The sequence below is a fragment of the Meriones unguiculatus genome, chromosome 19, assembly GCF_030254825.1.
Source record: "Meriones unguiculatus strain TT.TT164.6M chromosome 19, Bangor_MerUng_6.1, whole genome shotgun sequence".
In the NCBI taxonomy this organism is placed as follows: Eukaryota; Metazoa; Chordata; class Mammalia; order Rodentia; family Muridae; genus Meriones; species Meriones unguiculatus.
Genome location: NC_083366.1, coordinates 48057776 through 49186457, shown reverse-complemented (window position 1 = coordinate 49186457; position 1128682 = coordinate 48057776). Strand labels below are relative to the sequence as shown.

At 41.9% G+C, this 1128682-nt stretch overlaps 4 protein-coding genes, 2 long non-coding RNA genes and 1 pseudogene across 18 annotated transcripts; 3 read left to right on the top strand and 4 right to left on the bottom strand.

The window, feature by feature from the left end:
* Positions 1–171144: 171144 nt before the first annotated feature.
* Positions 171145–209440, top strand: LOC110558633 (high mobility group protein B1-like; annotated as a pseudogene).
* Positions 209441–223854: 14414 nt separating this feature from the next.
* On the bottom strand, positions 223855–325907 carry LOC110558634 (uncharacterized). 12 transcript variants are annotated; one of them, XR_009587590.1, is made up of 8 exons: positions 325712–325907; positions 318091–318191; positions 316068–316139; positions 315301–315382; positions 311650–311762; positions 311424–311499; positions 293641–293909; positions 240298–241555 (listed from the first exon to the last, which is right to left on the bottom strand). It is a non-coding gene; the product is annotated as an uncharacterized LOC110558634 (long non-coding RNA). The 12 variants fall into 12 exon arrangements; XR_009587589.1 differs by lacking the exons at positions 293641–293909; positions 311424–311499; positions 311650–311762 and adding an exon at positions 223855–224569 and having other exon boundaries at positions 240975–241555; positions 325712–325885; XR_009587587.1 differs by lacking the exons at positions 311424–311499; positions 311650–311762 and having other exon boundaries at positions 240301–241555; positions 325712–325885.
* A 95-nt stretch (positions 325908–326002) lies between these two features.
* Gmds (GDP-mannose 4,6-dehydratase) lies at positions 326003–831967 on the top strand. Its single transcript, XM_060372300.1, has 11 exons — positions 326003–326251; positions 417289–417333; positions 424904–424991; positions 428573–428682; positions 532760–532952; positions 533688–533792; positions 557605–557732; positions 723327–723445; positions 738490–738586; positions 831354–831422; positions 831581–831967. Exons 1-11 carry the CDS (start codon positions 326150–326152, stop codon positions 831641–831643), a joined length of 1119 nt encoding a protein of 372 aa, XP_060228283.1. The 5' UTR covers positions 326003–326149; the 3' UTR covers positions 831644–831967.
* A 10172-nt stretch (positions 831968–842139) lies between these two features.
* Positions 842140–845267, bottom strand: Foxc1 (forkhead box C1). The gene is given in 2 exon segments (XM_021644700.2): positions 842140–843702; positions 843704–845267. Coding segments are annotated over 2 exon segments (1707 nt in total). The 5' UTR covers positions 844612–845267; the 3' UTR covers positions 842140–842903.
* A 157208-nt stretch (positions 845268–1002475) lies between these two features.
* On the bottom strand, positions 1002476–1009068 carry Foxf2 (forkhead box F2). Of its 2 annotated transcripts, none has more exons than XM_060372416.1 (2): positions 1007411–1009068; positions 1002476–1004312 (listed from the first exon to the last, which is right to left on the bottom strand). In XM_060372416.1, the coding sequence occupies exons 1-2, from the start codon at positions 1008591–1008593 to the stop codon at positions 1004152–1004154; spliced, it is 1344 nt and encodes a 447-aa protein (XP_060228399.1). In that variant the 5' UTR covers positions 1008594–1009068; the 3' UTR covers positions 1002476–1004151. The 2 variants fall into 2 exon arrangements, with proteins under 2 accessions (XP_060228399.1, XP_021500377.1); XM_021644702.2 differs by having other exon boundaries at positions 1002478–1004315; positions 1007411–1009066.
* Positions 1009069–1009127: 59 nt separating this feature from the next.
* LOC132649181 (uncharacterized) lies at positions 1009128–1012424 on the top strand. The gene is made up of 3 exons (XR_009587622.1): positions 1009128–1009640; positions 1011818–1011858; positions 1012020–1012424. It is a non-coding gene; the product is annotated as an uncharacterized LOC132649181 (long non-coding RNA).
* A 57265-nt stretch (positions 1012425–1069689) lies between these two features.
* Positions 1069690–1071992, bottom strand: Foxq1 (forkhead box Q1). Its single transcript, XM_021644699.2, has one exon. The coding sequence runs from the start codon at positions 1071770–1071772 to the stop codon at positions 1070552–1070554; it is 1221 nt and encodes a 406-aa protein (XP_021500374.1). The 5' UTR covers positions 1071773–1071992; the 3' UTR covers positions 1069690–1070551.
* Between the last annotated feature and the right edge of the window lie 56690 nt (positions 1071993–1128682).

Genomic DNA, 1128682 nt, shown 5'->3' with positions numbered 1-1128682 from the left:
TTCCTCACTAGGAGGAACCCACATTCACCCACCAGCCACATCTGCGTTCATGGACCCACTCTTCCTCAGAAGCAAGTTCTCAGTGTGCAATCTCAAGGACCTGCCACTTGGGGTTGAGGGTCAGTCAAGTCCTTTCTTCTCCTCTTGTGTTTCTCTCCCATGGTAAACTGGAGTGGACAGGTTTGTCTCCCTCAACATGCTATGAAAGGAGGCCACCAGACCCTTCCTGCTTCCCTTTCTATTCCTTACCATTTTGGCCTCATGACCCTAGTCCTGAGAAGATGGTTCCTTGGGATCCTTTTGCCAGTAACATCTTTCCACACCTCCTGAAGAAGGTTTCCTCAAGAACTTAACTTTCAATTTTCTCTGAACATCACCGGATATAAATGCAGTCTGATACAATAGTTTTCTTTGTATTTAACTGGCTCATGGGTCCCTCAACACTCACTGTTATTTCTGGAAAGTTCCAGAATATTCTTACACAAGTTTCGGTACCAACATGTCAGGAAGAGTGGCCTCCCGTGGCAGGACAGCACGGTCCATCACCTCCCTGCTGCTCTTCTGGGTCTTCCGGACACCCAGCCACAGCAGCTAGTGGTGCTGTCTTACCACCAGGAGGCAGTGCTGAGATCTTTTCTGCAGTCCCCAGCCCACCAGTGCAATGGGCACAGTTGGTCAGAGGAGCTGAGAAGAGTCACCATGCACTGCTAGCCTCATTTCCTGTGCTCAGGTAAGCAAAATGGGGACATTACAACCATTGCGATCTTCCCTGGAGCAACTAAAAGCCTCTAGTAGTTATAAGCCAGTGCAAACAATAAATAGATCTCCCCCTGATCCCTATAACCAACCCCTCTTATAGGTGGAATTTGCTGCAAGGAGAACAAAATTTAGGCTGAATGATGAGACACCGGCAAATGGTGAGTAGCAAGTACACTTACAGAGAGACAAACTTCTGTGTTAGTCTGGGAAAGCCCTTAGTTTGTAGTCTCTTAGGGCCCTTGTAAGCAACTTGAATGGAGGGTTCATCCAACATGGATATAAGATTATCTGCCTCAAGTGAATCTACAATGATGATTGAACCTTGGTTCAACTGTCTAGCTGGATCAGGTGGCAGCATCCTCAGTGACTGGCTGGGCAAATGGGCAATGGAATTAGAGGGCCTGAGAGGCATTCTTAAGAGCAGAGGCTCCTAGGACTTCGAGCTCTTCATTACATAGCACTAGATTGTTGTGAAGAAACGTGGCACACGCCTGTAGTCCCAGCTGCTTAAGAAGCTGAGGCAAGACAATCACGTACGTGAACCTAGGAGTTGACGTGTAGGAGCATGAATTATATTCTTATTATATTATATTTCCATTCTTTATGTAATGGTGCAAATATAGGTGCTGCTTTTTTTAGCCAGGCCACATACTTTAGGCACCACTCATTTTACTAATTAAAAATAATTGTAATATCCATTATGCTAATTAAAAAGCCTCTGGTATTGAACAAATAAATATAGGAAAAGAAGACAGGAATTCTAATTTTAAATTCCCCCTCCAACCTCTGGGGTATAATCTTGATTAAGTCAGTATTTTCTGGATCTTACTTCACTTCTCTAGGAGTCTTTTATAAGAAATCACAGACCCAAAATCACTCTGCTTGGCCACAAAATCTCACATAATCCTTCCTGGAAAAAAAAAATTCTATTTTAGCTTCTTCCCTTAGTTTCTCATTAAGTTGGCTGAGGAACACACAAGTCCACAGGAGTGGACTCATCTTATCCCCATGTTCCCCTGAAGGCATTCTGTGCTCCAAAATGTGCTCGTCCACTAGGCCTGCATATCATCCCAGAATCCCCTCTGGGGGCCGGACTGTTAAACAAGAACATTTGTCCTCTTACGTCTAATGAGGAATGCCCCAGTGGCAAAGAAGACTGCTCCTAAGAACACTGCGCCAATTCAAGCTCCCAACAAAATCTGCAGGAAACTGTAAATCTACAGCTTCTGGGACCAGTTGAGACAGCAATGGCAAAGTTACCTCTGCAAGTCACCATCTGCTTCTTCTGCCACACCACAGCTCTCACCTTCTCACCCCAATTTTATCACTGGGGAGCACCAGCTGGAGCACCCTGTAGAAATCTCATGCTTCATTGCTGGTCTTCTGGATGCCTCTCTTTTTCTCCTTGAATCTTCCACATTGAGGATCATTTTGTTTTACTTTTTGCAGTGTTGAGGATATGCTTCAATGCCTTGTACACGCTAAGCACATGTTTCACACTGATCCATACCTCCAGCCCTGATGGGTTTTTTTTTTTTGTTTGTTTGTTTGTTTGGTTGGTTTTTTTTTTTTTTTTAACTATAGTCAAGTCATAGTATAGTGGTGCTGTCTTACCACCAGGAGGCAGCACCTGTTAAAGGTTAAAGGTTAGAAACTATACATGTATAAGTTTCATTTCCCTCATTCCTTCCATGCTAAAGCCACCGCTTTCTAGGCCTCTGATGGGCCACAACTACAGCAACCTTTTCATGATTGGCCATCAGGGGTGAAATTTTTTAGAGACTGTAATGTAGATTCTTCTGCCTCTGGAACACATGAGCACTGAAGGGTCAAGTTATTGGTGGTGGTGGTGCTTTTCTTTATTATAACTATGACTAGGAAAGCCATGGTGGGGGCTGGAGGATCCGCATTTCATTGCAGAACTATCAAACTGATGTGAACCATGGCAGAAGCCTCAGTTCTTTGTCAGGCAAACTTTCCCACAGGCTGCTTCTGTGACAGCTGACCTCTCAGTACAATAAAGAAGGGGAAGAGGGGAAGATGAGGATCCCAGCAACAACACCCCAGATTCCTACAGTGCCCTCTCTGGTATAGAAGAGGGCTGCACAAGGAAAAAAAAAAAAAAAAGGAAATGAACCATGGGGAAAGGGGAACATTCTGAGGCTGGCCATCACTGTACATTCTCTGGGTCCCCAGTGAGAACAGGATCCCACCACTCAAAACATCCTCCCACTTCAGGGCCTCTCAAAGTCAGGCTCCTTGTGGCATCAGCTCAAAGTCAAGAATATCATCTTCCAAGTCTAGTCTCACTGATGATGCCTTTGTTTGAGGGAAGATCTTTAGATTTAGTTTTCAGAGTACAGATTCTTTGAGTTCAGAGACAAGAAAACTACAGAGGAAAGTTATTCCTCCCCATCACGGACACCTGTGATAAACAGTGGACAGGTTAAGACAACCAGAGGAGAAAAGGAATCAGGGACTCACTGGTCCAGAGCAGCTGTGCAGTTGTTTTGGATTTACGGTTACTCAGTCCTGGGCCTGAGTTTTAGAGATCTTGGTTCCACCTTCAAGGCTTCGGTTTCATTCTCTGAGAAATTCTCATCTACTCCCAGGGAAGCCAGTTTTCACTTGCAACCATGTGTATCTTTCAGCCTAGCTCTGTTCTGCAGAAGTGTGAGCATACAAAGGCCTTTTGGCTCTTGAGTACTATCTGGTTGCTTCAGTCTAAGCTGATGATGCTTCTGACAGTATTGATTTCCTAAAAAACATTATAGATTTCCCATGAATGTTGAGACTAGCTCCATTAGACAAAGAGTGTACCAGCAAGTCCTTCCAGATAAGGCCCTTTCTATCTTGATTTTTGGTAAACCTCTTGACAGAATTGTTCCCTAAATCATTGTCCTTGGCATTTCTGAGGTCTTAGGAAAGAGTTTTAAGTTTCTAGTTTTCTGCTTAGTTCACCAGCAGAGTGTCTGGATTTGCTCTTTGTTCAATATCCTTTTCCTTCCCTACCCTCCCTTCTTTCCACCCTCCCTTCTTTCTCTTCTTATCTTGCTTAGTATTATTCTAGCATCGTTTATTCTTTACTGTGGATGAATTTATTTTTCTCTTCTGTCAGAAAAGCTCCTACAAGTATTTTCTGCAGATCTGGCTTAGTGCTCATACATTTCTTTAATTTATTTTTGGCATTGTAAGTTTTTAAATTTTTTTCCTTCAATTATGATAGATAGCACTGCTGGGTATAATATTCTAGGTTAACAGTTGTTATCTTTCAGAACTTGATATATGTCAATCCATTTGGGCTTTTAATGTTTCAGTTGAATAATCTGATCATTGTTGTGATGGGCCTGCCTTTATTATGACATGGTGTTTCTCTTTTGCTGTTTTCAATAAATTTAGTGTTTTAATTGTAATATGACGAGGAAGTCTCTTTTTCTTTTTCTTCTTCTTGTTTTGATTACCTGGTGCCCCAAATGTTTCATACTGGATTGGCATCTTGTTTCCTAACTCTGCAAAAAAAATTTCAGTTATGATTCGTTTGAAAACGTTTTCTATGCTTTCTGGTTCTATTCACAAAATGTGTCAATCTTTAGAGTATTGTGTATGGAATTCCCACTGGTACCTTCTTGTTAATTTATCTTTGATCTTGTTGGATTGTCTAGGTTTCTCCACCTTTTCTTCAAGCTTAGATAGACCACCTTTAACTTGATCCATTTTATTGCCTAGAGTCTCTACAGAGTTTATTTGACTTACTGTGTTTTTCATTTCCCACATTTGGAATTGGTTTGTCTTTAGCATTTCTATCTCTTTTGTTGAATGCCTAGTTCATATTATCCATTGTCTTTCTTATTTCATTCAGCTGTTTGTGTCTTTGAACATACTTATAATATGATTCTGAATTATCTGGGGTTTCATCTAACTCACACTCACTAGGTTGTCATTGTTGTAGAGTTAATGATTTTTTTTTGGAGGAATTGTGGCTTTTCCTTGCTGTGTGTTCCTTATAGCGCTGCATAAGGATGTACACAGCTGGTGTTACTTCTTTTAAAATTATCCATATCCTTTTAATTGAAGTATTTGCAATGTTCAAGTGGGACTTAGGTGTGATAGCATTGATTGTAGTTTAGAAAATAATTACCCAGATTAGGTGCTATTGTAAGCTAGGTAGGATCTTAATTGGTGGTGCAATCACAGCTGCTCCATGTTACTTACCAGCCTGCAATCTGTACTAGCCACCTGACAACAATGGACCCTTCAGTAACTGTTGCAGCATAAATGACCATGAGTTGTTTGGAGGATAGCCTGATTTTAGTTACTAAAATTAGGACAGAGAGTGTACATAAAGATAAGGATTAATTATATTGGCTTTGAAAAAGGAAAACACCCAACGTGGGTGAAGTAGCTAGGAAGGGAAAGGTAAAATACTGCTAGGGTCCACACAGTTTAGAAGTCACTAACTCTATGGAAGGTTATAGTTAAGAAGTAAAAGGGGGAGGGGATAAAAATGAAAGAACGAAGAAATGAACCAAAAGGTGAGTAGACAGGGTGTAGTTGAAGCTTGGAGTAAAGGATGCATTATCATTAAGTGAGTAGAGATGCAAACAACCGTTCTAAGATCTCAATGATCAGTGTTCAAACGAAAGCAAAGCCACCATGAGACATACGCAAGAGAGGAAATCAAGAGGCAGAAAACATGAGAGATAATACTTATGGCAGGAATTGCTGGCCTAGTTACATTGTGTTGGAAGGTGAAGTTCTTAGATCCCTCTGCTTCTCGTAGGCTCCTCATGGTGCTGTTTGGAAAGAGTGGGAACCACTGGTCTTTGTAACCTTGGTGTTCTTGGGGTTCTGTCTTGTGGGGAAGGGAGATTACAAGTCCTTTTCTGAGAGTTGCCTGAACTCCTACTCTGCAGTGTTCCCAGTCCTGCAGATCTGGTGGAGATGAACAGCAACACTCTCCTTGTTTCTATCACTGTTGCCTGGGCAGCTTGACTCTGCAAGCCATAGGACACCATGGAGAAGATGCCCACCTGTGTTCCAATTTCAGCTTCAGTACCTGCTTCCTGCAGAGATCTCCCTCTAGCTTAGTAAATTGACACCATGGAGAAGATGCCCACCTGTGTTCCAATTTCAGCTTCAGTACCTGCTTCCTGCAGAGATCTCCCTCTAGCTTAGTAAATTGACACCATGGAGAAGATGCCCACCTGTGTTCCAATTTCAGCTTCAGTACCTGCTTCCTACAGAGATCTCCCTCTAGCTTAGTAAATTGGCTTATAGATCTTGTCTCTTGCATAAGCCCATAAGACCTTCTTACCTTTGATGTTCTCCATCACTGAGTTTCAGTGGTGAGGTTTCTAGTCTACCATCTTACCCAGAAGCCCTCTGTGTCAGTATTTTAAATCATAAGGAGGTGCCTTTTCCTAAGTGTTAGCATCATTTAATATCTGCAGAAGTTGGATCTTTTAATTTTTTTCTCTTTTTGGTTGTTTATTATGAGAGACAAGAAATCAGGAAATGTTCTCTGTGCTTCCAAAAATCTCAGCTAGATCATATAATCCAAGAGACAGCTTGTTCCTGATGGACTTTTCATAGCAGAGCCCTGTCTCCAGTCTCAAATGGAATTTTTTTCACTGTACTGAACATACTTACTCTCAAACTTTTTTTAGGATTTCATGAGACACTCTTTTAGGTTCTTCTAGCTCTAAATACTCTCCTCCAAGTCTTTTCAGCTTCTTCACATGGCTTGGTACCACACCTCTTTTGCCCCTTCGGGGTTTGTCACACAGTACTTAACCTGCACAGTACTCAGCTGAGCTTTGTACTCACTGTACTAAGCACAGTGTTCTTCTGAGCACAGCACCTTGAGGGCAGGACTCTGCTTCACATTGTCAACACTAGCGCTGAAGGTGTCTTTGTAATTCTACAGTTTTATGCATCTCCTCTTTCTTCAAATAATTTTTATGAACTGAGAAAAGAAAACAAAACTAGTCTTGTCTACCCAGTGAACATCTAAACCCACCATCCTTTCCCAGTCCTGGCACAGTCCTGGGGTCACGTGGCATCCTCTCTGTGTAGTTGTTATTCTGTTTTCTAACTATATTGACTTTTCCCCCTTCTAGTTCTCCTCAATGCTTAAAACCTTTGCACACAGGAATCAGGGTCTTTCTTTTGGCGTTTTGATCCTTTTCTGCAGTTCTAAGCAGAGTAAATCTCTAAATGTATGTGTCCTTATTTGGCTGGATTTTGATGAAGGACAATTCAACACTGCTATAAGATTTACTAGATAAAGTTCCAAATTTATTTAAAATTGTATTTTCTTTTTCTTTAGACCCCATTTTGTTTCTTTTCTATATTTTATCCAGTGACTGGTGGCAACAGTATAAGCCATTATAGAGCTTACTTTCCTTGAGTAAGAATTAGGGTCTGTGTTCATAATTTTACATATTTTCTTTACTCATATGCTTAAATATGTCAATTTGAGAGAAAAACAATCTAACAAAGATATTCATAATTCTTGCTAATTAATGTCTGAACTTTTCCCCTTCAATTATTTGACACACCTGTTCACTGTAAATTTCCTCAGCAATTTTTATATCATATTAGAGTTGCTCAGAACTTGGATACACACCTGAAGTTTTTCTGAATTTTAATTATTTTCAAATTAATTTTACTATTCTGGATAATTTTGAAATTACCCACATGTTTAATAAAATTGAGCTTTATATTTTTTAAAAAAAGTGTTTCTCTAAGGTTTCAAAAGATAGCATATGGTCTGCTTTTATGAATGCATTTCAAAACCTTGTTTGAAAATCAGTTCACTCCAAACCTTCTTATTTGTCCAAAATCTTATCATCCAGTCATTAACTCAGCAGCCGGTCTCATGTGCAATAGCTCACAGATTTCCAGAGTGAAACACAGACTCATGCCAAGCCTGTCTCTGCCAAGTTTAAACCAGTCGGGTTCTAGCGTGGGTCACTGTTTTCTTGGGGCAGTTTTCAATCTCCTTCCGCATCACACAATGGTGTCTTGCTGCCAACTGTGCAGTTTTGCAAACTTGACTAAGACTGTTCCTGTTGCTTGCTTGAAGCACTCAACACCATTGAGGCCTTGGTCATGCCACAAGGAGGAAGATATTAGATAAGGGTCAGGTTCCTCCCCGGCCCCCAGGTTTTGCTCTTGTTGGACCAGTCTGTGTGGACTTGCCATTCTCCAAACAATGCTCCTTGCACAAGAGGATCAGAGGGCGCTGTGTTCATGCTGGCCGACTTAGGTTTCCACCTGATCACGGTAAACAGTGTTGATCCCATCTGTAGGAATTTGTAAAGCATAATAACCAGGTTTTTTTTTTCTTTCACTTGTTATTCTGTAGGATAGTACGGAGCCAAGTAGGAGGATAAAAGTTAAACAGATGTACAAGGCCTGCAAACTTTTTCACTTTAAAGGTAACCGCTTCATTTGACATATTCGCCTGCACACAAGCACACAACCTCCCCAGAGCTGTAAGCAAATGGTCCATCCTAACACACCAGGCTAGAAAAATAAAATTAGCACAAGCTAGAACTCCGCTTGATCAATGTAAACATGACCTGAAGAAGAAAACCCTTGAGCTGGTTCTCATTTACTCATCATTCTTCTTCATTTTACTGTGGAGGAGAAAGAAACCCACATAAAGAAACCGGGGAGTTATGGAAGACACGCTCCCTTTGAAGCATACCTAAGGCTTACACGTTTGAGTGTGTGTGATCCTCAGACGTCATACTCTATGTATCCACGGTACTTTCTCAACTCTTTTATTTGCTTGAACAATGTCTGAAATGACTCTTTGGAAACAGCCCTCAGTCTCACGTTGTCAAGGTGCTATGAGATCAGATGAGCCCTGCATGTGTTAAGGCCAGCTTGATGCCTTCCATCAGATGTGAAAGCTTTTATCCACTCCTTAGATACTACTTTTGCTCCTCCTCTCTCTTGACCGTCTAAATTATCCTGTTGAGCAGGTTGACACCGTTCCACAGATAACTGAGGCCCTGCTTATTTCTGTTTTTATTCACTTCCTTCTCTGTCTTGCAGACTGTATAATCTCATTTGATCTGTTTTCTGGGCCGTTGATACTTTATTGCACTAATCCAAATCTATTTTTGGAATCCCTCCGGTAAAATTTTCACTTCAGTTATCTTATTGGTTCAGCTATAGAATCACTAACTAAAATTAAATTCTGCTGGCATTTTCTATTAGGTGACATATCACTTTCATACTTACCTTCACTGAGCACAGTGTTTTGAAAATATTTGAATTACCTTTAAAAGGCTTTCCTGGCATGACGGGGCAGGGCTGTAATGGCATCACTTAGAAGGTGGAGGCTGATGGATTGCTGCAAGTTTAACACTGGGCCACCCGGTGACTTTTAGGTAAGCTGGGGTCATACGGCAAACTCCTGTTTCCATAAAAGGTTCTTGAGGTAAGCCTCAAAATCAGACTTCCTCTGGACAGTGTCCAATGAACGTGTTTCCATTGGACAGTGTCTATCCTTCGAATGAGCCCATACTTGTCGTTTTCACTCAATGTCTCATGGATTTTGTTTTCATGAATATTGGATATCTTAAGTAATTTAGTGTGGATACTCTAAGAATGAGGCACTTCACTCTCAGGTTCTGCTATCATTACTGTGTCAATGGACAATGTCTGTGTAATCATTATTTTGTACCAATTCTGTAATGTTTACATTCCCCATCACATGATTTCCTGTCATGTCTCAAGTCTCTGCTCAGCCACTTTAATTGACTGTCAATGAAAAGATTTGAGGAGAACGTTTTTAAAAGAATAATTGGATATATATTTAAAAATATTTAGTGATCATATAGAGAATGAATTCCTTTTTCAGGCTGGTCTACTCCTTGCTGCAGAGTTTCCACTGGATTGGGCCACATTTTAAAAGCAATAGTAATTTAGAACCCTACCTTAGTCTTCATTTCCTGTTTCTATAAGGCTCAAAGCCAGAGGTGAGAGATTGTCTTTCTTAAGCAATTCTTAAGGATGGAGATAGCCTGTGCATGGGCATGGTACATGTCAGTACTTTTCAAAATCTCATAAACATCTAGTCCTCCTGATTTTTCTTTATTGTTTTTACGGTAGCCTCTTATTTTGCTCCAACTGGCAACAGCACCTCAGGCAAACAATTGCCACTGCTGTTGTAGGTAGAGGACTGGGGCACACGATTCTGTACACACATCCTTCCTCCAGTGAGCCATCAGGCTGGCTTACACCACCACAATCTCTGCACATGGGAATTCCCCCAAGACACTACCTGTTAGATAGGATGGTGACAGAGCCCTCAGATGGAAGGCTGAAGGACCGTCATCACACCCTGTCTGGAGCCCGCTCGGCTGCTAGATTTCAAGTTGCTTCTTTCAATGCTTTTATAGGATCCTGGACAAGAAGAAAACTTAAAGAAGGAGGGGTCATTTCCAGCTCACAGTAGAGGTACAGTCTGCCACAGCAGCAGGAGCTTGAGACAGTTGGTCACACTGTACCTGAAGTCAGTCAGGAAGCAGAGAGCGATTTTGCCTTTTCTTGTTAACTTAGTTCAGGACCTCAGTCCGTAGAATAGTGCTCCTTACAGTTAAGGTGTGTCTCCCCACCTCAACCTAATCTATATAATCCCAGGGATCCCTGGAGGCCTGTCTCTTTGGTGGTTCTTGATCCTGTCAAATAGAATGAATATTAACCATGGTAGCCCTCAAGGACTAGAGAGAGAGAGGAATGCAGGAGGGTAAGTTAAAGTGTCACAAAGCTGACCATTCTTACGCCATTCAACTTTATTCCAGAATGGCTATTCCTTGGATTGTCATAAGCCTCTATTAATTTCTAGAGTTTTGAAAAATATTTTTTCTTTTTATCCCCTCTTGTTCTTGAGGATCAAACACAGGGTTTTTCATGCACAATTTAATGGTTGTCTTAAAGAGCTAGCTTACATTTTATTGCTTTATCTGTTAATTTCTGGGGTGGTTTTTTTTTTCTGTTTCTTTTTTCTGTTAATTTCTATCTAGGTGACTTCTGGTCCTGTCATCATCTATATTTATTTCTTCTCGAAGGCTAAGTTTGTGCACTTTTTTCTGCTTTCTTCAGAAAACTTGGGCCACTCGTTTGAAATAGTTCTTTTCTTACATTGTCATTCAGTGCTAGCAAATTCCCTAAGTAGTGCTTTAGCAGTGAGTGCCATACAAATGGGAACCAACCAAGCTTGCCAGAAAAGCAAGGCTTTCACACTTCCCCCAGCAGCACATGCATGAACACATCACCACGGAGCATCTTTGCAGGCAAACCTGTGGCTCTTTGACTCCTTCGTGTCTATGATCCTTTGGATATAGTAGGTGGCAGGGGAGCAATATTAGGTTTCATAGTCTCCTGTTCCAAGTGAAAGTGAAGTCTCAATGTCCCTGCTCAGAGAAGCAGGTTGGTCCAGTGAAAAACAAGCCAAGGAAGCATTGAAGCACATTTAGTCCCGTGAAAAGCCTGCCGATATCCAACATTCATGGTTTTCAGAACTAACTAAACATATGCTTTGTGCTGCACCCATTATCTCATTTAGTGTTCTCATTTATCCACACAGTGTCAGGTAATACTATAAACCATTTTTTCTTTTTCAACTAGGGAAACTAAGTCTTCTATAGCGAGGTAACATGAGGGTCATTTGGTTAGGAAGTGGTCAAATTCAAGTTCACCCTCTGGGCTTTCCAAACTAAATTCTACCACACAACCACCAGCGACTATCCACAGGCCTGTGGGTGCTGACCTGGCAAGCAATGGCAGCAAAGCACTGTGGGAGAGGAGAGACTCAGAAAAGAATCCAGTTCATCAAGTCTGAACAACTTCCCATCTTGAAAACTCTCCCCAAGTGCTCCTTAGAAGATGCTTGTCTGACATGGCAGTGGGGGTGGGGGCGGCGGCGGCAGCAGCGGCAGCAGCGGTCATAAAAGGCACCCAGCACCCGTGTGGTACTTCCTGACGTGTTAACTGTTCTCTGTGAACTCACACACACCTGCCTCCCTAGTCTGTGCGTCACGCTTGGAAGGTAAGGTGCACATGAGTTCACGTATGCAGAATCAGATTCTAGTAATGCTGGCTTAAAAATGGGGGGGTGGAAAGAGAGAGAGAGAGAGAGCTTCCTGCCTACTATAATCTCACCCTTGTTGTAGAATGCCATGATTCAAGGCAGAAAGACAAGGACACGCATTCAGGCCCTTTCCCAGGTGTTTTTGCGGGTGGCTGCTGGTTGCGAACACATTAGCGAGCTTGCTGTGGAGGATGCTTCATGTCTGCTGTCTGGTTTAAACTCAATTTGTCCCACTGCTTCTATACTTTGACTCCTCGTCAAAAGCCTCGTTCCCATTTGTCGGCCATTCTGGAGCTATTTAACTTAGTGTGGGCCTTTTTTTAAATTGAGTATCGTGTTCCCTCTAAGCATAGGCTGGCCAGGCACTTACCCAAGGTGTTCAGTCAGCTCCTAGACACTTTGAGACAGGCAAACACCACCATTGAGAAAACGGTTTGGTTATTAAGAGCCCACTTACTATCTCCACCTCTACCACCTGTCCCTCTGGAATTGCCTGGGTTTTGAGTCTCCTCTGCTGGGAGGAGTTGGCAAGAGTATGTTCCCAGATGCGAGCTTCTCAAAGAATGAGACCTTGACTCCCTACTCCAGACAGAGCGGCCTCTCCTGGGCAGCAGGGCACATTCCAGTAACATTTTGAAACGTGACAGAAATTGGCTGAGCCCTCTCTGTGCAAAATTTAGAGTATAGATATAGTCCCCTTGTTTTGGGCAAGTGTCTGGTCACCCTTGGACCCCTGGTTATATGCCAGTGTATTGATAACACCTCCAGGGTAAGGCTAGGGTATCAGATTGACCCTCACACAGCTCATCTCCCATTTACATCTGCAGCCTTTACTGCAGGACCAAGGCATGGAGCAGGAAGCGTGCTTCAGAGGACCTAGGCAAGGTCAAAGTTAAGCCACTGAACTGTCTGCACATGCTCATTTGGAACACGGCTTGGCCTGAGAGGCATATTGTAATAATACAGTAGCTCCTTCTATCCTAGAGTTGGGGAGACTCATGCTGGATCAATGTCACAAAGCCCAAGGGCAATGAAAGTCTGTATGCATCTTACTGCAACCTTCTAGCAGTACTCACGGAGCTTGAAAAAAATGGCTCAGAGTGAACCGCCTTGCCCTGTAGCTTCTCTAGGGCTGAGGTGTCTGTGTATCTTTTGTCAGAAGGATTGCCACTGATGGCTGCCTTCCCCTGGGCCCTGATGCTGAGAAAAAGTGGCCCACTCTTCCACCCACCTGGTTTCTATGTGGTTGAAGTAAGACTCTGAACATGCAGGTGGGTGCCCTAGCTGTCTTCCTTCAGCCCCGTGACGTTTCCTAAGTCCAGGTGCACATGGCCCTGTAGTAGGGACCATTCAAAAATGGAAGTCAAGAGCCAGCAGTAAAAACCTTGTAAAGTAAAAAGTTCCTTGTCCTTTGTTGGCGGGTGTGTTTGTGTGTGTGTGTGTGTGTGCTGCAGTTTGGACCTGGAATGGCTCTCAAAGGCCTGTGGTAGAGGCTGGCCTCCCAGCTCAGTGTCATTGTGAAGAGCCAGAAATTTAAAGGCTGTGCCCCAGTGGGGGTGGGGGTGACTTCTGATCTTTGAAAATGTGCCCTTGACCAGACTACTGAGACCCCAATTTCTGTCTTTCATTTCTCTTACATTCTGCCATGAGCGGAGAACTGTTGCTTCTGCTGTGTGCTCCCTCTGAGATATGTTGATTCCCCTCAGCCCAAGAGCAACCAGGTCAATCAGCCACAGACTGGCACTCCACAACTGAGAGCCCCACCACACCTGTTTGCTTGTTTCACAAGGTGGTTATTTCAAGCAGCCACTCCACGAATGGACACGGATTCTGAGGCGTGTTCTTCACCATTCCTCAGCGGGTGCTTGAGTTGCCCTCTGTGGCCGAGCCACAGTCTCTGCTGACTTTTCTTATAATTCAGTCACCGGCCTCAGGTCTTCACCTTGCTTTCTGGAATTGCCTTCCCGATAAACCACCTGCATCGGACACACACTCCAGGCTCTGCTTTCAGAACAGCTCAGATTCAAACGGACACCAACTTGATGCCCTTTTAGCTGGCACCATGGTACAAAATGACCAGCTGGTTAGAGTTGCTTCAGCTCACGCTCTGCCATGCACAGAGGAACAGGAAAAAAATACATGATTCTTTGGGTACCAACCCACCAGGTACTCAGTTTTAATGCGATCATAGGATGAGTGTTGCTCCGAGTTTTCCCTGCCACGGGAGTCCCAGAATCCAAGATCTTCTTGGGAATCTCGGCATTCAGGATTCACTCTCTTATGTAAGGCTGCAGGCAACCAAGTTGGTGGCCGGGCTCCTTGAGAACAGCGTTTATAAAAGCCCTTGTCATCAAATTCTGCTCTCTGAGCTATGTCCCAAGGAGTGGCCTCACTACTGCACAGTTTGGTTCTTCTGGAGAGAGAGGCTGACTCGCTGTTACCCCTCTGCCCTGGGAGACAGATAACCACCTTCTCCGAAAGCCCGGTGCAGCCCCTCCTAACCCTAGCCAAGTGCCTTGGAAGTGAGTGACACTGGCCATGAGCAGCTGAGGAGCAAAAAGTGTCGGCTGCCCTGGGGAAAACGCTACAGTGATGGTATTAAGAAGAGGTTGGAGAGGGAAAAATGATTTGTTCTCAACTCATTATTTTCATGTGTTGAAGTTCAGCTCTCTGAAACACAAGCTCTACACTTGTCACAGACCATAGGTACTATGTGATGAGGGTTGGTAATTTCACAAAAACATCTATATCTTCAAGATATGGGATGTTCCTGTGACCCTTACATTTCCTAGAATCCCCTCGAAGGAAATCCTTTCTCCTGATCACCAGTCACCAGTCTCTGGAAACCACTGACAACCTGAAGCCACTACAATTTTGCATTCCCTAAACTTTTCCATAAAGGCATCAAGCGATGTGTGTTATTTTACCCGATTTCCTTCCCTTTATCAGAAGGTGCTGGGCTCTACACAGCCTGCGCCTTCAGCAGTGTTCAGTGCTTACCCTGCTCAGGCTGCCTATTGGTTTTTCAGTCAATGGCTCGCTTGACTCGTTTCTAGTTACCTGTCTGATAGGGCCAGGAAAGTGGCATTTGAACCTGTAACAGACACGTGGTGCTTTTCTCCTGGGATGTCACTTAGATGTGTGCAGACCTCTGGGGCTTATTTCAGTGCTTTTGCCGTATTGCTGTGAGGTTTCCCGAAGCGTCTGCACCGATTTGCTGTCCTGTCAACAGTCTATAGGAGTTCCAATTGCGCCTCAAAGTCACAGCCATATGGTGAGAGTGCTGCCTCCATATGATTTACAGTTGTCCTTCTCTGCTGCATGGGGCGCTGAACGGCTTTTCATACACTTAATTGTTCATCTAAATGTGCTGCTAAGCAATATCATAAAATACCCCTCAGGGATACATCCACCCTTAGAGTGGATCTAATTACCCCCAGCTTGCAGAGAGAGAGAGAGAGATCTGGAGCTCTTTAGTATGGTTAAATGACAGAACCACATTGCTTTTTGCAGAACTGGGGTTAAGACAGTACATTACTCCCACATCCCTAAGGGACCTCGTAGAGAGACACTGGCAGTGGCCTCAGATTGAGACAGGCTGGTGGCAGATTCTGGCTTGTCTACTTTGTGATCATTTGACGTTAATCATCAGCTGTCTGCCATTGTCCCTCTAATCCGATAAGCCCACTGCTGTTTCTACCAGACTCAACAGATGTTGCTGTCACATGCTTAATTAGCAAGCCTGACAGTTACTTTGCTGTGAAGAATTCCTCTCCACTGATGTGGTCCACTCGGGGCTTGTAGGAAGGAAGCCTCTCATTTGTAGTCCTGAGCCTGGGAGCACATGGAAAGGACCCCATGTTGCTCGGCTCTCCCTCACCAATCCGTTGATTTCTCATATTCTTTTTGCCCAGTTGTCCTTTTAACTAAACACTTAAGACTCCTATAAGTGTGAATGTCTATCTAGACCTGTAAGCAGAGATGTACAAGGCAGCCATAGGGGAACCAGAATCCTGCAGGAGGTATGGATAAGGTAGGGATGCATGTGAGAGGCAAATTATGTAGACTGAAATCAAATACAGCAGCTATTGGCTTCCCAGGAAACCAACAGGAGGCAGAGGCCAGTGTGTTTGCTGGTCGAGAACTAGGTTTAAGACGAAAAGAATCCCATCTTTCTGAATTGTTATCTCTTATGTTTGCCAATTCTGAAACCTTGTCTATTTCCATGTATTTTTTTTTTTTAAAGAAACGCTTGACAGTTAGGGAGAAAAAAGACTTGCAAACTTATTTCTAGAAGTATAGGAGAAAGGACTAGGGACTGACTAGTCTTAGGGTAAAAGGTTTTCAAATGGCAAAGCGAAACCTCACCTTCTGCAACTTTAAAGGAGATGGAGACTCAAACAACGGTCTGCTTGAAGAGACTGGCTGCTGCCCTAGTTGTGTGTGGATGCACATGGATGAATGAGCACACCCATGTGTGCACACACAGAGGGCATATGTGCATATGTTCATGCATGTGTATGTACTCACATGCATGAGCATGGAGAGCATGCATGGAGTGCAAATTTGCCGTGTGTGTATGTGTGTGTGTGTGTGTGTGTGTGTGTGTGAGAGAGAGAGAGAGAGAGAGAGAGAGAGAGAGAGAGAAGAGAGCAAAGTGGGGTGAGATGTGTGTGGATTTATTAATGATGTTTGGGGTTTATATGTTGAGCGTGAGGAGGGAGTGTCGGGGGGAAGATTCCAGAAGAGTTTGGCTCTTATTGGTTCTTTACTCTTTGGGGCAAGTTAACTGTCTTTGAGCCCCGAGTGTCCTCATTTTTTGAGTGAGGACAGCAGAGGAGAATTCTAAGACACTGACTAGGTCTTGGCAATAAGCCTTTGAGTGAGGAGGGGAACACAGGGCTCCGCTCTGTTTGGGCCTTTTCACCTGTGTTAAAATTTTTTTTTTTTCTCTTTAGAACTACCTAAAAAGTCCTATTTCACCCAGAGACCAGCACTTACTGCCAAAGCCACAGGACTTTGGCTCTTCCTCCTTCTTTCTTTTTTAAGGTTTCCATTTTTTAAATTATTTACTGATATTTTATTTTTACGCTTATGTGGTTGTGGGAGATTATGTGCCTCATACGCTTGCAGTATCCTGTGGAGCAGAGGAAGGCAACAGATCCCCTGGAACTGGAGCCAGGGGAGAGCCTAGAACGGCTGTGTCCCTAGTTGTGTATGCGCATGGATGTGAGCCTCCACGTGGGTGCTGGGAATTGAACCCCCGTCTTCTGGAAGTGTAGCCAGTGCTCTTCAGCCCAGAGCTATCTCTCCAATCCCTCTATCATCTTTTAAATACCTATTGTTACAAGAAACGGTCAGAGTCTGAGTTGCCAGGGTTGCCATTTGATCTGATCATGACACCTGGCATGCTATACTCGAATGCATTGAGACCCCATAGGGGCTGGACACAGGGCACAGACTTGTAATCACATCTACATGGGAGGCTAAGGAGGCGGGATGACGGCAAGGTCTTCCTGAGCTTTAGATGAATTCAAGGCCAGCCTAAGCAACTTAATGAGACCACGTAGAACAATTGAAAAAATACAAAATGGGACTGAGGATATAGCTCAGTGGTGGGGCAAAAGAAGTTTGCCTGGCATGCGAGGTGCCCTGGGTCGTGGAAAAAAGGGAAAGAACTAGAAATAACACATCGTACCAGACCCTGTGTTTGTGTAGTTAAGTGTCAGTTGAAAATAAAAATAACTAAAACTAACAGGAGCTTTTGCTGCTTAGCATCCACAGTTAGAGCAGCCCCAGAGGTCTGTGTACCACTGCCTGAGAAGCAGCCCTCTCCACCCACAGTGCAACCTGAGGCTGTGCCAGTCAGTTTTAGCACACCACCTCAGCAGCTTGGAACCGAGCCATGTAAGGTGCAGCTTCAAGAATCTTTTGGGGCCGCTTTCCCATGTAGCCAAGGTTGAAGACAGCTCATGGAGGCAGGAGTCTTCCGGTCCACAGAATCTGGGGGAACGCCACCAGTGATGGGTAAGACGACAAGTTGAGTTTCTGCTGTGAATTCAGGCATTTGGAGAGCTCCGTTGTCCCGAGTAAACTGGTAAGCAGTCCCTCAGCAGTGCTGACACACGTGTTTTGATACTTAGCACTCTCTGGATAAGCGAAGAGCGGATGTGAAGCTGTTCAGTCAGTAACGTGAAGTAAGATGAACATTAGGATGTAAAAAACAATTATGTCCCCCTGGCGGAGCAGCCTTACTAGGCCACAGAGAAAGAAGATACTGACAGTCCTGCTAAGACCTGATAGGCTAGGGTCAGATAGTAGGGTAGGAGGACATCCCCTATCAGTGGACCAGGAGAGAGGTATGGGGAAGGGGAAAGAGGGAGGGAAGGTGGGACAGGGAGAAGATGAGGGAAGGGGGCTACATCCGTGATACAAAGTGAATAAGGTGTAATAAATAATAATAATAAATTTAAAAAAGAAGGAAAAACAAGTAGTTACTCCAGACCTGCTTCGTTTTAAATATTCAAACACCCAACAGGCAGAGATGGCAAGCTCCCATGGGAAAGTCTGTCTATCTTCCAGCCACAGCAATAGGCTGGGGTTTTCATTCTCTGGTACATACAATAAAAGCACTTTAGACGCAAGTAAAATCCGGTGATAAAATGCTGGTTTAGTCACTTAGTGGTGTTTCAGTCACCCACTCGCACACAAACAGTGTCTGTGAGAGAGCCCATCACTGGCCGTAAACAGGCTATATTTAGATGACTTCCCATCCCGTCTACTTCCCAGACCTGGCCATGGCCATGGTGGCTTCCCACTCAGTCATTTTTGTCCTTTGGGTCTTGTTCCCTCATAATCCAGGGTTTCTCACTTTTCCCAGGCTCCACGGAAACTACTGTGTGGTTGGCCATGGGCACAGCGCCCCACCCAGTCAGGACGGCTACCAGACCATTGGCAGCTCTGGCCACAAGGAGGGTGACTTTCCAGTGTCGGGGCTGTGTGGTCCAGCCTGGCTGCTGCTCACCCTCCAGATGCCACCCAGACACTAGGTCATAAGGACTCTGAGGTTCCCCAAAGTCTGAGTATCCTGCCCCCAGCTTCCAGCCGACTTTTAGGTGGTGAGGCCCAGGATGCAGCAGTTTAAGGAAGGAGAAAGAATAGGGAGTTTTGGGGGAGGCTGAGTCTCATCATGAGCTGGCATTCCGCAGATCATGACTAACCGTACCTACGACTACACTGACTTCTGCTCTGAGACACCACAATGAGAAACTGCCTTTTTGTAAAGCTCCCAGGAGGCGTGTGATTGTCTCATCAATCAAAAGCAGGCAGCCAAGCCACCTCAAGAGGGCTATGATTAAAAAAAATCAAAACAAACAAACAAGCTAATAAACCCTTAGAAAATCCCCAAGTTTGGCCAAGGGCAGGAGAACACAGAACTCTGTGCTTGGCCATAGCTTTCTGTGAGAAACAGCACCGTAACACAATTCAGAAAAGGAAAAACCTAAATTCTACTTTGGGGACTTAGATACCAAATTGAAGAATGTAGCGTCTTGAACAGATATCTACATTTATTCCATAGCAGTGTAGCTCAAAGGGGGGAAGCGATGAGCCTCCACTGACAGGTAGGTAGATGAGCAAATATGACGCATCTGTGCAGTGGGTTATGACTCAAGTCTCAAATAGAAAAGAAACTGTGACATACGCTATTTGATGACTTAAGGCTACATGAAATACACCTGTCATGAAAGAGTAAGTATTTTGATTCCCCTTTAGTGGAGGAACCTGGAGCAGTCAAATTCCCAGGGACGGAATGTAGAGTGCTGGATGCAAAGGCGGGAGTCAGGGTTTCACAGGTGTAGCTTTGGTCTGAGATGATGAAAGGGACCCAGGTCTAGATGACAGTGATGTTTTCACACCAGTGTGAATGTTCTTCTGGACAGTGGCTGCCTCCAAAAATGGACGGCCAACTCTATATTAGGTATATTTTATTACCACTGCAAGAAAAAAGATGCCTTTAAAACCAGTGGACACTTTTTTTTTCCATAGTAGAGAAATTACACACACCTCCATTTGAGCAGAGGGAGCCCTATCCTGGGGTTATCACTTGCCAGGTCTGTAGCAGTGAGGGGCTGAGATTGCAGAGCGTGGTGTAATGTCCATAGACATTGTTCATGGCATTCATTTAGGTATTCCTTTTCTGAATTGTGTTATTTATTGCTTCATTCCAAAACATCACTTGTCTGGGTCTAGAGAGATGGCTAAGCAGCTAAGAGCCCTTGCTGCTCTTGCAGAGGGCCCATGTTCAGTTCCCAGAATTCCAATGGTGCCTCACAGCTGTTGGTAACTCCAGCTCCAGGAGACCTGACACCTTCTTCTGGCCTCTCTGGTTAACAGGCACACATGTGGTATGTAGCCACACGTGTAGATAAAACCCTTATGCACATAAAATAAAAATAAACAAATCTTAAGAAAATTAAGCAACAACGAAACATCACTTGTTTTCGAGACTAAAACTTCTATTGATCAGGCAGCCATATCCCACACAAGAAAGCGCACAACAATGAAGCTTTGCTGGATTTTGTTTTGTTTTGTTTCAGGCCTCCTGTAGCCCAGACTGGCTTTGAACTCTCTATGTAGCTGTGACCTTGAGCTCTGGATCCTCAGGCTTCTGCCACCATATTGCTGGTGTGACGGGCCTTCGCCACTCCCCCCCAACTTTGGAGTTCAGTCACTGATATAAAATATTTTTCTGCATTGCAGAAGTTGACCTTCACAAAGCTGTTTCTTTGGAAGAAACTCCGGGGGAGGGTCTTAAAAAAAGCCCTTACCCATCTTTCCCACACATACATGTGGCAGAATGAGAATCAGGAATCTTTTAGTTGACGAGGAAATATGCTGTTCTGGACTTCAGTCCTCCATCCAACTCCCAAACATGCTACAGGTTTCTTCCCACCCAAGGCTGGAGGACTAAGCCGTGGAAACTTTAAAGAGGCAGCTTGGGAAAGAGGCTTCATCACACACATCCGCCTACCGATGACCGGCCTAGAGAAAAGTACAGGAGCCAGGTGTTTGGCTCATAGAGACTCTAAATTATGAGTTTGTAGATGGAGTACCCAAGGTGGAACTAATATAAACATGCACAATAATGGAATGTGGCTTTTTCTTTTCTTGCCTAATGCAAAAAAAAAAAAAAAAAAAAAAAAAAGCAAACTGTCACATTCTATGGAATTTTTACACGAGTTTTTCTCCTTTGAGTCCTCATGGCCTTATAGCTTCATGGGGGGAATTCTTTACATTATTCAATCATGGTTTCTTCGGGATTGGTGGGAAAACTTAGCCCTGGATGCCGCCTGCACTCTATGGGTGTCTTCCTCCAGTTGATCACCAGAGGGCAATGTTGTCATTCACTAGCATGCTGTGTTCCGCCCATGGGGCTCTCCAGCTCTTTCCAGCCTCTGATGCTTATAGTATTTCATGTTATTATTATTAATTTTTTTTAATTTATAAAGCACCAATTCTCAGCAGATCTCTCCTCTCATCCTTGTGTCCAGTTGCTTCAGAGAACCTTGAAGAAGCAAACACAAGCAAAAGGTTCAAAACCCTCAAAATAAATCGTGGTGGACTGATCAGTGTGCTCAAATGGGGATAGGCAAAACCCAACCAACTAACCAACCAACCAACTAACCAACCAACCAAACAAACAAACAAAAATGCAGGCACAGGGCCTGGCCAGAGTGGAAAGGCTACCTCAGCAAGCAGGGAAAATAACTGTGTTCAGTGGGGGAACTTTGACGAATGTGTTTTCATAAGAAAGGCAAGTCCGACTTTGAACTTCAACAGTTCATGCATTCCCTGGTAGCCAACACCTTCTGGGCCAGAATCAGCCCTGGAATTTGGTCTAACCCTGGCTTCAAACTATTGTCCTCATGGTTTAGGGAAGGATATAAATGAACCCAGGGAGCCCCACAAGACTGAGGAGGGCTGGAAATGCTGCATCCTGAGTGCCTAGGGGTTGGTTGCCTTACCAGTGGTTCTTTTTAAGGATAGCTGAGAGTGATTATAGACTGTGGCCTGGGGCACTGGAAAAGAGCAAGTGATTAGTGAAGCAATTCAGAGATGCCTAAATTGATGGGAAAAAAAAAAAAAAGGAACAGCCTGATCAAAATGGCACAGCAATTAGAGTCAACGGATAACAAGAGACTGCAAAGTTGGCAGGTTGCTGTGCCCAGCCAGGAAGATCAGGGCTCCTCCAGGGCTATTTGACCCAATCCCCATAGCTCTATATAACCAGGCTGCCACATTTAATTCTCACAACCTCCCACCCAAGTGGGGATTCGCTATGTTGTTTTCCAGATGAAAAAACTAGGTCGGACATTCAAGACTGCACAGCCGATGAGATAAATACAGGAGCTGGACGGCACACTCCCAGTGGCTCCAAAACACTGTTCTCTGGCCAGTGCTTTCCCAGCTTCCGGAGCAAGGCTGGGTGGGTGAGCACCCAGGGGTGAGACACATGAAGGATGTTCACCTTTATCCCGAGACATTCTTGCCAGCTGAGAGGATGAGAGCTGCCTAGTGCTGGTGTCCATGTGAACTTTTCACGGTCCCTTGCTCAAGGGTGACAGGTAACCTGGCTGAAACCCGTCGAAGAGGGTCTGAGATCCACGCTGCTCTTGTTCTTCCACCTCTGTCCCAGGAAGCAGAGGGAGGTGGGAAAAGTCAGAGCCCATAGGGACAAGAAGGAGACCTTGTCTGGGTACACAAAGGAGACCAGTTGGAACAAGTCTCAGAGGATGCCATAGGTCACTGTCACCCAAGACCAGAAGCTGGCATGCAAATTAGATTAGAGAAAAGGGCAAATCATGACTAGGAGAAAAAGACCTTGTTGTGAGCCACATAAAATATCTTACTATTATTATTATTACTATATAAACAAGACCAGTATTTTACAGTGTATTGAGCAATCTCGCTTTACAGCAGAATTGTCAGGTGTAGTGGGAAAAGTCACCAGGAATAGCGGATGGCATAAGAAGATATGCCTGGGTTCCTGTGGGATTTGGGTATGGATGACAATCCACGGAGGCTCCCCAGTCCTCTCAGGGATTTCATCTAAAGACAGAAAAGCTAGCCAAGAAGAGTTGTCACTAACTAACCTGTCAACCTTCTAAAAACTGGATTCCAAAGAATGGAAGGTCAGGGAGTGGCAGCAAAGATAAAGAACAAAGGATGGTGCCGTAGGTAGAGAGCCAGGCCTTGTATATGGCTGAGCTGGTGTTTCCCTGGTGGGCCCAGGTTTCGGTTGTGTAACCACCAGCAAGTGTCATCCTTCAACAATGAAGCCCTGGTGAGGGCTCGCCAGCCTATTTTTGTCTCATGCCTTGTGGGCTGCAATCAAAAGCTCTGTGGTGCCAAGATCAAATGAAGACAGGTTTGAGTCACAACCACCTGGCTCGGGCCTTGGTGGGTGGTATTATCAGGGCAAGATGGCCTGGAGTAGGGTGTGGGGTATGTGCTTGTGACTCAGGCTGGTTTCCATACCCAGACCTAGATGTGTGGACAGAACATTCTCTGCCTGTGCCCATAGCCTCCCTGACGCCCTCGCGACCCATGTCAGAGCATTAGAAAGTGGCACCAAGCTTCCCAGCCCTAACATTCCCGGGGTGTCTACCCTGAGAAGAGCACTTCTGTGAAAAGTGAGCCTTTCTAATGACTCAGTTTGGAGTGTTTAAAAGCAATTTGTTTAAAACATTCACCACTTTCTGAGCCTGCTTCTAGATGTCTGCAATATAAATCATTGACTTTATGTTTCAGATAATCCAAGGAGATAAGTACTCTTGCATCTGTTCTGCAGATGTAGAAACTGAGGTCCTCAGTAGTTCATGTAGGGCACAGCTGATGGGGGTAGGTTTGTAATCTGAAGCCAGGCTTCTGATTCAGAAGCTTGGGTTCCTCCTCCTTATCTTCATGTTTATATATATATATATATATATATATATATATATATATATATATATTTCATAGATTTGGTAAAATAAGGTGACAAGTCAACTCAAACACTATCGCCTGTGGCCAATCAGGGATTAATAATGAGTATGCACATGCCAATAATCCCAGAACCTGGGAAACTGAGGCAAAAGACTGTGAGTTCAAGGACAGCCCTGGCGCCATAACAAACAAACAAATAATAAGCAAACAAATAAATAGAAAGGAAGGAAGGGAGGGAAAGAGGGAGGAAGGAAGGAAGGGCTAGAGAGATGGCTCAGCAGATAAGAGCATTGTCTGTTCCTCCAGAAGCCCTGAATTCACTTCCAGTAACCACACAGTGGCTTACAACAATCTATATTGGACCCTGATGCCCTCTTCAGATAAAACACTCATACATAAAATAAATAAATAAAACCAGGAAGGAAGGAAGGAAGGAAGGAAGGAAGGAAGGAAGGAAGGAAGGAAGGAAGGAAAACACTAAGGAGAAGAAGGAAGGGAGGGAGACAGAGATGAGGAAGAGAGACAGAGAGAGGGAGAAGGGAAAAAAACGGAAGACTAGGAAAAGCGTATCAGTTACAAGTAACAAACAGCTCCACACCTGAGCCATGCTGAAGTGTTCTTTCCCCTTTCTGAAGCGTCAGTAAACAAACCCGCAGGGATCTGAGGGCAGAGCTGAGTGGCTTTACAAGACTTGCCATCCAGAGGCTCAGTGAAAGTGGCTTTGTTTTCACTAATTGAGCAAAATGTGGTGTGCTTCGATTTCCTTTTCTGAGTCAGAGGAGAGATGCAAACTATTATTTGGTTATGGAATGTTTGTGAGGTCCCAGTGGAAGAGGCTGTGATTTGATTTTAATGCACACTGACTAATAGCTTAATAATCCTGAGCAGAACTGACAGGGCCCCGATGATGAAGAATTTGGTTGCAAGATCTGAAAATGCTGGTGCCGGGGGAGGTAGGTAGATTAGAGATGAGATAGTTACTTCTAGGCATTGTATGTGTCAGGAAGGAGCTTGCCACAGAGCAGACACAGCCCACGGTCTCAGTTGCACAATGAAAGGTCCCTTGCTGTGGGTGGTGGTGCACACCTACACTTCCTGCATGTGAACATGATGGAGGCAGAAGGATCAGGAGTTCAGCTTCAACTACACAGCAAGTTCAAGGCCAGTCTCAGCTTCATGAGGCCCTGTGTCCAAAACTGGAAAATATTCTTCTTGCTCATTAAAGGCAGGGGCAGACAATTCTCTTCTACCTGTAGCCTTGACATCTGGAACACATGGCCCTCAAGGTCCCCAAGAGAGGCTCAGGGAACAGGAGGCAGCTTTTGTGATGACACCCTGGTGCCAAGCAAGACTGGGTCTGTAAACCGCCTAAGGAAGACAGAGTCAGCGGGGCTGCTGGGCCAGCCAGACTTCAGTGTGTGCCTTAAGTGGGAGCTTCATGTTCTCTAGGCTGTATCGGCATTATTTGAGGGTGATAAATAGTTCTGGAATTTGAGAATCAGAACTGAATTCTGCTATGGGAAAGCTCATCAGTGGACTTAGGATGCACCCTGAGCCAGATCAATGTCATCAGCTGCAGATCCTTAATTCCACCTGCAAAGATTTGTTTTTCCAAACAAGGCCACATTCACAGGTTAAAGTGGATGTACGTTTTGGGTGGAGAGAGGCATTATTCAGCCCAGTACAAACAATATTTAGGAAGGACAAATGTTACCATCATGTCATCTATAGTCCAGACATTTTTTTTCCAATAAAACTAAGTTTTTCTGATAAAACTGGAGCCTTCTTTGAGTCCCTTCTTAGTCCTATTTATTTCCTTGTTTCCTAGAAGATCCCCTGCTGAGTTAGATATGCACCCTTCCAGTCCATGCTTTTGTAGTTTCTTCTCGAGTTATAGTATTCATAGTTGAAGCTTAGGAATGTTTTGTCTTTTTAAAAATTTGCATAATCGGCATCTTGTTGAATGCATTTTTTGAGACGATTTTGCATAGTCAACACTTCCTTGGCAAGAACTGTTCAAGTGAAAAGTCACAAGCTTAATTTTGATTATTTAGCCACATCCCCTTTCCCCCCACAAATCCAAATTTGTAGAACTCACCATAGTTAGTGCATCATCTTAGTTGCTCGTCAGGGTGGAAAAAAGCTGATTACACATTGAGAGGAGACACAAAAACATACCCCCAAGTGCTCTAGTCAGCTTACCGCGGCAGCCACAACCTCTTACCGGCTAATTCACATTTTGTAGGGTCAAACTCAAATAAACACTAGCTCTCTGGCTTCCTGAGTCCATTTTCAAGAACTCTTGCTACCCACAGACGTTTCATGAACCTTTTCGCGTCTATACCAAAACTGATAGAGACTGGTCCTTGCTCTCTCCACAGTACCTGTCTTGGCTTCCATTTCTCCTTCCTAATGCTCTCTGCAACCATAACACTGGGTTTTCTTAGACTTGGTAGTCTTCGCAGCTGGGGACATAGGAGCTTTGTGGAAGGGTTGGCCTATGGACTGCAGGCTGTTTACTGCATTAGTGACACTTTTTGTGACAATCACAAATGTCTACAGACATTGTCAAATATATCCTGGCTGGCCAAATTACCCACAGTGAGAACCAGTGACCTAATGGTAACTCCAAAATACAGCACTAGTGGTAGATGTTCCCAGGAAATCTTCCTCTGTCTAGGACATGCTGATAGAGAGAATGGAGAAGGCATGTGGAAAGCATGTCCACACACCTGCCGTCTCCTCCAACCGAGCCTGTTTCTGGTTGATCTAAAAGGTTTAGGTTCTGGCCAGGGTTCACTGCCTGAAATGTGGAGGGAAATAATAACTTTACGAGCAAGGCAAACCAAGAGTAAATACAGAAAGAATCTGTCTTTTATTTTGATGGCAGGAAATGATAGCAACCTAACAGGGAGTTTTGCTTAAATTTTCTGTCTCCTTAATTGAATTTTCTCCTTCGCTTTCACAGTGGGGACTAAGCTATCAGATGTTACTATTGCGCTCTGCCTTTTGATGTTAAGGGAAGTTTAAGGCAACCAAGATAAATAAGAAAAAAGAGTCATCCTTTATTTATAGGTCAGAGAGCTGTCACTCACTGCAGTGTAAGGCAAAGATCCCAGAAGGAGCAAGGATGTTTTTCAGTTTTACCACACTGCACACCATGGAATGCATTCACAGAGAATCTGTGTCTGTACTCGCAGAGTTTCATACAGCTGGACTTGGACTTTAGCTATTGGCTGTCCAGGTAGCAGTTCAGGAACTAGTGAGTGTCACCGCAAGTGGAGAAAAGTTATTGTTTACATCCTGGTGAGAGAAGATGAGTAACAACAACGAACAAGAGTAGTAAGACAATATTATCTTGAGTGAGGTTACTTAGTACACTGGATAAACATCCATAGACATTTCACTCCTCCACTGAAAAACATTATAGCAGAACAATGTACTGGACAGTATAACGATGGTATGGAGTTATCAATACAAAGTTATTTAATGTTAAGATTAATCAGCTCTTATATCAAGGCAGGGTTAATGCATGTTAAATATAATTGACTCACGAACAGCGTAATGATTGGACAACAATATAAATGTATTTTAGGGGGCCAGGCAATGGCTCTACTGGAAATGTGGTTGCTACTCCAGCAGGAAGCAGGAAGACTTGAATTTGGATTTCCAGAACCCATGTAAAAAGGTAGGTTTGGCAGTGTGCACCTGTAATACAGTGCTGGGCAGGTAGAGACAGGATCACTGGAACTTGCTGGGCAGTCAGCCTGGCCAAATCATTGAACTCCAGGTTTAGTGAAAGACTGTTTCTCAAAAAGCAAGGTGAAGGAAGGGTAGGAAAAGAACAGACAACATTGACCTCTGGTCTCCATACACATATGTGTACAGACAACCACATATATATATAAGACACACACATGTTTTACATGGCCTGTAGAATTAAAAATGAACAGGATTTTTTTTTCTTTCATTGTTGGGGATTGAATCCAGAGCTTTGTGGGTGCTAGGTAAGAGCTCTACCATTGAGCTCCATCTCCCAGCTTGTTTTTATGTTTAATTTGGGTCTAAGTTACCTAAGTTGGCCTTAAACTTGCTGTGTACCCCAGCCTGACCTGAGATTCTTTAATTTGTATTTTTTTCGTAATTTATAATTTTATAATTCTTTAAAAATATTTTAATTAACTGTTTGAAATTTTCATAAATATATTTTACTCACATTCATTCCCTTCCCACCTCCTCCCAGATCTAACCCCCAATCCTCACCAACTCAATTTTATGTCCTCTTTTTTTTTTTTTTTTCTTTTAAACACATGGAGTCCAATTTGTGCTGCCCAGATACTCTTGGGTGTGATAGCCGCTCTGGAGCTTGGCTGACCTACCAGGAGTCACACCCTTAAGGAGAACTGACTCACCTTCTCTCGACAGATATCAATTGCTGGTAGCTCTTCAGCCAAGGGTGTGACTCTGGGTCTACCTCTCCTCCATTATGGGATTTTTCCTGGCTTGAACTTGTGTAGGCCTTGAACATGCTGCTGAAACTGCTAAGAGTTCATGTGGACAACTCATAGCAACTCAGTTGCGTCCAGAAAGCGTTTTGTCGTTGTTGTTGTTGTTGTGGTCATCCACTGCCTATGGTTCTGCCGACTTTTCCACTTCCTCTTCTGTGATGATTGCTGGGCCTCGGGGAGAAGAGTGTGCTATGGACGGTCCATTTAGTGTTGAGCACTCTGCGGTCTCTTCTTCTCTGTATGTTGATTGTTTGTCTCCGTATTAACTGCCATTTGCTGCAAGAAGCTTCTCTGACAAGGTTGAGATATATACTGTCTTCTGGTTATAACAAGAAGTCATTAGAAGTCAGTTTAGTATCAGAGCCAATTAGCAGAAACATTTGCGCCACCGTCGCGCCAGTGAGCGGATCTTGCCAAGCCAGTCATTATTGTAGTTCACTTTGTTTCTTCCTGCGTCAGACTAATGATCACTTTTCTCCTCTCATAGTGTTCTTAGCACTTTCCAAAACTACTACTCTAGCCAGTAGGAATGAAGCCTCTATGGCCTAGAATTGTTTTATCTTCCTGCTTTAGCCTCCCACTATAGGCATTTATCATTCTGTCCAGCTGTTTTAGATTTCTATCACTGTTTAAAAACTTTACTTTCTAAGACAACTAAGGGTTCCTTCAGGGGGAAGATATAACCCAAATGGTTAAAATTAAAAAAAAAAGTGCTGAACTGGGGGGTGCAGGTCAGTGTTAGAACATGTACTTAGCATGAGACTGAGTTTAAGCCTCAGCACCAAGAAATAAGTAGACAAGCTGTGGTCAGAGCCTTTATCAGTGAGCCGTCAGGTAAATAGATGGTAGTAGAAAAAAAAATCATCCTGACTGAGGTATCCCAGACTCAGAAAGACAAGTGCAGTATGTTTTAACTTATATGAGGATATTAGCTGTTAAATCAAAAGTCAATGATGACCAAAGTACAATCAAAGAACCACAGGGGTTGGGTACAGAGTAAGATACTAGAGAATAGAGAGATATTTTATTAATGGACAGAAGGGCCTGGTATGGGAGGATCAAGGGCAGGAAGATGAGAGAAAGAATATGTGGTGAGACAACTAAAATTAAGGGTTATTTGAAGGGTAATATGGAAACATACTACAGTCAGAGTTTCCTAAAATATACACAGACGTGAAGGCAGTCTAAAGAAAATAGCCAAGTAATAAGGAAGACAGAGTTCCAACTAGCCATTTTTCTTTTCTTTTCTTTTCTTTTCTTTTCTTTTCTTTTCTTTTTTAACCACCAAATAAAGCTGCCACTTACCAGGATTAGATTACATCTAATCGAGTTGTTGGCCAAAGAGGTCCCATGAGAATCCCCAGGTTGATGTCAAGACTTATAGGTTGCTCTCCACGAACTGGCAGCAAGGACCTGTTTCTGAAGACAACATTAATACAACTCATTAAACACAGAGGAGTCAAGCTGGAGCCTTCTCCCCTACATTCTAGCACCTTTGGGACAGCAAGGACCTCTGCAAGCTACCCAAATAAAAATGTAAACACCAACTCAGCCTCAAACTCTTTGATCTACAGTGGTATCCTGCCTGCAAGATACGCTAGGGCAATAGTTGCACAGAGCTTGTGGAGTAACCAACCAATATTTGATGTGACATCAGTCCCACTCCACGATGTAACCCATGCCCAACACTGCCAGGGTGACTGAAAACCAGAAACTAGATAGTCCAGGGACTTAGGTAAAACCAAATACTACTGTTCTTTTTTTAAAAAATAACAATAAAATTATTTTTTTAAATAAAATGATTCTTAATGACTATCTGCTATGCTCATAGATCAGTGCCTTGCTCAGCTATAATCAGAGAAGCTTCATGTAAGAGATAGAGGGGATAGAGGACACCAAGAAAACAAGGCTGTCTAAATCAACATGGACAAAGCTTATCTGAACTCCTAGAGACAGGCAGCCCGCACAGAGCCTGCATGGGTCTGCCCCAGGTCCTCTGTGTATGTATTATGGCTTCCAGTTTAGTGTCTTCATGGGATTCCTGAGTGTGTGAATGAGTGAGTCTCTGCTTCTTATGCCTTCCCTTGTGTTCTTTTCCTTCTCTTTTCTTGTCTTGTCCAACCCTGATATGATGGTTTTTGTTTTTCTTATTATATTATATATATTGTTAAATATAATATATACATTATATTTTATATAGTGTTATATTGTATTATTATCTCTTAGAAGACTTTTTTTTTAAATAAGAGACAGAAAGAGGGTGGATCTGGATGGGAGATGTGGGAAGGAACTGGGAGAAGTAGAAGGAGGAAAAACTGTAATCAGGATATATTATGTGAGAAAAAAATCTATTTTTAATAAAAAAACACCACCACAAATAAGGCAAAAATAGGTAAATAAATAAACAAGCTGCTTAAAGGGTTAAAAACAATTGCCTTGATGGCTCTTTCATTAAGTCTTTATCAAAGCATCCTAGTAAGTAAAATGCCACTGGAATTTATTCAAAAATAGAAAATAATCATTTTCTACTAAAAAGAATGAGATGTCATGATTTGGGGTGGCTGGGTTTTATTTTTAACTCTGACAATGAAATATGACTACAAATCCAGTGGTTTGATAGCGGAACTTTCCCATACTCCAAGGCTGGCTCCTCTGATGAGTGTTGGCTAAGGGTTTCCATACGAGCAGTGAGGGCTGATGGATGAATACATCCTCATCCACAGCCTCAGCTGATAACCAGGAACAGATTCCTGGTGGCACCAACTGGGCAGAGCAGTCCTGGCAGGCCTCTGGAGATCATAGCAGTCCTAATGGCCAGATCAAATAAACGCACACCACTGTCACGTTCCCAAGACTATGCTAGGTACACTGTCAAGTCTGATGGAACATCTCAGTGTTATGTCAAGCGAGAAAGTTGCTCATGCCCACTTCCTGAACCTTGGCCCTGACGCTGTCTCCATTGACAGTTCCATGCTGCCCGTGAAAGCTGGAAGAACGTTGTAGAAGGGGCATAGATCATTGGCTGAGGCACCCACAGTGTTTGGAGATGTACTTGATTTGTACAGACGACTTATCTGCCTGGTAACCGCTTTTCCTTTTCAAAGACAGGTTTGCGTTAGAATTCTTCCTTTTTTTTCTTTCGCATCCAAGAAGCCCAATGTTCTTTCAGTGATTTTTAAAATGCAGTTGATCTGATTGAGGAAAAGTAGATTTCTTCAAAAATCTTTCATTTCTATCACACACCAATCTCAAAGCGCATTTCTCAGCTAGGACAAGGGCAGCTGTGAGAAGAAGCAGACACCCCCCACACACCTCAGTAGGTACACAGACTTTGGGGCAGGGTTTAAATATATCCGCCCTCAGTCCACTGGGGACTGACGGCAGCCAATTGGGGTGCTAGTCTATGAAGAAAGAAAGCTTTTTTTTTTTTCTTTTCTAAATCATTTCCATAGAGGAGAACTAACCACACTAATTTTTGCATTAGACTTTCTAAGTTATTTGTCAAACTATGTGGAGGCTTTTCAAAGCAAGTTCCAAACATTTTTTTTTTTTTTTTTGTCAAGTAGAAATGGCTCCAAGGGCAGAGACATATTTGAATGGATAGGGTGTGAGGTAGTTTTCTGAAAGTTGTTTGGATTTCAGGAAATGAGCAAGATAAGCTGAATGGCCCTTTCCTGCTCTGACTGTAAGGAGAAAAATAAAATAAAATAAAAAGTCGTGTCCCTGCCCAAAGATACTTGAGACAAACCACTGACATTTCCTAAGTTCAAAAGAACAGAAAACCAAAGGAAAAGGGAAAACTGCAACTAGAGGCTTAGGATGTGGCAGAGACATAGCAAAAGGGCCACATAGACCATGACATATGGGGACAAACACGCAGCTCCAGAGGGTCCCCGTTTAGTGCTGATTGTTTTGTGTGAAGCCTGTGCAGTGTGAGGAAGGAAAGGACACCTGCAGGTCTGCCCTGCTTCCCTTCCTTTCCCTTACAGTTCAGCCAGGAGCAGAACTCCTCTTGGTGTTCAGCCAGGAACAGTTCAACCAGGAACAGAACTCATCTCATTCCATGGAAGGTTTCAGAAAAGCTCTGCATAGCAGATTGTGTAGAGCCAGGGGTATATCTGCATCTATGTATGTATGTATGTATGTATGTATGTATGTATGTATCTATCTATCTATCTATCTATCTATCTATCTATCTATCTATCTATCTATCTAAATCAAGCCTGGTGTCGCCCTCACTGTGGAACACACCAACATGTATAGAATTTCTTGAAACTGGCTGTGATGCATTGTGTTTCTCTTATTCATAGGGTTTCTATACGGACCTCTTTGAATCCCCTACTCTCAGTCCAAGCTGTTGAGCCAGTAGAGGGAGCTGTATTCTGATCTCTCAGGAACTAGGCCTTGCATGCTGAAACTCAGGAATTCCAGGTTCCCATTCCTTACCCTCAAGATGAACACTGTGACCTGCAGCACGCCTTGGGATGGAGTCATGCAGTTGGTTTGAAGTTTGGGGACAGGAGAGGGAAGGGGGGGGTTCTGATGGCTCCCATGAATATCATTTCCATATGCTTCAAAGAAGATTCTCAGGCCTCCTGACCCCGCACACATGCAGGACAGAATCACAGAATATCATGGGGTGTGAAACTACACTTTTTCACTGTCTTTGAAGGAGGGGTTAGCTGGAGTTGGCCCCCAAAATATTCTAATAACCATTTGTGGGAGAAAAAAAATAACCCAAAGCCCAGCTCTTCCTTTTTGTTGTATCCCACACAAGCTGCAAACTCCATAATAGAAAACATTCCAGGGCTGAGCATGCTGCTCCATCGTAGAGCCCTTGCTTAATGTTTGTGGGGTCCTGGGTAAAGACCAGTAACCGACCAGTCAACTAACCCAAAACATTCCATTTCTCAAAAGGAAGCCTTCAAACACCACTGCACGCACTGTTTGACTGGACTTTGGTCATCAAGCACGTAGGTCCTGGAATCCTCACTCTGTGTACTCATGTCTGTTCTAGGACATCCACCTTCTCTGGGTCAGCCAGTGAAGGGCATTGTCCAGGTCAAGTGCTCCATAGCTCTATCTATCTCCAGCTGCAACTATTGACTCTGCAAGGGACTCAGATCTCTGAGGCTAGTTTTCTCATTAGTGAGCTCGAAAGGGTTATCCGTTCTCCACAGCAGACATAAAGCCAGTGCTGGGAACCAGCCCAAGCACTGAGGTTTGTGTCAAAGCAGATATTCCAAATAGTCGTTTGTCTCATTTCTGCAGAAAGGTTGTTCTGAAGAATGGCTGAGAAATCCAGCATAGGAAGGAACTGCTCCCTTTCAGTATAGGCTCATAGACAGTTGCTATGACCCTTATCGATCAGTCCCCATTCTATCAGCTGGGTAGTTTTCAGGAGATCAATGATGAAGATGATGAAGGTCTCTTTTAAAGTGGCCCATCCAGGATAGACATGGGAGGGCCAGCATAGGAAATTAGGAGCATTTATCTCTCATTATTGTTCATGGATCTATGCTTGATCTATTTCGGGACATTCCATCCTCTCCCCCAGAGAATGGGACCATGCTTTCTTACTTCTTAAGAGCCAAAGGACTTTGTGGCACCTAAACAAAGGTCTGGCCTCATCCAAGTGTCTGACTTTCAAGTTCCTACATCCTTTCTCTGGCCCTGCCTCCCCTTTCCCCCTTTGCTTTCTTTCTATCTCTCTACAGCAACTGCTGTGAAATCTGAAACATTTCTTTCTTCACTCATGAATCCAAAGGGAGCCACCAGATTACTTCCTGATGTTAGGGAAGTCTTTAAAGACCATCTTCCTCTTAAGGGAAAGTAGAGAGATATTTTGCTAATGTTCCTCCCTGCATCGGTTTCAGGTGTACCTTTCTTCCCAAGTACCCGGGATGACTGTACAAGGGAAGATGGGAGACCGCAGCTGCCCACCCAGAGGAGAGGCTGTCTTCTGGCTGTCTTCCCAGAGGTGTCCTTCCGAACCCTTCCTTGTTATGGGATGGAATAAGCACCTGCCAGTGCCTGCAGCCACTTGATCCCAGCCTCACAGCACCCTGTGGGTGGGGAAAAGGCCAGAAAGAAGAAGCCAGCTGGTGAAGGCGCCAGGCTCTGCCTTTTTCCCTAGTCACTAAGCAATTCTCTCATCCCTGCAGGCACTTTACTGCTGAGATTCAGGGCGAAGGTATTTGAAGTCATGCCAGTAAAAGCTCTGGAAACAGGGATGGGAGCTTGTGCTGGAAGCCAGGACAGAGCCCCATGCTGATTCCCTATTCCTCTTATTTATTTGCATGATCTGAACTAATTTCTCAGCTGTAATCTACACCACCCACCACCTAGGAACTTCCCAGAAGTGTCCAGCAGGGGAGGGGTGGGAATGAGAAGGAATGTACCCCTCTCTTATGTAGTGTTCATGTAGCCCTAAACTACATGACAGTTCACAGACTGTCACAGATGATTTGAAGTAAGAAAAATATGTCGGCAACAAATAATCAGTAGAGGATGCCCCAATTTCATAAGAGGACAGAGATATGACTTTATCAGAGAAGACAGTGAATTAAGTGAATTGAGTGGCCATACAGGGATCCAGGACTTACATTCTGGTCATTTTTCTCGGATATGTTTGCACTCGATCAGACCCTTAATGGTTATTGGGGCTTGAGTTGTCACTCACTGGTAAGGCCCTTACCTAGCTTGGGTCAGGCCCTATGTTCCATTTCCAGTACTCAAAATAAAACAAAGTTACATTAGAAAACCTAAATACATGTGGCTAAGTGAAGGAAGTCAGTCCGAATATAGCCATACTACATAATTCCAACAAAATGTCATCCTGGAAAGGAAGAAATGGTGAAAAGTGAAGAGAAAAAAAAGAGAGAGAGAATAGCTAAAACAATCCTTTACAATAAAAGAACTCCTGGAGGTATTGTCATCCCTGACTTCAAACTGCTACAGAGCAATAGTAATAAAAAGCACATGGTACTGCTACAGAAACAGACTGGTCAATCAATGGAAGAAAATCAAAGACTGAGAAATAAATCCACACACCCATGGACTCCTGATTTTTTTTTTTTTTTTTTACAAAGAAGCCTAAACCAAGTAATGGGGGAAAAGATAGCATCTTCAACAAATGATGCTGGTCTAAGTGGATGTTTACATGTAAAAAAATGTAAATATAGATCCATATTTATCACTGCACAAAATTCAAGTCCAAGTGGATCAAAGATCTCAACATAAAACCAGAAACACTAAATATATTAGATGAGAAAATAGGAATCAGCCTTTAACTCATTGGCACAGGAGACAAATTTCTGAACAGAATACTAACAGCTCAGGTTCTAAGATCTACAATTAATAAATGGGGCCTCATGAAACTGAAAAGCTTCCGTAAGGCAAAGGGCACTGTCAACAGAACAAAACAGCCACCTACAGATTGGGAAAAGATCTTCACCAACCCTACATCTGAAAAAGGTCTACTATCCAAAATATATAAAGAGCTTCAGAAATTAAACACCAACAAACCAAATTATCCAATTAAAAAATGGGGTAAAGAACTAAACAAAGAGTTCTCAATAGAGGAATCTCCAATGGCTGAGAAGCACTTAAAGGAATACTCAGTGTCATTAGTCATTAGGAAAGTTCAAATCAAAATGACCCTGAGATTTCACCTTACACCCATCAGAATGGCTAAGATCAAAAAACTCAAGTGACAACACATGCTGGAGAGGTTGTGGAGAAAGGGGAACTCTTCTCCATTGCTGGTGGAGGGAAAAGTTGCACAACCACTTTGGAAATCAATCTGGCTCCTTCTCAGAAAATTTGGAATAGTTCTACCTAAAGACCCAGCCATAACACTCCTACACATATACTCTAAAGATACTCCACCATACAACAAGGACATTTGCTCAACTATGTTCATAGGAGCTTTATTCATAATAGCCAGAAACTGGAAATGACACAGATGTCCCTCAAGCAAAGAATGGATACACAATGGAATGCTACTCAGCTATTAAAAACAAAGAAATCATGAAACTTGTAGGCAAATGGATGGAACTGGAATAGACAACCATGAGTGAGGTAACCCAGACCCAAAATGACACACATGATATGTACTCACTTATAAGCGGATAGGACAACCATACATACCACAATCCACAGACCCAAAGAAGCTAAGTAACAAAGAGGGCCCACGGGAGGATGTTTGAATTTTACTCAGAATGGGAAATGGGATACATAGCAGAAGTGCTAAAGAAACAAATAGCACAGGAGAGAGAGTTCGGAGGGAAACAAGGGTGAGGAGCAGATGTGGGGAGAGTGGGCACAGGAGAACAGAGGGCTTGCAGAGAGAAAAGAAACCGTGGGAGGGGACATTTCTGAGACAAGCTGGAGACCTACAACAGGGTAGGTTCCAGGAAGAATGTGGGGACGATTCTACCCGAAAGCCCTAGTAACGGGGGTCATGATGACTGAAGAGGCCACCCTCTAATTAGACAGGACTTCTAGTGGACAGAGGTGGTACACTGACCCACCCACAAAAACTTCCACCCCAAATTTACTCTGTCTACAAGATGTGCAGGGACAGGTACAGAGCAGAGATGGAGGGAATGTTCCAACCAAACCCTGGCCCAACCTGAGACCCACCCCATGGGAGAGAGCCAACTCCTGACACTAACGTTGACATTCTGCTGTGCTTGCAGACAGTAGCCTAGCATAGCTGTCTTCTGAGAGGCTCCAACAGAGCCAACTGACCTGTGCCCAGGGAGGGCTACGTAGAGTGAATCACCAACCAAGAACCATGCACGGGCTGGCTCTAGGTCCCCTACACATATATACCCGATGGACAATTTGGTCTTTGTGTGGGTTCCCCAGTAAGGGGAACGTGGGCTGTTTCTGACATGGACTCTGTTGCATGCACTAGGTAGGGCTGCCTTGCTCACTCCTGAGGCTACTTGAAGTGCTGCGGTGGGTTAGTGGGAGGGGGGCTTTCCTGAGGGCTAGTAGATGGGGACTGGATAAGGAGGGAGGGTGGGACCAGGAGGAGAGGAGGACAGGGACTACGATTGAGATGTAAAGTGAATAACTACATAAATAAAGTTAAAAGTTAAAAAAAGGGGAGGGGGACAAAGAGAAAGAAAGCCTTAAGGAATTCCTCAGAGTGAAATTATTCAGTGTGATTCTATTGTGGTAGACAAACGCCATTATGCATTATGTCCAAATCTGAGCACGCACAGCACCCAGAGTGAATGCTTATGTAAACTTTCGTTACTTTGGTGATGATACGTCTATGTAGGCTCATCTCTTTTAACAAATATTCTATAGGGTAGGCTCTGATAAGAGGGATGCTGTACCTATGGAGGATGGGAATGTATGGGAAATCTTCCTGCCTTCTGTTCAATATTGATCCTAAGATTGCTCCTTGTAGACACAGAGCTTGTGGAGATGAGGGTAAGAGGCGTCTGTGTCACGCTGGGATGTACTTTCTACTGCTGAACTGCACGCTTAGTACATTTTATAGTGTGGGTTTCGCTGTAATTAAATATTGTCGCTTATTTTGGCAACTGACCTTTGGCTGTTCCCTTCAACTGTATGAATGCCTCACCTGCCTCCCTCTGGCCCTGGCCTTGCTCTCTCACCTCAGAAGCAGAAGCTGCTGGGTGCTGTGAGGGAGAGCTCCCCATATCTCTGAGAGTCGCCATCTGTTGCAAACAGGCTCCAAGCTGTTTGGCTCTTAAAAACACAAAGCCTTAATTACCAAAAGCCAAAAGTTTGCTAAATAAATATTATTTTACCTTAAAACATGTAAAAGATTCTCCTTTTAAAAAAAAAAATTAAAGAAATAGGATTCGTGTCATAGGTCTTGCTGCTCTTTATCTTATGTACATCAAAGGGAAAGAAAATTAGAATAAGTGAGTTAGAAGGAGAAGAGCAAACACAATAGGTCCTGGTCTCCATGGGACTCTGGTTCCATGATTCCCAAAAGGACACTAAAGTTCCGCATGTCCAAGTCCATATGTGAAATAAATAACTGTTTGCATAGAACCCATCAGGGGCTTGCTTTGCACTTTAAATCATATCCAGCTGATTTACAATATTTAATACCAGGAACATCAATCTTGTTATACTGGATTATTTAAGGAATGATGAAGATAAGGCTTCACACATTCAGTAAGAGCTAAATATTTTTTTTTCAAATATTTTGCATCACTGTTTGGTCTGAGCGGACGATTTAGAACCCGAAGGTTAGGAGGGCTAGCGGTACAGGAAGCCGAAGCAGCTAATGAGCATGGAGTGACGGATGGCTCAGCCTCCCTAGGTCAAAGCAACATGTGCGCAGGACTGAATTTCTAGGGCCCACAGAGTTTACAGCGTGGCAGGGCCAGGCTTTTGCTCTGAGCAAAAGTTGACCTCAAGCTGAGCTGCGTTCTACTCTGGAGGTTCTGGGGAAATGTCTCTCTCTATCTTGCTTCCACTATGGGCAAAACCCAGCACCTGTCTCCGAAGACCTGAAGGCCATTAGTCACTGGCCCTGTTGATTCTCTTTGACCTCTATTAGTTCCTTTGTGACTCTGTGGCGAGTTTCTGACAGCTCCTGGGAGGGAAAGCTTACCTAGGCTCAGGTTCAATCCATCATGGTGGGAAGGCATGTTCATGGCTGAGGGAGGCCGCTCACATCAAGCTGAGCTGGGAAGCAGGGAGTAGCTGTGACTAGGGCCTGGGTACCACCTTTAAAAGATTACTCCTAGCGAGCTACTTGGACCCTCCAGACCTCACCTCCTATAGATTCCACAGTCTGCTCAAATAGCATGACCAACTGGGAACAAGCATTCAAAAGTCCAACCTTGGAGACGATTTCAGGTTCAAACCATGTCTGCTCTTCTCTCTCTCTTCTCAGCTTTTTATTGATTCTTTGTGAATTTTAAGTCATGTACCCTAATCCCACTCATCTTCTTGTTCCTTTGGGTATCTGCCCTCTGCAAGGGATGAGGAAGGTGATGGGGGCATCTCTCCCTCATCCACATTATCTCACAGCAGATGATGGGGCCTCACCTTTTTAACCCCCTTCCCCTTGTGTGTGTGTGTGTGTGTGTGTGTGTGTTTGCATTGTGTACTTTCGTAAGTACATGCGAACACAGAGACCTGAGGCTGATGCCACATCTTTCTGCATCACTCTCTACCTTGAACAATGAAGCAGGGTCTCTCCCTGAACCCGGAGCTCCCCCAATTTGGCTAGCCAGCAGGCTTGCTCTGAGGATTCCCAGCCTCTGCTTCCCGCATGCTGAGATTAAAGCCTGGCCCCCAACCCATCCAGCTTTTTACAGGTTCCTGGGGATTTGATCTCCAGTCTTCATGATATTCTGGCAACTGCTTAACTCTCTAAGACATCTCCCCAGCCTTTCCTCCATCTAAGGATGAGTTGGGTTTTTTTCCTTCATCTTTGAGGTCCTCCAGCCAGGATCTCCTACCCAGATTCACAGAATGCAGATAATTCAGTCAGGTCCGCAGAAAATTTTTCTGTCTTAAGGTGAATTGATCCTGAACCTTATGACACCTGTAAAAATCCTTCACAGTAGTGTTTAGGGTCAAACTGAGTGATAGGGAGAGGTATGTAGAGCAGGGGACAGAAATCTTAGGGCCGGACTTCTGCCTGTCTTGGCAGCTTTTGAAAAGTGTGAGGCTATCGGGTAGGTAGCTTTGGGGTCTTCCTGTCCTAGGCTTGCTCTCCCTACATGGGTGGCATGCCTGACCCCCCGACTCCCCCCCCCCCGTGCTTTGCTACCGCTGACAACCCTGAAGCCACAATCGCTACACCTCCAAGGGCCAGAAGGAAAGCTGTAGAGTAGTGTCTGTCTCTCTTCCCGGGCAGTGTGAATGTGGGCCAAGACCACCGGCACAGGTGGTAATTGTGACAATTTTCTTTGAGATCAGATTACTGGCTGACCCCCTCCCCTCCTGTCATACTCAACCCCCACCCTTCCTCAGATGGAAATGATTTGTGGACCTTAAGTAAGTGCGCTCCAGAGGCAGAGCCCTTTCTAGGCACTTTCAAACACCATTTGGCTCAACCCCCCACCATGCACACCTTCTCCAGACATTTTGGTGGTGCTGGTGATGATTGCTCTGAGATACAGCTTAGAGCTGCTTATCTTTCTAATGGATGGTACAAAGGGAAAGGGAAGTGTGTCCATTACCAAAATTGTGATTTGGGTTAAGGCGCATTAACTAAAGTTTGCTTTTGTTCTCTGAGGAGAAAGGCTATGCTGATTGTAAAAACACAGCAGGATATTCTGTTTAAATACGCTGTAAAGGATTAAAAACCATTTCTAGGTAATTCATGCACTAAGTATCAACCTTTTACTTAGTGGATAAAGTTCTTTCTCCTTGCTCCCAATCACTCCTATGCCAAAAGGGGTTTTTCTTCCACTTGACTGTAAACTAGCTTTTTCTGGATAAAATCATCCCCTGCTTTCCAGTGAACTCTCCAGAAATCGGGTCCATGGTGGTTTCTGTGACCTTCCTCTTCTCTCCACTTCAGCAGCTTCTGCATAGAGTCTCTTGTCTGGAGTGGGGGTAGGGCTCTGTGAGTACAAATCTTACCACTTGAGATCTGCAAAATCCTTGTAAAACTGTCATTTAATGGACTGGCATACCACACAGATGACAAAGCATGTGCCCTGCAGCCCTGAGGAATGCAGGACCTTCGGAGTTGAATCCTGTGTCAAAGTTACTATATCATGTCACAGTACTTGCTAGCACCCCTCTAAATGCTACCCACGCAGCCTGTTCATCTTTTCTGAACTTTGTATACTTTGTATCACCAAACTTTGTATACTTTGTAGTGTGAGGCTGCGGTTAGAGTCTTTGAACTGTTCCTTTAGACTTTCTATAAAGCATCTTGGGAAATCTTCCTCGTCCTAGAATAGTGCCTTTATTCTGTCTCTGTCTCTCTGTCTCTCTGTCTCTCTGTCTCTCTGTCTCTCTGTCTCTCTGTCTCTGTGTGTGTGTGTGTGTGTGTGTGTGTGTGTGTTGCTAAGGACTCAACTCATGGCTTTGCATGTGCTAGGCAAATGTTTTATTACCAACCGTCATGCGCTGTGACTTTTACTCTTTTTAGATAGTCATTGTAGTCAGGTCATTGTCAGATAAAGGAGGCTAGGGACCCTACTATCCTTTACATTGCAAGGGAAATCTGTTTGTTCTTTTCTAGAATCTTAATTCCCACCAGATTTGGAGCAGTTAAAAAGTATACACACACACACTCACACACACACACACACACACATTACCTTTAGCACAATTTTAAGATTGACAGAAGAGTTGACCGGAAAGTACTGTGAGTCCTCACACACCCTGTTCCCCTGCACCCCCGCCGTCACCAGTTTCCTCCAGTACCGCATTTTTGTTAGCGTATTCCATTTGTCACAGTGGAGAAGTCCTATGGTTTGGATTTGAAGTGTTCCCCAAAGACCTAGGTGTTGGCCGTACTATGGTATTATGGGACCTTTAAGGGGTGGAGTCTATTGGGAGCTTTAAAGTAACTGAAGCTGGTGGCCTTAAAATGGATACTGGTACCCTGCTCTATTCCTTCTCTCCTTTCTTCCAGATGCTTTGAGTAAAGCAGGCTGCTCTGCTGCATATTCCAAACCATGGTATCCTACCCTGCCAAGGACTCCAGAGTTACAGAGGCAATGAAACATAGCCTAGAACCTCTAAAAGTATGAGCAACCCTCCTCCCCCCCCCCCCCCGCAAAAAAATCCCTTTTCTTCGGTTAGGTGGCACAACAATGCAAATCCAGCTAACACAGGGATCTGGCATGGGTGTGTCATTGTTAATTGAGCTCTGAGTTTGGCCCATTGTCCATCATGTAACTCTATAGAGTTTGATGAATGTGTATTTTCTTGTACTCACAAGGTTTTTGACAGCATAGATTTACTGCCCTGGGAAACTGCTGTGTTCATAGATTCATCCCTCCCTCTCTCCCAACGCTTGGCATCACTGACATTTTTTTTTCATCACTAACATTTTTACTACTTTTATACTTTTGCATTTTCCAGAATGTTTCACATTTGGGATAATATTGTGTGCTATGACTGTATTAGTTTCCTTTCTGCCGCTGATATAAAATACCCTGGCAAAAGCAACTTAAGGAAGAAAAGACTTATTCTGGCTCACAGTTCCCCAGGGGGTACAGTCCATCATGATGGGTTAGATTCGGCAGCAGGAATGTTAGGCAGCTTGGGCAGTCAGGAAGCTGGCTGGTCACATTTCACTGCTACGCAGGAAGCAGAGAGCGAGAACAGGAAGTAGAGCTAGGCTATCTAATCTCAAAACCTGCCTCCTGTGATGTGGTTTCTCCACCAAAGCTCCACTTCCTAAAGGTTCCATAACTTTCTCAGTCTCACCAGTTAGGGACCAAGTGTTCAAACATACGAGCCTATAGGGGACGTTTTATATTCCACCACAACAGCGGCCAAATGGGTTCTACACATATACTTTAGTTATCTGAGACCATTCGTAAGAAATGGGTAATATTTTTTGTATTTTGGTAATCTGTTTATATATGTGCCACATGTGGGCTACGTTTTGCTGCAACTGGTCAAGCCAGCAACTTTCTCAGAAATAGAAAAATTCAGCTTTATGATCGTTAGCAGAGCACTCCCACCAGCTTTCAACGTTTTGGTCTTTTCTGTTCATCGGGCAGAGCATTTAACATCTTCCATGTTTGTTCTGCATACTCAGTTACGACCTTCCTTCTAACTTACGGTGAGGAAGAAGTGGAGGCTCACCAGTGTCACCTATCAGTAGGTGGCAGTGTTGGCCTTGGGACCCAAATTAGTCTTTGGTCAGAGTTTATGGACTTAGCCACTTAGCCTCTCATGAACGGAATCTAAGAAATACCATTTCAAGTGCAGCCAAAGAATTCCCTAAGCATGGGTGAGTCTTCAGCGCACTGTGGGACTGTAGTAAACTCCACCATGTGTGTCGTGCCTTGCATTGTCCCCCTTACACCGTGATGGACCGTCTTGCTCCCAGCTTCTGGATCTGGCACTTTTTTTTTTTCCTGTCGGAAACACACAGTGATATGAAATAGCTGGAAAGAACAAAGCATGAAAAAAGTCCCCAGACTCACTTCCTCAGATTTCAGTTCCAGCTTAAAATGCCTGAGGGCAACAGTGGCCTTAGTTACCTTTAGACACCTCAAATGCCCATATTCTCAAAGACTGAACAAAGCACAATACTCTTTAAATGTCAAGTGTCCTCAGCTTGAACTTTGTCCTTTGCAAGTGCTGCTTGTTTAACAGGGATTTCTGCCTGCCGTGGCTCCTACCAAGCTAATGCCAGAGACCTTTGTGTGTTCATTTCTTTGTCAGAAATGCCACAGACCCGTCCTTGTATCAAACAGAGAATGACGAACATTAGTGATCAATGGCAATCAAAGGCTCTCACTGCTATAGTGGAAGTCACCATGGGAACAACAAGGCAACACAGTAGGGATTAATATATTCTGCTTCAGGGTCATGGAAGGATGCACCCAGAAGATAATGCTTGGACTGATATGTAACAGGTATGAAAGGGGTGCATCAGTGAAAAGTGGTGAAGAGCTGGTACTTCCTATCTCTGGGTTTGCACCAATGTAGGACAGAAAATATTTCCCAGCTAGACACTGCATCTACACTGAACACGTACAGAGTTTTCCTTGCTGTTATTTCCTGTGCAGTGTGGTAGAATCGATCGCACATGGGTTAGTTATCACAAGTCATTCAGAGGTCATTTAAAAGATACAGGAATATACGGTGGGTTACGTATGAAAACATGATTGCATTTTATGTGTGGGATGTGCACATCTGATAGTTTGAATCCTGAAGCAATTACCTGATCCCCTGAGCACACAGAGAGACAGCTGTGTGTGTAATGTATGTTTGGGGAGGGGGTGGGTGAAGTATGGCACATTTAGTGAGTATGTTGGCCTACCTGCAGCCTGTGATTTGAAAGGAGTTTGAGGGTGTGGAGTTGGAGAGAAATGGCTAGGGAACAGGACAAGGAAGGAGAAGGTGCAGCTGTCAGACAGGTAAGATGTGAACCTGAGGAAGCACGCAGTATTTGTACATGTGAACATTAACTTCCTTCTGGAATGTTTTCTACGCTTTAAAAATACTCCTTCTCGATTCCTATGACCATCCTGATGCCATCACTGAATTCTTCAGTGGTGTGCTGTTTACATCACCATATTTTGTTGTTGTTGTTTTGACCACATTCCTTAAAAAGTGTTTTGTTTTTTTTTCCTCCTGTAAATGCTGGAAGCGAAGTTTTGAAAGAAAAGAACTTAGTTTTGAAAACAAAGCATTTCCTCCTCCTCTGAATTCGGAGCCCAGAACAGTCTGATGTGAGTCATTGGTCCCAGGCACATCCTGGCTCTGCCACTAACCACAGCAAGGTCCCAGCCAGTCACCTGAGCTTTCTGGGCCCCAGCTACTCAAGTCAGAAAATAGTAAGCTGGGGCAGATTACCACTCGGATCTCTTCCAGATATTCCACCAAAGGGCATCTTTACCACACCTACTGACCAGTACACCAACTACCCTTGAGGACAGACTGCCATTTTGTCCCTGGATAGGGTTTTTGTTGTGGGACAGTCTTCCACCTAATTCAGCTGGAGTCTATTAGTGTAAAGCCAACTCCCAGGTCCCAGGCATCTTAGCTACCGAAGGGAAGCCACACTGGTGTGGTTACATCCCAGTGCCTTCCAACGGCAAGTCTGGTTCGTGAAAAATCTGTCTCCTTTCATTGAGGACATACAGCACAAAGCTGATGTGTTTCTATTTATTTAAGTAAAAAAAAAAAAAAGTTCTTTTTATGTGTGCCTGTCAAAATAGTGTCGCAGTTGATAAACAGGGAGTTACATGAGGTGTTTGTAAGTAGCACTAATAACTCTAGATTTGCCAGGAGGGTTTTAAAGAGCAGTAGAGGGGTTGTCACAGAATTTATAAGCTGATGAGTGCTTTCTCTGTCTCTCTCTCTTTCTTGCTCGCTCACTCTTGCTCTCACACATTTATTTTTTCAGTCTCTTTAGCTTCTAAGCGCCAGTAATCAGCCTTCTGTGAAATAGTTTCTTCTAGATACCTCAAAACCACAAGAGCATGATGTCCAAGTTCATTTGTCACACAGACTGAAGGGCAACACGTTTCAGCCACAGTGAAGAGCTTTCTATAGCCCTATGGAACACAGACACTCAGTGGTGGCAAGGGTGAGAATGGGGAGGCTTTAAACTTTTAAAAACATGTAGTATGTGCATCAGAGCGTGAGAGAGAGAATGAGAGAGAGCGCTTGTACATTAGCACACATGTAGGAGTCAGAGGACCACTTGGAATCAGTTCTCTCCTTCCATCATGTGGACTCCAGGGTTTGAACTCGGGTAACCAGGCTTGGTAGGAAGTGCTCTTCACCCGCCCAGCCATCCCTAGGCCTATTCTCTCTTCCTTTACACAAAGGTAAAACCAAGGTATTGACACAGACTTTGTCTGTTCTCAAATAGATCTTGTAAGGAAAAAAAATACCGATAATATTTCTGTGGTGGTTGAATGATAATGACCCCCATGGCCTCCTATATGTCAATACTGTTTACCAGTTGATGGACTATTTAGGAAGAATGAGGAAGCATGGTCTTTTTGGAGGAGGCGTGTCAGTGGGGTGGGCTTGGAGGTTTTAAAGGTCCACACCAGACCCAGCCTCCATCTTTCTCTGCCATGATGGGTATGCGCTCACCCTCTGAAACTATAAGCAAGCCCCAATTAAATAATTTCTTTTATAAATTCTTCTGGTCACGATGTCTCTTGACAGCAGTAGAAAAGTAACTAGGATAGTTTCTGTAATTAAAAATAAAATGCACTATAAAATAATCCCAAAGTGTCTTTTTAGATGAAGAAGTTTAATTGTATTTTAATAATATTTTTGAAACATTATCTCTGGAGATAATTACATGGACTACATTAAGTATCGGGTGGACATGCAGCTCAGAGGTAGATCACTTCTTAGCACACACGTGGTCCTGGGCTCCAGCCTCAGAACTGAAAAACAGAGCAAAGTGAAACGAAAAGACCAGCCAGAACACACTCCAGCCTTTTTGCCCGAGAAAAAAATTTACATTTACAAAATGTATATATTTACAAGTAAATAAACACATATATTTGTATACTTACAAACATAAAATACGTACATAAAATAGGTCTACAAACCAAACTTACGACTTAATGCCTGAAAGTATTTGTCACACAAGCCTGGTGACCTAAAGTCAACTCCTAGCACTTACTCTACAAAGTTTACCTCTGACCTCCAGGTGCATGCCATGGCACGTGGGCCCCTAATGCCATGACTATAACCGATACTACTAATAGTAATACATTTTAAATGGTTTGGGGTGTACACATTATTTTAATTTTTTTAAAGACGAAGGTCAATTTGTACACTAGTGAGACGGATTATTTATGGCCACATAAAGAATTAAATCTTGGCTAATGTGTACTACTACAGGACACAGATCCTCTTTGGCCTTTTCCAAAGTTCGTTTGCTATTTTGATTTTATAATTGTCAATACCGAGAAAGCTCTTTGCGTAAAATACATAGTATGAAATAGCAGAAGTAAATTTAGGGCCGCACATCTAGCCAATCTTAAAATGTGATTTTCATCCAGTGTCTGTGAGGAGTGGAGTCCAGGACTCTTCACAGCTACCAAAATCCACAATCCTTAATTTCCTTCTAAAACTGTATTTGCACATGACCTACACACATCTCCCTGTATATTATTTCTGTGTCATTTTGTTTACAGGATAAGGATTATCACTTCTTTACATGGGATCCAACAGTGTATATTCCCTTTTAAGCCAAATGTGATGTATGGTTCTCCGCATGAATAAGCTCTACCATCTAGCCCTCCACTCTGTCTGTGCTGGATGCCATTTGTTGTACGAGTAATCCCCCATCTGTAGGTAGCATTTATGGCTCGAGTATGTGTGAGTGCGCATGTGTGTGTGCACATGTGTCCGTGTGTGTGGGGAGTCACACATATCACAACACTCATGTAGAGGTTAGAGGACACCTTTGCAAAGTCAGTTCCCTCCTTCTATCTTTATTTGGGTTCCAGGGATTAAACTCAACCATAAGGCTTTGCGTAGCAAGTGCCTTTACCTGCCGAGCCATCTTGCTGGCCTCCTCCTCAGTTTTATGTATAAATTGTCATTCCGTCTTTTAAAAATAGTACAAAAAATAAATATATATTTGACCCTACTCTGTCTCTCCAATTTTTCTCATATCATAGAAGTTCAAACAAAACTTTTCTAAGATAATTTATTCCTGTGCCATCTAAAAAAATATTAACCTTAACGTTGTTGTTCAGAGCCAGATGGGTTTCAGTATGGTGGTCTATGATTAGAGTAGCTTTATTCTGTTTCATTTTCCCAACAATATATATATATATATATATATATATATATATATATATATATATGATTTTTGTATGACCTTTTATTCACATAGTAGCCAGCTCAGTTTCATATCATCTGCCATGGTGTTGCAGAGCTATGTTAACATAACCATTCTTTCATTTACGGGCGTCCTTACTGTGTAAGGGTGATGAGCCTAGCAGCTTGCATACAACAAAGAGAAGGTATGACGTGTTCCCTTCGAGTAAAAAGTGGATAATTGAAAGTAGGTTTGTATGAACAGGAGAAGACATTGCACATAGTTTGATATAGTCTGCAACTTAAGCAGCACTGGGGGATCTTGAACCAAGGCCCCAAGGATAAGGGGGATGACTACACTTACTTTTCTCTTTATTCTCTCATGAGTCTGGTTTCTACTTAGCCCCCACCACACACACACACTTTAACCATTAGAGAAGCTTGAGGATGGGAATGGTAGTGCCTCATGTTGCTCCAGATTTCTCAAGCTATGCCCACCACAAATACATCAGGCTGTAGATTGACAGCTCCCAAGGGGAGGTACATGGTGTGTTCACTCACCACTGTACCATGCACCCAGCGCCTGCAGCAGTGAAGGCTGATGACACAGCTCCAAAGCCAAGGGATGACTGCAAACAATGGGTGTCATGCAAGCACATGAAAAGAGACAACCAGGGCACATAACTGTGCAATGAGAGTCAGATTCTCAGTTGATACGCACAGGATGCCGAAGCAATCCTAGTCCATCAAAAACTCAGCTAAATAAATAGATTGTCACTGGATTATAACCCAAAGGATTAAGTAACTGTCTGTGAACCCATACAGATACAAACAAATGATTAAATAAATAAACTGTAAAAAGACAAAACTCTTGCGCATAAAATTCCAAATAATTTGTGCAGATACTCTGTCTTCAAGAAGGAGGAGCATCTAACTCTCCACAAACAATTTGGACTCAGATAGCATGCACACCTCCTTCTCAAAGTACAGAAGCGGAGACCGAGATGGGCAGAGTAATAACGTTTCCTTGAAGTAGATATAGTTGAAGAATAAATTATTAGAAAAACAATTTGGAATAAAAGGGTGTATATATACCCATAATCTCAATAGGTATTTATAAATTTCCCATAGAAGTTGAATTCAACAAATTTTCCATCAGATTTTAGAAATAAGTGTCTGCCTTACTCCCTTGCCACGGTAATGTGTTATCTTTTAAAAAATAAGTTGGAACTGGAAAATAGAATGTAAGAAAAATTTTATTTGCATTTTAATTATGGTAACCGAAGTTGATCTAATCACGTACTTAATGTTCTTGTCTGTACAATGCTGCTATAGTTTGGATCCATTGTGTCCCCAAGCCCCATCTGTTAAATGTTTGACCCCCAGGTACTGGTGTGATGATGGAACTTTAGGAGGTGGTGCTCAATTGAAAGAAGCTAGAAACTAGGGCACTGGGGTCATTAATAAAAAGATATTGGCCTGCCATCCCTTCCTACTTCTTTTTTCCTTTCCTGGACACTCTTACTAAACTCAGCTAGAAGACTGGTCCATTACTGCTGAAATCATGAGCTACAATAAGCATTTCCTCTTTTCAAGTTGATTGATCTCAGTTTGTCAGTGATGAAAAACTGCTTAACACATGTCATTCTCCAGGCAATCTGCTGAGAATTTGTCTTTTTCTTACTGACTTGTGCAACCTATTGGGAATTAGACAAATGATTCCTTCAACTCTGTGTGAATTGCCAGTACTTTTCCCACTTGGCTTTTGGAGATTGCTCTAGCCTGGATTTGGATTTATCCTTAACTGCTCATCTTTTAACCCACTTGAGGGTTCTGGTTCTGCAGATTAGAAGTTGGTGGCCTATACTCTTTCATCCTCTGGAATGATTTGTACATTGATAGATAAAAATAAGGTGAAACTCATGATGGCATGCTTGCCCAGTACCTGCAAGGCTCTGGGACTGTGGGAAAGAACCATGGATCTAATTTATGCTGCTGGGTATGAGCCTGTGTGATGTTGATTATATCTGTGTGTGTGTGTGTGTGTGTGTGTGTGTGTGTGTGTGTGTGTCTGTGTGTGTGTGTGTGCCTGCAAATGGGGGTTGTTTGATTCTTTCTTTCGGCAACAAATGAGTAGGGTTTCCATAAATTTGAAACACCTTTGATATTTTCACCAGTCATTCAAATAAAACAGCAATGATAAATTTCAACATTTTCTCTGCATAAACCAATCTTTATCATCCTGGCAAAATATAAAATTTTCTTTCTAAAGAATACTGACACAAGAAAGTTGATTCATAGCTCATGAATATAATTTCAATACAATATTTTGCTTCAAAGAAGTAAACAAAGGCATTAGAATTCATTAAAGCTTTACTGAAAACACACCGGGATGATCTTTGACTTGGAATTGTTCAATTTAACGTTTTCTAATCTTATGGTGGTGCCAAGCACAGTAACCTGTGCTGTGAATTGTGAATCTGAGTCTTTATAAACAGGGTTAATGACGGGTAATCCAATCCTCCTTTCCAGTGAATCACATCTCCCAGTCAGTCCCATAATCCCTAGCAGAAGCCAATACCATACTCATTGCTGTGTCACTAGGGCCAGGATGCTCGGCGGATGTCTTTAGCTTGATATGTCAATGCGAGATGAGCTCCTTGTTGTCCACACCACAAGTCGAGGAGCATCTGCATTGCCTTGCTGGCTGACAGGCCCGTCGTGTGGCCAGCAACTCTGCACCCAGTCGTGTTGGTTGAGCAATGTGAGGCAGAGTCCCCATCCCAGAACTCTGCAAACACATCACTCAACAGCAAGGGTCCCAGTCACTCGAAGCCAGAAAGTTAGGGAGGGACTCCATGTCTCACTCTACCACACCTGCAGTCTCCATGCTCTCCACTCGCATCTGAGAGCCTCAGAGAAGCCCAAGTGAGCTTAACCATGGAGGCTTAGTGGACCAGAATTCTGCTCCCTGAGGAAAGAGGTTACAAGGTTAACATTTTGAATGATTTTCTGTTGTTAAAAATATGTGGTTTATCACAACCCTAAAAAATGCCAATGACCGGGATTATCCCATTTTTCCTTTCCTGTGTGCCTTCAATTAGCTGAATGAAAGCAAACCCACGGCTTTGGAACGTGAACTAGCTGGAGCGAAGTGACGCACACTTCAGAGAGATGAAAGGGTGGAACCCAGAAGCCTAATTAAAAGCAACTGAGAGACTAGTATTCGATCCAGAGTTTACTCACCTGAAAAAATAAACCGAGAGCCCTGGCGAGGCTGTGCTAGAGGATTGTTGGAGAGGGGCTGAGAGGTTCATGAGGTCAGGGGAAGGCCTGGCTTGGAGGACACAGAGCCTTACTATGCCTTCACTCTCAGAGTCAGACGAAGGTCAGCCAGGGCTTCAGCTAGGACTGCACTGAGACTTCGTGACAATCGCCACGAACGAGAGAAGAGGCCTTTGCCCCGGCCTGACAAGGGTGATATCTGTCCATCTTCTAATGCTTTGCCTTCCATAATACGTTGAAAGGTATACAGTTGGTTAAACAGCATGCCCTCCCTGCTTTCTAAGCTTCCTTTTCATTTCATGCTCCCCTTTCCTCTTTGCTCCCCACAACACATCACCTGTCTTAGCTTCAGGGTCTTTTCATATATTCAGCATATGGACTGTTTTTGATGGCAGGAGCTATCAAGGACTAACTGAAAGAATTAGCCTCCTTCACCAAAAGGAAAATTCTCTTGGTTTTGAGATAAATCAAGGCCCAAGGTCAGTCAAGAGAGGAAAGAAATAAATGAGCCCCTCTTTCATACGCTGCGTATTTTCAACCTACAAATCAGCCCTCCAAGTGGAATCCTGGCAAATAAAAACAGTTCCGTGATCCTTCTAAATGTAACTGCCATCTTGTCCAATATTTTATTTGGAGTCAAGAGAAACAATTTAACCTAATTTTTTTGGCCTTTAACTGCGGGGGAACGGGGACTTCCTTCTTTTCCTTTCCAAGTTAGGGTGGGAGGTAGGGAATGTGAAAAGATGTATATGGTGTCTCTGAACAAATGCACCGGTTTCATTACTACAAATAACTGAAATGACATTCCCTTTCTTGGAACAGCCTGCCCAGGAAGCAGACATCAGATGCTTCCACCTCTGCAGGGTCACGGCTCACTCCTTTTGACTTCAGACCTGGTCAAACGGACCTCTCTCTTACAGAGAGTATTGACGCTAGAATGGAGTTTCCGTTGCATGCTACAGAGTGGACAGAAGTGCCAGTCCACTAAAAAGAGCTCATACTGGCACAACTGCCGTCTAGGGAGAAATTCAAGAACACCGGGAACTTCACACTTGGCTGATTTCTTCGGAGAGGCTTTTTTGGGAGGTAATGAGGCTGTGACCCTCGCCTGAAAGCAGTTCACCTTACAGGGACATGTTTTTGGAAACCTAAGCATAGTCGTTCTTGTTCCTAGAGTTCTGTTCCCTCAGCTTTCCTTATGATAAATAAGATGTAGCAGGGCATCGATTTGGAAGGCACTCTTGTGCTGGGCCCCACAGACTAAACCAATGTGGAGATGTTTTTACTAAATGAAACTAATTCCTGTAGGAGTGTTTCTGGCAGTTTCAGCAACTGAGATTTAGTCAATTATCAGGACCGGCTGATTCAAATAAAATCGTGGCATTGCAGACAATTAAACTGCCTTTTGGTCCCAGTTCCATTTTTCTGTCTAAAAATAATGCTTGACCACAAAGTGAGCCAGAATGTTCTGGTTCTGACAGCAGCTCAATTCAAGCATCTGTTGCAGGTGGAGTGGGGGAAGGGAGAATCTTGTTTTTATTTTTATTTTTTGGGGTTTTTTTCCCCCCAAACTCAGTTAAATCTAAATCTCTCCAAGGTCTTTACCTTTGACTCTCCTCTGCCATCCTTTCCCAGCTCCCTTCCTTTCTTCTGTCTCGTCTTTCCTGACCCCTTGCTAGGGTTTGGCTGGTGTCCAGCTAAGCTAAAGGCTTGGCTTCTAGGGTGGAGCTATTAAGAAACTGTGAAACCTTTTGGAGATGGCCCAAAGCTAGGTCCTGGGTCACTGGGGTTGTACCTTTGAAGGGTTTAGGGGGCCCCTCTTCTTTCTTCTTTGCTTTTGGGTCATGAGGTGAGCAGTTTTGCTCTGACATGCACTCCTTCCACAGTGTGCTAGCACAGGTCCATAGCAATGAGGCAGCTCAATTGTGGACTCTGGTCCAACTCAACCTTTTCTTTTTGCAAATTGATCATCTCAGGCACTTCATCACAGCAATGAAAACTGACTAACACATGTTATTTCCCACTGAGAAACTCATCTCATGTGAAGATCACCTCCCTCTGCCCAGGGTCCTGCTTTCTAAGATGATTGTTCTTGTTCATTTTGTACTCCTTACAGGCTGAGACTTAATCCATCATATTTCTCAATCCAGCCAGCACTAGCCTCTTTACTTGACTCATTTTTTTATTTTTATTTTATTGTTTTGTCTTTTATACCCTAATCCCCAGCTATTTTCTCATTCATACCTTCGGACACATGCTAAAACTTTTATAGAGTCTTTAAGATTAAAATTCCTTTTCTCAACAAGGTCCTCTAAGAAAAAGAGCTAGAAACATTTATTAAGGCACCCAAGGAAAAAAGTGCAAAGAATTTTATGAGAGAAGATGCAGCTCTGAAACTTTCCCCCCTTTTAGGAAACAGTACCAGTAATCTATCTCAGCCCTATTTTCCCAAACTTTTCCCAAACTGTAGATATGACATAGAACCATAAAGCTATTTCATCTTCAGATGTGTGTGTGTGTTTAATTTGGAGTATCTGTAGAACCAAGAAATCTAGAAACGGACCATTGGTGTATGTGTGAAGTGTGGAGGAAAGACCTTAATGGAGGGGAGATGGACAGTAGAGCACAGACAATATGAAAGGGAAATGGAGGATAATGGGGAGGGAGGTTTAGAATTGGAAAAGGATGAAAGGATGGGCACAGGAACTGGGTGGGGGAGGAAGAAATAACACTATGGAGGTCTGAGAAAGCTGTACGAAAACCTATGTGTGTGTGTGTGTGTGTGTGTGAGAGAGAGAGAGAGAGAGAGAGAGAGAGAGAGAAAGAGAGATCCACCTGTCTGGAAATGTGCCTGTTTTATAACATTCTATATACATCCATCCATACATCACACATATATATGTGTATATACCTTAAGCAAAACAAAGCATATGTTTATATATGTGTACACGCTCAGCTTCTAACTTCAGTGAATCCACTGTCTCTTGCTGTGCTCTGACTTTTATTCTACACGTGAAGAGGGGTGGGATATGACAGCCAATATGATAACACTAGCGGTATCAAGGATGGGATAGTAATAACAGCACCAGGCCATCCTCAGAGGGGGGTCCTGAGAAGAAGCCACACACAGCCACCAAGACGCCTATGGACACACCATAAACCCAGCCATTGGTGCTGCTTGCCGGCGTGACTGAGCACCCTTGAAAAGTTGCTTTACTTTTTTTTTTTTTTTGGTAAGAGATGTACATAATTGTATGACAATATTTGTATACAATTAAAGAGAAAAGTAGACATCAGGATCAACCTATCTATAGAGGACACACTTACACACACACACACACACACACACACTCATACACACACACACACCAGCCATTTCCCAACCCTGCCAAGATAAGGTCCTAGGCACTGATGAAGATTTGGTGAACGAACCTTTGACTATCATGGTGAGGCCTCGCTGAGAGCCTGTATCCACCTCTGTGTGTGGGCTGGGTGGTGTCTTCTGACTTTAGGACATCTCCCATTGGGTAACAGAAGTGTTTGTGTTTCCAAAAGAGCTAGCTCAAAAGATCCTGAAAGAATCTCTGTCCACAGTGACAGACCCACAGCTTTTTTTTTTTTTCCTTCTTATTCTGACAGAAACCAGAAGGCCCGTGTAAGTTTCTCTGAGTCAGTGCATGCTGGGAATAGCAGTGAGGCTCTCGCTGGTGTAGAATGAAATCGGTTTCCGAGCCTGACTGGCCCCTTTGTGGACTTTTTGATCCACTCTAATTCTCTAATGTGTGTCTTAGAATATTTTGGATTTTGCTTTATTTTCTTAAGCCTGTAAAGGACCTCCTTATGTTTCCATTCACTTTATTTTAACAACATTTTTTTTCTCTTAATGATTTTTTTTTTCTGGTGCTATTTCTATGTGAAGGAAGTGTGGTTTTGTATTTGGAGGAAACCATGGGTCTGTGGCCTGTTTTCTTTGACTGGTAGCAGAGTTTCAAAGTTTCAAATAGAAAACGTCTTCACACACTGGGGAGGCTGGGTGGGGGCTACGGTTTTAGTGGTTCCTTAGTCCCTCTCTCCCACCCCCAAGCCTTTACCAGAAAAGGCCTGGCTCTAGCTGCATAGGAGACTGTATTTGTCCAACAGAATGCTGCTCACAATTGTAATAAGCTAATTTGTTGTGTAATTCAGGTACAACAACATATCCACAGCTATACAGTCATCTATTAAAGCAGAGCAGAAGGGTGTCCCAGTCTGTTTCCCATTGCTATAACAGAATACCCAAGACATGGTAATTTATTTATGATGACCCCCCCGACACACACCCATGCTTCTATAGGTTGAGAAATCTAAGACCTAGTCATTACCATCTGCTAAGGACCTTTTTGCTGTGTCCTCTTTCAGAATAGGGCAGAAAGACAAAGAGGCAAAAGGGACCAATCCACGATTTTACAGCAGCAGAATCCCACTGCTGAGGGTGGAGTCTTTAAAATCTAATCACCCTGCAAGCCTTACCTCTTAATGTTGTTACCGTGGCGACTGAATTTCGACAGGAGTTTGGAGCAGACAAACATACCAGCCATGGCAGGCAGTCTCACAGGTAAATGATCTTGGCAGCTACCCAGCTAAGATACCCACTCAGACGGTAATTTATGATGGTTATCCTTGATTGTCAGATTGACAGGATTGGAAATCTTCAAGGAAAGGGAAGCCCTTTGGGCACACCTGTAAAAATAGTCAAATTGAGTTCATTGAAATGCAAATACACCCACAGAGGGGTGGGTGGCACCCCTCTGTGAGCTAGGAACCTATACTGCAAGAAGGGAGAGTGAACTGAGCACCCCAACATTTGTCTTTTTTTTCCACTATTTTTTTTTAAATATTAGTTACAGTTTATTAACTTGGTGTCCCAGCTGTATCCCCCTCCCTCAGCATTTGTCTTCTTGACTTCACCTCTAAGAACTTTATTTTAACAATAAGAAGGTAAACTTGCTAGGTGTGGTGATGCATGCCTGTAATCCCAGCACTCAGGAAGCAGAGGCAAGAGGAGCTCTGTGAGTTCAAGGCCAGTCTGGTCTACAAAGGGAGTCTAGAAAAACCAGGGCTACACAGAAAAACCCCGTATCGAAAAACAAACAGACAAAAGAAAAGAAAAGCTTCTCCTCTTCAGTTTTCTTTGCCTTAGGTGTTTTGTTACAGCAACAAGAACAAGATAATAAAAAAGAGTCAACTATTCTGGGTTAAATTCTGTTGTCATTGCCTTGAAATTATTAACAATTTCTTTCTTTCTTTCTTTCTTTCTTTCTTTCTTTCTTTCTTTCTTTCTTTCTTTCTTTCTTCCTTCCTTCCTTCCTTCCTTCCTTCCTTCCTTCCTTTCTTTCTTTCTTTCTTTCTTTCTTTCTTTCTTTCTTTCTTTCTTATTTTTAAACAAGGGACCCTATAAATTATGTATCCAGCCCTGGCCTGAGTCTCAGCTAAGTTTTTTGCTATGTTGCAAGCTCTGCCTCTTGGAGACAGTTGCCGCTGACTGTGGCTGATGATGTTGCCATCTAAATATGGTTTGGCAAAGCCATAGCGCTGAGTGTTATTTCAACAAAGTGAATTCTGGGTAAGGAGATGAGTACCTTTTCAGGCTGAGTTCTCAGGAAGATGGCTCTGAGGCAGAACCCTTGATTTGTGCCTGTCACCAAGAAAGTGGTTAAGCTAACCCACAATGCATTTCAAGCTGATACAGTCCTCACTGAGCAGAGCTCAGCTATCTAATGGAGGTTACTCCTGAAAGGGATCATGGTCCTAGGCAAGATGGCCTCTTCAGCATGGGGTAGTGGTACCTAGTCAAGATGATTTTTGACCCCAGAGTATATTTGGAAATGACTGTGGTTGTCACAGGAGGGCATCTGATAATTAGAGCTTATGGATGTTATAAACACTATAATGTACAGAATAGCCTCCCAAAATACAGAAGGAACAGCAGTGTTCCCAAATGCCAGTAGTGTATGATGAGGAATCCAACGTAAGGCAAATCCCAGGGAAGTCAAAAGCTTGTCTATCGGCAGACAGGTTCCCAGAAGTCAGGAAAACGTATCATTGGGAGTTGAATCTAGAATGTTCCCCAAACAGCCATGTGCTAAAGCATTGGTCCCGAGGATTGTGGGGGTACCTTTAACACATAGGCCTCAGTGGAAGGAAGTTAGGTCTTTGTAGAGTGTTGGAAGTGCAGCCTCTTTCTTTCTCATTGTTGGCTTCCTGAAGGTAAATGAAGGCAAATATTACACATTCCTGCCATGATGTTCTGTCTTCCCATAGACCCAAAGAAAAAAAGGGCTAACCGATCAGGGACTGAAGCCTTCAAAACTGAGATTTCTCATGTTTTAAAAATAAGTTAATTGCATCAGGTATTTGGTTATAGTGACATGAAGCTAAATATGTACCCTGCAGACTCTGTGTGGCCTTGGGAGGTAACTCAGTCCAACAGGGTAGCACCTGCCTTGCCAGGCCTCACTTCCCCCAACCTAGAGGATGAAAGAGCAGCTTTCGCTTGGACATGGTAGGCTTCCTTGCCTAAAACTTATGAGAGGAAACCAGCAGAGAAAAAAATGACAGTCTAGACAACCACAGAAGGACAGAAGGCAGCAATGTCTATCAGTTCTAGGTTCCCATCGTGGTCTTGATGCTATGTATTTGCACTGTCTCTCAATGCCAGTCTTGGTGATTGGCTATAGTGTCTCTGTGGTCCATTTTTGACTTCCATCCACGTACTGTCCTCACCCTCTTGAACAAATCTCAATAGAATCCGGACTTCAGCAGAAACTGAGAGGAGGGAATGCTGGGAACCAAGGTGTTGGGGAGGAATCTGTGCACCCTGGGGAAGAATGCTGTGCACCATGGGGGTGGCGGTTTCCATGCACCATGGCGGGGGGGGGGGGAGTGCTGTATACCATGGGGCCTCAGTGGTGACTGAGGGAGAAGCCCTTCTGTAACACTGAGGTTAGCGTCAAACCGACACCTACTTGTGAGACTTGCTGCGCCTCTGGCCCTGCTCATGCCTTACCCCAAAGCCATCTTTCTTGTTTTACAGTGGATAAGTTGGCTGGGCTCATCCAACTTCAGACCAGGGAGGATCTGATAGAACTCAGATAGGAGGGGCAGATTAGGCATTGAGGTCACTTAGTGACACAACTCTGGTGCTTTTTCTCTACCAGGGACTAGTAGCTTACAAGGGGATAGTTTTTTTCATGATGTGTGTAAATCTCTCTTCTTATGTTTCCAATCCAAAGGCTTGGATTTTCCTACAGGGGCCATTTTATGGGGGCTTTCCACATCAACAGACTCCTTCTTGACCATGGATTTGTCAGTTAATTTTATAGTTAGTGTTCTCAGCAGCAAGGCTTTGTGCAACACTCCAGGTTGGTAGCCTTTTTCTTCACTTGATGTAGTGGATTAAACAGTTCTCCACCTTCCTAATGCTGTGACCCTTTAATACGGTTGTGTTATGATGACCCCCAGCCATAAACTTGTTTCCTAGCTACTTTGTAATTGTAACGTTATGAATTGTGATGTGAATATTTGATATGCAGGATATATGACATTTGAACCCCCAGAGGGGTTGTGACCCACAGTTTGAGAACCACTGCTCTAAAAGACGTGTGTAAGTCCTAATGCTGGCACCGATGAATGTGACTTTACTTTGATATAACTGATGATCTTGAAATGCACTTGTTTTGCACTTGAACTGCTGTATTCTGTATAATTATTTGCTATGACTGAGACACCATGATCAGGAAACTTACAGAAGAAAGGGTTTACTTTGGGCTTACAGTTTTAAAGGGTCGGGGTCCATGATGGTAGAGCAGAGGCAGCATATGGCGGGCAGCTGAAGAAGTAGCTGAGGGCTCATAACTTGAACAACAAAGCAGGGGGAAACTCCAAAGCCCTGCCCCCAGCGACACACCTCCTCCAACAAGGCCACACCTCCTAATTCTTCCCAAATAATTCTATCAACTGAAGATTGGGTATTCAAACATATGAGCCCCTGGGGGCCATTCTCATTCAAATCATCACATCTGGGAACTGAATCTAGTGGCAAATGCCCCCAGACAAGGAAGATCTGAAACTTGTAGAAGTACGTGGGGAAAGTGGTGACATGAAAACAGAGGCAGAGATTGGAGTGAGCTGCCACCAGCCCAGGGGACACAGACAGGGAGGGAAGAATGTTTTCCTCGACCCCCGGATGGAGGGTGGCCTAGCAGCTAACATCTGGATTTAGACCTCTGCCCTCCATAACTCAGAGAGAACAGTTTCTGTCTTTAAGCTACCTTATAACTGGCAGTATCAACAAACTGTATATAAATGGTCCCCAAACTTATGATGGCATTTTCAACCGTAGGATGGAGCAATGAGTAGTCAGTAGAAATGGGGCTTCTGCTTTGGAATCTGCCTCTTTTCCAGGCACCTGATCCTTTCCGATCCCTGCCAAGCGTTATCTCCATTGGCCCCACAGCGGTGAGAAGAAACCATCCTCTCAGCACACACATGGTGTGCTGTTTTGAGCTGTGGTGGTGAGCAGGTTAGAGGGGATTAAATCCATGTTTGCCTTGTAACATTTCTACTTAGGATAGGTTAGTCAACCCGGCAGCATCTGTATCTAGAATAAAGTCCAGGCATGACACCTGCTATCACCAGTACCTTTTAGACATTATCTGTCCTTCTTCATGGTAGGAGATCTAAGAAGCACCATGTCCTTAACTCCAGAAGGGTGTCAAGATGCCAGACACCTGCATCTCTGAGCCCTTTTTGATGATACGGTAGAATCTAAATCACCATGGGTCTTTTCTCCCAACTTTGCCTTGTATGTGTTTGACCAGAGCCGCCTAGTAGACGCTTAGATGCTCTAATTAGCAGGAAATCCTCAGCACAGTGGGCCCTGTGATATCCCAGAGACATCCAAGTAGTCCAAATTGTATCTTATGAGGTAGAGCTGAGGAGTGGTTAGAGCTCTGGGCAGGGCTATTCATGCAGAATGCTGTCTGTTCAAGGTAGCTGAGGTTGTCTTCCTTTATATAGAGAGATACTTATCAGTGGATACATTGTTTACCTACTTTTAAAAAATGTCACAGCTGACACAGCAACTATAATCTGGACAATGGTTTGAAGATCCTTGTGCAGACTTGAACAGGGTCCTTCAAGTTTTAGAAGCCTTAGGCCCTTGTCTCCGCTGTTTCTATAGGATGCAGTAGCACTTTTCACCGACCTTTCTCTGGGAGAGGAGCAGTTTCTTGGGGCTTCTACATGGCTTTCACCATGGCAGATCTGACTCCGGTGACCAGTGGGACATTTTAGAGATAGGAAGACGAATGACCAAAGGTGTCGGTTTTCATATTACCACCAGGAGCGGAGACAGTGACTCCTAGTGGGTCTGTGACCATGTGCATATGTTCCTGTGTCTTCACATCCATGGGGCAGCCAGCAGGCAAACTCTCGTGGCATTCTTCAGGCACCATTCACTTTTTTTTTTATTATTTTTTATTTATTTTTTTCCTCAGGCACGTTTTCTCACTGGCCTAAAAAAAAAAAAAATCACCATGAAGTTTAGGCTGTCCAGTCAGCAAGCCCCAAGTGGACACCAGAATGCCTTCCTTTTAGAATCAGGCCCTGATGCTTGCAAGGCACATGCTTCGCTGACTGAACTAACATCCCAGACTTCTTTAGGTTTTTTTTTTTTTTTTTTTTTTTTTTGGTTTTTGTTTTTTTGACCCACTTTGGGCCTAATCCAATGACCTACATCTAGTAGCTGGAGAAGGAGACGGCCGCCTGAGTCTCGGGTTTGTTCGTTGTCATTACATTGGAGACTGGAAGGAGACAGAAGAGGGATTTGGTGGAGATAATTGTTGAGTTGTGGGGTAATCTTTGTAGCTGTGCCCAGATTCTGTACAATGGCACATTTTAGAGATAGGAAAATAAAGAAGAAATGAATAAGTCAGGAGAGATAGCATCAGTGCCTGGGGGCTCGACTAAAACAACACTAGGGCAAGCAGGAACTCTCTGGTAAGTCCCAGACTGGGAAAGCAGTGAGGGATTTGAGGGCTGTGTTTGCATGTCTTTCAATTTTGTTTTAAGGCACAACACGATAAAAGAGCCTTTCAGTGTTTTGGTTCACTTTTCCTGTCCTTAATTCCCTTTTATTGGTTTCTCCTTCAACTTTATACCTTCAGTTTAGTTTTGTTTGATGAAAAGTGGTTTTGGAATTATAGATCAGAAATAGAGAGATTCTTTATGATGTTTTCTTCCTGGGCCCAATAAAATCGTGAGACAGCCGTTGCCAAGTGCTGTGGTTTCGGGTCTCTTCTGCCATCTGTAAGCCTTCCTCATGTGCAGTCTGAAACCTTGAGTCTAGGAGCTGTGGTTGTTACTCTGTCTTCATGTCACCTATTTTTATAAATTCCATGAAATAAAATCACATTTGCCTATCCTTCATTGACACATATGATTAAATAACTGTGTCTCCTCACTACCATTCCAGGTAGGTTGCGTCATCCTCTATTTCTTAGGGCTTATGTTGCTTACTATAGGTAATGAAGCATTCCTTCCTCCCCACTTCATGGGTGATCAGAAGTCTCTAATTTGTAACTACTTACGTGTGTGTGTGTGTGTGTGTGTGTGTGTGTGTGTGTTGGGAGGTGCCAGCCAAAGCAAGACACAATAGAAAGATGTCATTATCTTTTCTCTTCAAGAACATACAATTTTGTGGGCCACAAGATGGCCACATTAAATAAATCAAACAAAGGAGAAACTGAAATGAGAGAATAAGAAAAACTACAATAGCGGTGGTGAGTATTTGTTGAACAATTAACACTTAGTTGCCAGTCATTGTCTTGAGTGCATTGTGGGTAATAGCCTATGAAATATTTCTTTTTCTTTTTGATTTTTAAGCTAGAAACTGTGATCGGCCCCACTTCACGAAGGCTCTGAAATTTTAAATCGCACAGCCCCTGCAAATTGGTGGCAGCTTTCTCTGAGGCCTGAGCTTGTAAACACAGCCTGATAGTGGCTGTAGGTGTGATAGAATACGAGAGAGGTACAGAGGAAGGGAGCTCATAACGGTCAATCCAGGCCTTGAAAAATAATCAGAAATCAGAGGTACAAAGTCAGGGCATTTCAGGAGACGGTAGGAAGATGGGATGTACAAGTTATGAAGAGGAACACATGTCAGGAACAGCTTCATAGGACCTAGGCAAGGAACTTGGCAAGGCAGATCACAGGTCCCAAGGTCTTTGGCTTATCAAAGTCTAGGACCCACAGACCTGGGCAGGTACATCCCTGGGTGAGACTGGTGCCTACCGCAGTAAAATCTCCCAGTTTATTACAATTTTACTTTTTGAAACTTTTTTTTTTTACACTAACTTTAACTTTAGTCATGTTTCTGAACAATGGTTTTGAGATCATGAAGTCAGAAAGTCTTCTGATCATGAAGATCAGAAGTCAGAAAGAGACATCAGGGGACTGATACTCACTAAGTAGGCTAGACACAGATTCAACGGGAAGAAAGGGGAAAGTCAAAGGCTCTGCCCTGTGAGTCTGGAAGTGTGGTCCTGCTGGCAGAATTAGGAAAAAGAGACAATTTGAGGAAAGATAGATGATCTTATTCTTGGATAATTTAAGTCTATGAGACACCAAAAAAAAAAAAAAAAAAAAAAAAAAAAAAAAAAAAAAAAAAAAAAAGCCAAGAGGAGCCATTCAGACAACAGCTGGTGGGACAGTGAAAGGTTAATTCTGATGACACAAATGTGTAATTTTCATCTGATTTCCAATAAGCTCTATACTACCATTCCTTACATTTTCTCACTTAAAAAAAAAATCTTTCTCTTATGTATGGCTACCAGATTTTTCTAGAAACTTCCAGATACTTGTAGTCCTGCCTTTATATCTTTGTCTCTATCAAAACTGCCCCTCCTGGGAAAGCGGTTCTGATTCCTGGCCAACCATCTATTCAGCAGTCACAGACTACTCCCTTGGTGCCCTGGGAGTATGGCTCATTATCAGTGGTCTGTTGAACCCTTGCTATCTTCACAGAGCGGACTCTAGTTCCATTCAGTCTGTGATGATACACTATCCCAGCAGGGTTGGCTGCCAAAATCAGAGCAGAAACACACAGCGACAGTTTTCTTTCACAGATAATATCATGTGTGTGGCTGCTGATTGGAAATATGGATCCTGTCAGGGCCAGTGAACTCATTCTGAAAACACAGCCACAGTGTGTGACTGTACAGGCCTGTGCAAGCCATAGGTCAGGACCCATGCCCTGTGGCAGTGGGAGCTGTGAAAGTACTGACTGAAATATGGACCCTGTCAGCAACACCTCATCCCCTCAGCTTACATCCCCATCAGGCCTGGAAGGCTCTATGAACATCTTTTAGTCCTGAGAATATACTTCCTGTGTTTCAGAGTCTCCAGTCCTGGGAAGGCTTGTATTACAGCTCTGAAAGTGGCTTAGCACAATACAGTACTCAGTAAAAATTTTGACAGCCAATTGTTTTCAACTAGGTTCCTGAACTGGGCCCAGCAGACCAAACCTAACCAACATGGAGTCTCTCTTGTTAAATGCCACGCAAGTGAACTGAAACGTAAAGGAAGCTGATGGATCTGCTTTAACTCAGTGAAAAACGTAACCCCAAGCAACCCGGCGTTACACACTAGCAGGCTGTTTTTCTAATGCTCTGCTTTCATAATCTCCAGTCACAGAATGCCTTTATACATGAAAATTTGCATTCCAATTTTTAGAGGCTTCCATGATTCATAAATATCAAATTAAACAACAAGTAGATTTACAAAATAAGTTTGTTAGGAGGTGTTTGTTTGTTTGTTTTGTTTTTGACTTTTGACAATGCGCAGGGTGTGTGGGGCAACTTGGGGTTGGAGGTGAAGGGAAACTAACCTATATGGGTAGACCCTGCAAGGTGGAGGCAACATGGTTCTCAAAGTAACATGGCTCTGAGCACAACAGGATCCATTGTGCTCTGGAAGCACCCCCAGACGTCATCTGCTGCAGCCCTCTTTCCCCTCCTACGGGACACATTTTCAAGCACAGAAAAGCTTTGAGTCCTGTCTTAGTAAGAGCACAAGAGAGAGAGAACTTTGGCCCATCTCTGCAGTCCCTTCTCTATCTCTTTTATTTATAAAACCCTTTAAAAGAATCTGGGGTTGGGATTGACAATTTCCTACAGGCTCTAGTTTGTTGATGCAGTGGCCATGTCTGTCCTCTCTTAACAGTCCTGTGTCTCTTCTCTGCCGGGTTATTTACAAATGGCACATGCTCTTCATCATAAATTCCTAGGAAGCATGGCTTTAGAAAGTGATCCAAGAATATCTGACGTCTTCTCTTGGAGAGGCAGCTTTGGCTTTAAGGGTGAAGAAATTAGTTGTTCACGAGGACCTCTGTGGTCACACTTCTTCTCACCTATCACAGTATTAGACAAAGCGACCTCCAAAGTTCTCTCAAAATCTCAAATTACATCATTTCTGTAAGATGTGATGAAGTTGTATTAATAGCTGGTCTAGAGATAGAAATGAACAGATAATCAATCACTGATCTTGCCCAGACTACAGTCCTCATGTCTAACACAGACGTGAATCAGGAAATCATACAGACATCTGTGTTTTCTACTGACATTGAGACAGTCATCGCCAGCTTTCTGGCTTCCAAGAAGCCAGAGAGACCAAGGCCTAGTTACAATAAATTCCAGACAGAAAGCTTTATGATTTTTGACCAAACTGACACCTCCATCGAAATAGGTGAGCTTACCTTAGTGTAACTTTAAAACAAGACAAAGTGTTTACTAGCTATGACCATCACTGTACTCCCCTCCACTTTCTGAGAAAGCTCCAACTTCTGAACAAGCTTATTACTACCCTTCAGGATGTTGTATAGTTGTAGAAAATTATGTAAGTCTGAGATGCTCCCAGCAAGGGAGAAAGAGTGAAGAAGTTATCCTGGATAAGGATTGTTGTGTATTGTCTGTGAATGGGAGAAGCATTTCTGAGCTCTGCTTTGACTTTATATGGGCTTAAGAAATAAATATTCATTAGGGGTAAAAAAAAAAAAAGAATCTATTCTAGAGAAATAATCTGAAGTGCAAATAAGATATACATATATTTATTATACATTTATTATACATGTCTCTTTAGAGCATTAGAAGATGGGGCCATTTAACAAAACCTTTGACCTCTCCAGACAAAGGAGCTGGGAAAGGGCAGATTGACCAGGTGGAACCTAAGGAAGAGGGCTTTACTCCAGTCAAACACCACAGAAGAGAGCCCTGGCTCCACCCACACAACACCAGCCAAACCCTGGCTTCCTCCACTCTCGTGAAGTTAGAAGCCCAACTCCCCATGGAGTGTATCGGGAAAGAAGGAGTGGGTAGCCATTTCTCCGTCCATGATAAAGGGTAGCACTTCCCACACTCCATTCTCCAGGTGTTAGTGGATGTCCTACAGGGAAGTAGACTTTTGGCCCTCTTTGCCCCAAGTGAAGCAGTGCAGAAGCCAGCTACAGCAGAAGGTTCGGGGAAAGATCCCATAGCTCAACACTCAGAGTCCAGTCTTAAAACAACAACAATAATAACAACACTCATTTTGCTAAGAACCAGGAAACCCACAATTTGAATTTAAAAAAGAACCAATAGGTGCCCACACAGATTATGAAGATGCCAGGATTGTGGGATAAAAATTTTAAAAGTAGTCAGTATCAAATGCTGCAATAGCAATTCTAAGCACTCTTAAAAAAACTTTAAGTCTTGGAAGAGAAATAGAAAGATTTATTTGTCTTATTTTTAGGTTTGTTTTTTATCTATCTATCTATCTATCTATCTATCTATCTATCTATCTATCTATCTATCTATCTATCTATTTATGTATATGAGTGCTTTATCTGCATGTACACCTGCATGCAGAAGAGGGCAACGGATCCCAGCACAGGTGGTTGTGGGCAACCATGTGGTTGCCAGGAGTTGAACCCAGGGCCTCTGGAAGAACAGGCAGTACTCTTAATTGCTGAGCCATCTCTCCAGCCTCTTGTTTTGTAATTTTGGCATAAAGAACTAAGTAGAAAACTTTAGAACAAAAAACTTAGCAATAACCTAAAATTTAAAACTCAGTGTACAGGCTCAATCATAGAATGGAGGGGACAGAGAAAAAAAAATGAGTGACGTTGAGGACTGAATAGAAGTTCACCAAATTGAACATTAGGAAGAAAGTAAACTGTAAGAGAAAATTGCTCCCATAGTTGTCTTGGTTGTTACTGTGACTGGATTTGGGGTTATTTTGGATTGGAGAAAGGCATCTGTTTGTTCCTGAGAGGATTAGTGTGTGCTTCACAGGAGGAAGAAAGTAACCTTGGTGCAGATACCTTCTGATAAGAAGCTCAAGGAAAAGGCAAGATGCCTGCTCCTGCCTTCTCTTCCTTCCTGGGTGAGTGTGGTTTTGCCACTGATGCAGTCCTCTGCCATGATAGACTCCAACTTCTGTTTCCCTCAGTACACAGACTCATCACTGGTCCATGTGCAGAGAATAAGAGACTGTAAAGTGCTCAGCTCTAACTTGGATATCTATATCACACTGGTCCCTTCCAAGGATGCTGAAAGATCACATGCTGTGCAAAGTGATAGATACAGCTCTAATTTACCCTTTCTTTATGTGGACAGACAGTTTTCCTAGAACCATTTGCTAAGGATGATTTCTTTTCTCCAGCATATGTTTCCGGCATCTTTGTCTAATATTAAATGGCTGAGATTGCATGTACTTGTATTTGGGTCTATGATTTTGTTCCATTGGTCTACATGTCTCTTTTTGTGCCAATACTCTATTGGCTATATTAGTGTGGATCTGTGATATATCACGGGATTTGAAATAGTAAGCCCTCCACATTGTACTTTTTGTCCAGGATTGTTTTGGATTTCCAGAGTCTTTTGTATTTCCATGTGGATTTTAGGATATTTTTTTTCTATCTCTTGAAGAATGCAGTGGGGATTTTGATGGGAGTTGCTTTGAATCTATAAATAGCTTTTGGTAAAATGGCCATGGGATATGTTCTGTTTTCTGGTGTCTTTATCTCTTTCTTCAGAGGTTTCAGGTTTTAATTGTAGAGGTCCTTCATTTCTTTGGTTAGGTTTATTCTCCGATGTTTTATTTTCTTTGAGGTGATAGTAAAAAGGAGAATGCCCTTCTCTCTCTGTTACTTATTGGTGTATAAAAAGGTGTCAGTTTGGGCAAGTAGATTCTGTATCCTGCCACATTGCTGCTAGCATGAAAAGCCCTCTTTTGAGTTCTTGGTCAAAGTGGCTTGAGATACCTCCAAAACATTACGGGCTATTTCTCCTGCCCTTGGTTGCCCCCCAGAGATGGAAGGTAAGTCCCTATTGGTGAAGACACACCATGAACTTCAGACACAGGGCCCAGAGGTGTCCGAGCTGGAACTGTACTAAAAGTCTCCGCCCTCAGAACTAGTTTTCATGGGACCAGAAGGGCCATGCAAGATTCCAAAGGAGGGAAGCAACAGACAGTCCTGCCCAGCTATACTGCATATGAACCACAATGGCCAGCATGACACAGTTACTCTAAAGGGGCAATAGAAGCACACATACCTTCACAGTAACCAACAGCTCTATAGTTGGGCTTAAGAACTGCTCAATAAGAGAAAAACCATTCCTGGTGTTAGATATCCAGCCAACTAGCCAAGGCTGGTAAAGTCATGGATCTTGGAGGAAAACCTACAACTTCTACTTTATTAAACCATCATAGTTCCCAACTACATTCTAAATATTTGTGTGTGTGTATATATATATATATAAAGGAAGCTTCCTTGATAAAGAACACACACATATCAAGGAAGCTTCCTTTTTTCAATGGACAGAGACTATTACAGAAAACTACAACCAGTCAAAATGCAAAGTAGTGGAGCCCAGTTCCAGTAGAATCTAATACACACTGCCACACCCAAGGCTCAGGAATCATTGTGGGGGAGGGAGCAGCAGGACTGTAAGAGCCAGAAGACCAAGGAATTTGCTGTGGTATTGGGTCTTCTAGGAATGTCAGAAGCTATACTCATGAGGGTTCACCAACATGGCGGCCCAAACAAGAGCTAAACAATGGTAACAACAATTAACATGCTAAAGTAGATAGGAGAAAGACAATGAGGCCCCAACTCTACAGAGCCAGAAGCAACTAAGGAATGCCTAGAGCGGGAGAAATATTCTCCCTCAGGGAAGAGGACACCAATTGGTTGTTCAATGCTTAGCTCTGAAATCACGCACACAAGTAACATTATACAGCCTGAGCAGGTTGTGCTTACATATTTAGAAATGTGTGTGTGAAACAATAATTTATAAAAAAAAAAAAAAGAGGCCATGAAATTGAAAGAGAGCAATGAGGGGTATATGGGAGGGTTCAGAATGAGAAAATAGTAAAATTATGTAATTATACTATAATCTATTTTCTTTTTTATTTTTATTTTTTTGTTTTGTTTTGTTTTGTTTTGTTTCAAGACAGGGTTTCTCTGTGTAGCCTTGGCTGTCCTTGACTTACTTTGTAGACTAGGCTGGCCTTGAATTCACAGAGATCCAGCTGCCTCTGCCTCCCTGAGTGCTGGGATTACAGGCATGCACCACCATGCCCAGCCTATAATCTCAAAAAAATAAAAAATAAAATAAAATAAATCATTCTAAAAAGTCAGCTGAAACTTTTAAAAATAAATGACACCAACAGAAACCATTATCAGAGACACTGCATAAGAATATAAAGGCCAGCTTACCATGAGGATATAGCATCCTAATGTATGCACCAAACAAAAGTGCTGTAAAATATGTAAAGAAAAAGTAGGTAGAAAAAAATAAGCAAAAAAAAAAAACCTCCAAAATTATGTTTAGAAACTTCAATAATGCTTCTTTCAACAATTGTTGAAACAACTAGATAAAAATTTAGCAAGGATGCAGATCAAGAAGGTCTAAATGACACGAACAGAACAATAGCAGAATGCAGGGAATTATCCACGGAAGTACAAGACATCACTGGCTGAAACAAAAAAAAAATAACTTCAGGAATTGTTAAAGTTCTTAAGTCGTACAGAGTACACGAGTCCATTTCTGATTGCAGTGGAATCAAACTATGAATTTATGCCAGAAGAATTAAGTGAAAAATACCTAAGCAGTTAGAAACTAAGCACCATATACTTAAACAATCTGTTAGTTAAAGAGGCAATATCAAAGAAATTGAAAATATATCGAACTACATGAAAATTATCACATCAAAATCCATAGGGAGTGCTAAAATTGTGATTCCAGGAAAATTTCTATCCTGGCTGAATTCATATCAATAGTATAAGCTCCCACATTAGGAATCTAGAAAGATTAAAAAAAAAAAACAGAAAAATAAGGAAAAAGAAATTTAAAAGGCAAGAGTATCAAGCAATAAATTCAAAAAAAATTAAAAAACAGTCAGTAAAACTAATTCTTTTTGTGTGTGTATGTGAAAAAAATCAACAAAATTGACAAGCCTGCCTGAAATGAAAAAAAGAAAGAAGTAAGATATAATTCTGAATACCAGAAATGGCATGCGTTATCACGAGAGATTCTGGAGATACCAGTAGGCCAAGAAAGCAACACCACACAACACAGGGATTTGCCAACTTAAATAAATCTACCAAATGAAAACCACAGCTTTCCACAGCTCGTCCAAGACAAAACACATCATTTGAATAGGCAAATCACTAGCAAAAAAATGAATTGAAGTTTTAAAGACCCAGAAGTTGAATCTCAAGTTCTACCTGTTTTACTACTGAATTCGATTACATGGACACAGAACTGACACTAATTCTCTGAAGTCTCTTTCAGAAAATATAAGCAAAAGAAACATTACTAACTTGGTCTTATATTTAATCTATCTAGTATGTGGCTGGCATGTACTAGGCAGCCCTTGTATGTAATAGGCATGGACTCTACTGTTCAGCTATACCCTATACCATCACAAGGAGTTTTATAAAGGTAATATTACTCTGGTTACAAAACCGAAAAAAGATAGCACACACACACACACACACACACACACACACACACACAAAACCAGAAAATACAAGACCAGTATAGACACAACATTCATTACTAAAATATTAGCAAACAAACTTTGGTAACACATTAAATATATATACATGAACAGATAAGGTTTATTTCATGAAGTTTATTCTATTAACTATTCAAAAATAGATCACTATGACATCATATAAACATACTTTAGAAATTCATAACCGAATTAATTAGTGAATAGGTGTTTTCCCTGCCTTTATATCTATGCATCACATGTGTGCCCGGTGTCCTTGGAGGCCAGAGGAGGGTTTTGGATCCCCTAGAACTTGTGGGTATGGCTGGGTGTGAACCACCATGAGTGCTCTGGAAGAACAGCTGGTGCTTTTATTGCTAAGCTGCCTCTCCAGCCCAGAGAACGTCACGTTGATAAGGAAAATCTATACGAATCCTTTAGTTCACAGTACACTGAAGAGTGCATGCCTCCATCCCAATGTCAGAAACAAGGCCATGCGCCCTCAACAGAGCACCAGAAGTCTTACCCAGCGAAATAAAGCAAGAAAGTAAAATAAAAGGAATAAAGATCACGGAGAAAGAAGTAAGACTGTTGTTGTTTGTAGACGACACAATGATCTGTGTGAAAGCTTCCAAGCTATCTATAAAAACTACTAAGTTAATAATATTGACAGTAAGCTGACAAATCCAGTAATGCCATAGGACTTAGATCAACTGAATTCCTATCTACTGGCTGACACCATATACGAGCAAATGCAAAATACAACACAATTACAATCACTAAAAATTAAAATTAAAATCACTAAAAATTCTTCAAATATAACAAGCGGTGTAGAACTTGCATACTGGAAACTACAAGCTGGTAAAGAAAGAATTCAAGAGCAATCTGAATAACCATGAAGCCAAGCCCTATGTTACCAGAGTCGTGGAAGCAACATAATTACATGTCACTCCTCTTTAGACTGACATGCAGGTTATAGTCTAAGCAATGGTCTCATAAGAATCAAGCTCATGATTCTGGGAGCTGGTAAAAACTCCTTCTTACAGTAAAATAAACTTGTCATGTGTGATTGAACTAGGGGTTTTAGATAGAGAGATCCTGCATTAACTTTTCCTGAAGAGATGTGAACAAATCTGTCCACCACAGAGGGACACCCAATGACAGAATAAAGTAAGTATAATTTTCCCAAAGTCCAACCTGATGGGACAATGAGTTTATTGAGCTTTACTGAGAGTGAACAAACAGTTACAGGGGTAGGAGCAACTCCCCCCAAAACAACTCTATCACTGCATCTATTTCTTATATATTTCAGCATCTCCCAGGATTCCTTGCATCTAGAGGAAGGAGTAAGAGCAGGAATCCAAGGTGGGTCTTATGGCTCTCCTTAATGAGTGTCTATAGCTCCTTCCCATTACCATAGACCTGGCGAGTATTGTATTTTCCTGCTTTAGCTGCCATAGCTACCAGGGAAAAGTCCAAGATGAGAAAACAAAACAAAACAAACAGACAAACAAAGACAGCTGCATACAACAGAAGATCATTCAGGAGTGTGTGTGTGTGTGCGTGCTTGCTAGCCCAAAATATATTGATGCGTGTCCTCATAAAATGCCACAGAGATATTTGACACAGATCCTCAGCACAGCGCTATCACCTTAGTTTAAAATGGATTGTAGGCCTAAATGAAAACAATTCAAAATTCTAAGACAACTAGAAGAAAATTTGATCTTGGCTTAATGATGAGCTTTCAGCTATAGCATCAAAAACGTGATTTATGAAACAAAAACTTGTTGACAAATTTTTGTTTAAATTAAACATTTCTCTTCAAAAGACGTTCCTGAGAGAATGAGGATACAAGCTGGCATAAAATGTTTGTGAGATGAATATCTAATAAAGGACATCTACCCAGAATGCAAAAAAGGCTAAAACTTAGCAACATAAAGCAAAGAACCAGTTTCTGTTTTGGTTGTTTTTCTTTTGCGCTGATAAAACGGCTCTGTCTAAAGGGAACTTGGGTTGGGAAGGGTTCGTTTTGGTCTCTGGTTCCAAGGGATAAAGTGCACAGTGATGGAGAAAACATGGCATCCAGAGTGTGAGGCTGGCTTGGGCAGTCAGGGATGGACCACATTTTATTTGCACAGAAGAAGCAGAGGGGGTGGTGGACAGGAAGAGAGGCCAAACTTTAAAATCTCAGCTCCTGCACCCTGTGATGGACTTCTTCCAGCAAGGCTCTCTCATCAAAAGGCTCCACAAACCTCCCAAACAGCACCACAACCTAGGGACCAGGTGTTGAAGTACAGGAGCCTGTAGGGGACATTTCTCATTCAAACCACCATGGGAAGTGTAGGGGGATAGAAGCCAGCAGGAAACTCTTTGGTTTGGGATGTTCATATAAAAGGGGAGGAAAAACAAAGAATGCTCTGCAAGGCAATAATAAAACTTCGGTAGTTCTAGGTAAGGTTGGGTAGCTCACAGGACTCATCCAATGAGGGATCAGGAGAGAGACCTACATGGTGGTGGACGTGGGTTCGCTGTAACCGACACACGAGTGCCTGCACACCTGAAACCCCTTCCTACAAGAGCATCATTAAAAGTCTGACACCTGCTACACTCTTCTGTCTCTGACTACCACAGGTCACAAGATGTTCCCGCCAAGTGTGTTTGAAAAGTGTGTTGATTTATGACCCTCTTTGTTCTATTTCTGCAGAAGCTTCTTAAATCCCACCTCGTGGGAACCTGGAATTTTGAGTCATCTTGAACCTGTGCTCTTTTGGTTATAGGGCATTCATCTTTGGCTTCAGAGTAACCTATCTCTTATACCCTCTGAGGCGAGGGTTGTGTTTGGCTTTGAAGGTGTTAATAAGATAACAACTCATTTGTTGTGCTGTCTTTGGCTGATATCTCCTGGAGGCCCACTCTTTTCTGAAAGTAAGTGGAGGAGGAGTGGATTTGGGAGAAAAGGGAACTGGGAGGAGTCGAGAGAGAGGAACTGGTAGGGATGTATTGTATGAAAGAAGAATTAAAAAAAAAAAGATGACAACTCAAACCAGGTGCAGAGCAAAAGCTGTTTAGGGATTAGCCTGCAGGACAGTCAGTGTTGAGAGTGAAGATGTAGTAGTCAGCTATAGAGACAAGAGGGCAGAACCAGATGAGCACAGGAAGCTCCAAATAGGCAGGCAGGTGCTGGGACAGGCAGATGGTGGTTGATCAGGAAGAGTAAATGGGGAGACCAGGTTAAGCTGAAGCTCCAGGAATGGTTAGAAATTCCCTGCCTGTTGGTCCTTGACACACATCAGATGGAGGTTTGGAGGGGCCTGGCCATCACAGTGCTAAGTTTTTATCACTTGATGGAGTTAGCAAGGGAGTGACTTCCTTTACTTGGTTCCCCCAGCTATCTCTAGGGATATCACTACCCACAGTGGCCCAGAGTGATGCTAGTCTCTCCTGAATCAATCATCAGTCAAGAAAATGTCCCGCAGACATGTCCAGTCCAGTGGAGGCAATTCCTCAGTTGTGATTTGCTCTTCCCAGATGTCTCTTGTCTGTTTGTGTCACACTGACAAAAGCTAACCAGCGCTTATGTCCATACCGTGGGACACTATTCAGTGAATTAGAAAGGGTGGGGTGAAGAGATGCAGCAGCAGCCAGAAAGACTTTGCTGTCCTTTCAGAGAACCCAGATTCAGTTCCCAGCACCCATGTTGTGTGCCTCATGACTCCAGATCTAATGGGATCAGACTCCTTCTTCTGGCCTCCACAGGCACCCTCCCTTAGGTGAGAGGCAGCCACACTGACATAGACAGATACAGGTGAAAATAATGGAAGTGAATCTTAAGAGAAGTACCTAAAATGCTGATTTCTGAGTAAAAGAAGCCAATCTTAAAAGGCTGCCTATTAAACTTTCTTATGGGACATTTTGGAAAAGATAAAACCATAAAGAAGATGACCAGATCAATGGTATGTGGTGTAGAGAGAGTTGAATAGATTAAACAGAAATGTTTAGAGTTATGTGGTTATTATGGTAGACAATGATTCTGTGCCTTTGTCAAAACTTACCAGACCAGACAGAGATTTTTCTTTGGTCAATGAAATAATCCTACGTGGTATATTTACCGCAAAGAATGAACCTCAGATCATAAGAATTGTTAAAAATAGGTTTAAAGAGCCCTTGATGGAATATAGACCAAAACCAAACACTCTGAGAAAATGTATGACACTTCCCTGAGAACTCTGAAAGGAAGGGGGGCTGGTCTAAGCAATTGAAAACAAGAGGACAACTAAAGGTAAATCAGCTCTGCATGTGCCCTGTATTCTAGCTGATGAGCTGTTTCTGTGCAGATGTGTTAGCCAGCCTAAAACCACATGCCTTCTGGGGACTGAACAATTAAAATAGGTGAAGCAGGCATACTGTTGGAAGTTGTAGAAAATAATGAGAAAGGTTAGAATGATGTATACAGCAATAAACCGGAGCTACAGACACTGATACAAAGCCACGGTTTGCTTGATAAATGTGCAGATGACACATTGAGAAATGTCTTTGGCTGTAGACATGCAGGCTTTCTTGTTCTGCTAGCAAAATGCCCAGAAGCTATGATGCAAGGAGCAATTCTAGCACCCAGATCTATAATCTCTAATTAAAGTGATGTGTCCTTATGATAGAGAATAGGAGTCGGGGAGTCGGGTAGCTTCCTTTTTTAGGAGTTAGATAAGGACAAGGGGCCCGTAGAGAAGAAAAGCCGTTACAAACTGGCTGAGCTGGTTCTCAGTGAGCTCTACACAAGCAGGAGCCTTAAGCGAGTCTCAGAAGACCTCCACAATCAAGCTGCACTGGCTTCTTATTGAACTCCCCACAGACAGGGAATGCAGAAGCAGAACTCAGAATCTCAATTAGCTGAATGTAGCTCAGACATTGTTAGTTTAGCTCAGAAACCTTCCTTCTGCATGTGAGTACTGGACTGGGCCTTGAGAGCACACTTCTACTTAATAAAAACACTCTCTGTAAATTTACCTCAAAGGCTGTAGATTTTTCAAGCCACTGGCTTACTATAATTGCTGAATAATAGCTTTAGCTCTGCTGATGTCTGACCATGATCACAAGTCCTTGCCCTCCTTGGCTTCCTGGGTTTTCTTGCCCCTTGAAATTTTTGAAAAAAAAAAAAAAAGAAAGAAATTTTTGGTGGGTTTTTCTCCCATCACGTGGGCTCTTCCATGCACCAACCAAAGGTTCTTATACCCATTCAGTTCAGACAAAATGAAGTGGGAACAAGTTAACCCCTGAGTGAACAATAGGACAAGAGTGTGGCCATGCCAAGGACCCCAATGCATCAGACACATGAGAACAGCAAGGACTTTTCCTGGTTTGGGCACAGACATTGGTATTGTACAGGAATTATCAGTCACACTGTCGCAGTCACTGTTCTATTGCTGTGAGAAGACACCAGGACCAGGGCAAATCTCATAAAAGAAATCATTTAACTGGGGGCTTGCTTACAGTTTCAGAGGGTCAGTCCATTATCATCATGGCTCAGACTGATAGGTGGTATCTGAGTTTCAAGCACCCAAGGCAATCTGAACCAAGAAATGGGCTATTTCATTCTCAGAGGATCCCACAACACTTGGAGGAGTAGCTGGTCCTAGTTCCTGGTTTGGGCAGGAACTATTTAAGATGACCTTTAATGCCTCTGTAATGACTCAGAGTCTATTCTATAATAAAAAGTTCATTTATTTTTTTAAAGTAATAAGCTATCCTTTTCTTAAAAGCTAGTACTTATATTAAAGATCTGCAAATGAGATTATTGTTATAAAGTTAGTCATAGACATACACTTTATATAAGGTAACACATTGTCTATGTTTTTAACTTCCTGTTGAGCCTGTCTCCAGGTTCAGGCATTATGGTAAGAAATGAACCCTATCCTCAATAAATTCATATCCTTGATTTTGTGACCAGAAGTCCGCATCTCTGGGTGCTCAGAATTCAAGAGTACCTAAACTGCCCAGTTTTTAGGACATATGCAGCATGATAGGCCTGGTGCTTATGGGAGTTTATTTGTTTATTTGGTTTTGCCTTTGAAATATTGGTTGGCATTTCACATTTTTTTAATCTATTGAGAAACGAGATAGCCAAAATGTTTATAATGCAAGGCTGTCCGCTGCTCCTAATATAGAGCGCAGTAACCCAGAAAGCTCTAGGAAAGTTTCTATAGAGCCCCACTGAGATACTGTTGTGTCTGTATTTCTGTCAGGTGCCCTTTCTTCTATGTTCTTGGCCTTCTCAAGACTGAGACCAGCAACCCCGTTAGTGCCTCCTGTGTGACTGTCTCTCTCCAGTTTCAGATCAGGGACCATGTCTGCATCACTTAGCATTGCATTGCAAATGCCCAGTGCAGGGCCCCAAGGGTCAACAGGTTCTCAAATGTTTATTGAATAAATCAACTCATTCTCTGCCCAGTGACATTCCCATTGTCTGATTACACCCCTGTGGATCAGAGAGCGCAAAGCTTGGAGGTGAGAAAGAAGAGCAGAAAAAACAAACAAACAAACAAAAAAACCAAAACACACACACACACACACACACACACACACACACACACACACCAGAGTTTAAGAACAAAACAAACATGCAAAACATTTGGGAATTGTGGTGTGAATGAGAAATGTCCCGCTCAAGCTCTTCATGTAAACACCTGGTGTTTTTTTTTTGGGGGGGTAGTGCTGTTGGGGAACCCTGTGGAACCGGGAGGAGGAGGTGCAGCCTTGCTGGAGGAAGCACCTCACTAGGGCAGGCTGTGAGCATTCATAGCCTGTCTCCCCACATGTCCTTTCTCTTTCTCATGTGTGTGTTTGTGTGTGGATGAAATGTTATCAGTCTGCCTCATGCCTGGCAGGCCAGCCTCAGGCTCCGGCTACCATGTTCTTTCTAACTTTCTACTGTCAGACATTTTTAATCACAGAAGCAGAAAAGTAACTAATATAGGAATATGTCGGCAAATTTCTGCCTTCTTTAGAGCTTGTAGCCGTTTTAGGACTCAAATATGGAACATCCTCTGTGATATTTTAAGGAATCAACACATGACCATCTCAAGCACCTGTTTTTTCTTTTCTTTTCTTTTCTTTTCTTTTTCTGATGCAACTGCTTGTCTATTGGGAGCTTGTCTTTGTAATATTTGATCCTCCACCGTGTAACCAGAGTAGAAAAGTATGTCACAGAACAACCACAAACCAGCACAGACATACATCATCCTTATACAAAAGGAGTATGCATGGAGGTCCCTACAGGAGGCTACTTCTGGCCTCCCACCACCTTTCAGAGGCTGGAGCCACTTCCCACATCCCCTTTAAGCCCAGGTAAAAGCTCTAGGCAATGTAATCCCTTCTGCTCCTTCAGCTTGCTGACAACAATATTAATATTAAGTAGTGCTAAAATGGAAGCAGCAAACAGTTTGTGGCTTCTCTCGTCACTCATTTTCTCTGTCTCTTGTTTAGGCCACACATGTGGGAGGGAAGGTCTTTTGCTTCGGGAATTAGTTAAAAATAAAAAGGATCATTTTGCATCCCACAAGGAAAAGCAGTTGCCTGTCTGCCCCAACCATCACCTCATACATTCCCATTGCCGTCTGCTGGAATCACAGGCGATTTTCATTCTGCCAACTGGCAACTATGGGGTTGCATTTTTAACTCACTGGGGAGTGAAACAAGGAAAACATTTTTGTAAGGCTGTTTAAAAATTATTTGCAAGGGAAACAATTTGAAAAAATGTGTGGCCATTTTCTTGATGTTGAAGAAATGCTATATATCCAAAGCCCAATTCCAGTGGGCCAATTTTCTTCTGTGAGATTTATGAAGCAAGGGCTGCCAAGCAGACAGAAATCTAAATAGTAACATGTTTCCCTCTAACAGGACTCTAACTTAATAAGAATAATAGGCAAAATACCCAGACAGTTTTATAGCGCTCCAGTCATAGTATCCCCCTTTTCCCTTCGGAGCCGTGGGGATGACAAATATGCTCTTGTATGTCACCACTAGCAGCCGCCTGGTAACTGGCTGTCAGGATGGCCCTGGCTGGCCTCTCAATCTTCCAAAATTAATTGGGAATCTCATTTCTCAATGAGCACGATTATGCCACATCGCTGGGCAATGCAATGCTTCTCCTCAACAGTCCCCACTTCGTCTTGGCAGACCTCAAGTTTGAGAGTAAGACCCTGATTTTACCCTACACACAGCAGATGTTGGCAGTAAAACCCTGCAAGGCTTTCTTTTAACTGTTCTTTGGGACATGATATCTAAACCCAGCAGAAACCCTTTATAAAATAACAGTCTAGATACACATCAATATTCTAATCTGTTACCGTCTTTGACTTTGCCTCTAAGATTTGTTTACATTTTGAGAACCAGTATTTGATCTTTGGTTCACACAAACCAATGTGAGAAGGGTCCCCGTGACAAGGGATTCTGATGACATTCACACCCGTGGCTGAGTTAATCTGTTTTGAGCGTTGATTCAACCCTGCACTGACTCATTCTTGGGCTACGGCTCCTACAGGATTGGCATGCATGCACCTCTCCTCTCCACACGAGCCATCAACCAACCTAAGGCAGCATTATTTCCTGGTGAGACCAAACAAGGCTTTAGCACCCATCTCAGCACAGTGTTCCTGAGATGCTCGTCCTGCATCTCAGGGACACTTGCACGAGCAATGGGTTAAGTACACTCAGATTGACAGCTAGCCACTGCTTTCCAGTCTGTTTACTTAGATCATTCAAGCAAATAAAATAAAGTAGTTTGGGGAAAGCAACTTTGTAATCCATTAGGTAAAACAAAACACTCAGTTCTGAGTGCCTGTCTGTCCTCTGTCTCAGCTCCTTCCCACTGGGCTTAATTTGAGTTGTTAATATTAATTACAACCTGTGGAGGAGCCATTTGCCTTTTCTGCCAAGTTGATTCCCAGCGATTTAGGAATATCAGGCTCTATCCAGAGCTCCAAAGCACAGGCTGGGAATATTGCTCATGCCCTGTGGACTCGCAGATTCTAAACTGAAAGCATCTGTTGCCAGTGCTGAGGCTACAGCGCAGAGTTTCTGCAAGGGGAGCTACAGGCTTTCAGGAGACCAAGACACTCTTATATCATGGGACAAAACCAGGCATGGCCAAAGGCAAGAGTGGGAGCCCTGACTTCTAGCATTTTAATTGCAATTAGAACCACAAGGCAGCTATCAAAGTGCACTTGCTAAGCCAAAGTTTATCCAAACCCTGGGAATGCTTCAGTCAGCAAAACTGGACAGGAAACCCTCCCGAGAACAAGCTGTCTCAGAAGATTTCCGTTACCTGCTGCTTCTAGTCCGACTGAAAATACCTCCAGGGCAGCCTTTCGAATGGCGGTTTTGGCACTTCTCCCCCCCAGATGGAGCCCAGAAGTGCAAAAGTGCACAGAAATCAAATGTCCTGGGAGGGGAGTTGATTAAATGTTTTCAAACCTCAAAAAAAAAAAAAAAAAAAAGAGAAATGAAAAAGGATCAGTTCAGGTAGAGTTCAAGTTTGGGGGTCAAGCTTGGGGGACCCCTGGGGCTCTTTTGTAGTGAGGCCATTAACTGACTCCTTGAAATTGTACCCTGGAGAGCAGACCACTGAAGGCACTGTTAGTTCGAAGCCCTGCCATCTTTGTTTCGTGTGGTCTGTTTGTCGCGCACAGAAGCCCAGAATCCGGCTGTATTCTGCCTTCTGAAGGGAAACGTGAGCCAAGGCACAGAAGAATTGAGTGAGCATCCATTCTGAGTCAGAAAGCTGTTTCTATTTTTTATATTTCCTTTAAAAAAAACAAACTTCAAATGGCCAACTCCTACAAGGATTGGCCTTTCGTGCCCACATAGCATTGCTTTGAGCTGCCTTTTCACACTGGAAACCTTTAGCAGTACAGTGATACCCTCCCAAGATGTGGATGATGGTGCTGGCAGAACAAACAAACAAGACAAAATAAAAACAAACAAACAAAAACTCAATGTATTTGGCACTAAAAGCTTCTAAGACTTTGGCCAGTGCCGAGCCCTTTCCAGATGTCTGTTGTGGCTGCCTCCAAGATGCTTGCTGTTTTTTTCTGAAGCAGAAACACAGCTTCATTCTCATTGGGTACAAGAACAATTCATGAGGAGACTGCCATAGACACGTGAACTGCCCCCTTACCCAGAGCTCTCCATGAGCCTCCTACCCTCACCCTGTGGAACTGGCTAGCTTTGCTAAACTTTGTCTTTAATGACCTTTATCTTCTGTGCTGTTGGGCATCAAAAACACAGCCAACAGAATAAAACAACAACAACAGTAAAACCATCCTAGGCTTGTGTTTTATCACCAATCTGTAGCCCCAGACTACACTGCTTACTATTTACAAAAGAAAGCTAACATCCCCTTCAATTGAAAGAAAATGGAATCACAGTATGTCAGAACCTGGGTGGGAAACTTTGTCTACAAAGAATCAAGTAGCTAGATAGCTGTCTGATATAACCACTAAATGCTGAGAAAACAGCTGTAGATAATGCTTAAACAAATGGTGAGGTCATGTTACAACAAAACTTTATTCATAAAGACAGCCTGCAGTTCAGAGTTGGTCCATCGGTTATTTGCTTACCCCATTTTAAATTCAGCTATTTTCCTTTTCCTTTTCTTTTCATTTTTAGTGCTGGGGGTTTAACTTGGAGAAGTAGGTTTTCTACCACTGGGTTACACCTTCAGCCCTGGGTTCAACTTCTGTTTGCCAATTTAACATTATTATTTTGATAAAGGAATACTATGATGACAAACCATAGGTTGCTCATCTATCATTTGTACATACATTTTTATATTTATGTTTTACATTTAAGGGGATATTCTTTATAGCCTACAGGTGCTTCAGCCTAGCCCACCCTACAGAATAGACACCGCTTGTCATCGCTCAGCACAGTGACGAGAGCTTGCTCAAGCCTTGGCCTCGAAAGTAAACATCAGAAGTGGGTGGGCACTTTTCATCTGAAGTCAGGAGACATTTCCATTTGTGTGGTTCACAATCAGGCTTAATTCTCACTGAGACCGGAACCTTTCCTCTCCCTCGTGTATTCAGTTGTGCCATAAGGCTTTTGTACTATGTCCAGTACTGTCAAATATGAGCCTGGTCCAAGGGCCCCTACCAGATCTATCTGTGCCCAGAACCACAGCCCCGACCCCAGGAGATGGGAGAGAAGAGGTCAGCTGGAGGTCACCTCTCCTCATCACGTCAGAACATGTGCAGAAGCTATCTGATTGCACAGTCGGTTCCGTTAGGTTAACATGTGCAGGTTCAGCCACACAGGTGAAATTGATTTATGCCAGGCTGCAGAGGCCAGGGGCTGCCCACCATGTGGAGAGACTAGGATTCTTCTCCCTTGGAAATTGTGAGAAATTCAATTTGAATGTGCACCCTTTTCACCCCTGAGGCAAGCCCGAGGCCACCTGAATCAAAACCAGATGGCTTCTCAGGCCTAAAGATAACAAATAGCAGTTCAGAGTCCTGTCGGCAGAGGACCACCAGAGCAAGCGCCGGCCAGACATGCAGCTGGCTGGCTTCTAGAACTCCGCTGTGATGCATATTAATGTTCAGCAGATCTGGAGTGGAGCCTCAGCCCTCCCGCTACCCCCAGTGCCTAAGACCGTCCCATCATTGTAAACTGGTTATTTGAGACTGTTCAAGTGAAATCACGGAACCCCTGTGCGCAGAGCCCCGCTTCCTTTGCCATCTGCCCCGTGCGGGACGGGTTTGCTTTGGCAGAGTGAGCAGGTGCCCTCCCAGCACTGAGATCTGAGCTCCATCAGTCAGGAGTCAGCGGTGACACAAAGTCTTGGGTGGCCGCCTTCACACGCACACTTCCTGTCAGCTGATCCATCTGCCACCCACACACTGAGCGTCCCGAGCTCAGAGATTCTTGAAGGAGGGGGCAGAAACTCACAGAACCCAGCTTGGCCCACTGGAATTACCTACCGGGGGGCCTAAAAAATAAGGTTCCCCCCACTTTTTTTTCCACAAACATGAAGCCTTTGAAATGTGAGGTTTGAGCTGATCATTGAAATGGGGCCTTGCAAACAAAGGATGCTAATGTCTGTAAGTTTCTCCCCAAATCCCCTTGGATGGAGAAAGAAGGAATCATCTAGGACGTTTTCTCCGAAGCCAGATGATTTGGGGACCCCAGACACATGGGCATCATCAAAACAGATCTTTCTTCCTCCCACCAGCCAATCATTACATTTCTGTGTGTCCTACTGGGGACCCAGGAAATGCCCAGTCAGCCCCCCTAAGTCACCAACCCATCTCCACTGTGGAACAACAAAGCCGAGAAAGCTCCAAGGAGCGTGGAGGGTTTCGCTTCTTTATCTACTCAAAGTATAAGACATTGGGTCCTCCTGGCACAAATCATGCATTCAGATCACATTCCCTGGAGGACTGCTTTCCTCATGTTGCCCAAGCCCTGACCTTGGTCTCAACAATGAAAGTAACCATGGAATTCCTGCTGACTTCAGGACCAGTGGCTGCTGGGTTGTGGACCTGGTACAGGCATAGGTGCCAACCCCTTGAAGCCAGCACACCCGGCCTAACCCAGGCACCTGCCGTTTACTCCCCAAGAGAGGAAAGTGCAGACTGAGCGGGGGTGGGGGTGGGGGCTTTTCTCTCTGTCTCTCCTCTTGCCTCATAGCAAGAAGTATGTTGCTTGCCTGATGTGCCGGAGCGAAGGTGTGTGGCATTGGGATGGAGACAGGAAGGCCTGCATGCAAAGGACCACCGAGAGGGCTGGTGAGTGTGAGGGGCACACAAGGGAGGCCCTGTGTTCTGGGAAACAGGAGCTGCAGATTCTTAGGAAGGACATTCTGGCTCTCTATGGCACCCGGCACTTGTTCGAACAGGTACCATGTGCCCAGTGCCTTGTCAGTGCCTCACGTACGTTGCTTTCATTCTCATGGTATCTTTTATTATACGTCCTCATGTGAGGATAGCAGGCTTACAGAACATGTTTGGACTGTGATGGGAGAGCTCACCTATACAGATGGTGGAGTTGGGGAGGGGCCCTCACTCTTGTCCACAACCTTGTCCCTCAGGCATCACCGTAGCAGACAGATACCTCGGTGGCAGCGTTATTTGCTGGACTAGGTTTCTTTATGATGCATGTAGGGTGAAAATGGTCACCGGCAAAATAACAGCAGCAGAGACAAGCATGTGTACACATACCACATGCACAGGCACACACACATTCCAGGTGCTTATAAGCGTGGATCAGTTCAAACTATCACCTTACCATCCCAGGGCATCAGTGAGGAACAGGGGGAGGTAATTGCTGAAACAATGGCTCCTCCAACCCTACTCTGTGATTTTTTTTTTCTGCTGTGGTAAGGAAACGTGGAAAGGGTTTATTTGGGCTTACAGTTCCAGAGGGTTAGAGTTCATGGTGGCTGGAACAGCCAACTGAGAGCTCACACCATGAACCGCAAGCAGGAATCAACAAGCTGGGGATAGCAAGAGGCTCTTAAACCTCCACACTCGCCTTCAGTGAGGTGGCCCTTCAGCAAGGCCGTGCCACCCACACCTGCCGAAACAGCAGCCCCCACTCGGAACCAAATAGTCACATCTAAGCACACCATGGGGAACCTTCTCGTTCCCCCTCCACCTTCCCACACACATTCTCACAGCACAACCACTACTTCAAGGTGGGGTCAGGGGAAAGTCACAGAGTGTTGACGATGGAAGGGAGGCTCGGAAATGCCATGTTCCTGGACAGTGGTGATCGGAAGTCACAGGAGAGTGGCCAAGTGCTAGAAGGGAGGAGGCAGGACTGGGTCCTGTCAAGGAGGGAGTATGCACGTAACTGTGGTGGTAGGTAGCTCTAAAATATGGCTTCCCAAAAGCCTCTGTGGGATTGCTACTGAGAAACAGCTGAGGGGGGGGCAAACAGTGTTAGCAGTGCCAGAGGTCTGGGGGTGAGCCTTGAGTTAAGATACCCCAAGGACATCTGCATCCCACAAAGGTGAGATAGTGTACGTTGAGCCCAAACTCGGAGAGTCTGCAGTTCGGATGTTCAAAACCCACCGTTGGAGTAGATTACATTTGAGTTCTTTCTCTAAAATCTTCCGGTGGTGTGTATAAACGCCTTGGTGTCCATAAAGAGCTGACATGTGAGGTGGGGGACAAACAGGAAGCTAGAAAAAGCCCACAGCCGTTGACCATGACTATTTCGATACCACAGCGGAACAAAACTTTAGAATGGGGGAATCCACTCGATCAAGTCAGAGCCTCTTGTTATGGTGCTGACCCTTGAGCAAACTTTAACGTTTCCTCGGAACCTGATCCCACCGTGCTGCCTGTAAAGACCCATTTCACATCCTTGGATCCTAGGAATGGCACATCACATAAGTGTACTGAACCCAGCGTTAGGAAAAGATGATAGATCTCAAAACTTCCCTGGAGAACCTGATCCCAGTGAACGAAATCCCATTTGAGCAAATACGTGTTGGCAGTATTTGCTCTGTGTGTGTGTGTGTGTGTGTGTGTGTGTGTGTGTGTGTGTTATTGGAAAAGTTAGCTATCATTGTGTGCACTGATTAAAATATGCTCTGAACAACTGTGACTAGCAGGCATGGCAGTGTTGGTAAACATCCTACTCCAGCTGCAGAGGGCGCCAGTGGCCCAATGGCAAACAGTATGGCCGAAGATGACTCCTGCAGCTTATTTTTGTATTTTGAAAGAAAGAGAGAAAGGGTGAGTTGGGAGGGAGGAGAGATCATCTATCAAAATCGCGACATACATGGGACAGCCCACACATAAACAATACAACATGTTTTGTTTTGTTTTGTTTTTTAAAGTAAACCAAAGAGGGCCTCTTCTGTCCCTGCTGTCAGTGGAGCGGTCCTGGTGTGAACTGCTCAAAATGGAGGCCCTTGGCCTTCGCTGCTTCAGGGGGATGGGAGAGGCGCTGCTTCAAGCTGGAAGTCAAGGAGCCAATCTGTTTTCACACCAGTTGACACTTTCACACCAGTTGTTGTTGGGAGGGATGTCTGTCCATCCGAGTTCTGTGTTTGTTCCTTTGGATCTGATGCGTTGGAATGGTCCAGGTCACTCAGTGGAAGCCGGGTCTCAGGTAGGACTAGTGGTGTCATCATCCACCAGGAAGCATTTTTACTGCCCTTTCCAGCTAAGTGTAGTCCACACTGCATGTTTTTGCTCCCAAACTATTTTAAAGATTTTGGTGGGGAAAATTACAGTAGTAATTTCTCAAATATCCTCACAGGAGCTGTCTCTATGTGAAATATGTTTGCCTTATTGATACCCAGAAAATTAGGCTTCAGTATAATCAAAGCTTTTACTGGCGATTCACATATATTTCCTAAGCTTCTAAGTTGGGGGTTATCTTTACCCCACAAAACTATCCTTCTTCATCTCTCCATGCACAATAGCCCAGTGTACGGGCGGGGGCTTGTTTGTTTTTTTGTCTTTGTCCCTATTTCCTTGGCAGTTTTTGTACACATCCCTTTATATTTTTTTAAAGAAGTGTTGATGAGAAAAAAGTGCACATTTTAATATTAGCCCAGAGTTTGAACATTTAAAATGTAATAGATAGCAGGAAGACTGTGGTTTTAATTTTTACATTACTTGTTTATCATTGTGCGTGTGCTGGCGGTGGGGACCACCATGCATAGTGATCAAGAGATGCGTCTATAGAACCAGAGCTTCATGCCACCTTTAAGTGGGTTTCAGGGATCAAACTCAGGTCACCATGTCTCCTTAGCCTCTGAGCCACTTTGTTGACACTGTAATTTTATTTTTAAATCCAAATTCATTGTTGCCCATTGCAGAAAAAATAGTCGTATCCCTAATGTGATTGTCCACCACCTTAATCCCTTCTGTAAACAGGACATGTCTGCGCACGCGTGACGCGTGTGGGCATGCACACGTTCAGTTCACTTGCTGTTGTGACATCTCTGTGAGGGGCCGGGGGGGGTGTCATCGTGCATTTTAAGGTACAACAGAAAGCAAGGCTTATTAATCAATGGCCTAGTTCACAGGGGATCTTGTTACGAACACAGCCTGTTCGTAACCGATAAACTAATGTCATGACTTTGAACACCTTTCTTAACCCAAGCCTTGTGATTTTCAGCAACAAGTTGAAATAATATAGCCATGGTTAATGTGCTTCCTATCAAAAGAAATAAGGGCTGGAAAATGTTTTGTGAAATCCAAGCTACTACCCACTTCTGTATAATTCCACCCTATTACAAAGGTTTTCTATGTGTTTTTATTACATATATATATACATATTATATATTTAATAAATATATATAAACATATTATATATTTAATACATTTTTTCTTACTAAAATTGAGGTTAAGTCATCTCATTTCATAAAGGTGAGAGGCATTTTCTAACTTGTGCCAAAAGGAAGATTTTTGCCCTTGACCAAGTGGAACTGAATTCATTTTTAAAAAGCAATTTCTTATTGTGATTCTCATTTAACTCCTAACTCTCTCTAAGAACAAGCTCCAGATACAAAAGTTGATTCTGAACAGGCTTCATGTTTAAGGGTGTGTAGGATGAGAGACGGAGCTGATGGCTGGAAAATAAATTACTTTCTCTTTCAAAGAATAATATGGTCCCTTGTCCTTTTTAATTTTGGCTTGGGGTATAAACATTTAAGATATCTCTCTCCTTAAAATTTAAGATACACAAAGGAAGACAGCTGGTGATTCCACAGGCCAAAAGCCAAGATCCTTGGGCTCCCCGAAGCCGGGGCTGTTCGAGAGCCAAGTCAAAGGTAGGCTGGAGTGAGAGCTTGCCAACACTTTCAGGTTCCCCAGAAGCCACAGGTGCCTTGCTGAGGTTTGGAAAGCCTCTTCTACCTTCTAGAAAGCCATCACAGGAATATAATCAGAATACAGGTGGACTCACACACAAGGATCTGAATCAGACTATGTTCAGAATAGCAACAGAAGAATGTTCTAATATATTTCCACACGCATATGTACAATCATTGTCACAATATTTCCAAGTATGTTATAAAGGTTGGAGAAGACTTTATGCTACAATTTCTGACAAAAGCTACAAAATGAAAAGCAAGTCTGGTTTTATAAGGGTATATGTGCACAGGGAAATAAGAAGACTGAAATGGGTAGTTCAAAGGTGTGTGTCGGTAGTGTAGATCTGGAGATAGCGCCACTGGTTAAATGCTTGCCTTGTAAGCCTGAAGGCATGAGGTTAGTCCCCAGAACCAATGTTTAGAAATTAAAAAGCAAGTTGTGATACACACTCATAATTCCAACACTCAGGAAGCAGAGATGGTGAATCCCTGAGGCCCACTGGCTCCCCAATCCTGGCTTACTTTTGTGGGTCCCAGGCCAGTGAAAGACTCAGTCTCACTGAGGATGGTAGGTGAGGACCCCCACAGAAACACACACACACACATGCTCCTCCCCAAACAAAACAGAAGTGTGGAATAAGGGATTACACTGCTGAAAAATATATTTTAAATTTTAACTATGGTGACTCATGCTTATAAAGAAAAAAAAAAGAATTGAAGTTCAAGGCTAGCCTGATCTACATAGCAAGGTCATATTCAAGAAAGAAAGAAAGAAAGAAAGAAAGAAAGAAAGAAAGAAGAAGAAGAAGAAGAAGAAGAAGAAGAAGAAGAAGAAGAAGAAGAAGAAGAAGAAAAGAAAATCAGGAAAGAAATGGAAGAAAGAAGAAAAATATATCTGGTAATAATAACAGCCACCTTCCAGTGATAGATATAAGGAAAGTCAGTGCTTTTCTGTATTGTATAGGTTTCCTATGATAATCATATGTTCTCATTAGGAGGAGAAGTTTGTTATTTTTATCAAGAATGACTTTTTCAAAACTGTAGGTTTTGTCTGACTCAGTAAATTCGCACAACATAAGAATTTATTTTCTCAACACTGGCTTACTTTTATATAGCTTTGTTCTTTTTCAGTGCTGAGGAGTGAACCAGTAGCCTGAACTGGCTAGACAGACACTTAATCTCAGAGCTATTTTCCTAGTTCAGCCACCCTTTGGGGACCAGGTTACTGATTGCCTACTGAACTACACATTGGGCAACTAGGCTGTGGCTATATCAAAAGGGCTCAACTTCACAAGCAAAGTAAAGAGACTTGAAAAGATAAACCCATTTGTTTGTTGCTCTAGAAAAATACTTTTATTTTGTGCTTAAGAATTCAGTTTGGAGGCATGTACTAGAGAGACAGAGAGAGGAAGAGAGAAAGAATGTTTGTGTGTGAGTGTGTGTGTGTTAGTTTGTGGCTTCCTCTTGTACCACAAATAGTCCTGATGCTCTTGCTTAAACCCCATTCCCCTTTGGTTTGAATAAGGGCCTCCTTATGTAGTCCAAGCTAGCCTCAGACTTTGCTGCCTTTCCTTGCAGAGTGAGGGAATAACAGCACACATCACCAGGCTGGGCCCTCTCTCTTCTAGAGACTGTGTCTCTAACTTAACAGTTCTCAGAAATGACAGTTCACATTTCTGCCCAGACTAGCACAATTCTTAATAGATGACCTTGAGATCTTAAACTCAGAATGTCTTTATTGAGCATGGTTTGTGTGTCAAACAGCATGGTGGAAATCTTAACTGTGGGGTAGCGGTATTACTTAAGACATTGTCTTACTCATGAGCAAGACGGTGCCATTCCAGAGATGACCACAGAAAGAAAGAAATAGGATTTCACCCCTCTGCTGGCCTTGCCACTGTGAGTTTCTGTATCTCAGTCACTCAGCTTTCCTAATATTTTAGATAAACTTTACATGTACCCTACTAACATTTCTCTTTTGTTTGTAAATCACGTGAAATGTACATGGGTCAAGAGAACAGACAAGGGATATGACATCATTGTTTCCTTTAGTCTCCTTGCTGACATATAAAGAAAGCTGCATCCATGTGGTGGTTTGAATAAGAATGGCCACCATCTCATTTATTTGAATGCTTGTCCATTAGGGAATGGCACTACTTGGGAGGGATTAGGAGGTGTGGCCTTGTTGAAAGACATATGTCACCGGGGGTGGGCTTTGAGGTTTCAAAAGCCCAGGGTAAACCCAGTGGCTCTCTCTTCTTGCTGCCTGTAGATCCAGAAATAAAATTTTCAGCTACTTCTCCAGTACCAAGGTCACCTGACTGACCTTTCACTATGATGAAAACGAACCAAACCTCTGAAACTGTAAAGCTAGCCCCAACTAAATTGCCTTTTTAATAAGAGTTGCTGTGGTCATGGTTCCTCTTTATAGCAACAGAATACTGACTTAGACAATCCAGTCAGCACATATTATTCTATTAATAAAATATTAGCACTAGGATTGCATTAGTCAGGATCACTCAGGAACTAAAATATTATGTTTATTCCAAACAGCAGGCAACTATTAGCTCATCATTTTTCCTGATATTTTCATAATATTTTGAGGTCCAGTCTCTGATTCTTGGGATTCAGAAGCATATCAGTAACAAAGTCCCCTCCTCAACTTAGTACTTCAATTAGTCTTCATTAACCTGACAAAGCTAACAAAACCTATGGAGTGAACTCCTAGAGTACATACTAAATTTATCACGAAAATGTTCTCTAAATTCCCTGTGTATGCTAAACATTTCTTACGTAGGCACATTGTGAATATTTTACTATAGGCATTGTACATAAAATGTATCTGTAATGTGTGTTCAGTATAGGTAATAATGCACAAAGCATTATCGTATGTCCGAATGCATAGCTACATAATGCACGTATGTGGATACGCTATGTGGCAATATACAAGACACATGTACAATGCATGTCTGTATGTGCAATGATTGTAAAGTGCTTGTAATATAGCTGCTCAAGCTTTTATATGTGCATAAACTTTGGGTGCCTCCTAGGTCTGGGAAGAGGGGCCTGAATATTTCCATGCAACGAGACCCCAGGTGTTGCTCTTACTACTGCCTCATGAGCTGCAATTTTAGCAGGAAGAATCTTTAGACTAACTTCATAGAGAGAAGCAAGAGCGTTGGAGAATAGTTCCCAGCTGTCAAAAATAAAGATGTTCTCGTGTGGAGCGTGAAAATGTGCCCCGGGGAATAGTGTGAGGTAGGTGCACATGCAGGGGAATTTTGTCTTTGGAAAGAAGGCTACGTACGGTTGAGTCACTGTTCCGAGGTGTGTGAGTCTAGTACATTACAAAGGCCCTTGGGACTGGGAGTTGCCGTGAGTAAAGGAAGGTTTGGCAGCTCAAGGCCTTGCAGGTAGGGTGTGGAAGTAACATGCCTACAGCCACACAGGCCAACTGAGATATGAAATGTGCAAAATAAATGTCAGATGATATTATCATCACCACTATTCTGCACTGGGTTCTGAGTTAGTGGGTGTGAATATAAAACAAAACAAAACAAAACAGAAAACCAACCAAACTATTTCTACTTTTGAAAACACTGGGTGGCACTGGAGATCTTTACCAAGGGCTCAGTGTGGCAAAGGCTCTGGCTACAATGTAAGTTTTCACTTCCTTCTTATCATCAAGTAGAGCGTGAATGAATTTGCTTGTTTTCTCATCAGTCTTAAATAGACAGGCTGGCGGCTCCCAACCCCCGCTTAGATTTCGTAACCATACACCCGTCTGTTTACCGAGTTATTATCTGTTTACTTATGTACTTGGGAATACGTACGTATGTATGTATGTATGTATCTATGTATGTATGCATGCATGCATTTTGTTCTACACTTACAGTTTTCATGAGGTTGGGATTTCTTGGTCCCTACAGCTTCATGTGGCTCGTGGTCTTTTTTAAATTTATTCTGTTGTTTCCATCTGTGTTGTGGGTTGATCTTGGACAGCGAATAGGGACGCGACTTTCCACTTGTGGTATATACTGATCTCTCTTCATGCTTGCTGACGGCTATCAATAGCAACAGTGTTTGCGCAGAGTGGGAGGTTTGTTTTCATTTGAGCCTCTGATGGAAACTCTTTGGGGGGATGGAATTACCTTGTTCTTGACAGAAACCTCATGCCTTATCTGATTGGATATGTCTGGAGAACTGTAGGGAAGAAATGGGACTTCAAAGTCCACATTGTTATCAGTAGACTTGGCTGAAATAAAAAATGAACAGAGAAGCCCTGATCAAATGTTTGTCACAGCTGACTCAAAGACAAGGGCATGTTCCAGTATGCTGTTCCTCGTCTACTACCTATCCAACGGCTGGTTAGTGACCACCTACTATGAGCAAGAATCTTGGCTACAGTGGTGAAATACGTAATGCCTCCATCCACACAGTGCGCACACCACCACGTGTGCATATCCGTGATGGCGTGTGAACATGCACTGAAACTGGAATGTCTGTCCCAATGTACATGTGCCTAGTGTGTATTTGTGGTTGCGGGTGTGTGTATATGAGACTGCCCACGAATGCTGACAGGTTAAACAGACTTCCATAAAACACCACAATAGAGGTCAGGGGAGGTAAGGCCAGAGCACAACAAGGTTTGGAAGGTAAAGGCTTCTCTTTGGAGTGACACCCACGCTGGTACCTGAAGGACAGGATGAACAGGAATATACAGCCAGGCAAAGCACAGAAGGAACAAAGGTATATTTTTTTAATCAGAGGAAAAATTGTATTTGAGGCCCAAGAACGGACTATTTTGGAATGAATACAGCCATGCGTGTGGGTCAGGAAGACCCACAGGTTCAACTTTGGGCAGACAAGCAGAGACAGATCCAGGCTGAACGACTCACCAGAAGCTCGCAGAATGCTTCAGGACTCGCCTGCAACAGAACAATAACTCCTGCTGGAATCTTCGGTGCTTTGTTTCCTGGTAGAACCTGAAAATCTTCAAACTTTGTCTCCACCCCACTTCTTCCTCGTTGGTATAATCATTGTGCAAGACAGAGAAAGACCCAATTGTGGCAGGTGTGGGACAGAGGAGGAGAACTGACCTTTCCCTACACTCATGCCACACGCTCTTTGCCAACAATGATCGTTTTCTACTTTCAGCTTATAAAACATCCAAACGGAGCTGGGTTTGCGACTCGTTTGATGGGATGGCATTGCTCTTGCTGGCATGCACAAGGCCCCCAGCTCAATCCCCAGCACCAGAAAAAAATAAATACATAAGACATAAAACATCCAAGCCGGATGGGACAACGGAACAAATGCTTAATAGATACCACACTCCTCTCCCCGGTACTGTTGCAAGCATACAAGGCTAGTTTTGTGTAGACACCAGTTTGGACTATAGAGTAACCGACAGAAAGGCCTGATGAGGCTGTTTGGGTGGGTCTTCAAATAGTCTATCTCCTATGAACCCAGAGCATTAGTGATGCGGGAATGCAAACATGATGAAAGAGCCCCCAGGACAGCCTCAGAAGTGACCCCATCGAGCGGACCTAGGGCAGAAGTGCTCAGCATCCCAGCCTCTGCTAAATTTAACACCACTTGCCAAGTAAAAGTCATTATTGAGAAAATGTAGACGTCCAGCCAAGAGCTTGGGTGATGGAAAATTAAATATAGTTGAGACATAAAATTTTACAATACAGGGATTGTAGGGCGATTGGATGTCTTTCATAGTTTAAGAATGCAGTTCAATGGACCATCTCTCAGCGTTATCCTGAAAGCTTATACTTTTGATTAAAACCATAAAATCTATCTTAGAGGTCCAGGAAAGAGTGAGCATACCTTAAACCCAAACATTCTACCACCTGGACGGCTAGTAGTCTCGTTTTCCTTCTACCTTTAATTTAATTAAGGCAACCATGGCCAAGCTGGAATTCTTGTATGTGAACTTTGTGTAGGAAATTCAAAGAAATCTGAAACTTTTAAAGATTATTTAAGAGTTTACACATAGGATCATTTTCAGGGGTTACAAGCCAGACCCAAATTTAGCCCGAGGCGTGGAACAATGACCCACAATCTGCCCTGCTGCTGAAGGTTGCGTGGGGACACCGGCTCGGCCGTGTGAGTGGCCCCGTAACTATCAGGCACTGGCATGGAGGAGCTGGCAGTGAAGTGGGAGGTCAGCTAGAGCCAGGCTGGATTTGAGTCCTGGCCATGGTCCTGCCCAGCTGTTGTTCAGTTCATTTCTACCTTGTCTGCTTCATTTACATCCACTCTCCTGGCTCAGCCAGAATCACACGTTCTCGTGTAATTGTACTGGCCTAGATGATGAGAGCGTGGTGAGGCTTGGAATTACTAATGCCAAGATCTGTCACACTGGCAAGCATTGTGTACTGTGAACAAGCAGCCCAAAGGAATAGAAAAGTAATAAAATAATAATCATGGTTATGAGGTGTTTAGCGAATCCAAATTTCCATGAGATGAAAAAATAATAAAAATCTCTTCTCAAGATACGTCTATGCTAATAGGAAGGAATCTCATGCTATTAAATAAGTTGATCCCGTTTCAAGCGCATTTATCACCATCTTCTCATATCTGGGGCACTTCAAAAAACAATAGGAGGGAAAAAGATGAGTCGCACATGGACACGCTGATGAAAGTTCGATCCTTTTCCATTTCTCATGTGAACTCAATGGAAACATCAGCAGGGGGATGGCAAATTTCAGTTGGTCATCAGTTTGAGCCAGGGACTATCTAGACCTTGAGGCTGTGAGGTTTATTGGAAGAGGCTCATTCGCGGGACCTTACAACTACATGACTATTGCCTTTGTTTCTGCCGCCTCAAAAGGACACGAACTCTCACGACTGAAGAAGACATTCCGTAGAACAAGTGTAAAGGTCTGAAAGTTGTCAAAAAAACAAAACAAAACAAAACAAAACAAAAAACAAAACCTTAGTCTAGCTGACTGAGAAGAATAAACCAAATAGAAGTCAGATAAAGGGAGAGAGAAAAATCTTCAGCCGTTTCCTCAGTGTTGAAGTCTGAGTTCTAAAGCGTAAACCCAGGGTAATTAATCACTTTCATCATCTTCCAAGGTTAACAGCTTCCATGCAAAATGGCCTGCAAGATTTAGCAAACAACAACAGCAAAACCGAAGAGGGAAAGCAAGAAATGCGGCTAAATTTCAATTCCAGACCACGTTCCTCATCCAAAATTCAGACTCAGCTCAGTGTCCTGCATCGAATCCGCTAACCCTAATTACCATTGGGCCTCCACAGGAAGAAAGCACTGAGTTCTGGAGGGATTATGTTGCATTTGTTGGAGCAGGCTCTCTGCTGCAAGCATCTCAGTGTCACTCCATTAACTTGGTCTTGCTCTCTGATATTTTAATTTTATTCACTTTTGATAGAAGCCAAAAGCATGTGCCGGTTTCTGTGAGAATGTCTGTAGTTTGTGGCCCACCCCATATTCCTCCTTCACTTTCCTTTTGTTAATTTTCAACTTGTTAACTTCATCGTTGTTTGCAAAAACTGTTGCTATGTGTGAAAATAGTGAATTAGTGGTACATGGGGGAATTATACAGTACATAGAACACTCTGGGGAAAAAAAAAATTGTTGCTGGCCTAAATTTGTCCGCTAACAAAAGACCAAGTAAGAAAAGGGTAGCATCACAGAACGCGTTGCTGAAAGTGGGGGTCTATAGCGTTCTCTGTTCAGCACATTTGGTTTCAAATACAACCTCTGCTCAGATTCAGATTAGTCAAGTCCGTTTACTTGCTCACTCGTATTTGAAGGTGTGTGTGAGAGGCACCACGCCAGACACAGCAACGATCCAGAGAGACTGTCTTTGCGGAGCCATGGGTCAGAGTCGCGAGGAAGCCTCGTGGCTGTTGACCTTGTGTGGTCACTCTCAACCTAGTGAATAAAAGTCACACGTGGGGTCGGGAGTGTCGGTCAGTGGTAACATACTTGCCTATCACGTGCCAGGCCCCTGGCTTCATTCTCAGCATAAAAAATAATAATAATAAATAAATAAACAAAGAAATCACAAGCGGCTCTAGTCACATTTCAAGAACTCAATACCTGGCCATATGAGGCTAGTAGTGGCGTACATTTTAGAGAATATCCCAGAGTGCCGCACGTCACAGACCCGTCTGTGGGGCAAACAAAAATGGAATGACTGGGTTTTCAGTTCCTTATTTGTAATAATTAACATTATGTTGCAGGGCATAAATGGCCATTCAGGAAGCTGTGCGATAGACCAGTAAGGGAAGCCTCTTTGGAGAAGGGATCTAGGATGAGAAAGGGGAACGGCGTGTAGCGACTCAGTCCACGCAGGAGCAAAGGAGCAGAGAGAGCTGTCCAAGGAGAGAGCCCAGCGTGTCCTACTGTCCTGGGGGCTGGCAGAAGAGGAACATTTAAAGAATATACAGAGAAGAGAGGGAGAAGTAGAGACACAAGAGAAGGCTAGAAAATGAGCCCAGAGAGGGAGGTAAGGACCTGGTCATTAGCTGAAGAGTCTTGAAAGAATCAAAAGCTGAAGAGTGACTTGCGCAGACACCACTCACATCACTGTTCTGTCTGCGTGAAGGCAGAAGGGGGCAGGTGCCATGGCCCAGTGAGACGGGTGGCATAGTGCGTTGAAGAGTCCTGCAGGGCTGACAGAGGAAATGCCACCAACCTGGCATTAAACTCAGGGATGCGTTTCCTTCTGCACAGCTCTGGAAATGTAAATTTAATGTCAAGGTACAGGCGGGGCTGGTTTGCACTGACGTCTTCCATGCTGGCTTGCAGATGCTGTCTTCTCCCTGGATCTTCACATGGTGTGTGTGTTTGCGTGTGTGTGTGTGTGTGTGTGTGTGTTTACAAGGACATCAATCAGATCAGAACTAGGGCCTGCTCTAAAATTACCTTAATTGTCAAAGGTATCTTCTATTTTTAAATAGGGAGGTCTTTGGGTCCTTGAGACAAAGACTTTGGCACTTTTTAACTTCCAGCCAGTGTTAGTGACAACCATAGCGTGAAGATCACGGAAGATGCTAAGACACGAAAAAACACACAGGACAGAAAAACTCTGCTTGGCAGACCCTGGTCAGAATATATGTAAAGAGTTCCATGAAGAGAAAGAGGGCTCACACAGAAGTCATTGCTTTCCAGGAGCAAAAGATGACGTGAAGCCCACCTGCCTGCTATGGTGAGCCTGGGGATAGGTGAATCTCAGTGTGATTGGCCCAAAGAAACTTGCTCACCTCTCCCATGCCACCTCCCACTGATCTTCTTCTCTTCCCCCTCCCTGTGGAAATGACTCACACAAAGTTTAGGAGTAGCACGGTACCCTGGGACTCTACGTGGCTTTGATCTGTGCATGCACTTCCCTTCTAGCAATGCCCTTGGTAACCTGGGAGCCTTGCCTGCATGTAGTACAAGCAGATTCCTTTCTTAAGACCAGATATAAGAACTTGATGGTAAGCGTGGTCCCCTCCCACCACATCACGCCGCATGTATGCCTGCCTGACACGGTGGGAATAAGTTACCACCCTTAGCTGCCCTATCCTAACCGAGGGAGTCAAGCTGACCCAGCCTAGACTGGTTTGGGGTACAATAAAGCAAACTGTGTCCTCTGTGTGAACTTCTAGGGACAAATCCCTATTTGCCATCTTATGCTTATGCATAATTGGGCACGTACATGATTAAAAGCAATTGTCTCATGAGAAGGGACACACGCAAGGAGCAAAGGCTTATGTAATCCAAGCCTGTCAATCAAAACAGAACCACCAGGCTACACCCCTTAACAGCCAAATTCATCCGTCTCTTGAACCCCATAAAAGGAAGCCCTGAACAGTAATTGTGACCTTTCACTTGTGTGGCTTCCTATTGCTTTTGGGACCTGTGCTATCACTATGCTTTGGGTAAATTTTGAATAAAGTTTCCAGGTGACTTGTAACCAGTCCTTACTCCAGTTCTTTGGTGAGAGGTCAATGGCCTGGAAACTCCCAGCCTAGACCCCGACCACCAATAATAAAATAGTCTTTTTTTTTTTTTTAATTCTGTGCTATATTGCATCCTGACCACCAGCCTGGTTTACGGAACAGTCTTTTTAGTCCTGAGTCTCATGTCACTTGCTCCTCGGCTTAGCCATCACCTCCTCTGTGAGGTGTCAGAGCTTTGCAGGAAGGCTGATGTGTCTCTTACCTCAACTAAAACTGTCTGCCTCACCCAGAACAGTGGCCAGTACCACCCAGTCCACAACCTCTGGGTAAAGCCTACTGGAGGGGCAGCATAGGGCTTAAGAACTGGGGAAATGCCAATATAGCAACTACCCCAGAAGCCTGATTATCAGGAAGAGCCAACTAGAAAATCCCGAAGAGTAGCTGCAAAAGGAAAGAAAAAAAAAATCTGAAACTGACAAAAATTATTTTTTGAACTGAAAATTTCAAGAGGTGAGAAGAGTTAACCAGAAGCGTGACTCTGAAAGCGTGTATGTTGGTATCAAATGACACACAGAGAAAATTACATCGCAGACAGCTGAGTTCCTAAGTGCCGCGCTGATCACTGTACCTGCAGTGAATACAGCACACCGGAAGCGATGTGACTCATGGTTAATTAACACACCGGAAGCGATGTGACTCACGTTTAACTAACGAGGACCCTGGGGAAGCAATGTGCCATGTTGATACTATGCTGTGTGGTTCTAAAATTGTGTCCTTAAATACTGAACTACAAAAACCCACCAATAACAAACAAACCTAAACCCCAAATCCAAAAGCGCTGGGCTACGAATAAATGAAGAGGTACAGGAATTAGCCCACAACGTCAGCAGGACTTCTAAAGTGACTCGCTTTTCACTCATCTCTCCCAGGGTCAGCCAGTGGCTCTCAGCCCAGGGAGTATGAAGAGAAGCAACCAAAACGCTACAAGTGTATTTTCCTACCAAAATGAGGCATTCAGTGGGTTTACTACGCAGGAGTAAAAGAAATTTTTATTTCTGTCTCTATGAGGAGTATTAGCAATTATTCTTACAGCTGGTGGGAATGTTAGGTTTATTTAATGCATTTGCCCTCTACCGTGTGCATGTGTGTGTGTGTGTGTGAGAGAGAGAGAGAGAGAGAACTCGCATGCACGCATGCTTCATGCACTTATACGCGTTTGTTTGAATATAGAAGCACGTGTAGGGGAGGCCAGAAGTTGATGTCAGGACTTCCTCTACCATTCTTCATTTTGTTATTGTTTTATTTTTAGACAGGGTCTCTTGCAGAACCTGAAGTTTGCCAGTTTGATTAAACCGGCCGCCTAGCAAACCCCAGGGATAATCCTGCGCCTTCAGTCCCAGCCTGCCCAGTGCTGGGACTGAAGGCGCAGGCTGCTTCACTTAGCTTCTACAGGGCTCCTGAGGTTTTGAACCACAGTCCTCCTACTGCTGCTGCAAGCACTAGGCTGGCTAAGTCAGTACCCCAGCCCCTACTTAACGCTGAAAATCATCATTTTCAACTGATGATGTTCTCAATCTATGATGAGTTCCTTGAACTATAAATCTGTGAATACAACCCTATGCACAGTAAGTCAAGGAGCATCTTCATGTAAAACCTGCTCATGAAATGTCACAAAAGAAGATGATTCATAAACCTGAGGATGCCCACAAATTTGGACAGCACTGTTATTATCCACTCACTCCTTATCAAACATTTTTGGAATGTTTACTGTGCTTCAGCACATGTGGAACAGCAATGCAGAAAACAGACAAAAATGCCTGTACCTCGGAGCTTGCATTCCAGCTGGAGAAAGTTAGGCAGTGACTACCTCGTCTGTGCTATAGGAAGGCGTGTTAAGAATCGTAAATAGGGCAGGGAGTGAAATGTGACATACGGCTTTTAGAAAAGGTGAGGTCCGATCAAATCCTGGATGAGAGTGGCAGCCCATGGCAGAGAGGGAAGGTTTTTAAAGTCAGGAGTTTAACATCTCAGTAGAGCATCACCCCACATGAGGAACACGTGAGCGCATTCAAATGGGGTGAGGCAAGCAGAAGTTATTAGAGGCAAAAATAAGGAGAGCTTTACATGGCATTTTGAGTCAATTACTCTTGGCTATCAGGCCCTACAAGGTTTACGCCAGCGCAGAACTCCCCTCGGAGGTGCTTTTTTGCAAGGTTGATGCAGTTCTAGAAGAGCCTTTTGTGACAGTTCTTATTACCAGTTTTGTGTAGCAACATTTTTTTTTAAGCTTCATTGCTTTTTCATTAGTACTTGAAGCAAATTACTCCAATTTCAATTCCAACGATTTTCACAGGTGGTGAAATGATGTTATAGATGTGAATCTTGGACAACGAACATTCCAGGCAGCAACCCTGAGGTAGAGAATGCCTAGAGTGTTGAGGAGAGCAGGGACGCCACATACAGGATCTGCAGTAGAGGCAGGATGTGTCAGACTTGAGGCACTCCTTTAGGCCTGGGAGCACAGAGTGAGCAGAGTCGCACGGGCTGCTTCTCAGTGGAACAGCAAGATCTGCGAGATGACAGCGAGATGGTGAGGAAACAGGAGCAAGCACAGCAGCCATTTGGGAAGCCCATGGGAGTGACCCGGTAAAGAAAGCCAGCAGGGTTTCACATCGCGTGGACTCACATGTTCTGGAGAGAGGTTAGAGCCAACAGGACTTCTTACGAGAGTATGAGGTTGGAGAGTGAATGGTAACACCTAAATGTTTGAGCCGAGAAACTGAGGATGGTGTTGGCAACTAACTAGATGAGACAATCTCTTTGTGAGATTCAGCTTCCACTGTCTTAAGCTGCACTAATCTGTTAGCACAGAGGGAGCTGTTAGGTCCTGGAGCTTCAGACAAGGACGTTTTATTAGTCACTTTTCTCATCACTCTGACCTTACAGAAACAACTTAAGAGAAGAAGGGCTTCTTTCGGCTCAGGGCTTCAATTATGATGGGACAGTCACGGCTCAGTCTGTGGTGAAAGGAGTCCTGGGGTGGGGGCTATTTTGTTCACATAACAGGAGTCCAGAAGGTGCAGGCAGAAATCAGAGGTGTAACCTTCAAAGACTGCCTAGTGACCCTTTGGCACCAACAAGGCCCTGCAGCCTTCAAAATAACACCATAAGCCAGAGTTCAAGCTTCAGAACATGAGCCTATGGAGTCCAGTGCAGTTTCAAACCATGACAAAGAGCATCATGGCTGGAGAACATGCTGGAGGAGCTGTAGATCGAAGTCATGGTTCCATTCAAGGTGAGTGTAAATGCAGAAAAGGGGGCCAAGAGACAAGTTAGATGTCACTGGAATGTTAGATGTCCTGAAGGAAAGAGTGTGCAATAGAGACGGAGAAACTGAAGCTATAGGGGCAGGAACTTGGGGTTGTAGTTGACCAAGAGGGAAGGGAGGGGGGAAGAGAAGAAGGGAGGGAGGACTGTCACTCCCATATGGCAGGAACAATCTGAATGAACAAGTCTTCCTTGATGGCATAAGTGGGGGCAGCTTTGGTACAGTGGTGGAAACCCATTTCGGAGGTCTGCAGAGAGGTAAGAGTGTAAGAACTGAAGCCAGTAGGTACGCACTACATATCTGAGGGTTCTCTTCAAAACAGAGCAAGAAAATAGGGCCCTGGCTAGCATGAGAATTGGGGGGGGGCATGAAATAAGGGCTGTTTGTGTGCTGATCTGAATGATCCAGTAAGGTAAGGAGATTTGGTGCCCTAATACTAGGTGACAATGCAGAGGGAACAAGAGCAGGTAGGAGCTTTACTTCAGACAATGATGAGGTTCAGGATGTGCTAACCCAAATACGGTACCTTGGTGTTGGAGAAGAAAGTAGAAGCCGGAATGTCCCCTCTCCACTCTCCCCGGAAGCAGGCCATAGAGTCCAAGGATGCCTGGGTTGTTAACTCAGGCATCCTGTGAAGTCCTCCTGGGACTATTGTCATGTCCTCACAAGAAAGGAGGACTGTCACCTGGTTAGTGGTGCACGCTTTTAGTCCCAGCACTCTGGAGGGAGAAGCAAGAGGATTTCTGAGTTCGAGGCCAGCCTGGCCTACAGAGTGAGTTCCAGGACAGCCGTGGATATACAGAGAAACCCTGCCTTGAGGAAAAAAAAGAAAGAAAGAAAGAAAGAAAGAAAGAAAGAAAGAAAGAAGGAAGGAAGGAAGGAAGGAAGGAAGGAAGGAAGGAAGGAAGGAAGGAAGGAGGGAAGGAAGGGAAGGAAGGAAGGAAGGAAGGAAGGAAGGAAGGAAGGAAGGAAGGAAGGAAAGAAGGAAGGAAGGAAGAAAGGAAAGAAAGAAGAAAAGAAGATAGGAAAGGAAGAAGGGAGGGAGGGAAGGAGGAAGGAAGGAAGGGAGGGAGGGAGAGAGGGAGGAAGGAAAGGAAAGAAGGAAGGAAGGAAGGAGGGAAGGAGAAAGAGAGAAGTAGGAGGGAGGGAAGGAAGGAGGAGGAAAGGAGGGAGGGAGAAAGAAAGAGAGAGAGAAAGAAAGAGAGAGGTAGGGAGGAGGAAAGGGAGGAGGGAAGGACAGAGGGAGGACTGTCACTGCCACGCAGCAAGAACAATCTGGTTGAACAAGTCTGGCTGTTACCTGCCAGTCCGTATCCTGCTGTCCAGCTGTTTATAACAATGAGTGCCCTGATTCTTTGGGCTTTCATTTCTGAAAGTTCTTGAGTCATATAAAACTTACATTAAGTACAGGATATTACACTTTTCTCTAGTCAGTATCTCCCCCGCCCCCCAGGGTGTCAGCCTTGAATATTGCAAACGTGAGGAAGAGACACTATTTTTCCTCATCTACAATGGCCGGTTAGCTCACTTTAGTAACACCACGTTTATATACATGGTGGAGACCGATTTGTTTATTTTTAAATTTTGTTTAGAGTTGTCCCTCTGTATCCTTAGGGGATTAGTTCTAAGATCTCTGAGTACCCAAATTCTCATGTGCTCAAATGTCTTATACAAGATGTGTCATTTACATAGAACCTACATGGTTTTTTTTTATATATTTCAAGGTTTAATTTCTCTATTTTTTTATAAAACCTAATACAATATAAGTGCTGTAGAAATGTCATGCATTTGTTTCAAGACCCTGTTTCAAAGAAAACATAGTTTTTATGTTGCTGTGTTTTTGAGAAGACAGAGTTTTGCTATATATATAAAACACAGGCTGGCTTCAAATTCACAGTCCTGTATCTGTTCTCTAAGTGCTAGGATTCTGAGCTACCACACCTTACTATGCTCTGGTTTTTGGTTTGTTGTTAGTTTGTTTTGTTTTAGAAAAACAATGAAAAAAGATCCTGCCCATGTTTAATACACGGGAATATTTACAAGTAAATTTGACCCATTCTTGGTTTAATTAAAAACCATATGATGTGTAACTATGGAGAGTCAATTCTGTGTATATCTCATTTATTGACTGTAACAGCTATATTAAGGAAAAACTATTATCTCATTCATACATTCAAAAACGGGCCTTCAGGGTACAAACAATTAGTAATGGAATGCTTTTCATGCTCACATCTCATTCAGCACCTTTATTTAAACTTATTTTTTTGTCCTTAAAAGTAGACTATAACCTAGAATTTACCATCTTAACCACTTTCAAGCACACAGCTCAGGACTGTAAGTCCTGTTCACATGGCAGCGCAACCACCCCCGCCTTCCATCTTCAAAACCTTTCACTTACCCAAGCATAAACTCTGTGTCCATTAAACAGCAGCTCATCAATTTAATTGTTTGAAATACATTGATATATTATTTTACATTTACAGAAACAAAGTCCATTATCTGCCTCAGTTACGGTTACATTTAACACAACAACTTGAAGTGCTCATATATATATATCTATATTTTTTTTCTACTATGAATTGAGATGAACAGCTTGCCTGTTGACCTTACCCTGAAGCTGTTAGAACAGAACATAATGAAATGTGGGATTTACGCAACGAGAAACCCCGGGGGAAATTTCAATTCCCATCAAGTCTCCTAGTAAATACCACTTTCTTGCTAGGCAAATGCACATATTTTTTCGGAAAGTCTGCTCGCCTTTCAGTTTGGCCAGAACATAGATACTTAGTCTTGTTTACTTCTGTAAATACCTCTGTACTGAGCCAAACAGCTGGCCATTTATTAAACAGTAACCATCAAGCACTGTTATAGTTTTTAGAACGTGTTAACTCATTTAGTCTCCACAGTGACTGTAGGAAGTGAGTGTTATTATCCACTGTGGCAGTTCCTAAACCATTATGAAATCAACTCTGAGAAACATCAAGAACCTTGGACACGTTAATGTAAGTATGTGAAGCTAGTCAGAAAATACCACATATTGCATGACTGCATTCGTACTGAGTATGAAATGTCAGAAAGAGGCAAATCTATAGAGACAGAAATAGATTAGTGGTTGCCAGGAATTGGAAGAGGGTGAAATGAATAGTGACTACCACTGGGTTCAGGGTTTCTTTTGGGAATGATTAAAATAGTTGTGGTGATAGTTGTGTGACTGTGAATACGCTAAGAACTATTGAACTGTACACTTTAAATGTAGCAATTATGGTTTTGTGATCAGCTACAGATACCAAGCTAGTAGCAGCTTGCTCCATTCCCCCAAAGTCCATACATTAAAGGCTGGGTCCTCCATTTGGTTCTACTGGGAGGTGGTAGAATATTTAAAGGGAAGGGCCTAACGGAGGAAGTTAAGTCATTATGGGATGTGCTCTCACTGGGCATCCTGGGATGCTGGTCTTCCCCCCACCCCTCTTTTGATCCCAGATGAGGTAAACAGGCTGCTGTGTGATGCCATCTGCCCAAGGCAATAGAGTCATTCGGTCACAGCCTGATACCTTCCAAACTGTGAACTAAAATAAATGTTCTCTTTTTAAGTTGTTTTCACTCGTTCTTGTTGGCTACCACACTGCTACATGTATCTTTATATATTTATGCAAATATTTCATGCAAGCTCTTATTAACTACAGTAGAAGCAAACTACATTCAGGATCATGAAAACAGTTATAAGGACCATGACAACAGGGTCTTCCTGCAAAGGATCCTCACTGACTCAAATTGCCTGTCTAGAGACTCCACTGGCTGGAGCCTCAGTGTAGAACCCTTCACCATTTACCACCTCCCTTTGCCTAGAACCAGGTCTAGGCAAATACTCTATGTATCTTCCTAGGATACATAGAGTTCAAAGGCTGTCTGGGTGGCCACTAGCTGGATACTTTGTGAATCTTGACACTGTCTCATTTTCATTGGAGACAATTAGTTTTGAAGTCTGCAAAATTTCTTCAGAGAAGGCAGGCAACACCAGCATCTCAACAGACAGTGCCCGACCTCCGAATGCCACTTCTCTTAGCATGGCCAGAGTCTCAACCAGCAGTACCCAATCTCCCTGTGTAACTTATTCCAGCCACTGTCTGGCCCAGGTAAAGGCTGCAGCCAGACTGTGGTATAGCTCACTAAAGAAAGGCTTCTCCAAACAGGAGGTGACCTCAACATGCTTCCCGCCGCTCCCTGTTGAAAGGATTCAGGGATCAGTCATAATATGTTGCAGAAATGTGCCAAGCATAGATGTGCTCTTTGGGCAAGAGATGAATAATAGGCAGAGAGGCCTTTCTACTGGCCCTTGTGCTGCCTGCTAGACATCCTCCTGCACCTGATCTTTTGAGGATAAAAGTGATAAGGTCTGAAGAATAGGCTCACTTCCCCTCCTCCTTACATTCAGAGAGAAGATGGCGGGATCTTTGGTGAAGGGGAATGTATCACTTTCAGATGAAGAGGCCTATTCGCTTGAGTCATGCTATCCCATTTTTGTGCCTGGCATTCGAACAAACAGTAGGATGCCATAGTTTTATTGCATTTCTTATTCAGAAAAGAGTCTGGGATATGATATTCATCAAAGCCATGATTGCCATGGCTGGGCAGATGATTGCAGGGTCTGGGCAAATGGGGACTGTCTCATTCCAGTGAATGGATGAACCCTAATTGCCTTGCAGAAACCACAAGTGCTCCATGATTTAATATACCCTTGGCCTAAGCCTGGGGCTTGGGGTTAGTAAACAGTTAGGGATGTGTTAGGGGTCTCCTGAAAAGTGCTCAGCCACACCGCTCTCCACTTAAACATTCAGGATCTCCTGCCTGTGGAATGGTGCCACCAATGGCAGCCTAGGTCTCGCACATCAATGAACACAATTAAGACACACACACATGCAGACATGCACGCTCCCTGGCTAACCTAATATAGACGATCTTTCACTGAAACTCTCTTCCCAGGTGATCCAATGTTGGATTGAGTTGGCAATTAAAAACTAATCATTGCGGCTCTCAATTGAGAATTTTTGCATCTGTGTTCATCTGAGCTTGGTCTATAATTTTCTTCTTTATAATTTAGTTATCAGTGTTATGTAGGCTTTTTCAAAACGTGTTTGGAAGCATCACTACATTTTCTGTTTTGTGGAATAATCTGAGAAGCATCAGCTTTAGTTCTTTAAAATCCTGGTAAAATTCTGTAGTGAACCCATGTGGACCTAGACTTTTTTTTTTTCGGAAGGGTTTTATTGTTGTTTCAGTCTCATTGCTTGTGATGGCTCTGCTTAAATTTTAAAAATCTCATCTTGGCTTAACTTTGGTAGATCAAGTGCTTTTAGAAATTCACCCATTTCTTTCAGGTTTTCCAATATGGTAGAATGTAGGTTGTTAAAGTATGCCCTTGTGATCATTGGGCTTCATTGATTTCTGTTGTGAATTATTCTCTTTCTTATTTAGTCTTATTAATTTGAGTCTTCCTCTTTTTCTTTTGGTTAATTTGGTTATGAGTTTATCAATCTTGTTTGGTTTTTCAGCTCAAAGAAACAATTTTTTTCATTTTATTGATTTTTATTATTGTTACTTATTTCTGTTTCATTGATGTATTCCCTGTTGTTAATTATTTCCTTTTGTCTACTTAGGGCTTAATTTTTCCCAAGGATTTGAGATTCATCATTAAATTATTTATTTGATATCACTCTGATTTTGAAGCATAGGCACTTGAAACTAAAAAGCTCATCCTTAGTACTGCCTTCACTGTATTACACAGGTTTGGAAACAATTTAATTTTCTTTATTCTTTCTATTAACACTTTAATTTCTTTCTTGACTTCTTCAGTGACCCAGCCATTATTCAATAGTGTGTCATTGAGTCTTCATGAGTTTATGCATTTTCTGTGGTTTCTTTCAACTGTTGGTTTCTGGCTTTGTACCATTATGGTCAGATAGAACACAAATAGTTACTTCAATTTTCTGGTATTTGTTGAGAGTAAATTTGTATACTAATATCTGATCAAATTTAGAGTGTATCCATAAACTGCTAAAAAGAATGTGTGTTCTGTAGTATCTGGGTTGAACATTCTGTAGATAAGTCAGATCTATTTGATCTATGGTGCCATTTAGCTCCACTGTTCCTTTTTCACCTAGATGACTTGTTCATTAGAGAGTGAGGTATTGAAGTCACCTAATTGTAATCATGTGTGAGCTTGTATCTAGTAGCAATTGTATTGTGAAATTGAGTACGCCTGTGTTTGGTGTGCATATAATTAGAATGGTGATGTCATTTTGTCTAGTTATTATCCTAATCAGTATGAAGTGAGCTTTTTGTAAAAAAATATTACAATTTAGTCACTTTGTATCCCACCTGTAGCACCCTTGCTTGTCCCCTACCAATTCTGCCCTCCCTCTTCTCCTCCCATTCCCCTCCTCTAGTTCACTGATAGGGGAGGTCCTCCTCCCCTTCCATCTGACGCTAGCCTATGAGGTCTCATCAGGACTGTCTGCATTGTCTTCCTCTGTAGCCTGGTAAGGCTGCACACCCTCAGAGGGAGGTGATCAAAGAGACAGCCACTGAGTTCATGTCAGAGACAGCCCCTGTTTTCTTTACAAGGGAGCCCATTTGGAGCCTGAGCTGCTGTGGGCTACATCTGTGCAGGGGTTCTAGGTTATCTCCATGAATGGTCCTTCAGTCTCAGAAGAGACCCCTGTGCCCAGATTTTTTTTTTGTTCTGTTGCTCTCCTTGTGGAGCTCCTGTTCCCTCCAGGTCTTTCTCACTCCCCCTTCTTTTATAAGATTCCCTGCACTCTGCCCAAAGTTTGGCTATGGGTCTCAGCATCTGCTTTAATACCCTGCTGGGTAGAGTCTTTCAGAGGCCTTCTATGGTAGTCTTCTGTCCCGTTCCCTGTTTTCTCCCTCTTCCAATGTCTATCCCATTTGCCTTTCTGAATGAAGACTGAGCATCTTACCCAGAGTCCTCCTTCTTGCTTAGCTTCTTTAGGTGTACAGATTTTAGTGTGATTATCCTATATTTTATGTCTAATATCCACTTATAAGTGAGTTTATACCATGTGTGTCTTGCTGCTTCTGGGATACCTCAAGATATAGCTATACCTCTCCTAGGCATATATCCAAAATATGCTCAAGTATACAACAAGGACATTTGCTCAACCATGTTTGTGGCAGATTTATATTTGTTAGCCAGAATCTGGAAACAACCCAGAAGTTCCTCAATTGAGGAATGGATAAAGAAATTGTGGTACATTTATGATGGAATACTACTTAGCAATTAAAAACAAGGAAATCATGAAATTTGCAAATGATGGGAGCTTTTTTTTTTTTTGGTATATGTTGGTTTGAAGCCTATTTTGTTGATTATCAGAATGGGGATTCCTGCTTGTCTATGTTGTGTTCAAGATGAAAGACCACTAGGAAAATTCAAATTAATATCTCTGTGCTCCTTTCTGACTGAACTTTGGCCTATATATTTTCCTTTCAGATACAGAAACTAAATATGACAGGATTAATCAGCTTGTCCCAAGTCATAGGGCCAGTGAATAGGAAAACTAGAGTGGTATGACTGTATGACAGTGGTTCTCAACCTGTGGGTCATGACCACTCAAAAACCATAGGAAAAGACAGATATTTACACTGTGATTCATATCAATAGCAAAATTACAGTTATGAGGTTGCAACAAAAATAATTTTCTTGTTGGGGGTTACTAACCACAACATGAGGAACTGTCTTACAGGGACACCACATGAGGAATTTTGAGAACCACTGCTCTAGAAGCTTTCAATGACAATATACAGACAAAGACTACATTTTTTTCTTTTAAATATATTTTTTTTATTAATTACAGTTTATTCACTTTGTATCTCAACTGTATCTCCTCCCTCATCTCCTCCCTTTCTCACCCTCACTCCCTCTTCTCCTCCCATGCCACTGATAAGGGAGGTCCTCCTCCCCTTCCATGTGACCCTAATCTATCAGGTCTTATCAGGAGTGGGCTTCATCGTCTTCCTCTGTGGCCTGGTAAGGCTGCACCCCCCTGAGGGGTAGGTGATCAAAGAACAGGCCACTTAGTTCATGTCAGAGACAGTCCCTGTTCCCATTACTAGGGAACCCACTTGGACACTGAGCTGCCATGGGCTACATCTGTTCAGTGTTTCTAGGTTATCTCCATGCATGGTTCTTGGTTGGAGTATCAGTCTCAGAAAAGATCCCTGACACTAAGACTCTAAATTGACTAATGACTGAATATGAAAAAATGTCAGAGAAACTAGGAAATCAGCACCTTTACCTCTGAAGATGAAGACCGACCTCTCCTAACTACCATTGTAACCTCACCCATCCGACTCCTCTGAGAAAAATCAGAGCATCTGAGGCAAGCCGATGAGGTATCTTTCACTAACTCTTCTCACTGGAAACATTCCATTTCTTAACCAGCTTGAGAACTCCAGCCATATTTAGTCAATCTTCAAGCCACAGATTTGGGAACATACAGGCTTGGCAGTGCCGTGATGGTGAGTCTAAAGGACTTTTGGCTCGAGGTTAGGCTTGCCATGGTCGATTTCCTAGAAGGCGATGTCTAAGGACCACTTCACCATGGCTGCCACAATAATCGACATTTCTACATCCTCCTCTGGAGAAGGTACTCATGGTTCCTGTGAGCTTTTCCTCAGAGAATGGAGGCTACTGGAGTATGAGGCCTAGCCTTTTGTGTTGACTTAATGGGGCCACAGGCACCTGGATAAACATTTCTGTGTGTGTGTGGTATTAGCATTTGAGTCAGTAGAGCAGTAGATTGACCTCATAGTTCCTGGGGGTCTGAACAGACCAAGAGGAAAGAGGAAGAATTTACTCTTTTTTTATGGTTCCTGCCTCACTTCTTGGGTTGGGACATCTCAGTCTCCAGTTTATAACAGATTATTGACTTTCTCAGCCTCCACACTTAGAGGCCAATCCCCTTGTTATTTGCTTGCTGGCCTGCCTATCTGCCTGCCTGCTTGGCTGTTTGTCTATCTATCCACCTGTGGTGGTTTAACAAGATTTGCCTCTCAAGGCTCCAACACTTGGTCTCCATTTAGTGGTGCTGTTTTGGGGGAGATGATGCAGTCTTTCTAGATGAAGATGTCACTGGGGGGCCAGGCTTTGAGGGTTCATAGCCTGACCCCACTTGTATTGGCTTCCCGCTTTGTGTTTGTGATTGAATATGTGATCTCTCTGCATCCTACTCTGGTTGTCATGGCTTCTGCTGGTTGCTGAGCTTCTCCATCACAGTGGACTCTTATGCTCTGGAATCAAGCTAAAAGAGTCTCTTCCTTCTACAAGTTGCTCTTGGTCATAGTGTCTTATCACATCAACAGAAAAGTTACTGCTATATCATCTATCCAAACATTGATCCTACTTCTGTGGAGAACTCTGACTGATAGAGTGAACTACAATCAGAAATATTGCAGTTGGCTGCTGGTTGTCACAACTGATACCCATCACCTCTTCTCTATCTATACTCAATACTCCTCCATCTTGAATTCATGTTGTCATTGTAGTCTGTGTGGGCTGATGTTGTGACTCAAAGCTTGGCTTCTAAGTGAGTGGCATCCAATTTCCATCCCCAGTGATATTTGTGTGCTTGAATGAATCACATTGAGTTCTGTGCATAGTCCTGCTGACTTCACTGTGTTACAGCAGCGTCTACTCAACTTGTTGTAGAAACATCATTATAACCTTATCTAATTAGCTACACCTGTGTTGCTGTGGCCATGCTATCTGGCAGAAATGACTTGAGAGAAGGACTTATTTTAGCTGGTAGTTTTAGAAGTGTCAGCCCATCACAGCAAGAAGGCAGGGACAGAGCATCTCAAACTGCCACGGCAGAAGCATGTAGCACAGACAGTTCACCTGAAGCAGAGCAGAAAGCGAAGAACATGTTGGAGCAAGGGACAGGTACAACCCTGCACGCCCTATCTCCAGGTCCTCCCTTTTAAATGTCCCACAGTCTTTCATAAATACTGCTGCTTGTTAGGAAACAAGCCTTCAAAAGGAGAACCTGCAGGAGGCACTTCAGATTCAACCCATAGGGAGGAGTTAACTGATGTAGCTCTGTTCTTAACGCTGTGTTCTGAAGGAAGGCCCTCCCAGGACTCTGAAGGTAGGGAAGGCAACTGGAGCCTGGAAGGGGCAGCCACCCATACAGAAACAAAAGGCAAGCTTTTCCCTGAGAAAGAGAACCTAGTTTTTCTCATTGCTCTGATGAAACTACCTGACAAAAACAACTTAAAGAAGAAAAGATTTATTTTGGCTCACATTTCAAGGGTACTTACCATGCTGTGGAAGGCATGGGAGCTAGAACATGAAACAACAGGGCATATGGCCACAGTCATGAAACAAAGAGAAATAAAATTTTGCTTCTTCCTTTTTATTCAGACCAGGACTCAAATTTATAGTATGGTACCACTCACATGCAGAACGGGTCTTCCCCCATCAGGCAAAGCTGTCTGGAAATGCCCTCATAATCATCAACAGACATACATTTCTTAAGCAATTCTATGTTCATTCATATGTACGCATGTATGTATGCATGTATGTATGTATGTATATCTGTATTCACATACATACGGCACAGCTTGTCTGTGGAAGTCAAGGACAACTTACAAATATCAGTTTTCTCTTTCTACCATGTGGGTCTGGGGAACTGAACAAACTGAACTTCAGCTCTCGGGAATTGAACTCATGCTATCAGGCTTGGCAGCAAGCATTTAAACGTGCTGAGTCATCTTACTGGTTCCTTTTAAGCGACTCGAAATCTAGTCAAGTTGGCTATGAAGTTTACCCATCACAGGATCCGACATGGATAAACACAGGGGCCACTCACAATTCAGCCTGTTGGGAACTGCACTGACTTCAGTCCCACCCCTGAAATACCTGCAGTTCAGCTCTTGTTTTCTTGTTTATCACATATGAGATTGAACTTAAATCTTCGCCTAGCTGCTCACAGAGGAGAGGCATCACTTACAGACAGCTGAAAGATGACTCATATGGATTAGATTCACAGTCAGCTATGGTTGGTGACCCAAAGATATGGATACCTATTCATGCAACTCCTTCAGTCCTGCTCAGCATTAGATCCCAGGTGAATCATTGCTATCCAGTGCCGGAGAGCTGCTCTAAACCTAGCCGACACCCTGACCGGGTGGCTCTGATAATGGTAGGCGGTGTCCAACCGCTCAGAGCAAAGTATCTTAACTTTACTAGATCCTGGTTACCTGCTAAAATCTTTCACCAGGTGTTCGATGCCATGCTACAAATTCAGTTGATACAGCATCAGTTGGGACCTTTGAGACGCATTCTGATATTTCTACTGGGGCTCAACGTATGTTCCCACCACATGCATGTAGTCTCACTGACATCTCACACACCATAAATCCTGGCTGGTTTCTCCATGGTGTGGCCTTGTTCAAGGCACTTCTTAAAGTTAGCGGCATCCCATGGCAGCCAGGGCTGGGCCAAAGCATAGCCTCAGTGTACACTGTTACCAGAAGACCTCAGAGGCCCCCTGTACAATGTGCTCCCTACTTCTTTGTGGTTGGAACGCATGGCGCAATCACTTATCTGATCCTTTGGAGAAGGTATCTTGGCATCCTACTGACTCCTGTCAATCTTGAATTTTCATATGATCTAGCCTCTAACCTTTAAAGCATGCATATCAAGTCTTCCACCACATCTGCCTCTAAGCTGCTTGTCCTGAGAAAGAGCATGCAGTCACTAACTGAATGATTCAGTATAACATGTTTTCAGGGTATCCAGTCTCTTTAATTCCTTGGCTTGACAGAGGGAAGTAACTAAAACAATAAATGTATGCTGGTGTGTATTTCTCATAAAGACACACGTTTCTGGTCTACAGTTTGGAATGGAAATAGAAAATAGATCCATCAACTAACTCAACATGAACCACCCGAGGCCTTATACCTTTCCCCTAGCAACAGCAAAACATATGTCTCCAGGCGAGCATCTGCAGATGAAGCTGCTATCTCACTGATTTTGAGGAGTCCCCATAATACAGAAGAAGCAGGAAAATGTGTGAAAGGTTACATGGGAAGCTACAGGGCCAGAACAACACGCTCTTTCAGTGCTATGTGCAGGACCGTGCAGAGCTGCCTGTGGATGGTAACACCATAAATTACATCGTCTTTGTTGGCTAGAGGCTGGTATCAGTTCCCTGTTCATTGGTTGGAGGCTGGCATCGGTCCCTGTGGAGGGGATTCCTCCATTAGGTCTTGCTAGTCAGATGGCACCAAATAGTTTTCTCTGCCTTTTTAGCGGAACAGTTGGCCTGTGTAGACCCAGCTGCAAAGTTGCCCTGATAAAAACCATATGAAAAAAACCACAAAGCCAAAGGGGGTCCTGCTGCATAAAGGGTATTTTGTCATAAACCTCAGTTCTAACATTTTAAAACTATCTTTTCCCAAGACTCAGTCATTCAGCCCAGGCCACACAACCCCGTTCCATTCACTATGATAGCTCTAATCCAAGAGTTGCGATGCTCAGGTGACATTTCATATTAGTTACAACGTTAAAAAGGAGAAAGGAGACAAACTCACAGCAGATTACCTCCGAGGTCAGGTTAGCGCCAACCCTGAGGCGGTTCAGAGTCAGGGCCTCATCATTTGCAGAAAGGACCCATCACTTTTATCTTCCAGATGCCTCAGTTATATAAAGGCCCCTCACACTCTCACCCTTCCTTTATCACATTTCACAAACCCATCTCATCAACCAAAATGCCCACTCGTTCCCTGCCAAGGAGAGAATTATTAGGTGCCAGCACACTCGGTAGATTTGATTGCACTTGAAAATGTTCATTTACTGTAGCAGGCTCATTATTCTAAGAATGTAATTGGAACCCACTCTGTTATGACCTCAGGAAATAGGATGTAGCAAAGCTATGCAGAAATATTAACTTTGCTGCAAAGCAGGGCAGCCCTTTCCTCAGGGAAAGTAGGAGACACCCCCTCCCATTACCCAGCCTTTATGTCCTCTTAGAAACCCACAGATTGTTGGATCTCAAGAACTTCAGACCACTTCTAAGAAAAACCTGCAGTCTACCCCTTAGCAACATAGAATTTCTACTGTCCCAGAGAATGTGTTCTAGAGACCACTAACTTTTGGAGGAGACAACCATCAGACATAGAAATCTTACTGTATCTGACATGGAAGCTGGATGGACTATATGTTGTGATGGCAAATGCCAAAAACATTTCAAAGGTCAGAGAAAAACTGAAGAAGGTGTGAAAGCCAAAGCCATACAGAAGCTTATAAAAAGTAAGATGATGGGATCTGTCCAGCTTTGACATCCTACCTCATGATGCTTATTATGTTTTTGAAAATTGTTAATTAAATGGAGTCTAATTTATATTTATAACATACTGTGCACCAAATAGCCAACGGAGAAATCTGGCTGTAGATTAATGATTTAGACTGTAAACTCTTCAGCAAATGGATTTAAAATAATTAGATGTTATCCCAAGTAAGTGAGCAAGGCCTAGACTAAGCTGGGCCTTTACATTTAAGCCTCAAAATAGCTGTGTCGTGGAGACCTCATTTGAGTTTGGTTTCCCTTTTTGGCATCACGTTTTATGGCCACATGTGACTTTACAAGAAGGACATCATTATATGCTCTCACACGTACCTATGAGCCATATTTGAATTTTCTAATTCCAGCCTGAACAAAGACTAGTTTGTAGTATAACAAGACATATTTACTAGAATTAAAATGGCAGACTTATTGTAAGTTTTATAACATTAAAAATGCTCTGGGAGTATTTTAGACTCCAAATAATTTATAGTGCTTAACATTTCTCAGTCGGGTTAAAAATACAAAACCAAGACAAACTTCCAATAGAAAACTGAGCTAAGGACATGAGCAGATAATTCATTGGAAAAGGCGAATAGTACATTTGAAATGTAAAAAAGCAAATAAAATAAAAAAGAAGTTTAATTGCATCTATTATAAAAGAAATGCAAATTAAACACAGGGTGTCACTTTTCATAAATCAGGTTGGCAAAATCCTATAAGCTGTTGAGCTGTTCATACTTTGTACTGGGGAAATGCAAGCTCATGTACAGCAGTGGAGGACATGCAAGGGATATACAGCCCTGGTGAAGGTTTATGTGACAGCAGCTATCCAAATTACAAATGCATTCAACCTTATACCTCCCTTCTCTAACTTTAACTACAGATAAACTTGTACATGTGCACAGTAATACAGGCATAAATAACTTGGTTTAATAACAAAGACTGAAAGCAACCCAAATTTCCACCCGTAGAGAATGCAGGTTTGTTGTGGATGTTTTTTGTTTGTTTGCTTGCTTGCTTATTTTTATGTGCCAGTCAGCTTCCCACTGCTATGACAAAGTCCCAGAAGTAACCAACTTAACTTCAGTCTGTGGTTACTTAGTTCCTTTGTACTGGGGCCAGTTGCCAAGCAAAGCTTCATGGTGAGTCATGTGTGAAGCAAAGCTGCTCCTTGCATGGCAGGTGGGTAGCAGACAGGTACAGGAGAGACTGGAGTCCCAGGGCGATGGCCCCGGTGACCTATCTGCTAGGCCCTATCTGGCGAAGGTTTCAATGCCTCCTACTAATGCCATCATCAGCTGTATTTCTTTACATGGGAGCCTTTGAGGAACATTTACGATCCAACCGCAGCAGACTCTTCATTCACAGATATGACACTATATGTGTCAGACACACAATTTTGTAAAAAACTCAAAGTAGAAGAAAAAAATGGCAATGTTGTTCCTTTTGTGTGAAAACAACAAGAGAGGTCAAAATGTGAATTTATGTTTAAGTACTGTAAACATATGTACCTGTAAATATATGTAAATACTTGTATTTACACTTTGTGCTGGCTGTTTTTTGTTAACTTGACATAAGCCAGGTTCATCTGGGAGAAGGAAACTCAATTCGGAAACTGCATCTGTTAGACTGGCAAGTCTATAGGGCATTTTCTTGATCAGTTATTGATGTGGAAGGGTCCAACCCACTGTGGGTGGTGCAGTCCCTGAGTCCTGAGGTATGTAAGGAAGCAAACTGAGCAAGTAAAGAGGAGCAAGCAAGTGAGTAGCATTCCTCTGTGGCTTCTGCTTCAGCTCCTGCCTTCAGGAACTCCTGTGATGACTCCTACCTGACTTCCTGCAGTGACCAGGGTGTGGAAATGTATGTAAAACAAACCCTTCCCTCCCTAAGTTGCCTCCAGTTTCCTGTCTTGAGTTCCTGTCCTGACTTCCCTCAGCAATGGAAAATGACCTGAGACTTTTAAGGTGAAACAAATCCTTTTCTCCACATGCTCTTGACCATGGTCTTTTATCACAGTAACAGAAACCCTATGACATACCCCCAGTACCCATGTAAATATCTGAGCACAAAGGTTCATATCTGTAACACGGGCACTGGGAAGAAAGACATAGGCAGATCCCTGAAGCTTGCTGGGCAGCCAGCCTTGTCAAATAAGTGGCATCTGGTGGCCCTTTCTTAATCAAAAACATCATGTCCTGATGCTTGACCATGCTTAAACAAGTGACTCAATATGCCTTCTTTCATTGCTGCCTGGTACTGTTGCTATGATGGTCCATGAGTTAACAACAGCAAAGTGACTGGAATTATATCACCAGGTGTTTGCAATAATTCGGATGTTCATCTTTCCCTAATTGAATATCTGGCTAAAAATCCCAAAATATGGGGGGGGGCGGCTAGAGAGGTGACTTAGCAGTTCAGAGCACCTGCTGCTCTTGCAGAGGGCCCAGGCTTGGTTCTTAACACTCACATGGTAACACACAACTGTCCAGTTCTAGGGGTTTAGACACCATCTTCTGACCCCTGGAGGCTCTAGAAACATGTGACACATAGACATACATGCAGCCAAGACACTTACACACATAACATAAAATAAATCCGTTTTAAATTTCAAAATAAAATTTCCAACAGTTACCATCCCGCTTTAAAATATCAAAACCTATATAATTTTAGTGGCTTCTGCATTAAAGAAAAATAGGCTGTTTTGCTTAGCAGGTTTTTGTAACCACCATCATAAAGGACATTGTACTAATGTTGGTCAAAATCTACAACGATCTGGTCTTGCATAAAAATCCCTAGAACCCATGTTCTTACACCAATACTGCTCTTTCTTAGGATGAAACACTGCAAAGTTCTCCCCTGTTCATTCAGAGGTTGCACTTGTGCCTCTGTGTAACATGGCAGGACCAGGAGGCCATTCTAGGCACATCTGATCTGGAAGGATTGGCCACACTTGGGTTTTGCTGCATTCACAAGAATGAATGGCATGAAGTGGAATGACTGAAAGAATCAAAAGATAGTGGCAGACTCTAGGAAGCTCATGTTGCGGGGTCTACAGGCCAAAAGGGCCTCTTTCCTTCACCAGCCAACTCAAATCTAATGACAAAGGACTCAAGAGTCCTCAGGTTCAAAGACCCAATGGCTTCTAGAGGGCAGGAAGAAAGAGGTCTCTCCCTTGAATAGAAAGTTTCTTTATGGGGTGGGCATCAGGACACCACAGAAGGCAGGGGGGAAGAGGGTCGAGAGGAGTAGAGGAAGTGCTGGAGGAAGGAAATAAGGAAGCAAGGGAGAGAAAGAAAAGGTGAGAGAGGGACAGGGTAGGAGGGAAGAAAATTTCATATGCATTTGGATGATCAGGTGTGTGTGATCAGTACGTGTGTGTGTGTGTGTGTGTGTGTGTGTGTGTGTGTGTGTAGTTTTGATTTAGTTTGTTTTGACATATATGTCAAATACATGCATAAGATAATTTTTTCCCAAAATGTTGCTGATACACAGAATCCATTTTTCTGAGGCCTGGGAAAGCATACTGTCTAGCAGGGATTTTAGTTCCATCGTCATAAATATGACAGAACCAGAGTCTTGTCTCTCCTCGGGCTTGCATGGTTTATGTTTTTAGAACAGGCATGGAGTAAAATGAAAATATGCTCTCAAACATATGTGCCTACAAAGGGATGGGTCGTAGAATCCACAAAGGAATCCACTTTCAAAAGATGGAGCTTGCAATTCCTAACACTAATATATTGGTTGTGAGCAGACGCCACAAAGCACAGCACCCATACAAACCACAAGAAATGTATGAAGCTGTATGGGGAAGTTAGCGTAAGTAAGTAGTAAGTGAACCTGAGGAGCATGGATAGGACCTGATAGGCCACATTGTTAAAAAGGGGCAAACCCTTACTTGGGTAGTAGGAGACTTTTACCATGTTAAATCACACCCCGCAAGTACATGCATGCACTCTAAGACAGAATACCTAAGTGACCAATAATGAAGCAGTTGTGACCACTGTATATCAGGCTCTTTTTTTTTATAATTCCAAAGGGAAAGTAATTTTGGGTCATCATGCAATAAAATTAGATGCCAATAATAAAAATAGAAACTAAAAACTGCTACTTAAAAATGAAACTGTTACTTTATTATTTTAAAGAGAAGTATGAAATTATGAGATAAAACTTCATGTAAGTTTGTTTTAACTTATAATACACATAAATACATATAAATGTACATTCACTATCAAAATTGTCCGCCAAACGAAAAAATTTACTCAGGCCAATTGCTACAGGAGAATTAAAATGATTACAGATTGAGTCCTCTTAAAGTGCCCTAAATTTGGACAGTTTTCCCCCCTTACCCTAATATGTTGTTTTTTGTTTTTTTGTTTTTCATAGTCTTGAAATATAGCTCAGACTGGCATCCTAGACAAAGTCCTCTTATCTCAACCTTCCAGTGCTGGCCTTGTGTGTGGACACTATGCCAGTGTCATTTACAGTGCTTTAGAATGTTCATATTCTTTATACGGAAATAGCATATCATTGACAACAGCATTTCGGCAAAATTATCACATTAAAGATGTCACCGGTGAATTTGATTTATGAATTATCATGGAGAAAACACATACAGGAGTATAAATAAAAGTACAGGTTCATCTGAAGCAGAAGGCTCTGGGCACACTCGGAGTTGAGAACACTGGGACTCTTATCATCAACCACACAGAAGTGCTGCAGGAAGTCTGGTGGAGCCAGATATGAGACCTGAGGAGCTTGGATAGGGACCTGATGAGCCACATTATTAAAGAGAGACAAACCCACACTTGGTGTGTTCATGGGCCAAAATACAATACTAGCAAGGTACACTAAAACCTGGGTTTCAGCCCTATTCTGCTAGTCCAGGGCTCATAGGAAAGCACTGACAAAAGGATTGCTCCTTTGGAAACTTGGATTCAACTTGCAGCTGTGCATAATGAAGGCTCCAACTTCAGTGTACATCAAGGACCTGTTCCTTTTGGGCCTGTGACAGCACAGTGCATCATGGTAGAGCTTATGATAGAAAAGGGCTCAGCTCATGGCAGCCAGGAAGCCAACGAGGAGAGGAAGAGCTAGGGTTCAGTTATGAACACAAAATGTTCCCCTCACCCTAGCGTTTTGAATACTGTTCCCCAGTTGGGATGCTATTTGGAGGTTTATCCAAACCTTTACAAGGTGGACCACATGGCTAAAATAGGTCACTAGAAGCAGGCCTTTGGAAGTTAGAGTCAGCCCCTGGTTCCTGCCTTGCTTTCTGTGCCTGTTCTGCTGTGATGTGAACTGTTTCTAACACAGTCTACCAGAAATCCTGTCATGCTTTTCCCACCATGACAGACTAGAGCCCTCTCCAACTGGGAATCAGAATAAGTATTCCTACGTTAGTTGGCCACATTAGGTATTTAACACCATTATAAATAGCTCATCAACTGATTGGCCTGCTCTTTAATTACCTCCCCCTGAGGGGGAAGCAGCCTTACCAGGCCACAGAAGAAGACACTGCAGCCACTCCTGATGAGACCTAATTGACTAGGATCAGAAGGAAGGAAAAGAAGACCTCCCCTATCAGTGGACTTGGGGAGGGGCATGCATGCAGAGGGTGGAGGAAGGGAGGGATTGGGATGGGAGGAGGGAGGGAACCACAGGGGGATACAAAGTGAATAAAGTGTAATTAATAAAGAATTAATATATATATTAATTTATATATATATAAATAACTCCTTCAAGGGCACAGCCCAATGACCCTGGTTAAATTCCCAACACCTACATGGTAGCTCATGCCTGCCTGAAAGTCCAGTTCCGGGGATCCATCACCTCACATAGACACACATGCAGGCAAAGCACCAATACACATAAAATAAAAATAAACTAAAGAAAAAAATCCACCAAAAGGCATATGTATAAATGGTTCTTAAATATGTGAAAGAGATGTACAAGATCACATAAAGTAAGAAAATAAAAGTGAAAATTATACTAAATCAGGAAACACAGGGTTTTTTAATGTAAATTATATTTCATGCACATCAGAATATATATATATGTAAGTATGTATGTATGTATGTATATTCCAAGATAACGATTGTTGGCTGACTAAACCACAAAGTAATGTAACAAGCCTCACAGAAGACTTGCGTTAATCGTGATTCATGGTTATACCTTTGGGGAAAAAAGAAAGCATCTTTCTGCGAACTGATTCTAACAGTTTTAGGGACAAATTCTTCGGTTTAAAAAAAACTAAAAAGATGCAGAGCAGTACGCTAATGTGCTAGTGACTCAGAAAAAAACAAACAGGAAGTGCGTGAGCCCACGGCTTGGACATTGTCATGACATCCAGCTTGACTCCAGGATGTGCCCGTGAGCAGTGGCAGAGGTTCTAGTCGCAGAAGTCGGAGAACAGTGATCTAGACTGTGTCGTCTGGCACATTTTGCACTGTAAATGCTTGTGTAGTTTTTGAATATTTGACAAACCTATGCACAATATCTCTTTAGGAATAAAAACCCAGGCACCTGCCTCTTTTGTTCTTTCTTCTCTGAGAAGCCAAAGGACACAGGCTTTAGAAACAGCATGAAAAAAAAGATGCTAGGTCACAAGAAGTCCTGGAGATGGGGAACCCAGGCATTAATTTTTACACATAACATAACAGTGTTTTACTCTTCATCACCTTGTCTTGCTGTTTCACTTCACTTTGAGTTTCATATTTGGATCTTTCATTTCACAAACAGTTGGGCCTCCGAGGTCTAGGCAGTGAGTTTTCCTGTCTACAGTGAGCCTGGACACCTCTCCTCTGTCAGCACAAACTGTCATTCTCAGGCAGAGGTCTAGGACTGGGGCTGAGGAGGATGCTTTCTCCAGCTGTCAGTCAACACGTGTAGATCCAGAAACATGCTTGAGACCTGGGTGACAAGCCAAACCAGAGAAAGTGTGGACAGATCCAGAGCCCCGTCCAGCCTTGGTTCTCCAAAGGCTAGGTTTACAGAAGGAAAGTGCTCGGGAGGCATGGGCTTCCCATGAAGGGCACCTTGGGCTTTGGCACCTAAAAACACCTCTAGGACTCTCTTCCTCAATGAAGAGCTCTCCATGGAGAACAAAGCCACAGCACAGCCAGATCAGGCAGGGGAGTGCTAGCTATAAATGAAATAACCATCCCATACTCTGCTCAGGTGGGAGAGTAACCATCATGGAGGATAAGGACCCTGCATCCTCAGGACAGGCAAGAGAATAGTCCCTATGAAGGAGCCATAGCGCATCCATCACAGATAGAAGAATGCCTCCCCACCATGGGAGACTCAGCCACAGCACACCCAGAAAAGGTAGATGTCAAAAGTCTTGACATTTAGTATAAAGATGGGTCTCAGTTCCCATGACCCTTTGTTCCCCACTGTCACTTCCCATTCCTCACTCTCACCTGGACTCCAACCTCAAGGACACCGAGCAGACAAGAAGGAAGAGTAATAAATCTGGGAAGGTCATTAACAAAGCTTTCCTCAGCCCCACAAGGGTGTCTCAATCACTCAACACTCAGGTCATGGGCGGAACTTCCAGGCTTCTCTCTCATTGCAAGAGACTGATGGGACTCACTGTCTTGTGGGTAAGAGCAGTCTAAGCAGTTGAGGTAGGCTATAAAAAAAAAAACCCAATGTGTAATAATGAGAGCAAAATCGCTCTAAACCTTGCCCACGTAGGTAGAACTTGAAAAGAAAACAGCCCAGGCATTTTCTATGGTGGCTTTGCTTAGATTCCCAGGCCAGTCAGCACTGAAAGCACAAAGCTCTGCCATTGCAGAGCAGGATCCCCACTGTCCTTGCAGGACCACAGAAGGATGAAATCAAATCACATTTGTGAAAGCGTTTGTTCAACTAAAAAGACCTAGGTAAACGTAAGGTCATGTTATTTGCTTACCTATTCCAAAGCAATCATTCAATGTATATTCTTCCTGGACAAGCTCTTAGTAAGTCCCTATCATGGCCAAGACTCTCGTTACGCAGGCGTGAGAAGCTCAGAGAATTTAGACTCCAGTAAGGCTGGAGCTCTGAAAACTCACCAGTGAGCCAAATCGTCCTTACCATTTTAAATAGATTTTTTTTTTAATCCAAAGAAAAATGATGATTCATGACATACAAAAAGTATGAAAATTCTGCTATCCATAAACAAAGGTTCCTTTGAAACACAGTCTAAGTGTTTACTGTTGACTGTTGCAATTTGGAGCTGTAACCACAGGGTTGAGCCATCAATACCAAGACTGTGTGGCTTAAAGGCGAAAATAGTTATTATCCGCCCCTTTACAGAAAAAAAAAGAAATGTTGCTGAGTAGAAGCCTGACCCTGAAACAATGCCGTCAGCAAGTGTGAGTCAAGTTTATTTATGAGCGACGGGGGAAGGAGTGGATCTGCACGTGGGAGGCAGAGCAGCTAAGGGAGGGAAGCCAGGAATGGGCTTGGTCTTCTCAGAATACGCTGGAGCTGTGCGTGCCTGCAACCTGACCCACTCAGGAAACTGAGGCGGGAGGATGGCCAGCCTGGGCAACGTAGTGAGACTCTGGCTCAAAACAAGCCAGTGAACAAACAAACAAGTAAAACAGAAGGAAAAAAAATAAAAGGAACTGAGGAACACGCGCAGCTGCTGGATTCCCTGAGTAAGTTCTCAAGGCTACTGCTGCGTTTATACAGATCTTAACGTTAGTCAGTCTTTTCTCTGGCTGTGCCCTTGCTGTGCTGCTGGGTTAATAGATGTCTAGACATTTTTGAGACATGGTATCTGACTGAATCATTTTGAAATAGAAGCCACTTCAACCTATGCACTTATCAATGGAATGTCATCAAGCACACTGACAAGTCACAGATGGAGAAAGGGAATTCGTCTTTGGAGGCTACTCAAAGATGAAGAGTAACCAAAAAAATTGGGTGGAAGATGGCCCATCACTGCATGAAAACTCAAAGACTGTAACAAAAAGAAAAAATAGACAAAAAATTTAAAATATTAAATCCAGAAGCGATCCCCACTTGAGGAAGGACAGTGATTCAAAGCTAAAAGCTAGGATTAAGGGTAGGAAAAAACAGCGGGCCCAGAAAACACTGTGCCCAAGAGAGTAGGCTGCCAGGGAACACCTCAGAACACATACCTCCTGAGGCAGGCAGGCAGGATATAGGAAGCTCATTTTCTTTTCCATCCCAATCACATGAGGAAAACCACATATTTGTAATGGACCAATAGTTCCGACAATGTATTCTATGGGACAACTTGATGCTGGTGACAGTGTTTGTATTCTACTTGTGTTCAGCACACTCCATGGAGACAGATGCTGGCTAGAAGGGAGGTTTCCAGTGAACAGGGATGTGTTCTCACAGAACATGAGAAGGGAAGACTTGACAGGCACACAGGATTTGCAGTAAGCCCTGCCTCAGGGAATGGAACTGTGAGGGCAGTTTGGGTCCCAGTGAAAGGCTCTGTAGAAGCCTCCTCATACCTAGGCTCCAAAAGGCTAGCCTTATGGACTTCCCTGCTTTGGGCTGAATCCTAGCATTACACACAAGCATCAAAGAAGCGATGCCGCAGCCCTGCCCCCCCACGCTTCCTATCAAAACAGTTCTCCCTCATCTTCCCAACTCTATGATAGCAAAGAGCTAAGGAATCATTGCCCTGTGCCCTGGTTCTTTTCCTTTTCCGGAGGTTGTGCTTCATTCCCACCTTTTTTCCTGTGACTCTTAGCTAGGAGGCTCATGCAAACCTCGACAAGGCTTGGTTCTTAAATAATAGGAAATGTCGTCCTTATTAACAGACCTAGTCCTAGCATCTCACAAATGTGAAAGGCTTACATACACAGGTGTGTTATAGTGCTACAGAGAACACTTATTCCCACTTTACGGATGAGACCACTGAGGCCCAGGAAGGCAAAATGGCTTGTCCCAGAAGCTATAGTTGGTAAGTGGTGGAGCCAAGGCATAGATGACTCTTCAGAAGCAAAGTCCTCAGCATTCTACAATCCCAGGCTGCCCGGACACACACCAGATAGAAAATCACTGCCTGAACCCAGTGCATTCCATAAGAGTGAGTCTTAGAATTTATGTTAGTCCTGCTGGTTTGTGGTTTGGCTTCCATTTCAGTTACCTGAGGTCAAACACAGATTAAAAATATCACATAGAAAAAAATCCCCCCAGTGCATAATTTATAACTTTTAAATAGATTTTGTTAACACTACAGTATAGTATAATATAATATAATATAATATAATATAATATAATATAATATAATATAATGAAAGGATATAACCATTTTATCATTAGTTACTGATGTTAATATCTTACCATGACCAATTTCCAAATTTAGTTTTAGGCATGTATATACGGAGGTGAGGAAGACAAATGGACCCAATAGCTGTCTACAGGGCCCTCTACAACCCATGGTCCCAGGAGTTTTATGGCAAGGGGGGGGGGACTGCATTTCCTATGTCTGAATGGTCATTGTCACTGGATGGACAGACCTGCCACGGCTTTCAGTTTCCTCTGACACCTGAGAAGGACAGAACCACAGTGTTCTGAGTGGGTAGACAGTGTGAATTTGAATGATCAGCTGGCTAGGGACCTACCTAAAGTGAACTTGGGAGCCATTCCTAACTTTCTTGGAAATATCTACCCTGAATGATTCATTGATTTCATTTTTCACTTAAAAAAAATTCCATTGGGAGTGCTAGACTCTGAAGTAATGTAACTATTTTAAAGTTGCCTTCTTCCTAAGCGCCAAATGCTGTCTGAGGGTCAGAGATGGCTTAGATATCTCAGGTGAGTGGAGCTGGGGACAGTGTATTGAATACACCCTGCAGAGAGGCACTGGCGAGCGTTTTGAACAGCCAAACACAAGGCCACACTATGATCCACATTTGCAAATGGAACACTGCCAGTCTGCAGACTAAGGTTAAGAGTTTGTCCAAGAGCACCAAACTGAAAAGTGGTAGAGCTGGCCCCAAAGTGCCCTGACATGGGCCCTTGTAGAGGAAAGCGCAACCCTGCTCCACCTGTTCCAAATCTCCCTTGTTCTTTCTTGTTGTCTCTATAGAAGAGAGGCACCCGCTACTCTCTTGCCTTGTTTTCTTTTGAGTCCATGCAATGAAAACTGTTCTCAGGAAAGACCCAATAAACTCAGTGAAGGATCAAAAGAGCCCAAAGCAACTTAATGTGCTCTGTCTCTCAGGAGGACGAAGTCTTAAGCCGGCAGACATCAAAGGCATGGGTCAGTATGATTGCGATTTCAGGCTTCAGTGAGCCAAGGAGAAAATCTTTTGAAAGGCAAGAAGGGCCAAAGTCACATCATTAGCTGTTTCTCACAGAGATACACTCATTCTTACAATATCATTCCTGTACATCATCCCCAAACAGCTGAAGTGTGAGGAATGTACATGGTTCCTTCCTGTGGGTTGAAGCTCTGGGTTGTCTTTATTTAAACAAACAACCCACACACGTGCACATCCTTAGGTGATATTCATCACCCACTGAATACTGGCCAAAGCACCTTACAAATTGTGATCCATACTGCTATTCTTAGTGCTGTACCCATTTCACAGACGAGGAAACAAGCATAGAGAGGACAAGTAACTTGCCAATGGGATGGAGGTAGTGAAACAGAAACTCAAGCCCAGTATATTATGATATACAAAGACAAAGCTAACCCCTGGGGCTTCTAGCCTGAGGTTGTTTTCACATGAGTAATGAATGAATGAATGAACAAATGAGTGAGTGAGTGAATGAATCAAAACTACCAGCAGGGGAGAAGAATCAATACTGATATTGTCTCACTAAAATCAGTGAGTTCTGAGGGCCATAATTACATGCTGATATTTCTTATATTAAAAGAACAGAGTGAATTCAATGAGCTGATTGTCCAACTCAGCCCCCAAACTCTGAGGTTCATAGAACACTGCAAACACAGTGCAAATACATGATAATGGATACGAACATTCCATGATATGTGTATATTGAAAAATGGCACATGGCCCCTCTGTTTAAGGACAGCAGAAGGCTGGAGAGTCAAAGTAACCCACTCTGAACATCAAAAACACACAAGTCACTTCGATGGTCTGAAATGCCATAGACCGGGCAACAGTTCTGTCCTTGAGAGCTGTTCAAGGAGAAGGAACCTGAGCCTGAAGGACTGAAAAGTTTTGGTTGTTGGCTATAGCTGCCTGTCCATCCACGGCAGAAAGACCATTCTGTCCCTGCATCACCAGTTTCCGGTGCGTGTTTGCTGCAGTTGTGAAGAGCTCCTGAGGAGCAGCTAAAGTGGAGCGTGCCTGTAAAGGTAAGTCTGTAGACTGTGGCATAGATTTTATTTACAATTTCCCATGACAGTTTTAATCCTATTGGCCGTCCTTACCTTACTCTTCAGAGACTTTTTATCCACGAAACAGAGTAAATTGGTCATCCTTGAAACATGAGATAGTTTAGTGACTCTGAGAGCATTATGGAAATTATAAATGATAAGGACACTCTGGGCCAAATTTAAGTTTTATGTGACTCTCTGTGATGGGAGCCTGAGCCTCTGAGAGTTACAAATGTTCCTGAGACAGAGAAGACTTGATGCGCAGAAGCCAGAGCGCATTAAATCACATTGTGGTACAATTATCTCCCAGCAAAAACCCATGAATTGAAGGTCGAGCTGTGGGTTGAGGAGATGGTTAGGGAAACAGGGTCCCTCTTGTTAAAACAAAGCAATTAGTTTAATATATACTGTAGGGAAAGGAGAGAAGGGAAGGGAAATTGCCCTTGTCAAATGTCAAACATTTAGAATACTGCTTAGAGCAAAAGTAATAAGGCTCTCTTCATGAAAAAAAAAATTGGCCATATACCATGTCTAAATGCAAACATGTGTGTTCTTTATGTCCTTAATTCATTTCAACTTCTGTTAACTGGGAATATTTTTATGTGCGTTCTCAGCCATCCCCCTTCTCACTAGAACAAAAATGTGTCAGAGGGCAGGAACGATGCCCGTGGTCTCAAGTACATTGAGTTATCATAAAACATTTAACAACTCTGGTGTGGCTAAGCACTACCAAACAGCTAAACAAACTTGAACTTACGGTTCACAGGCTCGCTGAAGCACTTGAGGGGTGGGGGAGGTTGGTACCCTGCTGCTGTTAATATATCTCTCTTAGAGATGCGTTACACTTACAATGGTGCACTTGCTAGTTCTGACTCCCTTTCTGTGGATCCAGAACCAAATCTTTCTTTCTTTTTTGTGTACTTTGTCATTGAGAGGAGCAGCATTTCTGTAAGTGTTAGGTCTCTGTCACCTATGGAGATCTTTGTTTGCTTGGCTGGTTTGGTTTTTGTTTTGATTTGCTTTGAGACAGGGTCTTATTATGTAGCCCTGGCTGGCCAGGAACTTGTCCAGACTGGCCTCAGACTCTCAGGGATCCACCAACATGTACCAGAATGCCTGCTGGCCTGGAGAGGTTCTTGAAAAACATCAGCCACAAAAACAGATTACTTGGATTCAATTAGGTTTAGAGTTTATGAATTCTTACAGAAAAAAAAAAAGATAAAAGTGTCTGCATGTTACACGAAACAATAAAAATTATTTTCAAAAATAACTATACTGAAATAAAGAGGCTGGCCCAAGTGCGTATCAACTCGGTTTATGTAAAGTTTTAGAACAAATGAAATAATCCATATTTGAAAAAAATCCAAACACAAAAGTTTATAACAGTACGGTGATGGGGAGAGTATTCTGGGTGACATATGGTAATGTTTTACATCTTCTTAAGGATTTGGGTTACATTTTTTTTCATTATTCCACAAATACACACTTATGATGTACATTGCACTTTATGATAATTTTCTTCAATAGAGAAAAACTAAAAACTCCAGGTAAAGATGTGCCTAAGGAGAAAGGTATTGGTACCTGAATTTACTATGAAATTCATCCAGAAATAAGATGGCTTGAGGGGCAGAGAGACATGAGATAATACAAGCACAGTAAAATGTTAATAGCTGGGGATATGCTTTTTTTTATTAAACCCTTTCAACAGTTTCATGATAAATGAAACTTCCGGTAATAAGAAGCTACAATGAAAGGCAAAGCAGCGCTAGTAGCTGCCGGGCCAGGACCACAGACTATTCCATAGGTGGGAAATACTGCTACTTTTTAAAAGCCGTCCCTCCAAGACACTCTCAGGAGGGTAAGACACACCTTTCTTCTAGATGATCAAAATAGCTATCAAAGTCCACACAATGCAGGCTGATTCAAAAGTGGTATAAAAAAACAAAACAACAACAACAACAACAAAAAAAAAAAAACCACTGGCTGCTGTTTTTCCGGAGGACCTGGATTCAATTCTCAGCACCATCAGGATAACTTACAAACATCTATCACTCTAGTTCTAGGGGATCTGATTCCCGCTTATGGCCTTGCAGATACAGACATGAATGCAGACAAAATGACAACATACGTGAAAAAATATAATAATATTTTAAAAGTTCTCATGATGCCTGACGCTTCCTCCTCCAGTATAGAAGCCAGAGAATTTGTACAGGGAAGAATGGGATATCCTCCTGCCTCTGCTTCCTGAGTGCTGGGACTAAAGGTGTGCACCACCATGCCCAGATCCCATGGGAGAATTCTTATATACCAACTTCTAAACCCACCGTCTGTACCCAGGGAATGGCTGCTTTTGGTAGCTGAAATAGCTGTATAGGATCTGGAGGGAAACACATGCTGCACCCATTGATATCCTGGTGACAGTGATGTCAAGCCCCATCGGCATCCAGAGCCTGACTCACCAGGATGAGGCAAGTGAGGGCAGGCAAGTGATTCTGCAGGAATGGCTGCCCCTTTCCAATCCCAAGCTCTTCAGCTAGGTTTAAGAGCAATAATTTGAGCAAAATGAGTCCTCACTCTATGAAAACAGAGATAGAGATCTTTACCTTTCATGTTTCCCAGAAACTGCTGGCTCCCTGCCCGTGGCATATGTAGAACTCTGATCTGCCTATGTTTTTAACAGGGATGACTTCACTGAGTGCTGGTATACAGGACACTTTAGTGAAGTCTTTCAGCATCCTGAGATTAAGCATGGCGTCTGTCATTCTGAGATTGCTTAAAGCTGTCATTAAGGAAGGTGACAACACTTGGCAGGGTGTGGGTAATGAATGATGGGGCACAGGCAGAGCCTGCCAGGCAGTGGTGGCATCCTGGGATCCATGTGGAGAATGTCACTGGGAACTTGCTTATTATAGAGACTGAAAATAGACCCTCCGTAGTCAAACACAACCACTTTAACAAGAGAAGAGAGTGGCCTGTGAGGTCATGAACCTGAAAGTCACATTCAGTCACGAGCAAAAAAGGTGATACACTTCCATGACCAAACCTGTTTTATGCCTAGATGGGATTTTTTTTTTTAAGTATTAATGAAAATTGCTTTGTACAGATGGGAAATTGTCAGACAAACACCAACGGTGTCATTTTGTGGTAACTATTTTGCCCTCTTTTGGTTTTGAAAACAGCAGCTGTTTTTAACAACAGTAAACGTCCATGTTTTGGGTTTAAAATTCTCACCCTCCCTTAGATACATACAACGTTTATAAGAAACCACTGTGTTTCAACAACTGTACATACTTGACAGAACCTGGGGGTCGGTCATGTAGCACATGATGACATTCCCGTCCATAGTGTGTGCATGCGTGATGGGTGGTCGCAGACAACTGTAATTAAACCGGGAATTCCTATTACCCAGTGACATCAGAGCTCTCAGAGCACTGGGATCCATGTGCCCCTCTTGTGTGTGGTAATGTAGGCGTGAGCACACTGTGCTTCTAACCTTATACGAGTACAGCATCGGGATTGATACTTGATGATAGCAACGAGCAACCGTGGTCAGCTTGTGGGGTTACTGCAGTGTGCCTTTCACAATATTTTACAGCGTGCTCCCTCTACTTAGAAAGGCAGATGGCTGCGAAGCCATCTCTTATTCTCTCTGTCCCTTCTTTGCATTGTTTCCTCATGTACCTCAATTAAACACATGCCGTTTTGTTCATTATATCCCTAGAATGGACTGCAGATGTGTGTGTGTGTGTGTGTGTGTGTGTGTCTAGGTTTGTGTAAGTATGGTCCCCACTGCAGCAAAATCTCCTAGCAACAGATTTCTCAGGGTTCATCTCATCATTAAGTGATGTGTGACTGTAATTATTTTCAACTTAGTTATTTCGGGATATTATACTAGGGCTTTGACTGTAACAACATAGTGAGCGCAGAGCTTCGATTCTTGGGTATCTACATAGCCATCACCCCAAATTCAAATGTGGGAAGCTGAACTCAGCACAATGCAGTCAACTGGGCATGTATATCTTAGACACAGTTGCTTGCATTCCGCTGATGTTCAGCATCATTTAGACATGGCGTGTTACCAAACCATCCACAGCAACTCTGTTGTTTTGATGCCTATGTTAGTGATGTATTAATATATTCACAAAAACAATTTAAATTAGAAAGACCATTGAAAGTGTTTTGGTAGAATAAAACGAGTTCTGGTAATTTAAACAGTGGAACTAATACACAACAGACTCAGGAAAGTTCTTCCCCACAATTTCCTTCCTTTTAATGCCCCTATCAGACACCAGTCTCCCATCAGCTTCTCTCCTAGTTCGCTCTAAAATATGCCATGCCAGAATTAACCAAACCATTGATCAATTCCTCTGGTCCATCTATCCCTTTCTCTTTCCCTATAGTTTGTGGAAATCAACCAATCCCTTCCAGATTGTCCATAGCTCTCATGATTTTATCTCTCTCTGATAAACACTTAGAAGATGAGTAGGCCAAGATAGACACCTCCTCAGTGAGTGGGAGTCACAAAGAAAGTGCAAATACCTATTTTCCCATCACATCTATGTTGAAGGAGATAAAGACGCATCTGCGTCATTGAGCAACAAAGGGTCATTGTGATAAATGTGCTGTGGGAGCCATTGCATCAAGTGCAAATATCACACAGGGTGCTTACACAAGCCCTTATCCTACACACCTGGGTTATCTGATATAGCTGCGCATGTAGACATTCATTGACTAAAGTGGCTATATAAGTGTAAATATAAACACTCAGTTTCCTCAGCCAAATTCCAATCTCATTTCTAGGCTAAGAATAGAGCAAGACTGATAGACTGGCTGCAATTTCTTCTGCTGACTTTCTTTTCTGCTTTCTTCCCACAAAATGACTACGAGGAGGTAGGCGGGAAACGTTCCTCCCTCTATCTTCCTAACTCAAAGCTACGAATGACCACCCTTAGCATCAAGAACAAGATGGAACTACAGACACTCTAGCATCAGCAGTGACGATCAGGTCCACCCTTAGCCTCAGCTCCACCTTGTTAAAATTTCCATCTGCTAGATGGAAAAGACTCTCTCTATATTTAACGTCTCACATATAGTTCAGAGATACAAGGATTTTTCTTGAAGACAATTCACAGCTGGGATATAATCCACGTGCTACTGAAGTAAAGGTTCCACGGGATCTTTTTAAATCAGTAACGTGAAGTCACCTGTTTATTCTCCTTCCTCGCTGTCCTCAGTGTCTGAACAGTGTGGGTAAGCAACAAAGAATCCTCTGGAGTGGCGCATTTTTATTTTCATAAGAGACAGACAAATTGTTACTCTGTGCTAAAAATGCCAGTGTGAGGTGGTAGGCATTTGATACTGTTGTCCCCTCCTGTTACACACTGGCCAGGGGTCAACTGCCCTGAGTTGACTAGCCGCATTTTGTCTCATTATGTACTGTGGAACAGCCAACTGATCCACACCCTCCTAATCTTTCTGTCATTAGTGATTGGCCCTCAGTCTGGCAGGTTTTTGGCTTGAAACTGAACACTTGTGACAAGTTCTACAAAGATGAGAATTTAGCCAAGGGGCTCTTTCATCAATTAAGACATTTCATCCCACAATTGCCACCAGGGGCTTTTTAGGGCTCATGAGGTTCCCACTGCTGTCTGGATTTCAAGAAGGAAGAGAAAAATGTGAGCCTTTCTGAGGCCTTCATTCCATCACGGGGAAGGGGGTTCCTCACCCTCTCACTTAAACACTTGCTAGGAAGGAGACATCCGCACGAGAAGCGTACTTCCCCATGAGTGACTGACTGTCCATTGGTGATTGTCTAGTAACTCAAATTATCTCGACAGCCAAAGAAAAGAAATCAGACCTGAGATACCACTTTGGGTCTGAATTCTCCAAACGGGCTGTCTAACCAGGCTGCTAATTCAGATGGGTCCTAATTCACAGTGAAATTTCTGACATTTATGCTACAGATGTTGACAGTCGGCCTCGAGTTTCTCGATACTACATTACACAGAGAATGTACAGACACATTCTTAAGCACAATATACGTATTATATGGTGGTAAGTATGTGACTTAAAGTCAATGTAAGCTTGGGGTGATCCTCTGCCTTATTATTTATTTATTTGTGTGTGTTTGTTTGTTTATTTATTTAGTTAGTTGTTGTTACAGCCCAACTCACCACGAGTTGTCTGGCATAAAGCACTGGGCTTTGCTCTGATTGGCATTTTAAAAACCGTGCTTGTTTTTCTCAGGTCATATTCCCCTTTTTGAGATGATTTAGGAATTTTAATAAACTGTAATCCAAAAGCTCTCAAGATGTTCTTCACGGTCTTCTGGGAAGAGGATGCATCAGATGGACTCAGGGCTGATGCTGAATTATGTCTGAAAATATAAAGGCCGAGCTGTCAGGTCAGTCCTTGGAGCCAGAGTGGCTGATTTACAGTATCACCAAAATCCCCATGGATAGAAAATCACTTCTTGTTCCCACTGCCTTTGGAAATTTTGTGTAACTTAAGAATTTTAATGCAGATGTAGACTACGAAGCAAACACCAGCAAACACAAATCAAGCTTTGCCCCAAGGTCCAGCTTCCACTCCGTGAGTAGCCCCATCTCTAGCATGCTGGGGAAACCAGACACTTAATGATAAATTTGGCTTCATTTACTCAATTTGTTCCCCAGAGATTCAGGTAGGTTATCTGAATGACACTGGTGAAAAACAACAGAAATGTTAAAGAGTCAGCTGGCTGCGAAGTGAATTACCTTAATTTTCAAAACATTTCAGAGCTGGGGTCTTGTGTAAAACTTTCCTTAAACCTTGCATTCTTCAAGCTCATGAGACAGCATTTTCTCAGTGCATTCTCAGGTAAGGTCCAACTGTACCAAGAAATCCGAAAGAAAACAAATAGAAACAGGGTTACAGAAGAGTATCAGAGGGAAAGTCAGTTGGAGATTCTTACATGCAGAGAGCATGCCTGACTGCCTTTGTCATTTGATTAAAATGGTGGAAAAGGGCTGGGTAAATGTTCAAAGTTAATATTTTCAGAATCAGATGTGAGCAATGATTTACAGGTTCACTTGCCAGTGATTATATATATATATATATATATATATATATATATATATATATATATATATAGCTTCCAAGGATGTTCATAGCACAACTGTTTCCCCATTTCTTTTTTTCTAAATTTGGCAAACCACAATGGGTAAGTGTGGTCAGAGACCGAATGGCCAGTCTTTTCATAGGCATAGTGGTCACAAAATGCCATTAGCAATTTCCTACTAGGAGGTGATCTCACTCATTATTTGCTCTTTCAACCTGAAAATACAGAGTGCAAAACCAGGAACTGTCTATGCCTGTGTGGGACTCACAGTCTCAGGGTGGAGACAGTCATTCCATATGACAGGAAAGGAGTTAAATTACAGCTGTGAAAGGGGCTTCAAAAAGAACAGGGAGCACCGAGGTCTTCCAGCATGGAATTCGGCCCATTGGCAAAATCGAGAATGGACTCCCCCGCTGAGTCTGCAGAGCGAGCAGCGAGGGGATTCAATTAGGTAAAGCTAGGAGGAAATAGCTGTCCAGGCACAGAGGAATATTTGAGAAGGGCTTTGTCAGAGGGTGAGGCTGGGGTGCGTCTGGCTAGGACAGTTAAAACATGCATGAGGTGAATTTGCAAGAATGCCAGGGCCTTAAGCCACAGGAACACCGTGTCCTCCTAAGGACAAAGAAGAGAGTGGCACGGAGGGTTCTGAGTGTGTGTGTGGTGTGTGCACATGAGTCTTCCTGAGACATTAGTCACAAATAGAGATGGTAAAAGCCTGTTTTTACAGTTTGAGTACGAAGAGTTTTCCCCAAATGTCTTATGTACTGGAGGGCTGATTCCCAAGCAAAATAATGGCGTGTGATGCTCTTTTGTGAGATTCTGGAATCTTTCTGAAGTAGGTTCTAGCTAGAGGTAGTAGGTCACTTCAGGCATGTTTTTGGGCACTGCATCTTTTTCAGGATCTCTCTTTCCTTCTGTTTCATGTCCCACAGTAATGTTAAAAATATCCTCCACCACGTGGTCCAGTATGTCACTGGGGTCTTCTTGCCAAGCGCATGAATGAAGCAACCAGGTACGGAATTCTCTGAAACCATGAGCCAAAATAACTCCTTCTTCCTTTAAGTTACTCATGCCAGGCATTTTGTCATAGCTCCCAGAAAAGTGATTAGTATGCATACGGTATACAGCATGATCTTTCAATGTGTAGGGACAATATGAGCATCTAGCACTCTGTCAATTGGTGGGAGCTTATTTGGAATTATCCAAATCCTTTGGCTTAAATGGAAAGAGTGCAGTCGATGACCATGAGCAGAAGAACCAACAGTCTAGACTGGAGAGGTGGGAGTGCGGACACAGGGAGGAAGGGTAATAAGGAAGGGATGTAGAAGGCAGGGTAGGGGTGGTGAGGGTGTAAAGTCAGGTTGCAAAGAGATGAGGGGAGCTGAAAGAGAATGTAGGAGAGTGGAGAGGGGTGAGGAGAAGGAAAGATGTCCAGAGGAACAGAGGGGTGAGGGAGGAAGATACAAAGGAGTTAGAAAGATGAAGAAGGATAAAGAGGAAGAGTAAAGGATGGATGAAAGGGGAGGGGCGAGAAGGGAAGAAGTTGGAGAAATGGTGGGAGGGGAGAAGGGGTAAGGAGAGTAGAGGAGTGATGGAGACATGTAGAAGAAAGGTGAGAACAAGAGGCAGGGAGGATGGAGGGGTCAGACTGTCTGCTTGCTTTCACCTTGTGTAGGATCAGAGTTGTATCCTTCTTTAAGGCAATGAACGCAGCCATCTCTGGGTACCTAAGGAGAGTTGTCTAGAGTGGGTACAGGTGGAAATATGTCTCTTGACAATATTTAAAAGATGTGTCAAGTGGCCTGAGTCTCAGTGGATAGATCCAGGCCAAGAGATACAGGGGTGAGTCCTAAACTTGCAGAGATGAAACACAAATATAACCCAGATTACTAATCTCTCTGCCTGCTGTAAGGAGGCGGAAGCAAAGCCTGATATGTCAGTGCCACTTGGCAGCTCTGTCGCTAGTCACTGACACGGTGCGTGGGGCTTGGAGGAGTGACATACTCCCCTAAGGCCAGGGGTGCATCCTTCCAACCCATCATTTCATTAGAACTCCCGAGGGCCATGGGCTGGGAAAATACGACTCTGCTTTCACACTAAAAAGTTCTCATTTCAAAAAAAAGTATTATTTTTATTTTATGTGTATTAATGTTTGCTTGCATGTACGCCTGTGTACTATAGGGTATGTGTGTTTTGCCCAAGGACATCAGAAGAGGGCATTGCTCTGCCTGGATGGCGGTGAGCTAACACATGGACGATAAAAATAAAACCTGGATTCTCCCGGGGAGCACCTAACCACTGAGCTTTTTTTATTTTTTTCTTTTTGTTTGTTTGTTTGTGGTTAGAAATAGGGATGAATATCATTCAGTCAACAAAGTCACACCTTTTACGAAACATCGCTAAATTCTGACCTTTCTGTGGCTACAATGATAGGCATGTAGCACCCAGCTTATTTCATTTCTTCGACCCCCAGTCTCTGCTTCTGGAGAAGACAGATGTTAGTATATGCATCCACCAGGCAGGATTGTAAAAATTCCATGTTTAGGTGCATCTGTCAGGGTTGCACATATATTTGTATTATTTTATTGCCATGTTAAGGCAAACTGTTATTACTGATACAGTTTTCAAAAAAAAAAAAAAAAAAACAGACTTCTTCTGTAGCTTTCTTAATATCCTCTTCTTCTCGAAATGATCCAATATTGCCTTCATTAGCATCGTTTCTGCAGCTACATGTAAGACGATCAGAGAGCTTGGGCTGGTTTGTAATACCATGGGATTAAAAGATTGAAGCTTGGGGTCAGTGAGATGGGTCACCATCAAAATCTAAGCCAAAATCTATCTAAACTCAAAATCTATCTGAACTCAAAATCTATGAGTTCAAAATCTATCTGAACTCATGACCCAAAACCCACAGGTTGGAAGAAGAGAAAGAACTCCTACAAACTTCCCTCTGTCGTACTGTGACACATACCTCTACCACTGCCCAATAAAAAACATAAATAAATGAAAGTTTTTTACAGGTCGGATTGGGGAGTTGGTTCAGTGGGTAAAGTGCTTGCTGTATAAGCGTGAAGACCTAAATTTGGATCCCCAATGAGCACACGCAGATGCGCACACATACACACACACACACATGCACACACACACACACACACACACACAAACACACGCATACAATTGTGGCTTTTGAATCAAAGGAACAGTGGCTAGACATGCCCTTGAACAAAATTTAAATTCCTTCACAGTCCTTAATACAACCCAACCTCGTAAGACCTTACAGCTCAGGAAAGCACCCCTTATACCATTAATTTTCCATTAGTTCTTTCTCCTTCTTCTGTCCTTCACCGGTTTCCTTTCATGGTGAGCGTGGAGTGTGTGTGTTTGTGTGTGTGGCCCCCACACGGAAGGATGTTTCCCAATGTTGGGGACGTGTCTGCCTCCACGGGTTCCTGACTACTGACCACAGCTTCTACACATGGTGTGCTCAACACCCTGAGAGAGTTCATGAACCCCACAAGGCTCCCTGGGCAATTTCAGACCATAAAAAACATGAAACATTAGACTTAGCTTTCAGAAATAATTTCTAAATGTCTTTAACTCCCCAGAAATACTGCACTCCGGCCCCACACCCTTCTTCTTTGTGATGCCAGTAGACTCACAGCTGGCCCTGCTCAGCCCCTTGGTGCCAGGCCTACAGCAGAGTGTAGTATCTGAGACAAAGCCCTTGGCACCTGGGACTTCCTTTGACCCTGCTCCAAGGTATGTCTCCTGCAGCCTTCCTCTTCTCTGGGAGTCTCTGCTCTTATCTGAAAGCCTGTCCAGACAGTAGAATGAGCGCCCTGCCCCAAAGATGCTCTAGCCTTAGTGTTCCTGGCTCATCTCCAAGCTCTTTATGACTCTGACCCAGCGTAAATAGGCATAAACCCATGGGCAGGGTGGTTATTTTTGGAAAGGCAATGATGTTTGCTTTGGAAAAGAAGTCACCAGGCGAGGAGTGAGAAATACTTTTCCTTTTGCTCAGAGATCACTTCTTTGGGGGCAATATGGCAAGAACCAAATATTTAGGCGATTTTCTTTTCAAGGGGTCAATGGGTAAAACTTGTGTAGAAGCTGTGTTGCATATTCCTTAGTCCTCGGGGAATGGATAAGAGGGTCAGTGATGGTTTACAGTTGTTTTCCAAAGTTTACACATTGGTACCTAACCCCAAATTCACCGTGATCTAATAGCTAACTTAGAGGAACAAAAGTAAGTTGTTAAGACCACCAGGGACTTGGAGTTGTCCTTTGTTATGATTTGGATTCAAAGTGTCCCTCAGAAGGCTCATGTAGTGAAAGTTTATTATTTGAAGAAGGTTCTAGGAACGTCACAACTTGGAGCCTCGTGGAAAGAAGCTGATCACCAGGGACATGACGCTAAAGGTTATACATGACCTGTCCTTCTGTCTCCCTGTTTCCAGTCCACTGTGAGATGAGTAGCCTCTGCCATGATACATAGGGCCAAGTGACAATGGAACAAACACCCTGAAAAGAGGGACAAAATAATCTTTCTTCCTATAAGTTGTCCTCTCCAGCATTTTGGTCATAGCTACATAAATGTAACTTGTGAACACTTCTTCACATTGTTCTTCAGAGTCTAAGAAAATTTAGGCAACATAGCCTGCTTTTTTTTTGGCAGATGGGAGACTCACCAACTCCCCATCCTTCTGCCTGGGCCTCCAGGTGGCCTGCTCTGTGACTGACCCTCTAGTGTAGATGAATCGCACATTATTGTCCCTCAAAGAAGATGGTCTGTATATTTCTGTGGCATGGCTGTCTGTCTTCCTTAACAATCTGTCTACTCCCTAATACAAATGAAAGGTGCTTGATGGGTGCAGAATGCCTGGTAGAGAAGATAGATGGCTGTGTCGGTGTTTATACTACATTACAAATATTCTTAGTGTTTTTCAGAACCTAATAGGATTCACTGAAAAATGGTTAAGATGATAACTTCTTGCATGTTAATATATATGATTACAGTTGTTGGTCTTCCTTGTTGGTATAAAATGCAAATGAAAAACATTTAAGAATCAAGAAAAAAAACCGTTTTAGATTCCCACCAAATATTCCTGATACATTTCAGGGCATAGTATGCTGACTTGATGTCAATGATTCTGTTACACACATGTATCCATTAAAACCAATGTTCCCATGGGTTTAATCTCCATCTCCTTCCTTGTAGGAATATATATGCAGTGCTTTCCCTGTGGTGGACATTGTGAAGTGAGAATGAACGAATCACCCACAGAAATGGAGGAAACAAAAGAGAAGGCATTTGTGCAAGGTGTAGAGCTAGTACTTCCAAAGGATGGTAATTAATTAAGTCCAGTCACCAAGACTTTCTGGAAATTGCAGACACATTGTTATCAGGGGCTTCAGAGCTTGTAACATTGTTCAGACTTCTCAGGAGGCTGTTTAAACCTGTTATGTGCAGCTCAGAAATCCTCCAGAAGCCATTAGCTTGTATTAGTTTAAGGCCACTAAATTCTTTCCTAATGACAAAGCCACTCAGAGTGACTGGTTCAAGAGACGTACAGCTAACTTTACGCTGGGGATATTTTATGAGCAAACTAGCACTGGGTCCTGCCTTCCTTAAGCACCCCTCTCAATCACCCAGAAAGACTTATCCTGGAGACGACTGGGAAAGAATGTTAGTTGCACTGCCCAGTGGGAGTGATTTTCAGTTACCCTACGCTTCGGGACTCCTGATGGCACGCATAGGACAAACGGTCTGCTGTTGAATTGTGCAGCTTGAAACTGTCAATCACTAAAGACAACAGGGTATATTACATCTGAAAACCACCTTTCATCTGTCAAACACTTGGCAACCATGGAGAAATTATTATAACTACTTCTCTTTCATGTGGCCCAAAATCCAGAATAAACTATTGCTTCTGAACAGAACAATACCAACTGAGAATAAGCCATGCACTTTTTTTTTTTACATTCCCATTTTTATTGTACAAATCACAGAAGCAGAACAAATTATACCTATTTAAGATATGGAAAACTGAATCTTGCCCAGGGGGCAAGGATTCCACCCAGACTCAGACCTCTTAACTCTTAACTCAGACACATATATCTGAACATTTCTTGAGGTCGGTACTCCTCTGTGATTTCTCAGGGATGGTCTGTGCTTTCCTGAGCAACATTTGATTGTGCCTCAAGAGACCAGCTGGCATTTAAGTACTGTGCAGAGTGATGAGGAAATAATTGAAGAGGGGACTTTGCTCTTGGACCCAGAGGCAGATGAATAATACCACTCTATGAGTCAGAAATTAAAGACGTACCTTTATTTATTTATTTATTTATTTATTTATTTATCTATCTATTTGTTTATTATTAAGATTTATTCACTTAGTATCCCGGCAGTAGGCTCCTTCCTTGTCTCCTCCTGGTCCCACCCTCTTTCCCTCTTCTCCCCCTATGCCCCTCCCCTAGTCCACTGATAGGGGAGGTCCTCCTCCCCTTCTATTTGACCCTAGCCTATCAGGTCTCATCAGGATTGCCTGCTTCCTTTTCCTCTGTGGCCTGGGCAAGGCTGCTCCCTCCCTAGGGGGAGGTGATCAAAGAGCCAGCCACACACTACAACAGTGTGAGTCCATGTCAGAGACAGCTCCTGCACCCCTTACTAGGGAACCCACATGGAGACTACTTAAAGTCATTTGCACATTCAGTTTCCCTAAGTGAAAATACTTCCAAGAACCATTGTTCAGAGAGTACTTCCCATGTAACAAACACTGTTCCCAATATGTCACCTGCATCATCCCATTCTCATGATCACTTACCAGATGGACATTATCAGGTGCACTATTGGTGGTGGGAAACAAGGCACAGAGAGGCTAGGCAGCCCATGGAGGTTGAACTCAGTGATATTTTAATCACAGATGTATGGGTTTGGAAGAAGCAAACCCATACATCTATATAGGGATGTATATAGTGTTACATCTATATACATCTAAGTGTTACATCTATATAGGTTGATACCACTGGTAAGTCAGAAAGCATATCATGCATTCACCCTACAAGCATTCTGGCTTAGCTGAGTCTGCTATAAACATATTTTCAATGCTTATGTTGCTATATTGAGCAAAAATCATTTAATGCAATGCCTACTCAAAGCAAGGTATCAGATATCACACAGGACTCATAGAATGCTGTGCGGAGTTGAAAGGCAATGATTGTATGAGCTTGCTTGTGTACCACTGTAAGATTGGAAATCCTTAAATGTGGTGCTGGAGTGATGGCTCTGCAGCTTAGAGCCCAAAAAAGGATGCACTTCAGAAGACCCAGGTTCAAATCCCAGCACCCAAATGACAGATAACAACCATCCAGAGGACTGGATGCCCACTTGTGACCTCTTCAGACAATGAACACACATGGTGGGTAAACACACATGTAGGAAAAAACACCTACACATATAATATATATTAATATACATATATATGTGTTAATATAATACATATGTAATATATATGTATTATGTATATAATATATATGTATTAATATACATATATATTAATCTTAAGTATTCTTGGTGTTCTTAACCACTGTTGTAGTATGTCACTATCAAGACTTCTGTTTTATAAAAAAAAATCAAAATCTCCTACAAGTGTCATCATAAAAGCATCTTCTATTCACTCTCTTTACCATATCCTCATTGATTATACAACAGAGAAGCAATTATACAACAGAGAATCAAGGTTTCTCTTTTAATTTTTAATTTATTTTTATTTTATGTACGTTGGTGTTTTGCCTGCATGTATGTCTGTGTGAGGGTGTTGTGTTCCCCTGGAACTGGAGTTACAGACAGTTGTGGGCTGCCATGTAAGCGCTGGGATTTGAACTCCAGACCTCTGGAAGAGCAGTCAGTGCTCTTACCTCTGAGCCATCTCTCCAGTCCCTGCAAGGTTTCTTGGGAAACATACATCCACCCTTCGGAATGTATAACTGTCCTTTTCCTACAAGCATTTTTTTCCCTACCTATTATTGCCAGAGCTTAAATCATAGTAAAGCCTTTTTCTTAGGTAAACCCCAGCTTTTCCCTACTAAATAAGTAAACTAACTAAATAAATAAGCATGTTAGACTAGGCACAACATACACACACACATTTTCTACCTAAGAGAATGAAGAAAGAATGGATGTGATGGGCAGATATGTGACAGTAAGGACACATCAGACCAGCATTCACACCAGTTTTCAGGTCACTCAATTTTATGAGATGCCTCAAGTCTGAGTTAAGTTACTGCGGATGTGAAGACAGGTAGATCAGGGTTAGGGGCCTCTTTTTAGGCTTGTTACTCTTTAAACCACTGTTAATTCTCTCCTTTCTCTGCCTGGCTACCATCAACCCTGCTGTTCCTTCCCAACTCTTAACGTCAGGTCAGGCCCATCACAGGCAATGAAAAACAGATTGTCCATGAGCAAAGATCATAAGAGAAATGCCTGGGAAGGCTGGAGGTGTGGAGGGTAACTAGTCCTCTATGAAATCCCTCTAAGGAGATGACTAATCCATCTGCCTTTGTATTCCTGGCACCATGGCACAGTCACCAGCATTGGAATACTAAGGAAGGCAAGAGCACAGGGGTGAAGAGTGTACAGAGATGACAGTTGTTCTTCATGTTCTAGTTTGCGTCTACAGCGCCATGGAGAGCCCGAGGTTCTCTGTCTCCTGTGTCTACTTTTGGACAGAACAATGTGGAGTGAGGGTCGTATGAGATGGGAATCATCTGGGCTGCCAGGTCCTCCAGGACTCCCACAGAACTGGCAAAGCCTCAACCCCACATCCTGTGGGAAGCCCATGGCTCCGCCCAAAAATGCTGCTGACTCTGTAGAGTGACATTCCCATGGTCCTGTCTTGTCCAAGTTTCTTGTCCTGCTGATCTCCCCATCTCATCCTAAAACCTCCTCCTGCTGGAGTTTTCTTCTCTATGAGCTGACTTACCCCTGAACTGTTCAAATCTTTGCTCAACTCCACCGAACTCCACTCATGCTAGTCAATGGGTGTGGGAAAGACTGTGGTCGAGGGGACAAGAAGCAGCTATCTGCTTGTGACATTTTGTTACGGCAGATCTACTGAGCAGGTGAGTTAGGAAAAGTCACAGATCCTCTTCCATGGTCACCCCAATAAACACCTCCTTGGATGGCTTTTCTCTCTGTCACCTCTGGCTTCCCTGTCGGAAATATTTTCAGCATCTCACATTTTCTTTTTTGTACATTTCTGGTGTTTAACCACAGCATTCCTTCACTTCTCATGTAAGACACTCTCTCCATCTCTGGGTCATGCCAGCTCTCTGGGCCATACACTCATCTTTATAAACCAGCATTTCTACCTAGACAGATTCCTAAAATGCCTGCAGTTAATTCTTAAGGGACAATGTCCCCAGCCATCTCCAGCAGGAGTTGCTCGGCTCTGGGATGTATCAAGGAGGTTTGGTAAGGGGGTGAATGAATACACCATGAAAATGCTGTCAGTTACCTAGCATGTGATGGTCATAAGAAAGTGCTGAGCCCAACATGCTTCCGTCACCTTCTTGGAAAACATGATGCTGAACAGAGATCGGAGGACAGAAAATCTACTCTGGCCCCATCAGCAGTCTGAGAATATTAGCAGGCTTTCACTAAACTGCATAAGTTAATCACCAAAGGCCTTGTTTCTTCTTTGAAGAATCCTCATTTTGTGCAGTGACTCATTCTGTCCATGGTGGACACCCTCTCTTATCCCAACACTGTGATCAAAATGTGTGTGTCTGCCTGTGTGTGTGTGTGTGTGTGTGTGTGTGTGTGTACCTAAAACTCACGTGTTGAAACCAGTCCTCAATGTGATGGTCTTAAGAGTCGGGGCTTTGAAAGTGAGCATGGCATGATCATAGAGCCTTGGGTGGAGTATCTGTGACTTTGATAAAAGCTACAAAAGGTCCCTCACCCCATCAAGCCCTCATAAAGACAGTGAGAAGACGTCTGTGAAGGAAGGGAGCTCTCCACCTCAGCCCAGGCAGCAAATCTGCTGGTACCTGGTTCACAGGCATCTAGCTTCCCAAAATGTGAAAGATAAGCCTGATTTTTATAATCTGCTTTGTGATATTTTGCTACAGCTGATTGAATGGACTAAGATACTGTACTAGGCACTTCTCTGATGAAACGCCGTGACCAAGGCAACTTACGAAAGGAAGGGCTTATGGTTCCAGAGGGATGTGTCCATCACAGTGTGTGTGTGTGGGGGGGAGATGGGACGCAAGCAAGCAGCAGGCTCAGCAGCTAGAGCAGAATGCTGAGCACTTTCTTCTTGAACCACAAGCAGGGAGCAGACAGAGCAGTGGGAATGACACAATACTTCAAAGTACACCCCCAGTGACATACTTCCTCCAGCAAAGCCACACCTCCTATAGGGTTGCATCTATAAAATATGGACGAGATCATATCTATGCCTCTCAAGGAGCAGTGGGTTTGATTTTGGCTCTCACAATAACGGGAGGGGATAGATCCTATGAAGTATAAGACTGCTATCCAAAAAATTATCATTGCATATTCTACAAGAATATTCTGCAAAACATATCTAATGGTAAAAATCCTGATTACAACATTGTATAGGTCTAGGATTTAATTCCCTATACAGTGCATATACAATAGTAACCCCTTATCTGAGATTTGACTTTCCCTGGCTCTGGTTATACCTAAATTAATTACAGTGGTAAGATATTAAATGGAAAAATTCTTGAAATAAACAATTCTTAAAGTTTGAACAATTTTATTACAATATATTATTATGATTATCCTACAGTTAATGTTCCTGTATGCTAACCCTGTATGTGTTAGGAAAATATAGTATATATTTCTTGGAACATGTCCCCTACAGATAAGGGGGAACTAGAGAAAGCCCTGACTGTTTTAGCATTGGTTTACGCTGCAGGCTTCTCAGCATCTGGGGATGTTTTGTTTGTTTTCGTTTCGTTTTGTTTTTCTCTTTTATTGCTGGATCGGTCCCAACATGCGCGCACGCGTGGGAAGCCGCTCAGCAGACTGGAAGGTTGTTCCCTTCAGCACTGCTGCAACCCGGATGCCTCTGTTCAAGACACACACCTGACTTCAGTGTCTCACGTTTAGTAACTAACAATTACGTCAACTTTTAAAACCTGTTCTCTGGAGGGATCAACTTATTCATTCCTCAGTGTGTTTGCAAAAGGCAGTGGTGGCGGCGAAGGTACTGAGGGTGTGTATGTGTACAAACGGGTGAAATCCTACCCGAGTCGCCTGCTCCCATCACATTGCCATAGTGTATAAGGAAGAACCTTGGGTCTGACGAAGTACACAGACACTTGATGAGGTCTTTTCCAAATCCAAAAATAATTTCACCCAACTACACCACTGTTATATGAAGAATAATCTTGAGGCAGAAACTCTAAACAGGTAAGCAAGTAGCCAAGGTTTATGCACATAGAAAGCACAGGCTGGCATCTTTCGGTTTAAGTTTCTACTCAGCTTTGCTAAGTGAGACGCTCCATGATGGCCACAGCTGATGTGAGTGACTGACCATTCCCGAGTGAGTAAACAGGGCATCCTCTCAATTTGCCAAAGATAGTTTAAAGGAAACGAGGTATGGAAATCACTTTCCCATTCCCTTTATGCCGGTCCCAGCTCTGAATCCCTCCATGCCGTTCCCAGGTCTGACTCCACTTCCTTCGTAAGCTCTGCTATCCCTGCGTGCGGTTTGCACTTGGAGACCGGTTCCTAGTAGACTCACTGACCTGGGAGAGAGTCGCCTGCTTCTTTTACACCTCCCTGCTGGGTAGCTTCATATCGATGGCTGGAAACTAACTGAGGAAGGGGTTTAGCACCACAGAAATGGGCACACGTTGTACACTGGAGCTCTTTACTGCTGAAGAACCGGTTACTAAACAAAACACAAGTACACACAAGTGGCCAGAGTACAACTGACACCCTTCTACCCTCTTTCCTTGAATGTGCCCTAAGTTTACATACAAAACTATCTAAGCTGGCAGACGCCTGTTCTGAAAATGGCACACTAATGACAGTTTTCCTTGAAGAATAGAGTCTGCCTCTCTGTTACCAGACTATATCCTACAATACCCTTTTCAGGAGGAGGTAAAAGATTTCCAGAAGATGATGGGAAGGCGGGTTGGTGAATGAGTGAGTAGCGGGGAAATGTGGGCAACCTGTCTTGTGGGAGTCTGCATGAGCGTGGTGTGTGTGAGCATGCATGCGTGCATGTGATTGTACATTTGTGTAGCGATGGTGGGGATGCGTGGTCCATGTATTGGGTGCACGTGTGTGCATGTGTGAAAGCTGGCTAGAAATCAAAGCTAACAAAGTTTGGCTCCAACTAACAGGTCTAACACAAATGGGCCGATTGCTGGAAGTTCATTAGCGTTTTCTTGCTGAATGGGGCTTGGCAGTGGGCTTGTTTTCCATTGGCATGAGGAGTTAAGAAGGAAACTGCCAACACGTGTTTTAGCCAAACAGATTGTGATCAGCATGTGCCCCACCTGAATCTCATGCCAACCCAGCCTCTGCAATTAACACCTGGAAGTCTCCAGCGCCGGGTGGAAAGCAGATAAAAAGACTCCAGGTTGGGGGAAACGCGTGACGGGGCTGGGCCAAGCCTTCCGCTCACAAACAGACATAGATGGCAGCCCCGTAAGGTAAAGAAAGCACCATAATGTAAGCCAGGGAAGGGATGCTCCCAAGCAAGAATCACTCTGACAAACACAGATGCTCTAGCACCATAGGACGCTCCCAGCCAAGTAGACACTCCAAGAAATCTCCAGGCATCTGGGACTTTGACATAAGGTGGACCCTAAGGGGTATGTGAGTGTGTTTCCTACAGCCATGCTGAGGAATTCTCTGCACTTTTCTCTTTAGTTATCTGCTATCTCCAGCCTCTCCCAAGGATACAGTCGGCTCAGCATCAACACTGTCCTCTGACTCTCCGCTCCACATTCAAACCCATTCTTAGAGTAAAGTCGCAGGCCACTGTTTCTTCCTGTTAACTGCAGGCCCATGCACGTCCAATCAAAAGGGATGCTGGTTGGAGGCAACTTCATTGGTTGAGGTACACCAAAAACAAAACAAAACAAACAAACAAAAAACACCCAAACTAATTATGTCAGGCAAAAAGATCTCAAATATTCCGAAATAGAAATTGTGCAAGTTGTGTTTGTTTTCTATCACAATAATACCTAACTATATACTAACATATATTACAATTTTAAAGATCTATTTTATGTGTGTGACTATGCCTGCACACACACACACACACACACACACACACACACACACACACAGTGCATGCAAGTCTTGAGCCTAAAGAGGCCAGATTTTCTCAAACTGGAGTTATAGGTGGCTGTGAGCTGCCTGAGCTGGATGTTATTAACTGAGCCCAGGTCCTCTGCAAAAGCATCAAGTACTCTTAACCACTGAGTCGTCATCTCTTCAGTCCTCATCACAGTATTTTTAAAAGACAGAATCGCCACAACTTGCACAAAGTAAACACACCAGAGATTTTATTAACATCTTTAACCAATGAAGTAACCAATAATATTCTAATTACAACTATTCAAGATGCAGTTTAACGAGGAGGAAAGAGAAAAGGAAGAGAGCTGTGGAAGGAGGGAGGAGGCAGGGAGGAAAGAGAGATTAGGGCATGACAATGTCTTTCAATTGTGACAATGCCCAGTAGCCCCCTTGTCCCTTGCTGTAACCCCTAGTCATTCAAACAGTTAAAAACAATGAATTCAATTAGTTTACAAATAGATACAAAATCTACCAGTTCTGCAGAGACGGTACCCTCCAAAAACTAGTTCAAATATGGTGAAACTCAGGGCTAATCTGAAAAGGCACCCTACAAAGGGCATCTAGTAACTTGTTTGCCTGTTTCAAACTTGTGAAAATTTTTCCATTTTGTGTACACATGTCATTTTTTAAATTGAGTTTATTATATGTCCCTGAACAAAAGCTACTTGTCATTGGAGCAAGAAAGAACTCAATAATAGTTTTTAAACTAATTTTGATTTATACAAAAAAAAACTTTAAAGGAAGCTGTTTACAAAGAAGAATGGAATTATGTTGTTTATAGGAAAGTGTGTATAGAGCCAGAGGTCATCATGTCAAGCAAAATAAGCCTGGCTCAGAAAGACCAGCCTCCCTTGCCTACTCTCATATGGCAAAACTTTGGTTTAACATGCATACAGAGACCAGGCGTGACAGTACAGACCTGGCATCCTAGCACTTGGGAGACAGAGACAGGAGACTTCCCACAAGTTTGAGACTGGTCTACATGACTCTCAGACCAGGAAGACTTAAATATTAAGACCCTGTCCCAAAAACTAACAGACAAATCCTCAAACATGTGTGTGTGTGTGTGTGTGTGTGTGTGTGTGTGTGTGTGTGTGTGGTGTGTGTGTGTGTGGTGTGTGTGTGTGTGTGTAATGAAACCATAAGAGGAAACATATTAGGAAAGAAAAAGTCTGAAGAAAGGGGGAGAGCATGGGGTTGTGATAAGAGGAAGAAAGACAAATATTACATCTTTTTATCCTATAATGCAAAACATGTTTAAATTCATATTTAAATCTACCAGTTAATATAGTATAAAAGCTATGGGGGGGGGACCAGAAGACCAGACAAAGAAGGCTAGTGAGGGAGTGAATCTGAGAAAAATATAATACCATGTATGTGTAAAAGTGTCATAATGAATCCCATTAACTTTAGATAAAACAAATTAATAATGAAAAATAAAGAAACCGTGTTGCCATAAACAAGTCACAGTAAGAGAGGGGTTTGCTGAAGCAATTCTACTCGATTCTTTGAAATTCTGATTGCATGCCAAAAGCTACATCATGATCTGTAATTGAAATTATTTAGTGATTCATCACCTGTCAAACTAGATTTTCACTAAGCTAATTAGATTTTATAAAAAGCAAAGAATTATAAATAATCTGCTTGTAACCCTTATCTGAGTCATTACTTTCTCAACAATATTTTTGGTGCCCCAGGGACATGTTATCCCTGCACGGTGCTCCATATCCAAAACGAAGCCTGACTTCTGTGAACTGGTTTTGTCCACTCTTAAATGTCTATCTTTATTGATATCTCCCTGAAACTAGCCCATATAGGATTAAAGGAAAGATCTAATAGCAGTCAAAATCAAATAAGGAGTAGGTTTCAAGGATAGACTTACTATAAAGCAAACATGGCTCAAGTTTCAGGTCCTTATCTTGTAGGGTTTCTCCTGTGCCCACAGAGCTTTGTTACTTGAGAGATCCTTAACACCAGGCCAATATGTTCATATGTTATAAAAAATATAAGTTATAAAAATTATGAGTAAGATATTATAATACCAATGAATTGAGGTCTTTGAGGAGGGGGCTGGTGCCTCTTGGAATCCATTTAAAGAAGACAGATGCACTGTCCTTCGTAGACAGCTACATTTACGTGATTATTACTACTTATCCTACTATACGGGTGGTGTCTAGGAATGTCCTCATGGCACACTGTGTCTGGCCATCCAGCAAGAAAGCCTGAAGATGCAGGAGCAGAGAGGAGAGCGCTTCAGAACTCAGCTGTGCCTGGTGGAGAAGCAATCTGCTCCAGTAGGAGTAAATCCAGGCTCTCGTTGAAGGACTCGCCAATCATCACATCAAATTGTACAGGTGGGTTTGCAAGCATCTTGTCACAACAAAAGTTCATTGTGCTTTCCTTTTTCTTTTTCCATGGGAATGACAATTTGATAAATTGTGAATACAATCTTACTTAACATGTAGGAAGAGAAAACATTTAAGATTTTTTAAGTTTTAAGTATTTTTTTTCAATACTGTTTATTCAGGAACATTGAACAATCCTCGGACCCCGGGGAAAGCCAGCCCACAGCTTAAATAGCCTCTGGGTAGCCAACACAGGCGTGCCACGGGGGCAATGCAGATAGGTCCACATACATGGAAGCAAGCCAGATCCTCGGCCTTAGCCAAATGTGGAGTTGTTTGTGACAGAGAGCACTCACCATCGGGAAGGTGGAAGGCGGAAACCAGCTCCATCTTTAAGGCATAGCATTCCGCAGCTCTCTACAGTTCCCCCTTTTTGTTTTAGACGCATCAGGCAAGAGTAGAGGTCTGATCTCTGATATTAGAAATAAATTGGGACTTTGTACAGATGTTACCATCTCATGACGGCTGTTGGAGCTACCACCAGGGCATTAGCCATGAGTCATACTGGGCAGACTGCTCAGACCCTGAATAATCATTTAGCCAATGTAGCTCATGCCTTAGTTGTACATAAAGGAATTAATGCTCAACTAAAAGGAAGCTTGATGGTGTTCAATCAGAGGATTGACCTCTTGCAGGAGCAAATAGATACCCTATGGCAAATCGCTCAACCTGGCTGTCAATGAAAATATGCTGGACTTTGTGTCACTAGCATACAACATGAGAATTTTTCCCGTGCTACAAATCTGTCTAAACAATTGTCGAGCTATATTTTAGGTAATTGGACTGGAGAATTCGATACTACGATGGAGCAGCTGAGAGTGGCCATTGTCACAGTAAATTCTACCAGAGTGGACGCAGGACTAGCCACAGGATTATCAACATGGATTGCTGCAGCCATGAATCATCTGAAGGAATGGGCCGGCATGGAAGTGTTAGCAGGCCTTCTGGTGTTGGTCTCCTTGGTTTGCCTGTGGTATATATGCAAGATTAGAGTCTCACAACAGTGTGATGCAGCCATGATTATTCAGGCCTTTACAGCCATTGAAGCAGGACATTCTCCCCAAGCATGGTTGGATACCATAAAAAGGTTTAAGTATTTTAATCGTCTATGTTTGTAGAAGTGTGAGCAGAGAGGTGCACATGAGTGCAGGTACCTGAAGAGGCCAAAAGAGGGCATCAGATCCACTGAAGCTGGAGTTGAGGGTAGTTCAGAGTCTTATCACACGGATTCTGGGAACCAAACGTGGGTCTTCTGAAAGCACAGTATGTGCTCTTAACTGTTGGGCCATTTTTCCAGTCTCAAGAGAAACCGTTTAAATAAAATAAGTGAAGCATGGATTGGGATAAATATGAAGTGTCTTTTTTAATCAAGCCTAGGTGCAATGGAATTAAGAGCAAGTATGAATATGGACAAGAAACAATAGTTAATGGAGACTATTCTAAGCCATATTAACAAAAAAAAATTCAGATGAACAGATTCTGAGTCAAAATTGTGAACAGGCCAGTGGGAATTTAATCAACAAAGATGAAAGAATTGTACAGACATTCTGTCTTGTTGATTTGAGACAAATACACTAACTAAAATAGCACCAAAGTATTAAGAGTTATAGGAGGTCATTGTTTTTGACTTAAACTTCTTTGCTGTGTATTAGCAGATCAAGCTGAAATAAAGAAATAAAAAGACAAAACCAGATTCTCATTAAGTTTTCTGACACCTAGTTGAAAGTAAGCCGTGTATCTGAAATTCTGAGAATTATAGGTAGCAACTAAATTTCCCAAGTATGCCAGTTTTAATCAGTATGCTTATGAAATCTCCCTATTCTAATCCTTACGTAAGAGAAGAAGGCTAACATTATCAGACATTAATTGATCAGTATTTTCTGTTAGTGAGTCTCCAGATGCTCGCCTATCAAGGAAGGCCTTGAGGTGGTCTACACATCTTTGTTTTTATCTGTGCTTTCTTCAAAGCATTTCTCTGCTTATAAAACCAAACTCTCAGGCCACATCAAAACACATTCTGTTTTGATTCAAGAATTGGAAATAAATCCAGTTAAGCTCTTCAAATGTCTTTAATGCTTGTCTTTGGGCAAAGCTCATAAGCTTTTCAATAAGAAGCTATCAGTAGAAGAAAATGGTTAAATACATTTCACTAACCAGAAAGTTTTTGGTAGAAGTTTCCCCAAATTTTGGCAATGATCTTAAGCTATTCATTATAGCTGGGTGTAGTACACACACCTGCAATCCCAGCTCTCAGGGAGACAGAGGCAGATGGATCTCTGTCAGCTCAAGGCTAGCCTGGTCTATAAAGTGAGAGTCCAGGACAGTAAAGGCTACATAGAGAATCCCTGTCTCAAAAACAAACAAACAAACAAAAACCCTGTTCAATTATATAACCAGAATTGAGTTGAAACCTAAGATTTATTTTTTCTAAATATTCAATAACAAAAATTACCCTAAAAGAATATCTGAGTTATTTTTGTATTAACCCTGTGGAAGATGTACTAAATGAACTGTTGTATGCTAAGGATCTGAGATAACCAAAAAAGACACAGCTGAAGTAGGTAGAGAAGTGCCTTGAGGACATGCCAACATTTGGTGTCATTTCAAGCATTGCTTGTGATTTTGTAAATCTATACTTTGAAAAAGTCTTCATCATGTTGCTTCCTGTTACCCACAACCATCAGATGGAGAGAAGTGATTGTAAAGATGGACACTTGTGTCTTTTTCTTTGTCTATCAGACTATGGAGTCTTCCATGGAGTCTTCCATGGAGTCTTCCAAATTAAAATTACCCCAGGAATCCTATTCTGGATCAAAGGCAAGGCAGAAGCCCCAGTCCTAGCCAGAGGAGGAACTTGTCTTTGCAGAGGAGGGTTTTTTTCCAATATAATATTGTAGCGCTCTTTTTTAAAATTCTCCTTTATTTGGAGTGATTAAGCCTTTACCTCCCTTCCATCAACCCCCCAACTTTAAGTAGGAGAGAGAAAAGGTTAGTGGGGAGAAGAAGCCCAGACCCCTTTACTTCTCCCGGCTATTTAGGGTCAAGGGGTTCTTTTAGGGCTCTATACCAATCTCTGTCAACCTCAGACACAGCCAGCAGGCTCCTCCATGCCTCTGTGCCCTGAAGCATTTCTCTCCATCTGTCAGCTCCAAACAAGCACACCGTCTCTGGTCTCTGGTCCCTCCGAACTGCCACACGCCATTCGCCAACACTGACTGCACACCAAACACCACACCTAGTACCACATCTTCTCTCTCTCTCTCTCTCTCTCTCTCTCTCATATTTATACTCTCAGAGTCCTAGATCAAGCCCCTCTCCATGCCACACATGGAAGGCCATTACCAGCTGGCAAAAGCAACACTCCACATGCGACCGTTAACAGGTGTGGGCAAACTGAAGCCCAACTAAAATCCCACAACTGGGATTAAAACAAAAGCATATTTACATGACATACACAGAAATCCAAACTTTCATTACATAATATTGTTATTGATTATTTGGGAATTTCACACACATCACCCCTATCATACCTGCTTTCCATTCCTCCCAGGTCTACCCTTGTGCCCACCCACCCTCCCAAAACACACAAGTCCATTTTGAGTTTCCCATATACTCATTGGATCATGGTCAAACTCCCAGTGGCCAGCCCCTTAAAAATATCTGAGTCCTTCTCAACCCATCCACCCCCACCAGAAGCCATCAACTATAAAGAGCTGAACCTCAGCATCTTTATCACAATTTTAAAAACCTCTTCAATGACTTCCTGTCTAGATTGTTTCTTTTTGAGGGTATGGGGGGGTCATCACAGAAGCCTTCACTGTCTCTCATTCTTGATCATGAGTCTGCAGTCATCAATACCACTGCAATAGACAATCCTTTTCCCATAATGGCCGGTGGCAGCACAAACCACGGACATCAACGCAGCCCCAGCACAGCTCACAGACATAAACTTGACTTCTGATGGCAGCAGAGACCACAGACATGGTCTCCTGTGGTATCCCTGAACATGAACATGGTCTCCAGCGGCAGCATGAACCACAGACACCATGGTGGTCCTTGGTGTCAGGACAAACCATGGACATCCAGTGGTAGTACAGACTGCTGGAGGATGTCTGTGATCCGTGTTAGCACCAGAGACCATGTCAATGTCAGCGGCCCGTAGTATCGTAGGAAGCCATGTTGGTGTCTGTAATACCAGAGGAGATATTTGCACAGTTTTGAAAATTTACCAGACTGGTCACCTTGCAGAATAGATAGAGCTCAAAAAGGGGTTGATGATAAAGAACCACACCTTTACCAGTACTACTTAATTATGCATACCTCTTGCCATCTATTTAAGCCTAAACCTTATGCTAGTACCCCAAAGATGGATTTGGAGACAGCGAATACCTTTCTTTCTCTCCCCAGTGTGGCCACATTGAAGAACATCCTTTCTCTGCTTTTCACTATGACTTGTCTCTTTAATTGGCATCTTAGAGACAGATGATTGAATCTAGCTTACTGGGGCCTTTGGGGATGAGGTTTTTATACTAAAATCTCGAGGAACAACTTTGGTGAGTTAACCATTGTGGGGGGGGAGAGACACCTTTTCGGTGTCTTTGGGTGTCAAGCTGCTCACAGCCAGTTGATTCCAGATGAAAGGCTGAACAATCCCATGCAATTGATGGACTCCTTTATTTGAGGGCTTTTCTTATTATTCCTCTTTGACTAGCATAACTATTTACAGCCACTTTGGCATTCTGAGTCCAGTAGGCTGGCCCCTGGGAAATTTCCCCGTGACTCATATGCCCTGGGACTTGCCTTTTCTTTTCTAGGCTCATTTGAACTGTTTGGGTTCTTTATGAACTAAGCTGAATTTCCACCATTTGTCTGACAGGAAGTCTGTCATTTAGGGATCTTCTGAGACAATAAGGCACAGCTGAGACATTTGAGTGACTACTGCTTGTGTGACAGGACTTATCTCGGGAAACTACAGAGCAAATCTGAAATTCTGGTGAACTGTTTGAGGGCTGCCATCTGCAGATGACAGGAAAGGCATGGCTTCCGTTGAAATGAACAGAGAAGGGACAAAGGAACAAAGAGAATGGGGCCTTGAGACAATCTCATTTGTATAATTATGGAAAGTGTAAAGTCTGTGCTGCCCCAGTGTCCCCCAAGGAGGATTCTGGCTGAATAACCATTTGTAAACTATGTTCTCTCTGATTGTGCAAAATCAATTAAGAGAACTGTTTTGTGATATTCTGTGTCTAAAATAGTGTGGGGCAAAATTTAATTCACTTCCAGAATTTGTGAAAATAACTGACTAAAGTGTGTGTGGCTGATTCATTTTTGCATTTGTTTTTCAACTTCTTGCACACTAAAATTACTATTCATGGAAGAACTGATTTGGCCTCGTGGATGTATGTGTGCTTGAGGGATGAGTTTATAACGTGTTAATATGTAGAAGCCGTTGTCCCCTTCCCTCCCCAAACCCAATCCCCCCCCCCCCGCCACATCAGTCATCGGAAGTACATGCTTCGAAGAGTAAACTATAGAACCATGTGCGGCCTTTAATCTCAGCAGAGACAGAGGCAGGCTGGTCTCTGAGCGTTTGAGGCTAGCTTGCTTTATATAGGGAGCTCCAGGCCAGCCAGCACTACATAGAGATCCCATCTTTAAAAAAAAAAACAAAATGACAACAACAACAACAAAAAAAAAAAAATGAGTGAACTCTAGAGTGAAAAACTGATTATCCAAAGTCCTAAAAACACAGATACTAGCTGGGTGTGGTGATGCACACCTTTAATCCCAGCACTTGGGAGGCAGAGGCAGGTGGATCTTTGTGAGTTCAAGGCCAGCCTGGTCTACAAAGTGAGTCCAGGACAGCCAAGGCTACACAGAGAAACCCTGTCTCAAAATAATAATAATAATAAAATACATAAAATAAGTAGATATGCAGATAGATATAGCTATAGATAGATGATAGATAGATAGATAGATAGATAGATAGATAGATAGATAGATAGATAGATAGATAGATACTGAAGTATTGGTTTTGAATTTAGTGGTAGATCTTGTACTTCAAATGTAAATACTGGAAACTGAGGTTGACAAGAAAAAAATTGTTATGAGAGACTAGGGAACACAAAATTATTGGTAACATGGATCTAAAATAAAAGCAGAGGATCATAATTTGTCATCAATATAGCTAGAGTTTAACTATGTGTTCCAGGACCTTATAAACCCACCCTGCCATATAAACTTAAGTGCTCTTAACTTCTTGCAATGTATTAAAATAGTATTTGAGGAATCTATTAAAATATTTCATAAATCATTAAAATGCTTTTAATAGAGCATTGAAAAGTATCTGATCTAAAGATAGCCTTTTAAGAAGACAATGACATCTAAGATGCTGTGCTGAAAGAGAGATCTATATCTAGTAAAGCGGCATTCATTGATTTGTAAAATAACTTTTTGTTAAGTCACAAAATTTATTGCTGGCTATATAGCTTTTGATAAGGATTTTTCTCCAAAACAGGTTCTGGAAATACATTAAGTGTCTTCATTTTTAAAAATGAAGAGTAACAGAAATAAGAGAATTAGGGTGTTTTATGTTTCATATTTGTGTGGTTTGAGTTTGTTTGTTTTGGGTTTTGGTTTTGGTTTTTCAAGACAGGATTTATCTCTGTAGCCTTGGCTGTCCTGGACTCACTTTGTAGACCAGGCTGGTCTCAAACTCACAGAGATCCACTTGCCTTTGCCTCCCCGAGTACTGAGATCACAGGTGTGCCACCACATCCAGCTAAAGATGTTTATGTTAATCAAAAGACTACAACTGAAAGTATTTTATTAGATTACTGATACGGGTTCTTTTCCAGGAATACCTTTTTTAAGGTTTGTTTTTCTTTTCTAAAGTTTGTATAATGAATGTTAATCATATCTATCTCCTTTCCTCTATCTCCTTTCCTCCCCAACTCTTTCCAGATCAGTTCTCCTTACCTTCCCACCCAACTTTCTAGCCATTCCCCCCTCCCATCCTTCCCCCAACAACGGGCAATTTGTGATACCCAAATATTCTTGGATATGTGACCTTCCACTGAAGCATGGGTGACTGGACAGGTGCTACATTCTTAGAGAACACGGACCCTCCTTAGCGGAGAGCAATTGCCAATCTCTCCTACTCTAGGGGCTGGGGCGTCCTGCCAGTCACCCCATTCATGCTGGGATTTGGTCTGACTTGGGCTTTGCATGGGTGTTGAGCCATACTGTCCCAATTACTGTGAGCTTGTATGGGAAATTGCCTTGCTATGTCCAGAAGACTCTGCAGTCATCCACCACCTTGTCATAATGAGAATCACAGGAAATATGGCTCCTAAAGGCATTAACATTAGGATCTGGGTGAGTTATATATATCTCAATATATATAATATAGACAAAAGGATTATACTAATGAGCCTTACCCAAAAGAAAAATGATGATTAGTGTCTTGTATTTAGAAAGGTAACTAAATTGTTAAGATGAGCTTTTATTAAACCCTCAGGAAACTTTTACTTTTTTCCTCAGAAAAAAATTTTAAAACTGCTGTTTGCTAGGTAAATTTAAAATAAAGACATAAAGGATTGATATGGAGGGCTGGCCTGTATAGAGAGACATTTTATCAATGTTGAGCTGGGTTAATTTTGCTATAAGAACAAGGAAGTTTTCATTCAACATCAATCCATTGCTAATTACATAATGTATTTTGTTATCATTAATGTAATGAAATGACATATATTAATATTTAATCTGTGTGTATAGACATAATAAAATTATCAAGTTAAAACTCTTTTTCACAAAAAGGCAAGGTTATATTTAGAGTCTTTGTGTTCAGCAGATTGTTAGACTCAATATTTATGCTTGTTGTAGAACATTTTCTTATAGGCTACATAATATAATGTAATGTAAATGTTGACATATTCAGCATAGTGACATGGCATCCAAAATTTTGATCTTCTTTTCTTCCTGCTTTTAAGACATTATGTTTTGGTGAATAAATACACAATGATTACATCCTAAAGTAACATTCACAATTCATCTGAAGTGTAGATATAAATTTACATAATGCTTATAAAACTTATAAGAAAAAATTTATAGGCAATTAGGTTGAGCTTAACAAAATGTTGCTTGTAAGGGTATTTTTTATGCTTTATTTTGAAAGTAATTATACTTTGCTAGACTGTTGGCCAACTCTTAGTAAAATTTTCAAAGGACTGCCTTTTTTAAAAAAAAACAGAATTTAATGTTTGATACTTCCTGATTGGTTTGGTTTTGTTTTTTTGTTTTTTGTTTTGTTTTGTCAGGCTTTTAACAGCATCAGGGTTCACCGAAGCTGTTGTTTAGACTGAAATTGAAATCTTTCAATGACTCTGTGACAGATATGGCTAAATAGGACTGTCATGTGGGTGAGAAATACTTATACAAGAGGTAATGAGTCTATTTATGGTCATTGATGCTACTTTCAAAAGAATTTGTAACAAAAAGTGCTTCAAAATTGAGTTTAGGGGATTTTTCTAAGATCAAAATGCAATGCATCAAAGTAAAACAAAAGCTAATTCTCTGCATCTAAAGCAACAACGCTTTGTTTAAACGGTTTCAGGTTCACATATTCTTTTTTAATGAATTAATCATTTTATTTATATATATAAATATATATGAGTGTTTTGCCTGCAAGTATATATGTGTACCACATGCATGCATGGTTCCTGTGGAGGCCAGAAAAGGGCATCACATCCTCTGAATCTGGAGTTACATATGGTTGTGAGCCGCCATCTGGGTGCATCATATAATGTTCATCTGTTTTTATGAGCTCTGAGCTCTGAATTGATGAGAACTAATGTCCCTAGCCCCTGAGTGAGCACCAGGGGCCATGGCAAATGGACACATGGAAATTGCACCACCTCCCACAGAGACACCTTTCTTGTGAGGTAGGTTGTGTGCCAAGAGACTTCTCACAGAGATGGCCGAGAGGGAAAGGCTGTCCTAGGCGTCCTTTCCCTCCCGCTTGCTCACACGCAAGCACTGCCGACTCAGCTCTACCAACTTTCTCATGGATTTTGCATCAAAGTTTCTTCAGAAGGCTCTTGTAAAATCTTCAGCATTTTCTTTTGAAGCTCAGAGAAAGAGGAAGATGAAGGACATACGTCCTACGGCCCTGGCCCCAGGCCTCAGCAGGGTGCCCCACTGGCCGGAGAATGACAGATGTTACCTCTTCCCTTGTGTGCTTAGGGAGGCTGCTTTGGCCTGTTTCTGCCAAGTTAGCAAAACAGGGGTCGCTGCCAAGACAAACAACTGAGGTATGAAAGTTAACAGCTCAGGCGCACTGCAGTGTGAAGCAAACCCATGAAATGAGACATCAAGGGTGCTACTTGGAATAGCTTGCATGTCAAACATTCTTTCCCGGAGGAAGGACAGAGGGAGGGCTGCACACAGAAATGTGGGAGTTGGGTCCCAGGCTGGATAGGGAAAGGACCCCAACGTGTCCCCTGAGGCAGGGGGGGGCGGTCAGGAGACAGTGCTCATTTCTCAACCACCTTGTGCTCAATACTCCCTGCCATCCCCATCAAAAATAACATGGCTATTAAAAGGTCCTATCAAAAGAGCCCTTGTAGCTTATAATCACTTTCATCTGGCTTAGGGAAACACAAGCATAAAATGTGTGTCTGGCAACTGCTGGGGCCAGAGGCAGGTTTATGTTAGCCTGGGCTGAGGACATTGGAGCGACTGACAGGTTAGGCAGGCCATGGTTTATGGTCTTTAATGCCTATGCTGACATAGAGGATCGGGACAAGATTTATTTTATGCTTGGGCCATCACAGAACACTGACAAGCAGTCATTACAAGCCAGATGACAACTGGAATGCAGTAATCACTTGATGGAATATTTATTTGGTTTTGAAAGTTTTTGGATGAATCTAGTTTTCAGAGAGTGAGAGACCGCTAGCAAGTCAGACTGTGCCATTATTACATCCAAACCATTATACATTCTCTAGCCAATTATGTAATCCTATATGGAAAACATAACCAGAAGTAGGAAAAGCCCCACGACCCAAGGGCTCATTATTATGGGCCTCACCACCATAACTTCATTTGTGGTTACTACACACCCTAAATATTATTAATGGGCCAGGAGAACCCAATACTTGTAAAGTCTGGTCAGTATCATTAAATCTGCAGCCCACTGTGACAGTGAATTTGATGGAGTGGCAATATGTATTAGATTACTTTTCTTCTGACTCATTCTGCTACGTTTCAGGTGATAACGTAGGGAAAATCAAGCTGGACAGTTTTATTAAGTCCATTGTCAGGCTCAAGATTTCAATTCAGTTTCTGCAAGCCCATCCCCCCTCACATGAGCCACCCAACATGCTAAATGTTTCTGTCTAACATGTATGTATATGACACTTTTAAAGCTTCTTGCTTCGTTCAGATAAATAAAGGCGCTCAGACATGACTGGTAAGCCACTATTCTTATGAAATATGGCATAATGCTTCCTGGGTAATCTTCGGTTCAGTCCAAACCAGTTAACTATAGTGTTTTTCTTTCCTTTCCAGGACTCTATGGAAGCATACTTCAGTAATCATTTTTTTTCTCCCCAGGAAAAAACATCATTTTTCCAAGAGCACCAGACACAAGCCTTGTCTGATTTATGCCTCTCCACCCTCACAGTGGATGCCGTGAGCCTCTCTACCCCCACCTCACCCACGGTTCTGAGCCTAACTTGTCGGCTGAGCGCCCACAAGGCTCTAGACGACGTCAAAGCCGGGTTGTCTGTCTCTTCAGGCATGTCCACAGTGTGAAAAGCCACTGAGCTGTTTGCTTATGTGGGCACATTTCTGAGTGTAATTCACACCCCAGGAAAATAATTTGTGTTTTCCATGTACATGAACCGTAACCATGGAAGTGGCCTCGCCACCTCTTCCTTGTTTTTGAAGGCCGAGGCCAATATAAGGCAAGCAATTGTCAGGTCCCACAATGCTCACTGGGATGTTGGCACTGCAGGTGCAGCTTGTTGTGTTGAAAAGAAAGGGTGTAATGGAGCGCCAGGGGCTAGAATCCCATCCCCCGCCTTTCTTCCAGGTCCTATCCCTATCTCACACAGCAGCTCTTGAGGCTGGGGGTGTGTCTCAGTGGTATAGCCCCTGTCTTGGGTTCTTCAATCTCTGGCAACACGCGCGCGCACACACACACACACACACATACAGCAAATGCACTTACTGACTCCTCAGGTGACCTTTTTGCCCACTCCCTGTTCAGGAATTTCTACTTGTGCCTATTTTAAATTTTGGTGCATTTGTGCTTAACAAACTTCAAGAAAGGAAAAAAAAACACAAATTGTATGGATATGTATTTTTCCCTTGGGTTAGCTTTTCCAAGAAATTGGTTCTGGAGTTTTGTTTTGTTTTTGAGTTTGGGTTGTTTGGGTTTTTTTTTTTGTTGTTGTTGTTTTGTTTTTTGAGACAGGGCCTCTGAAATTTACTATATAGATCAGACTGGCCTCAAACTCATACTCTCTTGCCTCTGCCTCCAGATTGCTGGGATTAAAGCTTGTGCCACCACACCCGCCTTCATTCTGTTTCTTAATTTAGCTAAATATCATTTTGTGATGTCAGTAAACAAAAATTTTTTTCCTTTATGTTGTTTGTTTGTTTGTTTTTGGGGGGGTTGGTTTTTGTTTTGTTTTGTTTTGTTTTGTTTTGTTTTTTGCCTCTCAAATTATGCCACCATGCACAGGACAAAACATTTCAAAGATTACACCTAAAGCTGAAGAGTTGGGTAAACTCAGCTCCATTTTGTTCTCCAGTCAAAGTCATGGATGTCTTGAGCCAGGAAACAGAAGATGTTACCAGCATCCTCAGGCCCAGGGTTCTAGGCCAACAGGCTGAGTCTGCATACTCCTTCCATTCTGGTCCCTGTCGATCTCCTCTCCTGCTCCCTTGGTACTCCTCGGGCTTCAGCTGTGGCCTGTCTTCTCTGCCTCCCACCTGGATTTGGTATGAAGGATGAAGTTAGCCTGTCCATCCCCAGCTTCCTTTCTGAGAGCTGTTTGATGTGCTTGTATGGCTTGGATGTCATTTCTCTTCTGAGTGTTCATGACTGGAAGCTTGGTCCTTAGGCTGGTGGCATTGGGGGTGGTATAAAACCTTTAAGAGGTTCAGCCCATGAGCTTTGAAGCAGCCATCTTTGGATGGAATTAAGGTAGATCCTGTAAGACTCTTGACCTCTCTCTTAGGGTAAATTATTATAAGAGCAAGCAGAACCTCCAAGTCACTCTCTTACTCTGTGTTTGACAGTGTGGTCTTCCCTCTCACACCAGCTCCCAGCAAAATGCCACCCACCGTAGCTAGGAACTTGCCGGAGACAGATCAGTTAGCTTTCCAATATTGGGCTTTCAAAACTGTGACAAACCTCTTTCTTATCTTTAAAAAGTGAGCCTGCTTCAGCTATTTCATTATGGCAACAAAAATTGGTCTGGGACCCTCGAACTAAGATGACAGTTCTTCTCAAGGTGACCACCAACCATCTTCATCCCATCAGGTATAGGAGTAGAGTAGCCCCAGCTAAAATCATACCTTGTCGTCACTCCCCTCTACTCTACTGCTCCTTTATCAATAATCACCTCACCAACTTCCTGTCAAGTAATTAGCACACCAGCCAGGCATCGTGGTGAAACCCTGTGATCCCAGCACTCAGGGAGGCAGAGGCAGGAGGATCACTGTGAATTTGAGGCCAGCCTGGTCTACAAAGTGAGTTCAGGATAGCCAAGGATACACAGAGAAATCCTGTCTCGAAAAACAATAAAACAAACAAATAAACAAACAAAAAACATGGTGCACATCATAATTTCCTGTGGTGACCCTAACTTGATACGAAGTCCAAAAGGCAGCTCTGATGGAGCTCATCCCACAGACTGCATTTCCCCACGGCTCAGGAGGATGTTTACGGCAACAAGAAAGGATCTGCGCTGCCCCAAAGTGTCCATTAGACGTCTACGTATCTAAGGGATTTTCTAGAATGCTTCCGTCTAAGCTATTGACAGTGTACCTCACTGTTCCTGTGTGTCTACCCTGCACTGCTGGGTGCTCCTGGCCAGTCTGGGAGGTAGAAAAAGGAGGGCTGTCCCACAGAGCCCCAAAGAGATAATGCATACTCTTATACTCAGGTGAGAAGCTGTGTACATACATTTTCACTATGTCAACAGCACTAGATCGACAAACAGACATCATTTTCACCCTCTGAGCTGCTCATGGCCCTCGTCACACCACCACCACTATTACCCTAAAGTACAACTTCAGCCCCCGTTGTCTTCCTGGCCTAAGGTTTTATGTGCAGGCATCACGCCTTTTGTATTTTTGCCATTTGACCCCACTGCGGCGGCAGCCACTGGCAGTGCCGTGTTGCTCGCTGACACAGTTGCGCAGCTCTAGGTCTCATGAGCACAACACAGTATCTTCATGCATCGTACTCTGAAACGTTTGGGTTCTTTCCACTCTGGGAGTTATGCAAAACTCTGTCGCCATGCGCTCTTGAGTGTGCCTTTTGTTAAATGGCTCCAGCATTTCGGTTGCGGCCCTGGGGATGGGTTGGCCTGTTGAAACTCAGGCAGTGGGAGATCCCAACAATTTTCTGAATGACTGTAGCCCTTTTCACCTCAGTAGACTTTTTATTTTAGTAACTTCCTAAATATATGCATATGTTAAATCCCTTTTGTTGGGATTCTGGGCCAAAGAAAGGCCCTGGCTTAAGACCATGATGGAAAGATTTTTTCCAGGCCCCAGGCATGCTGGTGAAAACTCTCAAACAAACTTGGCAGGTCGATCACTGTGGTCTTGGAGTGGTGGCCTAGCTGCTCTCTCCTCATTGCCTTTCTAGCCCGTGTTCCTCGTGCTCTCTGTGCTCCCCATGTTCTCTGTGCTCCCCATGATCCCCACTGACAACAGTTTGGGTGTAAACTAGACTTTGAAAAAAGAAACTAGACCTTGAGAGGAAAAGGCAAGATGAAGCATAGAGAAAAGCTGGGTGTCGACTTTGAGGAATAAGTTGGAAAACAATTGAAGAAAAACAAAACCCGGTTAATCTAGCCCTTAAGACTGTCTGCTCTTTGCAGTGTCCAGCTGGGGTGAGGAGTGGGTGTATAGTGTTCTTTCAGAATGAGCTGCCTTTGCTTTCATCATCTGCCAGGAAGGAAAACAACGACACATTCGTTCTTATTGGAATGGGTGCATAGGGAAATGTTATTGGATGAGGAATGATAAATTAAAAACAACTGGAGAGGTCCCCCTGCCCACCCACCCACACAATTTTCAACAAAATGATTAAATGCTACTGGAATCTAACTAGTATGGAGTCTCTGTGTTTGTTTTTATAGCATAGATAACTTAATAAGGTCCCTTCACACTTATTCACAGCTCTAAACCCCTGTATTAATTTCCGTGGGCTACAGTATCAGGTTACCTCAAACTGGGTGGTTTCAAAGAATGGTCATTTTATTCTCTCACCATTCTTATAGCCATAAGTCTGAATCCAGGTGGGGACATGGACTGGTCTCTTAAGGAACTTCCAGGGAGATTAATTCTGTGCACTTTGCCCAGCTTCCCACAGTTCCTAGCAATCCCTGACATTCATTGGCTTATAGGAAGGTTTTGTTAATCCTACTCCTTTTTCCCATGATACTCTCTGCCTGTGTGTTTGCCTATGTCCAAATTCTCCTTTCGTAAGGACACCAGGTATGAGTTCACCTTGACTTAATGATGCTATAAAAGACCTTATTACCAAATAAAGTTATATCCACCAGTATTTGGCGAACATAAATTTATAGAAGATATTCAAATTAACATAACTCTCATATTATTTCCCACCCCCCCAAATAAATATTTCTCCCACATAAATGTTCAGGAGCATCAATCACTCTTGCTGTTAAAATGGGAACCCAGGTGAAAGTAATGACCCTTGAGTTGAAACCAGAAGGTGAGTTGGGAGTAGAAAAGAAGACTTTTGACCTTCCTGTGATACATCAAGCCCTATTGTTGTTACTTAGGAGACAGGGGATGAAGGGAGGGAGTAAACATAGAGGCCAGCTGCAGATAACACTGGTTAAGGTCTTAAAATGCAATAAACTTAGGAAAGGAACTGTCCATGAGAGAAAATATTCGCTCCCTACATGCAGAGAGAAACAGGAACTCCCCAGTTTCAGTGGCTAATCAACACTTGCTGATGACTCAATTCCATTGTGCCCAATCCAACAGAGCAGAACATCTGTGAAGACAGAGTCTGATCCACAGTGACTGTGTATGCTTTCATTTTCTCAGGGAGTTTCTTTCTCTTTTTATCAGTATAACCGGAAATCTCCTGCAGACCTGGAATGGTCCAGCTAACATAGGATCATCAGCTGCCTCCTCTCTGTTTCTATCAAGTATCACCATGATCCAGGACAGCAGAGCTGTAAGATGGTTCTCAGGTCACTCTTTTGGCTCACAGTAAATCCAATGAACCTTTAAAGTCAGGCGACTATTGAATCCAGTAAGGAGATTAGTCTCACTTAGTTATGTACATCTTTATCCTACTAAAAGGGTGTTGTTCATTAGCACAGCACAGGCTTACCATCATACATTTCTGTTCCTAGCACCAAGAAAAAAATAAAATAAAAACAACCAAAAAGAAAAGAAAGAAAAAAGAAAACAAAAAAAAAAACAGCTCTGATCACTGACTCAAAAAATAACTAAATAAATAAAATAAACAAAATGCTTATCATGTGTGTTCAGAAATGCTCAAATTTGCACTGTAATTTTTGAGTGCTATATTTTAATATTTAGTTATGAGTAGAAACTTTAAAATTTTGAAAGTAATTAACTCTGATGAATAACACCTATAAAAAAAACAATAAAAAAAATCTAGAGTCCCAAGTCAATGCAGAGTATGACATAATTTCCTTAAGGGATATTTTATAATACATGAGGTGAAGCCAGGATAGTCCCAGGGCTCAAGCAGGCCAAGACTACCTCCTCAGTAACCCAGAAAAGGGGCCCCTGAAACAAGACTGTTTCTGCAAATTTGCACATAGAACAGAAAAGAACTACTCTGTGTTTCAAATACAGCTCCTGCCACTGGAAGGTGTGGCCTGAAGCCGTGCCGAGACCCAGGCTTGCCGGGGCTCTCCTATCCCTAACACATTGCTTTCAGCCTTGGGCACTTTCAGGGTTCAAGGTCCATGCCACATCCACTGACGTCCAAGATAGGATCACAGAAACATTCAGAAAATAAAAAATTGAGAAAAATCCAGGACAGCAGATCGTTCTGAAAACACCATACACATACGCGTGTCACTAATTTTGTAGTGACATCACAGCTAACCAGCATAGAGCTCCTCATATCAGTCCACTGTGGGAAGGATGGCGTGCGTGTCAATGTAGAACCTTCTGAGAGCCCACATTAGACTCTTTCCCGTGGCTCACTACACCATTGGAAGCCTTGCTGTTTCTTTAAACACCAGTCCTGGACGTGAACGCAGGGACCTTTTCTCGCTAAGCCCTAGATTCCCCTCAGCTCAGAAATACCACACGACACATGTGGTCTCCACCGATGGAGAAACCACGCATCCAGGACCTCCACTGCAGTCCATTGAGATGTTCACCAGGAACAGTGGTTGGACCATGGTTTTTTTAACTGGCTTTTCCTTTCTACTAAACTCACAACTCACTTCATGAAAGTTATATTTGATTTCAATATGTTGTCACTGTTTCGAATAGATATCCCCAACTGCATGGTGGGTGATAAATAAGGGCGCAGTGCAAAGTCCTGAATTTATGCCTTTAGTGCACAATTAACAGTTACGTAGTTAATGCAGTCATGGAAAAAGAGTGAACAGACCCATCTATGTTAGGAACTTAATGAGCTTCTGAGTATTAGGAACACATCTAAAAGTCAAAACTAACGAGCTTAAGTAATCATTGGTTTTTCAAATGCTGTAAATCGACTCACTGTCGGGGATAAAGCTTCTGTTAAGATTTGTTTTACATCTACGGTTAGAGCTTAAGAGTGCGTAGCTGTCTAATCTGTTCATGGCCTTGGGCGTGACTCAGCATGAGAGCAGGGAGGACTTAAGGAAGGATGTGTTACCTCCTGTTGAAGAGAAACAAGAAGTAAATTTCAAGCACTACGGCTTGAAATAATGGGAGAATAAGGAGAGATTTCTGTACTTGTTATTGTTACCAGACAGTGAGCAATATAAAAATAAACACGGATATCATTTTTGTATGCTAAGTATTTTTATTTCTGAGTAGTGTGCAAAGCCCAACAAAGAACTGCAGCAAAGATAGATAGATACGGAGATAACATGGAGAGCTACTTAGTACAAAGCCATTTCTGTGTGTGTGAAGCACTGGGGATCAGACTCAAGGCACTTGAGAGCATAGGCAAATGCTTGACCACCGAGCCACATTCCCAGGCCTTTATTTTAAAATATAACTATCTGGAAGTAAAGTATTAAACTTGAAACAAATTCTGCCTGGAAACAAGACTTTGGCAAGCTTTGTGATCTTTAGAGAATTCTCTGCCTTCTCAGAAGCCATGAGAAAACAATTTCTGAATCAGCTTCAGTAAATCTTGTTTACTTTCTCCCAGACACACTTTCTCTCTGACTCTTCCTCTTGGGGAGGTAACAAGAGAGCATACGACTAAGGTCAAAACAACTTGCCCCCAAAGCCAGTCAGAGAAGCCCGTGAGGCACAACTCACCTGCTTTATGTAGAAAATCCAAGCAGACACAATTCTTCCTTGCATCTACAATGTGGAGTTTTGTTCTAAAGATGGGGGCGGGGGGGAGTGATGACCCACAAAAACTTTCCTCTCCTTGGTCTGAGGATCTGGGCCCTATGGAAGTAACTGGAGCAAGCCCTCCCTAGCCTCACCTTCGGACAGCCCAAATACAACCCTCGGTCAGCACAGCAAGAAGAGTCAGCACACCTGTGCCAGGGGCCAGCTGCACATAGAAAGATCTGTGGACACTATTGTCTGGGAGCACCAACACACACGCGTGCGCACACACACACACACACCAAAAACAAAAACGAAAACAAAAAAAAAAAACTTGTTTCTCCAGAAAGAGAATGTAGGGGAGAAAATCTTATTTGAGGCAAGCATTTTAAATGTGTCAGAAAGGTGTAGGAAGCTACAAAACTTCCTGAGATTACCTATCACCAAGGAGCACTTTAACCCCCACATACGCACATATGTACACACACAGACATGCACACGCATGGACATACACATGCACACATGCTCCCTTCTAGTGGATGAGAGTTGCATTACGCATGAAGCTTCCATATTTCACAACGTTTGTTCCTTTGAGGCCCGGTGTATTGTCACACAGGATGCAGAAAAGCTAAAGCTAAAGCAAGGATAATCAAATTCAAAGGGGTCCTGTCTAAATACATCCTGTCGCACACATAAGTTTGAACCCAGCCTGGGCTACCTGTTGAGCCTTCATCTCAAAACCAAAAATACAGAGACTTATTTTTGTGAAGGGAGGCTTGGATTCTACCGTCTCCCTCTCCATCCTGTCCCCAGCATTTCTGCCATCTCAGCTGGGACCTTCCTGAGATGCTCACATCTCAGCATACCAGGCCAACGGGTGTGTGTTTGTGTGTGCAAACACATGATGGGGTAGTGTGACAGCTGCCCTCGAGGACTGGGTTGAGACTACAAGACTTGTTTTTCCCTCTGAATCAGGCCAGAACTGAGTTCAGGAGCGTGTGCCAAGCCACCCTGTCCTCTGTAATAATAAGTGCCGCATCTACTCCAGGCTGAGGTTCTGGGAAAAAGGCAGCTGGGACCGGAGAACAGGCTCGACATTCCCCAAGCCAGGCCAGTGGGCCCTGCTCCACACAGCTCCCCGGAGGACACTTGTTTTCTTGTGGTTCACATCTCTCGGTTTGCTACTTTTACTCCAAGTCAGAGAAAAGGACAAAAGACACTGAACGTGATACACATTCTTGCCATATTTCTCATCCATTGAGAACTCGAGAGTGTCACTACTCTTGTGGGAAAGCCTCTCCTCCAGAGACCTTCCCCTCATTGTGCCCCCTGCCACCACCGATTTCCTAATTACTGCGGTCTGGAGGGCTTTAAGTCTAGATAAGGTCATCATTTCTGGTTGTTTGCTGGTCAAGTTCAAATTCTTCTCAGGTTCACATCAATCATTCCCACAGACAATCAAAACATTGCACATAAAAGAATATGTTGTGTTCGGTCTGACTGGGTAAGAAAGATTTCTGTCTTTAGAAATGCATGTATCTCCCCCCTTCTCTCCCTCTCACCTCCTACCTTCAGCCTGCTTTTCTTCCCTCTCTCCCAGCTCATTTTTTCCTCTCTCTTCTGGCCTCTCTCATTTTTCTCCTCTTCCACATTTCCTATATTTTCTCCTCTCCCTCTTCCCCTTTTCCTCTATCATGTCTCTCTCTCTCTCCGTCTTTTTCTCCTCTCTCCGCTTCCCTACTCCTTTCTTGCCATCTTTCTTTTCCACTGCTCTCTATCTTTTTCTCTTTTTCCCTCCTCTGTCTCTCTCTGTCTCTTTCTCATTATCTCTCTCTCCCCTCTGTTTTCTTTCCCAGTCCCCAAACCTGAAGCCTACCCTCACCACCACAGTGCAGCCCATCCCCCATCCCACCTCCCCCACTCTCCTGCAAATGAGTTTCCAACCCAAGTGCCCTATTCACCAAGCAGAAACCGCGGAATGAGGAACAATTAGAACAGATAAGATCCAGTGATCAAATATAGCTAATTTGTATCCATAATTCTTGGGAGTTACTTGCTCCGCTTCAATTTGAAAGATAGCTTCCAGACCGCACGGTTCTTTTCCGTAGGGACTGCCCTTTTTTGCTTTTAATTATTGAGTTTTAAGAATTCCTGCTGTAATTTGGGGTTAGCTTATAATTCTTGAAGAAGAAGAAGAAAAAAATCTAGTCCATAAATCTTGCCGAATTCAATCACTTCCAATAATAGGCTTCTGTGGTCCAATTCACCATCAATTAGCTGTGTTCACAGAGCGGGTGAGCCCAGGAGAAACGCTGCAGACGCTAAGCCCGTATCCTTAAATGGTGGTGTGTGGTGGGGGGCTGGAAAATGCTTGGCAAAAAGCCTCGGCTGCATGATATGTATAAGAAGAGCTTCAAAAATAGAATGTGTGGTGAGGGAAAATGAACTCTAAATACCAAGACTTCCCCCGCCCATCTCACGATATTCCAAGCACGCCTCTGCTAAATGGGAGTTGGGAGTTGGTTAACATTGTCAATGGTTTTTTTTGGGGGGGGAGTTGGGGGGAGGTTGTCATTGTTTTGTTTTTCATTAATGGAATTCTAAGGCTCCCCCTGCCTTACGGCTAATTGATCCTGGAGTTAGAAGACAAGGTGAACCCTCAGCCCCACCCAGGTACAAGCGGTAAGGGGGATCCTGGGCCACCAGTGTTGGTGACAGAGGTGAGGCCTGAGAAGCTCCCAAGACACTGGAAGATGGCGCACACTCAGTCATGCTTTCTCAACAGATGCCGTGTGGGAGCCAGCCACACGCTGCGTCTACCATGATTTTATTTCCCGTACTCTGATGCTTCCACACTTGGGGCTTCGCTGACCTTGGTGTGTGCCCTCGCCAGACCTGTTAACTAACTCTGACTTGTTAGTGAGTGAGAGCACAAGGCTCACATGCTCACACAACCAACTAACACGGGGCTCATACTCTAAACACAGCCTGTACTGGTGTCAAACCCTGAGTCACTATCTCCCTGTCCTACCTAATATCTGGCCCTGAGCCCCGAATCACCCAAACTGGCCCACAAGCCTTTTCTTCTGTCTCGTCTATTCCTTCCCACAGGAGCAGTCTCCTGCTGCAGTTCCCCCTTGTGCCCTATGCCCTCTGAGAATCAAAGTTCTTCCCTCACCCCTCACAACATGGCTTGTTGCCATTTCGGGAACCCAGAACAATAACCTTTCTCTGCAGTGCTGATCGCCTCCTGACCTTGTGGCTCGCTGCCCTTGAACGGCAACAAAATTCACATTTGAAAGCACAGGTGTTTCTGGCCACACACATCAATGACCCAGGAATTCATGTCTCAGAAAGAGCAAGACTGCTTTCCAGCAAACTGACCAGAAAAGAAAAAAAGGGGGGGGGGGGTTAAGAAAAAACAATAAGGATACTTCAAAGAACAAGCAGAGTTATTTTTTATATTTAAAAAATGGCATGCCCAATTCTGAATGTTGTCTGTTAAATTTGCAATAATGTATATATTGTAAGAACCTGTCTTTGGGGCTAGAGAGATGGCGCAGAGGCTAAGAACCCTGGCTGCTCTTCCATAGGTCTTGAGTTCAATTCCCAGCAACCACATGGTGGCTCACAACCATCTACAATGAGATCTGGTGCCCTCTTCTGGCATGCAGGTGTACATGCAGACAGAACTTTGTATAGATAATAAGTAAAATAAACCTTAAAAAAAAAAAGAAAAAAGAAACTGCCATTGATAAACGGCTACTCATAAATCTCTGTGAGAACACTAGAAAAGCTTTTCTTGAAAGCTGTTGGGCAAAAGTACGGTGCGTGCACGCGTGTGTGATGCTCATACACGTGGAAGTACAGTTTGCCACTGATAAAGTAAGAGCTGAGAACCCCCGAGTGAACAGTTAATAACAGAAAATGTGAAAGCTGGGTGGCCATCGTGGTCCACTCATGATCCCAGCACTTCCACGGGAGGCACAGAACGGGAAGTCCCTGAGCAAACTGATCAGCCAGACCAGCAATGCGAGCACGAGTCAGCGAGAGACTCTGCCTCAATGTGTAAAATGGAGAGCAATGACGGAAGACACTCAGCACGAACCTCTGCCTCCACAGACACATGCGTATACATGTACCCCCCACACTTGCACCCATCCATACAGACACACATACATACTTCCGTGCTCAGCACACATATACATATGCAAAAAAAGAGAAAGGAGTCATGGGTAACAGAAAGAATCCCAAATGAGGTTGTAAAGAACTGGTCTCTGTGCTTGTGACAAATAGAAAGGCAGGTTTCAGCCAATAATGCCCTGGACGCCTCAGGAGCACAAACCTCCATGGCTGTTTCCCCACCCAGGTCTCTGAAAAGCTATCAGGACAGTGGGGACAGGCATATCACGGATAGCAGCGTAACGGTGCTTATCTTTGGGTGACGAAATCATGCGTTTTGAATTTTTTTTCCCTCCATCTTGTTTACTCTCTAACACGCCTACAATGAGCATACCTCCTCTATACAAAGCGAAATGTTTCAGACAGACTTTTAAAGTTATAGAAGCGGTGATGAGCCCCGCTCAAGAGAAGAGAGCATTCCAGTTTCAGCGTGCCCAGGTTTCTAAAAGGCAGGTGAGCCTGCCTTGCCTCATGACACAGTCATTCCCACTTATCCAAGCGGGCTGTGTTTCAAGAGCCACAGGGGATTCCCGAAACCAGAGATGGGTTGTTGTTTTATGTACACTGTTGATGTAGACTTTCACAGTTTACACCTTGAAGAAACACTTTACAGCTTCTCTTCGGCGTACACAGAGAGCCGGCACCACCGCTCTCCCACTTCAGGTCCATCACATGCTCAAGCAGGGCAACGCTGGGGCAGCCAATCAGATATTCAAGATGCTATTCAGTGACTAACAGATGGGGAGCAGCTACAGCTTGGATGCAACGGACAAGAAGTACTCAGGTTCAAATGCAGAACATGTCAGGGAGAGGCTTTTATAACACTACTCAAAAGCAGCAAACCACTTAAAGCTTATGAATTGCTTGCTTCCAAAAGTTTTCTAGCTCATATTTTCGGACTGCTGTTGACCATGGGTGGCAGAAACCAAGGAAAACAACTCCACAGATAAGAGAGGGCCTGCTGTTTCCAGGCCAAAGAACCACGGAGTATGATGAGTGCACCTGCTCTTTGGAGGGTGGCCTTGTGCTTGCTAAACGGCCCTGAGAGCAGCAGAGGTGCTCAGCTGGAGCCAGAGAGGAATACCATGAACTGACAGAGAAAGAAGTTACTAAAAGCTGAATGGTTGGTTGTCTTTTATCTAACGGTGCCACTACAACTCAGCAACAGGTTGGGGCTCTCCCCTGCCACGCAGAGGCTGGATGCTAGGGCAGAAGAGTGAATGGCACACATATTCCATCCTCCCAGTGCTGGACGGGTGCTCAGCTGTAGCATTTCCTCATGGGGTGAGGCAGAAATGACGGGAGCTCGTGGAGAGATGGAAGTGGGAACAAGAAGTTAAATTCCGTCAGCTGCTGTGAAAGTTAACCAGCCTGAGCCCTCACGCGGAGGCCACCGCCTAGGCAATGCAAGACACTATGTGAGCAGTTTCAGACGAGTCTGCTCCTTGTGTCACAAACTGTAAAGACCCACGTTACAGAAGTGTCCTTACAAGTGTTAGGCTAATGTAATATGGCTGTTCAGAAAACTGAAGCAGAGCTTCGGGAAAGGAGGCTGGTGAGCTCAGGATTTTTAAAGAAACTTTGACCAGTGCCCCAGGGGGTGACTAAAATTAGGCCACGTAGGAACAAAAACGTTTCAAACTAAGAAGTGATTGTGAGCTAAGATCACAAAGAGCAGGAAAGAGTTGGGAGCGTTCATTAGTGTAGAGCTCAGGTCATGGCCAACACCTGAAATACCACACACTCAGAAACCGGGAACCACTTCCTCTTGAGATTTTAGGACAGAATTTAGAAATATCATTTTGATCTCACAAATTACAGAACCTGTGAGTTACATTCAACAACTGTTTCTTTGTGTCCACATGGCATCTCTCATGCAGCTTGGCCTTTTGTTTCATGGGGATGTAACTTTTTCTTTTTCACTTTTGATTATTTTGAGTCTCAAATGTTGCTTCTTCTGCAGCTTGTAGACTGACCTCCCACAATGAAATTGTTTCTTCTTCCTAAATATGCTATTTTTCTCAGTGAGTTCAGACATTATTATGTTTCTGGAATTACAATGTTTCTGGAAACTGGGGACAATTGCCTGGTTTGGAGATACGACAAGAGAAAAAGAAATTTCTAGAAGGCAACATCACTGCTAAATCCTGAAGAGAGAAATGCCTGTCAAATATGCCTTTGACACAGGAGAAAGGGCTGGGGTCTAGAGTGCAGAGATGGGTCCCCTGCCTCCCTTTTCTATTCCATAGCATTTGTCAGCTGTGATGCAAGTATTTCAAAAAACCCCAAAACGTTTCCTCTCCTTCATGTTGTTTGTCTTGAGGTGGACCAAATGTTAAAGATAAGCCAGGCTTTGAATGAGAGTTGAAGCCAAGTGTCACCCAGGCAAGTAGTCCTTTCTCTTAAGCAACCTCTTCATTCTCTGCTCAGTCATGCCCTGCCTCCTTCACCTCCAAAATATGTCTCCAGTGAACAGTAAATTCACTTAGGGCCATATGCTTCTGTCCATGTCTACACAGGTGCCAGGAGTTGACCACATGCATGCCCATGCTGACAGCTGCTTTCTCTGGTTGACTGGGCAAGTTCTTGTCTCAAGAAGCTGAGATTCTGCTCAACAAGCCTTGTGCAAACCAGTAGAGAGTTCGTAGTCTGGAAACTATGCGGCATGCTATCCCTCCCCATTTCCATGTCCATAGAAACATTGTTAATCTACCTTTTGTGAGATCCGATGTGAAGTCAGAATTCTTTTCAACCCAGTGGCTGCTTAGCCACTACCAGCCAACTGTATTGTCTTTTTTTTTTTTAATAAAAAAAATCATTTGTGGGCTGAGGGTGTAGCCCACAAATGGCAATGTTCTTGTCTAGAACACACTTGGCTTGGAATTTTGGTCCACAGCACTAATATATTAATATATATATATGCCTATCATATATATATATATATATATATGATAGGCATATATTCCTGGGACCAATCTTCTTCCCAGATCTAACCATCTATTACTGCATTAGAGGGCTGTAATACTGCTTTAAGAATGGTGTGACACAGCTGGGCATGGTGGCACACGCCTGTAACCCCAGCTCTTTCGGAGGCAAAAGCAGGCATATGACTCTGAGTTCAAGGCTATGACTGGTTGACAAAGCGAGTACAGAACAGGCAGGGCTACACAAAGAAACCCTGTCTCAAAAATAAAAAAAACAAACCAAAGAATGTCACTCACAAAGATGTTTTTATCTGGATAATGGTGGCACACACCTTTAATCTCTGCACTAGGGAGCAGAACCAGGGTAATCTTTGTGAGTTTGAGGACAGTCTGGTCTACAGAGAAGGTTCCAGGGCAGCCAAGGTTACACAGGAAAACCATACCTTGAAAAACCACAGAAAGAAAAAGAACAGTGTGTCAGACCGAATGATATGTCCATCTTTCTGTCATCAACATTATCCAATTCTTTTTTTAAGAATTCTATGTCTTTATGGGGTGTATATAAGGTTATTCGACGTATATACACCATTCATAATAACCAAACTGGATAATGAGTATTTCTGTCCTTCCAATCCTCAGTTGTATTGAGAATCACCTGGCCTTCTTTTATAAGTCATGCAAAAATATAGCACAGACATTTTCACTAATAATTGTCCTACAGCCCTAAAACATAACAAGAGTGACTCCTCTGCTCCGTTTTTGGTGCCCTTTTCTGAACTGCTTTCCTTCCCCCTCCCATCCTTCCATCCATCCTTCCCAGTCTAGTGGCTATAGGCATATGTAGTGATAGAGCATTTGCTCTGCATGTGCTAAGTCCAGGATTTGATCCTAAACATAGACGGGGCAGGAGGGGGGGGAGAGACCAAGAGAAGGGGGGAGAAGGAGGGAGGAAAAGAAGGAAGGAGAAGGGAGGAAGTATCAAATTCTCTTAACATGTTAGCAAGCTAACTCTAAACTCAGTGATAAACCCATGCTGTTTACTCAAGAGAGTAGCACTTCTTCAGTCACATACTCCGAATTGTCCCCAAATAAGATGTGTCCTACCAGGCACAGTGGGACCTGTAGCACCAGTTTCTACCCCAGTGGAGAAACATGGGTCCCTCCTGTAAAATGTCATTTTATTCCTCGAGTGACCTTATCTGATCATATTATGCGAGGTCTTTTTCTTCTTCCTTAATGTCTGCTTTTCAAAATCTAGAGCTATCAGTTAAGGACAGCAAGAAAAAGTGTTTTATCAGTCACACTTAAGTGGACCTAGCAGCCTGCTCATGTATCAGAAAGGAGAAGGTAATCCCAAGTGGCAAGAGCCATCTAATTTGATGATTGGAGCCTCTAAACCTAAGAAGCATAATATGTGCTTTTCGCCCCCTGGTATATCACTGCTACTGTCCGTGAATCTTACTCCATCGGTATGAAAGCTCTGAGGAGAGAGACGCTGCTGAATCCATCTCTGAGTCTTGGAGCCTGGGATGGCACTCAATCAATTGCTGGTACTTTCTGAGTGACTGGTCCTATTAATTGTTCCTCCAAGAAGCAGCCTTGAAAGTGTGGATGTGCTTCAGAAGGTAGCCGACATTCTATCTGAGATGCATATTCCCCACTGCTAAGCGGTGAAAAGATCCCAAGAATCCTTTATTTCTCAGGACACTTTTTTTTTTCCTGGAAATATGAGCCAGAATATTGCTTCCAGGCTTGACTACAGTTTCTATTAGGTTGGTCCAATTTACTCTCTCTCCAGTGGGTACTCAATGTCCAGAGGCATGGGGGAGGGTTGAAGAATCAACATCAGATGTGAGGACCATCCCAATCTTGGCCCTTGGGCAAAACACATCAACTTGAAATGGCAAAACCCCCAAGAAAGTTCATTAGAACATCTGGCACCTTATCAGGGATTTATCAAGCTTTCCCTGCGTTGATCCAAACTCTGGTTTAATGAAAATCGCCTGTTGATGGACAATGAATGCCAAAAATGTTTCCTTTTCTTTTCCTCCTTCTTCTGCTCCTCCTTCTCTCTCTCTCTCCCTCCCTGGCTTTCTTTACTAAAAATGTTAACTCTAAATAGTGAAGAAACCTCCTATTTTCAAGCCTGCTATAGACACTTTTTATCAAACATTTGTACTTAGGTTAATCACTCTGTGTCAACATAAAATGAGTGTCACTAACATCCATCATCCCAGCATGAGACGAGGAATTACGTGAGGTTGAATTACCCTCAACTTTTGCAACTGGGTTCTTGGCCAAGACAACATAACCTTTTGGTCTTAATTTGTATAAGTAAGAGAGATCTTCATATGTTTTACTGAATTTTAAACTGGTAACTTTAAACCACTCACGTATTTCAATGAACTAATTGTTATTCCTCTCTATCTGTGTGTGAGATGATTTACCTCTAGAAGTTGTGATTATAAAATTAAAATAAAGAACCATATTCTAACAGAGTACTGCCCATCCACACAAGTCAACAATCTTTGTTCACAGCCTGGTGAAGCATCAAAATGTCCTTCCCGTGTGATTAACATATGTCCTTTATTCCTATTTATTGAGCTCTGTTCTGCTCCATTTTATGTCTCAATTTTTGCGATGCCTTCATTTATGTGAATAAGTTAACTTACAGTGTCATCTACTGAGACAAAGAAAAGGGGTGCAGTCGGAGACTAAATAAGGCATAAAAAGACTTCAGGACCAGAGCTCTCGGAGGTCTAAAATGGTCTCAGAATGGAAACTCAAGAGCCCCAGTGGTCTGGAAAACGTGAAAGATGCCAGAGTCTGGAAAGGTCCTGGAAAACTGATGGGTGAGATTAGCAGATGGGAAAGATGAGCGGGCCAAAACCCACTCTGCTGGATCCTGCAATGGTGGCCACCTGCCATTATACATGATCCTAAACCCATACCCTGTAAAATATCAAAAGCAAACCCTAATGCAAACTGTGGATCCCAGAGGATAATGACATGTCAACGTGGGGTCATCAGTCGTAACAAATGTGCTGGCCTGGTTGGGGGGCTACCAGCAGGGAGGCTGTGCACATTGAGGCACAGAAACACACTGCACTTTCTGCTCAGGTTTGCTGTGAACCTGCAACTGCCCTAAACACTTCTACTAGATTTTAAATGTAGGTGATGTTAAATCATGTCGGAAGCTTATCTGGGAGGTATGGTATCACCTATACACTTTGAGATGCCCCTTCAGCAACGGAAAGCCGGGGCTCATCCATGACTTTATGTGTTTACTCAGGAAATAGTAAGTGTAACTAGTAAGTGTAACAAAAAGCCAGCTCGTCAAATAAGAATGTCCATTGAATTTAAAAGCAAAGATGAAGGTTAGAGATTGTTAGGCAAGCTCGCTGGATGTTATAAATATGAAAGACCTTTGGAGGTGATAAATGCCCTCAGCAGAAATAATGGGGCTCAGCCTACCCACTCTGAAGTCTTTAAATGAAGTTAACTGCAACCTAGATCTATTGAGTGCCAAGAGGCAGGGACAGAGGCAGAGGATCAAAATCCATGTGCAGAGAATGCTGTATACCCAAGTATGACAATAGCACAGGGACTTTATGCTCAGGGAGCAGAGAATGTTCGCAAGTTTCCCACTCAGCCTACTGTAGAGGGGCAAGATGCCAGTGTTTGTCACTGTCATATTTCCATCCTGTCCCTAGCCCTGTGTACATTCTAGGCTGTCTGGCTGACTATCCGATAGGGCATATTCACATCATACAAATTTCAAATGCTGTGAGGTGACATTCCCCCCCCCCCGCCCCAGGCTTCTCCCAACTCCCTGCCCTACACATTGCCTGAGAACCAGCACTGACACACCTTCCCTGAAGATCAACCTTGGGGCCTCTACTGGGATCACCCACTCCTTTGAATAAACGATGTGCTACTCTCCCTCCAAGGACCAGAAGTAGCTAGTTTAAAAGCCATAGAAGTTATAAATTAAAAGAAAGATATTGACCAAATGGGGTCCGTGTTCCTCCTCTGGATTCTTGGTGCAAACAAAACAACAGTAGCACAATAAAAGCACATGGCTGAGGCCATGACAAATGTGAGCCCAGATGGGACATGCAAAATGGCTAATAAGGAATGACATGTGACAACGAATTCATGTCCATGTATTTATCATTCTGTTTTAAAGAAATAATATGGACCCGAAATGAATGAAATTATATAAAACCTTGGATTTGTTTCAGCACTGGGCAGGGGAGAGTGGGTAGAAATGAGACTGGAACAGGACTGACCATGAATGCGTGGATAATGGTCCTTGAAGCTGCCCGGAGGATCGCTGGAGCTTTGCTTTTGCATGTACTTGGAATTTTCCATAACAAAATTAAAAAAGAAAAAAAAAAAAGCATGCAGCTCTGGCTGTTTCCCTGGCCCCACCTTGAATTCTTGCTGTCTTCGGGATCCATTAAGTTCAGGACAGTTGAAGAATCTGAGGGCTGTTGATAGGCTTGGCAAATGGAACTGAAAAGGGACATGGGGAGTCTAGGTGACACGAGCCTATAACCTGACAGTTCTGCCAATTCAGAGCTGAAGTCTGGTGGGAACTCTGAGTGACATCCTTGCAGTGACAGCTGGGAGGCTCCTGTCCTCTCTGGGTAGGATAAATTCCCACATCCTGGCTTAATTTGAACCATCCACACACATCTCTGCTCCGATGTGAAGAGGTGGCCGTGTGAAGGCTGCAGGGCGGCCAGACTCTGCAAACACACCCGGCAATGCTGCCTGGAATGCAGAGATCTGACACGCAACTCTGGGAGCAGATGTGGCCGAGCGGGGCCGGGGACTTTGCCCAGGAGTAAGCAGATGAGTGGAATATTTACTTTGAAAAGTAGCCTCTGTGGATGGGAAATGATTAATTCAACCATGAGGAATTTAGAATTCTACAGGGTGATGGCCTCAGGAAGAGAGAGCCCCCGTGAGGGGAGCTGATTGAGAAAGCCCTGTGGTGTCCAGGCACACTGAAGGCCTTTCCTTCCCACACTCATGGGACCTGGGCCTTGTTTCTGAATAGAGAAGAGCTGTGGCAAGAAGAGAGGAAGGATCCATTTACCTACTCTGAAGAAAGTATCAAGGGGCGTTTCCAAGAGAGTGAAAGTCTACAGGGTGGAAGAAAATATCAGGGACTCCTGTTAAGGAGTTCCAATTAAAGCTTAACATTGCTAATATTAATCTCCAATTAAGGTTTCATATCCAGAATATCTGAAGAAACTCCTACAGCACGTCACAAAGACAACCCAATTCTGAGATAGAAAAGGGTCTCCCATGTGTCTTCAAGGAAGAGATACAAATGCCCCATTCTGTGTGTGAAATGCAGATGCTGGCATCTTTAGTCAGCAGGGACATGCAAATGAAAGCCACAAGGACATATCACTTTATATCCTCCGAGATGACTGTAATAATATTGTTTTAAACATGGAAAATGAGCACTGGTGAGGATGTGGAGAAATCAGAGCCCTCATACACAACTGGAGGGAGCTTGGGAGGGCCCAGAGGCTGTGAGAATAGTGTAGCAGTCCCTCCCCCCCCCCCCAAAAAAAAAAAACTAAATACAGAATTACCACGTTGAACTCTGAGGGGACTGAAAGCTAGAACTTGAAAAGATAATTACACATCAGCCTTAACACCATGTGTCCATCGACAAATCCACGGATAAACAAAATGCAGAAGGTATGTGCAGTGGAATACCATTCAGCCATTAGAAACAGTGAGTCTTGACAGAGCCCATGTAGATGAGCATAATGCACGTGTCACGTGACTCCTCTTCCAAGAAATACCAAAACAGGAAAACAGGCAGACAGAGAGTAAAGATTAAAAGTGGGCTAGGAAAGGGTTAAGCAGAGCCTGTTTGTGATTACGAAAAGCTATTAAAATAGACATGGTGATGACAGTTGTATCACACTGTAAACATAACTAAACGCTACGGGACTATTCAGCCCAGCATTGCTAAAATGGCACATTTTGTTACATGTATTTTACTACATTTAAAAAATAGTATAGATTTTTTTTTTAAGCTGTACGTTTAAAAGCAGGTGAATTTTATAAGATGTGACTTATATCTCAATAAAGCTGACAACTTTAAAAGCCAACAGAAGCACACGCCTGCTAGCCTAATGCCTGTCAAGGCTGTGGCTGAAGGAAGGGATGAAGTGACCTGGCACCCGATGTTAAATGAGGGGGTCTCAGCCCCAGGGGCACTATTTCTGGTCATCAGAATTCTGTGCAGCCACTTTTCCATGCTCTTGCAGTGAAGTCCACCTGTGCCTTGTACAGAAATGCTGGTGTGCTTCTCCACGTCTCTACAGCTTGTGGGGAAGACCCTCCTTTGTGCCTTCTTAGCCCCTTTGCCAACACAGGGCAGCATGGATACACCTGGCTTGATGAATGTGAACAACAGAACCATTCACTCATCCTTAAACAAGATGAGCTGCTGGGGAACCGTGGACGCCTCCGGGGAGGGCTGACTTCCATCCTTCCTGCATAATGCAGACTGGGGGTGTGGGGAAAGCCAGAGTCCTATGGAGATCAACCTCGTCATTCCACTGTGGCCTACTGCTTCCTGCTCTTAGCCTCTTCTTCCTGAAGCTCTTCTTTCTCTGCTCTAACAACACCTGTGTGGATGCCCTTCCCGGTGGACACAGGCCCTACTCTGCCTCCAGGTTGCACCCCACAAACATTCTCTGCCCAGCTAATTCTGCTATGTTCAGGTCTCAGCCAGGGTTTCCTCATCCTGGAGCCCTTCGAGGCCTTCATCGCAGTGAGCTGACATTCCTCGGAGCTCACTCTTGTGGCTCTCTTTGGTCTATGGAGTCCTGGAGGGCAGAGACACATGGCCATCCTTTCATTCCTTGGCACAGCAGCTGGCACATAATAAGCTTCCATGTGTTTGATGAGTGAGTAAAAAACAGACAGATGGAAGGCAGAACCACAGCCTTGTCCTACCCGAGGACAATACTCACTCTGAATGATGACAGTCGTCACTGCTTCCCTTAGAGAATGATATAAGTGGGTTCTGAACCTGCACAACTAGGAAATAGTGAATGAGACTGCCTTACTCCCACCCTCTTCAGACCATCACAGAGCGTGTCTCCCTCAGCTTTCAGATCACTAAAGACACTCCTCCAAGATTTCCCAAATAATTCTTCATCCGTCACCACGGGCCAGACTTCACCCTGCCCGTGCAACAGGTTAGGTTCCGCTGTCTGGAGCCTCCCACATGGCTTCCCTGTCACGCTGTGAACGTGTGTTGAGTGCAGTGCAAAGGGAGGGAGCTAGCTCTTCATTCCTTTTCTTCCATTACCATGCTAACCTTTTCAAGATGCCTCATGTATGATTTCAGTCAAAACCACAGAAATAAAATGCCAGGCATAGTGGGTACCACCCCGCTGTCTACAATCTCAGCACTGGGGAAGATGAGGCAGAAAGATTATGAGTTTGGCTTACAGTGAGACCGTGTTTCAAATTTTAAAAAAATAATAATAATGGAGAAAGAAGAAAGCAAGGAATGAAGGGAGGGAGGGAGGGAGAAAAACCATAGTTTCTGATTTTCCATTTTCTATATATTACAGTTGAACACGGAAGGCAACAGTGGAGAATGTATTCTTTCCCGAGAGGTCCTTTTAATAGGATATGAACTATACTGCAGACATCTTCCCAAATCAAAGAAGCTTAACAAGACTAGCGTTAAGTCCTGCTCTAATCTGAAATCTACCCTAAGATTTCCCAGGGAGTTACAGGACCCTCTAAGTCCAGTGTGCAAAACAGTTGGCTAAACATTTATTGTTTTTCTCTTTAGTAAATGAGTATGTGTTGGTGATTTTTTATTGCATAATAAAACCAGCCTACAGTGGACTTTCTCCAGTGTGTCCCCACACTTTAAAACCACCGTGCTTTCTCTCCCTTGCCCTGTTCTTTATCTGGCATCCGGCCTTGACCTCAGCTCAGTGTTCAGTGGAGTGATGGCCACAGCCTCGGGCAGGGAGTTTCCGCTGGGCCAGGGTGTCCTGCTGTCTGCTCATTTGGGGATCCGAATGGTATGGACAGATTCTGGGATCGGTTTGCGCCCTAAGGGAAGTTGTCCTCTGTGGATATTGCTTTTATAGACTCTGCTTGTTTCTGGCTCTATGGTTTTTTTTTATTATTACATTCCTTTGCAATTCTAGCAGCTGTTTTTGTCAAGAGTCTTAATAAAGTTTGAACCGCTAAGTGAACTTTATGGAAATTGGTCACAGACGTATATTTGCGGCACCTTTAGAGAAGCAGAGGCTGAATTGCCCCTGGCCTGCAGTGACAAAATAGCCCCAAAGTGCAGGGGAACTCAGCAGAAGGCTTCCTACCTAATTTTCTCAAAGTCCGCTGTTCTCCAAACTATGGGTTTCTTTAAGCCTGTTTTACCACAGTTGTTCAGAAGCGTTGGGTTACTCGCTTAGGAGGATGCTCTGAGGGCTGTTGAAGCAACACATTTGCTTGGCGTGGCTTGGTCTGTCTTGTGCTGCTTCCCCTCGGAAGCCGAAGCTCAGAAGAATCAAACTCAGAGACACAGGAGAATTCTTGAATCTGTAAGAGATAAAAAAAAAAAAAAAAAAAAAATGCCCGGTTGAGATGCTAAAATCATCGCTCCGTGTCTGTCATTCAGTGCCCTGATCTGGCAGCGACCTTACCCTGATCCGACAGTGTCCTCTGAGTCCAAAACCCTGACCTTCCCAACACACCCGAGTTGTAGACGCTACCCTTCCACTTCACACACCATTGCGGCAGAAAAATAACTCAGCAACAGGCCAAAACGAACTGCTCATCTCTCTTGGATGTGATGTCACACATTTCCCTGAATAAAGCAGACTCGGAGAACAATAAACGTAGGCAGGCAGCCCACCCTCCCAAATCCTTCCTCATAACGAGGCAGTGAGGGGGCACTCTGACACCAACACTAACTAAAATCAGAAACTGGCCATCTAGCAACGCTGCACTAGTAGAAATATAAGACTCTAGAATAAAAGACTTTAGACAAGCACTTCGGACATAAGACCTGCAAAACCCAAGGGTGGGGCCCGGAGGCTTTTGAAACCCACACTTCTCTTAAGGCTTGGAGTTTCCTCAGCGCCGTGGTTAGAATACTGGGTGACCCAGGAGGCGGGCCTAAATGGTAGTCACCCTGCGAAGATGCTGCTCCCAGACCTCAGTGACTATAAAATAAACAGACATTTCTGCCCTGCCAGATGGACTGGGTGGATGGAGGATGCAGCAAACGCTTAGCTGCTGCAGGACCCGAGTCAGCAATCATTCAGCTCCTGGACAGGCTGCTGAGAATTCGTTGGATCTTCCTTTCCTTCTGACTGTCATAGTATGCTGCAAAATGAGGGAGGAGAGTAAAGAAGATAAAGAGCCTTACATCCTTCATGACGATGCCACGCCGGAAGTCACTAAAAATGATTTCCAATCCCTTCCTTAATCCCCATCCAGGGTCAGCAGACACTTCATCTTGTTTTTGCTTTTTAGAAAACTGACGATCTAGGTCCAACCCATCGCTTCTGTTGATACCCTCACACCTGGGCTTGCAACTGAAACTCCTGAGGAAAATTTCTCTCCACGCACACACAACAGCATGCATTCCCTCCAGCAGACAGTGGAGGGCGATGTTGTACCGACGTCAGCCGCTCCGGAAACTTCCTTTCCAAGGGAAAAGGGCTCTTTCCCACAGTAATACGAACACGATGTACGATAATGAAAACAATAACTACATCAACATATTTTCCCCAGAAGTTCTTTTTATTTGTCCAGAGTGTGAACGTAGGACCCTTTAACGATGAGATACCGAGATAAATGAATGGGTTTCTGAAAAGGGTGGAAAGCATAGAAAATACTTTCAAGATGGTATTCCCGGACCTTGTAACTTGATGATTTTGACTACTGTATATTAGGAATCTCATTACAAACCATTGTTCAGCCGTTTAAAGATAATATAACAGCAATAAAGTATAGACACACCAAGATTAACATCTGGCTGCAATCAGGACGGTGTTGTAAACGAGACTCAACTGACTGGATTTCTCCAGTCAGGGCACAAACCTGGCACGAACGGCACAAAGATACACTCCGAAACGAAGCGCTGTGACAGCTGAATGTTATTTTCAACTGCTACCCTTAAGATCTGTGCTCGCCACTTCTCCATTCCCTCCCTGAAGCCTAAACTCCCGAAGACCCAATTTAATTCCTGCCTTTTCCGTTCCCAGAGCAAACTTGCTTCTACTCGACAGAGGCTTCTTTGTAGCTCCCTGCTAGTCTGGTCGGATACCGCTCCGCACCACACAGGTAACTTAATAAATCAATTTAAGGAGCATAGGCAAGTTTACAGCGTGCTCAGAATGTTCTAGAAGTACAAGCAGAGAAAGCTGGCTTTAATCCAAGCACACTTTCATAATTCCTAGGAGGGTTGCCAGATAGAATACAGGACAAGCCCTTCAATTTGGTTTTCAGATAAATAAGATTATTTTCAGGGTAAGGATATCCCGTGCAATCTGTGGGCCACACTTAACACTTTCAAGGTATCTGTTGTTTATCTGGAACTCAAATTTACTCATGCTTCCTCTGGAAGGCGGGACACCGCTCTTCAGGGGTGCTCAAACCCAGCAGAACTGTTATATCCAGTCTCCACAGCCCTTCCAGGTCTCAGTCCGTGTTGTGTGAAGGTGGAAAGAGAAGCCTATGAATTTACATGCGTTTTTAAAATGTGCCTGCTGCTCGGGCTTGGGGAGAGATAGGGGACTGGGCTTTTTTTCCCCCTTCGTTACCCGGAGAGGATGGTGCTGCCAAGAGCCCGATGGAGACAATTTGGCTGATTTAATATTTGTAACAGTTTGAATGCAAAATGTTCCCCCCCCCTCCACGGGCTAGGTTTTGACTGTTCCCCTGCTAGCAGTACTGTTTAAAAAGGCTGTGGAATATTTAGGAGATGGGTCCTAGCCAGCAGAAGTAGGTTACTAAGAGTAGGCTTTTGCCTAGTTATGCCACTTTATGCCTATGCATCTAGTTTCTGCTTCATTATCTACTTCCTGGTCCACTATAGTGATGAGCAGCTTCTACCACAGCCTCCAGGACCGTGAACTGAGCTGCTCCTTCCTGTCCTGGACCTAAATCTACTGGAACCGTGAGCCAGAATAAATCATTCATCCCTTCAGTTTTTACTGTCCGGTGTTATGGTCATCACAAGACTGAACTAATAATTCTGCTTAATGAATAACTTACTTGGGAAACCATGTCTGAAGGAAACGTGGCTGGCAGCTAACAACAGGTTTCAGCCCGAGTCACAGAATGAGAGTTAAAGGCGTGTCTGCCCTTAGCCCCAAACAGAGGAGGCAGACCAAATCGCCCACCACGAATAACAGCTAACGTGGCATCATGACCTTCATTTCTACCATGAGGGGACAAAGAGCTGGCCTGTGGCTTGCAATCAAGTGAATGAACATTTAAACATGTTCCCCAAGGCTTTCCAATGGCAGGTAACCTCACAAGCATGGTACCCCCAAGTTATATTTCTCTTTGCTGTGGAAGCAGAGGGAAATGATCCCTAGCATACTGCTGGTGAGCTTGTACCTGGTGTGACCATTATGGAAAACCACTCAGCCTAAATCTTCCTAAGAACTAGAGGGTAGAATAACCCTATAGTCCAGCAATATTCTTCTGGGTATGCGTCCAAGAGGACCGCAGTCAATATGGCCACTGTCTTCGCCTTGTATTCGTTCACTGCAGCATTGTCCAAAGTAGCCAAGTGATGGAATTGAACCTAAGTGTCTCTTGATAGGTGGATGGATGAAGAAAGTGTGATACACACACACACACACACACACACACACACACACCACTATGCATTATCCTTAGACGTTTCTGTCACTTGTGGCAACGTGGATAAACTGGGAATGTTACGTTAACTGAAATAAACCAGATACAAAGAGATAAGCCATTTGATATCAACTATATACGGGATCCAAAATAGTCAAACTTGTGGCAGAGAGCATAATGGTAGATACTGGAGATGGGAGAGGCAAGAAGGGGTAGGATTAATAGTTGTAGGGGCCAATTTTCAGGTAGGCAAAAGGAACAAATTGGTAAGGTTTATGGCCCAGCGTGATGAGTATAATTATAACATGTTGCATACCTCTAATTTACTGAGTATGAAAGTAAAAGATGTTAATTGTCTTGACTTACTCACATACCTTACCCTGCACTATATATTATATATACCTACATATGCATATACATACATATATAGTCAATTAAAGATAAAATTTTTAAGTGAATAAAGTTAAAAACACTTGAAACTCTTAGAAAAATAAAATTCTTTTCTAGATTTTCAATATTAAATAGACAGACAAAATATTAGAATTTCCTTATCATTTTCCTTTTTTCTTCCCAGTTTTGGGAGTTGAACCCAGGACCTCACACAAGTCAGAAAAAAAAATGCTCTATCATTTAGCTATAATAACCTCAGCCTTCCTTTCAAAAACTGAAAAAGATTTCAACCTAATAGAAGCAGAGTCACCCAAGGCCTGTGCATTACAAAAGCTATTGTTTTTGTTGTTGTTGCTACTATACTGATATGACATACGTCAAGGAGTTCAAAACCCAAGAGACAAGGGTAACTAGTACCTCAAAACATCACGGCCCAATTAATGATACATTAAGCAGAATCTGGTGTGTTTGAACTCATGACAGTAGGAAAGACTAACACTGCCACAGAATCTCTGCAGTCTTGGGAGGGTGAGGTCAGGAGGCAGACATTTACAGAGCGTTGAGCTCTGAGCACCGGTTATTTAAGGCAGATCTTTCAGGGTGAGAAACCGGAATAGGAATTATCCCTTGGGGTTGGAGGACTCTGTGGAATGATTGAAGCACGTTTTGGTGAGTAGTAAATTGAGGTCCTAAAAAGTAAGCTTTTTACCTAGGCAAGCAGATTTTGTTTTTCCTAATATGAGATTGTAGGAATCTCTTAAAGCAAACAAGGAAAGTAAACTTCGATTTCAGTTTTATCTGCCTTGTACCATTACCTTGGAACCAACAATGCTGTCATCCCGACGCAGGTGGACACAGGTCTGTCTCCACATGGCAACCTTTGGTTTCAGAGCAACCCAACGTAGAGGTGTTATCTTGTGATCACCTACTGTATGTCAAGCTCTTCCCAAGTTTCATTTACGAAAGTGACTTTGATGTTCGTATTGCTTGATAAGGAACCAAGTCTGAAAGATAACGGGTCATCTGCAAAACCTCGTGGATCACTCATTGATGGCCTGCAACTTGCAGTTCTTGCCTTTTTCAAAGAGTTTATATCTATTTTATTAATCAGAGTAGAAACATACTTTCTTTTCATGGATAAATACTAGTGTAAACATGGGTACTATAGAAACATAGTTATTAGCAATACTAAAGCTGGTTGAAATTAGGTAGTTAGGTTTTGTCCACTAGGATTGACATAGACAGGAACTGAGATATGCTTCAAGCTTTTCACCTCAGTCTTCAGCAATGGTTAGGACTGAAGGGCCAATGCTGGCTTCCTTGAACCTCTATCTGGTCCTCCCTTTGAATAACCCTTGCAATGAGAATGTGACAATTTTTCCCAGAATTTCACCATCTGGCCCCCTCTCTTAACTCATTGTCCTACCTACCCTGAAGCAGGATGCTCCCAACACCCCCCAAACCCAGCTTCCAGCTCTAGTTTGCTGCTCAGAAGTTGCCACTAGACTTTGCCTGAAGCCTAGGCTTACTTTCTTAAGGAATTAGCTGCTTTGAGCACTGTAGCAACTCCACTTTCCCAGGATAATCCATCAAAAACATGGCCTAAGTCACGATAACACCAAGCCCCCAGTTTTCAAAGTCAGACATGAAACTATATCTCAGTGACTTCCTTTGACCCAAAGGAAAAATGCAAACCAGCCTTACTTACTTCTTCATGTTAATCACAAAGGAAGAATGTTTTAAACACGGAGCGGATGGTGCTGTTTTTCAACCTTTTTCTCCTAGTGCTGGATGCCTCTTGAACTGCACTATTTGTTTTAATCATCAGCTTCAGTGACCTCGCTCCTTATATTTATTATGCTTTGGATGAAATAATATTGTAGGTGTTCCCATTTTTTAAATTCCACACTACTATAAAATATACAGTGAATCTATCACTATCTCACAGATGTGCTTACTCTTTTGAAATCCTCCGTGATCTAGCTTCAAACCATCCCTTTCTGAGAAACAAAGGCCAACTGATGTTTCATTTGCTTTGGGAAGTGCTGGCTTCTTTGTTTTAGGTATACAGCTCGGATTTATGTTTTCTTTTAAATAGATTTTTGTTTATTTGTTTTATGATTTGCCTGGACAATCTTCCATGGAAAACAACTGTGTAGTGGCACAGGCTGGTATCGTAGATTTTAACCTTAGAAAATAGGGTTCTTTATTAATAAAAGGGAAGGTTTTCTTTTATCCTTAGCACTTCAGAACTCAGCAGTAACAGCAACAGCACAATCTCACCTGAAATTTTAGTAATATATTTCAGCCTATTTGTAAAATAATAATAATTCACTTTTAACTGTTCACAATTAAAATATCTATGAGCATGTTGGACCCAATATTGCCTAAAATAAGATGACCTAGACTTTGAAATTTCTTCTCTTTTAAAGAGACTGTATCTATTTTATTTGTCAGGGTAGAAATATACTTTATTTGCAGAGATAAATACCATTTAAACACAGGTGCTATAGAAACATGATAATTATTAGCAATACTAATCCTAGTTGTAATTAAGTGGTCATGTTTTGTCCACTAAGATTGCCAAACAAGAATATTTGATAAGCCACTTATTCCTTCCTCCATACTATATGATCTCTTTAAGACCAAATGAAGTCAGTGACTTTGGGATTATGATTAGTGTTAAAAGGAGCAAGTTATCAAAAATGTACCAACTTGAGATCTTTATTTATTGTTACTCATGAGGAAGGAGCCTTTCCTAGATAGTTTGTTCATAGAAAGTCCCTCCCTGGATTTCTGCAAACACACCATCATCATGCTCATACTATGTGTTCATCTGAGACTTACAGGAAAGAGGAAAGCTTTGCATTTCCACCCTCAAAAGTCAGCTTTTACTCCTCTTGGAGAAAGCATTGCTCTTGTTGATTCTGATGATTTTAAAATGTAGAGAAATATAGCAACTCCCAAAGTCCCATAATGAAAGAAGTATATCCTAGTCCTTTTACCAATGTCTAAGAATAAGGATAAATTAGAATAAATCCTCTTTTCTGTATTTGGGTGAAGAAAAATCACTTCAATTCTGAGCTGATTTCTCTCTCTCTCTCTCTCTCTCTCTCTCTCTCTCTCTTTCTCTCTCTCTCTCTCTCTCCCTCAGATACCAGTTTCAATCATAGGGCAGTGTTACTAAAACTGAAAGAAAATGTTGACCTTGAATCCACAGTCCTGCAGAGGACCTTAGCTACATGCCTCACCATTCACCTATTATTCCATGACTTACAGTCCCAGCAAACTCTGTCTTAGGAGGCAAAGATTTGAAAATGAATGAACCTCATCTTGAGGTTACTCAAGAGAGACCGCAAATGTCCCGAGTAGTTTGAAGAAGTAAGCAATTCTACATACCCTGGAAGAGTGTTTCCATGATCCAGGACAAGATCCAAATTCAAATTTTTAAGTATGGTTTCCACCGCATCTTATTGTTTTAACGTCATTGTTAATTAAAAAGTAACAATAAATTCAGCCATCAAAGGTCAAGAACCACCGTTACTGAAAAGAAACAAAGTATCAAGTGACAATGATTCTGAACCCCACACTGTGTGGTACAATCTCCCTGCCGATAAGCAAACCAAACTGCCTACCTCAGGCATCCACAAGTGGGTTAACAAATTTACCTTAGAACCAAAGTTTCAGAGGACAACTTTAAGCTGTATGTAAAGGAATGGCGAGCATGCCTTGGTTGAGGTCAGCTACTACCTTGAACTTAATTAAGAATTTCAACCATTCTAAGTTAAAATATGAATTCCCAAATGGCGACAGCCGCAGCTGTAGTTTTCCAAGCCAGTTGCTTCCTCTTGTTTTCCCCTCCAGCCAGCGTTAGCCTCAGGCACACTTGTAAAAGTTTGCCTCCACATCCCCGAGGCTGTGGGAGGACCCGCAGCTTTGGCAGGCCCGTGGCTCACTGAAAGCGGCTTTGCGCTAGCACTCCATTTATTTCTGAAATGCTGGCAAAGCTGAAAGAGGCTCCAATTCCACGGGGGGCAACATTTTTCTTCAGAAAAATTGTCAGCACAGGTAAAACAGCTGTGTGCAAATTAAGAGAAATTAGCTATTACGTCAGATTCCTATAGTTGAGGATGATTTTCATTGACATAAACGTACTGTATTCTAAAGTCATAAAAAGTAGTGTTTCCCAAATGAGACCCAGGGATTCCAAAGATAGCATGTATGTGATCTATGGCCCGTCTGAGAACGAAGTTGGGGAATCACATCATCTCTAACTATCTGGCTGTTCCCACTCTCCAAAACAGGGCTCTGGCCATTAAGTAGTGGGAGGAAGGTCACCCCAGATGGAGATAGGAGGGACCCCCAGAGGGAAGCTGATATCTAACATTGTCCTGGAGGTCAGCCTTGACAAGCACACAAGACAGTCCCCATCTCCTTTGTGATTGAGTAGGTGCTAAGAGCATGGATGTTATGAGCCAATTTTGAAACATGTATTGTAAGTATTGTAAAAAGTCTGGGACAAGCAGGGGGCCAAGGAAGAAAGGCAGTGCTGTAAAACTTTATTTGTTAGTCCGGATTTTAAACTTGGCTACCGTCTGTACAAAAACAACAACAAGGGCATGTTTGGTGCCATAAAGTGAGTTTTTAGAAGAGATTAGAACAAAGAGAAGAGATTAGAACAAAGATGGTAGGAAAGACAGGAGGGCTGGGAACTAGGTGACTGTGATGGAGGCATGTCTCTTTGTAGATCAAAGCATCTCAAGGTCAATTGTTTACGTCAGCAATACCCAGAAATGACTCCCTGGACTGTGAGCTAACTACATTCATCTCTCAAGCGATTCATCACAATACATTTTTGGTAGCCTGAGATGTTCTTTTTGATGGACTATTCGTGGTGTATGTCAAATGTGTGAGGGATGACTAGAGCCAGTTCATTACAGTTGATTGCTTAATATTCAGGAATTTACTACTAAGTTTGCAGAAGCAGCTATTATAAAAAAAAATACAGGCTTACAATTAAGTAAGATATATTACAAACAAGTAAATAAACCTATCCAGTGATGTTTTATTTTAGTTATATTTTCCAGTCTAATCTTTCATTTTTATTATGGGTTCATAATTGTTTTTTTATTATTTTGGTAATGGTTTCCCTAATATCTCTGTCACATGATCAAGAATCTGTATCATCTCATTAGCATCTTTGGATCACCTTTCACCACTTGAGACCTTTGTCCTATTCTTATGCCACTGAGTTGAATCCTAGTCATCCTTGGCTGTTATGGATGAGATATCACTTGACTCTTATGAAAAACAACGGTATTCTTGTTATGGAAAACAACAGTATCCTTGTTTTATGAAACGGTCAAAGCTACTACATGGGTGCAGGCCTAAGTTCTAAGCCACCATCTTCAGTCTGTGACTTGGAGGTCAGTTCAGTTTTCAAGGCCATGAAGTAGGAGGTAGACGCGCCCTGCTTGAATGGCTTTGCAGTGGCTAGCCTCTGTCCTAGACCCTGAGGTCTGCAATTTCAGTTCTCAAAACCCTATGTGCTGATTAGAATCATATTCTTTTCTGCAAAGCTCGGGCTGAACCTAGAGTGCATTCAGAAACAGCTTGACAGGTTTGCTTGCCCAGACTCTTCTCCCCATGTTCTCTTGAGTCTTCTCCAGTTCCCTGGGGATGTGCTTTTTGATCATCCATCTAGGATGCTAGAACTTTAGTTGCCTCACTCTGTTGAGCCCTTCCATAGCTATACTCACATACTGGACCAAGCGGGGAGAGAGCTGAAAGGAAAACAGTAAAGGTACTCATGCTTTGGGTCCATTCTTCTTCCCCCATCCCACTTAAGACTGCTTAAAGGGCCTCCTACCTCTGCCCTCGCTTCATAACCACATTCCATGGGGGGAAGAAGGAGCCCACTGCTCTATATCCTATATCTGGAGGGTTTTTCTTTCTTTTTTTTTACCATTTCCTGACCTCCTGAAGGAGGCTGCTAGCTACTCTGTTTTTGTAAACCCCCCATTTTTTCTAATGATTCCTTTGAGCTTTGTCCTTTCTAGACTCCCACTTGTCACATTCTCATCCCCCTGAATTTTATCCAAACTTTGAACGCTCACAATATGAGGCTATTGTCTCCCTCAGTCCACATACTATCAACATATTTAAGTAGGTGAGCATACGTTGGTTTTGTCAGAAACTACATTTCCTTATTCACTTGGACCAAATTTCGAGAAACCCCACATATTTGCATATGAATATCAGGTCATTATTAAACGATCGCATTTGGTCATCTTCTCTCAGTTGCAGGAATTTGGAACTGTTAATATTCAGTTTTGGCCGTAGTTGATCATTCTTGTGTATGGACGTCACTGGGAGTTCTGACACTATCATGTCAGAATTTTGTGGGCTCTCTGTGCATACTGACTTCCCTCGGCCCCTATAATACATCCGTGCCTTCCCTGCACATATCCAATTCCCAGGGCTCCTCTCCCTTGTTTAACATGGGTTACTTGTTTCGATGTGTGAAAAGCATAAGATCTTTCAAAGTATGACAAGTGGGTACCCGAGAGTTGTGCAGAGCTCTGGCCTACCCACCTGCAGTAGAAGAAACTGAATTTGAGAAACAGTTTGGGGACAACTTCCCCTGGAGGATATAAGATAGACAGCCAAACTGCTTCAAAAGAGGAAAACAAGAAAAAAAAAAAAAAGGAAATAGATTATGATCCAGCAGAAACCACTCCAGCCCTCTTCAGCCAAAGCCCTTGTGAGGCCAAACTACGCCACTGACTGACAAAACCAGAGTCCATCTAACACCCTGCACAACTTACCCAACATTATTGTACCCTCTGGGGATTTCTTTGTCAAAGATAATTAACTGGGGGGGGGGGAGGGGAAAGTGGTGACCATTTCAGAAAAAAAAATCACTGAAAATATAGAAGAAAAAATTATTATAGATCAATAAGACAGGGCCCGGTAAAGAAAAAAAAAAATTGTTTTTTCTAATCCCGGAGAGAACTGACGAAGACAACTTTTATGGTGAACTTCAATCATTCAAACAAAAACATGGCATAATAACCCCCAACAGGCTTCAATAACAATTAGCTGGTGACCAAGCTGGTCCTGCCTAGACCCTCCCTTCCTGGGGCCACCCACTATCTCACTCACTAAATAGTTTCGAAGCAAAGCTCAGATCTGGAAACATTTCTTGCAGTATACATGTGGTGGTGTGGGGGGGGGAATCTGCTCCCCAAAGCTACATCTTTATTCCAAGAAGAGTAAACCAAAACAAAGGAGAAGAAGCAAAGTAAAGCCATGGGGGGGGGTGAGAAAAGGGAGTGAAGACAGGTAAAGAGGAAGAAACGGATCCATTTTTAGGAGCTGCCCTCAGATTTTTGTTTTACGCTTTAAAGAAGACAGAAGACCCCATTGTTATTCCTTCATACTGAAGAAAAGCATACACCAGAAACCAAGAAACCAAGCAGCTCCCTGGGGGAATCAAACTGATATTGAAGGGAAGTGAGTACATCCCATATGGTTAAATATGAAAGAAACATATCTGAGCTGCATTGGTCCATGGTGGCAACACTTTTTAAAATATATGGGCCGTGACCATATTTTCAGAGTTTGTATTTATTTTGCTTCGTTCCACGAGATGTAAACTGGGATATTCAGTTATAACATAGCATTTTATTGCTTCTGGGTAATTCCCCAAGAGAGGAAAACAAAGTATTTTTCCCTCAAAAAAAAAAAAAAAGTGATAAATGTTTACTGAAACATCCAGACCTTCCCACTTAAAGGTTAGACGTGGCTTTTAAATATTTTTATAAGCATCTGATCTTTTCCACCTGAATTTAGCTGATGAATCGGAGTCCAGGTATGAAGACTGAGAGAAAGGCCTGCCTGTGGAGCCCATGTATGCTGGGTTTGCTCCTTAGTAAGAGGAATCCCATCCAGCGAGCATTCTGTCATTAGAAAGGTTTGTGAGCTAGCCACAAGCCACCACCACCCCCAAAAAAAAACCCCACCAGCTATAAAACTACGGATGAGGGTTTGCAACATCAAGGTTAGCTAAATTACTAGCTACTTGTATGTCAATTTTCTCTTGTCCGCGCAAACACATCCCTAAGTACACTCTCCATAAAGGGGCTCTTGACCCTACGTTGTTTTTAAAACTCAGCTACTTGCCGAGAAGTGTGAGGGGGGAACCGGAAGCAAATATAGCAATGGGTCTTTAGATAGGCAAAGATTTCCAAGCCAGAGAAGAAAACTGGCAAGGCCCTCAGGGTTTTCATCAAAAGCTTAGTCCCTTCCTCCAGTGGGTGCTAGAGCAGGAGAGGGGTGCAGATCACGGACTAGCCAATCCCATTCATCCACTCTCTCCTGGAGTGTGACTGGTAAAAGCTGCCCTCCTGAGGAGCACCTGTGAGCAAACCCGTGCTCTCCCCCTCCTCCCCTCGCCACCCCACCCCCGCCTTTTATTTCCTGTGTTTTCTGCTGCCTCATTTTTATACCTCTGGTTTTCATTAAATAAAAGTCAGGAGTAGAAGACTGTAAATCTCTTTATGTTGTACGCAGCTCTAGGGCATCAGGTCCTCATTCCCTGCCTAAGGACTTCACTGCCAAAGCCAGGGTTCCGCCCTGGGGGAGGGAGGGAGTGAGGAGAGAGGGAGGCATCGGGTGGGGTGGGAAGGAGGCCTCCTTGTCTAGGGACCATGAACCGGAGTAACTTTTCTCTTCTGGGTTTGTTTGCTCAGCTGGGGGGACACGCTCTGCTCCAGGACTACCAGAGCTTGTAGAAAACAGCTTCCTCCAACACCCGACAATCCTTTTGAAAGTAGCTTGGAGCTGAGAGGAAAGCTGGGTTGAGGCTCTGTGCTCAGCTTTCCTCCATACGTGGAAATGTGAGCCTTGTAAACAGCTACTATATACCCCACCTGCAGCACGGTCCGCCAAAGCAGGAAGGCTCTCGGGACCTTCCTCCGCCTCAGTTGTGGGGTCTTCCCACCCATCTTCCTTGTTACCCCCATCGTCTTGCCTCCCTCCTCTAATAAACACAACCACACTGCCCACCTTTCAAGGAAAATATAGGTCATCCTTACAATGTCCTGTTGTAGCCGCTGGCTCAATATAGCAGTTGAAATGTCTGGGGTCCATGGACACTCAAATGAGGATTGTACCCATCCTTCTTTGTAACTGAAAGTTAAGTTTCCAGAGCCTCCCTGTGGACTTCTAAGGAGAGACTCAAGGGCAACGAGAAGAACCCTGCCATTGTTGGGCCTCATTCCTTATCTCTCAGCTGGAAGTGGTCCTAGAGTTTATATGTGCAGATACTGGATTAGGTCCCTTTCATTGAACACAGAATAAAGGCAATGAGTGATCAAAGATGACACTCAGCAACTTCACACCAACATTAACTCTGGAGGGACAGAGGGATTAGTTCCAAATGCCTTTAGGGTCTCCAGAGGTGCTTTATCTTCCACAGAGGCAAGGCTTTATAGCCTCAGGTGTCTCCAATGAGGAGGCAAACCTTGCCCCTTTAGGCCATAGCTCCAGCCTGAAAGCAGAACCCAAAGAAACATACTCAGCCCATAACATGAGGCTCATTCCGGGAGACCCCTTCCTGAGCTAGAAACAGGGAGAGAGGGAAACCTCTGAGCCTTACATTCCCAAGGACCAGGAAAATGTCTCTATGAAAGAAAGGAAAGAAAGAAAGAAAGAAAGAAAGAAAGAAAGAAAGAAAGAAAGAAAGAAAGAAAGAAAGAAAGAAGGGAGGGAGGGAGGGAGGGAGGGAGGGAAGAAAGAAAGAAAGAAAGAAAGAAAGAAAGAAAGAAAGAAAGAAAGAAAGAAAGAAAGAAAGAAAGAAAGAAAGAAAAAAGAAGAAAGAGCAAGAGAGCAAAGGGAGAAAAGGAGATCTGACACATGCAAGGGCAGGGAGATGTTCCTTGACCCCACATCGCCATAACTCTAGCTTCTAATGTCTGGTTGTCAGGATTCATCTCCTACAATATAGAAGCTGAAATGAACATGCACTCATCTTGAGAAAGACCCCACAGCATCTCCAGATGTTTTGGGTTATCCTCTGGGAAGGAGAAAAGCCTAGGCTGAGAGAAGTAAATATGTTCATTCCCTGAAAGGAGGAAGGTCACCAAGTGGGAACAGCTTCTACGCCTTTGGAAGTATCACATTTCAGCTGAGGAGCCAGGAATAAGATATCACTTGTTAACTCTGCTAATCCAGTAAGTAGAAATCAGACAACTGAGCCATTATTTGACGCTCTCTGCTCAGCATCCCCCGACAAGGAAACAATGTCCTGCTGGGGTTAGGTGTGGTGTGTGCTAAGATGACATAAAGCTTTCAGCAGCTTTAGAAGAGGCTGATTTTTATTTTAGAGATCAGCGTACACTGACTCAGTAAGAGAAACTGTGGCCTCCCAGCCCCTTCTCAGGAAATACATTACTAGGAAATTAGTGGATGGTTTAGATGGTGGGTAGTGATTATTAACAAATTTACTCCCCAGAACAGAGTTTTCTCTCTCTCTCTCTCTCTCTGTGTATGTGTGTGTATTGTATCTCTGTGTCTGTCTGTCTGTACATGTGTATGTGCAAGTGTGTTTGTGTGTGTGTTGTGGTCTTCTCCCTAACAAAATGTCTCAAAATCATGGAAGCGATCTTTAAGCTAAAAGGTTGCTTCTGTCCCAGATTCTCACTGTACTGATTAGAAAACCCAAAACCTGGGCAGGGGCCAGGGACACATGAGCACGCAATTTCATGTAGCAGCATGGCCAGGACTGGAAATATGGTCGTATTTAGTAACACCAGAACACCAGTAACACTGACACAGGGGCGGAACCCTGGCCACCTCAGAATTCTGCCCATTGCCACGTCTCATCTAAGCTTTGGATTCAGGGAAGCCACTCTTTCTCTTTTTTCCAAGAATCCCTTCACCATAAAGTTTGAACAACACTGAGCGGTGAGGGACAGGAGGTGGGAGCCAGAGCCTGGGGTCAGATCCTTTGTGGAGTAAGAAGGATATGTGAGCTGAAGTTCCTGGAAACCCGAGCCCTCTGTAGCCTTGTTCTGCATGACTTACAGGTGATTCACACAGACTGGCCAGAGGCGGCTGGTTGTACTATCCCTCCTCATTCCCACAACACAGGACAGGGCATGGCAGGTAAAGACAGAGGGCAAATTGAAAGTACAGGTTCAATGGTTCCTTTCTTTGGTGGCTTCTCCTCTGACAATTGACTGGCTTACTAGGAAGTATGAGGCTGACAGGAGAGACAAGCTGACAGATGGAGTGAATCAAAGGCTAAACCACAATCGAGAAGGCAGAGGCAGGCCCAGAAGATCACGGAGTATTTGCCAGCTCTGTTGCATCCCTAACTTCTCTTTCCATGAGGCTCCTGAAAGACATGTGATACTTTGCCCTGCCAAAAGTCTTCCTTCTGCCAACAGTACCTCACTCTTCTCCTGGGGTGGGGGTGGGATTCTCCCTACACCAGGCTCAGGCATTTTAAGGGCTGGTTGGACACCCAGCTCTTGGGATTTGGAATGCATAGTGGACCACTGGAGCATTTCATCTGCCCAACTGATGGGCTTTGGGTGAGTTGATTGGCCAACTCAAGTCAAAGAGACTTTCTCTGTGGAAGTTTACTGAAAAGAAATTTCTAACATCCACGAAGCTAATGTAGGTCCACAGCACTCTACATGAGCAAAAAGCCAAGAAGTACAAAGGCCAAGAGGTGCAGAGGGCAGAGGAGCAGAGAGAGGCCATATCTAAATGACTTCATAAAAGCCTGTTATGGTTCAAGGGTGTCCCCCAAAAGTTTAATTCTAAATTTACGTGTCCATGGCATTTGGAGACTGGGGCCCTTGGGAGGTTATTAGAATAAAGCAAGGTCCTGAGAGGAGTGACGCATCCCATACTGACAATCTAAGATGAAGAGAGAATGCCTTAACACACCTGTTCTCTCATCATGGAATGCCCCCACATGCTATGATGCAACAAGAAATCTTTTGCAGATGCTGATGCCATGCTCTTGAGCTTCCCAGACCTCAGAACCATTCTATCCTATTTGTGTACATGTATATGCATGCATGCATGCATGCATGTGTGTGTGTGTGTGTGTGTGTTCATGTTGGTGTGTGCACATGCTTGTGGAGGCCAGAGCATGATGTTGAGTGTCTTCCTCAATCGTTCTCCACCTTGTTTTTTGAGACACAGTCTTTCATGGAAACTGTAGCTCAGCAATTGCTTAGAATGGCCAAACCCCAGGGATCTACCTATCTCCAGTTCCCTAGTTCTAGGTTTGCAAAAGGGACCTCCACACCCAGCACTGGGAATACAATCTCAAATCTTCATACTTTCCTGACTGAGCCATCTCTCTGCCCTAAAATTCTATTCTTTACTAGTCACCTAGTAAACAAGAATAAGAAAAGTCTCAGGATTCATTGGACCCAAAGGCAAATTTAATATATTCAATCTATCTTTCTTTCTTTTCTTTTCTTAATGCAATAGTAGCATTTCACTTGACCACACTAACAAAGGTTACAATGTTAACATATACGCATATCAGTAGAAAAGGACAGGATATTTCTCAAGCAAGTCTAGATCTTCTTAGAAGAGTAGAGACTGTTAGCCTAATTCCACCAAATGCCAGATGGGCTCCCTTCTTGATAAAGCAATCCACAGCCTTGCTTGGGAGGTTCCTACTTAGAGGCAAAGACACAAGGGCAGCCTCGAGAGTGTTCTTGCTCTTGGTGAAGCATGAACTGTGCTGTGGCAACACGAATACAGAGATGGCAGAAGGTCAAAAAAAGGCTACTTTACTGAGCCTGAAAGAAAAGGCCCAGAGACCAATTGCTAGATAAGAAGAAATTAAGAGGACTTTTAGGGAAGAGGGACAAGGGGGCTCAGGATGAACAATGCTAGATTTAAACTGTCTGCTGAATGGTAGCGTCCAGATGGCATGTACATGCTCTGCTCTGAGAGTAAGGATGGGAATATACATTGGGAATGTCCAATTTGGAATGAATGCTGTTTGGATAATAGGCCACTAAGACTACTGCAGAGGCAGGTGGTGTTAGCCAGAGGACATTTGGCTTCCCTCTCCCTCTTCCTGTCTCCTTCTACCACCTTGGCCCTCTTCTGCTCTTCTCCATGCCTCATGGATCTCTTGTTGACCCTTCTGAGGTACACTTTGTCTTTGACACAGCATCAACCACAGCGAAGGAAACAATTCCTTTGAACATTCTCCTTTCTTGCTGGATGGATGCTCCTCCAGCTCAAGATTTGGTATTGTTCTTCTTTCTCTTTTAAGCTGCTGGATCTAGATATAGTTTACAAGTATCAAGATGCACCACGCAAATCTATTTTTTCATCCATGCTCATCTTCATAGGCCCACCTAGATCCAGACAAACACAGTTCTAAGACCCCGCATTCCTACCCTGATCTTTCTGAGTCAGCATGATTAGAGATGTTAACTTTTTGAGTCATCTGAAAGACTTCCAGATGGTGGTGTACAAATAGCATGGTTGTATGCAGTTCTTGAAGTCAGGATAGAAATAAATAGGAGATACTCAATTTTAGGTTGATGCTACTTTTAAGTAGTCACTGTAGATTGCTTTTTCCCTGTTTTAAGCTCAAATACACGGAATCATAGAGTCTGTAGTCTTTTTAGATACCAACATTCACTCAACATTTGTCATAACACCATCTATTCCTTCACATTGCTGTGTACTGAGTATGTCATTATTCGTTTATGAAAAGGAATGCGGCTATGCACACTCTGACCATTCTTGGCAGCAGAGGTAAAAATCACTATGGAAATGCAAGGTCAGGAATGGAAGTCCTAACTCTATCTGGGATCCTTTAGTCTCAAGGAACCCTAGTCCTTATATGCAAGGCCAACTGACTACATAACCAATAAGTATAATTACCCTTGAAGTTGTAAACAATTTTCCAACATTACTCTCATAGGAAGTTATGATGACGTCCAATAGTAGCTTGTAGTATCACCATAAAAGGTTTTTTTTTTAATTACTTCTTGAATAGAGCACAAAACATTTTAAATAAATGGGTCAAATTCTAAATAAATCAGAACAGGAGGATATATATGGAATATAGTTGAGTAGAGGAGCACTTGCCTAGCATGCACAAGGCCCTGGGTCTGACCACCAGAACTGTCAAAGTGAAATAAAATAGGTAGATATAAACTCAAATCTGTTGACATATGTACATACACACACACAACAACAACAAATATCCTGCACAGCCTCTGTAATGAATAACACAAATATAAAGAATTCTTTTTTCAATGTCTCAGGATGACCTGCAGGGAAGATGAGGCCAGCCAGGGAAGGGAAGGGATTCACATTCTGCCCTGGAAGGACATCTGGGTTAATGCAACTACTTTTGCACACACAAAGATATATCTAAGCCAGGATCTTGGCATGTGCCTAAGAAGGAACATGAAAACCAAGACATCAGATTTCTGTTTTTCTTGTGAGTGGCTGCTCCAGTTTTCACTGGCTGGAAGTAAATACTGCTGGGATACAAGGAAAGCCTGAGATATCAGCCTCCCTCTCTGGGACAGCTGCGCACAAGACACCACAGTTTGAAGTTTCTGCCACTTCCTCCACTCCCTCCTCTCTCTTTCAAGAACAAACTCTGACCGCAAGTTTGGCCTGGGTTTGTGAGAAAAGATGTGAAATGTACCTGAAAGAAAGGATAAAAGGAACTGCACACAATGTGACTTCTGGTTTGGACCCAAGCCTTTTCCTTCATCCCATCTCACTGCTCCCGCACCTGCCCAGCACCCTGGGGCACGGCTCTGATCCAAAGGGATTTATGGGTGTTTTTCTAAGTCTGTTCAGCCTTTCTGGAAACCTTCCCAAGGGGGGAAGTAAGCCCCTGAATATTTAGCTTAAAATGTTGATACAAAGTAATTAGAGAAATAATTTACCCAACAGGGTGCTGATGAATTCAGGGTCATTCATCCTTGCTGGCTGGCAGATGTGGTAAGAAATAGAGAACAAGTTGAAAGAAAACAAAAGAGCACAAAGAGGGGTTAGGCCATGTGGGCCGGGGTCTGTCTCCAGAGGAAACATATGCAGGTGTCCCTCAACACCCTACTCTTCTCATTCATTGCTAGCTAAACACAACGGCACACTCGTTTACTCTGCTGCCTCACATTGATAACATACCAGGATTTCAGGGGGAAAATGACCTGAAAAAATGCATTCTGGGAAACAAAGACACTGTTTGTCCCTGTCTCAGAAGACTGAGGGAATAGCAGCATTGGGAAAGGCAGAGTGGATGAGAGCTATCTGGTGTTGGGGACCAGCTTTCTAAAGATATCCTCTCTCGCAGAAACTACATGAGGGCTCAGAGATACTGTTCGCAACTGCAGGGACATCGTTTACGCTGGGTTCTCCTGGGGACCAGATGGAACTGCATGTTATCAGGGTGGCTGCGTTTTCTTACTGGACACTGGTAGATTTTTCAGTTCCTTATTTTGTTGCCTTGGTAAATTTATTCAAATGTGTCAGAGTCACAGCGCCCGTGCCTCGAAGCTTTGAATATACATGCACAATGAAATAGAGGGCCTTGCAAAGAGAGGGCCTGGAAGCCTAAGGAATGTTTACCCACCGAATACACCCCGGCCACACGTCTCTGCTGCCAGAACCATCCTCCTTCTCTATGCACCTGGAATTCCAGACAGTCCATAGACCGCTGTTCACCGCTTGGCCAGAAATAGAAGGTGCAGGTCCAAGTAAATCAACATTCCCCCCGAGGCAAGCACACAGTCTGCTAACGGGTAGACGATGCGTAAATAATTTTGTACTTGAAGCTATTACGGCCCTCAGTCCTATGACCAAGGTCTACTTTCTGCAGAATTAACCTTATTCTAGTGACACTTGAACACATACTTCTGACTATCACTTTTCCTTTATTGCTCCCTCCCAACCCTGGTTCTCTTTGTCCACAGCATTCTGCTGAAACTGATCTACTCAAAGTCACTGTTGCCCTTCAAGTGGCTAAATTTTAGTGGTCAATTTTCAGTCCTCTTCCATCACTGTTAGCAGCTTCATCCATCACCCACCACTCTTTTATCCTTGCTTCACTTTCTTCCCTTGCATTTCAAGATGCTACACACCCTCTCTGTCCTGGGTCCCCTCCCTTCCCTCCCTCTCATTCCAGTCTCCTCTGTTTGCTCTCCTCTACTCTCTTACCTCATATGGAGCTCCCCAAGGCCACATCTCTCCATTCCTAATCCTCAGATCTCTATGTGTGCCCCAGATCTGTAAACTGCCCCTCAGCCAACTGTCTCACAGACCCCATAGATGTGTAATGAGCACCTCAACTCCCCTGTGTCTAAACCAGACACATGGGCTTCCATCTCCTGCCTCAGTTCATGGTGTCCATCTTTAGAGATGTGCATGCTTCTTTCTCTTATTTATTGCATCCTATCCAACAGGACAGTCTGTTGGCTCTGCCTGCCCAAGTCATAAGTCTATCACTCATGGCCTTGGTCTATTTCTCCTTCCGCTTTTCTTTTGGGTGCTTGTCCCAGTTAAGGAATGGGACCCTGAGGGTGAGAACAGAAGGCCACACTTTGAACAAGCCCTTCAGCTAATGCATCTCCTGGAGCACGGCTGGACTTAGACTTCGGGGCTTTAGTCCCCAGATTTGTTTTTTGTTGTTGTTGTTTGTTTTTTTATCCAGAACCCTGTCTTCAGTTCCTAACAGATAAATACAAACTGATTTGTAAAAGGTGGGGTGGGGGGCAGACCAGAAGGATTACTTTTTTAAACCCGGGCTCCTGTGTGGCCTCTAGAGGGACAGGGCTGGCCTCCCCAAGGCAGCTCCAGACCCGCTACCTTTAAGAAACTTTATTTGGCATTACAGCTTCCTAACTGATTGTATCCTTGTTAAATGAGATTCTGCTGTCTGACGTTAAAGAAACCTTCCCCTTGAAGTTAGCAAAATGCAAACTTCCCATGCATAAACAACTTTCTCCTCTCCTACTCTCACTCCTACCCAGCCCCAGCAACCCCTCCCATGTTCTGAGCATTCTGGCCTATTGTCAACAACCTCCTGCCATATGGTTCTTGCTGTCCTGCTCTGTGCTAACCCCAGTCCTGATCACTCTGTTTGTCTCTTCCTTTATTACATAGCCACAGTCTGCTGAACATTACTAAGGTAAATGATACCCGTGGCTGTTACAGACTCTTGGATTGTAGTCTTTATGGGAAATTGGACCCACACAATAACCATATCTGGCCAGTTCCCCTATCTTTCTCCACCCATGAAGCTCACTCTCTCTCTTTCAGGTGTATACATACTATTTTTAAATTGATGACTAAGAGCATAAGCAAGGGCCAAGAGAGTAAACATTCTCAATAGCAAATGAGAATCCTATTAATTCTGTACAATCAAATCAAAGGGCAAATTTATAGTCTGAAGTGGATGCTTATGTAACTGCCTATCCAGACTTGGATTTCTGATATGTGTCATCAAAACATCAAGTGGCTCTCAATATTGTTTTAATAAGTGTTGTAAATGTGAACTTATAAAATGGAAAGAATGCTAATAAAACAAGGGGGAGGGCGGTGTTCTGGTTTAACCTGATATAACCTTTGGCAGGGAACCACATGGGCTGGGGAAAGGGAAAGTTGGCCTAGAAGGAGGAAGCCTTTGGCTCCCAGACCCAATGATTGCTGAGTTATGGCTGCAGTCTTGTCCATGTCGTTGTGATGCCCTGGTCCTCTCAGCAAAGCTCACGCTTTTCCATGCATTCAGCCACAGTATGTTTCTCTGTTGTAGCAAGGATAGACAGAGAGATACAGAGCCCAAGGGCTCTCTGGTCAGACAGTTTAGCTTCGTGTTAAATAAAAATCCTAGCTCAAGGCAATAGGGACAAAACTGATAAAGGAAGATGTATGATGTCAAACTCTGGTCTCCACCTTTGTGCACATGGTCTCACATACACCCACTCACATGGATGTACCACACAAACAAACACACACATGACAATACTTTAAACACTGAACTTCGGTGTTTTTGTCATTTATTGACACTAGGGAGGCAGTGATAGGAAAAAATGTCATCAGAATTCTGCTGTGGTCCCCTCTGATTGAAAGCAGCTATGTGAACTGTACGGGTTTGGCTCTAGCTCTCACAGCCATTGCAGTACATTGAGCTCCATAAAGACTGGCGCCGGGGCCAGCGCAAGCTGGATTGGCACTGGGCGACTCTGTGCCTCGTGGACCAAAATCAACTAAACATGGAAAAAGAAGCCTAGAGGCAAAACGTCTTCATTTGCATTCATTGTGCAAACTTGCGGTGAGGATCACAAGCAGAAGCACCAGGATGCGTTTGTCCACTTCTCAGACTTCTCCAGGAAGCACTCAGAAAAGTGGAAGACTGTGTCTGCTGAAGGGAAAAATTGAAGACACAGCGAAGGCTGACAAGGCTCGTGATGAGAGAGAAATGAAAGACCTACATCCCCCACAAAGGGAGTTCAAGGACCGCAGTGCAACCAAGAGGCCTCCTTCAGCCTTCTTCTGGTTCTGTTCTGAGTACCACCCGCAAATCACAGAGCACCACTGGTGATGTTGCAAAGAAACGAGGAGAGCTGTGGAACGAGACTGCTGCAGAAGACGAGCAGCCCTACCGAAAAGAAGGCCGCCAAGCTAAAGAAGAAATACGAAAAGGATTGTGCTGCCCACAAAGCTAGAGGAAAACCTGATGCCAGGAAAACAGAGTGGTCAAGGCCAAAAAGAGCAAGAAAAAGAAGGAAGAGGAAGGTGACCAGGAGGATGAAGACGATAAGGAAAAGAAGAGGATGATGAATAAGTTGGTTCTAGTGAAGTTTTTTTCTTGTCTAAAGCATTTAACCCCCCTTTATACAACTCATTCCTTTTAAAGAAAAAACTGAAATGTAAGGTTGTGTAAATTTTGTTTTTAAACTTGTACAGTGTCTTTTTTTGGTATAGTTACCACACTACCGAATGTCTTTAGATAGCCCTGTCCTGTTAGTATTTTCAATGGCCACTAACATTCCCTGGTACAGTCTAGGGGTGTAGCATGGAAATTTGAAGCGGGTTGGTGCACAGCACAAATTAGTTATATATGGGGCTGGTAGGTTTTTTCTTTTTTCTTTTTTTCATCCTCAGTTGTCTGTGATGAAGCTTATAGGAAGATAATTGTTCTGTTAACCAAATACCACTCTGAAATTGCAAAAACAAACCAAAACAACAACTTGTGGCTGTTTTGTTGACATTCTGAATGCTTCTAAGTAAATATAATTTGTTTTATTTAAAAAAAAAAAAAGAAAAGAAAAGAAAGAAAGAGAATAACCATATGATTTCCAAGTGGAGCTGTTCGTCACAGTGTTAGAGCTTGTTAGCTGAGTGGAGACAGATCTGAGGGAAAGGGAGAGACTGGGAAAGAAAGATTGGGCCACAGGTCGCAACCACAGAGTCGGATGCAAGCCCCTAAGTCAACTGCAAATCGGAGACAGGGAGGACCCAGGGTTACAACCCGAGTGTGCCGCACCACAGGTGTATAAGCAGCCAACAAAGGTTAAAAACTGTGGTCGGTATGGGGGGAGGGGGAACCAGGAGAGTAAGAGAACCCTGTAAAAAACAACAAACCAGTTTCAAAGCGGAGAAACGGTTGATTGTTCCCAGTGTCTAGTGGTGGCGAGACTGGTGTACGTGGCCGGAGTTACCCTGAAAGGAGTGTACGGGTCCTGCCACTTCAGGGGAAAGAGAAAGCCATCGATTTTGTGATGGTGCTGGGTCCTTGGGAGCAAAACGGAGAATTTTAAAGAACGCTTTTATCCACTACTCTAAGCCCAAGAGGCCTGACAGCTTAATGGTTCTTTTGCTTTCGGATTTTTTTTTCATTTTAATTTCTTTCTTTCTTTCTTTCTTTCTTTCTTTCTTTCTTTCTTTCTTTCTTTCTTTTATTTTTTTATTTTATTTATTTATTTATTTATTTTTTGAGATTGTACCTCATGTTTAGCCCAAAATAGCCTGGAATTCACCATATAGCTCAGCTGGCTTCACACTCTCGACAGTCCTTCAGTCTCAGCATCCTGAGCACTGAGATCTACAGAGAGGAGCCACCACAGCCGACTGAAATCTGAGACTTTTTTTTTTATATATATATCAGGAGTTTGGTGATACTGAGGAATGTGACATTTTTAGTTTTGTAAGTGGAACGAACATTCAGCATTTTGGAAGTGTGAAAGCCACCGTGAAACATTTTCAGAGTGATCAGTACGTGACGTTACTGAATCCTGCATGGCCAGCACCGACAGACATGCAGGCCAAAGCAATATGGCAAAATACCAAATGCTGTGTCAGATTTCAGCTTTGCATGTAACCTTTAAAAATTATCATTTGTGTTAGGCATGGCGGCACATGCCGGTAAGCTTAGCATTTGAGAGACAGAGGCAGAAGGATTGCTGTGAGTTTGAGGCTGGCCTAAGAATAAATATAGTAATATCTTGTGTCAAAACAAACAGAAAGTATTTTTTAATTTATTGTTTGACAGTTTCATTTATGTTTATAATTTAGCAGAACAAGAGTATTAGGTTCAACCCTACTAACCATGATCTCCTTTGATGAAGTTCACAGTACCCGGTATGAACCCCTCCTATTAGATCAGCTGATTACCCTCCCATAATAGTTGTACCATTATTACAGCAGTAAGGCACATTTGCCTGGCAGTTTGGTATTGTTGCATGCAAGGTCTCCGGCTGGGAAAGACAGTTGCTGACATTTCTCTCCCTGCTGCCTGCAGAGCAACTTCTGGCCCCGTGAATGGTAGCCAGCACAGAGGAAGTTTCCAGTTTAGTTCCAGCAAGGTTTCTTGCTATTCTGCAACTAAAGTGTATAGTGTCTTCACCAATAGGATCTGATGAGCGATCGTTCTGATGAGCGATCAAGGACGATGCTCAGAATCTGTATGGTGTGAGAAGGCCTCTGGGGTCTTCCTGTAGAAAAATTCCTAGGGAAGCATCCCACCCTTGAAGCTTGGGTTTTCTTTTAACAACGCATGGCTTCTGGAATCTGCAATGTCTACCATTGCAATACCATATCTGCATGTCTATCGTATTTCTGTTCAAAGTTTTTCTAAAATTATGTTGGGTCAAAGACCCAATAATGATCACACAAAAGACTTTAGATACCTCTCTTTGCAACTATGTATCTGTGTAGGGCCAATTTTTCCTCATGTATACATCAAACAGAACATTTTACAACAGACTAAATACCAAGTAATATAAGAATCCAACTATCTTCTCTGAAACCAGAAATTGTAGAGATTTGGGGTGGGGAGGAGGGGGTTAACATTGCCAGTCAACTTGGAAGGCTTGTTTTAGAATGTAGAGCATGTCAACCTGAAATGGGCTCAGTTTATACGAACTGATAACTGTTATTTTCACACGAATAAAATAGTTTTAAAACTTGCATGGTTTGGGTTCATTGTGTGGTGAATATTCATAAGAGCAGCACACATAAAAATGGGTTTTGCGGAGATCATCAGTCAAGTCTTGGAGAGGAAGCGTGCACTGGAATCAAGAAGTTTGAGAACTGCCAGTTTAGACTACTGTGTTCATTTCCCTTTTCAGCATCTTGATTCCTGGTGCAAACTCAGTTTTAATTAAGTGATCAAACAGACAAGAGTTGATGGGGATTAAGCCCTTGAGATGTTCAGTAGAGCACGAGATCCCGGGGACCTGGTAGCTGCTGTGATCTGAAAATGGCCTGTCTTGGAAATCCTTGTTCAAGGTTGGTGGCCCCTGGGACAGGATTGAGAGGTGGGCCCTTAAGAGACACTCAGGTCTGAGAGGTTGGAGGGTGTGAGCTGGTCGCTCTGATATAGAGTTTCCGTGCTTCCCTTGCGTGTGTGAATGACCACAGCTGGACGTGCTCACCAGATGTGGCCACCCAGTCCTGGGCTTCACCATCTACAGAACCATGACCTACATCTTCCTTTATCGAGAACTGGTCTAGAGCATCTTGTGTATCCCCAGAGAATGGACTCGAGGGCTCCACAAGGCATCACTTTGTAGCTCTGACGTGTAAACCATATTATTTTTCCTCAGAAGTTTCCCTGGCCCTGCGGTCATGTCCCAAGTACCCTCCCTGAGGAGTTCTACTCACCCAGAGCAACTTTCCTGAGCACTCAGTCAGAGTATGTCTTTCCCTTTTTAGGCCCAGCCCTTTCTGGAATGAATAGTATATGCTTACAGGGGAAAAACAAAATGACAGTATGCTTTCTGTGAATAGCTACATCATTTTTATTCCACTTCCTGTTTCCATCATTTAGAGTTTTTATAAAGTTTTCCATTTGATCCCTTTTTTTTTGGACAGACCGTTCATTTGGAAAAAGTGAAAGGACAGCTGAATGAACTAGAGCAGCGGGGACCTGCAGCTGTCCAGATCCTCGTCAACGCTGCCATGCTGCCGAGGGTAGAATGGGCCAGTTCTAGAATGGGACTCCAGAACCAGACACCAGACGGTGAGGCAGCACAGAGTGTTGTAGTCAGTTCCCAGAATGAGATCAGACGAGCACAGAACACACAGCACGCAGTACGTAATATCAGCTCCGTCCTGGAGCTCATCGGCATCCATTAGTGTGTGTGTGTGTGTGTGTGTGTGTGTGTGTGTGTATACATATGTGCAAAGAGTAAAAGCAGTTGCCCAAAAAATGGAGTAGAGAACAGAGTTATCACAGGCAGATCAAATAGCTCTACGGTTTCTGTCCCAGAGGAATCCAGAAAGGGAAGGTTTTTAAAAATCTGCCTCCAGATAGTCTCCCAAGACACTTTATTAGTAGAAACCAAACCCAAATAACATGAGCAGTGAAGTGAAAACCGTGGAATGGGGGTGTTTGTCTCGGAGACTTTTCCGACGGTCCATTTCTCAGGGCGCGGTGACTTCTTGTGCCTGGAACAAGTGATTCAGCGCATTTCCCAGGATGATTTTTTTCAAGCTTGCTCCTTTGTTGCATGGGAGATGCAAGCCATCCATTTATAACATGTTAATTTCAGGGCAGAGAGAAAGCCACGGATCCGAAGCTCCAAAGCTAGCCCAGACCCAAAATAGAACACACTAATACAGGCTGTGAGCTTTCTTGCTTAACCCCCTTAACCCCCCGGCCCCCACCCTCTGCTATAAAGGCAATGGAACCCTTCCTGCAGTTTGTACTCCTTAGAGAAAAATGCCTGATTTCTTTGGAATCTCCCTGTGTTACACTGAGGACCACATCTTGGTTCCCTTCTCTTTTTTTGCTTATGCTTAATCTGTCTGACGAAGAAGAAGAAGAAGAAGAAGAAGAAGAAGAAGAGGAAGAGGAAGAGGAAGAGGAAGAGGAAGAGGAAGAGGAAGAGGAAGAAGAAGACCTCTGGACTTGGCTTCAAAAGCAGTCACCACAGAAGAACAAATGCCCAGAGTGCCCAAGTTAAGTCACACAAGGCTGAGGCACTCTCTCGTTGAAATTGTTTTTCCCTTCAAAACCCCTCTAAAGCCATGGCTTGCATCACGGTGATTAGAGGAGGCTGGTTTTCCCATACCGTTCAGAGAAGGCAGTGAGTCCCTGGTGCAAGTGCACATTGTCCCAAGGAATCGAAGCCGTGGGTGATCCTGTTAACCACCCTCCAAACCCATCAAGCGGAAGGACGTTGGCAGTGTGGTTGTGTTGGATTTTGTTCTCCAGGAGCTGATGTGCTAGAAGACTGGACTCCCCTGTGGTGCTGCTTTTGAGGGGTTCTGAAGGTGGCTTCCTGGTGGGAAGCCACCTTGGGAAGGGATCAAAGCTTTGGAGGGAATGTGTTAAGTCTCATGGGACTGGATTATTTCATTAGCATGGATTGGCAAAAGTCAGGCTCTGCTGTCTTGAATCTCTTGTTTTCTCACACGCCTGTGTCTTCTGCGTGCACCTGCTTAGCCTGCGTGTCGCAGCCCATTCAGGGCACCCTCACCTCACGCCTTTAGACTTCCCAGAACATCGAGTCAGTATGACCTCTTTCCTTCTTTAACTGCCCAGTCTCAGGTGTTTTGTAGCAAAATAAAACAGACTGAGACATGGAACATTCTCAGGGGGAGCTCTCAAAAGAGCCAGCAAATTCTGCATAAGACATCCTCAGGATGCAAAAGTAGCAAGGACAGCGTCGGGGAGGACTCCCACATCTACTAATAAACAGCTGTTCCTGTGAACTCAGGTAATCTAACAGAAAATACGTGGAAAGTAAGCTCTTCTTGAGATTTTATTTAAATGACTGTATAAAAATCACAGCAAAGTAGTTAGCCCCATTAAGTAACTGAACCATTTGTCATAGTAAAGGAATGGGAATTGGGAGTTAGCATACTTCTCTGCATTTCATTCAAGGGAGAAAGATGAGGAAAAACACATAATATATCTTAGGAACAGTAATGTCCTGTTATTGTTAAAAACTGCTGGGACCTCATTAGAGCCTATGAAAACATCCTCTGTGAGTGCTGAGGGGCATAAATCTTCAATAGCCAAAAATGAAAGTGGGCAAGAGAGGGGAGAAAAGGAAGGAGAAGAAAAGGGAGAAAATAAACCAGGCGCTAGAATCTCCATCTACCTGCTAGATTTCGGAACCAGCAGCTTCCAGGTTTGCCTGCCAAGAAGCTTCCCAAGATGGCTGTCAGTTCAGTGGCTTGATACAGTTGATCAGATTAGTAAACGCACAGGTCTTTTTCCTTCATTATTCACACCACAGCCTCTCGGGGATCCTGGTTTTTCCTTGAGATGGACATTGCTTTTCATAAACTTCATCCTGGGACTACAGTTGTGCCAATAAAAAAATATTTTTGTTTTATGTGTATGTGTACTTGTATGTCTGTATGTGCTGCCTGGTGCCTGTAGGGACCAGAAGAGGGGAGTCAGACCCTGTAACTGGAGCCGCCCTATATAAGTGCTGGGAACCCAACCAGCATCCCTTGCAAGAGCAGCAAGTGCTCTTAACCCTGAGTCATCTCTCCAGCTCAAGCCAATTCTTCAAAATTGAGCAAATTACCTAAACAAGGTCCCTAAAGCCAGTTACTGGCACACAGCCAGGAAGCCGCCTCTTGGCCAAATACATTTACAAGACTGCAGTGAGTGCACAGTTCATTTGTTCTCTTGTGGAACTGAAGAATGGTTACAGGTAATAAGTAACCGTGTCTATTTTTTAGAAGCAAACAAGAATTACAGCTTCAGTGAGGAGCTACAGGGAGCCAGCAGAACCTTCATGGAAATAACACAAGCAGAAAGCTATCAAGGAAAACAGGAATCTTTCAAGGAAAATATATCTGATGTTCAATAAACACTATCCTTGACTCTGTAGGAGAGATCAGCCAAGCTCCATCTGTACAAGACTGAATCTTCCATGTCATTATCACGTGCACAGAGGAAATACCCCACCACGGTCTCTACATTTTACTGACCATTAATTTCAAGGAACATAAGTTTCTCTGAATACATGCACAGATTTCCTAAACGTTAATGTTAAAGGAAAATTATTAAATAACCATTAAAATGCAACTCTGTAAGGAGTGGAGGGGAGCTCAGTGGTAGAGCAGCCCCTGAAATCACCATGTCCAAGGCCCTATGCCGGAAATAGTGACAACAGTTATGAATTCAACAAATTTGAATCTCTGTGTACGTAAACATTTATTTATATGTTAAAATTAAATGAATGTCCCAAGCATCTTATAGGTATAATAGTCTTATTATTCTTTAAGTATGTTTTAAAAATAGTTAAAATACTTTTACATTAACTAGTCCAATAAAAAACTGGTTTGGGGCTCAAGTTTATTGCCCAGTTTATACTTGTTAGTATTCTAATTTCTTCCTAAAGTACAAATTTTACTTATTTAGCCAAGAAAGCCAGGGTGTCTTAGATTAGATATGATTGCAGATATGAGTTTTGAGACCAAAGGTAAAATTAGGCATCTTTCGAGAAAAATCATTGCCAAGTCACTTCTTCAGATCTCTTGAGACCTCTTTACTTAATCCACTATATAGAAACTTTCCCTTTCATTGGTTTTGAAAAATGAAATTTATTTTAACCATTTATGATCATAATCATCTTTTTATCAATACCAAAATAATGATTATTTAGCATTTTTAATTGACTGTGCAATGCAAGCTCTGCTATGGTTCAAATACTGGAAGTGCTCCCCAGTTTGCATCCAGGTATTAAAGGCTTGGTTGCCAGTGTGGTGCCATTAGGAGGATGTAGGAAGTGGAATGAATGTGTGTTGTTGCATGAGCACAGCCGTGTCGAAGACCCAAATGCCTCTGACCCGTGGGAGAGGTGAAAAGGCTCAGAGGGAGAGCAAAGCTTTCCTCTGGTCCAAGCACAAATGCTGCCAGTGTTTGCAGAAACCATCAAGCACAACTTCCTCCTCTGGGATGACTGCAGCCAGAGACTGATCCGCTATAGAGAGCCCCCTAAGATTAGCTAACCCTGCCTCCTTTATCCAGCTGTACGCCATAAATCTGCCTCCTCCGTTCAGATGTGCGGGGTAAGTGCACCGAGGTTCCAAGTTGCCTTTGCAGTTGGTGTCCTCCATCAGAATGAGTACGGCTCATTGGATCCCAGCTTTTCTGTGCATGTGTCTGTCCTTTCTTCAGTACCTGTCCTTTCTTCATTCCCTCGCCACCCTACTCCGGTTTCGAGGACCAAGCCTTATAGGATGCAGCAAAAGAAACCGTGGGCTCTCCCCATGTAGGACCTGAAGGCAGGAGTTTAGGTCACTGGGAATATGCCTGTGAGGGGAATTACAAGTTCCTGGTCTCCTCCTCCTTCCTGGTTTAGGAATGGCTGACTTTTCGTTTGTCTCTACTGTTACCATGACGTGCTGCCTCAACAAAGGCCCCAAACATGGGAGCAACTCCATGGACTGGGAGCCCCAGAGAAGGAGCCAAAACAAACCTTCCCACTTCATGAGTCAACTGCCTTGAGTAGTTTTTATTATAGTGGTAGAAAGGTTACTGACTCAGGCTCATTTCTCAGCTCCTATTGTATACACACACCCTGGTTTAAAATGTCTATGCCTAAAGTTTTGTTTTATTGGGTTACTGAAATTTATAATATCTCTTTTTTTGGCAACTATTAAAATCTATAATGCTGACATAAAGACACCAAAACAGCAACAACAAAAACCCAGTGGCTATTTTTCATGTAGCTTAAGGCTGAGCTAGCACAACATATTTAAAACTCCAGGTGCACATTTTGCCTCCATCTTCCCCTTCACAGGAAAACGTGATTAAATAAGCCCAACATGGAAATGAGCAAGCAGGTGTTCTTCAAAGAAATGGTAAAGAACTACACTAGTTTTCCTGTTACCATGACAAGAACTCCCGGACAAAAGCAAGTCAGGAGGAAGGGGGGTTTCTTTCCACTCACAGTTTAATGGCACAGTTCATCATGGTGGGAAGCCATGGCGGTGGGAACCTGATGTGGCTGGTGATACCAAATGCACAATCAGGAGGTGAAGGTACCAAATGTTCAGGTTGAGCTCACTTTCTCTTTTTCAGTCTACAACCCTAAAGCAGACAATGGAGCCCTACCGTTGAGATGGGTCTTCCCACTTCAACTAATCTAATATCAGTAATCCCTCACCGGCATGCACAGAGCCTGGTCTTTTAGGGGACTATAAAGAACCCAGGAGGATGATCTATGTAGTGTATACTTTCATTTAAACCTAACTTTGCCGTGTTCGTGTAAGAATAAATACAGAGCTTGATCATAATTACGAAGCTTTTTTTATCATTTGTCTCATTATTTCAGCACAGGGGTTCTCTAGGCATGGTACCCAATAGGGCAGCATCACCTGGAAACTTGGAAAGAATTACAACTCCTAACAGCTAGAGAGATGGCTCTGTTGCTAATGTGCCTGCTGCTCATGGAAATCATCTGAGTTCAACCTCAACACCTATGCAAAAGCTAGCTACAGTCATATACACCTGTAGTGCCTCAGCTGGAGAGACAGAAACAGGAGAATCTCTGAAGCTTATTGGGCAGCTCTCCTAGCTAAATTGATTCTTGTTCAGTCAAAGAACCTGTCTTCGAAAAAGAAAAAAGTGGAAAGATGGCAAGGTAATTCAGTGGGTAAAGACACAGGGCACACAAGCCTGGCAACCTGAGTTCAATTCCCATAACTCACATAAATATGCAAAAAAAAAAAATATATATATATATACACATTCCATACACACAGCAGGTATATGTTGGGGGATGGCCTTTTGCAGTGTGTATTCAGATGCTGAGTTCTGTACCCTGATATCTGGTTACAGTCTGGATTTGGGCATTGTCATGATTATACGGGAAGAATCTCCTGTATCGATGTTGAGTGAACATTGCTCCCCAGTTATTTCTGATTGGTTAGTAAAGAAGCTGATTAGACAATAACTGGGCAGAAGAGACAGAAGGTGAGACATCCATTCTGTTCCAAGTCAGTCTCAGGGAGGGATCAGGGAGAGAAGAAGAAAGAGAGAAGGGACCATAAGGAGGTCGGACAGAGATATACAGCAGAAGCCAAGGACAGACTGTGATGGCAAGTAAAGGGGCAGATGGCTGGGAGGTGGCCAGACTAGCACAATTGGGTTAGAACAGATGAATATCTGCCCAGTTATAGTGCTTTAAAGCATATTAAATAAATCTAATAGGTCTCTGTGTTCATTATTTGGAAGCTAGGACAGGTAACAGAAAAGGCCCTTACTAACACCATTAATTCAACACATATAATTAATAGTAATACATCCAATTAAATTTTTAAACTTTGGAGAATACATGAGAAAGATATCTGATGTGAACCTCTGGCCTCTACACACACACATATACGTGTTCACCCACATGCATGTGTACACACACAGACGAAAATACATATGTATATGTATGTATGTATGTATGTATGTAGCCCCCACAAATAGGTAAATAGATGATAGATTAGATAGATAGATAGATAGATAGATAGATAGATAGATAGATAGATAATAGATAAACAGATGATAACTCACCTTACTTTGTCTCGAATTGAATGAATTGGGAGCTCTGAGAGCAGGATCTGTGTGTCCTGATAAGTACAACTGTGTGACACTGGCACAGGAGAGAGTACAATGACCCCTGTCCTTGGAAACTTTAATCTCTTTATAACCTCCTCAGTCATAAAGAAGTTTCCCAAATTTTAAAACCACTAATTTTTAAAGATAAAACCAGCAGGAATCAGTTTGTCATGCTCATAAATAATCTATTCTAAGAGATGAGAGTGTAATTCTCCAGTTATGTCACAGGAGAGGGATGTGTTACAGAAAAACAACACTCCAAGCAACCAAATTACAACTTGCATCAAGAAAAATGAGTCATGGGATTGAGGATTGCCTCGATGAGAGAGTGCTTGCATAGCATGTGCAAGACTCTAAGTTCAATCCCCAGGTCTGGAAGTAAAGGAAGAAAGAGAGATGGGGGAGAAAGGAAGACAGAAAAAGGAGGAGAGAGGGGATGAGGGAGGACAGAATGAAGGGAGTAAATGAGTCATTAGGGAAGATACACAAGGAGAGAAGGCAGAGGTTTTGTTCAAATGACTAAGAGTTCTGAACACTAGGAAGGCAGAGTACATCTGCAGGAGGCTTCCAGTTGCCCTCTCTCTCCCTGCCCCTTCTGGACGGTGGCTAAGCCTGCTGGGGGAAATCCTGTGAAGGTGCAGAGGAGCTCCACCATGGATTCTTCATGTTCAGCTTTGGTTGGGTCAAGAGTAAGTTCTCTCATGCCCTGTTTATCTTTCGTCCAGTGGAGGAGTCTCCAGAGAAGTTCTCTCATGTGCTTTTAACTTGCCAAAACCTCACCCCATCACACAGGTCTTCATTCTCAAAAACTGATGCCCTTCTACCTTTGAAGACAAAAGAAGCCACTCAGTTCAGATCACTTTTACCTGTTGAGCCTTCTCCCATCATCCATCGGGAATCCTCTTGTCTTTATCATCCCTCCTCTCCTTAGTCTTCATCGTCTCCTGTATAAACTCACTTCCCACCACTTATCAATGGACTGATAAATCACTCTTGTTTTAACTATTTAACTATTAAATGTATTTATTGTACCTTACATACATGTATGTGCACTTGGTTATACGCAAGTATACCGTGTGTATGCATGAGCATTGAGAAGTCAGAGGAGGGCTTTGGAACTGGAGTTACAGGCAGTTGTGAGCTCTTGGGTGGATGCTGGGAACTGAATGCAGGTCCTTTAAAAGTGTAGTAAGCTTAGCTTCTAAAACATCTCTCCATCCCCAGATCCTTCTTATTTGAAGTAAAAACCACTCCTCACCCCATATTTTCTCCCAATTACTTGTTATTCTAATAGAAAACCTGTGTGAGTAGCAAATATCTATAATCTTAGCACTCTAGAATCCAAGGAAGCAGGATAGAAAAATAGTGAATTTCAGAGGTCCATCTGGCCTGCATAAGATCCTACAAAAAACAAAGACAAACAGATGATGAGGATGCAACCATATTTATGTGTGTTTGTGTGTGTGTGTGTGTTTCTCCGTGTAGCCTTGGTTGTCCTGGACTAACTTTGTAGACCAGGCTGGCCTCAAACTCACAGAGATCACCTGCCTCTGCCTCCCCAAGTGCTGGATTAAAGGCCTATGCCACCACCACCTGGCTGCCATTCCACTGTTTTGTTCCTTCTTTTCCACAGCAAAAATTCTGAGCTTTGAAGCCTCCCCTCTCTCAGCTTTATCCTGAAGGCTTGGGGAGCATGGGGGTCTCTGTCCTTTGGTTCAAAACTTTGTGCTGTTTTCTCCTCACAAATCCCCCACCTAGGAATAAAACAAGATAGAGGAGAGGCAAGGCAAGGGAATGGCCACAGGCACATTTAAAACAGTGCTCCTCCCTCCACGGGAGACATACGCCAAGAACCCCCAATGGATGCCTGGAACCACTGATAGACCAGAGCCTCTGCAGCTATGATTTTTTTTTCTGTGTACATGACCAATGATAGAAACAGCAATATCATCAGATAGAACAATTAACATTATATTAAGGGTCAAGGTATATCTTAATTTGGGGGGGGGCACAGTTAGATGTGGGTAGCTAAAGCTGCAAAGAATAAAACCATGGATGAGGGGAAACCACTGTGCTAGTCTGTGTAAAAGTATAATGTTAGAATTCAGCTGCTACTCAGGCCACAGTACCTGCAGCTCCTCCCCTTTACAGAGAACGATGGGCACCTAAGGAGACATACTGCCAGTGCTCTAGCCAACAGACTTCCAGGTGCCAGGGTTTCTCAGAGGAAATGAATTTACATTAAAGAAAGCAAGCATCCTCCATGCTTTATTTTTTTCTACCTCCTACAGAGATTCCTCCCGGGAATCAGAATGCTCTATTATGAAACCACCCCCATCCTCAGAAATGTATAACAAGTGACTCCCACTTCAGCCATGTGGGCCCCTAATTTCCTGCCTTTGGAGTCTCCATCATGCTGCCTATCTCTGGTGGGAGGGAGGAAAAGGGGGTGCCTAAGCTCTTGTCATACCTCCTGTTGTGCTGTTTTGTTTTGTTTTGTTTTCTGCCCTGTGGCATTAATAACCCCAACAATTCATCACATGTTTCCTCTCGAATGCCCAACTGATACCTTTCAGTCTCTGGTCTTTGGACATGCAAAACTGACTGTCTTTTGTAGTGTTTTTGTGGGTGATAGTCCTACAGCTGTGTGCCTCTCACAAATGACTCGGCTTCCTCCAGCCATCTTTCGATTCTTGTGTTTCAATCGACAGTGATTGTCTTGTCTCTCTGGTGGGGTCTCCCACCCTGTAGGTAGTCCAAGAACCCACTTTGTTATGACTCTAGACATTTATCTCCATCCATATGGAGGTCTTAGAAACCCGAAATGACCCAGCCCCCATTCAGAAAATGAAAATAAATGAAGCCTGGATAAATATAAACCAAAAGAAAATAACATTTTAATGAATCAGTGTGCTGGCAATAAAGTGAGGAGTCTATCTCACTTTGAAACTTGGAACCATCCTGGCGTTTCCAGTTTCAAAGTAAGACACAGAGCCTGGGAACCACGGAAAGAAACCAAGATCTAACCCTTCATCTGAAGCTATGTACTGAACTCCGATGACCTTTCCTTTCCATCTGAGGGCTACATAGTGACATGAGAAACAGGAAATTAAGCCTTGAGCCCACCCAAGGTGAAGAGACTGCCACGTTGAGTGGGGTCTGTAAGACCACGGCTTTATATGCTGAGACCAGGAAGCAAGCCCAGTGAAGAAAGGGAAAGTTAAAAGCATGCCTATCTTAACTGCAATCCCTTCTCATACACAGATACATCAATATTTTGAACACAGACAGTTTTAACTCTATCTGCCCTTACATCCACAAGGCCCCCAGGCAACAGGTGCCCCCTCCCCGCCCCAACAACAACAGCAAAAATTCCCATGTACTCTCAAAAAGAACCCAACCTCAATACAAGTCTCAAAAAAAAATCCCAACAAAATTCCAAGGAACATGAACACAGAAGGGAACGAGGTACTGTTAAATTGAATTAAGTCTGGCTCAAAGCCACTTCCACCTTCATCTTAATTTTAGCCTAAAGGCTTCTCTGTGCATCCTGTACTGTAACTTAGCATGTAATGAATTTATATTCAAGAGTTTGAGGACTGTACCCTAACTGGAAGTGGAAGCAGTTGAGTCTCAGCCAATCAGAGCAACTGATCTCCTAGCCAATCACAGTCTGAAAGCTGCCATATACAACAAATGCTAACTGCAGCCAATCAGGCTGTTTCTGTATGGATTTCTTTTTCTCAGCCTGCACATAGAGTGAAGCAGAGCATTCTGAATTGTTTCCAGTCTGAACTGCTGTACTCATAAAGTATTTCCTTGAGTAAATAAATTCTAGTAAATATAATTTACCTGAGTTTTAAATTTTATGTGTATGTGGTATTTTTAGTATGCACATGTATGTGGAGGTCAGAGACTGACATTGGGTGTCTTCCTTGATTACTCTCCACTTTATACTTTGAGGCAGGATTTCTTACTTGAAGGCAGAGCTCCCCACTCAGCTGGTTTAACTAGCCATCTTTCTCTTAGGAATCCTGTCTCTGCCTCCCAAGTGCTGGGATTACAGTAGCTTTTATATGGGTGCTGGGGATCTGGGTCATGAATGGTCTTCATACTCAAGCACCCACAGGCTATTCCCACAGCCCCTTGAAAATTTAATTTTAATAGCATCATAAAAGATACTGGAGCACACATATACAACACATTGACACAGACACACACCACACAGGCTAAGTCCACTGGAAGGAGTCAAAAGACCAGACCTTTGGAAGCTAGACTAGGCAAGCAAAAGAAGTGAGCTGCAATGAAGCTTAAAAAAAAAAATCTACGCTGCCCAGCAGTGAAGAACACTGGTAAGAAAACTGTCTATGGAACGTCAAAACTGGACCAAAATGGTCTTGAGATTCTCACCCAGGCTCCGGCAGCAAACTACCTTGAAAATTGCTAAATAGGCAGTCTCTGCAAGGAAAGGGTGTTTGCTGACCTCCTTACTTTCCAGTGCAAGGCATCAAGTTTATCCTTAAAGAGGAATATAGGTAGTGTACCTCTGTGTCACATAAGAAAATGACAAGACAAATAGCAAGAGAGAAATTGCAACGACTTTAAGTATAAAATTAAAAAAAGGACACATTTTAGAAGTAGAGAAAGGATGTGGCCATGAAGATTGACCTGTACAGCAGAAGCAACACAGACAGGACCAACGTGGCAAGACATATGGGGCATGTCCCTGGGAAGCAGCCAGAGTAGGATAGAAGATTAGAATAAATATACCTGCCCAGTTATAGAGCCTAAAGTTTATGAATAAATCTATAGGTCTCTGTGTCATTTGGCAGTTAGGAAGGGTGACTAGAAAACAATCCCCCAAATTAAATTATACCCTATCATTTCGAGCTAGAATGATAGCCAGAAAGAAAAGGCAGAAACCTTCAAAGCAGCTGAGCTTGGTGGCACTGGCCCATCATCTCAGCACTCAAGAGGCCATGGAAGGGTTCCAAGTTCTCAGCCAGCTTGAGCTACATAATGAGTTATACCTCAGCCAGGCTTCCATAGGAAGACCCTTAATCGAAAGCCAAATCCCAACAAAGCAAATAAAAATCACAAAGGGAAGAAATTACACAGAAGCTTAGCTTATTGATGATAATCAAAGCCAAGAATGAGGGAGGATTCTTCTCAGTGGACTGAGAGGAAATTACTGTCATACTTATTCAAATCCATTTTCAGGAATGAAGAGAAGATGAACTTTCCAGACAAATCACTTTAGAGGAAGCTTTTACCCTGACATACCCTTACAAGCAGAAATATAATAGAAATGCACTATCGGCTAAAAGAAAACCATGTCTTTTACAATCCTAAAATTCAGAACTTACTTTTGATCAAAAGACTTCTTAAAGAGAGTGCAAAAACTGGGGATGCAGCTCACTAAGCTTATTAACCAAGTGCGCCGCTACTGATAAGAACAAAAGAACACAGACAAAAGTAGGCAAATGACTTGAGCAGGATAGAAAATTTAAACAGGCAATGAACATATTTTCAGTTGCTCAAACTTGAGTAATACAGGACACAGAAACTGAAAATACAATGAAATCCCACTCTGGTTTGTCAATGTTGCAGAAGTTTGATGTTATCAAATGCCTGCTGTAGGGAGAAGTTGTGGGGACTTCATACATCGTTGTAAGGAGTGTGTGCTAAGAATGGGAGGCTGTAGATGAGAACAAAGGAATCTCTTCAGGTTGGGAAGTTTGAGACAATTTCTCTCAAAAACTTTAGCTGAGGTTGAAACTGAGATGGAATTGGTGACACCAAGGAAGAGAACAACTATTTTCATTCATTAATTAATTTACTTCATGTCTCGATAACAACTTCTCCTCCTTCCTTTCCTCCAGGAGGAGAACAATATATAAAAACAAAAACAAACAAACAAACAAAACAAAACAAATGGTAAACCGCTTGGTATATTTGAAGAATTGAATGCCAGCCATTGTGGCTGGGACAAAAGGAGTAAGGGCACATGAACAGCACAGGTCTTTTAGGATAAAAAGACAGGCCCGAGGGGGCCCTGAAGAGACTGATACCCCAACCAAGGACCATGCATGGAGAGGACCTAAAACCCCTTCACAGGTGTAGGGGTTTTACAAGTGGGTTCCCTAGTAAGGGGAACAGGGACTGTTTCTGACATGAACTCAGTGGCTGGCTCTCTGATCACCTCCCTCTGGGGGGAAAAACCTTGCCAGGCCACAGAGTAGGATAATGAGACGTGGTAGGCTAAGGTCAAATAGAAGGGGAGGAAGACTTCCCCTATCAGTGGACTAGGGGAGGGGCATAGGGGGAGAAAAGGGAAGGAGGGTGAGATTGGGAAGGGACAAGGGAGGGAGCCACAGCCAGGATACTAATTGAATAAATTGTAATAAGATGATAATAATAAAAAAATTTTAAAAATAGGCAGAGTCAAGCATGACTTTTTCAGATTGTTCTACAAATTTTTATTATAATCCCCAAAGCAATGAGAAGCCATTGAAAGAAGTGACACTATCATACTTGCACTTTCTAAGTGCCACTCTGATCAACACTAAAAAAATGAAGTGTGTGCGCACACACACACACACATATGTGTGTTAATATACACATGTATTCAAGTGTGTGTAGTATGTGTGCACATTCAAGAGTAAACATAGGAAAACTACCTTCAGGCTTTTTGCAATATTCCAAGACATTAGTAATGGTGGCACAGTCTACAGGGCAGTGAGCAGATTATAAATATTCGGGACATTAAGTTATCTGACCTTGGGGATTTGTTCACAACGGCGAGGGAAGAAAACTTAAATACTCCACTAGTGTCTGGGGTCTGGCTTGCTAAGCCAGTTGTGCTGTTTCCATCCACTGAGATGAGGAGCAGTGGAAAAAAGACACTGGGTTCATTTAGGAGGGTGTCGATTCCGAGATGTTGGCTGGCTGTTTGGATACTTGTTTCGGATATGTTTGAGGAGTAAGTTGGAATTCAGTAGTGTCCTGGCACTGGCTTCACGAGAGGCCAGCTGTCTACTGTCTTTCTAATTCTGCATGTAGGGAATCACATTGAGTACACTCATATCATGGGGAGGTTATTTACTCCATGGAATTTGGCAAATATGGCAATTCATGGAGACGTGACCACCACACACATACCCTACCCCTCTCTGGAGCGTGTTTTGCTGCCTGCTGACCAGCACAGCACTCTGGAAGCAGAGATACAGGTTTGGGTGTCGCTGGGTGGCAGCTGCAAGTTTTCAGCTGTGCTCCATTAAGCCGCAACTCATTTTTCACACGGAGCTGAAAGTCTTAGCACAGTTTGCTCATGCCCGCCCCATAAAGCTGCCTCTTATTGACACATGAATGGCTGCCAGAGTCTTCGAACGGGTTGGGAATAATTTTATTAGAAAAGAAGTAAAAAAGAAATGTTTGTGAAAGAAACTCAGTTCTCCTCCTGTTTGGGGCCTTGGTGATGTGACAGGAATGTAAAAAAAAAGTGTTATAGGTTTATGTACAAGTTTTATTTACTGCCTTTGGAACCATTCGTGCTTGGGTCTCTTGAAGCCCTGTGGCCTGGTGCCAGTTCTGAATGCACAGCAGCGCCAGGTGGCATGCCTTGGGCACACCTAGCCCCGCCTGACCTTCCATCCAGGCATAAGCAAGTGGACACAAGCAAAAAGCTCCGCCAGCTGCCGGCAGCTTTCCACACTCCTCCAGAGCCACATGGAAGCAGGATTTTAAAAACTACAGTAGCCAAGGTGTTTGACAAGTAGAGCAAGACATATAGCTAATGCAGCTGGAGGGAGGGCCCCCCAGGGCTGTGAAGCAACAGCCCTATGTGGTCTCCTAGCAGAAGTACCATCCCCAGGTGCCCCTCCGGAGCCAGCAGCTAAAATAACGGACAAAAGTGCTTTCCTCTGGCTTAGGACTTTACACTTTCCCAAGCATTTTTCCCTTTTGTTTTTTCCATTAGCGCTCTAGAGTACGCACAAGTGGTCATATGGCCCCCCAATTTACAAATGTGGTAGCTAAGAACCAGAAAGTTTTGTGGGTGCTTCATTCCAGCCCCTTTCAGTTAACATGGACCACCCAGCAATGCTGCACCAGGACTGGATAAAATTCACCCCAAGTATTTTCCATTCATCTTCTCTCCAACATCTTACTATTGGCATCTCTGGTTTCCCAACCTCTCTAATTTCCCCTCCCCTCTGTTAGTTCCAGGAAACGGCTCATATATTTGCACACACAATGTAATGTATCATTCCATATGTAATTGTGTCTATTAGTAACAGTATACATTTCACCTGGTGAGACATCTGAACACATTGGCCGTTTTTTGTTTTTTGTTTTTTTTTCCCCCCGGTAAATTCCTAAGTAGAGTTCCAAGCAATAGCCACTAAGTATGTTCATGTGTGCCCTTTACAGCATTTTGAGGGCTGGGGTGCTGCTCAAGGAGTAAAACAGTTGCTGCACAAGAGTGAGAACTGGCCTTCAGATCCCCAGCAGCCACATAAATGTCCAGGCGATCATACCATCCAGCTTGTAATCCCAGGACTTGGGGTATGGAGACAGGATCATCGAACAAGCTATCTAAACGAGCCCAGTTGGGAAGCTCTGGTTTCATGTGGAGACTTTGCCTCAACACATAAGGAAGAAGACAGATGTTATTTTGCACACACAGATGCATATAACTGCATGGGGACCTGTGCGCGCCCACACACACAAACATGAATACATGCCTGCACTTATATCACACACAAAATATTTTTTTAAGTATGTTTATTCTGTGGTGCACACCTTCAATCCCAGCACTCTGGAGGCAGAGGCAGGTGGATCTCTGAGTTCAAGGTCAGCCTCATCTATAGAGTGAGTGCCAGGACTGCCAGATCTACACAAAGAAACCCTGTCTTGGAAAAAAAAATAAAAGGAGGAGTAAAAGGGAGTGTCTGGGTGAGTTTGGGTTAAAATATATACATATGAGTATATCTATACATAAACATTTGCCATGCATGAAAATGTTGCTGCTTATATGCTCAAATGACTCTTCTTTCAAGAAAAATACCATCTTGGAAGGCTATGTATGTAGGTGTATTTGTTTGTTTTATTTATTTTATTTGGTTTCTTATATCTACCACCCTTCTCACCCCAGTTCCTTCCAATGCCCAACACCAGGTAGGAGAAACAGGTTAGTGAGGAGAGGGGTCATTGACTTCCTGATGGTTAGGGGCATTGACTTACTTGGGGCAAACCCAATCTTGTCAGAATACCTCCAACTTTTCCTTATTTCCTCTTTTTCTCACAACCACTTGACAAACCAGCAACAGCAGCAGGAGCAGGAACCACCAGGAAGAACAGCATACCTCCTCTCTTGGGGGTCTGGTCTTTTTATAACCTCTTTAGAGTCCCAAGAATTAAGCTATCTTCAGTTGGCAGAATCATGCCCCTGCCAGAGCGCCCATGAGGCGAATAATCTTCTCCTTCGGACAATCTGAAGGAGCCACATATCCCACACCTGGGAATAAAACAAAAACAAGTTTACATAACATAACTGAGTTTTTAAAGACACCAAAATTCTCACTAAATATATGTTTATCCTAATGATGTCTCTATGACACCAAATATTTTTGTTAATATATTCATTAGGGATGATAATTTAGGCCTAATTTTTCTAATTTTACTGCAGGAACACACACATTATTTTTATAACTAAAATAGGCTAGGTGGTAGTGGCACTCCCCTCAGTTCTTAGGCAGAGCCCTGGGAGGTAGCTGTGGTGTTGTAAAATGCAGAGTGACTATTGTAGCCACTCTCTAAGAAGTTCCCATCCATTCCTGTCTCTAGTTACTCACCCTCTTAGGCTGTTCCCTGACACACTGAGTGGGGAATAACAGGATGTTCCAGAAATACATGATTCCTAAGGTCATATAATGAACCCATGGAGGTGTCTTCCTTGAACTCATTTATATAGCTTGCTGTGAGGGAAATCAGGACCATGCTGGGAAGACAGTCATGAAGCCCCATAGACAGTGTGATGTGGAGGAAAGCAAAGAGTGTCATCTTCAATGGAGACCTTCCAGCTCTTGTCCAGTCTGCCGATGGCCTCCTCACACTACCTCATGAGAGAACCTGGCTAGCGCAACCCAGCTGCATGGCTCGGCTCTTCTTTCCTGATTCACAGAAGCCAAGTTAATAAGTGTTGATTGTTGAGGCTAGAGATGACTTAGTGGTTAGCACTGGCTGCTCTTCCAGAGGATTCAGTTCCCAGCACCCACATGGTGGTCCACAGCTGTCTATAACACCAGTTCCAGGGTTGTCTGATACTCTCTTCTGGATTTCCAAGGGCATTATATGGTACAGACATACATGTATGCAACACACATACACATATAAAAATAAATAAATACATCTTAAGAAAAAAAATTAAATGTTGGCCATTGATTTAAGCCACCAAGATTTGAAATAATCAAAATAACAATGGATGACCAAGATATTGGCTTTAAATCACACAGCCAGACTTCAATCCAGACCTTTGGAAACATATCTCAACTCTCCATTTTTAATTCTTTTAAATAGAAATGATAATTTCTACTTCAAGATGTCACTTCAGGAAGTGTGATCATACAGCACAGAAATGCTTGGCATGCAGTCAGTGACTCTGCAGTGGCCGATTCACTCCTGTTTACGCAGACCTTTCTTGCTTGTAGCACTGAAAGTCCAACATCTAGGGAATGTCCTCAGCCCATGCAGACAATGGAAGATAGTCATCCTCAAGTTTGTTTAAAATCGGGTGAAAGAGGGAGATGTGAGTGGCATATAGGAAAATAAATTTGAGTTCCCAGTGGACTTGCCCCACACATTTGCCTGACATTCAGAGAGAGGCAGGCAGCAGGATCTCCTCACATCTCTAGAGCCCAATTCTAGGTGACTGTCTTGTTTCTTAGACACCCTCCAGGACCAAAAAACCTCCAGTATGCTGGGAAGCTCTCCTGGCTTTATCACAGGTTCACACAGTGGGCATACTAGGCCTGGTGTGGCCATATTTTCTGAAGGATGGAACAGAGCCTGATCTGAAAGCTTGATCCATCCAGAACAGTCTACCAAACTATAAAGAACCTAAAGATATGGCAATACAACTCCACAAATGAGAAAATGCCTACACAAGCCCCCATCTGACCTCAGAGGCCTTCCAGTCAGGGTCCTGACAATCCCTAGTGGACCTGAAGAGAAACCTAAGCATGTCTCAGATTCCTCAAAGCCTGCCCCCCATTAGGACCAGCCCCTTTCAGCTCTTCCTGGAGTTCATGTCACTACTCCCTTTCTCTCTGAGCATCTCCACAAATCCACACAGAAGCAACTTGAGGAAGAAAAGGTTCGTTTCGCCTCATGGTTTGAGGAAACATAGTCAACTGTGGTGGCCAGGCAGGTTCAGCAGCAAGAGCTTGTGATATAATTTGTTCATATATCAGTGGGTCAGGAAACAGATGGCACCAGAAACGGGGCCAAATTATAACCCTCAAGACGTACGCCTAGTAGCCTACGTCTGCCAGCTAGGTCCTACATCCAAAAAAATTCTACCACCTCCCAAAAATAGCGTCACCAGTTGGGAACCAAGTATTCAAATACATGAGCCTGTGGGGAGTAGTAAGTTCTGTAGACTCTAGCGAGCTGTTTTTTGTGCCTGATATTTACCCTGCTAGTACTACGGCCGTGGAGGCTTCCTCTCTGACTATCCCATCAGCAAGCAGCAGGGTTCATGCACTCGTGGCTGTTCTTACTCAGTCCTCTCTCCACAGTGCCCACCACCTAATATATGCTCACTAAGTACCCACGGGTTAAATGAACAAGCAAGCAGATAAATGTGTATCCTTATACTCCGTTTGGTTTTTCCAAAGTTGGACATTTAGAAAGTAAACAAAAATGTGTGCGTGGTATAGTATGCTCAGCTCATGAGCCAGTGAAGGGAAGGCAGGGCTAGGACCCCAAAGTTCTCCCTTGTTCAGGACACCCAGGGGTAGATCACAGTCAACAAGGCTGCTCTGTAGCATTGGAAACACCTGCCCTTTGCAAAGCCCAGGGCTGTCTGTAGCTTACTGAGAAAACCCTGCGCTCCTTCTACAATGATTATTTAAGAAGTCAAAGATAAAAGGAGAATGTCTTGAACTTACGTGCTTTCTTCGGAAACATTATGACAGACAAGGACTGGAGTGGAGTTTGACAAACTCCAGTACCAACAGATTCTCCCCACCAGAAAACGTCTGCTCTCAGCTACTGCATGACCCACCTGCAGACGTAGCCATGGGCAGTCAGACAGGCTGGGTGACGCACCGGAGAGTGATTAGCAGGCAGATACTGAAGCAGCTGGCCCTCTGGACAGTGATTGGAGGCATGAGTGAGTATGCATGCTGTAGTGGGGGGCCTGTGGCCAGAAACTCCTACTTCATGTATCATGTGTCTGGTTGAAGACAAGGGGAAGAATGTCTTCCAGAAAACTCAGTCACCCCACATCTGGTTTAGTGCTCTTTCCTGCAAGCCCAAATAAAGTGACTTGCTACTTTCAAATCAGGTCAAAGTAAGTAGAAGGGAAAGATGTTGTAATAAGAAGACTTCATCCCATCTGGTAAACCAGAAAAAAAAAAGGGCAAGGAAATGAGGAAGCCTTAGAAACAGGAGCTGGGCTTGAATGGGCAGCCCACAGTCCATTCAGGGGGAGTAAATAGCGAAACAGCCTCTGAGACAGCTTGTCTGCCGAGGTGCTAAGCAGAGTGGGAAGCTACTCCACACTCTCAAGTTTGTTGCCCTGGGAATTTGCTGTTATTTGGAAACGAAGCAAGGGGCAGTCTGTGGTTCTCCGGTACAGGCTTGTTACCAAAGCACAGAGCGTCATACCAATTGGCTGCCACCATCCCTGAATAAGCAAAAGGCTCTAACAGTAGTTCAATGTCCTTATGCATTTACATCTGTTTGCTAAGGCGATCTTTGTGACAAGGCTCTAAGGAGGTATTGTTTTGTCCCACTCCGTGCCTTAGGATGAAGTCCACACAGCCAGTCCATTTCAAAGCCAAGAATCAAACCCGTGGCCCCGCCCTCTGCTCTGTGCATCCCACACCGCCTTCCACCAACACATCGTCATCCCATGCCACTTTTCACACAGGGCTAAGTGACTTTGGTTTCCAGCTCCAACTGTGATCCCACCGGTCCAGCTGGATGCCAGTCACAGCAGGCTACAGATTGGATCCTTCCCAGCAAGAATAAGCCTCCAAGCTAACTGTGTTTCAATTCACCATCCTGCCTTCTGTGCTATTGGGATTTAGTACATTTTCCATAAGATGGAGCATCAAGGTAACTGCATAAAACTCACACTCACTTATCTTTTTTTTTCTCTTCAAATTAAAAAAAACCCAATTCCCCATCTACTCACAGAGCCTCGTCTGAACTTAACCAGACAGTGATCTCCTTACATTATAGAGTGGGTGCGGAGTTAAGGAAGTGAATTGAATTTACAGTGCTGGCCTTTTCTTGCCAGGAAACTCATCCAACCGAGCTTGGAAAACCAATCCTCAATCTTGGGTATTAATTGGACCCTTGGCCAAAGCAATCATTCTATCGGCCAATTAAGGTCCTTGGAGCGAGAGTATACTGTCATCCAGAGCCAGGCCCAAGCCCTTGACTTTGCCCCTTTGTCTCCAGTGACTTGAGTTTCCTCTCTTCAGTCCGCTGGCAAAAATTAAAGAGTTGTTAAAGCTGCCCAGGACCCAGCTACCCAAGATTTTTTTTTTTTTTAAAGAAGCCAGGGCTAGTTTGTTAAAAGTTGTGAAATGTTTGTGAGTATTCAGTGAGGCTTCTGAAAGAGTTTGTATTTTTCTGGAACATGACATAGAAGAGTGAGGAGACAAAGGGGTGGGGATTTTTGAAGCCAGTTGATGAGTTGAAACAACATAGACATGACAGCTTTTTAGCTGCCCCCTCACCCCCTATCCCGGCCAGTTGATGGAACTCAAGTCTTCCTGTACACTAAGGAAGCGCTCTACCACTGAGCCACACTTCTGCTCCCTCTTTCTTTCCAGTACAGAGAGTAAGTCTCAGGGCCTGTGGTCTTGCTGTTTCCATCCTCTTGTGGCTGGCATGCTCTAATGACATATTTCCAGTAATGTTGGTCATCTCTCACTGAAAAGACACAAAGGAATGTTCTAGCATCCTCTGGCTACAGATTAAAATCCAGACTCCATCATGTTCTGGTTATAAAACCCTGAGCAAGGAAATTAAATTCTCCAAACTCCCATGCTATGAACGTTAGGTTGCCAAAAGGTTTAAATGAAAACGACTTGACACATTTAACATATATAACTTAGATTTGCAATAAAGTTAGTAGCTATTATTCTCTGACAGCCATTTTTCTAAATCCTCCCAAACCCAGACTTCTCTCTATTAAAAAGAAGTCACAAAATAGGCACTTCTGTGAGCTTCACCTTAGGATGATTGTTTTCTAACTCAGAGAAGTACAGTTTCAAGTCAGCACGAAGGAGAGCCAGATAAACTGCTGTGGGATAGCCTCCGGAGGCTTCACGGTGTGGGTCTCAATTCAAGCTCTAGCCACTCTCCACTGTGTTACCCCGAGAATTTGAATGTGACCCCATGGCATACGGTTATATAAAATCAATCAATCAATTAATCAATCAAAAATTTACTGACAGTGAATCACTAAGACACTAAAATAATTTTTGGTATACGTGTGATTTTACCATTTATTAAAGATGAAAGCAAATTTCCATATGAAGGAGATAGGTGAAGCTGTTAATTTTTTTATATAAACATTTAAATGTTGGTTGAATATTTGACAGTGCAGGAGGCAGAGTATCTCTAACAGTTTTCATGACTGATCAAATTTGAATTTTATAATCATCATTGCTGAGAAAATGTTGTTTTCACTTAAATATATAATATTAAATAAATATGAAGTATGTTTAGGGCCATTTCAAAAATTGCCAGAATTCTGTCTTAATCCCAAGCCAAAATTTATTTAGCAGTTTTTTCTAATGAAACTTAAGTTAGCAAATCAAAGTATTTTTAAAATCAAATTTTCAACACAATATAATAATTTTATGCTTACATATTGAGAAATGATGTTAGGAATCATAAAACACTTTGTTTTCTGAAATGAAGCCATTGTGTTTCTATAAGAACAGAAAGCTTTGTATCCACAGTAAAACACTGCAACTTATAATATACTATTGAAAATCTGAGTCAAAGTGTTCCAAGCAATGTTCTTTGGTATTGTGTGATGTGGAAGCATGTGCAAAACAGAGTATGTATGCTGTCTGCTCTGAACCAGCACTACCAGTGAAGTCATACAATCCAACAAGGGCAAGCGCTGCCAAAACCACCTTAAAATCATTTCAGATCATTGCGTGATCAGAAGGCTTTCACTGTTGCCAAATTTCTTGCAAACCCCACATTTGGTTAGAAGCCCCTGTGGGGTCACAAGCTGCAATGTAAAAAGCTTCCGTGTGGATGGTCACCCCATGTACACGAATCAGGAAGTCGCTTTTGATATATGACCAGGGAAATAGAGAACTAATGTAGTCCTAATAGTTTTGGCCCAGAGAGACCCGGCGCACTTGGAGTACTCTGATCAGGGGGAAAATGAAAGCTTTTTGTGGATTTAATTATCTGAGAAACGGGTCCAGGCTCCCAGAACATCTGAAACACTGAAATGAATTCCCAATAGCACACAATCCATATGAGAGCCACAGGTGCATATGCACCGGCAGGTAGGAGGACTGGCCTGACAGGAAACTAGGGGAATGCTCCCCAAAGGATGGTTATCAACACAGAGCAAAGGGCTGGCTAAACGATGGCATCACTGGGCACTGCATCAGTGTGGTCTGGCTATCTGGAACAAAGTTGGGTACATGAAGGAGCACATAAGTATTTTGCTTAGACTTTTCTGACATTGCCCCTGATAGTTATCCAAGATTTTGGATGGTTGACTTTGTTCAAGAACAGCTGAGTAGTTACCACTGTGAAAGTTCGTGAAATAACCTTGGAGTTCTTCGCTTCTGAATCAAACATGAAGATTCCCGGGAAGAAACATCACCTCTGACCATTTCACCTATGTTCTCTTCCTACATCTGCCCTGGCCATCTAATTAATACTGAAAACACAATTTATCACGTCAAAGTCATATGCCAAAAGCTTCAAGGGTTTTATCAGAAAAGAGAAAATTTACTTCGAGGCAAAGAGCCCTAAGAAAGCAGACGGCAAATTATAAACTCAACTGATAGAGAGTTCATAGACTGCCAATTATGGCCCTGAGCTAGTACTCCGACTATCTCTGCCATGTGCAGCCTTTTGTAACTATTGGCCAGTTCTACAGCTAAACTGGAATCCTATCAGTACCTGATATACCACTGAGAACACTTCCAGGGGACCCTGAGGCCCTGTCACATCTACTTTACCTCAGTCCTAGGGACAGTCTATATGACATCTGTAACCTCAATATATACCTAGGTATCTAGGGCAGGATTTGATTCCAAGAGTCATTCGCTCAGTGTCAACAATTTAGAACCATAGCTGTGAAGTTTAAAACCTGTTGCATTTATAAGTTGATAATTCATTAGTTCCTTCAGTAGAAGAGAAATACAAACATTAATAAAATAAAAATAAATGAAAGTGGACCGTTTCTCACCTGTACCCACTGTGTCAAGGTCTGTGAGTGAGTGTCTGGGTTTGCTTTCTATTACTGCCATAAATCCGACAACCAAAAGTGACTTGGAGAGAAAAGGGTTTGCTTAGCTTACACTTCTATGTTACACAGTCCATCACTGAGGAAATTTAAAGAACTCAAGCAGAAGCAGGAGCCATGAAGAAAGGCTGCTTATTGGCTTGACTCCCATGGCTTGCTAAATTTGCTTTTCTCACATAACCCAGAACAACTTGCCCAGAAATGGCACTGCCTACAGTGGGCTGAGCCCTCCCACATCAATATCAGTCAAGGAAACACCCCCATAGACTTGCCCAATCTGAAAGAGACATCTTCTCAATTGAGATTCCCTTTCCCAAGATGACTCCAGCTTGTGTCAAGGTGACAAACACTAACCAGCACAGTGAGGCCGCCAAAACAAGACAAAGTCATGATGTCTGCGTGATGCTGTCTCCGCTCATCTCCATGTTGTCGCCTAGACTTCTCACATTCTTCCTATCAACAGCATGACCCGGGCTTAGGTGTGAAGGGATGTGATTATTATCTCTATGGCTACCGTCCAACAGTGGGTTCTAAGTGCTCCTACTATGCCGATATTCATCTTTTATCTTTTCTGAATTCCTTTGGGCCTCAGCAGATTGATCCAATTTTCCATTAAAAACAAAACAAAACAAACAAACAAACAAACAAACAAAAACAGTCCCTAAGAATAAGAACATGCCAACTTCCTTGCTCCTGTACAAAAGCATATGCATGTTCTGTCATATGCACTGTGGAAGACAGAAAGCCGCCTCTAAAGATATCCCAAGGTCACCCCAGGTCTTCTAAGGCTGCCTGAAATGGGCTTTTTGGCTCCAGACTCTCCTTTGGGAGTGTTGCTCATTTTCTCAGTCTGTGGCACTTCCTCCCTTCTGGAGCCTTTTGAGGACACTTCATAGAAGATAAGTTTACTTTTCAAGTGATTCTTGAGAGTAAGGTTAGAACACAGAAGGACTCTGCAGACATGCCCCTTGTACACAGAGCTCCAGCGCCCCCCCCCCCAAAACCACCTCCCACCACACAATCAGATGTAATTCAGGAACAAAAAAGTACGCCCGGGTCTGGCCAGATACAACCTACAACCGTAGTCCTTTCTGACATCTCTTCTTGGATTTAGCTCCCTTATGGGAATCTTCTCTCTTCCCCAGTCCAAAATAAAGGATGCTGCAGTGCCCTCACCATTGCCATGAGCTCATCCCTCCTGGAGAACATTTCCAGTGCAGTGACCACTCTTAAAGAGTGTGGTGAGGATTGGGCAAGAGACATGTTGTCATCCTGGCTTTCCTCAGTCTATAGCTGGAAATTCTGGAGAGTGATTATGCCATGAAACCATGCATTATTATAAGAGCTACAATCTTGCTCAAAAGCTAGAGGGAGCAAAAGAGAAAAGCGGCTACTTTTTTTGATCACCTACCATGTGCCCCATCCTTTACACGTTCCTTCACAGCCTTCCTGTCACCACTCATTTGCAAGACAAGAATGAATGGCCCTGTGATAAACTAAACCCAGGAAGACAGTTGAAGTATTAAACTGAGGAGGAAGTGGGAGAAAGAGCTCAGATAAGAGATGGCCAGTAGTACTCCAGGGTGCTGGTTTAAGAGACTTGAGGTAGCTTCTTGATCTTCATTGAAATAAGAAGTAAACCACTATGGTGGCACATGCCTGTAATCCCGGCACTCAGTGAGGGAGAGGCAAGCAGAGCTCTGTTGGAGGCTGATCTGGTGCTATATATTCAAACGCTGATTTCAGTGCCTTGAGATTTGCTTTGGGCATTGAACTATTTCCTGTACCCACTGCCATGGGCATTGTTATTAATTTTGAGCTATCTCTTCTACCCACTTGATGAAAGGAAAGTTACCCAATTATCCGTGACTGGCTGATTAAAAGGCAGGGCAGAAGGTGGTAGGTGTGGCTCCGGTTCGAGGGCTTTGAGGACAGAAGGATCTTGGGAAAGAGACAGGTACAGGATGAGGAAAAAGGAAGAACATCCTGAGATGATGCAAACACACAGCAAGGCTTATTTTTAATATATGTATAAATTTTAATATGTAGATATATACCAAAATGAAATATTATCTCAAGTTGAGGGTGCCTAGAATTTACTGGATTTTTCTTTTCTTTTTCTTCAGTTAGTAGATGAAGTTTTTCAGAGTAAGTGGGCTAAATGTGCTCTTTTACTTTTTTGAAACATGGTCTCACTATGTATCCTTAGCTGGCCTGGTACTCACTATTTAGAACAGACTGGCATTAAACTCACAGAGATTAGCCTGCTTCTGCCTCTTGAGTATTAGGATTATAAGTGTGAGCCAACGTGATTAGCAGATATGTATTATATACAAGTAAGAGTGGGTTTTAAAAAGCAGTGAAGATATTAAGATGGCATATAGAAAGGAGTGAATAGATCAAAGATAGATGATAGATGGAAGATAGATAGATAGATAGATAGATAGATAGATAGATAGATAGATAGATAGACAGATAGATGATAGATAGACAGGATAGGGTAGGTGAGCTTCCTCTACGCCGCTGTGATAGTGTGAATATTGAAGCATACTTTATAGGCTTACATTTTAAATACTTGTTCCCCAGGGGGCAGGACTGTTTTAGGAGGTGGAGTCTAGCTTGCAGAAAGTAGGTCACTGGAATGGAGTGACTCTAACCTTGGGGGTTATATTCCTTGGCTCCTTGTGTTGCACACTGCTTCCTGTCGCCACGAAATTAACAGCCGTCCTCTTCCACGTGCTCCACCACATCACATCCTTCCCAAGCACATGGAACCACAGAGACTGAACCCTTTAAAGCCATGGGCCAAAACAAATCCTTTCTCTCTTGAGTTGTCAGGCATGGTGGTCACAACACTGAGAAGTTCGCAGGACCACCGTAACGAAGTAAATAGCGGGTGGGTCACACAGCAGAAATCTGTTGTCTCAGAGCACAGGGGTCAGATATTAACTCATTAGCAGAGTCTTGCTGCCCCAGAGGCCCGAGGAAAAGTATGGTCTTTCCCAAGTTTGGTGTTTTTAGCGCCTGGTGTCTCTTGGCTTGGGGCTACATCCTTCCCATCTGCCTGTGGTGGTCACGTGGCCCCCTCTGTTTCTGTCTATCCCCTCTCTGCATAACTCCTCCAAGGACACTTTTCATTAGATTAAAGACTTATCCATCTCATCCAGACTGATCTCATCTCCAGACGTATCTCTTGATTCTATCTGCAATCTGGGTCTCCTTTGGTCACATTTACATGCTCCAGGGATCAAAGACTCATTTTTTTTTTCAACAGTGGGAGTGGTGGTGGGGGGAATCACAGTCCAGCTCATTTCAGGGAGACAAACAATAATAGATAGGCTTTCTGTATACATATATTATATTTTATTAAATTTCACCTCGTGTCCAATTTTACTTTTCTTTCCCCTTGGTTTTGTCACCATTGCAACTTAAGCACCTGCGAGTCACTAGTATTCATTTTACCATATCATGTTGGGTCATGAGCTCACGAAAAGACTACATTTGTAAAAAGATAATTGCCAAAGCAGCTGCCAGAACTTCAGCAAGACACCCTATAATTCAAATCATGAGCCCCCCGGGCCACGTTTTGAGAAGGCCAGCCCTATAATAACCATATTGTGTGCAGCTCCCCGCGGCCTTCCACATGCATAGGTACACAAAGGCCCCATCACCTGGAAGCAGCTGGCACCCCAGGACCTGCTCAAGTAGACGTGCAGAGAGTGCTTGCCTGAAATGCTTTTCTGCCAAGAAATAGTCGCTATGCCCGCATCCCCGAGTGCATGTGGTTTCTGTCGCATAAGGTATGTCTGTGGAAAAGAGGTATTTTTAAAAGAATATCCACCTTTCTTTAATCTTTCATTCCTCATTGCTGAGAGAGTTCCAAAAAAAAAAAAAAAAAAAAGGAAAAAGCTGCTTGCACCAGCGAGGAAGGGAAAGACTAAAGATTTCTTTCCTGCTTAATTTCCCAAATGCAAACATCTAAGCGTGCTTTTGGCTCTCTTTGCCTTCCAGATTGGTCAGGCTGGGTATTTGCATCTGGATTAAATAGTGACCCAGTTGGCACACACTGCATCTTGCCCTGAAGAGAGGGGAGAGTATAAAATGGCTGAAAAAGAAAAAGGAAAGCTTATAGCAGGAATACACTTAAATGCGCAGGAGTTAGGTATAACAAGCCTGGTTCTCATTTTAATCAATCAAACATCTCTCATTTGTAATGTCACATTTTTCTTCCATCACACTTTTCGCCAAAACTCTGGGATCCGGCTTATAAGATAGCAAATATTCCCTGTTTACACATTGCCACCAGCCAGCCACATTCCCACCAGTGTGCCAAAATTCAAGAGAGAAATTACCATTTTTATTTTTACAAGGAATTAATCCTGCCACTGCACAACATCTGTTTAGCCACGCCGCATGGAACATGCTTGGCCTTGCCGACAGAGGCCGACCTTCCACGGCCCCTAGCCTCAAGGACACTTTCTCACATCCGGCTTGTGTTGGTAGAAAAAGTTTCTTCCTTTCTTCCTTCCTTCCTTCCTTCCTTGCTTCCTTCCTTCCTTCCTTCCTTCCTTCCTTCCTTCCTTGCTTCCTTCCTTCCTTCCTTCCTTCTTTCTTCCTTCCTTTCTTCCTTCCTTCTTTCCTTCCTTCCTTTCTTTCCTTTCCTTCCTTCCTTCTTTCTTCCTTCTTTCTTTCTTTCTTTCTTTCTTTCTTTCTTTCTTTCTCATTTTATGCAAATACTTTGGGTTTTCCTCAAACATATTGCACATTTCTTATTCAATACACATGTGCACATCTCTGAATGTATGTGTGTATTTGTGTGTGCATGCTTGTGTATGCTTAAGCCTTCATGTAGTCCTACATTTACACCTACACTGACTGATATGACCACAAGAGTAAGGGAATGTTCCATGTCCTAAGTGAAGCATCTTTACCTGTCCAGGAAAGTCCTGACTACTTGATACAGAGAAAATATTTTTGCCACAAGAATCTATGCAGTGTCTCAACATTTCTCTTCATTCTTCTCCTTTGTGTTGAAAGATTCTTTACTTAAAAAAAAATCATGTCATAAAACATTTCTTTGACTAAAAATTCTACTAATAGGCCAGAATTATGTCAGAAATAAAATGAGCCAGGACTACTGTTGTTCACTTATACTTGTAGTTTAATACCATATTATTAAATTTTCGGTTCCTATTAGTAAAATGTCATTTATATCCCATTCAACTGCCTGAATAATAAAAAACTCCATTCTGTAAAATCACAATGCCCCAATGCAGAATAAACTATAATGCTAAATTGCTTCTATTACTGAACAAAATATAGAGCATAATATAAATAGTAAAAATTTCAGAAAACAGCTGGAAAATATTGTTCTCTCTACAGAAGTTACTTTAATTGTGAAATAATTCCCAAGCCAAGATATCAGCATTTAAACTGTTTGTCTGTCCCCTGGGCACCACTTTATGATTTTATATTTAGCGAATAAAGGTTACTTCAGTTGTTTATTTACAGTTATGACTGTCAATTGCCAAGCCAATAAAATAAATGAACTCTACTATTTATCACAAGAAAACTGTGTGGCTTTATGGATGTATGTGGTGCTTTTTCTGTGCACTTTATAGGTTTTTGTAACTGATACTAAGTCTCTAAACTTCTGAAAGCTGTGTCTGCCCTGAAGGCACCATTTCCCAGATGTCACATTAACCTTAGTTACTACTTATTTTGTAAGATGTTTTAATAAGCTTTATTACTGTGCGTTTAATTAGTAGCCTGCTCAGTCATCCAATTTGTGCATACTGGGTGCCAGGTGCTATGTGGGATCTAGGGGATAAATAAGATCTTCCCAGTTCAGGAAGCTTCAGGCTTCCTGGTCTTGCCTGATGTTGACTTTGTAATATCCCAGATGCTTTCCGATACTGAAATCTGAGTAGGGGTAATGACCATTGCTTAAGTGAATTAGGTATGGCCTAAAGTTGCCTACATGTATGATGAACTGAAACCTAATTTGTCATGTAAACAGATTGTAACTTGCTCTCGTAATAAGGAGCTGAGACTCAATCGCAAGCAAACAACTGCTTAAATTATGGGCAAATAAGGTCCACAAGAGCTTTCAGTAATCAGGCTCTCTGTGCCTAACTTCCATTTTCTCTGGCTATAACTAGGTGCCTGTAGGGTGAAAGAGGGCTTTCTGATCCATTTTTAGTTTCGATTTCTGTCTGCTTCTAGAACCCATACAAAGTCAACTTATACAGTCAACCAGAGTTTGCTGTAATTTTTTTTCAGAATATGTATGCCTTCCTGCTTTACTCTAACGATCATTTTAGACAAAATATCTTTACCATGGAGATCACAAATGTCAATCACCAGGAGACAAATAAAATAACAATAAGCCGGGCATGGTGGTGCACTCCTTTGATCCCAGTACTTGGGAGGCATCATCAGGCAGATCTCTGTGAGTTTGAGACTAGCCTGGTCCACAAAGCAAGTTCCAGGACAGCTAGGGATACACTGAGAAACTCTGTCTCAGAAAACAAAAACAACAAACAGACAACAACAACAACAAAACAAAAAAAACAAAAAGAAAAAGAAAAGAACAATAAGATTTGGACATCACGAATAGCAAACAGTATTTTTTTCCAAACGTTCTACAAATCTTACTGTTCTCTTCTTTTCTCTTTTTGTGCCTCAGTGGGAGAGGCTAAGCTTAGTCCAGCTGAGACTTGAGGTGTCAGATTGTATTCATACCCCTTGGGGGCCTCCCATTCTCTGAGAAGAAAAAGAGAGGAGAAGGAGGATGAGGCATGAGGGTGGGGCTGGAAGGAAAAGAGGAAGGGGGCTGGGATCAGGCTATAAATGACTAAATAAATAAATGGGGGAAAAAGAATTATATTTTACTGAACAGAAGCAGTATTCAAAGCTGAGCTTGCATGACGTGTGCAGGAATCTTCAAAGCTCTCTCAGTGCTGCTTATATACAAGTGAGATGTATTTACATGCAATTTATAAGGTTCTTCAAGAGGGAAAGTAACTAACAACCCTAGCTCATATAAAATTCTGAAGCTCAAGTCCTGTCTATAAAATGGCATGGCCCTTGATTACAACCTATACACACCCTCTTTTAGGTCTTTAGTAATCTCTAGAAGGCTTAAAATACCTAATACAATGGAGATGCTGTGTAAATAGTTGCAGTGTTACATTGTTTATGGAATAAGAATGAACGTAAAAAGAAATTGCCACATTTTCAGCACATACATTTTTTTTCCCAAATGGTTTCCACCCATGCTTGGTTAGATACACAAAAGTGCAATCTTCAGATACAAGGTTGGGTTTTACATTCCTCTGGCCACGTGTTTATAAACTGACAAACACATAGCCTTGTTTTCTGTGTGTTTGTGTTTAGAGATGCCTTCTTTCATATGTCCTGATTTGTTAACATTGAGTTCACAACCAAGAGCATCCCAACTCATGCCTGAGCAGAGATTCTCTAACACGCACCACTCCTCCATCTGGCGTACCACTGCCTCTCACACTGAGAAAGCATGTCAGCATGGTGCTCAGGGGCTATGTTACACACCAACACTGCCACAAAACATACATACATACATACATACATACATACATGCAAGAAAAAGCCACCTATGCACAATTCAGAGCAGGGTCTTGGCCAGGCTCCCTTAGTTCTAAGCATGGCCACATGCTGGTGGGTAAGCCCCAAAGTGGGATTGCAGGTATTAACTTGGTATTCCTTTATTTTTTATTTTATTTTTAATCAAATGGGCATCTTTGCCACATGGAGCATAAAAATGATCCACTGTGTGAGTGTATGAGACATGAACACATTTCAAGCTTTTTATGCAGAAAATACAAAAGGATTATTGATGCATATTTTCTCTCTGTCTTCCTGTCTCTATCTCTGTCTCTGTCTCTCTCTCTCTCTCCTGTTACTGGAACCCAGTACCTCACAAGCTAGGCATAGATCTACCTCTGAGCTTTATACTCTGTTCCTGGGTCTTTTTACATTGCTTCTATGACAAATATATTTCAGAAGCCACCCTTCAAGAGTATTTGCAGATGAAGATTAGCACACGGCCTATGTGCATACACCACATGTCACCTAGAACTTGTCCGGTCTATTTATTTGAACATCATAATGAACAAAACCATGATGAGAATTTATAATAAATAAGAAATATAATGAAATTTTAATTTATTGGATGATATACTCATAAAAGATCAGTCCTGCCTGGGGCTACAGGGATGAAGCAGTGATTAAGAGCACTTTCTGCTGTTCCAGAGGACCTAAGTCCAGACCTCAGCACCCACACTGGGAGACTTATAATCTTCTATAACTCCAGCTCCAGACGTGCTAATGCCCTCTTCAGATATCTACACACACACACACACACACACACACACACACACACACACACAAATAAAAAAAATAAAATTAAATCTTAAAAAGATAAAGCCTTTATGTTGGAAAGGTAATTAATTAATAAATGAATTTAGGCTGGGGAATTTAGCTCAATGGTAGATAATTTGCTTAGCCAGCAAAAGGGAAAAAGAGAGAGAGAGAGAAAGAGAGATTTATCAAGGATATGTAAATTTTATTTCATATCGTTAAAGTGTTTCATGAGCCCAGAGTAATACCAGCAGCCAAACGGCTTTGGAAGGTCTTTTGGAGACCCCAGACAAGGCAACACCTATAGACATTGACCAGAAAAGGCTAGCTGGGGAAGTATCTGGCTACAAACATCAGGAATGCATTCAAACAAAATATAGCTGGTAAAAAAGGGGGGAGGGGTTCACAAAAGTTTTATAATATTAAGCAAAATCCTCTTTAGCTTAGAATCCATAATGCCATATGTCCACACTACAAGCAAATTTAATAATAATAATAATAATAATAATAATAATAATAACAAACTTACTAAGAAAGACAAGGAAACCCTTCCTTCTGGACACAGAAATCAAGTTCTCTACGCAAATTTTCTATTTGTCTATTATCTTTTCTCGCACCCCACCCCCAAATCTCACAGCACGACAACTACTCCAACCACAAAATGCGAAAACTAATTTCTATGCAGTTTTGTTTTCAAGCCTGCGTTCCCGAAACCAGTACAGAATTTACAGCACCAGTCATGCGCGTGCGTGTGTGGATTCTGGTGAGCTCGTACCTGAGTAGACCCACAGAGCCAGGCCTTGGTGCCCCGCCCTCTTCTGTTCGTGAGCCCCGACAGCCAGCCGGAGAAGGCCTCTCCTGTTGCCGACCAATTTTCCCCAGTTCGTGGTCATCGCCTGCCTCATCCCTGGAACAGGACAGCCTTGCAAAGCTTGCCCACGCTCATTCAGACGTGGCAGCAAGTCACGCCCTTCTACTCAGCCTTGCCTGGACCTTCGATTTGCCAAAGACCGAAGCGGAACAGCATGCAGGGGAGACGGGCTCACGAGCAGTAATTGTCTGTCTTGGACGCGTGAGGAGTGACGGGAGTGATTAGGATATGACAGGAATGGGGGCCAGGGGAGATTAAGAAGCCAGGGTCGAAACCAGAGGTTGACCACAAGCTAAATACATGTCTCAAGGCGCCAAGGTCAGAAGCAGGGGCGGTGGGGGACACGGCAGAGAAAAGTAAACCCGCATCACATTCGAGCCGCTAGCTTTGTCTCCGCATCAGCTTGGCGTTGGCTCTCTCCCTGGACCACACATACCATCCATCTTCATTTTTGGCAGCTGACATTTGTCTGCAACAACGCATTCCTAAAAAAAAAAAGAGGTATGATCTCAGAATGCCTTTTGTTTACGGGGTGATATTCAATACAGCCAGCCCCTTGTCTCTTAGTTCATGTAAGTCAAGGCATCTTTTAAGCATCTCCTTTTAACCCAAAGCAACGTCGTGTGCTTTCGTAAACAGTCTTTTTTGCCTGGATAATTTCAGTGTTATGCATTCATGTGGTGGCTGTGTGGTTTCGTTTCTAAAAGCAGGGATTATACGGGAGAAGCCAGGCAATGAGCCGAGCACTCGAATGGCCTGTCAAGCTTAGGAGCGTGTCATTTAGAGATTAATGCTCCCTTAACCATCACCCCTTTATTCACCCTACTGGCTTGCTTTCCTTAGTGATGTTTGCATCCTGCTCTTAGAACTCATAATGTCCAAACCATGGTGTTTTTACTAAAAAAAAAAAAAAAAAAAAAAAAAAAAAAAAAAAAAAAAGTAAGCTATTTCAAATCAAGGAAACTTTCCCTACCAAATTAGACAGACATTATTCATGCAGAATGGCCGGACATTAACGGTGCTGCAAAAGGCAGTGACGCTTGGGTCTTTCCTAACTCACAGAGGATCGTTTGTGTTTTCCTCCGGTACTCATTTCTTTCCTATCCCATGCACATCACCTCCCAAATCAGAGCGAGGTCTACATCTGATCTCTCACCTTCCACTACCTTTCTGACCTTGTGTGTGTCCACCTGAAAAGTCTATGTATGTGTTAAGAACTGTCTGTGCCCCCAATTTAACAGGTGCCTCAAGGTGGCTTGAGCATGCCTCTCTGTGCACATATGTGCATGGCATGCGTGTCTATATGCACACGCGTGGTCTCACAACATATGCGTAATCTCAGTTCTATTGAATTTGCTTACCCTGAAGGCTCACCAGCCTGGAGCTGCATCGCATTCTTCATTCTTTCTGCTGGCTACGCTACTGGGAAAGTCATTCACACTAGCTCTGTGTTTGGAGAGGGGGAATAAGATACTGTGATTCCATTTCAACCGAGCATGGCCAGAACAGACACAAATTACCCAGAGTGCAAAATGGCACCTGGCCAGGGAGGTGCCTGCACAAATGGGGACAGTTCTCTAACTGCCTGGATCCTTTTCTGGACCTCTTCCTTCTACTTTTCACTGTAGTTAGCCTGCCTGCCTGCCTTGTGCCAGTGCTGAGGTATAGTTTACTGGAGTTCCCTCTCCTGGTGTGGGCAAAGCCCTGGTACAATCCTTGCTGCTACCAAGAAGAGAAGAAGGAGGAGTAAGAAGAGGAAACAGAGTAAACTGACTCATCACCCTACCATTTGTTCAAGTAGCACTGTGGAGTGCTTATGAAGTAGCAGACAGGTTCTAGTCATAGGAAGTGAACAAAATGAAGATGGCTCTTGCCTCCCTGATACCAACAGGAGACAGGCACTAAAAAGTATTACCATCACCTAATTGGTAAGCAAGCATTATGACCCACAGAGAACACTAGGAGAATTACATACTGTGTTTTCCCAAAGCTCTTTCCTGGAACAACGTCCTCAAACCCTCCTGGAAACCGAGTTGCAAAATATTTTAGATTGCTGCCGTACTTAAGAAGTTTGGCGCTTAAGAATCATTGCTTCTGGTTTTGAAGTCTCAAACTCCCATGGTATTTAGAGGCCAGGCCTTTGGCTGACATAATTAGGTGTAGTGCATTGCATATGCACAGAACCTTGCAGCTTTGAAGCAAGGGCTAATAAGGAGGAAATCACTTTATACACTTTATTTCATTTCTTTGGAACAGAACAGGATGCTAACTATTGGGATCTCCACAATATTTCATGAGATGGATATACTTGGGTTCTTTTCCTTTTTTTAATTTATTGTATCTCTCTCACTCTCCTGTGTGTGTGTCACACACACCACAGCGCACACATGGAGGTCAGAGGACAATTTGTGGAAGCTGTTGTCTCCATCCACCAGGTAAGACCTGAGACTTGAACTCAGCTTATCAGTCTTGGCAGCAAACGCCCTAATCCAGAGTCATCTCACGGCCTCATCTGCATGTGCATTTCCGGATGAGGAAATGATCATTTCAAAGTGGGGTGAGAAACTCAAGTCTACACAAGACAGTAGGTGGTAGCTGACAGCCTCAACTCTCCTCTAACACTATTTGCCATGCTTGTTTCATTTTATTACAGTGACTTCTGTTTTGTACCCCTGTCATAGTTGATACTTAAAAACCATAAACAACCCAGATGTTCCTCAGTTGAGGGATGGATACAGAAACTGGTACATTTACACAATGGGATACTACTCTGTTGAGAAACCAAGGAAATCATGAAATTTGCAGGCAAATGGTGGGAGATCTACAAAAAAACATCCTGAGTGAGGTAACCCAGAAGCAGAAAGACACACATGATATATACGCACTTATAAGTGGATACTAGACATATAATATAGGATAATCATGATAAAATATGTACACCTAAAAAAGCTAAGCAAGGAAGAGGACACTGGGTAAGATGTTCAGTCCTTATTCATAAAGGGAAACAGAATAGACATCAGAAGAGGGTGAAAACAAGGAAAAAAACAGGAGCCTACCACAGAGGGCCACTGAAAGACTCTACCCAGCAGGTATTAAAGCAGATGCTGAGACTCATAGCCAAACTTTGGGCAGAGTGCAGGGAATCTTATGAAAGAAAGGGGAGATAGAAAGACCTGGAGGGGACTGGAAGTCCACAAGAACAACAGAACCAAAAAATCTGGGCCCAGGTGTCTTTTCTGAGACTGATACTCCAGTCAAGGACCATTCATAGAGATAACCTAGAAACCTAGCCCATGGCAGCTCAGTGTCCAAATGAGTTTCCTAGTAAGGGGAATAGGGGCTGTCTCTGACATGAACTCAGTGGCTGGCTCTTTGATCACCTCCTTCAGAGGAAGACAATGCAGCCAGTCCTGATGAGACCTGATAGGCCTGGGTCAGATGGAAGGGGAGGAGGACCTCCCCTATCAGTGGACTAGGAGAGGGGCATGGGAAGAGAAGAGGGAGAAAGGGCAGGATTGGGAGGGCGGCTACAGCTATGAATAAATTGTAATAAATAAAAAAATGTAAAAAGGGTTGCCATGTGATATAATACTGTACACATTTTGAAATGCTTGAATCAAAGTGTCCATATCTGGCATTTCAAATGCACATCATTTGTTGTGCTGAAATTGAAATTATCTGTCTGCTCTGCTCTTTAGTAAAAAGTCAGGCCCATTTCTCCTCTATAACTGTAGCTCAATACCCTCGATCAACATCTCCCTCCCCCACACCCTTCTCTCTGCAGACTCTGGTAGCCACCATTGTACCCTTAGCTGTGAGATCCATTACTTTATGATCCGCAAAGGAATAAGATCATGTGATATTTGCCTTCCTGTGCATGGCTTATTGCTTTGAAATAAAAGATCTCTAATTGCAACCATGTTGCCACAAGCCACAGGATTTCATCTTTTTTGTGGCTGAATAGTATTCCAGTGTGCGTGTGTACATTTTCTATTTTCTATGCTAGTAAGGTGAACTTGAGCAAGCAAAAATTGAACACAGATGATAGTGGATATTTCAACACAACAAATGACTTCCTAGATGATGGACTGTTACCTGTAATCTGAAATAAACCGTTTCCTCCCCAAACGGCTTTTGGTCATAGTGCTTTCCACAGCAATAGTCACCAATCATCTTCAAGCTGGGCTTAGACCCATGCTTGTAATCCCAGTACGAAGATGGCTGAGAAGAAAAATGATTTGAGGTCATTCCAGGCTACACAATGAGGCCTGTAGAGGCGGCTCCCAGCAATGCTACTCCCTTGAATCTCTACGGTTAGCAGTCTCATCCTTCCACAACTCGCTCCATCTTTCCTCAGCTTAGCACTTAAGACCTGCATTGTTCTGTCCTCGTGGTCTTAATTTCTTGGTCAAAAGCTTGTGGCATGAAGATGCCTTTTGTTCTGTGCAGTGAGTCCTTAAGTCACCGTGACGCCTTGCTGCCTTGTGGGTTGTTCTGTTGTTTGTTTGTTTCTGCAAATCACTCCCAAATGTGTGGATGGTGCTGAGAGCTTTATTAAAATCTAGCACTGAAGTCAGACGTCCTCTTAAAGCAAAGCCAAGAGAGAGGAACAGCAAAGGCCTGACTGAGAAGTCCCAAAACCTTTCACCCACTTGGCCTATGCAGATGAGTACTGCACTACAAAAGGCAGCGTTAGCTGGGGAAAGCTGGGACTGTCACAGGCCAGCAGAGCGCACCAATGGATTCCCTATGCACCTCTTCCAGGCTGTTCCTGAGTATCTTTCATGTAAATTTGCAGTGGCTTACTTCAAGAGCTTTACCACTTGTTTTAGTGTATTAACTAGGGTTCTCTAAAGAAACAGAACTGATAGAATGAACACACACACACACATGGTTCTCACCCTTCTTAATGCTGTGACCCTTTGACACAGTTTCTCATGTTGTGATGACCCCCCCAAGCATAAAATCATTTCCTTATTACTTCATAGCTGTAATTTTGCTACTGCTCTGAACTGTGATATAAATATCTGCTATACAAAATGTCTGATATGAGACTTCCCCAATGGGTCTCGACCTACAGATTGAGAGAACCACTGTTTTAGAGTGTCCTGTAGGCTGTGGCCTGGGGAGTCCAATGATGGCCGTCTCCAGACAGGAAAGCCAAGAAACTAGCAAGTGACCAGTCCAAGAGACTATATGTCTCAGCAATCCCAATCTGGAGTTGGTGTCCCTAAGGAGTCCTAGAGAGCTGCTGGTCTTCAGTCTATGCTGGAATACTGAAAAAAAAAAATGTTCTAATTCCAGCAAAAGAATGCCTCAGTAATGGCATAGATGAACTTTCCAGTGATAGTGAGAGCAAACAGGCAAAAAGCAAAAGCTTCCTTCTTCCAAGTCCTTCTATATGAGCTGCCACAAGCAGGTAGCTTAGACTTAGAGTGGGTCTTCTTGCCTCAAAAAATCTGGTCAAGAAAATCCAATCATGGAGCATGCTCAGATGCATGGGTTTTAGTTGATTCTAGATGTACTCAGGTTGAAAAGCCAAGATTAAAAATTACTTGTCCTACCTCAGAGAGATATCAAGGAAGTTTAATAAAATTATATATTTATTATTCATTTGTTTTCATTTATCACAACCATTATCAACTTGCAATGAGTCAGATAATTTCTGCAGCAGCACATTCAACACAGATCACTTACATCTCCTGCACATCCCTGTGTCCCAGGGGCAGGGGCTGTTAGGGCTCACGAAGATCCACAGCTTAGAGAATTGTTGGCTGCTTTGCATGCGAAGCAAATCCAGCAAGGCCTTTTACTTCTTTGTCACAGCTCTGCTCATCTTTAATCACCTCCACACATTCACTAGCTCCTCTTAGGCATGGCTTCTCCAAGTCTCTTAACATAGAGTAGGTGCTTAATAGTCATTGCAAGAAGGGTGAACACTCTTACTTAACTACTTAAACACTTTATTTCCCTGCTGCCATGCAGAAAAATGCTAAAGAAATGAGTTGATGCAGAGCTGTTAAAAAAGTGGTCTCCATAAGGACGTTGTGTAAAACACAGGGACAACCGTAATATCAGACTGTGAAGACCAGCACTGGAAAGAATAGATCTGAGGTCAAGCTTGACAAGTGCTCCTTAAATTGACCTATTTCAACGCAGGGTAAAGGCTCTGAGTTGTCCAATAGTAACTGTGGTGTTTTGAATAGGTATGCCCTGTACCCCCATAGACTCAGGTGTTTGAATGCTTGGACCCTGGTGAGTGGCACTCATAGGAGGTGTGGCCTTGTTGGACTAGGTGTCGTTTTTTTTGTTGGAGAAAGTGTGTCACTGTGGGGGTGGGCTTTGAGGTCTCCTATGCTAAAGCTATGCCCAGTGTGACAGTCCCCTTTTGCTGAGGATCCAGATGCAAAACTCTCGGTTCCTTCCCCAGCACCATGTCTGCCTACACGCTGTCATGCTTCCTGGCACAATGATAATAGATTAAACCTCTGAAACTGTAAGCCAGCCCGAATTAAGCGTTTTCCTTTATAAGAGTTGCTGTGGTAGTGATGTCTCTTCACAGCAATGAAACACAAACTGAGACAGTAACTTACTTGTTTAATAGTTGTATTATGGGTTAGATGTGAACCGTTACACAGCAGGCTCCTGTGTTTGAATACTTAGGGCTTAGTTGGCGGTGCTGTTTTAGGAGACTGCAGACCGTTTTGCCCCTGGGCCTTGACGGCATAAATACAGCTGTTGGGTTAGACATGAGGGTTCTAAACCGGCTCTGCTTCTGGCCTAAATTCCTGTCTTCTGATCCGCTGAGGTGTGAGTAATTGAACTCCTGTTCCTACTGCCCCAGACAGGATGTGCCTGCCACCCTGCCTTCCCCGCCATACTAGACTGACTGTGTGTCTTTTTAAAGTTTGAACCAGAAGAAATGCTTGTCCCTTAATTGTTTCTTCTCAGGCATTTGGCATAGTGACAGTGAAGGGAACCAGCACAGGCCTTTGCTTGGCTTTGATGCTTTTGTCTTTTTGAGAATGGTGATTCCAGTTAACCATTACACCACAGTTGCGTATTGGAACACCATCTTGTGCTTTATAAACACGTGTGGTTATTATGTGTTTGTTAAAAAGTACAACAGCCAGGTTCCTGTAGAGTCCAGCTTCATAGCAAGCTGAGGGGGTTCACTTGAACCATGGAGTTTGATACCAACCTGGGATACATAGGGCAACATTGTCCCAAGAACAAAAATGGGAGGGGGAGCAAAGAGAGAGAGAGACAGAGAGACAGACGGGGGGGGGGGAAGACAGAGAGAGGTTCTGGGCTCACTTCCTAAGATTGAAAGTCAGGTAGCCATGTGTGAAATGCGAAGTGCAAACAGACCTCCTCTTGACCAGGGAAAGCCTTTCTCACATCTTGGAAGTCCCTGTGCGAGCATCTGCCTGCTCCATGTGACAGGATGCCCGTGAGGCAGGAAAGGATTCACCAACTCCAGTCAGTGCACCCAAAGTATTCAGATCAGTCCGAGGCCCAGAGTAAGTGCTCAATAAATATGCATATGGTCACTGGGTTGTTGTTATTATTGTTATTAATTGCTAAGGCTAACCACGTGAGGCTTCTCTGAAACACTGACTGGGCTATGTGTTCAGAACACCCTTCTTGGTGGCAAATATTTTTTGAATCAACAAATGAACTGGCTTGCCCCAGGGGCATGCTATTTTTACTGTTTTTAGAAATGGCCCTGCTCACTGTTCTGTGGGTGGGTGGGCAGCTGTTTGCAATTACAGCCATACATGTGGTCCTCAGGTACGCCAGGGTCGGGGAGTCTGGCTTCAAGCAGCTCACCACCGCATCCCACTCACAGGCCAAACCACACCAAATGGAAACGTACTAAAAGAGATGGGCAGGGTGAAAGGCTTTCTGAAAAACAGAAAAGTGAGTCATGCTCATAAAATACCGTTGCCGTGGAAATTCTTTACACACACTGGCCCTTGGGGTGGGGGAAGATTTCCGTGAACTGGTTTTTTGGCCTTTGTCAAGAACGTTGGTATTCTCGCAATGGCTTCTCACTTCTTTATTGGTTGGACCAGAAGCCTAGTTTGCTGGTGAAAGAAAGACCGTCTCTGTTTGGAGTTTGCACTCAGGAACTGTCCTTGTTTGATGGCTGCAAACCCGGAAGCATCAGCCTATGGCTAGCAGCCTGGTGGGTAGTGGCCATTGCCGAACGTGTGGGTGGTTTGAATTTTCATTTTCTTTGCTTTATAATCACGAGGCAAGTAGTTACACAAAAGATTGCAGGCACTCTCCTGGTCACTGCAAAAGTTGCCAGGCCCGGAGCGTGGCAGCAGTAGTTTGTTAAACTGCTCCGCCCTTGGTTGTATCTTTCCTAAGAGCTTCATTGTCCCCATCTCTGTATTCATTGAGTGTACATAGTGTATGTATGTGTTGGGTATACGTGGCATGGCATGTATGCATATGTATGTGTTCTGGGTGTATGTGCTTGGTTTGTAGTGAGAATAAAGAGAAGTATGAATGTATACGCACATTGCCGAGATTCTAGCACAGATAGGAAGAATTTCTATCCCCAACCAGTAAATCGTTCTATTACCTTCCTCAGTCACTGCATGGGTCAAAATTTTATAGTCATGAAAGGCCATCTACCCATAGAGTGGCCCATATCTCAAGGAGAGTAATGCACCCAAATCAACCAGACATTGCCAACTATGCTGCTACGCTGTGGCTGTAACATGCTAAGACAGACATGCTAAGACAGTACTACGCCTTTTTCTTTTGTCCATGTTCATCAACTCAGAACACCGAAGGAGACATCCAAAAAGGGAGGCAAATAAGGAAATGTTAGGGTTTGAAGCTGAAATGTCCTCTATGGGCTCTTGTTCATCTTTTCCTTAGAAGGAGGTGTTGTTTTGGGTGACTAGAGCCTTTTGGAGGTCGAGTTGGTGTGGGTTTTTTGAAGGTTTGTAACTTAGCCAGATTCCAGCCACTCCTTTTATCCCATGACGTGAATAGGCACTGTCACGTGCTCCCACCACTGCTGTTCCCAAACTACGGATGCCACTATGTTCTCCCTGCCATGATGGGCTATGTATGTACCCTGAAAGCCTGAGCTAATGTCACACTTTCCTACCTGACATTTTTTTTCTGTCAGTCACTTTTGTCACAATGATGCAAAGGGAACCCCTGGAGGAAGTGAGGGAGATCAGGTGGAAAGGGGACCAGAGATGATACATGCGACAGGGACAGGGAGAGGCATATGCAGGCGTTTCTTGGCTGGCATTGTAGATCTGGCACGTGCTTTCCAGGACCAACACCCTCCAGCCACCCGGAAACCGAGAACAATCGCCTGAGTGTACCTAAGGATAAGTGAATTAATGGTTCCAGAACTGTCATCGCGCCCTCACTCACACGTTCTCACCTGTGACATGTTGGCTGGCTCAGGTTTTCAAGTTCAAAGCCAGCTTTGTATACCTATTCCCTTGTGGAACGTGTTGAATGTTCCCCACATGCACACTTCTACATAATTATTGCATGATCTTAAGCTTAATGAGAATAACATAATATTCATGCAAGGAAAGCCCAGGTGTTCTGGAACAGTGGTCTCTCAGATAAGCATGAGGAGGAGGCAGGAACACAGTTGCCAGATGCTGTCCTCCAGACCTGCACCCAAACCTTCCTTTAGCCTATTTTAAGCCTTCCCTTAACCCATTTTCCTTGAGATGAGCCAAATCAAGTGGTTACTATTGCCAAACAGCCAGCTGGTGTACGTAGCAGGAGCACGCCACTGGAGGACTTTTGCAGTTCAGCGGTCTTCCCCATAAAAAGCTGCACCAAATAAACTTCTAACCCCTGCTCCATTCGCCTAAGGATTGTGAGCATGTTCAAAAGACTCATTCACAAATTGCTTCAACTACAGGCATCGTAATGATTGTCTGCTTGCAAACACCTCGGATCCCAGAGCGTGAAGTGACCTGTCTGGGCCTCGGCGCATTACAGAGAACTGATTAGAAACAGAATTATGTCGTCTGCACCCAGCTTCCCCAGAACCCATCCAGAATGTGAATACCAAGGGGATAAATGCCAGCTGGCTCAGGATTGTCTTTTGTGGAGAGGTGTTTAACAGAGACTTCATCTAATGAGCGAATTCTAAGCGGACCAGCTTGCAAACACCTACTCCCAACATTTCCTTGTGCCAACTCTGGGAAAGAGGCTGCTCAGTTTGTCTGGAGAAAAGATGCCCAAGGCTACTAACCAAAGTGTGCCCAAGAGGGTCTTAAACCCTTTGCAGAAGAACATGCTCTTTTCCACATTTATCAGAGGCCATCAGCGTCTGACTTGGGCTGATGGCAAAAAGGAGAGGAAGCATCATTAAGGAACATTCTGAAATTTGAAGTTAGGTATTTCGAAACTCCTGTGGAATCCATGTGCGTGAGTTGGTTTTGCCCAGAAATGAGGGCAAAGGCTTCTTTTTGGGGGTGAGGGGTGAAATAGGCCAATAGATCACATGCTCAGGACATAAGGAAGTCTGGCCAGTGCAGACTGGCCTGTCTACTCTGCTGCCTTTTAAGATTATGTGTGGGACCAAACTGGCTGGGGAAATGCACTTCTTCCTACTGAAAGGGCATCATAGAATTGAATGCCAGTGTGCCACAAGCGAGGACGCCCCCAGAGATGATATCCAGATAATTTAACCTGAACTCCAAGCAAAATAAAACAAGCAAACAAAAAAAAAAAAAAAAAAACAAAACAAAACCAGAGGTGAAATGCAGTTTGCAGGTCACTCATGTGTATATGGCCAAAATATCTGCAGACTTTTTTTTTTCTCATCAACAGTTTTGGTAATGTGCTTGAACACTGGGTCTTGCCTGGAAATCCCTCCCACCCTCTTGCTAACAGTCACAGCTCAAATTGGATGCAGCAACTTGAAACAGAAAGGAATTCTTCCAGCTGACCGTCTGAAGGGCACAGTCAGTGATGGTGGGGAAGGCACCGAGGCAGAACTGTGAGGCTGCTTCTGCTCATTCCTGTGGATCAAGAAGCAAAGAGAATGCTGGTTCTCTGCCAGATTTCTCCTCTCCCTCTTTTATCCTATCTGGGCCTCCAGCCCATTGGATCATGCCACCCACATACAGGCGTGCCTTCCCTCCTCTGTTAATCCTTTCTGGAAACACCCTAATAGACACAGTCAAGGGTGTGTCTAACTCTTTCCTAGGTGGTTTTCAGCCAAACTAACAATGAAAGTTAAACCATCAGGTGAAATGCTGTCCCTCTCTGGGAATGCCCGAGGTTCTCTGTAAGGATGCTCCCAAGGTATCCCTCTTACCCCAGCACACTGGGTAAAGCTAACCTGCCTGGCTTATAGGAGGGTGAGAAGCAGGTCTGTCCTGTTCACAGCTGTGCCCACACCACCCGTGCACATGGCACAATGCTCAACACATGGAAAATAGTCAGCTTGTATTTTTTTTTTTTATAGATAGGGAGGTACATGTCCTTTCTAGGGTCAGAGGCCACATCTAAAAATTCAGTTCAAATATCCCTTCTCCGAAATAGAAAACCAGAGCTTGCAAATTTTGGGAATTAGGGGCTTTGGGAATGTTTGCATGGAATTTGCTCTAAAGAATTCTTCATCTAAATTTTCAAATCCAAGATTTTTAGTACCTCATCTTAATTATCAAAACATTTAATTTTTAGAGAAGCATTTCTGCTTTTATTTTATCTATTTTACATTCAAAATTCTGAGATTACAATATATTTCTCCTTGCCTTTTACCCTACAAACTCTTCTACATACCCTTTTGCTTTCAAATTCACAACCTCCTTTTTCATTTTTATTACATGGGTATGTGTATATACACATATATTTCTAAATATAACATGCTCACTTACATAATGTTACTTGTATGTATGTTTTCAGGGCTGACCATTTGCATTTGGATGATCAGCTGGGATGCTCTTCCCTGGGAAGACTATTTCTCCTACTATCAGCATTCCCTCGTTGCCTATAGCTCTTTGAGCAGGGTTTGATTCCTCATGGGGTTTGTTATTTTGTTTGTTTGTTTTTGTTTTTGTCTTTTTGCCATACACTTTGGCTAGTGAAGTAATAGATATCAGAGGAGAACCTGCAACCCGTCCTTACTAAAACAGCATAATGCCTAACAACAATCTAAACATTTGTCCTTACACCCCCAGTAAGTGTAGTCCCCCATCAAGGGGACTCCTCTTCTCAACAGATAGAGCCCAGGACAGAAAAACATAACCAATCAAAATACAGAGTTGTGAGGCCCAGATCCAGTGGACACACCCATAAAACACTCCTGTTCAGGGAACATCGTAGAAGAGCCAGCAGAGAGATTATAAGAGCACTGACCAGAGCATTTGCTTTGTATCTCCTAGTACTGTCAGAAGCTATACCCACAAAGTCTCACCAACAAGAGTGCCTAAACATGAGCTGAATAGTTTCTTCTTTAGAAAGCTTATCTGGAAGTATTTCAATGAAACCTCCATACAGCCCATGAGTCCTTTTTTATTCAAAAGGCTCCGCTAAAGTTGAAAATTAGGTCTCAGCTGGAAAGCTCTTTCAAATGGGTTGAAATCCCATTCCTGTTACCCAGGACTTCAGGGTATGAGGCCAGAGGAGCATGAGTTTGAAGCCTTCCTGGCCTACATAGCAAGAGCCTGTATCGAAAATAAAAAGATAGAGGTGGAGAGATGGTTCAAACATCGCACATTGCTTAAGACCACTTGCTGATCTTACAGAGGACCAGGGTTCATTCCCCAGCACCTACAAGACAGCTCAAAACAGTCTGTAACTCCAGTTCCAGGAGCTATAACACCTTCTTCTGGCAACACACACACACACACACACACACACACACACACACACACACACGCAGACATGCAAACACTCATACACATAAACTATTTTGAAATAAAAAGGGATTTGTGAACACAGCACAGTGTTAGTGACTGTCTGGCATAAGCAAAGCCGTTATTCAACTCCTTTACACCCCACCATCAAAACCAACTTCACTTTATCAAACATTCAACTTCTTTTGTTTTTTTATTGTTTCACCAAAATTTTCTACAACTTCCATATTTTAGTTAACACACACTGTCCCCAGGGGTGTTTTAGAGCAAAAACTGTAACGGGTTTCTGAGCTGAGGTACACATTCACATGTCACAAGTAAACTAACCTCGGTTTGCTTAGAATCTAGTTGCTGAAAGCCGCAACTTCCCCTTAGAGTTATCAGTGTCTTGCAGATAGATTCTTGCTACTGCAGAGTCTTTAAAATATTCTTTGTCAAAGGAAGAGCTTTCTGCAGTGGTAGCAATGGAACATGGAGCCTTAAGCAGTTCAGCATGAGCTCCACCACTAAGCAATACTCCAAACACTGTTTTTGCTCCTATTTCAGTCTGTTCTCCAACTCTGGAGGCTGTCAGGACTTAAGGAAAACCATCAGTGTGCTTCATCCTCCAACGGACTAGTGAGACCTCCATCTGAAAGCAGCAAGGCGAGGCAGCTGTTTGCCGAGACTTGGAGGGCAAATACTCCCTCTTTTTGGAAAGAATCCCTCTCTCCCTCCATCAGACCAGAGGCCCACAGCTGCCGCTGTCATTTACATCAGGGTTTCTCAAAGTCAGCCCAGCCGAGACTCAGATCAACGTGCTCCCCGCACGTTACAGAATGTGGAGTGACACCCCAGCCTTGCTCACAGGCACCGGCAGCATCTGCTCATCGGCTGTGACAACCAAAAATGTCTCCAAACATTACCAAAAGGCCTCTGGAAAGCCACAGCTGAAAACTGCTTTATCGTAATAGGAACCAGTAAGAAACCACAAGCGCGATGCCCTTTATCTCCCAGAACACCTTTAATTAAATTTATTTTAACTGATACCTTAAAAATATCAAATTGTGCACGCATGTGAGTGGCCATGTGACGTTTTGATACAGTTTTGCCCTGTAGAGTGTTTAAACCAGGTTCAAAACAGCTTTCTCTGCAATTCACTTCTAAATATACCGTATCAACAAGTATCCCCATTTGTCACAGCTACAAAGTAGTAGCATATAAGATATGTCCAGTCATTGGCTATTACAAACTTCATGAATACGCTTGCACATGTCAAGACAGCCATGTCAAACATCCCTGAGATGGAATTTATGGGTCAAAGAGTTTATAATTTTTATTGCTAAGAAGCAATACTCTCTGGAGAGGAGTATAACATGATTTATATCCCCTCCAACAATAGAAGAGATTTCCTGAGTTTTCACTTCTTCTCCAGGAAACTGTGTCCATTTTGTGTGTGTCACAGCCAGAAGTTGTTATTAGATGTCTTCTGTTGCTCTTGCTTTCTTCTTTTTTAAAAAAATGTTTTATGTGTATGTGTGTGGGCCTGAGTGTGTGTATGTACATCGAGTGCATGCAGAAGCTCATGAAGGATCGCCTGGAACTGTAGTTACAGACGGCTATGAGCTACCATGCGGGTGCTAGGGATAGATCCCTCGTCCTCTGCAAGAGCAGTAAAAGATCTTAACTGCTGAGCCATCTCTCCAGGCTCTTTGTTTCTGCAGCATGGTCTTTCACTGAATGCAGCACACTCACAATTTCGGACAGGTTGTTTGAGCAGGGATCAGACAGGACCAGACATGCGGCATCTTCATCCTTGCCCTAGTGCCGCTGCGGATCTGAGCTCAGGTCATCCTGCTTGCACTTTACTCCCGAGCCATCTTACTCCGCCTCGATGTCTTAATTCTTTGTCAGTGTGAGAGATGGAATAGGTGTTTCTGGGAAAATATGGTGGGGAGCAAAATAGGTGAAACAAAATTAGTCATGAGTTGAAAATGTTGACGCTGCATAACAGATAACAGACGGGGATGCTTGTTGTGATAGTCTATCTTAGCACAGCTTTAAAGTTATCTAAAGTAAAATGCTTGGTAAATGAGTCTTTTATTTGTTTCTGCTTTGCTGGATCCTGTGTAGTTAGCCTTTCTCCGCTTTTACTTTGTTTTTGAAATGTTTCTATTGTTTCTGAAGGATGAGTTTAAATGCTAGAGATATTAGCCGTTTGCTTATGAAAGAATTTCTAAATATTTTCCTGCCCAGCCATTTACCTTTTGAGTTTTTGGAATTACTTTTATGTTTTACTTTGACAGCTTTTTATCATAACTACAAAAACCTTCCCTACTTCAATATTATTTTTTAAATTTTTTTAAAGGGATGTTTATTTTATTTTATGAAAATAAGATATGATTGTTTTGCTTAAATGTAGTCCATGCACCATGTGTGTAGAAGAGAGCATCAAATAACACCCTGGAACCAGAGTTATGGATGGTAGTGAGCAGCCGTGTGGGTGCTGAAGATTGAACCCGGGTTCTGTGCGACAACAAATGCTCTTAACAACTGAGCCATCTCTCTAGGCCCCAATATATATGTTTTTAATTCTTTTCTGTTCTCAAACAGTATTGATTTCTGTTTTTGTCATTTATAGTGAATGTTTTGATTGATTCACAAGCTCAGTGGAGCCAATATTTGAGACAAGGACCCAGTTTTATTCAACTTTCATGTGGGCTCTTCCTCATTTATTATTCGACCTGTAATTTTTTTTCATTGACTTCATGTACCTTTTATCAGATGCTGAGCCCCAATAGATGTGAGGTGTTACTCACGAGTCAGTGTCCCCTCTATTGCTGGGATGGTTGAAACTCATAATGTCTTCTTTTTGTCTAGTTACATTGGCTAGTGCCACACAAGAAGAGCAAACAGTCTGTAAAATAGGCATGTTAAAGTAAGCAGGCTGGGCCAGCAGGATGACTTGGTAGGTATAGGTGCTTGCTGCCTAACAATGAAGGTTAATGACACAAAACAAAGGAAAGATAGACGTGTCCCCAAAAGTTGTCCCCTGACTTCTACACAGGTCATGGCACATTGCAGCCTCCAGCACGATGCACAACATGCGTGCACACATTATTGAAGAACATGTGTGGGTGACATGCATACCTACATATGTACCTAACTGTAGTGAGAATACTTTGCATTCACCACCACAAAGCATGGCACTAGTTGAGGCTGAAGTTGATATGTTTTATCTTAAGGATATATTTGATTATTGCTAACTTCTGCAACAATCCCTAGACCTCAGAGGCTTCATAAATAAAAATTGCTGCTGTTTTGTCCTCACAGGACACTTTGAGCCATGTTGGGTACATCAGGACTTTTCCTCCATGGAGACCTGCAGGGCCTCATCCTCTGCCTGATGTCTCTAGCTCACAGAGGTCACCCTGATTCTTCACCTCTGAATGACAAGAAAGGGAGGGTACCTTACAGGCAACTGTACTGGAGATGCCCTGACACACACCTACACTTCAAAATAATGAGAGAAATATTTTCAAAAACTTAAAAAGGAAAACAGTGGCTGAAGAGCTGGAGAGATTGATCAGCAGTTAAGAGCACCTGCTCCACTTGCAGAAGGCTTGGGTTTGGGTCCCAGCACCCACATTTGGTGAGTCACAACTGCCTATAATTCCATTTCCTGGGATCCAACACCATCTTCTGTCCTCTTTATGTACCTGCATCCATGATGTAGAGACACATACACAGAGACAGACACAGATAAGCAGGCAAGCATACAAATATACACTGAATAAAAATAAAATTTAAAGCAGGAGTGGAGAGTGCTGGAGAAAGGCTAACTGTTCTTGCAGGGGACCAGAACTGGATTCCGGGCACTGATGTTGGGTCACCTGTAAATCCTGTCCAGGGAAATCACAAGCACATAACCCCAGACAGGTAAGACACATGATTGAAAATAATAAAATAAACTTTTTGTAAACAAGATATCATTAAAACCTTTACACCTTGGTTGGTTTTGGTCTGTTTTTCCATCCCATTGGCTACTAAACAGCTGAGCCTGTCTGGAGAGAACATGCCTACATTTGCTTATTGTAAGGCCAACAGACTGGTCCTTCGATACAACTAGATCATTTCACAAGTCTCTATTCCAGGAACTAGAACATACTGAAAGCAGTGGTTTCAATTTCATTTGGAATCTATCAAATACCACAGAGCTGACAAGGCTAAGCTCCCTGTTAGCAAAGGTCACATTCTGTGGAAATTAATTTTTGTTGTTTTTGTGTTTCTTTTTTCTTTTGTGACAGAGTCTCACTATGTAGCTCTGGCTGCTCTGGAACTCACTATGTAGACCATGATGGCTTCAAACTCAGAGATGCCTCTGCCTCCCAAGTGCTAGGACTAAAGGCATGCCATTATGCCTGGCTGGAAATTAAATTTTCAAACAACTTTTTAAATGGTTACATTTTCAATAGATCCCTCTCACATTTTAGAAATATGGTTTTTTTTTCTTTATGGACTTGCATCTATAAAGTTCTACAAGAAAAAAAAACATATATTCTAGGGAAAATCATTGAGTCAAAATGACTTACATGATGGTGAATTTTTTCTTTGCTGTGTGCAACTGCTTGAGAAGGTGATTAATTTGCTTCCTACCCAATCATTATTCAAGAGTGCATGGTGCATGGGCCATTCAGTCGGTCAGGGAGAAACCTGAGTTAGATGTGCAGTTTGGGACCCATGATTTTTTTTTTCCAAGGTTTGTGAGGTGTGCAAACTTGGGGTGTTGCAGAATAATTCTCTGCGCTCAATCAGCAGCCTCCCCCAGAATCTGTACCTTCAATAAGATTTTGGGGGCAGATGAGTACGCTTTTGGAGGATAGAGGAGGAATTCAATGCTCCCCTCTGCCTTCACAAACCTCCTGTGCCCTCCCCTATTGGCACTGTTCGTCCACGTTTACTAAGAACAGCCAGGATACCAGACGCATCGCCAGGTCACGGCAATACAAAGCAGCCACAAACCTTGGAAGGAGTCACACTGCGGTGAAGAAATGGATGAGAAAAACTAGCACAGCAGGCAAGAACTGCTTCAGTTTCCAGATGAAATCAGCCCCTGCTCAAGCCTCCACCTGCACACCGGTGGGAATTCCAGATCACAGGCGTGCACCTTCTTGTCTTCCTAAATTGTCTAGGGGTCCTGGAGCCTTTTTCCCAGGGAGGGACAGCCTTGTGGTCTCTTCCCAGGGAGGAAAAGATGGCCCTTTAGTCTCCTGGTCTAATCTGGTTTCTGCTAACCCATGCTGAAGCAGACAGGGTCCTTCCAAAGAGAGATGCTCTTCGCTCAGCAGGTTTCCACTGTAGGTTTCCAGGCTCCTCTGTCCTCCACAGTACAGGTCCCTATTCCTCAACAGCCTCCCTGAGCTCTGGCTTTAGAAACTTCCAGACTCCCTTCCTACAAGCTCTTTCAGTGTTTCACTTCCTCCAGGCACGGCTTTGGTACCTTCATGGAATCACAATGACCAGTCCTCCTTCCAGACCCCAGGGCTTCTCCAGTGGCAGAATTATTTTCCTTTTCCCCTGGCATACAAAGGCTTTATGTTTTCTGTTTTCCATGAACTGCTGCCGTGACAAACCCTGGTCTGTGAGCTACCTGGCAACAGGAGGTCTTCTTCACAGATGTTCCAGCAGCTCATTTTGTGGTCTTGAACCTGGGCCACCACTTGCTGTTGTGAAAGCTGTACGTTGCACAATTTCAAGACAAGGAATCCTGGGTCAGAGGACAGATGCACACAAATTGCACAAAGACACTGGTGATTTCCCAGAATGACTGCAAGTTTTTAGACCCATGAGCAGAGCCCTGTCTCCACATATCCTTGTCATCTCTTGTGTCATCTGTCCCTCTAAGTGTTGCTATTCAGATGAGCAGGAGTCCATCATTACGATCTCTGGACCACTGGTTGCTCTGGGATCATGTTATCTGCAATCTGTCTTGGTCATGAATTGCTGTGGGAGGAATGTTCATGTTCTAGCATAACTCCTATCTTGGAATCCCAGCCAAAACAATGGTCTTAAGAGGTGAGGTCCTCTGAGGGTAATTAGCCATGGTGGGGATCCCTCATGGTGAAAGTAGCAGCCTTATTTATTGAGGAAGATCCATTCTCAGTGTGAGGGCACAAGACAACCATCTGTAAACCAGGATGACAGCCCTCACCAGAATCCAACTAGGTTGGCACTCTGCTCTCTGACTTCTGGCCTCTCGCACATGGGGAACAGACTTGTGTCGCCTACAGTCTACCTGCTCTATAATAACTAGAGGGTTCTAAGCTTTGGTGAGTGCTCCAGCAACATTACCCATGTGGAGTATGTTAAGGATAATGAAAAATAGATTATTCACCCCCTCCTCAACTATTGTATTTCACCCCCCTCCTCAACTATCCTTTTTTTTTTCAAAACTCTTAAAATGCTTCGTCCATTTGGCCCTAACAGCTGCGCTGTGGAGCCCACAGCACTTGTGTTTCCTCCTGTGAGTTGGTGAGGTACCTATGGACATGGGTGCTACAGATGGCAGGACTGGGGACAAGAACATAAGCATGAGCTTGCCCTGAATTCAGCCACAACCTCACTTGAACTAACTGTTCATTTATCCACATTATACACTTTTCCTTACCCTGCACTTACATTCTCATTTAATAGGTATTTATAGAATTCCCAGCTTTATTCTACATGCAGAAGACAGCAGCGCAAAGGACAGGCTCTCTAGGAACTCCATTCCTCTAGGGGAGAAATGAACATAACTTTAAAATGTTATCACGTTATAGACATGCTCAAAGATCAGGGCATTGGTACCGTGTTCTTTTGCCAGTGCCCAAAGACAAAGATTCTATCCCAATGTGCAACTCTTTGCCATGTTGCAGAAGGGAAATGGATGGCAGGTTTATGGACTGGACTTAATAGAGCCATAGCAGCTGAGAAGAGCTGGTACCCACTGCTTGTTATCCTGAGCTTCTAGCCTCTTCCTGTCCTCCAAGCTCCAAGTTCATTAATGAAAAACATGGCAGAGACTTGTAACTCCCTGATAAGCAGAAGGGTGAATCTACCTTGCACTTTGTGACAGCTCCATTGCTTGGAAATGGTATTCTCTCTATATTCTCACATGGTTCTCCGCCTGCCTGTGTCTAGGTGCTGTCTCCTCTTCACACAAGAACGTAAATCCTATTGGATCACAGCCCATCCTCATGGCTCCATTATAGTTTGGTTTCCTCTATAAAGACCCTGTCTCCAAATATGACCACATATGAATTTGGCAGGCTAACACAATCCACCCTTTGATGAAGAAAAAGCACAGAAGCACATCATCCAACCAGCGAGCCTCCATCCTGTGCAAATGGGGAGCTGTGGCCAGCAGATAAAATCCAATCCAGCAGCATCCTGGAAAAGAAGCTGGCTTGGTTTTCATGAGCTTGACTTCCCTCTGCCATTCTCTGTTGGCAAAGGTGGGAGCTCAGAGCCATGGAGTAGCCATAGCAATGGAAGAGGGCACCCAGATCACCATGCCATGCCAATAAAGCAAGCCCAGAGATGACAGCAACCAAAGCAGGTTCTGAACTCCAAAGAAGGGCCAAGAATGTGCTGCCCCGTGACTCAATAACTCAGACATTACCCCTCCAATTTCATAAGAGAGAATTAAGTGGAACATTTTATTAAGTGTTTTCTCATATTTCATAAAAAAGACTGAATCAATTTCACGTACAAAAAAAAAGCATAGTAAAACTGAAGTGTGAGATTGTGAAAGGAAAGAAATTGGGCGATAGAATGTTGACATTATTAAAAACACAGCTAGTGAGCTTTCCTGAAAAATGCAAAGACTCTCTTTGGAGGCATCCTAAGATCTAGCCTGTTATATGGGAGAGAAACAGTCAGAAGCCCAGAGGCTTAGACATTCAGGCAAGTCCAGTGTTCCCAGGGAAGGGACAAACCTGGTATACAGAGAACATTTTACAGTACACCTAGTTCAAACAAAATTAAATCATTCATCATTTCCCTCAGTGTTTGTGAAATAAAATCAACTATATGAATATTATTCAGTATGGTATACATAGGCCAAATCTTGACACTTGTTTTGCAACAGAATAGTGCAATTTAGTAGCATGACTTGGAAGTCAAGAAAATAAATAGGTAAAAGTTGCATGTATTTATCTCCCAAAACTTACAAAAGTAGCATGGACTTGAAAGGACATTTCTCCAAAGGTATGGAACTAGCTATTAGGTGCATGGCACAAAGCTTACCATAATTACCATTAGAGAATTTCAAATCAAAGTCACAATGGCATACCTCTTCCTAGCCACTAGCATGGCATTATTCAAAAGAATGTGTGTGGCTATCTGATGGCTATTCTTGGTGTCAGCTTGACAACATCTGGAATTAACTAAAACCGAAGTGGCTGGGTATATCTATGCGGGATTTTTCCTAATTAAATCATATGAAGTTGGAAGACTCACCTTTAATCTGGATTTTATGAGGTGGGGAGATTCACTCTTAATCTCGGTCATGCCTTCTGGCAATAGCCTTTATAAAGAACGATGAAAAAGGTAAAAATCTTTGCTCTCTGTCTGCTTGCTCTTGCAAGTTCATTCCCTCACTGTCATTAGATTCTACTTCTTTGGAATCCAGTATATCTAGAAGATGAGCTGAGACATCTAGACCCATGGACTGAACAGCTGCTGTTGGGGAGTGGTTTTCTGCACTGCGTATTCAGATGTTGATTTCTGTGCCCAGAGATCTGTTTGCAGACCAGACATGGACATTATCATTTCCATGAAGAATCTCCTGTTTCAACATTGTATAAAAATTGTTCTCCATCATCTCTGATTGGTTAATAAAGAGCTGAACAGCCGATAGCCAGGCAGGAGAGGAAAGTTGAGGTGGGACTTCTGATCCCAGTTAGGAGGTCCCAGAGGAAGAGAGAAGAAATGGCTAAAAGGTCACTGTGAGGAAAAAGGAGGAGGAGATGAGGAGGAGAGAGTCTCCATGAGGCCAAAGATGAAGCAGAAGCAACCAGGGTAAGACTAACTAGTAATGGAGTAGTAGTAATGGCTCGAAAGTAGTCCAGATCAGCATAGACATATTAGAATAGATGAGTATCTGCCCAGGTTTAGTGCTTGAAGCTTATTAATAAATGTAATAGTCTCTGTCATTATTTGAGAGCTAGAACAGGTATGGAAAACCCATGCATTTATTTTTACAAACAACTAGATTCTTGGACCTTCCATTGGTAGATGGCCATTTTCACACTAGCTGGACTGCAACCTATGAATCTAATGAATCCCCTTTCTATAGACAAACAGACAGACAGATATTCATTCTATCAGTTCTGCTCCTCTCGAGAACCATGATTAATACAGGCTGGGAGTGTAAATTTATGGTAGAGCATGACCTTAGCATGGACAAAGCTCTGGGCTTTCTCCCCAGACAACACACACACACACACACACACGATTGGAGATACTAGCAAATGCTACAGAGATGTGGAGAAATGAATGGTTTGTGCATTGCCAGTAGCAGTGTGAGATGGGCATGGGTATCTTTTGGTGATTCCGCAAAAGACTACACACAGAATTACTACACAAGCCGGCAAGTAATTGCAAGCAGGCAGACAAGTGTACACCCATAGCCACAGCAGTGTTAGTTGTGACAGGCAAAAAGGTGTAAGCACTTCCCATCCATCCACAGATGAGTAAACAGAATGTGGCACCTGTGGAATACAACTCATCCACAAATAGGAACGATGCCCTGGCACAGGCAGCAAACCGAGCTTTGCGGTTATTGTGCTAAGGGAAAGAAGCTAACCACAGGGGACAAATACTGTCTGATTCTACTTCTGTGAGGGCTGCGGAGTAGAAAATTTTTACTCACCAAAAATAGTGCAGCACTCTCTGTAGATTGAGGAGGGGAACTGGGGAGTATGAGTTCAGGAGGTGCAAGGTTTGGGCATAGAAAAATGAAAAAGCCCTAAAACGGGGTTTGTGACTCACAGAGCCATGTGAATGTGCTTGATGCCACTGAACTGATACCCCAAAATGGTCAAAATGAGGAGTTTTCTATGGTTTACATGTTTAAAGTTTGTTTTAAAGTCACTTGGTTTTGATTTATGGAAGAGAAGCTGGCAGATGGAGATTCGAGGAGTGATCAGAACATGACCACAGTGACTGAGGCCAAAGACTGGCTAAGACTCGATGATAAGGGTATTTATGGCACCAAGCTTCAGGTTTGCCCCCAGTTTCCAACTTGACATCATCAGTTTCCAAAAAAATCTGATGTTCTGTGCAATAACACTAAGAACCTATTTTCTGTTGCCATAAACTATAAATGGGAAGGGGAAACACTTACCTGCGGACAATCTACCTAATCTAATCACTGCTTCGAAGAAGTCGATATTAACCTTTATCCTTAAAGCGCTTTTTTTTTTTCTGGAGAAAGAAAGAAGTCGTAATTATAGTGGAAAGGCTGAGAGAGAAGCACAGCCGGCCACTTACCAGTTTACCCACGTGAGCTTACTGTGAAAATGTTGCTGCCCTAATCCTCTGGATTCCCCTTAGAATAGCTCCAGGAATTCTTATAACAAAGCACGGCATTTCTCCACACCGAAAGAAGCCCTGGGAAGTGCCTCCCCCCCCAAAAAAAATGAAGGTGAGGAAACTTCAAAAGACTCACAAAAAGCGGAGTCAGTGGTACACAGCTGCATCCCAGACCTTGGGAAGAAGATGGCAAGTTCTAGAACAGTCTACGTGTATGACCCTATGTATATGTATATGACATATATATATGACCCTCTCTCAGATTTTTTTAAAAAAGGCAAAGACCAAATGAGAGAAAAAACAGCTTTTTTTCCCCTTTTTAACCACTGTACTTTTCTATTTCCACGTATTTAACATATTTTGCCATAACAAAGGTTCATGACAAGCACAGAAGATAGAGAATAGTGAGCCACTGAACAAGTCAGCGGTTGAATGACTGAATGAGTTAAAAATGAAATGTTTAGGGGGACTCACTGAGGAGTCATTCTGCAAAGGGTTGTAAAGAAAGGTATTGGTCACAGCGGGCTGTGCATCTTCGAGGTCTTAGCTCCCCTTGGCACCATCAAGAAGTAAATAGTAGAAAGCACTCATGCCCAATCACAATTTCAACCTTTGATGAAGGCCCTATGTTGAACTCACACAGACTTTTGATTTTTTTTGTATATTTTATACATCAGCATGCAATATAAACTTTTATGATGGTGGCAGTATAAACTTTTAATGTGTATAGACCTAAATGATTGTTTCAAAATTCCATGGGACACTTAGGAAGCTCACATCTGCAGTCCTAGCTACTCACAAGGCTGAAGCAGGAGGATTATGAGCTCAGACATGGGAGGCCAGCCTGGGCTATATAATGAAACTCCATCAAAAAAGCTTAGTTAAGGAAGGACTGAAAACAGGCAATGAACATGACCTATAAAAGCTCTAAAAGACAATTACGATGCTAATTGTCTTTCTGGTTCTAACTTTCTCATTTTTTTTGTTTGTTTTTGGTTTTGGTGATGAATAAGTTATAAATATACATATAATAGAGAAAGCATAAAATCCAGTATAAAGCTCCGTGGCTTCCATTTCAAATAGTTACTCTAGTTGTATATAAGTTTATACTGAGTTATGTAGTCTTTGGGTCCGGCTAACTTCAGTGTGTGGTTGTTTTGTTTGTTTGTTTTTATTTGTAAATTTCTTATAATAAAGTTTCTAATGGATTTTTAAAAATTAAGAATATGGTGGCAAGCACATCAGACCTGGAAGACCTGAGTTATATACAACTTGGAGGCCCCCCTTTGAAGACAACCTTTATAGTACCTGCAGGGATGAAAGCTCCACAGGCTATGCAAGCTGCAGGGGAAGAAGCAACAAACGGTCCTACCCATCCCCCACACAAGAAATACAACAATGATCTAAGGGTGCATCGGCGGCACTCATATCTTAGTGGGTAACCAGTGGGTCTCTAGTCACACTTAAGGATACTCAACAGGAGGGGGGATCATGCGTGGTCCTGGAAATCTAGCCAATTACCTCAGGCAGTGAGGTCACAGCTCTTGACAGGAAACCTACTGCCACTCCATTTTCCTCAACCAGCCTAATGCCTGACTGCATTCAAAACGCTTATCCTCACACCATACCAAGTGTGGTCCTTACCACTCATCAGAGAAACTTCTCTTTGCTACAGAAAACCACAACCAGGCAAACCGCGATCATGCAGTGCCCAGCTTAACTGATAGATCTACAGCACAACTCTTGCGCCAAAGGCTCAGGAAACATCAAGGAAGCGGGAGATGGAAGAAGGGTTGTAAGAGGGCCAGAAAATCTGCTGTGAGACTCTGCCTTCCTGAAAATGACAGGGAAGCTTGACCCATGAGACTTCAACATGGCTGCCCACACAAGATCTGAAGAAGAACACCAGTGGACATGCTAACATGGTAGGGGGAAATCTTAGGGGGGCCCCACCCTTAGTCAAAGAACAGTAGGCAACTACAGAATGCTGAGAATGGGAAAAAATCCTCCCTAAGGATGAGGCCCCTCATTGTTTACTGAATACCAAGTGGCAAGCCCTGAAATCATGTACATGCAGGTAACACTAAATAGATTAAAGGTACGTGTGTGTGTGTGTGTGTGTGTGTGTGTGTGTGTGAATGTGTGTATAATAATCAGTTAAAGAAAAAATGAGCCATAGTTTCTAGAGGAGGTAGGCATCAAAGGGATTAGAGGGAAGAAATAGAAGGGAGAAATGATGGACTTAGATTTTAAGAATTTCATTAAAAAGAATATGGTGGAAAGAAAGTAGAATGATATATTAACACTAAAGATTTAAAAATGACAATATTTTAATTCCACTAGTCCCAAAAAAGAACACTCATCCCATTAGGACAGCTCAAGTGTCCTTGCTGATTTAAACCGTCATCCTTGTCTTACCCCCTAGAAACATACTTTGAAGCTGTATTCCACGTCCTCCTGCAGGCAGGCCTCCTCTGTTTCCCTGACAAAATAAGGTGGGATGGGGTGTCATTATGGTGTCTCCTAGCCCAGAAACCAATCAAAGTGGGTTCTAGTGGGAGGTGATCTAGAAGCAATAAGCAAAGGAGCTTCCATCTTAACTACAAAGAAAGCCTGGCAGCTCTCCAAGAGCCTTAAAACTTGCAGTCAACAAAGATGACACTGCTGAGAATCACTTCTGAGGCCTTATGAACAGGAACAAAAACATGTTTAACCATAATATGACTGACATTTTTGTATGCCTGAAAGCACACTCACAGGGTGTTTGTGCTGCATTGCTTTTAGAGTTTTATAGCCATTTCCCACATGGAGATCATTTCGGGTTTTTTGTTTGTTTGTTTTTTGTTTGTTTGTTTGTTTTTTGTTTTTTGTTTTTGTTTTCTGTTTAACTTGAAATTCTGAACTTCTGTCCCTGAGTAAAGGCTCTGGTGTCTTTGGGGCATACACTCGAGCTATGTTCGCTGGGGAACTTTATCTATGTTGTCATTTGTCAGGAAACCTACAGGTGTCGTTCGTGCACACTTGGTGGAGTTCTCTGAATCAACTCTCCCACCACCACTGCTGAGGCTTGCTTTCTGGTGTGAGTTTCTGCGGTGTGTGTATATGGGTGCGCGGTGCGAAGGGCAGAATCAAGAGCCTCTTTGACGTCAGACAACCGCTCTACCTCTGAACTCTACCCCAAACCCACGGCTGCTTGTTAAAGGATTTAAAAGGCCCTTGCAGCTGTTGCGGCTGCAGAGATGTTGCTTGTGTGTATTTTGCAGTAGTCATTGTTCACGTTCACCCGGTTCAAAGACCAGAGCAAACGTCAAATGTGAAATGTAGCCACACTCCAGAAACAGCAGGAAAAACATTTGGTTCAACTGTCTCTTCAGAATCATGGTGCTAAAATATTTGTGAGAAGAAGTGTTTGTAGAGCATTTTCACAGATAAAAGCACAATGTCTTTATGATTAAATCATTGTTAACACCATTAAAAATAATGCTCTGTGTCAACAAAGAGCCTATTTAAAGACGTCAGCAACCACACAGCCCGCACTCACCTTAAAACCCTCTCCTGAACATTTAATGAATCCTGCCACCATGACAGAAATTTGGTTGGTCGGTATGAGCTTCACTTCTTTCCCTCCATTTATCCCTCAGCCCCAGCTCCACCGGATGATCACTTCACCCCAAGGACACAAACCCAACCTGGCCAGCCAAACTGGACCTTGCTTCTTTAAAGGAGATGGGGGAGGAGGGTAGGGAGTAAAAGGGGGAGAGGGAAGACAAATTACAACAGCAAGCACCACAAAGACTCACAACCAGTATGCTTAAATATCACACCGGAAACTTGTGTGTGTGTGTGTTGTAAATGCACATTCACGAGTTTGAAAACTACAGCCATAATTCCATGAACACTATTAGCAGAGAGAGAGAGAGAGAGAGAGTTTAAATTTTGGAATGACAATTTAGGCCTTCCTGCCAGATGACTCAATTTCATCATTTCTGTGACTTTGACAAAAATAACCTTCCTCAATCCAGCCAGCAGGTGGCGGTATTGACTGTGTGCCAGAGCACCCTCAATCTGGCTGGAACTTATTGTTTCAAAAGAGTAATTCCCAAGAAATACAAATGAGTTCATCTTATCTGTGTTTTGAAACTTTCAAAGATATTGTTCCATCATATCAGAGACTACTGTGAACTCCCTTTGTAAAGCCTGATGAGGCATCTATTTCTCTTGGCTCTGGGCACGACATTGAATTAATGGGACCTGTTTGGTTTCCAAGCGCTAGTTAAATGGATAGACGCTTTATCTGTTCCGCAGCTAGCAAAGCACCACTGTTTACCTTGCCCAGGACAGGGCCTCAGAACTGCATGGGAACTTTCCTAAAAGAAAAACACTGAGCAACATGGGCATGTGAACTGCACACACATTTGAACCTCAACTGCTTGAAACAGACCCTATGGCCCCGGAATTACGTACATGGCATATCCATTACCGCGGTTCAAATCGGGATCTTCCCCCGGCCTTCTCTATCATTGTATTTATTTTTTTTTTATTTGGTGAGTCTTTATCTGTGTTTTACTTTGTTTTGTTTTTCTTTGCTTACTAAATGGAACAATTTCAGACATCACGACTTTGAATCACACACCCACAAGATAACGCAAGATCCATTATATTGTCAAAGACACATATAAATGTAAACAGTATTGCATCCTAGAGATAAAGTTTACTCACTCTCTTTTACTCCCAGAGTTTTCGCTTTGCTTCACCAATCCCCTCAAAAGACATTGCTGGGTTATTCGCCTTCTCTTGAACAGCCAGTTGGCAGATTTTCTTAATGGGTTAAATATTAAACAGTTTAGACTTTGGGAACCAGGAGGCAGAGCGGATGCTTTCGCTCGGGGATGCTTGCGAACAATGTAACACTCAAAGACAGGCTTCAGGAAAAAGTTCCAACTAACACAGAGACTAAGCTGCCGTGAGCTGTTCAGATAGACAGCTTCTCACTTACCTCAGTTTAACTTAACCATTTTTTGTTCCCCAGGGCTCTAACAGCCTTCTTGTTTTTTTTTGCTCAGTGGGTTACATGAAATTTTGTTATTACAGACTTTGTGGTAGGCGACTTTGCCCAGCTATGGCAACACTTCAAGTGAGCAAAGCTGAGCTTTATGCCTGGTAAATTGAGAATATTCTGTGTGCTTTGTATTTAACACTACATATCAGGACCTAATCCCATCATGAGTTGAAGAGCATCTATATATTTTTTTCATCAACATCCAAAACTACTGAGAAAGATAAGGATATAGTTCTACACCAGACAGACAGACAGACAGACACACACACACACACACACACACACACACACACACTAAATTCCTGTTAAGTGATTCTACTCTCAATCAATTTAAGCAGAAGAGTAGCCCTACCACAGACAAATCACCAGCTCCCAACCCAGGAGCCCTGGACTGTATTAGACTAAAATTTTCCCATATAAAAAGGTTGCTTTTAAAGCTGAAGAGCATGGCTGGAGAGATGGCTCGGTGGGTAAAAGTGCTTCTTGCCCCGAGGCCTGGTGATCTAAATTTGATCTTCAGAAACTACATGGGAGAAGGAGAGAGCTGAGGCCTGTAAACTGTCCCCTGACCCCCACACGTGCACACATGCATGCATACATGCATGCAGAAATGTAAGAATACTTTAAAGGAAATAAAGCTACATAGCAGAATTTGATCCTGATCTTTGAGGCATATTTATTTATAAACATGTGTGTACATGTTCTGCATGTGTGTGTATGCTGGGGATTAAACTCAGGGCTCCATTCATGCTAAACACATAAAGAAGTGTAAACATACTTTAAAGAAAATAAAGCTATATGGAAGAATTTGATACTGATCTTTGAGGCATATATTGTTTACATATAAACATATATGCATACATGCTCTGGAGATTGAACTCAGGGCTGCATTCATGCTAAACATATGTTCCATCACTGGGTATGTGGTACTCAGGCTCCTCTGTTTTCATTAAGAAACACAAAGGCTGGGGAGATGGCTTAATTGATAAAGAGCTTCTGAGCAAGACCTGAGTTCAGATCCTGAGAGTAAAAGCTATGCACAGTGGTGTGTGTCTGTAACCCGAGCACCAGGAGGCAGGTCCTTGCATTTCTGTGGGAGACTTTGTCTCAAAAAACTAGGTGGAAAAATGGCTGAGTAAGACATTTATGCTTGTCAGCATATTTTTAAAATCTATTTTATTGGGGTTTTTACACCTCTGCTTCCCTTCTCCATTCCAGTGCCTTCCAACACCCCAATACCAGGTAAGAGAGAAAGAAGGTCAGTGGGGAGGGGGCGTGCAGTTTCTTGGGGCAAGTCCAACCTTCACAGTCAGGAAATCGCCAACTACTTCAGACTTCAGTAACAGTCAGCAGCTGCTGCTGCTGCTGCTGCTGCTTTTTTCTGAGTGCCCACTACCCCGGTTCTGGCATTTATTTCTTCTCCAGAGTCCACAGAGCTAAGCTATATGCAGTTGTCAAGATCACACCCCTCTCAGAGGCAAACAGTCCGCTGCTGTGGGCAATCTGAAGCAGCCGTCTGACCTCTGACACCTGAGATTAAAACAAACACATGTTTACCAAAAAACATAACTGAGATTTTTAAGGAAACCAAAACCCCAACTACGTATGTTGACCTCTGACCTCCACATGCACACACATGCTCTCATGGACAAACATAAATTCATGAATACACGAATAAGCAGCAATAGGGGGAAATGTCATATGATCTCACCTATGTGTGGAATTTCTGAAGAAGCCGATTTCACAGAAGTTGGCTGGATTGGTGGGGAAAGGACAAAAGGGTGGGGAGAGTAGGAAGTTGTAGTTAAAGAAGGGAAGGAAGTTCTGGGTGTCATGAGAGCTAGAACAAAGGAATTTAAATGTTTTTACTGTAAAGACATGATCAGATTTTGAAGAGATGGAGGCATTTATTCTGATATCATATTATATACAAATATATATATATATATATATATATATATATATATATCTCAAAACATCTTATGGTACTCTGTAAACACATACATTTTCTATGGCAACTTAAAAATAAATTTTAATTTAAAATTTAGTGAATTTTAAACAATTTAAAATGAAAATGTTAATTCAAAACAACAACAACAAAAAGAAAAACAAAACAAAAAAAGAAATACAATTCCTAGACCCTAAATCAGGCTGGTCCACAACACACCTGTTGGTGCTCCATAGTGGGTCGAGGGCAGGAGTGGCTGGAGAAGTGAGTTGGAAGCACTCACGTTTGGAAGGCCACAATGCTGGGCCCAGCAGACACCTTCATGCCTCACAACCTCCTTTATAACTCAGTGTTAATGACCCAAGACTTGCAGTTTTGCAGACAATGTTTCCCTTTAGTATCGGAATCACACTGGGCTCTCCAGAAGAGGCCTCACTATCCTACTGGGCCATATGAACTGGCAGCCTTCTGGACGCACAAATGCAGGCACACTAGGGCCTCTCTGCTGCCTCCCTTCTCCCTGGAAACTGGAGAGAATGAGGAGCTTTTGCTGGACAAGGCCACAGTGTAAGTTGAGGTCCACATGCCCATCCTTCCTGTCACCAACATCATAGGGTGGTTAGCAAAGCACTAAGTGGGAAAGGAATGATGTGAACGATGAGGATGGACAGGAGATGTGACTTGGGACATGAGGATAGTGAGTTTGAGGCCAGTCTAGGTTTCACAGAAAGTTCAAGGCTGTCCAGGTCTGTATGAGTTCAGTCCTTAAAATGCAAAAGAGATTTCTGCATGTGTGCCATGGCACACACACAAATGCACACACACAAAATAAATAGATAAATATAAAACCATCATCATCATCATCATCATCATCATCATCATCATCATCATCATCTAGGGCTGGGGATGTCACTCAGTGATGGAGCAATTGCCTAACATGTGGAAACCCGGAGTTCAATCAGAAGAGAGCAAAGGAAGCTGAGGAGACTTAAAACCAGACAATTGCACAAAGTTAAAATGAGGCATCAGGCTTGGGGCTACAGCCTCCTGGTGGGGTTAACTGATCAGTGAGCCCAAGGCCCAGGTTCAGTCATAACACCAAAACAAACAAATAACAGAACATGGAGAAAAATGATAGAAGTATCAGGAGAAAGCAGGTGTTTCTAGCCTAGATTCCGTCCAAATGCCAACACAAGTCCAGTCCCTTGAACTGGCAAAGCCTGAAAGCCTCTCACACTTAAAACATAGACAAAGCAAAGTGCTGTGTGGCTACTGACCCACAACAGCCAGTGTTGTTTTAAAATTTAGGTTTCTACTTTATGGAATGCCCTGTGGCCCATAAAACGAATTTTTACCCCAAAGTGGTACTTGCTCAGGGAGTTTGAGGCTGCTGAAATCCATTTCTGTTGGGTCCCATAACAACGGTCCGAGAGGGTCTGGATTACAGGTTTCTGGCAGAGTTAACTATATTCTGTTAAGCCATGGCATCTTATGACCCACGATTGTACCATCATTCAGCCTGTCTGTCCCTCAATACCTACTTCCTCCTGAAAGATGAACATTGATTTCTTTAATTCATACTATCTAATTGTGCCTAAAGCAATACGCGAGCTGACTCCTGAAAACAAGGAAATATTTTCTACCCAGCAGTTGGTCACATGCCGCCACGCAAATTGAATTGACTACTTTGTTATTAATTTTTTTCACACAATATATTTTGATTATGTTTCTCTTCCCCTAGCTCCACCCAGATCTTCTTTAGCCCCCTATCCACCCAACTTTTCATATTCTCCCCTCTCCTCCCCCTCTCAAAAAGGAAAACCACAAAACACAAACCAAACAAACAAAAAAACCAGTAAGACAAAAATGCCAAAATAAAATAAGAAGTACACATACATACATACACGCACACCCAAACACACGAGTTTGTTTTGTATTGGCCAGTTACTCTACGGCTTACAACCTGACCTAAAATGTGGTTGATAATATCCAGCGACACTCCATTGGAGAAAACTGATTTTTCCATTTACCAGTGGGCGTCAATTGCAAAAAGCTTCCCTGAGGGGAGGGGTTTGATGAAGACACCCCAGTTAGCACTGTGTGCTCTCATGTTTCTCATTCTTTGCACATTGTCTCTGTGTGTGTGTGTGTGTGTGTGTGTGTGTGTGTGTGCACTTGCGTCTGATGTTGGAGTAGTCTCTTTCCCAGTTTAAGATATCTACAAGTGTTTTCATCCATAGGTGTGGGCTCGGGACTAGGCCCTAGCAGTTTGATCTTGAATTGCACAGTTTACTTTGGATCTAGTCTTATTTTTGTTCTAAAGCTCTATCAACATGCTGCACCTCAGCCAGGGTTAGAGTTAAGCTAGCAGGGCTTGCTCCAGTTCTGCTTTCTGTTTTCAGACGAGGTTTCCAAGTCAAGTTCAACTCCATTGACAAAATGAAATGTAAGGGCTGCCACACTTTTTTAATTGGCTACCTTGTCCAGAAGAATCTCTAGTTCTCACCAAGTATCTCCTCTCATCTTGTTTTTGTTTATTTGTTTGTTTGTTTGTTTGTTTGTTTTTCAGATCAATGTTAGGAGACTTTTTACTTCCATTTGCAGGCTTTGATTTACACTTAGGTTTATTGTGGAAAGATGGATACTTTGGGCTTCTTTCCACATCTGTTCATTTGGTCTCTGTTCTGGTGAGTTTTATGTCAACTTGACACAAGCTAAAGTCGTCTGCAAAAAGGGAACCCTTCTTGAGAAAACACCACCATAAGATCAAGCTATAGTGAAGCCTGTAAGGCATTTTCTTAATTAGTGATTGATGGGGGAGGGCCCAGCCCATTGTGGGTGGTGCTATCCCTGAGCTGGTGGTCCTGGGTTCTATAAGAAAGCAGGTTGACCAAGCCATGGGGAGCAAGCCAGTCAGTAGCACCCCTCCATGGTCTCTGCCTCAGCTCCTGCCTCCAGGTTCCGGTGCCATTTGAGTTCCTATCCTGACTTCCTTCAGTGATGGACTGTGGATGTAAAAGAGTAAGTGAAATAACTCCTTCCCCACCCCCATTTACTTTTGGTCATGGTGTTTTATCATAGCAATAGTAACTCTGACTAGGACAGCCTCTGTCATCAGGACTTCATACCTGAGGCTCCAAACAACATGTGTTCAATGCATGCGTGAGTTAGATAACCCTGGATTCTGTGCCCCCAAAGAATTTAAAATCCATCTATACTATGTACTACTCATCTGCGGGGGGAGAGGGGGCGGTAAGGAAATTAGCAGCTTTTAACTCAGCTCAGATGCCAGGTTTTCGCTTTGGTGGGAACAGAGCCTGCAATATGCTAGGTAAACACTCTACCACTGAGCAACACCCCCAGCCAGACCCAACATTTAAATGTCACAGTTGCCTGCATCCTGGCTCATGAGGAGGATAGAGCTTTAGGCAAGTGGCTGGAAGAAGATGAGGGAGGATGTGCGTAAGGATATCTGGAGGAAAGAACTGAATATAGAAGGCAACTGGAGAAGGCACTGGAGGCTGATTTCCTAGGGGAGAGTCTCTAGTTTTTTTTCTTGCTAGCATTTGTCAAATTGCTCATGAGTTTCAGGCAAAGGGTCTTTTAGTGCAGTGATTTTTAGATTAGGATTCTGTTTTGAGACCTCAGCACACTAATCAAAAACTACTGCCCATTGGCCCCATATTATCCCCTTCTTCTCAGATGAGCAATTCTTTTCCAATAAAATATCCCTCAGGGTATCTACTGAACGTCCAAATTAGTGGTGAAGCCAAGCCACTTAAAATGATAGGCAGGGGCTGACAAGCTGGTTCAGCAAGTGAAGGTACTTGCTGCTCAGCCCAACCACCTGAGTTCAGTCTCCGGGACCCACAAGGTAGGAGAACTGGCTCTTGAAAGTTGTCCTCAGGCCTCCACATGCCTGTTGTGGCATGTGTAAGTGCATGCAAACATTTCATCCATGCACAATAGATAGGCAGGGACGGCGATGTAGCTCAGAGGCAGAATCCTTGTCTAGCATGTAACAGTCCCTGGGATCCATTCCTAGCCCTGAGAAGGAAATTGGGGAGGAAGTAGTCCCTGAATTAGGATTATATTCAGCATACATATTAGAATTATATTAGAATTAGGAGGTTATTGAGGTAGAGAAAAGAATTTGACACTCTTCGGGGGTTCCCATGAGAACTGGCAGTGTTTGGCAAGAAGGCAATGGTTGAACACCTGTATTCTGGACTCCAAACCTGGTTACTGGCTGCCTCTAAAAGCAAATGTGACAATCTGTAACCATGGGTGCTGGAAAGGGAACAGAGAGAAAGAGAGAGAGAGGGAGAGAGACAGAGAGAGAGAGAGAGAGGCCAGACACAGAATACTGTTTAAGAGATATCAAATCCAACCTTTTAATACATAAAATCAAGATAGACAGAAAACCTGGTGTCTTAGTGACTCCTCTATTGCTGTGAAGAGATGCCATGACCAAGGCACCTCTTATAAAGAAAAGCATTGATTGGGGACTTGACTGAAGACTCAGAGGGTTAGCCCAGTATCATCATAGCAGAGAACATAGCAGAGAGCATAGCAGAGAGCATGGCAACTCATAAACAGGCATGGTGCTGGAGAAGTAAATGAGAGCCATATTCTGATCCACAGACAACAGGCGGTGGGGGGTGGAGAGAGAGGGAAAGGGAGAGGCGAGGGGGAGGGAGAGGGAGAAGGAGAAAGAGAGGGAGAGATACCGGGTCTGGCATGCATTTATGAAATCTATTACTGTCCCAGTAACACTGCCTCTTCTCTCTCTCTGCATTGCCCCTTAAATAGCTTCCTTTTCCTCTCTCTCCTCATGAGGTTGGGCCTATCCTAGTCTGTCAAGTCTCTCTGATTCATCACTTTTTTCTGCCACTCAATTAGACATCACTTTCAAACATGGGTGCTTCCTTCCACAAACTAACTTTATCTTCATTGTTTGGGGTTAAAAGCATGTACCACCACGCCTAGACTTAAGCTTTTTTTTTTTTTTTAACCTGATAGTTGCTCTATACCAGGCTGGTCGTGAACTCAGGCCTGCTTGCCTCTCTCCTAGATTAAAGCCGTGTTTGGATTCTAGCCGGATTACACAGACCTAGAATGTCTTTGGATGTGATGTTTTGCCAGAGCAGGCATGCTCTGAAATAAAATTTCTCTACACACTACCCATATCTCCTGGATCCTTGTTTATTTTGCCTATTGAATCTATGAAAATTTAAGAATCAAAGTGTTTGCTGTATTTTTTAAAATACTATCAAGTAAAAATTAGGTAGAGATTCATAAGGGCCATGTATTGAAATATTATCTTTATAATTAGTTATTTTAACCCAATCCCCTACATGACCGTATTTACTCTTATCCTTATTTACTTTTGAATGTAACCCTTGGGAGGTAGGGGTGTGTGTGTGTGTGTGTGTGTGTGTGTTCAAATGTGACTGACACTTTCCATCATTTTCATTATAAACATTTGAAACACCTAAGGCCTGGACACACCTAGATATAAACTGGTTAAATAACAAGGTGTTTAACTGTGTTTTAAAGAAAGCATGAAACAGATTTTTCATGAACAGACATGTACAGAGCCATCCAGTCAATGACCTTTTGACCTGCCTTGCCAAGCTCTAAATCGCTCATGCATAACATGATAACTTCCTCCAAAGAAATAAGTAGCCTGGGGTAGTAAGATGACATGGTGCTGACAGCAAGCCAAGGTAACTTAGAGTCTCCAGGGAACAATTCTAGGAAAGCTGAAAAACAGCTATCAGAAAAGGAACAGACACTCCAAAGAGCTGGGGAAAGGCCATACCCAGGGCGGCAGCAGCAATAGCAGCAAAAGAAACCACAAAAACCCCACCTCTCTCTCCTTGGCACTAGGTGCTCAGCACCGGCAACTGACAGAGAAGATGCAATCATTTCAAAAAGACTTCCCTGCAGCTCAGGAGCCCAAGACCATCTGTGTACCTCATTCTTGGGAAACTCAGACCAAGTGGGAAGTGACCATATGCTGAAACCTGGTAAACAAAACACTGAGACTGTGGGAGAAAAACGAAACTACATCTAAATAGCATTCTACAAGCCAAAATCCGGCAGAAGTAACAGAGATGCTGTGTTTTTACACAGAGGACATTGGCAAGAGTTGCGCAGCGCCAGAAACAGCATGTGCAGCGAGAGCTCTGAAATGATTTGAAGAGGTCTGGCCAGGTCTAGACTCCACCTGAGAAGCATAGTCATTGGGCCGGACAAAAATCTGTAAGCCGTGTATCCAAAGGAAGACTTTGAGGGAGAAATAGAATTGCCCAGAATAGAAGACCTCTCGGGAGGCATGGAAGGAGCACAAGAAAATTCCATGTGAAAGCCAACAAGCAGGCCAGTTAGCTTTCACTGCCTGCCACCCCCCCTCTCCCCTCCCCCCCCCCCGCCCCAACCTGGTCTCTTTTCTTCTGTATCTATCCCATCAAGTTTAACGCCCCTGGTCACTTTAGCAGGCCATCTTGCCCTATTTTGCTAAACTTCTTTCCCAGGGGGAGATGCACTTAGTATCTACCTCTTCTCCTAAGGTTTCAATGAGGAGCCAGGGCACAATTCCACTCAGGTTCTGAAGAACCAGGGAGTTTATTGGAGTCCCTTGAGAACACAGATGAAGTGCTATGGGAGCGTAAATCACACACACACACCAGTGGCTCACCTGGAAAACCATTACAAAACAGGGATGAGAACATAGATGTTTCCCCCCTCTTTAGCCACCCCCAAACCTACCAATAGACTCTAGCCCCTCCTTAAGGCTTATTCAAATAAGAGCAAAGGCCTCCTTCTTCCATGTCCTTATATATGAAAACAGCAGAAGGTGTGGCCCAGGCTAGACCGGCATTAAAGATCTGGAATAAAAGCATGTCTTCTCTCTTCAAGATCCAGAATAAAGGTGCTCAAAAGATCAGAATTAAAAGCCTGTTTCCCTACCTCAAAGTTCTGGATTAGATGTAGTCAAGCTGACATCCAAGAAGAGCTATCATATACTCTATACACATGCTTTTGTTTATTTGTTTGCTTGTGACATTATTTCACTCTGCTCTCCAGCTTGGTCTCAAAACCCCCGAGCAACAATCATCCTGCCTCGTCCTTCCCAGCAGTTGGCAGACATCGCCATGTCTAACTTTTTAAAAGGATCTCCTGAGGATTATCCACGAAAATACTGTGTGAAGACACTTTCAGGCCAAAAACAGAGAAATCTCTACCCAGTATACCAGGTCTCTCGTGGCTCTAAAGTCTATGGCATTCATAAAAAAAAAAAATGTTATCAAATTTTAAACCGCATGCAATGAAATGTGTACCCTTCCACCTCAAATGCAGAGTTCAATGAATCTTCCTACTTCAGCCTCTCAAGTAGTAGGATCACACATATAACTGGACACCTAGCCTCAAGAAAATCTATGTAAATCAAGCCGAGGCTGCTGGTAAGCTTGATATGTGTGCTGCAGATCTGAGAAGGTGTTTCAGTTTATTGTTCACACTGCCCTCCCTACCACAGGACCTGTGTTCCCCTTCGGGACAGTTTTTCACAGATGCCTGGTAAGAGTTTGCTGCAGAACAATTTTTTCCCTTATGGGTCTCAGGTCTATTGCTATGACGAGACACCATGACCATGGCAACTCTTATAAGAGAAAGCGTTTAATTGGGGTTTGCTTGCAGTTTCAGAGGTTTGGTCCATCATCAGCATGGCTGGCAGACATGGCGCTAGAGAAGGAGTTGAGAGTTCTACATCCAGATCCATAGGCATCAGAAAGAGGCTGAGCTTGAGCTTTTGAAACCCCAAAACCCACCCCAAGTTGACACACTTCCTCCAACAAGGCTCACCTCCTAAAGTCACTCCCTAAGCATTCAACTCTCTGAGCATATGGGGACCTTTCCTATTCAAACCACCACAGGTCTCTTGTGCTCAATCCTCTCAGTGTGGGAAAGTCTCCCCTTCATGGGAAGACCATGAGATTTTCTTTCTGTTAGCTCTTGAGGCCATCAGAACCAAAAGATTTGGTTTGTCAGATCAGCAAGTGCTATTAGACAATGCTGTATTCTGCTTCCTAGCCTGGGTTCTATTTCCCCCTAGATTCTAAACAGTGTCTTACACCTTGGCAGATTGAGGATGTTTTATATTTTTTACATTTGGTCCTGAGTTTTTATTGTTTTCAGAAGAAAGTTAGTTCCAATAATCTGGATCAACAATTTAGTCTTTCCTTTCACTTCCTGTCCTATCTGCAGACAGATCTGCTTTATATTCTACACACGGTTCTAAATTGCTTGAATGTTTATAATAGTTAGACATTCCATTTGTAATCTACAAAAATAATAGATATTTCCAAATTGAAAAAATTTAGTGATTATCTTTAAATTTTTCTAAAAATAATCTGTGGCTTGTTTTCCTACGAAATCATTGTGGAAAACTATGAGAAGTATTTTCCCTGTTTCTGCTGCAAAAGGAAGCTATAATTTATGTCCTAAAATTAGTGGTTGGGGGAGAACAGGGATGGGACCCCTAAGTTAGTAGACATGAGAGAAGAGTAGTTGTTAGGAGTAAAGTAAGTTTTAAGCTCCCATATTCCCAATATGGCCTTATTTAGAAATATGTTCCTCTCAGACATAACTAAAATAAAGTGATGAGGAGGTAAGTTAGGTCATTAGTCTACATCACCTTAGTCTGTACCACAAGAGGAGACAATAAAAAGACAAAGGACACAGGTTGAGCATCCTGTGAAATGGAAATCAGAGCAAGACCTTCCTCATTTGATGATAAATCAATAGTCTCTTCAACAGATTTTGATGATGAAATTGGATATCCACCTGCAAAACAATATAAGTGATCCAAAAATCAAATCAAAGTTTATCAAAGACCTAATATGACTGTAGTTCTCAATGAAAACATAGTGGAAAAGCTTCATGACATTGACCTACACAACGACACCAAATACTTTATATGGCAAATGAAATACACAATACAATCTATGGACTTCAAGAAAACATTTGCAATCAGATGTTGACAAAGGATTGGTATTCAAAACATATAAGTAATTCCTACAACTCAGTGAAAAAAAATTAAAGAATAAGCAAGGGATTTGAAAAAAAGATTTGTCCAAAGAAGACACAAATAGCCAATGGGTACCGTAAAATACTGAGTATGAAGCTAGAACAATGAGTCAGTGAGTAAAGCATTTGCCATGCAAGCTAACAGTCCTTGAACCCACATAAAGTCAAACATGGTAGTGTGCTTCTATAATTCCAGCACTTACTTCTGTGATGAAATGGAAGACAGAGGCAGGGGAATATATGTTTTTGTAGGAAAGAGAGAAACTGGAACAATGTGCAATTGATAGGATAAAATATAAAATGATTGCTATAAATATTTGTGTGGAAGTTCCTCAAACAAAAACAGAATTACCATATAACCCAACAATATCATTTCTGGATAGCTATCCAAAGTAATTTAAAATAAGCCTTGACAACATATATAAGCAGTCTCATAATTGCTCAAGCATTAGTCACAAGACAGAGAAATGGCCTAAATGTCCATGGAGGGATGACTGGATGAAGAAGATGCAGTATACTGTGTCTACACAATAGACTGTTATTCAGACTTGAAAAAGAAGGAAGTCCTGTCATATGCTATAACAGAGATGAAATAGAAGACATTGTGGTAAATGAAATAAGCCAGTCACAGTAAGATAAATACTATATTACTTTTTTATGAGGTTTCTAGTAGTTAAACCCATAGATGTAGAAAGTAGAGTGATAGTTGTCAAGGGATGGAAGAAATGGAAACAGGGAGTCATCATTTCACAAATATAGAATTTCATTCATCTAAAAGGAAAATTGCCTACATATCTACTGTATAATAATGCATAAATAGTTAATAATAACCTAGAAGCAGAAACGTTTACTGAGCGTAGATTCTATATTATATGTCTTGTACAACAATAAAAAATTAACTGTTATTATTAACAACCATCCAAAAAGCCAAGAACTATATGAGGAAACAGGTAATGACAGACATTGCTAGTAAGGCAAAGCGGGTTTTTGGTAGATGTTTGGTAATATCTCATATTTCAAACTCCCACTTCAAAGCCTTTCGACCAGCAGTTCTACCTCTAGGATCTATCCTAGTGACAGTCAGCACAGAATAAAAAGACACTAAACAAAGTGATTTCATACTGGAATATTGTAACACTGAAAACAAAACATAATGAAGTACTAAGTAGGTGGTGCTCAAAGAAACTAAAATCATCAGAATGGCTAGGAACTTCCACCCAAATTTGTGTTAAAGCATTAACTCCTGAAATAATGGTATTTGGAGGTAGCACCTTTGGGAGTTAAATTAGGTACAGAGGTGTAACCTTTGTAACCACAGGTTTTCCTCCCACGCCCCAGTTCCGGAAATAACGGCTCTAAGACTCTATTATATATGAATAAATGCCTAGGCTGTAAGCTTTGGCTCATTCTCCAACTAGCTCATAATTTATTTTACCCGTTCTTCTATTCTGTGTGTGCCACGTGGCTGGTTACCTCTCCTCAATTTTATGCATCCATCTCCCTCAGCATCCAGGGAGAATCTCCCCTGTGACTCTATCGCAGAGTTCATCTTTCTCTGCTGCAACTCCCACCTCTTAGTTCCTGCTTCAGCTAATAGGACATCGGCTTTTTATAGACAGGTGATGAATCTATACAGTACACAAAAGACTTTCTCTACACAGAGGGGGGTCCCCAGACAGGAAAAATATCCTAATAAAAAGAGGATCAGAAATCAGTTTCTTTCTCCCCACTCTATGGAAATACAGATGATACCTCCCAATATCCTCTACAAGATAGGTGGACCTTCACAAAAACTGGATCTTCCAGCACCTTGATCTTGGACCTGCAGCTTCTGAACTGGGAGAAACAAATGTTTATTATGTAAGCCACTCAGTCCATAATACTTTGTTACAACAGCCTGTCTTAGCTACATTTCTGACCCTGACAAAAATCAACCTAAAGGGGACGGTATCCTGGGGAGTTACAGCAGCAGGAGCTTAAGGAAGATGGCCATATTATGTCCACAGTCAAGAAACAGAAGGAAGGAACACTCGCCACCAGTTTACCTTCTCTTTTTTATATACAGCTTAGAAAACCAGCCCACGGAATGGTGTTACCCGAAGTAGTCAGGTCTTCCCACTTCAATGAACATAATGCAGATGATAACCTAGCAGCATGCCCACAGGCTCCTCTCCCAGCTGATTCTAGAGCTCCTCACTTTGACAACTGAGATTTATCATCACACAGCCGTACCTGGCTAAGTCATATGCTGCTATGGACTGGTCCTCAGAGATATTGTTAGGTGAGAGGAAGGTAGATGTGATTGGTTAATATGGGTGTCAGCTGGACCAGATGGGAAGGCATTATTTACAGTTGTGTCTGTGGTAGTGGTCCAGAGACTATTGGCATTTGAGTGGGGAATACTGGCTCTCAATGTGAGCAAATAGCATCCAGCCTGCTGAGGAGCCAGGTGGAATAAGAAAATGGAAGAAAAGGGAAACTTTTTTTTTTCTTCCAGAATAGGGAAAGTATCACCTGCTGCTGACCTTAGATGTCAGACTCCATGCTCTTCAGGCTTTGGAATCTATGAGTGGCACTAGAGGTCCTCCTAGGACCCTTGAGCCTTGATATGAGATTAGGGTTCATCACCGGCCTGATTCTAACACATCCGTCTTGTTAGATTTAGCCTTTTATTGGCCTCTCTGGCTCTCTAATTTGCAGTCAGCATACTATGGTTTTCAGCCTCTGCAACTGCACGAGACAATCCTCTCACACACACCCGTTTACATACATACATTGTATTGGTTCTCTTTCTCCAGAGATCACTATTCCCGTAGGTATCATATGCTGTCACTTATGTACACATGAGGGAAATGCATATGTGCATTCACTGAAAAACATTAAAGATAAGCCATAAATTTTGAAATCATTATTTCTAAGAAGAAAAAAAAATACTACAGAAGAGATAAAAATAAGAAAAAATGTTCAGTCTTGCTTTCTGTTGATTTAGTATTGCTGTAACAAGTTACCACACAATAAGTGGTTTTAAAACACACATCTTGCAGTTCCTAGATCCAAAAGATCTTACTAGACTAAACATCAAGGTTTCAGCGAGATGTAGATTATCTTCTCTTGCCTTTCTCAGCTCTACAGACAGTCCACTCTGCCTGCTTCATGTGTATTCTCTTGCCTTTTGTGGCTTCTACAGACCTCCCAGTCTGCCTGGCTCATAGCTCGTCTCCCAGGCCAACACCAGCTGATGAAAGCTTTATCTACCATCTCTCTGGTACGTTCTCTTCCAGTGTTCCATGTCACTTTCTTAGAGAGCTGGTGATGACACTGGGACAACTTGGGTGACCTGAGACACTCTTCTATTGTAAGGTCAGCTGATTAGCAATCTTAATTCCACCTACTCTATACAGCTTTATCATGTAACCTCACACATTCATATTTTTTATTATAATCTGTATAATATATTTTACTTTGGAGCACAATTTTTAAAAAAAAGGTATTTCCAAAGAATATCTATAAATTATAAGTAAGATATAACAAATGAAGTTTAAAATGTAGCTATTACTGATGAGCTGTCTGGGATCTTTTGGCTCCAACCATATAGAAGTCATGAGGAGGCAGAGTGGTTCCTTAGCAGCATTTGCATCCATCAGTATTTGACAACAGGAGACAGAGACAGCAGGTAGGACCAGAAACAGGCTGTGTTCTCTAATGTTATAATCCTCATGCAGCCTTGGGCATTAGGGTCCTTAGCTCTGTAAGAACTACAGCTCTGCATAGGCCCTAGGAATTTGAAATCCAGGCCCTAGGAATTTGAAATTCCTTAGTCTGTAGCAGCTGCGAGCATTGTAGCTTCCAGAAGAGCCTAAATATCAGCCTTTCACAGCAGCCAGGTCCATATGTTATCTTTGCCCAAATGAAGGAACCAAAGTTCGTTGGGAAGTTGGGTGATATCCTGGCTTCCTCTTGCAAAGTGGGAGGTTTCTCACATTTCCACCCTATGGCTAATATTTTCTGGTAGCAATAAAATTGAATTTCACACTTTTATTTTTCCAATAGCCTTTGCCAGTATGCAAGCAGAAACACACCCTGGTATTCAAATAAAGTAACTTCTGGGGTGGAAAATGGCAAGCAAGCCTTATTCCATAAAACTTCAAAACTGATCTAAAACTGGTATACGAACTACAGAACTCCAGCATGAGAAAGAGAGGGGAAATAGTAAAACTAACATTTCAAGGGCCAAAGACACATGGCTTTTTTTTTTTTTTTTTCTCAAGTATCCATAGAATGGATGCTTTAGGGAATAACATGTCGCAAGTGGAATAGGTCCAGGCTGCTTGTGCACAAAGTCATGTGTGCTTTCTATGGAGTCTCGCCATTTTGCATTTTCTTTTTTGCTTTTGGAAAAGAAATACTCAACCCTGAGGCTCTTAGTAATAAGACTTTTCCAAAGCACTCTGCTCTGTAGCACTCAATAAATCTTTTCAAACAGTAAAGCTGAAGGTGATTTTTTTTAATGCCCCCAGAACAATACCCTGTCTCACAAGTATTAGGATTAATACTTAACAAAGATAAAATTTTTTTTTTAATGTGCACCGTACTTAGCTTAGAGTGGAGGTTTCTAACCCTTCAGACTCTCCTGAATGAAGTCAGTGTTTGGAACAGGCTAATAATTGCTATTGTGAACAGTCTTCTCCTTGAGCCAGGACTGATTCTCTGCCATCAACAACTTCAACAACGTGGTGATGGGTAGCATATGAGGAATAAGAAAGTGAGGGGGAGGAAGGAGGAAAGGGTGAGAGGGAGGGAGGAAGAAAGGAAGGAAAGATGAGAGGAAGGAAGGGAGGGAGGGAGAAGAAGGGAAGAGAAAGAAAAAAGAAGGGACATTCCAGTTCATTTTAGGATACACTCCTCATTATTCTGGGCAAAGAAGGGATATCTAGCTTTTCAAAGTTTACTTCGAATAAAAAGTTTTTGAGAGATAGACCATTGTGTCTTGTTTCTAGAGAATATGTCTTGTTTTTTTTAGGAACCAAGGGACTCATTGGGCTTCCCAGATTGGTCTGTGAATCTCAGGATCCAGAGATCTCTCACTTCAGCCTCCTTAGCTGGCAGTGGCTGTTTTGTTTTGTGTTTTTAGAGAGTCCTTAAATTATGTTGTTTCCTTAAAACCTTGAGTTTACAGATCACTGCGATCTAAGCCATACTTCTGTGGAGAACCATTCAAATATTCACACTTGCTATAAAATTATTTTAAGGTGAAAATACATAGAGCCACAAAAAAATGCAGAAAGAATCTTATCTGAAGCCCACTTTTCCAACTGTAGCGGACCTTCAGAAAAACACTGCCACCATCAGCACCATTGGGAGGGAATTCCCTGTGAAAATCAGCCACCATGAAAGATTGCCCATGCAATGAGGGTAAAAAAGCCAAAGAGCACTTTTCCATGCTTTCTGGTTGAAGCTCCCCTTCCACCCCTTTCCCCCCACACCCTCTTTATGTGTAAGCCAATTGTCTCTTTATCCTTTAAATATGTATATTAACAGTTAACTCGCTGACCCCTGTCCTTTCTAACCTAAAATGGTAGAGAAGATTTTCTCCAATGACCGGAGTCTCTGGGGCATGATCTAGAAGGCAAGAACAGCAATACATGCATAAGTAAAGATATAAAATCATCTTGGTCAGGCTAAAATACAGTAAGTGAGCAGCTTTGGCCTGGTAGAGATGGTGTTTCTGTTTTTGTTTGTTGGGGGGAGGGTGTTTATTTTTTTTTTGTGGGTTTGTTTGTTTTGTTTTGCATTTTCTCCTGTGCGTTGCCTCTCAAGAATTTTTGTTTAAGTCAGTTCTCAGGATTTCTGTGGAAAAATTATAAAATCTGATTAGTGAATCCACTTAAGTAGCATTTAATGAGCACCTGTTTATTTCCAGGTCTTGAGATAGTTGACCAGAAATCCAGACAGGAAAAGATGTTTTCTTTTGTGATTAACACGTCAGTCTTCCCTTGAAAATGCCCCTACAGGCACACAGCAGGTTTTGATAGTCCTAGAGAGCTCTTACTGCTACCAAGTTGATAATCAAGCTTAACAAGAAATGTAACAGGGTGGGGCGAGGAGCTCCAAAGGCATAGGGCACTTAGAATGGAATTGGGAGGCAACTGTCACATCCATAGTCCAATCTTTAGGCTACAGATTTTCCTGCTTCTAGCTTCAAGCTGACCCTTTAATATCAGTAACCCCTACTGACCTTGTGAACACAGAATCCTTTCCCCAAAGTACCCAGAGGCTAAACCTAATCTCTTTCTTGCAAAACAACCCAGCTTCTGACCACACCAAATGACACTTCGGTTCTTTCTCTATTAAATCCACACAGAACTCACCGGGACAGCTCAGCCAAGTCAGCTAAGGAGACAAAAACCACAAGATAGCTGGATTACAAGCACCTAATGGCAGAGATTTACATGAACTCAAAAAGAAAAGCGAAGACTAGTGATTTAAAACCCAGCCCTCAGCCTGCAGGGCAGCCAGTGCGTGCAACGGTGGCAGAATGAGGACAGCAGTTGTCTTATATTTTTCTGGTTTGCAGTCTTGGTGATGGTTACTGACTGTTTTAGTGAACTGCCTGAGGGGCTCATGGGCAGCGGACACAACAGCTATCCAGACCGGACTGCTCAGGGTAATTTCTCTGAGGGTTATATCACACTTTCCATTGTCAATTTGTAGGTCTTCCGAAAAGTATTAATTTGAGTTTTCAGTGATCAAAAGAAAAGAAGGGAAGAGAAAAACTGGAAATGTCAGCCTGGAGAGTCGTAACCAGGTACTGGAGCAAGATCCAGTCCTCCTTACAGCTAGAGAACGACCCCCACCGCCGACACTGAACGGGGCTGGAATCTAGTGAGAGGTTCTCTGCTCAAGTGTCATGCTACAGTCTGCAATCGTTGGTTACCCTCGGTTCTACCGAAGGTAGCCATGAAACAGGCCCTTCAAAACTGCCTTTGCCGAACATGCTCACCTCCCTGAGTGTGTGGCTACCTAACCTAGCTTTCCCTCCTTGCAGCAGGAGACAAAAGGACAACATGGTCCTAAACCTGCTGCGTTCACCTTGAATTCCAGGGAGAGCAGAACCTTGTAGGGCAGAACTCAACACCCCGGTGAGGACAATTATCCGTGAGGGTGAGGCTTGTACCCTGGACTCGCTGTGTTCTGGGAACCAGACTGGTCCCTCCCTTGGGAGCACTAAGGATTTTGCCAGACCTCCTAGCAGAATCAGGACTGAGACAAGGATCAGCGCACCTTGACCGGGACTGCTTGATTGTACACACCCCTTCCACCCTGCCCCATTTTTTTCCCTCTAAGCTTATAGCTCATGTCAGCTTCCTGATGATAAACGTGGAGTCACAAAGGCCTCTTTGTCTCTTCTCTGTGTGTTGTTTAAACCTTCTCTCTCAGCTCTTCACCATTACTCCTCTTGTCTCACTTAACAAATTGGTATGGGTGGCCAATTCTAGCCCTCTGAGGCTACCAGAACTTACCATAAAACTCCAGTTACAGTCAGTCCTTGTAAATGTGACCTGATTTGCCAAGCACGTGTGTAAATCTGCCTCAGTACTCGGGAAGCAAAGAGAAAGATTGCAAGTTAGAGGCCGGCCTGGGCTAAATAGGATTAAATGGCTCAAGAAAAGAAAAGATTTCTTTGAATTTGGAGAACAAAACACTAAAGAGACACCAATGTGACAAGGCAAAGTCATAGGAAATTATGACTTCTGTTAGTCAGCGCTCCATCCATGTAACAAAATATCTGAAACAATCAACTAATAATTGCATTAATATCCTATATTTATACTCTCTTACTATTTAAAAGATTAAGTGTCACTGTTACTGGACAATGCTACCCATGTCATTTAGTATGATTCAACATATGAAATAAACACAGTAAACTCAGTTCTGTGCTTTATAAGGTGACGCATATTCTTTGAGATTTTAATGGTGAAGACTTCATCCTAGGGAATGTGGTATAAATTCTCTGGGGAGATTTTAAGAAAAGAGAAAGATAAGAATTTGGCATAAGAACAAATAGAGGAACTTATATCTTAACATTAATCAGATCGGTTTGGAATTACAAAAATATTTTTCATGCTGGGGATTGCATATTAAACCTGTATGCACACAGGCTTAATTCACACAACACCAGTGACCCCCAGCCCCTGCAAGGTTATTTTTAGCAAGCATTATGGCACATACCTTGCAATGCCAGTACTCAGGAGGCAGAGGCAGGAAAGCAATGGTGATAGAAAGGTTTAAGTAGGGAAAGGCAAGGGGATAGGGGAAACAGAGGTGAAGAGGAAGAGAGTTAACCAAATTAAGGGAATATAAAAAAGCCACAGGACAACTAGCCACCATCTCAAACCGACCTGGGGATTCAGTAAACACCTTGAGAACAGTCCAAGAGCATCAGGCTCAGTCCCCAACTTTCTTTTCCTACAGACATCTACCCTGTGATGTTGGCTCTCCCAGCTTTTCTACTTTTGAGACAGGGTCTCCCTATGTAGCTCTTCCTGTCCTGGAACTCAGTACTACATAGAACAGCTAGCCTTGAACTCACAGAGATCCGCCTGCATCTGCCTCCCGAAGGCTGAATTTAAAGGCATGGGCCAGTAGCTCACTAGGCCCAGCTAGCTTTTCCAGTTCATAGTACTAATTTTCTTTTCAACCCTTGCTCCCTGAAGTCTCTCTTTCTCTTTTTTTTTCTTGATACACAAAATTTTTTAAGTGTACTTCGTTTTTAATTTTTATTTGTACTTTCTTTCACAATTTATTCATTATTCATTATTCATTATACATTCCGATTATAACCCCCTCCTTCATCTCCTTCCAGTCCCATCCTTCCTCCCTTTTCTCCCTTATCCCCTTGTCCTTGGAAATGAGGGAGTTCTCCTCCTCTGACATCTGCCCAGAGCTTATCAAGTCTCATCAGGACTGCCTGGATCATCTTCCTCTGTGGCCTGGTAACACCGCATTGCCAGGGGCCAGTGATCAAAGGACAGGCAATCAGGAGAGTTCGTGACAATGGCAGCCTCTGCTCAAGTTAAAAATCATGAGGCTGGTTAACCGATATTTATTAGGAAGGAGGGGAGGAGCAGGACATGGAGAGAGACAGAGAGTGAGAAAGAGAGAGAGAGAAGAGTAAGAGTGTAAGAGAGAGAAAGAGAGAGAGTGTAAGAGAGAGATCTGTGTTGGGGTTGGCCCTTTAAGAGGCAAAGGGTAACCATGCCTTCCAGGTGTGGCCACCTGGCTGGTGACACATGATGACATCATAGGTTGCTTGGTAACCCAGGGGCAGGTTGTGTTCCAAAATACTAACAGCTCCCCTTACTTGGAAATCCACGTGGAGACTGAGCTGCCAATTTGCTACATCTGAGTCGGAGATCTAAGTCTTCCCCATACATGGCCTCACATGTTATAGGCCATAGCACTTCTGTCTCAGCAGGACTCCTTGGGCTTGAGGAGTCAATTTCTGTCCAGCTTCTAAAATTATCTGCCATTCTTTGGCTTGTTCGCTCAAGCTCCAAACTAGTAAAGGAGAAAGGTGACAGGAACTCAAGAGATAAAGAGATTGAGAAGAGTTGAGGACAGTTAAGACATGATTCAATAACCCCAGGAGGCAGTGCCATACAGACTGGTACTAACATATATGCTGGCAGATACCTAGGCATACAAGGAGTACATGTATTGGTATAGGCACAAATACAGACTGGGATACAGGCAGTCCAGACATAAGCATGTAGTAATATAGAAAGCCACAGTCGCAGAGAAAAAGCTGAAGACACTTGCTTCAGACCTCAAGGTGATTTTTATATAGAATCACAAAAAAGTGGCATTATGCAGGAGATATTTATATAACAGATTAAACACATCATAGTTTACTTAGGTATCACATATCCGCTAATATGGTGCAGACACACACCCCCCTCCCCAATCTGGTGTTACCATTTTGGCCCAAAGCCTAATATCTATATCAGCACTATGTTTTTTAAATTAAACTGTCCGACATGATCCTCAGTGTTCTAGTCTTGTGTTTACTCTACCTCAAATCCAGTGGAAAGGCATCTGTCTGGTCATTCTTTTTTCCCCCATTTTATTTTATTTTATTTTATTTTATTTTTAATTCTTTATTAATTACACTTTATTCACTTTGTATCCCCCCTGTGGTTCCTTCCCTCCCCCTGTCCCAATCCCTCCCTTCCTCTACCCTCTGCATGCATGCTCCTCCCAAGTCCACTGATAGGAGAGGTCTTCTTTTCCTTCTTTCTGATCCTGGTCAATTAGGTCTCATCAGGAGTAGCTGCAGTGTCTTCTTCTGTGGCCTGGTAATGCTGCTTCCCCCTCAGGGGGAGGTAATTAAAGAGCAGGCCAATCAGTTCATGTCAGAGACAGTCCCTGTTCCTATTACAATGGAACCCACTTGGATACTGAACTGCCATGGGCTACATCTGTGCAGGGGTCTTAGGTTATCTCCATGCATAGTCCTTGGTTGGAGTATCAGTCTCAGGAAAGACCCCTGTGCTCAGATTTTTTGGTTCTGTTGCTCTCCTTGTGGAGTTAGTGTCCTCTCCAGATCTTACTGTTTCCCACTTCTTTCATAAGATTCCCTGCACTTTGCCAAAGGTTGCCCATAAGTCTCAGCATCTGCATTGATAGTCTGCAGGGCAGAGCCTTTCAGAGGTCCTCTGGATACACAAAAATTTTAAACATCCTGAAGGAAGAAAAACTGGCTACATAATATCAGCTCAGTTATCTGTATGATCTGTATTATTCTCTTTTCTCCAGGACTTTGTCCTTTTCATTCTGTTTAGCTCAGTGGTTCTTCCATGCCTTTAAAAAACATAGACACAAACATAAATGCACATACATGTTTTATATAAAACTTTTATTTAAAGGTTAAATACACATATATTAGTTTTTACTAGAAGAATTATTGTTCAGATCATGCTATTCTGGAAGCTAGTTACTTTTTTAAAAGAAACCTTTTTTTTTTAAACACAGCTTTAGTCTAATTGCTTAAAAATCAAGTTCAGTCAGTTTCCCTCTAGCTATCTGAAACTAGAATATCTTTTGTAGCTTCATATCCTGATATTGTCCCATTCGGCCTATAACTGTCCATCAGCCCTCAGATGAGATCTTGTACATTTACTTCCATTGATTCTCTTTTGTTTCTCTTGGTTACTTTCGTATTCCCATGCTTCTGTATGGAACCATGTTACTTCTCTCCGCAGAACCCCTTCCCTCTCCTTATGTTAGCAGGTGTGTATCTTCTTAGAAACTCTTCCTTCCTTTCTCCTCTTCCCAGCTGTTGTGGCGTATCTACCAGAGAAGACTGTCTGGACACAGGTTTAAGCCAATGGAAACCTGTTATTTATTACCTGGCCGGAGACGACAGTGGGTGTTCAGGATTCTAGTGTAGTCCTGAGCCTTTCTCACACTGAGCTTTTAATCACAAAAGCCATATTCTGGATTGAAATCCTTCAGGTAATAAGAACTGTTAACCAGAAGCAGAAATACAGAAGCCAAAAAAGCAAATGGTAGTTCATTTAGAGACTTTCCAAATACCATGGGCTTTGATGGATCAGGTCTTTGTTTTCATTCTGGCAGGTGGTGCTGTCTAGGTGCTGAGTTTTATGGCTTGAATGGTACTTCCATCACGGAGTCAGTTGTGCTAAGGTCTGGGGCTTACTAAGCCCCGTTACAAGATTATTGCTGCCATTAGGGCTCATCTTAACTGTTTTTTCCTCCATGAAGCTTTTGTCAAAGATCCAAGACAAACAATATATTTCTTCCTTTGGGAAAAAAAAAGTATGATTTCTATGTATGTGCCCCCAGAAGTGGGTGTTGGATTCTCCTAGAGGTGGTATAAGGGGCAGCTGTGAACGGCCTGACGTGAGTGCTGGATTCTGGTCCTCTGGAAGAAGAACATGAACCGTAGCTACTAAGCCACCTTGCCAGCCCTGTTTCTACTTTTATAGCACATATTGATGCTGTTATTTTAATATAGTATACAATTATATATACTGTATAAATGTAGCTATATAATATGTAGCTAATGCATATATGCTTCCAAATAGCATCCAAAATACTCAGAAGTGAAGAGTGTAATGTTATGATTGCTTACATCCTCAGTGTCCAGTGTGATGTTTGGCACGTGACAAGCTCTATCAATATTTCTCACTTTAAGGGTTTAAACCAAGATCTCTTAATGTTTTAATTTGGGGATTTGTTTGTTTTGAGATAGACTTTCTCATGTAGTCCAGGCTAGCCTCAATTTGCAATTTTCCTGCCTTCATATACTGAGTGCTACCGTGCTGTACATGATACATCTACCCTTCTATCACCTCTTTCCTTTCATACTCAAACTAAGGCAGCAGTGTACAGCCCTACATTAGCATGTCAAATTCCTTACCACCAGCATTTCTTTTCTATCTTTGGCAACTACCATTTTGACATTACCAATACAATGCTTCTAAAATACTCAACACTCCTTGAATAACTTGTTTAAAAAAAATATTTGTATGTGACTTATTCCCCTGTCAGACTGCTAAAGGGAAGCTGAGAGCTTCATGACTATTTATATCACAATGTTTACTGATTAGCCAGGCAATGTGAAGGAAGCCATCAATGCATGTGACTATTCTGCCTGCATGTATATCTGTATACCACTTGCAAGCCTGGTATCCATGGAGGCTAGAAAAGTTCTTAGGATCACCTGAAAATGTAGTTACTGATGGTTGTTAACTGTCCCATGTGGGTGCTGGGAACTGAACCTGGGTCTTCTAGAAGTGCAGCCAGTGCTCTTAACCTCTGAGCCATCTCTGCATCCCTTCTCTTTAAAGTTCTTATCACTGTTCAATCCCTCTGCCTTCCCCAGAGAAGCAGGGTTGGATTTTTTTTTCCAAATTACTTCCTTCAGCCTTTTCAACAGCTGAGCTAATTCTACCCACTACTTCTGCTATTTATCAAACCACATGTGAACGAAAATAATCATTATATGATCATTATATGGCATACCAGTAAATATGTGGCTATATGCAGCCAACCAGCTCGATGATTAGTTGAAATACTGCCACGCTCTTGAGCATGAGAGAAGCAGGGAGTGTTGCCACGGTCACGATGCTGTTCGGTTCTTCAAGCGAGAGAGTCACAGATAACTTCCATCTCTGTGGTCTACAGCCACAAAGTGGGTAATGCATAGATCTCCTCAAATTGCTGGTCAAGATCTGTGTTGTCTGCTGTGCTGGAACTCATCGCAGACAGGACTCAAGCTGTTGGAAGAAGGGCTAAAGGGGAAAAAAAGCATGAAAGGAGGAGGGCAGCTGCAGCAGGATGGAGTGATAGTGGCAGAGCAACACCAGGATCAGGACACTCAGGAGTGGGAACTGCTGACAGGCCCTGAGGTGCCCAGGCTTTGGACTACCTGTGGGAGGTGGTTTTATTTCCACCCCTGGGGAGCACTAGAGCAAGTTCTGGCTGCTGTAAACTCTCTGGTGCCTCTTTCCCCCCGTATTGCAGCTGTGGGTGTAATCCAATATTCTATTTGTGTGTTCTGCATGTTCAAGGTCCTCTCTTTAGAAATGCATTTATCTAACTCAGTCCAGTTATCGTTCTTGCAAATTCTCAGATCTGCTGACTCAGCCCCCAAGTCTACCCAGTCACTAAATCTGTGTCTTTAGACTTATCCTTGTATTTTCAAAAGGCCACACATTCCCGGTCTCCTGCTGAATAGCACAATCTCACAAAACTCTTCAACAGCACATCAAGAAGATTAGACGCTATGCCCAAGTGCGATCTGCGCTGGAGTGTGGTGTGAGTCTTCCTAAGCAAATCTATCAGTGTGAAGCACCAAGACAGAATGAAAGATAAAGGCCATGGGGTCACTCACCAGGAGCAGAAAGCACTAGACAAAGTTAAAAATTTGTAAAAAACAAATGCTTTTTTTTCTTTTTTTGCGGGGGGGCGGGGGGGGGGAGAAACCCAACAGCTTTTCCTCTCAAAGTCATTCTTTTTATTTCTATTTAATATAGCACTGGATATACGAGCCAAAGGAAGGTGGGTGAGTGGATTAAAGGTAACCAAAAGAAAGAAAAAAGTAAAACTGTCCCATTTGCAAATGACACCTTATCTGTTAAAAATAAAACCTAAAGACTCCATAAAAATGGGTGTTAGAACCAGCAGACAAATTCACTGAGGTTGAAGAATACAAAAATCATCATACAAAGCTCAACTGTGTTGTTTTTATACCAATAACAAACCACCTAAAATGAAATCAAGAAACAGTTTGTGGCAGCTGAAAAAGGCAGATGGCCAGGAATAAGTGTAGTTAAGGTAGTTAGAGGCTGAACACTAAAAATGATACAGCATTTTAAAAATGAGACAGGAATAAACAGAAAAATACTCCATTTTCATGAATTAGAATAATTAATGTTAAATTTCTGCCCAATGCAATCTATAGATTTTGATGGGATACCCCCCATCAAAAGGCAAATAGCATTATATATATATACACACATATATATCTATAATATATATATAGTCATATGACTATAAAAGTCCAAATAAAGCAATCTTGAGGAAGAAAAACACAGCTAGATGCCTCTCACTTCCTGATTACAGATTATATCAGAAAACTATTGTAATTAAAACAGTATGGCACTGGTATGAAAACAGACACAGAAAGTGAGAGGCAGAGGCAGGTAGAAATAGGTGGAAGCAGGTAGATCTGTGAGTTTGAGGTCAGTCTGGTCTACACAGTTCCAGGCCAGAGATACACAGTGAGACCCTTTATGAAAGAAAGAAAGAAAGAAAGAAAGAAAGAAAGAAAGAAAGAAAGAAAGAAAGAAAGAAAGAAAGAGAGAGAGAGAGAGAGAGAGAGAGAGAAAGAAGGGAGGGAGGGAGGGAAAGAGGGAGGGAGGGAGGGAGGGAGGGAGGGAGGGAGGGAGGGAGGGAGGGAAGGAGGGAGGAGAAAAAGTATGTCAGAAACACATAAAAAGGATGTTCAAGTTCACCAGTCATCAGGAGACACAAATCAAATTCAATATAAGGAAGCTCAGACCTGTTAGGATATCTTTGTAAAAGCCACAAGAAGGCAAGTATGGGAAGGATGCAGAGACTAAATCACACCACTGGGGAGGCCACAAACCAGGCCCCGAGACAGAGCTCCTAAAAGCTTAGAAGTGGAAGTGACACTGCCCTGCAAGCCAGCCATGGCATTTCTGAACATGCCCACAGGGGCCAGAAGAGGGTGAGCGGGTCGGATTCCTTAGAGCCAGAGTTACAGGCAGTTGTGAGCTGCCTGCCATGGGGTCTGGCAGCCAAATTCAAGTCTTTTGTAAGCTCAGAAACTATTTTAACCACTGAGCCATCTTTCCAGCTCTCACCTCATTATTTCAAAGAGATAACTGTACTCTAACGTTCATTGCAGCTTTATTCACAATAACCAAGACACAATCTCTAGCCTTCTGCGGATGGACAGAGCAAATGTGGTGTAAGTATGTATATAGCAGAATGTTATTGAGCCTCGGAGGAGGTCGTCTTGTCATTTGTGATAATATAGGAGAACCTGAGCACACAAAGTGCAACAAGCAAGGGACATAGAGAAAACTAGTACAGGGTCTCTTTGTCATGTGCTACCGAAAACCACTGGACAGGGATCGGGGGATATAGAGCAGTGGGTGAGAGTGAATGCTGGAGTTAAAATCCCCAGGATTCACATGGTCTAATCCCAAGAGCTGTGGGATTAACAAATCATAAATACAATACATATAAACAGAGGGTTGAGTGGTGCTCGCCAGGGGCAGAACTGGAGGAAATGGAAGTGGCGGCTGAACGGGTACAGAGCTGCAGCCAAGCGTGATAAATCCACCTGGAGCTCTGACGCACAGCTCGGTCAACATGGAGAATAATACCGCACTGTATTCTACACTGGAAATTGCTAAGAGAGCGGCTCTCAGGCACTTGCTCTACAACTTGAGGGTATGGGGAGGAAATGATGGGACTAGAAGGACCTGTTGGCAATGGTGAGATGGCTCAGGGGGTAAAGACACTTGCTCTGCAAGCCTAGTGACCGGAGTTCAATGCCTGGGACCCATATGAAAATGGAAGGAAAGAATGGACTCCACTGTTGTCCTCTGGCTTCCACGTGGAGGAATAATTATTAATTACTTGTAATTAATAACAGGTAATTTTTTAAAGGAAGAATTGGTTTGTTTGCATGTAGGAAGCATTCACAGAGTTCCTGGAAACACTGTACTTTGTACCTTAAATACAGAAAATTTAAAAAACAATTATCTCTATGTACCTTCGACTCAAAATAAGACACATAGCTTTTCTTCTATAATCTCACCTGACTTCCTTAATTCGTTTACTGTTTAACCAGGCTGAGTTTTTGTTTCCTCCTTTGTAAATGGATCTGATAGAGTTCCCCATGCACCATTATGGTAAGAAGAAGAAGCTCCATGAAACACCCATGACAGGATCTGGTGCATAGTGTGACCCAGTCAGTGACATCTGCATTTATTTTTCTGGTGGTCTGGTCACTGAAGTTCATTGTAGCTTCCACAGCTCCGTGGCCCTAAATTCGGTTATACTCATACTCCTTCTGTGATTCTGTTACCCACTCAAGCTAAAAGATGCTACTGACCTCATTCTCTGCTTGTGACTCTTAGTTCCACCCATTTTGTTATTTTTACAAAATAAAAGTCAATAGCAAAGTTAATCTCCTTTCTTTCTTCTTTGTTTCTTTTTTTGCATGTATATGTTTATGGTATATGTGCATGTGTGTGTATATATATATGCTCACATGTATGAGTACATCTGTATGTGTCAGTAGGTGTGCACATGTCTTTGTATAGAGGTCAGATGTCATGTGTCTTCCTCAGTCCCCTTCTACCTTATATACTGAGTCAGGGTTTCTCATGGAGAGTTCATCATTTTTCCTAGTCCAACTAACCAGCTTGCTCTGGGGATCTGCTGTCTCTGTCTCCAAAGTGCTAGGACTATAAATGTTGTCCATGTCCACCTGGCATTTGGGTGGGTGCTGTGGACCAAAACTCTGGCTCTAACACTCACACTGCAAATGTTCTACTCAGTGAGTGATGTTCCCAACTCCCCTTTCCCACTTCTTTATTGTCTTACTGTCTTCACTTTTAATACATTTCAAAGTATACTACAGGTACTGATGCATTTCCTTCCCAACACTTCAAAATGCAGATCTTTAACTGGATTTTGTGTTTGTTTGTAGCATTTCCATTATATTAAATTTACACATAATGCAATGCAAATCTTACACATACATTCATTGATGTTTACAGACAAGCTCTGTAGCTCCAAATCCTTAACATGAGGCTGGTAATGTGGCACAGAGGTAGGACACATGTTTAGCATGTGTGTGGCCCTGGAAGTGATCCCTAGCACCACTGAAATATAAATAAAAAATACCAAAGGCAATAATATATTACCACTGTCCTGAACTGTTCTTATCTCTGCTTTCTCCACCTTTTCTACCCAAAATAACCATTGTTCTGATTTTCTTCTGCCATCAATAGTTTTTGTCAGGTTCTTATTAATAACTATTAAGTAGTCTTCCCACAGGATTCCCTGCCTTAACTAGAATTATACTTCGCCTGCCATAATTTACCTGTCATCCAAACACTAAGATAATCTAACACATGGCTTTGCTATACCACCATGCCACCTGTTGTATTCCACAAACCCCGCTGCTTACGAAGTCCAAGGTGTCAGCATTTAACACTTTTCCATTTGTTTCCTGCTACAGAGGGAGGGAGAGCTCTGCACATACAAGGCAAGTGCTTTCCTACTGAACCACACCCTTGGCCCTAAGACCTTTCCTAATGTGGCCCCACCATTCTGAAGCATAAAACTCTTTAACTTCTCTCATGGCACTACACATTGTCCTGGGTTTTGTGAGTACATGAAAACTGGACTATAGACACCCTGGATGTCAAAGCAGCACCACAAACATCTTTTATGACCACTATAGGCAAGAATATGATCTTTCTTTGCACCTAGTTGGCAGCCCGTATGTATTCATGGAGTGAGGTGATGAAAAAGGCTAAAAAGGGAAAGAATGAGTCTCTGGCTCTGGCATGGCTGTGGCCTGAGTGTAGATTAGTCATACTAACCATGTCTGTCTCATAAGAATGTGATGAGGTAGATTTGTAGCCATTTCATCTCCCTGAAGACCACATTAAGATTTAGGGACCAGGAGGGGACAAAATTAAAGATGTAGTGGGCAAGAAAAAGAAGAAGTCCTTGAACATTTTTATTAGGATTATAAAGAATAATTTTATGCCCTTGACAGGAAGATTTAAATACTTTAAATCAAAAGTTAGTTGTTGTATTGCTAAATCAACAACTAATTTTCCAGTTGCAAAAACAGCTGAGTGTGACAGAACTCAACCTCAGCTGCCTACGAAACTGACTGGTGCCCAGATCAGCCCTGTGGTTCCAGATCCATTTATCTAGTCCAGCCTAGGCACTGGTGTACTTTTAAAGTTCCCCAGATGATTCAAATGTGTCAGCATCACTGCTAGAAAAATGATTCTTTTCTACAGACGGGAGAGCCAACCTCGTAGCTGTGATAAGTGCACAAGCAAGTTTATTACTCCTGCCTTCTCTCCAGAGACCCAGCAGGGAAGGAAAGAGAAGCTTTCTAGCCAAAGGGGGAGTTCATTTTTACCACTCCTGGCAATGAATGGCATGTGTGCACCACACAGGGAAGGATATTGGCAAGAGTCAGAGGTTCTTGCGAAGTGGAGCCCTTATCCTCAGAACCAGAGCCGGGGGGGGGGGGGGGGGGGGCGGGGATAAGCAGCTAACTGAAACACCTCAACAGGGGGTTCCTGCAAACCCTGTTGCATCACAGTGTCCCAGATCTCAGCAGCTAAGGGTAGGACATCTTCAGGCAAACATGATCATCAAATTTCTAAAGATATCTATGTTGAAGATAATCAATGTGTGCATTTTAGGTATAAAGGATTTGAGCCAAAATAACCAAAGCATACCAACGTTCCTCAAGCCTTTCAACTCGTGGAATAATCAGTCGTTGGTATCAGTGGGAGTGGGGAAGGGAGTTGGATCCAGGGTCCCTCAGATACCAAGAGTCCGTGGATACTCAAGTCCCCATTGTGAAATGGAAGAGTACTGAGAGAACCCACCCAAGCACATCTTCCTATGATGTTCTCTCTACATCACTTACAGTGCCTACAGTGCCTGATAAAATAAACAACAGCACCGGATATAAAATACACTTGTAATAGTTGTAAATGCATTGTATTGTGTACAGAAGAACAAGAAAGACATCTATGTTCATCTAAAATGCATTTTCCCCCTCAAATGCTCTGCAGTCTTTGTTAGTTGCATCAGTGGGCATGGAACTCAACCTAAGCTTAATGCAGCATTTCCCCCTACATTAGGCAAACCGGGAGGGATTGTGAGGAACACTTGTTCTTCAAGGCTTTAATGAGAAAATTGAATCTGGGCATGAACCTGTAATTCCTGTGCTTGGAGAGCTGAGACCCCAGGAGGGCACGTTTCATGCTAGCTGGAACACACGATGAGAGCAGAGGGGCATGGGTGGCTCTTTGTGCTTAGCAGTGTTCATTTTTTGTGTGAAGGGCTCTTGCCCTCCCCAGTCATTTCCCTGGTCTCATCAGTTTTGCATGTCCAAAGACCAGAGACTCCAAGGCCTCAGTTGGGCATGCAGGAAGAACACTGCGATGAATTGTTGGAGTGTGGGGTTTAGTAGACGGGTTACCATTGCTGTCACTGTGCTTCATCCTGACCCTTCCTGGAGTCAGCCGCTCTGTTTCATTCAATGTGTACTATTTCTTTGTTTGGACTTTTATGTGGTTGCCTTTAACAATGGGCTTTTAATTTACATAATTTAGCCCCTAAACTACCAAAAATTGGCTATAGCACCCTGAAATCAGGCAGACTAAATATTACAGAAGGATAAAGGGAGTCAGATTAAAAGCTGTGAGAGGGACAATGCAGATCAGGTTCCTGGAGACACAGAGATGTCATGATATACAGCTAGAGTGGAGCTTAGCGTGTGTGAGGCCCTGCGTTTGAGCCCAAGCACCACAAACAAATAACAAGCAGGCAAGCAAAACTTACAAGAGTTCTCATAGTTTGGAGGCTCACGACAAGGACAGGGTCATGAGATTTATGCTGTGACCTCAGATGACAGCTCTAGTGGGTATATCTGATCTGAAATATCTATACATTTCTGTATCAAAACAATTAGAAGCAAATCTATTCATAACCTAGAGACTCTTCTTGGACCTTACCCAGTACCTCATGTCTGGTGGGGGGGAGCTCTTTCTCAGTTTGAGATAATGTCGCCCACAGGGAAGGTCAATTGGAGTTTCAATGCCCCCTCCCACTACCAAAGTATTAACCACAAAATCCCACTCTGAAGAAGACTACAGGCAGCTTAGTGAGAGAAAAATTAATGACAATAATGCCAACCAAACCCAAATTATTCAGGGGAATATGGCCCACCGGTATTAGAGACAGATATACCTAGGAATCTGATAAAAAATATACCAGAAAAATGTAACAAGATAATCTACTAATATTATTTTTGATGTTTAGATAATGAATACAAACAAATTTCTGAAAAATTGCCACAAGCTATACAAACAAATGTTCCTTTTTAAAAATCATTGTTTGGCTTCGTGTTTCACCTCCAGGGCCCACCTCTGGTAACCACGTCCTAATAACCTGGCAGAGTTCCATCTTGAAATTTTATTTTATCTTACTTGGTTTCCTTTTACAGTGCTAGAGATCCTCAGAGCCTTGTGTCTATTGCAAAGTTACAATCCAGAACCCCCCTTGACAATCTTAGATTTCAAGAGACCCTGATTGCATCTTGCCCTTTTCATTTAGCTCCGGCACTTGCTGTCTGTGGTGGTGGCCTGGCTTCTCCCCTCCCCCCAGCCCTTAGCTCTAGGAACCACCAACTGGCCCTTCTCTCCTGCCTGAATACTGAGAAAAGTAGAATTGACCTCACAAAAAGGGTGATAGAGGAGCTGGGTTTGCCTAGCTGTTAAGGGCGGAGTCAAAAGGAGTGGGTGTGTCAGGTCTCCAGGAGTGCTCACAGTGCTCTCATGGACAGCTGGGCCACAGGCCTGCGCAGTTAAGTGTGCTCTCATTTTCCCTGTTATTTCTGATCACCTTTCCCCCAAGCCTCTTTAACCTGCTGCAGTCTTGGATGAAAAAAGAGTGTTCAGACTGGTGAGATGGCTCAGCAGGTAAAGCACTTGCTTCAGGGCCCAAAAACTGTTCAGTCTCTGGTAGAAGAAGAAAAATGACTACTGCAAGTTGTCCTCTGATATCCACTGACATACCACAGTGTACACACACACACACACACACACACACACACACACACACACATTAAAAGAAAACTGAATGTTCAAGAGAATGTTCAGTTAAGTGCAAGAAACACCTAACACTTGGTGTCAGGGGTGCTGTGACCCAGTTGGCAAACAGGAGGGACAGAACCTATGGCAAAGGCTGAAGGGAACAAGAAATGGAACAAGTTGTGGAAGCTGCAGGGCACTTTGAAGATTTCATTGGAGAGAATTTTTGATGTGGTATGAACACTATGCTATCTCCAAGCAGAAATGCAGGGCTGAGATGACCTCAACTCTCCTGAAGTCTGGCTAGAAGGTCTTCTGTGGAACTGAGCAGATGTGCATTCCTTTATGGTCTAGATGACACTGAAGGACAGGCCTTGGGAGTGGAGGTTGAGTGGATGGACCACAAGCCAAGTGCAAGACTTGTGAGAGAGCGAGCCACGGACCCTGACTTTGGTCCAACCCAAGGTTGTCTACAAGGAGAAGGAATTGTTTTGTGAATGAAAGTTTCTTCTTATGCAAACAATAGTCTTGGGGGAAGGGAGTAGTCCAAAGGTATGACTCCAGCTTAACACTCATGAGGTGTTGGATCTGAGTCCTAGCACTGGGGGGGGAACCATATCTCAGGTGAGAAGTTATGTGAGATCAGCTCTCTTTCCCAGAGAAATCTTCGCTAGTGAAATATTCTGTTGTAGATGAAAAAATTATTTGAACCAAAGTTAGCTTTCCACAGCTATGTCCAAATTTACTCAGATTAACCAGGTTTAAATAATTAGTGTGCCAAAAGGTCTGTTTTGGAGTGTCATGTCTAGATTTTCTGAGTTGTTTCCCAGTGTACTGAATTTAACAGTCGGCATTACCTAGGCACAACATTGCCGGATCTGCACAGAGATCTGCTGAGTGAAGGAAGGCTGAATTAATAAAACTTGTAATCAAAATTTAAATCTGGTTCTTTTGTCTTTCCTGAACTTCAGCAAAAAGGCTTATCATTTTCCATAAAACCTGACTGGACTTTAAAAGAACAGTAAAGAAATCTTATTCCTGACATCCAGCTTTTAAAAACCTTTAAGGGCAGCATTTGATCCAGTTTGGGTTTTTGTTGTTGTTGTTTATTTATTTGTTTTTATTTTGGTTTTTGAGTCAGGGGCTCATCATGTAGCCCAGGTTGGCCCAGCTTGGTATTCTCTCTCTCCTACGCCCACCCCCTCTCTTTCTGAGACAGTCTCCTCTATCCCAAGCTGGCCTCAACTTCAGAAATGATATTACATGTATTACCAATTCACCCAGTTTATTTCATGCCAGGGACTGATCTCAGGGCTTTCTGCATGCTAGACAAGCATTCTATCATCCTTAGCCCTGGAATCTCTTTTTTTAATTTTTGCAGTAGTTCTGATGAATACTCTCTGACTTATACCCAGAGAAGAATACTGAATATAGTAAGTGGGGAAGAGCTTCCAGGAATATGGAGTGAGAAAGAACATTCCTGACCTTGAATGTCATAGTCCAAATGGATTAATCGTTAAGCTACCCTCACAAAACATAACTAATAGGAGAACTGTGCTATCTGTTTCCCATCAAGTTTCAATTCAGCAAGCATTAGCTTGGCATCTATGGATGTGTTCTGGGCATGTTTGAAGATATAAGGTATACAGTGCTTCTCAGGAGCTGGAGGCTCTGGTTCTTTACTTTTTCCAGCAGTAGTACAAATGCATGCCTCTGTTTTGACGGAGCGAATCCTCCATGGCAAACACAGTTCCTGGTATGTACTTGCCTAAGATCTTGAAATCAAGAGAAAGAAAAAGGCAGTTAAGGAGGTGTGAATTTTTTTCTAAAATGACTGAGATTTCCCATTCACTTTGAATTCTTCCTAATTTTCTAGCTCCATCTTTATTTTTATTTTTTTCCTTTTTCTCCTAAACCACTATAAGGTCTACAGTGGATTCTAGAGATTTAACATAGAGATTCTAGAACTTTAACATTCTGAAAATGTTAAAGTTCATATAAACTTTGTACAGCTCTCCAGTGTAAGCAAGTGCAGTGCCTTTTGTTGCAAGGATATGCTTTGTAACTTTTTTTTTTTTTGCATATTTTCAACACATTTATTTATTTATTTATTTATTTATTTTTACATTTTACATTTACATTTTAAGTTTGGAATTTTTCTGAGCATTTAACAATGGCGTATCTTGTAAACATGTAGTTTTTTTTTTTTCTAATCCTTCTTTGGCAAAAAAATTTTTATAACATTTATTTATTCTTTTCTTACCTGGTGGTTTCTTTTCTGTGTTAGTTTTCTTTATAAAATTTAGAAAACATTTTCAATAAAGCAACTATAATCCAAATGAAAACTAGGAAGCTGCATCTGAAAACATAGAAATCATGCATAAAATATCTTAAATACCTATTTAATGTATTTAGTAAGGTAAAAATAGGTAACATTTGTCCTATGGTTTCTTTTTAAACAAATTATTTCTTGAAGAGTTAAGTCTTATTATAATAGGCATTTGAAACTTAGTTTAAGATGCACTGATCAGTTTTTGCTGTCAAGTACACAACCAAAAAAGCAGGGCAGAGTCAGATATATCTGTTTCCATCCGTTTTAAATTTACTTTTGACTTATTTGTTGGTCTTTGTAAGTTATTTTTCCAAATACATGTAAAAGAGAAGTTTAATTTTGGATGCAATGAGACACATTAGGATGGTTTAATGACTTCGTAAGTCTTTAAGCAGGACTTCAAAATAAACACTCTTTCCTTAGTTTCGAATGTTACGGTTACATTTACTTCAGCTTGACAAATATAAAGATCCTGTAACACCGGTTTTTCAAAAGAATAGTAGTAAAAAGAATGGTAGTAAATAGTAGTAAAAGTAAAAAGTAGTAAAAAAAAGTAGTAAAAGTACATGACACAACTGCATACATACACACATATCTTAATATTAGGTATAGTATTCAAGAACTTAAAACATGTAAATAAAGTGGCCACAGATTTAACTAATTCTGTCTATGGATACAAGATGACAAAAACAAGCATATGAAGACAATTGCCAACAAACTTACAATAGTATACTTAGTAAGATAAAGTCCAAAGTCACATCTTTGCATTTCTGAGATGTAAGAAAGAGCTTGCGAAAAGAAAAAAAGATTAGTGCTGAAACTCCTTAGATTAACTCCCTGTTTAAGTGTTAATCACCCAAGTCACCTTTACAAATGAGAATTTTAAAAAATAATTTTTCAATTATTTGTTGAAAATGTTATATATTTGTATTTTAAAAATCATTTTCTATCCACCATCACCCTCACAACTTCATAAAATTAATAACCCCCTAAGTCTAGATGGTGCTTCCCATATGCACAGGAGTGTGGGGCCATCCTCTGGGACACGGGTTCCTGCCTGTAGACATATCCCTAAAGGAGGTTGACTCTCCCTTTCTCAGCAACCATCAGCTGCCAAACTCTCTCCCTCCTTTGGGCTAGAATTTTGACTGGCTGGCTCCTGTGCTCCAAAATCAACACAAACAATTGAACTGATACCAGCATTACAAAGACAAGACAGCTTTAACCAGCTTATCAGATCAGACAGGACTTCCAGGAATAAATAAGGAAGAGACTTGTAAAAACTAATACTTTATGAGTTTGTTTTTTTTTCCCCAGCAGCAATACATAGGAAACATGAGGGAAAAGTTCTTGTAAATAAGAAATAATAATAAGAAAAATAAAAGCACTCTGTGTGGGACATCAGAAGAAGAAGAAAACAGGAAACAACCTAGGAACCTACCACAGAGGGCCTCTGAAAGCCTCTGCCCTGCAGACTATCAATGCAGATGCTGAGCCTGATGGGCAACTGTTGGGCAGAGTGAAGGAAATTTTATGTAAGAACTGGGAACTAGTAAGAGCTGGAGAGGACAGGGTCTCCACAAGGAGAGCAACAGAACCAGAAAATTTGAACATAGGGAACTTCCCAGAGACTCATACTCCAACCAAGGACTATTCATAGAGATAACCCAGAACCCCTGCACAGATGTAGCCCAGGGCAGTTCAGAGTCCAATTGGGTTACATAGTAAGGTGAAGAGGGACTGCCTCTGACATAATCTGATTGGCCTGCTCTTTGATCACCTCCTCCTGGGGGGGGAGCAGCCTTACCAGGCCATAGTAGAGGACAATGCAGCCACTTTTGATGTGAACTGATAGACTAAGATCAGAAAGGAGAGGAGAACCTCCCCTATCAGTGGACTTGGGGAGTGGCATGCATGCAGAGGGAGGAGGGAGGGTGGGATTGGGAGGGGAGGAGGGAGGGGCTTATGGGGGGATGCAGAATGAATAAAGTGTAATTGATGAAAAAAAATTTTAAAAAAAAAGCACTCTGTGTGAAAAACTTTAAACAGGTGGGAAACGATTTTATAAATATTAATATAAACATGTTATATTATCCCATCGGGTTAATGTTATTCTTGCTTTAATAAATTCCAATGTGGTGAGTTTAGCATGATTCAGGTTTTGCTTTCCTTTCTTTTCATTTCATTTTTCGTGTGTGTGTGGGGAGGGGAGGACAGGGGTAGGGCAGGGGATTGAACCTAGTCCCTTAAATATATTGGGCAAGTTCTACAGTTCAGCTTATATTCTGATATTTTTTTAGGAAGAGAAAAGTGCATAATAGAAAATAAATTTTGAAAACTAGTAAAGATATTATAAAAGGGGAGATACTATGGCAAATAAGAAATTCTTGATGCAGCTTTTATTTTAAACTTGATATTGAAAAGGGATAGTTAATTAAACAAATAAAAAGTATCATATAAAATCCATATCTAAATTGCAATTTAAGATACAATGAAGGTAAAATATTGACTAAATGTGGAAAGGACAAACTAACCAATACATAGCTTTGAGATCTTTATCCATTTGAAAACATTATTATGTTTTTTATAAAAACATAAACGTTAGAAAAGGTTGGAGGACAATTGTTTAGTTTTCTTTGGAGAGTACGGTTTTAAGCAAGTTACTAGAAAGGAAACAAACTGAAAAAAAACTTGATAAAAGGGAATATTTGTAACAGAGAAAATATACCTATCATACTTAAAAATGCTATAGAAAGATCAAGCCACCCAATAGAAAAACAGGCAAAAGATATAAGGCAAGTGAGAGAAAAGGTAATAAAATTGAAAAGACAGCCAGTAGAAGGCCGTGCTCAACTTCACTAGTTACCAGAAACATACAAATTTAAATGAAGTACCACTCTTAACTATCTGGTCCTGAAGGTTTCCGGCAGGATCTAGCACATCATGTACTTAGATATGTTTCATATTAGGTTGCTGGGAGATGTATCCGAAGGTTAAACTCAGTCCCACTTTCAACTAAAATGCTCTGACACCTGGTTTCCTGAGATACGAATTGATCAAACTGTTTGCTTTGGGTGGAAATGCACACCACAAGTACCTTAGTTGAAGGAAGTCGGCAGAATTTAGCTTGTCATACCTTTGGGTCAGAAACCCAGCAGATGGCAAACATATCATAATTATTTATTAACTTCATGCACGTTTTTTTTCCTGTAAATGACAAGGCATAGTTTTATTGTAAAATAGACATGGGTTGGGTTTTATTCTTGGCACTGCCCTTTATTTGCTAAGTAACCTTTAAACAGGTGACTTAACTTTCCTGTGTTCAACTTTCTTATCTAGAAAATGAAGGTACTTCCTATTTCTTAATGCTCGAGGAATACTGAAACAATATAGGCAGCATCCCATCCAGTGGCTGCCATGCACAATATATAGTCATTCTTATCCTCTCCTCTATGTTTCTCTTGGAAATCCAACAAAATTCTTTTCCTCAGAAAGCCAAACCCAATTCTTTTTAAACCTCTCTTTCTTTTTTATCTGAACCCTTTGGTATTTAAATCTAGCCTTCCTAGATTTGCCCTTTGGCTCTTCTCTCTTCATTAGAATCACCTAAATGAAGTTGGTGTTCATTACTATATAAATCCTTTGATAAATTTGCCTTTTGTGATTTAAACTAAGTGACCCAAAAGATACATTCAAATCTACAGGTACTGGTACCCATAATTGTGAGACTTTGTAGACATGATGAAGTTAAGATTACATCACACTAGATTCCCAGATACCCCCAAACCAGGATGAATAGTGTCCTTATTTATACAAAGAAGGAAATTTAAACATAACACCTTGTGATGTCAAAGGCCAAGAATGGCGTCATATGTTTAACAAGCCAAGTAAGCCAGAGTTGCCAGCAAGAACCAAATGCTAGGAAAAACTAAACTGCTCGAGCCTGCAGGAAGACTACTACCCTGTGGCAACTTAAGTTTAGACTTCTAGTCCATACTTTCCTGCTTTAATTCAGCAACTTTTGTTACGGCAGTTCTATGACATTAATTTTCTGTCCCACAAAAGGTCAGTTGACTTTAATTTTGGATTTGTCAATAATTTGTTCAATAGATAATATGGTTGTGACCTGAAATGTTCCCCACATGCTCATGTGTTTGAACACTTGCTCTCCAGCATCAGGAGAAAGGGCTTCCCTTGATGACATGGGTTGCTGGGAGATGTATCTAAAGGCTATACTCAGTCTTGTTTCTGTGCTAAACTTTCTGACACCTGGTCTCCTGAGACCTGAATTACACTGTGCCTTTGCTTTTAGGATAGACTGGATTCTTTCGAACTTTGAGCCCAAATGAAGCCTCACCCCTACCCCTTAGGTTGCTTCATTGGGTATTTGGTCACAGTGAAAAGAAACATACTGAAAGAGGCAACACCAAGTTTTGGATAATCATGGTTGAATCCATAATTAGATTAAATAGAATATTGATTTTATCCACTTGAAGCCACATCTAGAAAATGAAAGAATATAGAAACACCTGCCTTTGGAAAACCACCTACCATTTAGAGAGTCTAAAGGCCAAGAGAATTCTATATGTGAAGAATCTCAGGAAAGCTACATGGAGAGTCTACATGAAGAGAGGAACACCCATCCTTGGTGAAAACAGAGGAGAGGTTCTCAACTCTCTACTTTGGAAAGGGGCTAGGTGTATTACAGGCTTTCAAAGAACAGAATGCTACAATGAGACAAAAAATAGAAAACACCAAGGTAGGTAGTCTTGTCTGTGGAGTGGCTTTATTGGCCTTTTCTGTCTCAAAAGTCCCCTGGACCTGGAACCTCCTGGAATAGCATCTGAATTTTTCTTTTCAAACACAGTACTTTTCTACAAGTCAATTCAAGTGTGCTGAAGAGAGGAGCAGGTATTCTGGACATTTCTCTTTAGAATTCAAAATGCCATGTGAAAGGCTCAGAGAGACAGGGCAAAGATGACAGGTTCTTCACGCTCTGTGGCACTGAATGGCAAAGCGAACTTAAAGAGGAGTCAAGCCATCTTTCTGTGAAAACACTATTTGGCTAACTTTATGATTTTCTCATCTCTCACATGCCCTCTAAACATTATAGATGTTATAACTGGCAAGCAGAGAGTCCCTTTTGTAATTTTGTGGCCTTGTAGATAAATGTACTCAAGAATAAATCTGAAAGATAATTTTATTGAAGTTTGGGTAGAACAAGCCAACAGGACTGGAGATCTTTGCAGGTGCTCAGAGGAGAGGTTGAGAAAAGGAGAAAACATTATGTTTTCTTAGTTAGAGATCAGGAGGGCAGGTGGCCCCAGCAAAGGAAGTCTAAGAACAGCCACACTTTTTCAGTGGGTGGAATGGAGGAGGGCTGAGATAGACAAACAGAAAGGGAGGAGGAGAGGGAGGGAGAGAAGGTGAGAGAGTGAGAGAGAGCAAGTGAGAAAGAGAGGGAGGGAGAGGAGAAAGGAGAGAAAGGGAGGGAGAGAATGGCTAGCAGGTAATGACAAGCAGGCTTAAGATTTTTGATTGCATCTGAAGAGAGAAGACAGGAAGATGGAAAAGAAAAGGTTATGTTTTCTGAATTTGAACCCAGGAAGTAGGCAGGTTAAGCCTAGACTGACAATCTATAGACAATTATAAAGAATTATGGAATTTATAAGAACATACCTTAATAAGGAGATATTTATTCCTTCCATCTTTGTTAGGGTCAAAGCCCGGGTTCTGGTAGCCCTAATAAACTAGGCTTAGCTACCCAATACTTTACAGCTAATTAAAGAGATAAATAATAGTGAAAATCAGAGAATTGTGTTTTCAAAATGTCTATACCTTCTATAAACAAAACAGTAGCGTGTCCCCTATCCCCCATGTTGGAAAAGAATAATCTTGGTGTAGCACAAAACAAAACAAAAAATCCCCACAGAAACAAAGCTAAAGTATTTCAGCAAGATGATTTCTTTTTGTAAAAAATGGTATACCAGAACTGAAAACAGGCTAATGAGTAACACACTTGGCCAAATGGCCTCTATCTTTTATCCCTGATATAGACGGTGACTGAATCTCACCCACTGATAGAATCTCAGCTTCACAATCTGTCAAGGTTGGCGATCAGTGCAAAGAGGAAGGTTCAGGAAATATGGGCCTTATGATTTCTTTAAAAAGGATCTTATACCTCTCCATCCCCCAATTGTAAATTTTTAAATCATCACCTCCCTTCCAAAGAGGTAAGCTTAACTGCCATTATGAAACTGGGGTGACAACTGATCCAGATTTTTCCAGCTGAATAGGGTCATGAAGAGTGGTCGTCAGGTAACCCTCCAGTGGGTATATCTAAAAGACCCCTGATTGGGGTTGGTCTACTGCTCTGTATTCTGATGCTAACCATTGTCTCCAAGATCTGGTTGCTGCCCAGACAAGCACACACTCACTTACTTCAAAATGATATTTGTAGGGCTGGAGTGACAGCTCAGTGGTTAAGAGCACTGTTTGCTCTTCCAAAGGGCCCAGGTTCAAATCTAGCACCCACATGGCAGCTCACAACTGTCTATAACTCCAGTTCCAGGTGATTTGACACCCTCACACCAATGCACATAAAATAAAATTAAATAAATTAAAAAAACAAAATGATATTTGTAACCTTGCCTAAAAACTTATTCCTGTTTGACCAATAAAAAGCCGAAACACCTGGGTGGGGTGAATGGTGAAGGTATGGCTAAGGGTGGAGGGCTTTGGGGACAGAAGAGGATCATGGGAAAAAGAAACAGGAAGAGAAGAAAGAAAGCAGAGAGCTGCCATGGGTAAGCACGGAAAGAAGCACATGGTGGGCATAAATGGAGGAAGTGGTTCAGATGAAGAATAAGTGAGTATTTATGAAACTATGGGTGGGAGGTAGCCTGGGATGAGGCTGGGAGATAAAGGTAGTTTACAGGGTTAATATCTGCCCTGTCCCTGGTGATATAAGGCTAGTCTAAAATACAACAGGTTTCTGTGTCCTTATTGGTTATGATAGCAGGTTAGACAACACTGCCCTGATAATTCTAGGGCTAATAATAAACATTTAACCTTACCGTTAAATTAACAGCAACAGAACTCAAAAGTGTCTTATAGCCAAGGGTGGGAAGAAAGGAAGTCCTTAACTGGTGCCTAGGAGGAGAGGTGTGGAAGAAGTAAAGACAAGGGTTACTAACATTTTAAGCACTGGGCAGAGAATGAGGAGAAGTCAGGACACAGGGCATTTTCTCAAGACTCAAATCAAAGTCCATCAGGATCTCTTGAGCACACAAGAGTACTCACTGTGCTCCTCTTCATTTCACTTTGGCTGAAGGCTGAACTGCTGAGTGATAAGCAAAAGATCTGCTTTCAGGCCATTGGAGTGACTAGAATCACAGTGTGAGGTCCCTTTCACACTGTCAAATTGAGAGAAAGATAATATATTTAACCATTATTTTATTTTAATGCTAAAATAATGATGGGCCCATCTTTTTTGGCTGCAGGTAGTTGCTGCAATATTGAGTTTAGCTAAGGTCTGAGGTCTTCTATCTGGGTAGCATTTTTCTTAAGAAACTCATTAGTGATATATAGTTGTCTATATAATATCTCACATGGACTTAAGTGTAATGTCTGGAGAGTGCATTGTCTTAGATTGTGCATTGTCTCAGAAGATGTTTTTGTGCAGTGTGTATTCAAATGCTGATTTGTGTATCCAGAGATCTGGTTGCAGTCCAGACTCTGGCACTGTCAGTTTTTATGAAGCGTCTCCTTGGTATGTTATAAACGCTGTTCTCCATCACCTTCTGATTGGATAAATAAAGTGGTGAACAGCCAGTAGCTGGGCAGGAGAGGATAAGGAAGGGTTTCTGAACCTAGAGAGAGGGAATCTCAGGTGGAGATCAGAAAAAAAAAGTCAGGAGTTACCATGGGGACACAGATAAAGGAGGAGGTGCCAGGGTGAGACTAAGATGGTAGGTAATGGGAGACATGGCTGGGAAGTAGGCCAGGCCAATATTGTTGGGTTAGAATAGCTGAGTATCTACCCAGCTATAGTACCAGCTTTTAATAAATTTTAAGGTCTCCAGAGCAAGGGCAGGCATAGAAAAAAAAAAAAAAAAACTTGCATTTTACAAAGCCCAAAAATTTTAGTTCAGTTGTACTTTCCTTTTGGTTATACACACACACACACATACACACACATATGTTTTGTGGGTAGTCAAAATTAAGCACAGATTTTGTTGTTGCTGGTGTTGTTTTTTGTTTGTTTGCTTGTTTTGTTTTAACCATCAGGGCTGGTTGATGATCTGGTACCCAGGGGTCACTTGGGCCTGAAGACCCTCTGGTCTCTGTAGCCTTCCTTTTACTAGCTGTTCAACCTATTTGAGGATGTTGAAGGCTTTGCTTAACTGTGACTTTATTTGGAAACATTGAGGAAATTTTCCTCTGTGCTAATCTTTCCCTTTGTATAATAGAGACTGGTTAGAGTATACCAGGCAAGGTTCCATGGCTCCCCTGAACAATAGAAAAAGTTGTTTTGAGATGCCTCAAAGCACCTGAGGCCTACTTGACCTTGGAGGGAAAGAGGAAAAATAGTCTCCCTTTTAATCACTATGACTACATTAGCATATTCTGCAAGTATGGTTATTGAACAGCTAGAAGGCCACTTATCCAGTCTGGTACTTGTGATTATTATGTAATGTTTAGGTAAAACTTGAACAAAAGCCAATCCTTTTTTAGCTCCATTGATTTAGACAGAGGTTTGACATCAATAAATTGAACTATGACCTTAGAAATTTTAATATCACAAATATCATCTCCAAGTCTCATCTGTTATACACATACCTTAAATAATTTATTCAGACCTTCATAACTTGCATAAAATTTGCTTTTTAAACATCACAAGATATAAAAACAGCAATAAACAAATTTACCATGGGTATGAGAATTCCTCTCTCCCTAGAAGGGTGGCAGATGGCAATAAGCAATGTGTACCCCCTCCTCATTAAGTCCCAATGACAAACTAAGGTTTTATTTCACCAAAGTTCATCCTGGGGAACCAGTGAGTTCATTAGGCTTACTTGAAGAGCATGGGTGAGGGGTTACTGGCAGGTGACGTGAAAACAGCCACACTGGAAAAGTCTTCACCCATCATGGATGATGCCATCACTATAGCAACACAGCGGAAGCCCTCTTTTTCTAGCTCTTCCCAGCCCATGTGCTCTAGCTCCTCTCCAAGTCCACCAGGCCAATTAGGGCAGAATTGTGTACCACTGGTATCGGGGAGTGGTTACTTCATGAGGCTCCAATAACTCTGCTTGATCTCTCCTAGGAAGGAACACTAGTAATCAAGAATCAGTAGTGGCTGGCACCTTTAATCCCAGCACTCGGGAGGCAGAGGCAGGTGATCTCTGTGAGTTGCCTGGTCTACAGAGAAAGTTCTAGGACAGCCATGGCTACACAGAGAAACACTGTCTCGAAAAACAAAAACAAACAAACAAACAAACAAAGAATCTGTTGGCACTCGTTTTTTTTTTTTAAAAAAAACTTTTATTTATGTTTCTTATCTTTTTCTCCCTACTCCACCCCAATCCATTTCAATACTCCAACACCAGGTAGGAGAGAGAAAAGGTTAGTGGGAGAGGGGCTGCAGTTCTTTCTTAGCTGCTTCCTGCTGGTCAGGGTCATTGGGTTCCTTGGAGCCAAGTCTAATCCTCATTTTAGGAGATCTCCATCATCTTGTCTCACAACAGCAACCAGGAGAAGCAAGGGAGAAGCAAGAGCAGCATCGTTCTTTCTCCTCCCTCCACTCTCTAGAATCTGGCATTTATCCTCTCTCCAGAGTCCTCAGATTCAAACTATCTGCAGCTGGCAAAGAGCTCCTCTCAGAGCCCACAGGAGGCAAATAGTATGCTGCTTTGACCCTCTGAAAATCAGTCCCACATCCCACACCTGGGACCAAAACAAAAAACATGTTTATGTCCACAACAAGAATCCCAGCTGTGATGATCTTTTGCAAGCAAGCACAGCTGAAGCAATGAAGATGGCATTTTTTCAGCTCAGGGACAGTGCTGTGCAAAATCATCACCTTAATAAAAGAAAGCTGATGTCAATAAATGAAAATTATGTTTACACACTGTTAAGCTTCATAAATTCATAGATAACCCTTATAGAAAGCACAGGTAGATTTTGTACATAGAGTTATCTACCATAAGAGCACTTTTGGTTTTGAATAAGTGCAAGTAGCAGAGATAAGAATCAGATACACAATGAAACATCAACAAATTTGTGGTTCCAGCATCCAGAAAACGCAGTTCAGGAAGCCCTTAAAACTGTAATATTGGAGTTAAAGTAACTTAGAAAGAGATGGCACACAGCTTGTTCTTTTTCCTTGTCTGTCCATGAAGTAAAAAGAATAGCTAGGGTGCCAAAGGGCTTGGTGGGGCAGAAACAGAAGCAGTCATACCTAGGGCAAAAAGAATCCCCCAAAGGGTAAGAACACTTTATCTTTGTTAGAGTAAAACAGGCTTGGAGATGCTGAGCAGAAAGAATAGGCATTAGGACCCAGGGCAACCTGCCCCTCCAGCCTCCTGATCAAGCAGGCTGATTTCTTTTATGCCTCTCGCTGTTGTAGCAGCCCACTTGCAGCAGCTTGTCTAACCCCTGGAAATCTATTAATAGTTTGGACCCCAGGTGGGATCTGTATTTTTCCAAGCTTTCCTTGGGCCGCTGCAAATTCACATGAACTTTCCAAGTCTAGCCATCTCAGCATGTTTGTTGGGTAGTGCTGGAGGCATGTCTAGGAAAACTCTTTTAAGTCCTTTATGAAAATGAGGAAATATATAATGTAAAGCAATGTGTCAAATTAAAAAACAAAAACAAAAACAAAAAACGATCAGACAGACAAAATCCCCAAACCTACCATTGAGGTCTGATATAAAAATGTATTGAACTTACAGTTTGGCAATACCACTCATGCTAAAGTCTTCTCTGGGTCAACAATTTTCATATCCCATTAAGCATCCAGGAAGGCAAAAACCTAAAGAAAGGAGAAAAGAAAAAATCAAAATGAAGATAAGAGGACTGGGACATGTGACCAAACATCTGTGGTCCAGAAAATTCTAAGTGGTAATCCTCTGAAGGCTCAGTGGTGCCAGGAAGTTTAATGGGTGCTGCCATTTTAGTTCATGCCGTGTGGTACATTGGCAAAGATGGTAGTGAATTCACATGGTCAGCTGTTGGGGGCTGTGAGAGAGGAACAGCAAAATGGCTTTAGAACTCATGGAATGCAGCCTACTGGTTAGCACAACCACAATGGACGTGCCTCGGAGAGGTCAAGCCCCAGGACTATGTGACCTGAGGACCTCATGTTGTTGTGGAGTTTTCTCTGCTTCATAATCTCCCTCATAATCTATGAGTTTTACGAGAACTCTAAGGGGGTTTTCAGCCCCTCACAGGGCAGTGTCATTGGCACTTGCGATAATGGTGATTGATCTTTTCAATCATTGGTGCTGGATCAGATTAATGGTTCAACTACCACCTTCAGAAAGATGTACACTGTTAATAAAGTTTGGTTAATATGTTTTTGTTAGTAGCTTTAATGTACAAAATCTTGGAGGACCAATCTGAAGTTCAGAAAGGCACACTCTTGATAATTGAGTGAGGGATTATTTGAGGTCAGGAAACCAAAACAATGGCAGCCCAACAAGTACTAGCTGACATACCTTTCTTGCTAAAGCTGGGCTGGTGATCATGGTGATGATTAATTTCTTGTATCCATTTTTGCCTTCGGCTTCCTGATATGATTTAATAAAAAAAGTTAGTGAATAGGTGTGCAGCTTAAGGATTTAAAGTAGAAATGACTGATTTTTTATGTAAAAGTTTAGATTTGTTATTCTTTTAAGATTTTTAAAAGATTACTTTTTAAGATAAATAATAAAATGATTGATCCTTTCTTTGTAACTACAAATTGCAGACTGCCAGTAAAGAACAAAACAAAACAAAAAACAAAAACAAAAAAACAGCTGAGAAAAATATCTTGCTTATACTTTGTTAATTTATAACAAGTTGTTTAGACTTGAATGTATATGGGTTATTGGCAATAATTTGTTTTTCTGTAATACGTAAAATGTTTACTCATGTAAGAGTATTGGGGAACTCATTGTAATCATTCACTTAAAGAAAAATAGAATGTAGCCACATTGTAATTTTTATATTGTTTGAAAGATTCTGTTGGGATATATAACCGTGAGAAAAGAAATAAAGTGGATGGAGCTCTGCTTCATCCACCAAATGTGAATTTATATATGTAAAGTTGTTGGAGACTTACTTCACCCACCAAGTGTGTGTTTGTATATGTGTGTGTACATGTGTGTGTTTTCCCCCTCAAAATAAAAGAGAACCTGTTTGACCTAAACGGAAGGTCCGTGTGTCTGTGTGTTCTACTGATACCATGCCTCCACCTTCAGACTCTGAGGTGTCAGAGCTGGACTTTGACAGTCAACACTATCATGATGATGTCACTAATCAAGATGAAGGCCAAGTCATATGCTACACATGTTTGATCTCATCCTCATGTTGACATAACAGTGTCATCTTTTTCTGTTATTTCTTATTTCTTAGAAAGGTAGTAACTGTCCACATTTAATCTGTGAGCTGCATGGGCCCCACAGGGCCTTGTGCCTTGTGGAAGATGGGCTCATTTACCATGAAATGAAGCTTACCATAAGTTAAAAGTAACTCTGTTGTTCTATAGCCATCTTAGCTGATAATCTCAAGATGGAAATGTCCAAGTTACTGTTCTGCTTTTCTGACTCTAAAACTTTATCTAAAACTCATTAACTCAAATGACTATCCTCATTCAAGAACCTTCAGTAATACAGGAGCCTCATACCCTATAGACTCAACATTTTGACACTTGAACATGAAGGCATGTTGAACATACCTTTTCCATGTTCAACAACCAAGATCTGCAGGAAGGGAACAACCACTGACATGACCACTTTACTGGACTCAAAGTACCCCAAACACCTGATAGCAAACAAACAAACAAACCCAAAAGGTATCCTTAGAGAGGCCCCAAGATTTAATCTTTTTCTCTATGAAGATATTTAAAACATTTCACCTTGTTAATCTATTTTTGTCAGTTGGACAGTGAGGTAGCTACAGATGATCCAGCAGTTGACTGGAGACCTCCTAGAACAATAGTGGGACCTCCTTCCCAGTAGCCCAAAGTGAACCATCTCAACTTTAGGAAGTATAACTTGTTTCTTTGTTATATGTTGTTCTTCCCTGTACTACTGTTGTGTATTATGGGTCAAAGGAATATCCCTATGGGTCCTTTATAATAAAGTGCCTACTGTCTAAAAGGGGCGGAATAAAGGAAATAGAGGCTGTAAGGCTTGGATAAAGGTTTAAACAAAATGGTATAAGTGTGGATATTCAGAGTGACTTAGTTAAGAAGACAGCTACTAGATATCTGGGGAACCAGAGTTAACAATAAACACAATGTTATGCAGCTCAAGTGGCAAGATGCCACTTTTGTGTAACCTCTGTATAAATGTCCTTGAGACCTTTGCCCAGAATAAATAAATCATGTCACATCTGCTTGTGGCTCCACAAATATTCTTTAATTTCCCGGCACCTCTAGCCCTCTTTGCCTGGTTCCATAATTTGGGCATGTCTTATGGCTACTTGTCAGTAACTCCCTTTAGTAATGGCCTGGCCAGTGGTTCATAGCATCCTCACCTTAAGAGAACAGAAGGAGCAGAAAGTTCATTTACTCAAGTGAAACAAATGGCCTCTTGTGATTAGAAGACATGTCTGCTTTACCATCACAGGAGAGAACCCTGAAACCAAAAGGTGAAGAGAAACAGTGCACACCTGAAGATAATATACACCCTAGGGTCCATCACCTCAGACAATGTCTTGCAGGCTACTACTGCTAAGCCCACCTGCTTCTGCAGTTGCTTTTCCCTCTATGATCTCTTATTTTTGGGTGCTGGCAGAAATCCTCAACCTGCTTGCCCTGATGCTCAGAGCATTTTCACTCTTTGAAGGAACCTCCTTAGCAGGCAGCTGCTCTGACTCCCATTGCTGAGCCATCCTGCTTCCTTACCTTCCATCTTAGAAAGTATAACTTTGTCACTTCCTCTCCTCCATCTTCCTGCCAAAATCTTCAGCTTGTCTGCCTTGTGATTCATTTTCTGTCAAATTCCAATATTGTCCTCAAGTTTCCTTTTGACTCTGGATTTTCAATTCTTTTATCTAGAAGACCAAGGACTCACTGGAGGAACTCTGTATTCCCTGGTAATGACACTAAGGATGTTTACCATGAATAGGTGAGAGGGATTCATCAGGCAGAGAAATCTCATCCACTATGTCTCTGGGGCTAGAGATGTAACCACATCACTCATTGACAAGGAGAATGGAATTATCTTGATGACTTTAGTCTCATTACCATTCATATCCTCATTCCTTTTTCCCTGAATCTTAGCAAAATACTCTTCCTTTGGAGTCAAGATGTAGTGACTACCACAGTGATCATTTGCTATCAAGATCATATTGCCAGGACTACAGTTGGCATTGCCATCTCAGCTGATGCCAATAGCTGAAGGTTATATCCACACTAGTGTTTACTGCTGTTTAGTGAAGTTTCCAGAGAATAATTTGCTTTTTCCCCAGCTCAAATTTGTTCTGAGAATCTGAGGTAAGTTACCCTAAAACTGTCTGAGTATTATGCCATGGTTTTATCTACTGTTATCTCAAAGTGAGTCACTTCAGTAAGAACAAAGGCACAATTCATCACTTTTTTTTTCCTAAAGTGAATTCCCAAAAGCATGACTCCCAGAAGTTAAAAGAAACTCTCTAAGATGGAGGAATGATTCACTAAAAAACAAAACAGAACAAAAGCCAAAAACACACTAGAAGGCTTGGTGTCCTCTTCTGGCCTCTGAGGGTTTCTGCACACGTGTGGTACATATAAACTCAGAAAGGGAAGTACACAAGAACATTCAGTAAGCAAACAAATAAATATTCAAACAAAAGAATTATGTAAAACATTTAAAAATCAATAGGTTTGAAGCTTTCTTTACCGATAATCCTAAGAGATCTATCAGATTGTGTTGTGTATATGATTCAAAGAACTCCCCTTATAATCATAGCTTCAGATCAGGACCCCTTTCAATACATTACTGGGCATCAAACACAAGAAAGAAGAGTAGAAGCCATTGCCTGATGCAGTACACCACAACTGAAAGAGCCTGAGTTTTATGATAGCATCTTGAACATATTAAACATCTTAGTACAAAATGGTGAGGCATCCCTGATAGGAGGGGGACTCAGAATTGAAAACGAGACCAATATCTTATCCTTGAGGCAGTTTTGACATATTATAGGGATCAGACTAGTAGCCAGGTACTGGCAAGTTTCCACAGGCAGTCTAGGGTGTTTTATTACCTCATCTAATTTAAAGAACAATGTATTACTTCATCTCTAGTGTTTTATGTTATTGAATACCTTTTTTTTTTTTTTAAACTGGGCAGGGCTTTAATTAATGGCACAAAGGGAGGCGTGGACATGAATATATTCTCAAATTCTGCCAGAAGAATGTTGAAAATAGCAGCCAAAAAGAGACTTAACACATCATATGGTTTTCTCCTCTGGGTTTTCTACCACGGACGGAAAAATGAGCCAGCGCTTCGCCAGGGCAGATTCCAATTGAACAGTGCAGCAATGATTTCAAGGTGCTGCTCATGTGTTTCTATGCACTGAGAAGCTGAGAATATCAGAATGGAAATATTTCCCAGATTCTTTGACCTTGAAAATTATTGATTCATTTAAAAAATTCAATTAAAAGAAAATGAAGACGCAGGAGACAAAATGAATTGAGGGATACAACACAGAGAGGCATAGATTCTGGATCTTGTACTTTAATGTAGATAAATAAAGGTCTTCAAGCCGGGTGTTCACACCTTTAACCCCAGCATTCAGGGAGGCAGAGGCAAGTGGAGCTCTGTGATTTTGAGGTCAACATGGTCTATAAAGAGAGTCCAGGACAGACAAGGGTACACAGAGAAACCCTGCCTCAAAAAACAAACAAAACAAAATAAAACAACAACAAAAAGGTCTTCAATTGTTTTGAGTACCCCACTACTTTTTATTAGCACATAAAGGTGTGGTGGCATGTATCAGAGGTTCAAGCAGCTTGGGAGGCTGAGACAGGAGGAACACTTGTGTTCAGGAGTTTAAGACAAACTACGGCAACATAAATAGGGCCCATTTCAAGAAATGAAAATAAATTTAAAACAAAAATAGTATATAAAAAAAACTTGCTACAATTGTGAGTCCACTAGTAGACCGGCATATCTTAAATCAAAATGGTGAATGTTAGGAGCCCCTAGGACTTGCAGGGCTATCTCACTGCCTTCCAGTTCTGCTTGTAACCTGATGCTTCGCCTATGTTCTCTAGTGGAAGATTGATAGATCATTTTATTCGAGTAGAAGAGCAGGAATTTTATTGTCTAATGCCCAGAAGAGGTTGATCTTTATTTTAAATGATTTTTACCTCAGAATCTAGTGTACATCTTGCCTCTTGCCCAAACTAGAAAACTGGTATAAATTCTAAAGGGCAAGGTAAGTTAAAATGGTATCTGCTCCTCCCCTGTAGGCTTTCCCATGCTCTAATTCTTCTGTCTCAGTGAAACACATACACCACTTGACCATTTAATTGTTCTTTTAGACATAGTTAAGATAGTGAAGTGTAGAGTTTAAATCTTTTGTACCACCATGTTATTCAGGAGTCAGAACCTGACATATACATATATATATATATTTAAAGCAGTGATTATATTAGTAATGTGATCTCTATCTAAAGATTAATTAGCTCTTAATTTGTTGGATTAATTAATTAAATAGATGGTTTATATCTGACTGGAGCTGTGTAGTCCCAATAATGTCTGCCTGTACAATTTCGGAGGCTGAGAAGTCGGTAGCTGTTCAGTCCATGATGGTAAATGCCTCTGCAGTCCTAATCACGCTTTCCTGGAAGACTGCTGGAGAAGCTGTATCCTGGCCACAGGAGCAGAAGACAACAGTATCTCAACTGCAACCATGGAGTAGACACACTCACCAGCAAGAACCAAAGGCAGGCAGCACAGATTTTTCCATAGACTCCTTGTGCTTGGAAGACATCACCCACCACAGGGGAGTGTCTTCTCTGTTAATCCTTCTTGGAAATTACCTCACAAATCTGAGTATCTTATTTGATTCAAATCCTATCGAGTTGAAAAGATTAAGCCACTTCAGGGATTTAATACAGTAAATTCTGTAGTTACAAAGTCCTTGCAAGAAAACAGCCTGTCAACTTTTTGGAAAACAGATGTAATTACCATAGTGTCTAGTAATTTTACCCTATGTGAAATGAACTTACTTTCACACAATAACCAATACAGGAATGGTTGTAGCTGCTTCATTTGTAACAGCCCCAACGTGGACACAGTCCAGGAATTAATTCAGTTACATGAGCAGTGAAACAAAATATGGTATATCCATATGATAGAATACTACTCTACAAAAACAAAACAAACAAACAAACAAACAAATGAACTAACGAACTATTATTGCATCAACTTTTTTGGAGAAGATATGAATAAACATCTATTCATCCCAGAGAAGGTACAACAGCAGACCAAAATATTCTAGCTTGGTAAACTAATGAGTTTATTTAAGGTTACTTACAGGAGCACAGGTAGAGAGTTACCTACAGGAACATGGGCAACACTTAATGGCTTACGTAATTTGAGGTAGGTTGGAGACTGGGGTATCTAGTGTGCTGCTTCATTAGTCCTTCCTGCTCAGACACACAAGTTTTCCCTCCCCTTCACAAGGGAATATTAATGGACAATCTAGTCTCCTGTTGACAGAGGATGGAGTTCCACAAAACTATTAATAAACATAACAACAGGAAGTCCTGAGTGAAAAAGCAAGCCCAAAGCCTATACGATCCATTTATAATAAATACTAACCTAGTAGTACAATTTTAGAAACGGAGAACAGATGGGTAGTTTGGGAGTTAGAATTAGATGTGGGGGATGGGAATCCCTGTGGTCATGAAACATTAACAGGAGGCGTTGATTGAGGAAGAACTGTTTAGGATCTCACCTGTAGTGACGGCCACTATATACATGTAAAACTGTGTTGTTTCTCATTATCTGAATGAGATTGGTTCTAGAATATCCCTACATCTTTATTAGTCCCCTCCGAATATCAAAATCTACAGATGCTCAACTCTTTTGTATGAAGTAGCATAGTGTTTGCATATAACCTATGGCTATCCTCCTGTATCTTTTACATCATCTTTAGATGACTTATAAAACCTAATGCAACATAAACCCTGTGTAATTAATTGCTACGCTATGTTAATTAGGGGATAATGAAAGAAGAATTGTCTATATATAATTTTTACAGACATAAGTGTTGCGTTAGTCTGCAATCTCTAGAGGAATGGAGTGGTGGTTTCTGTGGTAGGGACTAGGTAGTCTAACAACAGTATCTGCATGCTGGATAGGATGAGAACCTGGTAGTTGTTCAGTTCATGAAGCTGGATGCCTCAGTAATTCCCCATTGAAGGTTTTGAGTATTCTGGGAGAATGTCCCATTTTCATCCACACCAGAGAGGGCTGAACCTGGATTCTGATATCTGTAAAAGATGGAAGCGGCAGGGACAGCAAAAACAAGGTAGATGTACTCCCCAGCAATAAGAAAAGGTGGTCAGGCAAAGTAGCAAGTATTTCTAATATGAAAAAGACTGAACATCACAAGCACTACAGTCTTAATTTCATGGTACATACTGCAAATTTGGTTGAGTGGATGGATGCAGAATAAATGGACACAGAGAACAGACTATATGGATACTTTGGGTCAGCTGGGCTATACAGAGTAGAATGTTGGGCAATAGACCTGCTCTCTAATTACTAAATACCAATAGTGTAACTCTAGTTATTACAGCAAAGAAAGCTAAATGTCCTGTGCGTTACAAAGTCTCTCATATTTGAGAATTACTGTGCTAGACTAGTACACTTTCTCTCTGGCTAACAGAATCTTATGCTGCCCACCCCCTATGCAGACTGTACACATTCCTCTAAGGCCATTAGGAAAGTTTCAACAACGATGCCTACCACCGGCTATTTTCTATACTTCCAAACCAAACCAACAAGAAAAAATCTCCTTTTTCCCTCTGCCTTTAATGAGGTATCATGTCCCTCTATTAATTCATACGTTGAAGTGTTAGACTTCATTGAGCCAAAAAGGCAACTGGGAGCAAGGCTATCGTTCAGTTGGTAGAGTATTTGCCTAGCATACACATGTCCTGGGCTTGATTCCCAGGACCACACAAACGGTGTGGTGGTCCATGCATGTAATCTGAGTACTCTAGAGGAGAGGCAGAGGGATAGAAACTTCAAGTCATTCTTGGCTATAATAATGAGTTGCAGGCCAGCCCTGGGCTACATGAGTCCCTGTCTTAAAACAAAACCCAAAACAAAAAACTTCAATGAAAAAGTAATATGGTATTTTTAATTTTTTAATTATTTTGTAAATATGTGGGCATGCATATACATTGGTACACATGTTGAGGTCGGAGCACAACTACAGGGCTTGCTTCTTTCCTCCCACTATGTGGGTCTGGGTGGTTGGATTCAGGAGGGCAGGCTTGCTGGTAAGTTCCTTTACCTATCAGACTATCATGCTGGCTGGGAAACGTCGTCTTTAATAAGGCAATTAAGGTAACATGGGGTCATTACCAATTGAAAGACAAGCACATGACAAATCGTCTTTCCAGTTGCAAACTAAGCTATCAGGACAGGGCCCAACAGAATGTGCAGGATATGGTGCAAGCCTGGAGTCCCAAGATCATGATGCCCAAATTCCTCAGAAACATTCCAGACCTTATAAAGAGACTTGTCTGGCTTAATATTTTGCCTTTTCTCTAGTGCATGGAAAATGAGACCCAGAAGGGCACCATGACAAGATGCAAGGTGATAGCTACAGGCAAGGGAGACAGGCCTCAGAAGAAATCACCCCTTGATCTTTAACTTCCAGATTCTAGATTGGTAAGGAAGGAAATGAAGTTTGGTTGTTTAAGCTACACAGCTTGTTTTTCATCTCTGATAGTTTGTAAATATTTTCTTTACCATTTTGTGCATTTTCAGGCCCTAAAAATATTGGTTTTATTTATTTACTTTGTATTAAATAAATAGTGGTGAATAACTGAACCCTTTAGGCAAGGGCTTTCCCACCAAGCCACATTCCAGCTCATGCAATAGATATTTGATTTCTATGATTTTTTTTCCTACTGTTACATTTCTTACTAGACAGATGAAGTCTTGTATTCATTAGAATAGAAGGAGGTGTCAGACCTACAGGACAAATGGGACCTATCTCTCCTAAGTATACATTTTTGTCTGCAAGTTTTAAAACACTGAATCATTTATCTTTGCATTACAACTTATTTATATAAAAACAAAACAATCTTTAAAGATCATCTGGATTTTAGACATTTCTTGCTTCAATGAATATATTTGCCTACCTTCTAGGTCTCATTTTCCATATAGAACGCACTAGAGAAAAGGCAAAATATTAAGCCAGACAAGCCTCTGTCTTTGGAAACGTTTGGAATGTTTCTGAGAAGTTTGGGGTCATCACGATCTTGGGACTCCAGGCTTGCACCGTATCCTGCACGTTCTACTGGGCCCTGTCCTGATAGCTTAGTTCTCAACTGGAAAGACGATTTGAGATATTTCCTGGAGAGACAAGCAGGTCAGTGGGGGTGTGCTTCTTCCCCTCACCCTCCTTCCAATGTCTGAGTCCTCTGTTAGCCTTTCTGTCAGTGTGCATCTGCCGAACAGAAGCAAATTCAACAGCCACTGCCACAACCCCACCTCATGAAATTTGTCACGTACAGGTTTGCTGACCTGTGCTTTTCTGTCAATTGTTTCCTTATGCAGGATGGGTGGGGTCAGAGTTATTTATTTATTTATTTTATTTTATTTATTTTTTTATTGTTAAAGAACTGCCTGCCCAGGAAGTACTGTTCCTGGAGTTAAGTACTGTTAAATGGAGTTACTGTAAACCTCCAAGCTAGTTCCAAATGAGGAAACTGCCAGAAGACTCATATATCCAGATTAGGGTAAGATTAGTCATTCCTCATACCTGTAACCCCATTTAGGAGCTTTGAAACTCTAATGCCCTCAAGAAATGTAAAACTGACTTCTCACAAGTACACTGCAGCAGGTTTCCAGAAATTATTTAATAAAGGCGATGATCCCTGCCTTGTGTTTTCTGGATTTGGAATTCAGAGCTTTTTTCCTACCGAAAAGGTCAGCCAGTCGTTCTCTCTGCATCATGGGGCGATTATCAAGATTCCCGGAGACCAAGGCCCAGGCAGGCCATACCCTCTACCCGGTCGCAGCCCGCATCCTTCCTCTTCCAGGAGCCGGGTGCCTTTAGGCCCCGCCCCCTCGAGGGGCGTGGCTCGGCGCGGAGACCCCGGCGGGGGCGGGGCTGCCGGGGGCGCTGCTGACGCGTCGCTGCTGGGGCGAGTGACGCGGCGCCCGCCAGGCCTCAGCCCGGCTCCCGCCGCCCGCCCCGGCCGGGCCGGCCCGCCCCTCGCTCCACGCCCGGCCTCCCGCGCACCCTGTCAGACTGTGGCGGCCGCTGCAGCTCCGGGAGGCGACTGGCGCGCTCACCCACGTTCCTGCCGGCCCGCGGCTCGTCGCACTCCGCCTTCCTCTCACCCGCCCGCGGCGACATGGCTCACGCTCCCGCTAGCTGCCCGAGCTCCCGGGGTTCCGGGGACGGCGAGATGGGCAAGCCCAGGAAGGTGGCTCTCATCACGGGCATCACCGGCCAGGTAAGTACAGGGCGGGGACGAGGGGCCTGTGGCCGGGGGGCACGTTGGCTGCCTCCCCGCGCAGGTCCGCCGGGCCACGGGGAACTGCGCCCCGCGCGTCCCGGAAGGTGTGCGCGGCCGCGGGATGGGACAGCTTCAGCCAGGGCGGCGTGGCTCTCTGCTGGATCTGGGGGTGTGAGCTTGGGCTATGCACAGGACCACTCACCTGTCCCCCGGGTGACTGTGGCGGATCTGTCCCGGAGCCCAAGAGAGCTCTTGGAAGGAATTTTGTACTTTGCAGATCCTGGTGCAGGGAAGAAAAGGGGCCAGTGACCTGTCAGTATGTGTGTGGAATCATTTCGCTCAACCTTGCTCAGGTACCTGCCTTGTTTGGGACACCAGCGGCTGCCGTGTTTTGGGTTACCCCTTTCCAGAGTTCCAGGTGGAAAGCAGATAATAGGACTTACAGATTATTTTTATTCTTAATGATCATGCACTTAAAAAAAAAACCTACACAAACTTGTGGGAGTCATGTTTTCACACATTGTGGAGCATAGCCTGACAGACTGGTCCCAAAGTGAGAATAGTGTTTCCAATTCCAAAGGTATGGATTCCTTGGGTGAAGTAAATAGGCTGTGCTGTCTTGCATGTTGGGACCCCATGCCATAAGCTGAGCATGGCTAGTTGATGACAGCCATCTCCTAAAGGTGTTGCAACAGGTAGGGCCAACCACTGCCTTGTCAAGTTGTGCAGTGTGAGATTCAGCGGTGTTGAGTAATGTCCTCATTGCTGTAGGAGATATGTTTTGGATGTATCCCAGAATACCCTCTGAGAGTGGTCAAAGTAATGCCAAAGCGAAGATGGTAAAGATGACAATATAGCCAACATGTTCCAGACCAGTATACTTATCACATTGCAGTCACTTGGTTAATACTGGCTCAATAGTTTCCACAACAGAGCCCTTATTTCCATTTTTTTTAGATGTGGAAGTTGAGGCCTAGGAGTTTGAAGTACCAGGGGCCCAAAGTGTCTTGTTGGGACTGCAAGTGGTCTCAAAGTTCTATCCTATTGTACAAGACAGATACACAGGCCCCAAACATTACACTATTTCAATTATTAGATACTGATTATTCTTTCAGTTATCACTGCATCTTGTTTAAGGTACTTAACATGGATAAATGCTTAGAAACTAGTAAGATACAAAGGTAGAAAAAGACCCAAGTTTGAGGAAGAAAACATCAAGTCAGGGACTCCCTCAGAGGTGCTCTACCAGTGGCCCTCCTCCCCCTTTTAATGCTTGAGATCTCTTGCAAATTATTCTCTTTTTCCTAAGTTCTCGGACTGGTTCTTAAGCTCAGATGTTAACTACATTCACATAATCTCTAAAGCAGACTTTTACTTAGTGTTATCAAGAAATGTGGTTAAGATGTTGTGTGCCCAAGGAGACCAACAAAACTAAAAGATCTGAGCCCAGGGGCTCCTGCAGAGACTGATGCACCAACAGAGGACCATGCATGGGGAGGACCTAGACCTCTTGCTCAGATGTGGCTGACTGGCAGCCAAGTCTCCATGTGGATCTCTGAGTGAGGTGAGCAGGGGCTGCCTTTATCATGAACTCAGTTGACTGCTCTCTAATCACTTGTCCCTGATGATGCAGGCTTGCCAGGCCACGGAGGAAGAGGATCCAAGCAGTCCTAAGGAGACTTAATAAGCTATGGTCAGATGGCAATAGTGCAGAACTCCCCCCTTCAGTGACTAGGGAAGGGGATGAGGGGAGGAGGGAGGGAGGGAGGGACTGGGAGAATTAAGGGAGGGGGCTTCAATCAGAATATATAATGAATACATTATGAAGAGAAAAATAAAAAAGATGTGTGCCATATTAATATTAATATGGCTTATATCGATTTAAGTGCTCAGCATTTTGAATAAGTGTGGCTTAGAAGTGGAATCTTACTCAATAGTTGAAAACTGCTGCCTGGTAGATACTTCATGGATAGGAAGGCTTGCCTGTCCCCCCACCCGCAGATCTAAGCAAGAGTTCTTCTCAAGCACTATGCTCAACACAACACTTCCTGACCAGAAGTTTTTAGTTTCTTACTTCATTTTAAAATCCAAACACCTGCTTTGCTCTCAGATTTGAAAACCATATTCTTCTGAGCTCTACCAACTGCCCATCACTTGCCTGACACACTTCTCTGTATTTTTTTCCTTGCTTGGTGTTGCCTAGGCTTTGTGGTGTGCCTAATACACAGTACCAGATTCTGTAGCTGCAACAGCTGTTTGCTCATAAGTTGAATGTTCTATTCCTTTGGCTTATTTTCTAGGATAGTGACTCCCAACCTGAGTTTCAAGGACCCTTGAAGGACTGTGACATTAATCCAAGGATCCATGCCTTATTCTACATTTTCTTAATAAAATCGGTTGGGAACTTATTAAGCTGCTCACTCTTGTAGTCCTTCTGTATATCCTCAACCAAAGGACAGGAGTAACTTGTATTTGCCTGGTTGTCTGGGTGCTGAGTGGCCAGGAAGGCTTGGAAATAGTTGTTTTTTTTTTTTGTTGTTGTTGTTGTTTGTTTTTTTTTTAATGCCCCCCCCACCTCTGTAGTTTCCCCTGGAGGCTTTTATACCTAATCAAGTATGATTGATTATGTTCTTATGGTCATATACCTAATGAATGTCAGAGCTGAAATCTTCAATAGAAACTCCATTGTTCTAAGCCACCTTGTTATATTATCTTTAGTAAGTCACATACATTTGCACTGGGGGAGGGGATAGTTGATTCAAGTGGCCCTGCCCTGGCACTTAGGATTTCATGTGAAGTTCTTAAATGGGTCTCAGATTTCTACTTGAGAGTAGGAATAGCAGGCAACGTGTCTTGTTGGTATGTATTTGTAGTCTTCCTTTCCAGCTTCTTATTCTGCCTGTTTCCTCAAACCTCTTCTTGACTCAGTCATAGTTGTGTCTCCTTTCCAAAGTGTGCACTTGATTGTTAGTGCCTTCGAAGCAGTCCAGGCTCCGGCTTTGCGCTGTCATTCATTCTCTCTCCCGGTCATTCCCAAAGCTTGCCCCCATTGTCTGATGATGTTTGCTGTCCTTTCATTGTGCCCATGGCAATTATCTTGCTGTTCTTTGAGTACTTTTGCCTTATACCTCTTTGGAGCCATTATTTGAAGGTGAATGGATAAACCCTATTCTTTTTTTCTTGACTAGAGGTCCCAGTGTTCTCACACTAATCCTGCCAAACAGAGGTAGGCAAGGAACTTCCTTGGTGCATACTTTTTACTCTTTGTTCTGTAGATAATTTATGTATTTGTGCTTGTAAGCAGTTTTAAGATGGAACTCTTATTTTTACCCTATTTTCTCTTGCATGGGTTTACCTAGTGGGCTTTGAAAAATGTTGACTTACATTCCCCATTAACAGAATGCATTTTTAAAAGATTTATGTATTTAATATTTATACAGCATTCTGCCTGCATCTGTGCCTGCACACTGAAAGAGTACACCAGATCTCACTATAGATGGTTGTGAGCCACCATATGGTTGCTGGGAATTGAACTCGGGACCTTTGGAAGAACAGTCATTATTCTTAACTACTGAGCAATCTCTCCAGCAACAGAATGCATTTTTAATGTACATCTGCACGTGTAGGCTTGTTTTGAGGCTGGTGGTGGTAACAAAGCTCTGTAAGATATATTTTGTACCTACTAAGACTTTACTGAGGAGTAGAAGACAATGCATATGAAAAGATAGTGCCCATAAAATAGTATTACACAAGATTGTAAGGGAAATTACAATATGAGTGAATATTCCCTTTTGTTTTTTTGTCAACTTGACACAAGCTAGAAGAGGAACCTCAACTGAGAAAAATGTCTCCATTCAGATTGCTTGTAGGCAAGTCTGTAAGGCATTTTTCTTGATTAATAATTGAGGAAGAAGGCAGGCTCAACCAACAGTAGGGGTGCTACCCCTGGGTCAGATGGTCGTGAGTTGTATATATAAAGCAGGCTAAACATTCCTCCATGGCTTCTGTTTCAGTTTCTGCCTCTAGGTTCCTGCCCTATCTTCCATCAGTGATTGAGTATAACCTGAGAATTGTAATGTATCATGGCAGGGGAATATGACAGCAGGAGGCATGGCAGTAGGCAGTTGTGCTGCTAAAGAAGTAACTAAGGCCTATATCTTGATCCACAGTCAGAGAGAGAAAGAGTGAGAGTTAGCTTCTGCTGTTAAAAACTTAAAGCCCTCTACCAGTGACATACTTCTTCCAAGAAGACTATACCTCCTAATTCTTCTCAAATAATACCTTGGCAACTAAGCATTCAAATATATTCAAATAATAGACCATGGGGTCTGTTGTTATTCAGACCATCATAGCCAGTATCTTACCTGTCCTTGTGATACTGAGTGGCTTTCTTTGTGTTATAGAGTCTACAATATGCCTATTTAATGTGCTCCTGTATTTGTGTGTATATTAGTATTGGGGGAGGGTGCTGGAAATAGAGCTTCCTCAGTAAGCTATGGTTCTGGCCCTTGCCTGTTCTTTGAAACAGGCTTTGCTAAATCTTTTCATTGTGGGGAGGGAAACACTGTTAGGCGTGTAAGCAAACCAAGACTATTTGGCTATGATTACTCAGTAGAAATCTTATATAAGGAGTGACACTGTTTTCCTGTCAGCATTCTGGTTGCTTGGCAGGTAATTATTTGGGTGAGGGCTCAGGACAATAGTCATGAACTTTAGTAACATGATTGTTGAGGATTAACACTTTGTATAGATTGTCTCACAAGACCCCAGATGGTACCTAGTTTTAGAAACTATGTTTACTCGTCTCAAGGAATTTTTTTAAAAGAGGGTTTCACTCTATAGTGCAGGCCTACCTATAATTCACTATTTAGCCTAGGCTAGCCTCAAATCATAGCTTTTTTCCTGCTTCGGCATCCTGAGTGCTGTGATTACATGTACTTGCTTAATATTTTTTGGTTTTAAAAATGGCTGTAAATCTGAAAAGTACTTTCTGTGCTCATTGGGTGATGTTACCATGATCAGCTCTAACAGAAAGCTGCAGTAAGGGTAGACGAGGGAAGCAGAATACTGTGACTTCTGAAAGGCATGCTGAAGTGCTGCCATTTTTCTCAATTCTCTGTTGGAGGACTCTAAAGGTAAAGAGATAAAAATGGTAACCGTGAGGAGCCTTTTCCTACCTGTAAACTTCTTTATTTAATAAAGTTCAATAAACCTGAACTTTATTGCTGAAGTTCAAGAGCACTAGCCAATAATGAAATCCATTATTATTATTTTTGGGGTGGGAGAGTCATATCCAGAAGTGGGGTTGGCAGTAGCCAAGTCATGTGATTCGCAAAGGTAGTTATCACCTGGGCTTTGCTTTGGAACTACATTGTTGGAGGAAATTTACACTTGGAGAGTGCTGTGAGTTCTGAGTTCATGTTTTCATGCTGGCATCCAGTGTCATGGCAGGAAAGTGAGTTCATTACAAATTGTTCCCAGCCACCTTGCATCTACTTGCATAGTGAAGTGAGTCTTGCAGTTCCTGTGCTAGGCACTTGTTTTTAAGTTTTGCATTTGGCCTATTCACAGTTTTGTATTTCGTCTTTCTCTTAAATATCTAAGCACCAATTTAGTGTCCCTTCCATGATTGATTTATCTTTTTTTTTCAATAGATGGGTTTACATTGTAGTGCATATATCCTATGCTTAACTGTAGAAGTGTTAGTAATAATGATCAATCCATCCAACATATATCTGAGTGCTAACATGGACAGGTACTGGGGTAATAGACAACAGCAGATTAAAGTTGCCATTTATGATATTGATGTACTAGTAGTGATGATAATAAATGATTATAATAATGAACATGTGTTGATCATTTATTTTATGCCAGGCACTATTTGAAGTGTTTTACATTTTGTTCAGAATGCATTACTTGTTGAAGTAATAGGACATGTAGAATACATTTTCCTTATTAACGCTAAGGGGCACAGAGGTTAAAATTATTGCCCAAATGCCACTGAGTCAGTTTGCAAAGCCATATTTCAAGTACAGATCACAGTAATTATATTTTCTACTAGGTTTGGGATTAGTATTAGTAAATAAATTCTAAGAGTAGATAACTAAACTGTAAAATTATGTATCAAATTTAAATAATTTTAAGTCTTTTCTTGAGATTGGGTTTTGTGTAGTCCTCAAACTCATTGTGTAGCCAGGATGACCTAGAATTCCTGATCCTCCTACCTCTACTTCCACTTCTCTTTCCTAGTGCTAGGATTTCAGGCATGTACTATATGCCTAGTTCAAGAACTTTTATGGACTAAGCTACATTCCCAGTCTCCAAGAGTTTATCACTTGTAGATTGGTGGATTATAGTAACTAAATTAACCTGATTGGATTATATGTCTTCATTTAATTTTATTTGTGGGCTCATTTATTGCACAGCCATTTGAGTTGCCAATTAATTCTTGAGAGTAAACATGTTGATAACAAACTACAAAGACTGACCAAGACAGTTGCTGAGTGGAGTAGAATGAGTTGAGTTTCTAGACCAGTTTGGGCTTGAATTGCTGTGTAACTGCTTCTAGGCTAGATGGCTTTTAGTAAGTTTCCTACATAGTAGGTAGGAGTCTTTGTTTTACTCTGAGAGTGGATCTTCCTTTCCAGAGATAACAATAATGGTTTTCTTGCATTTTAGCAAAGGAAGCTGAATGGAAAGGTATCGATAGTGAGTCTTTCTTTCTTTCCTTCCTTCCTTCCTTCCTTCCTTCCTTCCTTCCTTCCTTCCTTCCTTCCTTCCTTCCTTCCTTTCTTCCTCCTCCTCCTCCTCCTCTTCCTTCCTTCCTTCCTTCCTTCCTTCCTTCCTTCCTTCCTTCCTTCCTTCCTTCCTTTCTTTCTTTCTTTCTTTCTTTTTAATGAGGAATTCATTGCCAGGAGAAAAAGTTTTGAATCAAGTACAAGAGTATAGAGTTCTGCTAGGCCAGGTGTCTTGTGTCCAGTGTGTCTTGCAGACTGATTGTGAAAAGAAGATCTTGTCTTATCTTATAAGAGGATTGTGAGCAGTAACTTTCACTCTAAATCTTCCTTGCTGGGATTTGCAGTCCTTGGATGAAAGGTTTGTTATAACTGGAGATGAAAGAGATGCCTTAAGCATTGTCCTGCTTTTATCAAAGATTGTTCCGTGTCTTTACATTATATCTGATGAATTAAAGTGCTGTGTGTGGAAGGTCAGAGGCTGGGTTTTAGCTCCAGTTAATTGTGTGGTCTTACCATTTCCTGGGTTAGTTTCTTAGCTTGCAATGTGAAAGTTTACCATGTGATTCTTCTAGTCTGTTTCAAGTGTGAAGTGCTGTGAATTTACCATTGTATACTGATTACAGTTTTGTGTAAAATTAAGAAAAAAACCAAATATTATATTTAATAGTGCAATCCGTTAATATCAGTTTCACAGATAAGGCTAACAGGAGACTTTTAAAAATTGAATCAATGAACTATTTACTGTTTTTATACTTAAGTGGTAAACTAAGAAGAAATCACATATGACTTGTATTTAGTAAGAATTTGTTAGTGAGGCTAGAATGAAAAATCTGGGCTATTTGTCTTTGTAGAGTGTACCACATCAACAAAGTGTGTGTTTTTTGTTTGTTTGCTATTGTTTTCTTGGGGAAGGGTGAAGGAGGATTTTCAAAATTTCTGTTATCTCTTTTTCTATGACTATTAAAAATATATAAGCATTTGCTTGAACCTCAGGTTCATATAGTTGAGTGGATTTTTTTGTTTTTGTTTTTCAAGACAGGGTTTCTCTGTGTAGCCCTGGCTATCTAGTTGAGAGTTTTATTTTAATAAGTATTTATGGAGATTTACTGTGTGCAGAGCTAGGTGCTAGGGCTGTGGCAGCGGGCAAAATGAATGTGAGTTTATCTTCAGCGAGATGATATACTAATGAGGTAGCTCTGAGATGAAAGGCTGTGCTGATGATAAATTAATTACTATCACAAGAAGACCTGCCCTTAAAAATCATGTAAAATACCATTAATGCAACAGGTTAAGTGAGCATCTCCAATGAGGTGTTCCACTGCAAGTCCGTTTTTCTCTTCTCTTTCTATAAAGACAGGCCTTAGTAAGTTGCCTTGGGCCAGGCAGACCTTGAACTTGCTATCTTTTTGCTTCCTTTCCCTCCCTCCTGAGAGAGATCATAGTCTTTCATCAGCAGGCTTGGCTGAATTGAACCTCTTTTACCAAGGAAGTTTCTGATTATAAATGCCATGTTTGAGAAATAATTAATTATGTAGGTCGGGATGGGGCATCTCAAGGGGCACATACTGCTTTTGCAGAGGACCTTAGTTTGGTTCCCAGCACCCACGTCAGAAAGCTCACAAATTCCTGTGACTCCTGCTCTAGGATATTTGACATTCTTTTCTGGCCTCTGAGGGCCACTCATGGGCAAAGCCTCCATATAGACATACATATATATACATAATTAAACAAAAAAGTAAAGATGGCATATTACTAAATTTGCTCAGGTGGCCTGGGCACAGGTGGTTTTGTGGCCCAGGAGTTACAGGAGCATGGCTCTGTCCACTGTGAAGATGTGCCGCTGAGGGATTACCTATACGATGTTTTATTTTTCTTTTAGATTCAGGAATATTTCACATAGGTGGATAGTTAAAGATACTGTTGTTTTCGCTTGTATTTTCTTGTTTCCCATTCATAACATTGATCCCAGTTGGAGGGATTTCCTATTACCTGACCACCTGAATGGTATACATGGGTTTTAAGCCAAGTGAAGAGCATTTGGTGACTTGCCATCTTGGAATTAGTTTAAAGGCCACATTCACTGATGGGTCAAAACTAATTTTGTTGTTGTTGTGAGGCTTAGAAAGGCAGCTAGAAGAGCTTGACTTAATGACAGAAACAATATAGTTAGTGTCAGAGACATATACAGCAAACAAAACTTAGTTCTGGCTCAGGCTGAAATCCAACTTCAAATCCTGCTTCAAAAAAAAGTTCAATGAGGAGAGTGTATCTCCCTAGTGTTCCTAGGCCATCTAGTTGATCTCCTGCTTCGTTTCCTCATCTTTAAAGATGGAATTAAATATACATACATCATAAACTGGTTACAGACTAGAAATGTTGATTATGACTATAAATACAGTATGGAAACTTTAGAAAGTGGTAAATCTTACCATTTAAAACATTTCCAAGATAGGGAAGATTGAGAGGATGGAGAAGTATTTGGAAATACATTTTAGGATATAGTTTGCAGAATGAATATAATAAAAGAAAGGAGGCTATCAACTTTATAAGTGTTCTTGGAAAGATGATAGAAAACAAATGTGACCATTGCTCTTGCTTATGAGACATGCTTTCCTACTAACTGGGACCTCCTATGAAGGAATAAGAAAGATTTTTGAGGAGAGAATCTAAAAACTACCTGTCCACTGAGTTTAATGGAGGGAAGTCTGTAGAGGGAAGGAAGGGTTTTGTCCTACTTTTGTGTTTGTATCTAGTACAAATGACTTTCAGGTTCTCAGTGTCCATGAGAACAAGGACCATTTCACTACTGTGTTCTTAGTACAATGCTTAGAATATGGTAGGTTCCAAAGAAGTGTTTGTTGAAAACTGTCGAGTTACTATCACCTCTATAAGGCTATTGAAAGATGTACTTGGTGTGAGAGGACTGGAGTTGTAGAGCTGACAACTGGAACCTCAAGGCTAAATCTACTTGTCACACATTTTTGCTAATAGTTTTGTTGGAGTATAGCAAAACCTGCTTGTTTCAATAGTTTCTGCTTCAAAAGAGGTGAATAGCTACAGTAGAGACTATGGTATGCAAGCCTCAAGTATTTATAACATGGCTCATTACTGAAGACTTTTGCAAAATATACTGTAGAGCTATATTCTTCAAGAAGACAACTGGATTACTGGATTGCTATCAATGTAGGTGCTCTCTCTAGAAGGCTAGCGGAGTGGAAGGGATGGAAGGGGAGAAAAAAGTAGTAAATAAAAGGATCCAGGGAGGTCTGAGTGTTTTGGCTTTCTTTTTGGGGTGGTGGTGGAAAAATACATAATGATATAAACTTACTATTAGTGATGTATTTAGTATATTTATCATGATCATGTTGTAAACCACTATTACTGTATAGTTCCATAATATTTCCTATAACCTCAAAATGTAACTTCATTCTCATTGTCTCAGAATTTCTCCATGCTGTAAATATATAAATGGTTATATAATATATTACCTTTGTGTATAGCTTCTTTCACTGAGCAAAATTGTTTTGTGTTTTCTATTGCTATAGGGCAGCCTGAGAGCAGATGCATTTATAAAGGAAAGAGGCTCATAGTTTTAGACTGGGAAGTGTGGGATTTGTATTTTGTAAGGGCTGTGTTCTGCTGCTGCTGTAATTCATTGAGGGAAGTAGGTGTGTGTGGATAAGAGAGATCACATGGCAACAGAGGAAGCAAGAGAAAGCTCAACTCTATTTATAATAATGTGCTCTTGTAGTAACTAGTTTAGTCCCCCAAAGTCAAGATGGCACTCATTATCACGAAGGTGGTGCCACTTCAACCCAGACATTGCCTGCTCAGCTCTACTTCCCATGCTGCCACATATTGAGGAATTAGGCTCCAACATGATTTCGGGCAGCAACAAGTAATAGCAGTTAGTTTTCATGCACAGGTTGGAGCTTCATTTCTATTCATGACTAAATAATATTCCACTGTTTAGGTAGACATGCTACATCTTGTTTATTTAATTACCTGTTGATGGCGATGTGGAGTTTTCACCCTTTGGCCCTTAGGAATAATGCTTCATTGAACATTTCATTAAACACCTGTTTTCAGTTCTTGTCGCTGTATACCCATAGAGAAATTGCAAGACAGATTGATTGTAAGGGGGCTCAGTATTACAAGCGCTTTGCACAACATCAGATAGAACTAGGCCAGAGAAGTGCCTTTTGATTTGGCACCCAGGAAGTTATTTGGGGATTTCAGTGGAGTGAAGGGAACAGCAGCTAGAGTAGAGTTAATACAAGTAGGTCTTGGCTCTGTTTGTTTAAGAAGGGCAGGACAGTTTCTCTTCTGTTGAGAGCATTGACGTCTACCAAAGGGTAGTTTTGGTTTGGTTTTTTGTCTTTAGTTAGGGTCTTTGTGTGTAGCTCTGGGTAATCTTAAATTCTCAGTCTCCCTACATTTATTCTTCCTTAGAACTGGGGCTATAGGTGTGTGCTAGCATATCTGTCCCTTAGGAACACTTTGTATGTTTCATGATGGGGGAAAAAGATTTTTTGCAGTGAGAGAAACAGGAGGAAAGGATGCTAGAGGTCCAGAGACTTTGTCCTTGAGTAGTGTTGTTCTTTGATGGGTACTCTGCCATGAGATTGTGGGTGCTCTTTCTGGTTGTGAAGCCTCTCAGTCAGCTCTGCAGTCTGCCTGTTGGCTTTGGGGTCACTTTTCTAAATCATTTTGCAGCAGCGATTGTTTCATCATTTCCCAGTAAGTTCTTTGACTGAAATAGTGTTAAAAAAAATTGGTAGGTTAGATGGTGGCTGCTGTTGAGATCAGAAACTGGTTTCTGGGTCCTCCATGAGCACATGGAAGTGGACTAGATCACACTGGGAGGTTATGATATGATTAGTCTGGGACTAGTAAGTTTCACGGGTTTGAACTGCTGATAGTCTGGGGTTCTGATTTTTCACAAGTGATTTGTAGGACTAGGTAGAAAATATTTCTTGAAACATAGCTTTTTGCATCTGAGAGAATGGGAATGAATGAGTAAGAATACTGAATGTCAGTAGCTTCTAGTTTTTATATAGGCAGGTTAAAAAACAAAAACAAAAACAAAAAAACTTGAGATTAATGTATAGTGGCCAAATTTGAAAGAATTGAAAATAGAACCTTAGAAAGGACAGATTATTATCTGCTGTCAGTCATTTAGTTAAAAAGAATATTTTATTCACTAAAGTGTAATAAGACCATTTATTACCACAAGGTTATGCACTTAGCTATATAAATTATTTTAATATCCATATTTTCATATTGTCAAAGAATGGAGTATAAATATGTCATAGATTTGCCATTAATTTGAAAAGTGCAGTTGGGAACCATCTCAATGGTGGTTTCCTGAGGGAAAAAAGTAAGAAAAAAAAATCACTTGGCTGGTTCTCAGAACCCTAATAGAGATTTCCTAGTGGTAGAAATCTTGTCTTAAATCTCTGCTGACATTGTTTTAGATTACAATAAAACACAAAACACATAAGCTCATGCGTATTTGACCTAGAGTAGAGCTCAGTACTGGGCATTGGGCTGTCTGGAAGGACACTGTGTGTACTATACAAAGCTCCAACCTTCCTGGAGACCAAGGTCTTAGGAAGCATTAAGTAGCTGATTGTTTGGGTTTTATTTTATCCCCTCTGTCATGCTGGGCAGAGCCTACACAATGATCATGCCTTGTAAAGATGGTCATAAAGCTAGTAAAGTCAGGAGCCCCAATGAGTCCTTTTAATTCTGATTCTGTAGCCATGTTGAGCATATGAATACACATGGGAGGAAAATCAATTGTGTTGCTGTCAGTGTCTTGAAACTGAAATAAAGTTTTAGGGTGCTTCTAGGAAGTGACAGATCTTGTAATTTTTACTATGGGCATTTGCCCCCCTCCCCATTTTATGATGTTAATTTAGACATCTACTTGATTTTATTAAATGGTAACTATGCTATATGCTATATTAAATGGTAACTTGGCTATATGCTGTCTGTGACTGGCTTTAAATATGTTTTGAAATGGAGTAGAGCAAGTATTAGAATCCTTTTTCTTCTTTCATCTTTTTAATAGATTATAGTACACCACATAATAGTAGTTTTAAATTTCTTGTCTGTTTTGCTATTTTGACTAGTTTAGGGAATTTTGAGTTATTTTAACTTTATAGAGTTTTCTGAGTTGATTTTTTAATCTTCATTGATGCTGAATATGTAGGTTTTAACCTCTTTGAGCATAATCACAAGTTTGTACTTTTGCCAGACTTAAGAGAATTATGGCTTTAGTCACTACTAACTAGAGTATATTTAAAAAGAAATTCTTTAATCTAGATCAGGGAAATGATTGGAAGCCCAGCTGGAAACCTTAGGAGGCTTACTGTGTAGGCTGTAGTGGTTAGTGGAGTGCTTAAGGTTGACTCTAGGAAACCTGAAATAGGCATTTAGCTCTTTTAAAACGGCAGATGACTTAGTCTTTATAAGAGTTTTGTCTACCACCCCCATTATTTCTTTAAATATACATTTCAGGAAATAAATATAAATATATATATGGAATAAAGACATGTAATTTTCTTTTGGCTTTTTAAGGTTCAAATTTACAGTATGTATAATACCTAAAATTCAGTAGGACATTGGATGATATGGATCATAGTTAATACTTTGTCTTATGAGAGATTTCAGAGATGACTCTTCTGATGGGACTCTAAATAGGAGTCACTGGCTCTATGGAGGGGGCGGATGAGGGTTGTCGTGGGAGAGGCAGCAGCTTCATTGCTGAAACACCATGGACTGAGGTTGCCCTGAATGACCTATAGGAGGAATAAGCCTTGAAGTGGAGGGCTATGCAGAGCAACAGGGGCACTCCTCAGAAAGAACAACCAAGTATGCCTTGAAGGATTATCTTTGTAATGTGATAGATTATTTTTCTTTTTAAGATGTATTTTCATTTGTGTTTCTGTGTCAAATGAATATGTGCCAGTATTGTGGATGCCAGAAAAGGACATCAGGTCCCTGGGGCCTGGAGTTAGAGGTGGTTATGATATAGGTAATGGGGACAGAACCCAGGTCTTCTAGGAGAGTAGCAGCACTCTAACCACTAAGCCACCTCTTAAGTCTCAACAGTATTTTAAAACTCTCACTTTCTCTGTGTACGTATGTATGTATATATGTATGTATGTATGTATGTAGATGTACTAGTGCCAAGGCATGCATTTGGCGGTCAAAGTACAACTTTGTAGTGTCACTTTTCTTCTTCTACCTTTCTGTAGGTTCTGGGGATCAAACTCAGGTTGTCAGGCTATGTGACAATTGCTTATTTGCTGAGTTATCTCTCCAGGCTTATAATTTAACAATTTTTATGTTCTATTTAATTTTAGGAAGGTTGTGTTCAGACGGTAGGCAAAGGATCTGCTTCTGTTGTTTGAATCCCTATTCTAAGAGAAACCATAAGAGAAACAGATGAATGTATAATCCTTGACCTCAGTATTTTCTGAGTACCTTGAACAAATTCTGAATTTCTGCAATCTACAGATTCAATGCAATTCCCATCAAAATACCAACTCAATTCTTTACAGACCTTGAAAAAAAGATTCTCAGCTTCATATGGAGAAACAAAAAACTCTGTATACCATCCTTTACCTGTACCAGAAAGTAAATGAAACCTTAGCTATACCTGAAAGTGAAAGTGCCACATGTAATTGTAATTGGAAAATGGGAACATTATCATCTGTCTTTTTGGGTTTTCTAGTGTACTAGGCTTTATGCTAGCTATGTCCTATCCCTGATGTTACCTTTTGTTCCATAGTTACCTGAATACACAGCTGTAGAAGCCATAGCTAGGATGACTACTTGTATTTGATTTTATCTCAAACTGGACTTGGATACTAGGAACCAAGCCCAGGTCTTTTGCAAGAACAATAAATGGTCTTAACCATTGAGCCATTTCTCCTTTTTCTTTTGGGCCGTTTTGCCCATTAAATGAAGGGCTCACCTTGCTGAGCATACTGGTGAATGCCAGGTAATTTCAGCACTTGTGGGGCTGAGACAGGAAGATCTCCAGTGTACAGCTGAATGACATTTATTTTGACATAGTCTTGCTGATTATATCAAAGTAAAGCCAATAACTCTTAGGCAGGTATCTGCCATCCTTGTTTCTTTAGGAAAAGTTAGCGAAGGTAAATTGTACTTCTGTTGCTGAGATTGGTACAAACGTTTTTTCCACATTTGGCACTGAAAGGGAGGTCTGAGGAATTCCCTGCTTTCTTCTTACTTATTAGTTCATGATATAGACTCTGCACACCTGGGCAGGGTGCTGACAAAAGTTTTGTACAGCTGTGTATTGATTCTGATGATGGCCATGTGTCCATTTCCCACTTTGCCTATGAATGTAGCATAGAACTGAGACAATGAAAACGTGGGAAGCCTGCACCTGATAGTGGGCCTGGTATTCTCAGCAACAAGGGGTGTGTGTGTGTGTGTGTGTGTCATGATATGATCTGGCCCTGTCTTTTTACTTGCTTATGTGAACAGCAAAATTCAGTTGCCATTGTGACCCAAAGGGCCATGGAGTCCCAGGGCAATAGAGTCCTGCTCCACCCACTGTGGCCTTTCAGCTTCAGTATGGCTAATACTCAACCACTTGCCCTCTTCATCTAGTCCCATTATCGGTATTTTCTGCTGTGCTAATTTTTTTCTTTGGGGATTGCTGAAATTCTTAGCAGAATCAGCTGTTTCTCAAGATTTATAACTCAATCCTTAAGAAAACTTTGCTTTTCTTTTTGGCAATTTGACTATTGACTCCAGTCCTTTCCAGAGAAAAGAAAAGTCACTTGTTGCTGAAGAAGTGGGTACTAATACTGGTCTTGGGCTCCTTGGGGCCCAGGAGCCAGGGAAATCCCACCAGAAAGCTCACCTCAGGTATGTCCTTTGGCCCTAATACTACCTTGTATGGCTGAATTCAAATGTTACTTGTTTTTTAATGTCTTAATGTTAATGTAAAAGAGATGATGTAGGACAATAAATGGTTTATTGGTTTTGGGCATTTTGTGTATTCAAATGCTGTAAAAATAGATCCCTGAAGACCACATTTCAGATGTTCATATTCTGTTTCTCCATATTCTTGGGAAAGAAGTTATGGTAACTTTGTTGTTAGGAATGTTGTTCTGGTATATTTCTGTTTTGCTTATTACTTTGAAATTACTGTATTAACTTGTGGTTAAATTTAATTATATTACATAGTGATGCCAGAATTTAGCTGCATTTTTTTATTCTTATAGATAGTTTCAGGTTAAAATTTGACTCTTAGGTCTACCTACTATTCATGATTTCATAGTTCTCCAATAGTTCTTACAAGTTCTCTCTCCCTCTTTTCCTGAGACAGAGTCTTACATGTCCTACTTCATTATCCTCAAATTAGCTATAGAACTAACTCAGGCTGTCCTTGAACTTGGAGAATTTGTGAACTGCAGCCCTGGTCTCTATTGGAGAGGAGATCCTAGAGTTGCTTAGAAATCATAACTTTGTATCTAAGCCCAGTTTGGTATAAAATCAAATACAAGTAGCCCTCTCTAGCTGTGGCTTCTACATCTGTTTATTCAGTTAACCATGGAACAAAAGTACTTAGAAAAATTGCATCTGTAATGAACATGAAGTACATGTCCTCTACACAAGGCACGCAGCTATTGAGACAGCATTTGCTTTGCAGTAGATACTGTAAATAAGCTGAAGCAAGATTTAAAGTGTGTAGGAAGATGTGCTCCGCCTATGCAGATACCACATCATTTTATGTAAGGGGCTTTTAAAGGATGCTCTTTGTAATTGGCTAGTGCCTACAGTTTGAAAAACAGGGGCCCTTTATCCTAGGAGGGTTGAAGAGGGAGAGCATCACACGGCTGTAGAGCAAGCTTGTATCTGGATTTCTCTGTCCTTGAAAATTAGCCTTGTGCTACATAGCCACAGTGACACTTGGAAAAGCTGAGTGAAGGGTAACAGTGTGGTGTACCACTAGCCTTCCATTGCTAACAGAGCACTATGTTGGTCTCCCCTACCAATTGTTTTTCTCTCTTCTTCCTTTTTGTTGTCCCAGCTTTGCTGTTTCTCTCTTTTAGCCTCCTATACCTTTTCCCTTTCGGGTTAGGGTTTCGGGAGTTAGAGTGGGAACAGCATATATCATCTGGAGGTGAAGTTTACATGCCAAGAAGTAGCAGTGACCAGAGCTGTAGTGGCAGCCTTCCCTTTCTGTGGCCCAGGTGTGATTGCTTGTGGGTGGTCATCATGCTTCAGGAGAGTTTATGGAACAAGCATTGAATTTTCTTTTAATAGCGCTGGAAGGAGCATTTGTGGTGTTCGTAGGTCAGGGTCCAGATGGAAACTGGCACTTTCATATCACCCTTGAATCATTTCCTCAATCTGTTCTGTATTAGGGTTTTGCAACAGTTCCCTTCTGACCCCAGTTTTCTTTATATATAAAGTAGGCGCTTTTGTGCTGTGCTATTGATCATCAGTGTTGGTTTATGGCAAACACTGATATAGATACAAACTAGAAAAATCTAAAGGTTAGCAAATGAGTCATCATTTGTACAAGGATAGTAGAACGAATGTCAGAAGAGGGCTGTGGTGAAGGAGCAGGAGAAAGTACACGTAGTAATGAAAGTTTGGTCGTGCCGGTCTTTAAGAAAACCAGTAGGATGAAGGGTAGTCCTAAAACCCCATGTTTGGAGTTCCATACACACGCATGGAGACCTTTTCTATGTCAGTTCTTAGACCTGAGGACGTAAGGGAATTGTTAACTCTCCTGTCTTAGTTTTCTTTTTTGTATAATCTACTTCATAGAAGGAGTTAAAGGTCTCAGTCTGCCACATAATTAATACTTAATGGTAATTTACTTAAGTTATTCTGGATGTTAGTTTACCTGATTCAGAGTTCTCTTCCTGAAGACATGGCTATAATTTGAGAGGAAGATTCGACTATCTTTTCTTTGCGTATCCAGCTAAGCATGGTTTTTATGCAGGCTATTATGTTAGAGCAAATGCTAGACTACAGATTTATTCTTTATTACCATTTCTTCTGTGACACTGTATCTAACCTGTATACTGAATAGTTCTTACTGCTGATCCCTTTGCCCCATAATTATATATAAAATACTTTAAAACTAGTTAACAAATTCTTTTGAGAATATTTTTTTCTATAAAAATATTCACCGAATTCTTTAAGTTTGAAAATAATTAGGTAAAAAATTGAAATAGTTTCCAACTCCCTGACACAATGGTAGGATTTCTAATATTGTAGATTAACTGAAAGTGCCAAGTTGCCTGGGTCTGATGCCCATAGGTCATTGTTGCAATTTAGAGATCTCTATCCTAGAAGTATAGCTAAAATAGAGTTCAGTGGTCTAATGTCTGTGTCAATATGATGAGCTGTGCTAACATTTGCACAAGGCTATCCTCAGCTTTATTTCACAACCTGCTGTCTTTAATTATAGTGACCACTTCCTTATATCGTAGTGTACTTGATTACATTTCCCACCACATCCTACAATGTTATCATACAGGATTATAAGTTATATTTCATGCAGAAACAGTGTTAACTTGTATCTTACTTGCTTTGTTGGTACCTCTAGTAATGGCTGAATATCCCTCCGACCCCTTGACTGTGTGTTCCTGACTAGTTTTTCTCATTATCTCATTATCTGCTTTCTACTTGGGTTTGAAGGTGGGAACACTCCAGTGTCCTATTCCTAGCTCCAGCTTTGTTTCCATGTGGATAACTGCAGTCTGTCTGTTTTGTAACTACCACAGCACTGGCTATACCATAAGTCCCTTAATTGAAATGCCTCAGTTTATCTATTAAGGTATTTCCTGCTCCACAAATCCAGAGATGAACTAGTTCTTCCATCCCGTTCTCTTCCCCTGTCCTAATGTAGAGTGGCACCATTACCTAGCCAGAGTCCAAAATCCTGGAGTCATCTTATTTTCTTTCTCTACCTTTTGTGTCTTCATCAGCACAAAAGTCCTATTCAGTTTATCCCACTGACGTTGCTTTGGCAGTTGCTTCCTTGCTCGTCCTTTCAGCCCAGTCAACAGTCAACATTTACTTTAGACTTTGTCTTTATTCATTTGCCATCAGAATTCTATCTGAAATGACCATCTGATCATATCACTTCTTTGCCTAATTCATGGGTGGCTCCTCCTTGCCGCAGAGGGAAGCTCAGGTCCTTTGTTTATGCGCGCCCTTTGTAATCTATCCATTTTTGTACAACTGACAATTTCTTGAACTCAAGACTGTTGGTTCTCCAGAGAAACAGAACCATTCAACTATGTACATCCAGAAAGAGACAGGTTTATTTTGAGGAGTTGGCGTCTGTAGTAGAAGTGGGGGGAGTGTGGCTGGCATGCTGTAGACCCAGGGAGGAGTTGGTGCAGCTCCCTGTCTCTCTGGAACCCTCGTTTCTCAGGTTAAAGCCTTTCACTTTCGGCAGGCTGCTGATGTAAATGATAAACCTTCCCAACAGCATCTAGGCTGGTGTGTTGAACCAGTGGTTTGGGTATTATCACCTAGCTATTGACACACAAAGTTAACCATTCATTGCTGTCTTTTCACTTTGCCTTTGGTCTTATTTCTGTCCAAATTGCCCTGAGAACTGCCCTAGTAGCTCTGGCCACATGGAGACCTGCCACTTATCTTTGCCTGCTTTGACTTTTTCAAGCAGCAGAGCATTTCCTTTTTCTGTTGTACTTGGCTGGATGTTACCTCTGTTGCAGTTGCCTTGTTGTACTCACTGTTTTCATGCCTATAATCCCTCATGTTATATATGCCCCAAGGGTGACTCATCTGTTCTGTTTACTTACTATGAAATAAGCAGAGCGGTGTGCCTGATACTTGTATAATAAGTGAGTGAATGAATGAATGGGGGATGTGAGGCCCAAAAGGCCTGAAGCAGGTGCTGAGAATGGAATCTGTGAAGGAGGAAGCAATGGTTTTGGAGTCATTTTGGAGTTGAGGCACAGAGTGAGTGGCAGGCACCATGGGAGCCCATGTAGAAATAGCAGTGTTTGCATTAGAGAGGATCAGAATGAACCCTAAGAAGCTCTGAACTTGGTCCCAAAGAATGCTTCCTTCAAAAGCCCTGGTCTAGTGACATCCAGAGAATTAAGGCTCTTTGGTGCTGTGATTCCCTGACTGCAAAGCTCAATGTGATAGGTGTTTCCAGCTCACCAGCCCCTACAGAAACTTGCCCATCTGTTTTTTTTTTTTTTTTTTTTTTTTTTTTTTGTTTTTATCGTGGAGAATAACACAGGTGGAACAGTCCATAATTTTTTTTCATTTCCTGTTTATGAAAGCCTATATCATTATGGCTTTTCAACTTTCACTTTCTTGGTTTGTCCTTAATTATGGAGCTACTTTTTAAGGGGGCAGCAGCAGATTTCTGTTTGTTCTTTGGTAGTGGCTGCACTTTGAGGCTTCTTTTCATCTTTCATGGCACTATAAGAAAGTTGTTTGTTTGGCACTTCTATAATGTGAATAAGCTTCTATTTTTTCCTCTCATACTATACAGTTCACCAACTGTGTTGCTGAAAACACATTTTAGATGATGCAATTTATTTTTATTTCATTTAATTTAGAGAATTCCATATAGGGTGTTTATATCATTCTCATCCTTTCTCCTCCCTTTAGTTCCTTTTGTGTCCTTCCTACTCCTTAAATTCGTACACGCTTATTCTTTCGTTGTTACTTGTATACATTTAGAAGTTTATCAATACAATCTGCTGATCCCCTTTAGTGGATTGAACTCAGGGCTTCACACATGGTAAGCATGTGCTCTCTCACTGATGTTATGTCTCCTAGCCCCCAGAAATCATAATCGTTATGGTGTCTTCACAGCTTTTATTTCCTTATCAAACATAAATTTGGAGGCATGCAGTTTTCAGAGAATATGTAAATTCTTTGAGGTGGTCTTCTTGCAAATGCTCACTATTTGGACCCATAAGTGTGGTCGGTCGTTAAATTGTCAACATGCAAATATTTGTTTGCATACCTATTTAAATCCTGGAGGAAGGGTGTGGACTCCAATTTTCCCAAGTAGAAAATAACTAAAACTAGAGCCACATAAGAACTTAGTAGTTGAGGTATTGACGTTTTATAATTGAATCAGTGTGCTTTGAAAACCCATGCTTGGGCTAGTAGGCCTTTTCTCAATCCCTTAGAAAATGTCGCCTCTAGTTTGCATTTTTTTTTCTATTTTTTACAATTTATTCATTATATATCCTGGTTGAAACCCCTGCCCTCAACTCCTCCCAGTCCCATACTCTGTCCCTCCCCCACCCCCCCAATCCCCTTCCTCTAGTCCACTGAAAGGGGGAGTTCTCCTTCTCTGCCATCTGCCCATAGCTTATCAAGTCTCATCAGGACTTCCTGGATCCTCTTTCTTTGTGTGCTGCATCACCAGAGGCAAGTCATCAAAGAGCAGGCAATCGACTTCATGACAAAGGTAACCCCTGCTCCCCTTACTAGGGAACCCAACAAGGGTACTGAGCTGCCAATTGGCTACATCTGAGCAATGGGTCTAGATCCTCTCCATGCATAGTCCTTTGTTGGTGCATCAGTCTCTACAGGACCCCCTGGACTCTGGATTTTTAGCATTGTTGATCTCCTTGTTGGGCTCCTGTCCCCTCCATGTCTTTCTATCCCCCACTTCTTCCATAAGACTCTCTATGCTCTGCTCAACATTTGGCTGTGAGTCTCAGCATCTGCTTCAGTCCCTGCACAAAATTAAAGTCCAAGTGGATCAAAGATCTCAACATAAAACTAGACACACTAAATCTGTTGGAAGAAAAAGTGGGGAAGAGCCTCAAACTCATTGGCACAGGAGACAACTCTAGTTGGCATTTTAATCAATTGAATTACAGAAAAACAAGTAGGCACTATAACATTAACCTTCATAGCTTCACAATGTTTACTTAATAGAATGAGCTGTATTGTCATTCAAAAGGGATGGGTTAAATTATTGACCATTGTTGAAACTCAGCTAAATTTTAGGTGGTTTTACTGAGAAAAGTGACAGGAAAGTTATAGTTTTGGAATATATATGTATTATATAGGAGGACTTAATTGTGGTCAAGTCCACTTTGGTGTACCTAAAAGATGAGAAGTCATGAACTTGGCAGTCTTTTTTTTTTTTTTTTTTTTTTTCAATAGAATAATATTTTCTGGGACTTTAAAATTCTGTAGTGATTTTTCTAGACTATTTTTCTGTTTTTCTCTGACCCAGCAAAATGGATTATTGTGGGATGATATGAAAGCACTTTTCCCTTCCTGTCTATCATATCTCTTGGGAGCTTTTCCTATTATAGTTTTTATGATAGGTGTTCTCACTAGAGAGGATAGTGCTGTTTATTTGAGCACACACACACACACACACAGACATATTTAAAAATACATCAGACAGATACTACTATTGAATTGACCTTGTTTAAAGTTTAAAATGCAAATTAAAGAACCATAAGAGAAAGAGTAATTCTTTAAAAAAAGGTTTTAACACATTAAAAACAATCAAGTTATTTGAAAAGTAAGAACATTATTAAGATATATATATATATATATATATATATATATATATATGTATTTTTTTTTCCCCCAAGGGAGTGGACTACTTCCTCAGCTAGTATTTGTTGTATATCCACCATGTTTAGGCAGAAGACACATGATGGTAAAGGTCCCAGTAATTTATTAGTTTGGAAAGGATCATTGTATATGCATCCTAAAGAGACTCTTTCCTCTCATCTTCTGGTGCATGTGTGAGACAGACATAAACACATGAATCATATTGTGGGAACTACATGTGCTAAGGGAGAGCACAAAGAGGGGCAAGTACTTCTAGGTGCAGTATATTCAGGCGTTATATTCTAATTAGCTTTTTGTTACCTTGCACCACCTGCCTGGCAAAAACAAGTGAAAGGAGGACTTATATTTGCGGAGGGTGTTTGAAGTTCAGGCCATCATGATGGGGAAGGCATGGTGGAGCATCTGTTCATGTCATGATGGGTGAGGAAGCAGAAAGTGAGACAGGAAGTGTTCAAGAATAATGATGTCTTCTAAGGATTCACCCAGAAAATATAAAGCATGCTAAATTGATAGGTGGAAGACTCAATTATATGAAAATCCTGTTTCTTTATAGTACACAACAATGATTGCCCTTTTTATTAAAGGTATGACATACTAGGCCATAAGGCTCTGTTTTCATGTTTAATAAATGCATGTATTACTGGGTTCCTGGGCTCTTGTGTTATGCCTTCATGAGTGTGGCTCTTGGTGGTAACATTGACTGAAGTTCTGAGCTTAACGATCACCTGTTTCTCTGAAGTCCCTTGAGCTGCATTAAACACTGTGCTAAATCATGTCAATAATGTGATAGTATGTCCAAAGGAGGGTTTTCCCCAGGCTTTTAATTTTCTGTGTCCTTTTAAAAAAACACCTATCCTGTTTTTAAAAGTTTTAATAAATGCATGTTTCATTTTTCTAAATACAAGTTTTTCTTTTCTTTCTTTTATAACAAGTGTATTTAGTCTCTCTCTCCTCCCATCCCACTTTGTGTGTGTGTGTGTGTGTGTATTGTGTGATTTCACAGAGCTTGTGTACAGGACACAGGACAACTTTCTGGAGACAGTTCTTTTCTGACACAGGTTGTCAGGCTTGCATGGTAAGCTCGTTTACCCTCTGAGCCATTTTGCAGGCCTAATGAAGTTTTTCTTAAATTTAATTTTTAAACGTGTTAATACTGTGTGTGTGTCTGTGTGTGAAATATGTATTAGATACAGGATGTGAATCATGTCTTCTTTAAAAATTCTTTATTAATTACACTTTATTCACTTTGTATCCCCCCCTGTGGTCCCCCGGCCCCGTCCCAATCCCTCCCTTCCTCCCAACTATGCATACATGCCCCTCCCCAAGTCCACTGATAGGGGAGGTCTTCTTTTCCTTCCTTCTGATCCTAGTCAATTAGGTCTCATCAGGAGTGGCTGCAGTGTCTTCATCTGTGGCCTGGTAATGCTTCTCCCCCCTGGTAATTAAAGAGCAGGCCAATCAGTTCAATCAGGCCAATCAGAGACAGTCCCTGTTCCTATTACTATGTAACCCACCTGGATACTGAACTTCAATGGGCTACATCTGTGCAGGGGTCTTAGGTTATCTCCATGCATGGTCCTTGGTTGGAGTATCAGTCCCAGGAAAGACCCCTGTGCTCAGATTTTTTTGGTTCTGTTGCTCTCCAGGTCTTACTGTTTCCCACTTCTTTCCTAAGATTCCCTGCACTCTGCCCAAAGGTTGCCCATAAGTCTCAGCATCTGCATTGATAGTCTGCAGGGCAGAGCCTTTCATAGGTCCTCTGTGTCAGGCTCCTGATTTACCTGCAGCCTTTCAGATCACGTGTGAGTTCGCGCCTGCATTAGTGAAAGTTGTTTTTTACTAAAGGATAGCTCTCTGCTGTGTAGGACTGCTCCCCCTAGAGGGGGAAGATAAGTAAGCAGGACACTTTAGGGATTAGTCACATGTCTGAGCAAACATTACCAGGTTGTGTTCTATAGCCCAGACTGTTTCATTTCCTTTGCTTGTAGCCTCTTCTTTCATGAAGCCCTCTGGCTCATTGTGAGGCTACCAGTATTCTTTTATAGTTATAATAAGAACAAACCTGAAGCCCTCCTGTCATATAATAGCTCTAGATCTCTGCTATCATTTAAAATACGAAGTATTTATTTTAACACCAGAAATGTAGAAAATAGTATCAAGAATAGAACATTGTGTAAGATATATTGAGTTTTTTTTTTTTGCTTAATTATTAAGACTTTTTCTATAATGAACTATTAATAGTTGGAGAGATGAAAGTCTAAAATAGTGATCTTGGAGTTGCAGCAGTGACTTCTTCACTAAACTTGAGATAAAGTTGGGTAAGATTCCTACTCTTGTCTTGGGGACTGGCCCAGCCTAGCACTGGTGCTACAGCCAGTTGGTGGATCATTGACAACAGCAGACAGTCTCAGCACAGCAGTTATACCCTCATTTCTCCCTAATGAAGAGGGGGATAGTGTGTCCTCTGAGACATGTTTCATAATTATCTCGCTGTAGTTTAGGTTTAAGGATTCAGTGATATTTAACAACAGTGTGCAGGTTTTACTTAAAGAATCGTAAAACATGGTCTAAAATTATAGCTTTTACATTTCCACAACTTTGAATACTGTTTTCTAGTGTGTTTTTATTTCCCTTTGGGCAATTGAGTTGTACCAGTTTGGTTCCCACAAATTTATGGCAGAACGTTTTGATTAATATGTAGAGAGTTCCTTCTAATATCCATGGACCCAAATCCACCATTAACACCTCTACATTGTTCTTTAAAGTTCTAGGAAAGTTGAATGGATACCATGTATGACACTATATGGCTCCGTGTGACTGTTACATGTGTGCACTGGGTATCAAGAAGAGTAGCTTGACCATTGATTTGGTAATTATTTTATGTGAATTATTTAACCTTGCTGTGACAGTCTCGTCATCTCTGAAATCTGGGCTACTGAGTGCAAATAAACTAACCATGCTGTTCATTTGCGATGCCCTGGAGACAGAACTGGCTTCCTGAAAATAGTGGCTGAGTCTTTAACGATCTGGAAAAGGGAACGTCTGTCTGTCTTTCTTGCCTCACTTGTCCTGCCCAAGCATTTTGCATGCCTGGACTATTACTGCCTCATAACATTGGCAAGCACATAGGTCTTCGACTTCTGGTTCTTCAGATCCTATTTAATTAAGCATTTAAATAATAACTTATGCATAGGTATGTGTATCTGTGTCTCTGTGCTGGGTGTGAGTAGATGAATACGGAGGCCAGAAGAGGGGTGTTAGATCCCCCAGAGCTGGAGTTATACGCAGTTTGGGCTGCTCAAGGTAGGTGCCAGGTCATTTGGAAGTACAGCAGCACTCCTAACCACCAACCTATATTTTCAGCCCTTGAAGTCCTGTTTTTAAAAAATAGCACCCACTTTTATGTTTCCTGAACAATTTATTGGTGTAACAACTCCTTGTAGTCCTTAGAAAATTGCCTGTGTCACAGTTAATCTTGTAGTCTTTCCAGAATAGCCTTCCAGTGGATAGGAAAGAGAGCTTTATGTGAGACTTGCCTTTATTTTTATACTATGACAATACACTAAAGGCTCTTGGTGATATATACTAAGTGATAAATACTATGATGGTATACTTAAGGATCTTGGGGATGATATACTAAAAGTTCCTCAATCCTTTGGTAAATATTTATTGAGCATTTGTTTGCTAGGTACTAATAACAGTTCCAGATCAACAAGCCACTCTTCTTGATCTAAATCAAGGGATAATTTAGATCTAAAATAAATTTTGTAAGTTTTATTGTAATTCTAAGCCCTGAACTTACAGTGAGTAAACACAGTATTTTTTTCTTGTGACACGGACAAAACAGTTAGTGGCTTACTTGTTCTAGTTAGGGTTACTATTGTTGTGGTGAAATGCCATTTCCCAAAGCAACTTAGGGAGGAAAGGGTTTATTCCACTCGTAGTTTCATATCAAAAGCACCACCAGCAGCTTGTAATTTATTATCAAAAGCAGTGAGGGCAGGAACTCACACAGGGCAAGAACCTGGAGGCAGGAGCTGATGCAGAGGTCACAGAGGGGTGCTGTTTACTGGCTTGCCCAGCCTACTTTCATATAGAATCCAGGACCACCATCCCACAGATGGCCCACCTACCATGGGCTGGGCCCTCCTCCATCAATCACTAATTAAGAAAATCACTACAGGCTTTAATCACTAATTATAAAAATGCTCTACAGGTTTATATATAGCCCTATCTTATAGAGGCATTTTTGTAATTGAGGTTTTCTCCTTTCAGGTGACTGTAGTGTGTATCAAGTTGACATAAAACTATTCAGTACATTAGTTGTTTGTCTTTTCTTCCCCGTGAGCATAATTCCTATATCCTCCTCCTCCTCCTCCTCCTCATCAACAACAATAGTCATTATTATTTGGGGTCTAATAATATTGTATTGAATATTGTGTTCACCAATCTTTATTGGCGAATTGCAGATTTCTTTATATGGCTAAAATTGAGTTCTTATACATAATTGTACCTAATTTTACAAGAACAAACTTCCATTTTCTTTTCCTTTCTCCTTCCTTCCCTCCCTTTTTTCCTTCCATGTGTTATTCAAGACAGGGTTTCTGTAGGCCTTGATGGTCCTAGTTCTAGGCCTTGACAGTCCTAGAACTCACTCTGTAGACCAGGCTGTCCTGGAGTCACAGAGATCCACCTGCCTCTGCCTCACAAGTGCTGGATTAAAAGCATGTGCCACCATGCCTAGTGATGCAAGCCCATGCTTTCATGGTTCTCTCTAACCACAAAGCACGACTTGAGTATTTTTAGTCAGCTGATTCTGGGAGTGTGGTTTCTTAATGTTCTGTCCTTTTCTTATGATCTTAGTGGCTTGGTAGTGTCATCCCAGATTGCAGATAAAGAAGTGTCCAGGTTAATAATGGACTGGATTGCTCCTAAGCAAACATGCTGGGAAATACTATACAGTGGTGTCTAAGCTGTACTGTCCAGATCAGCAGCACTGGCCCAAACCTAGGAATTTCTTGGAAATTTCAAGGCTGTTCTCAAGACATGGTGAAACAGAATTCAGTGTGGTGAACATTATTTGTTTTGTAATGAGTGATTTGGATGTTGAGTAAAGTTTAATGACCGCTGTTGTGGGCCAGAGATGTAGATTATTGGTAGAGCATTTGCCTAGCATGTGGAATGCTCAATCCCTATCACTGCAAAAACAAGCAAACAAGCAAGCAAGCAAACAAAAAACCCATCATCATCATCAACACCATACCACCACCACCACAACAACAAAAAGAAAGCATTGCTATTTGATCGTCTACATTTTGTCATTCAGAAAATGTGATATGAACATGGCTAGAGAACAGTGAATGGGTAGGTTTGACGTTGCTGAGAGTAGACTACTCAATTCAACTTGTTTCTCCACATTTATTAGTAAACAGATGAATGAGCACTTCAGAAAAGAGAAAAAATCATGAAGAGGTAAGTATACTTGCTGGGTAGTAGGAACACATGTCAGTGTTTTCTGATATTTTTAGAGGTACCCTTGAAGTTTGTCAGTTAATGTAGCCATTGAGATGAAAACCCAGAACCATTTAGAATCAAAGGTAAGTACATTTTGCTTCAGGAGGAAACACTGACACCATTTTTTGTATATTTGAACTTTTAGTGTTCTTCTGCATAACTGTAAAACTGTTTCAAGAAATGGACAAATTATTTGAAAAAAACAGTTTACTCAAATTGATTCATGATGAATAGAATACATAATCTAGAGTGCATCTATTAAAGAAAATTGTGTTATCAAAAACCTGACTCACACATACGAAAGAGCCCAATGAACAAAGAAACAAACAGCCTAATACTTCAAGGTTTCTACTGAACAGTGACAAAGGAGTCAAATGCAGTAGTTGAGAATAGGAGGTATAAAGGCACCAGCCTAAAAATCTGCTTGGTAAGGTGTCACTGTTTAGGTACCATATTGTCAAGGACTCATGCAAATTTGATGAACTCTTTGTGTATTATTTTAATATAAGCAGAAACAAGCACTAGTTTATTAAAGGAGAAGGATTTATGGTCTGATTCATGACTCAGCAACCCTTAGTTGTGTGGGTGATGGGCTGTAGAGGGCAACAGTGGACAGATGCTTTGGTAACTTGGACGTGGGGGAATGGTGAGAATGGGTCTGATTTGGGATACACCTATGAGGCAGAAGCCTAAAGGTTGCCAGGAAACTGATTTTGGATGCATGATGGGAAACTAATGCATACTATATGCTAGAACTTGGAGGATGTTGTGTTATTAAAATACTTGAGGCCCTAGTGTTGTAGTTGCCTGACATATACTTTCTTAGGAATATGCCATTTCAACTAAGAAGATTTTATCTCAAAGCCAAATGTACCTCATTCTCTCCTTAGCTGTAAGGAAAAGGCAAAATACAGGTCTAGATGAGTCACGATAGTTTTTTCTTAATAATAATTTTCATTTTTCTGAAAACATGTACCTTACCAAAAAATGTGATCACTTAAAGATGTTTGGTTTCTTCTGTTGTGAAGATGTTTTCCCCATGGCCTCTGCCCGACAAACTTCTGTCTTAGCACATGGTTTTATGTTGAACATGGCAAAGCTACTGGGGTCACTCGACTTCAGGCATTTACAGTTCTGTGCTAAACAAATTAGGAGCTGTTTTAAGAGCACAGTTCTTTTCAAAGTTAACCGTTTTTCCATATCATTATAGAAACCATTGTTTTAAAAATCTTTAGAAGTCTTGACATAAAAAACAAAGACTATAGTCTAAATGTCACAGCAGTATTCATACTGAGTTTTCATAGTGGGCCTACTGTCTTATCCTAAAGAAAGTTGGCATTTTGTCTAAGAGTAAGTCAATAACAGGAACTCAATCATAAATGCCCTGGTTTCCTGCAAATGTATGTCACTCAGGTACTGCCTCTCACTAGGCACAAGTTTAAATAACAGCTGGCTGCAAGGCCTGAAAAGGAAGGCAGTATTATTCTCAAATTGGGAAATTGTTTTTCATAAATTTCTTTTCTTACATATTCTTTTCCAGTTTTACCATCATTTTTCATTTTAATATTGAACAAATGTCTTCATAGTGACAGGAAAAACTATATTGAATCAATAAATGTTCACTTTCTTCCAGCCCCGCAGTGGCCTAAAATAGCTCTACTACATAAGCATCAGCCTTTTATTAATTGGACAGGTCTTCAAAAATGAAAGAAAGTAATTTATGTTGGCAATTTGATTAACAGGCTTCCTACGAACACACATTCCTATAACGTTAACAAGTATGAACCATTCAAGACACACAAGAACAGTTCATAGAAATCTTTCAAATGAAAATAGAGTGTAATTCTCAAGGTAAATGGGGTACTCAGCCCTCATTCAAGCACCTTTTTACTTGACTCAGGGTGACTTTCTCCAGACCCTGTCGAGAGTTAGAGGCTAGGATTGCTTCACTTATCATCTCTCTGTGTTGTGCTTTGTTTCCATCTCTGTTAAAGCTATTTGGCTCAATCCTAGTCTGGACTGAAGGACACAGTTTATCTTTCTTAGATCAGCAGAAGAAGCAGCCTATTTTATTTAGATACACCTTCTCCTGGACTCCCTGCCCATGCCAAAATGTACCAGAACATAAGCCACAAGGCCAGTCTCAGAACTGGCAGCTACTGTGACTGTTCCTGGTTACTTGTTCCTGGATTCCCAGGCAAATGGATTCATAAGTTGTAGAAAAAAATGTATGAGTTGAAACTAAACATTCAAGTAAACATTCATTGACTGTTTAGTTGGGAGGGAGGAATGGAAAATAGGTGGCAGGGAGGGAGTGAAGGAGGAATTTGTCAATAGTATTACATGGCTGTTAAGGTCACTTTTTTTTTTATTACACTTTATTCACTTTGTATCCCAGCTGTAGCCCCTCCCTTGTCCCCTCCCAATCCCATTCTCCCTCCCTCTTCTCCACCCATGCCCCTCCCCCAGTTCACTGATAGGGGTGGTCCTCCTCCCCTTCCCTCTGACTCTAGCCTATCAGGTCTCATCAGAACTAGCTGCATTGCCTTCCTCTGTGGCCTGGTAAGGCTGCCCACCCCACCTCAGGGGAGGTGATCAAAGAGCTAGCCACTGAATTCATGTCAGAGACAATCCCTGTTCCCCTTACTAGGGAACCCACTCAGAGACTGAGCTGCCATGGGCTAAATTTGTGTAGGGATTCTAGGTTATCTCCATGAATGTTCCTTGGTTGGAGTATCAGTCTCAGAAAAGACCCCTGGGCCCAGATTTGTTGGTTCTGTTGCTCTCCTTGTGGAGCTTTGTCTCCTCCAGGTCTTTCATCGCCCAAAGACCACTTCTAAATTATCCAGAGATGTAATTTACCCAACTAGGTGCAGCTCTTACTTTGTGATAATATGATTATTTATATGGTTATTATTATATGGTTATATGTGTCAACAGCAATAATAATAGTTGAATGAGGTAGCATTGGAAAAATACTAAGTTGAACACAAATAGTTTTCCCATCTAAAACTTGTGTCTGTAAGCTTTCTAATAGTTTAAAATTTTTCATCTCTTTTGATTTAAAAAATATTTTAAATGTCATCTGTCTTGTCTCATTCCATCCTAGTCTCATTACAGCACTGCATGTCATTACATTGAGTTGAATAGTTGAGGATTCATGGGAAGAACTTGGTCCTAGCACGTTTATCACATAAAGGGAAAGACATTTTAGCCTTTAGCTTTGGAAGGCACTGGAGAATCCCTGAAGAGCTTTGCCTTCTACCTCACAGGCACACTTATCTCTTCTGTTAGTTCCTGTAACAAATGCTTGAAGGATTTGAGGAATAGTTACATAATAGCAGTATTGCTTACTTTGCGCCTCAAAAGTTAAGCAGAGCCTATTTATGCTAAAATAAAATTGTGAAACTGGAGGGGTGCTGTTCATGTGAGTATGTATGAGGGTGGACAAGTCTATAGGAAATATCTATCTGGAATAAACTCCCAAAATAAATTTATGAAGAAATACTACAGATTATAAGTATTTTACTCTTTGCAACATATGATAGATTAAAATCATATGAACTCCTGATATTCAACATTGTCGTTTAGACAGATAGTTGCTACTATGTTCATTTGTTTACTAATTAATTTACCCATTTTTAATTAAGTATGTTGTGGTGGACTGTGACCAAGTGGCTACTGACCTGGTAACAAGGTTGCAGCATCCCTCCTAGGATAATGGACTATATTGAGCCTCATGGAATTTATACACAACATTGGACTCTTGAGCTGCAGGTGTCACTTTCCATGCTCAAAATATACCATGATTTTGGAGTTCTTGCCCCAGGACTGCTTCATTGACATATTTTGTGGTTCCTATAGGAATCACTGGGAAACACCAAAGAGCTATATTGTCTTCCTCATGGATACCCATATTTGTTGTAAGAATCTATGCTCCTTCTTCCCTCTTTTTGGCTTGATGTATTTGAAGATCTGTCATTCATTATATGCAGTTCCTCTTTGGGAAAAGTCTTTTTGATGAAGTCAGTGTACCTATTTGAAATACTGTAATTTTAAAATCCTGGTAATATTCTTTGTTTGGAAATCTCACATATTAATTAGCTTTGCTATTCAGTGCTTGCATTGCATCTTTAAAGATATTTTTGTTGATGTGGTAGAACACAATGATAAATGGTAAATACATGAAAAGAATTTTGTGAATAGAAATTGAATTGGTTTGGAGACAGGGCATTGCATTAGGTTATTTGCAATAGGAAGATTTAATTTCTTAATTTAAATTTTATTTTGTGTATGTGAGTGTTTTGCTTGCAAGTATGTCTGTGTAGCATTTAAACATGGTGACTCAGAGGCCACAAAAAGGCAGCAGATCTTCTGGAACTGGAGTTATATTTGGGCATGAGCTACCATCTGGGTGTTGGGAATTGAACCCCAAGAAGTAGTAAGTATTTTTTAACTATCTAGCCACTCTCCAGCCCCCAAAGAAATATTTTTGAAGCATTATCATGGGACAAAAGACAGCAGTCTAAAGGAGGCATATCAGCCAGCAAATTGTGTTCTTGGAAGGCTCACATTGCTGCAATGTATATAGGGAGCAGAAAGTGAAGAGGTTAAAAACGAGAGAGAGAGAAAGAGAGAGAGAGAAGCTATTGAAGGGAGAAAGTAAGTAGGAGACTTTTTATGTTGGATTTTGTAGGCAGTAGTATCATTTACATTTTAACATTTGGTTTACATTTTAGAGAGATCTCTGGCTCCCTGGGATTGTTGTTTTAGAGAATAAATTTGCTTTGGGTTCCTGTTAAGATATAACAAATTTTAGTACAATACTTATTTTTTTTGTTGTCATTCATGAGTGGAAATCCTTTTTTACTGAATGACTTTTAGAAAAATATTGATTGTTGAATAAACAGTATGCATTGTAGATATAAAAGTTAAAACAAAAGGTAAATAGTCTGAATATTTTTTTATCATGCTCAATAAGAAATGAACAGTGCTATATTTATGATGTCTTTATGAAGAAGGAAATTATATTTTCAAATAGTATAGAGTGGAGAGAGGAATAGATGGCTTGAAATTAGAGATTCAGGGCTGGTAAGGTGACTCAGAGGGTAAAGGTGTTTGCTGCCAAGCATGATGACCTGAGTTTAATCCCTGGATTAAGTGGTGAAAGCAGAGAACCTGGCTTCTGCATGTTGTTGGCACACACACACACACACACACACACACACACACACACATACACACACACGATGTGTAGAAAACCAAACCAAGATATTCATCTTTGTGAAGAAGGATACTGTTTTCTCAGCAGTGTATGGATCTTTATAGGTAAAGCAAAAACCATTACCATGCCTGAGTTAATGACTTCCCTTTCTGCCTATCCCATTTTAAGGTAGTCCCAGAGATGGGTCTTTCTTTGGCTCAACCTTAGTCTTAGACTCTGCTCCTAGTGGCTACTCTCTTGAGTGTATTTCACAAACTTTAACATCTACTTACAGGGAGCATGGGAGGATGTGTGCACTGTGTCCAGGTTACAGATAGGGGCAAGGATTGTTAGAAAGGTTACTCTGTGCAGTATTTCTCTGATACTAACACTGTTGTCATTTGAACCCAGGCATTCTGAGTCTAGTGTGTATTATCTTGCACTAGCATTTGTGTTATTTCTGGATCACACTTTGATAAAATGAGACTTACAGTGAGATATTCTACTTTTGAGAAGGAAATTGCCTTCTATCTATGTAGGTTACTCTACTTGGCTATTCATACTGTTCTTCAGACTTTACGACAGCTCTGGCATTAATTTCTTAATGGTGGCTGTGTCAAGGAGCACCTGCAATTAGGAAGTATGTCAAAATACAGCCAGGCCATCCTGTTTAGAGTGCTTCCAGGAAGTAGGATACTTAGATTTTCACTGGGGTAAATGTCAAGTGGCCATCACACATTTGATATGCTCACAGCAAAGCCAGAGCTTCTCTAGTGACAGTGTTCCCTTGTGAAGGGGAACAGTGCAGAGTCAAACAGGCCTTTTACTGGAAATGTCTTCATTTTTATAGACCTGGCCCCTGAAGTGGTCAGGTTTAGCAACCTTGGAGACCACACAAGGAGCAGAGCTGCAGAAACAGCTGGCAACATGTCGCCTCCTACCAGCCAAATGGTCTTTCCCTGAAACTGTCTACTTTCCTCAGGAAACGAGTCTTTTAATAGCAATCTACCCTGCACTGAGGACCTGGGCTAGGGGATGAATAGAGAGGCATCCTTTGAAACCTTCTTTCCATTCAGCATTTCCACTCAATGAGCTATGTGGTCTTTGACTCTCTGGGATGAGTCAGGAATGTGGCATGCTTTGAGAGGAGCCTGGAGGGAAGCCTTTGGCATCTGAGCCTGGTACACATCCCAGTACATCCAGAGGTGGGAGTAGAGTTTATAATGGTTATGTGAGCTTCGTAATTGCATTTCTTTAATGTGGAGTTTATTGATTCTACAATGAAGAGGAGTGAAAAGTTGCAGGAGGCTATAGACTGCTGTTAGATTTTACCTATTTATAGTTCAAATGTTTTCCTTGGCTTTTTAATAGTTTGTTTTGAGCATATATTTCTTATACAGACTAATATGTTTAATTTATGGCATTTTCATACATGTACATAATGTATGTCAATCATATTGACCCTATTACTCTCTCATGTCTCCTTTCCTACTCCTGGTAATCCCATTCCTTTTCCTAGTTATCTCCTTTATTTCATGTTGTGTGTGTGTTTGTGTGTGCATGTGTAAATGACTTAAAATTAAGGTTGCATGCAGGAGCATGTGTACCTTACCAGTGTCTGCACTACTACATAAAATACCTATCTCTTACCTTTGGTTTTGTATAAATTTTCAGGGAGGAATGGAGACACGTAAGTTCACATCTTCTTCCATGACAAGGTGTTGGCAAGGCTCAATCTTGTGCAGATGCTAATAGCTACCAACTGCCATGTTATAACTGAAAGTCAGTTTCACACTTCTCCTTCCTCTGGCTCTTACATTCTTTCTGCTCCATCTTCCTTGTCCCATGAGGATATGACATAGATGCACCATTTATGGCTGGACATTCAACAGCCCCTTCTCAATACTTTGACCAGTTATGAGTCCCTGCAGCCATCATTGATGACTATGAAAAGAAGCTTCTCTGGCCAAAGCTGTATGTAACACTAGTCTATGGGCACAAACATAGTTATTTAGAAGGCTGTTTGATAAGCACATCATGTCCATATAACACAAAAAAATCAATAACTTTCTCACTGGGGACTGTGACATCCACAGAGTTTTAACTGGGTTTGCAGTAGCAGACTTGAATTCCCTCCTGTGCTTTGGGCATCAAATCTAGTTAAAAAGTGGTTATTTATGTAATAGACTTGCCACTGTTGGAACAGTGGGCTCATCTTCTCTGGATATCCCTGGATTGCTCTAGGGAATCAAATTTTATATTGTCAGTATGATTGGAATTGTTATAGATCTCATGTAAGGCAACCCCAGCTGTTGGGGTAGTTAAGTTTGAAGACAAAGGTGTAAAGGTATGCTTTGAGCCCATTTTAATTCTTATAAAGGTTTGACTGACCAAATAGACCCAGAACTCCCTTGTTTCTTTGGAAGTGTGTGTGTGTCTGTATGTGTGTGTGTGAGTGATAAATTGATTCTTGATATATTACCTAGGCTTGTCTTGAACTTTTGGGCTCAAGCAATCTTCTGCCTTTGTCTGTCTTAGTAGTTGTAGCTACAGGCAAATGTCCCTGTGCCCAGAAAGAAAGATCAGTGAGTGCAGTACCTACTTCTGTGTTGCTGACAGGACTATCATCCTTTAGAAGTTAAATTAGCTTTGTCCTGAACTTCCTAGAACTAGGTAAGAAGTAAACAACTCACAGGAAGTCATATGGTGCTATTTATTTATTTATTTGCCTCCCTGTTTATTCATTTAAAGTTGGTTTGGATTTATGTTGAGAAAGTATAATATGACCCGGCGATGCCTAGAGTGGATTTTTTGGAGAATGTCTTTCCTACTTAGCAGTGCACTCTCAGTGCTTCTGCGTGGTGTTGGGGCTTGTGATGCTCACTGTTACTGCCATTTGGTAACTGAATATTTTTTTTAGATTTTATTTTTTTAATTTTTATTAATTACAGTTTATTCACTTTGTATCCCACCTGTAACTCCCTCCTACCTCCCCTCCCAACCCCATTCTCCTTCCCTCTTCTCCACCCATGTCCCTCCTCCAGTCCACTGATAGGGGAGGTCTTCCTCCTTTTCCTTCTGATCCTAGTCTATCAGTTTTCATCAGGAGTGGCTGCATTGTCCTCTGTGGTCTGGTAAGGCTGCTCCCCCCCTGAGGGGGAGGTGATCAAAGAGCAGGCCAATCAGTTCATGTCAGAGACAGTCCCTGTTCCCATTGCTATGGAACCCACTTGGACTATATCTGTGCCATGGGCTACATCTGTGCAGGGGTTCTAGGTTATCTCCTTGAATGGTCCTTGGTTGGAGTATCAGTCTCAAAAAAGACCCCTTTGCTCAGATTTTTTGGTTCTTTTGCTCTCCTTGTGGAACTCCTGTCCTCTGTAGGTCTTACTATTTCCCAGTTCTTTTATAAGATTCCCTGCACTCTGCCTAAAGTTTGGCTATAAGTCTCAGCATCTGCTTCGATACCCTGCAGGATAGTCTTTCAGAGGCCTTCTTTTGATGTCCATCCTCTGCCTTTCTGAATGAGGATTGAGCATCTTAGCCAGAGTCCTTCTTGATTAGTTTCTTTAGGTGTACAGATTTTAGTATGCTTATCCTATATTATATGTCTAGTATTCACTTATGAGTGAGTATATGCCCTGTGTGTCTTTCTGCTTCTGGGATACCTCAGTCAGGATGATCTTTTCTAGTTACCATTATTTGCCTGTAAATTTTATGATTTCCTTGTTTTTAATTGCTGAGTAGTATTCCATTGTGCAAATGTACCACAATTTCTGTATCCATTCCTCGACTGAGGAGCATCTGGGTTGTTTCCAGCTTCTGGCTATAACAAATAAAGCTGCTATGAACATGGTTACACAAATGTCATTGTTGTATACTTGAGTATCTTTTGTATATATGCCTAGGAGTGGTCTAGCTAGCTCTTGAAGAAGCACTATTCCTAAATGTCTGAGAAAGTGCCAGATTAATTTCCAAAGTGGTTGTACAAGTTGACATTCCCACCAGCAGTAGAGGAGGGTTCCCCTTTCTCCACATCCTCTCCAGCATGTGTTGTCACTTGAGTGTTTGATCTTGGCCATTCTGATGGGTGTAAGGTGAAATCTCAGGGTCATTTTGACTTGCATTTTCCTGATGACTAAGGACTTTGAACATTTCTTTAAGTGTTTCTCTGCCATTCTATATTCCTCTTGAGAATTCTGTTTAGATCTGTACCCCAATTTTTAATTGGATTACTTGATTTGTTGCTGTTTAACTTCTTGAGTTCTTTTTATATTCTGCATAGTAGCCCTCTGTCAGATATAGAGTTGGTGAAGATCCTCCTAGTGTGGGAGGCACTGAAGGCATCATGCTGTGTGCACAGCACAGGGCGTTTACTAGTGCTGTAGGAAACAGACCACCAGGTGGCTCCAGTATATAGCGTCTGCAGTGTTTTGTCTTCAGTTCTACAGTTGCTGTGCTTCAAAGAGGGCATTTTCTATGAGCCATTGTAAGAATTTATTTACATTTCCACACAGTCTTAGAATGCTATGGCAGAAGGTTGATGGCTTTGAATCATCACTGACTGACATTTACAATTTTTTTGGACACACACACCTTTGTTAGAATAATAGAATGGATAGAACAGTTTTTGTTTTGTTTTGTTTTGTTTTCTGTTTTGTTTTTTTTTTTGGCTGATATAAATTTTAAATCATCATCTGGGAATGTCCTGACAGTTATATATTTATAACCTATTTTGAACTCTATTTTCCACATTTGCAGTTAAAACAAATAGATGTCTACTTCTCCTTTTTTCTCTTTCTTTTTGCAGTATTGGGGTTTGAACCTAGGGCCTCAGGCATATGATATGGGCAAGCAATGTCTCACTGAGCTGTGTCTCTATTCCTAAGTATGCTTTTTCATGTAAACTATGAATTAGTGTATACTACATTATTTCTATAAGTACATTCTTTAGAAAATAAAGAATATAGCTAGGAAGTTAACATGTCAGTTTTATGGATTTATTATTCTGTTTAAAGAACTAAGTAGTCAAATTTATCCCATGGAAAGTTTCTATATAGCTTTCCACTTAAGTCAGGGGAAAGTCTGAAAAAAGTTTTTACTTTGTATTAGCACATGTATTCATTAAAGTTCAAATATGTTACCCATTTTCCTTAGCAGACCAAGATGTGGACTTTGGTTTTTGTAATTTTTATCTCTCTCTTTTTTTAACTTTTATTAATTACACTTTATTCACTTTGTATCCCCCATAACGCCCTTCCCCCTCCCCTCCCAGTCCCACCTTCCCTCCCCCTTCTTCACCCATGCCCTCCCCCAAGTCCACTGATAGGGGAGGTCCCCCTCTTCTTCCTTCTAATCTTAGTCTATTAGATCTCATCAGGAGTGGCTGCATTGTCATCTTCTGTGGCCTGGTAAGGCTGCTCCCCGCTGAGGGGGAGGTGATCAAAGAGCAGGCCAATCAGTTCATGTCAGAGGCAGGCCCTCTTCCCATTACTATGGAACCCACTTGGACACTGAACTGCCATGGGCTACATCTGTGCAGGGGTTCTAGGTTATCTCCATGCATGGTACTTGGTTGGAGTATGAGACTCTGGAAAGACTCCTGTGTTCAAATTTTCTGGTTCTGTTGGTCTCCTAGTGGAGTTCCTGTCCTCTCCAGATCTTACTATTTCCCACTTCTTTCATAAGATTCCATGCACTCTGCCCAACAGTTGGCCATAAGTCTCAGCATCTGCTTTCAGAATTCTTGGAATTATTTTTTCAGATAGATTTAAAGCCTATTGAAAAATAACATACCTTAGAAATTTGATGTGAACTTTCCTGTTTATTTAGGTCACAATTTTTAGTTAGAGTCATTAAGTTTTATCATTTGTGTTACAGAATAGGAAAAGTCCTTTTTCTTTGTATGAATTATAGGATTTTTTTTTTAAGAAAAGTCTTTCCTATCAATTTCATGCAAGTATAATTATCTTAGAAAGGAAACTAAGGTCTTTACTGATATTATTAAAAATAATATTTTCTTTTGCTTTATGGTAAGGTTGATAATTCCAAAGATAGTTTAAGAAGTGACTGTGGCTAGCAACATGGTGTTTAGTAAAGATTGCTACTGTACTTGGCAGAAGCAGTTACTGTGTCTGAATGTCTTTATGTGTTCAATTGACTATGTTAATTTTTACCTTTTGTGCATGGCTAGTCAAGTACCAACTAAGAAACCAAAACAATGGATCTTTGTTAAGGTCTTTATTTTTGCCAGGGGAATTAATGTGGTTTTAAAGAACTGTTTGTGAATTGTATAAAGGAAGCTGTTTAAATTTTCCCCTTCTTTCATAATTAGGAAAACACAACAACCAAATAGTATATGAGTGATAGCATTTTCAATCATTGTGACCCTGGCTTGATATGAAAATGGAACCATTTTGTTATAATGATAAATAGATTAGGATGCAAAACATGTTGATTAATAAAGATAAGAATAAAATTAGTAGAAAATGCTTTAAGGTACAGTTTAGTGTTATGTTTGTATATCAGGTTTAAACTAAATGTTGTGTGTGTTTTATTAAACTGTGGTCAGGCTGGAGGTATAGCTCAGCAGCAGAGTATTTTCATAGCATGTGAGAGGTCCTGGGTCTCACCCCAGTGCTGTGCAGAGATCGACAGTAACTGATCTTTAAGAATGATGAGGTTGGTTTTTACAAGTTGAAAGTCTCACATTGTTAAAATTTTTTGCATTGTTAAAATTTTAATGTCACTTCTTTTTGGATTAAAATTCTTTTTTAGTTTTAGTTGTATATTGCTTCAGAGATTACTATGAATTTAAAATGTAATATTTTAAATAAAAAATATGCAAGTGTGTAAAATATAGAGGGACCTTGATTGGTAGATTCTTCTCTGCCTCTTGAGTCCAAACTGCTGACAAAACTGATTAGGTCAAGATTTCCTGGGACATGGGAACCAAGTAACTTGACTGGTATCATGACAAATTTAAAAAGACAGGTGATATTTATAATGTTCTTCTCTGACCCCCTAGAACTTTCACTAAGTTTCCATTTTAGTGTTCTTTCATGGGACCATTTTGTGGGAATTTACCACTTTTCTAGTTATGGAGTGAAATTTGTACAGTTTTAGGAACTGAGGACTGAACCTAGGGCCTTGTGCTTGCTAGGCAAGTGCTCTGCCGCTGAGCTAAATCCCCAACTCTTAATGTCCTTTAACTGAACGTTATTAAAGAAATTCTTGTTTAGTGTTTCTATTACAACAAAAAGAGAAACGAAGTCCTTGGCTTGGAGCACTTGTAATTCATATACTGATATGCATTGTGTTACCACCCTACAGCATTTGGTAGTATGCTTGAAGGCTGCTAGCTCCTCATGTAGCACTAATGGTATGTTGGTAGTGTCAGATTTTTTTTCTAAAAAAAATGTTTTTATGTGTATGAATGCTTTGCTTGCATGGATGTATGTGCACTGTGTGCCTTCCTGGTGCCTGCAGAGGCCAGAAGAGTGTGCAGGATTCCCTGGAATTGGAATTACTGACGGAACTACCATGTGGGTTCTGGGAATTAAATCAGGTTCTTTGGAAGAGCAGCATGTCTTCTTAACCACTGAGTTGTCTCTCCAGCCTGTGTCATCATTTTTGAGATGGGTCAAACTTGTAATAAAATACTGCTCACTTTTTTTTTTTTAAGTTGATAAACCTCGTTGAAGTGGTGATATGAACTAAAGCAAGGTAAGTTAAAGTATATAAATTCAGATTTATTGGGAACAGCTCTTGGCTGTCATGCAGAAGGAGAAAGGAAGGGAGGGGGAGAGAGAGAGAGAGAGATGGGGGAACCAAAATGTCTAGATTATATAGTGTAGAGGGAGGAGAAGCCCCATCCCTGCACTGGGGAGTTCAGGGTAGAGGGCAGAGTATACCAGTCACACCCTGCAGCAACTAGGGACCAAGGGTTGCTGGGAGAACCTGGGAGCCAGGTCTGCTTTGGTCCACAAGTTACCTTAGTTGCTTGTCCAGGTCTGAAGACCAACAAAAGTAACATACTTTGCAACTCATACTTCATGTCAATGAAAAAACCAAGCTAGAGTCTATTCTCCGACAATACATTCTTTTACCCATATGGATTTTCAGCAAGACCTTAGAAAGTCATAATGAATTCTGGGTAGCCTTAGGCTGTCTTGGATGTCATGAGACTTATAGCATTCCTAATATCCATCCACCAGTACTATTAGCGTCCCAGTGATGTGACAGCCAGAATGGCTCCACAAATCCCTAGACCCTTCTTTCAGTGCTGGGAATGAAGGCTGCCAGAGCCAGTATTTAAGCCAAGTGAATTCCTCAGCTGTGCTCCTTTCAGCAGCAAGTTAAGAGCTTTTCCTGAGGCTGTAAAGGGAGAGCCAGTTGCACATGTTTCCATCTCTGAGAACATCACCCTTGTGTGAGAAAGCAGCCGTATGTCCATCAGATGAGAGGTGATAAGGTCACCTGGGCCCAAGTGGGATTGAGGAGTTTAAACATGACCCACTTTTTACTTGTATTTATATTCTCCCCTGTGTTCTGGCAGCCCTTTGGAGTCTTGGTCAAGAGGACAATGCCCTCAGGAAGCACTGGGTAGGAATTCTACCTTGCCCTTCATAGCAAGGGAGACCTTGAGCAGAAATACAGCTTCCTAAAACTCATCTATGAAAATGAGGCTCATGAAACTACACACAACTGAGAACTGAGTTTTGTGTCATAGGTGGTGACTAATTAAAGGTTTTTCTTTTACCCTTTTTTTCTTCCTCCCTTTTTCCCACCTTCCCTCCCTCCCTTCCTTTTTGTAGGTTGGAGAATAATTCGAGTATTACCCACTCTTCTTAAACAAAAGAAGAGGCAAGCGGCAGATGTGGTTAAGGTTCCTCTGGTAACTGTGATTGGTAGCTTTGCTCTTTGATGAGAAACATTTAGAAAAAACAAAATTCTTGCAGTGCACAGTGTCAGATTTTTCATTCCATGTTTGTTCTTTTTTTCTTTTTCTGTTTCTTTTTCGGCAGAAATAAATTGTGAATTGAAGCATTTTACAGTTGTAATGAAAGTTACTGTATGAATTTTTACATTGGCCTTCCTGACTTTTATGCTCTCACCTTTACGAGGAGAAAAAGGAGAGAGGAATCGTGGGAAGCCTGGTAACAGGGAGCTGACTTGAGTGAAGTTATTGGTATTTGTAAAGCATTCCCATTTGATACCACAAACCATCCCATTGCTGGCTCATCATCATTATTTCCATTCAAAGAACTGCTTGCTGGCTACTTTAAACAGCCTAGTCATTTTGGAATTGTGAGTTGTCCTGGTTACAAAAAGGTTCAGCGGAACTTATCTCTGTTTTGTAGTAGTTAGAAACATTAGCCATCAATAATCTGGAAGGATAGCAAAGCCATGTCTCACAACCAGTGGAATATAGACTGAGAAGTAATTATTTTAAAATGTGAAGTATGTTTCTAGGCCTCCAGAGAGATGTAATTTCACATTCTGCAAATGCCATCAAAGTGAATATGCTTTGTATGTGTATTTTTCTGGCAAAGGCTGCATTTTACAAACTGCAGTATGAACAGACAGTAATAGCAGTGGCTCCCTTTCTTGGCTTCTTGGGCTCCATCCAGATCTACTTAGTATTTCTTAGGGTAGTGCCAGGGATCTTTGCTTTGAATAGATTCTTCCATTGGTTACGATAATCATATGGATTTGGAAATTGCCATTATGGATCAGAAAACAAATGCTTCAAGTATGAGGTCCCCTGCATTTCTAGTTGTTGACTTGGTATCTCTACCTGCAGCCCTTTCCCTAATCTCAAGGGGTAGTAAAATGTAACCCACATTCCTAAGCACCCACTCTCCTTCCACTCCCAGGTCTATTACTTGCTTTACTTAGGCCTGTTACCCAGGCCAAAAACACCTGTTCTTTTGAATAATTTTCTATTTCTTTTCCCCACTTAACAACCTGGGTTCCATCTCTTTCTTTTTTCTCATCCATTTCTTTTTGTCTGTATTTTCTTTATTCCGTGCTTGAGTCTTTCTGGCTTACTGATTACTGAATTTAGTCTTTCTTCACTAGTTCATTCAACTAAGAGCTACTGTCTGAGGGCAGTCGGCGGACTTTGTAATTTACACCCTGTAGCCTAGCAGACTGCAGCCACACTGTCATTCCAGTTCCTTCTTTTCCATTTATCTGTCTCAAGCTTTGGCTATAAAGAACAATTTACTGTCCTTTTGCCTACCTTACTTTTCCCAAATGTAACCCATTGTTGCTTATAATGCTGTCCTCCCTGGTAAGGTCTTGGCTTTTATTGTCTTACTGTTCAGTTCTTCATAACTCTTCTCAGTTTTTGTCTTCAAGGGAGACATCAGCGTTCCTCTCTTCTTTGCCATATATGCGATTGTCTACCTCAGTACTTTGTCAGGATTGCAGTTAATGGTTATTAATTTAGTCTTGTGACTTGATGCCAACTTCTAGAATGAGCTGGGGAGATGGTTCAGTGGGTGAAGTCTTTGCTGTGCAGATATGAAAGCCTGAGTTTGACTCTCCAGATCCTACATAAAAGAAAGGCACCTTAATGCACCTTAATCCTAGAACTGCTTTGTGGAGGTGGGAGTCAGAGAAAGGAGAATCCAGAAGCTCAAAGTCTAATGAACCAGGCTTGCATAGCAGTGAGCAACACAGAACTCCTCCCTCAAACAAGGTGGAAGGCAAGGAATAGCACCCAATATGTCCTGTCACTTTAACATGTTTTCCATGACATGTATGTGCAGATTCTCACACAAATACATACATGAACATATCATTCTCATTTCCTGTCTCTATCTCTCTGTCTTTATCTTTCTGTGTCCCTGTCTCTGTTTGTGTCTTTCTCTCTTTCTTACTCTCTAAAAGTGAAACAACTCCGGGATAACTGGGATTTGGTACCTCCACAGCACTGAGTTAAGAAGCCTGGCCATCGTGGATGGGAGTATAATTGTTGAGTTCTTCAGCATTGAAATTACCTCAAGAATACTCTGTTGCTGAAAAAAAAAAATTGGGTAAAAATGTACTTTTTTTTTTTCTGCCTTGAGAATGGACCCCTCCATGTCATGATGCCACTTTGATCTCAGGATGAAAGCTATATGATAAAGATAGAGTGCTTTCAGATTTCTTGGATAAGACAACTAAGAAATTAAAATATAAGAGTTGACGTTCAATTAGTTTTCTGTTGTTTTGTTTTCTGAGACTGGGTCTCTCTGTGTAGCCTTGACTGTCTTAGAACTTTCTCTGTAGACCAGGCTGGCTTTGAACTCACAAATTTGCCTGCCTCTGCCCAAGTGCTGGGATTAAAGGCATGTGCCACCACTGCTTGGATAATTTTATTGATGATTTTAAATTACATTTGGTTTCAGAAATAAGGTGTTAAATAGGAAAGATGAGACCCCTAACTTAGACTTTTAGTCTGAAGAGAACATTCTGCTTAGGTTGTCTCTAGTATCGGACGGAACCTTTGCAACTTATTGTCTCTCATTTTAAATTCTTCTTCTCTTTTGGACATAATTTTTTTTTCCTCTAAGAAAGTTGTAGGACTGAGAAGTGATACTGCTTGAGTAGCTGAGGATCTGATTGCCTAGATACCAGTGGACCTTGACTTAGGTGCTGGGTGCTCTGCAGGAAGCCCATTATCATGGACAAATTTCTTGTGGGTGTTGTTTTCAGAGACAAGAATGGAAGTGATTTCTAAACCAGAGTGCTGATTTTAATAAAAAAAATCTTCTGCCAGCTAGTAATTGTGGTGGTTTAAATGAAAATGGTCCCCAGAGACTCAACTATTTGAATATCTGGTTCCCAGTTGGTGGAACTATTTGGGAAGGACTAGGAGCTATGGCTATGTTTGGGGAGGTTGTCACAGGGATGAGGGTGGCTTTGAGGTTTCAGAAATCCACATTCCAAATTTCTCTGTCTCTTGCTTATGGATCAACATTTGAACTCTCAGCTACTGCTTCAGTGCCATGTCTGTCTGCTGGCTGCTATGCTCCCTGCCATGAAAGTTATAGACTCACCCTCTGTATTGGCTGGTTTTATGTGTCAATTTGACATAAGCTAGATATCTTGGAGAGGAAGGAGTCTCAGTTTAGGACATGCTTCCATGAGATCCAACTGTAAGGCATTTTCTCAGTTAGTGATCAGTGGGGAGGACCCAAGCAAGTCATAGGTCTTCCAGACCAATAGGGTACCGATGAAACAGAATTTGATGTCATGAAGAGACCTTTTCTTGGTCTGAGACAGGAATGCTTTATTAGCTAGCCAATTGGCTCGTCCTCCTGTTCCACTGCTGATAGACAGCCCCTGAAACCAATTTGTTAATCTGTTGCTTTTATGAAGGTGGTTTGTGAGGGAAGACTTGTTACTGATAACAAGTAATGACATTGTGAAGTCTGTAAATGAGAAATGTACAAAGTAAGTTATAAACACATGGTCGTCTAGAGAGCAGAAGTCAGTTAAGATGTTTTTTTTTTTTTTACATATGAATAAAATTTATTCAGAGTAAAATATTATAGGAAAAATCAATTTTCAATAAAACAAAAAATATTTCATAAAATATTATAAAAATGAAATCAGAAATGGAATTGATAATAATTATTCTGTATTCTTTTTTTAAATTTTATTAATTACACTTTATTCATTTTGTATCCCTCCATAAGCCCCTCCCTCCTCCCCTCCTGATCCCACCCTCCCTCCCCTTTCTGCATGCATGCCACTCTCCAAGTCCACTGATAGGGGAGGTTCTCCTCTCCTTTCTGATCTTAGTCTATCAGTTCACATTAAAAGTGACTGCATTGTCCTCTACTGTGGCCTGGTAAGGCTGCTCCCCCCTGAGGGGGGGGTGATCAAAGAGCAGGCCAATCAGATTATGTCAGAGGCAGTCCCTCTTCCCATTACTATGTAACCCACTTGGACACTGAACTGCCATGGGCTACATCTGTGCAGGGGTTCTAGGTTATCTCCATGAATAGTCCTTGGTTGGAGTATGAGTCTCTGGGAAGTTCCCTGTGTTCAAATTTTCTTGTTTTGTTGCTCTCCTTGTGGAGACCCTGTCCTCTCCAGCTCTTACTATTTCACACTTCTTACATAAAATTCCATTCACTCTGCCCAACAGTTGACCATCAGGCTCAGCATCTGCTTTGATAGTCTGTAGGGCAGAGGCTTTCAGAGGCCCTCTGTGGTAGGTTCCTAGTTTGTTTCCTGTTTTCTTCTTCTGGCTTTCAGAAGCTCTCTGTAGAAGGTTCCTAGGTTGTTTCCTGTTTTCTTCTTCTGATGTCCATCCTCTTTGCCTTTCAGGATGGGGATTGACCGTTTTAGTTAGGGTCCTTTCTCTTGCTTAGTTTCTTTAGATGCACAGATTTTAGTGGGTTTGTCCTATGTTGTATGTCTATATGAGTGAGTATATACCGTGTGTGTCTTTTTGCTTCTGGGACAACTCACTCAGGATGATCCTTTCCAGGTCTCACCATTTACGTGCAAATTTCATGATTTCCTTATTTTTCATTGCTGAGTAATACTCCATTGTATAGATGTACCACAGTTTCTGCATCTATTCTTCAGTTGAGGGGCATCTGGGCTGTTTCCAGCTTCTGGCTATTACAAATAAAGCTGCTACAAACATGGTTGAGCAAATGTCCTTTTTGTGTACTTGAGCCTCTTTTGGATATATGCCCAGGAGTGGTATAGCTGGATCTTGGGGAAGCGCTATTCCTAGTTGTCTGAGAAAGCGCCAGATTGATTTCCAGAGTGGTTGTACAAGTTTATATTCCCACCAGCAGTGGAGAAGGGTTCCCCTTTCTCCACAACCTCTCCAGCATGTGTTGTCACTTGAGTTTTTGATCTTGGCCATTCTGATGGGTGTAAGGTGAAATCTCAGGGTTGTTTTGATAGAAATTGGAAAGGAAGAAGTCAAATTATCACTATTTGCAGATGATATGATAGTATATGTGAGTGACCCCAAAAACTCTACCAGGGAACTCCTACAGCTGATAAACACCTTCAGAAAAGTGGCCGGATACAAAATTAACTCAAAAAAATCAGTAGCCCTCCTGTATACAAAAGACAAAAGGGCTAAGAAAGAAATTAGGGAAACAACACCCTTCACAATAGCCACAAATGACATAAGGTACCTCGGAGTAACCCTAACCAAGGAAGTCAAAGACTTGTGTGAAAAAAATTTCAAGTCTCTGAAGAAAGAATTAGAAGATATCAGAAGATGGAAAGATCTCCCATGCTCATGGCTTGGCAGGATTAACATAGTAAAAATGGCAATCTTACCAAAAGCAATCTACAGATTCAATGCAATTCCCATCAAATTACCAACACAATTCTTTACAGACTTGGAAAGAAAAATTCTCAACTTCATATGGAATAACAAGAAACCCAGAATTGCTAAAACAATCCTCTACAATAAAAGATCTTCTGGAGGTATCTCCATCCCTGATCTTAAGTTGTACTATAGAGCAACAGTTTTAAAAACTGCATGGTACTGGCATAGAAACAGAATGGTGGATCAATGGAACCGAACAGAGGACCCAGAAATAAACCCACACACTTATGGACACCTGATCTTTGACAAAGATGCCAAAACCATACAATGGAAAAAAGATAGCATCTTCAACAAATGGTGCTGGTCCAACTGGATGTCCACATGTAGAAAAATGAAAATAGATCCATACTTATCACCCTGCACAAAACTGAAGTCCAAGTGGATCAAAGACCTCAATGTAAAACCAGACATATTAAATCGGCTAGAAAAAAAAGTGGGGAATATCCTAGAACTCATTGGTACAGGGGAAAACTTCCTGAACAGAACACCAACAGCACAGGCTCTAAGAGCAACAGTCAATAAATGGGACCTAATGAAACTGAAAAGCTTCTGCAAAGCAAAGGACACTGTCATCAAAACAAAGCGACTGCCTACAGATTGGAAAGAATCTTCACCATCCCTTTATCTGATAGAGGACTCATATCCAGTATATATAAAGAACTAAAGAAGCTGAAAAGCAGCAAACCAAGTAATCCACTTAAAAAATGGGGAACAGAGCTAAACAGAGAATTCTCTGTAGAATGGCAGAAAAGCACTTAAAGAAATGCTCAACCTCATTAGCCATTAGGGAAATGCAAATCAAAACAACCCTGAGATTTCACCAGTTAAGATGTTTTAATAAACTGGAAAAAAATTAAAAGTTATTGTTCTTGACTATGAGATATCATTAATATTAAAGGTAGATTTCACTTAGTTAAAATTAAGTTTATTAGATAATCAGTTACATATGACATACAATTATTTATAATTATATATACATACTTGCATATATGGTGTATATGTACTTACCCATATATACATATATATTTATATATATATTTGTGTGAGTGTGTGGGTATGAAAGGTAGTGATTGCCAAAAATTTACTCATTTAGTTTAAAATCCCTATTAGAGAGTCTTAGTATATTACCCCTTAGTAATTTTAGGCCTTCAGTAGTTGAAACTTGGTAAGTGAACCTGGGAAGATGGTTGTATGGTTTTAAGTTCTTGCCTGACAAAACAAATCTTAAAAAAAGTAATAAAACAAATTAAAACAATGGTCTTTAGTATGTATTTAGAGCCTGTGTTTAAAGGTAGCTGGAAAAAACACCAAACCTAGAGCTGAAATTCTTCTAGCATGTTTAATTTATTATGAGAAGACTAGCTAGTACATTGTTTCTGTATAAGTAACTGTAGAGGCTTGTTACAGATTCCACCCTATCCAGGTTGTTTCAGATATTCAGGTGTTTTAATGGAAATATCTAAACAATGCCCTTGGCCTTATTTTGGCTAAATTGAATAGGGAGACTTCTGCCAGGTTCTGTTAATTGGTGCTATTGCCTTTTCTAAAAGCATGTGCCTGGTCTTTGGTTGCAATAGCATAAACATCTGTCTGTAGTAGTTCTTGAATTGTTACACAAACAATATTCTAAGAGCATACATTAAAACTTTGCAATAGTTTTCACAGTTTTTAAAAATCAGCAGCTGTTTTCTACATTTTTTTTTATTTTTGTCTATTCACACATTTATTATATATTCCTATGTGTGCTTTGAATGCAAATGTGTACGTGTTCACGTGTGTGTGGGGGTGTGCATGGAAGGCAGAAGTTGATGTAATGTGTCTTCTTTGCTTGCTCTCCACCTTATGTATTGAGGCAGAGTCTTTTAATTGAATCCAGAACTCAGTGTTTTGGCTAGTTTAACTAGCCTTCTTGCCCCACAGATCCCTTCTCTGTTTCTTGGTGCAAGGATGAAGGTGAGCCATCCTGCCCATATAATATTTATGTAGTGGCTGCGTATCTGAACCCCATTACTCATGGCTTTCATGGTAAGTTCTTTACCTACTTAACCATTCCCCAACTCCCTTGGGGCAAAGTTCATTACCCACATGTATCATTTATCTTCATATCATAAATAATCTAATCTAGATGTGTCACTCACATACCTGCCTAGAAATTTGTTTCTGCAATGATTCTTAGTCTCATCAAGATGACAATCAAGTTTAAATATCACAGTTCCATTTTTTTTCTTTCAACTTGCTACTTAAACACATGCTTTTTAAGCCATAACCTCCTATCCCTTGTCTCCATAGGCTCATTCAAAATATATACTTCAAAATTTCTCATAGTCTTTAACAATTCTAGCACTGTTTAAAAGTAGAAAGTCCAATATCATCTGAGACTCAGGCAATTAATGACTCAAGAAAGAGTGGAGCCATAGCAAGGAAAGATGAGACCAAAGTAAGACTGAAACCCAACAGGATAAACATCAAATATTGTAGCTCCATATCTGGAACCTGGTGTTCATGATAGAATCATTTTGGCTCCAAAGGGCTTCTGCAGCCCCACATCTCCAGCTCTTCTGTCTGAAGGACAAGCCTTCCATGCCTGCTGCTTTTTACAGCAGATAATCCATTGTTTTGGTGTCTCTAGCATTCTAGAGTCTCCACTGCTACATAGGCTTTGCCTTCACAGGTTAATAGCCTCTCACGGCCTTTGTAGGGACCACAGACCAGCTACACAATGCTTGGCCTCAGTGGCTCTTGGGGGTTTTGGTATAAGAATCTATGATCTCTTCAGTTCTTTGTAGGTAGCATTCATACCTGCAAAATCAGCACCATATATACAATACTGCTAAGTTTTGCTACCAGCTTGGCATGGAATCTTGTCTCCCTGGACCACAGTTGTGTACTGACCTTGAGGAAACCGTTTCCTAGGTGGCATTTTTTGAGAAGGAAACTCTTTCATCAATGTCCCAGTTTATGTTCTTTCCTTTCAAATGAATTTGCATTTTCACAATTTCATGCATGGGTTGTGGGACCTTTCTCTTTTTTTTTTCTTTTTTTTCCTAACAGTTTAATTTTTTTTTTATTAATTACACTTTATTCACTTTGTATCCCCCTATGAACCCCTCCCACCTCCCCTCCTGATTCCACCTTCCCTCCCCTTTTTTCATCCATGCCCCTCCCCAAGTCCACTGATAGGGGAGGTCCCCCTCTCCTTCCTTCTGATCTTAGTCTATCAGATCTCATCAGGAGTGGCTGCATTGTCATCTTCTGTGGCCTGGTAAAGCTGCTCCCCCCTCAGGGGAAGGTGATCAAAGAACAGGCCAATCAGATTATGTCAGAGGCAGTCCCTTTTCCCATTACTATGGAAGCCACATGGATACTGAACTGCCATGGGCTACATCTGTGCAGGGGTTCTAGGTTATCTCCACACATGGTACTTGGAGTATGAGTCTCTGGAAAGACCCCTGTGTTCAAATTTTCTGGTTCTGTTGGTCTCCTTGTGGAGTTTCTGTCCTGTCCAGATCTTACTATTTCCCTCTTCTTTCATAAGATTCCATGCACTCTGCCCAACAGTTGGCCATAAGTCTCAGCATCTTCTTTGATAGTCCGCAGGGCAGAGCCTTTCAGAGGCCCTCTATGGCAGGTTCCTAATTTGTTTCCTGTTTTCTTCTTCTTCTGATGTCCATCCTCTTTTCCTTTCAAGATGGGGATTGAGCATTTTAGTCAGGGCCCTCCCTCTTGATTAGTTTCTTTAGATGTACAGATTTTAGTAGGTTTATCCTGTATTATATGTTTATATGAGTGAGTATATACCATGTGTGTCTTTCTGCTTCTGGGACAGCTCACTCAGGATGATCTCTTCCGTTCCCACCATTTATCTGCAAATTTCATGATTTCCTTATAGTAATCTAATTAAAAAATGGGAACAGAGCTAAACAGAGAATTCTCGATAGAGGAATATCGAATGGCAGAGAAACACTTACAGAAATGCTCAACCTCATTAGCCATCAGGGAAATGCAAATCAAAATGACCCTGAGATTTCACCTTACATCCATCAGAATGGCCAAGATCAAAAACTCAAGTGACAGCACATGCTGGAGAGGTTGTGGAGAAAGAGGAAGCCTTCTCCACTGCTGGTGGGAATGTAAACTTGTACAACCACTCTGGAAATCATTCTGGTGCTTTTTCAGACAAATAGGAATAGCACTTCCTCAAGATCCAGCCATACCACTCCTAGGCATATATCCAAAAGAGGCTCAAGTACACAAAAAGGACATTTGCTCAACCATGTTTGTAGCAGCTTTATTTGTAATAGCCAGAAGCTGGAAACAACCCAGATACCCCTCAACTGAAGAATAGATGCAAAAATTGTGGTACATCTACACAATGGAATATTACTCAGCAATGAAAAATAGGGACCTTTCTCTTAGGGCACCCTTCTTGATATCTCACCTGGTTGCCTTTCAGTGGCTTTAAACTCTTTAACAATTATAGATGTTTGCTTGTCTGTCCTCTAAAATCTTAATGCTTGCTTACATACCTCACTAAACTTTATGTTTGTTTGTTTTTACCTTTCTACACCACTTTTTGTGCTCTCTCACTGTAGAACGACATGAGAGCAGTGAACAGTAACCATGACATAGCCCAAGTGCTATTCTGTTTTGTGGTTTCTTCCAAAGAACAAATTAGTCCACAACTTTCAAATTCAACCTCACTCAAAATCTTTTTAAATTATTTCTTTTATTTTTGAGATTATAATATAATTATATAATTTCCCCCTTCCCTTTTCTTTCATCAAATTCTTCCATATACCATTCATTGCTCTCTTTCAAATTCATGGCCTCTTTTTTTTTTGTCAAATTCTTCAAAAAATTTAAATAAACTTTATATATAAAAAGACATAGGGATAATGGGAACATCAAAATTAATCAGGCCTCAAATTTATATAACTCAGTGAATGTTGATATGTTTAGAATAAACTTTCAGAGTGGAAGCTTTGAAGCTTCACATTAAAGTGTACAGTTTTGGCATCAAATATATTTTATGCATTTTTCACTCAAGTTCTGTTTTTTTTTTTTTTTGTTGTTGTTTTTTTTTTTTTGTTTGTTTTGTTTTGTTTTTTGAGTCAGGGTTTCTCTGTAACCTTGCTTTGTAGACCAAGCTGGCCTTGAATTCACAGCAATCTGTCTGCCTCTGCCTCCCCTAATGCTGGGATGCACTACCAGGCCTGACCACTCAATTTCTTAAGTTCTTAAGGGAAGATTGCTGCCAGATTCTTTGCTAGAATACCACACAATGGCTCCTAGACCATTTTCTGACAGAGTTCTTGTTCTCTTCTGAAACCTCATGATTTTTCTCCTCCTCAGCATTCTTGTCTTCTAAAGTCTCACCAGAATGACTCATCAAACTTTCACTCAAAGCTCCAAACTCTTCCACATTCCTCCTACCAACTAGTTCTAATGGCCTAAAAACAAACAAACAAACAAAAATGGAAATAGTTAGGTTTATTACAGCAGTGGCCTCACTCCAGATACCAGTTTCCTATAGTACTTACTTGTTGATAATAAACACATTTTAAGAAAGATGGGTTTATTTTGTTTCATATTTCTAGGGAATAGTCCATCATGATGGAGAAGTTTTGCTGGCAGGAGTTTAAGGCAAAGGTTGATCTTGCATCTGCAGTGAGATGTTGAGAGATGAATGCTGGTACTCATCCATTCAGTCCTAGACTATAGCTCATGAAATGGTACCTCCCACATTTAGTGTAAGGATCCTCACCTCAGTTAACCTGATCTTCACAGACATTTTCAGAGATTGTTATCCATATTAATTCTAAATCCCATTATAGGGCTGGAGAGATGGTTCAGCAGCCATGGGTGTGCTTCCAGAAAACCTGGGTTTGATTCTCAGCATACTCATCGCAATTCACAGCAGCCTGTAACTCCAGTTCCTTGCACATAAGCCATTATATTGTTTAGAGTGCCATTGTTGATGGATGTATGATTTTATTTATAGCTTTGTAGTTTTGCTATGTAGAGATTTTTAGGAGATCAGGGTTGGATTAAAATTAAGATTTTTGTAGTAGTCTAGGAAAAATGATGGAGGCAGAGGAGATGGAGAAATCTATATTTATTTGTATTGCTTAGAAATTAAGCTGATAGGACTTGCTAATGGGTTGGATTTGCTAACAGGTTGGATTAAAGTAATTAAGGAATCAAGAATGAATCAATACTAAGTGTCTTTGTCATTTTCTGAGGAAAAGAGGTACTTCTGAGAAGAGAGATGAGTGGGCATTTTAAGAATTCGAAGTAACTTTTATGTACTTTATTTTTTTTAAAGGAATGTTTTTGATGTATAACAAAAGGTGATCTCAAACTTGTGAATCTTCTACCTCAGCTTCCAAATAACTAGATTACAGAATATGTATCACCAGCCCTAGCTTTTGTGTGCTTCTCTAGCCTCCTCCTTTACATATGGAATTTCATACATCTTTTATTTCTTTCTTTGAGGATTTTATACATGAGTACACTATATTTGCATCCTTCTATTTCTATCCTCTTCTCTTCTCCAGCTCCTACTGTGTCCCTCCAGGAATCCCCTGACCTCTTTTTTAATGATTATTTCACAAGGACGCGCGCGCGCGCACACGCACGCGCGGGCACACACACACACACACACACCTCCACTTTACTGAGGCCATTAGTGTTGCTTTTAATTGTATGTGTTCCAGGTTGGTCCCTTAGTATTGGGGTCTTTTCACTCAAAACCACCATCAACCAACCAACCAGAAAACCAAACTGTTTGTATTGGGGTCTTTTCACTCAAAACCACCACCAACCAACCAACCAGAAAACCAAACTGTTTATCACTCACTCAGCAGCCGTTGACTGCCTGAAGCCCCTTATCTAAGGCTAGAACCTTTGTAAACATTTCTTCCGTCTCTGTTGGCATGTTGAGAGGTGTGGTTTTTATAGGTTTTGTGCTGGCAGCCATATAGTAGGAGAGTTTATGGGTACAGCTCCCTGTACTGTCTAAAGACACTGTCAGGCAGCAGCTGTCCAGATCCTTAGGCTCTTATGATCTTCACACCCCTGTCTTCCACAATATGCTCACACTTTCCTGAGAGATTATGTTATGGATGTTTCTTTTGGGCTAAGCACTCATATTACTTATTCTCCATATTTTGACCAGTTGTGGATCCAACAGTGTATGTTCTGCATAAAGAAGCTTCTATGGTGAGGGATGAGAGTCACACTTTATCTCCTAGATCCTTTTTATATTCTATTTCTATAGGTGACTTGGAAAGGAAGTTTTAAGTGAAGTGTTCTTTCTGAGGGTCTCCAGCTAGTTATAGTAGTATATAATCCTTGGGAAAAGAAACATTGTTTATTTGTTATTTTAAATATTCTTATTAACATTTTTGGAATTAATACGATGGTTTTTTCATTTTAGATATTTGTTCCAAAGTGACTTATGTCCTAATTCATTCCACGGAAGAAAAAATTACTAAAGTAATGAGGTATCAATAGACATTGTGGTAATGATATAATACAGCTTTATTATGATTATGTTAATAAGAGAAAACTGAAAAGTTCAGTTTTGTATTTTACAAAGCTTCATTTTTCAAGTAATCTTTGTTTTCTAAAGTTTTTTTTTTTTAACTTAGTTAATACAAAAGAAGAAAAGATCGAAATCTATCCACAAACTGGAATTACCACAATGGACCTAGCTTCCAGCTAGGGCTACAGCTGAGAAAACATGCATTCCGGTGATTCCCTTTTGTGTAGTGTTAGCTTCTCAGGAAAAATTCCAGTGTTTGACTTAGTGTGGGCTGTGTAGAGTGACATCCCAGCATTTTTATTTTATTTTTATTTTTTATTGAGAGGATGCCTTTGGTATTTTCAAGTATGCTTTAATTTTGCACATTCTTTGGCATCTCTTGCCTGTGCTATTTTTGCTAGTTATTGGGTTCAGTCCTGAGTCCCTGAGCAGTCAACTTAGCTGCTGTCACCCAGACCACAGACCCAGATGAGCGGCATGATTAATACAATGGAAGCTAACTTGTGCTTCCTATTGTCCTTCTCAAGAAATATCCTCGTTAGTGCTATGGTGGACTCACTTTAAATCTTGTTTCTGTTTCTAAATGATGACTTAATTGATTGGTGTTTGGTAGTGTCTGTTTATGTTGCTGTAACAGCAAGGGCAGGTGTACTTGTTTTGTATAGATCATTGAAGCACATTGGTTCTGAACCTTTTTAATGCTGTGATCCTTTAATACAGTTCCACATGTTGTGGCCACCCCCCAGCCATAAAATCATATCCGTTGGTACTTTATAACTCTAATTTTCTACTGTTATGAATCATAATGTAAATATCTGTGTTTTCTGATGGTCTTAAGTGACCCCTTTGAAAGCGCCATTGGGATCATGACCCTATTTTCAACCTATAGGTTGAAAAACATTGCTTCACACCAGTGGTATTAAATTCTACCGCTTGCTTTTTAAGTTGTTTTTGACAATATGAAAAATACTTAAGAGGAAAATCAAAACTCTATATTTTAGGATGTCTGTGCCATTACTAAGACTCACTACCTCAGAAAATTGAGCCCAGGGCCCTTCACATTTTGGATAAATGCTTTATCACACAGTTATATCTTTAGCTCACAGAACAATATTCTTTATCCTGCAAATGTAAAATATCTGTAGACACAGTTGAAAAACATTTGAAATTAATAAAAATACTGTGTGTGGTGTAATGCAAATGTGTATGTACATAGGAGGCCAGAATTTGATGTCAGATGTCTTCTGTTGCTCTCAGCTTTTTCTTTTCCTTTTCCTTTCTTTCTTTCTTTCTTTCTTTCTTTCTTTCTTTCTTTCTTTCTTTCTTTCTTTCTTTCTTTCTTTCTTTTTTTTTTTGGCAAGGTTTCTAACTGAACCTGGGGCCCACCACTTGCTTTGATTGGCTAGTCAGCTAGGCCCCTGGGATCCTCTTGCCTCTGCTTCTTAGCCCTGGGATTACAGGTGAATTTGGGATCTAAACTCAAGTCCACATGCTTTTTAGGAAAGCACTTTATCCACTGAGCCATTTTCCTAATCCCTGAATTTGAGTTACAAATTTCTTGTATAAGACATGAAGCTATCTTAATGTGAAAGAATGACATTTAGTAAATCCTGTGTTTTCTTTTTGTTTCCTCTTTCTTTCCTTCTCTCCTGCATCACTCCCTCCATGCCTCCCTGTTCCTCCTCCTCCTCTCCCTCTCTTTATACCTTTCCATTTGTGTCTTTCTTTTACTTATCTTCTGAGACAGGGTAATGCTGTTGTGAAACGTGTTATATGTCTCTCGGTGGCATTGAAGTAGTGATCCTTATTCCTTAGCCTTTGAGTTTTTGTTTTGTAAAAAGCATATTCACAAACACATACCCACATGACTTTCCAAATCTTTCAAGTGATAGTATGTTAGTCCGTATTTTGTTGAAATTCAAGTATTCTGAGCCTCCGATATTTAATCATAGAAAGCTGTTTAAACTTTAAAGAAGTACAATTATTTAATAAATGAAACTACCCAAAGTCAAGACTAGTTAGCATTATTTTAGAGTTTGTAATTCATCTAGTATAAAATCTAGGACTAAGATTGGTTCCTACCAACCATAATTTATTGAGATCTGAGACTGCAATTAGACATTTGCTAGCTCTATAAACTGTGTGTCCATTTTTGGCAATGTCAACCTTCACTTCCTGGATGTGGGGAAATGTTACCTGGTTTCTGACACCAGGACAGGAAGAAAGGAGGGAACATAAAAGAAAACAGATTTACATGCTTGAGCTTCATAACTCCTGACAAATAATCCAATAAAATGTTTTCCTATACCATTCATTGTAGAATTTATCTGTTTTATAATACCAATATTTTTTACTTATTTCCCCTTAAAAGTTGTCACTGCAGTAGTTCACTGAAATGGTTAATATCACTTGTTAATAGTAATGAGATCTAGAACTACCTGACAGATGGACACTGGGGCGTTTGTCTGGGGGATTATCTTGATAAGGCTAATTGAGGTAAGAAGACCCATCTGAGGTGGGTGGTACCAGTTCTTCGGCTGGGATTCTGGACTGTATAAAAGGAGAAAGAGGTGAGTGGGCAAGAGGTAGCTCTAAAGCTTGATCCTCCTCTTGCCACCCAAGAGTGGGCAGGCTGGGTGTGCTTTTGCTGTGTGCATTTTCTAGAACTGAAGCTGATTTTTATGTGTTCTTGACCTTTGTAAGGGGTTGGAGGACCTGACTTTTGTTAAGTTGTGTCATTTTTGTGATGTGTTCTATATTATTTGTAGGGATTTATTTCTTGTTCTTTAATCTGAGAAAGCATATCAAATTTGTCTATCATATAGATTGTTTCATTGACCATTACTTGTATGAATTTGTTCCTTATTCTTTCTGGATTTAAATTTTGTTTTTGCAATTTTAGTTTCATTTTTTATTTTTACTTCTCCCATTTTTTACCTAAAATTTCTTTGGTATGACTATTTGTACTTTCTTTCTGTAGAAGTCTTTTTACATTCAAGTGAGAAGAGTAGAGTTTTGTGATACTTCTGTCTCCTATACTATATTTTGGTTATTATTGCTTTTTTTTTTTTTCAAACAGGGTCTCAATTTAGTCTTGACTGTCCTGGGAGTCACAGACTGGTCTTGAACTCACAGATATCCTCTTGCCTCTGCCTCCTGAGTGCTGTGATTAAAGGCATGTACTATCACACCATCTCTAATATATTATATAATGTTTTATTTTAGACAATGTAATTTTTTGTCTTTAGTATGATCATGACATTTACTTTTCCTGTGAGAGCATCCACCTATAGGAACACTCTTGTTAGTTTTATTTTCTCTCCATAAATTTGATTGTATTTATTTTCAGGAGTGTGGTATGAGTTAGGCTGTTTCCTAGAAAACATCTTCGGAGCTTCCTTTGTATGAAAGTGATGTAAAGAAACTTGATGAGATTGGATAGTCATGAGAAGACATCAGATGTGTCTGGTTGTGATTAATCCTTCTAGGTCTATGTGAGTGGGCAAGAGGTAGCTCTAAAGCTTGATCCTCCTCTTGCCACCCAAGAGTGGGCAGGCTGGGTGTGCTTTTGCTGTGTGCATTTTCTAGAACTGAAGCTGATTTGTTGTGACATTTTGTCTTATGTTCTACACCTATTTTAGAAGGGCTAGGTGAGATGGCTAAAATCAGATTACTACCAAAAATGGTGAATCAGAAGGGGTAGGATAGACTAGACTGTGTTTAGCATTTCAAAGACTTAAAAATTAATAGAATTATGAAAACAGAATAATATAGTGAATCCTACATATCAACCGTCTGTTTTGCATGCCTAATATTTCTTTTGTACTACTGGTTAATTTGAAGTTCTTAGATACAGTCTTTATGTTACTTATAAATATTACAAACTGTTCTTTTAAAAGATAAAGCCTCTACAAAAAAAAAAGAACATTTTATTTATGGTGTCAAATATGGTCATCCTGAAGTATTATAAAATAGCCAAACTGAGATTACATTTCTCCGATTATTTCTGTCTCAAAGTTTATTTGCATTGGAGCTTAAGGAAAGTCATCATAGGTTTCCTCACTATTTTCTTTTTCTGGTTTTTCAAGACAGGGTTTCTCTGTGTAGTTTTGGCTGCCTTGTACTTGCTTTGTAGACCTGGCTGGCCTCAAACTCACAGAGATCCACCTGCCTATGCCTGCCTCCCTGAGTGCTGGGATTACGGGTGTGTGCCACCGTGCCTGCCTTGCACTCTTTCTTTTTAATTTATTTCAGACACTATCCTTGAGGTTTGTTTGTTTGTTTGTTTGTTTTTTTAATCTTGCTTATGTGTGCATGTGTGTGTGCCCCGCCACATTATTGCAGAGAGCAGAAGTGGGTGTCAGGTGCCCTGGAGGTGAAGTTAAGGTTGTATATGTGTATGTGTCTCTCTATGTGAATGCTGTGTATGTGCAGGTGCCTCCAGAGGCCAGGAGAGGGCACTGGATCCTTTGGAGCTGGCATTGCACATTATGAGCTGCCTGGATGTGGGTTGGATTTCCTTGGAAGAATAGCAAGCACTGTCAACTACTGAGCCATCTCTCTATCTCCCTGTTAACTTCTACAGTTTATTACATTTGTAGTAACTGTTTCTCCTAAGTTTCTTAACATGCCTTCTAGCTTTTAGCTTGGCCTTGGTTTATGCTGACACAATATAAACTGCTTGCAGTATGGATGAAAAAACAAAAAGAAAAAAGCAAAATACAATTCTCAAAGTATTAAGGGATTGGTGAAAAGATCAGTTTGTGCAGCTTAGTATGGTTAGATGTTGCAACAGTTGAAGTATATGCAACTTATGTGACCAAGGAGATAAAGCTTCTGGGGGAGGAGCATGGACTGAACTCTCTAGGCTGAGAGGCTTGGTATAGACACTCTTGATGGGAATTTGAAGTGGCCACATGATTTCAGCATTTCTATTGGCTTGTAGGTAATTTTTATTGCTCATCATTGGGACCGTTACTATCATATATTACCATTCAGTATTTTACACTATTTCCTAAGGTAAAATGTTACCAATCTTAATTTGACATTTGAAGAGATTGTTCTGTTTTTTGGATAGTTTCATCTCTGCATACTAGTGCTGGGATCAGTAAGACACTTAGAGATAGAAGACACTGTTGTTCCTCACATTAATAACAATCACTTTGAAGTTGTGAAGGAGCAGATAAAGTGATAGAAAGGAGTGGCACCGGCAGACAGGAGGCTAGGAGCAAGGGAAGCTGCCCGTGGGTCTTGGAGATCAGGAGGGACCTCAGCTTCCTGGGGACCAGTGTGGATAGAACTGTTATTTCCTTTCTCTTAGAAGTTCTGAAACTTGTGGGTCCCAAGTCAGATTGTGTAGTCAGCTACAAGGGAAATGTATGGAAGATATGTTTGCTTTTTATTTGTTGGAATGTTATGAAAACCTGGTATGTTTGATTCTGTTACTTGAACCAGCAATAATTTTACTAGTACTATGACTATTTTAGGTATGAAGTTTAAAATTCCAACCTTGAACACATGAAACTGGAAAAATAAAACCCCAAATCTGCTCTTTTATGTTAGTAATAAATTTCTGCTTTTCCACCCAGACTAGTAGTTTCAAGTTCCAAAGGTATGAGAAAAAAATGACAGGAAAAAACCGTTGAGGACAGATACCTACTGTTTGATTTTAGCTATAGAAAACCACAGTCTTGATTTATGGCACCCTAGCACTTTATTTCATGGGAGGAGAGTTTAAGAACCAATGGACCTGCCAAGTCAGTACTGTTTCACTAATGTAAAAGTGGCCTCCTGTACTGTGGCTGATTTAGAATTCCAGAGACATGCAGTTGGGGTATACATAGGACTGGACCCCAGGTGCTTACACCGTGGCCAGGTATTCTTTCTATTCCTTGGAAAATTGACTGCGTTGTTTTTATTTCTTAAATGGCTTTGAAATGTATATCCTGGCATGGCTTAGGAGCCAATTTAGTCTCAAGAGATTTTGTTTATGAACACAGTGACCTTATCAGGCATAGACAATTTCCTGTGTCATTAAGATGTTCCTTGGCAGAATATTATTTTTCTTGGTGAACTTATAATGGTATAAAACATGCACAGAGCCAGATGAATTCTCAGTGAATTAGAAGTATTGTCATTTATCTGTGGTAGATCTTGTTTTTGAGTTTACTGACAGCCACTCCTGTAGTTAGTGACTTACTTGGATAAGGTCTTGGCTTTCTCTCCTTTTATTCTGACTTTTAACAGCCTGAGTCACATCCAGGAAGTCCTCTGAAGCCAACCTTTTCGCTCTTATTTTTATTTCAGGCACAATTTAGGAAATGGTAGCTCTGCCCAAAGTAGGAGTGCTTGGTTTTTCTATGGAATGATAAAGATCTCGTTTGTGTCTTGAGTGTGGTCTTGTTCTGTCCTAGAACACTTAATTTGAGGGGTGTGATAGAGAGTAGGGGTTGAACCTTTATTTCCAGATTCTCAAGGGCACCTTAATAGGAAAAAATCCACAAACAAACAAGCAAACAAACAAATGGCAAAACTACTTTGACGCTTTCTGGTCAATCCACCTCCTACTTTATATGGAAATCTTGTCTGGTACAGGGTCCCATGGCTTCTCCTATCACTGTGTTGTCATCAATAACTGAAACTAATACATACATAGAATTAAATGTCAGTTATTCTTCAAAATTAATTTAGCATAATACTTTTGACAAATAGTTATTTAAAATGTTTCAAAGGAAGACTTTTTTTTAAAAAAATTAAGGTAGCATGATTAACTAGACGTATGTATTTGGAGAAGCTATTGTAATCTTTTTTGGTTTTGTAACCTGTGTTTGAACAGTGGTACCATAAGGTATTCATATGCTTATATCAACAGCTGCAACTAAATTACATTTTTGCTACTTTTTCTCTGTGATTTGAAAAATCATTTTTGTAGAATTACTTTTTTTTAACATCATAGGAGAAGGTGTCAGACCTGATTTGAATATTTGTCTTCTCTAGCTCATAACTGATCCTTCTTCCTTCCTTTCTTCTTTCAGTGATCTCTCTCCTCTTGTAAGACATTACTTATCATTCCCAGTGTAAGCAGGCATGTTTGTGAAAGCTGGAGGCTGGCCTTGCAGGGGATGAGTTATCAGATGCATCATTTATGGCAGTTGAGAAAGAAGAGCTGTAGTGTAACATCTGGGTGTGTTGGACTGAGCAAAGGAGACCTGAGTGAAGAAGTGAAGGTAACAGTCATAGAAGTTACCAAGCTACTGTCTTGCCTTTTTCCCTTGTCCCCTAATATTGAGGGAAGTCAGAACAACTTAGTAGTCATCAAATGGTTACCAGGTATGTAAAGCACTTTACATATGTAAACAGTTTGAATTCATGCCTCTTACACAGGTTTGGGAGTTTCTATATTGTGTTTCTCTGGACATTATCACATCCATACAACTGAGGGACACACCATTTTATTTTGATGTCTTTGAGTTGATGCAGCATTTTATTTGACTTTTTTTTTCATTTTCAGGTGAAACCAAATATCACAGGACATATTTATGTTTTTTGTGCATTATAATTTTACTATTTTTAAGAAAGTGTTTTCTTACTCTAAATTAAGCAATCATTACCTGGTTGCGGTTGGTGGTATTTGAAAGTAAACTGAGATAGACTTTTGGCTTCTGGTGTGTGTGTGTGTGTGTGTGTGTGTGTGTTTAACATTGCTAACATATGGAGGGAAAATAAAAGTTGGAAGCAGGAAGGTGATGAAAAGGCCACTGTGGGAGTTGAACATAAAAGAATGGTGCTTTCATGAAGAGGGAAGTATTGATGTGGTTTTGGGGGCCTGAGGTTTGTTTTTGTTTCAGCCACTATCTTTGAGACAATAGTGAATCAAAACTGTGTTGGCAGGCAGATTTTAATGCCCATTTTTAAACAGAGATGTCTCTCTGAGATACACAGGGAAAGCCTAACATAGACTGCCCATATTTGTTCTGCTTCTCATTTTACCTCTGAGGAATGAAAGAATCCCGCGGAGTACTGCCAGCATTAGTTTAGGCTGAAACATATAATTGTATTGGGTAATAAAGGAATTTAAAAATTCCTGTTGTTTTTCCTGTGGCTTTCTTTCACAAATCAGACTAATGGTGAAATATTTTTGCAAGTGTTCCCATTCATCTCTGACTGATGTAAGAAGCCTAGTACCTTGTGGTTTCATAATTACTGAAGCCCTAATTTCTTTGGCAACTCCTTTCTTCTGTGTGTAGATTTTCTTCTTGGTGGCAGAAATGCTTATTCACATGCCATGATGAGCACTGACATTCCTGGTCTGGCAGAGGCAACATCTGCACACTGATGGATCAGTCACAAGCGAGATAATCGTTTATATACAGGTCATCAGGCCAGCTGCCATTGGTCACTGGGCTGAGCTATAGATTTCTGACTGCTTGCTCATGTCTCAGGGCACATAGAATGCATCTGTACCTGGCAGTTTTCATTCCACCCCAGAAATTACAGCACCATTCCCACAGCAAGCCAAGGAATTTGAATGTACTTGAGTGTCCTCGAGGAGTGATTTCTAGAACCTTGCTGTCCAGTAGATGAACAATATCTCTTGAGAGTGAGTGAGACACAGAACATCTCTGTTCCAGCTGGGTCCTGTACTTTAGAAAATCTTGAGGTAATGAAGAAGCTGGTCTGTGCTAGTCATTGCAGCATTCTTCATCCCAGCTAAACCACTTTACAATGTAAGGGGCAAAAGTTTATTATCCGCAGAACTGGAGCAAAGCAATGTGCCTGGTTCTTGTATGTGTTTCTTTGATAGTCATTTGATGATCATTTTTTATTTTCTGTAACATTAGCAGAGAAAACTCACGGTGTTTGACTCATTTAAAATTCTGAATGATTTTTACTTTGTTTTTACTTTAACAGGATATTGAAGGAAGCTTGGGCTAATTAGTTTATCTAAAGAAATAAAAACATTGAGTAGAAATTGAAAAGCTCTCAAGCTGAGAAACAAAAATAATATTTATCTGCCCCCCAAATATATATGTATGTGTGTATTTTCACATTAATAGTGATAAGTTTAACTCATAATCTCTGTTCTTACTGATGATGGGATATAAAGGAAATGATATGTAGGCTATATAATGAAACAAAAATAAAACTGAAGTTCTAATTTATCTTATTTTTATATTTACCAAAAAAATTCTAAGGCTAAATTTCAATTAATTAATTAATAATTTAATTAACACCTCAATCATAGGCCCCTCCTTTCTCTCCTCCCAGTCCCATTCTCCTTCCTACATTCCCTCTACCTTATTCAGAATAGGGGAGCCAATTTGGAAAGCCAGTAAGTTTTAAGTTTTTTTTATAAAAGTAAGTAATTGCTTTTGTGTTTGAGTCTTATTTGTTTGTACATGTCATTTCTTATTTATTGATCATGTGCAGTCAGCTAAGGCTGTGCGCAGCATGTCTTCATTAGATTGTCATTTGTTTGGTGAGAACATTTTTAATTCTCAGTAATAATATGCATTATCACTGGAAGATTTTGTTTTGAGTGACTGGCAGTTTATATGTGTATAGTTTCTTTCCCTTGAAATGATGAACATACAGTTTATACGTGTGTGAGAGTCAGCTTTTATGTACTACTCATTTAATTTTCTAAACCCTGAACCAGAAATCAACTGAAAAGATAAAGAAAGAACTGTGTTGTTTATTCAAAAATTTCTTAACTGCTGGCAAACTTGTAACTATCCCACCTGCCTTTCTGGGTTTGTTAAAAAAAGATAAAATTGAAAACCATGTAATAAATAACAGAAGTAATAATGGGCAATTCAAAATCTCTTTTGTTATTTATGTTTTATGCTTCAGTTTGATTTTATAAGTAGGTTAGAACATCTTTTCAAATTATGACCATTATATTTGATTTCACTTACATATTTTTAACTGATAATTGTGCAATGCTGATAACTGATTCTTCAGACACTGATTTTTGTTCTTCACTAGAAGAATTAGCCAACAGCTAGACAGAACTACTGATTAAGCAGGGCTTGTTATTTAGATACTTTTGTATTTAATCTTCCCTCCCTTCCCCCCTCCCTCCCTCCATCCCTCCCTCCCTCCTTCCCTCCCTTCCTCCTTCCTTTCCTCCCTTCCATCTTCCCACCCTCTTTCCCTCCCTCTGTCTCCCATTCTTTCTCTTTTCTTTCTTTCTTTCTTTCTTTCTTTCTTTCTTTCTTTCTTTCTTTCTTTTCTTTTTTTCTTTTTCTTTTTTTTTTCTTTCTGTTTTTCAAGATAAGATTTCTTTGTGTAACCTTAGCCATCCTGGAACTCACTCTGTAGATGAGGCTGGCCTCCAACTCAGAGATCCACCTGCTTCCGCCTCCAGAGTGCTGGGAGTAAAGGCATGTGCTATCATTGGGCTGCATTTAATTTTTCTTAAGCATATGGTAGTTAAACAGCTCTTTTAGTAAGGAATTCTTATGAACATGTTTCTTTTTTCTTTTTTTGCTGTCTTTATAATTCTGTTTATTAACTCATGATCAATGGCATGGCCAGTAAGAATTCTATCAGAAAGGAAAACTCTAATTTTCTTTTAAAAAATAATAATTATTAATTTATTCACATTGTATCCTGGAGGGGAAAGGAGCACCACAGGAGACCAACAGAGCCAAAAAAAAAAAAAAAAAAAAAAAAAAAAAAAAAAAATCTGGGCTCAGGCGGCCCTGCAGAGACTGATGAATTATCCAAGGTCCATGCACCAGAGGACATAGCCCCCATGCTCAAATGTAGTCTATGAGCAGCTCAGTCTCCATGTGAGTTCCCTAATAAGGAGATCAGGGCTGTCTGTGACATGGACTCAGTGGCCTGGTCTTTGATCACCTGCCCCTGGTGAGATGGCTTAACCAGGTCACAGAGAAAAAGGAGTCCTGATGAGAATTGATGGACTATGGTTAGATAGTAGGGGAGGAGGACCGCCCTTTCAGTAGACTAGGGGAGGGACATAGGGGGATAAAAGGGAGGGAGAGTGGGACTGGGAAGAGACAAGGGAACGATACAATGTGAATGAACATGTTTCTGAATTTGAAAAATCTAAAACATTTATGTGTTTGTTAGTTGGTACACACTTATCTTTTCTTGTCAGTCATATGCAATTGAAATGTTGTGCTGTCATATATTGGTGGTAAGGAAGTACAATACTTCATCTTAAAAAAGGAGAGACAATTTGTGTGACAGCTCAAAATGTTGTTTAGCGTTTGGTCTAGCCCCCAAAGGCACCCACACAAATGGTAAGTACCTTTCATGTCAGGCTGTGGATCTACTTCAGTTTTGAAAACTATCCAACTTTCTGGCTCCTTTATTATCAGTTAGAAGGAAAAAAAAAATTAGTGTCCCTTTTGCAGGTCAGTTCCTGTGGTATTTTGTTCATTAAACATAGTTTGTGGAAAACAATGACGATAGGTCACTGCTTCTCATCCTGTGGGTTGCCTTTCACAGGGGTCCCCTAAGACCATTGGAAAAACAGATGTTTACATTACTGTTTATAACATCAAAATTACAGTTCTGAAGTAGCAGTGAAACAATTTTATGACTGGTTGTTACCACAACATGAAGGACTATATTAAGAGTCACAACATAAGCAAGGTTGAGAACCACTGCTATAAGTAATCTTTAACTGATTCATAAGAACAAATGTCCTTATTGTGATAATTTTGTGCTGTGTTAATAATACCAGGTATGTAAAGGAGAAGTTAGCACATTTATTTGTTGTTAATCTTTATTAAGAACTTATGTAGGAAAGGAAGGAAAGCATTATTCAAAGTTAAGTGTATTGCCTTGGGAAAGGTTGGGAAACATTTATATTATTGTCTTCTGTCTTTTGCAGGTGCCACACATATGCAGCACACCCATGCACATAAAAGAAAAAAAAATTAAGAAGCATGACTGCATGCATTATAAGTTAAAAATAAGAAATATTACATAACATTTGGTTACCTGTGTTCCTTATGTCTATTAGGTCTATCCATATGAAATATGCCTTTGAACTTTGGGAGTGTCCTGTGGTTAGGTTTTTGAATATACTAGTCTAAGATAAATTTTAGTTGTTGTGGTTGTTCATCTCCACAGTAAGAGGCTTTTACTAAACTTGCCTATAGCCAGATACAGTACAACAGAGCATTGGGCCAAGTCAGAAGCTCAGGTCCTTGATGGTAAATGTTATGAAAAGTATCCAGCTTTACTTGGTCATTTACATAACTGCATTTTATGCATATACTCATTGGTATAATGAGTATAATGCTTTCACACTCTGAAAAGTAAAGTTAACAGTACAAGTTTTGGGTGGTACCAGACAGTGACTGTCTGGAAGCAAGTGGTATAAGCTAGGTGGAAAAATCTTTTACCGAATTTGAGTTGGAAAAGAGTTGGTGCATACTTGTGGTCATTGCCCTTCTTTCCTACTTTATGCGCCAACATCTGAATTAGAGAGCTTAGCCACTTCCCACTATCTTAATTAAATTTTGAATGTGAGTGCCCATTGAACATAATTTTTTGTGTTTAAGTAGAAATTATTAACAATCTGAATAGAAAAGAATTTAATATGTTATTTGGATATTGAGTAAAATTTCAGAAATTGAGGTAAAAGAATACTCTGGTAGCATTATTTTATGAATTCACAAACCATTTTCGTTTTTGTTCCATAAAAATGTTTACTGGGCCAACAGCTTAATTTTTTGCCCTAATTTTTCCACTACTCTTTTTTTCTACATTTGTGTAGAAAATCTACCATGAAATAGCAACTCTTTTAATTTAGCAATACGGTTATGACTTGGGATTGTATGCAGCACTGGGAAACATACTTAGAACTGCTTACCTACGTAAACCTTAAAAGTAGTTTTAATACATTTTCTTACATTTTACATAAAAGTGTAAGACAAAATAGGTAAAAATTGAAAATCTTTTTTTTATAAACAAAGGTGTGATAGTATGTGCCTATTTAGCGTAGCTCCTAGGAAGAGAATGCAAGCTGTGGGTTCAAGGTCTGCTTAGGTTATGTTACATGATCTACTTCCTATCTTTTTCTACTCTCTGCAGAGGGAGTTCCTCTTATCACATTTACCTTATAATGGGTTTCCATATTTTTTAAAAGCCTTTTGTCACTAGATAAGAAGTATGCTACCTCATTTTTATTCATATTTATTTCATTTTAAGTAGAAGTTAGATCTTTAAAAAATATATTTATAAGTCCATTCCTGTATAAGCTTCTACATATGCTATTAATTATTCATCAGTTGCTATTTGCCTCCTTACAGTTTTGTTTGTTATTTTGCTGATATGTTCCTTGCTTACGTGAACATTGATTTTCTTAATTGTGATTTACTTTTTAAGTTTCGAGGTCTTTTATTTTGCTTCTGACTGTATAGAAATTTTTAGTTGTCTTATAATCAGTTAAATCATCATTCTTTGCTTTTCTCATATCTGGATTTTGAGATCTGATCAATATATTCTCTGCTTTAAGATTATTCATTTAAGAAACTGTTTGTTTTCATTTATTTCATTTTTTCTTTTAAAAAGATTTTTTTATTTTTATTTATGTGTGTGTCTGTGTGAGTTTGCTACATGTATGCAGGTGACTAGGGTGACCAGAGAGGGAGTGAGATCTCCTGGAGCTGGAACCACAGGCAGTTATGAGCCACCTGACTCTGGTGCTGGGAACCAAACCTCTAGAAGAGCAGCAAGTGCTCTTAACTGCATACAGATGCACCACCTCAGTACCTTTGAGGATACCCTAGCAGTCAAGATGATCACATTTGGCTTTTCTCCCAGTTCCATTGAGTAGTAGCAGTAACCAATTCTGTGCCTCTTAAATACTTTACAGGTTAGTCAAACCCTAACTGTTTAATTTGATTTAAACAGTTTTTCCAAAAAGTTACTCCAGAATTTAGTGTTCTTTTAACAAAGGTAGTTTATGTACCCTTCCTCAAGGAATAAATCCAATTTCTAACTAAGTAAAAAATTATGGACTTAAACATTTGCATTACATTAATGTTTTTATATTAAATAAATGTTAATGACATTGATTTATAAGATTCTGTCTGGCATTTAATTATGACAGGATTTCTTCTAGAAGAAGTGAACTTTAACTTGAAGACATTACAGTTAAACAAATGCCTATTTAAATTAATGTTTTTCAAAATTATTTGTAAAATCCTATGACATTTTAAGGGGTACATATACATTAGTAGTTATATATTTATTTCAATTTATCTTAGCAAAATTTTGTTTACTCCATTTCTATCCTCTGCTCATGGTTGACACTTAAAGTGAGGTTAAATGAACTGATTAAAGAAAAATTAAAAATCAGTATAAAAATTTCTAAAACTCTTAAGTTGTTTTAAATATGGAAAAACTACACACATGTAGGTATATACATTTTTACAGTTCAAGAGCAGTGCTTAGAAAATAATACTGGAATATTGTTTTGAATAAGCAGCTATATTAAAATAGCTGCTTGTCTTCTTATTAATTGATATAAGAATTATTTATTTTTGCTGTTTTGAATTAATTATGTAATTGTGTCCAATTATGTAGTTAGCAATTGGCTTTCTAACAAATTAATTAAAAACATTATGCAGTTAAAATTTACTCTGGTTCATGTTTATAGAGAGCATCTGACATAGTACTTGCCTTTGGGGATTTTCAATGAAGTGATAATAAATAGACTTATTTGTTTATATGTGTGTGTGCATGTACACACATTCACACATGACTTTTTGGGTTTGTTTTCTTTTTTTCTATGGGATCTGGAGATCAAACTCAAACTCTGGTTATCAGGCTTGCATGACCATTCCCTTTACCTGAGCTATCTTTATGGCTCAAAATTAATTATCTTTTTATTTTTAACTATGTGTGTATGTATGCATGTTTGTGTATAAACATGAGTGCAGGTGCTTTCAGAGGCCAGAAGAGTGTATCAAATTCATTAGAGCTAGAGGTTAACCAAGCTCTAGTCCTCTGCAAGAGCTGTAAGCGTGCTTAACTACTGAGCTGTCTCTCCAGGCCCCAGAATCAAATAACGCTACCTTTATTATAGCCAGACAAATGCATGCAGATGTACCCCTCAGTACCTTTGAGGATACCCTAGCAGCCAAGGTGTCTCTAAAGGAAATTTGCAAGTGTGATGCAGTCCAATTGTATTTGTATTCAGCATTGTCAAACTGATTAGGAACTATGAAGTTAATGTTGTCTACTTCTGTTTTTGTGGACTATTGAGAGATACTCTATATTAAATATCACATAATGATAGAGGTAGTGATTAACACTTAGAAATTTTAGTCAACCAAAAAATTTTTCCAATTTACTTAGTAGTTAGGATTAGAACCTAGTTTGTGGCCAGTATCTACAAAGTTGCAGAAACATCCAATCTTCTGAATATTTTTTAGTTTCAGTTATTACCAATTCTTAATCCAGAGTAATTGCTTGCTTATGATAGGTGGAAATAATTTCAGTGACCAGTTTAGAATTTCATGCCCTAATTTTGTACATTTGAATGGAAACCAAAAGAATAAATTTTTCCCAGAGGACAATGCAGTAAATGCTAAGAAACAGTCTGATGTTGGACTTTCCACTCTTGAATCTCCATGGAGACAGCTTTGTAGAAGTTTGAGAAGTGAGCGTAAGAACCAGTAACATCATATTTACTGAAAATTTTAAGTGCATTTCAACCTCAATTAGAAGTTATTCGGTTTGTTGCCTTGTCAGTTCCCAGTGGCACCAATCTCTGGGTACATGCTTCCAAGGGGAAATCATTTGACAAGTTATATATTTTTTATAACATATTATATAGAAAAAATGATAAATCATAAACTGTAAGAATACTGTGGCCTCTCAGTAGTTGTCTTGAGCACATTGTTATTACTGTGATAGAATTTAGGGTACACACAGGGGCGTGTGCATGTGCACGCAGACACACAAACACTACGCACACACACATACAAAGAGTACACAAAGATAGTCTTAAAAACATTTTCCTTCTACTTCCAATATATAAGGCCATTTAAGACAGACTGAAAACCAGAAGAAAAAGGGAAAGACAACTCCCATGGCCCCAAATCTTGGGACTTAGTTAATGCCCACAGCTTTAGTGGGGATCTGCTATGTCCCTAGTCTCCCCACAGCTTGTAAAGGTGGTTAAAAATAGTCACAGTTGGGTTCTTTTGACCAGCAAATAGGGAAAGCTGGAGGCGTGTTGGTGAAATATACTTCAAAGTAATTTATTTTGACACTTTTAAAAGGCTTCTTTGTAAATGGACTTTTAAATAGTAGTTCTGTTTCCTTGAATCCACGCAAAAGCATAAAATAGGCTGCATTCAGAAGAACTGGCGTGGGAATATTTTCAGCTCAGTTTCTGCTTGTGTTGGGACAGCTGCTCCACTTGTGCACTGCCCAGTTTCTTTTAAAGGTCCTAAATTCAGGTGGTAGAATAGCTTTCTGTGCTAGGATTTTACACAATCCTTACATGCATGTTTATTGTGTGCCTGCTCACAGGAGTGTTGTGGTTAAATGATCTACCAATTAAGTTTTAAATACGAGGAAATACATATAAATGAATTAATATTTGCAGTGGTTTAATTTTTAAAAAACATACGTCTTGTTCTCTTTCTTTTATTTCTAAAATTTCAAATTATTTCTGTTTGCATGATTGGCAATGGAACCCAGACCTTGAAGATGCTGAGCAGGCATTTGTGTATATATGTACACACACACACACACACACACACACACACACGTATATATATACCTATATATTTCATTGTATTGAAATCAACTTTCAGTAGATGATCTCTTAAAACAAGTGGCTCTTCACTGATTTATTTCCACTTGATGAGAAACTATATACCTTTTCTTTTTTAATTATTTAAATATAAACTCTCTGAGATAACTTTAGTCAAGGAAAAGGGACAGTTGTGGTTGGGTTTTGTTTTTCATGTGTTTTATATTGCTGAGGTTCTTTGTTTGTTTGTTTGTTTTTATTGGCGAAATGATATTGAGTTGACCTCTAGGGTTTCCCAGGTGTCATTTTGTGATTCCTAACAGTGGACTGACAATGTAGTGGTATTCAGCCTTGGGACGTGCTGTGTTTCAGTAAGTGCAGAAGCGTAGTCAGTTATTCACCCCTGTGCTTTCTACAGTATTTCTGCTTATCCATACATGTTGTTCCCAGGGGCTTATTTAGGTTTTGGGATTTTGCCCTCTAAAGGCCACTTCTTTTCATATAGTTGAGCAACCCGCCAGGAGGTGATGTTTGGTGGACTCCATGCTGTCAGTACTATTAACTTCCTTAGTTGGGAGCCCAAACCCATAGCCCAGAAGAGGCTTTTGAGTCTCTTGTTTATACTTTGCTGCCCTCTTCGGACTTCGAAGTACATGTTGAATCACTGAAAGACCCATTAACTGGAGGTTTTCACACTACAAATCTGTATTTACCACACTCGGCTTAGTCACACCAGCATTTAATTTATTTTGGATCAGACCCTCTAGCAAGGAACGTAAGCTTTTACTACTCTGAAAATGCTTTTGAAAGTTATTTACCCTCTTGCTCACCCAACATCTGAAAAAAATGTGAAAATGCTTCCAGGAATAGTAAAAATGTGTTTCTGAATACTGGGATGAAACAGAAGTTTAATTCTATGGTATGGGTGCCCCAGTTGAAAATATCTAGCAACTATTATATGGGATTGTATACAAGATTCTTTCACATTGTATACTCCTAACTATTTCAGACTGCATTTGTATTTAAATACTTAAAAAGGAACATGTCAGCAGCACATTTGTTTCATTGTGTTTAAAGTATGGTTACTTTTAGTTTCTAAGTTGCTGAATTATCTAGTATGATCAGGGAAATGGTTCTAACCTTACAGCATTTACTAGACCTGGATAAGTTTTTATAATTTTTTTCTGTGATTCACAGAATCTGTAGGTTTTTAGTATGATTCGTTTTGTAAGACTCTCCTTAAGAAATGAAACTCTGTGAAATGAACAAGATTATTGCCATTCTCTTGATGGATGATGATGGCATATGGGTGGGGGCAAATTGATAAATGTAGTGGATGCAGCATGATGATCTGGGAATGATGCGGAGGTTTCCAGTGCCTTCACGCCAGACTAGAGATAATTAATGTCAAAGTTCCAAAATTATAGCAATCTGATGTCTGTAGGTTTTTCTTCCCCATTTGGAAGATTATCAAAATGTCCTTTTGGAACAAGTCAGTGGAAACTGTAAGTCCAGAGTCTCCTGCATCTTTTTGGGCTGGCAAGCAGTATCACGTACCGCCAAAATCAGGGACTCTCAGCATGTGTGTGCGAGTGAGAGAAGCAGGTTTTGCTTTCCCACTCTTGGCAGAGCCTGCCATGTCAGAGGTTTCAGTGATTGCCGTTTTGATTGTCTTCATGATTTTTTTTTTTTCTTTTCAGACCATCACTTTCACATTTTGGCCAGCTGGCTACTTTTTCTGTAGGCTTCATCAGCACCAGTTTCCCAGATAGTTCTGGTTTTTCTTCAGTCCAGGTAGAGCATGTGGGAAGAATGAGTCAAATAGGATCCGATTTTCTTTTGCTTTCAGTTCTCCAGTACTAGCTCTTACTAAACCACATCTTTCAACAGCTTTAGTTTTTAGGTCTTCCTATTCTTGGGGTAATCACGTCTTCTACCAAGGCTATATCTTTCCTCCATTCTGTTAACTAAGGTCCTCTACATCTTCAAAAGATCATTTCATCATCTTTGAGAGTGGTTATTGTTATTTTTGGCATTTTTTTTAAGAGTTAAGTCTTTTTCTGTTTTCTGTTTAGGGGAAATGAACTAATTACTCTTTTTAGGAACAGCATATTAATTTTAGAAGATATTCTCTGAATAAAGCAATTGTTTTACCTATGGAGGAATTAAAACCAAGAAAAAACTCTGATATTCCTATTATAAGGAAGTGTGGGAAATGAATTAAAATTGATTGTTTAAGGGAAGAATTACATTATAGTGGATTACCTGAAGAAGCCATGGAGCTTGACCTTTTTAGATATTAGCATAGAATTGCAGAGCCTCAGACCTATAGACTATTTAACTTAATTCAAGCCTTACATAACCAGAGGTTACCTGCTAAGTTTGATGATTTTTGTCTGCCTCATATATTTTCATTGTTACCATCCTTGAGTAGGAACCTAACCACCTTCACGTCTTTCAGGCATATACTCTGTATCTTGAGGTGTGGACAACACCAGTACTGGGAAATAGCTGTTGTCTTCCAACATGTTTTATATACACAGGAATATGTGCCCCACTCTGTCTTTTTTATAAGAATACATCTTTGCTAATAGTTGGTGTTTGTAGATGTTTTACATGTTGGCTGATCTAGTGAGTGTAAAAATGTGCTTTTCATTTCCATGATTGCTAGTAAAGACAAGTGTAATAGTCTATTTTCTGTTATTACAAAAAACACCCGAAGCTTGTGCTTATAAAGAGAAGTTCATTTTAAACCTTCAGCTCCATCCTTGTCTACTGTTTTTTTTTTTTTTTTTTTAGGACACTGGCTCTACTAACATATAGTACTTGCTTCTCCCAGGGCTGACCAGGATTCCTTTCCATGGGTTAGTTTTTTTTCCTGAAAGCCTTTCTTTTATTTTATCCTTTTTCAGAGTCCCACTTTTTACTTAATATTCAATTAAAGTTCTACCTTCTTTGTGGATCCTTGTACTCTTCCAGATAAATTCACAGTGTCCATCATAGCCATATGTTGGGCCTGTTCTGATAGCATACTAACACTGTTCAGGAGATAGGCATGGTGCATTTTTCAAGTCTCTTGAAATTTTGACACTTTATAAATGGTTCTGGTAATTTCCAAAATGATCTTGTACAACAACAGATCATCTGGAGGTATCTCCATCCCTCATCTCAAGCTGTACTACAGAGCAAGAGTAATAAAAACTGCATGGTATTAGCATAGAAACAGAAAGGAAGATCAATGGAACTGAATAGAAAATCCAGAAATAAACCCACACATCTATGAATACTTGATTTTTGACAAAGAAGCCAAAATCATTCAATGGAAAAAAGACAGCATCTTCAACAAATGGTGATGGTCCAACTGGATGTCTATATGCAGAAAAATGAAAATAGATCCATATTTATCACCCTGCACAAAACTAAAGTCCAAGTGGACCAAAGACCTCAACCTAAAACCAAACACATTAAATTGATTAGAAGAAAAAGTGGGGAAGACCCTAGAACTCATTGGTACAGGAGACCAGGTGAACAGAACACCAACAGCACAGGCTCTAAGATCAACAATAAATAAATGGGACCTCATGAAACTGAAAAGCTTCTGTAAAGCAAAAGACACTGTCATCAAAACAAAACGACAGCCTACAGACTGGGAAAGGATCTTCACCAACCCTACATCTGACAGAGGGCTGATATCCAGTATATATAAAGAACTCAAGAAGTTAAAAAGTAACAATTCAAGTAATTCAATTTAAAAATGGGGCACGGAGTTAAACAGAGACCTCTCTGTAGAGGATTGTAGAATGGCAGAAAAACACTTAAAGAAATGCTCAGTGTCCTTAGCCATCAGGGAGATGCAAATCAAAATGACCCTGAGATTTCACCTTACACCCATCAGAATGGCTAAGATCAAAAACTCAAGTGACAAAACATGCTGGAGAGGTTGTGGAGAAAGGGGAACTGTCCTCCATTGCTGGTGGGAATGCAAACTTGTACAGCCACTTCGGAAATCAATCTGGTGCTTTCTCAGATAATTAGGAATAGTGGTGATTCCTCAGGATCCAGCTATACCACTCCTAGGCATATATCCAAAAGATGCCCAAGTACACAACAAGGACATTTGCTCAACCATGTTTGTAGCAGCTTTATTCGTAATAGCGAGAACCTGGAAACAACCCAGATGTCCACCAGTTCAAGAATGGATACAGAAATAGTGGTACTTTTACACAATGGAATACTACTCAGGAATTAAAAATGAGGAAATCATGAAATTTTCAGGCAAATGGTGGGACCTAGAAATGATCATCCTGAGTGAGGTATCCCAAAAGCAGAAAGACACACATGGTGTATACTCACTTATATAGACCTATAAGATAGGATAAATATACTGAAATCTATACACCTAAAGAAGATAAGCAAGAAAGAGAACCCGGGGTAAGATGATCAATCCTCACTTAGAAAGACAAATAGGATGGACATTGGATGTAGGAGCAAACAAGTAACAGGACAGGAGCCTACCATAGAGGGCCTCTGCAAGACTCTACCTAGCAGTGTATCAAAGCAGATAGTAAGACTCATAACCAAACCTTCAGCAGAGTGCAGGGGATCATATGAAAGAAGGGGGAGTTAGTAAGACCTGGAGAGTACAGGAACTCCACAAGGACCAAATATGTCAAAGCATAGGGGTCTTTCATGAGACTGTTACTCCAACCAAAGACCTTGTATGGATATAACCTAGAATCCCTGCCCAGATATAGCCCATGGTAGCTCACTATCCAAGTGGGTTCTCTAGTAAGTAAGGGGAACAGGGACTATTTCTGACATGAACTCAATGGCGAGCTCTTAGATCCCCTCTTCCCCGAGGGAGGAGCAGCCTTGCTAGGCCATAGAAGAGGACATTGCAGCCAGTCCTGAAGAGACCTGATAAGCTAGGGTCAGATGGAAGGGGAGGAGGTCCTCCCCTATCAGTGGACTTGGAAAGGCGCAGGGAGGAGATGAGGGAGGGAGAGCAGGATTAGGAGGGAATGAGGGAGGGGGCTACGGCTGGGATACAAAGTAAATAACCTGTGATTAATATAAAAAAATAAAAAAATGTAAAAAAAAAATGAAAAGAAACTGTTTCTCCCAAGACTAGCTAGTCAAAGACAACAAAAGTTTAAGTAAGAGCATGTCCTTGATGTGGCACTAACTGTTCTAGAACATCCTTTCTCTCATGAGGTACTTTAGAAGACCATCTTCTTCTCAGGGCCAAGTGCCAGGCCGCTAGATACCATCCCCAAGGCTCAGAGCCCACCATTTCTTATTCTAGCCAGCTAGCCTTGGGCTGCTTGTCCTGCCTGCTTTGCTTTTCCTGAAAAACAAGAAAAGGCTCTTCCTGGCTCTCCCCTTACTCCTGTTCTTTCTGCTTCTGCCTGTTCTAATACTTCTTCACTTGGCCCTGAATGATGCATGCTGTGCTTGCTCTGTGGGACCTTTGAAGATAGTAAACCTTGTCTTACTGAGTCTCTCCTGCATTTTTCTTGTGGCTGTGCTTGACTAACCATCATCAAAAGAATATAGACTATCTACTTTTGAACCTTCATATCACCTCTCTGTAACTGTGTAGCTATACTTCATATTTCACCCTTAAAATTGGAATAATCAAGAGACCCATTTTGTTGTTCAGAGGGCTAATATTTAGAAACTTGTCCTAGATTGCTGCCCATGTTCAATATTGCCTGTTCAGTTTGTATTACTGTTGGCAGTTTCATCTATTGATAGAGATGCTCTTGTCTTTTGCTCTGCATCCAGAATATTTGTTGAGACACTAGCAGATGTCTGACACATGATTGAACAGGGTAATATACATGGCAGGAAGAAGTAGATTGTTTTAGAGAATCAGATTGTTTTCATTTAATTAGGCTTTTGAGAATGAGGAAATTGTTAATTGAGAACCATAACTCTGTAACACCTTTCCTATAGAGTTGTGATCTCTTCATGAGCTCATTGTTGCAACACTGTGGTTTGATAAGCCTAGATCCTTCACCTGGAAGCTAGACTACTATATACTAAGCACTTGCATTTATTGGGTGTTTTCCCTCCATCCCTTCTTTCCTTTCTCCACCACCAGTGGCAGACGTAAGAATTTGAGTTGTCATATTTGAGGCCAAGGTGGCCAAGTGACTGATAATAGTTCTGATATTTGTTTCAGACATCATTAGGTCCTTGTTGTATCTGCTTGGAGACCTAAGACTTATGAGATTGGAAGTGTTAGGACATTGAATTTTAGTTGTGAACAGTGATGTATTGTAAGCCAGTGGCACATCAGTATACAAAGTCAAAATGAATATGGTAGTTATGGTGTTATTTTGGTATCCTACAGCCTAGCTAGGAAAGCAGATTAGTCCATGTTTCTACCGTAGGTTAAAACATAGCCTATTTTGAGAGTGGTCATGGGAAAAGTACACTGTGCTTTTCAGGTTTCTTAATGCTGGGTTCTGACATGGCCGGAACAGAGGTGAAAGTTGAACCAGAACCTAGAATTCTGAGTTGTACTTAGTGAGTGTGCCAAGGATAGGACATTCAGGAGAGCTAAGGATGAAAAACAGCTTATATGACTCTTAGTAGCCACAGACTTGAGAAGGTTGCTATGGTAGGCAAGAGTATGCCAGAGAAGACTGTTCTTCCCCCACCCCCACCCCCAAGACCCTGTGGTTGCTGACAGTGACTGACAAATGATTCGTAGAGATACACTTCTTTCAACTGACGTACCTCAAATCCTACTTGACCATTCCTCTTATTCTTGGAGATTCTGTTGTGACATGGCACATGTCCCCCTCCATCATACACATGCTTATGGGCACACACACAATAATAAATTAAAATAACTAATTTTGCATTTATATAATTACTACTAAGGATCATTACATTTATATAATTATTACTAAGAATTATTATTATTAAGTTACCTTTAACTAAATTAATAAAGGGCAAATTTCTAAATTTAAAGTGTAGGCATACCATCACCCCTGGTTCAAAAATAAGTACAGATAATCATTGTGATTACCAAAGTTGGGGGAAAGAGAGAGAGAGAGTTTCAACGTGAATAACATTTGTGCTTTGCAATGCCAAAGCAAAAGAAAGAGACTGTGTGAAAAAAAATTGAAGAAAATTAACTAAACATTGTAGGCGTATTTAATGGATTTGATCAGAAGTTTCCTCTCAAATGATAAAATAAAGTAATTAGTTTCCTGAAATCAGTATTTAGTGTTCAATACATTTTAAAGTTTTAACAGAAAATTTTAAGAAAGCCAATAACTGTAGCTACCTAGAGAATATGCTGGGCTTATATACAAAAGAAGAAATAATTTTTAGGTGGAAAAATGGCAAAAATATTTTAGAGGAATTTTAATAGAACATTATAAGAAAAGGCAAAAGCTTGCAGCATAGAATTTAAATATCTAATTACATTACTAAAATAATACTTGGATCATAAGAGCTTTCTAAAGTTTAAAAGATAAGTTATTTGAAATTTGAACAATTTGAAGCATTTTAGTTTTAGAGGAGTTGGCTTTTACATGATTGACTGTAAGTTAATACTTAAAAGACTCTATATCATAGGCCTTAAAAATTTATACAGAAATATGTATCAGATTCATAACATAGGTAGTTTGAATGTGCATATTTCAAAGAATATCAGGTGGATATGGAGAAAATTTTGTCATGTCAGTAATTTAGCTATATTAGGTAAAATGTTTACATCTTTAGAATATAAATATTGAAATCAGATGTGTTTCATTGATATATCCCATTTTTTTCTTTTTTAAATTTATTTATGTTTTTATAAATTACGGTTTATTCACTTTGTATCCCAGCTCTATCCCTCTCCCTCATCCTCTCCCAACCCTACCCTCCTTCCCTCATCTCCCATGTGCCTCCCCAAGTCCACTGATAGAGAGGTCCTCCTCCCCCTCCCTCTGACCCTAGCCTATTAGGTTTCATTAGGAAATGTCTGCATTGTCTTCCTCTGTGGCCTGGTAGGGCTGCTCCCCCCGGGGTGGGGTGTCAAAGAGCCAGTCACTGAGTTCATGTCAGAGACAGTCCCTGTTCCCCTTACTAGGTAACCCCACTTGGAGACTGAGCTGCCATAGGCTACATCTGTGGAGGGGTTCTTTGTTATCTCCATTATTTCCAAGAGCAAACTATGGAGAAGTTGTCTTAGATATAGCCTACAAGTGAAAAATCCATGGAACCCAGGTCTCTGGAAGAACAGCCAGTGCTCTTAGCCTCTGACCAGTCTCTCCATGCCCAACAAATGTAGTTTTGAAAGTGAATGCTTATACGTCGAAGTCCAATCAGTTATTAAAAAGTGAAAACTAAAACAAAACAGAAAAACAACAAACCAAATGACTTTTTGATACACAATTCAGTTGTTTGTTTCCATGAGTTTTCATATAAATTTACTCAGTGACTAGGAGGCTTAAAGTGCAATGACATCTTATTCTGGTTGAAACATTTTGATTTTGGATAAGTCACAAGTATTGTGGAAGTTACATCGCAGTTAGGACTCGTTAACTTGGCTTGCATTTTGCTAAGTTCTTTTCCTCTATGACCTTGAACAAGGGCTTTATTTTTATGAACTTTAACTTTTGTTTTAAAAGTTTTTTTTTTTTTTTTTTACAGTTTATTCTTTTGTATCCCAGCTGTAGTCTCCTCCCTCATTCTCTCTCCATCCCACTCTCCATCCCTCATCTCCTCCCATGCCCCTCTCCAAGTCCACTGATAGGGGAGGTCTTCCTCCCCTTCCATCTGACCCTAGCTTATCTGGTCTGATCAGGACTGGTAGCATTGTCTTCCTCTGTAGCTTGGTAAGGCTGCTCCCCCCTCAGGGGGAGGAGATTGAAGAGCCAGCCACTGAGTTCGTGTCAGAAACAGTCCCTGTTCCCCTTACTAGATAACCCACTTGGAGACTGAGCTACCATGGGCTATATCTGAGCAGGGGTTCTAGGTTATATCCATGAGTGGTTACCTATATTCATTGTGTGTATGTGTGTAGGTATGGCAGAGGTCAGAAGACAACTTGCAGGAGACAGTTCTCTCCTAATACAGTGTGGGCTCCCGGAATAAAACTCATGTCTCAAGTTCGTCAACAAGTGCCTTTAACTACTGAGCTATCTCACTGGCCCAGATTTCAGTTTTTCCACTCTGGAAAAATTAGGATATCTCAACTATTCACAAAGATGGTATTAACAACACATGAGAAAATTACATAGAGTACTTAGCAACTGTAGTAATTATATATAATATTTTAGAAGGTCTCATTTAGGTAGAAACAGTAAATATATAACACTGTATAATAAATGCTATAATACTAAATGCTAAAAATATATGCTGTAATGTGATGTTGAACTAATCATACCTATAATGCTACATGTTATACCTATAGCTTTATGTGTGACCTATAAAATGTAATCCTTTTCTAAATGTCTTGTAAGTCTCAGGAGAGAGGTTAACAGGGAAGCAGAAGCCATGAGTAGATGTTTAAGTATTATGAGATTAGACAGAAAGTTACTGGTCAGTCAGAGGCACGTGCTTTTTAGCTTTGACACTAAAGTTAATTAAACTCTTCAATTTCAGCCTAAGACTTTGGCTTGCTGGGAAGTTTAGAGCTCAGTGCTACTGAAATCGACATAGGGATGATGTCTAATCCATTTTGGAAACTACGTTTTTTCCTCTAGAAAGCCACCTCACTCCTTCAAAATGTGTGGTGTAATCTACTACAACCTAACCCAAAAACAACACGATTGAATTTTATCAGCTGAGCTGATCTGAGAACTCTGCTTCCAAAAATATCAGCCTTTTTTTTTTCCTTAGATTTATTTATACCCTTAATGTAGAATATTCCATCTGTTCTTGTTAGCATCAGTTTTATCACCTGATGCTTTCTAGGGGGATGCTAACACATTTTTTTTGCATTGCACTTACATATGCACACTTGAACATTACCAATCTTTAAGTATGTTTAATTTGCTCAAAGCAAAATGTGTCTTTTTGTTTGTTTTTGAGCCTAGAGTTTTCCACATGCCAGTAAGCAAGTGCTTTACTACTGAGTTTTTCCCTCCAATTCCCCAAATCATAGTTTCTTTATTGATTTTATATTTTGTACATAGAAGATATTCCGTAGGGATAGAGAAGATCTGACATTTATATCATAATCTGTATATATTTTAAGAGCAATCTTACCTGGGTTAAGCAAAGTAATTATAGGTATCAAAGAGATCAGTTTAAAAGAAGCGGGAATATTTACAAATCTTTTGGAAGCAACAACTGCAGCAAAATGGGGAGAGATAATCATTGGTGTTACTCTAGATGCCATAAACAAACAAACATTTGTTTTGCTTTTCTTCCAAAGGTATGATATAAATTATAAAACGACACACATAGGAACACATTGATAAATCAAGTAAATACTAACATTTTATAATTTTTTTCTTCAATATAAAATGTTTTTGTTTTTTTTTTCTTCCAAGTTTCAGAGTTTTTGCTCCTCGTGGAGCATTAGACAGAGGCCACTCTGCTTTTTTTTTTTTTTTTTTTTTTAAGAGGACATGCAGAAACTCATTTCTTCTGTAAAACACTTGAGTGATCGGTGCTGAAGAAACAGCCTTGCACTGTATAGGCAGTCACTTTAAAAGATAGTGAGCAAAGCAAAAGGAAAGGGAAAGGAATTAAATCTATAGTTTTAGTTTTTATATACTTAACATCTGTGTACTGTACAGTTATGCATGAAGCTTACTGGTAATTCATTATTGGCATTTCTGTAACTCTGTAAAAACCCTTATTAATGTGTCTGGAGTGCTGATATACTGTGCTCCAAACATGAAAGAAGATATTCACACCAGCACTGAACTAGCCTGTTAGGTGGATATGCTTCTTGTATTTCCTCTTTTTTTTTTTTTTCCCTGATTCCTTGATTTCATGCTCAGGTGGGGTGATTTATTTCTTCAGGGCACTGTGCCATCCAGTATAGAAGATAGCTTTTCTTTTATCCACAAAGCTTTCCCACTTCCTGTCCATGACTCATGCATCTACCACAATTCTCAGATAGCTCCACAGGTTACTGCCTACTATTTTCATCCTGTCCACATGTGAGTGTGCTGATGCATGAGAAAGCTTGAGGACTCCTCCAGAATTGGAGTATTGTGCTGTCTAGATCAGGAAATGCCCAGATACTTCACAGAGCAAAAGAGCAGGAACTGAATTTCTTATTTCTTTCCTGTCCTCCATTTCCTTAGACTCATGGCCTCAAGTGGGTGTTTGATATTCATTAATTCTGCTTTCTTTCAATTACTAATAGTCTACAGAAGTCTGTTTTATTAAAATATCTGTAGTTCCAAAATTGCCTATGGATGACTCTGTCCACAATGTGCTGGACCCACCTACATCAAGTAGTAAATAAAGAAAATGCTCAACAGATACACTCAAATGCCAATCTGATGGAGGCAGTTTCTCAGTTTGAGAGTTCCCCTTCACAAGTGTGTCAAGTTAACAATCAAGATTGGCCATCACAGTATTGACCTCGAACAGACTAGTCTGAATTTGCCCTGCTTTTCTGACTTAAAGTGGAGGTAATCAGGGTGGCATCTTTGTGGAATTTGTGTGGATCTAAATAGTGACTAGATGAGGACCATCTCAAACACACGTGGCATACATATTCCAAGACCTGTGTGAATGCTGACTGTTAGGTCTCTTACTGTCTGCAGAGCCAGAGAGGTGACTCACTAGATAGAAAGGAGTTTCCAACAAAGCCTCATAACATGAATTTGATTGTTGGATCCCACAAGGTGGAAGAAAAGAAGTAACTTCTGAGGATTGTTTCCTGACCTCCACACTGCATCATGGCACACATATAATAAATGGAACAAACGCTTCAACATGAACGGCAGGAATGGCGGCAGGGACTCAGAGATATAGGGAAGAAAAATAGGTTCAAACTGAAGGAGTAGATCGGATTCTGTGGCAGTGAGAGCTGGACTCCCCCACTCATGTGTACATTGTTAGCAAGTGTCTTTGTTTTTGCTTGTGATAACCTTCAAACATTGCTGGGACTGTAATGTTGGGTTATTGGTGTGTTTGCCTTTTTCCTAATCATTTGATTAAAATTTATGTTTCTTATTAATAAAGGCTTCCTCTCTACTGCCTTTTTTTCTTTAGTTCCATTTTCCTATAAACCTTACTGATTACAGAAAGCCATTTTAGTCTTTTGGAATTAATGGTTTTATGGGTTAGGCAAAATATACCTGGAGTTCACATTTGGTATTTGTTTTCTTGTTAGCTCACTGAACTAAGGTTGTACAATCATCATTTGCAATTTATAAGGAACATAGATTTCAGATTACATTGTTGGGGTCTTTACTGACCAAAACTTTGTTAAATCGTTTAAGTTTTTGACTGGCTGTTATGGAAGATAAAAATTAGGTAGCTTCATGTTTTCTAGATAATTTTAAAGTAAACTGATTGACAAAATGGATAGAAACTGCTAGGAAAATAGGTTAAAGGATAAAAAAAATAAGAACAGCTGCCAGAATGAATGATATACAGTGTCACAAACACAAAAGCTCTTTAGTTTTTTTGTTCTTAAATGTCATTGTTGCTATTTGAATGTTATTAAATCCAGATTATTCTGTACATTTCACAGTCTTAAAAGCATATTTTTAATTACTGTAAAATTGTGGTATATTTAATTTCATATTATTATTTTTATTTTAAAAATTTATTTATTATTTATAGTGTTCTGCCTGCATGTGTGTCTGCACACCAGAAGAGGGCACCAAATAGATGGTTATAATAAGCCACCATGTGGTTGCTGGGAATTGAACTCAGAACCTTTGGAAGAACAGCCAGTGTTCTTAACCCCTGAGCCAGCACTCCAACCCCTTAATTCTTATCATTATAGTATGATGTATTCATTATAAGGTAGAAAAGACAGATAAAAATAATCATTCATGATCTTAACCTCTGGGACAGTAATTGTTAATATTTAGAACAGTTTTTTTTTTTTTTTTTTTTTTTTTTAATGTGGATTCATTTCCTTACCTATGTGCAAAAACGTAGATTTTGACAAGCAACATTGTTTGGGAGTTCACAGCTGGCTTTGGGGGCTTACCAAAGGGTTCAGTCTGCCAGTTTGTAGGTGTTATTACATGAGTTCTGGTGGCATATAGTGAAGACATCACTAGAACCAAGACATGCTTCATCAGTAACTTAATCACTTTAAAAGTCTCTTCATGTACCTTTATATGATGGCAAGCATCATTTTTTAATAGTTCTTTTAAAATATTCATTAAAATGTAATTATATCATTTTTTCTTCCCTTCCCTCCTACTCTCATTCTTCCTGTGAACTCTCTTTTAAATTTGTGTCCTTTTTTTCTTTGATTAGATTATTATTATTGCTAACAAACATTATGTATGCATGTATATATGTATGTATTTGTAACACATAAATATATATAGCTGCTGAGTCCATTTAGTGTTGCTTACATGTATGTGATTTCAGAGCAAACCACTTGGTATCTCTGGGGAAGACTAATTCCTCTCTTGGCAGTCATTAATTATCTACAGTTCTTTGTCTAGGGTTAGAGCCCTTTGAGTTTTCCTCTCCCAAGTTAGCATGTCTATTGTATTGTCATTGTTTGGGGCTTGTTTAGGTGGCCATACTGTGTCCATAGCCTGGCTGTTATGTCTTTGTCATTTCTGAGAAATACCATCTCACAGCAAACATCCTGACCCTCTGGCTTTTATATGTTTTATCTCCCTCAAAAAACACTGTTCCAAAAGTTGTGATGTTAAACTTTTTGTTCAGTGTTATGCATGCATGTACACACACGCACATACACATACACACACACACACACACACACACACACACACACACACACCATATAGAATATAAAGAAAAACAATGTCATAAAGGTCACTTTTTAAAAAGGTGTTTGCTATTAAAATATTGGGTGTAATTGGGGCTTTCCCCTTCAAATGTTGACTACTGGGTTCTGGTAGACAATATGTAGGATGGCTGGAGTTGATTTGCCTCTTTCTGGAACCCAAGTGTTACTATTAACCTTGTACTCACTGTCAATCACTGGGAAGCCAGGGCTTGGTTGCAGAGTCATTCTTCCTTCTTAGCATGAGCCTGAGCCACGAAGTACCTGCTTAGAAGTCTTTTCCTTAGTAGAAAAAGAAAGGTGGCTACAGAAGGTCTTGGCTGAGGATAGGCAATTCTTTTGTTCAGAGGTGGTTAACTATCATTTCGAGTTGTATGATCCTTTTTACAAGGAAGTAAGTGGAAGTGAAACTCTGTTCTTTGGTGAAAGCAGCTTGAATTTTAAAGAATACAAGATGAAATGCATATTTGAAATATCTTCCTACTATATAGTCACTTACTGTTTTATTTGTCATTATTGATTCTGTTCTTGTTCTTCATGCAGTAATATGTTAGTTAGGTATCTTATGTACTTAGGTGTACTCAGTAGTTTATTCTTTTCCTTTTACAGAGTTTGAGACAGGGTTTTGTTTTATTGAGACAAGGTCTTAACTATAGTAAAGGTTACTGGCTTTCAGTCCTTTGGCCTGAGCCTTCTGAGTGCTGGGATGCCACATGTAACCTTCATGCTGGATTGTTTGGATTTTAGAACAGAATTCTGAGCTCTGGAATTCTTGAGACCCCCTCCTCCTCCTCTTCCTGTTTCTCCTCCTTCCTCCTTTTCCTGCTCCTCCTTCTTCTCCTCCTCCATCATCATAATCATCATCATCATCATCATCTTGTGAAGCCATGAAGGTCCTACTTTCCCAGTGTGTGACTTTACACTAAACATTTCGTTTCTTTGAATCTCAGTCTCCTGATCTGTAAAATGAGAGCATTAGATTAATTGGTCCCAATGGTCTTTTGAATCCTGAGTTTGACATAGATATTATCCAGTGATTTGCTACAAACATAAGCCAGGTATCAATACTTGTAAAATATATTCTCTTCCTGGATGCTTCATAACCCACTGATTAAATCATTGGAAAAAAAATTCTGATTTAAAACAGCATCCTTTCCCAATTATTGGTGTGATATAGTTCTTATTGTGAGTTACAGAATACCTTGATACTGTATTAGTGATCAGGTGAAAAAAAATGCCTTTTTGGCATGTGGTGTGTTTATTATTGTTGCTATTGCTTTAGATAGTCTTACAGTATAACCCAGAATGTCATGTACCTCACTCTTTAGCCTAGGTTGACTTCAAACTATTGGCAGTCCTCAGCAAAAGATGTTTTTCTTTAGAGTAATTAAAATACATGGAGGGGAAAGAATGTAGAAGGCTATGCAAACAAGCACTTTCTCTCCAAGAAAATGTTGTATTCTGTCTCCTGCTAGGAGTGTCCAACATTTTGATATCCTAACTTTGCATGAACAGGGTTTACTATTGAGAACCATTTACAATTCAGTTACAAAAAAAGACAAAAAATATATTATAACATTTTGAACAACTTTTGTTTTTTTAAATACCATATTTATAGTCATCTTCAGCCTTATTCAATGCAGGGGCAGCAGAAGGGACATGCTTGAGTGAGACTGATCTTTTTCAGTAGTCTGGTTTCTTCCATCTTATTCTTTCAAAGAGACTATCAAATGGTGCCTAAAGGGAAGCAATGTGAGTTAGTGTGCATTCCAGAGAGGTTAAGCACTCCTGCACATGTCAAAGTTACCCTTTCCTCCTTTTCATTTGCTCACATTGGCTGTAAGTAGGTTGGCAGAAAACAGAAAACAAAACCATAAATACAAATGTTTTCTGTTCATTGAGTTTGATGTCCAGTTAATACTTCTCCTGGTCACTTCTCATCTATGGCCTTTAATAAAAGGGGATAAACTTTTCTGTTTGTAGATCTAGACTTTTACATAGTTTTCATATAATAGTTGAAATATGATCCTTTTAGAATAATGCTTTAGTTGTTTGTGATTCTCTGTGGAATAATTCTCAATGCCCATGAAAAATGACCAGTTGTACATACATGATAGATAACAGAAACACAAAAACCTCACTTTTTGGATCTTGTAAAGAGGCATCATCCCGCCTACATATATGTACCACCAAAGCAATCTCTTCCACATAGCACTGTGCTACCTCATCAGCATGTACATGCCCAGAGCCAAGACCTTGGAAATCCCAGGCACCCATCTTTTCTTTTCTTTTCTGGGTTCTAGAGCATTCTAGAATTATATGGTTTCTTTGTGTTTGGGTCACTTAAAACTGGAAGCACTGTTTAATCTGTAAAACACCCTGTAATGGAAAAGGGCCCAATAAAGTTAGTTTGAAAATGAACCCTTTAGTGGTCTTTGTTTACTCTGTTGTGCTTTGACATGTTTTGGTAGCTCCCAGAGAAATAGTGAGGGATATTATTTTCTAGTTGAGCTAATGAAAGGCTTGAATTCTAGTTCTAGTTTCATCTATAACTAGTTGCGTGATTTTATACTATATCTTAGTTTCCTGACATGCCAAATGACTGTTTAACTCTCTTTATTGAGTTCTTACATGAGAGAAAAACAGAAAATGTTTCTGTGTCTTAATAATAGTAAAGCCACAGTGATAGTCACTTTCATATAAAAATAGATACCTCCAATAACCATCTGAAGAATTAAATTTAATAAGTAACAGTTCGGAAATTATCGCTCCAACTAAAATGTTTTTAGTAACACATTTTGAACCTGGGTGGGATTAATAAGGGGTCCTAGCAAGTGAGGAGATCTAGCCTGTTTTCTTTGGTTTTAGAGTCAACTGTCCGAAGTTAACATTACTTGCTGGTCCTTGGTGTGACTGTCCAGTCATTAGTTTGATTGGAGCATTCTCTATCAGCTATCCTGTTGGTTTGGCTGTGTGCTCAGATACCACATCTCCCAGGAGTCCCCCAGGGCCAGTGGGGAGGATGAGGGAGAGGCCAGCTGAGCTCCCTGGGCCAGAGACCAAGAGCCTTTGCTAGGCTCCTTTCCCACTCATTGTGCAGCCTGGGCCCTATCACTGGAGGGGCCTGGCAAGGAAATGAGGAGGAAGTGAGTGCCACTGCTGGTTCAGAATGTTCCAGTGTGGTTGGAAAGTTTGAGGAGCAGCTCGGGTGAGAAGAACAAGACCTTATTGACAGGGTTCAGTCCTGGTCAGGTCTGTTTCACATCAGCTTTGTGAATAATCACAACTCTCCCTACCCGGGGAGGTCCAGCAGAGTTACCTCCCACCCTCTCTGTTTTAATTCTGTTTGAGCATGGTAGAACATAAAGCATTCTGTTTTATTCCAAGTGGATAAAGAATGGAAAGTGTAGTGTTGGCTACTTCAAGGTAGTAATACTGTAACAAAAGCAAGTTGGCGTTCTAAGACTTCTAGAGGCTGTAGTCAAAATATTATCATTGCAGCTGTTTTCTTTGATACTGCTTTCTTATTCATTGACTCACAGGACTACCTCTAACTCCAATTCCCTTCCCCAAAAAGAAACAAAACATACAGTAATCATATAGGCTAGCTTGTCTTGTCCTGACTTGAACCACTCAGCTTCTCGGTTTGAATTAGCTAACACCTAAATGTATGTAAAACCTACACATATTGTAAGATTGAGTGGGAAAGGCCAAACTCTCTTTTCTATGAGTCTATAAACCAGAATATTTATGTCAAGAAGTCCGAAGAAAATCTGCTGGAGTTTTTAATGGACCTCAGAATGTGTCCTTTGTATGCCTGGCCTTGCCATTCTGCATAAATTTATGCAGAACTTCTGCACTAATGTTGTAAACACTCGCTCCTCAGCCCTGTCATTTTCAGGACCCATAGGGTGTCTCCAGTTCCAGCTTTAGGTCAGATCATGATAATACTGAAGCTTGCTTCATTTTTCTTTCTCCTAGAATATCTGGTAGAGATTTCTGAACCTCAAAGGGATATTTTAAGCTTTTTTTTTTTTCAAACTTATGAAACCTAAGAAAACCCAAATACTCCAGATACATTTCAGAGCACAAATTTGCATTAATTGGACCCCTAGTTTAAGTCTCAGTTGGATAAAAAGGACTCCCCATTGGGGCAGAAAGCTGAAGAACAATTATGGGATTGGCTACAAAGTGCAAGTCCAGGTTCTTTTTCTGAGGGAAGCTAATACTCCTTGAATTGTAATAGTTCAACTTTTGACCCTCAGACTAATTTAATTAGATATCTGTCATACTTTTTTCCTCGTAAAGTGACATGAAATTATTTAAATAGAAACTCTCATCTAGAAATTTCTAAAATAATTATTACCAGTTGAGACTCCCAGTGTTCTTTTCGTTTAACAAATAAATATACACACACATACACACCTTGGATGTCAGTCGAATTCAATATGTGTTTGTGCATTGTAGATTCATGTATGACCCTTAAGGAAGAATCAAACTCTAAAATGAATAGAGAAAATGCAAGGGTACTCTAGAACAGCTTGGACATCACTAAGATTTTTAGTAGTGGAAAAGACACGATTGTCTTCATGTCCCTTATTAAGGTAGGAGTTACTCCACGTTTTAAAGTAAACTCATGTAAGTGTTTATTATATCATCAGATAGCAACAGTTTCCTCTTTAGAAGTTTATATATCATACATACACATTTATGTTATAAAGAATTTTTAATTGTAAAAAATCCATCCTATAAATCCATCCTATAAAGCTCTAAACCCCCTACACCACAAAACTTCTTAAACTCAATGACTTTCTACAGCAGGAGGTCTTAGCAGCTAACTTTGGCCCCTGAGAGCTCCCTTGGAGGTGCTCACCTTCCTCTTTAGCACTTCTAGCCTTCACAATTCTGTGGAGTCATTCTCAGTAACACTGAGATCTTGTGCTCTCTGTTTCCCCTTGAACTTCTCAGGGTGTCTCTCTTAAGTACTGTCCCCACCAGAATTTGTTGTATTCCTTTTGGCACCAAGGCTGACTTCTACTTTTACCTAACATTTGCATATTTCATATAGTCTGTAAATGGCAAAACTTGAACCCAAATCCACATGGTTCTGAAACTTTATGCTCTTTCTGTTGCTTTGATTATTTCCCTGGGTTTTGACTTTTTCCTGTCTTCAGAGATGCTTATGTGGATTGCTGTCCGTTCTGTGAAGAGTGGAACACCATTCAGTGTTTGTTGTCATTATCAGCTTTGTTTTTATTTTGTTTGCTATGATTTTTATTTTTTAAATTGCCTTTCAAATGATAGTGTCCAAACTCAGTGTAGATCACCATTCTGTACCAGTCACGATTGGTCTAACTCTTCTCAATTTTCCCTCTCTTGCCAGGATGGCTCATACTTGGCAGAATTCCTGCTGGAGAAAGGATATGAGGTGAGTAACTCCGTGCTCCTGGGGTTGCCCTGGATTGCTAGGATGCAGCTGCCTTGCTTCCTCTGGGTGTGCTTTCCACGGAAACCCTGATAACAAATCAGAATCCAAGCACAACTCTGCCTTGGCGCCTGTGATGCTGCCAGCTCATTGTGCTGTCTGTCTGCTGGTTAGCACACCGGCTTCAGCTGTTCTACATGTCTCCCTCGTTCTCTGATAAAGCAGCAGCCTGCACGAGCCTGACTATAACAGTGTTAGGGTTAATTTATGATGTAATGTGCTACATTAAAAAGTTCCACTCATGGTGAAGTCACTTAATTTGGAAATTGCACAGAGCAATAAAAACCAAGCTGATCTTTGGCAAGGTTGCATGAAAGATTTACACCTGGAGGTGTTTGCTTTCTAACAGACAGCTGTCTATTTTGTGGAAGATGCATCTGTCAGATCCATTGTTGCTGCTATTATCATTGTTTTCTTCAACATTAGAAATAATTTGTTTAAATCTGATGTAGTTTACCAAATATTCTACTACTTACTTTTAAAGAACATTTTCTGGAGGTACTTATGCATAATAAATTCTTGATCTATAGAGAATAAAACTTATACACTGGCCCATATCCTGGCTGGCTGGAAATATTTGTACTAATAGTTTTACATTTCCTGTTTACTACTACTGATTGTAGCAATGTTGTATAGAAATGTGCAGTTGACAAATGGAAGAGAACTGCAAGAAATTTGGCTTGCTAACAGGATTTGGAGAAAAATGGAATTAATTTCTTATTGTACTCAATATTTTCTAATAGCTTTGATTATAAGAAGTCATAGCAGTGCTTAGAAACCTTTTCTGTTCTTTTATAGTAGTTTTATATTTTGCAATATCAAAGTAAGGCAAGTGAAATTATAAGAGTACCTGTGTACACAGGTATACACAGGTGTCTACAGGAATAAATTGCTATAGTAATTGAGAGTCTAAATATTTAATAAAACAATGAGATTTATAGTAGGTCATAAGTAATTTAAAAGTATTGGTTTTAGGAAAAAGTTGTTGTCTAGTTAAGCTGTTAAGTTAAAATATTAATAAATAACAGAAAGATATAGTAAAGATACATCTGAAGTGCTGTTTCAGATATGTAGGACCTGCTGCTAAAAGATGTATGGTTGCAAGTGATGGGAGTGAGTTATCATCAAGATAAGAAGCTGAGTAAGCCAAGTCATTGTAGTGTTGAAGAAGGAGATGATATATTGAATGTTGCTCTAATCATAAGGGTGTTGTGATATACTTTGAGTTGGACCTGTGGGACCATGAGTGGAAATGAAGTTAGAAGTAATGGGAAATGACTGAATATAGTTTGGAGACTAGGCAGGGTTTGGCTGTATGCTGTTAGTGTGAGTGAGCCAGTCGGTGGGCAGGCCTTGGGGCTAGTCATGTTGTGTAGGCGTTAATCATTTGCATGCAGCAGGGCTGCATATGTATTGCTGTAAGTGGTATTGGAGAAGGCAGGGAATGCTGTCACGGAGAAGTAAAGCTGTATTCAGGTGTCTCGTTGAGAAATTAACAGGTTTTAGAGGACAGGCGTGATGTAAGATTTACAAATCGATGCAGTGAGAGCTTCGTGCTGTCTGGTGACCTGCAAATATTTTAGTTCTTTAAGACTGTGAAGTTAAAGGTACAGATTTGGTTCTGTTATAGAAAGACAGCAGAAGATACACTTGGCAAATTACAGTTAATTGGGAGGAATTTATGACGGACACAATTGGATCAGAGTAGTGAGATTTATTAGTTGTTAGAAAAAAACATCATTGGTAATTCAGGGCGAAGGGACAAGACAAGGCAAGGGGACAGGAAGAAAGTCTTCCATACAATGTGGTAAAAGTGTGAGCTGTATAGGGGTGATTAGACTAAAGGGTTTTGTATAGGCTGTATTAACTTCAGTGGCCTGCTTTAAATTTTAAGAGCTGATTGATAAAATTGTTGAATGACCTATTAAGAAGAGTCTGATTGTGAAATAGGCTTTATCTTTTTGTATTTAGGCCACAGTAAACACTACAGTGAATAAAAAAAAAAATAGACAGCTTTGGAAAATTTTCAGGGTTATCAGCTGCAGTTCTTGGGTATTCTAGACCATGAGCAGTAAAGAATTAGAATGTGTAGTTGAATGGCTGGGAACATGCCTGACCACATCTGAATCCAGAGGTCGATGACAGCAGTTTTGGGTGAATATAGACTCCTACCTCAGTAGACTCTTAACCTTTAGTGTGGACATACCTCGGGTTCTGTTATGATACCACAGACTGGCTAAGAAGTTTGGGATTGTCCTTTCTTATATGTCCCTAGGTGTTGCTGATGCTGTCTTTCTGTGAACAGATAGGGTACTGCTGAATAAAGGACCAGTGGAGTCAGTGAATTGACTGAGTGATCCAGTTGGATCTTACTTCTGGACTACTTAAGACTTTTTAAAAATTACATTATTATTTTTTATTACATTAAAAAGTTTTACTTTATGCATATATGCAAATGTGCTGCAGCTTGTGTGTGAATGTCAAAGACAACTTGTGGCAGATAGTTTTATCTTCCGGAGTATTGAACTCAGGTCATCAGGCTTGGCAGCACATGCTTTTATGTGCCAAGCCATCTTGCTAGCTTTATCTTTGAACTACTTTGATTATTCAGATTCAGTTTCTATTCAGAAATACCAGCAAGCTTAGAAATAACTAGAACAATATAAGTTTGGTAGCAAAGTGTGGGCCAGGAACAGGTCAGCACTGTAAGAGTGTGATGCTGAGGCTGCTTTGTTCTCCTATTAGAAGAGGAAGAGTTTGATTTGCTGTCAGTGGCTCAGTGAGCCTGGCATGGTGAAGGAGGCCAATAGAGGAAAAGAGCCAGCTCAGGGGAAAATAACATAATTAATTAAGCTCCTGTATTTTTACTGTATTTAAAAAGCAGCAAAAATCTATAAGAGGCTTAGAAAACATCAAAGAACAGATATATGCAGAACAATAGCATTTATTAACAGAATGCTTAGTAAGAGTTAATCAAGCCTTTGTCCATGAGCCTTTTGATTGTTGAAGATTGGAAGATGGCTATTTAATGTCACTGAACCCTCTGTATCTGATCACATTTTGCGTGAGCCCTTTAAAGTAAAGAAGTAAAATACAGTTTGTTGTTTTTATAATCTACAAATGTGTTGGTTCCAGGAGCCTCTGCACATATCAAAGTATGAGGACATTCAAGTTACTTTTATAAAATATTTTGGTTTGTATGTTGCTCATGCATATTCTTTTGTGTACATTAACTCATCACTAAGATAGTTATTATACTCACCCCAATGCAAATATTATATAACTAGTTGTATTAATTAGGTAATAAATAAGTCCTTGTTCAGAACAGCTAGATGCAGCTACAGTTTGTTGACTCCATGGTGTCCGAGTCTGTGGATATTGAGGGTCATCTGTGTGCTCCATCTCTGCCTCAGCTCTGAGTGCTTGCTTCTTGGCTTTTAAAGCGTTAAAACTGACCACATCCCTACTTGCTTATTGTTATTATTTTGTTATAATTACCATTGTTAGTGTTATTTTTATTTTGAGAAAAGGTCTTACTAAATAGCCCAGGCTTTCTTGGAATTCTTGATGCTCTGGGATTACAGGCATGTGTCACCATGTCTGACTCACTTGTTCATTCTTTAATGCCTGCAGATGTCTTCATAGTGAGGGAAATCAAGAATTGTCAGGTGTTATGTACAGTTAGCCTGAAGACACTTTACACACACACACACACACACACACACACACACACACACACACACACTTGTACCTTGCTAAAGCTCAAAGTTCATATTTCTTTTATTTATACAGCACAGAGCAAGCAGCTGAATATGTGGTTTAGTCCCAATAGCAATTAGCCCTGGGGATTCGGCACTGTGTGGATTATAGCTCAATCCTCTCTTCTTGGTGGCTCTGTGTCCTCAGTCAAATTTCTTGACCCATTTAAAGCTTTGTTTTCTGGGCTTTTTGTTTGTTTGGGTGGTTGGTTGGTTGGTTTTTAGTTAGTTAGTTTGTTGTTTGTTTGTTTGTTTGTTTGTTTGTTTTGTCTGTTGGATAGGGATGATGAGCATATCTGTCTATTGTCCAAGATCCTTGGGAAGACTTAGGTGAGAGAGGGCATGAATGAAACACTTAGCCATTGGAGCTTTGTGAGACACAAGGTTGTTCTTGATACAGGAGTGGCAGAAAGAATGAATAGGGACAAACCAGAGATACATGCTATAGAAGGTACTATAGTATAACTCCTGAATTACAGTATTGAAATCAGGCATGTTCTTTTGCCTCAAATCCTAGAACTTGCACATTCTGTCAGATTTTCGGGGAGAAAGGTCAATAGTAGTGAAACCTGCTGTGGAAGTACAGTCTGGCTTGAAGTACATTCTAGTATGTGTGGAAGCACATTATAGCTCAGCACCACAGTTTTAGAAAGCTGATAGCATATGGTGACTAATGTGTGCTCATTTTGCACAGAGAAAAATGTGAGAAATAAAGACTAATACTAAAAGAAAAAAAAAGTCCAAGTTGAACTCTTCAAAAGCTAACATTTATCTATGAATATAAGAGAATATGTTCTTAATAACCAGACAACAGCAACACAGCATAGCAGAATTTAAAATAAAGAATAGATTCATTGTGGGGTTCCCTTCCAGAAAAGAAAACATGATCACTTCCCCTGAGATGGAGTGTCAAAGAAGAAAAGAGACTCAATTCAAAAGTCTGGCATTATGTGAGGGGAGTGTTTTAGAATGTGAACTTCTTCCTCTTCCTTCCTTGATCCGTGAGGACTTTTGAGATATTTTTCTTCAAAGTTGTTCATTATTTCAGAAGCTTAGTACCTTGATTAGAAAAAGACTATATACAGACTGCATGGTATACTGACAGGATAGAATCAGTGTGCCTGTTAAGGTTGTACGTTATGTGTTAGCTATGCAGTGTCAGGCAGTGCTCTCACTTGTGGTATGGTGACTGTGAAGATCTGCCTCACCACCAGTAAAGACCAGTGTCTGCTATGTGCTTACTCTGTTTCGTAAAGATCAGTGCCTGGTATGTGGTCATTGCTGTGTAAATGCCGGCTGCTGATATAATCTAAGTCTTCCATACTTTCCAAAGATGAATGACACTAGCCATCCCTGGGAGCTATCCTCTTCCAAGAATAAGACACAGGAGAATTTGAAATCCAGAGGTGTGAATCACCTATCTTCTTAATAAATAATGAAAAAAGCATTTTCTTATTTTAGCACCTACTTTGAACTCAACATTTTGAAGTCAAACATCTTTGTTTTGGTATTGAGAGAACTTGTAGTTGTCCTCTCTGGTAGCTAGTTGACTGAGTCATGAGGCTTGTGTTAAAACATCCTTTTCCACTTGCGATCTTAGATGTTCCTGAGCTGGTATAATTAATAATTATAATAATTCTGATTAAGTTTATGTAAATGTCACTTGGCTTATTTATTTTCTGTTTGCTTTCTTAATTCACATCTCCTCCCCCCCCCCCCGAATCTTGAAAAAAGACCCACCTATTTTCTTTCTGTAAAGGGAAAGCTGCTAATCTCAAATTCTTAACTAGATTATGCAGTTTGCACACATTTTGGCTTGTCTTCATGTTTGTATTTCACCTGCCTCAGAAGCAGACAGACTCAGCTTTCATTAGTTCTTAGAATAATACCTGCTGTCATGGATTAAGTATTTGGCACGTCTTTCTTCCCTTCTACATACATGCCAAAAGTCGGGAGTGAATGGAAATTAAAACATACTTTTTTCTCTAGAGAAAAACAAAACAAAAAAATAGTGCCTATTGATTGTCTTTGTAGGTGTGATATGAAAGCTGTTGCCTGTATTTGCTCTGACTTGGAATCTGAACCTGTTAAGATTGTAGAAAATGTTTATCAAAGCCTTATAAGTTTTTATATTTAGAGTATTTCTCTGTGCTTTTGCCTATTGGAATATGTGATTTTTTTTTTTTAGAATTTAATAAACAAGAGAATGCTGCCCAAATAAAATAGAAAGTAATACTATTTTAATTATCAAATAAGTTATGTTTTTAGAACAAAGAAAAATTTCTACTGAATACAGTAGAGTACTCATATTGGAGAAATTTATATATTAGAAGTAACTTTTGTGTAAACACCAAGTTTTCTATGCATTAGTATGTGAATTTCTACTTTATTTAAAATATTCATTGATATTGTAGATTAGTTTGAATTTATAAGCAGTAGCGTCTTACAGAAATACGATAAACTACAAGCTTAATAATAACACAATTTAATGCTTCCTAAATTTTAGTGTTTGCCTCCTAAAATGTCAACCAAGTTTATAACATTCCTTTTCTAAGGTATTTTATACCAACTTTTCTTGAATTTTGTTCCTTTGGAAAATAGCGTTGAGTACTTTTCACTTGGCAAAAGCATTTAACTAACAGAATTATTAATTGTGGGTATGCCATATCTCTAGCAGAAGTCAGTGTTTTGTGTATGTCATATGAAGCAGCAATGACATTTCTTCCTGTTTGAAAGAAAGCCTTATGTGCTTATAATTCCCCTTTGCACTTGGAATGTTTGAGTCATGCCAGGGATTAATTTTGGTTTGAAATAGACAGAAAACGATTGAGTTAAAATATAGAAGTGTATTCAGCTGCAAATGAATCTACCCAACATTAGAAGGAACACTTCTAAAATAAGTAAAGGATTAAAACTGCCACCAGTACAACTGGAACTTGGGCAGTTAGTGACATGAGTTAGTGTTAGCATTGGCAGCATAGAGGGAGAAATCTTGACACAAGGAGGAAGTGGGACCGAGTGTGGAGCAATTTCTCTCCTGTGTCAGACACAGTAGTCTTTTCTTTAGTATCAGACAGGTATGCCGTGCTGTTCAGTGACTTTATCCCTTTACAGTGACCATGGATATGTCAAGATTTTTTTTTAAATCTTTGAGTCTTTTGTGTCTTAAATTTAGTAATATATAAAATTTTTCCTAATCTTTATAGTTTGGCTTTCTAACTTTTCCACACAGCTGTGCAAAAGCAACTGCTCTCTGATTGTATCAATGCCTCCAGAGATTGATACACTAGCATGAAGTAGCACTGAGAACTGGGGAAACTGGGGAAACCTTATCCTCTGTGTTAAGCAGGTCAAAAGCAGTTTCACAGCTGCAGCCCCCAATTTGCCTTCACTTTCAAATCAGAGATATTTTTGTCATCAGTATGACTGTGTGTGTTTGGAAGACAAATTTGAGAAATCTCTAACTATGCAAGAAGTCTTGTGATTATCTAATTGCTTACATTGAGATTGACAGCACAAACGTTAGATCAAGTCAAAAGCAGTGTGCGGTCAAAACACTGCTTTTGTCAAAAACACACAGGCGGTGGTTGGGCAGAAACTAAACAGTGGAATGATTTCTCATGAATAAAAAGCCTCCTAAAAGTACTGTTTATAGTTTTTGTAGAACCGCACATTACCAAAAGATATTCTGAGTTGTTTGTTATGCCTCATTTTATATTTATAATTTACTTTTTTTTCTATACTTAAAAACTCAGGTCCATGGAATTGTACGGCGTTCCAGTTCATTTAACACAGGTCGAATTGAACATTTATATAAAAATCCTCAGGCTCATACTGAAGGAAGTAAGTAATTTTCTTTAATTTTTTTCTGTTGTTTCCTGTTTTTAGATAATATATTTTCAACTATCATTATTCTCAGCCCATCTAGTTACTCATCCTGGAATTACTGCAGTGAGAAGCATATGATGTGCAAACCAGGGAAACCTTCCTCGTAGCTGCCCTCTTCTTAGTTTCATCTTGGTTGGTTATAGAGTGACACGGTGTAAATGACTTTAAGAGACCAATGGAAAGCATAACTTTGACTAGCTGCCTTCAGTTCAGGCGTCTCTAAGCCTGCAAGTAACCCCAGTTGTGTGTTGAAATGGAACTTTTTTTGTTTTCTTTATTTGGTTTAATTTATTCAAGTTAATTTTTCTTTGTACATTGTTTTTTTTTTTTGAAAATTCATTCATATGTTTTATTCTAAGAGTTTTACAGTTTTTATTAAATTTTAAAATATTGCCTAATTTTTTTACACAATCTGTTTTGATCATATTCTGTCCCTTCTTCTAAGCGCTCTCAAATCCTTCCCATCTCCCTACCACATAACTTCATATACATGGAATTTTTAAAATAATTCTTGAAGATACTTTCAAATCTTGATGGCAACTCAAATGATACTTAATTTGCTTTAGAGATCAATATGAGGATTTAGTGGCTTTCCTATTTTTGTTGCTGTGAATTAATTTGCCTATGCAGAGCAGTATCGTTTAGATAGCATGACACAGTATTTTCTCATTTGATCTCTTGAACATGAGGAAATGGAGACACAGACTGACTTTATCAAGGAGAGATGCCATGATACGCACAGAGCTCAGCCTACGATACAGTCTATATGTTTCTTTGTGATTCTGGCCAGCAAGGGTTGTTCAGTGAGTGTGTAACCCCAAAGTGATTTAGGCTTCATGTCTTAAGAAGAGTCAAAGGGATGCTGAAACTTATGGGCAACCTTTATGCAGAGTGCAGGGAATCTTAGGAAAGAAGTGGGAAACAGTAAGATCTGGAGAGGACACAAACTCCACAAGGAGAGCAACAGAACCAAAAAATCTGAGCTAAGGGGTCTTTTCTGAGGCTGATACTCCAACCAAGGACTATGCATGGAGATAACCTAAGACCCCTGCACAGATGTAGCCCATGGCAGTTCAGTATCCAAGTGGGTTCCATTGTAATAGGAACAGGGACTGTCTCTGACATGAACTGATTGGCCAGCTCTTTAATTACCTCCCCCTGAGGGGGAAGCAGCCTTACCAGACCACAGAAGAAGACACTGCAGCCACTCCTGATGAGACCTAATTGACTAAGATCAGAAGGAAGGAAAAGAAGACCTCTCCTGTCAGTGGACTTGGGGAGGGGCATGCATGCAGAGGGTAGAGGAAGGGAAGGATTGGGACGGGAGGAGTGAGGGAACCACAGGGGGGATACAAAGTGAATAAAGTGTAATTAATAAAGAATTAAAAAAAAGAAATTCAAAGTCTAGAGGGAGTTGAAAATAAAAACATAACTAGTTTATATCACAAAATTTGAAAAAAAAAAGAAGCATCAAAGGTTAGGCTACTTTTAGGTATTAGGATTATTAGGAAGGTGACCTAGATATTCACAAAAAAGACTTCTCACCTAATGTTTATGTTACTCAGTGTATCTGCTTAAAAGTTAATACATGTTGAATAAATTTTGGATTTAGATTTTTCAGATAATAAGATGATTTATAAATAGGACCTAACTAATCACTTAGACTTTATAATGTTTCATTTATATATTATATACACATTTTATACAACATTTTAAATAATTTTGTGCACAAACCATTTTCATGGTATAGATATTCTCATTTGTGGCATTACATTGTCAATACTTCAAAACTTTTGGAATTTTGAGTCATGCCACATTTTGAAATTTCAGATAAGAAGTGCTCAAAATATATAATTTTTTTTGTGTAAAATGATACCATCATTGGATCTAGATGTAGACCAAGCTAGCAAAGTGCTCATATTTTTAGACTAATGAAGTCAGTATGAGTCAGCTTTGATGTAGGAATTTGGATAGATTGGTTGTCCATCGAGCAGTTATGATACTCCTGTAGACATATAATGGCATACTTAAGTCATACTTATTCTGTAAGTTACTTAAAAACCACATGGTAGTATCTGAACAAAATTTACCCCAAAGGTCTATCTTTGCTATCATCAGTGTGTTGTAGATATAGAGACTATATACATTATTCCAAGCTCATATTTGTCCAGATCTCACTTTTACATAATACATGTTTTAACTACTTATAGCCCCATGATAATTGTCTAACATTTTCATATATTACAGTTTCTAAACAAGTCTATTTGAGTTTCCTATTACAAATCCACACAGACTTATCTTTCTACATTGTATTTTTCTTGAAGATAAAAGTTATACTCCAATACTCAACAAGCATCAAATACGATGTTTTTATTTTTGTGTTGGTGGAAGAAGTTGGTGCACATGGTGGGATCTTGCTAAGGAGTTCAGGCTAAACTCAAGATCCTTCTTGTTTCAGTGTTCCAAATACTGGGATTGCAGGATTGTATCATACCTTGGGACATTTTCAGTTTGACCTTCATTTTCTTACTTGAATATTATATATTTCAGTTTTCTTTAAGTGTTCCTTTTTATAATTTTTATTTTTATATTAATTGCAGGTTATATGCTTTGTATCCCAGCTGTAGCCCTTCCTCATTCCCTCCCAATCCCGTCCTCCCTCCCTCATTTCCTCCCTGCCCCTCTCCAAGTCTATGGATAAGGGGGAGGGCCTTCTCCCCTTCCCTCTGACCATAGCTTATCTGGTTTCATCAGAACTGGCTGCATTGCCCTCCTCTGTGACTTGGCAAGACTGCTGCCCCATCCGGGGGAGGTGGTCAAAGAGCTAGACACTGAGTTAATGTCAGAGACAGTCCCTGTTCCCCTTACTAGGTAACCCACTTGGACACTGAGCTGCCATGGGCTACATCTGAGCAGGGGTTCTAGGTTATACCATGAATGGTCCTTGGTTGGAATATCAGTCTCAGAAAAGACCTCTCTGCCCAGGATCTTCACCAACCTTATATCTGACAGAGGGCTAATAACCAGAATATATAAAGAACTAAAGAAGCTGAAAAGCAACAAACCAAGTAATCCAATTAAAAAATGGGGAACAGAGCTAAACAGAGAATTCTCTGTAGAGGAATATCGAATGGCAGAGAAACACTTGAAGAAATGCTCAACCTTATTAGCCATCAGGGAAATGCAATTCAAAACGACCCTGAGATTTCACCCTACACCCATCAGAATGGCCAAGATGAAAAACTCAAGTGACAATACATGCTGGAGAGGATGTGGAGAAAGGGGAACCCTCCTCCACTGCTGGTGGGAATGTAAATTTGTACAACCACTTTGGAAATCAATCTGGTGCTTTCTCAAACAATTAGGAATAGTGCTTCCTCAGGATCCAGCTATACCACTGCTAGGCATATATCCAGAATATGCTCAAGTATACAACAAGGACATTTGTTCAACCATGTTCATATTTCAGTTTTGATATTGAAAAGTATTTTCTTTTGTTATGTTGTATCTGATGGTCTTTTTTCTAAATACTAAAGACATGAAGTTGCACTATGGTGACCTCACTGATAGCACCTGTCTGGTGAAAATCATCAATGAAGTGAAGCCTACAGAGATCTATAATCTTGGTGCCCAGAGCCATGTCAAGGTAAGCCCTTTTCATTGCCATGGCTTCTCTGGCTTTGTCCTTGCAGTGTTCTCTATTCACTCACAATTATTGTTTCTAACATAAAAAACAACCACCAGTACTTAACAAGTTTAGTCTTCAGTATTAGTTTGGGAATTCGTCCTAATAAAAATGCTTATCATTTTTAAGTGAGGTTTCTGTTACTGAACAGTACAACAAAATCTTTCAACTAACATTGAAGTAGCAATTTGCATTTATTTTATGTTGTTCTCTATATTTGTGAGCCCCTGTTCAGACATTTCATATCAGTCTGTGAGAGAAAATTTTTAAATGTTAGAAGGAGTAGGATCACTAAAACCTTTATTATAATGTTAATTTTTGACTTTTTAATTTGGCTTTATGACTGGGTTGATGGATATTCTTATATTACAATATATTGTTAAAGTTATATTCTTGTGTTTACAATCATACATTAAAGTTAGCTGAATTACTATTTTATTGTGAATGGTGAAAATAATAAGCTGTTTTTAGCCATTCCATCTTTATTGTAACATTCAATGTTGATTTCCTTTCCTGTATTTGGATTATCCGGTGCTCTGCCTACCTTTCTTTAGTCATTCTATCTGGAACAAGTAACATAAACTTGAGAAGCTTCTCCCAGCCTTCCAGCTCCTGCTTGACTTAGGTTTTTGTGGCTGTGTCCTGATGCTTCCTTGGGTGAATGAAATTTGAAACCAGGGTTGATTCCTTCTAGAACATAGAAATAAAAAAAAATGGCTCTAAGTTAAAAAAAAAAAGTTCAGAAATAGCTATCAGTGTTTTCTCTATTTAAAGAACAAATACAGTTATTTTATTAGAGTATGTCATACTCTAATAAAATATTTTGTTTTTATTATCATGTTCTTCCATATTTTTCAATTGTGTATAGAACAGGGGCATTATACCTGCTTAAGACAGGAATTAGAACCTGAGTCTAATTATCAATGGAATAAACCTAGTCATAAAACAGTAAATTTTGAAAATTGAGGGTCAGTCCTTGGGTTGTAAAGTCCTTATACTCAGCCGGTAAGAACACCGGCTGCTTTTGAAGAGGACTTGGGTTTGGCACTCAGCAGCCACATAGTGACTCATGAACACCTGAACTTCAGTCTCAGGGCTTCCAACACCCTCTTCTGACCTCATGGGGCACCAGAAACACTCGTAATACACAAACACAGTGCTTATCCACGTGAAATAAGTACATCTTCTAAAAAGCAAATAACGAATTGTATGCATTTACTACTACTGCTGTTACTTATTAAATCTGGGATCAGCCCGTTTCCCCTTAAGAACGGCCTGGAGGTTTACCAAGACATCTCCTATCTGCCTAGATACTGTTTAGGAAACAGCAACAACCAGTCCCCTACTGTTCTCTTTTTCTTACCTTCTTTCTCTTTTTTGGGGTGTTGAGGACAGAACATAGGACCTTATATGTACTAAACACCCGTTAGAGCTATATTCTTCGTTCTCTTGGTCTCTTAATCTATAGGTCATCCTATGTTATATGTGTGCTTAACATCTTTCCTTTGAGGTTCTTTCTATAGGAAAATGCAGAGCCGTTTTCCTAGAGATTTTCACTATTTATTTCCCCATGATGGAGGCATGATTTAGGATTTTGTGTTTGAGAGATTATCCTCACAGCTCATCTTGTTCACCTGCCAGGCAGTTGGAATATGCTGCCATGTCCTCTGATCACTCAAAGCTGAATTTCCCGTTTCAGATTTTGGTCTGTTTTATAATTATCAAGGGATTAAAATATTTACTTTGTTATAAATTATTTCTCTATGTTAATCTATGATAATATCTTTAATTTAATTTTTTTAATAAAAATTTGTTTCTGGCTGGTGTAATGTGTTCAGTAAGAGTAACATAAAATAACATGCTGTTTTGTAATATTTTGAAAGACAGTCTAATATTAGCACATTTTGTATTTAATTTTGAATTCTTGACTTCTAGACTGGCATTGTTTGTGTTGGCCTCATGTTGTACAGAATAAACTCTTCTATCACTCACACTTCCAGTTAATTTGATGTGGGCCATGTATGCTAAAAGTAAGGAAAATAAAATAATAGGAAGCTGGTCTGGCTTCCTGTAGGAAACCAATGAAGATGAAATTGCTTCTTGGAATGAGCCCATAGCAGTCTGGGAAATACTGACTGAAGACATTTTTCTGAATCATAAACAGTAAAATTATGAGTCATGAAGTAGTTCATTGAAAGGCTGGTTGGATCTTACGCAGGAGAAAGTGAGAGATGACTGCAATATACCAGTTATTAAAAGCCTTAAACCTAGTATGATGACATCATCCCAGTCGGAACAAATGATACAGTTTATAGTCCTGCCCATCTTGAGAGAGAGAAAAAAAAAAGTTTTAGGACCCTATTTTTTTTTTTTAATTCCTTGTGAATAAATTTGTTTTTTTTTTGTTTTGTTTTGTTTTGTTTTGTTTTTGGTTTTGTGTTTTTTTTTTTCTGTTCAGCATTCATTGTAGCTATGCTTTTGGATTTTGTCTACTTTTTTCACAGCATCTTTGATCTTACATCATTCCTACAGTCATAGAGTTGATGAGATCTTTCCACAGTGAATCTAGTTCAGTGTTGGTTGCATTTACCTCACAACATCATGCTAGAATCGCCTTGAATTTTTTAAACATATGAAAATTATTCAGTCATAAGGCAGTCATGAACTTGAGAAATAATTTAATATGACTTCAGTTTCACAGATGAGATCATCTGCTCAAATGATACATTTGGATACTGCCAAATCCAGAATGGGCACTCAGGTCTTCATATTATGTAATTTATTTTAAAGACCAATAAAGAAAACCATTATCTCTACCAATGGTAATTCTGAAACAGGTAGTCTTCACTAAGTAACGTCTTCCCTCATATTGCCATAATTTCTTCTTGTACTCGCTTCTTCCCCTGTGTCTGTGGTGTAGATATTCTTATATTAGTTTTGAGAAGGATTTTTCAAATCCCCTTTCAGTGTTGAAGATCATCATTATATTTCCTTCAAACTTTCTCTTATGCAACATGACTAACTCTGTAGTTTGCATTCCTCTTGTAATCCTTTAATTATTCTTATTACTTTCCCTTTCAGTTCTCTGCTTTTCTTGTCTGGCTTTTTTCTATGACTGTAAGGAGGCCTGAGTGCTTTGGTTGGAGGGGTAAGTGAGCTGTGATCTCCCTTCCGTCATTGTGCAGATCAGCTGGTAGATTCTGAGTAGAGAATCTACTTCCTGTGCAGGCTCAGAAAGCTGGTCATGGAGCAAAATTGCTTGTGAACGAAGGTGCCAGTTCACTAACTCAAATCACAGGGAATCAAGAGAGAAAGGCCAGTCCAGCAAGTGGAATTGGGAATAAAAACAGGCACAGGAATTACATTGGCAGACCCTGGGAAAGGGCCCAAGCAATTTTAATTCACCAAGCTAAAGAATTGTCATCTATTTCCTGGTGGCTCTGAGTTGCAATTTACAGCTTGATAACTAATTGCTATATTTACCCTAGAAAGCCCAAATCTCTTGGGAGAAGGAGCAAGTGGCATGCTGCACTGAGACAATTCATTATGGCAGGAAAGGCAGGTTGACTTTATATATGGCTGACCTAGTTATAACACAAAACAAAAGTGCAATAACATGGCCCTTTAGTGTACAGTTATAACAGAGCAGGATAGCCTATGAAAAGTCCATAGCCAACATCAGAGAGGGACTGTTTTTCTGTGTTGTTACTCATTCATCTATTTATTTTGGACTCTGGAGTCCTAGCAGGGAGGTGTGAGCAGGAAAGTGAGTAGACAGGGAAATTTGCTATTGCGGTTAGAAGAAACATCCTTAAAAGTGAGTCAGGGCCTGGCCCTGTGGCCCACACAGTTGCATGGTAGAGTTCATTATGTCACCATGGATGAACATAGTCATCTACCTCTCTTCATAAGAGGCTGCCTTTTATTAGACCCAGCTCAGGGTGCATGGTGGTGGTGAGCAGTTGTAATCAGCTTTAGGATAGGAATTAAATATAATAGCACCTTGGGATTGTTCTCATGAAAGTGTAGTATAGGAACGAGATCTTAAATTAAAGGTGTATACTAGAGTTCCCTGGACACATTCTGAATCTTCACATCCAATGGCATGCCCTATCTCTCCCAAGACTGTACATTGGGATTTTTCATGATTTCAAGTCCTGGTTATGGGGCTTCTTAAGTCTCTGTTTTCGCCAGTGAGCTGCTTACCTTAGGTTATAGTTTTTTTCTACCTCTGTTCTGTGGGCTGTGTTCTTGCAGTGGACTGTGCCATCTGCCTCAGGCTCTTGACTATACCAGCTTTATTGAAAGCTCATCATGATGCCAAGAGCCCTGTTTATCCTCTTTTCACTAATGCACCATCATCCTCATAGAGTAGTAGTTTAGCAATGAGTTCTGAGGGAAGGAAGTGCAAATTGTCATTCTGTCACTCCCTACCCTAATCTTCCTGTGTTCTCTGTTCACAGTTTAGGCTAACATGAGGCAGAGGGTTTGGAGAAGTAATGGGGCTAATAGTTCCATGGTCAACATGCTAGTTGGTGCTGCTTCTGCTGGGAATGAAAGCTGCGGTTTGCTTTAGCTGTGCTTTGAAATGATAGGCAAGGCTGTTTTTCTTGGTCATATGCCTATAGTTCCTGTGCTGAAACATTAGCTTGTACGGCATATTCTAAAAGGGGAAATGATGTATGGGGCCCTTTAGTTTTTATTACATGGGCCATAGAAATCTGAGGGGGCAGAGCTCTTGGCAATAACCCAGGTCATGCCCTTGCTTCACAAGTGCCTGTCTGAGATTGCCAGTTGATGGCAGCCAAGCTCTCTCTAGCCTTGAACCTAGGGCTGATTCCAGTTTGTCTTCTTATGCTACTAAGATGAGATGACCAAAGATGGGGGTAGTATGTGGGCGCCATTGAATTGACAGAAACCTTACCTCTTTTGTCATTCCTATCATTTACTACAAAAAAAAAAGTTTCAATGTAATAAGTTGAATTAAGACATTTTCCTTGCTGGAGGGAACTGGTTATAATTAATCCCATATGAGTGGTATCTTTATAGTCAGGAAGCTCTCTGAAAACAATGAAGGGTGCAGCATGAGCATGCCAAAAATACTAAAATTAATTAGTGTACAAGGAAAGTAGGAATGTATAGCTTTAACTCATCTGAAATGACCACATTTTGTTCACATATTAATAGGTATAAATTATGACTGTTGAGGCTCTGAAGATATCTTATTTTGCTTAATAGATACCTGAATTGATAGTCATTGTTATTTGAGGAAATTGTTATATTATCATGTGCAGTTTTTGAATGTGCTCAGATCTACATAAATCCTCCAGTTTGTAATACTGAAATACTCAGAGGCCTGAGGAGCAAAAAAGCTGTAGTTTGAGAGAGCGTAATCTAGACTGCCATGCATGTGTGGGTCTATAAGTGCTCGAGTGTAAGTGACGTGAACATCATCTCTATAGGTAGGTGGTAAACTTCTACTATGACCAAGGACAGTTGACTTTTGTTTCTGTCCTGCAGCTCCCATTCTGTACCCTCTTCTGTATAAGCACAGTCCCTATATTTAAAATACTTGGTAATCACTTTAGTTTATTACAAAGAAAACTTGTGATAGAACATTTTTTAATTTTTGTGTTTACACCATATAAACTTTTATAACATGAATATAGCTAGTCAGTTTCATGATCCCTAGGATGAAATTTGGCCTTTTAAAATCCTATATTCATGAGGATAGGTAGGCATGTACACTGTTGGTAAGGGTCTCTGCGTGTCATCTGGCTCACATTCTTCTTGGAAGCCTGTTATAGATTTAAGCAATTTAATTCAAATCTAAAACCACTTAAAAAGTCCTTTATAGTCCATTAAGAATTTTTATGGGAGAGAACACTCTATGAAAGTTCTCCATTCCCTGTTCAAACACATTGTTCTGTTTTATTAGATCTAGGTGGTATTGTAATTTTGATAACAGCTAATAATGTTTGGAATTTTGTATATAATTAATGGACCACACAAAGGTGTGTTTGTTAGCTTTTCCAACCTTAACCTATTTACAGTAGTAGCTTTTTTACTAAATAAAATCCAAAGTAGTATTTCAGTATTGTAACAATTTATGCATTAATGCTAAAATTAGTTAAAATGGCTAAATGTTCATGTTTATCTTAATGTCTATGTCTAGGTGAATTCGTAAATACTAATGGGAGGAAATTAAGTCACTAGTAAGTAAATTGTGAGTAAAACTATTTTTTCTTTTAGTTTTATGATAAATCAAAACAGATTTTAGAATTCCTAATTAGACAAGTGTGTAAATAATAATATTATTTAACATTTGAAAGCTGTTGTATTTTTCCTCCTCTCAGATTGCTCTCCATATTTAAAGAATTGAGCTCTCTTTAAAAAGACCTATCAGAACATAGTTTTAGGGACAATTCTTACTTCATTATTTTAGTACATTTCATGTTTATAAAATTTATTTTGTTGAAGTCATGTCCTTACAATTGTGACAAAAAGATACAATGAAACCTTTTCAAATTCAAATAAACTTAATGCATAAATACTTATTTTAGTTTCTCTGTAAATCATTATTTGATATTTTATCAGTACCAGAAACAATAAAATTTTAATGTCTCCATGGTGTGCATGTAAAAAACTTTAATATCAAAGATTAATAGGCAAAATTGTAATAACAACAACCTATGTATATTAGCATGTTTATTTTATAACATGCAGTTAGTTAGAATTATTTTATTTATAAGATCATATCAAGTATTGCTTGGACTATTGAAACTGTTAAGTTCATCATTAGAATTCTGAGATCTCTTTAGAAAATGGTGTGTTTCAAAAACGAGCTAGCTTGTATATGGTCATAGCAGTGATGAGTAAAATGAAATTTTACAGAGATGGTGCTGGAAAGTTGTAAAGGATGGATCAATAGAATGGAAGTAGCACAGTTAGGACCTCTCATTGCTTGGGAAGTCAGGGTCAGCATCCCTTACCCTGCTGCTCTTCTCTTTGAGAAGTCAGTCATATCAACAAACAGACCTTGAACTTTTAAAAGACATTCTTCAGGACAGCCCCTTGTCCTGACTGCATGTAACTCCCTTTTCCTGTGGATGGCTTGATGGAAAGCCTACTTTTATTTGTGTTCCCACACTTATGGAACTCACTCTGGAATGAGTTTGTTGTTAAGATCTTTTACAGCCAAGTTGAGAGGTTCTGGTGTATTTTGGTAGATCCCTCTATCTTCTCTGGAGAGAAGCATTTCAGTGTTGATTAACAGAAAAATAATTATTACAACACAATATTTGTTTTTACATCACAAGAGCAAATACTGCTTTTCTTTTCCCTTTATGTTAAATATTATGAAAGTGTTTTGGCTAAGTGGTCATTTAATCCTGTTACTTGGTAAGATATTTAAATGGCATTTTTTAATAAAAATTACCTTATTTTATTGAATTTATTTACTTTAGTGTCTTTAGTATTTCAATCTTTTACTTTTATTCTTTTCAATTGTTAATTTTGTAAAAGTTACTACATTTATTAAAACTTATCGGTGCCTGTAATGGGAGAAAAATTACTGGCTATGATAAAAATATTAGGCTAAAGAGTGCACTAATAGGCTAAAAGTGACTTTACAAGTAAACGGACTTGCTTCACAGAGGGTGTCATAGTAATTCCCACAAGCTTCTGCACTTGGGTAGGTAGGCATATTATTCCTGATTCTCCTTTATCTATATGAGAGACATATATATTGGGGACCCAGGAAAAGTTTCTGCTTCATGGATGATTGTTATGCTTTTTTATACACATAGATGGCAGCAGAGTGTCACAGACAGCAGTGGTAAGCCTTGTCCTTAGAATGAAAGATGAATGACAATACACACTGATTTCCATCAGCTTAGCTCCCTGGTTCATTCTGTAAGTAAATCTAAAATAAGAAAGAAAGCTACTATTGATAACATGGAAGTATAGCAGGATGGAGGAAGCCGTGGGGGAACTATAATACACTGAATTTCTGGACAGATCCCAGGTGGGAAATCTAATCTTTTCAGGTATGTCTTCTATTGTAAGATGACTTGAAGCAGCTACGATATTGTGAATGTTAAAATAAAAGACAGCGAGGGAGAGTGGTGGTAAGGGAAGAGAGAAGTAAACAAGAAACCTTACAAAAGTCTGAGCGGCAAGAAATGGCCTGCAGCCTATGAGTAGTGTGGGGTCTGGCCTGCATGGCTCCCTTTTAGTTAAACAAGTGACAAAGAGGAAATGTCAGTCCACGAATCAGGCAGACCTTCCATGGGAACATTTGCTCAAATGTCAGCATTTTAGAAAATAGAACTGCAGTTTATTATGGTCCAGTCTCCAGGCTGGATTTTCTATTAAATACACAAGTACAAATGTGTTTGTTCAGAATGCGTTCTCAATTAACAAGTCATTTTATGCTTTAATTAGCATTCCTATATAATGACATAATCACTGTAGAAGATGACAGTCATCATTACAATTAATATTTAATATGTGTCTGGTTCTGACGACCTTTCTCTGTGTTCTTACAAACTTCTAGGTAATTTTCAAGTTTTAGAATTGCATTTAGTAAAATCACACAGACGTGAGGAGCTAAGGAAGTGGAAGCATGCTTGTGAGAGGCTGCAATCTGGAAGTGAGTTACAGAAGACAAGTTAGTAACAAGTCCCAAACAATTGAATCACGGTGGTCTCTTACTGCTACAAACATTGCTAAAAAGATGGCAATATTGTTCAAGAAAACACTTCCTCCACCCGTAATTTTTTTTTAAATTTCCTGAGGCAATTTAGTATCATAGGCTAATATCTTTGTATTACAGAATTGATTCTAAAGGTGTGCATAACAACTTGCTTAAATGCAATATCTGGCAAGTCTCTCTCTGACAGCAACTTATTTCTCACATAATTATTTTCCTAGTAAATTTGATATCTTAACAACCCCTTCCCTCATTTCTGAGTTCAAAAAGTAACACTTAATATAATTTATTTCTCATAGTTAATAAAAGCTTACTTGAGAGTGTTGCCGTTCACCCTCTAGCTGGAATGTGTGGCCAGGGTGAAGGTGGTTTCCAGCATCACTTTGCTGGGGACTCTAATGGCCTCAGTGGGGTTTTAATGACGCATAAAACATATTTTGGTTGCTGCTTGTTACTTATTAATGATTAAATGATTTTGCTGTGCCATATATATTGGTAAGAAAGATAGGTACTGGGGTAGTTTTTTTTTTTCTCTTAAACTATCTACTGTGTTGACTTTAGTTTGTATGTATAGGCAGGTTTGTGCTAACTCTGTTTTTAGCATCGCTACATGAACATAAGAACTACACAAATTTTGATTTATATACATGTAATTATTTGATAATTTAATAAAATTTAATAAGGTGAACTTTAATAATCTAACATGTTTAAAAACCAACATTTCAGTTGTTTTTTAATTCATGGTTATATACAAATTCTTTTGTAAGTTGTTAATAAAATAGCAAATGTTTATTAATGAGCTTTAGATTACCATATACTACTTGAAAAATAGCTTTTAACCAGATTATAATATGTTATTAGATAACTATACTCCTTTTACATGTTTAATTTCTTTGGCAGACATTAGGTTAAAACTATGTGCCTTTTCTTAGTAGGATGGTATCATACGTACTATTTATTTGACCTTTTCTTTGCCACGGTTTTCATAAAAAGGACAGGATTGCAACACCACTTCCTCAAACTACTTGGTTTCAAAAGAATCATGTCTCACACAGCTAAATATGAGTGATTTGTATTGCTTACTAACAGAAGAACATTGTTCTCTACTTAAAAACAAACTGCTGATTTTATTAATGCTATCATTGGTATATTAATTTTCCTTGATAGTATTTTTACTTTATATGAACAGTTAAAATTTGAATAATTAATAAAATATGTTTGATTTACTTATAACTTCTTAAATGCTCTTTTAAAAAGGATACATTTTTAAATAAGTTTTAATGCTTTTTACAAACTAAAATGGAATTTATATGAGTTATAGAGGAAGATTTCAGTGGTTTATTGGCATCTTATGACAAACCTTAATTTATGACCACTTTAAATTGGTTTACATGAGAAAACATTGCTATGTTTTAGATATATGAAAATGTTTTACAACATTGTTGCTTAAGTAATATATGTCTTACTTGATTTTCCAAATTATGTTGACTGTAACGTTCTTAAAGAAGTAATGTTATAGTTGTTTGTAAAGCAGAGTGTGTTCTGTTGTTTGAGTTATGCTGCCAAAATATTTAAGTATTATTCTTAGCTGTTTTTTCATTTTATTTCAAATATGCTCTGTTATCTGAGACAAAATAATTCAAAATGATAAATACGTTTCAAAGTAAATTGATAAATGGGGAATTGTAATAATAAATTGTTATGTTTTCATGTGTTCATTATCTTTCATCAAGTACTGAGTAGTGGGAAGAGAAAATATTGAATATTACAGGGTTCAATTTTGGGCCCAAAATGCATTTCCTTTTTAATTTTTTATGGGTCTAGGTTACTCCACACTTACAAGTGTATTGCCAGTGTTGTATTCTTTGAGGAGGGATTTCACAAAGAATGTGCCCTTTCATCATATGAGAGATTCTTCTATATTCTTTCTTCCATACTTTCATCCTCTCCTGCCTCCCTCACCTAAGGTTCTTACTGAGAATTCTGTCTGCTCAAAGCATCTTATATTCTTGTAAGTCTTGATGGTGCAACTTTATTGGCCCAAGATTCAGAGACTAATCCTTAAATCAGATACAAGTTTCCAAAGTGTGAAATGCTAGCTTGTTATTTTTATTTTTTACACAGGTTTTCATAGATTTTCTTTTTCAACGTGTGTTGACTGTAAAGCATATTTGGAAGGTATTTATAGGCATATCATTGTGGAAATGATATATTTTAATGGACAACATAAACATCCTAGTTAAACACTTATGTGGTTAGAGATTTTAATCAGAAACTAGTAAAATATATTAGTCTTTATAATGTAGCATCAATTAAATACTAAATATTATGTTTAGTGAAATATCTTCAATATAATTTAAACACCAACTTTTTAAAAGAACTCTTAATGTTAGCTGCTATGCTGAGGTAGATTTAATAGAAATAGTTCATATTTTTATTTTCATTCATAGTAAAATAGAAATTAACAGAGATTTTAACTCATCTGTTTAATTTTCTTGCATTCACACCTTTGGGTTTTTTCTTTTAGTAAAATTAGCTATTGGGTTAGCATTACTTTTTTTTTTTTTTTTTTTTTTTGTACTTCCATGTGAGTAAAGGCCGAGCTCTTATGCTTTTGATGTACCACTTCTCAGGGGTGTTTCTTTTGCTTACTGAAGGAGTGTCAAGCCGAGCTTAGCAGATGATGTTTTGAGTGTTGCCCTGCTCTGGGCTGGAATTTTTAAAGTGCTGGCTCTGTGGACCAAAAGCTACACAAAGCATTTTGACTCCTCACTGATACAGACTTTGTTGTTGTCATATACTTCCTCTAATTTTTTTTCTCCACTCTTCCATCTGCATTAGTCAACCTTAAACTAAAGACATATGTTTGCTGCTACATAGCAAATCTTTTACTGGATAATCTGTAGTTTATTTAAATTGTGATGACTGTTGGCCTTTATAAATAGAGCTTTATAAAAATGAAATAAAATAATTTGTTGCATATTTGTATATTAATGAATTATCAGTATATGGTAAAATATTGATTATTGGAGCATTTAGAACTTTAGAGGAATCAAAAATGACTAACTTCTGAAAACTCACAGTTATCTCCTAGGAATTCATCATAAATCTCCATAACTTCAAGGTTGACACATGAACTAAGATTTTCACTTTTTAAAATAGTTTATATACATTTATTTAACATGGTTTGTGTTATAAAATTATTCACTTCAGGCCTTAATTGACATACAGCTATCATTGATATACTGAAATATAAAACTTTCTAAATATTAGAATAGGGTATTTGTACATGTAAGTGTTCATGTGTGTGTGTTTGTGGGTATGTGATTAAAAAAAACAAACAAGAAAACTGTACTTGTCAAATTTCATATAATGTAAAGTAAGACTGAGTGAAACACATAGCCTTTCCAGGCTTCACTTTCCCCATCTGTGGAATGGGGTGCCAGGCTTTGGGAAGTGGGAAGAGTTTCATCACACGTTCTACAAGATCTGTTTCAAACTCAGGTTCTGACATTCTGTTTTCATCTTTTAAAATGCAATTAAATAAAACCTAAGGTTAAAAGATTTAATCTCTTTTAAAAACTATTTTTTGGAGAAAGAATCCATTGATGGTTTAGTATAAAATTTTTTTCTAGAAATATGTAATTTTATTTTAAAAGTATGCCTATACCTTTTTAAACGTTTAATGTAGAGTAATGGAAACTATGAGATGGAAAAAGCACTATGCTTCATTTTTTTTTTTTTTTTTTTAGAAAGCACAAATTAAAGTTGAATGTTCTATGAGCATTAGCAACATGTTTTTTACCATTGAAAAATCTTTCTTGATAAAATTAGTATTCAAATATTTTCTATAAAATATACATCTATGTAAATTGTTTTCTGAATGCTAAATGCTGATTTTTCTTTTAAAAAGGAAGTATATGAGAATTTCCATAAATTTATTTAGTCATATGAGTAAATTTAAGTGCCAGTGTTAATTTGCTTCTACATTTAACTTTAGTATCTGTATTTGTCTTTCGTAGAAATTGAGGACTATTGCAGAAGATGTATTGTATGCCAACTTGGGTCAAAAGGGAAAACCAGAAACAAATAAATAAACTAATTTATGATTCAATTAAGGAATTTGTGGTAATAGACACAAAGCCTTTAAATATTGTAGATAACTGTTATTCAAGTACAGTTTTCTGGAATTTCCTGCTTAATGAATTGCTAATGCATTTTTAAAGAAGAAACAATTTATGTGAAGTCTTATTTACTTAAAAGTAGGTATTTGGTTTGTAGGATCATAAGGCAGCATTGAGGCTTTACTGAATGTATATTCAATGAGAGTTTATAATGTAAAGTGTGTTGGTTAAATACAGATGATGATGTTAGAGAACAAACAGGAAAAAAATTAAAAATGTTTTCAAAGGCAGTTTTATAATTCTTAGTAAAGTATGTATTCATCATCTAGAAAAACAAAACTAAGAACATGCCCCCTCCCACAGATGTTAAGAATTAAAGTTTAATTCTGTTGGTTGGGCTGGTTGGTTGGCTTATGACATTGAGGATCAATCCCAGGGTCTTGCAAGTGGTAAGGAAGCACTCTACCCTCAAGGTACACCTTCAGCTCATTGATTTTTTTTTTCTTACATGAGAAATTGACATTGATTCCATTGGTTTATAAAAGACAAAATACATCATATTAATAACATTTATTTTCTTTCTTACTATTTTTTTAAATTTTGGATTCCCAGGTAAAAGTCCCCCACATTATAACTCCATAGATTTAAGTATTTTTAAGTTATGCAAATTGTTTCTAACTTTGCATCATTTCATGTAGTTAAGGTGGCAAACTTGTCATTAAATTTTTTTAAAGCTTATTGTCAATAGTATACTCTAATTAATCTTGCCTCTAATAATTCATTTTAAAGATATTTGCTGCTGTACACTTTGTATAAGTTTTCTTATAAGTCTTACATAAATTTTTAAAGTTTTGTGTGAGGATTGCTCTAAATACAACTCAAATAAAAATTAGATATTCCTCTTCCCTGACTTCTCTGAAATTTTCTTAAGGAGTTAAAGTGTTTTAAACTAAAGCTTTAAATTATATACAGATTTTCAGTTTGGTCTTCATTCTTTGCTGTCCACAAGGCAAGCCACAACAACCTTAACTAGATTCCTTTCTTTGTCCTTGAAATTTCAATATATTAAAGAGCAACTATAAAAATTAACCATAAAATAACTGTTAAATAAGTTCCTTTATAGTTCAGCTTTTTAAAAATAACAATAGAGAAATATTTACTCAGCTTATCTGGGAGCTTTAATACTTTCATTGTTTTGTTTTTGTTTAAAAAACTATGTTACTTACATAGTAGCTGAACATAGTCATCAGCTACAGTTAATGCTAATAGTTTATGACGTATTTCTTTTGTCATTATCCTCTCCTGACTACCTTCTGACAAAAGAAGTATCCTCGTCTAACTCCTTCATTTTGTGTATTAGGTGACTGAATTGCAAAGATACTAAGTTCCTCTCTGTGAGTGGCCCTAGGTCAATCAGCGTGCTTATGTGGGGCAGCACTGTGGTCAGTGTGAAGGCTTGCTTTCTTACTCTTCACTCAGCCTAAATCTTCTCTACTCATGGCCTCTCACTTGCTTTGTCAAAGTATGACATGGATGGATTGCTTGGAATTTTTTCAAAGCCTTTCCTGTGTAATAATGATGGCAACAATTTCAAGCATTTGTCAGGGGCCACTAATACATGTTGTGACAGCAATTTAAGGGGGAAAAGGTGGATTTATTACTAATAAAACATTAAAACCCTTATATTTAAAGCCAAACATAATTTACATGCAGTTTCACCCCTCATCCAGTCACCTGTCTGTCTGTGATTTAAACTGCTGCCCCTTTCTCTTCCCAGAAGCATTCATCCTGCTGTGGCTGACCCTGGGCACCTCCCCCAGCAGATAGGTAGTAGCTGAGTCTTTAGAGGGCTTTGACTGGAACCATCTGTTCTGCTCCCCCCAGGAACAATGGTCTAGGCACTCCTCCATAGGAGCTTGTGTATACAATTATTTGTAATAGTAAAATATTGAAGCAGAGTTTTGAGATTCCAAAACATCCAGTCATCTGTATCAGTCTCAGATATTTGGATTTTGAGTAATCTTACATTATTTTTGTTTGTTTGTTTGTTTGTTTTTTTCAGTTATTACCTGTATATTGCAAACTTTGTGGTTTGCTTTTCTTTATTTTTCAAGTAAAATTATTTTGTTTTTGCATAGTGTAATATTACTAAGATTCTACTTAAATTTAATCTATCAATACAAATTATATATGTATGTTTAGTAACTATGTTTTTAAAGAGACAACTTGCTTGACTCTTGGCTCTTAAGTATATGTGTATTTCTTAATATTACGATTGACAAACACTAAAATAGGCTCTAGATCTGAGCAGGTGAGCACGCATACACATGCACACACACACACACACAAACACACACAAAGACACAGCCAAGATACAAAGTTGATACCAGATTCTGATGACACCTCTTCATTATGGTTTGTTGGGGTGTGGTGATATGTGTGTGAGTGTGTGTGTGTGTATGTGTGTGTATGTGTGTATGTGTCTATATATATTTCCTGTCTGTTTGAACTGGGAATCCCTCCCTATTTTTCAAAGGTTAGGTAGTTTTTACTGTTCCCAGGGTAGTTGTTTTGTGTGCATGTTTGTCCATGTGTGTGTCTCTCCCTCTCTACATTAGTCCTGGTATTACCAAGTAATTTACATCAAGAGAAATTATTGAAATGCATTTCCAAAGTAAACCGGTATTGCTCTTCATGATTGCGATCTGACCTAGTAACAGCTGTTAGTTAACCTGTCATCTTCCCTAACATGCCAAAGTGTTGCTGTAGCTGTTTCTACTACATCAGTTAACAACAAATTTATTTATTTTGAAGTACAAAGTGAATGTTTCCCTTACTGAGTTGTGCTTAAACAGTGCTCAAACTTATAAACATGTTTTTTCTTTGACAAAACCAAATTCTAGAGGTAAAAGAGTATGTATATTTATCTAGAAGTAATAAAACATTTTGTTTCTCTATATGGGCATGCCCTGCTTTAAGAGAAATGGATGCGTAAATACCTTAATTTAGAAAACAACTTATGATATATATTTTAGCCATAGAATGACTATTTTATTCATTTAAGAATTACTTTTAATAAACTTTCTGTTTCACTTCAATATTAGCATTTAGTCTGTATTGAACTGGAGGAGCAATATATAATATGACTCAGTATATCTCTGATTAATAATGGGGTTGGACTCACTTTACAGATTATTAGTTGTTATAATGTTCCTTTCTGTGATGTGTTTCTCTAGCCTCTGTCTATTCAGTTTTTGAGCCTTTTTAACTTGCTGATTTGTAGGAATCCTTATTAATCTTTTATCAGTTGTATGTGTTGTAAGTACATTCCTTCACTTTGCAAGTTCTATGCTAGCTTTAAGGTATTCTTTACACAACATAAATCTTGAGTTTTGTTGAGGCTGACTCTCCTTTTATGGGGCTATCTGTGATGTGTTTGAGAAATCCTATTAAATAGCATGCTTTTCTCAATGCTGAGCACATTTCAGCATTGTGGTCACCTGGCACATTCAATATATTGAAAGGATCCATACACTAAATTGAATTAGTCTAAGTGACCTAAGTTTCCTGTAAATCTATAATTCTTAGTCTATTATATTACAGATAGATTGAAGATAATGTTCCATGTAGTATAAAATATCACATTTGTTAACAGCACCCTGTGTTTTAGAAATTCTGTGACATCATTGATTCACAGTTGCATCATTGTTTGACAGCTTTCCTGATAACTGTGATAAAATCTTACTACTCGAAGCTTTCATTTTTATTCTTACTGATGGATTCATATAGATCTATCAAATGCTGATTATACAATGATTTATTCTTGTATGCACATCTCAAAAGTAAGCAAAATGAATTGGTTTTATATATTAATTTGGCACTAGTAATTTTAATTTAAGACGTTGTGTTTCCAACATACATATGCTCCTGCTGAGCTGTAGCTCCAGATCTTGTTTTGTTTTGTTTTTTCACAAGAAAGCATAGAATTGTAGGTATTCTTCTAGTGAGAGATGGCTGCTTCTTAATACTAAATTTGTTCTTGACTTTAATTTCTTACTTTATGTGGTAATATGGAATTATAGTGCCATTAAGTATAAGATACATAATACAAGATGTACTATTCGACTAAAGTAACAACAGCCTTAACAGCAGCTATTCAGATGCACAAACTGTTAGGCAGTGACATCTCGGGAACCACTGCCACTTAAGTAATCATGACTGTAAAGTACTACTTGATTTCAGATATGTCAAAATCGAGGAAAGTCTCACATAAGATCTATGGCCTCTTGCATTATATTGCCGTCTAGGCACATATTTGTTGTTTGGGGAACAGTAGCACAGGTCCCATGCCTTCCCAATCACCGGAAGTACTTGCTTGATTTGTAATGAGAAAATCCCACATGGAATCTGCTTTTATCCCCTTTGTTGGTACACCTGTACCTCCCATAGTATACTTTGTTGGCTGAATAGGTATAGATTCTAGCAGCTGGAAGTGTTTTCCAGCCATTCTGTCCTTGCCATTGTATACTAAGAGTCTTCCATAGACGGGCTTCCTTCTTGGAGACTTTGGTCCCTGTTTGTGTAGTCTCCTCCTCTTGAGAGCATTGCCTCTGTGTTAGATTACTTACTTGCCGGGAAGGCTGTTTTTATTTTGAGCTGATAATACTTTTTTTTTCTAATCTCTTCACATTGATCCCAGCTTTCTCTGCCCGCTGGACTATACCACATTTATGCCTCCTTCTGTCCCCAGCACAGCTATTTCTACTTAAGAACTTGAATATTTCCTGAAATTTGTACTTCTTTCTCCAATCGCTTAGTGTATGGGCGAAGTGTAAAATGTGTTGATAGTATGCCCTGTAGCACCTGGTAACCAGAATTTTTGTTGTTACCATTTTGTGGTGTAACTTTAATTTTATTTTTGGTTTGTTGAGATTAAACTAAAGGCTTTCTTAGTCTGTTAGTGAGCATCCCATATAATTGCAGTCATTTTAGGCGTTACTGCTTTCTTATGCCTGCAATTGTTCTCTATTATGGCCTCCTTTGGCACTTGCAAAGACAAAACAAAAAGACAAATAAATAAAAACAATAAAAAAATATTTCTTAAACCTATTTTTCCTTTTGTTTTCCTTTTTATCGTATCTTTCTAAAATTTTGTTTTTAAATTACAGAAATAATATAACACTATATTTTGGAGTAAATCTTACCTAGAATCTTAATGATAGGGTCTATGTCTTGCTGGTGAGATGTTGTTTTGTTGTTTTTATTTTTAGTGTTTTTCACATATTTTTGAAATACATGAAATCATAATATGTTTAATTATTTTTTGAAAATTAAGATTTATTAAGCTTTACAATAAGTCATATTTTATTGACTGCATAATTTTATGTTGAGTTATTCACCTAGAAGAATCAATCAGAATAATGACTTTTAACGTTGTTTATATTGAACATTATAATTAAAATGATTTCTTAAGGATTATTCTTTATTTTATTTCTTCTCCCTGGTCATCTGTACTAGGTGCAGCTAAAAGTATTAACTTTTTTTGTAATATTTTTCTGTGTTGTTTTAAACATGAAAAAGAATGTGTTATGTCCTTTTTTAATGAGAGAATTTTTAAAAGCCTAGTTGTAATGGTAGAGATTGAGTTTGTACTTAATTCTTTGCCGTTTAGTTATATCTATAAAAAGTGGTCATATCAAAAGCATTTAACTTAATTGGGGACACTATAGGTTTTGTTTTGTCTTCTATACAGGTTCAACAAGGAGTTCAAGATATGTACCCTAGAAAATATAATAATGACCTTTTTAATTTATAAACTTATGATTATAACTATTAGCTTTATATCTGTGATTCCTTAATTTTTCTTGTAATTTCAAATTATCTTTCCTTATATACGAGTTTTTCTTGTTTAGAATATTATTCATACTGTTATTTGGTTAAAGCTACCAGACCCCTGATTTGTGTCTAACTTATACCTTGGAGTTTCTAGATAAATTTTGTTTTACTTTGGAGATACATGCACTGGATTTGAGTCTTTTCTTCTTCTAAGCGAATGTCCAAGTAAGTTTTTAGAGATACCAGAGATAGACATTACTGTGTCCATTTGTTGTATATGGTATATGCTAATGCCGTACACCATCAGTGTCTCACAGTGTTAACATACCTGACTGTACCTGTTACCTGAATACTTGCCTTTCAGAATAAGTGTTTATGACATGACAAGCACTAAGCCTATACCAGGTGCTACACAGATGCCAAGAATGCCTGTCTTCTGTTATCACACCTTAGTGCAGGAGAAACCAGAAAGTACTGTGTGATACACAGAGAATATGATTAGTTCTAAGGAGGAGAGGGAGATGAGAAAGGAAGGAATTGTCAGATATAGCTCTGTTTTAACTAGGATGAAGTTATTTTTGCCAGTGGGGTCAACGAAGGAGCATGGACCAGAAGGAATAATAGGCTGTTAGACACAGAATTGTTTGCTGGTATATAGATACTTCATAAGGAGTAGCAGGTATGCTCTGAGTGCTTGCTTAAGCTAATGTACTCTAACCACTTGTAATGGCAGTCCATTCTGTCCTCAAACCTGGATAAAAAAAATCTAGTCTTCTTTCTATTATGTTTAGTATCCTTATTTCAATCCCCTTCCGCACCTTACCTGCCTTGGGAATTCATGTGAAACAAATGTAATTCTGCTGTTACATTTCTACTTTTAAAATATTTGGAAAAGGCAGTTGCTCCTATGTAGACAGACTGTTTCCTAACTCTGGTGCTGCCTGAGCATTTCTGCTCAAAGTCATGCAGCCCTATTTTCTAGGCTTTCTTATTGTTACAGATATAAGGACCCATAGGCTCCAGTTCTTGTCTGTCTCAGAGTGAAGGGCTTTATAGTAGATGTTGTCTGACTAGCATGCAAACAAGAGTGTTATTTTCTGTGTTTTTTAAAAATCAAACTATTGTTTCAGACTTTGGTGGTTTGAAGTCCTGCTCTGTTTCAGTGACCATTCCAAACTGTCCTCTTGTATGTCTAGTCACATCAAATATACTTAAGCTGTACTTGTATCCTGTTGTTACCTGACATTTAATGAATGCTTGGGAGTCCAAAGAAAACTGGAGAGAATTTGAGTACCTTATAATGGAAAATGCAAGAACTAAGTTCATTTCCCTTGGACTTTTACTGTGTTTTGATCTATTGGACTTGTTAAATGCATGAGCCTGTGTTTTATATAGCTAATGGTATTTTGGATCTCCTTTTGATATGTGTTGGTTTCACATCCATCCAAACATCTGGTGTGGATATTTTAGACCACATTGGGTTTTCTATCAGCATGCTTTAAAAGTAAGCAATTCAGCTAAACATTATGAAGTCTTCTATACTATAAACTGAGGAGCAATTTAGTTGGCAATGCAAAAGTGGAATGTAGAATGAAAATGAAATGAGATAAATTCCCCCTAGAGGCAGTCCACATTGTACACCCTGTGGGGATGAATGCTGATATTGTACATAAAGTGTGCTTTTATAAAAGCTTAGAATTTCCAAATATTTATCATGGCAGTATTTTAAACTTAAATCCCATAATGAATATAGTGTCATTTTCTCTTTACTTCTGATAGTTTGAACTAATAAGTGATGAGACCTTGAAACTTCAGCTAAATCCTTTGATACTCTAAAACATGCATTATACTTCTGCTATGAGGGTTTGTTCAAATTATTTTATGCCATTATAAACATACTAAAGGCTCAACTGTTTAACATATTTGTTTTAATTTGAAGTGGTATCAGTATAAATCAAAGTACCATTCTAAAAATGGTTTTATGCTACCATGATTAAGTCTGAGAAACATGGGTTGTTTTGTTGTTCCTAGTTTCTGATTGCAGTCCTAGAAAGCAATGAAAGAGGTCCATATTATAAGTTTTTAAGTTTTAGAAATCTGTTCCTATTTATTCAAATTGAATGTTACTTTGGAGATTTATTGATACTGAGAAAGTGCATCATTACGAGTGTTTTCTGTTTGATTGCAGGCATAGTAGAATAGTTCTCAGTGGTAAAGTTGGTCTACAACTATCAAAAGAATATGCTAGTCTCAGTTTTGTACATACTTTTTTTTTAAGTATAAGAATTTCTTGTACTTACTTATTTACTGCTTATTTTCCAGCACATTTGAAACTGAGTATTTTCCTTAGTTGACTACAATACTTTTTGAGTGTTGAAATTGAAATATATTGTTTTGTTTTATAATGAAGAATATTATGTATGAAATGGGGAGGGACATAGGGGGAGAAGAGGGAGGGAGGGTGGAGTTCGATGGAGACAAGGGAGGGGGCCACAGCCAGGATACAAATTGAATCAATTGTAATAAATGATAATAATAATAATAAAGAAAAAAGAAAACAAAAAAGGAAATTGTATAGATCATACCATCCTTTGAAAGCAATTAAGAATGCAGGCTATACATTTTTTTAACAACTCCTCTAAGATAATTAAAGAACTAAGGCTGGCACATGCTTGATATGAGTTACATAGCAAGGCCCTGCCTCAAAGAAAACAAAACAAAAAACAAAATCCATAACAAATAACCAAGAACTAACAAGACAGAAAGCTGTTATCTGTAAATACAAATGGGATAGTAGGGGAGAGGTAAGTCAGCTACTATAGGCTGTTTAAGTCCTGGGACATTTGTTCAGTTTTGGCAAATGGAATTTTATTTTTGGCAAACCTGTGTGATAAGAGGAGAAAACAAAATCAAGTTTTAGGAAAAATAAGATTTAAATTTTCTCATCACCCTTGGAGGTCTATGGGAACACTTGCTCTTGTTGCTAGCAGAGTGAGGCAGAGGGGGTTCTGAGATGCGTGACCACCTGTAAGCCTTCAGACTGTTGAGAGCCAAACACCCTTTCCTTGGCAGTCTGTAAACCTTTTAAGCCTAGGATTTAGTTATAGACCTTTAGGAATTTGTAGAACCTCTTGGTTCTGACAGAGCTAACATTTTTTTTTTTTTTTTAATTTCTGGAAAGAATTACTACCAATTAGACGTGAGAAATTTTTTAAAGGTATGAGCAGTGTATAGCAAAAATAAATAAATAAATATAACAAGGTATCAAGAAAAGGTAGTTTCTAGTGAGAACTTTCATCTCCTATCTTCTTTCTTATCCTCTTATGTTCTCTTTCTTGCGACCTGAGCACTCTTCTTCTTGTAATAGCTGTTCGGTGTAGTTTTGTTGGAAATCATTTCACTTTTCAGTGCTCCTTTACAGTTATCTCCTTCTTCATCGTTTTGTAAATTTGTTGTTTGGACTTTCTGATTGACTTTATGTTTTATTCCTAATTCCTAAATCTTATTAGTAAATTACTAAGTAAGTCATTTCAGTCTTTTGGCCTATATATGGACAAAATAGATTCCTAGAATTGCCATTTTTATAGGCAATGTGATGACTAGCCAGCCTTTGTTTATGTAAATGTCACTTAGGTAATTTTTCAGATGCTTTTATTGAGTAAGTACCATCCTATCACCTCTATATATAGTCTCAGCAATCCCGCATTAAAAAAAGTCCTGTTGCCATTCCTAAGCCTTGAACCTTTAGTATGATAATTACCTTTTCTTAAGGGGTGTTGTCATTTGCTGATCCATAATTGATGATGTGATATTTTACTGTTACTCTTTACTTATCATTTAGTATCCTTTCTGGCCACTTCTCATTTCTCCAATCTGTGGGTAGATTTTATTTCTTAGCAGAGAAGTAGAATGGATGATACCTGAATCAGTCAATCACTCAGTCACTCAGTCAACCAGTCTTTCTTAGAAAGTTTATTAGTGTTAGGGAAGCATGCGTGGACTCATAGATTACTGTACTATTAAAAAGTCCCAATCACTTGTTTGCTAGACTCCTATCTTAATTTATTTTACTTTCTTTAATTATTTCATTTTGCTTAAGTTTTTGTTTGTTTGTTTGTAAGATAGTGTCTCATGTAGCCTAGGGTGGCCCTGAACTCACCAGAATCTTCTGCCTGTGGTATAATGATATGTCACAATACCACCTCCAAAATTAATCTCTAGGTTGAGAAGTATTTAATTCCTGTGGCGTTAGTAAAAACAAAGTAAGCAAACATATCAATAGAGTTTATCCAATAGTATAAATAATACTCCAAGGACATTAACAAATTGTAAATAATCAATTTTGATTGGAGATACTTCATTTAATATAATATTTGACAGAATTAAAAACTTCTTTGATGAAATAGGCATTGTTTTTAAGCTTGAGATAACCAATAATCTAGTACTTATTTTGGCAGAAAAAAGATGACCCTCAGGGAATCTTACCTTTGGTTATGACTAAGTGCTAATGCCTACAGTTATACCAGCAAAGCATTTATGCTGCAGTGAGGATATGCAGAGCTGTCATTAAACGTGAGAAGAAGAGATAAAATGATGGGCCCACATTTATAGTCAACCTCTTTTAGAGGAGGAAATTCTCAATTAGAATTAAGCTTCTGCTAAGATTGAATTCAGAAAATAATTCATAGATACCCAAAATTTGTTTATTCTGCCTTTACATTATCTACTCTTCCTACCCTATAGATTAATATCATTACTGGTAACTTGCTACATTTTCAAGGTAAATTCTACAACTTAAGGAAACAAATCTATAATTAGGATGTTGGGAAGAAAAATAAAACAAATATATTTTCATGCAGAAAAAGAAATAATTTTAGTTTATTTCAAACAAAATTTTAAGGTCTAGCTATTGTATTATTTAGTGTGCTACTATTCAAGGGTTGGATTATGACTTTTTTTATTGTCCTTGTAATCTGTCATCCCTAAATTTCTGAATATCCCACAGATCAATCCGTGTTAGCAATGACATAGGTTTTGTGTGAAGAACAGTTTAACCCACATTCCTATAGTGGGACTAGAGAAGAAGCCTGTATGAACTCATATCCTCATAAGTTAACCTCTGTTGTTAGAATGCTTCAGTATTTTAGTTAAACACTTCTATAATGAAATTTTTGGTTTCTTTAAAAACTCAGTTATGTTATATAAATATGCTCTTGTTTTAATCCTAAGTGTGGGATTTTATTTGGGGCTTTAGTTTGTCCACGGCTGACAATTGTCTCGCCTGGGGCAGGATCTCTGACAGCCAGTAATGGCCTGCTTCTTGCAGCATGGAGAGAGGCGTGGTCTAGGGCTCTGAGGATATAAATATGAGAGCCCAGAAAGAGAAGGTCTGACGTGTGGTGGTGGTGTGTGGAAGGTGTCTAGTCCAGAGACCAGACACAGGTGGTGTGGCACTTGGGAGCACTTCGAAATGTTGCTGTGCTGAGGTTGTTTCCCTAGACTCCATTTACTTTCCTATCAAAGGAAGGGCAACACTGGAAAAAATAAAAGTGCTTAAATTGATTTTTATAAACTGATGAATTTTCACGTAGCTTTGTATGACTAATTACATACAGGCAGGGTGATTTATTCCTTTTAATAATGTTAAAAAGAAGTCTCAGATGCATGGGATAAGCCTTTTTGGTTTGCTCAAACTATGTGTAAACCAACCCTCATTAGAAAGTTGAATTGAAGAATTTTATTTGGATTATTTTATTTATTACAGCTACTATTCGAAAAATGAAGGGTAATTGACTAATCTAGGGTCTGGGAGCTATTTTAGAGATTGGAAAATTGGATCTCCATCTGCCACTTGAATAAATAAGCAATTTCTCAGATGTGAGCCCAACCAGTTGATGTGAAAAGGTTTGTTTATGGGACTGCCTGTGATCATTGGCTTATGATCTTTATGACTTAGAAAATTATTTGTTCCCTTTCCTCAAACTTGTCAAATCCAGAAATTCACTGTCTCTGCATTTTAGATGTTGGTGCTTGGAAAGAAAAGTCTTGTAAGGAAACTATCTTTGAGGGAAGAAGGGAAAGCTAAGTCACACACATGATCAAATGTAGCCTTTATAATTTGACCTGAAGACTAACTAGGAAAGTGTCACGTGCATTTATCTAAAAAAGTACAGTGTACTTCATTCTTTGCCCATAGAGAATATTTGATAACATACTTGTTAATTTGTTGTTTTTTTTTCCATCCAGGACTGTTCTGGAGACATACAATTATCACAGTGTGATTTACAAGTTATTATCTTCATGTGCCGTCAAATATATATAGTTTTTTCAAGATAGAGTTTCTCTGTGTAGCGTTAGATATCCTGTACTCACATTGTAGACCAGGTTGGCCTTGAACTCATAGTGATCCTCCTTCCTCTGCCTCCCTGAGTGCTGGTTTTAAAGGCACGTACCACTATGCCTGGCAAGTTACTATATTTTGAATATTGTTTATTTTAGCTTTCTTGTTTCTTTCTGTTTAAGTCAAGAATCATTTCTATTAATGTGGAATATTTGAAATACCTACCTCCCAATTAACTAGTGTGTTTTGATAATAATATACTTCCACCTGAGTATGTCTGTCAGGACTCAATAGCCAATGATAGGTATAATTTTAAAACTACTTGATAGGCTTGCCTACAAAACTATTGTTGCTTTAGCAATATTCAGATGTCATGAAGATATGTGAGAAACTGAAGATTTCATGTAAAATTAAGGCAGATTTTGCTTTCTGAGGCACAGGTATGGCGTTCAACTCCTAGCTACTTGGAAGGTATCTAGTCCATTTTTTCAAAACACTTAGAACTAACCAAAAGATCAGAAACTGTTCAGTTGATACTCTGAAGCCACATTTTAGATTCAATTAATTTAATCTAATTCTTCTTTCTTAAATAGTTGGTTTTGGTCTTCCTATTTGATTTAATTCTGTAAACCATTAAAGTAACTCAGGTGCTTTAGAATTTGTACTTTTTTTGAGATGTAATAAATACTCATGGCATTACAGATTATTTAATGCTAGATCCTATTTTGGCCAGTTAACTTTGATGGGAGATTTTCTATTGTTTTGGGGGATCTGGTCTTGGTTTAGGCCTAAGCCATATGGATGAGATTGGAAGGAGGAGTGATTATGGGAGATATTAGCATTTATTAAGTGCCTGACATTGTGCTGAAGTCTTTATGTCTGGAGGCATCTCATCTTGTATTAATGAAAAACACAGCTCCTGGTTTCTAACTTCGCTTTCTGTTTTACTCTTAGAGCCTGGATTTGCCAGGTGATCTGGAGAAGTTCTACTTTGCTTTGTTAATAATGAATGATTACTTGTAGTAATTGTTGGGAAATAAATATGCCTCTAAAAAGATACCTTGTTATAAAGGATAATCAGGTTTGAAGTCTTTACCAGGAAACAAATTAGACAGTTTTGTTTTTTAACTGCATTAAAGCCATTTTTTGTTCATTTGACAAGGTCTCACACTAGACATCCCTGGATGACCTAGAATTCTAGATTTTCTTACCTAACTGTATTTAATATGTGTATTTCAGGTGTGTATTATCATGTCCTGTGAGTCTCAAGTTTATTATTTGTCAAATTGGGATGTTAAATGGTATCATTGTTTTTTTCTTTCTTTCTTTCTTTCTTTTGAAACGACATTTCTCTGTAGCCTTATGTGTCCAGGATTTGCTTCGTAGACCAGGCTGGCTTGGAACTCACAGTCATGTACATGCCTCTGTCTCCCTGAGTGTTGGGATTACACAGGTGAGATCAATGCTTTTAAACTTTAAAAAAAAAAAAGTAATTTTCCACCTGTCTTCCCATTGTGATTACAAGGAATATATTTTAAGAAGCATTTCAGCCTATGTTTATTGAAAACAAAAGTTTATAAAACAGTACTTGTTGTTTACAATGTACACTTCACTCTTCCCTTTTAAAGTGTCATTTAGTAGATTGATTTCATGACCTGTAATAACTACTTTTTCAATTCAGCAACATTGGATTAAATATCTGATTAATTATCTTTTCAGCTTTAGTAATTAAAGTGAAGAATTTTAAATATTTTCATTTAGTTTTTTGCTTCCAAAGAACAAATTGAGTTTTTTAGCAATGAAGAGTTGTAAACCTCATTAAAGTGAGAAAGGCAGACATGAGAGCCTATGTCCTGGGATAAATGGGACAGCTGCAAAGGGACTGCTGTGATACTTGTCATGCTAGGCCATGAGAAGTCAACTGTAGGCAGTGACAGATTCCTCTTGTCCTCTGCTGGATGTGCTTTGCTGTGGTAGACTCTCATCTTTTGGAGTTGAAGTTATCAAAATTCAGAAATCGAGAATTGGAATAAGATTAACCAGGAAAATCTGTGGAATTTAATGTATGCTGTCTTTTCTTGAGGGTGGAAGAGCAACAGGGGAAGTCAGAGCTTCCAACTTACCACAAATGCTAACCAGGAAATAGGTGTTGGAATTACACACATTTTCTCTGTTTTATTATGCATGCATGTGTATAGAATATGGAGGTCTTATCATGTGCATTTGTCTCATTACTTTTATCAGCTGTGAATGCTATTGTTTACATATCGGATTCTTTAGGGGTAGGAAAGAGCATCCAGGTTTCCGACATATTAGACTGAGGTCGTCTTCCCTGTGGCTCTTTCTCCTGTATCTATGGCTGGGGTAAGGTTGAGCAGGATGCTGGGCCAGGTTCACTGCTGGCTTCTGAAATCTATACTTTTTCCGATAGTTTTACCTGTACCTCTGCAAAGCCTATCTTTGTGGATATGTAATGCCATTTTGTTTGGGGAAAAAGAGAGGACTTCTAAGGGACAAAAATATCAATTTCGAACTTCCTGAGACCTCAGTAAATAGAGAAATGATGGCAAGTTTTCATTCTGAACATCATCTTGGAAAAGGCAGAGGCCTGCCCTGAAATGTTCCTTTTTGAGACTGGCAGCATGTGCTCTTGGAAAACACAGATGGTCTTACAGGTGGAAGGCAAACATGAGCATCTCTGACACCCAGGAGAAGAGCTGCAGAGCTAGTAGAGTCTAGACAATAGGGGAACAGAGCCCTCTAGGACAGTCAAGCAGCTTCCAGGAATGCTGGAAGAATCTATAATAGAAGTGTTGATGCCACAGTGGCCCTGTAAAGTCCCTCTTGTGTGAGTTGGGCAGTCTAGGTAACTGATGGCCATTCTGCTGAGCTACTCATTGAAGAAAGGTGACAGCTTGCTGGGGCAGAATTCTAACAATATGCATGATGCATGCTACCAGAGTAAAGCTTTGTTCTTAGGAATGTTACTATCTGTAGTTTTCATTTATGTTTTCCTCAGAAGTCCTCATTCTACTATTTTTTTACTTTCTTTCAGAAGGAAGTTTTAAAAACAGATGAGTATCTCTGAGGCCTGACATTGATCAACACACATTGTAAATGAAGCTTTAGTATTATTGAAATAGTGTGGAGAATGTATATGACTTTATACAGTGACTACAGGTATATTGCCCTAATGTTACAGAAAATTAAAGCTTTTATTACTTGGTTGGGCCATATGAAATTTCTGTTTTGTATTGTCAAATAATTTTTTATCAGCAGTATTTAATTGTTAAACACAGCAACTAAAGTTAATGTTCGGTAAGTTACAGAAATGCACTAACCCCAGCATCTTGTCTTCACTTTCTACTGTTCTGATAGATAGAATTTATTTAAATTTAATACTCATTAAATGCATGGGGTATAGTACTAAAAGATATTGTCATGTGGTAATAGCATATTCTGACGAAAGCAGAAAGCATGAGAATCAAAATGAACATTTAATCATCAAAACGTATAAATACAGATCTACTTATTTAAGGCAGATATTCATATATTTTATAGATTTTCATAAAATAATTTCAACAATTCTCTTCCCACCTCATATGTGTATTTGTGTGTATAGGGGTGGGGACAAATTCAGTATTTTTAAGGGAAAATTATTCCAATGTTCTAAGAGATCCTAAGTTTATTTAGTAAGTAAGCTATATTTTTATAATTTTTAAACTAACAAAATTTGTGAGATTAGAATTTAAAGTATGGCTTGATAAATAACAGTGGAAAAAGCATTCGTCTAACCAGAAATGCCATTTTTTTGAGCAGTAAACAAGATATATACCCAGATACCTGCTGAGTGACTGCTCTCTGCCCAGAAATGTTCTAGCTACCTAGGATCCCCCAGTAGAGGAGAATAACTAGGTATGTTCAGAAAATTTGCCCTACCCCAACCCTTTGTGCTGTGGTACCTTCAACACAAAGCCATCATAGAAACTAACATGACTAGTGATAGATTTATTTTGATTTTAGGTTTACATTGATTTTCTCTGTGCACTGTTGGTATAATTTAAACATTTTAGTGTTGCAAACAAAACCATTAGATGTATTTCTAATGAAGTATCATCGAGGCTCAAATGGCTTAAAAGAACAAAAATAAATATATGTATTCAAGCTATCTAAAATGGAGTCAAAGGTCAGCTTCAGCTAATTCAGCAGATGAGAGATCATAGATGTGTCTGGATTTGACCAGCCATAGAAATTTCAAATATTTATTGAAATGGCATCCAGAATAGGAAAATAGGACTCGCACAAGAGCACAGTGGACAACAAAGTGAAAATGTTGTTCTAGCAGCTTACAGATACTTGATAGTATTTGCCTCTGCTACAGTCCAGTCCAGTGTTCTTTGAAAGAATGATGCCTGTTGTTCTTGGCATTTATTGAATTTATTCCATGCAGTGTGAAAGATCTATTGCTTGTCCTACAATAATGAAATTGAGAGAAGATTGGTTTTGGATGACATCCAGTATCTTTCCTTAAGCATTAGTTACTTAAATACAAACCACAGCTTCACAGCCTATTCCCTGCTGCTATGAAACCAAAACTCACAGGTTATGCTCCCAGGTCTTGGACAGAATTGTAAATTTCAACATGTTTTAGACAGCAACATTACTTCTATGTTTGACAAGTTTTATTTAAAAAAAAAAAAAAAGGCTAGGTAACCTACTTTAGGTATGACACTGCTGTGTAGGTACATTTCTCCAGATGAGTTTGAGAAGTGGCTCATGAAACCTTGAAGAACTGAAGTATCAGGTTGGAGGTTCTCTTTATCACTCTTCTAATGTTGTTAAAAGACACCGTCACCAAGAAAGATCTTATGAAAGAAAGCCTTTAATTGGGGCTTGCTTACAATTTCAGAGGTGTAGTCCATTCTCATCACGATAGGGAGCATGGAGGCATGAAGGCAGGTGCTGGAGCAGTACCTGAGAACTATACCCTGATCTATAGCCATAGAGGGACTCTGGGCTTGGCCTGGCCTTTTTAACCCTCAAAGCCCTCGCTGACTGACACACTTCTCCAATAAGGCCACACCTCCTAATTATTTTGCCCTTAACTGTTTTTAAATTTTTTCTTTATTATTATTATTTATTTACTTTGTATCCCTGCTGTAGCCCCTTCCCTCATCTCCTCCCGGCCCTACCCTCCCTCGCTCTTCCTCCCCTATGTTCCTCCCTTAGTCTACTATCTGACCCTAGCCTATTAGGTCTCACCCGGACTGTCTGGATCCTCTTTCTCTGTGGCCTAATTAGGCCACCTCGCCATGTGGAGGTGGTCAAAGAACCGGCCACTGAGTTCATGTTAGAGACAGCCCATGCTCTCCTACGAGGGAACCCACATGGAGATTGAGTTGTCCATAATTCTTTTAAATAATGCCACTCCCTAGTGAGTATGCATCCAAATATATATGCTGTGAGCTGACGGGAGCCATTCTTATTTAAACCACCATGGAAGTTGAATATTTTTCCCATATTCTTTTAGATCTTGAACATTTTAGGGGATCAAAGTTGTAAGAACTACTTAAATTATTTTAAGATGAATTATTAATTTAAATAATAAGTTGACAGTAGGTATATCCTATGATATAAGTGAAGGAAGAGCCCAATGTCTAAAACATGAAATATATTCCTAACCAAATGCACACATACACAGTCAACACATAGCCTCTTGTTGGGCATGAATCTTCTGATTCATTTGGTGATTTCTTCATAAGTAAAGAGTTGCACTATCTCTTGTACCTGTTTTCCTTTTCTTTGTAGCCTTAGTGATAATATATGCATTTTAGAAATGAAAACAAGGCTTGGTTGGGTGCTGTGCACTGCCCACTGTTACACTAGGGTGTCTTACCTAAGGTGAGAAACAAAGACATACATCATTTAGTTTTTACCATCACCTTTCTACTTTGCTGCCTGAATTTTTGGTGCTGGTTTAGAATTTTAATTTTTATGAATGCAAAGCTATCTCATCTATCCTCAGTTTTCATAGTCAGTTCAGTTTAGCTTAAGAATACGGGATGCTCATTATATAGTAGAGTTACAGTGTCTACTACATCATTATTATCCTGTGTTTATTTTGGTGTTCTTTCATTGAGTCCCCTTTAAATGTGAGGTAGTTGTATGGGTTATGCACATGTGCTTGGCATTGCTTTTGTCCTCAAGAAATTTATTACCCATTGAGGGTAGAAAGGAATTCAGTGCTTTTATTCATCTGGCCTTTGTTGCCATTATAAATAAAAGGGTCCTTAAAATTTGGTAGGTCAAGTCAATTTACCTGAATAAGAGACCTAAAAACAATCTGTGTAGAAAAGTAAGTAAATAAGACAGCTGATGTTCCTTTTCAGTATAGGGTAAAAGATTCTAATTTAGCTATTGTAGCCAATTGAAATGGGAATATAGGGTTGGCAGTTTATAATTCTGGTTTTGACCCAGTTAACTTCTGGTGTTGGTGGAGCACACCCATTGCGAGACTCAGATTTTTCAGAGCAGCTATGAATAAAGACAGTGGACAAGCAAGTCATTGGAAAAAACAACAACAACACAGGATTCTGGACTTGGCTTGACTTGAGAGTGATCTGTTTTGTTGTTCTGGAATAAAATCATGGCTTCCATGAATAAGCAAAAATGAAGAATCATTATCTAAGAGTAACTGTGTTATGTGCTAATGGGAGATGATAGTAGTTGAACCAGTCGAGAGTTACCTGGGTAGTGTTCCATGAGATGCTGTTATGAAGTGCATTTGTTGCTAGGAATCCCTTGAACACACCTGCATTCAGAAATCAGAACTTCAGAGTAAGCAGAGTAGATATGGTAAGCAAGGTTGGTTTGGAGAAGCAGGTAATTATAGCATCTCAGGAGCCAAGATTGAAGATGTCTTGGCTTTGTGTTGATGAGGGCAAGGGCATTGCCACTGACTAATGGCTGCTTATTAAAGAGAGCCAGCTGTTTCCAGTGCCTACTGTTGAGGTCATATGCCTTCCATTCCATGGTGGTGTTAGGATTGATGCTGTCTAGAAACATAAAGATGAAAGTGGTTTCAGTTGCTATATTTGAATCCTATCCTGGTTAGTTCAGTTTCTTATTACATTAAATTGTTATCTGTATCTTAAAATACATATACATTACTACATCGTGAAGTAGTTTTTCAAAAATATTTTAATAATTTAAAAAATACAATAGTTTACATTTGTAATTTAATATCATTTATTCTGTATTTTGAACAGCAACAACAGCAACAAAACTCTACCCAAGAAAAGGCATATTGGCCTCCTAGATTACCAGAGATGTAATATGAACAAAATGTCAGCTAGCACCCAGGAAGAAATGTTTAGCAAAGAACAAATGCGTTTCAAATGTATAAGTGTGGTTGGTTGCGATAGACCTCTCTCCTTTTTCCTCCCTCTATTTTTCCTCTGTGCCCTCCATTTGATTTTTTAATTTATTTTTATTTTTATTAAATACAGTTTATTCACTTTGTATCCCCCCTGTAGTTTCCTCTTCCCTCCCCTCCCAATCCCACCCTCCTCCCCCTTCATCCATGTCCCTCCCCTAGGGGAGGTCTTCCTCTCCTTCCTTCTGTTCCTAGTCTATCAGGTCTCATCAGGAGTGGCTGCAGTGTCTTCCTCTGTGGCCTGGTAAAGCTGTTCCCCCCTAAGGGGAAGGTGATCAAAAGCAGGCCAATCAGTTCATGTCAGAGACAGTCCCTGTTCCCATTACTATGGAACCCACTTGGACACTGAACTGCCATGGGCTACATCTGTGCAGGGGTTTTAGGTTATCTCCCTGAATGGTCCTTGGTTGGAGTATCAGTCTCAGAAAAGACTCCTGGGCCCAGATTTTTTGGTTCTGTTGCTCTCCTTGTGGAGCTCCTGTCCTCTCCAGGTCTTACTATTTCCCCCTTCTTTCATAAGATTCCCTGGACTCTGTCCAAAGTTTGGCTAGGCGTCTTAGCATCTGCTTTGATACCCTGCAGGCTAGAACCTTTCAGAGGCCCTATGTGGTAGGCTCCTGTCCTGTTCCCTGTTTTCTCCATCTTCTGATGTCCATCCTCTTTGCCTTTCTGAATGGGGATTGAGCATCTTAGCCAGAGTCCTCCTTCTTGATTAGTTTCTTTAGGTGTACAGATTTTAGTATGTTAATCCTATATTATATGTCTAATATCCACTTATGAGTGAGTATATACCCTGTGTGCCTTTCTGCTTCTGGGATACCTCACTCGGGATGATCGTTTCTAGGTTCCACTATTTACCTGCGAATTTCATGATTTCCTTGTTTTTAATTGCTGAGTAGTATTCCATTGTGTAAATGTACCACATTTTCTGTATCTATTCTTCAACTGAGGGCCATCTGGGTTGTTTCCAGCTTCTGGCTATTACAAATAAAGCTGCTACAAACATGGTTGACCAAATGTCCTTGTTGTATGCTTGACCATTTTTTGGATATATGCCTAGGAGTGGTATATATAGCTGGATCTTGAGGTAGCACTATTCCTAATTGTCTGAGAAAGCACCAGATTGATTTCCAAAGTTGTTGTACAAATTTACATTCCCATCAGCAGTGGAGGAGGGTTCCGCTTTCTCCACATCCTCTCCAGCATGTGTTGTCACTGGAATTTTTGATCTTAGCCATTCTGATGGGTGTAGAGTGAAATCTAAGGGTCATTTTGATTTGCATTTCCCTGATAACTAAGTACTTTGAGCATTTCTTTAAGTGTTTCTCTGCCATTCGATATTCCTCTATTGAGAATTCTCTGTTTAGCTCTGTACCCCATTTTTCAAAAACAAAAGGGCTGAGAAAGAAAGTAGGGAAATAACACCCTTCACAATAGCCACAAAGGACATAAAGTACCATGGTGTGACCCTAACCAAGCAAGTAAAGACTTGTATGAAAAAAAATTTCCACTCTCTGAAGAAAGAATTAGAAGAAGATATCAGAAGATGGAAAGATCTCCCATGCTCATGGCTTGGCAGGATTAACATAGTAAAAATGGCAATCTTATCAAAAACAATCTGCAGATTATTCAATTCCCATCAAATTACCAACACAATTCTTTACAGACCTTGAAAGAAAAATTCTCAACTTTATAATGGAACAACAAGAAACCCAAAATTGCTAAAACAATCCTCTACAACAAAAGATCTTCTGGAGGTATCTCCATCCTTGATCTCAAGTGGGTTCCTTAATGAAGGGAGAAGGGACTGTCTCTGACATGAACTCAGTGTCTGGCTGTTTGGTCACCTCCCCCTGAGTGGGGAGCAGCTTTACCATGCCACAGAGGAAGACAGTGCAGCCAGTCTTGATGAGACCTGATAGTCTAGGGTCTGACAGAAGGGGAGGAGGATCTCCCCTATCTCAGTGGACTGCAGAAGGTGCATGGGAGGAGATTAAGGAGGGTGGGTGGGATTGGGAGAAGAAGAGGGAGGGGCTATATCTGAGATAGAAAGTGAATAAACTGTAATAATTAAGTAAGTAAGTAAAAAATAAATTTTTAAGAAATTAGACTGATAATAATAACTGCAATTTATTGGAAGTTCAATATTCTGTTTATGATACCTCTAATTCTTCAAGTGAGAATTGACTGTTAATGCATGAAGCAAGGCTCAGAAAATTACTGAATTTGTCTCTAATTTCTGCTGAGAATTAAATTCCATGCCATTTTTTGCCAGTTCGTTCTGTTACAACTCATCTCTTAGTGTAGGTTCTAGAATGATATTGTTAACTTCTTAGGATTAAGTGAACCCTGTAACTTCAAACTTCATGCTTTATATGATCAACAAAGAAATTAATTTTCTAATTTGATTCTTACTTTTAAAAAATAAACAACAAAATAATGACTAGCTTTGATATTCTACAGTAGCCATTTACATGATTTATGCATGTATATTCTAAAAGAATACTTTTTTTCCTATTTTAGTGCAAAATGATAAATCTTTCATTAATTCTCATGATCTTTAGAAATAACTACTTCAGTATTGTATTAGGTACTAACAGTAATCTAGAGATTAATTATTAAATGTGTATATATGTATACATGTATGAACTGATGTACATTACCTGTGTGCAAGTTTCTGTGAAGGTCAGAAGAGGGCACCAGAGAACCTGGAGTTAAAGATGATTGTGAGAAGCCATGTGAGTGCTGGGAAACAGGCCTAGGTCCTCTTCAAGTTCAGTAAGGCCTCTTAACAGAATTGTCAGTTCAGCCTCTTAAGTTTTATGTAAGTTTATTTTTATTCTTTGAGAATTTCATACATGTATGTAATGTATTTTGATCATATTTGCTCTCCCCCACCTTCCTGTAATTCCTTTCAGATCTACTCTTTCACATGCTTCTAACTTTGCATGCTTCCTGTCCTCCCTTACCTATCAAGTCTAACTTATAGTGTCAATGTACTCATGGGTGTGGTGACAGCCATTGGAGCATGGACCACCTTCCAGCGTCACACCTTTAAAGAAAAGTGACTTTTCTTCCCCAGAACTCATCAGCTATCAGTAATTCCTAAGCTAGGTGCTCTTTAAGCCCCTTACCCTTCCATTCTGGACTGTTGATTGGCTTGATTTTGTATAGATCTTATTACAGTGAACCAAATTTTCCATGATCTCGAGTGTGGTGGTTCTATTGTGACCAGACGACACTTTTTCTCAACTCCTCCTCGATAGATGGCTTATAAAAATTTTTCTCCCTCTTCTTCTTCTTCATTGGGTCCTGAGCCTTGGCAATATGATATATGATATAAATGTCCATTTGTGGTTGTGTGCTTCGCTGGCACATATTCTCTGTACTTTGACCAGTTGTAAGTTTCTATGCACAAAGAAACTTCTTGAAGAGGTCTAGGAGCTATAGTAGCATGTGGAATAAAGATAAGAATTTAAAGGATAATTTGCTACCACACCTATTTAACAAAATAATATTAGTATATTTACCCTGGGATCTGTGAGCTCCCAACCACAGATTCTTCACCTTATTTATAGTATCAAGCATATGTTTTCTATCGTGGGGTTGGTCATTAGTTTAATCAGTGTGAGGAATGTGTTAGCTTCTCTCAAATTGTTGGTGTTAGCTTCTCTCAAATTGTTGGTCAGGGGCGTCCTGCAGACTCTTAATACAGGCTATTGCCATTGCATTTGATTTTACACCAGCTACACTTCATGGGGCATGTAAAATAAGTTGGTACTGACCAAGGTGCTTCTGCCTTGCTGGCTGTCTTTTACAGTACTGGAAGGTATTTTATAGAGGATACTGGGGTGGGTGAAGCCATCACCATTCCTACTGAGCTGTGAAGACAATAGTGCTTACATGGCAAGATATGCTATCATGGGTTCAGCAGTGACTGGAATGCTTGGGTATAACCAACCAATTTCTGATAAGGGATGTTTTTTTTTTTTTTTTTTTACAGTAGAATGTATATAGGTCATTTGTAAGTTGTACACTTTTTATATAAAAGATTTAAACATTCAAGGGTTTTGTGTTTTATTGAGAAAAGGGCTGCTGTACTTGCTATGTAGGCCTCCCAGTGGCCCCTCCAGGCACCAGGAAGATTCCTCCCTTAGTCCCCCTCCTCTGACCACAGATGGGAAATTGCTCCAAGGCCAGTGCAGGGAATACTGGTGGTGGTGCTTTCTTTGCTTTCTTATGTTGATCTGTGCATAACTGTGGTCAAGAATGATTAACATATACTTTTCAGTTTTATTCAGCTGCCAAACTTTTAGTAATAGGAAATAACCCAAGCTAGCAATCTTGCAATGGTTGAAGAGTTTAGGTTTTAAAGTCAGAACTTGTTGTTATAAAAGCATCTGAAAAACTTTGAATATCTTACAAAGATGAAGAAGAACTGATGAAATAGTTTAAGTCAGCACACATTCATTCCTCATCTCTTCTCTTGTCTCTTTCTTACTTGGGCGTATGATAAGGATTTGTAATTCCCAAAGTGAGTTATAAGCAATTTCAAATAATTACTTTAAATCTTTTATTTTGGTTAGTATATAATGGCATCTTCATTCTCCAGAATAGCATATTGTGCTTGTAGATAGATTTGTTGGAAACAACTAATCTACAGATACAGAAATTGTGGTATATTTATACAATGGAATACTACTCAGCAATTAAAAACAGGAAAATTATGAAAATTGCAGGCAAATGAGGAAACTAGAAATGATCATCCTGAGTGAGGTAATCCAGAGTCAGAAAGACACACATGGTATATACTTTTTTATAAGTGGATATTAGCCATATAATATAGTATAAACATACTAAAATCTATAGTTCTTAAGAAGCTAAATAACGAGGAAGACCCTAGGGAAGGTGCTTAATCTTCATTCAGAAGGGTAGACTGGGTAGACATTATAAGCGGGAGAAGACAGTGAACAGAATAGGAGCCTACCACAGAGGGCCTCTGAAATACTATCCAGCAGGGTTTCAAAGCAGATACTGAGACTTAGCACCAAACTTTGGGCAGAGTTCAGGGAATCTTATGGAAGAAGGGGGAGATAGAAAGACCTGAAGGGGACAGGAGCTCCATAAGGAGAGCAACAGAGCCAAAAAAAATCTAGGACCAGAGCCTCCCGAGAAACTGATGAATCAACCAAGAACCATGCTCTAGGAGAGGACCTAGAGTCCCTGCTCAGATGTAGCCTATGGGCAGTTCAGTCTCCACAGGGGTTCCCTACTAAGGGGAGCAGGGGTAGTCACTGGCATGAGCTTGTTTCCCTGCCCTTTGATTACTTCCCCCGGTGAGGTGGCCTTATTAGGCCACAGAGAATGAGGATCCAGACCAGCCCTGATGAGACCTAATAGGCTAGGGTCAGATGATAGGGGAGGAGGACCTTCCTTATCAGTGGACTAGAGGAGGCACATAGATTGGGAAGAGGGAGGGAGAGTGGGACCAAGAGGAGATGAGAGAGGGTCTACAACCAGGATATAAAGTAAATAGATAATAATAATAATAATAATTAAAAATAAAAAATGTTTTTCTTTATTTTCAAAATATCTTGTAGATTTCTAGTTTCTTGTTTCAGAGGCTTGAGTTTCAGTAGTGTAAAATGTAAGGAATAGAGGGTGAATAAAGAATATAATGAATAAGAATTTGGTTATTCTGTCTCCAGGGCCTGGCTGCACTCCTACTTTCTGTCCCTTCCCCTTGTACCATATGGTGTGTGCCATATTGACTTTCCTACTGACCTTGAGACCATGAGCCTTGCTGCTGTCCAAGGGTCTCCTATGCCTGGCAGTTTAGAGGCTTGCTTCTCTTTCTGTTCCCTCTCCCCCCCTCCCCCAGAGTTTACCAACTCATTGAGGCCTTCATTACCATGTTGGATTTAGAGAATGCCAGTGGTCAATTCCTAGCTCCTTTCTTCATAGCATTCAACACTATCTATCATACTCCATATATTTTGTGTCTATGTTTATTGTCCTTTCCTACTGAAGTACAAGACCCATAAAGGCAGAAATCTGTCTCTGAAGCCCCTATTTGAATAGATGTCCTTGGTCTCTGGTGGTGGGCCTCAAGTAATGATTGATTGATTGATTGAGTGGATGAAGAGATTTTGTATACTTACAGAACTTAGGAAATGCTCCAGGAAATGCACAGTCTTATTTCTAGTCAGGTAGATTCAAACCAAGTTAAAGGCCAGAGTAATTTCCTCAGCTGCAGGTTTGTTATTGTTGTTGTCGTCATCACTGTCATCATCATTGTCATTTATTTGTTTGTTTTTTAATACATCCATGGTGATTCTGATGGGCAGCCATAGTTGAAGCCAGTTCTTGTCTTTGCAGAATTATGTAATATAAGTTGTAAAGTTGATAACAGAACTCAACAAAATAGAGGCATTAAATTACAGAGGCCCATGGGAAAAACACTAGAATGAGATTGCCTCTCTCTAAGATCTGCCTCATCATATTCTATCTCTGTGACCTTCCCTTTGTGAACCTTAATTTCTTTATCTCTAAAGTGGAGAAGTAGTATTGATCTTACAGGAATTTCTGAGAGTTAAATGAACGTAATCAGTATCCTCATCCCATTTCACATTAATAGGGTAGATACATCCAAGGACCTTCAATAAATACCTAAAGATTCAAGTAGTATTCCATTCTGTATATGTTATGTTTATTCTTCTACACTTGTGATAAAGCTTAATTTCTGAGGTGGACACAGGGTGATATTAACAATAACATAATGAAGTCAAAGAATTGTAACATCCTGAAAATCTCAATATTTATACTGTAGTCACTTTTCTTTTTGTGGTATCCTGCAGTGTCTCATAACAGTAGCAAAATTACAGTTATGAAGTAGCAACAAAATAATTTTCTAGTTGAGGTCACCACAACATGAGGTATTAAAGGTTTGCAGCATTAGGAAGGTTGAGAACCATTATTCTAGGGATTGGCTTGATTGCTATTGCATTGGTTGGTGTGGGAAAATCCATCTTAATTGTGACTGGAACCATTCCTTACGCAGTATAACCTGAATTGTAAAAGGTAGAAATGTGAGCTGAATACTATCATGCATGTGAGCTGAATACTATCATGCATGTATTCCTTGCTCTAATTGTAGATATAACGTGATCAGCTCCTTCAGCTCCTGCCGCTCTGGCTTTTCCACTGTGATGACCTGGAACCATAACCTAAAATACACAGTTTTTTTCCTTAAATCGAATTTTCCAGAATATGTTATTACAGCAATAGAAAAGTAAGAAGACATTCCATCATCCATTGAAGTGACATCCTAGGGAAGGTAGAGTACTTTGTAATGCATGTGTGTATCATGAAAAAAAAATGGACACACAGAGGATAAGATCCTCTTTGCTTATCTGTGCTTAACATACACACACACTTATTTTTGTTTTTTTACATTTATTTCTTTCCACATTGCTTGTAGTTCCGTGCTTTGTATCAGTTTTATTTGAAACATCTCTACTATTTTTCAAGTTTTTATATTTGGCCAAGTCTGTGTTAAGGTATTATGTCAAGCTTATATTTAAAATGGTATCAAGTAGTATATTTAGTAGACAAACTTGAGCCCTCTTGATGAGTTATGACCCCACTCTTCCATCTTCCTCATGTCTCTTGCAGGCCCAAGGAGGGGAGACTAAGGGTGATGGGTTGCATTTTTTGTTTCTTCAATTTGTGTTAGTAGATAATATTTTAAGTTGAAATATTTCTCTTATTTGTTTTATTTAAGCCTTGCAAAATGCCCTTGGTGTCCAGATAGCCCTGTAAATATGTGTAAAAAAAAAAAAACTGGTTGAATTAATTGGTGTGAGGAAAAAAAAATGTCATAGGTGCTTTCATTTTCACCTGAGATTGTTTATTAGTATATCTCTTTCAAGGCAACTGAAATACAGTCCATTACATTGCATTTTTCTCATTCATTGTTTTTCCTTGAGTATACTACAGCACAGACATTTGTAACTGTAATCTTTTCCACTTTCTATAACAGGCTTTGCAGTAATTAGAAATTATGTATACAGCATATATACATATGTGCATTTTTATACATGGGTGCATAAATTTGTACACAGTGTAGTAACATTTTAAATATTTCTGCTTAGGACCACAAAGCAAAAATTTTGCAAGTAAAGCTTTTTCATTTGGAAAGAAAAATATATTTGAAGGCTCATGGCTGAGACCTTTATAACTATGAGTAAATGAACAAGAGCAAAATTAAACAGTTTTATTCTATACAAGTTTTATGTGATGTGAAATTTTTGGAAATGAAAGGAAGGAAATAAAGGAAGGAAATCTTGGTTTTATTTTGTTTTTAATTCTTAGCTTGAAGAGTGCTAAGCAGTAGTAGAAAATCTGATTGGAAGACAAGTGCTATATGATCTGATGTTTGTAAACTGGCTCAGTGTAGAGACAGACAGCTTGCTTCAGCTGAGTGGGACCTTCCTGTTTCTCCTGGTTTTTCCTTTTACTAACAAGTTGCATAATTGGTGGTAAAATATTCTCAGTCCAGTCTGGAACCTTTGATTCTACCACACAGACTCCTCTACATCTTTGCAAGCTTTCCTGGTTTCCCTTAAAAGTTAATGCATGTCTCTCCTAGAAAAGAATATATGACTATTGAATATAAAGAAGATGTTACTAATGTATCAGGCCTTCCTACCAGCAAGCTAAGTAGAGCACATGGAATTCCTGGTACACGTTTTGAATAGCAAACTACTTCTAATTTAACATACTCACTGATTCTTCAAAGGTATCGTTGCTTATAAAATTACATGTCCTTTAATAGATTTTTGTCAAGTAGATGATAAATGCAGGACTTAACATTCCTCAGATTGATGCCTGGTTGCAGTTGGCCAGCCTCACTACTGAAACTACTTTGAGTCTTTACATGGGTGTGGCTACCTGCTGCCCTCCTCAACTCATCTCTGCACTGTTGTGTAGATGGTGATGTGCTTTACTCTGTGTTGTGCCACTACAACAGAACACTACAGCTATGTAAATCACAGACAGTAGAACTTTATTCAGCTCATGCTTATTGGAGCCTAGGAAATGTAGGATTCTGTAGGATCCTGATCCCAGATTCTCGGTCAGGGAAAGACTTTCTTTCTCTGCTGTAGTGTGTGGAAAGAAATGTCAGAAAGCCTTTGTGTTTGTAATAAAGTACTGCATTGCTACCTTAGCTTTCATTAAACGGACATTAATCAATAGTTTTCTAACTTCAAGTTTTGTTTTGTTAATGAAAATTTAGAGAAAGTTTTTATCCTAGTGTTACTCTATAGCCACTGATCTGCTGAGCATTTTTAGGGATGTTGTTTTCTTTAATACTTTGTGTCTAGGAGGAGCTTGAACTGAGAAGAATGCTATTGAAAAAGAGCATATAAAGAAAGGTTTCGTGTAATAGATATATTACATATATATGTATATGAATGAATGAGCAGGATATTGCTTTGACATATCAAAGAACTGGTCTTGCTGCTAGCTGATAGAGCACTGAAGCAGGCAGGTCCACTGGAGATTCAGGACCAGGAGTGAATGCCAAATGAGCACTATGTAAAATCACAGGCTCCCAAACAAACCCACATTCATTCCTGGGAGTGGGTCCTTCTGGCAGCCCTTCCAGCTTTTGCCAGTATAGCTTGCTTATCAAAGCACTTTATCAGTGGGGAAGGGATGTGGGTTAACCACTTCACTTAGCTTTAGCTTCCCAGCTCACAATCTGTCAGCAAACAGCTGCTTTTCAACATGTACGCCCTGTACTGTGCAGCTGATGCCTGGCTGGGGACAAAGCCAGCTTTGTGTCAGGAAGGGGGCAGGAAGGAGCCGACCTTCAATGAAAAGTGGCTAAGCCCAACTTCAAACTTTAATTTATAAAGGTTCTTTGGTGAGCTGTGCATACCCTTCTTTTTATTTCAGAGTCCAAGGTTAACTTTAAAAGCATGGCTTACTGAGACAGGTAGACTCTAGATACGTTGTGGAAGGAGTGACACAACTTCATCTCCATAAGCTGCAGCTGTGCTGCCTGACTTCTTGTCACTTAGCCTTTCTCCTGGCTCCTCTGTTCTCTTGCTTTCATGTATTTATTATCTTCCTGTCTTACTTCAGTCTACTTAAAAATAATGTGCAAGTTGCCAACACCTTTTAGATGGTAGTGGTAAAGAAAGCCTAGTTTCAGTGTCTGAATTTACAAGAGCTACAGAACTGTCCCCAACCAAGATATTAATTCTATTTTAAATCACTAATTTGTAGGAGTCTGTAGAAACAGAACAAACATGATATAATCAAATGATTTGGTAGACACTGATGTTGTCATGTATGCAGTTTTCTCCTTGGGGTGCACTGTAGAGTTGCATCTGAAATTCGAATTTACCTACATTACAGTTTATTTCCAGTTCATGCATGGCTGGAAGTGGAGTCATGATGCTCCCTCTCTGTTCCTGGGGCAGGATGAGCAGAATCCCATGCTCAGCTGACTATGGAGGGACATACAGCTTGAGCCAGCATATTTCAAAAGGAAAGTTTTATTCAAAAGCCTGTTACATAGCATAGCAGTTTTCTGCTAATATCACAGAGCATATCAGTCTACTTTGCCTCACTATTGGGCTATTTTTTGTTCTGTTCTAGGATTTTCATCTCTTTTCTACCTTTTCATTATATAAAAATGCAATGTTCAGAGAGTATAAGCTGAAAGGACTTACTGAGTTTAAGTTGAAGTGGCCTGAGCAAGTTTACACCAGAGCACAAAGCTTTTTAAGCATTGGCTCATTTCCTAGCTCTTTGAATGGTGATGCCTTTGTTAGAAATGTCATGTGTTATCCAACATGTAGCTAGAAAAGGTTGTTTTCTTTTCCTTTACCAGTTCAGTGAGGGTAAAGTTTATTATGAGTAGTTCATCCATACTACAGTATCTGGTTGTCTCCAGAAAATAGTTAAGTGAAGATAAATAGTGGATACTTATTGGTTCAAGGTATGTACTGTGTAGTTAAGGATAAACAGTGGATACTTATTGGTTCAAGGTATATGCTGTGAGATGGGATATATCAATTTAGGGTATATTGTTTATGCTGCAAGTTTCACTATACCAATTAGTGTACAAGAGTCTGTAAAGTTTTTCAAGAAAGCACCTTTCCCCCCTTGTTTACAGACTATTTTCCTATAGAATTATGAAGGCAAGGATAACTGCTTACGTTCAGTTTATCCTATATTTATTTCCTGACATTTATAAAATGAGTGTATCTTAATGAGTATTTAAGTCCCGTTGTTAAACATTTCTTTGCTCTTAGAATGAACAAGTGCTATGATAGGTTCCTCCTGTGGGATGGCTAACACCTAGGTCAAGAAGGCCTTCCTTTAAGGGAGGTGAGGCATGGCTTAGATTTCTTACTACCAATAGATAGTAAGGCTCCGGAAAGGGCTGTTTTTGTTTTCAGTCAGCAAGCTTCAGAAAGAATCAATAAGCTAGTTAATTTCTGGGATGTGCGTTTATGAACACAGATTCATAGTCTCTGTTGATGTATTTAGATGTTATCCAGCCAAGACATAATTTATCAACACCTTGTTATCTTAAATACTTTACTTAGCAGGGTCATAAATCCCTCTTAAAGGACTTTATTTTGCCACTTAATTAAGTCTCCCTGGTTTCCTTCATTGACTTTAAAAGGGTGTTCAAGGTTGACTTAATTTTCATTAGGCACTCAATTTCTTAACTCTTCAACTCAGGAAAGAATACTGTCATCTAAGCCTTCATGACACAGTAAACTGAAAGCTGAGACAGCTCACAGGCCAATCTTGTCAATGATGGGATGAATCCTAGAGAAGAGTTTGAAATACTCTTTCACCCTTATCATGCTGTGCTATTTTCTTTTTCTTTTTTCTTTTTTAAAAGAACCCAATTATGTAAGCATGTAGTGACATTGTTGACAGAAGTGTGTATAAAGTGTATATAAACTATAAAGTGTTGTGATGCCTGTAATGGGGATACAGAAGTAAATAAACTATTTTAATGAAACCATGGAAGCCAGAAATATGTGAACTAGAAATCAAGACCCCAGTAAGGTTCTGATTTGTGAAGGAAGAGCAGTAGGTGATTTTTTGGCAGATAGAGGAAGGCGTATGTGGAGCTAAAAGAACAGGTAAGTTTGGGCATTTGGAAAATTAAGAGAAGTATGTCCAGGCAGAGAAGACTTGACTCCTGAGGAGAGAGCCTTTGCGGACCAGTGGAGGCCTCAAGTCCTCCAGTCTGCGTGAGGACACCTGAAAGAAGACAACAGTTACAGACATGATCTGCATATGAATTCTGTAGTGATTTGGTGCTATAGAAGTAAGGGATTTTATTTAGCTACATTTCTCAGGGTTCTCAGGGTCCGTAATACAATGTAACTGTTATAATGTAGCAAGAAGTTTACAGAGACAGAGTGAAGATGGTGGTGGGTCCCACAAATTTATCAAGGACTGCTATTCACTTTAGCCTATATACTCTTGCCCTCATATAGTCAAGGTGGGTGCATCAGCTCAGACACCTTGTTCAGCTTCCAGTCAAGAGAAGAGATTGGTTGAATTTTTACACTTCCAATTGACCTTTTTAATATCATTAGTCATGTAGGTTTTGGAAAGTTCCACTCTGTACGTGTGAGAATTTAAAGATGAAAGGACACATTCTGAGCCTACACCTGTACCTTGGTGGTACAGAATAGGAATAGTATATAGCACCCTATCATTTGCCCCAAAGATAAATTTTGCCTTAATATTTTGTGATTCCAGCCTCCCTGAGTGTTTTAATGGCTTTAAAAAAAAAAAAAAGTTTTGAGGCCATGCTGCAAATGGTGCTGATATCGGCCCACAAGCCACATGCAGTACATGTAGGGTGATGGAAATTACATGGATTATCTTTTCTCCAGACAGCTTGTATTAATGAAATTATTCAATATTTCTTTTGTTATTGACAATTGCTATATTTTTAATAAAAAACAGGAACAAAGAAGGTATGTAATTTTTAAAAACTTAAAATATATGCCGTCTGAACAGAAAATGTTTATTAGACCTTTTTTAATTAGAAAAGTTATGTTTGGGCTGGAGAGATGGCTCAGAAGTTAAGAGCACTGCTTCCTTTTCCAGAGGTCCTGAGTTCAATTCCCATGCAACTACATGGTGGCTCACAACCATCTATAATGAGATTTGGAGCCCTCTTCTGTCGTTCAGGTGTATATGCAGGCAGAACATTGTATACATAATAAAATAAATAAATTTTTTAAAAAAGAAAAGTTATGTTTACTATATACAGTGTTTAAATTAGAAAAATAAAATTAAAGACTTAAAAACACAAACATACCCTTATACTATGCAATAATTTCCACAATGTTGTGTCTACTCTTATAATTTTTACACATCTAAATGTATATATGTGTGTTTCCTGATAAATAAATTCATATGAATTTGAATAAAAGTTCATACTACTTTTCAATTCTTAAAGCCTTCACTGTTGTAATTTTAAAGATTATATTTTATCATATAATTTTTTTTTACTTTTAATTGAAAATAGATTTTTTTTCTCACATAATATATCCTGATGATATTTTCCCTCTTTCTAGTCATCCCAGTTCCCCTTCATTACCTCTCCCATTTAAATATACTGCCTTTCTGTATCATTAGAAAAAAAGCTTCTAAGGGATAATAATAAAATATAATAGAAATATAATGAGAACAAAAACTAACGTATCAAAATTGGACAAAACAAACAGAAAGAAAAGAGCCAGAGAAAAGGCACAAGAAACAGAGACCCTATAAAAAAAAACATAATCTGGAATCCATAATATATACATAAATTACACTCTTTCTGCCTCCTCTCAGCAGGGTTCCCTGAGCTCCAAGGGAAGGGATTTGATGGAGACAACCCATTTAGGACTGAGTGTTCCAAGGTCTCTAACTCTGCATTATATCTGGCTGTGGGTCTCTGTATTTGTGTCCATCTGCTGCTGGAAAAAGCTTCTCTGATTGTGGCTAAGCTAGGAACTTACCTATGCATAGAGTGAAATATCATTATCATTTTTTAAATTTCATTTTAAGAACAGTAGCATTTTGTCCTAGTTCTGTGGGCTATCTAGTCTCAGTTTTCTTGGTCACCCAAGCAGTGTCAGTGTGGGTTCAATCTCTTGGAGGTTTGGTCTCAAACTCGGGATAAATGGCTGAGGTGCCTATTTAAACATATCAGATCTGGCTGCCAGGTTCTCCCAGCATCCCTCACTTTTTACCTGTTATAGGGTATAGTTGGCATACCCAGCCCCCTACCCTATACTTCTCCAGCCCAGGAGCTGGTCTGCCCTTCTCCCAGCTGCCCTTCCCTATATAATCCAACTGTTTGGTTATTCCACCCTTTCTGTTTATCCTTTACTCTCCTTGTTTTCTCTTCCATATTTCCTGGGGCTCAACAGGCTCAAGGTCATGTTTACTCTGGACTCTCCCAGATGTCCCTGCCTTTGGCTATATTCTCCCTTTTATCTATAATAAACTCTCTCTTCCACCATACCTAGAAGCAATCATGTCCTTCCTTTTTATCTCCTTTTTAATTCAGTAGAGTGGGCTTTAAGTCAAATCAGACAGTGGTTAGTTACTCCCACAATTGTGCCACCATTGTTCTAGCATATTTTGCAGACAGGACAGCATTGTAAATCAGAGGTTGTGTAGCTGGGTTGGTGTATACATTTCTGTTCTGACACCCTGCATAGTACCTTCCCATAACAAAGAACGTGGGGGTGATGGTTCTATGTAGGCACCAACTTGACCTCTACTCCTTCAATCAGTTGTGTTCAGTTGTCTTCAGCAATAGGTCCTTGCTGTCAGTTTGCTGCAACCTATAGTCTTTGTAACTATAGGTTTGCCTTGGGTTATATGCAAATAACTTTGCATGGGTTATTTGGGGATTTCCATGGGACTCCTTTGCCAACAACTTAATTAGATGTAACCCAATCCTCTTATTGAAAACTTCATTTGTTAAGAAGTGATGGCCAGTTGGGGGTCTTAGTCTCCCCCCTATTTCACTTACATTGCCTTCCTATATGCATACATTTTAGGAAGCTTCTGTTGTATAGGTTTTCACTCTACCCCTTAAATAGACCTTAATTTTAACCATCTCCCCTGATTTTGGTATTTGTTGGCCCTTACAAAATGTAATTAATTTTTTTTGAGAATTTTATATGTGAGTAGTGCATTTACATAATTTCTACTCTTTCATCTCCCCAACTCTCAAATTCATCTTTTTTAATTTTTACACACACAGGTATATCTATTATATACCTGGGGAGTTACATTAGTGTTGCTTATGTCTTTTAGAACTAATCACTTTGTTTCTCTGCCATTCTGTATTCTTCTACAGAGAATTCTCTGTTTAGCTCCATACCCCATTTTTTAATTGGATTACTTGAATTATTGCCTTTTAACTTCTTTACTTCTTTATATATTCCAGATATCAGCTCTCTGTCAGATGTAGGGTTGGTGAAGATCCTTTCCCAATCTGTAGGCTGTTGTTTTGTTCTGACACAGTGTCCTTTGCTTTACATAAGCTTTTCAGTTTCATGAGGTCCCGTTTATTGATTGTTGCTCTTAGAGCCTGTGCTGATGGTGTTCTGTTCAGGAAGTTGTCTCCTGTATCAGGGGACTCATCCCTGGAAAGACTGATTCTCCTTCTGTCAGAAACTATTAATTGCCAATAGCTCTTCATCTAGAGATAGGACATATTAACTGGTATTGACATTGTGAGGGTCTTGTTAGGCGATTCTACTGTTGAGATTTCATGGGTGCAACTTTCCTGTCATATATAGAAGACACTGTTTTGTAGCAGACATCCTAGTCCTCTGGACTCTTACATCTTTTCTCTGTATTGTTTCCTGCACTTTGCATTTAAGAGTTGTGTTGTAGATGTACCGATTTGGTGTAACCACCATATCATCAGTTTTTATCTTCATTTTTGATGAGTTACGACTTTCTGTGATGGCATCTGCTGCAAAAAGGAGCTTCATTTTATGAGGGTGGGACTTATACTTGCCTGAAGATATAAGGCTAACTATTTAGAATGCAGTTAGAAATTATACTGGTTTAGTGAAGCCTGCTTTCAGCAGCCATAGATAGTGGGCTAGGTTTACAGTACTGGGCTTGAATTCCTTCCTGTTGAGTGGACGAATTAGATGGCTATGGGTTACCCCCAAGGTATGAGTGCCACTACTGCACTCCTAGGGTCATCTTGTCATTTGTTCATGGTTGTGGTTTGTAGCCTTTACAGCTGGGTATGGATTTTTAAAAGAGATTTACTTATTTATTTTATGTATTTGCGTGCCCTATCCATGTATACCTGCATGATAGAAGTGGACATCAGGTTTCAGTCAAGATGGTTTGAGCCACAATGTGGCTGCTGGGAATTAAACTCAGGACCTCTGGAAGGGCAGACAGTGCTCTGAACTGCTGAGGCATCTCTCCAGTCCCATTTATTTATTGTTTTGTTTGTTCATTTTTGTTTTTTGAGACAGTTTCTTTGTGTATCCTTGGCTATTTTGGACTTCCTTTGTTGACCAAACTGGCCTCAAACTCACAGCAGTCTGCCTGCCTCTGTCTCCATGAATGGTGGGATTAAAGGCATGTACTACCATGCCCGGTTTGGGTATGGCTTTTAATTGCTTTTTTCTAATGGCAGTTGCATAGCACTTTTGTATACTTAGAGAGCTACCAGTCAGGGAGAAGGCTTCCAGGTCAGTTCTAGCTAGATTCCTCCAAGTCTATATGCAGAGAATGTGGTGGCTTGAGTATATGGGTCTTACTTTCAAGTACTGGAAGACAACCAAGAACAGCAGCAATGACCTATATTATTTGGGGCATCGCTTCAACAATACTGACTAGAAAACTTGAAGGAAAGATTCTTATGCATGTTATTGGGGTTTGGGAGTGTTACCACCTGAACTAATATAACTTCATTAAAAAATGAACATATATATGTAAATACATATTGTATATATACAAATATGCAAATGCAACTTGATAAAAATTATCTTATACTTTCATTAACAGTCCATCACTGAGTAAAATCAAGGCAGGAACTCAGGCAGGAATTAAAGCAAAGACCATGAAGGAATGCTGCTTACTAGCTTGTTCTCATGGCACACTTAATTTTTCATACAACCCAGGGCTACCTACCCAGGGGTGACACTAACCACAGTGAGCTATGTCCTCCCACATCAATCATTAATCAAGAAATGCTTCACATACTTGTCTGCAAGCCAGTCTGCTGGAGGCATTTTCTCATTTGAGTTTCCCTCTTCCCAGATGACTCCAGCTTGTGCTAAATTGACAAAAATCTTAATCAGCACATATATATATAGTTTTAAGAAAACATAAGATAATAGGCATCACAGTAGCTTTTTAAAAGGTCAGAGCTCTTTTTTTATTTTTTTATTTCAGTTTATTTACTTTACATCCCAAGGGTGCTTCCTCTCTCTTTTCCTCCCAGCCCCTTCTCCCTCTTTTTCCTTTCTTCTCCCTTTCCCCACAGAAAATGGGAGCCTCCCCCCCCCAATATCAGCCCTCCCCAGCACATTAAGTCATACCAGGATTAAGTATATCCTCATTCCCTGAGGCCAGGCAAGACAGTCCTGCCAGTGGTAGATGATCCAAAAGTAGGCAATAGAGTCCATATTAGAAATAGCCATCCTCCTCCACTTGCTAGGCAACCTACATGAAGACCAAGCTGCAGGAGGCCTAGGACCAGACCATGCATGCTCTGTAGTTTATGCCTCATTGTCTGTAAGCCCCCATGTGTCTGGGTTAGTTGTCTCTTTTGGTCTTCTTGTGAGGTTTTTTTTCCTCTCCAGGTCCTTCCATCTTTCCCCCAACCCTTCCACAGGATCTCTTGAGCTCAGTCCCATGCTTGGCTGCAAGTCCCAGTATCTGTCTTGATCAGCTGGTGGGTGGGAGCCTCCTAGAGGACAGTCATGTTAGGTGCCTGTTTTTAAGCAAACAAAGCATCATTAATAGTATCAAGGGCTGGCTCTCTACCATGGGGTGGATCTCAAGTTGGGCTAATTATTGGTTGTACATTCCTTCAATCTATGTTCCCTCTTTATCCCTGCACTTCTTGTAGACTGGGTAATTTTTAGATCAAAGGTTTTGTTGGTGGGTTGTTGTTCCCTTCCCTCACTAGGATGTCCCTCAACCTAAGAATGGATACAGAAATTGTGGTAAACTTACATAATGGAATACTACTCAGCTATTAAAAACAAAGAAATCATGAAATTTGCAGGCAAATTGATGGAACTAGAAAAGATCATCCTAAGTGAGGTAACTCAGACCCAGAAAGACACACATGGTATATACTCACTTATAAGTGGGTATTAGACCTATAGTACAGGAAAACCATACTACAATCCACAGACCCAAAGAAGGAGGGTTACTGGGAGGGTGCTGGGCTGTCACTCAGAAGGGGAAATAGAATAGGCAGCAGAAGTGGATGAAGAGACGGAACTTGGCAGAGATGGAATGGGGAGGGAAACAAATATACGGGTCAGATGTGGAGAGAAAATGGGTGGGAGGTGAGAGGGCTGGGAACAAGAAGGGAAACTGAGGGGGCATCTCTTTGTCAAGTTGGAGGCCTGCGACAGGGAGGATATAGCTGAGACTCCTACCAGGGGGACATGAAGACTGAAGTTACCACCTCCTACCCAGGCTGGATTAGCAGAGCTCATTTTTGGTTGAAAAATTTTTTTCTGTATTTTGGGATGGTGTGTTGAAATAGTTGTCACTTTATTGCTAAATTGGCCTGCAGACAGTAGATCAGATAGCTAAGCCGTTATATTCAGGATTATTCATTTGCACTACCTTCCTGAGTGTCGGAATTATAGATCTGAACCATCAGTCCTGGCTAGAATGTATTTTTGAACAATGTATTCTTATACATATGTTCATTAATAGATACTGATTTGAATGTATTGTGTATGCTCTTAAATTCAAGAATTAAAGTGGTTGTGATAAAAATATAAAAGTTTTGTGGCTATGCATTCTGCTCACATTAGTGACTGTGACACATTTATTAGCAGATAGGCTGTATTACATTCATTTTGGCATTTGTCAATAATGACAAAAAATAAAAGATCTTCTCAGGGTTTCTTAAAGAGACTCATTAGAAGCAGAGCCCAGGAATCTGCATTTGATTAAGTCCTCCTGGAGATTCTGACATGTGACTTGATTTAGGAGCCACTCCTTGGTTTATTTGGCTCTATATCAAATCTAGGTACATCATGGTGCAAATGATGCAATAAAAGCTATAGTGAAAAACACTGATGATTTAGCCCCAAAGAAATTAACTTCCAGAAGGGTCTTTTATCTCAAGGGCACTCTTATCAGTATGTATTTAGTCTTGTGGGTCAACATCACCACACTTTCTTTTTGAGAAATGTAAATATTAAGGAATAGAGAAGAAACTCAGTGGTAAAATGAAAATTTTGCTCTATACCATGCAGCATTAAATGTTTACCTTTTCCAGAAAGTCTGCGAAGTTTTCTTTGGGCTCTAGAAAAAAAATAATATCTTTCCTGAAATAATATTGTAATTGTTGAGGGAATCGTTGCTACCAGTAATTAGTTAGATATATTATGACTGTTATTATAGTAACCACTTTATTTGTGACAGTATGCTTGAGTTTGTGGTACCTGTCGGCAGTTACTTCCTGATTAATGAGACATTGAATTCTTGGTTTAATGTTTGTGTAATTATCATTCCATTGGTCATGAGATTTGTTTAAGCTACAAATTAAGGAAATAAATATCAACTTAATCCAGGAACTGAAAATAATGGAATTCTAAAGACCTCAGTTTTTTTTTTAATAATTCATTCACCTGTTCACATGATTTAGTATATATTTATCTTTGAATAAATACCTGTAAATTAGTTTAATCATGGGTTTTATTTCATTTAGTCATTTATAATCTTTGATTCAGAATTCTTAAAATGAGATTTCAGGTTCTCACAGCTCATACCATTGCTTTTACTGTGGTGACATTACAGTCATCACTGGAATTGTGCTGGTTATTTCTACAAGAAAGAAATAGCAAAATATGAGAAGGCTGAGATAAAGATGAACTGTAATAGTGAAACTTGTTCTCATAAATACAAGCAACTTGCCATTGCCATTACCAGTCTTAAATGTAGGTGAAGTCTTATTTATATACAGGTCCAGTGTGAAACTCAGACCCTAGCCTGAATAGTTAAAATAATTTATGCTTAATATCTAAGTATATGTACCACAAACATTCCACAGTATGATGACCAGCCTCATTTTGTGATTAAAGCTGCCTCCTTCTATATACCTTGAGTCTTGTACTTAATAAACTTTTTAAATGAAATAGAACATTTTAAAATTGAAAATATTCCAAATTGGTGTTAATTTTCTTTACAGTGTGTTTTGTAAGAATCAGTAAATTGATAGGAAATCAGTAAGACGCTCCATATTATATCTAGTAATATGACTTGTATTCACGTTCACCATGACTTTGGGGAGGACACATCGTCTACCTGAATCAGTTTTATGTCAGCGAAGACATTGCCACTACTGTTTACTTTGTTGGCTAAGTCAGATGCCTTGTGAGCAAGTCTCCGTCTTTCCCACTGCCTGTGTCTGAATATTTTTATAAGCTTCTTAGGGAAGAAATTATTTGTTTGTGCATTTGTGTGTATGTAGGTAAGTATGTATCCAATAACTAAAAATAATACCTTGTAGGCATACAGTAAATTTTTAATGAATGTATATATTTCAGACCTTATTTCAAAAATGTTTAAGGCATGTTAGTGATTATGAGGATACAATAAGCCAAGAGAGAATATGTTTAGTACTAGTGAGGAAGAAAGTGAGGCAGTGGGAAAGTATATATAATAAAATAAGACAATGCCAAGAACATGATTCATAAAGATGACATCTATGAAATTTTGTGAGCACCTAGTGAGGAATGAAGATTTGGCCCACCAATTTCCAGCTGTACAGAAGGATAAAAAGAAAATTAGGTTTATTCCTCTTATAGTATCCTTAACCTGGACCACACCACTTTGACATAGGTCACTGGGAGACAGACATTGTCATGTGTCCTGCACACCACCAGCACTAGAGAACAGTTTACTGATTATGTCTTCTGTCATTAGTAGCATTAATCAGAGATTAAGGGCAACTGAGTGTTATCTTTGTTGGGATTTTATTCCACATTTGGTACTTTAGAGACCTTCATATCTGTCATTTTTCCTCACTCTCTGTGACTCTTTAATTTTGTATGTTTTCAGTAAACTTTCTGATTATCTAATTATATTCTTTTGTTTGTTTGTTGTTTTTCGAGTCACTGTTTCTCTGTGTAGCCTTGGCTGCCCTGGACTTGCTTTGTACACTAGGCTGGCCTTGCAGAGATCTGCCTGCATTTGCCTCCTCAAGTGGCGGGATTACAGGCGTGTGACACCTTGTTATATTTTTCTCCCACCTCCATTGGAAGGTCTTGCATATACTAAACACATACACTACCATTACTCTCTAGTCTAGAATTATAAATTTTAATGTTACTTAACAGAAAGAATTAGGCAATGATAAAAATGGCTAATAATCAATTCATGAAATATTTTACTAATATGCTAATACATTTGTGAACTCTACAGAGGCCAGATAAAGGCAACTGTGGCCAGAAATCTTAAGAGCACAAGGAACTACTATGAGCTGTACTCTGCTTGCTGACTGTTGCTCACTTCCTTGGCCTCTGCCAGTCAACCAGCACTTCCAGACTGGCTTTATACGTCTACTTTCTTTGTTCCTTACCCACACATCCTAAATGCTTGCTTCCTTATCATTTTCACAGCATTCAACTCTTGCATTGCCAAGGAGACTTTCTTAGCATCGGACCTAAATCTGTTCTACCTTTCACTCTAATATACTCTTTCTCTTTCTGATAATCCTAGTAAGGTGGGTATTTTTATCTGCTAGTTTACTTCTGTAACATAACTCTTCATAAGTCCTGGAACGTAGATGAGGTTGGGAAATGGACTAAGTGAGTAAGTATTAGATGTGGAGCTTGTGACCTTCCTAAGGCAAGCGCCCTTGAGAAGGAGACGCTTTCTAGCGCCCTGTCTCTCTATGGAGTTTGTCAGAAATGCAGAGTTGCAGGCCTCACCAACATCTGCTATCAGGAGATGCATTTTAACAGGAGGTTTCTTTATGCACATTAGAGCAGAGACATTAAGTTTAGCATAGCCTGCACCTGGCCTCTTTCACTTACTTATATTACATGCTTGGCCCCATAGGCATTCGAATTTTTGACCCTGGCATAGGGAGTAACATGATCATTTTTATGTGTGAGAGAGTTGACACAGTAATAATTGATTTTGTTTATAATAAAGCAATTGGAAAAACTCTTTTATTGTATTCAAGTTGCATCCTAATGATAATACTCTTTGGCTGTTCACATTTTAGTGAAATGTGAGGTGTTTAACACTATATCTCTCAACAATGTGCTTTCACCTAAAATATACTCACATTTTAGTGAACCACTTTATAGCAGTTTTACTATGTCTGCCTAGTGCATATGGTCTTGTTTGGAGCTAATACATATTTTGGCAAGTCTACTATTCTTCACCACCAGAAAGTAACAGTTGCAAAGGAACAGTTATAGCGACTCATTATAAATTCTTCTTGGTAGACATGTCATTGGTCCCCAGAGAGGAGTTAGACCCCTAAGACTGACAGTGGTCAAGTCAGTTGTACATATATATTGTTTGCTGCAAATCCTTGACAAATTTAAAATCAGGCGGCATTTTTTGCTCGTTTTATATAGGGAACAAGGTCCATGTAAAACAGAAAATGAATCACTTGAAATTATGTGTCCCCTCTTGACCCCTCCCTATAAATTCTCAGATGATGAAATGAGAATACCAGAAAACCCTTCAGGTACTTTTTGAGCACCAAATCAACATTTGCCTCAGTTGTCTTTTCTTTATTTTCTTAGCTTTCTCACTTCAGAAACCCAACACAGATGTTCCCACATTATATCTTCAACATACTTAAAAAACAAAAATATATATATTCTTAGTCACTTCCATTTTTGATATGATATTTTAAAGAAGGCCAGATGAAAGGTTTAGGATTTCATAGAAGAGAACGACAACAACCCACAGGAACAGCCTCTGGCTCCTGTGCATTGGGTACTATTGAGGTGACACGGCTCTGTCTGGATGTTCATATGGGTACCTGTCTTCCAGGTACTTGTCTATTCTGTTCCCAAAGCACAGTATCCTTGCCATCTTAGTGAGAAAGACAGTTCAGTGGTTTGATAGGAGGCATGTCATCTGTCTTATAGTAAAGGGTGTCATTAGGGCCAGAGTAAAATTCCTCTAAGAGCACCGTGTAGAACAAGTAGTATTTCATATACCTTCAATACATAATTTGGAATATCCTTAAATTTAAGTTACTATTTAATGAAAATCACCTCTTTAAAATGTGCTGCCATCCCAATTATAGATTAAGATGAACTCTCTTTGAATTGTCATAGTGGAACACTGTGAGTGTACCTACATAGTTACTTTCTAAACCAACCCAAGTTGGTCACAGATTTCTTCAGAACACAGTTTAAATAAAAGCTATGCTTAATTTTTCAGAACCTCTGCACAGATGTAGTGCATGGCAGCTCAGTCTTCAAATGAGCTCCCTAGTAAGGGGAATAGGGGCTGTCTCTGACATGAACTCAGTGGCTGGCTCTTTGATCATCTTCTACTGAAGAGGGATAGGGACAGCCTTACCAGGCCACAGAGGAAGACAATGCAGACAGTTCTGATGAGACCTGATAGGCTAGGGTCAGATGGAAGGGGAGGAGGACTTCCCCTCTCAGTGGACTGGAGAACGGACATGGGAGGAAAAGAGGGACTGAGGGCAGGATTGGGAAGGGATGAGGGTGAGGGCTACAGCTGGGATACAAAGTGAATAAATTGTAATAAATTGAAAAAATTTAAAAAATTTTCAGAATGAATAGTCTTCCAGAATGATAACAGTTACCATGGACACTGAGGAGCCCAATAGATGAATTTTTGAACTATGCACCTTCATCACAGAGGCAGTTTTTAGAAATTACCAGTACTATGTACAGATTGTAGTGGGTTTTTTGTTTGTTTGTTTTTTTGCCAGACTCATAATTTCTGGCATATCTTTAGTTGTGGTGGTAAGTCACTATGTAGTGAGAGGAAATGAGGTGACTCCTAGGCAAGAGAAGTTGACAGATTGGACAATCATCTCCAAGAAATTAAACAAAGATTAGTATTTATTGTAACTGAAAAACATCTGAGGACATAGTGTGTATGTATGCAAGAGGAAGAGATACAGATATACAGAGGTGGGAAAAGCCAAAAGGTGATTGATAAAATTAAGCTAAATGAGTATATGTTTAGATACCAGCTTTATTTGGTTTTAAACTTTAATAAAATGCTTTACAGCTCATAGGTAATATTTTTTTTAAGTAGGGTAAAAAGTCTCAGGGAATCTCTGCCTTCTTATTCCCCTTAGTTAAAAAAAAAAAAAAAAAAAAAAAGGCAAGGCAAAGCCATTTATCTTGCATAATTATCCTCATAAACTTTAAAGTATGCCTCTCTCCAAAACATTATTGGCGTTGATCCTGGCATACAGTCATCACACCAGTAATTACAGCTCTTAACTGGAATATAGTCCTCAGTATTTACTAGCCTCTGTTATGAAGACATAAATCATTTAATAAAACGGTGAGTGGACACATTGCTTGTCGTTTTGTTTATTTTAGGCATGCTCTGCGGGTCTTCTGCATGAAAGCTCAAGCCGTCTGGGGCTGGTTTTGTGGACTGTTCTTATCATTGACAGAAAGCAGTGTGTGTGCATCCTGCAGACCCATTTCCTTATTTAAAGTGGGCATCCTTCCTCCACTGAGATGTGCTTCCTTTTTCATTACAGGGCTGGAGACGAAGCCTTTGTAAGCCCTTAAAGGCACATCCCTTCCAAATGACCTTTTGTCCTGAATGGCTAAGATGTATTGTTCAGTCCGCTCAGAATTGCATGGGGTATCCTAGGAATTTTTGTTTTGGTTAATTAAATTTGGAAATGTGTCATTTTTTCCCATTATAAAGCATAAATGAAAGTCCAGTGAAATTGATTTTGGTGTTCTGGTAGATGAGATAATCATAGGGGTGAATGATTTGGGATATAAAACTATGTTTACCTTTTCTCCACTCAGAAACCCAAAACATGTTTAACTTCAATTAAGTGCTCTTTTCCTCTTGAAGGGTGTTCTGCATCCATATCATGATGCTAAGCAAGCTAATCTTCATTAATTGTTCTAAATAGAATGAGTCTGTAGGCCTGGATGGAAGTACATTTATACTTAAAAATTACTAAAATAGAAATTAAAACCAAAATGTGTTGAACTACATAAGATGTTTTCTTATAAGTTAGACTTTTGAAGTAGGTCTTTTATAATAACTGCCTTTAAGTATGCCCTTTTCCAGAAATTTGTATTTCTTTACTGATTTGATGCTTTTAAAAACCTTTGTTTAGAGAATCACAGACTTTTGGTGAGACCACATGTGTAGAAAAGAATTGTAGTGCTAGTTTCGTGTGGCCTGCTATTATAGAAAGCCGTGTGATTGCCGCAACAATGTCTAGTTTTCTTCTATTTTCCAGAAATTCTTTGAACTTTGTACTTTTGTGTTGTAAGTCCATCTTTAATAAGATAACTTTATTTGTAGACTTCATGAAGTACACATGATAGCCTCTTGTTATTGTCTGCTCATTGCACTATTTTTTAGTACCTACCACATAATTCTCCTTTCTTACCTGTGTCCTTACTTTTGTTTCTAGAGAATACTCACTTTTGATTTCTGTGTTTAGAGATCAATAAATTTTGTTATTTGTGCTTCTGTAGTAAAATGCAAATTGTCTACTGTGGTGTTAGTATTCCACTCTCACAGTTTTTGCCTGGATTTGCATATTCTTATAAGAGCTTCTTTTTCCCTTTCTTTGAATCTTATACAGAAAAAATAATCTTTCTAGTCACTTCCCCTTCAAGGCTGTCAAGGAAATATCAAATGAAGGGGAAAAAGAAATTCACCCTGAAATTCAGAGCTTTCTGCCTACTATAAGCTTTCTTCATATTAGGCCTTCCTCCTTTTCTCTTATGTCCTTATCTTAGTCTGGGAAACCAAGCTGCCCAGGATTTTGCCTGTTCTTGCCTTGGGCCCAGGCTGCTCTCCATGGATGTCATTCTACACTGATGGGAAGATCTCAACTTTTAAAGAACTGATGTGGCTCAGCTTTTTCATGAATCTGTTTCATATTGGTTTCTAGTTTCTATATTATATTTACTTGTTGTATGTCTTAGTTTACCATTTTAGTTTTGTTTATATTTTTATAAATATGGCCTCTAGAAATCTAGGGAATTTTCTGATGTTTTCTTTGACTTTAGTATTATCTTATGCCTTATATGATCTGTACCCATTATTGGAAAAATTGATTTACCTCATTTCCAGTATATTTTTATTTATGTTTTTCAAAGAACAACTTTGTAGAGCCTTTTGTCTTCTTCTACTTTGACATGGATGCTGTGGATTAAGCTCAGGTCCTCAAGCCTGTGTCGAGCTATATTGACAGCCTGCACAGGTTATTCCCTGATGATATCTCAGAATTAGTATAAAGCTTTTCATATAGGCAATATTCAGTGAGGTAATTAAGACATGACATTTGTGTTGCACAGCAGCAAACTTAGACATGACTAATAGGCACTATTCTATATACCTATCTGAAGCTCATTTTGCCATGCTTTCAAACTAGTCACGGGGAAAACTTCCTAGGATATTGAAAACCAGTGAAGAAAATCTTAATGTTAAAGCTATATGCTTTGCTGATGGCATGTAAAAATTGTACAAAGCCAGCGAGAGAAAACAAAAGTGACCTCTCTGATGCTGACAATTTTATAAATAATGTTCTTAGTTGCTAAAAAAGAAAAGGTCTGTGGCTTAAACTTTGTCTCGCTTATAAATTGCAAAGGCCTTTTTCTTTGGCTTTTATGTTTGAAAAAAACAAAAACAAAACCACCACCTATCCTTATTTCTACTTCATCATTTCATACTGAAGGTGTGAGTACAGCGCTGGGAAAGCAGAACAGATGGGAGTGAAGGTGCGCGACTGCCTGGGAACTAAGGCCCTGTGGAGCCTTTTGGGTGTGAAGTGAGAAAACAAGACACTTTCCACACCTGGAGATAAAGAGAGCCACTTGGTCATCAACTCCAGGGTGTCAATCGCCCAGGGCCAGGTGGCGGCTCTTTGGCTTTCTTTGCTTTTTGAACAGTTTTTAGTGGGTCTTCATGGACTAAATTTTTGAGTATTAAGCCTTTCATATTTAAAATATAAACCGTCATTTTGATCAAAATGTACTAAGCTCTTTTTAATATCTCCTAATTTTCTTGGAATCTTTTATTCTAGTTATTTGTCTCTCAAATTCTATCATTCACTTTAGTGTGTTTTCTAAATAATTACATTGAGGATCATATTCTCTCAGAGCATTACATTTTCTCACTATCTCTGTGAGCTTATTTATTTTCTCATTATATGACTACCATATCTTTAGTGGGTATTCTTGTCAACATTTGTTTGTTCGAAAGCAGGTTTCACTCTGTAGCCCAGGCTGCTCTGAAACTCATCCTGTAACCAAGACCGATTCCAGCTACTGAAATCCTCTAGCTGTAACCTCTTGTACTGGGAGTAGAAGTGTATACCACAACACCAGAATAAATCTTCTGTATTGGTATTGGAAAATCAGCTTTTAAATAGTCGCTTAAGGTTTATGTGTATTCCTTTTTAAAATATCACCTCATCAGTTATTCAGCATTCTTTTACTTTTACTGCACACTCAAAAATGGTTATCTCAAATAACTTCTTTTTTAATAATTGTAAATATTTATTATTTTTCTAATAATTATATCTTTCAAACTCAATTTTATTCTCTTTAATTTTATAATGAATTATTTTCTTTATATTTATTGTTTTTTTACATCTCTGATTTGCTTATTTCAATATTGTTAGTTTGTATTTTCTGCTTTTTTTGTATCTTTTTTAATGTTTCTTGTTTATAGCTCCTTTGAATTTTATATATTTTTCCTCAGGTTCTAGTTCAGAATTTATGATGCATATATTTTTGTTTTTATGCTTAAATTAACATACATCATGAAGTTTAAATCAAACAATAGTTTCTATTCAGAATGTTTGAACTTTGATCTAACATTCATGTTTCAGTTTGCTTGCCAGTAACATAATTCTTCCGTTTACCTGACTTCAGATTAATTTTTTTTTTGACTTGGTTCATTTTGGGCATGGCTGATAATTAAGCGTTATCGCATGTGGCCCCCAGTTTTACTCACCATTTCTTCTTCTATCCAGTTCTTTGTTTGTAGTTAGGATCTCTTGTATTCAAGTTTATTCTTTACAATGATTACTTTGAAGTATCTGAATTACAGACTCTGCTTTTGTCTGAGTATATGTCACTATGTTCCTATAATCTTAAAATTGTACTTTGGCTAGTTGAAGAATTCTAAGTTGTCAGTATTTTTCTTAGCAATATGAAAAATTTCTCCTATTTTTGCTGCTGGTATAATTATTATTCTTTATAAGTAGTCTCTTCTTCTTTTGAGACCTTTTCTTATGTTTTTAAAACCTAAGAGTATAAATGTGAATTGTGGTGGTGTAATTTTCCTGTGAGGTGAGAAAAGTTTTTAGTATGGTGTTAAGAGAAAGCCAAATCAGCTATTTAACAAGTGTCCCAAACATTTCTAGAAGCACAGCTTGCTAACTCTTCACTGAAATTATAGGACTCACCCAAAATGGAGCCTTTCTGAACAGTGAGACCCAAGATCTGTGTATTTATTTAGAGGAAATAAATTATATAAAACAATTCTAAATGATTTTAAGAATCATTTTGATCATATTAGGTTAAACATAGATTTTATTAAATTTATTCTTTGACAACTTGATACATATGCATGATGCGTTCTGATTACTCTTCAATCTGCCTTTCTTATCTCCTTCCTAACCAAGTCAGCTCCCTCCCCTTCCTACAAGCCCCTTTCCTGCATTCATGTCTTTTTGTTTTGTGACCCACTGAGTTTAACTAGTGCTCCGTATGTGAACAGGGATGTGACATTATTCACTGGAGTATGGTAGACCAACCAGTGACTAAACTAAAGGCAGTAACTCACCCTTCCTCAGATCTATTGATCCCCTGTTGATAAACTCAGTTTTGTGCAGGCTCAGGGTAACCTATCATCAAATTCTTACATTCCTTCTCCCATCCATTCTGGAGCATTCCCTGTTGCTTAGAAGGAATGGTATAGATGTCCTATATACGACTGAGCACTTACCAGTCACTTATTCTCAGTATCCTGGAGGCACAAGTCTCTGGATTCACTACCTATACTATAAAAGGAAGCTTCTCTGATCAAGGCTGAGAGCAGAACTCATCTATGGGTATAATCATAAATACTTTTGTGATAGTTTGGACAAGGTAGCTTGACTCCTTGTCCAGTAGTAATTACTGCCACAATAGTAATGCTGCTATTGAGTTTGTGGACCTGTCTTGCTTAGTAGCACACAGGGTCCACAGCTAAGTAAGATTATGGATGACAAGTCTTCCTCAAGCAACCTTTATAGCAATTTCTAGTACTGTAAAAGCTAGCTAGCGAGGAAAAAGTTTCCAGCTTGCTTCTATCTCAGTTATAGGTGACTTCTCTATATCCTGTAACTTGAGCAAATGGTGTGTCTATCATCAATATTGTCTTACCATCTAATTCTGCAGTTTTTAAAGGACAAGTCTCTAAGTCAGTGTTCTCAACCTTTCTAATACTGTGACTCTTTAATACAGTTCCTTGTGTTGTGATGACCCCCAATCATAAAATTATTTTCATTGCTACTTCATAACTGTAATTTTGCTACTGTTAGGAATGGTAGTGTAAATATCTGATTTGCAGGATATATGAGATATAACTCTTGTGAAGGCATCATTTGACCCACAAAGAAGTCATGATCCACAGGTGGAGAACCACTGCTCTAAATAGTTACAAAGCTTTAACTTGCTAAAATTTTGGGTTTGTCTTTTTATGTGCTTTAAAGTTTTAATATTACATGGTTAGGGTGCTTAAATTTTACTGATGCCAATATTATTACAGGTAAAATAAGATCTTAGTGTCTTCTTGGAAGGATGTATCTTCAATTTAGTCAGATATACAGTTAAAAGAATGAAAATTTTAAATGTATATTTTAGTTTAGATTTCCCTCTCTATGGTATACTTTACAGATATAAAGTAGCTAATTAGTTCAGTTTTATACTGTTAAGTGAAGTGATAAGTTTTACTTTGTGGTGTCTGTTATTACTAGAGGATTTGATAAGTGATTTTGTGAATTCTCCTTTCCTTTAAAGATTTTCCTTACAAAATTGCATACATAAATACTTTATATTATTCCTACCCATAACTTTTCCTGAGCATATTTAGTGTAGTGGTTGCTCTTCTGTAGTCATGTTAGAGATGTTTAGGACTGACCACTTGGGTTTGGTTAACCTCTTAAGCAGCTTGTCCCTCAAGAAAACTGATTTTTTCCTTTCTTAGCAGCCATTGATTTTCTGTAGTTCTTCCTGTAGGGGTGGGGTCTTGTAGAATTTTCCCTGGCAATGTGGGCATGTGACCTACCCCCATCTATTTTCATTTAGTACTGTAAAGATATAACCATTTAAGTTTGTCTGCTGTAAATCCCTCACTCACCACACAGTGACATTGCTTCGAAATTTTGCTCCATGTTGGTTCCTTTGCTCCCTGTTCTTGTAATATTGTGTCTGCCAGGGGTTGCTGTGGCTTACCTATGCTATTTCTGTCATCATCTGTAGTAGTTTTAAGTTTAGTTTAGTTTCAACTGAAAGCATTTCCTCAGTGTCAGACTCAGCCTTTCTTGTCCTTGGGCTTCATTGGGCTTCATAGGTTGCTCAAAGGCCATTTGATATTAGCAATTTCATGATGTCAAGAAAGGGACAATGGCCAATTTTTAGTGAGACTATCATCTGACAACTCCCAAATCTAGATTGACCTCCACGGAAGCCTGGCTTTCAGCTGGAGGCAGGTGCACTGTAATTGTCAGTATATTTGGTGGCTGGAACACAAAGGTTTCTGTGTTATGGTGGGACAACATTTGTGTGGGTAGGTGAAGATGGGAACTTGCTTGACACATTGTTATTAATGGATATAGCTGCTATGCTAGTGAATCCAGATGTATATTCCTAAAAATCATAATCTACAAACCAGGCATGGTGGCACAGGCCTTTAATCCCAGCACTCTGGAGGCAGAGGCAGGTGGATCTCAGTGAGTTTGAGGACAGCCCTGTTTACAAAGTGAGTTCCAGGACAGCCAGGGTAGTCATACAGAGAAACCCTGTCTCAACAAACAAACAAATAAAGACGCACAAAAATCATAATCTACATGACATAGGAACTTGCTTTATCTAGAAAACTGAATTTTGTAAATTGAGGTATTGAGAAGACCAAAGATGTAGAAAAGCATATGTGTTTTGTTTGATCATTTTTTGCTCTTTTTCACTTTTTATCTTTAATTCCGTATTTATGTTTGATAAGGATTGATTCCATGTGCTTTTGGACTGAGGATTTAAATATTCATTTCATATTTCTTGGTAGTTAGGAAAAAGGTAAGTAAATTAATTCGTTAATTTACTATTTTAATATTATTAAAGCTGCTAAATTGTGAGTCTCAGCTGTTGGTGACTAGTGCTTTTATTTCAGAGGGGCTGTATGCCCATTCCTCTCTGTTGAGTGTCTAAATTTTATGCTCAGTAGATGAAGAAGATCAACATTTGGTTCCTTGGAGTGGCTGATTATAAATAGACCAGAAACTAGGAACAAGCTGGGCTGCTGTTTCATTAATGGCCCTTTTTCAAATACTTAAAAGCAAATGATTCATCAAATAGAATCACTACAAGCAGAAACATGCCGATTTGTAGAATTTGACTCCTCCTAATCAGAGTGAAGCAACAGGATGCTGAGTTCCTGCTCTGCACCTGATTAAAGCCAAATGGAGGAGGAGCAGCTGCAGCAGGAGGAAGCCCAGGACCATCTCAGCTGGGGGCAGAACAGCCACAGAAAGTTAGAGGAAAATGACTTTAAAAATACTTTCTACATGTGTTTTATTTTCCAGATATGCTTAGCAGATAAGCACATATTCAGTCCCAGGGTTAAGGTGGCTTTTTTCTCAAAGCGACACAACATGTACTATTTAAGGAAAACAATAAATCTATTGATGTATGATTTAAGCAAAATTTCTTCCTGTAGATGTGTTATTTTTGGATAATACTTTATTATCCTAGTTTCATTCAATTGTCCCATTAGGCATTTATTGAAACTTTTAAAACAACCACTCTCTTAACGTTTATTAAATATTAATAGTTTTCCCTTTTAAACATCTATGAAGCTTTCTTGCCCCTAATATGGGCTTTCTGATTATGATTTTGAAAACATCTGGAATCATTGTAGTGTTTTCCCACACTGAGTAAAACATTGTGAAGACGCGCTGTTGTTCTTTTAACACTTTGTAATGCTTTCACAGCTAAAGCTCTGCTTCTTTAAAAACAAGTTTCTGTTTTTTGAATGAAGTCTAAGGAAGTATTAAAGAGTTTGAATAATTTTATACTAATTGCTATATCTTTCTATCCTAATTGCTGTTTAGTTTTTTGTGTGATTTTGAAAGTTGATTCATACCTATACATTACATATTTATTCTTAACTGTAAGTTTCGTGTGAATGCATATTGACTTACGAATAATATCTTTTAATTCCTATAGATAATCTTTCTAAAGATTCTAAAGAATCTTTCTATTCTTTGGATAGATATCACAAATCTCTGTTGAGTTAGTTGGATAATAAACTTATAAGACTCCATAGACATTTTCTGTACTTTGCTAATTAATATTTTTAAATTAAAAATGTAATTTCAGCTATCACAATTCACATAGAGACAACACATGAAAGGGAATGAATCCCAGGACCACTTTTGAGCAAATGAAAAAGTCCTGAACAAAATACTTAGAAACTGAGTCCAGTAACAGGAATGCATTTCTCAAACAAATGATATTTATTTCAGCAATGAAAGTCTAATAAGGAAGTCGAGGACAGCCAAGGCTACACAGAGAAACCCTGTCTCAAGAAACAAAGCAAACAGCAGCAACAACAAAAGATTTATTTACTTTGTGTGTGTGTGTCTATTTGTCTATCTGGCCTGTTAGTGTGTATAAGCCACATGTGTGTGGGTACGTGCAGAGGCCAGAAGAGGGCCTCAAATCCCCTGGAAGCCAGTTACCGGTGGTTGTGAGCCACCTGGCATGGATGCTGAGAACTGAGCTCTGATTCTCTGGAAAAGAAGCCAGGCCTCTTAAACCCTGAGCAAGCTCTCTAGGCCTGCCATTGTCTTTCATAAAGGTGTGTTTAATAAATATTTATGGAATGATGTATAAATCGCTACAGCTAATAGCCAGAGGTACAATTTGTCCTTTTTGTATGTTTTTTTATTATATATGTTTCAGCATGCTTGGTTTCTATTTGACATTTTGGAAGAATAATTACATATTGTGTATGTACATTGACCAGGACCAGACTTGTTTTGGATTAACAGCTCTAGAATACAAACATCTTAACTGCAAAACAGCATAAATAAGGTTGAAAACATTGTTCTAAGATGGTAACACATGTATACATGGTCACTTTACCTCTCAAAAACAGTTTATGAGTTCCTTTACCAGAGTTATTTGTCTGCAAGTCTAGTATATTTCATTCATTTGCCCAGCACTCTTAGCTGGAGTCTTGATTAAATAAATTAGTGCACTTAATTCAAATGTATTAATACTCCTCAGTGACACAGTAAGGTATAGATATCCTATTTGAACTATTAAGCTGCTTTTTGTTGATATGGCTGATGTTACTTTTCAGAAGGTAGCTACTGTGGTCTTTACTTCTATTCCTTCTGCTTTTGGTAGTCAATATGATAACTCTGCCTCTTTTTGCAGCTGTCTTTGTAGCTGGCAGTGATGCTGCTTTTACAGCATGCCCCTCCAATTGCCCAACTCTGCTTTAGCGCCTTACCTTCTATGGAGTAACACCTTTGTTACGCTGCACCAGCTGTGACTCCCTGTGTCTTCCACTTCTTTCTTTGTGTTGCTGGCTCAGCCCATAATACTAAAAGTGGTCAAGGAAAGGTCACTTGAAAGAAGCTTTTTATTTGCTTAAAGTTGGAACCCACTCACCAAGTGAACTAAACAACCTACTTATATATCCAGAGAAAGGCTGTTTACACCAATAACAACCCTTTTAGGCAAATGAAGGTTTCCATTTGCACCAGCCATAGCAAGTCTCATACAAATCAGGGATTCTAATTACACCAGTCATGGCCTTCTTCCATTTGCATGAACAAGTCCTTCTGCTGGGCCACCGGAAGAAGAGCTCCTCCTCTGGCCTTATGTAAAATGGCTAAAAGTTTATTTACATTTCACCCAGACTTTCGATAGCAAAACATCTGCCACAAACTAAAACGGTCCCGGCTAGGACTATACCCTCAGGAGTAAGAGCAAGCAGGCAAAGTCATATAGTTTCTTCCAGGTGTTTCTTCCAGGTGTTTGTTAAGTATTTGAAATGTCTATTGCTGTGTGTTTGGGTAGCCAGATGGCTGTTTGACTCAAAGTCCTTTGGTTTAAAACAGATTAGCTAGGGAGAATCTAAAACCTGCTAATTAGGAAGTCAAAATTTCATTTTATATATATATACCACTATTCCTCCATTCAACTGCAATTGACCATATTTGTTATTCATTTTTGGCTGATTATAAATAAGTTTCTATCAATATTAATGCAATTTGGTTTTTGGTTTGGTTTGGTTTGGTTTAGTTTTGGGTGTGTGTGTGTGTGTGTGTATGTGTGTATCATGCTCAGGACCTAAGAACATAATTGTTAGATTATGTAGAGAGAGTGTTTAGCTCTGTGAGAAACTGCCAACCATTCCTTTGTGGGATATTTGTAAATCTTGGTTTGGTAAACAGTGGTAGAATATGTCAATGAATATGTTTGTGTTCTGGATTGACTCTCTTTTGATTAGTCTGGCTAGTGCTTTATGAATTTTACTGATTTTTTTCCCAACAGAGTAAACTCTTGCTTTCATTGGTTTATCTCTTTTCAGTTTCATTGCTTTCCATTCTCTCCTCCCCCCTCCTTCTCCCCCTCTCTCTTTCTGTTTCTCTCTTTCTGTTTTTTTTCTCTCTTCTGTGTGTGTGTGTGTGTGTGTGTGTGTGTGTTTCATTCCTTTGTAATTATATTGCCCCTTGCTCTCATTTACTAAGGTTTAAGCTTAGATAATTTTTTTCTTCTGTTGTAATATTTGTTTGTTGCTACAAAATTTCCTCTAAGCACTGCTTTTTCTAAATTCCAAAAATTTAGAAATATTTTATATCTGTCTGTATATGTGCACATGCCACAGGATGTAGGTACCCATGGAGGCCAGAAGAGGGCATCATAGCCCCTGAAGCTGGAGATACAGTCTCCTGTTCTGGGTGCTTGGAACTGAAACCAGGTCTTACACAAGAGTAGTAACTACTCTCAACTGCGGAATCAACTTTCCTGTCCTTTGATATATTCTTAAAATATGTATAGGTGTTTTGTTATATATATATATATATATATATATATATATATATATATATATATATATATATATCAGCACTGTGTGTGTGTAGTGCCCATGGAGACCAAAAGAGAGCATTTAATATTCTAGGACTGAGGTTTTATATGGCTGTGAGTTGACGTATAGGTGCTAGGAATTGGACCTGCATTATCTGGAAGAGAAGCCAGTGCCATGGAGCCATCTTCCAGCCCTCCTTGTAAATTGGTGATATGTTGTTTTATTCTTATTCTTATTAGGTCAAAATGCTTAAAATGTTTCTGATTTTTCCTTGGTACATGTTTCTATAAATGTGCTGTTAATTGTCTAGATATTTTCTAAAGGTTTTCTTTATGTTGTGAGACCATACTACTTCTGCTGCTGCTGCTGTTATTAATATTATTGGGTTTTGGGTTAAGTTTTTTGTTGTTATTGTTTTGAGACAGGGTTTCTCTGTGTAGGCTTGGCTGTCCTGGACTCTCTTTGTAGACCAGGCTGGCCTCTAACTCACAGAGATCCACCTCCTTCAGTGAAGGGATTACAGGCTTGCAACACCATGCCCGGCTTCATACTTAAATTTTTATCTTAAAAATTGTTAAGCTATTTCATGGCCTTAGGTGTGGTCTTTCTCAGTGAATGTTGAATGAAAATATGACGAGAAGGTTAATGGTGTTTGTTAGGTGAGGCAATCTCTAAGTATCAATTAGATCTTGTTTGTTGATTGAGATTGTATCCTTAATCCCTAGATGACTGCATTGGAAATTGCTGAATAGAGAGGTGTGATTAGTCCCTATCCCTAATAGTGAATTTTTCTGCTTACTATTAGTTCCTGTCTAATGAGTTTGCTGTTTTTTCACATACTTTTAAACGTTCTTGGAGATTAGTTTAGCACATTCTTGAAGATTAGCACTTTCTTACTACCTAATGCTCTCTCTATCCCTGATAAATTTGTTTTGTCTAAGATAAACATAACTACTGTAACTTTCTCTTGCTTAGTGTTACCATATATTCACGACATTTTTTTACTTTGAACTGCCTGTGTCTTTGCATTTTTCAATGGTGCCTTCTCCTTGTGTTCATTTATTATTTGTCTTAGCGCAGCCGCACGGCACATGTTGGAGAGAACGGGCCCTCCCCCTCCCCGTGCGTGTTTGCATAGGGTCTGCGGGCCACGGGAAGCTGTGCTTTGCGCACCACAGCCGATTTTTGGAGTGACCACGGACAGCAGATATAAAATCTTTATTTCTTTTTTCTTTAAGTTAAAAAGTAGAAAACAGATGAATTTTGAAAATGTAGATGTTTGACAGGGAAAATGCTGTTTTTTAAATGAAGTTTATATATTTACGTAATCATGTACTCTTTTAGTTATATACCATGACTTACTAGAAAATACAGGATTGAGAGGCCCTTGTGCTCAGTCTAAAAATATTGTCGAACAGATTCCCCTGTTCCATTAAAAGCATGTTTCACAGGGAAGGTTCAGGAGTCTTAGGTTGTGTCTGGCTTCATCAGCCATTAGTCACAGTGCTACCAGAAACTCTGGGGAGCCCTCTTGAGTTAGTTGCATTAATGAAACAATTTCAAATTGGGACTCAGTTGGAAGCATGTGGACAAGTTTCTTATTGTCTAAGAGAAAACAAGAGGACAGATAAGCTATAAATCTTAGCAACCACCTGGAAGAGGACAGACATGAAAGAGAGAAAGAGAAAAAGCCATACCTCTAAGCTAGACTAGCGTGGTTAGCAATGGAGGTCATCAAGCAGCCACATAACAGCAAGGGACTACATGGCTAAAGATTGTATCTTCAGAGGAAGAATGAGAAAGCCTAGTGTGCCAGGGAAAAAATGTTTAGCCCTTGGCCTGTATCTGAAAGAAAGAAATGAAAAAGAAGTAATGCACAGGCTTAACAGAGGTGCCTTGCCACTGCTATTTAAGCAGTTGTCCCAAAAGAGGGCTTTCTGGGAAGAAAAAGTACTTTGTCTCTTTGAGAGGATAATTATTTCTTCCATCTTTTTAGCATGGCTTTGGGTGAATTCGCCTTTTTGAGGTGTGGTCTCTTGGCCAGATGATTGACATACCCAGCTGGATTAACTCTTAAGGAAGGAGACAATGGTAGTATAATGTTCTAATCTACAAAACAGATTAGAATGTCATTTTTTACATACAGGGTCTGATGTATATTCCGTTTTGTGTTGTTTTATTTTTGAGTGGGAAGAAATAGCCATCATCAGTGGCCTTCAAGACTACCATAACAATAAGACCTAAGATCTTTGAGATTGGTTCTTAAATTTGGCTATGTGGTTAGAGGTAATGTTTGCATGCCCTACACCTCATTGTATTCTTTCATGTGAGTCTTGGGAAGCTAGATATATAACCCTTTAAGAAATAACCTTGTGCTGTTTAGTTAGCCCATCACCTTTATTCCTAAGATCTCACTGAATGTCAGTGAGGAAATACCAACTCTAGAGTCCTCATAATGTATGAATTTATTTTCCGGGATGTTCTGAAAATATATATGTTCCCAAATGCGACGTGTCAACCAAGAAAAAGAACTGAATACCTATTTAAACATTTTCCTCCTTTAGTATATAAAGGACAATGATGCTTACTGTATTTGAATTATTATAAGAATTAAGAGAAATTTTTGATAAAGGATAATCAGTGTATTGATAGCATTTACTATTTTCTGTTTTCATTTTATAAATTGTGTTATGAATCAACCAACTTTTTTTCATATGATTATTAGTTAAGTAGATAGGGAGATGGGAACAAATAGCTTTAAACTTCAAAAGAAAAAAGTCAGACCGTTTTATGGAAAAAAAAATCCCAAGGTAATTTAAGAACACAGCACCAAGATATATAATACTTTTGAATGTGAAAAATAAAAACTAGAAATAGCAATCTTATAGGCATGGATCAGAGTCTAGAGGCCACCTGCTGTGATTTCCAGGTTTTTGTGTCCCAGAACAAAGAATTGGACCAAGAACACATGGATAATGATAGAAATAGAGACACGTTATTCTAAGGAAGTGGGCAGAGAGCTGGGAAAGGTTTAAAAACTCAAATAAGCTTGGGCTGTGTGAGTAGTGACCCCTTATAAGGTATCTCCAGATTTTGCATATTTCATATTTCATTTTTCTCACATGGAGTGCTGGATTGGAACTGACTTCTGCCAACTGACTTCTTTCATATGTTAATATTTATGTCTCTTTTTTTAAATTTTACTAGCCTGCCACACCAAGAGGAAATCCATCAACCTAAAGACTTAAATTTTAAGTAGATGTTTCAATGCAAATGACCAGAGAGAGAATGATCTCTAGAGATTTCTGCAGTTAGAACTGTACAATAATGTTATCTTTTAAGTATAGGAAAGCTCAAAGTGTGTTAAGCTTGTTACTTGCTTTAGTTGTTTGATCACTCAGCAGGGCACTTTCTATTCCTCAACACAACCAATGGCCCAGCTCTCCCAAAGCATAAAACCAGCAAGCTCTCAAGGGTGTGGTTTCATGGCAGTGGAGACACTTTCTACATTTCATGCCTTGTAATTATTAAAGCATTTAATAATTTTACAAAATCACTCTACCCCGTCAGAACCTGCTTAGATCAGTCTGAGAGTTTTCAAGTCAGATGGTATTTTCTATTATGTTTCTAGTGGAACATGGAGTACTCTGTATGAAATTTTCTTTCTTTTTTTAAGATTTATTTATTTATCATGAATAGTGTTCTGCCTGCTGTACACCTGCCCACCTAGAAGAGGTCACCAGATCTCACTATAGATGGTTGTGAGCCACCATGTGGTTGCTGGGAATTGAACTCAGGACCTCTGGAAGAGCAGCTAGTATTCTTTTTTTTTTCAATGCAGTTTATTCAGGAACCTTGAACAATCATCTGACCCTGGGGAAAGCCACCCCACAGCTTAAATAGCCTCTGGGTAGCCAACCCCAGCGTGCCACGTGGGCAATGCAGATAGGTCCACATACATGGAAGCAAGCCAGATCCTCAGCCTTAGCCAAATGTGGAGTTTTTTGTGACAGAGAGCACTCACCATCAGGAAGGTGGAAGGCGGAAACCAGCTCCATCTTTAGGGCTCGGCATTACGCAGCTCTCTACAGTTCCCCCTTTTTGTTTTAGACGCATTAGGCAAGAGTAGAGGTCTGATCTCTGATATTAGAAATAAATTGGGACTTTGTACCGATGTTCACTTAGGTGTCATCCACCCAAAGAGCATCAGACCCGTCCGATACCTTTTTCTCAGAGGCGGGACCTGGGGCATCAACCTGCATGCAATCAGACATGCTCTTCTCTGGGTCCAAAGCGGCTGACCCTGAGTGCAGTGCTTAGACTCACATCCTGAGCGTAACATTTTAGCTTTTTATGTATACCCCATTTTTTAATTGGATTACTTGATTTGTTGCTTTTTAACTTCTTGAGTTCTTTTTATATTTTGGATATTAGCACTCTGTCAGATATAGGGTTGGTGAAGATCCTTTCCCACTCTGTAGGCTGTCGTTTTGTTCTGATGACAGTGTCCTTTGCTTTACAGAAGCTTTTCAGTTTCATGGGGTCCCATTTATTGATTGCTGATCTTAGAGCCTGTACTGTTGGTGTTCTGTTCAGGAAGTTGTTTTTTTTTTACATGTAGACATCCAGTTAGACCAGCACCATTTGTTGAAGATGCTCTTTTTTCCATTGTATGGTTTTGGCTTCTTTGTCAAAAATCATGTGTCCATAAGTGTGTGGGTTTATTTCTGGGTCTTCTATTTGATTCTATTGATCCACCAGTCTGTTTTTTATGCCAGTACCATGCAGTTTTTAGTATTATTGCTCTATAGTACAGCTTGAGAACAGGGATGGAGATAGCTCCAGAAGATTTTTTATTGTAGAGGATTATTTTAGCCATTCTGGGTTTTGTTTTTCTATATGAAGTTGAGAATTTTTCTTTCAAGGTCTGTAAATAATTGTGTTAGTAATTTGATGGGAATTGCATTGAATCTGTAGATTGCTTTTGGTAAGATGGCCAGTTTTACTATGTTAATCCTGCTTAGCCATGAGCATGGGGATCTTTCCATCTTCTAATATCTTCTTTTACTTCTTTCTTCATAGACTGGAAGTTTTTTTTTTTTTTTTTTCATACAAGTCTTTGAGTTGCTTGGTTAGAGTTACACCAAGGTACTTTATGTCTTTTGTGGCTATTGTGAATAGAATTGTTTCCCTATTTTCTTTCTCAGTTCATTTGTCTTTTGTATACAGGAGGACTACTGATTTTTTTTTTCTTTCTTTTTTTTTTTTTTTTTTAGTTAAGAAATCACTCATTACTATGAGCAGAAATTTACAGCCTGACCTTTTTTCTTTACATTTGAAAACAGTGGCTTTTGTGGTTTCCATATTTCTGACTGTGTAACTGGGTAGATGGCGTAAGAGACATGCAGGTGGATGGAAGTAAAGAGGCATGCCTTTCTATATCAGTGCTGATCGTTGTGCTAGAAAAGTGCATCAAGAGGTAGCTAGTGTATATTTTCAGTGGTAGCCATGTGAATAAATCTGTGATCTAGGGTGAATTCTGTGGTGATAACCAGAGTTAAGAGTGCCTTTGACAGAAAGACATAGAGGACAGCTTAAGTTGTATCTGGAAACCAGTGGAAGAGGAGGTTCTAGTTGTGAGGGGTGTGAGTTAAATGTAGCCCAAGCAAACATCCTGTGGTTGTAGGGATCCACTTCTTAAGCTCTGAATTCCAAGTGGAGACCAGCTATTGTATCTCTAGTTTTCCGTGGGGTTGAACACTGTTTGGAAATAGAGAAGAGAAACAAATGGCTAAGTTTAAACTGGATTAATATGCGATCATGAGTTGAAATAGTCCTGGTAGAGCAAGGAAGGTGGCATGCCATGCATGCAGGCTGGTTATTATTATTTTTTAATCTAGATTTCTGATGGAAAGGAAGCCAACAGAAACTAAAACTGTTAAACCGGCATTTATATGTCAAAATGCCAGGTGATTTAGGATGTAACTCCAGTCTCTGTCTGTTCCAGGACACATAAATTTGTCTCTGCTTTTTCCCTTACAGAGTTGAAATCATAAAGAAGCAGTTGTTTTATGAAAAGTAGAAGTAAGTGGCCATTATAGACTGACTTTGACACGAATTTTCTTCCTCTAGCTTAGACTGAACAGATGAATTCCCTGAAACCTAGTGGTACCTAACATCTTGCATGAGGCCTTGTATTTTGAGGTAATTTAAAACCTTATTAATCCTAGCCCCATTGAGTCAGAATTTGAGCTATTCCAGACACACTCTTTATTAGAACTCAGCATAACAGTGTCTGAAAAAAGTTCCACTAAAAAAACTAATAGTGCAAACAAGATTTTAGGGAGAGTGTTCAAACTACTTAAAACAGGACTTTGTTGATAAGTACTTTTAAGTGCTTCTTAAATACTAGAGAACACTCACTTGTAAATACTTGTGAATTCTCTATGTATTCATTACAAATCACACTTATCCAGTAATGAAATGTATGGATTGATAATACATAACGTTTTATTAGTTTAATTCTAGTTTCTGTGTTTTATAGATGGGTTTCATCAGCTAATGTCAAACATTAGCTCATATAATTTTTCTCAGGAGCAACATTAAATTTAGACACAAGAAACCCACTTTTAAAACTTGCTTAAAAGGAGTGTCTGCTTGACAATCTGCTACTTTATTCTGCAGCCTTTATTTCTGTTTCTTCTCTTCTCACAATTTTAGGGAAATCAGGGAATGAAGTATTCATGATTTCTCTAAGGGTTTCTCACTGATTCTATCTGACATGTAGAGTGTTATATCTTATAGTCCAGAAAGCCTTAGTCAGTAGGAATAAAGAACTGTCCCCAGAGGGTAAAGTCTGTGTCAGGTAATTTGTGTCTGTCAGACAACCTTGGGATATAATGACTGGTATTCTAAAGGACTTAAGCCATGGAATCTTAAAGTTTATGTTTAGTGAATTACAGAAATTTTTTAAAATGGCTAAATTTTCAAATTCTGAGTACAGTTAGTTGGATAGTTTTTGATTAGGGATTAATATGCATTAGCCATCTCAGCCCTCTCCTCTCACCCCTTCTTTCACTTCCCTTTGCTTCTCCCCACTTCATCCCCTCCATCTCCCATTCTTTTTCATTTCTGTAGTGGAGATTGTTCCTAAGCAATGGACACGCTAGACCAGTTTAATTTACTGTTTAATGACTAGAATGCTTACATTGGTCATTGAACTCAGAATGACTTTGAGTTGTTGACATTTAAAGTAAATTATTTTGTTTATGATGTCCCAGCTTGAAAAACTAAAATTTTATATAGCATCCCCTCATCTCAGAGGCCTGTTAGGGATATTAATTGTCAGCTATGGCTTAGTAAGGTTCGAATGCTTGTAAGCATTCTTGACATCCATTAATAGCACTGTCCTTGTGCTTCTTTACACTCAGGTCCTTATGATATAGAATAAGCCTTCAAAAGGTTAGACAGGGAATTTTACTCTGAGATTCCTCTACAAGCCTGTTAGCTTGGGGAACTCGTAGTTTATTGTTGTGTACTCTTGTAGAAGATCATTTTGTGCTAGCCAGGTTTCTTCTACATGAGCAGACAGGGATTATGAGTTTAAATGTGTTCTTACCCTCCCCACTTCTCTACTTTATGTATTTATAAAATAAGTTCTAGCTCTTTGTAATTGGCCAACTCTGGGCTGTGTGCTGTCCATCTTTCACTGTTTCCTAAACTGAGATTTGATACATGTGTTGCAAGCAGAGGACCCTACAGCCAGCAGCTTCTCCACATGCTTTTCCTTCCCTTCTTTTCAGGAGGATCAGGCCCTGGCTTTGCAGGGCTTTACAGGGTTTATCCAACTCGGCGTCACCTGTTCCTTTCCTGTCTTAGAGACATCAAGATAGAACATCCGATGCCCCAAAGAACTTATCTACTCTTTAATCTCATTCCCCTGCTGAGCTCCCTGTTCATGTCTTGTGTACAGCCTGTCTTGCCTGTAGCTTGGATCCCTGCTTCCATGTCTCCATTTCTTGTCATATTGATCTGTAGAGCATCCACACCATCCAGAAAGTCAGGAAGTCAGAGCCAGCCCTGAGCCTGTACAGTTGTCACACTTCCCTCCGGCCTCCCCATCTCCCTGCCCACCTACTGCCTTTGTTTATTTTGAACATTTTGTCTTCTAGCTTCAAACCTTAGCTAGAAATTCTCCAAATAAAATTATTCTTAAATTGTGATTACTTTTCTAATTATATTCATCCTGTATCTTTGGAAGCTATGTAATTTTGTATTATTTTTGTTATTTTTTAGTAGTCCACATTAATTTTTTTAAATTTAACTTTATGTTTATGGTGTTTTGCCTGCATCTATGTCTGTGTACAGTGTATGTGCCTGGTGTCCATGGAGGCCAAAAGGTGGAATTAGAATCCCTAGAATTGCAGTTACAGATGGTTGTAAGCTACCATGTGGGTGCTGGGAATTGAACTCTGGTCTTCTAGAAGAGAAGCCAGTGCTCTTGACTGCTGAACCATCTCTCAGCTCATTTAGTGCACATTTTAAAGCATTACATTTATTCATTTATTTTACATTTTAAAATACGTTTTTTCCTGATTAAGGAACTTTTCTTCAATGACATTTTTTGGATGATGATAATGTTACTTTTACTTTAGTTTTATTGACATTTGAGTTTCTGTTTTAATCTTTCTATATTATATTATTTCCAACATGTCTTAGTTCCTGAGTTCTTGATGGGCCTTAGTTGTTCTTTATTCTCTGTCCTCATCCTGCAGCTTTTCAGATCTCCCTGAGCGTTCTCTGCCCACTCAGCTTATTTCCCCTTACATTTGAGTCACTGTTTTTCATCTTTTGTGCAGGGATCATGCATGGCCTGCCATCTTTACAAATGGAGGAGGGAACTGACTGGAATTGGTAACTGGGAAGAGTCCCCTGCAGCAGGAGGAGGAGTCTTTTTACTTTCTCCCTCAAATGGTCAGTGAGGATGAGTTCACTAGAACTTGACAGGCTGAACCATGACCTTCCTTCTAAGTATATCTCCTGGGGACAAACACTGCAGGAGTACATCACAGGGTGTTGAGCAGTATGGTTCCCTTTCCTGATGAGCAGGGTGGTTCTCATTCCTGTGCATTAGTGGTTGGTTTCTGAAATACAGTTGTTAGGATCATGAAGTTCTCCACTTTTAAGAAAAGCACCAACAATTGGGGCTTCTTTTCCTTGTCCAGGGTTTCATCAGTATCACCTATACCATTTCCCAGCACTTTATTTTCCACAGAATACCTTCTTCTCCCACCCTATCAGAAAGACTGAGTGGGAAAGGAGGAGAATCTTTGGGGCATGAGCCACCAGCCACCAGTTGGTGGATCTTCCTTCCACTCCAAGCTAAGCAGGGGTGGTCATTAGAATGATTGCTTGAAACATTGGTGTGTTCCAGAAGAAACTAACACATCTGTTTGGTTGAAAATCCAAGGTAAATATTAAAGCTGTTGGTTTTCCCCAACAAGAATTTCTGATTCCTCTTCTATATAATGGAATTCTCAATTTTTATCTGAGTGTATATTCTTCTATAATATCACATCAAGGTCTCCTAATAGCTACATATAGATTTTAAGTAATTGCCTTAATTTCTTAAGGGTGAGACTGGAGTCATAGGTCAGAGTTGAAGTCAATGTGAAAAGACGGAAAGGTATGTGGAGAGCAGGTGAGTGGGGCTCCTGTTTCTCCTGGGTATCATGTGGGCTTCTGTCTCCCACTGTGAACCACTTGTGGCATAGTCACTTTATTGTTGATTTGTCCTCTCCAGATATTTTAGTGGTAGCTCCTGGATTGTGCCAAGGGTACAACTTGCCTGAGGCATTATTCTAGAAGAGTGGTTCTCAATCTTTTTAATGCTATCACCCATTAATACAGTTCTTCATGTTGACCCCAACTATAAAATTATTTTCATTATTATTTCATAACCATAATTTTGCTACAGTTGTGAAGTATATTTAAATATCTGTGTTTTCTAATGGTCTTATACAACCCTGTGAACCCTTAAATGGTCTCATATGACCCATATGAGAACCACTGCTCTAGGGACTTTGGCGAATACCTCAGAATCTTTCTGTGCAGTGTGAAAACTAGCTGAGTATGGCTAATTTTGCCAATTCAGACTTCCTGTCCTATAGGACATCTTTAGTTTTCTTTTTTTTTTTTCCTTTGAACTTCTCATAATCTCTTTATTTCTATTTTGAACACGTCAATATTTGAGAAACACCAAAAGCAGCATCATGGAGTTGCACATGTAGTGTCACTAATCACTCTAGAGTGCCTATGCATATTGGTTGCTATAATTTACCTGGGGAAGTGTTAAAGGCTGTGTGAAGCACAATTCCAATAAAAAGCCTTATTATTTCATGAAATTCGGCAATCTATATGCACATGCCAAGGGCTAGGAATGCTTTTACAATCCTGAAACTGCCATAGATGTTATTACTGCCTGATCTTTTGCATGTGTATTTTTTTATTGATTACTGTTTATTCATTTTGTATCCTCCCATAAACCCCTCCCTCTTCCCCTCCAAATCCCACATTCCCTCCCTCTTCTTCACGCATGCCCTTCCCCAAGTCCACTGATAGGGGAGGTCCCACTCTCCTTCCTTCTGATCCTAGTCTATCAGATCTCATCAGGAGTGGCTGCATTGTCATCCTCTGTGGCCCGGTAAGGCTGCTCCCCTGTCAGGGGAAAGTGATCAAAGAGCAGGCCAATCAGTTCATGTCAGAGGCAGTCCCTCTTCCCATTAATATGGAACCCATTTTGACACTGAACTGCCATGGGCCACATCTGTGCAGGGGTTCTAGGTTACCTCCATGCCTGGTACTTGGTTGGAGTATGAGTCTCTGGAAAGACCCTTGCGTTCAAATTTTCTGGTTCTGTTGCTCTCCTTGTGGAGACCCTGTCCTCTCCAGATCTTACTATTTCCCACTTCTTTCATAAGATTCCATGCACTCTGCCCAACAGTTGGCCATAAGTCTCAGCATCTGCTTTGATAGTCTGCAAGGCAGAGCCTTTAAGAGGCTCTCTGTGGCAGGTTCCTAACTTGTTTCCTGTTTTCTTCTTCTGATGTCCATCCTCTTTGCCTTTCAGGATGGGGATTGAACATTTTAGTCAGGGTCCTCCCTCTTGATTAGTTTCTTTAGGTATACAGATTTTAGTAGGTTTATCCTATATTGTATGTCTATATGAGTGAGTATATACCGTGTGTGTCTTTCTGCTTTTGGGACAGTTCACTCAGGATGATCCTTTCCAGTTCCCACCATTTATCTACAAATTTCATGATTTCCTTGTTTTTCATTGCTGAGTAATATTTCATTATGTAGATGTACCACAATTTCTTTATCCATTCCTTAGTTGAGGGGCATCTGGGCTGTTTCTGGCTTCTGGCTATTACAAATAAAGCTGCTACAAACATGGTTGCACAAATGTCCTTATTGTGTACTTGAGCCTCTTTTGGATATATGCCCAGTAGTGGTATGGCTGGATCTTGCGGAAGAGCTATTTCTAGTTGTCTGAGAAAGTGCCAGATTGATTTCCAGAGTGGTTGTACAAGTTTGCATTCCCACCAGCAGTGGAGGAGGGTTCCCTTTTCTCCACAACGTCTCCAGCATGTGTTGTCACTTGAGTTTTTGATCTTGGCCATTCTGATGGGTGTAAGGGAAAATCTCTTGGTCATTTTGATTTGCATTTCCCTGATGGCTAATGAGGTTGAGCATTTCTTTAAGTGTTTCTCTGACATTCATTATTCCTCTACAGAGAATTCTCTGTTTAGCTCTGTTTCCCATTTTTTTTAATTGGATTACTTGGTTTGTTGCTTTTCAGCTTCTTTTGTTCTTTATATATACCAGATATTAGTCCTGTGTCAGATAAAGGGTTGGTGAAAATTCTTTCCCAATCTGTAGGCATTCATTTTGTTTTGATGACGCTGTCCTTCGCTTTACAGAAACTTTTCAGTTCCATAAGGTCCCATTTATTGATTGTTGTTCTTAGAACCTGTTGTTCTTAGTCTCCTGTACCAATGAGTTCCAGGGTTTTCCCCACTTTTTCTTCTAGCCGATTTAATGTGTCTGGTTTTATTTTGAGGTCTTTGATCCACTTGGACTTTAGTTTTGTGCAGGGTGATAAGTATGGATCTATTTGCATTTTTCTACATGTAGATATCCAGCTAGACCAGCACCATTTGTTGAAGATGCTATCTTTTTTCCATTGTATGGTTTTGGCATCTTTGTCAAAGATCAGGTGTCCATAAGTGTGCGGGCTTATTTCTGGGTCTTCTGTTCGGTTCCATTGATCCACCATTCTGTTTCTATGCCAGTACCATCCAGTTTTTATTACTGTTGCTTTATAGTACAGCTTAAGATCAGGGATGGAGATACCTCCAGAATATCTTTTATTGTAGAGGATTGTTATTTTGGAATATGCCCTTCTCTGCTTTCTCCTTAGAGATGCTACTAAAAATGTAACTTTTTTGTGACTTTAGTGATTTCAGTTGATCTTTAAAGTAGGTGGGACAAATACATGCAGCTACTGTTTCTTCCTGAAGACAACTCTCTATGTTCCTGAATATATCTTCCTCCTTGTGCTTCTTCTCTGCTTCGCCAAGACAGGTTGCCAGCTACTAGGACTCAGCTTCAGCACAGTCTTACATGAGCTTCTAGGCTCCAGGTGACATGTTGACCTGCGTAACTTCCATTTCTCTGCTTGCCTTTAGTCTCTGATTTTTCATGGGCCTTATGTAGATTTTTTTTCTTTGAATATATATGTCTCATTTCTACTATATGTTTCTTAATATCAAAGTTTTTTCCACTATATATATATATATTATTAATCACAAGTTATTTGTTTTGTATCCCAGCCATAGCCCCATCCCTCATTCCCTTTCAAACCCACCTTCCCTCCCTCATCTCCTCCCTGCTCCTTTCCAAGTCCACTGATAGGGGAGGACCTCCTCCCTTTCCATCTGACCCTAGCTTATGAGGTCTCTTCAGGACTGGCTGCAATGTCCTCTTCTAATATCAAAGTTTTTGCTTCATTTTTCTTTCTGCTCCTAGTCCCTTCATAGTGCCTCTAGGTATACTGTCACATATATGTTTATTGAAAAGTTATTTATTACTTACTACAGACATTGTGGAAATTATAAGCTTATAAACTATGATCTAGTGTGTCATTTCCCTTTTGGGAAAGCTGAAACGCCGTGAATTGTTTTCAGAAATGAAGGTGATATTACCTCAGAGTGCAATCCTTCACTTTTAAAAACCGTCTTTATATCATGATTGTATCTATATTTCTTTAGTTGAAGTGAAAAGTTGAAAAGAAAAAAAGACAGAAAAGAGGAAAAATTGAAAAGGTATGACTGAGTGGGTCTGTGTATTTGGGGATAGGGCAACATAAGTGATTTTTGTGCCCTTGTGAGTGTGTGTGAGTGTGTGTGTGTATATACATAAAAAAGTAACAATAAAATAGACAGTGTACGTTTGTATTTGACAGCCAAGGACTCAATGTGTAAACTGAAGGAAGATAGAAATTGTTCAGATTCCTGAGTGTACATGTGCTGATAAACCTGCTCTGACATTTCTTCTGCAAGCTTCCTACATTCATGGCAATAGAGCACCTGCTGTCATGGATCACGTTAAAGGTTACTGCCTTTTCTTTCTTGGGGCACTAAAAAATATTTTTAAGCCAAGATTTTTAGGTTCTGTCTTAGTATTTTTTTTTATTCCTATAGTGAAATTCCTTAAGAAAAGTAACTTAGGGTACATTTCCAGGTTACAACACATCACTATGTTAATCTAAAGTGTCAGGAGCTCCAAGCAGCCAGTCACAGTCATTGGGACAGTGAATTAAAGCATCCATGCATTGTTTACATGGCTTTTTATGTAGTTCAGAACTCCCCTGACACTGGCAGTTCTTCCTTAACCATTTAAGATAATTGAATTACTCACTCACAGCTATGCCCAAAGACCCTTCTCTTAGGTGTTTCTAGGTTGGGGGAAGTAGACAATTGAAAGCAACTATCACATGTTATATCCTACCCAGTGAAAGGACAGTTCTGAGATCATCAGTGAGGCTGTGTTAGTTAATTTCCTCATTGCTGTGACATGTTGCCTTAAAAAAACAGTTCAAGGAGGGAGAGATGTACTTGGACTCATGGTTTCACGATGGCAGCAGTGTAAAATGGCTTTCTCAAGTCTTGCCAGGTCAGGAAGTGGAGTGCTCAGCTCGAAGCAGTTGTTATAGAGCCTGAAATGCACACTCTCCCAGTGATTCATGTCCTGCAGCAAGGCTCCACCTCCCAAAGAGTCCACACTTCCCAAAACAATGCTACCAACTAGGAACGAGGTACTGAAATACAGAAGCCTATGGGGTGTTTCATATCAAAATAGTTGTGGCAGAAGTTCACAAGCCGTGTGCATTCTCATCACAGTGCTGTTATCACGGGGACTAAGTGTGAGTAGCCGGAGTGGCTTTTCTGACATGGCAAATCAAGCTGATCTCTCTGGAGCATAAGCTTAAAAGAATCTAATAACATTAATTGTGACAAAACTCTAAAAGCTTTTATTAGTAGTTTTCAGGTAATGTTTGAAACTGAAGAATAAAGAAATAATGAAAATAGTTCTGAAATAATGTATACAGAAGCATCTGTCTGCATAGCCTTGTAATTTGTGGGATGATAAACTTTCACCTGCTGCAATAAGAAGGAACTGGAATTTCAGGCAGTTCTGAGTTGCTTGATATGGGTATTGGAAATCAAATTCAGGTCTTCTTGAAGAGCAGAATATACTCTTAACCACTGAACATCTCTCCAGCTCATATTTTATTATTTTCAACTATATGTACGTATATGTACCTTTGTTGGGGAATATGCACATGACTGCAAGTGCCTGCAGAGGTCAAAAATGGGTGACAGATTGCCTGGAACTGGAGTTACAGGTGGTTGGAAGCCACCCAATTTGGGTGTTAGAACCTCATTTTGGGTTCTGTGTAAGAGCAGAACACACTGTTAACTGAGCTGAGCCATCTCTCCAGCCTAAGATTATTCTTTTCAAAGCATTGATAATGGTAAATTGTGAATAGTAAAAGAAGTGGAGTTTCCTAGTGTACCCTTGAAGGCTGTCTGTATATGAGAGGAGAAGATGCTGGGAAATGGGCAGAGAAGTCTCTTCCCTACTAAGAAACAGGGATATTCTCCTGTGGTGGGTGCAGGAAGGAGAAAAGAAGAAAATGGTTTCTTTGTGTGCAAGACGTGAACCTTTTGCTTATTTCTGGGTATACAACAAGATAGTCCACTGGAAAATCAGAGAATTGGAAAGGCTAAGTGGGATGGTAGGAGACTCAAAATATGAGCTTCTTAAAACTACATAAAGAGGCTCCGGGACTGTAACTCAGTGGCAGAGCAGTTGGCTAGCTGAAGAGCCTCTGAGTTCCACCCTCAGCTTGGGGCATGGGAAGAGTGAAAGAATAAGACTAGATGGTACATTGACTGCTCTACTGACATTGTTGTCTCAAAGTCTACAAAGAGGTTAAGGTCATCCTAAGTGAAGGAATTAATGAGGAAAGACATAATTAATTGGTAAGGATGCTGGGATTCACTTTGTATCTGGTATCAGTAAAATGCAGGCATCCTCTGAGCAAAAGGTTAAATCCATGGGGGATTTTCTTCACCGAGAATGTGGCTTACAGATGTCACAGTTTAATGCAAAAGGGCAGAGGGACACAGCAGGCAACGATCATTATCTTAATGGTTGATGGTCCTTAAGTACTTAGCTGTGAGAAATACTCCTGGTGCTGGTATAAGGTAAGAAATATAAATACCTCCTTATATATAAAATATCTGAAGCACAGAAAGGCTCTGTGTTCAAGATAACTCCAGACTGTGTCCTCACCCACTATTATTCCCCAGACCATGGGGCTTGGGCCAGCTTGAAGAGAGAGTGTCTTCTGGGAAGTGACTGTGGATTCTAGATGTGAGTACCTAGGATGCTGGAATTAGAGATTAGGGATTAGAAGGGAGCAACCTGGTCATTGTTTCTTTTGCCTTGGTTTACAAAACAGTAGCCTCAGCTTAGTGGCTATCATTCTGCCTTGCCAAATTTTTGAAATACAGTTTGTATTGCATAGGAAGGTAGAGGGATCCTCCAGGGCTCAGGGAACCCTACATAAGAGGAGGCAGAAAGAATATGAGAACCAGAATGATAGAAGACACCAAGAAAACAAGGACTTCTAAATCAACATGATTAAAGCTTATATGAACTCACAGATTCTGGAGCACTATGTACAGGATCTGTACAGGTCTGTACCTGGTCCTCTGTGTATATATTATAGTTTCCAGTTCAGTGTTATAATGGGATTCTTGAGTGTGCAGAAAAGTAGGTCTCTGTTTCTTGTGCTTTCTCTTGTGCTCTTTTCTTTCTCCTTGTTTTGTCTGACTCTGGAATGATAATTTTTATTTTATCTTATATTTTATTTTGTTGCATTTTATTATCCTTAGAAGCCTGTATGCTTTCTAATGATAGACACAATTGGAATGGATCTAGATGGAGGGGATGTGGGAAGGAATGGGGAAGAATAGAGGCAGGGGCATCTGTAATTAGGATATATTATGTAAGAAAAAAAAACCTATTTGCAGTAAAAAGGGAGCAAGGAAAGAAAATGGAAGGAAATGTTTCTTAAGATAAAAACATAGTGTTGGTGGGTTGGAGATGTGGCTCAGGGCAGAGCACTTGCCTAGCATCAGAACCTGGAGTCCAGCTCCAGGAGAAGGTGTGCATTCGTGTGTGTGTATGTGAGTGTACGTGTGAGTGTGCACACGTGTGTGTGTGTGTGTGTGTGTGTGTGTGTGTGTGCCTGCATGTGTGCTGAGGGAAAGCTTTTCTTCACCCTGGATTTTTCAAGGCACTGTGATGAAACTGTGCCTTTAGCTTTCTAAATAATAAGCTAGATGACTTCTGTGTACCCTTCATCCCTCAGTACTATGGACCTGTTAATCTTGTTACTTAACAACTGAATGTGCACAGAGGGGACACTCTGAACATCTAGGGAAGAATTCAAAATTTCCATCAAAGTTAATATAAATATGAAGTGCCAGCAGCTTCTGGACCCATATGTGGCAGACATTTCTGTACATTGTGCTATGGAAAGAAATGGAGGCCTAGGGAGAGAGTGTAAGAAGAGTGTGTATAAACTGCCATAGTCTAAACCCAGTATGGTGGCCCAAGTCTGTCATCCTAGCACTTGTGAGAGAGATAGAGGTAAGAGGATGAGAGTTAAAGGTCTTTCTTTGCTACGTAACTAGTTAAAGATCAGCCTGGTATGCATGGAACTCTGCCTCAAAAACAAAAAGCAGAAACCGAACAAATGCCTCTGCCATTAGAAGGATGAGTTTCCTGACAGCAAGTTAATACATTGCCTCTTCCCTCTAGGTAATGCTCTCTTGTCACATGCTGTGCCTAAACAAAAGGCTTCTTTTAATTTTCTGTGCACTATGTAAAGAAATCACAAGGATATTTACAAGTAGTTAAGCTCTGACACTTACTCATTCATAAAACAGGAATATGGCATTTATCTTGGTTTATAAAAAGCAGATGTCAAGGTGTGAAGTCAGAGAAACAACAGTTGTTTGGTACAAAGCCCCAGTTCTCTGTTGTGCCCCTCTGTTCAGCTCATTTTCTAATTTACTATCTTGAATGCACTGATGCTCAGTTACTTTTTCCTTAAGTAGAGAATGGACGGCCTTATATATATGCCCCCACCCAAAAAAAGAAGAATGCATAAAGGATTCCTGTTGTAGGAAGCAGGGCAACAAGAAGGCATGTGACCACACAGGCCTTTTTCTCTGCCTGTGGAAAGAACACTCTGCAAGGCTAATCTGTTGCCAGGGCCGAATCACAGTCTTCTCACTGATAGAGAACCATGATTCCAATCAAGCCTGTGTCTCTGCTGTAACCCATAGAAATTACATGTGTTTGAACAAAAGTGATCTATTATGCCATCTTCGTTTAGCACTAGACTTCATGCCTTTGCATTCATTTATCAAACTATCATCATGCACTCTTTCTTTACATTTTTAAAATTACTTACTTATTTTTGTACATGTTTGGGCACATATGTGCCACAGTCCACATGTGGAGGTCACAGTGTGGATCCACATGTAGAATCCAGAGAATAACTATGAGAAATGGTTCTCTCCACTGTGAGTTCCACAGATTGAATGCAAGTCCTCCGCTTTGAAGGCATGAGCTTGCTGAGCTTTCTTCCTGGTCCCTATGTAGTCACTGATTTCTTGGATATTTTCTACCACTTTTGGTTTAAGACTGAATAGAATATAAAATCATATATATATATATATATATATATATATATATATATAACATTTTAACTCTTATAATGTTGTATTTTTACCTTAAAACCAATAAGGAAATAACTAATTCTGTACATTAGAATTTCAAATTCTTTTATTTTGTTGTTTTCTTTTGCATATATTTGGAAGAATTAACCCAAAATGTACTGGCATGTTTGGGATTGCTATTTCCTACCTTGCTTCCTTGTTTGGACTGCTCAGATCATCCTAAACAGCCCTACATATGGTTGAATGACAACCAGGAGACTATGAACTTTGAACATTGTGGATTTTCACTGGAAAGTATGGTGCTTTTACAGAGTATTTTCTCTTAGATTTTTTCTTGTAACAATAACTGTTCTTTGAGTTTCTTTTAGTGTTCTGTTTATCACAAAGAGCCTTTTTATCTTTTACTTAATCAATAGGAATTTTCTGTGCATTTAACCTTTTTCTCTGCTTGAGAGGCTATGGGGATATGCTGAGGCCTGAGCCAAGCATGCTGTGGCTGTGCGACAGATCTTTCCTTAAGGGCATACTTACCCTTGCCAGGCAGGAGTACACAGGGAGCCACTAGGTCTGTGTGTACTGTGTCATGGTTCAGCACTAAGCTTGGCTGACACACGATATGGAAGAAAGCTCATAAATCTTTCTGTAATTTCAATGTTGGTTATTGATGTTTACAGTCATAGCTTTGGCATAGCAAGAATCATCTTGTTATGCTATTTCTGCTGTTTTAGATTGTAGTGAGAATTTTACAAATATCAAAAGATGTCAATATTATGACCTCGAGATATCTGGAAAATCAAATTTGCTTCCTCATTGAGGACTTTTCCTGTTGAAATAAGTGTTTCTAGTTACTGGTGAGCTGAAGTAGCTGATTATATTGTGAAGGTCTCATCTTCTTGGACTCTGGGACATAAAGAGGAACCCCTAAGCTCGGTGAGTAGCTATTACGCACTGTATCTACTCAAGCTCTTATCCAGGGAAGGCAGTATCCTTGCTCTGTCTCCCATTCATCCTTTTCAGTTCTCTGTGAAAAATCCTGGGGAAATGTGATAACACACTTTTTCGGGGCACTCTGAGTGTGTCCTAAATTCTCATGTGCTTACAGTGAGTTTCCTTTCTCTCTGATTTAAAGACAAAGTGTCACTTGTGAGTGAAAAAAGTACAAGTGTATAAAAACAAAGCCTATTTTCATTGGGGACCACTGGGGAACCTCTTCACTCCAGAGCAATTCTTAAGTCTTTTTTTTTTTTTCTCTAGCCTGACCACTTAGCAGCCTGTTCATTCTGTGCAGGAGCTTGCACAGCCTTTTTACCCATTGCCTTCACTCTGCCTACCAGTAGCTAATGCCTCTCAGCTTATGTGGGTCCGGGGTTCTAGCTATCCAGCTCCATCTACTCCTTGTTTGTCCTCTCTAGTTTCAAAAGGCTTCTTGAAAGACGCTGTCCTAACCACTATAGTGTAACTGGTAGAATCTTCCCAAGTTCCCATATCCCCTCAGTCTTACGCCATGCACATTCTGTCATGTGACGTAAAGTTTCCTATTTCTTTTTTCTATTTTATGCTCAGGATCATTACTATAAGAAAACTCAGAAATTACACCTTTCCATTCTGACTCTTCACTGGCCTTACCAAGTTTCTCTTAGTTGACTTTTTGAGCTTCCGAGGCTGTCCTTATTTCCTTATGGCTGATACTGACAGCATTGTTTTCTCAAGTACAGGCTGTGAGGCTCTGCTTCAGAGCTTTTCTCTGTTGTGTGTGTGCATTTTTCACTTGGATTATTATTTCTCTGCCACATTGCTTGTATGTGATTTCACAGGAAACCTAGGCCTCCAGTCTATGCCTAACTCATTTTAGGAATTGCATGTTGTAGAAAATGTCAATGGAAAGGATGCATACTGGAATGTGTGAATTCACAGATTCTGTTGTTCCTTTTTTGTTGTTTTTTGCTAGTGTTAGTTCCAGCTCTACTGCCTATTAATGGTGACCATAGTCAAGTTTCTTAATTGCTTTAAGCTTCAGTTTTTGCAGAGTAAAATAGATTAGTAGTCCTGAAGTGAAACATGTGGCCCAGGGGCAGCCTCTAGCTATGAGTGCTCACAGTGACTGTGGCTTCTACAGCTACTATTTCTGTGTTTCACATTTCTATTATTATTTTAATTCTTTAGAGTAGTGAATTTCACTTCACTTCAAAGTATAATCCCGTATTTCCTACAATATTTCTTGCCTTATTTTTTTACATGCTATACATCATCACCAAATGACTATGAACTATTGTTTTTGTGTCGTTCATTTTCTCACACTATGGTTGAGCGGTTGAAACATGTAAGCACTAGAGAACATATATCTAGAAGACCATGACTTCTGCTTTCTGCCTCCAGATGGGCCTTAATGCTTAGAACAATGATACTGGGAGTTTTACAACACATGCTAATTGAGTCAACAAAAATAGCTGTTACTTGGGTGTACTTGTGCAGACATATAATCCTAACACTTATAAGGCAGGGGCAGGATGATTGCTGCGGGTTTGAGACCATTATGGTCTGCATAATAAGTTTGAGATCTCAAAGCAAAGCCAAATAAAACAAACATAAAACCCACCAAAACCAAGAAGAAAACAGAATTATAAAAGACTGTTAAGTGATCATTTTGCAGATGTCCATAATCAATATAACTATAACAATGCAAAAGTAAAATAACATTAGAAAAAAGAGATCCCATACCAACAAAAGATACTTAACCTAACTTTCAGTGGGTTTTCAATTTTGAGTATATTTTAAATGTATATATGGAAATAGAAAAAAGAGAAAAGTGATAAAGATTTTTAAAACTCCACCCAGATTTGGCTTTATAGATTCCCTGGACAGATAAAGAAAACACAAATGGGCTTCTTTCTGTCTTGTTAACATTCTCTGCTGAATTCTTAAGTCTCTTCTGTTCCCTTCAACTGCTAAGCAAAAGCAGAGCTTCTAGCACTGCCAGACCTGGCTGTAAGAGCAGAGCCTAAGCAGAATGTGTCATCAAGGAGGGTACAGCTCCACACAGCAAAAAGCAGCCTGGGTACTAACTGATGCTATTCTTTCCCTCTGTGAGATAAGGAGTACAGTGCTGGGTAACTCCTCTGAAGAGCTGTTGTCTTGTGTATTTACATCATTCTTAAACTGTGTCTAACCATATTCTTAAGGCTAAAAAAGTATTTGGATAGTAAGTCGAGCATACTCTTTATGCTATATAGCTTTAGGCAACTCTCTGGCGGGTCTATAGACCATTAAATTAGTAACAGTGGATGGGGAATAAACGAAACTAGAAGCAAGATTGAAATTTGGGGATAGAGAATTAATGCACCATTTTGATTATGGTGGCTTCATGTTGCTCCCACAGTCTGTGTTTCTGTGTTGCAGTGCTCATTTGTGAAGACTTCCATCTATATACAAGCTTTCTGATAAGCTGTTAGTAGCACACTGTGGTTAGCAGATTAAGGCAGCTGCAACAAAAGTCTAGATTTCATATAAAAAATAAGTGGTTGAAACTACATAATATAAGTTCTGGGTACTTACTGATGGCAAGTTAAAAGTTTCTTTTAAACTTGGTGTGTGTGTGCGCGCGCACGTGGATGTGTGCATCATACCAGTCAGATTGCTATTTGCCCGGTTAGTTAATCTTGAAAAAAACAAGAGTATTCTATAGTAGGAAAAGAAGGTTGTAAACTCTCATTTGACCTTAGTAAACTCTCAGGGAAGGTCATTTTCTCAGTCATGAAGAATAGTCACAGATTGCTTGAGCTTTAAGACCTCAACTCATTGCAATAAATCTGTAAGGAAAATAAATGTTGAAACTTGAAATTGTAGGCACTTGCTCATTTTCTAGGATCATTTTTCATGCTGTCATAAATATGCCACTGTACCAGGCTGAGCATCATGGAAGAACAAAGTGATTCCATTTAGAATGTGGAAATGTGCCCATTTCTCAAATGCCAATAGAACACTTGAAGCCAGGTGCAAATTCTAACTTGCCTGTCTTCTTCACAGCCGATTCAAGGCTGGCAAGGTTCTACCACCTTTCTGAAGGACCCCAGTTGGGGTAGCCCATCTCTATGTTTGAGGACTAATCTCCTTCCTCCCTCTGATCCCTCCTCAGCAAACTTGTGAGCTTTGGGCTGCACTCCTCTTGCACCTGAAGCTGTAGGTCAGAGAGGACAGAAATTTTTTTTTTTATATATATGTGTCTTTCCTTGCTGCAAGCCTGCTCAGTGTATTTTGTAGAGTCATGCACCATCCTTCAGTTTTAGTAACTTAAGCCTTACTGATCACGTTTTGTTTCTAATAATTGTCTTTGATCCTTTGAGAAATCTATTCTTTTCCCTCCTCATTTTGTCCTGTTTTAAAAACATGGTTTCTTTTTTTCCCTTTTAAAATTATTATTATTTATTACAGTTTATTCAGTTTGTATCCTTCCAGTCCCACCCTTCCTCACTCTTATCCCCCTGTGCCCCTCCCTTCTTGTCAGCAGTGGTAGTGCATTCTTTAATACTAGTACCTGGAAGGCAGAGAGGTAGGCAGATCTTTGTGAATTTGAGGCCAGTCTGGTCTTCATAGCAAGTTTACACTATAAAGTCATTTTTAGAACAGTGTCATATTTTTATTTCTTTTAAATCAATTCTTAATTATAGATCTTACTGATTTTTGTCTTCAACATTGATGTTCACTTTTGAAAACTTGTGTGCTTGGAATGTCACTCAGCAGGAGAGCACTTGCCTAGCAAAAACAAGGTCCTACATTAGAATGTCATCACCAAAAGGAAAAGAGAAAAACAAATTATGAATATATTTCCAGCAGAATCTCTGCTTTTACCCTACTCTACCTATATTGTCACTGGCTCTGTAGATTTAAGGGTATACCTGGCCTCCAGGAAAGTCTGACCTGCACCCACTTTGTACTGTGTACATCCAGTCTAAGACGAGACATTTGGAACTTTGCTTAAGGATACTTGCCTCCGTAAGTTTGTGTGTGTGTGTGTGTGTGTGTGTGTGTGTGTGTGTGAGAGAGAGAGAGAGAGAGAGAGAGAGAGAGAGAGTATGTATGTGTGTGCGCATGCATAAGATACATAGGTTTATATTAAAACAAACAATATATGCTTGTTGTATTCCTAGCTACTCTGGTGGTTATGGCAGAAGGATCACTTGTACCCTGGAGATCTAGGACTGCTTGGGCAGTATTACTACACTCCTAACCCACCAATAAATAAATAAAGTAAGTCATTCATAGCTATTCTTCCTTTGTGCATTGGAAGGTCTGCTCCAGCCCTTCATGGCAGAATTAAACCTGATTCCTGTCCAGATTCCAACATATTTATAGCTTTATGTTTCCTTAGCTTCTGCTGTTTAGGGCTAGGCTTAAACACCCATTTCTTTTTAACTTTCTCCATTTAAATTTCATCACTGCTGTGTTTAGAATGGCAGTGTTGAGGAGTTATGGCCTTAAAACATGACCACATATCTCTCATTTTGATTTCAGTTACTTAAACTGAGATATTTGAACTTTATCTGGAAGCTTTTAGAAAAGTAGGATTCAGTGAGATTTTAGAATTTAGAATAAAGAATCTAGTATCAGGAGTGACAAATTATAGAAAGCCAAGCAGATGTCAGGCAACTTCCAGGGAAGTTGCTTCTAGGGAAGAGGACAGGAAGTTGCTGGAAGTATGAAATGGGTGAGTGAATACAGGATATTAGTTTCTTTTTTTTTAATTATTTTTATTTTTATTAATTACAGTTTATTCACTTTGTATCCCCCCTCGGACATTAGTTTCTTAGGAGCATCAATAGAACACTGGGCAATGTGTTGTGATGACTGAAGATCCTTTCTGGACCCTCAGGGTAGGGGTCTTTTTGCTTCAGTTACTGGTTATTTTGCATATCAAAGGTTAATTGACCTTGTCTCTACTAATCCTCAAATAAGTATTGGCTAGAAACTTATGCGGTATTTTCAGTGGCCTAGAAAATCGGGCTGGAGAAGACTTTAATAATTAGGAAAAGAGAAACTGGGGTTTAATAAGACTAATTTACTTGCTCAGATTTAAGATTAGGAAAATGCAGAGACCTAAAAGGTTAGTGACCAGAGATAAATAACTTTTTAAGTGCTTTTCATTTTACATTCATCAGACACATAAACACACATCTTTTCCCTTACCGAAAGGAGTTATTGCACAGCCAATTAGTGTTTTTTACACATAAGAAATTCCAGTTTCTAATGCTTTGTAGGACTTTTTGTTGTTTTGTTTTCCATTTTCTTGTAAAACTGTAACCTAGTGATTATCTTCCTTTCTTCTTTTGCAATTAGTTTTTTCTTTTATTTCTTGTTTGCCTACTATGCTGTAAGTATAAAAAATCACTCTATTCCACCTCTTATCCTCAACAGTCTGCTTGTCTCTCATCCGTTCACAGATCCCAAGGATGTAGACATTGGCCAACTGCTAAGTGGTATAATCACAAGTGTCTGCAAAACAAAGTAAGACATGTTCCAAGTGACCCCTTTTCCCATAATATCTGAAGTCTGGGTTACTTCTCAATTCAATATAGGACAGCAATACAACACAATAAAACAGAATCAAGTACAACATACGGCCCAGTTTACTAGTGCCCACACAGGCCTGTAATCTTAGCATGTTGGAGCCTAAGGCAGTAGGGTTTCTTAGCCGGATCAAGGCCAGTCTAGACTGGAGCACAAATAAAAATATATGTAGCATGTATTTTTTCCATCTTGGAACTGTAGAAAAATACTTTCTTGCACTGCTAGGTTGTTATAGAAATATAAAATTTACTAAGCATTCATACAAAAGCATTAATAATCATATTACATTGTTAATAGTGTTTTCTTCTTCAAGAATGCTTTAGCACACCATGCTCAGTTACTATCTTGAGTACTTACGTCATGCTTATCACATCATTGTTGTGGAAACAGTTCTTCATTGGAACTCAAACAAAACTTGGAAAGAAGACTTAGAGAGGAAGGACCTGTTTTTGTCTAAATTACACTGATCTTTCATATTCTTTCACCTAAGAAATATTGCAGAATGTTTCTTTCATTCTAGGCATTGGGGTTGATACATGCAGATGAACACTATAGGAGACAGCGACTTTGCCTATAACATTTGTGCTTTCTTTTATACATAACTGCTTTTAGATAGAATATCCTTAGCTAACTGGCATCAATTTATTAATTTAGAATTTAATCATACTTAAGGGACAAGTCTGCCTTGGTGTAGACATTGGGACTCAGTGAGCTAGTGTAGGATCTTCATATTATTTTTTTGTTTTATAAAATTTTTTATTATACCCACTTTCTGCCTCATATTTTACAAATCAGAGTAGCCATTACATTTCCTTGAACATTTTTCTTATGTCCTGAATATTTTAGGAACTCCAGTTGACTTTCAAAGTGCAGGCTGCAAAGGGGTTCTGCTTTCTGCTCGCTTTGCATAGGTCTTCTTGTTAAGACTCCTTGTATCCTTGGCCTTTCTATGTTAAACCAAAGCTTTAACATATTTCATGTCTTCATGAAATATGGTATTTAGGTAAATGAAAAAATAAAAATAAGAAAGAACATGAATGCTCCTAGGTATGGTGGAGGAGAAAATTTATTATACAAAAGGGAAAGCATAGCCAGAGGCAGAGACATCTGGGAGGGTTCCTAGTGAACAGACCCTGTGAGATGCTGGGAGACCCTGGCAACCAGGCCCTCTTTGATATCTCACTTTGTCCTGGGTTTGAGACCTAACACCAAGATATATGTCCAATCATTACTTTCCCTCACTGTTGTAAATATGAATATATTTAAAATCTCCAAATGTTCTGTTTTGAAGTTTCATTATTTTGTCTAGCCTTATGTGGTCTTGTGTATTCTATTCCTAATACAGCTTTATACATTTTTAAAGAATCAAGAGACTTAGAAATTTCCACTATGAATACCCTTTCTCAGAAATTTTGCAAAACTTGAAATGAAGACAACCTCTAAACTACTGGTTGTTAGGAATCTACTTTTTCTCTTTCACCTTTCCAGCATGCAAGATTGTTATTCCCACTTTAGTTCTACCTGTGAGTCTTGATTTGATTGGGATTAGTTTTGTAGCAAACCGCATGTCTGTTGCTAGCAGTTATTTAAGGGAGGGGGGTGTTTTTTCAGGACAGACATTTGCTCAATCATATTCATAGCAGCTTTATTTGTAATAGCCAGAATCTGGAAACAACCCAATGTCCCTCAATTGAGGAATGGATACAGAAATTGTGGTACATTTACACATTGAAATACTATGCAGCAGTTAAAAACAAGGAAATAATGAAATTTGCACACAAATGGTGGGAACTGGAGAAGATCATCCTGAGTGAGGTATCCCAGAGGCAGAAAGACACACATGGTATATACTCACTTGTAAGTGGATATTAGCCATATAATATAGGATAAACATACTAAAATCTGAACACCTAAAGAAGCTAAGGTCTGGTTAATTCAATTATTTTAAGGCTCTTAGTTAACAATCCCTTATTCAGGCTTGTGTAGGAAGTGCAGAGGGCCCTTAAGTACTCACTGGCAAGGGGTTGTGCAAAGCAGTGGAAGACAATGCAACCAGCACCTGAGTAAACCTGATAGGCTAGGGTCAAATAGAAAGGGAGGAAGTCCTATCAGTGGACTAGGGGAGGGGCAGAGGGGTAGCAGGGTGGGATAGAGGGAAGATGAGGGAGGGGATACAAATTGAATAAATTGTAATAAATGATGATAATTAAAAATGAATCCCTTATTACTGTTAGCAGTCTGTTGTCTAGTCTATGCCATCAATGTGCGCTAGCAGAGAGTTTTGGAATGTTAGCTCTCAGTTACTGATTAGAATTCCTTATAATAGTAAGGTAAAAATGGATTTCAGAGATAATTTGTTTACACCTAAATTTGTATGCACAACTCCAGTGTCACATTAATGTTTTAGTGTATTTACTTTTGTTTTGATGCTTTGTCACTGATACTAGAAATCCACTGAATGCATTTGGACCAAATATCAATACAGCATGTATTGCAGGGCTTTCTGCGAATCCTGCTTGTAGTTTAGTTAAGACACAGAGACCTTTTACTGGGGCAGTTTCTCAGCTAGCTATCAAAACTTATCCTGACTTCTCCACCATACTATCATACAGGTGGCTCTCTCTGCCTCTTCCTGGTCCATCTGTCCCCTTCTACCTCTGTCCTTTAGAGTCTCCTGCATTTCCTGTATCTCTGCCTGCCCAAAAGTCCCTCCTCCATACTTCCTGCCCCAGCTCTTGAGTGTCAGCTCTTTATTACGCAAGAAGCCACATTCCAGTCTGAACCAATCAGCAACAAAATAACACCAACACCCACAGATCCATCTCCTGTGGATTGCTCTTTGGCAGGTGAGGAAGGACAAGCATTTACAAATAGAAAACTGGTGGGGGGCCTTAGATATTATAATACCAAAATCCTGCAAGCGATTAGCTCTCTGCTAATAGACAAAGGGAGTGTAGGATGGTGCTTCTTGCAGGCTTTAGAGCATCAAGCATTGGAGGGTTATTAACCTTTTCCAGTATAATCCACTTGAAAACACTTAATCGATGTACATCTTCATTTCTTTGAGTTTATAAAGGTTAATACAGATTTCACTTGTTTTTCTGTCTGGAATCATTAATTGGTTTATTTACATATGAATGTGTTTCCAAACTCTAATTTTAAATGTTTTTAAACAAAAGTGTAATTGCAACAGGTTAAGGAAAATAACATATAAAGTTGTGTGTGGATGCAGGCCTTGATCTGGGCTGGGAAAAGTCAGTGTAGGCTCAGAGCACTGCATAGTGAGTAAGGCTTGCTCAACTGTTGTCTTCTGCTCAGCCACAGCCATGCCTGTCTTCCCAGAGCCCCTTATTATGCTGCAGACACAAAGAAAGAGTGCTCTCAGAATAGCGTCTATGCACATATATGCAAATCCAGGACTCTCCACTCTGAATCATATGGCCACTACTGAATCATATGTGGCCAATATGCTTTTCCTCCTGCTGATCACTTTTAATCTCCAACCCCCACCCCACACAGTACTGCCATCAGTAGAACAGCTTACACATCATAGCTGCTTCCTTATGTGGCTTGTCTCCTCCATGAACTTTTCTTTGAATTTTCTTTTTAAGTCTCAGAGTGCCATAGGTACAGTTTGTAACCCTCTCACCTGAGTGCCTGCAGCATCCTTTTGTATCGTTTTCCTGCCTCTCATTCATCTACACTCACAGAACAAGAAGGCAGCAGGAGACCGGGTTCAGTTTTCCTACCCTGTGTTTTCTATAACCAGGTCTTATTCCCCACAGAGTCAGACCCACACCTGTGTGATTCTGCCAGCCCTGGCAAAAGACTTGTATGTGGTCCCAGTTACTAAGCAAAGGCTAGATAACCCTGTTGACTCCTGCTCACTAAGTACATTCAAGATGGAAAGCAATGTTTTATTGTTGCCCTCATTGATTCATAACTTGTTCTGGCAGAGGAGCTGTAAACAAGTACACACTGTGACTACTTGTGTGGTCTGAGGTATTTTCTACACAGGCATCATGAGCTTCTCTTGCAACTTTTGTTAGAAGAAGCATTGTTCTTGTCTTTTGGCTTTGGTTTACTACAATTAGTTCTTCCTCAGAGAAATCAATTTCTCTAAAATGACATGGAATCAGGAAATTTCAAGTAGTATATTGAGATATGTGTTTCCATATGTGTGCATGTGTGTTAGCCTCAGACACTATCCACCTTTTGATGGGAAAACTCTCCCTGAACATGGAACTCACTGATTCTGCTGGACTGGCTGCCTAGCAGACCCAAAGACTTCCCTTTCTCTGTGTCTCCAGTGCCAGTATCAGAGGGCAGGCCTGCTGCACCCAGGCCTTTATGTGAGGGCTGGAGGCAGAACCCAGGTTCCTATGCTCGCACAGAGCCATCTTCCCATTGAGCCTTTGAAAGTGGAATTTACTCCATCTGTGGTTTGTTCTGTTGTTAGGTGTATAATGATGTCATTTAGGGTCAAGTATTACACTTTAGGCTTTAAAGCCTTTTCTTCATTCTAGTGCGATTTTTAATGCCCTCTGTGTGACAGATGCTCTTCTGTGTAGTGAGAACAACCAGAAAAAGAAAAAGCAGCAGGACTGCAACTATGCCTGTAGGATGCGGGGATCCATTGTGGTGATTGCTCTAAGGCAGAGTGCTCTGGAGCTGGAGGGGTAAACTCAGCTGTTCCAGGGGGCCAGATCCAGAAAGGTATCTAGGAAGATAAGAAGGAAGGACTAAACAGAGGGTAGAGATTACACTGACCCCACCACTAGGTAGGCCAGGGGAATCAAGTAGGGAAACATGGAATTACAATGGGCTGAAGAGGCAAACAACAAATGTGTCTGTCTGTGAAGTCTGCCATTTTGCCATCTTTTGGTTGAAGAGCCTAAGAGAAGTCAATCCTTATTTATCTTATATTAAACACACACACACACACACACACACACACACACACACACAATAGTTTTTTCTTGCTTCGATGGAAATTTCTTTCCTATTAAATTTGCTCAATTTTCTTTTCTACCAGTTTTTTTTTGGGGGGGGCTTTATTTTATATTTGTAAATTCGATGTTTAAGTATTTCATTAATTTACATACTGTCTTCAAATAATGTGCTGATTAAACTATTGCAGACAAGATACAAGTCTGTCATCTTAGAGCTTATATGTAAACAATAGGTAATAAGAAACATAAAAGATTGCAGTGAAGAAGAAATGATAAAGTAGATGAATATAGAGGATAGTAGTGCTTGCTTCTTCTAGATAAGTGGTTCTCAATCTGTAGGTCACATATCACATATCCTGTATATCAGATATTCATAACAGTAGCAAAATTACAGTTATGAAATAGCCAAAAAACAACTCTATGTTTGGGTCACCACAACATGAGGAACTGTGTTAAAGAGTCACAGCGTTAGGAAGGCTGAGAAGCACTGCTTTAGAGGGTGTAAGAGACATGTAGTGACAGGAAGGCGTACAATGGAGAAGGAGCCTCAGTTCATTGTAGGGACAACACCAGAGGAAAGACTTTCAGTATAACAAGTTAGTCTCAATGTGAGAATAGCAAAGAGGCCAGAAAGGCCAACTGAATCATTAGAAAGGAGAGAATCGTGCCTGAGCTCGGTAGGGAATGAATTATCTGAAGTTGTTGAGGCCACTTTGTTAGTTTCCACTAAAGAATTATTGGAGGTCTAGGGTGAAGCAGTGAGAAGGCTTGTATCTCTGTGAACTATGAAGGGAAGAAAAACATGGCTGAGTCCTAAGCTGTGTTTCAGATAGATACCATTTATATGGAGAGAGGGACCAGGGGAAGGAGAGCTATGGGAAAACATCTTGAATTCAGTTTAATGGAGGTGGTATTTGGCAGAAAAAGTAAGCAACGTGGAGACTTTGAAGTCATGTGCATAGTGATGGTGAGATGATAATTGACTTGGTCACATGCCTAGGGCGTGGCTGGAAGGAGAAAAGCCACCCTTCCCACACATGTGCATTAAGCCCTGGGCCTGGAGCAGAGATGTCCTAGGCCTGGGAGAATAGCATCACAAACTGGAGGGTTGCTACCAACTGAGTGTGATCTGGAGGAATGTGAGAGCATACTCCAGGTGTTCTGGAGAGGGAGTTAGGGCAACATTTGGTAGACTTGGGCTTTTCCCTATGTGGTTTTTTGTTTTGTTTTGTTTTTTGATTTTTCCTACCAGTTTGATTTATCTTTTCTTCAGACCATGTGAAAAAAGATGCTGCTCACCATGTCACCATAACTCTACCGCTTTTTAAAATGACTTTAGTCCAAAATTTAGAGTATTTATATATTTACTTTAGAGTGATGCAAAAATACAAGCATTCAGTAGAAGCTGAACTTAAGTTTGAATTTAAGTCTTCACTGAGCTAGTGATATGGGACCCACATCCTATGTCCCAAACACAGCCAGCTCCCAGGTAGTCCTAGCATCTCCATTGGAAAGCATTTGCTGAGGTGGGGTGTGTAGTTGGTGAGGCAGATTAGCAGCACCTCTGATTCATGGTGTCCTTTTGGGACTGTGATCAAATTATAAGCCCAGGAGCATCAGGACTTCCCTTGGCTATCAAATGCAGCTATAGTTTTCATTCAGATGGCAGAAAGCTATTTCTGTAATGGACCAGATAATACTCTCAGCTTTGTGAGAGTTACATTCTATGAAATGAATTCATTCAGTCCAGTGTTGAATGAAAATAGTAGCATGAAAACAACTGTGGAAAATATGTAAAAGAGTGAAGGTAGCTGTGTCCTATAAAATTTTATTCCATAGTGAGCAGCTGGCCAGATTTGACCCATGGGCTTTAACTCTCCAGACATCTAGTTTTTGGAGAGTTATACTTTTAAACTTTGAAAATTGAAACTATAAAGTACTGTTTTGCCTGGCATAGATATTTATTTTGTTACTATATATTAAAAGTACTTTTTAAACAATTATCTTTTATGAGCTAATTTTATTCTACAAAATTTTGACTACCAAACATATGTTTGACTACCAAACATTCTTTTTTTATGGATTTATATAAAAATTGTGAAGAAATGTTTTTTAGTTGCTGACAGGCAGTCATCCTTTTGCATAGTTCCCCTGATGCATATGCTACCTTCAACATAACCTCTCCATCACATGTCCACTGAAAAGGGTCCCATTGCCTGTGTTAAACGGAGCAGTTTCTTTCCTGTTTTCCAAAGTCTACAGGGACACTTGGTTCACTGAGAATAGAACACATGTGTGTGCTTTCTATGTTACATTTACCATGCCACTTTGCACTTGCTTTTCCCTCTCTGTTTCAGAATAAATGCATACCTCTTCTTCCATCTGAATCTTGTGTTCATTCGAACTGCTTAGAATGATATATGCTCCACACTGAGGACTTAAATAACACTGTTATTGTTTTAATAGAGCTGTTGACTCACCTGTACTGAGGTCTTTGCAGTGTGTGTTCTTATCAATATAGGACCAGGGTTTTCTCAAAAAACAAAACCTTCTGTGTTCAGACCTTTTAGCAGACATATAATAGTCTTTTCAAAATATGGTACTAGGACAATTAGATCTCCAGATAATGCAGTTGGACCCCTTATTATATATAATGATCATAGTAATAAATTAAGGGACTAGTTTATACACTAGAATACAATATGTAAGTGAATATACGTTCATTTTCCTAGCTTATGCAAATTATTCCTAACTATTAACACAACCTAATTATAACATAAAAAGTGCATATAACAAGGAAAAAGAAATAGACTAGACTTTTTTTTTTGTTCATAAGCCACTTTTAAAAATGATCAGAGGACCACCATTCTGATCTGAAGAGATTTCAAGTTATATATCTGGCCGGGGACTTATCTCAGAAAGTAGAAGAGGCCATCACAACTCAGTGAGGAATGATAAAGAGCTCAACTTTAGAAAAAAAATAGGCAAAGGATTTAATATACGAAGATGGTCATTAAGTGCATAAGAAGATGCCCAATGCCCATAGTCCCAGGAAAAGTGCATATTAAGACCACAGTGAGAAAGCACTTTAAATCATCAACATGCCTATAACCAAAGACCACAAAAATTGTTGGTTAGGATATGGAGAGATCAGAACTCTTACCTATATATTAGTGAGTGAGACTGTGGAGTGGTGGGACAACTTTGGAAAGTAGACTAACAGTTTTGTGGACCGTTAAACATGGTGTTAACACATGCCCCAGCACCTGTACACCTAAGGTAACTATATCTAAGATATATGAAAACAGTAAGAGAAGGAAAGTGGTTACAGAAGCTGCGCATGTGATTTCATTCTTTTTTCTCTCATTTATTTGTTGTATTCATTTTACATTCTTGTAGCCCCTTCCCTCCTCCCCTTCTAGCTCCACTCTTTCTCCCTGCCTCCTCTCCCTCCCTCCTCCCTCCTTCCCTTTCCCATCAACTCCAGGTCATCAAGTTGCATCAGTACTGAATGTGTCCTTTTCCCTTGTGGCCTGGCAAGGCAGTCCTGTGAAGGGAAAGTGATCTAAAAGCTAGCAAGTGAGTCCATTTTTGATGTAGCCTCCACTTCCCTTACTAGAGGACCCACTTGAAGCCTAAGTTACCTATCTGCTACATCTCTGTAGGGGGCCTAGGTCCAGTTCATGCATAATCCTTGGTTGATGCTTCAGTCTCAGGAGACCCCTCTGGACCCTGGTCAGTTGGCTCTGTTTTTTCTTGTAGAGCTTCTGTCACTTCCAGGTCCTTTACTTTTTCCTCCCACTATTCCCCAAGACTCCCTATGCATCAACCAATGTTTTACTCTGAGTCTCAGCATCTGTTTTGAGGCACTGATGGGTAGAGCCTCTTTGAGGACAACTCTGATGTGCTACTGTCTGCCAGCCTAGCAGAGTGGTGTTCATAGTATCAGGGGTTGGCACTCTCCCATAGGGTGGATCCTTGGTTGGGCCAGGCAGCAGTTGAGCATTCCCTCAATCTCTGCTCTATCTTTATCCCTGCACATCTTGTAGGTAGAGTAAATTTTGGGTCGAAGATTTTTGTGAGTGCATTGGTGTTCCCCACCCTTTATTAGAAGACTAGTGAGGATGTCTTCAGTCTCTATGGTTTCTGCTACCAGAAGTCTGCTTGAATCCCATTCATATTCTCCCAGGAGTCTACCCTGACTTAGGTATCCAGCTTGTCACAGAGATGTCCCCATCCTCATTTTCTCTTTTTTTCTACATTCCTTCTGTCCTGTCGCCCTTGCTCTCCTTAGGGTGATTTCATTCTTAAGAAATGTTTACAGTAGGTAAATGTATAAAGGAAAAACAAGACTGATCAGTGGCTCTCCAAATCTGAGTGGGGGCTGGGAGCTGGGGAATGACTATGATAGCTACAGAGTGTTTGGGGAGTGATAAAACTGTTCTGAAGTAAGATGGTAATGATGATTGCATAATGCTGTGAATTATGAAAACCATTAAATTGTAAACTTTAAAATGGCAAGGTTTATAGTATCTCTATAAACTATTTTATAGCACATTTTATGTATCTCTATAAAATATTATTTAAAAAGGATAAAATGGACTGGGCATGGTGGTGCTTACTTTTAATCTCAGCACCTAGAGGCAGGGACAGGTGGATTTCTGTGAATTTAAGACTAGCCTGGTCTACATACAGTGACCCAGGTCAGTCAGGGCTATATATGAGACTCTCTCATGATAAATTAAAATAAACTACTGGAAAGATGGCTCAGTTTGTAAGAGCACTTCCTGTGCATGCAAGGGGACCTGAGTTTAAATCTCTCACACCTATATAAAAGCTAGGTTTGGCCATGTTGGGGAATAGGAATCAACAGATTTGGGGTGTTTGCTAGTCAGACAGTTTAGTTCAAAATGTGTGTTTCAGGTATACCTGGTCTCAGAAAATAAGGTGAATGGCCATTAAGGAAAACATCTAACATCCTCCTTAGTCCTCTGCATGGTTTCTACACCCATATAGTTATACAAAACATTTGCACAGACACACACACAGACACACACACACACACACACACACACACACACGGGTGGAGAGGATATATAAAATGACCTCAGTTGTTTTACTTTTGTGGCTTTTTAACAATTGTAAATAAAATATACAGTGTTCCTTTTTAATTTTCTGGCTACCCCCTTAGCTTTAAATATAGCCACAGATGATTTGGTTGTAGTATAGTAGGTCAAGTCCTTAATGAGCAGATGACCAACTTCTGACAATGATATATATATATATATATATATATATATCTTACCTTAATCTTTATATATATAATATTATATTATAGATATTATATATATTATATTTATATTATAATATATTATATATAAACATATAAAAATAATTATATTATATATAAATATATATAAATATTTTATATTTATATATAAATATATATTATATATATTTATATATATATATAAAAAGATTAAGGTAACTCATTCTACAGTGGATGTACCAGTGATAAGGTTTGCAGCCTTCTTGTTTTAAAAGATTTAAAATAAGGTTAATTTACTTATCATGTGTAAATGTTATTTAATAAATAAGCTTATAAATCACATGGTCCTGTGTAGTTTTTTTTTTGACAACCGACACAAGCTACAGTTACCTGAGAAAAAGAAGCAAAATTGAGGAAATGTCTCTATCAGACATTTCCTTTACTTGATTGATGAGCCTAGCCCACTGTGGGCAGAACCAAACCTGGGCTTTTGATCCTTGGCTGTATAAAACCACAGGTTGTGAATCTGCTGAGCCTGTCTCCCTTGTGAGTATCTCTCACTGATGGCCTTTAATGCTGCTTATGTCTGCCTTCTCTTTCCAGATCTCCTTTGACTTAGCTGAGTACACCGCAGATGTTGATGGAGTTGGCACCTTGAGGCTTCTGGATGCAATTAAAACTTGTGGCCTTATAAATTCTGTGAAGTTCTACCAGGCCTCGACAAGTGAACTTTATGGAAAAGTGCAGGAAATACCCCAGAAAGAGACTACGCCTTTCTATCCAAGGTCACCCTATGGTAAGGTCACATGTGCCCAGATGCATGTAATGTTTTCTGCAGGTGTGTGGATGTTTCTGCTTTCATTCTCCACACATGTCATTGAGATAGACTAAAGTGACTGGACTTGTTGGGAAACATACTGTATGCATTATTACCATTGCCTCCAGGTGAAATTACCATCTCATTTCCCAATGCCTGTTCATCCAAACTTTCTACACAGATTACTTTAAATGGAAAATTAGACCAAATATGACTCTTTCTAAGCTGTTCGGAGATTGTACTGAAGCAATGAGCTTTTGTGTTTGTTTGTTTTATAATTTTCACCATGAAAATTCTGAGCTCAAACCTAGGAGAAGAACATACTTATATGTACCACATTTATAAATGAAATATTCATGAAAGATATATGTAACATTTTAAAACAGTTTGAATGTTAAGATACCAAATATTTTCTTTCTCATTACCTAAAAATGTGTGTGTGTGTGTGTGTGCCAGAGAGAGAGCTAAGGAAGATAATCTTGATATACTGTACATAGGTCAAACAATGAGATGGCAAAAGAATTAATTATGAATGTTACAAAGCAGGAAATTTTATTTTCTAGTGAGTATGATTAATTGGCACAGGATGTTTGTTTTGCCTTGTGATTTATATTTGCTGTTTTGATGCATTATAAAAATTTTCCTCAGTTATTATTGTTTAAGGTGAATGAAATGTCCTTTAGAGTAAACTTTGTCTTTAAATCATTCCAACAGGAGCAGCCAAACTCTATGCCTATTGGATTGTAGTGAACTTCCGGGAAGCCTATAATCTCTTTGCAGTGAACGGCATTCTCTTTAACCATGAGAGTCCTAGAAGAGGTCAGTGAATATATTATCTCAAAGGAGAATTTTTTACTTTAACAACAGAAAAGGTTGTGTATGTATTACGTTAATGTTCTATAGATTGAAAGGTTTTACATCCATTTCTGTTATATAAATATCTGTGGTAAATAGAGAAATAGAAATCTAGTCTTAATTTGTAACAGCTTTTAAAATTCAATGTGAAAAGCTGGACTGTATCAACTTTCCTGGTTTCATTAGTTTTCAACTTAAGTATTGGGAGTTTCAGTGTGATGTAAAGAATGAGGGATAAATTATTGGTGATTTCTGTTATTCATTATGGTTGACCTAAACTCAGTTGAAAAGTAAGTATCTTCCCTTTACATTCTATTAAAGAGACACCAGAAATTATTGTTTCTAGAATGTATTTTAAAATCAAACTGAAATCAGTTCTTAAGCATTTTTGGGTATGATCTTGTTTGTTTTTAAAAAAAATTATTTGATTACATGGGTTTATCATTAGATTATTGGCAATATCATCTCTGTTTTCAACATTAGGCTTTAAGTAAGAAAATTTATTTTCCCAGTATTACTTGTGATTTAGTGAAACATGAGAAACCGAGGACAAGTGGGTTCTCCTGGGAATAGAACCCACCATCTCATTGTTTACAAAGTAAAAAATGTCTATATAATCTCCATCAAAGGCATTTTGTTCATTTTAATGGACATTTAGTCATAGAGTGTGAGAATAAGAAGCCCAGTATTATAACTTGCATCTTGCCCAACAACCAATGATACTTATAAATATTTAGGTGAAACTTTATGTGACTATATATTCACCTAATTAAACCAACAAGTCATGGGTAAAGATTAAAGTGACAGATTTATAAAGGTGTCTTTAGCATCACACATTTTTATTTTATAATTGCTTAAGTTAACAATTCCCATGATGGGCTGTGAAGACAAGGACGCCAACCTGTCATCTCTGATCACACACACATACACACATGCTCTCTCTCTCTCTCTCTCTCTCTCTCTCTCTCTCTCTTTCTCTCTCTCTCTCTTTCTCTCTCTCTCTCTTTCTCTCTTTCACACACACACACACACATGCTTGTTTAGTTAGTTTTTTGGTTTTGGGTATTGCTGGTACGGGGAAGTGGAAAGAAAGAAGGATAATTTTTATGCCTGCTGTGGCAACAGGAGAGTACTAGGAATCTACTCAGTAATCATAATCTTGTCTCTTTTCTCACTAACATGCCTGCATATATCGTTGGGTTTCTGTATTTTTTTCCCTTCAACCTGACCCATTTTTCCTACCCCTTATAAAAAGGTAAAAGTTAATTCCAGTAAGCCAAGTTAGGAGAGGAAAAAGCATTCTTAGGTTGTGGAGTGAAAAAATAATTTAAATATAATGTCTCTTTTATTCCTTTATTTGTACCCTGTACATGAAACTTATTTTCACCAATATTGATTATTTTCTCAATTTTTAGATATTTTTATGTAATATTTATGAATTTATTTAGAATTATTATTTAGATAATTTTAGGTAATATTTATGAATTTCAAAGAAAACATTTAAATGATATAAGAGAATAAGAAAAAGTTCCTTTCCTTACGTTTCCCATCATTAGAGCTACTATAATCCTGCCCAGAAATGCCCTTCAGGCCTTCAGATTTGCAAAGAGAGTTATCTTGTATGTCATTTGGCAACTCTGGTGTCTGTTAAATACTTGTTAGAAACTTGATCTTGGGCCATCAAGGTGGCTTGATCTCCAGAAGCCATAGTGGAAGGGGATAACTGACTCTCAAAAGCTGTCCTTTTGCCATAGCATACTTGTGTCTGCCTATGCATATGTACATAGACACAGATACAGACATAGACAGACAGATTCACACACACATAGATATATACACAGATACACTGATTAAAATTAAAAAATTACGAAAATGGTTGTCATGTTGAGATTGTTAAGTTAAATAAAGCTTGAACTTGAAATATAAGCCATTTTATTGTTTTATTATATATTGAGAAATTAGCTGTATTCCATTTTTAAACTCCATTTATATAGTCAAATAATAAAAATATACATAGAAATGTGAAAGTATGTTAATACTAGCTTTGGCAAAAAATATCTGAAATCTAATATAATCTAATCAAGCATTTTAAAACTTGAAAACTAAAATAAAATGAATATGAAAATGATGTTTTTAACACTAAGCATTGTTTTCTGAGGAAGCATTTGTGGCAGACTGAGACTATCTTTGAGGAAGACTGCACTATGTTTTTACATATCTAGCATCTGAAGATATACCATTGTGCTAATAAGCATTCAGTAAGTATTTTTAAAGAAAGAATGAGTATCCCCTATTTCAATAAAACTTTAATGACTTAAATTTAGGATGTCAAAATTAGAAAACAGTAAAAATTTATAGGAGAGTTTTTAATGAATGCTGTTTTATAGGTTCCACACATATGGTAATTAAAACTAAAAAAAGTATTTGTAGTAATGATTCAGCCTAATATACCTTAATGAGCATTATCCACATTTAAAATTTTAATATGTACAACTACAGCTTAGGAAGGCACTGAGAGTGACTTCATTTTAGCACTGCACCTTATTGCCATAGGGAACAAACACTTTGTCCTAGACGGGACACTGGAAAACATCAGTCTAATCCAACATACAATCAAATCCACGTTTAACAGAGCTCAGGCTGTTGCATTTTGGGGAGAAATAAAATTTTCCATTGAAAATATCTGTTAGTCTCTTTTGATTACATAAATAAATATTTTATTGTAATTTATGATGGAAAAAGTGTGGAATAACTTTTTTTTTAATGTAAAAGTTTTCTAGAACAGACTAGTAAACTATGTTTTGGCAAACAGCTTGTGTGTATGTGTGTGTGTGTACATAAAGTTTTATTGCAATACAGGTATGTTCGTTTGTTTGTGTTTTATTTATGGCTGTGTTCACATTCTGGAATCTTGTATCCTAAAAACCCTAAATATTTACTGCCGAGGCCTTAAACAAACAGCAATGGACATCCAAGAAACTTGCAGTAGGTTTCTCCCAAGTAGCAAATTGGTCTTCTAGGAGTTAGTGTTTGAGAGTCAGAAATGTCTAGTAGCCCTACCATGCTGGGGAGGTAATTTTTTCGTTGGAGCTCTGATGTCTTTTCCTGGTGTACCAAGAGGCCTTGTGCACTAAGGAAAATTTAATTGCTAGTGTAAGACACCAAAAAAGTTCGTAGCTGACCAAAAAAAGAACTGCTCGCTACAGCATAAACCTCCTAAGTTTTGACACTTTCTCATTCTTATTTTCCTGTATTTCTTTTCTGCATTCCAGTTTTTTGTTGTTGTTATTGTTGTCTTTTCTTTCATTTTTAGGACTTTATTTAAAAACACATTATGAGAATTCTATTATATATCTAGAGATAAAATCTCTGATGCTTGTACAAGATAAATAATTGGAAATAAGTACAGGGACTAAACCTAGTGATCCAGCAGCTCTTTCCATTAAGAGCAAGTGTGATTATGTTGTTCGTATATAATGTGGGCACTCTAGTAGCAACTACTATAAGCCAGTGAGTAATGGGTAAGGTCTTGACACTGTAGGTCCATAAGACATGAGAATGTGTTAGCATGTTCTGTGAATGTGTTATATAATGATATAAATATTAATGTGATGTTCTTACTGATATATCTAATTTTTAAACTAAATATACTATTCATTTTTATTTAATAAGTAAAAGCTTTAGTCTTTATTGCACAAATGAGTTATACAAAGGTGCTCATGTGTTTGAAAATCTTTTCCCTGTCACATGATTTTACCACACTTAAAATTTTATATCTGGCTGCTTCTTACAGTGGAAATAAGCATCTCTGTATTTTATATTTGCATAAATGCAATATACTCTTTGGCTTGGGTGTAGATGTCATGACATATACAAATTTTTGCTTTTGTTCTTAGGTTTCTTTGAAAAGCTAGAATTAGTAAAACTGATATAAGAATATTAATGATATAGATTAAAGCATGAAAAATACAAAAAGATTCTTTGTTTTATTAAACTATCTCATGACTAATAATATTTGAATTTTTAAAAAATACACTATTTACCAATAATTGACTCTACCCCCACAACCCCTACCTGATCTCATCTTATCATATGGCCTGGGGTGATGTCATATATGAGATCTTCCTGTCTCAGCCTTCAAATGCTAGAATTATGGGTGTGTGCCACTATATCTGCAAGTTACGCATATTTGAGATTATGTTATAAATTAGAACATTATAAGTTCGTCTACTTAGTAAGTCTAGCAATAATATTTAATCTTTTTATCCATTACATTAGAAGGTAAAATAAAACTATTTGTCACCTATGTCATGTAGTCTACTGTATTTTAATTCATACATCTGCATAATACTTTCTATGTTATTATTATAGATTTGTTGATTATAAATAATATTAACAGAAATATATTCCAAGTAAAATAAAATCTATTTATGTTAACAATTAGAGAGAAACCAAAATCAGATATATTCTACGTCCAAGTTCAAGAGGTTAAAAAAATTAAGTGATTAAGTTAAACTGGATTTCCTGACTCTGATGATTATGCCGTCATAATTAAAGGGTGAAATTAATGTGATATTGAATGCTCTTGGGTTTTGTTTTCAATGTGTCTGTAGAATTAGAGGCTTGGATTTCCTGCAGCTAAGGAGTGGCTGAGTCTTCACTAAGACTGGCAAGGATCCAGTCTGCGAAAAGAATGGTTAGGCCAGGATATGCCTAGTGAACATTGCCCAGTGCCCCCACTAGACTAGGTCCCCTCTCTGAAGGCACCAGCTCTGTGAGACGTGGGAAGTGTATTTCAGTCTAGCTGTTTGATGAGGATGTGTTTCTTATGCTTTGTCACCTCAGTCTTTTATCCATAGGAAAGTCTGGGTGCTGTCCTGGCAGCTGCTTCTGCAGTTGATAGTAGACTGAGGAGGTGACGTTTGAGTAAGTGTACCTAGCTCCTTGGCTGCCCCAGTTAATCAGTGGTGAGCAGCATACAGTGACTGACTTCATCCCCAGACATCCCTGGCCTTAGTAAGAATTAAGTTCCATTTGGGGTAGTGTGCTTCTGTTCTCCTCCCAGTCTGCCTTGTCTTTAAATGCTTAAGAACAGGGTATTTGTGCTAGGGGTACAGCTCAATGGCAGAGAACTTGTCTAGTTATCATACATGAGGTCTTAGGTTCTAGTTTTACAGAAACCAAGTATGGGACACTTGCTTAGCTAGGTAGAATATTCTCTCCTCTCAGGAAGTTTCCAGTTTTTCATTGCCTTTACATTACCATTAGACCAATAATGGATGGCACAGATGGCGTGGGTAACTCAGCTTCCTTCTCTGATTTTAGCCATTTTGTCTTCCGCTAGAATTCCTTGTTTTTCGCTGGCCTGTGCTCATCTTACTGTGTGTTTTGTCACTTACCTTTACTGAGCCAAGGAGTCGTAGTTTGATTTCCATCATCATCTTCACTGGCAAGCATTACAGTAGCAAAAGTACTATATCCACTGGCTAACTTAAGAAGAACCAACCTGGTAGTTTAACACTCTGAAGCTTTTTTTGTAGACATTTTGATTGCTTGGTTTAACATGTATTCTTAATATGTATAGGTAGATTCATGGATACTTTTGTTTTTTCATTTTTAAAACTGAAATTATTCAGTAACTCTTTTGAAAGAACTAGGAAGTAGCCCAATATTTAAAAAATACTCTCAAAATTTATGGGAGAGAGAAATTTACAGGTCATTCGCCCTATTTTTTTCATGTGTGAAGGAACTAAAGTCCTAAATCTAACATGTCAACTAATGCTAAAACTTATCCTGGGGGAGGAGAGCCATATGAACCTTGATCAGGTATGAAGTCTGCATGTAAGAATTTAAAAAATCTGTGTGAATGTATTCAGCTGTGTTTGTTTGGGAGAGGGTGTATGTATGTATGTGTAGAAGTTACACAGACTGTAAATATTGTTGCACCTCAGGAGCTCCTTTTGTTTGAGACAGTCTGACATTGGCCAGCAGGTTTGAATATATGGTGCCCTCAGAGTTCAGAAGAGGGTATTGGGTCCCCTGGAACTGGAACTACAGATGCCTGTGAGCCACTCTGTGGGTTTTGAGAACTGAACCTGGGTCCTCTGCAAGAGCAGCAGTGCCCTTAACCACTGAACCATCTCTCCAGCCAACAAAATATTATTTTAATAATATATAAATGTGATACAAAACAAATGACTTAAGTATCAATAAGTTGTCAATAAGAAGTAAAACTAGTAAAATGCATTAAGAGTCTTGAGACAATACACAGTTTATAAAGCACTTAAGATAATTAACAGTTTGGGACTGCCCACAAATGGATGGTGTGCTGCCACTGTTTGGATTTTGAGCCATTTTTAAATGATATAGCACATTCCTCTAAATATGGGCTTCATAAGAAATCATATATATCTGTCTAAATACAGTATTCACCTTAGTGACATTATAAGGTTCATGAACTTGTGGTTTTTGGTAGTAGTCTTGAGTATTTGTTTAGTTGCCAAGTATCTGTTTTGTAAAATGTCTACTTTCATAAATTAATCTTCAGAAATTTTAAGCTGCCATTCCAATACAACATTAACTATATAAGTTTCAGTAAATCATAAAATAGTTTCATTTTTGCTTTGTTCTAAAGTAGATTGGTTATTTTTGTCTTTAATTATCAGACTGATATTCTTGATGGAGACAGGGAAGTGAGAGGTTGGGGGAGTGACCTTGTCTTCCAGGGGAACATGTGTCAGTATCTGGAGATATAACTGCCTACTGTTTACTAAATAGATAGATGCCAAAGACTCTGCTGCACACCTTAAAGTACATAAGGAAATCCTATATCACAAAACAGCAGCAAACCCACCCAACAAAACAACATTCATGTTCAGCCTAAGAGCCTCTTGCCCTACATCTCCACTTAAAAATCTTCTTGGAGGAACATTTACCCCTTCTGTAAAGTGCTGGAGCCTATGAAGGGGTCCATCCTGCAGATTCAAAGCTGCAGGATCTCCATGACACAAGGCAACAAGAAGATGTGCAAGAGTAATCCAAGTGAGGATCCAGTATTGTTAGTATAGCAGAAGTCAGAGGCCTCAAACCAGACCAATGACTCAAAGCAATGACCATGTGCAAGTAAAGCTGTTTGGGCAAAAGGGTTTACTGTGTAACCCACAGCAGCTTCCACGGCAAGATTTTGTTGTTGTTGTTTTCTTTTGGGAAGGGAGGTTGCAAGGGTGGAGGGCAGATATGGTGGGACAGGAAGATGAGTGGGATTAGGATGCATGATGTGCAATTCACAAAGAATCAATGAAAGTTAAAAAAAATCTGAAAGTAGTTTATGACAGTAGATATTGGAATTGGACAGAGTGGTACATGCGTTTAGTTCCAGCACTTAGGAGGTAGAGGCAGGCAGATCTCTGTGAGTTCAAGGTCAGCTTGGTCTACATAGTGAGTTCCAGACCAGCCAGGGATACATAGCAAGACCCTGTCTCAAAATAAAAAAATGAACAAACAAAAACATTAGATAATGGGTTTTTTTAAACACTGCTTTTACTATGTAGAAATCTTTTATGGAGCTCCGGCAAATATGTAACATTCTTGATTCTATAACTTCATATGAGACTGTTCTGACCATGGGTCATTGAGTTTAACATGGCAGACCCAGTTCAGGGAAGCAGTTAGCAGAGTTGTAATTTTGTTCTGCAAGACTGAGCTCTCACTGTAGCCTCCTGCTGATCCATAAGACCTCTCTTATCTTTCACAGTTACCTTCAACAACTACAACAAAAATCTCTCCACTTTTGTCATTAAACAACCATTAAAACAGGCTGCAGGTAATCTTTTCCTATACAGAATTACAGCAATAAAGTGTGAGAGGTTTCATATAAATGAGAGTTTTCCTTCAAATTTTTTAGAATTCATAGCCAGTTTGATGTTTTGGAGATAAAATAGTATATAATCTTAGAAAGCACCCTGTCTCCTTGTATGAATAATGTTTGAGTAGAATACTCCACAGTTATGGTTTGCAGATTTCAGTCACACTTGTATAGTAATACCAAGAAACAAGAAAGCCAGTGCCAACAGCTGCATATTTTATTTATATTTTTTATCAAATGTGCTTTGTGATTTTTTTTCTTAGATGAGCATCAGAACCTTAACTCACTAGTGGGGGAGGGGAACAGTTGCCACCTGTTGTGAAATCAGGGATGAAGTAATCTCCTCCTGGAGCTCTATGGGGCCATAATAGATTTTAACAACCATTTGCCTGTTCACAAGTGGTTAATTGTTGGCTACTAACCTTGCCTTTCTGGTTGGAGAACAAAGTGATATCATCTCATTTGCCATTGTATGTGTAGACTATGATAGTCCACAGATGACATGCACCTCTGAGGATTACAGTGCTGTCTGGCCCATCTTATTCTCTGTGGATAGATGGAGTATAATTGCTTAGCCATGCAAGGCTTCTGAAGTGATCCTTGTTTAACTGGAAGTGGTTATTACCATCAAACAAAATATTCCCTCCCACTAAGTAAGATGATACTTATGGGATTGTCTAATTGAATCAAAGGTGTTTTTCTCCATACTGTTTCATAATTTTTATGTAACATTTATGTCTGAAACCAAACTGTTAATTGATGTCACAACTCCCTGCAGCATAGCCAGGCAGTGTGCTCAGGGAGGTCACTACTTGAAAGTTCCAAGCCTCTGACAAGTTACTCATTCAGACCTTAGTTTCCTCATTTGCATTTGGAAGGATGACCACACCTGACAGGGACATTATGAGGGTCGCCTGCTTTATCTGTTCACTGTGCAGGTAAAAAGGGAGAATATATGAAAAAGCTTATCACTGTGCCTTGTAGACTTGAGCCTTCTTTCATCTTGTTTTTTCTTCTTTTCTACTGTGTTCAACAATGACCTGGAGCATATTCATTTCTTTTCCTTCTCCACTTTCAAGGTAAAACCCTGTAGAACTCTGTGGTAGGATTCTCTTTACTCACCAGTTAGAGTAAGATAGTTAAGGAATGAAGACAACAAAATCCGTAACTATGGGATTTACCAAATTAGTGTAGTCAGGAGACATTTATAAAATGGAAGTGATGGTGGAGAATTGCTTTCATTGTGGGAAAAGCCTTTTGTACAGGGGATTCCGACAAGTAAACCAATTCTATTCGAACTAAGAAAGCAGAAAACAAAACAAAACAGAATTAAAGAATAATGGCTGTTTATGAAAGATTATTGAGGAATTTCCTAAATATTGTTTAGAACTATTCATATACTTTTATTAATGATACCCATCAAAGTAATTTGTGAAGAATATAAAGCTTTATAATTTATTACATATAATATTATAATATATATTATAAGATTTGAGGCCAGTCTAGTCTGCCAAGCACTTCCAGGACAGCCAAGGCTTCACAGAGAAACCCTGTTTCAGGAAAAAGTCTTTATATATATAGATAAGTGTAATACTGGAATATATATATATACATACATATATGTATGTATATATATACATATGTATATATAAACATACTGTATATATACATAATAATACTGTATATATGTAATATATATAATACTGTATATACATAATAATGTATATATACACATATATATACATATATGTGTGTATATGTGTGTATATATATATATATATATATATATATATATATTCCAGAAAAAAGAAATGCCCACTCTGCTTTTTGGATATACCATTGAGAAGCATATAGATATATCTGTTTGTTTTTGCAGTTCTGGGTATGGAATCTAAGGCTGCATACTACCATGGACCTGTGTCCCGTGCCCATGGTTATGATTTCAATTACAAGCTAAATTGACTTTTAAAATTTGTGTTTATATCATCTTACACTATCCCTTTTGCTGTCTTTCAAAACTGTGGCCTCTTTTTCTTTAATTGTTATTGTGTGTGTATATTCCTAAAGGCATAAATGCAACCCTCCAAGTCTATATAATGTTACTTGTATGTACATGTTTTTAGGATTGACCATGTTGTTTTGAATACCCCATTGGTGTGCTTTTCTCAGTGGAAGACTTTCTCCAGCTCTCAGCATTCTTTTGTTGCCTGTAGTTCTTTGTGTAGGGTTGAGGCCTTGTGAGCTTTCCTCCTTCCATGTTAGCATGTCTATTGGTGTTGCTTTTGTTCTCATCATATTTAGACAGCCATGTTGGTGAGACTTCATGGATGTAGCTTTTGATATTTCTAGGAAACATAATCTTGTAGAAAACTTCATGTTCTTCTGGCTCCTAGAATATTGTTGTCATATCTTATATAATAATCTCAGAGCCTTAGGTACAATAGTTGTGTTGTGAATCTATCAGTTGGGACTGGGTTCCACAACTCTGCATTTTGATTTGTTTTGTGTGTGTGTGTGTTTATAATGATCTCCATCTATTGCAGAGAGAAGCTTTCTTGATGAGGGGTAAGAATCACATCTTATCTATATGTGTAAAGACATTTTTTTTTTCCTGAGACTGGGTTTCTCTGTGTAGCCTTAGCTGTCCTGGAAGTGCTTTGCAGACCAGGCTGGCCTCTAAGTCACAGAGATATGCTGCCTCTGCTTCCCCGAGTACTGGGATTACAGGCATGCACAACCACGCCTGGCTATAAAGACAAATATTTAGAATATAGTTAGGTATTATTCTGGTTTAGCAAAGTGCCGGTTGTAGGTTTGCCTCCACTCTGTATAACTTCACGAGCCCTGGGTAGTTTGAGTTTCTGGTACCAGGCATAATTTCCCTCATATTGAAAAGTCATAAGTCCAATTAGAGAGAGGTTGGTTACTGCCAACATATGCTTGCCACTACTTCACTTTTAAAGTTATAATGTCATGTTGGTTATTATTGTGGCTCAGAAGTGTCATAGGTGGGTAGAACTATTGTTTGTTTCCTTCCTTGGGAAGCTTACATGGTGCCTTCTGGTACTATGAAAGCCTGTCTTCAGGGTGGTGGTTTTTAGGTCAGCTTCAGTTCAGGGGCCTCTGGTCTCTGTGTCTGTACTTCATGCTGTCTTAAGTAACAGGGACCTCTGTGGGGCTACCAAGGGCAAAAGCAATAGCCTATAATGTTTGGGAGTCTATTGGACAATCATTACAAACAACTCACAAGAGGACTTCTTACTCCTGGTGTTGGTTTTATTTATATAATCCATGGCTCTTGGGAGAGGCAGTCAGCCTAGATGGGAAATTTTATTTAAAACGTATAGGTATGTATATTTAGGTACATAGTTAATAATAGTATGTTTCTTTATGACTTTTTAAGAAATCCTTATTGTTAATTTGCCCCCATACCTCCTTCTTCAGTATTTTTCCTTTCATCTTTGTAACTAGAGTCCCTCATTCCTCTTTTACCCATTTCTCTGTCCATTTGTACCCTGCTGTTCTACATTGTCTTTTGAATAAAATATGTCTTATTGGATTTTCTTTTCAAACTTTTGTTTGAGTCTGAGAATTTCTTTGTAATGTTGCCGTGGAAGATTATCTTTGCCAACCATTTCTTGGGTGCTGAGAATACTTAGGACTTGAAGCTTTCCTAGGACTTGCTCTAGCACTAATTCACATACACCCTCAGCTTCTCCTCCTTCTAATTGCCTCAGGTGGAGATACAGACCCAGTCACCTGCTCAGATTCAGTCAGGCCCTACCACTTATTAAAGGAGTGACTTTGTGTTCATTTCTCAACCTCTGTGAGCTATGGTTTACTCATCTGTGAAATTGGATGATAATAGACTTCACTTAGGGTTGTTATGAGCATTAAAGGAAATAGTGTAAGTGAAGCTATTAGCACATTATCATCACTGTCATGACCATTACTAATTCCCTACCTAGAAAAATAGATGTAGTTTGTGTCTATTCACAACTTAAAATATAATAATGGTGACAATAATAATACTGCAGAATAATATAGGTTGGGATATAGTGCAATAGTAAGTACTTGCCTGAGATACTCAAGGCCCAGGGTTCCATTACCATTACTACATAAATAGGAATAATAAATAAAGAAATCAACATTTAGCTTTTTCAGATTTTTTTAGTGGAAATTAAAGTAGTTAATGGCTATCATGCTAGAAATGTGGTCTGTGCTTCTGTCATGTGTGTGAAGCATATTTAATTCCCAGTTATTGTTCTGTAGATATTCTTGTGAACTGATCCTCATGAGTGATGCTTTTTTGTTGTTGTTTCAGAATTTCTTTTAATGGTAAATTAATTTTTATGATGGTAAAACAATCTTCTATCCCAGAGTTGACAGGCATGTGATGGATTTTTTGTAACACTGAAAATGGAACCAAAAGTGTTAACACAAAGTGTACCGGAGGATTACTAACTTGTAGGCATACAACTGAAGAAGTAACTCTCAACAGTAATGTTGCTATACACCAGCGTAATGGTACTACCAGTTGACCTGCCAACACAGACAGAGGAAATTCCACTAGGGAAGTTCCCTAGATACAGAACTACATGTGGTCAGTGGCTGCTGAGTGAGGGAGTACAAGTTTTTTGTAGGGACAAGCTTTCCCCCCTATAGGTTGTTGAATTCCAAGTGTTCAGACTTGAACACATGTTATACTTAGGAGCAATGCTAAATGAACTCAGTAGGCTGTATAAATATACATGTAAATATGTATGCATATGTAAATACATGTAACAAAAATAATTAAAGAAGAGATCAGATTGTGAATTTGGAAAGGGAAGCAATTCCAGTACAGGTCTGACCTGTCTCTTCTGTTATACTTTGTTTTTCCATATGAGCTTTGTTTTAGTCCTAATTAGGTTTTCTAAACCTTAACATATGCTAGCATGTTTTTAACTAGCGTTAGTGAAAAAGTAATATAGTCTATGAAAGCAAATCTTTCACCCAATTTTGTTATATAGTTGACATAGAAACTAGGGATGAAGCTATCCAAGGACTAGGTCTGTCAGTAGTCAAAAGCTTTGTGTCATGATACTTGGTTTATAGAAACTATCCTGCGCATCTCAATGATATGCTGGCAAACAGATACTTTCATCTTTCAGAACTCTTTAAATCATAAATTTATATAATTGCAAAATCTGATTTCATGTGATTTTCTTAAAAATATTCTGATTTGATGAATATCAAATCACAGACATTGCCTTCATGCAAATCAAGTAGCAGTTTGGTATAGACTCTAAAATTCAATCCTGGGCTCATAGAATGGGGAAGAAAGAGGGATGGAGGTAGGGCATTTGTTCCTTGGGTATTATGTTCTTAATTAGTTAGCTTTCTTGTTTCTATGACCAAAACACCTACGGGAAAAATTTGGAGAAAATTTATTTTGGTTCATGATTTTGGGGCGTTCGGTTTATGGTTGCTTGTCCCCATGTGCTTTGGTTTCAGGCACAAGTACGTGGAGGGAGAGGCAGACTATAAAATGGAAGCATGGGAAGGGGACAGGGCAAGACAGAGCCACTAGGGACCCAGCCCAAGTGACCTACTTCTTCCAGCTATTCTTCACTTTCCAAAGTTCCCACCACCTCTCAAAATAGCACCACCAGCTGGGAACCATGCCTTCAAGGCATGAGGCTGTGTTGGATGGTCTGAATTTAAACCTTTGCATACCTTGATGTTCGCAAGTCCTAAAAACATTTACAGATGTTATTATTTTACTTTGTCAGTTGTGCTTCCTCCTTAATTTTTTTTTCCAGAAAGGAAGCCTTCCCTTTTACTCACTTGTTACAGCTCCTGTTACTGCTTTGCCCACACACATATGCAGCCTCCTATACATTCCTCACTTCTTCTGCCTTTGAATAGGAAGCCTACAAGAGTGAATACCTCAAGAACGGGTAGAGGATAGTATAAGAAAAAGACTATGTAACAAGTAGGAATGTCTTATATTCCCTTCCTTGTGTTTTTCTTCTCTGATCGTTCACACAGACATACACACAAACACACACATGCACTCGTGCACTCCATATCAACAATTTGGCTGGCAATACTACTTAGTAGTTAGCCTTAATTTATAATTATTCTTGCTCTTAGAATCAAACCCTCCTTTAAAAAAAATCAAAGTCCAAGTAAACTTATGCACAACAGTGACAGCAGAAGGTGCAATGCTGCTCGCTTTCCTCGGGTGAATAAATGCCCTCTGTACTGATTTGTCTTCAGGATTTTGAATGCATTTACCCCTCTGTGACAGGGAAGAACAAGAAAACCCTATCAAAAGAGCTAAACAAAATTGCAGTAGAAGGAGACACAGTTGTTCATTTTATAGACATTTGTTCTAATTTCCTATCAGATGAAGAATTTGAGCCAGATGCCTTTTGGAGATTTTCTTACTTTGCATTCTTCATGCTGGGATGGCTATAAGCCAATGCTGTTTCTTTACAGTTACTTTGAACATGAAATTCACATAAAGTGCCCCTGCTCTACTTCTTAAATGTCACCATACTTCTGAGTTGGGATAGAAGCTGAAATGAAATTTTAATCAAAGAGGTTTAAGTTTGAGCACATCAACTAAAAGTATAAACACTGTCATTCTGTGAAATAGCTATATGAATTCTAAAATAAACCACAAATATAAAATGATATGTGGTAAGTCATTTGTTTAATGCTAATGTCATTCCTGGAAAAAAAAAAGGAGTTGATTTCACAAGATGATATTTCTATCTCTGTATTAATCCCAGGATCTTTTGATTCTCGGCTATATTAAATGCGTTTATGAAGAAGTTCTTGTTTAGATTTACCTCAAGTTCTTCCAGTGGAGGGCAAGGTCCTGTGTAGATATTTTTGCACTTAGGAAGGGAGACAGTAAATTTACATGTGTTCAGAAGGGACATGAGCTGCCTGATATAGCCAAATTTTGTTGTTGTTGTTATTGCCTGATGTTGGTGGCCCTACTTTGATGTGTTGAAGTGTGTATGGCTTTGAGAAACAAGCATATCTCAATTAGAGTTTAAGCATGCTGGAGAATTTTGAGTGGAGCTACTACAGAAGAAATAACAAAGGCTCACCATATGCTGCTTTTATTAAGACATTTCTTGTTATTAAACCACTGAATAGCCTGCGTCTTTTCCATGCTAAGAAAGGGGTGACTGAACAGCTATCATGTGTTAGGTACTATGCCTGCCCCTGTTGAAAGTGACAAATGTAATGCTTGTTATTAAAAACTTGGGACAAGAAAACTAAAGCTCAAGAAATGTAATATCATGCAGTTTTTGCAAGGGCTGACTGAGAACAGAGGAGGAGTAGCTCCACCCTTGTGGAAGAGCTCAGAATAGCCATAGACATAAACTGAAGTGTCTAGCAGTAAGAGGCCCAGATATTCCTTCCAAGAACAGACCATGTTTTGAAGAAGAAAGGCTTTTTATTGCTGGGGAGGGGGTATCTAGTGGTGTCTGTGAACAAAGACATGGTTGGCATATCTGTGCCATTTGTCACAACTGTTAAAGGGCACAGAGTAAGGAGGAGACACTGGGAAGGTGATGGGTGACAGATCACATGAGAATAGTCTGGTGGGCATTATGACCACTCAAGAAAGAGTATTATGGCTGGATTTATGTTTAGAAAATATGAATTTTTAGTGGAGATTTCGAAGAAAGAAATGTGGAAACAAGAACAATACCTAACAGCAGTGACAAGAATCCCGAAAGGAAAACCCTCAGGGCCTGGGCCAGGTGGAATTGCTCAAGTTTTCTAAGACTCTAGCTTTAGAAATGCAAAAACTCATGTTAGATTTATGCATGATAACTAATTAAATATAGGAAAACAGGTTTATATGGATGTTTTTTTGAGTGTAAGAATGGCATTAGGATTAGCTAGAGCCAGAAACTTGGGTCTTGTCTGCCGGGTATTTCTTCTTTGTCTCTTGCTAGAGAGAGAGAGAGAGAGAGAGAGAGAGAGAGAGAGAGAGAGAGAATTTCTCAAGCTTTCTGCTTTTGTGAAATCAAAGCTAGGGTCACCAATACCTTTATATTCTCCTTTGTAGAAAGAAATGGTTTTCTTTTCATGCTCTTTGAAAAAGACTCAAGGTTCTGCCTTGGCTGTGGCTGCTCTCTCAGCCACATAGCTGGAGAACAGATTCTTTGGGCCAACACAACTGGGCTGTCCCTGTGGAATAAAATTTGGCACAATCTGATTGGTAGAGTCAGGCCAGCCCCACTAGTGCTAGGCAAAAAGGAAAAGAACACAGCAATGCCCTGTGGTGTGATCTGTAAACTTAACTAGTCTTAGTGTGGCCTACTGGCAGGTATATAAAACTGTTTGATTAAGAGTGCTTGAGAAGTGCAGCAGTTACAATGCAGAGAATTCATGCCATAGGGAAAGGGAGTGTTTTAGATTTCAAGAGCAACTAGAAGCCTTCAGTCATGGTTTGTGCACAGCACACCTGCATTTGTGTGCTCTCTGCCTTGTCAGGTGTTTCAGAATAAACTATCCAGAGAGCCTTCCTCCTCTCCCAGTTCCCTCTTTGACACTCTGATGCCAATGGTTTTCAGTTCTCTCAATTCACTTTCTCACTCACACTGCCCCCACTGCTGCTGCCGCTGCTGCCACTGGATCTTCCCTTTCAGCATGCAAATGTTGCTTTCTTGCCCTTCCTGGAAATCATCACCCACTTTCTTGCCATGCAGCAAAAGCTTTCAAGAAAGTCTTTATTGTCACTGAGATATTTCTAGACTGCCATTCTTTTCCCATTCCCACAGTGTAGGATCTTGAACATACTAAACAGATTCTCCCGGTCACATCTCAGACAGACCTCTTCATCCTGTCTTGAGCCCTGTCCTCTTTAGAAGCTTTTCCAACCTCCTCAGAAGATGTCTGATTCAGGCCCCAGTCACCTTTGGGCTGCTGTACCTGCCGTCACTTCTCCATCTGATTTTTTCATTACATAGCAGCTTCTTGGGCATTCCCTGGACACAGGCTTTGTAGACTTTCCTTTTCCTCTGCCTGACCCTAAACGGGTCAATGTCAGTGAACTTGGTTTGTGGACCATTTGTTTTATTGTTCATCTCCCTCTTGGTGGTCTCAGCCAGTCTCAGACTTGAAATGGATGTTTCCCAAATGTGTGCTCTAGGCTGCCAACCCCACTCACAGGGCCAGACTAAGAGTCATAGTCATATACAAGGTTAAAGATTTCATATTCGTCACTTCCCTGAGAGCTTGATTAGTGCAAAAAATGAGTGGAAAGACTTGAAATGACAGCATATCTGTGGGTAAGGCTCCTTTTATATGTAAATTTGTTTTGATAGCTTAGGATTTATTTTTTTTAGGGATCTTCTGTTTGACTAAGGTAGTGGTTTTGTCTCCTTAGAGAAGCTAGCAATTTTGCAGAATCCTTGGTTGTCTCAGCTGAGGGTATAAAAGCTAAGGGATACACAGAACAGTCCCTGAAAAGGAGTTATTTGGTCCCAAGGACAACAATGCCAAAGTTAAGAAACTCTTAAGGATTTATGAATTTAAATTATATGTCTGTGGAAATACACTGGTGAAAGTAGCAAAATTCTTTGAACAGCACTTTAAGCACATATTTATAAGTACTTGCCAAAAGATAGTAACTCTCCCTAAAAATGCACATTGTGAATTGTCCTCTTTCAAGCCTGGGATTCCTTTAAACATGCCCGCTGGATTGCGAGTACCTGCAGTTAAATAGTGTTGCTCTTGGCAAGGCTTGGTGAGCGAAATGAGGTATGGTCTCTCTGATCTCAGTAGTATGCTCAGCCAGCCATGACCTTCTCAGTGTCTCTTCTTTCTACACCCTGTCTACACCAAGCCACAGCCCAGGCAATTCTCAGTGGGGTGGCCCAAGATTACAACAGGGGAAACTCAGGGCCCCAGCCAGTTCATGTGGGGTTCAGGATGAATTGCAATAACTTCTTGTTTGCAAACTTTGTGCTTTATGCTTTATGTAGCTTCAGAAAACTTTTAAATGAAGTATTGGGCAACAAACTAGATTTTTTTATGAGAGAAACTACAGTTTCTTCAAATACTATTAATATGCTGACAGATAAAATTTTACATATGTATGTATTCATATGCAAATAAAACCCTAAAATCTGGTGTATATATTCACATTCACATAGCAAATATTATATCATTCTCACAATTGTGATTCTTCTTAAGGGCTAAATTGACTGGTTTTAGGACTGTGAAAAACAGACCTTTGAAATGCATTGGTTTTGATTAGCATGCTAAGGATAAGAATTTTCAGTTTTACTTTTAGGGAGTCAGGACTGTCTTGCATCATATTGTGTGTTTTAAAAGCAATCTCTGTGGAAGTAGAATGTTGTAAATATTTAGCAGCTGATATTTTATTTTAAAAACTATTCTTTAAAAAATCTTGGAAATAAAAACATCACACATCCAAATTAATCAGACTCAATGTGTATGCAACTTACTGAACTTAGGCAGTTAGAACTGGCATTCAGAACTGAAGCTGTGAAACTTCATGTTCCTCTTACACTTTCAGTATCCAATAGATTTTATGTGGATGTCTACCATCAAAAACAAAACAAAATCTATGACAAAATTAGAGCTAGGAGAACAATTAGCCTTTTATCAGAACACATCATAACGCGTACTCAGCTTGTTTCCATTAGTTGAATTTGGTTTTTCCTAATCCCCTTACATTTAGCCTTTCTTGTCCTCTTTTTCTCATGTTATAGTGTATCCACATGCACTTTTGTCTACATATATACATGAAAAATATCAAATTCATTAATTTCAGTGAGTATATGTTCATGTATGAAAAGCAATCAATTGACTATAGTTTAATGCTGGTTATTTAGGAGATGTGTTTTTATTAATTTTGTCACTTCTTTTCCTTCAGTTTTGTTTTAAAACGAATGTGACTACAAGGATATTATATTGATATGCCCAATGATATCACAGAAGAAAGTTTAAATTACTGAGGAACATTTCCTTCTGTCCTCTGTGGACATAGTGAGACAGGCTAGGGATTGACTAAGATACTTCGCCTGCCCCCTGGCAGGTCCTCAGCCTCACAGAGCTCCTTTACCTTCACCTGTACATTTGGGATAGTTGTTAAAATGTCCCATACCCCATTTTGTTAATTTATACGATTATATCCTAAAGACTTAGTATTCGTGTGATAAAGAATAATAATGAAAAGAAATATTTTAAATCATTTTGATGTTGTCCTAAGATTTAACTAGTGAAACTATGATTACAAAAGTAGTTTTAAAAATTAAATATGGGGTTCAGAAAAATACCAGTTCACTGGAAGAAGAATTACTTTTCCAGCAGGGAGCCGGACAGCTAGGTATCTATATGCAGATGATAAAAGTTGAGCCATTTCATTACACCAGATTTGAGATTAGTAATAGTTCAAATCCAGATTTAAAGACAAACAGTTAAAATACAAAAGAGGAAAATATAAACGTCTCCACAACTTTATATTGGACAAAGGCTTGAATAGGATTACTGTGTCACATATAACTAAGCAAATGTAGGCAATTTAGACGTCATCAAACAACAAAAACCAACAACAACAAAATGCATGCTTCAAGGGGCATGTACCTTCAAGGAGTGAAGATAGTGCACACAGTGAGGGAAGATTTTCATATTGAGGACTTTGATCCAACCCTTGCTATTCTGTAACTAAAAGATTACTAACCCAGCTAAAACCTTCTCTAAAGAGGATATACAGTTATCTAGTAAGCATGGAAATGTAGATTGTTGATTTCAATAGTTTTTAGAGATAGACGAATCAAAGCCAATCCAGCACCTGCTGAGGCGGCTGCAGTAAATATCGAGTGGTGGGGAGAATGCAGAGGGACCAGAGCCCTGTTTCACTGAAGCGGAAGTGAAGTAGTTCATCCTCATTGAAAATGGTCTGCAGCGTCTTGTAGGCTAATCATAGAGCAACTGTGTGACCCACCAATTCCAGCCCTCGGTATTTCCCCAAAAGAAACTAAAACGTATATCCATACAAAAACTTGTAAGTAACTGTTCAAAGCAGCTTTATTCACAATGGCTAAATAATGGAAACAACTCAATATCTACCTGCAGATGGCAGAACAAATAAAATATATTGTTTTCCTAGAGAAGAACATAAGCCATAAAGTTATAATGTTCCGATTCAAGCTACAACATGTATCAACTTTACTATGTTATTCAAAATGAAAGAAACAATCAAAAAAGAGTTATATGAAGTGTCCAGAATAAGCGAATCTAAAGATAAATCCTTCTTTGGGTCCTTGGACCCACTTCTCCTTTCTGCATTGCCTGGCAGTAGACCACGCCTATTTATTTTCAGGTGTTGTGTTCAGTTCAGTGCTAATCTGGGTGAGTGCTCAGGTTATTCTGGGTAGCAGATAAGTCAAATGAAGTCAGATGTTCCTCTGGACTTCGAAAAAAAAGTATAATATCCTTTTCTTTACAGAAGCTTTTCAGTTTCATGAGGTCCCATTTATTAATTGTTGATCTTAGAGCCTGTGCTGTTGGTGTTCTGTTCAGGAAGTTGTCTCCTGTGCCAATGAGCTCAAGGCTCTTCCCCACTTTTTCTTCTAACCGATTTAGTGTGTCTGGTTTTATGTTGAGGTCTTTGATCCACTTGAACTATAGTTTTGTGAAGGGTGATAAATATGGATCTATTTGCATTTTTCTACATATAAACATTCAGTTAAACCAGCACCATTTGTTGAAGGTGTTGTCTTTTTTCCATTTAATAGTTTTGGCTTCTTTGTAAAAAATCAAGTATCTGTAGGTGTGTGGGTTTATTTCTGGGTCTCCTATTCGATTCCATTGATCCATCATTCTGTTTCTATGCCAGCACCATGCAGTTTTTATTACTATTGTTCTGTAGTATAGCTTGAGATCAGGGATGGAGATACTTCCAGACGATCTGTTGTTGTACAGGATTGTTTTAGCACTGTCATTAGAACAAAACAAGAGTCTACAGACTGGGAAAGGATCTTCACCAACCCTATATCTGACAGAGGGCTAATATCCAGAATACATAAAGAACTCAAGAAGTTAAACAGTAACAAATCAAGTAATCCAATTGAAAAATGGGGTACAGAGCTAAACAGAGAATTCTTAATAGAGGAATATCAAATGGCAGAGAAACACTTAAAGAAATTCTCAAAGGCCTTAGTCATCAGTGAAATGCAAATCAAAATGACCCTGAGACTTCACCTTACACCCATCAGAATGGCTAAGATCAACAATTCAAGTGACAACACATACTGGAGAGGATGTGGAGAAAAGGGAACCCTCCTCCATTGCTGGTGGGGATGTCAACTTGTACAACCACTTTGGAAATCAATCTGTTGCTTTCTCAGACAATTAGAAATAATGCTACCTCAAGATCCAGCTATATCACTCCTAGGCATATATCAAAAATATGCTCAAGTATGTAAGGAAAGGGCATTTGTTCAACCATGTTCGTAGCAGCTTTATTCATAATAGCCAGAATCTGGAAACCACCCAGATGTCCCTCAACTGAGGAATGGATACAGAAATTGTGAAACATTTACACAATGGAATATTACTCCGCAATGAAAAAAAAAAAAGGAAATAATGAAATTTGCATGCAAATGGTGGGAACTAGAGAGGATCATCCTGAGTGAGGTATCCCAGAAGCAGAAAGACACACATGGTATGTACTCACTTTTAAGTGGATATTAGACATATAATATAGGATAAATATAGTAAAATCTGTATACCTAAAGAAGCTATGCAAGAAGGAGGACCCTGGATAAGATGATCAATTCTCACTCAGAAAGGCAAACAGGACAGATACTGGAAGAGGGAGAAAACAGGGAACAGGACAGGAGCCTACCACAGAGAGCCCCTGAAAGACTCTACCCAGCATGGTATTAAAGCAAATCCTGAGGCTCATAGCCAAACTTTGGTCAGACTACAGGGAATCTTATGAAAGAAGGGAGAGATAGGAAGACTAGAAGGGACAGGAGCTGTTCAAGAAGAGCAACATAACCAACAAATCTGGGCCCACGTGTCTTTTCTGAGACTGATTCTCCAACCAAGTTACTGTGCATGGAGATAACCTAGAACCCCTGCATAAATGTAGCCCATGGCAGCTCAGTTTCCAAGTGGGTGTGCTAGTAAGGGGAACAGGGACTGTCTCTGACATGAACTCAGTGGCTGGCTCTTCGATCACCTCCCCCTGAGGGGCGAGCAGCCTTACCAGGACACAGAAGAAGACCAATGCAGCCAGTCCTGATAAGACCTTATAGTATAGGGTCAGATGGAAGGGGAGGAGGACCTCCCCTATCAGTGGACTGGGAGAGGGGCATGGAAGGAAATGAGGGAGAGAGGGTAGGATGGGAGAAAATGAGAGAGGAGACTACAGCTGGGATACAAAGTGAATAAACTAATTAATAAAAAAATTAAAAAGACAAATAAAAAAGAAAAGCAGTGTAATGGTAATAGAAAAGTCTCACAAATTCATATTGGGAACCTACCGTAATAATTTGGTATCAATTGTTATAGTCATGTGCTTTGAGATGATAGCTTAGTCCTGACAGGGAGGACAGACATAAACCTGTATCTGATTTAATTACAAACTTAAATATATAGCAAGCTAGTAGAATATTAAAGATTTTAAAACCACATCTACTAAATGTTTTTAATTTGACAAGGCTCTTTTTTGGTGGACCATTGTGTTTTGTTAATTGCTGTGGAAAGTAGAAAGTTTGATTTCTTTAGTTGTTTTCAGAAAAGATCTTTCGTTATGTTCAAGCTGACTTCAAACTTAAATCCTCCTTTCTCCACCTCTTGACTATGTACCACTTCACCCATCTTCATTTTCTTAATGCCTCCATGCAGTGCTGGGTCTATTTAAGCATTTGGTTTTCTATGACATTCTCATTGTACTTTTAATAATACAACATTGTTGTGAATGTTTAGAGTTCCTGTTTGAACTTGTAGTCAATGTCTTTGCCAAAGTTTAGAAAATCTATTTACATATATCCCTTATGTTCCCCAAAGAAACTGGCTTAGGACATATCCAACTTGAGACTCGATATCTTAAAGAATATGTAAAGAAGAAATAATAAAGTAAAGGTAGATAGGTATTATCATAAGAAACAAAAAAAAAAAAACAAACACATTTTTTATTTTGTCGGATAATGGTACATTTCTTCCAAACATTTAAAAATATTTGTACAAAATTCAGAAACCCAATTTTGTAAATACCATTTACGTGAAATTGGAAAATATCCTTGCAGTAAGTATGGTACAGAAGAACTCTTGACTTGGAACTGTCTCCTTTATATTTAGATGGATGTGCAGGTTTCTGGATAAGAGTCAGCACCACTTATTTTGTTAAGAGAAAGGCAGCCCAAAGATATTACTGTTGGCTTTCCTGTAACTAGGTTTACCCTGTGAACGGTTACTTTCCTCCCTCTTCCCATGGGCCCCAAAATAACCTTATTAATAGAAATATATGGTGTTTGTGTTTAAAAAAAATCAGGGTGGTCTTAGATGTCTGTCTTCCATTCTGGTATTTCCCTTTATACAACCCTTTAGAATTTTCTGTTTAAAAACTGGCATTCCAATAGCTTTTCTTTGGCCTAAAGCCTAGGTTACACATTGAAACAGCAAATTAGGAATGTTAAGACATCCTCCAAAGAAGAAATGTTTGTTATGAAAGTAGAACTGATATGACACTTAGAATTAGAGCTTCTTAACTTGTCTAAATGACAGCTAATGATCGTTCTTCTTTTTATATTGTTATTTTAGGGGGGAGATGGGATGAAAGAAATGCCCAGAGGCTGATACTGTTAAATGTCAAATGTACTCTACTGATAATACATCTTTTGTCTCTCTTTTTAGGAGCTAATTTTGTTACTCGAAAAATTAGCCGGTCAGTAGCTAAGATTTACCTTGGACAACTGGAATGTTTCAGTTTGGGAAATCTGGATGCCAAACGAGACTGGGGCCATGCCAAGGACTATGTAGAGGTAGGAACTGACTCATTACATTAAAACTGCCTGTATCGGTTGATATTTTCAATGCCTGGCCTGCAGCAAGAAGCTTGACCTAGAAGTGGTCATATATAAGCTTCTGCTCACACATACATGGTTAACCATGCTAATCTCTGTTTAAAGCTGCATGGTTCAGAAGTTTAGATTGAGCATGCTGAATATTACTTAACACGAAAATCTTTCCTAAATTTTATTTTCTTTTATCTATGCAAAAGTTCTAGCCAATGCTTTGAATGATGGATGTGGACATTGATGTTTATAGTATTGGGGGTTATTCTTCTAAACCTTTTATCCTACCAGACTTGTTTCATATTTTTCCTCCTTTTCACCACAGCATTCACAAAACTACTAGTTCTCAAACCTTCAAGAAAAAATATCACATCTTGGTTTATTTAATCTAAGGCCTTTAGACATGACATCTCTCAAGTTCTTCTTTGAGTACCGGTGTTATAAGGCTTTATGTTCTATGCTAAGGAGTTTGGTGGTAAGCTATATACTTCTTGCACAGCATTTAACTTTACCCATAATGGTACTGTTGCAAGATAATATGGTTAAAGAAAAGGCTAACGCTGCCATAGTTAAAGCTTTCCACTCTTGGGATTCCTATAAAGTTAAGCTTAGCTTTGCTCACTGAATTACATGCAGGTAGTGTAGTTTTCTTTCTTCTTTTTTTAAGCCAGTTTTCCTTTTCTCTGCTTACCATGCTTTTAAATGTGATGTTGGTTCTGTGGCCAGTTAGGTTAACAAATAGTCATGAACTAGGTTGGTAGCGATGTCATTGGTTCTCTGTCACTGGGCAGTTTCTCACATCTTCCTATGCTCATATTAGACTTTCTGTCTTAAAGGGGTTTTGTCTGGAAATTGAACCTGTCATACATGTGTAGTGGTTTAATCCAAAAGAAAGACCATTCATAAGAGAGAGTAGATAGCAGTTCGCTTGACAGCAGAAAGTTAGCTTCACCTGTGTTTTCATTATTGTTTGTAACAACTAAGATCGTGCATTAACTTGAACATGAAGTATTGGTCTATTGTAGGCATATCAATTCTGATTTAAAATTTGGAATAATGTAGCTTAAGGTAGTCTCCTAAGCTGTAATTATAAAGAAATATTTATAGCAGACATCCATGGATATAAGGTTATTATATCAAAACTATTCATACTTTTAGAAAATGTAAGAAGGCAGGGAGTGAGATGCGGGCATGAAAAGCTGAAATCTTTAAAGGAGACAAGTTTTGTAACAATAAGCATGTTATTTTCCCAGTAGTATTAATTGGTGATTAGCCTTCTGTTATACACCTGCATATACTTGCAAAAGTTGAGAATACTATCTCTAAACTCATTTGCTTCAGAAACCAAATAGACTGAATTACATTCAGTTTTTATTTTTATTTTATTTTATTTTTTTGCTATTTGAGCCACAAAGCAGATTGTGTTGGAACCCAGAAATTCATTAAGTCTTGATAGTGAAGGAGATCCTCCACCACACTTTGAAAGTGCCTTCTCTGGTTCATGCTTTCTCTTTATTAATTTTTTTTGTCACCATGCTTTTGAAATGAATACATGTAAATCTTTGCAGTAGGATAGAAATGGCATTTTTTAATTAGACAAAAAATCCAATATAAAGCAATGTGACTATTAAATATGTACATAAATGATAAGAGAAGCTTGTTAAAACCAGTGGCCCTGTGTACTTCTCATACTGGAAAGGCTCAAGTAAGAGGCACAGCCAGATCTGCACACAAGGCCTGTTTGTATCATATGAAAATTTAAAAACTCATAAACATTTGCCTTAAATATTTTCAGAAGGTTGCCTCAGTTGAAGTCACTGTTAAAAGTGAATGACACTATGATCCAAAGCCAAAATATGGAGGATCTCTTGGGATAATTGTGATTGGATCTTTAAAAAAAATTATGAAAGTGTCACAGAGCACCCGGCCCATTCACTCACATACATTAAGACCTTCTGCCTAACAGTTCAGATGTCTTTGTTCCATAAGACATGCCATTTTGTGTATGGAGGAGTCTCCTGGGGTTCCAGCAGTAACATATATTGCTGATGTAAGAAACTTTTTTAATAATTCTCATTTATATGTTCTGAAAGAAGTCTAAATTACTTGGTTCCTGAAAAAGGATGTCATTGTTTAAAAATTCATATGTTGCTACTTTAAAGTAGGGTCAATCATTTTGGGTCTAAGTTTATTAAAATGTGATTTTTAGAGACATGCAATTACTTTTTTTGCCACAATTAAAGTCAACCATCACAAAAATACAGAAAAGCAACACTTGTTTCAGAAATATATATTTTATGGCAGGGGGATCAGCCTATTGGCAGGTACAAACAAGACAGGTCATACTTGTGTCTCATTTACACATATTAATTACACAAAGTGCCTCTCATTTATACATAAACTATTGATTAACTTAGAGGTTTTGCATTTAGGCATGGAGAACGATAGTTCTTGCTGTGACATGGTAGATTTGAACAGTGATGTGAATTGCTGCTCTGTTAAAACCAGTTATGCCTCAGTTTACCCATCTGTGGAAAGGATGTAACAGCTATAATTAATGCTAGCTACAGTATTGGGCATATGATAGGTCTTCCCTCTGTCTAATAAACATTTTACAACTATTTATATAGTCATTTCTTTTTGCTGGATCTGACTCATTAACATCTACTTACAGTTCTGTTCCTTAATCAAAATGCTTCAAGAATAATTTAAGTGAACAGTATGTTTTAACCTAAAGAAGAAATGTTAAAATTACATTAAATCATGTTATATTCAGGATATAGAAAACATTGTTATAAGTTTTCATTGTCATTTTATTAACATTTTAATGTATGCAGAATGATGACCACTCTTACTCCCTAAGTAATAACAAATACTGCCACATTTTAAAATTACTATTTACTAATTACTGTAGTACTAATTACCAGCAGTTTTAAATCTTAATTTATCCAAAAAGAAACTCTCAACATTTCATACTTCTAATAAAAATAGCCAGATCGAATCTCCAAATTTTCACGTTTTTATTTTCTTTACCATTTCTCTGGTTGGTATGACCTGCATGGCTTAAGGGACCTGATTGAGATGAGATTCATGAAGAAAAGACATTCACACAGATACATGCACAGGAAATGTTGGATTGGATGGGCTATTCACTCTGATGGAAACACACTAGCAGTCCAGAAAATCAGCAAGTTTGTTTTATACATCTAAATTGAAAAGGCAGGTTCATGGTATTAACAAGGATTTGGGTCATTGTATACAGCTGAATAGGGAGGTGGGTTTAGCTAATCTTTGTAGGAGGTCTCTGTAGGGGGAACAAACTAGGCCATAAATATCTAGAAAGCAGAAGCTGGGACTAGTTGCAGTTGGTTTTTTTCTCAGTATTTTCTACACACACACACACACACACACACACACACACACACACACACTGTCAACATCTGCACTTCTGTTGGAGAAGGTGCTTCAGTTCCCATGAGTCTGAATCACTGGGCTTCTTAACATGGAAGTGCTCCCATCAACAACACATATTTCCTCAGGACTTCAGCTGTTCCCCACACAGGACCCTTTGTATGTTTTCATGCTGATTTTTCTTCTTGAACACTGAAGGAACCCATAGTGAGTGTAACAGTGTACTGTGTCATGGATTCAAGCCAACTGCTATTGTCAATGCTGTAGCAAAGATGGTGGAATATAGTCGGAGAAGGAGCCTTTGAGTTAATTTCCTTCGACATGGACTCATTTGAAAAATGTCATGGTCACAAATCTAATTGCTACTAATGACAATCATCTATACTTTATTTAAAGCCCCATAATACTGAAAAGAAAGCTATATTATACAAAGTTAAATCATTCTTTTAATATTATGATGACTGCCTCAAACATATGACATTTGACTGTACTGTGTGGCCAGCTTAGATTGAGGTAGGGACCCAAGCATTCTTGACCTAGGAACACTTTAAACAAAAACAAGCATACATAATAATACTCTAGAAAGTGATGCTATGTTCATAAATACAAATTTTGATAACAGTTTGATTAACAAGCTCTGACTGTAGTACATGTTGATAAAATTTTCTGAAACATAATTCTTGCCAGAAAATCTTGGATGAGTTTGCTCGCAGGGTCTGTCTAGGAATACTCTCTTAGCACAGGAGAGTTCATCTTCCTTAAGAGGTACCACCTTTCCAGAATCTGAAAAAGACATTTATTAATCTGACATCCAAGTTCACTGAACAACGTTTAGGTCTTGTTTAGAAGAAGTACAGGCTAAATAACAGTAACAGTAATGGTAGAAATAAAAACTATGCTAAATAGAGCTACATATGAGGTGCTTGAAATATGACTGAGGATTTTCTGTAGATCATCTTATATAATGGGCACAACACTCCTGAAAGACCGCCATCACATCCTCATTTCACAGATAACAGATCTGAGGGGACTAGGTCCTTCACAGTGTTTTGCCCAAAATATCAGAAAGGCAGATAAACAAGAATTCCAGCCCGTGCTTGGTGCCTGTTCTGCTCTTCTCACTCATTTATATTGGTGAAGAAAATAGGCACATTAGCAGAAGGCTCTGCATAGGGTTCTGTTTCCATGGAGGTGAAACACTAAACTTCTCTCCTATTTTTTTCTGCTGTTCATGAGTTTGTGTGCGATAGAATTTAACAGGGATAACTCTCAAGTCTTGATAGAGCTGTTCTCCTAGCTATGTCAGGCAAAAATGCAGAAGCTAAGTTTGGGAGGAACGAGCAGTAAGGTTTACACTCTCACTCCCACATTGTCCTCCAATTGACTCTTCATGAGAGCTTTCATTGCTTAGCTTTTACAGTGAAAGCCGGGGAGCCCTGCAGTAGAGGAGACTCAGACCACTGGAGAAAACTGACTTCCCACCTCACTAGCATTTCTTCTCTGTCAGGCTGTTGTAGTATCTCATAGCCAATATTACATAAATTTGAATGTCAGAGATGCCTGATAAATGTCCTGTAGTCTTATTTAAGGGAAATTTACTGCTTGTGTCATAAGCTGATATGTACATCTGTAAACACGTGTAAATGTTTATGTTACAACACAGAAATGACAAAAGAAGGCCATCAAAGCAGGAAAAGGCAAATCAATTATGCAGAGTTCTCTATATTCAAGTCAGGATTTTTGCTTCACATGGGTGTGAATAATACATTTAAAGAAACAAGAGTTGGGAAGGTTTTTTTTTTTTTCAATGCAGTTTATTCAGGAACCTTGAACAATCCTCGGACCCTGGGGAAAGCCAGCCCACAGCTTAAATAGCCTCTGGGTAGCCAACCCAGGCATGCCACGTGGGCAATGCAGATAGGTCCACATACATGGAAGCAAGCCAGATCCTCGGCCTTAGCCAAATGTGGAGTTGTTCCTGACAGAGAGGACTCACCATCGGGAAGGTGGAAGGTGGAAACCAGCTCCATCTTTAAGGCATAGCATTCCGCAGCTCTCTACAGTTCCCCCTTTTTGTTTTAGACGCATCAGGCAAGAGTAGAGGTCTGATCTCTGATATTAGAAATAAATTGGGACTTTGTACTGATGTTCATTTAGGTGTCATCCACCCAAAGAGCATCAGACCCGTCCGATACCTTTTTCTCAGAGGTGGGACCTGGGGCATCAACCCGCATGCAATCAGACATGCTCTTCTCTGGGTCCAAAGCGGCTGACCCTGTGTGCAGTGCTTAGCCTCGCATCCTGAGCGTATCATTTTAGCTTTTTATGGTATCCAACCATGCTTGGGGAGAATGTCCTGCTTCAATGGCTGTAAAGGCCTGAATGATCATGGCTGCATCACACTGTTGTGAGACTCTAATCTTGCATATATACCACAGGCAAACCAAGGAGACCAACACCAGAAGGCCTGCTAATGCTCCCATGCCCGCCCATTCCTTCAGATGATTCATGGCTGCAGCAATCCATGTTGATAATCCTGTGGCTAGTCCTGCGTCCACTCTGGTAGAATTTACTGTGACAATGGCCACTCTCAGCTGCTCCATCGTAGTATCGAATTCTCCAGTCCAATTACCTAAAATATAGCTCGAAAATTGTTTAGACAGATTTGCAGCACAGGAAAAATTCTCATGTTGTATGCTAGTGACACAAAGTCCAGCATACTTTCATTGACAGTCAGGTTGAGCGATTTGCCATAGGGTATCAATTTGCTCCTGCAAGAGGTCAATCCTCTGATTGAACACCATCAAGCTTCCTTTTAGTTGAGCATTAATTCCTTTATGTACAACTAAGGCATGAGCTACATTGGCTAAATGATTATTCAGGGTCTGAGCAGTCTGCCCAGTATGACTCATGGCTAATGCCCTGGTGGTAGCTCCAACAGCCACCAATGAGATGGTAGTAACAATGGTGGCTGTAGTTCCAAGATGCCTTTTCTGTCTGAAGAGAGTCATAGCGTGAGGGGCATCAATGGGCACAGGCACCCAGTGAGGCATGTGAGTAACCAGGGCATACTTAAATTTACTAGCATTCCAGCATTGGGCAAAAAAGCAAGTATCATTACCACAATTACTTGGCTCTATCTGGCTAATAATGAATAAAAATGGGGGATATAGACAAACAGGTGTGGGCTTATAGGAAATATTATGAGAAGCCTTAACCCCTCGTTGGAACATCCTCCGTCAGTTCTAGAACTAGCAGTGGTGGTGTCCGAGGTCTGAGTAGGTTCAGGAGACCATTGCCCCCAGGGGCGAGACGTGCTCCATGCCAATTGACTAACTCCATGTTTTCCTCCAATTTTGAAAGTCATTTAAGGTTCTTAAATTATTTTTTCCCTTTTTTTTTAAATTTTTCATCAATTACACTTTATTCATTCTGCATCTCCCCATAAGCCCCTCCCTCCTCTCCTCCCAATCCCACCCTCCCTCCTCCCTCTGCTTGCATGCCACTCCCCAAGTCCACTAATAGGGGAGGTTCTCCTCTCCTTTCTGATCTTAGTCTGTCAGTTCACATCAAAAGTGGCTGCATTGTCCTCTACTGTGGCCTGGTAAGGCTGCTCCCCCCAGAGGGAGGTGATCAAAGAGCAGGCCAATCAGATTATGTCAGAGGCAGTCCCTCTTCACATTACTATGTAACCCAATTGGACTCTGAACTGCCCTGGGCTACATCTGTGCAGGGGTTCTGGGTTATCTCCATGAATAGTCCTTGGTTGGAGTATGAGTCTCTGGGAAGTTCCCTGTGTTCAAATTTTCTTGTTCTGTTGTTCTCCTTGTGGAGACCCTGTCCTCTCCAGCTCTTACTATTTCCCAGTTCTTACCTAAAAATGTAGAAAATTTGTTACATGTGCTATCTCCCTCAAATAAAGCTGCTCTCTCATTTTTCAAGTTGTCTTTCTAGAAATGTTTGATTTCTTAGAAAAACATGGAAACCACACTATTTTTCCAAATAAAGATGTGTTCTTGCGGTATTTTCCAAAGACTACATCTAAAGCCTCCTTAAAAGGTTAGAAGATTTCATTTTCCAATGGAAGGTGTGCGTGTGTGTTTGTGTGTGTGCAGGGTGTGGTGTATATAATGTGTGTACTATATTTGTGTGTTTGTGTGTTAGGAATGGAACTTTGTAACTGATTTGCTAGTGAACATCCCAGACTGTGCAAAAAACTTTAAAATTTTCAATGTGTTATTTTTTTTTTTAAGCCAAGGGAAATATAGACAGTCACCACTCTTTGTTCCATATGGTTAGATCCTGATACCTTGGAAATAATGCCCTAGGATTGGCTATGTCCCTAAACCAGAAAGTATAAGCCTTATCTCAGTGATAGTACTGTCTGTATTTCCCTCTTCACTCTCTCTTTTTTCTTTTCTTTCTTTCTTTGTTTATTTTGAGACAGAGTTTCTCTGTGTAGCCTTAGCTGTCCTGGACTCCCTTTGTAGGCCAGGCTGGCTTTGAACTCACAATGATCCACCTGCTCCTGCCTCTCTGAGTGCTGGGATTAAAGGCATGCACCAACTCTCCTGGCTCCTGTCTGTATTTCTCATATGAATTATTCACCATGGGACTGTGAGGGTAAGTGCATTTTAGATCACATATTTAGTCTGATTTTAAACATATAAAATTAATAACGTGACAATATATTTAAAAACCAGAATTCAGAATATGTCTCAGTTGATAAAGTGATTGCTATGCAAGTATGAGAACCAGAATTCATAACTCTAGCATCCACATAAAAGCCGGGCAGGATTGACACCTGTCTGTAATCCCAGCTGTTGAATTAAATACCTGATATCAATCTGGCCTCCACACGCGTCTGCACACATATGCAGACACATTTGAACATGCATACACACATACCAAACATAATATATGTGCAAATACAGATGCATTAAAAATTTTAAAAGCAGTTCTTGAAGTATGTGTCTGAGTTACATACTGTTTTTAAAATACACATCTGAATGTAGATTTAAGGGGATAGAAAAGCACATAGAATGGAGTTGCAGATTCTATAGGCATAAAGCCCATGGATGTGGGTTGAAAAATGTAAATGGCATTTATGGTTCTTATGAGTAGCAGTTAGCCGTGTCACTTGTCCTCTGCCCCCTAGCCACTCCCATTGATGAGACAAGTTTTCACCCGTTATACATGGGCCTGACGTGGCATACTGAAGAAGACTGTCACTCTAGTCCCCAAGATTAATCTTCAGGAAGAGTGTTAAAAGTTTTTTCCACACACAGATGATACAGTCACATTCCCTGTATACAGGAAATTTATCCACCTCCTCTTCCCATCTGCCTGCCTTCCACCTTTCTCCTAGGTATCCCCTTCCAGCCTTGTTCACCTCATGTCTTCTTCCTCCCACAAACGAGTGAAAGCTCTCTAATTTTAATAGCAAAATTATTTTTCCAGTGTATATAGACTATCCTCATCGCATATGATACCATCTAAACTCACAGATGAAAATAACTCAATATTCACATTTATTGCTTCACTTTTACACTGTGCATTGAGGAAAGGGAAGAATATATTTTCAATCAATACTGTCTTTTATATTCGTGAGCTGTATACACACAACTACTGTAAATGTTTCTCTAAATTTTTCTTCTCCTCTTTCGTTTTCCTTTTCCTTTTCTTACTCCTACCTCTTATTCACTTTCTTTCTCTGCCCCCTGTCACAAAAAAAAAAACAAAACAAAAAATAAAACAAAACAAAACAAACAAAAAAAACCCCACAAAACCTAAAGGCAAAATCCCTGTTTTAAATTCATTGTCAGACATAGTTTGGCTTTATCCTACTCATGGTCACTTTTATTGCAGGAAATCATTTACCTAAATTGCATGGTGTGTCCTCATGGAACCTGGCAAAGAGGTGGGGGGATCTGCCCTGTTGCTTTCTGGACCACTAGAGTGCCCACGCTGGGCCCAGGTCCCTGGGCTTGGCCTCAGGGGACCCTTTAATACAAACAGCTAATTGTGCCTTTTTATCCAAACCCACAAAACCAAAATGGTCTAAGGTGAACATTCCCTTAAGTAAAGAAATATTTTATTTTCTGCTCCTATTTACACCACACTAAGAACTGTCTTTTCTGCTTATTCTTTTCAGTGGAATCCTAGCAACTACATTGTTATTCGTGGTTGGGGTTTGTGCAAGATTTCCAGGTTTACTGGACTGTCCTTTAATGAATTGAAATAAATGCTCTCACAAAATTTCAGTAAAGTCTCACACAGATTGCAAGATAACAAGGAGATATTATTCAAAACAAAGCTGTAGAATGCATGTCAGACTATACTGCAAGAGGCCAGGGCAACAAGAGTGAAGACCCTCATTATTGTTTGGGGCATTTTTTTTTCAAGAGAAAGTAATTGCTTCTAAGGACACAATTCAAGTGGTTTCCTGTGTGGACTGGCAGGTGTACATCATGTAGACCTTTGCCTACTGTGCACATCCTTTCTGCATATTGAATCTGGTTTAACCATATGCATGCCCAATTATGCATAGACAAAAGATGGTGGATATGGATTCTCCCTAAAGGTTTGCTTCAGATCACAATGATCTTCCATAGGCTTGGCACTATGTTTCAGACTATGTCTTAGTGAAGCCTTAAGGTAGGGCCTAGATCTTTCTGATCTTTATTCTGAATCATATCATGATAGCCAACTTGCCTAGTACGGAACAAGTGCAAATAAAAATGTGACCATTTCTTTGTAAATTGGCACCCTTTTAAATTTTTATAAAAATGAGATATACATATAAGATGTGTGTTATTGTAGATATTTTCTTACCCTAAGGCATTTCCCACTCACTGAACATGATTTACATATTTTTGTTGTTGTAGGAAGGGTTTCCAGTATTTCAGCAAAATGTGTTCTAGGACCTGCTATAAAGAAAATGCAAGCAGATCCATATGGTGTTATGCTATGCCAGTTTCTTCTAACAACAGGAAATTAGAATTTAGATCCAACTATTAAACTTTATTCTTATTTTTAAGATGGTATCTGAGTTAACAGAAAAATAAAAATAAAAACGCAATATATATTGGCCCTGATTTACAGAAAAAAAATTAAAATCACAAAGCTAGCACTTACTTCTGAAGCCCATTGCCTCCTGTGTCTGGTAATGTGGCATGGGGCAGTTTAGAAACCTCATTATTGATAGGCTAGAACAGCTTCCAGGACTCTCACTTACTGAGGAGTTCCTCTATAGGTGCTATTGTTATAGAAAATCTTTAGACTTTTGTATTTCTTCTCTTCTCATCTTTTCTTACCTCTAACACAAAATTTGGGAGCAGGCTACCTTCTAATGAGGGTCTTTGTTTTTAAATGTACACAACTTATTGCGTACAGATTCTTCCTGTCTGAGGTGTTTGGGATGGAAGCCACGGCTTTGCTGTCCTTGAGTGTGCACTGGAACTTAGAGCTATGTGCATGTAACTTTAAAGTTTCCCATTCAGACTCACGTCACAGGAGGTTAAAAAAAAGCAGATTGTACAAGTAGAAAAGAGGGCGCAATGCAGTATTGGATGAGGTTTCGGTGGGTGTGACTTTACTTTCTGCTGTTGTCTCCTACATGTTGAAAAGGCAAGTCCCAGTTCCTCAGTCTGTCATGAAGCCTCTGACTCATAGAACATAATGATGGTGGCTGGGTACCTGTGTTGGAGGGGACAGGAGGCATTCCAGGCAGATGACTGTAGCCTTCCACCTCTCGCCACCAAGCACACGGCATGGTAATACATGCCTCCTGTGTACCAGGGAAAGGAAAACATTAGGATCCCAGTAGTTTCATGGTTCTTTTTTCTTTTCTTCACACATGTCATACACACACACACACACACACATATAATTACTTGCTAATTGTAACTATATCTTTAATTCAAGTTTGAACATAAATATAGGAAGTTCTCATCAGATCTTTTCTTAAACCTAGAAAGAATATTATACTCCTGGCTTTTAATATCCTTTGATTTACATTTTTACATTTGATTTCTCCCAAGAAACTTGACCCTGGGTAAGAAAACCATAAGAAAAGGTTGGCACTATAAGAAGCTGCCCCTGGTTCCCCGAAGTCCTTGTTTAGAGTCTGAGCAGAGGATCAGCCCAGTCACTGCTGACCCTTTAGTTCTTGCTTTCTGGGTCTGGTTTTACTGCCTGGGCTATCTTTGTAAGATTTCAACATCTCTTCTCACTAATTTTAACTATTCATATATTTGTATATGTATGGGTGTTTACACGCATGGATGTGTACACCATGTGTTTTTGGTGCCAGTAATGGGCAGAATAGACATCAGCTCTCCTAGAACTCCAGTTACAGATGTTGTGAGCTGCCATTTGGTTGCTGGGAGCTGAACCTGAGTCCTTTACAAGAGCAGCAGCTGCTGTTAATCACTTAACCATGTCTCCAACATACTTCACTGACCGAATGGTGACCATTGCAGTGTTGTACCTTTCACTATGTATTACAAATAATAATAATAATTTCTTAAATCTTTAGTTTTGTCACTGACCTTTCTAAATTCTCCCCTTATCCAACTCCAATATGAGAAGTGGAATGAGAGCCACTGTGAATTGTTTGAAGCAGTTACAAGGCAAAGTCCTACATTCTAAACAGCACGCTTCTTCAGTATTAACTTAATAGTTGTACAATCGTGTAATTTGAGGAGATATCACTTCTGTACAGGAAATACAAGTTTTACAGAACGCTTTTCATTTGATCCTTATCTTTAAAAAACAAAACAAAACAAAAAACTGAAGAAGATTTAAGAAGGGCAGGGTGCTTTAAATTCCATTGCCTTTTGTCAGTGGAGCTGAAAGTTTCATTGTGGTTGACTATCTGTCAGGGCCTTTGGGAAACAGCATCCTTGACTGGTTTGTGCTGGTGAGTCATCTATTGCAATTATCCCTGATGAATTACAGGTTTGCTTGCTTAAGTGTATATGGCATAGGACCCTAGGATCTTAGAATAGGTCTAGCGAGGCCCAAAGAAAGTAGTGACTTAGGTACTTCATTGGGATCTCTCCTGACTCTCTAAACCCTGACTTTCTGTCCTTAAAAACTTTCTCCTTTCTTTCTCTTCTCAGTTATTTTCTCTTCTTTCATTCCTTGATCTTCCTTCCCTCTCTCAGATTGGGGCCTACGCTACAAGCAGTTATCTTTACAGGGCTGATAGTGATTTAAATGTAAGCTGTCCTATTTCATACCATTGTGCATCAGCAAACCATAAGCAGCATGCAAAGCATTGTATTATATACAGGTACTCAATTGTTTCACCTAAAGCTATGCTTTCCATGTAGAATGGAAAAAAAATACACATGAGAATAAAAGGCTAAACTATGTAAGTTAGACTTAGATTGTTAATAGTCAACTAAAAAAAAAAAAATCTTTTCTGACAGATTTCATACCTGAGGTTTTCAGTACAGCCAAAGTAGTTGGGCAGCCATTTCTGAACAATAGAGTTCTTCCCACTCTGCATTGGTGAACAATTTTAGTTCTTATTGTCTTTGCTCTTAAGAAAACATCTTTTGGCATTCGAGATTTAGCTCAGTGGTAGAGAGCTCACCTGGCATGCTTAATGCCCTGGGTTCCCTCCTCAGGTCCAGGGTGTGTTTGTTGGGGAGCAGGGAAAACACCTTTTCCAGATCTGAAATATTGCTCAGACTTTTCATGACCTTGAAAATGTTACTGATTACTGTTCACTGTTCACTGTGTAAATTACTTAAAGTACTTTACCATTTTATTTTCACAAAAGTCTAGTAAGAGTCTGTTCTTCTTTCCATTCAAGACTAAAACTAAGACATGGAACATAAGTCCCCAGGCAGGCCCCCTTCTTTACATTACAAACAGAGCTCACCAAACACTGCCTGCCCTCTACCTGCCTGCCTGTTCTCACACCCGCTGCCATCGCATCTTTCTAAGACACAGATGCATTAATGACATTCTGGGTTCTTCGCCAGGACCACCATTCTTGTTTGGAGCTCTATCAGCTACCCCAACCTTTCTGCTTCCATGTGTGTGGCTGTGCAAATGGGCTCCATGGATTGACTGGCCTCTCACTGTGCCCTACTACTGCTGGGTTTTGTTTGTTTGTTTGTTTTCTTTTCTTTTCTTTTTAAGGTTCTGGGATGTTTCAGGGTCAGCCCTGAGCTGCCTCTTAAAGATATTTCTTGGGGACAGACCTCTTTTCTTCTTGTTCTCCTAACTTACCCAAAGAACTCCCTGTTTCCTCATTGATCCTCTGGCTAACATTCTTTTGTATCTCCCCAATATCCCAATAGTACATACTCTGTTCATTTATTAATGACTACTCAGTTGAGTCAGCAAACCCCTACCAGATCAGCCTGGGTTTGTCCAACTCAGACAATGAAGAAGCTTTGCATATTGTCTCTCAGCCTCCTCTGCTGACAGTAAAGATTTTATTATTTAGATCCACTATTGGTTTGCAATAAAAATAGTTTCACAATCTGATAGTCCCAGTGGCCATTCAGACTCATTGTCAAAATTGTTTCATATGTGAATAGAGGCATGACTGAAGTCCAAGGGTTGGCTAGTTAGTGGCCAGCACATGGCTCACAAATGACAGGTCAGGGTGTTTGGGATCATTCCAAGCCTTCTGTGATTCCAGAAAGACAGTAATTCTTGTACTATGCACCTTCCATCTAGGCCAAGAAGTCAGATGTAGCTATGGATGGGGCAAAGAACAACATGGAGCTCCAACTGCCTATTCAAGAATTTCATTAGCCACATGTATGTCTTATGCCAATCTGTAGGGGCATCGAAGCATCAGGTGTTGTGCTCCCCAGATTCTAACTGAACAGATGGGATGAGTGATTTCCAAGAGATATATGGAGTTTGTCCATACAGAGCCAGGTACCCTAGAAGATACTTGCTCAAGTTCAAGTGCTTTGTATGGCACAGAAATGGACTAGGGAATCCTTGCACATGTGATTTTTCCTCCCAAGAAACCTGATTAGATTTCTGTGTCAGGCATCATCCTGCCTGTAGATTTTATGGAGTTGAGAATAATCATATTTTACATGGTGTGTAAGAAGCCAGAGTACACACTGTAGTTAATCAGACTACATTTAAAGGTTCACCTTGCAGAAGACTCAAGCATTTTAATTTCTAGTATCCATGTCCAACAGCTTCATTTGTAACTCCAGCTTCAGGAAATCCAATGCCTCTGGCCTGTGGAAACACCAGCACACATGTGCACATACCCACACACTGTATCACACACTAGCACATCATTTTTAAAGATTAAAAAAGAAAAAAAAATTAAAAGGAGGAGGGCTGGGGAGTTGGCTCAGCAGTGAAGAGTGCTTACTGCTTTTGCAGAGGATCCACGTTCAGTCCTCAGGTCAGCTAGCTTAGAACCACCTACAACGTCAGCTCCTGGAGATTCAATAGTTTTCTAGACTAGAGGGCACCTGCACCCAGGAGCATATACTCACAGACAGACACATGCATTTAATTTAAAATAATACAAATAAATCTTTAAATGTTCACCTAAAAATGTTTTCAGGACAATTTGCGCATGCTCAGTGCCATTAACTTCAATCAATTGCAGCAGTACTCCCATAGCATCCTTAGTAGCCTTTTCCTGTCAAAAACCCTACAGACCTATGGGATTAATCTACTGTATAACTTCTCTTAATATGTATTTACTAGTATAGATTGGAACAGAAAGCAAAACCAATTGTGTTTCATATACATACATCTCCTGCTAGATTTCTATTTTACTCTCTCTGCATTTTTGCACATGACCTATTAGTTCTTTTTTAGATTTATACAGGAAAAAAAAATGCTCTCTCAGCAGAACCATCTGGCTTCGTTTCCTGTTTCTCTGCTGCCCTGTGTACTCTTGCAAGGCCACCCTGCGGCTTTCTGAGAGGTGGTGTTATACTGGTGGTCTCGCAGCTCAACTTCAATGATGGGAATTCACACTAGTCTGCAGGCTTCTTGAAAGTCTGAGGTTTCCAAGGGGGAAGATTGCACCTTGTCATTCTTCACATAGTATTCTGTTTTTTTGCCCCCTGTAGCTAGAATACTGTCTTTTCAAAAAGAAGTACACTGTTCTGTTCAGGAGCTGGAGTTATAGGTTATTATAAGCTATCTGATGTGAGTACTAGAGCAGAACTAGGTCCATTGACACGAAAGGCTAGAATAACAAAAAAATAAAAACATGCAACCACAGTATAGTAGTCTGTAATTTTATGTTGTGATGTTGCACAGAAATTGAATTTTTTTCTGACCACTTTTTCCCATTTTAGGAAATACTATATTTTAATATAGCATATTTGTTTTAGAAACAAACATCAAAGAGTTTTTTTTTTTTTCTTTTCCTCCCTCCTTTCCTGGTTCATAAAAACACACTCTAGTGTTCACAGTTGGATCACTAATGAGTGGGAAGATTTAGGGTTTTGTTGTTGTTGCTGGGAATGGAACCCAGGATCTTGAGCACACTAGACCACGTGTTATACCTACAAGCTAAATCCCCAGAGAAGAGTATGTTTTACAACTGGCTGGCTGTACTGAAAGCGGGACAAGACAACGAATGGATAGTGTTTGCCTAGTGCCTGTCACATAGGAAGACCTACAAAATGGAGACCTTTCTTGCCAGGTCATGGAGAAGGACATTGCAGCCAGTCCTGAAGATACCTGGTAAGCTAGGGTCAGATGGAAGGGGAGGAGGACCTCCCCCATCAGTGGACTTAGAGAGGGGCAGGGAGGAGATGAAGGCGAGAAGCTGGGATTGGGAGAGAATGAGAGAGGGGGCTACAGCTGGGATACAAAGTAAATAACCTGTGATTAATATAAAAAAAATAAAAATTATAAAAAAATGAAGACCTTCCACAACCTTTAAGTAAACCCTTGCTTTTAACAATAGAAATGGCAAGTGCCGAAATGATAGACTTCAAAAGCTCTGATTCTACCCAGGATGGTGCTTAAAATTTTTCAGTATTACCTTAGACTTGCACATTTTAGAGAAAGTGCTACGGGCTGGGGACTTTCAAATAAATTCTGTATCTAAAAATCCAGTTATCTGAAGTACCACTTCTTTTGTAGCCTGACTAGTCTGTGATCCTGTGAAGATCCCATTCAATCTTAGTGCTGCTTAGAGGTGAGCAGTGTTGGAGAGGGCGCTCAGATTTAATTTTAACAGGGAGGAAGAAAGTAAAAATTGAGGCTAATAAAAGTTAATGAGGAACATTTAAGTCCTTTAATGGTTCAGTTCATGTTGAAAGTCAGAATGTTGCATGCCATTATTATATGCATGTGGCAACCTACTCTTTGACTAAATTCTTTTTCCTTGAAAATGAGCCAGTGTGGCATACAAGGCATATCATGCGCTCATGATTTCTGTTCATTCTTCTGACAGATTCCATATTTTTTTAAAGAGGAGAAAAGAGCTGGAAAGGGGAATTAAAATAGAAAGGTCTGTTTACTCTGCCATTTCCCAGCTATAACACAGACCAGGATATAAAATATAGTTATCAGCTAAGTAACCACTCTGTCTCTTTGTCTCTTACATTTTTATTTTGGGATGGGAAACATTCTTCAAACCCAGAGGGTACACTTAATATGCCAGTTTTTATTTGAGCATTTCTTTTTAGTTATAGGTGTTAGGAAAGGTGGTCTGACTCAGCATCCTGTGCTAATGGTCCAAAGATAGAATACCTCAAGTTTTGTCTGCTGTTCTCTGGAGATGTTAACATGCTTCTAGGGATGATTCTTTTTAGAAATGCCACTCTCCTGTGGTCCTGTCTATGGCCCACATTAAGTACAGCTGTGCAGTTCTTGCTAATTTCTTTGCTTAAAAAGTTGTTCCAGTCTTCCTTTTACCTCTGACGGTCCCAAGCTATGGACCACTTTAGAGAGGTGTTTTGATGACTAAAATACAGAATAAGTCATATCAGCTACATGCAACACAGAAGGGTTGTAAGCCATTTGCAGGAAATGGAGCTAAAGAAAGTTCCTTTTTATAATTTAATCCATCAGTTGATTTCCAGAGATTTTTTTTTTTCTTTTTTGGGATGGGATGGAGGTGGGAATCCTGGAGAAGAAATTTGAGGCCTCTCATATGGGAAGCAAATGCCTTCTTTGTTTTCCTTGAAATCATTAAACCACCTTTTCTGTAGCAATGTTTTTAATTAAATACTTAACTGTTCTAAATTAACACTGTCATATTTCCCAGCAGGTATCAACTGCATCATGTGGTTAATTCGTTGTGGTTTTGTTTTTTGTTTTTATTTTGTTTTGTTTGGCTTGGTTTGTTTTGTTTTTTGATTTTATAGGTGAATGAGGAAGCATATGCTTCCACAAATTATTTCTACATGGAACCTTAATCTTCCATTTCGGTGTCTACTTTCTTCTTGAACTATAAATATGGAGGTTCCATTGATTCTATGGGCTGATGCCAGCTGCTCGTGTGCTGTAGTGAGGAATGCCCCTCCAGTGGGATTTGAGGTACTCAGCTTTCTGCTGCCACTCTTTCTACCTCAAAAAAAAAAAAAAAAGTACTTTGATTTTACCCTCTTCAACTTAGGCACTAGACTTCTGTGTAATTTTAGATTCATAGTTCAAGAATATGATTTCATCCTAAGAGATACCCTATCCATGTAGCCACTATAAAATTAATATTTTAAAATACCTATTGCAGAATGTAGTACTCTGTGCTACAGAGTATATTTTTATGTTCTAACGTTGTACATTTCCTGAATGACAAAGAATTTATATAGCCTAATACCATCCCCCCTCATCCACCTCCACAACTTTCACCAGTTATTCTGGGCTATTGAAAGCTAACATCTAATTTTGTTTATATCACTGGATGAAAGATACTAATTAAAGTATGCTCTCATAGAAACATAATTTTAGATACATATGAAAGGTATATAATTTTGTATAATGCCCCATTTTCTAGCTGGGGGATACTGGTCATTAGCTTTTTATTAAGCCAGTCAGAGAGTGAGGAAGGTGTATGTTTAGAAAATACTGAGACAGGTGATGAGCTATAAGAATAACAGTACCAAAATCCAGCAAGTACTCAGCTCTCTGCCTGTAGAGACATCAAATTTGAACAACACAAGAACAACCTTCACACACTGTACAAAAATGTGACCTCCAACAATTTTGCAGCACCCATACCTCAGGGGTGTGTATTGGCACTACATCAGATACATGGGTACCTTCAGGTCCTCCCTCCTAATGTGACAGCCTAGGAGCACTAGCTGTACAGGTTTTCCCTGCAGAATAGTATTTGATCTCCACTTTGTTCCTGAAGAATCAAAGGCTCATCTTGGTTAAATAAACTATTTAGGACACTTGTGGTACCCATGGGAGGACTTATATATGCTGCTTTTCTTTATGCTGTGAGCCATGCTGCATTCTTCATTTCCTCTGTCTCTCTCCTTCATCAACTTCCCCTTTTCTCTTATATCCCATTGTTCCAACCATTCTCTCACTTTGAGGGAACTTAACTTTGCTTCTAAAGATTTTTCACACTGTTCTCCAGTAGGCGCTGGTCAAGGATAGGGCAGGCAGTGGGCACAGGTCATTGTCAAAGCCTCAGCTAGAAAATTGTCCTGGACAGAATTCTCTAAGTCCATTAATTTTTTTGTGTCTGTTTAATCAAATAACCCTGTCTTCTTTTGACTTATGCTGACTGCATGAGGAAAGGGTATCTGAGGTAAAAAAAGCAAGAAGCCTTGGTTTTCCTGATGATGGCAAATGGGAGTTTCACATCTCTCCAGTTCTCAGCAAGGAGGGCCCACCCAGCTGTACAGAATGCGAATAAGGGATCTGATTTATGCTCACTTCAGGGCAGCCCTTTTCTGGAGTGATGGTGTGCATCCTCTACTGTACCTGTCAGCCAGCAATTTCAGGGACCATTATTTTCTCCCCATTGATTACAGTTTTCCTCCTTTGTGCATGTTCATATTATCTGAGGTTTTTAAGAACACCTTTCTCTAAGGCAATATTCCTCCACACTTAGTGCCCTCTAGCCATAGGAAGTCTGGAGGGCTTGTCCTGACATCACGTGCTCAACAATCAACAGCGCTTTTCTGTTCTGAGCCTGCCCTCCTCCCCAAAGCTGAAATAAATCAAAGTTGGTTGAGACTCAGTCGTAATAAATCAAGACCTGTCCAGAGCTGGAGCCTGCCCAGTCAAAATGTCATACTGTGGCTTTCACTGAGGATTAATTAAAGGCCTGATATAAAGCCCAGATGTGCTGCAGCAGAGCAGCCGGCTGCCTGGTGGCCATGTCTCCCTGGTTCCTGCCCACCCAAGAACATGGAGGAGGAAGATAGAAAGGCATTCAGGACTGGGAGGCACCCATCAGCGCATTTGGAGGATTTTATCTAGTATGCAGAACATAGGATTTTCCAATGAAGCAAAATAAATAAAATAATAAAATAAAAGACTTTTGGGCTATGAACGCTTTGTGCTTAACCGGGGAAGAGTATAATAAATCGGAAATCCTGTTTTAAGCAAGGAGACGAAAGAATAGGAACCAAATGTTTCATTGCTATAAAACTGATGTTCTGAGATTGATGTGTGATTTGCTGTGATGTCCATTATATTAACAGAGGATACCCTGTGAATTAAGCTTTTTTCATTTGTTTCTGTGTTGTTTTCACAGGAAGCTCACTCTGATAAGGGAAGATTCAGTTACTTTCTCCCAATTCTCCCCAGGCCTATGTCAGTCCACATAACCATCCATAAAGCACTTCATTAAGTTCCTATAGGATGAATAAAATGAAAATATGTATACAGTCTGAGCCATTTCTCCATATATACACAGAACTGTATTGTAACAGAAATGAAAAAAATCATTTATTCAAAATCATATGTACTACTTATTCTATTGTGTGACCTTAAACTTAAAACTTACCACTGTTGCTTAGAATTTGATTCAAAAGTAAGGAATGCAGCAAAGATCAACAGTGTTTCTGTGGTGATGTGTACACTTACTGAGCATTTGAAATTACCTCTTAGAAACTATAGATAACAACTGATTAGTAAATCAAGTGATTTTGCCAGATGGTTTCATAGAAGAAAGAAGATTCTTTGTGACTAGAAATTATAATTTTATACAGCATATCTATGTCAACATTAATCTTTGACAGTGGAAATTCAGCTTATCCTAAGATAAGATCTGCTCATGATGCTACACGGACGTTTAAGCTACAAAAATGATTTTAAGTGCTGTGAAGCTGTTGTGTAAGAATTTGTCAGTCGTTTGGACTTTCTTAGTCATAGGTGGCCACATACAGCATCGCAGTGGGTTTTGTCTCAATAGTCACTGAGGCTGAGTCAGAGACAGCACTTTCAGCGCTCTTCCAAATATTCTACATATTCCTCTTCTGATTACTGAAAACTGCTGGATCATTTGAGATTAAGGGTCTGAAAGCATAATATTTTTTTCTAAAGTCTTTTTTCAAGGTTATTATTTTAGTTTGTTATCAAGCAAAAAAAACCAATTTACTATAAATGTGCATTTCCTTTAGTCTAGATATTAATATTTTCAGAATATTACCATTTCATGCTTTATTGCTAGATCAATAAATATCATATACTTATCAGTGTCTTTTAATCTATGTTTTAATTTAAGTGAAGTTGAAAAGCTGTATCTTAGGAGTCAGGAAATTTAGAGAAATAAGCTGTCCATTTTGCGTGTTTTAAATGCCCTTGCTTGTTCACTATTCAATATATGGATTTTAATTCTACACTTCTAGAACTTAGAGCCACTTTTCACTGGGAAAATTGCAAAGGCTTTGGTGTATTTTTCAGATAGTCTCACTCTTTTGTATTTCCTTTTGGGGGATAGTTCTACATTTAAGAAAAAAATTACCCTTAGCCAAAGCTCCCCAGTACCACAGTGTTCTTTTCTCGCTTTACCTTTGTGTGCATTTGGACTTAGCAACAAGACTAATCTCTTAGTTGTTCCGGAGTCTGCTAGCCCAGCTGGTTCCTCAAGAGCCAGAGGGTATGCTTCGTGTGTCCCTGTGGCATTTCAAATGCACAGGATGGGATGGGCAAAGGTAGACACGTATTCTTTTGAGCTAGTAAGAGATGGTTTTGTGTGTCATTGTGTGAGCATACTGAGGCACCACAGATGTCTCTGACATCCACTTAAAAAAGGAACAGAATTTATAGTCTATAAAGTATTTTGGAAGAAATGTTAGCTTTCATTCGGTTGGCTTTTAACCTGAATAAACTCTCATAATAATCCTCAGCTGATCTGAAGGAAATAGTGGCATGGTTCCTAGAATTATCTTTTCATTATATTCTCTTTTTTTTTTTTCATGTTTTGTAATCATAGTTAGGTGAAAAGTTGAGTTTACCAACCTTGGTGTAGCTTTAATAAGAGTTAACACACAGATACATACAACTATATGCTAAAAATCAGAAAAGGCTATCTTAAAGATTTGTTAAAGTCAAAATCAGATGAAGTCCATCAGCTCAGAAAAGAGATATATATTAATTACTTTTTGATGGCTTTTTATAGCCTGGAATCTTGGGGTTTGTGGTAACTCCAGCCATGTGCGTCCTCAGGAGCTGCGGTTGGGGGACCCAGAAGCAGGATCCTACTTCTGTCACTTGGCACAATAGGAAAGCACTTTGACTTTGCTACTGATATGTTTCTTAATTTTATATTTTTATGTATGTGAGTATATATGCAGAGACCAGAGAGGACAGTGCATCTTTCTCCACCCCTGTCTGTCTTATTTTCTTGAGGCAGGGTCTCTCTCTAAGCTGGCTGTCCAGTGAGCACTCAGTATCTGCCTGTCTTTGTCCCCCAGTGCTGGGGTTACAAGTGCTCACAGCCATGTGTGGCTTTTGCACGGGTGCTGGGGATTTGAACTCTAGTCTTCATGCTTACATGGTAAGTGCCCTTACCTGTTGATCCGTTTCCCAGCCCTTATTTCTCTTTTTGGTGTTTACTGAAGAAACACTTTTGTTGGCAGTAATGTTCAAAGCCATGACTTGACTAGTTAGCGTGACAGTAAGTAAGTAAAGCCCTCTGCAGATGACATCCCACATTTTCATTTTCATGGTATAACATTTTAGGAGTACAACCAGAAACTTCTAGTGTGGTGACATGGAAATAAAGACCAAAAGAAGTAAAGATTTGTTTAGTTATAAAGCCAGGACTGAGAAAAGAGCCCTTTGTCCTCTTGGCCCTTCATTGTTCCCTTCTACTATTCCAAATTCCCTTCTCATCATATTAGCTGAAAAAATTAGTACAAGTTGTTCTTAAATGTTCTTAAATGATGATGCATTCTGAAAATGCATCATCATTTGCTCATGATATGACTGTCTTCCTATTTGTATCATAGCTCAATGTGACAACTTAGAAACTTAATGATTTATGAAACTTGACATGTTTATCAAGATGGGTTCTTTATAGTACACTAATAATAATAATAATAATAATACCTACTTCTTAAAATAGAGGAGGTATATATTAAGGTACATGATGGCCACTATAAGTTTTATACTAGAATATCAGCTATATTTTCCCTCACAGAATATTTTTATGGTGTTTGTTATAGACTTTTCACAAGAGTCACTGTTAAAAATTTCAGTGTCTGCCTAAGAACTGTCTGTTCTTGGGTGACTATCCACCTAGTGCTGGAACCCTGAGGAGACTCCCCACTCCTCCAAACTTTCTCTTTATTTACTGGGCCAATGGACCTGGATGTTGAATAGGCCTTTCAACAACTTTTTTGGCCCAATATGGCTCTCTGTTCCTCAAAGCTCTGCTTTCTAGGAAAAGGACACTGTGTAGAGAATAGAGTGATATGATCCCAGTTACGAATGTGTGGGTGGGTAGGAGCCTCTTCCTGCGACAGATCATAGAACACCTGACTCGGGTTTCCTCATGGCTTTAGAGGAGTAACTGTTCTCTTGTCCCTTCTTCACTGCCAGTTAGAACTGATGGTGTCTTTAACAGGTTGAAGTCAAACTTACAGAGCAGTGTGAGCTGCAGTTCTACTCAGGTTTGAGGAGATTGTGTCTGGCCTTTGAAATGTAATATTTTTTATAGTAAACTTATTAAAGTTCTGTTTTCTTCCATCATTTCCTGAAATGGCCTGAAGGGTTTCTCTCATGGTTCAGTGTAGCTTAAGCATGCTTCCTGGTGACCTGCTTGCCTTTTTAGTGAGGCTATTCCTTTACCTTGGGGATCACCTTTATTTACTTAACTTGAGCATTGGAACCATGGTTCGCTATACTTCCTCCCTATGTAGCCAGAATATGTGGTGTTATTTTTTAAGTTCTCTCCTAATCATAAAGTTAGATGCTATCAAGTATGCCACCACATCTGTATTGAACCAAACCACTCAAGAAGCAGAAAGCATGGTTATTATGTAAATCTCACACAACACACTAAGTAAATCTACAGCCTAGAGAATGAAAACATCACCAGTGGCTGTTCACTGTGTGCCTGGCCTATTTACTGATCACTGTACAGATGAGTTGGGTAGAAGAACTGAGCAAGACAGGGAAAGTCAAAGAAGCAAGGGAGCTTTCCTTCTAATTTAGTGCTTCCATCCCCTTCTACTCTTTGGAACAGGAGCCCCTGTGAGGGGTGTGAAAGTTCACAATGTGCTTCTGAGTACATTCTCTCAGGTCTTTTCTTTCATGGCGTCCATCCCCATTGTAATTGGCCCATTATTTGCATAAGTCTTGATATTTCTCATCCACTGTATCAGATACGCTGGACTAGAAGCTGTATCTGTCCTGTGTGTCCAGCACCCTAACTGGCATACTACAGCACAGACTGGCATCAAGTTTCTTCACACAATATAGACAATGGGGTTTGATTCCCACAACAGCCTCTTCTTTGGTGTTATTATTTGAAGAAGTTGTTCTGATCCCCAAACATAATTGATAGATATATCATTTGCAAATTTCTGTGTGTCCAGTTATGTATTTACAATAGACAGAACGCTGGCAGTCTGTCCTTTTAAATCTTTCTTCTATACTGGAGTATAAGGGTCAGGAGACTTGGGGCCCACTGTCCTTCACAGATGGTAGATAGACTCCACTCTTTTGTCTATTCCATAGAAAAAAAGCTGGGCCCTTTCCAAGTGAGCAGTGGACTGGTCATCGAACATGTGGCTTTCAGCCCTGGCACCAGTCCGCACCTTCCACTAAACCACCCTCACAGCTCTAAAGATGCCAGGTTCACTGGGTACATCATCAGTCTATACAGCAGGTATCTAGAAGAAAGGCTTCACTGTAATTTTGCTGCCTGTCATGTGTCCTTCAGAGACAGATGAAGAGGGCCCACCAAAAGTTATAATTACATTCACCTAGGACTTTCCTACCTCTTCTTGAGTTGGTTCTCTTTAGAACAACCATTAAGGCTGAAAAGGCTGTCTGATTCTAGTGATTTTTATCACTGAAATTCTGAAATCCTGTAATTATTTATTTCAGGAAATAGCATCAAACATGTAAAGCCAGAGCCACAAAGAAGTTTTTAGCTGGTGGTCATGGGAAGTTTTGTGTTTTATGAAAACAAATTTCATAGCAGTAAACCCAAACTGACCCTATATAATTGTTTGGGTAAGATGCAGTCGTTAAAAATTAGAAGTCAACACTTACATACTTATTGGAATTACAAAAATAATTTATTCACTTACAGGTACATTTTATATGTTTCAGTTTTCCATTGATGTTTGAGTAGTCAAAAGTTTTTTCCCAAAACTTCCATTTTTTTTTTATGCTGGTATTTGGCCTTCCTTTAAAAAAAAAATGATTACTTCTTTTTTTACTGTATTCTGAAAACTGTGATTGCCATTTAGTCAGTATTTGCACTTTCACTCTCAACATTTTAATCATACCTGTAAAACCTAAAAATATTGTGGAGTAGTTTATGCTGAGGTGATAATACTGTTCTAAACTGAGAATACTATAGAAAAATTATATATTGGCAAGGGAAGGCATGGCAGCAGGTAGCTGGGATAGGAAACTGAGCCATCATATCTTTAGCTGCAAGCAGGGTGCGTGGGGAGAACACAGGCAAACTAGAAGTGAGGTAAGGCTATAAGTCCCCAAAATTCACCTCCAGTGAAGTACGTTTTCTGGCAAGGCTGTACCTCTTAAAGAGTATAACCTCCTCAAACAGTGCCACTGAGGACTCGTTGTTCAAATATCTGAGCCTATGGAGAACATTTCACAATCAAACTACCACAGCCCTCCTTTCATAGACATTCAAATCCTGTCTCCCTGTTAATTCACTGGGAAATGGACTTCTGTCCATCTTCTTCTGGGTTAGGTGTTTGATGTTTGTGGTGATTACAGAGGACACTTTTGATGACACAAGACCCATACCATCATCTCAAGTGCAAACCTGGTCCTGCAAATTCCCCATTTTAGATTTCTTCACATTGCTGCCTAGTTTAGATGGTATCAGGCATCGTGCAGATTCTTTCGTGCCCCAGTTCTGCCTTTATTTCCCCTCATCCCTTATGACTCCTTTCCTCACAACACAACACAGCACAACATGCTGTAAAGATCAGAGGGTTTGTAAACTTCTGGCTGCCCTTTATTATGCTCCTGGTTTGCAGTCACCTCCTCCTTCATCCTGTCTGTCCATTCCTATCTCCCTTATGCACTAAACTTCTTAGTGGGAACCCAGGCCACCCTGATTATGCTTCCAGTTTAATTATCAGATTATCAGTAGTAACCCCTCTCCAAATGTAGTAAGTAATTCGTACCTCCTGGGATATCCAGAGATGTCAGGAGACACTTTTGCTTTTCATTTTTGCTTGGGGGTGGGGGAGAGGAGAAGTCTAGTCAGTTTGAGGCCAGAGATGCTTCTAAACATCCTCCAAACATGGAACAGCAAAGAATTATCTAGCTAGAGAGATTGTGCTTAACTTCTGCTCCTTAGAAAGTGTCCTTCAACCCAAGCTCCTTCCTACCCCAGCACTGGTGTGGCTTAGTGTGGTCTGGGGAAATCCCTTTCTGATAAATAGTTTACTTTTCTTAATATTAGAAGTCATAACTAAATTAGTTGTTAATCTCAGAGCCTGAACTGTGGCTCATCAAGAACTATCACAGTCATGCCTCACTTAAGGACAGGGGTATTTTTTTTTTTTTGAAAAATGTGTCAGTGATTTTGCCCTTGAAAATATCATAGAGTGCATATTCATAAATGAAGATGGCCATCACATCCAAAGGCCACATAATTTTATGAGGCCATAACCATGTATTTAGCATGTTGACTGGAAGATCATGATTTTCGCATGACTATGTCTCAGTAAAATAGATGAATAAAAAAAAAAATGGATGGTAAAAGATGTGAATGGCAAAACTTATCTCTACACAATTCAGATTTAGGTCAGCGCTGTAACAATTTTTGTCTCTAGTGGTGCTGAATGCCTAATAATATGACCATAGGATGAGTAGACTATTAAACAAACCTCAGACTTAATGATGCTCAGTCTTTTGTATAAAATAATAATTTTAAAATACAAAATTGTCATTCCTATCTTCTTTACCACTAATACTTTTGGAATACTATCCTATGATATTGGTCACATTAGAAGAAAAAAAATGTAGGTTTGAATTGTGCCTTCTATGTAATAACATTTAGTGAAAATGAAATAGATGTTGTTAGTACGTATGATGGTACACAGTTTTAATCACAGCAGCGGAGTCTGAGCTAAGACTGCTGCAAGTTCGAGGTCAACTTAGTGAACACAGAAAACCTGTCTCAAATGTGAAAGAGACTGGGGGTGGGGGGAAACATTTGCAATATTTAACAGCATTTCTATTCTCTTCCATCATTGTTTTACTGTTACTAAATGTTTTAGTATAAAAATTGGATTATCACTTAAAGAAGAAAATATATTCTATAACCAGATTATTTCAATTTAATTTTTGGGAAAGGGTCTTTCTATATAGCCCTAGCTGTTGTAAAATTCACTATGTAGCTGAGAGTAGCCTTGCACTCACAGTGATTCACCTGCCTGTGCTTCTCGAAGGCTTGGATTAAAGATGTGCACCACTATGCCCAGCCCCAAATTATTTTAATAGAACAATATATCAATAATGCAATATAAAATACCTATCACAAAATATGAATGTGTACTCTATAAAATTCAAAAACAACAAAAAAATATTTGTTTCTAACTGCAGTGAAATTTCCTTTGGCTTTTCTTTGACAGGAAGATCAGATTAGAAGTATAAGTAAAATATTATAGTTACTTAAAGCACTAAGTTCTTAAGTTGATGAATAACTTTTCAAGAATATGGTAGGTCACAATTTCTCTTCAATTTAACAAATTAAAATGAGACAGCTACAATGAAAAATCATGTTTAATTTTATCAGGCATACTATGATTCAGTAACTGCATATTTTTATCAGTTCTGGAGACTCCTTGTCTCTCTATGCATACTGACTTTCCCAATCATGCCTTCTGCCCATCTGAATGCAGTGTGAGAATCCCCTCTCTGCCTAGTCTTACCTGACTCAGAAGCACCTCCTTCCAGGAGCTTCTTTTGGGCCAGAAATAAACCCAAAGGTTTTTGTTTTGTCAAAAGGTTCGTGGCAGGTTATGCATTTTTCAGTATGTTTTTTAAGGGCTTGGCTGAGCTAATTTAATTTCTTATGTTCATTAATTCCTCTCCTTCTACCTCCACCCCCCTCTGAATAAATGGCCCTTCACACGAATCCAATTTACTTTCAATACACCTTATTCACAGTGCCTTTTATTGCAAGCTGTATTCTGGCCAGCTGTAAGGTTGCCTGGCTGCTTCAGGTTTCCTGATTTAGCTCTGGGAATGATTTCAGCATGGCAAAATCGTTTCACTGGCCAATTTGGAAAACAGAATTCAATTTGTGAGGAAAGTCCAACATGGCAACTGAGAATGAAAAAGGATGGAACAGGTTAAGAAGGGAGGTTGTCAGAGAAGAGATGAAGGACTTCATGGTTCTCTTCCTGGTGTATCTTTCCTTTCCCCTGCTGGCCTTCTGCATCCTCTCCAAACCAGGTAGGTTGGTGGGGAGGAGAGCACTAAAGTCAAAAGCAGTATTTGACCTTAGACTTTCATCGCCCTCCCTGGGATTTAGCAGCTCTGGTTTTATCCCAGGACTGTAGAAACAAGGGGCTAATGTAGAACCCATAGGCAGCTGGAAGGAAAGGAGCCCCAATGTTGGGATGAAGCTCAGTACAAGGGTGAAGTTGCAGTCTTTTATTTAGGAGCCCACAGGAAGCAGAAGTTGGGCAGTTGTAGCTGTGACTGAGGAACTGTTACTCTGAGCAAGCGGCTGACCAAAATGGGCCATGGTCAGCTAGGTACGATGAGAAATAGCAGTGCGTTTTTGGCAAACTCCATTGAGCCAAAAGCTACCCTGCTGAATGTGGGGCTGTCTGTTGGATCCAAAGGTCATTTTAAGTGATCCACATGGGATGCTAAAGGGCTAATTAAAGGTATGTTTATTGTAGACTTCAGTAAGATAAATTATGCAAATGCACACCAGCAAATCCTGGATTCCTATGGCAAATTGTTTTCTAGTCTGGGGAAGACATTTTTTAGATGAAGGTGTCTGGGTATATACTGTTTCTGAAAAGAAAAATGCCATATTTAAATGTAAGTACACTTTAATAACAGATACTTCTTGTGTTTCTGCTACATTGCTTCTGTTTTACAGGATTTGTAATATCACAATTGAGCAAGTCTTCCTTCAGAAAATGCTAAATTTTGAATAATTTTAAAGTCTAGTAACTTCAGAATGTAACCACTGACTCCAGGACACCATGTTCAACACTATTATTCAGGAGTCCTGGGTGTTGGTGGGTGCTGGCATGGCCAAGTAAGCTATAAACTCCAATGATATCTTGACTCTTGCTATCCTCCTCCTCCTCTCTCCCATTGCTTCTCAAACTTCTAGCATGCATAGCAGTGACCTGGATACTGCATTAAAACACTATCTCTGGTCCTCAGCCCAGGTTTTCTCATGTTGTAGGTTTGAGTGGAACCCAAGAGTTTGCTTCCATAACAAGTTCCCTGGCATTGTGGCTGCTGCCTCTTGACTGGCTCATTTTCAGGACTACATTCTAGCTCATCTTCAGCCTGACCCAAATCAGGAAGCGGCAAGGAAATTTTAAAAATCAGCCTCTGGCCAAAGTAGAGGCCTGAATATCTTCAGAAAGTGGATTATTGCTTTAAAATAACAGATAACACGGGTGTTTGTAATACCAGTTTGTCCAGCATCCCTCATACCTGCTCCTGGGATTCCTGACAGCTTAGGAGACTGGGTTACGTAGTGGGGTTGTTTCTCAACACTTCTGACAATGCATGCGTGAGAATTTGATTTAGTGAAGTGGAACTGAGAGTGGAAAGGACACATAAAACAACCTGTAGAATGGAAACCATATGGTTTGACAAGTGCTTTCACATGGAAAGGAAAGAATTAAAGATGGCTTCATGTGTAAGGCCAGAAAAGTGGGAAACATTACCATTAAAGAAATACAGAAGCTGGCTTTGAAATGGAGATATTTGATTTTTAACTTATTAACTGTATACTTATGGTTGATTTATCTTTTACAAGGATACCAAGATAATCCTGGGGAAAGAACCTCATGCCATACACAAAAACCTAACTGAGTGCAAAACATCTTATGGCTCTAAATAAAAGTGTTAAGCCTCTATCATTCTTGGAAGAGAACACAGGAGAGAGTCTTCCTGAGGCAATGCCTTCTTTTATATTCCCATGCAACGAAAGTAATGGTAGCTATATTGTACATTGAGATTTGAAACTGTTAACTCTCATAGGGTACCATCAAGAAAGTGAAATGGTGACCAGCAGAGGGGGAGAAAAATTTTGCACAATATGTTCATAGTACAGGACCTTGTAAAATATAGAATGTGCACCTATAGCTCAATGACGAGAAGGCAAGTAATACAGTGAAAAGTAGTTCAAATGCCTTAATAGACAGGCCTGGGAGGTTGCCTACTTTCTGGAGACACTTGATTGTGGGTCAGGCTGAAGATGAGTTAGATTGTAGTCCTAAAAATGAAACAGTAAAGAAGCAGCAGCCATATGCCAGGGAACTTGTTATGAATGTGAACTCTTGGGTCCCACTCAAACTTACCACATGAGAAAACCTGGACTGAGGACCAAAAGCAGTGTTTAATACATTAGGCAAGGACAGTAAGGGCATCAAGAGCTTAAGTCTAGGCTAGTCATTGTCTAGGCCCTAGACAGTGTCACCAGGGTATGAAGGTTACCTGGCAACATCAACACCTCTTCTATATGATTGGGTGATGAGGAACATGACTATTATGTATGAGAAATGATATGCATTATTAGTGGTAAGCTAAATCCAAGCATGGTAAGATACTATTTTATAACCACTAGGATGAATGTGAGCATACATTTGGAAAGTAAAACAGTTCAGTCATTTTGTAAAGTAGTTTGGTACTTTCTTAAAATGATTGTTATAGGTTATAGAATTATGAAAAATGAAAACACATATTTATACAAAACCATGTGGAGGAATATTTTTAGAAGCATTATCTTCAATAATCCGGAAGTAGAACATTGGTTGGTGTAATATCAATCAACTCCTGAACAGATAAACAAATGTATTATGTACATACATACATAAAATGGCACATTATTCAGCCAAGAAAAGAATGATGTTTTGACGCATGCAACAGCATGGATGACACTTAGAAACATTCTGTGTAAGAAAAGATTGACCCCAAACCATCATGGCATATCATGCTATTTATTGGAAATGTCCAGAATTGGGAAATTTATATATTTCTACAGAAAATAGATTAATAGCTACCAACATTGTAGGACTGGGAATGAAGAATAGCTGTTAGTAAGTACAACATTTCCTTTGGATGCTAAGATATCCCAAGACTGAATTAGTATGATTGAACAATTGTAGGACTATTGCAATATCCAGTGACTTATATACAATTAAATGGGTGAATATTTATGGTTTGTAAATTATATATCTATGAAGATGTCTTTAGAAAGTATTTTACAAAGCTGAAGTAGCTAAGTTGGGAGAGCATTAGACTGAAGAAGAAAGTATTATACATATGAATCTTAAGTAACAATATTCTGTGGAAGGTGAAAGCTAGTGTATGTTTATAAATCAGGAAGGATGTGTGGCTCTTTGCTTGTTCCATAAATAGGCTGTGAAAGAATGGTGTGCCCACGAGGAGTATAGAGAACTGAAGTTATTTGAATGGAAACTCTTTTTTATGGACCAGGAATAATTCAGATGGACACCTCTCCTAGAGTAAGGGAGCCAAGATGGCACAAAACTATGGAATTGAAGAAGAGGCAGAATGACAGAGAGTGCAGCCTTGAAGAAGCAGCTGTAGAACCACAGTGGCCACTTTGAATTGGGTAATGTTTGGGAGATGACAATTAAGATTTAGTGATTGTTTATAACATGAGTGAAGGCTTAAGGAAGTTTGCATAGTTTTTCAGAGTTTAGGTAGAAAAAGAGAAGTTGTTGAAGGTTAAGGAAGTTTTAAGTTGTTGATATACTGTGTATGAAGGAAAACATTTAGGTTTAGAGAAAGGGTAGAGCCAGCAGAGTGCTGGTTGAAAACAAAGGCAAGACACAATAGACTGTGAATCCCAACATACCTCCAAAGACCCCCTTTTTTATGGAAGAGAAAAAAACTAGAGTGTAAACTTGGGATACCTTTCCTAGTGAAAAATATGCTCACATGTGTAACTGTGTAAAATGCCCCAATATCTGAGGGGTTGCCTGACCCCTGGGGTTTCACTGAGACTACTGTGGGATAAGGAGCTCATGGTGCAGCATAGCCTCTCTTTGCCATCATTTTGTGAATCTCTACAGACATGTGCTATCACTTCTCAAACATACAGATTTCTGCTAGGATTACTATGAAGACTATTAATGAATTGCACAACCATTAAGTAATTGGTAAATAATAAAGCCTTAGAACGAACTCTTTCCTGAATTTCATCCCAGGGCAAGTGTCTTCCCTTGCTATGTTTGTTTTCTCCTCTGAAATGAGTAAGATAGAGGTATGGACCTCAAGTACCTATTCGGGATGGTAAATGAGAACACTCATTAATAGTCTGTTGTCCTCTCAGTTCATTTAGTAATGTAAATTAATAGGAACTGCTACCATTACTATTGAGAGTAAAAATGCTAACAATAGAAGGGAGCAATAAGGAGAGATTTCTGCCAGATGCTGATGAGAACTACAGTAAGAATGAGCGCTTACAACCATTCAATGGAAAAAAGATAGCATCTACAACGAATAGTGCTGGTCCAACTGGATGTCTGCATGCAGAAAAATGAAAATAGATCCATACTTATCACCCTGCACAAAACTAAAGTCCAAGTGGATCAAAGACTTCAACATAAAACTAGATACTCTAAATTGGTTAGAAGAAAAAGTGGGGAACAGCCTAGAACTCTTTGGCACAGGTTACAACTTCCTGAACAGAACACCAACAAGCACAGGCTGTAAGAGCAACAATCAATAAATGGGACCTCATGAAACTGAAAAGCTTCTGTAAAGCAAAAGATGAAAAACTCAAGTGACAACACATGTTGGAGAGGTTGTGGAGAAAGGGGAACCCTCTTCTATTGCTGGTGGGAATGTAAACTGGTACAACTACTTTGGAAGTCAATCTGGCGCTTTCTCAGACAATTAGGAATAGTGCTTCCTCAAGACCCAGCTATACCACTGCTAGGTATATACCCAAAATTTGCTCAAGTACACAACAAGGACATTTGCTCAACCATGTTTGTAGCAGCTTTATTCATAATAGCCAGAACCTGGAAACAACCCAGATGTCCATCAATGGAGGAATGGATACAGAAATTGTGGTATTTTTACACAATGGAATACTATTCAGCAATCAAAAACAAGGAAATCATGAAATTTGCAGGCAAATGGTGGGATCTAGAAAAGATCATTCTGAGTGAAGTATCCTAGAAGGAGAAAGACAAACATGGTATATACTCACTTCTATAGACCTATAAGATATGATAAACATAATGAAATCTGTACACCTAAAGAAGATAAACAAGAAAGCGGACACAGGGTAAGATGATCAATCTCACTTAGAAAGACAAATGGGATGTGCATTGGACGTAGGACAGGAGCCTACCGCAGAGGGCCTCTGCAAGACTCTACCTAGCAGTGTATCAAAGCAGATACTAAGACTCATAACCAAATCTTCGGCAGAGTGCAGGGATTCATATGAAAGAAGGGAGAGTTAGTATGATGTGGAAAGGAAAGGAGCTCCACAAGAACCAAATATATCTGGGCAAACGGATCTTTTCTGAGATTGACACTCCACCAAGGACCATGTATGGATATAACCTAGAACCCCTGCTCGGATGTAGCCCATGGTAACTCAGTAACCAATTGGTTTCCCCTAGTAAGGAGAACAGGGACTATTTCTGACAGGAACTCAATGACAGGCTCTTTGACTTCCCCACCCCCCAAGGGAGGAGCAGTCCTGCTATGCCACAGAGGAGGACTTTAACAGCCAATCCTGAAGATACCTGATAAAACAGGGTCAGATGAAAGGAGAGGAGGTCCTCCCCAATCAGTGGACTTGGAAAGGGGCAGAGAGGAGATGAGGGAGGGAAGGTGGGATTGGGAGGGAATGAGGAAGGGGGATACAGCTGGGATACAGAGTTAATAAAATGTAACTAATAATCAATAAAATTAAATTAAATTAAAATAAAACGAATGAGCGCTTACTGACCTCATCATTGATGCTAAGTAAAGCCTGGCTATATTTGATAGACTTACAGCTGGCTAAGAACCTTATCTCATTTGTTACTACAACAGCTGTACAGAATTGCCTCCATCATAGAGACTTCAGTCTTCTTTTCTTTACCACTAACATTGATAAATAAAAACAAATACAGCTTCTGATTTTGACCTTCTTAAAAAAGTGTAAATAAAATGAAGTAAGTAGCAATTGTATACTACAAGCTTTGTGGGCCATAAAATGCACTAACATGTAATCTAATCATACATTTTCATATTTAGGATAGTAGGATGAAGAAACTGTCAGGTTTATAGGCCTTTATAAATGAAATGTCTTACTATAAAGCTTCTTTGTATTCACAGAAATGGGGTTTCTAATTTGTGTTTACCTTTCCATCTCTGATACGTGATGAAGTTACTTGATTTATTGCAGAGTAAAAGCTGTGCCAATTCTGGTCATTATCATTTTTCCATTGATATTTTAGTGCTTGTTACAGTAAAATTCCAACAGAATTACACAACTGAGAAAGAATGATTTGATAGGTCCTAAAAGTGTATACCCTAATGGATTTCTGATGGAGATTGAACTTGATGGCAGTATGCTAAGTTCTTGAAGTTGGAAATTAATGTTATATTTTTAGGGGACATTCTTGGCATTGCTTTTACTGTTTTAGAGGAGGAGAGGAGGAATATCATAACTTCTTTTCTCAGACAAATGACCAAGTAAGAAATTTTTATATGAATTATAGAAACATTCAGTTTGAACAGCATGCTGTGATTCCCAGACCAGTGACTTAGTTTCAGCGTGCCCTTGGCATTTCTGTAGACAGCAGTAATGAGAGCAGTATGGGAACCACTCATGGTCTGTGCCAGTGCAGCCCAAAGTCCAAAAGTGTCCTTTGTTTGGAGACATAGAGCAAGAGGAAAAAGTGACTTTGGCCCTTCTTCCTGCACTGGGTTCATCTTTGTGCTTCAGACAGATTTTTTTTTTAATTATACTTTAATTACTTTGTATCCCCCATCTGGTTCCCTCCCTCCTCCCCTCCCAATCCTTCCCTTCCTCCTCCTTCCCCACACACTCCCCTCCCCAAGTCCACTGATAGGGGAGGGTTTCTTTTTCTTCCTTCTGATCCTAGTCTGTTAGGTCTCATCAGGAGTGGCTGCATTTTCTTCCTCTGTGGCCTGGTAAGGCTGCTCTCCCCTCAGGGGGAGGTGATCAAAGAGCAGGCCAATTAGTTCATGTCAGAAGCAGTCCCTGTTCCCATTACTATGGAACCCACTTGGACACTGAACTGCCATGGGCTATATCTTTGCAGGGGTTCTAGGTTATCTCCATGCATGGTACTTGGTTGGAGTATGAGTCTCCAACCAAGGAGACAGGAAAGACCCCTCTGCTCAAATTTTTTTGGTTCTGTTGCTCTCCTTGTGGACCTCCTGTCCTCTCCAGATCTAACTATTATTTCCCACTTCTTTCATAAGATTCCCTGCATTCTGCCCAAAGTTTGGCCATAAGTCTCAACATCTGCTTTGATAGTCTGCAGGGCAGAGCCTTTCAGAGGCCCTCTGTGGGAGCTCCTAACTTGTTTCCTGTTTTCTTCTTCTTCTGGTGTCCATCCTCTTTGCCTTTCGGAGTGGGGATTGAGCATTTTAGCCAGAGTCCTCCCTCTTGATTACTTTCTTTAAGTGTACAGATTTTAGTAGGTTTATCCTATATAAATGTCTATATGAGTGAGTCTATACCTTGTGTGTCTTTCTGCTTCTGGGGCAGCTCACTCAGGATTTCTACCTAACAGTGCAAAGGCAAAGTCATCTCTTTCCAGACCCATGGAGGAGAAAAGCTATATGGGGAATGCCAGGAAGGTAGCAATACAGAACAGAAAGGATGAAGCCATTTCAGAGAAGCAGGCAGCCATGGATAACAAGCACTTACTTGTCCTAGAAAACAGAGAACTTTACCAGCACCGAAGCTATGGTGACATAACCTCGCACTTTCCATACGATCTTTTACACACTAAACCTTTATTTTTCCACACTATGAAAACACTGCTCTGTCTTGCTGCCTTTGTAGTCTCCAGCTAATCTCAGTTAAATATATTCCACCATTTTTCCTGCTCTTCTTGTTATGAGAAGTGACATGAGATCCAGATTAAGCACTTTGCTTCTTTCCTTGAATTCACAGACACATTTATTTGATATATGGCAAAGATAAACAACAGAACTAGAGAGTGAGTGGGAGAATCCACTTATTCTAAGATAGCTTTTTTTTTCAACTTCAACATGAGAAATAATTATATTTATCTCTGTGGCATGGTGATAACTGGACTGTAAATTAATTTCCATGTAGGTTTTACTAATAAATTTTAGTTTTACACTTTCGAGAACCAGAAGTTCAGCATAGCATCTCAAGGTCAAGTACTCTGAGCCTTCTGACTCTTCTTTACAGCAAGGGCTGTATTCTCTAACTCCGTAAATTACTTGAAACATGCTTTTAACTTCTCAGATTGCTAAAACAGGTTCCTATTTTATCAGAGTACTGCATCCACTTTTCAGTCTTTTCAGTAGGTTTTCCTCCAATTGTTGAGACAGCATTTCAGAATTTAACATTGAGCAGTGAGTTGATAGATGATGGCTACAACTTTGTGGCTTAGATAAATTCTGAGCATCTGGTGGTAAATGGCTTTCTTTTCTTAAAGCAATGTAGAAGTGATTAACTTTGCAGTCCAGCAGCTTGGGGCACCATGGATGAACACAGTTTTTAATGAGTAAATCCTTGCTAACAGGAACACTCATAATCTAACTCCTTTTAAAATATACTCCCCACAGATTATGCTCCCTGAAAAGCAAGTGAAATGCCTTCAGGGCCTGAGGGTGATTGTGAGCATTCACAAAAGAACATGACACTAACACCAACCAGTGGGTTATTTGCATTCCACTGACTCAGTTATCACTTACTGGCTGAGGGTTCTGGTGGCTGGCCTGTGGACTGCATTATGTTATCCTCAAAAATAAATGCTAGTGTATGTAATGTTGTCACATTCCCTACCATATTTGGTAAATTGAGCTAGCTTGTTGCCTTAAGGGCTGCCAAGAGTCTTCCTGGTAAAAATGCCAGTTGTGTTAAGACATCATTGACCACCAGTCTTATGTGTAGACCGTCCCTAGGTGACACTGCAGCATTTACTTCCCTCAAATCTCTGAGATGTGTATTTAAAATGTGATTGTTTGGTGTGTGTGTGTGTATATGTGTGTATGTGTTGCTTCTATACGATGCCTTCCCTTATTGGCTATGTTTTGGTCTGTGGGTCATTCTCCCAAGGGACATTCTCAACTTTCTAAGTTTCATGAACAGTTATATTGCTCAACAGCTTTTCACATGAATATTTAACTTGGTGCTTAGACAAGTTGGTACAGAAAATAAGGTACATAGAGTGGAAGGAAGATGATTGAATATTTAAGTGCCTACATGTGATATTAAATATTCATGTGTGTAATAATGAAATAAATATTACACATGATCAGAGTGCTTTTTCTTCAAATTGGGATCCTGTAATTCCATTAAATAAAAATCTTTGTTAGCAGAAAACTGTAGATTAAATATTACAAAAATGGTCAAGTTTCATTATTTCTGTGTGAGCATTCTTTAAACTAAATAATAATTGAAATTTTTTATTAAGTAAATATAAAATATTGTATTTAAATTTTATGAATTTTATTGTAGAATAATAAACTAATATAGAATATATTAGGCTGGAGAAATGACTCAGTGGTTAAGCACACATACTGCTTTTTCAAAGGACCCAAGTTGAATTCCCAGCACCCACATCTGGTGACTCACACCCCCCTGTAATTCCAGTTCCAGGGATTTCTGATATTCCTGGCCTCTGTAGGCACCTGCTCTCGTATACTGACATATATTGACATATCACTATGATAAGGATCAATTTCAAAATAAGTAATTAAAATAATGTATATAAATATTCTGTAATATGTCACCAATTTTAAGTATTTTATATTTAGATCAAACATTAAAATTTCAGTGTTGATGTTTTAATGATGAACTTTGAAAATCACTTGGATCAGTATTTAAACAAATCTGTATGCTTCTAAGTTCAGGAAACATTCTTTTAGTGTCAGAGACTGTCTTGCAAACTCAACTCTGCTTCTTAACTGTTTGTGTGCAGGCTAATGACTTGCCTAAGGTCTCTCAGTAAAAAAAAGTTTTCTAAAACTCCTTCCAGCTCAGAGTCTATAATATATAATATATAAATATAATTTATAATATGTGATAACATTGATTTCTATTTAAATTGGTCCCCAAAATACATAATATTTTTCTTATTTGCAGCTTTTAAGATTCATTGGTTAATGTCTGAAAATACCGTATCAGTGGACTTAGAGTATAGCTGAATAATAAAGCACTTGCCTAGAACGTATGAGGCCTTAAGTTTGATTTTCAGAAACAAAAAAGAAATTAAAGCACAACATATAGTTATGATAAGAAATTAAGATCTTAAATTTGTATATATTTTCAGTTTTACAGACTACATATGTTTAAAGAGTATTCTTTTTCTCTTGATAGTGACCTATCCTCCTTCTGACAGGATAGCTACTGTTGTAGGAACTCCCTGGAAGATCATCAGATCCTTACCTGTCTGTCATGATAGACGAATGTAAAACTTAGTTTTACAGGTGGGAAAAACAGGAAATAAGCCAAAAAGAAAGTGCTGGGTGACCTGTGATTTTTGTTTTATCTTGTTGCCATAGCCTTCTAAATCCATTCTTAGACATCATCTTACAGTATTTTCAAGAAAATGACAGAGAACGTAAATTTGCTCATAGCTGAAGTTCTGCTTTGAACTAAGATTAAGAACTTATTAGCCGAAAGGATATTATGGGTGTACGTTGGAGCCTAGTAAATGTCAGTTGGTGGACATGATTCTACAGTTTTCAGGCTATGTGGACTTATCTCAGTGCACATAGTCAACTCAGACCAACTTTTCTAGTTGAACCTGCTTCATAATAGACCGATTAAACATGTTACGATTTAAATGTTGCCCAAAACAAAAAGATAAAGAGATAGAAGAGGAAGGGAGCATGAGAAGGTCCTGTATCAGGATGCCTGACTTGCTTCTAGGTATTGCTAATGGGCCTGTACTTCTTAGGACAGAACTTTGAGTTCTCCTCTAAAGTTTGTATGTGAAGTCTGTCACTTTTCAGCTCTCTTGTTTTTAATGGATCCTTGGTCACATTCGTTCTACTTGGAAAAAGAATACTTAACTAACTTGTTGTCCTGTCCCTAAGAGTACTTCTGATGGCAGGAAGTTTGTTTGTTTGTTTTTTTTTTCAGACATTTCTTCATACTTGAATGTGCATGTATGTACTTATGTGTGTGTATACATGTATGGCTATTTGCACGCATCAATAGTACCAATTTGGTATTTTTTAGAAATATTATGCTCGTATATCCATTTTTAAAGTGGTTAAAAAGCATTATGGACATGTGTCAGGAGCACCTGTACATATGTTCTTTCTGTGTTCAGTTCAAAAGCATGAAGAGAGGCAGAGGTGGGATGATCACAAGGTCCAGGAACATGCTTGAGCTGCAGAGTACGATCCTGTCTTGGAAAATATTAAATGAAAACACAACCACTGAGGGACCAAAGGTTGGAAGAAATTCTCAGCCCCTTGCTGCCTGCAAAAAAATGCCCAATTTAGACAGCATAAACTGTATGTTCCAGTTTGAAAATGCCACACCATGTATTTAAGCCAAATGCCTTCCTTGGTTGACTTGGGAAAGTAGTTCTAAAAATAAAGTGCTCTCCCCGAAATAAACCCACTTGTATGTATATTCAAAATTAATCATTTTTATTATCTTTTGTCCACAAAGGTTCACTGGAATAGGAGCTTGTCTGGAGGAAAAGTCTTTAACCTTTTCAGTGACTTGCAAGACTTGGAGTTGCCTGCTGTCTGTGGTTCTGGGAGGTTTTCTCTGCTTTCAGTAATTCTTACCAGATCCTTCTCTGACTATTGGCCAACTTGCCAGACCTTGAGTGATGTCTTTTGTTTCGTCCTGCTGTGCATCTTGCAGGCAAGCCATCACTCTTGATCACTTTAGTAATCTGAATCCTGTTATTTCCAGTAAACTCAGTAGGATTTCTGAGCTGGTTTCTAAGTCTGCTCAAAAACTGGGGTGTGAGATGAGAGTTTTGCTGAAAACATAACAAGCAGTTTTGACAGATTTGTCTGTCACATTTACCTGATTTTAACTGTAATCACGTTTTTGCAGTTTTAAGTAGAATATATTATTCCTTCAAAGACATTTATTTCAAAGTATTGCCATTGGGAGGCTGCAAGGCATGGTATGCCTTAAGCAGTTGTTCTAGTCACTTTTGTTAGACTTGCCTTCAACTTTGTTTTTTTTCCTGAAACACAAGTCATTTTAACTTTTAATATGCCTTTTAGAGGTGTGTGTGTGTGTGCACCCTGTTTTTCATGTCTGTGTATGTCAGATTAGATGGCCCACAGTATCTAGGATTCTCCTTTCTCTGCCTTCTAACTTGCCATAAGTACACTGCGATTACAGACTCTTGAAGCCAACCCAACTTTTACTTGGGCTTTGGATTGTCTTCTTTCCCCTTCTTCTCTTCCTCTTTTTTGTCCTCTTCCCTCTCTTTCTTTTGTATGCTTGTTTTCAAGACACGGGTCTGGTTATAACTAGGTTACTGGAATTACATAGCTTCTCTTTAATTTGTTTGTTTGATTCTTGCATGTTCTGGTGTATGTCCTAAGGTGATTTTGTTGCTAGTTCTCTTTTATTAGGAAGAGGCAACTTTCCTAACTGATCTTTATTATTTCCTGCTGCCTTGATTATTTCCTCCTACCTGGTTTTAACTCACTAATTTACCAAACAGAAAGGCACACATTTCTAAAATTTCCCATTTTTCTTCCCCTGTACTTCAGGAATGAATTTTCTTTTCGGTAGTCTATTTTTTTAATGTAAAAGAATATTCATTTTTTGTGCTCTTGCTCTTTGTTTCTGCTCTCACATTTTATCAATAATTTATAACTTTTTTTCTAGTTTAAGTTTTCTAAGCATATACCTTTACCTAATAGTGATTTTTTTTTTTTTAATTTCAGTGTTCCCATGAATATAAATAGTGACTCCAACATAGGTAGGAATACATAGTGCTACCCGGGTCACTATCAATCAGAATTTGGAGATTAAGTGCTGATTTACAGATATGCACCACCATATTGCATTATCAAAATACTCATTTTGGCTTATTCTGGCTTATTTTATGAAGTCACTTTGAAGCCGACTTGTATCCTTAGCAGGCTAGTACCATAATCCTGTTCTTCATTCTAAGGTTAACTAGAATTCAGAGACTACTTATAGCCCTTCTTTTGACCTTCTTTGCATTTTTTAATATACAAGAAGCCCTTCTCAATTATATATAAATATTTTTAAGTTTTTAAATACCCAATTTCAATTTAAATAAAAAATAAGAAAACTTGTTTTCTGTGTCTACAGTGAAATATGAACAGTAATCCTAGTTTTTCTATTTTTTTTGATTGTTCACACTTTTTATACTCATTTATTTAGCAGATATTTCTTAAATACTAGCTGTTTGTTAAGACTATCCCATTCTGCATTAGAGAAAGATGGGTGAAAGGAATACTGAGAAGGCTCTGACCCCTGACTGCGTGAGGCTCACTTTTTTAATGAAGGTGTATGCGCACTGAATCCAGATCTGCTGAGAAAAGTCTGGCTGTGAAAATCCTTTCTCTTATTTGTCTACTGGAAAACCAGTGGGGAAAGCATCACTTTCTTAAGGCTTGCAAATTTTGTTCATAAGTACTATTTTCATATACCTGATAATTTACCTAGTTCTTCACAGTATTCTCTAGATAATATAATTTGTAAATGTCTCAATTCATATTTTGGGGGATTAAATGATACCTGTTTAAGGCATTAACATATTCATCTCAGACTTTCCATTTTCACACAAATGGAGTTCCATATAGCCAGTAGAAATGTTATAGCCGAGGCCCACAGATCTAGATATCATATGTCCCTGTCTGTGTACTTCTTGGTGCAAAATTGTAGAACCAAGAATTTCTCTATGGCTGCTACTTCCGTTTCTGAAGGTCAACATGTCACATAATCCCTGAGAAACCTGTGGGAGTGAAAATGGGAGCCACATGACTAGGGAATATATTAGTTCGCATTGCTTTGCAAGGCAAGTTTAAGGATTTTTCAAAGAGACGGTGTTTCTACAGAGAGTTGTATATCTCAGCTGCTGAGAACAAGAAGGTAGCCAGTTACATGACCAGGAAAATTGGAGGGAGGAGAGAGATTGCTAACTACCTGATTGTAAACTTTTACTCCAAATGACAGGATTTTTTTTTTTTTACTTAAAAATTTCCATGTTTATACAGTTGCTTCATCTAAGCAAAGTATCACTCAGAATATGTGAAGACCCCTATATCCACCACATTCTGGGATATTCATAATAGAGATGCTTCATGCTGCATGGGCAAGCAGGCAATGTTGTTGCCAAACATTTTAGTCTGTTAGTGGTTCTGAGTGTGTTACACATGTCCTGTACTGGATATGTCTTACTTGTGCTCCTGCCTACCCCAAGGAGCTTTCGTATTTCAATAGCAAGTGAGAGTTTTGACAGAAAAAGACATGCTTTCAGTCTTTCTGTTTTTTATCAAGCCCCTTTTATTTTTCCCACGGGTAGTTCAACTGGACACATCTGGGATTCTGTTGTAAAGTGAGACCACATTTTTGTGCCTCTGGCTGTGAGACTTCAAAATTCTGCAAAGTCAGACCTCCCCACAGGTGGCCTTGATAGTCAGCCCCAGCAGGATGACTTCCCTTAAGGACATGCAAGGGAAGAAAAGACTGGCTCTGTGTCCATCAGCTTGTGAGAAACCTACCCCAGATGTAACACTCTGCTGTTACTCTGAGGTCCATGGCTGTGAAACATGTTAGGAGAAGGACAATGTGGAACTGAGGCCTCCAGCTATAGATGCCACCAGCACATCTTTTCTGTCAAGACCCTTGTGTCTGAACTGCCCACTCTGGGAACATGTGAGACTGAACACAGACTTCTTCGCAGCTGAGAACCAACCATCTTTGTTGTTTGCTTGCCTTACAGTGTACCACCAAAAAAGTTTCTTGGATGAGCAAACCAAAATACATTTGGGGATGCTAGCATTTGTGTTATGAGTTGGTTTTCAGAAAACATTTCTCTCAGTCCTCAGAATGACACTCATGGTTTTTATATACTTAGTGGTAAGAGAGAAAGCACAGAAAGGCAGAAAACACTAAAGCTCAGCCTTGAGAGGCAGGGCTTGACCTTGGTCACCTAGGCTCCTTCAGCCTCTCCTGAATCCTACCATCCTAACACCTCAGCACCCCCAAAAGACTTAGTCAAATTTGTTTCTGTAACAAATTGTCTCATAGATTTCCATCTGTGCTGAAAATTACATCCTCAGATTAAAGAATAGGTAAATCAACAAGACATCCCTATAACATTTCATTGCAAGACTACCTTCTATTGACCAATTTCAGCTCTGAGCTCAACAGACACCACAGCTGGAAATGTTCCTTAATACTGTTAGTGTCGATTCTCTTTCTTTTTAAAAATGTGAAGACATGGTGCTGGGCGTGGCTCACAGATGAAAAGCACACATTACTCCTTAGAGGATCAGACATCTATTCCCAGCACTCACATCAGGTAGCTCACAACTACTAATAATTCCAGATCCAAGGGGATCTGATGCCTCTGGCCTTGGTGAGCACCTGCCTTCACATTCATATATACACACCAAGACATACACACACATATATAATTTTAAAATAATAAAAAAGTTTAAATGATTGTAAAAAACAGTACAGAAGCTTACATAGAGTAAAACATGATTATATCTTATTCTCTTTTATTTACTTGATGTTTTATTGAAGTTCTTTTATTTGAGTCTCATGGTGGCGGATCAATTCAGGATCATTAGATTTCAAATAATCTTTAGCATACACACTTAACTTGAACTTGCTCGCCACTCTTTAGATGAGGAAAGCATGGACTCCTAGTCAAGACTTAAATGCCCCAGTGAAAGCCTGTGCTCCCCATCCATCCTGTTTCCTAAGAAACTTGTCCTGACCTCTTGCTCTTCACTAGCCAGTGGACTCTGCAAGTGTCATAATGTGATAGTCTTATTTTGAACAGATTTTAGTTTGTAAAGTTCACTTTAACATACCATTTGACCAATCATATTTGTGAAAACATTTGGCAACTCTACAAGAAGAAAATAGTAAAGGCGGTGTGCCACAGCATATGGCAGCTTTCAGCATGGATAACAGCAAGGCTGCTAGAACGTGCTTTCTTCAGGCTTGGCACCTCTGTGAAGTTCTGTTGCATAAAGGCTTGAAGCAGAGAATGGGTTTTATTGTTGTGCGTGTATGTAATTAAGCAACTAAAAGTTTTCTGTAATATAACATTTACATACATTTTAAGCCTTTATAATTCATTATTCAAAGGTTATGTTTGCATACACTTTCCAGTGATTGTGTGTATGAATAGAAAAAATAATGCACTATAAAGTAGATTTAGTTATATCAAGCTTACTCAAATATTTTCTATAAAATTTTAATCACAGATATTAAGATTATTTTTTCTCTTAAGTGATTTAAAATGTGTTGACTTCAAAGAAGCTCTGTGAATAGAAATTTACTGAAATCTTTACCCTGTTTTTTAAGTTAGAGAGTTTGTATTTTGTTTCCAATACTAGGGATCAAACTAACGGCCTCCACTACTGCACTGTTCAGCGGGTCCTGCTTGTGTTGGGGGGGAGGGGGGCGTGCGCATGCAGTGCATGTGTGTGGCTATGTTCACCTAGCCTCTTAATAGGTTGCTTTTTAAACGGTTGATGAAATCTACCTTTTTGGAAGAGCTAGGAGGTGTGTGGAGATAGGGTCCTACTGTGTATCCCAGGCTGCCATTACAGTTGCAGTGATCTTTCTGCTTCAGACTCTAGTGATGAAATTACAGAAGTGAGACACCAAGCCTCTATACATCCTGCTTTTATAATTGCAGATAAATATTTTGATGCTTGTTGTCAGTTCTTTCTCTTACAAGACCCTTGAAACATAAAAAGCATGAATTTGTGTTATTTCAAAGGACATGCTATCCTTCCATGGTCCAATATGGTGCCTAATTGTTAAAAAAAAAACAATATAAAAAAGACTACCTATTATAGCAAGGCTGTTATTAGTACAAATTATAGAGTGATTATAGCAGAAAGGAAAGAAGGTATAAAAATTAAAACAGGACCAAAAGGCAACATCAACCTTTTCACTCTTCTCTTTCAGTAACCCCTGTGATTTTCACATTTTTAAAACTATTTTTATGCCAACAAACTAACCAGCCTAAAAAATGCATCAAGCCAAGGTGAAAAATTAAGTCAAAAAACATTTGGGGTGTCACACCTCTGAGCATGCTGTCTCATGCTTACCACCCTATTGTAGATAGTGGTCGCCTTTCTCCTGAAAACTGTACTTACAGTGTGGCTGCAGTAATTCCTGAACCATGAAATTACAGTCATGGGTAGCATCTTGTGACTGAAGTGGACATATAGTATAAGAGACCATAATGTGCTCTGGTTGCTGCAAGTTTGGAAGAGGTTGACGCTTGTCTCAGTAGATCATGTTCTCTTGAAAACAAGGTAGGATATTATGTTTTTCTGCTGTCAGCAACTTCTATACATTTAGCTTATCTTTCACCAGACAAACCTCACCAAGATGCTTAAATCCATACATACAGAAAAGGCTGTTTACCACTTATGTATGTGGTTGTTTTTGGCTTAGAAAACTAAGTCTTTCCTTCTCTCTTACTGCTGCTTAGTACTCTTAATGAAGCACTTTCCTCAGTGTTTCGTTAGTGTTGTAGGAAATGAGAAAGTCCCGAAATGGGTGTGCTGATACTTCATTTCTCCCTGTCTAAACTTGTGGTGTGTGCCCTGTTTCCAGGGGAAAGTGGCTCTATATAATATAGGTGTCCTTCTGGCCTTGCTTGGTTGGTGAAGTGAAGGATGTGGATATTGGCTTATCTCAAGCCAACATTTTCTCTAGAAAAACTGGAGGGGGTGGTCTAAATGCTTTCACCCTGTCACCCTGTGATGTGCAGAGTTAATGTTGCAGTAGTCAGGACCCTTAGGACTTGCACAGACACCCTTTGATCTTCAAAGCATCTTCCTAACATTCAGTTCCTTAATTGTGACACCCTGTGAGGTAGGTTTTTACTGCCTTCACTTTGCCTATAAAGACAGTGACGGACAAGTTCCTGTAAGTTAGTGAAGTAGGTAACTTCTGTGGGCATTTTCCCTCACTATCCTGGTGTCACTTTCTTCTCCTGTGAAACTCACACAGAGCCAATGAAGTCAAAACTTCACTCGTTTCCAGAAAGCTCTGTGATGCAATAATTCCACATCACTTGTTGCTCTTGGAGATTGCAAGCATCCTGGCTCTGTGGTCCTGGAGCTGCTTACAGCAGCAAAGCATAGCCTGAAAACACGTAAACAGCTGTTAGGGGTGGCAGGGGCGAGTGTAACAGAATAGGCTGCCAAATTCTTGACTGCCATATGTGCTGTGTAATGCTTGTCATCTCAAGCGAGTCATTAAAAGGTTTCGCCTTAATGGTGCTTTGAAGTGCCTGGACAGCTTGAGCGCATCTATAAATTGCCACAAACAGCCCTCTGACTGAGTTAGCTAATTGCTTGCTCTTTGACTTATTAGGATCAACTGAGTTAAATAATTTGTCACATGTGTGGCTCGTAATAAATAATGTGACTAGCCAGTTTGTGAGCTGTTTCAGTGATATATTGTGCCCTTCTTGGATGTTGTCACATGTAGCAAGCAAATGTAGCCTATTTTATCCACAGAACTATCACATACCTAAAAAACGAGTGTTTTTTTTAAAGAAGAAATGGAAGAAAATTTTAAAAGGAGTCTAGTTACAAACAAATGTATTCATTTCTTCAACTTTTCCATAAAACATTAATCATCATTTCCCCTAATATTAGGCAAATATATCACATATCATACGAAGCATAGGCAAGAAAATATAAATAATAATTATCGAATTCTTATACATAATAAGAAGTTATAGTTAAATATTAAAATACTATCTATTTTATAGTGTTATAGTTAACTATTAAAATATATCTATCTCCCTTGTGAAAATGAGCTGTTCTTACCATCCAGCCTAGGGGATGTCCCCAGGTTAGCCCACCTCTGCATTTAGGCCTTCATTCGTATCTGATTCTTGTGAGGGCATTGCTGTCTACAGGTAGAACACAGAAGCTGGTAATGGGAAAGACTAGTAATTTAAAGGGAAGCTCTCCCTATTCCAAAGAGAAAGAGTGCTTGGCTAGAAGCAGCTAGAATGACATGTTTCATTTGTCCAGCAATCCTATTTTAGAACATAAATGCTGCTAACAACTCTGTGCCACTGACTTCAATATCAGTAAGATGATGTTGTTCCCATTCAGAGGAAGGAAGGAAAAAAGGAAAGAAGGACAGGGATAGGACGGGAGGTAAGGAGGGAGAGAAAGAGGGAAAATAAAGAAAGGAAAAAATTATCTTGCAGTGTTGTTAATCTCAGTCTGGATTACATTTACATGCAAGGATTCACAGTTGATTTCATTATTAGCCACAGCAAGAACAGCAATTGCCTTTTGTTTAGCATAGGAGAAGTATGTCTAAAGCATAGTTAACTAAGATTTTCTTTTAGAAATCGGTAAATGAACCTTTACAAACTCATGAAGTGGTGATTTCTGTAAATACAAGAAGGAAAAGGCAATATCCAGCTTACCAAAAGTTCCTACATGTTTTATAATTATTTGCCCATGATTCCCAAAGCACTCATTTGAAACAATAGTAGCTGCGATTAATACTGTCTAATATTTTTAATTAAAATACTACATTTTCTGTACATATTGCTTTAAAATTAATAGATTTTTTTTCCATTTCCACTAATGACCTATTCTTTGAATATCTTTACTTAGGGTTTTAATATATCACTGTGCTTGCACATTATCACCGAGACAACAGGCAATAAAAATGCCAGAAAGCCTCAAACAGGAAGGCCCCAGAAGTCACAAACAGGTCCCAGCTGGAAGGACCCAAACCAGTCTATCCTCCTTTTCCTGGCCAGCCTTTTAAGCTGGGTTCAGCTAACTTCCCCAGTGATGCTGTTGGTGATTAGGCAATGGTTTGCATAGGGGATAGGGACAGGGCTACGGGTGTGTGTATTCCTTTGGGAAAGAAGTCCTCCCCTGCTTTCTAGATAGGGAAGCCACCGCAAATGAATTGATACAATGTACTGAATATCTGCAGCAGCCCAGACCTCCTCCAACCAATGGGAAACACGACATTGTTAGTTCTCTAGTTGCTGTTATCTTTATTTCTGTTTATAAATTAGTTATAAAAATGTACCATTTCTACCTTCTCTAAAGAGTGATATATTTTTAAAATCTATTTTCTTATTTTGCATTTGTCCTGAATGTAATTCCTAAATGACTTCTTATATGTGTATCTCTGTCTTGGCTGTAAGGAAAACAATTACTCTACTACAGAAATGCATGTAAGGAAGAGTTTAGAAATCTGAAGGCAATTGACACTGAACTGTTCCCTTTCCTCAAATGACAAACTGTGGAGACTGCACATATCCAGCCTGAGGAAAGCTGCTCTAGGTAGCTACTGAATTAAAGTAGACTTGAACATCTTCACTCTATTACCAACGGCTGTACCTCATAGGCTCTGACATTTGAGCACGTGATCACCAATCAGTCGTACTGTTTTGAAAGACTTAGGGGATGTGGTCTTGCTGAAGGAAATATGTCATTGGGAGGGTGTACTTTCAGGTTTCAAAATCTCTTGCCATTCTTAGTCTCTTTGTCTTCCTCTGTCTCTCCCTTTCCCTCCCCTCTCCTCCCCTCCCCTCTTTCTTCCTTCCTTCCTTCCTCTCTCCCAACTCCCTCATTTCTTCCCTTTTTGCCTCCCTACCTACTTCATACTTGCAGTTTGAAAATGTAAGCTCTCAGCTTCCTGCGTTGTCTACCATGCTTCTGCTCTGCTATCATGGACTCTGATACCTCTAAAACCACAAGCCAAAATAAACTCTTGCTTCCTTATGTCCCCCTGGTCATGGTGTTTTAGCACAGCAACAGAAGAGTAACTAATACAAGCAGTATGTCTGGCAGCATCACAATCACGTCTGCATGCTGTGGCCTCAGTTTCTGCTCTACATAGAAAAGCAGATAGCAATCCTTTGGTATGTGTACCATGGCCCAGACCCATGCTAGGGAGGAAAGGTCCTCTGCAGGGCGCACATCTGTTCCTATCCATGAGGTGTCTCCGTGTGCGTTTGACAACAAAATATCCCAAGCAGATTGGGAGCAACAGAAGGCTCACATCCTAGGCTGTCCAGCATGTCAGAGGAAAGGCACCCACTACATGTTTCTTTTCAATGGTGTGATCACCAACTGGATCAAGTGCTGCTTGCTTTACTGTAGTTCTGCAGGTTTTTTTCCTCATGTTCCTTACATTGAAAATATTTTCCTATATAAGCTCTTCTGTTATTTCAATCTCCTTCCACCTTGATGTTAGATTGTCAATTACTATGTCAATTACTCTCTGAACCCTCAAACAGATCAGGCCTTTGCCAAGGAGCAGGGTCTCACAACCCTTCAGATTGTGCCAAAACAAACCTGAAGTTAGTACTGTGAAAATGCCATGGTGGCATCCCACTGCCTTCTAAACCCCAGTTCTGCCTCTTAGTAAGATCCCCACAGAGAATCTTCTTCTGCCAGAGAGCATACCCTGGACTGTAATGTATGCCTGTACCTCTGGTTTAGGAATTTTATTTTAAAAACACAATAAAATCACAGTGAATAATTTAGCATCTAGGAGCACACTTCTGGGAACTTTAGCAGTTGTGTTAGCTATTGTCCATGCAAAAGTTCACATATTTTTTTGTCAGGAAAAAAAGCATTCATGAAGAACAAATACTGCTTTTTAGCTCAACAGTGTGCACTGCTTAACCCAGCAGGCTGTACTTTGCCTGCCCTGCCTTCTCAGAGGCTGGGAGAACTCACTTAGCAGCTCCAAACACAAGACTTAGCTCTGGGACATTTGTCTTCACTGCCACGGTACACTCAAGGTCCCTGATTTTATATTCCATTTGCACTGTAGTATTTCTCTTGAGGTAAGACTTTTAGATAGGAAGTGGTTATGAATTCTAAATGGTCGTACAGAATCTATTGTTGATTTCAGGTAATTTTCAGATTTTTCTTTAAATGATTCTGAGCTGTTGAACTTTAACTGAATGTTGAGCCTCTGAATTTTCAGTCACATTTTACATATTCTAGAGCTACCAAACATTTATTATCACTTTCATAGCACATATATTGTAAGGATGCCTAAACTTGGATTTAGGGACTTAGGAGTGAATCTTCACTCTAATACTTTGATACCACAGAGCCAGATTTTCAACTATAAAATTCTTAAGGAATCTTCAAATTCATTAAATAGAATAAAGAAAATAGGACTGGCAGGCACCTTGGCATTCTCAGAATGGTGGCTTTCAATCTCCTTCCCTTAATCCTGGCTCTAGGTTGAGTAAAATGCCCCATAAATTACAATTAAATGAGGAAACTAGGCACACTCCACACAACTCACAGCTGTCTTTTGAGGGCATGGAGAATTGCCCCATATTTACTTTCTCAGTAGAGAAAAACTACAGTTTCCCTGATTAGCCAGGGTTGAACATCTACTGAAGGCTGAACAGCTGCTGAGAGGGAAGTTAGATTAGGACCCTTCTTTCCTCTGGCCCTTCTGCAGATCAGAGGGATACCCTTAAGTAATGGGGTGCTATGATTTTATACCCCTAAAACATCATTAGTATATTAGTATTCCAGAGTGTGTGTGTGCGTGCGTGTGTGTGTTAATGAATTGCTTCTCTGTCTTGTTTAATTTTATTCTTACTTCTTTATATTATATTTATAGACTGACATTTATCATTCATTCTAGTCAGCTTATGAATAACTAAAAGTTGCACAAAGAATGGCAACTGTGGCTACCTAGAGTGAGTGTCTCCTATGTGATACACCCAGAGCTCTCAGGCTGGGGAAGTTGACATGTAGTTGTGTTTTGGTGTCACCATGTTCACCGTGTGCTAGGGTCTAGATGGATTAATCCTTAGGATTTCTGTGTATGCTTGCCTACAAACAGTATCAAATTTGTCAAATACAATCTTGTTGGTACCTTTTCAAAATCATTTGTGTAGTACCTTGTAATTGTATAAATGTTTTGATTAACATTTTTAAAAACGAAATGTCTTTTCTTTAAATTTTTTTTCTTAGATCACCCTTATTTAACCAAAGTAGGCTGTTACTTAAGAAAATGTAGCTATTGGAGCAGCAGTGGTGGCTCCAATAACTGTTGTTTTCAAGAGGACTTGTGTTTTGTACCAAGCAGCAACATCGTGGCTCACAACCATTTGTAACTCCAAATTGTGGGCTTCTCACACCCCTTTTGGCCTCTGTGGTTACATTACACATGTAGTTCATTTACATGCATATAAGCAAAACAGAAACATAAAAGAAATAGTTTTTTTCCATGTACAAAAAATAAAAATAAATCTTTAAAATAAAAAAGAAAATATGGTCAGGTGAACATTTTTAGTATTAGACATTGTCAGCACTTATAACCATTTCAAATTTAAAGTTATTCCTACATTTATTGAAGAACTCACCAGAATTAATATCTAAAGAAAGCAAAGAATCTCTGTGGATTATTATAAGTAACTTTGTGAGTGTCACTACATACATTCATGCAATTTGTCAGGAGCCTGTTTTGCATAAATTTGAAAATACTCGTTCATTTATATATTTTTGCTGTTGTTGTTGGTTGAGAAATAAATCGAACAGTTATTATATTAGAAATCAGGAAGCATGTCTAAGCTGTGATTCAGTGAGTGTGATGTGAGTTGGGTGATGTTCATCCTGGAGAGGCCATGAATGAGTCACTGCCCTGTACCCTGTCAGCTCAGGAGCCTCTGCATCTGTGCAGGAGCCTCTGCATCTGTGGCAGGCTTGCAGCCTCCTGGGACGAAGCTACTCTAGCATGACTCCACACTCTTACTAAAAACACTTTCACGTAATGAATACATTTGATTGTATTACCTTTCCTGAGATTAAAAGCAAAGCAAATGTAATTATAATTTTTAAAGCATCATTGTTTTGTTTTTCTTGGCCACAGTGTGTTTAGTTGTTGAACTTCAACAAGCTCTTCAGATCTGAGACCTCCCCCTTCACAAATGGAAAGCCAAAGGACTAGCTGCAGTTAGCTCAGACTTCTGACTACCTGCTTTCTGTATAGCACTCAGTAGCTCCAACCACTTAACGTTTTTAAGCCTTTTCCCCCTCTGTAATGTAAACTCTGTGAAGCTCAAGCCTTTTAAAAATGTATGCCTTTCACTAAGTGAGTTTGATACAATACCATCTTTGTTCTCTGCAGCATTGCAGATTCATATGTACACACACACACACACACACACACACACACACACACAGTCCAATATTTATCTGGTCTGGAAGAAGCATTAATCTTTAATTACTATATAAACATTTTAAACAGGTGTGGAATAACTGCACTCTCAAAAATGCTGTGTTTATCTCCTGCATGCCTGATGGCATAGGCCTCTGCCTGACAGCTTTCACCTCCCTGCACTGGCAGTGGATAAAGGGCAAAGAAATGCCCCAAATCCCACATGAATCAGAAATTTCCAGTTATAAATTATGCACCACCATAACATCCTTTACCACAGTTTGCTAGCCAGGAATTGAGTTTGGGGTAGTTTGTACCAGAAAAATGTGTTTTTCTGTGTTGATTGGGGTTGAGGTAGGTGGGTTAGGGGTTGTGTATACATCCCTGTGCCTTTCTCTTCCTGTGGATCACACTCTCTCAGCCACCCTTTCCTGGGGCTGTGCATGGAGTGTGTGGTGTGAGGAGATATAATACAGCATTTTTCTAGCTGCCATTGAGAAACAATGAAGGCTCTGTGAATAAGACCTCAGCTGCTGCAGACGGCCTCTCTGGGTGGACTGGCGACAGAGCCCAGGTTCAAAGCCTCCAAGTGCTTTAACTCACTATTTTATTTTTTTATTTTATTTTATTATTTAATTTTATTTTATAATCTCTCTTTTTCCTTCCTTCCTCCTTTTCCCCCTCCCTTTTTCCCTCCTTTCCTTCCTTCCTTCTTATTTCCCTTAAGCCTTTTGAGATCTCTTGTTTGGTAGAAAGCTGATCAGTAACTTTTTATAATTAGATTAAAGTTAATCAAATGAAGACTTGGACATGTTTTAATGTCCTTTCCTCTCCTCTTCTTCACCATGAATTTCATCGCCCTTGCTTAATCTGTTGTAAAATTTCACCCCAGGAATTTTGGAAAAACTTCCCATTTGGAAAAACAGAGGCCAGCAGATGTTTTCAGTAACCTTCCTTTATTAGATATTATACAAAATAATGTCTTTTCCCTTGAGCTTTTGCAGCTTTTGCAAAACCACCAGGCTGGAAGTGCAGATGTAAAAGGAAAGGTTCCCTGGTTCATGACAAAGCAACGGAGAGGGGACTCTGGAAAAAAAAAATCCTCATTGGAAGCATTTCTTTCAAAAAAGCGTTGCATGTGGATGCATAGAGCCAACTGACTGAGATAGCAGACTCTGGTCAGTGTAACATAAGTAAGGCTGAGGAGTGCAAGCCTGGAGTAAAAATGATTCTTGTTAAGTCAGCTTGTTTCTTCTCTATTACATTACTTACAGAAAATACAAAAACACAACAGAGAAATCAATTCTAAACCTGCTTTGTATTCCACTACACTATAAACCCGAGACACATGTTAAGGTGGACTGTGCTCGATGTATTTTTGTTCATCTGGTCTGCAAGGAGCTGGTGGCCCAGCAGCATCAGTCTGTAGCAGCTTAGCCTTTGACAAGCTCTGTTCTTCTTGGGATGAGGAGAGATCAGGTTTCCAATTTGTAACGCTAAAGGCAGTGCAGTGGTACGCTGACAGGTCTGGTTCTGATTTTTAAGTGGTGTTAAAAAGGTCAGGGTTCACATTTTTCCCATTTTATCCTGAGTTCATCACCAGCAAATCTACCTTTGCCCCATTAAATGAACAAAAACCAGGAATGGGTAGCAGGGGTATTTACCCTCTGCATAGGAACTGCACCTACTATGAACAGAAAAATTCTCATCATTTTAAGCTCTGTGCCATAGTTTTTGTTATCTAACAGTTGAAATGTACAATTAACATTTGTTTTTGTTTGTTTGTTTTTCTTGTTGCTGTTGTTGACTCTTTGAGACAGGGTTTCACTGTGTAACCCTGGCTGTCCTAGAATTCTCTCTGTAGACCAGGCTGGCCTATAACTCAAAGATCTGCCTGCCTCTACCTCCTGAGTGCTAGGATTTAAGGTTACACCACCACTGCCCAGCTTAATGTTTAGTATAGTAAAACTGCAAATAATTTTAATCTTTGGAACTAATAATTAAGTGCTATTTAGTTTATTTTTCTTTTGTCATGTTTATTCTAATTTTTACATGTTTTGAAACATACTTCTAAAAACTACAATTATCACCAACTTGTGATGAAAATAAATTCCCTGTCTCGCTTTCTAAGATAAACATCAATAACTTCCCAAATAGAGGCTTTGAAAAGATTGATCCAACTGTCATTCTTATAAAGTAATTTCAATAAATAACAATAAAAATCCTACAGAAATATTTTGTTTCCTCTCTTTGAGATTATATCTTGAACTGATGACAAACTAGAAAATGCATTTCTTAATTTGTGAAAAGATGGCTAAAATTAAAATGTTATGAACTATTCCTCTTAGATAGCTTAATTGTTTCAGTTGAAAGTGGCTTCTTTCCCACATTGCCTGCTGGCTCATTGGCTAATGTGTTCAAAATTGATCAGTGTCTATTAAATGACACATAGTAGAAAATACAGTTTTTAAAATTTTTAAGATAGATGTAGTAGCCTTAAAGTTTAGTGACTTGTAATATACTAATATAAAAGCTATAGAGAAATTTCTATGTATGTACAATTCTTACATGCAGTGATAAATAACATATTTATAATGGTGGCAAGGGTACTGGTTTATAGATTATCTAGCTACTATACTTACTAGACCCATCTCTGAAAACATCAATCTCTAGTTCTTCAGTGTTAAAATATAGATTTATTAGAGTAAAAGAGGCATTTGATAGATATCAGAACTCTTCAAATTTTTAGTAATAAAATAAAATATCTCATTCCTGTGCTATTAAAAAAAAAAAAACCAAAACATACAGGAAGAAAGGAAAGAAAAAAGGCAGGCAGGCAGACCAGCCAGGTGATTCATGCCTGGTACTACTATTGCAGGCATGCCTTTACTGTCAGTACTCCAAAGGCAGAGGCTGGTGGACCTCTGTGAGTTTAAGACAAGCTTGTTCTACAGAATAAGTTTCAGGACAGCTGGGGTTACACAGAAAAACCCTGACTCGAAAAGCTAGAATAAACTCATGACCAAACCTTTGGCAGAGTACAGGGAATCATAAGAAAGAAGGGGAGTTAGTCTGATGGGGAAAGGATAGGAGCTCCACAAGGACCAAATATATCTGGGCACAGGGTCTTTTCTGAGACTGACATTCAACCAAGGACCATGTATGGATATAACCTAGAACCTCCACTCAGATGTAGCCTGTGGTAGCTCAGTAACCAATTGGTTTCCCAAAGTGAGGGGAACAGGGACTATTTCTAACAGGAACTCAATGACTGGCTCTTTGGTCTCCCCACCCCCGAAGGGAGGAGCAGTCCTGTTAGGCCACAGAGGAGAGCTTTGCAGCCAGTCCTGAAGATACCTGATAAAACAGGATCAGATGAATGGGGAGGAGGTCCCCCCTATCAGTGGACTTGGAAAGGGGCACGGTGGAGATGAGGGAGGGACTGGGAGGGAATGAGGGATCGGGACACGGCTGGGATACAGAGTTAATAAAATGTAACTGATAAAAAAAATAAAAAAATGATAAGAAAAAAAAGAAAAGCTAGAATAAATAAATAAACAAATAGATAAATAAATAAATAAACAAACAAGCAAGCAAACAAACGTGCTAGAAAACTATTTACCCTGGAATTGTGAGATGCATACACACACATTCTCTCTCTCTCTCTTTCTCTCTCTCTCTCTCTCTCTCTCTCTCTCTCTCTCTCTTCTATGTTTAGAAGTGCCGTATGAGGATATACATGTGCATATGTTATATGATCCATTAGTTTTTCAGCTGGAGCCGTTTCCAGCCTCACTCCTCTTACATAGTAAGGTGTACTCAAGCTGAGAAACTATACCCTCTAAAGTGAAACTTCAAAACAGTTTCTTTACTTACTGAATTTTTCCTATGGTGAATTTCCCTCTGCATGTTAAAAACAAAACAAAGCACTAGGTTCTGTATGAGTGTAACACCTCCTGAGCTAATTTGTGTTCACCTGGTGAAGATCTCGGGCACTAATAGTTCCTCCAGTCCCTTAAAGCAAGAGACAGTGTGCAGGAGGAGCTTGCTGAAAGCACTTCCTCCCTGTCTAAGCAACAGGTTAAAAAGTAAAATAATGCAGCTAGTTTGGCTTCTGAGTAGTTAGCACTGCTGGTGAATCATCAGTCCCTGCAGTAGTCTGCCTCTTTTGCTACAGGGAGTTTGCTACCTGTGGAAGTTGTTTACATAGGCATTGCATTTGGAAGAGATAACAGCCTGGAAAGACTCAACAGTGTCTTATTAAACATATTAAACACTGTGTCTAAGATTTATAACTTGTTCTCCACCTGGAGGTTTTCGTGTTATAGCTATTATTTTATCCCAAGGATGAGTATACTTCACTGGGACAGAATAATAAAATTCAGAGTTTTCACCTAGGGAAATACTATATGAGTAGAATGCTAGGTGTTTTCAAGCTAATTTGACAGGGTTGTCAATCCTAAGTATCACTGCTTGCAGCTGGGAAATATTCTTTGGCAGAGACTAGACAATGCAAGCTCTAGGAAGCTATGGAAATTTATCAGTTGCTAAATTCTGTTATGGCAGAGATTAATGTTTGTTAACCTTATTGTAACCAATTCAAAGAATTCTGTTGATAACTTGGGATGCTGCACCATCCCTGTGGAGCTGTGGTCGGTCTGGCAGATGGTACAGTGATGCTGCTGCACTGGAGCCGTGTCCATGGCAGCAGGGCCTGTCATCTTCATGCATGTTGTTCAAGGTATGTCTATGTAAAGGGAGAATTGTTACTTCAGTCTAAAAGATTTCTAAAAAAATATTTTTTTTTCTTCTGGTACTAATGAATCACCCATAGCTTCTGAAATACATAAAAGAAAGTAAGTCCTCACATAAATTTGTTGTGATTATTAGAGTGACTTAGAAAGAATAAGCCCTATGGAATCCTAGTGCTATATTGTGTCTGTACTTAATTGTCATCATCGATCTCTTTCTATTAATTATTTTTGTAAATTCCCATAAATGTTCAAAATTCGATGTAAGTAAAATAGAAATGTTTAGGAAGGCAGTGGATGTAACCCTTTGTTCTGCAGCTCTGAGGGGAGCAGGGAGGGGGGTATGTGTGTGTTCATGTGTGTGCATGGAAGCTATACATCAACATATGGGGTCTTACTCCATGTTTGTCTACTGCTAGACTGGCTCCAGTTCATCCCAGAGATCCCCCTGCTCCCACCTCCTGTTCCCAGGAGCTACAGGCTTTTTACATGAGTGCTGGGGTTCTGAATTCAAGTCCTCATCCTTCTGCAGCAAGTAATTTCTACATGGGGCCATCTGCTTAGCCCTGCAGTTGTTATTTTAGCGAAGATAACTCAGTGTGATATTCAATAATAAAATAATATAATGTGATATGATATGTTTGTAATCTTAGTTTTTTGTTTTGTTTTGTTTTGTTTTCTTCAGAAATGAAGTCAAGAGGGACGGGATTTTATAAGACTCTTGGTTCACTATTCTTGGGGACTGGTGTAATACAAAAGAGGGCAAAGCAGTAAGTTGGGGATTTGAAGTAGGGCAAAGTACTCCCTAGCCTACCAGCCAATTTCTTTCTAACTCTTGAGATACCATCCTTAATCCTTCCTTCCTTCCTTCCTTCCTTCCTTCCTTCCTTCCTTCCTTCCTTCCAGGAAAGCAATGACCTTTAGTCATTGGCATTTATGCTTCATGCATTGAAATTGAAGGATTTCTGTCAGCATGGTCAGAGCTTTCCTAGGGAACAGTCTTTTCTTTAAAATGCAGGAGCCTCAACCCCAGCTGTGTAGTCAAATGAAAGCTCAGGTGTATGATGCCAGAGTAGACCTTGCTGATTCTTTTCTTTAGACCCTGAGCTCCTCGAACCATTTGCTCATTGTGTGTACTCTTTTGTTTTGTTTACATACATTGAATCTCTTTGCATGTGTGCATGGTCTTCGTATGATGAGTGATTCATACATAAATGAGAGCCCTGAGGCTCAGAGGCTTCTAGTTTCTTGCTCCTTTTCATATTGAGGATATCTTCACTTTATATGCTTTTTTCCCTTCACATGAGTCATAAAACTTTTCTACGTTGCCATAGCTCAGAAACAGACATTTTATTTGGTTTAACAGTGCAGTAACTAGAAGGCAGAGCAAAGGCAGATCTTGTTTCTGTAAATTACAATTTTGAATTGAGAAGCATAATATTTCACTGCCTCATGAATGGGCTCTGGGCCAAGACGTGTGCATGTGAGTCTACTGGTAACTGACTGACAGCGAGCAGCCTAGGATGAGGAAAGGCACCTTGCCTTGTTCAGTAATCACAGAAAAAGCAGAAACGCTTATCTTCTCCCCAATTGTGATTGGTTGCTATACAACTCAGCATGTTGGAGAAGTTCTTAAGCTTTCTAAAATTACGTTTGGATTTTGCCTTCCCCCATCAAATTGCAAGATCCAAACTTGAGGATCAGGCCCTCTTCTTCTTCATAGCTAACAACATGAGACGTATTCTTCTGTCCCTATTCTTGGCATCATACATATGTTAGTGAAAATTCTCAGCTGTTTTCTTTTTAAGGCCAGGTTTATTGAGGTGTAACCCATATGCAGTTAAGTTCACCCTTTTGTGTCGGTAGTTTTATATGTTTTGTTTTTATTTTATTTTAATTTGTTTTAAACTTTATTATTTTTTAAGTTGCAAATTAAAATTTAAAAAAAAAACCAAACAAACAAACATAAACCCATAGACAGAAATTAACCAGACCAAAGACTCCACAACTCGGTAAGTTTCTATGCAGATAGAGTAGCCACTTGAAGTGGAGCTTGTGGAGCTTCCCAATGGATGTTATATTTTCGCTCTCAAGTATAAATTAATGTATTTATCCACCACCAAGACCAGGACTCCGTGACAGACTTAGAACTAAAAGACGAGCAGTATGTCTGTCTCATGGTATGTATTCAGTACCTACATTCAATCCTCCTCATCCCCTAGCCTTCCTCGTTCTCCCTTCTACATGTTACATTGTACCCAAATATATATTTGTGTATAGATCAACATGTATTATAGGCTAGCTTCTATAGATGAGGGAAAATATACCTTTTCTGTTTCTGTGACTGTGTAGCTTCACTTATTATATATTCTAAGTCATCAATTTCCCTACGAATTTTGTGATTTCATTTTCTTTATACTTGAATAGTATTCATATACATATGTACAATAGTACTCATATACATATGAGTATTCATATGAGCATGTAAATAATGAATTTATATAAATAATGAAATTTTAGCATATAAACATGTATATATAAACATATTCACATACTATATATACACAAATTTTTCATTATTTGCTCAGCTGTTGATAGACAACTAGGTTTATTCCATTTCTTTGCTATGATAAAAAAGAGCAGCAATAAACATGAGGTACAGATGTATATAACTATATAGTTGTATAACCACCAGCATAATCTATAATAGATCCCATCATTGACATCATTTCTAAACCCTGACAACTTTATTATCCATTTCTGAGATGTCAAGTCTCCATTCCTGTACGATTTCCTTTTTCTGAATTCACAGAATATACAAATGAAATTATACAGTAGATGACTTCTAAAGGTTAGTATCCTCTTAGCCTTTGCATCTGAGATTCATGTAGGTTGTTGTATAAGTAGTTCATTCCTTTATTACTGGCTGGAGAGATAGGTTAGATGCCAAGAGTACTTGCTGCTCTTCCAGAGGAACTGGGTTCATTTCCCCATACCCCATTACAATTTACAGTCTTCTATAAATCTAGTTCCAGAATATCTTCTGGCCTCCACAGGCACCAGTCACTCATGTGACACATATACATACATTCAAGCAAACACTCAAGCACATGAGTAAATGCAATAAATCTTTAAAAAAAATAAATAAATCAGTCATAACCATTTAAAGTGAAATGACTTCTTTATCACAATTTTAGTATAGTTAAAATTTAAATGTTTTCTCAACTCTTTTAAATATAAATAATCAAAATCTGTATTACATTCATTGGTTTTGGACTTGTGTCCCTTCTCTTAACACAATTGTCATTTAAGGCTTGTTGTTTTATATTCCTGTTGTCTCAGTTTCTTTTTCACTCCAAATAGAAGCCTGGGGCAGTCTTCAGGCCACAGTGGGTCAGTCTGGACTGTAAGCTTCTCATCCAGTCAGACTAACAGAGGATTTTATTCTCCCTTTACAGTTTTTCTTAAGCATTATTTTCTTAAAATAAGACCTGAAGTAGGGGTATAGGGATATGGCTCAGCAGTAAAGTATGTGTTTAGTGTGTAAAAGGCCCTGGGTTCCATCCTAAGAACTGCAAAAAGAATAAACTAAAATTTAAAAGATATATTTGAAGGCATTTAATAATTAAATCATAATAAAAATAATTTAAAACATAGGATGGTTATTTTTGTGTACAGTGTAGTGGCATCAACTATGACTGTCATAGAGCTGTAGATATCACCTAGGCAGACCCCAGGCTTTGTGGCTTGACTCATCTGTCTCAGTGACTTTAGATGCTTCCCACCTCCTTCCTGAAGCTTTTGCCTTGGGACCATTTGGAAAGAAGGGCTTTAAGGGAATCTCTTTTCAATTTAAAGAATCAAAATAAGAGCCATGCCTTGTGGGTGATATCTATAATCCCAGCATTTAGAGGCCAAGGCAAAAGAATCCTAAGTTTAAGGCCAGCCTGAACTACAAAACAGACCCCTTTTTCCATTAAGAATGAAGAATACAATTCAGTTTAGAAATTCAATATAATAATGAGGCCTAAACTTATATATTGGTGGCTTCTTATACATAAGGTGTTACATTTTTGTTGTTATGTTTTTTGTTTTGTTTTTGCCAAATCAGTTTATTGAAAGTTTTAGCTGACATACTGTATTTATTGTAGACTACTTTAATTTAACCTTTTTTCCTACGAAATGCTTTGTTTTTCTGTTCGGCCTCATGAAGCACATCTTCGTTGATAGTTTGTAGGATTGCCATTTTCCAAGCAAGAACATTAGAAGACACCATGTCTGTCAGCAGCCTTAAAACAGCACAGGGACATTGATAAGGTATCAATGTTTATGGCTAGTCTCCTACACACATGCAGTGTCTAGCTGACAACAGGAATTGTGTGCTATCATGCGTGTCACTTAGTCTCTCCTAGGGAACCAAGGCTTCCCTGCAGTGCTTTTGTCACAGAGGTCTTAATACCATGCTCTTGAAGTGCAGACACATAGAGGTCAGGTTTGAGAGTCTGATCCCAGGGCTTCTGATTTCATGCAGGTCCCATGCAAGCAAAATTAAACACTGAAATATGGAGCATATTTCTTCTCTTTAATGTCTCCTGCTAATGCTTGCAAGCAAACTAAACCCCTTAAAAATCTGTTTTTAAAAGTTTGATAGGGGACAGGAGAAATGGCTCATTACTGCTTCTGCAGAGGACCTGAGTTCCAGTCACAGCATCCTCATCAGACAGCTCATAGCTATCTGTAACTCTACTCCAGGGAATCCAACAGGTTCTTTTGGATTCTGAGGGCAATACACACACACACACACAATTTTAAAATAAAACATCACTAAAGAAGGTTAGATAAATTTTAACCTCTTATATAGACAGTAACAAAAAAATTATCTTCGTTGAGTTCTCCTGAAATCTGTTGATTACTCTTAGCATCGGTGATCCCAGAAGTCTGTAGAATGTTAGCGTCTCCTTCATCTCACCCAAAGGATGGCTGTAGGAACCCATTGTCCCAGGGTCTCAGAATTCTGAAATAAGCATTTTGGGATATAAAATAAAACTTTTTGCTTCCTTTATCACTTTTTAGCACTATACAGTGCTCTTCTCAGCAAAAAAGAAAGCCAAGCTAAGTAACTGGAAACAAGTAAAACCTTAAGCAAATACTAGTGTGAAGTTGTAGAAAAAAAATGGAAATGTAGCGACAAGCAAAGCATTGTTATTGAAAGGGTTTGGGGAAAAAGCCTCTTTCAATTTGCTGGCCCAGTTAGGAAGCTTGGCCTTTGGGAGAAAGCCATACAGCTGCACACAATATAAAGTCAGGTTAACAGCATATTTGGTGCGTTTATAACTTCCCTGGGGCGTTTTAACATTAAAAATAGTGATTGTTAACCCAGTCCATCTGAACTTACATGTGAGCTTGCTTTGCAAGAAATGAGGGGTAGCATTTCAGTTCTTTTTTCTAGATTTTATTATCTTTTAGAGATTTTACATTATATTTTTCCTTTTTCCCTGTTTTTATATTTAGATATTTGGAGTTGTAGAGTAATTAGATAGGAGACTCCTTCCAATGTTTGGCTCCATAACTTTACTCCTATATAGTGTGACACAGATCTTCATATATAATAGGGTATTTGCTTCTCTAAAGAGTGACCATGATCTTTATAAATGTGTACTCTAAATTTCTACGTGGTGTGCTCCATAGTTGTGAGGATATGACGTGGATGGTTAGTATGGAAGTGCTTCACCTTAGGCTTGGTTTGATGAACCCTCAGGATGAGCATTGAAACTTTAGTGTATTTTCACAGAAATATAGTTCTAATGGCAGTGGCAGCTACTAAACTATCATATGGATTTAATTAATAAGACAAGGAATTAGCACATGGACCATGGCTGACTCCTACTATAAAATGTAATTAATAACACAAATGTCTTATCCCTTGTAATACAGAGAAAAAGTGAGTGAGAGAGAAAGAGAGCGTGCCATTCTTGAGCTGTGCAGACAGTGGCATTTCTCCTTGAAGCTCCCAAATCCATACAAAGGAATAGGATATTTTTAACCTCAAGAGGCATCCTCATTGAAGGAAACTTAAGAGACCGTTGAAAATTAGCTCATACTGTGACCTTAAAATAAACCAGCCATTAGCCAAAGTTATAATTTCTAAGATCCAAAGAGCTGAGGTTACTTGAACACATATCTACTATCACCTCAGGCCTAGAGTAAGCAGAGTCTACTCTCCTCAATTTCTGCCCTGGAAAATACTACCTGAACAATCCTGTACTTCCCTTATGATGACCTGACCTAAACTCAGCTCAGAGACCACCTCATTTTCAAAATGCAAAAAGAGAAGACCTAGTTAGTTACACTAGAGTGAGGTTAGGAATATATTTCCTTTGTGCTGTGCCTAAGAACCTGTTTCCATCCACTTTATAACAGGGTAATGGAGTCAGTATTTTCTAAGAAGTCTCAGAGCGTAGCAAGTGTCAAGTATCTAGTGTTTCTACAAGCCTGTTGTGTATGTCTATGCTGCAGCACTGGCCACAGTGAATTATAAAGTTTTCATTAAGCATCTGTGTTCACCAAAATCAGTGGATTAAAAACAGTTAAGATACTTTAAACCCACATTCAGCATCATCATGTCAGCTACTACATTTAGTTCATGGTAAAACTAGCTGTGAAATATAAAACCAACTCCCTGTGACAGTCTTCCAATTACAGAGAAATTTAGGTAGCCCAAAATGTTAGGATGATCCTTGTTCAGCCATGTAGAGTTCCAGAGGGTGTTGATATGATGTGGGGCTACTTTGCAGGTGAGAAACTAGATACACGGACATACAATGTAGTTATGAATAGATGTTTATAGATGTAATGTCCCACCTCTCAAATCCATGTATGCACATGTTTGCTTGGATGTGTTACATTGTTGTCATCTGTAGAAAAAAGGATCGATGATACTATGATAGTGTAGTATGATACTATACTAACAACTGTTTGAAGCCTGAATTTAAAATCTATTTTCAAATGTTTCTATTTCTGGGAGATTAAATCTATGTGTAGTTTTTCTGAAGAAATTTTGTTTCCATGTCAATTGCTAATCAGTGTTTTGTCCAACAAACAAAATTTTTATTCCATTCAAAAATTTTTTATTCCATTCAAATCTGTGACACTGGGGGGATGACAAAGCAGTGAGTCCTGTTCTAACACTCTTGGTAGGAGATCAGTCTTCTTTGAACCCTGAGCTTCTGATTTAGTAGAATCAAGTGCATCCTGTTTACTGCTGACTGACCCAGCCTTGCTAGCCTCCAGCTTCTTATACTACACCTTTTCATTACTATGGAAGCCTTTCCTTCCCAGTAATGGTCCATGGGACTGAGATTTGCTGCTTGATTCATGGTTTGAGCAATATTGGCTCTGATGTCCAAGAATAAAATGGGAACTTTGTTTTAACATTTTCGCCTTTGCTGGTCCTGTGTCTTTTCTTTGGTAGACATTAAGGCACATAGAGCCACCCAAGATCTTGACTGACACAAAGTGGAGCACCAACTGGTTGCTGGAAAAGACATGTAAAACCCTGAGTTCCTCCTGAGTCTGTCATAAATGAGCCAAGGAGGAACTGAAGGTGTTTAAAGGGTGAATGGGTGTCTGCTGTGAATAAGGACTTCAGTTTTTCAGACACCTCTGCACTCTAGCCTCTCAACCTTTCCCTTTTTCTAAGAAAAACAACAACAACAAATTACCACAACATACAGCCATTATTGCTCACCTTTTCTTTCCTTTTCCTAGTCATATCTATGCTTTAAAAGAAATCACCCTTGACAAGAAAGTATAGCAAAAAACTATTCCAGGAAAAATTAATCTGAGGCTTCCAAGTTTCTCCCTAAACTTAAATAGAAAGGAAAACTAAATGAAGGCACATTCCCAGACAGAAGGTGAGGACTGATTTGAATGTGGATTATAGCACCCACGTGAGCAGTGTGCAGCCCCTGCTGAAGTGACTGCAAATGTCTCCAGATAATGTCATGTGTCCCTCTGGAGAAAATTGCTTCTAGCTAAGAACTGCTGCTGAAAAAGGATGGACATGGACATGGACAGTTCAATGCTGAAAGATAACATGTTTTTGTTTTTGTTTTTTTGTCACTAGACGGTTGTACTTCGGTGTTTATGACCACAAAAATCCTCATTTGGTAAATGGTATGTTGCCCTTGCTCTGTGTAAAATAATGCCATTAAGATAGACTCAATTTGGTGTGGGGGACGTGGGCGTGGGGGGGGGGTGTGCACACACACACACAGAGTCATCATTCTCTTAAGGTTGAAATGATGTACATTATAAATAAGACTTTTAAGAAGAACATGTTTTCTAGTTTTACACATTGAAATAATTTCTGCTACCAAACTTTCCTGGGTGTGATGTTTTACAACTGAGATATTAATCCTTGATTTTTTATAATGGAAATGCTGACACAACCTTAGCTGCCTTACTCCAAATGGCATCATTATATTATTCCTCTCTTGACCGTGTCCATATTCTAAGAACAGAGGTGGCATTGTCTGCCTCTGAATAGTGCTAAAAACTTGAGGTGGAGAAAAATTTGGCACTGATATCAGAGTAGGGGAAATAATTTAAAATAAAAAAAAATACACCTTGCGAGCATGACTCATTCATTCAACTCAAAGGTTTTTCTAAAAGGAATAAGTAGGTTTGATCCACATGGGACTTCTATGTTTCACCACCTATGCGTAAATCAAGCTGATAATAATGCTGTTTAGATACATGTTTCAGGTTAACTGAGTCTTGAACTGCTTTAACCTTTTGCCCAATTATGAGTATGCTTTTTGGTAAACTAATGAGTATTCTATTCAGTTATCCAGTCACTTAGTATTTGAATTTTGCATAAGTTTGATAGCTCTAAATGTGTAATCTAGAAAGCTTGAAGCCATATTTTCTGTTGTACTAAGTAAAAGTACATAAACACACACACACACCATATAATCTTGAACCATGCTTTTACAAAAAGGCCTGGTTCTTTGTACTTGCTGTCTCAGATATTCTGTTTCCTATGAACACTTGATGACAAGGAATGAAAATGAAAGGGATTCTCACAAGGTACCTACATTTCTCTTCCCTCTAAACCATACTTCTCTAAGTGATAACCAGACTTTCCTACAGTCTCAATGCATCTCTACCCTTCTACCTTTCCCAGAAACAGGAAAACAATAACAACTAGCAGAGTAGCTAGTAAAAAAAAAAAGTCAAGAAAAATGAGGAAAATAAAATACTAAATTATCAAAGCAAGAACAATACGGAAGGACCTTTTAACAAATCTCAGTGGTAAAGTGGAGTAGACTAGAGCGCAGTGGTTGAACTCAGGAAGGGGAAAAGAGAGGGAGGGGGAAGGGAAGGAAGGACAAGGGAGACTAGCTGGCTATATATTTTTTAAAAATGTGTTCTTTAATAAGTCTATATGTGTGGCTGTTTTGAATGCTTGTCTGTGCTGCACATGTGTGCAGTGCCAACAGGGGCCAGAAGAGGGCATTGGATCTGTTAGTGGAACGACACTAACAGATGGTTATGAGTGCCAGTGAGTGCTGATAATTCAACCAAGGTCCTTTGGAAAAGTACCTGGTGCTCATAACTTCTAAGCTATCTCCTCAGCCCATAGAATTTTACCTTTTAATAAAAACGAAAGCTGGTAGAATATTAGAGAAATAGTTCTTTTTAATTTGTTTGCTGTCTGCCATAGGGCAGAATGTGTTTAACTGTGTAGGATGAGAAGGATGCAAAGTTTCCTGTGCATCTTAACACTGAGGAGATATACCTCAGTTCGTAAAAACCTTGCCCAGCATGTACAAAGCACAGGGTTGGATCCAATACCTCTCCATGTTAACGGGCTATGCTGATTCTCACCCATAATCTGCAAATCAGAACTTAAGTCATCCTCCACTGAGGCTAGTGTTGGCCTCTTGAAACTCTACTTTAAAAAAAAAAAACTAAACAAACAAACAAAAAACAAAGACCTTGAGTTCAGCCTCTTATCATTACAATAAAAGCATTTTTTTCTTCTACATTTATTTTATTTTTTACAATTTATACATTTTATATTCCTAATGTAGCCCCTTCCCTCCCTCTTCTCCAAGATTCCCTTCCCCTAGTTCACTGAAAGGGGTGTCCTCCTCTCCTGCACTCTTACCATAGCTTATCAAGTCTTATCAGGACTGCCTGGGTCTTGTTCCTCTGTGGCCTGGCTAGGCCACATCACTAGTGGGAAGTGACCAAAGAACAGACAACCGAGTTCATGACATAGGCATCTCTGCTTCTCTTACTTAGGAACCCAAGTGGAGATTGAGATGCCTATTGGCTACATCTGAACAGGGGATCTAGGTCCTCTCTATTCATGGTCTTTGTTTGGTGCATCAGTTTCTGCAGGACCCCCTGGGCCCATATTTTTGGCTTTATTGGTTTCCTTGTGGAGCCTCTGTCCCCTTCGGATCCTTCTATTCCCCCTCCCTCCTTCTTCCATAAGACTTCCTATACTATGCTCAAAGTTTGGCTATGAGTCCCAGCATCTGTGTTGATCCCCTGTTGGGTGGAACCTTTCAGAGGACCTCTATGGTAGGATCCTGTCCTGTTCCCTCTTTTCCATCACTTTTGGTATCTATCCTGTTTGCCATTCTGAATGGGATTTAAGCATCCTTCCCAGGGTCCTTCTTCTTGTTTAGCTTCTTTAGGTCTGTAGATTTTAATAGGCTATCGTATATTATATGGGTAATATCTACTTATAAGTGAATATATACCATGTTTGTCTTTCTGGTTCAGGATTACCTCACTCAGGATGATCTTTTCTAGTTCCCACCATTTGCCTGCCAATTTCATGATTTCCTTGTTTTTAAGAGCTGAGTAATATTCCATTGTGTAAATGTGCCACAATTCCTGTATCCATACTTCCATCAAGGGACATGTAGGTTGTTTGCAGATTCTGGCTGTTATAAATAAAGCAGTTACGAATATAGTTGAGCAAATGTCCTTGTTTAATGGTGGAGCATCTTTCAGGTATATGCTCAGGAATGACATAGCTGGATCTTGAAGTAGCACTATTCCCAATTTTCTGAACATTCTAAGGATTTTGACTGAAAGGAAACACTGGGAAGTTTGAATTTAAGCCTGCATTCTCAGCTGCATACTATACACTTGCATTGAGTCTATTCAAAGGACATTTTGTGAGCCCTTAAGGCTTCCAGAGAAGTACAGGATAAGAAATATAGACATGTAACTTTCAGTTCTACCTCCTTCTAGAGCTGTAGTATCTATTATAAGGGAAAGATGCATGTGTCCCAGGGCAAAGTAAAAAGGTGCTAGTCAAGATAGCACATCATCCTTCATCCTCCTCTCTGTGCTGTTAAGGGGAACTGTTGACTAAGGGAATGTTACCTGCAGAGCAAGGGGATAGACAGTGCTGCTTTGGGTTAAAACCTTCCCAGGCTGCAGAGCGTGCATTATGGCTTGAGGTGTGAGTTCTGCTCGGTAGCTGGCTGCTGTTTGCTCATTTAAAAGCATGGTTCCTCCCAAAAGATGGTATGATGGACATCAAAAGCATTTCATGTTCTGTGGATGCTGCTTCCAGGTTACAGGATTTTTGTTTGTTTGTTTGTTTTCTTTTCTTTGAGGGAACAATGAGAGGTGGGTAGCTGATTCTGCAATCCTTCAGGTCAGTTGAGGGCTTTGTCACAGTGGGCAAACACTCTCCCCCCAAGTTACTCTCCTGGCCAACATTACTTGTTTTTCAGTTCTTAAAAACAAAACAAAACAAAAACAAAAACAACAAAAACCACCAAAACGCTGTTTCATCTTGAAATGATATCAGCAAACATATAAAGCTTTTTCTTGTTGTAATAAAATACCTGTTTTCTCATCTTACAACTGTCCACATTGATAGTAAGTGAAAGGTTGGAAGACAGCTTTAATTACTTTTAATCACTCAGCCTTGTATTTATTGTTTAGAACATACATCCAGGTTTTCAAAATATCGTAATGAAAATGTCTTTGTTTCAGTCCTTTTCTTCCTTTTTTTTCTTCTAAGTCTTTCTGATGTGGAAGAAAGAGTGATTAATGGGACATCCCTGTCCACAACTCTTCCAATAAATCTCTCAAAGTCCTTAACCTTGTGCAGCCTGCTAGATAGAGCATTTGCTGTTGTTTATAGTCTGTTATCCCTGGGATTGGCTTTCCATGTAATAAAGTACTAAAAATCTCGTCAAGTAGGATCAACTTGGGTGTTCTGTGGTTTGCATGGTGGTGGTTCTGCCTAATTCCCACAGCAGAGAGGGGAGTGTGAGAGAGCATCATATCGTGGAGAACAAAAGTCAGCGGGTTGCCAGCTGAGCAAGCCTGCCCTACGCACAGGTTTGGGTAACAGCAATATTTCTCAAAGGGAGGGCAGTGACACCAGCAGGGTTGGTCTTAGGAAGCAGTTGCAGGTCTGGATCCAATAATGTATCATTGCCTGCGTCTGGAATAGATCTCTGGATAAATTAAGTGAACTCTTACCCTGCTGGGAGCTTTCTGCTGTGTGCTCTGTGCTTATTAGCCTCCTAGCCCTCATTTGACCCTGTTCACTTTTTGAATTAATGCATCTCCAATTCCCTAATCTAGCCTTTAAAAAAAAAGAAATTTCGTGCTTCTTTGTTTCCACCCAATTTAAGGAAATAGCTAAGGAGTTTTCAACTGTTTACCCAGAGGCAAAATTAACAGGTGCATTCAGGGTTATTGTAAAGCTCATCAAATACCCTGAAGGCCTGGCCCATTTCCAGTTTTGATAAACAAACCAGAATTGTAAATTAATTGAAAACTTTCCAAGATAAAAGGCAGTATTTGATGAGATAATGTTTTACCACGCACAGACAGAGGAGCTTCACTACCACAGGTATTTTGACACTTATGTCCATGGTAATGAGTTTGTAAAGAACACAAGTGGGGTAATAGACACTGTCTGGGAATGTATTTATATCCGATGGCACCTTGGCACAGGAAGAACTATTCAGGAGGCTGCCATCTGCTTGCTGCCAGTCCACGCTTCTTTTTGGAAATAGCCCCTGGGAGGCCCAGGACCTACAAGAAGGGGAGCAGCACTGAAGTGCACGGGGAGGAAGAGGATAGATCTGACATTCCACACAGGAACACAGAGGGTCACAGATGGGGAAACAAATGGTGTCTTATGTGCAGGCAAAGTCTTTGGATACAAAAGCTCTTTAAGACTTAACTTCCTTCTTATGAAAAATGAACTCATATTTTATAAAGAACACCTACTTTTTCTGAGCAGTTCTAGCTCTATGAAAGGTTTTGAAAAGTTCTTTGTTAGCCAGAGAGAAAAGATTGCAAAACCATGTTATAATAATCTCAGTGTGTAGATTATATAATATAGCAAAGAGCTTCCATTTGATCTATTGCTTATCTTCATATAATAGGGGAATTCTTGTAGTATACTCTTAAGAATGAACTGAAAAGACTAGGAAAATCAAATTCAAGGGGAAACAGCAACAAGGAATTCTAGTGTTTGTTTTTGCAATGACTGTTTTACTCTGTATAACTTGAGATTTTTACTGAAGATCCAAAAGATGATTTTAAATAAAGAGATTTCGTGTAATCCTGTCAACAAATTTCTGAGTCTAGATAATAGAAGAAATAATACTATTGTTTCATTCTTTACCCTGTGTCATCTTCTATATGAAAGGTTGACATAGACATCAAGTCATTACATTGTTCTTTCATACGTTGTCTGCACATTGGCACATATAGCTTGGAGATGTGTGACTATAAAAGCACATAGCCTAAATACTTACATGGATCATATTCCTTTATGAGCACCACGGTTTACATTAGATTTTTTTTTCTGAATTTCACCATTTTTCATCTATTTGCCAAGCACTAAGAATTAGAGGCCAGATGATAGTAGCACACACCTTTAATCTCAGCACTCAGGAAGCAGAAGCATGTGGATCTCTGTGAGTTTCAGGAGAGCCAGGGCTACACAGAGAAACCCTGTCTTGAAAAATAAACCAAACAAAAATCAAACAGAAGACCTTCAGTGTACCAGATAGCAAATTCTCACTGAGTATTTGCTTAACAATTCAATCAAAATTTAAGCAAATCACATGTATGAGCTATGCTTTGACCTACCCTAATCTAGGCCAGACACACTGCTGGATGCATAGTAGAATAAGAGAACTAGTAGAGAGAGCACTTTCTAAAATTGCATAAATAAAAGACTAAAAGTTGAGAGCAGTTAGTGTCAAGAGCACTACGAGGATATCAAAATCAGAATAAAGCACTTCCCAATTTAAAGGCAGTGAAAAGTGGGTTCAGGAACTGATGCGCAGAGGCAAAGGCTGTGAATAGAGACTGCAAGATGGAAAACGCATTCAAGCCTTGTGCCCTTCCTGGGAACAGTATGAGATGATGAAAAGAAAAAAAGGTATTAGTGCTTGATTCAGAAAATTAAAGCAGAAGTAGGATATTCACATGACTCCACAGGCTTCAAGGAGCTGTGAAGATTAGACATTGACATGATTTGCAGTATACTTCAAGATGATTAAACCAACAACTGTGTCTGGACTGCCTTACTCCCTTCTATCTCTCAGCCTAGGAACTCTTTCAGTGACACTTCCTCAGAGAAGCTTCCCCAGCACAAGGTGTGGCTTAGTGCCCTGTCTAGCTATTGCTATAGTATCTTTATGTCTCTTTCATAAATCTTGCCTCACTCTTTCCTCCTTCTAAAGCAGTGAACTTCCCATATAACTGTGAACTCTTGGAACAGGAGACACTTCTGTCCAAACAGCAAACAGCACAAACTAGAAGCATAGCATGCATTGTCAGAGATGTGTAAAATGTATCAAATAATTATTAGTGCAGTTCGAAAGGGAATTGACAATAATGACTCCAGGATTTGAAGCCATCCTTACAGGAGGCTTGTGGTGCATTAGGAATATTCCTGTCTAAGAAAGACATGGGTTGGCACATGTTCAACATAAAGGAGGCCATGTTGTGTACTGGACATGCTGAGGTTGATGTGTTGATTGGGATTTTGTGGAGAGAGATAATGAGGGTGGGAATTGTGGGGAAGAACTCAGAATGTGAGAGTTTTCTAAGGCAGTGTTGTTTAAAACCACAAGCTAGGTGCTGGAGAGATGCCTCAGTGGTTAAGGACATGTACTCAGAATATCCAAACCAGGTGGCTAAAAACTATTGTAACTAGCTATTGGGGGGCGGGGCACTAATGATTCTGACTTCCATGGACATCTGTACTCATGTGCACATACCTACCCAGAGGCAAAATTAAAATAACAAAAATAAACAAAGAAACAAACCAAAAAACTAAGCTATATGGGATTCTGCCATCATGATCTGCTGAATGTTTCCAGCAAGGGAGATTTCACCACAGCTTCTGTCACCTTTCTTGATATCTTCTAGATGCTTCCAAAAACATTTACCTTCTCTCCAGTGAATGCATGAAGATGCTCTGAAGTGTATACCTGATGAGCCAACCATGAATTGATTTGTTTTTATGTGTCTTTGTTATTAGGAAGAATCCTTTCTACTTGTATTGCTTTGTCACTGTCTGCTTTGGTAGAGTCTGATCTGATGAATTTGATACATCCTGAAAGAAACAGTTGTGGAAGTCCTGAGTGTTTGAAACTGTATGCAGCCATGCTGTGTGATGGTATGTTCTTAGTCTCTCACACACACACCTCCAGCTTTTCTAGAACACCTCTTCCTCATACTTGGCCTTTCTCAGTCCCCTTCCTTATTACAAGTTCCTTTTTTTTTTTTTTTTAACTGTAGGTCTTTTTGGTTTGTTTGTTTTTATTTTTGATTTCCAAGACAGGGTTTCTCTGTGTTGCCCTGGCGATCCTGGAACTCACTGTGTAGACCAGGCTGGCCTTGAATCCTTCTGAGTGCTGAGATTAAAAGAAGGTGCCACCATGCCCGACACATGTTGCATTTTTTTATTTACACGGGATTTAAAGGTTTGCAGTCATGAATTTAAGGTATGTGGAAAACTTCTGCTTCCTAAACCACCCTCTCATGACTTTCAACTTCGCTTGCCCTTCTTTTCTGTTCTCTACAAAGAGAAATGTTCAAATTTTAAAATCAGTTATATCTTATTTTACTCCATTGTTGTAATTTTGTTACTTTTACTTGCATTTGAGAATTATGTGACATTATAAATCAGTGTTTGGAATGTACCCTGGTTGTCCATCTTTCGTTATCAAGGAAAACATGGGCAATGGCTTTCTCACTGAATTTATAGTGCTTGTTGTCATGAATATCTGTTCACTAATACTGAAGATAAAGCTTTTTGACACAGTGAGGAAAAAAAAATAGTTGCTTAAGATAATTGAAGACTATGTCTAAAAGCTGACAGCACAGCTGCCTGCAGTTTATGTACACTCCCTACCCTTGAAAGAATCAGAAAGGCCCATGGTATGAGACAGCAGAGTCAGAGGCTGCCTGACTCACCCTGGGAAGGCCCCTGTACAGCTTAGTCAATGGTACTATAGCTTTTGCCCCCTGACTGTTCCTTGGTGTGGCTCTTTTCTAACCTAGAAATCCATATTGTCGTGGCTGGGTTGACAACTGTCTCTGTTGACCTATTGGAAGCTAACATCTCCTGCCACTTCAAGGATCCCTTTGGGTATGGGAATATGAGCATATGACATGTCTTCCACTAGTCAGGCAGACTTCAGCCACATAAGAGGATTAGCTGTTTTGTTAAAACTCTGCAGTGTGAGCCCCTGTGTCTCATTGCAGCCTTAGAAAAATCAAAACTTAGATTCCCCTTAGAAGTTAAGGTATATTTGGCTTCCTTCAAGTATAAAAGCACATTAAGACCAGAATTTTGATCTTAATCATATATGTGTGATATCTCATATGACACCTGGAGTTGGACTTGTCCTTCCTATTGGCCACTGCTGTGCAAGCTGTTTGTCTTGTCTCTTCTATTCTATTTTCAGTATCATCCTTGTTGTGTTCATAGGCCAGCAGGCAGGGACAGTAAGAATCGTTTTCTTCCTCTAAAGAGCAGGAGGATCTGGCCTGGCCTTTTCCACAGTCCTTACAAGCCTGTTCTTCGATCTACCTGGCTAGAGATGGGTTACTTATTAGTCACAGGAATGAGATTGTTTCCATGTTTCTAGAGTAGACCTGTGAGCAGCCCCAGGGAGACCTGAGGATAAAAATGAACACTCAGGCTGTGTTTTGAAACAAGAAGGTAGAATATATCCAGGCCACTGTAACATAGTGACTACAAAAGATTTCTGGGAAGAAGTACTCATGCTGCCTTTTCAAAAATAGTCAGGAGCAGGAAAGGAAGCAACCTTAAGTCTATTGTAAGAATGTTCAGAAACTTGAAATTGAACGATCTTTTGGAGAGAAATATAAGTATGTGCTGTAGAGAATGGTTAAAATGGAAGATAAGCCTGAGAAAAGCCTGTATGTGTCACACCCAAATGTGAACACCATTCCTGGGAGGATTGAGACCAGATAGGAGGAAGTTCCTGAATTAACACAATGGAAAATGGAGGAAGTGGCATTTACAGCAATCTTGTTAGGTAGCTGCAGGACTTCCTGGGCAGTGGGATAAGAGGGAGGGTGGAGAAGGAAGCAAATGATGGGTTAGAATCAGGACCTAGTCCTCAGGCCACTGAAAATACCTGAGTCGGATTTTAACTCAGGTTTCCTTCCCTCTTTCTCCCTATAACTTGAACAGGTACACACCTCTCTACCTACATGATCATGAGAAAATCCTGTGGTACTGACATTGCAGCAAAAGTAGGGACATGTGCAAAATATTAAACTTTATTTTCTTATTAATAGTTTTACCCTTCCATGTTCATGGAATGTGTTTAATGATCAGTAGAACTTGCTTGGAGATGTAAAAAAGCTGTTCATTAAAAAAAAATTGGTGATTTTAAATTAGCTCTAACACTGATTTTTAAGTAAGATTTGGTATTTTCAGAAACCTCAGCATTTGATTACCAGCTACTTGTTAATATTTGAATTACATACTAAGTTTTGGTTTTGGTTAGAATTTCAAAGAAAGCATACTATTTTCTAGGATCATGTTTCTTAAAATGACTGAAATATAGTTAGTCAGCCTCCTGCCTGCATGAAGTTCACCTTTGAACTAAGGCCAAGCAAGGAACGCCTTGAAATATTTCAGGATGTTCTGAAAGCAGGGGATTATAGGAGATCTGAGTCCATTTTCTTTTTAGCACTTCCAGCACATTAGCACTCCCCAAAGACAAATACGATGACTTAGCAGCTTGTCTTTTTACAGCATAGGGTCTTTTCCCATTTTTAAGACCTTACTTACTAACTAATGCTTGAAAAAGAATCCCAGAAAATTTAAAATATATTCTTGTTTGAGTTTCTGATACCTTCATTTTCTGCACTGTTTTCCAGTGATTCTTCCTTGGGGAAACATGAAAGAAATTTGATTCATAATATAGTTCCTGCTAGCTAGTTGAACTCGAGTCGCACATGTAGTGTGGCGGGATGATACAGTAGTCCATCACGCCAAAGAATAACTGATCACCACATCCAGTCTCTCAGTTAGGGCTTCCATTGTTATAATAAAACACCACAACCAAAAGCAGCTTGGGGAGGAAAGGGTTTATTACAACTCCAAGAGTATACTCCATCACTGAAGAAAGTCAGAACAGGAATTCATGGCAGGAATATTGAGGCAGGAACTAAAGCAAAAGCCATAATGCTTACTGGCCTACTCTGATGGCTTGCATAGGCTGCTTTTCCATGCACCACCTGCCACAGATGGCACCACCCACAGGGGGCTGGACCTTCCCTCATCAATCTCTAGGTTAGAAAATGCCCCACAGGCTGCCTACAAACCAGTTTTGTAGTAGCATTTTCTGTTACAATTCCCTCTTTCCAAATATATGTCCGTTTGTGTTAAGTTGATTAAAAAAAAAAAAGCAACCAGAACATTTAAAAAGCATCAGATAGCTACTGAAATATTTTACCCAACCCAAATAACTCACTGAGGTTCCAGTAGGGAATACACATATTGCCACTAGTTTACAGATTTCTGATTTCTTTTTAAAGACTAACTGACTCATGTGCAGGTTTTGGCTCCCTCCAGGAAGTAGACCTCTGGATCAGCTCACACTCAGCTCCTAGAAACTCCATTTGTGTTCTTTGTAGAAATACCACTGACCCAAGTAATCTTTAAAGTGTCATCTGACTTCAATTTAGATTCAGCTGTGGTCCCTCGTTAGCAGCACACACATCTCCTTCTCCTCTCCATTTCCTTGTATGAGTGGAGGGTTGTAGAGGGGAATCAGGATATAGGCTTCTATTTTTTTTGACTCAAATTCTTTCTCATTTGTTTCCACTTGCAGAAATCTTATTGATATTTTTTTTTGGTATATTTGCCATTTTAAAGCTGTTTTATGGCTACTGTGTTTATTTCATACTCCATTTAAAATGTTAATTCTGAAATCATCTGGCGCAGTAGCATCTGCAGTCCAAGTAATGATCTGAGGTGCCTTTCAAATGTGATGCAAGATCCAAGATCAACTTATCTTCTCAAACTGAACATTTCTAGTGAGAACCTTTACCTCCTCTCTCCCTCTGTTTTATTAAAATTCATTTCTAAAATTTTAGCATGGAAAACGGACTTACTTTATGTATAATATTGTAGGAATTTTGCATGAATGTAGAAATAAACAGTTCCTTCCTGGAAATGCTTTTAATGGGACATCCTGATTCATAGGAACTCTAGGTAATTTTAAAAATAGAGCTCCCAAACAAGAAAATGTAGTCCCAAAAGCATGTTTTCATGCCTGAGTTGAAATAGCATGGATTCTAAAGGCTCCCCACCAGGTTCAGTTGGCTACCCAGAAGCCCCAAAGCAAGAGATATGCTCCACCCTTCCTGTGCTGTAGGCTCCTTATGTCCTTACAGCTAACCCTTTCTTTCATGGTGGCAAGTGGACAGCAAGCCAGTGCTTTCAACTTTGCCACATGGAGCTCCTTGTGGAACAATAGGATTTTATGTTCTGTTCCAGCATTAGTCAGAACAGTGCGTATGACTTGGAGTTGACCAGAGTGGTCAGAATGATGGATCTGGGATATACTTGAAGGGATAATTGTACACAACCATTTTAAAAGCTGGTAAATATTTAAGGGTCAGGGGTTAAATGTTAAAGCCACTGCACTTGGGCTCAGCTCCATAAAGTATCAAGAATGACTGCTAATTAAATACAGGGTATATTTCACCAAAGGGAAATAAATTTGACAGCTAACAACCAATACTGGATTACCACCTTATAGAGGTTAGGGATCATGCTAGTAATTGTAGGTGGTTCTCAGTGTTTAACCCGGTACTAATCGAGAGGATGATTGCTTACAGTTACAGATTACCACGCTACACAAAGTTAAGTCTTGTGAGACAAAAGTAAGTGTTACCAAAAGGCACATATATCCAGTTCCCCTGGCTCACTTTTTGTTTAAAAATAAAGGCCTTGTGGCTGTTACAGAGCAAATCAGAGAAACAAATGTAGTCAGAGTCTATATCCCTGCCCCCATTTTTTTGTTGTTGTTATTGTTTTTTTTTTTTTTTTTTTTTTTTTTTTTTTCTTGAGCTGAAAACTCAGTGAGTAATAATTGCCAACTGGAGCCATAGCCAAGTTTGATTTTAAATGAATTAGACTTCCAAACCAGTACAGCAACTTGATGTAGCAGAAAACTAGCTTTAAAAAGATCTAAGCGTCTCTTTCCCAGTCACACACTTGTCATTATATGTAGGCACTACAAGGCACTACAACATTTATGTAGGCTCAGCATTCCTAGAGGAATATGTAATTTGGACGCTACTTTGAATGCCCCACCTCAGGGAAGAAGCTATGATGAGATATACCTTACGAGCACTAAGTAAACAGAGTAATTGTAATATTTTAATAGCTGTGTTTACATGCAGATCTTGAGATTATTGCTGCATTAGGTGATTTATGGGGCTATATTAAATAAATCACACTTGGAATGCTGTTCCAAAGGATGAGTCACCAAATGCTGTCCTTGCCCCCTTCCTCTTTCCTAGGGAGAGAAAGAAAAGGAATGAATCTCTTACTCTCTGTCCCAGCTTTAATGCAGAAATCATCCTATGTAAATGAGCATCTCAGTTGATTTTGATATTTTATTTCTTTAAAGAAAAATTGTCAGGCCCTGAATTTCAGAGATAAATTTATGTGGTGGGTGGGGGAGGGGTTGTGCGGGAGCCAAAATCATCCCTACTTCTTCAGCCAGCTTCTTCAGGCTGAACTAATTGCTGCATAGTCTTCACTTGAGGTATTTGCTAAATCAATTAAGTTGTTAGGAATAATTTCAATAATGCTAGTGTTTGAGAGAACTACATGGTAAATAGGATCCCCCTTAATGAAACTTTTAAATTCAGAGCCTTATCTAAGTCTGGAGCCAACTACTCTGTTTTAAGTCTGTCTATCTGTATTCAGTTAGCTGAAAAGGGGATTTTTTTTTAAATATGTCTGGCTCTAAGTAATTAGTTTGCAAATTTGTAACATGATATGTTGGAGGAGCCTTGTTAGAAAGGAGAGCAGAGCCTCCTCCCTTTTTCATTTTATTACCTTTTCTTAAGTCTAGAGGCTTCTTGCAAGGACTAAACATTCCTGTTAAGTTCATCGGTGGGAGGTTTGCATACAGTGCCTCCAGACTGGCACCTGCCCCTAAACCTTGCTCACTTTTTGCATTATTTGTGTTTATCAGTCCCTTCAGAGAACTTGTGGGGCAACTGAACCTAAGGCTCTTGGCCCTCCTCTCTGCTCTCTGTGAGGCCTGAATGTTCTCTTTTGAGCAATGCGCCCTAAGTTTCAGGTCCTGTGTAGAGCTTTGGGAAAACGCAGAGCTCTCCCCACCCCACCCCCAGTGTATGCAGTCTGGGCCTCACTGGAGAAGGAATTCGGTGTCCAGGAAGGCTTCATTAACCTAAAAGAACTGAGAGTTCAGCCTAGCTTTAGCTCTTTGGTTCTTCTGCAGTATTCCACTGAGTAGGTGGGTGTGAATGTCTCCCTTCTGTACTGCTTGGCTCCTACGGAGAATTTCCTCATATCTTTCTTTACCAGACAAGGCTTAATCTTGCTGCATTCCTGACTTTAGAAAAGCCAGATTTGTGTCCAAGGATTGCCCAAACTGGTTTTTCACTTTGAGTAATACTATTAAACAAATAACAGATTAAGAAGCTAAAACATCACACTGTACTGCAATCTGAATCCTGAATAAAATGCAGTCTTTGGAGTTCTCCATTCTGCATTTATCTAATTTTACACTAACAAACAGTATGCTGTGGAGAATTGAGTCCCACCCTTCTATTATAAAATGTCTTTATCTACCCCTAGTTTGGATATACAAATATAGTGAACTTTTGACAATCTTCTGTATTAGAAGTTTATCTTAATCTGAACATGTGATGAGCCTAAATAAAATAAATGTCTTTTAAAGTGCACTATTTCTACACATTTTAATGTTATTTAAATTTTATTTGTAAAAGACGTAAAGTACCACAGTAAAACATTCTGAAAGTTAAACCTGTTATGAATATAATTGCAAGAGTTAGAGAAAATTGGACAAATAAAATATGAAGACCTTCACTTCCTCTATGTGAATTTTTACCCTTTTCTCAAACTTTCTCTATTGTAAACTTAAGACAAAGCCTTATCAGCAAGTAGCATGGAGTTGCAGCTGGATCCCATTAAATCCCTCTGTCAAGCTATTCTTCTTCATTACCTTCCTCCTGACAGCGCTTGCTCTGCACAGAAAATGTAACTTTGTGATAGAGATTTATGTAATTCAGGTGTCCTCAATTCTGAAGGAGAGCTTGGCTTAGAAGAATGAGGGATTTGCAAGAGACCATAGAATTTTGTAAAAAGAAAAGGGGAATTCTAAAGAAACCAAAGTCAGTGTCACCAGTTCATCAAACACTTTTACCCAGTCTCCCTTTCAGAAAAAAATGAGACTATTTTTCTGCAAACTGAAATAACTAGTAGATTGCATTTCTGCTTAGACATGCACTGTTGTGCATAAACTTACAAAGCAAAATACTCCAAGTGTTTTTGCAAGTTCAGTGAAACTCTGAAATGCCTTTACCTACTAACGTAATAGAAAATACCATGCCAGATACTTAAGCAGAAATGCAGAGCAGAATTAGAAGGAGCAATGTTACTAAACCTTTCAGTTTAGTAACACAGCACAGCAGTTGTTAGGTTGACAGTGATGTAACACTTGTGGACCTCAGACAAGCAATTCTAGGTCTCTGCTACCCTTTATATGTCAAATCACAGTCTAGGCTTAAACGTTGTTTTCAACAACATAAAAAAAATAAAAATAAAAATAAAGAGGTATGGGCCTGATAAGACATTGAAATTATTTTTAAAAATATATCAAAAATAAAGCATGTAAAAGCCGGTGGTTCTTTTGAACATTAAATTGATAGTGTTATCTTCCTGAATATAATACATTTTTAGCATATTGCTAATTGCTGCTTTAAAGTATTGCCACAATCAAAGGCATTTATTGAAATTTTATTCATGAGGCTTCATTATCAACTATTCATATATTTCTGTCCCCAACCTATACTTATTATTTAAATAAGAAAAAAATTTTACATCTAAAAATTTATAAAATAGGTCATGTAGTCCAAATAGATATAAGTCTAATTTAGTAATTCAAATGTGAATATGAGTAAACTTTTTACTAGCTTGCAGTATAATAACTCCTTTTGATTTGGCTTATTTTTTGTTTGTTATTATTGTTGCTGCTGCTGTTTATTTTTATCTGTCTTTTTGTTTGTTTGTTAAGACAGATCTTATACTATAGTTTAGGCTGTCCTGGAACTCATTATATGTAACCAGATTGACCTAGACCTGGCAGTTTACTTGCCTCACCTTTCTAAGTGCTGTGATAACACGCATGACCTATCATGTTTGCTTGACATATCTCCTTATTTCAACTTTGTTTCACATTATTTCCTGTAAAAGCAAAGCAAAATTGTATATAACCACTCCACAAGTTAGGATGGTATGTCTACTGCTCTAAGAGTGGAAAAGGTAGATCATTGCCCTGGATTTGTACCTACCTCAGCCATAGTCATCTCTGCTTCAGCCCAGGTCATCTGTCCCTATGTGTTCTTCATCTGGCTGACTCCTCATTTTCTCCAGCCAGTGTAGATTCATGTCCTCAAGAAGTCACCATCAAAGACTTTTCACCTAGCACTGCTGCTCTGCTTGTTAACCCCAGTGAACACTGAGCCCTGTGTGGTCTACCTCCCCTCCCCTCCCCTCTTTTCCCCCTTCCCTCTGTTCTCTTCCTTTCCCTTCCCCTCCTCTTCCTTTTCTGCCAAGCCTCCTGTTAAGTTAAAGGTATGTGCTTTTAGGCAGGATGGTAGAGCATGCCTTTGGCACTCAGGAAGTAGACAGAGGCAGCCAGATCTCTATAAGTTCCAGACCAGCCTAGTCTATGTGGTCTATATAGAGAATTCCAGATCAGCCAGAGTAACATGGTAAGACCCTGTCTCGAAAATAAATAACTAGATAGGTAGGTAGGTAGATAGATAGATAGATAGATAGATAGATAGATAGATAGATAGATAGATAGATAATATATACTTTTATCTCAAGAGTTTTGGGAGCCACCACCTCTTGCAAGTTCTGCATTGCTTCATCCACTCCTACCAGACCTTTGTAGGATGTCGTCTTCATATGTATGAAACTGAGGACTGGAGAGATTAAAAGGCCTTTCCAGGAAAACAGAAGCAACAGATGGCAGATTCTGTATTTGAACTCAGTACTTCTGACTAAAACCCTGATGCCTTAAATAGCTTAAAAATGTTTCTCTAGATTACTGCAGGACATCTGAGCTCAAGCAGCTTTTATTTGGACCCTCAAGATATAACTACTTATACAGTATTGAAACCTCTTAGGAAATGGTGGTGGTTACTGTCTTACATACTCCACTTTGGTACCTAGAGGACTGGTAAAAACTACCTTAATAAAAGTTCAAAACAGGATGCGGTAATGTTTGTGATAGAGATAAATGATACACTTAAAGGCTCAAGAATGTTCAACATGGGCTTTACAGCCACAAAACAGAATCATAGCAAGATTTTAAAACCCAAAACTTTTTCTCAGTTTTTTTTTCTTTCTTTTTTTTATGGTTATAAGGAAGAGAGCCCATCCATCAATAAATGTCTAAATTTTAAGTTTTAAATGATGACATATTTATAATGTGGTTTCTTACAGCTGTCAAAATGTAAAAGGATATTCATGAAACAAACTCCTTTCAGGGATGATAAATTCAAATGTTGGGATAGTATGCAGATTGTGTAGTGCCAAACAGAATAGAATAAGAATTAAATTGGATGCTTGGTTGCAGAAAGAGAGACACTAGATTTCCAAGGACATGCTAATTTTTAAAGTTTCAACCATATGAATGCAACATCTGTTTTTTTAAAAATTAGCTATTTAGGTATTATATGTGATATGACTCAATTAACTGCTCTTCAATCAGTTTGCTTGAAGAATATTGTTCTATGTTCAGATTGGAAATATGCTGTTGCTTAAACCAAATCTTATAATAGCACAGTCAGTAAAGGGTTTGGTTGTGGGGTTTTTTTTTTTTATCTTAATGAAAGAGGGAGTTGCTGCCTCTCACATAGATGTCATTCACTAAAAAACAAACAAACAAAAAAACCCAAAAAACAAAAAACAGATGAATCCCAACTGGAGCCACTGGACAGAAGATGTATCATGGTGCCTGTGACACTCAGTAACCCCTGGCACCTGGGGACCTCAGAGCAATTGCTCTGAAGCACTTGAAGTAGGTCTGTTTCTGCTCTGCCAGATGGAAATTAGTACCTTAAAATAGCGTAGTCTTTTTACTGGGATACTGTTAAAGGGAATCTCTGTTACATTTAAATGCTTTATACCTTCAGTAGTCCCTTAATGAAACTTGTATAATATCTTTAACTTTTGTGCTGGTTGAGAGAATCATTACAAGGTGGTTTAAATTCAAACTATGTCAAACATCCTGACCGTCAGTTCTATAATTTTCCTGATTCCCATTTTAACTACACACAGACACACACACACACACAGAGGCATGCACACATGTACGTGCACACATACATACTTTGAGGACTCACTGTGTTCTGCTGTCTGGCCTGGAACTTACTATGCAGACCAACTTAGCCTGAACTTAGAGATTGTGCTGCCTCTGTCTGAGTGATGGGATCAAGCCCAGCTTAGCCACTGTATTTTAAAATAGTAATCATTGCTAAGTTATCTAAATAAAGGTAATTAAATAAAATGTATTTACTTATTGTAAATTTTATTTAAGAACTCTTCCTTGTGGTTCAGTTGTTGGTATGCATACATCTTCCTTTATGAATAAATAGGAGGAATTCTGGGGTTGTTCTCAGGATTCAGTAGAATATACGCATTGTGATTTTCAGGGCAACACATTTCCTGTTTAGAGACTGCCTAGAAATAGAGAAAAGCTTTACCCATAGCTGCAAATTTTACTTTGTTTACTTAAGGAACAACTAATTTCTGCATCCATAAATTATCTTACCCTAGAATTGTGAAATTTTTCAACTCACTACCCTTTCATCTGATGTAAATTATTCTTTAAACAACCTTGGTTATAACTTTAAACTTTGCTGGAAGAAGTAGGCCATCCAAAATATGTGGGGGGTGTAAAGTTTTGTTTTCTGCACAAGGATTTTTTTTTTTTTTCATGAGTCTAGACATTTCTTTCTTGAGTAATTTACCATTTAATTACATTGTGTTATGTTCTCTCAGGAAGGGGAGGTGAAGGGAAAGGAAGAAAAAGCAAAACAAAAAAAAAAAAAAGAAAGTTTTTTTTTTTTTAAAGGTGCAGGACATTCAGGATTTAGATTTCACCTTATAAAGTTTTATTACAATGTCCTCCTCCCCTCTCTTTGCCATGAAATTGTGAATCACTCCTGCTGGTCTCCAAGGACAGATGCTGTTCTCATGTTTTATCCTGACACCTCAGAGATGAGCTTTCCATATGAAGGAAGGGAGGACATTTCGTGTATTCAGTGTTATTCTGGGGCCTCCCGTTTTCTAGGAGTCTCTTATGCATGGAGTTGTGGTAGTGAAGCCCAGTGCAAGGTGACATTTGATCAATTCTTCTGCTGACTAATGTGCCTAAAGGTCCCTGCCACCCTTTGCCCCCTTCCAGTGTGTTAGCTATGTTAAAAAAAAAAAAAAAAGTAGCTTTCATAGGCTGTGCTGTCCGGCAGGCTGGGCACAGGGCCAGCGGCGCCAGCAATTTCCCGTCCTTTGTATGAGTGATCAGAGGCCGACCCGAAGCAACTGACAGCGGTTGCACTCGGTACTGCTGATGGTCTTCAGTAGCAGGGGACTTCCTTCCTCCTGTGCCCTGAATGTTCTGCTAGGGGAATGTGTGATTCGGACAGTCGCCACAGAGACAGTCTGATAAAGTTCATTGTGTGCCTCACACCTCCTGGTCTATAGCAGGCCAAGCTCTGCTCAAAGGGCGAGAATGAAAAGTTCACTTTTAAGTTAAAGGCTTTCTGCAAATGTGCTTTCTGAAATGCATTATGCTCTCACGGTTAGTTTTCCGACCTCTAAATGTTTACTTTCCAGCTAACAGTCAGCCACCAGATGGTTTTTACACCCAGGTAGTCTTTGGCTCTTTCTACCTTCACCTTGTCCCTTTTGCTTTTTCATCCTGAACAGCCAGTTAGTCCCAATAACCAATTGTAACTGTGTAGCAGTGCCCATTCAGAAGCCATTCTACAAATGGCTGCTGTGTGTTTGCTTCTCCTTAAGACAGAAAAAGACAAGATGAAACTCAATGGAACCTCTTACCCTCATTTAGTTCTAGCTCAACTGTATATAAGTACTAGTCATCATTTATTTATCAAACTTTCCAGCTTCCTGTTCGTTTGTTTTGGGACAGACAGTTATGACCATGAAGAAATATGTATTTAGAATTATTTTGAAAATTCATAGAGATAGAAATGCAGCAGGTAAAAATTGCTGCAACTATCCCCAAAGCCTTACACCCTGACCATGTAGATCCTAGTGTGTACAAGAACCACTCTGTCACAGATGGGGCATGTGGATTTGCAGTGTGCTAACTTGCCCTGGCCATTTTTAAACCATTTAATCCTCAGCAGACTAAAATAAAAGACTGACTTTTACTACCATGTGTGGCATGACATTCTATAAAGTTGGCTTTTAGCTTAATAAGTGGTGTTTGCCCTAAAAGCTGCCTCTGGGACTTTCCCATCTCCCATAACATTTAGCTGAGTACCTCATAATCATACCATGCACACTGACATTAAACTCACCTCTGTTTGCCATTTCACAACTCATACTGCCAACTTCACTAGGAAGAATTGTTATTTTGATCCCTCATTTTACAGGAGAGACTGAGAAATGGCCCATTGTTAAGCAGCACATGCAGAGTCCAAGGCCAAAGCATTCATGATGGCATCATCCAACTAAGGGGCAAAAGGGCTCAGTCACTGATTTATCCTTTGGTTCCAGAAGGATAATATGAAGAAACACATTCATTCTGGAGCATCAAGCTCAAGTTCAGGAGGCCAATGTGGCTATTGATATTTTGTAGAGAGAAGAAAGCCATTGACTTCTTCTAATCCTATATTAATGGTATAGCCTTTGTAGCCTATCAAGATATAGTTTACAAATGGCCTCAACAGAGTAACTGTTAGGTTACTTTAGAAACATTCAAACTGCTCTACATTGGCAAAACAAAGCCAACATTTGTTTTTGTGTTTGTGGAATTGCTTTTGGGGAACAATTTAAAATGAATATTACTGCCCTGTCATCGGGGAGGTACTTTTTCTGAGTGTTTTAACCCCATATTAATACAAGTTTCATACATTATCAAATATACTACAGCAGTTCTACATTCCTTATCTCTGAAATACCCTGGTACTTAATTCTGTAGCCATGTCAGACAATATTATTATCTTGCTAATTATTGTCAGATACAGATTTCTGAAAAGAGGGCAAGTATGTTTCATAATACTCTGTGTCCTAAGCAAAAAAGACTATATCAAAGAGTTTCTGTTAGCCGTTTGTTGTTGTCTTAACTAGAGAAGAGTTTTAATTCTCTTGGGTTGTATCTTTTCTACCTATCTGATGTTTCTCAGTCCTACACTGATTCCATATACCAAAAACACTGGTGTATGGCATACCATATGCAGTGGTATGCCAGGCACTGCCACTCACTGTCATCAGTGGGATTGAAGGTATGGCTACATATCTTAATGGATACATTGCATTGTGCATACCAATGGACACATGTTTAGAGCGGTGCTTTTCACTGTGGTGCACGGTGTGCAGGTATTTTTATTTTTATTAATGGGAAAAGTCACTTTACCTAGAGGGTAGAGACTACTAAAACCTCTAAAACGCACGAGGAGAAGACTATGTGTAGCTTGGTGTTAGAATGTTTGCCTAGCACGAGAAGCCCTGGTTTAATATCTAACAAGAGAAATACACGCACGCAGGCATGCACACACACATATACAATCTAACACCTAAGAGTAATTAGTTGTAAAATTCCAATAGAATCAAGACTGAAAACCCCTAATTTACAACAAATGTACTAAATGGAACTTTTCCAGTTGATGTGTATTCAGTATTTACACTGTTTCAGATGGTAGCCATTGGCCATGCACAGAAATTTGAACACTTTAGATATGTATATTGTAACTAAGTATTTGGCCCTTTAACTTTATTTTAATTAATGTGGTTTTAAATTTAAAGCTAGATTGAAATGCTTAAAAATACTAAATGGCTGTCATGTTGGACAGTGCTAATTTAAAGGAAAAGAGTAATGGATTAAGCAATAACCACAGTTCCCTGGAAAATAATTCTTAAAACCAAAGGCTGAGAGAAAAGATATGCTAAGTACATGTGTACGTGTGCATGCACAGAGAGAAGAGGCCAAGACACAGAGACAGGCCAACCAGCCTGACCCAGGCCTGGGAAAAGTTTCTCAGAAACAGTATACAGGTGATGCTTCTTTTTAAAATTTTTATGTTTTAAGATTTAATATAATTACATTGTTTTTCTCCTTCAGGCGGTTGTTCTTGAACTGAATATTGAAGTATTAAGCACCCTTTGTGTCTCTATCTAAAGTAACTTAGAATATGATGTGACATGATTACCTCACCTTTCCAGAAAGAATATTTGTTCATTAGATAATAAGATCATGTGCACTGAGGAAATAGTTCAATCATTAAAGCACTTTCCAAGCAATTATGAAAACCTGAATTTGATATCCAGAACCTACTTAAAAATCCAGGCCGATAGCACATGCTGTCTCCCTAAGAATAAGATGATTCAGACTGATGGATCACTACATCTCACTGACCAGCTAACATAGCCAGCTTGGTCGCTTCCAGTCTAGTGAGAGTCCCTGTCTCAAAACAAATCCAAGAACCCACCAGGGTAGATAGATGGTTCCTGAGAAATGGTATCCAAGTTTGTCCTCCGATTTCCACATACGTGTACAACCACACACACATATATACATACATGTGAAAAATGGAACAAAGAGGCATCATTGTTAAATAACCATTGGGAGGAGTGTCTACTCACAATATATTCTCAACAATGTTGTAGACATTTGAAATAACACATATGTACACATATATAGTTGTATATATATTCATTGAAAAAATATGTATACTCTATTTTTTTCTCATTTTTTTATTTTCGGAAGCAGTTTTTCCCTAGCTCTCTGATATTGTCTGCTGTCCCCTGAAGTTACCTGCAAGTTTTGCAGGAATATATCTTCTAAGGCCATCTAAGTTATTTGAGAAACACTAATTTTAAACTTGTACTTGTATAGAAAAAAAATCTTGGGAACTTTGTTCTATAGTATAGGCAGTCTTGTATAACATTGATTTAGGTAAATTTTTCTTTTTTTCTCCCTGTTCACTTAGTTTTAACCTTATCTTTGAGAAATTTTGCATCATTTAATATTTGAATTATAAGATCTTTGTAGTATGTACTACATCTTTTGATAAATGTCTTAGCCTCCTTTTTTCCAAATTGTATTACTCACTTTTACATTGGCATGTAAAATTAACATTCCAAACTCTTTCTTTTCAAATGTCTGAGCAGTCTTTTGTAAATGAGATAGGATTCCAATTGAAGGAAGTGGGATCAACATATGCACTGATTTCTAACTTCATAGTCTCCATTCAAAACATAATAAAATAATAAAAGATTTCTATGTTTATAACATCAAAAAGAAGAACTGGCAACGGATTTTTATCCACTTGCTCAAAAAAGAGCAATTCAATTATTTAATAGAAGAAACAAAGTATAGGCTTTGTTTTAAAATACCATTTCTCAAACTTTCATACTTCATAGCAGCAGTTCACACAGCACTGAGATTTCTGGCTGAGGAAGTTCACAGGTGCTATCTGTGGGCCACATCTTGAGGATCAAGAAGGAGGAAGACAGAGGGTAAAACCATAATAATATACTCTTAAATGTTTGGTCTGGGTTTTGGGGATCCACAGTGTCAGAGTACACCCTCATACATTGGTCTGCAGCTTGCCTTACCCCTCGTTTTAATTCTCACAAATATCCATAGAGAGATTCAACAGAACATAATATTCATTACACAGAATTAGATACTGTAAAAGCAATGATCAAAGGACAAGAAAGAGTACTTGAGTAGTAAAACATATAATTGCTAAATAAATATTTCCACAGAAACATAGGTAGATAGAACTAAAACTATGCCAGGACATAAAACAAACAAACAAAAAAGATATATAGGAAATTGAGGGTAAAGATAAGTACATAACAGATAAATCAAGGTGGCTCAAATTTCTGACTAAAAGTCACAGGAGGAAAACCCCATAGACCTTTGAAAGGGCCTGTGAAAGCTGATGAAGATGAATGAGGCTCGTCCTTTCATATTCTCAGCCACCAAGTATAACAGAAAGGTCAGGAAGATAAACACAGGCCATCCCCAGCCAAACAAGAAACAGACTAACATGAATGCTTCCTGTCACCCACAACAGAAGCTAGTGAGTTGAACAAGACCTTTAGAATTCTCAAAGAAAAATTAAAATTTTATCCACATGTAAAATTTATATTTGATCAAGCTTTCTTTAATTGGCCACACTGTTCATTAGTAAGGTCAGTGTTAGTTTTAAGATATGCTTCTGAAAGTGTAACATAAAGACTCATACAGAGATGTAAGATGCAAGAATGGTACAGCATAGGGTCTAGGAAGAGAAACCCACATCTGATAGTTGTGATTGGAGGTTAGAACATTCACATCATAGATCAGAAACCTTTCATAGAGCACTTTGAAGCTTCTTTAGGACTTTGATTGTTCATATTAGGACTTCATAATTGAAAATACAGTCAAGCATTATGTTTAATATAAAGTGAGGCTGTTTTAACTGCCTTATTAATTTGGAGTTCAAAAATACCTGTCTTTAGCCAGGTGCAGTGGCACACACCTGTAATCCCAGCACTTGTGGAGGCAGAGGTAGGCAGATCTATATGAGTTCAAGGCCAGCCTGGTCTACAAAGCTAATCTAGTACAGCCAAAGCTACACAGAGAAATACTGTCTTGAAAACAACAAAACAAAACAAACCTGTCTTTACAGTACCTGCTAATAATTTGCTGATGATGTTCACAATTTAGTATTGTACAGGGATGCATCACAACACAGTTCAGCATTCCAGTAATTGCATTTGCATGGAATCAGTTTGCTAATGCAAATGATATATATATATATATATATATATATATATATATATATATGTCATCCCATAGCCCCAAGCAGAATCTCTTGCTCCTCTTTTTCTTAATCCTTATTTATTTATTTGTTTGTTTGTTTGTTTGTATTTTTACAATTAATCAATTATTTATCTCGATTGAAGCCCTGTCCTTCAACTCCTCCCAGTTCCACCCTCCCTCCCTCTATCCCCCTATTCTTCCTCTAGTATACTGAAAGGGGAGTTCTCCTTCTCTGCCATCTGCCCATAGCTTATCAAATCTCATCAGGACTGCCTGGATCCTCTTACTCTGTGAGCTGGCAAGGCCATATCACCAGGGGCAAGTAAACAAAGAGTAGGATCAAGTTTGTGAGGCAGCCCCTGCTCCCCTTACTTGGGTATCCACATGGAGAATGATCTGCCAGTGTCTACATCTGAGGAGGCGTTGAGGTCCTCTCAATGCATAGTCCTTGGTTGGTGCATCAGTCTCTGCAGGAAGCCCTGGGATCTGGGTTTTTTTTGTTTTGTTTTGTTTTTTTACCTTTGTTGGCCTCCTTATGTGGCTCATGTCCCCCTCCATGTCCTTTTATCCCTCCTCTTCCTTCTTCCAGAAGACTCTCTGCACTCTGCCCAAAGTTTGACTGTGAGTCTCAGCATCTGCTTCGATCCCCTTTTATGTGGACCCTTTCAGAGGACCCTCTAGAGTAGGCTCGCATCCTGTTCCTTCTCTTCCACCGCTTCTGGTGTCTACCCTTTTTGCCATTCTGAATGAGATTTAAGCATCCTCCCTAAGGTCTTCCTTGTTGTTAATCTTCTTTAGGTCTGTAGCTTTTAGTATGGCTATCCTATATTATAGAGCTAATATCCACTTATAAGTGAGTGTATACCATGTGTGTCTTTCTGTTTCTGGGTTACCTCACTCAGGATGATCTTTCTAGTTCCTTCCATTTGCATGAAATTTTCATGATTTCCTTGTTTTTAAGAGCTGAGTAGAGCAACAGAACAAGAAAATTTGAACTCAGGGAACTTCCCAGAGACTCATACTCCAACCAAGGACTATTCATGGAGATAACCCAGAACCCCTGCACAGATGTAGCCCAGGGCAGTTCAGAGTCCAATTGGGTTACATAGTAATGTGAAGAGGGACTGCCTCTGACATAATCTGATTGGCCTGCTCTTGGATCACCTCCCTCTGGGGGAGAGCAGCCTTGCCAGGCCATAGTAGAGGACAATGCAGCCACTTTTAATGTGAACTGACAGACTAAGATCAGAAAGGAGAGGAGAACCTCCCCTATTAGTGGACTTGGGGAGTGGCATGCAAGCAGAGGGAGGAGGGAGGGGCTTATGGGGGGATGCAGAATGAATAAAGTGTAATTGATGAAAAATTAAAAAAAAAAAAAAGAGCTGAGTAGTATTCCATTGTGTAAATGTGCCACAATTTCTGTATCCATTCCTTTGTTGAGGGACATCTAGGTTGTTTCCAGGTACTCTAAGTAGCTTGCCAATTAAACTGGTTCTTTATGCAGAATAGCTTAACAGGGCCAATTTTCATTGTATTTGTTTGCTGTATTTCGAAAATGAAGTTTTATATTGCATTTAGTTTGCTACATGCTCACAAATTTAAGAGCGTATATAAATTTTATTAAATTGGTAAATGCTATACACTCTATGAATATGTCCTTGCAAAATTCAGGAGATTTTGAATGATATCATAAAGGTAAACTTAAACAGCTAATGTTTTGCTTTGGTACATGAAAAGAAGACCCAAGGCATGTCCAATTTACAACTCTGAAATGGTGACTACTCTCATGAACAGATTTATTTATTTGCAAGTATAGAATTTAGATGGGGGAAAAAGTTTTAAAAGCTTTTATATGATTTCTTTCCTGCCCTTTACCCTTCACCCTTCAATGGCTTGTGACTCACAAAAGTGTAATTTCAGAAAAAGCAACTACATATTCAGTAAGCACCTACTACTACATATTATGATGCTAAAGGAAGCTTTTTTGTTCTTTTGTTTGGTTTGGTTTGGGTTTTGGTACATTAATACAGGGTTTCTCTGTGTAGTTTTGGCTGTCCTGGACTGTTTGTAAACCAGGCTGGCCTTGAACTCACAGAGTTCTGCTTGCATATGCTTCCCTGAGTGCTGGGATTACAGGTATGCACCACTGTATCCGGCAAAATTTTATGTCAAGGCATATACACAGACATATAAAATTATATCTGAGAGTAGAAAGACAGCAAATGTCCAACATTCCACCCAATTCAGAGGATAGAGCTAAATCATTACTGAGAATAAGTATGTTTAAATAAAAGCTCAAAAGTATAGAGTATTTAAAGCGTACCAGGCACTTAACATGCTTTATTCCATTTAATCATCCATCCTTACTTTTAAGCTTATTTGCACTTGAAGGGAAGCCCTAGAAGTGGGCAATGTAAGTAGTTTTAAAATGGCTATTTAGGTAGTTCATACTGGATCAGGAGTCTGATCCTAATTTAATACTCACACTTTTACTTCAAGTATTTTGCCTTCTCGAGAGCCTCACAGAGAGACAAACAGAAGGATATATAGACATATGAAATGTGGGAGTGTGGTGTTAGTTTTCTGAAACACACCAGGAATTGTGGTGTGACAGCATTTTTAAAAAGGTATGGATATATGCAGGCATATGAGTAGTTCATTGCTCCAGGTTGAAGATTAGGCCACAGATGGAAGTGAAAATGATGTTATAGAAAGCATGGGACTGCATATGAATCCCTTAGCTGTGCACAAAGCCCCGACACTCAGTCCAGTAGTGTGGAGATATATTAGATTTGCCAAGTATGTAATATAAATTGCCCTTGGGCAGCAGTGACTTCCCTAGACAGAGTTGGGAGGGAAAATCACCATATAGCAAAAGTCCAGTGGTCCTGAACTAAAGAAATGGCTATGTAACAAATGGGAATGGTGAATCAAAGGGAGTTGTTGGATGAAGGAAAGAAAAGAGAATCTCATGGTCAAATGGTAACTTCAAATATGAGACATGTTATTTGTGGCCAGACCTGATAGGCTAGTGTCAGATAGTAGGGGAAGAGGACTTCCCCTATCAGTGGACTAGAAGAGGAACATAAGGGGAGAAGAGGGAAGGACGGTGGGATCCAGGGGGAGAGAGATCAGAAAGCAACAGGGTCCATGTCAGAGACAACTCCCCTTATTAGGCCACCCACATGAATCTGAGTTGCTCGTCTGCTACATCTATGTAGGGGGCCTAGGTCTAGTCTCTGCATTGTCCTTGGTTAGTGCTTCAGTCTCAGCAAGATCCTTTAGGTCCTGGTTACTTGGCTCTGTTGGTTTTCTTGTTGAGCTCTTGGCATCTCCAGGTCCTTCTATCTTTCCTCCCACTTTTCCACAAGACTCCCTATACTTTGCCCAGTGTTTGGCTCTGAGTCTCAGCATCTGTTTCCATCCGCTACTGGATAGAGCCTCTCAGAGGACAGCTATGCTAGGCTCCTATCTTGTTCCCTCTCTTCAGCCACTTCCTCTGTCTATTCTGTTTTCTCTTCTGAGGGAGATTTAAGCATCCTGCCTTGGGTCCTCCTTATTACCTCCTTGTCCTTTGGGTCTGTGAATTATAGTATGTCTATCCTGTACTGTATGTCTAAAATTCTCCTATAAGTGAATATATACCATGTGTCTCTAAAGTATGTTAGACATTTCTGTATCTGTTCTACATATTTTTAATGAATTTTAAATTTAAAGCACACAAAAGGTTATTGAAACTGAGAGGATATTGAGAAAGATGGAAATGCTGAAGTATAAATGAGCATATCATAGAATTTTCACCATAGAACTAGGTTGAATTATATACACCAACATTTTATAATTTTAAAAGGAAAAACTTACTTAAGTCTTCTCCCAGATTTCTCTTTGTAAGGGAAATATTTTAGCATAAAATACATTTAATACTTTTGTATTTAAGATAATTTTACAGTGTAAACTATTTTTAAAATAGTAATACTTAAGAGGTTAAAATACTTAAAAAATTCTTTTACTAAAGTCAGAATAGATATGGTAATCTGACTTTGTATAAGGAAAAAAAAAAAAAAACAAGACTCTGAGGATGTAAATATATTTCACAGTAAGCCAGGTATGGTAGCACATGCCTGTAATCTAGCACTTGGGAGACTGAGACATTGCAAGTTTGAGATCAGCCTGGGCTAAAGTGGGTGTAAACTAGAAGTCATCCTAGATTGTATGTGTTACCTTGCTTGAAAATAAACAAAATTCAAACGTTTGTATTTTCATTTTAACAGATAATCTCATTTTTTTCTCTGTTCTGCCTGTTGGAACTTTAAATACTAAGATAAGCAAGTAATCTTGCTCATCTAGAATTATCTTAATTTTTTTTCTCGAGTTCTCTAATGAAACAAAATAAATTATCAAATAAAGCATGATGTGTTTCCACAATTCCATTCTTATTAAATTTGACAAATTATTACTGATTTTGAGGTATTTTAAAATTTATTTTCCCCTCATTTTCATCCTTGCAAACTTGTTCCCGTAAAAATAATCAGAACACTCTCCCATATGATGAACATGGGACCTAACCTTTAGCCCAGGGCTTCTCAGAATGAATTTCTTAGTGTCTTTGGGCTTTGCCAAGCCATCACGTATTCTAGAATGTATCTAGAATGCATGTGTGTTAAATAATTATATAATATTGATCTTTTGAATGGGAAAGTGTGAATTAGGTCAAAAGCTGGTCTTTCCTGAATCCATCCTGCTCAGTGGAGTGTGGCACCATTTTATTACACAGGTCTCGCTAGTTGAACAAGCAGTCAGTTGTCATGGCCGTCTGCTTCCTGGTAGTTTACACCCCAGAAGCTGAAATCTGAGAACAGCACTTGAAGGAAAACAAAGAGCTTTACAGTATTTTTTTTTTTTTTTTTTCTCTTCAGGAAAACACACAGAAGCTAATTTTAGCTTCTTGATCAAATTGACCCAGCCTTTAACCCTGGCAAACGTTACCACAACACACTTCCAATAGACAATAGTTTGCATACCAGCATCACACTGGAAACAGATGTGCATATAGAACTGGCCTCTTTTCCCTCTAAGACTGAGCTTGCCACTGCAATGAAGTCTGAAAGAAAAGCTATCCTTTCTAATTTGGGAACAAACCAGGACTTCTTTCAAATTTCAGACTACAAGCTTTCAAAATTTCTTAAGGAAAAAATTGTATTACGTCATACTTATGTTTTGACAGAATTTTGAAGTTCCATTTATTAGAGAAACATCTCTATCTTCAGTATGCTTTTTAAAAGGAAAGAAAGAACAAAATTGTTCACAGCCAGGCTGTCTCTGAGTTATGGTTACACAATTTATACATTAAGGCATTTGGAATGTGGACAATCACTTCCTTTACTTTTTCACTGAGTCTCCTATAGTTTATATATACCAGGATTTCGTTACCAAAGAAACACCAGTCTCCTCCTCACTCTTGTCCATCTTGGCCTGCTAGGGCTTGTTGCCTGAAGCCAGCAGATCTGTCAGAGCTCAGGGCTTGCTGGTGCTAAAATTGGCTCCCTAACTCTAAGGGACCTGGAGTGGGGGTGGTGGGTTGTTCATGGTTTAGGTGCTTCTTGCGCCTCTGGGAAGAACTGCTATCTTCTGACATGCTAGGGAGTTTTTCAGTTTTGCCAGGGAATGAGAAACAAATGATCCTTGTTTCTCCAGCAATGAAAAGGAATGATTCCATCTTGTTTACAGTAATAAATATTTTTCTCAAGACAGCCTTGCTCTCAGAGATAGCAATTTGGTATAATATATGTATTCATATATAATCTACAAATGTAAGTCATACTAGGTAGCTTCTTATAAACACTTTCCACAAGTATTTTTTGTTTTGTGTTGAGTTCCTATATGAAGTGTACCAGCTCTGCAAATTTCCTGTGTTGCACAAATTAAAGGCAGATGACTCTGAGCTTAAACCTCATTTACATCCAAGGGTACAGAACCACTGAGGAACTATGCACAGCCCACTGTCCTCATAGGGGTGTCAGCAGACATACGTTTAGCTGAAGGCTCAGGTTGATGAAATAGTGGCATAGGAGGATGCATGTTTCAGAGTTTCACAAGATTGTGTAAACTGTGTTATCAGATTTTTAGAAACTAAATGAATTTATTCTTCAGTGGGCACAAATGAGTTGCCAACCTGTAAACATCTCTTTGTCTTTAAAACATCAAGAACATTGCTTATCCTTGTAGATGAATTGTTTACCTTATATTTAAAATAGATTTAGGAATCTTAGTTAGAATTACAGTACAGCTGTGTGAAATTTCTTATATGTGAAATTGTACAAAGTAAATAAATCTTGAGATTCTGCAACAATCAATAATTACATATTGAATGTATTAAAAATATTTAAACTTTGTAGGACACATAAGCAATCATTGATGAGATTCATGTAAAAATTTTACTTCTTATGGTTGGCTACCATAAAAAGCTAAAATGTTACGCTCAGGATGCGAGGCTAAGCACTGCACTCAGGGTCAGCCGCTTTGGACCCAGAGAAGAGCATGTCTGATTGCATGCGGGTTGATGCCCCAGGTCCCGCCTCTGAGAAAAAGGTATCAGATGGGTTTGATGCTCTTTGGGTGGATGACACCTAAACGAACATCTGTACAAAGTCCCAATTTATTTCTAATATCAGAGATCAGACCTCTACTCTTGCCTGATGCGTCTATAACAAAAAGGGGGAACTGTAGAGAGCTGCGGAATGCTATGCCTTAAAGATGGAGCTGGTTTCCGCCTTCCACCTTCCCGATGGTGAGTGCTCTCTGTCACGAACAATTCCACATTTGGCTAAGGCTGAGGATCTGGCTTGCTTCCATGTATGTGGACCTATCTGCATTGCCCACGTGGCACGCTGGGGTTGGCTACCCAGAGGCTATTTAAGTTGTGGGCTGGCTTTCCCCAGGGTCAGATGATTGTTCAAGGTTCCTGAATAAACTGCATTGCAAAAAAAAATTTACTTCTTATAGCTGCAAATTAATGTCTAATAGCTACCCTTGAACTTTTTGAAGGGAATTTAAACTATTTTTTTTTTTTTTTTGGAATTTTTGTTTTACTGCCAAGGGGTAAAATTCTCACTGAATTTTGATTGTGAAATCTAATGCTTTTTGTGTGCATGTTTTTATCAGCAAAGCATTCTTTATCCATATTTTTCTTTTCCAAATAAAGTTTGTCTTTTCTTTCAGTAACACAAAGCAGATAACGACCCTACGTTCTTTCCCCCATTTACAATTTATGCTAAATATATTTCAAGACTTAAGTTTCTTTTCATTAATGCCGACTCAGAGACAAAGCTTATATACTTTAATCATTAAGAAATATACACTTTCATAAAAGAATGGTTTTGTGATCAAAGAGAGCTTCCATATTTGCTCCAGACAGAAGTTTTTATATGATACATGTTTATTGTTTCACAGATTACCAAAATAAATATTCAATTTTACAGTATTAATTTTTGCTTAGCGTAATGCATCCTAATCTAAATTTACCATCCTTTCTTTCCTCTAATGTTTTCATTATCACAATGGAGTCATGATATTATTATTCCTACTGTATTCACTTCTTATAGTCTGCCTCTATGGGAAGCCTAGTCCCAAGTACAGATATGTAAATGGGCATGAAGGAGTGCCCTTTTAACAGGAAATCTCTTCTGCATTACCATCCTGATTTGGCAAGTTATAACCAGAAACTTTCCACAAATACTGTCTAATGCATTGAATAGATCCACCTTAAAGTTATGCAAAGAATAACTTCCTGTAGTTGCAGTGTAGAATACTGGGTCTTTCCTGTGCGAAGGCTACTGCTCTTAGTAGCTCTATAAAATAGGTGGTTTGATTTCTAGTTTGAGGCATAAAGGGACAAAGTGACTCACATAAAGCCATGTAAGTAATAAATGGCTGATCTATGATTTAAGCCCAGGTTCTCCACCTAACTCCAAAATGGAAAAAACAAAAACATGCTTCCTATTTGATGTCACATGTGCATATGTGTGTGTTTGCATATTTGTACTTGTATTAGTGTTTTTACTACAAATAGCCAGCATTTCTTCTCTCATTTTTGTGAAAGAAAAAAAAAAGTCTTACTTTGAGAAAAACTGACTTTTGAGTCATTCAAGCGAACTTTAATTGATACACTAATTTTTTAAATGTTTGTCTTGCCAAACATTTTAATAGATCTACTTAGGTTCTGTAGAAATGCACCAGATCTAAAAGATACTTTTGTATTTGGTACTATTAATACTTATCCCATATTTCTCCCATGGGTAGGTAAGCATTCACATGCATTCAGATGACATAGTTACACTCTTTAGTCTCTGTAGATTTCAGTTGCTCTGTGATGATGAACTGTATTTTTAAGGCTAACACTGCATTTCTGAAAACTAGTGCATTCAGCTTTGTTTTTCTGTTTTCAGAGTCCTACCTAGAATTACAGTTTCACTTTTGCAGTTTTCTTTTAAAAACAACAGAAAGAAAGAAACAGAGCCCATCTATCCATTATACTCTCCTGTACCAGGCAGGCTTTCTGTTTTTCCAGCCAACAATACTTGTCTCATCTTCCTGATGTGTAGTCACCTTGACATTGTGGGAGAAGCAGGATGAACAAACTCCCCTCAGACACAAGGTGCCTCTACCCTGGCAACATTAGAAACTGTTTGACCTCACAAGAACAGAAGTTATTAAATCATTTGATCTGCTACAGAGTAAACATCATACTGAGTACTTGTTTGTACTTTCATATGTCTTTATGGTTAATGTTTTCAGTGACCCATGCTACAAATAAACCATAACTACTTCTGTAAGCATGTTACAGTAGTAAAGCAAAACTGTATATTCGTAGGTATTTATATCATTTCACTCAAGCCCTCAAAGTAAAACTTTAGGGGAAAGAAAAAAGATTTCCTACAAACATTTCAGTTAGAAACTCAGTTTCATACTCTTGGCAGTCTTCTGTATAGGTTTTCTTACATGATTGTTGAATAGCATGTCATTATACGAGGGGGAAGAATAGTTCTTTTGTTGGCTGTATTACATTTTGTGGTGAAATTGGAGAAAACAAATCATTAAGGAAGTCTATTTTGGTTCAAGACATTACACAGTTATGACGAGTCTGTTTTTTAACCTTGCCAAGTTAAAAGAAAATGCAGACCCATTTGTATTAGAACAGGAAAGCATGTTCTAGATTGCAATCTCTCAGTAGCATCATGTGTTGGGGGTGGGGAATATATGAAAGTGAGTAATGGATTAAGCATATACACATATCTGCCAGTTTATATACAGTCATGCTATTTTCCTTAGATGTGGTCACTACTAATTTACTAATTACTAATTTCTAGATACTTCTTCAGAAGAAAAAAAAAGTTTTTTCCATGAAAACTCTTATAACCCCCGCCTCCTGGTTTATTTTCCTCTGGCACTTTCCCCAGTTTTCCAAACCTCTATGGCTACCTCTCCTCTGAAATCATCCAAGAATTCCTTATGGTCAACAGACAAAAAGAAAAACTTCCACAACTTAAAAAATAAAACAAACAAACAACAACAACAACTAAAAAATGTTTCTAAATTTATATTTTCAAGCAGATAGAAAGGATAAAAAGAAATACATAGAGTACAGACATCATTTAGGTGAACCCAACACTAGTTGAGACAGATAGAGTGAGTAAGCTCATTAACTTTTAATATAGTTCTGTAACATTTGGTTAATTATAAAAGGAATATTAAAGAGTTATTCATAGTAAAATTATAAAAAATAGAATACATACTAAAATGGTTTATGCTATATTCTGAGTCAATAACAGCTTACTATATTACATCTCTTGATTATATCTGTATTTTATTTTCATTTATTTATTTACTTAATCTTTTTACAGTTTGATCCCATCCCGCTCCATCCTCTCCCAGTCCCACAAGGGATACCAACCCACCCTGGCACCTCAAGTCACAGCAGGCCTAAGCACATCCTTTCCTCTGGGGCCTGACAAGGCAGCTGAGCTAGGGGAAAGGGATCCAGAGGCAGGCAACAGAATCAGACTCCTATTGTTAGCGGACCCACATGTTGACCACCCTGAACATGGATAGGGAGTGTAGGTCCAGCCAGTACATGCTCTTTGGTTCAGTCTCTGTGAGTCCCATGGGCCCAAAGTTAGTTTACTTTGAAGGTCTTCTTGTGGTGTTCTTGGCCCCTCCTGCTCCTTCTGTCTTTCCTCCCACTCATCCACAGAACCTCGAGTTCAGCCTATATCTGTATTTTAGAGATGAGTTCTGCCCCACACCATACCGCTAGGTGAGGATCTATTGGCAGCTGATGGCTACTGCCAGAAAGTATTTTTGCTTTAGGAGTTTGGCCTTGGTTAGGTTGCCTATACTCTGGTGGATAGCCCTATACCCACATCCATGCCATATAGGTAGCTGTAGTTACACCTCCTGGGTTTAAAAATAAATTTAAAGGACTTTAAGTTAGAAGTGGGGGCAGGGAAGCGGTACTGAGGTCAAAAAGTTCTAGAGGACTTTTGAGAAGGGGAATTGATATGATTATAAAACATTGTATTTATACATAAATTTCTTAATAAATGAAAAAATGGTAAAAAAGAAAAAGAAGAAACAAGTGCTATAATTGGATGTAAATATATCTATTGGTGTTACTTTGTGGAGCCATTGTGGTATAGTGATCATGGAGTCCTGAGATTTTTCAATGAGAAAAAATTGGAATCTATTCCTTGTTTGACATGATCTAGCATAACTAAGTTCTTTGGACCCAGTTTCCTTATCTAAATCATAAAACTATTTGCCTAAGATGTTGCAGTGATTAAAAGAGATAGCTACTGCTGCTGGTACATGGCAGATCTCACTCAGATGTCACCCACGACCTTCCCAAGAACAAGGACGCTCTTCTTAATACCGCGCGGATATATGTATGTATGCATGCATGGATGGATGGATGGAAGGAGGGAGGGAGGGAGGAAGGGAGGGAGGGAAGCAAAGATGGATGGATGGATAGATGGATGGATGAATGATTGCTTTTTCTCTCACTCCCCTTCCGAGTCATCCTATCAGATCATGGTCAAAAACACAAACCCAACCAGTTATTCAGCTCTCATAGGTATATCATGAGGTACATTCTCACCTCCCTTTCTCCCTCCCTTCTTTCCTGTCTCCTTCTCTTCAGTGGTTTAATCCAGAGTTTGCACACATATTAAGTATGTACCCTACCATAGACGCTCATCCCTAGCTTCTAAGACTTACCTACTTCTTACTGCTAACAGCAAGGACAGTTAGCAAGCGTGGCTCATCAGAGTGAGAAATAGATTTTTTTTTTCACCCAGGGTTCCCATATCTCCTTTTTGATTTGTGAAGTTTTGTAATCCTACTTGTTCTTGTGGACAAAACTGGAAACATAATAACAAAGGTAGAAACCAGGGTGAGTCTTCAACAGGCCAGGGCCATCGAGATGACTGTTATGGAACATGTCTGCGCTGCCCGACTACTGGGGTTCTTCTCTATCTAGAATTTAAAAGAGAATGAAAAAAGGGAGTTGGTAGGCTCATTCTATGTGAATAGAAATCAGTTTACTTTAAAAATCTCACTTGAGCACTCATACTGGTTCTTTTTAATAAAAGGTGTTTGAAAGTATAGTAATCATCACATAGAAAAGCAAATACAAATTCAGATTCTTTTCTTTTTGGTTTTCCAAAGATACATACCCCATGCTCTCAGTCACCATGTAGAAGGTTAACTCTTAGGGCCATCTAGAACCATTGCCCGTGTTCAGGTATTCTCACACTCGGGCAGAGAATAGAATCATGAAGCGCCTTGTGTTAGAAGAGGCAGAAAAGGTGAAAGCACTGATACTTTCTACCACAACTCTTCTACAGAAGTGAAGAAGCTACTTAATATGTTGCTTTTTGGACACATCATCTGTCCTGTTCTGTTTGTGCTTAGCACCCTTTTAAAGCAAAAATGTGACATGTAATCTCATGTCTAACGTAAATTGCTGAACTTCTTCAGGAAATGAATTTTTTTATGGCAAACGATCTATACATCAGGAAGAAAATATCTTAAATGCAGTATTTCCACATACAAAGGAGCACCACATTTCTGTGTGAAAGTGGAAAACTATCTTTCTGAACAATTTAAAACAACAGAATTTATTTCACATTAAAGAGGATTTTTTTAAATTGTAGCACATATGTAGAAAGGAGTATTTTATAAAATATATTTATTCTTTTAATTTGTGATACTCTATTGCATGCCGATATTGTCCCCAAAAATTCCCTGGTGTTTTTATTTTGTTTTTTTCAACTTTTGATTTAATATAAATACTTTCTTTTTTTTAGTACAGATAAATTGAATTCAAAATCTTTCATTCTATTATTTGTAATTGGAAAAATATCAGGGCAAATCATGAAATAAATAACAGTAGTTTAATTGGTTTTATGTAACAAGTTTTAGAAGCAGAAACATAGAACAGTTGCTTCATACAAGTGAATTTTGGGGAAAATAGTTTGGGGGCCTCAAAATCCAGTAGAATTGAATTAAATTTGAATGTGTAACTTCAAATTATCATAAGCCAAATATACATATCACACTCATGTACTATTACTTTATAAAAGCATAAAGTACCTTCAGATGTAATCTGTTTTCATACCTCATAGTTTTTTTGAACTGCATATATTACATTGCTTCCTCATATTGCCTTAGTTATTTAAGTCTTTATAATATCCCACACATGTTTAAATTGCTCTTTCACCTCATGGCACATCCACAAACATAGAGGATACAGCTTGGGTGGTCCCAAGTGCTCCAAAAGCAGCTGTACTCTTTCCCCTCCCCCCTTCTGGGTACTCTTATCTTGGGCATTAAATGTTGAAAACATTCTTAGACTTCTCATAAGTTCCCAATAGACTTTCAGATCCCCAAATGTATATATCCTTTAGGAAGTAGGAGGCAGATCTTGTAGCCATGGTCCCTGGGCTGTGGGCTGCCTCTTCCTTATGCAAAGGCACTAACTTGCTGGGGTGGGAGGGATGTTTCCTAGCTCCGCTCACTATAACCCTTGTTTAGACACTACAGCTTCACTGGAGCTGTTAGGCCAGCGCTGACACTCTCATCTGACTTACAATCACACCATCAATCTTAGTTGTCCTAGTTAACATGTCAGAATCTGCTAAAATGAAAATGAGAACAGGAGTAAGTAGGTTTCACATTGCCTTGGAGCTCTGTTTCTTTCTGGGATTACAATGCTACTTCTATCATACTCAATTTTATAATTTGCATGTATTTCTCTCTGTGAAACCAAATATTGCTGTTAGTGTTAAACAGTGTTATTCTGTGATTTCCTTCCAATAATTCATTTTGCAGTGATAAAACAACAGAATGAAAGATTCTGTATCTAGTTGACTTGTGCTAAGAAAACTCTAGGGATTAGGAAGGTTGTGTTAAACTATACATGCACAGAACGACTTACTAAAGCCTTGATTACTACAGGAAAAGCAGTTTTTTCCTTCTCTTCCTGAAGATTGTTAGTGTCTCCTGGGAATGTTGTAATCCTTGGAAAGATGGTCTTTTAAAAAATCTCTGGAGTGCTCTCTGCATTCTCAGCCATAACATTATTAGCTATCAAGAACTAATAATTCCCAAGGCTATGCTTTAGGCATTTTATGATTCTCACTGTCTCCTGGAACACCATGTAAAGTTTTCAAAGCAAAAGGGAAGCCCAAACCAGTCTGTACTGTTTCTCAAATGAAGTTAGGGATGACTTTGGGATAACAGTTTCTAAAGTAGCAGCTTCTGACTGTTGAGTTCCAGGTTTCATTTCTGATCCTTTGTCTAATTACCTTTACAATGATTAGCTTTTAGAAGTACACAGCCATTATTTTTTCCAAGATTCCCGTACTTATTTTTAATCTCATTGCTAAAAGCATAGTTCCAAAGACTTATATAAAAGATAAATGCAGAAACACTTTAGCAAAATAGAGTTGTGTTCCGAGTGTGCATTTTTCTTTTGAGTCTTATAATGTATGCCAACATATCTCAAATTGCTGAGCTGTGTAGGCTCCTCAGTGTTGGCTTGAAGGCTCCATGTAAACTCCTGAAGAGGGCGGCACTCCATCTGTCCCCCATTCCCATGATTCTGGCTTACTGTGGTCTCTCCCAGGCTTTCTCTGTACATCTTCCCCTTTTTTCCTCTGTCTCTTCATATTGTCCCTCAGATTTTCTTCTGGGATTCCTTAATGATTCTACAGCTGCCAATGTTGAGAACCTCAAGTTTTCTCTTTTTCTAAGAATACCTTTAGCTACAGAAAGTCTAAAATCCTCTGTCTCATCATCTGGTTTTGATATGTTGACTCAAATCCTCTATGTTCTACAACCTTCTACTTGTAAACACCTCTTCATCTGCCAGGTCCTCAGCTAGGATTTTACCTTTTATACTAGTCAAGTATAAAACTCTCCCTCCACTGTGTTACAATAGCATGCATGCAAGTGTTTCTAACATCCATCAAGCAGTAGTTGTAATTTTTGGCTCATCTCAACTATGATTCTCACCATAGTAGAAAAATAATTCTGCTTGTGTATATTTAGTGCTGTGCTTGGAATGTAATAAGAACACTATAATCATTCACTAACTGTCAAAGCTTCTAAGTTTGAATATAGAATTTTTAAATTAGCTTCTTAATTTTCAAGCAGGTCTGGATTAGTAATCCAAGGATAATTCTATGATCAAAGTCCTTACTTCAGTCAATTATCAGAGAATAACAGCGTAACAGGAATAGTAAATGAGGTCAGTACCATCATTAAATACAGGGTACCTACTGCGGTGAATTAGAGGATGCATAGTTTTCCAGTGAGACAGGAGTGTGTGCATGAAGTTATTCTAAACTTGTAGCAAGAAGCAAGAGATGGATATATGAAAATCCTTCAAAAGCATTGTCATCTTCTTTTTAAAGGGAATTTGATCAAATATTTTTAATTGTAAAATAATTTTATGTGTTTAAGATATACCAGAATATTAAAATGGGAGTGGTGGCACAAGCCTATAATCCTAGTACTTGACAGGTAAGCCGGAAGAGTGCATAAAGTTTAAGACCAGCCTGGGCTACACGAGCCTTTTTCAAAAAGCCAAGAAAAAAAATGAAAGAATCTATATAATTGAAATTGAGGCTGTTTTCTTTCATTTACTCAAGGTGTATTGCATTCCCCACTCTTCAAGGGTCCACACACAGTTCTGAGTAACATGTATGAGTAGAACCTAGTTGGTGCTGCTTAATATGATGTGCTTGTAGCATCATAACTAATAGTGAAAATGATCTCAGAACTGTGCTTCTAGAATGTTTCAATGAACAAGCACACATTTCTCTTGATTGAAGGTAAAAGATTTAAAACAATTATTTCATCATTATCTTAACCTCAGAGAGAAATTAATTTACCTCACATTGTCTTTGCAGCCATTAGCCATTCTAAGCAATTACTACAGCAAAAGAAGACTTTAAAATCTCTCGTCTCAGAACATGATGAACTCATCAACAAGGCTCTATCTCATTTTATCCAAATGTTTCTCCAAACCATTGCAAACCAGTCTGAATAATACTAGTTTGAGGGGAAGGAAAAGAGAAGTGTGAGAAGGAGAGACTGTGAACATACCCAATATTGTAATTGCTGCTGAATATATTTAGGTTTCTATGATTATTCTAATTAAAGATAAAGTTGTCTAATTTTAACCATTAAATGGTGTGGTGATAAAATTAGCCACATCACTGAAGGAATAATCTCTCTGAATTCATTATGATCTTGTCAATGGACTGACTGTCTACAAGGTAAGACTGACGACCCCTGCTTAGCTAAGGAATCCACCTGATAGCTTCTCCCTTCATACATATACCTTCCTGTTTTCCCCTTCTTATGCCCTCTTCTCAGGTTCTTCATGCCACTTTTACCAAATCTGTTCCACCTGTCAGAAGCACTGTTCCTCTGTTTTGCTCCATTTTTCCTCTCTTGTTTTGCCCACCTGTTTCCTAGTACGATCTTAGATGTCTCTTGCATGCTGTCTGCCATATCACAGACCTTAACAAGCTGTTACAGCCAGTTCTCTCTTCATAATGTAAGAACCGCCATTGGTAGGGACAGTGTGGAAAATTAATAGGGCATTGTCTGTCTCCTACCAGTGGAGGGTCTTACATTCTGGAGAACTGACATATAGTAACTGCTTACATACCTTTGCTACATAAGAGGAAGAATTCTTGGTTTCACTTAAAAACTGTTACAGTACTTAAAAAATCAGTCCCAGATTTATCTTTGGGACAGTAAGCTAGCCAATGTTTACTCTCTGACATTTTCTCTGAATATTCTGAGGGGTTTATTTCAAGCCTGGACCCAGTTTCCTCACTTTCAAGCTACCAGGTAAATTTAGTCATTGTAATACATTCCCAGCAAGTGACTTAAGTCTTCCCTGCATGTTTGTCCCATCACTTTCCATCCTTCAAAACACAACTTCTTCTGAGGGTTCCATATTCTTCACTAGCCCCCTTCGTCACTATGTCTGTCATTTACACATGTGCTTGGCTGGTTCCTGTTACTTGGCCTACAAATCTGTCCTATGTCATCTCCTTTGAGTAATTTATAACCTCTATAAAATTCACAAAGAGGCACTTTTTTTACATTTTGAGTAATGGCAAGAAAAAAATTGCCCTGGGAATCAAAAATCCAGTGAGTCATAGATTATTTTGTTATTTATGACGAGAGAGTGGTCATTGACAATATTTGGCAATTTTACAGCTATGAACCTAGGCTATTGTGCTATAGAATGTAATTTATTAAGCAAATAAAAGTTGTACTGGTAATGGGTCCTGTTAAATCTTAGGGAGCATGTGAGCTCCAGGCCAGTACAGCTGTAGAAGTTTCATAGTAGTCACATACATCTCAGATGTCTGGACACTAATATTTTACACTTACTTCATGGTTTTATTTGTTCAGTCGCCTTTATATTCTTGATTGGATTCTAACCAACCATTTTCATTTAAGATGTCATTAACTTTGAGTAGTAAAGAGGAGCCTGAAGAAAATGAAAATAATATATATTTTTTAAAACCATAAATCCCTCTTTCTGAGATATGACATTTAGTTAATCCAAGCTATAAAGAAATACCAGATGTGTTCATGGAAAACACTGGTATAAAGGCATCTCAGAGAAAGAAAAAGACAAGGACCTAAAGCTGTTAACTCACCCAACAGAGAGACACAGTAAATACAAAGAGATAGGGATGCATAGTTTGTGTGTGGTTACTTAGACAGGAGTACACATGCACCAGTACAAGTATGAATGAGCATACCTAGAACTTTACCTGAAACTTTCACCTCTAACACTATGTTGTGAGCGAGACTTCAGCTTAATTGATGGCATTCCAGCCATCCTTACCTTTTAGGTGTATGGAAAAAGGGAAATTCTCTACAAAGCAAGTCAATCTTTTCCTAAATAGTAACATTGGACAGCACTTACTAGTTTTCATATTTTTAAGGCTAGAAATTCATCTGCCTTGGGTTAATTATTCATAATGAACATATAAGAGCACTGAGTGTTAGAGATGACTAGCTATTTCAAAAATACAATTTGAAATGCTCTCAAAAAGTTGAGTCAGGGTTTCCCATTTTCTCATCAGTGACTAAGATGAAAACTTCTTCCTACTTACGTTTCTAAACTTATACAACCAAGTTGAATATACATATGGATTCAATGTGATATTCCCCTCCATCCTCATACTTCTCATCTCTGTGTGTGTATCTCCTTAATAGGGACAGACACCAGAAGCATGCCTGAGCAAATGAACAAGTTTCTGTGTTGCAAACATTTGTTATCCTACTTCTTGGGACAAGTGGCAGTTTTTATTTGGAAAATGACTGCCTCTTAGCTTTTCCTGATTGACATTTAGTTTTATGTAGTCTAGAAAGCAATATTCTCTATCAGGTGCGGCAGTGTTATCTAGTCACTGAGCGATCTATTGGTTTTCTTTGTGTTTTAGTGTTAGAAAGCTAGTTTGTTGTTGTTGTTGTTTTGTTTTGTTTTCATTATGATTTTTCTTAAGAAATCCTGGCTTGGCTTGCATTAATGAAAAGTTGCTCTGTTTCCATGAGAAGCTATAATTTTACTATTGCCTGTGATGTCTGTATGTCCATGATCTACCTCAAGTTCATTTACTGCATGGTGAAGTGGGTCAGCATTCTTTCCAGTCAGTTGTTCTAGAACCTGACTAGAAATATTTTCTCTCCCACCAGTGAATTACTTTGATCCCTTTCCTCAATTAAAAATTGAGTAAGTACAGACATGCCAAGCGTCATTGTACACACATATAATCACAGCATTTACAAGACTGAAGCAGGAGGACTGTGAGTTATATTCTAGCTTGAGCTATATGAGGCCCTCTCCCGTGTCTAAAAGGAAAAAGTAGAGTGCTTACATTTTTAAGGCTCTTTAATACATGGCATCTCTTAGTGTACTATAACAAATTACTAAAAAGAAGTATGAAAAGTAAACACAACCCTCTGTGGAATTTACAGTACCTGGTCCTATGTTTAAGCCTGAAGCAGGAAAGGAATTCTATAGGAGAATAAAAATCTAACATTGTAGTTATAAAACTCCAGTTAATAAATCTCACTGCCTTTGAGCTATTGTTGCTATTTGAAGAAGTAAATATTGTGTATAAAACAAAGCTGTTATAATACCTCCAGCATTCTGCATAATGAGATTTCCTGAACTAAATAAGTATACCAACATTTAGGTTATCTTTGTATCATTGAGCTACTATATATCAGTAATTTACAAGGACTAATAACATGTGTACAGACTGAACAGAGCCCACCAGCCAGAAAGACAAACTGTTTGCTGATTCTTCAGGTGAGTGGTCATCATGCTTCTGTTTTTGAAAGAGCACTTACTTAATCAAGCCCTATGTTGTGATAGTAGGTGTCAGTGTGATAACAGAAGAGCCCTTTTCCTGTTTTGTAATCATTATAAAATCTAACCTATGCAAAATAAATTCATTCTGTATCAATGACAAATATTAATGGCTCTACTAACATAAAGCTTTAGTTCCAAAACAACATGGGTAGTATTGAAAGTGAAGCATCCAATGCCCTAATTTGTCAAATTACAAACTTAAGCCTCAGTTAAGAACTGTGGTAGGGGTAGGGAGAGATGCCCTGTGTGTGTATTTTTGGGCATATCTGTGTGTGTCTGCAAGTATCTGTGTGTACCCATGTGAGCAAGGTTTTTCTTCACAATGGGTAGAGCACCTGTACCAACATTCAGTCAGTCTTCGATTTACATTGTCAACATATATCCTATCTAAAGTAACCCAAAGATGAGTGTTGGTATAATGTTCTTTTGGAATGTATGCACTTTACTCTTCTTCATTCAAATGCTGATTTCTCCCCCCCCCCCCGCCTCTGGTTTCAATCTGGACATTGCATTGTGATATTTATTCTAAGCATCACCTGTCTCAACTTTGTATAAACATGCCAAAATAAAGCATCCAGCCACAATGTTGAGCAATAGAAAGGAAGCAGGAAGAGAGGGAGGAGCCAGAGGACAGGGAAGTGTGGGAGGCAGAGGAAAAGAGAAGGGCAGGAGAAAGCTGGGAGAGCAGGCTAGAGGAGAGGTCTTAGAACAACATGGAGAATGAACCGGACCTAAGATTTCACTAAAAGCAAGTATAATGTGGGAAATCTAAGTGTTAGGAAATGACGTGGGCTTGGAGGTTTAGGATGGAACAACTTATTGCCCAACATTGTGATCTAGGTTAATTTTAAATAAATCCCAGTCTCTCTGTGGTGATATGGTTATACAGCTGTTTAAGATTAACAGCAGCTTTAATAGAAGATATATCAATAGTAAATATTAATCGTCACCTATAACAGATGAGTTTGTAAAAACTTTTAGTAATGTTCAGTGTTTTAAGTAGCCTATAAAAAAAAACAGATATTTGGTAGAAATATCTTTCAAATCTGTGCAACTGATTTGTTTCATTTTGTTTTTCAAGACAGGGTTTCTCTGTGTAACCCTGGCTGTTCTGGAGCTCAGTTCTGTAAACTAGGCTGGCCTTGCATTCACAGGAATCTGCCTGCTTCTGCCTACCAATTGCTTGGATTAAAGGTGTGTGCCACCACCTATCACCGCCTGGCCTGTGCAACTGCTTTTTAAAGTGCTACATACTTCCCCCAGTGTATGCTCACTTTTACTTGAAGTGAAACTATTTACCCAGATGCATTTTACATACATTGTACAATCACATCTGCATTTTAATATAAATGGTAATTGCACAGTAGAATAGCCCAAAATTGGACATTGCCTTCAAGCTGTGTTCAAAATTAAGTCAAAATATGGTTGTCTCAGGATCCTTTCCCAGTCTAAAGTATAATGCATCACAAGGCACTTTGGGATTTTTGGAATATTTTATCAACAATACTAGTAAATAAACCTACAACCTTAAAAAATATTATTAATTTATAAAAACATAGTACAGTTATATGCATAATATTTTTATTTTAAAATATGTATGTATCCCAACCAGAAGAGTAGCATTGTTTCAGGCCTTTTAAATGAAAGTCTTCTTAAAGGCTTTATTGATAGAAAGCAGTTGGATTCCTTCTCTGACTCAGTACCAAGTCTCTTTAAGTTTCACAAGCATGATCAAGAGACTTCCTGTATATTACAGTTGCAGTCCTAGAACCATTTTGCAAATTTTTCCCCCTATAGACCAGACAAAAATCAGTCCTGACTCTAAAAGTGCCGGAATCATGCTTGGAGGAACACTACCTAGTGCTGTTGGAATGCCTATTGGAATTCTGTATAGGACTTGGACAAAATACCTGTGACCCTGTGAAAATAGCTCATATGGACAGTCTGAGAACACATCAAAACAGATTTTTAATACATGCTTCTCAGAAAACAGTCAGCATATCTTAAAACATTTACATGCAGATAGAATGCACAGTAGGAAAAATAGCATGTAAATATTAATTCACAAAATTTAATTTATATAACATCTAAAAGGGCTGGACAAATAAGGAAAAACTGATGGTGAAATCCCCACTCCCACTGATACACTTGCAGCACAACATCTACAGCTAAGACTCAGGAAACACTGCTGAAGAGTTGGTGGGATGAGCATAAGAGCCAGAGGTCCAGGTCCAGGTCCAGGTCCATGTGCTGTGAGATAGTGTCTTCTATATATGACATGGAAACTACACCCATGAAATTTCAAAACTACAGTCACCTAAACAAGACACACACAGAAGCAATACCAGTTGACATGCCAATGTGGATGATGGAAATCTCCCAAGGCCTTAGCCCTAAATAAAGACCTACATGCAGTTAATGACTGCTGAGAAAGGAAAATCAATCTCCAGAGACAAGACTCCTGATAAGTTATCCAGTGCTAAACAACTACATAGATAAGTAATACAAAATGGGCTCAGCAGGTGTGTGTGTGTGTGTGTGTGTGTGTGAAACAATAGTTAAAGAAGAGGTCATGTATTTGAGGTGGGGGCATGGGAAGAGGAGGATGAAAATGTTGCAAGTAAAATACTCAGATTAAATTCTCAAAAAAATTAAATTAAAAAGACAATATAAAGGTAGAACTATAAGTTTTACGTGTATGAAGACAGACCTATCACCTCACAAATAAGATAACATGGGGCTCATTGCCCCTTCATGATAGCCACTAAGATTTCATTTTATTTTTAAATACAAAGCTATTTGGCCTATTGAGAAGGTTGACTACAGGATAACTGTTGACTAGCTTAATGTTTTTCTCTAACACAAAAGGCTTTAATTTTGTTGAAGCACTTGGAAAACTATTCTGCTGACTGAAGTTCTGTGCCTTAAAGTTTGGCAAAGAATGTCTCAGATTAACAAATGTTACGGAAGGCTAGGGAGATGGCTTGCTTTGTAAAACCTGACAAGCGAGTTAGATCTCAAGGTTCCACACAGGGGAGAAAGGGCTGACACCTGCAAGTTATCCTCTGACCTCTACATATGTGCCATGCATACACACATATCTACCTACCTACATATATATATATATATATATATATATATATATATATATATATATATATATATACATACATACATACATACATACACACACACACACTAAAATTTAAAATATAATAAAAATTATTAAATACAAATATTTTGGTAATATTTCAGCTACCATTGGAAATAAGCAGGTTATAGTGAGCATTTAAAAAAAAACTTGAAACATGAAAATAATCACACCCATGGCATGTAAAAATCAAATTCCATAATTTGAAATGAAAACATATATGGAGATAAAAAAGAATTTTAGTTCTGTGTGGTAGAAGGAGCACCTGTCAGCCTGCTGGCAACAACTGAGAGAAACAGCCTGTTGTAAAGATCTGATTCACTAGCAAAATTGGCATAAAGGCTATAGTTTCCACATGATCCTAGAAGTATCTAAGAGGAAAGCAGAGTAGCAAGGGGAGCACAGGTGTTGAGACCAAGTTCTGATACCAAACCTCAAAGTAGGTCAAAGTGGTCTTGTTGTGCCAGGGGCCTGAGGCCACTGGTTGCATGTGATTCCAGGCATGAAGGTCAGTGCAGAGCACTACAAAGGCTTCCATTTCAAGCATGTCAGGGTGTGACAGGTTAAGCCTTCCAAGAAGCTTATAAGCTCTGGCAAGCTGCAAGGAGAGTTTTATTGTTCCTGCTTTTGAGAGCGAATACATTTTGAGTCAAATTGACCATAAAGCAGTTACAGAATGAAGACTATAAAAGAAACAAACAAACAAACAAAAAGCTTTCTCCAGATCAGTAGTGGTCTATACTTGGGGAATCTGACTTCTTCTGGTAAGCAGCCACATTTTACCTACCCTTTCACTGAAACCCCTAGGATTTTAGCAAATCTCTCAAAGCCCACTCACACTCAGAGATACTAAATGACACCTGTGAGCTAAAAGCAGCAAAACTAATATCCTGATGAATTCACTCCTTCAGCCTCAGCACAGCCTCTCTCTCCAGCACTCAGTGTGTGCAGGGTTGGGTTTTTGCTTATGAATGCCCCTCCACTCTCTCCCACCTCATTTCCCTTCTATGTAACCAAATCCGCCCAGCAACTGGAGACCCAAACAATCTTGTTAACTTAAAAGTTTTCCTGCAGATTTATTGACCCAGTAGAGTTAAACAGAGTAAGTGTTGATCAACACCTCACAGGTATTTCTTTAATTATTGGACTGGCATCTCTGGGGCCTAATAAAAATTTGCAGGGAGGGTTAGTAATAAAGTGACTATTATATTTATTTATTTGTGGGGGAGGAAGCATTTTGGTTTTCTAAAAGAAACCTCTACTTCTTCCCATAAATTGTAGCTGTAGCCTTGATAACACCATGGCTGAACAATAAAGTCTCCAGGGCTGCTCACTGAAAGAGATTAAACTATAATTAAACTACACTATGAATAAAGGAGAGTTGGAAAAAAAGAAGCGAAAAAAAACTGTGGTTTTCATAAAGCAGAAAAGAAGTACATTGACTGGTGTTTACAGCCGAGTAACTATTTTTTTCTTCTTGACTACAAAACAGTCTTATTTTTAGCCAGCCAAGGTTTTGCAAGAATGCCGTATCAGCCCCACAGTTCTGCGCTTTGAAATAATTGCACCAAGCTGGTCCCAAATCAGCAGTAACTGACTGCAAGGCAGGAGGGAAACCTTGCTCAAATGCACAGTGCTGATGAAATTTGCCATAACACTATGAATTATGTCGGCTGCCTGCGTGAGGTTCCACATAATGGGAAAAAAGAAGTTAACTAGTTCTTAATTGAACGTACAGCTACATAATATCCTTTTGTTTAGGCTCAAAAATGGATTTTTTTAAACCTCCTTATCAGTGCAGCTATTAAATATTGTGGCTCTCCAGCTATCAGTCTCCGATCAGCACAGTTAGTGCATTTTACCTTCCAAGGAAGTGCACTTTGAGCCAGCTGGAGCACAAGAAATGGAGGAGCTGGAGAAAGTCATAATTGAAACAGGCGACTGCACAGTACAGACAGGAAATAAAAGGAAGACTGGCCCTCCAACGGATTAAATTAGATGTTTCAGATTCAGACAGTATCAGGAAAAAGAAGACTTATGTGAGAGGGGGGAAAGGTAACAGTGAGTTCATTCAGCTGAGCCCCCTCCTCCTCACACTACACATGTTTTTGCTGGAAGCTCACTGTGCCGCCCTGTAGGGCAGCCTCTGCGCTGCCTTGACACTGCCAAACAACAGTGAGCAGGTCCCTGCCTTAATGTCACACTATCCTCTCCCTCCTGTCTGCCCTCTCCTCTTAGAGGCCTTTGGTATTCTATTTCCATAAATTAGGCATGAAATTATGTTGAGCTGAGGATACATGATTTCAGCTGTTTTATAGTTGGAAAAGAAAATCTCTTAGACCTAAAGCAAAAACATTTTTTAAATATACTTCCTGCCTATTAGTTTGAGATATGCCTATTATAGATAATGCATGCTTTGTAGGAACTTTCTTCTTTCCTTTTGATCTAATGGAATTCTGTCTTGTCCTTCAGTTCAGATAATGTTTAGCAAGTACCAACTGTATACAAGACCTAAGACTAAGGGATATCTGCATATTTATTACCCTGGATACAACAGTGTTAATTTATGTGCACTTCACATTCCTGAGTGAAGACTTGTATTTCAAAGATTTTTACCAAGCAGATTTTATTTTGCATTGGCCTAAGCTACTGAAACTGGTTCAAATTTTCCTTGTTTCTCTTTTCTTATGTGGTTCTGTATCTTTTTTATTTATTTAAGCAAATACAGCTTTTATTTAACAAAATTTGCTGTAAATATGCAGTTCCAAAGTTTGTTACTGGAAAGTGGCTGAGATACTGCCTTTTAAGGTCAGTGCACATCTCAGCATTCTAGGACCCTAGTGCCCTTAATAAGGGAGGACACGTGGCAATGCACAAGGACCTTGATCTGAGAAGGATATGGACACACTGGATGTAGAAGTCAATATGCTCAGATATCTCCTCTTTCTCTGTTATGTCCTCAAAGCTAAAAGCATTACTCTAAAAAGTAGATGGAATTTTGCCTGTGAAGGCAAAGGATTCTTCTTTCCTACTTCCTGTAACTTTCTGAGTGCACATAACACAGCATTAGAGGAACATGGCCTTCCGCAGGAGGCTGACGTGGAGTCCAGCCTCATCCTCACAAGTGTAATGGCTCTTTAGCTTCTTGAGTTGAGCCCTGAGAAAATTCCCATGCACACATCTGCTTCACTTACCCTGTCTGTTGATGAGAGTGAAGTGGGACTGGGACAGTATCATGTGAGTGGGTTTTGCATGGAAAATATTGTGGGTTGCTTCCACTCCAGCTGGACAGCTTTATACAGCTATAAACCTTTATTGCTACATTAAGTTCTGTTCAAAGGGTATGAATCTTTGATACTCATGGCCCAAGAAAACTGCTACCAATTATCTACTGAACAGCTACCAGGATCAGCAACTTGGACAACAGTACCAACAAAATGTATGTACTGAGCATTATCCTACAAGACAGCATTCTCATTCTAAGAACACATAGCTTACATTTATAAACCTAAAAGAAAAAAAAAAAGATGAAATTTCACCCTAACGTGACTGACTTGCATTGCTATCTCACAGAGAATACTTCTCCATTCTTGAAAAGTAATTTCAACACAAATCTCAAAGAATGAGATAATGCTATAGGGAACACTTGTTTCTAAGCTGTGAACATTAGTCTCACCACTGTCCAGTATTGAGCCATTCCCAGGAGCTCAAGGAAGCAGGTTGTGTCATCAGAGTGTCACTTCCAGGAGCAAGGGTGCAACAGCAGCAGCTACCTGCCCAGATCTGTCACTTCTGTAGATAGATATAAGCCCAGACATGCCATCCTCAGAGCTCCCTTTCTTCATTCTTTCCAAGAGTTGTCTCTTATAACAGGATGTCCATTGGTGGAGCTTGGTCCTTGGATGCCTAGGTCTGTAACTGCATTCAGTTTCAGAATTATATCCATTTACTTCATTGCTATGAACTGGCTGTGTGTTTATCCTTCCAGAAGAGCTGTTTTCAATGCAGCACCCTAAAGAATGTAATGATGAAGTGCTGCAGAACTTTGTGCCATTTGCTTGTAAATGGCACCTCCTTTGGGCCTCACGGAATCCTGCCTGAGAAAAGGTGCTATTCTTATCCACTTTTGCAGATGAGTAAACTGAGATATAGAAGCTTTGGGAAAGGAGCAGTGTGGTTGTGATCTGCATTGTGAATACAAGCCTGGGGTTACTGGAATTCACACCCAGAGTCTCTAACACCAAAAAACTCGTTATTTTGGGGTATCACGTTACTTAGCCTAGACCTGTTTTAACTTTGATGATGAAGACCTTGATGTTCAGATAGAATGGATTTAAAAAATAAGCACTACATGTGAGACAAAGATAGGATGAAGGCAGCTCCAAGAAGCTGATTCCATAATCATTCTCCTGGTCTTCTGTTTTCAAGATCTAAACTGGGAATCTTATCAAGGTATACTTTTTATTGTTAAAAACAAATGGAGGCATGCATAATCTTATAGAACAATGGGGAATTTGTAGACCTGAATTAATCTCTAACACATGTAAATGTGATGACACAGCAATGTTCCATCTAGAGAGGGTGTCCTCTAATTAGGACATATAAGCATAGAGTGCTTGAAGGTTTTGTAGTTCTCATCCTGAACGTTCCACATGCCTGTCAGTTATGGTAATTTATAGTAGTTAGTGCATAGACTATGCAGTTCTCCAGAACTGTCTTTCTAGAATCTTTCTCTAGAATCCTTTACATCTTGCCAGTTTGTCTTAATCTGCTTTCCATGATAGGGTTTTGGGGTCAGTGAAATAGCAAAGCAGGTAAAAGTATTGGCCACCAAGCTTGAAGACCCGAGTTCTGTCCCGAGAAACCACACATACATACACTAAAGAAAAAAAGATGAAAGTATAGCTTGATCATAATTTTTCTACTGTGTTGGTTTGAATGAGAATGGCCCCCATAAATTCCTATATTTAAATACTTGGCCCCCAGCTGGTGAAACTGTTTGGGAAGGACTGGGAGGTGAGGCCTTGTTGAAGGACATATGTCACAGGGGGGCAGGCTTTGAGGTTTCAAACAATGCACAAAACACTGAGAAACTTAACCATTACCTAACTAAAAGCTTCACCACTACTGACTCATGGTGCTGAACAGTACTCTGTGTGCTACTCATTCATCTACAAACCCTGCTATAAACACTGCTGTAATAGTGGCAACCACTTTTTAAAATTAGATTTAAGATGCACTCCATAAGATGGAACCCAGACCAGACTCTGCTAAAGCGATCAAGAACCTTAGACTGCCTCTGTCATGGGCATGGACCTATGGGAAAACCTCATACTATTATTCTGCTAAAGAAACAACAACAAAACTATATCTAATGACATACTGCTATACCCATATATTAGTGTCTTGATAGTTCATATCAGAGAAGCTTCTTCTTGTAATAGATGGAAATTAACAGAGACCTACAACTGGACAATATGCAGTGAGTGAGAGCCTGTGGATCACTCAGTCCAAAATGGAATGTCTTCATCAAACCCCTCTCCTCAAGGCAAGGGATCTGTGTAAAAGATGAAGTGGAAAGATTGTAAAGGCAGACAGAAATGCATGACTCCAAGGACAGTGTCATCCAGACACAACAGGATTGATGCACGTATGAACCCACAGAGAGTCTGTAGCATGCACAAGGACTGTACAGGTTCAAGCTAGTCAGGTCCCAGCACTAAGAGGAGGAATTGGACATGGAGCCGCACTTCTAACCAAGCTTTTTGCAATTGATATCCATTGGCAAAGAAAAAGTCCGTTTTCTCCAATGGAGTGTCACTGGCTATGTCAATAACCTGTTAGACCTGTTAGACCCAGGAGCAGCTGGCCGACACAAAACAAACTCCATAGTATTTTTGTGATTTTGTTTATTTGTTTGTTTCATTCATTTTGTTTTGGCATTTTCTGTCAAAATGACTTGCTTGCTTGGTTTTATTTTCATGGGAGTTTTGCTGTTTTTTATTTTATTTTTTAAAGAGCTAGAACAAAGCTGTGTATATAAGGAAGGGAAAGTATCTGGGAAGAGTTGGGGGATGGAGAAAAATATAATCAAAATATATTGCATGGCCAAAATTTATTCAGAAAAAATAATAATACAAAATGCTTCACATCCTCACTGTGCTTTCTGTCTCTGTCTTCTTCTTGTGGATCAAGATGTGAGCTCTCAGCTACTGTTCAAGCCACCTACTGTCATGCCTTCACTGTGACATCATAGACTCTAATCCTCTGGAACTGTAAGCCCGATTAAACTCTTTTATAAGTTGCCTTGATCTTCATGTTTTATCAGAACCATAGAAAGGTAGCTAATGTGCTACCTATTTTTAAAAAATGTGGCTGGGATAGCAATTTGTCTCAGCAGATAAAGGCACCACTATCAAGCCTGATGACCTAAGTTTAATCTCTGGGTTCCACATAGTAGAATGAGAGAACTGAGTCCTGCAAGTTGTCCTCTGACTTCCGCAAACATGCTGTGGCATATGTACAAATACACACACACACATATATATAATAAAATAAATATATTAATAACTTTAATCTTTTGAGTGCTCTAATAAAGGCATCACAGTTTTAAGGCAAAACCATATCTTAGTTAACTGACTCAAGTGCTTTAGGGCTGAGACCTTAATGTGCCTCACTTTCTTTTAAAGCACTTCATGCTTAAGCTTAGTCCTTCATAACTGTTCACAGCCAGCTCTGTATCTCAGTGTTCACATTTATCATTAGGGATTAAATTCATACTAAGTCCAGCACTTTAAAGAGAACCTGATTTTAACCATGAATACGTGGAAAGGGCAGCATAGTCCTATCTGGAAAGTCCTGACAGTGACAACCCACCCTCCTCTCTACCCTCACCACAGGTCCTATTTCCTGTCTAGCTCCTCTTTGTCCTGAAAGTTATCTCAAGGGTTGGCAGGAGTAAAAGTTTAGAGATTTTAATTTACAAGTAAGTGGTTGCCATGAAAATGTCTCCGCTGGCTCCTGGAGTGTTACCAGCCAGTTCTGTATGTATGACAGAAGTAAATAGGTAGTTTCTTAGCTGGTTCTGCTTCCTGTCTGACAAAATTCATGTGACTGCTTCATTAAGAAGTATGTTTTGAAGCAAGCAAAGTGCAGGTTCATGTTGCTATTGACGTCTCATAGCCTGTAGTTCACACTCAAAGTATGGGTGTCAACAAAACTGTTACTTTTTGTCATCAGCTGCCAAAAAAAACCAAACAAACAGAAAAACATGGACCCCTGATAGCAAAGAATGTACTAAAAATCAGAATATTATAATGCTCTCTCCTGTTTGACATTTACAGAACATTCATTTGGAGGGTACCAAATCCATAACACACCCAAAGAAAGGGAATATTAAATGTTTGGAGGCTGCTAGGAAGGAGGAGTGTTCTGCTGCTTCTAATAAAAGGACTCAACACACTTCACCACATCCCAGCTCCAGTGTAACCAGGTACCCTCACAGAGACCAAAGGCCTGCACAAGGGTTGTTTCTGCAGACTTAGGTCTTGCATATGAACAAAGGACAAAAAGGTTATCGTCATACTTCTTTTAAAATGTGGTTGCTTTTATAGTTACTCATTATAGTCATTTACCATGTGGAAGTGAAATTTTTCATGGTGCTTCTACAACTGTAAAGCCTTTCCCTGAAGACGAGAGAGAGAGAGAGAGAGAGAGAGAGAGATTGACGAGAGAGAGAGAGAGAGAGTGTGTGTGTGTGTGTGATGTGCAATCATAAATAAAACAGTAAATCAAAATTTAGGCAAGGCTGAGCTCCCTCACCATGCAGTCATAGTTATTGAAGTTTCTGGAACTACAGAATGAATGTTTGTCTGAAGTTAGTACAGACCGAGTGGAACCAGAGCTGAAATGTGGCAGTATGGTCTTCTTTAGCTACTTTGTTCAGAAACTGCCTGATTCCAGAAGGACTTATGAATGTGTAAAACCAGGAATTAACTGTGACATTCCTAGCATTAGAACTAGAAAAAATAAGTTAGAGACAAAATTGAAACAGAAAACCTCAGTGCCCTGGCTGTCACTAGAACGTAAGATCCCTGGTCAGCTAACAAATCTATAGTGGTATGTGCAAAGACATGATCTTTCCTATCATGGAGAAATCCCCACTGTAGCCTTCCCTGGTATTCTTTGGAGTCAGTGTCCTTTAGAGCATAAACCTGGAAACCAGACTTCCCAGGTATAGATATTAGTTGTCTATAGAAGCTAGCAACTTCCTAGCTGTGAAATGCCAGATGGCTCTAAATTGTTTATGCTTCTATTTCTCCATTTGTAAAGTGAGGTAGAAGTACTTTTTTCACAACCCTAATAGGGAATAACACATCAATGTATATGAACTGCTGTATTTAAAAGTGTTTAAAATGTTAGAGGCCAGATGAAGACATGGTGATTGCACTGACTTAGCTGCCACCATGTTTGTAACAGACAGATCAGAATATCCTAAGAACATGCCCTAGTAGAAAGTCAGTATAAGCAGAGGCAGCCTATGATGGTGTCTATGGCCAGAACTCAGGAGAGCATTCCTGATGCCTTTTCCTCATGGTGAATTACCTGGACTTTTCTTGTGCAGCTGTAAACATTAATCATAATCCTCTATTGTGTATAGACCAACACTGTCCTTCCTACATTCTTGAGCAATTTGAATAAACACTTCTCATCAGAGGCAAAAAGCTTTTTTTCTGACATGTTATTGGTGAAAGGTTGAAAAATCCCAATGAGCATATCAAATAAACTGCAGTTGGAGGGAACAAATCTGGGGAAATGCTGAGGAAGGGGAAACCTGGCTCTCTGCTTCCAAGTTTTCTAGTTCTAAAACAAAGGAAGTTTTTGGATGGAAAGTGTACCAAATTAATATTATATGTTAGTTATTTTAATTGAAATAAGATGGTACTCAATTAATTATTATGTCAGTATGGAGTAAATATATGTAGGAATTTAATATTTCACAATTAAAATAAATTTGAGGATTGTGATTTGAGGGACTGTTTTTCCAAGAGAGGCAAATTTCCAAGACTGCATCAAATGTGAAACTCTAAGATGACTTGATTGCTAGGAGCATTTGGGGAAGAGATGGGATATATCTCAGTAATTGACCACTTGCCCAGCATGCATGCCTTGTCTGATCTCTACCCCAACCCAAAAATAAAAGAAAGAAAAGGGGTATTCATAAAATTTCAGATGCAAGTAATCTTGTTTGTGTTTTTAATTTAATTTAATTTAATTTATTTATTTACTTACTACAATTTATTCACTTTGTATCCCTGTCACAGCCCCCCCATCTCCTCCCAGTCCCATCCACCCTCCCTCTTCTCCCCCTATGCCCTTTCCCCAGTTCCCTAATAGGAGTATTCTTGTTTATTTAAGTGCTCTTTGTCACTTCAGTTTGTATAGTACTGCTATTCCCAAGGATTGTGTGAACAGAGTTATTTTAGATAACATTTTAGACTGAGAACTTCTCTGTAGAATAGCTGTAAGTGTGATCAAGCACAACTGGCAAAGTATTTAACTGTGGAAGTTTGTAAGAGTATCATGAAACAGGACAGAATCCACTGTGGGGACAGCGTGGAAATGAGGGTGGTTAGCATTTTCCTTCTCATTAAATTTACCCTGGTGTGAAAAGCAAGTACTTTTCTGCCTGCCTGCTTGCTTGTTGTTGTTTGCTTGTTTGTTTTGTTTTGTTTTTTAATGTGAGTCTCATTGCATAGTCATGGCAGGCCTGAATCTCAAAACTCAGATTCACCTGCCTCTGCATCCAAAGTAGTAGAATTAAAAGTATGAGCCCCTGTGCCTTTCTGAAGCCCCATTCTTTCTTTAGAAGCATCTGTCACCATTTTCTTTCCACTTAAAGCTAAACTATTCTCATATAAGCCCACAAAGCCCTTTCCATCACTTCACCCCCTTCCATCTTTTGGGAGCTTCTTGTTCTTCTAGACCCAGGTTCATCTTGGCATACCAAACTGTAAAACTTTTTTTTTTTTACTTTTTAAGGCATGAACGTTCCAGATAAGCTCTGAGAGATGAGCTTTGCTAGTTGAGTGTGTATGGATGCAGGAACACTATACAAAATAAAAATCTAAAATTCCAGATGTCCATAAAATTGTTGAATGTTAAAGAAACTGAAGCATTTCTGCACAGAAGATTGGCAACTCCAACCTTTTCTAGGATGGCTCAAAAGCATACGGGCATCCTGGAATTGATACCATTCACTTGACACAGATTAAGGCCCTAAGTCAGATTTTCATCTCACAAATTTATGTCAAGGAAATGTTTATACCTCCTATTGTGGTTCATGATTAATTAAAAAGGGAATTTATGAGTTTTACCTGAATTTCTTGTAATTGTTCTGAAGTCAGCTAATCTATGAATTAAGTCTTAGCCTCAAGTTTACCCATGTCTGCATCCCTTGAATTGTCTCATGTTTCCTAAAACCATCTTGAAGTAGATAAATACATCATTTTATCAAGATTTTTAAGACTAGTATAGATCAAAGGATACTTTAAAATTCCCAGGAAATTTCCCACACTCAAAAGAGACCTCAGGAAGTCATGAAGATACACATGAAAGGCATGAAAAAAAAAAAAGGCCTGAAGATTAAAGATATGAAGACTAATAGAAAATGTTGAATCCTGAAAGCATTTTAAAAGAATTTCCTGAGAGATCTGAGCATGCTGATGCACACCTGGAGACTGTGAACTTCTGTAGAGACAGGAGAGTAAACAGTTAAAGGTCATCTTTGCTACATAAGGAGTTCAAGGCCAGCTGGCCTAGATGAGAGCATGTCTTAGAAACAAACAGATAATAATAATGAACGCAAGGGATGCCTGGGTGCAGTGGGGCACGCCTGTAATCCCAAGACTCAGGGGGGCAGAGGCAGGCAGATCTCTGTGAGTTTGGGGGCAGCCTGGTCTACAAAGTGAGTCCAGGACAGTCAAGGCTACACAGAGAAAGCCTATCTCGAAAACCCAAACCAAATCAAACAAAACACAAGGCACTGGACAAATGGCTCACTGGGGAAGGACATTTGCTAGGCAAGCCTGTTGACTTGACTTTGTTTCCCAAAATCCACATAAAGATTTAAAAGGAGAACTGATTCCACAAAATTGTCTTCTGATCTCCCTTACATGTCCTCTAGCACATGCATACCCATATACACATCATTTGTGCACATTCAATAATAATAAATAAAAATTTAAAATGCCAAAGTTCTGTCTCAAAAAGGAAGAATTACTGTTACTGTTGAAATTAGCATCATCAGTCGGCCTCTTTGTTTGTTCCTAGGAGGGAGAGTAAGTAACTTCTTAGGATTTCTTGAATAGTCATTCTCAGGTGATAGGGAGAACTAGGTAGTTTTGGGGCCAGGACTGGTCTTCCTGGAAAGATTAACTATGTCCCTATCTAGTTGGGTTATTGAGCAATATGAGGTCAGCCTAGAACTTCAAAGAGTAGAGGAGTTGGCTATTGAGTCCAAACTCATAGTCAGTAGTTCCATCAGCCATGACTAGGAAATGAAGCCCTAGCAAGAATTCTGGTTAGGATGGGTAGTGGGATTTTCTGATTTCTTCATCACACAGAACCATACAAACTGTGGCCTTGATCCTCTCTGGTCCCTGCCTCTGTGTCCCTGCCTTGTGAATCACTTTCTTCAGTGTCTGCTCCTGCCTTGCTAGCCAAGCCTTTCCTCATTGCCTGTTCTGACCTCTATGAATTTAATATTTCAACTTGACATCTGGGCAACTAAAAGAGAAGGTATCATCCTGCCAAGGTTAGACAGAGAGTGTGGGTTAGAAATGGGCCTTTGGCCCAGCTGTCCTGAGGCCACTTTCTTCTCTGTGCTGCCTGCCACTGGCCCAGCCTAAGGCACCAAAAATTATCTGTGTTTTAATTCTCTGTGCATGTTCTGCTTTGAAAACTATGGCAGCTACCAAGACCTTAAGTGAAGGAGTTTGTAAGCATGTGTACCGTAAGAAAGACATTTTAAGTAATAGTCTTTTAATAGTCAAATAATAGAAAAGATTCTCTAGTCAATCATTTGGAACAGCTTTCAAATTTTATTTATTTCTGTTCTAGGTCTAAATTCTCTCTTTGGTATCCAGGAAAATATCTTCACACCCAACTAATAATGTTAAGGTGTCTAGGGTTTGTTCTTCCATTTTCACGTATCTATACTGAGAAACTTTATATGTAAATTGTTATGGAAAAAAAATAGTCAAACCAGTTAATATAAATACAAAAGCAGGCTACTTAAAGCCAAATGATTATTTCAGGGCCTGGTTTCCCCCAGCCCCTCATTTTAAGTGAACTTCCCATTTATGCAGCCAGGTCAGAGAACCAATGAGAAGGGGCCTCTCAGGCTCCAAGATGGACTTATCGCATGGTTAGCAGCTGGGATTTACATGGAGGCTCATTAAATAAAACAGCAGTGGCGGCTCCCTCCTGCTGAGTACACTTGGAGGTACAGTACCTGAGCTCTCACAGTCCTTGCTGCTCTTTGCTACTTTATTTTATGCCTTTCCCATTTTTCTGTCTGTTCCTGACATTTTCTGACCTCACAGTACTTTTATTATTATTTTTATTGCTACTATAACAATGATAACTTAAGGGTCTGGTTTATATGATGGCAACTTGGCCAGGGGGAGACTAAGGCATGCCCCCAAAAATGTAGTAAATGTTCAAGTCTATTAGCCTTTTGTTTTTATTAAGTGGGAAACTTTCATTTTGTTTTGCCCAAGTGAGTGTGGAGAGTCATGAGCAGCTGCAGGACTGTGTTTGCTCGTGGATCCATCACTGTGAGGTAGAGTAATGTGGAGACTGCCGTGTGCCCTTAGCTCAGGCACCATAGACACCAGAGTCAGTCAGCAAATTGATGGTGTTTCTTTTTCTGAAGAATCAGTGGTCACACTTGCCTTTGTTTTTTATTTTACGGTATAATTATTTTTAATTATTATAAATAATAAATACACAAATTATTGACATATTGTCTTAATTGTAATAATTCCACAGTGTAATGTCTCATTTGAAAGGTCAGCTCTACTGTCACAATAGAAGTCAGTCTACAGGGTTTGCAAGTGCTATTTTGATCTCCTGCTCATCTCAGTCCATAGAAAGCATAGCACTTAGTTCAAACCTGGCAACACCTGGCTATACAACACTTGCCCAGAGGTAAAGCTCAGAATTCAGGTTGCTCATCCTAATATATGGCTCATGAGCCTGGTATGCTCAGGACCTACTTATGCCCAGGAGGCTTGGAAGTGTGACCCCACAGTATGGGCATCTCATTCTCAGAGGCAGAGCCCTGCTCTTACCCTAGCCTTCTGGCCCTGGTTCTCACGAGTATTGGCCCACAGTGGACTAGCCCACCTGGAATCCCTGTCTAGACTATGCCTGTGGAATGCGTGTTGTGGTGGACATTGCCATTTCCATTCTTCCAGAAAGCAGTTACCAACTTTATGACTGTGATGTAAAGAACATTGGTAAACTAAGTTGAACTTGAGTCTTGCTGCAATGTTGAACTTTTTGGGTTTTATACTAAGATAACATCATTCTTTGCAAAATATGTGGCCCTAAACCCTCCTAGGTCATGTATTTTACATAGTTTAAGATCTCAGATATAGATCTTCATTCTCCAATGTTCAGTCAGCACCAAGACATCATGCAGAAATAGTAGCACACTGGTTGAGGTGCATGAAGACATCATGCAGAAATAGCATACTATCTGAGTGAGAGTTTTCTTTCACCACTCTCATATTTGCCATCTCATCTTGATCAAATACTTTGTCATGTTGAACTACCCCTGTAGACCTCTTACTCTGCATTAGTATGTGCATTTAGCTTCGTTTCAAGGAATAAAAGACATTTTCCACCAAGGGTATTTCATCCTTTCATGGGAGTAAGTGGGTCCTGAGTGGTAAGTAGAGATTAGAGGGTCTTCTGAAACCCACCATGTGCACAGCTTGGTTTAATAACTGGCACAGGTGATAGTTCCAAAACTTGTTGTACCCATCCCTACAATCCAATTTGTTCTAAAACCTCCTGCAAAGTGTCTTTCCACTGGCTAGACTAGGGTGACTGAGTTGCTGCCTTGACAAAGAGCCTAAAGAAGTGACTCAGGCCCATCTGATTTGTTCCCATGGGGATTAAGACAACTGTTAAATGAGGTATCCAAGGTTATCCCAGAAAAAGAGAGAGAAAAATGCATGGAAAGGAGCTAGGGCCCACAACAGACAGACAACATTGACCTCCACATGAATATAAGTCATCTTTCTAATGAGTCCAGCCTCAGCATCTGTTCAGACCTTGTATAATAACTGTGTCCAAACTGCCAACACAAAGAATCCATGGATGAGGAAAGTTATTTTAGAAAACTAAATTTTGAAAAAAAAAAAAAAACCAAAGCAAACAAACAAACAAAAACAAACAAACCATTTCTGCTATACCATAATAGTTTGCCAGATCATTACTTCTATAGACCAGTCCCACTGAGTGAGTAAGGTTCAGATCTAATCCTCAACACACTTCCACAGTTTTCATACCATGGCCTCCCTGTGCCCTCCATCAGTGAAAATGCTGGCAGCACACACAGTCAGGATGCCAAACCTGAGCCACATCAGCACAACACTATGCAGCTTTCTCTCCTTTATGATGATAGAACATCTGGGAAAGTCAGGATTAAGACACTGGGAACTTGAAGGTAAACATGGGTTTTCCCTATCTGAGGAAGATGGAAACAGGCTTGCACTCTGGTCTGATTTGCTTTTCTGTTGCTGTGATAAACACCATGGGGAGGAAATGGTTTACTTTATCACACTTACAGCTCACAATCCATCCTTGAAGGAGTAAGGGTTGGAACTCAATCAGGAACAGCAGCGGGAACCATGGGCAAAAGGTACTATAGGCTTGCTCCTAGATTACAGCCTGCTGCCTTTCATGATGACACAGCCCAGGCACATCTGCCTGCGATGGTATGGCTCCTAGTGAGCTGGGCCCTCCGATATCAATTCACAATCAAGAAAATATCCCCACAGGCACGCTCACTGGACAGACTGATTGAAGCAGTTTTTCAGTTCAGGGTCCCTCTTCTGAGAATGGTCAAGTGATAATGAAAATTAGCTATCATTAGCGCTGCTTTCTAAGATCTATGCTCCTTTGGAGTGTTTCTTCAGAAATATTTCCTGGTGCCTATTTACAACAGGATGGTATTGGTCACTTTCAGTCTTTCTTTTCCCCCTATCTTCCTGTTCATTGCCTGGAAATGAAAGTCTCTGAGTCCCTAGGACTAGGAAGATTTACAAGTTGAAAAGAGCCTAGCCTCTGAGTCAGCATATAGAATACTCTCTTTAAATATCTAGATGAGGGGCTGGATAGTTAGCAGAGTAGTTAAGGCACTTTTGCTCTTGCAGAGGACCTGGGTTTGGTTCCTGGCATCCACATGGTAGCTCACAGCCATCTCTAGCTCCTGTCCAAAGGGGATCTGAGGGTCTCTTCTGACCTTTCTAAGCCCTATATACATATATGGTGTGCAGACATGTATATAGATTAAACATATACATAAATCATAAAATAATTAAAAATATATCTATCTCCAGCTGAACCAAGAGCAAGAATGGAGAGTACATGATAGAACTGGTTTCAAGCTCCAGTACTGTAGCTACAGCCACCTGTGGCTGTTGAACACTTGAAATAAGTCCAGTCTGACATAGTCTGGTGACATGTAAATGTAAATATACATTGGATTGGATTTCAAAGATAACCAAACTTAAATAAATAAAACAAAATGCTTCATGATTATATGAATTACAAATTGAAATGATAATATTTTAGACATATTAGATTAAATAACATTAAACTCATGTCATCCATTTCTTTTTTTATTTTTTAAGGTGGCTGCTAATGTAACATATATAGCTAACGGCATTACTAGTAGACAGGACCATGGTAAGACAGAGACTTCTAGGTTTCTCTGTTATAACAGCATATAGTTGGAGTAAATGAATTAGTTCATTGTTGTATGATCTCACAGACCAATTATTCTAGAACATGGCTTCTTATGTGTTTCCAACTGTGATTTCTTCTTTCCTAAGAAAAATATTTGGTATGTAGGAATATATAATAAGTATGCAAATCAGACATTGATATACTTTATGAGGAAATTAATTTCAAAAAAATTTTGTTATACATACAATCTTACTATGTATTAAAAGTCAAAGTAAATTGGCATACTACTGAGACAGATGTGAGATACATTTTACATAGAAAATTAAATCTTGAAGCTGGACATGGTGGTACAGGCCTTTAATCCCAGCACTCAACAGAGACAGGAGGATCTCTGCAAATTCAAGGCTACCCTGGTCTACAAAATGAGTATAGGACAACCAGGGCTGTTATACAGAGAAACCTTGACTTGAAAAAAAAAAATCAAACCTGAATATTTGGCATTATAGGAGACAGCATCTTCAGTGCTTTTCAGAGTTGATAAGCATTCTGATTTTATAATAGCCAGTTACAGGAAAGTACCACTTCCTGTAAAGATGTATTATAAAATGTCAAATGTATGCTTGAGAGCATTTCAGAAGTTAAATTTTTTCCTAATCCCAAGCAAAATTTAACAAATTTTTATAAAAGACAAATCAATAATTCAGACATTCTAACAGTACAATAAAAGATGTGCTGACTTCAGATTTACAGTGTGAAGAATGAAAGTAAAAAAATAATACAAATCTTTTTTTTGGTAAACCATTTTTATAAAATGTACAAATCTGAGCTGAGGTGTTTCAGGAAGTAATCAATGGCACTGATTGGCATGAAAGTGCATGTGTGTGTTCAGAACCAAGACTACAGTAAAGTAGCATAATACAACATAGGTGAGCATTTCCAGAAAAACCTTGGCTATATTGCACATTTGATTTTGAATTGCTTTGATTTTGTTTGATGAGTGTTCAGAAAATTTTTGATATTGCTAAAATTTTTGTGGCCTCAACAAACATTCAATCACATTGGGACTCAGGGAGTCATGATCTACAGTTTCAAACTGTAACAACACCAGGTCTTTACTTAGAAATCCATTTTTCTAGGATAAGTTGTTGTCTACAATGTATCTTAGCATGGTTTTCTTGTGCTGTTGTTCAGGAAGAAATTTTTACATAGTGGATAGCATAATAGCATCCTCTTGTAAGTAACTTATGACTCATCCAATAAAACTGTTTTTCTTGCTACTTGTCAGCATTTTTCTTAGCCTACTAACTGTAGTTCTGGGTTTCTTTCTTTTTAATTTCATGCTCAAGATTTATTAAGAGTACAAATAAAAACATCATTCAATCTGATTTTTCAGTCATAAAACATCTGGATTTGTTATAGCCAAACAAGGAGCTTCACAAATTATATCCTTAATCCTGCTTGTTTAATATAGCTGCCTGCTAGGAAAAAAATGGGCTGATGTTTTAGGGCTTAGGAAATGGCATTGCAGCTTTATCTAGCACATTTTTATTTCTATTCTTGCACTGTGAGGCTGCAAAGTCATCCATGCTTTTTTTTTCTTTTTTTTAGAGATAAATTATTGGTAAAATACAGATTATTTTCATATTAAGCATATTGTGGAAACGTTTGTCTCTTAGATCTTTCTGAATAGTTCAAGGAGGATTTCAGTTTAAATTTGTGTTGGTTCATTGTTGACATCTGCAAAAATGTATTTGTAGTAAATTGAAAAATAAAATCAGTCTGTTACATGTCGTACAAAGAAACCCAGCTGCCTCGTGTATTCTTAGTCAAGTATATAATACAAAATAGGCCTGAACCTAATTCTCTAGAAGCATTGAGTTGTTTTATTCTATTTTCTCTAGAAGAGGTAACAAAGGATACCAATCATAGGATAGAGCCTTGTGTCTAAGAGTTCCTCTTCAGCAATCTACCTCCTGAAAAGACTCTCATTTTAATTTTTAAGCCCTCTCTGCTCCAGATTCTGCTCTGACCTCAGCCAGATCTGTGGCCTTCTTTTCTGTTCTGACACTGCTCTCTGCTCTTCTCTTAACCCCAGATAAGGAAGCAGGAAGACATCCAACATCCTGGCTATGGCAAGAGAGGGATTGTGAACATGTAGATGAACTGTCAAATGTCATGCTTAGCCCACCAGTAACATATAACCTTCTAGAGGCTATTAATAGAACATTTGCCTTTCAGGAGTGAGTAACTGGATTTGATCCCTAGCACCACCAAAATCAAAAGGGAGGGGGGAGAAGATAATCTGCTTTTTATTACAACAGATTTTACTCACCACTGTTTTGTGGTTGTTAGGATTTTCGTCTTGTTTTCTTGTTGTTGTTTGTTTTGTTGATTTGAGTTTTGTTTTTGTTTGCTTTTGAGCTTGTTGTTTTGACACAAATCACCAAAGAACCTGTGGACTTTTCGTATGAATCTGAGCTCATTGGTAGGTTGGAGTAAACTGCATTGTCAGATAACCTGTACCAAATATGTTCAAATTCTCTCTACTTTGTGATCTCTGTAATATAATTGCCAGTCTTTTAAAAAGATTGATTTATTTTTATCTTAGGGATAGGAATGTTTTGCCTGCATGTGTGTTTGTGTATCACTTTCGAGACTGTTGCCCATGGAGGCCAGAAGAGGGTCTCAAATATGCTGGAAGTGGAGTTATAGATGTTTATGAGCTGCCATTTCAAACCTGGGTCCTCTGGACCCGGGAAGCTGCTGGGAATCAAACCTGAGTCCTCTGGAAGTGCAGCCAGTGCTCTTAACCACAAGTCATCTCTTTAACTCCCAAATTACCAACTCTCAAAATAGCTAAGTTGCATCTAGTTCAGTAACACATTTTCTTTGTGAAACAGCTTTTGGATAATGAGTAAATGCAATATATACTTTATTACTTTATTCAAACCTTATAATCTAAAGGACAAGAGCACCATCCCCTCCTTTGGGATGTTAGGATATTGACTTCTGAATTTCGTGTTTATCTGGTATTCATTCAGTTGAGCATAAGCGAGACAAAGCATTGTACCATCCTCAGGGAGTATGCAGTCTCTGGGGCACACATAGGTGTGTAGAAAATCAAAACATCAGCATTTCCAGACCTAGGCACCCTCAGGAGAAAGATCTCACACAGAAAAGACAAGTCCACAAGTAAGATGTTTAGAATTCAGGTTCCCAATCACTTCTTTTGGGCTCTTTATAACATAAGTAATAATATCTCTCATAGGCTTGCACTGAAGATAGTAAAATATCTTGTGGGTGGGGGTACACCAACCACACTGTAGGAATTTAGTGAAAGTGTTTTATAAGTATTTGCCTTATTATGATCTATGCTACCATCTCACCCTTATTTCTCCCTTCCTAATAATTTCTAATATTTGCTCTTGCCAAGTTTCAGACTGTGCAAGCACTCAGATTCAGACATGGAGCCTGAAGGCATTTTTGTGCAAAGTCTCCTGGTGAAGACCTTTCATCCCACTGTGGGTGATGCAAAAAATTGCGTTTGATGTGGTCCCATTTACTCTGAATGTGGATTTTTATTGGTCCTAACCAATAAAAACCTAAATTTAGAATAATTGTTAGGACCAATAAAAGTCAGGAACTTAAAAGAAACTATTAGGAGATTAAGGTTCTGGGGCTTTTGGTGGCCTCTGATGAGATAGTAAATAAGTTTGCTGCAAAGACAAAAATTAGTGTTTTCAAAGCTTGAGCTTCATTAAGAGCTAGGAAAAGTGTCTCTCAGTGTTTACCTAGACTAGGTGTGAAGCCTTCGGTGTTTTAAAATACTTGTCAGTTGGGTCCTTGCTAGAATTTTCTTTTGACCTAAATTGGAGTTGAGGAAGTTAATGAGAGAATCAGGTCAAATCCGTGTGTGGACTAAAGAGGCTGAGTTCTCTCCCCAAAGCCTTGAAGTTTCAATAGAATTCCATTGAATTAATTTTACTCATAATAAAATACGTGGTGTTTCAAGGCTGCCTCAAGACTCAGATCCTCTTGATCCAAGCACAACAGCCTGTTGCTGTGCAGTCTGTTGAACTTGGCAGCTAGGCCTAGGGACTGGGATTCCTGTTTGAAGTTAGCCTATTACACCGTGCTCATCAGTATTTCAGGACAGCTGGGATTCTCTGAAAATCAGCTTTGGGGCAGGGGGCGGGGAGGGGGGAGATTAGCTTTAAAGGATTGTGCCACTCTTAAATTATTATTCCCACAGCCTAAAATTGCAAAAAGGCCCCAGGACCATTAAGAATATTTGAATCTGGTGACTCATCTTCTAGTACTAAGTTGAAAGGAAAGGAAGTTCTAACCAGCAGGGTTCATTCCTGAGGAGACTCACAGCAGGATGTTATTCCCTGACAATTCAGTAGGCTTAATTCCTTGTGGAAGAGCCACCAAGTGATTTACATGAAGGGACCAGGGGACATTATCCTAGGATAAAAGTTGGCCTGGAATAGTAGAGAGAGCTTGTTGGAGAGTTGGCCTCAAGCCACAACACAGGATCCACTTGAGGTCAAGTGGGCAATACCTCTAGGGACTAGGTGGGAGGTAGGACAGAGCCAGACCACAGTACAAAACAGGGCAGCTCTTCTAAGGCCTCAGTAACAGAGCACCAGGAGCCCACTCTAGAGAGAACAAACAACCAGGAAGGTTGCAGCAACAGAGCCCACACTGAGCTTTGTCACTTGACTCAGAACCTGAGCCAGCACAAGACACCTCAAAGGAAGACCATGAAACCAGAGTGCCAGGCAGGGCCAGAGAATCCTCTCTAGGAGACCCACCCCTAATCCCAAAACAGGAAACCACTTGCTTATCATTGGTTAACAGAGACCACTTTTCTTTTGCTTTTTTGTTTGTTTTGTTTTTATTTTTGTTTTGTTTTGAGACAGGCTCACACACTCTTGGCTGGTCTGGGAACTCATTATATAGACCAAGCTGGCCTCAAACACAGAAATCCACCTGCCTCTGCCTCCAGAATGCTGAACTCAAGGCCTGTGCGATCATGCCTAGCCAGAAAGCTTTTTCTAACCAGCAGATTTTTGTGTTCCCTCTCTGATTCCTCTCTGATCACTTGCAAGCCGCCCATTGTAGGCAGTGTGTCAACATGGGGATTTTACAGTGCAAATCAGTGTTTGTCTACCTGAAATGTTTTTGTTTGTTTTGTTTTTAAGTTTGATTTCTTGATACGAGCACTTAAAAGCCATATATGACAAACAAAGAAACAAACAAAAAATACAAGGGTAAATTGGACTATATCTAAATGTATAGAACCCTGTAAACCTTCCCCTGACTGTACATGTAAAAATTGCCCTGGGTTTATTCAGGGTCTACAGTTAATTGCTATTTCACTGAGTGAATGCTAATGCAATGTGACATGCAAGCCCTTCTTCTCTGGGTCTGTCATCTTATCAAATACCTGAACAGACATACATGTGACATGCAGCATCTAGCCTCTGAGGACACCAGCACAAGTATACAGTCATACATGTGAGCAAAACACCCATACTTAGAAAATAAAAATAATTTCTTTATTATTTCTTTGTAAGAGAGAGAGAGAGGGTATGTGTGTGTGTTTCTCTATGGACCCCGTTGGAGGGTTTTTTTGCTCAAACTAAAGTGAAAATTGGAGTCACACCAGATAACATAGACTTGAACAAGCTATGAGAAGTCTGGGAAGGGTGATTTTCTAGCAGTTTTGGTACCAGGCTTATGTGTCTGTTGATGGTCCAGGTCTGACTCCTCTACAAAGTTTCAAGCAATGGAAATGCAGAGAGTTAGTTTAATTAAATCTATGATCCTTAACAAATTAAAGAAGAAACTGAATTTGCCCAGTTGTGTTTTCATTATATGTCTCTTAGAGGAAGATTTGTGAATTTTCTTAGCCCCTCCTAAGAAACTGTTCTTCTGGAGCAGACAACAAAAGAGCATTTTCTGGACATTTCCTGTCAGAGACATTCTTTTTCACACAGATGTGTGAGTGAGATGAGGGTGTCTGCAAAGGTCAGCTGTATCATCTCACTGGAAAACTGCAGGCTCAGTGAAGACATAAGTCTTTATTTCTAGAGAATTCTCGAGTCACTCACAATCCCAATTAAACAAAAAGTTACCTTTATCTGTGGTCAGTTTTGAAGAAGAACTAGAAAAGGAGGCTCAGCTGACTCCCAGGCTGTTAACTCCCCATGAGTGTGTGCTCTAGCCTCAGGGAGGTCATCTGGAAGCCACAAGGACACTTGTAACTATACAAACACACTGCATGTCCTTATTGGGATTCCATGTCAGCGGGATTGCTTACAAGGCTTAGGTCTCCAGGGCTCAGGGAGAAGTTCTACGGCTTCTAGCCTTGTCTCTCAAGTTTGCCAGCAAGTAGCATCTTGGGTTTTAGATAGAAACCCTATGACATGACCTGTTAGAAAGGCTGCTCTACAGCCAGGTTGTGGGGTAGAGAGTGGTGACCAGCACTGCTCTCATTTGGAAACATACTGAAGCTCTTTGCCTCTGAGATCCCATGAGCAGCACTCCTCACTCCCCCATCCCACCAGGCTTGGGAGGCAGTGCCAGTTCTGTGAGGTGACTGGCAGGCCTTTGAAGGGCCAGGCTCTGGCAATAAGAAACCAGAACTGGGAGGGCAATAGGGGTGTTGAGGTTGGAAAAACATTTGTGACTTTTTTTTTTCTGCCATGAGGGGAAAAAAAGAAAGAAAAGAAAACTCAAAGAGCAGATATCCAAGTGTGGAGCTGGTACAGCCTAGACCTTCAATGGTCTGGGCTACCTACGTCAGCAGGTTTTTTCCTGGCTGCCAGGAAGGGAAAGTTCCCTCTAGTGACAGACAAAACTAATGGATTTGGGGCAAGTCTAGGCCTTCAGAGGTTATAGTGAAAATTAATGGAGGGCCACATTAACTAATGTTACTCTAATCCTGCAGTTTGGGGCATTGGGCTGAATTTCTGTTTTACGGCATGTTTTACAAACTAACCTGCGTTAGATCTTGGCCTACTTCAGGCTAGAGTAAGCTCTAGGTCAGGAAACCTGCCCCCTCCTGCATTCCACAGTTGCTCAGCCAACCCTCTGTTTGGTGCCTGCTGGTTCGCTCCACAGCCATCTCCCCTGAACCTTTCACATCAGCTCATTTATCTTTCAGGTGTTATAATAATTGACTTCAATCAGTATTCCATTATCCTAAACAGGCAATTATCCACATTGTCACTTTTGCATTTGCTCTTTTGACCCTGGGGTCAGAGAGGCCCTAGTGTAACAGAATCCAGCAAAATTATTCCCTTACCTGTCATATAAATAGTCATCCCAGCAAAATGAGACTCAAGGGGGCTTTTCGAGAGGTGTTGAGAAGGCCAGTCTAACTCGATCCTTTATTCTGCTCTTTAAGGAATGCAGTACTGTTTTGGCACTCTATCAAAATAAAACAAAGTTCCATTTTTCAGCTTCTTTTTTTAATGCATGCACCTCTGAGCTTACAAATGCTTCTTTGTGGCCCTCTTTATTGAAATTTCCATTCAGCTCTTCCATCTGTTAGCTATGTTTACCTCTATTTCTAGGGAAAGAATTCAGCATTTCACCTTTATTTGGGGTGTAAGGTCATAAAACTGTCTGGATTATTTCAGCTATATTTATGCCAAGCTTAATATTGCTTCTTTAACAGGGTTAGCACTTTTAATTCCCAGGTTCGTTATTCCCCATGTGCAGGCTGAAGAGAACAGATTGCAGCGTATAACAGGGAAGGCATGTTATGCCTTCTTGTTATCCCTCCACCATCCTCCAAAGAACAGTGTCCCACAAATGTGAGCTTCACCCAGAGAACACGGAATTAAACTTTAGATTGTCCGCTGCCTGTGGCCGCTGCTGCCTGTGGTTGTGCTGCTCGCGACTACCGAATGTTCTTGATTGCCCTTCAGGAGGAGAGGCATGCTACGCATCATTCCTAATTTCCTAGAAATATTAATGCCTCCATTTCTGAGAAATATCACTGTCCCCAATTTGACTCGTGGGTCAGGGGAAACTTTTGAGAGCAGTGGTATAACAGCACTGTTGAAGTGAAAGCGCTGAGACGGAGTTGATAGTTGAATTTCTCAAAACAAAGTACCTCGGCCTTCAGCAATGAAATGCAAGTACACCAAGAAGAAATACAGAAAGGTTATGAAATAAAAGAACAACCAGCTCTCTTTGTAGCATTTCCCACATTAAAAACCAAAGATCTATACTTTCTGTGTGACAGTGTGGGCTTTAAGGAGATGACATGAGCCGATGGAGTGCTGTGGGTCGTAGTCAGATCCTTTGGTTGGCTAGAAGCTTCCCTGTGATATTAGCAGAGTAGTGCATCCGACACCTGCTTTGCTTCTCCTGCAGCCCAGGGGAACCGTGCCACCTCTTCAGTGGTGGTGTGAGGACTTGGATGTATGGTAAAGTATGGTACCTGGCACGTGATGGGCGTCCATCTAGCAGTAATTCATGCCAAAAGCTACGAGTAAGATGCCTAGAACCCATTTCTAAAGCCATTCCTTTTCACACTAGTGGCTGTCTGGCACTAGTAATAACCTGTGATCCACCACTAGAGGACTGCTCTCTTATGTACCAATCATTTCTGCCACTGCTGAGGTTGGAACCATGTCTTCCAGGACTTTGAAGTGAGCACAGCAGTCTTCACCTGCCTATCCCAGGGCTTTCTGCGTTCACAGTCTTTTCTGGCAGGCCTTTTAAGAGCCAGGGAGATGGCATAAAGTAGTCCTTTAGTGCCTAACTCAGTGAAGGTCTGAGGCAGAGCTTGAGACGTTAGGATACTTGAGTGGCAACAATACTGTGCCAGTGACCAACATTGTAAGATTGTGTAGATTCTGTGAACGATGTCATGGTAACAAGGATGATTTGGGCTAAACTGCAATTATTTGTATTTTAGAGTAATTTATTTAGAGAAAAACAATAGCTGCATCATGACTTTCCAACCTTAAAAGAAATAAAGAATAGAAATTTATTCATTGCTCTCCCAGAAATGGTTAAGACAGGTCTGTGTCCAGTGTCCCTATAGGATAGTCAGTTCCAGGCTTTGAATGGTCATAGTTTTCAGTGTGGCGAAGGATAAAGAATCAGGGTATCATAGTCCATCCAGTATATATTAAACTATCCAGTCTACATTATTCCAGGGTAGTAGCTATGGAGATGCTCAGCAAGCACAGAAAGGCAGGTGACAAATTGAACATTGTAACACTCAAAAGACTGAGTCCATAAAACTCCCATGCACCTTCCAAGTATGCATTTGTTTTTCTTTTAAACTACGTAGAAAAGAAATACTTCTTCATGGAACATTTAGAGATGTTGTAAGAAAAAAAAAAAATAACCATCCCTTAGAAAAGCCACCTATTGCTTATATTTTTAAAAATCATACTATGATTTTCTTCATCCCAGAGATCTAGCCCAGGACCTTGTACATGCTATGCAAATACTAGATAACTCACCCACCCCTGCCACCACCAGCCCTTCCCTGTATTTAATTGTATTCATTCACTTATTTGTTGAGTGTATGTATTTGTAAGTGTTATACACACAGGCTTCAGTAATGTTTGGACCCTGCTAGGCATAAGATTGGGGAAGCTAGACATGTCTAGTATGAATATCAGTCTTACAGACAATTCATTTTGTATGCTTGAGATAATTTTGTGGCAAGTAGAAGAATTGTCAAAAGTCAACATACTCATATAATTTTTCAACAAAGTAAAAGGAAAATTCCATTTTTTCTAATAAAACCAAACATCTAATTTTTTATAGTAAGAGGTGTAAGAGGTGATGGTTATATGTAAGAGGTGATGGTTATATGTTGGTTTTCATTGACTCTGCCATAGTCCTAGCCCTCCCTCTGTCTCCAAAGACTGTGCTCATAGACAAGAGACTGAGTTGAGAACACAGATGACCCAGGAGGTCTCACTAGAATTACTCATAAAACTCCCCACATAAGAGCAGAAGAGATAGCTTCATGGCTAAGAGCACTGACTTGCTGCTCTTAAAGAAAACAAGGGTTCAGTTCCCAGCACCCACATCACAACTCACAATCATTTGTAACTCCAGCCCTAGGGGATTTGTTACTCTCTTGGCCTTTTCAGGCACCACACATGTACATGGTACAGATACAAACATGCATGCAAATGCTCACTACACAAAATAAATAAATTTTAAAAATAAAATTTTAAACCTATACACACACACACAAGCAGAATATGCTCAAGCTTTTCTATGATGAATGGGTCAATATGAGGAGTCTCCTGGCCCCTTGGAACTTAATACATTTTTTTCTTAATGGTCTTTATGAATTACTGTGTGCTTTAACTGAATGGTTATCTCTAATACATTTGCTCTTTGAGGAAAGCCTATGCTGGTTGGTTAGTCTTTTTGTCAACTTAATCCCAGCTGGGTTCAACTGAGAAGACAGAACCTTAATTAAAAAAAAAAAAGTCTGTGAGACAGTATATCAAAAGCAATAAAATCTTCTGGTCCACTTAGTGGGGATTCAGGCACATCACTTAAAGCGTGTGCACATGAAGCTATTCACAGATGATCTGAGGCCTCAGTCTAACAATCCAGGGACAGAAAAGAGGTAGTGCCTTGTCATGTGCTCACCATGGATCTGTGAAATGAGATGAAAGCAGCTTACTTATCCCTCCCCCAGAAAACTTGTGCTGCTTACAGTTATAGAATCTGCATCCCTCATTTAATCAAAGTGGGAGGCAGAGAAAGGTAAGTGCAGTAAGGAAGGAACTTGTTTCTTGGCTTCATTTTGAAAGTGTTCAGAATAGAAAGCAGAGTCCTGTGCACAGTAGCTTAGCAAGCAGTGTATCACTAAGATAGCCTCCCACCCACTCCAATTTTGCTGCTTTACAAGCACAAAGGAAAAGTTGAGAAGAAAGCCTGCTCCTTTTTCTCTTTGGGTCAAGTCATGTTTATTCTAATGTAAGTTTCTGAACAGGAACTTGCTGCACATATGTTTTCAATGTGTCCATGGCCTGAAACATCTTTTCTAGCTAATGGTTAGATGGAAGAGCAGAGTGTATGCACTGGTGCACACACTTGTCTGTGTCTGCACATTTACACACAGTCATCATTTGAGGATGCTGATAGGCCCTAATCCACTTTAATAATGTAGTGAGAGATTGCATCATGCTTTGTTTTACAAAATATGAAAACTATCCACAGCTGTGAAGGAATAGCCCACATAATTCATCCAAGAGGCTGTCCCTCTTACTTGTGGGATATATTCCATATCTCATATCAACTCACTGGTGCAGGAAGATCACATGATAGATGCTGTAAAACAAGCATGTCATTTCCACAGCAGGGGAGGTTAAGCACTGTGACATCTGAGTGATGAGGCACAAGTGAGTTGGAAGGACAGTATATCTCTCCACACCAGATAATATACTGTTCTTTATTCTGCAGCTATATTTATATTAGTAAGACAGCTAAGAGAAGAGTTAAAGAATGTGGAAATTTTCAGGTTTTGACTTGTCTGTTATACGATCTCTCCTGTGGTATAGACAGTGTTCTTTGGGAACTTTGAAGAAAACAACAATGGCTGTGGCATTCTTTCAAGATTTCCTTTACTTGATTTTTTTTTATGTTATCCTAATATTGACTTCATATAGTTTTGTAATTTTTGCTCTAAATTGAAGCTACCACTCATAAAACCAGTTTTTGTCCTATGTTCCAAAAAAAAAAAAGTAAGAATTAGTTGAGCTTCGGATCTAGTGGTAAGTCTTTGAAGTCTGTGCTTATAAATTGTTAAGAGATTTGTTGATCCTCAAGAACAAGCCTGAATTCTGTGATGTTAAACTCTCTCTACTTCCTAGGGAGACTGAATTTTTTTGCTATCCCCACGTTCTCTTGACAGGAACGGAGTGAGAATGCATGTGTCATGTGCTACTTGAGGAGAACTGAGCCATCCCTCCAGTAGCTGCCAGACTGCCCAAGGCATGTCCATTTGGTATCTGGCCTCTGTCGTGCTAAAACTGGCATAGCATGTATGTTAAGATTTCCCTCTACACACATACACCTGCCCAGGAGGTAGCACTCTTTCTCTACTTGTACCACTCCACTTATTGTTCCCAGATATTGAAACCCTTCTGTGAAATATTTTAGTGCAAATATGTGCTTTGTGCCTAGCAGTTTGCTATCATTGTGTGCTATGCATCCTGAACTTTGGTTAATAATCTTGTCCAAAAACTGGACCTTTCATTACTTGATTAAATGGTAATGCTTTATAAGACTATCATAACTTTTGACAAGACCATGGTTAATCCAGATTGATGAGCTAATTCCCTCACCTGGTTAACCATTCTGGAGTTTATAGCGGGACCTGAGTTCTCTTACTGCTTTGAACACACATATTGAACTTACACAAAAACACATACATAAACACACATAGAGACACACAGAGATGCTGTTTTTCTCTACAGTTCAGGATTATCAGGCACTGCCATTTACAAAGAGAGAGAAATGTTACTTGTCAGTGAGTTCCAGCTAAGAGACTATTAAAAACTCCCTGTGCAAGTTTTTAATCTTCTATTTCTCTTTGGAAATGTATTTCAGCTTGATAAGAAATATCAGACTGGAGTATGCAGATAATGTGTTCAGTAGTCACCCCTTTCCAGAAACCAGCTCTTAGAACCTGCAGAAGAGCACAGATAAAACAAGGACTATTCAGGTCTTTGGTAATGTCATAGATCCCTCTAAACTGTCCTCGTAATGCACCTTCTCCATAAACTCCAACTGTGTCCAAGTGTCTATTAGCTAACCTCTGTGCTGACTAGACAGCACAGTGCATGGCAGAGATGCAGCACCCCGAAAGATGGTGCATGGCAGAGATGCAGTACCCCAAAAGATGGTGCGTGACAGAGATGCAGCACCCCGGAAGATGTCCTTTCCCATGGAGTCTCTAACACACTTTTTTATTTTACTCTGTGACTAAGTGTGAGTTCATGTCAGAGTTCATGTCAGACACAGTCCCTGTTCCCCTTACTAGGGAACCCACTTGGACACTGAGCTGCCATGGGCTACATCTGTGCAGGGGTTCTAGGTTATCTCCATTCATGGTCCTTGGTTGGAGTATCAGTCTTAGAAAAGACCCCTGGGCCCAGATTTTTTTGGTTCTGTTGCTCTCCTTGTAGAGCTCCTGTCCTCTCCAGGTCTTTCAATCTGCCTCTTCTTTCATAAGATTACCTGGACTCTGCCCAAAGTTTGGCCATGAGTCTCAGCATCTGCTTCAATACCCTGCTGGGTAGAGTCTTTCAGGGGCCCCCTGTGGTAGGCTTCTGTCGTGTTTCCTGTTTTCTCCCTCTTCTGATGTCTATCCTGTTTGCCTTTCTAAATGAGGATTGAACGTCTTACCCAGGGTCCTTCTTCTTGCTTAGTTTCATTAGATGTACAGAATTTAGTATGATTATCCTATATTAAATAATTGTGTTTTAAAAGTGGCTTTGTCTTATAAGCATATCACTTTTACTTATTTTTTATATAATATGCAAACTAATAAAGGATATGGGAGTAACTTATTTTTTGCAGATTGAACATGCCTTGAATTGTCTGAAAATGAGGAGAAAAGCTCATATTAACCTTTCTATCAAATCTCAGGCTGAGCGCCAGGCTGAGAACTCAGGAAGACCTATCCCGTTAGCACTGTGGCAGGCAATTCCATTTCTCACCAGATCGTAGTTTTTGAGAAACATTATCAAAACAGTTGACTGGTGGCTTTTGCTTAGTCTGAGTAAATGATCTTTTGTGGTCATCAAGAAGACACATTGAATGATTCCAATTATCTGACATCTTACTTTCAAATTTCTTGTAGAAAAAAAAATTTTTTTACTAGTCAATAGTTGGCTCCCAAAACAGGAAGGCAAGTTTGACTTCATAAAACCAACAACTAACATTTACACAGCGCCTTCCCCTGACAAAGCAAGTACTGTCCCACACACTGTCTCTTCCCTGTTCTGGAGGTCATGTCACAGCCTCCAGATCTGTGAGCAGGAAGCTGCCATCCCACAACCACTTTGGGCAGTCCTGTGGACAGCATCTCTGGTTTTAGCCTGTATTTGTCTTGTAGTCAAGTCTCCATTCTTATATTTCATTGAACCTTCATAGCTTTTAGTACCTTAAAGTTGGTCTTCAGCAAAGTCCAGTGGAAATTGTGGTTTCATTTCTATAATTCAAAAATTTACAACACAGTGTCTAAAGAGATCAGTCGATTCCACGAAATCTTACACAGGAACATACCCATGTGTGCGTTTACATATTTATGTGGTTTTCATGAAAGGGGGAATTTTCACTTTCTCCTATTCTCAAAGGGATCCATGGCATAAGTAAAGTTAATAACCTCTTTGAAAAATTATGGAGATAACTATGAAATGCCGGAAGATTCTATTTAGTATTCTTAACAAAAAAAAAAAAAAAAAAAGAAAGAAAGAAATTATCAGGAATATAGATTTAAGTTGACTATTATCTGAATTAATGGATTTTGGTTTGTTAGACACTAAAACAAATGAGGCTGAAGCTTCTGCTTCAGTTGTCCTGTTGGGTAATTAAATAATTAATGGCACAGTTCTATAACCAAGGATTTCACTAGCCATATTCAAAATACCCATGATGGAGGGAGCAGGAATAACAGTCAGCCCCATCCTTGCATTTCCTGGGTTGTTTTTATTTCTGCAATGTGTATTTAATTTGTACTTTCAATGAGAAGTAAGTCACCATGAGCTCAAGTACCCCCTTTCTCTCCTGATTTGAGGGATTTTTCTTAACTCACTTTTTGACATTTGACATTCAGACAATTTAATTTTATTTACTCATAGCTTAGATTGTATAGCTCTACTATATTCAGGGTTGTGGAAGAATGGTCTGTTTCCTCTTTATTTTCACCTTCCTGCTGTCAGTATATAGTGTGTGTTGCTGTGTGTTAGTCATCATGAAATGTTAGCATGTTACACAAATTCACCAAGTCAAAATAGAGGGCTTTTCTAGGAACTAATTATACCAGTAGGTAGCTAACTTAAAATATAATATAACTTAAAGTAGCAAACAGTTTTTATTGCACACTTGCTGCCTACGGAATACGAAACAATCAAAGTAAGCCACTTCCCTCAACCTATACATACTGCATGTTATCTCTTATAATAGTCAAATAATAGTGAAAGGAATCCAAAATGAAAAATGCTGGGGCTAGAGAGATGAGTCGGCAGTAAAGAGTGCCTGCTGCTATTGCAGAACACCAGGGATCAGATGTCAAGTGGCTCATGACCACTTGTAACTCCAATTCCATTGGATCCGGTGCTCTTTTCTGGCCTACATGGTAACCTATACCCATATGCACGTGCTCACTTACAAACACACACATACAAATACATTGTTTTTAAATGGACACTGTCAAAACTACACAAAACTGAAAAACCCAAGCATATCTCTTTTAGTCTATAAATTGTCAGTAGGTAAATAATAATTATAAATTCAATTTTCACAAATTACAAAAGATGTTTTTGAATGACACGGTCAGATTTTTTTCAGCCAATTAAAAAGAAAAAAAAAAAACTGCTGTGTTCTTCACAGTTTTTTAGGTAATGTTTTTATTAGTTTTTTAAAATTTGATACATGCATACAATTTATTCACTCCCTACTCCTCCCACATCAACATGCATCACCTCCCAATTTACTGTCCTCTTTTTTACCTATAGTCTACTGTTTCTAGTTTGGGTGCCCATACACCCATGACTGTGACCCATGACTATTCTTTGGAGGGTGGTTAGCCTATTGAAAAGCAAAGCAAACCATACAGTGAGACAGTAGTAATAATAGATCATTTTTTAGTAGATAAAAATCCAAGATAGGTACACAAATTTGTATTCTCCAACATTTTGTCTCCCAATCTGTGGGCAACTGCCACTTCCAAAATTAAAATTTTTAGAATGCACAGATACATCTACAGCACAACTCCTGAACCTGAGGTTCAGGGATCATTTCAGAAGAAGGGTGGAAAGATTACCGAACCAGAGGAATAATAGTTTGCTGTGAGATTTTTGTCTCCTAGAAATGTCAGTAGCTACACCCCTGAAACCAAACCAACATGGCTGCCTAACAAGAAAGACCTGAACAAGAATGGTACCAGTAGACATAACAAATGCTAAGAGGGAAAAACTCTTGAGGCCTCAGCCCTAGACAAAGAACTACAGACAGCTAAGGAATGCTGAGGACAGGAGAAATAGTCTTCACTGGAGTAAGATTGTACCAACTGTTTGTCCAATATTAAATGATCAGCCCTAAAAGCATACATATACAACTAACATTTTATGGGCAGCTTGTATTTATATATTTAGGACTATACACACACACACATAAAACAACAATTTTAAAAAAAGAAGCCATGAATTAGAGAATAAAGAAGAATATATGGGAGGTTCTGGAAGCAGAAAAAGGAAGGATAAATAATATTATAGCTATCTCCAAAAAAATTAAATATAATTTTAAAAAATTAAGACACAAATGATCAAGTCACTAGCTTTATACATATCTCATTGTATTGTCATTTTAAATTTTGCAATGTTTCTTTCAAAATTTCTAGATTTAACATTTTATGCCTTACTAAATAAGCCTTAGATATTTCAATGTTTACACACATACATATAGTTAATGACTCATATTACCTATGAAAGTTTCCTGTTTTTGTGAGTTTAAAGATAATTAAAAACAAAATACTGAAATGTTTATTTTTTGACTTTGGATATTCTGCCTCATGAAGAAACATGTAAATAAGCCATATACATATTTTAACACCAGTATATTCACTTTATACCTCTATTACACTGGTGGTTTGACCACCAGTGGTCAAAGCATGTATCACATGGATGGCACTGCAATCAATGAACTGTCACAGGAAAGTCAAATATAAACAACCAGCATTGCTACAGCAGCTTAAAGTTGGGATTAACTTGGATCACCTAGTCTTCTGCTTTTAATGAAATTCCCTCCCTTGTATTTTTATGTTTGGGAGAGAGTCCAAAGTTATCTCATGCTAATTTAGTTAGGCAGTGCCCTCCGGGGATGTCACAGGCTTCCCTGACCTCTCCAGAGGAGATGCAGTGAAGGGATGAGGAGAATTAAACATTCCTAAGAAATTGGAAAGCAGCAACCCCCAGAGAGTTTGCAAAGAAACTAGCTCCAGACTCAGCTGCCAGAGCCTCAAGTCACCTTTTCAGCACTTACTTGACGTCTCTCTCAGTCCCATCTGGCTTGACTCAGAGGTCATCCTGGGGACTGGGGAGAAGTGGCAGCTCAGAGAAGAATTCAAGGGAGGTCCAGCTGAGGCACATTCTGTCTTTGTCTCTTGCTGTTATCTGAAGTACATTCGAAAGGATGGGCAGAGTGCTCTTAATCCTGGCTGTCTCTGGTTCTTTGAAACATTCTGAATTGACTCTAGATGAACTAGTATTTAGGCTTTTCAAATATTCTTCAGGACTAGACCTTCACAGTATTGTTTGTAGTACATAAGACATCTATGAGCAATTGCTTCATAAGTATGTATGTGGCAGAGAAGATTTTCTCTGCATCTAGCAAAATAAAAGAGGGGTCTAGGATATGTTTCTAGTTCTAAAATCATATTGCCTTTCATGGTTTATGTTTCCTATGTAAAGAATTTTAGAAAATGAGTATCATTAAATATGGAGTCATACTGTAAATACACCTAAAAAGCCACATTTTGTAAACTGTTAATGTTATTCTCTGCTAAACTAGAGAAAATCCAGTGTTCAGTGCACTGACAGTGTATGAGAAGATGGTGTGGGGCTCCCTGCTCAACTTTACATTTGATTTAGATTACTTAGAGGAAATAACTTCTTAGGGAATTCCTTTAAGGCCAGATTGCTGAAATGCCCCAGCTTTTACCTTTTAGTGTAGTCAGGGCATCAGACAGTTGTTACAGTTTAAAATTTTGTTTTTAATGTAACCCTGGTTTTTTTGTTTTTGTTTTGTTTTTTTAGCAAGGTAGATGGCAGCCCACATGTAACCATAAGTTCTGGTGAGGCTGATTCAGCTCCTTTGTGGGAACAGTCTTCTGGAAATTCAAGCTGCTCAGGAAGGGAACTTGTGGACAGTAGCTGGACCATCTCAGATCCTCTGTCTAGTTCTGTACAAAATTGAGAAGCCACTTTTCAAAGCAAGGCAATTTGTTCAGGAGAAAGTAGAGGCTGAGACGTAAATATACCGCCTCATTCCTTCCTTGGCTTCCCTTGTGACTTTGAAGGTATCCTTTCTTCACTATTTGACCCTAGAGACTTGGCTCCCAAGTCAGAAGGTGTGGATTCTGACACTGAGGACGTTCCCAGGTGGGAAGAACACCGCTTGGAAGCCTACTTTCCTTACTGCTAAAGCCCAAACAAACCCACCAGCTCTCAAAGGTTCTCCAGTGATATCATGCCCATTAGCGTAAGTTTATAACTTTAACTTTCTCTGTCCAAAGAGAGAGAAAGGGAGTAGAGGGAGAGACTGAGAGAACCATCACAATAATCATCACCATCACAAAATCAAGCATCCTGATTTGTTTGTTAAGACAAAATCATTCTCTGCTTCAGACACTCACCTCCCATTTCATGTAGCTTTCAAAGAGCAGAGCCAGCTAACCACAGTGAAAGAGGAAGTATGCAGCTCTGGGTGAAGTCAAGAAGATCATCAGACCAGGTATATTTCAAAGAAGTCAGTCAAAAGGCTTCCACACCTCAGCCTTTGACGTTAGAAATAGAGGTATGGGGCAGGAAGAAAGAAGGGCTCTGGATGGAATCTTGGAGAAGCCTTCCCAAGGCCTCTCTATCTCCAGGCCCTGTCCCCAGGATGTGAAGGAGTTAAAGGGCTCAGTGAGCCCGCAGCCCCATCAGGGAGTGTCTTTGGGCACCAGAAAGAATCTGGCACAGAATGTGTTTTCATGGAGCTGCTTATCAAAAACTAAGCTTCTGCTGTTTCATTTCGATGGGTAGAAGGGGTGGAAATCTGGCTGAGGGAGCAGGAAATTCGCCTTGTGTTCCTGCTCAGTCGCCATGTATCCTATTGCAGGTCAGACTTCTAAGCATGTCTCAGTTTCTCCATCTGTAAATTTAAACAACAAAGTGAACCTCATGTGTGTGTCTGGTTTCTTGTTTTATTTTGTTTTTTGGGTTTGTTTGTTTGTTTGTTTTGTTTAGTTTTTAACAAAAGTATTGGGGAAAGTCTCCTAATTATCCTTAGCAGAGTTGTGGCAAAAGAACACTTAGGAGGCTTAGCTCTCTCCTGAGCTCAGGCTGCCCAGCTGCTCTCTTACCTATTTGAAAGGATTTCAGACCACAGCCCTCAATGTTTCAGTAATGGCTTGTATTCCTACCCAACCTTGTTAACACCATCCCAGCTCTAGGAAGAGAATAGAAGAGCTAAGAGGCCTTCTGCCAAAATAAACAGTAAAGCTTGGAAACACTTAGGCCAAGATAATTAGGAAAATGATGTTGAATAAAGGATGGCATTAGGGTTCTGGTATGCTTACATTGCAATCTGGTTCCAAACAGCACAATCTGCAGCTTGTGATCAGTTTTTAAAAGGTTTTGTTTGTTTGTTTTATTTTGGTTTGGTTTTAATTTGGTGTCTACCTTTTAAGGGATTTGATTTGTTTAAATCTTTTGCTTACCCTTTTGTTTAGATGCTACCTGCAGGTCTTCCTCACTGAGAAGGTAAGGTGAAATATATTTTTGTTAAAGTTTAGATTACTATTTAGAATGCTTTTTAACAAAGGCATGCCATTTATCAACAAGTAACACATTTCACCATTGAGAAAACAAGGCCACCTCCACCCCCACCCTGTGGAAATGTCTTCCTGTATAATACAAATTTATTTTTGACACACATGAATATATATATATGTATATATATATATGCATACATATATACATGTATATATAGCCAGCGGTTTGTGCTTTTTTCAAATTGTAACCCTACCCTATATATTTTAGACAGGGAGTCAAATTCCTAAGGATGAAATGTTGAAGGCCCAGATCCTGTTCTAAAATGTATTTTAAAAGAATTAGTACTCTGAAAATTACTGTGTTTCTATGTTTGGTATGATAACATCCCAGGGAATTATCACATCATATCTTGAGTGTCATTATGGAACATTGATCTCTCAGATAGTAACCCAGGAATTCTCTCCAATAATATTATCGTTTATAATAACAATAATATTTGGTAGATCACAAACTATTCTCCATATATTATTGGAAGGGATATCTAAAACTCTCCTGCCTTTGTAAGAAAATCAGAGAGGAAATAAGTAAAGGAACTAGTCTAAAGCATCAAGCCTACCCAGCCACAAACCTAGCTGAGTTCTTTCCACAACATAGTGGGAAGACTGTCCTTCCATGTCCATCCATTTCCCTACAATACTACATTTGGATGGATGGACACACTCTCCTGCCTCACTTCTTACCTCTGTAGCCATCTCAGTCAGCTCACACCTCCTGTACATGTTTTGGGTTTTTCCGCTCCTAGGTGTTATTGAGTACACATGCACACAGTAGAAGCACATGTGTGTGGAGACCAGAGGTCAACATTGGGTATCTTTGCTCAGGGACCATCTCCCTCTCTTTCTGAGGCAGAGTCTCTCCCTGAACCTAGACCTCACTGATCTGCTAGGTTAGCTACAGTGAACCTTGGGGATTGTCCAGTGTCTGCTTGCACCCCCAGCATTTCCATTAAAGCACATGCCACCATTCCTGCCTTTTCATGTTCGTACTAGAAAAAGAATTCAGGTCCTCATGCTTCTATGGCAAATACTTTATCAAATAAGCCATTTCCCCAGACTGACTGTATTGTCTTTTTTTTAATTAAATTTTTATTTTGTATATTTATTATATTTATTCACTTTGTATCCCAGCTATAGCCCCCTCCCTCATGCTCTCCCAATCCCACCGTCCCTCTCTCATCTCTTCTCATGCCCCTCTCCAAGTCCACAGAAAAGGGAGGTCCTCCTCCCCTTCCATCTGACACTAGCTTATCCAGTCTAATCAGAACTAGATGCATTGTTTTCCTCTATGGCCTGGTAAGGCTGTACCCCACTGAGGGGGAGGCTGTCAAAGAGCCAGCCACTGAGTTCATGTCAGAGACAGTCCCTGTTCCCCTTACTAGGCTACCCTCTTGGATACTGAGCTGCCATGGGCTACATCTGAGCAGGGGTTCTAAGGTTATATCCATGAATAGTCCTTGGTTGGAGTATCAGTCTCAGAAAAGACCCCTGGGCCCAGATATTTTGGTTTTGTTGCTCTCCTTGTGGAGCTCCTGTCCTCTCCAGGTCTTACTATCACCCCCTTCTTTCCTAAGATCCCCTGCACTCTGCCTAAAATTTGTTTATGAGTCTCAGTACTTGCTTAGATATAATGCTGGGTAGAGTCTTTCAGAGCCCCTCCATGGTAGGCTTCTGTCCTGTTTCCTGTTTTCTCAGTCTTCCAATGTCCGTCTCTGTTTGCCTTTCTGAATGAGGATTGATCATCTTACCCAGGGTGCTCCTTCTAGCTCGCCTTCTTTAGATGTACAGATTTTTATAGGTTTATCCTATATTATATGTCTAGTATCCACTTATAAGTGAGTATATACTGTGTGTGTCTTTCTGTCTCTGGGATACCTCACTCAGGATGAACTTTTCTAGTTCCCACCATTTGCCTGCAAATTTCATGATTTCCTTGTTTTTAATTGCTGAGTAGTACTCCATTGTGTAAATGTGCCACAATTTCTGTATCCATTCCTCCTTTAAGGGACGCTGTTTTGTTTTGAGATCATGTTTTTACATTTCCTCTCACAAGTCTTTTCACAGATGTAAAGAGTACCTTCTATCATGTAAAAAAGGGCATGTGAGGTTGCAGAAAAGATTTCTAAGCTGCCCACATTGCTTTTATTACTGAGAACAGCATTATTTCAAACAAACAAATACATTTTCTTAACTCTTAAACTCCAGCCCTAGTGGTTATACTCCAAGAAGTAGAAGACAACAGTCTAGAGCAGAGTGACTCTCCTTTTTAAAAAAATTTTTATTAATTACAGTTTATTCATTTTGTATCCCAGCTGTAGCCCCCTCCCTCAACCCCTCCCAATCCCACCTCCTCTTCCTCTTCTCTTCCCTTGCCTCTCCCCCAGTCCACTGATAGGGGCAGTCCTCCTCCCCTTCCATCTGACCCTAGCCTATCAGGTCTCATCAGAACTGACTGCATTGTCTTCCTCTGTGTCCTGTTAAGGCTCCTCCCCTCTCAGGGGGAGGTGATCAAAGAGCCAGTAACTGAGTTTATGTCAGAGACAGCTCCTGTTCCCCTTACTAGGGTACCCACTTGGACACTGAACTGCCATGGGCTACATCTGTGCAGGGATTCTAGGTTATCTCCATGCAGGGCCCTTGGTTAGAGTATCAGTCTCAGAAAAGACCCCTGGGCCCAAATTTTTTGGCTTTGTTACTCTTCTTGTGGCATTCCTGTCCCCTCCAGGTCATTCATCTCCCCCTTCTTTCCTAAGATTCCCTGTAGTCTGCCCAAAGTTTGGCTGTGAGTCTCAGTATCTGCTTTGATACCCTGCTGGTTAATCTTTCAGCATAGCCCTCTGTGATAGGCTCCTGTCCTGTTCCCTGTTTTCTCCCTCTTCCAATGAACATCCCGTTTACCTTTCTGAATGAGGATTGATCATCTTAACCCAGGGTCCTCCTAGAGAACCTCCAATTAAATGAGGGTTGCAGGGGGAGTACCAGCAGGTGGCACTGTCTCCTCCTGGCATGTATCTCTCTGTGGCCTATAGTAAAGGGCATTGTTCATATTTAAGAGCAAATAGTTAGTCCCTGCCACTTTCCATGGTGTCTCTAGCAAAGTTCCAATCTAACCCTAAGTGCGAGACAGCAATGTGTCCTGCAGACAAAATCTGGTTTCCGTTGCTTTTACATATATTGGAGTCGGTATGATGCCAACTGGGATGTCCTGTTGTCCTTATTGCTTGCCCCAAAGCAAACACGCAGTCCATTGTACTGATCAGAATACAATACTTGGGCTTTTCCCTACTTCTTTTTTCTAATTCCTGTTTTTCCTGAGTCCATTACATACAAAGCAATCTGTGTGAAAGAAAAGAGAAAGGAAGGAGCAATCATTGTACTGTCACTTAATCAAGTTTGTTTGTTCTCACACTGACTCATTCTCTAATATCTGTGCAATGCAGCCTGATAGCAAGGAGAGTACCCTGAAGGGGCTTGCTTCTTAGGAGGCAGATAAGCTCTCTCAGGGAGTCTCTGGGGCTTTATTTCTGTATCTTTGAAGAATTGAGTTACTAGAAGTTTATCTTTAAGACTTTTTTCGCTGACTCTTCAGCCTATACTCCATCTTCTTATTCTACTCAAAACCAAATTTGTTCTTTGTTATTGCACCTCGGAGGATACAGTCTAGGGGACAGAACATTGGAGCCAGTCAGTTGGATAGAGACAACTTGGTTTATGTTCTGAGTGTCCCATAGCCTACCTCATAGTATCTCAGAGCAGGTCTGGCAGTCCCTCATCATCCTCCCCTACCTTGGTTTTTCCTCTCAGAATGAAATTTATAGAAGCAGTAGGGTGTACAGCGGGATTACAATGCACATCTCCTGCTTCACTGGAAGGAGTGTGTCAAGGTCTGGAGGCATGTAAACTACTACTTCAAAATTGTCTGCTCTTTAAAATCCTGGTTTTTCAATTTCTAGAATAGAATAGATTCTCTTTGATGCCATACTTTAATAAAATGAGCAGCACTCCTGAGGATCTCAAAGCAAATGTAAAATCTATAATCTAGAGAAATAGAACTGGAATTTAGTTTGAATCGTGACAGCTTGAGGCGTTCTGAAAACTTTCCTCCAAAGCACAATGCAGTGAAAATACCATCTAGTTCTTTGAGAGCAGTGAGTGCGAATGTGCTGGGCACAGAACATGCCACTGGAGGACCTCACATTGCCCAGCTCCCCAGGAAGGTTCAAGTCACAGTTAGTATCTGCCTTTCATAAACACTACTCAAAGTGCTCTTTCTCTAAAGGTTGGAGGCTGAGAGAATGAAGCACACATCCTCTCCAGGCCAAGAGTTGCGTCATTAGCCCTGTGTGATCAATAAGTACATTGTGGTGGTGATTTCATAGCTGATTAACTGATGTCTCTACAAGCCAACACTTGACTTGAAAGGCTGGTCTGGCTGCTCGCTATGTGAGCGTGGCCTTCACTAGCCTGCCTGGCAGCCAGCTCTGAGCTGCGCTGTCCCAACCACAGCCTGGGTACAGCCCTCAGTTTCATCGTGAGTAACACATCAGCCAGAGGAGCCTTCTGTGAAAGAACAGGCATTTCGTCTCTTCATTCAGCACCAAATGACAAGATATTAGTATTAGGAAAGAGAAAAAAAAATGAATAGTACTTTCAATACCTGATTGTGGACATTTCACCCTTGATAATTGAGATAAATAAAAATGGCAAGCAGTGAGTATGTGACAATAGAGAAAAGCTAAAAATCTTGATAGAAACTACCAGTGCATCTGTGCTGCTGCCCAAACACAGAATTTCTTGGCCTTTCTATTTGCATTGCATTGCCTTTGAGTTATGTCAAGATATCAGAGCTTCATTTTGGAGTTTTTACGTTTTTCTTACTGGCTTTCTGTTTTATTTTTTGAAAAGTAAAGATTCTAGATTTGTCTTTTTTAGTTTTCTGTGTCTCCCAACCCCCAACACAGCATCATTTTTAGTATCACCAGTTGTTGGGCAAACAAATCATTGTATACTTGTCAGGAAAACTAAATGTGTTAGAGTCTTACTTTTCATAACTAGTGAGATTTTCCAACTGGAGTGTATCTGTTTTATTCTGCCTCCAGCCAACATCTGATGATCAGTAAAGCTGTATGCAGATACTTTCATATATTGAAAGAACAATATTTTGACACTCATTGACGTAAGCAAAAAAAAATAACACTAAGAAAGTGTTCAAGAAAACAATAATAATATTGTTTGTTCAGTCACATGAAATGAATGTTAAAAATTTGTTATATTAACAGAAAAGAGTCCACTTAGCTCACAGTCTTTTACATTTGCCTAGGTTATATTACTTATTGTGATATATATATATGTTAACAATATTGAACAATCATTGATACTGGTCACACTATTGAAATGTTAGTCACCAAAAACCACATAGTAATTTCCCAGGGTCTAGTAAGTTCTGGATTTCTCTAAAGATTCCTTAAAAATTTTGTGTAGTTATATGCTTTAAATTCTTTAAAGTATCCCCTGATCCTCTATGTATTTGTATTTTAAATATTAGAGGACAAAATGGATTCTTTTGTTCTTAGTTTTAATTTGTTTAGTATGAATTTGCTCTTATTGAGGAAAGGACTGTATGCGTGTGTGTGTGTGTGTGTGTGTGTGTGTGTGTGTGTGTGTGTGTGTGCTGAATGACATGATTTCTTCTGTGTCACTGGACTCACACATAACTGTTACAGTAAATATTTTCTTAAATATGGATATCTTTCCTTTTAATCTCCATTGATCAAGAACATTACAAAGCCAGCATCTAAGAATCTTTATAACAGACACATGAAGAGCACAAGCTAAACCAAGGCAGGTAGAGCAGTTTGACCACCCACGTTTACAGAGCTCAGCTACTGATTATAGTGGGCATTTTCAAGTTTAGCAAATAAAATTAAAGGGAAAATGTTCATAGCTATTCCATACAAGTGTATTTTTAAAAGTCTGATAGATGAGTAACTTTCAACTGGACACTGTGACTTTTTTAATTGGACTCTCTAGGGCTACATACTTGAAGAGTTTCAGTGAATAAGTCAAATGGGATACGAGGTTGCCAATTTCTAAAATGGTGGTCAGTCTTGCTCACTGTTGCTAGTATTGTTACACAGGGGCTGAAGGATAGTCACAGACAGTAACACACTGATGAGCAACACTCCTGCTTTCATGCTGGCACCTCCTCCAATGGCAGGGTATACTTGAGTTGCCACCAGGCACGTGGTACTTCCCCAGCGAATCCTCCATTCACCCCTCAGAGCAGATATATGACTTATCCCTAGACTTGCATGTCTCTAACTCATTCTTGGCTTCTAGCTCTCTTCATTCCAGTTCGTTGGCACACAGAACAGAAACCAACTCAGTAAAGCAGAAAGATTTGTCATAGGAGCCCTGGGATACTTCTCAGGCACAGAAAGTAAGACCTACTTTGCTCAATGGCTCTGTCCTCTTCTCTCATTTTCCAGTCTAACTCCTCTAGTCCTATAAGTTTCCTTCTTTGTGTTGGGCTTACTTCCTCTGGGCAAGCCTTCCCTCTGCATCAGTAGGGACCAGACTTCAGCAACCTCAGTGGGCACTGTCCTGTTGGATTGGCTCAGTATCTATGTCATTGAAACTATGATTGATCCAAACTTGCCAAGAGGTTGATTGGTCAGGAAGGTGACAGGCCACCTGGTTCAGTGACAGCTGCCTTTGATTCACCTTCAGCTGGAGTGGTAGGTGGAGCCTGTCTTACTTACAGGAGGAACTTTAGAAAGGAGCCAGGACTGCTGTCTCTCCAACACCACCAGTTTATGTCTTTTCTGTGTAAGTACCGAAAGTCCCCAACCCAGGTACAGCACTACTCTGTCCCCTTCCTGGGACATCTCCAGAGCCAAGCATGTAGCAAGCAGTCCATAAATGTCTCAACTGACTAGTCTGCAGTCTGGGTGAGCCTACACCAGTTCCTTGCCTGCCCTTATGATATTTTCTCTAGGAAGTGCTTTAGAGCAGTACAGCAGAAAGCCCTTGAGGAGAACTGGAGCTCCAGCCCCAGCTCTGTACGGAAGTGGGTGTGTGACTGTAGGCGTGCCACTTAATCTCTCTGGTTTCAGTTGCTTCATCTTTAGAATGAGTTGAAGTGAATGAGAACATCTCTGAGGCCCCTTCCAGCTATAAAATTCTGTGGCTCTGACTAACTGACTTGGGCTTTAACTCACCCCACCCAGTAGGCCATCCTCCCCTTTGCCATTTATAGGAACAAGAGTTTTGTCATGGCAATGGACCAGTCATTCTCCCAAGCTACATAATTATTGTCATCATCCTTCTCTTGATAATAAATAATTGTTTTTGAACACTTCCTGTGTCCTGGGCACACTTGCAGACAGACACTTTAGATGTTAGCTAATTTATTCTTGTAAAAACCCCATAAGATAAGATAGTCTTTAACTGATTGTCGATTAGCCTCTCCACAGTTACCTGTAAGCAGCACACTGGAATTGAATCCCAGGTGGTCTGGTAACAGACATGCCCCAGTAGAGCTCTGGGTATACAATCAGCACTGAAGCTTCCCTATGAATTTGTTGCATATGCATGCTCTCTGGAGCCACCCAGGCCTTTCAGTTAGACTCTCCTAGGGTAAGGAGAGCCAGCAATTCTTTTTGGTCTTCCAGATCATTTTGATATATGCCAATATTTGAGAATTCCTGCCATCTTTATCACATTTCACCAAAACCATAAATGTTCTTTTGATGTTTATCACAGGTATTCTGGCAGGAAATAGGATATATGTTATCCTTGCCTCTTTGTAGATAATTGAGGCAGGCATTCAGATGTCACTGCCAATAAAGGAAAACACAGATATACTATTTTTCAAGCTTATTTGCTTTCCTAGGTTGACATGACCGGTGAAATGGATGCAGAAGTCAGGTAGTCCATACACTGAATGTAGATGGAGGAGAGGTAGGGTTATTTCTCGAGATGTGTGATCTCTCTGGCAGGTTTAGGGAAGTGTCTCATATAGAAGGCTAACTCTCTTTCCTTAATTTAAAGCCTGCTTTTTGCCTTGTGCTGCCCAGCATGGCATGCCCTCATATAGCCACTGAGGTCTTGTATAAGTGCAAGATTTAGAAAATAAAAGAAGGTATGTGAAATACCTGGATAGTGTTTATATCAGAATAAAATACTAACTATATTGAATTAAATAAAACATTAAGACTAGCTACTTCTCTTGCTTTTGTAATGTAGCAGATAGAAAAATTAAAAGCCTTTATGTTTAGGCTGATCCTGCCATGTATATAAAAGCATGGAAGAGTAATTTTTATTTACTGGAAAGGAGAGGCCTGTGGCAACACCAGCAGCTATTGAAAGGATTATAGAATCAACCCGGAAGTTATAGTCTCAAGATCAGACTCTAGATGGTTTGGACGGGCTTGATGAGTATGGTTTTTGAAAGTCAAATGAATTAGAAGAGATTTACATAGCACAGCCAGGAGCCAAGAGCAGGGAGGTAGCCAGTCAGGTGCTCATAAGTGTAAAGAAACTTCTTCCACCATTCCTAGGTCTTCTATATTGTCCTAGCAATTAGAGCCAGACTCTAATTCTAGAACGGCTTACCTGAGTATTTGAGTGGGAGCAGATAATTGGAAACACCTGCTGAGGTAGGTGGCAGGGTGTGCTCCAGGAAACAACTACTTCTGGGAAGCATGTGACAGTAATGAATTTAGAACATTTGTCAAATTATACTAGTGACCTAAAAGTGAGCTTCTACATCCCAGGTGCCAGTCTGAATTATTTTTCCATCATATAAACTGGTGATTGGACAGTTTAAGAAGATATGTGGAACTTTGCATAGAAATTGAAAGTATAGAGGCAGGAGTGACAATGCATGCCTGTGATGTCATAAAGGAGCAGGGCAGGACTCTTTCCAGTACCAGGACAGCCTGAGCTACATGGAAAGTTTCAGGCCATCCTAAGACCCTGTTTCAAATGCACATAGCTGTAGGATTTTGCTGTAATACCTATACAGTCATCCAGCATTACAGCCCTCAAACAATATCCATTTGTTGTAGGTTCTTCTAGAAATAGATGTGGTAACCCTACCCATCCTGCTCCTCTTTTTACAGGATGACTTTCTATCCTTAGGAAGAGAAACTCTATTTCCCCCTATGTTTGATAGTGGACTGACTGTAACCAAACCTTGCCCAGAAAGTGACAGCAGCTTCTAGGACAAGCCCTTTATAGGTCTTGTTCACCTTCCTGGGAGCAGCTACCATATAAGGAAGTTTGGGCTAGGCTGGTAAATGATGGGAGACCATGTCAGTGAAGAATGACCATGAGGAGTCCCAAATGTAGGTCACAGTAAGCACCCAGGGCTGGGAGGGAAGTCATCACCATTCCACATAACCCAATACACATAGCCAGTATCACGAGGAATCAAGATGAGCTATGTTCTCTGAGCCCTCCAGAAGTTCTGGGAAACAAAAAACTGGTCACTATGTATTGGAATGCTTTAATCCAGCCACAATTGATCAGTTTAACATTTATTTTCATTGTTTAATTTTCACTCAGAGTCCTTTTTGAAACCTGAAAATTTTTAATTACTCATAGATTCTCTCTCACTCTCCTTTCTCTCCTCTCTCTGTCTGTCTCTCTCTTTCTCTCTCTCTTTCAAGACAGGGTTTCTCTGTGTGTAGCCTTGGCTGTTCTGGACTCACTTTGTAGACCAGCCTGGTCTTGAACTCACAGAGATCTGCCTGCCTCTGCCTCCCTGACTGCAGGGACCACAGGCTTGCAACACCAGGCTCGGCTTACTCACAGATTCTTAAACTACGCGTGTTAAGTAGTATCTCAGTTCTGCTTATATTTAAGGCTTGTCCACTAGTAGTAAACCAAAAGTATTTTAAAGAAATTGTTAATTACGCTGGGTAAGAATAAGACCACTACCACAATCTTTGAGCCAAATTGGAAGCAAACTTTATTAAATACTGGCCAGGACAATGGGCACTTGCCAAGTTTATACCTTGGATTACCAGAATATGGCTCTGAATTACATTACTCAGGAACTTATAAAGGCAAGACCTACAAGGCTATGTCTTTTCAGTCTTTGTCCAGTCAGAGGCAAGCATACATCCTAACATAGTTCCTGCCTGTGTACCTCCACTAAGCAAATCCTGTGCAGCTGGAGCAACCAAGCTTGCTTACAGAAGTGAAAACATATGGCTTGTTACGTTACATGAACAACAGACCCTAGTATTCCAAGAAGTTATCTGTCCTTGGCCAAGTGAGTCTTACAGGTTGGAGGCATTTTTGTTTTACAGATCTCTTAAGTAATTTAAACTTAAAACATAACATTAGTTCTCACAATGTTTTTCTAGATATGTACAAAGTATTATAATTAATGTATTTATTAATTCTTTGAAATTTTCATACAATGCATTTTATACTAACCATGCTTTGTGTCCTTTTTTTTTTTTTTAATGACCCACTAAGTCCAATTTATACTGACCATATATTCCTAGCTGTGGTGTCACACACTGGAACATGTCCACTCAGTGCTATGTTTCAATAAAAAGATTTAACAAAGCAAGCTGGTAGTGATATATTAGGTCCAGTCCATCCCGCCACATCATTCCAACATCTCTGCTCCTGCCTCTGTTCTTGCAGCTCTTGTCTGCCCTTCTCTCCTCCTCCTCTGCCTCCCACCTTCCTGTCCTCTGACTCCTCCCTCTCTTCCTGCTTCCTTTCCCTTGCTCAACATTATGGCTAGTTGCTTTATTTTGGCATGTTTACACAAAGTTGAGACAGGTGATGCTTAAAATAAATATCACAGTGCAATGTCCGGATTGAAACCAGAGTTTCAGAGAAAAATCAACATTTGAATAAACAAGGGTAAAGTGAATACATTCCAAAAGAACATTATACCAACAACCCTCCCACCTCCAACCCTGTGACACACTTCCTCCAACAATGCCACGAATAGTCCAGCAAGGCTACACCTGCTAATAGTGCAAGTTCCTATGAGCCTATGGAATCATTTTTATTCAAACTGCCACAGTGGTATAGATGGATCTTGAAGGAGATAAGTTCCCATATTTCTGAAGAACTGCCACACTGATTTTCATAGTGGTGGCTGTGTAAGTTTGTACTTCCCCCAGCAATGGATGTGTGTTCTCCTATTCCATATCCTCACCTGCATGTGGTGTTGATTTTAGCTATTCTAACAGCTATAACATGAAATCTCAAAGTGGTTTTGATTTACAATTCCCTAATGACTAAGGATGCTGAACATTACTTAAAAGTGCTCTCAACCATTTGAATTTTCTCTATTAAGAGTTCTCTATTTAGATATGTACCCTTTTTAATTGGATTATTTGGGGACTTTTGATATCTAATTTCTTGAGTTCTTTTTATGTGTTGGATATTAGTCTTCAATTGGATGTGGAATTGGTAAAAATCTTTTCACATTCTGTAGGCTGCTGCTTTGTCCAAATGACATTGTCCTTGCCTTATAGAAGCTTTTCCATTTCATAAGGTCTGACTTATTAATTGTTGATCTTAATAATTTCTTATCTATTAGTTTTCTTATCTATTAGTGTTCAGTAACTGTATCTTTAAAATATCTAAAGGACTTTTACTCAGTGGAGTATACATGCCACTGGTTTTGCCCATGGATAAATTTAGAGTACCATCATGCTAGGCCTTTTTTTTTCTTAATGCTACTTCATTTTGTTTACATAATTTTATTTTTCTTAATTGGGTTATTGGATTTTTGTTTCTAAGACATGTCAAAGAGCAAGGCATAATGGCACATGCCTGCAGTTCCAGCTCTTGGGAGGTAGAGGAAAGGAGGATCAGGAGTTCCATTTGAGGCCAGCCTGAACTTGATGAAAGCCTATCTTGGATACAAAAACAAACAAATAACTTGTGGTAGAGGGATTCTCCTGAGCTAATCCTGAAACTCGCCTACTGGCGTTACATATAGCTTATGGCTTGGCCTACCTTGTATCCACTAAGGTCTTAACCCAAACTGTGACTACCAGACTCTCATTGAAAAAAAAAAAAAAAAACTTGTGAAAAGTAAAGTCTAAACATAAAGCATACATAGGAAGAGTTCCATCTGGCATCCTTTATTTCTAACTTTACTTTTGATTTGTTCAGATTCACTTTTTCTTTCTTTTTTTTTTTTTTTTTCAAGACAAGATTTTTCTGTATAGCCTTGGTTATCCTGAAACTCTGTAGAACAGCCGGGCCTAGTCAGACATCCACCTGCCTCTGCCTTCCAATTACTGGGGTTAAAGGTGTGTACCACCACTGTCCAGAAAATTTACATTATAAAAATCACTGTATTTTAGATTTTTGTTTTATTGCTTGGTAAGTTAGTTAGTGTGTTTTGATTTTTTTTTTCTTCTTACTGAAGATCAGATCCACAGTATTGTACATGGTGGGTAAATGCTTTCCACTGAGCTATACCTCCAGCCTAGATGACATATATTAGAATGATTTCCTAGATTTTCTCCATTAGATTTTGTGAATGTATGTACACAAACATTGTTTTATGACAGCTAACACATACACACACATATATAATAAATAAAAATAGCACATAAGCAAAAAAAAATGCTAAGCTTAAAAAAGCTGCAGTCAAATATACATAGTTAAACATCACCTTGATTAACCAATCCTGTTATTCATGGGCGCCAACTCAGTTAATCAGTGTTTGCGGCCTGGATACCGAACTGGAGATTAATGGCAAAGTGGAAGCAATTGTAGAATCCAGGTTTTTAAGACAAACACACACATACCCCAAAAGGCATGCATGGAATCAATGTAGTCAGTCGTCTGTGGTGATGTGCTTTGGGTGTTCTCCTTCACTGGGCCACTGTGAGCAGCTACTAGAGCTGGTTACTTACTGAGCAAGGAAGACCGGCCTTTCCCCAAGGCCTCCTGAACCTCTTGTATTCACGCTTATCATTTGAAGAGCTGAACAGAAGGCTATGAAAGGCTGTTTTTGTCTGAAACTTTTAAATGTTAAGTTTTTTTTCCTCTAAATCAGATTTTTAAGACAGATAGTTTAGCTATATAGTTACAAGAAAGCATATTATGAATATAATATCTATACCATCTTAACTTGGCTGTCAAATGTCAATTGTATAGCATCAGATTTCCCTTAACCTCACAGGCCTTTAATGAAAAATAAATTTGAGATGTGAGTTGAAAATTGCATTGTTCTCTTGCCACTGAAGGACATTTTCATGGGGAAGAATCTTGCTCTGGTACATCCCTTAAGTAATTTGCTTTCCTCCCTGTGGGATAGATGAAAAAGCAGGAGTATGGGGAGGGAGGGCTTAGTAATCAGGTCAAGACTGAAAGTAAATAAGTATCTGAGGAAGTGGCTGAGTCAGTCACATCCTTAAAGGGCACCAAAAGAATGCAGGATGACTCCTGCTTTTCCTCTTTGATTCCTTGAGAGACAGAGGAGAACACTGACCTCTAAAACATATAACCTCCAGACTGCTTCTACTTTCAGAAGCCAAAGTTAGGTGGTGATTTGCTCACAGCCTGTGGCCCATCCTGTCATGGGTCATGTGATCCCACATGTGAACAGGAAGGTGAGAATGGGTGAACTCTCGCCTTGGTTGTGCCATCCATCAGAGAACAAATGGAGCAGATCAATGTGTGCAGCTGAACACGGAGGTGATGGCTGTATCCTCCTCACACAGGGGCCTTTGTTTCCTGGACATGATCTGGCATTAGGAGGGGATGCCCTCAGCCTAGGCTTCGTGGCAAATTTCTAACCCATTATCACACTAGAACACAGGATCGTTTATCTTCTAATCCAGAGTGTCACCTGTTCTTCATTTACCAGTCAATAATCATTAATTATGCTCTGTGGAAACTTAAACAAAGCTCTTTCCCTCTGTTAAGGCCGGTAAACTCTTTAGCAATAACAAATAGATCTGGAATTGTATATCCTTTCCCTCCCATTCCCAGACTGGAGTCTGGCACAGTAGGAACTGTAGAGGAAATGCCTAGAAATTGATAGGTCAAAGGGCCAGATAGTCTGATGGAAAGAAAGAGCAGACTCTTGGCTCTGGCTCCCATGTAAGCAAGAGGCTCCTACTTCTCCATTCCTGCCAGGAGCATACAAGTCCTAAGGTCCTGGCCTGGCCTCACGTAGACAGACCAGAAGCTGTTTCCTTCCACATGGGGCGGGGGGAGGGGGGAGCCACAGGAGATTTGAATTAAAAAAAAAAAAATCAGCTTACTGGTCCTGAAATGTCTATCTAAAATGTTATTTTTAGAATGGAAATCTGAGTCAAACATACTTAATTGTATTTACTCTATTAATATCTAATCCCTCTTACAAATATTCAAACAGAAATTCTAGCTAGAAATATAATTTTTCCTAAAACTCTAGAAATAGTTTGGCAAAAGCCAAAGTGTGTGTGTGTGTGTGTGTGTGTGTGTGTGTGTGTGTATCTGTGTGTCTTTGCATGTGTGTGTGTGTGTGTGTGTGTGTGTGTGTGTACATGTGCATGTGAATACATGTTTGTGCCTTGGAATGCCGCTGGTTTTCACCCAGTCAAGAGAGGTAAAGGTTCCTTAGTGGGAAAGGGCACTAAAGGGCAGCTTGGGCCCTGGCAGCCACCAGTGCTTTATGTGGTTAGTCCACAGGGAACCCAGAGAGACACAATCTCATCCCAGCAGCAGGACTCAGGACCCTTGTCCAGAGCATGGGAGCAGAGGTCATTTTTCCAAGACAAATTAGGGAGAGCATACATTCCATGTTATGAGGAACATGATCAGGCAGAGCCTACAAGGAGCCCCACGTCTGTGCTCATGTGTCAATGCTGTCTGCCCATTCCAAGTTCATCTCTGCTCTTTTTCTGGCCCTCAGTTCTTAATTGTAAGCAGGGCTTCCAAGCCATGCAGACACCATCTGCTGGCAGCTTGTATTTTAAAAACTGGTCAAATTTTATTAGTTACAATAATGGCAGTATAACATTTAATAAGTATTCTCACTGATTATCTTTTTTCAATGATTTCAATATATTTTTTCAATTTAAAAAAGTATTCTGACTGATATTTTAGTATAAAATCACACTACAGCGATTTCATTAACATGTATAAAACTGACTGTTCAGCTGGGTATGATGGTATGTCCAGAAGTAGTAGCCTGAGGCAGGAGGATAGCATAGTCTATGTGTGTGTGATGAAGTTTTTTTCTTGCCAAGACAATTTCTTCTGACAATGTCTTTATAGCATATTTCACTGACTCAAGGTCAAAGTCATTTCCATTGTCCTACCCAAATGTGCGACAAGGCATGGAAAATTACACAAATTTTTATTTATCTTGGAACACAAATATAATGTAAAGCAGTAGTGAACCAAAGATATTATATATGCGAAATAATTTCAAAGGAAAGAATATATACATTTTATTTTGTTAAAGGGTTTGTGTACAAATAAACAAATGAATAAATAAATAAACAGATAGATAGACAGGAATTAAAATTTTGGTGACATTTTCTGAGAAGCTTAGAGGGCTGGCTCGCTGGTTTTGGTGACTAGTTTCATCTCTTCCAGTGGTTGATAGGAGAGACTCACTGAAGTCCTTCTCTCTGAATTAGAACAAGTGCTTAAGTAAGCAGGACTCTGAGGCTGTGTCACACTGAAACGCAGATTCTTTTTTGCCTGTTTTTATTTTGTGAAATGGGTAATTGTAATGGAGATTAAACTTTTCTTCTTAGGTGTACAGATTTTAGCTGTATTATATGTCTAATATCTACTTATGAGTGAATATATACCCTGTGTGTCTTTCTGCTTCTGGGATACCTCACTTAGGATGATCTTTTCTAGTTCCCACCATTTACGTGCAAATTTCATTATTTTCTTGTTTTTTTATCGCTGAGAAATATTCCATTGTGTAGATGTACCACAATTTCTGTATCCATTGCTCAAATGAGGGGCATCTGGGTTATTTCCAGCTTCTGGCTATTACAAATAAAGCTGCTACAAACATTTCTTGAGATTTGGGGTTGGAAGCATATTTGCTAGAGATGAAGTCCAGAGCATGAACTGTTCCACTGAACTATATTATCTTCAGCCTTGCAGGGATCTTTCTTAAAGAAACATGACCATGTTCTTGTCAGAGTCCTGCTACACCTATTTTTAAAAAAAATTATTTTTGAGTGTGTGTGTGTGTGTGTGTGTGTGTGTGTGTGTGTGTGTGTGTGTGTACATGAGTACAGGTGTCCATGGGGATAGAGAGGTCAGATCTCTGGAGCAGACAATTGATGCTGCCTGGTGTGAGTACTGGGAATCAAATTCTAGTCTTCTTGGAGGCATAAAGTAGTATGAAACACTGAGCCATCTCTCTAGCAACATAATCTGTATCCCATGTATATGTATGTGTAGGAATATGTATGTATTCTGTAACATCAGCTACCGTGTGTGTGTGTGTGTGTGTGTGTGTGTGTGTGTATCCTGTGTAATTGATATGTAATTCTAAGCTATGGAAGCTGTAGACCTACATGCTATTGATAAATGTTTTTCTAAGCAAGTAGAGTCAGATTGTGGCGATTGCTCCTATTTCATGCTTCAAAATGTTGCTTCATTTGTCCTAAACATCTTTAACTCTCAATATGTCCATTTCTGCAACAGTATGAAGGCTGAATATCTTGTTGACAACTTGTTAGAATGCTTGTAGTTTCTATTATGTGACTTTTTCTTTGTTAATGTTTCTTGCTCGTTTCTATTTTACTGTTGAGCTTTCAACTTCATTGTTAAAAAATGGGATTCTACTTTTCAGGACTTTTCATCTGTTCAAAAGAGTTTTTCTTGCCTGCCATCTGTGACATGAAGGACAATTAAATATTGATTAATATTTTCCTCCTGAGTTGTGGTCTGGAGAACTTTTGTGTAGGAATCTCCTGATCTGCTGAAAATAAAAATTCCTAGAGTTCATGATAGGCCAAGTGCTCACACCAATATATTCCTCAGGTTTTCCTGATGTACATTAACTTATGAGAGCCAGCCTTCCTAATCAGAATATTGCATTAAGTTCACACTCATTTTCTAGCTGTACTTTTCCATATTCAATTATATGCTGTAATATTACATTCCCATAGTGATCACTGAGTGTAATTTTCACATGAATTTACTCCTTTCTGTCTAGGCCATGTGGCTGATGTTACAGAATGATGAGCCAGAGGACTTTGTCATAGCTACTGGGGAAGTTCATAGTGTCCGTGAATTTGTTGAAAAGTCGTTCATGCACATCGGAAAAACCATTGTGTAAGTACACCTGCTGGTTGCTTCCTGCTTGTTACCAGGTATTGTTGTCCATGCTCTTCCACTGATCCCGCTTCCTCTCTGCCTCTCAGCCTCTTAGAAAGCAATGCAGGAGGTCCTTTAGGAGTCTCACATCCAGCTCCAGCTAGTGTGTCAGATCCTGATCGGCTTCTGAACCCTGTCTTGTCAAGATTTACTTTCTTTTAATTTTTAATGTATTTTTTTCAATTTAAGATTTATGGTAAGGTGAATTCTGTGTTATATAATGACTTTACCATGGCTAATTGTATCTTTTTATGAGACTAATGTAAACATATACTCAATAATTTTCACTGCCTTTATATATACATACATATATTTGTATATATATACATATATAATTGTTTTTGTTTCTTCAAAGAATTTTTAACTTTTTATTGCTTCTTTGTAAATTTTACATCATACACCCTAATCCCATTCATCTCCACATTCCTTTATATCCTCCCTCTGTCCAAGCAACCTCCCCCATAAAAGAAAGAAGAGAAGATAGAATAAAATAATCTTGTTGTGGAGGCTGCAGCATGCCGCAGTGTGTCATACAGTATGCCTTTTGTCCACACATCTTTACTTGCAAACCTTCATTTCAGTGAGTCAATGGTCTATTTTGCTGTCTCTGACTTCTGCTATATTATCTGTACTGGATCCTCCCAGGGATTCTTCTCATATATACTATTGTTGCCCCGTGTCATGGAAATCCTACAACTTTGGATCTGCACTTTCGCGCCCTTTAGCAGCTCATAGTTGGGTAGGCCAAATCAAAGCCCTGAATTTGGGCCTGGGAGGTAGCTGTGTTGGTCAGCCCAGTAGCTCTCCTGCACCCACACCACGAGGTTGAGCTCTCAAGAACTGCCCCCATTAGCTCAGCCAGTGCTGAGGCTGTCAAGGGGCAGGATTCTCATGTCCTCCTGGAAGGCTCACCCGTGTCTTTACCCCCAGGTCTAGCTCTACTATGCTTCCCAGGCAAGATGCAGGGCCTGCTCTCCTGAGTGCAGCTAGTGAGGGGTGGGGCCATCTCTCCAGCTTTCATGACCTCAGAGCCAGCTCACCCACCTTCCACAGTTGGCAAGGGTTGAGAGAGTGGAGGGTATTTCTCTCTTACCCATGCCACCCCACAGCAGATGAGGGGTGGGGCCAGCTCTATAGTTAGTTGTTGTTTTTTTGTTGTTGTTGTTGTTTTTTGTTTTGTTTTTGGTTTTTTTGGTTTTTTTTTTTTTGTTTTTTTTGATGCAGCTTTTTTTCTGTTTAGCCCTGGCTGTCCTCAGATTTTCTCTGTACACCAGGCTGGCCTCAAACTCAAGAGATCTATCTGCCTCTGTATGTTGGGATTAAAGATGTGTGCCACCACCACCCAGCTTTTATTTTATATTTTTAAAATTTGTAATCACTGAAAATCTACAGAAGCGTTTCAAATATGTTATACTTTTCTTTTCTCTGGGCCGTTGAAATAGCTGTGATTTAAAATTCTGTAATCCTGTACTTGTGTGTCTCACCTACAAATAATGACATTCTATTACATAAACGTAAGAGGCTATCAGTTCCTGGCAACCCAGACTGATATGCTGCTTCCATCCATCCACCCTTCAGAATCCCACTAGCATTCTAGCAGTTGGTGTGCTGTCCTTCATACAAGCTCACCCAGTGCAGCACCATGCACTACTCACGCTTGTAACATTGCACAAAATATTTTGGAATACGTAAACGTTAGTGATAAATCACTACAGGGAATCCTTTTCTAGTTTAATTATAATATACAGCTCGAAAGCATTTATTACATTTGCAGTTTTATATGACCATCACGACTAGACTTTTCCAAACTTTTCCATCACTCTAAACAATAAAAACAATAACCCCTTTTCATTTGTATATCATGTGGTAATACGTTTAATTGTTTAAGTGCGGACAAACTATTTTCTAAGATTTCCTTTTAAAACATATGAAAAGATTATAGTTTCTAGCCATGTTGAAATAAAGGAATGTAGCCTAAATCTTTTATTTTTAGTCATTTGTCAGTGCCCTACCTGTCCTGGAACATTCTGTATAGACCATGCTGGCCTTGAATTCATAGAGATTGACTTGCTTTTACTTCTTGAAATTAAAGGCGTGCACCCCCATACTCAAACCTTTTAACTTAACTGGTAAACTAGATAAAAATGCATGAAATCGTTATTTTAGACATTAGACAAATACAATTAGACAATACAAGACTGTGGTCCCTAATAAAATATCAGCATTGAGTTCTGAATTGCCTTGACTTCCCTCTTGGGATCATAGTGAACCATGAGTTCAGAAAGGGACCCTCAAGCTGAGAACTTCCCTAAGAGTCTGAAGGACCTAGACTTTGCGGTGCAGAGCTTTATGGAATCTATTAAAAAAAAAAAAAAGACACTTCAGAGATCTGCACAGAGGTCCTCTTGAATCTTTGCTTAATAATACTAAGGTGTAGGTATATGACAAGCTCCACAAACTTAGACAAAACATACTCTTGGAGCAAGGAGCTGACTGTTTCTTCAAGTTCACCCAAGACTAGATCTAGACATCTAGATCATCCTGAGGATCACTGGGTACAATCAAATTTCTAGAAGACTATGTCTGAAAAATAAGATAACCCCAAAAGGAAACGCCACTCTAGAGTCAGAGTGAGAAATTTTAACTAGAGGTCTTCAGAGGATCTAATAGAACACAAATAACAGTGTTTGGGCATTGTAAAACCCAGAAGTTTTCAAATGAAACCATATATTCTTACCAGACTGGATAGAATTTATTATATTCAGGTGTCAATCCAATATTAATAGGTATGTCAAAAAGCAAGAAAACATAAGCACATAATCCACAGCCACAATAGCAATAAAACAATAAGAACAGACTAAACACTAATGAAGATGATGTAAAAACACAAATACATTGATACCTGTTGAAACTGTATTCATCATTTTTTTTAAAAGACCTAGGTACCATGGAAAGAATATATTTTTAAAATTAAGTAGAACTTTAAGAGATTAAAAAAACTAAGCTTCTGTAATAAAAATTTTATTATTGACATTGAGCAAATTACATACAGGAAAGAACGCAGAGAATGTGTAGACACAGTGATAGAAATGAAGCAAAAGAAACCTAGAAGGAAAAGAATTGTTAGGAGAGAAAAGGAGTTTCCCGTGGGTCAGTTACCAAGAATTGTGATGGGTGTAATTGAAGTCACAGGGGCAGAGGATGTGCACAGAAAAAATTAAGTAAGAATCATTTTCCTTCCTGATTTGATGAAAATGTAGGCCTAGAAATCATAATAAATTCTAAGCAAAAACAAAGAAAGATCACTACACCATGTAATCAAAACAAGAAAAAGAAATGCTAAAAAGAAAAGCTTCCTTTTTTGTTTGTTTTCTTTTGTTTTATTTCCCCATGAGACAGGTATATAGCCCAAGCAAGTCTCAAGTTCTCCCAGTAATGGAGGATAACCTTGAACTCCAATTCCTCTGGCCTCTCCCTCCAGAGTCCTAGAGTTACAGAGCTGTGTTGGGGATCAAGCCAAGGAGTTCATGCATATTATTTAACACACTCATAAGATGCAAGGTCTATATATAAAATTCAATTATATTTAAGAATAAAAACAACAGACAATTACAACTGAAATAAAAATGCCACTCCAGAAGATTAGAAAACATGACACTTTCAGAGGTCAGTTTTACAACACCAGGAATATTTGTCTATTCAAGTTTTAGAAGACTTTGGCAAAACCCTAAATAATGAGAAATACATCATGTTCTTGGCTTGAAGAACTCACTGTTTGCTTTTTTCAAATCAATCAATAGATTCAGTGTAATCAGTCTAAGCTATGTGGTGTTTTTAAAAATAGAAATGATTAGCACGCTAAGTCTGGCACAGTAAATCACATCTGTGTTCCTGCCACCAGGGAAGCTAAAGCAAGTAGAATGCAAGTGTGAGGACAGCTCGAGCTGCATGGCAAGCAAGGCCTTCAGGTGAAAGAGGAGGAGGCAGGAGGCAACTTTAAATTTCTCATGGAAATGCAGAGGATCCAGGGTTGTTTTAGAAAAGGCCAAACCTGTAGAACACTTACTGCTACATTCTTAGATTTCTTTAAGGCTTAAACTGTATGGTGTTGTCATGATGCTACACTCACAGACCAATAAAATACAATGAAAATTACATAAGTAGATCCATGTTTATATGACCAGCTGAATTCCCACAAAGATGTCAGCATAATTCAGTTGGAAGTAGATTGTCTTTTCAAAAGATGGTGCTGGAACACTGCAGTAATGGTTGGGGAGAAGGAAGGGGGTGAAGCTCACCAGACATTTCATACCATAGAAAACGAATCATAGATCTAAATGTTAAGAAGCAAAACTAAAAAAAAAAAAAAAAAAAAAAGTCTAGATGAAAATATAGTAGAAAAGTTTCATAATCTTGGTAGATTTTCAAGTCACTTTGTACTGAGTTGATGAATTTTTTTAAAGGTCTATATTTTACTTTTTCATTATGTGTATGTGAGCATGGGGAGTTGCACATATGACTGCAGATGCACTCAGAATCCAGAAAAGAGTATTAGTTCTCCTGGAGCTGGAATTACAAGCAGTGTAAGCTTCCAGATGTGGGTGCTGGGAACCAAACTGAGGTCCTCTGCAAGAGCTGAACGTGATCTTAACCACTGAGCCTTCTCGCTAGCTCTGGTGAATGAATTCTCATGTTGGACATGTGTAGTATCCTAGTCTGTACAGTACTGCTCCAGCTTTGTTATGGTACCTTTCCAAAGATAAAATATTTTCTATTTTTCTAGTTTAACGTATCACTTTTTATGGCATTTATGCTGTGTACGTGTTCTTGTTGAACATATAGGTCAACAGAGAAGAAAGGGGAAGATTTCCTATGCCAGGAAAGGCAAGAACCATTTTTTAATGGAGGTTGGAGGTGCAGGTCAGTGGTAGTACTTGCCAGCTTTCTATGGGGTCAGGATTGATCCCCTACAATGAAAGAGAAAACAGTGGCTTTATGAAATCAGTGGTATGATTTACAATTTCTGTTCTTTAAATGTGAGCAGTAACAAAATAAAAAGTTGAGGCCCTGGTCTGAAAGAAAAGGGATAGATAGATAGATAGATAGATAGATAGATAGATAGATAGATAGATAGATATTGATATGATATTTAAACCTAATTTTTCAATCTAATAATTCAACACTAAGGAGATAACTCAAGCCCAGCATTGTGGCACACAGCTATAGTCCCAGAACTGAGAAGACTGAGGAGCAAAAGGACCTGGTCAAGAACCTATCTCAAAAGAGAAAGAGAAAAAAAAAGACAGTGCACTAAAAAATGAACATGTTTTTTTAATAAATACCTGTACCAGAAAACAATGGTCAGTGTTTTTAGGTATTTGAGCAAAGCACATTGAAAGTACAAACTGATAACAAAATTCTCCTTTTAGAATGGCCAGAATACAGAAACCGATTATAACTATGCTAAATGTTAATGAAGATGTGGAAGTAGTGAAGGTAATGATACTATGCAATCACTTTGAGATATAGTTTGCTTTCTTATAAAATCTAACCAATATTTACTATGCCACCAGCAATTCTTGACTTCACTGGGGAATGTTGAAAATATATACATAGCAACTTACAAGTACACATGCCACTTTTGAAGGTACCCTGGGAGGTGCAGTCAGGAGAATTACAGTGGCTCTGCATCTCCAAGGCTACCTTCAAAAGTGGCTTTTAGGCCATCCAACTTGGAGCTCTCTGGTGGGAACTTGGATACTACATTAGCAGCTTGCCAAACCTTTGCTCTATAGAGTCTAATTGTGTTGAGTTTGGTACTACATGATAGAAATCCAGTTCATCTCATTCATAATCACTCAGAAACTGCTGTTAGAACTAGGAATTTATCCATATATAGAACTGCCAGTTGTGAGAATTCTAAAGATTCTCTTTAGAGAGTCGGGCCTCCAAAAGTGTCTGGTCTATTTAGCTTTCATGTAAGCTCCAAGCTGTCATTTAAAGTAGTTCACATCCCTTCTCCTTTGATCTTCCTCCCTCTCTCTTTTGCTTCTTCCTTACTGTCCTATCTCCTCCTGCTGGAGTCTACTTCCTACTGTTGTTTATTTCTAAAAATGTCTAAGTTACTTGGAGTTTTTACCCATTAAAATATGATACAGTCTTTGGATCATTGGTATAGACAAGGTTTGGTTTGAGTCTTAGGTAATGGATCGTGTCTGGCTTTTAACCAAGAATCTAATTGGTCCTGGAGTAGCACTGTACACCTGACTCCCAGAACATACCTACCATGTAGATGCTCCGTGACTATGTCCTTGCCCCCCCCATTTTCTCTCAAAGGCAAGCTCATCAAAGAGAATCAGAAAATATTTTTTGTCCTTGATAATTGGGTGACAGTTGATAGAAACACATAACATATATATGAGCATATTGATGTACCCTTTTGCAAATGCCCTACATCCATCCTGGAGTCAGGGCAACATGATCAAGATGAGAGGGATGTGTGCAGGGGGTAGACTAAATTCAACCCTTGCCACATGGAGGAAGTGCACAATAGCTGAGAGGAGGGCAAGCAGCCTCGGTGGGCAGGTCGCATGAGAAATGCACCGCAGCTTGTGCAGTAAACTACGTGTTTGCCGGGCAAGCTGGTGAGCTGGGTGGACCAGCTTGACCACATGGGCATACAAAGAGTACCGGCTCCTACAACCCCTCTCTTTCCCCAGCTACTGCCCACGCATCTCTCAGCTCTTAGCTCAGGCATCTTCCTTTGCCAACACTCTCACCTCACCAGCTCTGCCAGGGGCCTCTTCTGGGCTTTGACAGTGCCCTGTCTGTCTCCTGCCATCATTCACTCAGGAGATTGTGTGGCAGTAAACTCTAAGCTCTTGAAAGACAGATCCCAGGTCTAATACCTGGCTTAGCACAGTGACTGGAGCACAGATTTATAGAGATGGGAGGAAGGCAGATGTGTATAGACATCACTAAAGGCCAGTGCTGTGGCTGGGAGCCTTCCTCCTCCCAGCCCTGTAGTAAGTCTGACATTTTGCTTTTTCTTGTAAAGCATAGTAACTCAATCTTCACCCTTTACTGTGGGTAGTAACATCCCAGCTGAATAAAAGAAAACAAGTAAAGTGAAACAAATAGTCAGAGCATGTTTACCAGCCATGTAAATTCAATGCAGAAGCACTCAGAATTCTCACACTACCAGTTTCAGCTGAGGAGAATCATCCCTGAACTCTTGTTCTCTTTATCTCCTGCCCTTCTCTCTATAGGCACCAGCTCCTTTTTGCATGTACTGGTACAATGCATGTCCTGGAAATAAAGCATAAGAAAAGGAGATTTTAACGTAGTTTTCCTCTGTTGCAGTTTCTTGGTCATACTGCTAGAGCATGATGGAGCATCTTTAGTAAAAATGTTGGACATAACCTGCGCTCTCTCTCTCTCTCTCTCTCTCTCTCTCTCTCTCTCACACACACACACACACACACACACACACACACACACACACACACACACTGTGGTACCCTTGTCATAGGATACCAGCCCCATCTTCTCATGCCAGCCACAGAAAGAAAGGCACCTCAGTCAAGCCCTGGCCTTCCTGTCTTGGTTGTAGTCCCCCTTACCGTTGTGGCTCCCATACATCAGAAAGGAGCTCTCAGAACTCCTTTCTGCCATTTAACCAGTTGCAGATGCCTGACAGCTGGCAGGATTTAACAGTTAACATTCCTAAGGGCCTGATACAACCCTGCAGGATAACTGTTAACTGTTAGAAAGCACCTTCTATATTCAGGTTGATTTAAATTTTACATTTTGTTCTCGTTGTTCACCAACCACAACATAAACAGCTGGACTTCTTGCTTCTAGAACCTCTTATGAGAAATTATAGTCATTAATGTCATGAGAGGATTCTAAAGAGGGATAAGGAAAGCTGTTCTCTATTTCAGCAGCAATGGGAAAGGATGTATGTTGCTGATATGCTGGTATCTACGTAGTGCCAAGTAGACAAGTACTGTCTTCTACTATCAGGGGCAGGACCATCTGGTCTCTTGGGCATATCAGTTCCATCCCCCCATGCCCTTCTCTCCTGACCTTTGGGAATCATGCTTTACCTCTTTTTTTTTTTTTTTCACTCAGAATACTGGGCCTGCACTTTTCTAACCCACACTGCCCTCTACTTTGACAATTAGTAGCCAGAGTCCCTCTTCTATTTCCTTTCAAAACCTCAACATTTCTAGGCCAACAGCTTTTCTGCTAGCCCCACATTCTCCTTCATATCTGGCCATCAGCATAGGATATTTCTGATGCTCTCTCTATGAGGTCTATGAGGTCGCACATTTGGACTGCATTTTACAGGCAGCCCCTCCCCCAGGCTTCTTACAAACTCAGCTGCCTGCCTGCAAGACATTTCTTAGGTTCTACAGCTGCCACAGTGTTGATGCCTTCAAAGGCATTGGCCTTCCCCATGTCAAAGGCAAAGTGACAGGAGACTAGGAGGAAGTCAGATTAGTAAGGAAGGCATGGGGTAGAAATCCTGTGCCTGGAGAAAAGTTCTGGCTAGGTGAGGATGAAGTCCATCATAGGTCATTCCAGAATGTCTTCATCTGCCATACAAAAGGGCTGCCAGGAAGAGCTAACCCATCACAGTCCAAGACTTGCCAAGCTCATTATTTGTTTGTGGTTTTCTTACTTCAGCTTACGAATTGTTAGCTGTTTCTTTTGGGTTTTGTTTGTTTGTTTGTTTTGTTTGGAGCACACAACTTAATCTCTATTCTTTCTACAAGACTTGTCACAGTCCATCTCATTCTATTCCCCTCCATCTCCATCTCCCCAGCCAGCCCCACATATTATGTTATTGGGGAACTTTCTCAGCTCTTTGTGTTGGAAATGTGTCCTGCTCTGCTTTGGTAAATTGTCTTGATGTATTGCAAGGTAATTATTTACACCATTCTAAGTTTCTTCCTTTCTTAAAATCTTCTTGTGCCCTTTCTCTCTTTCACCTGGTTATCTTGTAGTTCTGGGTCTTGATTTTTTTCCCTTCTATGCATTATCTGTTGGCTTTTCTTGTCCAACGTGACAGCTTGTTCTCTTTTCCTACACATGTCCCAAACCTCCATTTTCTCATTACTCCATTATTATATTTTATTTTTTGTTAGCTTCATATTCAGTTTCATGGCTGAAACCTTCAGAAAAAAATTAACCACTTTTGCTTTTATGAACAATTACCATTTGTTTAGCATATCCCTCATAGATGTATTTTGTACCTTTGGTTCATTTTCTTAGTATTTATTACTAACTTCACCCTAAACACTGTCCTGACTTTCTAAATCACCTATAAAGGTTTAGCCTATTTGTCATGTTTTCTCAAACAGAAACCTTCTAGTCTGACTCAGTCTGGGCTGGCAAGAGGACCGACATTCATACATAGCCTTCTTCACACACAACTAATGGACTCACAGCTTTCCTCTCAATTTAGAACCTCTATTTACTGACACTATTTTCAAAACTCTAGGTATATCTCAAAATAATGTCCTCAGAATTATCATAATATACTGCGTTTCCAGAGTCCATTCCCTTTTTATTTGCAGTGTTAAGCTGAGCCTCTAGGAGCCAACTGACTCCCAGCTTTGTCTCTTCATTCTGATAAGTGGCTGTAGTCTTCCTTTGGTCCTAGTACTGTGAAACTCCATGTTAGATGGATCTAGACCCACCTATAATATGGCCACTTTCTGTCTACAAATGCATGTGTTTCTGTTCTGATCATTTTTAAAATTTATCTTAACATAATTCACTTTGCCCCATTTTTCTGTATTGGCTTCCTAGAAATACTATTATACTGGTCTCCTGAGTAGTCCTCAAATTCTAACTTCCTTCTTCCTTGAGATAATTCACCATGCTCTATTTCATTTGTGCTGTCTTTCTGGAAATCTATTCTACTGATGCCTGTTCACTCTTGAATTTTCTTAACGTCTTTTCATGTTTCTATCTTTTTGCACTGTTTTTTAGGAGATCTCTTTAACTTTTGTCTTAAAAATCTTTTCAATTTTGAAGTCATGGTTTTCTTATTAAAGTTCTAAAATTTCTTGCATCTCAAGTTGTTTTTATTTTCTTAAATATAGTAGTTTGTATCTTTGCTATCTGTAATATATCTCTGAGGATATGAATGGTAGTACATGTGAAAGTTTAGTTTGGTTTAGTTTTCTTTTTTATTCTCTTCTACATGTTCTCTTTCCTCCATGGATTTTTTGCTTGCTTGTTTGTTTGTTTCGTTGTTTCATTTTGTTTTGTTGTTGAGCCTTTCTCAAAATATATGGCTTTTCTTACTTATCTGGTCTAGTAATTCTTGGTTTTCTGTTACGTTTGAAAATAGAACCTAAATAGTACATTGGAAGCTTTGAAGATATAGTTAGAACTTACCTATAGTTGTCTGTGTCACTCTAAGGTTACCTCACATGGCCACTGAGATATAAAGTTTCTGATGCCCAGGGGACACTTCCCAGTCTACTTACTTTCTGGAAGGAAGGAGACCTGACTGCCACCTGCTGGAATATGGACAAGGATCTCAGCCCTCAGCGTTCACTAAATTTCCTTAGTTTTCAGTGTCTGGACTCTATTCCTGGACCTGTGACGTTCAGTCCAGTGACCTTATTCACCAGGCTGGGTGAGGCAGTTGCCCAGCAAGGAAGAATGGGGAGATGAGGGCTAGTTTCACTCCCTGAGTATGCTAGGGTTTCTGCAAATACAACCAGGATTCATTCTCAAGTGGCCCACTGCGGCTTCTACTGAATCCTCAACACTTATTTGTCTTCTGGCTTCCAAAATTGGATTCTTCTAGTCTTTTACCTGTTCTTTCAGCCCTCATGAGATTATTGATTTTGAAAGGAACCTGAGGACCAAGTAAAGTATGCATGCCATCATCCCTCTTCAGATGCAAACCAGTACTCTAGGATCTCTCTGGGTCGTTGTTCCTAAGCTAAGGACTGACTCCTCCTTCCTATCTGGTGATTAAATATTGAGTGTCTGGGACATTTCATTTACTAGGAGAAGTGTTGCCTCTCAAGTCATCAGGTGTAGTAGTCCTAAGAGTTTCTTCAACAGGACTCTGGGTTGAGTATATTTCTTTTCTTATTGTGCTGGGGATAGCACCCAGGACCTTGAACATGAAATGCAATTACTACAAGAGCCACAAGAAATTCCTAGCCTCATAAGGTAGGAGTTATTAATTTCTATTTTTAGCATCTATTATACATTATTATGTAATAATAGATTTCATTGTGGCATTTTTATACACAGGTATAGGACATATTTAATATATTCAGCCCCATTACCTTTTCTTGTTCCTGTGACACTCCCATAGACCCCTTCCTTTTCCTATCTAGTTTCTCCTTTTCTTTTCATGTCTGTGTGTGTGTGTGTGTGTGTGTGTGTGTGTGTGTGTGTGTGAAAGAGAGAGAGCCAGTAATTTTCATTACTTACTTGAACACGGTTAAGGGTTTGTTTATAGGAGAATGGGTACCTTGCCAGTGTCTTTACCACTGAAGAAAATATTTATTCAATAGATTTTAATAGGACCTCATCTTCTTTGTTTGAGTAATTCTGTTGCTCTTCCATGCTTTCTGTTTTTTCTAATGCTTATTAGGAACTGACAATTTAGTTATTAAATTGAATTATACAGGATCTCTGCCTAAGGAGCTGCCAGTCTGAATTAGTGGGTAGTAATTCCCGTTAATTATCTGAACCCTCTAGTCTCCGTCAAGATATGGTCATTTCATTGACACCAAAGTTCTGCTTTGAGTTTCAGCCTCACTTGTTACGACAAGTTATCTATTACCATTTTCACATGTTAACACAAGTGTTTCTTGTATTGTAACTGAATGATTTTGACCCTTGGCTGAAACTTTTGCTTACTGCCCTTATGCATATCTAGTACACATGAGAAGGTGGTTTCTTTGAACTCATTCTGCTGTGACCCATTTCATGGTTCCATTTGATTTTTCAGTATGGATGAATCAATTATGGAGGGCAAGACTGTTTTGACTGTCGTCAACAGTTTTTAAGATGGAAGCCCAGAAGTCAGTGTTCAGACAGCCACAAGAAAGGCTTGTTTGGTGCTTGGACCAGAAGTGCCAAAGTCAATTAACCCCAAGTCTGCCTTTAGGCTTGCATTTAGTAAGCCCCTGAGGTGGGGAGTAGCCTCCCTTCAACCTTTCCCCTTTTGGCTAGTGTTACAAATCTCAGCTATTTGCTGCAGGAAAGACAGTAGTCAGTTCTAAATTTTTGTCAGTAGCAATCAGCTATAAATAAGAATGAAATGCTGGCCTGCAATATGGATCATCCTGGAAGGGTGCTTGCCTCAAAACCTAACGGCCCGAGTTTGAGCTCCACAATCCACATGCTGGAAGCAGAGAACAAACTCTCAAAAGTTGTCTTGTAACCTCACAAGTGTGCCATGCCGCCTCTGCCCCCACTCCCAACACACACACACACACCCACAGTAGATAAATAAATGTACAAAGAATAAAATGCTTTCTTTCATGACCATACAAGATTCCCATGGCCAGATTCAGTGCATCACGGGAACAGTTTTGACCTTGGCTTCTTTTTCTGCCCTTGATGAAAGGGTTGGTTTTCCAGGTGTAAAGGGTAGCTTGAGAGAAGAGATGGTGCTATGGAATAAATGGGGTCAGGGGAAGATGAAGTAAAAGAAGGAAGAGTAGAAACGAACACTATGTAGCAATAGTGTATATGAACTATAATTTTAGAGTATTTATACTCTGACTCTTTTAAAAACAATTTTGCAGTCTTTCCAGCTGAAGATTTCTGGCTGGCCTCACTCCTTTCTGTGACCAAATGGAAATCTGTCCAGAGGCTTTACCAAGGCTTTATGAATGTGTGTGTGTTGCATATTTTTTAGTGTGTATATATGTGTGTTGTGTATATGTGTGTTTTGTGGTGTGGTATGCAATAAGGGAGTATTGTATATGTGTGTTGTGTGCAGAGTGTGTGAAATCTATGTGTATACGTTAAGTCAGTTTGATTGTCCTAGACTAAATGGTTGGCTACAAATACAAATACAAATGTTATGAAAGTTGTTTCTGTCATTCCTTTTACAGCTGGAGATGGTTTCATGGAGGAATCTTTTGGAGCTGTATCTTTTTGTATAGTGTGAAATGTAGGCAAGAATATAGTTAAAAGATGCTTAGTAAATAAAGCATGCTCTTTTGTTAATTGAAAGCCTAATCACTGAGAAGATCCCACTAAAACAATCAACTTTATAGTTAGATTCTGATTTTCCCAAAATTGTGACCAGTTATCCTCCTTTGTGGCAGATATTAGTCAAAGTATGGGGTATACTTATGAGAGATAGTAAGAGTGGTCAGCACTTCACGTCATCTCATTGTAAGGTATCTTCTTGCCCAAAACACTCTCATATTGTCTTAATGTGAGTTTTTCTAACTAATTGCTTTGAGATTTTCTGCTCTATAATACTTGTCAGACTATCTATCCAACATTAGGAGATTACCAAATGCTTCTGTTTCAGTTGATCAAGATAAAATTTATGGGAAATGACTGCTTATATAGTTAAACACTATACTATTACTATTCTTTGTCATAGAATGCTTTTCATATCTGCCTTGAATCCACTGGGAAATTCAGCAAACCAGCAAACTAAATATTTCTTCAACAGACAAATACTTCCCCTCTGTTGCCAAGAGGTGACTTGACAAATATTCATATGACTAATCAAAAATAAAGTTTGTGAGCCCAGTCTGTATTCAGCCTGTCTTGAAATTTGAGGTTCTTCAGTATTTAATGTTCATTTTCAGGGACATTTGTGACATATTCAAGTAATCAGTGAATGTTCTGCTCTTCCCTTTGAGCCTTTCTGTGAGTGATCTGGGGAGCCAGAGCTATCCTGTGTTCAGTCCCAGCTGATAAAGCAAACTTGTCCTAGGAATAAGCACTGAAGCCAAATATTAGTCAGATTTCTTTTTTTCATTTCTTTTCTTTCCTTGCCAAAAAGTATTAAAAAAAAATAACTCAAACTACATAGCATGTTCTTTTATTAGGATATTAGATTATAGAAATCCCAAGGTCAACAATAAATCAAGAACTTTCTCTTGTGTTCTCTTTTCAGAGATGAGGAGGTCACTACATTGCCCTTGAATTTAAGATCCTCCTGATTCAGGACTCAACCTCCCAAGTAGCTGGACTTACACATGTGTAGCACCAGCCCCAACTCTAGTTGTCCCTTACGAAAAATGAGAATATAAAGCAGATAGAGTTTCCCATTTGAAGCTGCTCTTGAGCCTAGGAGCCTCTTATGTATCCCGCCCAGGGTACTCTGGAGGGTCGTAGTGGGTCCTCGCTGTTGTCAACTGCAGATGTTTAGTGAGGCAAGCTCAGTCTAGGACTATCCTTGCCAAGTCAGGGGAGAGCATGTTAGAGGACAGGAAATAAACAACTAGTTGTATGCTGTGGACAGGTGTCATCATCTGTGGTAAGTCCATAATGCAGGGATGAAACATTAGGACCAGCAAGGTATGTAACTTATCACCAAATAGGGTGTACTGGACTTATACTAACTGTGCCTAAAATATGAAAGAAAAAACAAACTGGGAGATAAATGACAATAATTAATTCATAATTATTGAATACAAAGAATAACCTTTAAACCTACAAAAAAAATTGAGATCCCTGAAAGTTACCCATTTTCTTTTTTTTTTTTCACTAATCTATTTATGTCTAAAATCTCATTTTTTAATTCAACTTGATATTTTTTTAAAAGGAAGTGGAGGGGGAGGTCATGAAACTTACTTTCAAACAAATACAGAAAGTTTTGAAAGACACAATTGCTCTAATAACAAGGTTGAGAGCAGGCCTGTCCCTACTGCTAATGTGCTTATGCCCTCCTGCAGGGAGAAGACAGGCAAGCCATCCTGAGCATCACAATGTGGCCACATGCAACCAAGCAATTAAGAGCTGATTGTTTGTCTTCTTTGCAGGTGGGAAGGAAAGAATGAAAATGAAGTGGGCAGATGTAAAGAGACCGGCAAAGTTCACGTGACTGTGGATCTGAAATACTACCGACCAACTGAAGTGGTAAGGACTCCCTCACCACCCAATGTGTGGCCACACTTGGCCAGCTGGCTGGGAAAATGCCCTCCTGGAATGTCTGCTGCCAACCTTCAAAGCTCTCTACTATGCCTCTCTGGCATACTCCACAGGGCACTTCCCAAACAAGAACACAGAGAATTAAGTTTTAGATACCATTCTCACCACAAAAATCTATTGCTCTATAATGAAAAACAAGAGTAAAACACACCCAGGAAAATACTGATTCCAGGAATGGAGATCATAGCTTGGATAAATCTCATCTCATTGGTCTGGTCTGTGGAATGATCCCTGATACACATAAGCTGTCTGCTTTACCAAGCCCTAGACCTGCAGGGTTTCTAGGGACAGAGTCCATTTTTACCAGCCACCTGTCTTATTTTCTGTGCATGCAACACTCTCACACATATGCCCACCAACATGCTAATGCACAAAGTCATGTGCACACATGTCAAAAGAGACCTCCCACACGCTGTAAGGCTCAGCTCAGGTACCAACTTGTTCACTGATCCTTCTCTAGCCAATATTCTTCTTCCACTAACATTTCTCTCTTGTCTCTATAATTTCCTTGCACACTGTAGGACAGGGGTTCTCAACCTTCCTAATGCTGTGACCCTTTAATGCAGTTCTTCATGTTGAGGTGACCCCAACCTTAAAATTATTTTTATTGCTACTTCATAACTGTAATTTTGCTACATTTTTGAACTGTAATGTAAATATCTGTGTTTTTCAATGGTCTTACGCAACCCCTATGAAAGGGTCATTTGACCTCTGCCCCTGGAAAGGAGTCGTGACCCTCAGGATGAGAACCACTACTCTAGGACCTGTTATAATCATTTGTTTTCATGTTTTCCTTCTTTGCCAGACCTCTAAATTCCTTGAGGATAGGGACTTTGTGGAGAGGGAAAAAGGACAAAACTGGAACAAGATAGTTTTTTCATAGTGACTGACTGTTCAATGGATAGCTAAATTTCTAAATACAAAAGTTTTTATATTAAGAAATAATTTAGGGGCCAGGGAAATGGCCCAGTGGGTAAAGGTGCTTGCTGCCAAGGCTAATGACTGACTTTGATCCCCAGAGCCCACATAGTAGGAGAGCCAACTTTTTAAAGTTGACATGAGTTGGGCAGTGTGCATACACATACACGCAATAATTTTTTATAAAGAGAAATAGATTGTTCGTGTCAATAGTGTATACTGTGAGTGAAAAATATTTTCCTTTTCTAAGTTTATATAAAATGGGTAGCATGATATCACAACTTTGATGTTATCCTTACTCATTATGATGACAAAACTAATGATGTTTAAAATAAATTTCTAAAGATAATGGAAAGCAGGGTCTTCAGAGAGAAAAGGCCAGTGTGTGTACAGTGAGTGGCTGTGGAACAGCACTGCTGGAGTCTGTTTTCTCTGGGTTGTCAACAAAATTCCAGTGTGTCATACAACCTTCAGAGATCGGGAAAAGCCAGTGAGGATCGGTGAAAGTCAAAAGTACGGTCGTTAGCCGTTCTTTGAAATGTGTTGTTTTATTGCCCTCCCCGCAAAGCTATGCTCCATGTAGCCTCTTACACAGAGAAAGAAATCCATACAGAGGAAGTGAACAGAGGCTTGGGAGAGGTAGGGTTGTGTAGTCCTGCATTGTCCCCCCACAGGGCGTGGCCAGGCTTTGACACAGAGAGTGATTGTTCTTAGCTAATGGTGAGTGGGTGCGCCTAGGAGAGGATGTGCCTGTTCCTGGGGGAGGAAGATACTAGCCATGCTGCTGCTGACACAGCAAGAAAGCCCCAGCCCTCTGCCACTTCTGCTATCCCGAGGAAGGGCTGTAAAGGCATCATTTCTCTGAAATGGTCCACAAGACATATATAGGGACAAATTTCTCTTCTCACAAATAAAGGCAGCCACTTCAAAGTGAAACCTTTACCATGCCAGCAAAAACTTGTGTTCTCACAACAGCTAAAACGTGGCTCTTTCTCTGACACCAAAATAGTTTCAAAAGCAAGGAAGTCATTAAGAATGGTTTGTCTGTCATTCTAATTTAGGCAAGGTGTGGGATTGATAAGGACCCAGAACAAAAGAATGTGTAGAACAGGAAGAGGACCCTCTGACTAACAAGACTGTTCTTGAATCCCCACGGACCCCTTTTCCTGCCCCACTGCATCCCTCCCATCCCATTCTTTGTTCATTCAAATGCTATCATCATACCTGTTCTGCAACTCCGTTGACACCAGCACTGTGTGAACACAGAGTGGTGTCTGGTTTCGTACGCGTGATTGCTGCCCCCTTTCCCTTGGCTGTCTCTCCCCACAGATCCCCTTTACTACCAGATTATAGGTCCTACACTGTTTTGTCTTTTTAAGCCTCTAGGCTGCATTTGCTTCACTCACCACACTTCACCCTAGCGTTCAGTTGGGCATGCCTTCTTTGCATAGTGAAACTAAACTTTTAACCCCATTCCTCTGAAACTTGGATCAACCTGAAGTGACAGGCTTTATGTGGAGTTGCCTCCAGGGTGACAGTGTTCTTCCAGTTGAAAGGTGACTTTATCATAAACAAGCTTTTTCCAAATGTGGAGCTCTGTCAGCCATAGAAATCATTTTCTTTGAGGCCTGAGAAGCACTAGGTTCCTCAGAGGCTGGCAGTTAGACCCAGCAGAAACACATGAAGTGAGCAGACTCTGAGAAGCAAAGGAAGATCGTTACTTCTTCTCTCCAAACACCGTCCTTTCCTTCTCAGAGTCTCCTTCTATCCTGCATGTCCCAGAGACTTCTTGTTAGGTTTCTTGTGATTCTTTACACAAGTTAGCAAACTTGTGAAAGTTTGTTTTCATCAGTGTTGGTCATCTGTCCCCCAAGATCTTCATTATGTACAGGTACTCAAAGCCAGAGCATAGCCTCAGGCTGGGGGTATAGTGCACTGAAAGATTCTTGGCTAGCATTCACAAGGCCCTAGGCTCAATGATTGCCCCCCTTCCCCAGATAATTAACTAATGTTTTGATGCACTCGTTCATTTGATTTTTAAAAGCATAAACTATATCTTCTTATAAGGAATTGGTTCCAGAATGACCAAAAAACAAAACAAGAAGTAATAAGGACAGACAAACACATCATATATCAGAACAGTTGTATCTTAAAGCAAGACAAATAGAAAATAGAGTTTTATGTTGTTGTTTTTCCAAAATAGCTGTAGTCTGGTTTTAAGAAGGTCTGTTCCTCAGCAAAGGTAGATATTAGCCTGAGATGCCACTGGTGAGCCCACATAGGGCACATGTGCCAGTGATCCACGTGTGTCAGTGAGCATTCTCCTCACTGACAGCAATGCCACAAAACCTTAAACCTTAAACCTTGCTTCTGTGTTAGCATATAGGATGTTAAAGGTTTTTCTTCTAGAACAAGGATTCCAACTTATGATTAGAGCTGAGTGAAGCCATGTCTTTTGATACTTTACCTGTAGTTTCTATGGCTCCTCTGGGTGCTAGGGAGTTTTGATTAAGCTGTCCACTTCCCACTGCCCCTAAGTTCCAGAGGATTTGGTGATGTCTATATTGAAACCTGACTTCTTTGACACTTGAGACTCCTGCCTTGGGTTAAATGATAGCTCAGTGGAAAAGCCCTTTTCTAGATGTGCCAAGCCCAATTTTCTATCCCTAGACCTATAAATCAAAACAAAAATAAAATATTCCTGCATTATGTATATGTAACAGGAACTTTTATTCTCCTGTTGTGACTATCATCTTGGAGGCTTATTGCCTTTGTCTGCTAACCTAGGCCTAGTCCTGGAAACTTCTTGTGGCCAAATAATCTACCTTGGCCTGGAATGTTTTCAGCCTCTGAGACTTACTGCTTAATAAACTCATACTTTCTTGTTCTTTCTGAGCTCATAGCTGGCTAGTTCGACTCAGCTGTTCTGGCTCAAACTCTTCTCCCAGCTAACTTATTCAATCTGGCTTTTCTCTTGGCCTCTGAATTGTTCTGCTTGCCTCAGACTAATTTCATTAATCTTTTTTAATCTTCTGGCTCCTTCTTGTTTTCTGGCTCATTCTGTCTTCACCTGAGTCTAGCCTGTTCTCTCATTCAGCCTTTCTCTATAAAACGCTCCCAGTCAATCTGCCTCCTCTCCCTGATTCTCTGTATTACTCCCTTAACTTTCTTCCCTTTCCTCTCTCTTCTCATGAGAGTTGAGCATATCCTATTCTGTCAACTCTTTCTCTTTCACTTTTTTCTACCACTAAACTAGACATTACCTTCAAGCATGGGTGGTTCTTTCTACAAAGTAACTTTACCTTCAGTGTTTGGGATTAAAGGCTTATACCACCACACCTGGATCTAAACTTTTCTTTACCTGAAATTTTCGATATAGCAGGCTGGCCTTGAACTCAGATCTGCTTGTTTCTATCTCCTGGATTAAAGGCGTGTTTGTATTCCAGCCAGATCACATAGATCTAAAAGATCTTTGGATGTGAGCTCTTGCCAGAGCAGCCGTTTTCTGAATTAAAATTCCTCTACAAGTATAACTTCCTTACATGTACCCAGTTAATACCCAGATTGATTACACAATACACTCATTTCTGTTTTTATTCCTTTTATTTATGTATGGGTGGTTTCCCTGAATGTATGTGTACATACATTCCTTGACCTTGGAGGTCAAGGAAGAATTCCTGGGACAAAAATTACAGTCAGATATCAGCTGCCATGTTGGTGCTAGGAGTTAAACCCAGATCTTTTGGAAGACTAGCAAGTACTCTTAACAACAACAACTATATATATATTTTTTTTCAGCCAAGTATATTTATTTCTAGGATAAGTAGTATTGTATTTAAATGTGGGCTTTCAGCCACACCGTCTGCATTTAGCACCTGTCAGTTACTAGATGTATATGTAACCTTGGGCAAGTTACTTAATTTCTCAATGCTTCTGTTTTTTCACTGTTAAAAATTGGATTAGAGAATTTCTTTCATAGAATTATTTGAGGATGAGTTGGTTATAATGTCTGACAAAAAATAAATATCTACGACCATACCTGCATTCATTTCTTACTTAGGCATTCTTTAAATAATTACTGCACTCTCTTAGACCCTAAAAATGCAATGGTAAACAAGACTGACTTGCCTCCCAGTAAATGGGGTAGATGTGCAAATGCTATCAGTCTCTATTCTTCAGACTTGAAAAAAGTAGGCTGTTACAATAAAAAAAAAAAAAAAAACTGTAGGAATAAAGCAAGAGTCATTGAGGCTTCATTACATAAAGTACATATTAAATCAGATATTTAAATATCAACACTTGTTCTCGCTTGGTTTTCATCCTTTCATTTTTTTTCTTAACATTCAATAGCTGTTCAGTGGTATAGACATAGCAAAGAAGTATAAGTATTGTGATATTAACCTAGTACTTACAGAACCACAAAGATGTCTTTTTTGTTTGAAAAATTTTAAGCTGAAAAATCTTAAAAGGAGTGATTGATCCAATATCCATCCTCTTATGCCACATTTTTAACCACATCAGTGCATGAAAAAGAAAACTGTATTTTGCTTTGTTTTCAGTGAAACAAGCTAAGATCTGTTTTTAATTTTTTCTTTATTTTCTACAGATAACTTTAGGAAATGAGGCAAATGACCAAAATATCAAGTATTTTTCTTAAAAAAAAAAAAAGAAAGAAAGAAAGAAAAATCTTGGCTTAAACTCTGCTGTGTGACATTTATTAGCATATTTTCCCTCACAATATCATTAATCTTTAACATTCTTTTTTCTTTTCATTGTTTTTATGTCCTTGATTATGATTGATCTTTGTCTTGTTTAGACATCTTAAATTCACTTCTAATTACTATAGATATTGAGAAAAAAATTAAAAAAAAAACCCATGGATTAATATATAGAACTGAAAAGGCAGTAATTTCAAAGAAGCCCAGCAAGTCAGCTAAAACTTCCCTCCAGTGACAGCATGTGGCCTGTTCCTAATCAAATTACCATATGCTTGTCGGCTTGTCCCCTTTGCCCCCCATAAACTTTTCCTAATATTTTTCTGTAAATGATGTTAAGCTAAATGGCCTATAATTGCTTGCTCTATCTCATAGCCTTGTTTAGAATAATGGTATGTAACACTTTCCAGACCTCAGGAATCTGATCTGTCATCAGAGGACATGTATAAGTAGCAGTTTGAGCGTCCCTCCACTCTGTCTCTAAGTACCTGGGGTAAAAAGCTCTTGTGTTCACCAGGCTGGCCTTTTGTCCTGAAACTCCCCTTCCCTCCACTGCTGTTCTCACTACCTTCTCACACTTGGCTCTTAGGACAGGAAATGAGATCCCTCTGTGCTATCCCTCTTTCCAGCCCTGGTGGTGGTCAGCCCGTGGCTCAGGTCCTGATCCTGTGACCTTAAAGTTCTCATGCCCCCCTCCATTTCTGCTTGCTTTTGTTCCTTGCTTTGACTGGTGAGAGCTGAGGTCAGAGGAGGCATAGAGACCTGATTATAGGCTAGGGCATCTCTTCCGGCACAGCACTGCTGGATCTGTAAAAGAAGTCAGGCTGTTGGTTCTGGAAGGTCCAACATCCTGCCGCATTTTGCTTTCACAACTGCATGACCATGGTAGTTGGAATACTATCTCTAGTGCTTGATCACAATGCTTCCTCTTCTGAAATATTCTCTGGGCTTTTCACTACTTGATTTTATAAATAGTTTATATCTCTAAATCACTGTTTATTTTTTTTAAGCCTCCCTCTTAGGCTCCTCATTCTAATCTTTATATCCTTCCTTAATCACATTGCCCTTTCCTGCCCCTTTCCTTCCTTGGACTTAGAAAGAGCTTTAAATTTCAGTCTCTTCAGTTGACTCTCAAATATTCCACCGTGTGTTTTCTATACTTTATAAATTTGCATTGAAGACCCTTGGGGCATATACCTTTCCTACTGAAGCCTGTGATCATACCCTGGCAGCTGGCCCCCTTGAGAGCAATTCATAATTGTAATAAATAAAAAAAGAAATCATAAAAAAGAAATAGCAATTGTAACTGTGTACAGACAGAATACAGTGTCTTCAGCTTTTCTCCTGCCTCTTGTATATTTTTCTTATAATACCATTAAGGATTCAAATATCTACACAGCTTATACATTCTATTACATAAAATTTTGTTTTGCTTTATCCTTAAGCTTAGCTAGTATCAATATTGTCAGTACTTTTATGACTTGCATCAGTAGAGAGGTCCTCTGGAATCTGTCCCTTTTCAAAAAAGAAAAAAAAAATCAGGTAATATCTATCTTCATTTATAATCCTAATACTGACTGTTTCACATCTAAAAAACAGTTTCCAAAGTATGCTTTAGCACCTGCCTGTTTACTGCAGAGAGAACAGTTAGCCTGAGTTCAGCTCATGCTTAGACTGGCTCTAATATATTATCCAGCCCCTCCATTGCTGGGACAAACACCTGTGAGAAACAATTTCCAGGAGAGGTCTATTTTTGTCTCAGGGTTTCAGTCCATAGCCTGCTCTCTGTGCTGGTATGGAATTGTGGTGGGGAAAGCACAAAGCACCATGGCAGAGGGGTGTGCTAGAGCAGAGCTGCACTCAGTATGGCAGCCAGGCAGAGAGAATGGAAAAGGAATAAGAGAGGGCAGAAAGGGCAGGGACAAGGTATGTCACAAGTGACCTGCTTCCCCTAACTAGCCCCAACTCCCAAAAATGCCAAGAGTCTACCAGTGAAATAATCAGTTGTTTGGAGAGAAGACTCCAGATCTGGTCAGCTCTCAATGATTGGATCATCCAGTGCAGTATCAAGCCTTGCAACAAAAGCCTTTTGAAGGACGCCTCATATGCCAGCCATTGCATGTTAATCACCCAGAGTGCTGCAGTTTCCTATGAGAGATACGTCTACCCAGGTGATTGCTTGTACCATCTTTCTCATCCCAGCAATAATTTTGAAATTCAAACACACACACCATTTGCTAGTCTTTAAAATCAACTATGTTCTTTCTATTCTACCAAGCCACATTTACCCTCTAAAATAATAAACAAACAAACAAACAAATAAATCTCCCTCCATTCATAGAGGGCTTATAAGGATTACTGTATGTAGTACTGAAATATTCTTTTTTTAAATTTATTCATGTTTTTATTAATTACAGTTTGTTCACTTTGTATCCCAGCTCTAGCCCTCTCCCTCCTCCCCTCCCAATCTTACCCTCCCTCCCTCCCCACCTACCATGCACCTCTCCAAGTCCACTAATAGGGGAGGTCCTCCTCCCCTTCCCTCTGACCCTAGCCTATCAGGTCTCATCAGGACTGACTGCATTGTCTTCCTCTGTGGCCCAGTAAGGATGCTCCCCCCCTCAGGGGGAGGTGATCAAAGAGCCATGAGCTCTGAGTTCATGTCAGAGACAGTCCCTGTTCTCATTACTAGGGAACCCACTTGGACACTGAGCATCCATGGGCTACCTCTGTGCAGGGATTCTAGGTTATCTCCATGCATGGTCCTTGGTTGAAGTATCATTCTCAGAAAAGACCCCTTTGCCCAGATTTCTTGCTTCTGTTGGTCTCTTCGTGGAGCTTGTGTCCCCTCCAGGTCTTTCTATCTCCTCCATCTTTCATAAGATTCCCTGCACTGTGACCAACGTTTGGCTATGAGTCTCAGCATCTGCTTTAATACCCTGCTGGGTAGAGCCTTTCAGAGGCCCTCTGTGGTAGGCTCCTGTCCTGTTCCCTGTTTTCTCCCTCTTCCGAATCCTGTTTGCCTTTCTGAATGAGGATTGATCATCTTACCCAGGGTTCTCCTTCTTGATTATCTTCTTTAGGTGTACAGATTTTAGTATGTTTATCCTATATTATATGTATAATATCCACTTATAAATTAGTATTACCATGGTGTCTTGCTGCTTCTGGGATACCTCACGCAGGATGATCATTCCTAGTTCACACCATTTGCCTTCAAATTTCATGATTTCCTTGTTTTTAATTGCTGCATAGTATTCCATTATGTAAATGTACCACAATTTCTGTATCCATTCTTTATTTGAGGAACATCTGGGTTGTTTCTAGATTCTGGCTATTGTGAATAAAGCTACCACAAACATGACTGAGCAAATGTCCTTGTTGTATACTTGAGCATCTTTTGGATATATGCCTAGGAGTGGTGTAGCTGCATCCTGAGATAACACTATTGCTAATTGTCTAAGAAAGCACCAGATTGATTTCCAAAGTGGTTGTACAAGTTTACATTCCCACCAGCAATGGAGAAGGGTTCCTCATTTCTCCACAATCTCCCCAGCAAGTATTGTCGCTAGAGTTTTTGATCTTAGCCATTCTTATCTGTGTAAGGTGAAATCTCAGGGTCGTTTTGATTTGCATTTCCCTGATGTGTAAGGACTTTGAGCATTTCTTTAAGTATTTCTCTGCCATTCGAGATTCCTCTATTAAGAATTTGCTGTTTAGCTCTGTACCCCATTTTTTAATTGGATTACTTGATTTGTTGCTGTTTAACTCCTTGGGTTCTCTATGTATTCTGGGATATTGGCCCTCTATCAGATATTGCATGGGTGAAGATCCTTTCCCAATCTGTAGGCTGTTGTTTTGTTCTGATGACAGTGTCCTTTGCATTACAGAAACTTTTCAGTATTCTTTTTACCCTATCTTCCTTATGCTTCCACCAAGGTAATGTTCCTGTCCCTCTTCTTCCTCTTCCTCCTCCTTTTGGTTTGTTGTCATTATATTTGAGAGACAGGGTTTCACTGTGTAGCCCTGGCTGTCCTGGAACTCACTCTGTAGACCAGGTTGGCCTTGAACTCAGAGAACCACCTGCCTCTGCCTCCCAAGTGCTAGGATGAAAGGTGAGCACAGCAGCCGCTGCCACTGTTACAACCACCACTACCCCCAACCCACCCTGGCTAAAGTACTTATTTTTACCAAATGCAATTTCTTCACAGCATATTCCTTTATAAACAGTTTTATTAAATATTCATTTGTTTAAGTGTATGGGTGTTTTGTCTGCATGTACATCTGCACACCAGAAGAAGGCATGAGATCCTATGGGACTATAGTTATAAATGGTTGTGAGCTGCCATATGGGAGCTGGGAATTGAACTCAGGGCCCCTGGAAGAGCAGCCAGTACTCTTAACTGCTGAGCCATTTCTCTAGGGCCAGTTTGGACACAGTTTTGCAATCCAGGTAACAACTATCCTGAGTCTGCTAATTGCAGCTTATGTATCTCCTTTGGGCTCTACCATCCTGTTACTCTAGATGCTTATTCTTGCCTTGCTCCTTGTACCTTTGTCTCGGGACAGTATGATGTCTTCATTTGCTGTTACATCTACTAGCAAAGTTGAGATGTCATTTGGCTGATTTGCCATAAAGCTCCAATATGAAACATCCATAAATGATTATTCCTTGACATGATCTCCATTGTAGACAAGTGTTCAATGTGTGGTCCCATTGACCTTTGTTCAGAGATAAGCATTGTCCTTGTTAGAAAAATTGAGTTTGTGTGCTTTGTCATGCAGGGATAAATGGCTGGTTTCCTGGCTGAGTCAAGTGTGCCCTGCTCTTTGAAAACTGTTATGAACATGCTGGACTAAAAAAAGCCTAGTCTAGACTAAACATGAGTAGAGTTCAGGGAGTAAAACATATCCTAGGCTTTAATATTCATTGAAGAAATCCTGTACATTTTTTTAACTTTTTAAAATTTTGTATGTATGAGTATTTTTCTTGCATGTGTGCTCAATGCCCTTGGAGGCCAGAAGAGAATATTGGGTACCCTGGGACTAGAGTTATAGATAACTGTGAGCTGCTGGAAGAGTAATCGGTACTATTAAATCACCACACCATCTCTTCAATCTCCCCTGTAGATATTTTAAATACCATTCTGATTTATCTTTGCTTTCTCCATATTGTATCAATATATAAAAATACAATATGTTATATATAATTGAAGTCTTAGAGATCCAGTAGAAAGAGTGTTATTGAATTCCTATCATGGAAACTAGTTCCAATTGGTCATATCCAGAAGCCAAACAGCAGAGTCTACAGAGCTCCAAGAGAAGATAAACAAGGCTTTCACTGACACAGAGTAATGGAACTGAGAAAAGCAGGCCATAGGCTATAAGATAAGAGATCACATGGAACAGCAACACATGGAAAAGCAGCCTGAGCGGAGAGAGTCACCAGTACCAGAGCATGGGGAGTGGGGAGCAGCCCAGATAGGAGGTCAAGGAGAAGACTGGCTTGCAGCAGGAGTGGCTTTGTCACATTCATGCTGCCCTGGGGATATTCATGTGGCAAGAACAAAGAGGCAGACTGGGTTGGAGGCCTAGGGTAAAGGAAGGAGGTCAGAACTAGGGTCATAAATCAAGAGGCAAGAGTGGAAGCCATGAGATGAACTCCCAAAAAGAGCATTTCCAGAAGATGGAAGAAGTGTACATACGGGGAGATAGTCTCAAATCCAGAAAGATCTCAAGTCCAGGAGGTGAGTCTTGAAAAAGTGGCTTAAGAATTCTCAGAATGACCTGCACAGTGGAACATGCTGTAATCCCAGCACTTGGGGAGGCAGAGAAACCCTGTCTCCAAAAACCAAAAACCAAAAAATAAATAAAATAAAACAAAATCTCAGAATTAGGCCAGTCATGGTGGTTCACACCTTTAATCCTAGCACTCAAGAAACTGAGCCAGGTGGATCCCAGTGATTTTGAAGCCAGCCTGGTGTGCTAAGCAAGTTCCAGGACAGCTAGGGCTATGTACAGAGACCTTGTCTCAAAAAGAACCAAACCAACACACACACACACACACACACACACACACACATACACAACATTTGTATACCAGATCCATAGGCCCAGACAAAACTGGGCTGTCTGTTGAGGTTCAAGGGTTAAGCCAAAGGGTTTCTTTTAGCTGGTAGATGGGGACAATAACCCTGCTCAGCCAAACTGAGTCTCAGAGGTAAGCAGGTGCCCTACTCTTGTAGACCTGGCCTAGAAGTTGGATTGAGAATGTTTTAAAATTCTGAAAATAAACAGGTTGTATAAATACTAGCTTCTTGAGCTCTGTATTATCTTTTTCATTAGTGTGCTTGTTAATAAGTATCTTCCTCATCAGCATTTACTCTTGTGAGGTCAGTAGTTATCAAAAGATAACTTCTGGAATTTGGTCTTCAATTCCTGAGATTTTCTTTGAAAATCTTCTTTTTCTTTGAAGTACTTCTTTTGTACATAAACAACACAATACAGAAAAAAAAAATTAATGGCTACTCAGTCCTAACAGATCTGTGCTTCTTGATTCAGGGATAATAAGAGGATCATGGTAAAAGGCAGGAGCATGTTGAACTGTTAACCCTTTTCTGATTCTACCTAGGCTTTGTATTCCTGAACTGTGTGGATGGTGCTAAAGTCACATTTCCTTGTTCCTCTAGCCTTAGGTCTCCATCAAGTGAAAGCAGTCACTTTGGATAGTTAACCAATATCCACTTCAGTATTTAAGTTCCAACCATCCCTTTCACTTATGGCTCATCATTTTTTCAAAAACATGTTTGTGCTTGTTGCTTATGCCTTAATGGTGTCCCTTCAGTAATCCAAACTCAGGGTTTGGTTTCCTGTTGCTGCTGTAACAAATTATCAAGAACTTCTAAACTCTATTAGGTTGAACTCTAGTCATCATTTTACAGAGGAAGGGCAGGGTCACGTTCCTTCTGGAAGTTCAGTGGGTGGTTTCTGTTGCAAAGATGAGCACGTTCGTTACTAGGGCAATTATTAATTGTTGTTCAGAAAACCTGTCAGAAACTACTTTGAGGAGGAAGGTGGGAGAGACACTGGCTCATTGTCCATTTATTGATTCATAATATCCACTTTCACTCCATTCAAATGGTAACAGATCTTCATGAGGGAAATGCCATCAAATCCCCAGAACCAATTTCCTAATGGATGAGAATTTGAAAGTGAATTTTCTATCTAAAGAGAGTTGGAAGCCAGGAAAGGAAAGGAGGGCTGCTTCCAGTTGGACAGGAGGTTCCATTATTATAGACCAGCAGTTAGATGCAGGCTGCCAGGAACCTGCAAAAAGGAGGCTGGTCACCACATCACCTCACCCATCCTTGCCTGACCTGCTACCTGGTCTGAAACAAGTCCTGTCTACACCTCTGGCTAATATGGCCTTCTACATGCCCCTCCCTTTCATGTGTACCTTCCTCTCTTCCTATATTTTCTTTTTTCATTTTAACCTCCTTTTGTTCTTTCCTTCTCTTCAGTTCATGTTGAGTCTTAAAGCCAGCCGTATGACTTTCTTATCCGCACCAGGCATAGCCGCTTCTGAGACCCGCAGCCTGCCTTTGATAACTGCCATCTGACCCTGATGTGTTCAAATCCCAGAGAGCGTCCCCTCACTTGTTCCATTAAGTTAGTTAAACACTTTTGTGTTTGAAACAGATTCTTAAACAGTTCCCAGCTGTTCTAGAAAGTCAAAGGCAGAATGGAGAGGATCCTTATTGCTTGAGAGAACTGTTTATATCATTAAGAATGGGTCCTTAATAGTCCTTTCAAGAAAATGCTAAAGACTCTGAGTTTTCTTTTTCCTATATTTCTCAGTGTCATAATAAAAAGTGTTCCTCTCTTAGAGTGATTTTGTTGAGAACAAATTTGATTCCATGTGAAAGTGTTTCTTAGTGGTGTTAGAAAGATAGTTTGCATTTTAAATCTGGATTTTTTTTTCATTCTGCTTTTAAAATAGGTGGGACAAAAGTGTTCTTAACATCATCATCTGTGGAACTTGGGGGTCTATGTAAATTTGATAAGAGTTACTTATTTCAAGCCAGGCATGGTGATGCATACCTTTAATCCCAGCATTCAGGGAGACAGAGGCAGGCAGATCTCTGTGACTTTAAGGCCAGCATGGTCTACAAAGTGAGTCCAGGACAGCCAAGGCTACACAGAGAAACTCTGTCTGGAAAAACAAACAAACCAACAAACAAACAAATAAGTGATACTTATTTTTTTAATAAGTCTTCATTTTAAATGATTAGGAAATACTATAATCTTTACTGGAATTATATTTGAAAGGAAACTTATTTGCTTATGTGTCTCGACACTTTTTTTCCCAATATTTATACTTTAGTCAATTTTCTAAAAAGCTCCTGATATCCTTTACATCCATTTTTTCCCTGTGACATAGCAATGGAAATATTCCTATGATCTCAGTAGATACACTGTTGAAATGGGTGAAATCTTAATTTTGAGATACTGCACAGATATCAGTGAAGCTTGGTGGAGCTCAGGCAAAGCCATCTGATCCTTTTCTAGAGTGCTTGCCCCATCATAGTAGATGTGTCATTTTTACCTGGAGAGAGAATGAATGGATGGCCTTGATGAAAAAAATGTGTACACATCAAGAGAGAGCCTCTCTCATGGTTTCCAGTCAGCTCCAACATCACCAAAGTCACTCAGCGCAGTATATTAAATTATAACGAAACTCTAAATAACAGAAGAAGAAAAGTCTCCTTGTTTCTTTCTGTGTGAAATTCTTTAGTAAAATAACTATTGAAGTTATTTATAGAAGCATATACATCCAGCCTTTAAAATATCCTAATTCCATCTTTCTTTCTTTCTCCCTATTTATTCTTCTCTGGTAGCTCTTTTATTTAGTGATCCTTACTTTCTTGCTTCTATTTTCTTTTTTTTTTTCAAATTTTACCTTCATTTTTTTTAACTATATTCTGAAATTCTGCCCTTCATAAACAGTCTTTCTACAGCCATCCTTGCAATTTTCTCTTCAATTTCTTCCAGTTGTCTCACACAAGCTCAACAAAGCTGAGCTGATTCTTGGTTGTTCATAGAAAGCTAGTGATAGCAATAGTGAAGCCAGCCCTACCCTATAATTTCATCAGAGCGGGGTGCCTCTGCACCCACAATGTGAGGACAGTGTGTGAACAGTCTGAAAATGTCTTTGAAGATTAAGGACACTCCACCAATAATATCATATGTACAAAAGGCATCTTAGGTAACTTCTATCTAAAGAAAGTATTTTGCTAAAAATGTTAATTTAGAGTGAAAGTGTGAAGAAATAACCCTGTTGGATCTACTAATCATCGAATGGAGGGGATATGGGTCAGAAAAATGAATAGTTTTTCTTTTGGTTTCTTGTTCTTCATGCTATCAGATACATCTATCTCTGTTAGTGTGTGAGTATGGGGCATAGGGAAGTCCGTTGGTCCAACCCTGTTTTCCTGTTGGTGAGATGAAATACTGTCTTGGTGAATCAGCACCTCCCACTTGTCTTAAAGGTGGGATGGTTGCTTATGCCAATGTATTGTCTCCTCATTCAGCTGGGTGAGGAGGGGAGTGGGAGGAAGCTACAGGGAGGAGACTCTGAACAAACAGCCCAAGCCCTGGATCCCAGTGTGGGCGGGTAGTGGGTGCCGGGAGCAACCAGGATTTGTGCCCAGTTGTCACATGTGGTGCTGAGCAAACAGTAAGTGATTCCAGAAAGGAGGTGAAAAGATAACATAGGAATCCACTGGATAACTAGGGCATTCCAGCTAGGCAGGGAGCAGTGGCTACGGGAATGTTTCTAACCATGGTTTCATTTAACTCAGCTGGGAAAAGACTAATGCCTACCCCATTGTTCAGGTTTGTCTGCAAAATATAATATAGAGTTCGTTGCTTATCCATTGTGAGTGCTTACAACGATTCTGCCATGGTTTTCACAACTGCTCAATCTCATGTAAATGGCTGGCTCTATGTAGTCTATGTTTATAGAATTATGTTTTTGGAGAAGTGTAAATTCAATGGTGTAGTTTTCAAACAGCTTTATATATCTGCTGTGTCCCCATTCACTGCTGAACATTTGTCAGACTTTATGATTCATATTATTTTCTCTTTGCTCCTCCCCCAACTAAATATTTATATTGTTTAGCTACCAACCAAGCTCTGTTGAAATCTAAACCCAACAAAAACTTTTGCTCACTAGAAATAGTCTACTTTCCTTTCCTGCCCTCTCCCTTCTTTTTCTGTGTATGTGGGTATATGCCACTATTTTTCTCCATTGTTTTTTGAGACAGGGTTTTTCTAGGTAGCCCTGGCTGTCCTGGACTCACTTTGTAGACTAGGATAGCCTTAAACTTACAGAGATCTACCTGCCTCTGCCTCCCAGAGTGCTGGGATTACAGGTGTGCACTACCGTGCCTGCCTCCATTTTTATATTTTTATCAGCCAGTTTAACTTTATTTTTTAACTCCTTTGGGTCCAACATGAATTAGTAATAAATCACCATTCATGCTGCATATTTTATCTGTTTGAATGACAGATTGTACCACAACTTTGCTAGGAAGATATGCTAAGATTGTGTTTTATTTATTTACTTACTTATGTGGACTGTTGGCAATATTGTTGGTTTAGTCGTATGAAGGAAACAATAATGAATACTTTGGCCAAAATAATTAGGGGTTTAAATGGAAGGCAGCATTGCAAAGTTCAGTATTTGGTTATCTATATCTTCAATTATATACATCATCTCAGGTTCTTCAGCATCTGAGTTAAAAACGATCATTCTAAACTTCATAAAACAGCAGGAGATTAAACTAGTGTTTGTGAAATGTGTTGAGATCATTACGATCAAAGATATTATTGAGAACTGATGTGATTGCTATCAAAGAAAATAACTCCTCAAAGGAGTCTGGATTAATCTACCTAAATTACCCATCATCTTCTATGTCAGAAAGCTTCAAATCTCAAATCTCATTTTCTTTCTTGATCCTTGACTCTGTTTCCAAGTGTTAGAGAAGGTTAAAGAGGATAAATAGAGGAGATATGTCAGGCATTAGTTAAAGCTTAGGTGAGGACTTAGAGTTAGCCGGGGGTGTTCTGTAGACTATGCAGCAAAGCAAGCATCAGATGGCCAGTGTGTCATGTCAGCCCCAAATGCTCACAGTGCCATTTTCTATGTCAGAAAAGCCCCCTTTACCTAGTTAGTCCCATGTAACCAACAGAGACTTCAATCTACACTTCCCTGAAACAGGTTGAAAAGATGACTCTCCAGAAGTTTCCTAAGTCAGTTCTAATGCAAGAAGGGGAGTAACAGGTAGCTGGTACCTCAGAGGCAAAGAGACTGATAGTATAGATATAAACAAAGCGGATCTACAAATCATACCTAAACTTACTATATGTGAAGAATGCTAAGGGACACTGCCACACCACAGACTACATACACAGCAGGTTCAGTGTGAAAAGGGCCGAGATGGGCTTTTCCTTTATTTCCCACCAAGTGTTTCATTGGGACTTACACTTAGGACCATTGTAAATATCGTCCCAGAGTTTTCCATGATTTCTTAGATAGTTATCCATGACCAATTTCTTCTTGGGCAATACTACCAAAGTAAGTAGGATTATTGTCATGTTTTGTAAAGGTTTACCACCTTAGTCCGTGGTTTTTAAGGTTATCCCTCAGACTCGGGCTGAAAGCTGTTAAGAGCACACTTTGCCAGGGTTTGTCCTCGCACCAGTAAGGCAGTAACTTTGGCAACCCAAGAGTCTGAGCAGCCAGCTTCAAGGCTATCCAAGCATCTGCTGTTGAACAGTATGCCCTTGATCTGCATTCAGAGACTGTCCCTGACCTTTTAGCTACATTAACTTCATTAAAAACATGATAAAAACTGATTCTTTCTGGGGAAAATGCTTACAGTTCAGCCTTGTGTATCTAATGGTAGGGGTTTTTTATTTCTTCCAGTCCCCCATGCTTAGAAAATTAGCTTGCAGAGTCACATCTGGCCCCTCTCTTCTCCAGGCCCAAGGTTTTACTTGTCTTTGTTTTAGAGTACCCTTTCATAGATTTTTATGTTTATAAATATATCTTTTTGCTGATCTAACTTATACCTGTATCACTTATGACCTGTGGCCAGCCCTTTCCAAGTGTAGTAAAACCCTCTACAAGTTCATACAGCTGCTATAGAAAAGCTTGATGTTCCCTTCCAATAGAACAAAAGGACCCTGCCCAACAGAGCTTGCACATTAGACCCCACTTCCTGTTACTGAAGCATTTTTCCAGTTAAAACTAAACTGATATTCTGATTATAGAAATCCATGGGCAGTCTTGGCTTTCCCCACCTCAGCCCCTCTCAGAGTCCAAGGGTTTCAAAGCTAAGCAGGAGCTCAGGAAACTAGTGTGTTTTGCAGATGTGTGTAGGCTACTCTGTGGTTGAGCCCACATGCAGTGGTCCCGCATAATCCCCTGATAGCCTGAAGCCCTATTAGACTGACACATTGACCAGATTTATACCACAACAGGTGAAGAACAGGTGGTCACTAATCATCTCTAAGTCTAAATGAATGCCATAGATATGCATAGAAAAGAAAATCGGGAATCGGCTGGCTGTTTATTGAGGCATCTGATCTGAGGCAGATGGACTCTTTAGCAAGCCAGTAAGTAGACATACTGGATCCCTTGGCCAGACTGTGCTGAAGCTTCTTGAGAATGTGCTCAGGCTCCTCCCATCAAGTAGATACAATAGAAGCTGTGCATTCTGAAACAGAAGCAAGGTGACAACCCTCCTGCAAGAGGGTTGATGAACCCTGATTCTTGGGATACATCCAGCCTTAACAGGAGCCCTGCTTTCAGAGACTCAGGCAGAAAAAGAGTAATGTTTAAGACCTGGAATCATTCATATGACGTGCACTTGTTTGGTTTGGGTTTCATGCAATCTTTTCGTATGTGGGTATAGTTTTTATTGACCATTTCGAGAAATGAATGCACAGTTAATCCAGAGCTGCTGCACCAGATCTGTGGGACATAGACTATGACAAGGTGTGCTGACTCAGTTCTTAGGCCTCGCCTCAGCTGAGCCAGGCAGAGTAACAGCTCTCTCTCCAAATCTCAAGTGCCTTTGATGTACTTTTCAAAGATTTATTATTTTATTCTGTAAGTATGAGAGTTTTGCCTGCATGTATATCTGTGTACCATGTGAGTCATGGAGTCCATGGAGGTCAGAAGAGGGTGTCAGATTTCCTAAAACTGAAGTTGCAGTTGGTTGTGAGCTACCGTGTGAGTATCAGGTATCCAATTTGGGTCCTCTGCAAGTCCTCTTAATCTCTAAACCATCTCTCTAGCCGCTCAAGCTTCTATTTTGAAACATACCCCTCAGTTCCAGCTCTAAATCCTATTTAGAGCATTTCTTCTTGGTCATCTCCTTTCCTTTTCTTCTCTAATGTGAACTCACTAACTATGTGTCCATAGCTAGCAAATCAAGTTCTTGCTTTAGAAAATAGAGAGGCCAAAGCCTTGGCCATGTCATTTGTCATTTCCCTTTTGTGATGATCAGCTAAAAATAGGAGTTAAATGAAACTGTCTCCCTGGCTCTTGAGAATAGGCAGTGAAGACCCTTATGGAGTTTGTTGTTTGTGCCATGGTTTGAGGATGTGGCTTTTTTTCCCTACCTACTGCAACATAGAGCCTTCCTGTGATTTCCTGCCTCTGACCTAGGAGCGTTGACTTTACTGTCTTCATTTCAGATGAGGAAACTGGCACAACAAAGGGCCAAATGACTTCTCCAAGGCTGCACTGTGTGACACAGTCATTTGTCAGACTATCCTTCCCCATCCATCCCTTCATCCCCTTCATCTGAGCTACCTAAAATCTTTGTTCTTCTACCCTTTAGGATTTCATGTGTATCCTCTCCCTGCTACCACGTCTCAGTTCTTCTGGCCAGGACCTCATAGCACTGAGAACACAGGTGCTTCTTTCCTACTACTCTAGACTGCCCTGTCGTGCTCAGCCTCTGGGGCACCTTCTTACCATACTCAGACCTAACTTGTCCTGACTACCTGTGGAGCTGGAGATCCCAGCTGGCCATGTGTATTCTGCCAGTAGCACAGGCACTAAGCCTGGAGTCTCTGGAGAATTCTCTGAGAGTGGGAAGTGTCAAGGCCCAACAATGGCTCTTTGTCTTTTCTGTGTGTGACTGACAACATTCTCTTACTAAGCAGAGCTACTTCTGAGTTACATTGAAAGGAAAGCCCAGGACCAGTGAGACGGCTCACAGATAAAGGTGATTGCACTAAGCCCACCAAACTGTGTGTGTGTATACACATGCATGCACACACATGCTCAAATAAATAAATACACAAACAAACAAATAAAATGTAAGAAAAATTTAAATGGATTAAAAACTAAAAGAAAACCAGATCTATGGGCAGAGACTGAAACTATATGACCACCACACTCACTGGTCCTCTGAGTTTCCAGTGCCCAAGAGGTGTGATCAAAGCCCATTTATTTTTACCGTCCTTCATTAAGGGGCCCTTAGGGTTTCTAGCATAGACTCTAAACTTTCAATTTAAAAGAGTATTATAAGGCAGGGGATATTCTAGGGTCCCATAATAGAGCACTTGTCCAGCATGCTTATAGCCCTGGGCTGATCGCTAGCATTGCCAAAACTCAAAACAAAATAAAAGGAATACTCATTTGTTGCTGTTACAGTAGACATGGTTTGAAGAAAACCCAAACACACTTTCCCAGATTCTAAATCGTTACCTCACTATGAGCTAATATTATGGCCTCCTCTCAGGTGCTGCCATCAGCTAACTGTGTTGTTAATATCCTCTTTCATGGCACAGTGACTTGCTTATCCATGTACAGAGGAGATTCAGACCCACTCATATGACAGGTTCATCTGTGGGTCTGTTCTAGGCTTGACAGGGCCCCAAGACGGTTCTGACTGCAAGCCCACTGCACCATTCCTCCTTTACCCTCTTCTGCTGTCTCGTTTCTCTGAACACACTTCGCTGCTTGAAGAGGGGTGACACCTCAAGTGTCAGAAAAATTAAAGACGTCTCACTGTTTCTGTTCCGAGCTTTGGTATACATAAAGATGGCATGTTTTTCACATGTGTTTCTTAAAATGGTGAATAAATGGCTCCTTTCTTATCTCTCTGTTGAAAAGGGGTTACGGATGGTCTCCTGATACCTCAGGATGCCTATTCTCTATGCCACAAAAGTTGAATTAGTAGTGCATTTGTTTATCCTCTTTTCATTTGTTTATATATCTTATGCTATTTTTTTAAATGTACAAGAGTGCTTAATTATCCACATGGCCAATAACAGAAATCTAGTACAAGACCAAATTTTGAACTTGAAAATATTTTTCTGCTAGGAAGCTTGTTTTAATGATATTAGTATCACAGCACTTCAAATGAAAATCTATTTTCCTAATAACACATCTAAAATAAGGACAAAGATATTCAAGATATTTAATCTACACTTAGTATATATTATTTTCCATATAAGCATATGCTCTAAGTTCCATATCGGAATAGTGATGGCATATGTCTCTCAGAAAGAGTGGAGACTGAGAGGACAGGAAGCCAGCAGAGTATGTTCCCAGCATATTATGGCAAGCCTGTGCAAAGGCTGCCCTGGGGAGGGGAGGGTAAGCATATGGCTACATTTTTCCAGATACAGCAACGGTTGACAAGGTTCTAGAGCAGGGCCTTTGACACAACTGTCTTCTAGTTCCTTCTCTCATTGTGTCTCTTTAATCTGACACTAAGCTTTCCCACCAAGAATTTTTAAGTCATATATAGATAGGTGGATAGACAGATACATATTTTTAAAAATCAGGATCTTTTCAGCCAGTGTTTTACCTTAAAACCTTACAACTTGATTTTGTTTCTTTAAAGTCACATAAGTATGGTTAGCAGAGACGTGGTTCTGGTGGGTACCGTGAGATGTAATTTTAATTCCTTCTATTCCCAACCAATAATAATATTGAAATTTTGAGTAAACAACATTTGAGAGGTACTGAAACCCAAGATCCACTTAAATGCTAAAATACTACTCCGTTATCCACAAACCACCAGTTGTAAGTGGTTCCATGCCCAGTTCAGTTGACAGCAAGCGAATTTGGAAAGTTACAAGTTAGGAACCAGTAAGAGATGCCAAATGCTTCCTTGCCTTCTCCTAAAGTATTGGCATGAGGTTTTGCCTTTAAAGTAATTTCCTTTGATTTTTGAGATCTGTTGGACGACATGCTGTCCAGCCACAGGGGTCATTAAGCATAGTGCTTCCCTTTTAGTGCTAATGTGCTGGGTGAAACAGGAGGTGAAAGAGATTGCAGTAGTGTGGCCAAAATTGTGTGAGAAAGCCTATACAGGTGGGGCATCATGGTCACACAGATTCTTCTGTATCCTTACAGGAAGAGCCCTATCCCTGCAAAGTTGTCCAGTGTCTGTGGTGTTTAGAAGATAGGCCTCAAAGGAGGCTTCCCTGTCTTTCTGTGTTTTTCATATGTTACTGGCAAAAGCAAATAACTTTCAAAACATGAAATCCTTTAGTGAGGCCTTCTGCTGTTGCTGTCAGTTTGTTATTTTATCTTTCAAAAGCTCCAGTTTAGAACAAAGAGGTCAGAAAACCTGAGTGCATCCCTTACTTCTCTTTCTCTTCATCATTCCTTCCTTTAACCTGAACCTTGATCTTTTTTGCCTGTTTGTTATTCAAACTCATTGCCCTTGACTCTCATTTTTGTACTAGCCTCCAACTCTGACTTGGCCTCTGCCCCAAACCCTTCTCAGACCCATCAGTCTGATGCTGCTAACAAACCCACAGAACTGACCTGTTCTCTGTTGCCCCATACCCACAGTGCTTTCTCTTACTGTCCTGCTTTGGCTGTGGATGATTCAGTAGTCCCTGTTGCCTCATAGGACCTGGATTCCATCATTTCTTTCCTTCTGATTTCCAGCTCTTCTCTAGAAACTCCTGCAGTTTCCCAGGAGTCAGATAAACAGTTTGCTCCCATGAGACTTGTGATTCCAAGGTACTAAAGAGTAATTAATATTTTCTCATAGCTCATTTGACTACAAAGACATCTGACATAGGTTCATTGGCTGATTTTTGTTACTTTGAAACAGGGTCTCCCTTTACACCCTTCCCTGGCCTCTAATCCATAGAAAGATATATACCTCTGCCCCACCTCCCACCCCTCTGCCTCTCTGCCCCTCTGTGTTTGCCTTTGCCTCCAAGTGCTGGAATTAAAGGCATGTGCCACTACTCCTGGCAGCTATCTTTTTATTATTCCATGTTAAGTATGCATACATCTTGCTGAAGCACTGATCATAGATTTTATTTTAAGGTATCAACCAAACACTGGTAGGTGTTAAGATGGGATTAGGGTATAAACAAATTAACCACCTAAATACTGAAAGTAGAAGGGGGACCTAGTCAGATGTAGCCTAGGGCTAGTATAAGCCAAGAATGCTGGTGCACATAGGCACATTCCCCTGCACAGACTTCACTGAACACATGAGCTTTTTGCAGCCCCAGCACTGCAGTTACAAATGTTCCAGAACGTTTTTCATGGAGTCTGACATGGGGGAAGGGGTGAGAAATTGGAGGAGGGGCTGTTTTTAAGCTCTTCAAATGTTAGAACGTGTTTTTTCCATTGTGTTCCCAGCATCATGGCTGGCATGTGGCAAACTATCAAAACTCAGCAGTGGAATTAAACTTTACCACTCAACATTTGTTGTCCAGGGGAGTTTAGTATTCTCTATAGGACCAAAGTCAAGAGGTAAGGAAAGAGGAAACATCTTTATGAAATGAGCCCAGAATCTTAACTATGTGTCTGTGATCCCAAAGCCACTTCACGATCCAGTTCTAAAGGAACCTTTTAGGTCAAACAAAAGCTCAATTACACATTTCCTAAAATCAGTAGAACAAGAACTGTCATATTAGAATATTAGTCCCAAAGCAAGCCCCAGCAGGCAGAGACTATGCTAAAGTTAATTACTTCCTGCTTGTTCACTTTTCTCTTCAGACATTGGGAATAACTATGAAAGATCTAATATGCTGCATTTACTGAGCATATATTGCATCCTAAGTACTGTTTACTCACTTTATCTATGTGTGTGTCTGTGTATATGAATAGATGCACTCACCTATGTGTAGAGGCCAGAGGTCAACCTTGAGGTATATTTTTACTTTTTTTTTTTTTTTTTAACTCAAGGAGATGGATCTCACCATTTCAGCAAGACTAGCTGCTAGTGATATCCTAGGCCATGCTTATCTCCACCTCCCAGCACTGGAGTTACAGACATGTGCCACAAGGCTCAGCTTTTACATGAGTCCTGAGGATCTGAACTCAGGTTCTCATGCTTGCATGCATTTACCCACTGAGCCATTTCTTTATCCCTCTCATTTTACACCTTCTACTGTATTGCCTCATTCACCTGTCTAGGCCCTCTTCTGTAGTATGCCTTTGATTTCCTGAAGTTTCTTTCTGTCTGTTCGTGTAATTTTTATCTTCTTTCTCCAATAGGCAATCTTAGTGTAGACTGTACTAACCTTCCTAAATTCTCTCCTAGCTTCTCTATATGGCGGAATCATTCACTTCTGCCTCGCACATGGAGTCTGCATTGTTTTGCAACCTTCAGAGCTCTCCATATTTCTTCTAAGTGCTATACCCTCTCTCTACCAGGCAGGGCTTTTCGTTCAGCATGTGATTCTTCTGTTCTTATATAGGTTGGTCCTACCTCTTATACCTTTCATTCTCTTTTGGATCATGCTGTTGTGTTTATAACTAGTATCACACAGTTCCAACCTGGAAGACAGCTTTGTGGTGTTGATGAGTATTATCATCAATATTAATTTTACTCCCTTAGCAAAATTTTAAAAAAGTAACTTGTTGCCATCAAGAATTGTATCTTGTTTTGCTATTATATTTTCCACAGTACCTGGCAATACAGCAAACAGGTGACATCTAATGAAGTTTGTGAGTCATAATTCTAAGAAAGCCAGATTGCATAGACTTCCAGAAACACGTTTCTAGCATACGAAGACTGTCTTTTAATTCATTTTTTAAATGCCCATATCAAAGGTGGGGGAAAGAGGAGGAAAGTTGTGTTGAGGAATACTGAGAAAATCCTTGGTTCTGCAATGGTCTGTGTGCTCACTGTGACCCAAGTGCTTACTGAAGTGCCCCAGAGTGTAGATAAACCTTAGGCTATTTCCCCAGCATGGTGATGCTCAGGGGCAGACCACGGCCTTTGTGTGCACCCTGCTATTGTAGGCTCGGAGAGATGTTGAAAACAGTGGCCAGTGTGCTGCCCCACAACCTCACTGTAGAGTGGGAAAGGGTATTTCTGTGCTTATATAAAATACTGGGGGGGTCATATTTTTATTGAAAAAATGCACATGGGCTGTGAATTGAACTTAAAGTCTTTATGCATACTAAGCATGTACTGTATCATAGCCCTGTACCTCCAGCTCACAAAATAGTTTTTAATCAAATTTCACTCAGAACAGAAAAAACTATCTCCAGAAGCAACTTTTAATTAATTAATTAATTTATTAATTTATTTTTCTCTTTCTTCCTTTCTTTCTTCCTTCCTTCCTCCCTTCCTTCCTTCCTTCCTTCCTTCCTTCCTTCCTTCCTTCCTTCCTTCCTTCCTTCTTTCCTTTCTTCTTTTCTTCCTTTTGTTTTCTGTAATGAAAATATCTGTACAAGCTGCCAATTTCTTCGCAGTGACAGGTTATGTCTGGATATACTATATTATCATATTCAGGAGAGGAGCCAGTGAAGATAAAAAAGGTGAACCAAGTAAGAATATTTACAAACTGATAACTAAAGCATTTGCTTTCCCAGGGAAAGAGAGAGAGGATATAAAGTGAACCTCCCTGTGCCTGTGTGCTCCCCACCCCAGCTCTGTCATTTCACAGAGCATTGCTTCACTAGGGAACCCACTCCACATACCAGTCAGCTTAAGAGAGAGTTCAGCATCTTCACTCAAGATATGTGGCTGCATCTATATAGCCATGAGGGCGTCAGTTGGCACTTGAGCTCCTCCTTGCATGTATGGGCTTCGATCCAACTACATTAAGAAATCTACCTTGGATAGTAATCTGGAGCACAAAAACCTGCAGTCATAAATCAACACAATGGATCATCTCTCTTCTTAGTGTGGACTAGGGCAGAGTTGTCTCTGAGATAAAGCCAATTCCCCAGGCAGGAAGGAAACTAATTCTCTGCACCTCAGTGTTTTCGCCCGAAGTCCCTTAGCACTTAACTTAAACGCCTGTAAAAATGTTAGCCCAGAAACGATTAAGGTTCCTCAGCATTCACCAACATACCCAGGAGCAGGTATAATCTCTCGGGCTCTTGGGTGGGAAGAGAATTTTTAGTCAGGTGTGACAGAGTAGAGCAGATACTCTTTAAGAACTCAGTTTGGGCTCTGTCAATGTTGCTGTGTTTCTTTAAGCCTTACTCTGATTCTAAAACCAAGCCATGCTGACGGTCCCTGTTTCTCACAGGGCTTCTTTTATTGGCCAATGAGTAGGGGGTGAGCAGCAACTGATTAACTGAAAGTCAGTCTTGTGCTGCTGCCATCAATGTCAGATTGTGTCAGCTTTTGCTTAGAAGTAGGCCAGTTTGACCGTGAGCTGTTGTGGCTCCTCGCTTCAGAATCTGTGTGGTCTGGAAGGGTCGTTTGGGATTCAGGTCTTCTCACACTCTGCTCAAGGAACTTGGATGTGTAATGTCTCTAACATCTTGTCTGCCCATCATGAGTCAGCTTGTAGTCACATTGAAAAACCTGTTCCTCTATATATGTATAATATGAAAATAGGAACTCTACTTTAGGGGTCGTAGATTTGATGCTGTAGTTCGATGAAATAAAATACAATAAATCAGTTCATTTTTATTCTTGTGTTCAACAGAAATATTCATGTATCAGTGGTAGAGATGTAGCCATTAAAATTGTACAGACTTGTATTTAAGTTTGAACTCTATGAATAAATGAAAGAGACTGTTAAAACAGGTGGGCCTTCCATTCTGGAAGTGTGAAACCAGGCCATAAAGGAAGATGAGACAGATACACATCAGGGAATGTCAGAGATTCTGTGGGTTTTATTTCATTTGCTTTGAGAAGAGAACATTGTATATATACAGTGAAACAGTCAAGAAATACAGCTGGAGTTTTAATAACAAATATACATTATGTAATAAATAAGAGTCAAGTTGGTTAGTAATAAATTAAGCTCACTACAAGGTACAGTTTGTACCTTTGAGAATAAGGATGCCCTCCTATGAAGAGAAGGGATGCCAGAAGCAGAGAGGAGGAAAGAGAAGATCTAGCAGGGATTTGCTGGTGAACATGGTATAGACAGACCTCCAGCCATTGTTGATGCTTCTTCAGCAGACTTCAGAGCAGTACCACATCTCTGGGCCATAGCACTGGCCCCAGCCTGAGCTAGGGTTTTGTATACTTTGCTATTCTGATTTATGAATGTGGTAAATTACACTGACCCCTCTTGACTCCTACCTTCCATCAATTATCTTTCAAAGTACAGTCAGGGTCTCCGATTTCCAGAAAGATATCTGAGATGGATCTTTGAATCTTAAATTTCTGTGCCTGATAAAGTGTTGCTCAGGTTGGCATCATAGCCCCAGGAGAGATAAGGGCCCTCACAATGTGTGGCTCCTTTGCCCCCACTCCCTACCATCTCTGCCCATCTGTGTACGGTACCTACATCATGCTATACAGCTCAGGTCTGCAGTAAACCCGGAAATATGCACCACTGACCTGTGTACCCATATTCCCCTCAGTCTCCAGTACCCCCACAGGTCATCTCTAACTCCACCTCTTTTGGCCAGCCACAAGTATTTAGAGTGCAATGTGGACTCTTCCCTGAGTGGCCTCTGACTCTACTCAGAGTTACTAGGATTCAAAAATTGTAGCTTTGCTGCCCACCGAGGGTAAATTCATGATTTAGATTCCATGAAGCTTGCTACAGGCTCTCACTTTCCCTCTTCCTTAAAAGGGTATAGAAGGTCATTTGAGTTGAGCCTAAATTCAGTTTCTTGTGATGCTTTTTGTGACTATAAAAATGGAATCAAAGGACTGCAGTTTTTCTTTTCCAGAAAGCAGAATAAAAATGAAACCTCCCATAAAAGTTGAATACATGAGTAAGTTTTTAAAATAATAACTTTAAATTTTTCCTTATACTATTAAGTCAGAGTGTTCAGACTTTTCATTTAAGAACTGCTTCTTTTCCTGATGGCTTTGTCATTTTTAACTATGCAGTATTTCAAAGAAGCAGCAGCTTCTTCCTGAGTGTCTGAATAGAGGAAGAAAATGGACAAGTAGGGGAATGTTCCATGTTTTTAGGAGCTCTTGTATTTAAGGGGAGGGCCCCCATAGGAAGCGTACTAAATTGTTGACTTCTGTAGCTTTCTTACAAAAGCTTATGTGACCTGGTATGAGACTCTGCCTGGTGGCCTCAGGCCTGCTACCTCTGTGCATGAGGAAGTGAATATACTCTAGAGCCATCCCAGACAGTAAACTGGACCTACTAGGTGCTACACCAGCACTCTGTGAACAGACCAGTTTCCCCACCCTGAAGACGTCTCCACCCTACCCTGAGAGCTGTGATGTTGCCTCTCATGGTGAAGACAGTAGACAGCTTCTTCATGGGATCTTGTGAAGGATCTCAGGCCAGGAAATGGTTCTGGATATTTAGGTGGCCCCAGTTATGATGCAGCTGCATCCCTTTGTTTAATTTCACTACTCCTGCTTTCGGTCACTCATAATCCAAAAGTATTAAGTGGAAAGTTTGAGAAATAGACCACATATCACTTACAGTACATTATCAGGACTATTCTGATGAATTATTAGGTTTGTTGTTCTTTTTGTGTGTTAATGCATAAGCAGAATTATATCATAAGCCAGGTGTAATTCCAGTATCCAAGAATTAGAGACAGGAAGATCATGAGGACAGCATAAGATGAGACCATGCCTCAAAAATAAAATAGAAAAGAAAACAAGCTTTGTCACAGATACACATGAGTAGGAAAAGCTTAGAAAATATAGGACTCAATTTCATCCACAGCGTCTGGTATCCACTGAGGCCTTTGAACTTGTGATGAAGAGTACGTCAGTAACCACAGGGACCTTTATTATGAAACAGCTAAGAGTCAAGTCAGAGAAGGTTAAGAGGTCAGAAGCAGTGGTCCCAGTGACATAGACGAGCTATTCAGAATACCACACTCAACCATTTAACTATTTAAACAGTCTAAGCACATACTGTTTAATCTGTACACAGACTAGGATGTCATATCAGGCAGACAACCAGAGGCTATCACATATTTCTACCTTTGTGACATTTATTGAGAGAGAGAGAGAGAAACTGAGACCTTGCTGCTTAGGCTGCTTAGGCTGGACTCACCAAGCTCCAGGGATCTATCTTTCCCTGACTCTCTAGTGCTGGGATTACAAGTATGTGCCACTATGCTAGCTTTTATTTTAACATGGGTGCTGGAGATCCAAACTCAGAGATTCATGCTTGTGTGCCAAGGACTTCACTGACTGGTTTGTCTTCCTGCCCTCTAACTTCGTAATATTTCTAATAGTTGAGCCACTTTTTCTATTTCCATGTAAGTTATCTTCAGCATACTGCCATTATCTGTTGTCGTGAACATATACGTAGAACCTTTATGGCTACATGTTCAGAATACTTTTGTAATGTCCATTGGCATTTATAATCCTAAAAACTAATGTATCTGTTCCTTTCCAAGGAAGTACACATCTCTTCCAACAAAGAGGATGGAAGGGAGGAAGGAAGGAAGGAAGGAAGGAAGGAAGGAAGGAAGGAAGGAAGGAAGGAGACCCAGAGTGCCCAGCCACTGCTAACCTGCTGGGTATATGGGGTCATGCATACACAAGAGTCATGGCTCAAAGGCTCCACTACAATCTGTCTTGGTACCAGACTCCTGGCAGCAACTGCTTTATCTCTTCCATCTCAACTCTGGACTTGATTTAGAGCAGAAGCCTGAGTAATCTATCTCCAGAACTTCTCGTATTCCTATTCATGTTTTGTCCCCGGAGACAAAAGGATGCCACCACAAAATGTTCCATTCCTCCTGGAAATGGAAGACAGACCCCACTAAACTTACGTGTAGTGAAGGAGAGGCCATTTCTCATGTTTCTGCCTATGTGTTTTTAGTGCATAGGTCCAGGACCCTTTGGAGAAACCAGCTTGCATTTAAAATATTTGGGTTCCAACTTCCTAGGTGTCACTGCCCATTCCAAGCCTCATCTCCGGGAATATTTCACATGCATATCCTATATAAACACTGCAGTGTGTATATATGTGTCTCTATATACACAGAACTAAAGTATACATTAGCCAAGATAAACCACTTGCCAAAGCTTTAATCTCACCAGGAGGGAGCAAGCCCAGCATCAACTGAAGAAAGGAACCCTGATTCTATATCTGACTAGAAACGCCCCTCTTCCCTTACTGTCTCCCCTCTTAGACCACATGCATAAATAATGTTCACATGTGGCCACAGACAATGTAACATTCATTACTTGCCTCCTGAATATGACTTTACTGTGGGAATGTTACTTTCTATAGATATTTTACATTTGATACTCCCTAAATCATACTGGATTCCTAGGGAAGAATGGGTCCAGAATATGCTGGTTGTTTTCCTGCTTGCATAATTAGAAACTGTGAGTAGAACTATGGCATCTAAAGCTGGTTTTTGTATTTGGAGGTGCTGGGATGAACACAGAGCCTTGAATGAGCCAAGCAAGCTATGCTGAGGTACAACCCAGTTTTTCAATTTATAGACACACCATTAAAGCAATTGCCAAGGAGATAGCCCAGAAATATCTGGAAGCAAGGCTGGCATAACCTTAGGCTTCCAGGATGATCTCTGTTCATTTGAATATGTAAGTATGCACCCAGTTTTATTTTCTGTAACAAGAGTAGTTTCATTATTTGTGGTCAGGCTTTGAATATACCTACAAGCATTTCAATTTAGTCTCTATTCTATTGAAAGCTAATTTGAATGTTCACTTAAGATTAAGCCAAGTGTATAGTCCACTTGGCTCAAGAAAATCATGGCTCTTCTTCATTAGAATTTCTTAGGTAACATTTATGAAATGAATCCTTGATTTATTCTACTATATAGATGAACTGTGCTCTGGGAGCTAAAGCTGTTAGATTTATGAATGACAGAATAGCAACTTGGGCAAAAACCCTGGGAAGAGAAATCATAGAGGAAACAAAAGCAGAGGGAAAAGGCTTGTGTCATGCAATGACTGCATCCAAGGAACTTTGGGTTCACTGTTCAGGGATGCCCAGAACATAACCACCCTGAATACCCAGTTGCTTATATTTAGCTTTGCATTTCAAATCTGCCTGGGTTGTAATTCATGGGGAGTGTCCTTCCATTGCTCCATTGCTAGATGACATTAGTCGTAAGGTATATGTCGTTCAGAAAATAAAGTTACTTTATAATAGCCAGTGAAAGCTTTCATGTGTTCATTGAGAGGTAGTTTTAAAGGCCTGCACTTAAGTAATTTTATGAGCTGTCTTGGCTCAGTTTCTAGTACTGGGCGTGGACAAAGTAAGATGATGAAGAAGATCAAGCGGTCATGAGTCTCTCTGTGATTTTGTCCAATCGGGAATGTCCAATCGGCTGCCCCACAGGCCACACTGTCTCTCTCTCCTCAGGCTTAAAATTTGTCTGGCACAACAGTAGCACTTATTTGGCTCATGATAGACACTGGGTTCATCTTAGCTCCCCATTCCAAATACACACACACACACACACACACACACACACACACACACACGCCAGTTTTAGATGGCATAGTCACAGGACATTTACATTTGTTCTGCTCATCAGCTGTACAAGGGCTGAAGCAGCATCCTTAGTCTGTAGGTTGCAACCTCTTTGGGGGTTGAAGGAACCTTTCACAAGGGTCACCTAAGACCATCAGAAAATGCTGGTATTTACATTTTGGTTCATAACAGTTACAGTTATGAAGTAGCAATGAAAATAATTTTATGGTTAGAGTCACCACAACATGAAAAACTGTATTAAAGAGTGGTGGCACTATTAGGAAAGTTGAGGTCCCAGGTTCTTCTCCTTAGTGCAATTCATCTGATAAGCACTAACAGAAAGCCCCACCCCAAAAAATAACCAAAAAACCCTCTGCCTGTCAACATAGTAGGCTGTTGGAGCTAATGTAAAAGTTATGAGTGCAACCCTTCTAATAAGACCATAGTGAAAGATGAAATCTATACACACATGCACGTTCTCTAATGTGGTTCATGCCGTCTCCCAGGTAAATGACAATATTTTAACTTCTTATCATTTATTTCCTTCCTTCCCAAAGCTTGTATGAATATGTGGAGAGGTGACCTTTCCTTTTTCCAGAAAAACTCTATTTCTTGAAAAAAAGCTGTTTACTGCCAAAGGTACCACCTCAGAAATCTAAATATAACCTAAGAGTGAAAGTGTCTGAGTTTATAGAATTTTAACTTTTTCATATCTTCATGCCTAATAAGACTGTGCCAATGATATCACTAAGCTAGAGATGGAGTCTGAAGTCCCCTGCCAGTCTCTGTCCAGGAGGAAATGGTTAACAGGCTCTGTGGCTCGCAGCCTTCTGTGTACTTTAAGTAGGGTAGGTTCTAGTGAAGATTCACGTAGGTGCCGTGGGAAACAAACTTAGGTGGTACAGGAAACTGAGATACTTGCTTGCTAAAGATGTATCCAAATAAGACAGAGTTCAAAAGCTTTGTAGGCAGACTTGTGTTGAATCACATCTGCACCATGAGGTAAGCAAACCTTGCAGCTGTCTGAGACCTTAGAGGCAATATACCTGAGTAGTAGCATATGATTGTCTTCTGTTGAACTGAGTCAATTTTAAGTCCTCCTTCTCTTTTAATACTCGTAAAGTCATCCAACAGCAAACACCCTCCTTTCTTTTTTAGAAACAAACCCAGAACCCAGGCTTTTCACTTTTCCTCCTCCAGTTTTGCCAGATGGAGTGCCACCCATGTGCCCAAACTTCCCTTCAAGCATCCTCACTGCCCTCTTGCCTTCTAACAGCTCCTTAAGGCAGCAGCCAGAATGATAGGAGACCTTAGTACCCCTTCTGCAGACCTTCTTGTGGCTTCTTGTCTCTCCCAGAAAAGAGTTCCAGAGAGGTCAATGTTGCCAAGGCTACCTAGCCCCCAGGACTGAGCCAAGCTTCTGCCCTCTCATCTGACTGGCCTCTCTCCACCCACTCTGACCCTTCCACTTGCCTCCGGGTACTGGCATGCTTTTCCTCCAGAAAAACTGGAGGCAGTGCTGCTTCTCAAGGCTATGTCGGAAGACTCAATGGGACACTCTCTCTGTGTCACACCTGCATCCACAATGACATGTCCCTTCCAGGAGGATGTCTGGACCCTGCATATCAGCACCCTGTCTACTGTGTTCCTAAGTCTGGGTTGGTTCCTGTGATACAGTGGTGCTTCACTCTGTCCAGTGTTAACACTGACCCTACACACTACTGGGAAAGAGACCTGGAATGCAGTGGGAAGAGTTCATAGCTGAAATTCACAACACCTGTGATTGAATTCAAGCCCTGACCTTGATATTCAGCACCTGTCTGACCTTAGATAACACCAAGACCTAGTATGTAGACATGTTCTTCTTCTGTGAAGATGGAGCCTGGGCAAGGTCTGGCACAGAAATGCATTGAGCTATGAAAGACAAGAGAGTCTGTGGCATATGCTAGCTAACTGTTCACTTCTTGAGGAATAGGTAGGACTTGATAGCATGAGCTGTTCAGTTTTCTGTTGTGGGGTAATTTCCTGCCTGTGAGAAGATTAGGGATATACACAGGGTGACTCTGGAGCCTGCAAGTGGGGCACCCTCCATCCTGGAGAACACTATAACTATGCTGCTAAAACTGGAAACATAGTTCCTGTCCTGACTGTGATTCCAAACTTGTAATCTTTCTTACTTGAATATTTCAGATGAAGAAAATGAACTGTCTTAATATTCAATAGGTGGCACTGCCCATAGCTCTAAAACTAAATTTAAATTTTGCCAATTTCAGTAATCTGAAAATATGTTTTTCTATTATACAAAAATACAACTTTGTTGATTCTTTGAAAAATTCACTCATGCATGCAATACAGTAGTCTCAGTTTTGTTTTATTTTGTTTTAATACAGGGTCTCTACATAGCCCTGACTGCCCTGAAACTCATTATGTAGACCAGGCTGGCCTCAAACTCACAGAGATCCACCTGCCTCTGCCTCCCAAGTGGTATGATTAAAGGTGCGGGCCACCATGCTTGGCCTATAATCTCATTTTTAAAAAGGTGGTTAGTGTATTTTTAGTGTATCATTTATTTATTCCTTAACTTTTCTAGTACCTCAGGATGAACCTAGCAGTGTCAGCCTGGAAACACTGTCACATTGAGGTCAGAGGAGCCTATGTAAGCATGTTGTGTGGTCTTACCTGGAACTTCCATAGCAAACATGTATTTTTCTTACTGAGAGAGAGGGTCATTGGCACTAGTTCACCCACTAGTTTTATGACACAAATACAAAGCAACATGGAGGATCTGTTTGTCTACAATCTTTCTGTACAGATACCTTATTAAGTAGCTGCATGTACACATAGACCTAGTGTGTCTCATCAGTAAGGCAGGAGGAAGCTTTGTGTTTTGAGTGTTTTGGGTCAAAGGAAAACACATTTTGCAGAGAAGAGGCAGTGTCACAAAGCCTGTTGATACTCACTCATCAGCCTCTACTCTAGAAGCCTTCCCAGCTGATCTTCCAGCAAGAGCATTGTAATTATGCAGCCATGAACTTGCTTCTGGGTGTGGCTTTCCTGATTGCATACTTCAGCACAGATTACAAATATTTGGCAGGATTCCTCCCTCTGTGGGAACTAGACAAGTCATAACGCCATGAGCGTTCTACACTGTTGTGCAGGAAGGAGACCGCGTCATCTCGGGTTTCAGAGTGCAGAGCTTGAGAAACTCAACACAGCCCTCAGCTTGCAGCTTCTGCCTGCAGCCAGAAAAGACTTGATAATAAGAGTGACTGACACCTCTTCCCCTACCACCTCCACACGATACCAAGGTAGACCAGAACCCTTTAGAGAGTTTCCAGTATAGATTGGCCTTGTGGATTAAAAACAACTACATCCTCTGCCTTAAGGCATTGTCACTGGGCATGAGAGAGAAATCTAGGTTCATTTCTATCCCTGTGCCAAAAAAAAAAAAAAAAAAGGCTTTAGTATGTGGTATCCAGCAATATGCTGAAGACTTAAGAAGACTGTCATTGCTTGTTAGAATGAAAGAAATAACCAAAGCCAAGGAACGTTATGGAATGGCCATATTCTTTCTTCTTGAGGTTTAGGGTCTAAAATTGCCAACTGGCCCCTCCAGTTCCTTTCCATGTCCTTTATACAGTTCTCCCAGGTGAATGTCACACCATCAGTCCTGCTGCCACTGCAGGTCAGTGCACCATGGCATGAACATACAAGCACACACACACACACACACACATATATGAATGGATAATATCTATAGGCTCTATTTAAGTATGGAAATGTCAATAGCTTTGTAATGTCAATATAAAGGAGATAAAGAATATACTGTCAAATAGCATTTTAATATATTTTAATAATAAGAAAGTTTTTACTTTATTAAAATCACTTAGCAAACCAAGAACCACAGTGTTTGTATAACTGAAACCAAAGAGTAATAACAACACTTAGCATTCCTTTATCTCTCTTTATCTAAGTGTCTGAGGCTGGGCTTACCAACGGCAATCAGGTCTCATGACCCTAGTTTGGGTAGGGGTTATTTTTGCTTTTAGGGCCATTTTGTGTCCAAAGTGCTTGCAGGACATAAGCAATATATAGACCGAAGAACAATGTGGCTTCAGTAACAGGTTATTTTAGCCCAGATAGGCACAGGCCTGTGATCTCAATGACCACCCTCTAGAAGATGATTGGCAGTTTCCCGAATATATTCGCTTGGTACCAGGTACAGTAGGTTTAACCCTCAGCTCTTTAGGTGTAACTTAACTTAAAATTAAATCGCCCACCTTCAGTGCACACTTTCGGAGTTTAACAATATTTTGTTTGCCTAACCTCATTACACACCCCCTCCTGTCCTCACTACCATGAAGTAGAGCATTTCCTGCACAAAAAGCCCTGCCTCTCTCTCGGCAGCAGTATCTCCCCAGTTCCACCACCTGAAACTATCACAGGGATGGGATCTTTAGGCCTGTGTCTCCTGTCTTTCATGTAGCATGTTTCTTTGAGAGTCACCTTGCATTTATATTGTGTGGTTAAATGCTGTTTGTCCACTCATGACCTGAAGGTTTTGGGGGGTGTTTTCTTTGGGGATCTGAACATTGATGCTATGAGTACTCATCATTTCCTCTGGTGTAAATACTTGGGGGTAGGATTGCTGATTTGTACATCCAGGAAGGATATTTGTAACTCGGTAAGAAGACTCTGCCAAAACATTTCTCAAATTGGCTCTGCCTTTTCTCACTGCCACCAGCAACATGAGATCTTCACCTGTCTCACATCCTAGTATTTACATGTTACCTCAGGAGTCATCATAGCAGCAACACGAAGTTGAGTACTGTTGTTAGTGCTCCATTTTGCAGAAGAGGAAATTAAAGAAGCGGTGACTAGTGTGAAATACCTAGCTAAGAGATGGTAAAGTCAGTTTTATTAATGTCAGAAAACCCACTATTTTTAGGGCCAAAATTATTGCACTTCAGTGTAGAACAGTTTTATTGATAATCTAGAGGATTTTAGATATAACTTGATTAGTTACATGTAAAAAGCTAAGAGCCTACTAACCTCATTTCAGGAAGTGTAAGTTCAACTCTGAATATACACAAAGGAACTAAAAGTTTAGAGATAGAACGAGGAAAACAAAATGCCTCTCCTATCTTCAGATTTTATTCTGCAAATCAGTGTATCATGTCATTTCTATATGATCACAGCCCTCCTTCCTTAAAAGCAATTAAAATAAATAATCACATCCTGACTGCTGAATTACGAGAAAACCCAGCACCAGAGCCAGGATACCTGGGCTTTGACAGCCACAGAGTTCCTGAGTTATATTCTAGTGTGTAAGACAGAGATCCCTAAGTGTTGACCCCAGTGTGATGGATGTGTGGCATGGGAGCCAGTGCAGAAGCCACAGGAAGCTAATACAAGCTGCTCCAGGCATTGTCACTGCAACAGAGCCGCACGTATATGTAGGTGTTTTCTCTTTTTTGGGACCCGTCCAGAGCCCATGTGTGGGAGCTCCAGGACCAGCTTGGACAATAGAGGAGCTTCCTTTCATTAAATTAAGTGCCCGTAAATTTCGCACACACTCCATATTTCAGATTTTGTTTCTGTAAAACAAGCCTTTCAACATTGGGCCCACACTTCCTGATTGACTTGCCTATTGCCTGGCCTGGATCAGAGTAGATTGACAGCTGGCAAAGTGACTAGAGCAGCCAAAGGGCACCCAGCAGAATCTCTTCAGTGTTTCTATGCTTTACCAACAGTGCCAGTGAGCCGATAGCTGAGTGAGGTGGAGGATGGAGAAGGTGTGGGGTGGCAGTTGCTTGGCTCTATGTGCTGCCATCATTCTGCTAAAGGTGTGGTATGGTGCAGAGTGCGAGAGGGTCTGTTGGGACAAGCTCCTTGTCCTCTTTGCTTCATGTTAGTTTTAGAACAAAATTGTAGACTTTGGCCAAGAGAATTACTTAGCGAGTAAAGGCACTTGGAACCAGATCTAATCAATCCCTGGGACACATTGAGTGCAAGGTAGAAGGAAAAAACTGATTCCCACAAGTTGTTCTCTACCTGTACACACACACACACACACACACACACACACACACACACACACACACAAATACAATTTTTTAAAACCCTTAAAATGAATAAATTATAAACTAAAATTAATGAATTTTATCAAATTACAGTTTCATCTACTTAGGAAGTTCAGTTTTTAGTAAACATAAATGATTTAAAAGAAAAAAAAAACATTAAACGTGAATGAAAAAAAATACAAAAGCTGGGAAGCTTGTAGGGGAAAGGGCCATGGCTTGGAGACAGCCCCATAATGTTTCTACATAGACATTCTAAATGACCGAATGACTGATTGGTTGGTTGGCTGCTTGCTTGCCTGCTTCCTTGCTTGTTAGTTGGTATGTTTGCTTTTAGAAATTCACAGCCTCTTCCGTGTTTACCTTGAAGGGTTTTATTGTGATGGTTCAGATTAGAAAACCTGGTAGAATTTGATGTTCATTCTATAGCCCAGTTAGCTGTGGAACTTGCTAACTTGCAGTACTGTTGACTGCTTCTCTGACAATGACAGGCCCCTCCTGTGTGTGCCCCTGCTACTACCTGGGCCTCTTCACCTGGCACACTCTGTTTTCCAACTTGTGTCCCAAACACAAGATCTTCTATCATTTTTAACAACGTCAGTCCTAACCCCTGAAGGCTGCATTCCTGTGCTACTTTTGGATCTGTGTGCAAAAACACAGCAGACTGAAAAATAAGTAAGTTACCCAGCCATGTGACAGGATTTACAGTGTGATGTCACACAATCCAGCCAGGGGGAAGATTTTGCCACAGTCTAACAGGTACCAGCATGTCTGGGTGGCAGGAAACTGCCAAGAGGCAGATGCTCAGCCACATTCCCCTCTTGCATGGACACACTCATGCCCACATATGTATGTGTGAGAACCGTGTGCGTATGTCTGTGAGTGTATATGTATAGGAGTGTGTGTGTTATTTCTTCTCATTTTAAGGACACATCAGAATGTGTTAAATGTCAGAACAAACCAAGAATTAAATTATGTGCAAACTCCACTTGTGACTTTTCTATAGGAAACATCATCCAGGGTAATTGGTCATAGCATGAATCCTGTCCGGGGGTTGCTCCATCAGTGTCAGAAACAACAGACTCTTTAGCTGTCCTCCTGGCACCAGGCACTGGTGCAAGCACAAATCCATGCAGGCTTTCTGAACTTTGCCTGACATCCTAAGAACATAGTTATTAAAGAAGCCATGTATGGTTCTGACATACAAAAGTGTGCCATCACTGACACCTTGCCACTAGAGCCCCTTTATTTAACACAGGAGTCACAAGGACCTGATCATTGTGACATTGCTTGAGATGGGTCACCTTCTAAGAGAGGTAGTGCAGAAGGCAGGCATCCAGGCACATGATCAGAAATGACCTCCAACCCGAGCTTAGTCCTGTAGCACTAAAAAGATGGAAGGCCTGAGAGGAAAAGGAGCAATCCAGGCACAGTTGTGGTTGGAACTTTAGGACATTTAGCTCCTGCTATACTTCAGAACATATTCGCTGACACCTGCTCACCCATTCTGCCTACCAACTGTACTGTCAGAACCATATCTTATCTTTTTGAAAGATACCAGAAGGAGGCAGATTGATGAAGGGTGCAGAGATGGGGGATAGCTTCCAAGAAATGCTTCACCAGTGGAAGTTGTCTCTGAGGCCTGTTGACAGTGGGCCCCTGATATTAAAGATAGTATATTCTCCAAGGCAACAGAATCTCATCTCTGTGACTAACTAAAAACATAAACTACAGCATAGGCATAACCTGAGCATACAACACTGAGCCTAATGTGTGAAATTATAGACTAGCTGAAATTAATGATCAGTGCAGCAGGATTTTGTGCACTGTGACTATGGCTTGTCCATGCTATGTCATCTAAGAACAATATATTCATTGTCAATCTTTTATTTTGTTTTCTTTCTTTTTTTTTTTTCTCTCTTGTCTCCAAGAGACCAATTAATTGTTCAAAGGTAATATACAGAGGAGATTTCAAGAGCATTTATTTTGGCAGACTGTGCCCCTTTGTGGTCTGGCTGACAATAAAGCTAGAATTTGTTTTGTAATGACAGTTCCAGTTGGACTGGAATCCCTTTGAAGTCCCTGCAGTTTGCTGTTGTGAGAGCTCAAGATATTATTTAACTGCAATAAAACACTCTCTGTGTGTTATCAAAATACAGTGCACATTGAACTGTAGTAACTCAGTGACTGGATTCCCTTTGGAGGAGTCTACCATGAGGAGAGCCTGCAGCACAGAAAAATGTGCATTTCTCCCCATCCATTTAGAGTCTAACCCTCACTGGGAGCCTCCATGGATCTAAGCCTCCCCCAAGGTCAGTGCCAGCCAGTATGGGACCCAAGAACAAATCTGAAGAGTAGCATTAGCCAGGGCACTTACCTTGCCTGGTAATTATGAGAGAGTCCCATGCCAGTTGTTCTAAAGGTTCGGCTTCTCTTGCATCAGTTGACCTAAATTATTTAATGATGTTGTCACCTCTAAATAAATATAGTCATTGTCCTGATCTCTATTTATATTTTAAAACTCTTTCCCATCCACCCCCACAGCCTGGAACAATCCATGTACCACAGTAGAACAGGGTGTCAGAGGCCTGTATGCACCAGTTTAGAGCCAGAGCAAAAGTGGGGCTTACCACAAGCTGCTGCTTCTCTGAGGCATAGTGCTCTCAGGGCAGAAGTGTCGGGGGAAACACCATCTTAAACTTTCCACACACGAGCCACAGCAAAATGCTGCCTTCATTTATCTGCACAGTGTGTTAGAAAAAGAATAATTTGTATTATGTGTGCATGTGGACATATATATTGGGTCACATAAATCTTCTGAGAAGTGTCAGTTCTGTCCTTCCACTGTGTGAGGTCTAGTGATTGAACTCAGGTCATCAGTATTGGCAGCAAGCACCTTTACCTGCTGAGCCTCTACCTTGTTGAGGGTTATTAATGATAGGTTTCACATGATCAAAAAAAAAAAAAACCTGAAAAATATTTCAGAGAAACCCTTCCTTATAGGAATTATAAAAGTATCATATGGAAAAACTAGAAAACTCATTTTAGTTTTTTATCTGCAATTGAAACTGAAATTAAAATGTTGTATATACACTGTCTATTTTCTGTTCCATCCCTGTCTTGTATATTACTTTTGATTCACAGCAAATGCTGCCTTCCTTTACCAACACAGTGAGTTAGAAAGACAATACGTTGTATGTGCGTGTGTGTTTCCAAGTTGCGTTAAGGACAAAATGATACTGAAAGTCCTCTGACCATGCCTCAGGTTTCAGTCTTACATGTGTGAAGACAGGACACCATCACTTTGCCCTCAGCAAAAGAAGAAAGAAAAACAACTGAAAATCAACAAACCTTTCAGGAAACATTAGAAAACCAAGGTTGCATAGCAAACCACTGCCCCCCAGTCAGAGAAGTTCATGGCACAGGGAATTAGATCTTACCCAAGGGAAAAGCTGCTACTGAAGGTGGCAGGAGCCTTGGAAGGCCAGAAACAATGGTTGTGGACCCGGTGGGCTAACGAATTAACTCTCCCAAGGGTGGGCCTACACTTGAACCAGTTTATTTCTTACCAGTTTCTGAAGGTAAAGATTGATGGGGAAAACATCTTCTCATACTTTTGGCAGGAAGAGAAGGAAAGTAACCATTTTTTAAATACAGCCAGCACTCCTTCTTAGCAACAGCTTTCCATTAAGGAGAGCTCTACCACAGCCTAAATGACCAGAAAGAAGGCAAACATCAGCTTCAGCCTTATTCCAGACTCTGTGGAAGAAAGGGAAATCAAAGAAAAGGAGGGAAACAAAACAAAGACACTGTTAGAAAATGTAACCTGTGTTGGGGCTACATCTGGCAGTAAACACAGACTAACTCCTGGCCTCAGTGTGTTGATCCAAATACATCATTGTAGCTTCCAACTATGGGGCATGCTAAAAGGCAATAAACACAGTGTGAAAAGGAAAAGCAACCATCAGAAACAGATTTGGCTTTAAAGAATCATCAAATCTGGACTTTAAAATTGTTACTGTGATTACATACTAAGTTCTGTATGAAAGGGGGACAGTGTGTAAGAACAGATGGGTAATGTAGGTAAAAAGGTGGGTAATATAGGTGGGAACTCAGAGAGCTAGCATCAACAACGGATATCAGAAATAAAGAACATTGCAACAAAAGTGAAAAATGCCCTAGAGAGACCCATGAGGACAACAGACACTGCCAAAAAGAAAAGAGAGAGAGAGAGATACTGAAGACTTTTGAGTTGAAATTTCTAGTATTTCAAACAGAAGACCAAATACATTAACAACTGAGAGAGCAGAATATGTATAAGAGGTTTAACTCACAAATAGTAGAAATATCAGGCTGAGCAAAGAAGGACATGGAGGAAATAATGAAAGGAAAAGTAGCTGAGAAATTTTCAACTACATGTTGTCTATAAGAAATGCACTTTATTCAGTAGGCTCTAGAGTAGGTTCCCATCCTGTTCCCTCTCTTCCACTGCTTCTGGTGTCTATCCTGTTTGCCATTCTGAATGAGATTTAAGCATCCTTAATAGGGTCCTCCTTATTGTTTAGTTTCTTTAGGTGTATAGATTTTAATATGGTTATTCTATATTATATGGCTAATACCCATTTATAAGTGAACATATACTATATACCATACATGTATTTCTCCTTCTGGGTTACCTCACTCAGGATGACCTTTTCTAGTTCCATCCATTTGCCTGCAGATTTCATGATTTCTTTGTTTTTAATAGCTGAGTAGTATTCCATTGTGTAGATGTGCCATAATTTCTATAACCATTCCTACGTTGAGGGATGTCTAAGTTGTGTTAAGATTCTGGCTATTACAAATAAAGCTGCTATGAACATAGTTGAGCAAATATCCTTGTTGAATGGTGGGGCATCTTTTGGCTGTATGCCTAGGAGTGTAATGAGAAAGAATTTAATGTTCACCCCATATTTACTTTCTAACAATGTCTGTATGTGAATATCCTCAGTCATTGTATGCTAGTATTAAACCAAAGAAAGAATGGAAAAGATTAACCAATATCTGTCATAAACATAGGTGCAAATTTTTCAAACCAAATTTATCAAACCAAATATAACTATATATAAGAAAAGAATTATATGCCATAAAGCATCAGAGTTTCCAGTTATATAAGCCCTCATTGGAAAATAAGTGTAAAACATTACATCAGTAGGTTAAAGAAGAAAAATCATATGCAAAGAAACTATGCAAAGCATTTGGCCAAGTCAAATTTCTAATCATAATTTTTAAAAGTCTCAGTGAGTTAGGAATATTGGCTACCTCCTCTAACATCATAAAGGGTATCTACAAAAATATAGTTAACACTCACCACCAAGCCCGACAGCCTAAGTTCAATTCTCAGAATGTACTTGGTGGAAAGATAGAAAAGACTCCTACAAGTTGTCCTCTGACCTCCTCATGCATGCACATGTGCACACACAGTAATGTAGAAAAATTAAATGTAACTGTAAAAAGATGAAGACTAAGTCAAGGGTGTCCCTTTTCATTACTAATATTCAACATTGCAGTGGATATCATGGATAATACAGTAGCATAAGAAAAAGGAATAAACATCATACAGACTGGGATGGAAGAAATATAACAGTCTTTGTTCACAGATACATGATGGTCTGTATTGGAAATCTTAAAGAATAAAAGAAATTCTTTCTAATAACCACTTATGAGTGTTATTATACCATGTGTGTCTTTCTGCTTCTGGGATATCTCACTCAGGATGATCTTTTCTAGTTCCCACCATTTGACTGCAAACTTCATGATTTCCTTGTTTTTAATTGCTGAGTAGTATCCCATTGTGTAAATGTACCACAATTTCTGTCTCCATTCCTCAGCTGAGGGACATCTGGGTTGTTTCCAGGTTCTGGCTACTATGAATAAAGCTGCTATGGACATAATTGAGCAAATGTCCTTGTTGTATACTTAAGGATATTTTGGATATATGCCTAGGAGTGATATAGCTGGATCTTGAGGTAGCACGATTCCTAATTGTCTGGGAAAGCACCAGATTGATTTCCAAAGTGATTATACAAGTTTACATTCCCATCAGCAATAGAGGAGGGTTCCCCTTTCTCCACAACCTCTCTAGCATGTGTTGTCACTTGAGTTTTTTATCTTAGCCATTCTCATGGGTGTAAGGTGAAATCTCAGGGTCACTGAATCATCTTGCCAGCCCTCTATTCTCTCTGTGTGATTTTTTTTTAATAAAGCTAAAAATTTAGGTATCTTTAAAACTGATCAATCACTGTGATAAGATAAATAAGGAGAGTTTACACAGAGAAATAATCATCATGACAGTGCAATAGTGGGAAGGGGAGAGTGGATCTCATGAGACCACATGGCATCATCATTTCGGGAGCTTCGTCTACAGAGCTTCCTCTGTAGAGGTCTCATTATGCCAAGGCCTGAGAGAAGAAAACTAGAGTCAGTGTTAGGGAAACTGGAGAGTGCCCCCCTCACCAAATCCTGAATTTCATTTGTTTTCACCAAAGTTCAAGCCAGTGGTAGGTCTGCTTGATCTTCTGCCAACTGCAGTTGGCTGATGAATGGCTTATTCTGTGCTGGATGTAAAAACATGGACTAAGGAATTGGATGGCACTTAAGAATCCCTGCTGAAATGGGGTACTGGGTAAGCAGAGCAGGCAGTGTTATCTTTCCTTATGCATACAGAATGGATAGAAGGACTCTTCTGCAGCCCGGTGGCCTCTCCAACTTCTAACCAACATGGCACAGAAAGCATCATGGGATAGTTTCTTTTAAAAGAATCCTAAGAGGGCAGCATGAAGCAGGCCACATAAACTCTACTAAGAGACCCTGCCCTCCGGAAATGTGCCGCCTCGCCCACTGGCAGTTAATTCATTCCTCTCTCTAATCCCAAGTGCCCTCTCTGATCTCATTTTTGGGCTCCTTATCTCCCAGCATCAGATTTCTTTCACTAAGGAGACCATCTAACGTGAGTGCACTGATAGGCAGACATGATAGGCAGACAAAGGATTTTACATCATCAGGCTTTAGAGCAGTAACAATAAACTTACAGACTCTATCAAATTCATCGGCTCTGACTCATCAAATACTACAGATTTTGCTTGATAGAAATGGCCATTGGTAATCAATAAGGTTTTTCATTTCTGTCCTAATTAGTAATAGTCGCAAATCATACATTATATTTACACAGTGGTTTGTGTGTCTGTCTGTGTGTCCATCTCTCTTCTCTCTCTCTCTCTCTCTCTCTCTCTCTCTCTCTCTGTGTGTGTGTTAGAGAATGGCTAAGGAAGGGTTAAAGAGTATACATAGTTCAGAGGGGGCTGTCTTAAAGTTAGGAGTACACTCCCTAAGGTTGTACAGGACTGGAGAATAAGTTTTACGAACTATAGGCACAGAACTATTCAAGACAGCTGTCAGGTACAGGCCTATATGGCAGGCAGTTTTCAAATGTCAGTTTGAAGTAAGCTGAGTATCATAGGCAGGAGAAACTGTTCTCAAGCTAGAGCCTAAAGACAAAGGCACAGGTCCTTCACTGTGGCAATTTTGCTGATGAAGGCTCATGATAAGTGACCAGGTGGCAGGTCAGTATACTTGCCACATCTGCCTGATGTTTGTTCTATAGTCCCAGGTGGGAGTGTTACAGCTGGTATGATCAATACACTCATCTTTTCAATATGATTTGATATGTTCATGGGTGTCATTGTTTTTTGGCACAACGAAATTATTGGTGTGTGCCTCCTGTTGTGCTGACAGATGGAAGTTGTTTACTTGGGTAAACCAGATACAGCAATCTTTCTTGGCATTGCTGCTTAAAATAGAGCAACTCAGGTCAAAGCTATTATATACATCCAGTAACCCAAAGCAAGGTCAGCATGTTCTCCTCACCAGCCATTATGAAATGCCTTTTACACTTTACCTGTAGGATGGACACATGTAGCAGAGGATGTCTAGCGTGGAATTGGAATTACCACTGCTGCAGAAACTATACAGAACCTGCTTACATTTCTGCATGTCCACCCACACCCTCATAAGGTGCTCACAAACTGCCTTCTGTTAGAGCCACCTGTCTTTCTCTTCCCTTTTACCACTTTCCCTTCTTTTTCACCCATTTATGTCCCTGCAGTTCACCCTCCTTTGCTTCCCAGTTCTTCCCTATCTTTTGTTGTCCTACCTAAGTTGTCCTTCATGCATCACCATTTGGCCACTGATCTCTTTTATTATCAAGGAAAACCTAATATAACAATGGCTTCAATGCAAATTAGCCCACACTCAACATTGTCAAGCCAAACCATGGTTATATGCAAGGCTATAAAGCAGAAAAAAATAAAAGATAAAACTTTGTTTCTGTACAAATACAACGAGTAGGTAATGTTCTTTATGTAACCTTATCAAATGTTTTAAATTATCATATACACATTTAGTAATTGGCATAATACTTGACAGCAGTAATTCAGTACTTTCATATATTTCTTTGTGGATTACACTTACATAGATTTGTGATGGGATGCTCTTCATCAGTACCCTCTGATAGTAGGTTCCAGACCTGATTCCACAGGGAAGGCATTCACTTTCTAGTCATTGTGGTGCTTCAATTAGAAGAATGGCCCCCTATGAAAACTGCCTGCACTTGCTTGCTTACTCTAAACAGAGCATGAGTAAAAGCAGCCTTCTATACACATGCGCCAACATGCATATGTCTGTAACCTCCATACAGAGTGACAAGCCTGCCTGCCATCAGGTTCAGGCAGGCTGGCGACTCTGTTGGTCACAAGTTACTGAGAAAGGCATGCTCAGGGTGGCTGATTGACACCTTGGAACAGTCATGATACTTGGGGAGGGGGTCTTTATGGGTTCCTATAGTTTGTAGGAGAACAGATCTTTGCCTTATGAATTCTCCCTTCCCCCCCTCCCCGCTCCATCACTCCATCACTGCTGAGAGGTGAGCAACATGGAAATGAACTGCATCATCTAGAATTTTAAAAGGCCCTGAAGCTATGCAGTGACAGCAGAGCTCTGAGCAAGAGCCCTCCCAGCAGCAGGAGGGAAAGATGAACAACTTGTAAGAGGCGTGGCTCATTGCATCTCGCCTCAGAGCAAGAGTCTTCATGTTTTCAGAGTAAAGATGCATTGTTTTAAGATGTACTAGGTACTTACCCCAGGCATTGGCTTGACCTGCAGATGACTTCAGCTTTTGGAATTGTGGAATGTAGAACTAAAACTAAAAATATAGCTGTAGACAAAAGACACAAGAGATGGTTATCTCCACTACCAGTGAACTGTTCTTCCCCTAAGAAAACCATGCTTGCTGGATAGCTTTATTAGCTCATCTTTATTATGTCTTCCTTATCATATCACCTAGAAAGATATCCTGATTTTTTATGTTAATATAAGTTTTCTTACTTATTCCAGTGTAGAGAAACTGACTTCATTTAAAAGGGTTTGTTGAAAACATCCTTGTGCTGGGATGATGAGGTCCTGGATTCCATCCTCATAACCCATGAAATAATCTAGGCATGGTAGGATACCTTTGTAGGCAGAGACCAGTGAGGCAGAGACAGGTAGGTCCCTGAGATTCATTACCCATGCAGCCTAGACTAAATGGATTAGGTCCACGCCAAGTGAAAGACCTTGTTTCAAAATACAAAGCGGAAGGCACCTAAGGAATGACACTGTAAGTTGACATCTGTAAGTGCACAGATGTACCTGTGTGAGAGTGCAAGCTTGTTGTGCTTATATGTGTTCATGAGTACATATGCACAAATAGAAACACACAAGAAGGAAGGAAAGAAGGGGGGGAGGAAGGAAGGGAGAAAAAAAGAAAGAAGAGAAGAGAGACCTAAACTGAGGCTATCTAGGGTAGATCATTCACTGTCTTGTGCAAAGCCCTAGGTTCCATCCCCAACACTACAAAAATAAAAAAGTAAAAAAGCTTTATTGCTATGCCTTAAAAATAGAAATCTTACATTCCAGCTTGAATTACCATTCAGTAGAAAAGGTTTATTTTCTTACCAGAAAGTCTGTGTGTGCAGTCTTCTCAATGTTAGATTACAGAAAACCAATTGAAACAGTATTTTTCAAATAGGCATTAGATATACTTGTAATATAATCATTCAGGGGGATCTCAGGTACCAGGCCAGCCTAGGCTACATAGCAAGATCATATGTAAAATGAAAGCATTTAATTTTGAAATAGCTTTTTCAAATCAAGGCAAGAAAAATAGTTAAATTATTATTCCTGAAAGGTGTATGTAGTACCTGTGGTCAGGGTCATCCTTTCTTTCCTCACCTTCACAACCCCCACTTGTGCCAGCTGGCAGAAGCCCCAATCCTTCCCTAAGCCATTTTAGGCTGCCCAGTCCTATCCTGAGTTGAAACATATTGCACAACTCTTATTTGATTCTTCCAGGAGACAGGGGTCTTATTCAAGATCACCTCTTTTTTACACCAAGAGTGCGTTTCTGAAGTCTACATGCTCTATCCCACCATCTTCAATCCCTGGGAGGCCTCCATGTACTTTTTCACCACACAGCCACTGTAGAGAAGTTGGTAGTTCTTGATGGCGTACCTTCAATTGCACGTGAAGGCTTTAGAGCTCCCTGTAAGTGCTGCAAAATGCCAGGTCCTTGTTCTCAGTGCTCATGGAAATGGGACAGTGTGCATGTGCATTTTGTTATTGTTGTTCGCAAAGTGCATTTTTTCTAAACACATGATTCAGATGCTTATTGAATCAGAGTACACTGGAGTCACAGCCTTAAAGATGATTAGTTATAAAGTCCATCAAGAGAGGATTTGTGTGATATTATTTATATTTATTATACACAAACACACACAGTGTTCTCAGTCCAATTATTCTTCTTATTTCTATGAATTTAGAAATGACCTCAGTATTGGGGTCTCATCTCTGAAGAAGAAAAAAAAGGATGGATGGAAAGAAGGAAGCAAGGAAGGAAGGAAGGAAAACTGGAATGAAAACAGCCACTATTTTTTTTTCTTATCATGTCATGGAATCAAACTGCAAGCCTGAAAGAATCTGAGATATTTTCTCATCTAAATTCACAGAGATGAGGAAGCCTAGCCCAAGAGAGATCCTGATCTTGCCAGAATCTCCACCCACCCTGGAAGCCATATCTAGAGCCCAGCTTTTCATTGACCAACCAGAAGTAGATATCTCTTCCTCCTCAGAGATTAGAATACCTGTTCTGTTTTGTTTTTTTTTTTAAACAAGCTCACTTAGGTAGCCCAGGTTGTCCTTGAGCCCAAGCTTTCCTCCTGTCCCAGCCTCATGAGTGCTGATATTACAGGTTTGTGCAACTATACCTAATTTACAGTAGTTCTAGTCATGCAACAAGACAGGCAGTTATTTAGACATCAGTATTCCATATAAATGCTGTGGAAAGTTATTCACACATTAGAACAACATGGACTTGAGTTAGAGTTATCTCTCTCTCAAGTCTATGATTCTTACTAATTCCAGTGTGTCTGAGGTTTGACAGTATTCCTCTTGGCAACTCATTGGCTTTGTTTTCTGGGTTCGTGTGTGTGTGTGTGTGTGTGTGTGTGTGTGTGTGTGTGTGTGTGTGTTTGAATTTGAGACCAGGTTTCACTGTGTAGCCCTGGCTGTCCTAGAACTCATATTGTAGACCAGGCTATCCTTGATCTCACAGAGATCCCTCTGGCTCTGCCTCCTAAGTGCTTGGATTAAAGGTGTGTGCCACCACCTATATTTATTATACACAAACACACACAGTGTTCTCAGTCCAATTATTCTTCTTATTTCTATGAATTTAGAAATGACCTCAGTATTGGGGTCTCATCTCTGAAGAAGAAAAAAAAGGATGGATGGAAAGAAGGAAGCAAGGAAGGAAGGAAGGAAAACTGGAATGAAAACAGCCACTATTTTTTTTCTTATCATTTTTTTTTAATTTTTTTATCAGTTACATTTTATTAACTCTGTATCCCAGCCGTGTCCCGATCCCTCATTCCCTCCCAGTCCCTCCCTCCCTCCCTCATCTCCACCGTGCCCCTTTCCAAGTCCACTGATAGGGGGGACCTCCTCCCCATTCATCTGATCCTGTTTTATCAGGTATCTTCAGGACTGGCTGCAAAGCCCTCCTCTGTGGCCTAACAGGACTGCTCCTCCCTTCGGGGGTGGGGAGACCAAAAAGCCAGTCATCGAGTTCCTGTTAGAAATAGTCCCTGTTCCCCTCACTTTGGGAAACCAATTGGTTACTGAGCTACCACAGGCTACATCTGAGTGGAGGTTCTAGGTTATATCCATACATGGTCCTTGGTTGAATGTCAGTCTCAGAAAAGACCCTGTGCCCAGATATATTTGGTCCTTGTGGAGCTCCTATCCTTTCCCCATCAGACTAACTCCCCTTCTTTCTTATGATTCCCTGTACTCTGCCAAAGGTTTGGTCATGAATCTTTGCTTTGAAAACACTGCTAGTTAAAGTCTTTCAGGTGCGCTCAGTAGACTCCTGTCATACGTTCAATGCACATCCCATCTGTCTTTCTAAACGAGGATTGATCATCTTACCCCATGTCCGCTCAATTGATTATCTTTTTTAGGTGTATAGATTTCATTATGTTTATCATATCTTATAGGTCTATATAAGTGAGTATATCCCATGTTTGTCTTTCTCCTTCTGGGATATTTCACTCAGAATGATCTTTTCTAGATCCCACCATTTGCCTGCAAATTTCATGATTTCCTCCTTTTTGATTGCTGAGTAGCATTCCATTGTATAAAAATACCACAATTTCTGTACCCATTCCACCGTTGATGGACATCTGGGTTGTTTCCAGGTTCTGGCTATTACAAATAGAGCTGCTATAAACATGGTTGAGCAAGTGTCCTTTTTGTGTACTTGAACAAACTTTGGGTATATACCTAGCAGTGGTATAGCTGGGTCTGGAGGGAGCACTATTCCTATTTGTCTTAGAAAGCGCCAGATAGCTTTCCAGAGTGGTTGTACCAGTTTACATTCCCACCAGCAGTGGAGGAGGGTTCCCCTTTCTCCACAACCTCTCCAGCATGTGTTATCGCTTGAGTTTTTCATCTTGGCCATTCTGATGGGTGTAAGGTGATATCTCAGGGTCGTTTTGATTTGCATTTCCCTGATGGCTAATGAGGATGAGCATTTCTTTAAGTGAAAACAGCCACTATTGATTGCCTATATGTTGGTCTTTATCTAAAGAGGAAGCCTTGTGGTCTTTGCAGGTCTTGTGCTAGCAGCCATATTCTGAAAGTTAATAGGTCCCTGTCCTGTCTAGAAGAAAATCATACAACAGTAGCCCTGGCCCTCCAGCTCTGTGTATCTTTCTGCCCATTCTTCTACATTTTCTGAGGCTTAAGTGTGGGGATTATCCAACACATGTCTGTTTTGGTGCTGAGCACTCCACAGCTATGTGTTCTTTACATGCTGAATAGTTGTCTCCACTCTATATGACATAGGGTCTCTTACTGAACCGTAGTTCACCAATTTGCTAGACTGTCTGGCCTGTGAGCATCTGGGATCCTGTCTTTGCCTTTCAGTGCTAAGATTATAAGCATTCAAGGCCACGCCCAGCTTTTTAATGGGTGCTTGGAATCCAAATTTAGGTCCTTATGCTTGTGCATCAAGTACCTGATGAAGTACTTGGTGAAGTACTGAACAATTATGTTTACAGTTCCCCTTTGAAGTATATTAATTTATAAGTCAATATATTCTAAAGTTTTTATTGGGCTAGGAGTATAGCTCAGTGGAAAAATGCTAACCTAGCATGCATCAGGCCCTAGACTTGGTGCCCATTACCAAAGAGAAAAAAGATAAATCTTAACAAATAAATAACCAGCCATTCACTACCTTCATCCATCCAGAGCATGTGCATAGGCCAGACACTGTAAAGAGTCAGTCCTGTGCAATGTGGGGCCAAGTATGATAGCTGTATCTAAGCTGCATAGAGAAGAGTTCCATATCTTTCATTACAACAAAGCTTAACAAGGACTGAATATGTTTCATTCCTCTAAAAATATAAGTGGGACCACTTATATTTTAATAGCTACCTTACAGTACACATTAGAGAAAGAAGAAAGTAATTAAAAATGCATTTTTAAAAAATGAAAAAGTGTTTCAGACCACCTTCTACCCACTTGTATGCTGCCATTGCGCCAACTAGTCCCCAGAAAGAACTGTCACCATCAATTTTTCATTTTTAAAGGATTCTAATTCTTTCAGCATGTTCATATGGTTTTATAAAGCCCCAGATGCCCAGCAAATCCCCTTGGTGTTGTAAGACAAGATTGCTGTTAAAAAATGTTTAGGCTTAGTCAGCTTCTTCTTGCTGCTGACTGCATGAGGGGCTCTGGGAAATGGTGTTTATACTAAGCTCAAATTGATAGGGCAAGTTTAATGCAATTGGGTCAAAGGTACAATTGCTTAGCTGGTCTCATCAACCACTCAGGTTTCGGCATGGGTTTATAAGGAGAGGTCTGTAATGATAACATCTGGCTGCTTGAGTTTGACTGTGTTTTGCCTGCCATGATTGAAGGGAATTTAATGGTGAGGAGGGGAAAACCTAGGGCAATTTCATTCTTGAGTTATGGTTCCAGATAGAAAAGGCAATACAGCAGAGTTTGATCCACCCAAGTCTGGCCGTGTAGCAGTTTGTTGGTGAGATTTGTTTCTTCCAGCTTCACCTCCTCCCTTAAAGACAGCCAGATCCCTGCTAGGACAGGGAAAAGGCTGTTGTAGGTATAACTGCCACAAAGCTCTTGCTAGCCTTACTCAAACTCCTCTTTCATGCCAGCTATGTTGCTGAGCTTTGTCTCATTGCTCTTTAGGGACTCCAAAGTCACTTATGCTCAGTAGAAGTCACAGCACTGCTCCTCAGGATGCTCTATAAACATCATTGACCAGCTGGGAGAGGTGATAATATGGAATGCTGGACAGAAGATGAATAGGTGCTGTCTAGCTGAGTTCATGTTGTCAAGGAAAAGAAACTGAGGAGTTAGCTCCCGATCTCCACCACCATTCCCATTAGCTCATTTACAGCCAGGGATACAAGGACACTGTGCCCCCAAGAACAAAAAACATAAATAAATATGTCATAAATCTTCTCTAGATGTTTAAAGAATTCTGTACTTTACCTTTGAGTCATTGGGTGTCTGCATAACTTCTTAAGTCTACAAGAACATTCTTGTAAAATAAGAAATAGACAAATATATTAGCTACTGTTTTGTCACTGTGACCACAATACCCAACAGAAACAGTTTGAAAGAGGAAAGGTTTATTTGGGTTCACAGTTTCAGGGTTTCAGTACAAAGCTGGAAAAACATAGCAGTTTCATGGAGTCAGGCATGTGGTGGAGACTGTTCACATTAAAGCCCTACTTTTAATGATTTATCACTGACAACTAGTCCTCACCTCCTAAAGGTTCCACAGCTTCCCAGAATAGCACCAGCAACTAAGGAACATGCATTCAAAACATGAACTCATGATTGACTTCATATACAAACCGTGTAACAGAATGCAAAGAAGATACAATCCACTAATTCTGAGCATGTACCATATTTACTCCAGACAGGAGAGGAATCCCAGTCTGCCTCATCTTCCTGTGAAATAGAAATGGTGCAGAGCAGAGAAGGACAGGCACTGTGCTGAGGTTGTGGGGACCTTGAGATAAACATTGGATGTCTCTTGATGACTCACAAGGCATTTGTTCTTATACCTATTGCAAAGGACAGATGCTGAGCCTGAATGCCAACTCCATACTTGTCCCTGTGGGTAGAAGAAACAATGGTGATATAGGTGAAAGCCCTCCATAAATTTGGAGCCCTGTGTGCATAGTGTTGGTACAGCTGTTCCATTGACAGTCCATGTGACTAAAACCTGTTAGCATGTCAAAGATCATTACCTCCTCCAAGCCAGCAGAGTTGTAAATGTTGTCCCCTTACAGAAATGTTCTTCCTATTGTAGGCCTCAAACTAACTGGACATACTAAATCCAAGCATACCAAACAGATATGTTAAGCTACTATTTAGATGAGGCATATTCGGTGAGGTATGGCTATAATCTAGGATGCTCAATTAAAAACAAGGAAAACATGAAATTTGCAAGCAATTGGTGGGAACTAGAAAAGATCATCCTAAATGAGGTATCCCAGAAGCAGAAAGACACAAATGGTATATACTCACTTATAAGCAGATGTTAGATATAGGATAAAGATACTAAACTCTGTATACCTAAAGAGGCTAAGCAAGGAAGAGGACCTTGAGTAAGATGATCAATCCTCACTCAGAAAAAGAGGACCTACATTGGAAGAGGGAGAAAACAGGAAACAGGAGTCTGCCACAGAGGGCCATTGAAAGACTCTACCCAGCAGAGTATCAAAGCAGATGCTGAGACTCCTAGCCAAACTTTGGTCAGAGTGCAGGGAATCTTATGAAAGAAGGGGGAAAAAGAAAGACCTGGAGGGGACAGGAGCTCCACAAGACCAACAGAACCAAGAAATCTGGGTCCAGGGGTCTTGTCTGAGCCTGCTACTTCAACCAAGGACCATACATGGAGATAACCTAGAACCCCTACATAGATGTAGCCCATGGCAGCTCAATGTCCAATTGGGTTCCCTAGTAAGGAGAACAGGGACTGTCTCTGACATGAACTCAGTGGCTGGCTCTTTGATCACCTTCCCCTGAGGGGGAGCATCCTTGCTAGGCCACAATGCCAGTCCTGATGAGACCTGATAGGGTAGGATCAGATTGAAGGGGAGGAGAACCTCCCCTATCAGGAGGAGATTAGGGAGGGATGGTGGGAATGGGAGGGAATAAGGGAGGGGAGCTACAGCTGGGATACAAAGTGAATAAACTGTAATTAATATAAAAAATTAAAACTAAAAAAGAAAATAGGGACTTTTTCACAAAGGCAAGAATGACAAAATACTTCCATTTACTTATCCATCCATCTACCATAAAAAACAGACGGTTTGTGGGAAGGGATGAGTGATAGGGATGAGAACGGGAAGGGGAAAATAGTGGGGAATAAATAATAAAGCATAATTACATGTATGAAGATATGATAATGGAACCCATTATTTTGTATACCAACTTACAAAAAAACTAAAAATGAAAATAAATAACCCAGTTCATTTTACACAGGTGGTTTAGCAAATTAATTCTGAAATATTACTCATTCTTTTTTTCCCAAACCAGCTTGAAGGATCTTCAGAAATGTTTACAGGATAAGAATCTACTCAGTGGGAACCAGTAGAAGTTTGCATTGGCCTCTGGCCATGAGACTTGAGATCGTCATGGGTTTCCTTGACCCTCAGGGTCTCTGCCTCAACTGCTTGCTCCCTAATACCCCACTGTCCTGTGTGACAAAGGGCTTCTTGCATGACATTCACTTCCATGGGAACTGAGATGAAGGAGTGACTGTGTCTGGAAGTAAGATACTCACCACAGCTTTCCTTGGTAAGAAGGAATCTTGGTAAAAAGGCAAGATGGCTCAGCAGGTTAAGGCCCTTGCTTGCGAAGCCTGATGGTCTCTAGGACTCGTGGTAACATGAAAGCACAGACTCCTGCAAGTTGTCCTCTGACTTCCACATCTGTGCCCATGCCCCCACCACACACACACACACACACACACACACACACAGTTAAAAAAAAAAGTAGTGATCTACTCTGCCATATTGGAACGTGGCGCATTTGAGCCACGTGTAAATTATTCCCTTTGCAATTGTGGTTTCAGGCTCACAGTTGGGTTGGGGTATGCTAATATTTAATGTTTAAAGATAATATTTAATTGGGAAGATTGTAGTTATTTTATAGGAATAAAGACTTCACAGGCAGGAAGAGATTTTCATGATCTCATTGATAGTGCAGGTATAAGTCAGTTAAAAACATTTTTAAACTTAAGTTAAAAAATTGTCTTGAGTATGGAAGGAGCATATTTTACTTCAGTAGTATGCATCACAAGCCTGTACCCCATGACCCATGTGCTATGTAAATATGTATATCCTTCTGTACACACAGTTGGCTTTGCATGTCTCTAGCACCCTTGGACAGGCCCAATTCATGAAACAAGCAGCTGGCAGTTTATCTTTGACTGCTGTGTAAGTTTATGCATGTGTTTAATGGCACAAAATGAATAACCACTATGACTTTAGGTAACACTGAAAGTAAGAGTAAAATATTAATTTAAGAGTAGAGGAGAGACAGTCCTTTGTTAGTGGACCAGCCAACAAAGGCTGAGTTGACATTATTAAGTACTTGGCAAGATTCCTTAGAGGTAGTAATGAGTATCAGACAGGGCATTTCAGGAAACTTTGCCAGTATGGGGGAGGAGGTTCCCTTCCTCTCACTGGTGGTCACATATTGTTGCTGCACCAGGCAATGGGATGGAGAAGGTTACATGTTTGCCTTCTTATACAATGGGTATAGCCCTAAAACCCAGAATTTTTATACATTTGGGGTTATGTTGCTATCATGGGAGTGTTACCTTGGGAAACAGTGGGAATAACAGGGGAGCTTGCTTTGCAGTGCTGTCTTTGAAGAGAAGATAGCTCAGCTTCTTTTGAAGGTACTTTGGGAAATTTCTCCCTTGAGTCAGTCAGAACAGGAGTGGGGCTAGGGGCACTGAACTTCAGAGGCCCCACAGTTTAGGCTGAAGCAGGCCTGTCAAAGGAAGCAGCAGCTGCCTCTGGAACCAGCACCCTCAGCCCACTTCATAATGCTCAAATTGCAGAATTTTCATAACCTCCTCTTTGGCCAGTGTATCCCAGAAGCCCCAGCAAAGATTTCAAAGTTGTTGGAGTTGAAATTCTCTCCCTTCCTTTCTGTGAGATATTAAGTCACACCACACTCTGATCACAGATTTCCTATGTACACAGTAAATTAGGTGTTGCCAATGTTGTTTTTCAAGACAAGGTCTCTAGGTAACCATGGCTGTCCCAGAACTAGCTTTGTAGACAAAACTGGCCTTGAACTTAGAGATCTGCTTGCCTCTTTTGGGATTAAAGGCTCATGCCACTATGCCCAGCTTTGAGCAGTAAACTCTATTGAAGACAAATTCTTTAGGTTTGACTTAAGAAAAGAGCCATTTTTGAAAGGAAGGCATTAAAGTTTTCTTACACTATCCAGGAAAAGGGGAAATAGGAAGATTTTAGTAAGAGAAATGGAAATTAGTATATCCTCTTTCTGACAGTTTCTTCAGGGGGATTTGTACAAGCTTTGCATCTGAATTCATTCTTTTATTCCACAAACTCTCTCCAGAGCAGCCAGTGGCTCTCGAACCTGGTCAGAGCATGCATTAGTGGTAATGAGACCTGTGCTGCCTGCCCTCCAGTAACTGACAGAGGACAAAAGTCTAGATGTTTTCCCTGGTCAGGACACTCTGAATATATTAACATAAACCACTTGTGACATCACCATCCACATCACTACTCCTTGAATGTTTCACTAAGTTACACTAAGAGTGTTAAACTAGTCTTAAAAATGAACGCACCAGAGAGCTAGTGATACAGATACCCCTACCTACCCCTTCCCCAGCCCTGACCCTGACCCAGCTCTGTCCTCAGACTAACCTTGGTGATCTTAAAGGGAATTGTAACCCCTAAATGCCAAGTTACCAGTCACCTACAGCCACAATTGCCACCATTCTTGCAGCTACTCCTAAGTCCATATCTTCCAACTCTCTCTCCCTGTCTTCAAGGGCATGAGCCATGACACCTAGACTTGATTCTAATGCTATGTGAACACGGGCCACTGTTGCTTCTCAAGCCTATGGTGACATTCACCTGGTGGAGCATTTGCCAAGCGCCTGCTTTCAAAAGGCACCAAAGGTGCTACTTCTCTCCTTACCCTCTCCTGCTCTCCTAGATCCCTTCCAGCCACCCAAGTCACCACCTCCACCCCCAGCACCCAAGTTTCTTCGTGCCTGGCTCACACTCCTGCCGAGGTCACCTATCAGCAATGTCTTCAGTTCCTCAATGTGGGTTTTTGTTGTGGTTTGCTTTGGTTTTGATGACTCTCAGATAATGAACTTGTCTAGCCCATGTTTCCTCTTTGCCTATGTTTTCTCCTTCCTCACTCACACTCTTTAGCCCCAGTGTCTGGTAACCCAGCTGCTGGACCTGCTTGGGCCTTATCTTCTAGCCAGCTATAATGACTCCAGGATCAAGCAATGCCAGCAGTTGGTCTGAGCCTCCCTGCCGTGGCAGGCAGGTTGTTTTAGTGTGCTTTCACAGCTGTAACAGACTGCCTGAGCTTAGGCATTATATAAATAACAGTTTACTCCTTACAGGCCTGGATGTAGAAAATCCAAGTTCATGGGGAGCCCCCTTGTGAGTGTCTTCTTGCTGGCATAGCTCTGGACAGGCTGAAGATAGCAACTGTCTTCAGCGAGCTCATGCTATAACAGCCACTCCCTGGACCACCAACCAATACATTAATCTGTGATTGGAACAATCTACTTATGAGTATTCTGCCTCACCCAGTAACCTCCCAAAGGTTCTATCTCCAAATACCATTAACATTTGACTTTGAGTTTCCAGTAGGAATGCTGGGGCAGAGCTTAAATGTAGAAGTTTGCTGACACAGGTGCTGTCTGTCATGATCCTCATGATAATTCTTCCAGGTTGAAATAAGACTGAGGTGGAGTGGGGCAAGGCCAGCCATCACCTGAGGACTTGCCCCCTCCCACAGCATGCCAGTGAGTGTCCCGCCTGTGGCTGCAAGCTCACCTGTTCTGGGCAGCTGAGCAAGTGAGCCCGCTGACCCCACCATCACACAACCCTGCGTGCAGTGGATCAGGTGCTTCTAATTTACATTCCCAGACCCACTCTGGGTTTGTTGTGTGGCCTCAAGCAAGCCACTTAACCTGTCCTGCTTCCTTATATGTCAAATAGAGATAATAATACTTAACGACATCACAGGGGTGTAGTGTATATTAATTAATTAATGTTTGTAAAGGGCTTTGAAGATGCAGAGCTGCCTAAGTGTTTAAGTATTCTGATGATAGTCCTTGCTTATGATTAGAGCCTTCCCAGGTTCCTGGACCATCACTCACTGATTACAACCAGGATCTAATAGCACCTGCTGTGCAATCCACGGAGGGCTCTACAGCATTACCCCTGAGAATTGAACCTAAATGGATTTATAATTTGAAAAAGATGTTGTTCAGCCTGTGCCCGAACTCTGAGCCAGTTATGGGGCTTGCTAACAATTTTCCAGAAGCCAGGAGGACTGCATAGAGGCATTGGCTGTAAATGGTGCTCGCTGTAATTGCTTTCATCTTTTATGTGGTGCTACTCAGATAGAGATTGAAAACTGCTTGCTGGGACTTGTGGTCTCCTCAGGCCATATCTCAAGGTCACAGTGGGGGAAAATGGAGGCCATATGGTGTGACCAGCACTGATTTATATACAAATACATGAAATCTGCTAAAAAGAATGAAAGTCCCTAATGTGCTTGTCTTCTGGGCAGCTCTCTGAAAGATTCCAGGTGCTGAGTGTGAATATTCTTGACCAACTCCTCCTGTGTGGTCACATCTGTCTTTAAAAGACTTCAGAGCCGGGTTTGGTTTGGATTTTAGATTTACAGCAACATTATCTATAATGTCATACTGGCCATATTTCACAAAGCAAGTAAATGGTTTAGATTCAGGTACTAGATAGCTAATGATCAGAATAAAAAGTATCCATTCCCAAATGTTTTTAGAGTTTGGCCTACTACTCATGCGGTCTGAGAGAAGATCAAAAATCTAAAGCCTCCCAGCATTGGCACGTTTGATCACACTTTGTCTTATAACTCTAACCAAAGACATGGTCATCAGACATTCTTCTCACTAACATGAGTTTTCATTTCTGTTCTGCAGGACTAGGGTGTTGTGTATATTAGTTAATGTTTGTAAAGGGCTTTAGAGATGCAGAGCCACCTGAGTTTAAGCATTTACTTATTGGAGGAGGTCCCCTTCGTTCTTTCCTTCCTGCCCTGCTGGAGAAATGTGTATTGACAATATTTTTCCAGCTTCATAAAGCTAAAATGGCTTCCTTAGTTCTTCCTAGTACTTTAGTTGTGCTTGAATATTTGATGTTTTAAACCTAACAATATTATGAACCCTACTCTGGGTAAAGTTGGTTGCCCCAGAATTCAGAAACACACACACACACAGGACACTAAAAAACAAAACAAACAAAACAATTTAAACGGTAGAATTGTAAGATTTCTGCAACAGCTGCAGTCCTAGCTTTACCTTAACAGGCTTTTTCCAGTCCCATTAGGACCTTTTGGGATGTAATCAGCACATGGATATGTGGGTGGAGGCCTACTCTGTGACTAGCAGAGGTTTGTTTTCCAGGCACTGTCCAGCAAGGGAGATAGCATTCACACCTGAACAGCCCGGCACATCATTTTCTTCAAGATGCTTAGGCACCTGCTTTGAACATGACGAGTTCTTTGAGATGGGAGTCATGTGACACACAGGCAGAATTTGCAGCCAAGCTAATTCATTCCCAATTGGTCCAGGCCAGACAGACTCTCTTTCCTAGGGCACCACAGAATACCCAATTTAAAGACTTCCTTTTCTGGACAACATGTTAACTTGTTAGGGAAATAAGATGGATTTTAAATGTGTGTTATGTTTTTAACTGAAAAATGCAGGTTATGTAACAATTATAATTATCTTTTTGCTAGAAGCTGACATTTTTGGTGTTTTTTTGTTTGTTTTCTTGTTTTGTAAGTGGTTGTTGTTTTTTTTTTTTTTAAGGTAACCTGGAGTTTATTGTGATAAATGTTGGGTAAAATATGCCTACTACCTTACACCCATTGTTGTGACTGGAACCTTTTGGGGATTAAAGGGGATCAAAGCAGGAGGAACCTACTCTTTTTTTTCTTTTTATTTTTTATATTAATTACAGTTTGTTCACTTTGTATCCCAGCTGGAGCCCCCTCCCTCAATCCCTCCCAAACCCACCCACCCTCCATCCCTTATCTCCTCCCAAGCCCCTCTCTAAGTCCACTGATAGGGGAGGTCCTTGTCCCCTTCCATCTGACCCTAGAACCCCTGCTGAGATGTAGCCTATGACAGGTCAGTATCCAAGTGAGTTCCCTAGTAATGGGAACAGGGACTATGACATGAACTCAGTGTATGGCTCTTTGACCACCTCCCCCTGAGGGGTGTGCAGCCTTGCCAGGCCACAGAGGAAGACAATGCAACCAGTCCTGAGGAACCTACTCTTGTTGTCACTAGTAATACCTCCCCTTTGACCAACCCTTGGCTTCAGCCATATTGTTGTCACTTTCTTGCTCTGTATTTACCCCTGTGGTCCCCTTCTCTGTCTCAGACACACTAAATGTAGTTCACGGGTACAATGCCTAATCATGTTCAGAGTTAGGTACCAGTCTGCAATGGAAAGGATTGTGATGCAAGTTTCACAATCACAAGAAAGCCATTTAGTTAGAAAGATATTTCATTACAATGCTTTGCTTAAGGATCTTTTGGGGGTGGATGTTCTAAGATTAACTTACTAAAAATCTTACTGGGATAAGTGTTCTAAAATTAACTTACAATGATTGCAAAAAGTTACCAAAGACCATCAAATTGCATGATTGACTGTATGAGCTATATAATATATAAAACATGCAACAATGAAGTTGGGGAGAAAACAAAAATTCCTAAGATTTACCAGTGTAAAATCTTCTCCTTTTAACCCAGCTTCAATCATTCCCAGCTCCCTCCACTGACACAGGAACATTCACTTATCTCTTCAGCCAGGATCTTATTTGCCCCCAGGAGTGAGAAATGCCTTATTAGCTCACCAGGTGGCCCTTCATACCCTCAGAAGACTGGCTCTAGAGGTTGCTTAGGTTTTCTATTAAACTAACATTTATCATGTACTGGCTGCTTTTACCTACCCCAAACTAGCCCACCTTTTCTCCCTTGCCTAACTTACCTGGGGCTCTAAGCAAACCTGTACCTCCCTGTTCCTTGGGTGGTTTGGTTGGTTGGTTGGTTGGTTGGTTGGTTGTGAGACAGGGTTTTTCTGTGTAACCCTGACTATCCTAGAACTCACTCTGTAGACCAGGCTAGCCTCGAACTCAAGCTCCACCTGCCTCTGCCTCCCAAGTGCTAGGATTAAGGGCATGTGCCACTACTTCCCAACTTCCTTGGGTGTTTTTATCCAGTAACTCTGTTAGTGCCAACTTGTGCAAGCAGAGTTTTGTGCCTTGAGAGGCTCTAAGCCTGGTGCCTAGGTACCTCATATCTGAGAGGAAAGCTGAGCTACATTAAGCCAAGCATTTTGGTTTTGCATCTGTGTTTGTATGTGGTGCTAGAAGTTGAAACTAATCTTATACATGCCAAACACATATTCTACCACCGAACTCTATCCCCAGCCCTTAAAAAAAAAATCTTAAAGAGAAGTTGCTATCGGTGTTCATGCTCAATAGATGAGTATATCATGAACAGGTAAAGTATTGGATGGAAACAGGGAGCCCACCAGCCCCTTTTCCTGTGATGCATATACCATGCCTCCACTGGGCAGACATAGGGCTCAATGACCAGCAATTGGTGAGACTCTGAGCTTAAGTGAACAATTGAGTAGAATGTGACTTGACAAGTGGTAGTTTCAGCCTGGAAACAATGTCATTAAAGCAGCAACTGCCAGATAAAAATCAGTTTTTCACTCCAACCCCTACATGGCAGTAGCCGCATATACACGTTCATCATGAAGGATCAGAGTCTGTATAGAGTTAGTTCGTGATGGACTGTACAAATAGAATAGAGGCAAATAACCCTCAGAGTCTTCATTTAGGATTCAGGGGCACGTTTTCTAGATAATCATTCTGAAATTTACCCACATGCAGCCCTCAAAGTCCTCACCCTGAGTCATTCTGTGAGAATGCTCCAAAATTGCTGGCCCAGCAATGGTGAAGCAGGACGGAGAAGCCCTGGCTTTGTAACTCTACTGTCCCTCGGACTAACCACTAACTAAAAAAGGAGGGAAGGTGTTACTGATTGGGGGAAGGGTCTAGAATTCCTTTTGTTACAGAGATTCTTTTCTTTAGACATAATGAATAAAATTAGTGAACAAGAATTTTCTTAACTCTCCCAAGAGAAAGACAGAGGGAGGGGTAGGAATGTGTGGGTGCAGCCGCCCTGGCTGTCATTTGGGGTGGAAATGCCTCACCTCCCTCACCATGTGCTGAAGGAATTCTGAGGACAGGAAACTGGTCTCGCTTCACAAACCTGGGCCGTGAAAAGCCGTGTGGATACCAGTTAATAAATGCCTAAGCCTGTTTTTAACAGGGGAGGGTATCAGTGTCCTGCTTGAAAGCATTCCTAAGCTAGTCACTGTTATAAAATAATAGAGAAAACTGACATCTTTATTGTGGCATAAGTTACTATACAGCAGTTATCTACTAGCTCATCTGGTTTTTATGATCCCTGAGGTAGCTGTCATGCAGATTCCACCAGCCATACTAGCCACAAGCTCAGCTTCTCATTTCAGCACCTGCCTACATGTATAAGCACCACATTCAGTGCCGAAGCTAATAGGCTGTCTGCATGCATGCACACACATACACACACACACACACACACACACACACACACACACACCTGCACTATATCCTTCTCACTCTTAGTTCTGGGAAACATCCATGAAGCAGATATTTTGTTCTGCCCTTGGAACCTAGTATGATGGGCTTCATGCTCATCAGAAATCTGGTGGCTTCAAAGAGCTCTATGAGTCAAACACAATGAATCACTCAAGAGACCCAGACTCCCAGGTCACTGCCATCCATCCTGTTGGAAGCAAAGCTTCTTAGGAATCCCGTCACTGAAGGCCCCTCTGCAGCAGAAGGGGCCTGGCACTTTGGGGGATGCTGCACTTGTGCCTCCTATTCCACTCCTACACATGCTGTAGGTCACTGCAAAGATTGCTTCCTCAAAGGCTTCTTCAGCCCTGCTCCAACAGTGTGCATCATGTATATTCAGTCCTTTTGCTCATTGAATCTCTCATTTATATAGTGTGCACCCAGGAACCCAACCTAGATCTGGAAGCGTGGGCTTCCACTTCCAATCATCAAATCATTCCCTATTACCACCTGTAGTGGCTCACTGTTTTCAAAGCTATCTGCAAATGGCACCCCTTTCGAGGCTGAGTTTGTGATCTGTGGTAGTAAATCCGCCTGGGAATAAAGCAAAAGAAAATAGTAATACTTTAAACATTTTCCATAATGAATAAATTAGGGAGAGAAAGAATTGGGGTATAATTTAGCAACTGAAATAGTAAGTAATTTTAGAATTCACAACTCTCCTCTGAATTGCACAGTTGTACAGTTATTTTGCTATTGAAACTTGCATGTCTCAGTACTTACCTCCAAAAATCTAGTAACTCCACTTTTGCTTCTATAACTCAAAGAATTAAAAGCAGAGTCCAAAGCAGATATTTGTGACCATTATTTATAGTCATATAAATATTCATACTTAAAACAGTTTAATTCAAATAGTCTGAATATGAAGACAACCCTTATGTCCATCAATGACTGAGTGGATAAGAGAATATGTTACATATATTCAGTGGAACAAAAGCCAGATTTAAAACTGATGGAGAATTCTGACACGGGTCACATGGATGAACCTTGGGACAGTTATATTAAATAAGATAAGCCAGTCACAAATAGACTCAACTCCTAAGACATCCTTAGAATATCCAGATTCATAGGGACAAAGTAGGATGGCGGTGTTTTTCAGAGACTTGAGAGAAGGGAACAAGGAGTTAGTGTTTTATAGTTACATAGTTTCGCTTCTGTAAGAGGAGAACTCTGTGGAAAGATGATACTGGTGGTTGAAAATAGTGATAAAGTGCTTAAGGCCATTGACCTGTGCACTTAAAGATAGTGCTGAATTTTATGTTATGTATACTTTCTACCACTAGTATCTAATATAGTGATCAAGGGAAATCAATAAACTGAATTTTTAAAAAGCAAGCATATCAAAATGAATACTTGGTTTTTCCCATTTAAAAATATTTATTTTATTTTTAATCGTGTGTGTGAGGGGGGCAGTGTGTGCCCATGCGTGCAAGTATCTGCAAAGGCCAGAAGAGAGCATCAGATCACTTTGAGCTTTAGTTGCATTTGGTTGTGAATGCTAGAAACAGTAGTTGAGTCCTCTGTAAGAGCCGTACATGCTCCTAACTGCTGAGATATTTCTCCAGCCCCGAGACTATTTTTTCTTAAATTTCAACTGTTTAAAAAACTTATTTATATAAAATAGTTATATTTTAACATAGGTTGAAATCCTGTAATTTTAATTAAGAATATTTATTTTATGTGTATGGCATTTTGCCTGCATGTGTATCAGTGTACTGCCTGTTAGCCTAGTATCCATGGAGATGAGAAGATGGCATTAGAACACCTGGGACTGAAGTTACAGTTCAGTCCCAGCTACAGTGTGCTACCATGTGAATGCTGGGAAATGAACCCAGATTCTTTGGAAAAGTAGTCAGTACTCTTCAATACTGAGCCATCACTTCAGCTCTGAAATCCTATATTTTTTATATAAAACAAGAAGGAAAAATATTCTGACTGCTGTATACATTTCCAGATGTAACAAGCCAATTTTTTATATGTCCATGGTGTTACATGTATGAAAATAAAAATGTTCTCAGAGGCAGGGTCACATCTTCATGTCATGTGCATTGTACTGCCCATGAAATATTAAGAGTCACTTAATCATAGTTACAGAGACAGTAGATAAAGGAACTGGCTGCACCCAGCTCAGCTCTAGAACACTGTCTGCCAAGATACTGTATTTTTTTTGTTTCATTTCTTGAAGAACTGCCATACTATTGGGCATAGTGACTGTACAATATTAATTCCTGACATCAGAACAAAGATTCTTACTTCCCCATATCATTACCAACTCTTGATGGTTGTTGTTGTTTTGATGGTAGCTATTCTTTCCTGTATAAAATGGCATCTCAGTGGTGTTTGTGTTTCCCTAATGAGTAGCAGTATTGAACATATTTTCTTGTCTTTATTGTCATCTGTGTATCTTTAGGGAAATGCCTATTCAAGGCCTTTGCCCATTTTTAATTGGGTTGTTCTATGTTACCAAATTTAAGGGTTCTTAATACATTGAAGATTCCATTTTCAAAGATTTTCTTTCATTCTCTAGGTTGCTCTTTCATTCTATTGACTGTTCTGACATAGTCCACAATATGTATTTAACTTTTGTTATCCATAAACTCTTGAAGATACATCCAAGAAATCATTACTAAGGTCGGTTCTATGAACCTTCGTTGTCATGATTACTTTTAAAGGTTTTACACTTTAAGGTCTTCTGTTTCCATCTTTGATCCACTTTGACTTTATCGCTGGTATAAGCTAAGCGTCCGACTTCATTCTTATGCAGCTAAACACCCCAGCACCATTTGTTAGAAATGCTGACCTTTCCCCCACTGAATGGCCTTGAGCCCTGATCCAAATCAGTGGCTCTATATATGAGCCTCCATCAGGCTCTCTATTCTGTTCGTGTCTGTTTGTCTGTCTGACAGTGCTGTCCTGTTTCTGTTGCTTTGTCTCTGAAATAAGTTTTGAAATCACTGTTTGAGTTCTTCAACTTTGTCCTATTTTATTTTAAGACTGTTGTGACTATTCGGATTCCCTTAGGATTCCACATAAAATTTAGATGAATTCTATTTACTTCCAGGATTTTGGATAGGGATGTGCTGAACCCGTAGATCACCTAAGGTGTGATCCTCCTCCTTCCAACAGTAGCAAGCGTTTTATCCATAAACACATGAACGTCTTTGTGTTATACTTGTCTCTTACATGTGTTTTTGACATCCTATTATAAGTATAGCACAACGGTTGGTCATGTAAATATATATATATATATATATATACACACACATACACTGAACTCATGATAATCAAGATATCCAAATAACTGTCAGTGTTCGGATATATTGCTTGAGGGCTAGCACTCAATTTTAGTAGTAGGAATACCTAGTATGCTCAAAGTCCTGGGTTGAATCACCACCACAGCAAAACAAACAACAAGACCAGATTTGCTCTTAAAGAATAGTACACCTGCTAACTGCCAAGCCTAGTTCTCATCTCTTGAAGGGTCCAAGAAAACTACCAGCAGTCTTCCTCCTGGAACTGGCCAGAACTCCCCCAGGCCATGCCTGCATTGTTGGCATTACTCCACATCCATCCATTCCTTTGTGGTTTCGTCTAATAAGAACTGTCATTGTTCTTCAAAGCTTTATATCAAGAAACAGGTTTTTGTTTTTTAAAGGCAGGGAGGTGGTTCTGCATTCTTACTGATCAAATTGGAAGGGAAACTGGTGGGAAAATCTTGGAGCATCACTAGTGCTGCCCGGTCACTAATGGGCTATGGCATGGCTCACGCCTTGGCTTTAACACTAACAGGCTGCCTGATAGGACACTCTTTTAAAGAAATGAATTGGCATAGAACCGCTGGATGGTTCTGTTGGCACATATCCAGGTCAAGGAAGGTCGGAGGGACCTCTGTGCAGAGCAGGTGCATCCAGCATTTGCCAGCTTTGTGAGTTTCATCAGTTGTTGGCATTGTTGAGAACAGGCTGCACAGACAGGGAAGGAGGAATGGATCTCATCTCAGAACAGCATTTTTAGGAGAGGCTTCAGGTATTAAAATCAACTTTGCCACTTTCCAGAGGAAGCAAATGAAGCCAGAGAATCTGTGAATTGCCCACAGCTGGCCAGATATGTGGTCACTTAGAAAATCACTTCAGAAAGGGACGAATAGATTCACCATCTAGGAGAAGTGCTGTAAAGTTCCATTCTGCTGCATTCAAGATACTTTGTCAAGTGGATTTAGAAAACTATCACTCAGCACCAAGTACCCATACAAAGGAAAAGACATATTAAACTTTTTTAAAGGCCTTCTGGGAACATGAAATCCGGGAGACATCTTTGAAGCACAGTAAAACTGTTTTTATTAGAGAAGGGTAGAGTAAACATTTCTTCAGAAATAAAGATGAGACATTTTGAAAGAACATAGGGATTTGGCTTTGGGTTTGCAAATGACTTGGAAGGTAGGAAAAGGGCAAAAAAAAGCCTTTTGATCTGTAAGAAAGACAAAGTAATTAGGGCAGGGACATTTAGACCTGTGGACTTACACCTCGTGTGACAGGCTTTCCACTGTAAGGTACAGTGAATACATTAGGTTCTACAGGAGCCCCAGGTTTCATGTGTTTGTGACTAGTAAAACTAAAGCTTGTGCTTGTAAGTCTTCTGAAAGGCCTAAACCCACACTTCTGGTACCCTTGGCATATGTAAAACATATTAAATATAGAGTTAAGAAGTTATTAGATGTCCTGGTCTCCCGGACTCAAACCACAGATAGCAGTGGGCCTCTGGGTGAGTTTGCCCACGTGTTAAAAAGAGTTTCTGACATGACATGAAATGTGCTTTACTGAGAGTTGTAGCAAGGCTATCTAGAACCCTTCAACAGTAGTAGGCTCATTACTTCTTGTTCCCCAGGTTTACTTCCTGAGAGTATACAGCAAAACTACTCAAAAGCAGAGCCTCAATGGCTAGAAAGGGTTAATGTGACACACACCCATGAACCCAGACTATGGCAGCTGTTTGCAGTGCAACCTGAAACCTCACATGTGAAGAGTATTTTAAGGAAAGTATCAGACCCACCTTCTTAAGAACTTTATACTTTCATAGTTTCAATTTTTCCTTAACAATAATCTTTCTCTCCGGTTCTATATAGTGTCACATTCACAGCCACTGTGTCATGAAATAAAGCATAGTACAGATTTTTATAGGAGTTGGAGAGTTGCTGCTTTTTAGATTCACTATCAAAAAGTTCCCTACAACAGCCAGCAGAAAAGCCAATCAGCATTGTGCAGGCCCAGGACAACTACAGTGGCTTTACCATGAGAGTGGTAAAGTACGATTATTTTACAAAAGGAATTTTATTTAAAATTATTTATAGTTACATTTCATTATTTGGGAGTTATGATTAACTAACTGACTTATGAGTTGAAATACTATGAAGCTTAACATCTCTGACAGTTCTCTGGGCAACACCACTTTGTGTTTTATTGATATGGGAGAAACCATACTTTTCCTTGTTTACAGAAAAACTTCATTGTTATTTCCTATCATGTGTTCAAGGCTTATGCCTTACAGTTAGAGCAAATTACAAGGGCTTCACAGAACCTCTGCCATCTCGGTCCTTCTCACACAGATTGTATGACTCTGATGTTAGTTGTAGAAATAAGTTATGCCTCATGGGAAAGCCCTAGGAGCAAATGTAAAAATACTCTTGAGTCTCCTGTGCTATCAAATAAGTGGAAAAGTCAGATCACAGGACATGGAAAAGAAGGTTCCTTCCTAACGAGGTCAATGTTGAATGTCCAGAAATGAAACTCCATACATCCTTACTGACCCTGAAACTGTCCCACAATACCACAGTGCGTAAGTTGATGTGTCCAAGAACCATAGTGGGAGATCTTGAAAAGAGGGTGCCACAAACCATTGCCCAAATCATAGAGCCATAGAGCCATGATTATATAACCATATAATCATGAGAAAAGAATGTATGTAGGGGCTCCCTTTAGGAGGCACAGGCCTAGCTCTGAATGCATAATGAATAAGACAGAAAGCTTCTACCATTAGAGCCCCTACAGTTTAGACCATCTGCTTAAGGCTACCTGCTATGAAGGTAGCAAGGTGAGGCCAAATGTGGGGAATCAGGTCACTTGAGCTCCAATACTCTTGAGGTGATAGCATCAGGTGGTCCTTAGAGAGACAGAGCCATGGTGGTGGGTAGATGGCGTCTAACAGTGCTTCCCTCCCCACCCTGGCCTAAGAGTTTAAGACTTGGCTCATACATATAACCCCCCTTAAGGACTGCCAGCCCCTGTAGGACACTCCCCTTCCGCACTATGTTGCCCCCTCAGTCTGTTCAGCATCTTATTACAGTGGACTGTTGGTGGTGACATGTGTCTGCTCCATGCTCTGCACATTTGGAAATATTGTTCTTGATGCTTTTCAGCATTGAGCCTGCTCAGTAGTACACTATATCTGAAGTTTGGTTCTGGATTGTTGTTTCTAACGTGGATCTAGAAACCCATGTCTCTCCAGAACTTGACTCCACTCATGCCCTACTCTTGCTCCGCACCTCCCACATCTTCCATTTCCCATGTTGCACACACAAGGGAAGAGCTCTAGAAGGTGAACGGTTTGGCCAAGGGGTTACATCTCAGCTGTTAACCCATTTTAACAGTGTGTGCTTGCTGGGCTATTCAGGAAATGCCCTGTTCAGTGTTGCTTGCAGAACATTGATCTTCCTCTACCATCTGCCCAGCTTCCTGACCGGCTCTTTCTACCCTTACTTAGAGTAGCTTAGTACACTTTTCCTTAAACTCCTGCCCAGCCAAACCAGAAAGGGGGAGAAAGAGCTAACCTCTCCAGCCCAAGGGAGCCATCAGGATGGCTATTTGAGAGAGCCTGAGACCAACGGCTCCTCAGACCTGGTTTGAGCCCATCTCTCCACACTGCCCCATTTCAGATGGAAGGTGTGTCAAGCTCCTAGAACCTGGAATCCAGCAGGTATTAATGCTGCTCCAGTGAGTCAATGTGCACACAGGTGGGAGTCCTCAGGAGTGCTAGCTCCTGATTAACCCTTCCATCAGGAATGCAGGGTATGGTATGAAAGTAACTGAAAATAAACCTGGGAAAGAAGTTTGGGTCTAGTTGTTGGAAAAATGAAAGTCAGAGTAAGAGTATGGATTATATTTGCTAGGAAAGCAAGGTTCCTGGGTGATAGGCAAGGTCTCAGACAGTCAGGACCTCAAGCAGAAGTGTGGGTATGAAAGAGAACATAATGTTGCTGTGTGAGCACCTGAGGGCTTGGGCCACCATGACAACAAAGAGAGAAGAAAGGAAAATCTGAGTGCAGATGATGCTGAGAAAGGATGAGAACAAGATATGAGAGCTAAAGTTGGCCATGGTTTTAAGACTAGGTGTTGGGTGATAGTATAAATGGTAACAAAGCATTAGGGGAAAGAGCTGGTGTGTTTGGCTAGAGGAAACACTGTCATCAGTTTTAATACAGTCATCCCTATATCTAGTCAGCAAATCAGAGTTAAGCACCTGCTGTGCATAAAGCCCTGCCTGAGGATAGAGGGCCACAATGACAGCTGTGGCTTTGCAGAGTTTACAATCTAGGCTGGCCAATTACAAAGCAGCAAGTAAGTGACAAGATGATTTCCAACACTGCAAAAGCCTTCTGGACATGAGGGGCCACTATGAGAGCAAAGGAAGGCCTCTGTAGACATGGACTTTGGGGTGTCATGTCTTTGAATGCAGCTGGGAAGCAAGAAAAGAATGCAGACCTGGCGCTGGGATGAATAAGGCTGAAGGTGGAGATGGTAATGCTCCCAGAAGATGTCACAGCTGAAGCCATTGATAGAAAGGAGTTCCCATGAGACTCCAACAGCCAGGAGCAGAGCTGTGGGCTTGGATAACAAGTAAAAAAGGGGGAGCAGTAAGGAAACTGGGGACACCAGTCCGAACAGCTCAAGACATTCTGAGAAGGCAGAGATCTTACGGATTACAAACTCCTGGACAGAGAGGCTTGGGAACAAGAAGGCGCCCACTTGCAGAGTACCCAAAACTTGCTTGCTGACTTCTAGAGCTGTTGCTTACAGGAGGTGGAGCCAGACCCAACCATGAAACTCACTCTACGCTCTGCCCTCCTGAGCTCTCAGTCACTTTGGGGAAACAGAACTAAGGCAGAAGAGGGCAGTGGTGTGCCCAGTCATAAGCTATGACCAAACAAGGCTCCAACAATGATATAACAGCCGGTGTCACAGGGAGATGGAAGAATTAGCTGATACAGAGACACAGAGCATAGGATACAGGCATGGAAATGCCGGTGGTGGGCCTTTGAAGAGGGGCCTAGGAGAGTTTCATAGAAAGGCAGCCTTAGTGGCTTTGAGCCTGCAGTCTGTGGGTATCAGTAAATGCCTTAGCTCTCAGGACTGCACCCCCTCAGGGAACATGGGTCCTCAGAACTCCTAACTGGGACACTGGAATAAAAGTAGTTACGTATGTCTAAAAGTGTCCAGCTACTATCACCACACAGGAGATTCTCAAAGATTGATTCCAACATGAATTTTACCTCCTAGGATGGGGAAAGTATAAACAAGGAACCTGAGAATCATAGGTAAAAAGTCCAAGTAGTCAGAAAGTGTAAAGGATAAGTAGCAGCAGTGTCCCCAAGTCCATCAGGGGCCTTGCTTAGCTGTCCTTTGTCATATATCAGGCCTGTTTGCAAAAGGCGAAGGCAGCAGGGCCAGGGCCATGTTACAGCAAGTCTAGATGCAGTCAGAGGCAACAAGGTTGGAGCTGCTCACAGGCTTGGAGGCACAGCACAGTAGTGGCTACCAGAACCAAGTGGCCACATGCCATAGCCAGTCTACCTATTCTCTCAGGCGTGATGAGGGTTTCCTGGCAGCTCCATAGGAAATAGTGTCTGACTAGACGCTGCATCCAGACACAGGAACTGGGCTAAGGAGTAGGCAACCTGATGCCTACCCCAGGGATGAGCCTCGGGGACTCCTGGGTGGGAGCCTGGGGAGAACTGGTCCTGGAAGCTCTATTTCTCAAGAGTGCTTTCTGACAGTGTTTTCATCCTTACCTCCAGTCAATATTTTTAAAGAATTTTGAAAGCCCAATTTTCTTCATTTATGTCAAGGACACCAATAGAAGAGCGACCAATGTAGGAGTCCCTGGAAGTAGGGACTCCGGAGCAAGAGGCTTTGGTGTGAGGGAGGAACTAAGCTGTGGTAAGGTCTCCATGGATTTCATTTAATTTTATTTTATATGGCTTATGTCTGTGCATGATGTGCATGCCTGGTGCCCAAGTAGGCCAGAGAGGATGTCAGATCCTCTGGAACTAGAATTAAATGGCCATGAGCCACCATGTGGGTGCCAGGAATTGAACCCCAGGTACTCTGAAAGAACACCCAGTACTCTAAATACTGAGCTGTCTCTCCACACTGGATTTTTTTCTGGGGGGGTGGTATACCATCTCTGTATATAGTCTTGGCTGTCCTGGACTCTTTGTAGACCAGGCTGGCCTTGAACTCACAGATATCCACCTGCCTCTACCTTCCCGAGTGCTGAAATTAAAGGTGTGCCCTGCCATGCTCAGCTTGGATTTCCTTTTAAAGAGGGGTGTGTTTTTCCTACAATGCATGTGTACCCCAAAGTAGGCTCAAAGCTGAGTAAGGTGCTATAAGGTGCCTTCATAAAGCAGCTAGCCTAAAGGTGCTCCTCCTGAGGCCCTTGGAGACCCTGGTTCATAGATTGGCTGAGGACTCCACCCCCTACTGCCAGCACTGGTGGAGTGGAGGGGAGGAGAGGGGAGGGGAAAGAAGGAGTGGAGGGGAGGAATGGAGTGGAAAGAAGGGGAGGGGAAAGGAAAGGAGGGGAGTGGAAGGGAGGGAATGGGAGGGGAAGGAAAGGGAGGGAAGGAGAGGAGTGGAGTGAGTGGAGGAGAAGAGTGGAGTGGAGTGGATTTGTGGATCATGGTTACCATGAGACCTCAGAGATTAGCCAGCTTCACCTGCCTGAAATGAAGTTTCTCCTGTCTACCAACATCTGAGGTGTGCTTCCCAAGCAGAGAGGAGACATACAAAAGAGGAGGGCTGTGTAGGGGACAGAAAAGGCCAGGGACACCCCCAAGGAGGAGATAAGTAACAAAACATCCTGATATGTTCCCATTGTGTGGGGAAAAGGAATGTGTTGCTTTCCTGCTTCTCCTTGCATGAAAGTGGGCCTAAGATGTAAGGCAGAGCCCCAAAAACACAAAATAGTAAGTGTACTGACTGCTATAATTGCTTTACCTTTAAACTGAGTCCTTCAAAAGCAAAGGGAGACCTGGGTTAAACAGTAGTTCTATTGCTAATTTTTTGAAAAACCTTCATTCTGGTTTCCATAATGGCTGTACTAGTTTACACTTTCACTAGCAGTAAATAAGGATTACTTCTCCATCTGCTCACCAGCATCTGTTTTTTCTTAATGATAGCAATTATGCCTGGATGAAATGGAAGTTAAGAGTACTTTAATTTTCATTTTACTAATAGCTAAGGATGTTGAACACTTTTTAAAACGTTAGTCACTTCCTTTTCTTCTTTGGCTGTCTGTACCATTCCATTACCCTTTTTGTTGGTTAGCAGTTTGGGGGTTTGTTGTCCAGTTCTTGCACATCTATATCTGTTGTAGATACTACCCCCTAACTGGAGTATAACTTGAAAAGATATTCCCCTGCTCTATAGTCCACCAGCTTCCTCTGCTGATAGTTTCGTCTGCTGTGTAGAGCCTTTTAAATTGCATAGCATTCTATTTGTCTTTTTAAGTCTCTATCGTATGCTACTGAGATTCTATTCAAAATGTTCTTGCCTATATAATATTTCCTATTTTCCTCTACAAGTATCAGTATTTCTGGATCTTGTTGTTTTGTTCTTTGAGAAAGAGTCTTAATATGCATTCCTGGCCAGACTGGAACTCACTATATAGACCAGGCTAGCCTTGAACTCACAGAGATAACCCTGCCTCTGCCTCAGAGTATTGGGGTTAAAAATGTATACTACCACACCTGACTAGTGTTTCAGATTTGAAGTTAAGATATTTTTTCCTTTTTTAAATTTTTTCTTGTTTCTTTTGTTTGTTTCTTCTTTTGTTTTTCATTTTAATTTTTATTAATTACACTTTATTCACTTTACTCCCCCCGGTAAAGCCCTCCCTCCTCCCTTCCCAATCCCACCCTCCCTCCCCCTTCTCCACGCATGCCCCTTCCCAAGTCAACTGATAGGGGAGGTCCTCCTCTCCTTCCTTCTGATCCTAGTCTATCAGGTCTCATCAGGAGTGGCTGCATTGTCTTTTTAAGACAGGGTTTCTCTGTGTAGCCTCGGCTGTCCTAGATTTGCTTTCTAGACCGGGCTGACATCAAACTCACAGCAATCTTCGTGCCTCTGCCTCTCTGAGTACTGGAATTAAAGGCGTGTGCCACCACACTTTAGATCTTTTCTTTGAGATGATTATTGTGCAGGTGAGAGACATGAATTTAATTTCATTCTTCTGCAGGTATATACCCAGTTTTGCCAGAAGCTTTTATTGACTGTGCTGCCTTTTGTCCAGTATATGTTCTGTATAGGCTATAAAACTAGAAAGGAGACTATGAAAGGAGAACAAATGTTGAGGAAGGGTTTCATGAGACATGAGAGCCAAAAGAGTACTGGGGTAGATGATATAAAGGGATGTAGGGACATGGGGAGAAGTTGGGGGGATCAACAAAAACAAATTTTGTTTTAAAATACCATAAGGAGAGGAGCTGAGTATAGCAATACCTTCCTTTAATCTCAGCACTTGGGAAGCGGAGGTAGGTAGATCTCTGTGAGTTTGAGACCAGCCTGGTCTGCATAGCAAGTTTCAGGCCAGCGAGGGCTATATAGTAAGACTTTGTCTCATGAAAAAGAAAAAAATATATACCATAATGAAACCTAATACTTTGAATGCTGACTTAGATGAATGTGTAAACAATACATGTTAAATTAAAAAAAATCATACACCAGATTAACCAGACCCAAAGTGTATATAACTTAGTGAACTTTTATACATTTTTTTAGAATAAGTATCTTTTTATTTATCTGCAAGGTTTTTTAATAATAGTGTATAAAATTTAAAAATAAAAAATTGTAATAAAATTAAGTAATTAAAACTTAAAAAGCAAAGGGTATAGGAGACAGAGAAAAACTGTCCAAAGAAACAAGCTCTAAGCAATTGGCTGCTGAAGGGTTGCTCACCTACCTGGAAGAGTGACGGACTGTTCTCACATTCACCTTCTGTGCCTACTTAAAAGCTCCATCTTTGCCCATTGGGAAGTTGAGTCACCTGGTAAGGATCAAAGTGGCCCTTCAGGTTCTGCCACTGCCAGGGTCCAGCAGGTCCTTTCTGTGCCAGACACCACTCAGACCTTCCAAGAGGCATTTCCTTCCTATAACAAAAGATAAATCTTTTTCTTGAAAGACCTGCTCTGTCAGTGACCTGGGTATGATCTCCCGTGGCATTTTCTGCATTCCATCAATTAGCTGAGCATATTCCCCCTGTTTTCCTTTGCTAAAGTGGTGGCATGGAATGGTTGTCCCTAAAGAACATCACCTCCTGATTTGTGCCCCTAAGGAATTATAGGATACACAGAAATGAGTGAGAGTCAGGTAAGCCCTGTGACTCTTCAGTTCTTCCAGGATCTGGAACCCCTGACACAAAGAATACTGTCTGGGGGCCCAGGGCCTCCTGAAATGAGTCCAAGCACAAGCATTCCTCATATTTGCACCCAAGACCAACTGCAGGCAGAATATTACAAGCGTCTGGGGAAAGAATTTACTTTAGGGTCTTCGGGGAGAAAAGTTTATTTGAGGGTTGTTTGGTTGGTTGGGTTTTGTCTTGATTCATTTGGTGTGCATAGGGGTACATGTATGTGCGCATGCTCACCCAGTTGTTGATATCAGGTGTCTCCCTCTATTGCTCTCCGCTTTCAGTGAGAGACAGTCCTTCACTGAACCTGGAGCTCATTAGACAGTCCTTCACTGAACCTGGAGCTCATTGACACCAATGACCTTTTCCACTGAGCCATTCCCTCAGTCTAGGTTTTTTTGTTTTTGTTTTTGTTTTGGTTTTGGTTTGTTTGTTTGTTTGTTTGCTTGTTTTTTGAGACATAGTCTCACTGTGTGGCTCGAGCTGGCCTTGCTATGTGGGCTAGGCTAGCATCCAGCTCACCATCTTCCTGCCTCTGTCTCCTGAGTGTTGGGATAGCAGACATGTAACACCACACCCAGCCCAGAGATATTTCTTGGCAAAGTCATGGATCATACCTACCCTGTCATCACCCATAACAGCTTCCTCATCAGAATCTCGGCATCTGAAACTCAAGGTTTCTGGTTATCAGTCTTCACTCCCAGGGCCCAGCCCAAGGGGCTTCTTCCCTAGGTACATGTCCGCAGTTCTTCCATGGCAGTTCTGCAGTTCAACGGACCTGTCAGTCAAGACTCTGCTTCTTAATCACTTTGGCAACATCCCTGACCACCATTATTTACCTTTCCTTACAGTACTTAGTCCTACCTAGTTTCTTCTTGCTTGTGGAGTGACACTACCACTATAAGGGGCATGAACCACCAGCTGGCTAAGTGGTTCAGTGCCATGGGTCACTTTATTCAAAGGAGACTAGACCACACCATGATAGAGCCTACCCTACAGCTCGTAACAATTCTACTGACTGCGTAGCTGCCTAGAAGCTTAGCCCTGTATGACTTGGCTTCTTATGAGGAAGTATGTATGGGAAGGTAGGTGAAGGCAGGGTTGATGGCTGAGGCCTTAAGTAGAGATAAGAGGGTGGGGATGTGACTGGGTGTGTGGCCTGACACTGTGGCAAGTACTCAGCATGTCACATCTGTGCTATGAAACAGATAGTGGAACAAATGAGTTAAATCTCCATGGAAGTGTGAATCTAGAACTTCAGCTGAAGTCTCTTTGATCCCAAATTCATCAGGCTTTTATGGTGTTAAGGTATGAGTAGGAAGAAGAGGGTTTCAGCTTGTGGGGAAAAGAAAAAGAGGGCTGCTGTTTGCTAGAACTGCAGGACTTACATAGGGAGACATTTGACGCCAACATCACTGAACCAGCATGGAAGGCCTGAGTGTCCTTCCAAGGGAGTTACTTTGATTCTCTTGGCTCTAGTAAAGCCATAAAGATATATGCATACAGTAGCTGCTATTTGAGTATCTACTCACATCAGCCATTTGTATTATCTTGCCTCTTTATCATCAGCAGATATTGTATTATAGGCCCATTGAGGGTCAGGTCATCCAGAAAATACTAGAAAGAACTGGAATGCTGCTTAGAAAGATCTGGCAGCAAAGTTCCTGCTGAGCTAGTGCTAATTGCTGTGCATCTGAGGTCCACGGCTCACACGAGCAGGGAGTGCCTCTCTACCCTGTACCATCTCCAGTCCTTATAGAGGTTCCTAGAAAGTTCTCAGACCCCTGCTTAAGCCTTGAATTACTTTCCTGTGCTTAGATTCCTTATCTTTGCTCCTTGTCTTTCTGACTTGTGCACATTCCTAACTACCCTCTTGAGAACTACCCTTCCTCTGTTTCCCATGAAGGGACCTTAATCCTGGGAGTTTCCCAGGGGGAGTTACTGACAGCTTATCCCATTGTGTATCTTTACATGTGCTTCAGTAAGTAGTGTGCTGAACACAGTACTGTTATTGTTAGCTACAGTTCTCCTTACTCCTCATGTAACCTCTCCAAGTTGCAGCTCGGTTTGCTTGTCAGAGTCTTTCAGGCTCTATCACCCTGCTCTCCCCTTGCTCTGAGCAAAATACATGTAACTTATGACCATCTGCCTATTAGTCTCTTTCATTGAGTTTGGGCTCCTGGGACTCACATCTATGGCCACTGACTGCATTAATGGATGGATGGAGGATGACTGTTAGGTCATCAGGACTCAGTGAGAAATAGACAGGGAGATCCTTCATGGTAACTGTTGCCATCATCATAGGGTAGTGATAATTTAAGGCAACGCTTTCTTTCTGAATCTGAATTCTCAGTAGCCAAGCTCAAAAATCAAGTTGCTTTGGCTGAAGCCTTCATCTGTCTTGCATTCTCCAGGCTTATTTTACTACTACACAGTAGTAGGTAAACGGACCCTGACAAGGCAGTCTTCTTCATGCTGTAGACCCTGAATCCTCAGGAGCAACTTTTTTTCTTTTCATAAGCACTCCTGATGGAGTCAGTTCCCAAGCACTTTCAAAGCCTTTCAAGTTCTCATGCCAAGCAGTTCTTAGCATTCTTTGTGGTTCTACAAAGCAAGCTGTTCATTGAAGAATCTGCCCCAGAATCTAGTTCTTCTAGAGAAAGTCTACTGGGATATTCTTAACCTTAGAGCACCAGGGGCTGCTAAGCAGAGAAACACCCTTCCATGGGAAAATGACTTACTCTTTGTTTATTTTTAAATACAAAGTTCAAGATCGTAACTATTCCTGATGGTGACTAAGGAATCCATGGTAATCCAGTCAAAGACATTTTCTCTTCTACCTCTGGCTGGAAAGAAAGAAAGAAAGAAAGAAAAGAAAGAAAGAAGGAAGGAAGGAAGGAAGGAAGGAAGGAAAGAGAAAGGAAGAAAGAAGAAAAGAAAGAAAGAAAAATTATATTTACTTTTGAGATCCCAAGCTTTCTTCAAGCTCTTCTGCAGGGCACTTATTTCAGCCCTGCCTGTATGTCATAGTAGCCTATCCTGGCTTTTTCACTTGTAGATTCCCACCTCCTTATATAGGACCTAATCCAACTGATACAAGTGGTTTACCATCAGCCATAGTTTTCTGGACCTCTGTGGAGTGAAAACATATTCATTTTATTTTTGTTGTCTTTTTTATTTTACTACTGAGAATTTAGCCTTGTACTTCCTAGGCAACCACTCTACCCCTGGGATATATCCTCAGATCTTGCTTTTTCAAGATAGATCTTACTGTGTAGCCCAAGATTGCCTGAAATTCTCTACATAACCCATTTTAATCTCAAACTCATGGCGTTTATACCTCTACCTTCTAAATACTGGGATTATAGGTATAAATCACCCCACAGCCCTGTCTGGGTCTTTAGTAAGTTCTTTTCCTGGGTACACAATTTGTCCTCGCTCATAGCTTCTATATGTGAGTGAAAATACATGTATACTATTCTCAACTGTCCAATCTATTAAAGAAGATTCCTGAGAGACATGATACAGGCTAGGCGGCCTAACCTTTGCAGTCATTCAGGCCTGAATTTGAGTATAGGCCCCATTCCAAGGTCACAAAGAGCAAGTTATCTAAATTGTTGGGCCTGTGTTTCCTTACCTACCATATATATATAGGACTGTTAGTAGATAAACAACACAGAGTGTACAATGGGTTGGACAGATAGAACAAAAAAGAAGCCCAATAGATTAGTGTTGATTCTGAATGGTCCTTGATTCCCTTGCTCCTAAACCAGGTGAGAGCCCATCCTGACCTACCACCCTCTGCCTGTAGGCAGCATTCTAAGGTACCTAGCTTCCCTGGCCACTCTGCTTGACTCAGATTCAGTGCTAGAAACCAACCAATCCAGCCCAGATGGAAGAAAACTTGAGGCCTTGCTGCATGGCTGCCACAGCCACTGTGGATTGCAACAGACAGCAGTAGATGGAGCTCAACATCAGCCCCATATGTTGGAGCAGGCTATATGGGGAAAGCAGACCAAGAACATGCAGTTGAGGGATATTTCCATTCTTCATATGGCTCTGGGTAAATGTGGATAGTCTGAGTGGGCCCACTATAGGCCTGATAGAACAGTTAAAAAAAAAAAAACAACTCTAAACTTGCCAAGGTGTAGTGGTGGGCACTAAGGCCCCCTGTATCCCCATGATTGATGTGGCTAGTGTGTCAGGCTGGGTCTCAGCACCCCAAACCACAGGGAACTCATCCCTCCCAAGGGGCCACACCAATACCAGCCTTTTAGGAATGTTTAAGGTGATAAGAAAGGTGTTCCTCTGAGTCTTTAAAGCTGGGCATGGTCTTTGTGTTGCAGCACTTGCTGACTTAGCAATGAAAGTAACATTTATACCACCTTCAATTCCAAAGCAACCCTTTTCAGCCTTGGATAAATCATTACAGCAGGTAACGTTCCTAAAATTCAAAATCCCAAGACTTCCATAGTTTGTTTACCTTGCTCTATGTAGGCAGGCCAACTTTTGCCACCAACAGACCTCTAGAAAGTGGATATGGCTGGAATTTAAGAACCATGAGAGGCTCTCAGCTACTCTGACCTCCCTTCCTGGGTTTATGCAGAGCACATCATGTACATCAGAAACAGGGCCTCCTGCTTGGTAGTTTTGCCATCTGACTAAGCAAGAGAATTACTATGGAAGTATCCCTTCCTTGAATATAGAACTTGTGCTGTGAGGAACTCGTTTGTCCCTTTATGTCCTCTAACATTTGGCAGAGAGAGATCTCTGTTCCATCGTGTCTTAGACCCCTTTGTTACTAGGAGCACAGTGGAATGGCACACTGCTCTGGAAATACTCTGTAGGCAGAGTGTCTTGAGATGAGAAGGTCCAGCTGAAGAGCTGTGTCCTAAAGACAGGTCTAGAGCTTAGTGTCTCTACAGTAGAGTTCCTGGACAGCATGCAAGAGGTCCTCAGATCATACTTAGCACACATACATGCACAAAATAATTATAATTAATTAAATCAATCAGTAAACACAGACACAGAGGATATATTATTGGTACTATACAGGATGTGTGACAGCCATGCTCCTCAGAGACGGCAGTGGATTATGTAACAAGGCATGATTTTTTTTTTTTATACTCTCATAGTCAATAATTTCTCACATCTGGACCAAGCTGTCATTTCCAAAGCATGTTCACATACACTGAAGTGCTGTTTTCATCAAGCTGGCAGACTATGATCCCAACTTATTTGGTCTGTGGACAGGAAGCCGCAGTCCATCACAGGCCATCACTTAGATCGGACCCTCGGCCTTGTCAGCAAGGCCAGCAGTGAGGGCAAACAAAGCACCTGCCAAGGGCGACTGTGTAGGGTGTCACACTTGGAGTCCTCACCAAAGCTTTCATCAAAGCCAGCCTGATTATTTTCCACTGCATTTTCCTGAAAGGATGTTATGATTTTCTAGATGTTTGGTGGCTGGCGATAAATCAGGCTTTTATGATGTCATGTGAAAGGCCACCTCTCGGACTTCCTCTGGCCGCAAGTAGAGAATAAAAGTAGGACGTGTTGGTACAGCACAGTAGACAAAGCTTAGCTTAACCCTTTCCTCCCTCTTTTACCAGCTTGGGTCACAGAAGAAGGTGAATCTTCCTTTCACATGAGTAGCCACGGCTCGTGAGCATTGGCATCCTATCAAATGTAACAGAAAGGGCCACCAGCAGCTAAAAAAAAAAAAAAAAAAAAAAAAATTAACCTTTAGAGAGCCTTGTTTTACAATATTGGAAATCAGAAGTTGCCTTGAAGCAGAGATACTCATAAAGCTAGTGAGGCTATAATGGAATGTCTCATAGCCTTAAATTCATAAATACCTTTGAAAGAATGGGAGGGTTCTCATTTAAACTAGGATCCTTCTCCTCATCCACATCCCATCAGTCCGTAAATCTTTCTGTGTTCTGTTCTGTGCATAACTTCCCTAGTTATGCCTCTGTGTCCACACTCTACTCCCACTGTCAACTAGGAACCTCATCTTTCCTCTGATGTGGCCTAGACATCCTAACTGGTCTCCTGTCCTGTTCCTGATCCCTGTGATCTAGGACAGCATACACAGATATAGAAGAAAACTTCTAGTGCTTAAACTCTCCAGGACCCAGCACAAAGCCCAGACTCCCTGCTATCAGTCCTCGGATGGTAAAGGACTGCTTCTCTGGCGTTTCAGAGACATACAGATACTCACAACAAACATATGCACGGTACGTGAAAACCCTTTAAAGGAAAATATAGGTCCCGGTGATGTGGCCCACCCTATGAGCTGGTCAGGGAGAAGTATCCTCAGTCTGGTAGCGGTGCTTAGGGCTCCCACTTTCCACTGGCCAGAAGGTGAAGGGGAAGGCATCTCAGCCTTCAGAGGCTCTTGCTGTCCTCATTTAGCCAGAAAAGGAGCAGCCTTGCTAACACACACTCTAGTGAGTATCTGAGCCAGGTGCCTAGCCTCCCAGAGCCATCTGGGTTTCATGCTGAATCCTCCCCACAGTAGCCCAGACCTGATCCCTACAGCATGGTCAGGCCATATACCTCAAATATGATACAGTTATATCTGTGAGGGGCACAGGGTTGTGCATAGTGTTTAGTACAGAGAGAAGAATAAACTCTTCCATAAATCAGGATGAACAGTTAGAAGTCAGTGTCATACTTTTGAAAATCATGTTACTCCCTCCATCCCCCCAAATTTCAGGCTTCTGCCTAAAATTTAAGTCAGCTAGCTTCTTAAGTATATCCCACAGGCTTATAATCTCAGAGACAGTCAAGTGTGATTCAGAGACAAGTCTTTTCAACCTTCTCTGGCCTCATCACGGGCTGCCTTTCCATTGTTCATATATCTACCAGCAGTGGCTTGCTCTGTTCACCCCTCAGAGCGAAGTGCTGCTCGCTAAAGTACTTCTTCTCAGTGGTGTTTCCAAAGAGACCTTCTTACCCACATCTCTATGTGACAGGTTTCTTCCTACTATTCAGGTCTTGGATCAAATGTTACTCTTCAGAATGTCCCTTAGCGATCAGAGTTGCCCTATTCTTGCCAAGTCCACACTTCTACAGCCTTGTCAACACACTCTCCATTAGCTGACCTCCTCTTTGTATCTCTGTGTACCACTCATCATCTCCCCCGCCTTGCACAGGTGCCATGACAGCCAAGGCCTTACCTTATCCACAGTTGCCTCCCCAGTGCCTGACAGAATCGGTGTCTGGCAGCAAACCACATTGTAAAATGTGTGCAATACCTGGAGAAAAGCAGAATGTAAAATCCTGGGCTGGAGAGATGGCTCAGTGGTTAAGAGCACTGGCTGCTCTTACAGAGGATCCAGGTGCAGTTCCCAGCACCCACATGGCGGCTTACAACTGTCTGTAACTCCAGTTCCAGGGGATCTGACACCCTCATACCAATGCACATAAAATTAAATTATTTACAAAAAAAAAAAATCCTGGGTAGAACTGTTCAGCAAAGACTTGAACCTAACAATGAAACAGGGGCTGGGTGTCTCTAGGACAGAATGCTTGCTTCCTTAGCATGAATGAGGCCCTAAGTTTGATCTCCAGCACTTCAAGGGGAGAGATCAGGTACAAGCAGTTGTTTATATGTAGCCTTAAGCTCTTACAGCCTCATATAGCATAGACAGTATTTATGTTTTATAGATTTAGAACCTAGTACTCAGAGATGCTCAGAAACAGCTAAGTTAACTGAGCCCTGTACAGGAGTCCAGTTCTCTCCAGTGATATCTCTGTGTTCTTAGTAATGTCTAAGAATGTTTGTTGAGATCAAGTTTATAGTGATGCACAGATGTTAACTGCAGTTGGATCAGTTCTGACACATGCATGGGCTCCTGTAACATGCTTCTGTCACCTATGGAATGTTCATTTAATCGCCCCCCCTCCCCGAGGTCTCCTTCTGCACCTTGCTGCTCAGCATCCTCCCTTTGGCCACTATTCTTGTTTCCATCACCATGGCTAAATTTGCTCTAGAACAACATACTTATTGACTTACGGAGTGGCTGCATGTCTGTGTCAGCCTCTATCCAGCATTGGCATATATTGATACCACATGTGCTGACACATTATTTAGACGTCTCTTTGCCTGACACATTAAAGTGGCATAAGTACACTGTTTTCCTTGGAGGACTTGGACCTTTGAACATTGTAACTGCTAGACTAAGAATCAGAAATGCTGCCTCTAGTCCAAACCCCTGCCACTAGATGGCTTCATGACATCTTGCTGAAATGTCTTTACAGATAGAGGTATTCTGTTCATCCCATGAAAAAAAAAAAAAAAAAAAAAGAAAGAGTAACACATAGTCAGGCAGTATAGATCCCGATAGCCAGCTAAATCTTTCTTAGCCCTGATGGTGGGAAAACAATAGGAGAGTCAATCAAACTGTAGAAAACCTAAGGATCCATATTAATGCTCATCTTTCCTCTGCGCCCCTCAAGAAACTCACAAATGCCAGGTGTAGTGCTGTTTTAAAACTATTTTTATTGGTTTCTTACCAACCACATTGAGTGCCACCTGTAGTCACTAGTTTTTAAACTCTACTTTGTTTGGCGTCTAAAGCTCTACCTCCCTTCCAATCCCTCAACCCTAGGTAGGAGAGAAAGAAGGTTAAATGGGAAAGGGAATGTAGACCTCTTTAGACTTAGTTCCAACTTGTTAGGGTTTTGGGTTCTTTGGGAAAATGCCAATCTCAGTGGTCAGGATATCTAGCAGTCCAGCAATAGCAAACAAGCAGCAGCAACAGAACAAACAATAGCCTTCTTCCTCCATCTGTCTCGCCGTCCATCTGTCTCCTTGAAGCCCTCACTCTCTCTGGGCTCTCACATTTACACTCTCCTGGAGTCCTCAGAATTCCACTATCTGCAGCTGGCAAAAATCATGCAATTCTCTGAGCATTCACGAGGCTGTTACCAGCTGGCAATGACCACACCCCACACAATGCAATTATCAGCTGTGGACAAACTAAAAAGCTACTCCATATCCCATACTTGAAATGAAAACAAAAACATATTTACATAACTGAGTTCTTAAAGAAACCAAAACTTCCACTACAGTCAGGTAGTTGTTTTAGTTTTTCCTCAAGAAGTTTCTGGAAGAAGTAACCAAAATGCAGGGTCTGGTGTGGTAGTTCCCTAGATAATGCAGCTAGCCCTCGGGTGTCACAAGAGTCACTGGGGAAGTGATGCTGAAACATGTGGATATGTCCCTCTTAAGTCATTTCCATTTGGCATGGGTAGATAGGCAGATTATCAAAGAGAGATTTCTTTAATTAGAAGACTTTAATGTGCTATATAAGTTGAGAAACACCCAAAGGAAAAATTACCCCATGTTTATTGTAAGGAGATCTATATGAGTTACAATGTTCTTTGGTGTCTGTGTTCAAAATAAGGTTAGGGGTTTTCTCTAAGATGATAGTTTGCCTAACAAACAAGAAGGAAGCAAGCTTAAGGAAAATTGCCTTTGTCTTGTGCAACCCAGGATGCCCCACGGCCTAAGTTGCCTGCCTGGATAAGAGGGCGCAGGTTCAAGATAAGAGGGATAACAGAGTTTGGCTTTTAGCTCCAAGACACTTTGTAGAGAACTTTCATCTCTAGGAAAGAGGCCTCGGAAGCAGATACAGAATCTCCTGAGTTGCATCTTGAGTGTGGCTGTCTTCAAGTTTAATTAGCTGAACTCTGAAAAGTGCTTTGAGGGCAGAAAGTGCTAAGTAGCAAAAGAAATGCAGCCTGCATCTTATGTCCAGAATGCCACTTGCCAATTATGTCACAACAGTCCCTAATCGGTCCACTTAAAGGTGCTTTATCTCCTTTCCTCAGGGTTTATGCCACCTCCTACTAGCATGGGCAAATCTTTGCACTCCAGATCCAGTTATTAACAGTAGCCAGTAATTTTCAAAGAAGATGGTGGTGCTGACTTTGAAGCCTGGAATGCTGAGGTCACCTACAATCTTATCTCCCTGTCATTAAGTGGCCCTTACATTTTAAGTGTGAGTCACCACCACCACCCGCATCAGCTATTTAGGATGAACTTTAGTAAAGGAATTAGGACCAGAAGTCTCCAGTTATAGTATGTCATTCAATTCACTTTCTTTGCACTGATGCTACTGCAAGCACTAGGCTCCAAAACCCCAGCTAACAGAAAAAAGGAAGTTAACTCCATGATTACAACTATAGACACAGAACAGGTACAGTGGTACCATAAATCTCTACGTTGCAAGATGACCTCCTGAAAGCCTCACCTGCGATCTGTTAGTCATCTAGCTGTTAGCATGCAATTGCCCAGGCTTCTAGACACTGCTCCTTTAGAAAAGCTTTCCTTTGAATGCTTGTTCTCTCAGAGTGGCCTGAGGGAATGGTCTAAGCCTGGGTCCCACAAGCTTAAACAGGCTGGAAAGAGTGTTCCTGGGTTGGTTCCCATTTCTGGGCCCAAATCAAAGCTCTGTAGTAGGATAGTGATTGGTAAAGGGCAAACAGGCAGTAGGGGAGAATTTCAAGCAACTAAGGGAAAAGCTACAGTTTAATTCATGTGAACGCTGCAAAGGAGAATGGACCTCTGCCCATGGCTCACACAAGTTGGCCTGAGAGAACTTTCTCAAGACTAACACTCTAAAAGGAAATTAATAATCCAAGAGCCTGTATTCCCTCCCCCAATACAGTGATCCTGAAGCATCCTCAGAGGATTGGTTCCCAGATCCCCCTCTAACACCAGAATCTTCTGAGACCCTGATTTGCAGGCATGACCATGTCCTCCTGAACTCAATAAATTTTCCTAGGAAACTCAGTGTCTAACACAGTGCAGCTGCTGTCAGCAAATGCTATCTATGATCAGTAGACAACAGTGACAAACAGGATCTACCCACCTTCAGGACAGGTGTCTAATTTTTTGTTGTTGTTATCTTTGATCAATGGTTGCTTGCGCCTCTGCATGCAAAGTCCAGAGATTTGGAAGACCAGCTGTAAAAATGTTGTCTGTGTAACTTGTAGAGGCTTTTTTTGCCTAACCGTATTTTTCTACTTATGCTAACTGTATTTTTTAAAAGATAATGGAAAAGATGTGTGTATGTCATGATAAACTGATGGGTAAACCTACTGGGAAGAAGACACATCCTCATTCACTTTCCAGAGAGTTCTAGAAATTGGTAACCTCTTTTATCAGTGTGTGAGGCCCACATGTAAATGGTTGTTTCTTTCCCTTTGTTTGGTACCTTTTAGTAACTGCTGCATAGTTTCTCAAAGGAAAATGGGATCAGTGAAGGGACCACAGGATTTTAAAGATTCTGTGAAAGAAGGTACCATCCAGAACAGGCAGCATGATGACAGGTTTGTGAATGAGCCCACCAGTAGTGTGCACAGTGGTTAAGTGTTGAGCTCTAAGCATGGCTTTAGTCTAAGGCCATGTGGGACTGCCCAGAGCCAGTGGGCCTGGAGTGGCCCTTGTGCAAAGGCTAGGAACAGCTTTTGCAGGCCTGCTTCTCTGCTTCATGTCCCATGCTGTGCTGCGCTCTGGAATGGTGCTTAGTGAAGCTGGCCAAACACCGTATCTGTTTAGCTCTGGGGCACGCTGTCAGCCCTGCTGGATGGTCAGTCCCCTGAGCCCACTTCCTGAAGAGACTAGACAACCTGCTGTTTTCTCCTTGTCTCTTATCGCCCCTTGTCATTAAAGGAGAGGCCTGGTGTCCACTTCAATCTTGCCATTCTGAAGCAGTCCAGGGCAGGGGAGGGAAATGCCCAGCCTCTTCCTTATAACACTGCTCTGAAGTTAGCTCTCTCCTTGGGTAGGATTAAGCCACAAATTCCAGGATGTGAGGGCAAAAACTACACAAGTGGCCAGAAAGCAGGCTTGAGGAGTGGGAAGTCGGGGGATCTTCAGGCTTCTTTCTCACTTTTCCTCCATGCTGCCCTCCTTGTCTGTCTAGAATATGCAGTTCAACTTCAAAGCCTTCCCTGAAGTTCTGTTGTTTTGTTTTGTTTTTAACAGTTCTGTGCTTCCCAAGAAAAGCTTTACCCTACAAGGGAAGCTTGCCTCCTCATTCATTAGCATAAAGTCAGATCAAGGACCTAATTCATTGGCATTCTTCTATTCCCTTGGAACCTGAGCTAGTCTTCAATTTCACTTTTCTAAGAAAAGCAGGAGGGGAAAATGAGTATTTTTGTGCCACGCACAGCTCCATGTCTTAAATTCCTGAAGATGTTTAGCCAAGGTTTCCATCGGGCTACATTTTCCTTAGTCACATCCCTGCCTGTGCACCTTCTTGTTTATGGCACTCAAAAGTCAGTTTCTTCCAATATGTACATTAGAAATTTAACAACATCCTGCCAAGAGCTCTCCCACTCCTAAAGCCTCTCTGCCCCACCAGATGTCCCTGCAAACCTTACCACAAACCTGCTGAGGAAACCCAACCCAACTTGTAATTCAATCTAAACGTTATCATTTTCCCAAGTCAAACTTGAGAAAAGGGAGAAAAAGAAATGAGGGTGTAAGCTTGAAGTTATCCTACGTGATCCAGTTTCATCCCTAGATTCCCAACTGTGATTTTAAGAAAGTGGATGAGGATTTAGTGAAGGGACTTAATTTGTGTAAGAACAATCAAAATCACATTAAGGGAAGAAAAGTAACCTGTGTGGCTGAAAGGTGTCGTGTTATCTTGACGGTAATGCACAGGGAACTCAAAGATCTTCGCAAAGGGGGCCTCTAATTAGAGGAGACAATAATGGCAGGTTGAGCCCTTCTTTTCTGGATTGTGTTAACTGCCGTGGGCTCAGGAACTGGCCTAATGACTTCCCCGGCACTTGGTCTGGCGCTGTATCTATCTACTATAACAAGACCAAGGGCCAGGAAAGCCTGAGATTTCATTGCAGTAAAATATTCCCCTCTCTCAGGCTGGTGTTTGCAGCTCTGTTGCTGTGAAAGCCACCATGCCTGGGCGCTCAAGCTGCAAGACAACTCCTAGGGGCAAGTGAGCTGGGTTTGCAGGACAGAGCTTGTCTGTAGTTTCCCTGTTCCTCATGCTGTTTGGCTGCTGTAAAATGCTTAGTTAAGCCTAATTGAATTTGACAATAATAAATTACACATTGAAACTATATAGTTCACCTAAGGAATAGCAGTGAAAATGGGAAAGACACTAGAAGCCAGATTTAGGAAATGTCATATTTGCATTTAAATGCTTTACATTTTTCTCAGAGTTTGGTTGCCTGTTTTTTTGTTTTCCGTCTTTTTTTTCCCTCCCAGAAAAGCTCCAGACCACCCAGTTTATGAAGTTCTTTCTAGAAACTCTACATAAATCATCACTTTAATTCCAGTTTTGCCTCTATTTTCATGTGGTGGCTGTAAGCCTATGGAGAATCAAATAATTCAAATGTACAGCAGTATAAACTCATTCTTTTCATTTGTCATTGAGAGTTACTTGGTGCTATTGGAGGCTTTTGTGCAAGTTCAAAAGTCTTAAAAGACTTAAATATAAAAGGAGTGCATACTGTGGCCTTTCTCCTCACATCTGTGTGTGAGCACAGCAACCCCTGGCTTCCCCATCCAGCTCCCAACCCTGACTTCTCTGCAGGTCAGAGGAAATGATGCTTAAGGGAGCATTTCCTGTCTGCCCTCCTGTCCAGCACTGTGTGCCTTCACACGCAGGCCTTGTCATGCCAACCCTGAACTCTGCCTCAGTGAAGAATCTGCAAATGAAATGAACCAGTAACCAGATCCCAATCTATCTTTCTTTCTTTTTTCTTTTTTCTCTTCTTTTCTTTTCTTTTTTCTTTTCTTTTCTTTTCTTTTCTTTCTTTCTTTCTTTCTCTTTCTTTCTTTTCTTTCTTTCTTTTCTTTCTTCCTTTCTTTCCTTCTTGTCTTTCTTTCTCTCTTTCTCTTTTTCTTTCTTTCTGTCTTTTTTAAACAGTTTCTCTGTGTAGCCCTGGCTGGCCTGGAACTCACTCTGTAGATCACGCTGGCCTGGAATGCAAAGATCTACCTGCCTCTGCCTCCCAATTGCTGTGATTAAGGATATGTACCACCCACCCACCCCCTACTTCCTATTTAGCAATATGTTTCTTTAGGACGGTAAAGTACAAAGCTTGATGGAGGTGAAGGGGAGCTCATTGCCTAGGCAGAGGAAAGAAAGTTGATGCGACAGAAATATCTTGAGTGGCCCATGTGTTAACTCATTAGCAACTGGCAAGAATAGCCACTGTTCTGTTCAGATAGGCCCTTGTGCTTTTCCTACCCAAAGCCTCTTGATCTAATTGAGTTTCAGGGAGACAGAGCTTTGGCAGAAGGCTAAGGAAGCTGTGAGGCTGAAGTCTAAGAGCCAGGCTCAAAACTAAATTGGGAAGTTTAACTGAGCCTGTCTCTGGTTTCAATGAAATACTTTTACAGTGTATGTTAGTAGTGTCTGTTGCTAAGCTTTTGAAAACCATTTTTCTTCTTCCTTAATTGTAGTTGCCTGGTTGTTTTTATATTATGAGCTACTTGTAGAAAAATACAGGAAACATAATTACAATACAACGCTCCTTTTCCCAAGCCTACTGAGATCATTTGAAACCAAACTGGGTTTTAGGGCTTTTTTTAACTATATGTTCACAGCCATGAATTGCATCCATGCTGTGCTGGTTGATTTACAGCTGGTGGTATGTGATTCAAGAGTAACCATGTTCTGCTGATGCTGTCATAGGGCTGAGGGATGGTCAGGCGTACATTGCTTCAGGACTCCAGCTGCACAGCTTCCTCTGGGGAAAAAGAAGCAATATCTTTGTGTGACTTTTACACTAAAAGAGAAGTATTGTAAAAGTATATACAAGTTTATTTAGGGAGAGTAAAGAGAAATAAATTACTTGGTTTGTTTTTCCACTTACATTGGCAGCTCCAGGTAACACTGTGCTAAAAATGCTAATTACTAATTCTTGTATCCTACCTTTCCTGGGGAGTCTGGAAATGGGCTTTTAGGCCAGCAGAAATAACTTGCTTCACTCTGGTCAACACTCTGGGGAGGAAGTGGGTACTTTAGCATATTGTGAAATGCAAAGCCTTTGGGAATTTGATTTATTCGAGCCTAAAAAGCCATGATGGATGGTTGAGAGCAAGAGTCCCTGAATGTCCTCTGCTAGAGTAAAGACTGAGGCAGGGAAATGGAATCCAGACCACCTCTGCCTGGAAGGCCCAGGTGAGCACCCCATGGCAAGCACAAACCACTTGGACCCAACCTCCTGGCTTACCTATCTGAAATCCACAACAAAGTGCCTTTGCCTGCCAAGTTCAGGGAAAGGAGAGCAGGAGAGGCCTTTTACTGCAGCTTGGTTATCTGGCTGTCACTCAAAGCAGCTGGTTCACTTGTCTAACAGTGTACAGCTAAAATAGGGTATCTTAATGGAGCAGTTATCACTATGAAGATCGCCTTTTCCCACCTGCCGCCCCAGTCCCTGGTTCTGTGGAGTCTCAGCAAATGCACCTTGGATACACTCATATGAATAGACCTAACTGGCTTTTCTTGCTTTTTTCTTTTCTTCCATCCCTCCTTGTCTTCCTTTCTTCCCTTTCAACTCATCTTAAAATTCCCCCTTAGTCTTGAGACCTGCAATACAGATCTGTGAGTGAGGGCTGAGATACAGGATTTTCATCTCTTCTGGTTTTTGTTTTTTTGGGGGTTTTTTTGTTGTTGTTGTTTTGTTTTTGGGTTTGTTGTTGTTTTGTTTTTTGTTTGCTTGCTGTCAGTCTTCCTTGCCAAAGGAACCTTTTAAATGAACGAACGTGAACATCTCTTGCTCGACTTTTCCAGGAAGCCCCAGAGTACATTTGTATTTCCCTCCCCATAAAGTCAGAGATGAGCAAGAGGTTTGACCTCAGCGTTCTGTGTTGATAAGGCCCAGTCCTGGGCTGACACTGTGCTCTGCAGTCTCCTCTGAAAGTCAGCCAGAGGTGAAAGAAGCTACAGAAAGGGGTGGTGGCTGCAGATGCAAAGGGGTCCATGGCCGCAGATGCACAGGGTTTTGAACTGAGGCTGTTGCATTTGTCCTGTGAGTCGAGAAAGAAAATCCCATTTTCTAAGGAAGAAAGAGAAGAATGGAATAGAACAGACCCTCTACTGGACCAGGAAAAGGAAGTTTCGGTTTAGGAGCTTGCGGGCGCTGCGGTGCTGCGCTGCTGGCTAGTGGAGAGAACAGTCTTCACCTTTGCAAAGCGGGAGCTGAGCGGCTGAGCTCTTGGCAGCTCCACAGTGCTAGTTGCCTGCAAGCTGTCCCAAAAGCCGGAGACTGGAGTCGGGATCATCTACTCTGAATCCAGGAGGGATACTCAGGCTAGGGACCGGGCAAGGGCTAGAGACCTGATTGGGGGTGGGGGTGGAGGGGGAAGGGTGGGTTCTAGGGAAGGGACCCGGCCGATGGGGCAGGGTCCTGCAATCGCTGTTCTGTAATGGAGCTCTGTGTCTTGGACATGCGCGCATGATTTACCCCTGGCCTTTGCCGAGAAAGTGCAGTAATTCGAAACAGTCCTCACAGTAGCTCTCCTGACAACTTAATATCTTTAAAAAAAAAAAAAATGCCATCAGAGTCACTAGTACAAAGTGTCCGTCGTCCTCCCCCCCCCACCCGGGGTAGGGGTGGGGGTCGGCTGTTGCACAGGAGTTGCAGATGGCTCACTCGCCAGGTCTTAGCTTAAACCGCGGTACTGCCGGGATGGACTGTACCTGGTGAGACAAATTTGGAAAAGTGTGTGTGCTGAGCCCCTACCTGCACACCTCATCTGCCCTCTCTCCACAGGACTTTCTGCAAGGAGACTGTTCCAAGGCTCGGCAAAAACTGAACTGGAAGCCCCGCGTTGCCTTTGATGTAAGTTTTGTCACTAGCACAGGTTCTCACAGCTGCCAGCTGTGAGTTAGCAGGGCTGTGGTCAAACAAGAGACCTTTCAGGCCCCTGCGAGGAGGTGTTGTGGGAGTGGGTAGCAGAAACTCCACCCTCACTGCCCACTCCTGATCTTGGGTCGCAGGAGCTGGTGAGGGAGATGGTGCAGGCCGATGTGGAGCTCATGAGGACCAACCCCAACGCCTGAGCACCTCTGCAGACTCGTGAGGCACAGCGACAGTGCAGAGCCAGCGAACCAGAGTCCAGCCGCTCCTGCGACCGACCGTCGACCTCCTGTGCTGTCCTCGCATCTAGAGCTGGGCCACAGAGGTTTGTAGACCCCAGGACAGGACACTCCAGAGCTAAAGCCGCTTTGCTTTGGTGGAAGCCTCCTCTGAATGGTTTTAAGAAATCAAGAAGTTTTAATCCCATATTCATTTTACTTGAAATTATGTCACTAGACAACTTAAATTTTGGAGTCTTGAAATTGCTTTTCTCTTTTCTTATTAAATGATCTTTCTATGAACCAGCACTAATGGAGTTACCTGTGGGTGTTTTCTCCAAGTTATAATGTAGGCAGTTTATGGCCCCAAACAATACCCAAACCCACACCTGGGATGAAATAGTCCTATGTTCCTTTGGGAAAACCCCTGTTGAGAAGACCCCAAGTCTGAGCTGCCCTGCACAGAGCACCTGGCTAAACCTGTGCCTTGGACATAACCTCTACCCTGCTGAACTGAAGCATGCATACCCCTTCTGTCTCTGCTGATTTTAGTTAGAACCACCGAGCTCTCACCCTCTCAGAAAAAGGCTCATGAAACAGGGGTTAAAAGAAGAAACTTTGATGGAAAGTAAATATTGTTGGAACATTCTGTATGAAACCCCTGGCCTACACAGAAGCCCCAACCTATGCCTCTTCTATTGTCTAGAGACTTGAACACTGCATTTACTTCCAGCTTTTTCCCATCAGTACTAGGCCACTTTTTAAACTGAATTTTGACTCATCAATTCAATCCGCTTACACCTAGTGTCTGATATACACCAGATATCATGCTGATGCTTCCACCACATCAACATTAAAAGTTATGATAACAAGACTTAGAACCCAGGATCCGGCTTCACCGAGTTTAGCATTTAATTGCTGCTTTCCTGTATACTGAGCTGTATACTGTGTAGCTACATGAGAACATAAGTGTACAGAACACGCCCAGAGAGCAAGCAAGGATCTGCTTGCAGGTCTACACTTTTGCATGAAATAGTCTTTTGGCCTAGAACAAATTAGGTCAGGACTCTTCTCCCCCTCACTCCCCTTCCAAGCAAAATAAAATAAAACTTCAGCAAGTGGCATTCCAATCTTTGCACATGCATGAGACTGAGGGTGAACTATTTCCGAATGTCTTCACAGGCAGGTTTATGATCTGGGGGAGGACAAGGGCTCCAGAGGGCTCTCTGTGGAACTCTCTATGCTGTGAGAGCCTGCTGGCCGGGGCAGCCTCAGCCCCCATGGAGCAGAACGAGGGCAGCCAGGCTGGCCCACCCGGTTCTCAGAAGCCACCCCAAGAGGAGCCTGCTGTTTCTGTTCCCAAATGGGATGCTGCTAATTGGAAGCAGATGGTCTCTGAGAGGTGGGGCCTGTAGGCCAGGGCAGGCTGGGGTGCACACACACAGGCTGTATCACACATGGGCACACGTTGTCGCCCACAACCTCAAACACACATCCACTCACATACACAGATTCACTCGCAAACATGCCATCTCAGCGCACTTTCACAAGTTCCTGCAAATGTCACTCAGAAGTCTGTTGCCCCATCACACATGCTCTCAAATCTCATAGCTAATCACATGTTCCTTGGCTTTGACCCTAATGAAAAAGCCCTCCCCCACTGACCAACTAAATCCCTCATTCAACACCCAGGAAAAGCCATTCCAAAGACCTGCAGGCCTGCAGAGGCTGTTTAATTCAATGTTTTGTGGCTTCTAGCCCAAAGCCATAATGAGCTCCTTGGGGAAGAGCAGAAGAAATCCTGGGCAGGGGTTCTGAATGACTCCAGCAAAGCCATAGATATGAGCAGGGGTTTCTGAAGGAAGAAGTCTTTCTAGTTGCACCTAGTCACCATTCATGCTCTCTCAGTCACAGTTGGGAGCTCCTTTGGATTCTTGGTGGTGTGTGTTTAAAAGGAAAAAAACAGTTGCACTCCAGAATTTAACTTTCTGTGCCGAAAGAATTTCATGTAGCCATCCTCAAGACCCAGTTAAAGGGCTTCTTCTCAAATCTATCTTAATTTCAGTCATTTTGTGTGTCATTCACACTTCTTTTTTTTCCATTCTACAAGCATTGGGTATAGACTTCACACATTATAACACCTCTCCCAGCCTGATACTGTAAAAACTGAAGAGAATTAAGCCATTAGTACTCTCAGTTATGCCAGCAGCAAGCCTACATTTGTTCGTCAGAGAAAGGTCAAGGGCTTGGGTGCTAGGGGCACTGCTGGGTTAGAACCCTTCAAACCTGTCTGTGCTGTACTTGCTTCTTTGTCTCCAGTGCAGAAACAGTGAACTAGGCCTGCCAACCTTTGCAGCTGCAGAAGGAACAGGCTCAGAGTTGGGACTATCAACCTGAAGGGAAGGTTGGGAGAACTGTGTTCCCATAGGAGAAGAGCCAGGAGGAAACCTAAATGAACCGGAGGTGTGTGGGGTGAGGGGCAGATCCAGCAGGATTGCTCTGGGCTTCCTTTCATTTGCTTTAATCACCTTCACCAAAGCCAGTCTCAGAACCCGACAGAAGCCTGTAAGACGATAGGCCATCTTCCCTGTGTTGTTCAAGCTAGAAGCAGGAAGCAACACTTTAAATTTTTCATTGTAAAATAATGACCCAGGTTCTGGGAATATATCTCAGTGTGGAAGGCTTTTCTAGAAGATAAGCTACAGAGTCATACAAAACATAACTAAATAAATAAAAGACCTCGAATGTATCATTTAAAGACAACTTTTAGGTCCCACCACAAAAAGGAAAGAAGCACCCAGTCACCTTCTTCTTCGCATTTGGAAATTAAAGCACGGCAGTTTATGTAGTTGTATTCCAGTGAGTTTTTTACTTTTTCACTGTCTTCCTGAGTCTTTGATGCAGCCTTAACTGCTCAGCAGACAGCATGGGTGGGGAGAGCTTCCACCCAGGTTTTACACAAAGATTGTGTGTTCCTGTGTGCTTGTCTTACAAAGAGATCAACATGTCCCAACATGACTTTCGCACCTCTCCAAAAATTGGAGGTTTTCCTCAGAGAGCACTGAAAACTTTCACAAGTAGCAGTAACATCTGAGACACATTGCTGTCCTGGTAGCTAGGCCACCTCCATAGCCCTGCCTTCCCCGGTCCACAGTGTTTTCTGAGTACACTAGCAACCAAGCCTACCCTGGGAGTAGGAGGTAGCCAGGCTGCCTTGTGTCCTGAGGTCCCTGCTCCCCTAGGCCTTCCATATGCTCATCTGGGCTACATGGAGCAAGCATTCAGGGGGTGTGCCTGACTTTGTCCACTGGACCTGAAGCCTTTTGCTGTCCTTACAGGGTGGTGCTGTGCCCTTCTCTCCCCACCCCGCCCTATAGCTTCCAACCTCCTAATATATTCAGAGCGGACTCTCCCAGAGACCCAGGAACTTTCCAAGGTCCCACCCCACCCTTGCTCAAGTCATTTACTTTTCTCCACCAAAGGGTCTGCTCTGAACAAACAACCGATCTCTGTGCTAATCCCCAGTCCCTGCCCATCTTTCAGGATCAAGGGACCATACACTGCCAGCCGAGGCAGATACATAGTCTTAGCTGCCCCTCTGGCCTCTGAATTCCTGAGACAAGTTGCCTTGCTAGAGTGAGCACTTATTTGTTTGCTGAAGAACTGTGACCTGCTGATACTCAATGCTGGTCCAACTCCAGGCCATCACTACCAATCACCTCAGCTCACTGAGGTTCTGAGTCTCTTGAAGGTTCTAAGCCTTTGACGGGGAGTGGAGTGCAACCCTAGGGCATCTGACCAAAAAGGTTTCTGGGTATGCAGCTGTCCAGCCTCATCCACCACCAACACATAAGCTCCACAGCCCAAAAGCCCAGCAGAGGAGAGATGGTGAGAAAGCGCTATCCTTCAAAAGAAACAGTCCTGACTGCTAAAATGTGCCCTATCCTAGACATCTGAGAGAACCACAGCCTCCTGGTTGAAGGCATAAAAACTGGGAGTCTGGGGAAGTCAACTGAAATTCAGGCTCCACCAACCAGACTGCTCCAAAGGAGGAACTGGGCCCAGGCTGGCCAGAGAGGAAGCTGAGCAGCCTGAGGTCGGACGGCAGTGGCAGCCACGGGCCAGGGAATGTATATTTGGAAGGGGTCAGGACCTCGGCTGGAGTCTGGCTTTTTATGGCGAGGAAGCTGACTGGGAAGGGCCTTCTGGCTTTCCTGTTGTGCCACTTTATCCTCCGCCCCTGTCCCTCCTAGCAGCACAGCTTTGGGGAGCATGGTTGCCCCCAGGATAAGGGGAGGCCTTTTCCCTGGAGTCAAGGTCCAGGAACGTTCAGGGTAGTGACTGGGTTCAGTGAGTGGGTAGGGCCTACCCTGAAAACATCAGACAAATACAGGAAGTGCCACATTCTCCCACTGTCACTAAGTGCATTTGCTGTAAATCACTTTTCTGCACCTCCCAGAGAGTCTGAATACTGAACCTGAGAGGGTCAAGAAGGCGGCCCAGAGAGCCCTTTGGAGTCTGGGGGCTTTCAATGTCTGATCTAGTTTTCTCAGAAAAATCTAGCCCCCAATCTGCCCTTTGCAAGATGGGTTTCTCCCTAAGGCTGTCTGCAGGACTCTTAAGAGGAAGCGTTTCTGTGTTCTTTTCTTGCCGTGACTAGTATGTCCTTCCCAGGTAATATGAAAAAGTCATACTTACAAAGGTAGCAGCCAAAAAAAAAAAAAAAAAGCCTCTGCCTCCTGGAGCACTGCTGCCCTGTGGCTTCCGGGAGGCCAGAAACAACCCCCAGGCCCAGAACCAGAGGCAAAACTTCAGGCAGGGACTGAGCCGAACTTTCAGAAGGGCCTCTGCTCACCCCGGCCTCTGGGCAAGCCTGCCGAGGCTCTGAGCAGCTTTGGAGCGAGGGCTGATTTTGTCCAACTCATAGGTCATTTTCATGGCTCCTCTACCAGCAGATTTTTAAAGAATGCGATCTCCACACTGAAACCTGTACGGTGTCCTTGAAGGCTTGCAGGCTAGCAGCCATTAAGGATCCACGCACAGCAGGGGAACAATGACCCGGTCTTGTTGCTATCGGGGTTGTTTGTTAATGACAGAAATTCGGAGGCCTTGAGAATTAAAGGTGCTAAACAGGTTGGTTTTCCTGTATTTACCCTAGGGTAGAAAACAGGAGGGTGTCTCTCTCCTCTCCTTTAAATCATTCCCAAAGCCCTCTAAACACTTCCATTTCGGAAAGAATTCGGGAACCAAGACCTCCCTTCAGTGTTTTCTGCTTCTTTAGGGTGAAACGCCAGGCCTCCACGGCCCAGCCCTGACTATCCACTCACTGCTGCCTTTGAGCTCACAAATTGCTCTTCCATGACCACTCATGGAAGGTATGTTCACTTTAAGGCAAAGGAAGGACCGGCTTGCCGACAGTCCCCATCTCAGGAACCACCTACAAGTGCAGCTTGAAGAAGTTGGAAAGACTAGACTATCTGCAGGCACAGAAGCCCTTGTGCAGTGTAAAGCAAAAAGATGCTCTTTTCGGGAATACGGGAAGAGGCTGAAAACATAGAACTTGCAGAAGGGCCCCCAATGACTTTCTGGGTCACTCGAAAACTCAGGTCCAGAGATTCTGAGCTAGAAAGAATGCCAGGCCTAGGCACAATCTAATGGCAGGAAGACCTCCCCTCTCAGGGACAACCATAGCCCTCATGTATGTGGAAGGAAATTCCAGATCCTGCTGCATTGCCTATAATACGCTCAATATGCTACAAATTTAAAACCAGTGAAGGAAAAAATCGAGTAAATAACAAAAAACTAATATAAAACAGAGTTTCTTTGGAGGCAAGGTAAGATGGAAGAGGAGGCAACAAAGGTTTGAAGTTGAGCTCTCTGTGTTTTATTTTGGTTTCCAATAAGATGGACATGGTACATTTTGCTCAATTTTCCACCCCTAATCACGTTGAGAACCTTGAATGGGTTTTAGAGCTGGAACTCATTTAATTGGGTATTGTTCCTCTCTAACCTGACTTGGACACAGCACCTGCCTATCCCAGCTCTATCCCATACATAGGCACTAAATAGGGTCATATCCAGCCCACCCACCCCCACAAGTGGAGGGTGAGCCACCAGAGATGGTGCAGGCTGGGAGTGGGGGGCATCTTATCCAGAGACCCTTTGGGGACCCCAAGATTTTTCTTTGGGGAAAAAAGGAAGGTTGGGAGAATCTGACAGGGAGACAAGAGGATAGCGACCTAAATACATAGAATCAAATGGTATATAGGAAAGGAGATGCTGAAATACAGGGGTAAGGAGTTAAGCCCAGAGAAGCTCCAGCTGTGATTGTAGAGCCAAAATAGACCGTCTCCGTGTGTGTGCTGGGGTTGGGAGGGAGGCTTTGGGCCATATTATTAATCCAGATAGAAGAATCCAGGGCAGTAGGATTTCTGAAACTGGCAATTGGTCCCTTTGGCAAGTTTCTATAGATTTCCCTTCCTGCTGAATATCCATGATCTGAACACATCAGATTTCCCTTGCTCAAAGCCCTCCAGCTTTTGGAAGCCTCTTCTCTGCCCCTGGTTCTCAAGCAATGGGATGAGGCCTCTGGCATACCTCTTCTGGCATGTTCCTCCCCAAGCCCTAATCTTTCTGACTGCCATCACCACATCACAGTCTGCCCTGCCTGGCCAGCTTTATTACTTAGCTATCATCAATCTTACCCCTAACAGGATATTTGTTTATGTGCTGGTGGGAAAAGCTAATGGCTTCATGAACCAGTCATAAAAGGAGTAGACAGGAGTCGAAAAAGGAAGGCCCTGTAACACCACTCAGTGCCACATGGTAGGGGCTTCAGAGAAGGGACTTGAAAGACTCTGCTCAATAATTGGAGGTGTGGGGAAGGGGAGAGGGGGAACCTCGTACTCCAGCTATTCTTTCTTGGCTGCCGCTGAGAGCCTTGGAAGACATGGTGTGGGTACTAAGGCCTGGTGTGTAAGGTCGTTTCTTGGCCTTCCAGGGCTATCTGGCCAGGTGGCCTGAACCAGCAGGGTTTTATACCACTTTGAACGAAACAAATGGCCCTTACCATAAAGACAGCAACTCTCAGCACCCTTAGTAACCAGGGTGGGAGAAAAAAAAAAGTGCCATGTTCTTCACCTTTCAAAGTTAAGGGAAGCCCAAAAGGTACTCTTGTGGCTGAAAGCAGCCCAGAGCTTACGACCAGCACAGTTGAGCCTTATTCCTTTGCAAGCATCTATTATCAATGACACAAACTGTGTGGAATGATAACTCGCAAAATGCATGATTGTTTCATGCAGCCTGTTGAAAAAAAAAAGGGCCTGCTAACGACACTGCCCCAGGAAACAGCACGTGTTCTTACCACATATGTAACATGCCAAATGCAAGATTTTACATGGCACATACCACGCTGGCCTTTGCCCGTGAATTGCTAGGAAAATAAATGCGCCCTGTTTCTCCTTTGGGGACGAAATACTATGCTAACGATCTCTACAGAGACGATTTACAAAATGAGCGGACTCATCACCTGGGTCCTGCATGTCACCGGTAAATTTCCAAACGTTCGGCTTATCAGTGAACTTATCAAACAGTTTTTCTTGTAAGACTTCACAGAAAAACTGCAAATCAGCCATACAAGCCACTAAGAAATGCGTCACTCCAGCTCAAAAATGAATGGCAGAAATCGTTTCTGTCTCTTCGATTAGCTATGAGGGGTCGAAGGCAAATGCACAGACGATAGAAAACACCACACACGAGTGTTTTGCGTTTTAAAATCACAAGTGGCTCTCTCCTTCAACTCCTACATGACTCTGAACTACCGCAGAGGCAACTCTTGCAGAAATCCCACACATACACATCTTCCGTTCTTAACTTTAGAACCTGCAAACAGAAGAGGAGGCTCTCCTCCCGACAGCATGGAAACACTCCGAGGAGCTCCAGAAAAGGGACTCCTCGGGAGCCCCGAGCTCACTCTAGAAACCTGCTCCTGCAGCTGCCTGGCCCAGAAAAGAAAGAGCAAGGGTACCCACAGAACTCCACTCCCAGGAGCAGGATGTTCTTTCCCCAGCGGCACCGGCGCTGGCAGGGCCGCAAGGCTGACAGAGTTAGGGGACAGCCAGGTCTCACCCGGTCTCCTGGGCCAGGACCCCGGGCTGTCTGCGGCGGCCTAGACCTCCTCAGGGCCGCGAGGCCTCGGCAGAGTGGATGCGGAGGGTCTCGGGCACTTAGAGCGAAGGTGCCCTACCCCGTGCACCCTCCGGCCTGTGGCGTCTGCGGCCTAAGTTAATCCGCGTCCCTGTCACACACAAGCGCTAGGTCGCGGCTGGCGGGCGAGCCCGCGGGCAGCAGGTCGGTGCGGCCCAGGCCGTGGCTGGCAAAGCGGAGCCGAGCTCCGTGCGCCTGCCGGGTCTGCGGGACGCGCTGTCACCCGCTGGCAGTGGCGTGCCCGTGACCTTTCCACCCGAGCCCGGGCTCCTAGAACACACCGGTGCCTGTAAAACAAAGGCGGCGAGCGAGGAGGAGGAGACAGGAGCTGCACAGCCTCGGGGCGAGGAAGGGAGCGGGCGCCGCCAGGGCTGGGCGCCGGGGTCCCCGAGGCGATGCTGCCGCCGGAGCGACCCGGGTGTCCCCGCGACCCCCATCGCGATTAACCCACCCAGCTCACGCCGAGGTGTGGCGGGGCCGGAGGCGATGGGGGGGGGGGTTCTCCTTTGGAGTGCCATTCGCCCCGCGGATAACTTACTCCGGGAAGAGGCCGCGGGGCCGAGAGCGGGCACCGGAGGGCGGCGGCGGGGCGGGGGCGCGCGGGGGAGGAGGAAGCCGCGGCGAACGCAAACAGAAGCCGGCCGCCGCAGCGGGTAATTACAGCTCATTAGCCCGGGAGCCTTCCCGGCCCCCCGAGCGGCGTCCTGGGGGCCGGCGTCGGGGCTGGACGCCGCCGCCCGGAGGGGGCCCCTCCGGACAATCCGGCGGCCCCACCGCGGCTCTCCACCCGGCGGCCACCTCCCGTCCCAACAGTCGGAACGGACGTCCTGAGGACCGGCCGGGCCTCCTCCGGGCCTGCCGTGGGGTCGGTCAACCCGTCCGGAGACATCGGTCACCTGCTCGGGCCTCCTGCAGGCCTAGACGACCACAGCTCAAACCACCGCTCCGGGCGCACAAACCCCAGCTCCACGCCGGGCTCCCCAAAGTAGAGTTGGGTTCCAGCTCCTAGAGATTGGCAATGGACTCTAACCTTCTCCCCTTCCCACCCCATCCCCTCAAAGAGGTAACCTGAGGAGGGAGTTGGGGAGAGGGGGCCACAGCCGAGGCACTCGGGGCCAGGACAGCCCAGAAAACACTTAGAGCCGCCGTGAGGCCAGCCCCAGCCGGCCTGCCCGGAGGAGACGCCCGGGCAGCGCCACAGCTTCCCTGGCTATTAGGTTACCGCTCTGAGCGGCAGGAACGGAGCGAATCAGAGGCCACGTAAGGCAGTTTTTTTTTTTTTTTTGACTGAAATTAGAGTGTATTTATTTGCAGCAATCCTTTAACAATGATCAGATTTTGACAACAAGCAACAGCAATTATTGCTTAAGTGTTGCCTCTAGATAGGAGCGGCAGATAGGAACCTGCTTTATCTCGAAAACAAACTCAAGGCCTGAATGTCTGTAATCAAACCGCCATCTCCCCAAGTCTGATGGACAGGGCAGATCACCCTAAGATAATGAATTTATTACATTTCCTGGGTTATTTACAAAAGGGGGGGGGAGGGCCAATCCGGATTGCCCCCTAGGTTTAACTGTAAATTAACAAGAAAAATTGGTTTGAAAAGAAACCACGCTAAACTAATGTTCCTTCTTCTGCCCTCTTACTCTTCCTTCTGGTCACTGCTGTAAATCTTCTTCAGAAATAATTGTTCTACAAACATATTTTCTAAAAGTTTCCCCAAGATTAAATATCCATTTCCAACCCACAGTATGTTTATATTTTTTTAAAAGTAATCCTTCTTTGTGCTGTATGAATTTTAACTGTGAGTGAGTTATATACATAGATTTTAAAACTAGCTTATTTCTCCTCTTACAAAGGAATGAAATTAATAGAAAACAATCTATTCCGCATCTGGCTCACAGATATGTATAACGCTCATTGCAATCCACGTGGGACGTGAAAGCCAAAACCCATCTGTGATTATCTAGAGGCACATTTGCATCTCTGCGAACAGGTACCACTGTGGTAACGCTGATTCATGGACTTAAAAATTGCCAAATCATGTTCTGCAGTTACTGAAGAAAAGTATTTGTTCACATGCCAACTGAGATCTGTTTAGGAAATTATCTTTTTAATAGCCACAAAGCAAGTTGACTAGATAGTATGTTTTGCAGAAAATGCTCTAGGAAAAAAGTCTACTAAACAATAATAAAAAAAATGCATATAGCGAAATTTGGCATGAACTAGAGGAGGTTTTCTCCACATTTCAGAGATCTGGCAGAGATCTCCTACAATTTCCACTTTGAAATCTTTTCTTTATATTAAAGCTGTATTAAAGTATCCAGACATATAGGTCTTATTCAAACTGAATGGCAATTTATTAATAAACAAACAATGGATATGATCAACAAAAAAAGGATGATAGAATGAGATTAATACAGTTTCCCTTTTTATAATGAGAGGAAAGGCACATTTTAAAGTTTCAGGCAATTTAACTTTAAAAGCTTTTGGAACACTTTCTGGTGTTTGGTCCGTGTAACATCCAACTACAAATTAAAAAATAAATTACTATGTTGCAATTTACATTTAAAAACAAGTCCATGAATAAAAAGAAAGCGATTTTCATAAACAGGGGCTCCCCCCTTCTTTCGACATAGGATAAAATATTATCTTACAGGTGAGAGGCAAGGCAGAGGCAGAGGGGCAAGGAAAGCGGATCTCTGAACGCAAGAACAAACTTACGTGGTATCTGGAGTAAACTGTCCTTTAATAAACCATGATTTTGCTGTCTGTACAAAACAGTCTATGGTTTTGCTTACTTAGATAAGGCACAGCGGAGGAGGCTCTGCGTTAATCTTTTAGGAAAATAGGTTTTCTCTGAGCTGGTGCTGGTGAGTTGAACTTCGGGAGAGATTCTGTTCGCTGGTGTGCTGAATCTCCTCAAGTTTTAAAATTTGTATGTTTTTGGTTTCGATTTTGCATTGCTGGGTTCTTTTAACTGTTCCTGCCCTGGGCTTCTATTCCGTTCGGCTCCGGGGTGTGTGCGTGGAGGACGGGGTCAGAATTTGCTACAGTCATAGACGAAAGCCCCCGACGTGCGGTACAGAGACTGGCTGGCGGGAAAAGCCATCTGACAGCTACTGTTCCCGTTCACCGGAGAGTTGTTCAAGCCGAGCCGCTGAGACTCGAACATCTCCCGCACCGAGTGGAAGTTCTGCTGCTGGCCGGGGTAGCCCGCGGCCGCCGCGGCCGCCGCCGCGCTCGCCAAGTGGCCCAGGTCTCCACCTGCCTGGTTCAGGTACCACGAGGTGAGGCGGCCCTGGTGGGATGCGGGGTGGTGGCCGGCGTCCTGGCCGCCCCCGCCGCCGCCGTGACCCAGGGACGAGGAGCCGCTGCTGGTGGCCGGGGGCAGCGAGTAGTCGGGCAGGGGGTCGTCCACCGCGGCGCCGCCCGCGCCCCCCGCCGGGCCCTGCAGGTGGCCCGCGCGCTCGCCCGCCGCGTACAGGCTCATGGCCTGCAGGTTGCAGTGGTAGGTGCCGCCGCCCCCCGCGCCCCCCGCGCCGCCGCCTCCTCCGCCGCCTCCGCCACCTCCGCCACCGCCTCCGCCGCCTCCCGAGCTGCCCGCGCTGGAGCTCTGGCTGCAGGGGGAGCTGTAGAGGGAGCTCTGCCCCGGCGAGTAGGCCCCCAGCGCCAGCGGCGGAGCCATGCCCGCGCGCGACGACGCGGCCGCCGCCGCCGCCGCCGCCGCCGAGGCCAGCAGGCCCGAGCCGAGGTCCGCGGCCGAGCCCTGCGGCGACCCCCGCAGCGACGTCATGATGTTGTCCACGCTGAAGCCCTGGCCGTGGTGCGGCGGCGGCGGCGGGGGGCGGCGGCGGCGCGGGCTCGGCGGCGGCGTCCAGGCCCAGCGGGCGCGCCGACGGCAGGCTGCCCGGCGGGCTGCCCCCGCTCGACAGGCTGCTGCTGCTGCTGTCGGGGCTCTCGATCTTGGGCACCGCGGAGGCGGCGCCGCCGCTGCCCAGGGCGGCGGCCGGGGACAGGGGCCGGGGCGGCGAGGGGCACGTACCGTTCTCCGTCTTGATGTCCTGGATGCGCACGGGCGGCGCCTGCGGCCCGGAGGCCGAGCCCTCCGCCTGCTCCGGGGGCGCGGGCGCCGGCTGGCGGGCGGCGGGAGGCGGCGGCGGCGGCGGCTCCTGGAGGTGCAGCCGGCCCTTCTCCTCCTTGTCCTTCACGGCGTCCTTCTTCTTGAAGCGCCGCCGCCGCCGCAGGAAGCTGCCGTTCTCGAACATGTTGTAGGAGTCCGGGTCGAGCGTCCAGTAGCTGCCCTTGCCCGGCTTCTTGTCGTCGCGGGGCACCTTGACGAAGCACTCGTTGAGCGAGAGGTTGTGGCGGATGCTGTTCTGCCAGCCCTGCTTATTGTCCCGGTAGAAGGGGAAGCGGTCCATGATGAACTGGTAGATGCCGTTCAGGGTGATCTTCTTGTCCGGGGCGTTCTGGATGGCCATGGTGATGAGGGCGATGTAGCTGTAGGGAGGCTTCACCATGTCCTTGGGCTGCGGCTGCGGCGTGTAGGGCCCGTAGGCGCGCGCCATGCCGCCCGGGTACTGCTCGGCGTGGGCCGGGTGGGAGTACACGCTCATCGGGGCCGGCATGGCGGTGTAGCCGCCCCCGGCCGCCGCCGCGGCCGCGCGGTAGTAGCTCTGCTCGCCGCCGAGGTAGGGCACCACTCCCAGGGAGTTGGGGCTGGACACGGAGTAGCGCGCCTGCATGGCCCCGGCTCGCCGCCCGCCAGGCGCCGCCCGCCCGCCGACCCCCTTCGCCCTCGCTCGGGCCCGGGCCGCCGCCGAGTCGTCCGCGGAGTCCGGGCCTCGCCGAGCCGAGCCGCTCCCGTCCGGGCCGCGGCCGCTGCCTCCTGGAGTCCGGGAGGGTTGGGGGGGGGGGGGGGAGCGGCCCCGCTCGGCCTCTCCTCCCCGCGCTCGCCCGGCGCCTCGCACTCCTCCTCCCCGCCCCCCTCCTCGCTTCCCGCGCACCCGGCGAGAGGGAGGGTGTCCGCACCGGGAGAGGGCCGGACGGGGATGCGGAGGGTCGCCTCGGAGGAACGCTCAGAGCGACTTGAGGGCCCAGCCGGAGCGAAAAAGAGACGAAAGTTAAAAAAAAAAAAAAAAAAAATCCAAAAAAAAAAAAACAAAAACAGAAAGGAAAAAAAAGAAAAAAAAAAAAAAAAAAAAAAACAAGAAGGCGCCCCGCTCGTCGCACAGCCTGCGCCTTCCAGGAGACACTGCTCGGGGCTGCTGGCGAAGGCGGCCAAATAACCAGGGGCGGGGGCAGCGCGCCGGCCGCCTTCCCGGGCCCCCGCGTCACCTCTCCCGGTCCCTTGCGCCGGCCGCTTAAGGAAGCATTGGGAAAAACTTCTGAACTTTTGAGCATCCGTCACCCAGGCGAGGACTTTTTTACGCAGTTACTTTTTTTTTTTTTCCGGGCGGCGGAGCCCCGCCCCGCCACCGAGGCGGCAGCCAATGGGAGGCCGGGGCCGCCCGTGAATGAGCCGGAGGCCGGGCCCTGCCGGCCCGCTCCCGGCGGCCGGAGGACCGCGGGGCTGACCACACGCGCGCCGGCTGCCCGGGGCCCCGGCGCCCGCGCCCCTGCCCGCGGCCCGCCTCGCCCGCCCGGCTCCACGGCCAGGCGCTGCCGCTCGCCGCCTGCCACCCTCGGGGACTCTCCCGGTTCCTGCAGATTCTCCCGGTCCTCGCTGGCCCCGGCGCCCTCCCCGTGTCCAGCGGTCCCAGGCCTCTCCTCGCCTGGCATCCGCCTCGACCCTTTAGTCTCTCCGGCTGGCTCCAGCGCCGGGCTCTCTCAGGCCTAACCAACCCTCCGCCTGTCCCTTGGCCTCTCTTTTCCCAACATCCCCCTTCCCCGCTACCCCACCCCAGCCCTTCTCCGGCCGCAGGTTCTGCAGCCGGGCTCTAGGTTGCCAGGGCTCAGTCACAGGGGTTCCAGTGAGGGAGAAGGTTGCGTTTCGGTGCCTTGTCCCACTCCCTAGTCGCCGTCGGCGGAGGGAGAGTGACCTGGAACTTCAGGCGTTTGTTGAGCTGGTGGACTGTGTAGGCCACGTTGGGGAGCACGGGGTTCAGGGGCGTCCCAGGGCTCACGGGAGCGGGATAAGGGGACTCCGAAAGTCTCCTCGACAAACCGCGCGCTCGGCCCCTCTGTCCTGCCCAGCACCTTTTGGTTCAAAGGGCAAGTTAGGTTCTAAGGGGCCCGGGTGAAATTAGTCGTTGTGATGATGAAAACAGCCAGATAAATATGTCCAAGAGCTTAAGGCTTCCCCAAGCCACTCCATCTCTGCCCGTCCTGGGGCAGCTGCGTCGTAGAGACAGAGTCTGTGCTGGAAGTGTGGAGAACTCCATGTAGCAGGCGGCTCAGAGATTCTGACGAGATCAAATCCCGAATGAGCCTTGATATTGGTGACACACCTAAAGTCTGCGGCCTCTGGGTGACTAGAATGGGGCTGGAAGAGATGAGTGGAAAAAATGGAGTTGCTGAGGGGACGGGCCTCTCTCTCTCCTCTCTGACTGCAAAGCGACCGTGCATTTCAGCAACTGGTCCAGAAAAAATTCGGGCACAGAGTGGACACGAAGCTGGGGTAGAAGCACAGAGCCGGGTAGAAGCTGGGGGGGGTGATGGGTGTGAGAGCCTGTGGAGACACGATTGTAACCCACTTTACACCTCAGATCCCACCCGATTTCTGATCATCTTTAACTCTAGGGCTTTGTTGGGAGTCCCTTCTGGCTTGCAGGCTTGAGTCCCCCTTCCCTCACTACACACACACACACACACACACACACACACCACGCAATTGCAGCTTGCTTTGGTAGATAAGGATGCTGATTTATGAGTTAGCACAGCTCTGTGTTGCTTGTACTTATATACATACATACATACATACATACGTATATACACATGTAATTTCAAAAGGGGCATTTATATCAAAGGAAGAGGAAGACCTGAGTTTCTAGAATTCTCCCCCCCCTCTTACACACACACACACACACACACACACACACACACACACGGAGGCAGTTGCCTCCTAGCCTCTAGCACAACTTGGGCTCACTCGAGACCTTATCCCAGGATGTTTGCAAACCAAGACACTGTTGGATTGCTACAAGCACCAGATTCATCTGCGGGAGGGTCAGTGGTTGGTTCCTAAAGATGTGGTGAGAGTACAGCGCGAGTCCCAAAGCCTGGGAAAATAAACCCGTGTTGCCTCCTCGCCCAGCACGCCCATGGCCCCAGCAGCCCTGGGTCCGGCTCTAGCTGGGTCACAATTAAAAAGGGATCCTCCTCTACACCTTGGCGTTTGGTTTTTAAACCCAGCCGCGCGACCAGCTGTGCCGGAGGGTGATCGCGGCTCTCAGTCACTTCGCAGCTTTTAGCAACTTGTTTTCCGAAAGTGGGGTTTCCACATTCCAGCGGGCGGGCTTCGGCAATAGACAATGTGCCGGGCTCCCCCCCCCCCCGGCCCCCGGCCCCTGGTTGCTCCCCAACCCCCAACCCGGGGAAGTGTAAACAGTTTGTTCTGTAAACAGCAAACCGATCAGCAGAGGTGTCTTCTATTGCCGGCGGGCTTTGGGTATAAAAAATTGCCATTGTGAAATTCGTATTTGGCATGCGGGGTGCGCGCGGGGGGGGGGGGTGTTCAGTTTTACAAAGATCAACTTTCCATGGTTTGGCTCTGGATAATCGCCAGGAAAAGATATTTGCATTTGGTTTTTATATGCTTCCTCGGAAGCAAACCTCCAGTGAACGGTCTGATTGTATTTCAAGCACTCGCTGTTTTATTATTGTCGTTCCCGGCTGTTGTTTGGGCGTTAAAGATGCAGTCTTTGGTGGTGGTGTTGGGGTGGGGTCGGGGGGGAGAGGTTACAAGCTAAAGTTTGCATTTTCGTATTGAAAGTTTTGGGTGACCCCTTTTCTGTTGTTCCAAGGGTAAGCACTCTGCCGCCTCCCCTGCCAACCCGTGACTGGATGGGGAGAAATACCGCGGGACCCCTCGGGCATCTTTTCTGACACCTTGGGTACTGGCAGCCTGAAAGTCCCCGCGGGCGACAGCGGTAATGAATGTTTGGTGAAATGGTGGCTGGGCGCAGCCGACCTTCATTCCCTGCCCTGACCCTCCCAGAGAGGTTACCGTTCCCCGGGCCCACCGAAGGGATCTTAACGTTGAGAAGGGGGCATGACGTCACGGTAACGGTTTGAAAACAGACAAACAAACAAACAAAAAAACAAAAACAGAGGCCTCCGTGGGCCCCTCCTGCACAAAAGCACCGGGAACCGGGATGTGGCCAGAGCTCCTGGAATGCCCGGACTGGGGACGTGGTGACACCACAGGAATGGGGAGTGGGGCCAGCAACACCGAGGCGGGTCACCAGAACCTGGGAAAGTGATTTTCCGTCCCCTAGTTGAGGGGGTTAGGGTTGGACTGGGCGCCCGGGGCTGACGTCCACTCCCGAAGGGTGAAGTGGATCCGCTAGTGTCCCCTGTGAGTGAGGTACCCTCAAGGCCCGGCTCAGCCCAGGCCTAGGATTCCTCCGCCCGGTTCACTCTCTCGGTTCGGAGTTTGGTCCTGGAGGCCCGTGCGTTGGTGTGGAGGGTCCGGACTAGCCTGGGAGTGGAGGGGAGTGAACCCAGCACGGCTTCCCAGGGCGCTGGGGTGGGTGGAGGCGCCCCCACCCCCCGCCGGAAACCGAAGCGGAGCCTCGACAGCCGGCCCAGCAATGCGTGCGGGTTACTTCTCACGAGGCCGCCCCGACAGAGCAGCAGGGCAGAGTCCGTTCGGAGGTGTCTTTCAAGTATTCGGAGAATTCCCTCCGTTCTCCATTTGGCCTCCTCTAACCCTCCCGAAGCCCGCGGGAGGGGAGGAAGTCCTGGGGTCAGAGCCCGTTATTCGTTATCAAGCCGTCAGGCGGCACGGAGAGTTTGCCGTCTGGGTGACTCTTCCCCGGAGGGTGGAGGCAACGCGTGGTTGTGTGTGTGTGTGTGAGTGTGTGTGTGGACACAAGCGCCTGGATGGCTGCTTCTTCGGGCCCCGATCGAATTTTTCTTGACGAGGCTTGACATCACAAAGTTCGTAAAGAAGTCCCTCCAACTCGACGCCTTTCTTAAATAATTCCTACAAAAAGAAAAAGAAGAAAAAGAAAAAACGAAAACAGCGTTTGTCTCCTGAATACCTCAAACACGAAATGATCACCTCGCGCGTCTGTGTGGCTGGATTTGTCGGACGGTGGCCGGTGTAGACGTGGCCCTCCGCGGGGAGTCTGAATGAGATAATTTAATGTCATCTCCCTGCTCAGCCTCTCTAATTGCTTACAGGGACGGAGAGGCCCGACACCTGCTCTCCAACCCCTAGGGTGGGCCCGTTTGTCACCCCTCCGCGGGAAGGCGCCTCTCCTCCAGATAGGTTCCTGGGTTCAGGAGGGAGCGGAGCCAGGAGGGGGTCTCGAAGCATCGGAGAAATGAATCTTTAACTTGGGAGCCTGCTCTCCAGAGACTTCGGCCTTTTTCGGGGAAGAGGTAGATGAAGAGCCAAACTGTCCCCTTTAAAAAATAAAATAAAAAGAATAAGAATAAAAACTGTGAAGAGGCGGGCGGTGGGGAAAGGGAGGGTTGTGTATGTCTGTGTATGTCTGTGATTCGGATTCCCAAAAGACAGTGACAGCCAACCTGAGGGCCTGGGAAGGCAGAGGACCCCTCACTCCCCAGCCTCCGCACATGGCGGGTGACCGTCACACGCAAGCAGGTCCCCCGAGCCAGGAGAGACCGCTGGGTGCGAGCTGGCACCGGCCGTTGGGCCGTGGAGTGAAGGCCAGCGCCTTCCGCGGAACTGGAGAGCGCAGCCAGCGCGCCCAGCCCTGGCCCACGGGTATTCGAGGGCGCGCTGCGCTCAGAGGGACAGACCCTCAAACCACTCGGGGTGCCCAGGCCAGCGAAGACGCTGCACCTTGCAGGCCGAGAGCTGGTCCCGGGGTCACCTGGCCGGAACCCAGGCAGCCACGCTGCGGCGGGCGATTGCTCCTGGCTCCCAGGACGCCCTGAGCAAAGGCCCCCTGCCCGCCAGCAGTTCCAGCTGGTCCCGGCTCCCCAGAGTGCACCCCGCTAGGCCAGCGACCGCGGGGAGCGCAAGAACAGTCAGCCTCACGGTTCTCCTCACTTTAGGGGGGCAGGAGGGTACCCGCGGGGCCCGGGGCTAAGACTGCCTGTTTGCCCCTCTCACGCAGAGAGCTGGCTGGCGCTTGGGCAGCGCAGCGAGCTTGGCCGAGGTCTGACGCTCGCGGGCCCCGAGGCCCCTTCCCGTCTCTGCGCGCTTCCCACTGGCCGGTTGGCAAAGGCAGGAAAGGAGGGAGCGCCTGGGAACCCGGGACCGCTGGGCAGCCCCGGGCCGAGCTCTCCAGCGGGGCGCGCCGGACCTCCGGGCCAGTCCTGCGCCCCGGGAGCTGCGAGCGCGGCCCCCAAGGCTGCATGTGCTCCGAGCGCCCCCTGCTGCCCGCGGCTCCGCGTCCCCGTCGCCTCTGCAGTCGCCCCGGCTCCGGAGACCGGCGGAGAGGACCGTCCCTTCCCTTCCGGAGCCTCTCGGGGGAAGCGGGTTGGTTGAGGACCTGGCGGCTGGAAGGGAGCCCCGGGAAGCGCCGGCTCCCTGTTTTCCCGGGCGGCAGCGGCTTTCACTCTCCCGGAGACCTCCCGGGGCTGGTCCCGGCCCGGTGAGCATCTCCCAGGCGCGGACCTGGGATGTTCTCCCTAGAGCCAGAGCCGGAAGTGACCTGAGATCTGGGGCTCTCGGCCATCGGCACGTTCCTTCCAGGAGGCCCCTTTAAACCGAGGTACACACTGCAGGAAAAGCAAAGCCTCTTCGCAGGGTGAATTACTTTCTGGGAGATGCCAAGGAATGCGTTTACTGGCCGCCAGGTCTTGCCAATAAAAGTTGCAAATGAAGACTGCTGGTTTCCAGGAAAATGTACTTCTGTTTTTTAAAACACTCCTTCGTTCTAATTACCAAAAACTGAACCTCCAAAGAACCGGTTTAAAGAGCAGGACCAGTGAGTGGCCGTGCTGGTGGCTGCTGGTGAGGTCTCACACCCCCGCGTTTACACACCCGGACTCACCGCGTGAGAACAGGCCTTGCACACCTACGGCATGAACCGGAGCAGAGGCGCGCCAGTATTTACATACACGGCAGACACAGACGCGCGGGCTCGGCGCTGGCAGCTGGGGAGGAGGTAGGCATTGGGATTAGAGAGTGCTGTTTGGTTTGGAAGTGAAGCTGTAAGAAAAGACAGACTACAGCAAATACAGAAGCGAGTGGCCGCAGAGTATTAGAAGGAAAGAAACGTGTGCAAAGGAGACACTTGCTTCAGAGTATAGCTATGGCTTCCACAATCCTTTTTCTTGAACGTCAGCAGGCTAGCCAGGTTTAAACTACAAAGCAGAGCAACATATCCAGAATTGATTTTCTCCTCCCCCCCCCCCCCTTTTTTTTTCTTTTTAGGTGTTGGGCTTTGAAGACCCCACCATGCTTAGACCTAGCTGTAACTGTAAATTACACCCCCAACTACCCCCAAAATTACTTTTAGGAAAGATCTTCTTTTGTTTGAGGTCACAAAGACCCCAGCTGGAATCTGAAAAATCTCTTCTCTCAACTCAGTGAAGCAGCTATTTTTTCCCTCCCCGAAGCTTGGTGTAGGGCCGCACTCTAAGGCTAATGAAAGGTGGATCGGTTTGCCAGGCTGTGTATCTCTTCAGCACAGACACTAATAAGGATACTTAAGATGCTTGGAGCACTTACCTTGTCATCCTGCCAAGTGCTACAAATAAGCACTCCATTTAACCCTCACGTGGACCCTGACATTGATGCTACTATCTGCATCTCCCCCGTGAGAAAAGGGGAAGCTTGCGGAGAGTCAACAGCCTGCCAACAGGATACACAGCCTCCCATAGTGACTCATTGGGTCTCGAGGGCCTTAACAGGACAACTGTAAACACATAGTTGATGGGCCAGTTCAAGGGGGGCATTTAAATTATTCAACGTCACAAATGACAAATTTTACCTTTATGTCAGACAGCAGTCTTTAAGTGCATTTCAGAGCACGGATACACTCACTAAACAATCAACATGGATGAAGGGCGTGATTTTTTTTTTTTTTTTTCTGTGATGTGATTCTAGCAGCTGGGCACACAGCAGATGCCCTTGATGAGGCTTCGCTGTGAGGCCGTATTTGAATAACTAGGAGAAGAACACCCACACACATCAGCACTTGCTACAGTGTGTATGTGAAATGCATTGGACTTTGGGTGGGGCTCGTTTATCTGCTCACTTATACGTGATTTCAGAGCAGTTCACACTGGAGACGAGAGCGAGAGCCAGACCCAGACGGATGCTATAAAATAAAAGTATGTTCAGGTGGAAGTGATTCTTTGTATTAGTGATGGAACCCAGGGCTGCATGCTTTAGCCAAGGGTCCTGCCACTAAGCTGCCAGCACCTGCTTTGAGTTCAAGATTCTCCTGCCTCGGCCCTCTGAGCCAAGGATAAATGAAGATCCCGCTAGCAGCTGTATGTTTTTCCTCCGTGGAAGCTATTTGCTGACCCTCCCTATTTAGTTTCTCCAATGAGCACAGCAAATGAAGAAGAGACCCCCACCCCGACCCTATGGTATCCCTTAGCTACAGCCACTGATCTCAGGGACCAACCAGGGAGGACCCAAAGGCAAGGTTTGGTGCATTCTTCTCTGTCCTTACTACAAAATTCAGGCCAAGGGGGTTGGGAAGGCATGAGCTGCAAAAGCTGTGGCTGTCTCTAGGACCTCATGCCATTACTATCCACTCCCCCACCCCCACACAAATCATCAGACTGTTGGAGTCACAGGGAGGGAAACTGAGGCTTGGAAGAGTAAGCTGACGCTCGACAAAGCAGGGATCCTATGCAGTCCTGGCAAAGTCTAACCCAGCCTTGCCACAGCGCACAGGCTCCTCGACCTTGAATCCCACCAAGGCTCCAGGGTCTGGTGAGGTGAAGACTTTGGGTTGCTGGGGAAGAGAGTAGAACAGAGCACAGGCATGGGGAAGGGTGGGCAAGAGAGAAAGGGAGCCAAGGGCACAAGGCCTTTCCTCGGAAATCCTCTACCGTTCAGTAGGGTCTGGAAGACTGAGCCAACAGTAGGGTGAAGGCAGCTGGGACAGAGGGGGTCTAAGTCATCAGCTAGGTCCATGGCCCAGTGCAATGCTGGAGTGCAGCTTGCTTACCCGCCATCTAGCCAAAAGGACAGCAGGGGCTCTGCTCTCCCAATGACCAATGTATGTGTTGGGGGGAGCACTACAGCGATGCCCAGAGGATCTGAAAGGGACCATGAGCCCCAGTCCTGACCCAGTGTCTCTCTTTACTACTGGGCAGTACAGCTTGTGGTCACTTCCAGTCAGACTCCCAGGGGAACCCCGCAGCCCTCGCTGACTCCCGTGGCTGTCCAGGACTGCCCTGCTTCTCCTCAGGACCAGCAGGCTGGCATCTGCCTGCCTTTGTCTGCCACAGCTTGGAGGAAGGTCCCTTCGCTGGCGGCTGCTGTGTTCACACAGGACACAGGCACGCACGCAGAACCCTGAGCAGGACCTGTGTTTAGTCTACCTCGCTGACGTCCTTCCTGAACAGATGGGAAAAGGAAACGAGTCTCTTAGCCATTTCTGCCTCACAGTACCCCTGCCCATCCATCATTTTCTCACTTACCGTCACGGGATGGCAAACTCCTGGCTGACTCTTAGGCAGAATGGGGGCTGGGTCACCAAGGGAGAGGCCAGGCCGGCTGGGTGCTCTTTCCCTCCTTCCTCCAAGACAAAGGTTTACATTATTGGCTACCCCTGTGATGAAACAGGCACCAGATTAGATAACGCTAAACATGCTTTCATAAGGTGCCAGGATGGCCCACGGGACGAGCTTCTTCGATTTGCCAGGGTGCATGCTACTACTCAATTTGTTTTCAGGTGATTATCTCCTTTCACAAATAGACAACACAGAGGCACACTGGGACTGCCGAGGGAGAAGCCCACCATTGACCAAAGCCAGAATAATTACTCACCCAAAAGGAGCAAGTTGCCATGAGTTGCTGACTTCTGGGAGCTGGTCTGGCAAGCCTGACTGTTTTGCTTCTGCGTGTGGCAACTCCGCACAGCGCCGGCTGCCCTAAGACACACAACATAGCAGTTTTCATTGTTTGTCTTTATGAGTATTTGCTATCAAAGATTATTTGTTAGGCCTATTTGTTTTAGTAAGGAACGTGTCCAAAGGCAGGCTGACTGAGGCGCTGGGAAATGTTTTGGCAGTGGGCAGGCAAGGCCTGTGGAGCCCGCCCTCCTCACAGCAAGGCCAGGACACTCACACGTTTTGTTTAGTATCAGGGCATTGTCTACTGTGTGCTGGAAGCAAGCTAGTTTTCTAGTAAACACCACTGTCATTCATGCCAACTGCTTTTTTTTTTTTTCTTCCTGGAATGGGCTCACAGCTTCACTCAGGTTCCACACTGCCCTGTTCACGTGTCTTCAGTTTGTCTGGATATCTTAAGAGATTTGAGTTGAATGTACTTCAGGGGTGGAGCTGTGTGTGCACAATTGCATGTATGTATGTGTGTATATGACATCATATTCTATGCACTGAGGAATCCATATGCCGGCTGGAAAAGTCCATTGAAAAATTTAAAAACCCAAGTGTTTGGCCTAAGTTTCATCCAGGAGGAAAATCTCTTACCTAGCTGGGGTAAGGCCCTGGGTTCCATACGTAATGCCACAAAAGAGAGAAGAATTATCATGGTAGCTAGAGCATTATGATAACCAGTTTTTCTTTGTAAATGAAAGTTGAAAATGGATCCTGCCTCACCTAGTCTCCCTAAGTTGAGTTTGGCAAATTTTGTGTTTCGCTGGTGACACATGCTTTTCTCTTCCTCCTTTCTTCCTTTCGTGATGGCTTGTACATCAGCGTTCTGATGATATCTATGTAGCCCTGCCGATTTCCAGGAGAGTCAGTTATCAGATGGTGTTGACAGTCTGTTGTGAATCTCATAAAAGAAGAGCTGGAGCTGGCTTTGCTGCTCTGCGAGACATCGTCCAAGAAAGCGTTTAGAACCAAGAGAGCGTTCCGAAGCAGATCCAAGCGACATTAGACACAGGTCAAGTGCTGGTTTCACAAGTCCTTGGCAATGCCTTCCCGTCTACCCACCAGATGCAGATATGTGTCCATATTTAGGGAGAAGAATGTCTTGTGAATAGTGTTCTCTTAGGAAAGTTTATGGAGCTTTGAGCCATTCACCCAAACGTACGTCTCGATAGGTTTTAATAACTATCCCCCACTGTGCCCCATTTCCAGCTATTTACCATCATTAAAAAAAAAATCTGTGAAGCTGACGTGGACCTGCGTTCCACAGCTGATGGGGCTAGAAGGTGGAAGAAGAAGGAAGAAGGGGCTAGAGAGACCAACACTGTGTACAGGCATCAAAATATCTCATGTAACTCACGAAGACAAGCACTGCTGATATCGTTGTATCTGAGTGTATAAAACCAAACAAAACAAAACAAGATCCATGCTTCTAAAGGAAACATGATGGGCACGTCTTGAATTTTTCCACTAACTAATTAATTAATTTTGTGTGCGCATTTGTGGAGGTGATTCGCTCCTGTCGTGTGAGTCCTGGGGCTACAACTTGGGTCCTCAGTCTTGGCAGCGGTCACCTTTAGTAGATGCACCATCTTGCTTGGCCTGGGCGATTTGTGATACCAGTTCCTCACAGGGGATGAGGAGGTCGGTGATTGCCTCGTGTTTTGCATGGTTTGTTAGTGAACTTCTGAGGCAGAATTGGGAAGGGGTGTTTTAGGATCTCCTACATGGGAATCCCGAGGACTGGGCACAGGAGGAGTCAGGGTGCTCCCTGTTAGCTGAATTACTTTCCTAGGATGGTAGGGGGTTGTTGTTCAAGCTCAACCTCCCTCTATTTTTTTTTCTTTTGAGGGGCTGGGAATTGAATCCAGGACCTCAGGCTGTGTTCCTGGAACACCCCCACACACACTGATTTTTTTTGGGGGGGGGTGGTTTTTTTTGTTGTGTTTTTTGTTTTTTCTGTTTTCAAAAGCTACTTGATGTCTCTGGAGCAGTCAGTGCAAGCTGTTTTGATAGTAAGGCTTTTGACTGTCAGAGACTCCAGGCCCCGGGAACTAAAAGAGCCAGGAGCCCCTGCTTTCCATCCTTTCTGTGGCCAGCTGATCCTGTTTGTGGAGATCCAGCAAGATCCATGCCCACTGGCTCTGTGACTGGCATCTGAGCACGGGATTCAGGGTGGCCTTTGCCATCAGAAACTGGTGGCATACCAGACAGACAGCAGGGTCTGTGGTCCCCTGGCTGCCTTTGGGACTCAGGCTCACACCCGGCAGAATCTGAAAAGCCTCTGGGACATTTTTTTTTGCTGCTGAGCGGGAGAACCCCTCAGGGCAACAAGATGTGGGAGACCACGGTCCACTCATCAAGTGAGTGTGGGGCCACGTTTTGATGCCATGACTCCGTTCTGAGGGCCCTCGCCAGCTCTTGGGGAGAGTGTGGGTGTTCTTTAGGAATAGTTTCCATCTGGGCACGGAGCTGTAAGGGCCTGGTCCAATTTCTGCCCACATGCGGCACCTACCGTGAAAAAGGCCATTTTCCTTTTTGAAGCAGATCCAAAACAACACACACAATGAAGTGCGGGCAAGACGCCTGTGGGGAAAGTAGCTCGCCCCGGTAATCTCAGTGGAACAAAGTGGCAGGCTGGTGAGGCCAAATCTGACAGGAAACGAACCCTTCCCCGATTAATGCACAAGTGATGGTGACAGTGAGCTGTCCAGGAGCTGCTCCGGTCACCTGCAAGGCCATGGTGGCCAGGAAGGCACAGGCCCTGCACGAAATGCTTATCTGGGCCTCAGCTAACATCGATACATGTGTCCTACTAAAATTCTAAAGGAGGACATTCACGATATAGGCTCAGGGGAGAACCTCTAAAATACGCCTGAGAAGAGAAATTGCAAAGATCAGAAATTCTGAAACTAAAGATTGTGACGAACGAGAAAAAAAGGTTCTATGACATTCCAATTAGACACTGAAATTTGCTGGGAAGCAGAGCAGCCGCGTAAGGCCGGGAACTTAGTTCTTCAGGTATCTCAGTGGCTACGTAGGTCTGAAAATGCATACAAGTCACCGATACCCATGTACCCTCACCTACTGTAGTGTGAGCTGGATCGCACACGGCTTTTCCTTTCTTGCAGTGGTGTAGAGAGGAAACCAAGCCCTTGAGCACACTACAGCTGTCCCTGGAGCCAGGTCCCAGCCATACATATGAGACTTTCCCTCCCCTCCACCCCCCCACCCCCCCCCCCCCCCGTTAACAAAAAAAGTTTGAAGCCAGCTACATGTGCTTCATTAGCTTTCTGGGATTGGCGGAACAGAGGATGAACACTGCCCAGTGTAGCCTCCGGGCAGCTGCTCCATTCCTTTAGGTGAAAACTGTCAAGATGCAGATTTGAGCGACCCTCTGGGTAGAGGCGTGTTGATGCCTTTGCCCCTGGAAACCCTGCTTTGCTATGAGTTGATGTCGGTTGTCGATTATGAAGTGGGCAGATGGAATTTGGAGGCCAATTGCAACCTGAGACACAAGATCCCGTCAAGAGCTTTCCAGAAAGTCCCCCATGAACAAGGGAGTGAGGGCTGGGTAGAGAAAGAAGCCAGTGTTGGTGGGGGAAGGAGAGGTGTGAAGTAATGTGGTCAGAGGAAGAGATAAACCCGCCTAAAGCTCCTGTGGCTAGAAGGAAAGCCTTGCTTACTCCCAGCACCGGGCATTGGATTTCACAGAAAGCCCTTTATCTCCCTGGGATCTGATGTTATCACAGCTTGAGAAACGGTAAATCGTTTATATAACATTTGCTGATTCACAAAACGAAGGTGCCGGAGAATTAACCTAATGTGAGAGGGGCTCAGGCTCAGGCTGCTGGGAGTATGGGCTGCTTCTGTCGTTTGCGGGAATATTATCTGCCGGGAAGCAGGCAGCAGGGAAGGCAGCAGGGAAGGGGGTTGGGGCTGTGGTAGAAGAGGGGGCCACCCCGGGGAGGCTGTTTGCCTAGGCTGTTCTTCTGGTTTTTCTGGGTTGGTGTGTGTGTGTGTGTGTGTGTGTGTGTGTGTTCATGAGCCTGCAGCAGAATTGACTCCCCATTCCTCAGTAGGAGAATTTTCACGAGGTTTTGTCCTTTGGAAGGTTGATTGTTGGGGTTCTGCTGTGGTGTTATGTGGGAAGGGAGAGCCAGGCTTCTTGTATAGGTCGATCTTAAATAGAAGAATTGTTCTGAGACTAGAAAAAGGGCGAAGAATTGAGCAGTTTGCTGTGTCCGGTGGCAGCCAACATGACTTTGCTAGCCCTGTAGCATTAACAGGGAAAAGGTATCCAGAAAGTCTGCAGCAGCGAGTTTTCGGCACACAGAGCGCCAACAGTGCTGTTTGGTTAGGGTTCCGTGTGGCATGCGCAGTTGCTGTAAATTTCGTTGTCAGGAGGTTTTCTACATCTCTGTGTGTCTGCTTACAGTTCAAAATGAACTCTAATCAGTGTGAAAGACAGGAACCAGTGATCTTATATATTCCTCGACGGAAGGTATTCCCCACCTCTCCATCTCCTTTTCTTGCTTCAATCTTTCCCCCAGGAATCCAGGCAGTGGGGCCTTCGCCAACCATCTACTGGGAATGGGATGGAACTCTGGCGTCATCTAGTGGCCGTATAGGAGTGGTGCACCTAGAACCTTGGTGGGGAAAAGTCCAAGCAGTTTTCACATCATGGCTTGGTTGTGCAAACCCTTCGTGCTTCCTGGCTGCTTGCAAGATAGTTGTTCCCTCTGGGTCTATAGTGGCAACCATCTTCCTGGGATTAAGGTCGGATCCCCAGCAAGAGTCTAGCCATCAGAATAACTGAACACCGTGGCAATCTAATGAGGTCTACTTTAGAGGCTCGAAGGTGGGCAAAAACAGTTCCGAAAGGAATTCGAATCCCTTGGTTCTGAACTTCTGTTTTCATGAGAAGCACCAGAGGCTAAGAGGGTTGCAAAGCTGTGCATGCAACAGGGCCTTTGGACAGGTCTACCCCTGTACTTCCTTTCTACCAGGCCACAGTCTTCCCTGTGTTAGTATTTGGCCCCTCGCCACAGCAAGCTGTCCCTTTGGTAAGCTTCAGTGTGTGGACAAAGATGGAATGTGAGTGGGCAGAGCCGTCCCCGTGCTCCGAAATACACAGACTCGCTCAGGCCTGGGATGGGAAGGAGGTCCAAAGAGCAGCCTCAGGTAAATGAGTCTCAGGGGAGTCTATATTAGCGTTCTCTAAAACTACCCTTGCCCGGGCACCTGCTGTGTGGAGCACATGGGCCCCAAGGCTCACTTTCCAGGATGTGTTCTCAGGGAGGGGTCTGTGTGAGGATGGAGCCATTTTCATTTCACCCGGACACATGCTTCTGTCGATCTCATTTTAGCTGGCTGATGTTTTCTGAGCATCCTGGCAGCTATAGGTTGACACAGGCCACCAAAATCCCAGCCAACTACTGTTATTCCTGCGAGGGCCATGAGCAGCAACTGCGCTGGCTAGTTTTTCATCAACTTGTCACAAGCTAGGGCTAGTAGGGAAGAGGGAATCTCAGCTGAAACCAATGCCTCCACCAAACTGGCCTGTAGGCAAGCCTATAGGGTATTTTCTTGATTGATAGTAAATGTGAGAAGGGCCGGCCCATGGTGGGTGGTGCCAGCCTTGGGCTGGTGGCCCTGGGTTGTAAATGAAAGAAAGCCGAGCAAGCCACAGAGAGCAAGTCAGCAAACCGTGTCCCATCTCAAGGCCTCTGCTTGAGTTCCTGCCTCCAGGCTCCAGCCCTGACATCCCCGGTGATGGACTGTGACCTTCGAGTTGTAAGATGATACACAGCCTTTTCTCTCCTAAGTTGCTCTTGGTCAGTGTTTTATCACAGCAACAGAAAGCTGAACTAAGACAGACTCTGTGAACACACCGAACAAAGGATGCCCAGAGCTACGGGAAGGCCACTTCCGACTGTGAGCTCATCTCCCTGGGGCCACTTCACCCCGACTCCCCAGGAGCACTTTCTGAACATCCCCACTGTCAGGTGGCAGTGTGTGCTCAACCAGCTGTCTTTCCCCTTTGTCCTTGGCACCGCCACAAGACACATAAGACTGGACAGGAAAGAGACTGCTGCCCGGGTGGACAGGCAGTGGACAGTGAGACCTTGGAGAGGCTGTAGCTTGTGTCAGCTGAGGAGTTAGAAAGAGCGTGACTGATTTCACCCCTCTTGTGAGCAGACTGACTTCCTTCCTTTCTCTATAGCTCCCTCCCCCTCCCTCTAGTCATTCCAGGATCCAGGGTCCCATGCGTACAAAGACATAACCACTGAGCGACATCCAGCCTAGAAGACCTGGATTTGGCTGAGCTTTCAGGGTTCTGGGTTTCAGGGCTTTGTTTTGGTTGTCTTAGTCGTTGGTCGGGATATTGTTAAACCCTGAATCCCAGATGAAGACGAACCAGCTAGGTGAGTCTGCAGAACAGCAGACCTGAGGTGGCCAGGGCTGAGGCAGCTCCTCATGGGGGAGGCAAGTTTCAGAACAAGGTGCCAGGAGGATGCCTGCGAGTGTGTTATGGGATTTTCTGGTGGCATTCCATTAAAGGCCTTTGTGAGCTGTGGAGTCTGTGTGAGAATGTAGAGCGAGCTCTCCCTGGCTTGTGTCTCCTCTCAGCTCCGTCTGTCAGGACTTCTGGAAGACTCGGCCACAGGAGACATTCCTCCAGCTCTCACAAGGCACCTTTCTGAAAGCGGACACAGGGCTAGCTTTCCTTCCTATCATTTTTAGAAAGGGAATTTATTAGAGACTCACCCTTTTTCTGGAGGAACTGGAGCCCAGGGCCTGGCATAAGCAGATAAGTACTGTCTCCGAGCCACAGTCCCTCTCTGAATCCTGTTCATTCATAACGCCACCTGCCTGCTCTTGAGTGAAAACTGTCGATTACATCCGTTCATGTACGTCCATGGTTTGGGCCTGACAGACTTGTAGCTTGCCAGAAATATTAGGGCTCAATATTCCTCTTAATGGGAAGAGTGTCTAGCAGAAAAGTTTGCCTCCGTGCTTGTCTGTTGAAGTTTTGCTGAGGCAAAAGCAGCAGCTACAAGAAAGCCTGTACAGGGCTAACCTATGCTCCTAGCATAGTTTTTAGGCAGTTAGTTTCTGTGCCTTCGTCCAGTTTTTTTTTTAAAGGATTTCTTTATTTTATATTATGTGTACGACTGTTTTCTCCCTGTATATATAAGTGTACTACATGCAAGCAGGTGCCTGTGGAGATGTTAAGGTTTCAGGTCCCCTGGAGCTGGAGTTATAGGTGGTTGGTTATGAGCCATCTCGTGGGTGCTGGGACTCTAACCAGGGTCCCTCTGCAAGAGCACCAAGCGCTCTTAACCCCTGAGTCAGCTCTCCATCTCTCTCCCCACCCTGAGCTATTCTTCAAAGACAATAAAATGAAAACAACTTTTAAAAGTGCACACACACACACACACACACACAGACTCACACACACGTCAGCATTCACGCCCCAGAAATCACACAAACATTGCATGCAGCCCTCTGCGGCAAGGGCAAGGGCAGGGAAATGAAGAACAATGGCGTCAGGGAACGCTTCCTTTTCTGCCAAGCGAGTCCCAGACGTCTGTTTCTGCTGTTGTTAAAACCCCAAAGGGAGGGAAGACACCTTCCGAGCCTTCCCAGCCCCCCTCCTCGCCCCCGCCCCCGCCCCCGCCCCCACCTCCCACTCCTTTCTCTCCTGAGCAGAAGTGGCCTCCAGGTCTGCCCTGCAGCTGGGCAGTGCTCAGGACGCGCTCCAAACCCTTACCTGGGACTTTGTTCCACGGGCGGCAGGCTCCAGCTTCTCTTTGGTTTGGCACATGCTCTCCACCGACAGGCCTGGCGAGCCCAGTCGCCCAGGGTACACTGGGCATCTGTGGGGTGGACGCAGGCTCCGCGGGGCTTCCAGAAAACTCACCCAAGTTGCAGAGGCTCCCGCTTAGACCCGCGAAGCCACGGAGGAGAGCCTGCCTGGTTTGGCCTCTGTTTTCCTCTCACCCATGGTGTATTTGCACAAGCCTAGCAAGCCTCTCGTGAATTACTTCACTCTTCGCAAACACCCAGCCCAGCCTGCAAAATCGCCCAGGGATCTTTTCATCAGTTCAAAGGAAAAATGTGTTATTTCAATCTACTAATGTATCTCTTTAGAGCTGCAGAGTTATCGCGTCATGTAATATGTATGCTGCACCTGGGGTTGGGGGTGGGAACCTTATGTGCTGTGTGTGTGTGTGTGTGTGTGTGTGTGTGTGTGTGCGTGTGTTATGGATTTTCCAGTGAGTATGCTTAATAACCATGCTCACTTGGCTTTCCCTTCTGTTTTCAGTCTAGACACATGTTTCTTTTCCTTCTTCTTCTTTTTTTTTTTTTTAAGACTGCATAAGATCAATGTTGCTGGAGCGTTTTATTTTGGTCTCTCTGGGTGCAAGAAACAGAGAAACACGCCCAGGGAGATGGAAGCATAGAAGTGAGTGTCTATGTAGCGTGGGTTGCTTTGGCACCTGTGGAATGCCACCAAGGACAAACGGCAGTAGTAGGGGAGGTGCTCTTGTGACAGACAACACCGATGCCTTAGAGACATCCCCTTGAAGTCAACCACAGCCGTGCTCAGCCGATAGCTGTGGGGGACACAGTGAAGACTGGCACATGGTCTATGACTGTGGGGGTCATTGGAGACACACTAGGTCCCTGGTTCTAAACCTCCCTAATGCTGCCACCTTTTATACAGTTCCTCTTGTTGTGCTGACCCCCAACCATGAAACTGTTTGGTTGCCACTTCATAATTGTAATTTTGCCACTGTTACGATTTACACTGTAAATATCTGCCATGTGACCCCCAAAGGGGTCGTGAGCCACAGCTTGAGAACTGCTGTGTTTATTTGTTGGTTTGTTTGTTTTTGACAGAGCCATGTGTATCTTGGGCTGGTCTTAAACTTTCTATATAGCAGAGGAGGGCCTTGAACACCTAATTCTCTTGCCCCCACCACCTAAGTGTTGAGACTGTACATGTAAGCTTCCATAGCCAGTTTCCAACCAGAATCATTAGAGAAGAGAGTGAAATACAGGCAGGAATACTAGACAAGGAAGATAAAGTCTTCCTGTGCATGCATTCTTGTGATAAATACTATAAATTATAAGTGAACAAGACCATCTGATAATCAATAAGTACAATTATAATCATGTGCATCTCTAAAGAGGATATGATAATAATATGATATATCATATCATATATATACAAATAAAGGCTCAAGCCCTTGCAGATCTCTGAGATTGAAGCCAGCTTGGTCTACACAGTGAATTCTGTGACAGCCAGAGCTACACAGAGAAACCCTCTTTTGAAAAGCCAAAAGCAACCAACCAAACAAAAATATTTAAAACTTAATGAACTAGGAGCTAGAGAGATGGTTCTGTGGTTAAGACCACTGATAGTTTTTCTAGAGGATTCAGGCTTGATTCCCAGGGCTTATATGGTTGCTGCTCAGGACCAATTGCCTGTAACTCCAGCTGCAGGGATCTGATACCCTCTTCTGGCCTCCTCAGGCATCACATGTACGTGTTTTACACAGACATACATGCAGGCAAAACACACAAATGCATAAAAACCCAATTGAGGGAAGTCATGCAGGACAGGAACCGAAGCAGAGGCCACGGAGAAATGCCGCTTACTGAGTGACTCTTCCTTCCTTCCTTTTTTGTTTGTGTGTTTGTTTTTATGTTTTGTTTTTAAGACAGGGTCTCATTATGTAGTTATGGCTGTCTGGGAACTCACTATATTGACCAGGCTGTCCTCGAACTCACAGAGATCCACCTGCCCCCCAAGGACTGGGATTAAAGGCACCGCTTGCTTTCTTATATGCCACCAGCCCAGGGATGACACTTTCCACAGTGGCCTGGGCCCATCCCCGTCAATCACCAATCAAGAAAATGCACTACAGGCTTACTCCTGGCAATATAATGGAGTCATTTTTCTCCACTGAGACTCTTATTCCCGGACCACTAGTTTGTGCCAAGTTGGCAAACAGCTAACCAGGGTGAAAATCTTCTGACCCTGGTACACTCAGCAACCCAGGAGCCCTGTCTGCACCCAGCTGCGCATACAACCCTTCAGAAGAGCAGACTTACTCTCTCCTCTTAACCACCGTCCAAAACTCCCTTTTCATGGATGGTTCCTATTTAAACATACTTTAGAACATATCCGGGTATGGGAGGCAGCAGGCCAACTTGGCTTAGACTGGTTTTGGGTGTATGTGCAGCAAGACACATGCAGTGTCCTCTGAGTGAACTTTTATGGGGAATCCCCTATTTTACCACCTCAGGCCCATGCATAATCGTGCATTGATTTGATTCAACTCAGAGGCATCATGGGAAGGAACACTTACAATGAGCAAAGGCTTACCTACATGATCCCAACCTATCAATCAAACTAAGAGAACCACCCACACTGTGCCCCGCAGTAACCAAACCCCCTTTTCTCCTTAGCCCCATAAAAGAAGCTCAGATGTAACTGGGCCCTCGAGAGCTCTCATCCCTTTGGCCTGCCACCACTCAACAGCGGTCTTTCTTTCTGCTCTGTGCCTATTGTTTGCTTTTGAAATAAAGGGTGTTTTTTTTTTTCTTTCTTTCTCTTCTACTTATCACCATGAGTGGATGTAGTCCACTTGACATAAGGTGCCAAGAACCTGGGAACTCTCAGCCCAGCCCATAATCAGCAGTTACAAACTGAAACAGCAAATACAGGCCCCTTCCCAATCCAAGGCCTCACTTCCTCCTGCTTCAGTGTCCCTTGGACAGAAACGTTCTGAAAAAAAAAAAAAAAAAAATTTACATAAAAAATTTTCAGAAAGAAGCAATTCATAGGTTTTAATAACAATTGTTACAATACGCTTTTATAATCAGTCTGTTGTATTATTGCCCTGTTTCTTGGCAGATCTAATTTGCATGCGAAGCTTTCTCTTGGCACTTGTTAGGTCATCATCACATACCACGGTTTGGTACTAGCTGCACTTTCAGGGGCCTGGGGGGATTTGGGGTGCATCCCCAGGAATGAGAGGGACCCCCTTCCGAGGGAAGGTACGACGTTAGGATTCTTCGAGCACTTGATCCCATTTTCATCAAGTGTAAGATGAGAGTGTAAGCTTCTCCCGAGGGGTTCCATTTGAAGACTCCATCCTTGACCCGTGCCGTTTGCTCACAGACACGGAACTCATAGCTGCAAGTCTGTACGTCATGCCTGGATGAGATTCATCTTCTTTTGTTATGCCTAGGATAGAACATAAGGTGTTGCTGATGCTAACCATGTTTGTTTGCTTGTGGTTTTGTTTTTTTATTTTTCTACCCCTGAGTTGCTCTGTCCCCCCTGATGTAGTTTGTGCCACACACCAGTCTTTCCGTAGGCTCATCCTGCCCTGTGTGCTCACAAACATTAGACCGGCTTCAGTAGTACAGGCGTGGGCTGTTGAAATCAGCAGAAGCCCGACTGAGATGTGAGCATGGTGAAGGGACCAAGGTAGAGACACTCTGAAAGCTGAAAGGAGAGGAGGCAGGGGGCAGGCTGCGGGGGTCCCACTCTGACAGCCTTCACTGTCCTGACATAAACAACTGTGAAAACAGAATAAACTTCTTTTGGCGAGGGGTAGGAAATAAATTTTAGTGAACGAAGGACTTGTGAACAAAACCCATGAGTAATGAAAACTGACAGCACACTGGAAATGCCAGCATACGTTTTGAAGGCCGGTTGATTGTGGATGCTTGGTATCTACCTGCCATTTAACTTTATGTCCTACCCGGAATAAAACATTTCAAATCTGCCGCATTTTCATAGGTTTTCCTGTCAAGATGTGCTTTTGAAATAGCTCTTGTCCGATCTCAGCCTGGAGGAGTGGTGCCTCCTCGCTTCTCACGTGATCAAAACCTCCTGCAGGTCTGGGTGTGGCTGCTCCTAGCTTTAAGCCTTATTAACTAGTGACAATGACAGGGTTTAGGGATGTCCTCAGGATGAGAATTTCATCATTAATGAACTATGAGAGTGAGTGCATCTAGTATACTAGGGGTAAGTAATTGCAAGTATTTCTGTCTTTTGAGAATATATCGGTAAGATAAATTTAAGTAAAAGATCTTTGCAGTATCATTTTCATGTTTTCGTATTGAGAATTTTATTTTTTAAAAGATTCATCTATTTATTATTTATACAGTGCTCTGCCTGCATGTGTGCCTACATGTCAAAGAGAACACCAGATCTCACTATAGATGCTTGTGAGCCACCAAGTAGTTGCTGGGAATTGAACTCCGGACCTTTGGAGGAACAGCCAGTGCTCTTAACCTCTGAGCCATCTCTCCAGCCGGAGAATCTTAAAATTTGAGGCTATAAAGTTCCCAGTCTGTGGCACCATCGCCCGGAGTGACTTCTGTAAAATTCCAGAAAGAAGCTGTGTGGGAGCCTAAATGTGGGCTCTTCGAGAAAAGTGAACCTTCTACCGGTGGCCTAGCCTTGAACAGGGAAATACCAACTAAAGCTCTCTCAGTCCTGCACAGAAGGAACCACGGATGACATCAGGTGCCAGTGTTCCCTGGGCTCCCTTAGGGAACCCTTGCCATGGGGAGTGGCGGGGTACAGTGTGCACAGTGGGTGTTAATGAGCTTTTTGTGCCCGTAGCAGTTACCTAAGATGCTGGGCGCCCAAAGCGATGGAGTTTATTTTGGCTCACGTTATTGGAGGTTCCAGCGCACTGCTGCTTGCCCCTTTTGGAACTGTGAGGAGGCAATGTAGAGCAAAGCCATTACTCCACAGCTGAGAAGAAAAGAGAGGGAGGAGGTAGGCCCCTGGTACCCCCTTTCAGAGCATGTTTGCCCAGAGAGCCGTTCTGAGGACCAGGTGGGCCTTTACAGTCGTTGGACATGCCACACAACGACTGCCTTGTTGGGGCACCGCGTGTGGGGTGTGGACTGGGCCGTGGCTCCCACAGGGAGACGCAGAGGGCCGGGCTGGGCGACAGTTCTGTGGAAATCGGAAACTCCTCTCCCATCATCCTGTGGCGACCGCACTGAGCCTCCCTTTGTTCTCCCAAGGAATGGCTTCCTGGTTCTGAGGTTCTGAAACGGCCGTGCTGCTGTCTCACTGGCAATTTCACAAGAGGCTCATGAAGAGCCGCCGAGCGGAGCTTTGCTTGGCCAGGGTCATGCCAAGAGCCGAGCCACTGAGCCGGCACGATTAGGCCCCCACAGCGACTTCCCTTTGATCTTGTTTTTCATGGCATCGATAAACACCTCAACCTCAGTTACCAGGAGCAAATATTTGGAGAGGCACCTTGGCTGAAAGTCACCTGTCTCTGAACCCCATTGAGCCAAAGTGGGGTGGGTACCAGGTTCCTTGCTGCCTCCCTCGCGTTCCTTTCTTCTTTTACTTTTCTCAGTGGACAGAGTAACACACAGAAGGAACATACGATAACATGCTTGAGAACCGCTCTAAAGGAGGCTTTCTTGAGGGAAGTCCCCCTTTAAGACATAAATGTTTCAATTAATTACTTGAGAATTTCGTACAATGTATTTTAACCATGTTCACTCCCACTTCTCCCAGATCCATCCCACCCCTCTACCCACCAACCTCTCTGTCCTTGCTTTAAACCCATCAAATCCAATTTGTGCTGCCCAAATACGCTTGGATGGAGGGCCAACCCTGAAGCCAGGTAGACCCAAAGAAAACTAGGGGAGAGTCCATTTTCAGGAAGCCCGACGTTAGGAATTGCCTGGTATGGTATGCACAGGGCACATTAGTAAACCTGCAATACTAAAATTAACACTCGAGAAATAGGAGTCTACAAGGCAGCATGAGCCTGTAATCATAGCACCCAGGAGGCTGAGGCAGGATGAGCAAAAGCTGAAGAGCAGTCTGAGCTACACAGTGAGACCGTCTTTACACACACACACATACACACACACATACATGTGCACACACACATACATGCACACATGCACACACATACACATATGCATACACATGCAGACACACACACATGCACACATACACACACACACAATCATATGCACATACCCACACAGGCACACACACAAACATAGGAAGATGGCTCCAGATAGGAGCCCTTGCTGTGTAAGCATGAAGACCCGAGTTTCGATCTCTGGAACCCACATGAAAGCGAGGCATGGTCATGTGTGTTCATGCCTGCAATCCCAAAACTATGGGAGGCTGAGACAAGAGGACGGCTGCCAGCTTAGTTCTAGAGCTGGCGAGAGACTCTTCAAAGAACAAGGCAGAGGGTGATAGAACCAGACATCTGAGACCCTCCCCTTGCCTCTGTGTGTAAGTATGGCTTGCTTATCTGACAGGCACAGAAGCTGTGATAGATAGATGGATGGATGGATGGATGGATGGATAGATAGATAATAGATAGTTGATAGATAGAGATAGGTAGATAGAGGATAGATAGATGATAGATAGATAGATAGATAGATAGATTGATTGATTGATTGATAGATGATAGATAGATATCACACACAGACACACACACACTCCCGTGTATGGAAAGATTATTTTGTCTCATGGTTTTGAAGGTTTCTACCCATGAATGACTGCTACTGTTTTCTTTTTTTCTTTTCCTTTCTTCTTTCCTTCCTTCCTTCCTTCCTTCCTTCCTTCCTTCCTTCCTTCCTTCCCCTTCCTTCCCCTTCCTTCCTTCCTTCCTTCCTTCCTTCCTTCCTTCCTTCCTTTTTTTCTTTCTCTTCTCCCTCTTCTTCTTCTTCTTCTTCTTCTTCTGAGACTGGCCTAGAACTAACTCATAGACCAGGCTAGCCTCAAAATCACAGAGATCCTCTGCTTGCCTGCCTCTAATTGTCGCACTGGAATTAGAGACCTGTACCATGACTCCTGGTCATCACAGAGTCTTTGTTGGTTCATCTTTTAGCTTGTGAAATTTGAGACTTGGTATCAGTCATCTCTGTACATAAAAAACTATGACAGCATTGTTATCAAATATCTAGCGCATGCCAGGCACTGTGCTAGGTAGTCAGGGTCCTTGTCAATGAGAGGAACAAGAGTTCACTCCTGTCCCCACTGAAACACAGGGTTTGTACTCAGTAGTAAAAATGATGGGTGCCACCTCTCCTATGTACTCTGTGCCAGATGCTGTGCACAGCAACTGTGATTTTCAAGCAGTTGCTATGTTTGGAACAAAGAGTTTGTTTGTTTGTTTGTTTGTTTTTTAAGAAATTGACTATAATTGTTGGGGATTAAATGAAAGTGTAAAGTCCCTATTGCACTGTCAGCCCACGGCAGCAGTGTGGGAAATCCAGCTCCCAGAACCATAATGTAAGATTCTTTCTCACCTTCACTTTCTGATGTGTTTGAGTATTTCGTCTTGCGTATATCTGCGAGCACCATGTGCATGCTTGGTGCCCTCGGTGGTCAAGGAAGGCATCAGATCCCCCAATACTGGAGTCACATGCTGCTGTGAGCCTCTGTGTGGGTGCTGGGAACCGAACCCTGTCCTGTACAAGAGAAGCCAGTGCTCTCAATCCCTGAGCCGGCTCCCCAGCCCCTGCATCTCCTTCTTACTCATCTTTGTCTCCTTGGTCCTCAGAACAGACGGTTGATGCTTATTAAAGGAATGACGATGACCTGAAGAGTAAATGGAAGTCACCTCCTCAGGAAAGAGTAGCCATGGATTCCCTTTTGTCACTTTGGTGGCACATGCAAAGTGAAGTGGGGGAATGAGCCGGCGTGTAGCAGGCCCCTTCTTGCTGTGTGTGGATCCCCGAGTCACAAACCGCTTGTCATCACAGAGTGCCTAGGAAGTGCCCCGATGGACCCAATTGACAGTCTCGGTAATGTTCTGGGATGCAAGAGACTCCTAACTATGTCTGCATTTTGTAGGAAGAGCAGCCTCGGGAGAGGGTGTGTGGAACGGACTCGCGTACACAGCTCTCCTGGAGAGACCGTTTGCACTGTATTTACACAAAGGTCCCTTCATGTACTCTCACACACATCTTCATGCGACAAAATGCTACAGCCACTGAACCAGGTGAGTCCACGGACTGCAGGGGACAGAGCCCGGGTGAAGACAGGGTTCAGCGGTCCCACCATGAACAGCAGCAAACGGGTTCCCAGCAAGAAACTGCAGCGCAGTTCCCTAATAATTCATTTCTTCACTTGCATATAACTCCCTGCTTTATTTTATTTTATTCTTTTAATTTCTGGCTGAACTCTTTCTTGTCTGGTGCTGGTCAATGTTACTGTGGAGTTTCTACCAGAGTATAAAGCCTTTCTTGAGTGGCTAAATAATTAGTCTTCATTTGAGTTGGTGGTTTCAGAGGATCATGAATTCAAAGTCTGGCTTATTAACACAGGAACACACACTCCATCCACACTCATCCTGCTTACACAGGCTCATTCACATGCTCATACAAACTCACCCAACAGACGTGTGCGCATCCCATTCCTAACCCAACTCACCTCCCCACACGCTCACAGGCAGACACGCTCTGGCCAGAGCCCACTCTTCTCAGTTTGGCCACCCAGACTGTGAGGAAGGCTCGTTCTTCTGCAGGCAGTGGGTGATAGCTGTGTGGCATGTAGCAGGATTTGGGGGGTGGGGAGTCTGAGTGCAAGGCTCCGTTGGCCTGTGGTAACTTCTCACACCAACAAAGACACCATTCTTCCAGGTTCTGATGGGGAGGGATGTCAAGCGGGAAGGCCAGAGCGACAGTGTGGAAGCTGAGCCACATTCCTTGGCCCTGCTCTAACCGGAAGGGGTTGGACTCGGGTTGAGGGTACTCCTGTCTCATCAGCAAGGACCTGTGTTTCATGCTGGCGGTGATCAGTGAGTGACCTCGGGAGGCAGAAGGAAGGAGGAGGTCGTATGACCTGAGCAAATGCTTGTGTTAGCTACTCTCTGCCTCCTCCACCACCACTCCATACCTTCGGGCCGGTGAGAGTTACTGCTGAGCAGTATGTGGCTGAGAATACCTGCTGTCTCCCAGTCTCCTGGAGAGCCAGCTGTTGCCTTGCTGATCCAAGTCACCAAGGGTTCTGGTTTTGGAGGGCCACCACCAAAGGCACACACAGCTCTTCTTTTCTTCCCCCTTTTATAACCTCTTCAGAATGACAAACACTAACATTACCTGATTTGGGGAAGACTGGCCTCTAATTAAAAAAAAAAATCTTTTATTGCCTTGAGTGGTTTTATTGTGCAAAAGAAAACAAGGCAACTTCAGTCACAGGAGGGATGAGGGGAAAAAAATTATTTGTTTATTTTTTTAGGAAGATGAATTGAAGGACAAAATTAAATGTTCAGGGCAATTTGTTCCAGGGCACATGGCTGGGACAGCAGGGTGAGTCCCTGAGGGGTCAGATACGGCTCTAACCTTCCAGAGACCCCTTGATTCATCTGTACCCTGACTGGGAATGGAGACTGTAGAGAATGGCTTAACCTACAGCTGAACAGGGAAGAGCCAATCCTGCGAATTTGCCACAGCCACATTCTTGTAAGGCTCTGCTTGGCAGCTGGCCAGCCGCTGCCAACTGAACGGCCAGGTGTGAGATGCGGCCTTCAGCACACATCTAGGTACCCCATGGCACCTGGAGAAACACACCTCCTTCTAAGAACTGTCCTTTCTGAGGAGAATGTATTGCATCTTTTGTTTGTTTGTTTGTTCTAAAGTTACAGGACTAGGTCTTGCTTGAAGCATGAAAGTGCATAGCAGGAGGTCTTGATGTAGGGAGATGCTAAGAGCGTTATCTCAGCTTCCCTCTCCATAATGTCACCTGTCTGGAAGGAGAGTGGTCCAGAGACACGGTCTGGATGGGCAACTGAGTTCTGCAGACCCTGGGAAAGGGCCACAGATTTCCAACAGATGCTGGGGTTCACCAATACCTTGTAGGCACTGCAGAGACACACAAAAACTTTTTTTCTCAACGACAGAATTGGAGTCAGCACATGTGCCTGTGGGTGGCTCACAGGGTGTGGATATGTTTTGGGTCTTTTTTTTTTTTGGGGTGTGTCTCAAGTGGAGCCATGCTTAACCTCCTCCCTTATTGGACTACAGCCAGCTCTCCTGCCCTGTTGGCTTTCTCACCTCCATTTCTGTTTATGAATGATCTGGGAAGGTGATTTCATTTGTCTGAAGTGAAGAGCACCCGGAGGCATTTGACAGAAAAGTGGAGCTGCTTCCACGAGAAAACTCATGCGACAAATTTTAGTAAGACACCTTGAAGAGAATCTCCCATGTTTTCAGCCCTGATTTTCTGAGCACACGTCTCCCTAACTTGGGACCACCTGCCTAGGAGAAGCACAGGCTGGGCTCCCTAACATAAAGTATTAATCGAGAAAATGTTTGTAGTGGTAGCCCATGCCTTGAAATTCAGCACTTGGAGGGAGAGGCAGGCTCATCTCTGAGTTTGAGGCCAGCCTGGTCTACAGAATGAATTCCAGAACAGCAAGGGCTACACAGAGAGACCCTGTCTCAAAAGTAGTAGTGGCATTAGTAGTTCCTTATTTAAAAGTCAGAAAACACTCTTGAGGGCTCTCTTTAAATTACATGTTCTTATCCGAAAAGGCAAAACACAAACATGATTTAAACAGGAAAAAGACAAAACAAGGCAGACATTGAGATGACTTCCCCTAGTTCACCCCTCCCTTATTGTGAGGGATGGGGAAGAAGCATGTTTCCGTTGCTGAAATGAACATCTAAAAATCTTTCAGTTTTTGTATACATATATGAAATTATCGAAGAATGAATGAAATTTATTAAAAGAAAAGAAATAATAAAAACTCCAAGTTTTCTTCATTTCACAACTGATACAACCAACCTTGGTGTTTCACTTAGTGCTGAATCCTGTTGCTGTCTCCTTTGTACATAAGGGACTTCACTTTTAAAGCTGCCAGGGTTCCTTGGGGTGGTAATGCCAAGGCTTATTTACAGAATTCCCTATAGACCAATGGTTCTCACCCTTTGTCATGCTGCAACTCTTTAATACAGTTGCTCATATGCTGGTGACCCCCAAACATAGAATTATTTAGTTGCTACTTCTTGTCATTTTGCTACTGTTGTGAATTGTAAGCCACAAGTTCTAAGTCAGGTCATAATTTTGATGACCTGTGAACCATGGTCAGGTTTAATACAGCAACCGGCCTCCTTTTTACTAATTTTTCATGTTAATTGTTTTTCTCCTTGCTGTGAGAAAATATCTAATAGAACTAACTCAAGGGAAAATGGACTTGTTTTGGCCCACACTTTAAGAAGAGATATGGCCCATCTTACAGTGTTGGTATAATGTTCTTTTGAAATGTATACACTTTACCCTTGTTCATTCAAATGCTGATTCCCCCCATACACACACACCTCCCCTCTCATTTCAATCGGATATTGCATTGTGATACTTATTCTAAACATCCTGCCTTAACTTTGTGTAAACAGGCCAAAATAAAGCAACTAGCCACCATGTTGAGCAGGTAAAGGAAGTAGGCAGGAGATGGGAGGAGCCAGAGGGCAGGAAATGAGTGGAAGCAGAAAGGAGTGAGGAGGGCAGAGCTGGAGGAGGTCTTGGAACTACATAGAGATGTACTGGACGTAATATTTCACAAAAAGCAAGTATAATGTGGGAAATCTAAATGTTAGGAAACTATGAGGGCTTGGAGGTTTAGGACGGAGTAACTATTGCCCAGCATTGTGTTCTAGGTTAACTAAATAAACCCAGTCTCTGTGTGGTGATTTGGGTATACAGCTGTTTAGGATTAACAGCAGGTTTACCAGAAGATATACCAACAGTAAATATTAAACACCACTTACAACAGTACAGAGAAGGCACAACAGCTGGAAGGGGAGGAGCCCATTATGCTGCACCCACAGACATGGAAGAAGAGAGGAATGCTGGAGCTATGCCTGCTTTCTCCTTTTTATCCCTATTTGTTCTGTTCAGGACACCAGCACATGGAAGGATGCTTCTCACATTCCAGGGGGGTCATTAAGCCTCTCTTGACACGTTCTCACAGAGAAGCACGGAGATGTCACCCAGATTGGTGGTCTCCTGGTCAACCTTCCTGGTGCTGCAGCCCTTCAATATGGTGACTCCCAACCATAAAATTGGTTTCATTTTACTTCACAGCTGTAATTTTGCTACTGTTATGAGTTATAAGATAAACGTAAGATAGTCAGGATATCTGACCCTGTGCGGGTTGATTTACCTACAGGTAGAGAACTGCTGACGTAGATATTTCTAAATCCAATCGAATGACACAAATCATTATAACTGTAACACCTAGAGCCTCTTCCCAATGTTTGAGGGGTGCAATGAGCCATTCTTTTTTTTTTCTTTATTAATTACACTTTATTCACTTTGTATCCCCCCTGTGGTTCTCTCCCTCCTCCTGTCCCAATCCCTCCCTTCCTCCACCCTCTGCATGCATGCCCCTCCCCAAGTCCACTGATAGGGGAGGATTTCTTTTCCTTCCTTCTGATCCTAGTCAATTAGGTCTCATCAGGAGTGGCTGTGTTGTCTTCTTCTGTGGCCTGGTAATGCTGCTTCCCCCTCAGGGGGAGGTAATTAAAGAGCAGGCCAATCAGTTCATGTCAGAGACCGTCCCTGTTCCTATCACAATGGAACTCACTTGGATACTGAACTGCCATAGGCTACATCTGTGCAATGGCCATTCTTAATTGCATCATCATTCCCTTCTCTGGATAATCTGCTTTTCTTTTCTTTTCTTTTCTTTTCTTTTCTTTTCTTTTCTTTTCATTTCTTTTCTTTTCTTTCCCCTTCCTTTCTTCCTTCCTTCCTTCCTTCCTTCCTTCCTTCCTTCCTTCCTTCCTTTCTTTCTTTCTTATACTTCACCATCTAATTATAACTCCTAGGCAACACTTGTCTTTGATATTACATAAATCAAGTCCTCTCAAGGTCTTGCTCTTCCTCAACAGTAGTCTTATGAGATTGATCCTTTTTATAGAGTATAGCTGAAGTTTATTCTATGCGTTGTCTACAACATTCCTCGGTACTGTTCATTTATCCCTGCTAGATATTTGTGTTGGTTTCACTTGAGTGGAACAGTGAACAGTCCTCTGAGAACTTCTTGATGTACACATGCGCCTATTTTTGTTATGTATATCCCAACATGTGGAAGGTATGTACATCGGCATTGATACTTTCAACATAACTTAGGCTCCTAAGACCATAGTTGAGTTCCTGATGGTTCATGCCTTTCCTAAGTGGTGACTCCAGGCAGCTCTGACTTACCAGGTTGAGCATCTTGACTTGGAAGCTGTCTCGTCCTTTAATTTCAGTCAAAAAAAACCTCTGGGCATCAGAGAAGCCATGGTAGTGTTAATTGCTGTCCAGGTAGGCAGTCACCTATGAAGAGTTGGATGCCCTGAGACCACAGAGATGACATATGTAGAGAGTTGAGGAGGGTGGGACATAGCTGTCATCTGTTGTCAGGCTGAGCTCATACACTGTGGCTAGCAGTCCTAGTAAACCCACCGCGTCTCATTGGTGGGCCAGCTTGGTTGAGGGTGGCTGCAGGAGCTTTTCTGCCCATGAGTGTCTGCCTGAAGTCTTTGGGATTCAGTCTCCATGAGCTGCCTAGATAGTACCTCCATCGTCCAAGGGTCATAATGTACAACTATTATCTTTTCACTCTTGTCTGTAAGGTATTAGCCCTTCATTTCCTGCCAATCCCTTTTGTGGCCCATGCGGTGCATATTCAAGGGTTTCTTTAATATAAAGTCTCACAATAGTCTCAGAGCCCATGAGTCAGAGGCTCCCCTGACAGAAAAACAAAACAGGAGGTTGCAGGAGGTCAGAGGTAGCTGGAACACAATTCAGACACTTTTCCTGCTCTAGGGAATCACTGTTCCCTGCACCTTGCCAGCCCCTCGCCCTGTAGCCACCTGGAGCTGGTGCTCACTTCTATTCTGAGTTTTGACATCACGAATGGCAGTGGCTCACGATCACATCGCACACAGGCAGTTTTCAAGTTTATGAAGTTGCTTTTCCAAAGCAAGGAAGTAAACACAGGTTTGGAGGCTTTTAAGAATCGTGGCTGCCTCCAACATGATATCCCTTTAGTGGCCCTCAGTTTTACTAGTGAACTTGGAGAGGGATCACAAGGTGGGTGTGTCCCAGATTCTATGACATCACTAGGCATCTCCTCCTTCAGCTCCATGGCTGGAAAACTTTTTTCTTTTTCCTTTTTTTTCACACTGGTTTTTGTCTCAGCATAGAAATGCAGCTTGTTTTGGGTCCTTACAGTTCAGTCAACCCTTGGGGATCTTCTGGGGACTGGGTTGGAGATGGTACAATATTTGTGAACAAGCCACATATATCCTCCTGTCTGCTACATGCACAGCTGACTTATAATACCTGATGCAAGGGAAGCATTGTGTGGATAGCCATATCATTTACGACTAATGAAAAGAATGCATGAAAGTTATAGTATTTTCCCTTATATTTTCATTCTGTGGTTGGTTTCATTACTGCTTGGTAGAATCTTTAGGTGAGGAAACTATGAATATGGAAGCTGTCTCATATTACCAAGCAAACAAGCAAAGATTCTCTCTGGAGTTTTCTTCACCCGAAGATGAATTATGAATCTTGGAACTGTTCAAACTGTACCAAAAAAAGTCGCTCCCTTTCCCCCCCAGGGTAGGCTTCAAGAAAATGGCAGGGCACTCACCAGTATCTTTCTGTACCTGTTTTTATTTAATCTTCAAATTGAAATCTCATGCTCTAGCCTGTGTTTGCCTTGTCCCAACAGGCTGGCTGTACGGGGGCGGGGGACATGGGAGGTCAAGGTAAAGGAGGTCGCGGTGACCTCCATAGCAGCTGTTGGTCCTCCGGGCCTCATGGCTCTATACATTCTGCAGAGCCTTTCATACCTCAGGTCTACCATTCTTCATCTTGGCAGCCTCTTGGACCATGGAGGCTGATGGAACAAGTCACAGGGAAGAGAAGGAAAGAAAGAGGACAGGAGAGAGAAAGAGAGATTAGCTGAAGAGAGGGCGGAACACATCTATCCACTCCCAGGTTCTGTGCTCTGTCCTAGAGACTGCATTGATCCGAGCTGTCACCCAATATAGCACCGTGTGTCTGACAGATGACTTGGCTAATTCTGGTATGGGGAGGCCACCAACCAAGGGCCCTGGCTGGCAGCTGTAGGTTAAATGTATTTGTGGCTCTTTGGCCAAGAGCTTTGGTGAGGTCCCACTCCTTCTTCCTGGGGGAGATCTTGTCATTATTTTTAGGTCCTCTGGCCCCAGTGACTTACAGCTGCTGCCCTCACTCAGTATTTAATGTCACTGACCTCTCCACCGCTCCAGCCTTCACAGCCTGTAACTCAGCTTTGCGGTTCCCTCCTGGACAGTTTCCAAGGTGTCAATGTTCCTCTGAACTTGGGGTGCTCCACACTGTCTGCGGTCTTCTTATGGGGCTGAACCAAGGTTATGATCTGCAGAATAAAGAAAGCCTTGTTCTTGCTCAGGCCACAATGTTTTGCTTCTTTGTACGCACTGTGTGTGTCATTTTCCCCTCAAGTCCTGTTCGTAGCTGTATGATATCATGTATTTAGAAGAACTGGCTGTTCACCGGTACCCCTAGACCCTTCCTCTAGACATGCTGGCCCCTCATCACCTTCTCATTGTGCTATAAAAATTAACCAATAGCGTGCTGACCTCTCTTCTTGTAGAGCTTTGATGTGTTGTTTTTCATGTCCTTTCTGCATGGTCATGTCTTACGCTGGTCAGTTTTCAACTGGGGATGATGCATTTTAGGTCAAGGTTTCTTCCTCTTCCGGGACTACCTAATATCAGTCTGAAAAATACGTTCAGTTAGAGTTAGAGTCTAACTGTTAGAGTTCAGAGTTAGAGTTCAGAGGTCTCTCTGTTTCTGTCTCTGTCTCTCTCTCCCCCACCCATTTCAGGTCATTCGAGGTAGAGCTGCCTTCTCTCACCATTTTCAATTTCTCTTCAAGATTTTCTGTTCATTCCTCCAAGATATTATTTGACCATTTTTCTGCCTCTTGAAAATAACAAGGTGAAATCAAGCCATCTTAGAGCTGGAACTCTGGTGTGTGTACGTGTGAGGCCAACCTTATGGTCTGGCCTGTAAGGTCAGAGAGGTGTGAGCTAGCCACAGTCATGGTTAGTGGCTAGTGGACTAGACTAGGATAAGCATTCATGGCCATTTGTCCAAACAGCTATTAAAGGTTCAGTGAATCTGGATATAAGCGAACTCTCCAGGCATCTTCTTTCAATGTCTCACTCTCAATTTATGGAGAGGGAATTCATATGTTTTTTTTTCCCCCTGTAGATGGCCACTAAGCTTAAATCCATCATACCTAGCCTAGCCTTTGTGGAAAGGATTGTGGTCAAAATCTGACTCACTCATCAATGAATTTACGGTCTGTGCAGAGACCGTGTAAGAAATGGAAAGAATTATGACCAGCTTGTGACAACAGCAGGATTTATTTAGTATGAGATGTTACCATGGGGTAGGGTGTGGAGGACCTCCACAAATTTCTGGACACAGGGCTTTTGCAACTGTAAAATGCTGGACATGTAGCAGTATTGTTTTTGGAGAGATGGTGGGATGCCCTACTCCACGGTCCGTTATTCTTGGATGGATAATAAATTCCAGCACAAAAATAAAGACAACAGAATGGTAGAATCCTCTTACCCTTGTCCCATCGTGTCCCATCCCCCAACTTTCTCCTTGTCTCTTTAGTTTTTGCCTTGAGGTTCTTTTGTTTGGGTTTTTCTACATACACAATAAAACCTAAATGTCAAATGCCACCAATAGAGTTTAAAGTCAGGATGCTCTGCATCCAATCAGCGAGCAGAGTTGTTGATGCCAGCCCTAGACTGCTCTGGGCAAGATGTCTTTTGTGTTTATCCTTCTGTCTTCAAGACTCCTTGTTCCTTCTTTCTAGGGACATGAGCAGAATCCAAGGTTCTCTTCGTCCTTTGTACAGTTATTTCTTAAACTTTAAAGACCATGACCTGAAAACATAACATTGGGTCTTGTTAATACTTCCAAACGTCTGACAGGGGAACTCAATTTTATGACCAAGTGTTCCTCTCGTTTCGGTGACCATTTTCAGATATTCTCCTTATTTGGGATTTGTGACCCATCATTGGACCCTTGCAAGCCACGGGCATCACAGGAGGACTGTGTCCTGGGTAAGGGTATTGCCTTGTGCCGCTGTCATAGGCAGGGTAGGCCGCACTGCTGCAGCCACTGGCCAAGGCTCCATGGTTACCTATAGTGGATAGAAATAGCCATCCAGGGCTTGTTGGCCAGCAGTGGGAGGGGCTTCAGCAACTGGGAGGGCCATGGACACCATTACCACGGTACATTGCTACATCTAGTCAGAGCTCTGGCTGTGAGCCTGCAGGTCTCACAGTGAGTGTCTTGGAGGTAGAATGAGTGGCTTCTGTTCTAGGTTGGGTTCACCAACAAAGCCAGGATGAGGAGCATTAAAGATGAGAAGCCCAGGTGGTGATGGTGTGGAGGGTGTGGACATTTTTAGAGAGTCCTGTGCAGGCCCTGGAGTCTTCTCTTCACTCCGCCTGATGGGTGTGTGTGTGTGTGCGCGCGCACACACACACACACACACACACACACACATATGCTCTTGCTAAGAATGCATTTTAAATGGCATCCTCTGAGGATTGGGAAGCACATTTAAAATTTTGGAATCTTAATTAAAAACAAGGAAATCATGAAATTTGCAGGCAAATGGTGGGAGAACTACGAAAGATTATCCTGAGTGAGGTATCCTAGAAGCAGAAAGACACACAGGGTATATAGTCACTTATAAGTGGACATTAGACCTATAAGATAGGATAAACCTACAAAAATCTGTATACCTAAAGAAGCTGAGCCAGAAGAAGGACCCTGGGTAAGATCATCAATTCTCACTCAAAAAGGCAAATGGGACGGACATTGGAAGAAGGAGAAGACAGGAGTCTACCACAGAGGGCCTCTACCCAGCAGTGTATCAAAGCAGATGCTGAGACTCATTTCCAAACTTTGGGCAGAGTACAGGGGATCTTATGAAAGAATAGGGAGATGAAAGACCTGGAGAAGACAGGAGCTCCACAAGGAGAGCAACAGAACCAAAATATCTGGGCACAGGGATCTTTTCTGAGACTGATACTCCAACCAAGAACCATTCATGGATATAACCTAGAACCCCTGCTCAGATGTGGCCCATGGCAGCTCAGTATCCAAGTGGGTACCCTAGTAAGGGGAACAGGGACTGTCTCTGACATGAACTTAGTGGCTGGCTCTTTAACTGCCTCCCCCTGATGGGGGAGCAGCTTTGCCAGGCCACAGAGAAGGACAATGCATCCAGTCCTGATGAGACCTGATAAGCTAGGGTCAGATGGAAGGGAAAGAGGATCTCCCTTATCCGTGGACTTGGAGAGGAGCATAGGAGGAGATGAGAGAGGGAGGGAATGAGAGAGAGTACTACAGCTGGGATACAAAGTGAATAAACTAATTAATATAAAAAATTTTAATTAAAAAATTTTGGCATCTTAGTTGCTTTGGATTAACTATAAATGTGTTCCATTTGTCCAGGTCAGGGATCTGAAGACCAAAGCTTCTGGAGGCCTGCTTTGGTGTCTGCAGTGAATAGTGAGGACCTGTTAACTAGGTGGCAGAGCCTCTCAGACCCAGCAGCTTGTTGCCATGTGGGATGTTGGTCCAGTCCAGACTTATCTGCAGATGGCTGGGGAGGAGCAGAAAACCAAAGCAAGTGAAGCCTTTGAATGGTGGCCATTAGCTCTCTTCTAGGCAAAAAAGAAAAAGAAAAACTAAGAACGTAATGTTAGACTCTAGCTGCTGCTTAAGCTTCTGTACGTGCCCCAGCCTTCCCGCTTTCACGGATACACACAGGTGCTCAGCGGACATCGTCTACAAATCCCCGACTAACTAACAGACTCCCAGGTTCCAGGATCCATGAACTGGAGAAGTGACTTTGTATCAAAGTGGGCGTTAGTGGCTACTTGTTCTGCTCCCCACCCTTCTCTTCCTCCTGGGCAGGAGGTAGAGACCCTGGCTAAGCTTGTGCTGTGGAACCTCCCACAGGGTCACATAGCCATAGGAAGAAACTTCTTACACTTCTTCTGCCATGTGGGCCCTGAGTTCCTCCCCTGCTGAGAGGTCGCTGCCATCCTGCTCATCTCTGGTCTGGTGTGCGACCTGACCTCTCCTCAACCCCACACTGCTGTCTGCCCAGGGCATCAATAAACTTCAAAAATAAACTTTACTCCAATGACGGTATGTCCCAGTGTCCCTCTCAGAACTGCCGATCCAAGACCTTTCAGAGAGCGATGGCGGGTGACGCCCAATAACGAAAGCCAACTCTGAAAGCAAAGGAGACCATCTGAAGTCTGGGGTCTGTTTGCTTCCTTGCAGTTCTCCCTTGAATGCCTCCCTGGTGCCAGCAGCAGAAAGTGCCTCGGCTGCTCCTCCTGTGTTCCAGGGAGGGGTTTGTTCTGTTGTTGTTTGGACTGTTGTTAGTGCTGGGGATGGAACATGGGGCTTCAGGCATGCTAGGAAAATGCTGAGCTATACCACCCCCCCCCCGGCCTAAGTTAGTGAGAGGTGGGTCCCCCATGGCACTCAGCAATCCACTGAGCCATGCCCCAATGTGAGAGGTGACAGTCTTCCTTGCCAACTCCTTTTTTGTTTATTTCCGGGACCGATTGTTCTGGAAGACGCTGCACAGAGTGAGCCTGATGAAATGCACATTGCTTGCCTTTTACAATGACAGCATGTTAGAATTTAAGAACTGGGAGTCCATCAAGAGAGAGTGAAATCCCAAGAACAAATATACTGTAGCTCTCATTAGGTAAATCCCAAGCAATCACATACAGCCGTGAGGTTACTTAGTGATGGGTTGTGTTCCAAGAATGCTGTGGTCATGAGTTTTCACTGTGCCAGCACCAGATTTTACTTATGAAAACCCTCTGGTACGTCTGAGCACACCCAGGCCATCACTTGCTGGCTATGAACCTAAACACGTGATGCTATCCTGAGCACATCCTTGAACAACTGCATCATGATTCTAAGTGTGTGTGTGTGTGTGTGTGTGTGTGTGTGTGTGTGCACTCACTGTCAGATCCTCTCCATGCAGTGCCGTCCAGGGCTTTAAGGATCATTAGGGAAGTTGCCAGTGTAAGTAAGATTTTCTTTACTTTTGTCTCTTAAGGAATGTACATTCCACTTTCTGACAGCAGAGCTCCCTGCTGGTCACAACGAAGATGTCACTGGTTTTGCCTCCGATTCTTCTGTGGTAGAGGGAACCTTTAGCTCCAGAACTCCAACACAGCATTTTAGGACTTTTTTTCATGGCATCTCTGAGTTCCTCAAACCCCTCTAAGTTCCTTGACCCCTCAGCACTGTGGGGTCACACCAAAAATGTAAAACAAAGTTTGAATTTCCTTCCCCACTGGGACCAGAAGTTCAGAGAAAGCAGGGCTGGCAGGCACCCACTGGCAACCTCCTCATTGGACCTCGCCCACCTTCCCACCCGGAAGGCTTGTCACAAAGCCTGTTGAAATGCATTTCATCATCATACCGCCTCTCCATTGTGGGGAGCCACAGCTACTTTCCCAGCTGAACAAGGGCAGCTTTTCTTTCCCAACGGGGCTGACTGCAGACAGTGCAGGCTCTGCCCCGCTTCCCCCACCCCCTACAACCCTGGCTGAGGTCTGGGTGTGAAGAAACCAAAATAGAGCATCTAGGTTTACTGTCTTGGGAAAGAGAACTTTCTGGAACCCTTTCTCTGTGCAAAGGAGCCAATGGATACCAAAACTCTCATATTGTGGCTTGGTGGGCCGTGGGTGTATAAGGACCAAAACTGGCCCAGTGCAGCTGGTTTCTGGCCAGATGAGGGATGTTTTGGGGTTTGGCTCTCTTTGAATGCAGGAAGATACTGTCTGACTTTTCTTCCCCAGGTAAAAATGGTGTCTTCTGTGAGTCCCACTAAAGGTTCTTCCTCCCGTCTTCCTGTTTGCTGCTCACATTTTGGAACTGCCAAGAACTGTCAGCCTCTGGATTTTCTACAAACCAGACTTGTGCTCTTAAACCCCTCTCAGGGGAGCAAAGAGCCACAGTCTACATTAGCTGTCAGGTGACATGGCTGGGTGGTTGACAAAGAGCCTGGGAACTGGGAGGCTGTAAGTTTTATTGTCCCAACTCTACTCCCTCAGCAAAGCCCTCTAGGGCCATTAAGGGCCTGGGTTCCCACACCTTCTCACACCTACAGAGCGGGTGGGAGGGGAGGTCCAGAAGGGGTCGCAGCCCCAGAGGCCATCCCTGGCTCCTGGCTCCTGTGTGGTCGGCCAACCCCAGGGCAAGAATAGGGCAGTAACACAGCTCTGCCCTGAGAAGCTTGGGGGTGGGGGTTATGAGGGGATGCAGTCTAGGAGGGAGGGCTAGGAGGAACGGGCGTTTATTGGTTTATTGAAGGGCTGACCTGGGACCACGATTAACACTTCCATGTGCAGGAGGGAGGGACTCGCTGCGCACAACTGTGAGTCAGTCTCTTGCAGTTTCCAGATACTTAAAAGACGTCAAGCAGCAGCAGTGCTGTGGGAAAGGTGGCTTGTGTCTTTTTTTGTGTGGGGGGTGGGGAGCGCTAGGACAGAATCTGGGGCCTTTACTGGGCAAGTGCTGTCTCTGTTCCTAGTCACAGAGTAGAAACCAGAGGCAGCAGGAGGATTCATGCTGGGCTCAGGGACTTGGCACTGGTGAAGGCTGGGACTTGGCTCCAGGTTCTTGCATTTTTCTCAGCTGCTTTTCTGAACACCCTAAATCCAATCTCTGATAGAAGAACCCATTTATTCCTAATGGAAACTTTCACAGACAGTTGACACTGTGGCCATTTGGCCGTGATGGGAAAGGCAGGCTTAGTTCATCTACTAGGGCTGCTGGCCAGCCACAGAGCCCCCTGGGGTTCAGGGCAGAGAGCTCATCCAGTTTAACCTGGATGCTGGGAAGGGGGAAAGTGTGTGTGTGTGGTGGGGGAGGACAGCTGCGAGAGGCAGGGACTCTGTGACGGTAGAGAGACATCAGTGAGGTTTACCGACTCAGGGTTACTCAGAGCTGAAGATGGACTAGAACTGGGACAGCTGAGGAACCCCTTTGCTATGGAACTGTGTTGATTGTGTCCCACAGAGGTCCAAAAATATCACATGGAAACGTCCAGAAAGAAACAATTCATAAATGGCTGTTCTGAAAAGTGTGACGAAGTCTTGCCCTTTGGCTTTGTATCCTTCTCAGGACCTAATCAAGCTTTTTTTTTTTTTTAAATTCAATTTTAGTTTCTATGTAATGAGCCTCTTGCATGTATATATGTGCCAAAGCCCATGAAGGCCAGAAGAAGCAGTAGGATGCCCTGGAACTGGAATTACGGGGGGGGGGGGGGGTGAGTTGTCTGGTGTGAGTGCTGGCAACCTGGTCCTCTGCAAGAACAGAGCTGATTCTCCACTTGCCCAGTCAACCTCTCGTCCGGTATGTCCATGCCGACAATATCACCCACTGCGTTACTGTCAGGTCTAAGGAAGTTCCAGTCCCCCCAAATTCTGGTGTCTGTTCCCCTCTACCAAAGGAGCCATTTCCTCATCACTGTCAGAAGGGACAAATGGCTATCTGCAATGCTTATTAGCATACCAAAGCACATGCTGGCCTCCAGGCTCACTCAGTACCACCAGCACCTGTGGCTCTTCTCACCCTGAGCCAATCCTAAGCTTCTCCATGTCATGGGCTTCCCTCCCCAGCTTCTCACTCCCTCGTAGCCCTGCTGCTTCAGCTGTGCTCTCTCTTTCGTCATCCTCTCTTGGTCTCCTTTACCCTAGCTCTTTCTCTCCCCTGACGCCATGGCCTCGTGCGGTCTGCTGACCGTGTTCAGTTCACTGGACTCTCCTAGATGCTTCTGGCTGCACTCTTCCTCATCTCTACGATAAAAACCTTCATCCCAACCATACCTTCAAATGGTCTCGGCCTCAGTTTATACATCTGGTGGTGAAACTTGTGGGGCATAATTGGGTTCCTTTCCAAGGGGCCTGGCCCCTCCTAATCCAAACAGCCTGTGATCTGTCTCTCCTAAGGTGTGTACGAACCAATTGTGTCTGCACCCAAGACGTTCTAGAGTCCACCTCTTGAGCTGCTTCGCGCCTCTTCCTGTCATGCTTCTTCACTGTGATTCAGGGCATCTCTTGGTCTTTCTGGCTCCTGGAGCCTGCTGTGCCCTCCTGGGTCACATGGAAAAACTCTCTCCCTCCACCTGCTCTCCCCTACACTTACCCTTTCTCCCTCCTCAGCTCCCTCCCAGGTTTTCTCCACCTCCCTCAGGAGTAGCCTACTCTCTTTTGCTCAGTGGAGCCTGCCTTTAAGCGCCAAAGTTTCCTTATGCCTGCTGAGCCTCTGTAATATTGGAATCCTCCCTCTGGTGGAGGTCCTCTTTGTGATGCTCATTGTCCCCACCCTCCACCCCCCTAACGCCCACCTGCCCACTCCCCTACCCCCCACCGCTGCCCCCTCCAGCTCCCTTCTGGAGCATACTGGAACCTTTCCTCTGGAGGAGCTCTTGTCGGCAACCCTTTCTCATTTTCTCCTCATACTCAGATATTTCAGTAAAGCTTTGGCCTCAATACAGCTCAAGGACCACAAAAGTGGCACACTTGTCTTTTCAAATTCTTGAAGATCGTAACAACCTCTGCCACTGTACAAACCTATGATCCCAAAAGTCTTTTATCTATATTCCTTTCTACTTTCCACTCTTTTTTTTAAAGGTTTATTTATTTATTATGTATACAATGTTCTGTCTGCATGTACACCTTCATGCCAGAAGAGGTCATCAAATCTCATTATAGATGGTTGTGAGCTACCATGTGGTTTCTGGGAATTGAACTTAGGACCTCTGGAAGATCAGACAATGCTCTTAACCTCTGAGCCACCTCTCTTAAAAATCTTTTACCTCTATGAATTTTTTGCTCTCTGTACTCAAAATATATCTATCTATATCTATATCTATATCTATATCTATATCTATATCTATCTTAGGACTATTGTGTAAACTCTCATTATTAGTAAATTCATTGGGTATGGGTAAAATCTGTAATGAAGAACTTAGCTTAAACTTGCCACAAAAGGTTGATAGTTTAAAAATCTACAGATAGGTAATCTTAATTTGCTATAGCATACTACATATGTGATTCAACTCTTGTTTAGAAAATAGATCTAGATCATACTGTATATGTAACTTGGATTTAACTATTGTTTAAGAAAATAAAAAGTTTTGTGTGCCTGATGGCTCACCTAGGAGTAAACAGCAACCATGTGACTTGCCTCCATCTTGGCTAAGGGAAGCAACCACGTGACTGGCAGCCATCTTGACTTGGGTTAAAGAGCGCACATGCCGTGTGACTGCACCAGCGCCATGATTTAGAGGGCCACATGGTAGAAACCATCTGAGGCAGCACCCACGGCCTGTGTTAGTCCAACCCAGCCCCCTGCTTAGCGTTGCATCTACTTTCTCCATTAACGAGGCAACAGCAGTTCTCCAAAAAAAATTTGGATTAGGATACTTTGCTTTTTTGTTTTGTTTTTTTGTATGATGATTTTTGTCCTAAGAGTAAAAATTTTAGATAAGGAACAACATATGTTTGATTAATAAGGTGTGTTTGATAAATAAGATTTTCAGATTCCTAAGGCTGCCAAGGTATACTTAGGTGAACAGGAAGACTCAGGGATATATGCCTGACCACTTATGCCTTTGCTAACTGTGCCCAGCACCAGGCTTCTAAAATTTTTAGATAAGAAACAACATGTGTTGTTAGATAAATAAAGTTTATAAATGCCTAAGGTCTATTCAGGCTAATAGTAACTGACTTAGAAGTATATGTCTAGTCTCTCTGTCTTTGCTAACTTTGTTACACTTTAGCTATTGGATAAACTGAGTCATACAAGAAACTGATATTCTGTAATGGTGCGCCATGAAAGGATCAGGAAACTAAGGTTCCCAGGCTCCCCATGGAGTATATTTATGGTTTGAAGTTTTCTTCTGATGCTAAAGGAGCTTCAATTAAATCTTTAAGTCAAATGTTTAAGGCTCAAACTTAACAAGTAGAACTGTAATATCCTAATCTTATAAAAGCTACTAACTTATTGTACACTGTTAAAAAATAATTAAGACACGCAAGTTAATGGTCAGTTCACCTTATAAATGATCAAATTGTTTTATGTGAACAGAACTATGCTCATAGTCATTCTAAGTCCAAACATAATTCACTCACAGGGACAAGCTTTATTTAGCCTCTTCTGTATGTTTTCAAGGTTAAGCCTGAAGCAGGTAACTAAAAACAAATAAAGTTGTTTAAAATCAGGAATACTTCACAGATGTCCCTCAAAACTCCTCAGAGATCTGATGAATACGGCATTAATGAAAAAGCTTCCCACGACAGACAGAAATGTCAGATCCTAGCAGTGTCCCTAAAATCTCCCCAAAGAAGATGGTGGGCAAAAATGAACTCCCTCGGGAGCTTGCTTCCAACGTGGCAAGGCTGGCCAGTGGGCAAAGAATTGCCCCATGTCTCCCATGCTGCCAGGGCCCTGCCCGCACTGTGGACAGTTTTCGTTTGGCTGCCTTCCTCTGCTTCACCAAGGTAGGTCAATTTTCCCAAGTTCCTTATCCACAGGAAAACCTTTCAGACCTTTCGGGTCTGGCAGCCAAGGCTTATGTTGAAGATTTAATGTCCCATGGGACAGCCAAAGTCCAATAACCTCTGCCCCCAAACCATCAAGATCGCCATGGAGGAGCCTGGGCTAAACATCCAGATTTTGGGTAAGTGTCCTTTTAACTGATACAGAGTTCATTTGCGTTATACTTTCTGCTCCTGTTTATCCTTCTCGGATCTCTGATGGTGTTGATACCTAACTGCAGCTTAGTCTAACAACAGCAAGCACCCAGCTACCTGGCCAATTCATTTCATATGTAAAACTCAGTCCTTGCTTTTTATTTCTTTTTCTAGAGCTCTTAGGTCCCCTGCTTTAAAAAAAAAAAAAAAAAAAAAAAAAGAAAGAAAACGTAGACTCAGAAAGTTTACCTTGCTGACAGACTTCACAGAGATAGAGATAAACTCACAAAACAGGTTTCCATGTCCTTTTTTACTATTTCTTTATTTAAAGGAACTTGCTTTTCAATGACTGCTCTCGCAAATGACCATGTCTCATGATAAATGACTGGATGGGAAAAGAAAAGTTCTAAAGTTTATGTAAGTTGTGAAGGTCTAAGAAAGTAATTTAATGTGTGTAAATGCAAGTTGTAAAGGCCTGAGGAAGTGATTTGAGGTATGCGTCTTAGCTAGTTTTACGTCAGCTTTCACAAGCTAGAGTCATCAGAGAGGAAGAAACCTCAGTTGAGAAAAATGCCTCCATAAGATCCAGCTGTAGGCAAGCACAGAGGGCATTTTCTTAATCAGTGATGGCTGGGGAAGGGCCACGCCCATTTGTGGGTGGGGCCACCTGTGGACTGGTTCTTCTGAGTTCTATGAGAATGCAAGCTGATCAAGCCATGAGAGCAAGCCAGTAAGCAGTACTCACCCGTGGCTACTGTACCAGCTCTTGCTCCAGGTTTCTGCCCTGCTTGAGTTCCTGCCCTGGTTTCCTTTGAAGATGAACAGTGGTATGAAAGTATAAGCCAAATAAACATTGTTCTCCTCAACTTGTTTGATGATCACAGTGTTTCATCACAACAATAGAAACCCTAACTAAGACAGTAGGTAAGAATGAGAAATGTTTCAGATTTCTTTAGCTCCAGCTACTAAATTGTGGTATTAAGACTTCAAAAGTTCAGATTTTAACACTAACCAATGGAATTCTGATAAACTATTAATCTAGCACCTGTAAAACACTGACTGCTATTACTGTAGTCACAAGCTCAAAAATGTCGAATTTCCATTGTTTGCTTCCTCAGAATAGACTTAAAAGTGCTTTTCATTGTACAGAAAACATCTTTGTCTATTCTCTCTCTGTATATACAGTCAGAGGACAGAAAAACTTAAGGAAAAAAATTTACAAGTCTCAGGGAGTCACAACTTGAATCTACCAGACACAGGTCAAAGAGACTGCAGATAAGTACTCCTGTCAATCAGCTGCTTGAAGTTCCCAGCCTTCAGGTGAACTTTCTCTCTGTTTCCCCTAGTTTTTGGGACTCCTTCCCTCCCTGCAACTACCAGGACTGGAAGTTTCAAGTATATATATGCCCAAGACAAAGACTTCCCCATAAGCTCTGTAACTTTACCTTCTCTCCCCAGTCTGTGTCTATCCATCAGATTTCCAGTCAACTATAGACTGCAAACTGTTCCAAAACTGCTTGCAGCACGGCAGCTTCCCATGGTCCTTCAGGACCATCGAGCCCACGACTTGCTGAAAGCAGGCCTAAACCAGATAGATGCCTTGGATGAATTTCTGGGGAGCCTGGGACCCTGCTTTGGACCAGCATCCTAGCTGCTCCAAAGTGGTCCCCCTTCACTAGCCCCAGGTATAGTCCCATAGAACCTAGGCAGTGAGCAAAACAATGCTCCTTGCTGGACTCCTCTCCCTGCTTCTGGCCTTTGACTGGTACTCCAGCTTTCCTGGGCCCTGACCATGACACCCTAATTTCAGCTAAGAAGATGTTATAGAAGAGATTTTGTTGCCCCTTAGCACGAAAAGACTGGACTGTCAGATCCAAAGGAAGGACCCTTTCCCCCAAATTCTGGTGTCTGTTCCCTTCTACCAAAGGAGCCATTTCCTCATCACTGTCAGAAGGGACAAATGGCTATCTGCAATGCTTATTAGCATACCAAAGCACATGCTGGCCTCCAGGCTCACTCAGTACCACCAGCACCTGTGGCTCTTCTCACCCTGAGCCAATCCTAAGCTTCTCCATGTCATGGGCTTCCCTCCCCAGCTTCTCATTCCCTTATAACCCTGCTGCTTCAGCTGTGTGCTCTGTCTTTCATCATCCTCTCTTGCTCCTCTCTCTTGGTCTCCTTTGCCCTCGCTCTCGTTTCTTTTATTCTCTTGTTCTCCCTACCCCCTCCTCTCCTAGACTAGTCCGGTCTGCTGGCCATGTGTAGATCACTACTTTCTTTTTCTGCTCTGGGCTCTTCCGGATGCCTCTGGCTGTTCTCCCCCTTATATCTGCAATAAAAACCTTCCCCTCAACCCTACCTTGGAGCAGTCTTATTCTCAGTTTATATAGTTACCTACTTCGGCTGTCATACATACTGTTGAGGTGTCATAGTGATCACGTTCCAAGAACTTATTTTCCTTCTTTGTATATCTTTTATTTCAATTTTTCATACAATACATTTTGATCATGTCTTTTTTTTCTTACCCCAACTGTGCTGGTCTTCTCTCCCTCCCTCTCTCATTCTTTCTCTTTCACCCCCCCCCAAACCACAGAAATAAAAATCAGAATGAACAAAAAGAAATAAGAGAAAGTCAAAACAAAACAAAACAAAATAAAACATCTCCAAAAAACATTTTGTGTTGGCCCGCTACTTCTGGGTTTGTCCCGGAGTATGGTTGATACAGCCATTGACACTCCATTGGAGAAAGCCGATTTACCCTTTGGCAGTGGGTATTATCAATTACAAATGGTTTCTTGATATGGGTTGAACCCTGTGTCCAGTTCCCCATCTCAGTGCTGGGAGCCCATCAGGCTTGAACCTGTTCAGGTATATACACGCTGCCCTGGCCTCTGGGAATTCATATGTGCATACATCCTGTTTTATCTGAAAAAACATTGTTTCCTTGGAGTGACCTTTGGCTCTTACAGTCTTTCTACCTCCTCTTCCACAGAGTTCCCTGAGCCCTGAGGGACTTTGGAGCACTCAGTGCTAAATGGCATGTCTTCATCAAACCAACAACATATTTGTATAATGATGATCCCAAGGCACCAGGGCACTGTACTGATCTGGGCATCACAGCTGCCAAAGAGAAGCTAGGACCTTTTCCTTAACTAAAAAAGGTCAAAGTACAATAAGACATGGAGAGATAGCTTACATTCATGTAGTTGTTTTAAATTACAGACCACGTTATAATTGTCCTATTTAGTGTGTCACTGCTGTTAATGCCATCACAGATGTACACATAGATGGAAAACACTTCCTGCTGAGCTCAGCTATATCTGTAGTTTCCAGGACCCACTGGGGACTTAGGAATGTATCCCCGTACAGTTGGGATACATTTACTTTATTCTGCCTTGAGACAGGCTATGGATGGTGGCTACAGCTCTCGTTGCTCTGGAAGGGTCTCACAGTTGTGTAGCTCCTGGCTATTGGCAGCCTGTATGGCGTGGGGTGCCTGCCAGCGTGGAGGAACACTGAGCTGTGTGCTTGCTCCTTGTCTCATATATTTCCAGCCACGTGTGCAGCAGATAAGACCTTACAAGGCAATGTGCCTGCTTGTCGTGAATCCTAAGACTGAGGTTCCTGTGGATAGAGCTGGGCTCCCCTTTATGGGGTGGGAGTTTCTCTGTGAAGCCTGCTTGGGGTTTTCCATGAGCAGGCTTGGTCCTGCCTTGCCCTGTAAGGAGCTCGGCTTTTCACCCAGAGCTTGCATCCTGGCAGCCTTGCGGGCCAGATTCCTTCTGCAGACATGTTGAGTTGGATCCACTTCGTCATTATTTTAAACACCCAGGGCTTGAGTTTCTAGCTTCTGTTCCAAAACTCAGAATATCAGACGACACTGCACCTGCACTCCACGTGACAGTCACAGTGGGAAGCCCCTACCAAGCCTGAGAGAGAGAGAGAGAGAGAGATCTACATATCTGTAGATACCACCAGAAAAGAAGTGGGTGTGAGCACCAGTCGGTACCATGCCTGCCCTTCCCACCTTTACCTCTGTGGGCTGAGTCCACCTGCCTGTTTGACTCTAACCCCCACTTCAATATTTTTGATTTCTGTTATTGTTTTTGCAGTGCGGGGCTGGGAACCCAGGGTCTCAGACGTGCTGGGCAAACACTTTCCTCCCGAGCTCCACACCAGCCCTGCATTTTAAAATAACACCCTTTGTTTTGATCCTCTGTTTATAAAACTCAGTTATAGTTTACCGTCAATGCCGCCCCACCCTCAGAGGACATGCAGTGTGGTGGTTCTGTTGTGAGTGGGCACCCTGCCCCACAGTACACCATTCATTTGTCCTTTGTTGAGTCCATGACTGTTGATCCAGGTTTATGAGCTTTGAGGCTGAGTACCATCTCCGACTAGGATGAACACAGCCAGGTAAGCTCTACCTTGTGAGATGCCTCGGCCCCTATCTCATCAGACCTTCTTTTGGTATCTACAGCTGCTGGAACTGTCATTCAGGGATGGCCTGAGGCCACACGGGAGAACTGCTCTACCTCACTGAACACTGGGGTGGGGATTCCCAGTATGGTGACAAGTGGTTCTGGATATTCCAGCATTGCATAATGTTCTCTTAATTTTCACCTGCCAGTAAAGGTATATAAGAGAAGGAAGCAAGTTTGAGAACAGAACTGCTATAATTTGAATGTGACCCCCAAGTTGACATGCTGAAAATGTTTATATGTGGACATGAGACATCTGTGTGTTAACTAGGGTGACAGGGAGTTATGTAGGAGGTCCCCAAGACAGGAATGGTGCCTTGTAAAAGGAGGATCAAAGATCTTGGTTAATCTAAAACATATCAAGATAGGGTTATACATGAACTAGAAACAGAGAACATAGACTACGATGGACAACTTCTAAGAAAAATGACACAAGAGCTAATGGAACTTTGGTCTCTGGGGAAGAAATAAGCACTATCTTAGGGTATCCATTGCTGTGAAGGTACCATGACCATGGCAACTCATAAATAAAAACATTTAATTGGGATTGGCTTACAGTTTCAGAGGTTTAGTCCATTGCCATCATGGTGGAAGCATGGCAGCATGGTACTTGAGAGGTAGCCGAGAATTCTGCATCTGGATGCACAGGCAGCAGGAAGAGACAGTGAGACACTAACCTGGCTGGAGCATCTGAAACCTCAGAGTCCATGCCCAGTGATACACCTACTCCAACAAGGCCACACCTCCTAATAATGCCACTCCCTTTGGACGTATGGGGGCCATTTTTTTTTTTCAAAACAACACAAGCACCATTTTGGAGAAAGTGTTGAGACAGGGTTTCTTTGTGTAGCCCTGGCTGTCCTGGAACTCACTCTGTAGACCAGGCTGGCCTCAAACTTGGAGATCCACCTGCCCCTGCCTCTCAAGTGCTGGGATTTAAAGCATGCACCATCATCACCTAGAACCAATTGTTTTTTAAATAAGTAATAGTGTTCAGGTGTTTAAGGATACTATGTAATGGTTCTGTAAGGAAATAGAGCTGATAGAATGACTACATTCATTAAAATGTATATTTATTATACATTAAGAGGGGATTTATTAGAGGGGCTTACAGGGTGCAGTCTGGTAGTCCAACACTGGCTGTCTCATACTGCAGACAACGAGAGTCCAGTGGTTGTTCAGCCCATGAGGTTGGATGTCTCAGCAGCCCCAGTCTGGTGCTAGAAGCCTAGAGAGTTCCTGGAGAGCCGCTGGTCTTCAGTCTATGCTGGGACACTCAAGAAGCTGATTCTAATCTTGACAAAGGAAGGCCTCAGCAACAGGATAGAAGGGCTTACCAGTGGAGGAGAGGGCAAGCAGGCAAAATGCAATTTCCCTCTTCTGTCACCAGAAGGCACTGCCCACACTTATGGTGGGTCTTCCTGTTTCAAACAATCTGATGAAGAAAATCCTTCACAGGAAGCACCCAGCAGCTTGTATTTTAGTAGATTCCAGATGCAGTCAAGCCAACAACCAAGATTAGCTGTCACAGATACCAAACTGACCTGGCCAATTTGAATAAATCAGTTGTCTGTGACAACGTCCTTCTAGCATGACTTCATGCACTGAGGCTGTAGAGCACTGGAGTGTTCTTGAAATACCTCCCTCTGCCCCTTCACCTCAGGTTCCCTGGTGACTTGGTGCCGTTTCTCAGTTGCATTAGTCGGTCCCTTGCACTGTAATAAATCCCTGAGCTAACCAACTTATACAATGGGAGTTTTCAGGAGATAATGGACTGGCCTGTAGTATGACAGTGTACCAGAGCAGGGACGTGTGGGAAAGGAACAATGGGAGAAAGGAAAGGACGGGAGAGGAGCCCAGCTCATGGACATTCCTCTAATAACCGCTCAATCAATCCTATCTCCTTAAATGTCCACACCCTCCCAATAGCACCCCAATAGACTACGGCTTTTATTTTTTAAACAAACAAAACCCCACACAGGCCTTTGAGGGGCTGTCGAAGGGCAGACTGTGGCCCCACTACTTCAAGAGCAGAGAAGTGAATGTCTAATGTCTGTTGACAAGCTCCCCTGCTGGCTTCTGGCTTCTTTGGGAGAGCAAGAGGCCTTCTGTGTGTGGTTGGTGACTGTGTCTGTTAGTTGGCTTCGTGGGGGCACTGAAAACACAGCCTGCAGAAGTCGTCTGCTTGGTGATACACAGCCATCAGGAAGGGTAGGTTTTGAAGTGTCGGCATCAACAGCCACTTTCCGCTCATGGACATTTCAGCATTATGCCAGTGAACTGCCAGGTGCCTCATTCTGGCTGGTGTTACAATTCTGGGGCTAGATGTGGTGGCCCAAACGGCCTGCTGGGTTGATGCTTACTGAGTTAGAGAAGAGGCAGCAGCTTGGTGAGTTCTTTGGGGTGACATTGGGTGGTGTTCTTAAAAGATCAGTCTGGAATCTGATTCTTCAATCTTTCCCAGTGTCTGAAAACCGTTTCATATCCTGCTACAAATCCCTGTCTGCTTAAACTTACTACTGACTTCTGTTCTTTGCAGACAAACCTGAGCAATAGGCCACACAATCTTCTTCATTGTTTCTGTCCATACATATACTTCTTGCCCACAAACCAAGCCACTACTCATGGATCTAGAATAGATTATTCACTCGTCATGACGAAACCACAGGCTTTCCCTTCTTTAAAAAAAATCAACATTTACCCTCCACGAAGCCATCTAGGTGGCTTAAACAAAAAACAAAAAATAAAAAACGCATCCCATTTCTTCTGAAACTGCAGCCTAGACCTTCAGCAAGAGTTCTGGGGCCCTGGGAACATTAATCAACTGCAGAATTGGATGCAGACATCTCCCCTGGGAAGTTAAGCTTTGACCTTTGCCAGGCAGACGGAGACATAAAAATGCAGGTTTAAGGCCAAGATGGTGACAGATGTGAATACAAATGCCTCCAGTCTTTTAAACAACTTCTCTCATCTTTTTTTTTTCCTCTTTTGCTCTGTCTTTAAGCACTTGGCAGCAGAGTTAGATAGTATACGGTCACATCAATGAGAAGATTCACTGGGGTATAATATCCAAATCCATGGGCAAAACACCTCCTCCCTTCAGGAGGCCTCTGCCTGCAGCCTGCCGAATCCTCTATAGTGCACAGGTTCCAAAGAGTTCTGAGGTACCAGAGGCCCTCTGTGGTGTGACACATAGCACCCCTGTGGCTGTGTGCTGTCACTGCTCCTAGGCTGCCATGGCTACCTTTGATCCATTTCTTAGCTGTAGATTGTGCTTCGGGTTCAGAGCAGTGGGTATGAGAACACAGAAACACATAGGGCATTTTGCAAGCAAGCAAGCAAGCAAATAAAAATAAATAAGCAATCAAACAAATAAATAAAATATAAAGGGCAATCAAATGAACAGTGGTTATTCAAACAAACACCACATGTAACCCCTTAAATGTATGAGAAATGGTAGAAATGCCTGAAATGTGTTTCCTTCCACCTGCCATTTCTTTTCAAGGTGAAATAAAACGGTTGCCACCGTGCCCAGGAGTGGTGCTCCTACTCTTAACGTGAGCAGCACCAACAATTTAGAAAATTTTAACAAGATAATAATTGACAATAACACACTCTACATCCAGATTTTGCAAAACTAAAGAAAAATGCCAGACGTGCTAGTTGGTCATATATCCATTGCAAAACTCAATGTTCTTTGAATGATAAGCTCAACTTTTCTAGCAATTTGTGTAGTGTCCCTAAGTCAAAATTTAGGATTTGAAACAAAAACATGATTTGAAGAAATTCCTTAACTGGAAAGTGGGCTTTTCTGCTAAGGACATAGACCTGTTTCCACATTAGTCTCTCCTTTAATTGCTGCATTATATGACACAGCTGTGGCTTTCCTGTGCCGTGAGAAACCACCAGAGAACACCGATTGTTGGGATGAGAGATTTGGGCTTAGTTTCAAAGGCTTTGGTGCACTGTCACTGTTCCCATTGCTGTGGAGCCCATGGTAGGAAGTCTGACCATGGTGGAAGCAGGAGACACTGAAACTTCACCTCATGGTGAAGTGGGAAAACAGAAAATGTGAGGAAGTGGGGATGTGGAATGTGGGGGGAGGGGGAGCCAACATCCCATTCAAGACACATGCGCAATGATCCCACTTCAACTAGTCTCTACCTCCCACTAATACAGGCTGGGAGCCAAGCCTTCGACACATAGGTCTTTGGGAAACACTTAACCCAAACAGCAATGATTTTTGCTGTTACTTCACACACACACACACACACACACACACACACACACACACACACACGTCATGAGGAATCAGCTAAACAGTAAAAGAACATGAGTTATATTTGGGCCATAAATTTCAGATCCTGCCTTTTGTGTCGCGCAGAACGTTTTGTTACTGGCTCACTGGTCATGTCGTCAACACTGAGGCACGTGGGGGGTGGGGGCAGAGCATCTTCACTTGAGAATTCTCAAGAAAAGCCCCCCTACTAGACACAAAATCTGGCAAAGCCCATAAACTTGGTACATCAAAGGAACCAACCGTCCTGAAGTGTGGTCTAAAAGACACTGTAAAAACAAATGGTGGGTGTCAGAGAGCCAGCACTTTCCCAGTCCCTCTACAGTTTCATCTTGGTTAGAAAAGATGAATCCTGAAAAGCCGGTGTTTGGAAGGCATGAATATGCAGAAATCACATGCCACCCAGGAGGTCCCCCTTTGTGCTGACTTAAAGGAAAGGTTGAGATACATTTCTAACATCCTGTTTTGAAAGGAATGAAAAAAAAAAAAAAAAAAAAAAAAGAAAAGCCCAGACCCTGGCAGAGTTCATGTTCAGCTTGTGTGAAGTCCTGGGTTCCTTTCCCATTCGAAAGCATGTGGGCATGTGGGCGCACACAGGCGCGTGCATGCCAGTTCTCTTTAAATGTAGTGACCAGCATAGCACGCGTGACTGTTCCCTAAAGAGCGTGAGAGCATACTCTTTTGAAATTCTTTCTGCCAGTCTTCTGCCTGCCTTTGTGGTGTATGACTTTAATCCCAGAACTCAGGCAGAGCTCTGTGAGTTCAAGGCCAGTGTGATCTAGACAGTGAATTCCACGATAGTCAGAGACCCTTCTCACAAAAAACAAACAAACTAACCAAAAACAAAAAACAAAAAACAAAAAAAAAAAACAAAAAACCTTTTTCCAGCCTTTTTGGAAAAATCTTTCAATTTCCTGCCTTTAAGCATGTGGGATATTATCATAAACAAATGTATTCTTTCTCAGTGTGGTGACTGGGACTGAAGAACAGGAAGGACCTATGCTCTCACCTCGCTATGCTTTGAGGAACACACCTTCCAAGCACCAGGGTTAGTAGCCACTAGCTTTCAGCTTCTGCGACGAGCCAGAATGTCACGGCACACCTGCCGTGTTCTCAGTACCTGTCCTGTGGTGCCTGTGTTGTCTTTACAAAGGGTTCCTGAAATGAACAAGAGAGTCTTCTGTGTGCTTACATGCACTGTCCCACAAACAGTAAGATCCAAGGTTAGACTCTAAGTCCCATCACTCCAAGGACCAGGAAAGTTTTTGGAATGCTGGGAGTTGTAGTTCCTAAAAATAAATAACAAAATCACACGGGAAAATAGGGTGGGTTTGCTCTTAAATAGCCCCCACAGCATGTCATACGTCTCATTGCCACTCATCTGGGAATTCCAGGGAGCGGTCCTGACCAAAGTCCATCCCGGTCAGTATTTAATTAAAGTTTGCTTTAAATTTGGCTCAAAATGGTGGAACTGGTTTTTCTCTTGAAAATCTCAGGATTAACATTATCTCACAAAAGTCCTAGGAGATCGAGATGCTAGTGTCCCCATTGTCCTCCTGAGGACATGGAGGCTTAAAGACGATAGAAAAGGTGCCAAAGTAAATGTGTAAAAGGATCCAGCTCAGATCCGTCTGGTGCTAGCACCCTGGTGATTCACCGTGCTGTTGCTTTTTAACTAGGGCATTAGCTGATGGGTTAGAAGCACTAACCAGCTAACTTCAATCCACATCCAGAAACTATGACAATGGTGGTGAAATCAAACGACAGCATGCTAAAATAAAAGAGCTAAAGAATTTACTTCCTCTGTGAGAATTTTCTGCAACCATCTACCTCTAAAGAACTGTTCAGGAACTTAGAGGTTCAGACTATACATCCACTGAACTCAATAAAAACTGCAACACTTGAGGTGGAGAGATGACTCACAGTTAAGAGCAATGGCTGCCTTTCCAGGGGACGAGGGCTGGCCTTGCACCACCCATGTGGCTCCTTACAGCCCTCTGTGCCTCCATTTCTAGGTGCTCGGAGATATTCTCCTGGCCACTCTGGGAACCAGCTATACACACACACACATGCAAGCAAAACACCCTATACATTAAAAACAAAACAAAACAAGCACTGAAGCATTTGACTCATTAACTTATGTAAGACCATCACGTAATTAAAAAAAAAAATCTCCCTTTAAAAATAAAAAAATAGCGGCACAATTTTTAATCCCTACATTGCCATATAACAAAAGGGTTCCTAGTCCAAATCAACACTGGCAAGAAAATCAAACTTTCCCTTCTCATCAGAATAATTTATTAAAAAGAAAAACCTAAACTTCAAAGCAGAAAATGGTTTAAGCAAATATAGCAATGAAGACTGAAGTTTTATTAATAATAATAATAATAATAATAATAATACTTTCCCAGATAACAGAAGTTCAGGCCTAGAAGGACTGATGGCTGAATTCTATCAGACCAGTAAAGAAGAACTAACAGCAATCCTTCTCAAATTATTCCACTAAATAGAAAAGGAAGGCGTGCTTCCAAACTCTCTTAATAGATCCAGTGTGTGTGTGTGTGTGTGTGTGTGTATGAGAGACAGACAGAGAGACAGAGAGAGAGAGAAATCTCCTTGGTGAACACAGATGCAAAAATTCTTGGTAAAATACTTGCAAACTGAATTTAAGATCACATCAAAAACATCATTCATCATAATCAAGTTGACTTCATTCTGGAGATCCAAGAATGGTTCAATATATGAAAATAAATCAATGTGATAATGACATAAGTGGACTCAAGGACAGAAATCTCATTATCTCAATGAAGGTTTTGACAAAATCCAACATTCCTTCTTTATGAAAATCCTGAAGAGACTAGGAATGGAGGGGGCATATCTTACCACAATAAAGGTCATAAATGCGAAAGCCTATAGCCAACATCATGCTAAAAGTATTTCTACTAAAATCTGTAACAAAAACAAGGTGTCCACTCTCTCCTGTCTTATTTAATATAGTACTTAAAGTCTTAGGCAGAGCAATAACATAGAAAAGGAAAATAAAATGGATACAAGTAACAAAGGTGTCATAGTATCCTCGTTTGCTGCTGTAATTCTATATGTGAGACACTAAAGCACTGGTTCTCTTATTGCTGCAACCCTTGAATACCCTTTAATAAACTCCTTATGTTGTGGTGACCCCAAACATAAGATTATTTTTGCTACTACTTAGATAACTGTAATTGTGCTACTGTTAGGCATCATAATTTAAAGATCTGATATGCAGGATATCTGATATTTGGGCTCTTTTCCTACTGTTTGTTTATATTGTCCAATGCCAATGTGAAAGTTTTTGTTTTATCTTATTATATTTTATTCTGCTATAGGTTATTATCCCTTAGAAGCCCGTTTTACCAATGAGAGACAAAAAGGGAGTGAATCTGGATGGGAAGGGATTGCTGAGCCCAATACAGGTATTGGGCTGGGTCCCTGGGCTATCTAGTCTCTGGTTCTTGGTCATACAAGTGATGTCAAGTATAAATGCCAACTTATGGAGTAGGCCTTCAAATCAGATATTGGTTGTTTACTTCCACAAGCTTTACCACCACTACCCTAGCATATTTTCCAGGCAGGACACCATTGTTAGACCAAAGGGCATATGGCTGCGTTGTTGTTTGTGTTTCTCTTTTGGTAGTGGGCAGAGTACCTTCCTGTACCAAAGCTGCTAGAATGTAGAGGTGAAGGCTCTATGTAGGCCAGCTTTGTCTTCTTCATGTTCAATGGGTTTTGTAGGTGTTGTCTTCAGTAACAGGTTCTTGTCATTTTCTGCAAAGCAAACTATAGTCTTGGCAATAGCCAGGGTTGTTTGAGGATTCCCATGAGACTCTTTTGGCCAACAACTCAATTAGATGTAATCTAATCCTGGTACTGGAAGCTTCATTTGGTGACAAGAAATGGCCAGTTGGGACTCTTTCTACCCCATTATTTGGCAATTTCATTCAGATCAACCTTCATATATTTACATATTTTGGAAAGCTTCTTCGTGTTAGGTTTCTATACTACCCCTCAAATGATTTGTCATTTTAGCTGTCCCTCACCATATCCCCTCCTACAACCCCCCGTCTCCTCCTCTTCCCCTTGAACCTCCTGTTTCAGCCCTCCATCCATCCATAGCTTTTTCTTCTATTTCCCTTTCCTAACAAGCTATCTGTACCCTCACCACCCAGTTCCTCATGGTTAATGGATTGTAGCTTGGTTATCATTGAACAGCTAGTATCAACATGTAAGCAAATACATCCCATATTTGTCTTTCTGGGTCCAAGGCACCTCATTCAGGATGATTTTTCCTAGTTCCATCCATTTGCCTGAAAATTATCGATGTCATTTTTTTAAATGGCTGAGTGATACCATTGTGTAAATGTATCAGATTTTCTTATAATGGCATTCGGGGTTTCATTTTCTTAAGATTTGTGGGCCAAAGGATGGATGCCTCAATATCTTTTTTAAAAAATCTTTTATCCTCATGCATTCTATCACTGAGCTGCATGCATCCCCCAGTCCTCTCCTTGCTGTTATTGTTTTCTTTCTCCCCTTCAGTGCCTCTGCTATTGGGATGATTTATCTGACTTTATTCCTGAAGGCCTGTTTCCTGGATTTTCTTATATAGAGATCATGTAGACTTCTTTTAATTCAACTGTGATCTTTCTTCAAGGCTTCCACAATTATTAACAACATCCTTGTGTGTCATAGACCCTTCAAACATTATTAAATCTGCTATGGTACATACAGCAAACACGCCTCATCTGGCCTCTTCTCAAAACTGGCTAACTGGCTAATCAGAAAATGTACCAGAGTGAATACTCACTTGTGGCACCTTAGTCTAAATGAAATGCTGTGAGCTATTACCAGTATTAGGTGCGAGGAACAGAAAGGTAATCACTCCTAACATCAATCCCGGGGCACAACAATTAAGCTAAACAAGTCCTTAAATTCTGTACTGTAACATTTGACTCTGGAAGACTTTCAGGTACCCAAGGCCCATGTTTCTGACCACTGAGGTCAATAAAATGATAGGGCCAATGCAGTGGAGCAGCACAATGCATTTGTAGGCATAGATTGTTTACACCAAACCTACTTTATTTAAGGTTCTTAAACACCTTTACCTCCTTTCCAGTCCCTCTCCCGCACCTAGGTAGGAGATTAGTATGGAAAAGGGCTGTAGACCGCTTTTATCTACTTCTTACTGATTAGGGTCAATAGGTCTTTCAGAGATTACCAAACCCAGTTGTCAGGATGCCAGCAGTCTAGTCCAAAGGCCAACACCAAGCAGCAAACATAAATCAGCATGACAAGCCAGCAAAAGCCACAAGACTCAGTTGGATTTCCCCAGGAAGTTCTCTGGAACGTTTCTCTTCTGTGAAGTCAAGTGTCGAAGCATAAAGATCAGTGCAATAATGTCGATCCAAAAAGCAACACCTTACTCTATATATCATCTCTCCTCAGAGTCCACCTGCGAAGTTATCAGCTGGCCAAAGTCATTCCTCTTGAACATGAGAGAGCTCACAGTAACACATCATGTGCCCTCTCACAGCCAGCCTCCGGCAAAATGTCATGTGACAAAACTGTGTTTTCAAAGAAATCAGGAACTTGCACTTCAAATATTTACCAGACAAATATCATACCAGACATCAAGAGCGTAGAAACAGCTCTACTTGAGACTATCAGCTAGCTGGTAGGTGGTAAAACCTGCCAGTAACCATGAGTGTTCCTCATGGGCCAAAATGGAAATTAGGGATTTTATGTAAGGCTTACAATACATGGTCACCTATGCCTGCCTGCCTTCTATTAACAAAGCATTTTCAAGGTTCATCTTGTATTTATGATTGAAAAATATATTATTCTTTCCCTTCTATAACCCAAACATGAAAATGAACTTAACTTTTTTTTCCAGTTTTCTTTATTTCCTGTGACTAAAGATTTCAGAGGATTAAAATATTTTCTAGTTGAAGTCATCATTGCATTGCACTGTCGAGTACAACTAATGAAAGCCACATCAAAGTTGTCAACATTATAAAATATTATTGTGCTCCTGATATAGGAGAAACTTGGAAATGGAAATACAAGCATCCCTTACCTGAATTTTCTTTGGCCTCCCTTTCCAAAGATGCATCAGAATGATACCAGGGATGAAGCTATTAACACTGGCTTCTCCTCGTTGCTTTCCTTTTCCTTGTATCTGCGTTTAGAACTTGTCAACCCAAAACTGAGCAGTGTTCCTAAAGCAAGCCCTTTCTTTAACAGAAAGGCATGAGACCAGGCAGATAAAGGGTGTCAGGGAATATGGCCCTGTTGGTAACTGTTTCAGGTCTTTGAATAGTCCTGAACCACTGAGTAAGTCTGAGTAAATGTTGCTTTACTTAGTTAAGTAGGCACTAAAGTGCATCTTTGAGGCAAGCATACACAGGCAAAAGAACAGATTTCTTTCATCTGTACTACCCTTGGATGCAGGAGTTTGAGAGCCACTGAGTTAATAGAACTTAGCTTTCTGTCCTTTACGGCTGCCTGCCAGCCCTCCCATCACCAGTCTGGTGTCCGTCAGGGTTCACCTACCAGACAGAATCTACTCTCGGTAGCTGGAGCAGAAAGGAATGTGCTATTGGGTATTATGAGGCTTCAGGGACATGCTGGGAAAGGTGAGCAAACAGGTGCTTCCTGGCTCCTCTAAAGTATGCTGACAGAGGGTCCCATGCAGGTGGAACATGGGACCCTCCTCTGGTCAGAGAGCCACCTGGCCATTTGGAAAGTTGTTTTACAATGTGGCTTCAGCCTAGGGTGCTGTCACCACCGGCCAGATGGTATTTCTATTGCTGGCCCTTGTGTAAAGTAGGCACACTATAAAAGGATTGACAGACATGGAATGCTCCACATCCTCTCTAACACTCAGGTGGAAGGTTACCCAGCAGGTACGGAGACCACATTTTTTCAAGGCTTCTGAGAAGGCTCCAAGGTGTATATGAGTTAGGGGAGTCTAGTAAGGTAGGAGGAAGAACCTGGGAGGGTGACTGTTGCTCATCTTACTGTGGCTTTCTGGGAAAACTCAGTCTGATGAAGGAAGGAATGCAGTTCCTCAAGGGCTCAGCACTAAGTCAGCCACAACAGGTTCTGTGTTTCCACCTTTACCTACAGAGAAGACTCGGTGCCTCTGCGCACAAAGCTGGGCTCTGGGGAGACACAGGACTGAACCTCAGTGTTTGCTGGACGGCTTCCAGGTTTACTTCAGGTATGTGTTTTCATCCCCTCACCTCTCCAAAGGACTTTCTGGGTAACTTCACACTTCCTCGGAGGCTGTCAGCACCACTGGGCAGGGATTTTGCAGGTTTTCCATCATTCAAGTGTAGAGAACAGTACCCAAGACACAGGGAGTGCTTAATAAACAGACGGCTTCCACGTTAAAGTGGTTCAACCTATATGCAAGTGTAGAGAACAGTACCCAAGACACAGGGAGTGCTTAATAAACAGACGGCTTCCACGTTAAAGTGGTTCAACCTAGGATGTTTCAGCTTGGTGATGCACTCAGAGGCACTCATACTAAAATCTGGGTCTTCCCTGGACTAGCTTTATGTGGTCTAATCCCCTCCGGTGATGCTGAGCAGCCAGTGGGGGATGCTGAGCTCCACTCAGCCCTGCAGTCTTCAAGGGAAGTAACTGACTCTGATACTGTGGGCTATCAGGCTTGCATGTATGGAAGGAAGGGGTGTTAAATGCATTCTTGGCTTGAGGCATTTCCCACTTACCTTGGGCTCATCAGATGTAATTACAGGACTGAATTAATTGACAAAAGTGTGATCTCATAAGAGAAGATTTGTTGGCCTATGTACAGTGACATTTCTCTAATGTCTGAGCGACAGGTTGCCAACCCAGCATGGTTTCAGTGAAAAGCACAGCATATTCAGATTCCTGGACCATGTGTGCTAAGGAGAGCTATAAGCATGGCATGGAACCAGCCCAGGGAATAATTTATATGTGCTGAGGGCCATAGAGCTAGAGGGGTGGGGGGGCTATCCCAGCCCTTTGGAGCCCAGCCAGAGTTCATCAAGAGCCCAATATAGCTGACATGGAGCTGCAGGATTTGGTGTTTGCCCAGCTGGATTTTGGTTTAGCTTTGTTGTGATTGTTTTACGTCTCAATGCTTCCCATTTGGAAAAAGCATGTATTACTCTGTGTGGTATGTTGGGAGTATGTAACTTATTTTTTGTTTTATAGGTGCTCACAGTTAAAAGACTTTGGACTATTTAAAGTGTTGGAATTGTTAAAGACCACAGGGACTCTTAAAGTTGGTCTGAATGCTTTTACATTATAACATGGTTATGAGTCTATGTGGACAAGGTTGTGGCTCAAAAGTGATGGTATCTGGGCGTTGAGTTGACAAGGCATGGAGCTTTAGTGGCTAATATTAACTGTCAACTTGACAGGGTCTAACCTCTTCTGGGAGACAGTTCTCTGAGTATGCCTACAGGGGGTTATGGTAACTGATTTGGCAAGGCTCATCAACTGTGGGTGGCATCATTCCCTAGGCAGGGGATCCTGGACTGTACAAAGTGGAAAAAGTGAGCTGAACACAAGCATGCAGACATTTGGCAGGTTCCTACTCCTGATTGCAGGAACAATGCAACCAGCTCCTCCAAGCTGCTATGACTTCCCTGTCATGATGGACTGTAACCTGCACCGTGATCTGGAATAAACTCGTCCCCTTATGGCACTTTTGTCAGAATACTTTATCACAGCTACATGAAAAGAAACTGAGAATCTGTCAGGCTGCCTTGCAACTCAAAGCACCCTTTCTTCCTAAGCCTTTTGAGTCCTGAGATTAGTGGGAATGTGACCCACCATGACTGGCTCTGAGGGTTCTTTTGAGCAAGTCCAAAATCTACAGAGAAGAAACCCAAGTGTCCATCACCTTAACACACCATCTACTTCCAATACCAAAGTATAGCCTTGAGGTGCTATGGGGCTTTAAAATGGCAACATCTGTCCCTGTTCTATGAGGGTCACTTTACTGTAATAAGAACTCAGTGTCAGTGATCTCAGGTAAGGTGCAATGATCCTTGAAAGGAACTGTTATTTACCAAGGTGTTGAAGCTCAACACAAAGCAGCCACCACAAGGCCACTGAATTAGATCGCAGCTTACTCGGCACCAAGGCGACCCTAAGACATGCAGGGGTCTTGGGTTCTGAACCACACACCCCATATGGAGTGGCTTGGCTTAGTACAGACGGCAGTCCTCACCTGTCCACACACACAGCAGCCCGTACTTCCTAGCACTGCTGGAGCCATCTGGCTGATTTGGCACAGCGTTCTGGCAGTTGAAATGTCTGCTTTCCTGTGCAGGCAGGGGTATGTTGATGCTGGTATTTGCCTCTCTTCATTCTGTAGTGGCTGAAGAGAATGTGTGCCCCTGACGCTGTGGCCACAGGATGGGACACAGTCATTGGCTCAGAATCTGAGTGACGGCATAGAGAAAAATTTCTTGGCAACTTAGGGTAGATGTAGTGTGAGCAGGAATGTACCCAAGCTTTTCTAGGCAGTGCGAGTTCAATTTTTATTTTTGTTGCCCCGGAATAATCCAAGTTATTTTGGTAATGAACCTGCTCAATTCTTCTTAGTCTTCTATACCTTGGTTCCATCATCAGGTGAATGGGGTTGGTTACAGGAGATGAAAGGAAACAGTCGATCATGGGCTGAGCTTCTTCTGAAGACCACTGAGCTTAGAAATGCAGCGTGCTCTGAAACCAGTTCCCTGTATGGCCACAGTATCATATATACAAACCCTTAACATTTGCAGACTTGGCAACAAGAATCAGAATTAGACATGTCAAGGGCTTGCTATGGCTTTGGGGGTGGGATTTTCTAAGCCTTATGTCTGATCAATCCCATGCCATCTGGAGAAAGGTTAAGAGTTTCACTAGGTGAACCTAGCTTCTGCCACCACACCCCACACCACCTGCGCCTTGTTTTCATGATACACAACATGGCTGGTGTGGACAGTCCCACACACAGACTGTGGGTTATTAGATAGAGCCTGCATAGTGGTCTAAGGAAGATGTCTTTGGGGCCTCTGGTGTTTCACTCCCCTCTTCTAGAACACAAAGAAGGATTATCTTCTCTTTCTAGAGGCTAATGGCTGTGACAGATCACTTCTCAGGGGACACCAAAGAACTGTTGAGGGACCAGGTGATTTTTTTTTCTTGGTGATATAAAATTGAAGACTTGTGTGGAAATGGAGGTGAGGATGGTTGTAACCTCCAATGGAAGATGTTACCCTCCTAAGGCTGACAGCTGAGATGACCAAGCCCCCTCCTGTATGATAGAAGTGCACATGGATATTAATCATTATTTTGAGTCATGAAGCTTTGGGGATTTGCTTCCTATTATAGGATAAATTAACTAAGCTTATTGAGGGGGAGGTGAAGTATCAACCATAGACCTCTGGACTAGAACTTCAGGTGTTGCTAAGAGAAATGCACACTTGGTCTCTTAGCTTCTGTGGTCTCATAATGGCAGGAAACTAACTAGGTTTTTCTCTCAGCCTCTGATTTAATATTTCACCCTTTTCTCTCATCCATCTGTCAACTCACCCACACATCTACTCTCCCACACACTTCTCCCCTTCTCTCTTTCTTCCTGTCAATAATTCTATATCCATCAGTCTATAGCCATCTATCCACCTCAAGGAACCAAACTGTAATGTTTTCATAAGATCCAACGCTAATGTTTCTCCATTCACTCCTGTATGTAAATGTTTAAAAGAAGAAATAGAGGTTGATGAGATGATTGTCAGGAAAATGCTTGCCAAGCAAGCAGTAAGACTGAGTTTGGACCCACAGCACCCCTGTAAGAGCTGAGCACACACTGCAAACCCAACACTGAGCCTGGGGCATGGCAAGACAGGATACTCTTATAGCTCACTGGCTGGCCAGTATAATAAAAAAAGATGGAGAGCTCTAAAGGAAGTACTCAACACTGACCTCTATCCTTTATACACACACACACACACACACACACACACACACTGACCTCTACCCTTTATGCATACATCCACATAAGCACATACATACATACATACATACAACACACACATATACATTACTGTACATACCACATTTTAACAGAGACGCTTTCCTTTAGTGCCATCACTGCTAAGACAAAGAATCCAACATTTCTACTCTAAAAAGCCCTTTCTTTCTATGGCAGGCCTCACTTTGTTTTTAGCTTATGCATATAGAGTAATAACAAACTCTTGAATTTGAGTCAGACAGCTGGAAAAGGTATCTAGGCAAGTATGTCCTAACCAAAGTTGGTTTCTCCTCGTTTTACATCAATTTACTGCATCAAAAAGAAACTTCCTCTTACTGGAAACTCTATTCCTGACAAATGGGGGAAAGTGGCAGAAACCTGCAGAAAACATCACAGCCAAGTGACATGGCAACCTTGTGGTGAGAGGTTCCATCTAAGAGGGAGACACATAAGTAAACGAGATTAAGATTTACAGGAGAAACACTCATCGTGAAAGCAAAGACTGGTGGGAACTCAGGGCTGTAGCTCCATAAGGGATCTGGCCTGAAAGGCATAGGTCCATCCTGCAGAAAGGACAAAGGGCCACGGGCTGCATCTGGGGTGAGGAGGAATCCCTAGACAGAGGGAGTTTTGCTATTCTTATCAGGTAATTGAGCATGTTTTACTCGGGCAGCAGCTGGGAAGATGGAAGATTACTGGAAAGCTGGCCAGATCTGTGACGTGAGAACTGTCAGTAAACTCTCTCTCAAGTGGTTACTCTGATTTCTTTGGTTAGCAGTGAACTCCAGTGCATTGGAAGAAAATCCTCAGTAAAATCAATTTGACTTACAGGCATTCCTTTTGCTGTTGGGTCCAGGTATAGGCTTTCTGGATGGGTGTGGCCAACTTCTTATGTCAGGAGAGAACCCAAACCTTCGGTCTTTTGGATATTAGGCTTTCAAATGCATTGCTTCCAATTTAAGGCAGTTGCACTGAGCTGGATGTTTTCCGGGGTGGGGTGGGGTGTGAGGAGCCATATAAAGACAAAATGGGTTCATTGCCCAACAGAATTAGCTTTCATTAAGCAACCTTCCAGGAAGTCCTACCTGGACCCTCTCAGTGCTTAGAGTGCAGTTCTTGGCAATAAGTAGCTATGCATGAGGTTAGGAAAGGCACTCATTGGTTGGCTATGTTGCCCTCTTCAAATAAAACCAAGATTCTTTCAGAAATGGAAAAAGAAGGGACAGTATAAGACAACTAAGAGCATTTGCCACATTATTTTTGACACCCTCACAGCTCTTCACAAAGGACTGATCACACTAAGCTGACACAGTGAGGCGTCTCCAGTTTTAAAACACTTCAGATAGCAAGAAAGGGACTGTTTTTAAGCTGCTGATTGTTACGAGCCAGCGCTTCAGGTGTGTGCTCGCTCAGGTTCCAGATTTAAGGGCTATCAGTAACTGTCAATGGTGAGATTAAGAAAAGGGACACATTGATTTTAAACTTATTTTCTCCAATATTTTGTTTTATTGTTGTGCTCTTGGCCTCTCTGGGAATGATAGCCCCCAGGCGCCTGGAACTCTGTGGAATTCACTTCTCCACGTCCTTGTGGGCGACAGTGCCCTGCAGAGGAGGTCTCAGTGTTCTCCCCAAGGACAGAGTTGGAAATAAAGTATTGTGAGGTTTTGGGGAGTGGACTAGGTTTTCCATTTCTTCGGACAACTACTGAACTTTCTAAGCAACCGGATACATCTGGGAAGTTGTGATCATCGGATGGAGAACTGAGAGACAGCGTTCCCTGTTGCGAGCAAATGCCGGCTCATGACCATGTTGGAGTACTCATGCCTGCTGCCTTCTCCTTTCCCACTTCCAGCTTCTCTGTGCTCCGACTTGCAGGTCACAATCCGGATCCATCGGAGAGTTGAAGAATACAAGAGGTGAAGTTATTAAAAGTGGTCACCAGACTCTAGCTTCTATCCTTAATCCTAACCCACTGCCAGTTTGGATACATCAGACAGCAAAATTGACTCCAGCATCACTTACCAAGACCAGTTTCTCAACCAGCCTCACCCTCCAGAGGAGGGTCACAGAGGAAGGTGGGGCCCATGCCTGCTCAGCTGCTACCTGGGGCTTCCCTGACTTGGGAAGGTGACTCTTGGAAAATGGAGGGGTGGTAACCAGGGTTTTAGAGGAGGGAGAAAGGTGATGGTTGCACAGAAAAAAAAAAAAAAGCACTACTTTTATTTTTTGCTAAATATATATTTGATATATATTAATATATAATATATTTAATATATATTTAGTAATACATAGTAAATATATATGACCACAGTTAAAACATGAATTAACCCTTTCTAGCAAGGTAGAAGAGAGCAGTTGTGAACTCCTGTGTGTTCTTTGGGAAAAGTAGCTATAGTCAGTACACTGAGTGTCCCCGAAAGGCCTCTGTGAGGAAGGCATGGCCTCCATTCTCTGCTGATATTAGGAAGTGGGGCCTAGGAGGAAGACATTAGTCCATTGAGGGGGTACCTGGCTGGGAGCACTGGGTCCCACTGCACCACATACTCCTGCCGTGATACACTGCATTGCTGTAGGCCCAAAGCAACAGGCAAAATAACTGTTGGCCAAATTCTCTTAAGTCATGAGTCAGAATTTCACGCAGGGGCCCCCAAGTAATGAGGACAGGTAAGTGTGTCTGCTCAAAGGATCTGCAGGCTCAGCTGAACCTGGCAGCACTGACTCTAGAAAGTGCAGCCTTCCTGTCTCAGGAGGGAAGGATGCCTGCGAGCAGGAAGTTCATGGGAGATGCTCTGCCTCACCTTGCAGACAGTTTGTTCAGACTGGATTGCCAATTGCTGTGGGTGTGGCCAATGGCGATGTGAGGCAGGTGTTTCATGAACAGGAGGAAATGACAGCTAACTCACGGGTGTTTAACAGGCTGCTTTCTCTGGTTTCAAACTCTCTTCATATCCTAGACACACAGACCAGAGGATACATCCTGCTTTCAGGGATGGCTGTGCCCAAAGGTCAGTTTGTATACAGGAGAGCCAAAAGTCTGGGGCTTGTTTTACCTGTGTCTGCTTATTGCATTCATAAATTAAGATAATTACTGAGGTATATAAATATATTTAATATGTATATATATATATTTGATTTAAAATTTCTTACTCTATCATGGAGTAGATAAAAGACCCATATCTCTAGAACTGTGACCGTGAAGTATAATTTAAAAAAAAACAAAAACAAAAACAAAAACAAAGCAAAACTTGGTGGTAATCAAGACCTTAATCCTAACCCACTGCCAGTTTGGATACATCAGGCAGCAAAATTGACTTTGTCCCAATGTACGGTGAATTGTGGACTGAGCAAAGAAGAGCCAGTATTTTCAGTGGAGACCCACTACTCCTGCTGTCCAGGGGGTCTACGCACTGGCTCCACGCTGAGCACTCACAGTGTCTCGGGGGTTCCTCTACCTCTGGGCCCCAGCTTAAATGTAGCCATTGTCCCACAATCCCCAGTAACATTCCCAGCAATGTCTGTCCAAAGAAATACTTCTTTCCACAGCTTCCTGGGCTGCTTGCCTCTGTCTCAGCTCACTGACCACCCAAGCATCTGGAATCCTGCCTTGGCAACCCAGAGGGGTGGCTTGGGACAATTTTGAGGTCTCTGTTATTTTTGCAAATGGTACTGTTGGTACTAAGAGGAGAGCCAAACTATTTCATTTCTTCCTTTTGTAGGCAAACCTTCATTTCTTCCAGTCTAGATGCCTTGTCTTTCATTTCTTCCCCTCTCTTTTCTTTCTTGCCCTCTATCTTTTTTCAGCATAGGGTAATACTGGAGATTAAACCCAGAGGCTCATATACGGTAAGAAGGTGCTTTGTCATTGAGCTATATCCCCAGCCCTCTTGGAAATTGTTCTTTAAAGGAGGGTCATTTATTTGGTAGTCAGTTGTGCCTGAGTTTGTGGAGTTTTGACTGGTGTGTGGGTAGCTTCCCAGGCCACCCCTGTTCTGCCCCAGGTCCTGAAGGTATGGACTCTCTTTGGTTTTGGGGCCTTGCCTCTGATCCAGCTGTTTCTGACCAGCAGCACACCAGCTGATTCCAGGTGTCTTTGACAAGCAGAAACCCCAAATTTCATAAAAGCTGGTAGGAAATCAGCCTATGAGCCTTTCCTGTGGCTTGCACACTGGGTGGAGAGAGAGTTGGTTTCCTTTCAGAGGAGGCACATGAAAACTCAGGCTAATATTGTATCAATGATTTATGTCACTGAGGGAGGAAAGGAATTTCAAGAGCCCAGTGCTGGCCTGTTTTGCAGTTTCCAAGAAGCTCTGGGTCTTTGTGTGGCTTCTGTGTATACGCAGGCAGTGACCCAGTGAAAGACTAGAAATGTGGGTCTATGGGTTACAAGAACGGAATCTTTGCTAGCCTAGGGACACAGCTACTCTGGCAGATGAAGCAAGAGAATTGTAAGCTCCAAGCCAGGTACAGACCGAGTTCAAGGCCAGCCTGGGCAAAATCAAAGTTTCAAAATAAAAGTTAAAAGTGGATGGAGGACACAGTTTAGTAAAAGAGTGCTTGCCTTGACTATGAAGGCCGGAGGCAGGAAAAGGAACAGAGCCATGAAAGGCGGCATGGAGAACGCACCTACAGGGGCTGTGGAGGGGTCAGGCAGAAGCTGACCTTGAGGGATGACAGCAGTGGATCTCGAAGGTTCCTACCTGCTCTTAGCTCCCCTAAGTAGCTTTGCTTTACATTTATAAGGAGGTTTTGACAGTGTCTCACAATGAGCGGTAGAAAGAATGGAAAGCATAGAAGAATTAAAAAAATAATAATGCAGAGCTCTAAGTCAACAGGAGTTCTAAGGAAATAGGCTAAGTGTCTGAGAAGCAAGAACAGCTAGCTGCTGGCCTTCGATCAACTGCCTATTCTGTCATTTGAGACAGTGACTTAAAAAAATTAAGGTACAGTTGGGCGTGGTGGTGAATGCCTGTGTTCCTATCACTCTGGGTAGCAGAGGCAGGAGGACGTATGTGAGTTCAAGCCCAGCTTGGACCACAAAGTGAGTTCAGGACAGCCAAGGCTACACAGAGAAACCCTGTCTCAAAAAAAAAAAAAATCTCATGCCCCCAAATTGCCAAATGCAGTTGCTCTTCATGGTTTAGTATTTTTCTTTCCCAGTTTTTCCAGTTACTGGTATCCATGTGGCTGTGGTCCTATAAGTCTGTTTACAGAGTGGTCACATCCCTCTAGCCTGCGTGTGTCTTCTCCCTCAGGTTGACATAATGGCAGAATAGAATGTGACCTAGTCATTAAACAGTGTACACATGGATTGTGAAGGACTGTAAAACTTGTTACCTCAAAACATGGCCTCTAGTACGGTATCTTCAAACTGAGGAGCCAAACCTGCCGGAAGGGCCACAGGGCCTCTGAACATAGAAACCTCCAAGATGTCCAATGCTGGAAAGCCACCCCAGAGCCAAGCTAGTAGCTGTGGCCATGTTCACACTTATATCAGAAACTGTGTTTAAGGAGGTAGAAACGCTACTGTACAGATCTGAGTTCAGATTTGTGGTGTGTGTGCCTCTGTGTGTATGTGTGTGTGCATGCGTGCATGTGTACACGTGTGTGTGTGTGTGTGTGTGTGTGTGTGTGTGTGTGTGCGTGTTTGGATGCTCACATGCCACAGCAAACATGGAGGTCAGAGAACAAACTGTGGAGTTAGGTCTCGCTTTCCAACAAGTAGGTCCTGGGGATCAAACTCGGATGGTCAGGCTTTGACAGCAAGCTCCTTTACCCCCTCAGCCAACTCCCAAGCCCTTATCCTTGTTTTCAGTCAGTGTCACAGCCAGGCACCTCTGCCTATCTACCATGGTTATTGTATTATACTCATATTAATTAATTATATTGTAATGTAAATTCATATTATTATTTTTTTCATGAGAGGTCACAACAGTGCCAAGAAACAAGAGTCTCAAGATAGTCTAGCAGACTGATTCCAATGATCATAAGAAGGGATCTCTGGCAAACGCAGGTCTTGGGGTACAGTAAGACAGAGAGGGACCAGCTAAGAAGTCAAGTGCCAGATAACTGATATTTATTGGTGCCATTATAACTACAAGGACCCCATCTGTCTTTAACAGTGGGATTTACTCTGAAAGCAAGGTCTTCACTAGTGAAAGCCAGGTGCACACCTAAATTCCAGCATTTGAGAACTCTATAACTTCCTATCAAAAACGTGGACTGTGATGAAGCAGATTTTTCCTAGGAAGGCAAGGATGGATCCCTAAAAGGAAATTACATATTAATAAAAACATAAGACATAGCAGTGTGGTAGCATGCCTATAATCCCAGCAGAAGCAGAGGCAGGCGAATCTCTGTGAGTTCGAGGTCAGCCTGATCTACAAAGTAAGGACAGCCAGGGTTGCACAGAGAAATCCTGTCTCGAAAAACAAATGAATAAATACACAAGAAAAACTAGTTCGGTTGTTGTACAGATTCTAAAAGCAAGTTTGTGAAAATGTTTGTGAAACTCAGTATGGAACCATTCAGATGGAGGATTTCAAATAAACACAAAACTCAACAACTCGTCTCTACTACACAACTTCACCTGCAGCCATGCTCATGCTGATATCCCTGTCCATGCCTTTCTTCTTATCCGAGACTTCTGTCAACTCATTTCATCCATAAATATTTTCCTATACATCCCTTAAAGATGAGGATTTTGTGAAACAAGCATGATACTGTTGTCGCTCTAATTCCCAGATGCTCCTAGACTTATAGCGAGGTTAACGCTGGGTAAAACTGTGCTAAGCTGGAAGTACATCCATGGCACCCATCTTGTGTACATTATAGCTTAGCCACACAATGTTATGGAGTGGTGGTCCTGTCCCCGCACCATCCCAGGCTTCCTGGGAGCTGTGTCTAGTGGCTGCTTCCTAGCCTGGTGAGGGAGGATTGTACCATATACTAGCCTGGGGAAAGGTTCAATTCAGAATTGAAGGTCATTTCCTACTCTGTGCATACCCTCTGTGTATCACTAAATGGGAACTGTCTGTAATCTTTAAAGTCATCAAATATCCATTACACATTTGAATATCACAGGTAATCATTGATCTCAAGTTGCCATGAATCAGGATCCAAATAATCCCTCACCTTGCAATGAGCTGATGTGTCTTACAGTTACTTTAGACTAAAGTTCTTTCTCTTTTATCCCATTGGAATTTACTTGTTAAGGAACCTTGCTGAGCTGGGTGCAGTGGCACACGCCTGTAATACCGACACTCAGGGAGCAGAGGCAGGCAGATATCTGTGAGTCTGAGGCCAGCATGGTCTGCAAAGCCAGTCCAGGACAGCCAAGGCTACACAGAGAAACCTGTCTTAAAAAGCCAAGAAAGAAAGAAAGAAAGAAAGAAAGAAAGAAAGAAAAAAGGAAAGAAGGAAAGAAAGAAAAAAAAAGGAAAAAAGAAAGAAGAGAAAAAAACAAAATCTGGATGTGTGTTCTGCAGCTTCCCAAAGCCTGGGTCTCACTAGCTGCTTCCCTGCAGACAGGTACCAGGGGCATCCAGCCTCTTGACACTGTGAGATGTGCATTTTAAGCCTCAGCAGCATAACACATGCAAACAAAGAAACGCACAAGGTAGTTTCTTCAAAAGGAGTGAAACAGATGTACTCTGTTTCACAAAGACCACATGATGCTGCCATTTTGATTTGTAACTGAAGTGTTCCTCGCAGGCTCGCAGGCTCGCAGGCTAATGGCTTGGGTCTAGTGGGAGGAAGTTAGGTCATTGCTGGTGTCCTTCAAGGACTTTCAACCCCTGGTTCCTTCTCTCTGCCTACCACAGGTATGATATAATCACATCTCCTCAGCCAGGCACACCCTCCAGTCTGAACTGTGTTGACATAGGTCCAAAGCTACAGGTTCAAGAGAAACCACCAAGACTATAAAACAAAACAAACCTTCACTCCTTTAATTTGCTTACCTTAAGCATTTTGTCCCAGCAACAGAAGGCTGCTTGACGCAGGTGTTATAGACAAAAGTCAATACAATCACGAAAAAGATAACTTAGTCAGAAATGTTTAAACGACATGGTGATCATTTGCACTTTCTGCTCTCTTCTCTTCCTAGAAGATTTTCTGGGGTTGTCTAGGGAACTGGAGACAATAGCATACTTTGGCAAGGTAGCTGGCCTCAAAACTCCTGCATAAGAAAACCTGTTAGTATAAGACAATGAGATAAATATTCTAGACAGAGTAGCAGGAACAATGAAAATACTACATAAGAATAAAACTAGGAGTGGACGAAAACTGCATAAAAATACACAAAAATTTTATTGAAGGAATCAAAGAGGATTTGACTAAAACCAAATAGTGAGAAATAAGAGACAAACAAACAAACAAACAAAAAACTACAAAAAAAAAAAAAACCCAAAAACCACAAAAAACCTCAAACCCTTTGCTATTGATTAGGATTAATAGTTAAGTTCACACAGAAAGAGAAAGGAAGCAAATATGTACAATAGCCTTGGAGTAAGAAACTTTCCCAAACAAAAATTCAGGAAAAAAAAAAAAAAAAGAAAGAAAATGGAACAACTGCATAAAAGAAAAAACAAAACCTTTCTGCAAACAAGAAAAGCTCTTAAACCCCTGCAAATCCCAAGTAAAATGCAAGCAGCAAAGGCACTTGAACTCGCATCACACAGAGATATATAAAGAGTTATTACAAATAATGAAGAACTCAGTAGGAACTCAGTAGGGTAAAGTAGATGAAATGAAAGACAAGTAATAAGAATTAGTGGCCTGCAAACATAAGAAAAGGTATGCATCTTCATAGAGAAAGTACAAATCTAAATGCTATCAGCTCAGAAAAAAATTACACAGTCTGTTCAGAAGAGCAGTCAAAAGTGGCTAGTTTGAAGGCAAACTAGTAGAGTCTGTGGACACACAGCATCAAGACAATTCTTACCCAGTCTAAAAACATGCCTTCCAGCCCAGCAACACTGCATTCAGGATATACCCTGCAGATATAATCTTATAAGAACACACAGCATTTGTTATAAAAACAGAAAACTGAGAACATTTTAATATGTTCTCATATTGTGGTAAACACACAGAAGGAAATAGCACACAGCCATGAAAAAGAAACAAAGATGTTTCAAACATACCACTATATAATGAGCTCCAAGACAAAATAAGTAGTATTGTGCTGCCATGTCCTAATAGGAGCTGTGTTTTTATTAGTTATTTTGCTCACTGCTGTGACCATGTATCCCAGAGAAATAGTTAGAGGAAGGAAAGGTTTGTTTGGGCTCAGAGTTAAAGGAAACAATCCATTATGGCACAAAATAGATGGTGGTGGCACTAGTTCTCAGCAGTGGCTGAGAAAGCATGAGGTGGCTATCCTGGAGGCAGTCAGGATGCAGAGAGTGCAGGCTTGAAGAAGGGTAGAGTTGTGCCCCTCCGTGGTGACCCATCTTCCAAAGCCACGCCTCCTATCTCAAGAGTTAAAACCTCCCAACACACACCACTAGCTGATGACCAAGTGTTCAGTCTCTGGCTTCTGGAAGACATTTCATATTTGAACCGTGACATCCCATCCCAGAGCTCCGTGGCTTAATGGTCATCTCAGAATGAGACCTGCATTCAGTCAAACTTCCAAACATCCCACAGTCTTCAAACTCTCAGTGCTGTTTGTAAGTCTGAAGTCTCTTCGGAGATTCAAGGCAGCCTCATAACCAGGAGCCTTGGTAAAATTAAAACAAACGAATGAATAAATAAATAAAACCAAGTCACACGCTTTCAATATAACATGGCACGGGGCAAATATTTTTATTCTGAAGGGAAGAATGGGGCTTGAGCAAGGAAAGCCTGGACCAAAGCAAAGTCAAAACCTAACAGGACACATACAGAACCTGGGGCTCATGGAGGCCACCTGCTACACACACGGGCTCTCTTGAGCTGGTTCCTTTTATGTCTTCGGCTTTCTTTGGCAGACACATTCTCCATTTCTAGCATCTCCAACATGCTGGGGGGGGGGCTTAATTGCAATTTAGACTTCACCTTCATAGCCTAACACTTTGGCCACTCAGGTCCCTTTTCTAAAAAATCAAAACAGCTACATGTTGCCTGGCCTTATCATTTTTTTTTCCTCTGGAACCTTGATATAAACCTTCATGACCTAAAACCCTTGTTTTCTGCTGCCTGCAAAACCAGCACAATGTCAGTTCTGCTGTCAGTCTGAGATGTAGCCATGCCTCCTGTGACCTCAAGTGCCAGCATGGCTGAACCTAGGACCACATTTCTGTAGGCGATCCTGTTCAAACAGAGAATTGGGGATGCAGACATCTCAGAGAAGGTGTCAATTTGGATGTTTACACACTGGGAGCCTTCAGTGAGTGAGGTCTTGTTTTGGAGACACCTTTCCTATTGTCACTGTATAAAGACTGCAATCTATCTGAACAGTGCTTGTTGTTCTTAGTCAGATGGGAGCCTGGGTCTGGTTAGGTACGTTCCTGGGACTCTTGACCCCGTTGAGTACCAAACAGGAAGTGTACCAAACCGGAAGTGCATGCTCTTCCATCAGAAGGTCAGGGTTTGCTTCAGTTTCTGGGCAGAAAAGGATGAAACACATTGGAATGAGATCCTTACCTCAAGATATCTGATTAGGCTAGAGAGGCAGGAGAATGGTTTCTTTTCACCGCCAAGAGTTACAACTCTTTTGATAAAGAAGCAGGAAGGTTAGGGTAACCCTAGCCCTCTTTGTCATGCAATGAAAGGTCACAACCCTTTTTGTTAAGCTGCCAGCCCCAGGCCAGTCTGCAGCAGGGAGCTCAGAGCTCCTAAGGCAAGCCAAGTGGCTTCAGGAGGTCCACTTGGCTCTAGCGAATTTGGTGGCTGTGTCAGGAAAAGCCAGCAACCTGTCACTGTAGATGAAGTCGGTGAGCTTCGGAGGGGGCCACCAGGGTGATTGGAGGTGGTGATAAAGACACTAGAGACACTAGCATGGTCAAACTCTCGGTGGGAGGCCCCTTAAAGAAAACAGTCCTTCCCCACCTGCACCTCCACCGGAAGCACTTGATTGTGGAGAGCTACACTTCAGCATCTTTATCACAATTTTTAAAAGTTCTCTTTGATGGCTTTTGTGTCTAGGCTTTTCTTTTAGGGGGTGGGGTGGCGTGGGGGTAAGAGTTGTCACAAAAGCCTTCTCTGTCCCTCTTTCTTAACTGTGAGTCTGTAGTCATCGATACCACTATAAAAGCGGCTCCTTGCCCTTTACAGTCAGCAGAAGCATGGATCCTGGACTGCCACATGGTTTCTGGCTACTGTACATCTGTGGCCCACATTACCACCAAAGGCTATGTTGGATGTCCGTGGTCTGTGATGTTTGTTGTCGAGGACCATGTCTGGGTCTATGGTACCTGCTGCCATAGGGGTCCAATGATGGGGTCCATGCTCCTGCTACAGCCAGGGGTCATGTTGATGTCCATGGCGCATGTTACCACCAAAGGCCATGTGGATACCCATGATCTGTACTGCCACCTGAAGCCATATTAATGTTTGTGGGCCAGGCCGCCACCAAGGACTATTTAATGTCTGTGGCTCCTGTTGCCCCAGAGGTCATTTTGATGTCCTTGGCCTGTGTTGCCACCAGGGCTATGATGCTGTCTGTGGTCCATGCTACAGTGGAAGGCCATGTTGATCCACGGTCTGTCCTGCCACCCGTGACTATGCTGAGGTGTGTGGCAAATGCTAATCTCTTTAATAGTTAATTGTCTCATTCTTTATATGTCCTTGCTTTGTCTACCTCGTCACTACTTTAAACAGGTTCATGCTCCCAACTGTATACTTTTCACTTCTTGCTGCTCTACTCTTTTCTTTCCATTCTCACTATCAATATGGCTAAATTAATCTAGCAGTACCTATGCTACTCTGTCATGAAATTCCCTTGACAAAACAAGTTTGTCCACCTCTTTTTAAATCATCCTTACTCTAATTCTGATTTGGAATGTAGCCAGGGTCTTTGTCAGAATATAGCATGAATGTCCTCTATGACAACCCTTACTAGATTCCTTATTCCCCTCCGAAACCTTGTGAGTTGTCCACATTTCTGTTGTCATTCTAAACTCCCACTAAAATGTTCTACTTACAGCATTCTAAGGCTTTGGTAGCTTACATGTCCAAACTCTTTCACCTTCTTCCTGGAAACCATTCCCAAAGGACCAAACCATTTCCACATGGCCCTTCTTCTTCTTCTTCTTCTTCTTCTTCTTCTTCTTCTTCTTCTTCTTCTTCTTCTTCTTCTTCCTCTTCTTGTTTTTGTTTTTTTTTTTGAGACAGGATTTCTCTGTGTAGTCTTGGCTGCACTGGATTCACTTTGTAGACCAGGCTGGCCTTGAACTCACAGAGAACTGTCTGTTTCTGCCTCCCTGAGTGCTGGGAGGTATGCACCGCTGTAACCAGCCAGCCCCACTTCTTGATGTCCATTTTCTGTATTGGTTCATTTGCTCGTGAGAGAAACAATTTAAGGAAGAAAAGCTTGATTTTTGGCTCATGGTGTAGAGAACACAGCCATGGCATCAGGACACTCTTCTGTCTGTGAGGGTACATCTTAGGACAGCTGGACAAGAAGAGTGCTTGGGCTGGAGGAAAGACAAAATTATAATCCTAATGACCCATGCCCAGTGAATTACCTCTGTAAGCCATACCCACTACCCACAACCTTTCAAAACAGCACTACCAGGTCAGGCCAGATGTTTCAATACGTGAGCATATGGGAACATTTTAGACCCCATCTCTCACTCCCTCTTTCATTCCCTTCCTCCCTCTTTTCCTCACTCTTTCACTTTCCTTCTGTCTCTCCCCACTCACTACTTTTTTAGGATGCTCCCTTCTCACCCTAAAGCAGTTTTGGCTTTGAAGCCAGAGCTGGAAAGGTGAGATAAAGGTGCTGCCACAGGCTCTATTAAAAATGCATGGAGTTTAGCGGTGGGGGGGGAGGGGGAGGGGGAGGGGGAAGACAAAGCAAAACAAAACTTTCCAAAGCCCAACAGAAAACAAAGCCTTTACTATCCATCATGTTTTCTGAATGCAGAGGGAGCATTAGAAATGAAAGTGAGCAGAATGCAATTGGAGATGGCTTTAAATAATTGATGTATGTAATATGTAATAATGTATGTAATATGTAATATATGTGGAAGAATGTAATGTTAGAATCCGTCTACTGCTCAAGCCATGATGCATGCTCCAGCCTTTCTCCCCACTCTCCATAGCTACTGACAGGCACCCACTGATACAGTCTTTGCGTCCCTAGCTAACAGACTTCCTAGGTGAAGGGTATATTACCTGGGGAAGGGAGTGTACATCAAAGCAAGTATTGAGGGCTACACTTCCTACTCCTTCGTAGCTTCCCTGACTCCTGTCTGTAAGTCAACAAATTAGTATTAAAAAACCACCATCATCCTCAGAAAGAGGATTCACACAGAGATTCTCACTTCTGCCATATGTACTCTTGTGTCTTCTTCAGTGCTCCCGCAAACGCTTCTACAGTTTTCTTCAAAAGAGCATGGCCGTGTCTGTCCCAGCAATACTCTACAGATCTGGTACCAATTTCTGTCTTACTTAGGTTTTTACTGGTATGATAAAGCACCATGACCAAAAGCAATCCAGGGAGAAAAGGGTTTATCTCAGCTTATAGTTTATATTCAATCATGGAGAGAAGAAGTCAAAGCAGGAATCCAGGGCAGGAACCTGGAGGCAGGAACTGAAGCAGAGACCACAGAAGAATGCTGCTTACTACTGGCTTGCTCCTCACAGCTTGCTCAGTCTGCTTTTGTATGCCCAGGGGTGGCAACACCCCAGTATGCCAAGTCCTCCTACATCAGTCATTAATCAAGAGAAAGCCTCCACAGACTTGCCTACAGAGCAATCTGTTGGGGGGACATTTTTTCCAACTGAGGTTCCCTCTTCTCAGATACTTCTAGCTTGTGTCAAGTTGATAATAACAATAACAACATAACCAGAACATCCATATCATCATTTCTAAATGGTGCAGTATCAATAGCCATGTGTTTAGCATCTACACTCTGCCAAGTCTTACATGTCATCCAGAGATGATTTAAAGTCCGAGAGTGGATATGTGTGTAGGTTCGGTGTAAGCACTGAGTCATTCCATAGAGCATGTGAGTTGCATGATGATCTTGGCATCGTGGGGCACTATTGAAGTAAGCCCAGATCTTGAGGGCCCGCTTTGTATTTTAGGAACACAACCATAATGGCTAATGGGAAAAAGTAGAGAGAGTGTTTAGCCCCAGATGGATCTCTCTAGATGAGAGCAAAATGTGTCAAAAACAAAGAAAACCTCAGGGATTTTGTGACCTCTGCTTTTAAGGGGAGAACTCCTTTATACAGAGAGAATGTAGGTGCTGCCTAAACTAAATCCCCAAATCATAATGACCTCTGGGCATATGAAAAGCTTCAGAGACCTTTCTGAAGGCAAAACCCCAAAGTCCTGGGCTTTTTCTGCAGGACTGGTGGTTTAAACAATAGTGCTTTACCCAGAGCCCAGCTGGGGCCATGTGGTCATAAATAGACGTAGGGGCTGTTGACAAACTGTTTCCCACCTCCAGACCCGGGTCTGCCATTCAGGAGTCATGTGGGCCTGCCTGAGCCTCAGGGCTTGGCCTGGTGAACTGACTTCGGAGAAGCCTTTGGGGAAAGGAAACACTCAGGTTTCACTGGAGGAGAGTGTGTGGAGGGGGGCAGGGCAGGAACAGAGGAAAGAATGGTCCTTTTCAGGGCAGACACATGCAGACTGGCCGTGAGTCAGCCTGCTTCCAAAAAGCCCAAGTGGCCCAATAACATTTAAAACTGTGCACACATTCAAAGCCACACTTTCCTATCACACAAGACCAGACAACCGATGCCAATGGCATTTTCATTCTCCACATGGGAGTGCCTACTACCTCTAGAAGCTTTTCACGTGTGTGCACAGGTAAATAATACCTGTGCATGAGTGTGTAACTATGCTCCCACAATGCTATGCCATTCACGAGCTTCTGTCCCCTTTTATAGTGCCTAGGGTTGTAATTGGTCTGAGGTGCTGCCCTGAGAGCCACAAAATAGACTGGGTCTGAGCAGGGGGACAAGCCCACATTCCCCTTTTTTATCCTGTTGGTCAATGAAGACCATTGTTCCTTTAGAAGCTATGCTACAGTGTGAGCCCAGCTGTGGGCAGAACTATCTTGCCCAACCTACCTATCCTCCCTCCCTCCTTCTTTCTTTCTTTTTCCACCGCTGACCACACCCACATTCTCAGGCATACCAGGCAAGCGCTGACCACTGGGCACACTTTGAACTTGAATTTTCTCAGCATTCCTTCTGAGCAGGCTGCATTTCAGGGGCTGAAGATGGGCTTGGGGTCATCCTCATGGTTCACTCTCCTCACTCTGAGCTTATCTGGATGTGCATTCCACATGACACCTCAGAGAGGAAAGGCCGTGAAGTGTCCACCTCCCACGGGCCTACCCCTAGGAGGCCCAGCTTGCCCTGGGTCGCGGGAAAGCTCCATAAATCTACCATTCGAAACTCAGCCCTGGAAGACTTCATCCACCTCATAAAACCACTGCCTGATTAATGGCGGTGCTGATCCAGGCAGGCTGGCAGTGTGTGGGGGTGCTGCTGGGTCACCCTGTCCATCTGAAAAGGAGATGGTAGATCTGGGAGCCAGAGGCTCGCTCCGAGGGATCTGCAGGCAGAACAAGCTTGAGTCTCCATCCCACTTTGTAGTGACAGGAGCCAGGGAGCAGGACCACTGCTGCAGGCGTGGCCTCCTTAAATACACTCCCAGGACAGACAGTCCTTTCTGTGTTTGGGAAGCTCAGGAGTGTCCCTGACTCACACCAGCATCGTTTTTCCTTTCCTTTCCTTTCCTTTCCTTTCCTTTCCTTTCCTTTCCTTTCCTTTCCTTTCCTTTCCTTTCCTTTCCTTTCCTTTCCTTTCCTTTCCTTTCCTTTCCTTTCCTTTCCTTTTCTCTCCTTCTTCCTTTTTTGATACAAGGTCTTTCTTACTGTGTAGCCCAGGCTGACCCAGGATGCACTATGTAGCCCAGGCTGCCTGCATACTATAGCAATCCTCCAGTCTAAACCTCGCCAGTACTGTGACTTCCTTCTTGTTGTACCAACAAAGAACCCAAGGCTGTGATAGTTTGTGGAACTCCCAGGGACCAGAGAGAAGGCCTCAGAGCCAGGTGTCTCCAAACTGTGGAACTTTCTCCTGCTTCTCACACAGTGCCTAAAGTCAGGGTGGTTCTGAAATTGAAGGAATTCTCTGATGCCTCTGCAGCATGTGACTTTTGAAGTTTGGACATATTTGCTCTGCCTTGGCAACAGTGAGTGATGACCAAGGGGCAACAGGTTAAGCTTATGCAGCTTCCAGCCTACCTTAGTAAAGGCTCCCTACCCATCAGCCCCTGAGATTACAGTTCTGGCAGGACCAGCAGTCCTGTGCAGGCCAAGAGGCTGATGGTCTCTTTTGGGGAAAGAGTCCAAAAGAGCCCTGGGGCCTCCGAAAGACTACCCAACAAGATATCAAAACAGATGCTGAGACTCATAGCCAAATTTTGGGCAGAGTGCAGGGAATCTTATAAAAGAAGGGGGAGATAGAAAGACCATGAGGGGACAGGAGCTCCACAAGGAGAGCAACAGAACCAAAACATCTGGGCTCAGGGGTCTTTGCAAAGACCGATACTCCAACCAAGGACCATGCATGGAGATAACCTAGACCCCTTCCTCATATGTAGCCCATGGCAGCTCAGTGTCCAAGTGGGCTCCTTAGTAAGGGAGCAGTGACTGTCTCTGACATGAACTCAGTGGCTGGCTTTTTGATCACCCTCCCCCTGAGAGGGGAGCAGCCTTGCCATGCCACAGAGAAAGACGATGCAGCCAGTCCTGATGAGACCTGATAGGGTAGGGTTAGATGGAAGGGGAGGAGGACATCCACTATCACTGAACTGGGGGAGGGGCACGGGAAAAAGGGAGGGTGGGATTGGGCGGGGACAAGGGAGGGGGTTAGAGCTGGGATGCAAAATGAGTAAATTATAATAATAAAAAATAATATATATAAAAAAGAGCCCTGGGACAGGAGGTGTAACATAGCCTAGATCTTGTGCAGCATGTAATACAGAAGGGTCATGGGCGTGACTATTCAGCCCACCTTTGCCAATGTATTTCTCTGAAACTGGGACAGGTAGGAATTAGCCATCATAGATTCTTTCATGCTAAAATTGTATAATGCATAATATAAATATTTTCATCCTAAGAATTTTTGGGGAAATGGCATCAGAATATTCACACTGTAGCGTTTCCATCACTGCCTCCCATCTCCAAAGCGATTTCTGTTTTCAGAATGGGGAAATGACTCCCAGTGCCCTCTGTCCAGTTCCTGGTTCCTACGATTCTTCTTTGTCAGAGTTGAGTGACAGCCATGCAATGGTCTGAAGGTCTATACTCCATTCCTACTTTGAAGTCATGTGAAGGAATTTTAATCGAGCAACATAGCTGCTCTGGCAAGGGATCACATCCAAAGACCTTCTAGGTCTATATGATACAAGTGGAATGGAGACATACCCTGGATTATAGTATGATCTGTCTGAAATACAGACATGTCTTTAGGACACATCTTTAATCTGAAACAATGTAGGTACGGGTAGTTTGTTGAAGGAAGCATCCATGTTTGAAAGTGATGCCTAACTGAGGGGCAGACGAAGTGATGAATCAGAGAAAGAGTTGACAGAATGAGTCAGAAATAGGATCAGGCAGTTTGGTGCAGTTCAGTTTGTGAAGTTCAAAATCAGAGCAATTCAAGAGAAGCTGTGAGAAGCCAGTTTGAATCAGTCAACGTTAACAGGAGTTTTGAGCTAGAACAGATGAGCTGAGCCAGCTAGCAAGAGTTCAGAAAGAATTAGAAAGGGTGATCTTATTTGGCATTAAGACTCAGAGGCTGAAAACATTCTAGGCCTAGATTAGACTGTACAGAGGCTAGAAGCGTCCAGGATTAGGCCTAGGTAGTAGACAGAGGCAGTAAGCCTCTGAGACAACGATTAAATCAGGCTAATGAAAGTTACACTTACAAAGTCCTAACACCCAAGGTGATAGTCTGAGCTTGGGTGTGGCCTTTGGGAAGGTTGTTAGAGGCTGTGGTGTTTTGAATGCTTCCCCTTGGCTCATGCATTTAAACAGTTGGTCCCAGTTGGTGGCACTGTTTGTGGTCAAAATATGTCCCTGGAGGCAGACTTTGAGAGTCTAAAGATCTGTCAGTCCCCGTTTGCTCTGCTTTGTTCTCATGGTTGTGATGTGAGCTCCCAGCTTCCTGTTCCTGAGACCACGCCTGCTGCCTGCTGTCATGACTACATGCTCTGATGGACTCTTATCCCTCTGGAACCACAAGCCCAAATGGACTCTTCCTTCTATAAGTTGCTTTGGTCATAGTGTCCCATCACGGCAACAGAAAAGTAACAAATGCAGAAGTAGAACCTTGATGAGTACCCTTATAAAAGAGACCCATTGTCCCTTCTGATATGTGAGGCTACAATGAAAAGATGGCCATCCTCGAGCCATGTTGGAGGTTGGTCTGATGCATGTTATTGGCCCTTAAGCTCTGGTTACACCTATCTTTGTTTGTAAACCTGCTAAGACATATCTGGCTGGTTGATTAAACAGCCTGTACCTGGGCAGGGCAGAATGGAGTAGGCATGGCTAAGGTTCCTGTGCTTGGGAGGACAGAGAGGATCACAGGATGGGAAGAGAGGAGGAAAGAGGATGCCACGGTGGGTTATATGGAGAAAAAAATCCATGTGGGCTGAGAGAAAGGCTCCAAAGCAACTTATAGAAAGGCCCAGATGAAGAATAAAAACAAGTATTTATAAGATTATGGATGGAAGATAGTTCAGATGAGGAGGATTAAGGCAAATGGCATTGGATGGGGCCTGTGAGATGGATGGTGAGGATATTGAGACAGTGTAAGGAAAACATCTGCCCGGCCCAAGGTAAATAAGGCAATTATAAATCTAACAGGTGTCTGTGGCTTGCTATTTGTGATAGCAGGTTAAATAAAACCGCCATGATAATCTTAGGGCTAATAATAAACATTATATAGCCCAACATTTTTTTTTTTAATTACTACAACAGAGCCAGAAAGAGGGACCCTCAGCTCTGTCAGTGGCTTAGCCTCGAACCTCTAGCCTCCAGAAAAACACAATCTATGTCTTTATCAGACAAGCTTTTACTGTTTACAAGCCAGCTGCCCTGTGGTCCTGTGTTAAAGAGGCTCTGACCACAGTGACAACCACACCGACTGTATAACCAGCCTTACAGAGCAGATCCTTTTGTAACTGTCTCATTCACCCACTGACATTCTTGAGGCTCCTCCTTGCTGTAGCATGGCCACCCTGGCCTTTAAACTGCCTGTTGTGAAGACTGTCCTCCCTACCCCCCAGCACAGTGCAGACCATCTGGTGACTAAGCCGACTGCTGGCAAGGGTGCTGTTGTTCCTGCTACAGCTGTGATGACCTTTGGCAGGCTATCGCTCAGCACCAGGTTTCCGGGCTTCTGCCCTTCACTCTTCCCTTTGGGGCTGACTCGTAACCAATCACAGTTTTTTTTTTTTTTCCTCCCCACACACAGGAAGAAATTGGACTCAGAACCTGAGAAAGGAACTGCTTGTCACAGGGTTGTCATAGTTTGAAGGAACTCTGTAGATGTTCAAGCCTTCATTAGAGGACCACTTTCCAGTGCTAGGTCACCTTACACTTTAATGTCCAAACTGAGACACGCTTTGAAATGAAATGAGGTTATCAATGAATCCTGGAGCAGCTGGAAAGAATGATACGGACTTGGGCAGACTGAGATGAGTAGGCTCTGCTTCAATAATCACCGACTCCTACAAAGGCCCATCCACCCCGGGTGGCCCGAGGCTGTCTAATGCTTTCCTGCTGCCCCAAGTTCATTCAAACTGGACAATGATCAGCAGCCTTTGGGACACCTGAGGACCACAGCTGCCTCAGCCACAGTGCTCATCTAGACTAGGGCGTCTGTCTGGTACTGATGGTCAAGGGCACCGTGTGTTTTGCCCTATGCAGGGGCTGTGTGGTTTAGGCTTTTAGGTCTGCAAACATCCTTGTTGGAATTCTAACAGAACACTTTGTGTTGTCTTAAAATCAAGGATCAAAAAAATGAGCACCATAACCAGACAAGGTGAATGGGGCGAGCCACACCTTATCGGCTGCCTGTTCCAAACCTTTCTGCCTCCTTCCTCCTTTTTATCTGTCTGGTGGAGGATTCGGGCTGCAGTGATAGTCAGTACTGGGTAGCTTTCTGGTCCCTCTGTTATAAGAGAAGCCACACTTAATTAGCTCACCCCTGCCTGTCCCGTCTTGTCCCTGGTCTCTCTCCACCCCTTCCCCACCGCACCTAAAATCCTACTGTTCCTAGTATTCTATTAAAAAAGAGAAAGATTTATTTTATATTGTTATTTTAAAAAGTTGTGTGTTTCTGTGTGTGTATGTCTCCGTGTGTCTGTGTGCCAAATGTGCAGGTGCTTTTGAGGCCCAAAGAGGGTGTCAGTTCCCTGGAACTGGGGTCACAGTTAAGCTGCCTGCCGTGGGGACTAGGAACACGGAGGATTCTCTGCAAGGGTAACACCACCTCTTCACTGCTCCCTGCTCTTCGTATCCTCAAGGAAGGACCTTCATCTCGAGTCCTGCCTCCCCATTGCCCGTGTCCGTGCCACTTGCTGGTGTCTACCCGAGATCCTGTTGGATGTGCTCGTGCTTTGTGGAGCGGAGGCCTCCGCCCGAGAGTGCCACCTCACTCAACTCCGAGAGCACTCTCTCGCAACATTAACTTTCTGGTAACACAGGCTCTCTTGTGTGCGTGCTGGAGACTGTCAACTTGCAGTTAGAGCTCAATAAATCCTGTGGCCTTAAGTTGTTCCCAAGGGTATTGCCGCCCACCTCATAAAACTATTACTTAATTAAGTTGACACAGTACAATTGGCAACCCTTGCTTCTGGCCAGAGCTCCAGACCTAAGTGTGACCATGTGCTCTGGATGGTGGGCCCCCTATACAGAAGCAGAGGGGAGTTTCTTGGCCAAGCTGAAGAACTCTCCTCTAGGGTCATAGGAAAACTGCACGGTCATTAGGGATTCTCCTGTGCTGTCAAAACTCGGGGCTCAGGGCCCTCTGGAGAGCTTGTCTTTGACCAGTTGTGGTCTAGGCATATGATAGAATTAAAATTAAGTAACAAAGAAAAGCCATCTTTCATGGGAAAAATGACAGTTCAGTAGTCGGTTAGAAATACTATATAAAATAGATTGAAAAACCCTTATCCCACATGCTGGGGACGGGAGTGTTTTTGATTTGGCCTTTTTTCTTTCTTTCTTTCTTTCTTTTTTTTTTCAGAATAATTCACATGTGCATAGTGCAATATGTTGGCAGCAAGAACCAAGTTTAAATACAAAATTCATTTATGTTTTATACACACCTTGCAGACATAGCCTGCAGGTTAGTTTATACAATATTTTAAATAATTTTGTGCATAACACAAAGTTTTATGATGTGGAATTTTCCACTTGGGCTGTCATTTCAGCACTCAAAAAGTTTGGGATTTTGCAGCATTTCAAAGATGGAGTTTGGAAGCTGAAAAATGCTCACTCCGCCTGTCTGTTCTTTGCTTCCATGGAGTCTTGAGCAAAGCAAGCTCTGCCATCCGGATCCCAGTCTGTTCAACTACCAGCCACAGCTTCTGGCTTCTCCAGAGGTAGCAACAAGTGAAGGCAATGAAGGCCAGCAACAACTTTGGACAACAACTTTCGAATCTCCACCAGAAGAAAGTGCTACGTGCCTGATAAAAATAAAATCTGAGGTAACGACAGACTATGTGATGATTCCAGGGGTCCGGAGCTGAGTCAGGGAATCAACAGAGCCAAATTACGACCAAGCATGACCATCTCACGTCATGCAATACCTGATTATTTTCTGACAATTGATCCTCAACCCTGTTTAAAAGGACGACTACATAGTTGAACACAAAAGAGAGAGAAGCTTCTTGTATTCCTTCACACCCTGTGAATAAACCCTCTTCTGAGTGGAAGGTGAAGGGCCTGCTACTCCTGAGATCCACACAGAATCTTCCCTCTATTCATGCAACATTTGTGGCACAGAATGTACTTGCCAATGATTTAAATTTTTTTTATATTTTAAATTTTTTAAAAGAATTTAGCCAGTGGTGGTGGTGCACACCTTTAATCCCAGCACTCAAGAGGCAGAGGCAGGCAGATCTCTCTGAGTTCGAGACCATCCTGGTCTACGAGTGAGTTCTGGGAAAGCCAAGGCTACACGGAGAAACCCTGTATCAAACAAACAAACAAACAAACAAACAACAACAACAAAAAAAAGGTATTTGGTTTCTTTTTAGCTTTATGTGTATAGACGTTTTCCCTGCATGTAAATCTTTACGCCACGTGTATGCCTGGGGCCTGAGGAGGCCAGAATAAGGCATTAGATCCTCTGGAGGTGGAGTACAGATGGTTGTGAGCTACCATGTAGGTGCTGAGAGCCGAACTCAGGTCCTCTGGAAGATCAATTTTATTTTTAATTTGTGTGTGTGTGTGTGTGTGTGTGTGTGTGTGTTGCTTGTGAATGCAGTGATCTCACAGACCAGAAGATAGCAGTATAGCCCCCGGAGCTGTAGTTACACATGTCTGTGATCCACCCAATGGGGGTTCTGGGAACTGAAACGGAGCCCTATGCTGTGCCTTCTCCCTAGTCCTGTTGGTGACTATTTTTAATGGTGCAGTGGGTCGTTCCTTTCTCCTCATCTCCTGGGTGAAGACAGATCCTCTCTTCTGGCCCTTTTCTCTGTTGCACTTGCAGAACTGAGGTGTGTGTGAGTGTGAGAAGAAGCGGTATCCTTGGGCAGTGCCTCGGTTAGTGTTCTATTGGGATGTGTGAATCCCCTTTAGCACTCTGGATGGCAGCCACCATGAGATGTGGCAATTTATGGCATCCTGGAGCAGGCATCTGGGTGAGGAAGCTAGTCTTGAAGAAGAGTCCCGCTGCTACGGTCCTGTTGCCTCCAGTCAGAGCGGGCTGGAGGAAGCAGCTGCCGGTCCACAATCAATGTCGACACAGCAGTGGACCAGGCACCGCTCTGATCCAGCATTGTACGAAGTAAACAAAGCTCCACTGGACAACACTAGCAAACCCTTCTCTCCCGGTCCTCACACCTGTGGAAGGTAGAAGGGAAGAGACAATCACCGAGGTCTGAGCGGCTGGAGCCCACCAGTCTCTTTGCTATCTGTGTCAGGGGAGGAGCTCTGTACTCCCATTCTGCCTCATTCTCCCCCATCCCCTCACTGAGTCAAGCCAAGAAATTTCAGATGGGAGAGTCCCCCAGCACATGTACCTACGGAAAGGTAGAGGATGGTCCAGACATCTGTTTCCAGAATTCCACTCAGAGAAGACTCAGTGTGGACAACACAGAAGATCCGGGGCCAGTGTTCCTAAAAGACAGAGTGAGGAGCCAAGAAGACCCATTCCTTAGAAAAACAGCTATTTAGTTGGTGGAAAATTATTTTAGAAGAACAATGCAACATGATGATCATATTTCTTTTCTGCTCTGCCTCACAGTGACACTCAAGCTAGCCTTGAACTTGAAATCCTCCTGTCTTCTGGGATAACTAAATCTGTCTTCCACAGCCCTCAATGGCTCTATTGAAAGGATGGGGTGGCGATCATTAGAGGCAGAGTGGGTGGGAGAGAGGGTGAAAGGCTGGATAACACTATACTTGAATTGGAGGAGAAAGCTCTAATTTCTATGGCATGGCAGGGCAAGGACAGACAGACCAGATCAGTTTGCTGCATATTTATAGGGACTAGGCAGTGAAAATATGAAGGCCTTTAACAGAGAGGCATGATGAAGGCTTGCCTGGATTCTATGTTCACACACTGCCCTCCATCCACATGTAAAATCACTGTGAGTTGCTTTGGAAACTCTTCACTAATGTTTCCAAGACCACAAGGCAAGGGAAGAGTTCTATGAAGGTGTGGGAGGAAGAGCAAGACTTAGGTATTGTAGCTGTGGCAAGCTCTAAGCCTCCTCCTCTAGCTTGGAGCTAGAGTACAAATTGCCGCAAACCCTGATCTCTCTTCTTTGGGTCTCTCTTCTGCCGAAGCCTCTCATGAGGATGTCATCTAACAGGCCACAGGACAGCAGGATGAGAATGCTGAGCCCAACTGCCCTGTTCTCTTTTGTTGGCAAAGCAGAACTCCCAATAGAAAGGACAAGCTGGGAGATCAGACAGCACCATCCCTTTCTGTACCTGTGGGGCATCACCCCAGGATGTGGGATCAGCCACAGAGAACCCAGAAATGCCCAAGGGGGTTATGCACAACCTTCAACCAAATGCAAGCTGAACGAAAATTACTCTGACCCAGAAAAACAAACAAAACAACAGCAACAACAACAAAAAACAAGGGCAACTCAAGCAGGCCAGGTGCAGAAAGTCACTCTCCGTTGTGTGGGAACACAATAGCCAGGATACACTTTTTTAAAATACAGGACAACCTGGGAGCTGCTGCTAATTACCTGGTGGAAGATGCGGCACGACCACAAACTCACACACCATAAGGCAGGTTCGAGGCTGCCCTCAGAGGCCCTGTGTCAAGCAGTGAAAATGGAATTGGCCAAGAGTGTAAGCTGGTTTGGGGCTGGCAGTGCAGGTCTGCAATCCTAGCTACTCCGTGGACAACTTACTGGACAATTTGGCGGGACCAACAAAAAGTAAAAAGGGGGCTGGGAATATGGCTCAGTATCTGTGAGGGTCTAGGTTCAATTCCCAGTGCTGAGAAGGAAGGGAGGGAGGGAAGGAGGGAGGAAGGAAGCAGGAAAGATCGAGCTTGGCTTGGCTGGGTTACTCACAACTTTTGGCCTCCTCCTTTGACCCATTTTTATCTTGCTATGCGTGTTCTGATGTGCATGATCCATTCTAGAGTCTCCGAAGAGGGACCATGCTTGGAAAGTCTGAGAACAGGCAAGAGGATAGAACGGCTGGGAAGACTGAGGTAGTACCCCAGCAAGAGAGGAGGTCACAGGGGTGCTAGGATCAAGCCATAAGGCTCTGTGAGGACCATCGTAAGGTTTAGCTTGTATGGTGTGGACGGCGAGAAGCCAGTGTAAACCCGAGCAGTGCGGTGGCGTGAGCTAATTAGCCATCCTAACAGATGGTGGCTTTGGTGGCTGTGTGGAGCTTAGAGGGAAAGGAACACGGAGCCAGGCAGACCAGCCGGAAGGCTTCTGCAATGGTTCAGGGGGGAGGAGAAGACAAAAGCAGACCCAGGGTGGTAGCAGCATGCGGTGGACCAGATGGGATTCTGTGGGGACTGGCTGAGCCACAGGGCGCTGTCCTCAGACACTGAAGTCTCCTCAAGTCTCATCCTGTGGAGCAGAGACCTGAGAGAAACTTCACTAGAATAGGAGACACCTGAGCACCAAGACCCTGTTTACACAGCAAAGCCAGCAACATGTCCGTCAGGAGAAGGAGGTGTCTCACGCTCCTGGCCACTCTGCCTCGGCCGACGGAGCTTGGCTTGCAGCAGCCTGGGTAAGTCCTGGACACCTGTCGTGTCCGTTTTCTTGACTCAATCTGAGTGAAAGCAAACTGATTGGGGAAACTGGGAATGTTCTCATCTGTGCCCAGCCGGGTTCCTGCGCTCAATCTAGGAGGCTAAGGAGACACCGCACCATGTTTCTACGTGGACAAAAGGACTTCCATGACGTCTCTGTTCTTTCTGTCCAAGGCTGACAAAGCTCCAGCAGTGCGGCGTTGGGGCAGTCCACCAGCGTGGGCTAATGTTGCCCCCTGCTGTCCTAGCTCTGCCTGGGCCCTCGCAGTTCTTAGGGTTTCAAGTCTGAACCCTAGAAGGCACAAGAACCCTAGTACTTTCTGATTCAGCGAGGCTGGGTGCCGGGAAGGAGGGCACACGGCGGTTGGAGCCCTGTTTTAAAATTTCTGGCTGTCTAGCTTAGCAAACGCTTTTGGCACAGTTACACTCTGGTGGACTGTCTCCCCACAGCCAGCAGAACCGAAATCCTTGCAGGCACACACACGTGGATTATTGACCTCGACACGCCTCAGGTGAGTTCCCATTGCATTCCGTGACTCTTTCTTCAAGACTTGTCTGTCCGTGAAGGGGTGCCGCAGAGGTCCTGATGAGGTCCTGATGAGGCTCTCACAAGCCTCAGTGAAAATTTAATTGCATGTTTTTGGTGGCTGGGCAGGATCGGACCACCCTGTCTGCCCTGTGAAACCGGAGGCACCAATCACTTTCTGCTAAGGAGAAAGTGGAGAATTTGGTGGTGGATGGCCTCCTGAAGAAAACCACTCACGCCCGTTTACAGGTCAGTAGAGATTCTCCTTGGACGCCATCCTCAACCCTGGCTCGGCCATGCTGATCTGTGTATACCACAGCCTTCAGCTGAGGGACCGGAAGGGGTTGACGGGGAAAGGCAAGGTCCCAGGCACCATGGCCTCAGCCCGTTCACAGTCCCGAAACATCTGGTCTTTCTCTTTCGTGGCTGTATTATAGTTGGAACTGTTCGTCCTTCGTGGTTTCTTGGGGCAAATTGTCCTTTAGGTGGATGTGCCTGTGTGCTTGTATAATCACATCATTTTTGTTTGATCAAGGCTATTCTGAATAATGCATTTTCCTGTGGAATTCATTTTCTTGTATCTGAGACTTGAAGAATTGATGTTTTGAAATTGAGGAAAGGGCCTCCTTGTGGCTTTAGGCATGGTGAGTCTATCTGCCGTAGCTATTTCTGGGATTGCCAGACCCCTAGCTGTAGCCTAGGTGACCCATGATTACCAGGCAGGTCTTGGGCTGGGAAAAATACTTTCAGAATCTGGCCAGAGAACCTTTGCAGAGCCAAATAGCAAGACATTTTTTTTTTTTTTAAATAGTGTTTGCTGATTTTGGCAAACTCACCCTCCTAACACTTAGTACATGTACAAATAATAGAATGAGCTGGGACAGGAGAGCAAGTGTTTCCTGGTGATACAGTAAGACTTCATTGTTTTTGCTGTGACAAGAGGGAACCCAGTGTTCGGCTCACCCTGTGTTGATTTAATAGCATGTTTTCCCTGCATGAATCAGTGGGGCAGAGATGGGTGTTGTGTGGCAGTGGTGAATGCACTCACATCACATTTGAGAACTGAGATAGCATGTGTGTATGTCTATATGTATGTATATACACATACATACATGTATATCATATACATATATATGTATATGATCAATCAGGCTATCTGGTTGTAGAAAGGAAATGGCGAAGTAGAGAAAAGAGATTGCTATTACAGACACTCAAAAAGCAAATACACACAAAACATTTTATTGGAGTGATGCAGAGTCAATCTAAAACAAAATAAAAAAGACACAGAATCTTGTTTTTAGGAGCCAGTGAAGCTATTTCACTTAGTGGAACAGCAGCGGGTGGTTGCAGTGCTCTCATCACCGTGGGCTCGAATGAGGTTATCGGCTATGTAAAGGTGGAGAAAAACCCTAGGAAAAAGTCAGAGTCAACAGAACTGTCAACATATTGGGAAGATTTGCAGTGATGCCACAGGCGTGCGTTATCCTTGCCTATGACAGTTACAGAGTTCCCCGTGAAAGGAGATCTCTAGGAAATATTTATGAGAAATGTAGATTCTGAGACTGGCTCTGAGGATTTCGAGTCCTGGTTAGTTACTTTTTAAAAGCGTTTTTTTACTCCTTGCTTTGAATTGGGAGCATAAAGCGACGTTTTTAAATTTGATGCATGTATGTCTGTGTACCAGAAACCTGCACAAGGGCATTGGATCCCCTGGAACTACAGTTACAGAGGGTTGTGATCCACCACAGGGGTTCTGGGAGCCAAACCCCAGTTATCTGCAAGAGCAGCAAATGCTCTTAACCACTGAGTTATCTCTCCAGCCTATGATTTCCACTTTTAAAGTAATTGTAGACTTGTAGAAAAGTTGTAAAAGCAAAAAGAGAAAACAGCTGTGTACCTGTTACCCAGCTGGTCCTAATGCTGAGACCCGACCATCTGTATCACAGGAATCAAAAAGAAATCAATTTCAGTGAAGATGGCTATGTTGCTTCCTATCGTCCTAGTTTCTTTTCTGTTGCTGTGATAAAACAACTTGACAAAAGTAACTTAAAAGGGAAAGGGCTTATTTCATTTCACAGTTCCACATTCCAGCCCGTCATCTGGGGAAAGCTACAGTGACAGAAGCTTTAGGGAGCTGGTCCCACTGCACTCATAGTCAAGAAGGACAGAATGACAGATAGCTGCATGCTTCTTCTCAGCTTGTTTTTTCCACTTTCTACTGTCCAGGATTCTCTGCCTAGCGAATGGTGCCACCTACAAATAAGAAGGGTTTTCTCGTGTTCGCTCTCAACAACACAACCAACGTGATTCTCCAAGCACACCCAGAGGTCTCCCTCTCAGATGACTGTAGATTCTGTCAAGGTGACAGTGCTAACCACCACAACCTACTCCTTGTCAATTTGATGCTGAAACATACCAATATTAAGCCATAACATTCCATGTTTTTATTCCCGTATGCACATGACTATGTTATAATGCAAATGCATTGAGTCCAACTTCAGCCTTTAACAGTTCTGAACACTTTAAATAGTGAAAAGTCTCTTAACTCTGAGCTTCTTCCTATTAAACAAAGAAAACATGTTATACACCTTTAACAAACAATGGCCCAGAACAAACATTTCTGACCCTGAATGGAAGAACTGAGACACAGTTACAACAAAACAAAACTGAAATTCTGAAAGGCAAACACTAAATCTTGCTACTCCATGTCCATCTATCCAGCATACGGGGCTCATAATGTAATGCTATGGGCTCCAAATGACTCAGGAAGTTCCCACTCTAGCTCTGCCATTTTCTGCCCACATAGAGTCTTCTGGGTCAGCTCTACCCAATGCCCATAGCTCTCTTTTATGGATGTCTTCTGATTCTGGCATTTCAAAACCTTAGGGTCTCCATTGGAACTAAGGCTTCCCTCTCACAGCTCATACGATGGCCTCTTGGAACCTCTTTGCAGGGAGGGCCCAGCTCACTGAAGATGACCTTACGCAGGAGGTCCTCGGTTGTACAGGAAAGCAATCTGAGCAGCCCAGAAGGCAATGTTCCACTTCAAGCTTCTGCACACACAGGAGGGAAATCCATAAAAACAAAACCAGAAATGATATTATATAAGCAAAGACCTGTAAGGTTAAAAAAAATGAACAGAAAAGAAACTCAGACAAATCATGAGAAAAAAAATATTCACAAAACTACCATTGAGTTTCTTTTGTGATGGGCATTTACTGCCAGGAATAGGTCTGCCCTAAGTATCGTTTGTATACCCAGGGAAGATTCAGTTGAAAGGAAATTAAACTTTTCTTTGTGAGCAGTTATCAACAGGAAATGTTTCCTGAGTTAGGGAAGGGGGGCTTGTGTGCACTTCCAGTCTCAGCACTGGGACCCCATCTGGCTTAGACCTGTGCAGAGCCCGTCCATGCTGCCAATCTCTGTGAGTTTATGTGCGAACCAGTCCTATTATATCTAGAAGGCCTTGTTTCTTTGGTGTCCTCCCTTCCCACTGGCTCTTACAATCTTCATTCTTACCCTTTCACAAAGTTCCCTACACCTCGAGGGGAAATATTTGATGGTCACAGTCCATTTAGAACTGAGTATTCCAAGGTATCTCACTCTCTGCACATTGGTCATCTATGAGTCTCCATATTTGTTCCCATCCACTGCAGGAAGAAACATCGCTGATGGCTGACAAGACTGATTTTTGAGTACAGCAGCATGACTGTACAGCAGAATGTTGTTCCATTCTCTCAGCAGAGCAGTGGTATTTGGTTTTCCCCTGGGTCCCTGGCCTGTCTAGTCTTAGGTTCTTGGGCATGTAGGCAGTGTTGGGCATGAGTTCCACCTCATAGAGTGAGCCTGAAATCCAATCAAATGTTGGTCGGTTAGTGCCTCAACTTTTGTGCCATTACTATACCGATATATCTTGCACTCGGTTCACCATTGTACATGGCAGGATTTGTAGCTGTGTTGGTATTTACCTTTCTCCTCTGGTAGAGTGCCGAGTATGCTTCAGTATTATGAACACTAGTCAGTAAAGGGTGGCCTTAGCCTTTTTTTTTTTAATACCATCCAGGAGCACAAGTGGGTTGGGCCCTTCCACCACAATCATTAATCAAGAAAACTCCCTACCTTAGCCAGGACAGCAACCCTCCCACTCCATGTACGACTAATTAAAGTTTCCTGGTGGTATTAGTTGGTCTAGATAGTTTAAAACTCACGTGTCAGTGGGGTTGTGTTTGTGTCACTTTTCATAAGGAAACGGAAACATCTACCTCAGATAGCAGTCATTAGCAGACTGATGAACTGATGAATTAATTTATGAATTTATGATAAATTTATGAATTTAAGTTTAAAAAAAAAAACTTAAGTGTGGGATTACAGAAGCATAGTTCTCCAAGACAGTTGCATCACAGACATGGCTCACCCATCATGACCGATCACTCATGAAAGCTGTGCCAGCAAAGACTCCCCAGCTAGAGGGAGCCCTCCACTCCCCGTACACTTCAGCAGCCCCAAAGCTATGCACAGCTGGTGGTGGGGAGAAGAGGGTGGCAACCTGAATCTCAGGTGAGAGGCTGATGACCCTCCCCATGATGTTAGGAATCTCAGTGTGGTTGCCACAGACCCTGCATTGATTGCATTTCTTCTGTTTATTCCATTGCTGTGCTGACCGAGTTTCTCTGTAGGCCACCGCAGTAACTCTGATTCATAATGGCCGTGAGTTAGGTCACACCTGGTAGAAATAGCTTGACTACCACGGGCCTGAAGGCTGAAGAGTGTATGTATGACCTGCTACATCGTGGGGAGAGCTTGAGTTCATATATGATGGCTTGGAGGTTCTTGTTATGGAGCTTGTGCCCCTGGGAAGAGAACATAGACTAACCTAATTATAATTAAAAGATGTATTGATTAGCTGCCAGCGGAACAAACAAACCCTGAGCTGAATTTGAGATTGCAGTGAAGGAGGGGTATGGGGAAGAATTTTAGACCTCCAATATCTATGCAAGCAAAAACTGTTCCCTTCTGTCAAGTTAAGTGGTTAAGGCAACTCAGAATAATCTTTGGGTATCTGTGTAAGCAAGTTACAGAAACAAACAAACAAAAAAAGCAGTTAGATATATCACAGCATGCATATGGTCATGGCTGCACATTTTTGGGTGGCGGTTACTGAGTCACTGGGAACCTATTTTCAGGGACTGGAGTCAGAGACAAATGGCTGATGGGTACCAAGACAGATGCCTAGCATCAAATGAAGCTTCTTCAGCCATACATTTTAAGAGCAAGCATTCTAGCAAGCAAATGGAATACTACATGGCTATTTTTTTTTTACCTAACATTGGAATGAGCCTATTTTCTCCTTACTCCACTGAGGGTTCTCATTATGAAGGACAAAAGACCTTTGACCTACTGAGGGTTCTTATTATGAAGGACAGAAGACCTTTGGCTCTATTCCCCAGCTGCTGCTCCATATGACACACTCCAAGAGTCCATGCTGAGTGTGGCCAGACACTTCATCTCAGCCATCTAATCAGTGAATAGGCTAAAACGAAACAAAGCAAACAAAACACTGAACAGTCACTTCTCAAGAGGTAAAATGTAAGAGTTCAATAAATACTTTTAAATACTGTTTGAACTCCGAGGGAAAGGCAGTTTAAAACTTCTTAGAGATTTCATCTCTAGACGCAACAGATAGTTAGCAAGAAAACAAATAAAAAAGTCTGGTAAGAATGTGGGGAAAGAGGATTATTTTATTTTAACTGGGTTACATAAGACCATTTTCATTCAAGTATATAATGTACCTTGCGCATACACCCCCATTAACCATTAAGCACCCTCACACACTCACACTTCTTGACTCCCCACCAATTCTTAGTCCCCTTTGTTCATTACATACTTTGACTTCTACTTTCATGTCATCTGTGCATGTACGTCCTGGTTAGCTTCAGTTATCAACCTGACACAGCTGAAAAACTGACTGAAGCATTGTGCTTATCAGATTGGCCTGTGGGCTCATCTGTCTTAATTGCTAATTGATGTTGGAGTGCCTCCTCCACTGTAGGAGGTGCCTTCCTTGGGCAGGTGGTCCTCGGTTCTATCAGCAGCCATGATGAGAAAACTATGGGGAGCTGTAAGCAGCATTCCTCCATGGTTTCTACCTCAGTTACAGCCTCCAGGTTCCTGCCCTGAGCCCCTGTTCTGTCTTCTCTTGATGATGGGATGTAACCAGTAAGCCAAAATAAATCCTTTCTTCCCCAGTTGGTTTTAAGAAATGTTTTATCACAACAGAAACCAAACTAGGACAGTGTATAAAATTATGTGACTATATAACACCCAGGACGCACAAATGAGAGAAAAGATGCAATCCTTATCTTTCTGAAACTCACTTAATTTACTTAATATGGTTGTCTCCAGTTCCATCCATTTTCCTGAAAATGCCATAACTCCATTCTTCATGACTGATGATATAAAATATACTATTTTAGGTCTTGCTTGTCCGTATCCTTACCAACATTTGTTATTTGTTTTTTCTTTAACGACTGCCATTCTAACTGGGGTAGAATGAGATATCAATGTCATTTTAATAAGCATTTCTCTGATAACCAGTCCCCATATTTGCTGGCCAGTACATTGTTTATGACTTTCATTTTGTTTGTTTGTTACTATGAAAGTAAGAAACAACATTTTTGAAAGTTGCTCATTTCATTAGCCCAATTATTAACTGGATTGTTTGATTTCCTGTTATCTAGTTTTTAAAGTTATCTACATTTTGTAAATATTAATCCATGTCAGGCATACAGCTATGCTGACATGAAAATGCATTTCAAAGTCGAAAGGAAAAAGTTGATTTTTTTTTTTCTGGAACCAAATATGAATGACCTATCCTCATAACAGTCAGGTTGCCCCAAATACCATGTTCCAAGGAGGTAAGAATTTCATGAAGCTTTTATAGTAACAAAAAAACAAAATTCATAAACAACATATTTCGCAAATACAGCTGTGGGTCAATCAGCTAGGTAGGTCACAGCAAACCAAGGAAACTTCATAGGTCTCAGATGCTACCTAATATCATTCTTCACTTTTTCACAAGGATGTTATGTCACACATAATATGTTATGAGGTGGGCAATAAATGGCGAGAAAGATGGCCCTAAATAGTTTCACTTTGGGCCTGCAGCTTTCCAGCTTCTCCACAATTACTGAAGTTCCAATCATTCACCTTGTTGCAGCTTCTTCTCAGGAACTTGGGATTACACCAGCAATGATTTCCTCCCATTCTGTAGCTGTCTCTTCACTGAATTAATTGTTTCCTTTGCTGTACAGAAGCTTTTTCATTTCATGAGGTCCAATTTGTCAGTGGTTGGCCTGGCTTCCTGAGGAACTCAGATCCTGTTGAGAAAGTTCTTGTGCATGCCTGTATCTTGATGTGTTCACCCTACTCTTTTCCCTGTCAGCTTCAGTTTCAGGTCTAACATCAGAAACCTTTATCCGTTTGTCTTTTTTACAGAGCATACTTTTAGCATCTTTGTCAAAAATCATGTTCTGTAGCTCCGTGGCCTCTTATCTGTGTGTTCTGTTCCATCCCCCTCCAGCATCCTCCCAGCTGCCCTGTCTACCTGCAGAGAAGTTCTCTGCTCAGACCCAGGACTCCTTGCTTCCCCAGGGAGACCGAGGCTAGACTCTGGCAGTATCTGCAAAGCTCCTCTTTCTTACTATTTGACTTACAATCATGTAATGATGCTTCCCACTTTGAATTCAATTTGTTTTGTGTAAAATCACATTCAATGACAAAAACAAGCTGGAGCAAAGGGGAATTTGAGTGATAATGGTTTAACCAGGCTTGATTTTAGAGGTTGTACAGTCACTGTGCTACCAAAATTTCTCACATAAGTAACTCTCATTATTTTTCCACCAAGGGGCTCTCTACACAGGAGCAGAATCCCCATTTTGCTTTTAGGTTCAATAATTGAAAGTGACATGGAGGGGACAGGAGCCCCACAAAGAAACCAACAAAGCTAAAAAAAATCTGAGCCCAGGGGCTCTTGCAGAGACTGATGCACCAACTAAGGACCATGCACAGAGAAGACCTAGACCCCATGCTCAGATGTAGCTGATAGGCAGCTTAGTCTCCATGTGGGTTTCCTAGTAAGGGGAGCAGGGGCTGCCTCTGTTATGAACTCTTTGCCTGCTCTTTGATCACTTGCCCCTGGTGATGTGACCTCGCCAGGCCACAGAGGAAGAGGATCCAGGCAGCCCTGATGAAACTTGATAAGCTATGGGCAGATGGCAGGGGAGGAGAATATAGAAGAAAGAGAAACTATAAAAGCAGTTGTTGAAATACTTGAAGAGTGAGTTGGCTCTGCAGTAAGAGCACTTGTTGCTCTTCTAAAGGACCTGGGCTCAGTTTCTAGCACCCACCCGGGGCCTCATAGCCACTCATAACTCTAGTTCTGGAGGCCCTGACACTATCTTCCCAGGATACCTGGTATACATGTTTTGCACAAATATACATGCAGGCAAAATACTCATCCAATTAAAATAAATAAATCTTTAAAAAAAATCAAATGATGGCTACAATAGATGGGTTTCTGGAGAGGCAGTAAGACCTCTGTTCTGGCTTGCCCAAAGATGGCTGCCATTTGACCTCTGACCCTTTCTGTCTTCACGCATCCACAGTTACGCAGTTCCAAACTTCAGCTTTTCTCAGATAAACTTCGAGATCCGAGATCTTCTCATGGAAGCATGCAGGAGAACATGCCTGCAATTCCTTGCAGAACATTCTGGGGTATGTGTTTATGCACCTCCTGGGAAGAAGACAAATTAACTCTAGTTATGGTTTCTTTACTCTCTAGTAGTAAGTGTCAGACTTCCATGTACCTTGGTTGTTCACCTGGAAAAAAATTTTGGAGGAGAAATCTTTGCCATGTGATAAAGCAAACAAATCCATAGGATGTAGTCACACAGCAGCAGCCATCCACAGAGCTTAGAAAAAAATCCTTGATTTCAAGCTGCAACAGGGTTCAACTCATCATGTCCCATCCAGTCAATGCTAACCTGGGACAGGGCTAGAGAATGGTGACTTTCAGTCCCTTCCCCTTTCCCACAATGGATGTCAAGAACTATAGTTTAAGATTTGAGGTATAGCTCAGTGGTAGATCACCTGTCTACTGTGCTTGATGTTATAGGTTCCATCCCAGACTGAAAGAAGAAAATACTACATTGCAATCCAGTACAAATCCTATATACTACAAGAGCAAACAGCAATTTACTTCAGCTCCAATATCCTGTGGATCTACCCTGATATATCTAATTACATTTTCTGCCATGACTTTTTTTTTTTTTATCTCATTAGAAAATGCCAATCCAAGCCTATGGTCTTAGCTATGTTTCTGTTGCTGTGAAGAGATACAATGACTAAGGCAACTTATAAAACAAGGCATTTGATTAGGAGCTCGATTACACTTTCAGAGGGTGAGTTCATGACCATCAAGGTGGGGAGCGTGGCTGCAGGCGGGTGGGCATGGCCCTGGAGCAGTAGCTACATCGGATCCACAAGCAGGAAGGAGGGATGGGGGAAGATAAAGAAAAGGGGAAGGAGACAGAGACAGACAGACAGAGGGGGTGCAGACTGGGCTTTGGTGGGCATTTGGAACCTCAAAGCCTGTCCCCAATGACAATAAGGGCCACGCACCCCAATCTTTCCCAAAACAATTACACCAACTAGTGGCCAAGCAGTCAAACTATTAGTCTGTGGGGGCCATTCCCATTCAAAACACCACACCTACTCAATTCATTTTATGATACACAAGTGGGATAAGATCCCAAGTTTGAAATTCTGAAGTCAGTTTTAAAATTAAGGTATATTTTAGCCCCATTGTACAGAGGAGAAGATCAAAGATTTGATAAATTGTCAAGGCTTTCATCATTACTTAGAGAAATGAGATCCAAGAAGCTGAGACTTCAGTGTGTGTGTGCCTGTGCTTAAGTGTGTTCAGGTGCATTCATTAATTCATTTATTACTGATCATGCCATTACTATGTGCCAGGTGCTGCTATCTTATGGATACGGAAGTTAATGTCAGACCCAGCTTTTCCTCATGGACCTCCCCGTCTGAGAGATGAGAGCCAGTTCAACTCACTTTTTCCTCAGCATTCTCTGGGCATTGCGTTTTGGAAACTAGAACTTCATTTGTAGAACATGGAGGAGAGATTTTAGCAACAAAACACATTTTCTGTGGCTTTAATGTGTCCCTTAGGGTTCAGGTACTGGAAATCTTAGCCCCCATGTGGCCGTATTGAGAAGTGGGGCCTGCGTGATATCTTCCACCATGGTTTGACATAATAAGGAGAACTTTGCTAGACTTGGCTCTTTTGTCTTCAAATTGATTGTCTTTGGGACTGCAAAAAGTAAACCTCTGTCCTATAAATTAAATTGTCTCAGGTAGTTACAGCAATTAACAATAGGCTAGAACAATAGCCCCTCACTCCCACACAAGGGACTCCAGCGCCCTTCTCGAACACTTCAGAGGGCACAACATGGTCAAGAAGAGATGGCCTCTTTGTTTACCAGGGCCTATTGATTGGTGTCTCCAGAGCTCAGGGGTCAGTGGCCACACGGCAGCTCCTTCTATGAAGGAGTGAGACGCCTCTGAGCACGAGGTTAATGTAAAGGTGTGACCACTTGGGGGCACTGGCATGTTGTCTGCTGTGGAGACCATCCGAGGAGAGCCATGCTGGAAGGTACTTGCTCTTCTGGGAACCTGTACCCTCAGGAAGCGTGAGGACCATAACACCAGGCACCAGGCTTGGTCAGTAATCTATGCAATCCACACAACATCCTAATTAAGGGCTAATGAGCCCTGATTTTTAAAAAATTAATTAATTTATGATTGTGGTTCCCTCTCTCCCTCCCTCTTCCTTCCTCTCCCCTCCCCTGTTCCTCAGAGAAGCAGACCCCCAACCTGCTTCAACCCAACCCAACTCATCAGTTCACATCAGGTCTGAGTATGTCCTCTTCCCCTGTGGCTTGGTGAGGTAGCCCCTGCCAGGGGGGTGTGATCAAAAAGCAGGTCTAATTTAATGATGAAAAATAAATGAAAATGACTACAGTCAGCCATTCACATCCATGAATTCTGCCTCTTTGAAATCAATTAGCAGTGGGTGAAACAAAACAAAACAAAACAAAACAAAACAAAAGAACAACATCAACAAAAAACATGTATCCGTAATGGACGTGAACAGACTTCTCTTTCTGGTCACTAGGTTCTAAACAACACAGTATAACAACTATTTGCTCAGATTTTGCATTGTGTTGTATCATGTGCCATCTAGATGGTTGAAAACATATGAATGAGGATACATGTAGGTCCTGTGTAAGTAGACCCTGTTTTATGGTAGAGACTTGAGGATCTGTGAGGAAATCACAGAGCAGTTGCATTGCTTAGGATCCCGTAGCTTACCAACAGCAGAGGTAGGATTTGAGCCGAGATCTTAAGACTTGAGCCCTGCTAATGGGTAGGAGCTGAGGCTGATCCCAAGAAATGAGAAGTGTGTGAGGAAGATTCTTGATTAGGAGACCCCAGGAAGATGGCGCTTTACAGGTTTTGAGCACTGTTCACCCCTGTGCCCTGACTCTGCTGCCTAGGGCCTTTGTGTGGCTGGCTCTCCCTCATTCCTGGGGTCGTTGGCCACCAGTCCTCAGGAACAAGGGACCAGAGCAACAAACTGGGCATTTAGAAGGCCTGCAGGTATGATGGAATGACTTCCAAGAACAACTTTGTTGAGGTAGCTCAGCTTTATTAGAGGTGAACAAAAGTTATATAGGCCCATGGGGAGTGGGTGTGGGACTCCCAGGAGAGGTGTACATAATTGGTTGGAACTAGGATTTCCAAGGATGCTTTATTTGCATTTGGCAGCGTAGTCTCATCATACGAATGGGAACATAGTAACTCACTATGCTATAGGCAAAGAGAGGACAGGGGAGTGCTAGAAGGGAACTGTGCCAAAGGTCATGTACCAGATATAGTTAGAGGCATCTATGCCTAAAGACACTCTCCAGATGAGGTCAGGCAGAGAGTAGGAGGCCCTACAGGGCTAAGGGAGTCCTCCATCTAGCACCAAGCTCAGAAAGGCTATTCAGTCTTGGAAGACGGCAACCTCCAATAGCAGAGTCCTCCAAACTTTTGTTCCCAGTTTGGGGATGGGCTATGATAAAGCCCACTTAGGGCAGCTCATGTGGGCAAATTTAGATTTGTCCATGCCAATCTGCACATGGGCTCTACTTGCTTGCAAATGCAAGTTCCTCCTCACTCCATCTTGGCCCTTGGCCCAAGCAGCTTTTCCATCCTTCCTCCCAAGGTCTGACATTTGCTCACAATAATTCACTGGTGAGGACCCTCATCCCTGCAGCCCACAGGAAGAACTTCCTGTTTTCCTGAAAATTTTTCTTCAGACACAGCCTTCATACCAGCCTCCTGGGGAGTGGGGATGCCCAGGGAGTTAGCTTTATCTGTGGTGAGACTTTCCTGCAAACTGCTTAGCCTCTGGGTTAGTGGGGTCACCTAGAGACATGAGGGTGGGGAAGGGATGGGTGACTGGCCTTGATTTCCAGCTGTGCTCCTTACCTGGCTTGAGTTGGCCATTTTTTTCCATGACTTGCAGTGCAACTAAAGTTTGGGACCATGTGGACAGAGAGTCCCCTATAAAATGTACATGCTAAAGCACAGTGATGTGTAAGTGCCCTTTTATTTCTACATCAAAGTGCACATGAAAGGAACAATTTATCCTTGGGGAGACCACAAAAATAGAAGCAAAGGCCCTTTCCCATGTCCCACAAATAGTTGGCTTTGCCAGCGCCTTCTTAGGAAACGGTCATTTCAGATTCGGGTCTGCACTTCTTGGCCCTTTATCAAACTGAGAAGATTAATTTGAGAATTCAACCATTATGCCCAGCAAGAACCACTGGTTTAGGTCTTTAGACAAAGGCTTCTCAAGTTTCCCAGAGGAGGACCAATGGTATGCAAACGGGGCACCCCCCCATGTTTAATGCAATGTATTTATTCAGCCGGGGACTTGGGGAATATACAACTGAAGCTGAAAAACAAGATGATGAAGAGTATCACATATCAATCTGGTTACTAAAGGGAGGCTGGAGTTCAGCCTCCTCTGGGCACCATGCAGCTTTCTCAAGAGCCTGGTAATCCAAAGGCTCTCTTCCCACAAAGCCTTGAGATAAGATCAACCTTAGATCTGACTGTGAACGCAAGAGAGGATTTTGACTTGGTAAGGCCTGAAGAGGTTCCGCCATTGTTTGCCAGTCAACGAGGGTGCTCAGATAGACATACTTGGCAATTTTTCTTCATTACCCAAAGGGAGGCATAGATTTAGGAGCCTGACACTGTGAATGTTGTGGTTGGTGTGGATCTGGGCAGCTCTGGATTTATATAAACAGGCAGACTTTCAGGGTCCTCGATCCACGTTATGGTCTCAGTTGTGTCCCCTGACCCGGGATATGCCAAACTTAATATCCTAGAATGTTACTGAATTGGGAAGGCAGTTACCCTTAAAGAGGTAGTTAAGGTTATCTGTGACTGTTGTTAAGGTGAATCCTAATCCAATCTGATTGGAAAAAGAGATGTGGGACACAGGAACACACACACACACACACACACACACACACAGAGAGAGAGAGAGAGGGAGAGAGAGGGAGAGGGAGAGAGGAGTGGGGAAAAGATCATGTAAGGACACAGGAGAAGCTCCTATCTCAGGACCAGGAGAAGCCAGTCCTGCCCAAGCCTTGACCCTGGACTCCAGCCTTCAGAACCATGAGGACACTGTACTCATTAGACACCAACTCCCTTTTCCTTCCTCTGCTAGTACCTGGCAGCTCACATTTTACACCCTGATTCTGTTAACTTTGAGTACTTTAAGTGTCTAAATGCCAGTTATGTAAGCCACCAGCTCTTCATATTATGTTTGGTAGCCTTAACAACCAATGTACTCAAGTAATGAATTGGGGGTGTTTTGAAGTTACCTCGAAAACCAGGCATGGGGCTCTAAGGAGATGTCTCAGTCAGTACAGTGCCTGACAGGGAAGCACGAGGGTCTGAGTTTGGATCCGCCAGCACCCGTGTAAAAGTCAGGTGCAGCAGCGTGCATCTATGAACTAGTGCTGGGACGTGGGTGGAGGGCCGATCTCCAGGACTCAATGGCTATCTATTCTAGCTAACCACAAGCTAGAATCTCTGACTTCCTCATGCATGTGCACACACACAAATGGACATATATACATATACACTAACTACCATGTGCACATATATGCCCAGAAGAGTAGGAAATTATTAGGGGCTGTAGCATGCAAGAGGTTCAAAATTCAGCCCCCGACAACAAAAATCAACAAATACACCCATTCATTAATTAAATGCATGAATGTAAAAAGCATCCTTCTTCCTTGCTTGCCTGTTACCCAGCTAGCCACCTCCAGAAGTGAGAATGAGAGGAGGCATGAGGCAACAGCCTGGGCAGAGGGGAGTACAGGGGCAGCACAGCCACTGGGAGCCAGACCATAATAAGTCACAACCTAATCAAAACATTGTTTTGTTTTGGTGTTTTACAAATCAAATGGGATCTGTTTCTCAGGCCTGGAGATTAGAACTTGTACAGAACGCATCTCCTTCCGCAGTGGGACTATGAGCAGGCGTTTCTGGGTGTTTTTTTGTTTGTTTGTTTTTGTTTTTCTTTTGTGCTTTAAGGTTGTGTAAAATCATTTAAAGTCTTCAGTTCAATTGTGTTAAATACATCCACAGGGCCAGCCCCCGTCCTCACCATTCTTTGCATTTTGTGAAGCTGAGAGTGTACCAAACACTACCTCCTAATTCTTTCTTACTCTACCCCTCGGAATGCCTGTCCCTATGAATTGTGGGTACTTGAGGTATGTCACATAAGAGGGATCACACATCTGTCCTTTGATGATCTGCTTATTTCACTTAGTGTAATATCTCAATGTTCATTCATGTTTGTGATAGTTAACTTTTTGTTTGTGTGATATCACACAAAGAGAGGACATAAGGGAGGAAAAATTTTGTGGGCTTAAAGTTTCAAAGGTTTAAGGCTATGGCTGGCTTTGTTTCTCCTAGGCTGTGGAGAGGCAGAACTTTGTGGCAGATGGGGTCAGAGGAACAAAGTCATGCACCTCATATGGCCAGGACTCATGCAAAGACAGGAAGCGCTCCTTCAGAGTGCATCTTCCCACAACATATCTCCAGGGAGCTGCTTCCTCCAAGCAGGCCCCACCTCCTCACTGACATCGTCATATGAATTCATCAAGGCATCAATCTGCTGATTAGGTCTGAGCTCAGAGGATCCACTTACTTCCCGATGGCTGGATCGACCAGCTAGCGACCAATCCTTAAACACACGAGCCTTTGAAGGTGAGCATTTCATAGTCAAACCATAACAATGCTATAGCATATGTAAGAATTTTCTTACTTTTGAGGGATGAATAATATTCTATTTTTTACATATATGCCATCTTTTGTTTGTTCAGTAATGTATAGATAGACACACACACAAGTTGCATCCACCATTTGGCTGTTACGAGCAATGCTGTTATATACATAGATATACAAACATCTAATTGATCACCTGCTTTTAATAGTTGTATATAACAAGCCCAGAGATTTAATTACTGTAACATATTGTACTTTGTGTTTAACTTTTTGAGGAATCTCTAGTAGTGTTTCATAGTGACCAGAACATTTTACTTTCCTGTCAGCAATACACAGACTCCAATATTTCTCCATATTTAGTTAGTTAGTTAGTTATTATATCCTGCTTTTGTCTTTATACTAGGCTTACTGCATCTTAATCAATGTGCCAAAGGTGTTAAAGAGGTAACAGCATTGTACAGACTGCAGTTGCATTTAGGAGACCCTTCTGTCCTGTACCCAAGGTCCTTCTCCAAATGAACATCAGTTCTGGGTTACAAAACCATGTTGGTCATATCCAAGGACATCGCTCTAGGGGTTTGTAACATAAGCCCCAGGTCCTCATCAGGAGTATCATACAAAGAAAGAGTCTTTCCCCCATATAAAGGATGGCTTGGGGATATCTCACAGTCCTTGATACCTTCTCAGTGTTGGGTATCCCATCCCTTTTCTGGCTACTCTCTTATTTTGTTCCAGATCATTCCTGTCTCTGAATGGACCACATGGGTGGGTTCTCGTAAGGGGAGGAAGAGAGGTGTCTTGAGGTAACCCGTTACATCTCTGAGATATGGGCTCCCTGTGGGTGTGGTGATGTGCTTACAGTGGGTACCTGATTGTGAGTGAGTAGAAATTCTAGTGTCAGATGTGGTAATTTCATAAACAAGCAGACAAAACAGCATCTTCCTCTTGACAGTTAAGTACCCAATGCCAACAACTGTGTTCCCCTCTTTCCTTTATCTCTATCTTTATCGTTTCTTTTGTTTGTTCACTTCTCTCTGGGGTGTTCCCTCATCTGACCAATGAAGAGTCCAGATGTTCCTACCTTGGGTGTCACCCACCTCAACCTCCACAGCTTGGTCCTGGAAATCAAATGGCACAATGAGGAAATAGAGAAAGGACAGACACACAGACAGAGGTACAGAAACATTGGCATAGGTGAGCTGTGCTCACTCTGATGGTGCAGGAACCTCAAGACATTTCTTCTTTTCTTCTACAGAACAGAAGGGAGGGTTGGCTAGTCTCTGAGGGAGGTAGGAACCAGCCTCAGGTTATGGTCATCTGGGAGGAAGAAGCTGCAGTTGCTAGTTTTTGCATACACTGCCCAATCTTTCCCATGTTTGGATCAGAGCCAGGCTTTGCCATCCCTGTGAACCTCACCTCTGGGGAAGGCTTTGCCACTCCCATGGGTCTGAGACATTGGTGTTTTTGACGTGTCTATTCCCATGTCAGCAACACGAATTCATTCAGGATTTTGTCCACTCCTTACACATTTAGTTAGAGTTTCCTCAGCTACCAGCACATCCTCCTGCTTTTCAATAATGCCATAATAGTATGAGTCCACCAAGGGATTAATTTGTTCATATTAAGTCAGCATCCTTCTGATCTATTTGTTTCTGGAAAGACCCTCACAGACACACCCAGAAGGTGTCTTAATATTCTTCTAGAGGACTCCCAATCCAACTACAGATTACATTAGGGCCCACTCTTGTTGTGAGACACTCTACGGGTTTGGGAAAAATATATAATGGCATATGTCTCCACTTACAGTATTATACCAAAGCATTTTCCCGTGACTCACCTGCTCATCTGTCCTTCCCCTTGAATTCCTGTCAACTGATCTTCTAACATCAGCATAGTTTCATCTGTTGCCTAATGTCATACAGTTGGAATCATAAAACCTTCTATCTTAATTTTTAAAGCGACTTAGTCCACCATCATGTCCCTTTTTTGTCCTTTGATGCATTCTAGGAAGAGTTCCTTGTCTTTCGTCATTGAGTTGCTCCAGACACTGTGAACAGCAGTCTGGACTAAAAATAAAGCAATCCCCTAAGGAAGAAAGAGTCAGGCTTTAAGAAAAAGGATTTTGCTCTGGAGAAACAAGGACACAAACAAGAGAATGGGAACTAACCTCCTGGGAAGGAGTTGGTGGTCATGTCCAAGAATTTCATCTAGGACTTGGGTCTGGAAATACCATCATTCCCATTTCCCAGTACTGCGCCTTTGTGCGTTCCTGACTGCCTATCATCCTAAAGAAGCTTTCTGGGGGATTGAACCCCAGATGAGCTTGTAGTAAGTGTAAATGGTATAACCATATACCAAATATCACCTGAACAGTAGTAGTCTGGGAAATGGAAATTAAGTGCAAAGATGGAGGAAATGAATAATGGATGACAAAACTGAAAAAAATCCAACACCACCTGATTGTAAAATGTTACTGATGATAGTTGAGGATCTTCCGACCATAAATTAAAAGAACAGCCAAAAATCACCAACCCTCTTTTCTTCTACCTCCCTGCAAGCTAGGAAGTAAGGATGAGGTGCCAATCACTTCAAGAATAGGATATATAGCAACTGGGATGATTTTTAACGTTGTGGGGCTTAATGATAATTATTTTGTAAAGGAAAAATTCTTTATATTTAACACAAATTTCTCCAAGTGCACCTTACTTAAATGAATACATGCCCCCCCTTTTTTTCATTTCTACAAACACATCATCGTACAGTAGCTCCCCATGATTGTAATCACCACTATCTCCACCAATACCATCACCACCAACAATCCTCATCATACTGGCTGAAAACTCTTTTGTATACTTTCTTTAAAAAAATTGTAGTGTGTGTGTGTGTGTGTGTGTGTGTGTGTGTGTGTGTAGGAATATGTGCATATGAGTGTAAGATGCTGTGGAGGCTAGAGGTGTTGGATCTCCCTGGAGCTAGACCTACACGCAATTGTGAGCCAGCTGACACGGTGCTGGGGACTGAATTTTGTGTCGTCTGCATAAGCAATATATGCTCTTAACTGCCGCGGCATCTCTCCAGACCCATCATGTACTTTTAATATGAGCTGTCTTACTGTATATATGTAAAATGTATATAATATCCTTTATATTTAACAGAGACCTTTCTAAAACATAATGCATGTACAATAAAATGTTCTCATTATAAAGGTAGAGTTCAATGGCAGTTTTAATAAGTTCACAGTTGTGAAGCTGGCCCTGCCATCCAGCTTTGGAAAGTTTCCAGAGCCCATTTGAATTTTGTTTCTCACTTCTACTTCATCCCCAAGCGGTTGGTTCTCTTTCTGACTCTGTTGACTTGCCCCTCCGGACGCTTCACAGGCATGACAAACGTCAGTGATCCTTCTGTCTTGGGATGACTGACAAAGGGAAGATTTAGTTTGGCTCACAGCTTTAGAGGTTCCAATCAATGGACTCCACTAGGTTGGCTGAGGCAGAACCTTATGGTGGGAATGTGCCGCTGAGTGAAATCACTGCGTGGGTGCAGAAAAGGAAGTCCACAGAGTCCTGTAGGTGCATTTCCACAGTGACTGAAGGCCTAGTAGGCCCAAGCTCATAAAAGCACCGCCATCTCCCAGAAGAACTAAACTGTGGATCAAGGCTTAAATAAGGGCCTTTGGAGAATGTTCAGGGTTGGTCTGATGCTTGTATTTTGATACTAATTACTGGCTCTCAAGATCTGGTTACTGCTCCATCCTTGTTGTATAAATCTGCCTAAGACATAATTCCTGATTGGTTGATCAAAAGGCTTAAAACCTGGGCAGGGCAAAAATGGGATAGGTGTGGCTAAGGGTCCTGGTCTTTGGTTCAGGACAATCACAGGAAAACAGACAGACAGGAAGAGAGGAGGAAGGACACCATGATGGGTTAGTATGGAGAAAGAACAGACTCTGTGAGCCAGAAGGAAAGACTCTGGGGATGGTGTTGATGAGAAAACACCAAGATTAAAAAAGAAAAAAAGCAAGTATTTATAAGATTATGGATGGAAGGTAGCTCAGATAGGAATGGTTAAGGCAGATAGCATTAGAAGAGGGTGGCTGGGTAGTAGATGGTGAGGTTATTGAGACAGCATGGGTAGATTATCTGCCCAGCCTAAGGTAAACAAGGCAATTATAAAATCTAACAGGTGCCTGTGTCTTATCATGAAAAACACCTGAGGGAAATAACAAAAGAAGGGAAACTTTATTTAGGCTCACGGTTTCAGTCAATTACAGCATTGAAGGCATGGCAGAGTCCATGGCAGTGGCAGTACATGGCAGAGGCTCTTCACATCATAGCAGTCCTAGAAGGAGAAGGTTCTGGATCCAAGGCCTAGGCTGTAGTCTCTGATGGTCCATCCCTAGTGACCTACTTCTGTCAGGCTCAACAACCTCTTAACAGTACCACAGCTTCACAGAACAGCAGCACCAACTGGGAAATAAGTATTTAAAATGGGGGCCTGTGGGAGGCCATTAAGATCCACCCTGAGCAGTGGTGTGGTGTGGCTCGCTGCCAGTGAGCTCACTTGTCTGTTATAAATATGCTGGAGTTTGCAGGGTTCTTCCTGGGTTCATCAGTCAATTGCTCCCATGAAGCATCTGCTAGGATATTTTCCTGGTTTTAACTTGGGTCTTTTATTGTGGGCTTCTTGTCTGTATGTTGACAGCAGTGCTTTATCAGAAGTATTTTCCCTAATATTTCATACAGTCTGTGGCTTGTTATTTTGTTTTCTTTATGTGTCTTTTAAAGAGCAAAACGTGCCAATTTTGATGAAATCCAATGTGCCAAAACATTTCTTGCCATTGAACTACTTTTGTTTGAGGCGTGGTCTCACTCTGTAGCTCAGACTGGCCTTGAACTCACCATGTACCCCTGCATGTTGGTACCAAACATAGTAATCCTCCTTCCTCAGCCTCCTGGTCGTTGAGATCAAGGGCGTGGATTAGCATGCTAGCTTTGTTTGAATGTTTCATGTCATATTGCAACAACAGTTGCCTAGGTCAAGGGAAGAAAGGTTTTCTTAAAGCATTCTTACAGTTTTTGCTACAATGAAGCACCTCAAGATGTAGGCATGAAGAGCCGGCCCTGGTGGCAAAGGTGTGGATGAGCCAGCCCTGAGAACATGAGATCAGAAAAGCTGACTCTGCCCCTGGACTGCTGCAGCATTGGGTGAGCTAACTTGGGCAGTGCCAGAAAGCTTGCCCTGAGGATACAGGTTCAGGAGAGCAGGGGAAAAGGGTGCTGACCAACTCAGCGACCTCCCAGGCCCCGATCTTGGGCTTTGAGTTGGCCCACCCCAACATCTACCCCATCTATGATGTGCTGGAGCATGTGAAAGAGCCTGCACTGCAGATCCAAAGCTACAGGATCTCCATGACACAGGACAACAGCAGGATATCCAAGAGGAGTCCCCAAGAGGATTCAGTATAGATAGTGTAGCAGAAGGCCGAGGCCTCAGCATAGACCAGTGACTCACTGCAACGGACATTTGCAAGATACGCAGACAAAAGGGCACATTGTGGAACACACTGTGACACTCTACAGCTTCCATGACAAGATTTTTTTTCTATCTTATTTTTTTTTTCTCTTTGGTAGTTTCTCTATCTTATTTTATGTTCTCTTGGGTGAGAGGTTGGAGGGGCAGAGGGTGGATATAAGGGGTCTTGGAGATGATGGAATTGAGGTGCGTGTTGTGAGATTCACAAAGAATAAAAGTAAAAAAAAAAAAAAGACGTAGGTGTGAGCAAGAAGTTTCTGAAAGGGACCTTAACAACCCAGAAATAACCTCAAGAATCTGCAAGCGTGATTATGTGAAATTAAAACGTGAACATACAGCAAAAGCAACAATCTGATACGTGAACAGGCAAGCTAGAGAATGAGAAAAACTCTTTGCCGATTGTACTCCAGAGAAGTGTTAACATTTAGCCCAAGCAACCAATTGCCAATGTTCAACACCAAAAACAAGAACCGTTCCAAACTGCCACTAGCCAGCTTGATACTCTTCCTCTACTTGGTATTTCTAAAAAGCAGCTGACTTCGAACCAAAGGCAAAAATACAGCTAGAGAAAAACAGCACATCACAAGACTTAGTGACATTAATTTATGTGAATTTTCCCTTTGGGATATTCCTCCTTGGTCCCCATGGGTGAGAGATCTCAGTAACTAACATAGAATTCTTACTGGGCTATGTCACGGGTCATAATTTGAAGTGCCACAGTGTCTGAAGGTCAAGGGGAAGAGGAAGTTACACAGGAAGTAACTGCCTATTTGAATAAGGATCAGCATTTGTCACAGAATATAATCTACTGTAGACACACTTAATCATTTGCAGTATCTAATATATAACCAAAGCAGAAGAATATGAACCATAGCCAAAGGAGTCTATCAATCATACCTGATTATGATTGATAATTAAATAATTCAATCCAAAGGGATTTACAGGAAAATGCATTTATATATATATATATGTGAAAAGGCAGAGTATTTTTAGGAAAGATATGGACATTCCAAAATAATAGATAAATTAATTTCCTAGATTTGAGGATTAATATCTGAAACCTAGAAACTCGAACGATTCAGAATAAGTGATATTGGCCTTAAACATAGATGATCTTTATATAGAAATAATCCAAACTAGTGAACTGGACACGAGGCTAGGTATTATATGTTATGAAGAAAAGTTGTATATTTGGCTTGTGAATCAAGTGGCTGGAAAGTCCTGTCAATATGATATTGGTGTCACAGCCTTCACAGTATGGCCTAGCATGGTGGAGAAGCAGAAAAGGAAAAGGCAGTAGGCATAATTCAGCTGAGGTTGAATGTTCTCAAGGGAACCAAACTAGTCACAGGACCCATACCCCACTCCTGAGATTAATGAATCCATCCACGAGAGCAGAGCACACGATCAGATCCAGGCCCACTGGGTTCCACTTATTAAAGCTCCCACCTCCCACAGTGCCACCCTGGGGACCAAGTCTCCAGCATCTGTGCCACTCTGTGTGGGAGGGAGACCTTATTCAGACTGCAGGGAGAGGGGAGTGACTTTTGTGTTGAGTTGACACCTAGATAGAGTTGCCCAGTAAAGCATTACAGCGTGCTTCAAGGCGGAAGAGAATCGAGCAAGACATCTTTAGGAGTCGGCGCCACAAAAAGCAACATCACTGTCCTGAAGCCTTGCTGTGGGCCCAGAACACTGTCTGCATGCAGTCATTACAAGGCTGACTTCCCGCATAGCCATGGACTGTATTTTCTTAAAGGAAGACTATTTTTTGAGACAACAGTCATTGTCTAAAGTCTTGTTAATGGAGGAGTAGATGGTCTAGGAGATTGCACCTACCATGTACAGATTCTGGAAAATTCCCTTCACAAACATTCCCAACATTGGTTTCCTCCTTCCTCCTCCTCTTCTTCCCATCTCTTCTCAAAGTGCAGAGGGAAAAGCAATTGCAGCCATAGTTTCTTTTAAGTAGTTCCTAGGTGGACCTTAGTATGTTTGCATTCTAATTGCCTTTTTCTTTTTGAGAATGAACACAAACTTCAGCTCAGAGTGAGGTTCATTTAAATTGTTTCAAGCTGGTCACTGACTTTCTAAGCCGTGCCCACTCTGCCAGGTATTTTTCTCTTTGGATCCAAGGGCCTGAAATGTAAATTTTAAAACAAACTCGAAGGCTCTTGCCAGTAAGTTTTGCTGGGATCAGAAATTTGTCTTGTATCCCCACACGCTAAAAACTATGCTGAGGAAAAAGCTGAGAGAAAACATTAAAGAGATCAAATTATGGAAGTAACTGATTTGGAAAGGACTCAAATGGAAGATTGAAGGCCCTGGTGGCTGTGCCGAGGATTAAGAAACATAAGTGATTTTGGCTCCTTAACTTGCTTTGAAAACCACACAAAATCGTTTTTCCATTTTCCTAGGGCTCGGAATCTCCGTGTTACAATAACTTCAAACAGATGTGTCTGATTTCAAATGTTCTCCCAAAAGACCACATAGGCTCCTCTGTAGGGTAAAGGGACATAGAACCCTGAACACAAAACTCTCTGTGACAGTGCCATGTATCTAACTTCACTCTCGGCTGGGTGGCAGTCAAAGCCAAACCAAGCTGGCAACAAATGTCCTGAAAATGTATGCTGGCCTAAAACACAAAATTAAACACGTGGTGATCCAAAGAGGCCGTACAGCTCCAGGGAAGAGGGGGAGAGGTAGGAAAAGGGAGGGAGGAGCCTGATCAGAAATCTCCAGGCTTTGTCTCTTTAATTTGGTATTTAACCCTGCAGTTGTCTTTTGGGGGGGGACTCCCCTTTTTCTGAGACAGGGTCTAAATGTGTAGCACTGGATGGCCTGTAACTCGTTTTGTAGGCCAAGCTGTTACCTATTTTCTAGAGAAAATAGGTAACTGGAAACTCCATGAGCACTAATATCCTCGCCCATTATCTCTGCACATACACTCCCCCCCCACGACATACACACATGCGCTCATACATACATTGTATAGTGCAGCCTACACATACCTATCATTTCCAAGGGGCTTGACTTTCTCTCCTCATCCTCCTGAGTCCTTGCGATTTCTGTTGATGCTGTGGCGGGGATGTTGAACAGCACCTACTTCTAGGAGGGACACTTTGGAGCAGCCCTGGGTGGACAGTCGTGTTCTTCAGCTTCACGGGAGTTGGTGGGCTCTGAAGTCCCCAAGGAGATGTCTCTGTCCACTTCGCTTCTCTGTTACTGTGACGAGAGAGGCAGGGGGCAGCGTCAGGCTAGGAGATGTTTCATGAGGGTCAGCCCGGAAAGGCTGTGGTATAGAGGGAGCTGTACTTTGTGGTAGCAGAAAAGCTTTTTCATGTGTATGGGTGTCCTAGTCGATGCTGGTTTTAAAGCATAAAGGGGACACAGAGAGCAGCTGAGGCTCGGCACAGCGAGAAGCCATTGGTGAGAATTTGGCCTCGGTTGTAATAGAAGCCCCCGGATTAAAGGAGTCATGAAGAGAAGTGGAGACCTGGTTCCCGGTGGTAGGGTCAGAGTCTGAGAGAGTCCATGGGAAGCTACTGGTAAAGGTTCCTGCAGTGTTTTAAAGATGCTGGTACCGTGGGATGACCACCAAGGACAGCAGCGGCTATGGAGTGGAACCAGCCTGAGCCCGTGAGATGAGCTGTGTGTGCTGTGGTTGGCAGATTCCAAGAGGTGGAACTACACAAGCCTTTGGACCAGAAGATCATGAGTGAATCCCAAATATCCATCACTCAGTTTTACACTGTTGAACTTTGGTCTTGCTTTGATAGGATTCTAACTGTGATCTCCTCTTCCTTTTCGACATAAGTATGTAACTTATTTTTTATTTACAGGAGCCCACAGTTAAGAGAGAGACTTTGGATATTTTAAAGAGACTGAAATTGTAAAGTGTTTGAACTTTTAAAGACTGTGGGACTTTTAAAGGTTGGGACATTTCATATTGTGATATTGATATTAATATGAGATCTTGGAGATGAGCAAGAAAGGAATGGTTATAGTTGAATGTGTTTGTGCGTTAAATTGACAGTGGTTAATTATTCTGTTTGAGCTTTTTTGTCAATTTGACAAGATCACTGAGAAGAGGAAACCTCAATTGAAAGATGTCACCATCAGACTGGCCTGAGGCAAGCCTGTGAGAAATTTTCTTGATTGGCGTTTGATGCAGCAGGGTCCAACCCACCTTGGGCAGGTATCCTGAAATATATAAAAAAAAATGAAAGAAAACTGGGAGAGCCAGGGGAAGCAAGCCAGTAAAGTAATGGAAGTCCTGCTCTGGCTTCCTTCAGGGTAGCAGGTGAGGTAAGAAGGGTCAGCTGAAAAAAAAAAATCAAAACCCCTTTTCTCCAGAAGTTGCCTTTGGTCATTATGTTTTAGCACAGAAATAGAAACCCCAACTAAGAGTCTCAATTAATGAAGAATAAATACTAGAATTGAAATTTGGTGTACTGTGAAATGTAACATGCTGATTTTGGAGACATTGGAATGTGAGGACAACATCAACACAGAAAAGACACATTTACGGAGCTGCTCTGAAATGTGCCCAAGGTTATTTTTGGCAATAGAGACAGGGCTTGCATCAGTCCTGGATTGTCTGGTCTTTAGAAGAAACAAGTATGTTCTTTCTGCTCTTTGGTCTTGAGCGGTCTTGTATATGCTGGCCATGTGTCCTTGGGCCATCTGGAGCTCCTTCTTTGTGGTACTAATGGTTGAACCTAGAGCCTCATGCACATTTATCATGTATGCCACCACTGAGCTATGTCTCTGTCCTCTTCTCACTCTTTGTTTTGAGACATGGGCTTACTAAATTGCCCAGGTATTCCTTGAACTTATAGTCCTCTTGGCTCAGCCTCTAGAGTAGTTGGCATTACTCACTGGATTCAGTGTGTCACTGGATTCAGCTCATTACAAGTTTCTTGACTATTACAGAGGGGCTGGAGAGATAGGCCAGCAGTTACTTTCTATGTACTGCTCTTGCAGAGGATCTGGGTTCACTCCCCAGGACCCATAGTTTGTAGCTTGCAACTGGTTATAAATACAGTTCCAAGGTATCTGCCATCCTCTTCTGGCCTCCTCAAGAACCTGTATGCATTTGGCGGACATAAAATCACATAGGCACAGACATGCATACACATAAAAATAAATCTTGATAAAAATTATATTGTTCTAGGTTACATCTCTCTTGTGATAAAACATCATGACCAAAACAAAAACAACTAGCCTCGTGTGGTGGCACATGCCTTTAATCCCAGCACTTGGGAGGCAGAGGCAGGCAGATCTCTGTGAGTTTGAGGCCAGCTGGGTCTACAGAGTGAGTTCCAGGACAACCAGTGCTATAGAAAAACCCTGTCTTGGAAAAACAAAAAACAAACAAAAAACAAAAAGAAAGAAAAACAAACAAAACAAAACAACAACAAAAACTCCACAACTTAGGGAAGAAAAACGTCCTTCCTACAGGTTAAAGTCTATTATCAAAAGAATTTGGGGCAGGAGCTCAAGCAGGCACCCAAAGGCAGGAACTGATTCAGAGCTCACGGAGGGGTATTGCTTACTGGCTTGCTCCTGAAACACATTCAGCTGCCTTTCATATCGATTGCAGAGGGCCACCTGCCTGTAGATGTATCAATGCCTCATGGACTGGATCTTCCTATATCAATTAGCAACTAATAAAATGTCCCACATATGTGCTCAGAGGCAAGTCTGATTAAGGCAATTCCTCAATTAAGGTTTCCTCTTTCCAGGTATGTTAAGATGATAACCATAATTAGCCATCACAAGTCTATTCTCTGTCAGTCTGACACATAAACATATCACTGTTAAACCATAATTTGTCAAAGATCAGGTAGCTGTAGTTAAGTGAAATTTCATCTGGGTCCTCTAGCCTACTCCAATGATCTATGTGTCTCTTTTTGTGCTGGTACCGTGCTGTTTTTATTATTATGGCTCTGTGGTATAGTTTGAAATTAAGGATGATGATACCTCCAACAGTATCATTTTTGTTCAGGATTGCTGTGGGTTTTTTTTTGTGCCTACATATAAAATTTGAGATAGGTTTTTCTGCCTGTGCAGAAAGATTTTGGTATTTTGATTGATATTGCATTCAATCTGTGGGTTGCTTTTGGTAGGACAGCCGTTTCATAATAATCTTGTTAATCAATGAACATGGGCGATCTTTCCATCTTTGGTGCCTTCTTCATATTTTTTTTTTCAAAATATTCTTCTCTCAATGTAGAGGCCTTTTGTTTCCTTGGCTATATTTATTCCCCGGTATTTTTAAATTATTTTTTGTGGCCATTATGAGTGGGATTGTTTTCTTGATTTTTTTTTCAGTATGTTTATCATTGGTATATGTAAGAAAGCTACTTACTTTTATGTTTTAGTTTTGTATCTTGACACTTTGTTTAAAGTGTTTATCCACTCTAAGAGGGTCTGTGTGTGTGTTGGATTGTTCACATACAGAACTGTATCATCTTCAAGTAGGATACTTTGACTTCTTTTCCTATGTGTATCCTTTATATTTCCATTTCTTGTCCTATTGCTCTAGCTAAGATTTCAAGTACTATACTAAATATGAGGAAATATTGGACACTCTCATTTTATTCCTAATCTTAATGTGAATACCTTGAGTTTTTCTGCACTCATCACAATATTGGCTATATGTTTGTTTTTAAAGGTAGCCTTTTTTATGTTCAAAGTATGATCCCTCCATTCCTAGCCTCTCCATGACTTTTATCAGGAAAGATTATCAGTTTTACTCAAAGCCTTTTCTGTATCTAATGAAATGTTCATGTGATTTTTTTTCTTTAGTCTATATGATGGATAATATTTACTGGTTTGCATTTGGTAAGCCATTCTTGCATCTCTGGAATGAAGCCAACAAAATGACCTTTTAATATGATTTTTGATTCAGTTTGCCAGTGTTTTATTGAGAACTTTTGCATCTATATTCATTGGGGAGATCAGTATGTAATTTTCTTTTTTGTTGTTGTCATTATATCTTTGTCCAGTTTTGGTATCAGTGTAATACTGATTCCTTAAATGAGGTTGGAAGCCTTTTTTTTTTTTTTTTTTTCCTTTTCTATTTAAGGAAGTAATTCGTAAGGTGCAATGACAGGGTTAATAAATAGAGATTCTCTCTCTCTCTCTGTCCCTTTCTTCCTCCCTCCCTTCTTCCCTACCTTCCTCCCTCTCTCCCCTTCCCCTCTCCCTCTTCCCCACTCTGTTTTCCTTTTCCCCTTTCCTCTTCTGTCTGGTTTTGTTTTGTTTTTGTCTCCAGAATTGTTGCCTCAGACCTGACTGAAATGTAGATGAAATTCCCCTGGGCCTGAGAGGAGAAAGGGGGGCACACAGAGGAGGCATTGTAAATTCAAGCAGCAGGAAGCATCTGCAGAGAAAAACTCTGTAAAGTACAGCTTTACCTAAATAAGGACTAAAATTGGGAAAAAATAGAATATAGAAAATGGAGCTTTAAGATAATCAACAGTTCCATTTTTCTCGTCAATAATCCAGAGCCTATAATTTCCATAAGAAAAACTGACTATATATTTAAAGTATAAAATACCCACATTAAAATACTGTTTTATACTTTTGAGGATAAAAGTATCATACACATATGCATAAATATGATGTTTCAGACATGCCCCGTATCTGTGTATTTATATAAGATTTTATTATTTTATATTCTATTTATATGAAGTCACAGATACACGTTTGTTAAAGATTTTTATGTTAAGTTTTTATGGCATAAGCTTGTTTTTTCATGATAAAATTACAGAAAAATGTCAGCCTCTTTAGGCAGTAGCATCACTCTTTGGACAAGCTGTACTATTGCTCTTCATCTCACAGACAAAAGACTACTTTATTAGATCTTACTGGAAGAGCGACGGATGCTCCGCATTTAAGGAGCAGTTAAATTACTGAAATATGATTGTGGTGCAGGTGTGTTTTATGTCAAGTTAACACAAGCTAGAGTCACTTGGGAAGAGGGAACCGCAACTGAGAAAATGCCCCTACCAGACTGGACTGTGGAAAGGCTCCAGCCCACTGTGGGCAGTGCTGACCCTGGGCAAGTGGTCCTGAATTATTGAAGAAAGCAGGCTCTGCAAGCCATGGGAGCAACCCAGTAACTAACACTCCTCCGTGGCCTCTGCATCAGTTCCTGCCTCCAGTTTCCTGCCTTGACCTTCTGCCCTCCCTTCCCTGGATGATGGACTTATAAGATATCAGCTGAAAAAAAAATCCCTTTCCTTCCTAACTTGCTTTTGGTCATGGTTTTTATCACAGGGACAGAAAAGCAAGATAGAAATCTTGTCCGTGGCTCAGAGAAATTTCTAAGTGGCTTTTCTATTAGACAATTTTAAAATGTGCTTTTGGAAGACAGAGAGATAAAATTTAAAGGATTGGACCTGCACACAGGCATAGTTCTTTTGTAGGCTTTGCTTTGTGTGGGGATGCAGACCACATACATTGAGTGTTAAAGCTGAGGTGAGCTGATTTTACCATTGAGATGATAAAGTTGGTGATCAGATTCAACTCGTGGGCTTGCCTTTAGGCATCAGTTCCTTGCTGGTGGAAGTTATGTGCTTTGCTGTAAATGATGCCCAAAGATTATGAATTTTAGACATGCTTTGTGTACTGGCTGGTTTTGTGTCAACTTGGCATAAGCTACAGCCATGAGAGAGGAAGAAGCACCAGTTGAGAAAATATCCCCATGAGATCCAGCTATAAGGAATTTTCTCAATTAGTGACTGATGGGGGAGGGCCCCGCCCATTGTGGGTGGTGCCATCCCTGGGCTGATGGTCCTGGGTTCTATAACAAAGCAGGCTGAGGAAGCCATGGGAAGCAAGCCAGTAAGCAGCACTCTTCCATGGCCTCTGCATCAGCTCCTGCCTCCAGGTTCCAATCCTGCTCAGTTCCTGTCCTGACTTCCTCCAGTGATGGACTGTGGATCTGGAAGTGTAAGCTGAATAAACCCGTTTCTCCCCAACTTGGTTTTTGCTCATGGTGTTTCATCACAGCAACAGACACCCAAACTAAGACACCTTGCCGTGTGCACTCAGACATAACAGTCAATGTCTGGAAGGTTATTAAGGTAGAACCAACATCATTTGAACAGAGCACCATTGGGTTTCGATTCTCTATGTCCACGAGTCACTACATTCTGTTTTTACATACTAGTATATATGATATATGTATATATTTATACATAATATATATGAGGAAGGTTCTTATGATATTCATAGTTTTATGCTCCTAAACATGTTTGTCAAGGACATCAACCCCACCTGAAAGTACAGCTAGAAGAACAACTGTTAATCTAACAATGATACTATTATTATGCTTCATCCTTGTACTAAATGAGCACTTGCCAAACTTGTCCTAAGAAGGCCCCAAGAAAGTAGAGGGCCGGCCCCATGTACACTTGCCTCAGTGGTCCTTCCAGGGTGTGCATCTGCCTGGACGGCTTCTCCTGGGGTGTGCACCTGCCTTAACAGCCCTCTCACAGTGTGGCCTGGTTATGAACATAGTGGTTTCACTCCTGTGATAGGGGCATAGTTGGGAAATTTGGGGATAGTTAAAAAGAGATCGTCCTGGTTACCACTTTCTCTTCATATTCCCTACTTATTAAATTCCTCCCAGTTTGACCCTACATGCGACAAATCAGTGTCATCACTTCATCTCTGTCCCTAAACCATCACGTAAGGCCCCAGGCCTATGCTGCTGCCTCTTCCACCCAATTCTGCTCAACCCCACTGAGAAAAAAAAAAGTAATGTTGAAGGTGATCTAGAGCAAGCTGATGACCACTTGACTCTCTGCGGGTAGGAAGCCAATGAAAACTTAGGAGGAAAAGCTTGCCTGTCCAAATAGAATGAAGAAGCAGATCCCTTTTCGCCAGATACGTGGAAGACGGACTGAGGACAGGGGGCTTGGAACCAAGGTCAGAGGTGTCAAGCACTGCAGGAATAAAACCAGGAAGGAAAAAAAAAAACCCTCTGTGAAGTGGTCTGGCACTCTTGGTCAGGAAAGCCCCAGACATGGAGGTGGCCCGGCCATGCGGGATCCCCGAGGAATCTCCACCAGCAGTTTCCTATTTCAGGAGCACTCCAGAAACAGACCATCCCAGTAGCAGAACTTGTGTCTGTTGCTGGAGGCATGAATGGAAACAGAGACCGCGCTGCTCACGGGCCTGCTCCCTCTGGCTTCCTCCTACCTTTCTTATACAACCCTGGCCCACCTGCCTAAGGACTGTACCACTCACGAGAGGCTGGGCCCTTCTACATCTATCAGTTAAGACAATGCCTCAGAGACATGCCCTCAGGCCAATCTGCTGGAGACAGACAGTTCCTCAGTTGAGAGTCTCCTTCCCAGGGGAGCCTCGGTTGTGACAAGTTGACAAACATAGTCTACCGCGTGACACCGATAAGAAAGTGGGTGAGAACGGTCATGAGGTAGTATTTCGTGAAAGTCCTTGCGGGGCCTGAAATTCTCTCCACTGGAAAGTCCGCTTGTAAGAGATGGACTTGGGAGAAAGAGCTCCTGCTGTGGCCAATGGCCAGCTGTCACAGCGGAGGGAGAGCAGCTGGTGGAACTCTCTGCTGGCCAAGGGTACCTTCCCAGCTTCCCTTGCATCTAAGTGGGGCTATGTGGTTAGTGCTGGCTGTAGTGGGTCCCATTTCTTGACGTAATGCAACTTAGCATGTGCTGAGATCTGGACTCTGTATCCCTCAACTTAATTCCTATGTTGAAGTTATCATTTCAGTATCTTAGAAGCTACTGTGTGTAAAGCTACGACTTTTGGAGGTTAAAGTTAAAAAGAGGTTAAATGAGGTCATTATGGAATGATCCAGTGTAATTTGACAAGTGTCCTTATATGAAGATTAGATTAGGACACATATACAGAGTAGGTTAAGGGGGAGGGAGGAGGGAAGGGAAAGAGAGAGAAATGGCTGTCTAGAAGCTATGATGAGAAGATGCTGGAGAAATTAATGGCCATATCTTGATGTGAGCTTCAAGCCTCTAGCTTACAAGGAACCATCTGTTATTTAAATCAGTCTTTGGGGTTTGTTAGAGCAGCCAGCATAGACGCACACATTGTACATGCTTCCTCTGTTCTCTCTCTTCTCTGCTGGGTGTGAGGTAGGTGCTTAGGACAAACTTGGAAGCACGTTGAAGATGATGAATCTTCTATTAACCTGAGTCTCAAAATCACCCCTTGGGATGGAGCCTGCCGCTGATGGCAATCAGGAAAATCCATTTGTGATTTTAAGAAAAAGAGTCATGAGCTCATAAAATGTGAAGCCACCCAGACTTTAAGACGGGCCAATCAGCTAAAATCAATCCCTCCTAAATAGAGACACTCTCAAGGCAGACAGGAGAGGGTCAAGTGGCCACACCTGGGAGAAGCACATCAGTGTAGCATGAATGAGTGTCCTACAAGTCACTCAGGATGACGAGGAGAAGATGGGTGAAATGAGATAGTGCTCTGATTGTGGCCCGTTCTTTGGGAAATGGGGAGTGAGTGTTTAAACCTCCTGATGCCACAAGAAAGATACCATGAGCTGGGACTAAAACCTTGAGTGAATGATTCTCATTTAGAAAAAGTGATTGGGTCCCATGATGATGATAAACAACAGCTGTGGCAGAAAAATACAAAAAATGTTGGTGTTTATATTGGCTTCCCCTGCCAGGACTTTTCATGCGAAGGGCACTGTGTGTAAGGTTTTTCTGAGTAAGTTACTTAATAAGTCACCAAAGGCCCCGAGTAATTAAGGAGTGGGTGGTCTATCCTGATGGGTAAACAACGTAATTTATCTGTGGTCCTTTTAGTTCCTGCTTTGGGATGAGTTCCAAACTCATTCAGACTGAAAGCCGAGCTTGGCTATAAATGAATGAATATTCTCAGATCCAAACCTGGGACACCTCTCCCCTTGCCCCCCAACACACACACACACACACACACACACACACACACACACACACACTCCAGAGGTAGCATCAGCCAGCATTCGGGCTGGGATGACAGCTCAGGTCTGGGGCCACTGTGGGTGCCAAGCTATCCTGCTGCCCCAACACCTCAAGAATGTTCTGCTATAACAAGGGCAAGCTGAAGCTCCACATAGTTAGTATCACACTCTGCTCTGTGCCAATCTTGTGGCCCTCTTTTTCTTCTAAGTTTATGGGAGGGGGCATCAGTGTGTGTTGAATGTGGTTAGATGTGGCATGCCATTCATTCTGGCCGGTGAAATCTGAACAGAAACACTGGAGACCAGTTCTGAGTAGGAGCACTTGAGAAAAAGTGCTGGCACAGAAAGAATATGTATGTATGTATGTATGTATGTATGTATACACACACACACACACACATATATGTATATATGTGAAGCAGCCTGTAATACCAAGCTATCCAAGGAGGGAGTAGTCTGAGACACGTCCAATGATAGCAATGCTCTCTGCAAATGCTCACTTTTGTTGAGTTGGCCACTGAGGTTTGGAGGGTTGTCTTGTTACTTTTTCACCATGGCCCAGCCAGGCCTAGCCTGTGAATGTCTCTGGGTAAACAGGACTGCCTATCACCCCTTAGCAACCTACTCTTCCTTGGAATCTCGGAGCACCTTTAGCTGGGTGCGTAGGTCTACACAGAGAAGGTGACGTTTCCTTAACCTTCCTCACAGTTTGGAAATGGCTGTGTAACTTGAGTTCCTTGTGGCAGCCTGCTGTGCCAGAGGTCAGTGTGGCTCTTTTTCCATTGCTGGCTTTCTTTCTTATGAGAAAAAAAAAAAAAGTTGGCCCAAGGAAACTGGGTATGTCTTCACCATATCATGCCTCAGATGGCGGGGGTAGGGGGGGAGAAAACGATAACAGAAAGAAAGGCGTCCCTTCCAGTGTTAGGCTGTGAAAGAAAGGCTGTGCCTCCCTTCTTGCTTGCTTGCTTGCTTTCTGGGAAGTCTACTACTTCTCTGAAAGCCTTTCTGTGCTCATGCAGACACGTAGAGGGACTCTGTCCCACAGTCAGGAGGGGCTGGGTCCTTCAGTTCTGGGTTCTGCATGAAGCTCATCCTGCCTTTTCCTGGGCAACGCTTCATATGAGAGAGTCCCACTGACAGGTCCCTGAAAGTTCATACCCGGGGCCTTATGAAGGTCTAGATCCCCGACCTTTAGAGAGTGTGGGATAACAAACGCTTGTTCATCCCTGTGGCCACGGTTTCACATCAGACCATGGAAACAAGTGGGACACCTGAAGAGGGCAAAGCTGGAAGGGGGGCAGGAGCCTGATCCATGACTGTTTTGTGGAGCTGACTATTTGCATAAAAACACATATATAAGGAACATACATACTTTCTTGCGTAAGCTTTGTGACCTCAGGTTTCTTCATAAGAAAGCCAAACCTCCACCGTGGCTGAGACAGTTACCCAAAATCTGTTGTAATTCTTATTTGAATTATTCCGGGAAGTGTCCAAGAAGCAAAAGTTGTCGGATCAACCTTCCTCAAAGAAGCTGAGTCACTGACGTTGTTGGACACGGATGGAGAGGCTGATAGGTTAGAACCGCTTTAAAGTAGCAGTTAAGAGAAATCAGTGTCTTGGAAGTGAGATGCAGACTGTACAAAGGACTTCTGGACAGAGGAACCAGGAAAGTGCCCTGTCACTCTGAGTACACTGGAAGGAAGCTTAAATAGTCCCCCCAAATTCTTTTGCAGATCAGGCTAAGCAGCTCCTTTCAAAGGTATGGGTCTGTATTTTACACTGAAATCTTAGAAGTGTTCAGCACGTCACAGATGTTGGATGGCCCCTGATCACAGTAGCCACGTGGCCCCCTTCTGCCAGCGGTCAGCTCTCCCTTGATGAAAAATGAGCTGAAGAGGAGTCCATTCACTGCCAAGAGTTATGGGCTGCATCCAGAGGTGGCGCCTTAACTGGGGCCCTTTGCCGTTCTAATCCTCAAACTTGATACCGTAAGAACCAACAGTTGAAATAAGCAGATGTACAAACCATCACTGACAGTGAAGTCTCTGGCCCCTCTAGCGCCTGGCTGCCCGTCCTGCCAGCGTTCGCTCTTCTCACCTCTGATTTAATAAGAGCTCCTGTGCATATACGAACACCCAAGAGAGCGCGAGCCATCCAACACAAATGCAGACTTTAATAAAAGGTCTGGTCTGTCTGTTCTTGTGCTACCATAAAGGGTCATTCCCCCTAACCTATTCTAGTTAATTTAGTATCACTTCAGGTCAACGTCTCAACAGTATCTGGGGGAAGCGTAACAAAAACTGTGCTAATGTTGAGCTGAAAAAAAAATATTTAAAAATAGCTGAGCACCTTTCTGAAAAAGAAGGGAAGACCTGTCTTAGACAAATGAAATATGCTCTTATGATTCTAAAGCAGCTACAGCAATAAAAAACAGTGTGGTCCTGGCCAAGTGACAGACAAGCAGATTCCTGGGCTGGAACAGAAATAGAGTCTCACGGCTCTCACTGCGCGTAAGAAGAACACTCTGTCCACTCAAAACTGGAGAGAAAAAAAAATAACCTAATGACTTTTGGCAAAATTGGAAGGAGATACATCACCAAAGATCTTACAAACTGCAGATAAGCACATGAAAGGGTGATCAATACTGTAAATCACCGGGGGGGGGGGGGATGCAAATTATGGCCAAAGTGAAATACCATGGCTGCTTGAATATGTTAGTAAAAAATTCAGAACCACACAGAAAAAAAAAAAAATTAAGTGCCAAGGAAAACTCTAGCAACTGGAGCTCTCTGCCCTTTTTGGAGGCAGCCTCCTTCTATCCAGGTGAGACCATTTGCAATGTGATGTAAGTGGTGACTCCCCCTCTCCAGGTGCACAGGCAAGAGGGAGGAAAACACTTGCTCTTACAATAAAAACCTGTTCGCAATAACTTTGTTCACAATGAGAGAAAACACCTCACACGCCCTTCAACTGGTAGAGAAAGGGAAAAAACCAGCTACGTTAGAATCTTACCGAACACGACAGGCAACCGGCTGGTGATACCCACTCACAGCCTGGGTGTATCGCCTGTTAATGCCCAGTGAGGGGGGCTGCTACGGCTTAGCTCTAGAATGTCTCCAGAGGTCCGTATTCTAATGATGTGGTCCCCAGAGTGCCACTGTGGGAAGTGCTACCCACCCAGTGAGCTAGCTAGCTCTCTTTCTCTCCCTCTCCCTCCTTCCATCTCCTCCCCCTCTTTCTCCCTCTCTCTCTCTCACAGTGCAGAAGTTGGGAGAGATTCCTGAGAGTGTGCTCCTGAGGGGACTGTGGGACTCTGGGTCTATTCTCTTCTCTCTCCTGGCCACAAGGCAAGTGTTTTGTTCTGCTACACACTAATCCCCCCCCCCCATACACCATATCCATCCATAGTCCCACTAAAGAAGTAAATGATAGAGCACCTAATTTGGGGCTGGAACTACCAAAATTGTTGTCTTAGTTACGGTTCCTATTGCTGTGATTAAACACCATGACCAAAGCAACTTAGGGAGGAAAGGGTTTATTTCAGCTTACACTTCCAGGTAACAGTGTATCATTGAGTATATGTTAGTAAAAAATTGAGGGAACTCAGGGCAGGAACTCAGGCAGAGCAGGAAGCTGGAGGCATGAACGGAGACAGAAGCCACGGAGGAGTGCTGCTTACTGGCTTGCTCCAGGCTTTGTTCAACCTACTTGCAGTTTGAGACCTGGAACTTGGGACCACCTGCCCAGGAGAAGCACGGGCTGGGCTCTCCCACATAGAGTATTAGTCAAGAAAATGTGAGCAGTGGTAGCACAGGCCTTTAATCCCAGCACTTGGGAGGCGGGGCCAGGAAGATCTCTGAGCTTGAGGCCAGCCTGGTCTAGAGTGAGTTCCAGGACAGCCAGGGCTACACAGAGAAACACTATCTCAAAAATAAATAAATAAATGAAAAAGAACGGGAGGAAAAAGAGGAGAAAGAGAATGAAGAGGAGGAGGAGAAAGGAAAGGAAAGGAAAAGAAAGAAAAGGCCCTACAGGCAATCTGATGGTAGCATTTTTTCAGTTGAGGTTTCATGTTCCCAGATAACCCTAGCCTGGGTCAGGCTCACATAAAAACTAGCCAGCACAACCGGGAGGTAAAAAGAAGCTTCCACAGATGCCGTACCTAAAAGCTGCGCACCAAGTCAGTCCTTCTCCACGATATTCTGGAAAAGGCACATGGGAATGGAGAGATCAGTGGGCTGCCCAGCAGAGGGAGTGGATGGGACTGAGGACAAAGGGATCAGGAGGAGGAGTCTGGGGTGACTGCTCAGCGTCTTCGCGAAGACAGTAACTCAAAATCGTAGCTGATGGAGCTGGAGATGAAGGTCACTGGTGGAGTGTTTTCGTGGCATGAACAGAACTCTGGGTTCCACAGCCAGCACCACAAGGACAAAGCAAAAGAAACCACCATACCCCTAAAGTCAATTTTATTGACTTTAGTGTCTAAATACAAAACAAGCTTAAAACACATCATGTCCTATCTGAGTTAAAAGTTTTAGTTATCTGATTTTAGGTGTGGTGGCAGGCTACTTCAGACCTCGTATGAAAAGTAAAATCCAGTGGAGGATTGAATTATGGCTGAAGGTCAGCATTACAACAAACTGAGTTGCAGCCCTCTAAATGGCTTTTCTCTGTGATGTTTTATAAGTTTCTGCTTCCCTACAGCCCAGTGGGGAATCCTCTGACCCCTGGAAGGACAGTGTGAACACAGGAGCGAGGCAGGGGGATAGAGCAGGGTGAAGAAGACTGACCAGGCTGCCCCAGGTCACTTCTGTGAGTTGAATGCAGAGGGAGTTTCCTGGTACCGGCTTAAGAAACTAGAATCTCTTGGGCTGCCTTGTGTGGGGATCTGTCTCTCTGCTCACCACTTAGTTTTATTCTGTGATCATTGACAGAAAAGATTCCATTTTGGTTTGGCCTTGTCTGGTCTGTGGAGCCCAATGCAGAAGCCTAGTTCAGCACAGTGGCCACTTTTACTGAACATCCTAACTTAGAAACTAAAATACTGTAAGCAAATCTGAATGACTAATTTCATAATCTTGGCTGAAGGAGGTCCGAAATCCCCACTTCCCTCTATTTGACAATGTTCGAAAGAAAAGCACTATAAGAAATAAGCATGTCGAAAACTAAGTTGATGAAAATATCTGCAAATCATAAAGCAATGGATTAACTTTACAGTGGAGCTAAGAACTCACTAAAGAAAAAGAAAAAACTGCAAATGCAAATGCAAATGTAGAAAGTGTGTTGAATAAGCAAGTCACAAATTACCCAGCGGACAGCTCGCTAAGAGCAGAAGGAGGAAATCATGGTTGGCTTTGTTGGTGCATCAGACTGGCAAAGGGGCCTCAAACCCACTGGCTGCTCCACCTAGGACATGTGAGGTGGGGAGAAAAGTAGTAGCACAGCCTCTGTGTACTGCGCTGTGGCTCCCATGTTCCCCAAGGAAATCCCAGCACAAGTGAGGAGGTGTGGTCCCCGATGTGAGGATGCCTGTTGTGAGTGCTTTGTGCCATCAGCACATCTTTTGGAACCTGTCAAATGGCGATGTTGTCTGTGCCGGAGAATAAGCGGAGAATTGTCTATCCAGCAGCATGCATCCCTGTTACTCTCCTCTAAAATGGGTCACCTCGGCCATATGGAGGTGTCTGGAGGACTGGCTCGGTCTGCATGAGCTGCAGATTTTCCTCACTTCTTTGTGCCGTTCCTACCTTGTAGGGATCTTGCAAACACTAAGCACAAACCCTCCAGATAGAGGACAAGCCACCTCTGAGCAGAAGGAAAGGATCTGCCGTATGAGCATAATTTCACACTTCGCTGAAGAGCAAGACTGTTTGTAAACCAGTTTAGTGGAGGGACAGGCATTCAGTGTGCAGGTGTGCAAGCAAATGCAGAATGGGAAGTAGAGGGAGTTACCAGACAGCAGGTAGTTATAAATACCAGCTAAGGCCAGCTGCAGAAATAAGGATTATATCTGGCATGGGTGTTTCTGTCATATTTTGTTAAGAAGGTGTTTATACAGATGCTTTCGGTTTCTTTCCTCAATTTCTTTATCATGTAATGTAACAGTGATTAAAAGTATCAGTGAACCAAGGACCAATCATGAATATAACCTAGAACCCCTGCTCAGATGTAGCCCATGTCATCTCAGTCTCCAAGTGGGTGTACTAGTAAGGGGAACAGGGACTGTCTCTGACATGAACTCAGTGGCTGGCTCTTTGACCACCGCCCCCTGAGGTGAGGAGGAGCCCTGCCAGGCCACAGAGGAGGACATTGCAGCCAGTCCTGATGAGACCTGATAAGCTAGGGTCAGATGGAAGGGGAGGAGGATCTCCCTTATCCATGGACTTGGAGAGGGGTATAGGAGGAGATGAGAGAGGGAGGGAATAAGAAAGGGGGGCGACAGCTGGGATACAAAATGAATAAAATATAATTAATAGAAAAAATAAAAAATTAATTAAAAAAGAGTATCAGTGATCATCATATTTAAGTTTTAAGACACCAAAAGAATGTCTCTCAAAGGACATTCCCACTTCTTTTAAAATTTATACCAGGGATATATAGGTATAATTATATATATATATATATATATGTGTGTGTGTGTTGTGTGTATGTATGTATATACACATATATTTATGTATGTATTAGTCAGGATTCTTTAGAGGAACAGAACTGGTTATACATAATCATTATATATTATATATAAATATAAATATAAAATAAATATAAATTATATATAAAATATGTATATATATATATATATATATATATATATATATATATATATATAATCAGTCTGTTCCTCCCTGACTATACTGCCCTAGGAAAAGTTGCCCCAAGCACCTTGAAGACTGCAAGGCTCAGAGAGTGACGGAAGAAACCATCACGTAAGCTGCAGGGCTAGACCCAGCCCTCTGCTGAGAGTCAGACACACCTGCATCCGTACCGCAGAGCGTTGCTACCCTAAGCCAGCCGACCAACAGCCTTGGAACGCCTGTGAAATGCTTTACCCGATGCCTGTCCGAACAGCCAAAGCTGTAGTGTGACAGGCCCCCAGGAGCTCTGCAGGGACATCAAAGTGGGAGAGGCATGTTTTATAGGCACACGCTGAGCCGCAGAGCATAGAAACCTGGGTGGTGGTGGCAAGAGCTTGCTACCAACAAGAAAGAACGTTAGTTCCTGATCTGAACCAGGACTGTAGTTTTCCTGACAAGCTGATTTAACTCAAAGGTGCCCCATGGCTCCTGCTTTCTCATCCCAACTAACATAAATGAACTTGAATGAATGAATGAATGAAGTTTGTGGAGCAATGTTTGAGACAGGCATGGTGATGTAATTGCTAGGGTCCAGTATATCACAAAAGCATGGCGTCCTCACTCAGAAGCGATTAGAGATTTTCATGATGGGGACAGTAGGCCATTGAAGGGTGCTCAGGCCCCTGTGCCATGGAGGAGGCAGGGAGGGGGAGGGGAGGAGTTACCCATGAAACCAGCTGTGCTCAGAACGTGTCTGATTCTGTAGAGCATGTCTATGTCCAAACCTGTCCAAACTAGAAGACAGGCTAGCTTGTACATGCCTAAAGCACAGGTGAAATTTTTTAGGTTTTTTTTTTTTCCTAAAAGGATAAAAGCTTGTCCAACAGCTTGAGTCACTAGCAAAATGCAGATTACCATATATCCGCAGTGAGGCAACATACACACACTGACTGGAGCAAATGCCACCACCTCGGTGAACTCTGACTCTGACATGGAAACGCAGGAACAGCCATCCAGGGGAGGAGCTGGAGAGTGAGCAGCTTAAAGCTCCCTCCAGAGGTTAGGATCTTGAGTCTGCATTCACTGTGATAAATAAATTCCTCATCCCCAGAGCTTCCTCATACTTTCGGTAACTTTTGATAACACCCTTCTAAAATGTCTAAAACCAGAACCATCCCTGAGAATCCCTTATACATCCCAGACACAAGTCCTTAACCAGACATGTACCTCATAAACCTTCTCCCAGCCTGTATCTTATCTTTGCAGTTTTCCAACAGTGCTTTTTGAAAACCAGAGGTTTTTAATTTTGGTAGAGTCTGTGTGATGGATTTTCTTTTTCTTTTGAGACAGGGTTTCTCTGTGTATCCCTGGCTGTCCTGTAACTCACTTTGTAGACTAGGCTGGCCTTAAACTCAGAAATCTGCCTGCCTCTGCTTCCCAAGTGCTGGGGTTAAAGGCATGAGCCACCATGCCCAGACGGAATGATGGATTTAGACCTCTTCTGCTTTTGGTATTGTGTCTCTATGATCTTTGACTAATAAAATTAGGCTTGGGACCCAATCCTATAACTCGGCTCCACAGGCCACGGTTTTCCCTCAGCCCACTGCGCCCACAGACCTGCCAGCTGCTGATAGAGCACCCCACCCCCACCCCTGCCACCAGGGGCCAGACTCTGAAGTTCCAACAGTAAGCAAAACCACGCTCACTGTCAGCCTGATGGGAACAGGGTGGCTCCGGGCTGGGAGGAAGGGAGCCTGTATCACGCCAGAAGTATATCGTGACTGCTGTGGTGCTATAGAAAAAATCAAGGTAGAAAAGTTCAATGTCAAGTGGAGTGGGCAGGGACAGTGGCTCTGAGGCCTGGTGGTGATGGGCGACAAGAAGGTCTCACTGAAGTTTGCCTTGGCATGCCCAACAATACAAGCAGCTTGAGAGGACAGGATCTGGGGGCCATTGCTGAGGGAAGGTGGATGCATTCGTCCCCATAGGGAAAATAAAGGCCTGGGGAAGGATGTGCTATGTTTGTGATATGATGTAATAAGTTCCATGTGCCAGGCTGAGAACAGACTACACACCCAGAGGAAGCTCTGTGGCTAGATCAGGTGAAGCAGAAGCTCGGGTGACCATCACCACAGAACGGTAACACACAGTGGGACCCAGATCTATTTTGAAAGAATTCTCTGATGGGTTAGATGAGGGTGGCTGGGGCAAAGAGAGTGGTGGGAGGAAAGAGAAATATTAAGGCAGGAAGCAGCCTAGCTGGGCCTAGTAGGAAAGCTATTTGTGAGGTATCAAGCTTCCTGGGACCTCGGGAGTTAGGGTTGGGGTGCCTGCACGCAGAGGCTGTCTACCAGAACAGAGATGGCCACATGGTAGCTGTGAGAGCTACAAGTTGGGGAGTCACTAGTGTGCCCCTGCATTTTAAGGCAGGAGCCTAACAAGCCCCCAGCTCCATGCTGGGATGAAACCAGACACTGGGCACTGCCCAGGACTTGTTAGTTGGAAAGATGAAAGAGCAGAGGAGCCTGGACCCAGTGAGGAAGACCAGAGAGGAGGGGAGCTGACAGGGAGGCTAAGGTTCAGGAAATAAATGGTTGGTGAGCTGCTTCAGGCAAATCAAGGACCAAGATGGCACCAGGACCAAGATGGATCCAACTCCATGGTACTTGGGTAGAAAGAGTGAATCCTAGCGGGAAGTGGACACTGAGATCTTAACAGGACTCACTTTGCTGTAGAAGTGAGCAGAGATAGGGAGGAGATGACATGGAAGTTGCAGAAGGAAGAGAGTTATGGACTCTTTTCCTTTTCCTCCTCCCTCCTTTCTCTTCCTCTTCCTACTCCTTTTCATCCTCCCCCTCTTGTTTTAGATAGATGGAGCAATCCCACAAATGGTACCCAGACCCTACCCTGATAGTCATGTGCTGGAAAAGACGTTTCAGTTTTGAGAAAAGTCAAGACAACATGAGAATCTGACCCCCCCCCCAATATTTATTTTGCAAATATGGGACTGCCAGTATGAATTCTCTGAAAAGAAATGGCATTTAAGGCAGGGAGTTAACCGGTTCACGGCAGCCTCCAAGAGCTTTGTGTCATATACACTTTGTCCATGAGGTGGCGATGTTGTGCCACAAAAGGAAAACTTCAGCCATTGCTCTGTGAAACCCTGGAACAACTTCCTGAAAAAAGTGTACTCTGTCCATCCCAGCTCACCGCTAACTTTTCGCAGAAGGAGGAGACTGTGTTCCTGGCTTCCTAAACTCAAACTTTAAGCAGTCCTTTGTCTTCCTTTTAGTGTCTTAAGAGTCCTTGCATCAAGTTTGCCCTGCGTGTTCCTACCATTTTCTTTTCCGATGTCTTTTCTGTGGCTCTGGTTCCTCTGGCCAATCTTGTCTATCAGCCTCCTAGAAAATAGTTTTGCTACTGCCCAGGAACAGGGAGCAGCAGACAGACTCCTCTGCATCCCAGAGTTCACCTGATCCCCGTGCCCCACTGAGCTGGAGAGGACTGTCCCTTCAGCACTGACCTCCATCTCTGGGACTGCTTCATTTCCCCAGGCCAAAAGTCTACATTCAGTGAACACTGACAGACACACACACACACACACACACACACACACACACACACACATGCCCTCCTCACTTAGCCACTGCCTACCCCTTTACTTCTCTTTGCGAGAGTTTCACCTTTCTAGCTACCTCGAATAAGTAGAACTCAGAGTACTATCTTTTGTGATTCGCTTGTTTAACAAACTTTTTTTTTTGGATGCCTTCACTTCACGTTAGCACCAAGTGATCTTTCACTATTCTGTTTCATGTACACACACCCGTCTGTAACAGTCATCCATAACTGAGCCTTCGCATTGTTTCCTTACCTCTTGACCGGATGTGGGGGCATTGTCTTTGGATCTCCGCTTTCAGTTATCTCGTCTGCGTACCCGGAGCTGAACTGCTGGACCATGTGGTAATTCTGTGTTTAGCCTTTTGAGGGGCCACCATGCTTTCCATGGTATCTGCAGCAGCTGACAGTCCCACCAGCAGTGTCTCCAGGGGGCACAGTGGGTGAGGAGGCCTGGGAGGGGTAACTGAGAAGCATCTTTTGATGGCTTCTCTTGGCGAAGTGTGTGTGTAAGCGCACCGGTTTCAGGTCGCTGGGTGTGGGGAAGGATGTCGGGAAGGCTTACCCACGAGGTCTCTCAGGCAGCAGCGGGGGCAGGGCTTGAGAGTGAGCCTAGTCAACGGCAACCCATCTAGAGACAGCTTCCCTGGCCAAAGCGAACATGCAGCCCTTCACCCCAAACCTCCTTTTCTTTTTTTAGGAGTCAATTTGAGCCAGAGGAGGTCACTAACACGAACTACATCTATCTGAAATCCACAGAGATTTAAGTGTTCCCTGTTGTAAGAGCTTTATAGAGTTTGGGCATTTCTCAGTGAAGCAAATTGTTTGCACTGTGATCAGCAGACAAGCTGTCCAGCTGTCCATCAGAGGGTTCATCTGGGTGACCAGGAGCATTGCATGGATATTGGCACGTCGGGGTGTGGCTTGAGCTACTGTCTCATGCACCTGCCGGAGACACTGTCACCCACCGTCAGAGGATTCTGTTTGCTGGAGCCCGGTCCTTTACCTGTGCACCTCTAATGGCAGCATGGAGAAATGACACAAAGTTTAAAGCATTGGTTCTCAACCTGTGACTCCTGACCCCTCTGGGGAGGTCACATATCAGATAATTCAATTATGATTCATAACAGTAGCAACATTACTGCTATGAAGAAGCAATGAGGTAATTCTATGGTTGGGGGGGGATCACACACCATGAGGAGCTCTAGTAAAGGGGCCCAGCATTAGGAAGGTTGAGGACCTCTGGTTTAAAGGGGAAACCTGTGCTGGAGTAAGCTCTGCTGGCCTTGTTCATGAGACCACTAAACCTTAGGTTTTCAAAGCCCCAGCATTAAAATAGGTCATTTTAAAGACAGGCTTATTTGTGCAAAACACACACGAGACGTTTCCGTGAACTGCATGCCGATGTACACAGGGTAAGGAAAACAACAAGCAAAGAGAAAAACTGTTAAGTGATCAAATCAGACAGGTGCTTCCGGAAAGTATTCAGGGTGGAGAGAGAGAACCATAAGTGGGGGCAGCTGTGTATGGACCATGCAGACGAGCTCTATCTGCCTTCAGCAGAACCAATGCTCTGGCCCTAGAGAAGAGAGCTACAACTTTTTGAAGGTATTTACAATTAAAACTCTTCCCAGTGCCCTGGATGCCCCCATACAGCCAGGTAGTTAATATGGACATTAATATGCTTTACAAAGCGCATATTGCTGACCCAGTTCAGAGAGAGTAAGTAGCATTCCCAAGGTCACACAGCTCTTAAGGCCCGGAACCGGGGCCCAAACTCAGTACTTGGGCTCTAAGTGAAATAGGGGGCTATCTTATTTATATTTTATTTTATTATTATTTGTAAGAATGCACAAATGGCTCTGTACTGGTTGGTGCCTGGTGCCCATCGAGGCCAGAAGAGGGCATCAGATCCTCTGGAGCTGGTGTTACAGACCACAACGTTGTGAATCACAACGTGGGTGCTGGGAATTGAACTCAGGTCCTCTGGAAGAGCAGCCAGTGATAAAGGCCAGGCATGGTGGGTGGAATGGTGCACCTCTATGATCATAGCATTTTGGAAGGAGAGCAAGAGGATCTTCGTGTGTTCAAGGCCAGCCCAATCTACATAATGAGAGCTTGTCTCAAACCACCCCACCACTAACCTGCAACCACTAACCTCTCAACCACTAACTTCTCTCTACACCGTAGTTACAATCTAAAGGAAAACTGATTTAAAATTCTACCTCATTTCCCTATTCCAATTTGACCCCGTCCACGTTTAAATGTAATCCTGCTAAATAACAACATGGTCGCTAGAGGGCAGCGAAGACACCGGTCTTTTTTCCTTTGGCTGGCTGAGGGAGGAGCCATAGTTTTCCGGGAGTCTGAAGAGAAAGCAGAAAGCCACACCCAAGTTTGCCTATACAGTGGGGACTCGCCAGGTCCAACACAAGTGTCCACACAGTTCCAGCAGCCTACTGCAGGCCACCACCACCACTCAAACCAGCAAAATACAAGGTGCCACAACCTCCCAAGTGACATCATTAAAAAACAACAGCTCTTCGAATCTCTGGCCAAAGAGAAGATCTCTGATGCAGCTGAAGCCCGAGGAAATGGCCAGGGCAGCGTGTGACAGCCAGTCGGTGCTAAGCAGAAAGAGAAGATTGGGTCTGTGGCTTACACAGCAGGACGTATTTACAGTGAATGAAGATTTCTTAACAGTCCGCCCACAGCTTCCAAGTAAGAGCCTCATGCTGTAGACGGACCCTGGCCACCCGTGCCCTGCAGCCCTCACGTCACGTGTAAATCGTAGCATGAGCAGAACCATGGCAACTTCGAATTCTGGGTGGTGGGTGCCTTGAACTTTTATCGCTAAGCCTATGGTGAAAGTCCTCCCTTGGCAGTAGGTGGTAGGAGCCACCTAGAAGAGCTCTAAGGTCCCTGACACTAGGGACGGCTTAAGGGTGGGAGCTACAGTCATCCTCCTGTGGGCGCTGCTCCTGACTATGAAGAAGATGGCTTCTTCTTTTTCTCGTTTTCTTTGCCCCTCCCACCACTTTGTTCTTTTTGGTTGTTGTTATTTAAATTTAGGGCAGGGTCTTTAGCCTAGAGACTTCAAGCTCTTTGTGGCCTGAGACGTCCTTGAACTTCTTATCTCTCTGCCCCTACCTCTCCTGCGCTGGGATTACAGGCATGAATCCGCATGCCTGTTTTATGAGGTGCTGGGGATTGAAGCCAGGACCTTGTGTGTGCTGGGCAGGCATTCTACCAGCTAAGTTGCATCCCCAGCCCGAGCTGTCCCCTCTTGAATTCCAGTTTTGTCTGTAACTGGGAGTGATGGCTGTGACTCTCGATGGGAGTTACTGCAGGTTAAAGGTCAGCCTTCCTCCTGAATCCTTTCCTGGAGTGCGCATTGGTTTTGAGCTGCTACAGCATGGGGAGGGTGATGTTCAGTTGGTTCACAGTCACAGAAAGCTGTGGAAGTCCAAGATCAGGGGCTGCATCAGGCACATAACAGCGAGCAGAAGACAGTGAGCAGTAAGACTGAGAGGCAGAGACAGTCGGTAAGAGGCGGAGGTATGGGGGCAGATGTTTGTTAGTTCATTTATGAGCTCAGGGCCCTCAGAAATATATTTTTTTATTATTTATTTATTTTGTTTTTCCAAGACAGGGTTTCTCTGTGAAGGCTTGGCTGTCCTCACAGAGATCTGCCTGCTTCTGCCTCCCCAAATCCTGGGATTACAGGCATGCGCCATTATGCCTAGCTACCTAATCACTTCTTAAAGGCCCTACCTTTCAGTTTAGTTGTGGTGAGATTATTTATGAACTTGCTGTGGGAGTGGGAGAGGGCACAGGGACATTAAAACCATAGCACTCAGCATGCCAGAAACGTTGAATAAATGCTGCCAGTTAAAAGCATAAGCATTACCGATATGTTACCTGTTGTTTACTTCATATCCTGTGGTATTTACGTCAAGAGAAGTGCGTACCCCAAAACTACACCCTCAGGAGATCAGAAGTCCTCTAGCCAGCAATTTTCTCTGGTTGATTTGAAGGCTCCAATCAAAAATCAATACCCTAGAGCAGGGGCTGGCCAGCCCGATGTTGTAAACAAAATTTTGCTGGGACATAGCCAGGCCACTTATTTATGTATCGTCTAAGACTATTTTTTTTTCAATATGAAACTATTTACTATCTACCCCTTAAAAAAAAAAAGTTTGCCAATCCTCACACCCTCATCTGAAACAGCATGGGAGAGCTTGTTACTTGGTAGTAGACAATGTTGACGATAGTGACCCTGATTGATATGAGGGATGTCCAAGGTATGTGTCAGGAGAAAGGGTCCTGAAGGAGCAGGAAAGTCCCTCGAGACCACTGTGGACCAGATGCCTGATTCCTTGGGGAAAGCCTCAGTGTTTTCTGGTTGGTCCTGCAAACTTCATGGAGGCTTCTGTTTCCTGTACTTCTAGAGAGCTGGCTGATATGCCTCTGCCAGGCCCCTCTCTCCTCAGCCTCAGAGCATGCTTACAGGGCAGGGGGAAAAGGGAACCTCACTGAACTGCAGCAAATGCAGACAGATGTGGGGGACCAACCTGGCAGTTTGACACCTCGCTCTTGGCCCTTTAGCACTGGGTGGGAACATTCAAGTGCCAGATACGTTTCTACAGTCCAGACTGTAAGGTATTCTGGTCCAGGGGAGGCCAGATGCCCACAAGACACACTGCGTCTTAAGGCTGGGTGCGGAACTCTGGTGCTGGCTAGGCTGAGAGCCAGGGAGGCAGTCTCCGGAGGATGAAGGAGCAGTGCCTGGGTAGAGGGAGCCTGGGGAGTGAGGGCCCCCATGAAGAAGGAGAGAAAATCGGTAAAAAAAAAAAAAGATTATAGAAATCTTGAGGAAGGCAGAGGCTCTGATAAAATGGCCACCAACGGGAGCTGCCATTGCAGGGGAAGGGCTGTGAACACACCCTGGGAAGGCCTTGGGCTGTGTAAAGACTGGCCCAGGTAGGTTCAGGGCGGACTCACCTGTGCGCTCCCCAACATGGGGAGTGGGCTTTTCCATAGGACTGGGGATGAAAGAAGTGAAGACCACGATAAAGTTTTTTTTTTCTATTTTTTTTTCTTTCAGTTTTTCGAGACAGGGTATCTCTGTGTAGCCTTGGCTGTCCTGGACTCACTTTGTAGACCAGGCTGGTCTTGAACTCACAGTGATCCAACTGTCTCTGCCTCCCGGGTGCTGGGATTAAAGGCATGGACTACCACACCCTGCAAGATAAAGATTTCTAGAACAGGTGTCCTTCAGATGCCCAGACTCCCCTCCCTCACTACCATGCCCTCTAATGCAAGATGCCTAGGAATGTTAGCGGCCCCACCCAGGCCCAGGGCACGTCTCTGCCGCTGAGTTGACCAGCGTTTGTCTGTGATGCCTAGGACCTGAGGCACATTGGCCATGCAGGCACATACCACTGAGCAGTCCTTTTCTTTTACAATGTAGTTCTCTAAGTGTTGCTATCTGTCCGTCTCCAGGACGGGTGCCAGATTCTACCAGTTACACCCTGTGGCGCCAATTCACCCCTTCTCTGATCCTTTGTTATTTCCGATGTAAAAAGCAGCCAAAGATGCCACCCCTACATACCTACTCAGAAGGACCTGGCCCTTAAGGCGGTTAGAAGCGTGAACTTCAGCTGTGTAGGGAAACCTGGAGTGAGTGTGTGTCTGTGGCTAGCAGCGGCCCTAGGGAGCTCTATAAGGGACCCGGGACCCAGGCCTCCTGCTGGGAACCCAGGACCCTGGAGTTACCTCTGTACCATGGGGCTGTAGCCGCAGAATCTGTCTCAGCCCCTGCGCTGCTCTTGCGGTCTCCTTGAGGAGGGTGGGAGGCATTTCACGGTGGTGACTGTCTCATCACGGTGCCCCCGTGTCCTCGTTGCCGGGAAGCCTGCCTCTGATTAGGCCTCCCGCGGGTGGTCCCTCCCCCGGGGCTCTGGCTCTGCTCTTTGGCAGTGGGTGACACCGGCGGCCTTGGTTTTTCCAAGCAGGAGAAGCCACACGAGGCAGAAATTGGAGACTGGCTTTTCTTCACGGCACACTCAACATCTAGGGCCTCTTTGGTTACCCCCCCGGGGGGGGGGGCGCGGTCCGCTGACCTGGCTACCTCTCTGAGAAGGGACGTAGGCGTCCAGAAGCGCCCACGTACCCTGTGGGGTGTGGCTCAGGCCCTCACCCACCCTCCGCCAGCAAAGCGGCTGGGGGGCTTGTTCTGAGTACAGTGACGAAAAGAAAAGTTCCTGTTACCCGTGCATTCAGCAAACAGCGAGGCTCGTGGCAGGTGGACAGAGAGGCCTCCGAGCTTCATAGACCTGGCCTCCCTGGTGTAGACTGAGAGGTTACTTGGTGTGGAAATAGTTCTGTGACCCTAGGCGATTATCCTTGCTCTTTCTAAGCCTTGCTTCCTTTTCAATGAAAACCTACCTGGTGGTAGTTGGAGGCGTTAAGGGGGAAAAATAAAATAAAATCTTCATTGCACTATGTTAGCGATACAGGTGTTTGCTAACTGTAACTGTCCAGTGGGTTAGGTTACTGACGTATATGTGACAGGAGACAAACTGAAAGTGGATAGATGGATTCTTCCTGCCGTCTGCATTCGTAGAGGATCGATCCTGGTGAGTCTGGAATGGACCTCACCACCAAATGGGACTTCTAGCCACACAGCATTTCATTCCAGTAGAGGGTTGAGGTCCTATGTTTTCCTTTTCCCCCCTCCCCCCACTTGCTCTCTCCTATCTCCCCTATCTCCCCCAGCCTTCCACCACCACCTTCATCCTCCCTTCTCTCCCTGCTCCTCCTTCCCACCTCACCGAGATTTCTCTGATGGCTCCAGAAGTGAGCTCTGCCTTACAGCAAGAGTTTGGCAACCAGGAGGACGTTGTTCCGAAGTGATATGACCCACTCTTCACTTCTGATGAAGAAGCAGAACAGGGACGTGACTGGGCCGCTGGGGCTTAGCAGCAAATCACAGTCCTGACTAAATGCATAGAACATCTGCCAAGTGATAAGAAAAGCACTTGGCCTAAGCATCTCATTGAAGCATCTCCACAAGCCTTCTGGTCCCCATCTTGATGCTGTTTCTAGCCTGCCTCATTGAAGCCCAAGTACGCTGAAACTGTTCAGAAGGTGGGGAGGAACGGCACCTCCAGCAGGTGACAGGACTTTCTCAGCCATGTGCCACCCATGGTCTGGGCTGTGGGTGATGGGTACGAAGGTGTGAAACAGGACCCAGAGTCGTCATCTGAATGGCTCCTGGCAGTCCTGGCAGTCCTGCCAGATTGGGGCATGACTGGCAAGTAAACCCAGAGGCAAACAGCTGATTCTGAAGGGTCTTCCTCACTGGCACAACTCTCCCTTCCGTTCATAAAGAAAGCACAGAGAAGTTACAAAAGCTTTGGAAGAGGCAACCTCCCCCCCCCCCCCGTGCTTCTGTATGTCCGTTGCTTGTTAAGGGGGTGTCCTAGAAACTGGAAGTAGGAGAGGTGACCTCCAAGGTCCCCTTTCAGACTAGCAGTTGATTATAAATCACCAGTCTTCACTAGGCTTCACAGGGCCATCACCATGAGTGCCTGTCATCCTCCCAATTTGTCCACAGCCTGTCCTTAATGGAGAAAGTGAGCACGGTCTTCTAAGCCAGTGTGTGAACAGGTGACTATTTTCATGGGCACAGCCCTTGCTAACTGCATCTAAGTAGCTCACGCCTGCCGCTGCACCTTCACATTCCAGAGGAAACAGCATGCTCTCACAGCATCAGGCACCTCACAGCACACCCATGTGCACACCAAGGTCCAGGCTCCTGGAGGCCTTCACTACATTCCTTTATGCCTCATGGTTTCATGATCTTTAGATACGCAGACACCCATGTTAATTTCATCATTTCCCCCATTAAATCCGTGCATTGAGTGAGTGTTTGGCTCATCTCTGTATTTCTGCGGTCTGTGACAGAGACGCCTAAAGTAAAAAGCAGATAAAGTAGCTGGCCGTGTGACCAGAGTTATGATCCTAGCACTCAGTAGGCTTTCACAGGAGGGTCACGAGTTCGAAGCCAGCCTGAACCTCACAGTGGGACTACAGGGAAAAAAAATAGGACAGATAAACTTTAGCCCACAAGCGAGTTTGACTTATGAAGAGTAAAGCTGGAACCTCATGTTTTCCGGCAGATACGCTCTACAGAACCTGAGAAGCTCTTTGCAGAGTGATGGTATGAAGCAGCAGCTACCCAATAGCCCCTTCTGAAAGGGGAAATTCCAATCCTGATGGTGTGAGCATTGGAAAGTGGGGTTTTGCTCTTCTTAATATTCACCAGTCCTTCCAAGATGATCCTTCAACTTGGGTTGGCACCAGAAGCCCTGACCCTATGGCATCCTAGTGACGTCGTTGCTTGCCCGAGAATCTTCTAATCTTCAGGTCCTCTCATTAAAGGTTTTAATTACATGCATGCACCTCTTCTTGGTGAAGGGTACAATGAGGAGTTTTGCTTCACTGACATCTTTTCTTCAGCGACTTTTGTTATTCTCTTAGTAAGTCCAGAGACAGAACCATTAATAAATAGTATTGAGGACATTCCTTTCAGCGTGTTCATGTTATTCAACGCGTAACATATTCAAACTCATGGCAATTTCTCCTGTTCATTCGGGTTTGTGGCTAAACTCCATAGCCCAGGTTTCAAAGAGGTAGCCTGTTGTTTGCACCTAACTGGCAGATGTGTTTTATGTAGCCAGTGCAAAGCTTAAAATAAACGAACCAATATTCAGAAACCAGGAGAGTCTCCATGACGTCCTGGGCACTCTACCTACTCTCACACACACAGCTTCTGTGACTGAGGCCTCCGTCAGCTGAGCCTGGCACACTTGCGGGCTCATGGCATCTCTGTGTCTGTTGTTTAGAGTCCTGGAAGTGTGGCATTACAGTCAATCTGTTTTCTGTTTGTCTGTTTGTTTGCTTTTTTTTTTTTCAACTTGTAATTGTGGTTTCAAAACTTTTGTTTAATGATGAAAAGTAGCTGTGGAGAAACTTAACCTGTCGGTATAGGGGATCAAGATATCTATCTGTATGTTTGGTGGTTACGTGGTCCTTCCATAATTGACGATTTTAGAATGGGATAGTCAGGGGAAGAGAAATGAAATGATAGTAGGTTCATGGGCTGGAGGCCTTCTGGACTGTTCTTTTGTTAGGACTTGAATTATTCTGTGTTTGGCTTGTGGTTTCTGGTATTGCCAGATGTAGGAATGCCCCAGAGCAGTGGAACTGAGAACAGCCACGTCACAAACATCTCCTTTTTCATCTAGGGGAGGATGAGCTGTCCCTGGGCTGGGACTGCTCTTGAGCTCCCCGTGGGCTTGCAGCTCAAGCTGCCTCCATCTGGGATGGTATGGAATGACAATGAACTGGCTGCCGCTGAGAAAGGATGCTTGCATCCCATCATAAACCCAAGGAACTCTGGGAATGTCACCTCATCAGGCGCTGCAAACAACCGTTGCCACTGGGGGTTTCAGTGTTTTCAAAGTCTTTGTGCTCAGGGCATAGGAAGTGCCCTGTATGTGTATCCTGTCTCATTTCTTGCTGAACCCTGCAGATTCTTCCTTTACATTTATGTGACAGTTCAGGTCATGGCGAATCAACTTGTGGTGAGACAAGGGATGTTTTAAGGAGCTAATCTAGAGAATCTACTCTCCCCATGCTCAGGGAAAGGACCTCTGTTGATGCCCGACAGTGAAGATGGCATTGAACATTGCATATTATTTTTCCTAAACACTTAAGATAAATCTTACAGTAAAAGGTCGAAAATAATGGCCACTGGTAAAGTGGAACAATTGGAAAAATGTGTAGTGATAATGCTGCCAGTACCACGATGCCTTCCCTTTCATTGTTAAATGATATGAAATTGCTGGCATAGAATCACTGTTGAGCCACCTCAGCCCATCTAGTAGCCAAGTGACTACCACGGGAGTAGTGTCCACAGTGTGGATATGATGAACAGAGGGACCATTCAGATCCCAGACAGTGGGGAAGAGGACTGTGGGAGAGTTTCATCCTGCTATTCAGAAATGCTGTGCAATTTAAAACATGAATTATTTATCTCTGGAATTTTCCATGTAGTATTTTCAGATTGTGGTTGACTGTGGATAACTGAAACCAGGGAAGGCAAAGCCCTGGATTGAAGAGCCATGGCACATGTTTTTAGGCAATGAGGTCTCCAAAAACAGGACACCTTTCCCCAAGAGAAACAGGTGGTTTCATCTGAAGAACCTGATGTGGGTCCAGAAGCCATGATGCCCTTAAAGATATATGACATTTTTTGTTTGATATAAATAAGCTTTTTTATTTGTTTGTCTAATTTGAGACGGGAGTTTTACTCCATATGCTTTGTGGGGTAAAAAGTCCTAGCTCACTTCCAGGTTTGGAAAACTCACCAATCCCTAAACTTGAAATCCCTTCAATCCCTGGACTTGCTCCAAGCTCAGGACTTGAAATACCACCAGTTCCCCACCTTTGAAATCCACCCCAGAGAACTCCACCTCCAAGGAACCATATATAAAGCCTGCCTCTAGCTCAATTTTTTTTTTTTCTGCTTCTCACTCAAGCAGAGGCAGCCACCCTCTTGAGTCTTCTTCAATAAATCTCATGTGAGGTTTGTTGTGTGGTATTCCCTGGCTCCCAACTGCCAGGATCCCTTCAGAGCGACAACACTTGCATTTGGCGAAACCTTTCCCCTCAGAGCTATAACATTTACAGCCTTAGCTGGCCTGGAACTTACTATGTAGATCAGGCTGGCCTCAAATTCAGATATTCATCCACTCCTACCTCCAAAGCGCTAGAATTAAAGGCATGTGCCATCACACCTGGCTTATGACACTTCTTAAAAGCAGTTATACCATTTGCTTATGAAGAGCATGTCAGCTTTCACTTGGGGACAAGTGGCCCTTTGTTGTGGAGCAAGCCTAATGTATGGAAGGCGTCGCTCTGGGCTTTCATATCCTTCTTCATGGTGTTACAACCAAAATCTTCTCAATACTGACAGACATTCCCTACAAACAATATTGTTCCTGGTTGAAGAACAACAGACTTTCTGAGAGTGTACGTGTGTGTGTATGCGTGTTTGCCAGAAGATAACTTTGGATTCAGGCATAGTTTTAAAAAGGGTCTTTCACTAGCCTGGAACTTAGCAAGAAGGCTCTGCTTTGGACTAGGTAGCCAGAAAGTCCCAGGGATCCGTCACACCTGTTTGTTTTGTTTTTTAGCACGGGGTCTGGGGGTAGAATTCAGTCATTGTGGTTATAAGGCAAGAACGCTTTACTTACTAAGCCACCTCCTTTCTGTTATCTTTTGTCTTGGCTCAGAATGGCCCATTGGATTTCAAATGGGATTCAGAAGTCAGGAAAGCCTTGTCCCTCTCTGGATCCCTTAAGGGGATCCAGAAATCTAAGCCTAAGATACATAAGCTCTGACCTTTCCTGTCCCTTTGCTAAGCTGCCTAATGGCTAGGTAAGCCACTTCTTTTTTTTTTTTCTTAGCCTCAACTCTTTTCTTTCTACACAACATCTGCGGCCTCTCTGCTAAAGGTTAAGGGAGACCTGGGTGAGATCACACGTATGGACAGGCTGTCCTGCTGGTGGGCCTGGATTCCTCTCCTTGCTGTCCCCTCCCCACATCCCAGTCAGCTCCTACCCATGAAGGGTCTGTGGTAAGGTAAACACAGGCCAGATTGTGTTAGCACATTTCTGTCTCCACTTCCAGGCAGCCAACTGGCCCGGGGCCTTGGAGGCTGGGCACCCAGACAAGGAGGCCTGAACTCCTCGCTCTCCCAACCCTAAAAGGGCAAAGCCCGAGATGTGCCCCAGCCCAGCTGAATGGCACCTCAGTGGTACCACCACGATTCAGGGCTCATCTACTGGTCTCATACATGGAGTTTATTGTCTCACCCTCCCGGGAGTGCCATTTTATACTGAAATTCAATGGTTTCTGCATGTACACATAAATAAATTGGTTTTTTTTTTTTTTTTTTTTTTTTTTTTTTTTTTTAATTCTTGTAAGAAAACCCAAAGCCACAGAACTGTGTTTGAAGCTCTAAACCATGGCTTGAGGTTTCCCTTCAGCGCATACTCCCCTTCCACCACAGGTCACAGCGGCTTCACAAGACACTGCTCTGTTCTGGTTGGTCTCGGAAGCCCAAAGGCTTTCAGCTGAGGAACAAAGCAGGCTGTAAGGGTCCCCCTGTGTGGACTTCCTCTACTCTCTGAAAGGCCAGCTAAATTTTCAGAAAGGAGGCCGCTGAGAACACCTTCCCCACAGTAAGTCCCCTGGCACCTGAGTTTCTTTGACTGATGTTCCTTTCTTTGCTTAGTGATGTTGTGATATCATTTTTATCACAATCTTGCTGATAAAAAGCTTTCACCTCGGAGGGACGCTCCTTGAGTTAGAGGATTTCCAAGAATGGCGAAAGAGTCCTTTCTCCAAGAAGCTCATTAAGCTCAGGAAGTAAAACAACTCAAAAGCTTCAGGAGGTCCCTGAAACTGATCAGATTCACTAGGACCGTCCCCACTCAAGCATATGTAAGTTGTAAGAACTGAAGTAAGAAACACCTAGACTGAGCTACCAAGGAGAGGTTCAATCCAGTGGGAGCTGACTGGAAGACCCCAGCTGGGATTCCTGGGAGAGACACCCTCAAACCTGTGGTGTTGCTGTGTTCTATGCATCATGCTCCAGGTTCCCAGTTTTTATGAACTGTGACCCCACGCTGGAGTGGGCTTTGTTGTCACAGCTGTCTTTGCGTCATTTTTTGCTCCTGTAAGCAACCCCTTGCCACGCTTCTGTAAGTAATCCTAATAAAATTCATTGGTTCACCAAGTATGTCAGATTTTGATGTAGCCTTGCATTGCTCTGTTGTTGCTTCCTTCTCTGGAGTGAGTAGACAGTGTGTGTGTCTCTGCAGGAATAGTGTCTCGACACACAGGTCACAATTCAGGCGGAAGTGTTATCCCTTTCCTACACAGGAAGATGATTGTTTTCAAGGAACACCATACCTTTGTTCAACAAGATCCTTAAGGTCTTACCAACAGCTGCAGGAAAATCAACTGGAAATCTGGAGGGAAATACACTTTAGCTCATGTTGGAATTATACAAAAAAATGTAACTACTTGCTTGTAGATGATCTCTATTCACAGTGGTTGGATTTTCTGTGCTTAATCTTCACCATGGTGTGAATGATACACAATCAGTAGAAACCGAAGTTGCAGGTTTGGAATTGTATCTCTCTCTTGATGCCAGGCAGTGGCAGTGAGTGACAGCTTCGGGTTGGCCCCAGGATCTGGAGACGTGGTGATGTCTCCCCTGCAGCTGTGCTGTTTAGCTAGGGTCTGCAGTGAGGTCGGTGGGTTAAATGCATTCTCAATTTAGGGCATTTGTGATTTATGATGACTCTGTCCAGCTGTGAGTCTAGGATCACATCTAAATACCGGTGTACACACAGACTATCTCAAGAAGAAACGTAACAAATATATACCCACAGACACGGAGGATCATTTTTGTCAGGGACTGTGGGAGGAGGTGGGCTTACTTAGTTACGCAGTATGTATTTTTGCATGTGAGACATTATATACCTTCCGTGTGCATGTGCCCATTAAAAATAGAATACATTGTTGGAAGCGTGAGGACCTGGGGTCAGATCCTTAACACCTACGTTAAAAGCCTGGCAGCTGTCTCTGGGTCATTTCTGCTCCTTTGGTAACCCCCTGCAACCCTAATGCTGGCGAGGCAGAAACAGGCAGATCCTGGAGCATGCTGGCCTGCCTGCCTGGTGAGTCCCTTGGTCAGGAAGAGGCCCTGTCTCAAAAAACAAGGTGGGGAGCATCCAGGAAGGCAGTTGATATTGCCCTCTGGCCCCCACACATAAGTTCTCATGGGTACACACACACTTTCCCACCCCCTCCGTCTACAGAACGACAGATTAAAAAACCTGAAGTTCTACATTGAAGCGAACTGAGATGAAGAAAAATGAAGGGAGGCTGAGGTGGCTACCGAGATGTATTTCACAGCCAAAAAGAAGTTGGGAGAGCAAGGAAAGTAACAGGCTGTACACATAAGTTAAATGCTTTTAGTTTCCGGGGCTAGACTGGAGGGGACTCAGTTCAGGATATCTTGGTCACAGCGACCAGTGACATGTGATGATGACTTACCAGAATTGAATTCCACCAGCCGGAAGACAGCCGGTACCTGGGCTGTGTTCTCAGTGAAGCTGGCCTGAAGAAGTGTCCTCCACGCTGGCTTCACTTACGTGGAGCAGTGAGCAGCAAGTCCACTGTCCTGTGTAAGGTCCCCTCATTGTGGCCTCCTCAGATTCCTGCCCATGTGCCACTCATGTGGCACTCAGAATAGCAGCAGTATACTGAACCATCCCTCCCAGGTATCTGTTGGGTGAGTGAAGCCTGGTGGATGGCTGAGTGGAGGGACTGCATGTCTTGGGGTTGTGACATCTTTCCTAGTTTCAGACAGGTCCAGCCACATGCCCTCAGTCTCACCCAGCAGGGAGGCTGAGGCAGGAGGATTGCTTGGGCCCAGAGCTTTAAGGCCAGCCTGACTAACACAGTAAGACTCATCTTAAGAAAGAAAGCAAGAGAAGTTTTTTTTTTTTTTTTAATTGGTTCTGCAGCAGAGTTTAAGGTTTTGTTACCTAGCAAGAATCTCAATATAGAGACTCTAAATTGCCAAAGATATGCAAGTGCATATTTTTGGATGATTGATGAGAGGCCATATTCTTGGATGATTAGCCACAGCTATTGTCAGCCCTGCAGAGACAAATGAAAATCGTTGGGGCTTCTCTCCCATGGCCAGATTCGAGAAAGTTAGGGTTTTTGACCTGTCAAAGGCAGAGTTCTGAAAACATGAAAAAACAAAACAAAACAAAAAACCCACCGACACAGGCAGCCTTTTTCTGGCTCCCACCTGATGCCGGAAGCTCTGACGGAGAGCTGTATGTTTACACAATCAAAGCCCCCTGACTAGCCCTGGCCCCAGTCAAAGCAAAGCCCCCTCACTATCACTGCAGTCTGCTCTGCCCGGTGTCTGCTGTCAAGGCAGCTGTGCTCCCAGGTGGGCCCTGATGTAAATCTCCCATCAACCAACACGAGGACCCAGAAGGAAAGCTTTTGGCTGTGTGTTTGCCTGTGTGCCAGTGACGGGCCCCGTGCTGCAGAGCTGCAACCTTCGAAGCAAGCCCGAAGGCGAAGGTGCGCAGCTTGTGGGTGCTTCAGTACCCGGGGAAGCTGAAGCAGCCATTTACCGCTTCATATATTACAAAGCAGAAGAGATTATGTCTTAATTACACGCTCTTCATCCTCAAAGGCCGTGCTCCTCTGCGGTGGCCACTAGCACTTAAAGAAATCTATGGAAAACATGTGTCTGGCCTCCGAAGTTAATAACGCGCTGGTGATTTTTCCAGGGATGGAGGGAGGCTTCTGTAATCACAGACGACCGCCGTCAACCAACGCTGAGACCCGGCCCCCGGTTGCAAGCATGTAGGTGCTAGAGGGGGATGTCTGGGCTCATCATGGGCTTTTCACAGGGCTGAGGGTGGGAGCACGCTGGGAAGCAGGACTGGGTCCCAGAGAAGTGGCTGCTGCGGGAGAGCTGGGAATCCTACGGGGCTGGGGCTATAGCGTTGGTCTCTCTTCCACAGGCCCAGGCTCCTAGGGACAAGGAAATGTGACAGCTCGGAAGGAGGCAGGGCCCCCCATCCCCCACCCTTTGGGCTGCTGCCGGCCAGTTTCAAACAGGACAGTGACAGTGCAGGCCTACCACAAAGTCAGCGGGGACAGGAAAGCAAAGCAAACTCTAAGCTGCTGCTTAGAGCTTCGGGGGCTGGTTTTCAAAACTGCAAAGTCAAGGACACAGGGTGGTCTAAAAGTCACCCTTCCCTGAGGGTCCTGACCTTTGGTTCCTGTTTTCTTAGGATGCAAAGTAACAACCCAGGTCATCTGTGGGGATTTCAACTCAGCGTATCTGTCCTTTTTCATGCTGGGTGCTCCAATTGGGTTCTTTTTGAGACAGGGCTTCTCTGCCTTGTCCTGGACTCACTTTGCAGAGCGGGCTGGCCTTGAATTCACTGGGATCCATCTGCCTCTGCATCCCAAGTGCTGGGCCACTACACCCGACTTCAATTGGGCTTCTTAATGCCCCGTTCCCAAAGAGTGTCTTTGTATCCCAGATCATCCTGAAAACGTGTTCAGTTCAGTCAAGTTTAATATTTTCATCTGGGGTGTTTGATGGCAAACCAAGACAAAACTAGAATCAAACTGTCCATGCATGCCCTACCCGGCCCCTCAACTCCAAAGTCACCCCTTTGCTCGTTCCATGAGACTTGAGCCTGCTTAGAAGTTTTGAAAAAGCCTCCTCTAATGTCGGTCCTGAAGAGGGGGGCGGGAGGGGAGCAGGGGAAAGGAAAGTTGTAGCTCTGCCCTTGTTCTGTGCATAATTGTTAATAGAATTGTGGTTTCTTTCTTTCTTATGTGACCTTGTTTTCCAAATTAAAAAGCCTCAGTGACTCAGCCTCTGCTCTGATCTGAGAAACAAAAGAGGCGGGTTGTGGGGAGCTAATCACTGGGGCTGGAAGTCTCCTAGGAACACAGGGGTGGGGACACGCTCTCAGGCTGGACACAGGTCCCTGCTCTGCTCCTGCTCCTGTCCTCCACACTCAGGAATCCATTTCCACATGCAGCCCTCCTAGCCAAGTCAGATTGTCCGCTTGCCCCAGGTTGTTCCAGACCGTTTCCTGACTGTAAAGATGGCCTCTGCTCCCTGGGAGTTTCCAACCTGTGAGCCTCTACCCTAGGAGCGAAGGATAGGGCTTTGTCTTTGATAGGGTTCCCACGGCTGTGATGCAGGGGTGGGTATTTGGCTTACGTATCCGAGTCACAGTTCACTAAGGAGGCCAAGATAAGAACTCCAACCAGGCAGACTGCTGGAGGTAGGAGCTGATGGAGGAGCCACTTTGGAATGCTGTTTATTGGCTTGTTCCTGACAGCATCCTCGGCCTGCTTTCTTATAGAGCCTAGGATCACCAGCCCAGGGCAGCACCCTCTCACAATGGACTGGGTCCTTCCACATCAACCACTAATTAAGAAAATGCCCTGCAGGCTTGTCCACGGACAGTCTTATGGGAAACATTCTCTCAGACGACTGTAGTTTGTGCCAAATTGACTAGCCGGCCCAGCCTGGATATGCTCTGCTACCGCTCAGGTGGGAAGCTGATAGCACAGCTTGAGAGGACCTGGAGCACCCAACTCGGGAGGAAGCATGAGAATCCTGGAAGCAAGCACACTGCATTTGCTGTGGTCCATTCTGTTCCTATGGGTTATGGTAGCACGGCCTGTGATGCAGATTATAGTGTAGACACTAGCACCCTGACACAGGCCTGGTGCACCTTAGAACTGCCATGGTGAACATGGGCACTCGTGTTTTTCTAGAGTACCTTCCGCACCGCACACACTGTGACTGCCATCCGGTTCATCCCAAGATGCCTGACTCAGACGTGTGGGGACTCAAGTTGGGGTGTCAGGGCCCCCGGTTACAGATAGTGACCATCATCAAGTTGGCTTAGGTAGAAAACATGTGAGGCATTTTAAGGACTGACCCAGGGTATGCACATGGCTAGTTGGCAGATGCCTGGTACTCATGGCATCTCTTTTATGATGCTACAGGGATACGGGGGAGAGCTGGTGGGGGCAGCCTCACTGTTCATGATGTTCATGGACTTTCTCAGGTTCAGATTATGGAAGGGAAGATCACTGCCCCCGATCTCCTCCTTGGGAACAGAGATCCTCAATGCTGCAGACAGCCTGGCCCCTTTCAGCACTATGTGGAGAGAAACTCCAGCCCTTTCCCCTACCAAGTGTACCCTAGAGGTTCCTGAAGCCACTGCTTGCATTGAGCTCTTGCCATGAAAGATACAGAATCTATCATGAAGAGGCGGAGGGCTCAAAGGAAGAGATGGAAGTGGGCCATTCCTTTTGGAGGCTTGTTTCACCAGAAATAAGCATGGGGCAGTGCAGGCAGCCTGGGGGGTTGGACATAGCCCTGCCTTGCTGCAGACCTGATTCCTAATGGTTATGAGATGAACGAAGCTCACCTCTTATACACACGCTTCCAAAATATGGAGTGTAGGCTTATATTTTTCAAACACCAAGTTGATTTAAGATTTAAGGTTCTTAATCACCTTTACCTCCCTTCTTCCCCCCCCCCAACCTTAGGTAGGGAAAAAGACTGTAGACTTCTTTTGTCTACTTCCTGCTGATTAGGAGTGATTGGGTCCTTAGGGGATTACCAAACTCAGTCGTCAGGGTACAGGGTACCAGCAGTCCTGTCAAAACACCAAAGCAGCAGCCAGAAGAGGCCTCAGCAACAGTGGAGGAGCAGCTAGACTCTGCTGAAATGGCACAAGTCCGCCGAAGCGGAGCAACTCTGCCAAAGCAGCCTGCGAAGTTCTCTGGAGCGTTTCTCTCAGCGGAGACCCTGGGTACCATTGCAAACGTGTAGAGATGCCAAAGGCATTGACTCACCGTCTGTGGGTTTCTACAGAGCCCTGCTCACAAGGACGTTCCGCAGCTCACAAAAACCACGCCCCTTGCAGGAGGGGGATTTCAGCTGACCAACACCACGCACCTTTTCACAGAGGCTGTTGTTTTCCGCAGGGGAAGAACATTTCCACGTCCCCCACAAAAAAACGTAGTCACTTGACACAACTGAGTTTCCGAAGAAACCAGGAACTTCCACTTCACTGGGGTCTTTGATGGTTACTTTGTTTATAGATTTGACTAGCCTGAGAGACTTCTAGAAAGTATTGTATGTTCCTGGAGATGGCTGTCCTGTGGCCCAGTGGACCAAACTCCCCATCACAGTGGGCGCAGTAGCACCTTCCTGTATGTTTGTGTCCCCGTTGACAAAAGTAGCAGGGGAAGCTGCAGGCGCATGTGCTGGACTCCACGCGGGAGCTCCTCGGTCCAGCCCACTCCCTTCAACAGCGGATAGCAAGCTCTAGGCTCCTTCACCATAGAGCCTGCCTGGGCTCACACAGCCGCCCTCCCACAGCTGTCAGGCCTTCATCCTACAACTGGGCATGCGCCGTTCGTCCTCTCCCTTTTTCAAAAGGATTTATCTTTAAGACATTTCTCTGAGTGAAGGGAGCAGGGGCTGCCTCTACCATGAACTCAGTTGACTGCTCTCTCATCATTCCCCCCTGAGGATGCGGCCTTGCCAGGCCACGGAGGAAGAGGGTCCAAGCAGTCCCGAGGAGTTAACAAGCGATCGGGAGATGGCAATAATGGAGAACTCCCCCTTGGAGTGGACTAGGGCAAGTGCATGAGGGGAAGGGGGGAGGGGAGGGCTGAGGGAGCAGAGGGAGGGGACTTCAATGGGGATATATAATGAATAATTTGTGAAGAAAAAAAATTTTTAAAGAATATTTATAAAAACGTTTGTAAAATTGTGTGTGTGTGTGTGTGTGTGTGTGTGTGTGTTTGTGTGTGTGTGCACCTGTGCCCTTGGAGGCTAGAAGATGGCATCAGATCCCCGGAGCTAGGGTTACAGACAGTTGTGAATGGCCTGACATGGGTGCTGAAAACTGAACTCCGTCTCTAAGAGCAGCAAGCACTTTCAGCCACTTAGCTATCTTTAGCCCCAACCTGCCCCTCTTGTTCCAACACTTTTGGCTTTTAGGCCTCAGCAGCGACTGTCGTCCCCGTTCCCCCCCCCCTCCCCCTCCCCCCCTCCCCCCCCCTCCGTCTCTGATGTCCACCATCGTGGCACTACCCAGCGTTTGTCTGTGTAAGTCCTCTCTCACTGGTTCTGTGCCCCTGGAGGACTCTAACCCAGAATCCAAGCCGCCAGTGATCTCGTTTGGAGCCTGAAGCAGTCCACAGACAATGAGGTCCTTAAGGCAGGCCTCAGTCTAACCTGATTGGCCCCTCAAAAAAATGGGAACATTTGAACCCAGTAGAGGCATGCAGGCAGAAGGTCATGCAAAGGCCCAAGGAGAAGATAGCCTCTCCTGTCGTGGAGAGATCTGGGGCAGACCTTCCCCTCCAGATCTGAGAAGAATGTCCCTGCTGAGCCTGACTGAGGACTTCCCGCCTCCAGCAAATTCCTGCCTCTTATTTTATTTTGAATGAGGAAAGGGCTTGCTTGCTTGATTGATTGATTGATTGATTTACTTACTGACTGACACATAGTTTCAAATTTTCAGTCCATTGTGGTGGGCCAGGAAAGGGGGGGGGGGGAATAAGGTGTATCAGTATGTCTTTTTGTGAATATTTGTGTAGTTGTGTCTGTGAATGTGCATAAATGTTCTGATGTGTCTGCATGTCTTCGTGTGCGTGTCTCTGTGTGTGCATGAGTATGTCAAGGTTTGGAGGCATGTAATGTACGGTGGTGGCGCTGAATGGGCCACGAGTGCCTAGCTATGTCTGTGCCTCTGTGTGTGCATATAAGCATGTTTCGTGTGTGTACAACCGTACGCTCAGGTAGGTGAGTATGTTTGTGTGTTAAGTATGTGTATGGGTATGTCTCTGTGTGTATGTACGCAAATGTTCAGGAATGTGTGTATATGTCTCTGTGTGTATATCTTTATGTGTAAACATGTCCAGATATGTCTATAAGTCTGTGTGAATAGATACACCTTTTGGGGCTCTCTGTGTATATAGATAATGTATACGTGTGGATTTAAGTATATGTATGGATGTATTTGTGTGAGTATGGACATCCAGGCATGCCTCTATCTGTGTGAGTGTGCGCATGTGTGCCTGCCAGGGTGCATTTGCTCTTAGTGTAGTTTTGCCTGGTTGGCTTTGTTGTCCTCTGGTCCCCAGGGCAGACATGGTATATCTTAGCAAACTGAGCTTGTAGAGTTTACATCTGTTATATACTTTAGGGTCTCTACAGCCTTAGCCTTCATATCAACTGGCATATTAACACATGGCAGGTCCAGGAAAAGGCCAGTGAGCCGACTGTCCCACTACCCTATGTCCTGGATACAAATTAGTGTATTTACCCACGAGGCCTTTACAAAATCTTGTATTAAGAGCAATCACAGCTAGCTGCCAGCTGGGATGACCCTTCTTTCTCTGCTGAAAAAAAAAAAAGAAAAAAGAAAAAGGCTATGAGTGGATGGAGCAGCATGCCTGGCCTGCTGGGTGTGTCTGCACTGACTGTCGTGGGCTGGATGTTGGCCGCTATCTGACCACTAAAGATAGGTTAGGATAAGGCACACATGTGCAAGGCTATCTCATGACCAGGAGGCCTCCTGGGACCCATAGCATATCAGGTTTCCTCATCTGTCAGTGGCTATCCTTGAAGGCTTTAGAAAAATATCAACAAGATCCCGAGCATCCCAAACAGATTCTAAAAAGAAAAAAAAATAAAATAAAATTGGAGGTCAATCCTCACCAGATGAGATGACCAAAAGGGACAGCAGGGCCCTCAGGATGCCACACAGCAATGGGTGCCTAAAGCTCCCATGACCTGCCAGCCATCTGTGAGCACAGATGTGTCATCAGGACACTGCCGCACCCAAGGATGAGTGTCTCCATGTCTTCAGAATGTGAGCAGCTTGTGCTTCAGCCCCACGGAGCGATTCTGTGTTCTCAGAGCAGAGTGCTCAGCTTGTCTCCTCCTTGACAAGCAGGTGTGTGGGTTGACCATCTCTGGGTCACCTGGCTCAGCCGCTCCATCCACACTCTCTCCTGAGGGTCCTAGCATGCTCGGCGCTCGGTGGAAATCCTCAGAGTGAGTAGCAGGAAGCAAGAGAATGGCAGCTTATGCTAGTCACCCTACATTCTGGCCGGACTTGGTCCATTTAAAAGCAGTTTTAAGCTTTTAGTAGAGCTTTATGGAAGGAGAGAAGCCCAGGGCATCAGCTCTAAACTGTCTCTCAGAACTCAGCTGTTGTCTCACCAAGATTTGTGAAAAAAGACCTAGTGATCCAGTCCTGGATAGACAGGGGTCTATAACATGCATCTCACACACTAGGCCTCCAGAGAGTGGTACACTGAATATTTATTGTTGGACCACTCTGAACTCCAAAGGAACTTCCAGGACTTTTTTTTTTTCCTTCCCCAGTAATCTTGCAGCCTGTGTGCTGTGCCCACCCCCCACCCCAACTCATGTTTACATCTGTGACATTTTCCCTTGCTAAGATTGTATTTCACAAGGTTGGGTTAGATGCATTTCCGTTCTGATAAAATACATTATAATATATTTCCATCCCAAATAAGCTGGTGCCTTTCTGAATTAATCCCTCCGATGCACGGTAATTATGGAGCCCCGAATCTGCAGATTTTCTTTTGAGAACATGTTCTGCTCCATCTTATGCAATGTAGTGCCATGTCCCCGATAGCCCAATCTCTCCATAAAACCAGACCCCTACTTTCTAAAGGGAGTGTTCCTCTTAAACTTCTAGAACTTGCCGCAGTTGTTCCGAGAATCTGAGCATGCCCAGCTAGAAAACTCCTTTCCCAGAGCCTAGGGATGAATGCTGCAGGAACAAGTGTGCTGGCCTTTTAGCCAAAGGGTTGGTGCTGGAGACCAGACCTAGCAGTGGCCTCAGGGGACAGGAGGCTGGACTCAGGGCTGCTGTTCCTATGGGCCAGAGCTGGAAGTATGTTCCCAGTTGCTCCAGACCTTGCTTTTCTGTCCCACTCCTTTTAACCCCCTCTCCTCTCTCTTTCTCACCTCTCTCTATATCCCCCTCTATTTTCTTTTTCCCTTCCTTTCTCTTCCTCTCTTTGTGTTGTTCTGACTTGCCTTCTCTCCTTCCTCCTTTTCTTCTCCATTTCTCCTCTCATTTTTATCCACTTCTCTCTTCTCCTTTCCCTTTCCCTCCTTTCTCTCCTCCTGCCTCCTTCTCTCCTCATCCACTCATGCTCTTGCCTGATCCCTGTGTACCCAGAGATCATCACTGCCTGTTCTCAGACAGTACGGTCTCTCTCTCTGTTCCACACTCAGAACCCTGTACAAAAAATAGAGGAATTTTCTGTTCTGAGCCACTTTCTTCTGTTTGGAGAAGTTGGTCCAGCATTGTGCTGTGTTAAGTACCAAGATTTGTTTTTCTAAGGCAGGGGGACTTGAGTGATGTCACTTGACTCTATTTTGCAACATTTGCTAGACTAAAACAAGTACTCTCATATATCTGATTTTTTTTTTTAATCCTAATTATTTATTTATTTTGGTATAGGTTTCAAAATTTGCCCTTGTGTTTTCTAATAATCAATGAGTAAGACATTGGGGGTAGAAAATGTATTGTAAAAAACAAAACAAAACAAAACAACTTTTTAGACCTATGTGTGCTCATTAACAGACTAGCCTTAACATAGGCCGGGAAGTGAGTTTCTAGAGCTATGGTTTTCAGAGTGTGGTCCCTGGACAACATCATCAGCATCTTTGAGAGCTTTTTAGAAATAAATGCCAGTTCTTGATCTCTGCCTGCACCCACTGAACTCCAGCAGCCCCTCGTTAACAACCCTTCCAGGCCATTCTGAGGTTCCACAGGGTCTGAGAGGCACTGCTTTGAGGGAAGACCACCGCCCTGCCTGTGTCTGCAGTGTGAGATGAAAAAGCTTCTTTGGGCAGTTCGGGGAAATGCCTGGGTGTGAGCCAGACCCCTCAAACCAGTGACCTAAGGATGATGTGTAAATCAGATAAAGATCTCCATGCTATACTTAGCATCTGGAATGGCCCCTAGAGCCTCATGGCTGTCTTCGGTATTTGTAGAGGTGTAGAGCCGTTAGACAGTGGAGCTTAAGTGGGAGGTCCTCAGACCATTTAGGGGGCTTAACTAGGCAGGTTGTGGGCTGCATATTTTCCTTTCTTTCTAATTCCCCAGATCTGGGGGAATAGCTTGCTCCACCACACACCTCCATCGTGACGGCCTAAAATCCACCTGCTCACCCTTTGCTCTCTGTGAGCTGCTCATCTCGGGTATTTGCTGTGCCAACGGAAACTCACTGCCCCCACCTCACGGGCAAACAGAAAGGATTAACTAGGTACCGTTGGGGCTTAGACTAAGATAGCCACTGCCCAGCCCTGGCATGAGCTCCTTCACCTGTTGCCTTCCTTCTTACTTCACACAGTTCTAACTGAAAACAAGACACAGAAAAGGCTAGTCATTCTTCCGCAAAATAGTCCACTATCCTTCCACATATCATTTTATTCTGCCGGTGAGCAGAGGTTCTGAAGACCAGAAATATACTCGATGAAATGTGTGGGTTAGTAAGCTCAGTGGCAGAGCAAGCGCTTAGCATATGGGTTCGGTCCCCAAAGTCCACAAATAGTTGAGGGATTCAGAGATGCCCCCCCGCCCCGTCCCCAAATTGAGTTACTGATTTATTTTCACTTTTTAAAGTACTGTAGCACTTACTTCAGAATGTCTTACCAATATTCCAGAAACATTTAAACCTAAGAACTACACATTTCTTAACTTGAAAAAAAAAAAAAAGGAGAGTAGAAATGACTACTAACAGGTTTGTGTGCTTGTCTTGGAGGGAGGGGCAGTCAAGAGGGAAGCAATTGTTGCCCAGAAGGAAACAGTGACCTCAGCTCAGAAGTCTAGAACCTTAAAGGTGTCAAGATCTTAGCAGACAGTAAATAAGGTCAGGAGGGCCAGAGAATTCCATTAGCTTTCAGGATGAAATCGTAAGTGGAAATAATAAAATAGAGAAACCTCGAAATGTTCCCTAAGAGCGGAAAGCATAACTCCAGACCAACTTGTTCTAAACGTCTGTCCTGATCAGCACCAGGGCGTTGTTTTTGTCATGCCAGTGTCTCCATCCTTAGCGTGGATCTTTGAGCCCAGATCCCCATGCACCTGTCTCCTGCTCCACCAGGGGGCGCACTGGTCCTCCGGATGCGGTTGGCCAGAGCAGCCTGGAGTTTGAGGTCCCGTCATTCTCTGTATAAACAAGTTACGTTCAAGTGTTTAGGATATAAATTACGACCATGCCGACTGCCTTGGAAGGAATGTAAACACAGCACTGTGGTCGGAGCAAACTCTGAGACTGACTTCATAATTTATAGCAGGCCCCCCGAGTAACTCAGAATAAAAGACAAAAAAGAATGGGGGGGGGGTGGAGGCAAGACTCTATTTAAAAGTAAATATGATAATGCAGAAGCAAAAGTGTTTAAGTCAGTGTTTAATTTTTTTTTTTTTTTTTTTTTTTTTTTTTTTGTACAAGAAAGAGGACTAAGGGTTAGGAATATAGCTAAGAGTTCTGAAACTCTATATTTTATTCAGGAGAACACCTCGAAGTCAAGATTCGTTGAAACAGGGGGAAATAGAGTTACCAGTTACCTAGTGGTGGACTGGACGGAAGGAGCGTTCCCTCCTCAAGAGGCAAAAACAAAAAAAGCGAGGATCCAGCCCGGAGTTGAAGAGAAAATTACCACAACATGATTAAGAGTGAACACTGCTGTGCTCCCAACCGAAGGGGGAAATAATTCCGTGGGGAATAGCTCCTTCTGCCTCACTGGGCTATTTTCTCATTTTAATGTCCTGCCAGTTCTGCGGGCAGCGTTCAAGATTGGGAAACCTGGCAGGAGAAGCAGCAGAGGCTGTGCAAGCTTGTGGGAGCTCCGGAGGAGGGGGTGCCAGTTTAAATCCTGCTGAGGGCCTATAGGCCTCTTTGGTCTGACCACCACCCAGCGCAAACAGCAGCCTGGTTGCCATGCTGGAGGCTATGGATGGGCACTGCTCTGCCCTCACACCTCCCACCTGGTGGGAAAGAGGAAGGAGCAAAAGGGCAGAACTCTCGGGCACAGGAAAAGAAACAAAGGAGTCCCACCACTTGGCTTCCTCAGATCAAACCCATGGCTTTTGTTTTGATTTTATTTATTTTTAGTGTTTTGTTTTTGAGTTCTTTTCACGTTCTGTTTTTTTGTTTTTTTGTTTGGCTGGAGAAAGTGAGAGTGAAGTAGAGAGAGAAGTATCAGAAATGTCCCCTCGGCCGCCGAGAAGACCCACCATCAAGACTGGACTGGCTTATTCAAAACAGAGACTTCACCTCATGTCAGCTACACAACTTGGGGGTGGGCAGTGCAGAGTCCCAATGTTTGCCTGGAGGGTGTGGCCGTGACAGGGTGACTGCAGACGAAAGGGTCCCTAAAACGGCTATTTCTTATACACATTTTATTGAAAAAAAAAAACTTACATCAAAATATTCTGGCAAACTGTAAAAGTATACATAAGTGCAAATATACCCTCCTTTTAAAATACAAGCGAAGTGTGAGTATACGAAGATCATAAAAATACTTTAAAAAAATATGGTGGTAGAAAAACAACCTTGTAAAGTGTTGTATTGTCACAATACTGAGAGCCACCTTCTTCATTCCTTCACAATGTTCTTTGGCACCTGTATCCGAAGGGAGTGGTGGGGGTGGGGTGGGGGGAAAAATCTCCTACTGGGCCAGGCAACTAGACAAGGCTTTCTTCAACTGCTGTACTTTTAGCACTGCCTGTTTTTGAAAAGCACACACCAAGAAACACACACACACACACACACACACACAACTCCCTTTTCAGACCCCATTAGTTAAGGCAATGGCCACCCTAGCGCTGAAAGGTTTATGTAGTAAAATGTTTCACTGTCATCTTCCTCTGTCCCACTTCTGGGCTGTTGCCTTGCCAACGGTTCCCTCTTCCACTGGTGGGCGAACATCGGAGGGCAGGGGGCTCCCCCTGGGCGTTCGTCTAAGTCATGGGCGCTCTACTTACTGCTACCCGTGTGTGCACAGTACAGTGAGTGAGTCCCGTCGCAGTTCCCAGTGGCCCCCTCTCGGAGGGGAGAGGAGGAGAGGGCGGAAGAGGGAGAGCAGCCTCCAGGGCCTCCGTCCATTCACATAACACAGGGCTTAATATCTTGGCACACGGTCTGGTGGTGGTGGTGATAGTAAGAGCCACTAGCGGAGGGGTGGAAGGAAGAAATGCCGTTGAAATTAAGGACGAAATCTTTCCTGTCGCACACCGGAGTGGAGTGGTGCTGATAACGGGGCAGTCCTACTGAAAGAAGAAAGAAGAGAAAAAACCCTTTCAGTTAAAACCGCCCGGCCGACGGTGGGATAGACTCCTTCGAAATTTTCCATTTAATCTGTGTCATTCTGACTGAGGATGCAAAAGCAGCTAGTGGCCTTTAGGTGTCTGGCTATCAAGCCGGTAGTAAGGGGGGGGGGGAGCTCTCAGGACATCCAGAAGTTCCAAGATGGCCCTCCTTGAGAGGTGATTTGTTCGAGAATTCCCACTCCCCTCTCTCTTCATCCCCAAGGCGACCCAGGCTACACAAGCACCCCGCCACCTCTGCCGCCTTCACCTCTGTTCTGTACCTTGCTTTCTTGTCACAAAACTCTAGAATCAATGGACTATCTAAGCCCTTCGTCCGCGGAGGATGACGGGCCTGGGAAGGGAAGAGGGGGAGAGAAGAGGGCAGTTCCCTTCCCACCTGCAGGGTGGCAGGCGTCTCCTTAGGTCCCAAACCCTTCGGCTTTCCCTTGGCCAGCACCAGCCAAGGTCAGGGTCTCTGGCCTGGCCATCTAGCAGCGAGGTGGGGTACTATTGGAGCCTGTGCTCGGCTACCCAGGCCCTGAGCCGGTCTCTCTCGATGCCAACCTGCCGGCCACTTTTGCTTTTGTTTTCTCAGCCCCAGGACGCAGTGGGCTCAGCGCGCATCCCCGCCGCCGCCTGGGCAGGCGTTTTCATGAGGCCTACCCCCGCGCACCCGGTCGGTGTGGTCTGCACAAGCCGGACGCCCGTGTCGCCCCCAGTGCGGTTGGTTGCAAGCTGGAGAAAAGCGTACGTGCCACCCAAAGAGAGAACAGGCCGCTCAGCGGCGGCTGTGACTCAGCCTCGGAGGCTACGGGGTACCGCTCTGGGAGACTCGGCTCCAGAGAATCGGCCCAGGTACGCGCGGGGAGGGGGGGGACACGACCCGCCGGGTCCTGCGCCGCCACCGCTGCCACCGGAGAGGACCTGAGCTGGCTCGCGCCTCCACCCCAGGCCGCCGCCACCGAGCACCGATGCCCAGCTGGCGAGGCCCCGCAGGGCTTCGGATGAGCGTTCACGACTCCCGGCCCCGGCGGGTCCCGTTGCCACCGCCTCCCTGAGGATGCCACCTCCGACGCCCCGTTAGGAAGCGGAGCGGAGGGCGCGGGGCGTTTGCGGGTGCGCGGCGAGGGGAGGGTTCTGCTGGGTGCGTGGCAGTGTGCGTGTACTGGGGGGGGGGCTTTCTTCAGCTGTCCCCGAGCGGCGACCTCCGCCGACCTCCCAGCCTCAGTGGGCCGCAGTCCTGTGGATGACACTCAGAACCAGGCCCTGCGGGGTCTCCGGGTACAACTCGGGGCTCTTGGGAAAGCCACTGGATAAGTGAAAAATCGGAATATTCTAGAAAGAGAGGAGGGCGGATGCCCAAGAAAAATTGGCAACAGCGCCAGGTCGACCCAAGCCACCGTTTGCGGGGAAGGCTGGGTCAAGGCAGGCGTGGGGACAGGCGATCCCCTGCCTGTCTTCGTGACTGGACAGTTCTCATTCTCTCCAAGTTAGAGGGTTAAGCCGCCACATCCGGGCAGTTCTGGAGGTTTTGTGTGAGGCCTAGGGTCTGTGCAATGGGACGTGGACCTAACAGAAAGGTCAGAAATGTCTCTCCTGCGCGCCTGCTTGTTTGTTTCTTCCCAGAGTATAGTTTTCTGACAGCTGGGAAGCTTGGGAGACTGGGTTCAAGGTAAGCTATGTCTACCCAAAGGGAAGGGCAGCGAGGATAAGGGCCAGAGCAGTAGGCCTAGCCAGTGGGGGAGGGAGGCTTAGGTTCCAGTTCAGCGTGCAGGAGAGAGACTGACAGCTCGTCCGCAGGGCAGGAGGTGGGGGGGTGGGGAATAAGAGAGAGGGTCATCTGTATTGGTTACTTGTTGAAATTCCCATAAAATTGAACAAGACTCTGTTCTCTGAGGGTTAAGTCAGCCTAAAATCCTCTCCCGTGTGGTCCTGCCTAGACTGTCTTTGTTTGGTTAACCCCGGAGACCCCCAGTTAAAAGGCTTATTTGGGAAATTTCTCCAAGATCTTTCGCTGTTTCTTGGCTTCTCCATTCCGCCAAGCTCCCGTTGCACACATAGTCACACGCATGTGACGGTGTACATCACCCTGTGGATTTTCTGATTGGGGCTGGAAGTAAGCGTGTGGGAGACGGCACCACTGGGCTTCCTCCGCCCTTGACAGACAGGCTCCCAGATTTCAATCTGTGCCCCGTGGGAGCCTCGGGGGAATTAATCAGGGTTTATCTCTATCCTCTAGATAAAGCTGGCCAAACACAAAATTCTCTCCTCCACTTCCTCCTCTCCTCCTACCCTTCACCACTTTTCACAAGTCAATAAATTTTCATACTCTACAACCCACACAATATAAACCAGCCACAGTAAAAAGAAAGAGTGGCCACTAGGCACGTTTCTTAGAGGAATTATCTCACCAGGGCGCCCACATCTTGATGTCCAGGACGAACTGGTGGCATTAACTAGATCCATAGGGCATGTGTGCCTGTGAGCATTCAAAAATTCGTCAACATTTTGGTGCCTCTTGTCGCCAGCAAAGTCCTTGGGACTCAGCTCTGCTTTTCTCTCTCTCCCCTTCTCGGCTAACTCCTTTCACTGTTTGCCCAGGTAAGAACTCTCCCTCACTTGCTCTTGACACAGAACCCCTTCCTTTCTGTCATCTACAAACTAGGGCAAAACGGACTTTGCAGAGAATAAGGGGAACAAAATGAACCAGACCCAATTCCTCGACCAAGGTCTCCAAAGGTCACATGCCTTCTTTCCAGAGCCGAGTCTGGCCTAATTGGGAGAAAGTCCACAGTGTCCTAAAGCAGGCCAAGAAGGTTAGGACTTGGCAGCATTCTTCTCCAGCCTGGGAATTCTGGGACCCACCAACCGGCCCAGAGTATCAGAGAACACGGTAAAACCAAATCCTAGCCTTCCACCCCCGGATTAGAGTGCCAATTTCCCCAGCACCCTCTCCCCACACCCCGTTCCACAGACCCCAGCGTTGGGGACCTAAGGTGTAGTTGCCCTGGCCCTCAGAGGCTCCGCTCGCAGCGGGCCTGGGTCCTCATGGTTACCTGAGAGATCCTCTCGGGCGTTCTGGTGTAAGTAGCTCTGCTCCAGCGAGTAGGAAGACATGCTGGGGTGCAGGCCCGCAGAAGCCGCGGGGTTGCTGCTCGGCGTCAGGGCGGGCGGCTGCTTGAGGTAAGGTGAGGCGCCGGGCGAGCTCCAGTGCGCCGCGGGGCTGGTGTAGGGCGAGTGACACTCGATGGCGCTCGCCATGGCCGGGGAGGAGGGCACTGGGCTGCTGCTGCTGTCCGGCCCATAGTCGCCGCCGCCGCCGCCTCCTCCACCCGCAGCCGCCCCGACGCCCGCCGGACCTGCGGGCACCGGGCAGCTGGCCATATAGGTGGAGCCCGGGTTGGGCGACATGTGGGGGACGTGGTGATGGTGGAGGTGGTGCGGGTGCCCGTGGCCCGGAGCGCCGGCCCCAGCATCGTAGCCCGCGGGCATCATGTCGAGGCCACCGTAGCCTCCCTGGCCGTGGCACCCCAGGGGAGCCGACGGGGGCGCCTGGAAGTCGAAGCCCTGGGGCAGCAGCGAGGCCCCGAAGCCCAAGCCGCTCACCACCCGGTGGTACATGGGCTTGAGCGCCTGGCACTTCCTCCTGAAGCCGCGAGGCCGCCGGCGGAACGAGCCCTCCTCGAACATGAACTCGCTGGCCGGGTCGATGGTCCAGTAGTGGCCCTTGCCGGGTCGCCCGAGGCCCTTGGGCAGCTTGATGAAGCACTCGTTGAGCGAGAGGTTGTGGCGCACCGAGTTCTTCCAGCCCTGGTAGGCGCCGCGGAAGAAGGGGAAGCGCGCCTGCAGGAACTGGTAGATCTCGCTGAGCGTCAGGCGCTTGCTGGGCGAGCTCTGGATGGCCATGACGATGAGCGCGATGTACGAGTAGGGCGGCTTCTCCGGCCGCCGCAGCCCCGACGTGGCCTTCTTGGTGGCCCCGCTCGCGCCGCCGCCCGCGCCCCCGCCGCCTCCTCCGCCCGCCGCCGCCGAGCTCTTGCAGGCGCCCGACGAGGCGCCGACCGAGTTGGAAGAGGACGAGGCGCAGGAGGCGGACGACGACGAAGACGACGAAGACGACGAGGAGGACGAGGTGGTGGAGTCCAGGGTGGCGGCGGCCGGGGGGCTCATCAGGGCGGCCTGGAGCGCGCCGGGCGGCGGGCGCGGCGGGGGCGGCGGGGGCCCGCCCTCGGTGCTCATCTGGGCACCGGGAGCGAGGCCGGGCCTCGGGGGCGGACCCCGGAGCGGGAGTGGCGGCGCTGGAGCCGGGTCGGCCCACGAGCCGGGGCCACTCCGGGCCAGCGCTTCGGCGGCGGCGGCGGCGGAGGCGGCGGCGGCGGCGGTGGCGGTGGCGGTGGCGGCGGTGTCGCCTCCTTCAGCGTCGCCTCCTTCAGCTCCTCCGGGGCTTCGGGCGGCGGCGGCGGCGGCGGCTCGGAGGCGACGCCCCGCGCATCCCTCTTCCGAGCCTCCGGGCCCGCGCCTTCCTGGCGCAACCGCCTCCTAAAGCCGCCGAGGCGAAGAGGGAGGCGGCCCCGGAGCCCCCGACGGCTGCGCCCTGCAACCGGGACCTCGGCCCGGACCCCCGGGACTAGCCTCGTCGTCTTCTTTCGGGAGTGCTCGTCTCTCTCTCTCTGTCTCTTGGACTTCCTCCCTGGCGCGCCCTCCCTGCGGCCGCCTCGCTCCCTCCCTCCCTCCCTCCACCCCACCCCGCCCTGCCCCCTCCTCGCTCTGCGCCCGCCCGCCGCGGGGAGGGCGCGCTGGGTCCGCGTCACTCCTCCCCCTCTGGACCTGGCGGCGGGCTCCCGCTCTTATCGCCTCCGAGCCTCTCCGGGGTCCTCTTCGCGCTGTTACGTCTCTCCCGGCTCTTTCCCTTTCCCCTGGCTGCCCTCTCCCGAGCCGGGGCTACGGATCCCCTGGCCTTCTGCTGGGAGCACAACTCCCAGCCTTGGCAAGACTCGACTACCCGGGACTTAATTCATTCTCCGTCCCTTCCAGCACCCCGTCCCTATCCCAGGAGCCCCCACCTCCGCCCCCACCTCCGCCCCCACCCCCGCTTGCCTAGAGTGGGCCCACCCTGCCCCTCCTCCACCCCTGCCGGGTCCTGTTGGGGCTGAGCCTTGGGGCGGTGGCGGTGCCCTGGAAGGACCTCCTTAGCCATCGTCCCCACTGCCCGAACTGACACCATCTGTCAACTCTATTTAGACAGTTCTGCACTCGGCCACACGCCGGGGTGCCAGACATCCCAAGGTAACGTGCCAATCCTGGGTCTCTCTATCTCTGGACCTGCAGGGCCTCTGAGAGCTCACAGCAGAGGGCAGGATGCCCCGGGCGCCCTTGAGCTGTGGCCCCGAGGCAGTTAGGAACATATTTGAAGCTGAGCACTGGGGTTTGGGTGGAGAAGCCTGGGCTGACTTTTAGAGAGACTCGGGACTCTTGGCGGATTAGTCTTCATTGGCTTCCACCTTTCACTGACTTGTTTCCACTTCATGCAGAGAGAGAGAGAGAGAGAGAGAGAGAGAGAGACCCTGAGGTGAGGAGATAGGTGTGTTTAGCGTCAGCACCGAAGGTCCGCGCAGCTGCCAGTGGGTTCAGGGCGTCAGCCTTCCGTGCCCCCAGCCCCCACTTCTCTGGTTGTGCCTTTATTCCCCTCAGTACGAGGCAGCTCACAGAGAGATGGGCCCTCGGGAGAAATCATTCCAATGAGACCCGACAGTTAGTTATTGGATTACACGTGCGGGGAAATGTAGTCTGACCCCGGACAGGGGCTGGAGAGAGAGAGAGAGAGAGAGAGAGAGAGAGAGAGAGAGAGAGAGAGCTGCAGGCTGAAGCAGGCCTGGCCACACAAGGGCTGGTGGCCAGGCCCAGAGGGGAAGGAGATGCCCACCCGGGGAACAAATGGGAGGCGTAGCGGTCTACATTTCTGCACCATCCCCGAGAGGACCAGGTTTGTCACGTGTGTGCTGGAGAGCCTGGGAAGGTGTCAGGGTGAGGACAGCGCAGAGACCCTTAGGGAGCCTTAGGGAGCTCTGGCTCGCCCGGCTCGTGGATTCTGGCTCCCTGCGGGTGGGAGGGTGGACTTCTCCATCTCTCAGTGCCCCAGTGCCTGGAGACTGCCTCTGATGGAGAATGCCGGTGGGTCTGCGGAGCAGAGGAAAGGGCGGGTGCGGGGGGAGGGGGCTGGCCCCAGACAGTGACCTGAAGTTGAGTGGAAGCAGGCTTTTTCCATCAAACCCTGCCGGGATACCACACACAGAGCCCGAGTGTCAGTTTACTGCCCTGAGCCCGGCTCCTTTTCCCTAAGCTCCACAGTAATTAGACAAAGAAAACCTAAATTAGCTGAACAGGCGTCGACAGCTTCCTCCAGAGCACCCCTGGTACCTACATGGGAATTGTCCGAAAATGGCCCGATTGTAGCCCAGAGTCAGCTAAGAAAACACCACGGAGCAGAACTGAGTGGACCGCTCATTTGCAAGAGAAAAAAGAAACAAGTCGATCTTTTCCGGAAGGGATGTTTTGATTGGGTTGGGGGTCGAAGTTGTTTCGACTTCCTAAGAATTTCTTTTTTGGCTAGTTAACATTTGGGGGGGGGGAGGCGAGTCCCCATTTATTTCATGCTGATTCCCCCTTCCATCCTCCTTTGTCGTTTTTTGCCTGGACTGATTTTTGATGAGACTCAATATGGAAGTAAACACGTGCTCAATAAACCGAAGTTCTAAGTGTCTGAAAGGAATCGCTCCAGATGAAGTAGAAATTGGGTGGAGGGTGGTAACGGCCCAAAGGAGCTCCACAGGCAGACTTCGGTGTTGATAAATGTGTTTTTGTGCGTATGTGAAGTGGGGAAGGCACTGGTTCAGGAGAAAGAGTGAGGAGAAGGATGGTCATTTTGTAGGCAGGCAGGGCGTTTGGGAAATTGTGTATAGAGTCGGCTTGTGGTCACTCGGCTATGCACCTGTCTAGGTCCCTTCACGTGGGGGATTCTATGAATCTTCTCCCACCCCCTGCCCCCCCCACCATGGTACTTGCTTTTAAAACTGGCCTAAACACGTTTGCGGGCTGAAGTCTGAAGGCACAGAACCTTTTCTATCAAGGCAAGGTTTAATTATCTTCCTTAGCTCTCGGTTAGGGAGCCACGGGGCATCCTATTATAATGGATACCTGAAATTTTAGGAGAGTTACAAATACTCATTTAAAAAAAAAATCTTGATGTATTTCTTAGTTTCTGCTGATTCAGCTGGTTAACTTATAAAAGATAAAAAAAAGATTCCTTTTATCATGCAGGTATCATTCATATGCTCCCATGATTCTCTAAATCTGTACGGATTTGCTCTTATAGTCTGCAGCATGTCCCAGATATTGAGCAGTGGGGAACTGCCCAGGGCAGGGAGAAGGTCTGTAAACCTGAAGCCTACTTTTTTTTTTTCTAGGGGTCTGTGTACTATGCCTTCCCAACGCTGGAACTTGGTAGGTAAGCTGTTGGGCAGGAAGAGATCTTCTCCAAGACTTGATCTTGGTGATTGCATACCTGAGAGTCCTTTGAGGCTGACCAGGGCCAAGTGACCTAGCTGGCCTGGGAGATGGAAGGGGTCTGGGACTCCAAATTCAGTGCTCTTTTCAACTTTCTTGCAGCTAAACTTCTGTGTTTCAGCCATGGATGTGTCCAGATTTATTGGGCAAGAACACAGTGGATAACAAATGAGGTCAAATTCTTTCTCCCTCATGGAGAATTCGTTTCTGGCGGGCAGGCAGCATTTGCTTAATTCTTTCTTTACCTTTGCTGTGTTGGAGATGGAAGCAAACCATGGGAACTCTACCTGAGTCCCAGCCCCAGCCCAGCTGCAGAGTGAAAATGGAAGTCTCATTGCTGATGCTGCTTTGTTTAGATTGGTCCCATTCCCTAGGAGGTCCCTTCTGGTGTGAGCCTTTCCCCACTACTTTTTGTTTTCTATAAACAACAAAAATCTTGGTTTCTTTAAAAATGGAGGAGTACAGCTATGATTCATTAAACAATTCTAGATCAGCCTGCAGGCTTCTTCATTAACAACAACAACAACCGACCAAACAAACAAGCATACAGTTCAGAGTGGTCCTCACTCCGTCCCTATTGGATTGGTCAACAGTCTCCATATGGGCTTTGGATTCCCTTCCCCGTTCCAAACCCATTAGGGTCCCACCCCCTGCCCCAGAGCAAGGGAACGTAAATGTAGCAAAAATTGGGATTTCTCTGATTTTTGTTCTGCAGTTGACATTTTATTCTAGGAAATCTCTTCATTGTTGCGGTTTAAATGTTTTCTTAGCATGCTTTCTTTGTTTCGTGGGTTTTACATGAATTGGCTCAGACTAAACCAGGAGAGCTGGGAGAGACCCATCAACACTAGCCACGTTCAAGGGCAAGAGCTGGCATGCTCCCCACCTTCCTTTCTTCAGCCTGAACCTAATGGGGGGAAAGCCTTTTGCAGTTCAGTGGGAAGATGCCCTCCCGTTCCCACCGTGTGTTCAGGGGCTAAGTCACCATGGGCAGAAGAATCTTGAGCGTCCCTGTTGCCTTTCTAATTGCTCCTGGCACTGGGGTCCAGGTTTGCTTATGTAGTAGAGCCTACTGCAGAGGCCTCTAAAAACACTGAGCCTTTTGGTGTTAGGTCTTTGCTCCAAAACCAGGAATTGGAGAGAGGGACTTAACCAGGAAGGCATAGCTAATAATTTCACACCTCCTCTGGAGTCTGCTCTCTTTCCTTGGTCTAGAACCCTTAGACTCCTTGGTACGAAAGTCCAGTTTTTTTTGTTTGTTTGTTTTGTTTTGTTTTGTTTTAAATTTACATTCATCCCTCAGCACTCCAAGCGCCTGTGTTCAGGGCAGGGCTCTTAAGCTACCTTCCTGAAAGGTCAGCTCACAGCTCCACAGCTCCTGGGCCTGACTGTGACCATGACTCCGTGGTTCAGTTAGCCAGGTCAGAGGTGCTTGGAGAGGGAAGAGAAAGAGCTAACCTACAAGCCCTCACCCCCTGCCCCATGCAAAAACTAGGCCTCTTTGTATCCCTCTCTAGATGGCCGGACTGTGGATTCCAGGAGCTAGTCCCACAATGCCCACTCCTGCCCCACCCCTCCAGGCAGGATGTGGCGGGAACGAATGCCCTTTAGGTTTCTGCAGCCCGCTGTGCGTAGGGGTGGAGATGCCAGGGAGCACAGGCCAGGTGAGTCCGCCAAGGGAGACTCTGGGAGTTGCTGGGAGGCCTGCACGTCATACCCAGGCAAGCCAGCGTGGGTGAAAATGCCCGCAGGGACCTTGATTCTTCGACGTTTGAGCAGCTGGGGGAAATCTGCCGGCTTTGGGACGCTGGCTCTAGCTTTGGAGATCACCTGGAAGCCTGTGAGAGCTCGGAGGCCTCTCAGGTGTGAGGCTACAGCGCAGTCGCTCTCAGGAGCCCTGGTCGTCTGCACCCCTTCCCTAGGTCCTGCTCCAGGGTGACCTCCGTGCCCACGGGCGTCTCTTCTCCTGGTTGTTCTCGCACAGCCCACATCCACCTCTTTTTGAGAGTTTTCTCAAACCCCTCCTTTCTTCTGCCTTGGAGGTAGCGGGGGGGGGGTGGCCCGCCACCCGTTGGCCTCACCATCCCTGAGGGGTCACAGGACATTGCGCACGGGGATGGCACAGAAGCACCCACCTAACCCCCTCCCCCCGGAGGCCGCGAGGTTGGCCCCAGTCGCCCCCCCTCCCCCCGGCGGAGCGGGGAGGCCGGTTGGCTGCGGGCGGCCTTTCGCGGAAGCGCCCTGGAGGTCGCAACCCAGGGGCGGGTTTTCTTTCTCTAGTCTGGCTGGGTCTCCTCACCCTCTGCTTTCCCTCCCCCCCCCCAAATAAATAAAGATCTGGGCGGGCAGCGAGCGCGGCGGGGAGCGGGGCTCTGCGCCTCTGCGCAGATGAACTTCCTGGCGCATCAAACCTCGCAGCCGTCCTCCCGCCGGGCGCAGGATATGGGGCGCGCTTGCCTCTCTTCAGAAAAGGAAACGTAGCCCTTCCAAAAATATAAATCAGTCCTGACGTCCAAAAGATTTCTTTTGTCCTCCAGCATCCTCTGTAGGGATAAATAAAACGTGCCCGGCGCCCAGAGGCTGGCTAGAGACCTGGGGACGCCCAGAGGCCGCCTCTGAAATGCTGCTTCTTGGGCAGTCTCCCTCCTCGATTGGCACTCTCGCCCGGCCATGGCCTTGCTTCAGCTTTGCCCCTCGGAGTCTTAGGGGGCGAGTGGCACGTGGAGCTGGCCCAAGGGGAAAAGGAATGCTGGGGGAAAGTGGAGACCCCGAGGGCAGGGCCCGAGCACCCCAGTCGCCCAGTTCACACAGGGTGCGCCCCCAACCCTTCCTGGAGGAGGGTCCCGGTACCAGGGGGGGCCCTGGAACGCCCCCACGCCAGGCCGAGAATACCCCTCGGGGGGTTTTCTTCGGGCTGCTGCTCCTCTGGCGGCATCGGGGAAGCCTCTGCAGCGCCAGTGCCTGCGGCCTGGCCCGGCTATCAGCCTGCCAGACCCACGTACTGGCACGAATTCTGGTGGTCCCTAAACCCTTCCCCCTCGCGATGACGTCCTCTTGCTCGGCTAGCTTGCCCACCGGTCTCCACAGCAAGGCAAAGCGCCGAGAGCAAAACCGAGATCCCCCCCCCCCCAAGAACTGGGCCGGAGGGTGTGTCCCGCAACCACGCGCCCCTTCTCCCTCTCCGGAAGCCAGGGCGTAGGGGGCACCCTCGGAACCCTACCACATCACCCCCCCCCCAGTGCGCCCACGAGGCCAGACTGAAAGGCCGGAGGTCGCGGATGCCGAGGGCGCAGGATGGAGGTTTCCACCTGTCTGGGGCTCCCCCCCTCCCGACAGGCGCTGCCCACCTCCAACACCCTGTGGAAGGTCTGGCTCGGGATTGGATTGCGTGTGGGCGCCGTGCACTCACCCCTCCTCTCCAGGGGTTCCTCCTGGCGGAGCTGCCTCAAAGATGCCCCGGGTCCAGAATATCTTAGACAGTCCATCACCCACCACTTGGAGAACGCTTCCTCCCTTTTCAAACACAGTCGTTTGGACACCAGAAAGTCTACAGTGGGGAGGGGCGTGCGCTCCAAAAGAGAGTAACTATGTAACCAACGTCAAAGCTGCTGCGAAAGGTTTCGGAAACCAGGAGCCCGGGCCAAAACTCCCTCCAAATGATTTCCAAATTCCTTCGGCCTCTCTCCCACCTTCCCCGGGACTCTGCCTCAAGCCTGCTCCCCGCTCCGAGTGATGTCAACTCCGAACGCTTGCTTCTTGGTTTGTGTTTTAGGAGGACAGACACACTTTGCTTCCTGAGGTTCAAAGAGGAGAGAGTGGCCTGGCTGACAGACTTTGTGTGTTCTGGTCGCGTCGACCTTGCTGGTGGTGAAGGAGTGAGCTGCAAAGCCTGGGTGTGGACTTTGAGAGTCGTCTGAGGAGTGGGGAGTGTCTTCGAGCTTTTGTGTGTGCCTTGCCTGGTTGGGGAGCGGAGGGGCGCCCGGCGTTCCGCTCGATTCCGCTGGGTGGCGCCAGGCTCTCGGAAATAGCAGCCCAAGGGGCGGCCTGCAAAGGTTCTCCTGTTGCTGCTCCTTACCTGCCCGCGTCTGATGCCCGGTGTGTGTGTGTGTGGGGGGGGGGGGTGAGTTGGGTAGGTCGGTGTCCCCAGGCTCACGCAACTGGCTGTGGCCTGCTTGCGTTTCCCCTAGGTGGACAGATGCCTTCAAATACTTACTGGCTCATCTCGTCCTCACTTGGCTCTCTTAGGGCACGTTCTCCTGTTCCGTTTGCAAAGGAAAAAGATCCCGGTAGACTGGAAAGGGTTCATTCAGTTCTCAGAAGTGTGTGTGTGTGTGTGTGTGCTCATGCGTGTGTTGGGGGTGGTTAAGGACATTGTGTCCAACCAAATCCCCTAAGGCTGTGGCCGAGCGTGGGTGGGTTCCGCAGTGACTGTCTGAAAAAGACCTTTATTTTTCTAAACCTCAGCCCTCTGGTCTCCCATTGTCTTTAGTGACCATAATATCTCGGGTTGGTTTTGTTCTCATTCATTTTGTTGTGTTTCTTGTTTTTTTTTTTTTTTTTTTTTTCCTCTGTTTGTTTGATTTAAAGACAAGGTTTCTCTGCATAGCCTTGGCTGTCCAGGAACTTGCTCTGTAGACCAAGCTGGCCTTGAACTCGGGTAGATCCTCCTGCCTCTGCCTCCCAAGTGCTGGGATTAAAGGCATGTGCCGCCACCCTCCTGGCTACTTTTCTTTTGGTTTTGTTTTTATTATTTTGACCACCTGTGGCTCCTTATAGTTTTCCTGATGATATTCTGATAGGCGAAGAGGAACGTGAAGTGTCCTTGTTGGGGTTGGGGGGCAGACTGGGACCCAAAGTGAAGGCTCCAGTCTGCCGGGAGTAGGCTCTCTGCCAGAGTGCTGGGCTTGAACCAGAGACCCAAACAGCCCACCGGCCTTTCTCTGATTTGCAGTGTCTGAGACTGAAGCCGGCTTTGTTCTTTATTCTTAATGACTGTTGAAAAACAAAGGGAAATCTTTAAAATGAGCTTCATCAGCGCAAACCTCACAAACTAAATCCTTTTGTGAAGAGTTTTATTTTGTGCTTGATATTATGAAGAGACAAACAGTACAGTGGGAAAGAACTTACGAAAAGACCCCCACAGACACACACACACACACACACACACACACACACACTCCTGGCACCTGAGTGCCAAGTTTTTATTATGCTTGTCTTAATTATTTTTTTCTCTGTTTTCATTTCTTGCTGGAATAGTTCAAACAGGCTTTTGAAAAGCACTCTAGCGCCCCACTTCACACCCTCAGGTCTGGACCTTTCATTTTTGGTGTAAACAAGCACAACTCCCCCCTCCCCTCCCCCCATACACACCAAGTTCAGAATCAGGGCGGTAAGGCAGCACACTGTTCTGCACATGTATTTCACAAACAGAATTCTTCGTGGTGATGCTCCCCCCCGACAGACTTTAAGCCCCAAGTGCTGGCTTTGCCCTGGCTACTGAGCTGGGGAGAGCCCTTGGCTTGAAGTTGGGTGTGTGCTTATCAACCGTGAAGTCCCCTTATCACCAGCGTGATGCTTAGCACAGTGATGTTTAGCACAGGCCAGACCAGTTCTAGAGAACACATCTATGGGTAGGTACATGTGAATGCAATCACGTATGTATGTTTGCATGTATGTATGTATGGGATCATCATTATGGCTGTACAGCATTTTCAAATACACATCTAAGCAGTGGCTTGTGGGGGAGGAACTTTTCTCATAGTTTGGAGGTGCCTGTAGGAGAATGTTTGATTAGCCCAGAGGGGTGGAGGAGACTTGGGAAGTGCCCTGGAAGACACGGGGAAGACGTTTATTGGCCTTGCCCCTGGCCCCTTTGGCCCAGGTCAAGACTCTGTACATACGTTTAACAAACATTTGATGATTTGCTAATTTTTTTCCTGTACCCCTAACGGCAGGCGTTTCTTCCTGTTCAATGAAATCCTTATTGGGTAGATGACTCTGGGATGGTGATAAGGAGCTCTAAATTTACAGCTTGCCAGTTGCACCTGGTCTTAGTGATTTTGGATCCCTTGTTAAATAGCCCCAAACTTCTGTTTTCACCTCTCTTTCCCCATAAAATAGAAATAATAAAAATCAAAAGATAATGACCACTCACCCTTCTACGGGACTGTGAAAATGAAACAATGGTTGTAAAAATGTATACACAGCCACGCTGGCTGTTACTTTTGGCTCAAGCCAATAAAAGCTCTGTTTATTTTAAGTCGCCCTGTTTCATTCCTACCTGGGATGGCCCCACACCCACAAACCTCGCGAGCACAAATTTGTGTTGTTGTTGTTCTGGTGTGTTTAAGCCTATTTCTGCAGGCGGGTGTCGCTCCTTCAAGGAATGAAGTTTCTAGGCTATGGGTGGAACCCCAATGCCCAGGTCAGTAATGGAGAGGAAAGATGGATGTGGTTCTGGGTAGGCTCAGGAAGCCTTCAGAGGGAGATTGTCTCTTTTCGTTGCACCCGGGGAGAGATTCACGACCTCAGGCAGGTGGTGTGTAGTGTCCTGGCGCTGTGCAACAAGATACAGTGCATGTACACACACACACACACACACACACACACACACACACGGGGGTAGCAGGGAAGTGCATAGTGGAGAGGGGGTGATGAATGGTGGTCAGCTGGGGTGGAGGAGGAAAGCAAAAGGTCGCAAGCTCTGCGAACTCCAAGGCAAAAGAAAAAAAAAATCCTTTGCATAAAAGCCAACGCTGCCACTGGGTTGCGTTAGATCTTGCGTGGTCTTGGTCTGTGGGTCGTGCGTTGTCTCACGCGCTGGCAGAGCCCTGCACAGCCAGCCAGCCAGCCCGCACTATAGGAGTCCTTGCTCCTGAAGCCCGTCCCGAAAGCGCGAAAGCAGAAAGAAAACGTGCCTGTAGTGAGTGCCTCAGGACTTAGGAGACCCCCAGGAAACTTGCGGGGTTGCTGGCCATCTTGTGAGTCTCTTGAATTCGTTCAAGGGGGGGAAAGTTTCCCCCTTTAAGCAAGACGCAGTCCCTGGGTCATCTCGTGGAACGCAACAGTGGCAGCGTGTCCCCCGAGGTCCACCAGGTCCAGGGGGCATCCCTTCCTCCACGTCCTTGCCCCAGACAGGACGTGAAAGGACCTCTGTGAGCACCCCCCAGGACCCTCCTCACCCCGAGGCCAATAGCCCCTAGGATCTGCAGCGCTTGAAGGTGTGGGGAACTGGGTTCTGTTTTTAATATCTCCTTTCCCCCTCTTCTGCGCACCCGGCAGCTCGCTAGCTGCTTGCCCTTGGACAATTTTTTTGGTGTTGTTGTTTTGGTCCTGTTTTTAATGTGTGCCGTTACGGTTATTGTAGGATCACTAAACGAATTCGTGCCAGCTCAGCCCTTCTTCCCAGCCCGCGGCTGGCGGGCAACGCTCGGGGACGTTCGGTCCTGAAACACAGGCAGGGAGCAGATGCCACCGAACCCGGACGGATCCCCGTGGCCGCGACTTTCCCGAAGAAGTCCGAAGAAGTCCGCGGTGCTTAGGAGGAGAACTGGGTTCTGCCGCCGGGACCGGCCCCTAACCAGGCTCCTTTACCTTGTTGTAGGGTCTAAGGAGTAGACGCTCGCGGGAAGAAAGGCCAACGCGGCGTCGGGCTGCGGCAGGTGTGCGGCCGGTTCTTGGAGAAGGGAAGCCCGTGGCTTGCGGCAGCCCCGGGTTTGCTGTAGGCTCGGAGGCAGGAGCCTCCCTCTCAGTGACCCGAACACTGGAGGCTACGGTGTGCTCCCCACAGCGATGGACAAGGCCCACCCTACCTGGGGGGGGGGTGACCTTAGCAGAAGCCAGCGGGATTAAAATTGAGGGGGCACACAATGCTACCACGGAGAAGCTAGAGATGGATGCTGGTTCTCCCTCTCTGCTGAGGCTGGCCTTGGCTAGCACTTCGTCCCAGGCTTGGACCTGTGACTGCCCAGCACAGCTGGGGCGAGACTCGCCGCTTCTCTTCTGCTTTGTTGGCCGCTAGGATGGGGGTAGTGGCCGCCAGTCTCAAGACTCATTGGGCGCCAGGCGGCCACCTCAGCCGATGCTGGCCGGGCCCAGACGGCGGGGGAGAAGGGAGGAGGGGACTCGACCTCTAGACACCAAACCTTAGGCTATCAGGAGTGTTTAAAGGAAAGAAAGGAGGGAGCGCCAGGGACTGGGGAGTCCACCTGAGGCTGGAATGGCCTTTTAAGGCTTCCACGCCCCGAAGTTTGCAGCCTTCTCTACGGTATTGGGATTTTCCCTGGTGAGGGTTAAACTATCATCTGACTTCCTCTCATATGCATATTTTACATATATATATAAACACCTTTGCCCTTTAAAAGCCACTTAAATAAACCATTCACGTAAACTCTTGCTAGGGAAAGCCTTTCTTTATCTCAGTTCCTTTCCTCCTCCCCCTCCCCCGACCCCTGGCTGTGCAAGCTTGGGTTTCCTCTTTAGGATGGAGGCCAAAATCTTCTTGCCCCACGGCTCAGGCTCCGACTTTAAACCCACCTCCTCTCAAATATTTGGATTCAAAGTACGTCAAGAATCTGGGAAACTGTGCGTTATTCCGGTATGTCATCTTTTCATTCCGCAAGGAGACGGGTGCTGCTCCTCCCACCTCCCCGAGTGTGGGAAGCGTAAGCAAGACAATTGGGCAAAGGCATGGACTTTGGAGACCGAAGAGTAGGGAGACAGAAGGAATCTGGGGCCCTGCCTGGAGTCAGAAAGAGAAGTAAAGGGGAAAATGGGAAGGACAGATGGTGTTCTGGAGGTCACTCCTCACCCACAGGTAGCCAAAGGCTCTGTGTAGGTGGAAGGGTGCTGGCTGGGAGGGTCTGCCTTGCTGTGTCAGCTGTAATGAAAGAGTAGATTTCTGTGGTTTCTGCCTGCCCCCTCCCCTGTGGAAAACCTTTCTGCAGGTGGGAAGCTCTGTGAAAGATTCTGGGAGAAGCTGAATTCCCAGGTGCAGTATAAGTTGGCTGTGAGGTTTCATTAGCAGGGAGAGCAGGTGAGATGGACCAGTGGCAGGGAGGTTAGCTGTTCTGTTTGTCTTTTCAGACCCAGTTTCACAGGCCAGTATTTGTGGGTCTATAGTGACATGAAAAGGATATAAGGTTCACCATGGATTCATCCTCAGTCTGCTTTCACTCCTTGAGATTCCATAATGTGGAATCTCATTTAATAGGAGTGGAGGAAATCATGTTGCTGACACAGTGAAAAAGAAAGAAAGAAAGAAAGAAAGAAAGAAAGAAAGAAAGAAAGAAAGAAAGCTCATTTGCTCCATTGAATTTACCTTCCAGGTAAACTAACCCACATTGCTTTTCTTAAACACTACCTGACTGGTTTAACTCTGAAAATGCAAACAAGTTTAGGATATTTGGAAGTTCATTGTTAATTTTCTGTGGCAACCTGCAATGCCTTTTCTCACAATGTGATTCACTTTCTCTTTTCTGGAGAGCTGGAAGGATGTGTCAGAGCAGATACCTTTTTCATTAATCTCTTCAAGAGGGGGAGCCACATTCTTCTTGCCCCTGAAACTAGGAAAAAAAAAGGAGTCAAAAGAAGATTCAAAGTAAACCTTAAGGTCAATAGAGCTTGACACTGCTATTAATAATTGGAAACTTTGAAAGAGAGCAGGATGGTAGAAGATAGGATAAAATTTTCACTACCCTTTCACACCTAGAAAATCTTCTAGACATGCTGGTATTCATAGAACATAGTTCCAGGACTTCCTAAAGAATTCTAGATTCTTAGATTCTCAAGTCTCATATGTAACATACCTTAAAAAAAAGGCAACAAAAGCAAAACTAGACTGTTGGGATCATAAAAAATTAAAAAAAGATTTTATAATGCAAAGAAAATAATCAATGGGACAAAGAAACTTGCAAAATGGGAGAAAATTTTGCCAACTGTACATCTGATAAGGAACTCAAGTGGAACGCAAAAGGAAAGCAACACTAATGGTAGGAACAAGAACAAGCTAAATGATCCTGTTAAAAGTGAGCAACGTGATAGTAGTGGCACATACCTCTGAGCTGTAGGCCAATCCGGTCTACAGAGTGAGTTCCACGACAGCCAGGGCTATACAGAGAAACCCTGTCTCGAAAACAAAACAATAATCCACAGAATCACCTGGCTGGGACTCAAGTGGGCCCACAGAGGTCAGCCAGCCTGTATGGGCCTGACCCAGGTCCTCTGCATATATATTGTGGTTTTGTAGTGTTCTTGTGGGATTCCTAACAGTGAGAGCAAGGACTCTCTGATTCTTTTGCCTGCCTTGGGACTCTTTTCTTCAAACTGGGCTGCCTTGTCCAGTCTTAATGTGAAAATATGTGCCTGGTCTTATTGTTACTTGTTATGCTGTATTTGGTTGATGTACCTAGAAGGCCCTGGTCTTTTCTGAGTGGAGGTGAAGGTCAGGGGTGGATTAAGTGGAGGTGGGGAAAGGGGCTGGGGGAGAGGAGAGAGGGAGAGAAAACTGCGTTCAGGATGTCATATATGAGAGAAGAATAAATAAAAAGAAAAAGTGGGGCAAGTGATTTTAATAAATATTTTTTTTTAAAAAAAAGAGGACGTGCAAATGGCCAACAGGTGTAGGAAGAAATGCTCAGCCTCAAGAACGTTCAGGGAAGTATATCAGAAGCGCAAGAAAATCCATCATACTCTGTTAGATCAGCAATCATGAAAAAGACAAAGACACAAACTGCCGTCCAGGAACCCACACACACTGTGGGTGAGAATTTTAGTATAGCCATTATGGAAAATTCCACAGAAATTCTTCAAAAACAAAAACCAGAAACAGACAACAGCAAGAACGCTAGAACAGTTGCTTCCATAAGATCTGGTAATCTCGCTACTAGATTATTCCCCAAAGGAAATAGACCTAGAATGTGGAGGAGATATTTGCATTCCCACCCTCACTGCAGCATGTTCATAATGGCTGATGTGGAACTGACATAATACTGGACAAACGAATACATGAAAACATAGAGTGGAATACTGTTGTGGGAGATTTTTCTTCCCAGCTCAGTAGCTAGGCTCTTCTCTGACCAGCTCGTAACTTAAAATAACCCATTTTACTAATCTGCATTTTGCCACATGGCTGGTTACCTCAGCTCAGCTACCATGTGTCCTTTCTCCTCACATCTTGCTGGTTGGCTCTTCCCTGCTTGGCTCTATCCCAGAATTCTCTCTGCCTACTGGATGTCCCACCTTCTGTTTCCCGCCTAAGCTATAGGCCATCAGATTTATTATGGACAGGTGGAGTTTCTATATAGACACAAGCTATTCTCTCAGCAGAAGTTTTTATATGATTTGTCTGCAAAGAAATGATAAAAATATGAGACGATGGAAACCCTATAGGCCTTGATCATCACATAATGTATGCATATGTTGCAGTGTTACATTGTGCCATATGTGTGTATAATTACAACGCATAAGCTCTTAGAAAGTGCAGTATTTGCATTTAGCCCATGCTCACCCTTCCAACTACTTTAACTCATCTCTAGATGACTCACAGAACCTAATACAACATAAATACTGTGTAAATCATTGTTAAATATATTATTTATGAATAAAGATGAAAAAGTGTATGAAAGTGTTCAATACAGATATGGTTATATTTTCTGAATGTTTACCAGTCAAATTTGGTTGAGTCTGAGGATTTGAAGCCCACAGAGACAGAAGACCTGCTTGTTGAGTTTGCCTGGCATTTTCTTTTTCTTCTTTTTCTTCTTTTTCTTCTTTTTCTTCTTCTTCTTCTTCTTCTTCTTCTTCTTCTTCTTCTTCTTCTTCTTCTTCTTCTTCTTCTTCTTCTGCTTCTTCTTCTGCTTCTTCTTCTGCTTCTTCTTCTGCTTCTTCTTCTTCTGCTTCTCCTCCTCCTCCTCCTCCTCTAGGTAATAGCATTTCCATACCCATAAGGAGACTGTGCCCTGCTCTGCATGTAGTCAACCCAGCCATGAGACAGGGGGTGGTCATGTAACCCCTGCCTGCTCTTCTGCCGTAGTCATTGGACAAGTAGAGACACAGATTAGCATTTGCCACTCAGAGTAATTTTCTGGGCCTCTTTAAAAAATTAATAGGGGAGGGTCTCTTTTGGAACATGGGCATTAACAGTGATTTTGATGGCCATCATGTGACTTTTTTGGGAAAGCAAATGTGTGTGTGTGTGTGTGCTCTTCAGTTCCATAAGTATATTCTAAGTGCTTGCCCTGAAGGAGGCAGTGTTTTAGGTGTGGGGGAGATACTCATGGAAGATGTTAAGGACTCTGTCTTCAGAGCTTATGTTTGAAAGATGAGGGTCCACAAGGAAATACATACCTCTATTCAGAGATAAAAATGGCTGAAGAACAGAGGCTGTGATGCAGGAGGGTGGTGTTTTGGCCATTTAGAGGCCCTCAGGTCATGTTGACATGAGTGTTGATGACAAAGAGGAACCAGCTCTGGGAAGACATAGTGCAGATGGAGCCAAGTATTAGAGGTCCCAACGAATGATCTTGGATTGTTCAAATAATGTCAAAAGAGAGAGGGGGCCTGAACTGTCTTTTTTTCTCTCGATCTAGGTGCCCCTTGTTCAAACTGGAAAAGTAAAGGAGATCTGACGGGGGCTTTCCTTTCTCTGTGCAGTCACCCAGCCTATGATAAGCTTGTGATATTGACTTCCGCAGCACGGCACAGTAGGTTAAATCCTTTGATGGTCACCTGACTCCCTCATTGGCTTTAGTGTGCGGTAGCCCACTTTTCAGGCATGTGTTTATGTGAGAATCACTTTTCTCTAATTCAGTGGCTCTCACACTATTTCTACCCTCCAGAGGCCAAACCTCAGGACTGCTAGAATGAAGAGCCCCAATTCAGCACTATTCAAACTGTGCTGATGCACACACCCAGGCCTGGAGCTCAGGATGCTGGGGATGGCCTGGAGTAGGTTCATAAGGAATCACAACTCTGACTAAAAAGATAAAGAAAAGCAGGAGTGAAAGAAGGCTAAAAGGGATCTTAGGTCAGGCGTGGTGGTACACACTTTCAGTCCTAGGATTTGAGAGGTAGGGGCAGACAGATCTCTGAGTTTCAGGCCAACTTGGTTTACATAGTGAGTTCCAGGCTAGCCAGAGCTACACAGCAAGACCATGTCATGCAAGAAAAAAAAAAGTGGGGCTTTATTGTGGCCTTAAAGTAGATTATAAAGTCATACTTACCAAATCAAAAATGGTATGTTGAATTTCAACTCATAATAAAACAGAGCCCAAGAATGTCTCCATTGATGTGATTTAGGCTAAAAAATAATAGAAGTCCTCATTCAAGCAGTATAGGATTCAACTTGCATGGCAGGGAATGTGAGGCAGGTTGTGCTAGCAGCTCAGTGATGACAGGAGGGACCCACGTTCTTTCTGCTTTTTACCTTGTTGGACACAAACCCACTTCAGTCTAGAAACCATGTTCCAAAAATCTACTATTTTATGCCATTTTTTTTTTAAAGATTATTAATTTCATTATATGTGTGTTTTATCGGCATGTAAGTGTGTGCACCATGAGCGTGGCTGATGTCCAGGGAGGCTCGAAGAGGGTGCTGAAGCCCCTGGAACTGGATTACAGACACTTGTGGGCCACCACATAGGTGCTGGGAATCAAACCTGGCTCCTCTACAAGAGTACAATAGCATCAGGGAGAGTTGTGTTCCCCGTTTGCATCTAAGAAGAAAAACAACAACAACAACAACAGTCTGTCTCCTGCCCGGTGGGATGAAGGCCTTCTTTTTTATTAGTGGGTGGGAAGGGTTTTGATCCGCACTTCTTTTTGGAGTGGTGTTAGTGTTCAAAGGAAGTTAGTTTTCAGTTAATCTAATCCAGCTGTTCTCAACATGGGATTGTATCCACTTTGGGGGTAGAATGACCCTTTCATGGGAGTCACATATCAGGTATCCTGCATATCAGATATTTACATTACAATTCGTATCTGGTGAAATTACAGTCACAATGCAGCAATGAAAATAGTTTTATGTTTGAGATCAGCACAACATGAGAAGCTAAAGGGTCACAGCTTTAGGAAGGTTGAAGACCGCTGGTCTAGAGTCTGTAGAAATGATACAAACTAAAAAGATATTTTTAGATTTTCTGGATCCTTGAGAGGGCTAAGCAGTCAGTTTTTGAACTGTCCCTGTAATGCCAGGGACAACAAAGAACTGAACCTCATGATGGAGAGATCCTTCCATCGTTACATCACCGTTGAGCGCCACTGCAACTGGCTGTGCTAATGTCCTGAGATCACCCTGGCTAGAGAGGAAATTGTAGTGACTTGGGTGCTGCCTGGTTTCTCGTGATGCTCTCCAAACAGATTCTCCCTGGACTAGGTCTAGTGGGCAGAGCCTTGCCGCATGTGAAACCTTCAGCTGCAGGGCTGGGAGTTTTAGGTCTGCCTTTGGAGACAGAGCTCTTTAGGCAGGAAATTCGCTGGGCATGGGGGTTGAACAGCGGTGTGTGAGAAATGCCTTTCACAGTTAGGGGGGAAGGGGATAGTGAAGATAATGGTAGACCCCAATCTGCAACAGCAAGTCACTTTGAGAACCAATGTTTCTTTTAAAAGAGTGAGGAGATAGACTTCTGATTTAGAAAACTATTGAGCTGTATACACGGATAGACACAGCAGCTATTTTGGGACTTAAGTCCAGGACTTTATGCACACCAATCTACTACCATGCTGCCCCCGTCTCTTAAATTTAACTTCAAAAATATTTATTTTCAATCATGTGTATGCCTGTATACATGTGTTTATATGTGGGTCTATATACTTTAAGGCAGTGCCCATGAAAGTCATATTTTATTGCACTGTCTAGAGTGTCTAGATGACGGTAAATGGTCTTGGTCACAGTGGATATTGTATTGTCCCCCCGGTTTAGTGAGACTGTTTCTTGGATTTCACCATTAACTTGGAGCTGCAATTCCAGGCAGTTCTGAACCATGGGGGTACTGAGTCCAGAACTCAGGTTCTCTGCAAGAGCAGCAAGCACTTTAAACCACTGAGCTGCCTCTCCGGCCCCCAATGATTTAGTTTATAAACTACTGATTCTCTGCTTCATTCAAGTTAGTGGTCTGGGGTGGAAACCATGACTGGGTGAGTTTGCATAAGCTGCTCCTACACCCATCTCAACTTCCGGTTTGCCAGCACTACCCCCAAGACCTCACACAGCAGAAAATGCTCCCAAAGGGACCCTCCAAATAATCACACATATCGAACAGCTGAAGTTTGAGTTATCTTTGGGATCCTATTTGATGGAGTACATATTCTGTTCAGCATTTGGTGACTGTAAATCAGTTCTAATAAGTGTCTTTATCATACTTTTGTTTCCTGGAAGTGAAATTGTTACTCTATGAGATAGGAATTATTTTATTTTATTTTTTTATTAAATGGTGAAACCACTTCTTTTTTGAAACCAACGAACTTGGTTCTAAGATTTTACAGCTTCGCCAGCCACGGTTAAGGAAGAACCTATTTGATGACATTCTTCTCCACTTCATTTCATAGCAATAGTGGTACTTCATGATTGCTTAAATTTGAATTTCTAAAAATGATCAACTGTTGGAACATGACCTAAGAATGGAGTTGTATGAGGAGAATTCTGAGTACTTCTGAGAAAGCATCAAGAACACAAGACAAGAATCTTGTGATCTTAGTTTTTTTCAAACCATGGAATTGTTATTGGAATGTGTTTTTGTGTTCCTCCCAGGTGTAATAGATTCAATTATATATATATGTGTGTGTGTGTGTATACAAATATAGTATATACATATATTATACACACACACACACAAACATATACATATATGCCTACATGGAAAAACATGTTTTTGCCACAGGTAGCTTGTCCTTGTGATTACATATAGTTTCAACTCATGAGAACTTTACTCATTTGATACATATTATTGATTTTTCTTATTTTCAGAGTAGAAACTGCCTGATGCTCTTAATAAGGTTGGCAATTGCATGAGACTTTAGTTTGCCTCATTTATTGGTTCCATTCTCCCAGGTCCCACTGCCTCTAGAGCAGTAAACAATTGACATTAAGCAAGTTCTGTGCATTAGCTAAAATATTTATAATGCATTGTAAAATAAATTTACATCTCACAGATGAGAAGACTGAATTTCTAGAAAGACAAATTAATTACCTCCGAGTCCTTTAACAGATGTGTAGGACTCACACCCAGGTTTTAGGTCATGGGTCTTATTGAGCAAATGAATTAAAATGTCTGAATGTCAACAATAGTACAATTACCTGACATTGAACTAACTGTGTAGCCCGGGCAAGACTTGAACTTGCAATACTCCTGCCTCAGCCTCCCAAGTAGCTGGCATTACAGGCTTGCATTGCCAGGTTCATCAGAACATGAAAATTGCAAAAACTTAAATCAATTCAGTATTCAAAAATGATGGGTAATGTTTCCTCTCTTTGAGAATCACAGCAAATATCAGGATATTCAAGTCTTTGAGACATCTTACAGTGAAGAAACTGTTTGATTCTCTTTAGCATTCCAGAGAAGCTGTTTCAAAGGATAAGCCTTGGGAAACGCAGCCAAGTGCTGTACCTCTTTTTTTTTGTTTTGTTTTTGTTTCATGTTTTATTGCATTGGCTAGAATGTCTAGACTGCAGTAAATGATATTGGTGATAGTGGATATTTTATTATTCCTCTGGTTTAATGAGACTGTTCCTAGCATTTCATCGTTAACTATTCTGTTAAGGGTGAGTTTAAGAAAAATTCAGAGACCAATTATTACATTAAATAAAAAAATTCTTTGCTTTTTATTTTTTGACTTAAAAGAACGGGAATTGGTTGTGGAGACGAGGCACCAGCTTCTCATGCAAAGGAGAGGAAAAGATGTAGCTGTATGTGCTATTGAGCAGGTCGATGGAGTCTATATAGGCATGCCACACACTGACACGTGTGGACACGTTCGTGAGCTAGGTGCTGAACACAAGCCTGTGTATATTAGGTGAATACTCTGCTGCTGAGCTATGCTCCAGCCCCTGGACGGTATTCTGGATGCATAGGGATATTCCCCAAGGCCCTTGAAAGATGGCCGTTCTAGCAATGGGTGAGGGATCTACATGTTTTCTTCCAGAAAGGTTGGTTTTACTTGATTATCTCCTTTCTTCTGAGCTATAGTCTAAGGATGATATAATTCTTGCCCATCACTCATCTGGTAAATAAGTTTGAATGCCTGCTGTGTGCCAAGCTCAGTTTTGGGTTCCATGAATTGAATCACAGGGTGGCACTTAAGATTAACCAGTCTAGCTTAAGTTTTAAAGGCTTAGGCTCAGGCCGGTAAGATGGCTCAGTGGGTGGAGGCACTTGCTGGGAAGCCTGACCTGGATTCAGTCTCAGAGAACCACGTGGTGGAAGGTGAGAACTGACTCCTGAAACTGCCTCCGGACCTTGTCGTATGCGTTGTGACACATGTGCTCTGTCTTCTTAAAATAAGTAAAATAAAAATGTAATAAAAACCATTGAAAAGAAGAGAGTAGTCTGAAGCCTGATTGCATCCTCCCACCAAAACCACCAACAACGTGGAGATTTCTGTCACTGATCCCTTCATTTCTACTTCCCGTCTCTCCTCCTTCTCCTTTCCTACCTTAGGCGGGATAGAGAAACAGAGATACACACAGAATAGTCTTCACCCCAACCCAGGCCTGTCTCCAACACCATGTAAGTTTCCAAAATAGAACAAGGGCAGGAAGGTTTATTACTCCGGACAAAGGACTTCCAGCTTTTGGCTGGAAAAGTCTTCAACAATGGATTGGTGGTGGTCCTTGGGGGAAACTGCTGAATGAGTGAATGCATTTTAGGTTTGGAACCCTCCCTGCTTTTTTCTACACTAACAATTTCCTTGTCTACAAGTTTATAAGGCAGCAAATAGCCCCTGTGAGCATAATGAATTCTGACATCATAGGTCCGTGGCACTTAGAAGCAACAGGCCAGCCAGCACTTGTTTTTATTAGCCACATACCCCAAGGCTGAGCAACGGGCCTAGCCCTACTTGGACATCCTATTATAAACCTTATTATAAATCTCTCCCTATTTTCTCTCTGTTTTCAGTGAGGTCACTTTTCATGGTCAAGTAATTTCCTCTGCCATTCTGCCTCGAAGCCTGCTCGAATGCGATGCAGTCACAGTGCATGCTCCCTGACTCACACACGTGTCTTCAATTCTGGCTGTAGAATGGTGCACATGAGGGGAAACCACGCAGTCCCAATCCAAGAGGGTGATGGAACTGGTTATTTCTTGTGTCTCTTCGACATCGGTAATATCTACCTCCTCTCTTGGGATTTAATCCTAATTTGGGACCCAGGAAAATTCGGAAATCTTAATACATTTGGAAATTATTGTTGAGCAAGCGAAAGAATGTGCTTTGAAACAGGAGCGGAGGGAGAGGGCTTAGGAAACGGCCAAGCATTCCTTCTTAGTCTTTGTGTGTCTCTTGCAGGGGCAAAGTTGGAAAGGTTTCTAAGAAAGCGGGACAAACGTGGTGCGGCTCTGCGGCGGTGAACAGGCTCAGCATGCACAAGGCAAGAGAGAAAAAATGGCAGACGAGCTGAGAAAGGAGGAGAGAGTTCAGTTTCCAACGAGTGGAGGCGGCTTTACTACCCTTAGCGCAGGGGTGCCGCGTCTCTCTCTACCATTCGCTTTGGTTTTTCCATCCCTGTCATCTCTGGCACACAGATGAAGAGCACTGGAACGGTAGATCAGAGTTCAGGAAAATGAGTCTCGTTGGTACTTCTGAGGCATGAGGACCCATCTGGTTCAGTCTGTGTAATTTGAGGGGATGGAGGGACTGATTTATGATTCTGCTTCCCAGGGTGGAACATTGGTCACAAAATGTCCAACTGCAGACAAACTGCTCAGCCTATAAACACCGATTGATGGTATTAATACCTTGTCCTCTTTTCTTCTGCCTAGCTCAATCGCATTTCTTATTTAAAATGTTATCCGGGTTCGTGTTTACAGATTGCTTTTACAAATGCGTTTATGAAAGATTGCAAACAGTTCTTTTTTCTTTCTTTAAATCACAAAATAGAAAATGCCTGCCCAATGGGCCACCTCTTAAGGAACTGAAATCTGAAAGTATCTTGAGGTGTAGAGAAATGAAAAATGGATGGTTGACCAGCCTAGGGCTCACCTTTAGCTGCATGCAAGAGGAGGCTAATGCCATTTTAGCTCTGAGGTCCTTGCCCGGCACTGCTCCCCACCCCACTGTGTACCCTATGGATGGGACTATTTGAGTGACCTAGCCTGAGTCACTCCCCTTCACCTGGTCTCTTAAAAACTAGACACAAGGGGAGAGGTTCCTTCTGACATCTCCTAGGCCATCGAGGGTCAGAGACAGTCAGCCTGCAGGGACCCGAATTATCTTGCTCTGCTGCTTAGTCCCAGTTGAAACCATCAACAAATGGTCTTCCAGGGTCTTCTTTATTCTCTTTCTGCCAATCACCTCTATGTAAAAAGGCTCATTTTTATAAAAGGCCATCATTTCCCATTTTGATTGGAACCAAGTAGTTCAGGGTGCTGATCCAATTTTCTTCAAGACTTGGGCTTTGAGAGCCTGATGAAAGCTTGCAAAATTCCGCAGGTTTTTATTTGTTTATTTGTCTGTTTTGTTTTTGTTTTTCCATCTCAGGGACAAAAATGAAAGCAGAACCCAGCCAAACAAACAAACAAACAAAAACTCAAAAGACTTCCTGCTTTTCCAGGTGTCTACAATTTGAATATGACCACAGAATGTACAGGTGTTTCCAGTACATTTTGTTATGGGTGAAATCTAGGTGAAGAGTCATAGGGTCTTCACAGAGTTGGAGGGAGGGCTATCCGTCAACACTTCCCCTAGCAGGAGCATCTGCCTTGGATCTTCACCCTTGACATCCATACACAAGAGCTGTTGTGCCTTATGTCTCAGAAAGGCCCATGGGCTCCACAGTGATTATGTCCTAAGGTGTTGGGTACAAAAAAAGGATGCTTCCTTGTGCCTTGTAGGTGGGATTTGATCCAGGGCCATCATGCTGTAGATTATCATGTGTGCAATCTAATAAGTGGTATGTCCTGCATTTGGGGGAGGGGGGTCACAGCCAGGCTTCGGAGCCAGTCCAGACCGATCAAAGCAGGAATCTGAAAACTCAGGTCTCCTAAAATGGGGGAACTTTTCCCTCTTTCCCTTTTATATATTTCTTTTCCTTTTCCTCCTCTCAAACTGAAATCCCTTTCAAGCTTCATTGTTGCTGACTAGGTTATCTGGAGGTCAGTGGCTTCCCAGGTTCTTTGAATTTCCTAAAATCGTGCTTTTTTTCCCTGAACGTGTTGGGAAAGATTGCTTGCGCCGTGTGGAAAGGGTGGCCTGCTGGGGCTAACACCCAGTGTCGCTATTTCTGTTTCTCTCTGTTGCCCCCCACCCCCCAGTGAAGGCATTTCAGAACTCCTTTATTTAAGAATTAAAACTGGCAGAGGCAAATCCTGGACTTCGGAATTTTCCAGTCTGTTCTGTGGAACTCAGAGGGAATCAAATGTGCCCCCACCCCCACCAGACTCCCGCCTTGAATTATTTTGTGACCTTCAAGAGGCTCATTTTGAAACAGTCTTCCTTCTGGTGAACAGTTTTTTTTTTTTTTTTTTTTTTAGATAGGGTATGGGCTGACTTTTGGTGTACATGCTCAGGCCATATAATGCCAGATGCAAACACAGATGTTTGTGAGTTCATAGAATGGAGGATATAAATGTCCCCCACTTTCCTGTATGACTTGGGAAGTGTCTGTCCTTTTATTTAGAGGGAGAGAAAGAGGGGGGGAACCCTCAATACCCAGATTTGCTCAATTTCCTGCTTTAAACATTTGTGCTTTAAAGGCGCTCATTTGCATATGAAATTGGATGGTGATAGCATATGTGGGGAAAGTTTGACCGAGGCAGCATTATTCTTTAATCTGCACATGCTGTGGCTTGTGAGAGTTTTTGTTCACACACACAGAATAACACAGAAGGAGTCAGTCCATGTACAGCGTAGTCCAAGATAAACTCCTCTTAGGCCTCTTAGGGACATGGTAAGTTTGACTTTTAAGACTCCCCCTGAAAAGGATATTTTGAAGTTTATTCAGCTCTCTTCCCTTTAAAATAAGGGTGAAGACATTAAGTGAATGATTTTTACAATTGTTTTGAGTTACCACCCAGGAAGCAATTGAAGGCTTAAGAATAACTTTTTGAGTTTACCCTTTGGTTATTTGTTATTAAGAAATTAATTGAGGTGGGCAGATCTCAATTAAAAGGGGATCCAGGACAGCCAGGGCTACACATAGAGAAACACTGTCTTGAAACAAACAAACAAATAGAAAGGAAAAGAAAAAAAAATAAATTGTAGAATTGATCACTACAGGGCGAGATATTTAACTTAAAATATTTTTCATCTTTGTGGTACAGATTGGTCTATATGCAAACATTTATAAAACTTTGATAAAGTATTATAAAACTTTTATAAAACTTTAAAAAAGTATTCCTAGGGTTATTACCATGTGCCAGCCACCTTTGCCACGTAGGATCAATAATAAGGCAATCTGGGTGAGCTGGTGTGCTGCCTGGCACACACTGGAATTATCTAAAGCAGCCCAAAACAGTGACAGGCTGGCTAGTGCTGGGGCCTGAACTGAGCCCCTCAAATCTAAAGCTGTAATGCCCAGCACTTCAGAATGTCTAAATCGGGACATTGTGTCTTGTTAAGACACAATTAGGACAGAATGGACAGAGTGGTTCCTACCCCAATGAGACTGATGTCTTTGGAAGAAGAGGAGAGGGAACCTAGACAGAGGGAGACCACATGAGAACACAAGGGAAGACTGCATCTGTAAGCCAAGGGGGAAACTCTGCTTGGGCCTTGACCTTGGATGAAATACAAGGAGATGTTTAAACTGCAGAGTCTTTGCTGTATTCTCACAGCAGCGAGAGCTAACTGATCCAGGCTGAAACTCCTGTGAGACGGAAAGGGAATGGGAACAGCACCCAGGGCTGCCAGGCCAGACACAGGCATCGTCACCTTGTTATAGGACCGAATAAGACTGCAATTTAAAAAAGTTCATGCTAAGTCAGTGCGAATGTTTGACAGCTGTAAATATAGCAAACAGACCTATAGCTAATGCTTTCAGTTGGTATTATTGTTATTAGCAGAACTCCTGAAGGATGCGAATGGCGGTCAGCCAGACCTTACCCATAATTCCACGTTTTAGGGATGAACAAAGAGGAGCACTTGATACTCAAGCTAAACTAGAGTGCTCCTGCAACAGAAATGCTCTGCCGTGAGCTACAAAGCAATTCTTCAAGCGCAAGGAAAGGGGGTTTGGTGTCACGAGCACTGTTCGCATCCCCTCTGTCTGGGGTGAGCTGCTTTGCACTCCGTCCTGTCCATGCTAAGTGGATAAATGTGGTTTGCATCTCTCAGTGCCTTGGGAATGTCTTATGGGTTATTTCTGGAATGGGCAAAGTTCAGCGCAGTCTGGAGCCAAAATGTCCCCATTATTGAGCCAAGATAGTTCAAGTGTTTATGACCCATCTCCAGAATGGTGTGCACATGTGAGAGGTTGTTGGTGCAGTTTGCACACATCCCTAGGAGTGGAGGGAAAAGCTGCAGAGAAGCAAGAATGAAGAGAGGGCTCTTGTTGACTGTCTTTTCTGCCTGAGGCTGCTGGAGAAGGCCCAAAGGCACATGCGTGTTTACAGACTTTTCCTGTTCAAAGAATCAAAGCTCCCGAGGCAGCCTCAAAGGCTGCAGGAAAGCCCACATTCCCTCTCAGGAGTTTCTTTCTTCTTTTTCTGGATCCTGCCTTCAAGACTAGTTTAATCTGGTATTGGTAGAGTGAACAAAAACTACCCAAGAGAGGGATTCTCACGATGCAGCCTGAGGATGTCTGGGGCCTTTGTGGCCTGTTCAGAAAGTCTGAGAGCGATACTATATTCTTTTCTTGTTTTTTTTTTCTTTTATTTTCCTTTTTTAAATTTCTATTTTTATATTAATTACAGTTTATTCACTTTACATCCCAGCTGTAGCCCCTTCCCTCATCTCCTCCCATGCCCCTCTACTGATGGAGGAGGTCCTCCTCCCCTTCCATCTGACCCTACCCTATCAGGTCTCATCAGGACTGGCTGCATTGTCCTCTGTGGCCTGGTAAGGCTGCTCCCCCGCCCCTCAGGGGGAGGTGAACAAAGAGCCAGCCAGAGTTCATATCAGAGACAGTCCTTGTTCCCCTTACTAGGGAACCCACATGGACACTGAGCTGCCATGGACCTATTTTCATAGTAATACTAAGACAATGTTCCCCCTTTACTGGTAGAGATTTCCAGAAGCTATGTGACAAGTGATGCTACCATTCCTCTGATGGCTAATGGAACATGCGCACTCTTATATTCTCTAGGGCTTTTCAAGTTAGTAGGAGTTGGGATGAGGGTGTGTGCCCCTCTGTGAGATGAACTCAGTTTGTTCTCAGCATTTCCCTGTCCATCCTGGCAGCTCACCTTCGCCCATCAGTGTTTTTGCAAACAGCTGTTTTGTTTTCCAGTTTCTGCACTGATACAGAAATATGAAATCTAAATACATTTTTTTTTGTTTTAACATTCTGTTTTCACCGAAAAACTTTTCTAAGTCTGACAATTGTCTTCTGAAACTTAGCATTTTTAAATCTAGCATTTTGTTCTAAAATAAAACTAAGTTTGCAACATATTTCTGATATATTGATTAATGAGTGATTAGCTTTAAAAGGGGTGTACAACATTTTCTCTCTTAAATTGTATACTAAGATGCTGAAAACAAGGGGCTGGAGAGACGGCTCAGCAGTTAACACTCGCTGCACCCAGAGAGGACCTATGTTTGGTTCTCATCATTCATTTGGAGGCTCACATGAGTTAATTCCAGTTGTGGGAGATCTGATTCCTTGTGGCCTCCAGGGACCTAGGCATGTATGGAAAGTACGTATATACATGTAGACAAACACTCTTACACATAAACTAAAGATAAATACATCTTAAAAATACTGAAAATGATGAAGTTTTGTATCAGAGAATTCCCCCCCCCATGAAGGTACAAACTCAGTCTGAAGAGGATGGGTCAAACTTTAAATAAGGAATGAAAACAATATGCCTAACACTGCCCCCCCCCCAGATCTATAGATCTAAAACTTACCATTTTGTGTCTTATTCCAACAGAAAATAAAATCAAATTAGGTTATGATTATAGTTGAATTGTGACTTTAGTGTTGGACCAAATGTTCAGGGTTTAAAGCAAAATGTAATTCAGTACTTGAAATACAGACTTGATGAATTTTTCTACTCTCTCCCGCTCCGATTATTTGCTATGGCTTTCCACACCAGACTGGAAGAGCCTCAGTAGCACTGGACATTGAATCATATGGACTGAGTAAGTGGATACAGCAGCCTAGAAAAGAATGAAGCTGGCATAGCCAGCCAGGCTGAATGTCTATGCGTGGAAGAGTCATTCAAGATGGGCACTGGCCCTTTCCATCAATGCCAGGCCTGTAGGATTAATGCTCCAACTACGAGCATAGAGTCTGAGTTAACAGTTTTTCTGAAAAAAAAAATTCACTTTTGGTTTATAAATGGAGTTACTGTTTTGTTCATATTTAGCTGGCACCAAATTAGTGACTCACCGAAGGAAGTCTCTCTTTTGTGGGACTTTTGAGGAACAAACACATATCTGAAATATTCAAATAAATGCATAACTTTTCTCAGTCTCCGAGTTTATTCTGGATGGAGTGTGTTGACATTTGTGCGGAGGGTACAGAGAAAGGAAGGATCAAGCTGCTGGTACTTTCCTCCACAACCCGCTGGCAAACCACTCTGGATTCTTCACAACTTACATGTGTGCTCATCGCAAGAAGGAGAGTAAGACGAGAACATGAAACCAGCTTTCTTTATGAATGTTTTGGCAATGGAATGAAAGTTGCTTGCTTTTGGAAACCCCGCCCTTGGTTCTAGGCATCTCTGCATGTGCTGTGCCAGAGTGGGAAATCCCGCCATGTCCACCTTCCTATGTGTTCAGTTATTTGGGGTCTCCAGTGAAAACTAGAGTCCCATTGCTTAAGATAGTGGTTTTTCGCAGGGCACACTGATCTGGCACAATGACCAAAAATTGTGGCGGTTCTGACTCACAATTTGGCAGACTTTCCTTTAAAACTTCCTTATTGGAGGGCTTCTGTTTATCAGCCGACCAAAGAGCTGAGTCAGGGAGCGAGGTAGAAGTTTAAAGAGACCATAAACTAGTCCTTGTTATTCCTCGATTTTCAAACCACCCCAAATGTGTCCCTCTAAATGAGTAATTGGAGATGTAGGTGTCATTTACAAAGCACAGCTAGATCTGTAGTGCACAAGACAAAAGGAGAGCATATCGAGCGTGCAAGGAGTTTTCATAAACTGTTAAGAAAAGACGAACAACATAGAGAATCCGGCAGAGAATGAGACGAACAACATAGAGAATCCGGCAGAGAATGCAGTTTGGCAATTCATAGTCAGAGAATTTCAAATATCACACAAATGAAAAAGGTACAATAGAAATAGAACACAGTGAGAATTGTGATACTTCTGTTAGCCTTCATCTTGGCAAAAATTAAAAGATTAAGACACACAGAACTCAAAACGGAAAACTTGGGACAGTTTTGTTGAGTTCTGAATCCATGTACCACTTTTTGTTTGATTTTGAGATAGCATCTCACTATGTAGCTCTGGCTGTCCTGGAACTCACTCTGTAGATCAGGCTAAACTTGAATTCACAGAGATCCACCTGCCTCTGCTCTCGAGTGCTGGGATTAAAAGTGTGTGCCACTACACCCAGCATTACATACTACTTTTGGGACATTTCTTGGTGATATGTAAAATCAGGAGGGGAAATGATGTTCCTTTGATTCAGCAATCTCACATTTGGGAATCTGTCCTTGCGATGGAGAACTCCAGTGTGTAACAATGCACGTGTGAAAATGTTCACTGCTGAACTCTAATTTTTATGGAGATGTACATTCATAAAGTCCACACATTTAAAGTGCATTTCAGTGGGTTTTATTATATTCTCAAAGTTGTGCAACCATCTTGGCTCTAAAATTCCCGAACACAGGCATCCTAGCTGGAAAAGCAGAGGCAGCAAAGCTTGCACGCTAGTCGTCATTTCTTCCTTTCTCCCAGCTCCAGCCTCTGGAGACCACTAATCTGTCGCAGTGGATGGGCTTACACTAAACAGAAGCAAGCAATATGTGATGCTTCATGCCTGGCTTCCTTCAGTTGGCATAATGCATATGGTTCATCCGTACTCTAGCATGTATCACTATTTTGTGTCTTTTTATGGCCAAATAAAATTCCATTTTATGACATTATTACATTTTTTTTTAAAATTTGTTGGTTGATGGCCACTTGGGTTTTTTCCACCTTTTGGCTGTTATGAACAATGCTCATATGGACAGTTGTGTGCAGGTTTTCGTGTAGACATGGGCTTTCAGTACTCACGGTATATGCCATGGAGCTGAACTGCTCAGCGACACCATAACTCTGTGTTGATAGTTGGAAGGAATTGTGCAAATGACTTTGCAGAGTGGTGGCATCATTTCCCTTCCTCTCCAGCAGCGTATGCAGGTTCTAACTCCTTCTCTCCTCCAGCAACCTCATTCTCTGTACTTCTTGCTCTATTCTAGTGAGTAGGAAGTGTCACCTTGATATTTGCTTTCCTCATGGCTAGGGAGAGTGAGCATTCTTAAATGCCCTCACTATTTGCATATGGTATTGAGAAATTTTTGTCCAAATACTTTACACAATTAAAATACAGATTTGTTGTTAGTGAGTGGTAAAGCGTGATTCCATATTCTGGATTCCCTTATGAAAGACATGAGTCATGCATGTCCTCTTATTAGTTGCATATTCCTCTTCCATTTCATGCATTTATCAGAGTCATGTTTACATATTTTCTCCTACTCTATGGTTCATCTTTTCACTTTCTTAATGTGTCTCTAAAGCTCTTCAGCTTTCTTCTCTAAGCAAGCCCGATTTTTGCTTTTCCTTTCCTAGTTAGAGGGGATTCTTCATCTTCAAGGTTATGAAGACCATTGTTATAATTTTATGATGTTAACTCTTGCATTCAGGTCACTGATCTCAAGACTTAATGTTCTCACGTCATCGAGCAAAGAGTCCAACAGGAATGTTCCCTCTTAAGTTCCTAATTTCAATACTTAGAGTCATCTCTTGATTTTTTTCATCAGTCTGGTAAAGATTTGTTAATTTTGTTGACTGTTCAAAGAAACAATTTATACTCCTAATTTCTTTTTCTGATTTTTATTTTATTAAATCTCACTTTAATTCATTATAACCCTGACTTGCTTTCAGATTGTCCTTCTTTTCCTAGTTTCTTAAAATGGAGTGTGTTGGTTAGTGTTCACTGTCACCTTGACCGGATTTGGAATGACCTAGGAAACCATTTTAAGCAATGGTTTTACTGTGTCCCATGAAGTTTTAAAGTTTTAGTATATTTTGTTTCTTTATCTCTATTTTCTGACTTTTTTTTGGATTCTTTATTTCTTCATTGAGTTATTTAGACATTTGTCATTTATTTTTCTATATATCGGTAAATTGTCAAACTTCATTCTCTTATCATTATTATTATTTTAAGTTTTAAGGCTGGATCCCACTAGGTAGCTCAGGCTGGCTTTAAACTCTTAATTCTCTTGCCTCAAGCTCCTTAGTAGTAGGATTAAGCCTAACAATTTGTTATATCAACCTACATTTTGCTAAGAAAAAAAAAAGACTTGGTATATTTCAATCACTTTGAATTTTTTGATTAATTTATAGTAGAGAGGATTACTTGTTCATTGGAGAAGACGTGTGTCACCCGTTGCTGCTGGAATCCTCAGAATTCTCTGGAGACTCCAGTTAGTTCTAGTTTCTCACAGTGTTGTATAGTTCATTTTCCTTGGGCCTTAGTGTCCTATCCGTTGTTGAATGTAGGCTGTTGGGCAACCTTTGTTACTGTCTGGTTGTTCATTTCGCCCTTCAGGTTTGATAGTTTGTTCTTTAGTATTTTGAAGTTTTCGTCATTCAATACATATGCTAGATCAGTATTTTTTCATCATTATTGTCAATTTTTGGTGCATTGACCTTGCTTTTCATTGTAAAAATGTTCTTTTTTTGGTCTTTAGTACCGCTTCTTATCTTAAGATATATTTTGTCTGATGTTGGTAAAGCTGTTGTAGCTCTTTTCAAATTCAGTGTTGGGAATGAACCCAGAACCTTGCATAGAGCAGCCAAGTGTTCTACCTTCATGCCATGTCCCAGGCTCAATATAGCTTTCTTTTTCTAGTTCCTAATATACTCTTCTCTGTTGACTTACAATCTGTGGTTTTGAGTACAGAGTATGTCAACTTTAGACAATATGTATATACTCGTATTATGTTGTGAAAGTCTGTTCACCAATCTCTCCCTTTTATCAAATATTTTATTTATTTGCACTTAATTAGCCATGAGCTGGGATTCATATTCACTGTTTTGCTATTTTCTATATTTCCCGTGTTTCTTTATCCCTCTATTATGTAAGTAACACTGTATTACATAGACTTTTTCCTACTGCACCAATTAAATTCCTGCCATTTTAAAACTGCCTAAAATCTGCCTGCATGTGTGTCTCTGCACCATTTGCAAGCCTACAGAAGCCAGAAGACTGTGGTACTGCATTCACAGATCTTGATGAGCTGGCATGTGTTAGGAATCGAACTGGGACTCTCTGGAAAAGCAGCCATTGCTCTCACCATGTCCCCACCACTTACATTGCATTTTTGGTAGAGTTTTTTGTTTTGTTTTGTTTTGTTTTGTTTTGTTTTGTTTTGTTTTGTTTTGTTTTGTTTTGTAATGGTTGCCCTGAGGATAACAATATTCCCAATGATAACCTACTTCAGGGTCATATCAAGTAATACCAACAGCATATAAAAACCATTGTCGCTCACCCGACTCCCTCTTCCTTTTCCTGTTGTCACCATGCAAACGATATCTGTGCGGCTGGGTACAGTTCTCCCACCTGTTAGCTCAGATCTGTAGCCATTGCTTTATAGAGCATCTTTTAAATTAGATAGCTAGAAAACAATTATAAACAACAACTCTTTTGTATTTCTTTTTGCAGTGACTTTTTATTTGGTGGTGCTGTTTAGGTAGGTTTTTATTGTCCAGTGTCCTTTGATTTTTGCCCAAAGGACCCTTCCCTTCCTATTTGTTTCAGGGTAGGTCTGCTTTAAATACTTTTCTTAATTTCTCATTCATTTTTAAATGGTAGCTTTTCTGAATATGGGTTTCTTGTAATGCCATTGGATGGAGCTTCTTTGGGGAGCGGTGTTCACCATTCTTTTTCTTTTTTTTTTTTTTTCCTGGTGCTGGAGACTGAATTTATGGCTTCATGCATTCCAGGCAGTTGTTCTACTACTGAGCCCCATCCCTCCAAAAGGCCTTTGTACTGCTACAGGTCGGGTGAAGACAAGCCTTCTGAGAAATCTCATAGTGACAATTCTCTGGGGCTTTGAAGAGCTTCTAATCCTTTCCCCATATGCTGCTGCAGGATGAGGCAGTCGCTGGTTTTAGAGCTGTCGAACCCAGAGAAGATGTGGGAACAGGACAAGTTCAATGCCGCAGCTTTCTGTTCTTGTGGGGATTCAGCTGTTTCACTTGCATAAAGGGATCCCTGGACTGTTGGCTGATTTCCAGAGGTCAGAAGAGTTGACTGTGGCAGTTTCTACCAATGTGTTTGCTGCTGTTACAGGGAGATTTCTGGAGTTCATCTGTCTGTCATTCGCAATAATGTATACATTGCTTTTCAATAAGAGCCTGAAAACAGCCTGACGACCTGATGGTCTGTCAGCAAGAGTTTAACATGCCGTAGAACGTCCATAGAACACTGTGCAGCTTCCTAGAGGCACCGCTCTCCACTGCGATCTTGATCTGGAGAGGTGTCCGTGATGTGCTTTCCTCTTCTGAAACAAGGTCTTGCTGTATAACTCAGGCTGGCCTGGAACACGTGATCCAATTCTTCTGCCTCCCAAGCGCTGAGATTTCAAATACACCACCATGCTTGAGAGAGAGAGAGAGAGAGAGAGAGAGAGAGAGAGAGAGATCGTGTATGTGTATGGATGCATATATTTATCTTCTACTTGTTTCATAGAATCTAAGCTCCTGTGTGTCTATCATTTTTCAATAGAAATTAAAAACTGTACATTTATTGTGTGTGTTGGGTGACATCTGTGTGTTCTCATATGTGTGAGTGAGCCCAATGCCCTGCCAGAGTATGCCCACAGAGGTCAAAGGAGAACCTGTGGAGTCATTTCTCTTCTTCCACCATATGGGTTCCAGGGATCAAACTTCAGGTCCTCAGACTTTATTCTTTGAGCCTGATCCCAGCCCCTGTATTTACTTTTTTAGTATAGGGGCAGGCATGTGAGAATTTGTGGAGTAAGTGGAGAAATGGCATCATAGCCTCTTAGCTTTACCCTTCTTTTGTAGCATTTTCAAGACAGTAAAGGAAATGGAACATCTGTTATTTCTGTTACTTTGGGTTTTGTTGAAGGGTATCTTTTTTTGTCTTGTTTCTTTTCTAGAGCTGGGCACAGAACCCAGGGCCTTGGGTTTGCTAGTCATGCACTGTACCACTGAGCCAAATCCCAAACCAGTTTGTCATTTCTGAAGATGACATCATCTTAAGATGTATTTATGGAACAAAACTATCCGTCCTTCTACAAAGGGAATTCAAATTTAAAGTGTTTTTCTTTTTTCTTTGCTTTCCATAGCCATAGTCTAGGCTTTTCCATATTCACAACATACATTTGAATTTTTCTCACGGGCATCTTCTTAATACTTCATCGTTTAAAAGTAAATATTGCATGCTATTTGATGAGACTAAATTTAGAGTCAGGAAAGTTGGGTATCTTACAGATGGCAAAATACTCAGACGTTCTTATGATCAAGTGACTTCTGCAGCCATTGCTTCCTGCCAATGGCTGGAGGTCCTTAGAAGGTGATGAGAGGGAAGCAGCATTTCAGGCAAAGTTGGCTTTGTCTCACGGGACCTTTTGTGTTGTGCACTTAGCCTTCAAGTGACCTCTTTAAGACTTCTCAACACCCAAGACTTGAGAGATGCCCTTGATGTCTTCACAAATTCAAGACAGTTGGGGCACCAGTGTTGAGGGGGAAGGTGGATAGGGACTCCCATCCCTAACAAAGCAGCTAGGAAAGCTTCACACTCAGCCGGAAATAGATAACACAAAGGGAACCTAATGGTACTTGTGTAGACTTTTTGTCTCTTTACGGTTTTTTTCGGCATCTTTTGTCTTTCTGGTCTTTTGCTTGTATATTGTGATTGCCGGTTTTGTGCTTTTTTTTTTTTTTTTGTATGTTTCTTGTGTTTTTAATTTTTTTTTTAAATCTGCTTCCTGTGTGTTTGTTTGCCTCTTTGTTTTCTAAAGAAAGAGAGAAAGAAGGTTCACGGAGTTGGGTGGGTGGGGAGGATCTGGGAGGAGTTAGGGGAGGCTAACCATGGTCAGAATATATTACATGAGGAAAAAAAAAACTGATAAAAACAACGAAGAGATGCTCTTTAGTTCTGAGATAAAAAGAAATTGTCGAAAGACTGGTTCCAAGTTATTTACCACCTGATTTCAGCATGGAAGGCACAGGATATGCTTGAGAGAATAGTGCTGAGAGCCTGGTGTGGAAGTGACGGGCTTCCCGAAAGTCTGCCAGAGTCTCTGGTCGGCTCCTTGACCAGTTTCTCTTTTCTGTGGTTCCTTGTGCACTAAGATCGAAAATACTTCCCAGCCTCCTCGTTGTCTCGAAAGCGCCATCATTTCATGGATGTGCACTGTGGGTGCTGGCTGATACTGGTATCCTGTGAAAGTAACGGTCTCTAAACACAGTTCTCTGGCACACGGTGGAGTGGCATTTCTGTCTGGAGGTCATGAGTTATGCTGTTCGCTCCTCTCCTGTGTTACTTTTCTTGCCACCTTTCATGATCTCCTTTGTCTTCCAGCTCTTTTATCTCTTTTGGTTATAGCAAATTTGCAACTTGCTGGGGTCATGGCGCTACTCTTGTGTTGCCTAGGATACATCCCTCATTTTGCCAGCACCTGTGATGTGTGAGAGGATGAGGAGATGTGGGCTGTGGGTAGAGGGAATGTATTGATGTAGCAGAAGACCACATCCAAGTCCAGCACTGTCCTGGAACCCTCACTCATGTGTACACAATGTACTTGTCCACATATTCACCCTCATTGTCTGGGTGTACTGGTTCAAGGACCCAGAAGAGAATTAAAACACACAGATGCTCAAAAACCTTGTGTAAATGGCATAATATACACATTCTCTTGTGCACTGCATCTCATCTCTGGATACTTATAGTATCTAACATAGTGAAAATTATAGTGAAAATGGTTGTTGTGCACAGTGCTTAGAGAATAATGACAAAATCTGTAGACACCGAGTACAGACAACAGCGTTTCCTAATGGTCTTTGGCCCATACTTGGTTGAACCCAGGTGTGCAGAACCAGCCAGGGGTCGTCAAGTGTCACCTGTACATAAGGAAATGGCTCAGTCCATGGTCACCTAGATTTTGTGGGTACATCAGGGCCGTGACTGAGTCCTGAGAGAATGTAGTGGATCACCGGAGGCATGGCTAGCCAAGACACCCTCCGAGGCGGAATCTGTGACCTTTGTCTCCATTGCTGTGTGACCAGCTCTAATTAGTTGTTTTGTATGAACTGCTTTCTTCCAAGACCTCATGATCTGGGACTGCACTAGGCACATTTCTCTTGGAATTCTGTTATTTCAGGCTTCCACCAATACCGTCCATTAAACTCTGTTTATAGTAGTTTAGGGCTTCTGTAGCCTAAAATTACAGGATCTTCCACATTCCTCCTAAAAACAAGTTCCAACCAGCGTGAAGCACATGGTCATGCCTGTCACAGCAGCCACCCTACTCCTCATAACTACATCCCTGTATCAGCTCCTTTTCCTATTGCTGTCCCGAATTACCTGTCAAGCAACCCAAAGGAAAGAAGGGTTTTCTTTTGGTTCACAGCTTGGGAAGATGCAGCTGATCATGGTGGAGAAGATTATGGCAACCAGAGAATTGAGGAGGCTGGTCGTATTGTTTCTACAATCGAGGAGAAGTGGGTGGGGCATTGGTAGTCAGTTTACATCCTCATCTGTTCTTTCCTTTTTAATTTAGCCAGTACATAAGACTGTGTGCCTGCATTCAGGGTGAGGTTCTCCTCTTCAGTCACACCTTTCTGAAAATGGCCTTGCAGACACACCCAGACAGGTGTGTGTCTGAACTGAACCCCAGTTCAGTTCAGTTGACAGTGATGGTCAGCTGTCGTAGCTCCTAAACTTTCTGCCTTGAAGTACCACATCATCATTTGTGTTTTCCTCTGAGAGTAAGTTGAACATAAATAAATTTGATTTTTAAACATTTGAGGTAAAACACCCATGAGCATAAAACTTGCAACACTGAACATTTTACTTGTGTTAAATATAGTCACACCATTCCTCAGCTTCACCCCCACAGGACTCTTCAATAGAATTTCATTCTGCTGAGGCTTCATCTCTTTCCTTATCTTTGGGAAATTTCCTTTTATAATTTTGTTGAAAATGTTTTCTGTCTTTAAAATGAATTCTCCTTCTTCTAAGCCAAGAAAGTGAAATTAAGAGATAGTTCCAACTCAGCAGGCATCTTTTCGACTTGGCAGCTTGCTTTTTCCTCTCAGTGGCTGCCCAGCCACGCAGTCTCAAGATCTGCCATCTTACTCTCAGGCGCCCTTACTGCTCCTCTCTCCTGGGCCTCTCCACCACACTGTGTCTCTGGACCAGCTCGCTGACATTGCTCCTCACTATATGTCCTTATGTGTCTGACCTATTTCACTTAAAGTGGTTTCTTACGGGCTCATCCATACTGTTGCTGACCTCATGGTTTCCTTCTGTTAAAGAATACATATTATTCCATTGAATATACATACCATGTTTTCTTAATCCAGTCATCAGCTAATGGGCCTGGGGGCAGTGTCTTTCCATATCTTGACTATTGTTAATAGTGGTTCAGTAAACACAGGCATGAAGAGCTCCCTTTGACATACTGATTTACATCTTGTGTATACACCCAGAAGTGGGATATTTTGATTGCATGACAATTTTTTTTTGAATCTCCATATTGTGTTTCATAATGACTATACATTTTTATTTATATGTACCTAACTAAACCTGGAAAAAGATGTGAGTGAATGTTGACAGCCAACTCATTGGCTATAAACTTTGTTTCTTCCTAGTTATCTGCATAGACCTCTATGCCTAAGACTGCATACAAGGGCATAAACATGAGTAGGTTTACATCAGGTGAATGTGCAACTAAGCAAATCAGGGCTGTGTTGTAAAGACCCAAAGAGAGAGATATAATAGTAAGTTAGTGCAGGGCTGGGTGGCACATGCCTTTAATCCCAACACTCAGGAGGCAGAGGCTGGAGGATCTCTGAGTTCGAGGCCTGTCTGGTCTACATAGCAAGTTCCAGAACAGCCAGGGCTACATGGGAAAGCCCTGTTTTTTTTTTTTTTTTAAGTAAGTAAATTAGCTGTTTTAAAGTATTAATAGATGTTAATTATAATGAAAATAAATTCTAGAAATGAATAGTGACAGTAGTATGCAGCATTGTGAATGTAATACGAACCATGCCCTTAAAAAGGTTAAAGTAGTAAATCCTTTTTAAAATTAAAAGTTTTTGAGGTCTCAATGGTAAGTGGAATTTATTTTTTATATTAATTACAGTTTATTTACTTTGTGTCCCAGCTATAGCCCCCTCCTTCATTCCCTCCCAATCCCACCCTCCCTCCCTATTCTCCTCCTTGCCCCTCTCTAAGTCCACTGATAGGGGAGGTCCTCCTCCTCTTCCATCTGACCCTAGCTTATCAGGTCTCACCAGAACTGGCTGCAATGTCCTCCTCTGTGGCCTAGCTAGGCTGCTCCTCCCACGGGGGCCTGGGGAGGTCAAAGAGTAAAATTAAAAATTTTTACACAGCATATTTTGATCAATTCTTCCTACCTTCCTACCCACCCAACTTAATATTTTCTCTTTATCTCTCTCAGAAATATCATAAAAAACAAAGATCAAAACAAACAAACAACAACAAAGCACAAGAAAGCAAAAATTACCCAAACAAAACAAAAAGTACACACACACACACACCATAAAGTCTGTTTTGTGTTCGGATATTACTGCTGGGCATGGAGCCTGCCCTGCAGTGTGGTTGAAATACCCAGTGACACTCCACTGGGGTAAACAGATTTTCCCCTTTTTGGTTAGGGGTGAGACTTTGTATTAAAGTGATAAATCTTAAACTAGGTTCAGTTATCAGTTATCGTAATATAAATATTTATGAATAGGAACATAAAACTGTGTTTTTCAGATTTTAAGGCATGCAGGAATCATTTGAGAATCTCATCACCAAGTCAGTCCTGTTGGAGTGGGTTTGTGGGTCCTTGTCTGTGTTTCTCACAAGCTTCTAGGGGTGTCCACACCAATGGACAAAGGTCACCTTGATAGCAAGACTCAAAGTATAAAGAAAGACTGGCACTTCTTTTCGTTAGACTCTCCTTCCCCAGTCATCTAAATCAATGAGGCAGTTAGCATCTTCCTGTTCTCCTGTGAGAATGGATCCCAAGCCAGAGCTTTTGTCATGAATTCAGTCTGTTCCTTGTTAATGGACATTTATAGGATTTCTCATCTTCGCTCCTCCAAAGCAGGCCACAGAGGCGGACCTTGCTGCATGCAAAGATGTGCCTTCCAGGGAGGGTGCGCATTCAAGCACACTTGCACACTGAAACCATGATTACTTTCATTAGTGATGAACCAGGAATTGCACTTCCCTGAGATGCTGATTTCTCTGGACTCAGATTGGGCTGGCTGTCGCCCAGGACCCTGTCACTTCTGCACATGCTGTTATCCAGCCGTATTATCTTTCTTATCTTGTTCTTATGCAATTGTTTTTCCAAACTCTAAGTGTGGGATTGATTTACAGAGCCTGTAAAATTCCATTATGTTAGCTTTAAACTATTGTTATTACCTATCCTGAGAACTTTGGTTGATGGCTTTGTCATCTAGTATATCCCTCAGCCTCCTGGGTTTATGCTGTTTTCATGTTGATGGATGCCCTGTCTCCATCCACGTGCTCATTCAGTGACCAAGATTCATTGTGTGCCCTTGGACGTGCAAGGTGGGGCCTCAGCGCTGAGACTATAGCCACGAATACAGAAAGACACCCTTGTCTTCCTAGAGCCTTCATCAAGCGAGGACTTAGATACCAGGCAGAGACAGTAAGTCATGTGTGTGGCATCTATGGTTCCAAATGTCAAGGAGAAAAAAAAGCCAGTTGGGGGGGGGCAGGAAGTGAAAAGAGACTTCTGCAATTTTAGAGTAGATGGCAAAAGCCCTCAGTCACCCCCCCCAACAAAAAACCACACCCAAACAACAACCAAACTTTGGGAGAAATGATGATGTGTAAGCAGAGATCTGAAGATGCTTCTGTATAATTCATTGGACACCACAGGGGGAAAGAATTCTTTGAACTGTTACTAGACTCCTCCCTACAGGTTGACCCTGATCATTCACTGGCACCTTTGGGATGCAGCTTTTTGGTCCACTGGGTTCCCCTGCCATTTAACTATCCCATCTCCATTTCTGTGTAGGTTCCTAGGGATTTTTTGAGATGTTTAAAACTTGGATCCTGCATCTGTGGTGTCTCCCTGACATCATCTAGTAAACCACTTAGAAGTGAGTTTAATATGAAAAGATGCTCTCTGCCTCTTGGAATCACTCTCACTTTTCACCAAGTGGCACACTGATAAAGTGATGGTTTCTGGGTGCAAAGGAAGAGAGATAATGCAGGCCCCTTTCCACTCTTACAGGCCTTGTCTGAAAAGTAAGAAGACTCCATTCTTTGGGAACTGAAACTGTCTCCCCCGGTAAATGTGGACGAGTGTAACTGAATGGCAAACATATCTTTTGGCTCCATCTAATCAGCCCAGACCTACCGAACCCTCTCCCTTCTGGGCGTCACATCGTCAGGGGACCGAGCTGCTAAGGGCTGATACCCTTACCTGCCAGGTGGCTGTCCAGGTGTGTCCTGTGATCCTCACACTCGCCTGCAGGCTGCAGTGTTGCCGTGGCTATCTCCCAGCCTCGCTCAGCTAGCTTTTCCACGTGTATAGACAGGTTGTGTCAGAGCTGCAGGTAGGCACTTATCCTGCACAGCCGAAGCTGACAAAGGTGGCAGCCAGGAGAGCTGTGGACTCTGAGAAGCAAGAAGAGATAAATGTATCTCCTAGGGCCCCTGGGTTTTGGTGAGAAAGTGTCCCAGCTGGCGCGTTTGGCCTCAGTTTCTTTCTCTGTAGAGTGAGAGGGTATCTAAAGCTGAGACCCTAAACTTGAGGTTCTCGGAGGACATTCTTGTTTGTTTGTTTATTTTTAGAGCATTTTGCACTTCCGCACAATGTGCTTTGATCAAGTCCATCCCCCATCGCCCCTTCACCCCACCTTCTCCCCCATTCCTCCCACCACTATTCTCTCTCAACTTTATACTGTTTTACTTAAACTCGGGAGTCCATTCAGCGCTACCGGCCTGGGCATGCGCATAGGGCCACCTACCAGAGCGCGGGTATCCTTTCATGGCTAGATTCCTGAGGAAAACTAAGTGCCCTTTCCCAACAGGCACTAGTTAGCAATCCTTCCTCAGCTAGCGGTGGAGTTTCCAGATCATCTCTCCCACTTCATGCTGGGATTATCATTTGCCTTGATTTTGTCTAGGCCTTGTGCGTGTAGTCACGGACACTGTCAGTTCCTACGTGTAACCGCTCTCTTGTCTCTGCAAAACACTGTTTCACTATAGTCCATTCATTCACTACCTCTGGCTCCTACGGTCTCCCCACTTTCTCTTCCTTGATTATCTGCTGAGCCTTTGGAGGAAGGGCTGGGATATAGATGCCCACAGCCTCGTACTCTCCGCACACTGACCTAATGTGAGTCTCGGTGTTAACTAGCATCTATAGCCCAAAGAAGCTTCACTGATGGCGGCTGATCTATGGGTATAACGATTTCGGTAAAAAGCAGCCCGGGCGGTGGGAGTTTAGCGTTTACTTTTTGGCTGTTTGCTCTGATGAACCCTAGCTCTTGCTGACCAAGGAAGGCTGGGGCAGATCAGAGGCTAGGAGCACAGAGACCCTGAAGGGAGTGCCCCCCTCCCACTCATCAGCCTAGGAACAGGGGTGAAGGGAACACGGCTGGCCTGGTTGGAATTTAAACAGCAGTGACCATGGGAAAGACAACTGCAGGGTCCCACGCCCTGGGACCTGTTTTTTGCTTCTATCTTGTGCTCACCTTCTTTTCTTTGCACCACCTTACCCCCACCCCCTCCCCGCCCAAATCTCATTTCTTTTTTAATGCCCACTATAAGGCAATGTGTGGAAAAAAAAAAAAAAGACTCCTTTGCTACAAGCAAATACAGACCCTGTTCGAGTGGCACCTTTGGTCCAAGGGCCCTTTGTTCTGCTTCTTAATGACTAATTATCATGCTATGAAATGCTTATGCAACCCTGGCGGAGTTGCCGCCCTCCTGCTAGAGAGGCTGGAAGTGTGTAATCCTCAGAAGCCATGACTGGGTCTTGGAGTTGCGCAAGGAGTAATTACAGAATCCAGCCAAGGCTTGCTTCTTATTACAGGCTCCAGGCTTTACCCCCAGTAGCTTTACATGCTCGTTAATATTTAAACTGCCAAGCAGCAGCAGAATATTTTGTAAGCTTCAGGAATGGCCCCAGGACTCAGTGCCAGCCTAGGACCCAGGACAGGCCGGTTAAAAGAGGACAGGGCACCACATTCTAGTCAGATTTCTTTGGGGACTTTTGTCCTTTTACAAATGTTGACCCTGGAGGGTGTCTAAACTCCCTCCCTTTGCCATAGAAAAGAAATTAAATATCATCAGCCCTCTTAAGGCCCCTCATGTTTTTTATTATAGTTTCTTTTTGTGGTACTAGTGATGACTCCGAGGGCCCCGTGCTTGCTGGGTAAATGTGCTATTGAGAGCCACATCTCTGCCCCAAATTTCTCAATTAAAAACAAAACAAAACAAACAAACAAAAAAAATGCAAAATCTTTAATAAATGCTGGACAATGTCTCGATATCTTATAAAACCTATTTCAAATAAATGTTTCCTCTAGCTTCTGGTCAGCTACTAGAATATTAAAAGAAGGAAAGAAATATTTAATTTAGTTAACCATTCCCTCTGGACACACACACACACACACACACCAACGCCTGACTTTACCCTGCCCCAGGGCTGCAAGCTCAGGCCTCATTCTGTGGCCTTTGGAAAGCTAGCCCCTTGACCTCCCAAGTGTCTGACTCCTCTATTCAGAAGCAGGCCAGTCCTCTGTCTGTCTGTGCGTTCTAGTGGCGCCTATCGCTGTGGGATCTGGGCACAGAGACAAAAACATCAGGCAAAACACACATTTGTGCATGAGGGGAGGAAACACACTGGCTTCCTGGAGTCAGCCTGCACTCAGGCTGGAGGAGACCTTAACCCAGCATGGTTTGCAGAGACGAGGGAAGAACAGGGACAAAGCCGACGGTGGAGCCTTTCCTTGTTTTCATTTATGAAAGAAGCCACAGCTAGTGTCTGTGAGGTTTGGCAAGATGCTGGAGTTTTGAAAGGCCTCTTCTTTCCCTTTCTTTTATTTCTCCTTCCCTCCCTCCCTCCTTCACTTCCTTAGTCTCCCCTCCCTCTACCTCCTTCTCGTTACCTTTTGGTTTCTTTGATTTAGTGATTTAAATGATAAATCACCATGAGCTCACGGCGAAAACTTTTTCATTCAGAATAAGAAGGTAGAGGTGAAAACGTTGCAGATCTCTCTGGTCCTACCATTACCCAGAAGTAACTTTACCTTAAGCCCTTCTTAGAACTTTTCTTAAAGCTTCCTCTGTGTACAAATGCTCCTGTACGTGGCCGTACCTGTGGATCAATAGTTTAAGGTCTCCAAAGTGGTTCATTGTCCCATCCGGTGTCAATGTGCTGTTCTGCTACTTGGTTTTTCCACACAATGATGTTTCGATGATGTTTCCACAGCAGCCAGGAGATTCTCCCAGGCACTTACTAAGCTACTCAGCAGCCTACCGTGTGGCTCTACCCGCAAGGAATTTAGCCAGTTTCTTAAACTGGCATTAAATTCCTTTCCATTTGGGGAGATCACAAATGCTGTGACAGACACCCTGGTCTAAGTGTACGGTGCCCAGTTGAGAGATCATACCCTGGGGGTAAATTCCTAGCAGTGGAATTGCTGGGTCAGTGGCTACGTGCACTTTACATTTTAATAGATATTGCCAAATTGCCCTGCAAAAAGGTTGCTTCAATTTACAACCCCATTAACGTTTGTGTGAACTGCCTGCTTCCTCAAAGCTTTACCAACTCTCTGTTCTACCTCACTTTTAAGTATTTGCCAACAGGCAACAGATGGCAGGCCATTATAATTTATATTTGCATTTTAATTACAAAATGAACCTTGTTTCACATGTTTATTGCTTGTTTGACACAAATATTTTTTTGTAAATAAAACAATGATCTTGTCCATTTGTTTATTTTTTAGTTATTTAAAATTAATCATTAAAACTATTATTTGTTACCGCCTTTATTAGTTAGAAAGGCCACATTTTTTTTTAATCTGCTTGCGTATTCTTTTTATTCTTTTTTTTAAGCCAGTGGTAATTGAGAGTATGGAGTGGAAAAAAAAAAAAAAGTCTTTCCTTTGGAAGCGCTGAAAGTTTGTGCCCTTCTGTGATGAGTCCTCTCACACAGGGACTTGGAATTTGTCTTTGTTTTTTGCTATAGATACTCTTATGCCACTGCTATATGCATGTCAGGTTTTGCTTCTCAGTTTATCTTGGTGAGAGGCCCAAGGCTGGCTGGAGGAGATCTCACTGGCTTTCTGTAATCTTGTAGATCAACCTGTTTTAGCCAGCCCCCCTTCCTCTCCCCATGGCCTGTTGCCCAGGGAGGCATCATGCCTCTTGAAAGCAGAAAGGATCCAGGTGGGCTCCTAGGGAGGTTCAGGAAAGAGCTTGCTGCTTTTTTCTTGCTTCTGGGACCACAGACTTGTCTGTCGTTTTCCAGTCAAGAGAGCACTGAGTTTATCTTTGGAGGAAACTTATAAGGAAGATGGAAGGAAGACTGAGAGAGAGAGAAGAAAATTTTGGGGAGTAGAGAAATACAAATGAACAAAATGGGACCTAGGTGGAAGTCTTAGGACCAACTGAGCCAGTTTCTGCTTCTAACAGTATGAACCTAAAAGCACAATCTCTGAACTGAAGGGGGGAAAAGGGTAGTTAGAACCGGCTTTTACCTTGGGGTTCATTGAGACAGAAATAAAGAAAATAAAGGATTTAAAAATATATGTACTTCAATTTCGTCAATGCATTCTCTCAACAGACAAAAATTCCCAGGGGAGATTCAGGGCATCTCATACACAGCCTAGAGTTTCTGGTGTCCCTCCCATGGTTCCTGAATACACGGGGTATTTTTCCTTACAGACCAAATGAGTTAATTGCACAATCAGTAACGTTAGAGGTTTATATTTCTTGGCATGCTTGATACGATATGCATGTTGGCAGAGCCCTACGTGGCTTTGATTTGCAGCATAAATAATATAATCCTGTAGATCAAATTCCAGGTAATTTAGTTAAAAGGTACTGAAGGACCGTTTCCTCCAAGTGTCTACCTCATGGTAAATTGTGTAATTTGTATAATTATAAGTTGATTTGATGAAGATTGATTTCATCATTAAGGGTGTAGTGTTACTAATATTAATACTGATTACCATTTGTTGAGTATCCTCTGTTGTGTAGAGTGTGCATGTGTGCGCACGCACGTACATACACATACATCCATTACATATACATTTTGCATGGGTATGTTGATGTGAGTCTTGCAAGGCCTACAGGCTTCATTCCATCTTGTCCTCTCTGCCTGTGGAAAGACAGCAGTTCAGGTGGATCAAGTTCCTCACGCGACATCAAACAGCTCTCAGGTACGGATCTCAGTTCTAACTCGGGATTCTCTCATCCCAAATTCCATTGCTTCACTCTCACCCTGTCTCCCTCCCCCCCACGTCCAGATGGTGAACACTAGGATCTTTCATACATTTTTTAAACCTTTGGAATGCTTGCAACTGTTTTTGAGCCAGGGTCCCTCTGTGTAGCCCCGGTTAGCATGGAACTTGTCCTGTAGAGCTGACTGGCTTCATGGAGGACCACCTAACTCTTGCCTCTTGAGTTCTGCTCTTACTGCACCCTGCTGGAGCTTCCATTTCATGTCACTTTAAGAAAATGGGCATCAGTTTCGCTCTTTTTCCTGATGCCTCCACACGCGGTAGATTATCTATCCCTTGCCACAGAAACCATAGCTCTAAGGATGCCACAAGGCTCCATTCCTGCCCCAACTGCCATTCTGGCCATTGTAAGGTGGCCCATGGAGAGCCTGCTTGGCACCCTGTAGCGGAAGCTGATATTGTGGGACCAGAAGGCCAAGAAAGTCAAGAAAGAGGTGTATCCTGGTCCTCACACCTCCCGACTGCCACAAATACCTCAGTGCTCTTTCTAGAGAACCTTATTTCTTGACTGTGGTGTCCTCCATTACCTGGACGTGCTGCCCCTCTCAGGTGTCGACAGCTGCTTCTTTCCTCATCTCAGCAATGACTTAAAGACAGTTTTAGATTAGTACACCAAGTGTGTGTGGGGGGTTCATCATGATATTTTCATACATACGCATCATGATACTTCATTCTCATTTCCTCCCCACTGCGCTCCGTTGCAGACCTCTGTCCATCTCCTTCTGGTTCCCTTCCTTCTCACAGTAAATCCCCCTTTCTGCTTTTTTCTTTGTTTATAATCACACGTATCTGTGATATCCTTAGTAATACCGCCTTTCCTGAAAACCCTGTCCCCGGATTTTTCAGAGTCTTTTTGAATTAGCCTTCTTGAAAGGGTAAATCCCTCTCCCTGATCCTGTCCCTAGCCCAGCCTCAGCTGCTCCCCATCTGGTTATGCTCCCCCTCCAGTTCTCTGCAGTGTTTTCCCCAAGGTCACCATCACCAGTGAGTTTGCTACAGACCAAACTCATTGATGAAGGATAGGGATCTGGCTAGAACCGCCTGGCTAAGACTCTGGTTCTCTGATCATGCAGTTTCTCCTTGCTTTTACAATGTCCTCTCTTGCTTCTTTCCCTCCAAGAGCTATTTATTTGTTTATATTCTCATCCTTTATTCAGGTCTTAAACTCTTACATGCTCGGGTGTCCTGTTCTCTCGTGTGCTCAGGAGCACTGTATTAATAGTTTCAGCGACTGTGTTAATTCCCATCTCATACGTATACATATGTATTCAAATCCCCATTTGCATTGAAGACTGCCTGCGCATGTACACACAGAGTCAGCTCTTTAGTGCCTTGACTGTGGAATGGCTCTCTCTGCCCACCCGGTGTCCTCCTCATAACCTCTATGTCCAGTCACCTCTCTCCCAGTCCTGGGGTTGCACCTCCATCGCTTGTCGAAACTTGCCTCCTTCTCATCCCTATGGTCGGTGCCTTGTTGATTCAGATCACCCTGACTCACCTAGCTCATGTGACAGCCTCTCCTGGTTGCCTCTGGTTCCGTCCCCTTCGCTCTGTGTGCTTCACAGAGCAGCCAGTGTTATTCTTGTGGGGGTCAAGGTCAGTCTCCAGTTACAAGCGCTCTGGTGACGGTGTTATCTTCAGAATACATACCAAGGTCCTCCAAATGCAGCTCACCTCCCTCTCTCTCCGTTGCCTCTTTCCCCACGACAGGCTCTCCCACTTCTGAATGTGGACAGTTTGCAGTCCTTGACTGTGTGTGTTCTCTTTTGGCTCCATGCCGCCGTCCACACTGCTCCCTTCACCTGAAACACTTCTCTCCACTCCCACCTCGGCTTAGTCACGGTTCTGGTGTCAGCATAAATACAACTGCTTTCTGTATGCCTGGAGCCATGAGCACGAGGTACCTCTCCGTTGCGCACCTTGTATCTACTCTCAGCTCCCTAATGCTACTGTACTATGCTTGTGTGTTTACAGCAAGAGCCTCAGGGCAGGGGTTATGGTGCACCCTTGCCTTGCCTTTGCTTCTGTGCTACATGTCTGGTACATGGTAAGGTGCTTATAGAGGTTTAAAACTGAAGGGCCAAAGGAGAACTTCATGTTAACTTTTGGCCTTTCTGTTTGGATAATTCAACTGAACATCTTTATTTTTATCACAAAGGCATGACAGGCCCTAAAACCATAGGTACAAAAGAAAGATATGACATCCATTATTAAAATGTACACAGAACAACTCTTAACAACTAAGCATCAAGAAAATAAATAACCTGGTCTTAAAAATGGGCAAAGCATGTCTGGTTTTATGTTGAGGTCTTTGATCCACTTGGACTTTAGTTTTGTGCAGGGTGATAAGTATGGATCTATTTGCATTTTCTACATGTAGATATCCATTTAGATCAGCACAATGTGTTGAAGATACTGTCTTTTTTTCCATTGTATGGTTTTGGCATCTTTGTCAAAAATCAGGTGTCCATAAGTGTGTGGGTTTATTTTTGGGTCTTCTATCCGATTCCATTGATCCACCAGCCTGTTTCTATGCCAGTACCATGCAGTTTTTATTACTGTTGCTTTATAGTACAGCTTGAGCTCAGGGATGGAGAAACTTCCAGAAGATCTTTTATTGTAGAGGATTGTTTTAGCGATTCTGGGTTTCTTGTTTTTCCATATGAAATTGAGAATATTTCTTTCAAGGTCTGTAAAGAATTGTGTTGGTGATTGCATTGATTCTGTAGATTGTTTTTGGTAAGATGGCCTTTTTTACTATGTTAATTCTGCCAAGCTATGAGCATGGGAGATCTTCCTGTCTTCTGATATCTTCTTCTATTTCTTTCTTCAGAGATTTGAAGTATTTTTTTTTTTCATACAAGGCTTTGACTTGCTTGGTTAGAGTTACATGAAGGTACCTTATGTCTTTTGTGGCTGTTGTGAAGGCTGTTGTTTCCCTAATTTCTTTCCCAGCCCATTTGTCTTTGGTATACAGGAGGGCTACTGATTTTTTTGAGTTAATTTTGTATCCTGCCACTTTGCTAAAGGTGTTTATCAGCTATAGGAGTTCCCTGGTAGAATTTTTGGCGTCACTCATGTATATTATCATATCATCTGCAAATAATGATACTTTGACGTCTTCCTTTCCAAACTGAATCCCCTTGATTTTCTTTGTCTTATTGCTCTAGCAAGGACTTCAAGAACTTTGTTGAAGAGATATGGAGAGAGTGGGCAGCCTTGCCTTCTCCCTGATTTCAGTGGGATTGATTTAGTTTTCTCTCCATTTAGTTTGATGTTGGCTACCGGCTTACTGTATATTGTCTTTACTATGTTTAGGTAAGTGCCTTGTATCCCTGATCTCTCCAGGACTTTAAACATAAATGAATGTTGGATTTTATCAAATGCTTTTCCAGCATCTAAGGAGATTATCATATGTTTTTTTTTTTCTTTCAGTTTATTTATATGGTGGATTACATTGATGGATTTCTGTATATTGAACCACCCCTGCATACTGAGGATGAAGCTTACATGTAGAAAAATGCAAAGAGATCTATACTTATCACCCTGCAGAAAACTAAAGTCCAAGTTGATCAAAGATCTCAACATAAAACCAGACACATTGAACCTGTTAGAAGAAAAAGTGGGGAAGAGCCTTGAACTTGTTGGCACAGGAGACAACTTCCTGGACAGAACACCAACAGCACAGGCTCTAAGATCAACAATCTATAAATAAGACCTCATGAAACTAAAAAGCTTCTGTAAAGCAAAAGACACTGTATTCAGAACAAAATGACAGATTTTGATTGGGAAAGATTGGGAAAGGATCTTCACCAACCCTATATCTGACAGAGGGCTAATATCTAGAATGTATAAAGAACTCAAGAAGTTAAACAGCAACAAATCAAGTAATCCAATTAAAAATGGGGAACAGAGCTAAACAGAATTCTCAATAAAGGAACATCGAATGGCAGAGAAACACTTAAGAAAATGCTCAACATCCTTAGTTATCAGGGAAATGTAAATCAAAATGACCCTGAGATTTCACCTTACACCCATAAGAATGACTAAGAGCAAAAACTCAAGTGACAACACATGCTGGAGAGGATGTGGAGAAAAGGGAACCCTCCTCCATTGTTGGTGGGAATGTAAACTTGTACAACCACTCTGGAAATCAATCTGGCGCTTTCTCAGACAATTAGTGCTACCTCAAGATCCAGCTATAACACTCCTAGGCATATATCCAAAATATGCTCAAGTACACAACAAGGACATTTGCTCAACCATGCTCGTAGCAGTTTTATTCGTAATAGCCAGAATCTGGAAACAACCCAGATGTCCCTCAGTTGAGGAATGGCTACAAAAATTGTGGTACATTTACACAATGGAATACTAATCAGCAATTAAAAACAAGGAAATCATGAAATTTGCCGGCAAATGGTGGGCTCTAGAAAAGATAGATAATCCTGAGTGAGGTATCCCAGAAGCAGAAAGACACACATGGTATATACTCACTCATAAGTGGATATTAGACATATAATATAGGATAAACATACTAAAATATGTACATCCAAAGAAGCTAATCAAGAAGGAGGACCCTGGGTAAGATGCTCAATCCTCATTCAGAAAGTCAAACAGGACAGACATCAGAAGGGGGTGAAAACAAGGAACAAGACAGGAGCCTACCCACAGAGGGCCTCCAAAAGACTCTACCCAACAGGGTATTAAAGCAGATGCTGAGACTCATAGCCAAACTTTGGGCAGAGTACAGGAAATCTTATGAAAGGAGGGGGAGCTAGAAAGACCTGGAGGGGACAGGGGCTCCACAAGGAGAGCAACAGAACCAAAAAATCTGGAACCAGCAGTCTTTTCTGAGACTGATACTCCAGTCAAGGACCATGCATGGAAATACCCTAGAACCCCTGCACAGATGTATCCTGTGGCAGCTCAGTGTCCAAGTAGGTACCCTAGTAAGGGGAACAGGGACTATCTCTGACATGAACTCAGTGATTAGCTCTTTGATCACCTCCCTATGAGAAGGGATCAGCCTTACCAGGCCACAGAGGAAGACAATACACACAGTCCTGACGAGACCTGATAGTCTAGGGGCAGATGGAAGAGAAGGAGGACCTCCCCTATTAGTGGACTGAGGAAGAGGAATGGGAGGAGAAGAGGGAGGGAGGGCAGGATTGGGAGGGGCTGAGGGAGGGGGCTACAGCTGGGATACAGAGTGAATAAACTGTAATAAATAAAAAAAAATTTAAAATGGGCAAATCATTGGAATAGCTATTTTCCAACAGAATGCATGCAAGGGAGCAATAGGTACATGATGAAATGTTCACTTCACTAATGAACAGATAAATGGAAATTAAAGACACAGTAAGGATTATTTTATGTTTGTCAGAATGGCTGCTATCAAAATGTCTAAATACCTGGTTAGCCCTAAAACATACATACAAGTAACATTATGTACTCTTTCAGGGTGCATTAATGAAAAAAGAGGGCATACATTTGAAAAAGAGCAAACAGGAATACACAGGAGGATTTGTAGAGAGGAAGGGGAAGGGAGAAATGACATAATCTCAAAATAGAGATTAATTTGGAAATGTCTAAAGATTCATGTTAGCAAGGATGTGGAGAAAAGGGGACTCCTCTCCACTGTTGGCAGGAATCTAAACCAGCACAACTGTTTTGTGGGACAAAGAGTCCTACATAAATTTAAAATAGAACTGTCTGGATCCAGTAACCATGAAGCTGAATATACACCAAAGAACATTAAACCAGCATGCTGAAGAAATGTCAACATTTCCATGTTCGTGGTAGTTTGGATGTGGAATTGACCAAAGTGTCTATCATTGGATGGGAGGCTGACGAGTATATGGTGATGGCATATGAACACAATCACTATGGTGACGCCTTTGGGAGAAGAGAAATCCTGTGTTTCTGACAGCACGGCTGGACCTAGGATCCTCGTTTCTTTCTTCAGCGAAGCTCGATAAGTGAGCCGGCTTTGAATGGCTGCGCACTGCTGTGTAGGGTAAGCCTAGCTCTGGCGTGGCTACACGATGTCTTGGAGGGCCAGTCTGGTGTTGAAGGGCGGATGCTGTATGTTCTGACTTTTATGTGGAGTCTCAGAGTTGAGCTCAGAGAAACAGGATAGGGAACGGTGACTTCCAGGACCTTGCTGGGAAGATGGAGAGGAGATGTTGGTGAGAAGTAGGAAGTTACAGTTGGATGGCAGTTCTGGCCGTCCGCTGTGCAGTGAGGCGACTGTAGAAATCTATGGAGCATTTGAAAACTGTGCCGGGCACGGAGGTGCACACCTTTAATCCCAGCACTCAGAAGGCTGAGGTAGGAGGACTGTCAGTGTAAGGGTAGCCTGCGCTACACAGAGACAAAACGAGAAGCATATGAAGAGAAGGCATGCCTTAATTACCCCGATTTAATCATCTTATAATACATACATTATATCAATCATCATCCTGTACACTGCAACAAGCAAACCTTTGTTCTGAGCCTTGAGCTGCACCATTTCCCAAGCACCCAGGTTTTCCCTCCACAATCCCAGGTTTAATAGAGCTGCCTCATTTACTGTGGCGTTAAAAGTCTGCCTCATAAAGGAAGCTATCAGCCTTTATCTCTGTCTTCCGGAATGATTTCTGGACTGAGCCAGCTGCCAGAATGCAGAGTCTTCGGGACAGCCAGGCACCTTCGGGCCTCCTGCAGCCCCGGTCCCCCAGCTGTTTCTCACAGCTGACCATACACAGTGCTAGCTGTGTGCTAGGCTCAGCTTTATCCACCTTGCTTATAGCAACTTAACTTCTGCACTGTGAGGCCATTAGCAGGGAGTCAATAGGCACAGAGAGGTGACATAATTAACAGAAGGTGGCATCATGTATCAGAAGGTAGAGCTTGGATTCAGATCACAGTGCTCTGATTTTAGAGACATCTGTCTCCAGGTGACAGCAAAGGATGGGGCCAGACCTGGAACATCAGGACCTGAGCACCAGGTGTAGGATGGCAGCCGCTATCCCATCTCAGTGGGAAGCTGGTGTTGGGGTCCCACCGGCTCTGAGAGTAACTACAGCTTCAGTGTGATGCAGCCAGGGTGTCTAGGTGTGCTGAACATCCAGAAACAGCGTATTCCGGGTTTAGCTGTCAAATATTTAGAAATGGGTGGCCACTGTTGGTGTCTTGACACCGGCCACCATGGGAACATTTGCACCGTGAGTATTGGCAGGTACGACAAATCAGAGAACGTGTTCCAAGTCAGTGTGCCTGGTGGGGATGCCCAGTCTTCACTGAGAGGACATTACTTGGGCTAGTGGGACAGAATTGGGATGACTGAAGTCTATTGCTTGCTGTCAATTGCTGTGTCTGCTCTGGGTTATTCTTGGAGGCACTGACAGAAGCCACCATGATTAAATGCATTACAGCTCAGACATGCCAAGGAATCAGGTTCTCTTGCCTTCTTAGCCAATATCCTCTCATCCCCAAGTCACTAGAGGGGTTGTTGGGAAACAAGCATCTCACACAGTCTTGGATGGCGTTGTAGCCTTCAGCTCTGGAAGTACAGATTCTTGGTGACATCTGGCTTGGTGAATCACCCTGAAACTGCTGCCTCCTGCTCTAGGCTTCCCTCCCTCCCTTTTGTATCTGCCAGGTTAACTGATACCCTGTGTCTTTGATTCTGAAGGCATCCCACCTAAAAGAGGGGCTGGATAGACACACATATCTTCCAGGATATATTATATATTATATATTACATATACATACATATATATATATATAAAATACCAGGACTGCAGGAGGCTTAAAGGTGCCTGGCTCTACTTAATATATATATATCATATATATATGATATATTATATATGTAATATATAATATAATATATGATAATATAATATATAGTATGTAATATTTTATATATATACACACACACACACAACCCAGGGTGCAGTCTGGCTCCATATCTCATCTTTATTCCTGACCGGGAAGCTGGGCGCCTCAGCTCTTGCCTATGCTAGCCTTCCCAGGCCTCCAGCTCCGTAGCTGAGAGGCTTGGCTGTGTGACTTTGCTTATAGCACTCACCCCTCACCTTGCCAGCCCTCCACGTTAGTGCCTTGACTCCCAGGTAACCACTTGCTTGACTGTCAACTATTTGCTAGCTAGGGGGCTATCTTCTCCCCCCCACCCCAAAAATATTCAGTAGTGTCTAAAATAATTCTTCAGGAAAGGAAAAAGGGAGAGAGGTGATATGCCCTTGTGATTTTGACTGGCCGAAGAGGTCCCTCAGGTCCAGGGAGTGGGTCTTCTGGTCCCTAGGAAAATAAGGCAGTAATGCTAGTGGGAGGTGCAGAAACACTTCTCTAGCAGAAGATCCCAGGACAGCATTCCTGTGTTTCCTGAGCCTGGCAGAGCAGAGATTTGGCCCTGACATATTTGAGTGTACCAATCCCCTTATTCTTCAGATTGCTTCTGTCTTAGAGTTAAATCCAGTGTCTGGCTACTGGGCATGCTAGGTGATAGCAAGGTTTCATCCTCCCACAGGGCAAAGAGAGAAAGGGAGCAGAGGGACTGAGGAGCAAGACAGTGGCTGACACAGGTGGGAGAAGCCTCCTGCTCGCAGCAGAGCTGATAGGAACACTATGCTACACTCAATCCCTGTAGTGCCTGAATCTAGACTAGATTGCCTGTCCTTACCACATCCTGCATTTGCTTTCTCTCTTGAGAAAACTGTGGCCAAGAGCAAGATAATCTGACCAAGGAATTTCGAGGCAAATTGCTTCCATTTACAGCCTCTAGCATTAGTCATAGGGATTAATGACCACTGGGAGGGGAAGTCCATTGTGAGTTATCTGTGGTGGATCATGACATATCGATTTTGTGAATTCTCTTTATCTTTAATTCCTAGAAGGATCACGAATCATGTCATTCCTGCCAAGGAGGCGTATAAGACAAAGCTCAAGATTACCAAAAAGATGATGATTACCTTTGAAAACCGTGGTTTGTGTTTGTTGGGATAGTATGTTTGGTACACAAGAGAATGAGTCTTCCCAGGCCAGAACATCAGTCCTCCGAGTCTTTGCCATTAGCAAATGTGTGAGTGGAGAGTTCACACCTTGTGCCACTCACTTTGACGTTCCCATTTAGTAGAATTTCTATTCATTTAAAATTGTAGAGCAAACTGGTTCCAATGGGAGGGAGTTGGGCGGAGCTGGATTGGTGAGGCCAGCAGAATACTGTACGAAAGGGCTTTGGTAGAACTTTGGCCCTCTTCCAGGACTCAACAAGCAACCTGCCATGGGCCCTGCTGGGAGCTGACTCTGGATTCTATTGAATCAACACTGACTAAAGCCACAGTGGTTTTCATATCCTGTGACTCACTGAGCAAGATAGGTTTCTGGGGCCCCAATCTGTGATCTCAGGTACTTCAGCTTTGCTTAGGGACACAGCTTGGTAGGAAAACCAGAGTCACCATACCTCACTTTTCTTCTGCAAGTCCTGCTGGAGTTATGTTTTGGAATACACAGGCTCATTTAATTTTTAGAGGAGCTAAATTGGCAGGCGTGTCCTCCTGATTCTAACTCCGAAGTCCGTTCGTGTTTCTGAAGCAGATGCTGATGCCAGCTCCAGGGGAAAAAAAGCAGGAACAAGGCCGTCCACACGTCTAGAGATATATTCCTGGGCTCGTGGAGTTTGCTTCAGCCAAAACCTCGAATGAGCCACATCCTTGTGCGTTTGAGTGTGATGAGGTCTTTTATTGCATTTATAAATGTCCCCTGAGGCTATTACTCAAAAGGGTTCATCTAATAAATAAGACAACTAATAATTATTCTGCTTCAGATTGCTAGCTATGCGTAACTTCTCCGAGGGGTCAAAAGTGTTATGTTTGCTCAACATTGTTCCGGCATTCTGACACTTGTGATTGCAGGACTGCAGTGCAGGGGAGGTCAGGGTGCAGCAGGAGTTGCATTCATGTGGCCTCTGTCGTGGAGGGGTGCTGCTTTCCGAAAGCATGGACAGCTAAGCATGTTTGATCATCTGTGGGGTCCCAGAGAACCCAGTTCCTGCTCAGGTCCTTCTTTTATGAATTAGCCCTCTAGGCTTTGATCTCCACGTTGGGAATGGAAAGGATCCCAGGAGCTACTTTTTCTTTTCCTTTCTTGAAAATCAAATCTGACTTCAGCGACAATGCTTCTTCCCACTTGGGCTGTCTGCTCTGCTCCTGTCCATCTTTTCTCGATCCACCAGCTGCCTTCCCACCTGCCCAATGCACACAGGCCCAGTGCAGAGCTGTTGTGCTGTTGTTTCCACTTCTGCTTCATAATTTTCCTGGCTTCTGGCACCCACCCACTCTGGGACTCTGAAATGTTCAAGGAGACCTTTGGGATAAGGATGCTTTTCTAAGAGGATAAAAGCCCCCAAAGCATCCTGGGTGCCTGTCACTGTGCCCAGTGATACCTCATGAGCTTATTCAGACCCAGAAGCAAGAAAAACTTAGGTAAAGGATAAAGGGTTTCCCACTAAATGGGAGAAACACATACTATCACTCATGTTTGACATTTGAGTTCTGCTGGTCAATGCTTGGCATCCCAGGGGATGGGGGTAACGTACAGCTTTGAAGGGAACTGTCCTTTCCAGGAAGGGAAAACCAGGATTCTAGGTCTAGACGATGCCAGAGGAAAATTAGGCCTCCCCAGAAAAATGACTGATATATTTAATGACTGATATATTTTCAAGATGCATCTATACAAACACGTGGATATATGTATTTCCATGTCTTCAGGCTCCTAAGTGCTAGCTGTGATCTTAAGTTGTATCATCTCTTTACTCCTGGAAATTGGCTTTTAAATAAACAAATGAAGGGCTGGTTTGATTTCTCTGAGTCCTAGATGCCTTGTTTGTGATGGAGTCTCCTGAAAACAGCCCAAAGTCTCTCAGCTTCTGCCTCTTGCCTCCTGAAAGAAGGCAAGCCAGCGTTTCATACCTATCTCTCCAAGGTGAGACTTCAGTGAGAAATTAAGATTGTCAAGAACACTCAGGGAGGAGATATTACTGAAAAAACACACTGTGACAAGCCAGAACGACAAGCTAGAAATATTCTTTCCATGTTAATGGTCTCCGATAGATTTTGCAATGTCTGGGAGAACTTTAACCGCGTTTTACAATGCGGCCACACTCTGAAACATGCACTTGCTCCCAAGTTTACTTGAGTGTAGGGAGAAGAAAGAAATACTTGTGGTCATCTTTGACACTTCATGGGAGTGTTCATGGAGGTCAATTGTGAAGAGAAGCATGCTATGACCCTCACAGCTATTGCTCTATTGAAGCCCATGGGGATGATCACTTTCTTAGGGTAACCAAGCTACCGTTCAGATGGAGCCTTCTTAGCGTTTTTGTTTGCATTTTTTCTTGAGTGGGACTTTGCCTGGTGTGTGTATGTGTATGTGTATGTGTATGTGTGTGTGTGACTTGAGCATTAATAGACAGATTGCCAAAATCTTCCCACCTTTCCTTTAATGGTTAGAAACTGGCTATCAGAAACAGCACACACGTGTGGGGGATATTGAATCCATATATTAATTGGAGCATAGGATAGATGCGATCAAAGCTCTGCTACAGTGTGTTCTCAAAGCGGAACTTCCTGAGGTCTAGGAAACGCAGGGCAAGTGTGGTCCATGTGGATCTTTCTGTTTGGCTGTAGGTCTCCAAAGCAAACGTTGTTGCAGTTCCTTTTCCAATATGTGCAGGAGTTAGCCAATGACAGGAATGACATTTGCTTCTAATCACTTACCCATTTCAATAATGCTGAAAAGATACGAGGCTGAGAACTGTACAATCACCAGTGGTTCATGACCCATGAAATCTTTGCCAAGTTGAAAGAGATCCTCAAATCTGGGACGAGTTACAGCTTTATGGTTTTGATCATGGTCTTCTTGGAAGATGCTTATTAGGGCCATTTGTTGACAACATTAAGAATTAACAAATTATGTTGTTAAAGCATAACAAAAGTTTAATGGGCTCATTAGGGGACTATAAAGTGTGTTACTTAAGAGAAAGATATTGTCGTGTTGGAAAGCACGAAATATTTACAAAAACACTCTTCAGAGTCTAATTTCTAGAACCGAGGCAAAGCTCGGCTATTGTGGTCAAAAGAATTACAATAACATAGTAACAGAGAGAAGCAAAGTCCTTTTACATTGGGTGACAGTAAGTGCTTCCTCCCCCATACTGTGAGTGTAAATATATTGAGCTAGCTTTTTAAAGCTAAAAATCTAACATAAAGGAGAGGCATTCCACTTTCTTTTTAATATAGAACAAGGGACTTTTTGTTTGTTTGTTTGATACCTGGTCTGGGAAAAACAATGACTATGGAGAATGCTTACCCCCTCCAATGCTTATCCCAAGAGAGGAGAGACAAGTTGTCTGAAGTCACTCTTTTCCAAGCAGATTTCTGCTTGTTGTAGTCTGCAGGAATGCACCTATGGGACTCTGTAGACAGTGGAAATCAGTGCTGGCTGTATCATGCATGATGGAGTGAAGGGCTGGTCTAGAATGTCAGCAGCTACTTGGTTAAAAAAAAGAAAGAAAAGAAAGAAAGAAAGAAAGAAAGAAAGAAAAAAGAAAAGAAAAGAGGACAGTTTGGGGGAGGAGCAGAGAGTAAGTTTTTGGTAATGAGAGAAACCACTTGCCAATTGGGAAATCTGCTCATCATGGTCGTAAAAGTGCACTGAGACAATTTCATGTAGTTCAGCTAAATTCAGGCCTAAGTGTGTTTGGGTCTGAAATCTCTGCATAATTGTGGAAAGGATTCTGCCTTGGGAGTTACAGTCTTGAGGTTCTAGACCCAGGTCTGTCCCTCAGACTGGACTACTGAAAGACAGCCCACACGCCAATGTTTTCTTGATCATGAAGTGAGTGTTCTCTCTTAGATTCAAAGATGTGCATTTATTTGCGAGTCTGTGAAGTTGTTGTGTATGTTGAGTGTGGATATATATTCCCAGAGGTAGAAAAATGTAATTTGTGAAACTTCAAAGTGGGTGAGAGTGAACACAGAAAGTTTTACACTTATTGATGTTCACAGGTCAGCAAGGCTAATCCTGGAAAGTTTTGTTGAGCTTCTAGAAGAATCTTTGTTTGCCGGTGGGGAGCTCGGCTTTTCCATGGAGGGGATAGTGGAGAGGGGGTATTAAGAATCTGACTCAGTTCTAGATGTAGCCTGGGGCTCTTTATCCAGGAGCTGGGTTTTTTGGAGTGAACCATCCCACGACAGTGAAAATTCTCCCCTTCATGCCTCACTCAGGCAGCAACAGCTCCAGAACACTGGATGCTCTTGGCCTGCCATTGGTCAAGTTCATCACCAGCTGGAGCAGTGCAAGGGGTCTGATGATGGAATGGACTAACATGAAGGAGAAATCACTGTCCAGGGATCTGGCCTCCACAGGCAGCTGAGTGGGCATTGGCCCTTCCTCTCCACCATACTACTCTGACCTTCACGGGCCTGGAATTTTCTGAGTAATTGGCAGTGAGCAGTTGGGGTGACAGGGATGAGGAAGGTTCTTTGAGGGTTCTTTTAAAACCTCAAGTGTGCCTTTACCAGCAGCCCTAGGTCTAGACAGGCTTGGCAGGCATCAAAAGGCATTTCCTCAACCAAACCTGATGTCCACTCTTCACTCCTGCTCTCTGCTTGGCCAGGGTCTGCACCTGTGTCTTGCTAGCTGGCAATTGCATGCAGGACAGAAGCCCAGCAGCAGAACCCCTGGCAATAGGAGGTTGGGGTGGGGTGGGGTGAGGTGTGGTGAAGGGTGGTTGTGAAAGGGGCAGATAGAGGACAGGAGGATGGGGAGGAGAGGCTGGGACACTCCTATGTATCTTGGTCCTGCTCCTGAACCTCCAAGTCCTGCAATCTCCTCTAGGCTGGCAGTGAGTCCAGTTTTCCCAGTGCATAGTGCTGGTGGAAAGAGGCTGCCACTGGCAGGCTTAGGAGCTGCTGAGCTCAGACCTGGACCTAGCAGCAAAGTGATCAAGCTTCAGCCCAGAAGGCCTGTGTGTCTGTCTTGCCAAGCTGAAGTATGGCCTGAAAGTGTCTGCACCCTTCCCCAACCCCCAAGCTGTTCTGTCAACCCGGTGGCCCAGCATCCAGAAACACACATATCTGGGGCCTTCGAAGTCTTTGAGTTTATGGCAGAGGATATGGAACTGACCATGAATAGCCCAACTGAGACAGACAAGAAACTCCCTAGCCCAGGACTCTGACAATTCCCTTGAAAACCCTTCAGTCCCTAGGGACAAAGGTTTAGGAAGGACCATAGTGTGTTGACTCTCAGTTTATTTGGAGGGATGGTTTCCTTCTGAGGGGAGAAGAAACAGCTATGATTCATAAAATGCCACCTTTTCCTCTCTTTTAAATTGGTTTTTGTATTCTTTGATATCAAACATTGATTTCAGTAAATGGCAAAAGACATACCATCTGGGGGAAAAAACAGGAGTGTCAGTGGACACATGAACATCAGCTTTTGTAACACAGGTGCACAGGTAACGTGCCTAACTGTAGAGGGGCCAGGCAGCTGTGCAAGCTAAACACACAGGCTCTCACAGCCAGGGAGGACTCTCTGGGAGCGAGCAGCCCCCAACATGTGACTCCCTCAGAGCAGAACCTGCCCTCCCCCTTCTCACTTGCTGCTCTGCTTCAGCTTTATTTTCCCACCTAACTACCAACTGTGTGAGTGCAAGTGTCTACCTTTTGCAACAATCCAACCCTGTTGGTATAGCTCTTACCATTCCTGAGCAGTTAGAACCCCAGTCAGTGAAGCTTGCTACCTCGGCATCTTTCCTCTGTCCCTGACCAAGAAGGGCATCCTCCTCTCTTCACTTTGAAATATTAAGATCCCAGGTCATCTTTCTGTCAGGTTTAAGACAGGCTTTATTTCCCCAAGAATGGAAGGGCTGGCAAGAAGGCCCAAGTTTCTTCTCTGGGGATTTCTCACCACTTCAGAATTTTATGATGTGCAAACTGCTGGGGGACCTGCTGCCTTCGAACTCACCAAGAAACGGGTGTCTACATTTACAAATAATATCTCAATTCAAGACAGGAGTGACCACGCAAATGTTCACACCCAAGTAAACGTTTTAGTTCACGAAAAACTAAAAACACCGGCATTCAAGTTACCCTGAAAATTGCCTGAAGACATTTTTGGTGTGTCAATAACTTTTATGCCAAGATCAAGCTTCCAGCTTCAATCAACTGACTTGAAAATGCCCACCTGACTAAAAGTTGTTGGCATAGCTCAACTGACCTGCTTGAGGTCCTTAGGGGGAGAGAGACAGGCACATCTATGTATTGTCCTGCATGTCTTCGAGTCTAGGGAACCCTATTAATGGAAGACCCATCCTGGACATTGTAAAGAAACATCTGAAAATGAAACCACAAATATTTTGACCCCAGGATAAAGTGTTGGGTTTTTTTTTTTTTGAGAGTCCCTGAACCTACTTTGGGGGCTGGTGATTAAACTCTCTACCCCAATCTATAACCACAAAGTGCTTTGTAGATCAAATGTTAGTTTTATTTAAAAAAAAAAAAAAAAACAAGCAGTATGCCTGGGCTTCATAAAATTTATACACGAATATATACATAGACACAAATAATATTATAATAAAAATCACACTTGGTTTCATGTGGTGGTGGCCCTGGCACCCCACAAACATAATGTTAACTTTTCCTTTAAAGAAATTGCTTGGCCCAAGAAGACCACAGTTAGGTAACCACGAATAAAGCTGTAGCCGTTGCCTGCAACATTTCAATTCAGGTTTCAAAAATATATAAATAATTTAATTACAAAACCCAACAACATTTCCCCCTTTTTTTGGCACAGTGAAGCATTGGTTGATAGCAGAGAAAATGACCGAAGACTGACAGCTCTCTCACACTCAGCCACGCCAGTGAACGCCACACACGCACACCCAGCGGGGTCTCAAAACCCCAAACAGTAGTCATCATTTATCCCATGGAGTGGTTCCCTGATGTACTTTTCTTTTCCTTTTTTTTTTTTTTTTAATGGGTGGGGAAGATAAATCAGTGGAAGGTGCAACAAAAAACAGTAGGAGCAGGAGGGAGAGGAAAGCCTCTATGCAGGAGAGTAACAGGCCTGGCCAAGAAATAGGAAAGAACGGCTTTGATCCTCTGTAAAGTTACAAAAGACAAAGGAAACTATTATGGACTAAGTTAAAACACTTGGGTCAAAATGCTTAACTTTAAGGCACGTCTGATGGAGAGTAAAAAAAAAAAATACAATAAAAACTCTATTCCTCAGGAAAGTGGAAAGTGCACAGCCCTGGAGCCTGCATTTCAACCTTCTCAACCAACTCTAACCCGGGCCCTCTGCGGAGCTCAGGGCTCCGCTTCAAGCTAGCAGCGTCTCCACGGGGTAGGACAGGTGCGGGCCGGGAGCGCAGGCCGAAGCCGCCTGCAGGGCCGCGGGCAGCCGCAGGGGGCAGTACAGGTGCGCCGCGCCGCCCGTCTCCGGCGCTCGGAACGGCTTGGCCGGGGCCGCCGGCGCGGAGAGGGGCGCCAGCAGCAGGGGCGCAGCGGCGGGGGGACCCTCGGCCCCGCGCGACGCCAGCAGCGCGGGCTCGCCCGCTCCGTAGGCGCAGAGCGGCAGCAGGGCGCCGGCGGGAGCGGCGGGCAGGAGCGCGGGGTAGGCCCGCAGCGGCGGGCAGGGTGCCGCCCCCCAGGGCAGCGGCGGCCCCGGGGCCGCGTCGCCGTCGCGGCGGCGGCTGCGGAACGGCTTGCTGAGGATGCTGTCGATGGCGAAGGAGCTGGAGAACTTGCTCGCCGGGCTGGAGCGCTCCTCCTGGCGGGCGGGCGAGCGCGCGAGCGGGGAGGAGCGGCCGGAGGGCGGCGCGGGTTGCGGGGTCCCCGCGGGCCCCGGAGAGGCTTCCTCCGGCCGCATCCCCGAGCCGGGGACCGCCGTCCGGTGGCTGAGGCGCTTGCGGCGGCGGCGGAAGACCCCGTCGGCGAAGGTGTATTCGCTGTTGGGGTTGAGCATCCAGTAGTTGTCCTTGCCCCAGGGCCGCGAGGGGTCGCGCAGCACCTTGACGAAGCAGTCGTTGAGCGAGAGGTTGTGGCGCACCGAGTTGCGCCAGCCCGTGTAGCTGCCGCGGAAGAACGGGAACTTGCCCATGAGGTACTCGTTGATCTCGGCCAGCGTCAGGCGCCCGCCCGCGGAGTCGCGGATCGCCATGGCGATGAGCGCGATGTAGGAGTACGGGGGCTTGGGGCGCCGCGTGTACGGCTTGCTGCGCGCGCCCTCGCCGCCGCCCGCGCACGACCCAGCCCCGGGGCCCTGCGCCCGGCCCTCGGCAGCCTCGCCGCTGTCCTGGGCGCCCGACCCGCCGCCGCTCGAGTTCCTCCCGCCTCCGTCACCTTCCGGATCCCCGGCGCCACCGCCGCCACCGCCGCCGCCCGCCACCGGGCTGTTGGCCGCGCAGTCCCCGTCCGAACCTAAGGAGTCGTCGCCGGCCGCCGACAGCGGAGATAGCGCGTCGCTGCCGCCGGCCCCCTCCGGGTCGCTGCCTGTCTTGTCCCCGTGCGCCGCGCGCGGGGCGAACACCTCCAGTTTCATGCCGGGCGCTGCTGCTCCCCGTCCGGCGCTTGTCCCCCTCTCCTGCGAGGTCGTAGGAAGCGAGTGGCGCGCGGTGGCGATCCCGCGGACCCGGGGGCCCCTTTTCCCCCGGGAGGGACCGCTCCTGCGACCTTCCGAGAGAGGCACTTGCCCTTAAAAAGCTTCTCTTCCGCTGGGAGGGTTTTTTTTTGAAGGGGTTCTGAGTGTTGGGTGAACTGAGGGGTGGAGGAACAGGAGCCGCTGTAGCGCTGTCCTTACTCCGAGGTGTAGAGACTTTGGGAGGAAAGCGAGCGAGGGACAAGGGGCCACCCCGCGACGCGGGTGCCCGAGCGTGCCAGCCTTGGGATTTCGTGCTGGGAGGAAAGAACCTCCGTCCCCGGGCGTCCAGAAGTGTCCCTTCGCTGGGTGTCCGGGTCTCGGGCAGAAGTCCTCGGGGCACCGAGCTGACGTCCGATGGCGTACCCGCTACCCTCGAGAGCCCGTGGGACCGAGTCCTCGAGGCCGCCGCGCCCGCAGCCGCCTTGCCACCCCCGGCCTCCCGGGCAGCATGTCCGCACTGGCCGGCCGCGGCAGAATCTCGCCTCCACCTTCAGTCCGGCCCCATATAACCCCGCGGCGGCTCCGCGGAGGCGGGGCCTGGGCGCCCACGGCCAGGGGGTGGGGGAAACGAGGTGACCAAGGTGGCCGCGGCTCCCCCGCGGCGCTCACCAGGCCGGGGCCACGCGGCGGCGCGGCCACAGCCTCTCTCCCCGGCGCAGGTTGTTTGTTTTGGGTCCGGCCGGCCCCGCCCTCCCGGCCTCGCCAATGGAGAGAGAGCGCGCGACTGGGGTGTGCGCGCGTGTGAGTGTGTGTGTGTGCGCTGGTGCGGCGGCCCCGCCCGTCCCGCCACGCAGGTAGCAGCTTCTGGCCTCCCGCGACCGGGGAGTGGGTTTATTGCTCCTTGGGATTCCCGGAGACGATTATTCTCCCGCGGCTGGTAGAGTTGGTACATTATGACACCCCAGAGAGACGCCGAAGAGGGCCGGGCTGGGGAACCCAGGCTTTGCCTAGGTCCTGCTGCGGTCCTGAGCTGCCCGCTGCGGGGACAGCAGCCGTTCTTAGGAAAGGAAAACTCTTCTGGTGCCGACTGGATCCCCGAACTGCAGAAACGTCGTGGAACAGCCTTTGCACTGACCTCTTTCCCGTACCCTTCCTCAGATTTCCTCTCTATGGCTAACTTTCCCCCGCTTTCAACAAGTAAAAATCATGAGCTTGGGATTGTGTGTCTCCTTTCGGTTGTTGGAGCCTCTTGCTTCTTAGCCAGCCTCGGACTTTCGCTTTTATTTTGTCACACCTGCCTGGAGGCTCTCGGGAGGGAGGCAATTCGCTACACTTAATGAAACATGGGGGGAAGGTCGTTGCAAGAGGGGTGACAGGCTCTGCCTGCCCTTGAGTCCCTTCCGAAGCCTTGAGATTTGGGCAGAGCCCACAGCCATGCAGTTCCTGGGATTGGCAATCAACAAGAATCACTGGAGGATGTGTGTTCCTTGGAGTCTGAGCCAAGGGCAAGGCGTGTTTACCGCCATTTGTCCCCAACCATCCTCTAGGACTTGCTTTGGCTTCAGTGCCACCGGTGTCAGGCAGGAAAGGAGGCCCCCTTCTATTCCTCCGACTCCGACTCCGGCGCCAACTCGGTGTCAATTCTCCAAGGAAAGGGGGTCTTGCACGGGGAAGGGTGCACTTCTGACCCTATGCCTACCACGCCAGCTTCCTCCTTCCTGCTTTTGTTGCAAATAGCATCCAGGCTTAGACTAGGTGGAAGCGCATCTTTGAAGTTTATTTTATTACTTTCCACCATTTGTGTGGAAAACATACACAAGCTTCTCTTATCTCCAGTCAGGGAGCTCTTAAAGGCGTTCCGAGCGCAGTGGGCACCATGACAGCCTGGGAGAAGCCTGGTATTTTATGTTATGGATTGCAGTGCTGTTCACTGCACAGTGTGCTGCGAAAGCCCGGTGGGGGAATGGTTCCAGCCACTTAGAGGGGCTCACCTTAGCTCTAGCCTGGGAATGGATGGTACCTAGGTCCTGGCCAGGGAAGTGAGTTGGGATGAGAAATTAGTTCGTCAAGGAGGCAAAGCATTGATTTGGCCAGGGATAAAAGACTTTCTTGACGAAGGTTGTCCTTGTTTGAACTGTGGGGGTAGGCAGGGCAGGACAGGAGAGCTCATGCCTGTTTGGAGGAGGAGATAAATTAAGGAGGGTTGAGACTCAGAAAGGCCAGAGGGAGATTCCAGGCCTGGATGGGGGTAGCCCCCGTCCTGCACTCCATTTTCTCCCAGTGTCCACTCTGGCCTCTAGCTGCAGCAGATAGCCTCCTTACCTTGACCATGGCTAGGTCAAAAACTGCCCATTCCTCATTCCTGTTAAGCTGACTGTTGGGTTCGGAGCTTGTGAAAGTTTGAGAGGATGAGAGGGGAATGGGGATGGAGAATTCTCTGCAGGGTAACCTTTTCTACTTTGTGAGTTTGACTTTGGAAAAGAAGACCTCCGGGAGGAAAATGGACAGGTCCGGCCATCTGGAAAGGGGAAAAGGAACCTGGGAATTAGGCTATAGATTCCCATATCATGGCTCTATCTCCTGTGCCCCATCAACGCCATGTGCTGAGAAAAAGTGTGTCTTCAGCTAACATCAGAAATAAAGCTGTTGTATACTGGTGCAGCCAATTTTGGTATTATTATTATTTCTAGTGGTTGTTTTGTAGCTGAGGAATCATTCCCTTCTTGGGGCTGTTAAGAGAAAACAGCAAGGAGGAAAGATGTCTGCTCTCAGCATCTTTTTCCACACATTCTTGAAGTCGGGGTTTAAAAGTTTAAAAGAGCTGACACTGCCCCCTGCCCCCATCTCCATTTTTTCCCACATGTTTAAAAAATGAATATTTCCACTCTCTAATTTTTTTGGGGGGGGGATTAATGTTGATGGATTAATAACAAGTGCCTGTAGGTGATCCTGACCAAATGACCGAGTATGAGAAAGACCTATTTGCTATTTTCCCCCTTACCCTTTAATTGTCATGAAGATAAAGGTGGCTGAGTGTGGTAGAGGGAACACTCATGTCTCTGTGACCTTGTTTCCACCCTGAGGTGGTTTTAGGACAGGAAAAGTAGGCAGAATATGAAGATGCCAACACAAACCTACCAGGGACACTGTTGCTTTCTTAATGGGGTAGGGTTTTCCCACTCACCTCCTAAACGTTGATCTAGAAAAGAAGTAAATCCCTAAAACACCCGGATGACTTAGTAGACTAGAGTAGACCCCATTGTTGATACCAAGAACTCGTTCTCTGCATCAGAATAACGAGCAGCCTTGGAGTATAAAGAAGAGCACAGAACCATCCAAATGTTTTCTCTCTTCTCCAGCACTTTGAGGAATGCCTCCTAAAAATGCCACTAGCATTCTACAAGACCAACCACCTAGAAATTATTTCAGAAATGTCTCTGCTTTGATGGGTGGCCAAGAGGCTTCCTGCTTGTTGTAGTCCCTGGATATGAAACACGTGTAGCCCAGTGTTTTGGAAATGGCTGGGTTTCTTTCCTTATTAACCTTTAACAGTAGTCATATTGGGTCTGAAGGGAAGATAAACTTTAAACAGCCTTCTGGTGGAGAACTGGGACTCTGGATAAATTTGTAGTATAATATGGTTAAGAATTCTCCCTTCTTAACTAGGCTCTGTAGCACACGCCTCTAATCCCAGCATTTGGGAGGCAGAGGCAGAGGCAGGCAGATCTTCTGTGAATTGGAGGCCAGCCTGGTCTACAAAGCAAGTCCAGGACAGCCAGGGTTACACAGAGAAACCCTGTCTTGAAAAACCAAAGAAAGAAAAGAAAGAAGCTTCAGGCATTAAGAAAGAGCTAATGCAGGGAGTCCCAGGGTAAAATGAAAGGCTTTGTACTTTTGTTCAGTGCCTTTAAGGGTTCAGAGAGAGCCTGGATTGGGACTAGAAGTTAGGAAGCAGAAAAGGGGCTCTGTAGAGATAGAGCCTGTCCCTTTGTTCCCTAGAATTAGTAAAAACACTGAAGAACAGCAGTACTTTGCTGTCTGTTCTAACCCACATTTTTCTAGTCTGGAGAGGGGGATGGTTTATTTAGTAGGCACCCAAGATTTTGAAAACAGTGAGCGGAGACTGATTTGCGTACATCAGCAGTGCATAAGGCCCAGGTAGTCTTACACACCCTCCTCCCCACTTCTTTTCAAAGGAATTTTAATAGGATCAAGCTCACGTGTTTGTCTTGTCTTGTTTGATCAGTCTTCTTTTGGTCCTCTGGCTGGGGGCACGGTTGAATCAAAGAATCCTGGGATCTGGCTAGGGTGACTGACCAGATGCGGACTTCAGTTTGTGCTTCATGTCCAGGGACTACAATCAGGAAGCAGGAAACCTCTTGGGGACCCATCGAACCAGAAGAAGCACTGGACTAAGTGTACCCTATTTCTAGGCAGTGGCTCTCGTAAAAGGCAAGCCGCAGGGAGGCAGGCCTAAAATGGTTGAGAAGAGAACAAACAGCTAAGAAAAATTTGAGAAAAGTTAAAAAAATAGATTATCTAGGTCAGGACAGAGGTTAGAGATGTTTGAGGAAGTGACCTGATTCTGTAACCCAGAGACAAAATCCTAGTCACTGTAGCATAGTGTGGGAAGGTATTATCCAGGGATGAAAGAAAGCCTTGGGCTGCTTTGTTAGAATAGGATGCTAGCCTTGACCCTGGGGACACTGATCAGATCTGAGGAATTCTCATTGCTAAGTCTTAGTTCAGATCCCCATGTTCTGATGTTCCTTACACTTCCAATTTTAAAAGCCCAACAAGGTATCTTTTGTGTATCTTTGCAATTTTAATTCTAGTCTTTAAAATTCTTAGACGTTGAGCTTGCTATTTCTACAATAAGCTACAAAGAAGGCTTTTCCTGATGTTTATCATAAGAAGGGGCCAGGTTTTCCTATGGAGATAAGTGGCTTTCACTTTCCAGAAGAGTGCCGTCACCTTGATATCATGGACTGTCAGGATGCTCAGTCAGTAAGACGTGAGTATTAGGACCCGAGTTTAATTCTCCCAAATAAAGCTAGGTCTGGTGGCAAACAATTTTAATTCCAGCACTGGGAAGGCAGAGACAGGTAGATCCCTAGGGCTCAATCAGCCAGCCTACTTGGTTAGTTGTAAGCCAGTGAGAAGCCATGTCTTAAACAAACAAAGCAGATACCCAAGAAATGACCTTTAGCCTCTACACACATATGCAAAGGCTCTCTAACCCCCCTGCACCCCCACGTGGGAGCACACACAAACAATGCCAATACTAACTCTAACAGTAATAAAATCAGCAACCACCAGATATTAGACTCTTTTAGGTGCCTTTTCTGTCTTCAAGTTGAGGGAGGTCATTTTAGAGGGAGAGACTGGACTGTCTTTGGAATCCCTGATGGCTAATTTCCTGGTGCCAACCCAACAAAGTTGCCAGGTGAAAACTGGGAAAGGGAAAAGAAAGTCCCCGAGTGAAGGAGCAATTTCTTGTGTTCATTTATTCCACACCTATGGCCAGGATCCCATCCTGTATTCCAGAAAGAGATGTCACAAGCCCCTTGCTTGAACACCTGATGGAACTTGATAGTTGGGTTGTCAGTTTATATTTATTGCCTCAAACCTGATATTTTCTATTTACTTGAGGACCATTTGCATTTAATCATTCATTATATAAATACATATATATAATATGTCTGTGTGTGCAGGTACACATGAGAGTGTGTGTGCATATGAGGAAGCCAGAGGTCAACCTTTGGCATTGTTCTTTACCTGCATCTACTTTCTTTTTTTTTTTTTTTTTTTTTTAACATCTGGCTTAGAACTTAAGATAGGGTGGCTGGCAAGTTAGCATCACAGATTTACCAGTCTCTGCCCACCTAGTGCTGAAGTCACAAGTGTTAGCCTCTGTGTCATTCTGGAGATTGAACTCAGGTCCTCATGTTTGTGGGTCGGTCACTTTACTGACCGAGCTACACTCAGCCTCCAACTCTTGTTACTAATGGTCACAGTCTTTAGGCCAAAATATGGGCCCTCCACATGCTCACCGCTCCTTCTGTGGTAACTGTTTCTAGAGCTTTACAGTGGACGGTGCTAGGAAGAAAGTTTTCTTCTTAGAGATAAAAACAAACAAAACACACACTGTGTTTGTGGAGGTTAGAATAAGAATGGTTCCATAGGCTTGAATATTCAAAGGCTTAGTCACCAGGGAGTGGGACTATTGGAAGGAATACAGGGATTAAGAGGTTTGGCCTTGGTGGAGTAGGTGTGGCCTTGCTGGAAAGAAGTGTGTCACCGGTGGTAGGGGTGTGCTTTGAGGTTTCAAAAGCCCGTAGCAGACTCAGTTCTCATTCTCCCTCCCTTCTTCTCCTCCCCCAGCCCCCTCTCCGCCTCTGTTTGTCCACAGATCAGAATGTAGCTCTCAGCTACTGTTCCAACAGCTCTGCCTGTGTGCTGTCATGGACTAAACCTCTGAAACTGTAAGCAAGCCCCCAGTTAAACGGTTTTTCTTTATAAGAGTTGCCTTGCTCATGGTGTCTCTTCACAGCAGCAGAACAGCGACTAAGGTAGTCTTTGTAATTCAGCTATAGGTTTGCAGAGTGGAGCTTTATTGACTTCATCTGTCTTTTTTTTTTTCATGTTGACAATCCCTTCAGGGTAACTGCCTGTTCACTGGGTATCACTCTCGCGAGTAAAATCTCAATTCTAAATACAATACCTTCCCTAATTCTTTGAAAATTTTGTAGGATGTGTTTTTCCTTATCTCATTTATCTGTTATTATTTGGGGAAATTGTCCCAATTAAGTCAGCAACAGTGTGATAACTGAAAGCAGTTTCGTGCAGAGGCATTTCCTTTCTCCCTGTGTTTTGGCCCTTAGGGCTTAGATCCTGTTGGCCACGTAGTCAAATTGCCAAATCTGAAGTTATTTGAGATAATTAGCCTCTAGTGACTAAGCTGCCAGCTAGATATTCAATTAACATCGGCTGCTGTTTTGCCTTTTATTTATTTATTTTTTTTTATCTTTTCCCAGTTTGTTTCATAATTAGGCACTCCTGACCTGGTTTTACAGTCAAAGCTGTGAGATGAAGCATATTCAGGAAAATTCGTTTTCATCCTTGTTTATTTACTCTGTCCTCGTCTGTCTATGGGGAACGATTTGCTGCCACTTTTTAGTCTTCAAGGGCTGTCACATAAAATACCACAGAACGAGTAGCTTAAAGAACATAAAGTTATTTTCCCTCATTTCTGAGAACTGGAAGTCAAGATCAAGGTGTGATCTTTTCCCTGAGGGCTCACTCCTTACCGTGGTGTCTTGTTCCTGGGTTGCCCTTTGTGTGTGTCTGTGTCCTCATCTCCTGTTAGAAGTGCATTGGTCACACTGGATCAGGTTGGTGTTGAGACAGGGTCTTTCTATGTAGCCCTAGGTATCTTGGGCTGTACTGACAAGGCTGCGCTCAAACTCAGAGATCCATCTGCCTCTGACTCCAGAGCACTGGCATGAAAGACACATACCTGGAGTAAAGATCTCACTTTAACTTACTCACTTCTCTCATGACCTTGTCTGATAGGGGCACATTCTCAGGTACTGGAAGTTACGTCTCATCAATATCTAAATATGGGGATGGCAGAATTTGTCCTATAACACAACCCATTTAAAATATCCTGGCAGGGCTGGAGAGCTGGCTCAGTGATTAAGAGCAAGCACTGGCCACTCTTCCAAAGAGAGGACCTGGGTTCAATTCCCAGCACCCCACAACAGCTCACAACTGTCTGTAACTCCAGTTCCAGGGGATCTGACACCCTCACATAGACATACATACAAGCAAAACACCTATGCACATTAAATCAATCAATCAATTATTAAAAAATAGCCTGGCTATGGGGGGAGGGGATTTCCCTTTTCTGGGGAGAGGGAAAAGAAGAGGGGAAGGAGGGGAAGTGGGGGAGATTGGGAGGAAGGGAGGGAGGGAGCACTTTTTTATATTTAAAGTAAATAAACTAATAAAATTTTAATAAAAATATCCTGGCCATGCAGCATATTAATACTTCCCTTCTTACTCATTGTGTCAAATATTTGTTATAGTTTTTGCTGTCTATGCTTCTCTTGACAAAATATCCTGGAGATTGCTCCACAGCAGTCAACAGAGATAATCATATTTGGAAGATAATGTTTTGACTGCCAGTTGATTCAGAATTTTCTGACTGTATATTGGCTTGGCATTCACTCTTCTGACTGTAAAGATGATATGAGAGACACTTGAACCATAAAATGAAGGTTTGTGTGTGAGGCCCCATGGTCTTGAACTCCTCCTGTGTGCTGGCCTCAGCTCCTGGTCTTTTTTATTAGGCCTATTTTTTTCCAAATAAGATGGAAGCTTCATTGAATCTGCTAACTTCTGTGGGGTCTGAGACTCGAGCAGGTTTTATTCTATTCTATACAAATGAAACTGTTATTTCTAGACATATACTTGTCAAAATATCAACCGCAATAATAAAGTATAACTTCTATTAAGCAGTGGGATGCTGGGCTGGAGAGATGATTCAGTGGGTGAAAGAGCTTGCATCTAGGCCTGGATCTGAGCTTGATCCCTGCGGCTCACCTGGTGGAAAGAGGGAGCCAACTGCCACAAGTTGTCCTCTGATCTTAGCATGTGTGTGCCTCCTCCACCCCAATAAATCTAATAAAAAAATTTGTGAGAAGGTTTTCTTTTGTTATTTGTTTCTTTGTTTTTTTAACTTCCTCAAGTAAAAGTGTGCCAGCAGGAATGAGGCCAGCCTGAGTTATATCAATCCACATGTCACTTTCAAGGTTACGATCTGAATAATGCTGGGTCCAGTGGTACTGTCCAGGGAGAGGGCAGCTTTGGGTCTCCTCAAAGGAGACAAGAATGGCTTTTTAATCAGCTACAAGACAAGGCACTTCTGCAGTGCTTATGATTACATAAAAGTTATTTATATTTTAAATTTACTTAAACCCATGGCCTACATAGCCATGGGTTCAAATGACAGCATATTAAAATCGTTCTAGGAAAATAATTACATCTGTACTAAACACATTTGGACATTTCTCCTTGCTATTCTTTCTTCACCTATATAACAAGTCAGCTACCTTGTATTAGGCGTTGTAAGTCATCTAGAGATAACTTAAAGTATACAGAACAAGTGGTTTCTATGAAATACTATGTATGAACCTGAATAGCCTTAAGATCTTAGAATATTTGCTATAATTCCATTCAAAGCGTACTGGACTTTTTCTAAGATGAGCTGCTCCGGGATCGCTTTGCATTTCTTGGCACAAATCTAGAATTATCTACCTATCTAAGGAGCACCCCCCTTTTTTGTGAGCAGAAACAGTTTTGGTAGTAAAATCTGGGCTCTAGGGATTTTCAGGTCTGAGACTTCGGGGATCCTGGAACCAATCTTTTGTGGCTCCTGAGGAGTGACTGTGTTTACATTGTTTATGAGTCAGAGTGATGTTAGTTATGGACATGGGGCCTTTGAAACAAACCCGTGTGTCTGTCCCGGTGCTCAGAGAGTAGGCCCAAAGTACTTTCTTCTGTGCTCTTTTGTTTTTAGTTCCGCAAGGCTTTCCTCTCATCAGATCAGACTCATTGTGTAAGACTTGGAAACCAGTGTGCAGAAGTCTCAGGAACTAGAGGAAAGTCCTTTAGTCAGAGCCTCCTGCCTCCAGTGCCCTGGTAGCTGCCCACCTGCGCTCCATGCCCTGGGCACACTGGGGAAAAAGATCTCTTTGTCCTTGTTCGCTACACCTGTGCAGAACCAAGGGCGTTGTTTTTTCTAGCAACTTTCGCCAGGCTCGCTTGTGTTGTGCTGTCAACTCCGTTTCTCTGTAATACCTCAGAACCCACGGAACAGTCCTCACTGGTGTGATCTTTGGTGGTATGCCCATAAGCCCGTGTGTAGGCGTCCTCCCAGAAGCGATTCTGAGCTCTACAGGCTGTCAGTCTGGTTCTTCCTACAGGCCTGCAGGTAACCCTTGTCCTTCTGGACTGTTCCCAAGAGCTTTTGTATATTTGGTAAAGCGAAGTGCTAGTTGCCCAATCTTTGTGTTGTTTATTTTTGGAGCGCTGTAGAATTAGTGCTCTTTCCTCCCCCACCACACTGCAAGTTTGCTCAGAAGCAACCTTCTCTCTTGATATAAAATATTTGTTCAGTGTGGGACTTCTGGTCTCAACTTTCTGGAAAGTATGTTTTCAAAGCTACTTCAGCCGTTTAAACTCAGGTGTGGTGACAACCTCTAAGCCTTGATGTGGCCACACTTTGGCTCGTGGCCAGATGGGACCTGGTTATTCTAGACTTCTCTGTCTCAGTCCTTTGAGGGAAGAAAAGCCACATTTGATTTTCACCACCTATGGAAAAGTTTTAGTAGCTGCACACCCCAGGCTTAGGGAATCGACTTACATCAAAGTTCCTGACTTTGTCTATACTGGCCAGTGAAATGTCAGGAGATCCGGACATCTCAGTCCCAGTCCAGGTCTTCCTGACCACCTTTAAAATAGTGTACAGGCAGATGGAAAGCTCTTAAAGCCCATTTGCTGACCTTGATTGGGTGAACTGATTAGCATGAGTCTGGGTTCCTCGAGGCCAGAGATGCCAGGAGCGGGGAGCAAGTAACAGGGGGATGGAGATGGGCGTGTCACACAGTGGACCTTCATTTAGGGATATCCTAAGCAGCACTTGGAAAGGTATTTGGGAACTGCCTGCTTTTCCGCAAGAAAGGTTTCTGAGAGACTCTCGTCTCATTGGCGGGTGCTGCAGGGATCTGCCTTGCTGCCTCCAGGGGAAGATGGCTTGTGCTCTTGACCTTGGCAGAAGAAGTAAGAAGGAGTAGAAACTGTGATCTTCTGTACTCCAGTCCAGACTGTAAGCCACACTGAACTGAATTTCTGGGGGACAATGGCTTCAGCAGATCCTCTTAAAAGATGCCAGGGGCCTCACCTCAAGACACTTGAGACTCTACTGGACTTCCACACTGAAACCTGTGTGAGTGCCCTGAGGTCCTAAAAGGCACTGAAAGGCCTGGGTAAGCTACTGTCTTGTTGTACTGAAAGGGCTGATCACAGCAGAGGCTGGAGGGAGAGTTGCTGAGGAGGGCATGAAGACAGTAAGTTTTGTGGTACATACCAGAGATGCCAATTACTCCCTGGGATGCCCTGTTAAAAGGTCAGCAAATGCATGTTTTAAGAGAGGATTTTGTTAAGCTTTTACTGATTTAAGTTTGCATTGACATTGATGGCAAGTATAGATAAAGAAGATAGGCCCCTGTTGTGTCACAGTGCTGCTGACAGTTCCTCTGGGGTATTTTTTAAGTGGCACATTTCCAGCTGAGACCTGGCTCATGTTCTTGAGAATCATGGGAGGAAGCTCACATATGAAGCCACAGTTTTAAGGGGTTACAGTTTTTCTTGGGACCAAAGTCACTTCCAGATAATTATGGGTCCTATTTATTGTTTTCTCTCTCTCTCTCTCTCTCTCTCTCTCTCTCTCTCTCTCTCTCTCTCTCTCTTTCTCCCCTCCCCACCTCTAGAGACAGGGTTTCTCAGTGTAGCCCTGGCCATCCCAGATCTCACTCTGTATATCAGGTTGACCTTGAACTCAGAGATCCACCTTCCTCTGCCTCTGGCTCCCAAGTGCTAGGATTAAAGGCGTGCATCACCACCACCCAGCTTCTCTTATCTTTTAAAGAATGGCTAGACCTGGGCTGTTGAGAGGTATAAAAAACAAACGCCTTTGGTTATGTGCAAGTTCTTAATGATCCCTGCTGTGTCAGAGAGCACGGAGCACCCAGAGCCTTGGGTAGACGTGGTGAGCTGTCACTGGCAGAATAAAGTGTCAGAAACAACTGGGACTGTCCACAGTGAGAGATGTCACCCTTTTCTGAGGAGTGACTATGTACCATGTTTATCTCTTCACATATTTCAACACAGTCAGTCCCTCATGAGTAATTCTATGAGGTAGTGGCCCTGGGTACACTAACAAGGAGAAGTAAGCACGAAGAGCTCGCTTGAAGTTGCTACCCTCGTGAGCAGGGACAGGAGAAGTGTACTGAACCTGGGTTTCTTGCTCCTTCTAGTAGTATGCACTTGTCAAGCTGCATAATCTCGCTGCAATTGCGTTCTCTCTGTGGAAGGAAGAGTTATAGTAAGGACTCAATTAAATATTATAATGTTGGGGGGTTTTTTTGTTTGTTTTTTTGAAACAATCTGAGGTCTGAGGTCTGCTGCACAGCAAAAGGTTCTAAAACAGTGGTTCTCAACCCCCGACCTGGCCCTTTGGGACCCCTTTGGGAGTTTGCATGTCAGAAATGCTGCATCTCAGGTATTTACATTGTGATTTGTAACAGTAGCAAAATTACAGTTGTGAAGTAGCAACAAGACACTTTCACGGTTGGGGGGTCACCACATGAGGAAGTGTATTAAAGGATGGCAGCATTAGGAAAGCTGGGGACCACTGCTTTAGAAGAGGACAGTCATTTACAGCAGGAATGGCCTCTCCAGACTTAATTCTCCTTGCACACATCTATTAATTTTGTGTCTTACTACACCACTTTTCTAGGCTGGAGGGCTGAAAGGAACTTATTTTCTTTCTTTTTTTTTTTTTAACCTCGGGACACATGCCAGACATACAAGACCCCTAGAGGCTCCCAGCTCTGTTCTTTACCAGGCTGTTCTGCAGGGAACTGCTTTTCTGCCTCCAGTGGATGATGGCTTGTGCTCTTGACCTTGGCAGAGGAAGTGAGAGGAATAGAAACTGTGATCTTCTGTACTCCAGTCCAGACTGTTAGCCACACTGAACGGAGTTTCTGGGGGACAATGACTTCGGCAGATCCTCTTAGAAGATGCCAGGGGCCTCACCTCAAGGCCCTGGAGCCTCTACTGGGTCAGTGTGTTCTCTCAGCTGACAAGGGTTAATTATTGCTCTGTAGGACATCGTGACCTAGTTGGGAAGAGCAAAGCTGGGTGAAATGAGAATGCTTCGGACCATCTCAGATACACGTGGAAGGTATTGCAGGGCAGAGGGCTGGTGTCTACCAGGAAAGAAACACCCACGTCACTTCAGAGCTCTTTGCAAAAGCTTTGCTGACTAGGTGCATTATGGGGAATGTTTTGGAATTTCCCTTTTCTGGCTTTGGCACTGATTGCCAACTGTACCCAGCATAATGGTGTCACAAGATTGCAGATCTCACTCTCTAGGAGGGAACTGGAGACCTGGGTTGTGGGAAAGGAAGAGGTGAGGCCTGACATATGACATATATCACCATATGCAAATTCAGCTCTGTTGCCTTTCTCCTTTCTTAGCATGTATCGTTTGTTGGCACATCCAGACAGTCAGTCAACGTAAATTATTTCATTCATTCCTGAGTGGCCAGGGAGGCAGAGGTACCTACCAGAGCTGAGGGAATGAGATGCCTGCTCCTACAAAATGGTGCATGTCATCCCCACCCTCCAGAATCTGTGAGGCACTTCCTTCGCATGAGGCCCTGAGATCTTGCCCTCTCAGCCATTTGACAGCTCTGAAGGTGTCAGTGTATCAGTGGATGTTAAGTGTAAAAGAAAAAATACATATATCAGTAACTGTTGTGTAGTGGTGATGGAGATGCCCGAGGAAAACCTTAATAAGGTTCGTGGATTCAGGAGGTTGAACTCAGACATACTTGCGCCATTAGGTTCAGAGCATGTGTTAGGGATGGTTCACTTCATTTTGGACAGTAAACAGAAAAATCCACAGGAAAGAACTCAGAGCAAGATATGGACACATCCTTAATAACATACTCCCTCCCTCTAATGAGATTCACAACTCCTGCCTTTTACCTCCTTCCAATAATGAGATCATATTATGGATCCATTAAGGTGTTAAACCATCCGTTAGGTCACAGCCCTCACAGTACAGCTCTCTATAGAAATGCCCTCGCAGAATGGCATATGCTTTATATATCTCCCAGATATCCCTTAAGCTAATCGTGTTCAGAATTTAAATCAACCATCACAGTGACCAGGGACCCTCCCAGTGCACAGCGTTTCTTTCCGCAAGCTTTATGGCCGGCTCATATTACCGGATCTGGGTTCTTGTTTGGGTGTCTGAAGGGCTTGATAAGCAGCAGTGTATAGTCTGAGACACCAGGGGATAAGTGTGTGCAGATGTGTGTGTGTGTGTGTGTGTGTGTGTGTGTATGTGAGTAGTTGTCTCAGGGTTTTTATTGCTGTGAAGAGACACCATGGCCATGGCAACCCTTATAAAGAAAAACATTTAACTGGGGCTGGCTTACAGTTCAGAGGTTTAGTTTATTATCATCATGATGGGAAGCCTGGCACCCCACAGGCAGACATGGTGCTGGAGAAGACACTGAGGGTTTCCACAACTAGATCCTTAGGCAGCCAGAAAAGGGAGTGACTCTGGGCCTGGCTTGAACATTTGAAACCTCAAAGCCCACCCTCAGGGACACACTTCCTCCAACAAGGCCACACCCCCAAACAGTGCTACTCCCTAGGGCCTATGGGGGGGCATTTTCATTCAAACCATCACAGTAGATATATCTGGATAGGTAGATACATATGTGAATGCACACTTATGGTCACATGCATTTGTACACACACATACACATATGTGTGTATATATGCAGACATATGCATACATGCACCTCTATGTGTGTGCACATGTAAATGCAGGAGAACTGGAGGAAGGTAAACTTGAGTGTCGGCAATGTGTGTAAGGGTGTTAGCTGAGCCCTGCCCCCTGACTTACAGATGATTTTTGTTACAGACCAACTGTTTATCTTTGAGGAAGTCACTGAACTTACTTGGTCATTAGTTTCATGAAATGTTAAATACAAGGACTAGACTGGATTAATCCAAAGATCGTATTCAGCTTGAGAAGTCAGTGATTCTAGCATGAATGCCCCAAGGGCTTGCAACACTTCACTGAAAGCAGCTTAATGGCTACAGGGTGGCTATTCTGGCCCCGTTGTCACAGAGACACAGTCCTTCCCGTCTCACCCCCCTGAATGTGGCAGGCTGAGTGTCCTTAATCAAGGCCACTGTTCTTAGAGTTTTTCTTCTAAAACTCCATCAGAAGAGATTTGTTGGGTTCATCTTGATGCTTACCCCCTAAAAGGTTAGTTTTCTCCCTTTGGTGGATGCAGTCCTTGGGAGCTGGTTGTGTTGAGAAATGTTTACTGGCAAGCTGAGCCTGTCTTGACCTCTAGGGAGGCTGATGCCCTGAGTGAGCTGCCTTCTTGCTGAAGCCAAGGTGACAGCTTGGTGTGGGAGTGGGAGCTCAAGGCCTCTGAAACCTGGATTCCATAATGAGTTGGTTAGTGTTGACTTAAATTTTTTTAATTATGTAGAATTCTTTATTTATTATTTTTTGTTTTATTATTTATTACAATTTATTCACTTTGTATCCCGGCTGTAGCCCCCTCCCAATCGCACCCTCCCGCCCCCTTCTCCCCCTATGCCTCTCCCCTAGTCCACTCTCTCCTCTTCCCCTTCCCTCTCACCCTAGCCTATTAGGTCTCATCAGGACTGGCTGCATTGTCTTCCTCTGTGGCCTTATTATACACTAATTGTACAAAATAAGTTATTTTATTTTGGCATTTCTATGCTTAGATACAGTGTGCTTTTACTGTATTCACTGCTGTGACTCTTTCCTACCCATCTCCCTCTCTTTTTCATCTTTCCCAGCAGATCTCATGAGATATCTGTCTTTGTGGGGCTTCTTTCACCCAGTGGTCTCCAGTTCTGCCCATTTTCATGCAAGCAGCATATGTTCAATTTTATTCTTGGATGAGTCTTTATTTAATTGTCATATGCCCGTTTTCTTTATCCATTCATCCTTTGATGGGTTCCAGGCTGATTCCACAGCTTGGTTGCTGTGAATGAGGCCACAGTGAACATGGCTGCGCAGGTTTTCTGTGGGAATCTGATGTTGATTCTTCTATGAAGCTGGGAGTTGTGTGGCTGGATCATAGGGGAATTTCAGGTTTTGTTTCTGAGGAACACCTGTTTCCATAGTTCCTGGAATAATTTGCATTTCCAAACTTGGAAGGATACAGGTATCTTTGCCCTGCGACAACCCTCACTAGCATTTGTGGTTTGTTTTCCTCGTGATGGCCATGTTGACAGATGAAGGCAAATCTCAGCACACTTTGATCTACATTTCCCTGAATATGCTGAACATGTTTTCACCTATTGATTATCCGTTTATACATCTTCATCTAAAAGTGTCTATTCGGTTCCATTACTCACCGTTCAGACTCTTCTCTTTGTTGTTTTTATAATTCTTTTCAGAGCTTTATATATTTTAGATGTTAATCCTGATTCTCTGGATATCTGGCAAAGAACTCCTCCCCTCCCCATTCTGCAACTATTCCTTTACCCTGTTGATTGTTTCCTTTGCCCTATTTGTTAATCCTTGCTGATAATCCTTCAGTGACTAGGATCCTACTCAGAACATGATTGCTCCCTTGATACCCTGGATTGTAATTCTAGCATGTGCACAAATGTGCACAAACACACACGAAAAAACGAAAGAAGGAAAGAGAATCCGAAGTATTTCCAAGTTGAGGATTTTGGGTCACAAAAGTAGTGCACATATTTTTGTCTCCTTTCACAGCGGACTCCAGAGCTCCTGGGGAGACCTCCATCCTCTTGGCCTAACATCGAGGCTGGTTGGAGAGGAGTTAACCCATGCTGGGCCCTAGTTCCAGCCCACTGCCTGCTCCACAATGATTTGGGAATAGACACTGTAGCTTCTTTTGACCTTGCATTGGCAGGGGGCAAGTTGTGCTACTTTGAAGGATTAGGGGAAATGTTCAGGAGAAAATGTGCATGGAACACTTTGCCAAGAGCACAGGCTGGGGTGTGGCACGGTGGAATTGGATGGTCCACAGATGGCATGCCTTACCTGGTCCCTGGCAACTTATGTGGCTTCAGAAACTTCTCAACCTCCCAGACCTCAGTTTTCCCCCTTTGCTAAATAGGTGACAGTGTGGACCTCATTAAGTGACTGTGAGGACAGAATGTGTATCAACAGTGCTCTTCAGAGGGAAGCACACAACCTGGGAAGTCCCACTTTTTCTAAGTCTTCAGGGTTTTATACAGGAAGAGTATACCACAACCCACAGGGCTCAAGGCCGTGGGGAGCCATGGGAGGGATGCCTGGGAACACGTACCAGGTACCAGAAAGTAGGCTTTCTAGTGAGGTAGAGAGATGGCCTTTCTCATCTTACTTCCTGGGAGCTCTAATGCTTGGGAACTTACTCAGCATGAATCCAGTGTATCAGCTGAAATATAATCCCACTCTTGGTCATAACCAAAGACAATGACAGATGCTCCACTACACGTGGAGCACAGAGGCTGCCATGATGCTGTAGATTGCAGGCCCGACCTGCAATAGGAGACAGATGCCTCCGATTGCAGGCCCGACCTGCAATAGGAGGCAGATGCCTGGTGTGGTCCCGGGTAGCTGGGACTGGGTCATGCCTGCTCTCTTGTGCATCTCTGGCATGGCCTCTTGAGATCCTTGTGTAGCCATATAGCCTTGGTGCTATACTCTAGTGAAGAGGATGGTTTAAGTTTGGAAAAATAATTTGAGCCTTATAAATTGCCACTGCTTGATAGAACTCTAGTTCTTGGGAGATGGTGGGAGAAGTGAGGGAAAGTGTCAGAAAAAGTCCTGCAGAGGAGGAAAACTCCTGGAAAGGAGACATTTTCCTGACAGCTTTCAGAAAGGGAAGGCATGGCTGGAGGACTGTCTGCGTGTCCTCCTTGTTTCTTTCCTTTCTCTATGGCTATCTGCTTTGTCAGTCAGTCCTCTTAGACAAGGTTGGGCTACTAGAAAATTGAATACCGTTGTTCCTGTGAATTTTACGCTAGATTGGGGATGTAAATCAGCCACATCGATAAACTAATCATGAACAACCGGGAAAGCACACTGAGAATCAACGCATTCATTCCACAGGGAAAAATGGTTAAAGTGTATATCCTTAACATACAAAGGGTTGTTTTCTTCTGCTAACAAGAAAAGGATGAACACTTCAGCTGAAATAAAGAGGGCAAAGGGCAGACACATGAAACTCATCAATGAAGACAGGATGAGCACACTTGTGAATGTTATCAGACTTGGAGGTTGTTACCAGTGCCCCAAGGCAGTTCGGGCCAGAGTTTTGTCTTCAGGAGCTCCAGGGGCAAAGACTGGTTTTTGCCCTATTACAGTTGTAGAAATCATCTTAAGATTGTAAGAGACTAATCATCTGCAATTCTTCCTTGGGGACCCTATTACAGTTGTAGAAATCATCTTAAGATTATAAGAGACTAATCATCTGCAATTCTTCCTTGGGGACCCTAAGCTGGTGAAGATTTCAGTTTTCGTGATTACATAAATCATGGCAGATCTCAACACCCTTGTTTTTCTATTCCAAATGGTCCCACAGAACCCGACAGCTCAACAAAGCCCCCGACCTTTCCTGTCACACGATGGATTCCCCAAATGGTTCAACAGATCTCCAGATTTTCCCAAAGGAGCTTCCATATTGATGAGGTCTGTCCTACATGCGTGTGATATTGTAAGAATATGGTTCTGTCTCTTTAAGACATTCCTCGCCCTAGAGAATCAAGCCAGGCTCCCTCCTAGAGCTGGTCACAGCAGATAGAAAGCAAACCCCAAGATGAAGGAGACCTAGCCAGGTCTCTCTGAAGCCTCTGGCTGAAGGAATGGCAGAGCAGCACTCCCTATCTCTGCAGTACCTGATTTGAAGTACCTGACCTGAGTTGGTTCCCAGTGTCTTCTCCTGTTTTCTGCTGCACTGCCAGGGTGGATGTGTGTCTCTGCTCTACAACAATACCACGGTACTATTCCACAGAGGAACAACAAAAGACACCCCAGATGGTTCAAAAGTACCCCCAAACTGCTCAAAAGACTCCAAATGCAAACAGGAAGGCAAAACTGATCAGAGAAACACTTCCCAGAGGCTCAGAATTCTAAACTAAGTCCAAGTCCATTGATCTGCCTCACCAAGTAGAGGTTAAGGGCAGCTGGTGTGGCTGAAGGTTAAAGAGAAAACTGTCCCTAAAACATACGGGCAGGGACGGAGGCACACTGCTGAGGCAGGGTATGGCTACAATGGTGGCTGCAATGGTTAGTGCTAATTGTCAACTTTATAAAACCTGGGATTTCCCAGCAGATGGTCTTCTAGGCATTTCGGGGGGAGGGAGGGGCGTGTTATCTTGATTGCATCAATTGAAAGTAGAATGGCCTGCTATTGCTGTTAGGCCTAGTCCCCAAGTCGGGGATCCTTGAGTATGTATAAATGGAGAAAGTGAGCCGAGCTCTAACATCCATTTGATGCTTCTTGCCTCTTTTTGTGGATACAACATGACCAGCTACCTCAAGCTCCCACGCACTGTGACTCCCCCTGAAAAAAATGAACTTGAATCTAGACCGTAAGCTGAAATAAACCTTTTCCGCCTTCAGTTGCTTTTGTCTGACTAGCTCGTCCTAGCAACGGTGAAGAAGACACGAGCCTGGGAAAGTGTTGCCTGGTTTCCAACGGCTTCGTGGCCTCCAGTGAGCTGATCACTCTAAGTCTTTGTTTTTATTGTAAAATGTGGGTACCAGAGAAAACTGTCATTGGACACTGATAGATAGCAAACGTGGCTTCCCCGATAACATCTGCACCCTGCCAACATTGCTGGAGAGCCACCTGTTCGGTAGGAGAGCCATGTGTGGAAAGATGTATTTTAAAATGCTGGCAGGGTTTCCTCCTGGGGATCCAATTTTATTATTCTACTTTATGTGAATATTATCTTTTTAATCAGCAAAGAAGAAAAATGAATGGTTCTTTTGTCCTTTAGCAGCACGCCCTGCCCAGAGAGATCTACACGTCGATTTTGCTCGTGTAAACTGACTTGAAGCTGTGTTCCAAGAACCCATCATCAGCGCTTTTCCTTTTCTCTCTTCCTTGTTTGTCACTCAGAAGCGTTTCTCCATTCCTGACTCTATGACTCATGCAAGGAGACATTAGAAGCAATGTTTTGCAACACCTTTCCATGAAATAGAAAGAACATCAGTGTTCTCTCCAGTAAGAGGTGTGTACTTGCTCTCCTTGCTTCATCAATAATGAAGAGGTTGCATGGATTCCTAAGGCTCTGCCGGGCGGGCGGGGTGAGTCAGAAGGAACTGGTCAGCCCTAGACACTCGGGTGCTATCAAAGACTAGCCCCGGGGCCAATGACAGCCACAACTAAACAAACTTGAAACTTCTTTTGCTTGTTGGCTTGAAATTACAGCAGAAGGAGTCTTGCTTCATGATCTCAACTGTCTCATTTGGCCAGGCTCAGCAACACCGGCAGGTTGTGCAGCGCTCGCTTTTCATACTGTCCTATGATGAAGGTTCCCATTTTAAAACAGTATTTTTTTTTTAATGTGTGTAGATGTTTTGCCTGCATGTATGTTTGTGTGCCATGCACCTGGTACCCTTGGGGGCCAGAATAAGGCATCTGATTTCCTGAGACACACACACACACACACACACACACACACACACACACACACGTGCTCTAAGAAAAAAAAATTAAGAAGATGTTACCATGCAATGACTCTGATCTCTTCTATATCAGTCACTCTGGTCCATTCTGGTCTTTCTCAAAGACTTCAGGGAGGCTGCTGGGGACTCAGGCTGCTTTGATCTGAATCTCTACTTCATATAGCACCACAATCTAGATGAGCAACTTTGGGGTCCAGTGTGCACAGTTGGAGAAAACAAATAACTGAGAAGTTCTTTGAGTGGTCTCTGCAGAAAGGAAAGAGGCCAGAGTGGGGTGCAGGTGGAGGTGAGCTGGTGTGGCTGGACCGTCTCAAAACACTTCCTTCAAGTTATGCCTTCTATCTTTCACTTGCGTCTGGGAGTGAAACGCTCCTATAGGAGGTCAGAAATCTGACTTGTGCCTTCTCAGTGTGTTCTGGCCAAGTCTGGCCTCAGCGTTCCTGCGTGTGTCTCTGGGGAGCTTCCTCAGTCCTCTGCCCAGTTAGCAGCGCTGCATCTATTGCACCCCGCTGAAGTCCACATCATTTTTATGTGCCATGAGAGTAATTGGCTTCAGGGCTCCCTGAGCCAGCAGTGGGGAAGACCCAAAGGAGCAGCCTTTCAGGGAGGGGCCCTCTGGCTCTCAGCAGGGCATGTCTGGAGCAGGTCCTTAACCTTTTCAGCAGGCAGATGGCTTTGGAGCCTGAGAAAGGCCGAAGTTTTGGTTATAAAGCACCTCGGACATATATAGTACAGATACAAGACACTTGTCAACCACCTTTTGTTTTTAACACACCAGGAAGCAAACGCCTTGCATGAAGCCCAGAGGGTCCTAACGGCTAGAATTCAAAGGCAGAAATGAGCCCACTAGGAGAAGTTCCCCTTGCCTGTTTGACTTAGTTTTCCCAAATTCAGCCTCTTCATTATTTCTGCTAAATGCCTCACAATTTCTCCTCTTTCCTGGAGCTGTTTGTAATTAGCACCGTCTGACACTTGATTGCACAGGAGTGACACACACCTCTGCCACTCACCCTGTAGACCCCTGCTGGTTTGTCTAGGCTCGAGGGCTCCACAGTGGTCTATGGGCCGGTTCTTCCTTCTAGCCTGAGGCCCTGGAATTTTTTGAGCTTTCTGCTGCATCTATCAGCATGTCTGTGCCCGTACCTGTAAAATGAAGATCCTAACACCTCTCCATGGGATGGTTTGTGTGTAGATATGTTGAGCAAAGCGGTAGGCACACAGTACTGAACAGATGCTAATTTTTATTGTTAGGTGCTTGCTTTATTCTTAAAGCCTATCTATTATTCAATCTACGTGGAGGGTTTGGGTATGGTCCTTCTTTTCAGTTTCTAGAGCATATGGGTAACTATTAATGTTGGGCTTTTTTTCTTTCTTTCTTTCTTTCTTCCTTCCTTCCTTCCTTCCTTCCTTCCTTCCTTCCTTTCTTTCTTTCTTTCTTTCTTTCTGAGACAGAGTTTCTCTGTGTAGCCTTAGCTGACCTACACTCGCTTTGTAGACCAGGCTGGCCTCCAACTCACACCTGCCTCTTGCCCCCTGGGTGCTGGGATTACAGGGGCACACCACTACAACCAGCTAATGTACTTTCTGACTCCCCAGTCACACACTGTAAATGGTCAGGGAAGACTCAGCATCCTGCACTGTTTGTACAGTGCAACCGTCTTGGCTCGTTCTGAGGATCCCACAGGTGTCATCTCACCTGTGAGAGGTTCAGAGGTAAACATTCCTCGCCCATTTCTGTCATGGGAACAATCAGCCAGTAGTTGGCAGGACTAGAGAGGTTGGATCGTTAACCAGGACAATAGAAATTTGCCTCTTTTTGCTAAGCCACTGCACTGCTTGGGCATCTAGGAAAAAAAAAAAGATGTGACAGGAGCTTAGAATCTCTGCACAAATCTCTGTGAGCATTCCTGTTCATGCTGGGCTGTTTCAGCATGACTTCTCGGGGTCCCCTGACTGCCATGTTCTGTGAGTGAACATGCCAATGAGTGAAAAGGGCCCTTCAGAGCAAGTAATGACTATACTCACAGCAGTTGCTGTCATTTATAAACTTACATTTAAACACTTGTAATGTAACACACAGCAAGAATTCACATTTTAAGTGCAGATTAAGTGTGTTTCATAAAATCCTGAGAAAACTCCTGTGGCTATTGCCCCGGGACTTGAGAGCAGAGCCCCTTTGTGGATTTCTTCCTTGTTGTCTAAGAGTCCAGGTGTTTTGGAGCGTAGAGTAGTTGGTGCAGACCAAAGGCGTTCTGCAAAATCTCCATTCCCAGTGTTCGGAAAGTAGACGCCACCGGAAACAGATTCACGGACAGTCTCTGAGGGCCAGCTTCAGCATGGTCAGAGTGGTGGTCAAAGAGGGCTATGTCCATCCTGTGCCTTCCCATAATACCCCACTCTTCTGATCTGTGTTAAATAGCAGGAAGTGGCAGGGAGAACCTACCAAATTTGGTCAGTCATTAATGAAAAAAGATGGTTCTCAGGGCCTTGTCACTGGGGGAAAAGTATAGACGTGGAGGTTTCTACTGCCTCAACGAAGAGACAGATGCCCTGGCTGGTGGAGCTCTGGGTTCTGTGTGGGCCGGAAGATTGATGGAGTTTTCGTTAGTATTTAATGGTGCAGAACAAAAGCCAGAAATAGGCCCTGAGAAACCAGGACAGAAACGATGCGGATTGGACCATTTGCTTATTCAGCTGCAAAATGTACTGCCTTCTATTGTGGTCACCCCCAACCCGGGATGAAATGTGGTGTGGAGGACAGGAATGTCCCATAGAGCAGAGCAACCTCTGTTGTCTCACTAATCAGCACGACTCGGCAGATGACAAATATTTAATCTGGGTTGGGGGAAGCAGTAGCCCACATTGTTGTTACCGATAACAGGCAACGACAAGATTAGTAACAATCCTTACTAGTAAGAGCTAGAGAGCCCAAATTAACAAGGGACCCAACACACAACATTTATTTTTTTCCCCCCACGAGATGAAAGGAGACAATTCGGGCTGAATATGGCTGTTCCTCTAAGCCGGAAAGACCGTAGGCTCCTTCGTCTGTTCTACTTCCCACACCCTAATCCACAGTGGATGCTTGAGCCATCATCCAGGCAGCAGGAGGGAAAAATAGACAAAAAAGCAGTGTCTCCCTTTGTACAAACTATTTCCCAGGCTTTGTAGTCAGCAGTTCTCTGTTTATCTTCAGCATGTGTTGGGCAACTGCCCTTGAGGTTACTGTCCTTGTTTGCATATCTGTTGTGTCACTGCTCCATGTATCTCCTCATTCATCAGTTGATTCATATAACTAACTTTGAATAGACTTCCTTCCTCAGGCAAGCTGTTAAGAGGCACAAGTCAGATGTTTCTGCTGCCTTGGTGTGGGTTGCTCCAACCAAACACAATACACAGTGGCGTATAAACAAGAGAGGTGTTTTTCCATCACCCCTGAGGCTGATTACAGTATAGTCTGTGTCCAGTATGGGGAGGGCCTGCTTCCCAATGGACAGGCTGCCTTCTTCTCACAGAGCGGAAAGAGGGCAGGAGAGCTCACTGGAGCCCTCATTAAAAGGCTCCATCTGAAGTCATAGTCATAGTCAACAGATAGCCATGGTCCCCATGACAATCACCTCACAAATTGACTTCCTCCAATACCACCACAATGGAGGCTAGCACTTTAACTAGCCTTTAGGGGACTGCAGACATCTGGTCTAGAGCCTCCTCCCTGGAAAACTGCTTTTGGTTGAGATTCAGTACCTCCCCTCTGTGTCCTCAAGGGCTCATGCCACAGTGTGGCTATCAGCTATCCATCGGTCCTTCCTACAAAGCAGTGAGGTTTTTAAGGACGAACCAGAACACCCTGTGTTTGTGTGCAAATGTGTGTTTAGTTGTTCATAAGCACTTTGCCCTGAACGTACACCCAAGATCTGACTCCATGACAGGTTATTGAAAGAACAAATGGAATCTCTCTGCTCAAAGTAGCTTAGAAAGGTCCCTACAGTGATTCATTTTTCATTTTTAGGAACCGAAGCATAGAATTATTAGAAGCATTCTGAAAAGAATAACCTGTTTTCTTGTTGCCAGAGGCGACAGGTGAGAGAGTTCCTCCAGCCACACAGAGGTATACTCAGCCTGTTGGCTGATGGATCGGTGAGGGTCAGGTTGGGTGGTGAAAGCGTTAAAAGCGATATCTCTCTTGTGTTGAGAACAAGTCTCTAACAGAGTCAATAAACCTGATGTTTCTGGACACAAGAGTGAGAGCGGTTCTGTCCAAGTCTGACTAGTGCATACTGGCTGTTCTGTTCAGAGTCCACCGAGAGGGATCAGGAAGAAACCTCTGTTAATCCTTGAATATTAGAGCTGGTGGGTGTAATGTATGTATGTAGCTTCTGTGAAGCATGTCATTGTCAGTGTGAGATTTGAGCATGCAAGCAGGAGTGGCCTAGCCTGGAAGGGAAGACGCTTGGCTAGGACATTGGTCAGTCCTACCCAGATACAGTGGGCTGAGAGCAGGCTAGTTCTGAGCCTGGCTCTCCTTTGGGTTATGATATTATTGGATTATGTAAATGGTTCCAGAAGGTATGAATCAGTGTGTAATAGTAGGAGCATGAAGCAGCAGGTCTTATCTTGTGGGGAAGGGGACTTGCATTTTATGTTTTGAACCTTTTAAGAAGTTTTCAAAACCTATGGCCAAGTAGAGAAGTTACGAACAGAAGCACTAGGGTGGGTTTTCTAGATTATTCTATGATGTCTAGGATTGCTAGTAATCAGTTCTGGTGACCCAGAGCTTGGGCTCCGGACACCCATCTGTCCTTTGGGAAACTTCAGCTTATTACTGCATTAAGTGGTACATCAGAAGACAGTGCTGAGGATGAGGTAAGCCTATGGGACAGGCTTTACAGTGGGCCCACAGGTTGGAAGTGATCACCCATCAGGTGGGAAGTGATCGCCCATCATCTGAGATGTTTGAGCATGGACAAGATAAGCTATTGAGGCCACCACGCATGGGCTTTGTTTAGTTTGAAGGGCACACATGCACACACACATGCCGTCTTTCCTAAATGTTGGTAATTGCTTTCTGTATTTATGCATTGCAAGTACCTGGAGGCTCAATGCAAACCCATACATTTTTAATTTTAAAGTAGTTTGGTCACATTTCATCTTTTCCTGTGGCAACTCAGAGTAGAAGGCAGAACCCTGAGGTTCAGTTCCGACTGTTTCTTTACAAGCCCCTTCTATCTTGGGGTCCCTCTTGCGTAAGGAATTTATTGGGTGGTGATGGTTCCAGGTCACATCTAGTGCCAGAATTTGAGTCCCTCCCTTGCTTGCTGGTGAACCAACATTTTTGGCACAAGGGAGTTTTTGGTGATTATACAACCTAGTTCTTAAAATAGTTTCCGCGAGCAGAGAGAAAACAAGTTATTTTTAGTTGCTTTTTAGGCATGAATAAATACTGACCACTGCTTGCAGGTACATTTTGGTGATAGACTCAACCATGTGTGCAGACTTATGAAGAGGACTACAAGCAACTTGGTTGGTCACACCTTTCCGGCACCGAGTGGCTGGAGGCCCAGGTCAAGGAGTCTGAGTGGATGCTGCTCACGCAGGGCTCCAGTGGCATCCAAGGAGAAAATGTGGTGGTTTGGAGGAGAATAGTCCCCGTAGGTCTATAGTTGATGGAACTGTTGGAAAGAGTTGAGAGCTGTGGCCTTGTTGGAGGAGGTGTACCACCGGAGTACTCTTGGAGGTTTCACACGCTCACGCAAGGCCCAGTGTCTCCCTCTCTGCCTGTGGATCAGGGTGAAGAGCTCTCAGCTGCTGCTCCAGCACCACGCCTGTCTGCTTCCCACCCTGACAATCAGGATTAACCCTCTAAAACTGGAGGCAAGCCCTCATCTAACTACTTTATTTTATAAGAATTGCCTTCGTCATGGTGTCTCTTCACATCAACAGAAGAGTGACTAAGACACACACACACACACACACACACAGAGAGAGAGAGAGAGAGAGAGAGAGAGATCAACAATTAAAGAGAAAGAGGCCATGAATTCAAAAGAGAGCAAGGTAGGTAGATGGGAGGTTTTAGAAGGAGGAAAGTGGAAATGATGTGATTATATTATAATTTCGAAAAACCAATCATACAAAACTCCTTGACCAAGGCTGTCCTCTTGTGATAAGTCTGTAGTGAGATGCAACTCTCTTAAGTAAAGAATTTAGTTAAGGTGCTAAGCTATCAGGGACATGTCAGCAGGGTAATGGCTTCCTCTAGTGATCTTGGGTCTCATGGGAGTAGAGGCTAGATGCCCAGCGTTGAGAGAAGTTGTACCACGTATCAATATTATGGGGGAAAATGATGCAAACTCAAAACTCAAAGAGTCATTTCTACTGAATAGGAATTGCTTTGAAACCATCATAAGGATGAAAAAAAAAATCATTAGGCTCCATGAGCTGTGGACGTCTGTACATATGTAAGTCCTGAGGACTCTGACCCATGATGAATGTCTTCCATGATTTCAGTCTCTTGGTTTTGAAGAAAGCCATGCTATCTCTAAGGATTCTTACGTGCAGCCGGCATGGAGAAGTACTGGGTTAAACTCTCCTGGCACCACCTCCCTCTGCCCTGTACAGAGTGAGCTGAATGAGTCTTAACCATGTCCTTACTTGTTTTCGTATGTCTAGAGACCACTCTTCCAGAGTCCTCTGTGAGATAAAACCTCACGTGGGAGGAGTTTCTCAGTGGAGTCCCCTTTGTGCTAGACCAGGTGAGGCCATGTCCCCAATCCCCTAAAGGGGATGGCTGCTCAGGAACGTTGGAATTCTGAGCTGCTGTGATCCAGCAGAACCGGTACTGTGCCATTGAAGAAAAGGCTGGAATAGCAGTTTTCTCCCCTGTCTTTGGCAGAGTGGTGTTATCCAGCAGCACCTCCTGAGGCCACAGAATGTTCCAGACCTGAACTATCTAATGTTGTTACAAGCCATAGGTTTGGCTCTTGGGCATGTGAATTGCAGTTTGAAGACTGAGCTTTCTTAGTGTCATTCAGTGCCCATTAATTTAAATTTAAATAGCTTCTCATGGCTAACAGCTGCCATATTGGGCAAAGTAGGGCTTTGAATTAGCAGGAGCTGAGTAACAAGGAAATGGGTACAGAGCTTCAGCTTAAATTTCTGGGCATGTGGCACTTGTGTCCTCAAATGTCCTCTTCCCCTGGCGATTCTGGAGGCCATAGCAAGTGGGAGAATGCTCTCTGTTGGCTATGAGAGTCAGCAAGACAGACATGTCCTTACACCTCTAGAATTCAAGTGTAATGGGGAAAGTGGACATTAACGACGATGATGCTAAAAATGTTCTGGGACAAATGGGTCACAACTGAAGGAAAGTTCACTAAAAACCTTCAATGGGAAATTCACTGAATCCTATTTTCTTTTTTTTACCCACATAAGATAACTTTATTATCATTCAAATGACAAATTGTAAAAACATTAAGCAAGAAATCACAGGACCAATAATGTCTTAATTTGAGATTATTCAAACATTTTATTATGCATTTACTCTTGTAGAGCTCAGGGTCTCTCCCTTTTGGTCCCCACAGTTAAGAAACATTCTGTTGGTTGTACTCTAGAGACAACCTGTAATGATTTCATTTAATGGAAAAATAATCTTACAATATACTGACTGACCAAAAAGGAAGAGAAGGTTGGTGCTTTGGGGAATACATGAGAAAAACACAGAATTACCAAGTAGAAGCTTTTTCCAAAGGAATGCTGCACCCATTTCACGTATGATTAGAAATTCAGGTTAAAGGCTTTTTAAAAAATGTAATATTTTATAGTTTCATACATTTCCCGATAATGGCAGAATTTAATTTCTATGCCCGAATGGTGCGGGATTTTGTGTGTAGACCGTATTTTCTTTATCTATTCACCTGTTGGTGGGCACCCAGGCCATTCCATCTATACTTTGGCAACTGTGAGTGGCGACAGGTATATGTGTAAGCTCCCTTTATTTCCTTCATGTTTCTGTCCAGGAGTGGTGTGCTAGTTCTTAGTTTTTGAGGAACCTCTGTACTAATTTCTAAAGGTGGCATCAGTTTACATCCCCACCAATGGCGTTTAAGGCTTCCACCTCCTCACCAGCATCTGCTCTCTCTCTCATATTCTCGTAAGGGCTATTCTCACTGCTGTAAGGTAGAGTTTTGATCTGTAGTTTCTTAATAGCTTAAATATATTTATCAATTTTCTGTAATTATTGTCCACTTATACATTTTTTGTGAAATATATCTTGAGGACATTTGTCATTTTATTGATTGGTTAATATTTCTGTAAATATATTTTGAGTTCCTTATATATTCTGGATATTAATTCTCAGGAGAATAACTGGAAAAGATGTTTTTTTCTTATTCTTTATTCTGGCTCTTCACTCTTGATTACTGTTGTGCAGACGCTTTTACATTTTATATAATCCTACTTATCATTTCTTTGCTCTTATTTTCTGAGATATTGAAGTCCCCACCAGGAAATTGTTGCCCAGGCCTATATCTTGATGTTGTCACCTATATTTTTCTTTCAATGTTTTGGGTCTTACACTAATGTCTTTGGTCTATTTTGAGTTGGTTTCTGAACAAGGCAAGACCAAGTGATCAAGTTTCATCCTTACACATACACACAAATATCCACTTTTCCCAGAATCATTTGCTGACAAGGTCGCCCTTTCTCCAAAGCATGTCTTTGACCTCTTTGTTGAGAATACGTTGGCTAAAGATGTGTTCGCTGATTTCTTCTTTTTTTCCCCCCAGGGATCTGTAAGTCTGTTTTTAGGCCAATGCCACACTGGTTTTATTACTATGATTCTGTAAAATTTGAAATCAGGTGTGATGATGCCTCTAATGTTGTTCCTTTTGTTAAGGATTTCTCTGGCATTCTGAAATCCTTTGTGTTCCCATGTAAAATTTTTTTGGATGCTTTTTTTATAGTTATATGAAGAATGTTACAGGAGTTTTGATGAGTTTTGTACTGAATTTGTAGATTCCTTTAGGTATAGCATGGATGTTTTGACAATACTTATTATCCCAATTCTTGTACATGGGAGATTGCTCTTCCTCCTAGTGTTCTTTTCAGTTTCTCTTTTCAGTATTTTGAAATGTGTATTAAAAATAGTAGACATACTAATTAATATGCGATAGTAATTTAGATTTTTAAGTGGAAAAATATTTTGACACACACTGGCAACTATTTCAGAAGATGTGTGTTCCTGAGACTAATAACTAATAACTAATAACTAATAACTCTTAAGGCCGAATCCCCAGGAGTGAGACTTTTGAAAAAGAGAGTTATCTGGTGAGGTGTCTGAGCTCACTATGAACAGCTTGTCTCTTTTTGTGTTCTGCAGCACAGGCTTGCCCCTGGCATTCCCAATCGCCGAAGAAAGTAGGGTACACATATTTGAATGAACACGTGCGCTCTCTCTTCCTGTAAGTGTTGGGGAAGGCTGATCTTGGCCCTTGTGGGAGACACAGTGGAACAGATATTCAATGTGCATCATGGTCTTTACACAGAGTTCTATAACAGAAGTTTTCATGCAAGCATATAATAAACTTGGAAGTATTTTAAAATTATATGTATTTATTTACCCGCTTATTTGTGTGTGTATGTTTGAGAGAGCGGGAGGGTGGGGACACTGGTGTGGCAAGGCACACATGCAGAACCCATATGACAACTTGTAGGAGTTGGTGCTGTCATTTTACCACATGGGTCCCAGGGATCAGTCTCAGATCATGTCAGGCTTAGCAGCACGTGCCTCTACCCGCTTATCACCTTACCGGCCTCTCTACTGTACTTTGAGCACATTGCCTTGCATATTCTGCCAGCTCTCCTCCCTTGTGCCTTTTTCTCCCATCGGTCCCCTTTGCTCCCCTAGACAGTTTTTCTTCCACTTTCATGACATGCATACATACACGATTATACAAACCCATAAAGTCCAGGAATGAGGAAGAAGCTTGCAATATTGTCTTTCTGAAACTGGCTTAATTTGCTTAATTTTATTATCTTTAGTTGCATTAATTTTCCAGAAATCGACATAACTTTATTCTACTTTATGGCAGAAAAATTTCTTTGCGTAGCTATACTGCATTTTCTTCATCTACTTGTCTGTAGATAGATATTTAGGTTGGTTCCATATGTTAGCAGTTGTGAACAGTGCTGCAATAAACATTAGTGTGTACATGCCTCTGGGATAGGTCAACTTGGAGTCTTGGATAAACACCTAGGAATGGTATATCTCAGTCATATTGAAGCTCTCTTTTTAATTTTAAGTTGTTTTGTTTTTCCCCCTCCGAGGGTGTTGTGCTCTGTTCTGTTGGTCTATGTGTCTGTTTTTGTGACATACCAGCGCCATGCTGTTTTTATTGCTATGGCTCTGTGGTGCAGCTTGAAATCACAATGGTGATACCACCACAATGTTCTTTTTGTTCCAGATTGCTTTGGCTCTCTAGGGTCTTTTGTGCTTCCATGGGAATTTTATAATTTTTTTTGGAAGACCTATTTTTATAAAGAATGACATTGAGATTTTGATGAAGAGTGAATTGAATCCATAGATTGCTTTTGCGAGTATAGCCATTTTCACAATATTAATTTTAATTCATAAGCCAGGAGGTCCTTTCATAATCTCTAATACTTTAGTTTTTTTTCTTTAGTGTTTTAAAGTTTTCATTGTAAAGGTCTTTGGCTTCATTTGCTAACTTTATTCTTAGATATTTTTGAAATTGTGAATGGAATTGCTTTTTAAAAAATTCTTTGTTGTTGGTTATTTATCATTGATTTATCCTTTAGTTAAGCAGTGGTTATTCTTTTTTTTTAAAGTTTTTATTTTATGTGTATTAGTGTGAAGGTGTCAGATCCCTTGGAATTAGGGTTATAGACAGGTGTGAGCTGCCATGTGTGTGCTGGGAATTGAACCCAGGTCCTTGGGAAGAACAGACAGTGCTCTTAACCACTGAAGCCACCTCTCCAGCCCCTGCAGTGGTTATTCTTAAACCAGCTGTGTAACTAAATCACCACACAAAGACTAGGATTTATTTAATTAACCTAGAGCACAATGTTGGGCAATAGTTACTCCATCCTAAACCTCCAAGCCCACATAGTTTCCTACCATTCAGATTTCTCACGCTATACTTGCTTTTAGTCATATCTTAGGTCTGGTTCATCCCTCCTCATGCTTCTAAGTCCTTGTCCTGCCTGATCCCTGCTCTCCTCTCCTCCCACTGGCTTCCTTCTACTCCCCTCAGGACCAGGATGTCCCACCCTATTCTCTCCATTGCACAGCACTGGCTGGTTCTTTAATTGCCAATTACAGAGAACAAATGGTGGCATGTTTACACAACCTTGAGACAGGTGTTGTTTAGAATAAGCATCACAATGCAATGTCTGTATTGAAACCAGATAGTGGGGCAGAGAAATCAGCATTTGAATAAACAAGGGTAAATTGAATACATGCCACAGGAATATCATACCAACATTTCCGCCTTAAAGTCCAATAAAAAGTTCCTTTTCTTTCAATACAATAATAATTATAAAAGTTGTGAAAACTATTAGGTAAGATTTACATGTGCAATATCCAGTTCATGTGCATTTGGCAACTGAGGAGAAAGTATTTGATTATCTATTTTATCTAGACAAGTTTAGAGTTCTATACCTAAATTAACCTTTATCCTTATTGGTATTACCTATATGAAAGCATTTTCTTACATTCTAAACAACTTAGGCTTAATTGTGAAACTATAACTATTTGGTCTTCAACCCCACCAGAGACTTGAGAAGGAATAAAATTAGTTACTGGAGTAAATAGGAAGTTCATGTTAGCAGCTTCCAAAAAAATAAAAAATTGACAGAGACAGTTTGCTGCCTGAACAGTCACCCATAACTCTCTATACTGTGGAGCATCATCTTTAGCCTTCTGGCTCAGAATATTTTGACACACACATATATATATGTGAAGCAGGAACTATTTAGGACTTGCTTACCCTGTCTTGGCAGAGTTCAGCAGTTGACCTGTCCTGCATTTAAGCTCACCCATTTTTGGCAGAATTCTGTCTGTCATGAGAGGAGGGCATTTTCTTTTTGCTCGGTTGGCTCGTTAGCCACATTTGAAGCCATCTCCATATGGCGGTTCTTCGATGCTCATCATCTTCTGAGGTAGGTGGGGTGCTGCCAGGAGATGACTTGTCTCATTGTCGAAGAATCTTTAAAAGAATAAAGACATTTTTTAAATGCCATATTTTGTAGGTTTTTGAAGTTTTTGAAGACTTGCCTATCTTTATGTAATCAATCTGTCTACAAAATCATATCTATCTGTTAAACCTAAGATGTATATTCTTGTGTAAATTAGACTAGTGTCTAACATGACTATGAGTTGATTAACTAGCAATTAACTTGCATTACCTAATACCCTAAACAGTTGGTAATAGCAGTTTAAAAGTATTGGAAGTAACCTTGAATTTGTATCAAAACACTAAAATTTACCAATGTATTAAAAAGACTTATTTTTGCATCAATATACAAAATCATATACCAGAGTTAAAAAATAAAATCTTAAGTTGAGTAGATTCAATAATATACCTTTTGTCTTATTATTCCTATAAGATATTCCTGTATTCCCCTTTCTTTCTTTTCAACCCCTTTTCTCCTTTTCTAAGAAAGAAAGATAGAGAAGAAAAGGGAAAAGAGAGAAATCCCTCAGTCTAACCTTGTTTCTCTCTGAATAAGACCATTAATAATTTATAACCATCTCCCAATCCATAGCCACAGAAAACAACCAAAAACCTACCCCCCCCAACCCCTTAAGGAAAACTGGATGTCATTCTCATGGATTTCTTTAGCTGACATTTTGGACATGCAGAAATCCTGTTAGGGAGCCCAAAAGAAATTGGGAAAATGGTTGATTAAGCAATCATTAACATTTGTGGTCCAGTCTTTGAATGTTGAGAAGTTTCAGGCTTGATAGAAGTCCTCTTTGGAGCAGTATAAAATGCTGGACCAATTGAAATTAGCAGCTTTCTTCAAAGCTCTCTTGGGAGCAGGCTTTGATGAGAAAGAGCAATTGAAGCAGTTGAGGCAGGAACAAGAAGAATGCTGGAACACGAAAGATGCTAGAACAGATATGTCAATGTCTCAGGATATTGGAAAAATGAATTCTGTCAGGCTTGATCCAGCATCTTCAGTGTCTGGTCCTTTTGCTCTGCAAACTTGTAACTTCTCACATGCATTATACAGTTCTAAAATTATAAATATGTGAGATGTTCAGGATGAAACTAAACTGTAAACCAATTTTATCTATGCCAATTAAGAGAATGGCATTATAAATTTTGAGGATATTGTAGCCAAGGATTTATTGGCCATGTATTGTTGAAGTTCTGGCTGGAGACATTTTTATGTCTCAGTCAGTTTCAGAGTTGTTTCCCTGTAAAGGGATCAACAATATAAGTTACCATTATTATTGAACATACAATCATTATCATGTTGAAATCAAAACAAGGTTGTATAGATCAAAATATCTTTTTGGGGGCTCTTGAGTGCCTGTTGTATTAGGCCAAGCTGCTACCTTCTTCTGAGAGAAGGCCTCCCATTAGAGAGACAAGCTGGTCGCCTTGAGCATTAGAAAAGACATGTTTTAAGTAAACTTTATATAAACTCCTTTTTAATTTAGAGTTTAAGCATACCCTAGACATCTTGTACCTGTTTAGAGGTTGAGGACTAGGTTTTTATATATGTTGTAGCTATTTTCATCTTATCCCCCCTCTTTATACAGAATGAGCAGTTATTCCTTTATAGCCAAACTTTATATAAACTCCCTTTTACCTTTAGCATTTAAGCATACTCTAGGCATCTTGTACCTGGATTTTTATATTGGTTGTGGCTATTTTTTGGCTTGCCCCCTTTTTATACAGAATGGACAGTATGCCTTTATAGTCAAACTTTATATAAACTCCCTTTTACTTTTAGCATTTAAGCATACCTTAGGCTTCTTGTACCTGGGTTTTTACATTTGTTTTGGCTATCTTTGGCTTGCACCCTTTTTGATAGGGGATGGACAGTTCTGCCTTTTAAACATATGAATTAGAATTTTTGAGTTTCTAGAACTTAATTAGGCTGGCGTGTACTTTGCCACCTGTAAGCCTCCTGAGTCTTTTTTGCATCAGACATGACCAACATTTGTCCCTCGTGAAAATGTCTCACGCTCGAAAGGATAAGCCAGCTTCCAGAGCAGTGACACCCTAATTTAATCAGCATTTAATAGTTTTTTGACATGGAAGGAATGCAGTTTGCATGTTTGTCTCCCAGCCTAATTTTGAGTCCTTACATTGATCAACAGAACATAGCACTTAAACCAAAATGCCCTTTGGTGTCAGTTTTCCTGTGGAAGTCCCATTTTCTGAGATTGGCTGGACTTTTTAGAGCAGTATGACATCATCTCTCCTTACATAAACCTAAAATTGATGTGAATCCAACCTTTAGATCAGTAACATCTATTATTAAGAAAAAAGAACTTACTAAGTAACCTTAAGGAAAATGTCATTTTTGAATTCTAGACTATCTCTGCAAGTGGCTAAAGAGCAGGAATTGTTACCCTGGCTTTTATTATGTAAATTAGGCTGATCTGGAACTCAGAGATCTGTTTCTTTTTGCTTTAAATTGGGATGAAAGGCATGTGCCTTCACCAACTTGTTCAAATATTTTTTGTCAAATCAATATCGTTGTAACTCAAAGCTTTTAAATGAAAATAAAGCAAAGAGACAAGAAAATTTTAAGTTTTGGGTCAGTTGTTCCAATTTAGGCTGTAACAAGCAAAGCCCAGTTGGTTAATTTTTGGAATTTAGTTGTTGTTACAGTGAATCGGCAGACCTTTACCAAAAAGAGCTGACAAATATCTTTCAGCTAGAAAGCCTTGAATTTTACCCACTATTATTCTAATTTTTATTAGGAAGAGTGCTCTTTCTATTGTCTGTAACTTAGTATTCCAATCATTGGCTTTTCCCCCATTTTCTCCTTGAACTTTCTTGGAAAAGGCCTGGAGAAGAGCCATCACCATTAAATATATTCAACCAGATCCATGACTGTGACAACCAAAACAAAGCCAAAAGGAATTAAAACACCCTCTGCCATGGCTTTTTTTTTTTTTTTTTTTTTTTTTTTTTTTAATTTCAGATGTAGTTTTAGGCCAAGCTCTGTCCAGATGTCTGTCTTCCTTTAGCTCCTTTCTTTCCAGCCATGGCTGCTGTTGTTGCTCTGAGCCAGCCAAAGTATAAGGAAGCCATGCTTGTGTACCCCTCCTGTTAGACTATAGCAGCAGCCAGTTTTGTTAAGTCTCACATCTGCCCAGTGTAGGCTGTCTTTTGCTCCTGGGCCTGTTTAAGGTCTCTCATAGTAAGATCTGGAGAGGACAGGAACTCCACATTTTGACCTTTTGATGTGTTAATAACATCTGGGAAAATATGTCCTTTATCAAGTGTCATACCTTCAATAATTTCTATTTCATCATTCAGAGTTTTGCCAAGCCTTCACTGCGATGACACTCAACCTTTTTCATTGCGTCAGAAATGCTGTTTCCACTGTCTTTGTCTCTGTTTGTACAAACCAGAGAAACCTGAACAATATTTTCAGGTGTTGTCACAGGTTTAGATAGCTTTTCAAGTTTGGCAATTAGAGAATCAAGAGCCACCATCACACCTCTCATGATTTCCACTGTGTTATTGGCAACATATTGGTTTATCTTTTAAACCAATTGACTTTGCAACAGTGACCCCAGCGTATTAATAATTAATTAATAGCAACAATTAATAATTAATAAATTATTAATAAACAATAATCAACGGTTAATTAATGACAGTGTATTAATTTGGGACTTCCCCAACTCTGTTCAGTATTCACTGTTCTTCCCTTTGGCCCCATTGTAACATCTACAGCATGAGCCGAAAAGTCTACGGTTTACACCCTGAATGGTTAAGGCTGGAGTATCCGTACCGCATTTTACACCTCTGTCATAGGCCCTCGTGAGATGAGGAACCAGTGCTTGGGACACTGCTGTCACCTCCAACACTCTTACACTGTGTTCACTGAGGCAACAGCTGTCAGTCAAACCCAGAGCTCCCTGATACGGCCAGTCTCGCTAGCCCTCTTGCTCTGGGTACTCTACCTGTCTCTGTCTTCTGCACCCAACAAGCCACCACACCCACCTGGCAGGTATGTATGATCTGCGGATCTAAACTCTGGTCTTCACAATTGCTGGCAAATGCTCCACTCACTGAACCATCTCTCCAGGGCTTGATTTTTTTTGGATGGGAGATTTTGTTTATATTATTGCTTCAATCTCATTGCTTTGTCGATGATCTCTTTACATTGTTTATCTCATCTTGATTTAATGTTGGTACTTCACGTGAGTCTACAGAGTCATGTATTTATTTTACATTTTCTAGTTTCATAGGTTTAAAGGTTTTTCCTAACCATTTTTTCCAAATTTCATTGGTATTTGTTATAATGCCTCCCTTCTCATCAGTAGTCTTATTAATTCAGGTCTTCTTTTTCTTTCTTTTAGTTTCTCAAAGACTTCACTGTTTTTATCTTCTTACTTAAAAAATCTTATAAAATGTATTTTATTGTTATTATTGTGTGTATATATGTGGGTGTGAGAGTTCCTCTGTGTATGTGTGAGGCAGAAAAGGCACCCACCACAGTGTGTGTGTAGAGGTCAGGGAATGACTTTCAGGAGTTAGCCCTTCCTTCCACTATGAAGGATGGAATCTCCAGGTTTGCTTGGCAAGCACTTTTACCTACTAAGCCTAATCAATGGCCCACTGTTTACCTTTTCTTTGCAGTTTTTTTTTTTTTTTTTTTTAGTTTTTATTTTTTTATTTTTTTATTTTTCAATGCAGTTTATTCAGGAACATTGAACAATCCTCGGACCCCGGGGAAAGCCAGCCCACAGCTTAAATAGCCTCTGGGTAGCCAACCCAGGCATGCCACGGGGGCAATGCAGATAGGTCTACATACATGGAAGCAAGCCAGATCCTCGGCCTTAGCCAAATGTGGAGTTGTTCCTGACAGAGAGCACTCACCATCGGGAAGGTGGAAGGCGGAAACCAGCTCCATCTTTAAGGCATAGCATTCTGCAGCTCTCTACAGTTCCCCCTTTTTGTTTTTAAATTTTAATTTCTGTGCTGGATAGTTTTAGGTCAGCTTGACACAATCTGGAGTCATTTGGGAAGAAGGAACCAAAACTGAGGTAGGACATTTTCTTAATTAGAGATTGATGGGGGTTGGGAGGCAGCCCATTGAGGATGGTCCCTGGGCTGGTGGCCCTGGATTCTATGAGAAAGCAGTCTGTGCAAGCCATAAGAAGCATGCCAGGAAGCAGTACTCCTCCACAGCTTCTGCATCAGCTCCAGCCCCTAGGTTCCCTCCCACCTTGAGGTCCTGCCTTGGTTTGCCTCAGAGGATCTTGATTCGGGATATGTAATCCAAATAAACCTTTTCCATCCATCCCAAGTTGGTTTTGTCATAGTGTTTCCTCACAGCAACAGTAGCCCTAGCTATGGTACTTTCATTCATTTCTGACCTGATCTTGGCTGTTTATTTTTGGCTACTGACTTTGAATCTGATTTGTTCTAAGTTTCACAGAGTTCCAAGGTGCAGCACTATCGTATATTTATGAGAGATCTTTCTTTAATGTAGGCGCTTACAGCTGTGAACTTTCTTCTTAGTACTGCTTTGATTGTATTCCATAGGTTTTGGTATGTTCATGTTTTCATTTTAATTCAGTTTTAGGTATTAAAAATCTTCCTCCTTAAATTGTTTGATAATACATTCATTATGCAATAGTGTCTTCTTTGGTTTCTGTGAGTTAGTCTACAATTTCTCCCGTTGTTGATTTTTAGCTTTACTCCATTGTGTCCAAATAGAATACTTTCACTTTTCCTACATTTATTGAGTTTTTTTTTTTTTTTTTTTTTTTTACTCTCTTACATAATGTAATTTAGAGAAAGTACCACAGGCTGCTGAGGGGAACTTGTATTCTTTGGTGTTTCCATGGAATGTTCTACAGAAGTCTTTTAGGTCCATTTGATCTGTGATATCATTTATGTTCAATGTTTTTGTTTATTTATTAGGATGACCTGTCAATTGACCAGGGTGTAGTACTAAAATCATCCAGTATTACTGTGTAAAGACTAAGCTGTGTCTTTACATCCAGTAGTATTTACTTTACAAAATTAGGCACACGAGAATTTGCTACATATATGTTTAGATTTGTAATGTGCACTTGATGGGATATTCATTTAATCAGTATGAAGAGATCACCTTTATCGGCTCTGACTAATTTTTTTTGATGCCTGATGTTAGACAGTGGCCTATGCTTGCCTTCTCATTTCATTAAATTGGAAAGCCTTTAACCATCCTTTGCTCTAAGGTTGTGATTTTCATTGATGGTAAGATGCATTTCTGGGGTAAAATAAAAATAGGTGGATACTGTTTTTTAATTTACCCTGCCAACCTGTTTCTTTTATTGGATATGTAGCCCATTACTATTCAAAGTCATTATCAAAAGTTATGTATTAGTTCCTGCCTGTTATTTTATTGATTTTATAGTATTTTGTGTCTTCCTTTTTCTACTTCTTAACTGCTCTTTCAGCCTGGGTTAGTTTTTCCTACAGACTCCTGGATGTGTCTCTTTACCTTCAGTTTGAACGAGTAAGTACCTTCTGTGATGCTGGGTTAGTGGACATGAAGTCCTTCATCTTTTAGAAATTGCAGTAAGTTCTTTCTCCTGAAGTTTTTACAGATAATTTTGCTTGGTATACTTGTGTTAGTGTATTACAGTATTTGGAACACATCATTCTATGTTCTGTTGCTCTTTGGATCTAGTGAGAAAGCCACTGCAATTCTAATAGGCTTGCACTTTTGAGCCTTAATGCTTTTATTCTACCACTTTCAGTTCCCTATGTTTAGTGTTTCAACTATAATGTGATACAGAAGTTATTTTCTGGACTTTTCCATTTAGTGTTTGTTAGTTATATCTCCTGAGTCTAGAAAGTTGCCAGGTTCTATATTTGGAGAACTTTTCTGTTATGATTCTATTGGATATAGTACTTCCATTTTTAGTCTACAGTTCTCTCCTTTTTCCATCCCCATGATTCATAAGTGTTGTTTATTCCATTGCTGATGTGTTAAACTTATTTTTATGAAATTGTGTTTGTTTCTCAGTTTCTCTTTTAAACTGGCTGTCACCCAAATAATTGAGACTCTATTATATTACTTTAATAAGCTCCACAGCACAATAACTGAATAGTTATTTCTCTATTCTTAACCCTCTAAGCTAATCTGGATTCCTCCCAGTGGACATCACAGAGATACTTGCACTTTGTAGCTTTTCTGCTCTAGCTTAATTTCTTCTGATGTCTCCTGGACCTCTGCCTGTGGCTCAATCTAGTACTTCCTCTTCTAACTCCTCCTCCTTTGGCTGGCAGAAAGTCCAGTCCTATTTTCTCCCCTGGTCAGTGATTGGCTGTAAGTTGCTTTATTGGCATTTCAGAGGACAGCTGGGGAACAGTGTTTACACAACATTGAGACAGGAGAGTCTCAGAACAAGGATTGCAACCAAATATGGAGGGTACAGAAATCAACATTTGAATTACACAATAACCTTATGCTGACACTGTTGTATATTTTATTGGTTCATGATGCCAAATAGAGCATATATGTTCTGTTCATGTTTTCCTATTTTTATTTTTTTCAGTGCCTTACTTCATTTACCTTATGTTTTGTCCCTGATAGTCTGTCTTTCATTTGATCTGCTAATGAGGTTCATATTTTCTTTTTTTGGTTCATATTTTCTTATTTTTATTTTTGTCATTGTCTGAATATTTGATTTTACACCTACCTACCTGTGTTTCCTTCCTCATATTCTGTCTTCTATTTGGTCCATTTAACTGCTGAGGTTTCTATTAAGTTTTGTTTTTAAATTTCCCTGAGTTTATTAATTTAAACTTTTTTAATTTTCCCAGTATTTCATATTATAGAATTTCTTTTTTCTGACTTTATTTCATTTAGCTGTTTATTTCTCTTATCTTATGTAATGGATCCATTACATAGTCTTGTATTCATTATTATAAATTCCTTGTCTGAAGTTCACTTAATTCACTCCAATTGAGACCCATGACTGTAGAATTGGGAGTAATAATGTCTCGATTTTTATGTTTCTTATATTGTTGCATTATATTATTAATCTGGTATGCAATTTTTAAAATATGCATTCTTTCAGTTGAGATATTTTCAATATTCTAATAGGGGTAGATTATGGTAACGTTGAGATGAATAGCTCAAAACATAAATCCTCAACGCATGTGTTCAGGGAGTCTGGTGTCACCCCTGTCTTACTCCCAGCATAGAATAACTGCAGAAGCACAGCAGCTGCTGGGTAGGTCCACTATACAAAGCACACCAGCCCACCCAACAGTGGTTTGTTTAACTCCAAGACCCACTAAAGGATCAGTGAACAAAGACAGTGCAATGTAACTATGATATTAGTTACTAAGACTAGGGCTGGAGGAGATGTAGTTGGGTAAACGTATGGACTGTTAATGTTATTAATTGGTATTGAGAAAATAATCACAGTGGGGAAATACAGTTGAGGGGAAGTTGAGAAACTGCTGGGATCCACGGGGTTTAGAGAATTTTAGTTTCGAGGGGTCAAACTTAAACTAAAAGAGGAAGATAAAGGCAAGAGAGAAAGAGGTAGGAATGAGAGAAAAAGTATCTGGGATGCACATGGGAAAAATTATAGAGAATACACAATAGTAGACTGGGTGGAGAAGCAGAAAGATTACTCAGACAGCATAATCCAACAACATACATGCAGATATAAAATAATTGCTATTGTGCAAGGTGAGGGTTAAAATCAGAAAAAATGAAAATTAAAAGCATTAAAATAATAAAAACCCCAAGTGTGATGAAAGGACATTATACTTTTTCTTTTATTTATTATTGAAAACAGTTTTTTTCCTCCTATAATGCACCCTGATTACACTTTTCCCTTCCTTTACTTTTCCTACTTCCTCCTTATCCCGATCCACCCTTTTCTGTTTCTCATTAGAAAACAGACATCTAAGGAATGACAATAAAGTAAGACAAAATATAATAAGAGAAACAAACAGCAACACGTCAGAATTGGACAAAGCGAACAAACAGAAGGAAAAGAGCAGGAGAGAAGGCATAAGACACAAGGACCCACGTGTTCACATACTTAGGAATCCTATAAAAAACACTAACTTGGAAGCCGTAACATATTTGCAGAGGACCTGTAGGATAAAAAGATGAAAAAAAAATAAATGAAACAAAATAAAAAATAATAAGAAAGTAAAAGCACTTTATGAGACAAGGAACCTCCAAAGACGACATTGCATTCATTTTCTGTTGGCCGTCTATGGCTGGGCATGCAGCCTCTTCTTAAGAGTAGCTTGTTTCCTCACTGAGACTCTCTTGGAGGAAACTAAATTTTCATTAGCTAGCAGTTAACAATTGGAGATTGTTTCTGGGGTAGGGATGAGGACATGTGTCCACTTTTATTTTCAACTCTAGAACTCTAGACCCACGCAGGCGCATGCTGGCCTCAGTTTGAGTCCATTTAAACATTGATCATGTTGATTTGGAAAGCCTTGTCTTGGTGTTTTCCATCCTCTCTGGCTCTTACATTCTTTCTACCTCCTCTTCTTGGGGTTCTCTGAGCCCTGCGGGGAGGGATTGATGAAGAGTTGTGTAGGTATTGTCTTCAGCAATGGGACCTTGCTGTTGATTTGTTGAGAGCAACCTATAGTTTTGACAACTGCCTGGGTTGTTTGGGAATCCCATGGGACCTCTTTGGCCAACAACCCTGTTAGATAGAACCTAATATAAGTACTGGAAGATTGATTCATTTGGTGACAAGAGATGGCCAGTTGGGACTCCGTCTCTCCCATTCTTTGGCAATTTCATTTGGATTTCTTACATAGGTGTATATATTTTAGGAAGATTCTGCTATATTAGGTTGGTTTCCATACTCCTCAAATGGCCCTTAATTTTAGCTTTCTCTCCCTGTATTTCCTTTGTCATTTCTTGATCCTCTTTCCTCTCCCTTTTTCCTTGATCCTCATGTTCCATTCCTTCCCATACTTCTATACTTGCCATAACCACCTATTCTATTTTTCTTTTCTAGGGAGATATCTCTCTGTGTGTTTCCCACCCCGGTACTTCCCTACCCCTAACCTCTGCGGTTCTACAGATTTAGCTCAGTTTTCATTGACTCAACAGCTAAAATCGCATATAAGAGAACACATATATTATTGATCTTTCTGGGTCTCTCAGGATGATTTTTTTCTCTAATTCCCTCCATTTACTTGTGAATTTCATGATTTTCCCCACATTCCTTTTTTTGAATGGCTGAGTAATATACCCCATCATGTAAAATGTACATTTGCTTCCACTGAAGGACATTAAAGTCATCTCCAAATTCTGGCTATTATGAATAGAACAGCAATGAGCAGCATTGAGCAAATGTCTCTGTGCCAGGATGAAATGACCTTTGGGTATATGTCCAAAAGTGGTGTAGCTGGATCTTGACTAGATTCATTCCCATCTTCCTAAGAAACCACCACACTGATTTCCTTGGTTTTTTGTTTTGTTTTGTTTTAATCAAATTGGTTAATATCTGCTCCTTGGTGGGCTGGGTTTTGAATTCTTTGTCCTTCCTGTGGTATTTCATGTAGCAAACCACGCTGTTTGGGTAGGTACCATCTGCAACTCTGGCTCAAACCTATTAAACCAGATAGGAAGCACGTGGGTTGCCTCAGTGGACTTTAGACCAGTTCCCTGCTGATCGAGTTTCTAGCAGGGTTGTGCTGAGTGGAGCAGTATCTGCCTCAGTTTCCTCCTGGGTGGCTCTCTGGCTCAGCAGTGTTGCATTGGCGAGGGGAGGGTGGAGGCTATTCAGCTATTTTTTTAGTCCCTGGTCATGCAGCTAACTATTCCTGAAGAGAGAGAGAGAAAGAGTAGGAGGGGTGACAGCTAAGCTAAGTGAGAAAAGAGGACAGCTAGCCACCTGCCAACACTTGGTGGTCCCTTGAATATGTCATAGACAGAGGATAGCACAGAGGTGTGTATCTGAGGCACAGAGCACTCCTCAGAAGGTGCAGCCAGTGGAAGATGTGACAGGTGACATAGATTAAAGCTGCAGAGGAAGAGCTTACATAGCTTCCTGAAACACTGGGTGCTGTAGCTGGCTTCAGGCCCAGAGGTGAGACACTGCTGTCCTCAGTGTCTCCCTAGTCACCTATCTAGGGAGAAACCTTAAGCGATGTCTCTGTTATGGCTGTCTGCTTGACTTACCATGTGGCAAATGGACTGGCGGCAGCTGCACCATGCCAACAATCCATTTGAAATGGGCAGTGCTGTCTAAAAGTGAGCATTGTTCTTAGGGAAGAAATTGTACAGAGGAATTACCTAATTGCTAGCCTGGCTGATTCCATGCCCCTCTAATTAGCCCCTGCAGGTGCAACTGGTTTGCAAGAACAAATTTGTGCTCAGGTGCAAACTTTCTGACTGAAGAACAGTGAAGAAAACAGATGAGTTGAACATCTGTGAAGACTGTCTTAGATATTTAGTGATGTCAAGCCTAGGGAATTTATTTTTCCCCCCATTATTATATAAACAGCATGTTTAAAGTGTGTTCCAATCCACTTCACAATCTCAGAGGTTTCTCACTGTTGGGAAATTCTCAAACTTTGAAACCTGTGAGCAGAGAAATGAAGAGACGGTGGCACCCACAGAAGGAGATGGGTGGGGTCCTTTTTGCTTTCTGAGAGGACAGTGCGATGCTGTGGCTGCATGTGATTTAGTATATAATGATGAAGTTAAGAGAGCTATTTCCACCCTCTTATATAGTTTAAAAGTTTTAACAATTATATGTTTATGAGAAAGTGTGATATTTCAGTACATGTATGCAATGTGGCTGAGTACAGGAGAGCGATGCTATTCTTTTCGTTATCATTCTTTGAAAGCCCGAAGCTCCTGCCTTTCAATAACAACAGGTCCCTGTAAAGTACAGCCACCTCATCCATGCTACAGAACACAGGTTTTCTGACACCTATCATCCAACAAGCTCCTGGTTTCCTTCTGATTATTCTTAGCTTCTAGCAAGCCTTATTCTATTCATATATTTAAAGCATCTACATACAAGAGAGAACATGCAACATTTTTCACTTAAGAATGCGTTAGAGTTCTGTGAGGAACACAAGTGTTAGAAGGAGCTAATGTACATATATATGTATATATAATGAATGTATGAGCATATGCACATATATGTATATATAGAAGGGATTTGTCAGATGTGTTAGGCTTACAGGCTGTGGTCTGGGTGGATCAACAAGCGCTGCCTCCTGACAGAAAGGTCAAGAACCCAGTACTTGTTTAGTCCCAGGCAGATGCTGGAGTCCTTGATGGCTGCCAGTCTTCAGCTCTCATCAGAATCCTGAAGAAGCAGGTTCTAATGTAAGGGAAGAAATGGCTCAGGATAGATGCCTGCGGGAGCGAGGGCAGGGAAAAGGAAAGGCACAAGCCTCCTTTATCCTCGTTCTTTCATGTGGGCTGCCACCAGAAGGCATGGCCCAGATTTAGGGTAGATCTTCTGACCTCAAATGGCCTGGATTTAGGGGGAGGGGACTTCCACCTCAAATAATCCAACCAAGAATTGTTTCTCATGGGTGTGTGCACACGCTTGCTTTTTACCTACTTCCAGCCCAGTCTCAGACAACCAAGATTACCCATCACACTTAATATCTTCCAGTTCCATCCACGGTCCAACAAAAGATAGGACATAATTGTTCTTTTTTTTTTTTATGGCTGAATATTACTCCAGCGTTATTCTAGAGTTTCTTTATCCATTTGTCAACTAAGAGTCATCTCGGTTGATTTGATATTGCAGCCACTCCGAGCAGTGGAACTGATACACAAGGGCATGGAGAGATCTCTTTGAGATGATGATATTTTGAAAGACAAATTTTATGGCTGGAGGCAGAGTCTGTAGTGGGGTGGGTTAGCATGCAAGCATCACGCAGGAAATGAAGAGCAAGAATTATCTCTCTTCCCACAGAGGGGTATGGAAGGAGGCAAATGTTAGTGGAATATTAGATGGCATTGTTGGGAATCTTTAACTAGTAAGACGCAAGTGCAACAGTAAAGACATGTGCACAACTCAATTCTGCATCACACTGTGGTTTTAAACTGTGAAGCAGAACATGCTAAGGTATTTTGTCATTCACAGTGTGATGCTGAAGCACTACAGAAGGTTTAGTGAGATGGGAAACACTTATTGTATTAGTTTATTTACTTAACATCCCCGAGTGCCCCCTCCCTTCCCTCCCTCCAGTTCCCCCACCTTCCTCTCCTCCTCCCTTCCCCTCTCTCCCTCCAGAAAAGGGGAAACCCCTCCCCTGTATTAACCTTTCCCAGCACATCAGATCAAATCAGGACTGAACATATTTCATCCTCTGAGGCCAGGGAAGGTAGTGCTGCCAGGGGGAAGTGATCAAAAGCAGGCAATAGAGTCTATGTTAGAAATACCGCCCCCCCCCCCACATACACACACTCGCCAGGTGCCCCATATGAAAACCAGGTCACTGGTCAACTACATTTGTGCAGGAGCCCTAGGTCCAGATCATGCTTGCTCCTTAGTTGATATCTCAATCTTCGAAAGCCCCTATGGGACTGGGTTAGTCGTTATTTGTTATTTGTCGGAACTGCCATGAGATGGGCTGGTGTGCTGGAAGGGATGTGTTTGCACTTGAACTCAGATTCAATCTCCTGAGCTTCTGAACAGGTTGGCCAGTTCCACTTCCTTCTTTCCTTCAGGAGAAGAAAACACCTCTCACGGCTTCCTCTTTCTTCCCAATCACTGTCAAAGATTATATCTGGCTTTCTAAGCTCTTCACAATCAAGTCTGCTATATCCTTCTAATGACCAACCATGAGACAGGTCTTCTCTCTCTCTGCAGGGCTCACTCCCATGTGGCACTCAGGAATCTTGGAGAGAGAACCTTGCACGCAGCATTATGCAAAGGGCTTCACACAGTGATCACGTTTGATCATCATATATTTTGAGGTTGTTGTTATAACGTTCCCATTTGATAGGAGAAAAGGGGGGGGTCAGGGAGCATCCTAAGGAAGTGACAAAATCATAGAGTAAAAGGTGCAGCGAGAGTTCTAAAGCTGAATGGGAGACTCAGCCATTGGAATCACTTGCTATAATGTGGCTGTGGTGTATCACCCCAAGTTTGCGGTCCTGAGAGTGTGACAGTGTTGAGGGCATGGGACCTTTAAGAGGTTTGGCATAGTGAGGTGGTGGTGTCATGAGGTTTCTGCTCTAGAAAGGGACTAATGTTGGCCCTATGAAGAGTGTATTGTTAGAGAGCAAGGCTAGCTTGCATTTTATGGCTTCTTTACCATATCATGATGCAGCTGAGGGCCCCTCACTAGGATGCTGGTGCTGGGCTATGTGGATCCTTCAGCTATTAGAACTGTGAGTTAAGTGGAAACATCTTTTCTTTACATCTTATCTGATATCAAGCACTCTGTGGCACCTACACAAAATGGACAAGTTACAACTCCCATGTCTGCTGCCTCTAAGTCTATGCCACTTTTTCAACCTTCCCTCTCCATCCAAGCCTACCCTTTAAGAGCCCAAATCTAGGAGATCTTTTCCTCTATCCATGGCTTTTTAAACCAACCACCCTCCCTTCTCTTTGAGTTGCCTTAGAATTTATCTATAATCAAGTCATCATCCAAATGTGTCCTTTCTTGCCTGATATCATTCCCCATGCATCATTTTTTCCCCCTACAACAAATCATAAGCTTCTTAGGAGAAGGCAGGAATGTTTTCACACTCTTCTTTCTCATAGCATCCCTTGAGTTGGGGCTTGAGGGCAGACACTCATCGTGTACCTGTTAGTAGATTGGTCTGTGTCTACGTTTGATGCCATTTTCCCATTACCTATCACACAAGACACTCAGCCGGAGGTCTGAGTGAAGATGAAGATCATTTCTTCTTCCACAAGACTCCAATTCCAGTTCAGCAAGTCAACTGAGAAGCAAATGGTGGGGCCGGTGCTACACCAGTGGTTCAGATGGAGTGCAGATGAAGAAAAGAAAGTCCACCTACAGGTTTCCTCCAACCAGCCTAATCTGGAAAGATGAGAGGATTCCAGAAAAAGAAAGGTGGGGTGCAGCAAGCAGACACCCTGCAGGAGTGTACCACATCTTCCTCAATCTGATTTTCAATTATCACACTTCAACTCCCATTTAATATCTGCTTCTTGGTACGAAGCTCATTAAAGTGTGAGGTTTGCTGACTCAAGTGTAGGGCTAGAAGAGTTACAGGAAGACCCAAGTACCCATTAGGGCCTCCATCAGAGTGGGCGCAAATATAGGACTATCTGTGAAGTAAGGCAAGGATTTAGGAGTTCACCGTGGGGCTCAGGAGGTCCACCCTTTACCCGGAGTCATGCAATTTCCTCTACCTCTGGTCACCTTACATCTCCTCACCTCTCCATCCTAATCATTGCAAGGACCTGCTAAGAAGAGCATGACAGTCGCTCTTCTGCTATGCAGTAGCAAAGGGATTTGTAGCTGATGGTACTTAAAGAGTTTGTTGGGAAGTTTTGATTTCTTTTGGCATTTTGTGTCCCACTTTGCATCTTTAACCATGTTGGTTATCAAATGCCAAACCAGGATTTACTGGAAGGAGACTGAGATCCCTGGGTGTCAGAGCTAGCCCATGGCTCCTTTGTATGTTTTAGATTCAGACTACCAAAGTAGCTCATTGACCCATATCAGAACTGCCTCATTCTAGTCTCTCATTCACTTTAGGGTAATGGCATCAAGGTTAATGCCATCATGGAATCATATCCACTGAAATAACCAGGATGACACCGAAGAAGCCGCATGGAACCTATCCTTCATACTAATGTACCTTTCCTCCATGATAGATCTATAAAATTGAATCGCATTCCACCATGTGACATTCATTTGTGTTTGATTTACTCTCTTAAGATCTAGGTTGAAGGAGAAAGACACATGGATAAGGAGGGCACAGAGGTTTCATATCGGGTGATAAGTCAGATGGCAGGTGCTGCCTGAGGGAATTTGGCTCGGAAAGGAAAGCAGTGTCACAGTCAGGGATAGTGTTTGTCATGGGCTCAGAGGGGACATGGATGCTAGTGTCTGTTTCCCACCCTGCACAGTGGAAGGGCTGAGAATGTGTGTGTGTGTGTTTGTGTGTGTGTGTGTGTGTGTGAGAGAGAGAGAGAGAGAGAGAGAGAGAAATCGCATATTCACAAGAGTGTGAATCTCTCTGTGTATACCTGTAGAGTATGTGCCTGTAGAAATGTGTACTTCTGTGAGGCATGTATGAGGGTACATAGTGTGTCTATGAAATGATGTGTTAGAATGCATGACTGTGCCTGACGTGTGTGTGAAAGAGGAGTGTGAGGGTGTGGAAGTGTGAATACATTATGTAGCTGACAGTGTCTGCCTCCCTCATGTTTTGTTTTGTTTTTAATTTTCCAATGGAATTCCTTTAAAATTTTCCCTTTCTAGAATGCTCATTTTTCTGAGACAGGGTCTGACTGTGTGGATCAGGCTGACTTCAAAATCTATATCCTCTTTCCTCAGCCTCCCAGTGCCGAGGTTACAGTTGTACAGCTGCAGGCACACACCAGCCTAGCTGGCTTTCCTTCTGGCCTACGTGCTGATGCTATAATTTAACGAGCCCTTAGTAAGTTGAAAAGTATCGAAAGCAGATTACAACTCCCGCTGATAGCTATGGTATGTATTATCGCTGCTTAGCCTGCCAACCTCAGATGTTTACAGTAGCTGATAACTGGGCAAAATCATCGAAAACAAGGTGCCATTCTATAGAAAGGCCCCGAGTTTTACATTTTACAGTAAGTTCTTGAACACTGCACTGAAAGCAAGGCAAGTGGTTACAGGGGTCACGCTCACACGGGTAGAAGGTAGAAATGTTAATTCAAACCGTGGTGTAAACAGATTATCTGTTAAAGGAGAAATGGAGGCAACATTAGCTTTGTTCCCATAGCTTGTAAGCAAGGAGCAGGCCCTGGTGCTTACTGCATGTGTTAATAAAATAACTGCTGTGCCTTTCTTAGGAGCCCCTCTGCTAGGGATGGCCATTTTTTTCCCTATGACAATGGGATGGCTGGGATCAAGCTTGCCAAAGGGAACTAGAAAGTCAAATTACATGCTTTCCCACTTGCCATTATGACCTTTTGTTCTACGTAAAGTTAACCTCAGCCAAAGACTTCAGCGTTTGTCCCAAGTGCTCAGGGAAGTCATGAAAAGACAGTCAGTGCCTGGCGAGACTTGGAAAGCTCCTTGATCCCAGGGACTGCAAACCTGCCCTTATCTTTTAAAAATTCCTTTAGTTAAACTCACTGTGAAAGTCTTTATTGCTTGCTCTATTTACAGCCATAGTTTCTATGGAGGCCCTGATTATTTTCAAAGAAATGCACCCTGCATATTTGCCTAATGGGCCAGACAATGACTAAGAAACAAACTACATAAAGATTATTACATGGCCTTAGCGTGTGTTCAAGTCCTATGACTCACCAGCAAGTTGTTTGTGCTACATTTATGGGCAGAGATACTTTAAGAAAACATTTTGTAGAGCAGGGATTGTGCAAGAGTGTCAGTCAAGGGGAACCTTTGCCAGATGTCTGGCCAGAGCCCCGCCGAGGGCTGCTGAGTTTCCTGAGCTGCCTCCTGGCAGTCTCACCTATCAGACTCATCTAACGCCTGGGAGAAGAGAAGCCATTGCCCCAAAGGCCAGCATCTCAGGAAACACCTCCCCCCTCTGTGAAGAAGAAGTAGCAACATTTACGGCGGCTCAGAGGCCAGGATAGGACAGACTCACGCTTGGTGGCATTGAGGTGGCAGTGTATAAGAAGTGTCCATGACACACAGGGAGAATTAGAAAGTAATAGCTGATGTAACCATTTTCTTTTTAGTTTGGGATAAGAATCTCATTGTGTTGTTCAGGCTGGTCTTGAGGTGGAAAGCCTCCTGCCTTGGTCAGGGATTGCAGTTACACTGTCAGAAACTGCTAAATTGTTAAAAGTAAATAAACTAAATTAGCGTGTGGGTCTACTCATTCTATGGCACACATGTAGAGGTCAGAGGATAATTATGGGAGTTCTCTCTTTCTACCATGTGGGTTCTGGGGATCCATCTAACTCAGACAGTCAGACCTGGGAGCAAACGCCTTTACCTGCTGAGCCATAGGACATGAAACTTGCTACTTAATCATTTGAAAGCAAAGATGTCAGTGGAGTGGATTTCAAAGTGTGTACCTGATTGCGAACTCCACTTCCCCATCCTGTGCATCTGAAACTCAAGGCTCACTGAGCACCGATACCCACCCTGACTTGCACCCCCTCCCTGCTTTCTGCCTCTATGTGTGTGGTCATTGCAGGCACTTCATAAGAGTCCAGCCATGCAGCATTTGCAATTTTTGTGACTGGTTTATGTCATTTAGCACAATGTTCTCAAAGCTCATCCATGTCATAGCTTGGGTTTGGGCTTCCTCCCTAATTATTACTTTTCTTTTGTACACCAAGTGTGAAGTCAGCATTTTCTAAGGAAGTTAAATTTATCTCTTTGGGTTTTTTTTTTCTTTCCCTTTTAAAAGACAGAGCCTCCCAGGATGGCCTCCAACATGAGGTCCTTCTGCCTCTTCCTCAAGTGCTGGGATTACAGGCATGTACCATCACAGCCTCTATTCAACACCAGTTGTAATAAGAAAATACTCTTGAGATTTTTGTAAAATTGGCAAATGCTGGAATGGAGTTCCCTTCGGCTCCAGCTCGTTTGTCTGCCTTGCCATATCTCTCCACCTCAGCAAGGGGCTGGAATTGTATTCATTGTAAAACAGCGCTTCACAAGTATTGGGTGGATAGGTTCTGTGATACAAATTTGGAAATGTTAACAACTACAAAGTTCAATCACTTTTCTTTCTTCAAGCGGGGTTCCCCAGGCTTCCCACTTTTAGACTCTTTTCCCTTGATCAGTCTTTGGTAGTTTTCTGTGGGTGCTGCCTCTGTGTCAAACTTGGTCTCGGGTATGGGGACCACTGAGTTCCAGTCTTTATGCTGAACAGCACTGCATGGCACATACATTTTGTGGCTTGCTTGTTGTTGGAAGACTTAACTAACAGCTCTGTGCTGTTGTAATGATAACTCGTTCATGCCAATCACATTTTGTGCATTATTTCTGACTCTCTACTGTCCTGGTTGTGGAAGGGCCATGGCAAAGAGACTAGAACCTAGAGAGCTTGAACAGCTAACCCAAGAAGCCCTACTTCACAATAGGAACCAGCACCCAAGACTCTTTGAATCAAATTGCAGTTTTCCCAGTTTCTTCCATATCCCTGTCTTGGAAAAGCCCATATCTTTCATTAAAGAATATGAATTTTAGTCAGCACTGACTAAATCCCTCAGCTTCTTAGAGTTTGAGCCTTCAAGTAGCAAGGAGTAGGTTAAAGTCTGGGCATATGTATGTTGTTTGCATAGATCAAGTAACATACACACTCCTGCTTTGAAAAGCACACAGTATGTATAGCAATGTCTGCATTCATTCCAAACACCAACTATTGTTTCCTAGAGTGATTATTTTCTTTCTTTTTTTTTTTTTAATTTGCTTTAAAAAAATAAAACTCAACTGGATTCAATACATGGAACTGCTAAATATTTCACCTCCTCAAGAGCAACCATGTTCACACATGTTCCAGAGCTACCAAAAGGGATGATGTAGCCTTAAGGATTCCACTAGTAGCATGCTTCTTAGGAGCCATCTGCTAAAATGGCCCTACTCCTAATTATTCGTTGGGATTTGGTAAAGAATAGCAACAGCCTGAGACAGTTATCACTGTCTCCGCGGTACTGCCGGCGATCCCTGAGGCTGTGTAAAAGGGCCTCCTCAGGGTCGAAGCAGAGATTAGAGGCCATTTTGTAATGTTTTTAGATGCCACTCTGATCATGGCAGTTTGTACACAGCCACAGGTTGAGTCTATGAACGAACTGGGATAAAGAGAATTGGGTTGTTACTGTCATGAGGTCCTTGTGCCGTATGAGTGTCTTCCATGTTTTGGTGACTCCTGAGAGACCCAAAACAACGCTTCCTGATGAAGACTAGACCTAATTTCAAGGAACAAGTGAGGCCACAGAGACTTTTCCTTGGGAAATAGAATGGATGAGTTGGGAGCCGCCCAGAGCACACCCTCTCCTTCCTCTGTCCTCCACCGGATCCTGGGGTCAGTGGGAGTGCTGTGTTACTCCCAGGAAACATACCCACCCAAGCTCTGGAGGAGCTGGAGCCCAATGGTCCCCATATATTTCTGAACAACCCCACCCTGCAGTTATTTGGTGTTCTTCAAGCCCTTATGTGGCAGAGTTGACAAGCTGGGCAGGGCCTGTCAGCCGATATCTGCCAGAGGCAGGGCAGTAGGGCACATGCTCAAGTCTAGGTTTCCCAGGCATAAGTCATGTTAAAGCAAACTCAGTTTCTTTAAACAGGGTCATCAGACTGGTAGGTCAAGGAAATGCCGCACCCGTGGTGGGTTCAGCATGGAGTCTGGCACAGCCTCTTGTGACTATATGCCAGTGTGCTAAATGGAGTGAAGGTGTGTGAGCTAGAAGTCAGCGGTGGGTGCTTGAACTTTTTTTTTTTTTAATGGGTTCAATGGACGTGTCTGGCAGGGACAGGTCAACACAAACACAATGGCTAGCAGCCTGAGGGAAACTGCTCTGATTGTGCCAGGAGACTTAACTCAGGGACAAATGGCATTGAAAGGGCTGTGCAGATTAAGATGCAAAGGACCTCACTGCTTGAGTGAAGAGGAAAGGCTAAGTCAGAACATGTGTGCTCTGTGCTGGTGATCGAACAGCATAAAGCTGTTCTGGGCTTTGTGCATGTAATACACTCAATCACTGGCTACACCTGCAGTCCTTACTGTGTATATAGGCACACACACACACACACACACACAATTTTGTTGTTCCAAAATGGAACTCGGGACTGTGTATGCTTGCAAGTGTGCTACTACTGAATTAGACATACAGCCCTTTCTTATTGTATGTTTTCATAGTTTGTGTGTGTGTGTGTGTGTGTGTGTGTGTGTGTGTAACAAGTCTTTCTATATTGCTTAGGTTTGTCTTCAACTCCAGGGCTCAACATTTTTCCCTTTTCAGTCTTTTGTGCAGTGCGATTGCAGGTGTGTGCCTTTCTAGCTAATATGATTTAAAAATAAAACAATTTATTTATTTTTATTTTGTGTACATTGGTCTTTTGACTGCATGTATGTCTGTGTGAGGATGTCAGATCCCCTAGAACAGGAGTTAGAGACAGTTGTAAGCTGCCATGCAGGTTCTGGGAATTGAACTCAGGTCCTTTGAAAGAGCAGCCAGTGCTCTTCACCGCTGAGCCATCTCTCCAGCCCTGTGATGTTTTAATAGAAACATAAGAAATATTTTACAAACAGTCAAGCACATTGACGTGCCCATCTTTGTGTGTGTGAGTGTGTGTGTGTGTGTGTGTGTGTATTTGTGTGTATGTTTGTGTGTGTGGCTTGTAAAGAATATTCTCAACAGTGGATAGTATTATTACCTACATTCCTTGTGTTGTTTTAGAATATAATTTACCAGCTAAATATAGAATCTCTTTATTGTATTCAAAGGGCACAAAGATGGAAGGTGGCTTAGAAGCAGCAAACATGAAACTAACCCAGGGCATGGTGGAAGGTGGCTCGCAATGTGTTTGCTCTATTTATCTTCGATGACATGGAGGAATGTGTCCTCTGATCCTGAGTGGGCTGTCTTCCCTGAGCTAATCCAGCGCTTTTAGGAGAAAGTAGTACCCTTTGTTCATGGTTTTGTTTCTTGTAGTTTCAGTTTCCTGATGTCAACCAAAGTATGAAAATAATAAATGGAAAATTATGTATCTTGAAAGAAAGGGGGATCATATTCACATATCTTCCATTATAATATATTGTTAGGATTGTTCTATTTCGTTAATACCTTACTGTGCCTAGTTTGTAAGCTAAACCTCACCAGAGGAAAAAGCTGAGTGAATGCAGAGTTTTGTACTAGCCAGAGATTCAGACAGCCACTGGGGGTCCTAGATGCCCCTCCTGAGAATGCTGAGGTGGATTGTATCGACATTGAATTTTGGACATCCTGTTGAAGAATACAGGGACGGAGGAGTAGTTTCAAAGAGGCCTGATGTGAGGCTTTGCAAAGAAGGGCTGAGACTGTCTTCTCTGATTACCTGGCATGCGGACCAGAGAACACCAACATTCTAGGCTCAGACATCCAAAGTAGTACTGGGGTAGCAATTAAGAATGTGGGCACCATTCAGAGATGACCAGAAGCTACGTGGGCGCTCTGAGAATCAGTGGGTGTGTGGCGTCTTATCATCCAGCAGCTCAGAGGCATCACAGTGACCTATGTGTGATTTAGGCATGACAGCAGGACCGCATTCACTGCAGGCTGGTTAGACCAGGCCACGCCTGTGGCGGAGATCCGAGATTCTGAGTCCTCGAGGAGCCAGGAAGCCGAGGACATAACCCTCGGTTCAGCACAAGCTACCTGAGGTCACCCCGAGTGGACATTGCCACTCCCTGGAGCTCTTCTATTTCTTTCGATAATGTGACAGTTGGGCAGGATGTCCTCCAAGATTTCCTTAATGCATATATCCTGCTACCAGGAACACTGAGTACTGGGATATCTGCAGAATGCTGATGACCTTTCATGACACCGAGGGCAGTGATGCCATGGCTGCCGTGGGAAGAAGTGCGCCCTTGCTGACCGTATTAATTGCTTTTGCCCTGCTGCTACCGAAACACCTGCCAAAAACAACTTCAGCTGGGGAACGTTTATTTTGGCTCTTGGTTTCAAACGGTTTCATCCTCTCATGCTGGAGAGGGCATGGCAATAGGAGCACATGCTTACATCGTGCTGGACCAGAACAGTAAGCAAAGAAAGGGATGAGTGGTGACCAGCTTCCTCCTTTCTCCTCTTCTATTCAGGTGGCTCCTCCATGGGATGGTACCTCCTACATTCAAAGCATCTTCCTGCTTTCATTTAATCCTGTCTAAAATCTCTCTTACAGACATGCCCAGAGGTGTGTGTCAACCTCCAACCCATCAAGTTGATCCTGTAGACTGATTGTCACAGGAGCCCCCTGTGTTCTCTAAACCTGGCCCCATTTTATCTGGATCGCTTTGTTCTATATTTTGATGTTGACTGAGTCAGACCAAGGGAAGAGCCATATTACATTCTGGTAAGGCTTGTGTTCGCAGGGAAGATGAAAAGAGATGACTCCAGAGAATTTTAGGAAGTTGTTCCGGTTTGTTGTGGTGTTTGATCTTTCTGTCCTCTTGTTCTCCCACCTGAGAAGGTTCTAACTGTCCCATGAGGCTGTGGTTTTGACTTTTATCGAGTGGATTGTTTGACTCTCTGCATCAAATTTCAGCCCCTCCCTAATGACGACTGCTTTTGCACTCCCAAAAGAGGTGGTCATGAGCAAGAGACCTGGCCAGTCTATCCTTGGAGCATGGTAGCTCCGTAAAAAAGCAAGAAATTCCAACAATTGGGTTAAAGTAGAGGAGGAACCAAATAATAGCATAAATGTAAGGAGCCTATAGAGTGGGCAGGGCCTTGTTGGGGGTGAGGATATGCATATTTGTGAGTGTGCTTGCTTGTGTGTGCTGAGTGTGATCCTGGTAGTTTCAGTGTGTCCCCACATATGGGGCTTGGATGAGTTTGGCTTGAGTTGACTATACGCACCAGGAGAGTCTGGGTTAGATTCAGCACTGAGCAGGAGTCAGCTCAGCAGTGAGCTGTGATGTGAAGAATGTGATCAAGCTCTTTCCTGCTCTGTAGAGCCTCTGCCTGTCTGCTGCTTCCTAAGAACAGCAGCAACACGGAGCTTAGGCAAGAAGAAACTTTCCTCCTTGTCCCCGAGGCCACCAAATGCCTCACAGGTGGTGCAGAAGGTCAGTCTTTCTGATGAAATGCAAAAACACTGCATCTGTTGAAGCTCATGGCAGGACCAAAACTTTCCTTGTCTTAGAAGAAGCCAAATACAAGTACTTATTTTGGCTGCTAGGCTCAGCACCAGTTACGACAAAAGACACTTTAAGGAGTTGCTTCCGGGTCATGGACGAGGAGATTTTGCATC

Excerpts from the sequence above, each read along its gene's own strand:
- Gmds (XM_060372300.1), top strand. The coding sequence starts at position 326,150 with ATGGCTCACGCTCCCGCTAGCTGCCCGAGCTCCCGGGGTTCCGGGGAC. Across the intron at positions 533,793-557,604 it reads CCATGAGAGTCCTAGAAGAG|GAGCTAATTTTGTTACTCGA; the intron begins GTCAGTGAATAT and ends CTCTCTTTTTAG. Across the intron at positions 723,446-738,489 it reads CACATCGGAAAAACCATTGT|GTGGGAAGGAAAGAATGAAA; the intron begins GTAAGTACACCT and ends TCTTCTTTGCAG.
- Foxf2 (XM_021644702.2), bottom strand. The coding sequence starts at position 1,008,593 with ATGAGCACCGAGGGCGGGCCCCCGCCGCCCCCGCCGCGCCCGCCGCCC. Across the intron at positions 1,004,316-1,007,410 it reads CGCCCGAGAGGATCTCTCAG|TAGGACTGCCCCGTTATCAG; the intron begins GTAACCATGAGG and ends TTCTTCTTTCAG.
- Foxq1 (XM_021644699.2), bottom strand. The coding sequence starts at position 1,071,772 with ATGAAACTGGAGGTGTTCGCCCCGCGCGCGGCGCACGGGGACAAGACA.